Source organism: Hemitrygon akajei, chromosome 12 (genome assembly GCF_048418815.1).
Source record: "Hemitrygon akajei chromosome 12, sHemAka1.3, whole genome shotgun sequence".
Classification (NCBI taxonomy): domain Eukaryota; kingdom Metazoa; phylum Chordata; class Chondrichthyes; order Myliobatiformes; family Dasyatidae; genus Hemitrygon; species Hemitrygon akajei.
The window spans coordinates 91377427-92312426 of NC_133135.1; the positions used below are offsets into that span (position 1 = coordinate 91377427).

General features: G+C 45.3%; 2 protein-coding genes across 3 annotated transcripts in view; both read left to right on the forward strand.

The window, feature by feature from the left end:
* imp3 (IMP U3 small nucleolar ribonucleoprotein 3) overlaps positions 1-196648 on the forward strand; it is a 225590-nt gene extending 28942 nt beyond the window's left edge. The window contains exons 3-7 of the mRNA XM_073063684.1: positions 57858-57932; positions 68073-68152; positions 119821-119872; positions 193224-193296; positions 196392-196648. Coding sequence (XP_072919785.1) covers positions 57858-57932; positions 68073-68152; positions 119821-119872; positions 193224-193296; positions 196392-196418 — 307 coding nt within the window. The 3' untranslated portion in view covers positions 196419-196648. The remainder of the gene's footprint in view (positions 1-57857; positions 57933-68072; positions 68153-119820; positions 119873-193223; positions 193297-196391) is intronic.
* An 81003-nt stretch (positions 196649-277651) lies between these two features.
* LOC140737291 (LIM homeobox transcription factor 1-alpha-like) lies at positions 277652-912221 on the forward strand. 2 transcript variants are annotated; one of them, XM_073063685.1, is made up of 9 exons: positions 277652-277770; positions 278172-278258; positions 292567-292753; positions 822314-822546; positions 876470-876639; positions 898057-898134; positions 903345-903414; positions 906325-906492; positions 909279-912221. In XM_073063685.1, the coding sequence occupies exons 1-9, from the start codon at positions 277722-277724 to the stop codon at positions 909434-909436; spliced, it is 1200 nt and encodes a 399-aa protein (XP_072919786.1). In that variant the 5' UTR covers positions 277652-277721; the 3' UTR covers positions 909437-912221. The 2 variants fall into 2 exon arrangements, with proteins under 2 accessions (XP_072919786.1, XP_072919787.1); XM_073063686.1 differs by lacking the exon at positions 277652-277770 and adding an exon at positions 277862-277894.
* The last annotated feature ends 22779 nt before the right edge of the window (positions 912222-935000 follow it).

The window sequence follows — 935000 nt, forward strand, 5'->3', positions numbered from 1 at the left end:
TGGCAACGCCAAGGTCGGTCTGGGGGTGAGGTGACTTGGATAAGATCTGGTTCTTCAACTCCAACCGAGGCCATTCTCGTAGTAATGGAGGCACCAATGCGTATTTTGTCCTCTCCGCCTGAGTCACGTCTCCCATTTCGACTGCCGTCCAAATGGTACCAATGCCTGGGTCATCTCGCTGAGCAGCAGCAACTTCCCCAGAACTCAATTCTGGCAGCTGATTTGTCTTCAGAGCAGTCAGGTTACAGTAAACTTGGGGAATGGTGTCATCAGAAGCTCCAAATTGATCCAATGCGCGATCCTGCCTCTCCTTTCCCTCTGCCTTCATGGTAATGGCAAACTGAGATATGGCCTTCACCCCCGGGGCAGGAACGCTCTCCCACTCCTCGTCCGTGTCCAGTCCCGCATACGCCCATCGGGACAAAGCATCTGTGTCAATGTTCCTGCTCCCCGGCTGGTACTTCAGGCTGAAATCATAGGCAGAGAATGCCACCAACCTCCGATGGCCCATGGTATCCAGTTTTGCTGAGGTCAGGTTGTAAGTTGGTGGGTTGTTGTTTGTCCTCACCTCAAACTTGGCCCCATAGAGGTAGTCATTCAGTTTATCCACCACCGCTCATTTCAATGCCAGAAATTCCAACTTGTGCATTCGAGGGCCGCAGACTCCGGCTGACAAACGCAACAGGCCTCAGCCCGGACCCCTGATCCTGATACAAGACCCTCTCGGCTGGCATCCGTGTGCAGTACATACAGCAATCAGGGGTCTGCAAAAGCCAGCACCTGTGCCTGGGTCAGCAGCTCCTTCAGTGACTGAAAGGCCTCCTCACATTTTGCATCCCAGCTTGGTCCAAAGGGCTCCGACAGGCTAAGATGCTCTCCACCTTCCTATCCTTCCCCCCCCCCCACCTTTCTTCCCCAAGGGAGGGTAACAGCAGAGAAGCTGATTCAAAGGGTGACTCACTTTCGCGTAGCCTTTCACAAACCCCTGATAGTAACCACAGAACCTGAGGAACGAGCGCAGAGTCTGGAGTCTGTGCCCAACGTAGCTAATAGACGTTTGGCAGAACCGGCAGTAGTCCAGGGAAAGTTTTAACCCTTCCGCTTTCAGGTGGCCCAGCACCTTCAGCAGCCTTGCTTCATGTTCTTCCAAGGTGGGTCCAAATACTATGAGGTCATCCAGATATACAAACACCTCAAGCTGTCAACCTGAAATTATTAACCTGTTCAGTTGAGGAAAAACACCAGAGACACGAAATTACCTCTGAAACAGTTTTTATTCAGAGAGGAGTTTGCAGCCCCACACACTTCGTGCGTAAGGTAGCCAACTCCCAATTTGTCGGTTTACAAAGGTCATACTTATACCCAAAAGCAGGGTACTACATTCGCAAATATGGTTACTGATTTCAATCCATCAATTGATTGGCTATTGCACAGCTAAGCACGCGAAATACTCAGAATTAGCAAAGGTTCAAGCGTAATACTTGGAAGCACTTCAAAACACTTGAAATAGGTATAACTCAAAATACTTTGCCAAACAGATTGTCCTGTGGTCGCAGGTTCCCTTTTCCTTGTGGTCTCCACGTCTGGCCTGGCACCTTATTTTAGCTACCTCTCCTTACTTCCCCAATGACGTACCTCTCTCTTGTCCTGTCTACATATTTTGCTACACTTACCCCTCACCCACCCCCTCTACACGTTCATATCCCCCACTCTCCATGACCTGCTGCAAGGTTGCAGGAACTCTCGAGATGCCCTGGGACATCCTTTCAAACTGGAAAAATCCCAGCGGATATATAAATGCTGTTTTCTCTTTGTTGGGCTAACTTACAAGGATCCGGTAATATCCACTCCTCAAGTCCAGCACACTGAACCACTTCGCACCACTTAGACAAGTGATGCATAGGGACTTCGGGACTCAGTGATGATCCCAGCTTCCTTCAACTTACACAAATGCTGCTGAAACGTCCTCCAACTTTGCAGGGGTCAGTCGCCGCGACCTCTCTCTAAACAGGGTGTTCTCGGTCACCCGGATAGTGTGATGCATGCTCTTGGAACAACCCACATCAAACTCGTCAGTGGAAAAACCACCTTCCAGCTTCAACATCTTCTCCACCAACCTTCTCTTCCAACCCGCAGAAACCGGGGAGCCCCTGAAGTTGAATGACTTAGTAGGGGTCAACTTTCCCCCTTTTCCAATAGTTTCTCCCTGGCGTGTCTCACAGGAACACTAGACATTACCATCAATGGGAACAAATGCGCCAGGTGCATCCCCCGCTTGTAGGTGACCTCCCTCTTCGTAATGTTCCTGACAATCACTGCCATCCTGCTCGCCTGCACAACTGAGAGCTTCTGCAATTCTGGCCTCACCAGTACCCCAGCAGGAAATCCCGACTCCCCCTCGTGGTCTTCTGGAGCGTCCACTAAGAGGGCTTTGCCCTCACGCACTCCAGGAAATGTGGGGGTCCCCATCACTCTCGCTACTTCCCCGGGCCGTACTACCATTGGCTTCGATTGGGTAAACCACACAGTCGCTTGTTTAAATTCAGTATCTGGTCCAACGCTGCCACGCACTTCCTCAAAAGCAGCTTGAAGCCCCGGGTGCACGGACAATGTTCCCCGAAAGCTCTCGCCAGCCTTCTCCTTGCAGGCCCCCATGAGCCTCTTCACAAGAGGGGTGTTGGTCCCCACAAGAATTGAAACACCGCCCGTCTCAACGGGGTCCAGACAAACCAGCACCAATGTATCAAGGACCTCAGACACTCCCACATCGGCCTCCGAGAACTCCAACTTCACTGACAAATAACCATCGTACAGATAATCACTAGCACTCAGCCCCCAGATCTCCAATGCCCCTGAATGGTGACAATGGTAAATTCTTCAGATACCGGTTGTGAAATGAACTACCATGACCTGTGACCCAGTGTCGTGTATGGCTTTAGCATAAATACCCTATATCTGTAGCAACACACTGGAGCGTGGTCCCACTAAGACTTCAGGAATTGGGTCTTTCGTTTTCGGGGGTTCCTTGGTATATTGCTGGTAATGTGTTCTGCCAGAGGCACCAACTGTTCCCTCACTCGGTCTCCTCTGAGTTTTCCCAACGACTCTCTGCTGAGGCTGAGGTACCGGGGGGCTCACTCTCCTTCTGGCATGATACCGGCTGCCAGCAGCCCTCTGCATCGTTCGTCCCCTTGGGGAATCCGCCCCCCCCATCAGCTCCATCATATGGGGGGGTTCACACCCGCTGATAACTGCCAACGTATCTCCGTTCTCAACTCTGCCACAATCTCCTCTACCACTCCCCGGGGGTAGGCTGTGTTATGATCCAGCAACAATGAATATAGAATTGAGACAGGTTTTTTATATCAAATAAAACATTTATTAAACGCTGCTCAAAAACCCCCCCAAAAGTAAACAAACGACTAACTTAACCGGTAGTCGGCTGCTATACAGCAGCTCAAACAGTTCTTAAAGCGATAATGCAAAAACAGTTCTTAGAGTGATAATGTAAACAGTCCAAGTGATTTATACAGTCAGTTAGGAGAGACTTTCCTTGAAGTGATAAATTCTCTTACGACGTGACGTTACTGCTGATCCCAGCCAAAATATGCCTTGCCCGAAGGATTTACGATGAAGGAAATAAAATGGCCTAAGGGCACTGACCTTTTCCTCTTGGTGAATAATTCACTGCCCCAGTCCTTTCTGCTCTTCCAGCATGGACTCTCGTGGGTGCAGGTTACTAATTCCCTCCGAATGAGGATCAAATAAGGTCGAACCCGTTTTTACCGCCAACACCACCAACTTTTCTCGATCCTTCAGCTTCCCGAACTTCGATAATCCTTCACTCTCCAACTGGACTTTAACTGGCAGTGATTTTCAGAACTGCCAGCACAATGATTCTTACAGTAGAAATTAAAACTCCGCTTTAAAACAAAACTGCGTCATGAAATCAAATACGCAGCAGAACGGAGTCACTGACGAATTAAACTACAAACTGACTTGAGTCACAGGGAGGGGTTATCCTTTTATACCCTGTTGAAAGAGGTCATCACTTGACCTCTCACTGGCGGGAAAATTACATCACTCCACCATGATAAGACTATTATATCAAGCCCAGCAGATCCTCAATTACATCATGGTCATGTGACAGTCACAAGATACCCATGGGTATGTAACAGCTGTCTGTGGTCATTTCACTGCAGGGGACTACTACCAAGGACTGTACCCTGCTGACTGAGTCCTCCAGTGCCTCTGCCGTGTTCTCCTCTTCCTGTACCTCTCTGATTAGCTCAACTAAAGGTGTAGGGGGGTGCATCTTACGAGACTGTCGGAGACCCCATGCAATCTGGTCATGGGACTGGGTGCCTGATTATCTGGTCCATTCTTAACTGATCCACTTCAGCTGCCTGAATGACCCCTCTGTGCCAGAAGCAATTTAGCTGTCTCTCTAGCTGAAAAATGTAGGCAGAAAGCTTCTCCCCCTTCTCCTGACCCACGTTCTGAAACCCCATTATGAGCTCCATTGGGCTTCCTGTTGGGCCAAAGCATTGTCCAGTGCTTGCAGATAACTGACAGCTGTCACAACAGGAGACTGCAATCTGACTGCTCTCACAAGGTCAGTGGCCAGCCCATTCAAACTTTCAACCAGTCTTTGTCGCTTTTCATCATCCCAGCACTGCAACTGGTCTAACAACTCAGAGGTCTGCTCTGCCCAAGCCTCATACTACTCCTCCCCTTTAGGGGTGGGCATTATTCCAGAGAATAGGCGGAGCCTGCCATAGCTGGGACTTTGGCTCTGATTTTTCCATTTATTCGCCAGAGATGTAAAGGTGGATACTACCTCAGAATTCTCACTCTTCACCAGGGGACGTGGATTAATTAGACATTCCAAATCCGACCACTCTTTCCCGTCACTCCTCAGGAACGAGGGAACCTTGTCTTTGAAATTTCTGCCCCTAGTTACCGCTACCTCAGCCTGGTCCACATTAAAATGAGAGCTGCGCCAGCCATTTTATCAAACCTCCACGCATTACTGCAACTTTGACAGTACTTAACAGTGGAATCAACAATTCATCTGGAGTACAAATATCTGTCTCAGTGGTTCATTGCTCAGGGTAATCACACAGCATCTAATGGAATCAATCCCGAACATAGCCCCCTCAATTGTAACTTGCTTCAGCTAGAGGTTTAATATTGGGGTGATAGTCACCAGCCCAGCCAAACTTAAGAAATCATGTTTGGGTGGATTCTGCGCTCTGTGTCCCCTGTTACAAATCAGTTCCCCGAAATAACAAACAGTACACAATATGCGATTAAACGATTGAGCTTTATAATTCTTTCTTTGACTGTATGGTTAGTCAAGAAAACAAAAAAAGTGCCCATCCTCATGAAACATTCTATTGCAGTGTTGGAGCTCACTGATAAAACCGGTTGTCCACCGTCGACCTCCTCCGTTGATCTTCAGACCCTCGCTCCAATTTCACTCCGTCTGATGCACTACCAACTCTCTCCATTCGTGTCTTCTCTCCTCATCTCTCCCCGGCAAAAGATCGCAAAAATCTCTCTTCCAGACTCATAAGAAAGAACAACATTTCTCTCATTGGATAGCCCCAGCATTCCAAACCCTGTTATCTCTAGTCATAACCCAAACATTGCTGCTACAGAGAAACCATTACAGTAGCAGTGGAACCTTACAGCACGTTACAGTAACTTGAGATCTATGTTCTGATCAGCTACCCAGTGTTTGTTATTTTAATGTTTCACTGGCATGTGGTACAACTTGATTGGTGTATTTGTACTTTGTGATCTCATTCCTGCCTCAATTCATATTCTACTGCCTTCCTGGTGCATTGTATACGAAGCTAGGCAGGGAGTTCAAACCCTCCTCAGAAATCACCCAGGCCGGAAGCAGCCCACACTGCAGCTTGAGGCCTGATCCTTGCGATGTCCGAGTCTGTGCTGCTCGCCCGCTATTAAATCAGTGAATCAAACTTGCAGCAGACCACATTGATAATGTCCAAAAGAGTCCATAAGAAAAGCGACCAAGACGGTCATTGGCTATTAGACTGTATGCCTCCTTCGACTTGTGTTGCAGCATGATGTGCAGCTCGCCAATGGGGTGGACGTGCAGTACTTTCAGTTCTTCATCTTTTGCAGGATCTTGCCATCATTAAAAATGTGTTTAAATAGGATAGTAGCACCTTTGATCCCATAGAAGTCGCTACAACCCAACGCAATGCCATCTTACTGGAAGAGCATTGTGCAAAATACAGTAAGTACAGCACTGATGGCATCTCCTCGTATGGTGACAAAAGTTGCAAATGGATTGCCAAGATCAGAGAATAACTCAACCCAACCATCAACCACCCAAGCTACATATTTTCCAAGTTATTTCCAGGATTATTGTGCACCTGAATATATTAATATTACTGATTTATTCTCACGATCAGCATTAAGCAAGATAATGCACACATGCAACATCTTGTAGCAATGCCGTGGACTGGAGTGGACTCCTGGCACAATGATAGTGGTGAACATTATACTTTCTTAATTATAGCTACATAATGTTTACCAAGACCAAGAAAGCTTAAGACTCTCAGATTTTGCTGTTTCAAGGACGTCAAGAGTGGATAGAGGTAGATGCCTTTCTATCATCTTTGCTTCAAGCTGAAATCTGAATTAGCCTGTGCAGGAGATGATGTAAAAAAAACTTCATGAACAGAGAGTGATGTTTGTACTGAATGAACAGTACCTCTAGAGGCAGAAACATGTATTTTATAAGTAATACGTGATTTCCCTCTTCCAAACAACACTATTATTTGGTGTTTATCTCTGAGCTATCCATCTGTTATTTTCTAGTTCTGCTCATTTATAAATGTTCTTGTATAGTTTGCTGTAGTTTTCCTTGGCATTCATTGCTATTTTCCATCTGGCCCTCAATGATATTTCAAAATACCGAATGATCCCTATTCACTCTTCTTCCCTCTCAGCTTAACATTTGGAGGTTTGGACATATTATGCTTCAGGCTCTTGTCCAAGTCATTAGTATTGGTTGTGAGTGATGGGTTGTGAAGTTGGTCACTGCAGCATTACATTGATCACAGCTATTCAAATCTGAACATGATCCAGTGTTTTTTTTTCCAAAAGTTCATTTATTAACTAAGTATGCAACTCTGAAATTCTTCTTCTCCAGATAGCCATGAAACCAAGAAAGAATGGCAGCATAATCATCAACCCACAAACCCCCTCTCCCCTGCACACACACAAAAAGAGAAAGATCGGCTGAATATAAAAACACCACGACTGGGGAAAAAAGTTCTGTAGTACAAGTCCATATCCAAACCTGGGTAACGTTCTCTGGGCACAGCAGCAGGCCTTTCCCTCCCTGGCAACAGAGCTATCCTCCAGCGATCTAAATAGGCAGGCAGCCAGTGCTCAACTTTTGCTATTGTCTCGATGTTTCAGTCTCCCTCCTCGCTGTAATTGGCGAAATGGGGTCATACATCTGTCTTTCTTGTCCTCATTGGTATTGGGCACGTTGTATCTGTTGAACACCTGTAGGTGTTTCTCAGTATGTTGCGAGTCCCTGCAGCACGGTCCCCAAAATTCATAGCCATCTGCCCCCACTCACCCCAAACCTGTGTTTTCCTGTGGGGTGTAATTATATTCTGGATGAAACATGCAGAAGTTCCTCCTCCAGCTCGTTTCAGATTGCCTTCAGTTTTCAGTGATTCTGGGCTAGAGTGATTCAAGCTGGAGATGGAATGCCTCGAAATATTTATTCGTTAAGGCTGTTTAGAAGCCCAAACAAAACTGCAGTCAGGCACTTAACCCATCCAGTCCCACTTTCAATTAGTCTTATTTAATTTTTAAACTTTGTTTAACTCGGTTATATTTTGAATTCTGTTGCTTGAGCTATAAATTTAACCAAGTACTTGATTGTTCCTCACTTGTACTTCGCACAAAAAAAATCTTAGTAGTTAATCTGCTGCTTATGTTTCTCAAATGCAGCCACAGCTTTTTTTCCCCTTGACATACCCAAATTTGGACTCTGGTCTTGCCCTTGTATTAAAAATATGTATTCTAGTGTCGATTGATCTTTTGTCCAACCTTACACTAACGTGCCACTGAAACGATAATGTGTCACTGTGAGTTTTATTGCATGTTTATCTTGTATGCTATAAAATATATGTTGTTGCGGTAATTTCTCAGAAGTATATCTTAATATAAACATAAAACAAATGCAGAATGTTTAAGTGCAGGGGTATTTATTTTAGTGCACTTAAGAAAATTTTAATTTGTTACGATTTGCAAACTGGATGTGGTTCTGTAATGCGGAAATATAAATTGTGAATTAATAGGAAACTGGTGAAGTGTAGTCATTTCATACTTTGAGAAAAGACAGCCCTGGCCCAGCTGCTCTACTGTTATAAACGACCTCTTCACAAGGCTGGTTTCACTTGTACAGCAGTGATGGTTTATACACACCAAATGGGGCATGAGTGCTCCTGCTGGTCGAACAGTCCACAAGTTTTGAATGAAATATCCTTCAGTACAGAGGTGCTTTCACCTGGAATCGGTTCTTCACAGAGACTGCATTTGGAACAAAACTTGTTTTCTGAGCAAGAATCTGTTATTTGAAGGCATAGTTAAGAGAGCAGATGTGGCCTTGTTTATTTTGATACATCGATGAAAACCAAAATGCCAGATAGTTAAAAAAAAAATTCAGAGAATTTTTTCTCCCTTTTTTTGTTTCTTTCTCTATTTTTCTCAAGGAATTTGAAGTTGAGGAAAATGGAGATGAAGTGAGATGCGTTAACTGTGAACTTCATGAAACCTCGGTCACTGAAAAGAACCATATGTAATTTGATTCTAATGTCATTGTTTAGAGTTCTGTCTTTTCCTCATGTATCCCTTTAATATATGCATATCCTTTTAATATTTGCAGTGCAGAGAAGCTTGGAAATAATTGAGCTGTTCAGTGATTGTAAAATACTGATTTCAGCGCATATCTGAATGGGATGCATGCCCCAAAATTGACCTCTGCTTGGCTGTGGAAGCACAAATCTAGCAGGATTCTTCTATTAATTCTTGTTGAAGATTCACGTTGTGCTTTGACACTGCTCTGGTGATCTGTCTTTGGTTGTTGCTTTCTGTTCAATTCTACAGACTCATTTACAAGGACTCCACAACTTGTGTTCTCGTATCATTTATTTTTTATTTACAGAATTTCTCTTTTGTACATTGTCTTTGTTCATGTATAGTTTTTAGTAAATTCTATTCAATAATTTTTCTTGTAAATACCTGCAAGAAAAATGAATCTCGAGGTAACTTTGATACTTTGAACATTTGAGAAGAACATGCAGCATAAAAGGAGGCTGCATTTGTGCAACTCTCAGGAAGTCTTTTGGCAAGAGCACCAACACTTTCCCCAATCTTCAAAAAAATATATATTTTAAGTGTTCATTTTCCTTTGAAAGTTTAGTTGTAACAAATCATTTTCCAATATTATTCTGCCTTCAATATTTTTGATTTTTTTTTTGTTCTTTGGCTTATAAACATTAAAAATACTGAAAATAAACCTGTAGGTTATGTTAGGCCTTCCTCTGAAGAAAGACTTAGCAAATAGTGTAAAGCTCTGATTTCTGACCTGGGACAGCAAAAAGAACAATGGGGTTTGAGAGGCCTTTGGAATATTAAGGTTCAAAGTATATTTACTATATACAACCTTGAGATACATCTCCTTAAAGGAGCCACAACCCATTAAAAAAAATACATCTTCCAGCACCCAGTTGTGCAGAAAAAGAAACAAATCGTGCAAACAATAAAAGAAAGCAAATAGCTTTCAAAATGGCATTGAGAACTGAAGTTCATGAAAGTGAGTCCACAGCCACTCGTTGTAGGAGATAGCCTCAGTTCAGCACAGATGAGTAAACCTCGCGGAACAGCGAGTTGAATCAGCCTGTCCCTCCCCTCTGATCCCAATGCCCTGATTTTTCTCAATCAGGCCTGGTCTTAAATCATCCATTGGGTTGTTTCTCTCTCTGACATAAGCCCTGCTGTTTCGATATGCTCTTGGGCCTGGGCCCCGCTGTCTTGATTCAACCCATACCTGACCTTTCCGATTCAGCCTGGCTCTTCGATTAAACAAACTCCAGGTCTTTGCTCGCTCTCGGGAGCTGCCTTGCCTCAATTCCTCAATGCCTTGCTGCTTTGAATTGCCTCAAAATCCTCTGCAATGGCCAAATGTTGGCCCATTCTCACTCTCATTGCCAAGCCACTTTAATTTGGTGCTTACATGCCACACTGCAACTGTCCTGCAGCTTCAAGACTTTAGTTCACACTGCAAAAATGGCAGGTTATACAGGTGGTTCAAAAACTCAACTCTGAAGGGAAGTTGTAGGCTCTTGATTGCAGTGATCATTTGCCAGAAAAAGTGTGATTAATAAAGCAGTAGTTTGGTTTGCCGCTGGCAAGTGGTCGCTGAGCTTCAGTGCCATCTTAAACAGAAATGTGCTGAAAGGTTTCACTGCTGTGTAACATGCTGTAAGGTTTCACTGATAATGTAATGGTTTCTCTGTAGCAGCAATGTTTGGGTTATGACTAGAGATAACGGGGTTTGGAATGCTGTTGTTCTTTCTTGTGGGCTGGAAGGGAGATTTTCGCGGTCTTTTGCTAGGGAGAGAGATGAGGAGAGAAGACGCGAATGGAGAGAGTTGGTAGACCACTGGACAGGGTGGACCTGTGGCAAGGGTCCGAAGGACAGCGACAATTGGAGGTCAATGGTGGACGATCGCCATATCAGTGAGCTCCAACATTGCGCAACAGACTGTTTTAATAAGAATGGGCCCTTTATTTCTTCATTTCTTTACTAACCATATAGTCAAAGTAAGAATTATAAAGCTTAATTGTTTAATTGCATATTGTGTACTGTTTGTTATTTCGGGGTGTTTTTATTTGTAACGGGAAACATAGCGCAGCATCCACCCAAATGAGATTTCTTAAGTTTGGCTGGGCCAGGGGCTATGAACCCCTACATTAAGCTGTTCTCCGAAGCGAGTGTTACAATTGTGGGGGCTACAGTCAGGATTGATTCCGTTGGATGCTGCGTGATTACCCTGGGGCAGATATATGTACTCCGGGTGAATTGTTAATTCCACTGTTAAGTACTGTCATAGTTGCGATTGTGAGCAGAGGTTTGATAAAATGGTGGGCACAGCTCTCATTTTGATATAGACCAGCGCTGAGGTAGCTGGGGGTGGAGATTTCAAAGACAGGGTTCTATCATTTCTGAGGAGTGAAGGGAAAGAGTGGTCGGATTTGGGATGTCTAATTAGTCCACGTCCCTTGGTGAAGAGTGAGAATTCTGAGGAGTATCCACCCTTATGTCTCTGGCGAATAAATGGAAAGATCAGAGCCAAAGTCCCAGCTATGGCAGGCTCCGCCTATTCTCTGGAATAACGCCCACCCCTAAAGGGGAGGAGCAGTATGAGGCTTGGGCAGAGCAGACCTCTGAGTTGATAGATGAGTGGCAGTGCTTGGATGATGAAAAGTGACAGAGATTGGTTAAAAGTTTGAATGGGCTGACATTGTCAGAACTGTCAGGTTAAATTATCCCATAACGACAGCTGCCAATTATCTGCAAGCACTGGACAATGCTTTTGGCACGACTGGAAGCCCAAGGGAGCTCCTGGTGCGGTTTCTGAACAGACGTCAGGAGAAGGGGGAGAAGCTTTCTGCTTATATTTTTTGGCAAGAGAGGCGGCTAAATTACTTGCAGCACAAAGGGGTCATTCAGGCGGCTGAGGTGGATCAGTTTAGAATGGATCAGGTAGCCAGGGGCGCCCAGCCCCATGACCAGATTGCATGGGGTCTCCGACAGTCTCATAAGACGCACCCCCCTACACCTTTTATTGAACTGATCAGAGTTATGGGAAGAGGAGAACGCGGCGGAGGCACGGGAGGACTCTGTCAGCAGGGTACAGTCCTTAGTAGTGGTCCCTGTGGGGAAGCGACTACAGATAGCCTACCCCGGGGAGTGGTAGAGGAGATTGTGGCAGAGTTGAGAATGGAGATACGTCAGCTGTTATCAGCAGGTGTGACCCCCCCCCCATATGATGGAGCTGATTGGGGGGGCGGATTCCCCAAGGGGGTGAACAAAGTGGAGGGCTGCTGGCAGCAGGTGTCACGCCAGAAGGAGAGTGAGCCCCCCGGTACCTCAGCAAGGAGAGTCATTGGGAAAACTTAGAGGGAACCCAGTGAGGGAACAGCTTGGTGTCTCTGGGGGAACACGTTCCCAGCAATGTACCAAGGAACTCCCGAAAGCAAAACGTGCAATTCCTGAAGGCTTAGTGGGTCCATGCTCCAATGTGTTGCTGTGAAGAGAGGTAGTTGTACCATTCATTTTACAACCAGTATCTGAAGCATTTACCATTGGCAGCATTCAGGGCATAGGAGATCTGGGGGCTGAGCACTAGTGATTATCTGTACAATGGTTATTTGTCAGTGAAATTGGAGTTCTCGGAGGCCGATGTGGGAGTGTCTGAGGTCCTTGATACATTGGTGCTGGTTTGTCCGGACCCTGTTGAGACAAAGGTGAAGGAAGTTCGGCAGCATTTGTGCAAGTTGAAGGAAGCTGGGATCATCACTGAGTCCCGAAGCCCCTATGCATCCCTAATAGTAGTGTCCCAAAAGAAGAGTGGGAAGGTATGGATGTGTGTGGACTATAGGACTCTGAACAGGCACACCCTCCCTGACCAGAAAACTGTCTTGAGCATTGAAGACGCGCTGGCCTGTCTGAGTGGTGCGAAGTGGTTCAGTGTGCTGGACTTGAGGAGTGGATATTACCAAATCCCCATGAGTGAGTCAACAAAGAGAAAACAGCATTTATATATCTACTATAAGCCTACAGACTCTCACAGCTACCTGGACTATTCCTCTTCCCACCCTGTCTCTTGCAAAAATGCTATCCCGTTTTCACAATTCCTCCGTCTCCGCCACATCTGCTCTCAGGATGAGGCTTTTCATTCCAGGATGAAGGAAATGTCTTCCTTTTTTAAACAAAGGGTCTTCCCTTCTTCTACCATCAATTCTGCTCTCAAACACATCTCTCCCATCTCCCGCACATCTGCCCTCACCCCATCCGCCCGCCACCCCACTTGGGATAGGATTCCCCTTGTCCTCACCTACCACCCCACCTCCGGATCCAACGTGTAATTCTCCGTAACTCCCACCTCCCCCCCCCCCCGGTTTCCGCAGGGATCGCTCCCTAAGTAACTCCCTTGTCCATTCATCCCCCTTATCCTTGCAAGCGGAACAAGTGCTACATCTGCCCTTACACTCCTCCCTCACCACCATTCAGGGCCCCAGACAGTCCTTCCAGGTGAGGCGACACTTGAGCAGTGAGTCGGCTGGTGTGGTATACTGCGTCCGGTGCTCCCGGTGTGGCCTTTTATATATTGGTGAGACCCGACGCAGACTGGGATACCGTTTCGCTGAACACCTACGCTCTGTCTGCCAGAGAAAGCAGGATCTCCCAGTGGCCACACATTTTAATTCCATGTCCCATTCCCATTCTGATATGTCTATCCATGGCCTCCTCTACTGTCAAGATGAAGCCACACTCACGTTGGAGGAACAACACCTTATATACTGGCTGGGTAGCCTCCAACCTGATGGCATGAACATTGACTTCTCTAATTTCCGTTAATGTCCCTCCCCTTCTTACCCCATCCCTGATATATTTAGTTTTTTTTCTCTCTCTGCCCATCACTCTGCCTGTTCTCCATCTCCCTCTGGTGCTCTCCTCCCCCTTTCTTTCTCCCTAGGCCTCCTGTCCCAAGATCCTTTCCCTTCTCTAGCTCTGGATCCCTTTTGCCAATCACCTTTCCAGCTCTCAGCTTCACCCTACTCCCTCCGGTGTTCTCCTATCATTTTGCATTTTCCCCTTCCCTTCCTACTTTCAAATCTCTTACTATCTTTCCTTTCAGTTAGTCCTGACGAAGGGTCTCGGCCCGAAATGTCGACAGCGCTTCTCCCTATAGATGCTGCCTGGCCTGCTGTGTTCCACCAGCATTTTGTGTATGTTGTTTATGTGTCCCCTGGGATTTTTCCAGCTTGAAAGGATGCCCCAGAGCATCTCGAGAATTCCTGCAACCTTCTAGCGGGTCATGGAGAAGACACTGGGGGCTATGAACTTGCTTGAGGTGTTGGTATATCTGGATGACCTGATAGTATTTAGATCCACCTTGGAAGAACATGAAGTGAGGCTGCTGAAGGTGCTGGGCTGCCTGAAAGCTGAAGGGTTAAAACTTTCCCTGGACTACTGCCGGTTCTGCCAAACATCTGTTAGCTATGTTGGGCACATAGTCTCATGGATGGAGTAGCTATAGATCCAGCTGAGACAGAGTTAGTGACCACTTGGCCAAGACCTCAGACTGTGAGTGCTCTGCACTCGTTCCTTTGGTTCTGTGGTTACTATTGGAGGTTTGTGAAGGGTTATGCGAAAGTGAGTCACCATTTGAATCGGCTTCTGTGTGGTTACCCTCCCTTGGGAAAGAAAGGGAAGGGGAGAAAAGGACAGGAGGGTGGAGAGTATCTTAGCCCCTCAGAGCCCTTTGGACCAAGCTGGGATGCAAAATGTGAGGAGGCCTTTCAGTCACTAAAGGAGCTGCTGACCCAGGCGCTGCTGCTGGCTTTTGCAGACCCCTGATTGCTGTATGTATTACACACCAATGCCAGCTGAGAGGGTTTAGGGGGCATCTTGTATCAGGATCAGGGGTCCGGGTTGAGGCCTGTTGCGTTTGTCAGCCGGAGTCTGTTGCCCTCGGCGGAAGAACTATCCCACGCACAAGTTGGAATTTCTGATGTTGAAATGGGTGGTGGTGGATAAGCTTAATGACTATCTCTACGGGGCCAAGTTTGAGGTGAGAACGGAGAACAACCTCCTAACTTATATCCTGACCTCGGCGAAACTGGATGCCACAGGCCGTTGGTGGTGTTGTCCGCCTATGATTTCAGCTTGAAGTACTGGCTGGGAAGCAGGAACATTGATGCTGATGATTTGTCCCAATGGGTGCATGAGGGACTGGACAGGGATGAGGAGTGGGAGAGGTGAAGGCCATGTGTCAGTTTGCCATCACATGAAGGCAGAGGGAAAGGAGAGGCAGGATCGAGCGGTGGATCAATTGGGAGCTTCTGATGACACCATTCCCCAAGTTTACTGTAACCTGACTGCTCTGAAGACAAATCAGCTGCCGGAATTGAGTTCTGGGGAAGTTGCTGCTGCTCAGCAAGATGATCTGGGCATTGGTACCATTTGGTCAGCGGTCGAAAAGTGAGACATGATTCAGACGGAGAGGACAAAATACGCGTTGGTGCCTCCATTACTTTGTGAATGGCCTTGGTTGGAGTTGAGGAACCAGATCTTATATCGGGTCATGTCACCCCCAGACCGACCCCGGCGGTGCCAGCTGGTTCTGCCAGAGATGTATCGGAGGATTACGTTGAAATCACTTCATGATGATTCTAGACATTTGGGGGTGGAAAAGACCTATGGATTGCTCAGAGACTGGTTTTACTGGCCCCGAATGAAGTCGGATGTCGAAGAATACTGCAAGTCGTGCATTCACTACATACGACAGAAGACAGCTCCCTTGTCCCACTTGCAGATTGCGGGGCCTCCGGACCTGGTGTGTTTGGATTTCCTGTCCATAGAACCCGATGCCAGCCACACGGCGAATGTCTTAGTCATCACGGATCACTACACTAGATGTGCTCAGGCTTTCCCTACCAAGGACCAGAGGGTGTCTACGGTGGCAAAGGTGTTATGGGAGAAGTATTTAATTTATTATGGCCTTCCCAGGCAGATGCATAGTGACCAGGGACGGGATTTTGAGAGCAGACTCACCCATGTGTTACTGTGCATGCTTGGAGCCGAGAAGTCAAGGACCATGTCCTATCACCCACAGGGTGATCCCCAGCCAGAGAGGTTTAATCGGACCTTCTAGACATACGCAGGACCCTGGAGATTGGCACGAAGAGCAGGTGGAGTCAACATAGTGGGCATCTGGTTCACAGTTATAATTGTACACGAAATGAAGCTACTGGATACTCACCATATTATCTGATGTTTGGGTGCGAGGCAAGGTTGCCCATTGACCTTTGTTTGGGACTGACGAGGGTGACTTACCACCGAAGACATCTGAAGTAGGTGTCTGACATGAAAAGAGAGTTGAGAAGGGCTTATGAATTAGCTGGGGTCTCAGCTGCCCAGCAGAAACAAGGGAATAAGAGAAGGTATGATCAAAAGGTGAGGTTCTCCCATCTCCTACCGGGAGACAGAGTCCTCATAAGGAATTTGGGGCTACCTGGAAAGCATGAGTTGGTTGGCCACTAGGTGGCTACCAGAGGAGGGAAATGGGCCTGTCATGATTCTCCATTGGAACCACCTGTTGCCCCTGGGTCAAGAGGTGCAGGTAGATCCAGAGCCCGACTTGGAGCCTACACCTAGTCAGAGAACTCTTTGGAAATGCGAGGTAACTACCGGGCTCCCAACATGCGAGGTTAGGCCACCCCCACCACTGAAAAGGATACGGATTTGGAGGATGAGGACCTAGACGTGTGGTATATGCAGCCTTTCGCTAACTCCCTATTGATTGAGGAAGAGACTCCCGGCCCTTCTCCCACTGAGCCAGGTGAAGTGGGGGGGGGGGGGCTCTCTGTGGGCAGACTGGGTTGTAGCGGGACTCTGCAGGGGAGGAAGCGGGGTTTGATCACTGGTCAGAGGACTCTTGAGTTGCAGGTGGGCATGAGTGATAGGTTGGGGGAGGCCTTCCCAGGTAGACAGGAAATATCCCCAGTTGTGTATGAATCTGAAGAGTTAGATGATGGGGTATGGAGGTCTCAGAATTAGGAGACCACTGGATAGGCTGGCCTACGAAGCACCAGGGGAACAGAGTGTGACCCCTACTGTTTTGGGGAGCTATGTCACTGCTTTTTACACCTGAATTGAGGTTTGTGTTTTGCAGGAAGGGTTGGCGAATTATCTCAACGTCACAAGGACATGACTAAATTTGGTGGGGGGGGGGGGAGAGTGTAACGCACTGTCGGGTTTCACTGCTGTGTAACATGCTGTAATGTTTCACTGATAATGTAATGGTTTCTCTGTAGCAGCAATGTTTGGGTTATGACTGGAGATAATGGGGTTTGGAATGCTGTTCTTTCTTGTGAGCCTGGATGAGAGATTTTCGCAGTTTTTTGCTGGGAAGAGATGAGGAGAGAAGACGCGAATGGAGAGAGTTGGTAGACCACTGGACAGGGTGGACTTGGAGCGAGAGTCCAAAGGGCAGTGACAATCGGAGGAGGTAAGTGGTGGACAATTGCCTTATCTGTGAGCTCCAATACTGCACAATAGAGTATTTCATAAGATTGGGCCCTTTTTCTTTCTTTTCGTTTTCTTTACTAACCATATAGTCAAAGTAAGAATTATAAAGCTTAATTGTTTAATCGCATATTGTGTACTGTTTGTTATTTCGGGGTACTAATTTGTAACAGGCCACATCACGCAGCATCCACCTAAACGAGATTTCTTAAGTTTGGCTGGGCCGGGGGCTATCACCCCCTATATTAAGCCACTCTCCGAAGCGAAGTTGCTCTTTTTGTAAAGACAAAAAATTAGGCATGCTATTAGCCCTGATTGTAGAGCTGTGTAATTTGAAACTGAACTTGATGAAAACTATCGCAAAACTCTGCACCTGTGCCTTAAATGTCACACCTCCTGAGCTCCAGTTCCTTAAAAAGACCATGCTATGATGACATTGTGGAGATATTGAAATGGGGGTGGGGAGGAATATCATGGAGTGTGAATCAGTTAGGCCATTCTGAAACATTGGGAACTACTGGTTACTGTTTCTAACCCCTGTACAGTTCATCAGATTTAGAATCAAAACTCAGCTGTATCACTGTGATTTGCAACTATCTGTGTTCCACCTCATGAGTGGGTGTTGAAGGTAAGTTGTCGGGCTCTTTAAGATTACCCACTGACATTTTTAATGTGTGTTGTGTTGATATAAGTTGCATAAAACTAGTAAAGCGTAATTATTTTCTCTTGATGAAATACAATGTATAGACTGGAATTACCATTATATTTAGATATATTTACATATCCATCAATGCAGGGCTATGAGTCATCTATGCAAAATTAAATTTACAGAAGGAAAAGTTGGTTGGACTTCTCTCTCTCTTTTCACCGCTACCCCACGTACCCAGAATGGCCCCTTTGTAGAACTAAACAAAGTTCTTAAAACACCCAAGCTTAAATTTCAGCTTAAAAAGAAAATGTATTAGATCCCAATTTTAAGTTAGAATTCATGGTCAAGGAGGAACAAACAATGAAGATGATCAATTATATTTAAGAAAAAATTGAGGAATGGTTGCTTGGATCATTTTATAAAATATGCTGATTAAATTCAAGTGAGTACCTTCAGTCATTTCCTGAGGCCCACTTTAATTCTTAATTTTGTTAAGATCAAAAGCTTAAATTCACACAGTAATCAAGCCTGTAAAAACAATTTCCTGTATTGTTAATTGGATCCATGCCCTTAATTTGGCAGAATAAAGTTGTATGAAGTGGTGATGTACAACCCCGACTTAAAATGCCTTCAATATTTGGTGTGCAATGATTAATTTTGCTCTGGCCAAAAATAATTTTTCTTTACAAGTCTCAGCAGCTGCTAGTTTGACCTTTTCTCCCCCCTTTATTGCCAATTTTTTAAAAAAAGGCTAAGCAGCCTGAATTGAATATTTCTGAGGTTTTCAAATTAACGTAAAGATAGCACCAAGAATATTTCCAAATACATTTAGCATTAAAACTTGCATTCTGAGATCAACACACACAAAATGCTGGACAATCTGCGCAGGTCAGGCAGCATCTATGGAAATGATAAACAGTTGTTCCGTTTTGGGCTGAGACACTTCATAGTCCTGGAAAAAAGGAGGAAGTTGCCAGAATAAGGTGTAGGGCAGGGGTGGGTGGTGCAGAGAGGAAGATACAAGCTACAAGATACAAGATGAGTAAAGCCATGTGGGTACGGGAGGGGAGATGAAGTTACAGACTGGTAGGTGATGCTTGGAAAAGGTAAAGGGCTGGAGAAGAAAGGATCTGATAAAGAGAGGAGATTGGACTATGTGATAAAGGGGAGGAGGAGGGGCACCAGGTGGAGGTGGTAGGCAGGTGAGAAGAGGCAAGAGGTTAGAGTGAGGACTAGAAGGGGGATGAGCAAAAATTACTGCAAAGAGAAATCTCTGTTCACACCACCTGATTGGAGGCTACCTAGATGGATTATGAGATGTTGTTCCTCCAACTTGAGAGTGGTCTCACTGTGCCAGACTATAAAGGAAACTTTTATCTCATCTTGTTACATGGGGGCAGGCTGGCAGAGGGCCTTTTCAGTCATGTGATGTTGACTGCAATGCCTTTCAAGGTTAAGGTGCTCAGCCAACCTGTGAGGTTCAGTGAAATCTGAACCACTACCCATTTTTGGGAGCCATTTTTTGCTGAAGGCATTCACCTGTTCTGTAATTTACCTTTGTCTTCAGTGTGTAGTGTGTAGTCTGTGGTCTGTTGACTTGGTTCAAAATGCTTGGTCTAGCAGAAAGCTGCAGTTACTCTCTTTGCTACTGGGACCATCTTTGCAGCAGGCACCCTGAGGCACTGTCAATATGTTATGAGCACTCTCTTCCTTACCATTTATTTGTATAGATATCCGTGTCCTTTTCCAGTCCAGCAGCCCTTGCATTGATGTCCTAATTATGCTTAACTGACTGCAGTGGGGGGAAAAATGTAACATTTCCATTGGGAATGTGACTTTCTCTTGGTTCTCATCCAATATTGCTCAAAATGGAGAAGGTGCATCTGCAGGGGTATTGAGAATGATGCATCAGAGCATTAGAAGCTGTCCATATCATGTCCCAGCAAATTGCCACAGTGCCAGGTGCTACTTGCCCCCATCTGCCAGAAGAGACCATGGTTCCCTGGCCTCATTCTGCATCTTGGAACCCAGAAGAATAGAGTGAAGTTTGCAAGCAACTGCTGAAGAAGAAAATGCATCGCACATGTTTCCACAAGTCCTCAGTTACACCTATGCCCAATGGCTCTTCAGGAGACCTGCGGTGGGCTCCATTTACAAATGTGAGAGTGACATGGATATGAAGTTCCAGGTTTGCGTTCCCAGCATTCGCAACCAAAACCATCTGTATCTATGTGCAGGAGAGCTTCATGTCAAATTTTGCTGGGTTTTTCAAAGTTGAGGAAAAGACGTGAGTAAGCTGTGTTATACGAAAATAAATAGACTGACAGTTTTTAGGAACACTTGAATGTATTTCTGATTTAAATAATGTGCAGGAAATAGCATTTTTTTGAGGGGGATACAAATTTAACACACTGACAGTTTGGCACAAATTCTTGTCTTTTCAGGAAAACTAACTTTTTGAGTGTGCTAGTTAGTGACCCACAATTGCAATCTGGTGGCATGTTCATCTTCCTGGATTTGAGTGGTATGCACTGAAGCCAGGAGGCAAATATTGTGTCAGTCGAATGGCGGTCAGTAATTAACAGCAGGAATAAGGGAACCTTTGTTTTTGAGGTCATTGCTCCCTTTTTTGGAAGGGGGTGCTTTACTTACCTAACTGGCTTCAGTTAACATTAATTAGGGAGGACTAGTGCTCTGTGCAGTGCTGATCAAAAGCAACGAACCCTGCTGCAGGGTTTTCAGTGGACTTTTTACAAAGGCTACCATAGTTCTGCTTGTTGCCTGAAATAATGCTTGCCACATTCTGTAATTAACAGTTCATTCACCAAATGAGTACAATAACGTTAGTGTTTCACAAAAGTAAGCAATGCAATAAATCACTTGTAATTCATTATGCATGTGATGAGTGGATTATGTCATGTCTGTTTACATGTGGGCTACTTGTTGCATGTAGTTTTTTCTCTCTCGTAAGAGTTTGGTTAAATTTTCTAGTCCTCAATTATTTCATTTTGAATAGGAAGTGATTTCTTCTTCCATGCAGTATCTTCAAATAGGCATACTTTGCAACCTCAAGGACCCTTGAAGTATTTTTCCAACTTAGTTTCCTCTGCCTCTCAAAGCTTTCATATTTCTTTGGGGGTACTGGAGGAGGTGTGTGTGTATTTGTGTCGGGGCGGGAGTGTGGTTCTAATGAGTTTTCATTTAAATTGTACAGAAAATACACGTGTTTATTGCTTTCTCTTTTGAAGAGCAAGGAACTTTAGTGTGGTGTGCATAATTATTTTAAATTTAGACAACTGAAAAAATTGAGCATCACTAAGATATTTCCAAAAGAATTGACCTGAGAGCATCATCAATTGATTTTGTGTCTTCTGACAGTTTTATCTGTATGTATCCTTTGGGCCTCACAATATGATGTACTCTGGTCCTCTGAGTGTATTGAAGTTTATAAAACTTTTTGTTGTAATTTCCTTATGAGGAGATTTCTTGTGTTTGTACTCTTAATATTTTGCTCTTTTTATCCTACCAGAAAGTCATAGATGCTTAAAAAAATTTTGTTCAGTTCCTGATGTACAGCCACCTCCTTGTACAAGTGTGTATCTTTCTCTTCCACCTTATGCAGGTGAATGCAATATTGCAGGTTGGTCAAATTAGAGCTTGATCAGTGCGGTGATATTTAGAGTATTATTTCAGTAGAAATACCAGGATTTTAACAGATAATTAAGGGAGTCATTAGTATAAATAAGACCTGCCGGATGTTTATAAGCTAGAGAGGCATAGATTCTGTAGTTAGCTAGTATCTTTCCCCCAAGGTTGAAGTGCTGTCATCATAAACAGCATGCATTTAAGGTGAGGAGCGCAAGTGTGGTGGAGATATTGATGTTGGAAATGGGGTGCAGAGAATGCACTGCAGGTGTGTTCGTGGAGGCAAATGTGATAAAGGTGTCTTCGAAGTTCTTCGCTGGGCTCTTAGACATGCGGAGAATGGAAGGATAGGGATCATGTGTTGGCAGAAGGGTTTGGTTTAGTTAAGCATGAGCATTTATTTATGTTATTAGTTCAGTACATGGGCTGATGGGCCTGTATCTTACTATGCTGTCCTGTGTAATAAACAGTGAAGAATTGAGCCAACACTGAAGCTCGCATGGTACAGGGTATACTTTGATAATATATTGACATTTTAAGCATTTGGAGAGAGATTTTAGAACATCTCTAAAGTATAATCTGTACAAATTCATCAAAATCGACAGCCAACACAATATTAAAGGGGAATAAATACCATATTATACATGCATCTGAAATGATCTGCAGGATTGACAGATGCAGAAAATGACAAAATTAGTGGCACTGGTGTTCCATAAGGAATTCATTATTCTGGAGCAGGGAGTAAGTTTCAGAGACAGAAAGACCAGCTTCTGATGATACTGTTTAAAGAAAAAAAAGTAGTAATCTGAAGTCAGGAGAAGGGCCAAGTTTTCCAGTCAGGATAAACAAATATGATAGCTTAATTGTAACACCATGCCTTTATTGTTAGATCCCTAAATAAAAGAAAAAATGCCAACAAGTATGCTAAATAAGCAGAGGCATGGGTAGTTATTGGATTGGTATGTTGAATGGAGACTGCACACAGTCGTGGGCAAAATTTCTGATGGCAGCAAAGCGTTTGGTGCTTTGGAGGCATTTAAAAATATGGATAGAAGCCTTAAAGCTCTGTTTCATGAGCTACGTGAAGTATATTTGTGATGTAATTGAGTTCCAGTAAAGTGAATTGTTCAGATGAAATTGAGAATAAAAGATAAATCAATTCTTGTTGCCGTGCATTTTCCCTCGGAGTCCGAGAAGGATGTTGTACGGGATTGAGGTGGATACATTTAGTTTCTAGTTATTTTTGAGGCCTTTCTCAGATAGCAAATCCAGAATCAAGCAGTGCAATTCTGCAGGTATTGAGCTCTTGTTGCAACCATTAATTCAAAGGTGCTTTGCAGAAGTCTAAAAATAGAAAAAATAAAGTGGATAAATCTCCAGAACTTGATGACCTGCATTTCAGTGTTTTAACAGCAGTGATGATGAAGACTGAAGATATTCTGATTGCGAGATTCTATGGATTCCAGAGGAGTTCCCATGGAATGCAAGGCAGGAAATATAATTATGTTATTGAAGAAAAGAGTGGACAAATGGGGATGACGGACGATTTAACAGCACCGCAGTGTAGTGGTTAGCACAATGCTTTACAGTACAGGCGACCCAGGCTCAATTCTCGTCACAGCTTCTAAGGAGTCTTCCCGTGACCATGTGGGTTTTCTCTGGGTGCTCTGGTTTCTCACAGTCGAAAGATGTAACAGTTAGTTAATCAGTCATTGTCAATTGTCCAGTGATTAAGCTAGGGTTAAATTGGGGGATTGCTGGGCAGCACAGCTCAGAGGGCGGGAAGGGACAGTTCCGCTCTGTCTCAACAAATAAATAAAATGCCGGAATCTATAAAAACCAAGTGGTAACTGCACGGGGAAAGTAGTTGGGTAGGATCTGCTAGTTCTGAAGGAACATGATCAATCTGCCATGTTAGCTTTGTTTCTATCTCTATGGATGCTGCCTGTTCTGCTTAGTATTTCCAACATTTTTGACTGTTGTTTTCATAAAAGTGGAGTCAATATGAATTAATTGTTTGACAGTTTTTTTTGGACGTTGTAACAAGCTGAATATTGGAGAGGTAACCAGTAGATATAGCACATTTGGTCTTCCAGAATGCCTTCAACAAAGTGCTGCAGAAGATATTAACGAGCAAATTTTAGATCACATGGATAGTGGGGCAAAAGTTGCTTTTTGGATTGTTTAAAGAGTAAAAAAACAAACCACTTTCAGTTTAGAAGGCTGTGGTAGGAAAACAGCAGAAGGATTAGGTAGGAAAACAGCAGAAGGATTAATGGTGAGGCTCCAAACGGTAATGATCTTTATCGATGAACAAATGCTGTGTATCTAAGTTGGCTGGTAATTTGTAGGCGGTGTTCATTGTGAACAGGATTTTGAGAAGTTTCATTTCAGTTGATTTTGATAGGCTTGTTGAGGGGGGGTTGTGGGACGAAGACATAGAAACATAGAAAACCTACAGCACAATACAGGCCCTTCGGGCCCGCAAAGCTGTGCCAAACATGTCCTTACCTTAGAACTACCTGGGCTTACCCATAGCCCTCTATATTTCTAAGCTCCTTGCGTCCATCCAGGAGTCTCTTAAAAGACCCTATTGTTTTTGCCTACATCACTGCTGCTGGCAGCCCATTCCATACACTCACCACTCTCTACATTAAAAAAAACTTGCCGCTGACATCTCCTCTGTACCTACTCCCCGGCACCTTAAAACTATGCCCTCTCATGCTAGCCATTTCAGCCTTAGGGAAAAGCCTGTGACTATCCACATGATCAGTGCCTCTCATTATCTTGAACACCTGTATCATGTCCCTTCTCATCCTCCGTTGCTCCCATGAAGAAAAGGCCGAGTTCACTCAACCTATTTTCCTAAGGCATGCTCCCCAATCCAGGCAACATCCTTGTAACTCTCCTCTGCATCCTTTCTATGGCTTCCACATCCTTCCTGCAGTGAGGCGACCAGAAATGCGCACAGTACTCCCAAGTGGGGTCTGACCGGGGTCCTATATAGCTGCAACAAGACCTGGTTGATGCAGTATACGTGGAAATGTGAGATTATTGTTTTCAGTGGAAAATAGGCAAAATATCTCAAGGTAGCAGTAAATTGAAAGGGATTTTGGTATTTGTGGAAGCTGCAGGCAAAAACAAAAATACAGTGGCTTTTTTTGCAAGAGGCTTTGAGCTCAGGTAGTGAGATGTTGTACCAATTATGTAAGACCTTGAGAGATCACACCTGGAATATTGTGCTTGGATCCAGTTTTTCCAAGAAAGTATATATTGCAGTTGAGGGAGTACAATACAAGTTCACCACTGATTCCTGGGAAGAGGTGATTGCTGTTTGAGGAGAGAGTAAACTGACTGTACAGTGTAGAAAAATGAGAGGTGATCACATTGAGAGTGTGAGATGTGACAGTTGACACAGGGCAGGGGTTTCCTCTGGCTAGAGCAGTGGTTCCCAACCACTGGGCCGCAAAGCATGTGCTACCAGGTCACGAGGAAACAATATGATTTGGCGATATGAAACGATATGAATCAGCTGCACCTTTCCTCATTCCGTGTCATGCCCGCTGTTGAACTTGAACGCACGCGTGGTCATTACGCATGCAAAGTCATTACCCACATGAGGTCATCAGTCACCTAAACGCAGTGATACCCTCGAGCTAGGGATCACTGGTTGGCCTTGGGTAACCGGCCGCCTCGTGCAGCTGGCGAGGAGTGCCGTTACTACTGGCTTGGAGCGCAGACAGATGGGCGCCACCTCTAAACCTGTTTAGCACACTGAATGTTCGTGGGGAACCTGGTGCTAAAATATTCGCAGATGACCTAATTCGGGCTCAGGGTTCTGTCAGTAACAGAGCAGCTACCTCGCTGCGATCTACTGAAAGTCATCCCTCAAGCCAAACTTTCGTTGCCCGATAGATCCTTCCTACCTACCTACCGGGGGGGGGGGGGTAGGTGGGCACGTGCCCTGTTGCACTCCTCGCTCAGTTGGTCGCTCTCTCCAGACTGCGACTGCTGCGGCCCTTGTATGGGGACCTCTGGCACTTACCTTGTCCTCTCACTGGTGTGTTGCAATGATTTTATATGTTCATGCGAGGAAAATATGCGCTGTGTTTAATATCCAAACGTTACTTAAAATGTTATGATGCTATTGACTTATAAGTGACTTATAATTAGCACTTCACTGTATTCATGCGAGGAAAATATGTGCTGTGTGTTTAATAGTAAATATGTTAAATAAACCCTTTTAGAAACTAAATTAAGTGTATTAGCCACTTATAAGTGCTTATAGTTGACTTATCACCTACATTCCAGTCGTGATTAACACCCTCTCCCACCCCCCCCAACCCGGTCGGCTGGTCTGCAAGAATATTGTCAATGTTAAACAGGTCCGCGGTGCAAAAAAGGTTGGTGACCCCTGGGCTAGAGCGTCCAGAAGCATGGATTAAAATCTGAGAACCCAACTCAGTGACTTGGCTCAGTTTAGCTTGAACTGCATGTTTGAATTCTCTTGAGATCCTTTCAACCAGTGGATTGCTGATTTTGGAATCCTCCACCCAAGTTGCTGAACAGAAATGGTGAGCGGGGGAACCTTCGAATGTGAAGAGAATCCATGGGTGCAGGCTCAATGCAGGAAAACAGTGCTCAGGTTAAAGGTCTGAATTGAAAAATGGAGCAGGTGTGAAAGACTGAATTAGATTGATGGAAGAATTGTAAATGAGGCACATGACTGCATTCTGTCACATGGTTAACACATCTCATGTAAATCTCAATCTTGTTGACCTAGATTGGCCCATGACACTTGCATGGGATGGCTAAGTCAGTGACTGCAAGCATGAGGAGGGATGTTTCAGTGTGTACACTGGGACAGGTGGGATTCTGCAGTAAAGCATGGTCTCTGGAGTGATAATCATACATGGTGGACAAGAATAGCAAATTAGATCTCATTGATGGTCCAGACCCCAAGACCAGAATGGCATTGGTTGTATTGTGTGTGGGAAGGACTTGGAGGAGAATGTTGACTCTGTGGTTGGGTGATGGTGGAGGCAAATCTCAGTTCAATTTATAACAATTTAATTTCTTTGTATTTCACAATTGTCCACATTTTGCACTGATTTTCATTTACTGGGTTTCTGGGTCTGTATTTCCTTTCCTTAATAGGCAATACTAACCATATCAAATAAAACCAAGAATTTTTTTTGTTTTTGTTTGCTTTGTTCTTTGAGCAAGAAATCATAGATTAATAGTTCCCTGAGGAAAACATCAATGACTGAGCTTGCAGAGCTGTGCTGATGCAAGGCAATAAAACAATCTCAAAGGTAATCACAACTGGCTATTTTCTAGTAAATAAGTTGACACAATTTTGGATTCATCCTTTGTGAATAGTCATTGTGAAACATGAATCTTAATAAGTGCTTCAAGTTTGACTGGTACTGATGGGAAGTGGAGTATACTTGGTTTATGAAATGCAAATGCTGTTTATACAGTATGAGGGAATTTGGCTTTATGACTGAGCTGCATTCTAACAACATGCACTTCTGTAGATATCTTAATTTTTTTCTGATAGTTTTGGAAAAGTATTCTAATTACATTAAACATGCCCAAAATGCTAGTATATAATTTAGTACAAAAAATTGACCTCTGACTAGACCACTGAATTTTTCATTAGTGATATTGATTCTGCATTGATTAAATGCAAAAGTTACAAATATCTGTATTTAAAATAAGTGATTCTGAAGCAACATATGTAAAATTTAGAAAATAAAAACAAAACTGGATGCTGAAAATCTGAAATTAATTAAGAAAGTAATCTGTGGGGAATACTGTAGATAGGCTGTATTTGTAGAAAGGGAAACTGTTAATGTTCTGGAATTGAGAAAGAGAAAGCAAGATTGGTCTAGGTAGTGAGAAAGTGCAGGGATGTAATGGGTAGAAAGAAGAGAATGCATGCTATAGGGTCAAGTAATGTAATATGTTGGTTTCTGCTGATTGTGATGGAGGGATGAGGCAGCAGGAGCTTGTACAGTGGCATGCAAAAGTGTGGGCACCTCTGGTCAAAATTTCTGTTACTGTAAATAACTAAGCAAGTAAAAGATGACCTGATTTCCAAAAGGCATAAAGTTAAAGATGATACATTCCTTTAACATTTTAAGCAAGGTTACTTTTTTACTGCCATCTTTTCCACTTTAGAAATAACAAAAAAGGAAAAAGGCCCGAAGCAAAAGTTTGGGCAACCTCTATGGTCAGTACTTAGTAACACCCCTTTTGGCAAGTATCACAGCTTGTAAACGCTTTCTGTAGTCTTTCAATTCTTGTTTGGGGGATTTTTGCCCATTCTTCCTTGCAAAAGGCTTCAAGTTCTGTGAGATTCTTGGGCCATCTTGCATGCACTGCTCTTTTGAGGTCGATCCACAGATTTTCGATGATGTTTAGGTCGGGGGACTGGGAGGGCCATGGCAAAACCTTCAGCTTGCGCCTCTTGAGGTAGTCCACTGTGGATTTTGAGGTGTGCTTAGGATCATTATCCTGTTGTAGAAGCCATCCTCTTTTCATCTTCAGCTTTTTTACAGACGGTGTGACGTTTGCTTCCAGAATTTGCTGGTATTTAATTGAATTCATTCTTCCCTCTACCAGTGAAATGTTCCCCGTGCCACTGGCTGCAACACAAGCCCAAAGCAAAATCGATCCACCCCCGTGCTTAACAGTTGGAGAGGTGTTCCTTTCACGAAATTCTGCACCCTTTTTTCTCCAAACATACCTTTGCTCACTGTGGCCAAAAAGTTCTGTTTTAACTTCATTAGTCCACAGGACTTGTTTCCAAAATGCATCAGGCTTGTTTAGATGTTCCTTTGCAAACTTCTGACGCTGAATTTTGTGGTGAGGGTACAGGAAAGGTTTTCTTCTGATGACTCTTCCATGAAGGTCATATTCGTGCAGGTGTCGTTGCACAGTAGAACAGTGCACCACCACTCCAGAGTCTGCTTAATCTTCCTGAAGATCTTTTGCAGTCAAATGGGGTTTTGATTTGCCTTTCTAGCAATCCTACGAGCAGTTCTCTTGGAAAGGTTTCTTGGTCTTCCAGACCTTAACTTGACCTCCACTGTTCCTATTAACTGCCATTTCTTTTTTTTACATTACAAGCTGAGGAAACGGCTACCTGAAAACACTTTGCTATCTTCTTATAGCTTTCTTCTGCTTTGTAGGCATCATTTATTTTAATTTTCAGTGTGCTAGGCAGCTGCTTAGAGGAACCCATGGATGTTGATTGTTGGGACAAGGTTTGAGGAGTCAGGGTATTTATAAAGCTTTGAAATTTGCATCACCTGGCTTTTCCTAATGATGATTGTGAACAAGCCAAAGCCGTAACAAGCTAATTAAGGTCTGAGACCTTGGTAAAAGTTATCTGAGAGCTCAAATCTCTAGGGGTGCCCAAACTTTTGCATGGTGCTCCTTTCTTTTTTTTCCACTCTAAAATTGTACAGAACAAAAATAATACACTAATCTTGTTTAAAATGTTGAAAAGAATGTTTCATCTTTAACCTTATGACTTTTGGAGATCAGTTCATCTTCTACTCACTAAACTATTCACAGTAACAGAAATTTTGACCAGGGGTGCCTAAACTTTTGTATGCCACTGTACAGTTTATTTGAACTTGGTTCTGCTTGGCACCCATGTCCAACTGAGGTCTCTGGATAAATTAGTTTATTAATGTCATGTACTGAGGAACAGTGAAAAACTGTTTGGCATGCCATCAGTACAGATCATTTCATTACAATAATCAATAGTGATAGGAAAATGATCACAACGCAGAATTAAATGTTGCATTAAAAGTTTAGTACAGGCAAACAATAAGGTGCAAGGTCATTTTTGATGAGCTTGTGAGGCTACGATTCCATATTCCATCTGATCATACTGAGGACTGTTAATCGGCTGATATTAGATAATGATGTCCTTCAGCTTGGTCCTTGTTTTCAGTCTTCTGCCCAATGGCTGGGGTGGGTAGGGTCTTTGATTATGCTGCTTGCTTTTATTGAGGCATTGAGTTGTGTCCATGGAGGGAAAGCTGGCTTCCATGATGTGCTGAGCTGTGCCCACAATTCTCCGCGGTTTCTTAGAGATTTGGACAAAACCATTGCCATACCAAGCCATCTTCAATTATAGAACATAGAATAGTACAGCACAGTACAGGCCCTTCAGTCCACAATGTTGTGCCGACCCTTAAAACCCTCCCTCCCATGTAACCCCCCCCCACCTTAAATTACTCCATATACCTGTCTAGCAGTCTCTTAAATTTGGCTAATGTATCAGCCTCCACCACAGAGTCAGGCAGTGCATTCCATGCACCAACCCCTCTGAGTAAAAAAAAACACCTTCCTCTAATATCCCCCTTGAACTTCCCGCCCCTTACCTTAAAGCCATGTCCTCTTGTATTGAGCAGTGGTGCCCTGGGAAAGAGGCGCTGGCTGTCCACTCTATCTATTCCTCTTAATATCTTGTATACCTCTATCATGTCTCCACTCATCCTCCTTCTCTCCAAAGAGTAAAGCCCTAGCTCCCTTAATCTCTGATCATAATGCATACTCTCTAAACCAGGCAGCATCCTGGTAAATCTCCTCTGTAACCTTTCCAGTGCTTCCACATCCTTCCTATAGTGAGGCAACCAGAACTGGACACAGTACTCCCAAGTGCGGCCTAACCAGAGTTTTATAGAGCTGCATCATTACCTCACATCTCTTAAACTCTATCCCTTGACTTATGAAAGATAACATCCCATAAGCTTTCTTAACTACCCTATCTACCTGTGAGGCAACTTTCAGGGATCTGTGGACATGTACCCCCAGATCCCTCTGCTCCTCCACACTCCCAAGTATCCTGCCATTTACTTTGTACCCTGCCTTGGAGTTTGTCCTTCCAAAGTGTACCACCTCACACCTCTCTGGGTTGAACTCCATCTGCCACTTCTCAGCCCACTTCTGCATCCTATCAATGTCTCTCTGCAATCTTTGACAATCCTCAACACTATCCACAACACCACCAACCTTTGTCGTCTGCAAAACTTGCCAACCGACGCATCTACCCCCACATCCAGGTCATTAATAAAAACCACGAAAAGAAGAGGTCCCAGAACTGATCCTTGTGGGACACCACTAGTCATAACCCTCCAATCCGAATGTACTGCCTGCACCATGACCCTCTGCTTTCTGCAGGCAAGCCAATTCTGAATCTGCCTGGCCAAACTTCCCTGGATGTCATGCCTACTGACTTTCTGAATAAGCTTACCGTGTGGAACCTTGTCAGATGCTTTACTAAAATCCATGTAGATCAAATCCACTACACCACCCTCATCTATATGCATTGTCACCTCCTCAAAGAACTCTATCAGTCTTGTTAGACACAATCTGCCCTTCACAAAGCCATGCTGACTGTCCCTGATCAGACCATGATTCTCTAAATGCCCATAGATTCTATCTGTAAGAATCTTTTCCAACAGCTTTCCTACCACAGACGTAAGGCTCACTGGTCTATAATTACCCGGACTATCCCTACTACCTTTTTGAGCAAGGGGACAACATTTGCCTCCCTCCAGTCCTCCGGTATCATTCCCGTGGACAACGAGGACATAAAAGATCCTAGCCAGAGGCTCAGCAATCTCTTCCCTCGCCTCGTGGAGCAACCTGGGGACTTATCCATCCTAATGTATTTTAACAACTCCAACACCTCTTCTCCCTTAATATCAACATGCTCCAGAACATCAACCTCACTCATATTGTCCTCACCGTCATCGTTCCCTGTCATTGGTGAATACCGAAGAGAAGTATTCATTGAGGACCTCGCTCACTTCCACAGCTTCCAGGCACATCTTCCCACCCTTATCTCTAATTGGTCCTATCTTCACTCCTGTCAACCCTTTGTTCTTCAGGTAATTGAAAGGTTTTCCTTTACCCTACTCGCCAAGGCCTTCTCATGCCCCCTTCTTGCTCTTCTCAGCCCCCTCTTAAGCTCCTTTCTTGCTACCCTATATTCCTCAATAGACTCATCTGATCCTTGCTTCCTGAACCTCACATATGCTGCCTTCTTCCATCTGACTAGATTCTCCACCTCACTTGTGAGGTGGTTCCTTCACCCTACCATTCTCTATCTTCCTCACCAGGACAAATTTATCCCTAACATCTTGCAAGAGATCCCTAAACATCAACCACATGTCCATAGTACAGTTTCCTGCAAAAACATCATCCCAATTCACACCCGCAAGTTCTAGCCTTATAGCCTCATAATTTGCCCTTCCCCAATTAAACATTTTCCTGTCCTCCCTGATTCTATCCTTTTCCATGATAATATTAAAGGCCAGGGACCAGTGGTCACTGTCCCCCAAATGCTCACCCACTGAGAGATCTGTCACCTGACCCAGTTTGTTACCTAATACTAGATCTAGTATGGCATTCCCCCAAGTCGGCCTGTCAACATACTGTGTCAGGAATCCGTCCTAGATGCACTTGACAAACTCTGCCCTGTCTAAACCATTGGAACTAATCAAGTGCCAATTAATATTAGGGAAGTTAAAGTCACCCATGATAACAACCCTGCTATTTTTGCACCTTTCCAAAATCTGCCTCCCAATCTGCTCCTTGGTATCTCTGCTGCTACCCGGGGGCCTATAGAATACCCCCAGTAGAGTCCTGTTCCTGACTTCCACCCATACTGACTCAAAAGAGGATCCTGCTACATTACCCACCCTTTCTGTAGCTGTAATAGTATCCCTGACCAGTAATGCCACCCCTCCTCCCCCCTTTTCCCCCCCCTCTCCAGCCCTTTTAAAGCACTGAAATCCAGGAATATTGAGAATCCATTCCTGCCCTGGTGCCAGCCAGGTCTCTGTAATGGCCACTACATCATAATTCCATGTATGTATCCAAGCTCTCAGTTTATCACCTTTGTTCCTGATGCTTCTTGCATTGAAGTACATGCACTTTATCCCTTCTACCTTACTACCTTTACACCCTTTATTCTGCTTCTCTTTCCTCAAAGCCTCTTTATATGTTAGATCTGGCTTTACTCCATGCACTATACTTGCAGCTCTCGCATGACATTCATCCTTCTCCACCTCACTATCTGCTCTAACACTCTGGTTCCCCTCCCCCTGCAAATCTAGTTTAAACCCCCGGAGCAGCACTAGCAAACCTTCCTGCAAGGATGTTAGTCCCCCTCCAGTTCAGGTGCAACCCGTGCTATCGGAACAGGTCCCACCTTCCCTGGAACAAGGCCCAATTGTCCAGAAATATGAAGCCCTCCCTCCTGCACCAACTCCTTAGCCACGTATTTAGCTGCATTATCTTCCTATTTCTAGCCTCACTAGCACAGGGCATGGGTAGCAATCCTGAGATTGCAACCCTGGAGGTCTTGTCCTTCAACTTTGCACCTAACTCCCTAATTTCTCTTTGCAGGACCTCCTCCTTTTTCCTGTCCACGTCATTGGTCCCTACATGGACCATGACATCTGGTTGCTCACCCTCCCTCTTGGGAATACTGAGAACTCGATCCGAGATATCGTGGACCCTGGCACCAGGGAGACAACAGACCATCCGGGATTCTCGATCTCTCTCACAGAACGTCTTATCTGTCCCCCCAACTATCAAATCCCCTATCACTACTGCTCTCCTCTTTTCCCTCCGTCCCTTCTGAGCTGAGGGTCCAATCTCGGTGCCAGAGACGCAACCACTGCAACTTGTCCCTGGTAGGTCGTCCCCACCAACAGTATCCAAAACGGTACATTTATTGTTGATGGGAACAGCCATAGGGGTGCTCTGCTCTTCCTGTCTATTCCCCTTCCCTCTCCTGACAGTCACCCAGTTACATGTCTCATGACTTTTAGGGGTGACTGTCTCCCTGAAACTCCTGTCTATTTCTGCCTCTGCCCACAAATGATCCGAAGTTCATCCAACTCCAGCTCCAGTTCCCTAACACGGTTTGTCAGGAGCTGCAGCTGGATGCACCTTTTGCAGGTGTAGTCATCAGGGACAGCTGTGCTCACCCTGACTTCCCACATACTGCAAACTGAGCACTCAACTGCCCTAATTGCTGCCTCCATTACCTAATTGGTGAAGGTAAAATGGGATATGCTAAATTTCTTCAGCTTTCTGAGGAAGTCGAGGCACTGTGGAGCTTTCTTGACCCCGATATCCATACGATTGGATCAGGGCAGGTTCCTGGTGAAGTTCATTTCCAGGAACTTGAAGCTCACAAACTTTGTGCCCTTAACCCCCTCCCCCCACCCCCCTCCCCACCCCCCTCCCCACGGGAAGTCAATGACTATCTCTTGTTTTGCTGATGTTGAAGCAAAGGTTATTGTCATGACGCCATGTCACCATGCTGTTTCCTTCCTGCATACTGACTCATCGTTGTTTGAGATTCTTTCCACGATCATCTGCAAACATGTAAATAAAGTCAGAGCTGAATCTGGACAAACCTTCGTGAGTGTATAGGGAGTAGAGTGGGGGGGGGGGGGGGGAGTTGCTGAGGATACAGCCTTGTGGGTGCTACTGTTGAGGTCATTCATAATGGGAGCATTGCTTCCTGTCCTTACTGTTGGTGGTCTGTTGTTAAGGAAGTCAAGGATCCAGTTGCAATGAATGTGTTGAGTCTCGGGTCTTCATATTTGGGGCCTGAATTTGCTTGAAATTGTACTGTTGAAGGCATAGCTGTAATCAATAAGCAATCATATAAATTGGGTGTCTTTACTGTCCAGATGCCTCAGAGATGATTGCAGGATGAGCTAAGTGGATTATTTTGTGTGCCTTGTTTGGCATTATGTAAATTGTAGTGGTTCAAGCATTTTCTGGGAGGCTGGAGTTGATACATGCCATGATGAGCCTCGTGATGGTGGGTTTTCACGCCCTGGGTGGCAGTAATGAAGGCTTGTCTTGAGTACCATTGTTATAGTGATTGTCGTAAAGCAGGTGAGAATCTCAGATGGAAGTAGGGAGAGTTTAAAGAGCTGTGTACAAATTTGTTATAGGTGCTTTCTCGATTACAGTTTGTTCATTATGTGCCATGTCACAACCATCTTTGCATGACCATGGCTGTTCTTGGCAAATATTTCTACAGAAGTGGCTTGCCATTGCTTTCCTCTGGGCTAAGTCTTTACAAGGACAGATGACCCCAGCCACGATTAATACTCTTCAGAGATTGCCTGTTTGGCATCAATGGTCACATTACCAGGACTCATGATATGAACCAGCTGCTCAGATGACCATCTGAGATGACCTGCTTCCATGGCTTCACATGACTGATCGGGGGCTAAGCAGATGCTACATCTTGCCCAAGGGTGACCTAAAGGCTAGTGGAGGTAAAGAGCACCTTACAACTCTTTGGTAAAGATATACATCCACCCTACACCCAAGATTACAGAATCGAGCTGTTTAAATTTTAAATAGCGGAGTAGTCAGTCCAATACTTCACAGTGCCAGTTCATTTCCACCGTGGCCTGTAAGGAGACTGTACTGTACATTCTTCCCATGACCATATGGATTTCCTCTAGTTACTCTGGTTTCCTCCCACAGTTCAAAGCTGGTAGCTTAATTAGTCATTGGAAATTGGCCTGTAATTTGGCTAGGGTTAAATCAGGGTTGCTGAGCAGTGTGCTATTCCACACTGCATCTCAATAATTTTCTTTTAATGTTCATATTTGGGGGTCTGGACATTGCCAACTTGATCAGCATTTTTAGTGCCCAACTCCAAATGTCCTTGAGTAATCTCTTAAACAGCCCTGGTACACCTGCACCAAGAGTATAATTGCCCGGAGTATAATTCGTGTTGGCGCGTAGCCTAGTGCATGAGGCATCGGTCTAGTGATCTGAAAGTCACTGGTTCGAGCCTCAGCTGAGGCAGCGTGTTGTGTCCTTGAGCAAGGCACTTAACAACACATTGCTCTGCGACGACACCGGTGCCAAGCTGCTTGGGCCCGAGTGCCCTTCCCTTGGACAACATCGGTGGTGTGGCTTGCAGCTTGGGCAACTGCTGGCTTCCCATACAACCCTGCCCAGGCCTGCGCACTGGAAACCTTCCAAGGCACAAATCCATGGTCTCACGAGACTAACGGATGCCTAAAACAAAAATAATTGCCCAAGTTGTTCTGGGACTTAAACCCGGCATCAATGACAGACTGGGAATTCAAATGCCACACTGACCATGCACAAAGCTTGAATGAGCTTTTAAATTAGTGACTTGTTTGCTCCAGGGATGATATTTCTTGTACAGGTGCCTCTGAAATGTCTTCCTTCTTCCTAAATTGGCCTTTAGTCCATCAAAGCCCTTGTCTGCATCTTGTGCATTTTCTGCAGCCTCTGCTTCCATGTTCTCCTTGGCATAATTATATGACAGAAAACAAAAGGAGAAAGTGTACCCATTATGGTAGACCCTTCATAGCATTGGCATACAGAGGTCCATGTACATAGATCACTAAAACTGGCTATGCAAGTCGATAAGTGAAGGAGGCGCTGTGGCATATGTGCTTACATTGGTTTGGTTGCTGCGTTTAAGAGTAGGGAAGTTGTGCTGTGCCTCTGTATAACTTTTTGGAGTCTACACTTTTGCACCATTATACAAAGGATGTGGACACTGGAAAGGGTTGCGAGTGGTTTACCAGGATGCTGTCTGAATTAGAAGTTAAAGAAAGATTGAACAATTTTGTGTAATTCTTGCAAGAGTGTTAGAGGCAAAGGGTAGACCAGATAGTGATTTTAAAAATTTACAGTATGAGAAGCAAAGAAAGTAGCAGGTCAGAATCTTTTCTCCAGTAGAGAAATGTCTAACACCGGAGGGGAAGTTTAAAGACAATGTTAGAGGCAGGACGCATAAAATGCTGGAGGAACTCAGCAGGCCAGGCAGCATCCATGGAAAAGAGTACAGTTGATGTTTCAGGTCAAGGCCATTTGGCAGGGCTGGAGAAACAAAGCCGAGGAGTAGATTTAAAAGGTGGGGGGGGGGGGGGCGGTGGGGAGAGAGAAACACCAGGTGATAGCTGCAAGTGGGAGGGGGAAGGGTGAAGTAAAGCGCTGGAAGCTGATGAAAGAAGATACAGGGCTGGAGAAAGGGGAGTCTGATAGGAGAGGACAGAAGGCCATGGAAGAAGAAGAGGGGGAGGAGCACTAGGAGGTGATGGGCAGGTAAGGACAAGGTTAGAGTGGGAAAAGGCGATGGGGAATGGTGAGGGGGGGGGCATTATCAGAAGTTTGAGAAATCGGTGTTCGCCCCCATCAGGTTGGAGGCTACTCAGACGTAATACAAGGTGTTGTTCCACCAACTTAAGTGTGGCCTGATCTTGACAAGTGGAACAAGTGCTACACCTGTCCGTACACCACCTCCCTCACTATCATTCAGGGCCCCAGACAGTCCTTCCAGGTGAGGCGACACTTCACCTGTGAGTCTGGGGTCATATACAATGTTCAGTGGCCTCCTGTGTATCAGTGAAAGCTGACGTAGATGTGAGATCACTTGACCAAGCACCTGCGCTCTGTCTGGCAGAAAAAATGGGATGTCCCAGTGGCCACCCATTTTAATTTCATTTCGTGATGAGGCCACACTTGGGATGGAGGAATAACACCTTATTTTCTGTCTGGGTAGCCTCCAACCTGATAGTATGAACATTGAGTTCTTGAACTTCTGGGAATGCTCCCTCCGCCCCTCACCATTCCCTATCTCCCTTTTCCTCTCTCACCCTATCTTCTTGCTGGCCCATTACCTCCCTCTGGTGCTCCTCCTCTCCCCTTTTCTTTTTTCCATGGCCTTCTGTCCTCTCCTATCAGACTCTCCCTTTTCCAGCCCTGTATGTCTTTCACTAATCAACTTCTCAAATCTTTACTTCATCCCTCCCTCTTCAGGTTTCACTTATCACCTGGTGTTTCTCTCTCCTCTTCTCCCCCCCCCCCCCCCCCCCCGCCCTTTTAAATCCACTTCTCAGCATTTTTTCCTCCAGTCCTGCCGAATTGGTTTAAGCCCAAAATGGTGACTGTCCTCTTTTTTCCATAAATACTGCCTGGCTTGCTGAGTTCCTGCAGCATTTTGTGTGTGTGTGTAGCTTGGATTACCAGCATCTGCAGATTTTCTCTTGTTTATGTTGGAGGCAGATTTTTTTCATGGGTTCCTGGAATAGGTTAACAGGGTAGTAGTGGAAGGAGGCAGTCTGCTGGAGTTCGAAGTGTTTATCCAGAGACACTGATATGGAGGGTATAGAGAAATATTATCCATAAGAGGAGGACATTCAGTATATATTGACATCAATATTGCTACAACGTTGTGGGCCGATTGACCTGTCCGGTGCTGAGCTGTTTGTTCTGTGTTCAAAGCCAAATGCAGATTGGGTGATTGCTTTGCAGAACAACTCCATTCAGTCTACAGGGGTAACCTTGAGCTTCCCTTTGCTTATCACTTAAATTCTCCATCCACTCCCATTCTAATGTCTTGGTCCTTGCTTCTGGTACTGTTGCAGTGAAGTCCAATGTAAACCTGAGGGGTAGGACAACTTATTCATCTGGTTCAGTTGCAGCCTTCGGGACTTAATACGAATACTTTTACTTCAGTTAACCTGATACGTGATGATATTAGTTGCCCATGTGTGATACTGATTCAGTTTGTTTGTTGTTTTCTTCCCCAGTCTGCAGGGTATTATTGTCCTCATCTGCACTTTGCGGCTCCAATTTTCCTGTATCTTTGTTGTCACTCTTTCTGCTCCCATTCACAGACAAGCTAAACTTATTTGGAGCTTAACCCCATGGCAGCTCCAGACTTGCCTAATAAGAAATCATATATAGGAGCCAAATTAGGTGATTCAGCCCATCAATTCTGCCATTCGATCTTGGCTGTTTTATTATCCATCTCACCCCCTGGTGAGATGAAACCTTTGATATCATTACTAATCAAGAACTTTGATATCATTACTAATCAAGAACTTTGATATCATTACTAATCAAGAACCTTTGATATCATTACTAATCAAGAACTTTGATATCATTACTAATCAAGAACCTTTGATATCATTACTAATCAAGAACTGAGCAGCCTCCACTCTTTTTTATTAATTTTAAGTTTCTACACTAAAACAGAAAAAAACCCACCAACAAAATGGAGATTTTATATAGTGCTAAACAAACATGTCTAATCTACAATTCGTAACAATACAGAAAAAGCACCCAAAATGAAATCATATAAAGTTAGTATCCTCCCCACCCTCCCACTACAAAACTCCAAGCCAACCATTACAATGTAAAGAAAAGTTAATCAAAGCTTTCATCACCACAGAGCTGTAAATATATAAAAAGTATAATGCCTACTACCTAAACTATAATGTATTTCATGTTAAAAAAACCGTAAGACTTAACCAGAAAAAAAGCTGAAAGCAAGGGATTGTAGTACAAAAAAAAGGATAAACCTATTAGCAAACACGAGGAAATCTGCAGATGCTGGAAATTCAAACAACACACAAAATGCTGGTGGAACACAGCATTTTGTGTGTGTTGTATAACAGACTATTGGCCTCCACTCTAAATATACCCAATGACTGGCCTCCACAGCCATCTGTGGACAATGAATTCCACCCTCTGGTTAAAGGAATTCCTCCTGATCTTCGGTCTGAAGGGACATCATCCTCTCTGGTCCTAGACTCACTTGCAAACATCCTCTGCATTTCCACTCTATCTGGGCCTTTCAGTAGGATTCAATAAGAGATCTTGGCTCATCCTTCTAAACTCTATGGAGAACAGGCCCAGAGCCACCAAACGCTTTCATTCTCATGTTCATTCTCATAAGCCGCCTCTGGACCCTCTCGAGTGCCAGCAAACTTTTAGATACAGGGCTCAACACTGCTCTCAGTTCTCCAAATGTGATCTTTATTTTTCCAGTTCTGCAAAAAGATCTTTGATCCAAAATGTTACTTTGTGTTTCTGTTCCCGCAGATGTAGCCTGACCTGCTGAGTTTTCCAGTGTTTCCTACACTTTCTTTAGGTTCCTGACATCTTCACATCTGGATCTTCACCTCAGTATATTACCAATAATTGCAATGTTGTTTTTATATAAATGTGAAAATCATTTGTCATATTTGCTTGTCTACTTTACTATTTCTCTTTAAGATGGATGGAAGTTTTTATTTTGTACAAGACATTATTTTGTACTTGGAATATTTAGGAGTGGGAGTGGAACTCCTGGAGTAAATAGTATGTTGCATAAATTAAATTGAAGCTTGAATCACATACAAGTACTGAGGTTCTCTTGCACACCCATTTTAAGCTTTGTCCACTCCCAGAGGTGCCGTTTCAACCTGGTCTCGATTTCTTGGTGTTAGCTGGCATTCAGTGGTTTTGGGGAGGTGATTTTTGGATAGGTTATCAGTTCATTTGTGTGTACTTCCATGATGAGTCATTGTACAGTTATCAGGAGGTCAAACCTTTAAGTTACTTCCTCTTTTTCCCATGCTCTCTCATTAGACACCCAAGTTCATCGGATAGCTTTACTGCTTCCCAGGATCAATTTGGTTAACTCTGGAGAGAGGGTGGGTGGGAATGGAAATTAAACTTAGGATTTTGCTGTTCTTTCCATGTGTTTTCCTACAACAAACAAGTGAAAAATCACTTGAAATCAAGTAAGTCAGAGCTTAGAGCCTATTTTATCCACTGTTGTAAAATCTCTTCATCAAATCTTGCTCCCAACCTGCCATTAAATCCTCAAGATATTAATTCTCAACAGCATATTGTTTATGGCTTCCAGCTGCTCGAGTTCCTTGTGGTCATGCCTTGTTTGTCAAATACTTTCTTCTGGAGGCTTTACTTGAGGTTTGATACTGCCCTCATGTGATCTAAATGAATTTATACACATTTACCAAAGTAGAAGGCAGATGTGAAATTGGGAGCAAAATTCTAGTTTTCCCCTCAATCTTGGATTAGATTAAAAGTTCCCAAAGTTGCTTCTGCTGAACAAGGCAAAATTAACACATTTTCAATTTAGAAGAAAATCAAAAAAATGCAGAAATTAGTTGTAAGCCATTCAGCTTTTTGAACCTCTTGGAACTTATTATTATTGTCAAATGCATCAAGATACAGTGAAAAGCTTGTTTGCATACTGTTCATACAGATGAAATCATTGCACAGTGCTTTGAGGTAGAACTAGGTCAAACAATATTTTAGAATATAGTGTATCAGGTACAGAAAAATTCAGGTAAATATAGTGTAAGATCATAATGATAGATTGTGAGGTTAAGAGTTCATCTTATTGTAGAAGGGAACTATTTAATAGTCTTAGATCAACTAGATAGAAGCTGTGCTTGAACCTGCTGGTTTGTACTTTCTGATTTTTCTGTTTTGCCCAATGGAAGAGGAGAGAAGACAACGTCCAGGATGAGTGTGTTCTTTGATCATTTACTAAGGCAGTGAGAAGTACAGACAGAGTCCATAGAGGGGAGGTTGGTTTCGATGCTGTGTCCTCAACTCTCTGCTGTTTCTTGCTGTGTCACATGCAGAATACTTACTGTACCAAGTCATTATGCATGCTTTCTATGATGCATAGACTAAAAACTGGTAAAGGTTGACGGGGACATTCCATATTTCTTTGGCCGCCTGAGGAAGTAATAGGCATTGGTGAACATTCTTGACCATGGGACTAGGTCAGGTTATGAATGAAGTTCATTCCTAGGAACTCGAAGGTCTTATCTCTCTTAACCTTCACACTGCTGATGTAGATATGCAGGTGTGCCCCCCCCCCCCCCCGTGAAGTCAATGACCAGCTTTTCTTCTACATTCTACTTATTCTATTTTTTACTGTAATTAATGCTGATCTCCTCTCAACCATAATCTTGTCTTCCCCCTCCCCCCCATTACATGATGCCTTCTATGTCTAGAAATGTATTTCCATTTTAAATTTATTCAGTGACTTAGCTTTCTGTGGTATCAAATTTCAGTTTATTACCCTCTGCAAGGGAGTAAACAGTTTCCATCAGGCAGTTTTACATGTCTTGCTCCATTTCCTGATACCGTGATTCCTGGTTCTAGACCAAGCCAAGGAAAATATTTCCTTGATTTTCAGCCTACTGAGCTTTGTCAGTAATTAGTATTTTTCAATCTGATCTAATCTGTCTTCCAAACTTAAATAAATACAGACCTGATTTGCCCAATATTGTCTGTTGTGACTAGGCAGGAATTGGTGTAGTGTTGTACTTGCTTTTGAACTGGTGTCTTCTGCCAGACTGACATCCTGAGCAATAAAGTTCTACTGACACTCATTCAACCCAATTCGGTAGCCTCTGTTGTTCACATAGACTGCCTGAACATAGAGCACAAGTGGAAACAAATTATTTTTGATGTTGAGGAGGTTGAAGAGAAGGAACAATGATAACATGATTACTGCTACTATACATGCTTAATTGTAACCTTTCCTCACGAAAGAGACCACATCTGCACACGATACTCCAGGTATGCTCTCACCATGGTTGTGTACAACCAGCTTTAGCTGTTCTAGTTCCTGTGTTCAGAACTTCACACAGTGAAGGCCAGCATGTCATTAGCCTTGTTAACTATTTGGATGGTTCCTTGTACACCAGTGACTGGTGTATTAGGAAACCCATATTCCATCAACTTCAATATTCCTTAATTTGTTCCCATGTGAATATTGTTCTGCCTTTTCAATTTTTTGACGAAAATGGATTCCTTCACGTTTATCCACATTGTATTGCATCTGTCGTGCATTTCCCCATCAATTTGCCTGAGTTGCATTGAAGCTGTTTGGATCATTGTCAAATGTAAAAATATTAAGTTCAGTTTCCTCATTCAAATCATTAACATCGACTGTAAACTGCTGCTCTAGCACTGATCATTAGCATATCCTATTAGTTACTGGCAGTCACCCCAGAGAAGTTGGAATGATTCCTACTCCTTGCTTCCTGTCTGTTGACCCATTTTCATTCTCTTTGCCAGATTAACCCCAATAGCATGTGATTTAATTTCAAGCAATAAGCTTCTATTTGTGACATCATTGAAGACCTTCTGAAAATCCTGATATGCCATTTAATGAGTGATTATATAATTCTTTGGATTTTTTTTTCCATTTTAGTTTTGCTTTGATTTTCATTACAAAAAGATTATTAAAGCCAATGAAGTTGATCGGGAAGTTGCACGAGTCAGTCAGCAACAGCAAAACTGCTTTGGTGTCTGACCTGTTTAGTGTTTTCTGTGAGAGACATGCCACTTCCTTTGTGATTCAGAATTTTAATCCTTCATGAAATTCAGTGGAGTAATTTTTAAAATTACTTTGTGGTGGGATGAATATATAATATTTGTGGGAAGTTGCTGCAAGTTAGTGTGACATGAAGGGAGAAAATGAAGTTGGGGACCGGCAACTCACCCTCATCCTGTGGACTTGTTTTGTCAGCTACTACCACTCTCTTTTGGTATGGTAGTGCACCAGTTAGTGTTGCTACCTCAGCTCCAGTGACCTGGTTTCAGTGTCGATCTTGGCTGCACTTTGTGTGACATTTGCATTTTCTGTCCTGTTACTGCGATATCCTCTGAATCCAGCTTCCTCCCAGAGGTGCAGATGGGTTAATTAGCTGCTCTGAATTGCCACTTGAGTGGGCTTGTGGCAAAAGAATGACAGAATAGGCGATGGGTAGTGGAGAATAAATTGTAGGACTACAGCAACACAAGGGGAGAGAAACAATGAGACACTTCTGCTTGGAGCTAGAATGGGCTTGAATTGAGCTGAATGAAATTTTCCAGTGTCATCACAAGTACTTTGAGTGTACTTGCATCCATAAACCTGCTTCATAGCTAATAATGCCTTTCTTCCTAAATTTTTCCACCCTTGACAATAATCTCTGCTGGGTTAATCTTTGTTGGCTTTCCCAGTCATGAAGCTCGCATTTTTCTTGCACGTGCTTCCTTCTCTCATCTCCTAATGGCCTTTCTGAGATCATCGCCTTGTCTCCTGTGTTCTCAACATTGGTGGCCAGCCAGCTTCTGGTGTCCCTCTCAGTTGTCTGATATTGTTAAAGATCCTGCCTTTTGGGACACTGTCCTGTTTTTCTTCAAATCTGCTATTGTTATTCCTATGCTCGAAAGCTATTTTAGTATTATGTCCTTGTAAGTTATAGCTTCTTCTTTCCTTCATCAGGTGTCACTTATGCAATTCATACCAATTACAGTTACATTTTCGTTTTCCTACTCTACTCAGATGTTTCAGTCTGCTACGGTACTAAAATGACTCTGATCAAATATATGGTAGTGAGAAAGATCATTTTATATTTCTCAACCTGCCTATACCACTTTACACAATCTACCATTCCATTCTTCTCCTTCCTCTAGCTGCACTTATCTAACTCTTTTTATTGATTATTGTAGCAAAGGATCACTCCTCTTTCAGCTCATGCACGCTGACCCTAATATCTCCTAAGAATCTGCCCATGACTCTTCCTGGTTTTGTTCTGCATGCTGTCCCAATTTACATCTGAAAAGTGCTCATGACTTCCAGTTTTACCTCCCGCGTTCATTTTACTGTCTCCCTCTCAATTTTTCCTGTTTGAAATACAATAACAAATATTTCCTCCAACCAAATATTGGGTAGATTGAACCGCTACTATCAGACCCCGTGGTGAGCAGCATCTACCAGCTATTTATAATTACTGATGCGCCAGTTAGGGACAGACTGTACTCTTCATAACCCGTGTTCATGATTGATCTCAGGTGAGCAACAATATGTTTTAATCACCGCACTTGTTGTCCAACCTACATACATTGCCTTTTCTTAACTCCTCAATATTCTTAACTCTTCCTTGCTGTTTTCTCTAAATATGAGGTTATGTAAAACTGTCATTCTGAATCCTGTTTGCTTACTGTTACTGTGTTATTCATGACATATTCTTCTGGATAATAAATTGATTTTAAAATCAAATTACCTGCGCTCATTGTTATTCTGACATCCCAAGCATCCTCAATTGTTCCAACATTGTGTTCAGTTGTGAAATTCTCCAAAACGAAACTTTTCTGTCCCTCTTTCTGGTAAGAAATTAGATTAAAAAAAAATAGCTGATACATTTGTAAATAAAAAAAATCTTTCTGCAATGAGCTTGAGAGCACAATGTTCTCTTAATTTTAGTGCTTTTTAATGGTCTTCATTTAGTAAATCCATCTGCATATTTAATGCTTTGTACAGCACATTTTAGAATTTTAGAATTATTATTCTACATAATTTGGCAGATTGCAAATCTTTTATGAATTTTCTTCCCACTTGAAAGCGCTTCTCACAGAAAATGTCCTGGTCTTATGTTTTTATCCTCAATTATTAAACCAAAAAGAGGAAATGTACTTACTAATTCAAATAAAATTGATGTCTGGGTAGATATTAAACTCAGCTGCTTCATATTTTTCACCCTGCCCTCACATTTACCTGGTCCATTTCCAACACCTCCCTCCCCTTGATCTTTCTGTCTTCATCTCTGGAGACGGCTTACCTCCTGATATCTACTATAAGCCTACAGACTCTCACAGCTACCTGGACTATTTCTCTCCCCACCCTGTCTCTTGCAAAAATGCTATCCCCTTCTTACAATTCCTTCATCTCCTCCGCATCTGCTCTCAGGATGAGGCTTTTCAGTCCAGGACGAAGGAGATGTTTTCCTTTTTTAAACAAAGGGGCTTCCTTTCTTCCACCATCAACTTTAAACAAAGGGGCTTCCTTTCTTCCACCATCAACTCTGCTCTGAAACGCATCTCTCCCATTTCCCACACATCTGCCCTCACCCCATCCGCCTGCCACCCCACTCGGGATAGGGTTCCTCTTGTCTTCACCTTACCACCCCACCAGCCTCCAGGTCCAACATATAATTCTCCGTAACTTCCGCCACCTCCCACTAACAAGCACATCTCCCCCCCCACTTCTGATTTTTTTGCAGGGATCGCTCCCTATGCGACTCCCTTGACAACTCGTCTACCCCCCCCCCCCCATCCTTTCCTACCGATCTCCCTCCTGGCACTTATTCTTGTAAGCGGAACAAGTGCTACACCTGCCCTTACACTTCCTCCCTCACCACCATTCAGGGCCCCAGACAGTCCTTCCAGGAGAGGCGACACTTCACCTGTGAGTCGGCTGGTGTGGTATACTGCGTCCGCTCCCGGTGTGGTCTTTTATATATTGGTGAGACCTGGCGCAGACTGGGAGACCGTTTCGCTGAACACCTACGCTCGGTCCTCCAGAGAAAGCAGGATCTCCCAGTGGCCACACATTTTAATTCCACGTCCCATTCCCATTCTGATATGTCTATCCATGGCCTCCTCTACTGTCAAAATGAATCCAAACTCAGGTTGGAGGAACAACACCTTATATACCAGCTGGGTAGCCTCCAACCTGATGGCATGAACATTGACTTCTCTAACTTCCGTTAATGCCCCTCCTCCCCTTCTTACCCCATCCCTGACATATTTAGTTGTTTTTTTCTCTCTCTGCCCATCACTCTGCCTGTTCTCCATCTCCCTCTGGTACTCCCCCTCCCCCTTTTCTTTCTCCGAAGGCCTCCCGTCCCATGATCCTTTCCCTTCTCCAGCTCTGTATCACTTCCGCCAATCACCTTTCCAGCTCTTAGCTTCATCCCACCCCCTCCGGTCTTCTCCTATCATTTTGCATTTCCCCCTTCCCCCTCACTACTTTCAGATCTCTTAGTATCTTTCCCTTCAGTTAGTCCTGACGAAGGGTTTTGGCCCGAAACGTCGACAGTGCTTCTCCTTATAGATGCTGCCTGGCCTGCTGCGTTCCACCAGCATTTTGTGTGTATTGTTCATATTTTTAACGTTGTTTGCTAATGCATCAGTGCTAGCTGCATCCTCCTTGAGGTTGCTTGCCAGACTTTTGCACCACATCAGGAACATCTCTCGGGGTCTGTTGTTTGGAACTTTGATCATGTATTGTATGATGAAGTATTGTTAGTTATTAACTGTCCTCTGGGAGCTGTTGGTTCTGAACAAACTTGACTCAAATGCAATGGACTTGAAGGTGAACGTCTTTCCAACTGACTCGGTGAGGTTTGAACTTGAAATTTTGATTCTCTGACATAAGCAGTTAAATTAAACTGAATTATTCTGCATTTTCAAAGGATTTTTGAGTTTGCAGTTTATATTACTTCAAAGTTGTCATATTCCTGCATAATGTTCCTGTCAAATATTGGCAGTTTCCACTTCCCCCAAGGAGAATGTATCATAATTTCTTTAATAAAAATTTCATAAATATTCTTCCACAGAAATTCTGCACCATCTTTCGAAAGAGAAATGGAGAGATACTAGGCAAGTTAAATTGTGACGAGCTAGACAGGTCTGCTACCTTTCTTTGAAAACAAAAGGACTAGCGGACTTGCATGTGAAAAGCAATTGACTCAATTATCATGATTCTGTCAAAAACCAGGAGTTACAGGGTGCTTGGAACAGTCTTGCAGTATTTGCATGAAGTCTGTCAGTATCCTCTCACTTGTGACGATGTGCCAGGCAGAACTGGCTTTATAGTTGAGCCAATGTTTGTAGCTTGCCAACTGCTCTATTGAACTGGATGGCAGCATTTCCACAGGAAAGCCCATTATCCCAAAACTGTGGCTGCGTCAAAACAACATTTTGGTACAAAGCCTGATGAAAGACTCAATAGAGTGAGGGCAAAGTCTTGATCTAGAAAGGCACAAACATTGTTGCTGGAAAACAAGATAAGATGAGCTATAAGCACTTGAGTTTGGGAGCATCTGTGGAATTGAAGATTCAACAGTTTGGGTTGGAGGTTTTGGCTGTACTCTCTCCAGCAGTTTTTCTTTCACTGACATGCGCTTGTAATTCCTTGGGTAATGTTTTCAGATTGTTGTTCTATCTTGGCAGCATTCTTTGATCCCTAAATAGTTAATGCTTCCACATGTATTGATATGATTTGCCGCTGTATGCATGACAGATCTTCCAAAGGCAATCAGAATCAGGTTTATTATCACCAGCATGAAAATCACCAGTTGTGAAATTTGTTCACTTAGCAAGTTCAAGTTCAAGTTACTTTTATTGTCATTTCGACCATAAACTGCTGGTACAGAACACAGTAAAAATGAAACATCGTTCCTTCAGGACCCTGGTGCTACATGAAGCAACATAAAACTACACCAGACTATGTGAGACAGCACAAGGCTTCACTAGACTATGTAAAACAACATAAAAACTGCACTAGACTGCAGTCCTGCACAGGACTACATAAAGTACACCAAACAGTGCAGGGCAGTACAATAATTAATAAACAAGACAATAGGCACAGGAGAGGACAAATTACAGTGTCAGTCTAGACTCTGAGTATTGAGGAGTCTGATGGCTTGGGGGAAGAAACTGTTGTACAGTCTGGTCGTGAGAGTCCGAATGCTTTGGAACCTTTTTCTAGATGGCAGGTGGGAGAGGAGTTTGTATGAGGGGTGCGTGGGTTCCTTCACGATGCTGTTTTGCGGGTGCAGCACATGGTGTAAATGTCTGTAATAGTGGTAAGAGAGACCCCGATGATCTTCTAAGCTGACCTCACTATCTGCTGCAGGGTCTTGCGATCCGAGATGGTGCAATTCCCGAACCAGGCAGTGATGCAGCTGCTCAGGATGCTCTCGATACATCCTCTGTAGAATGTGGTGAGGATGGGGGGTGGGAGATGGACTTTCCTCAGCCTTCGCAGAAAGTAGAGATGCTGCTGGGCTTTCTTGGTTATGGAGCTGGTGTTGAGGGACCAGGTGAGATTCTCTGCCAGGTGAACACCAAGAAACTTGGTGCTCTTAATGATCTCAGTGGAGGAGCCACCAATGTTCAGCAGAGAGTGGTTGCTCCATGCTCTCTTGAAGTCAACAAACATCTATTTTGTTTTGGTCATATTCAGAGACAGGTTGTAGTTCTGCACCAGACTGTTAGCTGCTGCACCTCCTCTCTGACTCGTCGTTCTTGCTGATGAGACCCACCACGGTCGTGTCATTGGTGAACTTTTGTGCCTCATGACGAGCCTCTGAATGCTTCATGATGATGGATGTGAGTGCAACAGGATGGTAGTCGTTGAGGCAGGACACTGAAGACTTCTTCGGCAAGGGGACGATGGTGGCGGCCTTGAAGCACGTTGGAACAGTGGCACTGCTCAGGGAGATGTTGAAGATGTCATTGAGAACATTTGCCAGCTGGTCTGCCCATCCTCTGAGCACTCTGCCAGGAATATTGTCTGGTCCAGCAGTCTTCTGTGGGTTGACCTTGCATAGAATTTTCATCACATTGGCCACGGTAAGAACCTAGTCATTGGGAAGAGGAGTGGTTTTCCTTGCCACCACATCATTTTCCGCCTCGAAATGAGCATAGAAGTTGTTCAATGCATCTGGGAGGGAGATGTCACCAGCACAGGCAGGTGATGTTGTCCTGTAGTTGGTGATATTGTGAATGTCTTTCCACATGTGCCGCGTGTTGCTGCTGTCCTGGAAGTGGCTGTGGATTCGTTGGGCGTGTGCATGCTTTGCCTCTCTGATGGACCGGGACAGTTTGGCCCTCGCTGTGGTTAGGGCTGCCTTGTCGCCTGCTCTGAAGGCGGAGTCACGTGTCCTCAGTAGCGCACACACCTCCGGGGTCATTCATGGCTTCTGGTTAGAGTGTGTAGTGATGGTCTTGGACACAGTGATGTCATCGATGCACTTGCTGATGTAGCTGGTCACTGATGCTGTGTACTCCTCTAAGTTGGTAGAATCACCATCGGTTGCAGCCTCCCTGAACATGTGCCAGTCAGTGTGCTCAAAGCCGTCTTAAAGAGCAGAGATGGGTCCTGCTGGCCAGGTTTTCACCTGCTTCTGAACTGGTCTGGAGCATCTGACGAGCAGTCTGTATGCTGGGATTAGCATAAGAGATGTGGTCTGAGTAATCGAGGTGGGGGCGGGGCTCTGCCCAGTACGTGTCGGGGATGTTTGTATAAGCAAGGTCCAACACGTTCTCCCCCCTTGTTGCAAAGTCCACATTCTGATGGAATTTGGGGAGCACTGACTTGAGGTTCGCGTGGTTAAAATCTCCGGCGACAGTAAACAGCCCATCAGGGTGTGCATTCTGCAGTTCGCCAATAGCCCCATACAGTTCACAGAGCATCTCCTTAGCATTAATGCTGGGGAGAATGTACACATCGACTATAAGCAGCAGCAGTTCAATGTAATAAATATTTTAGAAGATAATAAATCAATTACAGTATACTATATTGAATAGATTAAAGATCGTGCAAAAGCAGCAACAGAGAGAGAGAAAAGAACAAGCAAGGTATGTATCAATACCACCCTTTGTTTATGATACAGACACCTCCATATGTTAAACGGAACAAGTGCTACACCTGCCCTTACACTTCCTCCCTCACCACCATTCAGGGCCCCAGACAGTCCTTCCAGGTGAGGCGACACTTCACCTGTGAGTCGGCTGGTGTGGTATACTGCATCTGGTCCTCCCGGTGTGGCTTTTTATATATTGGTGAGACCCGACGCAGACTGGGAGACCGTTTCGCTGAGCACCTACGCCAGAAAAAGCAGGATCTCCCAGTGGCCACACATTTTAATTCCACGTCCCATTCCCATTCTGATATGTCTATCCATGGCCTCCTCTACTGTCAAAATGAATCCAAACTCAGGTTGGAGGAACAACACCTTATATACCAGCTGGGTAGCCTCCAACCTGATGGCATGAACATTGACTTCTCTAAGTTCCGTTAATGCCCCTCCTCCCCTTCTTACCCCATCCCTGACATATTTAGTTGTTTGCCTGATCTCCATCTCCCTCTGGTGCTCCCCCCATCTCCGTTCTTTCTCCTGAGGCCTCCCGTCCCATGATTCTTTCCCTTCTCCAGCTCTGTATCACTTTCGCCAATCACCTTTCCAGCTCTTAGCTTAATCCCACCCCCTCCGGTCTTCTCCTATCATTTCGCATTTCCCCCCCCCCCCCCCCCCCCACTACTTTCAAATCTCTTACTATCTTTCCTTTCAGTTAGTCCTGACGAAGGGTCTGGGCCCGAAACGTCGACAGCGCTTCTCACTATAGATGCTGCCTGGCCTGCTGTGTTCCACCAGCATTTTGTGTGTGTTGTTGAAGGTATGTATCAGAATGCTTAGGCAGGGCTTATTAAATAAGAAAATGATATAAAGAGAGCCAGGCATGTATAAAGAGAGTAGTGAAAGCAAAATATGGTTTCAGAGAAGCTGTATAGGGCAGAGTTAAAGGGAGGAGTTGTAATGGTCCAATAATTGAACTCCATATTGAATTCCAACTAAGCAACAAGATGATTTTGTTGAATAGTGTTCAGGCAGAGGACAGGAGGATCCAGAAAAGGAGAATTGAAGTAGTTAGGTTTGAGAAACTCAAATTCAGTCCCTTGAGTTGAGGAAAGTGATCACTTGAGCTGAGTTACTTTGCCGGAGTAGAGGTGTCTGTATCATAAACAGAGGGTGGTATTGATTAAAGAGGAGTGCTTTGGGTTTCGGATTGTGGAACAGATTGAACTGTGTCAGTCACATTACATGCAGTTTGAAAGGTAATGGAATGGCGGACATCATTGAATCCTAGTATATGGCCTGGAAATGGGCCCTTTTGCCTCCTACGTCCATGCTGACCCTTGTACCCTTCAATGTTAAAGTTCAAAGTAAATTTACTATCAAAGTACACATACGACACTGAGATTCATTTTCTTGTGGGCATACTCCACAATTCCAAAAACTGTAATAGAATCAATGAAAGACCACAGCATCAGGGGTAACAACCAGTGTGCAAAAGGCACCAATCTGTGCAAATACAAAAAGACAGAAGTAGTAATGAACGAATGTAGTAAATATCGAGAACACGAGATGAGTCCTTGAAAGTGAGTCCATAGATTGTGGGAATATTTCAATGATGGTGCAAGTGAAAGATGAATGAAGTTATCCCGTCTGTTTCAAGAGCCTGATAGTTGAGGGGTTGCAAAATGGAAGAACATGTTCAAGGATCCAGTGAATGAAATAGGACACGCAGATTTAAAAATGGATATGTTCGGTATTTATTTAAGAAACAAACAGTGAAACACTAAATTGGGTGTCTAGGTAAACAAGTGTTCATCTAAGTACCAAAAGCACTACACAGTTACCCTTTAAATGAACGGATACTGTGCTAAACCTCCCCGATTTATAAAATCGAAGAAGTAAGCATGCTACGGAAAGATACTTAACTAAAGAAACTGCAGGGGGGCCTCTCTGTGTCTGCAATGTTCATTCCCAGTGGTCCCTCAGGACCATTTGTGAGGTCGGGTCCTGTGGGTGGCGGGACAGAAAGAACCAGGTTGCCCAGAATTGGAGGTGGGCTCCATTGCGTCCTTTGCCCTACCAATGGGAAATGTGCATCACAAACTTTAAATGAACCAATCAGCATGACGGAAGCAGCTTTCGAAAGGATTAAGCCACGCCCTCCAGTGTACAGGGGAATAACCATTGCTGAACCTGGTGGTGCAAATCCCGAGGTTCCTGTACCCTGCTGAAGGTAACAGCAAGGAGAGAACATGGGTAATAATAATAACAATACGGCTGATAATACAGAATCTGAGGCCACAAACCAGGCACGCCCAGGATCCTCTTCAGTTTGTGTATAAGGAGAAGGTGGGAGTGGAGGATGCTATCACGTATTTGCTGCACAAATCACTCTCTCACCTAGAGGGGGTCAGTTGTGCTGTGAGGATTACATTCCTTGACTTCTCTAGTGCCTTTAACACCATCCAGCCCAAGATCTTAAGGCACAAACTAACAGAGATGGGAGTAGACTCTCACATGGTGGATTGGATAGTGGACTACTTGACAGATAGACCTCAGTATGTGCGGTTGGGAGACTGTAGGTCTGACACGGTGGTCAGCAGCACAGGGGCGCCGCAGGGAACCGTACTCTCTCCGGTCCTGTTCACCCTGTACACATCAGACTTCCAATATAACTCGGAGTTCTGCCATGTGCAGAAGTTCGCTGATGACACGGCCATAGTGGGGTGTGTCAGGAATGGACAGGAGGAGGAGTATAGGAAACTGATACAGGACTTTGTGATATGGTGCAACTCAAACTACCTGCGTCTCAATATCACCAAGACCAAGGAGATGGTGGTGGACTTTAGGAGACCTACAAGTATCTGGGAGTACTGTTAGACGAGAAGCTAGACTGGACTGCCAACACAGATGCCTTGTGCAGGAAGGCACAGAGGCGACTGTACGTACAGTTAGACGAGAAGCTAGACTGGACTGCCAACACAGATGCCTTGTGCAGGAAGGCACAGAGGCGACTGTACTTCCTAAGAAGGTTGGCGTCATTCAATGTCTGTGGTGAGATGCTGAAGATGTTCTATAGGTCAGTTGTGGAGAGCGCCCTCTTCTTTGTGGTGGCGTGTTGGGGAGGAAGCATTAAGAGGAGGGACGCCTCACGTCTTAATAAGCTGGTAAGGAAGGCGGGCTCTGTCGTGGGCAAAGTACTGGAGAGTTTAACATCGGTAGCTGAGCGAAGGGCGCTGAGTAGGCTACGGTCAATTATGGATAACTCTGAACATCCTCTACATAGCACCATCCAGAGACAGAGAAGCAGTTTCAGCGACAGGTTACTATCGATGCAATGCTCCTCAGACAGGATGAAGAGGTCAATACTCCCCAATGCCATTAGGCTTTACAATTCTACCGCCAGGACTTAAGAACTTTTTAAAAGCTATTATTAATGCTTTTGAGATAGTGATTTAGATGCATATCATATTTTTTTACTGAGTTAAGTATTGTATGTAATTAGTTTTGCTACAACAAGTGTATGGGACATTGGAAAAAAGTTGGAATTTCCCCATGGGGATGAATAAAGTATCTATCTATCTATCTATCTAGTGGGGTGTCATGCTGCTTTCTGCAACAAAACTCTTGTGTAGATGTGTTCAATGGTGGGGACGGCTTTGCCAGTGATGGACTGGGTCGGATCTACTACTTTTCATCGGATTTTCTGTTCAACGGCATTGGTGTTTCCATACCAATGTCTGGCTGTAATGAAGCCAGACAATATACTCTCCACCACACATCAGTTATACTGTAGATGTCATGCCGAACATTTGCAAATTTCAAAGGAAGTAAAAGTGGTGCTGTACTTTTTTTCTAAATTGCATTTGTGTGCTGGGTCCAGGGCAGGTCTAACGTAATGATGACATAATCCCATTTGCTCACTGGAAGTGAGACCGAGCTGTGAAAGCGAACCGGGGGAGTAGTGTCTGCTCTATCACACTGAAATATGCCTTGAACCTGACAGTACTTTCCAGCCTGAGGGCTCCTCAGTTCACCGGATGGACTATAGTGTGCCATCAGGTAGCACAGAAGTTGGAGTGGTCTGCTTCTGAATCAACTCCTCATAGTACTTGGAAGTGACAATCCGGCTGTTTTCCCGTTTACTTGACAGGGAATATCGATCTGGTGGCAGTCCATGTCCCACCCCCCAGGCAGATGTGAAGCCTGCATATAATGAACATGATTAACAGCTTTGGAACAGGATAACCTGAGGACTTCACAGCAAGTGACTACGATGTCACAGTGCGCTGTGTGACATAATGTCATGGCAACTGTTGCCTGAGCGTCAGCAAACACAAAGGAGCTAGTCCTTATCTTCAGGAGGGAGGCTGTGCTTACATGCCCATTCACATCAGTGGTGCTTGAGACTAAGTGACTTGAGAGTATCAAGGAGTGAACATCACCAATAGTCTGTCCTGGTGAAACTGTGTAGGTACCGTGGCCAAGAAAGTTCCCCAGCACTTCTATTTCCTCAGGAGGCTACAGAAATTTAACCCTCACCAGTTTTTACTGATGTCTTGAGAAGGTATCCTATCAGGATGCATCACAGCTTGGTATGACAACTGCTCATCTCGAGTCACAAAGAATCAGACAGAGCTTATCACATTGTGGAAACCAGCCTCCCCTCCATGGACTCTGTCAACACTTCTCACTACCTGGCTTTGCACGTTACTGTGTGCCTGGCTTGCACTTTCTATATAACTATAGCTCTTTATTCTGCGTTCTGTGTGCAATCTCATTGCAATCTGAGATTCTGCCACCAACAGCTGGGCCATTGGTGAACTTGGAGATGGCATTTGAGTTGTGCCTGGTCCCATAGTCATGAGTGTAGAGATTGGAGCAGTGGTTTAAGCACACATCATTGAGATGTGCTTGATTGTCAGCAAGGACATGTTATTACTGAGGAACCAATTTGCAAGAGAGTTTTTTTAAAAAAAAGCCTAGGTTTTGAATCTTGTTGTTTAGTAGTGAGGAGGTGATGGTGAATACAGAGCTGTAATTGATTATCTCCAGGTTCTGTGGTTTCCTCCCACATTTCAAAGATGTATGGATTAGTCAGTTGATTGGTCATTTGCGTCTAATTGAGCTGTGTAGGCCTGTTGGGCCAGAAGGGCTCATAACCATGCTGTACCTCTAAATAAAATAAAAATAAACAGCAACTTGATGTTTGTTTTGCTGTTGTCTAGATGCTCCAAAGCTGGAACCCACAACACCATGTTCAGGATCCATCAGGCTCTTGAACCAGAGTGAACAGCTTCACTTACCCCAGCACTGAACTGTTCTCACAACTTCTGGACTCATTTTCATTGACTCTTTATCCCAGGTTCTTGATTTTTATTGCTTAATTCTTTATCATTATTCATATTTCTTAAAATTTGCTGTTTGTCTTTTTCACTTAGGTTGTTTGTCCATCTCGTGTGGGGTCTTTAATTCTATTGTTTCTTTTGTAATGATTGTGAATGCCCAGAAGAAATGAATCTCAGGGTTGTATATGGTGATGTATGTACTTTAATAATAATTTTATTTAGAACTTGAAACTTTGACAATAGTGGTAGAAGAGAAAAATCCAGGTCTTTGCTCAGTCGAAGAGTTTACTGTGATTTATCCTACTTTACTGCAAAATAATTTTGTTGCTAATTTGCTGTGAGAGACTTTGCTCTGTTCGGGAACAGAAATAAAGACACAGTCCTCGGTATAAAGTTAACCTTTTAATATGTGATCACAGGGAACCTTTGTCTTACGACTCTGCCAATGTCAGGTTACATCTTAAATTTATACTGTAAATTTTGGGCAGTAGCTAACAGCTAAACATACTTGGTCAGCAATTTCAAGAAGTCTACCATTTGATTTCAGCAAGTCTACCAATGTTGCCACGCAAAACTAGAATTGCACATCTACAGTCAGTTTGTCTATCAGCTAGGCGATCTCAGACAAAGGTTGGCATGACCTCATCAGCGGCATTATCTATTTCTAGCTATTAGCTTGCATGATCAAGGCAGTGTCTGCATCTTATCCTGTCACCCTCATGACCCAAGTCTTGAGCAATACTTAGCCAGTTAAGCTTGACAACAAAATTTAATTCAAAATTTAATTTTCTTCCTCACTGAGGCAGGAATTAATTCTATCCATGACCAACTTCCTCACAGTGGAGTGAGCGCAAAAGGGCAGAAGTTTTTCAGGTGGCTCACTCAGCCTCTCTGAGCCATTGGTATAATTTGAAGCAGGTGGGAACCTTCGACAATAGAAGTGCTATGTTGACGAACTCCAGCCAGTTGGGCAGCACAGATTTTCAGCCACTGCTGGGTGTTGATACCTTGCAAGGTTTCACCCATTTGAAGGAAGTCTTGAGGTTGTTCTCCGATACTGATCACAGGGTCACTGGAAACAGTGGGGTTTGTCACAGGTGAAATGTTATTCTCCCTTTCAGAGTGTGCATAAAAGTGTGCATCGGGGAGTGAAGCATCACTGCCAATTAGGCTGTCAGGTTTTGCCTTGTAGGAAGTAATGGTGTGCAAACCTTGAATGCCACAGGTCTTGCCCTCAGCAGACTGCAAATCTCCTGGTTCATACCTCTTTTTCAAAGGCATCCATCCAGGTCCTGATGAAGTTGGCGATGACTTTGGCATGTTCAGATCCGAAGATGAATCCCTGAATATGGTCCTTATCACTGGTACTGTGGTTTTCGGTCTCTGCCTCTGTGTGGGGAATAGAAGTACAGTCAAGAGATTAGACTTGTCAAAGTGTGGGTATGGAATGGCCTGGTAAAATGTTCCTGATGGTGGTGCAAAAGTGATCGAATGTGTTGGCCCCAGGAAACATGTATGTGGTAGTTTGTGAGAGGCTTGGTTGAAGACCCCTGTGAGGATTGGGAAGACATCATGACTCATGATGCCTCATGACTGCCGGTCATGGTACTCGGCTCCTCCAGTGCCAGCCTGAAGTTTGCTCTGGTGGAGTGTACGGTGGTACACTGTGGAGGATGATGGCAGTGAACTCCCTCAATACTTACAACGGGCAACACTTGACAGCCAGATGTTCCAGGACTGCAATATCAACTTGAGCAGAATCTCAGACCTCATTCCTTCATTGTAACATCCAAACGGACATTAATCCATGCTGACTGCAGTGGTTTGAGTAGGTCCACCACCATATTCTAACCAAAAGTAAATGTCCCATTTATAAAGAATGTCCTCATGATAAACTAAACTTTATCTACTGCCCCTCATGTACCGTCCTTCCCCAAATCCCAGGTTCTTCTTCAGCAGATTGCATTTAGTTAAGCCATTTTACCAGTTCCTCTTTTGCATTTAGCGTTTTGCGTAAAATTTGGAAATATTTGGGAGTGGTTTTGTGCCATTGGTATATTGTGCTTGTGATTAATTTAATTCTCAAGAGCTCATTTCTTGGAGAAACTTGAATTCTTGTGGTCTTGGCTGGAATGTGACTTGTATGCCAGAGTTAAAGGTCACCACACCACCCACAGTCTTTTCATATCACAGTGTGACACCTTTTGGAGATTGGCGTTTTGAAAGAAGATCTTAATGATGCACATTCTACGAAGTGAGAACTGTGTGAGCATTCATTCTTTTTTTAGTCTTGGTACCAGTGCTGTTGTTAAATAATAACTTTAGTTGATAAACAAATGCAAACTGGAATAAACAGCCCTGCATATTTTGAGGGCAGGACAATGTGTTCACACTGAACAATAATGTGCAACAAGATGGTTTTGTGTCAATAATGTTGAGTGGTAATGATGCATTCAAGTGGTGAAAACTTATATGTTGAAAGGTTGTAGGAAATGCTTCATTTTTTTTTTGAACTATTTTAACTGAACTTTCTATTTTTATCCCCTCAGATATTCATTAGGCTTGATCCCCACAAAGCAGGGTCTGCACCTCTGTGAGAAAGTCTCAGCATCATCATTTTGCAGGTATGAATTAAGAAATGACAGACTCCAGGGTGGAGCAGAAATCTTTCAGAATACCTTGCTTCCAGTAATATTGGACAAATCATGCATGTTAATCATTGAATGGAAAGAAATTTGAATGAAAAGAAATCACAAATTCTCTTTTTTCTTCTCATCCTGCTCTCAGTGCAGTTGCTTTATATTATGTCCTGGTGTTGTCTGTCTTCACTAATGGATCACATAACAATGTTATTTATTACATATTGCCCAACTGAAGCATGCTACCATAAACACATTCCTGAAATAACTCGGTCCAGAAACAGTGGGTAGAGGTTATCACCATAGAGGGTCAATTAAAAATTGCGACTTGGCAAAATTGGGAGCAGGGCTGCTGCAGATAATTTATGATCTTGTAGCGCTATTTAGCAGTATATTGCCTTTGTTATTGAATGAAAATAGTATCAGTTTGATTGGTGTTGATTTAAATAAAAATCGGTGCTCTTCTTTTGGTAGTAGCTTTCAGTTTAAACTGACTTAGCAAAAGCTGTGGACTATTCACTGGAAGTGCCTTGTTGGATCTGGCTGCTACATTAGTGTTTGATGAAAGTGCATGTGGCAATTTAGCACTTGTCTTAATTTTTCCTGTCAGTAGCTGAAGTAAATCAGACTATTAATCTGGGAAAAGTCTGATTCCTATGCAAACTGTAGATGTGAATAATGATGCAGCCTGATTTATGTTCAGTTGCCAGTATTGTTGATGGTTTCTTTTCCCCTGTGTTCTGTTTCCTGCTCTTGCTGGTTTATCACTGCTTCTGCTTTCTCTCATTGGTCTTGTTTATTTACCATTCTGCCACCTTGTCCTTCACTACTATTTTAAATGTCATCAGTGGTCTTGTAGTACTTAATGTTGTTAATATTGCTCACAGAAACAGATTTAAAGATTATTTTGACCACCATATTCATGATGAACCAAGCAGCTCTATTCTGTGTAAAACACTTTCTTTGATAATATGCTATAGTTCTCCAAGGGAAATGTGGTTGAAAGTTAAGAATTTATAAACTAGGAAAAACAGACTTTTTATTCAGTTTTCATTCTGAATTTTCCGTTTGTTTTTAATTTTTGAACAAATCACCATGATAAATTTCTTGATTTGTAACATCAATTGTATGCTTGGATTCTGTCCATTTGAGATCTTCTGATTCTGAGCTTCCTCTTAACCATGTTTAACTCTGGTGCTTCCTTTCTTCCTCCTCCTCTCATTCTTCCTCATCTGTGGCTCCTTCTCTTTCAATGTGTGTGCTCTGACTCCCTGCTCACTTTCTCTACCTACTCTTGTCCTGATTCTACTTAATGCTTTTTCAAATCATCAGGTAGAGAGAGCAAAAGCTCTAGTCAGTAAGTTGATACTTGAAATTGTATGCAGCCTTCTTTGAAATATGTACACTTTTTGTATTCTTTTGTTCACCCATTTGCCAAGATTGTTTGAAGGGAATGTAAAACAATACAACAGCACTGAAGGAAAGTTAAACAAGGTACAGTGCTTTGGTACTGAATACTGGTTATGAGATACACAGCAGGTGCATTGTCAGCGTTTCAGTCTCCAATCAAATCTCTTTCTGAAGAGGCTGTATGTTTTTATTTAAATAAAATTTAGGAAAGACATCAAAAAGTAACAGATAATTTAATATATAAATATATTTGTGCTTTACAAAGCAAATCCTTTAGCGATATTGTTTAATCTTTTAAAATTTAAGATGCAGCATGGAATACAGTGGCATGCAAAAGTTTCGGCACCCCTGGTCAAAATTTCTGTTACTGTGAATAGTTAAGTGAGTAGAAGATGAACTGATCTCCAAAAGTCATAAAGTTAAAGATGAAGCATTCTTTTCAACATTTTAAACAAGATTAGTGTATTATCTTTATTTTGTACAAGTTTAGAGTGGGGAAAAAAAAGAAAGGAGCACCATGCAAAAGTTTGGGCACCCCAAGAGATTTGAGCTGTCAGATAACTTTTACCAAGGTCTCAGACCTTAATTAGCTTGTTAGGGCTGTGGCTTGTTCACAATCATCATTAGGAAAGGCCAAGTGATGCAAATTTCAAAGCTTTATAAATACCCTGACTCCTCAAACCTTGCAACAGTCAGCAGCCATGGGCTCCTCTAAGCAGCTGCTTAGCACTCTGAAAATTAAAATAAATGATGCCCACAAAGCAGGAGAAGGCTATAAGAAGATAGCAAAGTGTTTTCAGGTAGCTGTTTCCTCAGTTTGTAATATAATTAAGAAATGGCAGTTAACAGGAATGGTGGAGGTCAAGTTGAGGTCTGGAAGACCAAGAAAACTTTCCGAGAGAACTGCTTGCAGGATTGCTAGAAAGACAAGTCAAAACCCCCGTTTGACTGCAAAAAACCTTCAGGAAGATTTAGCAGACTCTGGAGTGGTGGTGCACTGTTCTACTGTGCAGCGACACCCACACAAATATGACCTTCATGGAAAAGTCATCAGAAGAAAACCTTTCCTGTGTCCTCACCACAAAATTCAGCATCAGACGTTTGCAAAGGAACATCTAAACAAGCCTGATGCATTTTGGAAACAAGTCCAGTGGACTGATGAAGTTAAAATAGAACTTTTTGGCCGCAGTGAGCAAAGGTATGTTTGGAGAAAAAAGGGTGCAGAATTTTGTGAAAGGAACACCTCTCCATCTGTTAAGCATGGGGTGGATCGATCTTGCTTTGGGCTTCTGTTGCAGCCAGTGGCATGGGCAACATTTCACTGGTAGAGGGAAGAATGAATTCAATTAAATACCAGCAAATTCTGGAAGCAAACGTCACACCGTCTGTAAAAAAGCTGAAGATGAAAAGAGGATAGCTTCTACAATGGGATAATGATCCTAAACACACCTCAAAATCCACAATGGACTACTTCAAGAGGTGCAAGCTGAAGGTTTAGCCATGGCCCTCACAGTCCCCCAATCTAAACATCATCGAAAATCTGTGGATAACCATATAATAATTACAGCACGGAAACAGGCCATCTTGGCCCTTCTAGTCTGTGCCGAACGCTTACTCTCACCTAGTCCCACTGACCCGTACTCAGCCCATAACCCTCCATTCCTTTCCTGTCCATATACCTATCCAATTTTACTTTAAATGACAATACCGAACCTGCCTCTACCACTTCTACTGGAAGCTCATTCCACACAGCTACCACTCCCTGAGTAAAACAATTCCCCCTCGTGTTTTGCCCCCTAACTCTCAACTCGTATCCTCTTGTTTGAATCTCCCCTACTCACAATGGAAAAAGCCTATCCAAGTCAACTCTATCTATCCCCCTCATAATTTTAAATACCTGTATCAAGTCCCCCCTCAACCTTCTACGCTCCAAAGAATAAAGACCTGACTGGTTCAATCGTTCCCTGTAACTTAGGTGCTGAAACCCAGGTAACATTCTAGTAAATCTTCTCTGTACTCTCTCTATTTTGTTGGTATCTTTCCTATAATTCGGTGGTCAGAACTGTACACAATACTCCAAATTCAGCCTTACCAATGCCTTGTACAATTTTAACGTTACATCCCAACTCCTATGCTCAATGCTTTGATTTATAAAGGCCGGCATATCAAAAGCTTTCTTCACCACCCTATCCACATGAGATTCCACCTTCAGGAACTATGCACCATTATTCCTAGATCACTCTGTTCTATTGCAATCTTCACTGCCCTACCATTTACCATGTATGTCCTATTTGGATTATTCCTACCAAAATGTAGCACCTCACACTTATCAGCATTAAACTCCATCTGCCATCTTTCAGCTCACTCTTCTAACTGGCCTATATCTCTCTGCAAACTTTGAAAACCTACTTCATTATCCACAACACCACTTACCTTAGTATCATCTGCATACTTACTGATCCAATTTACCACCCCATCATCCAGATCATTAATGTATATGACAAACAACATTGGACCCAGTACAAATCCCTGAGGCATACCACTAGTCACCGGCCTCCAACCTGACAAACAGTTATCCACCACTACTCTCTGGCATCTCCCATCCATTTTAATTGAATCCATTTTACTACTTCAATATTAATACCTAACGATTGAACCTTCCTAACTAACCTTCAGTGTGGAACCTTGTCAAAGGCCTTACTGAAGTCCATATAGACAACATCCACTGCTTTACCCTTGTCAACTTTCCTCGTAACCTCTTCAAAAAATTCAATAAGATTTGTCAAACATGACAATCCACGCACAAATCCATGTTGACTGCTCCTAATCAGACTCTGTCTATCCAGATAATTATATATACTATCTCTAAGAATACTTTCCATTAATTTACCCACCACTGACGTCAAACTGACAGGCCTATTATTGCTAGGTTTACTCTTAGAACCCTTTTTAAACAATGAAACCACATGAGCAATACGCCAATCCTCCGGCACAATCCCCATTTCTAATGACATTTGAAATATTTCTGTCAGAGCCCCTGCTAGTTCTACACTAACTTCCCTCAAGGTCCTAGGGAATATCCTGTTAGGACCCGGAGATTTATCCACTTTTATATTCCTTAAAAGCGCCAGTACTTCCTCCTCTTTAATCGTTATAGTTTCCATAACTTACCTATTTGATTCCCTTACCTTACACAATTCAATATCCTTCTCCTTAGTGAATACTGAAGAAAAGAAATTGTTCAAAATCTCCCCCATCTCTTTCGGCTCCACACATAGCCGTCCACTCCGATTCTCTAAGGGACCAATTTTATCCCTCACTATCCTTTTGCTATTAATATAACTGTAGAAACCCTTTGGATTTATTTTCACCTTACTTGCCAAAGCAACCTTGTATCTTTTAACTTTTCTGATTTCTTTCTTAAGATTCTTCTTACATTCTTTATATTCCTCGAGCACCTCATTTACTCCATGCTGCCTATTTTTATTGTAGATATCTCTCTTTTTCCTAACCAAGTTTCCAATATCCCTTGAAAACCATGGCTCTCTCAAACTTTTAACCTTTTCCTTTCAACCTAACAGGAACATAAAGATTCTGTACCCTCAAAATTTCACCTTTAAATGACCACCATTTCTCTAGTACATCCTTCCTATAAAACAAATTGTCCCAATCCACTCCTTCTAAATCCTTCCGCATCTCCTCAAAGTTAGCCTTTCTCCAATCAAAAATCTCAACCATGGGTCCAGTCCTATCCTTCTCCATAATTATATTGAAACTAATGGCATTGTGATCACTGGACCCGATAGTGCTCCCCAACACATACCTCCGTCACCTGACCTATTTCATTCCCTAACAGAAGATCCAACACTGTCCCTTCTCTAGTTGGTTCCTCTATGTATTGCTGCAAAAAACTATCCTGCACACATTTTACAAACTCGAAACCATCCATCCCTTTTACAGTATGGGCTTCCCAGTCTATGTGTGGAAAATTAAAATCTCCCACAATCACAACCCTGTGCTTACTACAAATATCTGCTATCTCCTTGCAAATTTGCTCCTCCAATTCTCGCTCTCCATTAGGTGGTCTATAATACACCCCTATAATTGTTACTACACTTTTCCAATTCCTCAATTCCATCCAAATAGCCTCCCTAGACGAGCCTTCTAATCTATCCTGCCAGAGCACCACTGTAATATTTTCTCTGACAAGCAACGCAACACCTCCCCCTCTTGTCCCTCCGATTCTATCACACCTGAAGCAACAAAATCCAGGAATATTGAGTTGCCAATCACACCCCTCCTGCACCCATGTTTCACTAATAGCTACAACATCATATTTCCATGTATCAATCCATGATCTAAGCTCATCCACCTTTCTTACAATGCTCCTAGCATTAAAATAAATGCATTTAAGAAATTCTTCACCTCTTCCTCTCTGTTTATCTCTGAATGTACAATGAACTTTACTGTCTTCTTTTTCTTCCTTCTTCCATACATCTGTTTCTATACTCTGGTTCCCCTCCCCCCTCGTATCTAGATTAAATCCACTGGAGCCTCTCTATCAAACCTACCTGCAAGAATATTTGTCCCCCTCCAGTTCAGATGTAAACCATCCCGCCGGAACAGGTCCCACCTTCCCTGGAAGACTGCCCAATTATCTATAAATCTGAAGCCCTCCCTCTTGCACCATGTCTTCAGCCACGTATTGATCTGCACTATCTTACTATTTCTAAACCCACCTGCACATGGCACTGGTAGCAATCCTGAGATTGCTATCCTGGACGTCCTGTCCTTTAACTTGGCACCTGGCTCCCTAAACTCACCTTTCAGGACCTCCTCACTCTTCCTACTCACGTCATTGGTCCCTACATGGACCATGACATCCGGCTGCTCACCCTCCCTCTTTAGAACACTGAGAACTTGATCTGAGATATCACGGACCCTGGCACCAGGGAGGCAACAGACCATCCAGGATTCTCGATCTCTTCCACAGAACCTCCTATCTGTCCCCCTAACTGTTGAATCCCCTATCACTACTGCTCTCCTCTTTTCCCTCCTTCCCTTCTGAGCTGAGGGTCCAGTCTCGGTGCCAGAGACGCAACCACTGCAACTTGGCCCTGGTAGGTCATCCCCACCAACAGTATCCAAAACGATATACTTATTGTTGATGGGAACGGCCACAGGGTGCTCTGCTGTTCCTGTCTATTCCCCTTCCCTCTCCTGACAGTCACCCAACTACCTGTCTCCTGACTCCTAGGGGTGACTATCTCCCTGAAACTCCTGTCTATTTCTGCCTCTGCCTCCCGAATGATCTGAATTTCATCCAGCTCCAGCTCCAGTTCCCTGACACGGTTTTGTCAGGAGCTGCAGCTGGATGCACCTTTCACAGGTGTAGTCATCAGGGACAGCTGTGCTCACCCTGACTTCCCACATACTGCAAACGGAGCACTCAACTGCTGCCTCCATTTCCTACTCCTAAGCTAATTAAATTAATTAAAGGAGCTTACCCGGCCTTACCTCACCTGGAGTGAAGCTCGTACTCAGCCTCTGCTCGCTTTTTAAATTCCCCCGCTGATCTCAGAGGCCGACTTTCATGCGCCTGCGCAATCTAGCCTCTTTGCCACGATCAGTTTTTAAAAAAAGTTTCTCTCCAAGCTTCTTTTACCTTTCTCCTCTCTGCCTCTTTCTGGGATTTAAATAACCGTTGAAAACTTCTTCACCTTTTTAAACCTTTGGCACGCTACGTCATGCGCCTGTGCAGTCTAGCCTCTGCCCCGATCAGTTTAAAAAAAACAGCTTCTCTCCGAGCTGCTTTTACCTCTTCCCTCTCTGCCTCTTGCTGCGATTTAAATTTGAGGATAGACCTCAAAAGAGCAGAGCATGCAAGACAGCCCAAGAATCTCACAGAACTGGAAGCCTTTTGCAAAGAAGAATGGGTGAAAATCCCCCATACAAGAATTGAAAGACTCTTAGCTGGCTACTGCAAATGTTTACAAGCTGTGAATCTTGCCAAAGGGGGTGTTACTAAGTAGTGACCATGCAGGGTGGCCAAACTTTTGCTTCAGGCCCTTTTCCTTTTATGTTATTTTGAAAGTGGAAATAAAAAAAGTAATCTTGCTTAAAATATTTAAAAAAAAGTGTCATCTTTAACTTTATGCGTTTTGGAAATCAGGTCATCTTTTACTCGTTTAGCTATTCACAGTAACAGAAATTTTGACAGGGGTGCCCAAACTTCTGCATGCCAATGTATGTCCTTCTGGCCCTTTGAGCTGCGCTGCCCTGCAATTCCCCCGATTTAACCCTAGCCTAATCACAGGGCAATTTACAAAGACCAATTAACTGACCAAGCGGTAGATCTTTGCAATATGGGAGGAAACCGGAGCACTCGGAAGAAGTCCAGGCAGTCACAGGTAGAATGTATAAGCTCCTTATTGGCAGTGGTGTGAATCGCCTGTACTGTACAGAGCTGTGCAACCACTATGCTACCGTGCCACTCTGCTTCAGATTGGAAGTTGTTCTATGACCAAATTGTGAGGGTTTTAAGATTTTGTGCAATTCAGTAGTAGGGTTACATATTGACTAGACCGGTTGATATAAATAACACCTATGATGAATTGGGATGGAGGAAAAAAATGGTTGTAAACATGGATGCAAAGAATTAAATATAGGAAGCTGAGTGTTGCAGACAGTGTGTGCAGATGAAGGAATTTTGTAGTAAATGACCATAAGAACTGTATATTTTCATATTTTTCAAGGTGTATGCAATGTAAGTTTACTTTGGCATGTGGGTAATAAATTGCAAAATTGAAGCAGCTTTCTGCCAAGTACAGGTCTCATACTTTTCTATGTATTCTGAATCAAGTGCTACTGTGATTGATGACATTTTCTGTCTTCGTGGATCACCTTTCTGAACAAAGGCAGGAACTTCAGTTCATGTCTGGAATTGCAATCAGATGTGAAACATTTCTCACAAGTTTACCAGAGGCCTAGTTGATATTTACCCAGCTATGCTGAAGCTATAATACCTGATTTCTCCCTGAGGAATTTTGTATTTCTTAATGGAAGTTCAAGTTTAATTGTCACTCAACCATGCCTCTGAATACAGCCAAACAAAACAGCATTCCTTTGGTACCAAGGTGTGAAACACAGTAACATCAGTCACAAGTAGCACATATATTTATGATAGCAAAAAAGAAGCCCAAGTCCCAGGTCTGCAGTTTGATGGTGCGTGGATATTGTCCTTGAGCCATGTTTCTGCAAGAACAAGCCAACAGCGTACCGCATTCTGTGCAACTGCAGCTGCAGACGAACGCAATCCAGTTTGTCTTCCACCACTGTACACTGTAGAGCAGCACTGATGGGAGGGGCCAGGCCCCAACCCAGTATGAATTCTTGTGCCAGACAGCCAGCTCTGGAGCCTTTTATCCCAGGGGCTGCAACAGACAATCCTGAGATGCCGGGGCCTTGTCCACTCCACATCAGAGGCCGTGCAGCTCCCCCTGCCATTGGTCTTGCCAAAAAAACCAGTAAATGAGATTTGTAGTATTCGATACTACCATTGTCCAACAGGGCACCAAAATACAATCAGCTGTTGGATTGTGCTTTGGGTCTTGACACCCGCCTTCCCTGGGTGGCTGAAGCAGGTTGAGACACAGTACGCAACAGCTGGGGTGGCACGGTAGTTTAGGGGTCAGCACAGTGCTTTAAAGTACAGGCGACCTGGGTTCAATTCCTGTTGACACCTGTAAGGAATTTGTATGTTCTCCCTGTGACTGTGTGGGTTTCCTCCAGATGCCCTGGTTTCCTCCCACAGACCAAAGACGTAGTGGTTAGTAGTTTGATTGATCATTGTAAGTTGTCCTGTGATTAAGCTAAGGTTAAATCAGGGTTTGAAGGGCCTAATTAGGGCTGTATCTCAATTAATCAATGAAGTCCACCTCCATCACTATCCAGCAACTCACTAGTGGGACGGGCCTGCCATCCGTGATGTTCCTGACAACTAGCCGTGCCTTGTGATCATGAAAAAGACATAAAGGGTGAATATTTGCACCCTTCGTTGGACCAAGAGTGGCTGCTGCATTCAAGTACGCTGCCATCTCACCGAAAATCAATTTAAGGACATTTTCTTTGTATATTAAGTTAATCCTGATTTTTGGAAAAGGACTCAGACATTGTTGTTGCCTGTTGAATATTGAATAGGGGCAGTCATGTACTCAAAAAATACTCTTGGTATCCAATATAAGTCATTAGCTTGATGATGTCAACTCTAAATAATTTGGATGAGTGTTAGCATATATTAGCTTTTCAACACAACCTGGAAAGACTGCCTGGCATATATAAAGCTTTAAGTGGCTTTTGATTGTGGTAGTTGTATATCAGAACCTGTTTAAATCTGATGTGGTTGTTTCTGGTCTCTTTAGAAACTGCAGTGCTGATTGGTGTGCTGCAGTACTCATTTCGAATGAGATTCTCAATTACTAATCTATTGTGGTTGATATGGCTACCAGTAAGAATTGTGTACTTTCAGTGCCAAGGTATTTGAGGGAACCAGCTTGTGCTAGATTTTCTATTGGCACTTCACAGCTGTACAAATAGAAGGCTGAATTCTTGTGCTTGGTCACTGATTGTTGAAAAAGGGTGATATTTGCTTCAAGGTGCAATAAGCATTTGATTTTGTGTTGTTAAATAAAAACAAAATTGCGCTCTTTTCTGCAGGAGACGTCTCCCCACAATAATGGTAAAGCTGCGTATGGCCCAGAACCTGAGAACAGCAATTACTTTCATTGAGCAAGGACGTATCCTTTTTGAAACATTCCCATGGGATGAAGTACCAGTTTAAGTCAATTTAAACTTGAAGTGGGATGAGAACGCTTAAAATCTGACAAAAATGATGAGTAATGTCACAAAACTGCAGAGGTTAACTTTGTGTATTCTTTGCAATGTCTGTTTCCTCACTTTGCTTTCCTTGTTCCTTGTTGAAATTTAGTCGTACTTTGTCTAATTTCTCCATGTCACTGGAGTTATTTACTGCTGATAGGACTTGATTCTGTTTTTTGCCACCTTGCTGTTTCACAGTTTTTCTTCAGTTTGTTGAGTGCTCGCAATGTTTCATCACACTTTAATTGCTGTTTCTCAGTATTCCGTTTGCATCACAGTGATTAACATTTTCTTCTGTATCTTGTCATTGCTCTGGAAAAGCAAGCAGTAGAAAATGAAAATTGATGTTTGCACTAAGGTTCCCAAGCCTGGAACTGGAATTATTTCAGTAGCGACAAAATCATAGCTATTTTTTCAGTCTTCAATTTCTTGTCTTCTGATTTCATTCCATCAGGCTGTCATGGAAGGTGAAGATTGCAGCGAGTTGAAAGATTTTTTCAACCTCAGGCCAAGATTCCTTTCTCTTTTTCCCCCTGCACATTTTTTATTTGATCTTTATGCCTGCCCAGTTTGTGCTGAAAATGTGAAATTGGGCTGGTGATCGTTTTCAGTTTACTTGTTGTTTGAAATATGGTTATTGTGAGAGGAATGAAGTCTTTATGGAAGAATCCATTTTTTTAAATGCAATTTGTTAATTTGGTTAATATTTTAACTTGATTCTTAACTGGTTCTGAAATATTTTAGTTTATTTTGGCAGGTCAAATTTAAAAGAATATAATATTAATGGTAAGACTCTTGGCAGCATGGAGGATCAGAGAGATCTTGGGGTCCATGTCCATAGGACACTCAAAAGCTGCTGTGCAGGTTGACAGTGTTGTAAAGAAGGCGTATGGTGTGTTGGCCTTCATCAACTGTGGGATTGTGTTTCAGAGCTGTGAGGTAATGTTGCCTGTAATGTAAGATAACATGTTAATGTAATATAAGACCTTGGTCAGACCCCACTTGGAGTACTGTGCTCAGTTCTGGTTGCCTCACTACAGGAATAATGTGGAAGCCATAGAAAGGGTGCAGAGGAGATTTACAAGGATGTTGCCTGGATTGGGGAGCATGCCTTAATGAGAACAGGTTGAATGAACATGGCTTTTTCTCCTTGGAGGGAAGGAGGATGAGAGTTGACCTGATGGAGGTGTATAAGATGATGAGAGCCATTGATCGCATGCATAGCCAGAGGCTTTTTCCCAGGGCTGAAATGGCTAATATGAGGGGGCATAGTTTTAAGGTGATTGGAGGCAGGTGGGGGGGGGGAGGGGTATGTCAGTTAAGTTTTTCACAGAGTGGTGGGTGCATGGAATGCACTACTGGTGACGGTGGCAGAGGAGCATACAATAGGGCCCTTTACGAGCCTCTTAGATAGGTACATGGAACTTAGAAAAATAGAGGACTATGCAGCAGGATAATTCCTGGTAGTTTCTAGAGTCGATTCCGTGGTCGGCACAACATTGTGTGCCGAAGGGCCTGTAATATGCTGTAGATTTCTATGTTCTGTAGTGGATCACTCAATGGGATTTAAGGTAAGGTATGATCTGTTTTAGTTTATAAAGAGGACCTGCTGTTTGTGGCTGTGTGGATGGGCATAGAAAAGATCTTGCCCATCCAAGATCTTGAAAAGATCTTGAAAATTCTGATGAGCAAGGAGATCTGGGCTGCTTAATTATCTTACAATATTCAATTGTGTAAGGCCACATTTTGTATGTTAACAATAAAGATGCATTGAAGGGTAAATGGGCATAGAATGTAAAATGTAATCTCACTTCAATGTAAGAATATCATTTATATTTTGAATTGAAATGGCATGAAATCTATAAGAACAACTATGCCAATGGCTGAAGTTCAACATTGTGATGAAATTGATCAGGTTATGTATAAACTGGGAAAAAAATGACAACTTTTAAATTATGATTAATTCTAACTCCATGTTATTTCAGAAAATAATTGATTATGAGAACTGTGCAATTGTTAAATTGGTTATTGTTAAATAATGTAGTTAAGTCTAAGTGAGAAGCGATTGTATTTAACATTGATACTCTATCACTTCTACTCACAATGAACAGTGATTACTAGTTCCTGATACTCAAATACCGGCATTCCTTTACCCCACCTATTGCCATCTTTAAATGACTTCCAACATCTTCACAGCTTTCCAACTGGTAAAAAGCCAAGATCATTTTGTTCCCTTTTTATCTCTCTTCTTCACTGTCCTCTGTCCATGCTGGTGTTCGTATTTCCACACATCAGTTCCTCCTTCAACCACACCAGAATGATGCCCTTTCTCACCAGATCTAAAAAATAAACTGTCCTCTTCTATAGACTGTTGAATGACTGTGAAATTGAACTTAAGGAACGCAGCATATTTGAGAAACTCGGGTCTTTGAAAGCCAGATGCACGTAGATGTTGAAAATGAGCAGAAAAACTGAGCGATTTTCACAATAGTTCAAAGTAAATTTATTTAAAATATATCTCACCATTTCAACCCTGAGATTCATTTTCTTGTGGGTGTACTCAATAAACCCATAATAGAATAATAACCATAACAAATCAATAAAAGACCATACCAGCTTGGGCATTCAACCTGTGTGCAAAAGAAAGAAACTGCAAATACAAAAAGAAAGAAAAAATAATAAATAAATAAACAAACAATGAATATCAAGAATATGAGGTGAAGAGTCTTTGAAATTAAGTCCACAGGCTGTGGCCCATTTCAATGATGGGGCAAATGATGTTGAGTGAAGATAGCCCCTTTAGTTGAAGAGCCTGATGGTTGAGGGGCAATAATTGTTCTTGAACCTGGTGGTGAGAGTCCTGAGGCTTCTATACCACCTTCCTGATGGTAGCAGTGAGAAGAGAGCATGTCCTGGGTGCTGGGGATCTCTGATGATGGATGCTGCTTTCCTGCAGTAACATTCTGTGTAGATGTACTCAATGGTGGAGAGGACTTGCATGTATCAAGAAGTTGAGTATGAGAATCCTGGAAAAAGATAACTTTTGATAACATTATTTCTTGAAGCAGCACTGAGATATCAGTTCAAAATTACTCAGCAAAGTAAGTTTTAATAATATGGAGTATTTTTAGAAGCAACTTTTATTTTAATCTGTTTTAAAAGAGTATGTTGATAAATTTACTGATCATTGAAGCTTCATCTAAAAAATGTTTATTGTACTATTCCTAGGAAGTCTTTGTGAGAGTCTCAGTTTGTATTAATCAAGCTTATTGTATTTTGATTGAATAGATTTTACATTTGTCTAATGGTGAAGTATTGTGAAGTTTGGACTGCTGGTCATGATAACAGATCACTGCTACTCTGTTACGGCCTATTGCACACTAGAAAGTTAAGCCTGGTGCTATTTTTTTTGTGGCAACTCTTTAGAGTAATTAAGAAAATTAATTTGATTGTATTTAAGCTTTGGCTAACAATGCAAAAATTGGAAGCCAAGAGCTCATATGTTGCAGTCTTCTAAGAAATTTATTTATTTTTAGTTTGAGAATAATGCCAGTCACTTTGTTTGAATATTTACTTTTAGAATTGTATTTTGACATTACCAATCCTTTCTTCAGAAGTTTTTTGCATGCAGTTTGGCTATGTTACAGCTTTCATGTGGAAACCTGGAGTGTTGCTCAATAATTATCTGCATTATATCTCTGTTTTTTTTTGTGCTATTGTCTGGAACAGTAGAACTTGGAAAATAATTATAGTATGCTATTAGCTTCAAGCAACTTTTAAATCTGGCAATCAAGCCTGTGATATCTTGGGCCTTTTTTGGCATTCAATCCCTTGGGTGGCTAATTTTTTTTCTGAGTATTGAAAACTGAACTAGGTAATGCCTTGTATAAATTAGTTAAAGTGTAGTATGAATGCTTCAGTTGTTTATGACCCAGTTCTAAAAGAACTGCAGTCTTGTACTTTGGTTATTCTGTCATTCTGTTTAGGTGCTAGAATGACTTCATTTGAATGCACTTTTTATGGCAATAATCATTTTGTTTATGCAGCATCCAGTCTACCGTATATGTCATTTCTTTGTGAGAGTACAATTGGTCAACATGTTTTGGAGAATACAGTGATGTATTGCACTAAAGTGCTTGCCTGATTATTCTGTAGCAAACTCAAATGCAGCAGTAAACAGCAGGATAATATTGTTAGCCCTTGCTGAGCGTGAGTGTGCATACATCAACACATTGCACATTAGTGTTTAATTCAAGATCTGCTTTTGCTCAAAAGTTAGCCGAGTGCTTGTGTAAAATACATGAAAGTATCCAGCATTTATGAATTCATCAGTAAAATAAACTTTCTAGCAACTTTTCCTTCTCGGGGTGTTGATATCATTTTGAGATCAGTATTCAGCACATAGACTTAGTTCAGTAGTGTTCAAGCATTGTGATCCTGTAATTATTAAAGTGCTATACTCCCAACAGAGGAGTAACCGTGTGGAAGCCATTCAAACTGGTAGCTTCAGATCTTCCACTGTCACTCTGCTGTTATTCAGCCTACAGTATATATTCAGTGGAAGGGGGCATGCAACCTAAGCAAAATGTCTCTGTTCAATTGCATCTGTGGAGAATGAAAAATTAGGACGATGAAAGTAAACTGTTCTGTATGTCACTAGGTGTGAGAGTTAATGAGTGACAGGACATTATATTATCTACTTAATGTTTGCTCACTCTCCCAGCAGCACTGCAAAGAGCTGCTTAGATTATTGCCACTTGAGGTACAATAGCTTCTTTCAGTCATTTCCCTCTTCTCCCTTCATAACATACCAACAAGCATTTATAAATTTTTTGTTGACTCTTCATTTTTGTAGAAGAGCTTCTCGACCCAGTCTCCAGTTTCTCCCATGAGATAACGTTTCTACATGACTGTAATCTTAATACTTGACACACCCCCTCCACCTTCCCTGTCTGATCATCTTCCTTTCTAAGCTTTCATCTGGCTGTTCTGTCCTCAGCTGCTTCTACCTCTTTTCCCAAACTCCTATCATCCCATCTCCTGTCAACAATTAAAGATAACCTCATCAGACCAGTTACAAACCAGAGAAAATCTGCAGTTGCTGGAAATCCAAGTAAACGCACAGAGTGCTGGAGGAACCCAGCAGGGTGGGCAGCACCTATTGGGGGGGGGGGGGGGGGGAGGGGAGGACAGTCGATGTTTTGGGCCAAAGCCCTTCGGCTTTGGAGCTGAGAAGTAGATTTGAAAGGTGGGTGGGTGATAAGAGGAAAGAGAAACACCAGGTGTTAGATGAAGCTTGGTGGGAGAAGGATGAAGCAAAGAGCTGAGAAGTTGATTGATGAATGAACCAGGAGGCTTTGAAATAAAGGGAAAAAAAGGGTGGGGAGGGGAGAGGAACACCAGTGGGAGGCGACGAGTGGGCAAGGAGGTAACATGAGAGGGAAAAGAGGATGGGAAATGGTGAGGGGGGGTGGGTGGGAGGCATTACTGGAAGTTTGAGAAATTGATGTTCATGCCGCCAGGTTGGAAGCTGCCCAAATGGAATATAAGGTGTTGTTCTTCCAGCCCAAGTGTGGCTTTATCACGACAGTGTGGGGGCCGTGGATGGACATATTGGAATGGGAAGTAGAATTAAAATGGGTGGCCACTGGGAGATCCCTCTTGTTCTGGTGGATGGAGTGTAGATGCTCAGTGAAACGGTCTCCCAATCTACATCGGCTCTTGTTCCTCACTACCATTCAGGGCCCCAGGCAGTCCTTCCAGGTGAGGCAACACTTAACCAGTGAGTCTATTCATGTCATATTCTGAGTTTGGTGCTCCTGGTGTAGCCTCCTGTATTTCGGCGAGACCCGGCGTAGATTGAGAGACCGCTTCCATAGATTGTGAGGGAGAAGGGCTGGTGGCCTGTTGAGGTTGAGATGGGAGCCACTGCTCCCTTGCACACTCCTGGCTAATGTTCAGTCCCTGGACAACAAGCTCTGCTAACTGAGAGTCTGTCTCCTGCTACCAGCGGAAAACAAAGGAATGTAATGTTTTGTGCTTCATGGAGTCCTGGCTGACGGAGGAGATACTGGATCATGTCATTGAGCCCTCTGGGTTCTCCCCGTTCTGGGCAGACAGGTCAAAAAACCTCTCTGGGAAGAGCAAAGGAGGGGTGTGCTTCGTGGTCAATAATGTTTGGTGCGACCCCCAGAAAGTGTATGTCCTCAAATCCTTTCGTTCCTTGGTGCTGTTACATACATGCAACCCTGTAAAAGCATCAGCAGCAATAGAATACACCTGGAGTCTGGTTTTGCTGTTAACACTATTTTATTAGTAACTACATCATATAGTAACTTAAACCAGGTAAATCAAGAGTTATGGTGTTAAGCATATGGGTAGCCCCCGAGTTACAAACGTCCGACTTACGGACAACTTGTACTTATGAGCTGAGGAAGGAGAATGTTGTCCGCCATTTTAAGTCGGATCGTGATGCCGTCCGCCATTTTATGTCATTGCCGTTGACACTGTGTTGGGTGTTTAACTTTGTATTTGGCTTAAATTTTTCTTAGTAAGATTCACCCTGACCCCGCCCCCAGTGAGGCTGGTGGCGCCGTGAGATCAGTGCCGGGCTCAGGAACAGAGGTTCGTGAGTTCGATTTAGTGACAGTCCGCTCCCGTGCCGGGTTGATGTCGATCCAGTGACTCCCGTACCATCTGTGCCGGGTTGACGTCAAGCTCGCAGAACTTGACCTCATTTAAAAAAAACACTGCCACCTCCAATTTAAATTCCCACGCGGAATATTGTGGAGGATCAAATACCCAAACCCAGCACAGCCCCCGCTTATCCCATTTGGTCTGTCTCAGTGTGGTGGAGTTTCGGAGGGGAATTCAGTGCGGTGGTCCTTAGGACCCAGCGGACCTCAGGAACCGGCGCAGCTTGGGACCCACCACCTGCAGTGTTTCTGTTCCATTGATGGGAAGCGATCGCGATTGAAAATAAGGTGGAAATAATAAAGCGTTTGGAAAGAGGTGAAATGCCATTGGTCATTGGAAAAGTGCTTGGCTACAGTCGGTCAACGATCGGAACAATTTTAAAGGATAATGGATAAAGTGAGAATAATGGAGCATGTGAAAGGCCCTGCCCTGATGAAAGCTATAATTATTACTAAGCAACGCAGTGGTTTAATTATTGGAATGCATACGTTTCTTAACTGTTTTATATGCATAGAAAGGTAAAATATATACTATATACTAAGACAAATGTTTTACTAACTGACGCTAAATAATACCGGATGTACTTGTTCCGATGTACGTACAAATCCAACTTAAAGACAGACTCAGGAACGGAACTTGTACGTAACCCGGGGACTGCCTGTATATAGGGGTAAATATATAAATCGCCAAACGATGGTGTGGTAAGGAAAGTCAGTTCAGTCCACGGGATTGAAGTGAGAGAGATTTGTTATCCAAGTAAACGGGTGTTGTCGATCCTCCTCAATGTCCTCCAAATCTTCCAAGTTAGCCAAACATGACCAACTTAAGAGCACTGTTTTCAAGTGATAATCTACCAACCCAGGCAAGGGTTAGACACACTGGTAGACTCCACAGGGTCATCCTTACATGCACTGATAGTCACGGATCGATTTCTCTTAATCGATCCTCAGCCCCACCCCTGTGGTACTTAAAAGTTCAGTGGCAATTCTGCCACCAGCCTTCGTGTGTCTGTGTGTCTTTGTATATTCAAAACAAGCTGCAGAAAAAAATGTAAACATTCATTGTCCATCAAATAACTCCACCTCTCTCACCATAGTAACAGAGCAATTTTTATAGTCATCAGAAATCCAGCAGTGTCTAAAAGTCAGTCTCATTCTTTCGGCATTTTAAAGTGACAGTCCACAGAAAAAAATGAATCCTGGGGGTATATAACAGTGCTGCTGTGTTGTTCTTTCTGGCTGTGAAATGCCAATACAGGGACAAGATCCAGACACAACTCTCCACCAACAACACACGTGGCTCATGGCAAGGTCTGCACACCATCGCAGACTTCACAGCTAAGGGTAACGGTGCTGCCAACATCGCTGCCACTCTCTAAAGCTCTTTTACACTTGGTTCGATGTCGCCAACACGCTCAGTGATTACCGCAACAAGCTCACCCCGAGGAGAGCTGCCGAAGCGACCTGCACCGTGGTCATCCCTGAGGCTGAAGTACACAAGTGTTTCCAACAAGTGGACAGTTGCAAGGCTGTAGGACCGGGAGGATCCCAGGGCGAGTACTCAGGATGTGCGCAGCACAACTGGCAGGTGTGTTTACAGACACTTTTCATCTCTTCCTCTCCCAGTGTAGAGTGCCCTCCTGCTTCAAGACATTCACAATTGTTCCTGTACCTAAAAAGTCCAAGGTAACATGCCTGAATGACTGGCGTCCTGTCGCACTCACCTCAATAATAAGCAAATGCTCTGAGAGGCTGGTCAAGGACTATATCTGCCGCATGCTACCACCCACACTGGACCCTCTACAATTCGCCTACCGACGCAACCAGTCGAGAGATGACGACAATAGCCACAGCTCTACACACTGTCCTTGCACATCTGGAGAAGAAAGGTCATTAAGTGAGAATGCTGTTTTTGGACTACAGTTCAGCATTCAACACCATAATTCCATATATGCTGGACAACAAGCTCAGAGACACCCTTCACCCTGCCTTGTGCAGCTGGATCCTGGACTTCCTGTCAGATTACCGGCAGGTAGTAAGAGTGGGCTCCCTCACTTCTGATCCTCCACACAGGTGCCCCTCAGGGCTGTGTCCTAAGCCCCTTCCTTTACTCTCTCTATACCCATGACCGTGTCGCTATACACAGCTCCAATCTGCTAATTAAATTTGCTGACAACACTACATTGATTGGCCTTATCTCAAATAAAAACGAGGCAACCTTCAGAGAAGAAGTCATCACCCTGACACAGTGGTGTCAAGAAAACAACCTCTCTCTCAATCCTCTCTCTCGATATTGCAAAAAACTGTTGAAAAAGGAGCTGTTTGTGTATTACAGGAGGAATGGAGAACCCTTATTGACATAAATAGATCTGGGGTTGAGAGGATGAACAGCTTTAAGTCCTTCATCATACACATCACCGAGGATCTCATGTGGTCTGTACATACTGACTGTGTGGTGAAAAAGGCACAACAGCGCCTCTTTCACCTCAGAAGGTTGAAGAAGTTTGGTATGGCCCCCCCCCCCCCCCCCCCCCACAACCCACCAAATTCTAAAAACTTCTTATAGGGGCACAATTGAGAGCATCCTGACTGGCTGCATCACTGCCTGGCATGGGAACTGTACTTCCCTCAATCTCAGGACTCAGCAGAGAGTGGTATGGACAGCCCTGTGCATCTGTAGATGTGAACTTCCCACAATTCAGGACATTTACAAAGACAGGTGTGTAAAAAGGTCCTGAAGGATCATTGGGGACCCGAATCACCCCAACCACAAACTGTTCCAGCTGCAACCATCCGGGAAACGGTACCGCAGCATAAAAGCCGGGACCAACTGGCTCCAGGACAGCTTTTTCCACCAGGCCATCAGATTGATTAATTCATGCTGACACAACTGTATATCCATGCTATATTGACTGTCCTGTTGTACATACTATTCATTATAAATTATTGTAAATTGCACATTTAGACAGAGATGTAACGTAAAAATTTTTACTCATGTATGTGAAGGATATAAGAAATAAAGCCAACTTAATTCAATTCAATTCGTTGAGCATCTACGCTCCATCCACCAGAACAAGTAGGATCTCCCAGTGGCCACCCATTTTAATTCCACTTCCCATTCCCATTCTGATATGTCCATCCATTGCCTCCTCCACTGTTGTGACAAGGTCGCACTTGGGTTGAAGGAACAATATTCTGCAAACCCCATTTCCAGAAAAGTTGGGATATTTTCCAAAATGCAATAAAAACAAAAATCTGTGATATGTTAATTCACTTGAACCTTTATTTAACTGACAAAAGTACAAAGAAAAGATTTTCAATAGTTTTACTGACCAACTTAATTGTATTTTGTAAATATACACAAATTTAGAATTTGATGGCTGCAACACACTCAACAAAAGTTGGGACAGAGTTAAAATTAGATTGAAAAATGCACAGAATATTCAAGTAACACCGGTTTGGAGTCTCCACATTAAGCAGGCTAATTGGTAGCAGGTGGGGTATCATGACTGGGTATAAAAGTAGTGTCCATCAAAGGCTCAGTCTTTGCAAGCAGGGATGGGTCGTGGCTCACCCCTTTGTGCCAAAATTCTTGTACTCTGTATTCCTTTATGCAGAAACTAATAAAAATATTGAATGAGAAATTCTTAGGATTTGGGGGCCCATACCAAACTTCAACTGTCTGAGGTGAAAGAGGCGCTGTTGTGCCAATTTGATCACACAGCTGGCTGCCTGCAACAGCTTTATGAATTCTTGGTCCTTTGTAAAAAAAACAACAAACTTTTTCCCAGTTCTCACTCTTTCACATGAAAGGCAATGCGTCCAAAAGTGCAACATTCATGCAGAGCTGTGCTGAGAAGAATATTTACAAGTCTCTCACATGGGGGAGTAAGAACGTGGGATTTGTAAACGTTAATCTTCCTCACACCAAACTCAAAGACGAGGGGAAATTCAATTAAGATAATTTAAATTTTGTTTTTCATGCTGTTTGCTTAATGTATTTGTAGCACAGATTCAGTGAAATATTGAAATAAGTGTTGCCATTTTTTATATAGGAACGTTAATTTCTTTTGTGTCTGATTTCACAATTTATGAAAAACAAGTATGAGTCATTGTTTTTTCAATGGGAATTGTTTTCAGCACTTTTAAACGACTCATTGCCTTGGGCCAAACTGATTGTTGAACTGTTTTTTGCATTGTCATTTATGTAGTTATCTCTCTTTAAACTGAAACATGACCCAATTCAAACTGGAACCTTCATACTAAGTCAGGAATCAAGTGGTTGAGCATGGTAAGGACTATTGTTCTGAGCTGCATATATTTCAATGCAAGGGGTATTGTAGGAAAGGCAGATGAGCTTAGGGTCTGGATCAGCAAGTGGAATTATGATATGACATTGCTCAGACTTGGTTGCAGTAGGGGCAAGACTAGCAGCTCAATGTTCTTTGGTTCTGTTTTCAACATGATAGAGTGAGAGGGGTTAAAGAGGGAGGGGTGGTTGTACTAGTCAGGGAAAATGTCACAGCAGTGCTCAGTCATGACAGACTGCAGAACTCGTCTAGTGAGGCTTTATGGGCAGAAATGAGAAATAACAAGGGTATGATTATGTTATTGGGACTAAACTATATACCACCCTACAGTCAGGAGAAAATTTGTAGGGAGATTGGAGACTGTTATAAGAAGCAAAGCTGTGAAAGTAGGTTTTTTAAAAAAACTTCCCATATATTGACTGGGGCTTCCATACTGTAAAAAGGAAAGGGTTAGTCATGCGTGTTGAGAAAGGTTTCCTTGATCAGTACATACGAGTCCCAACTTGAGGGAGTGTGACACTAGATCCCTTTTTGTGAATGAGAAAGGACAAGTGACAGAAGTTTGTGCTGGGAAAAAAAGGATCAGCCATGATTGAATGATGCAGCAGACTCAATGGGCCAAATAGTTTGATTTTGCTTTTCTTTCTTATGGTCTTGTGGTGTATAATGCCATTAGTTTCAATGTAATTTCAGAAAAGGATAGGTCTGGTCCTCTGGTTGAGAATCTAAATTGGAGAATCGCCAATTTTGAATGGATCTGGCATGTGCGGACTTTTCAGACAAAGGTGTACGTGGTAAATGGGAGGCTTTCAAAGGTGAAATTTTGTGAGTACTGAGTTTGTATATTTCTGTCAGAATAAACAGCAAGGATAACAGGTTAAGGGAACCTTGGTTTTCAGGAGATATTGAGGGCCTGGTTAAGAAGAAAAAAGGTGCATAGCAGGTATAGGTTGGTAGGCACAAATGAGGTGCTTATGGGGTATAAGAAATGCAAGATAACACTTGAGAAACAAATAGGGAGGGCTAAAAGAAGGCATGAGTTTGCCCGAGGATACAAGTGATGGAGAATCCCAAGAGCTTCTACAGATATGTTACAAGCAAAAGAATTAGCAAGAAACAAAACTGGTCTTTTGGAAGATCAGAGTGGTGATCTGTGTGTGGAGCCAAAAGAAAACGGGGAGATCTTAAATGGATTTTTTCCATCTGCATTTACTCGGGAGATGAACAGTCTATAGAAGTGAGGCAGAGCAGCAGCAAAGTCATGGGTCCGATACAGATGACAGAAGAGGAGGTGTTTGCTGTTTAAAATTAGGGTGGGGATATCCCCAGGGTCGACAAGGTGTTCCCTCGGGTCTGGTGGGTAGTTAGTACAGAAATTGCCAGGCCCCTAGCAGGGAGATTTGTAATGTTCTTAGCCACAGGTGAGGTGCTGGAGAATTTGAAGATAGCTAATGTTGTTTAAGAAAGGCTTCAAGACCAAGGCAGGAAAGTTATAGGGTGGTGAGCCTGACACCATTGGTGGCAGAGTTATTGAAAGGTATTCTGAGGGACTGGATATATGAGTATTGAACCGACAGGGCCTGATTAAGGGTTTTCAACATGGCTTTGGTTCGTGGTAGGTCATGTCTAACCAATGTTGTAGAGTTTTTCGAGGAAGTTACTAGGAAAGTGGATGAAGTCAAAGCAGTGGATGTTGTTTACATGGACTTTAGCAAGGTATTTGATAAGGTTCTGCAAGAAGGTTCAGTTGCTTGGCCCTCAGGATGAGGTAGTAGATTGTACTGGATGTTGGCTTTGCAGGAGAAGCCAGAGGGTGGTGTATGGTTGCCTCTCTGACTGGAGGCATGTGACTTGTGCTGTGCCGCTGGGATAGGTGCAGGGTCTGTTGTTGTTTGTTATCTATATCAATGATCTGGATGAGAATGTGGTAAACTGAATCAACGAGTTTTCGGATGACACCAGGATTGGGCGTTTCGTGGACAAGCAAGGATAAACTATCAGTCCTTGCAGTGGGATTTGGATCAGTTGGAAAAATGGCAGATGGAATTTAATGCAGACAAGTGCGAGGTGTTGCACTTCGGTAGGACTAACACCATGAATGGTAGGGCACTGAGGAGTGCATTAGAACAGAGGGATCTGGAAATATAGATCCATTATTCTTTGAAAGCGGTGTCACCAGTAGATCATAAAGAAAGCTTTTGGCACATTGGCCTGCATAAATCTAGGAGATAGGATATTATGTGGAAGTTGTATAAGACATTGTTGAGGCCTAATTTGGAGTATTGTGTGCAGTTCTGGTCACCTACCTACAGGAAAATTATAAATAAGGTTAAAAGAGTGTAGAGAAAATTTAAATGATGTTGCTGGGACTTATGAATCTGAATTTTTGGGAAAGGTTAAATAGGTCTGGACTTTATTCCTTGGAACACAGAAGTTTGAGTGGAGGATTGATAGAGGTATACAAAATCGAGGGGTATAGATTGGGAAAATGAAAGGAAGTTTTTTCCACAGAGGTTGGGTGGGACCACTAGAGGAAATGGGTTAAAGGTAAAAGTGAGAAGTTTCAGGGGAACATGAGGAGAAACTTCACTCAGGGTGGTGAGAGTGTGGAATGAGCTGCTCGTGCAAGTGGTAGGTTTGGGTTTGTTTTTAACGATTTGGATAGGTACATCAATGGGAAGGGTATAGAAGGCTATGGTCTGGTTACAGGTGATGGGACAAGGCACAGAATAGATGGCAGGAAGGATCTGTTTCTGCCTGTTTCTCCGCTGTCGTGATCTATGGCTCTTCTGTCCTGCAGAATGTTGAAGTTGCATTTCTACAACAAGACAAGATTCTTAACCTCTGTCAGTCTGCTTAGGTTTGAAATTTAATGGCCGAGATCTTGTTTTTTTTTTGCTAAAATGATTGCTGTTCAGTGTTGAATGGAAATTCTTGGATATTTTGAAGAAAACCTTGTTGACATCTCATGGACCTTGTGGGATAATTAATTGTTTTCATTTGTAAATAGCTATTTTCTCCTTTCACCTGCAACTGAATTTTTGTTTTTATTTTGTCTCTTACTCTAATATGAAATATTTCTCTGGATGTGAAATGCATTTTTTGTTACCTTATCATTTTCTGTTGTTAAGCTGGTATCTTGTATGTTAATTCTCTCATTTCCTCAACTTTGAATGCTTGTAATTGCTTTTAAAATATTTCCTAATTCTCCTATTAAAATTAGAAACTTACTCCTTAGTTTTAACTGTGCTATTGCTTTTGATATGATGACCAAAAGTCTGTTGAACGTAGTGTTCAGGAAGAATAGAGGGAATTTTGGAGTTCTGGACTAACTTTGAAGCACTGATAGAAGAGAAAGGGTTAGTGATATCCAGGCCAAAATCAGCAATAGGCACATTTTTTAAAATAGAAATGACTGGTATTGTTATGAACTGTTAAATTTCTTTCTTTATATTTAAATCCTTTTCAAAGATCTGGAACTAAAAATATTAAATTTATATATCTGTTTTATTTAAATTTTTATCTCTAAACTTAAAAATGAAAACACATAATAATCTTGAGTTTCTAACAAGGAAATTAATTTTAGAGCCCTAAGGGAATCAATTGGTTAATATATCCTGTTATTGAGCATTTTGTTCCTTGAGCAGTTGAGTTTAAAATGGAATATTCTTTCAAGTTTCTCCTAAAGACTCCCTTCACCCTTTTTGCCAAAACACAAGTTCAATAAATAGTTTCATATAGGCATTGGGAAAACTTTGATGTAGATTTCCATTTTATGTTGTTTTCTTAAAAGACCACACATTTTGCTTATTTGCTCTGATTCTTCACCAGGTTATTAAAATAGTTTGCTGATGAAATGGATAAGACCAAAGCTACAGATTAACCAAATGAATCCTGCATGTTTCCTGCAAAAAGAATAACCCAACACTGATACAGATGCAAATGCTTCCAGTAGCTCTTGACCTACTTTGTAAAAGTTTTAAGGGAAATTAAATTTTTGGTGGTTCAGGCATTAGACATTTAGGGATGTTATGAAGCGTTTCCAATTTAATCAATTTGTTTAGAAATAACATTTCTTATAAATCAGAGCAATGTGCTTATTTGTCATTTGGAAAATTGTCCACCGTATTCAGTTGTTGATTTTGGTAAAAATGTGTGTATATTGAGTGTACAATTTTCCTTTTCCTCAGTAATGTGCAAATAACAATAATAAGCATGTCAGTTTTTGTATCTTGCTGACCCTTGCCTATATTAATAATCTAGGACAAGTCCTTAGTCCTTAAAAGACACTGTCCTATAAGCCACAGCACTTGTGAGCTCTGACATCCGCTGTGGTCAATCCAGAAATGAAAAGTATCTGGCGGCAGATATATGTGCTGGCATTAACCTTACAGCTGGGAGCAGTGCAAGAAGAAATTCCATCACTAGGCTCAGTTTGTTGAGGTTATTGATATTGCCCTTTTTGGAATTACACCTCATTGCAGTCTTGAAACAAAGGCATATGCGGACTTTTTGTTTCAACTAGAACATGTAGATATTTATTAAGCAAAGTCTGTTACTTCGCCAGCTTTGCTCCTATACTCTTCTCTGCCTGAGCCCTTATCAGCAATTCACTCAGCTCTTTGAACATAATACACACCAAGTCACAGTACTTGCCTGGATTTAGAGCTCATTGCACCTTTGGAATTATAAGCAGCAAGATGTGCTTAGATAGCTCATTTAGAAAGTGAATAGCGTTCATTAATATCTGCTGATATCTTTATGCACTTTACTTGCCATCTCCTCACCCTCCAACTTGCATTTCGACTTCCTGCTCGCCACCAGCATCTGCTGAGACTGCTGGAGCGATAGTAGTGTTGTCAGCAAATGGTCAATTTTGCCATCCAGCATCATAATTGAATCAAGTAGTTTGCTGTTCTTATTGCAATATCATACATGTACTTGTACATACATTGAGAACAATTGTTTCACCATTGACTAAAGGAGGAAAATCTCAGGCTCAATTACGTGTTGAATTTGTTTCCTTGTACTGGTCTACGTGACTTCAATTTCACTTTGTTCATTTTGACATGCCAAGCAAATAGAGAGCAAAATGCTTTTTAAGTAAAGTTCCTGATTTGCCTATCTTTGGAACAAGAACTTTAGATAGCACATGAATCTACTTTGGATCCTGTTCTCCAGTGTAGTCACCGCATGGCATTCCTCCTCCTCGCCCTCTTCATACTCCTTGAGGCCCTCACTGGGACAGTCTCTCTTTCTCAGTAATGTCACAGATCAGGGTTCAGGTGAACTTAACAATCTTGGTAGAGTCTGGAGTGCTGGAGAAGACCAATACTTCATGGGGTGGTTGGGTGACTGGTGGAGAACTGCACTGATGTGCCCACCTTCCAGCCTGACACTTGTGGCTAACTTTGGTGCCAAATGTATGTCTGCATGCATCTAATGTTTAAAATTCTGCTTAGTGATGCAATACAGTTTATTTCAAGAATTTGCATCACTCACTTGTGGTGCAGTTCTAGATTTTGAAGAATGATGTAAAATCATGCAGCTGGTTTCTATTCATTTAACTTGTGCAGTAAAGTGTCTAACAAATACTAGAACAGGAATGAGCTGTTAATGTAGAGAAATTCTTAGTTTTCTGTTATAATTCAAGACGTGGGTGTTGCTGTCACTTATCATTCATTCCATCTTGCTCTTGCAAGGCACTGACTTAAACTGTGATAGTTGTCCTGTTCAAGGCAATACCTAAAGGGATATGATTTAACCCTAGTGACAGTTATGGAATGTATTCAATTCAGGATAATTGTGCAACCTTGGACTAGAACAGTGGTCCCAACTTTTGTTGTGCCATGGACCCCTACCATTAACTGAGGGGTGTGTGAACCCCAGGTTGGGAATCCCTAGACCAGAACATGCATGTCCTGATGCTTCCATCTCACTTGCTTTTGGAACTTCTCTGCACTAGAGCTTATGGATTTGGGAGAGGCTCAAAGTAGACTCGCTGAATAACTGTCATATGTAGACTTGTTGAATTGCTCAGGGCAGTCACTTTATCCTGCCTCAAGTCTTTCTGTGGTTCAAGTTTGAGCCAAGGTTCTTGTGTATCTTCTTTACATGGTATGGCCCAGACAACAATGTGACATCCTCCAGATGGTTCATGAAACTACTACTTCCACTTTTTTTTTTTGACACTTTTTCATTCAAAAGTGTTTGTGCTACTGTTAGAACCTGTAATCTGCATTTTGGTGGTGTGTTGGTGTTTGGTGCTTTGCTGTCTTGGAGGGTTCCGTGAGGTTTCAGGCGACATGTGTGCGCTTGAGACACATAATCCTGGAGATGGGACGCGAGCCCATGGTCAACTGCATATCTGGCCGATTGAAATCATCGAGGAGTGAACAGAAGGCAAGCAGCTGTAAAGCACCATCTACCAGCCTCTTGCTCACTGCTGCCAGAGGAAGGTGTCTGCATGTGACGGTCTCTCTGTCCGCCTTGTTTGCTGCTCCTGGATGAGGGACCTGGTTTTGAATGGTTTTTCTTTCTCCCTCTCACTTGATTGTGCTGGAGTCTTGGGCAATGTTTAATTGACACAATTTGTGGATTGGACTCTGTATTTCATGTTAAGATGTCTTTTGCTTCCTGGTTGCTCCTTGTTTTTTTTTTGTTGTATTTTGGGTGATTTGAATTGGGGCACTCTGCAGATAACACTGCGCTAGATCGAACTGAGTATTGTGTACTCTCATTTTTGTGTTTTATGTTGTGTATCATGTTTTTTTTGCTGTTTACATACTTTGGATTTTTCTTTACTCATGGGGGAGGAGGGGTTTGATGTTTTTCTTGGGAAAAGCTCCAGGGTTTTTCTTGGGAAAAGCTCCAGGGTTTTCTTTGTTCCGTGGCTGTCACAGCAAAGTAGAATCTCAAGCTTGTTTTCTGCATACATACTTTGATAATAAATGTTCTTTGAATGAACTCTAGGGCTGCAATGTCCTGGCTGTTTGCAGGTTATGACTGACTAGAAGCTAATTCACTATGCTCATGGAGCATGCTGTTATTTAACCTGGATTGGGTTTGGCACTCCTGCGCTACTTTCCATGTTGTTGGTTGGATAAAGGATAGACTCAGATAAAGGTGTGCAAAGTGAAGAGGTTGTTCTCGGAGGATGTACATTAGTGGTTGCCAACCCGTCGATCGTGATTGACTGGTCGATCTTTGAGACTTTCCCAGTAGATCCCGAAAAAAAATGAAAAATAAATACACAAATACTGTTGAGAGATTGTTTCCGGGTTGTGGGGTTTTATTTCTGTTCTTTCTGCTCAGTGCACATGTGTGTAGCTCCCCCGCCACGCACTACACAGTGTAATTCAGTGGTCCCCAACTACCGGGCCACGAGGGAACAATATGAGTCAGCTGCACCTTTCCTCATTCCCTGTCACGCCCACTGTTGAACTTGAACCCATGCGAGGTCATCAGTTGTCTAAATTCAGTGATACCCTCGCGTCAGGGATCACTGGTTGGCCTCGGGTAACCGGCCGGCGGGAAGTGCCGTTGCTACTGGCCTGCAGAGCGGACAGATGAACTGCCTCTGAACCTGTTTAGCACACTGAATGTTGGTGGGGAACCCGGGGCTAAAATATTCGCAGACGACCTAATTCGGGCTCAGAGCAGCTACCTTGCTGTGATCTACTGAAACAAACTTTTGTCAGCCAATAGATCCTACCGGGGTGGGGGGCGTGCCTGCTCCCTGTCGCAGTCCTCGCTCGGTCGGTCACTCTCTCTGGACTGGAACCGCCGTGGCCCCGGTACGGGGCCCTCCGGCCCTGACTTTGTTCTCTCACCCCACCCACGACCAGCTGCACCCGGCCAAGATGTCTGGCGGTGGATGGGCGGGAGGCTGCAGTTTGGGCTGGGAGGCTGTCTAATGAGGCAATGAAGCCCTGAAAACTGCTTTAGTACCTGCTTCAAACACTCTGCACTTAAAGACAAACCCGCTGAGTTTTGGGAGCAGAAAACGAATGAGCAAGCGGAGTAGAAGCTAAGTGCCGAGAGCTGCGAAAACTAAAATGCGGAATAGACTGGACATAAGGAACCTGCTTCAAGTATTGCTGTATTCCTGTCGTGTTTAACACCCCCCCCACCCCCACCCCGTCGGTCGGTCCGCAAGAATATTGTCAATATTAAACTGGTCCGCAGTGCAAAAAAGGGTGAGTACCTCTAGTGTTTATACATTATTTCTACTTCCGGGTTGCGGGGTTTTACTTCCGGTCTTTTCTGCATGTGTGTGACTAATCGATTTAGTAAGTCGATCTTGCCTTTCACTAAGGCCGAGGTAGGGGATCTTGGGCTTAAAAGGGTTGGTGACCACTAATGTCCTGGAACACTCTCCACTTTTGAGTCCTGTCAAGTGTGCATAAACAGAGGATAGTACCATAAACCAGAATGAAACATTAATACTACTTTTTACTCCGAGTCAGAGTGTAGATCATCACAGAATGGTTGAAGCAAATACATTGAAGTGGTAAGGGAAGAATTAATATGCACACATAAAGTAAGAGAAAGGAAGTATATAGCAGTTGGGAAAAATGTAGGTCTTAAAAGGGGAGAGATGAGGAGCAACAAAATGTAATGTCTGAATACTTTGTAATTAAATGAGCACCCTGTTGACCATCACTGTGTATGAATGATTTTACACTGTTTATATTACAAAATTGTTCAGTGTATCATAACAACCCTGTTACTACTTCAGCGATTGTGTATCTTGTTACATTTTCTGTTACCAGTGATGATCCTTAATACTTGATATTATATTTCACTGCTTTATTGCACTGTTTTTTGACCCAGCTGGTGACATCTGTGAAAGGGCTTTGCTGAACAATAGGAGCCTTTCTTCGTCAGTTGTCAGTGGGACCAAATCCAATCATTTTTCTGCCAATATAAACCTCCACAAACCTTGGTTCTGATAGATCAAGGCCAGCAAATACCAGTGCTTGTGGGGTGCATTCATACAAAATTGAATTTAAAAGCACCCTGGTATAATTAGTTTGCTTCTTTGTATTTGTACTGCAATTGAAGCACTTTGCCCTGAATTATGAATTTACAATATGAACAAGTTTGCTCAAGTTGAATTTGTACATTGAATTGAGATAGTAGTGTGATTCTGCAACAGAATACTATTGTTCTGAGCATGAAATTTTTACATGGCCTGAAATTGCACATTACTTTAAATGTTTTTTTTGTAATATGCATACTATGACTATTTGGAAAGAAAATTGAGAAATAGCATACTTTTTATTAATTGAAGGATATAATGAAAGACAGTACAACAAAGAAAATCTTTCATGTTTCTTGAACTATTTCTAATTGTGTTCAGTTCCAGCTGCTTGGCAACAAAGGCAATGTGCACAGGAGCATTTCAGTTACTGTGCACCCGTGCAGCTTTAGAGCGAACATTGATGGTGAAATACTGCACAACTATGATTACATTTCTGCTGACGTGACATAAATGTAATTACTGGTTTATCATATGTTGCAATAAAAGGGAAACACTGGAAAGACTGTCCTCTATTCCAAATGAAAGCAGTGCTCAGATGCTGTTGCAGCTTCATAATACACGAGTTAGGCTGCATCTGTAGTACTGCAATCAGGTCTGGTCACCCCATTATAGGAAGGACATTGAGGTTTTGGAGATGGTGCAGAAGTGGTTTACAAAGATGCCTGGATTAGAGGGCATGAGCCCTCTGTGGGGCCCCATATGGAGAGTTTGGACAAAGTTGTGTTATTTTCACTAGGGAGGCAGAGGCTGAGTGGAGACCTCGTAAAGGTAAATAAGACTGAGAGCATAGATGAAGTTGACAGTCAGGGTTGAAATATCTAATACCAGAGGGCATGTGCTTAATGTTCAAAAGAGATGAGAGGCAAGGTTTTTTGGCACTTGAGTAATAGGTGCTTGGAATGTGCTGCCTGGGGTGGTGGTGGAGGCATTTAAAAGGCTGTTAAGGAACATGAATGTGCAGGAATGGACATTGCGCAGACAGAAGGGTATCGTTTTGGAGAGCATTTGAATACTAATTCAGTTAGTTGGGTACAATATTTTGAGTTGAATGACCTGTTCCTGTGCTGTACTTTTCTCTGTTTATGGTGTCCACTAAATCTTTTAATTTCACCTGCCCTCTATTTTCCAAAAAACTTTGATTATAGTCTGTATTTAGTATTTGGCAGCCTGGCAATTTAAATTTGTAAAAACAATACCAAGTCAGCTTTCTCTTGTGTTATCAGCAAATAGAATTGAACGATTCTCAGTGAAGAATAGAGAAGAATCTGAAGGTGTTGGGGTCCAGTATTCAACCATGTGATCTCTTGATGCTCCTGCTGTAGTGTCCTGAGGCTAGAATCATTTACTTTATGCTAGGTATAATTCCAAATATTGGATTTTTGTGCATGTTGACTTCAGTTTTATTGGGATTTTAGATGTCGCACTGAGTCAATTGTTGAGTTGTTTCAAGGGCAGTCATTTTTATCTTTCGGGGATTCTGCTCTCTGGTCTGGTGTGATAATATTTGACCATAAACTAAGATCTGAATCAGTGGTTCTGTTGTAATCCAGAGTGAGCAATGGTTGGCAGATTAAGTGTGATAATGTGGATGCCAGAAGGATACTGAGATGAACCATTTACTTTAGATCAATGTGATTTATTCAGTCTTGTCTTCAACATTGATGTGTTGGGTAAGTTCATGGCTCATCACCATGGGCATATCTTCTGCTCTCCCTTCACGCATTAGTGATTCACGTACTCAACACCCTTTACATGAGGGTGAGGGTGTGCAAGACTGGAGAGCTTTCATCTGATTTTTTGGCTATGCAATCATTCAGCTTTCTTTGTTGCATGTTGTCATATTTTGCAGCTAGCCACGTTTGGACCTCACTTTTAGACGTATTATCCTGGGAGGGGGACTCCCCTGTGTACTCCTAACCTGGATAAAACCCTTCCCACCCTGGGCTTGTTTATACAGGTTTCCCCCGCTATCTGAAGGTAGAGCATTCCTATGAAACCGTTTGTAGCTGAAATGTCGTAAAGTGAAGAAGCAATTACCATTAATTTACATGGGAAAAAAATTTGAGCGTTCCCAGACCCAAAAAATAACCTACCAAATCAAACCAAGTAATACATAAAACCTAAAATAACACAAACATATAGTAAAAGCAGGAATGATATGATAAATATACAGTCTCTATAAAATAGATACATAAATAGTGTAGTTTCACTTATCAGAATCGGGAAGACAGCGAGCCAAAATCGAGGTGGAGAAAAAAATCGGCATGTACACGCAAGCGCATGTATATGCCTACATATGTACACGCATGCACACACAACTGCCGGCACAAGGCTTCACGGTCATGGTAGTCTTTCTCAGGGTAACACACGTGTAAAGTGGGCATTGTTTTTTTGTAAAAGCAAAAATCCTCTTTGGTTAGTGAAAACTTTTGTAACAGCGAGCTGTTGTAAAGCGAACGTTTGAAAAGCGGGGGCCACCTTTAATTTGGTTGTTTGGTGGGTCCTAATCAAAGTTCAAATTTATTATCAGTGTGTATCATGTACAACCTTGAGATTCATCTTCTTGCAGGGACTCACAAAACAAAGAAGCACAATGGAATTCACTGAAAAATACACACAAGACCGCCACACATCCAAAGTACAAAAGAGGACACATCACGCGAATAGTAAAAAGCAAACAAATGCACATGGAACATGAAGTGTGGAGTCTCCGAAAATGAGTCCAGAACTGTGGGTTCCATTCAGTGAGGATGCTTGTGAAACCTGCCTGGGAGCCCGATGGCCAGGACAATGACTGCTCCCGAACCTGGCAGCGTGGACCCAAGACTCCTGCACCCTTCCGCCTAACGGTAGTAGTGAGAAGCAAGGGAGATTAGTCAAACAGAAACAGATGGCTTTGAACACTGTTTTGCTTTCAGTCCACAGTTCCTCTTGGATGCCCAGGTGAACTGCCACACCTGTTTGGAATCTTTCCTCTCTAACTTAAAGTTGCCATACCCAACATCATGGGCAGTCCCTTTCAGGACAAAGTTTCTGCTGGAAGTGCATGGTGATCACAAGAAAGATGGATGGGCAAGGACTAGATAATGAATTGCTCCTTACCTGTTACCTTGTTAGCTTATCTCTGGCCACTCAGCAATGATGGTGCCAGGTCACTTTGGATGTAAATTTATCTGCCCTCCAAAGTACATTTTTCTTATTGTTGTTTGAGCAAGAAGAGTTGCCTCTGTCTGACCTGGCACCATAAAATTTCACTACACACCTATAGTCAGTTACACTGTAGATGTCATGCTGAATTTTTGCAAACTCCAAGGGAAGAAGTAGAAGTGCTACCATGCTTCTTCATAATTGCAGTTGTGTGTTGTGTCTCGGGTAGGTCCTCTGAAATGATAGCAATGAGGTTGCTGATCCTCTCCACTTCTGGCTCATGAACCTCCCATTTTCCTCCTGCTGAAATCAATAATGAGCTCCTTGGTATTGCTGACATTGAGGAAGGGGTACCACTCAGCCAGATTTTCAATCTCTATCTTATATGCTGATTTGTTATCACCTTTGATTCAGTCAATGACAGTAGTTAAATATGTTAAATATTTAAGTAGGTTAAATATGACATTGGAGCAGTGCTGAGCCTGGTCCTGGTAAAAATAAATGTGGACAAAGTGTTTGATGTTTTTAAGATGGTGGTTCCTGCCCAAATAGTTATCTGAGGCAGAGGAAATTGCTACTGGTTGCTTGGATTTTGCCATTTGCCAATAAGGAGTAAAGTGCAAAGTAAGAAGGAAGGACCAAAGAAGATGATGCAGAAGTGAGTTGATTACTGGAGGAATTACAAGTTAGTTGGAGGAGAGTGGAGGCACAAAGTAAGGGGTGAAAATACTATTTAGCTTTTATGTGCTAATCGAGGTGATTCACACTTGGTTGCAAAGGCATGTGAAATGTGATGGAGAAAGAAATGAATGATGTAAAGATTTTTATGATGATTTGAAAATTTTGTGATCTTTACTACGACTACTTTTTATTTCCAAGTTATGAACTATTTAGCTACATTTAAATTCCTTTGCCTTGAAAGGTTCTGAACTTGTGTCCCTGGGTTAATACAGTGGGTCTGGCCTCAGGGTTGCTGGTCTGCCACAAACGTACGATTGCTATCTGTGTGATCTGGAAAGCATCAAATTAGAAATTCTTCATGTGAAATGTGAACCAAGGAAGTAGTTGCAAATTTTAATGCAAACCAAATAATAATTGGAAAAAGAACAAGATCTATAAAGGTATCAATGGAAAACTAAGGTGTATGAACCAGTTCAGCTGAAGAATGCATACTGAGTGAACGTTAGTTTCTTGTGCTGTGTTGTAATTGTATTTGCAATGAAGAAATACCAGCAATGGCAAGAATATAAAATCAGTAGCTGGATTATTATCAGACACCGCTATCAGCCTGTCACGCTGAAATATTAGTGAAAGCTTCTTTAAAAAGTCCACCACATATTTTGGCAGCAACTGCATGTAACGGGATATATTTTAGTTTTTGATTTGTTGGATTTTATTGAATTATCATTACATCACAATCTTAGCCAACCGGCTGCCAAAATCCAATGTCCGTTGATATTTAGGGTTCCTCTGAAGTGAATTACTCTGAGAAATGGTTTAAATATGCCAGGATTTTATCTTGCATTGTTTTAAAATGTGTTATTCTAATCTCAGCAGGGAAGCTGCACAAGTATGCATGGTACTCCCAGTGTCCATTGAATTTTGTTCCTCAGCCATTCTTTCTCAAACTTACCTTTTTGTTCAGAAAACGTACTATGCATGTTAATATTTTTCCAAAGTTCTGGTGGAATTCCTAATGTAATACTGTCTAAGCACTAGACAGGATTGTGTACTAGAAAAGTATTTTAATTCCCCACACTGTTTTCACAAGGAGCTCAGGCAGCTGGTTCCCAAGGTGATGAATTAGTCTCCTTGCACTTGACAAAGAGCAAATAGGAGCTTTCCAGCAAAGTGCCATTCCATCCCCCCCCCCCCCACCGCACAAAGAAAGAACCCAACTGAAGAGACTATTTTAATTAATAACTACTTTGAAACTTTTCTTAATTTTGAGGTATTGAGGAAAAGCAGATTTGAGAGGGATTGGTGCAACTCTGAGCGTGGCAGAGGCCTGCAGCACCAAAGGTGGCTATTGCTTCTGAATGGCTGAACTAAGACTAATGAAAGCATTAAGAGCTGTTCTTGTATGGCTTTCCAGAAATCTGAAGGAACATCTTTTTGATAACTTTTACAAAGTAAGGCAGAGTGGGATTAGAGTTTCTGTAGCGACCAGTGTGTTTAATATTGACATGATTTAACGTTAGCAAGTATTTGGGATGAAATGCACTTTGAGTTTTGATACAGCATTCTTACCGATTTCTTGCTTCAACCTCCACATCACCCAATTAAATACTGAATAATAGAGCTGTTTCATAAACTGCTGTCTGTATTCTAGCCACTTTTTTTTTTGCTTTATTTGTGTTGGGACAAGTTTTCATCAGCTGGGAGGCTGCACAAATAGCCTTTTTCTTGTGGCTACCTGCTGCTCCCTACTTGACAGCTGCAGGGGCAGCAGGTTTAGAAAGTCCAATTTAACGTTCAGATTTAATTGTCATTGAACCATACTCTTGAATCCAGCCAAATGAAACTGCTTTCCTTTGGGGCCAAGGTGAAAATCACAGTACTATCAGTCACATACAGCACGTAGTTATGACAGCAGAAGAACAGTTTGCAAAAAGATTAGATGTAGGTCAAGTCCCTGAGTGTCATGGCCTGTAGATTGCTAGTGTAGCCACAGACGAATGCAATGCAACTAGACTTCCACCAAGAGAGCTCCGGAGAACAGCCCTGAGAGGGGCCAGCCCCCAACCCAGCACAGACTCCAGCTTTATCCAACACCGGCTCTGGCATCTCCTTCCCTGGGCAGCTGAAACAGGCAGGAGGGCTGGGCCTGTGCAACAAGCGAGGCACACAGCTCCCTCACCGATGCTCTCTCTAATGAATAGTGAATGAGACTAGCTGTATTCTGCATTAGCCAATGTCTTGTGATTACAAGAAAAGCATCAATCACAATCATTTGCACTGTTGGTTGGATTGTTTACTGCCTCTGTGCACCGCTGCTGATGCCTTCCTTGGGTGCCTGTAGTTGTTAGCAACACGCTGTACAACAAGTTCAGCTCCACTGCCATCGAGCATCTAGCCAGTGGGACAGACCTGCGGCAATTGATATTCTCAATATCCAGCGGTGTCTTACAATTGCACAAAAGGTGCTAAGGGTTACCTAACAAGTTAACTCTGTTATTTATGAGGAGAATTGCATACATAATTTGGGTGGTTATCCTTCAGTTAGAGAATCGATGAGACTCCAGCTTGCATAGTGTGTATAGTACTGGTCTTATTTAAGGAAAGGTATTAATTCATGGAAGGAAGTTCAGACTAATTATAAGGACTGCAATTGCACCTTTGTTTCGATCTGGAGAGGATACTACAATTGAGCGCACCCCCCATCTTACCGGAAATGATTCAACTGCGCAAACAGTATTTAAAGTAATTTTGTGGAACTGGTGTTGAATAAATGTGTCTGTCTGAGGGTCAGAATAGATTTATGTCGTGGCAAGTTTATTTTCATATGTACAAGTACATGTATGCATAGGTGCAATGGGAAGGTTTACCTTATTGGTCAGGACCAGGAGCAGGCTGGCCTGCTGTGCTTCTAAGTAAGGTTTCAGGTGATCTAGCTGTTACCTGAGCTCCGTTCTAACAATGGGTAATCTGTCTTTTATCGAGTACCTGTCTATTTTTACTTGAAATGGGTTTCAATAACTTTGATTCAATACTTTTTGAGGAAGAGAGTTGTAAACATTAACATGCTTGGAGAGAGCTTTTTTTTGCCTCAAACCTGCCTTGTACAGTGATCTCGGATCGAAAGAAGAACCATGCTATCATTGATCTATAACATTAACTCTGTGTCTTGTTATTTCAGTCATCTCACCTTCTCTTGTAAGTATGTGAACCTTGCCTGCTCACCTTTTATTCATAAAACAATTTTCCTATTTGGAAAATCTGTCTGGTCGATCTTCTCCTGAATTGCTTCGAATTTAGATGCTTTCTTAACTGCAGACAAATACTGGTCACTTAATTCCAGATATGAACTCACCGGTGCCCTATAAGACTAAAGCAAACCTCCCCAGCAATGAACAATAACATTTTGTTAATTTTCCTAATGAATTATCTGCAGATGAGCCTTCTGGGAATCACACACTGGCACAAATGTCCCATCAGAATATTATGGCTTTTAGCACTAGTATGATAGATTTTTGGCCTCCGTCTACCTCATTATAATCTTGCACTTTATTGTCTGCCTGCACTGTGCATTTGCCATAACTGTAACATTTTATTCTGTTATTGATACCTTATAGTATCTCATTGCACTGCTGTAATGGATTGATCTGTATAATAATAATAAGTACTTCATTGATCCCAAGTGGGAATTCACTATACCTTGGCATAAGTAATCATTATCATCATCAATATCATTAATATCATTGTCCATCGTCCTCTGTCCTTCCATGTTAATGATTGTTCTTGGCAAATTTTCTACAGAAGTGATTTTCCATTTCCTCCTCCTGGGCAGTGTCTTTACAAGATGGGTGATCCCAGCCATTATCAGTACTCTTGTCTGCTATAAATAAAAAAAACAATGATATACAACTGGCAGCAGAGAATTAAATCAAAATTAATTTAATTTTGATTTAATTCTCTGCTGCTATTTGTACATAATTAGTTATTGGTGCTCTTGTCACACAATATTGCAATGCAGATCTTTAGTTGTAGAACAAAGGTCCAGAGGACAACCAAGTTGTTTCATATCTCAAATGATCGTGCAGTCATGAGGAGTATTTCATGTGCCTGTGATGCTACTGCAGGCCTGACTTTCATTGCACCTACTGTATGCAGGCATACATACACTTGTCCATATGACTGTAAACTCGATTTACACTTCATCTTCTGCAATAAACCAATGACTAAATACTAAATGACTTAATTTGTTATAGAATTCTTGAAAATGCCCTGAAGGGAATGTGACTGACATTAAATAGGCATAGATGTTTTATAAGTTCAAGTGCAGGTATGTAGGTTTTCCCAAGTTTAAAGCAACTTATTCCACAATTTCTCCTGAAGGCTTATTCCACTGTTATTTTTGAAGGTGTCTCTTGACAGAAGAGAGACTTGTAAAATTTCTCAACTCTTCCTTTCTCCCTTTCCCCGCCACTTTGGATTACTGTTCTTGGAAAAGCTAGTTGGTGTTTTTGAAGTGTTGACTTGGTTATTGTTACTGTTCTAGCCTGTGTTCAGTCTCAGAAAGGTAAATTAGTTGCACAAGGAAGTGTTTGCATCCTCAAAGAATTGCTTTAGGTTTTAATGCAACGTTACACTCTTGTGTGTTGTGATTGAGGTGAACTTGAGTAATTTAGAATCCATAGAAGTGAGCCAAACCAACTGAACTGCAATCAATGTGTTGGCAGAAGAACAGATGACTCATCATTTGGGTTTGGAACCAGAAGAGCACTACCAACAATAATTTGCATTTATACCATCCCTTCAAAGTTGGAAAATATCCAGAGACTTCCTGGGTGGCCAGGAAGGGATCCTGTATTAAGTGCTTGTGAATGGAGCCTATGGCAGGGATTAGAGGACATGTTTTTTGTTTTAATGTTTAGCTGGAGGAAAATTCTGTTTATACACTATTGAATATAAGGAAGTTAATTTTGTTAATTTAGATAGTGTGGAGAGTTGAGGAGGCCAAGCCAGGGTTTGGATTTTGTCAGTGCACCATCATTGATTTTGAAGACCCAGATGATGGACTTCAATAGCAACGATATGAGAAGAGGAAAGATTTTAGGATATTCTTTGTCACAGTTGGCCCAGTCAAGACAGTTCTGACAAGTGAGGTTTATTGGCATTTAACTACGGTACATGTATATAAAGTATATCATGTGTATAGAAATGAGAAGTTTCTTCAAACTAGGGTGTAAAACCCATTGCATATGTAACACATGATAACTTATGAAGATAAGGATAAAATGAACAGATGAATCACACATAAATAACAAACTAAAGTGCAAGGTACGGAACTGATTAATCAGTGACACTTCAAGTACGATGCAGCTGGTAGTTCAAAGCTTTATGGTCTGGGGGAAGAAACTGTTTCTCATCCTGACCACTCTTGTTTTTGTGCACCGTGGTCTCCTGTCTGATGGTAAAAAGTCAGAGGATGCTGGATGGATGGGTGGGATCCTTAACAATACTAAGGGCCTTGTGTGTGCAGTGCTCCTGATAAATGTCCCCGATGGATGGTAGGGAGACCCCTATGATCCTCTAAGCTGTTCTCACAGTCCTTTGTAGGGACTTCCAGTCTGATGCACCACTGCTCCCATACCCAATGGAGATGCAACTTGTCAGGATGCTCTCAATGTTACTCCTATAAAACGCAGTTAAGATGGGTGGGGGGGAGGTGGGCTGCTCATTTGGACATGGAGAAAAGTGTGGAAAGGAGCTGAGTTACTCAACTCTCCTGCAGAGTAGTTGAGGATGAGGAGGGATAGAACATCAATCCCAACTCAATGGCTGTCATTAGTGACAATAATTGGTGATAAATTTCCCATGATGTACACAAAAGGATAAGCTCAGATGCTGCTAATTTTTTTAAACATGCCAGAACGTTAGTCAAGCATGATATCTGTCTGTTGTCCATTCAGCCCATCAAGTCTGCTCTGCCATTCCATTATGGCTGATCCCAGATCCCACTCAACCCATACACCTGCCTTCTCACCATATTCTTTGACACCCTGACCAATCGGGAAACAGTCAACCTCTGGAAAATAGCTAAGATTATCTAACTGACAACTAACTAATCATATATTCAAGATTGTTTAGTCATTTCCTCTACACAAGTGTAAGGAGAGTGAAATAATGCTACTCCAGATCAGATGCAGCATTAAAAATAAAAGATAAAAAGAACACAACAATAATTTAAAAAAACTATAAATACATCAGATAGCTCATATAGATTGATTGTATGTCCATAAAGTGATGCTAGGCTGTAGCTACATAAGGTGACTGATGGGAACTAATAAAGTAGTGTGGAGTTAGTGAGTGGACATGTTGATCAGCATTACTCCTTGGGGAAAGTAACAATTTGAGTCGGGTGGTCCTGATGGGGATGTTTGGTTGCTGTCTCCCTGATGGAAGTGGGACAAATAATCCCTGAGCAGGTTGTATGGGATCCTTCATATTGTTCCTGGCCTTTTCAGTCACTTTTCTGTATACATGTCCTTGACGGCTGGTAGGCTGGTGACAGTAATGCATTGCCCGGTTTTGACTGCCCCTTGAAGGGCTTTCCTGTCTACCACAGTGCAGTTTCCATTGCAAGCAGTGACGCAGCATGCTTGGATGTGTTTAACTGCACATCTGATGTGAGCTTTGATGTGCATAGTCCAGCTCTTTTCAGTCTCAGAAAGAAGCATTGGTGAGCTTTCTAGACTGTGTAGGATGTGTTCTGGGATCACGAAAGTTTGTGTGAGATGTGCACTCCCAAGAATTTGAAACTGCTTGCAGTTTCCAAAGCTGTGCCGGAGATGTAAAGCAGGCTGAGAGTTCTGGTTGACAACTATCTCCTTTGTCTTCTTGATATCAAGGAAGAGGTTATTTGTCTGGTACCAGGCCTCGAGATCGTCCTCCTCTCAGGCATCTTATTGTTGTTGGTGATGAGCCTCACCACTGCTGTGTCATCGGCGAACTTCGCACGTGATCACTTTGTGTTTGGCCATGCAGTCGAGTGTGAACAGAGTGTACAGCAATGGGCTCAACGTATGGCCCTCAGGTGTACCTGTGTAGAGGATGATGGGGAGTGAGGGAGCAGTTGTGCATCCTGACTGTACGAGGCCTGTTTGTTTGCAAATCCAACACCCAGTTGCACAGTGGTGTATTTAGGCCATGAGTAAGTGTTTGTTCACCAGGGTCTGTGGGACAATAGTTTTGAATGCCAAACTGAAACCCATTCTGACGTGAATGTTCTTGTTTTCTAGGTGTGTCAGAGCCAAGTGCATAACAGATGCTAAGGCATCTGTTGTAGAGTGGTTCTGTCAGTAACCATATTGGTGACTGTCTAGTGTGGCAGGAATGGAGTTTTTGATGTTTTGCCATCATCAGCCATTCAAAGCACTTCATGATAATTAGCGTCATTGCCACTTGGTGGTAGTCTTTTAGTTCTGAAGGTGTAGAGTTCGTTGGTACTGATTTGAAGCACGTGGGGACTGCAGCCTGGGTGAGTGACATGTTGAAGATGTCAGTGAGCTGGTCTGCACAGTCAGTACTCAGCCTGGCTTGGCAGCATTGGGGGGTGGGAGCGGGGTTGACTCTCTGCAGAATCTTTCTCACATCTATTGCTGTTTTAGGTAGCAGGTTTTGTGGCTGTTGTGGAGTCACATGCCACCTTGAAGTATGCATAAAATTGTTTAGAGCATCATGGAGGGAGGCATCATTGCTATGGTCAACACTGTTTTCCCTTGCATATTCATGAATGTCCTTGATGCCCAACCACACATACTGCGGATCCTTATCGGATAGGTATTCCTGAATTTTTCATGTGTAGGCGGTCTTTGCCCTCTTAATGCCTGAGATGAGGGTGTTCTGAGAACTGTTCTGTCACTGGACTTGAAGGCAGCGTCCTGAGCTTTTAATAGGGAGCACACCTCTACATTCAGCCAGGGCTTCTAGTACCAATGTCATTTACACACTTACTGATGTAGCCGATGACAGATGAGGCATATTCCTCAAGTTTCCTGTGTTTGTGATGGGCTCCTTGAACATCTGCCAGTCCTGAAGCATATCTGCCTTGTTCGGCCATACAGTGATGATTCTCTTGACTAGTTTCTCCATTTTTGGCAGCAGTCAGTATGCTGGGGTTAACATCATGGGAGATGTGATCAGAGAGGCCAAGTTAAGGGCATGGGCTGGCTTTGTAGGTATCACATCTGTTTGTACTAACATGGTTGAGTCTGTTTGATCCCCTGGTGACCATGGTGACGTGTTGCTGGAATTTGGGTCAAATGTCTCCTGCAATGATGAAGAGACTGTCCTGATGCTTGTTTTGTAGAGAGCGATGATACTGTAAAGCTCTCCCAGAGCGACCTTGGCATTGGAATTTGCGAGGATATACACAACAGTAAACTCCCTGGGCAGTTAATTTTAATTGCAAGATGCTCAATTTCCCCAGTACAGTGACTGCTAACAGTCACAGTGAGTTTATGCACCAGCCTTTGTTAATGTATACACAGATTCCACCTCCTTCGATCTCCCCAACAGGGAGTCATCCCGTCAGGTTGAAACGTCAAGTTGGGGCATATTGTTATTTAACCATGTTTCAGTGAAAACCAGAAAGCAGCAGTTTCACATCTTTTTGCGTGTTAATTCTCAGTATCAGTGAGTCCAGTTTATTATCCAGTGAATCCAATTCATTATCCAGCGAGCAGACGTTGGCCAGGAAAAGTCATGGTACTGCCAGTCTGGCTGGATTAGCTCTCAGCCTCACTATCACCCCAGCTCTTTTGTCAAGTTTCTGCTTCCTCTCACGCCGCCCAAGTTAGCCACTTCCTCGGCTGAGACGCTTGGGGCAGGTCGCAGTCGCTAGGTCAGGTGCCTTAGAATACAGCTTCCACTGAGCCCCACTATTAACTCTGCTGCCAGTGGATTAAATATTAAAATTAAATATAAAAATAAAAATTAATATAGCGGCACTATATTTGCTGAGCTTTGGATGACTGAAATTCCTGACTAAAAACTTCGAAAGGCTAACTAAGAATTTAAAGCTAGCACCACTACTGTGAGCTGAGGAGTAAGCTGCAGCATCCCTGTGCAGGCCATCTTCAAAGAAGCTACTTTGAAATTAACCCAAGTGGCTGTTAATCTTTAGATCTCAAATTGAGCAGTTTTATGATAGTTTAGTCAGGATAAAATATGATAAATGGACTTCCATGAGAAAACTCTCACAACTCTTTTCCCAAGATAACTTGCAGTATTTGGAGCTCAGTGTTATTTTGTGATGCTTTGTATTTGGGGTGGCTGGAGAGGTTTGGAAATGATACCAAGTACTTTCCATCTAGAAGTTCCCCAATAGCAGGACCAGTTTGGTGTATGACCGATGGGTAGGGTATTGCTGGAGTGGTGGGAAACTGTTCAGCTTATCTGTATTTCCTACCTTGAACTGTACAAGTAGATTGAGGACCTCTAATTAATATTGTCAACCAGATAAGTGCGAGTTTGTGGAACGTCTGAGTTAACACATTTTATTTTAAAAGTATTGGGCCATAGCGTGGTGAAAGTACACAGTTTTGTCAAGACTGTAACCTTGGCTGGTGAGAATTATTGCTTCAATCACTATTATTAATTGAAGTCAATAATCCAGGAGGCATCAGGGCTTGAACAGCTCTTTGTGATGATTTATAATATTTTTATTGATTTGAACCTTGGACTGCAATTGTTTTAAATAATTTTAAGAAATAAAGGGATTATCTGAGATTTTAATTTGTCAAAATACATTTGCATTAAAACCATATGCTGTTGATCACTTTTGCGTTTAGAACCTTTACATGCTAACCTTTTATCCTGTCTTCAAAAATTAAAAAGGCTGACAGTTCAAGAACAGCTTTGAAAGATATGAAAATGAGAGCAGAACATTTCAAATCAAGTTTCATAAATACTCATCGTTCCATCACTTCCTCTCCATTGTGCTGAGCTGGAGGCACAGGTGAAACCCTCAACGTACTAAAAACAGTGAACTTGTATGCTTTATTTTCTTGCGTCTTGTGACTTATTAGCCACAAAATTCTGCTGATCGAGGCTCTCTTTCAGCAAGCTCTGAGCATTCTGAAGTTTGTGCAGTGATGTAAAGTCATAGAGCATTATAGCAGATAAACAGGTCCTTCAGCCCACTAATCTGTGCTGACCTGTTTTTCTACCTGCATCGGGATCAGCGTCCTCCATACTTCTCTCATCTATGTACCAAACTACTTGTTCTGATGGATATATCCACCACTTCCACTAGCAGCTTGTTCCATATTTGCACCACCTTCTAAGTGAAGAAGTTTCCCCCAGGTTCCCCTGACACCCTTCTTCTCCAACCATGACCTCTCGTTCTTGTCTCAGCTAAGCATGGGGGAAAGAGCCTGCTTGCATTTAGCATTTTTATACCCCTTGTAAAGGTTCTAAATACTCAATAAGATCTCCACTCATTTTCCTACACTTCAACTTTATTCAACCTATTCAATCTTGCCGTTTAACTTAGGACCTCAAATCCCAGCAACATCCTGTATGCAATGCTCTGATTTGTGAAGGCTAATATGTCAAAACCCCTTTTGCAACCCTTTCTAACTGTGGCATCAGTTTCAGGGTATCTGAATCTGTGTATGGATCTGTGGACCAAATCCCTCCATTGTACCATGTACCTAGGTGCCTACTATTCACTGTGCAAGTCCTACCCGAGTTTGCCCTGCCGAAGTGCAGCACTTCACATTCGTCTCCATTAAATTCCACCTTCCACTTTTCTGTTAAATTTCCAGCTGGTTTCAATCAGTTTGCAAGTTTTTTAGCCAACCTTGTTGTCCTTTATGCCCCCAGTCCTGGTATCATCTGCAAATTTGCTGATCCAGTTTACCATGGCCGAACACCGACCCTGCAGTAGGTACACCACTAGTCACAGGTGCTGCCCTTCTTGAGACAATTATCTGCTATCACCCTTTGGCTTCTTCCCACTCGTAACTTACCATTTTAGATTAAAAACAACTCTAATACCTTAATTATAAAGTATTTGTTGTGATTTGTATGAATTTGGTGGGCAGTACAGGAAGTTGTAAGAAAAGTTAACTGAATGTTATTTATGAGGAGAATTGCATACATAATTTGGGTGATTTTGCTTGAGTTCAGGGATCAATGAGACTCTACCTGGCATAGTGTGTATAGTACTGGTCTTATTTAAGGATAGGTATTAATTCATGGAAGGAAGTTCAGACTAATTGTATTCCAATAATGTGTGAGTAGTTCTTGAGGAGAGTTGAATTGACTTGGTTTCTGTCTTTTGGGGCAAGGGGGAACTTGACTGAATTATTTGAAATCCTGGAGTAGGTGTTTCCTCCTTTGGGAATCTAGAGCTTAGGGTTGCTATTTAAAAATAAGGCATTGCCTATTTGAGCAAAAGAGGAGATGTAATTTTTGTTCTTGCTGTTTTATGAATCTTGGAATTCTCAATATTGGAAGCGGAGTCTTTGAATATGTTTAAGGTAGAGGTAGATTGTCACTTAATAAGCAAGGATTGAAAGGTTACTTTGCATGGAGAGGAGATCAAAATTGATGCTACAAATCAGATTAGCCATGTTAAATGGCAGGACTGATCTGAGGGTCTGAATGGTCTACTATCCTAATTCATGTCTTTGCAGAATAGATTTTCTTTCTTTCAACTTGTAATGACATTTTGAGAGTAATTGTTTCTTGTAGCTGATTGTAACCTTTGCTTGGCAAGGAGGATGAACTCAGACTGGGGAAGATGGAAGGTGCAGTTAATGTGGACAAATACTAGTTAATTTATGTGAGCACCAGAAGCACAAATTAAAAAGGTATTTCTCAATCCAGCGAAGTGTACAACAGAGCTTAAATAAACAGTTGCACAAATTGTTATGTGTAAGGATAGGTTTAAAGGTAGGTTGGATTTGTACTGAATCGGATCAAATATATTTTGACAGGGTATTAGTTGGGTCATGTGAGAGTCATTTTAAAAGGGCTGTTCAAAATACTAAACTGATGATTAGTAATGCTAAGACTAAAGAACGAGTTATTTACATTTTTGTAACCAAATACACTGGCTTCCAAAGATCTTAGTCAGAAGTGGAGTTTTGAGAATGCGAAATGTTCTGGATAAATTATTCAAAAATATCTTGGTTAAATTGAAGAATATAAGAACTGTGGACAGCAGAATCATCTCCAAATTAGTGCCTGAAGAGCATGGCAAAAGTGGAATAAACTTGAATGGCTTGAAGGCAATTTGATCTGCTGCTCCATTGAGGCCTGTTCTTGCTGTCTCTTACCCTTCTGTTATCAATTGGGAGCTGCTTTGTTGAGTCAATGTTTACACAGTGTTGATGGTGCAAAGAACTGACTTTTTTTTGTATTTATGCTGTTGCCCAACAACTTGATGACTGATTGAATGCCTTTGTTCTTTAATTGGGGGAAAGAAAAAGATGTATTTAATCTGTTAAAGACCAGATGCACAAAAATCTTGGCTAGTATTTATTTCGTGGAAAATCCTCTAGAAAAATATTTTTAATTTTCTTCAAGCTTTCCCCATTTTTGTACACTTGCTTATCTTGGTATGATTTTGATCGAACTTGAGGTTGGCAGGAATCCAGAGGAAATTTGGTTATCCTTCCTTGACAGTGTAATTCAGCAACACTTAAGTAGCACAATGACCCTATTGGATCACAGAACAGTTTCATATATTTGTAGTGCATAACGTTTGTTCTGTTTGAGTGTTCGATTCTTGATGTTAGAATAATGTAATGTTGGTTTGAATGCTTGTTTATTTTTGCAAACCTACTGAGCAATTATAATGGTGATTAACTGAGTGAGGGTTAATAAACAGGAGTTTTCTTGGACTTTGATTAATGGAGTTTGCAACTTAGTGACAGAACCCCTTGAAAATTTTCAGCTTATTGGGTGTCAAACGATTGTATGTATTTGAAAAAGTTGGAATTATTCACAAAGCAATTAATATTAATGAAATGTTGACATTTAATCTGAGAATATTTTTATGACCAGTATTATTAAGGGTTTTAGGGAAAAGATGAGGATAGAAAAATTGGAATATGGATCTGCTATGATTTCACTGTGTCAAAACAAACTTGAGGGAAAAGTGGTCTGTTTTTCTTGTACTGTTATTGAACATGTAGTTTGTCTTCATGCAAGTTTTAATTGTGCCCAGATGATCAACAGGCTGGATTCTGAATGAGTATCCAAGTATCAGACGTATGCTTTCCCACTCAGTGGTTTAACGCCCACAAATCTGTGAGTTGGGATGTTACCACAGTGACTCTGCTTCCCTAGTGTATGGTGATTCAGACTGAACATTGTGTGGGATGGATTACGCAGCGACACAGTTATGGTGGAAAGAAGGGAATTCGCATTAAGTACTTTTGTAATGTATTTTGGAATGTGTGGGTGTGATGAGGTGTCCTGTTTCTTCAACCCTAACTGAAGAAATGTTTGCATTCTGTGCTCACAAGTAGTCCTTCCAGTTCTTGCACATCAGATCTGGCCCCCTGTTTCCCCAAGTAGACCAGCATTGCAGTTTCCCAAGACGGGTTGATAGATTCTTGATTGGTCAGGGCATGAAGGGTTATGGGGAGAAGGCAGGAGATTGGGGCTGAAAGGAAAAGTGGATCTGCCATGATTAAATGGTGGAATAGACTCAATGGGCCAAATGGCCTAATTCTGCTCCTATATCTTCTGGTGTTGTGGTTACATAAACTTTCAGATGGAGCAAGGTTATCCTTTCATGGTGGTTTGTGGTCTGAAATACTCAACTGGCAAACTGTTTTGATAAAGGTATCTGACATGAAACTTTAACTGTTTCTCTGTTCAGAAGCTGACTGACTTTGTCTAGTGTTACCAACACATGTTTTTTTTTCAGATTTCCAGCTTTCTAACTCCTGCTGAAAGCATTGTGAGCCTAATTCAGTAATACAGCTTGCAAAGGGAAATATCACTAGAATCCCTTGATCAGCTAAGCACAATTGCCCGGCAACATAAGGCAGGGGTTCCTTGGGTTGATGGTCGCTGTCCATGGCATGAAAAAGTTTGTGAATCCCAGAAGTAAGGAGACCCATGGTGGCTGAGTGAGATACTGGCACTCTTATGGAATAAAATTGCACCCAGCTCTGGCAAATTGTATGCTGGAAGACAGCACTGCGTGACTGGGATCTGCTTGTGTGAGGCTAACCATACTCCTGAGATAAGTGATGTCAGCCAATGTGAAGCAACACAATCTTTTGCAAAGAGTAGTTGTCAATAAATTAATTGTAAGGGGCTTCTCTTTCTTCTGCCCCTGCTCCTCCCCACAAAACAAACACATATTTGAATTCAAAGTGGAGTTTACTGTCATGTACATAAGTACCTTTATGCACAGGTGCAATGAAAAACTTACAGCAGCATCACAGGAAAATAGCATCAGATAAGCAAGATTTACAAGAACAAACAAATTAAGCATAAGTTATGCACAAATATTTACAAGAAACAGCATTATCAGAACCAAAAAAGATAAAGTTCATCGTAGTGTGATGTAATCAGTGGTTGGCATCCGTCTGTCTTGAAGGACAATGGGTGATGGTGATGATCATCACAAGCCTGGGCGGAAGGTATGGAGATCCTGAGATGCCCAGTTGTCAAGATCCCCCTCTGTCTTACCAAATGAAAGCTTACAAAGCAATACGTTTGGCACCAACTTAGCTGCAGGAGCTGCAGGAAGGACGTTCAGTGATGTACAGCTGCCTCGGGCTCCACTTCAGATTTGCTTTCTGGGTTTACTCCCATAGCCTTCATCTCTTCCGAGGCTGCTCACAAGACAGTAGGGCTATTTCCCTGTAGCTGGGGGATCTGGTTCATGAGCACCAGGGCATGCTATATGTGTAGGGGCCAGATCTCCTCCCTGTCCTCTGCAGTTCAGTCTTGAGTCCAAAAGGAGTTCAGTCTCTGTGTGTCGCAGGCGAGGAGGCACTGCATTAGGTTTGTAGTATACTATAACCACTGAACGGTTGAAGAGAAATGGCAGTTCTTGAACTTGGTAGCACTTCCTTCCTGATGGTAGCTAACCATAATAATGGGGATCTTTGACAGATGTTGCTTTCCTGAGGCAACGCCTCATGTAGATCTGACTGATTGTGGAGACCAATCCCTTCTGAATTAAGGGTAGTGTAAAATATGGAGGAAAGTTTTGCATGTGAAGGGTTACATTTCTGAGCTTAATATAAAAAAAAGTTAACCATGTGGTTTTGACAAAGACCATAACTTGAGTGGTTATAGTCTGTATAATTATAACTTCCCATGCAGCAAGTCCTGTTCCCAAGTGAAACTGGGCTATTTTTGGAATACTCTGGATATTCTTGTGGGCCCAGAAAGTGAGAACGATACTTTTTTTAGTCTGTTTTGGCACGGTGTTTGGAAAGTTCATGATTGTGTGATTGCAGGAAGCTGAGAAAGCAGAGGCCTGGTGTGCTCCCTTTGAAATCCCTGATAACTGAGATGGGAAATGGGAAGTAGCTCATTCCAGCCCTGGTGTCTGCCTTGTGGGCGTCAGAGACTTCAGTAATGTACAGTTTAGGCTGGGGAGAGGACATGCCAGTGAACAATCTATCATCGCTTACCTCTGCCAGCTCTATGACATGTGCAGTCAAAGACAGAGGGATAGGGTGGCTGCAATTACTGTCACTTGGATCCTGGCCATGGTTTGAAAGTGTTGGACGTAAAGTGCAGATGAGCTGGTCAACTGAAGAGAACACTGAGTCCAAAACCGGGCATCGTATCTTCATCTGATTCATGATGGGGAGGGGGGGGGCGCTTCTGTGTGCAAGTTAACTGCCCTGTTTTCAAACAGAAACAGTGAAAAATATTTGTAATCACTTAGTATATTCTGAGTGTGTGCTCTAGCAGTATCTCAAATTCAAGTTCAAGTTTAATGTTATCTGACTGTACGTATATACAACTAAATGACAGAGTTTCTCTGGACCACGGTGCACCTACAATGCATAATTCACACGCAGCATGTACGACACGTATATCATGAAAGTATAATTCAAAATGTATGTGAAGTGCACAGCAAAAGTAAACAGCTCACTGACCTTGTGATAGCCCTCATTTGTGGCAGGGTATTTGATAGTCTCAGCCTGAGGGAAGAAGCTGTTATGAAGTCTGGCAGTCCTAATCCTGATGCTCCTGAAATTCCTTCCTGATGGCAGTGGGTTAAAGGGATTGTGGGATGAGTTGTAGAGATCCTACAGTGTTTTGTGCCCTTTCTATACACAAAGGGCACAGTAAAATGCACAAATAGGGGGAGGGAGAGGCCCCCATTATGCTCTTGGTTGTGGTTGCCTGTAAGATCTTGTGGTCTGATGCTTTGCAGTTTCCACACCACACTATGATGCATCCAGATAGAATATTCGATGGTACTCCTGCAGAAAGTTGTTAGAATGGGCACAGGGAGCATCGCATGTCTCAGTCTTAGAAAGTGTAGATGCTGCTTTGCTGCCTTGACTGATGAGGTGTTGTTGGTGCAGATTAGATCGTCTGTTATGTGCACACCAAGGAACTTGGTGTTGTTCACTTTCCACAGCTGACCTGTTGATGTGCAGTGGAGAGCAGTTGACCTGTGCTTTTCTCAAGTCTGCAATCATCTCTGTTGCCCAAGTCGAGACTGGTTGTTGCTCTCACACCATTTGTTAAGCCTCTCTACTTCCTCTCTGTATCCCTGACTCATCGTTGTTGATGAGGCCAACCTTCGTTGTATCATCAGCAAACGTGATGGTGTGGTTTGAGCTGGATCTGGCAGCGCAGACGTGAGTCAGCAACAGCATGAGAACACAACCCTGGGGGCGGGGGGGAGGGGGGGGAACCAGTGCCTAGCGTGATGGAGTTTTCGATGTAGCTGCCAACTCTGACTGACTGACAGGTCTTTCCATCAAGAAATCCAAGATAGAGTTACAGAAACTCACAGCGGTCACAAGTAGTGCTAGAAGTGAAATGCATGAGTAAGTTAACATGGGCACTTCAAGTCAAATCAAGTCGCTTTTTATTGTCATTTCGACCATACACTGCTGGTACAGTACATAGTAAAAACCAAACAATGTTCCTCCAGGACCATGGTGCTACATGAAACAATACAAAACTACACTAGACTGTGAGACAACTCAAGGCTACATTAGACTATGTAAAACAACACAAAAACTACACCAGAGTACAGACCTACATAGGACTACATAAAGTGCACAAAACAATGCAGGGCAGTAGAATAATTAATTAATAAATAATCAGTAAACAAGACAATAGGCACAGTAGAGGACAAATTTCAGTTTAATAAATGATGTAGATGTCAGTCTAGACTCTGGGTATTGAGGAGTCTGATGGCTTGGGGAAAGAAACTGTTGCACAGTCTGGTCGTGCGAGCCCGAATGCTTTCGGTAGCTTTTGCCAGATGGCAGGAGGGAAAAGAGTTTGTGTGAGGGGTGTGTGGGGTATTCAATATTCAATAAATGTTTGTGGAATGCAGCAACCATTGCTCATTGCTTTAGTGGACTGCTTTATGAACACAGTCTCTGTTACTTGATTGCAGCTGTCTTGAACTTTACAAAGTAAGAGGACATTATGACTTCTACAAATGTTCAGAAAAATTTTCTTTGCTTTTCTGGCTTATTTTTAATTTTCTAGTCTAATGTAGTATAATATTTATTAACCTATCAGAACATGTTTTTAATTGCATTTTTATAGTCTGTTGTCTTTATTCCTCATTACAAGCATTAATCCTCATCCAGCACATTCTTAACAATTTAATCAATATAATGATGATACTTTCAAGCTGTAGATTTCTAAATGAATCCATTCAAGCATTAAGTAAATTCAGCAGATTCTCCAATGGGGCAAAGTAATTGCTCTGTTGTATTTATTCCATCTTGGTACTTTTGGGCTAAATGTGTTTTTGTAAAGGATGAGGTTGCTCCTTATGATGGATTCAAATTACTTGATGTTGGTAACCTATCATTGTGCACATTGCTTTGGCTTTAGAATTTTACACATGTTGACATGAGCCACAGTTGTGAATAAATATATTTTGTTCCCCATTTTGATCTGTGCATGGCAGAGCCAGGTCTCAGAATGATCATACTAGTCCATGTTTTTTTCCCTAGAAGTGGTGTGTTGCAATGTGTTCATGTTTAGGCCAAAGTAAAATTATCTTTAGTAAGGCTGTAAATTTCTTAACTGGAATTGCTTGATATGGAAAGTTGTGCTTGACAAATCTTTTAGTTCTTTGAAGAAATTAAAAGGGTAGATGAGGGTAGGGCACTGGATAGTCAAAGTTCAAAGTAAGTATATTATTAAAGTACATATGTCACCATGTACAACCCTGAGATTCTTTTTCTTGTGCGCCATCATAGTAAATGAAAGAAATGCAACAGAATCAGTGAAAGAGCACATCCAACAGGACGGGCAAACAACCAATATGCAAAAAAAAAACACTAAAAAAAACACACCAACAAACTGCAAATACAAAAAGGAAGAAAAAGAAATAATAAATAAATAAACAATAATTTTGAGAACATGAGATGAAGAGTCCTTGAAAGTGAGTCCATTGATTGTGGGAACAGTTTAATGATGGGACAGGTGAAGTTGAATGAAGTTATCCCCTGTGGACCAAGAGCCTGATGGTTGAGGGGTAACGACTGTTCCTGAACCTTGGTGGTGTGAGTCCTGAGGCTCCTGTACCTTCTCCCCTAAGGCAGCAGCAAGAAGTGAACATTACAGCACAGAAACAGACCTTTTGTCCCTTCTTGGCTGTGCCGAACCATTTTTCTGCCTAGTCCCACTGACCAGCACCTGGGCCATATCCCTCCAAACCCCTCTCATCCATATACCTGTCCAAGTTTTTCTTAAATGTCAAAAGTGAGCCCGCATTCACCACTTCATCTGGCAGCTCATTCCACACTCCCACCACTCTCTGTGTGAAGAAGCCCTCCCTAATGTTCCCTTTAAACTTTTCCCCCTTCACCCTTAACCCATGACCTTTGGTTTTTTTCTCCCCTAGCCTCAGTGGAAAAAGCCTGCTTGCATTCACTCTATCTATACCCATCATAATTTTATACATCTCTATCAAATCACCCCTCATTCTCCTACGCTCCAGGGAATAAAGTCCTAACCTATTCAACCTTTCTCTGTAACTCAGTTTCTCAAGTCCTGGCAATGACCTGGATGGTGGGGGTCCCTGATGTCCCTTTTCTGGGGCAACACTCCATGTAGATGTGTTCATAGGTGGGGAAGGCTTTACCCGTGATGGATTGGGTCATATCCATTACTTTTCATTGGCTTTTCTGTACAAGGGCATTGGTGTTTCTGTACCATGCAGTAGTCAATATACTCTCCACCACACATCTATAGAAGTTTGTCTTAGGTGATATGTAGAATCGTTACAGCCTAAGGAAGTAGAGGCACTGCCTTTGTAGTTGCACTTGTGTGCTGGGACCAGGGCAGGTCCTCTGAATTGATAACACTGAGGAATTTAAAGTTCTCAGATCCCCTGATATGGACTGGCTCATGGACCTCTGGTGTCCTCTCCCTGAAGTCATAGTCATTTCCTTGGTCTTGCTGATATAGAGTGAGAGATTGTTTTTATACCACCTACGATTCGACCAACAACAGTGGTGTCGTTGACCAAGGACTTCAAGACAGGCTTGTTTGGAAGATTGTGTCTCACTGAATCTTGGGAGATCTGATTAGATGGATTTAAAATTGGCTCAGAGGGAGGAAGCAAAGGGTGATGGTTGCAGGTTGTTTCTTGGAAAGGAATTGGAAACAAGTGGTGTGCCACGGGTCAGTGTTTGGACCCTTGTATTGGTGATTTATATAAATCATGGATGTGAATGCGCAAGACTTGATCACTAAATTGTTAGTATAGAATTTTATCATGTATTACTTGGGGATCTTGATCATTTAGGGAAATGAGCAGAAGAGTGGCAAAAGGATTTTGGTTCAGATGTATTTCGGAAAGTCAAACAGTGTACAGTTTATAGACTGCATTAGTGCTGCTTCCTACACCCATGTGGAGCTCGTCGACTTCACGTCAACTTGGCCTCTAACTTCCGGCCTGCCCTCAAATTAACCTGATCCATTTCCAACAAGACAGCTTATCTGCTGATGTCTATTATATGAGGGGTGATTGATAAGTTCGTAGCCTAAGGTAGAAGGAGTCAATTTTAGAAAACCTAGCACATTTATTTTTCAGCATAGTCCCCTCCTACATTTACACACTTAGTCCAGCAGTTGTGGAGCATATGGATCTTGGACCTCCAGAAAGTGTCCACAGATGCGTGATTGATAAGTTCATGGCCTAAGGTGGAAGGAGATGAGTTATTAACTTCAAACTTTCTGCATAATCACTCAAAGAGTTGACCTGCATGTGCATGTAATGAGAGCTGTATAACTCATCTCCTTCTACCTTAGGCCATGAACTAATCAATCACCCCTGCTGTGGACACTTTCTGGAGGTCCAAGATCCATATGCTCCACAACTGCTGGACTAAGTGTGTAAATGTAGGAGGGGAGTACGTTGAAAAATAAATGTGCTGTTTTCTAAACTTGACTCCTTCTACCTTAAGCCACGAACTAATCAATCACCCCTCGTAAACTCACGGACTGTCACAGCTACCTGGACTATAGCTCCTCCCACCTTGTTACTTGTAAAAATGCCTTCCCCCTTTCTCAATTCCTCCGTCTCTGCCACATCTCCTCTCAGGATGAGGCTTTTCATTCTCGAATGAAGGAGATGTCCTCCTCCTTCAAAGAAAGGGGCTTCCCTTCCTCCACCAGCAACGCTGTCCTCAACCGCATCTCTTCCATTTCATGCATGTCTGTACTGGGGGTAGGGTTTCTCTTATCCTCATCTACCACCCCACCAGCTACGTCCAGCACATAGTTCTCCGTAACTTCTGCCATCTCTAACGGATCCACCACCAAGCTGATCTTTCCTGCCCCCAACACCACTACCCCCCCACCACTTTCTACTCTCCACAGGGATCACTCCCTACTTGACTCTTGTTCTTTTCTCCCTCCCCACTGATCTCCCTCCTAGCACATAACTTTGAAAAAGTGGAACAAGTGCTACACCTGCCCCCACATCACCTCCCCCACTACCATTCAGGGCCCCAAGCAGTCCTTCCAGCTGAGGTGACACTTCACCTATGAGTCTTTTGGGGTCATAAACTGTGTCTGCTGTTCCTGGTGTGCCCTCCTGTATATTGGTGAGACCCGATGTAGATTGGGAGACCGTTTCACCGAGCATCTACACTTCATCCGCCAGAAAAAGTGGGATTTCTCAGTGGCCACCCATTTTAATCCCACTTCCCATTCCCATTCCAGTATGTCAATATTTTGACAGTGGAGGAGGCCATATATTGACATATTGGAAATGGAATGGGAAGTGGAAATGTTGTTCCTCCAACCTGAGTGTGGCCTCATCATGACAGTAGAGGAGGCCATATGAGGCCACACTCACAATGGAGGAGCAACACCTTGTATTCCAATGGCAGGAACATTGATTTCTCAAACTTCCGGAAATGCCCCCCCCCCCCCCCCCCCACCTTCACCATTTCCCATCCCCTTTTCCCCCTCTCATCTCATCTTGTTGCCCATTGCCTTCTCTGCTGCCCCTCCCCTTCCCCTTTCTTCCATGGCTTTTTATCCTCTCCCATTAGATTTTCCCTTTTTCCAGCCCTGACTCTTTAAATGAATCAACATAACAGCTCTTCACTTCACCCCTCCTCCTCCTGGTTTCACCTTTCACCTTGTGTTTCTCCCTTCCCTCCCCCCACCTTTGAAATCTACTCATCTCTTTATTTTTTCTCCAGTCCTGCTGAAGGGTCTCAGCCCGAAACAACATCAACTGTACTCTTCCGCAGGTGCTGCCTGGCCTGCTGAGTTCCTCCAGCATTTTGTGGGTTCATAGTATGTATCATCAGGGACCAGGCAGCATAATAGAACAGAGGAACTGGAATACAACTGCATATTTTTTTGAAAACCTTGCCACAGGTAGGCAAGGTAATGCCAAAGGTGTTTAGGATGATGACCTTCATCAGTCAGAGCATCTGATAGGAGATCAGATATTTGTTGTTGTGTACAAGTTGTTGGTGAGGCTGTACTTGGAGTTCTGTCTGTAGTTTTGGTCACCCTGTCGGAGAAAAGATTTGGCTAACCTGGAAAGAGCGCTGAAAGAATGAGGGTATTACGGGGAGAGGTTGGCCAGGCTAGCTGTTAATTCCTTGTAACGTAGGTGACCGAGGGGTGACTTCATAGAAGTGTTTAAAATTGTGAGAGGCAGAAACAAATCTTTTCCTCAGGGTAGAGGAACCAAAGCTAGTGGACTTAGATTTAGGGTGAGAAGGGCAACATTTTCATGCAGAAGGTGGTGAGAATGTGAAACTGCCAGAATAAGTGGTTGGGCTGGTACAATGATGTCATTTGAGAAGTACTTGGATAAGTAGATGCAGGGCCAGGGCTTGGAGGGATATGGGCTGAATACAGGAGATGGGAACAGTGTGGTCAGCGTGGACTCATTGTTCCAAAGGTTCTGTGGGCATATTGCTCTGATTCTAATGAACACACTCAAACCAAAATTTAAGGATAATATAAAATAATATGGGGTAGGATAACAAGTACTGGTAATGGAGGATAAACGATCATGCTTTTTTTCCAAATACGGTAGCTTCTGGTTAATTGGAACACATTCGGACCACTACATTTTGGCTTAACTAACCAACTGCATCAATTAGCCAAAGCCTTGTGGAAATAGTTAAAAATATATATATATAAAAAAGACGAGCTATGATTTAACTGAGTAATAAATAATGGATTTAAATGAAATACAGAACAAATTAAAAATATCAAAACTGCTGCAGTACTAAAAAACCGTAATAGTTCTTAATAGTTACTGGTGGAGGGATCACTCAGTGCTTGCTGTCGTGTTCCTTTGATGGACGGTAAATGAACAAAATCAACGCAGACATCGACTACAGATAATGAACTGCCTTCATAGATTGCTTTTGATGATTTCATCCTCCAGATTTTCATTTCCATTGTAACACTTAAGATGATTGTTCATGCCTTCAAATTCATCGTGGTTCCTAATTTGTTGAGGTCATGAAATCGATTCATTTTCACTTATGACCATTTCTGACATCTCCAAGCCAGAATGCTTGAAACCGCAGTGAGCAAAACAGTTTAAAATTGTCCTCCTGTTTATTTCTTGCCAACTATCAGTCGCAAAAATCACTTCTTTGAACAGAAACACAGCAACTAATGATATTTAAAAACTTCACTCTAAGGCTACATCCACGCTAGGCCGGATAATTTTGAAAACGCTGGTTTTGCGTAAAAATGATAGGCATCCACACGATGCATTTTAAAAAATATCTCTGTTCACATTGAAATGGAGATTTCGGCGAATCTCCTCCTACTGCGCATGCACAGGACACATCTACCGAAAACAAGCGACATGTTTGGTGTCGAATCTCGCCATGAAAGATGGTGCGTGTTTGTTCAGTTACAGACTAGAAAAACTTAAACGATGGGCAGCTGTTGGCTGTCACACCGGAGGATTCAAAAGTAAAAAAAACAAATACTGAAGTGTATGGAGGCAACCGACAGGGAGTTCACGGACTGTATGACCCGGCTGACGACGAACATTGAAAAGCTGACTAACTCTGTTGCATTAGTAAAGCACCTTGTTAAATGTGTAAAACATGTCTGCATCAGTATTATCTTGTATTTCCATACAATGTTACATTAGGCTGTTACACATCTATTGTCAGAGAAGTACTTGCATGAATAGGTAAACCACCTTCATACGAGCAAGGACAGAAAACAGGGCAAAGTGAGTATACTTATTTATTCAGTAAGTTATGGGTCAAAGTATTTGGTGAGTACATTTCTAACTCTTCTGGCTTCAGTCTCATTGCCGTCTGTTCTGAAATTGTTAGGTTGCATTCAAGAAAACAATGAAATGGCACGCTGCCATCTGACAGCATTTTCAGATTTCTGCGGTTACCCTGTCCACACTGATCTGCCCGAGCGGTGTTTTCAAAAATACCCACCCTGGAAAGCGTTTCTGAAAAGCTCCGGTTTTGAAAATGCTGTTTTAGTGTGGACGGAGGTTAAAAACGAAGAGAAAAAGCTTTGGTTACAGATTTATCCAGTATAGTGTGGACGTAGCCACAGTGTAGTGTCTAATGGCCACATAAGGTCACATGATTGACACAAGTCAGAAACTGTTAGGCTGCAGTCTCCCGTCCCTATTGAGGGGCATAGTGTCTCAAATAAACAAAGGGAATCCCAGCTGTTTTCTTGATTTAGTTTATGTCCTTTTAAGTTGTCCCAAAGAATTGGTTGCTCTAGTTAACTGAAATCCACTGGATCCTGATTCTCTGTAATTTTGCATCAATTCGAACACATTTTGCCCTTCAACATTTTGGCGGAGTGTCTTTTTCCATAATGTGTTTTTGATTGTAGAGATCATTGCAGGAGAATTCAAGCCACTCCTTGTGTATTTGTTTCTTGGATTGTTTTATTTACTCCCTTCATGGAATTGTTTGAGTTTAATTTTCTTTTTGTTCCTGTGAAATGTGTCTCATTGTTGCACACAGAGGATTATTATTTCATTAATAGAATTTTGGTACTGCTATTTAGCAGATACTCTTCCAACTTCTAATCGACTTGTATTGTTTTTTTAAGTATGTGATGGCAGGCAAGAGTTACTGCCATTGGATGGGATGTGATGCTCTGCCAGCTTCAATGGTTGATTCTACCCCTAACCCTGTCTGTAATCTCCTCTTTCACAACTCTGCTACAGTGTTTAGGCAGATGTCAGTGTGCAGATAACCTGATTTAAAAATGAGGATAATCTGAATTGCCGCTTCCGAATTTCAGAGGCTAAAGAGGAGGCTGATGCTACAAGCTTGAATGATGCTGTATTTAAACCTGGCAGTCGGCAAGCTTTTGACTTCTGTGGGAATGCTGAAGTAAAGACATGAGCAATGAGTCTGAAGGGTTTAATTACCAACAATTTCTCCAGAATGTATGTTTCTGAGCAGTTCAGTACTGTTACAGCATTAACTGACTGTAGAATATCTTTCAATTCACCTTGTCCTCTCACTGAACCAAGACTAGTTTTGTTGCTACAGGACTTTATACTGCTTGCTTTTAATCAGTAAAAACAAAGTAATTGGCGTAATGCTAACTAAATACTGTTGGTTAGTATTGTTACGTACCTGTGGGTATCTTGTGCCTGTCACATGACCATGATGTAGTTGAGGCTATGCTGGGCATGATGTAATAGTCTTGTGATGGTGGAGTGATGTAATTTTCCTGCCAGTGAGAGGTCATGTGATAGTTTTTTTTCAACAGGTTATAAAAGGGGAACCCCTGCCTGTGACATGGGGCAGTTCGTGGTTGAATTCGTTCAGTGACTCCGTTCCGCTGTGTATTCGATGTTATGACGCAGTTTTGTTTTAAAGTGGAGTTCTACTTTCTGCCTTAAGTCTCAAAGGTTATTGCCGGCAGTTTTGCTACAATACTGTCAGTTCAGTCCAGTCGGAGAGTGAAGATTTATCGAAGTTCGAGAAGCTGGAAGAATTGAGGAATATTGGTGTTATCGGCTGTAAAGCAGGTTCGACCTTTATTTAATCTTCGTACGAGGAATTAGTAACTTGTGTCCATGATAACTCCTGCTTTGCCAAAGAAGAGCAGAAAGAGTTGGATGCAGAGTTTCGCCAAGGAAAGGTCAGTGCCTTCAAGCCATTTTATTTCCTTCAATCGTAAATCCCTCGGCAAAGCATACTTCAGCTGGGATCAGCAGTAGCGTTGCGAAAGAGGATTTAATTACTTCAAGGAAAGTCTCTCCCTTAACTGACTGTGTAAATCATTTTGGACTTTTTGCTATACTACTTTAAAGAATTATTTTCGCATTATTGCTTTAAGAACTGTTCAAGCTGCTGCATAGCAGCCAACTTCCAGTTAAGTTAGTCGTTTGTTTATTTTTGGGTTTTTTTTTTAAGCAGTGTTTAATGTTTTATTTGTTATAAAAATCCTGTCTCATTTATATATTCATTGTTGCTGGATCATAACAGTATTAACAGTCCTCGATCTTACAGCTTTATCAAAATGGGGGTTACTTTTAATCGAAAATGCTGTTGAATTCTAGATGCAGTCTGGATTTTCTTCTGGAACAGGTATGGGACACAGTAAATAGACAGAGGAGGTGAAGCCATCCTGAGAATGTGACGTTGCCAGTTGCTTCCAGGATTTTCTCTCCCTTGACTGAAGATGAGGTATCGTCATGGCGTGAAGAGCCATGAGACTGTGTATTGTGAGGACACTGCTGCCCTGCACAAGGAGTGCACTGCCTAACATGTGACCTACCCCACTGTGATGTAGTTCTAACATTGGTCTTGTTACCATCTGAGAACTCAGAATACAGTAGTGAATCTAATTCATTGTTAAGCTAAAGGGCTGTCTGAAAGGAAATTGTGTGTTTTCTAATGAGCAGCTTGCAACTTCTATCATTTTATCACCAAACTGAAAATTGTGGTCCAAAGTCATGTCTTTGGTCCTATTTGTAACAGAAGTGAGTACAAAAAATACAATTCAGATTCCATTTACCAAACATTATAAATATTGTTGGGTACATGCTGTTTTATCCATTGTGATTAAACTTTTTCATTGCTGGGTCGTTGTGGATGGTGTCAGTGTCTATCTGTGCGTAACCATACAATTATGTGTGACTAAATATGTGGGTCATGGGAAGTCTGTACCCAGAGCCTGGTTGTGGATGTTGCCCATGGAGCAAGATCTCACTGTCAGAGCTGTGTGGTAGTCCACATGTGTACAATGAACTTTTGTACACAGGCATCTTCCACTCTCCAAGCCGGAATGGAAGCAAGGCATCCTCAACCCCAAGAGACTGTCTGAGAAGTTGAAGAGCAATGGGTACATTTCAATATAGAAGATAGATTCTCTGAACTGGAGATGGATTTGTAATCCTAATTTGTTAAGTTACTAGTGGGACCAATCAATAACACTTCTCCTTTTTCAGGGTTAAAAAAATGGGTCCTATGTTTTATCATTTACCTCAGATGTGTGGAATAAGTTGCGAAACAATAATTTGTTATCTAATCAAATCAAAGTTGTTTCTTTTGCATTGTGTTTTAGAATTTTGGTCTGTTTCAGGGATCATAATGTGTCTGTTATTGTGTTCCTTTCAGTAAACAAATATTGAAGTCATGAACCAGAGCAATAATTAAATAAAACTGTACCAGATGTGAAGCTGCATAAGCTAAGTCAGGACAACATGATAGTTTGTTGTACTATTTTGTAACTCCAAAACAAAATTTTAAAACTACTTTGGAGGGTGGGGGGGAAACAAGGGAGTCTAGAATGTGAGTCTTAACTTCGTGTTTTACTCAGTGAGGTGTGCACATACCATGTGGTGTGGTCATGATGTATGCAGTCCACTTATTTTTGCATATAACCTGTAATGCATTATTTAAATAAACAATGCTTAATCTAAGAATATAATTATAGTATTACTGAAATATTAAATACACACTATTGTACAGTTTGAAATGCAAATATGAAGCTTCCATAACATGCCATATCAGATATACGAATTGGACCAGAAGTTGTAACTGATCCAGCTTTCCTAGTGACAAGGTAAGTGGCCATTTTTCATTCAACATCACACTTTCTAAGACACAACACTTATTTGGTCTTAAAGACTTTCCCATTATTGTTTGCTGCTATTTCCTTAAATGTTTAATGGGTACCCATGCAATCAGGCCTCAAAAGCAAATCAATTGTAGAAATGATTGTAGAAATCAATTTGTTTTCTTTATAATCCTTTTGTTTGATAATTACAGTCAAAGCCATTGTTATCATTCTAAGTTTCAATGTGCTATATCTATATAAAGCTGTAAACACATTGAAAAGTGGGACCTCCTGTTCACTAAACACTGAAGAGAATTCTCCCCAGTGTGCCACCTTTCAGCAGTTTGGACTAAATATTATTTGGCACTATATGGTTTTGCTCTCTTCACTTTTCCTGGATGTGTATCTTTAATGATTCACTAAGCTATGGTGGTGGGGTGGAGATGCGCTTCTACCAAAAGAGGAGTCAGATGCTCCCTCCCTCCACTAGCTTGCAGGCAAAGTGTGTCACCTGCTTCGCTCCCAGCCCCGATAGGGGTCACACAAAGCCATAAGAGCATGTGGTGGATAGTCGTATGAGTGGCTGGTCGCAAGTCCTGGTTATGTGACCAGCGCCGAGCAGACAATCTCTGAAGAGTATTGAAAATGGCCCACATCACCCGTCTTGAAAAGACACTGCCCAGCACAAGGCAATGGCATACCACTTCTGCAGAAAAATTTGCCAGGAACAGTTGTGATCATGGAAAAACCATTATCGTCCATGTCATAACAAGCAAACCCGTTTCCTGTCCTTTGTTACTACCTGGCAAAGTGGTATTTTCATGTGCAAACCTGGATGGTGAGGGCTGATGTCCTCTCCCTCTCTCTCCCCCCCCCCCCCCCCCCACTGTCCCCGTATGGAAGGTATCTTATCCTTAATGTCCTTATTGTACAATCCCAATCCCAATTTTGTGAATGGCAGCAGGAGCACTGGGCCAGTATTATTGATATCCTGAAACAGGATGAACATCTCCATTTGATAATCTACTGCAGAATAAAAAAAAACTGATCTATCAGAAATGTTAAATGTTTTTAATGACATTAGATAAAGTAACGAAAGTTGTCTAATTTGCCTGCTAATTTCCTTGCGATCAGATGTCGAACTACCACATTGCTCCTGGCCTCCAGACGCTACAGATCTGGTGTGCTCCTGGCACAGAACTTAAGGCAGGCACATCAAGTACCAGAGAGAATGACCAGTGCTGTCTCTGCAAAATCTTCGAAATCCACTGGTGAGACACTGAACCAATATCAGTGTCCTCTCCCAAACCATCTTGGAACCCCTCATTGGCCACATTGTCCCCATAAGGACCAAAGATCTCGTCACCCTTGACTCTGATAGACTATCTGAGGGAGATGTTGTTCATTTTATGATCAGGGGAATATTCAAGCCAGCTTCTACCCCTAAGTAGTACAAATGAAGGTAGATAAGAATATTGAAGGTTCAGTGAGCATGATGAAGATGCTTGTGGATGAGAAACAAACAAACATAAATACAACCCACACAAAGTGCTGGAAGAACTCAGCAGGCCAGGAAGCATCTGTGGAAAAGAGTATAAACAGTCAACGGGTTCGGGCCGAGACCTGGTGAAGGTTCTTGAGGCGAAAGACTGTTTACTCTTCTCCATAGATGCTGCCTCGCCAGCTGAATCCATCCAGCACTTCGTGTGCGTTCCTTTGGATTTCCAGCATTTGCAGATTTTCTCATGTTTATGAAACATATACAATTTTTTTGCAATTTCAATGCAATGATTGTAGGTGAGATTTGATTGTTTATTTTTGTGCATCGTTAACTAGTTGTCAGTATTCTCCAGTAAGTAGAACAATAAACAACAAGCGATCTGTTTTGTATTAAGTACAGTTCACTGTTTTAAGAAATATGTTTCAGAAGAGTGGGTGGGGTTTTGGGTCAGTGTGGCTTTCTCAAGCATGACAAACTGTTTTCCCTCTGGTCTTTTACATTTTTTTGTGGTGAAGTTGATTCAACCTCTCCAAATTCCCTCATTGTTGGCACCATTAACAAAGAAACAGTTCATGGAATTCTTCACTGAAATAATTTAAGAAACACATTTAAAATCCACATCACCAATGCTAAAACGACTGATATTTGAATTGCAAATGCTGCTTTGTAAAGAAGTACAGACATTTGTGACTCCATTAATTGGGAAAAAATGGCTTAGTCTTGAATAAAGGGAGATGAGAGAGAACTTAATATGTTGGAACTTTATCTTTCTGATTTGGATTTAAACTCCATTTGTATGGAATGAAAATCTCTATTGTCTTAGTTAGCAGCTGGAAGAGGCCAGTATGGAATGAATTTAAACACCCCATCTCGGTTTAAAATTGACAGATGTCTATAGTGTACAGCTGCTGCATTTCTCTACTAAGCAAACAATGTCAGAGAGTCGGTCAAGGTCATGCTGCTGTGAGGCTGGAGCAGCAATGATGGGGGTGGGGGGTGCAATCAGCTTTCCAGTCGTAGGATCCATGCTGAAGATGCACTCTGAAGCAGCCTTTGCTTTGAATTGCTATTCTGGACTACCTAGTTGATGGTGGAGATTACATGGACTCTTTTGGTGCCATGTGCTGTTTAATACTCTCTGTGAAGATTGGGTTTCCATTCTTAAAACAGATAAATTTGTGCAACTTTTTACATTAAATAATTAAGGTGTGTTAAAACTCAATTCCTTTGGCCAGTTGAATAGATTTTTTAAAAATCAAGTGAATTAATAATGGCAGTATGTATATGTCACCATATACTACCTTAAGATACATTTTCTTGTAAGCATTTACAGCAGCATAAACTCTTCCACTAAAGCTACCATTTCAATATAGCATTTTCAGAGTAGGTAAATACAGTGGCCTGCAAAGGTTTGGGCACCCCTGGTAAAAATTTCTGTTACTGTGAATAATTAAGTGAGTAGAAGATGAACTGATCTCCAAAAGTCATTAAAGTTAAAGATGAAACATTGTTTTCAACATTTTAAGCAATATTAGTGTTGTGGCGGTCCACACACACGGGACTCGAACCGCCATCGGGAGCCGCAGACAGACGTGCGGCCTGCTCAGGGCGGACCTTCTGGGGACGGTCTGACATCATGCTGGTCGCAGGGACCCAGGGGAGGGGAGATTTAAGCGCGTGAGTTTGAATCAGTAAAGATTCTGAGTTCAGCTCTCTCTGCCTCCGTGTGTTTCTTTAGTAGCGCTTTGCGCGCAACTACATTGGTGACCCCAACATTCCAGATGGCATCTGGAGCTGGCAACTCAGCGACCAGCCATGAATCTGAGCAACTCGCTCAGCGCGGTCTCTCTGAAGCTCCCGACTTTCTGGGCCACTCAGCCCCACATTTGGCTCAAGCAGGCTGAGGCCCAGTTCAATATCAGAGACATTACAGCCAACGCCACGTGGTATCACTATGTGGTCAGCACGCTCGACCAGGAGATGGCAGGCCGGTACATCGACTTCCAACGCCAGCCACCAACGCAGGTGCACTAAGCTTAAGGTGCTCCTGATCCGTATCTTCGGACTCTCCCGCTGCGGCTCCTACACATGGACGGCCTGGGCGACTGCACAACATCTGAGCTCATGAATGATATGCTGGCACTCATGGACGGCCATAAGCCGAGCCTTTTATTTGAACAGTTGTTCCTCGAGCAAACGCCTGGGGACATTCGCCTTCTCCTCGCGAGTGAGGTTTTCAGTGACCCACACAGGGTCACAGCTAAAGCAGACGTCCTTTGGCAGCGTGGAGCAGCCTCCATGGGCCTAGCCATGATTGCGCGCCCCAAAGCCCAGGCCCCGCAACCGAAGCCGCCGAGACCCATGGAGGGAAAAGACGAAAGTTCAGAACAATGGTGTTTCTATCACCAAAGATGGGGCTCAGGCGTGCACCGCTGCCGTCCACCATGTGCTTTTCTGGGAAACGCCGGGGCCAGCCGTCGTTAATGGCTACAACAGCTGGCCACCGAGACAGCCTCCTGTACCTCTGGGACCGACACTCCGGGCAGCGCTTCCTGGTAGACACCGGGGCCGAAGTCAGCGTACTCCCCCCCCCCCCTTGAACATGGACACTCGTAATGTGGTCCCAAGCCCCAAACTCACCGCTGCCAATGGCACCAGTATTCGGACATACAGCCCGCGAACAATCTCATTTGCATTTCACTTGGACTCTCACGTTGGCAGAGGTGTCACAGCCACTACTAGGGGCAGAATTCCTACGAGCCAACTGCCTCCTGGTCGACTTGAAAGGCCGGCGTTTGGTCCATGCCGAGACTTTCCAGACTTTGCAGCTCGGAGAAGCCAAGCTACCGGCCCTCCACCTGGATTCCGTGACCCTCTCGGGTAATGAATTTGCCAGGGTGTTGGTGGAATTCCCCTCCATAGTCACCCTGCAGTTCTCCATGGCCGACCCCAAGCACGGCGTGCAGCACCACATCCCCACGCAAGGACCGCTGCTGCACGCCCGAGCTCGTAGGCTCCCACCCGACAAGCTCCACCTCGCCAGGGAGGAGTTCCGTAAGATGGAAGAGATGGAAATCGTATGCCACTCAGACAGCCCGTGGGCATCCCCACTGCACATGGTGCCCAAGTCTGCAGGAGGATGGAGGCCCTGCGGAGACTACAGAAGGCTCAACGACGCCACAACCGCCGACAGATACCCAGTTCCCCACATCCAGGGCTTCACGGCAAACCTGCACGGAGCGACCATCTTCTCGAAAATCGACCTGGTCAGGGGAGACCATCAGATCCCAGTGCACCCCAATGACATGCCCAAGACAGCCCTCATCACCCCGTTCGGCTTGTTCGAATTCCTGAGGATGCCTTTCGGTCTCAAGAATGCAGCCCAAACTTTCCAAAGGCTCATGGACTCGGTGGGACGCGGCCTGGATTTCGTTTTCATTTACTTGGATGATATCCTGGTGGCCAGCAGATCACGCCAAAAGCACATGGCACATTTGCACCAGCTCTGCCAACGCCTGAGTGACCACGGACTGGCAATCAATCCAACGAAGTGCCAGTTCGGGTTGACGGAGATTGACTTCTTGGGCCACAGAGTCAACTGACATGGCGCAGTTCCCCTACCGGACAAGGTCTAGGCCATCCACCAGTTCCCCAAGCCCAGCACGGTCAAGGGCCTGCAGGAGTTCATAGGGATGGTCAACTTTTATCAAGGCGAAAGAAGTGGCATGGGATGCGGAGTCCACGGAGGCGTTTGAGCAGACCAAGGAGGCACTGGTGAAGGCAACCCTCCTAGTGCATCCGAGAGTCGATGTACCTACGGCATTCACTGTCGACATTTCTGACACGGTAGTTGGCGGAGTACTGGAGCAGCTCGTCGAGGACCAGTGGCAACCACTCACTTTCTTCAGCCGGCACCTATGGCCACCAGAGGTGAAGTAGACCGCTTTCAACAGAGAGTTGCTAGTGCTCTACCTGGCTGTCCGGCATTTCCGGTACTTCCTCGAGGGAAGGGAGTTCACTGTGTATACGGGCCACAAGCCCCTCACCTTCGCACTGGCCAAGGTATCGGACCCACGGTCTGCTCAGCAGCAGAGGCACCTGTCCTTTATTTCAGAATTCACCACAGACATCTGCGACATCGCAGGGAAGAACAACATCGTTGCCGACACACTCTCACCCCTGCCTCCACTCAGTAGGCATATCGTCCACAGGAATAGACTATGCAGCACTGGCGGAAGCACAACGGTCGGACACCGAGATCCCGACTTACCGCACCGCCGTTTCGGGGCTCCAGTTGCAGGACGTCTCCATTGGCCCGGCAGCGGATCGACTCCTGTGCGACGTGTCTCCTGGCAAACCCTGACCTGTGGTACCAGCAGCATGGAGGCGCCGGGTGTTCAACACGCTGCACGACCTGGCCCACTTGTCCATTCAGGCGTCCATCAAGCTGGTAGCGGACAGATTCTTCTGGCACGGTTTGCGCAAAAAGGTCAGGCACTGGCCCAGGACCTGCATACACTGCCAGACCACAAAAGTCGAGCGGAACGTGAAGGCTCCCCTCCAGCAGTTCCAGCCGACGCACAGGAGGTTCCAACAGATCCACGTGGACATCGTCAGCCCCCTGCAAGGGTCTCGGGGGGCGGGTATATCTTTACCATGGTAGACAGGTTCACCAGATGGCCGAAAGCCATACCACTCGCAGACACGTTCACTGAGTCCTGCGCCAGGACGCTCATTGCCAACTGGATCACCAGGTTTGGCCTCCCAATGGACATCACCTCTGACAGGGGCGCAGTTCACATCTAGTTTGTGGACAGCACTGGCGCAGCTCCTGGGCACCCAGCTGCATCACACCACAGTGTACCATCCCCAGTCCAACGGTTTGGTAGAGTGATTCCACCGGCATCTCAAGTTGGCCCTGATGGCGCGCTTCAGGGGCCCCAACTGGACAGATGAGCTTCCCTCGGTCCTACTGGGCATCCGCACAGTCCTCAAGGAGGACTTGGGCACCTCCTCAGCGGAATTGGTCTATGGCGCCCCCCCCCCCCCGACGATCCCGGGCGAGTTCATACCAGAGGCCCGAGGTTCAGAAGAAACTCCAGCAGTGGTGCTAACGAGACTGTGGGACAAGGCAGGGATCCTGGCACCGGTCCCAATCTCCAGGCATGGTCCCACGCCATCCTTCACCCCTAAAGACCTCCGAGACTGTGAGTATGTTTTTATTTGCAGGGGCATGCACAGGTCACCTCACAGCAGCCGTACGAGGGACCTTCAAGGTGATCCGGCACAACGGATCCACATGTGTCATGGAGGTGGTGGCTGGGAGGAGACTTTTACAGTGGACCGCCTCAAACCAGCGCACTTGGACATTGAGCAACCAATGAGGGTACCCGCATGACACCGGGGCCGGAGTCAGAGTACTCCCCCCCTCGAACATGGACACTCGTAACAATTTTAGAGTGGGGGAAAAAGGAAGGGAGCACCATGCAAAAGTTTGGGCACCCCAAGAGATTTGAGCTCTCAGATAACTTTTACCAAGATCTCAGACCTTAATTAGCTTGTTAGGGCTATGGCTTGTTCGCAGTCATTGTTGGGAAAGGCCAGGTGATGCAAATTTCAAAGCTTTATAAATACCCTGACTTCTCAAACCTTGTCCCAACAATCAGCAGCCATGAGCTCCTCTAAGCAGCTGCCTAGTATTCTGAAAGTTAAAATAAATGATGCCTACTGTTACGTTCCCCAGTAACCGGGTAGTTTTCCAGCAGAGATAGATGGATCCACCGAAGCCTGATGCTACTATTTTCAAACGTTTTTATTTATAAAGGGGCACAAACGTATGGTTAATACAAGACATTCAGATCATATACGTCGTCACAACTCAATCTAAAGCACAGGTATAGTAATAATCAATCAGAAATAAGCTCTACAGTTGTCTAGGGGTAATGTAGATATATATTGTTTACTGGATATTTAAAAGTCTTTTTGCGGTCACTGCAGTTCCACCAGCCGCTGTCGGTTGTGGTGTCGCGTTGGTGCACTTTTGTTAGAGAGAGAGAGAGAGAGAGAGATGTCATTAAACAGCTTCACCTGCCCGGGTCCCTACGGAGCACCGCCATGGAATCAGAAGAGCAGGCTTCCCGGTTGTTAGTTAAAAGTGATTGTCCGTGATTTCATCCACAGAGTCCCGATCCGGAGTCTAACGCACGTGGCTTCCTTCAGAATGGCGTCCCGCTCCGACGGGAAGCACTATCGTGTCTTCCTTGTGTCTCTCCTTGGTGCGTCTGGCGCCCCGCCTCGGCAGCCCACCTTTTATCTGGACTGGCAGGGTTGTAGATGTCCATCAGGGTAGGGGGGCGAGGCAATCCTTCCCCCATCACCCATCTCACATTGCCCTGAGATTTTGCACGTAGGCCAATTCCTTATCCCACAAAGGTGTCTCCCAAGACAATGGCTATGTCCGAGGCTTTTGTCTTGTTGAGTGACCAGCCCACTTTGCCCGAGGGCTTTACAAGTGGTTTTCATGAGACAATAGTCAAAGAGTCGCTTTATTCTGCTTCTCTGGGGAACGTGGTCTTCAGCACGTCTCCCTCTCTCTCTTGGGTCATTTGACCCCCCCTTGACTAGGGCTCTTGCGAATCTCACAAAGGAGGGGGCTGGGGTCATAACACTACAAAGCAGGAGAAGGCTATAAGATAGCAAAGCGTTTTCAGGTAGCCATTTCCTCAGTTCGTAATGTAATTAAGAAATGGCAGTTAACAGGAACAGTGGAGGTCAAGTTGAGGTCTGGAGGACCAAGAAAACTTTCCAAGAGAACTGCTCGTAGCATTGCTAGAAAGCAAATCAAAACCCCATTTGACTGCAAAAGACCTTTAGGAAGATTTAGCAGACTCAGGAGTGGTGGTGCACTGTTCTACTGTGCAGCGACACCTGCATAAATATGACCTTCATGGAAGAATCATCAGAAGAAAACCTTTCCTGTACACTCACCACACAATTCAGCATCAGAAGTTTGCAAAGGAGCATCTAAACAAGCCTGATGCATTTTAGAAACAAGTCCTGTGGACTGATGAAGTTAAACTAGAACTTTTTGGCCGCAGTGAGCAAAGGTATGTTTGGAGAAAAAAGGGTGCAGAATTTCATGAAAAGAACACCTCTCCAACTGTTAAGCATGGGGGTGGAGTGATCTTGCTTTGGGCTTGTGTTGCAACCAGTGGCACGGGGAACATTTCACTGGTGGAGGGAAGAATGAATACAAGCAAATTCTGGAAGCAAACATCACACCGTCTGTAAAAAAGATGAAGATGAAAAGAGGATGGCTTCTACAACAGGATAATGATTGTGCACACACCTCAAAATCCACAGTGGACTACCTCAAGAGGCGCAGGCTGGAGGTTTAGCCATGGCCCTCACAGTCCCCCGACCGAAACATCATCGAAAATTTGTGGATAGACCTCAAAAGAGCAGTGCATGCAGGATGACCCAAGAATCTCAAAGAACTAGGAGCCTTTTGCAAGGAAGAAAGGGCGAAAATCCCTCAAACAAGAATTGAAAGATTCTCAGCTGGCTACAGAAAGCATTTACAAGCTGTGATACTTGCCAAAGGGGGTGTTACTAAGTACTGACCATGCAGGGAGCCTAAACTTTAACTTTGGGCCCTTTTCCTTTTTGTTATTTTGAAAGTGTAAAAGATGAAAATAAAAAAGTGATCTTGCTTAAAATGTTAAAGAAATGTGTCATCTTTAACAATGCCTTTTGGAAATCAGGTTTTTACTCGTCTAACTATTCACAGTAACAGAAATTTTGACCGGGGGTGCCCAAACTTTTGCATGCCACTGTATGTATTGCTTGTATTTTAGACCTAGTGAATGAATTAACATGTGGTCCATCCATTTTCTACAGTTTGTACTTTAAATTCAGAACAGTTGGTAGTCAGGAATATATTTGTGAAATGGCTTGTGACAAAATCACAAGTTTGCAGTATCTTGATTGGCTTTTGGACACTCTTCCCAAAGCCATTGTGCTTGACCTAAGTCTTGATGATGGTAAACTGCCTTGAGGTATTTTGTCACCAAAGACACCTAATGTAAGGCCTCAGATAATGAAAGTCTGGCAGCTTGATTGTAAACAATCAATCCTGTTGAAGGGTTTCGGCCCAAAACATTGACTATACTTTCCCATAGATGCTGCCTGGCCTGCTGAGTTCCTCCAGAATTTTATGTGTGTTGCTCAGCTTGATTGTAGCTAATTTTGCTGAGGCACTACCTGATCCTCTTGCTCTTCACCCACATGCAATCACAGAATAGCAAAAAAAATGACTGACATAACTAGATTGAAGAATATTACATAATAGATTTATGGAATTGGCCAAGGGAACATTGGAATAGAATCAAAATATTGCCAGTTCATGAACAATTAATGTTTCATAATTTTGTTTCAGTTTGTTTGGATTAGGACTTGCCAAAGTATTTGGATCATTATATTTGCACAAGGGCTTTCCGACATGGCTTTCAGTTTTCTTTTTAAAATGTAATGTTTTCTGCTGCCTGGTGGCACTCCCTGAACTGAGAAGGGACAAAATATCAGCTCTGTAGGTGAATTTTATTCATAATGTGCGGCAGTAGGTTGGTGAGTGACAATAATGGAACAAGCATAAGAACATGTATTTCACCCATTTTCAAAGCGTATACTAACTTAAATGGCGGAGCTCTAATCCTTGTATTCTCCTGGAGTTGATACAAACAGAATTGGAGTGCTCGTCAAATAAAATTACATTCTTTCCAAAGGTGCAATTCCAAACTGTATTTTAGTGTGTTTCCATTAGCTGCTTAATCGCCGTGCTTATGGTTTTTGGAGAGGGACCTCCAATTCCCTTGATTCATATGTCGAAAACAGATTGCTGCTTCGCTTTCTGTGCGCTTGGGATTAAGTATTAACAAATCCACCCATCTCTCAACAGTCTAGTATTTGCACTCAAGTTTCTTTTGAGACATTTGCCTGAGAAGAGGAGGTGAGGTGATTTTCTGAGGCGTTCTAATGTGTTCTTTTATCTTGGGAGATCCATCTAAATTATCTGCCATTACCTAGAAGGATATGTGGAGTGAACTTGAAACACTTCCCTTTGTTGGAACAGGTAAAAGAGAGAGCAATCCTGATGAAGTTCTCTTGACTTGAAACATCAGCTGTTTATTTCCCTCCATAGTTGCTACCTAACTTGCTGAATTCTTCTAGCATTTTATGTGTGCTGCACAAGATTTTCACCATCTGCAGAATTGTTCCATTGACACGAAGCCAAGTATCTTGGAGTGCCCTAACAGATCTGTCAGAGTTGCTTCACCAGATACACTGCAATAGCTCAAGAAGCTAGTTCACCACATCTTCCCAAAGATGGTAGGTTTGAGTTATATACTTAAAACTAGCCAGCCAATGGTGTAGTGGTGTCTGCACTGGACTTCAAGGTGAGTGACTTCAAGGTTTGAATGCGGCTGATTCTTGCGTAAGAAATAGGAGCAGGAGTAGGCCATCTGGACCATCAAGCTTACTCCGCCATTCAATGTTCATGGCTGATCTGGCCTGGCCATGGGCTCATCTCCACCTACCTGCGTTTCCCTGTAACCTTTAATTCCCTTACTATGCAAAAACCTATCCAACCTTGCCTTAAATATATTTACTGAGGTAGCCTCCACTGCTTCATTGGCCATAAAATTCCACAGATTCACCACTCCTTGGAAAAAGCATTTCCTCCTCACCTCTGTCCTAAATCTACTCCCCTGAATCTTGAGGCAATGTCCTCTAGTTGTGGTCTCACCTACCAGTGGAAACAACTCCCCTACCTCTATCTTATCTATCCCTTTAATATGTTTCTATCAGTTCTCCTCATTCTTCAGAATTCCAGCGAGTACAGTCCTAGGCAACTCGATCTCTCCTCATAGTCTAATCCTCTTATCTATGAAATCAACCTGGTGAACCTCCTCTGCACAGCCGCCAAAGCTAGTATACCCTTCCTCAAGTAAGGAGACTAGAACTGCACGCAGGTGTGATCCCTGCTCTTAAATTCAATCCCTCTAGCAATGAAGGCCAACATTCCATTTGCCTACTTGATAGCCTGCTGCACCTGCAAACCAACCTTTTGTGATTCATGCACAAGCACTCCCAAGTCCCTTTGCACAGCAGCATGTTGCATTTTTTCCAATAAAGAGGACCAAGAAGGTATGGTCAAGGAGAGGCAGGAACGCTGACAGGACTGGACTATACTCCAGGATGATAGCATCACCAACTTCATCAGAACCTGTGTGGATGAACTTGTGTGCTCGAGAACATATGGAGCATACCCAAATCAAAAGCTGTGAATGAACCAGGAGATTTGTAGGCTATTGAGGGCTTGACCTGTGCCATTCAAGACCGGTAATCAAAAACTATACAAGTCCACTTGTAACCTGCAGAAGGTCAGCTCTGGTAGGGGTTTGCATGCCATTACTAATAAAGAGAAACACTAACATGAATGGCGGTGATGCTTCACTTCCGGAGAAGATCAATGCCTTTACTGCACACTTTGCAAGGGAGAGTAAAATTCCATGTAGCCTCCAGTGACCCTGTGATCTCTGTTTTGGAGGCCGACATCAGAATATCTTATAAGAGGGTAAACCCTTGAAAGGCATCAGGTCCTGATGGTGTACGTGGTAGGGCAGAACATCTTCAATCTCTCACTGCTGCAGTTGGAGTTTCCCAACTGCTTCAAAAGGGTGACCATCATACCAGTGCCCAAGAAGAGCAGGGTGAGCCTCTTTAATGACGATCACCTAGTTACACTCACATTTACTGTGATGAAGAGCTTTCAGAGGTTGGTCTTGGCTAGAATGAACTCCTACCTCATCAAGACCCGGACCTACTGCAATTTGCCCATCTCCACAAAAGGACAGTGGATGCAGTCTCACTGTAGCTCCAGTTGGACTTGGATTACCTGGACAGTAGCAATATATATGACAGCCTGCTGTTTATTGACTACAGAGCATTCAACACAATCATACTCTCAGTTTTTAATCAACAAGCAGCCGTTCAACTTGATACAGAGGTAAGACCTCTTGTGCCCAAGTTCAGAATGCTTTTGCAGTTCTCTCAGACAGGGAACAACAATATCCAATTTTGCAGTTTATTCACCCATGTTTTACACCCTATTTCTGATATTGAAGAAGCTGCCTGTGCAGTTTAATATTTGAGTTATTCATTTGGCATATTTGTTCTGCACTCCATGTTCAGAGGCATGTATGACCTTTAATATTGCATCTGAAAAACCCAGTTAAATCAGTAGTAAAATCTGCAAGGAAATTAAAGATTATCATTCACATTTGATTCTGATTTAGACCTGGCAGTGATTTCCTCTGGAGGATTACTCTGCCAAATGTGCATTCTTTCCCAGCAGATGTGTGCTCTTGTTCTCATATCCTTGCCTTCCCTTCTGTCTTTTGTCCCCCCCCCCACCCCCCACTCTTGTTTGTATGGCAGAGCTTTAAAGAAAATACCTTTCGACTTGCGCAAGGTCCAAATCAAAGTCTCTTTGAATTTGACCACAGTCTATTTTCATGATTGACATTTTTATGCTATTTTCAGTGTGTTAAGTGCTTGTTTAGGTTTGTTGAGTTTCCTAAGATTTCATTAGGTCTGTTCCTGTTCAACTATTAAACCATTGTGTAACTTGTGCAACCTTTCTCTTCACTTTCTTGAATCATCAAAATATCCGCAATTTGCATTCTAGATTGTTTCATGGTTTCGGCATTGTAAGGAATCTTTTTTGACCTTGTAGATGAAGCCAAAAGATATGTGTGTATGAGAGAAATGGTCTTGTAGGGCTTTTGTCTGGTGGCTAAGATGATCCAACAGTACAGTTTATTGGTGTGAGTGAGATTGGCTTCGTGATTGGATAGGCATTGTATCGCTTCTGCCTTGCACTGAAGGTGCTGAAAGTTGCATGATTTTTACCAACAGATGTAGGATTTAGGTTAGATTTGGAGTGGGAATTCCTGCATGTTTTTCATTCTTTAGATATTAAGCTGCCATAAAGAGTTGTGAAATGAAATGTATGAACTTTTCAGTGGAAGTATAACATTCAGATTCCACTGCAATATGAATATTCCTGTACTTGACTGAGAAATTTTCTTCACTGCATGGTTCTTTTCATCAGCTTCACTTGTGAGTTGACCTCCTTTTCTCAAATGATACAGAGAATGTCCAAGAAACTGAGAATGGAGGTGTTTGACTTGAACCTCTGATTCAGGCACAATAAACGAGTCGTACTTGACTACTAAAGTAACCTGGTTGCTCAAAAGATGCAGTTTGAAAGACAAATGCTTTTGCATTTCATAAACTTAAGGGGTAAAATATAAACTAGAAAATTTGCAGGATGCTGGAAATCCAAGCAACATGCACAAAATGGAAAAGGAACTTGCAGTCCCTGCAGTATCTAAACAAAAAAGTACTGTCAATGTTTTGGGCCTCCAACCTGATGGCATGAACATCGATTTCTATTAACTTCTTGTAATGGCGCCCCCCCCCCCCCCGCCTTCTCCTACACCAACACTTACCACTCAGCTTCCCAGCTCTTTGCTTCACTCCTCCCCTCTCCCAGTTCCACCTGTCACCTACTACATTGTGTTTCTTCCTCCCATCCCCCCACCTTGCTCTAACTTCTCATCTCTTTTCTCCAGTCCTGATAAAGGGTCTCAGCTGGAGACATTGACGGCTTGCCCTTTTCCATAGATGCTGCCTGGCCTGCTAAGTTCCTCCAGCATTTTGTGTGTGTTAATCTGAAACACTAGCCATTTCTCTTCCTGTAGATGCTACTTGATCTGCTTTTCAGTTTTTAGTCCATATTTTCAGTACCTGTAGTTTATTTTCAGATTTAGAGGGTGCTCATAATCAGAGAGTCATAACGTACCACAGCCTGGAAACAGGCTAATTGCCTCACCAAATCTAAGCTTGACAAATGGGTACCTGAAGTATTAATCCCATCTTCAAGATCTGGCTTGTAGCCATCAATTTAAGTGTTAATTTGAGCACTTTCTAATTCCATCAGTGATTCTGCTTACAGCAATCTCACTGGCAGGTGCTCACCACTCTCTGGGTGAAAAATAACTCACTTAAGCTCACTTGCTTTAATTTATAGTACAGAGAGGTCGGTCACCAGTGGTGTGCCTCAGGGATCTGTTCTGGCACCCTTACTCTTTGTGATTTTTATAAATGACCGGGATGAGGAAGTGGAGGGATGGGTTAGTAAGTTTGCTGATGATACACAAGTTGGAGGTGTTGTGGGAAGTGTGGAGGGTTGTCGGAGGTTACAGCGGGACATTGATAGGATGCAAAACTGGGCTGAGAAGTGGCAGATGGAGATCAACCCAGATAAGTGTGAGGTGGTTCATTTTAGTAGGTCAAATATAATGGCAGAATACTAGGTGAGCGTAAGCGTTTAGCATGGACTAGAAGGGCAGAGATGGCCTGTTTCCATGCTGTAATTGTTATATGGTTATAATATATCTGTCTCCTTCTGCCCGGGTTGTTACTAATTTTCAAAATTCCAAATCATTTAAACTTCATCTCGGAACTGGGCAAGGCTGTCCGTTGAGCCCTTTGCTCTTTGATCTGGCTTTAGAACCCCTTGTCATTGCTTTTCGAGAATCTAATGATATCTGTGGTATTTTATGGAGAGGTATTACTCACAAAATTTCACTTTACGCCGATGATATATTGCTGTTTATCTCTAATGTTGAGACCTCGTTACCTTGTGTATTTTCTTTACTCTCCCGTTTTAGCTAGTTTTCAAGATATAAATTGAACCTGCATAAGAGTGAATTATTTCCTTTAAATAATTTGGTATCAATTAATACTAATCTCCCTTTTAAAGGAATCAATTTACTTATTTGGGTGTAACAGTCACTCTGTCTTGCAACTGGATACAGATAGGTTGGGACGAGAGAGTGAGGCTGACGATTTGCGCAACTCTCCCTCACTTTAATCCAAGTCAAGCGCAAGTCACGACTCCAAACCCATTCCACTAAAAAACATAAAGTCCTGTGGCGATGGGCGAGTGGCGAAGCAGCAGGTGTGGATACACTGGAAGCTGTAGTCACAAACCTGCACACAGGCGGCCCAGGGCATTGGGTCGTTCTCCACTGGAATGAAGCAGCAGTGGAGCTCGGCAGCCCCCTGGGTGTCTGAGCAGTCCTCTTTAGGAATCACTCTGCTCACCTCCATGGAGGAAGGGGCTAGAAAAGGTGCCTCAAACATAGCCTGCTTCATCTTACCCTGGCCGGCACACCGCGGCTGGCGGGGATCCCACTCAGCGGTCGAACTACAAAGGAAACGAAAGTGAAGGTGCTCAACTTTGGCACATGGAACGTGCGAACTCTGCTTGACATCACCAAGGCTATCAGACCAGAAAGAAGAACAGCACTGGTCGCCAAAGAACTAGCCCGCTATAACGTGGACACTGCAGCACTCAGTGAAACACGCTTAGCAGACAAGGGCCAGCTTACAGAACATGGTGGTGGGTACACCTTCTTCTGGAGCGGTCGCAGCAGCTTTGAACAACGAGAGGCTGGCGTTGGATTTGCCATCCGATCCCACCTCGCTCATAAACTTGACAAGCTTCCAGAGGGCATCAACGATCACCTGATGACGATTCGGCTCCCACTTGGCAATAAGAGGAGTGCAACGCTGATCTGCGCATATGCCCAAACGATGACCAACCCAGATGACATCAAAGATAAGTTCAATGAAGAACTTGACGCCCTCATAGCAGCAGTCCCACAGTCAGAGAAGCTTATTGTCCTCGGGGACTTTAACGCCAGACCTGGGAAGGGATTCTTGGAAGACATGGTATTGGCAAGAGTAACAGCAATGGCCTGCTGCTCCTCAAGACATACACTACGCATGACCTTGTCATCACCAACATCCTATTCCGCCTCCCTACCCATAACAAGACTTCTTGGATGCATCCACGCTCTAGGCACTGGCATCTGATCGACTTTGTCATCACCAGAAAGAGGGACTGGCAAGATGTGAGAGTGACAAAGGCCATGTGTGGTGCCGACTGCTGGACGGATCATCGACTCATAGTGTCCAAGTTTAAACTTCGCATCCTGCCTGTGAGAAGACCCCAAGGTCAGAAGACAGCAAAGAGGCTCAATGTCTCCAAGCTGAAGAGCAGCGTAGTTGCAGAAGAATTTCGTGAAGACCTAGATGGCAGGCTGCTTGACACACCCCAGGATGACCACACCAGCATTGAAGAGCAGTGGTCGGCGTTCAGAGATGCAGTCTACTCTACCGCTCTCGAACATCTCGGAGCAGCAATCCGTAGACATCAAGACTGGTTCGATGAGAACGACGAGGAGATACAGGCATTGTTGTCAGAGAAACACCAACTGTTCAGAGCGCAGCAGAACGATCCCACATCACAAGCAAAGATAGATGCCTTCGCCAGTGCAAGTCGGAAAGTGCAGAAGAAACTCGGTGAGATGCAGGATGTTTGGTTCAGCAATAAGGCCGATGAGATCCAGGGCTATGCAGACAGTCACGATACCAAGCGTTTCTACGACGCTTTGAAGACTATGTCTGGACCTCAGTCCTCTGCCTCCTCCCCCCTCCTCAGTGCAGATGGGACTTGGCTGCTGACAGAGAAAAAGCAGATTTTGGAGAGATGGGCTGAACACTTCAACCAGGTCCTCAACCGCCCTGCCAAAATCAATGATGAGGCCATCGCTCGCCTATCTCAGGTGGAGATCAACCTGGACCTTGACAACCACCCCACAGAAGAAGAAGTCAGAAAAGCCATCAGGCAACTTTCTTGTAGCAAAGCACCAGGATCAGATGCAATCCCTGCTGAAGTCTACAAAGCAGGAGGCCCATTCATGATGCAGAAGCTGACTGAGCTCTTCCAGTCTATGTGGAATGAAGGAAAGGTCCCGCAACAGTTGAAAGATGCCAGTATAGTCCACATCTACAAGAGGAAAGGCAACCGCCAGTTTTGTGACAATCACCGAGGCATCTCCCTCCAGTCCATAGCTGGGAAGATCTTAGCTCGCGTCCTGCTTAATCACCATCTCCAACACCTTGAGCAAGGTCTCCTCTCAGAAAGCCAGTGTGGCTTCCATGCAGAGCGTGGACTGTCGACATATTTGCTGCACGCCAACTCCAGGAAAAATGTCAAGAGCAGCACAGCGTCCTCTTTATGACCTTCGTTGATCTGACCAAGGCTTTTGATACGGTCAGCAGAGATGGCTTATGGAAGATAATGGAGAAGTTTGGCTGACCTAGCAGGTTCATCACGATTGTTCGGCAGTTCCACGATGGCATGATGGTGAAAGTTTTGGATGATGGTGACGAGTCAGAAGCCTTCCCAGTAACGGTGTGAAGCAAGGATGCATTCTGGCCCCTACACTCTTTAGCATGGTCTTCTCTGCTATGCTGGATGATGCCTTCCGTGATTGTCAGGATGGTATACACGTCAGATACAAGACTGGCGGTGGGCTATTCAGCCTCCGGCGTCTACAGGCTGTTACAAAGGTAAAGGAGACCGTCGTCAGAGACCTCTTATTCGCTGATGATTGCGTCCTCAACGCCAGCACAGAGCAGAAGATGCAGCGAGAAATGGACTGCTTCTCACGAGCCTGTGACAACTTCGGACTTACAATCGGCATCAAAAAGACCAAAGTTATGTACCAGCCTGCACCCGGAAAGCCCTACCAGGAACCACACATCACAGTAAAGGGGCAGAAGCTACTGGCAGTCGACAGCTTTACTTATCTGGGCAGTACTCTATCACGAGCGGTGAACAAGATGCAGAGATCAGCAACAGATTTGCCAAAGCCAGTGCCGCCTTTAGGAGACTCCGTGAGAATGTATGGGAGTGGAGAGAACTCAGCCTTACCACCAAGCTGAAGGTCTACCGAGCAGTGGTTCTCACCACCCTCCTCTATGCCAGCGAGACCTGGACTGTCTACAGCAGACACGCTAAACAGCTCAACCACTTCCACTTGAGCTGCCTCCGCAGACTTCTCCACGTACGATGGCAGGACAAAGTCCCAGACACGGATGTCCTGGAGCGGGCTAGCACCCACAGCGTCTACCCCCTCCTACAGAAAGCCCAAGCCAGATGGGCTGGCCATGTTGTCAGGATGTCTGACAGTCGACTACCAAAACAGCTGCTGTATGGAGAGCTGAGCCAGGGCAAGCACTCAGTTGGAGGGCAGAAGAAAAGTTTCAAAGACTGCCTCAAAGTGTCCCTCAAAGACCTCAACATCAATCCCAGTAGCTGGGAATCGCTTGCTCTGGACCGCCCAACCTGGTGGAGCAGGACCACTAAAGGAGCTTATGCAGCAGAAATCAGACAAACTGCAAAGGCTCAGAGGAAGGCTCAAGCTACTTCCACTGCAGCACCTACCCTCATGTGTCCCAAATGTAGGTGAGCTTTCAGGGCCCGGATTGGCCTCACCAGTCACCTCCGGACCCACAGTCACAAACCCTCCACCTGACAGAAGTCGTGGTCGTCTTCGACTCCGAAGGACGAACAACAACAATAGCAAACCCAAAACCCACTGTTTTAGATATTTACAAATTAGAGACTTTTTAAGATCTCAATTATGTACATTCCCTATAAGCTCAGATAAGAACTTACTAGATGTAATTTTTAGTTTGACACCTTTTCATAATCTGATATGTATGGTATGTTATTGGAGATGAGGAATGTTCCTTTATACAAAATTAAGAATCTCTGGGAACAAGATTTACAGACATCAATATCTGAGGAAACTTGGAATGAAATTTTTAAACTGGTTAATAGTTCATCGAGATGTGCTCGTCATTCCCTCATACAGTTTAAGGGGGTACATAGAGCTCATATGACTAAGGATAAGCTATCTTGTTTTTATTTGGATGTACCTCCCTACTGTGACAGATGTAATAATGGAGAAGCTTCATTAATTCATATGTTTTGGACTTTTCTGAATCTTGAAAAATATTGGAAGGAAGTTTTTCAAACTTTTTCCTTTTTAAAGTCAATTTTAAGCCTAACCCTCTGATATCCCTATTCGGTATTGTTGCAGGACAAGATGTTAAACTGAAAGCATTTGATTTGCATATTTAGGCCTTTAGCTCTCTTATAGCTTGGAGGACCCTTTTGTTTAAATGGAAAGATGTTTTTCCTCCTACTCATGCTCAATGGTTATGCAATATCCTGCTTAGATTTAGAGAAGGTTCGTTGTTCAATTTCTGAATCTCATCAAGACTTTCAGACATTGTGGGGACCTTTTCTGAATTATTTTCAAAACCTTCGATTTTCGTTTCAACTCAGATGTTGGCTATTATTAATTTTTATTATATGAGAAGGTATTTTACCTTTTCTCCTTAATGAACAGCTTTGGGCTTGGTAGGGCTAAGATTCTTTCTTTTGTAATAAATTAGTATATTTCAATGTAACTTGATTAACTGACATGAATATGGGGGTAATCAGATTGTTGTTATGAACAGATATAATGTAATTGGTGATTTTTTTATCTTTTGACCTTTTATATACACTTTCTTGTACTCTGTATTCTTATATGTAGAAACTAATAAAAATATTGGGGAAAAAAGATAAGTATAGCACAGGAATAGTCCCTTCGACCCACAATGTTCTGCTGAACCAACTAAAAAATAAAAAAACCCAAAAACGAATCCCTCCTAACTGCAGAATTTTCATAATCCCTCCATCTTCCTCACATTCATGTGCCTATCTAAATGTCTAGAAACATAGAAAACCTATACCACCATACACGCTCTTTGGCCCACAATGCTGTGCCGACATGTACTTACTTTAGAAATCGCCTAGGGTTACCCATAGCCCTGTATTTTTCTCAGCTCCATGTACCTATCCAGGAGTCTCTTAAAAGACCCTATCGTATTTGCCCCCACCACCGTTGCCGGCAACCCATTCCATGCACTCACCGCTGTTTTCTTTTTTAAAAAAAGCTTACCCGTGACATCTCCTATGTACCTTCTCCCAAGCACCTTAAAACTGTACCCTCTCATGTTAGCCATTTTAGCCCTGGGGAAAAACTTCTGACTATCCACACGATCAATGCCTCTCATTATCTTATACACCTCTATCAGGTCACCTCTGACCCTCCGTCACTCTGAAGAAAAAAGGCCGAGTTCATTCAACCTGTTCTCATAAGGCATGCTCCCCAATCCAGGCAACATCCTTGTAAATCTCCTCTACATCCTTCCTGTAGTGAGGTGACCAGAACTGAGCACAGTACTCCAAGTGGGGTCTGACCAGGTTCCTAAACAGCTGTGACATTACCTCTCAGCTCTTGAACTCAATCCCAAGATTGATGAAAGCCAATGCACCGTATGCCTTCTAACCACAGAGTCAACCTATGAGTGTCCTATGGACTTGTACTCCAAGATCCCTCTGATCCTCTACACTGCCATTAATACTATATTCTGCCATCATATTTGACCTCCCAAGCTGAACCACCTCACACTTATCTGGGTTGAGCTCCATCTGCCACTTCTCAGCCCAGTTTTGCATCCTATCAATGTCCCGCTGTAACCTCTGACAGCCCTCCATACTATCCACAGCACCCCCAACCTTTGTCATCAGCAAACTTACAAACCCATTCCTCTACTTCCTCATCCAGGTCATTTATAAACTTCACGAAGAGAAGGGGTCCCAGAACTGATCCCTGAGGCACACCACTGGTGACCGACCTCCATGCAGAAATATGACCCATCTACAACCACTCTTTGCCTTCTGTGGGCAAGCCGATTCTGGATCCACAAAGCAATGATCCCTTGGATCCCATGCCTCCTTACTTTCTCATGGGGTACCTTATCAAATGCCTTGCTGAAATCCACATACACTACATCTACTACTCTTTCTTCATCAATGTGTTTAGTCACATCCTCAAAAAATTCAATCAGGCTTGTAAGGCATGAACTGCCCTTTACAAAGCCATGCTGACTACTCCTAATCATATTATACCTCTCCAAATGTTCATAAATCCTGCCTCACAGGATCTTGAGGTAAGACTCACTGGTCTATAATTTCCTTGGGCTATTCTGGGCTATTTCCTAGGCTATCTCTTCACCCTTTCTTGAATAAAGGAACAACATCTGCAACCCTCCAATCCTTGGGAACCTCTCCCGTCCTCATCGATGATGCAAAGATCATTGCCAGAGGCTCAACAATCTCCTCCCTCACCTCCCATAGTCATCTGGGGTACATCTTGTCTGGTCCCGGTGACTTATCCAACTTGATACTTTCCAAAAGCTCCAGCATATCCTCTTTCTTAACATCTACATGTTCAAGCTTTTCAATCTGCTGTAAGTCAACCCTACAATCGCCAAGATCCTTTTCCGTAGTGAATACTGAAGCAAAGTATTCATTAAGTACCTCTGCTATCTTCTCCGGTTCCATACACACTTCTCCACTGTCACACTTGATTGGTCCTGTTCTCTCATGTCTTTTCCTCTTGCTCTTCACATAGTTGTAGAATGCCTTGGGGTTTTCCTTAGTCCTGCTTCACAAGGCCTTCTCATGGCCCCTTCTAGCTCTCCTAATTTCCTCCTTAAGCTCCTTCCTGATAGGCTTATAATCTTCTAGATCTCTATCATTACTTAGTTTTTTGAACCTTTCGTAAGCTTTTCTTCTTGACTAGATTTTCAACAGCCTTTGTACACCACGGTTCCTGTACCCTACCATCCTTTCCCTGTCCCATTGGAACATACCTATGCAGAATGCCTGAACATTTGCCACATTTCTGCTGTACATTTCCCTGAGAATATCTGTCCGCAATTTATGCTTCCAAGTTCCTGCCTAATAGCTTCATGTTTCCCCTTACTCCAATTAAACGCTTTCCTAACTTGTCTGTTCCTCTCCCTCTCCAATGCTCTGTTTCTTCTCATTCCGACTTGTCAGTTCATTGTCTCCTCAAATACAACACCTTGTTTTCCATCTGGGTAGCTTCCAATCTGATGGCCTGAACAATGATTTTCTGAACTTCAGTAATGGTTCTCCCCCATCCTTCACCATTCCCCATTCTCATTCCCCCTCACATTATCTCCTTCCTTGCCCATCCGCTCCCTCTGGTGCTGCTCCCCTTCCCTTTTTCCCATGGCTTCCTATCAGATTCCCCCTTCTCCATCCCTTTATCTCTTTCACCAATCAACTTCCCAGCTCTTTACTTCACCCTCCCTTTCTCCAGGTTTCACCTGTCACCTACTGCCTTGTATTACTTCCTCCCCTCCTCCACCTTCTTGCTCTGATTTCTCATCTTTTTTGCCCTCCAACCCTGATGAAGGGTCTTGGCCCAGAATGGCAACTGTTTACACTTTTCCATAGATTCTGCCTGCCTGCTGAGTTTCTCCAGCCTTTTGTGTGTGTTGTTTGGATTTCCAGCATCTACGGATTTTTTCTTTCAATGTTTTAGAGCTGTGACCATTCAGCCACAGAGTTGGTGGACCCCATTTATATCTATTACCATGATAGTGGTCCTGATCTGTGAAGTTTGTTTTTAATGCCAAACAAAGCAGAGGGAAATATCCGTAGAAATGTGAGATTAAGTCAAATTAGATGGCTGAAATAAGGTTATCATTTCACTGTACGCTATCATCCACAGTGTTATGCTTGAGGAGCTGGATGCAAGTGCAATATCAGAAAGATTGTTCTTCCACCATTCACTTTCTCCTTGCACAATCTCACTGCCCTTTCCAGAAAACTACAGTGCTCTCTATCTCACAGTTTCAGCATTAGTTTTTCCTTTCATTTCCTTGCTTTAATCTCTCTTCATATTATTTCTGGATTGTTTGGCTGCCACTTAATAAGCAGCTGACATTCTGCAATGAAGCTTCAACATTCTTCACAAATATTTTGTTTGTTCTCTCCATCCCTCCTTTTCTTCTATAACATGCTATCCTTTCATACTTCTAATGAAAAGTCATCATCGTGAAATATTAACTTGGTTAACACAAGAAATTTGGCAGATACTGGAAATCCAAAACAACACAAACAAAATGCTGGAGTAACTCAGTAGGTCAGGCAGTGTCTGTGGAAATGAACAGTCCAGATTTTGGGCTGAGGCCCTTTTTTTAAGACTCCTGTTTCAGTCTCCACAGGTCTGTCTGACCTGCTGAGTATTCTCAGTGTTTTCTTTTTTGATTTTCCACTTCAAGCTTTTTTTTAAATGCTTTTGTAAAAGCTTGAAAAAATAACCTCCTGAGTGGGGTGTAGGAAGGCTATCACTGAGATGCACCTGATTGCTTTGAAGTTCATTTGTGGCTTGAAGGGAAATGGTTTAAAAAATGTTTTTGTCAGATGAGATTGCTCAAAATAAACTTGAACAGACCAGAAAATGGAAATTCTGTAATTAATTTTCCTGAGGGTTTGTATTTTTTATTCTTCTTTGAAATGCAGTTGGAGAATAAAATGCATATATCAAACAGGTTGTTTTGTACCTTAAAAATACATGAGTTAACCATATTACCTTTGGTTATTTATGCATCAAGTCGTCATGTTTCTGGCTTACTGTGAACTAATGTTTTATTTTGTAAGAAATTGAATGGAAATACCACAGATTTCCACGTAATCTCATATCAGTAAATTAGAATATAGAAAAGCACAGCACAAGCCCACAATATTGTGCTGAACCAATTAAATTAGTAACAAATGACCAACTAAACTAATCCTTTCTGCCTACACAATGTCCATATCCTTCCATTTTCCTCACATTCATGGCCTGATTCTAAATTCCTAATGTATCTCCTGTACGACCACCCTAAGCAGCACATTCCAGGCACACACCTCTCTTTTTTTTTTAAAAAGACTCACTCCTCTCATCTGTTTTGAACTAACCCTTTCTCACTTTAAATGTATGCCCAGTATTGAACATTTCGACCCTGGGGGAAAAAGATGCTCTGTGTACTCGATCTATGCCTCTCATAATCTTATAAACCTCTAACAGATCTCCTCTCTGACTTGCCATTCCAGAAAAAAACAACCCAACCGTGTGTAATCTCTCGTTATAGCACATGCCCTGTATTCCAGGCAGCATACTGGTAAACGTCTTCCGCATCCTCTCCAAAGCATCTACGTTCTTCCTGTAATGGGGCAACCAGATCTGTATGCAGTACTCCAATTGAACCACATTTTAACAATTACCGATGTATTTCAGGGATTTACAAGTCTTGTGCTTGTAAAATGTATAGAAAACATGCATTAAGTGATGATTTGTGTAAATTATCAACAGCAAACAATCTTCAATTCATGGATCAGCTCTTTATTTTTGGGGCAGAACCACTTCATTCCTGTGGATTGAAGCCATTTTTGTCCCCAGAGAGAACACTTGCTGACTTACAGGTTACAGTGTGCAATGTATTTGATCTGGAGATAGTGTCAACCATAAAGTTCTTCAGAAGTCAAAAATGAAGCCCAGATCTTATAGTTACTGCCAAATTGTTATTTGATCAGAGTTCTGTCAGTGTTAGAATGTGGCACAAGTTGAGTTTTGATTTGGAGACGCAGCATGTTCTAACCAATTGCACCCATGTGGCCAATTAACATACTAACCTGTACAACTTTGGAATGTTGGAGGAAATCCAAGCAGCTGGAGAAAGCCCATGTGGTCGTGGGAGGGTTGTGCAAACACTTTACAGGCAGTAGCAGAATTGAACTTGTGTTGCTGGCAGTGTAGTAGCATCACATTAATCACAATGCTACTGCTCACTAGGATAAGTAACAGCAGGGGACAGCAAAGTAACAAAGACCTTGTCTTCGTGCTCTCCCTTTATCCTGCAATCGAGTTTCAAATGCATTTGAGCATATTAGCAAGCATGCGACAAGAAGCACCCACGAACAACTGTGAACCTCTGGCTGAAGAAATTACATAATCCGTGGCACTTAATTATTGGGCTTTGTAGTGGTTTTGAAACATCATCCCATATCTGTTCTGTCTTCTGCATTTGAAGGTCCACTTTAGCTCCATGTTCAAAGTAAATTTATTATCAAAGTGTCTATTGTACATGTCATCGTGCATGACCCTGAAATTAATTTTCTTGAGGGCATTCAAAGTAGACACAAAGAAACACAATAGAGTCGAAGAAAAACCCACACACAAACCAAGATGGACAGCCAGTGTGCAACAGAAGACATACATCAAAAATAACAGCAATAAGCAACTTTGAGAAAATGAGTTGTAAATTCCCCAGGATTTCTGCAATATGCTCAACAAATGCACCATATCTTAGACCTCTTTTAAATCTTCTGCTGTTGCCATGGAGCCACTGACGGTTGAAATATTTCAATTTTGGGCTTCTTTTAGATCCCTAGCTTTACTTTCAACCCTATTCAAAGAATTCAGATTGTTGTTGGTTTAGATAATTTCTTAATTTGTGAATATGTCTCACTGTGTGCAGTAATCTGTCCTTCTTTGCCGCCTCATTGACTGTAAAATCAGAATGATCCCCTCCTGACATTCTAGCATGCTTCCCTTGTCTTGCTGGCATTCTTGTCTTTTTGCCTCCATTCCTCATCACCTTGCCCTACATCTGAGGATGAATGCAGGCTGGAGACCAGGGGCTCTCACCCTTTTTTTTTTAATGCCATGGACCAATACCATTAAGCAAGGGCCCTTGGACCTCAGGTTGACAACCCCTGCTCTGGGGGTAGATGGGTACTCTTGTTTGGTACTTGGATTGCTTGAGACTTGTGGCATCATATACCTGACATTACAGTTCCATCCTCCACTTTAGGCAGCATAGCTCTCCAAAGGCCTGGTGTATTTTGGAGTGAATGAGCGTTGGGGACAACTAGATGTATACCATGAACTTGAACTCAAACTGTATCTCTTCTTCAGGGAGTAGCCATTTTCTAGACTTTTTTGCCATGTTATCCTGTACAAGTTGCAGTGCTGTAGTCTCAAATGCACAACAACAACTGAACGTTCAATTTAAAAGGATCTCAGAGTTTCTTTAACTGTAGTTGGAAGTTGATACGTGATTGTGTTTCTCTGCTTCATCACCTTTCAGATTGTCCCTTCTCTGTGGTGCAGCCGAAGCAGATTCCTCATGGTCTCGTGCTTGGCACCAGGTCTTTTCTTTGTTTATTCCGCTTCAAATGGCTGGTTGTGAAGTTAGTGTGCTGATAAAAGTGCCCTATTTTATCATTCTGGGTTGCCTCAGATTCTTTTTTTTTGACGATGAGCTGCTACTATTCTATCAGTTCGGAGGCAGGTAGGTGGAAAGTGATTGTGGTGACAGGAAGAGGACTTCTTTGAAATAATGGAGTCATACCGGGCAGAAATAAGCCTTCAGGCTACTGTGTCTGCACCAACCATCCACTTAGACTAAACCTGTTCCCGTCATTTCCATCTAACTTCATGGGCAATTTGCAGTTGTCAATTGACTGTTGTTTTTGTCTTGTGGCAAGAAACCAGAACACCTGTTCCACCCCCATGTGATCACAGGGAGAGTGGTGCAAACTCTTTATAAACATCACCTCAAGTCCGGGTTGAACTTGGATCACTGGAGCTGAGAGGTAACAGCAGCTGCATGACAGTACTGCCCCTGAAGCACTTGTGTGGGGTAATTGAGCATTAATGAGTAGTTAGAGCCTGGGGTAAAGGTCACAGATGTGTGCAAGGGCACAGACTTTGATTCAGAGGTCTGGTTTGTGGGAGGTTGGGAGCATGCAGTGTTAGTCAGGATTTGAAGGATGGCAGGACAGCTTGGTTGGTTGGAGTTGCATGTCTTAATTGTGTGAAGGGTGGGCAGAGGAAAGTATTGAGAAGGACATGACACTGCAGATGCTGGAGGGACAGTGGGTCAGACAATGTCGATGGGCAGTCAGTGTTTTGGATAGAGATCCTCCATTTGTTCTAAGTATTGAGACTTACCTTGTGTGCTCCTAGTTTGGTGAATTTCTGTTAAAACTTCATGGTTCTCAGAGTGCCCAAAAATGTAGGCTCGTTACAGATTAGGAGCAGAAGTGTGTCCCTCTGTCCCTTGACAGTCATTTGATAAGATTGTAATGAATCTGACTGTAACATCAGCCTTGCACTCCTGTGGTTTCTTACCCAGAAAGCATCAAGCTTCCTAAAAAAGTTATTCAGTCTGCTTTTGCCACCTTTGGTGAGGAGCATTCCAGTGACTTGCAACACTTAGTGCAAAAAAAAATTGCTCCTATGCAAAATTCATGACCTTTATTTTTAAAAGCCACTCTAATCCTTGATCCTCCCTCAAGAAGAAACATCATCTCAACCCTGTCAAGATTCCTCAGGAACTGTCTCAAACACCAATTAACAGAAATAATCCTTAGTTATCTGATGGTTTCTCCAAAGGCCAACCATCCATTCCTGGTAATTGTTCAGGGCCACGAAGGACATTTGGCCCATCTAGTTAATACCATTTCCTAATAAAAGAATTAAATGAACCAGCTTTGCAAGTTCAATTCATACAGGGAAATTTTCTGTGGAATTTCTAGTCCAGAAAATATGCATTTTCAATTGCATGGCTCTAGCAGGAGGGAGGAGGGGTGTATTCTGGGGAGTGGAGGAAGAAGTGAATGTAGGAGTGGATTTTTTGCACTTATTCTTAAGCAAAACCATTTGGTTCCTCAATACATTCCAATCATGTTTACGTAAATCAACTATCTCAAGCAAAATTTACTACCTTCAATGTGAAGTTCTTTCAGAATTGATCTCATTTGAATATCTAAGCATTTGGAAAATAGTCAGTGATACAAATCATCCATAGAAGAAAAGGGCTTGCATTTCAAACAGTATCCTTAACAATGGCTTGCTTCCACATATACTGGATCTTCCTGGCCAACTTATAGATCTGTTGGTTACAGCACAGAAACCTTAATTGAATCACAACCCTAATTCAATTATGACCCTCAGATATATTACATTTGGTGCTTGTGTTACATCCCTGACTTAATGAAAGGCAAAAACAAGAATCAAGTATCCAAATCACTGTCTTAACTATTTTCATTCCTTCGCTTGAAGGACCAGATCTGTAAGAGCTGCCATAATTGGGTATGATTCTCCAGATGACTGTTGATGAACTATGTTTATGCTCTGCATCCTTTTACTATCTTCTGTAGTACCTGTTCCACTGAAATGGAATTCTTGACTTATCTGATTGTCCTGAATTTTTTAAGTGTTTATTTATATCCTTTCCTAATTTGAATCAGTACATGCTGATATTGGGTGGGGATTTTAACTGTTGCTTAAATCCTTCAATGGATAGATCTAAGCCCACCCAGGTTTTTCCGAATAAATCAGCCTCTCTTATTAATTCCTTTATGGTTGATTCTGGAATTTCTGAAATTTGGCGATTTTTAAACCCTAACAATAAAGAATTCTCATACTTTTCTCATGTTTATCATAATTACTCAAGAATTGACTACTTCTTTATTGATCATCGTTTACTCACAGATGTTATCAATTCCATTACCATTTCTGACCATGCACCTTTGAAGTTATCTATTAAGACAATGGATTCATCTTCTAATGCTAAATCTTGGAGGTTCAACTCTATTTTACCGCAGGACTCAGACTTTGTTAAACAACAAATTGATTTGTTTTCTTCAACAAATTCTACAGAAGAGATCTCTACTGGAACATTATGGGACACTCTTAAAGCATTTATTCGCAGACAGATTATTTCATACTCTGCTGGAGTTAGGAAATGAACTAATTCTGAAATATTAATATTTGTCGATAAAATTAAAGAAATTGATAAGATTTATTCAGTGACCCCCAGTAAAGAACTTTATTAAAAAAAAGAGTTGAACTTTAAATGGAACATAGTTTGTTATTATCCTCTTCGATTGAAAATCAGTTAATTAAATCTAGAACCCAGTTTTATGTACATGGAGATAAATCTGGCAAATTATTGGCTAATCAATTGAAAATTGCTTCGGTTAAACGACAAATCACCAAGATTCGTAAACGAGATGGCACTTTGACGATTGATCATAAAGAGATGAAGCCTTTCAAGATTTTTATAATTCTTTATATCAATCAGAATTTGTTGAGGATTCTTCCATAATGGATGAATTTTTAAGAAAATTGAATATCCCGAAATTAACAACAGAAGACAGTGTATTTCTAGACGCACCTATTACGGAAACCAAAATAAAAGGGGCTAGTTTTTCAATGAATTCAGGTAAAGCCCCTGGTCCAGATGGTTATACTGCGGAATTTTTAAAATCCTTTTCTTCTATAACCTCTCCTTGGCTTTGTAAAATTTTTAAAGATGAGTTAACTGTAGGTAAATTACCACAATCTTTTTATGATGCCTCCATTTCTCTAATTCTTAAAAAAGATAAAGACCCCACTGAATGTGCATCCTGTCGGCCTATATCCTTGCTGAATATGGATTCTAAGATTTTTACCAAAATTTTGGCCACTAGATTAGAAAATATATTACCTAAAATTATTTCTGAAGATCAGACCAGGTTTATTAAAAACCATTATTCATCTTTTAACATCAGAAAATTAATTAATATAATTTATACTCCTTCACCTAAAATACCAGAATGTGTTATTTCCTTAGATGCTGGAAAAGCGTTCGATAGAGTTGAATGGCCATATTTATTTAATAGAATTTTAATTTTAGTTTAAAATTTATATCATGGATTAGATTAATATATTATAAACCTTTGGCTTCGGTTCTTACCAATAATCAGAGATGTCCTTTTTTTCAGTTATCCCGTGGTACGAGGCAAGGCTGTCCTTTAAGTCCTTTATTATTTGACATTGTTTTGGAACCTTTAGCCATTGCCATTTGTGAATCACCTAATATTTTTGGTATTACTCGTGGGGAAGGGACTTATAAGTTATCATTATATGCTGATGATTTGTTACTATACATATCTGACCCTGAGAGATCTATTCCTGCTATTTCGTCCTTGCTTACTCAGTTTAGTAGCTTTTCTAGTTACAAACTGAATTTTAATAAGAGTGAATTATTTCCATTAAATATGCAAGTTCCAATTTATAAACACTTACCATTTAAAGTTGTTACAGATCATTTTACTTATTTGGGTATTAAAATTACCAAGAAACATAAGGATTTATTTAAAGTTAATTTTTTACCTTTAATTGACCAAATCAAGCAACTTGTTACCAGGTGGTCCCCATTATCTTTGTCATTGATTGGTCGAATTAATGCTATTAAGATGATAGTATTACCCAAATTTTTATATTTATTCCAAGCATTACCAATTTTTATTCCTAAATCTTTTTTTGATATTATTGACTCCAAAATATCCTCGTATGTGTGGCAGAATAAAAATCCTAGATTAAACATAGAAACATAGAAAATAGGTGCAGGAGTAGGCCATTCGGCCCTTTGAGCCTGCACCGCCATTCAGTATGATCATGGCTGATCATCCAACTCAGAACCCTGTACCTGCTTTCTCTCCATACCCCCAGATCACTTTAGCCACAAGGGCCATATCTAACTTCCTCTTAAATATAGCCAATGAACCGGCCTCAACTGTCTCCTGTGGCAGAGAATTCCACAGATTCACCACTCTCTGTGTGAAGAAGTTTTTCCTAATCTCGGTCCTAAAAGGCTTCCCCTTTATCCTTAAACTATGACCCCTCGTTCTGGACTTCCCCAACATCGGAAACAATCTTCCTGCATCTAGCCTGTCCAATCCCTTTAGAATTTTATACGTTTAAGTAAAAAATATTTACAGAAGCCTAAGAAGGAGGGTGGTTTGGCTTTGCCAAACCTGAGATTTTACTATTGGGCAGTTAATATTCGATATTTAATACTTTGGACACAAGAATTGATTATAGTATCTTGCCCACAATGGGTAAATTTGGAATGTAAATCTGTACAAGACTTCTCATTGTTTTCTATTTCAGGATCTTCGCTTCCTTTTGCTTTATCTAAATTGAATAAACAAATAACCAATCCTATAGTTAAACATACATTACGAATATGGTTTCAATTTTGTAAATTCTTTGGCTTGATTAAGTTTATCTTATCAAGCCCTATTATATCTAACTTTTTCTTTCGACCCTCTTTTATTGATCAAGCCTTTCTATTATGGAAAACAAAAGGTATAACGTTTTTGTGATTTTTTTTTAGACAATAGTTTAATGTCCTTTGAACAGCTATCTAATAAATATAATTTGCCTAAAACTCATTTTTTGAGATACTTGCAAGTTAGAAATGTCTTGAATAACATGTTACAGTTTTTTCCGAAATTATGTCCAATGGACATTATGGAAAATTTTTTAGCTCTGAATCCTTGCCAGAAGGGTTTAGTAGCCATCATTTATAATATGATCATGAAAATACAGCTAGAAGTATCAGGAAAAATTAAGAAGGAATGGGAAAAAGAACTTCATTTTCTTATACCCACTGAGCAGTGGGAGAAAATTTTACAATTAGTCTATTCTTCTATTTGTGCTAAACATGCCTTAATACAATTTAAGGTTGTACATAGGGCTCACATGTCTAAGGATAAAATTGCTCGATTTTATTCTTATGTTCATCCAACCTGTGACAGATGTCATTCTGGAGTTGCTTCATTGACCCACATGTCTTGCCCCTGCTTGCAAAATTATTGGAAAGATATTTTCGGTATTATTTCAAAAGTTCTGAATATTAAATTGCAACCGCATCCTATTACTGCAATTTTCAGTTTACCAATGGTGGATAATAGTTGTTTATCCCCCTCAGCTCGGCGGATGATTGCATTTGTTACGTTAATGGCTAGAAGGTCTATCCTATTGAATCAGAAAGAAATTAATCCTCCAACCATATTTCAGTAGTTTTCTCAAACTATTTCTTGTTTGAGTTTAGAAAAAATTAGAAGTGTTGTTTTTGACCCTTCAATTAAATTTGAAGAAACTTGGAGACCATTTATTCAACATTTTCATATGAGCTAAACTGACTTTTCCTAAACCTTACTTTTATTATCCTTAATTATTTGGATGGAGGTACGGAGCTATTGACGCTGCTGTGTATATTTGACTTAATGCAATGGCCCATGTTGGTTAGGTTTTTTTTTTTTGGAGGGTTTTTTTTTTTCTTATTTACTCCTTTTTTCGTAATCACTATGAGTTTGGGAGGTTATATATGGATTATCATCTATTTGTATTTATACTTTAACCTATTAATTAATGTATTCTCAAACTCTCTGTATCTATGTTTCTCTTATGTTTAAAATTAGTAAAAAGATATAAAAAGGAATTCTTGACTTATTGTGACTTATAGTCTGGGTTGTGATGAGTCTATATTGCTGCCTTCTCTGTCTGGCATTTGTCTGATGCAGTGTTCAGATTTCTAGATCTCCAGTTCCTTTGTAGTCGTAGATGTTTGGTACTTCTATTGTCATGGTCCCCACTGTCTTTTGGCTGCCATTTATTGGCTTTTTTTTTGGCAATTTTGCATGTTAGGTTTTAGCAGGCTTTCTCTTGGTAAAGTAGTATTGTAGACACTGTGCAACACACACAAAATGCTGGTGGAATGCAGCAGTCCAGGCAGCATCTGTAGGAAGAAGTACAGTTGATGTTTCGTCCTGATGAAGGGTCTTGGCCCGAAACCTTGACTGTACTTCTTCCTATAGATTTGTTTGTCCCCTCTGAACTTCTTAAAGCCCAATCAAGATCTCTGTACTTTCCTGATTTGTATTGCTCTATCGTTAGTGGCTAAACCTTGTGTTGACATAATGACATAATTCTGAACTTCCCTGTTTGCACGTCAGCACCTTTCTCCTTTGAAGACCTACTTTTCTGTCTAAATTTTTGGATATTAGATTTGATTTGCTGATGAGAAGTATTTTTATACAGTGATTGTGGGAAATTCTTGGCATGTTTTTGCTACATTAAATGTTCTGAATAATTGGGAATTGTTGATAGATATGTTGGAATCTGTTGGAAGTAGGAACTCTTGAGAGCATACGCCAGTTATTTTGAGTGCCACTCTGTGGAACATTTGTTCTATGCACTGTGTGCTGGTGTTCTGGTCAGTTGTACTAATTATGCATAGGTTGTTGAAAGGAAAGCTGAAATTCTTCTCTCCATTCCCTATTTTGTTCTCTCAAGTCATTTCTGGAGGCCATCAGTTGTTTCTGAAGGATTACTCTTTCCTTTTCAAGAGAACATTTGTGACATTCAACGATGGAAAATCCTTCCAGCTGCAGTGTTGTTGGAATGGATGATTGATGTTTTGTATCATCCTTGTGTATCTTTATCAAGATTATCTAAACGATTCTATGATTTTTTTTGTAACTGTTAAATCAGTACTTGCTGTAAAATGTTAATTGGGACGTAGCTAAATTGTGTACACAGTGCACTGCAGATGCTGTGGTCAAATCAAGACGTGCAAAAAAGCTGGATATACTCAGCAGGTCAGGCAGCATCCGTTGAAAGAAGCAGTCAACGTTTCGGGTCGAGACCCTTCGTCAGGACTAAACAAGGAGGGGGCAGGGGCCCTATAAAGAAGGTGGGGGGAGGATGGAAAACCAATCAGAGGAAAGATCAAGGGGTGGGGGAGGGGAAGCAGGGAGGGGATAGGCAGGAGAGGTGAAGAAGGAATCTAAGGGTAGTAAAAGGAGGCAGAGTCATGAGAGGTGATAGGCAGCTAGAAGAGGAGACAGAGTGGAAGTGGGATGGGGAAAGGGAGAGGGAGGGAATTACCTGAAGTTGGAGAATTTGATCTTCATACCAAGGGGCTGGAGACTACCCAGACGGTATATGAGATGTTGTTCCTCCAGCCGAAGTTTGGCCTGATCATGGCAGTAAAGGAGGCCATGTATGGACATATCCGAATGGGAATGTGAAGCAGAGTTGAAGTGGGTGGCAACCGGGAGATCCTGTCTGTTGTGGTGGGCGGAGCGTAGGTGCTCGACAAAGCGGTCCCCCAATCTGCGTCGGGTCTCGCCGATGTAGAGGAGGCCGCACCGGGAGCACCGGATGCAATAGATTACCCCAACAGACTCACAAGTGAAGTGTTGCCTCACTGGAAGGACTGTTTGGGGCCCTGAATGGTGGTAAGAGATGAGGTGTAGGGACAGGTGTAGCACTTACGCTTGCATTGACTGCTTGGAAACGTTGACTGCTTCTTTCAATGGATGCTGCCCGACCTGCTGAGTTCATCCAGCTTTTTTGTACGTCTTGAGCTAAATTGTGTATTGTGATTTTCTAACATGGCAGAAAATAGTTGAAGTATATTATTCAAATGGAATATATTTATCTTTGAACAATTAGGTTCTTTTTTTTAAAGTCAATTCACTACAATTGTTTAAAAAGTACAGCTTATTTAGGATATTGTCACTGGCTTTCACTTTGTTTCTTGGTTTTAAACCATTGTTCTGTAACCTCTTCTGTAACCTGCAGTCTTACAACATTGGTATCTCTGCATTTCTTCTCTTTGGGCTTTTTGCATATTGTTGGTTTATAATTGCTGCAACATGCCTGTGCCCAAAGGTTTTCCATTGCTTCCATTACTACTGTACTTAACTCTTGAAGAAGCTTCTTCGCCAAACTGTTGCAGTTTCCTTGTGGCCTCACTTCATAAGTTGTGCTGTGAAGTACCTCCAGACCGTTGATTTCATTTAAGGCACTCTAAACTAAGTTGTGTTAGCTTTCACATTTAAAATAGTGGCAGAGTGCACTGGCTCCCGCCAACCTCATGTGATAGAGTACAGATGGATGATCTCATTTCCCATTGCACTAACCATGACCTTTAAGCCATGCCCAGTGTCCATTGGTGGTTTGATAAAGTGAACAAGTGAATAGTAGATCAAAGGAAGAAGCTTGCACCATTGCCAAAAAGAGCAGTCAGTCTGGGAAAATTTCAGACTCTGGCTGGTGATGCCCAAGAAATCAATAAGGGAAATGATAATGCAGTGTATGAATAATCTAGCAAGAAACATGAAACAAACTGTAAAAACTTGTATAGATATCTAAAAGTGGAAACTATTAATGTGCATCCTTCGATTGTCATTTGATAATTCCCCAATATAATTTCCACAAATGAATTAATTGAAGGACTCAGAGGCTTAGAACATAGAATAGTACAGCACAGTACAGGCCCTTCGGCCCACAATGTTGTGCCGACCCTTAAACCCTGCCTCCCATATAACTTTCTACCTTAAATTCCTCCATATACCTGTCTAGCAGTCTCTTAAATTTCACTAGTGTATCTGCCTCCACCACTGACTCAGGCAGTGCATTCCATGCATTAACCACTCTCTGAGTAAAAAACCTTCCTCTAATATCCCCCTTGAACTTTCCACCCCTTTCCTTAAAGCCATGTCCTGTACTGAGTAGTGGTGCCCTGGGGAAGAGGCGCTGGCTGTCCACTCCATCTATTCCTCTTAATATCTTGTATACCTCTATCATGTCTCCTCTCATCCTCCTTCTCTCCTTCTCTAGCTCCCTTAATCTCTGATCATAATGCATACTCTCTAAACCAGGCAGCATCCTGGTAAATCTCCTCTGTACCCTTTCCAATGCTTCCACATCCTTCCTATAGTGACGCGACCAGAACCGGACACAGTACTCCAAGTGTGGCCTAACCAGAGTTTTACAGAGCTGCATCATTACCTCGCAACTCTTAAACTCTATCCTTCGACTTATGAAAGCTAACACCCCATTAGCTTTCCTAACTACTCTGTCCACCTGTGAGAAAACTTTCAGGAATCTGTGGACGTGTACCCCTGGATCTCTCTGTCCTCCACACTCCCAAGTATCCTGCCATTTACTTTGTACCCTGCCTTGGTGTTTGTCCTTCCAAAGTGTACCACCTCACAATTCTCCGGGTTGAACTCCATCTGCCACTTCTCAGCCCACTTCTGCATCCTATCTATGTCTCTCTGCAATCTTCGACAATCCTCTACACTACCCAAAATACCACCAACCTTTGTGTCGCTTGCAAACTTGCCAACCCACCCTTCTACCCCCACATCCAGGTTGTTAATAATAATCACGTAAAGTAGAGGTCCCAGACTGATCCTTGTGGGATACCACTAGTCATAACCCTCCAATCCAAATTTACTCCCTCCACCACGACCCTCTGCCTTCTGCAGGCAAGCCAATTCTGAATCCACCTAGCCAAACTTCCCTGGATCCCATGCCTTCTGACTTTCTGAATAAGCCTACCACGTGGAACCTTGTCAAATGCCTTACTCCAATCCATGTAGATCACATCCACTGCAGTACCCTCATCTATATGTCTGGTCACCTCCTCACAGAACTCTATCAGGCTTGTTAGACACGATCTGCCCTTCACAAAGCCATGATGACTGTCCCTGTTCGGACCATGATTCTCTAAATGCCCATAGATTCTTTCTATAAAAGTCTTTTCTAACAGCTTTTCCACCACAGACATGAGGCTCACTGGTCTATAATTACCTGGACTATCCCTACTACCTTTTTTGAACAAGGGGACAACACGCCTCCCTCCAATCCCCCAGTACCATTCCCATGGGCAATGAGGACATAAAGAGCCTAGCCAGAGGCTCAGCAATCTCTTCCCTTTCCCCGTCCTAATGTATTTTAACAACTTCAACACCTCCTCTCCCTTCATATCAACATGCTCTAGAACATCAACCTCACTCATTGTCCTCACCGTCATCAACTTCCCTCTCATTGGTGAATACCGAAGAGAAGTATTCATTGAAGACCTCGCTGACTTCCACAGCCTCCAGGCACATCTTCCCACCTTTATCTCTAATTGGTCCTACCTTTACTCCTGTCTGCCTTTTGTTCTTCACATAGTTGAAGAATGCCTTGGGGTTTTCCTTTACCCTGCTCACCAAGGCCCTCTCATGCCCCCTTCTTGCTCTCCTCAGCCCCTTCTTAATCTCCTTTCTTGCTACCCTATATTCCTCAATAGACCCATCTGATCCTTGCTTCCTAAACCTCATGTATCTGCCTTTTTCCACCTGACTAGATTTTCCACCTCACTTGTCACCCATGGTTCCTTCACCCTACCATTCTTTATCTTCCTCACCAGGACAAATTCATTCCTAACATCCTGCAAGAGATCCCTAAACATTGACCACATGCCCATAGTTCATTTCCCTGCAAAAACGTCATCCCAATTCACACCCACAAGTTCTAGCCTTACAGCCTCATAATTTTCCCTTCCCCAATTAAAAATTTTCCTGTCCTCTCTGATTCTATCCTTTTCCATGATAATGTTAAAGGCCAGGGGTGGTGGTCACTGTTCCCCAGCTGCTCATCCACTAAGAGATCTGTGACTTGACCGGGTTCTTTACCTAATACTAGATCTAGTATGGCATTCCCTCTAGTCGGCCTGTCAACATACTGTGACAGGAATCCGTCCTGAACACACTTAACAAACTTTGCCCCATCTAAACCAGTGGAACTAATCAGGTTCCAATAAATAATCCAATGCTTCAAGAAGGATATAGTCAAATTAAGTGACTAGGTCAGGACATGGATGATGGAATGTTATGTAGGGTAAGAAGGATGTACTTAAGATGGTTGAAGTACAGTGAGGCTCACAAAGTTGAGCAGTCTGGTCTGAAACACCTGAGGTTGAAAGAATTACAGGTGATCTTAATGGAAGAATGCAGAGCTCTCAAGGGCTTGAAAGGGTAAATACAGTTGATGTTTTCCCTGATAACAAACCTGATTCTGAATTTTGCATTCAAATCGTCTGACAGTAAAGGCCAGTGTGCTGTTTGTCATCTTAATCACTTGCCATACCTTCATGTTAATTTTTGGTGATTTGGCATACAGGGACTCCCAGGTCCTTCTGAATATCACACACAAAATGCTGGAGGAATTTCCAGAGCAAACACAAGGAAATCTGCAGATGCTGGAAATTTAAACAACAACACACACAAAATGTTGGTGGAACACAGCAGCTGCGATCACCCATCCTCAGCAAGGACCTCAAGCAAATTCCATTTGTTCTTCCTCGTTTTTTCCTTTCACTTAAAATGTGGTTGATATTTAGCTTGAACCTGAAAACATTAACCTCTGCACAAATGCTTCCTAACCCATCTTCAGCATCTTTTTAACTTCAAATTTCTAGCTTTTGCCTTGACATCTTATAGAGTCTTGTACAATTGCAACATTACCCGTACAAACATCTTTGCAGGGTAAACATAATGCTTTCCCATTTGCTTGCAGTGCCAGCATGTTAGTTTTCTGCACAAACATCCAAGTATAGCAGCAAATATCAGCCCAGTTCTTGCGCAGAGGTTTCACTTGCTTTCTCTGGTAATCTAACAGACTGGGCAATAATACTCGTTTCTAAGAAACATATTTACAGATTCCACTTGTGCCCATCAATTCTCCACATTTGATTTGGTTAAATAGCTATTGTTCGATTATGTAATTGTTCTTTAATTCTTATCATTTTAATGGAGATTCCTTTATTCATTCAGAACTTAGATCAGGATTAACTAATCAAACTTTGAATTTGGCCTAATTCGCAATTTGCCTCGAATCAAACCCAAGATTAGAGTGCAATAATCCGAGTAACAGAAAAAACAACTGGTGTTCATATTTTAGAGGGGTTGGTCACTGTATCCCTCATATTTGGGATACCATTCACTAACTTCACTGCTAATCCTTGATCGCAGATTTACTTTCCTGCTCCAGCCACAAATCCATCAATTCCCCAAATGTCCAAAGGCCTACTAAATCATGCAATATTAAGAAAACAGCGAAACGGTCATATATATAAAAGGCAATATTTCACCTGTGAGTCAGCTGGTGTGGTATACTGCGTCTGGTGCTTCTGGTGTGGCCTTTTATATATTGGTGAGACCCGACGCAGACTGGGAGACCGTTTCGCTGAACACCTACGCTCGGTCCGCCAGAAAAAACAGGATCTCCCAGTGGCCACACATTTTAATTCCACGTCCCATTCCCATTCTGATATGTCTATCCATGGCCTCCTCTATTGTCAAAATGAATCCAAACTCAGGTTGGAGGAACAACACCTTATATACCGGCTGGGTAGCCTCCAACCTGATGGCATGAACACTGACTTCTCTAACTTCCGTTAATGTCCCTCCTCCCTTTCTTACCCCATCCCTGACATATTTAGTTGTTTGCCTGATCTCCATCTCCCTCTGGTGCTCCCCCCCTCTGTTCTTTCACCTGAGGCCTCCAGTCCCATGATCCTTTCCCTTCTCCAGCGCTGTATCACTTTCGCCAATCACCTTTCCAGCTCTTAGCTTCATCCCACCCCCTCCGGTCTTCTCCTATCATTTCGCATTTCCCCCTCCCCCCACTACTTTCAAATCTCTTACTATCTTTCCTTTCAGTTAGTCCTGACGAAGGGTCTCGGCCCGAAACGTTGACAGCGCTTCTCCCTATAGATGCTGCCTGGCCTGCTGTGTTCCACCAGCATTTTGTGTGAGGGATTTCCAGGTCAGGTAGCGTCTATGGTATTGAATAAGCAGTTGATATTTTGGGCTGAGGCCCTTCATTAGGACTGGAAAGGAAGGTGGAAGATGCCAAAACAAGGTGGTGGTGGGGGGATGGGGAGAAGGGGAAGGGAAGAGAGTACAAGTTAGAAGTTGATAGGTGAAGTCAGGTGGGGAGAGAGGAGGGATAAAGTATGACTGGGCATCTTCATATTGTTTGCCTTCATAGTTGCTTGTTATACCTACATTGACGTTCAATGATTTTAGTATAGGAACAACCAAGTCTGTCCAAATATGAAACATCAATAGTTTATTCATTTCTATAGTTGCAGCCTGACCTGCTGAGTTCTTCCAGCACTTTGTGTGTGTTGCTTTGGATTTCCAGCATTTGCTAAATGTCTTGGCACTTATCCTTCTGAATATCAGTACCTTTCAACCTTTTAGCATTTTGAAGAAACTTACCAGCAAGGAGTTTCCACCCAGGGTCCAATGACCCCTCAGTTAATGGTAAGGCTCCCTGGCATAAAAATGGTTGGCAAACCCTGGTTTATACCAAAGTGGACGATCTTGAATGTTTTCTTGGGTTTGATTCGAGGCAAATTGCGAATTAGGCCAAATTCAAAGTTTGATTAGTTAATCCTGATCTAAGTTCTGAATGAATAAGGAAATCTCCATTAAAATGATAAGAATTAAAGAACAATTACATAATTGAACAATAGCTATTTAACCAAATCAAATGTGAAGAATTGATGGGCACAAGTGGAATCTGTAAATATGTTTCTTAGAAATGATTATTATTGCCCAGTCTGTTAGATTACCAGAGAAAGCAAGTGAAACCTCTGCGCAAGAACTGGGCTGATATTTGTTGCTATACTTGGATGTTTGTGCAGAAAACTAACATGCTGGCACTGCAAGCAAATGGGAAAGCATTATGTTTACCCTGCAAAGATGTTTGTAAGGGTAATATTGCAATTGTACAAGACTCTATAAGATGTCAAGGCAAAAACTAGAAATTTGAAGTTAAAAAGATGCTGAAGATGGGTTAGGAAGCATTTGTGCAGAGGTTAATGTTTTCAGGTTCAAGCTAAATATCAACCACATTTTAAGTGAAAGGAAAAAACGAGGAAGAACAAATGGAATTTGCTTGAGGTCCTTGCTGAGGAAGGGTGATTGCAGCTGATGTTTCTGGAGATGATGCAAGAAGGTGGTGAGAAACAAAAAACAAGAAGAAAGGGAAAGCTATGCTACTCAAAACTTCACAGATCTCAGAAATCTGAATGAAACTAAGGATGCTGGGAATTCTCAGGAGATTGGCCAGCATCAGGAGAGACAAAGATTGAATTAATTTTGCATGTTTATGATTTTCCTGATTCATGCAGGTAAAGCTGTGTATCTGAACTTGTGTAATTTATTTTTGAGTGCTGAGAGTTGTAATTTACTTTGTCAGAAGATGAGATTACATTAGATTTTGTTTTAATGGAGTTGACAGCAGTACCAGGAGTAAGAATAAAAGTGATTTAATGATAGGCAAATGGAAGCTTGCAGGTCAACCATCAGTGATGGCCCTCAAAGTGCTCACACAGTCAATTTGTTTGCTTAAACATGGAGAATTACTGCATCCTAAGTTCTAAAAGCAATTTACAAAATTAGGAGCATCCTGAGTGGATCACTGCTTCACTTGGAGGGAATTACCTAGAACTTGGAAGAAAAAGTGTAGGTGTTGCATCTGCAGTGACTGTATGTGAAGGGTAGATGGAAGAGTGAGACGGAATCGGGGAGTTGTCCCTTCAGAATATTTGGAGTGCAGGGGTGCAGGATGTTTTTGGTGGTATCATGTTGAGCGTCAAACTTGTGTCCTTAGTTTCTTGTATTGTTCCAACAGAGCCCAACATAAACTTAAGGAATAGCCTCTTCTGGCGAGCTATTGACCTGAAATTCTAACTCTGCTTCACAGACACTATCTGATGTTCCAAAGACTTTCACCAGTTTCTGGTTGTGTTTTTGATGCTGTTGCTCTCCTGAGCTGCACTGGTGTGTGACCTAGCAGTAACTGAAATGCCCCCTTGCACATAGCCTTTGTTGCTGTGCAGTTGGAATTTTCATTTGTATAATGTTAATATAAAGTGCCGTGCAGCTTCAGGCCGGGTAAAATATTTCCTGCTGAGAACAATAGTTCGTCCGTGCAGCTGAAAAAGAAATTGGAGAGAATGTTGCTCTTGAACTCATTGTGCTGATTTAATCTTCATACCCAAATAAGCTGATAATTATAATGGGGATGAAGCAGTGTAGATTTGTTAGACTGCTTCCTGTGTTAAAAGACTGTGTTATTGAAAGAATGTTGATGAAATTCTGGGAAGGATTTTCTGAGGTGGATGCAGAGTTTCTTTATTTTTGTGAGTATTAAGCTCTGGTCTCTGGATAAGAAGGTGGTCACTACACTGAGACGAGCAATTTCTGCAGAAGGTTGCAATGTTTGGAAGGTGTTCCAGATGCTCTGACTTCGGATGTGTTAATTGTTGAAATGGATGGATATTTGGCAAAGGTTATGAGCTTCAGAAATTGCATAAAATCAGCTGACATCTTATTGAATGCTGAAGTGGCAGTGGCTGGAATGACGGCATGGAGTGTTGGTGGGACAATTCGACTTTGTAACTTGTCCAATTTCATATTCCATTTTAAGGAAAAATGATGTTTGTAAGAGTACTGTAATTGCTTTGTGTAGTTGGTAAAAGTTTGTTATTTTTAAGATCAAACAGATGGTGGGAAGAATAATAAGAGGAGCTACAGTATTTATGAACCACATTTTTACTTCATGTTCAACATGTAGCACACCAACACTGGCAATTTTGTCAAGAAATGTATCCAAATTTCACTTTTCTGTAGAAATAATAATGTTGCTGGTGAGTTGCCACATTTGTACTACTGAACAAATAGTTGTACTTTTTATTAGAAGTCTGATGGGGATGCCCAAGATGCATGATTCTTGTTCATGTTCTTCTGACAGAAACTTTTCTTCTGCTGGAAAAAGACCACTCACAGTAAATACCCACATTTACTTGACAACCACTTGGTGGTAAATAGCTGGCCAGGTTTATTGCTGAAAACCATGTGGATATGATTGAGAAGACTAGTTCAAGCTTGGATACATTTTTCCCATGGTCAACTTGTTAATACTCGCATGCTAGCCTGTGGTGAAGATAACAACTCAGCATGTCTTTGGACTTCTACTTTAGACCATAAGACACAGGAGCAGAATTAGGCCATTCAGCCCATTGAGTCTGCCCCATCATTCCATCATGGCTGATTCTGGTTGCCACTTAACCCATACACCTGTCTTCTTGCCATAGCCTTTGCCCTGACCGATCAGGAAACCATCAATATTCAACCTTAAATATACCCACGGATTTGACCTCCACTGCAGTCTGTGGCATAGCATTCCACAGATTCACACCTCTCTGGCTAAAAAGTGTTCTTTCACTGAACACGTGAAGGAAAGTGATGAAGTAAATGGAGATAATCGGTGGTGACTGAAAAAGTGCCACATTCATTACATTTGGCTGCTTCACCTAGCCTTGTTGATGTTTATCTTCTCAGTTGAAGAGTTACTCTGTTCCTAGCAAGTAATTGGCCTTCCTCCTGTAAGATTGTACAATTGCCATAGATCGATAGTCTTTAATACTCCACCGAGCGTAAACATGCTGCACCTTACACCCCACCTTGATTGTATTTCCGTAATCTTGGAATTTTTAATCGTTGCTATCACTTGTAGCAATAAAGTGTTGTTGCACTTCGGTACTTAGCAGTAAAAGCTGTGTGAGTCATAAAGTTATCCTCCACATCAAAGTGAAATTGATTCCATTATCTTTAATTGACTTTGTTTTCCCTTAAACTCAGAAATCCATGTAGATTTGGAGCAGCTGGACACATGGCAAGAGGAGCTTTAAAGCAGATTGTATGGAATGGCCAGAGTAGAAAAGGTGATAAAGTAATATACCAGGAACTAAATGGATGCCTGTTCTCTATATGCCACAGAGCTTTTATAAGTTAGAAATAAAAATGAGGACAATGATGAAAAATGCAGTAGGAAATAATCTAGTAAGGGTTTTAGAAAGTAATCCCCTTTTCACAGCAGTTGAATTGCGCATGTCCCAAACATACTGAAAGCCACACAGAACAGTGCTTCATTGTTTCTTTGTCAAATTGCCTTTGTAGCTTAATTCTTAGTTGGATAAACATAGCTTTGAGAGATGTGGACCAAATTTAATGGTGTACAATCTTTACTTGTGACTGACCTGTTCTCTTGGAATTCAGGCCAAAGTATATTACAGATGATTGGATGGAAGTCTTCACTGACGACTTAAAGAATAAAAAAATCTATATTGGTAGCAGTGGCCCAAAAACGTTTGGATTCTCTTTAAAAAAAAACATTTTGTTCACTCTTGCCATTTGGCAGTTTATTCTCCGTACCCTGTCTGTGACTCCAAATTTGCAATGTTTGTGGTTGACTTTTAAGTACCTTTGGAAGTGACCTAGTAGATGTACCAAACTGCTACTCTAAAAATTATCCAAAACTGTGGCATTGAATTTAGATACAACGAAATCACTCAATCGTGTCAACTTTGCAAAGTCCTCTTTGGAAATTTTTGAGCGGGCTGGCCCACAGAGCAATCATGACCCAACTTGAATTCTTTAAATTGTATGTGCAGACAAGGTGTTGGACTCGATCAGTCCACCCCTCCATTGCAGACACACAAAGACTTCTAGACCTTGCAGCATGTTGAACTTGGGCAAGCAAGTTTTTTTTCTGATTGACATCCACAACCTTCCCTGAGTGAGAAGGAGCAGTGGAAGTGGCTGGGGTTTGGATGATTTGGGGGATGTTTGTTGTTCATCTATGTCCATTGTCGCTGACCAAGCTGGCTGCATCCTCAAGGACGTACCTGCGAGATTGTTTATGTATCACAGAACTGTGGAGAACGTCTTTTCTTCAATAGCTGATGTCCACTGTGTAATGTGGCATAATAATTGTGCTAAATGGGATTATCTGGAAGACATTAAAACAAAGCTTCTGTGAATGCTATAGACCATCAAAGGATGCAGAAATGTGTACCACCTCCACAATTTATAATCTTGTGGCTTGCAATGGCTGTTACCATCAAACCAAAATCTCAAATTTGGTTCAATGAGGAAGACAGAAGACTGCAGAGAGCACCACTAAGTATAGTTAAAAATTAGCTAACTAAGTTAATGAAATTGGCAGTGTTGGATGATAATTATACTGGATAGCATACAATGCATGGGAAGAGTCAAGTGATCTTGCAACCGCAGGCACAATCAAAACTTCGCCGTCCTGCCACATCCAGTGTGATTGATGGTGATTAACTTCTGAAAAGATGTGATTCCAAGAACAGCTACACCTTCAGTGATGGCAGGCTAAAGACAGGGCTGAAACTTTTGCCTCTATGCTAAATGTATGATCCATTCCAGCTTTTTCCTCCTGCGAACATGAAATACAATGAAGTTTGTGGGACCAAACAACATCCTGGCAAACAGTATCGAAGTCCTGCCTCCCAAAAACTAACGACTGTGTAGTTCAATGATAACACTAGTACTGCCCGAAAATGTGAAAAATGTTTCGTGTCCTCTGCACAAAAAGTAGGACAGTAGGACTGGTTCCTGTCCAATTAATCTACTGTTGAGCATCAGCAAAGCAAAGGAAGGTGTCCTCAGCTGTGGGGAGAAGAAAGTGTGATTCAGATGAAATACAGTCGGCGCTCCTTATCCACGAATTCCGCATTCGTGAATTCAACCAACCGCAAATCGCGAAAACCCAGAAGTGCTCTTCCAGCACTTGTTGTTCGAACATGTACAGACTTTTTTTTTCTTGTCATTATTCCCTAAACAATGCAGTATGACAACTATTTTACATAGCATTTACATTGTATTAGGTATTATAAGTAATCTAGAGATGATTTAAAGTATACGGGAGGATGTGAGTGGGTTATCGTGGATCGGGATCGAAAAAAATCGGAAGTTCTCTTACTAAGTAAGTCGGAACAGGTACATCCGGTATTATTTAGCGTCAGTTAGTCAAATGTTTGTCTTAGTATATAGTGTATATTTTACCTTTCTATGCATATAAAACATTTAAGAACATATGTTTCAGCGCCGGGTTCGGGAACAGAAGTTCCCGAGTTTGATCGAGTGACAGACCGTCCTGAGTGTGCTCTCCACCGTGCTGGGTTGATGTGGAGGATCAAAAACCCAAATCCCAAAAATTAAACCACTGTGTTGCTTAGTAATAATTGTAGCTTTCATCGGGGCAGAGCCTTTCTCAGTTTATCCTTTAAAATTGTTCCGATTGTTGACCGACATAGCCTAATGCTTTTCCAATGACTGATGGCGTTTCACCTCTTTCTGATCGCTTTATTATTTCCACTTTATTTTCAATCGTGATTATTTTCGTGAACAGAAACACTGCGGATTCAGAGTTCTGCTGCCGGGTCCTAATGTCGACTGCACTGAGACAGGTTAAATAAGGTCTGGGGTTCCACTGGGTCCTAAGATCCACCGCATTGAGACAGGTTGAATAAGGGACTTGAGCATCTGCAAATTTTGGTATCCACGAGGGGTCCCGGAACCAATCCCTCGCAGATAAGGAGGGCCGACTGTAGTGTCGGTGGTTGACTGATTGTTGGTCTAAATAGTGATTTGAAGGTTCTGTTTTCATGCTGACTCTGAAATTGTTTCATGGAATCATACAGAATGGAAACAGACTCTTTGCACCACTGTACTGATCATCTCACTGTCAAACATTAATCCTGTTTTCCTAACAAGTTCTCCTGATTCTGCAACTTGCCGCCTTCTGTGACTTGCACACTTGGGGCAATTTACAGTGGCCCTCGCAAGAACAATGGGCAAATATGCAAACACCTCATCACAGCTTGGCATAAACATGGAGCTGAATGAGTGACTGCCCTTGACATTGAGAACTGAGTGTGAGAAACCCTCCTCATTGACTGAAAGACTTACATGAGCGATGTTGATTGTGATTATATAAAGTTTTTCATCCCAGTCCTAAGACATCACTGCACAAGTTCCTCCCACAGGATTCTCAACTCAATCATGTTCTGCTGCTCAGTTGATTACTTCCTTGCATCACAACATTGAATTCCATTTGTGACTCCCAGCAAATGAAGCTGTCCATTCTTGCGTTCAGCAAGATCCAAATACCATTCAGATATTGGCTGACAACTGACAAATAACACTGACCACATAAATACTTGGGAATAAACATCTCCAATGGGAGGGTATCTAGTCACCTACCTTATATTCAACGGCAATGATGTTGCTGAATCCTCTACCACCAATACTCTAGGACTGATTATTGATAAATTCACTCTGGCCAGTCGCACATACGTTGTGGCTCTAAGGGTTGGTGAGTAGTTGGGTATTCTGTGGTGAGTACCTAGCTTCCTGAATCTCCAACCTCTCCAAAGTGCTTAGCAGGTGTGCGATTGAGTGCTATTCACCTGCCTGGTTAAATACAATGCAGCAGCACTCAAATTGCTCAACACCAGCCAAGGGTAAGCTGTGCTCTATTCAACTTGAAACCTTTATTCCCTTCACCTCGACATATGGCGGCTGCAGTGTGAACCATCTACAAAACTACTGATACGCACCCAGACATCTCCCAAACTTGTGACTCCACCAACAAGGCCAAGGTTTTCAAGCATCTGGGAACATTTGTGACGGAAGGTTCCCCTGCATGTAATACATCACCTTGACTTTGAAATGTATCACTGCTCCTTTATTGTTACTTGGCCCAAATTCTTGAATTTCCTCCCCAATGGTAGCTTCACCAGAAAGGATAGTAGGAATGTAGAAAGTAGCTTGCCATCACCTTTTTGGATAATTATGGATGAAAATAAAATTATGGCCTTTCTAGTGAGACCTGGATTCTGAGAAATGAATGTATTTTCTAAAAAGGCCAGTGAAGTGTATTTTGATAATCTTGAACCAGGTACCACTGAGCCTACTGGGCAAAATTGTCCTGAATTGACATATTGGTGCTAGTTGACATTTTGATGACAATGGTGGTAATTAAGAAAAAGACTAAACATCGGGCATGGGGATCTCCTCTGAGTGGAGTCTGAGCTCAGTTGTTGGAGACACAGCTGAGGGCATCCTGTAAACTTCATCTGAGAGTTGTTATTGTTTGCCACTGTTAGGCAATGGAAGTGGGAAGCATTTGACAATTTCCCAAAAATTAATGTCCTGAAGTCCAGGTCTCGTTTATAACCTATATTTGGCGAAGTCTGTCTTTAGCGCAGTTACCTTATTCGTTGATATTTCACACCACTTACACAGAAATTCAGAATGATGCAGCTTTAAACTTATCTATACAGTTAACGAAGATGGAAATTTGATGCAACCCTTGAGCATTGGGATTTTAACACCAGATTGTAATTCTCTTGAATCGTTTCACTAAAATTGTTTATTACCTTTGCTATTTCCTATTTCAGTTCCTACCTTAATCATGTGAGTTATTTCATTATTCTGTAAAATATTTCATATATTCATCAAAAATCCTGCCTTACCGTTCTGTGAGAATTCATGTAATTTGTTTTTGTTGGATGTCAGGGATTCTCCAGAAATGACACCTAAGAGTGTTGTGCGATTGGCTAAGGGAAAATCCACACCACAAAAAAGGCAGCTTTCTGTGACTGGTTTTTTTTTGAGGTTAAAAATGTGCAAACTCAGGTCACTGAGGTGTATTAAGTGTGCTGAGAGTTATCATGTTAGTAAATTCCATCAAGAGTAATTTGCCGAGATCATCAAAGATTGCCATTAATTAGTTTCTTTGATAGTTTTGGTTGAGAGAGGTTATTGGAAAATGTCTATACTTAAGCTGGTGTTGATGATCTTCAACAGTAGGAAGAACAGATCACTGCAGTTGTGTTCTCATGCAATGCACTATGTTTCTGCACTGCGGGTCCTGAGTGTTAATCCTAACTATCTGTCTACATAACCTGCTCCACAAAGCTATCTGATTGCAACGATTGAGAGCTGCACTGCCAGAGAAGCCTCCTTCCATGTAAAAGCTCTGAATGTTGAAGGGAATTTGCTGGATTGCTATCAGCAGTTGAGATAGTACATCTTGTGTTCTGTTTCGCTGCCATTGACATTTTACAAGTTGCTCTTCAAGATGTTTTTCAGTGGAAACTGAGCATTGGAATGGAAAATTTCATGTTGAGTGGGCTGATGATCATAGTGTTGAAATTTTGACTTTGTGTCACAATAGCAAGAGCAAAATATTTTTCAGCTTGCTGTAATTCCACACCACCCTTCCTCTGCCCTGCCATCAAATCTTCCTTGTGGAAGAGTTAATTAACTTCCACGTCCAATGTCAATTTGATAACATTGTGGCAAAATTAACTGCAGGATTGTTTGTGCTTTGCTGCCCCCTGGTGATTTTATAATTGCCATTTCTACAATATAAATCAAGCATTTATATATTTCTCCCCCTACCCTTCTCTCTTTTTTCCATTCCCCATTCTAGTTCCCTGCTTAAACCTTCTCTTCTCCTTATCTGCCTGTCTCCTCCCTCTGGTTCGTCTCTTCCTTCCCTTTCTCTCATGGTCCACGCTGCTCTCCCTTCAGATTCCTCCTTAAGCCTTTTACCTTTTCCACCTATCACCTCCCAACTTTCACTTCATCCCACCCACTACCTTCTCCCTGGTTTTGCCTGTCACCATCCAGCTTGTACTTCTTCCCCTCCCCCTGACATCTACTCCCTTCCATTCCAGTCCTGGAATGGACAGGTCTCAGCCTGAAACATTGATTGTTTATCTATATCCATAGTTGCTGTCTGACTTTCAGCATTTTGAGTGTTCTGGATTTTCAGCATCTGCAGAATCTCTTGTGTATTTAAATCAAGCAGTAATGATGCTTATATCCCCCTGCTGTGTACTTCTTGCCTCCAGTGGGTGCCTCAACACACTGGAGAATGTTAAGTGAAGTAATGTCAGTGTCTTGTCTTAATTCCAACCATTCTCAGCATCAGGGCCTCAGTAGGCCGCATCACTTGGAAACCTGGCACCAGATTCTTTAAATAGGCACTCTACTTCAAGATAGTATGAAGAAAACAGAAAGAAGTGCTTGAGGAAGTTCTCAAAACACGTGACCCAAGCAAAAGTGGTGTAAGCACCTCAGCAGCCCAGTCGTCCATCCTGTCAAAGACTGTCTCATGGCCGTCTGTGGCACCCACATGAGCCTCATCAGATACCTCTTTTCTCAGGGAAATTGTAAAGTAAGTCATTCTAGATCCCTAGAAAAGAACATTTCCCTTTATGAGAGCGGAAGTCATAGACTGATTATTGGTGTGATATGATTAATCTGCATTTCGAATTAGCTTAACCTGTATATCCTTTTTAATTGTGTACTTTTTTTCAGTAAATCATCTATTTCTGCTCTTTTAAAAAAGGAAATTGATGACATCAATATTGCTCGAACTGAATGGGTATTTCCTTCATTAGCTGGCAGGAAGGAACTGAACTTGCACTTTAAAAAAAAACAGAGAAAAATAACATAAGTAAAAACCAGAAAATGCTGGAAAATCTGGAGGCATTGTGGATACAGAAAGTCAAATGTTTCTAGTCTGTGTCTCATTATCACAGCCCAGCATAGCAGCTGGATTAAGGAGGAGACATGTAAAAATGGAGATCTCAGGTTGAGGACTTATTGTTAGGGATCAGAAAGGATGGTGAAATCCAACAGGTATTGTAACTAGGGGAAAGAGATGTGGTGAGAAGGTGGCGCAGGGAGGGGAGGGATAGTGGAATCCAAGAACCATTGATGTTTGCGATCATTGGGATTAGAAAGCTGTTTGTATAGTAACAAATACAGCGGAGTATGAGATGGAGAGACATTTGTTCAGGACAGATGTGTCTGTGGAGTTGTCTTGGTCAACATCTTACCAAAGAATAGAGGGAAAGAGACTATTGAAGGTGGGGCAGGTAGAAATCATAGTTAAGTTAAGTTTAAAAAAACATGATCACTGCCTCAGGTGGAGGGCCTGTATTGTGCTGTATGTTTTCTATGTTTCTGTGTTTCTAAAAATACAGAATCACCATAATCACCTCTGAACAATTGCATGTATATATGTGGTTATATACACAATACAAACAAGCATAGGAAAAATTGAACTATGAGAACTAAGGCAATGTAACACTAATGATAATCCAACAAAGTTCACAACCAGGATAATCAAGTTCATGTGTTCTCTCCCAAACCAATATAATTAACATCAATATTCTGATTACATTCAGTCTACTGCATTTGTCAGGCAGATTAGTGTCACGTCCTGTGTGTCCTTACATTGTGAGCTGCCATGACAAGAGCTTTGCAGCAAGGTGGTAAAAATGTTTTGAGGATGTTCTTGAAACTTCCCGTGGAAACTGCAATAATCTTCATAGGGAAATGCTCAGTTGATGTTTCAGGCTGGGACTTTTTCTCTGGACAGAAAGAGAGGGGATATAACCAGAAGGTAAAGAGGTGAAAGGTTGGGCTGGTAACTGATAGGAATATCTAGGTAAGGGGGGAGGGGTGGTAGTGACAGGGAGGCAGGGAAGGTGATAGGCTGAGGATGATGGAGTCTAATCTAATTGGAAAATAAGGTGGTGCATGGCTTATGTAATAAACCCTGCTAATGTGTTGCTCAAGATTTCCAGCATCTGCAGAATCTCTTGTTTTCAGATTTGATTAGATCTACAGACACTTTCAATTATCCTAACTTTTGTCAGGCTGGCAGGTGGTGTAGTGGCATCAGCACTGGACTTCAAGGCAGATGGTTCTGAGTTCGAGTCCATCGGGTCCCAACCTGGGCAGCAGTGGTTTCTGCACAGAGGAAAAGCCTGGCAATCTACTCTTGTATCTTGCCACAAAAACCCTATGGACAACCACACTATCTGTAGGGTTGCCATGAGTCAATGACCTGACGGCACTCAACAACAGCAACAAACTTCTGTAAGCTATAACTTAACAACTTGAGCAAAGATCATTGTGGACTTGAGGGAGGTGCAGGTTACCCACTCTTCACTGAACATAAACAGCTCCTCCATGGAGAGAGTTAAGAGCACTTAACAGATGATCTAATCTGGCCCCTCAACACCACCTCTTTGGTCAAGAAAGCACTGCAGCGTCTCCACTAAGGAGTTTGAGGTGAGCAAGGCTTCCCTGCCGCTCCCAGTCTTCAACCTTTTTAACCAATATTTATAGGAACACCATCGTAAGTGTCCTGACCAGCTGCATCACTGTCTGGTATGGGAATTGCAAGGTATCTGACCACAAAGAATTATGAGGACTGCTGAGAGGATCATTGGGTCTCCCTTCCACCCATCATTGAACTGAATTGGCTTTATTTCTTACATCTTTCACATACAAGAGGAGTAAAAATCTTGATGTCTCTGTCTAAATTGCAATTATAGTAATTTATAATCATTTATAATAAATAGAACAGTCAATGTAACATAGGAATACACTCAAATCAGCGTGAGTTATTCAGTCTGATGGCCTGGTGGAAGAAGCTGTCCCGGAGCCTGTTGGTCCTGTCTTTTATGCTGCAGTACTGTTTCTGGATGGTAGCAGCTGGAATAGATTGTGGTCGGGATGACTCAGGTCCCCAATGATCCTTTGAGCCCTTTTTTCCCCACACCTGTCTTTGTAACTGTCCTGAATCATGGGAAGTTCACAACTAGAGATGTGCTGGCTGTCCGCACCACTCTCTGCAGAGTCATGCCATTAAGGAAGGTACAGTTCCCGTACCAGGCAGTGATGCAGCCAGTCTGGATGCCGTCAATTGTGCCTCTGTAGAAAGTTCTTAGGGCCCATACCAAAGTTCCTCAACCGTCTGAGGTGAAAGAGGCGCTGTTGTGCCTTTTTCACCACACAGCTGGTATGTACAGACCGTCATGAGATCTTCAGTGATGTGGATGCTGAGGAACTTAATGCTGTTTACCCTCTCAACTCTAGATCCATTGATGTCATTAGAGGTTAGCCCGTCTCCATTCCTCTTGTAATCCACAACCAGCTTCTTTGTTTTTATGACTTTGAGGGAGAGGTTGTTTTCTTGACACCGCTGTGTTAGAGAGATGACTTCTTCCCTGTAGGCCACCTTGTTATTATTTGAGATTAGGCCTGTCATCAGCAAATTTAATTAGCAGATTAGAGCTGTGGGTGTCGACACAGTCATGGATATACAGAGAGTAATGGAGGGGACTTGGGGACAGAGATATTTATTAAGAGTGCTGTGTATGCAGGGCCCTTGGCATTGTCAATGATCCCCCCTTCAAACAATCTCTTTCAATGGTTACCATTAGACAGGAGGTACTGTAGTGTTAGGGCAAAACTGTTAGGTTGGGAATCAAAATCGGGTTAATTGTCACCGGCATGTGATGTGAAATTTGTTAACTCAGCAGTTCGATACAATACATAGTCTAGCAGCGAGAGAGAAAAAAATAAAATAAAAATAATTATAATAATCATTATGGTGTTATGGATAGAGTGGAGCGCTGTCAGAGGTTACAGCGGGACATTGATAGGATGCAAAACTGGGCTGAGAAGTGGCAGATGGAGTTCAACCCAGATAAGTGTGAGGTGGTTCATTTTGGGAGGTCAAATATGATGGCAGAATATAGATTAATGGTAAGACTCTTGGCAGTGTGGAGGATTAGAGGGATCTTGGGTTCTGAGTCCATAGGACGCTCAAAGCAGCTGCGCAGGTTGACTCTGTGATTAAGAAGGTGTACGGTGTATTAGCCTTCATCAATCATGGGATTGAGTTTAGGAGCCCAGAGGTAATGTTGCAGCTATATAGGACCCTGGTCAGACCCACTTGGAGTACTGTGCTCAGTTCTGGTCGCCTCACTATAGGAAGGATGTGGAAATCATAGAAAGGGTGCAGAGGAAATTTACAAGGATGTTACCTGGATTGGGGAGCATGCCTTATGAGAATAGGTTGAGTGAACTTGGCCTTTTCTCCTTGGAGTGACAGAGGATGAGAGGTGGCCTGATAGAGGTGTACAAGGTGATGAGAAGCATTGATCGTGTGGATTGTCAGAAGCTTTTTCCCAGGGCTGAGATGGCTGGCAGAAGTTTTAAGGTGCTGGGGAGTAGGTACAAAGGAGATGTCTGGGGTAAGTTTTTTTACTCAGGCAATGTTGAGTGCATGGAATGGGCTGCCAGCAACAGTGTTGGAAGCGGATACGATAGGGTCTTTTAAGAGACTTTTGGATAGGTACATAGAGCTTATAAAAATAGAGGGCTATGGGTAACCCTAGGTAATTTCTAAGGTAAGGACATGTTTGGCACAGCTTTGTGGGTCGACAGGCCTGTATTGTGCTGTAGGTTTTCTATGTTTCTGATAAACAAGTAAATCAATTATGTATATTGAATAGATTGAAATAAGTGCAAAAACAGAAAAACTGTATTTTTTTTAGAAAGGTAGTGTCCAAAGATTCAATGTCCATTTAGGAATCGGATGGCAGAGGGGAAGAAGCTGTTCCTGAATTGCTGACTGTGTGCCTTCAGGCTTCTGTACCTCCTACCTGATGGTAACAGTGAGAAAAGGATGCTGAAAGTCCTTAAAAATGGATGCTGCCTTTCTGAGACACCGCTCCCTAAAGATGTACTGGGATGGAGCTGACTAGATTTAAAACCTTCTGCAGCTTCTTTTGGTCCTGTGCAGTAGCCCCTGCATACCAGACAGTGATGCAGCTTGTCAGAATGCTCTCCATGGTACAACTATAGAAGTTTTTGAGTGTATTTGTTGAAATGCCAAATTTCTTCAAAATCCTAATAAAAGTATAGCCGCTGTCTTGCGTTCTTTATAACTACATCGATACAAGGTCAGGTCCTTAGAGATCTTGACACCCAGGAACATTGTGGTTGAAACTGTGTTGTAGTTATTTTTGTTTAAATACAAGGTCTATGGAAATGCTTGATCCCAGTTTGCAATATACACTTCACTCTATTGTGTCACTACCTCATAAGAGATAAATATTATAACGAGTATTTCTCATCCCATGAGGCACTGACTAATAATGTATGTCTGGGCCATGCAGTGATTTACAGACCTGACAGGAAAGGATTGTTTGATCAGAAGGTTTATGCCAGGCTACAGTTTGCAGTATCTCAGTGAAAGTATAGTTGCAAGCAAAGGTTTTTACAATTACCTGATTTTTTTCATATTAATTACTCATAATATGGTCTGATCTTCATCTAAGGCTATGTCCACACTAGACCGGATAATTTTGAAAATGCTGGTTTTATGTAAAAACGATAGGTGTCCATACTAAGCGTTTTTGAAAATACTTCTGTCCACATTAAAACGAGTATTTGGGCGAATCTCCTCCTACTGGGCATGCGCAGGACACATCTACCAAAAACAAGCGACGTGTTTGGTGTCGAATCTCGCCGTGAAAGACTTGGTGCGCGTTTGTCCAGTTACAGACTAGAAAAACTTAAACGACAGACGGCTGTTGGCTTTCTCACAGGAGGACTTATAACTAAAAAAAAGACAAATACTGGAGTGTATGGAGGCAACCGAAAGGTTGTTCACGGACAGTATGACCCGCTGACGACGAACATTGCAAAACTGACTAACTCTGTTGCATTAATAAAGCACCTTGTTAAATGTGTAAAACATGTCTGCATCAGTGTTATCTTGTATTTCCATACAATGTTACCTTAGGTTGTTACACATCTATTGTCAGAGAAGTACTTGCATAAATAGGTAAACCACCTTCATACGAGCAAGGACAGAAAACAGGGCAAAGTGAGTATACTTATTTATTCAGTAAGTTATGGATCAAAGTGTTTGGTGAGTACATTTCTAACTCTTCTGGCTTCAGTCTCGTTGCCGTCTGTTCTGAAATTGTTAGGTTGCAGCTTGAAAACGATGGAATGGCGCGCTGCCGTCACCATCTGTTCCAGAACGTCATGACAGTGTTTTTAGATTTCTCCGGTTACCCCGTCTGCACTGCTCCGGCCAATCTGGCATTTTCAAAATTACACACTCTGGAGGGCATTTTAGAAAAGCTTTTTTTTTAGGGAGGAAAACACCGTTCTAGTGTTGGTGGAGGGTCAGAACGAAGAGAAGTAGCTTTGGTTACGGATTTATCCGGTCTAGTGTGGATGTAGTCTAAGTCACAATAATGGACCAACACAATCTGCTGAAACTAATAACACACAAACAATTGTACTTCTTGTCAATACTAAGTACACCTTTTAAACAATCACAGTCCCAGTTTAAAAAAGTATGTGAACCCCTGGGGGGAATGCCTTCTACAAAAGTTATTTGGAGTCAGGTGTTCAAAGCAATGAGATGAGATCTGTTTATGTGCACCATGCCTCTATCAAAACAACTTTCAGGAAACCTTAGAAGAAGAATTGTAGAGATGAATGAAGCTGGAAAAGGCATTTCAAAAGCATTTTTTCCAAAACACTTGGTGTTCATCTGTTCACAGTAAGAGAAATTGTTTACAAATAGAGGAAATTCAGAACTGTTGCTACTCTCCTTAAGGAGTGTGTGTCTTGCAAAAATCACATCAAGAGCACAATATGCAGTGTGAAGGAGGTGAAAAAGAACCCAAGGGTAACAGCAAACAACGTGCAAAAAATGCCAGAACTTGCTTAAGTCTCTCTTTATGTGCCCACTATAAGAAAAACTAAACAAGAATTGTGTTCATGGAAGGACACAACGGAGGAAACCATTGTTCTCCAAAATAAAACTTTGCTGCATGTCTCAAGTTTGCAAAAGACATTTTGGATATTCCGCAATGCTTCTGGAACAACGTTCTGTGGACAGATGAATTGTATAGTTAACTTATTATTTAATTATTTATGGTTTTATATTGCTATATTTCTTCACTATTCTTGGTTGGTGCGGCTGTAGTGAAACCCAGTTTCCCTCGGGATCAATAAAGTATGTCTGTCTGTCTAGTTGTACAATTGTGTGTGATACTTGTTTCTTAGAAACCTTTTTTAATGGGTTAAAGCAATCCTAGTTAAATTTTATTTGTATTCAAATGGAGTTACATTATTGGAATTGATTTATTGTACATTCATTGTTCACATGTATTAAGGTACAGAGGAGAAACTTTACTTGCATATGGTTTGTATAGATCAGATCATTTTACAGTGCATTGACGTAAACCTGGTAAAGTTACAACAATGCAAAATAAAGTGCAACAGGTATAAGGAGAGTGCAGTGTGAGTAAACAATAGGTTCAAGATCATTACAAGGTAAAGAGCTCACCTTAACATATTAGGTGCCATTAAATAGTCTCATAACAGTGGGGTAGAAGCTGTCCTTGAACCTGGTGGTATGTGGTTTCATGCTTCCATTTGCTCTGCCTGATGGAAGAGAGGAAAGGAGGGAATGTCTGGGATGGGTGGGGTCTTCAATTATGCTTGCTGCTGTACTGGCCAGCAAGAAGTGTAGATTTCCCACACTGAGCCGCGAGTCATCCAGACAAGATGCTTTTGACTTGCATCGATGAAAATTGGTAAGGTTGATGGGTCATGCCAACTTTCTTCAGCCTCCTGAGGAAGTAGAGGTGTTGGTGTGCTTCTTGGCCATGGCATCTTTGTGGTTGGACCAGAACAGATTATTGGTGATGTCCACTTCTAGGAACTTGAAGCTCTCAATGTCATTGATGTAGACAGTGGCATGTGCACCAACTCCATCTGGTAGTCAATAACCAGCTCTCTTGGTTTGCCGATGTTGAGGGAAAGGTTGTTGTCTTGATACCGTGTCACTAAACTGGCTGGCTTCTTCCTGTATTTTGACTTACCATTATTTGAGATCCTCCCCTTTATGATGGTATCATCTGTAAACTTTCAATCTAGTTGGAGTTGGAACAGAATTTGGCCTTGCAATCACAAGCCTACAGGGAGCAGAGGAAGCAAGCTTGTGGAGCACCATTGTTTGGAATAATGGTCCAGAAGTTTTGCTACTTATCTTTACTGATGTCAGGAAAGATCTTTAATAGGTCAGGAAGGTAAGAATCCCAGTTGCAAAGTGTTTACTGCAGGCTGTGGAGTTTGGTGATGAGTTTGCTTGGAGTTACAGTATTGAAGGTGGAGCTATAGTCAATAAACTATAGTCTGACGTTGGTGTCTTTACTGTCCAAATACTCCAAAATTTAATGTTGGCTGAGTGAGATGGAGTCTGCCTTTGGCCAATTTTGTCAGTGGGCAAATTGCTGTATTTAGAAGGGATTTCTGGGAGGCTGGAGTTGATGTTTGCCATGACCAATCTTTTGGAGCACCACATGATGGTGGATGTCAGAGCTACAGGTTAGTTATTTAGGTACACTTGTTTTTCCTTGGGTACTGGGATGATAGTAGTCTTAAAACAGGTGGAGACCACAGATTGAAGAAGGCAAAGGTTAAACATATCTGCAAATACCCCACCAGCTGATTTGTGCAGGATCTTGAGACTTGGTCAGGGACACCATCCAAGCTAGATGCTTTCCATGGGTTCACTCTTCAGAAGACTGATCTTGCATCCACAATGGTGTCTCTGGGTTCAGCTTCACTGGAGACTGTTGGGATGCATGGTAACATCCCCATTCTTTATGTTTAAAATGTGTGTATTATGTGTAAAAAGTTTATCAGGAAGGGATGTGCTGCTGGTGCCGCTGCCCAACTTTGTTTTGTAGCCCATTATACCATGTAAGCCCTGCCACATCTCTCGGCTGACCTGTGACTTGACTGGTCAAAGTAAAAATACTTTTTTTTTAATAAAGGGGGAAAAATACAGTATTTAGAATGAAAAAGAAGTGACAGCATTGGAATCTGTTTCAAACCTTGTTCATCAAGAGGTTTTATAATTATTCACATTTTTTAAATGGTTGCAGACCAACTTTGATGCTTACTTTGTTTCCCTCGATGTTTCTGCCTCGTCTGTTCCTCAACACTTCCGGTGTTGTCACATTTATTCTTTGCCTAATAACTGCTCGTTCCTTTTCCCAGGAGAATCTCTTGAGACGTCTCTTTCCACAACTTAGACAATAAATTCACCCCACCCTCAATCAAGCTCCCAACACAGTTTTAAAACTTCTGCTGTTATTCACAAGAAGCAAGTTGATGGTTGGTAGGACTGATCAGAAGATTCCAAGAAGCAAGTTCCTTCAGGCATGACTCCAGTGCTACTCTGTGCCTTTCTGTGTCATGTCTTCAGCTGTGCCTATAATATTAACAGCTGTGGAAGTAGGTTATTGAATTCTGTTGAGCAGATGTTCTCTGATTTAAAAAAAAATCATGAGAAAACTCATACTGCAGGAAGTGTAGAAGTGGAGGAAGCTGTTAAAAGCAGCTTTTAAAACTTGGAACAGAAATTTTGGAAAGTAACTGCAACTTGAGAATGTAAATGAGGAGTCTTCACCTCAGCCAATGGCTGACCTCTTAGGTACTGATTGACCTTCTCTGCTTTCTGCAACGTGCAGGTACTTCTCTCCAGTGTTTGTCTTGGAAGGTGGAACAGTGAATGTGAGGTGGAAGGAGTGGAATCCTGGGAAAGCAGTCATGCACCCGCAGAAGTTATTTTTGTTGAATGTTCCCAAATAGTTCAGTGAAATGGGAAGTGTGTTTTAGGACATGGTGTTGGTTGAGAGAGTGTACGAGTTGGGTATTAGTTGTGATATCTTGCAATACTCTACCATGACATTTCAGTTGCTGGTGCTTGTAATGCTCATAACATGCTAACTTCCAATAACTAATATGGTTATGGTGTTAAAATGCTTGATAAAAATTACCATGTGGATTTATAGTCTCTCTGACCAACACTTCAAATATGGAGCTTTGCTGAGGTATCACCCTGGTTAATCTCAGTCTCTTGAACAAGACATTGCAAGCTTATTACATACGTTCCAGGATATCACAGCTGAAGTTACCTTGCCTTGAATGTTTTGTGAACTTTTAGTTTTAAATGCCGTGATTGAAGTTGAGTGTTGTTTGAGCTGAAGAAATGAAATGAGCTGCACTTGGGTATCTGGAGTGTAGCCAGCTGAATTGTAGGATGATTTGAGAACAGTGAAACAAGAATATGACTCAAAATCTGCTGCATGCAACCACATTGGATCGAACTATGATGTTCCATGTCCTATTACACCCATTGCCGCTTTGAAGCCGTGAACCCACTATAATTGAAGTTTGGGTTGGGATTGTCTGAACAAATTTCAATTGGCATCCTTATAGCTGATGGGTAGAGGACATCTTGAAAGTCTGTTGGATTTGAACCCTGCTTAGCAAGATAAAGGGGGTCAATGTTTAATATTATTTGGCCTCTTCTTCCTCGGCACCCACAATGCATGTGCTTTGTACATTCCTACCCCTGTAGATCTGAGAAGGCGCAGAGATTAGAAACAACAGCTTTCAGGTTTACACATGAGCCTGTAGGCCATGGGCGTGAGTCCCAGCATTCCTTGACATTTGAACCAATCTGTGTTGTGTTTCAATGCCTGGTTCATACTGCAATTTCCCACAGCAAAACCTCACTCTGGCTTCTTGAGTACAGAAGGACTTATTGTGTTGAAGCTGGGAAGTAATCGGTGGTTCACTAATTTCCACTTCCAGCTGAAGGAGGCTGCTTAAAGCCAGAATGCATGTGTGAGATCAGATGTCACAGAGAAAAAATATTGAGCTAAGGCTTTAATCTCTTCTGTTGCCAAATTTATAATATTATAAAGCACTCATTAACTGTCTCATCTAGAATAAAATCTGAATAATTTTATGCCCAAAATTAAACTGTAGCTTTTGATTAAGTCTGAATTTTGTAGAATTTGGTGTATGTAGCTGAAATCTTGACCTTTCAATTAAGATGCTTCAACTTGTGTAACACTCGCTTTGCCTAGGAGCTTAATGTAGGGGGTGATAACCCCCTGCCTGGCCAAACTTAAGAAATCTCATTTGGGTGGATGCTGCGCGATGTGTCCCCTGTTACAAATCAGTACCCCGAAGTAACTAACAGTACTTTTTAAACTGCGATTAAACAATTAAGCTTTATAACTCTTACTTTGAATATATGAAACAAAATATAAAAGAAACAAGAATATAACAGAAACTATCAGAAACAAAATATAAAAGAAAAAGGGCCAAAATCTTATTAAGCAGTTGGTGCACAAAGTTGGAGCTCACTCAGTAGTCCTTCTTCCACTATTGGTCTCCTCCAAGCATCGCCAACCTTCGGACCCCTGCTCCGAGTCCACCCCGTCCGCAGTCTACCAAATCTCTCCATTCACGTCTTCTCTCTTCATCCATCTCTCTCTCCCTCTGCAAAAGCCCACAAAATCAAAATCAAAAAGCACAAAATTGTGCTTCCAGAATCACAAGACAGGGCAACAAAATCCTGATTGGCTAACATGCATCAACAGTCCCGTTATCTCCAGCCATAACCCAAACATTGCTGCTACAGAGAAACCGTTACTTCAGCAGTGAACATTACAAAAAATCATTACATTAGCAGTAAACCCTTACAGTGCATTACACTCTTCTCTTCCCCCCCCCCCCCCACCAGATTTAGTCATGTCCTTATGATGTTGAGATAGTTTGCCGCCAGGTGCTACATAGGCCAGCCTATCCGGTGGTCTCCTAATTCTCTGAGACCTCCGTACCTCCTCACCTAACTCTTCAGGCTCAGACACTACTTGGAGATACTTTGTGCCTACTTGGCGAATCCTCCCTTGATCTATCACTTATGCTGCCCTGCAACTCGGAGCCTTCTGTCCCGTGTCCAGGCTCTGCTTCCTCTCCTTCAGGGTCCTACTATAACCCAAGCTGCCCACAGATAGCCCCCCCCCCCCCACTTCACCTGACTCAGTGGGAGAAGGGCCAGGAGTCTCTTCCTTAATCATTGGGGAGTTAGCAAAAGGCAGCATGTACCACACATCCAGATCCTCATCCTCCGAAGTAGGATTCCTCTCATGGGCGGGGCCCGGCCCAGCCTCTGCTGCTGTGGACCCTGCAGTCGCCCCGTGTTTTTGCAGAGTCCTCTTACTCTGTGTAGGCTCCAAGTTGGGCTTTGGGGGGGTCTACCTGCACCTATGGTCCCAGGGCTAACAGGTGGTTCCGATGGAGAATCTTGACAGGCCCATTTCCCTCCTCTGGTTTCACCTGGAAAACCGGTGGGTTTGGCCCAGCGGTCAGCCAACTTGTGCTTTCCAGGTAGTAGCCCCAAGTTCCTTATGAGGACTCGGACTCCCAGCAGGAGTTGGGAGAACCTCAATTTTTGATCATATCTCCTCTTATTTCCTCGATTCTGCTTGGCGGCTGCAACCCCAGCCAATTCATAAGCCCTTTTCAGCTCGCTCCTCATATCAGACACATACTTCTGATAAGGCTTCGGTGGTAGGCCGCCCTCATCAGTCCCAAAACAGTGGGCAACCTCGCTTTGTGCCCAAACATCAGATAATATGGTGAGTATCCAGTAGCTTCATTTCATGTACAGTTTTAACAGTGAATCAGATGCCCAATATGTTGGCTCCACCTGCTCTTCTTGCTGATGTCCCAGGTCCTAAGCATGTCTAGCAAGGTCTGATTAAACCTCTCTGGCTGGGGATCACCCTGTGGGTGATGGGGCATGGTCCTCGACTTCTTGACTCTAGGCGTGCCCAATAACTCATGGATGAATCTGCTCTCGAAATCCTGTCCCTGATCACTAGTAACTGCCTAATCAACAAAATGCGTCTCCCATAATACTTTTGCCACCGTAATCGCCCTCTGCTGCTTGGTCGGAAAAGCCTGAACATATCTAGTGTAGTGATCCGTGATGACTAAGACATTCGCCATGTTGCTGGCATCGGGTTCTATGGACAGGAAATCCAAACACACCAGGTCCGGAGGCCCCGCAATCTGCAAGTGGGACAAGGGAGCTGTCTTCTGTCGTATGTAGTGAATGCACGACTTGCAGTATTCTTCGACATCCGACTTCATTCGGGGCCAGTAAAACCAGTCTCTGAGCAATCCATAGGTCTTTTCCACCCCCAAATGTCTAGAATCATCATGAAGTGATTTCAACGTAATCCTCCGATACTTCTCGGGTAAAACCAGCTGGCAATGCTGAGGTTGGTCTGGGAGTTAGGTGACTCAGTATAAGATCTGGTTCTTCAACTCCAACCGAGGCCATTCTTTCAGTAATGGAGGCACTGAAGTGTGTTTCTTCATCTCTGCTTGAGCCATGTCTCCCTTTTCAACCGCTGACCAAATGATACCAATGCCCGGATCATCTTGCTGAGCAGCAGCCACTTCCCCAGAACTCAATTCTGGCAGCTGATTTGTCTTCAAAGCAGTCAGGTTACTGTAAACTTTGGGTATGGCGTCATCAGAAGCCCCCAATTGATCCACTGCTTGATCCTGCTCCTCCTTTCCCTCTGCCTTCATGGTGATGGCAAACTGAAACATGGCCTTCACCCCAGGGGCAGGAAAGCTCTCCCGCTCCTCGTCCATGCCCAGTCCCTCATGCACCCACTGGGGCAAAGCACCAGCATCAATGTTCCGGCTCCCTGGCCGGTACTTCAGGCTGAAATCATAGGCGGCAACGCTGGCATCCAGTTTTGCCGAGGTCAGGATATAAATTAGGTGGATGTTGTCTGTCCTCGCCTCAAACTTGGCCCTTTAGAGACAGTCATTCAGCTTATCCACCACTGCCCATTTCAATGCCAGGATTTCCAATTTGTGCGTGGGATAGTTTCTCTCGGAGAGCGACAAACTCCGGCTGACAAATGCCACAGGCCTCAACCCGGTGCCCTGATCCTGATACAGGACGGTCCCTGAATACTCTCGGCTGGCATCTCTATGCAGCACATAAGGCAATCAGGGGTCCACAAAAGCCAGCACCGGTGCCTGGGTCAGCAACTCCTTCAGCGACCGAAAAGCCTCCTCACATTTTTCATCCCACCTCTGTCCAAAGGGCTCCGACGGTTTAAATATTCTCCACCCTCCTGTCCTTTTTCCCCCTCCCTTTCTTCCCCAAGGGAGGGTAACCGCACAGAAGCTGATAAAAGGGGTGACTCGCTTTGGCGTAGCCCTTCATCAATCTCTGATAGTAACGACAGAACACAAGGAACAAGCGCAGAGCGCTCACAGTTCGGGGCCTTGGGAAAGTGGTCACCACTTCTATCTTAGCCGGATCTATAGCTACTCCATTCCGTGAGATTATGTGTCTGACATAGCTAACAGATGTTTGGCAGAACTGGCACTTGTCCAGGGAAAGTTTTAACCCTTTAGCTTTCAGGCAGCCCAGCTCCTTCAGTAGCCTCGTTTCATGTTCTTCCAAGGTGGGTCCAAACACTGAGGTCATCCAAATACACCAACACGTCAAGCAATTTCATATCCCCCACCATCTTCTCCATGATCTGCTGCAAGGTTGCAGGGGCTTCTGATACGTGCTAGGGCATCCTTTCAAACTGGAAGAATCCCAGGGGACATATAAATGCAGTCTTCTCTTTGTCAGCCTCATTCATGGGGATCTGGTAATATCCACTCCTCAAACCCAGCACACTGAACCACTTCGCACCACTCAAGCAGGCCAGCGCGTCTTTGACCCTCGGGACTGTATACTGGTCAAGGATAGTGCTCCTGTTCAGGGTCCTATAGTCCACACACATGCGTACCTTCCTGTTCTTCTTCCGGACCACTGCTATTGGGTACGCATAGGGGCTTCGGGACTCAGTGATGATCCCAGCTTCCTTCAGCTTACACAAATGCTGCTGCACATCTGCCACAACCTCTCTCTAAACAGGGTGTTCTCGGTCACCCAGATAGTGTGATGAGTGCTCTTGGAACAACCCACATCAAACTTGCCAACGGAAAAGACACCTACCAGCTTCACATCTTCTCTACCAGCCTCCTTTTCCAACCCGGTGGCGCCAGGGCATTCCCGAAGTTGAATGACTCAGCGGTCAACTTTCCCTCCTTTTCCAATAGTTTCTCCCCGGTGTGCCTCACAGAGGCACTAGACATTACCATCACCAGGAACAAATACGCCAGGGGCATCCCCTGCTTGAAGGTGACCTCCCTCGTTGTAGTGTTTCTGACGATCACTGCCATCCTGCTCACCTGTACAACCGAGGGCTTCTGCAATTCGGGCCCCACCAGTAGCCCAGCAGGAAATCCTGACTCCCCCTTGTGGTCTTCTGGAGTGTCCACTAAGAAGGCTTCGCCCTCAGGCACTCCAGGAAATTTGAGGGCCCCCATCACTGTCGCTTCTTCCCTGGGCTGTACCACCATTGGCTTCGATTGGATGAACCACACAGTCCCTCGTTTACATTCGGTATCCGACCCAATGCTGCCGTGCACTTCTTCAAAAGCAGCTCGAAACTCTGGGTGCATGGACAATGTCCCCAAAAAGCTTTCACCCACCTTTACCTTGCAGGCCCCAATGAGCCTCCTCACAAGAGGTGTGTTGGTCCCCACCAGAATTGAAACGTTTCCCGTCTCAGCGGGGTCCAGACAAACCAGCACCAATGTATCAAGAACCTCAGACACTCCCACATTGGCCTCCGCGACCTCCAGTTTCACTGACAAATAACTGTCGTATGGGTAATCACCCAAATCTCCAGTGCATTGAATGGTGTCAAGGGTAAATGTTTCAGATACTGTTTGTAAAACAAACAGTACAGTAAAGTGACCTGCGACCCGGTGTCGAGTATGGCTTCAGCGTTAATACCCTCTATCCGTAGTGACACACTGGAGCGTGGTCCCACTAAGCATTCAGGAATAGGGTCTTTTGCTTTCGGGAGTTCCTTGGTACATTGCTGGGAATGTGTTCCCCCAGAGACACCAAGCTGTTCCCTCACTGGGTTCCCTCTAAGTTTTCCCAACGACTCTCCTTGCTGAGGTACCGGGGGGCTCACTCTCCTTCTGGCGTGACACCTGCTGCCAGCAGCCCTCCACTTTGTTCACCCCCTTGGGGACTCCGCCCCCCCCCCCCCCCCCAATCAGCTCCATCATATGGGGGGGGTCACACCCGCTGATAACAGCTGACGTATCTCCATTCTCAACTCTGCCACAATCTCCTCTACCACTCCCCGGGGTAGGCTATCTGTGGTCGCTTCCCCACAGGGACCACTACTAAGGACTGTACCCTGCTGACAGAGTCCTCCCGTGCCTCCGCCGCGTTCTCCTCTTCCCATAACTCTGATCAGTTCAATAAAAGGTGTAGGGGGGTGCGTCTTATGAGACTGTCGGAGACCCCATGCAATCTGGTCATGGGGCTGGGCGCCCCTGAATACCTGGTCCATTCTTAACTGATCCACCTCAGCCGCCTAAATGACCCCTTTGTGCTGCAAGTAATTTAGCTGCCTCTCTAGCCAAAAAATAAAAGCAGAAAGCTTCTCCCCCTTCTCCTGATGCATGTTCAGAAACCGCACCAGGAGCTCCCTTGGGCTTCCAGTCGGGCCAAAAGCATTGTCCAGTGCTTGCAGATAATTGGCAGCTGTCGTTATGGGATAATTTAACCTGACAGTTCTGACAATGTCAGCCCATTCAAACTTTTAACCAATCTCTGTCACTTTTCATCATCCAAGCACTGCCACTCATCTATCAACTCAGAGGTCTGCTCTGCCCAAGCCTCATACTGCTCCTCCCCTTTAGGGGTGGGCGTTATTCCAGAGAATAGGCGGAGCCTGCCATAGCTGGGACTTTGGCTCTGATCTTTCCATTTATTCGCCAGAGACATAAGGGTGGATACTCCTCAGAATTCTCACTCTTCACCAGGGGACGTGGACTAATTAGACATCCCAAATCCGACCACTCTTTCCCTTCACTCCTCAGAAATGATAGAACCCTGTCTTTGAAATCTCCACCCCCAGCTACCTCAGCGCTGGTCTATATCAAAATGAGAGCTGCGCCCACCATTTTATCAAACCTCTGCTCACAATCGCAACTATGACAGTACTTAACAGTGGAATTAACAATTCACCCGGAGTACATATATCTGCCCCAGGGTAATCACGCAGCATCCAACGGAATCAATCCTGAATGTAGCCCCCACAATTGTAACACTCGTTTTGCCTAGCGGCTTAATATATGGGGTGATAACCCCCCCGCCTGGCCAAACTTAAATCTCATTTGGGTGGATGCTGTGCGATGTGTCCCCTGTTACAAATCAGTACTCCAAAATAACAAACAGTACACAATATGCAATTAAACGATTAAGCTTTATAACTCTTACTTTGACTATATGGTTAGTAGAGAAACAAAACATAAAAGAAAAGGGGCCCAAATCTTATTAAACAGTCTGTGCACAAAGTTGGAGCTCACTCAGTAGTCCTTCCACCATCGGTATCCTCCGAGCGTCACCGACCTTTGCACCCCCGCTCTGAGTCCACCCTGTCCAACAGTCTACCAAATCTCTCCATTTGCGACTTCTCCCCCCCCCTCTCTCTCCCCTCCTCTCTCTCCCCTCTCTCTCTCCCCTCTCTCTCTCCCCTCTCTCTCCCCTCTCTCTCCCCCTCCCCCTCTCTGCCCCCTCCCCCTCTCTGCCCCCTCCCCCTCTCTGCCCCCTCCCCCTCTCTCCCCCTCCCCCTCTCTCTCCCCCCTCCTCTCTCTCCCCCCCTCCCCTCTCTCCCCCTCCCCCTCTCTCTCTCCTCCCTCCTCTCTCTCTCCTCCTCCTCCCGCCCCCCCTGTGAAATCAACTGCTTCCAGAATCACAAGACAGGACAACAAAATCCCAATTGGCTAACATGCATCCACAGTCCTGTTACCTCCAGCCATAACCCAAACATTGCTGCTACAGAGAAACCGTTACTTCAGCAGTGAACATTACAAAAAACCATTACATTAGCTGTGAACCCTTACTGTACGTTACATTTGAACACAAACTTAATGTCTTTTTTTAATATGTTGAATGTTTTTCATTATGCTATTTTTGTCACTCTCAACATTTGTGATGTTTGATTAGTAAGGGTGTGAACAATATCTTTGTTCCACCGTTATATGTCATTATCTCTGAGCTGTTCTTTTAAGTGAGTAATTCAGTCTTCTGGTATTTAGTTGTTAACGATCACACTGTTTATACCCTATGCTTTAATATCGGAAATTGCCTCAAGAGAATTTTGCTGTCAGGAGGAAGATCATGTGATGAGCAGCTTATACTGTACATGGGAGCATTAGATCAAAGTGGGGCATAAAAGACAGCTTCCAAGAGGAGAGAATACCAGGGCTTATTCAAATTAGGAAAGGTAATTGAGCCTGGATAAAAAGCTCCTCGCTGTTGGTCTATAGTTCTTGATAAAATGATGGAGGGAGAGAGCTGAGAAAAGAAAACTGGTATTGAGGTGGAACATGTACATGGAGAGTACAGAGGTAAAGTGAACCACGGAGCAAATGGAAAACAGTGGCCAGAGGTACAAAATGGATGCACCAGTGGGACTGAAAAGAGGCAGATGCAAATGCAGCTTGTAAAATGACGTATATATTTGTATAGAGATTTAGCACAGATTCCAGTCCAATGAGCCACCAGTTTAACCCTAGCCAAATAAAAGGACCATTTACGATGACCAATGGACCTATTAACTGGAGCACCTGCAGGAAATCTATGTGCTTATGTACAAACTTCTTACAGAGGGTGCCAGAACTGAACTCTGAACTCCAACACTCCGAGCTGTAATAGCATTGTGCTAACGCTTGTAAAGAGATGTAGGTGGCTTGCTCAGAGGGCAGTGAAGAATTCCACTCTTCAGGTGATGAAGACAGAGACTCTCAATGTGGTGAGGGAGAGAAATAGATATTTCCAGGAATGGTTTCAAGTTTTCAGCAGTCAAAAATTGTGTAAGGGGAGGGCATTAATGTGTCTCCTGCTGCTTTTATTTGGCACCTGCTTTGTTCTGTATGGATAGGTTGAGGGTGGTCATTTAAAACCAAGGAAACTTCTACTCTGAGGTGTTGAATCTTTGCAATTCTCCTTGAAGGTTTTGGAGGCTAGATTGTTGGAAGAATTTAAAGAGGAGTTAGATGGTTTCTTTGACAGAGCAATGAAGAAAATGAACTGACACAGAAGAGGAGCTGAGGCCTGAACCAGATCATCATTGGTCTGTTGAATCATGAGGAAGGCTTGAGGACCTGCATGTCCTGTGCCTGTTTTCCTGTATCCTTATGTAGACCACTGCTCACCCTAGCTCTGGGCAAGTGGGCTCTAGAAATTAGCAGAGCACAAGTTTTGTAGGGTGGGATATTTCTGCATTTCCCACTTGAAGGTGAGTTTGTAGAACATTGGAAGACACTGCTCAGCTGCCCTCTTGGCTGCAGTTATCTACGGCCTTGAAATAACAGTTAGGAGCCAGGGTTCATGGAGTGTGCTTGATGCGATTCCATCTATCCACTTTTTTCACTCACCAACTCTACCCCGTTTGCTCATCTGATTCGTGTTCTAATCTGCCCTTCCCCTCTCTCACCTAGGTGGTTCCCATTATTTCTTCTTTTACGTATCAGAGTTCTGCACTGGTTACTCTGCTTATCTACTTCCAGCAGCTGTCTCTCCCTTCATCCGCCCATCCTCCCTCCTGCCCCCATCTTTTTTTAAAATCTGCTTCCATCTATTTACCATCTCTCACTCGCAACTCTGTCCCTCATCTTCTTTGACATAGCCTCGATTTCACCACTCCCTCTCTCCACTCACAGTCCTGATGCACGGTTTTGACCTATAATGTTATCAGTTCTTCTTCCCACACCCCCACCCCCACCACCACTCCACAGATGTTGCTTGACCCTCTTGAGTTCCTCCAGCAGATTGCTCCAGATTCCAGCATCTGATCCCAGTCTCTTGAATCTCCATTAATCTCACAGAATTTATTTTTGCATCTTAAACTGACAGTAGTTAATACACTTGGAAGATTAATTGGGGATCATCTTGTTTTGTGACATTACTGCATTCTGGGAGAGCAGTAATACATCTTCTTCAATCTCTATGAACAATCCCTTCACATGGAATAGCTGAAATAAACTGGATAGTGAATTAAAAAGTTTTTTTAAAAAAGCAAACAAATTCAATTAGCTCAGACATTTAAATCTAAATGAACAATTCAAAATCAAACCCACAATGCTTTTAGGGTAAATGCTTTCAGTTGCTAAGCTCAGCTCAAAAAAGTTAATTATCAAGTAGTTTATCTTTTGCACCTGTTCGTTGAATGGATTTGTTCCTTCTCCAGTCTAATGTGACATGTTCAGCAGCAGACTCCTCATATTGTGTGTACGGGGAACTGCTGCTTCTCTATGCTCCATTAACAAATTTCTAAAAATCCAACACAAAGGTGCTTGAGGAAGTAATCTGCAAAGAGTGGCTACCAATTGCATAATTAATCCCAGATTTGCCTAGAGAAGTGTTTGCAGTACCCAGACGTCTCCAGTGCTTCCCTGCAAGACTCAAGCCACGATTTTGAATGTCAGAATGTCAGTGAATGGCAGTGCAATGGGCTTTATTCTAAGAGATGTGCTTCCTCCTAGTGGCAGAGAATGAGTCCATCGGCAGCTTTAGTAGTGCAAGACCATTTTCTGTTCTGGTTATTTACCATATCCTGTGTGGAGAAGGTGGTGCATACTTTGGATGTGGAATGGGCTTGTTTCAGCATTTTCTAGGTGCAGGTAGACCCTGCCAGAAGAATGCTAGGCAAAGAACTTAATATTGCTTGTTGGAAACAGCTATCTATATACAAACTAAGAAAATTATGTTAATTGTCCTAACACCCATCATCATATGTCAGGCCATTTTTTAGACACGTGTTGCTCTTTTCCCTTGCTCTGTGATTTAAATGTTTGACAGTTTCAGCCCTGCCCAGAAGAAAATAGGATCAACTCTCTAAAAAGGAATTCTTAGAGATTTCTGTGTACTGCATTTTTGCAGAAAGAACGGTGGTAGAACAATGAGTATTAATTATTTCTCAGTGAGAGAGGCAGCAGCTTTAGGATCTCCGTTGTTGTTTGTGGGTTTCCTGAAGTGGTTGATGATGAATTTGACCTGACTGGACAGGCTGTACTGCAACAGAGCTCAGCAATGGAGTGAAAACTTATTCTAATTGTCTGGTATTTAGAAGTAAATATAACAGTTCTGCATGAGGTATGAGAAGGTATAAAGAGTACTTTCTTGTTGAAGGAAAAGATTTTAGTGGAAGAGCAGCTTTCAGTCTTAAGTAGCTTGTTAAATTGCTTCCATACTATTAATTTATTGTTGTTGAGTAGCTCGCTGAGCTGGCTTGTTTGCTTGCAGACGTTTCATTACCCAGCTTGGCAAAATCATCAGTGCAACTTGGAATGAAATGTTGGTGATCTACATTGTTCATCTTTTATTTGTCCTGTGATTAGTCCATTTGTGTGTGGGTACATGCGCCATTTCTATTGGTTACCAATTATGTAATCCGCGATTGGTTCGTTAAAATACGATTAGGTGATAATTGTTGTCTGGGCTGAGTTAGTTGACTGTTAAGTAGGATTAATGTCATCCTCATTGATAGATAGATAGCTAGATAGATACTTTATTCATCCCCATGGGGAAATTCAACATTTTTTCCAATGACCCATACACTTGTTGTAGCAAAACTAATTACATACAATACTTAACTCAGTAAAAATATGATATGCATCTAAATCACTCTCTCAAAAAGCATTAATAATAGCTTTTAAAAAGTTCTTAAGTAGTTTACTTAAATACATTAAATACAATCAACCCCGGCACTTTAACATATCTTACTCCTGGCGGTTGAATTGTAAAGCCTAATGGCATTGGGGAGTATTGACCTCTTCATCCTGTCTGAGGAGCATTGCATCGATAGCAACCTGTCGCTGAAACTGCTTCTCTGTCTCTGGATGGTGCTATGTAGAGGATGTTCAGAGTTTTCCATAATTGACCGTAGCCTACTCAGCTCCCTTCGCTCAGCTACCGATGTTATACTCTCCAGTACTTTGCCCACGACAGAGCCCGCCTTCCTTACCAGCTTATTAAGACGTGAGGCGTCCCTCTTCCTAATGCTGCCTCCCCAACACGCCACCACAAAGAAGAGGGCGCTCTCCACAACTGACCTATAGAACATCTTCAGCATCTCACTACAGACATTGAATGACGCCAACCTTCTAAGGAAGTACAGTCGACTCTGTGCCTTCCTGCACAAGGCATCTGTGTTGGCAGTCCAGTCTAGCTTCTCGTCTAACTGTACTCCCAGATACTTGTAGGTCTTAACCTGCTCCACACATTCTCCATTAATGATCACTGGCTCCATATGAGGCCTAGATCTCCTAAAGTCCACCACCATCTCCTTGGTCTTGGTGATATTGAGACGCAGGTAGTTTGAGTTGCACCATATCACAAAGTCCTGTATCAGTTTCCTATACTCCTCCTCCTGTCCATTCCTGACACACCCCACTATGGCCGTGTCGTCAGCGAACTTCTGCACATGGCAGGACTCCGAGTTATATTGGAAGTCTGATGTGTACAGGGTGAACAGGACCGGAGAGAGCACGGTCCCCTGCGGCGCTCCTGTGCTGCTGACCACCGTGTCAGACCTACAGTCTCCCAACCGCACATACTGAGGTCTATCTGTCAAGTAGTCCACTATCCAATCCACCATGTGAGAGTCTACTCCCATCTCCGTTAGTTTGTGCCTTAAGATCTTGGGCTGGATGGTGTTAAAGGCACTAGAGAAGTCCAGGAATGTAATCCTCACAGCACCACTGACCCCATCTAGGTGAGAGAGGGATTTGTGCAACAAATACGTGATAGCATCCTCCACTCCCACCTTCTCCTTATACGCAAACTGAAGAGGATTGACTATTAATTTAACTATTAATTTAAATTCTTTTCAACATCATCCCAAATTTGTGTAAATAATTTCACGTGTTAAAGATTCCTCGTATTATCAGGAGTAAGTTTCCCCCCACCCCCCACAAGTTTTAGAATTTATAAGTTCTGTTGTTTTCTCCTTGAGTGATTGAACTCGAAACAGTTTGGGGGAACATCTGTTTTATTGAAGTCCATGTTGGGAAGAGGACTGCTGAAGGTGAACATGGGTTTATTATTGATGTTAGTGGCAAGTTATTTCAGCTTGTTGTTTACCCCTAAAGTAAAATTCTACTCCGCGACCCTAAAAAAAAAGTCCTGGATGATCATCCGTATCTTGAGAATAAAGTCGGACATGGACATAATATGTCTTTGCCTGGACACTTGGATGCTAACTGTCACAGACGAGAAGCATGAGTTCGTGCAAAGCCAGTGCTGTTAAGATCTGGACATGTAAAGGGTTGGTTTGTGAGCAGATATTCAGTACTGCTATTGTGAAAGCACATTGCATAGATACACAGCAAGGTAAAAGTGGAAATTCTGAGATTTACCAACATTAGATGATAATTCAAATACTTTTTAAACTATCTTAATGTGCCTATTATATTTGTTGAATTTTCAGAAATATGGAAGACTTCATAACTTGGGTGGACTCTTCAAAGATCAAACAACATGTAATGGAGTATAATGAAGAGGTAAGAATTACAGTAACAATTCCCTCAAATCTATTGCTTTTCCGATAGAATTGAACCCACCAGTCAGCAAGTTATGTCTAACATAGTCTTCTAATCGATTTTGGTATTCTGTTTCACTCTGTTTGAAGCCAGCATACTTCATCATCTGATGTGTACTCTACGTTTAAGTGCTATGTTAAATTTTATTAATTACCAGAAGCATTGGGATAACTGACTGGCCAGCTGAATGTGATTTGGATAGGAGGCTACAGAAGAGCTTTGCTTGTATAGATCAAAGGTATAACATGTGACAGTGATCTACTTTTGCTTACAAGACCCAAGAGGGTTATGGGGAGGACCCCTGAAAAGACGTAGAGCGGCACTGCACAGGACAGACTCCAATTTAAACTCCCCATTTTCCTACATGTCATCTATATCCCTCTATTCCCTGCCTAAATTTGGCTTGAATGTTATCTGCTTCCATGATCTCCCTTGGCATTGCACTGCAGGCACATACCACTCACTCACTGTGTCTAAAACGATATTGGCCTCCTTAATCTTCTTTATGCTTTCCCTTCTCGTCCTAAACCTATACCCTCTTGTCCTTCACATTTCCATTCAGGATGAAATGACTCTCTGCCTTATCCATATTCCTCAGAATTTTATATACCTTCATCAGGCCACCCTTCATTCTCTGATGCTCTAGGACAGGGGTTTCCAACCTGGGGTCCATGGATCGGTTAATGTTAGAAGTCCATGGCATAAAAAATATTGGGAACCCCTGCTCTAGAGGAAACAATAATCCAATGTTCTGCTGAACCTCTTCTGTAGCCTCTCTGTGATGCCTTCACATTTTTCTTATAAGACCATAAGACAGCAGAATTAGGCCATTCAGCCCATCAAGTCCATTGTGCTTTTTCATTGCTGATCCTGGATCCATTCAACTGCATACACCTGCCCTCTCACTATATCACTTGAAGCCCTGACCAATCAGGAATCTATCGGCTTCTGCTTTGAATGCATCCACTGCCGTCTGTGGCAGAGTGTTCCACAGATTCAGTACTCTCTGGCTAAAAGAATTCCTCCGTACCTCTGTTCTAAAAGGTTGTCCCTCAATTCTGAGGCTGTGCCTTCTAGTTCTGGAAAGCCCCACCAGAGGAAACATCCTCTCCACATCAACTTTATCTAGTCCTTTCAACATTTGGTAGGTTTCAGTAAGATCCCCATGCATTCTTCTAAATTCCAGAGAGTACAGACCCAAAGTTGCCAAACGGTCCTGATACATTAACTCCTTCATTCCCAGAATAATCCTTGTGAACCTACTCTGAACTCTCTCCAATGACAATACATTCTATCTGAGATAAGAGGCCTAAAACTGTTGACAATACTCCAAGTGTGGCCTGACTACTGTCTTATAAAAGCACAGCATTATCTCCTCCTTCCTTTTATATTCTATTCTCCAACATTGCATTTGGCTTCTTTACCACAGACTCAACCTGTAAATTAATCTTCTGGGAGCCTTGCATGAGGACTCCTTTGCACCTCTGATGTTTGAATTTTCTCCTATTTAGATAATAGTCTGCACTATTGTTCCTTTTACCAAAATGCATTATCATACATTTCCCAAAACTGTATTCCATCTGCCACTTTTTTGCCCACTCTTCCAATTTGTCTGTCCTGCTGCAATCACATTGTCTCCTCAGCACTACCTAGCCCTCCACCATTCTTTGTATCATCCACAAACTTTGCCACAGGGTCATCAATTCCATTATCTAAATCATTGACAAGCAATGTGAAAAGTAGCAGTCCCAATACTGACCTCCGAGGAACACCACTGGCAGCCAACCAGAACAGGCCCCCTTTATTCCCACTCGCTGTTTTTTGCCTGTCAGCCATTCCTCTATCCATGCCTGTATACTTACTGTAACACCATAGGATTTTATCTTGTTAAGTAGCCATATGTGAGGCACCTTATGAAATACCTTCTGAAAATCAAAGTTAATGACATCCACTGCCTCTCCTTTGTCCAGCCTGCTTGTTACTCCCTCAAAGAATTCTAACAGATTTGTCAGGCAAGATTTCCCTTTATAGAAACCATGCTTACTTAACTTATTTTATCATTAGTCTCCAAGTACCCTGAAACTTTTTCCTTAATAATGAACTCCAACACTTTTCCAACCTCTGAAGTTATAATTACTCCTCATTTGTCTTTGTCCCTTTTTAAAGAGTGGAGTGACGTTTGGAATTTTTGACCATGCCACAATCATGTGATTCTTGAGAGATCATGCCCAATGTATCCTTAATTTCTTCAGCCACCTCATTCAGGACTCTGGGATGTAGTCCATCTGGTCCAGGTGACTTATCCACCTTAAGACATTTCAGTTTGTCTAGCACTTTTTCCTTTGTAATAGCAATGGCACTCACTCCTGCTCCCTGACATTCAGGGACCTCAGGCACATCACTAGGGTCTTCCACAGTGAAGATCGATGCAAAGTACTTATTTAGTTCATCTGCTGTTTCTTTGTCCCCCATTACTTCCTCACCAGCATCATTTTCCAGTAGTCCAATATGATCTTTCACTTCCCTTTTATTCTTTTTTTAACTGAAAAAACTTTTAGTATTCTGTGTTATATTATTGGCCGATTTACCCTCATATTTAATCTTTTCCCTTCTTGTAGCCTTGTTAGTTGCATTTTGTTAGATTTTAAAAGCTTCCCAATCATCCAACTTCCTACTCACTTTTACTACCTTATTTTCCCTCTCCTTGGCTTTTAAAAGGTCCTTAACTTCCCTTGTCAGCTACGGTTGCCTAGCCCTCAATTTGAGAACAACTTCTGTGGGACATATCCTGCACCTTGTGAACTTCATTAGAAACTTCAGGCACCTCTGTTCTGCCGTCATCCCCGCCAGTATCCCCCTCCAATCCATCTGGTCACACTCAAAGCAGTAGTCTGACATCCTTTGAACTTGAAACACTCCTCTTATTCTAAAATATTAAATGTTAAGTTGAGCTAGAATATATTTTAAATTGATATTTTACATAGGATTTATTAATTGTTGATCAATGCAGTGTGGAAAGATGATTATTACTTTTCCTTTTTGTTTCTCCTCTCCAGAGAGATGACTTTGACCTGGTTGTCTAGCTGAACTTCCTTTGCCCTGACTTCCCTCTGCATTACTTTAAGAGAAGTGAATCCAGCCCTCGTGACACAACCTGTTCCAGTTGCTACCATTGATAAGAGCTAGTGACAGGAGCTTGTTATCATGAACTGTTGGCTAATTCTGTTGTACACCTCCCACAATAAGTGTTTGTTTCATCGTTAAAATATTCTGGGCATTTAATATATTTTATTAAACTATTCTGACTTAAAAATTATCTTCTCATTAATGAGTTAATTGCAGTAAACAAGTTTATAGTGGTGGATTTATTTGCATGAGAACAGATTCATCTGATCATGGAATGGATCCTGGAAGACTAAGCTGTTCCTAAAATAACCATTCCCTGATTGAATGGTATGGAGTCTTAATATAATTTGACCATTACCTACATGCTGGTCCCATGCAGATACTTCTGTTTTTTGACAGTGACAGTAGGTACACTATGAACATTTTTTATCTTCAACATGAGAATGTCTGTGGATGCTGGAAACACAAAACAGCGCGCACAAAATGCTGGAGGAGTTTGACAGCTCCGGCAGCATCTATGGAAATGAATAGACAGTTGGCTTCTCGGGCCCAGGCCTCTCTTCAGAACCTGTGGGCTTTATCTTCTGTGTATTAGTCTGGTATGGTTCTGATAGCTTGAAATAAATAACATGTGAAGGCTAGATGTTCCCCAAAACTCTGTTTTAATATACTCCCCTATAAAACATCATCATCATCAGGCCAGGCCAGCCTGCCTTATGAGGCAGAAAATTCTGTTTGAAGTGCATGTGCCCAGCTAATGAGACAAGGCTAAGTGGATGCCATGGAGCGTAACTGCAATTATGTCTGTTATTTTCTCTTTTAGAAATTTGTCAAAATGTAAATTAAATTTTTTTTTTAAATATCCGTAAAATAGCCAATTGTCTGTGGTAACAAGGCAGTTTCTAGAGTAGGTTATGTGGTCGGCATAACTTTGTGGGCTGAAGGACCTGTAATGTGCTGTAGATGTCTATGTTCTGTTGCAACTCCCCCCCCACCCACTCTACATTTAAGTAAATGGTTGTCTGTTCATCACTGCTGTGAACTCAGGGCAAAAATCTCAGTCTTCCCCTTAATAATGTTACAGATTGGATATACAACATATGCAATTGTAATATAACAGTCATCGTACATTGTCCTCTATTTTTCTAATCTCCATGTACCTATTGAAGAGTCTCTTAAAAAACTCTATTGTATCTCCCTCTACCACCATTGCTGGTAGTGCATTCCATGCACCCACCACTCAGTTTTAAACTTGCCCTTTCTACCTTCTTCCAAGCACCTTAAAACTATGTCCCATTGTGTTAGCCATTTCAGCCCTGGGAAAAAGCCTCTGGCTATTCACCCAATTAATACCTCTCATCACCTTATACACCTCTATCAGGTTACCTCACCTCTCATTCTCTGTTGCTGTAAGGAGAAAAGGCCAAGTTCACTCAAGGTATTCTCATAAGGTACATTCTCCAATCCAGGCAACATCCTTGTAAATCTCCTCTGCACTCTCTCTATGGTATCCACATCCTTCTGGTAAGGTGACCAGAACTGAAAATACTCAAAAGTAGGGTCTAACTAAGGGCTTGTATAGCTATAACATTAACTCACAGCACTTGAACTCAATCCCACGCTTGATGAATACCAACACACCTTATGCCTTCTTAACAACACTGTCAACCTGTGCAGTAGCTTTAAGTGTCCTATGGACATGGACCCCAAGATCTCTCTGATCCTCCACAATGCCAAGCGTGTTACTATTAATGTTATATTGTCTTCAAATGTGACTTGCCAAAATAGACCACTTCACATTTATCCGGGTTGATCTATCTGCCAGTTCTGCATCCTATCGATATACTACTGTAACCTTGACGACCCTTCAGACTATACACAGCATCCCCAACTTTTGTGTCATCAGGAAATTTACTAAGCCACCCTTCTACTTCCTCATCCAGGTAATTTATAAAAATCACAAGGAAGAGGGTGTCCCAGAACAGATCCCTGAAGAGCACCACTGGTCACTGACCTCCATACAGAATATGAACCATCCACAACCACCTTTTGACTTCTGTGTGCCTTCTCTGGATCCACAAAGCAAGGTCTCCTAGTAGAGCTATTGCCCCCTTCTTGTTTCTGACTCAGTGGACAATCCCTCCATAACTTCCTCCTTTTCTGCAGCCATGATAATATTCCCTGATTAGCAACACCACTTCCCTCCCTTTCCTTTCTGAACCATCTAAAGCCCAGCACACTCAGCAGCCATTCTTTCCCCTGAGACATCCTAGTCTCTGTAATGGCCACAGCATCATGGATTGATCCTCTTCTAATTCATCTGCCTTGTTTATGATACTTCTCGCATTAAAATAGACACATCTCAAACCATCTGGCTGAGTGCATCTTTGCTCTATCATCTGCTTATCCCTCATCACAAATTCCTTACAAGGGCCAACCGCCCCACCCTCTACTTCTTCACTTTGGTTCCCACTCCCCAACAGCATCAGCAAACCTCCCAGGATATTGGTTCCCCTCCACTTGTACAGGTCACCCCTTCCCCAGAAAAGGTTCCAATGATGCAAGAACTTGACACCCTGACCCCTGCACCATCTCCTCAGCCACTCATTTGTCTGTAGTCTTCCTGTTCTGACCTTCCCTAACCCATTGCACTGGGAGTAATCCAGAGATTACCTTCTTGGAGGTCCTGCTCTTCAGCCTCCTTTCTAACTGCCTCAACTTACCATGCAGGACCTCTACCCCTTTCTTGTCTATGTCATTGGTATCAACATGTATCATGACCTCTGGCTGCTCACCCTCTCCTCAAGAATATTCTACAACTGCTCAGAGACATCCTGGACCCTAGTCCCGGGAGACAACACACTATCCTTTGCTGCCACAGAATCTATCTGTTTCTCCCCCTGCCCCCAAGCTATCGAGTCCCTATGACTATTGCTCTGCCTGACTTCACCCTACCCTTCTGAGGCTCAGAGCCGACCACAGTGCTATTGGTCTGGCTGCTGCCGTCTTGCCCAGTTAGTTCATTCTCCCACAGCAGTATCCAAAGGAGTCTACCTGTAGCTGAGGGGAGTGGCCACAGGGGACCCTGCACTGACTTTCCCCCCTTTACCTCTCTTGGTGTTCACCCACCTACTCCCTGAATTCTGCATTCTGGGTGTAACCGCCTGCTCAAAAGTCTTATCTATCAAATGCTCTTCCTCCCGGATGATCCTTAGTTCATCCAGCTCCAGCTCCAGCTCCTTAATGTGGACTTTAAGGAACTGGAGTTGGCTGCACATCCCCCAGGTGTAGTCATCAGGGAGACCAGCAGGTTCCATGAATTCCCACATCCTACAGGAGGAGCACTGCAATCAGCAATAATGAAAGGAAAAACCTATCCTTCTTACCTGTTTGGCCTCAGCCTCTTCTCGTCAGTTCCCATACTGACTCTAGCCCGCACCCTGATGGCCGCTTCGCTAGACCCTATCTCTATTTCATGGTTTAAAAAATAAGACCCCCCCCCCCCACACGCAGGGAGGAAGAACTCATTGCATTTGGTGGTCCTTCGCCTGCCTTCTGATGCCTCTGACGGTTCCCGCACCTGTGCACTGGCTAACCTTTTATAAGAGGAAACCCCACACAGGGAGAAAGAGCTCACCGTGTTTGGTGGTACTCTGCCTGCCTTCTGCTGCTGTCGATACCTCTGACGGTTCCCGTGCGCACTGGCTACTGTTTTCTAAAGAAAAAACCCTCACAAGGAGAAAGATCTCACCAGGTTTGGTGATGCTCCACCTGTAAACTGTTAGCCATGTTATCCTGCATTTCAAGTCACTCAACAAGGATTTTATTCACCATAAATTGTTTGGGTTATAAAACATATTACATAAAGTGTTTTTTTTCTGAATTACAATACGTATTCTGATTGTTGGTTCTTTGGACCAGACAGTTTCATGCGCAGCAGGGTTGAACTGGAGCAGTTCTAACGCCAGCTGGTGCCAGATTAGCTTTCACTTCAAAGAAACCTTATGGCAGATGTTAAGTAGGACTTGAACTTTTTATTTGAAGATGGACTTTAATTTATTAAAGCTTGCATTCTAAGGTTGGTCTGGTTGTTGTTAGTATCAAAAGATGTCTTGGGGTCTGGTAAAGGGTCACTGGGAGAGTTGTGTTTAAATCTGTGGTACTAGACCGGTACTAGTTTATTGGGTATTAAAGCAGATGAGCTCATATCTGCTGGTACCTCAAGCCCTTCTGCGTGTTTGTTTTGATTAAATAAAAAAAAGAATGGTTTGTTTAAAAATGCACTTGACCATAAAATTTGGTTTTATCCAGATTTGAATAGCTGTCTGCCCAGTTGAAACACTAATTACCAAACCTCCTAAAGGTGCAATGTTTAACAATGGGGTAGGTGTTGTGAGGTTTGCTGTTTGTAGCTGCTGATCACAGTGCATGAAGCTTTGTGTTTTGAATTGACTATTGTGGTCATTCTCATTGGTATGGGTTAACACATCTGGCATTTAACTCAAAGCAGTTTAGCTGCTGAGTTTAAGGAGCATTCTACTTTGATGTATAGTAATGAAAGCAACAAACTCCCAGTGCCTGTATATCAAGGATGTGGCATTTGGACAATTACGTGTGTAGAAACTAATCAACATTAGCAAAAATTTAAGCAAGAGAGACTAGATGGAAAGCTCTTCTAAAGCACTCTGTAGGTATGAATGATTAAATAGGCACCTACTAAGATTTAATTATTTTAAATGAGCCACACTGCCCTTCAACCCACCTACTTAACATTACCCTAATCAATGGACAATTTAGAATGAACAATTAACCATCTAACCAGTACATCTTTGGACTGTGGGTGGAAACCAGAGCACCTGGAAGAAACCCATGTGGTTGATGGGGAGAATGTACAAACTGCTTACAGATGGCATGGGAATTGGAGCCTGAATTCCGGAATGCTGTAACAGCATCAGGTTAACTGCTTTGCAACCATGGCACCAGTTATATGGCTGTAAGACTACAAAGCTGTTTTTAAAAACAAAGGGTAGAGCGTATCAGACACCCTGGTGTGGAAGTTGACATTGTCAAATTAGTTATCAAGATCTGAACCTGTCCACTTAATATTAAACATGGCAGAAAGCATTAAAAGTTTAGATCCATTGGTGAACAGTGGACGGGGTAGTGAGGAGTTACTGTGACTGGAATGGAGCCCTTACAGGAAGCAGGAGTCAACTGAAACTATGAAATGGATAACAACTTGAGTAAAGGGAAATGGTCAGCGATGGGCAATGTGAAAATGAGAGTAGGAGTTTGTGTAATATGAAGCACCAACACAGCTCCCAGTGCGCGGGGTCTTGTGAATCTAAAATGTGTGTTGATGGTAGGTCAAGCAACAAACAATCTGTTGGAGGTATTGAGTGGGTTGAGCAGCAACTGTGGGGGACGCAAGATGTTTTGATACAACCCTACATCAGGTCTGGATGGAGGGTCATTGGCTTGAAACATCAACCTGTTCTCTCTCTTTCTCAGCTGCCTTGCTGAGCGTTTCAAGTACCTTTGTGTTCGGTTTTATGTCTAAAGCAAGCAATGTTACCACTATACCACAAAGAGACACGCCCTGTAAAGCTTCCCCTGACCATGCCCTGTATTTGGAGGAAGTGAGTTAGTTAAAGGGGAAGTTTTTTATTTAGTGTTACAGCATGGAGTGGGCCTTTCCAGCCCTTTGAGCCACTCCCAGCAGCTCCACAACCCCAATTAACCCTAATCATGAGATAATTTACAAAGACCAATTAACATACTAGGAATGCCTTTCAATTGTGGGAGGAAACCAGAGCATCAGGAGAAAACCCATATATTTCTTGTGGAGGACCTCAAAATTCCATACATGGCATGGAATTAAACTTCAGAATGCCCAAGCTGTAATTACGTCACACTAACCACTATGCTACCATGGCGCCCAAACATATGGAAATACATTTAGTCATGGGGTGGAGGGCAAAGGTCAAACCACAGTGATGGCAGATGGAAGTTGATGTTTGTGGTGAAAGTAAACCAGTTGAGGACAGGAGACAGGAAATTGGTAACATGGTAGAGGAGATGGTTTTGATGTAAGTGGGAAGGCAGTGAGCAAGGAAGAAGTGAGCTCTGTGAAAGAGAAAAGGCTGAATCAGTGAGTGGACTGGGATGGCTCTGCTGTAGATCTTAGTGAGAAGGTTAAAGTGAGCTGTGGTGGGAAGATCACCAACAGAAGTGAGGTCAGTGACCGTGAAACAATGATCTGACATTGTGTTAGGAAGGGCCCGCCAAGTCAGCAAGTCATGCAGCATTTATGGAGGAAAATGCTTTTGGGTCAAAACCCTTCTAGAGCGGAGATGGAGGCAAGAGCTGGAAAGCAATAGGTGAGGGTTTGGTAGGCAGATTGGCTGCTTGCTTGAGGCTGAAAATGGAAGTGATGGAGGAGACAAGTGCCCAGGAAGGATACATGGCTGTGGTAGTGAGCCTGGGCAAGCATGTGGTCAAAGAGCAGGAGAGCTGCAGACATCGCAGAGAGGGAACTCTGAGAGAGGGTCTTACATAACTCTCGTCAAAGAGAAAAACTTGTTCAAAGTTTTCATGCATTGAATAGACATTATACAACAGACACTTGAGAGGCTGTTGAAGCTGGAATCTGGAGCAACAGACAAAAAGATGGAACAACTCAACAGGTCAGACAGCATCTCTGGAGAGAAATGGACAACTGATATTTTGAATTGAGGCCCTTCATATGGGTACCAAACTGAAGAGACTGGGGAATAGGAGGTTAGCTCACAAATAGAGAAAGCTTGTAGACAGTGCGAGAGGGAGGATAGGCAAGTGATACAGAAGGGACGCGCTCAGACTGAAGGCTTGATGTGTCTATTTTAATGCAAGGAGTGTTATGAACAAAGCGGATGAGCTTAGAGCGTGGATCAGTACTTGGAGATATGATGTGGTGGCCATTACAGAGGCTTGGATGGCTCAGGGACAGGATTGGTTACTTCAAGTGCTGGGTTTTAGATTACTTTATTACTTTATTGTCACCAAACAATTGATACTAGAGCATACAATCATCACAGCAATATTTGATTCTGCTCTTTGCGCTCCCTGGAGTAGAAATCAATAGTAAATATAATAAAAATTTGAATTATAAATCATAAATAAAAAAATAGAAAAGGGAAAGTAAGGTAGTGCAGGTCTATCTTATCTACCAAATATCAGGTCTGGATATTTGGAAGGTATGGCCCAGATCCGGGTCAGGAGCCGTTCAGCAGTCTTATTACGGTTGGAAAGAAGCTGTTCCCAAATCTGGCCGTATGAGTCTTCAAGCTCCTGAACCTTCTCCCAGAGGGAAGAGGGACAAAAAGTGTGTTGGCTGGGTGGGTTGTGTCCTTAATTATCCTGGCAGCACTGCTCCAACAGCGTGCGGTGTAAAGTGAGTCCAAGAACTGAAGACTGGTTTGTGTGATGTGCTGAGCCATGTTCACAATCTTCTGCAGCTTCTTCTGGTCTTGGACAGGACAACTTCCATACCAGGTTCTGATGCACCCTAGAAGAATGCTTTCTGTGGTTCATCTATGAAAATTAGTGAGGGTTTTAGGGGACAGGCCAAATTTCTTCAGCTTTCTCAGGAAGTAAAGGCACTGGTAGGCCTTCTTGGCAGTGGACTATGCTTGGTTTGACCAAGTCGGGTCATTTGTGATATTCACCCCGAGGAACTTAAAGCTTTTGATCTGTTCCACCTGTGCACCACCAGTGTAGATGGGGTTCGCTACTCCTTCTGAAGTCAACAACCAATTCCTTTGTTTTGCTGACATTGAGGGATAGGTTATTGTCTTCGCACCATGCCACCAGGTTCTCAATTTCCTCTCTGTACTCAAACTCATCATTACCCGAGATACGGCCTACAATTGTGGTGTCATCAGCAAACATATATTGAGTTTGATGGAAACTTGGCTACACAATCATGGGTGTACAGTGAGTACAGCAGGGGGCTGAGTACACAGCCTTGTGGGGCACCAGTGCTCAGAGTGATTGTAGAGGAAAGCTTGTCCCCTATTTTTACAGCCTGGGTCCTGTCCGTGAGGAAGTTGAAGATCCAGCTGCAGATCTGAGTGCTAAGACCCAGGTTCCGGAGCTTAGGAATCAGTTTATTTGGAATGATGGTATTAAAGGCAGAGCTGTAGTCAATGAAAAGGAGCCTTACATATGCATCTTTATTCTCCAGGTGTTCCAAGGAGGAATGTAGTGCCAGAGAGATGGCATCTGCCATTGACTTGTTGCTCCAGTAGGCGAATTGCAAAGCGTCGAGGTTGACCAGTAGGCTATTGTTGATGTGTGCCATAACCAATCACTCAAGGCACTTCATAGCAATCATGGCACTTCATAGATGTTTCAGAAAGGACAGGGAGGGAGGCAAAGGAGGTGGGAGCATGGCACTGTTGATCTGAGATAGTGTCACAGCTGCAGAAAAGGTGGACGCCATGGAGGAATTGTCTACGGAGTCTCTGTGGGTGGAGGTTAGGAACAGGAAGGGGTCAATAGCTTTACTGAGTGTTTTTTATAGGCTGCCTAAAAGTAACAGACATATAGAGCAGATAGGGAAACAGATCCTGGAAAGGTGTAATAGTAACAGAATTGTCATGATGGGAAATTTTAATTTCCCAAATATCAATTGGCATCCCCTAGAGCAAGGGGTTTAGATGGGGTGGAGTTTGTTAGGTGTGTTCAGGAAGGTTTCTTGACACAATATGTAGATAAGCCTACAAGAGGAGAGACTGTTCTTGATTTGGTATTGGGAAATGAACCTGGTCAGGTGTCAGATCTCTCAGTGAGAGATTATTTTGGAGATAGTGATCATAATTCTATCTCCTTTACAATAGCATTGGAGAGAGATAGGAGCAGACAAGTTAGAAAAGTGTTTAATTGGGGTAAGGGGAATTATGAGGCTATCAGGCAGGAAATTGGAGGCTTAAATTGGAAACAAATGTTCTCAGGGATCTGTTCTGGGACCCTTCCTCTTCAAGATTGTTATAAATGACCTGGATGAGGAAGTGGAGGGATGGGCTGGTAAGTTTGCTGATGACACAAATGTTGGAGGTGTTGTGGATAGTGTGGAGGACTGTCAGAGTTTACAGCAGGACATTGATAGGATGCAAAACTGGGCTGAGAAGTGGCAAATGGAGTTCAACCAAGATAAGTGTGAAGTGGTTCATTTTGGTAGGTCAAATATGATGGCAGAATATAGCATTAATGGTAAGACTCTCGGCAGTATGGAGGATCAGAGGGATCTTGGGGTCTGAGTCCATAGGATGCTGAAAGAAGCTGCACAGGTTGACTCTGTGGTTAAGAAGGCATACGGTGTATTGGCCTTCATCAATCCTGGAATTGAATTTAGGAGCCAAGAGGTAATGTTGCAGCTATGTAGGACCCTGGTCAGGCCCCACTTGGAGTACTGTGCTCAGTTCTGGTCAACTCACTACAGGAAGGATGTGAAAGCCATAGAAATGGTGCAGAGGAGATTTACAAGGATGTTGCCTGGATTGGGAAGCATGCCCTATGAAAATAGGTTGAGTGAACTCGGCCTTTTCTCCTTGGAGCGAAGGAGGTTGTGAGGTGACCTGATAGAGGTGTATAAGATGATGAGAGGCATTGATCATGTAGATAGTCAGAGGGCTGAAATCCAGGGCTGAAATGGTTGCCACAAGAGGACACAGGTTTAATGTGCTGGGGAGTAGGTACAGAGGAGATGTCAGGGGTAAATTTTTTACTCAGAGTGGTGAGTGCGTGGAACAGGCTGCCGGCAACGGTGGTGGAGGTGGATACGATAGGGTCTTTTAATAGGCTTTTAGATAGGTACATGGAGCTTAGTGCAATATAGGGCTATAGGTATGCCTAGTAATTTCTAAGGTAGGGGCGTGTTTGGCACAACTTTGTGGGCCGAAGGACCTGTATTGTTCTGTTGGTTTTCTATATGGATTGAAGAACTAAGAGGTGTGATATCCTGTATGGAAAAGATGGGGGAGGGGTGAGGCAGGAGCTGGCAGGTGATAGGTGAATCCAGGTGAGGGAAGGTGATTAGGTAGATGGGGAAATACCTGATGTCCTTGCTGGGGCTGAACTGGGAGGCCTGGAAACAGAGTTATGTGTGTTCAGGCCCTGGTCAGAGAGAGGCATGTGGTGTCAGGGAAAGCATATTCAGTCTCTCTCAGCTGGAGGCCTGTATCCAATGCAACAGCAGTACTGCCCTGTAGACGGAGTGGAAAATCGAGTAAGCACAGCAGTCCATCCACTTCCTTCTAGTTTTGCAAAGATTCGACATGACATCTTAAACTTTTACAAACTTCTATAGATGTGTATTGGTGAGTATATTAACCACGTACATCACAGCCTGATATGGAAACACCAATGTCCTTGAATAGAAAATCCTACAAAAAGTAGTTGGGAGACTTCTGGGTTGAGCATGGAGTGAGTAGGTGCATGTAAGTGTGGCTCCCGATTTTTATTGAAAATCTACCTGTTTATCTTCGTCGTATGCTCGAGATAACTGAATATTTAACATTGTGGATAACCCAGGACATTGCTGGACACGGACATGGTAAACAAAATGCACCTTCGAAGTAAAACTGGGGAAAAAGATAGCGAAGCCTTGAGCAAGAAAGCTGATATTACAGTTATGGCGCCGTTGCACGCTGCTGGACCTGTGCTACCCAATGACTTGGGAGAGGCTTCACTTAGTACTTCTGACTGACATGACACAAGCGGTGCATTCTGCCCTAAAAAGAGAACTTGAAGATGCTTTGTCACCAGTGAATGCTACCATAACAAATTATGTCTCATTACGAGTCGCACGACGAACGCATTCGTGAGGTTGAAGATGGCCTGAATGATTATAGTGACCGACTGACGAGCGCTGAAGCCGCCATTGCAGTGCTGCAGAGCGAAAACGCATTTCTGAAGGGAAACTAGATGACCTCGAAAATCGGTCACGGAGATCCAATTTGAGAGTGGTCGGCATTCCTGAAAATTTGGAAGGTCTGGACCCTGTTAAATTTATGACCGAGTTTTTTGACCAAGTGCTTGGGACAAATTTCTTCCCAAGGCCTCTCGTACTTTCGCAAGCTCACTGAGTCGGGCCTAAACCATACGGTGTCTCTGAAGCCAAACAAACGAGACCAAGAACATTCCTGGTCCTCTTTCACTTCTTTCAAGATAAGCAACACATCATCGATAGATGAAAGCAGGAGCTGTATTTCCGTGGACATTGCATGTTTTTTCATGAAGATTTTAGTGCAGAGCTGGGGAAAAAACAAGCAGCTTTCAAGGAGGTGAAATCTCTGCTTTACGGGAAAGGGGTCAGGTTCAGCCTCTTGTATCCTGCGGGTCATCCATGAAGGTAAAAAAGCATTATTTCGATACACCAGAGGTGGCCAAAGGGTTCTACCATTTGCACTGGGGAGAAGAAGAACAAGAAGAGCAATGACTTTTTTTAGGTTATTCATGCAGCATTGAAGGGTCCTCCTGCCAAGGCAAACTGTTGATTTTTGCAATTCACTTTGTTCATTTTTTCCAGTTTAATTTGTGGAACGCGATCGGGTTGAAGTGCTATGCTGCAGAATCTGATGAACAAAAGCTTTCATCCAGCAAAATGTAAATATTTGGGATTTGTATCTCTGGCATTTAGTTTCCTAGATTTTTTCTGTTTTAATGCTTTGCTTGACCTGTGATATCTTTAGCCTATATATATCAAAGGTAGAATAAGTGTTGGTATAAATTCTAAGGAGGGAAGCCACCCTAGATTAGACTGAAGGTTTGGGGAACGCTTTGGAAGTTTTTTGTTTGGTAATGCCTGCGATCATCCTCAGTTGGGGAGGTAGATCTAGGTTTCGGGGGTTAATTGTTTTTTCTTGTTTGTGTAAAGGGGTGGGGGGAGTGTTTTGGGGGATTACCATGGCAGCTTATTCTTTGGTGTGTTACGGATTGGCCAGACTTTCTTTCCATTGTGTGCAGCTTGTGCCCTCGCACTGTTTTGGATTGTGGGCCCTGTGTATCTTTTGATATGGTTAACACGATTGCTGCTGATGGAGGCCACCCTGTGAGATTTATTTCTTGGAATGTAAAGGGGCTCAATGGTCCTGTTAAAAAAGCTGAAGTTTTCTCTCATCTGAAACAATTAAAAGCAGATATACTATTTCTAGAAGAGGCACATTTAAGAGTGGAAGACCATGATAGACTTTGTAAAGCATGGATTAGTCAGGTTTTTCATTCCAGATTTAATAGTAGGTCCGGGGGGTGGTGATATTAATCATCAAAAGAATGCAGTTTACACCATCTGATGTAATCAGTGACCCTAATGGTCGCTTTATTATAGTTTCTGGATCTCGCTTTCAGATACCTGTCATTTTGGTAAATATTTATGCCCCTAATTGGGACGACATCCACTTTGCAAAAAAGGTTTTGTCATTAATACCTAACCTGAATACACACCAGCTAATCTTTTCAGGAGATCGGAACTGTGCTATTGACCCTCTGCTTGATAGGTCTAGCTCTAGAAGAAGATCTTCTGGTATGGCAAAGGCCTTCCTGATGTTTATGCAACAAAATGGTTAAATAGATCCTTGGAGATATTTGAATCCATCAGTTAGGCAATTCTCTTTCTTTTCTCATGTTCACCACTCTTATTCCAGGCTAGACTATTTCTTTATAGATAGTTCCTTGATATCAATGATTAAACAAATTGAGTACACTGCTATAGTTATATCTGATCACTCGCCCGTGAAACTGGACCTATGTTTTCCTTTAAACATTAGAGAACGGCCTCTGTGGAAACTTAATCCCCTTTTGCTTTCCAATGAGAAATTTTGTAGTTATATATCGGCTAACATTGACACATTCTTCAAGACTAACAAAACTGAGTTGGTATCATACTCTTTACTTTGGGAAACTTTAAAAGCTTACTTGAGGAGTCAAATAATATCTTATACATCACATGCCAATAAAGAGCGTAGGAAGGAAATGCAAGTGTTATCACAATCTATTTTGGACCTGGATAGGCAATATTCTGAGCCACCCACTGTGGAATTATATAAAAGCCGGGCTGATTTGCAAGCAAAGTTTAATCTTCTATCTACAAACCTATCAGAACAATTAATTCTTAAGCCATGTGGCCTTTATTATTGTCATGACCTCAGCCCCCTCCTTTGTGAGAATCGCAAGAGAGAGAGAGTGAACCTTACGGTTTGGAATGTGGGCTGGTCGCTCAGCAAGACAAAAGCCTTGGACATAGCCATTGTCTTGGGAGACACCTTTGTGGAATAAGGAACTGGCCTACGTGCAAACCCTCAGGGCAATGTGAGATGGGTGATGGGGGAAAGATTGCCTCGCCCCCACCCTGATGGACATCTACAACCCTGCCAGTCCAGATAAAAGGTGGGCTGCCGAGGCGGGGCCTCAGACGCACCAAGGAGACACACGAAGAAGACACGATAGTGCTTCCCGTCGGAGTGGGAAGCCATTCTGAAGGAAGCCACGTGCGTTAGATTCCAGATCGGGAGTCTGTGGCTGGAACCAAAGGACAAACCGTTTTAACTAACAACAGGGATTTGCTTCGCAAAGACGACGGGCAAGTGTTCCTTCTCTCTCTATCCAACACGTGAAATGCCAGCGGTTCCCGAAACGGGGAAGCCTGCAGACTTTGAGTGACTCTTATATTCCATTGGACTCAGTATCCCCTAGACAACGATAGAGCTTATTTTTGATTGATTATTACTATACCTGTGCTTTGGATTGAGTTTTGACGATGTATATGATCTGAATGTTTTGTATTAACCATACGTTTGTGCCCCTCTATAAATAAAACGTTTGTAAATAGTATCAGCAGGCTTCAGCGGACCTCTCTATCTTTGCTGGTAAGTCACCCGGTTACTGGGGAACGTAACATTATGAATATGGTGACAAGGCGAGCCGGTTTATGGCTCATGAGTTGAAGTGTCAAGCTGCATCACGACTTATTCCCCAGATAAGAGACACACACCAGAACTTGACAAAAGAGATTGATACAAAACTTGACAAAACACACCAAAGGAGATTAATAATATCTTTGCAACTTTTTATTCCTCTCTGTATACCTCAGAGTTTCCCTCAGATATAACAAATATGGAACATTTTTTAGATAATTTGGAAATACCAACTCTTGAACCAGAGGAGGTGGAAAGAGATTAATAATGCCATTATGGCTATGCAGAGTGGTAAGTCCCCAGGTCCTGATGGTTATCTGATAGAATTTTATAACAAATTTAAGGATAAGCTCATACCAGTCCTTCTAGAAGTGTTTCAGGAATCTTTGGAGCATGGTTCCTTACCCCCTACTCTTTCACAGGCATCTATTTCACTTCTTCTTAAAAAGGACAAGGACCCGACTCAATGTGGATCATATCGCCCTATCTCACTTTTGAAAGTGGATGTAAAAATTTTGGCTAGAGTGCTTGCGTGCCCTTTAGAACGGCCCCTTCCCAAGATAATCTCAGATGATCAAACAGGTTTTATTAAAAATCGCCATTTTTAAAAAAATATCCGTCAACTGGCTGATGTGGTTTATTCACCCAGTGATCCTCCAAGTCCGGAGGTTGTTATCTCCTTGGACACGGAGAAGGTTTTGATAGAGTGGAATGGGTATACTTGTTTAATGTTTTGGAGAAATTTGGATTTGGCAGAATATTTGTAGCCTGGGTTAAGCTATTATATCACTCACCTTTAGCGTGTATACAGACAAATTATTTTCGATCTGACTATTTCCCATTAACATGTGGCACTCGCCAAGGCTGTCCATTGTCCCCTCTTCTTTTTTGCAATTGCAATTGAGCCTCTTTCTATTGCACTTAAGTCAACTACATTATTTCAAGGTGTTAGGAGAGGGACATGGAACACCATGTATCCCCATATGCTGACGACCTCTTACTTTATGTTAGCGACCCTGTAGGTAACAGTCCTGCTATTGTGTCATTATTAGGTCAATTTGGAGCCTTCTCTGGCTCTAAACTGAACTTTCAAAAAAACAAATGCTTTCCCATTAATAACTTGGCCCTACAGACCCGACAGGAATCTTTGCCTTTTCCTGTATCTCAAGATGGTTTTGTATACACATTACTCGCTCTTTTACATCTCTGTTTGAAGCTAACTACAAGCCTCAGGTTAGCCAAATGAAGGCTGATTTTGAGAGATGGTGCAGTTTACCCCTTACTGTAGCTGGGAGAATTCAATCAGTGAAAATGACTGTACTTCCCAGATTTCTTTATTTGTTCCAGTGCTTGCCAGTTTTCTTATCTAAGTTATTTTTCAAATCAGTCGACCAAGCTATAAGGTCCTTTATTTGGGAAAATAAGGTCCCAAGGGTTAATAAGTGCTCTCTCCAAAGAGGTTGTGACGTAGGTGGAATGGGCCTTCCTAGCTTTATTCAATATTTCTGGACATCGAACATTCAAGAGGTATTATTTTGGCTCCACCGGCCAGATATAAACTGTTGCCTGCTTGAGACACGGTCTTGCCTCTCCTCGTCTCTCCCAGCTTTAGTGTATTCTTCCTTGCCATTGAAATCCTCTCAATTCACATCTAACCCAGTCGTGCTCTCCACCCTCAAAATTTTTAATCAATTTCGCTGCCACTATAAGTTCACATCAGCTTCAGTTTTGGGTCCCATTCATAGAAACCATCTATTTCTTTCCTCCACACTCGATTCAGTTTTTAGAAAATGGGGTTTGAACGGTCTTCTGCGCATTAAGGATTTGTACACTGATAATATATTTGATAGTTTTGATAACCTGTGCAGTAAATATGGCCTTCCGCATAATCATTTTAAAAAATATCTGCAGATTCGCCACTTTGCCAAGGAAAAATTTCCCTCTTTTCCTGATCTACCACCTGCTATGTTGTGGGAAAAACTCACTCTTAGCTTTAGTAATAAAGGGCTGATCTCTGTTCTATACTCTCAGCTGATGTCTTTGGGAATTCAAGATTTAAACAAAACTGAGACTAGGTGGGAGGATGACCTTGGTATGGATCTGGCTGAGGAATATTGGACAAAAGCATTGAATAGGGTTCATTCCTCGTCATCATGTGCTAGACTGGGACTCATACAGTTTAAAACTTTACACAGGGTACATTTAAGTAAAGCTAGGCTTGCTGACATATATCTCGGGACAGACGCTGGCTGTGACAGGTGTTCCTTCTCTCCGGTTGACTTAGTGCATGCATTTTGGTCTTACCCTCGGCTTGATGGCTATTGGACACTGGTTTTTAAAATTATCAGTGAGGTTTTGGGGTGACACTGAGACCTTGCCCGCTTATAGCTGTATTTGGTGTGACAGATGATGGTTTGGGTTTAAATGCAAACCAGTCGAATATCGTTGCATTTACATCGCTTTTGGCCCATAGGAGAATCTTGCTGGTCTGGAAATCTGCCACTCCCCCATCTGCTGCTGCTTGGTTAGAGGACGTAATGTTTTTTTCTGAAATTAGAAAAGATTAAATTCATTCTGAGGGGGTTTGTGAAAAAGTTCTATTCGAAATGGGGACCTTTCTTGTCATATTTTGGGAGTCTTAAGGAATTACCTACTAGTTGAACGCATCTGATTATACTTGGAAAGTTGCCCCCTTTTTACCTCACAGGATGGCTGATGAATTGTAATATGAGTGTATTCTGGATCACCTGACATGTTGTGGATGTGTGTGGGCCTTCAGCTTGAAGTAGTGTGGGGGTATGGCTGTGAAATGTCCATACTTGTATTTGTGAATTGTTGTATTGTAAATACATTAGCTGCCATGGTATGTTTGGGGAGGGCGGGTGAGGGGAGGTTTGCTAAGAGGTAAGATATAAAAGCAAAATGGAGGAAAATGTAATGCATTATGTGTGCTGTATTGTGTCATTCCTTCATATTTTTAAAAATAAAAAAAATAATAAAAAAAGTAGTTGATATGGCTGAGTCCATCACAGGTAAAACCCTCCCCATTATTAAGCACATCTGCATGAAGCATTGTTGCAGGAAAGCAGCATCCATCATCAGGGAACCTCACTACCCAGGACATACTTTCTTCTCACTGTTGCCATCACAAAGAAGCTACGTGAACCTCAGGACCCACACCACCAGGTTTGTGAACAGTTATTACCCTCAACCATCAGGCTCTTGAACCAAATGGGATATCTTCATTCAACTTCACTTGCCCCATCACTGAAATGTTTCTACATCTTCCAACTCATGTTCTCAATATTTATTTATTTATTTATTATTATTTTTGTATATGCACATTGGTTGTTTGTCCATACAACAACCTTACATTGTGTGGTCTTACATTGATTTTATTGTGCTTCTTGGATTTACTTTGTATGCCCACAAGGAAATAAATCCCAGGATTTTATATGGGTACGTACAGTATATATACTTTGATAGTACATTGAACTTGGCATCAGGATTGGATGAAAGGTTATTGGCATGAAACATCAACTTGTAGGTGGGAAGACACTGAGCAAGGAAAGTCAACAAAGGATGAAGCGAATTCCATGGAAGAGAACAGGCTAGATCAGTGGGTTGACTGGTGTGGGTCTTAGGGAGGAGGTTGAAGTGATCTATGTTTGATTGAGTGACACACACAAAATGCTGGAAGAACTCAGCAGGCCAGGCAGCATCTATAGAAAAAAGCAGTTGATGTTTTGGGCTGAAACACTTCAGCAGGACTGGAGAAAAAAAAAGCTAAGGAATGGATTGGAAAGGTGGGGGAGGGGAGAGAAAAGCACCAGGTGATAGGTGAAACTTGGAGGGGGAGGGATGAAACAAAAAGCTAGGAAGTTAATTGGTGAAAGAGACAGAGGGATATGGAAGAAAGAAAAAAGGGGAGGGGTGAAGAGCACCAGAGGGAGGCAATGGGCAGGCAAGAAGATAACATGAAAAAGGGATGGGAAATGGTGAGAAGTTTGAGAAATTGATGTTCATGCCACCAGTTTGGAGGCTACCTAAATGAAATGTACGGTGTTGTTCCTCCAATCTAAGTATGGCCTTATCTCAACAGTGGAGGGAGGCCATGATGGACATATCGGAATGGGAATAGGAAGGGAGTTAAAATGGGTGGCCACTGGGATATCCCACTTGTTCTGGTGGACGGAATGTAGATGCTCGGCAAAGCGGTTTACCAATCTACACTGGGTGGACTTCTGTCTCTTTCACCAATCAACTTCCTAGCTCTTTGCTTCATCTCCCCCCCCCCCACTCCAAGTTTCACCTATCACCTGGTGTTTCTCTCTCCCCTCCCTCCACCTTTCCAATCTACTCCTCAGCTTTTTCTCTCCAGTCCTGCCGAAGGGTTTCAGCCCAAAACATCAACCCTGCTTTTTTCCATAGGTACTGCCTGGCCTGCTTGAGTTCCTCCAGCATTTTGTATGTGTTGCTCAGATTTCCAGCATCTGCAGATTTTCTCTTATTTGTGATTTGATTGAGTGATATTGAGGATGGAGGCTATGGAGGGAAGATGTCCAGTAGAATTGAAGTCAGTGACTATGAACCAATGATCTGACATTGTGTTGCTGGGGAGCCCAGGTTACCAGGTCAGGCAACTATTATGATGGAAATGGACAGTCAACATTTCAGGCCAATCCCTTGGGAAGATGCCTAGCCAGGCATCTGTGCTGCCAAGAAATGTTTCAACTAAATGTTGAACCAATGGAGGAATATACGAATGTTGAGTGTGCAGAACTAAGTTAGTGAGGAATATTGCATTTGTTTTTGAATATTCGAAAATACAGGGTAAAACAACACAGCCAAATTTGATCCAAGTTCTTACTTTGTGCTGCTTTGTGCCAGCACTTTATCCAGTAATGCAGAGCTAGTATCATCCCCATACTGGCCTTTTATGATTATAAATACAAGTTCCTGCTTGTTATATCTTTTAGAAGGTTAACATTTGCTGGCTACCCTCAGAGGCACCTCTCAGGATGCATTGTACGTAATCTGCAACAGCAGCAATCATGAGTATTTTGAATAATTAAATCAATAAGAATGTGGACAAATGAAACATTTTTGATCCTGAAGTTCCAAGCTATATTCTTTCCTAGTGAGAGAAAATCAGAATTTCGAGATGTATTTTAATCAGACTCAGTCATAGTGATCATAAAGTCATGCCTATTTACAAGTGTGAATGTTATTTCAGAAACATAATGGAAAGTTCTAACCTGCAGAATAGATCAAAAATATTGACTGGAAAGGCATATACTGTAATGTGGTGAAGATTAGTAGCAAATTAGGTGTGTTTTAGAGGCCAGCTGTGCTTTGAAAGCAGGAGAAAGAAGATTAAGTTGCCAGTACAGGGACTCTGCAGGTTGTGGAGTTAATGAACTTGAAGCTTTGAAGAAATAGCTTATTTGTACAGGGTAAAAAAAAATCTTCACAGTTGTAAAACATCTGGGAGTGAATGGGGCTATAAAGGTAGTCATCCTATGCAACTGATAGCCTGCATCCTAACATCTCAGAAGAAGTTGCCTTTGAGATAATGTATACATTGTTTGTAATCTTCCAATATTTTCCAGATTCTGTAATGGTTCCTATACAATAGAAATCTGCAACTGTCCCTGGTTAAGGAATGAGGGAGCCAGGTCACTTAACTTAGTATTCCTCACTGGGAAAATGCTGGGATCTATCACTGAGAAGTGGAAGTGGGACATTAAAAAAATTGTAATCCAATTAATAAAGCTGACTTGGTTTTATAAAAAGGAACTATGTGTTTGACAAATTTATTGGAGTTCTTCCAGGATTTAATCAGCAGGGCGAATAAAGGGACACAAGTAGATGTCATGTGTTTGGCGCTCCTAAAGTCATTTAGGTAATGTCACATGAAAGTCTACAGCACAAGACAAGTACTCTTAGCATGAGGATAATGTAGCAGCATGAACTGGTTGGCTAACAGAATCTAGAATGAACTATAGGTCATGTTTGAATCAAAGTAAATTTATTGTTGAAGTATGTACTGTATATGTCATCATATCCTACCTTGAGGTTCATTTTCTTGCAGACATTTACAAGAAATTTATGAAAGACTATAAATAAGACTGGCAATCAATGTGCAAAAGAAGCCAAATGATACAATTAATAAAAAAGTAAATAAATAATACTGAAGACAAGTTGTAGAGTTCTTGAGCATGAGCCTATTGGTGTAGAGTCAGTTCAGCAGTGAGGTGTTTGAAGTTATCCATGTTAGTTCAGGATCTGATCACTGAAGGATGATAAATAGTTATGAACCTGGTGGAATGTGACTTAAGACTCCTGTAGCTCCTGCCCAATACAAGTAGTGAGAAGAGACCGTAGTGTGGATCATGGGGGTCCTTGATATGATGGATACTGTTTACTTGTGGCAATGCCTAGTGCTTGGAAGGGCTTTGCCTGTGATGGACAGGGCTGAATCCACTACTTTTTGTAGGCTTTTCCATTTCTGGGCATTGGTGTTTCCATAGCAGGCCATGATGCAACCAGTTGGAATACTCTTCATTGTTCATGTATAGGAGCCTGTCAAAGTTTTAGATGACATGCTGATTCTATGCAAACTTCTGAGAGAGTAGAGTAGCAGTTGTGCCATCTTTGCGATGACACTTGTGTGCTGGTCCCAGGACAGTTCCTCTCATATGGTAACACAAAGGAATTTAAAGTTACTGACCCTCTCCACCTTTGATCAGCTTGTTAATTAACTAAATATTTAACAAATTAGAGGAAAGGACCTAGCATATTGCAGCTGAATTTTCTGGCAATTCCAAGACAGTAGGGAAAGGAAGTTAGGGGACGATGCAAAGAGTCTGCAAAGGGATGTGGAGAGATTAAATGAATGGATATTTGGCTAATGAAGCAGAAGGTGGGAAATGTAGCATTATCCACTTTAGTAGGAAGAAGAGAGGAGCCAAGTATTGTTTAAATGCAAAGAGATGACAGAATGTTGCTGTTCAGTGATTTGGTGTCACAAAGAGCTAGCATGTGGGTGTACCAAGAAATTAGAGAGGCAGATGGAACATTTGTCATCCTTCGCTTTTGAAATAAAGACCAATGTAGTGATCTTGCAGCAACTGTTGGGTGACCACATTGGAATACTACCATTAATTTTGGGAGCCTGTATTCGAAGTGGCTCAGAGGAGCTTCTCCAGACTGATTCGTAGAATGAAAGTGACATCTTGTGAGGAAAGATTGAAGATTGAGAGATCATATTGAAGCATTTAAGATTCTCGGGTGGGATTTGATAAAGTAGGTTATGAGAGAATGTTTCCTCCAGTTGGAGTATCTTTGTCCTTTTGTGGGAGCATGATTTCAGGATGGAGGCTTATTTTCCTCATCTCCATTTTAACTCTCTTCTCCAAAAACTACAGACAACATTCCCTCAGCTGGACAGAGATCAGCAGCAAGTAGAAAATTAGAGTCCTAGAGAGAGTGTATGGAAGCAGAATCTTCAGCCCACTGAGCCCACACTAACAATCAGACGCCCATTTCTACTAATCATCCCCTTTCATATGTGATTGAATTTCTCAGCTGTGATCTCTGTGTGATCAGGTTGGCTCTAAGATTATGTTGCCCTGCCACCTCTGTGACAAGACTCCCAACTGAAAGAAATGAATCAACTTACTTTGTTGTGTGTAATTGTATTCTCCACATCACTTTTGACGTGCAATTATTGGTTTAAGAACAGCACAATTATGAAGTCAAATCTACAATTCTCCAGGGCATTGTGAGACCAGTTTCTTTGGGGAGGATGAGCCTGCCCCTAGGAAGACCTGAATTCTCTCTACTTGCCTCCCAATAACCCAGGAAGCTAACATCTGAGTGCAAAAGTCAGTCCAAACAACAGGCAGCTTTCCAAACTTAGCTAAGTAAATTCTGCAAGTAAACTTAAGGCTTCTAAGGGGTTAGTTTCAGTCTGGTGCCTCCCACAATGCACTTCTGCTCTTTGTGTACTTTAGTCGTGTGTTACCTACAAAGGTAAACTGTACACTCACTGTGGAAGTGTCCATCTAATTGCACCACTGGAAAAGTTTGGAGTCTCTGCAATCTACAAGGACCTAGTCTGTTGTTTTAGAGCCCTTTCAGCCCATGCTGAATCTTGAGTCTTGAGTCAAGGATCTGTTGAAGATCCTGCATCCAGCATTCTCCTGTTGTTTATGTCGGATCTGATTAGCTTTCTGCATTCTTGCTGAATTATCCTGGGAAGTGCTGAAATGATTTAAAATCTCCAAATTGCATTTGTGATGCCAAGGTCTCAACGTAAAGTTCCAGGATTGTTCAGGTTATGGAAGTGGTGTGTGCATCTTTTTTTTGTTATAGTACAGAAGGTTCACACAATTGGCCACTGACAGATGAAAGTGCTTGCTCTTTGCATTCGTATGACAGGCCAAGCCACTGGGTGTACTCACGTGAAGTGGAGGTTGATAGATAATTAGCAAGAGAGTCAAAGGTTATGGGGAGAAGGCAGAAAAATGGGGTTGAGAGGGAAAATGAATCAGACATGATCAAAAGGTGGAGCGTAGTCTGAATGGCTAATTTTGCACCTATATCTTATTATTGGCCAAGGACACCTTGTATGTATAGGACAAGTCTGTTGTACATCAATTTTTAAACACTAGATGGAGCCAGAGGCTTGGCAACAGGGACAAGCAACTTGGTCAAAGATTGCAAACTGGAGCTGTATTCCCCATTCCCCTTCCCCGTCCCTCCATCCCCAGCATTCTAACAATGAAGCAATGTGGTCTTAATCCCACACAGCTGCAAGCACATGCTAGCCCACAACTTAAGAATCCACTGATTCTTCGTGGGTATGCCAGAATGTTGCCTGGATCTTGCTGCGTGCAAGCGTGGGCTGTTTCATTTCTAAGGAGTTGTGACTTGAGTACGATCACTAAAATCAGCTCCATAACTCAATCATTCAATGGTGGGCCAATGCTGAATGGGTTGGAAAGTCAATCCTTCAGAAGTTGCAGGATTTATATTAATTAATTAAAATGTCTATAGTTTCTTGTTCTGCTGCATTTTGATACCTACTGGATAAGTTATTGGGATGGGATGAGAGGAATTTTTAACTCCTTAAGCTCAGGTAGTTTTGTCAAAGGTTGTGGGGAGGTTACTGCAGTAGTAGGGAGACTGACGGTGGTGGTGGGGGGGCAGAGAGTAATCGAATTACTTATTAAATGGTTGGTGATTTGAAATTTTCTTTGGATCCCTGTATCCATGAAACCTTGTTGAGGGTGGAAGAGTTATGGATTGGGTCTGGACAAGAAAGATAAGACTGGGAAGCTGATTTCCCTGCAGTTAGTTGAGTGGCATTGTGAAAGGCCTTCAGAAGTGAAAGTTTTGACAATGTCTTGAGGGGTTGTGCTAACCTTGACATTTGTTGAATGTTGAAGTTTATGGAGCTATTTAGGCAGTCAGAAACTAACTGGTCTGCACCAACTCTTGGGTCTAGGGCTTCTGGTTTAAGATGATGCTGGTGAAGGCCAGCGATTACTTATCAGTGGAAAACCAAACAAAGAAAGCAACTAAAGTCTTTATTAATAACACTTTTACTGGTAAAAATTTCTGGTAAATGATCACAGCAAATAATGGAGAAGTGAAGCAGTCGAGGTGGAGCCTGGGCCCATTCCGGAGAGTGAGGAAAGACCTGAGTTTTAATCTGTTTAAGTGCTGGGCCAAATAATGGTGGCAGGGTCCAGGCCCCAGAGCATATTGAAGTGACAGAGCCCAGGTCCAAGAGTGAGGAATGACCAAATGCTTGGATGATTTAAGTGCTAGTCCAGATTGGCACATGTCAGGGTGTCCTGACTAGAGGCGAGGGATGGGCTGGTTCTGCTTGCTGCTCCACAACATTTACTCAGCTCGGTGCTGAACTGAGGCTGTGGCCTGCCGTGGCTACGGCTCCAGCTGCAGTGCCTGGCTTAGTGTCTGTGGACTCACTTTTGCAAACACTTCACTTCTGAATGCAGTTTGCTTTCTTTTATTGTTTACATGATTTTTTTTCTCTTTGCACATTGGGTGTTTGAGTCTTACTTTTTTTAATGGGTTCTTTTTGGGTTTCATTGTTAGCAGCCTGTAAGGAGACAAATCTCAAGATTGTATAAGATCATAAGACATAGGAGCAGAATTAGGCCATTTGGCCCATCGAGTCTGCTCCACTATTCAATCATGGCTGACCTTTATTTTCCCTTCCTCAGCCCCACTTCTTAGCACTTTACCCCGTAACCTTTGATGCCATGTCCAATCAAGAAACTACCAAGCTCTGCCTTAAATACACCCAACGGCCTGGCCTCCACGGATGCCAGTGGTAACAAATTCCACAAATCCACCACCCTCTGCCTAAAGAAATTTCTTTGCATCTCTGTTTTAAATGGACACCCCTCTACCCTGAGGCTGTGCCTTCTTGTCCTAGACTCCCCACCATGAGAAACATCCTTTTCACATCTCCTCTGTCTCGGCCTTTCAACATGGATACATACTTTGATAATAAATGTGCTTTGATCCAAAGCAGGTGTGTGCTGGGAAATTGTTGAGATTGGATTCACCTGCAGCTGAATGACTGGGAGACTGCCTGCAACTATTGGCCAGGGTTAGAGCAACTGGACACTCCTCTTTTCCCATCTCTAAAAGCACCATCACAGAGCTTTGCAGCATCATGCTCTTCTGCTCAGGGTGGGATACACACTGTCACAGCTCCAACAACCTGGGTTAAATCCTGACCTCAGATGCTATCTGTGTGGAGTTTGCAAGTTTCCCCCCCATGACTGTGTGGGTTTCCACCAGGTGCTCCAGTTTATACCTATATCCTAATGAAGCATGGTTTGGCAGGTTGATTGACCACTATAAGTTGCCCCCAATGTGTCGGTAAGTGATGAAATATAGAGTGCATTAATATGGAAATAGAGAGAATAAAATAGAGTTTGTGTAGAATTAGTGTAAATAAGTTGTGTTGATTGTCATGGACCCAGTTGCCTGAAGGGTCTGCTTTCCACTTGCTGCTGATATTCAGCCCAGAGAAAGGGAGTATTTGCAGTATATCTGTAGAAGTTAGAATTCCACTCTGAGGTTTCAAAAATCTGCTTTTCATTTGCATCTTCTGGAGGAATTAATGAAATGATAACTAGAAGGTCAACTCTAGTCCTTTGCCTCTTCCAAGAGTTAGAGTCACATGCAGACCACAGAAACAGGGCTTTTTGCTCATTGATTCTCCCACTTACCCCAACAGGGGGGACATTTACAGAGGCCAACTAATCTGTAGAGAGTCAGTAGCTTTAAACTTCTGTGTAGTAACATACCAGATGACTTGTCTTGGGCCCTGTACATAGATGCAAATATATGCAAGGCACACCAGCGTCTCTAAGGACGTTTGGCTTGTCACTGAGCATTCTAATAAGCTTCTACTGATCAAACACGAGGAAATCTGCAGATGCTGGAAATTCAAGCAACACACACAAAATGCTGGTGGAACGCAGCAGGCCAGGCAGCATCTATAGGGAGAAGCACTGTCGATGTTTCAGGCCGAGACCCTTCGTCAGGACTAACTGAAAGGAAAGATAGTAAGAGATTTGAAAGTAGGAGGGGGAAATGTGAAATGATAGGAGAAGACCGGAGGGAGTAGGGTGAAGCTGAGAGCTGGAAAGGTGATTGGCAAAAGGGATACAGAGCTGGAGAAGGGAAAGGATCATGGGACGGGAGGCCTAGGGAGAAAGAAAGGGGGAGAGGAGCACCAGAGGGAGATGGAGAACAGGCAGAGTGATGGGCAGAGAGAGAAAAAAAAGGAGGGGGGAAATCTAAATATATCAGGGATGGGGTAAGAAGGGGAGGGGGGCATTAACAGAAGTTAGAGAAGTCAATGTTCATGCCATCAGGTTGGAGGCTACCCAGCTGGTATATAAGGTGTTGTTCCTCCAACCTGAGTGTGGCTTCATCTTGACAGTAGAGGAGGCTATGGATAGACATATCAGAATGGGAATGGGACGTGGAATTGAAATGTGTGGCCACTGGGAGATCCTGCTTTCTCTGGCGGACAGAGCATAGGTGTTAAGCGAAATGGTCTCCCAGTCTGTGTCTGGTCTCACCAATATATAAAAGGACATGCCGGGAGCACTGGATGCAGTATACCACAACAGCCGACTCACAGATGAAGTGTCACCTCACCTGGAAGGACTGTCTGGGGCCCTGAATGGTGGTGTAAGGGCAGGTGTAGCACTTGTTCCGCTTACAAGGATAAGTGCCAGGAGGGAGATTGGTGGAAAGGGATGGGGGGGACAAATGGACAAGGGAGTCACATAGGGAGCAATCCCTGCGGAAAGCAGAAGGGGGGGAGGTGATGGAAAGATGTGCTTGGTAGTGGGATCCTGTTGGAGGTGGCAGAAGTTACGGAGAATTATACGTTGGACCCGGAGGCTGGTGGGGTGGTAGGTGAGGACAAGGGGAACCCTATCCGGAGTGGGGTGGTGGGCAGATGGGGGGGAAATGGGAGAGATGCGTTTGAGAGCAGAGTTGATGGTGGAAGAAGGGAAGCCCCTTTGTTTAAAAAAGGAAGATCTAGAAAGGGGAGGGAGGTGTCGGAAATGGACCAGGTAAATTTGAGGGCAGGGTGAAAGTTGGAGGCAAAGTTAATGAAGTCAACGAGCTCAGCATGCGTGCAGGAGGCAGCGCCAATGTAGTTGTCAATGTAGCGAAGGAAAAGAGGGGGACAGATACCCATATAGACTTGGATCATGGACTGTTCCACAAAGCCAACAAAAAGGCAGGCATAACTGGGACCCATGCGGGTGCCCATGGCTACACCCTTGGTTTGGAGGAAGTGGGAGGAGCCAAAGGAGAAATTATTGAGAGTAAGAACTAACTCCGCTAGACGGAGGAGAGTGGTGATAGAGGGGAATAGGTTAGGTCTGGAATCCAAAAAGAAGCAAAGAGCTTTGAGACCATCTTGGTGGGGGATGGAGGTATATAGGGACTGGACGTCCATGGTGAAAATAAGGCGGTGGGGGCCAGGGAACTTAAAATCATTGAAAAAATTCAAAGCGTGAGAAGTGTCACAAACATAGGTGGGAAGAGATTGAACAAGGGGGGATAAAACAGTGTCAAGGTATGCAGAAATGAGTTCAGTGGGGCAGGAGCAAGCTGAGACAATAGGTCTACCTGGACAGGCAAGTTTGTGGATCTTGGGTAGGAGGTAGAAACGGGAAGTGCAGGGTGTGGGAACTATGAGGCTGGTGGCAGTGGATGGGAGATCCCCAGAGCTGATATGGTTGGTGATGGTACGGGAGACAGTGACCTGGTGCTTTTTAGTGGGGTCACGATCAGGGGGTAAATAAGAGGAGGTATCAGAGAGTTGTCGCCGTGGTAGAGGTCATTGAGTAATAAGTAATTGTCGCTGTGGTAGAGTTGTCGCCAGGTAGAGGTCAGTACGCCAGACTACAACAGCACCCCCCTTATCAGTGGGTTTTATAGTGAGGTTGGGATGGGATTGGAGGGCAGAGCGTTAGAAAGGAGTGAGGTTGGAATTGGAACACGGTGTGGTGAAGTTGTCTTCTACTGATGTAGTGTTGAAATTATCCTAAATTGTTGTATCATGGTTTGGTATGCAATTTTTGTGTGCAGGAGTGTTAGAAGCTGCAGAGAGTAGTGGACTCTGCCTAATGCGCATACCTTCCCACCACTGGTAGTATCTACAGGAGGTGCTGCCACAAGAAGGCAACATCTGTCATCAAAGAACTCACCATCCAGACCATGCCACCTTTCTGTATAAGAATGTCCACATTTCTGAACTCCAGGAATTTGCATTTTCTCACTGAAATAGTATTGCAAATGTGTGCCTGGAGCAGGGATAAAATGGAAGAGAGGAGCAAACAGGGAAGATGTGATAGAAATATAGAAAACTTACAGCACAATACAGGCCCTTCGGCCCACAAAGTTGTTCTGAACATGTCCCTGCCTTAAAAATTACGTCTACGTCTCCGAGCCTGCTACTTTAACAAGGATTCCCCTCCCCCTATTGATGACTCTTTCTCCCATCTTCAACCCTTCTCCTCCTCCTGAACACCCGGCCTACTACCTGCACTTGATCATTTCATCCCCAACTGTCGCCGAGACATCAACCGTCTCAACTTCACCACTCCTCTCTCCTGTTCCGACCTCACTCCCTCTGAACGTACTGCCCTCCACTCTCTCCGCACTAATCCTAACCTCACCATCAAACCCGCAGACAAAGGTGGTGCCGTAGTAGTCTGGCAGCTGGACCTCTACCTCACTGAGGCCAAACGGCAGCTCTCTGACACCTCCTATTTACCCTGGAATAGGACCCAAAAACATTGTCTCCCGTACCATCACTGCCCTTATGAACTCCAGAGATTTTCCATCCTCAGCCAAAAAACTCATAATTCCCACACCCCGCACTGCTTGGTTTTACCTCCTCCCCAAGATCCATAAGCCTGACTGTCCCGGTAGATTTCATAGTTTCGGCCTGCTCCTGCCCCACCGAACTTGTATCTGCCTACCTGGACTCCGTTTTGTCCCCCATAGTTCAGTCCCTCTCCACCTACATCTGGGATACATCCCACACCCTCCATCTCTTCAATAAATTCCAGTTCCCCAGTCCCGACCGCTTTGTTTTCATTATGGATGTCCAATCCTTATACACTTCAATTCCCCATCAAGAAGGCCTCAAAGCCCTTTGCTACTTTCTTGAGAATAGACCTCACCAGTTCCCCACCACCACCACCCTCCTCCAGTTGGCAGAACTGGTACTCACAGTTAATAACTTCTCTTTTGGCTCTTCCCACTTTCTTCAGACCAAGGGTGTAGCTATGGGCACTCACATGGGCCCCAGCTATGCCTGCCTCTTCGTGGGTTATGTGGAACAGTCTATGCTCCAAGTCTATACTGGGACTGCTCTCCAACTTTTCCTGCGCTACATTGACAACTACATTGGTGCTGCTTCCTGCACCCATGCGGAGCTCGTCAATTTCATCGATTTTGCCTCTAACTTCCACCCAGCCCTCAAATTCACTTGGTCCATCTCGGACACTTGACCGTTCTCTCAGAGGAACTTCATATGTTAATCTCCTCCCTCAGGGGACGTGGCTGGGCAATTAACATTGAAAAGGTACAGGGCAGCCAGAATGTCCTTTTCCTTGGGATTCAATGGCACTCAGGCCAAAGAGACATTCCTGAGAATGCCAAAAACAAAATTTTAAACTTTGCTGTTTAAAATAGCAGCAAATATTTTAAAGCGGACAACTGTTTAAAATAAAGTAGTCAAATATTTACTACTTTAGTAAATATTGCTAAACAGTGACGAGGAGGGGGTGCCCGAGGAGCCTAGGTCCCACAACTGCCCCTTCCCCTATACACTCGAACCCCTGCACACTCGACTCGTCACCACGCGGTTCCAGGTCCACCGCAGAGAGGAGGGGGATGAGGATGACCAAGCCACGGAGAAGCATGCCAGCGTTCAGCCCATTCTTCTAACCGGCATAAATCTCCCTGCAAGCTTTGAAAACCCACCTCATTATCCACAATACCTCCTACCTTAGTATCATCAGCATACTTACTAATCCAATTTACCACCCCATCATCCAGATCATTTATGTATATTACAAACAACATTGGGCTCAAAACAGATCCCTGAGGCACCCCGCTAGTCACCGGCCTCCATCCCGATAAACAATTATCCACCACTACTCTCTGGCATCTCCCATCTAGCCACTGTTGAATCCATTTTATTACTCCAGCATTAATACCTAACGACTGAACCTTCTTAACTAACCTTCCATGTGGAACTTTGTCAAAGGCCTTGCTGAAGTCCATATAGACTACATCCACTGCCTTACCCTCGTCAACATTCCTCGTAACTTCTTCAAAAAATTCAATAAGGTTATGCTGTGCTTGCCAAATTATTCAGAGCACGTCTGCCTTTCTTTAGTTCTGTACAGTCACATATAGCATTAACCTTAGAAATAGTTAAGTGTAAGACTTCCATGAAGATATATTACTTTCCTTCTCACTGTGTTACATGTAATGCATGGTGAGTGGTGTGGCTTCTGAGGGGTGGACTGTATTGGAAGGATCGTGACTGTCACGTGACAGCACTGCCCACTACCTGGTTGGAAGGCACGCCACCTGCCAATCAAGGTTTGAACCCTCCTCGCCCATCAATGCACACCTAACCATTGGCCCCTTTAATTAGCCTTGTGCTTGGCCTCAGGCAATTGGCCTTTGTAATCAGCTTAACTCTGCTGGCACCGAGCCAATGGACCCCTGTGAATTACCTGGGTTGGACCCTCCAGCCCTCCTACACTAAAAGGGTGCCACGTGTGCTGGACTCTCTCTTTGCCATCTCTGAGGGGCCATGCTGCTTCACTCCAGACTGAGAACCGTGGAACGGTGCTGGAGAAATTGTTGGTGAGCTGTGCATTGATTAGGGTTGGGAGTGTTGATTATTGACCCTAATAGCATAGAGCCATGCCTGCACAGAGTCAAGACATGGTGGGTATCAGATTGACTTTTCCCTTGGTTTTGTGTGTGTGAGTGCACGCGTGCACTTTCTTCCCACGCGATTTTCCCACGTTCATTATTAATTGTCCGTGTGTTTTATTGCCGAACCGACTTTTCCCACAAATGTTGTAAATTGTGCGTGTTGCTTCTGCTGTCATTTTCCTTTACTACCAAGACTGTGTGTCCAGAGTCCTTGCCTTTGAGACCTACTGAATCTGTTTTCTCACTTATAAAAATACTCCAAATATGGTCTGACCAAAAGCCTCAGTATTACATCCTTGATATTATATTCTAGTCCTCTTGAAATGAATGCTACCATTGCATTTGCCTTCCTTACTCAACCTGCAAGTTAACCTTTTAGGGAATTCTGCCTGGAGACTCTCAAGTCCTTTTGCATTTTCTCCCCATTTACCACGTGAGACGTGACCCCTGTGCCACGTGAGAGTAAGTATAAGAATAGAATGAGATGGAGGATAAATATGTGGCTGAGGGATTGGTGAAGGGGGCAGGGATTCAGATTTCTGGATCATTGGGACCTCTTTTGGGGCAGGTGTGACCTGTACAAAAAGGACAGGTTTCACTTGAATCCCAGGGGTACCAATAACCTGGTGGGGAGGTTTGCTAAGGCTACTGGGGAAAGTTTAAACTAGATTTGTTGGGGGGTGGGAACCAAACTGAAGAGATGGAGGAAGAGGCTGTTGGCACACAAATAGAGAAAACTTGGAGACAGTGTGTGACGGAGAATAGGCAGGTGATAGAGAAGGGAAGCGCTCAGACCAACAGTTTGAGATGTGTCTATTATAACGCAAAGAGTATTGTGAACAAAGCGGATTAGCTTAGAGCATGTATCAGTACTTGGAGCTATGATATGGTGGCCATTACAGAGACTTGGATGTCTCAGGGACAGGATTGGTTACTTCAAGTGCCGGGTTTTAGATGTTTCAGAAAGGACAGGGAGGGAGGCAAAAGTGGTGGGGGTGTGGCACTGTTGATCAGAGATAGTGTCACGACTGCAGAAAAGGTGGACGCCATGGAGGGATTGTCTACAGAGTTTCTATGCATGGAGGTTAGGAACATGAGGGGGTCAATAACTTTACTGGGTGTTTTTTATAGGCCACCCAATAATAACAGAGATATCGAAGAGCAGATAGGGAAACAGATCCTGGAAAGGTGTAATAATAACAGAGCTGTTGTGATGGGAGATTTTAATTTCCCAACTATCTATTGGCATCTCCCTAGAGTGAGGGGATTAGATGGGGTGGAGTTTGTTAGGTGTGTTCAGGAAGGTTTCTTGAACATTTTGAAGATGTGACTAAACACATTATTGAAGCAAGAGCAGTACATGTAGTGTATATGGATTTCAGCAAGGCATTTGATAAGGAACCCCATGCAAGGCTTATTGAGAAAGTAAATAGGGATGGGATCCAAGGGGACATTGCTTTGTGGATCCAGAACTGTCTTGCCTACAGAAGGAGAAGAGTAGTTATGGAGAGGTCATATTCTGCATGGAGGTCAATGACCAGTGGTGTGCCTCAGGGATCTGCACTGGGACCCTTACTCTTCGTGATTTTTATAAATGACCTGGATAAGAAAGTGGAGGAATGGGTTATTAAGTTTGCTGATGACACAAAGGTTGGGGGGTGTTGTGGATAGTGTAGAGGGCTGTCAGAGGTTGCAGCAGGGCATTGATAGGATGGAAAACTGGGCTGAGATGTGGCAGGTGGAGTTCAACCCAGTTAAGTGTGAAGTGGTTCATTTTGGTAGGTCAAATATGATGGCAGAATATAGTATTAATGGTAAGACTCCTGGCAGTGTGGAGGATCAGAGGGATCTTGGGGTCCGAGTCCATAGGAGTCTGAAAGCGGCTGTGCAGGTTGACTCTGTGGTCAAGAAGGTGTATGGTGTATTGGCCTTCATCAATCGTGGAATTGAATTTAGGAGCCAAGAGGTAATGTTGCAGCTATATAGGACCCTGGTCAGACCGCACTTGGAGTACTGTGCTCAGTTCTGGCTGCCTCACTACAGGAAGGATGTGGAAACCGTAGAAAGGGTGTAGAGGAGACTTACAAGGATGTTGCTTGGATTGGGGAGCATGCCTTATGAAGACAGGTTGAGTCAACTTGATCTTTTCTCCTTGGAGTGACGAAGGATGAGAGGTGACCTGATAGAGGTGTATAAGATGATGAGAGGCATTGATCGTGTGGATAGTCAGAGGCTTTTTCCCAACTGAAATGGCTGCCACAAGAAGGCATTGGTTTAAAGTGCTTGGAAGAAAGTACAGAGGAGATGTCAGGGGTAAGTTTTTTACTCAGAGAGTGGTGTACATGGAATGGGCTGCCAGCAACGGTGATAGAGGTGGAGACAATAGGGTCTTTTAACAGACTTTTGGATAAGTACATGGAGCTTAGAAAAATAGAGTGCTATGGGTAACCCTAGTAGTTTCTACGGTAGGGTCATGTTCGGCACAACTTTGTGGACTGAAGGGCCTGTATTGTCCCGTAGTTTTTCTATGTTTCTATGTTTCTATTATTCCTTCTGGCAAAGTACAAGACCATACACTTCCGTACACTATATTCAATCTTCCACTTCATTGCCCATCCTCCTAATGTATGTCTTTCTGCAGCCTCCCTGCTTCCTGAACACTTCCTGCCCCCCCACATATCTTCATATCATCCACAAAAACCTTGCCACAAAGCCATCAATCCTGTTATCCAATTCATAGAACCATAGAACACTACAGCACAGTACAGGCCCTTTAGCCCTCCATGTTGTGCCGACCCATATAATCCTTAAAAAATGTACTGAACCCACACTACCTCATAACCCTCTATTTTTCTTTCATCCATTTGCCTGTCCAAGAGGCTCTTAAATACCCCTAATGTTTTAGCCTCCACCACCATCCCTGGCAAGTCATTCCAGGCACTCACAATCCTCTGTGTAAAAAACTTACCCCTGATGTCTCCCCTAAACTTCCCTCCCTTAATTTTGTACATATGCCCTCTGGTGTTTGCTATTGGCGCCCTGGGAAACAGGTACTGACTATCCACCCTATCTATGCCTCTCATAATCTTGTAGACCTCTAACAAGTCCCCTCTCATTCTTCTACGCTCCAAAGAGAAAAGTCCCAGCTCTGCTAACCTTGCTTCATATGACTTGTTCTCCAAACCAGGCAACATCCTGGTAAATCTCCTCTGCACCCTCTCCATAGCTTCCACATCCTTCCTATAATGAGGTGACCAGAAATGAACACAATACTCTAAGTGCGGTCTCACCAGAGATTTGTAGAGTTGCATCATGACCTCTCTACTCTTGAATTCATTCCGCCAGTTAACGAAGCATAGCATCCCATAGGCCTTCTTAACTACCCTATCAACCTGCGCAGCGACCTTGAGGGATGTATGGATTTGAACCCCAAGGTCCCTTTGTTCATTCACACTCTTAAGTAACTGATCGTTAATCCTGTACTCAGTCTTCTGGTTTGTCCTTCCAAAATGCATCACCTCACACTTATCCGGATTGAACTCCATCTGCCATTTTTCTGCCCAACTCTGCAGCCTGTCTATATCCTTTTGTAACCTTCGACAACCTGCAGCTCCATCCACAACTCCTCCAATCTTCGTGTCATCCGCAAACTTACCATCCTTCTACCTCTACATCCAGGTCATTTATAAAAATCACAAATAGCAGGGGTCCCAGGACAGATCCCTGCGGCACTCCACTAGTCACCGACTTCCAGGCAGAATACTTTCCTTCCATAACGACCCACTGCTTTCTTCCTTTAAGCCAATTTTTTATCCAAACAGCCAAGGTTCCACTTATCCCATGCCTCAATACTTTTTGGATGGGTCTCCCATGAGGGACCTTGTCAAATGCTTTGCTAAAGTTCATGTAGACCACATCCACTGCCCTACCCTCATCAATTTCTGTCATTTGTATAAAGTCAATTTCAAAACCATTGACATATAACGTGAAGCATTCCCAATACTGACCCCAATGGAACACCACTAGTCACCGACAGCCAACTAGCATAGGCCCACTTTATTCTGACTCTTTGCCTCCTGCCAGTCAGCCAATGTTCTATCCATGTTCGAATCTTTCCTGTAATGCCATAGGCTCTTAAGCAGCCTCATGTGTAGCACCTTGTCAAAGGCCTTCTGAGAATCCAAGTAAACAACATCCACTGATTCTCCTTTGTCTATCCTGCTTGTTATTTCCTCAAAGAATTCCAACTGATGTGTCAGGCAAGATTTCCTCTTAAGGAAACCATGCTGACTTTGGCCTGTTTTATCATGTGCCTCTATATCTGAAACCTCATTCCTAATAATGGTCTCCAACAGCTTCCCAAACACTGAAGTCAGGCTTACTGGCTTATAATAACACATACAAAATGCTGCAGGAACTCATCAGACCAGGTAGCATCAATGGAAAGAATACAGTTGCTGTTTCGGGCTGTCACCCTCAGCAGGACTGGAGAATAAAAGATGAATAGATTTAAAAGGTGGAGGGAAGGAAGGGAGAAACACAGGGTGATGGACAAAACCAGAAAGGGGAAGGGAGAAGTAAAGAGCTGGAAAGTTGATTAGTGAAAGAGATGCAAGGCTGGAGAAGAGGGTATCTAATAGGAGAGGACAGAAGTCCAAGGAAGAAAGAAAAGGAGGGGGGAGAATATAATTACCTTTCTTCTCCTTCCATCCTTCCTTAAAGAATGGAGTGACAGTTGCAATTTTTTAGTCCTCTGGAATCGTTCCAAAACCTGGTGATCCTTGAAAGATAATTACTAAGACCTCCACAATCTCTTCAGCTACCTCTTTCAGATCTCTGGCATGTAGTCCATCTGGTCCAGGTGACTTGTCTACTTTCAGCTTCCAAGCACCTTCTCCTTAGTAAAAGCAACTACACTCACTTCTGCCCCCTGACCTTCTCATATTTCTGGCATTCTGCTAATTTTCCACAGTGAAGAATGACACAAAATACTATTCAGTTCAACTGCCATTTCTCTGTTCCCCATTACTACCTCTCCAGTGGTCTGATATCCACTCTTGCCTCCCTTTTACTCTTTTAATGTATCTGAAAAAATGTTTTTGTATTATTACCCAGCTTACCTGCATACTTCATCTTTTCTCTCCTTATTGCTTTTTAGTTGCCTTCTGTTGGTTTTTAAAATGTTCCAAATCCTCTAACTTACCACTAATATTTACTCTATTATATGCCCTCCCTATTGCTTTTATGCTGTTTTTGACTTCCTTGACACCCATCTCATCCTCCCTTTAGAGTACTTCTTCATCTTTGGGATGTATCTACCCTGCGCCTTTCAAATTGCCCCAGAAACTCCAGCAACTGCGGTTCTGCCATCTCCCCTGCTAGTATCCTTTCTCATTCAACTTTGGCTAGCTCTTCTCTCAGGTCTTTGCAATTCCCTTTACTCCTGGCTTTATCTTCTCCCTCTCAAACTGCAGGGTGAATTCTGATTACTGACTCCTAAAGGTTCCTTTACCTTAAGCTCCCAAATCAAACCTGGTTCATTATATAACACCCAATCCAAAATTGCCTTTCCCTTAGGGGGCTCAAAAGACATCTCATAGGCATTCTACAATGTCCCTCTCTTGGGATTCAGCACCAATCTGATTTTTCCCAATCTACTTGCATATTAAAATCCCCCATGACTATCGTAACATTGCTCTTATTACATGCCTTTTCTACTTCCCACTGAAATTTATATCCCACATCCTGGCTACTGTTTGAAGATCTGTATGTAACTCCCATCATAGTCTTTTTACCCTAATAGCTTCTTAACTTTACTCATATGAATTCTACATTTTCAAATCCTATGGCACCTCTTTCTAAGGGTTTGATTTAACTTTTTACCAACAGAGCCACCCCAGTCTACCTGCCTATCCTTTAGATACAAGGTGTATATCCTTGGACCTTATGCTCCCAACTATGATCTTCTTTCAGTCATGTCTCAGATATGCCTACAATGTCATACTACTTTACAAGATTATCTGCCTTGTTCCATATACTTCAAATATAACACCTTAGGTGCTATATTCATCACCCTTATTGATTTTGCCTCCATGGTGTATTTCATCTCTCCTACTGACTGCAGTTTTGCCCTATCATCTGCCTGTTCTTCCTGACGGTCTCGCTACACACTGCACCTACCTGTATACAAACTGTCCCATTTTCAGCACTATCACTTTAGTTCCTTCCCCCATCAACTTAGTTTAAACTCTCCCCAACTGTTCTAGCTAGCTGATCCACAAGTATATTGTTCCCCTTCTGGTTCAGGTGCAACCGATCCTTTTTGTACATTAGAGATCCTAATGATCTCGAAATCTGAAACTCTGCTCCCTGCTCTAGTTCTTAGCTACTCATTCTTCTGTACGATCATCCTATTCCTGCCCTGACTAGCATGTGCTTAATAAGCATAATGAGTTAACTAGCCTATAGTTTGCAGTTTTCTCTTTCACACCTTTTCTTGATTATTGAATTAATTTTTGCTTTCTTCTAATCTACTTGGATCATCCAAATATCTTGGAAACTTTGGTAATCTATTCTATCACCTCTGCGGCATTCTGTTCGAGAGCCTTAAGGTTTTAGTCATTAGGTTCTAGACATGGCTTTGTTGGGAGTGTATATGTGTCCTGGGGCATCTTAATCAGACCATAATTCAATGTAGATTACAAGGTTAGAAATCTCCATCAGAGATGGCATATGTGAAACTTAGGTATGGCTCAGAATAATCAGGAGTACTGTTTCATGGTTAAGGTAAGGGATTTTTGTGAAACAGGAGTATATTCTTTTGTGAGCCCCACTCCATCCCTCACCACCACCACACCCTGACTTTTCGTTGATGCTATTTGGTCATAAAGTAGGTGCAAACAAAAATTAATTTGTAAACCACTCACAGTTGATTACTGTGGAGTGCAGGAATAAATACAAAATACAAAAAGGCCCCCAAAGGTTCCTGGCAGCTTTTGTGACTCATGACAATTAATTGCATTACTGGTGTCACCACTTCAACACTCAAGAAACTACCGATAATCTCCTGTGAATTTATGACCATCAGAGAGCTGGTTCTTTTGTTGGTAACCTTGTACATTGCTTTTGTAAGTACTTGAGGTTGGACTTATGTACCTGGTTTTATGTCAGAGTGCAAAATTCTGGCTGACTGGTTTTGATCAGTAAGGAGGTCAGAGACAAATTTCTCAGATGTTTTGCTATGCTGGCCCCAGGGATTTCATTTTATCTTTTGTTTCCTGCAGGAGATGACATGACTGCAGGGAAGCGATGGGGTGAATAAGTTTTTGGTCATGATATCCTAGACGTCATGAGTAGGTAAGGAAGCTAGTCATTTCTTGCCCACTATGTGTGCATGTTTTAATTGTGATGAAAACTGCATTTCTGATTTGCAATTGCACTTGAGTCTCTGAGTTGCATTAAAACCCTTGATAGAACTGAGGATGTTGAATTTTTTCATGCCCAGTGTTGAATACCATTTTCTTGTAGATACTGATATCTCTTTTGGAATGGGTCACAGATATCATTGGTACAGCAAAATTCAGTGGTGGATGAATGATTTTGAAGAATGCGTTGCTCCACCAGATGCTGCTAATATTATAATGACCTCAGTCAAGGGCATTCCCATTTAGAAATTACCAATGTTGACTTTGCTGTGCTTTCTTTCTGGGTGATGTTTTTGTGTGCGATACAGGAACTGCGGCTGCAGCTGCAAGATGAGCTTCAATTGCCTGCACACACCTGCACACTGCTTAGGGCACTATCCAACACTAATAGAACGAAAGGACACTGTATAGGGATGGGGGCAGGGAATGATATGGCAGGGGGCAGGATAAAATGAAAGGAATATTTTCACAAACGGCCTGACAGTAGTACTTCACAGCAAGGTGAACGAAGGTCACTCCTCAAGCAGAAACATTTCATCTGCTTCACTTACCTGTGCTTCAGGGTTTGTACTGTGTGACATTGTAAGTATCCAATGGTAACTAAACATGTAAAATTGAGGCAGCCACATCAAAAGTACATGGAATGTTACTTTCAGATGCAGAGGCTGAATGTGAGGATAATTTTCCTTTGACATCAACTTCCCTGACAACATATAATTTCACAGGTGTAAAAATGCAGTCTCCATGATTAACAAGCGTACGTGAAGAGAAGTTAAGTTGCTTTAACAAACAAGGTTAAGGATAACAGTGTTGTTGTTTGTGGTGCTGCATCTACTGCTGTTCTTTGCCATAACTGTGTTGTGCCTTTTTGGGGTGGAGGTGCAACTATTCTTTTGGGACACTTTTGATTGAGAAGGGCCGATGAACTTCCCCACATTGATCCAGCTGGTGACATCTGTGCAGCCCTTCACTTTGGTTGTTCTGCTTCTCTTTATTGGGTAGGTGGATGTCTGTTATGTGAGCTGGCCCTTTTTGGGAAGGCAGTACCTTTCATAGGTGTATCTGTGCTTCTGTGCACCCCTTTAGCCGGATTCCTTTGCTGCACTTTATTGGGATAACTGTGTTGCCTTCTTAAAATAATAATAATATTTATTTATTTATTTAAATCTTACAATGTGAGGGAGTAAAACTCTTTGTGTTATGACACCATTGCAGTGTACAGACATGTGGATCTAAAAGTCTAATGGCTTGGAGAAAGAAGCTGTCCTGCAGACTGTTGGTCCTGGTTTTTAATACTGAGGTACCATTGCCAGATGGAAGCAGCTGAAACAGTTTATGGTTGGGATGACTGGTGTCCCTAATGATCTTCCAGGCCTTCTTTCTACACCTGCTGCTGTAAATATCCTCAATGGAGCGAAGATCACATCAATGGGGCTACCTTTGGTAATGGGTTTAATATTGTCACATGTACAATGCTTTGTACATTGTACAATGTACAATACAGTGAAAAGCTTACCATCCAGGCAGATTGTTCCATGCATCAGTACATTAATGTAATGCAAAAAGAAAAAAAATTGTGGAATTTCCTTAGCCTTCTGAGGAAGTGGAGGCACTGACGCACTTTATTGTCCATAGCATCCACATGGCTGGAGCAGGACAGGTTGTTGGCGATGCTTACACATAGGTATTTGAAACTCTGAACCATCTAATTCTCAGCACCATTCATAGAGAAAGGGGTATGCATTCTGCTTTGCTTCTTGAAGTAGATGCCTTTGCTTCCTTTCATTGTGAAGCATTTGAGCCACTTGTCTTCCCTATATCATCTAAGACCACAACCTTGTCGTGCTTTGGAGGCTTGTGTGCCTCAATGGCCCAGAGAGCTATGTTGCCTGGAGTCAGGACTTTATGCTTTGGCTCTTTGTAGGGTCACCCATGCCAAACAGGTCAAAGGGCTGAGGCTAGACTAAGAGTGGTCCACCAGTCATTCTCAGTTTGAGAGGTCAGCTCAGGGCTAGCAACTGGTTAATCTTGGGGACAGAGCAATGAAGAATCCTTCTCCATTTGAGTACAATGGTATTCCAGAGTCTCCACCCAGGACCTGCATGATTTACAGTCATGAAAACCGAGAAGAATCTTCTAACATGATGAAGGAAGCCCTGAACACCGCCAGAGATGGAGGATCTTCATTGATGCCCTAAACACCAGTGCTGTAATGGGCAGTAAGTAAGTATGTCTTCCCTCTATGGGGTAGCCATGCTGCCCTGTTTTGGAATACCTGTGCTTCTCATTACTGGGAGACCTTTGCTGCCCCTATTGGGATTCCTGAGTTCCTCTTTGACATAGCTGTGTTGATCCATGTAGGATACCTCTGCTTCCCTTTATACAGATGCCTGTGTCACACATTGTTGTGATACATCCAGAATCAGAATCAGAATCAGGTTTATCATCAGCGGCACGTGACGTAAATTCTGTTAACTTAGCAGCAGTTTAATGCAATATATAATCTAGCAGAGAGAAAAAAGTAATAATAATAAATAAAATAAAACATCATAATAATAATAAATAAACTAGTAAATCCATTACGTATGTTGAATAGATTTTAAAAAACATGCAAAACCAGAAATACTGTAAATTTTTAAAAAACTGAGCTAGTGTCCAAAGCTTCAAAGACCATTTAGGAATTGGATGGCAGAAGTGAAGAAGCTGTTCCTGAATTGCTGAGTGTGTTCCTTCAGGCTTCTGTATCTCCTACCCTGATGGTAACAGTGAATAAAGGGCTCGCCCCACTACCCTTTATTAGGGTCCTAGACCTGTCCTTTATTGGAATATCTGTGCTCAATTTTATTTGGATATCTATGTTCCTCATTATTTGGAGCCTGCTCCTCCCCTACACTGAGATACATGTGTGCCCTTTTAGATATGTGGAACTTCCTATTTTGAGATACCTGTAGTTTCCTTTATTTGGATACCCATACTTCCCTTGGTTGGGTAGGTTTGCTGCACTTGGTTAGGACACTATTGTCCTGCATTTGGATACCTGTTCTTTTCAATATTATGTGTGTGCTGCTTTTTATTGGGATATCTCCAGTTCAGTATTTGAAATAGCTTTGCTGCTGCTGATTAGAGTAGAAAGTTTGCTTTTATTGTGATGGTTTTGCTGTCCTTTGCACAGATGTTATGCCTGGTACTGGGCCCAATGTACTGCCCCTATAGGAAGAATGGACCTGTCCTTTCTCGGGATTGATGAGCTTCCTTTTATGAACTCAATGTCTTTTTAATGGCACATCCGAGCAGGGTATAGACGGGTCATATTCTGCATAGAGGTCAGTCACCAGTGGAGTGCCTCAAGGATCTGTTCTGGGACCCTTCCTCTTGATGATTTTTATAAATGACCTACATGAGGTAGTGGAGGGATGGGTTAGTAAGTTTGCTGATGACACAAAGGTTGGAGGTGTTGTGGATAGTGTGGAGGGCTGTCAGAGGTTACAGCGGGACATTGATAGGATGCAAAACTGGGCTGAGAAGTGGCAGATGGGAGTTCAACCTAGATAAGTGTGAAGTGGTTCATTTTGGTAGGTTAAATATGATGGCAGAATTTACTATTAATGGTAAGATTCTTGGCAGTGTGGAGGATCAGAGAGATCTTGGGGTCCGAGTCCATAGGATGCTCAAAGCACCTGCGCAAGTTGACTTTGTGTTTAAGAAGATGTACGGTTTATTGGCCTTCAGCAATTGTGGAATTGAATTTAGGAGCTGAGAGGTAATGTTGCAGCTATGTAGGACCCTGGTCAGACCCCATGTGCTCAGGTCTGGTCGCCTCACTACAGAAAGGATGTTGAAACCGTAGAAAGGGTGCAGAGGAGATTTACAAGGATGTTGCCTGGATTGGGGAGCATGCCTTATGAGAATAGTTTGAGTGAACTCAGCTTTTTCTCCTTGGAGCGAAGGAGGATGAGAGGTGACCTGATAGAGGTGTACAAGATGATGAGAGGCATTGATTGTGTGGATAGTCAGAGGCTTTTTTCCAGGACTGAAATGGTTGCCACAAGAGGACACAGGTTTAAGGTGCTTGGGAGTAGGTACAGAGGAGATGTCAGGGGTAAGTTTTCTACTCAGAGAGAATGAGCTGCGGGCAACGGTGGTGAAAGTGGATACGATAGGGTCTTTTATTTAATATAAATTTTTTTATTGAATTTTCAAATAGTTACAGAAGGAAAAAAAGATTATCAACCCTTCCCCCCTCCCCCCCAAACACATCCCTGTAGAAAGAGGGGAAAAAAGAAAGAAGAAAAAAGAAAGAAAGAGTGCCTGGATATCGGAAGATCCCCACATGCTCCACGGAGTTCATAATAGCTTTAGTATATATATTTATTTATTTCTCTAAATAACCGATAATTTTATCTTCGGAGCACCTATATATTTAATCATATCTTTTGTAAATAAGGGCACCAAATTTTCAGAAATATTTCATATTTATCTCTTAAATTATAAGTAATTTTTTCGTGGAATGCAGCTGAAAATTTCATTCTTCCAACGATCTATACTTAAGTATGAATCCGATTTCCAAGTAACTGCAATAGCCTTTTTAGCTACTGCCAATGCAATTTTTATGAATTCTTTCTGATATTTATTCAGTTTAGATTTCGGTTTTATCCCTTCAATATCGCCTAGTAAAAATAATGTTGGATTATGTGGAAGTTGTGTTCCAATAATTTGTTGCGATAGGGTCTTTTAAGAGGCTTTTAGATGGGTACATGGAGTTTAGTAAAATACATAAGCCTAGTAATTTCTAAGGTAGGGACATGCTCGGTGCAACTTTGTGGGTTTGCTATGTTCTATGTTCAATGTTCTAAATGCATAATTTGTTACTCAGTTTTTTACACCTTTTTAACTGTTACCATGAAACTTAGGCTAATTGGGGCAGCTGCTTATTTGGGGCAAAATGTATTGGTAACAATGTGTCCCAATTACCTGGAAAGTAATGTATATTGTGTACAAACATGCTGGAGGAACTCAGCAGGTTGGGCAGCATTCGTGGAAACGAACAGTCAACATTTCGGGCCAAGACCCTTCGTCAGGACTGAGCGTGTTTGTACGTGTTGATTTGACCACAGCATCTGCAGTGTACTTTGTGTTTATAATGTATATAGTGTATGTTTCCCTTTATCAAGATAGGTATTCTTCAGTTTATCAGGATGCTGTCATTCTTTTTATTGAATAAAGATGCCTGTATGTCTATTCCTTAGGACCACTATGCTGTCCATTATTTGGTTATTCATACTTCCCATTTTTGGGATACCTACGCGTTCCATTATGGAAAACCATGCTTTCTTCAGAAGTTCTTATTGGTCACCATATATAACACTGAGGTTTAGTTTTGTGCGGGTATATTCAAGAAATCCATGTGTTCAACCAGTGTGCAAAGGACAACAATCTATGCAAATATAAAAAGAAAGAAATACTAAAAATAAATAAACAATAAATATTGAGAACATGAGACGAGGAGTCCCTGAAAGTGAATCCATAGCACAGTTCCAATGCCACATTCAAGTTTGCTGACGACACCACTGTTACAGGTCATAATGAATCAGCATGTATGAGGGAGATTGAAAATCTGGCTGAGTGGTGCCATAAATCAAATGAAGTTTAATTGTCATTCAAACCATAAATAGATCCAGCTGAACAAGACAGCATTCCTCTGGGGCCAAGGTGCAAAACACTCAAAATAGCAAGCAAACTTCAGAATAGCAAGTAACATTCAAAACAGCAAGTAACATAATTCAAAATAGTGAGCAAAGAAGCATATGCACAAGAAAATTCTATAGTCAAGACCCTAAGCGACAATGTTCAGCATTTGATGGTAAGTCTCCCGGCAGTGTGCAGATGCACGTGGGCCAGCGTGTAATTCCACTACTCAAATACCGGAGGGCAGCACCAGCAGGAGAGGCCAGGCCCAGCCATGCTGTAAACGCTTCCGCACCTCTCACCTGGTCTGCAGCGGCAGGCAAGCCTGTGGTTTGAGACCTGGTCCTTGCTACAACCAAGGCTACAGAGCTCCCAAGTCATCTGTCGATCCACCAGACAAGGGCTACAGGCCTGTGGCAATTTATATTATCACTGTCCACCAGTTTTGCAGTTGCAAGAGAAATGTCTAAAACAATCTTCTACGGTTATGCTGCACCAGCTCCAAAGCTTCAGAATAGCAGGAAGCAGCACAGTCTGCAGCCAGGTTAGCTCTTTCGATATCCCAACACGTTCCTCTGACACATTGATGGGCTCCTCCAACATCCCAACCGACTCCTCCAATATCCCAACTGGCTTCTTTGACACCTCAGCCGGCTCTGCCACTGACACTAGTTTAGCCACTCCAATCAATGAGCAGCACACTGATGGAGTAACCCTGCAGTACCCAAAGTTCCTGGAGTAGAATTGTCCTTGGATCATAAAATAAATAAATTTTACTAAGAAAAAATCACCGTTGGTTGGCCCCTGAGAGGCCGCTGCTTTTGCACATGCCACCATCTTACCAGCCAAACTTGGCAAAACTTTTACCAGCCAAACAACAACCTCTTACTGTCAGTAAGACCAAGAAGCTGATTATTGATTTCAGGATAAGGAAACCAGAGGTCCATGAGCCAGTCTACATTGAAGGATTAGAGGAGGAGAGGATTAGCAACTTTAAATTCTTTGGTGTTATTATTTCAGAATTCCTGTCCTGGTAAGTGCAATTATGAAGTGAGCTTGGCAGCACCTCTACTTCCTTAGGAGTTTGTGAAGGTTCAGCAAGACATCTAAAACTTTGACAAACTTTTACAGATGTGTAGTGGAGAGTATTATGACTGGCTGCATCACAGCCTGGTACAGAAACACCAATGCCCTTGAACGGAAAATCCGACAAAAAGATGTGGATATGGCCCAGTCAGTCATGGGTAAACACCTTCCTCACCATTGGTCCCTTCTATGAGGTACTTGTAAGTCTCTTCTTTGGGATGACTGTGTTGCCTTTTGTCTGGTCACCTGTGTTGGGATGCCTTGCTTTCATTTTATTGGAATGTTGGCACCTTTGTTATTGTGTAATTTGTCATTCCCCGTGCTGGGACACATGCACTGAGCTTCATTAAGATACCTGTGTTTTCATTTTTGAGGTATGTGTACGGCTCTCTATTGGGTTAACTGCATCAGGTTACCTATGCATCATATTATGCTTCCATGTGCACATAGGGTAGGTTGCCCTTATTGAGATACCTTTTATTTGGAGACCTGTACTTTCCTCTAATGGGAAAGCTTTGGTGTTGGTTATTGGATAGGTTTGCTTCCTATCATTGAACTGGCTTTGGTTCCATTTTTGGGAATGGCTTTGCTGAATTCGTTAGGCAGGTTTGCCGAAACTGTAATAGCATTGCTGCCCTCTGTTAGGAGCAATGGCTCCCCATTCTGTGACTGCTAGACTGTGCTGTTGGGAGGAGAGGACAGCCCTTTATTGTGCAAAACACTTTATTGACATGGGTGTGTTTAATTTTACTGGGTTGGCCAAGCTGATCTTTAGTCCAGCTGCTATTCATCCTGTCATTGGCACATCCATGCAGTATATTACTGAGTTAGCTATTCTGCTCCTAACTGGAATCGATATGGTGGCCTTTACTGAGACAGACATGAACCCTTTATTGGGAAAATCGTGCTTCTCCTTATTGGGATAATTGATATTTGCACTTTAAATTATTGGGATACCTGTACTATCTGTTATTGGGATATCCTTATTACTGAGATAACTAAGCTGTTAGGGTATCTGTACTGCCCCTTATGGATATAGTGTGGCAACAGACAAACAGACATACTTTATTGATCCCGAGGGAAATTGGGTTTCGTTACAGCTGCACCAACCAAGAATAGTGAAGAAATATAGCAATATAAATCCATAAATAATTAAATAATAATAAGTTAATCATGCCAGTGGAAATAAGACCAGGAGCAGCCTATTGGCTCAGGATGTCTGACACTCCGAGGGAGGAGTTGTAAAGTTTGATGGCCACAGGTAGGAATGACTTCCTATGACGCTCAGTGTTACATCTCGGTGGAATGAGTCTCTGGCTGAATGTACTCCTGTGCCTAACCAGTACATTATGGAGTGGATGGGAGTCATTGCCCAAGATAGCATGCAACTTGGACAGCATCCTCTTTTCAGACATCACTGTCAGAGAGTCCAGTTCGACCCCCACAACATCACTGGCCTTACGAATGAGTTTGCTGATTCTGTTGGTGTCTGCTACCCTCAGCCTGCTGCCCCAGCACACAACAGCAAACATGATAGCACTGGCCACCACAGCCTCGTAGAACATCCTCAGCATTGTCCGGCAGGGGTCATCCTGCCTATCCTAGTCGTCCTGCTTATCCTGTTCCTCTGGTTGCCCTGGCTTGGAGTTCCCCTCATTAAAGATGAGTTCTTCGAGTAAGTCTGGCAGTCACCCTGGACCGAGTTCCCTTCCTATCCCTTGCCTCCGTCCGGCAAGCCTGGCCGAACTGCCATTGCCCGGCGGGGGAGTCTGCCCCTTTCCATCCCTCGCTGCCGACGGGAGCTCGGGAGCACTGGGACTTGGGACCTCAGGAACACGGGAGCCCAGATAAAAGGTATCATAGGAGCTCAGGGGCACATGAACACAGGAGCAGAGGATTTCAAGAACAAAATAGCTGAAGAGCTCATGAGCCCAGGAGCTCAGGAACACAGGTGCCCAGGAAGACATGAGCACAGAAACTCAGAGCTTAGGATCTCGGGAAGACACAAGCTTAGGAACACAGGAAGCAAGAGTTCGAGAGTGCAATAGTAAAGAAACACAGGGTTTCAAGAACACAGGAGCTCTGGAGCATAGGAGCTCAAGAGTACAAGAAAACTGGAGGACAAGAACACTGGAGAACAGGGTACACTTGCCCACGAACGCAGGGGAACAAGGTACACTTGCCCAGGAACGCAGGGGAACAAGGTACACTTGCCCAGGAACGCAGGGGAACAAGGTACACTTGCACAGGAACGCAGGAGAACAAGGTACACTTGCCCAGGAACGCAGGGGAACAAGGTACACTTGCCCAGGAACGCAGGAGAACAAGGTACACTTGCCCAGGAACGCAGGAGAACAAGGTACACTTGCCCAGGAACGCAGGAGAACAAGGTACACTTGCCCAGGAACGCAGGGGAACAAGGTACACTTGCCCAGGAACGCAGGAGAACAAGGTACACTTGCCCAGGAACGCAGGAGAACAAGGTACACTTGCCCAGGAATGCAGGAGAACAAGGTACACTTGCCCAGGAACGCAGGGGAACAAGGTACACTTGCCCAGGAACGCAGGGGAACAAGGTACACTTGCCCAGGAACGCAGGAGAACAAGGTACACTTGCCCAGGAACGCAGAACAGGGTACACTTGCCCACGAACGCAGGGGAACAAGGTACACTTGCCCAGGAACGCAGGAGAACAGGGTACACTTGCCCAGGAACGCAGGGGAACAGGGTACACTTGCCCACAAACGCAGGGGAACAAGGTACACTTGCCCAGGAACGCAGGTGAACAGGGTACACTTGCCCAGGAACGCAGGAGAACAAGGTACACTTGCCCAGGAACGCAGGGGAACAGGGTACACTTGCCCAGGAACGCAGGTGAACAGGGTACACTTGCCCAGGAACGCAGGGGAACAGGGTACACTTGCCCAGGAACGCAGGGGAACAAGGTACACTTGCCCAGGAACGCAGGGGAACAAGGTACACTTGCCCAGGAACGCAGGGGAACAGGGTACACTTGCCCAGGAACGCAGGGGAACAGGGTACACTTGCCCAGGAACGCAGGGGAACAAGGTACACTTGCCCAGGAACGCAGGGGAACAGGGTACACTTGCCCAGGAACGCAGGGGAACAAGGTACACTTGCCCAGGAACGCAGGGGAACAGGGTACACTTGCCCAGGAACGCAGGGGAACAGGGTACACTTGCCCAGGAACGCAGGGGAACAAGGTACACTTGCCCAGGAACGCAGGGGAACAGGGTACACTCGCCCAGGAACGCAGGGGAACAAGGTACATTTGCCCAGGAACGCAGGAGAACAGGAGCTCAGCAGCTCTGAGCATCGGAGCTTGGGAGCACAGGAACATGGGAGGTCAGAAACACTAGAGCACAGGATCACTGGAGCACAGGATCATTGCAGGGCAGGAACACAGGTGTGCCAGAACAGAAGTGCTCAACAACAGAGGTGTAAAGGAGCCCAAAAACACAGTAGAAGTGAAACACAGGAGCCGAGGGCCACAGGAGACCAGGAATACAGGAGCTTGGGAATATGGATTTGGAACACAGGAGATCAGAAACATAGGAGCCTAGGAACACAAGAGTGCAGGAGCTCAGGAGCCCAGCAGCTCAGGAACAGAGGTACAGAAACACAAGAAGACGGAAAGCCAAGAGCTCAAGGCCACAGGAAGACAGAAACACAGGAGTTCCAGAGGACTATGCAGGAGCCCAGGGATCGGGTTTCAGGAAAACAGAAACACAAGGACACTTGTAATCTGGAACACAGGAGGGCAGGAACACAGGAGCTCAAGAATACAGAAACACAGGAGCTCAGGAGCACTGGATCACAAGAACACTGCAGCACAGGAACACTGGAGTGTAGGAAGACAGATATATACGTAGGAGCAGAGGTGTATCAGAAAATAGGAGCTCAGCAATGCAGGTGTAAAGGGACATGAATAATGGAACATGGGACCACAGAAACACAGAAGAACTGAAAGACAGAAGGGCAGGAGTTCAAGACCACAGGAGGACAGAAATACAGGAGAGCAGGAAAATAGGAGCTCAGGAACACTGGCGCGGAGGAGCACAGGAGCTCAGCAACACAGTTGTACGGGAATACGTGGAGTAAAGGAACGCAAGTGCTCAGCAACACAGTTGCACGGGAATACGTGGAGTAAAGGAACGCAAGTGCTCAGGAACAGTTGCACGGGAATACGTGGAGTAAAGGAACTCAAGTGCTCAGCAACACAGTTGCACGGGAATACGTGGAGTAAAGGAACGCAAGTGCTCAGCAACACAGTTGCACGGGAATACGTGGAGTAAAGGAACGCAAGTGCTCAGGAACACAGTTGCACGGGAATACGTGGAGTAAAGGAACGCAAGTGCTCAGCAACACAGTTGCACGGGAATACGTGGAGTAAAGGAACGCAAGTGCTCAGGAACACAGTTGCACGGGAATACGTGGAGTAAAGGAACACAAGTGCTCAGGAACACAGTTGCACGGGAATACGTGGAGTAAAGGAACGCAAGTGCTCAGCAACACGGGTAAATGAACACAGGAGCTCAGGAACACATTAGTACAGAAACAGGGGAGAAACACTGGAGGACAGCAACAGATCTCATGTACACAAGAGGACAGAAACATAGGAGCTCAGAAACACGGGAGGCCATAAGCACAGGAGTGCAGGAATGCAGGAACTCCAGAGCTCAGGAATGCAGGGGTACTTGAACAAAGGTGCTCAGGAACATAGCAGGACAGGAAAAACAGGAACTCAGGAACACAGGATCACTAGAGCACAGGAGCACTGGAGTTCATGAGCACATGAGCTTGGGAACACAGGAGCCCAGGAACAAAGGAACCCGGTAACACGGGCAGACAGAAACACAGGGGTATTGGAACACAGAAGCTCAGTAAACCAGGAGGACTGAAACACAACAGCAGCCTGGAACACATGAGTAAAAGAACACAGGAGCTCAGGAATGCATGAACACTGAAGCACAGGCATACTGGAGCACAGGAATACAGGTGTACCAGAACATGGGAGCGCAGCAATGCAGGTGTAAAAGAACACAGGGGTCAAGTACCACAGGTGCTTAGAAACACGGCAGTTTAGAAATGCAGGATAGCAGAAACACAGGAGGGCAGAAACACAAGAACTCAGGAATACAGCAGCTCAGGAACACAGGAGCTCATGTTCACAAGAGTACAGGAACATAGGTGTAATGGAACACAGGAGCTCAATGATGCAGGTTGTTACGTACACACAACCCTGGAGAAAGTACCACTTATGTGCACACAACACGGTAAAAGTTTCAGCAGCAATAGAACACACATGGAGTCTGGTTTTGCTGTTAACAATCACTATTTTCTTAGTAACTACATAATATAGTAACTTAAACCAGATAAACCAAGGGTTAGCAGTGTTATGCATAAATAGGTGTAAAAATAAAGTTCCCAAACTTATTCAAGCTCAGGTGGCAAGAGTTACAGTATTCTGATGGTATGTAGGAAAGTTCTATTTAGTTCAATCCACGGAATTTGAAGTGAGAGAGAGATACTTGTATCCAAACAAACAGGTGTCATCGATATTCCCGTTGTCTTCCGAATCCTCACATGAAATATCACCAACAGCAGCTTATCACAAAGGGGACCATCTTCAAGAGAACCACCACCCAGGTAAGGGCCGACACACTGGTAGATTCCACAAGGTGATAGCCACTTATCCAGTTCCATGACATATGAAATAACTCCAACAGTGATTTGCCACAGAGGTGCCTTTCTTCAGTGAACTACCACACCCAGACAAAGGGTAAACACACCAGAGAACCCACTCCTGTGGATTAACTCTGTGACAATCACACTTTCGTATTCAAATGGAAACAAACTCACCCTCATGGGCTACTTGAAGAGAGAGTCCAAACAGTGATCTCTTTGTCACTGGGTTTCTTCTGTTTCAAACCATCCTCTCCTCTCCACTCTGCAAACTTCTTCTAGTTGCGGCACTTGTGAGAGTCATTCATTGACACTCTGGATCGATCTCAACTCACCCCTTTAGGGCTACTGAGAGTTTAAACCAGCGACTGACTCACTGGTGTCTTCCATTGACTGAATCCATCTTGACTCTGAGCTGTGTCTCTCTGTGTCTGTCTGTGAGAGGATCATCTGACCGTGCTTATTGAAAACAAGCCGCAGAAAAAATTAAACATTCATTGTCCATCAAATAACTCCACCTCTCTCACCACAGTAACCCAAAAGCCGACAGCAGTTCTGTAGTGTCCTTGTATAAGTCCAAACACGAGCTGCTCACCATAGCAACCCTGCAATTTTGTAATCAGTAGAAGTCCAGCAGTGTTCCAAAAGTCAGTCTCATCCTCTCGACATTTTAAAGCAACAGTCCACAGAAAAAAATGAACCCTGGGGGTATATAACACCTCCCCCGATAAAGCAAAATTTTGATCAAGGAGCAAAATTTTTAACTGTAGATTACAGAGTATAAAGCAATACATATGTGATTATCATGTAGCACATTACAGAAGCGTATACAAATACTAGTTTCTATTTCATTTTTAAACTTAACATCCAGACAATCAATCTACCATGTTATTGTCTTTACCTTTTACATGCTTTGTTACAAAAAAGTCAAATTCCTGCAAAACCCAGATCCTGTTGTGTTCAAAGTAGCGTTTGACCAACCATTTTCTCTTTTCCACTTCAAAACAGAACACTCACGGATCATGTGATCAGCTTGCTTACCAGCTTACACAGGACCTTCAAGGACTGTCTGAACTTTACCCTGAACTGGTGCCAACTCCTCACCAATATTTTCCAAAGTAAGCACATTCGTGCAACTTACTGAAACTGTGCTTACCTTGTAAAAAGGTTCAAACAAGTCATTAATTCCACCTCCAAGACCTTTTATTCCGTAGGTTTCCATAGTAACACCTGCAGATGGTCCCTCTTGGTCAAAACAACACTTCCCTTTGTTTTGAGAAGTCTCCAAGCCTTGTCTTTCCAACAAGGTCAAAGGTCTTGCCACCAATCCAGACTTCACAGGATAACTATATTTCTTTCCAACCAAATCCGACACCTCAGGTTTTAACTGAATTTCAACACAATGTTCAGCGTCCTGCAGGTTTACAGATGCCTCAACAACCTGAACACAGGCAATTAGGACTGCCTCCTCTTCCTTGCTTTCATCACTAGTCCCAGCTTCAACTTCTAATTCACCCTGATCATTCCGGCTACTCTCTTGGAAGTGCTCATTCAGGAAAATCTTAAAAACTTAACCTTATGGGTCAAAGCATACTCAACTGCTAACTTAGCAGACTCTGAAAGGGTCGCAGCCTCTTTTTCCTCTAAATATGCCCTTATTTCATCAGGGACACAACTTTTAAATTCTTCAATCAAAACCAACTCTTTCAAGGTGTTAATATCCTCATTTGCCCCTTTTGAGGTACACAAACGATTGAAGTACACAAGTTTCTCATAGACAAACTACACATACATTTGGCTCTCAGATTTCCTGAAATCTCTAAACTTCCGTCTGTACGCCTCTGGAGCCAACTCGTAAACCTTAAGCACAGCATCTTTCACTGTGTTATAATCAGTTGCCTCTCAAATGTCAGAGCAGAATATGCTTGCTGGGCTTCCCCTTTAATTGCACTTTGTATGATCCCTGGGGGTTGACTTCAGGAGGGCACGGAGCAACCACTCCCTGCTGAACATCGACGGCTCCTCGGTAGAGATCGTTAAGAGCACCAAATTTCTTGGTGTTCACCTGGCAGAGAATCTCACCTGGTCCCTCAGCACTAGCTCCGTAGCAAAGAAAGCCCAGTAGCGTCTCTACTTTCTGCGAAGGCTGAGAAAAGTCCATCTCCCACTCCCCATCCTCATCACATTCTACAGGGGCTGTATTGAGAGCATCCTGAGCAGCTGCATCACTGCCCGGTTCGGAAATTGCACCATCTCAGATCGCAAGACCCTGCAGCGGATAGTGAGGTCAGCTGAGAAGATCATCGGGGTCTCTCTTCCCGCCATTACAGACATTTACACTACACACTGCATCCGCAAAGGAAACAGCATTATGAAGGACCCCATGCACCCCTCATACAATCTCTTCTCCCTCCTGCCATCTGGGAAAAGGCTCTGAAGCATTCGGGCTCTCACGACAAGACTATGTAACAGTTTCTTCCCCCAAGCTATCAGACTCCTCAATACCCAGGGCCTGGACTGACACCTATTGTCTTGCTTATTATTTATTGTAATGCCTGCACTGTTTTTGTGCACTTTACAGTCCAGTGTAGGTCTGTAGTCTAGTGTAGCTTTCACTGTGTTGTTTTTTTACGTAGTTCAGTCTAGTTTTTGTACTGTCATGTAACACCATGGTCCTGAAAAATGTTGTCTCATTTTTACTATGTACTGTACCAGCAGTTATGGTCGAAATGACAATAAAAGTGACTTGACTTGATATAACAAGGCGTAAAGGAACATGTGTAAAGGAAGACAGGAGCTCAGAAGCACAGGAGGAGGTAAACACAGTAGCTCAGGAACACACAAGCCTGGGAAAGCAGGAGCCCCGGAGCTCTGGAGCCCAACAGTTTAGGAACACAGAAGCTCAGAATCACAGGAGTACAGGAACACAGGTGGAACAGGAGCTTAGCAATGCAGGTGTAAAGGTAGATGTGTAATGGAAGACAGGGGCTCAGAAGCACAGGATGAGAGAAAGACTGGAGCTCAAAGCCACAGGACTGCAGAAACACAGGGGTGCAGGAACACTAGGTCACAGGAGCTCAACAATGCAGGTGTAAAGGAACACAGGTAAAGGACAACACAAGCTTGGAAACATGGTAGTACAAAAACACAGGAGGACAGAAATGCAGGAGCTGTCATGGTCCTGACCATTAATTCCCCATTTTCTCCTAATTCCCTTTGATTGTGCCATGGTTCCGACCGTTATTTCCCCATTTTCTCCTAATTTCCTTTGATAGCAGCACACCTAGTTTTTATCGAGACCTGCAGCATAAGAACCCCAGCTTTGCACCCACTAGTTGCTAGATCGTTGGTTTTGCCAGTGTGGTAACTAGTGTTTCCCGGCCGCTTAGGATTGTGTGTTCTAAGTTTTGCTTCAGTACCGAGGTTTGCCTGTGAAACTCAGTCTCTCTGTGTCAAGATAGGATTTATATTTTTACTTCAGCACTGAGGTTTACCTGTGAAACTGTCTCTCTGTGTCAAGATAGTAATTATATTTTTACTCCAGTTCCGAGGTTTACCTGTGTAACTCCGTCTCTCTGTGTGAAGATAGGATTTATATTTTTACTTCAGCAGCGAGGTTTACCTGTGAAACTTCGTCTCTCTGTGCTAAGAAAAGCTTTGTCTGCCGCTTCACTTTCTACGCTCCATGTCAAGATAAGTTCTGCTTGCCTCCTGCTTCCCTGCACTCTCTCCTGTTTGCCGTTCAATGCTCACACCTGCATCTGTGTCCTAACTCAATTTCTGTGCCTGTGTCCTGCGTTTGGGTTCACCTTGTTCGTTGCAACAGAATGATCTGACCACTATGGACCCAGCAGACACGAATATCCTTCAACAAGCCCTCACCAGTCAGGGTTCCCTAATGGGACAACACGACCAACTCCTCCGGGAGGTCATGGGGAAACCTCCATTTCCTGTCTGCTGACGTAACGAAGATCGCTGACCAGGTGGACCGTGTCTCCACTCATTTTACCCCATCCATTCCTGGGACCCTGTCTAACCAGCCCAGACAGCCTGTACCCCTACGTGTCAGCAACGTCCCCACCAAGAGAACCTCACGTACCTGAACCGGAGCACTAAGCTGGGGATTTGGGGAAGTGCCGGGCCTTCCTTCCTTCAGTGCTCCTTGGTGTTTGAACAGCAGTCGTCCATGTACTCCACGAATAAGTCAAAGATTGCTTACATCATGGGGTTGTTGCGGGGAAGTGCCTTAGCATGGGCCACAGCTGCTTGGGATAACCAACCGGATATCTGCTCTTCTTTCGCCACCTTTATCTCAGAAATGAGAAGGATTTTTGACCACCCCATCGGTGGTAAAAATGCTGCCAAGCGTCTACTCACTCTTCACCAGGGCTCACGCAGTGTTGCAGAATATTCTGTGGAGTTCAGGTTGTTAGCGGCTGACTTGGGGTGGAACGATGAGGCATTCCAAGGGGTATTTCGGAATGGTCTCAGCGACATGGTGAAAGACAAGTTGGTGGCAAGAGACAACACTGACAGCCTGGATTCCTTGATCTCCCCGGCCACCAGATTGGACAATCGTCTCCGAGAATGCCATAGAGAAAGAACTGGTTGTCCACCACCCTGGGCCACTCCTCGGATCTCATTACCGCCTCCCGCCAGAAAAAGCCTGTCTCCTCCTCCTACTCCTAGAGTAGCTCCCAGCCCGGCCGGTTCCACTGCCCTGCTAGAGGAACCAATGCAGCTGGGACAGGACTGCCTTTCCCCCACAGAACAACTCCAGAGACTGAGAGTGGGTGAGGGTCTATATTGCGGCCAGTCCGGCCACTTCCGTGCTACCAGAAAGGTGGATTCTGGTGAGCCAGACAACATTCCCTTCCGTCTCCTGACCCCGGATGCAGCTTCAAGCCACTTTGCATTACAACCAACAGTCCCTGCCTCTGTTAGCACTAGTGGACTCCGGAGTTGAGGGAAACCTTTTGGATGAAAACTTGGATTTCCGGGCTGGAATTCCTCGTAAGCCGTCACAACACCCACATTGGGAAGGTAGTCAGCTGGAGTTCATTCTGCCATTCCACTTGTCTACAATTCCGAGCGAGAAGGCTGCGAGGGAATGGCTGATTTTTTGGTGCGAAGGGAGTTTTTTACTACTTGGGATAAAAGAGAGACGAGACTGCGCAGGCGTGTGACGTCAGCCAGTAGAGTGCAAAAGGCTTAAAAAGAAGACTGCCATATCCAGCGGGCAATGTTCGGCGTGGGCAGCAGAGTGATAGAGTTTTGGCTCAATGGGCTTAGGTGGTAACGGGATGAGGCGAGGTCGGTTCACCTGTGTTATTTGCAGAAAGGAGGAAGTATGTGTGTGAAGCCAGTTTTCTGTGCTCGGTGTCAGATGTGGGAGGTCCTGCAGTCTCCCAGCCTCCCGGATGGCCATATCTGCACCAGGTGTGTCGAGCTGCAGCACCTGAAGGACCGAGTGAGGGAACTGGAGATGCAGCTCGATGACCTTCGCCTTTGTCAGGGAGAGCAAGGACGTTTGAATCTTCAAGCTCCTGAACCTTCTCCCAGAGGGAAGAGGGACAAAAGGTGTGTTGGCTGGGTGGGTCGTGTCCTTGATTATCCTGGCAGCACTGCTCCGACAGCATGCGGTGTAAAGTGAATCCAAGGACGGAAGATTGGTTTGTGTGATGTGCTGGGCTATGTTCACGATCTACTGTAGCTTCTTCCGGTCTTGGACAGGACAACTTCCATACCAGGTTGTTCTACAAGTATGTGAATAGCAAGAGGATAAGACATGAAAGAATAGGACCTATCAAGTGTGACAGTGGGAAAGTGTGTATGGAACCGAAGGAAATAGCAGAGGTACTTAATGAATACTATTCACTATGGAAAAGGATCTTAGTGATTGTAGTGATGACTTGCAGCAGACTGAAGAGCTTGAGCGTGTAGATATTAAGAAGGAGGATGTGCTGGAGCTTTTGGAAAGCATCAAGTTCGATACGTGGCTGGGACCGGATGAAATGTATCCCAGGCTACTGTGGGAGGCAAGGGAAGAGATTGCTGAGCCTCTGTCGGTGATCTTTGCATCCTCATTGGGGATGGGAGAGGTTCCGGAGGATTGGAGGGTTGTGGATGTTGTTCCTTTATTCCAGAAAGGGAGTAGAGATAGCCCAGGAAATTATAGACCAGTGAGTCTTACCTCAGTGGTTGGTAAGTTGATGGAGAAGATCCTGAGAGGCAGGATTTATGTACATTTGGAGAGGTATAATATGATTAGGAGTAGTCAGCATGGCTTTATCAAGGGCAGGTCGTGCCCTATGAGCCTGATTGAATTTCTTGTGGATGAGACTAAACACATTGATGAAGGAAGAGCAGTAGATGTAGTGTATATGGATTTCAGCAAGGCATTTGATAAGATTGCCCATACAAGGCTTATTGAGAAAGTAAAGAGGCATGGGATCCAAGGGGACATTGCTTTGTGGATCCAGAACTGGCTTGCCCACAGAGGCAAAGAGTGGTTGTAGATGGGTCATATTCTGCATGGAGGTCAGTCACCAGTGGAGTGCCTCAAGGATCTGTTCTGGGACCCTTACTCTTCATGATTTTTATAAATGACCTGGATGAGGAAGTGGAGGGATGGGTTAGTAAGTTTGCTGATTACACAAAGGTTGGAGGTGTTGTGGATAGTGTGGACGGCTATCAGAAGTTACAGCAGGACATTGATAGGATGCAAAACTGGGCTGAGAAGTGGCAGATGGAGTTCAACCCAGATAAGTGTGAGGTGGTTCATTTTGGTAGGTCAAATATGATGACAGAATATAGCATTAATAGTAAGACTCTTGGCAGTGTGGAGGATCAGAGGAATCTTGGGGTCTGAGTCCATAAGACACTCAAGGCAGCTGCGCAGGTTGACTCTGTGTTTAAGAAGGTGTACGGTGTATTGGCCTTCAGCAATTGTGGAATTGAATTTAGGAGCCGAGAGGTAATGTTGCAGCTATATAGGATCCCCGTCATACCCCACTTGGAGTACTGTACTCAGTTCTGGTCGCCTCACTACAGGAAGGATGTGGAAGCCATAGAAATGGTGCAGAGGAGATTTACAAGGATGTTGCCTGGATTGGGGAGCATGCCTTATGAGAATAGGTTGAGTGAACTCGGCCTTTTCTCCTTGGAGCGAAGGAGGATGAGAGGTGACCTGATAGAGTTGTATAAGATGACGAGAGGTATTGATTGTGTGGATAGTTAGAGGCTTTTTCCCAGGGCTGAAATGGTTGCCACAAGAGGGCACAGGTTTAAGGTGCTGGGGAGCAGGTACAGAGGAGATGTCAGGGGTAAGTTTTTTACTCAGAGAGTGGTGAGTGCATGGAATGGGCTGCCGGCAACGGTGGTGGAGGCGGATGCGATAGGGTCTTTTAAGAGACTTTTAGATAGGTACATGGAGCTTAGTAAAATAGAGGGCTATAAGTAAGCCTAGTAATTTCTAAGGTAGAGACATGTTCAGCACAACTTTCTGGGCCGAAGGGCCTGTATTGTCCTGTAGGTTTTCTATGTTTCTAATCATCCCTTTCCCCAGTGGAGGTCACTATGAACTCGTCCGCCTCTGAACCGCCCCCCCCCCCCCCACCGACTTATCCAATGTTCCAGTAGAGTATCATGATCTGGGAGAAGTGCTTAGAAGGCAACGGGCTCTTTCCCTGCCTCCACATCGCCCTTACGATTGCAGAATTGAGCTTCTCCCTGGAGCCTCTCTACCCACCAGCTGGCTGTACAACCTGTACCGAACAGAAAGGGAAGCAATGGAGGCTTACCTAAATCACTCTCTCGTGACTGGCATTATCCGAACTTCATCTTCCCCTGTAGGTGCAGGTTTCTTCTTTGCGGGGAAGAAAGACGGTTCACTGTGCCCCTGCATTGACTACCGGGGCCTGAATAGCATCACCTGAAAGAACAAGAATCCCCCGCCCCTTATCACCTCAGCTTTCGAGCCCCTTCACAGAGCCACCATTTACTCTAAGTTGGACCTACGGAATGCCTATCACCTGGTTGGGATAAGGGAGGGGATGAATGAAAAACAGCTTTTAACAACTACCTCGGTCATTTCAAATATCTGGTCATGCCATTTGCTCTCACCAATGCACCCATCGTCTTCCTTAGGGACCTTATTAATCGTTTTGTTTTTGTTTATTTTGACGACATCCTAATCTTCTCCCGCAGTCTTCAGGAACACACCCACCATGTCCGTCAAGTTCTTCAGAGGCTTTTGGAGGACAAGCTATTCGTTAATGCAGAGAAATGTGAGTTCCATGCCCGTTCCATCAGCTTCCTGGGGTACATCCCAGCGGGCAAGCGAAGGCGGATCCCGAAAAGATCCAGATTGTGGTGGAGTGGCCAAAACCCACGACGCTCAAACAACTCTGGGGTTTCTGGGGTTCGCAAACATCTACCATCGCTTGATCAGGGATGACAGCCTCTCCTGCATTGCCTTTTCACTGGACCCCTGAAGCAGACTCAGCCTTCTCGGAGCTGAAGAGGCATTTAACCTCCGCTCCCATCCTGGTCCAACCTGACCCCTCTCACCAATTCATTGTGGAAGTCGATGCCTCTGACTCTGGGGTGGGGGCGATCCTCTCCCAATGCTCCGTCCCAGACCAAAAGCTCCATCCCTGCGCCGCCTTCTCTCGACATCTATCCCCCGCTGAACGGGACTATGACATTGGGAATCGGGAGTTGCTGGCCGTCAAACTTGCTTTGGAGGAGTGGAGGCATTGGCTGGAGGGAACTGAACATCCATTCATCGTCTGGACGGACCATAAGAACCTTGAATACATCCAAACTGCTAAACACCTTAATTCCCGCCAAGCTCGTTGGGCATTTTTTTTGGCCGTTTCAAATTCACCCTCACATGTCATCCTGGTTCCAAGAATAGGAAGCCAGATGCTCTCTCTCGTCAATACGTCTCAAAGGAGGGCCTTCCCAACCCCGATACCATCCTGTGTGGTGGCTGCCCTCACCTGGGAGATCGAATCCACAGTCAGAGAGACCCAATGGACTCGACCTGACCCAGGCAATGGACCCCCCAATCGCCTCTTCATTCCTGACTCTGTTCAGTCTCAGGTTCTCCAGTGGGGGCACACTTCTCGTTTCACCTGCCATCCCGGAATTGATCGAACTCTGTCCCTTCTAAAGTGACATTTCTGGTGGCCCACCATGGATACTGACACTTACTTCTTCATCTCTGCCTGTTCTGTGTGTGCCTGCTGAAAAGTCTCCCATCCACCACCTGCTGGGTTGCTTCGTCCCCTACCTGTTCCTAGCTGCCCTTGGTCCCATATTGCTCTGGATCCCATATTACTGGACTACTCCCTTCACGTGGCAACACTGCTGTACTCACTGTGGTGGACCGTTTCTCCAAAGCCGTGTACTTCGTAGCCCTTCCCAAACTCCCTATAGCCTGTGAAACAGCCGATCTCCTTGTCCAACACGTCTTCTGTCTTCATGGAATTCCCTCTGACATTGTTTCTGACCGGGGCCCCCGATTCATCTCTCAAGTCTGGAGATCCTTCTGTCAAGCCCTTGGAGCCTCATTAAGTCTATCTTCTTCTTTCCAACCTCAGACTAATGGTCAAACGGAATGAGCAAACCAGGATTTGGAAGCAGCACTGCGCTGCATATCCGCAAAGAACCCGTCACCCTGGAGCACCCATCTCACTTGGGTGGAGTACACCCACAACTCCCTGGTCAGCACCGCCACCGGAATGTATCCCTTTGAATGCTCCCTCGGTTATCAACCCCCTCTGTTTCCTGCCCAGGAAGACGACATTGCTGTGCCTTCAGTTCAGGCCCGTCTCTGCCAGTGCCGCAAGGTCTGGAAGGATACACGTGCACCCCTGCTCCACTCAGCTGACCGCAACTGGAGGATTGCTGATCACCATCAAATTCCTGCACGCAACTATCGCCTGGTCAGAAGGTTTGGCTCTCTTCAAATAACGTTCCCCCTCAAAATGAACCCAAGAAACTTGCCCCTCGTTACCTCAGACGTCCCAACTGAAACCTGTATCTGTCAGCCCTTTGTGCCCTCTTATTGGACCTCCTCCACCCGTCCAGATCATTGACGACCACCCAGCGTACACCATCCGGTGAATACTGGCTGTGCACTGCCGAGGCAGGGGTGTTCAGTACCTGGTCGATTGGGAGGGATACGGTCCTGAGGAGTGCACCTGGACTCCCTGCTCCTTCATCTTGGACCCTTCCCTCATCCGAGATTTCCATTGAGACTATCCGGCCAAGCTTGGTGGTTTGCCTGGAGACTCTTGTTGGGGGGATGGGGGGTACTATCACGGTCCCAACCGTTAATTCCCCATTTTTTCCTAATTCCCTTTGATAGCAGCACACCTGGTTTACATCAAAACCTGCAGCATAAGAACCCCTGCTTTGCACCCACTAGTTGCCAGATTGTTGTGTGGTAATTAGCACTTCCCGGCCGCTTAGGATTGTGTGTTCTAAGTTTTGCTTCAGTTCTGAGGTTTACCTGTGAAACTCCGTCTCTCTGTGCTAAGAAAAGCATCGTCTGCCTCTTCATTTTCTACGCTCCGTGTCAAGATAAGTTCTGCTTGCCTCCTGCTTCCCTGCACTCTCTCCTGTTTGCCGTTCAACGCTCACACCTGCATCTGCGTCCTAACTCAATTTCTGTTCCTGTGTCCTGCATTTGGGTTTGCCTCGTTTGTTGCAACAGGAGCTCAGGAACATTGGTTCTCAGGGGCACTAGATTACAGGAACACTGGAGTTCAGGAACACAGTAGGAGTGAAACACAGGAACACAGTAACTAAGGAACAAAGGAACATAGGGGACAGCAGCACACTAGCCCAGGAATATAGGAGCTTTGGAACACAGGACTATGGAAACAGAGGAACACAGGAGCCCATGAACTGGGGAGCTCAGGAACAGAGAAACTCAAGAACACAGGGACACTGGAACACTGAATCACAAGATCACTGGAGTACTGGAATACAGGTTTACAGGAACAAAGGCTTACTGGAACATGGGAGCTCAGCAATGCAGGTGCAAAGGAACACAAGAGGGCAGAAAGTCAGAAGCTCAGGAACACAGAAGGAGAGAGACACAGGAATTCAGGATCTCAGGTCAGGAGCTCAACAGCTTAGGAACACAGGAGTCCAGGGACACAGGATACTAGTATGCAGGAGTTCAGGAACATAGTACTGGAACACCTGAGTACTGGAAGAATAGAGCATAGGAGCCCAGCAGCACAGGAAGATGTCTACTGGAACACAGGACCTCATGTACATAGGAGCTTGTGAACCCAGGAGGACAGAAACACAAGAGGACAGAAATACAGGAGGACAGCAACACCGGAGCTCAGGGACACCGGAGCTCAGGAACACAGGAGCTCAGGGACACAGGAGCTCAGGGACACAGGAGCTCAGGAACACAGGAGCTCAGGGACACAGGAGCTCAGGGACACCGGAGCTCAGGGACACAAGAGCTCAGGGACACAAGAGCTCAGGGACACCGGAGCTCAGGGACACAGGAGCTCAGGGACACAAGAGCTCAGGGACACAGGAGCTCAGGGACACAGGAGCTCAGGGACACAGGAGCTCAGGGACACAAGAGCTCAGGGACACAGGAGCTCAGGGACACCGGAGCTCAGGAACACCGGAGCTCAGGAACACAGGAGCTCAGGGACACCGGAGCTCAGGGACACCGGAGCTCAGGAACACAGGAGCTCAGGGACACCGGAGCTCAGGGACACCGGAGCTCAGGGACACAGGAGCTCAGGGACACAGGAGCTCAGGAACACAGGAGCTCAGGGACACCGGAGCTCAGGAACACAGGAGCTCAGGGACACCGGAGCTCAGGGACACAGGAGCTCAGGGACACAGGAGGATAGCAACACAGGAGCTCAGGGACACAGGAGCTCAGGGACACAGGAGGACAGCAACACAGGAGCTCAGGGACACAGGAGGACAGCGACACAGGAGCTCAGGGACACAGGAGCTCAGGGACACAGGAGCTCAGGAACACAGGAGCTCAGGAACACAGGAGCTCAGGGACACAGGAGCTCAGGAACACAGGAGCTCAGGGACACAGGAGGACAGCAACACCGGAGCTCAGGGACACAGGAGCTCAGGGACACCGGAGCTCAGGAACACAGGAGCTCAGGAACACCGGAGCTCAGGGACACAGGAGCTCAGGGACACAGGAGCTCAGGGACACCGGAGCTCAGGGACACAGGAGCTCAGGGACACAGGAGCTCAGGGACACCGGAGCTCAGGAACACAGGAGCTCAGGGACACCGGAGCTCAGGAACACAGGAACTCAGGGACACAGGAGCTCAGGGACACAGGAGCTCAGGAACACAGGAGCTCAGGGACACCGGAGCTCAGGAACACAGGAGCTCAGGGACACCGGAGCTCAGGGACACGAGCTCAGGGACACAAGAGCTCAGGGACACAAGAGCTCAGGAACACAGGAGCTCAGGGACACAAGAGCTCAGGGACACAGGAGCTCAGGGACACAAGAGCTCAGGAACACAGGAGCTCAGGAACACAGGAGCTCAGGGACACAGGAGCTCAGGGACACAAGAGCTCAGGGACACAAGAGCTCAGGGACACAGGAGCTCAGGAACACCGGAGCTTGGCCGAGAAAAGCAGGGGGCCTGGAACACAGCTCAGGATTACAGAATATCAGGAATGCAGGAGAACAGGAACCCAAGAGCTCAGAAGGATGGAAGCACAGGAACTGAGGAGCACAAGAATGCAGGAGAACAGGAGCCCAGGAACACTGAGGCCTGGGAGCACAGGAGCCCAGCGGCTCAGTTAAGGGGGTTCAGTTACACAGGAGGACAGAAACAGAGAAACACAAGAACTCAGGAACTCAGGAGATTGGGAACATTGGAGTTCAGAAACTCAAGAGCTTAGAAATACAAGAACTCAGGAGTACAGGAACACGTGTACTGGAACAAAGGGACTCAGCAATGCAGGTAGAAAGGTACACAGGAGAGCAGGAGCACAAGAGGACGAAAGCAAAGGAATTCAGGAACACAGGAGCTGGGGAATGCAGGATCCCCACAGCTCAGAAACACAAGAGTTAAGGAAGCCAGGAACACAATAGTACATATACACAGGATGTCAGGAACTCAAGAATCAGGAATACAGAAGGACATGAGAACAGGTACAGGAACACAGGAGTTCAGGAACACCAGACCTCAGGAAGACAGGAGCTTCTTGTTTTAGAATACCTTTGCTCCTTTGCATTGATGGTTGTGTTGCCTTTGGGTGGAACAATTGAGCTCTATTTTATTTGAATAACTGAGCTGCCACTTAGAATCAGGTTTAATGTCACCATCATATGTTATGAAATTTGTTTCATGGCAGCAGTACATTGCAAAACATCATAATAAAATCTATAAGTTACAATAAGAAGTACAGGTATATATAAAAAAGAAAAATGAATTAAATAAGTAGTCCAAAAAGAGAGGGAAAGAAATACTGAGATAGTGTTCATGGGCTCATTGTCCATTCAGAAAACTGACAGTGAAGGGGAAGAAACTGTTCCTGAAATGTCAAGTGTGTGCCTTTAGTGACATACCAATTCTTCCCAAACTCCTATTGAAATATAGCTGCTGTTGTGCCTTCTTAGTAATTGCATCAGTATGCTGGGCCCAGGATAGATCACAGGGATGTTGATACTCAGGAATCTGAAACTCTCACCCTCTCCACTTCTGATCCCTCAATGGGGACTGGTGTGTGTTCCCTCAACTTCCCCTTATTGAAGTCCACAAACAATTCCTTGGTCTTAATGATATTGAGTGCAAGGTTGTTGCTGTGACACCACTCACCCAACTGATACATGACACCTCTGTACGCCTCCTCGTCACCATCTGAATTCTGCCAACAATAGTTGTGTCATCAGCAAATTTATACACAGAGTTTAAGCTGTGCCACAAAATCCTGGGTGTAGTGACAGTAAAGCAGTGGGCTAAGTACTTGTCCATGAGGTGTGCCAGTGTTGATCATCAGTGAGAAGGAGATATTGTTTCCAATCCCCACAGACTGTGGTCCCCTGGGGTGGAAGTCAAGAATCCAGCTGCAGAGGGAAGTACAGAGGCCCAGGTTTTGGTGCTTGTTAATTTGAGCTGAAGGTGTGATTGTGCTGAATGCTGAGCTGTAGTTAATAGGTATTGCTATCACCTGGCATAGGTATTGCTATTACCCAGGTGATCCAAGGCTGAGTGGTGACCCAGTGTGATTACATCTGCTGTAGACCTAAAGTGTTGATAGGCAAGTTGCAATAGGTCCAGGTCTTGCTCAGGCAGGAGTTCATTCTAGCCAAGATCAACTTCTGAAAGCTTTTCATCACAGTAGAAGTGAGTGTAACTGGGTGATGGTCATTGAGGCAGCTCACCCTGCTCTTATAGGGCACTGGTAGCATGGTCACCCTTTTGAAGCAGGTGGGAACCTCCAGCTGCAGCAGTGAGAATTGAAGATGTCCTTGAACACTCCCGCCAGTTGGGTGGCACAGGTTTTCAGAGCCCCACCTCGGGCCAGACACCTTGGGTTGATGATCTTTATTTTAATGGGTGACTGTTGGCAGATCATTTCTGGATAACTATGGCCTCATTGACTGGGGTCAATGTGTTGGCCTTTACTGGGAAATATCTGAGTCCCTTTATTGGGATAGGAATGCTCTTTACTTGGAGACTTCAGCTCTACTTTTTTAGGATATTTGTGTTCCTCCTATTCAGGACAGCTGATGGCTCATCATTTGCTCCTTTTGATTGGAATGTGGGCTTCCTATTGTTGGTCAGATGTGTCCAGTATTGAGGTAGTAATGCCATTTTTGGGGATACATTTGCTTTACTTTATTGTGATTTGGGGGATAGACGTGTGTCCCTGTCCAAGCCATGCCCATCAATCACTACCCTCACTCTTCTCACCCTTTATCCATTTCCCTTCTCACCACCAATGCCCCCAACTCCACTCCCATCTCTGCTCCCAGATCTAATCTGTTTCCCCTGCTTTTGCTCCAGTGCTTCAGCAGAACCATTTCCACTCACTCTTCACAGAGCTGCTTGGATGCTTCATTAACCTGTTATCTCTCATCTGCTTTAACAATCAGGTTAAGTGAAGAAATATTTTGTAGCTTTTCCATTAACTCATTCTATTAATGGTAGCGGTTGCTATAGTAATGTGGAAGGTGAATACCAAATGTGCATATTTAATTATTCTCTTGGCGGGGTTTATAAGTATTCAAATTCATAGGAGGAGTAAGTGAAACTGTCAAGCATGAATTTACATTATGGAAGTATATGTGACAATGTTTGCCTAATGTGCAGAGAAGCTTTGGCACTGGTGACTCAGGGGAAATAACCTCCTCCTGTTTTCCCTGAGCAAGACTATGCAGATAATTTGACCTGATGATGGCCTGTGTAGAATGCTTTACGTGAGGATACAAACAGTAATGACTCCCTGGAGATTGGAAGGGTTAACATCATTCATTAGATGTTTGCATTTGAAATGTCCCAAGATACACTTAACTAGGTGACAAATCAACTTTTTTAATGTTTATTGATCTGGAAACTGTGTTTTCCTCTATAATAATAAAAATGAACTAAGATTCTGTTTCCTAATGATCACTGAACTGTGGGGTTATTATTTGGAGAAATTGTTCATTATACAGCTGTGCAAATGAGCTGTATCAGATATTTCCATACCACTACCTCTCAGAATAAAGCAACTTTTGATGTCTTCAAATAAAATATATGTATTTGATTCATACCATATTGGGCACAAAATATAATTGAAGAACAATTGGAAAGGATTTTGAATGTCATTTGAGGCTGTATTAAAAAATCAAACATATTGTAATTAGCAGATCCATAATCTGTAAGGAAGCAATCAAATGGATTAAATATGTAATCTCTATTTATATTCTGATGATGTGAGAATGCTGTGCTGTTTGGCTTCAAAGATTTTATCATACAATTTGAATATTTTGGTTATGCTTTACCTAGCTTGAAGAGAGTGTCAAACAGACTCACGAGAGATACTCCAGGGTAATAGGGCTTCAGTCATGTGGAGATGCTGGGATTAGAGCACAAAATTGGAGTGATCTCATAGTGTCACAAGATGGAAAGGGCATTTGATAGTGCAGATAGGGCATTCCTGTCGGTCAAAAAATCTCAAATAACAGGTGACAATGATTTAAGATATTGGGTTATAAATGCAGATGACTGATGTAAAGAATTGTTATCATCTGAGCTGTTCTTGCTAAAAATGTGACAGAAGTCAATACACTGGAAACTTTCAAATGAACATATAGGTGTGTGTATCTAGAACATGTGCAGGGCCAGAGAGAAAGAATAAGGGTGTATGTCTCAGGAACAGCAAAGGAAATTAAAGCTCTCCGATTTCCCTGTTCTCTCCCTATGATGCTGGCTTTTGCTGTGTTCCCATCCTCGAGTCATACAGAGAGAAGTCCAAGTGAGGCAAATATGATAGAGGTGTTTATGAGGCTCTGAGATAGTTATATGAATGTGCAGAGAATGGAGGGATACGGATGTGTAGACAGAAGGAACTAGTTTAATTAGGTAGAACACAGCAGGCCAGGCAGCATCCATAGGGAGAAGCGATGCTGACGCTTCGGGCCGAGACCCTTCGGATCCTATGGATCGCTTTTCCCTATGGATGCTGCCTGGCCTGCTGTGTTCCACCAGCATTTTGTGTGTGTGTTGTTTGAATTTCCAGCATCTGCAGATTTCCTCGTGTTTGTAGTTTAATTAACGTAGGTGTTTCATTACTAGTTTAATCTGTTCAGTGCAACGTTGAAGGCCAAAGGGCCTATTCCTGTGCTGTAGAGTTTTATGTTCTGTGTTTTCACATCTGCCTCACTGATGTCTTTGCCGGTAATTTGGAGAGTGAATCCAACTCTCAGGAAGGCTACTGCTTGAAAAATGAAAACTTTCAGATGTTATAAACCCAAAATCAAAACAGAAACAACAAAAGGTCACAGATGAGTGTGTTACCAAGTGCAATGGAAAACTCACGCGCAGCAGCCTCACAGGCACATTAATCAGATACACAACATTTACATGAAAACATAAACAAATTATACTCAATTTTACAAGAACGAATATAACTGATGCAAAAATGTAGGCCGATTGTGTGAAAAGTGTTGCTATACTGAGGTAGTGGATAGGCTTGAGCAGCTTGGTTCAAGATCTGAATTGCTGAAGGGGAATAGCTTTCTTGAACCTGGTGGTGTGGGACTTCAGGCTTCTGTACCTTCTTACCAACGGTAGCTGAGGTGCCACGATGGTTAGCCTAACACTTTTCAGTACCAGTGACCCAGGTTCAATTCCCACCACTGTCTGAAAGGAGCTTGGACATTCTCCCTGTGACCACGTGGGTTTCCTCTGGGTGCTCCAGTTTCCTCCCACAGTCCAGAGACATACCAGTTAGTAGGTTAAACGGTCATTGGAAATTGTCCTGTGATTAGGCCAGGGTTATATCGATGGTTGCTGGGCAGTGCAGAATGACCTACCTACCCTGTGCTCTATCTCAATAAATAAAAAAGTTGACATGGCCCAGCTCGTGGGCATCTTGTCAGGTGTTGCCTCTCATATGCACCGCTGCCGGTGAGGAGGAATGTGCCTGTGATGTACTGGGTTGAGTCCACTCAGCAAATCAGGTGATATTTCAGCTGGATGTGCTTTCGTCAGTACGCTCTAAAAGAAGCCACATTTATGGATACTGTGCAATTAGCTGATAGCAGGAGCAGCAGCATTTCAAGTTGGTCATGAGAGAGGAAGCAAATGATCAATGGACCAGAAGACTCCAGGATTGCCACAAAAACCCATCTGGTCCACTAATATCCTGTGGGGTGGGGGTGGGGGATGAAGAAATCTGCTGTCCTTGTCTGGCTCACCTTAAAGCGGTTGCCTCTTCTGAAGTGACCAAGCAAGGCACTCATTTTGAGAACGGTCAGGGGTGGGGGTAACTGCTGGCCTTGCCAACCAGACTTGGATAGTTGAAGACTGAAGAGAAAGGAATGGCAGTGAAAGGGGGCACAACCATCCCCTCACATGAGTCAAGAAAACTTAAAAATACCCACATGTATTCAGATAACTGCAATGGGAGAAGGAAGAGATCACATAGAAACTTTGTCAATTCCTTCAGAAAAAAATTCCAAAAAAGATCTACTGTATGTTTTTTATATGCAGTCTTATATGTCCTATATACGAAGCATTTCAACCTTTAATTGGATATCAGACTAGACAATAACCCTACACTTTATCCCCAAATCATAAAAATACTGGCCTTTTATTTTTTTTAAAAGATCTAAAAGATTGGATAGCCACAGAAAAATAGAGGTGACAGAGACTTTAAGAGATGTTAGACAGGTACACGAATTTGAGGGAAATGGAAGGATATAGACATTGTCTAGGCAGAAGAGATTAGTTTATTTAGACACTTGATGAATAATTTAATTAGTTCGGTGCAACATTGTAGGCTGAAGGTCCTGTTCCTGGGCTGTACTGTTCTTTTAACAATGTCTCCGCTTCTGTAAATGTTGGTGCTATTTCCATTGTTACCACATGGTGGCAGTCTCAGCTCAAATACTGCACTCAGCACGAATCCACCTACTTGTATTGCATTATTTAAAAATCATTTTCACTGTATTGATTTATACAAGCAAGTATTAACCTTGGAGGCTAGAGCACATGATAAAATATTTGCCACAGATTCTTGACTTCATTATATCAAGCAACCAACTATTTGCAATTAATATTCTTCTGAAGGAAACCTTGCAACCTTGGGCTGCAGATTAGTAAGTTCCTAAATATTTTGAGGTTGATTAAATAATTTCTGAAAGGCTAATGGAATGAGAAAGGGGTGTGGAATATAAAAGTAGAGATGCAAATTTACAGGCAGTGGCAAAGACTGCCACTGAAGTGCCGTGTGGAATTTTGATCATTTAAGGAAGAAGCTTCTCTGTACTGCCTCATAGATACATATAATCAGTCACACAGCATCTAGAGGTGATTCATCCTGGGATGGTATGAATGGATTGACATATGAAGAAAATTTGAGCAGGTTGGAGTTAGAAGAATAAGAGATGATCTGATTGAAATCTATAAAATCCTGAGATGGCTTGACAAGGTGGGTGTATGTGGAAGGGGCAGATAGCCTCCAACTTGTGTGAATAGTTGTATAACTGAGCATTTGAATGATGGAAAGCATTTTTAGTGGTCTTACCACCCCATGACAACAAAACAACATCACACAGGGGCAATCCCTTTGCCCAATGAGTACTTCCCAACCATCAAACACCTTATAAAAAAATCCTTCATAATCCCTTTTTATTCTCCCAGATTCTAATCAACTCTTATAGGTTCTACTCCAGAGTCACACACTAGGGGCAGTTTATGGACCAATTGACCTACCAACCCACTCATCTTTGGGATGTGAGGACAAACTGGAAATCCACAAGAAGAACATAGAAAGTCCACAAAGACAGCACCCAAGGTCAGGATTGTTCCTAGCTTGCTGGAGCTGTGAGGTAGGAAGTCTACCCACTGCACCAATGTCTTGACCCTGTCCCAATCATGCAGTGGTTAATGAGGTCTGGTGCCATGCAAAGCTGGGGTAAGATGAATGAAGTGTGTGTGTGAGAGAGAGGAATGAGGGAGGGATGGGGAGGGAGAGTCCATTAAGTTGGGTGTAATTTATCATGATGAAGGTACTGGTAAAAAAGTGAAATGTACAGTAACATTAGGACCTTTATAAGGCCCTACAGGCTATTCAGCCAAGTGAACATTTCAATGTAATCTAATTCCTTGACCCCTTCCATTAACAAAACCCAACTAATATTGAAGGAGAGTTGTACAGTGGCTGTTCATAGCCTGATGGAAGGAAGAACTCACTAAAGGAACTTTTCATGAGGGCAAGGATTTTTGGAATGGATTTTGCCAGAGTACAATGCAAGAGTCCCTGTTGCTACTTCAGCTTGATACTATATATATTTTAAAACTGAAATTTGGCAAGTTTTAATTTGGTCTTAAAAACACCATTCAGCTATTGCAAGGTCGTTTCCCCCCCCCCCCCCCCCCCCCCTTCTCAGGCACTGGCATGCTGTTGTTGACTATAGCTGTCAGGCAGAGATGTCAATTATTATTAAAAGTGGAAGAACTCATTAAAACTTTCAAGGATGACCTAGCTTCATGAAGGAGAGAGGGATGCAGACAGAATATAGTCCTTGTAGTGCACCTGAAAGCTAAGGCTTCAGTTCAAATAACATTGTACAATCTAATTCAGCACAGTGATGACTTTACAAATTGTAAACACATATTCCTATGCAACACCTCTTACATATTCTTCATCCTATATACCTGGTCTATAGATTGATACACCTGCAGTAACTAGATCTATGACACAAGAGCTGCAGATATAACCCTGGCTTTCCCCCTTGTAATTTATCTGAATAGGGCAATTTGATATAGAGTTATAGCCATGCAACATAGAAATTGTCCATGATGTATTAATGATCCACACTGATCATTATGCACTCACTGACTCACCTACAGTCATCCTATTTATTCTCCCCATATTCCTATCAACTCTCCCCACATTCCACCACTCATCTACACCAAGGGCAGTGTGTCGTGGCTATTTCTATTTGTGAAACAGATTTAAAATAGAAATAATGTCCAGTTGCTATTTCACCCTGGCATGTGGAAGATCTCCAGGTTATCTTTACAGTCTGGGAGAATCTGAACACATCAGTGAGTAGGACCTTCACTGGCTTGTGTCCCAATTGAATCTACTGCTAATGATTCCAGCAATTAATTATACCCCGCTCCTTAAAACAATTTTCCCTTTTAACAAAATTAAAGATTTCTCAGAAATAAGTTGACCATATGGCTAATCTAACCTAGATTGCAAGTATTTTTACTCTAAAACAGCAGAGATTTTGGAATATGCTCAAGACTTGATGTGATCGCAAGTCCAGAGTGTCCATCCTCAACTTTTGTGACAGTTCAGCCTGTTGGTATTCATACTGTCTGACAACTTCTGAGGCCTTTTTTGCCCAGAGAGTCTATGCTGGCTCTCAGATTAACCCCTTTGGCCATCCCACCACATATTTCTCTGTAAGTCATTCTCTTTCACATGTCCATCCCGATTCCTGGTTCTTCTGCCACCCACCTGACCAGGGACAGCTTAACCTGCCTGGATGTCTGTAGGATGTGTGTGGAAACCAGACCACCTGTGGGAAAAAAACTACACAGCCACGGGGAGAATGTGCAAACTACACACAGGGGCGCTGAGGGCAGAATTGAAACAGGTCACTGGGTCTGTAAAGCAACAAAAAAAAACCCTGGCCCCTCCTCCTCCCCGTGCTCACCATAAGGAAGTCTTGGGTCTAACATTGGAAAGATAGTTCATACAGAACAAAATATTATGAGATTAGAATATTAAGACTGTCCAAAATGAATGATACCTGGGGATGCTGCTTATTAAGTGAAAGTTTATGAAAGTGGTGTCTTATGTAGTCTGTTCATTCACTTTGATTTACTGTCAGTTAACATTGCTTTCCTTCAGGACACGTGTATAGAGATGGTTTAACTTTGTGTTAACTGCCCACTGTTCACTTGTATTTATATTACCATAGTTTTGTTCAGTCATGTTTTTTCCTTCATGGTTACCTCTCAAACATCCTGAATAATATCCACTGTTGTTCTCAGATGAAGAGAAATCCTCACTGCGTACTGTGTATATGAGATCAATGGCTGATTTAAAAATGTAAACAAAAGTGATTCTGCAGATGCTGGAAATCTTGAGTGAACCACATAAAATGCTGAACTCAGCAAATCAGATCCTTCTTTTCTCTCATGGTCCACTGTCCTCTCCTATCAGATTCCTTCTTCAATTCTTTACCTCATCCACCTATCAGCTCTCAGCTTCTTACTTCATGCCTCCTCCTCTTCCACCTACCACCTTCCCCTTCACCAGGTTTTACCTATCACCTGCCACCTTGTACTCCTTCATCTCCTTATTCTGACTTCTTCCTCCCTTCTTTCCAGTCCTGATGAGCTCAGCCTGAAATATTGACTATTTATTCCCCTCCATGCCTGACTTGCTGAGTTCCTCCAGAATTTTGTGTGATTTAGAAATACGTATTGTCCTTTTTGAAAAATCCGGTGCTGACATTAGTCTCTGCTGTTCTGGGATCCATCGAGAAGTTTGCATAACCTTCTAACCCATGAAACCAACCTGGTCTCCACTGAGTAATCACTTCCCTCTTTCTCTACTTTCTATTGGATAAATATATGGAACACTTCAACGTTGGTTTATAGTAACATTTTAAAGGTTATAACACAACTTTATAATGTCACGAGGACCCTTTGTCACACAGGTGCTGCCTAACTCATAGAGTTCCTCCAACAATACCCGAGATTCCAGCACTCAATCTCTTGTGTCTTGTGACTTTATGGTCCATATCTGAAATCGAGCACTTAACCAAACCTTATGCCTGCAATCCTGTTGTCTTTCGCATAAGACATCTCTCCTTTCCGGGGATGGAGAATTTTTCTCGTTGTCCTACTATTGGTGCAATAAGGGCCTCTCCACTCGGGAGGAACTCCGGAACAGGCAACGTCTATTGAAGGAAGTGGACAGCCGACGTTTAGGGTCTAAACCCTTTATTTGGGCTGGGCCGTTGATCTCAGTACCAATATTTCTAACTATCTGACAACAAGTTTAGACCCTGGTACTTTGTGCTGCGCTGGGTATGGCAGTGTAGCAACTTTTTCTACTTCCTTTATTCATGGGTGACATATCAGTAAATTAATCGGGAGTGTCAAATTAAAACCTACTGAAAATGTATCTCTTAATGTTCACGTCAAAGCAACCAGATATCCTTATTTTACAAAACTATTACTTTACACCGTGTATAGGCATCTCAGCTGGTCACTCGTTCTGTTTCGTTGGTCACGGGTGGCTCCCTGCCCTGAGACCTGCATTGCATCGAGCTTACCGGCCACGTTCTACTGAGTTAAAGGTCAAGATCATTTGGAATAATGGAGAACCAGACAGGGGTTACAGAAAAATCCCATAAATATTATAATCTGTAAACTTAATATTTCTATTAGTCATAGGATTGGTGCCACAAACCCACCTCGTTCCCTAGTGAAGTGTTCCGGGCTAGTGGACCCTCACGCCACTTTAGGACACTGCGCCAGTCCATGCATCAGTGGCCGGGTTAGGACACTCAGGATTCTCGCTACGAAGGTGAGGCGGAGTCGGTGGCTGGGTGATGGCGAGGCACCGCGCAGATCATTGACTGCCTCCGACCCCAGAGGCACAACTGCTGAAGACTCGCATGTTCTGATGACCCCGCCCCCAACTGCTATTCACTTTTGACTGCCAATTCTGGATACCAAAATCCCAATTGCAGCGCCCACCCGGGATTTGCCACATCGGAATACCACCCTTAGATGCCAGTCCGTCTGCTTGCCAGACTCCCAGTAACCCGCTCTGTTACCATAGCTGCCAAGTCGCAACATAACAGTCTCTGCCAACCGTTATATCTAATTATTGATGTTACTGAACTTCTAATCAGATTCTGTATTGGTTTTCTGGATGTTCGTGTAATAGAATTTCCAAATGCTTTCGGGGTCATTCTCCAGTGTGGAATGTAACATGCACAAACTGCTGGAAGATCTCAGACAGTATCTATGGAGAGAACTAGTCGAGGTTTCGGGCCGAGACTCAGTCTGTATTTTCAGGGAGAAGGTTGTATAAAATGAGCTCGTGATGAATGATTTCCGTCCACTGGTTATCCGGCTCCGGGCTCCGGGCTCCGGGCTCTAGGCGCTCCTCTCATTGAGCTCCTCATTTCAGAAGTTCTGCAACTGTTCAGTAAAGGAAGGGGGAGGGGTATTAAAAGGCAGTTTTCCCTAATTTATAGGGTTAAGTGTTGCTAATATTCGGTGAGAGGCCGCTAGCCACATCCTTGTCCATTTCCGGAGTTTCTCGTAGACAGTAGACAGTTGTCCAGCCAGAGGATCTCCCCCAAAGTCACCATTTCTTTCTTCGAAGTTCCGCCGCTGTTAACTGGTGGGGTTATTGCTACGGTCATGCTTTTGGCCTGATACTCACCTCCACAACTAACTAGACCCCAACACACCTCCAGCCCTGTAACAGACCCTAGGTTGCACAATCGCTGCTCCTCCACTCTCATCTAATTCTTTCCACCCTGCTTTCACCTCTCCATCCTCCTTACGCCCGGTCCAAGCACACTACTGTCTCCCTCAATCTCCAACCCCTGACTTTCCCAGCTCTCCCATCTCTCCTTCCCCCTCTTCTCCCACCTTCTTGTCCCTCAGCACCCTGCACCAACCCTCCCTTCTTCCTGCCCTCAATTCCAACTGCCCTTCTCGTCTTCACCCTTCCACTCCATTCGTGCCCCCTCCTCTCTCCTTTCCGTCTGTCCCACAACTTTCCCTTCTGCCTCTCGGCCCTCCTCTACTTCTCTCCTCCTCCTACCTCTCCTGCTCTCTCTCCTCCCCCTGTCCTTCGCCTCCTCTTTCTTCCACTTCTGTCCCCATCCTTCCCCTCTTCTTCCTGCCCCACAGTTCTCCCTTTTACTTCTCCCGTCCCCGTTTCCGCCCCTCTCCCTCTCTCACCACCTACGCCCTGCATTGCTGTGGTTGTCGGCTCCACCTCCAGGGTGTGACATCGTTTCCCAGTTGACTGATGTACGTGAAATCTTTTGCAGTCTTGCTCCCTCGCCGCCGCTTCTACCCCGCCCCCTCCTCTGCCCTGGGTTGTGGAGGTACTCTCTTGGGAACTGTCCTCTGTCCGCGGAAGTGAGTCGGAAAACTCGGGCCGTTGTTATACGATCTGCGACTTGACGGCATTTTCTGTTCGCTCAAGTGAGCGCCGGGCATGGGGAAAGTGGCAGTCACTGGGGATGTTAGCTCGTTGATTTGTACTGGCCTCTCAGTAACCAGACGTCCCAATTTGTAATCGTATTGAATTCGGTTAGAGATTGGGAAGTCTTCCCTTGACATGTTCCTCTGGCTCCATATTTCTGTAAATGTACTGTATATTGGAGCCGGTCGGGTTGGCGCGGTCTCGCTCTGACTGCAGACTGTTAAGGAGCCATAGATTTCGTTCTGCATTCTGTGCTCTTAGTGACTGAAATCACAGGCGGTTCCAGTGGCCTCCCTTCTCTTTCCTACATCATTCATTGCCGAAAGCATTTTACATTTAAAGCATTGCCTGCTAAACTTTAGGAACCTTTTGTTGTAATATTTGTCTTTGCAACAATTTGAATGGGGCAACAAAAATGGAATTTCCCCGGTCTTAAAAATGGAATGCTCAATAAGTAAGCATATATTTATATGAATGCAATACAATATACGATGTGTATATAAGCGTAGATTTGTAATGGATGAAAAAATTGTGTGACGTCTGTAATTAATAAGCAATTTGTTTGTAATTTACATAGATAATATATGTGTGTGTTTTATAAAGTGTGAGTATGTGTTTGGGACGTTTGTGGCATCACCTGTACTTGTATCCGATGAGAAACTGATGCCACAATTTCTTGAAACACCCTTTGTTTGCTCTGAGGGCGCCTCATTCTGGGAGCTGGGCTGAGATGTGAACAGCTCGGTCTGCTCGCCACCCACTCGGCCAGCCGGACACCCGTCATGGTGTCAACAATCCCTATGAAACCTTCCCCCCGCCCCCCCAACCCAAACCTCTCGGTCCCATTGGTGAGAGAACCAATGAAGATCGTTCCTTCTCCCACCGCTACCGGAACGAAACGCCTGCGGCGACCATTCACTAGAAGGCAAATTTATCTGTCAAACTGATTTTAGTTCGATAGAACCCGGTTTACACACTTCAAAACGCAACAGTAACGAGGTTTTATTCACACCTGCCTCGCTGCGCCTTATCTAAACAGAATTTTAGTTATCTTCTCGATTGATACATGCATATTTTGTTAGTACTTAATTAAACACATTTGTACTAATTTATATTTACAAATAACACTGCTTTCATTTGCATTCAACATATTTTAAATAAATATAAAACTTATCGAATTGTTGCTACTTATCTCTGCCGTCCTAAATTTCAAAGTATTTCCAATGTTGCATTTTGGAAGCGGTGTTTCTACGGTTCTGGCGCAAGACCTCTCGCCTCTTGGTGAAATCGGCTCCGTTCGTTTAATAAACTGAAGCCCTCTGAGCGAAATTTCTAATAAAAAGTGCCCCCGAGCTAAGCACGCACAAACGAGCTTCCATTAAATTATCGTCGCTCGTACCCGCTGATTCTTTCAAGATAACAAGTAAGATAATTACACACAACGCGAAAAAAACCCAAAAGAAAATGATAATCCTTTCTGAAGAGCCATTAAAGAGCTGGCGGTGATAAGTTGGATGAGACAAGCCAGCGACAGTGAATATTGGAAATTTATGCAGATTTCAGGTTCTCATTCGAACGTTCGTTCTCTTTTTTTAAATATTGCTTTCCGTTAAAATGGTAAATTGCACATACTTTAAAACCTTTGAACTACGGCCGACACACCGACCCGGCGAGCGGCACTTTCCTTATTTGATCAACTCTTCAAAGGGCCACTCGGAATTCATTCGAAATCCACAATGTTCGCTGATATAGTTTGCGGTCGATGTTGCAGTTTTAAAAAAAAACTATATATTGTAGCTAAACTTATTCGTGTTTGAAGATGACGAGTAATTATATAAATCCGGAAAGATCGCAATTGGCCTCACCCAGGAACGGGGGTACTACATATTATATACAATATATTTGAGCGATTATCTACCCGTAGACCAATTGCGGTTCTACATATGTGCTCGAAAAAATCACGTCTCAATATATATAATAACTTACATAAAATAAGTAAATACGTTAGTATCGTCGGCTATAATAAAATCTTTTATATGAAATGACACCGAATATTTCTCTGTCATTTGGGTATGTACCCATGTATGCAATATCTGATAATTATTCAGACAGCTCCTTAGCAAAGATTATTTCTATACATAAACACTAGTCACTGGCTTTCACAAATACAACTTCAAACCCTTTGCTTTAAGATACATATCTTCAACCTGAAGGGGTAATTAAATCCAAGCGACTGGAAAGGTGAGCCGACTTTTACATCTATGTTGGTGTGACCCGATGTCGAATTATGGAGCACCTCACCGCACCGCACTAATGCCAGTTTCGATGCGTTAATTCTGCGGGAATTAATTCACGAACTCTACCGCCTGCTACAGATTTATTTTCTATACTGGCCATTTATATGTTGTAGAATATCTGCTGAATCAAATTCTCGAGCAGGGAGGGTTCCCCGGTGGAGACAGTACCAAGTTCTCCGCGACACACGGGAGAGAGAAAGGTAGTGGTTTGGGGTGGAGGGAGAAAGAGAGAGTGAGTCCAGCAAAGCACAGAAACACCCCTTGTCTGAGCGGCTGAGCTGAACCGGCTTGGTAATCTTTTCCAGCCTGGCCTGGGGAAGCTTTATGTAACTGTGATTTAGGCAAATGAGCTCCCAACAATAATTGGGCAGACTTTTTTAACTTAAAATTTCTTAAAGTGTTAATAAATTTTACTTGTCAATTTTCTCTTTCTGCTGATGTTGTTTTAAACCGGTGTGTGTGTGTGTGTGTGTGTGTGTGTGTGTGTGTGTGTGTGTGTGTGTGTGTGTGTGTGTGTGTGTGTGTGTGTGTGTGTGTGTGTTTCCACTGTTTGTGAGCTATGAAACGATTTCACCTTCCACGTACTCTCCCTCCCTGATGTCCCTGGGTCTCGCCTACAAGGGGAGCTGAAGCGTTCGCTCAGGTAATACCCGAACGTACAGATGTCGAGGGTCAAAGAGGTCGGCATGAACGGCCGAAGGGCCGTGGCTGTACTGTACAAGACTTGGGTTATGGAGGGGGCTTGTAAATAGGCCAACAGGGAGAGGTGAACGCCGAAGGGAGAACACGGTGGCAAGAGGAGAAATGGGATGAGAGAACAGACTAATAACTGAAGTTACCATTATTAGTCGGCTGGATATATTTTAGTTTCGTTGTGGAAGTGCTCCCTCCCCGCTTTCCTCACTTTCTCTCCACCCCCGCCCCCAGATAATCTGGTTATGCTGTTGCTCATCACACTTGGCCGAAAGGAACTAAGCGACCGAGTCCCGGGGTTGTTTAATTGTCTGACAGGGATGAGGTTCTGAAGGAGAGATGGAGGTGACAGGCAGTGTGAGACACACACACACACACACACACACACACACACACACACACACACACACACACACACACACACACACACACACACACACACACACACACACACACACGTGTGCGCGCGCGGAGCAGGGTAGAGGCTCTGGCGTTTTATGAAACAGAATCCCGGGGAGATAAACTCAGAGAGAGGAAGAGAAAAGGGACTGAGGGAAAATAAATAACGGGTTGTACACTCACCGAGATCCGGGAAATCTCTGCCGGCTAGGACGTCAAAGCGGAGAACGAAGGGGAAACGCGGTGTCAGACATTCGTTGGAATAAAATAGAGATATTTTGGTGTTCAGGCGGCGTGGAGAGTAACTGTCCTGAATCTGCTCTCACTTAGAAGGGGAAGTTCAGAGACATCAAAGCAACAGTAAATTATTCACTGAAATCTGTCGAAATACCTCCCTTCTAGGTAGTTCTGCTACATTTGCCTTTTTATTGATACACACTGTTTTGGTTTTGTTAATAATCTTAATACACAGACCTATTCGTTCATTAAGCAACTTGAATGGGAGCAGAATTATTTCTGGAAATAATAAAATGGATATGTTCATGGTATACAGTATTTATATTTATATTATATTATTTATTATTATACTGTACAATATGCAGTATTAAATTAAAATATGTGCACTTACAGAAATAAATACGAAAATGTGTGTTATGCGCGCATGTAAAATGGTTGTAAAATATATAAATGTATCTGAAAATATAAGCTGCTGAAACGAATTGATTTTGTCCCCCTTGTTGCCACCTCATCCTCAGCTTCGCATCTTTGTTCTGATACTTCACGCTCAGTGCCCATCTTTGCCCTCGCTTTGAGATCTTTGCTCGAAAGACTTGGGCCTGTCTTCTGCTAGCATTTATTCTTTTGTACCCAGCTCAACGTGGACACTTCCTCCGCCCAGTGCCTTGTGACTAGCGAGCAGCAGTCAGAGTGGTTGGACCCCAGGATCAACCCAGAAGTGGAGGTGACCGTGTGGTTCCCTGGGAAGAAAGTTTGGGGACTGGGAGGTCTGGAAGCAGCAGCCAGGATCAGACAATCTTTCTCGTTAACACTACACCCTCCCCATTTCTAACTCCCCCAAACAACGGAAGGGAAGACTAGCATCAGCGGTGATTAGAGCCAAAATTTGGGGAGTTGGATTTTGGACATGCTGGGACCTTTGGACTGAGAGAGGAATTACATATTACCTTGGACGGGCTCTGAGATCTGGCGATCAGTTACGACCCATTCCCTTTTAAAAGTCAGTGTGCCCTGAGATCACGGTGAGTTGTATATGCACATTGCTTCCTATGCGCGTAATTTGTGATCAAATTAATGAGCAAAAGCAAAACCCATACAGATAGACTTTAACTTTATCTGAAAGTTATTGGAGGAAAATAAAAAAAAACCAGGTAGGTTTAATCGCAGATCTGTGGCATTGTGCGATTTCAATCACTAACAGCCAGATCGAATCTGTCAGATAGCCACTGGCATTCATGGACAGTCTTGATGACAGATATGAAACCACTTACTACACGCTGCTTTTTGAAGTTAATTATTAATCGGTAAGTTAGCTTTAACAGTTTCCAATAAATGTTTTAGTTCATTTAATATTTTAATCCTAAGAAAACGCCACGATCGAAACGAGTGCAATATTTACAGGCCGCCCTTATTTGTATTTCCATTTTGTAAATAATAATCTCATTTCAAAATAACTAATGCCCTTTGTTTTTACTACACTGTTAAACTGACCCATTTATTTCACGTGTCCAAATCTTTCATTTTAAAGTTTGAAAATCAAATCAAACGGAAAGCGTTTTTAAATGAGAATTGTGAACTTTGTTCAAACGCGTAGTTTCATCTTTACTAATGATCGAAATCGTTTTGCAGTTTTAAGTATGATTCTTTAAATTTGTCAGAAATCAGTTACGCTCCAAACTACGTAGAATTTTAACTAAAACCGCATAAGACACCGTCGTTGTTTTTTTTAATATAATTAAACGATTTTAAACCGATTTACAAAACAATAATTCGAAAGATTTATTTAGTGGTGGGGGAGCGAAGTTCAATTATTTCGACATACAGTGAATTTACATCATTTTAAAAATCGGTTACTCGGGACGAAAGAGTAAAATTAATTCAGCTCCCTATCCTAGACGGTGTGCGTGTAAATTTGATGGAAAGGGTCCGCTATCATCTCTTCTCCCGCTCTCTGCCTGTGCAGCCTTGCCGATTTCAGAAGACGCGTCACGGAGAATTAATATTCTCGCTGAACGCAAGATTCAGAAAAGGTCCCCTTTTCCCGTTTCCTTGTCGGTTGATTTGTGTGACAGAACTATATATTTATTGTGTTCGGGGAGGGGCGTGTATGTGTGTCTAAATGTTGGGGGTCATTCATTCATTTCCAAAATTAGAGAGATTTTTTTTCCATTGGGGGCGTGGTTAGAAGAAAACCAAAGTCAGTTAAAGTAAAAAGGCGCAACGTAAATGCTTGCTATTTACGCGTGCGGGCTGTGCTTTTTTAAAATAATGATTTATCTTTGATAATGTTAGCAGAAATCCTGGGTCAAACACTTAGATTTGATTTGCATCCCAGTTGAGTTGATTATTTCTTATTTCGATAGTAATTTGCGCGTCCGTTCGCGGATCAGTGCTCCAACGAGTCTTTCTCGCAGTTCAGCCCGCACAGAGAACTCGTCAGTCCCGCTGGGAGAGATCGGTAACTCTGAGGAGGAGAGTGCGAGGGGCGTGGAGGGGGGTGGGTGGCGCGGTGAGAGAAGGAGGGAAGGAGACGGGCGGAAAGTTGTGTGGCGACCTCTCTTTCTGGCGGCTGCCGACGGCCCCTCTCCTCTCCCCTGTGCCACGCCGAACAGCGGGGCTGTTCGAGCGCCGCTTGAAGGGCCGAGGCCGGGAACCAGGCAGGCCCGAGTGCGAGCGATTACCGGTTGCATGCACTAGCACTGGCCCAGCTGACAAGCCTTGCTCTCTTTACTCAGCTGCCTCCTCGCCCGAGACTATGTTGGACGGACTAAAAATGGAAGGAAGTTTGCCGCATTCGGCCCAGACTCCAGCTTCACTTCACGGTGAGTTCTCTATTTCCATCGTTGCTTTACATATTATGTTCCAGGTTTAACGTTACGGCGCTCGTTTCGCAGAGATTTCATACTCAGATATTTAAATGAGTCTTTTACAAAACGTGAATAGACAGCTCACATGCGGTTTGTAAACTCATGCTGATGTTTGTCGAACCAAGAACAAAATGTTAGAGAAAGATTTGGGTGTATTATAGGGAGGATGCGCAGAATAGTTTGGAAATGAAAGTATGCAAAATACGTTACGCAACATGCATGTCAAAACGAATACAAAATTCATATTAAGCAGTACCGCAGTAGAAACCAAATATAGAATATATATCACGCAATATTAAGAAAATAAACGCAGGGTGTATATAATTTTCAATATACGCAAAGTCAAAATTGAACGAACGATATACAAAATCTAGAAATAAATTTAACATTTATATCCAACAGTATACAAATTCTAGACAATGAATATTCTAGTTACATGCACAATGGCCAAAATGCAGAATACGCATACAACTTCGGAACAGGCATGTACATACAATACATATATACTATATGAAATACACAATAAGCGCACAAAACAACACTGGTTATCAAATTTGTCGTACAATGCACATTTTGTACTGTGATAGTTACATCGCACGTCTTGTAAACATTAAAAACGCAAAAGCCATACAGAATGTATGTAACTTAGATAATTTAATTAAATAGCGTCTCCAATACACGGGTTGTGAAATATTCATTCTCAAACATAACGAGGCTGCGTGACTGCTGTACCCAGGAAATATCACAAATCCCTATGTAATTATTTTTGCAAATGATAGTTTAACAATATCATTGGGCGAATGTATATATACCGTGTATGCGCATTGTATACTGGCACGTGTAAATTCCTATGAATCTAGACAGGACGAACTTCTTACACACAGTTGATACTGAAGCGATAAACGCACGTTTATGTATAATATGGAAAGACAAACATGTTCATTCACACACCTTGTGTCTTTGAACATACTTGTTCAAGTGGAAATTATGTACGCACTTTGGTTACAGTTTCAGACACGGAAGTGGAGCGGTGTCTTTGCTTTCGTTGGAGCCATTTCGCGTCTGATTCAGTTTCAGGACGCACACACAGTAGTTGTTTCCAGGTTTTGAACTTCTAACTGCAAACCTTCAAATTCTCCTCAATTTCCCCCGCAATGTTAAAATTCCCGCTCATTTTTGTAAAATTCAGAATTTTTAAAAATCCGTTTATGCGGTCGCAGTTTAACGCAAATGTGCTGAGTTGTCGCGCAAGGGCGCTGCAGAGAGTACTGATGACCCCAGAGAAGGTTTTCTCATGTTCTGAATTTACAATGAAATTCCCAAATCGGCAGAAACAAAAGCAAATCCGTCATACACTCGCGCCGGACTATCGCTGTTAAAACTTCTGCTAGAAAATAAGCCCATTGTATTATCCTAGGGGGTTCACGCCGCTCCTGTGGGCTATATATTTGAAGTTTGGAAATCATCACCGATTTTGCTTGAATGAAATCCAGTGTCTGAAGCTGGAATCGCGATCTCTATAGGGAATGAGTAAAACGATCAAGTAAAATTGCGTGGCTTGAGCGTGTGGGGAAGAAAGAATATGAAGCGTCGAGCGGGTATTCCAATTATCCAGGGCCGGCACCGGATAGAGTCGGTGCATAGAGACCACGTAATTGACAGTGCCGTCAAATTCATACTAAATACTCGGAATATTTTTGTAATACAGAGAAGCTCTCGGGGAGCATCAGAAATATTAATGAACTTTCACTTCCGTATGCACCGCTGCTCGCACCGTTCCAAAGCTGACAAGTTTACACAATAGATAAGAGATTTTCAGTGTACATCCCTCTGTGCTTGCAACAGGCGAGAGTCACCACTAAACGGACAGACTTTCAAGGTATCTTGACATCAAATGATTATGTTGCTGTGGTGTAGTTTTATATACCTCATTGTTAAATAAAAGTATTTAGCAGAATATTTCGAGCACATTGTTTGCTTGTACAGTTGATAACTTGCAAACATCAGCGAGAAACACACCGAGACACCGAGTGTGCAGACGGCAGGTAGACACAGGAGAGAAAGAGAAAGAGTTGGTGTGTGTAGTAGAATAGCGATAAAACCAGACCTAGACCAGCGGCTGCAAGGAGAGCAGCGGAGGGACTAGGACAGAACATGAAAATCAGAGTAGATAAGACTCTGGCAGAATGCGAGAATTGAAACGCATAAGAGGTGGCCCGGGCGAATGAGGCCGAAGAGAGGACCGACTTCTCCCTGTCACGATATGTCTGTGTCTATCTTCAGAAAAACAATCCACATTTCATCTTTCTAGTATACTTCCAGGTGCTAAATACTATTTACAATTTTAAAAATTGTAAATCTCTCCACCATTTTCTGCGTGAAACCATACAGACAGACATTGCGAAGAGGGAACACAAACTGCGCGTTACTGTTTTGACATGGATGTCGTTTAGAAGTTTGGGAGCATTGCTAAACAAACGTAAATTGTATGACTCTAATGCTGGAGTGTTGCGTTTTCCAGATCTATAACTATAACTATAACGTTTTTGGCGTGTTCTCCACGCCCGACGCTCTCCCAAATGTTCCAATTGCCTCCTTAAGGTATTTCGACTTTGCTGACTCCCATTTAAGTTAAATCGACCTGTTGAAATTAAGCGAACAAAACGTATTCCCCAGATTTGCTAGCCTGCGCATGATTTTTTTGTTGGCCTTTTTTGTTTATTTTATCAGAAGATTATCACAAACACCTTACCTGACGATTAGCGCTAACCCCTGAAACAAAAAGTGATTTCGAAAGACTGGGAACCGGTCGGGTGAGGAGATGATCTCACCACCAGGTTCGGGTACAAGGTTGTCCCCGAATGAATGCCCCGCCGGCGGGTTTCTGTTCACTAGAGGAATGGCAGTGACAGCTGTATAAGCGCGAATATTATGCTTTGTGATATCGCGGAAGACAACATTTCGTTGGTGGAGGTTTGGATGGCGGGGGGCTGTTCAGCTCGAAGTTTTATTCAGCCCCGAATTTTCTACATACAGTAGTATACGCAATCTATTTATAGCTGAGTGAAGGGGATGTTTTATTTTAAAAGGTTTCACATTTTCAATCTACTCACGTCCAGAACAATATATAATGAAAAGTCGCGCTAGTCTGTGCATTCATTATCACTAGTATGTGTAAAGGAAGGACAGTATTATGAAATAACTTTTACGAACGGGATGCATTAAGCAGATATCTACAACCAATAATTGTCAATATGTTGAAGCCCGGATAAACAGCCATATAAACACGTAGATAAGATGCACACACTTATTCAGATACTCATTCCTATTGGATTACCTACCCAAGTATTCACCCAGAGCGCACATCGACGGCTACCCATACGGATCTAAACAGCAGCACAGAGCTACACCTGAGTACATTCAGCCATACACCTACATTTCTGTCCATACAATGGAAAGCATCTGGGGATTCTGTCGCCAACGGTTTAGGATCATTAATGGCAATCATTGCGTGTCTTAATTTATCTTCATTGATTTATTGTTGCCCAATGGCAAAATCAAAGAGATCCGGGGAAAAGGCGGGGAAGTGGGGTTGAGGCAGTGATCCTACAGGCCCCCATCTTACGGACTGACGGAGCGGCCGGCTCTGCCTCTGTTTCTTCGGAACTTCCGTCAGCATTTGTTCATTAAGGCCACATTTTCATTTATACAAATCCGTTTCTCACCCAGTTATCTGTAAAAGCACATCTACACGCAAACACACACACACACACACACACACACACACACACACACACACACACACACACACACACACACACACACACACACACACTCACATGCACGCAAACACACTCAAACACACACACACTCACATGCACGCAAACACACAAACACACACTCAAACACACACACACACTCACACACACACACACACACACACACACACTCACACACACACACACACACACACACACACACACACACACACACACACACACACACACACACACACACACACACACTTACCCGCGAACCTATCGAACATGCACTACTGCACGTTCTATGTAAAAGTCGGATACCAAGAGCAATTAAAACTCTGAACCTAATGCAATTTCACACTCTACTCTATTACTATGGAGTTCATCCGGCAGAGATTAACAAAGTCCCTGCATGGATTACGTTTAAACGTGAACGGTAGATCTAACCAATCATGCGCACCTCACACCCAATCCTATTGCAAATTATCCCTATATATATTTTTTCCAGGACATCAGGTTGGAGTGGGATATAATTTTATATTTGTAAATGCCTATTTAAGATAGGTTATGGGCCTAATGTTAGGTCAGCGGCGGAGTTCTAGATAACTGTACATTAGGCATGTGGTGGACACCGTTGGCGGAGTCCTGATCACTGTCTAAATACCCTGTAGGGGCCTTGGTGCACGTGTGTAATTCAGAATATGTAGCTTTGTAAATTTGTTTAAATTGAAGATAATCTTCTAGTTCAGCTTGACAGATGGGAGCCGTGTTTCACCGGGAAGGGTTCCCTCAAAGTTTGTCAGCGACCCCTTTCCCTCCTGAGTGAAGTGTCCAGTCTCTACGCCTGCTCCCACAACCTCACTGGGGTGTGGTGGAAGGAGGGCCATTGTTACGGCAGCAACAACTGCTGCGTCTGCCCAGACTGGTGCGGAGAGTTGCTCACATACTTTGCAAAGGGGGAGGGTCCCGGTGGGTAAAGACACCATCGAAGTGAGGCCAGACTTTCGGTTTAACTGAGCGAAAGTGGTTGCCCCGAATTTACTCGGAAGTCATCTTAGAGTTGCAGTTTCCACTTTACCGGGACGGGAGCGGGCGGTAAGAGGCTGCTGTCTGTGTCTGTCTTGGAGAATTTCGTGGAGGAAATGAAGTGGAAATCAGTTTAAATTTTAATTCCGACTATTTCAGGCACACGCTAACATAGAGGAACACTCCCGGAGCCGTAGACACAAAAACACCCAGGCATAAATTAATACAAGCATACAGGGACCCCCCCCCCCCCCCCAGACACACACACACACACACACACACACACACACACACACACACACACACACACACACACACACACACACACACACACACACACACACACCATTGATAAATAGATACCCAGGCGCATGCACATATAGAGATGGACACACAAAGACACACAAGCAGTTAAGCACTTACACATGCACATAAATGTACTATAACACAGGCATAGATGCGCGTACAAAGATAAACACTGACCTAAATATATACGCACACAGATATACACCCAAATAGACATGCACACGGATGTAAATGCACTGGCGAATGTGATAGATTCGAGAAGGATTGATGCGTCGATATTATACACATAATTCTTTCATCTATTGATTTGTAGTTTAAATATATTCACTACTATTGCCGTTTGGGCCAATCTAGGAACTTGCTCCACGGCATTCCCATCATGTCAATTCTTCTGATTCTTCTTTCACACTTAATTTATAACGCATACAGATATATATTTTCGATGCTTTTTCTGATTATACCATTTTTCGTTCAATGGTGTAATTTTGTTGCGTTATCAGTTCACACAATCCAGTAATCCCATCCGAAGAAATTATTATAAATATTTTAAGCAACAATTCATACTTATTAAATAATGCGCAGTAAACTCCAAACATGTTCAATCTACGCCAAAGCGCAATAGTTAACACTGCAGGGGCTTTAAAGTGTATTTCACAGATACCAAGTATTTGACAGTCGAACTAATAAATCGTGACTTTGAAATAGGGTTATTATATTTTGGGGAGGACAATGATATTTATTATTAGACGGGATAATTTTTATACCATCCTGGTCGCGGGGAATATTGCTGCAGGTATCTAGAAATCATTGTTAGGACTAGCGCTTTGGGGTCTTTAGTTACCTGCGGGCTGTGGCGGTTTCACCTATAAAACACACACATCCGGCCTTCTTATGTTCTTAATGTTCACCATCGGCCTGCTTGACAGGCGAGGGTGTAAATCTCAAATTTCAGATTGCAATTCCAACACACACTATCTGCTAAAATAGCGAGCGAACAAGCTAAACACCAGGTGATTTCTCGCCGGATTCCTCACAGGTAAAAGGAAATCAATCGTTTGCTCAACCATTTCCACCTAAACTGTACGAAGCTGAAATTCGTGGCTAATCTGAAGATGTGAATAACCCGGTGTTATAATTCATTAACAGATACACACATCACTCCTTCTCTCACACACACGGATCGCTCTCTCTCTCTCGCGCGCACGCACACACACACACACACACACACACACACACACACACACACACACACACACACACACACACACACACACACACACACACACACACACACACACACACACACCACTCTCCCTCACTCTCAGATACAATATTATTATACTAGCGAGACGAAGGTATGTGGAAGGATCGAGAGTATATATTTTCATAGAATCCACGACCAAGGACTGGTACAGCACAGAAACAGTCTCTTTCGGCTGAACTTCTCCTTGCCAACTGTGTCGCTTGTGTACACTATTTCACTTGTCTGAGTTTGGCCCGTATCTCAGTACTCCTTTTCTGTCCTCGCACTTGTCCAAACGCCTGTTAAATGGCCTGTTTCCGTGCTGTGATTGTTATATGTTATATGGTTATAAATATGGAAATTGTATTTGCCTCTACCACCTCCTCTGGCAGTTCATTCCTATATTCCCCAGCCTCCGTGTGAAAAGCATCCATTTGATCAAATAAATCTCAAACCTGTACTCTTTAGTTCTGGACTGTCCTTCCCTGGGGAAAATAAATTCAGACTATCTATTCTACCTACGCCCTTTATAATTTTGTAATCCTCTATAAGGTCATTCTCCACCCTTCTACGTTCCAATGAGAATAATCCAAGTTTATCCAATCTTCCCCTATAACTGCAGCCTCGATTCCACACAGCATCCCGCGAATCTCTTCTGTACTCTCTCACTGCTACCACACCCTTCCTGTTCAGTTGTGACCAGACCTGTACAAATGCTGCGTGCAGTCTAACCCACGTTTTGTAGAACATCCCGACTCTAATTCACAATGCCTCAGCCTATGAAGGCAAGAATATCAAATGCCCTTCTCACTGCCCTATTCATGTGTCACCACTTTCAGGAAACTATGGACTTGAATCCAAGATTTATCTGAACATCAATGGAGCCTGCCATTCACCCCACTAGAATTTGACCTTCCAAATGCATTAATTTATACTTGTCTGGCTTAAATTCCAATTGCTATGGCTCTACCTAATTTTCCAGATGATCTTTTCATTCTGTTAATTGCTTGGAAAACATCATTGTTTTGGTTAAAACATTATTTAAAATTAATTTTGGTATTTAAAAAGATAAATGCCATTTCCCTTCACCTTGTAAAAACATTATATTTGTTAACATCTATGTGAAAGAGAGAGAGAGAAAAAGTTCAGTCCCCATTCACAATCTAATTAATTTTTAATGACCATAAAAACTTATCTCCTGAGAGAAAATAAAAACATTAAAGGGAGAATGGTTAGCACGTTGAGGGGGCAAAGTTTCCATCTCTTCTAGGCTATGGTCAGTCATTGTTCAGAGGACCAAGCCTCACTAGGTGATTAGACACAAGGATCCAGACTGGTACTGAAGAATTTTTGCATTATTACTGGTTCTATCCTTTACATATGATGTTAAATTGTGGGTTCATTTAGATGGTATAAAGACACCATGGCAGTGTTCCATAACACTCATAGAGCAGGAGTGTTGGATACCCAATGAATTGTTATCCACGAAATTACATTATTACCTTGCTGCTTTTGGGAGCTTGCTATATGCAATTTGACTCTGGTATTTCCTACTTAACAACAGTAGAAACTTTATGGATGCTTTTCAGGTGATTTAAAGTAAATTATTTCTCTCCCTCTTTATGATCTCAAGAATGAGAGATGCAATGACTGAAATTGGAAGGATTGGAGTGGGATGGGGTGAATGGATTGAGAGGGGCTGTCATCTACATAATGGGAAGGTAGGATTATGCGGCATGCTGGAAAGGCATTGGTGGAGATAGTTGGAAGGAATGTTCCCCTTTCTACATTACAGTACTTCAGGAGATCTCTTTGCTGAAGGAAGAGAGCCATTGTGCAAACAATGTGTAAAGGGCAATAGAAGAACTAGTACAGTAGTATTAATACAGTACATCCTCCAACGTGCTCTCTGCAATGCATGAAGGATGTTAGTCTTTATTTAGCACACACCATTTTCACTCTTGAAAACACTCTTCATACAGTTTGTTTAGATTGAAGAGATTGAACAGTTCCTCATGGTGATCCGTTTTAGAAGACACCTCAAAATACAAACCCCATTTCCAGAAAAGTTGGGATATTTTCCAAAATGCAATAAAATCAAAAATCTGTGATATGTTAATTCACGTGAACCTTTATTTAACTGACAAAAGTACAAAGAAAAGATTTTCAATAGTTTTACTGACCAACTTAATTGTATTTTGTAAATATACACAAATTTAGAATTTGATGGCTGCAACACACTCAACAAAAGTTGGGACAGAGGCATGTTTACCATTTTGTTACATCACCTTTCCTTTTCATAACACTTTTTAATCGTTTTGGAACTGAGGCTACTAATTGTAGTAGATTTGCAATTGGAAATTTTGTCCATTCTTGCTTGATATAAGACTTCAGCTGCTCAGCAGTCCGTGGTCTCTGTTGTCTGATTCTCCTCTTCATGATGTGCCATACATTTTCAATAGGAGATAGATCTGGACTGGCAGCAGGCCAGTCAAGCACATGCACTCTGTGTCTACAAAGCCATGCTGTTGTAGCCCGTGCAGAATGTGGTCTGGCATTGTCCTGCTGAAATAAGCATGGACATCGCCTTGATGGCAACATATGTCTCTCTAAAATCCTAATATACGCCTTAGAGTCAATGGTACCTTCACATACATGCAACTCACCCATGCCGTGGGCACTGATGTACCCCCATACCATCACAGATGCTGGCTTTTGCACCTTTCGCTGATAACAATAAGGATGGTCGTTTTCATCTTTGGCATGGAAAACTCAACGCCCGTTTTTTCCGAATTCTATCTGAAATGTGGACTCATCTGACCACAGCAAACGGTTCCACAGTCTTTCGGTCCATCTGAGATGAGCTCGGGCCAAGAGAACTCGCTGGCGTTTCTGCATAGAGTTGATGTATGACTTCCTCCTTGTGTGATACAGTTTCAAGTTGCATTTCTGGATGCAGCAACGGACTGTGTTAAGTGACAATGGTTTTCCGAAGTACTCCCGAGCCCAGGTGGCTATAATTGTCACAGTAGCGTGATGGTTTCTTAGGCAGTGCCGCCTGAGGGCTCGAAGATCACACGCATTCAACAGTGGTTTCCGACCTTGCCCTTTACGCACTGAGATGTCTCTGAATTCTCTGAATCTTTTCACAATATTATGTACTGTAGATGTTGAAAGACCTCTGCAATCTTGCGTTGGGAAATGCTCCTTTTGAACTGACTAACAATTCTCTCACGAATTTTGGCACAAAGGGGTGAGCCACGGCCCATCCTTGCTTGCAAAGACTGAGCCTTTGATGGACGCTACTTTTATACCCAGTCATGATACCTCACCTGCTACCAATTAGCCTGCTTAATGTGGAGTCTTCCAAACCGGTGTTACTTGAATATTCTGTGCACTTTTCAATCTAATTTTAACTCTGTCCCAACTTTTGTTGAGTGTGTTGCAGCCATCAAATTCTAAATTTGTGTATATTTACAAAATACAATTAAGTTGGTCAGTAAAACTATTGAAAATCTTTTCTTTGTACTTTTGTCAGTTAAATAAAGGTTCACGTGAATTAACATATCACAGATTTTTGTTTTTATTGCATTTTGGAAAATATCCCAACTTTTCTGAAAATGGGGTTTGTATCAAATATAATGCTTGTGAAAGAGCTCCATATGCTCCCTATAGCACTGGTGTTGTCAGGTTTTGTTAGCATCCTCTGCTTTTATATATATATATATATATATATATATACAGGAAGTTTGAGAGTATATAAATAATTTTAAAGATTGCGATGTTTGGCTCAGCTCTACAAAGCTCCTACATGCTCACTAAGAACCAACTGTTTCTCCATAATATAAATTTGGTAAATTAAAAACAGGGTTCATGAATGTGTTGGCTGGCTAAGAACACAAATTAAAATTCCAGCCATTGCTCATCTCATGACGCGGGAAAGTGGGATTTATAACTAAAACCATAATTTAAGGATCAAGACTTTCAACCCAAGTACAGTATAGTGAACTTATACACATAATATAAATTATAGGAAAGGTTTGCTTCAACAGGTCCCCAGGCTCTGGAACAGTTACAGTATCAAAGATATGAGTCAGACAGATTGTTGTTGTTTATAGTTGCCTTTAAGATTACCAGCAATTAATGAATTTGGTGGCATGCACACAACTTTTGGAATTTCTGTCAGATTCAGAATCAGGTTTATTGTCACTGATACTGTGAAAGTTGTTGTTTTGTGGCAACAATACAGTGCAGAACATAAAAGTTATTATAATTTACAAAAATAAATAAATACTGTGAAAGAGGAATAACAAGATAGCGTTCACTGTTCATGGAGGAACAGAGGGGAAGAAGCTGTTCCTAAAATGGTGAGTGTGATCTTTAGGTTCCTTTACTAACTCCCAGATGGTAATAAAGAGAAAAGGATGTTGAGGGTTCTTAATGATGGATGTTGTTTTCTTGAGACACTGCCTCTTGAAGATATCCTCAGTGTTGGAGAGGGTTGAGCCCATGATGGAACTGGATGAGTCTACAGAGGAACCCTCTGCACTCTCTTGCAATCTTCCACGTTAGAGCCTCCATACCAGAATGCTCTCCACCGGACCTCTTAGAAATTTGCAAAAGTTTTCAGTGACATACCAAATCTCTTTAAGCTCTTATTGAAAGAGAGCCACTAGCATGCTTTCTTCATGATTACATCAATGTGTTGATTCTAAAATAGATTTCCAGATATATTGACACCCAGGAAAGTGAATCTGCTCACCCTTTCCACCACTGACCCCTGACTGAGGACTGGTGCACACTTCTCCAACCTCTCCTTCCTGAAGTCCACAATCAGTTCTTTGGTATTGCTGATGCTGAGTGCCAAGTGACACTGCTCAACCAGCTGAAATATCTCACTCCTCACTCAGCACCGTCTGAAACTTGGCCAACACTGTGGTGCCATCGGCAAATTTATAGATGGCGTTTGAGCTGTGCCTAGCCACACAATTATGAATATATAGAGAGAGCAGAACAGTGGGCTAAGTATTCTTGAGGTGTGCCTATACTGATTCTCACTCAAGATGAAATGTTTTGACTGATCTGCACTGACTGTGATCTGTGAATATTAAATAGTATTATCATGTCAAGCAATACATTATCACAGAAGTAATGTTTGCCATTTTGGTTTGATAATTTCTATACCTTTCCATTCTCGTAAGTGATTAAATATGGCTCAGTATCCCCTCTGTGGTTAGCTATCTGTGCCTGGTTCAAGGAAACCTGCCAAATGATGGGACATGGAACCAGATTCCTCACACATTAACTCAGAAGACAATTGATGATACTTTATGTTGAAATGATACTATGCATTCTACTAGTCTACATTATACATTGTATAGTACACAGAAATCAACATCAGAACAATGTGTCTTACAGTATAATACTTTATGGCTAACAACTTTAATTAGATAGTACCCACAGACAGTACAAGGAAAGCTGACTCCTTCCAATGAATTATATTGTGACACTTGAACACACACACTCATCAATCTTCAGTGTGTGATTTGTATAAACCTCTGTGAATTGTGCAGCTATTGAGCAAGTTGCTCTCTCTGTTGGGAAACCCTACTCCATTCTATGTACAAGACAGGAATGGATGATGTAAATGAGTTAATTACAGAAACAGGTAGAAAAGACTGTGGCAACGTTATAGCCATTAAATATTAATATCACTTTTCTGTCTTTCACACCAATCGGCAAATACATTGTTTTCCTATGACCTTAGCTGTACATATTCCTGTTGCCCAATATGACTTTAGCAATCCCCTCTATCTGATTATGCTTACTGTATATCATCAATATGCATTAGGGTTCAGTGTGTCCAGGTTAGGCAAACACATGCCCATGGCATTCACCATATCCTGTATCACCAGATGGCACTATTGTATGGCCTATCTGCACCGGCCAGGGAAATCACTGTACTTAGGTTGAAAGTTTTGATCCTTAAATTATGGTTTTAGTTAGCTTCTAACCTACTGTTATATTGAACAGAACCCTTGTATGATATTGATGAAGTCTTGATCTCACAGCCTACCTTGCCCATTATTGTGTGCCTGCATTGTAATACTATTTAGTGAATTCTGTGGTTGTTTTTACCACCTTAATCTGTTGATGTGATGAAATAAACTGTATAGATATGCACAGAACAAATTTTATCACTATATCACTGTAATATGGTTATATGGTATCGCGGTACATGTGACAATAATAAACCAATTTACCAACTTAGATTCTGGAGATGGAGTAGAGGGAAAGACTGTCTCCTCACCTGTCACTGTAATTTCTGCCAGTTACTGGTGAATGAATTTTTCTCACTGTTTTCTGCTGAGAATTTGCTTTGATTTTCAAGCCAGATTTTGTGGGAGGAGTACATATGTATGATACTGTGTGCAATAGTTGTGTCAACATTGGTGTCTTCTGTTTAATGATGTCCCTGTATATTTCTGCTTGCTGAGAGTTTTTACCTGAAATTAACATGCATGTTTGAATATGGAGCTGTGTAAAGATCCACCTAAATGTTTATACTGCAGAATAAACATGAATGATTTTCCAAGTCCTGGAGCTGGCTTTGAATGTAGCCCAGACTGACTGGATGAAAGCCTTCTCTGTAAGCACCATGAGTATGTTTCATATCTATTCTTAGCAGTTCCAGCAGAAACATCTTTTGTCAGCTTTCTCAGGCTGTTGTAAAATAAGGAAGGGCAATTTAAACAGATGATTGTAATGCCTGTCAACTATTATCTGTGAAACAGGACTATACTGTTGCATGTGGGACTTTGCAGTGCATTGACTGCTGTGTTTTCCTGCATTGTAACTAATATTACATTTGCAAAAATACCTCAAAAGCTGTGAAGTTTTTTTGGATATCCTGAGATCTGTAAAGTTGCAAATTATTTCCTTAAAGTATCCTTCTTACTCTACTCAGCAGAGAACTGAGGTGGTGTGGGAATAGAATGTACAGGAGTGGTCCTGCTCCTGATCTAGAGAATAAAGTGAGGAGGGATTCATCATGCAGTTTCATAGATAGAATGTGTTTTGTCTGTAAGGGGTCTCTGAGCACAACTGTATGATGTGACCCAGTGTTTTGATTTTAATTATGTATTTATTATTGGTACACAGAATTCTCAAAAACATTCAATGGATACATATTAAGTGTATCATTCCCTCTCCTTCCTGAAGACATTCACCCATCCCTTCATTTAAAACTTCTTCTTTCCTATTTTGTAGTCTCTATTTCTTTCATTACTGCATGAATCAAATGGCTTGTTCCACTGAGGCATGTCCTTACCCTTGCTCCTCTTCCACTTTCTTTCTCCATTACCAGTCATCCACCAATCTCTTGCTCTCTCTATCCATCTCTATCTACTTATATAATCTATCTTTTGATACAAAATATATATCATTTCAATCTATTTAACTATCTATGTATCAATTTACCAGGTTATCTGTTCATTTATCTATCCATATAGATATGCAATCTGTCTCTTATCAACCTATATTATCTATCAATCTATCTTTATAAAATATGTTTATCTATTTGTTTAAGTGTCTATCTACCTATTTATTTATTTATTTATCTATCTATCTATCTATCTATCTACCTGTGTAATCTTTCTTTCTAGCCTATCTATGTAATCAATCATTCTATTTATTTAGGTATGATATATATGTTTATCTGTGTATCTATTGATTGTATTAACTAGCTAGCTAGCTATCAGTTCATCTCAATCTCCTTTCTTTCCTTGTCGCCCTTATTGCTCCATATACATAACCCTTCCCACCATGGTTTGGTGTCGATAATCCATATCCCAGACATTTTACCTGTCAAATGGCAGAACCTGTGGTATAAGCAGATTCAGGGATTTCTGCTGTCTTTTCTCTCCAGGGCCCAGTGGAAAGGAGAGGGCAGTCTGCGAGGGCTGTGATAGGGTGATCCTAGACCGGTTTCTTCTGCGGGTGAATGACAGCTTCTGGCATGAACAGTGTGTGCAGTGTGCTGGGTGCAGGGAGCCCCTTGCCACCACTTGCTACTACAGAGACAAGAAGCTTTACTGCAAGCATGACTACGAAAAGTAAGTGAGAAACAATCTGCTCTCTTAAATAAAGAAAAACGTAAACCCAGCCCCTGCCCCCAGCTTATTATAAGAACTAATGTTCCCATGTTTCTGTTTGTCCCATCTCCATGTTCTGTTATCACACCAAGCAGACCAGGCAGACCAGCTGTTGCTTAGTCTCTCTCAGTGCCTTGCTTGAACCTCGACTGACAGCAGCCTCAAAGGGAGTGACTCCCCTCCCACTGTGCCACTCTCTCTGGGAGAGAAGTGGAATGACATGCCTGAGATGAGTAAATTGTGGGCATTTAGTGTTCGCTACCACTCGCTTTCTAAGGATTTCATACAGTCAATGATGCAATGTCTTAGAATGTGACAGGTAATGCACAGAGTCAATGCTGCTCATATGAAGGAATTGCTCCCAGTTGCTGGGTTTATGAACAGTGACAGCAAGATTCCCAGCACTGCCTACTCAGCACTTTGTGTATGTTGCTATGTTTTCTGCTGAATTTAAGATGTTTTGTTTTCATATCAAAGATCAGATAAATTGAGTGTGAAAGATTCACTAAAACTAGAGTGCAGTGGATCTTGTCAATGGGTTTGTTAAAATAGCAATATTGGTGCAAGGTGATGGCTCACAGTGTTGTGAGCAGAATTCTGGGTGTGAAACATTTGGCAGCATGATCAGCAGAACCTGCACCCACTGTGAGCCATCTTGAATGGGACGGTCACTTCTGCCATTGTGAATGTGAATACAGGCAATGTTAGGTAACAGCAAAAGTGATGCTTCTCTCACTGAAGACATGAAAACATTGAGATGTGTGCAGTACTGAATATCTTCAAGAGTGATATAGGGTGTGAAAACTGTTAGTGCAGCTGCAGGTTAATTTACTCATTTTGAACTAGGTGCTGTGAGATTAGGGATGTGGATTGTGGGGAGATGACAAGGACTGGGGAGGTGATCTACTGGTAGTGTTCATCACTCAAAGTATTGTGAGCAACTGTAAAACAGATGATACTCTTCAAGCTTGTAGTTCTCAATGCTCCTCTCTGCTGACTGATACATCAAATGCTGTAACCACACAGAAATAGCAGCACTAACAGGTATTCTTGTGGCATTGTGTACTGTAATTCAAGTAATGAATATTTATAATCATAGGAGTATTATATCATGAGACACATAGTATATTATTGTGCTGCTGAGAAAGGATTGTGTTTATATTGACCTACTCTTCAAAAGCCACAAAGTCTAATTGCCGGGTTTAAGGTCTGCTCTAGGCAAATTGATACTGAGGAAAGTTGGTGTGGAGGCAGCTGCTTGTAACTCCTTACACCGATTCATCGGAAGTCAGCATGAAGTGACTGGCTTTTCTTCTTGCACTCTGGAACACCCTTTCCCCATGGACTCACTTCTCACCTCAGAAATGAGCTACTGTGGCAACCTGAAATGTGGTGAGTGAGCACTAGGTCCACAGGGGGAGGTATCAGTCCAGGCCACTGCTGCCAAAATGGGCAATCAGAGGTGCCCTTTTCACCCCACTCAGCCTTTACCCTATTGAGTTTGATGATGCAAAGCAAAATCAAGTGAAATTTTAAAAACCACTTGTTTCTTAGGAATTTAGTATCATCAGAGAGTCCAGCATTTATTGCTCATCCTGAACTACTTCTTAGCAAAGTAGCTTCCTTCAGCTGTCAGAGGTCTTTTAAATGTCAACTACAGTAAGAGGTCTTGAGTCACTTTAGGGCCAGAATAAGTAAGGAGTCCAGAATTCCACTGCTGAAGGGCATTAGACAACCAGCTGGTTTTTATACTGATCTGATAGCTTTTTGTTCATTCAAAGGATGTGGGTTTTGCTGATTAAGCCAGCATTTGATTTCCTATCCCTTGTTCCCTTGAGAAGGTGATGGAGAGCTGCTATCTTCAAACATTGCATTCGTTAAGGTGTAGGTATATCCCTGCTGCTAAGGAGGGAGTTTCTACATTTTGACCCTGTGATAGTGAAGGAACAGCAATATCAAGTTGTGTTGTGATTGTTCCCAAAAACAAGCATTTTTTAACATGTTAGATTAGTAACTGAACTTAAGCCAACTGACTTGGTGGGATTTGAACGTGAGTCTCTGGGTTGTTTAGGACCAAATGCTGTAATCATGACTGCTGGCTCACAATTCCCCTTTGACACTTGTACCAAAGGCAACTTTGCCTCCAGAACTCACTCAAAATGTAGTCACAGAATGTAATTTGTTCTGATATGTGTTATGAGTGATGAACAGACCTGATGAACAATGGGGTGCAGAGTTAACCATCCCCCCCCCCCCCGAGAACTACAAACTATTGCTGTTGTTATGCTGCTCATGAGAGAGAGATAAAGCCCAGGCAAGAACATTTGCTACAGATAAGAGGGGGAGAGATACTGCTGATTTATTGTATTATGACTCTTCCTGGATTATTTACCTTCTACTACAAGGACTGTACTTTGCTCGTTAACATTCCTCAGGAGATAGCAGGAGTGGCCTGATTTGATGGACACGGTCATTCAGAGTTGATGGATAGCTGAGTGGGGATAAAAAGACAGGTCTGGAGAGACACCCTTCAGACACACCAGTGGACACTGATTGAGTGTTGGGAACCCACAGAAAGGTGGGGGCTTCGAAGACCGAACCAGGAGATTGGTCAGTAAAGCTCACAGTGTTACAGCAGGGCCGGTGGGGACTTGTCTGTGTGTCCACTCGTGCCAGAGTGATGAGTCCATCACAGAAGAACAGTCTAGCTGAAGACCAGAGGGGTCATAACTGAATGACCACAACGATACGACGGATTAAGAAAGCCACAAAAAGGTTTGCCTGCCGCAACTGTTGCTGTCACATCTCACTCGCTCTCTCTCTCTCTCTCTCCAACAATTTCAATACATCAACCATAACTACTTCAGCATTTATGAACTGAACTCTATACTTTCCTATGACAATTCACTTACCCCTAGACATCAATAGAACTTGTTTATTATTGATTATTATTATTATTCCTACACTTTTAGGTTTATTACTGCTAACTTGTTTTATATGTATATTTGCATTTTTGATATTGTATTGTGTAGTTTACTGATAAACACCTTTAGTTTGGTGCCACCAGTCTCCAACGGATTCTTCTTTCTCTGCTGGTCAGACACCCAGTTACAGGGTACGTAACATATGAAACTGGAAATATCTGCAGCCCGAGCCAGGTGTCACACTATAGTGAGAGCTAATCTGTCTCCACAAAAAGGATGCTACTAACAGCATCCAGCACCACCAGCTTGCATTCCTCATTACCTCTCCTGGCTACATCCCCCATAGACAGAAGTTTACCAAAGTTAAAAAAAAACTAAGTAAATGTATAGTGGGGCCTTCCATCGGCCATTCAATCTAAATGTACTCTGCTCCACACAAACTCCTTTCCTTCCTACAACAGGTCACCTTATCCGCAGTTCTTCATTTCCTTACCTTGACCTTTCTCCTATGTGGATGTTCCCCATGAATTTTTCTGTAGGCTCTTCAGAATAAAAAAAATGTGCAGTAATGCAATTTTAACTACCTTTGTCCATGATTTCAACAAGAGTTGGAGGAACATCAGTGCCTTTACTAGGAAGCAACCAGGAACAGATAGAATTCCGATACTGCCTAGAGTTTGGCCCAGACCTATCCCAAACCTTACTGTTCTCATCAGGAGATGTGCTCCTCAGAAGCTACCTGACTGTGTAGTTATGCTACAGTCATTGGTGACACATCAAATCTCCTCAGACTCCCAATGAAATAGAGCTGTTGTCATGCCTTCTTTGTGATTGCATCAATATGTTGGACCTAGGATAGATCTTCAGAGATGATGACACCCAGGAATTTCAGGCTGCTTACCCTTTTCAGTGCTGGCCCCTTGATGAGGACTGATATGTGTTCTGCTGACAAACCCCTTTCTGAAGTCCACAATCAGCTCCTTGGTCTTACTGAGGGTGAGTGCAAATTTGTTGTTGCAACACCATTTAACCAACCGATCTATCTTAGTCTTTTATGTCTCCTTGTCATTATCTGAGATTCAGCCTTGTTGTCGTTGAATTTATAGTTACCATTTGAGCTGTGCCTAGCCTTAGTCATGTGTGTAGAGAGAGTAGAGCAGTGGGCTAGGCACACATCCTTGAGTTGATTGTCAGTGAGGAAGCGATGTTATTTCCAATCCACATAGACTATGGTCTCCAGGTGAGAAAGTCAAGTATTTACTAAGGAAACTGGCATGGAATCAATGGAAATAAGGCAAACAAGTAGTGAGGTCATGGAACCTGTACAGATTAAAGAGGAGGAGGTGCTTGCTATCTTGAGGAAAATCAGAGTAGATAAATCCCCAGGACCTGACAGGGTATTCCCTTGGACCTTGAAGGAGGCTAGTTTTGAATTTGCAGGGGCCCTGGCAGATATATTTAAAATGTCGGTATCTACGGGTGAGGTGCCGGAGGATTGGAGGATAACTCATGTTGTTCCATTGTTTAAAAAAGGCTCTAAAAGTAATCCAGGAAATTATAGGCCAGTAAGTTTGACGTCAGTAGTAGGTAAATTATTGGAAGGAGTACTAAGAGACAGGATCTACAAGTATTTAGATAAACAGGGACTTATTAGGGAGAGTCAACATGGCTTTGTGCGTGGTAGGTCATGTTTAACAAATCTGTTAGAGTTTTTCGAGGAGGTTCCAAGGAAAGTGGATGAAGGGAAGGCAGTGGATGTTGTCTACGTGGACTTCAGTAAGGCCTTTGACAAGGTCCCGCATGGGAGGTTAGTTAGGAAGATTCAGTCGCTAGGTATACAAGGTGAGGTAGTAAATTGGATTAGACATTGGCTCAATGGGAGAAGTCAGAGAGTGGTAGTGGAGGATTGCTTCTCTGAGTGGAGGCCTGTGACTAGTGATGTGCCACAGGGATCAGTGCTGGGTCCATTGTTATTTGTCATCTATATCAATGATCTGGATGATAATGTGGTAAATTGGATCAGCAAATTTGCTGATACAAAGATTGGAGGTGTGGTGGACAGTAAGGAAGGTTTTCAAAGCTTGCAGAGGGTTCTGGACCAGCTGGAAAATGGACTGAAAAATGGCAGATGGAGTTTAATACAGACAAGTGTGAGGTATTGCACTTTGGAAGGAAAACCCAAGGTAGAACATACAAGGTAAATGGTAGGGCACTGAGGAGTGCAGTAGAACAGAGGGATCTAGGAATACAGATACAAAATTCCCTAAAAGTGGCATCACAGGTAGATAGGGTATTAAAGAGAGCTTTTGGTACATTGGCCTTTATAAATTATTGAGTATAGGAGTTGGAATGTAATGGTGAGGTTGTATAAGGCATTGGTGAGGCTGAATTTGGAGTATTGTGTGGAGTTTTGGTCACCGAATTACAGGAAGGATATTAATAAGGTTGAAAGAGTGCAGAGAAGGTTTACAAGGATGCTGCCCAGACTTGAGAAACTGAGTTACAGAGAAAGGTTGAATAGGTTAGGATTTTATTCCCTGGAGTGTAGAAGAATGAAGGGAGACTTGATAGAGGTATATAAAATTATGATGGGTATAGATAGAGTGAATGCAGGCAGGCTTTTTCCACTGAGGCCAGGGGAGGAAAAAACCAGAGGACATGGGTTAAGGGTGAAGGGGGAAAGTTTAAAGGGAACATTGGGGGGGGGGGGCTTCTTCACACAGAGAGTGGTGGGAGTGTGGAATGAGCTGCCAGATGAAGTGGTAAGTGCCGGCTCACTTTTAACATTTAAGAAAAACTTGGACAGGTACATGAATGAGAGGTGTATGGAGGGATATGGACCAGGTGCAGGTCAGTGGGACTAGGCAGAAAAATGGTTTGGCACAGCCAAGAAGGGCCAAAAGGCCTGTTTCTGTGCTGTAATGTTCTATGGTTCTATGGATCCAGTTGCAGAGGGAGGTACAGAGGCCCAGGATTTGAAGCTTGTTGATTCCTGAAAGTGAAGCTGTGATTCAAAAGGGTGGATGGATGCTGTTTTCTAATGTAGCATAGTGTAGGTTGAGATCAGACTCAAACACAATGATTTGGTCACATTTTGTGGAGGATGGAACCAGAGACAACTACAAAAGGGCAGGTGGTTCATAACATGATGGGCACTGCACACAGCACAATAGGCAAAAAATGGAATCCTGACTCATATACACAGTAATAACTGCAGATAGTGCAGGGGAGAGGAGTTACAGGTGATAAACTTTGTTGAGAGAGGATTGTTCATCAAAGTTCAAAGTAAATTTATTATCAAATTATTGTACATATATGCTACCATAGACAACCCTGAGGTTCATTTTTTTTGCCGGCATACTCAATAAATCCTTAATAGAATAATCACCATAATAGGATCAATGAAAGACTGCACCAACTTGGGTGTTCAACCAATGTGCAAAAGACAAGAAGCCATGCAAATGCAAAAAGAAAGAAATAATAATAAATAAATAAGCAATAAATATTGAGAACATGAGATGAAGAGTCCTTGAAAGTGAGACCATCAGTAGTGTGAACATTTCAGTGATGGGGAAAGTGAAGTTGAGTGAAGTTATCTCATAGAAATAGTGAAATGTATTAGGACATAGAGGCTGGTGGATTAAATTTGAAGTGATAGTGGGACTACATGGAAGGGCTTCTTCTGTGCCTTAGCTTCTGTAATGGCATGTGATTTTTTGTTATTTCTTTAGTTCCTAACTAAATTTCTGCAAAATGACCGTAGGTAATAGATATGTTGACAAAACTGCCTCTTTTATGCTCCTGTATGCCCACATTTTTAGTGGCCTTTTATCTGTTGGTTTGATTTTTGTAAAGATCCTTCCAAGTGTTTGTATTACAAAATAAATATGACTGACTTGACTTTGAAATGAAATACCCCATTCCGTCCCTTTAAATCTAATCTGGTGTATCCACCAATGTCACAGCTTCAGAACCGTGCAATTTTTCATCAATATCCATCAGTGTACATGGCTGTAGTTGTCTGTCCTGGGTGGCAGCCAGATAGATGAAAATAGGAAGAGATGACTTACATCTGATAATGCTTGGAGCTTGCAAAAACTTCTTGCTATATCTCCCAATGTCTACTGAAGTTACAGCAGGTGATTAAGATAGTTCTGTGGAAATCCCGAACAAGGAACTCAGTGAGTCAGGCAGCGTCTATGGAGGGAAATGGACAGTTGACATTTTGGGTTGAGACCCTTCATTGGGACTGAGAGAAACAGGGGATTCAGGTGGAGGGAAGGGATGGAGCAAGATGATAGGTGAAGGGAGTGATAGTGGGCAAGGTAAGAAGCTTTGAGGTGATATGTGAAAGGTGGAAAGGGGTGAAGAAGATGGAATCTGAAAGATGATAGTGGATCATGGAATAAAATAATGAAGGACATAAGGAGGGAAACCAGAGGGAAGAAAGTGTGCGCGATGGACTGATTGAGAGGACTGGGAGGGGAGAAAGAAGAGGTGATGTGGACTATTAGGATAAGGGTAAACAAAAGATGGAGGGAAAGATACAGAAGGGAGTGGTAAACAGGAGTTAGAGAAATCAATGTTCATGCCATCAATTTATTGACTACCAGTATGAGGGACTAATCCTCTAATCTGTGTCTAGCCTCAATTTGGCAGTAGTAGAGGCCATGGAAAGACATCTTGGTGATGGTATGGGATGTGGAATTAAAATGGCTGGCCACCAGGATTTCCTGGCTGTTCCAGAGGATGAAGTGAAGGTGCTTTATGAAGCAATCCCCACTCTGCGACCTTACTGAGAGCACCAGGTGTAATGGTTGATTCACATGTGAAGGACTGCCTCATCTGGATTAGTAGGGAGGGAGGAGCAGACAAGGGGATCATGGAGAGAGCGATGTCAGTAGTAAGCAGGGAGTGGGGGGGTTTGAAAGATGAGCCACATGATGGGATCGTGTTGGAGATTGCAAAATTTGCAGAGAATGCGAAGGCTCAAGGGGAAACCTATCCCTATTCGTCTTTGTTGTGTCTCTGTGGAAATCCTACCTTATCCTGCCAAAATCTTATCTTCAAATCACCCTTACACATTTAAATACTCTTTCTGTTTCTGCATGAGTTTTTTTCAGACTCTGGTCTCCACTGCAGACTGTGAGCTGGAACTCCCCATGATATCTGCCCACCCAGCAGTAAGGTCAGAGTATGCCTGAAAGAAATAGTGTCACAGACCATGGAATTTTTCACTTTAGAGAATCACTACATGCCCAAGGTACTCAGCACTCCAAACACCCAGGCACTCAACCTTACCAGAATGCTGAGGAGTTGTGGCCATATGGAGACGTCCATCAACTTGGGCCAAAACCTCAGGTGCAATGACACCCATGGTCCTGTTAATTTGCATTAATATCCTGTATCCATGGTGACTGTGATCAATGGCAGGCAGACTGTGCTGTGTTTCTTCTGATATTGCTGCAATTACTTAGAATTACTTTAAGCCTAGTTTAAATGACTGAATTCAGTCAATTACAGTGGAGCTGGACACATCTGTATTGCTTCGTTTGACTGTGGCTCATACATTTTATATCTGAATGACAGATAGGAGCAGCCAATTGAATCCATTTAAAAAAGGATTAAGGGCATTAAATTAATCATCTAAGAATTAGCCTCATTCTTGACACATCTCCTCCCCGCTGTGCTAGAGGATGCCACCTTCCAGACATCAATTGATTCCCATTGATTATCTTGATTAATTGCACTGATTCAAGAGAGAGTTCACGTTCAAGTATATATGTTCAGCAGTTTGATGACGTGGGTTTAACAGCTTGGTAAAAATTGGGTCAGTGACTGGGGTGGGGGGGGGGAGAGGCAGATTAGGCAGAAAAGGGAGTTTTACGTCTCAGCCTTGGTGAGATATAATGAACCCTTGAGTTCTTGTTTGTTCCTTCACAGTATATTTTTGACCTGGGCTTTATGAGTATTTTTGTTTTTTGTTGCCTTTGGTATCAGGTCTCAGGGTCAAACATTCCTGTCTGTTTACTGCTAGTGATTCCTCCCAGGATGGTGGAAATATGTCCATTCCTTTCATTCTCAGCCCCAGGAAGGCTGAAAACTGAATGACTTATGAGGTGGAAGATTAATGGCATCCCCGGGACATTCCAGAGATTAGCGAAGAAGATGGACAAATTAAAGAGTGATTGTTTGGCACCTAGTTTGGGTCCCTAAGACATGTTGATTGAAAGACATAAGGTACTGTGGCTGAATCAGTGGGTAAGGCAGTTACTGTATTTCAAGCTGTGGAGCTAGTAGACGCACAGCTTCTTGGTGCCAGAGACAATGGTTCAATCCTGACCTTAGGTGCTGTCTGTGTGGAGTCTGCAGATTCTCCTTATGACTGTATGGGTTCCCTCTGAGTCCTCTGGTTTCCTCTGACATCAAAGAAACATGTATATTGGTAGTTTAATTAGCTACTGTTAATTACTTCTATTTCTGGGTCAAATCTGGAGATAAGTTGATGAAAATGTAGGGAGAACAGAAATGGAATGGAACAGAAATGGGTTAATGGAAATGGGTAGCTTAATGGACAGGGATGTCAGTGGGCCCAAGGGCCTTCCTTGTCTGTCTATGACTCCAAGAAGTGTGTGTACTTTTCACTTCAGTAAATATCAAAGTGCTTCACTGCAGGTGAAGGGCTGAAGACGAGAGGACGATGTGCTTTGCAGGAAAGCACATATTTGTCAGATACAAATATTAACTTATAGTAATTTTATGTCTTGCACTGAACTACTGCAGCAAAGCAACAAGTTTCACAACAGACTGTATGTCAGATATATATATATAATTCTGATTTTAAAATGGGACCAAATGAAAAATACAACAATGACCAGGCCCAACCAAGGCAGGTTTTACACAGTGAGCAGTAGGGCATCGAAGAGGGTGATAGAACAGAGGGATCTGGGAATACAGGTCCATAATTCATTGAAAGTGGCATCACAGACAGACAAGGTTGTAAAGAAAGCTTTTGGCACATTGACCTTCATAGATCAAAGTATTGAGTACAGGAGATGGGATGTTATGTTGAAATGGTGATGCCTAATTTTGAGTATTGTGTACAGTTTTGGTCACTTACCTACAGGAAAGATGTAAATAATATTGAAAGAGTACTGAGAAAATTTATAAGGATGTTACTGGGACTGGAGGACTTGTGTTATAAGGAAGGATTGAATAGGTTGGAACTTAATTCTCTAGAAAGTAGGAGATTGAGGGGAGATTTTTTTTAGAGGTATACAAAATCATCAGGGGTACAGACAGAGTAAATGCAAGCAGGCTTTTTCTACTGAGGTTATGTGAGATACATAGAAACATAGAAAACCTGCAGCACAATACATGCCCTTCTCCCACAAAGTTGTGCCGAATATGTTCCTATCTTAGAAATTACTAGGCTTACCTATAGCCCTCTATTTTACTAAGCTCCATGTACCTATCTAAAAGTCTCTTAAAAGACCCTATCGTATCTGCCACCACCACCATTGCCGGCAGCCCATTCCATGCACTCACCACTCTCTGAGTAAGAAAGTTACCCATGACATCTCCTCTGTACCTACTCCCCAACACCTTAAACCTGTGTCCTCTTGTGGCAACCATTTCAGCCCTGGGAAAAAGCCTCTGACTATCCACATGATCAATGCCTCTCATCATCTTGTACACCTCTATCAGGTCACGTCTCATCCTCCTTCGCTCCACGGAGAAAAGTCTGAGTTCACTCAACCTATTCTCATAAGGCACACTCCCCAATCCAGGCAACCTCTGCATCCTTTCTATGGCTTCCACATCCTTCCTGTAGTGAGGCAACCAGAACTGAGCACAGTACTCCAAGTGGGGTCTGACCAGGGTCCTACATAGGTGCAACATTACCTCTCGGCTCCTAAATTCAATTCCACGATTGATGAAGGCCAATACACCATATGCCTTCTTAACCACAGAGTCAACCTGCGCAGTTGCTTTGAGTGTCCTATGGACTCGGACCCCAAGATCCCTTTGATCCTCTAGAGGGTGCAACTTGAGGTCATTAGTTAAAGGTGAAAGGTAAAATATTTAAGATGACCAGGAGGGGAAGTTTCTTCACGCAGAGGGCAGTGAGAGTCTGGAACGAGCTTTCAGTGCAAGTGGTGGATGTGATTTCAATTTAAATTTTTAAGAGAAGTTAGCTTAGGTACATGAATGGGAGGGGTATGGAGGGCTATAGTTGGGGAGCAGGTCAATGGGACTTGGCAGTTTAAGTAGTTCAGTATGGACTAGATGGGCCAAAGGGCTGTTTCTGTGCTGTAGTTTTCTCTGACTACAGCAATGACTTGATGATTACACAATTATCCTTTTTGAGATCCTTGGGTGAAAGCTCATGTTGATCCAGCCACATTGAAAGAAACTTAATTGCTTTTAGTAAACTGAAGACTTATTCAAGCACTTTGCAGCTAATGACGTAAAGAGTGAGTACTACTACAGCAGTACATTGCATGTGACAACCTGTCAGCTTTTGTGCTTGCTGACCAATAGTAAGCATACCATTTTTACAGTGTGGGAGTAAAAGCAATATGGAGAACACAGGTTCCCACCATGAGTCTGCTGTGCAGGTCATTTTCTGCTGTTTACAGCCTGTGTGGAGAATAGGGTGGAAAATTTGTTTGCATAATTCAAGCAGCTTGTGTGTGGTGGTTATAATGATGTTATCAGCTTGAGTGTGAGAATTTATAGATGTTCCCATAAGACCAATAAACTCTACATTAATGCTGCAATTAAGCAACCAGTTGGAAAGAGCCAGAAGAAGTCAGTCAGTCTGTAAAATGGAGGTTATAAACAGGGAGCAAACAGCAGTGAACACAGAATTGTTTAAAACCAGGCTATGATCATCATCCTTTGTTACTTAATCAAAGTTTAAAGTTAATTTATTATCAAAGTACATATATGTCACCAACCCAGAGTTTCATTTTCTTGTGGGAATACTCAATAAATCCAATAACTATAATCAATGAAAGACTGTACCAATAAGGTGGACAACCAGAGTGCAAAAGACAACAAACTGAAAATACAAAAAGAAAGAAAAAAATGGAATGATAATAATAATAAATAAATATTGAGCAATAAATACCAAGAACTTGGGATGAAGGGTCATTGAAAGTGAGTCATAGGCTATGGGAACATTTCAGTGATGGGGCAAGTGAAGTTGTGTGAAATTATCCACTCTGGTTCAAGAACATGATGGTTGAAGGGTAATAACTGTTCCTGAACTTGGTGGTGTGGGTCCTGAGGCAACTATTACTTCTTCCTGATAACAGCAGCCAGAAAAGAGCATGACTTAATGTTGAATTATTTGAAACATTTACATAATTCAGTGTTGGAACTATTGAGTGAGAGAAGCAAAGTAACTGATAGGAGGGTCTTAAGCCATGTATATTAAATTGAAAAGGAGAACAATGAGGAAATGTTGTAAAGGTTGTAATGGGTTGACTAGCTTTGGCTTCATTAAAACCAGAAGTGCAAAGATGAACTTGTCTCTTTTCTGTATGTAATTGGGTGAGAAACACTGAGCATTCATTATAATTTCAACCTTGTGGCAGAAGAATATGTGGGTATGGTAATGAAGGTAGTAGGAAAACTAAAAAGTAAAAAGCTTCTGACTTGCTTTCACAGATGCTGCTCATCCTGCTGTGTGCTTCTAGCAGTTTGTTTCTCTCTTGAAGTGGAGGCAATGGAGAATTCCTGCCCCTTTTTGAAAAGTATCATGAAACCTGTAACACAGGGGAAACACAATGGCACAACTTATAGAGGTGCTGCATTGCAGTTCTAATAACCTAGGTTCAATCCTGACCTCAGGTGCTGTCTGTGTGGAGTTTGCACATCCTCCCTGTGCATGGATTTCCTTTCCCCTCCCACCCTCCTCATTCTAAAGGTGTGCAGGTTAATTAGTCTGTAAATTTTAGTAGAATCTGGGTGGTCGTTGATGCTGATGCAGGAAAATAAACTGAAATAGGATAGGATTAGTGTAAAAAGGAGAACTTGATGGGAGTTGGTGTGCCAAAGGGCCTGTTTCTCTGTAGGATATCCCAATGAATCTGTCCTTAAAGGAGCAACATAACCAACCTCTGTAAGTTGTTTCTGATAATGCAGCACACCTTCACGATTGTACAAGTGATGCTTTTGTTTCTTAAGCAATTAGCTCAGAGGCAGGAGTGCTACCAAATGAACCAGGTGGCATCACAGGATTCACGTCAGAAGCTGGACACATGACCTGTGAATACTGGATGGAGGCTGAGTAATGTACCCATCTACAGGAGCCCTGTTTCTACTGAGTGCTTTCCCAAAATGGGACATGATTGAATGAGGGAACTTACAGAATGGACGGTTCATTAGTCGTTTTCTGGCAAACAGACCGGTTATTTGTGTCTCGATAGTGGCTCAAGCATCTAGTCAGGACTACTGTAGGAAGGATTTCAAGCAAATTTTGGCTTAGCAAAACATTTTATTGTGTTGGCAATTCAAGTGGATTGATGCAAATTTATATAATGTCCACTTTATTGCTTATTGTCAGTTTCATTGTCACGTGCACAAGCATGGTGAGGTACAGTGCCATGAAACACTTGTCCACAGCAGCCTCACAGGCAACATAATATAAATTATACACAACTACAAATACAGTATAAGACAAGATCAGGGAACTATCTGTATGATTAATGGGAATATTGGTCAAATGATGCAGATTTCAGTCTGTATTTGATGGCATTAGAAAACTTGTCTTTAAACAAAAAGACAAAGTAAATAAGCTCACATTTGTTAGGATATTATCATTGATGTAGATCTTAAATTAATAGCATGAAAATCTTATTTTGCATATTCCCAGCACTAAGCTGTAAAAAAAAAGAATTACTTTTTCTGAAAGTTGTTATATTAACACTGGAAGCATAACCTTAAAAGCTGGCGGTGAATAGTGTGGGTTTGAACTTTCTGGATGCTTGGAGATCAGACTGGAGGATGTATTGGTGTAAAAGTCACACAGTCATTGAAAAGTACAGCACAGAAAAAGTCCAGGGATCTGTGGCCAGTTTCCATAATGTGGCTGTTGGAAGTAGGCTCTGCTTCTGAACGTCTCACTCTGTTTATGTACCGACGCAGCTCTACTGGGCAATAGGAGAACTCTAGCTGATGCATGCTCTTCCCAGATTTCTCACGCCCCATTTATGGACCCACGTAGATACCAATGAACTGAATTTCCCACCACCAAATGTTTCTGATGAACTTTAAACAATTGTTGAAACAAGTGAAACTTCCTTAACCTTATAGCACAGGTTCACGAGTGTGAGGTGAATTAAGTGATTTAGTTAGCCAGTGCTCTCTCTGAGTCTAATCGTGCAGATGTACATTGCCGAGACGGAGGTGATATTTTCATTGGGAATTTGTGGTTTAGTCACCAGGCTGACAGTTCGAAGGTCTGGATGGGGATGGATTTGCCGGCTCCTGTGGGGCTGCAGGCACCTTTTACTGGGCGGGAACGGAACATTTACTCATGCTTCTATTTCAAGGCCAACCTGGGACTGGGTGGAGCCGAGCAGAGCTGAGATGGCAGAGCAGACCCACTCCCTCTCTCAATGAGTCAGTGGAGGGAATGACATTCCCTGTGGCAATGATAGACAATGGAAACAGTAGTGAGTGTCTGCAAAGAGCCAAGAGCAAGAGCGTAACCTCCCTCATAATGCGGACCAAAATAGAAGGTCAGGTCCAATCCAAAGTCATCACAATGACAGGAGCCTTGTACAGTAACCGAATGGATTGAAAAGCCGTTGTTTTCCATTGGCCTGTCTCCAACCTCAAGGAGCATCAAGGTGGTATCAATAACCAGAGCCCTACACAGAGTAGTGTTTGTAAACACCGCGCCCACCCCCTTCTCCTCCTCATTCCCTTGCAGGTCCGTGGGACAGGTGATACAGGACCCGCTTTCACCAGACAATGCATTTGGCAAACAGGAGCCAAGCCATGCTTGGGAGCAGCATTAAAAAGTAACGAGTGGCGATGTCATTTGAGCCGCGCAGGGTTGTTTAAGTGGGCCGTATCATCTTTCCGAAGTCGGTGGCGTGCAGCTGAGCTTCAGTGAGCAAGTCAAGCCTCACGTTTCGCTTTCCACAATGGGACTATTGTCCTTCGCCGAACAACGCAGTGCAGATCCAACTGAGAATCAGTAAACACGCAAATATCGTTCTGATAGAAAATTAATTTGTAGATACTTCTGGGGGAAAAGCTGTTTTGTTTGGGGGAGGATGAGTGAGTGTGGGGGCTTGCACAATGACGCGGTGGTGGTGAGGAAAGAACTGGGCAGCCTAATCTGAATGCATTCCTAATGTTCCTTCATTGGAGAATGGAGGAAGAGCCGAGAGATCAAAGAATTAGTTTGAAAAGCACCTGACGTTCAGGAGCCTTGGGTCAGACTGCGCTTGACGTTTGACCCACAGGGGAAGAGAGTCTTTACGCTGGGATCAACCTGCCTCTCCACTTGTCAGATTTCACAGAGAATATGTTTAAGGAGTTTTTAAAGATTGTTAGAAATTTAAAAAAACAGGAGTAATCTGCAATTCAATACTGAAAATTTTGGGAGCAGGTTTGTGAAAGAAACTTCTTCCTCTGGAGTTCTTTGGAGCCGAACGTGCTAGTTCAGTAATCGGACTGAAAAGGGTATTTCCTCCAATAGAAGGCATAGTCTCTGGTCTCTAGGCTCCCCTAGCCTTTCTGAGTCCAGATGGAGCCCCATATTTCATTACTGTGGAGGAGACAGACTCCACTGGTCTCTCTGAGACTTGAGGTCCAGACTGAGTCCTCTGTTTCATTACTGTGGACGAGACAGACACCCCTGGTCTCTCTGAGTCCAGACGGAGTTCCATATTTCATTACTGTGGAAGAGATAGGCACCTCTGGTTTCTCTGAGGCTTGAAGTTCATCAAATCTAATCAAGCTCTCAATTCACTCTCATTCCCCCAAAATTTTTCCCTGTAACTTTTATTCCCCACATTCCCATCAACTGCGCATAGATTCTACCACTAACCCACACACTCAGGGCAGTTGACAGCAGCCAAGTAACCTACCAATCTATTTGTCATTGGGGTATGGGAGGAAAACGGAGCAACCATGAAAAAAACCACAAAGAGAATGTGTAACTCCACATAGTCAGCACCTACAGTCAGGATCACTGGAGTTGCGAGGCAGCAGCTTTATCAGCTGCACAAACCTTGAACAATGGTGTTGTTCACCCAATTGTGCCCACCCTGAACGATATAATTGTTCACCCACCTGTGCCCACCCTGAACAATATCATTGTTCACCCAATTGTGCACACCCTGAACGATATAATTGTTCACCCACCTGTGCCCACCCTGAACAATATCATTGTTCACCCACCTGTGCCCACCCTGAACAATATCATTGTTCACCCACCTATGCCCGCCTGAACAATATCATTGTTCACCCAACTGTGCTCACCATGAACAATATCATTGATCACCCACCTGTGCCCACCCTGAACAATATCATTGTTCACCCACCTGTGCCCACCCTGAACAATGGTGTTGTTCACCCACCTGTGCCCACCCTGAACAATATCATTGTTCACCCACCTGTGCCCACCCTGAACAATATCATTGTTCACCCAACTATGCCCACCCTGAACAATATCATTGTTCACCCACCTGTGCCCACCCTGAACCATATCATTGTTCACCCACCTGTGCCCACCCTGAACAATATCATTGTTCACCCACCTGTGCCCACCCTGAACAATATCATTGTTCACCCACCTGTGCCCACCCTGAACAATGGTGTTGTTCACCCACCTGTGCCCACCCTGAACAATATCATTGTTCACCCAACTATGCCCACCCTGAACAATATCATTGTTCACCCACCTGTGCCCACCCTGAACCATATCATTGTTCACCCACCTGTGCCCACCCTGAACAATATCATTGTTCACCCACCTGTGCCCACCCTGAACAATGGTGTTGTTCACCCACCTGTGCCCACCCTGAACAATATCATTGTTCACCCAACTGTGCCCACCTTGAACAATATCATTGTTCACCCACCTGTGCCCACCCTGAACAATATCATTGTTCACCCACCTGTGCCCACCCTGAACAATGGTGTTGTTCACCCACCTGTGCCCACTCTGAACAATATCATTGTTCACCCACCTGTGCCCACCCTGAACAATGGTGTTGTTCACCCACCTGTGCCCACCCTGAACAATATCATTGTTCACCCAACTATGCCCACCCTGAACAATATCATTGTTCACCCAACTGTGCCCACCCTGAACAATATCATTGTTCACCCAACTATGCCCACCCTGAACAATATCATTGTTCACCCACCTGTGCCCACCCTGAACAATGGTGTTGTTCACCCACCTGTGCCCACCCTGAACAATATCATTGTTCACCCACCTGTGCCCACCCTGAACAATGGTGTTGTTCACCCACCTGTGCCCACCCTGAACAATATCATTGTTCACCCACCTGTGCCCACCCTGAACCATATCATTGTTCACCCAACTATGCCCACCCTGAACAATATCATTGTTCACCCACCTGTGCCCACCCTGAACCATATCATTGTTCACCCACCTGTGCCCACCCTGAACAATATCATTGTTCACCCACCTGTGCCCACCCTGAACAATGGTGTTGTTCACCCACCTGTGCCCACCCTGAACAATATCATTGTTCACCCAACTGTGCCCACCTTGAACAATATCATTGTTCACCCACCTGTGCCCACCCTGAACAATATCATTGTTCACCCACCTGTGCCCACCCTGAAGAATGTCATTGTTCACCCACCTGTGCCCACCCTGAACAATATCATTGTTCACCCACCTGTGCCCACCCTGAGCAATATCATTGTTCACCCACCTGTGCCCACCCTGAACAATATCATTGTTCACCCACCTGTGCCCACCCTGAAAAATGTCATTGTTCACCTAATTGTGCCTACCCTGAACAATGGCATTGTTTCAGAAGTTGGAAATGTCACCCCACTCTTTAAGAAGGAGAGGCAAACAGAAGAAAGGAAATGAAAGGCCATCTAGCCTGTCTTCAGTGGATGGAAAGATGCTGGAGTCTATTATTAAGGATGAGGTTTCAGGGTACTTGGAGGCACATGATAAAATAGGCTAAAGTCAGCATGGTTTCCTTAACAGGAAATCTTGCCTGACAAATCTGTTGGAACTCAGTGAGGAAATAACAGGCAGGATAGACAAAGGAAAGTCAGTGGCTCTTGTGTACTTGGATTTTCAGAAGGACTTTGACAAGATGCCACACATGAGACTGTTAAACAAAATAACAGCCCATGGTATTAGGGGAAATGCACTAGAATAGATAGAAGACTGGCTGATTGCCAGGAGGCAAGAAGGGAATAAAGTGGACCTTTTCTGGTTGATTACCAGTGATTAGTGGTGTTCTGTAGGGGTTGGTGTGGGAACCACTTCTTTTCATGTTATATGTCAATGATTTGGATGAAGGAATTGATGGCTTTGTGGCCAAATTTTTGGATGATTCAAAACTAGGTGGAAGGGTAGGTAGTGTTGAGGAAGAAGGGTGTCTGCAGTGTGTATGTGAAGGACAGATTGGGAGAATGGGCAAAGTGGCAGATGGAATATAGTCTACATGGTCATCCATGTTGATAGAAAGAATAAAGGCCTGGACTATTTTCTAAATGGGAGAAAATTCAAAAATCAGAGGTTCAAAGTGACTTGGAGGTCCTCGTTCAGGATTCCCTAAAGATTAATTTGCAGTTTGAGTCAGTGGTAAGGAAGGCAAATTCATTCTGAAAGAGCTAGAATACAATATCAAGGAAGTAATGTTGAGACTTTAGAAAGGCACTGGTCAGACCACCCTTGGAGTACTGTGAGCAGCTTTGGACCCCTTATTAAAGAAATGATATGCTGGCATTGGAGTGAGTCCAGAGGACATTCATGAGAATGATCACGGGAATGAAAGAGTTAACATGTGAGGGGCATTTGGTGACTCTGGGCCTGTACTCGCTGAAATTTAGAAGAATAAGAAGGGATCTCGTTGAAACCATTCGAATATTGAAAAGTCTGGATACAGTGGATGTAGAGAGGATGTTTCTTGTAGTGAGGGAGCCTTGGATGAGAGGGCAGTCTCAGAATTGAGGTACATCCATTTAGAACAGATATGAGGAAAAATTTCTTTAGCTAAAGGGGGGGGGGGTGAATCTGTGGAATTCTTTGCCACAGATGAGGCTGTGTAGGCCAAGTCATTGGGTATATCTAAGGTGGAGGTTGATAGGTTCTTGAGAGGGATAGTAAATTATCCATGATGGAATGGCAGATTAGATTCTATGGGCCAAATGGTCTGATGCTGCTTCTAGGTCTTATGGTCTTATGGTTAAGCCTGGAGAAAAAACCCTGGGGCATCAAAAGAAATGTCCTTCCCTGCCAACATGCCAGCATGTTTTTGTTTTATTGGTTGTCGAAGTGTTGGTAATAATGAGGACAGCCAAGAAGCATCTTATTGGATTAGACATGGATGGTGACCATTGGTGGGAACGTGCATCGGAGGGTTGGATATTGTTGGAGCCAGGAGCGCATGTGACAAAACATTCAGGAATGTCTTAATTTGTAGTTAGCAGCTCCAGCTTACAAATGGGGGAAGCGCTTGTTGGTGATTTCAAGTATCCATAATATATCAGAGAAGGACCCCGTATCTTTAAGCAAGAGGGCTTTCTCTTGAACTGCATTGAAACCCAGGCCTCATGAGGTTAAAGTTCCATTACTTACTTTAACACCCAACACTCCAAACACAGCACACATGATTTAGTCTCTTTCCAGCTGCAATCAAAATTGGAGAGGTGAACTGTCACTCTCTATGTGACCCAATCTGTGATCAGCATGATTCTTGACAATTCCCAAGTCTTCTAGTGACAGGAAGAGATGGTCATCTTTACCAACAGTTTAATATTAAAGCTTGATCTGTTCCTGAAACTTATTCCGATTTGACCAATGAATCCTTACCCTGGCGGCTGTCCAAAAACTACACAGGAGTGAGGAAATTTCCTTTCCCATTACCTATGGGAGGCTCCTTCACCTGACTGGCTGCACCCAGGATGGACATCCTAGATGCTTATTGTCTTCCCATTCCAACTGGAGTGTGAAGTTACCTCCCCATTCCCAACTGGCTGCTCGCTTGACTGTTCCTTAAACTGCCTTTCCACTTTCTGATATTTCGATGAATTATAGATGCAAGAAAATGTAAACAGTAGACTAGATGTCAATTGCACTGCATCCCTCTGTACTTTGATTCATTCTTTGTGACCACAGGGGAGTCCTTGAGGTTTGCAAGGCCCATTTTTCAGTTTCATGTTTACTTGCTTGATCCCTCCCTTCTCCACTCCTGACATTGCCTTCACAGACAAAATATAATATGGAAAGTACTGTACGTTCCCGAGCTCCACAGGGATCAGCATGTCAGAGAAACCTGCCTGAACACAATGATCCCCACTCATTACCTTCTCCGACTCTTTGCTGGGCACACAGCGGCCTACAAATGGGGTCTTAGGAGGTCAAAGGCAATGCCTCAATTTTCATAGCTGAAGCATGGAAATCCATCGCCGTAGAAACAGGTAGTAACTGTAACAAAAGAGATCTGCTGCATGGCACTGGCTTTGATTGAAAGGCTTCTTTGTGTAAGTTCATTTTGAAGGGGTTCAGGAAGATTAAGATAAAACCCACTATATTTCGCTTGGAAGCTGTTTCCCTGCCAGCCCGTCTCTCCCTTTCATAATTGTCTGTGTTTTAAAGATGAAAGCTGAACAAGTAAAGGACCGTCCTTTTTGCTGGGCTGTGCTTTTGGGAGCAATATGCTCTGTGTTACTGGCAGGTTGTTGCGGGGTGTTATTACAGAATGATAATCAGTTTTTTCTTTTTATAGGCTTTGGTAACTACTCCAGTCATCCCAGAGTTACATTTATCTGGCACATTCAGAAAATTATTTTTCATTTTCCAAGCTGCATTGGGTCTGGTGAAGAAGGCAGTGAGATGAGGCCAGCAATAAATCACCAGGCACAGTCAGGGTCTCTCAACAATCAACAGTGAGGGCAGTCGTAGGTGCAGATCTGGTGTCCCAGGGAGTTTGAGTGAGGGAGCTATTAGAACACAGGTGGGGGCCACTCGGGCCACTGGGCCCATGCCAACTAGCTCCAGCACAGCAATCCCATTCAGTCCCATTTTGCCCGTCTTTATCGGCCCGTAATAAGTTCTCTTTCACAGCAGCTCACCAACTTCCATTTTATTTTTGTTCAAGTGCATCCTGAGGTAATTTAAAGTTTTCATTTAGCCTACCATCTCACTCGTGTTTGTGATGTGGAGGAAACAGAAATGCCTGGGGTAATGCATGTGGTCAGAGGGAGAACATGCAAACTCCATACAGACAGCAGCAGAGGACAGGATCATACCCTGGTTTCTGGAGATGTGAGGGAGGAGGGGACAGCTCTTGCATCTGGGTGAGGTCTGGAAAAGGTCTCCAAGATGGGAAGCAGACTGTAGCAGGATTTGAATCCAAGCATGTGATACTAATCAGGGTGTTTCTGGGTGGGGAGAAAATGTTGGTGGGGGATGCAACAGTGCATCAAGCAAAAGGAAGTATACCACGCAGAGGTGAGCACTGTACAAGTGTTGCCATGTAGCACAGCTACCTCACTCACCTCACAATGTAGGGCACACAGCCTGAGTGTGAGTGGGCAGAAAACTTTGTTAGGTGGGTTAACAAGGCAGGTTACCCAATGTGGCTAGTTAGAGACTGTGGACACTTGTAAATCGCCTTTTAGAGAAACAGGTAATTGAAAACAGGTTATTGAGACAGGCTACAGTGAGTTGACCTATCAGTGTGACGCACCACAATGAATGACCTCTCAATGAAACGGGTCACTCTGAGTGTCCTATCGGTGAGACGGGTCACTCTGAGTGACCCATAGTGAGATGGGTCACAATGTGTGTAACCAGTTGGTGAGACAGGTTGCCGTGTGTGTGACTGGTTGGCGAAATGGGTCAGCAAGGCCAGTCGCTGTGTGTATGACTGGTTGGTAAGGCAGGTGCTACTTGCAGGCCGCGAGGGTGGGCTTGCTTGTGAGCCTGGCCAGGATGGCCATTCACTGGTCTAGTTGGTGGAAAGCCGAGGGCTCTGCCCACCCTTCTTCTGAGGGTACATTTATGCCCAGCTGTTCTTGTAGGTCACAATGGGAGATTTCTGGGAGCAGTGGGCCTACCATGGAATTGATTGTTTTATAGATAGTAATAATCATATTTTAATTTGAATTTATTCACTGTCTTGTAAATACTGAATGTTTGTACTTTAGGTATTTGTTGTGTAAATAAACTTTTATAGTTTTGTCACAAAAATATGCCTTTCTTCATATTAGCTGGTCATTGATAATTTGTATTTTCTTAGCCTGTTTTCATTCAGGAGCTTGTATTGAGAATGATTCGATATTCAGTCGCAGCAGAAGACCATGTTACTGTGAAACAGGAATCAACATTGAGACGTGTCAGTGAGCAAACAGATTGCAACATAACTTTCATTGGTGACTTTTTGAATTTCCAATACTACCATTGGTTGTACCATTTGGGTGTGAATTGTTTAATACTAGGCATTAGCTGCTTATCAAATTCATGCCTCTGTAGACAAGATGCATGTGTATAATGTGTGGAGCAGGGGTCATTATGTCAATTACACCATGATGCAGGCACAGTATGAGCTGTATAGAGAGAATGTGAAACCTTCAGTCTGCTTCAAGTGTTGGTTCCTATTGTGGTGGCACTCTGCAACCTTGGCTCATCACCCTTTCTAATTATTTCGATCGCTGAATCTCCCTCATTGTTGCTTGTGTAAGCCTGCAATTGTTGCATTTCCTGCCATGTGGTTTAAAGGATGACATGAGTTATGAAACTAGTTTGGTCGCATCCATTCTGGTCACCCTTTATAGGAAGGATGTGGAGGCTTTTGAGAGGGTGAAGAAAAGGTTTACCAGGATGCAGCCTGGATTAGAGAGCATGTGTTATGAGGCGAGAGGTTGGACAAACTTGATTGTTTCTCTGGAGTGGCAGAGGGGTTGAGGAGAGACTGGATAGAGGTTTATGATTATGAGGCATAGATATAATAGTTGGTATATTTTTTCCCAGGGTTAAAATGTCTAATACTAGAGAGTAAGGTGAGGGGAGAGAGTGTGCCTGGAATGTCTTGCCAGAAGTGATGGTGGAGGCAGATACGAGAGGGGCATTCAGAAGGGTGTTCAATAGGCATATGAATATGCAGGAAATGGACGGATATGGACATAGTGTTGACAGAAGGGCCTAGTTTAGTTAAGCATTTAATTACTAGTTAAATCAGTTCAGCACAATAAGGTGAGCCAAAGGACCTGTTCGTTGCAGAAATATTTAATGCTCTATGTCACTTGGCCACTAGCCTCGGGGAAAATCAGAGGTATCCTCATTAATCCCCCACAAACCATGAGTTCCATTCCATAGTGAATCTGCTTGATGAACACTAACTAACCTTGCTGCAGAAAGGCAGGATTAGAAGTTAATACCCCTAGGGATCAGTGAATCAATGGAGAGCACTCTCCCAATGCTAAGTCAGGGTATTGAGAGATCCACCATGGCTCAGGTTTATGGAAGTTTGATCTGCAGATGCCCAGAATAACACAAAGGGGATTGCAAACGTTTCACAATCTCCAATCACCTGAAGTATCTTCTGACCAGCATGGCAGGTTGAAATGCTGCCACATACCCTGTCCCATCATGACTGTTACCAGCTTTGGCCTGAAGGTTGCCATAACTTAACCAATTCTAAACTTTGTGGAATACTTGCATGCAGTCTGCAACTCATAGCATCAGGACACTGGACCATCTTAGTCCCAAAAACCTGTTTTTTTTTCACTGGGGCACATTGCATATACCAGGTCAAAGTCAATGTTGAGTTGTTGTCACATGCAGATGTCCATGGGTGCAATGAAAAACTTACTTGCAGCTGCATTACAGGCATGTGACATCATGTAAATAACATTCACAAGAAAAGCAAACATAAATCATACGTGTTTTTACAAGAAAGACACACTTAGGCCAAAAATAAATTAATTTTAGTGCGAAGTGATCAAAGTGGTCATGATGTTGCTCTGCTGAGGCAGTAATCAGGGTTGTGCAGGCTTTTTCAAGAATCAGATGGTTGAAGGGAAGTAGCTGCTCTTGAACCTGGTGGTGTAGAACTTCAGGCTTCTGTACCTTCAGTCTGATGGAAGTAGTGAGAAGATGGCACAGCCTGGATGGTGCTAAGATGGATGTTCTGGCATGGCTTGGATGGTGCTGGATGATGCTTCTCCCCAGTGGGTAGCTGTGGGCACAGCCTGGATGGTGCTGAGATCTCATCTTGTTCATTCTCTAGTTGAGCCATGTTCCCCAGCTCGACCATGGTGTACTGGTGTACTGGTCACAGACAGCAGAGGGTGAGAGGAGCTGTTTCCAGGACTCTGCCAACTGCCCATTCATGTGACAGCATCAGCCTGCTCCATCTCCCTTCCTGTCTTAGAATGAGCCAGATTGACAATAAACTGGACTGGTCAAAGAACACTGAGGCTGTTTACAAGAAGGGTCAGAGCTGTCTCTACTTCCTGAGGAGACTGAGTTCCTTTAACATCTGCCGGACGATGCTGAGGATGTTCTACGAGTCTATGGTGGCCAGTGCTATCATGTTGGCTGTTGTGTGCTGGGGCAGCAGGCTGAGGGTAGCAGACACCAACAGAATCAACAAACTCATTCGTAAGGCCAGTGATGTTGTCGGGGCGGAATTGGACTCTCTGACAGTGGTATCTGAAAAGAGGATGCTGTTCAAGTTGCATGCCATCTTGGACAATGAGTCCCATCCACTGTATAATGTACTGGTTAGGCACAGGAGTACATTCAGCCAGAGACTCATTCCACCGAGATGCAACACTGAGCGTCATAGGAAGTCATTCCTGCCTGAGGCCATCAAACTTCACAACTCCTCCCTCGGAGTGTCAGACACCCTGAGCCAATAGGCTGGTCCTGGACTTATTTCTACTTGGCATAATTTACCTATTATTATTTAATTATTTATAGTTTTATATTGCTATATTTCTACACTATTCTTGGTTGGTGCAACTGTAACGAAACACGATTTCCCTCGGGATTAATAAAGTATGTCTGTCTGTCTGTCAAGTCAAGTCAAGTCAAGTCACTTTTGTTGTCATTTCAACCATAACTGCTGGTACAGTACATAGTAAAAATGAGACAATGTTTTTTCAGGACCATGGTGTTTCATGACACAGTACAAAAACTAGACTGAACTAAGTAAAAAAAAACACAGAAAAAAAACACACTAGACTACAGACCTACCCAGGACTGCATAAAGTGCACAAAACAGTGCAGGCATTGCAATAAATAATAAACAAGACAATAGGGCAGTAAGGTGTCAGTCCAGGCTCTGGGTATTGAGAAGTCTGATAGCTTGGGGGAAGAAACTGTTACGTAGTCTGATCGTGAGAGCCCGAATGCTTTGGTGCCTTTTCCCAGACAACAGGAGGGAGAAGAATTTGTTTGAGGGGTGTGTGGGGTCCTTCATAATGCTGTTTGCTTTGCGGATGCAGTGTGTAGTGTAAATGTCCGTAATGGCGGGAAGAGAGACCCCAATCATCTTCTCATCTGACCTCACTATCCACTTCACGGTCCTGCGATCTGAGATGGTGCAATTTCCGAACCAGGCAGTGATTAACCTTTCACAAGGTTAATTCCTGGGATGTCAGGACTGTCTTACGCAGAGAGGTTAGAGAGACTGGGCTTGTACACGCTGGAATTAAGGAGATTGAGAGGGGATCTGATTGCAACATATAAGATTATTAAGGGATTGGACAAGATAGAGGCAGGAAATATGTTCCAGATGCTGGGAGAGTCCAGTACCAGAGGGCATGGTTTGAGAAAAAGGGGTAGGTCATTTAGGACAGAGTTAAGGAAAAACTTCTTCTCCCAGAGAGTTGTGGGGGTCTGGAATGCACTGCCTCGGAAGGTGGTGGAGGCCAATTCTCTGGATGCTTTCAAGAAGGAGCTAGATAGGTATCTTATGGATAGGGGAATCAAGGGATATGGGGACAAGGCAGGAACTGGGTATTGATAGTAGATGATTAGCCATGATCTCAAAATGGCGGTGCAGGCTCGAAGGGCCGAATAGTCTACTTCTGCACCTATTATCTATTGTCTATTGATGCAGCTGCTCAGGATACTCTCAATACAACCCCTGTAGAATGTGATGAGATTGATGGGTGGGAGATTGGCTTTCCTCAGCCTTCGCAGAAAGTAGAGATGCTGCTGGGCTTTCTTTGCTACAGGGCTGGTGTTGAGGGGCCAGGTGAGATTCTCTGCCAAGTGAACACCAAGAAATTTGGTGCTCTTAACGATCTCTACTGAGGAACTGTCGATGTTCAGTGGGGAGTGGTTGCTCCGTGCCTTCCTGAAGTCAACAACCATCTGTTTTGTTTTGCTCACATTCAGAGACAGAGACAGGATGGGGAATTAGAATGAAAGGGAGAGGAAGGTCTGTCATGTGACCCATTCTTCACAGGCCCCTTTATGGTGATGTTGATCCAGAAAGCCAGCTCTATGGTGTCAGAGAGTTAAACTGTAATTGTAATCCAGTGCCAACATTGGGGTCCCAGACAAGTTCACTTATTCAATTCTACATTCCCCGAAGTGATGGTAGGACACAGCTCACACGAGGCTATGAGTGAATTTAATCAGCAAACACATTTGTATTAGCAACTGACTTTGGCTATTTTATTTGAGTGATAACTAACGTCATCCCTCTTGTACTAACAGAGCAATAAGAAATGTTACATAGGTCATTAGGTAAGGGCATAAGAAATAGAGGCAATAATCCATTATGCCCCTTGCCCGTGTTACCATTCAGACAGATCAAAGTAGATATTTTACCTCAGCCTTACTTTGCTGCCCATCCTTTGATCCCCTTGATCATAAACTCTCTAATACATTCGGTGACTCTTCCTCCACAGCCCTCTCAGCAGAGGATTTCAAAGATTCACCACCCTCTAGATAAAGAATTTTCTTCTCTCTGTCCAACCCCTTCAATCACACCTGGACCATATGAGCCAGGGAAAACAGCATCTGCATCTATCCTGATGAGCTCTGCAAGTGTTCTCTGGGTTTCAATGAGATCACCTTTCATTCTTTTAAACCCAAGAGAATTCAGGCAAAGTCTACATAATTTCTGCTTAATAATCAATGTGGTGGATCTGTCACCTCTTGCTCTGTCACAAGTACAGTATATTCTTTAAAAGTTAGGGAGACCAGATCTGTGTATAACATTACAGGTGCTGTCCCACCACGGTAAAGTGTGTCTATTCTTCTCTTGCAACATACCATTTGTCTTACTAAGACAATTATTAACTGTTGGTTACTAAGAACTAACAGTGACAAATCCTTTGTCCTTATTACTTCATTTGCTTCAGTGGCATTTACATTTAGTTAACAATCTGGGGCTTAAAACAAATTAGTCATTAGTTGTGACAACCACTAATTACTGTTCCAGATTGTTTGTAAAAATCCTATCTTATTCCCTGTTGCCCTTACCCAGTCTAGTCTTTATGTAACTCCAGCCCCACTAATATACCTAGCTCTCAATTATTCTCCAAGGTGCCCATGAAGCCACTGCATTCTAGTATATTTGGACTGTAGCAGCAGGCAGCTCAACATCAGCTTTGCAAGGCCATTTAGGGATCAGTCATTAATGCTGGCCTACAAGCAATGCCCCAGAAAATGAATAAATTAACTAGTGGTGACCTCCTTGGCTTGTGGTCTCTTTTTGCTGTTGACAGACAGCCTCTGATTCCTAATGAACATTTCTGTCAAGTTCTCCTGTAAGTGAACTCATTAGATCAGTTGCCATTAATTCTCTGTAAAGTTACTGGAAGATGAGGAAGGGATTTTGGTCCAAGAGATAATTATGAGCCTCTCACTTTTCCCATGTCTAATTCCTGAAGGAATTTTTGCTTGTAGGAAGTTTGAGAAATCATTTAGGGTTAACCCCACTCCTAACCATCTTGGTAGCTCTCAAACAGCTCTTGGTGACTTTTTAAACTTTACTGATTCCCTCATGTTTCTCTTGCTGGCCGTTTCTGGTTCACTCTGTCATACACCTCTCACCCCCTTTGGTGAGACCCTCGCCAGTTAGTTAATTTTCTCTATCTGTTCCTTCACTTCACCAATCTTTTTTATTAGTTCATCCCACCATGCCATTCAATTCTCACTGTCATTCTGTCCCATTACTTTCTCCCATTATTCCACATTGTCTCTCCATCCACCACCTTTCCATCCCCCCATCCTTTCATTCCTCCAAAATTCCAGCAGCTTTCCATTAGCCAGTTTGGTTACTGCATCATATCAGTCTATTCCATCAAACCTTCCTGTCACTGCACTTCACCTCCTCACCGTCTCCCTCCATTCTATTAGTTTTTTGCATTGTGTCACACTGTTTAATCAAACTTACACCATCCCTTCATGCCCTCGATTTCTTTCTTCTTTCTTCTGAATTAACAATCCTTCAGGATCTGTCTTTACTCTCAACCATCTCTACAATCCATCCATCTGTTCCCTCACCCTACTCTGAATACATTCCTTTGTGTGACTGGATTAGTCCTGGTGACAGAACATTCATTTTGCACCTAAGCTCAACGCTGTCTCCAGCACAAGTGAAATCTGGGAGACACACAGATGCTGGAATCTGGAGCAAAACCTGACTCAGCTGTTAGACAGCATCAGTGGGGAGTGGGGTGGGTGGGGGCAGTGGTTAATGTTAATGGTTAATGCTTTGGGTCAGTCAAGTCAAGGCCCTTCATCTTCCCTGAAAGAGCAGAGGGAAGATAAAGAATATAAAGAAGTGAGGGGGAGAAGTGGAGCAAGAGCTAGCAAATGATAGGTGGATCCACGTGAGGAGGAGTGATTTTCAGAATGAAGAAGGGAAGAGTGCAAATAACAATTGGGAGGCGATGGGTGAATGTGACAGAAGGATGCAGATGATTGAATCTAATTGAAAAAGAAACTGGAGCATGGAATCAGGGGAGAGAGGTTGGCAGGGCAGATGGGAACAGTGAGAGGACCCAGTGGGAGGATTATGAAATAGGCAGATGGAGCACATAGGAGAACAGGAAAGGAATCAGGTGATAAGGAGTCTGGGGGTTGGGGACAAAGCTGCATTTAAGAGAATCTGGGTAGATCAGAAAGAGAGAGAAAGGGACAGTGGGAGAGCAAGCTACGTGAAGTTGGAGTACTAACCAATTCCCCTCTACCACCACTCTCCTCCGTCTAGCCGAATTAGTTCTTACTCTCAATAATTTCTCCTTTGGCTCCTCCCACTTCCTCCAAACCAAAGGTGTAGCCATGGGCACCCACATGGGTCCCAGTTATGCCTGCTTTTTTGTTGGCTTTGTGGAACAGTCCATGTTCCAAGCTTATATGGATATCCGTCCCCCTCTTTTCCTTTGCTACATCAACAACTGCATTGGTGCTGCCTCCTGCATGCATGCTGAGCTCATTGACTTCATTAACTTTGCCTCCAACTTTCACCCTGCCCTCAAATTTACCTCGTCCATTTCCGACACCTCCCTCCCCTTTCTTGATCTTTCTGTCTCCATCTCTGGAGACGGCTTATCTACTGATATCTACTATAAGCCTACAGACTCTCACAGCTATCTGGACTATTCCTCTTCCCACCCTGTCTCTTGCAAAAATGCTATCCCCTTCTCACAATTCTTCTGCCTCTGCCGCATCTGCTCTCAGGATGAGGCTTTTCATTCCAGGATGAAGGAGATGTCTTCCTTTTTTAAACAAAGGGGCTTCCCTTCTTCCACCATCAACTCTGCTCTCAAAGGCATCTCTCCCATTTCCCGCACATTTGCCCTCACCCCATCTACCCACTAGCCCACTCGGGATAGGGTTCCCCTTATCCTCACCTACCACCCCCACCAGCCTCCGGGTCCAACGTATAATTCTCCGTAACTTCCGCCACCTCCAACGGGATCCCACTACCAAACACATTTTTCCCTCCCCCCTCCTTCTGATTTCTGCAGGGATCGCTCCCTACGCCATCCCTTCCCACCAATCTCCCTCCTGGCACTTATCCTTGTAAGTGGAACAAGTGCAACACCTGCCCATACGCTTTCTCCCTCACCACCATTCAGGGCCCCAGACAGGTGAGGCGACACTTCACCTGTGAGTTGGCTGGTGTGGTATACTGCGTCCGGTGCTCCCGGAGTGGCCTTTTATATATTGGTGAGACCCGACGCAAACTGGGAGACCGTTTCGCTGAACACCTACGCTCTGTCTGCCAGAGAAAGCAGGATCTACCAGTGGCCACACATTTTAATTCCACATCCCATTCCCATTCTGATATGTCTATCCATGGACTCCTCTACTGTCAAGATGAAGCCACACTCAGGTTGGAGGAAAAATACCTTATATACCAGCTGGGTAGCCTCCAACCTGATGGCATGAACATTGACTTATCTAACTTCCATTAATGCCCCTCCTTACCCCATCCCTGATATATTTAGTTCCCCCCCTTTTTTTTCTCTTTCTGCTCATCATTCTGCCTGTTCTCCATCTCCCTCTGATGCTCCCCGCCCCCTTTCTTTATCCCTAGGCCTCCTGCCCCATGATCCTTTCCCTTCTCCAGCTCTGTATCCCTTTTCCCAATCACCTCTCAGTGAAGCTCTCAGCTTCACTCTACCCCCTCCGGTCTTCTCCTATCATTTTGCATTTCCCCTCCCCCTCCTACTTTCAAATATCTTACTATCTTTCCTTTCAGTTAGTCCTGACGAAGGGTCTCGGCCCGAAACTTCGACAGTGCTTCTCCCTATAGATGCTGCCTGGCCTGTTGTGTTCCATCAGCATTTTGTGTGTGTTGCTTGAATTTCCAGCATCTGCAGATTTCCTCGTGTTTACTCAATATTCATGCCATTCTTCAAGTTAAAATTGAATTGTCATTCAACCATACATGAATGCCCATGAACAGACAAATGAAACAGCGTTATTCTGGGGCCAAGGTCCAAAACACGGTATCAAAACTCCCACACAGCACAAGACATATTTAGCACATACAAGATAGCAAGCACATATAGGATAGCAGTAAAATACAGTCACACAAAAATATATATAGTCCAAGACCCTAAGTCCATGAATGTTGCAGCAGTCTGCTTTTGAACCCAATGCAGCTTGTCTTCTGCCGAGTGAATACTGGAGAGCAGCACTGACTCCTGCATGGATGCTGCGCCGCACTGTCTCTGGCACTCTGGCGCCCCCACCTGGGAGGCTGTAAATAGACGACACCACGGCTTGAGGCTTAGTCTTTGCTACGACAAAGTCCACATAGCTCCCTGCCATCATTCACCAATAAACCAATGATTTCCATACAACCAATGTCCAACAGACATTGTGAACACCAGGGTAGTGATTAAGATGATCACTTGTTGTTAGACTGCACACAGCCTCTGGACTTGACCTGGTGTAGGGATGATTTAAGCGCCAGCCCAGATAGATTGGAAAGACGGGCTGCTGGGACCGGAGCTGTGGGTCGCACCGATTTTGCTCACTCTCCGCGATGTTCCCTCCTCTCTCCATGGCAGTGAGGCTGTGAGTCTGCTCCTGCTGCTATGCGTTTTGTGTCCGTGAGCTTAGAAGAGTCTTGCCCCGCTATACAATAAACTTGAGACTGAAGTTTTGAGCCTAATCCAGCTGCTCCAGGGATTCGGGGCTAGAGACTGAATATGCTTTGGAATGCTGTAGCTTGCTTTTATTGTTTGTATTTTCTTTCTCTTATGCTGTGCATTGGGTGTTGGTCTTTTTTTAACTGGGTTCTTTCGGGTTTTGTGTTTTGTGGCTGCCTATAAACAGACAAGTTTCAAAATTGTATCATTTACATAACTTAGAAAGTAAATGTTCTTTGAATCTTCACTGACTTTGATGCCTCTGTGATGCAGGTAGTATCACCATCCACACCAAGTCCAGCTCCTTCAGTTTCTCCGCCAGTGAGGAAATTGCTGTGGGGTAGTCCTGCAGTTCTTTAAGTTCTTAATGTCCATCAGGGTCTTGTGATTGTAAAAGTTATGTTTAAAGAAAGACAATAGCATCTTTGGTTAACCCCGTAGAAGCCATTGTGCCCCAGTGCTCAGCTATCTTACCGGAAGGATTGTAGATTACACAGATGGAATTTGAGGTGCTGTTCTTCTATGAAAGGAGATCTTGCAGCTCTTCAACCAATTTGCAGTTTTATAGAATTTTGTTGCCATGCTGAACAGCCTAGTATTTGTGGGTTAGCCTCCTTTGAGTGGAAAGCTTGTTAACCTGTTCCCTTGTCAGAGTGGAAGTACTGTCTATGAAGCTCATAGGATAAAGCACTGAAACTCAGTGTTCACGGATATAAATGGTGCACTCGGGGGAAACCCATGTGGTCAAAGGGCCAATGAGCAACCTGCACCAGAGGTCACACATCGCTGGAACTGATAGGCAGCAGATTGACTAGCTGCACCCCTGTGCCACCAGTTAAATTGTTTGAAGTCATATAGCTCGGCTGGTGGTGCAGTGACATCAGCACCAGACTCTGGAACGGAGTTTCCCGGGTTCGAATCCAGTCAGGCCACTCCTGATTATACTTCCCATCTGTGCCGGGTTGAGTGTTGAGATCGCGACTCAACCTCTTAAAATAAAGAAAAATAATACTGCAAAATGTCTGTGTGAGGAGTGGCGCGCCACACAGTCTTTCGTTCCGCACTTTGTAAGGCATGAAAATGCCCGCGCTGGCCTCTCAGGCCTGAGTCGACATCATCATCATCATCATCAGGTCTGAGGGATGAATTTTGGGCAGAATACAATGGAGAACTCTCCATCAAAGAGGCACTGAGAGGTTTTCAAATACCGTCCAGCGGACAGATTTAATCCAATTCATTCTTCAGTCAGTCATATTTTTCAATTGTTCAGAAAAAGGGACAAGGATTTAAAAGTCCTTAGAGATAGAAATTCCTCATAGAAGGTTTCAAAGTGAGCGTTATTTACATGAGAAGTGAAGGAACTTATTGGGAAGAGCAGTGCGGATAATCAGGGGCTTCTGAATTGATAACGTTCGCAGCAGACGAGCCTCCCACTGCACTGCTCTTTACCTTCCATGCTGCAGAATAATGCAAACTAAATCTTTTAAGTTTTTTTTATAGAAAGCAGTCATAGCTGACAGTCAGGGGGAAGATGTTGGTCTGTAATTAACTCTTTCTCTTTGGAAGTGGAGTAAACAGATTAACATTTTGAGCCGATTAATTGAGCCTCAGCACTAAGTCCATCACTTTCTTTCATTGTAGCAAAATGCCGGAAACTTGGCCATTTGATCCCATTAAGCGTTTCCAAGGAGGGAAAGGAAAGCCAATTGCTCATGGAAAGAACGGGACAATGCTTCTTTAGTAGGATTATTTTGTGGTTTAGCAGTGGTGGAATGTTTGCAGATCTCTGCATATTCTTGGTGGCTGGTACTGATCATTGCTTGCACAAGACCTGAGATCAGTCAGGATCATATTGAAAGGAGCAGCAGGCTTGTTGGGCCCAGAGGCTTACTCCTGTTCACATTTTCATGTGTTCAACTGCACATGCTACCTTTTCTTAATGGATAGGTATATGCAGATCTCTACATCCATCAATACACAGGTTAGGTAGAAACCAGTTTGATGTGAATGAACAAAGATGAGGAGCAGTCATCAGATACTTCAGACAACACCGCCTTTGTAGCAGTGAAGCTCTTCCAGTTATTAGGTTCTCAGGCCTGAAAGTTGGTTCACCATCCTCATCTGAGATTTGTAGGTGAAATAGCTTCAGTGCTTTTGAGTGTGAGTGGACATTTACTAAGTTTCTATCCAGTTACTTTTACCAAAAACAAAGAGCACTGGGAATGGTTGAGATCAATTAGAGCTGAGATGTTACACAAGAAGCACTGAATGAACTCAGTGGGTCAGGCAGCATCAATGGAGAGAAATGGGCAGTTGACATTTCAGGCTGAGACCCTTCATTTGGATATCCTCAGTCCAGAAGAAGTGTCTTGACCTGAAACATTGACTGTTTATTTCCCTACAAAGATGCTGTCTTCCTACTGTATTCCTCCAGTGCTTTGAGTGTTGCTTTAGATTCCAGCACGCGGTCTCTTTTGTCTTCATTGAGCTGAGATTTGATGCACTTCATGCTCAAGTATTTGTCATCAATTATTGACTTCTCTTTGAAATTGGACATTGAAGAAGAACTACAGCTGGAAGCAGAGACCAGGAATGTTTGGAAGAAAATTGGAGAGTGACTTTAAGGGCACTGACTCCTCCATTCATTTTAAAAAGAATTTGCAAGAGGTCTGAGTGTACCTAGTTTGCTGGACATCAGAAGGCATCACTTACCACCTGACCAGGTGTGAACACAAATTGTTCCTCCTTTATCCAGCTGCAACCCCTTATTCTGTTGTGTGGGCAGTACTCTTGTTTCTAAATCAGAACCTGGGCAGTCACTAACCAGCCTTTGCTGTGCTTAAGTTGAAACGATTCATGGAGGTTGCAAAAGATGCTGTAGTTCTAGTTAAAGAAGGTGTGGTGTTGCTTCTAGTGTCCCAGTCAATTATTATCACCTATTCAAAACAATGTGACTTGTGAGCTATTATAAGCGAAGAACTTGGCTGTCACATCTTCTCTGTAACTTCAGCTACAAGACCTGTATTTGTTTTGTGTTTTAAAATGGCCTTGAGCCATCACAAGGTTGCAGAAAGTACCAGAAAATATAAGTTAGTTCCTTTTTTCTTTTGCCATTCTCTCTTTGGGCTTGGGCCAAATCTTTCCCCAAGTAAAATCTGATACAGAAACAGAAACCATCTTGAAATCAGATAAGTTGGAAACCTGAGTAAGCTCACAAAATTAATGATTTGGCAGCTCACCCAACATGTTGGAATAGGTCTGGTCAGTCCTGGTCTTTAAAAGTTCATCCTCTAACTGCCTAGAAAGGAACTTTTTCTATATAAAGACTGAAGAGCTTCTAATAAAATACATCATTGCATCTTACGTTAAATCAACCCAAGCCTCACTACACCAGTTGAAAGCACTATATGCTTCTTCAAAGTAATAATGTGATCAACATTCAAACTTTTGGCCTTATAAAGCTTTACAATCTCACATAGTATTTTATCAAGGATTGGGCTAGACTCACAGTTGGGTAGAAGATGTGTTCGCTTTTGAAAAGCCTTCTGAAAGTGGGGTGAGGGGTGAGATAGGTGGAACCCTGACTCACTGAGCACTGGTTCTCTGGATGAATGGAAAGGTCTTGGCTGAAGACCACAAAGTAAACTCAGCATCTGCAAAGCTTTCATTGTCTTAGAGTTTGATTCCCTCTTTCATTGTCTTTGAGATCATATCCCAGAAAGTGGTGGGGAAGCTCTCCTTGCTGGGCCTCAACACCTCCCTCTTCAACTGGATCCTTGACTTGTTATCAGAAAGGCCACAGTCAGTCCGTGTGAGCAGCAATATTCATTGTCCGATTATGCTGAAGACTGGTACTCCCCAGGGCTGTGTACTCAGCCCACTGTTGATGCATGACACATGATTGTATGGCAGGATTCAGCTCAGATCATGTCATTGTGTTTGTGGATGACACGACAGTGGAGTCGGAGTACCGAGAGGAAGTGGAACAGCTGGTGCACTGGTGTGAGAAGCAAGACCAGAGAAATCATTGTGGACTCCAGGAAGGTGCAGATGCAACATTCCCCTCTGAAAATACATGTCTCCTCCACAGAGAGAGTTATGTGCATCAAGTTCCTGAGAGTTCTCATCACAGATGCCCTTATCTGGTCCCTTAGTATCAGCTCCCTGAACAAGAAGGCACAGCAGCATCTCCACTTTCTAAGGAGATTGAGGAAAGTGAGGCTTCCCGCCCCCATCTTAACTGAATTTTATAGGAGAACCATTGAGAGCATCCTGACAAGTTGCATCTCCATCTGGTATGGGTACTGTAGAGCATCATACTGAAAGTCCCTGCAAAGGACTGTGAGAGTGGCTGAGAAGGTCATAGGAGTCTCCCTACCATCCATCGCCGATATTTATCAGGAGCGCTGTATATGCAGGCCTATTGCTATTATTAAGGATCCCACCCATCCATTCAGCATCTCTTTGCCTTTCTACCATCAGACAGGAGACTCCGATGCATAGAAACAAGAATGGTTGGGGTGGGAAAAAGTTTCTTCCCTCAGGCCATTAGGCTTCTGAACTCCTAGCCACATTGTATTCAAAATGTCACTGGTTAATCTGTTCTGTACCTTACAATATTTAATTTAATTTGGATCCAAGATGGCGGCGTGACGCAGCTTGCAGCGGCCACTCTGGAACTGATTATCTGTTATTTGTGAAGTGGGGTGCTGTGCGCAATCATAATCGATTGAAAATGGACATGGAAGCACGGAGAAACATCGGGAAATTCCAGGAAGACCTTCTTCGTTGCTGTTGCTGTGAGGTCAGGGACTCCGCTGGGAAGAACAGGCCCCCAGTTCTCGGGGTTGTGTTGCCGATGGCCGTTGGCGCGGCCGTCTTAATACGCTCGGCAGAGGATGGTGCTCGGAGAAGCTGTGCCGGAGGGGATGGTTGTCGGCTCGGAGGTTCGACGGACTCAGGTTGCTTTCGGTGTGTGCTGCATCTGCGAGGCTGGTTTCGACGGAGCTTCCATTTTGTGCTGCGAGGCTGAGTCGGGCAGCGCCTTGGAAGTCCATAGCAGGGGTATTCCCTTCTGCCGCCAGCGTGGGATGGCGAGTCTGTCGGGATCCTGGGGACTTGTGGAAACTGTGGTGATTTCTTTTGAACTTACAGTCCTTTAACATCTTGGACTATTTTTACTGTGCCCATAGTCTGTTTTTTTAAAAAATCAATTATGCTATTGTTTGCACTGTTGTAACTATATGTTGTAATTATGTGGTTTTGTGCAGGTCTTGTAGCTTTAGTTTTTGGTCGTTTTTGTCTGGTGGATTTGGAGCTCCTTCCCGGGGAACGCGCTAGATGGTAGCGCGATATTAATATGCAGCAGCCTCTCTGGACTCTGGATTGGGGATTGGCAAACGTTACGTGGATTTTCTGGTGTAGTCTGTTTTGTCATATGCTTTTGTGATATCATTCGGGGGGAGCGTTGTCTCATTTTTTAACTGCATTGCATTTGTGGTTTCTAAATGACAATAAACTGAATTTGAATCTGAATCTTATGCACTTTAGTTTGGTTATGTGTAATTCATCTGTAGATTTCATCCTTACTTTCATAAGTTATTATGTGGCACTGGCACTGAGTCTGGTTCTGCAGTGCAGAAGGGAGGGGGAAGAAGAGGAGAGCGGTAGTGATAGGGGACTCGATAGTTAGAGGACAGGAGATTCTGTGAGACAGTGACTCCCAGATGGTTTGTTGCCTCCCGGGTGCCAGGGTCAGGGATGTCTCTGATTGCATGCACAGCATACTTAAATGGGAGGGTGAGCAGCCAGATGTCATGGTACACATCGGTACCAATGACGTAAGAAGAAAGAGTGAGGAGGTCCTGAAGAGTGTATAGAGAGCTTGGTAGGAAGTGAAAAAGCAGGACCTCGAGAGTGGTAATCTCAGGTTTGCTACCTGTGTCACGTGCCAGTGAGGGTAAGAATAGAATGCTCTGGAGGATGAACACGTGGCTGAGGAACTGGTGTAGGGGACAGTGTTTCAGATTTCAGGATCATTGGGACCTCTTCTGGGGCAGGTGGAACCTGTACAAGAGAGATGGGTTACACCTAAACTACAGGGGGACCAATAAGCTTGCAGGGAGGTTTGTTAGTGCTATTGGGGGGGGGGGTTTAAACTAGATTTGCAGGGGGATGGGAACCAGAGTGCTTGAGTATATAGTGGTGCGGGGGTGAAAATAAATGATGTTAAAGTTTCACGCAAAGTCAAAAATAGAAGGGTTGTGAGTGGTGGTAATAATCTTCTGAGGTGTGTCTATTTCAATGCGAGGAGGATTGTGAGGAAGGCTGATGAGCTGAGGGCGTGGATTGACACGTGGAATTATGACATTGTAGCCATTAGTGAAACTTGGCTACAGGAGGGGCAGGACTGGCAGCTCAATGTTCCAGGGTTCCGATGTTCCAGACGTGATAGAGGCAGAGGGATGAAGGGTGGGGGGGGGGGGGGGGGGCGGGTAGCGCTGCTAGTCAGGGAAAATGTTACAGCAGTGCTCAGGTGGGACAGATTAGAGGGCTTGTCTACTGAGGCTGTATGGGTGGAGCTGAGAAACAGGAAAGGTATGACCACATTATTGGAGTTGTATTATAGACCACCCAACAGTCAGTGAGAATTGGATGAGCAAATCTGCAGGGAGATAGTAGACAACTGCAGGAAACATAAAGTTGTGATAGTAGGGGATTTTAATTTTCCATATATTGATTGGGACTCCCATACTGTTAAAGGTCTAGACGGGTTAGAGTTTGTAAAATGTGTCCAGGAAAGTTTTCTAAATCAATATATAGAGGTACTGACAAGAGAGGATGCAATATTAGATCTCTTATTAGGAAACGAGTTAGGACAGGTGACGGAAGTGCGTGTAGGAGAACACTTTGGTTCCAGTGATCATAACACCATTAGTTTCAACTTGATCATGGATAAAGATAGATCTGGTCCTCGGGTTGAGGTTCTAAATTGGAAAAAGGCCAAATTTGAAGAAATGAGAAGGGATCTAAAAAGCATGGATTGGGACAGGTTGTTCTCGTGCAAGGATGTGATTGGTAAGTGGGAGGCCTTCAAAAAAGAAATTTTGAGAGTGCAGAGTTTGTATGCTCCTGTCAGGATTAAAGGCAAAGTGAATAAGAATAAGGAACCTAGGATTTCTAGGGATATTGGGACTCTGATAAAGAAGAAGAGAGAGAATGTATAGGAAACAGGGAGCAAATAAGGTACTTGAGGAGTATAAAAAGTGCAAAAAATACTTAAGAACGAAATCAGGAGGGCTAAAAGAAGACATGAGGTAGCTTTGGCAGTCAAGGTGAAGGATCATGCATAGAACTTCTACAGGCATATTAAGAGCAAGATAAAATTGGTCCTCTTGAAGATCAGAGTGGTTGGCTATGTATGCAGCAAAAGAAATGGGGGAGATCTTAAATGGTTTTTTTGCATCTGTATTTACTAAGGAAACTGTCATGGAGTCAATGGAAATAAGGCAAACAAGTAGTGAGGTCATGGAACCTATACAGATTCAAGAGGAGGAGGTGCTTGCTATCTTGAGGAAAATCAGAATAGATAAATCCCCAGGACCTGACAGGGTATTCCCTTGGACCTTGAAGGAGACTAGTTTTGAAATTGCAGGGGCCCTGGCAGATATATTTAAAATGTCGGTATCTACGGGTGAGGTGCCGGAGGATTGGAGGATAGCTCATGTTGTTCCGTTGTTTGAAAAAGGTTCTAAAAGTAATCTGGGAAATTATAGGCCATTAAGTTTGATGGCGATAGTAGGTAAGTTATTGGAAGGAGTACTAAGAGATAGGATGTACAAGTATTTAGATAGGGACTTATTAGGGAGAGTCAACGGGGCTTTGTGTGTGGTAGGTCATGTTTAACAAATCAATTAGAGTTTTCCGAGGAGGTTACAAGGAAAGTGGATGAAGGGAAGGCAGTGGATGTTGTCTACATGGACTTCAGTAAGGCCTTTGACAAGGTCCCACATGGGAGGTTAGTTAGGAAGATTCAGTCACTAGCTATACATGTTGAGGTAGTAAATTGGATTAGACATTGGCTCAATGGGAGAAGTCAGAGAGTGGTAGTGGAGGATTGCTTCTCTGAGTGGAGGCCTGTGACTAGTGATGTGCCACAGGGATCAGTGCTGGGTCCATTGTTATTTGTCATCTATATCAATGATCTGGATGATAATGTGGTAAATTGGATCAGCAAATTTGCTGATGATACAAAGATTGTAGGTGTAGTGGATAGTGAGGAAGGTTTTCAAAGCTTGCAGAGGGATCTGGACCAGTTGGAAAAATGGGCTGAAAAATGGCAGATGGAGTTTAATACAGCCAAGTGTGAGGTATTGCACTTTGGAAGGAAAAACCAAAGTAGAATATACAAGGTAAATGGTAGGGCACTGAGGAGTGCAGTATAACAGAGGGATCTAGGAATACAGATACAAAATTCCCTAAAAGTGGCCTCACAGGTAGATAGGGTAGTAAAGTGAGCTTTTGGTACATTGGCCTTTATAAATCAAAGTATTGAATATAAGAGTTGGAATGTTATGGTGAGGTTGTATAAGGCATTGGTGAGGCCGAATTTGGAGTATTGTGTGCAGTTTTGGTCACCAAATTACAGGAAGGATATTAATAAGGTTGAAAGAGTGCAGAGAAGGTTTACAAGGATGCTGCCGGGACTTGAGAAACTGAGTTACCGGGAAAGGTTGAATAGGTTAGGACTTTATTCCCTGGAGTGTAGAAGAATGAGGGGAGATCTGATAGAGGTATATAAAATTATGATGGGTATAGATAGAGTGAATGCAAGCAGGCTTTTTCCACTGAGGCTAGGGGAGGAAAAAACCAGAGGACATGGGTTAAGGGTGAAGGGGGAAAAGTTTAAAGGGAACATTAGGGGGAGCTTCTTCACACAGAGAGTGGTGGGAGGATGGAATGAGCTGCCAGGTGAAGTGGTAAATGTGGGCTCACTTTTAACATTTAAGAAAAACTTGGAAAGGTACATGGATGAGAGGTGTATGGAGGGATATGGGCCAGGTGCAGGTCAGTGGAACTAAGCAGGAAAATGGTATGGCACAGCCAAGAAGGGCCAGAAGACCTGTTTCTGTTCTGTAATGTTCTATGGTTTTATGTGTTACGTGTGTTATCTGTACTATTGTGCTTTACACTCTGGTTCGGAGAAACATTGTCTTGTTTGACGGTATACATGTACAGGGTATAAAGTTAAATGACATAAAGTTGACTTGACTCTTTTCTTGAACTGGTGGCAATCCACTTACTTCTTCTGTTGGCCCAAGATAAATAGTTTTGTTCTGTACAAATGTGCATTTCCTTATTGTGAGTTTCATTTCACTTGCCGGAAATTAATGTTAGATCTGGCTTGATATGAATTTGAGCTTCATAATGTGCATATATCTTGAAATATTTCTCCTTACTTTTGTAATAGTGTGTCCTTCTTTGGTAGAATCATTGAATTGTGCAGCACAGAATTCATCATCTTGATGGAATTGGCAACAATCTATATCTTTCAGTATCTTGTCCACAGTATCTTGGATGATCTTCAGTGATGATTTCACAACATTTAGCAGTATGAATAAAGACCTTGCACGCACAAGAGGTTCTGCAGATGCTGGAAATCCAGAGTAACACACACAAAATGCTGGAGGAACTTTAGCAGGTCTTGAGAGGAATAAAGAGCCTACGTTTTTGGCTGAGACCCTTCATCAAGACTTGTATCAAGTATCCCTGATCCACCTGCAACTGAACATTATTACATGACAGAAATAACTTGGTGAAGATTGTGCCTCCTTCCAACTTAGTGTGAACATCCTGTGATGGATGCAGTGGGAGTTGCTTTGTTGTTAAGTGCCCATTCAGTGTCACTTTATAATCACTGCATTGCCAAATAGTGTTGCCCACATTAAGGAGACACAAGTGACTGCAGATGTTGGGATCTGGAGCAAAAGATCTATTGGAACTAATAAAACCACTAGGTCCAACAATTCTGATATAGGGTTATTTTTCCTCCACAGATGCTGCTTGAGTTAATTCAGCAGTTTATTTCTGTGCACCTTAAGCAATACATTACATGGTATTGGCCGCTCACTCTTGCTTGAAACTCCATTTCATTATAATTTACCTAATTTTTCCACACTTTTGTGTAGTTTGAACATAAGGGCTGATTGGAGATTAATTTTAGATTTGGCTGGATTAGGATAGAAGCGTCATAATCTGTGCAAGTGACTTTCAACTTTTCTGCTTACTATTGTAATAATGTGCCTAGGTGTAGTTTTCAAATATCCACGCCGAATACCTTTCTCCATTCCAGTTTTAATTCTCTGAGCCAATCCTTGCCTATCAGTTTTGGTGAAATAATACAATCAGCTATAATTATTGGTAATTCACCTGTGACCTATACTTTTCAAGAGCCAATATTCAACATTGTTTATTGTCATTTCAAGGGAGAATGAAATGATTGTTACATAAATCATAAAGAACACAATAAAACACAATAAATATAAATGTAAAAGCAATCTTATAAAACACAATGTACAAGTAACTGTTATAACAGTAGACTGATTGTATGTACACAAAGTGATGCCAGGTGTTGTTAATGCTGTGTAGTGGGGAGTGTAGTGAGTGGAGGTATTGATCAGCATGTTGGCTTGGGGGAAGTAACTGTTTTTCAATCTAGTGGTCCTGGCATGGATGCGGCATAATCTCTTCCCTGATCGGAGTGGGACAAGCAGCTCATAAGAAGGTGCAAAGGATCCTTCATGATATTGCAGGCCTTTATCCGGCACCTTTTGATAGGGGTAGGCTGGTGCTGTTGAAGCATTGAGCAGTTTTAACAACCTGTTGTAGAACCCTATGGTCTGCTGAAGAGCAGTTTCCTTTCACACAATGATGCATCATGTTAGGATGCTCTCCACCGTGCATCTGTACAAAGTCATAAGCGTGGGTCTGCATAGACCAGCTCTCTTCAGCCTCCTCAGAAAATAGAGTCATTGGTTATGTTTCTCGACTGTGAAGGGTGTGTTCTGGGACCAAGAGATGTTGTGTGAGATGTGCACTGCTAGGAGTTTGAAACTGCTCACTGCTGTGCCAAAGTGAAGAGGGGTGTGAGTTGTCCTCAGTATGTTTTCAAGTTCAATGATTTTTTTTTATCAGTGGTACATAGTTTCACTGAGTTAGATCAATATTCTGCTCCAGTGAATGATCTGCTGCCTTGTTGATGTTCGTGTTAGCACGCTGACCACTTGAAGACACATTCACGCTGAAGTATCCTTCAGGAAGGTGAACCCAAAGAAAGCATGTGGCCCAGACGTGCTACCTGGCTGAGTACTAAAGACCTGTGCTGATCAATTGGTTGATGTATTCACTGATACCTTTAATTTCTCTCTTTGGCAGTCAGAGATACCCACTTGTTCAAAGCAGGCTTCATTTACACCGGTGCCTAAGTAGAATGTCGTAACCTCCCTCAATGACTATCATCCAGTAGTACTTACATCCACTGTGATGAAGTGCTTTAAGAGGTTGGTGATTAAGCATATCACTGCCTACTTGAGAGGTGATTTGGTTCGACTTCAATTTGCCTACCGGCACAACAGATCCACAGCAGATGCAATTTCTTTGGCTCTTCACTCAATGCTGGAATATCTGGACAGCAGAGGTGCCTTCATCGACCACAACTCAGCATTCAACACTATCATCCCCTCAAAACAAATCAATAAGATTCAAGACCTCAGCCTCAATATCTCCTTGTGCATTCAATCCTTAATAAGCTCACTTGCAGACCTCATCAGTTCAGATTGGCAGCAACGTCTCCTCCACAATTTCCACCAGCACAGGTGCCCGCAAATGCTTAGCCCCATGCTCTACTCACTTTACATTTATGACTGTCAGGCTAAGCACATCTTCAATGACATATTCAAGTTTAAGTTTGCTGATGGCACCACTTGGCCGAATCAAAGGTGGTACAGTCAGCATACAGGAGGGAGATTGAAAACCTGGCTGACTGGTGCCACAACAACAACTTCTCACTCAATGTCAGCAAGACCAAGGAGCTGATTATTGGCTTCAGGAGAAGGAAACCAGTCTTCATTGGGAGATCAGAGGTGGAGAGGGTCAGCAACTTTAAGTTCCTCGGTGCTATCATTTCTTCCTTAGAAGTTTGTGAAGATTCAGCTTGGCATCTCAAACAAAGATTGTGAATACAATAGAGTCTTTTGAGAAACTCTTGGATAGGCACATGGAGCTTAGAAAAATAGAGGGCTATGGGTAACCCCAGGTAATTTCTAAAGTAAGTACATTTTCGGCACAGCATTGTGGGGCGAAGTGCCTGTATTGTGCTGTAGGTTATCCATGTTTCTATGTGTGGTGGAAAGTATCACGGCCTGTAGTGATACACCAATGCCTTGAACAAAAAATCCTACAAAACATAGTGGGTAAAGCCATCATGGGTAAAGCCCTCCCCACTACTGAGCATATCTACACAGAGCGCTGTCGCAGTAAAGCTGCATCTATTATCAAGGACTCCCTCCACCCTGGACATACTCTCATCTCACTGCTGCCATCGGGAAGAAGGTACTTTGATAATAAATTTATGTTGAAGTTTGAAACTTACTTTGAATTTTGAACTATTTTTTTTGAATGTGCCCAAACTACTGTGAGCATTGATCTGCTTGGTTTTAAGCTGTGAAAACTTCCATTCTGTCACAGATAGTTAAGGTCATAAAGAAAGCTTTTGGCACATTGGCCTTCATAGATCAAAGTATTGTGTATAGGATTTGGATGTTATGTTGAAGTTTATGATGTTGAAGATGCCTAATTTTGAGTATTGTGTGCAATTTTGGTCACCTAACTACAGGAAAGATGTGAATAAGATTGAAAGAGTACAGAGAAAACTTACAAGGATGATGCCAAGGCTGGAGGATCTGAGTTATAGGGAAGCTTGAATAGGTTAGGACTTTATTTCTTAGAGCATAGGAGAATGAGGGGAGATTTGATAGAGGTATACAAAATTAAGAGGGGCATAGGTATGGTAAATGCAAGGAGGCTTTTTTCCACTGAGGTTGGATGAAACTAGAATTAGAGGTCATGAGTGAAGGGTGGAAGGTGACATGTTTAAGGGGAACATGATGAGGAAGTTCACTTAGAGTGAGAATGTGGAACCTGCTGCCAGTGGAAATGGTGGATGTGGGTTCGATTTCAACATTTAAGGGAAATTTGGATAGATACATGGATTGGAGGGATGTGGAGGGCTATGATCTGGGTGCAGGTTTGTGGGATCAGGCAGATTAATAGTTTGACTAGATGGGCTGAAGGGCCTTTTTCTGTCCTGTAGTGTTCTGTTACTCTATTCTGTGAAGAAATCACACCACAGGAATTAATTTGATTGGTACCTTACTTTAGACTGACATAGTGAAGATATGACTGCTTTAAGTTGGTGGACTTGTCCATGTTTGAAGACATGAGTGTCTGCCCGAAACATCAACTACTTATTCTTCTCCATAGATGCTGCCTGACCTGCTGAGTTCCTCCAGCATTTTGTGTGTATTTCTCTGGATTTCCAGTATCTGCAAAATTTCTTGTGTCCATATTCAAAGATTCAGCTGCCAGACCAGATGAGCACACCATGACCATCATAGACTTTATCAGGAAGTGTGCTGAGGACTGTGAACCAAAGAGGACAATCCTGTGGAAAGCATCTGGCCTGAATGGTGTTCCTAGCTGGGCTCTTAGATCCCATGCAGATCAGCTGGCAGGAGTATTTGCAGGCATTTTCAACCTCTCCCTCCTTCAATCTATAAGTAAACCAATACCTAAGTATCTTCCCAGTATCTAAGAAAAGCTTGACTACTGCCAGTGGCTTTGACATCCATCATCTTGAAGTCCTTTGAGAGGGTGGTGGTGGCAAGCATTAACTCCAGCCTCAGAGACAGTCTTGGCCCTCTGTAATTCGCCTACTGCCAAAAAAGATCTATGGCTGATGCCATCTTCCTGGCCTGCCATTCATCTCTGGAGCATCTGTACGCTAATGACATTTATGTTAAATGTCTTTATTGACTACAAGTCCATGCTCAATGCTACATTCCAACATTGTTTCCAGTCAAGATGGCACTGAGCTGTGGTTGTGCTGAGAATTAGTTTTTGTATTAGGTTTATTGGGATGGGTTTTAGGACAGTGCAAGGAATTGGGGATAGGGATGAAGGGAGTTAGAGATAAGGGGCAATAAGACAGGGCAGGAACCAGAGTCCAGTCAGAGTGCTTCACAGTAGAAGTCCAGTGATCTCTGTGCGTGAATGTTGCCAGGCTCTGTGAGGTAGATGAGTGATCTCTCTGGTCAATGACTCTGTGAATCTCTCCAGGTCAGCAAGTCCTGGAATCAGAGATCTGTGCAAATCCAGAATTCGAAGCCTGAATTCAAAGTCCTATGATCAGCAAATTCTGGGGTTGATACCAAAGTTCCAAATCTGAAGGTCGAAGACCAAAAATGGCAAGTCTGGAAGTCAAGTCCCCATGTGTCTGGACGTTGGAGGCCCAATGTCCGCGAATTTGCATGTCTTGGCCGGGAATGACCCTCCCCTAGGTTTGTGAGTCCTGGGGTCGGAGGCCCATGCGAGTACAGAGTTCAAAATCCTGTAACTGGCAAGTCCAAAGTTCAAAGCCCAAAAACTGAATACCAACATCGGCAAATAGATCCTTGATTTCCTGAGCAACAGACTGCAAGCAGTATGGATAAGCATTTTTACCTTCACCATGATTATTCTCAACATTGGAGACCCACATGGTTGAGTCCTCTGCCTCCTACTCAACTTCTTGCACACTCATGACTGTGACCAGATTCTGCTCTGATTCCATCTACAGGCTGGGAGATGAAACCTCCATTGTGGGCTAGATCTCAGGTAATGAAGAGTACAGAATCAGAATCCAGTTTCATATCATTGGCGTATGTCCTGAAATTTGTTAACTTTGCGGCAGCAGTACAATGCAATGCACAATAAATAGAGAAAATAATGAATTACAGTAAGTATATATATGTTATTTAAATAGTTAAATTAAATTTTTTTTTGCAAAACCAGAGATTAAAAAAAAATAGTGAGGTAGTGTTCATGGGTTCAGTGTCCATTCAGAAATCAGATGACAGAGGGGAAGAAGCTGTTCCTGAATCACTGGATTGGGTAAACTACTGTGATAACAGAGATTTATTCCAACATCACCCAGGTTATTTGGATTCTGTTCTTGAACTCTAGCATAATCTGCCACCATATTTGTACCTTTCACTGATCAGGATTTTTTAGTGTTCATTGAGCCTGTCTCCATAGATACTGTGCATTTAAGATCAAATGTGAGATCCTGCATGCTCAATAACTGTGATTGAATTCACTCATTGATTAATCCACAAACGAACTTGCCAAACAAACTGCAGTCTAAGATGCTGAGGCTACCACACAGAGACAGATTGTTCATTGAGACACAGTCCTTGCTGAATGTCCCACCTGACTTCTGATTCCAAGCTTCATGTCTTCTGGTGAAATAATCCTCTAACTTTTGTACTGTCGAGCTTCACTAAACAAAACACCTTTTATTTCCCTCGGTGTTAAAAGATTCGCCAATGTGGTGTATGTTTCAGAACCCAATTCAGTTAGAAGAATAGCTTTCTTGCGCTCTTGTACAGTCTCATTCTGTGCTGGTATAGATATGTTACTTGCAGTAAAAATTATTTCCGTCCATCATGTGTGTGCACTGAAGCATTAGTACCCAGCCTTTTTGTTCCAGTTCCCCTCAGACTCTGCTGGTTAACTACAATACTCTGTGTCACTATCTCCCTTGCTTTTGATACACCCATGTGGTGTTCACAGCTGGCTTAAAACTACTTCTTTCTTGAGCTTCCTGGCAGCCTCCTGGTAAACTTCTTCTGCACCCTCTCCAAGCTTCCACATCCTTCCTATCATGGATCAACTTGAACTGAGTGCAATGTTCCAGTTTGGTCAACTCTTTCTGTGTTGTGCACGTATAGGACATTATATACTGTAGATACTGAAGTCAGTGTTTTGCTATTTCTGCTGAAGTTGCCTGATCTGTCAGCTGCTTTAAATGCCTGCATTACAACCACCTAACTTATGGACACCACTACACACAAATGAGATGCCATAACAGTACATTCAAAAGTCCAACGTACGTACAAACATTTGTTCCTTTAAGCAGCAGAACTAATTCTCATGCCATCACCTCTCCCCTTGTCCCTCCACTCCCCTTGCCCCCACTTCCCTCGTCCCCCATGCTCCCCCACTCCCCATGCTCCCCCACTCCACTCGCACCCCCCACTCCCTTTGCCCTCCACTTCCCTCCCACTCATTCCCTTTCCTTCTCAATTGTTCTTTCTATCTGCCTGATGTGCTTTTGAATCCAGTCATTACAATACTTCAGAGGTATGGTTATCATATTAAGTGATTTTTCTGTGTTTTCTGATTTACGGGAATGGTCTTTACTTATTCATTCTACTCGTATGGTAAAATTTTTAATTTAACACAGCAAACCTGCCTTGGATCAGCCTTTCCCTCTCTCCTTCAGCCAAGGTTGGAAACTCATAGGGACCCAATTATAAGGTATCTCTCAGTGCAGGCAGAGGGTCTCCGAATTGGCTGGTTGCCATGAATAATTAAGGAAAAATAACTTCAAATTGTTATCTTTGTGGAAATCCATGTTTTCTCTTTCATGCAGCTGTGAAATGCAACCGAGCTGCCTGCCAACCCCAACACTCCGAGTCGAGGGATTTTGGCCATGGTGAAGGTGGGGAATGTCAACTGCAAATCTATTTCAGTGTGCAAAGCAAACAACTTTTTTATGTATTCAGCAGAAATTAAAAATCCATTAATAGAAGGGAGCCTCCTTCCAAAAGAAAAGTACTTGGCAAATCGGGGGAAGATAAATTAAATAGGAGTGCCAATTTAAATATGGTTAAATCTGCCCCTGTGATTTTTGTTAATAAGAATCGATGCCAGTGAAATGATTGGTGGGGCAAAGGCTCTGCATCATTGGTGTGGTGATGCAGTTGTTAGAGCTGCTGCCTCATAACTGGTGACCTGGGTTTTATCTTGCTGTTTGTGTGGAGTTTGCACATTTTCCCTGTTACTGTATAACATAAGAAAATAGGAGCAGGATTAACTAGTAAATTGGTTTATTATTGTCTCATGTTCTGAGGTGCAGTGAGAAACTTTGTTTTGCATGCCATTCATACGGATCATTTCACAATATCAGTACATCGAACTAGTACAAAGGATAAGGAATAACTGTATGCAGTGTTACAGTCACAGCTGAAGTGGGCTAACATGCAAATGCCACAACAAGGTAAATTGCGAGATCAGGGTTTCAGCTTTATTGTACTAGTAGTCCATTCAAGAGTCTGATAACAGTGGGATAGAGCCTGATGGTATGCACCTTCAGGCTTTAGGAAGTGAATGTGATGGGAAGGGGAAAAGAGGGAATGACTGAGCTGGGTGGGGTCTATGGTTGTGTTGGCTTCTTTCCTGGGGCAGTGGAAGTACAGACGATGACGATGGAGGGGACTCTAGTTTTTATGATGTACTGAGCTGTGTCCACATCTCTCTGCAGTTTCTTGTTGTCTTGGGCAGAGCAGTTGCAATACCAAGCCATGATACATTTGGATAGGTTGATTTCTATCATGGATCTATAATCTTCTATGCATTTTCTTCTATTGGTGAAATTTGCTGAAGATACCGTATGCTGAATTTCCTTAAGCTTTGAGGATATAGAGACACTGGTGAGCTTTCTTGGCCATGGTGTGTACATGATTGGACCAGGGCAAACTATTGATGATGCTTACACATAGGAACTTGAAGCTCTAAACCAGGGGTTGCCAAACTTATTTATGCCGTGGACCCCTATTATTAACTGAGGAGCCCCTGCTCTAAACCATCTCCACTGCAGAACCATTGATGCAAATGGCTGTGAGGTCTTCCTTGCTTCATTAAGTCAATGACCAGCTTTCAGGTTTTTCTGACATCGAGGAAAAGGTTATTGTCATAACACCAAGCCATCACGCTCTCTATCTCCTTCCTGTACTCTGAGATCTGGCCCACTATGGTGGTGTCATTTGGAGTTAAAGCAGAATCTGATCCTACAGTTTTGAGCTCATATGGAGTTAAGTAAAGGAAAACTTTGTGGAGCATCAGTGTTTAGAATAATCGTGGTGGAGGTTTTACATGTGACATGAAATGTGTTTGTTTGCAGCAGCAAAGACATAAAAATCTATAATTTACAAAACAAATAGGTGTTCATGGGTTCATGGACCATTCAGAAATCGGATGGTGGTGGGGAATCTGTTCCTAAATAGTTCATTCAATATGATCATGGCTGATGTGTCCTAGGCTTCACAGCCTCCTTCAGTTTCCTCCCATATCCCAAAGGTGTGTGAGTTGGCTGGTCAATGACTGTTGTAAATTTAATGGTGAGGGGCAGAATCTGGTGGGAGTTGATGGGACTTCCATTTTCCATCAGCATTTGATGAAAATGTGGTTGAATTGGTTACAGAGATAATTAGTAGGGGAATGGGATTGTTCTGTGATTGGACATGGACTGGATGGAATGAAATGGTCTCTTATGTTTTATGATATAGCTGTCTCCTCAGTAAAAGGAACCTGGCAACTCTGCATTCAAAGGCTCTGCATTTTTCCAAGTAGTTGACTATGCACTGGAGGCCGGATTTCTCCTAGCTTGGCCTGGTTCAGCAGCTATCTGCTCAAACATGGCTCTGACCAGGGGCATTGGGAAGCCCAGAACTGGGCTATAAACTGGAGCCTGGTGTGTGAGGTCTGAAGCTTTCAGCCTTTTGTGAGCTCAGCCTGATGCAGTTCCCTCTCAGCTGCTGCCCTATCTTTGACTTCCTGGCTCTCCTTTGAACCATATTTACTTGTCCAGCTGTTTGGAGGTGTTTGGTCTTTCATGAGTAACTAGCGGAACAAATCACTTTATTTCAGCATTACAGCTTATGCTCAGTCACTGCGCTCGGGTTACTAAGCATCCCTCAGCCTTCCACTTATTTTAATTCTGGGGCCAGTTTCCTTCCAACTATTCTTCTTGAGTGATTTGAATAGCAGATAAGGAAAACTTTGAGAAAACTCCACCAGCAAGCCCATGAAAAACTTGCATACTTATTCTCCACCACCCCATTCATTTGATGTGAAGCAGGGCTTGTGTGCAATGAAACACTAAAGGGTTCTAATGACAAACTAAATGTCACCGGTATTCTGTGAAAGTCCTGCTTGCCTGCACTGAATTTAGTTGGCTCTGTTTGCTCAGGTGAGACCCTGCTTCGAGACATGGTGATTTCTTTGCTGGTCCAAAGAGAAGTGTTTCCAACTGGCTAGGGCCCTGTTCTCTGCAAGGGAGTTGCAGGTGCCGAGGAATAATGACTTAATTTACAGAAAGGAGACTTTTAAAATGTGCATTTATCTTAAAGCAGAGAAAATGAAAGAGAAGGGAGGTTTTCAAAATGGTGGGAAAGTACAGAACTGTACTCAAATATAAAATAAAATTAAAAATAATGTGTTGTCAGAGTTTTGTATCTAATCCCTCTGTCCGTGACCTCAGAATGTGTGATAGGAGAGTAGAGAGGGAGTTTTACTCTGTATCTAATCCTGTGTCCTTGCCCTGGGAATGTGTGAATGGACAGTAGAGAGGGAAATTTACTCCATATCTAACCCCTCTGTCCTTGTTCTGGGAATGTGTGATGGGACAGTGGAGAGGGAGTTTTACTCTGTACCTAACCCCTCTGTCCCTACTCTGCAGTGTGCAATGGAACCGTGTATAGGAAGCTTTGTGCTGTCTCTACCTCATTCTACATTTACCTTGGGAAACTTCAACAGGGCATGGTGAAGTGATACTATACTTTAACTCAAACTTGTCTGCATTGTGAGTATATGATATTAATATATTAGATGCACCTCACTTTAGTAAGTCTCGTAAAGATTTAATGTAAACATCCAGAATAATGTTGGCTAAAATCTTTAGCTCAAATCACTCTCTATTGAAAATAGGACCATTGAGGATTAGGCTGACTGTAGAACCAGAGAACCTAGATGGTGGATGAGGTTAACTCTGGTCTTGTGAGAGGTTGTCTTTATAGAATGCTGAGGACAAAGAGGGTGCAGTGTTGAGTTTACACCATACAGTCTTAGTTTTGGGTCATAATTGATGTTAATGGGAATGTATATGGGTTGTTTGGTCAACTCAGATGTACTGGCTTTTTGAAAAAGCTTTTCCGCTAATTAATAGATCATCATCCTCATTATGTGCTGCGTGGAATGATGAAGGTGATCATGGTCTTGACCATGATTGTTCTTGGCAATTTTTTCTGCAGAAGTGGTTTGCTATTGCTTTCTTCTGGACAGAGTCTTTAGAAGATGGGTGACTCCAGCCATTATCAATACTCTTCAGAGATTGTCTACCTGATATCAATGGTCACATAACCAGGACTTATGATATGCACCAGCTGTTCATATGACCGCCCACCACCTGCTTCCATGGCTTCACGTGACCCTGATCGGGGCACTAAGCAGGTGATACACCTTGCTCAAGGGTAACCTGCAGGCTAGCAGAGGGAAGGAACACCCTACACCTCCTTTGGTAGAGACATATCTTCACCCTGCCACCCAAAATTAATAGATTAGGATGACTAAATTTTATGTCTGGAAAAGAGCAATTACATTTATTATAAAGAATTGGAGTACTTTCATTTGGTGCTGTGGAGTGTTAGTGTTAACTTTCAGGGGATAGATACTGCTATTAACATTTTGCAATACATTATTAACGTACATTAGAATAGGGAATAATATAAAATAGTATTTAGTGTTTATATTAAAATGAAGTTGCGTGCACTGCTAGTACTAAAATTTAGTAGAATGTAGTATTAGAATCAACTTTCAGTAACTATAGAGTACTTGCATTTACATCAATCAATTAGCATACTTGTTTCCTGTTTACTCTATGTGCTATGGAATGCTGTGATCACTGTTCAAGGGATACATAATGTTAGGATAAATAATCACTGTGGAGATTGATAGTATTAACATCCAATGGCCCAAAGCATTTCTGTTAAAATTTAGTGTGAGGGAGTGTTAGTACTATACTCAGTGGCCACTTTACTTCCTGTACATGGTCACTAAGTGTATGTTCATGGTTTTCTGATGCTGTAGCCCATTTACTTTAAGCTTTGATCTGCTGAGTATTCAGAGATGCTCTTCTGCACTCCACTGTTGTATTGTGTGGTTATTTGAGTCACTGTCCCCTTCCTGTCAGCTTTAACTAGTCTGACACTCTCTTCTGACCTCTCTCATTAACAAAACTTTTTTACCCACAAATCTGCAGCTCACTTCTTTTTTACATAATTCTCTGTAAACTCTAGAGTCTGTTGTCTGTGAAAATGTTAGGGAGATGAGGACTTTCTGAGATACTCAAATCACCCCATTTGGCACTAATAATCATTCCACAGTAAAAGTAACTTAGATTACAGTTCTTTCCCATTCAGAGCAACATCTTAATCTCTTGACTGTGTCTGCATGCTTTTATGCATTGAGTTGCTGCCATATGATTGACTGATTAGATATGTGCATTAATGAGCAGGTATACTGATGTACCTAATAAAGTGGCCAGTGTGTATATCCCAATATCAACCATGGTATAGTGTGTGAAAATTAACATTTAGTGCTATAGAATGCTGTAGCTAACATAGTGATGTAAAGGCTTAGAAATAACATTCAGACAGCATGGGAGTTAGCATTAATATTTTGTGACACAGACCACATTCAATGACAGAGACTATTTAACATCCAATGGTACAGCGTTCATAATAATGCACAACAGTGTTGGAATTTTTGTATTAACATTCTGTTATTGAGAACCTTTGAATGAACATTTCAGTGGAATAAAGAGTAAATATTGAAGTTCAGTGTAAGGAGCTTCAGCACTAATGTCCAGTGATACTGTAAGGTAGTGTTATCAAGAAGCAGTTTTGAAGTTGGTGTGCAACATTCAATAGTAGTGAGCATTGGTATTAATCTTCAGAAGTACGGAGGGCTGATATTAACATTCATTGGTATAGAGAGTTGATGTTACCGTTCAATAGTGTAGTCATGCATTCTGTGTTATAGATTATGATTTCAAATATTTCATGCCATTCAAAGACAATAGTACCTTTTCACAGACAGATCTACTAACTACTATGATAGTATTAGCAATCTGTAACAATGTGTTTGAGCCATTGCATCTTAAAATGGTATATGGTACTTATATTACTAATGTTCTTTGATCAGTATTAATAATGTTCAGTGATGCAGAATGTTAGTAGTATCATTAATATTACTGTTCAGTTGGATGTGGGTGGCATCAGAATTACGTACTGAGAGTTGCAGCCCCTAGTATTAGCTTAATTTATTACTGTTCTGGTGTTATTATTAACATATGATGATATAGTTAGTTTGTATTAATAGTAGTGGCATGAAGAATTAATAATACATGCTTTAATGTTTCAGGACGTGGAAAACTAGGAGCAACATTCACAGCATCAGTGTTCATATTCAAAATCTGTAGTGTAAAGAGTTACTGTTGTCTGCACAGAATAATTGAACTAATATTCAATGACATGGGACATTATTTTTATCACATAAGGTATTAGATGTTAGTTATAATAGTGAGTGGTGTAGCGCATTTGCATTAGACTTCAGTGGTGTAGAGTGTTTTAATGTTCATTTCCATGAAGTAATAGAATTAACATGTATAATGTATTACATTAAAATTCTGTGATTTTTCTAATTAGTATTCACATTTACTAGTGTAGAGCATTGGCATTTACATAGAAACATAGAAAAACTACAGCACAATACAGGCCCTTCAGCCCACAAAGTTGTGCCGAACACGTCCCTACCTTAGAAATTACTAGGCATACCTATAGCCCTCTACTTTACTAAGCTCCATGTACCTATCTAAAAGCCTCTTAAAAGACCCTATCATATCCGCCTCCACTACCGTTGTTGGCAACCCATTCCACGCATTCACCACTCTCTGAGTAAAAATCTTACCCCTGACATCTCCTCTGTACCTACTCCCCAGCACCTTAAACCTGTGTCCTCTTGTGGCAACCATTTCCGCCCTGGGAAAAAGCCTCTGACTATCCACACAATCAATGCCTCTCATCATCTTGTACACCTCTATCAGGTCACCTCTTATCCTCCTTCACTCCAAGGAGAAAAGGCCGAGTTCACTCAACCTATTCTCATAAGGCATGCTCCCCAATCCAGACAACATCCTTGTAAATCTCCTCTTAAAATTTCCTTCGATAAATTAACATTCAATGATTTTGATTGATAATGCTAACATCCAGTGGTGTGGAGCCTTACCATTAACATTAGAAGTGTGGAGTTTAACATTAACTTTCAGTGATAGAGTCATAAATAGTTTCATTCAGTGATGTGGAGGATTAATATTAACATTGAATTCTGTTGAATGATTGTACTTGCAACTGGTGCTATAGCAATGTTTCCAGCAGCATTGTACATGAACAGTTGCTATTTAGTGATATAGATGGCTAATTTTCTCTGCTGTAGAAAGTTAGTAGCAGCGTAGATGGTGTAGAACGTTCACTTATCAATTTAGTTGTATGTAGAACAGCTAGAATTTTTTTCTAAGGGCACTTTATTTTTGTGATGTGGAACATGAAGTAAGATTTAGTGTTGTGAAATGTTAGTGAGTGAGTGGTATAAAGCTCTCGAATCAATACCCAGCTGCATCGAGTGCTAGTCATGGTATTTAGATTCAGGATCAATATCCAACTTTATAAGAGTGGTGGTATTAATAATCAGAGGCATAGAGATTTAGAATTGATATTCAGCTCTATAGGAGTGTTAGTATTGATGCAATGTTTTCTGGGAATGCAACTCCTGTTGCATGGGGAGTCTTCTGCATAGAGATTTAGAATTGATATGCCGATTGAAATGGATTTGCCAAGCCACCCAGAGCTTGCCGATCCACTTATCTCCTGACCTCACACTTGCTGGTTCCTCACCCACTTGCTGGCGCTTGCCATCTGGCCAGCAATCTCCCACATTTTGAGCTGATAGCGGTAATCCAGCCTGAGAGTTCTCAGTGCATGTGGATGCTGAGTGACGATGTCTCAGGCTGGGAATTAATGGGATAGTCTGTCCTGTTGGGGGAAATACGAAAAGTTAATTAGAATGTGGGGGCAGGGTTGGGGTGTTAAAAGGATGGCTTGGGGGAAGCAGTGAAGGGTTTGATTGGTGGTTTAAAAACTACACCCCCAGGTCTGGTCCGATAAGAAAATTTAACGTTAAGCGTCACATCTTAGAAAGTGAGGGAAAAAAAGGAGATCTTTCCTAATACTTTCTTCTGGCTTTTATAACCATGTCACTTCCGAAGGCAAAGGGAGGATTACTTTCATGTTGGCTGTAAACTGGAGATTAAGTTTCCCTTAACAAAAGCAATCACCCTCTAAAGGATCTCTGTCTGTAAAAGGGCAAGATGGGCAGGCAGAAAATTGGATTTCAGCTCTGGTTGAGCTAATGGACTAGCCACTTCAAACACTTCACTTGGGCAAGGGCTGCTTTCGTATTTCTGCAGATGCGAGGAAGTTCAGATGAGGAGGCAGTTGCAGAAGTTTATCCAAATTTTGAAACGAAAAATCTGAGGGTGCTGGAATTCTTAAATAAAAACAGAAAGTGCTGAAAAGTATCACCAAATCAGACAGCGTCTGCAGAAATAGAAACTGATGAAGATCTGACTGGAACTGCTAACTGTTTCTTTCTTCACTGGTATTGCCTCATCAGCCAAGTTTTCCCAACATTTTCTAATTTTGCTGTCATATTTCTGTCTGTCTCCACTTCTCCCAGAAACGTTCCCCCAGTAGAAGGACAAAGGCACCTTCTGCATCACAATGACCCAAAATGTCAAGCAGCACTGCAGCGGCAAGGTGTTTTAATGCCAGAACTAGGCCCTGTAAGGGAGAGCTGTGGGAGGTCCTGTCTGGCATCCCAAGTGAGGAGTGACTATCTGCTTCCAACTCTTGCCAATGTGGAAGCCAGGCTTCCTTGGTAGTCCAAGTCAATAAAGTGGGCCATACTGCAGGTAAAAGACCTGATCATAAACATAAGAGATTCTGCAGAAGTTGTTTAAATCCTCTCTTCAACAGGAGTTTACCCTGAAGAAGTTTAATTCGTCGCTTCAAGGGGAGTTCATTGAGATCCTCTGCTGCTTTCTAGGGGTCTCGGCCTGAAATGTTTATTCCCCTCCATAGATAGCTCCTGACTTGTTGAGTTCCTCCAGCATTTTGTGTGGGTTGCTCAGGCAAAAGGCCTGCGCTTCCTTGGAAGGAAATCCATGAGTGATATCCCTCCCAGATGAACTTGACAAAGAATATGGGAAATATCACAACGGCATCCTACAAATAAATGTAGGCAAACCTCTCAGTTGTCAAGTGGAAAATGATTGAGCTTATGTTGTCATACAACCACTAGAGGGAGATGATAATGATTGGATCACAGCATCTCTTATCTGTCCCAATGAGGATGGCCACATCTCCTCATGCATGATCTCCCTCCAGTGCAGTTGAAGACATATGGTCAGAAAAGTACATTATTTCTAAATTTCTATTTTTACAAAGTCAGTCTATGTGGTGGCTTCCTTATCTATTTTGAATGGCATAGTTCAGTAGACAGTGACATTGCTTCTTGATGTGTGATTGCTAGTGGCTATGTGTTTGAGAGAATAATATATGGTTATATGGAAGTTAGTGTAGGAATGAAAGCCAGCAGAGGCCTGATGGGCCAAAATGGCTTCTTCATTATCAAAAGGAAAGATATGTGTTGTGCCCTGCTGGTGAGGAAACCTGTGGTCCATCTGAATGGATTATGGATTATGTGGGCATGTGATACCTCATCAGGAGCACATCATCTAGTGGAGCTACAAATGAAACCAAACAATGATACACCCTGATAGCCAGCTTTCTGAAATGCCATCTCATATCATAGTATTACAGACCAGCCATGGTGAGCTCTTGTATTTATTTTTCTCTTTCTTTCTGTTTTGTATTTTTGGAACACAGCAATCTTGGCTCTATTACTCCAAATCTGAGTTGTCACATCTGTCTAGCTGGAACATTGTCATGTGCTGTGTATCTACTCCCTGCTCCAAGATAAAGCTCCCAACAAGTCACTTGATATGAAATGTCCATCACCAAGTAGTCTCCCAGTGACCGCTCTTCTGCACAGATCCTGAAATGAGCACATCATTTTGGTGCTTAATTTGTACCTTTCCTTGTGATATTGTAAAGACATACCATCTTCACTTGAAGACCATGATGTCATTCAAATGAATGCCACCTGCCAGCCCGTTGCATATCCCTCTATTCTCTGCCTGTTTGTGTGCTTGTCTAAAGTCCTCTTAAATGCCTCTGCACCAAATTAAGCAGGTTGTACTTCTGGAAGCTATGTACAGTTGCATATTCTCCCCTTCACTGGCATGCTCCAGTTTCCTCCTACGTTGTCCAGGATGTGCTGGATGGTGGGTTAACTGGCTGCCGCCTATTGCTTCTAGTGTAGGTGAGTGGCATGAGGTTGGGAGTTTGAGGAGTAAATTTGGTTTGATAGTCAGCATGGATGCAGCAGACCAGGCAGCATCTATAGGAAGAAGTACAGTTGATGTTTTGGGCCATTCAGCCCATTAAGTTTGCTCCATCATGCTCCATCATGGTTGATTTATTAGCCCTCTCAATCCCATACTCTAGCCTTCTCTCTGTAATCTTTGATACCCTGACTAATCAAGATACTATTGACTTCTGCTTTAAATGTCCCCAATGCTGACTCCACAGCTGACTGTGGCAACGAATTCCACAAATTCACCAGCTTGTGGCTAAAGAAATTCCTCCTCATCTCTGTTCTGAGGGGATGTCCCACTATTCTGAGCCTATTCCCTCTGGTCCTAAACTCCCCACTATAGGAAACACCTCATATCTTAACCCTTTCATTCTTGGAATCATTCTTGTGAAGTTCCTTTGGACCCTCTCCAGTGCTAGCACATCTTTTCTTAGATAAGGACCCCAAAACTGCTCACAATACTCCAAGTGTGGTCTGACTAACATCTTATAAAGCCACGGCATTACAGTCTTGCTCTTATATTCTAGTCCATTGGAAATGAATGCTGACATTGTATTTTCCTTCCACCTCAACCTGCAAGTTAGGAAATCCTGCACGAGGACTCCCAAGTCCTTTTGCACCTCTGAATTTTGAATTTTCTCTCCACTTAGAAAATAGTCTATGCTTTATTCCTTTGACCAAAGTGCATCGCCAAACTTTTCCCTGCACTATATTCCATCTGCCACTTCTTTGTCCATTCAACTAATCTGTCTAAGCCCTTCTGCCGATACCCTGCTTCAACACATTATCTGCCCCTCCACTTATTTTTGTATCATCCACAAACTAGGCTATCATCCAAGCCATTGACATATAATGTGCAAAGGAGATGTCCCAATATGATATTCTGTGGAACACTGCAACTCACTGGCAGCCAACTAGTAAAGTTTCCCTTTATACCCACTTCTCAGAAAAAGCAATCTTCTATCCATGCTAGTGTCTTTCCTGTAATACCATAGGCTCTTGTTAAGCAACCACACATGAACCACCTTGTCAAAGGCCTTCTGAAAATCCAAGCAAACAACATCCACTGACTCTCCTTTGTCTATCTTCCCTGTTATTTCCTCAGAGAATTTGAACAGATTTGCCAGGCAAGATTTCCCTTTAAGGAAACCACACTGACTTTGGCCTATTTTATCATGTGCCTCCAAGTACCCTGAAACCTCAACCTTAATAATTCATACCAACATCTTCCCAACCACTGAAGTCACTGAACTGGGCTCTAATTTACTTTCTTCTGCCTCCCTATCTTTTTGAAGTATGGAGTGACATTTGCAATTTTCCATTCCTCTGGAACCATTCCAAAATCTAGTGTTCTTGAAAGATCATTACTAATGCCTCTAAAATCTCTTTGGCTACTTATTTCCGAACCTAGGGGTTCCATCTGGTCCAGGAGACTTATCTACTTTCAGACCTTTCAGTTTCACAAGTACCTTTTCCTTAGTAATAGCAATGAAACTCACTTCTGCTCCCTGACACTCTCAAATTTTTTGTCATACTGCTAGTGTCTTCCACAGTGAAGAATGAAGCAAAATGTTTAGGAATTTTGTCCACCATTTCTTTGTGCCCCATTGCTACTTGTGTGGCATAATTTTCCAGCAGTCCAATATCCACTCTTGCCCCTCTTTTACTCTTTATATATCTGAAAAATGTTTAGGTATCCTCTTTGATATTATTGGCTAGCTTACCTAGAATAATCAGAAAAGAGAGCATTGTTTCACTTTCCTAATTTCATGCTTCATACATCCCCCTTTACCTTGCTCCCTTTCCCAGTGTAGGGATGATGAAGGAACATGTAACTTCTTGAGCTTCACTGCATTATCTAGTCAAGTTGTTTAATGTCCTGCTTACACATTAACAATCCTACAGCAACTTCCCTTGAACCTTTCTTCAGTGTAAAGTTAGGAGACAGGGGTGTGAGATCATGTGGGATATAGATAGGGTGAATGTACATAGCCTTTTTCCTAGGGAAGGGAAGTAAAGATAGATGGTATTGGTTTAAGGTGAGACACGAAAGGTTTAAAAAGGACATGAGAGGCAATGTGGAATGAGCTGCCAGAGGAAATGATTGAGGCAGGTACAATAACAACATTTACAATACATTTGGATAAGTTCATGGATGGGAAGGGTTAAGACTCGGGATACGAGTCAAATGCAGACAAATGGGTGGGACTAGCTTGGTGGGCACCATGAGGGGCTAGAATAAGTTGGACAAAGATCTGTTACCTTTCTGTGTTACTCTATGACTCTGTGATACAAAGAAAGGTTCAGTAGAATTCCCATTTAGTGTAAACAGCCTATATGGTCAATGTGGTCACCAGTGTCTTCACCTTGCTCTTTATGATGCTTCTCAAGAGGCTTCCTACTGCTTGGTTATATTTACTTCATCCAGTCTTCCTTTACTTACAACCAAACTGTTGACAAGTCGCTCTTGCTGCCAAAGCTACGGCAAACAGCACTTCTGTCTGTGTGTCCATTTGGCTGATATGCATTCTGCAATCATAATACTTGTCCTTCACATGTGTCCCTCTTTCCAATGATGTGGCAAAGCTTAGCCTCTGCAGAATGCTTCTGCATTTCCCTCACTTGCTCAATTGCTTTCTCAATGGCACAGAGATATTAGGGAGGCACAGTGGTGCAGTTGGTAGAGCTGCAGTTTCTCAGCTCCAGCAATACTGGTTTATTCCTGACCTCAAACTTTACCTCTGACCTTATTTCAGCACTAGTACTGTCTGTGTGGAGTTTGCATGTTCTCTTGTGACTGGGTGGGTTTCCCCCATATCCCCAACTGGACCCTAGTGAGGGGATGAGTGATGGAATGTAGGGAGAGTTGATGAGAAGGTGGGGAGATGAAAGTAGGACTGGTGTAGGATTAGGGTAAGTGGGTGCCTAATGATCAGAATGCTGTGTCAAAAGGCCTGTTTCTGTACTGTATGACTCCATGACTCTAATATCACATGATCTTAAAGTTCAGAACCTTCTGAGTGAGTAGCTTTCTTTGAGAACAAGTTCTTTTACAAGCTCTTCATGCTGTATGACTCCTCCATACTCAGTATGCATATACAGCGATCAGCAATCTGTCTCCAATTTGGCAAAGGTCCTGTGACAGCTTTGTGTGGATGCTGACACGACTGGTTAAACTTGTATAATTGAACAATGGGATCATAGTTGGGACTTTTATGCTATTCAATAAGTTTAGCCAACTCTTACAATGTCTGGTCTCCCTGATTACCTGGAAAAACTTTTATCATACTGTCTGCTATATTGCCCTGAGGTAAACACAAACAAAAGCATTATTTTTCTTCAGGCTTTTCTAGGAAAAACCATAATCCATCCTTTCTGAGACACAAGAGATTCTGCAGATATTGGAAATCTTGAGCAACACAGACAAGTAAGTGCTGGAGGAACTCAACAGGTCAGGCAGCATCTAGACAGAGAAATAAACAGCTGATATTTTAGGGCCTGATGCTTCCCGGCCTGTGGAGTTTCTCCTGCATTTTGTGTGTGTTCCATCCTTTCTGCATGTTCAATCCATGCTTCACCTGGACTACTGGGAAAATCTGAAGAGCCATTCAAAGCTTTTCAGTGGTGTAACATGGTTCAGTAGATGCAGTTCCAAACGGCAGAGACTCCTAGAGTAGTTCATCATAAAAATAGGCTGTTTGGACCACCTGTAGCAAATCTATGCTGACCATTTGTACTAATCCCATATCTTCTAGCACTTGGTCCATAGCCCACTATATGCTGGGGATTCAAGTGCTGTGGAAGTCTCTTTCTCCAACACCCCTTCAGCCAGTGCATTCCAGTTTCCAGCCACCCCCCTGGGTGAAACAGCCCTTTCTCAAATCTCTTGGAGTCCATCTCAGCAAAATCTTGTGAAAGGTCAAGCCATTTTATGTCTGTGCTGCCAATTCTGAAAAAGGAATGATATTGTGTGTAAATACTTAGTTTTTTCCATGTGCTTCTTGATGTGTGAAGCCATTTTTCTTTGCTTTATCTTTCAATTCCCAGAGGGAGCTGCTGACAATGAGATCACTTCTCCAAATGAGGATTACCACAGTGGAAAAGAGCCTCAGGATCTGTGAACATTGGAAGCATGTCTTCCTCCAATCCTATAAATCCTTCTGGATGGTCTACGTGCATGGAATACAGCTGACTGGTTGGGTCATTCCTGATGCACTCCTGTCTTAATGTGAAGGGCTACAGTTAGGGCTCTGTAAACTTTAAATACATTCTAAAAGTTAGTGAAGGTTGCAAAATGTAGCCTAAATCTGAATGTGCACAGAGTTCTGAAAAATAATTGTGATCCACCCTGTTAAGCTCCTAAATATCAGATCTACCTTCTGATGGGCTCGTTCTCAAATTAGGTGGACGTAACCTAAAATGGAGCACAGTTCTCCCAGGTTAAGAATGCTTGACTTCGATACAGCCTGTGTATATGAATGGACATCTGGGAGACTGGTGTGGTGGACAGGAATGTAATTGCTCAGGGCTGCAGGGATTTTCTGCATCTCCTGTAGTGGAGATTGTTTTTATTTCATTTTATTGAGATACAGCATGGAGTAGGCCTTTCCAGTCCTTCGAGGCCCACTGCCCAGCAACCCTCAATTTAACCTTAGCTTAATGATGGGATAATTTACAATGATGGGATAAATTTACAACTTACTGACTGGTACATCTTTGACCTGTGGGAGGGAACTGGAGCACCTGGAATAACGCCACATGGTCATGGGAAGAACGTATAAACTCCTTACAGACAGCAGTGGGAATTGACCCCGAGTCACTAGTACTGTAAGGCATTGAGCTAATCTTTATGCCCAAACATAATCTGTGAGGATTGGTAACATCATTTCCCTGCTGACATCAAAACAGATGTACCTCACTGCTGTGTGCTGAGCCCTGTGCTCTGGTTGCTATATACATGTGACTGTATGACTAGGCACAGTTCCAGTGCCATATAGAAATTTGCCAACAATACCACTGGTTTTGGACGTATATCAGATGGTGATGAGTCAGTATATATATGGGCGAGGTAGGATACCTGGTTGATTGGAGCTGCCAACTCTTTTTTAAGAGGTTCTCGGCTTTAATGCCTCTCCATTGTCCTCCTCCTTTTCCCATCACAATGCTGATAACCTATTGTGTCTTGTTGACTTGTCGTTTGGGAAAATAGTGGCTCTGGGAATCAACAGGGATTTTTATAAACCTGTATTTCTGGACAAGGCAGAATCCAGGTGAATCCTGGACAATCCAGGTGAATGGGAGATAAAGCTTGAAGGGCCAGGACACCACTACTCAATTTCCTGTTCCTGCAAGGTGGGGGGGGTGGGAGTGTGCAATCTCAGGTTCAAAGCACCTCGTGCAGAGCATAGACTGAAACAATCTACTCACCGACCTTTACAAGGCTGCAATCTTGTCAACAGGAAGGTTTACAACAAATGGCTGCATTGTCAAAGGAACAGGGAAGGCTATTCTCCCTGGCAGGGGTTCTTGTTGTGGGGACCCAGCTTTTGTATGTGATTGAGCTGGGTAGTCTTTGGGAATCCATCAGACAGATTGAGTTCACCTCTGGCAGGGTACGTTAGCAGCCCAGCAGGGGACAGCTATATGGAAACGTGTTGGTGAAAAAACCCTGAGCCTTGCCCTGGTCTGTGTCCTGATGACGACAGCCTGTCATTTATCTGCTTATCTCTTGCCCGCTGGGATTTTGCCAATGTGTGTAACATGAGCTGATGTGTTTCTAAAGTGGCTTTAATCACCTGCCCTGGAGTTCTGTAGCCAGCAGGGGGTTAATAATCCAGGACAAACCTCTGGACAGCAATTCGTCTATGCTGTCAGTGCAGAATTGGTTGAGGAGCCTTTGCCGACGCATGAGTCTATTTCCACTGAAAGTGACTGGACAGACTCTGCAGATTGGATAGATTTTTATGTATGGACAAGTAAATTTTGTGTTGTTTGTACTTAAGATTACTGGTATAATTCTTCAGAAAGAAAACATAATTATCTGTGCATTTGCAGATGCAAGTATTGTTCAGCAAAATCTGAGAATTTGTGCCTTTAGCATTTTTTACAAATACAGATGTGTATTTTTAATGAAATTTGAAGTTTTGAAATTCAAGATGGCTTATTTGACATTTGTCTGTCCACTATTTTCTGGATCTTCTGCTCCCTCTCCTCCTTTCCCAGTATCTGTGTATGTATGAATTTCTAAGGGGGGGGGGTTACCCTTAGACTGTACACTTCTGTTCTCTATGTTTGTGCTCACTGCCCTCTCATCTATTAGTCTACCTGTCTGTCTGCATTTGACATTTTCTGCTGCTGAGCTACCTGTTTCTATTTACCTTGATTGGGAGGGACCTTCCAGACACATCCTCTGTTTGTGGAAGCCCATGCGTGTATCTATATGTGTTTGCTTGGGTTTGCTCACGTATGAGCCTATGTATATTTGTATCTGTGTGCGTGGCTCCTGACTCATGTTTGCTGAGAAGTGCAAATGGAACTGTTTGAGTTTTTGCATGATTCTCTGTATGTGTTGTGGTGGATGGAATGAAGGAAGATAGAGGAGCTAAGAGTGAAGGGATGTGTGAAGATGATGGAGTAAGATGGGTGAGTGAATGCCAGGGAACAGAATGGGGGTGGGTGAAGGAACGGGGTGCTCAGAGAGGTGGCGTCAAAGGGCAGGGAGGGTGTGAAGAAGGAAGGTTAGGTGGAATAAAATGAGTTTTGACTGGAATCCTACATCAACAATGAAGCGTTAAGGACTTGTGCGCAGTCCTGATTTTTCTCTCTTTACTCTCTAACATAATTTATATTCTGTGTGTTATCTGCACCTACATTCCTGTGACATGGCTGCAAGCAGGTTTTTCACTGCATCTGTACCTCTCTGTGCTTTTGCATATGACAATAACTTTGACTTCACTTGACTTGAAAGGCAGCTGAGAGAGGGTTTGCATAAGGGGAGAAGGAGTTGAGTGAGAGGTTATATGAAGGATATAACCTTCAAGGGCTTGAGGGAAGACAAGTTGGTCAGGGAAGCTGAGTAAAGGAGGTGGTAATGAGGATGGCTGAACAAATGGGAAAGACCTGAATGAGGTGGAGGGGGGAGTGAAACTGAGGGAGGATGTTAGGTGAGTGAAGATTGAAGGAGTGGAAAACAACAGAGATGACGATAAGAATGTTGACAAGAGTTTATGTGTGTGTGCACATATGTGTGAATGCCTGTGTGTGTGCATGTATGTATGGGTGTGTGTGATGCGTGCGTGAAACTATGCATATGTGTCAACATGTACACATGCAAAGATTTCCCCATCTGTAGACTGTTCCCTCCCTTCACAAGATTTACTGCAATGTCTCTCTGTTCTGAACACATTACTGGTGTAGATTCCAATGGCACTAGCCTCTGTTGGTCTCTCCCCAAAGTGATAAATCCCTGTGGTGAATGGGAACTCTTTGGGCATGGGTGGCATGTGGCATGACAGAGTCCGCATTGCTCTCATCAGTCATTGACCCATCAAATCGTTCTAGTGGAACCCCTTGGCTAGCCGTTAGCAGCAGGGATGCTGTCTGCTTCTCTCAAGCCTATGAAGCCTCACCCCTCAGCAATAATCATCTGCTTTGCTCCCTGTCTATATGGTTCAACAGTTCATTGAATAAATTCACTGAGGCTGTGCCAAAGAAGAGATTTAGAATTATACTTCCAACTATCCATATGTTGTCCTGTCACTGTCTTTGTGGGCATCTGCATATCTGCCTGTGTCAATCCCTATATCAGTTCTAACATCTGTTTATCTAACTGTGCATTGTCCAAATGTGATAGCAATGGGTGAGTGGTAGTGCTCTCACTTCCGAACCAGGAGCTTCTGGGTGCAACTCAGGGTTGAGAAATTTGAGGGTGTAATTCATGTTAGTCTAAAACAGTATCCTGGTGAAGTGTTGGAATATCTGACTGTGCAAGGTGAGATATTTTGCTGAGATATTAAATGAAATGCCATTTATCCTTTCAGCCAGAAATAAGTAATTCATGCATGACTGGCAGAGGGGCAAATAGTCCAGTTCACAATTTACTCCTCCGTCACCCTCTGTAAAGCAGGTTGGGAAACAAAACTGACAGAAACAAGAAGTCTAACATAAAAATAGAATAGGTAGGATATAATTAGCAGATCAGGCAACACCTGCCAGAAGTGAAACACATTTAGTAGATCCCACCCCACCAAATTCAAGGACAGCTACTTCCCTTCAACCATTCAGTTCTTGAACCAACCAATCACTCTGACTTGTTTGGTCACTTGGCAGTGCAATGGGATTTTTATACTTTAGAGATAGTTGATGTTTACTCTGTGTTTTTCTTGTGAACATAGTGTATCTGATGCTATGTGTTAATGATGCTGTTGCAAGTAAGATTTTCACTGCACCTGTGCATACATGTACTTGTGCAGGTGATGATATACTTGACATTGACTTGAGATTATCATTGGTAAAATAGAGGATCTTTTCAGATGTCTTGATGCTCTTTGTGTGATGTTACTTGTGCAAGTTGGCTCCAGTGACTGCAAAATAAATCCCTAGCTAACTATGGTATGATTTGGGATATGTTGGGGTTTGAAAGATGCAATATAAATGCAAGTTATTCCTTTCCAAGAAAACATTTATATAATCTTTGGCTGAAGTCTGGCTCCAGCCTGGTCATTCCCAATCTGCTGACTCTTGGCCAGTGCAGCCAACACATTTTTTTTGCCTCCTGCAAGGCGCTTTTTGGCTTCTGTAGTTGTCGAGGGCATTGCATGTTTGGCAGAGTTTCTCTCCGCACTGCCTGCAGGAAGGTTGTGCTCTGTTTATTGGCAAAGACTAGTTCTGAAAACTTGTGGAAGGAGCAGTGCGCACTCCTCTGAATAAATGGTTTAGCACATCAGCAGAGAGGTTCTGTCAGCTTCAAATGGCCCTTGGTATCTTAACAACCTATGAACCAAAGGGAGTATTGAGTTAACATTGTCCCATGGGTTGTGAGGGCAGCTGCAGGGGGCCAGCTATAAATTTCAGTTCTCTTACCATTGAAACCTGTAAACCAGATGTGTGATGGTTCTGGCCATTGAAATAAGACATCGATTGTCACAGGATATATCAGCCAATTTGAGGCATAATTACTGCCCCTTGGGCAACTGGTGTTAGACGTAGCCCTGACTGATTTAAGGCCAAATAGATAAGGAAAGCCCAAGACAAAAACAGGGTAAAACAAAATCGGAATTTATAACAATTACGGAAAGCTTGGCAATACCTGCAAAACATTCCAGAAATCAAGAGGAACTGTCCTTTGTCATTAAGAAACAAAAAACACAAAATGTTGGGAGGTTCCCTGACCAGAAACATTCATTGCTTTCTCCTTCCACAGATGCTGCTTGATGGGCTGACTTCTTCCAGCAGTTTTGGTTTGTTTTGAGTTCTAGCATCTGCAGTTTTATTAGCTTGCCTTTAAAAATATTATCAGTAATGTATTTTTGGGTATCCAAGGACTTTCCATGGATGCAATAAACCTCGCGTCAACTGATTTGCACCATGACTTGGTTCCAGATTCAGTGTACACCTTGCACTAACAGAGGTGGTGCTATCTAAGACAGGATATAACACCAGAATAAAAATAGAGAATGGTAGAGTTACTCCATAGGCCAGGCAGCGGATGTGAGATAAAGACTTGAAATTTTACGTAAAAACACAAAATGCTGGCAGAACTCAGCAGGCCAGACAGCATCTATGGGAGGAGGTAGTGACGACGTTTCGGGCCGAAACCCTTCATCAGGAGTGAAGTAACATGGGATGGTGGAGAGGGAATAAGAAGTGGATAGGGGATAAGAAGGGGATGAGAAATTTTACGCCTGTTTCTCTTTCCACACCTCCTGCCTGACCTGCTGATGTTTCCAACATTGCCTCTTTATTTCAGGGCTGCTGAATCTGCATTTTCTTGCTTACTGATGAGTAGGAGCTAGTTACAACTGATCTGACACAGTGCCATTCTTTTCTGCACCGAGGTTGAAGTTTGACTGGAAGATTTCAGTAGGCTTGACGATTACTTTCAGATAGCAGCCAACAGGAGGGTACTAGATGGAGAGAGAAAGGGGTTGTTTGTGATAGGGTATCAGTATTAGGCCTTTTGCTTTACCTAGTATTTACTAATGATATGGCTTCAATGCTAGGTCCAATGATAAAGTTCCCGTAAAGACCAAAATGGCAGTGTAATTGATAGTAAAGAAGAAAGTGTAAGGCAATAGGAAAATATCAAAAGAAGACTCAAGTGACATTACACAAGCAATGGTATCAAGTGACACCACACAGGCGAATGGTATTCAGTTTGAAGTCATGTGAGGTGATTCCTTTGGAGAAATTGAACAAGGCCAGGGAATAGAGTGTGTTGAAGTTTAAGTTTATTGTTGTCATGGACATATGTACCCAGGATATAAATGTCATGAAAGTTAGCTTTGTGCTGCAACAGCACAGCACATGAAGAAGACAAATATAAGTTAGCATAAACTTAAATTTGTATCAATTAAATGTAAGTTGTATTAAAATAAAGAGCAAACGAAATATAAAAAGCGTAAGATTAAGAGTGAAAGAGAAATGTAGTTTGGGGTGGTGTTCTGCGCAGAGATTCCTAAAGAAAGAGGTAGTTAGGAAGGGAATTGTCTTTATTAGGAAAGACATGGAAAGCAAGAACAGTGAGCTTATACTAGACTGGTGTAACAAGTGGCTAGTATACAACTGGAAAACTATGTACTGCATGACTCCATAGAAGGGATACAGAGATTTATGTAAGTGTTTCCTGGGTTTGTTATCAAGGGGAGTTTGGCTAGCCTGGGTAGTTTTCTTTGAAGCAGAGGATAATTGATGTGTTCAAAATTATGGGAAGATATTCATGATGAACAGAAGATACTGGTTTAATTTCCCTAGGCTGAGGTGGCAGAGTAGCGTTAGAGTTAGCGTGGCACTGTTACAGTTTGGGGCGTTCTGGAGTTCAGAGTTCAATTCCGGAGTGGTCTGTAGGGATTTTGTACTTTCATTCTGTGACCACGTGCATTTTCTCTGGGTGCTCCAGTTTCCTCCCACAGTCCAAAGGCGTACCGGTTAATAGGTTAATTGGTCATTGTAAATTGTCTACAATTAGGCTAATGTTAAATTGGTGGGTTGCTGGGCTGTGCAGCTGCATCTCTAAATAATAAAAAAGTAAAATAATGCCTATTTGTTTGAAGGTTAGAATGGAATATAAGGAGAAAGATATCACCCTAAGAGTGGTGGGATCTAGGGTGGTGCAACCAGAACACCCCCTCCCCCCAATATTTCAAAAATACCAAGGTGACCGCTGACAGAATTGGATGCTACAGCCTGATGGATGAATGCTGAGAAGGAAGAATAATCTAAATAACTTCTTTGTTGACCTGTAGGAACACACTGCACTGAATGACCTCCCCTAATGCACAGGTTCTGTGGCTGGGAATGTCATTTTGTATTTGATAAAGAGATTGTATTCCTATTAATTCCCTATGTCAAGCTGTTGTCATTGGGATATTCACAGGCCTTTCTGTGATATATTGTAGGACAATTGGGCTCCACAGGGATAGTCTAAATAGGTCAAATATTTCTTGTCTTATCATGTAACAGAAAAGTTCCTGATAATTCACAAGTCAGTAGTGGAAAGAAAGTAGCATTATATAGAAACATAGAAAACCTACAGCACACAATGCTGTGTCAAACATGTCCTTACTTTAGAAATTACCTAAGGTTACCCACAGCCCTCTATTTTTCTGAGCTCCATGTACCTGTCCAGGAGTTCCTTAAAAGACCCTGTCGTATCCGCTTCCACCACCGTTGCTGGCAGCATATTCCACGCACTTACCACTTTCTGTGTAAAATACTTACCCTTGACATCTCCCCTGTACCCTGCTTCCAAGCACTTTAAAACTGTGTCCTCTCATGTTAGCCATTTAAGCCCTGGGAAAAAGCCTCTGGCTATCTACACAATCAATATCTCTCATCACCTTATACACCTCTATCAGGTCAGCTCTCATCCTCCAATGCTCCAAGGAGAAAAGGCCAAGTTCACTCAACCTGTTCTCATAAGGCATGCTCTCCAATCCAGGCAACTTCCTTGTAAATCACCTCTGTACACTTTCTATAGTTTCCACATCCTTCCTGTAGTGAGGCGACCAGAACTGAGCACAGTACTCCAAGTGGGGTCTGATCAGGGTCCTATGTAGCTGCAACATTACTTTTCGGCTCTTGAACTCAATCCTACGGTTGATGAAGGCCAATGCTCTGTGTGCCTTCTTAACCACAGAGTCAACCTGCGTAGCAGCTTTGAGTGTCCTATGGACTCGGACCCCAAGATCCCTCTGATCCTCCACACTGCCAAGAGTCTTACCATTAATACTGTATTATAACCATATAACAATTACAGCATTGAAACAGGCCATCTTGGCCCTTCTAGTCCATGCCAAACGCTTACGCTCACCTAGTATTCTGCCATTATATTTGACCTACTAAAATGAACCACCTCACACTTATCTGGGTTGATCTCCATCTGCCACTTCTCAGCCCAGTTTTGCATCCTATCAATGTCCCGCTGTAACCTCCGACAACCCTCCACACTATCAACAACACCCTTAACCTTTGTGTCATCTGCAAATTTACTCACCCATCCCTCCACTTCCTCATCCAGGTCATTTATAAAAATCACAAAAAGTAAGGGTCCCAGAACAGATCCCTGAAGCACCCCACTGGTCACTGACCTCCATGCAGAATATGACCCGTCTGCAACCACTTATATTACTATATTACCTTTATAAATAGTGACTAACTATTTATAAAGCTCCTGAAAATGAGTTGAAGTGAGGCTTTGTCACTTGCCAGTGGAGATATTTGCTGCTGAAAGGAGAATATGGCCCAACACCTCTCATAGAGAACTCTCAGTAAATTTATAGTCTGCTGGATGAACTATTTGGGTTGAGCAGCATCTATGGGATGAAAGGGATTGTCGAAGTTTGAGGAAACTGAGTACCTGCTGTATCTGTGGTTCCTTGTGTCCCCTTCTCAGTGAGCTTATGTTGCTCATTCATCCTTATTCTGCATCTTTTTCTCCACTCTCATTCTAATTCACCTTCCTGTAAGCTTCTTATACAGGTTCAAAAGATAACTAGATTTGAGTCTCTTGATTTGAAAGCAACTCAGGTGTATAACTTTTAGGAAACTTCAGCTAAATTGTGCTGAAGTATTTTTGCCTGTTTTAAATGCTGTACACATACAAAAGATTAGATTGGAGAAACATCGGCAGTCTTTAACGACTGTAGAATTTTTATACTATTGCTTTGTTTTGAGACATAGATCTCTGGGAGTTAAATCAAGGGCACTGCATCATGTCAGTGATATATTTAAAGCAGTCTTACTGCATGCAAAATTAAAGCCGATTGTGAGGCACGCTGTCTTTCAATGGGATTATGTTGACTCATCCCATTGTTGCTCTGCCCCTTGGGAAAGGCACGAAGTTGGTTTCATAGACCAAACGTTGACATTTAACAGGATTCCGATGTAGATTCAGACATGGGAATTCAAAGACGTTCAAGTGTTTCTGCATTTGCTACATTCTGATCTAATCATTTATGTGACAGTTTTGTTGCAGATGGTAGCCCTGACTTTAACAGCGTAAATGAGGTCTCTCTTACATAAAAATATTCAGTGTTAACTTATTTTGCTAGCCTAGCAGGTTTCATTTAGATCTCTGCAAGTGAATCCTGATGACTGGCACATCTCAGGGTGCAGAAATATATGTTGAGGGATGCACATGCTCAATGTAGCCACCCCAAAGGCTGAGTGGGGAAAGAGCTGTTTGCTTTGTAACTTCAAAACATAAAACTAGTTGAAAGAAAAACAAGGGAGCCCAAAGGATGTGTGTAAACTTCATTTGTACTTTTAGCGAGACATGCCCTTATGACGAATGCTATTCATGTATCTTACATATAGTCAACAATGCATTATGTAAACAACAGTCTGTTTAATCAAACAATATAATACATTACTCAAATATTAGTGACACAACCCTCCTCCCTGCTTAGCTATAAACTCCAACTCAATATAGAATGTAACTCAACTCAAATATGTATTGTCTCTTGTCATGTGTACACACACACACACACACACACACACACACACACACACACACACACACACACACACACATATGTATACATACACACAAACACACACACACTCACATACTGTATACTATACAATACAACTACTATATAGATATCCATAGCATAGTAAACTTTAATTTGTCCCATTCAGGCCTGAAGATTTAAGCGCTGTGGATGGAGGATTTCGTACTCTTGTGGGTTAACCTCTTCCCTCATGCGGGGGGAGGGGGTCACTCTGCCTGGCAAGTGAAACTTGTGGCTGTGAAACCATCTCAGTTTCCTAGGCCTCCTCCATGGTGGTTGTAGGAGTTGATTCTGGGACTGCAGGAAGTGGTTCTGACAGCGCTGAACACCTTTCTTTTGGATGTTTTGGCATCCTGAACAGTGCACGGCAAACTGCTTGGCCACCAGCCAAAGCTTAAGCCAGTGCTTTCATTTCGACCACACCTAGATGACCGGCATGTAGCTCCTCCAACACTTCCGTTCTCAGCTTGGATGGTAAAACAACTCTCAATCCCTTCATAAGTCAACCTCCGTCAAGAGCAAGTTTTTCCCAGTACTGGTAAAAATGGGGTAACTGGGATTTCTACTGCACATTCCAGCCATTTTGGATGACAATATAGACCTGAGACAGTGTGAGGTCTTTTCTGGTTTCCCTTTGGATCATCTGTGCCGAAATCGGGAGACTTTCGATTTGTATTAGGGCGATTACATCCACCAGAGAAGTTCCAAGGGTAAACAGGAAAATCCATCAGCATTTCCATGATTATTCACCCTCTTGAATTTGATCTTGTAATTGTGTCCTCCCAGAATAAGAGCCCATCTCTGTATTTGTGCTGCTGCTGTTAGTGGAACACCCTTCTGTGGATTAAAATGGACACTAGTGGTTGATGATCAGTAATGAAGGTAAACTCTCTCTAATACAAGTACTGGTTGAAACATTTTACGCCCCAAACCAGACTCAAGGTCTCTCTGTCAATCTGTGTGCAGTTCTGCTTTGCAGCAGTAAGGGAACATAATGCAAAGGTTGTGGGGTGTTCACTCCCATCACTCCTAACATGTGATATGACTGCACTTATACCATAAGGCAGGATGTCACAGGTAAGCTTCACTTGATGGTGTGGATCATAATGTGTGAGTACAGTGTCTGATGTCATCATTTCCTTTACCTTTCTGAAAGCCACCTCACACTGCTTTGTCCATCACCATTTCTTCCTGATCTGTAGAAGTAAGTTCAAGGGGTGGAACATAGTAGCCAGGTCTGGCAGGAACCTGTTGTAGTAATTGAAGAATCCTAAAAAGGATTGCAACTGTGACATATCCTTTGGTCTTGGGGCACCCACCACTGCTTGAATTTTGAATCCGCCACTGACTTGAGATTTTGGAGGCACTCCTTGTCGTCCTTATTGGTAACAACAATGCCATCCAGGTGACATTGAGTGCCTGGGTGACCTTTTAGCAGCTGGTCCACAGATTTCTGCTGGGGTGTAGGTGCAAGTGCTTCTCCAAAAATAAGCCTATTATAATGATAAAGCTCTTCGTGAGTGATTGTAATGAGAAATACTTTGGTCTCTTCTTCCATCTCCATCTGTAGATAGGCCTCAGCTAAGCCAACTTTGCTGAAAGGTTTGCAAAGATATCCTCTATCCTGGGCAGAGGGTATTGATCTACTTTCGGCTCTGGGTTGATGGTGACCTTAGAATCACCACAGATCCTGACAGACCCATTCTTCTTGGCTACGAGACCACAGGCCTCCATGTGATCAAGCTCACTGGCTACTTTATCACATACGGTATAAGGAACCAGATAGGCATTGCAAAACTTGGTTGTGGCATTTCATTTAATACTATTTTACCCTTGATATATTTGAGTTTTCCAATACCATCCTTGAACACAGCTGTATTAAGTTCTTAGTTGGATAACTTCAAGCTTTAGTTTAATATCTTTCAAATACCATTCAAACTCATTTTGTGGAATGAGTGAAACAGCCAAGCCAGTGTCCAATTCTATTTTAATTAATTTGCCATTCATTTCTGGTGTAAGCCATATTTCTTGTCTATTGTTAGTTTTCACATTGTAAACTTCAAGGCTACTCAGTCCTGTGCCACTCTCATCATGTCAGATTTTTCATCAACTGCATAATGCTGTATTTGAAACTGCAACTTATCTTTTTAGCTTCTTTTCTTCCCGGTGCTGTCCACTTACTTTTGTCTGCCTGACATGCTCTTTGAATATGTTCTACTTTATTACATTTTCTGTAAGTTTTGTCTTTAAATCTGCATTGATGTGGTGTATGTGAGCCCATGCCACAATGGTAACACAATTTGTTTAGCCAGGCATGTTTGTTGTCATGAGTTCATTTCAAACTTGTCACCACTGTCATGTTTAGTGACTCTGAAATGTAAAATTAATCAAAAGAAAACCAAGTCTGAGAGGTGTGTGTAAACTTCATTTTTACTTTTAGTGTAAAGCGCACTTATGATATGGTGTTGTGATGGCATATGCCATTTATTTTTTATTGAGATACAGTGCCATGCTGCCCAGCAATCCCTTGAAATAATCCTAGTTGAATCACGGGAAAATTTACAATGACAAAATAATCTACAAATTGGTGCGTCTTTGGACTGTGGGAGGGAACTGGAGTCCACAAAGGAAACTCACGTGGTCACAGAGAGAACATACAAACTCCTTACAGGCAGCAGTGGGAATCGAACCCTGGGAGCCGGTACTGTAAGGTGTTGTACTAACCACTATGCTACTGTGCTGCCCAATATATTTTACATGTAACCAACATTGCTTTATGTAAACAACAAAGAATATTTAATCAAAGCGTTTATTTACAATATTAATCAAATATTATTTGTATATTAAATACACAACAGAAGCACAGTGTCATGTCCAGTCAACAGTGGACATTGCAGCATGATCTCACATGTTTTCACTGGTGCAGTCTTTATGTATGAAGCATTAGTGACATTGATTTATTGCAAATATCTGTATGGAATGATTTGTATAGTGAATGAAGAAAACAACAGGTTTTAATTGCATTTACTGTTATAGTTATACTGTTCAGTTTATTTTGAGGGAAAGCATGTGGGCTCAGTGGGCTTGGCCCTGATAGTGTATGCAAAATAAATTCAAATCCCATCATGACAGTTGAAACTGGTCAACTGGGTAAATTGTGGACTGACCTGTCTGAAAAGTTTATTTTAAAATTCCAAGCTTTTCAGGCAAAGGGATTCAATCTGCTCGTCAGCTTAATCCTGACAGCCCTCAGGACAACTCTGGATGTGCAAAAGTGTAAGACAAGAGAAGCTGGGGTTGGAACAAAGCAGGTTGATAGAGGTGGACACAATTAAGGATGTCTTCATTGGAGGAAGACTCTCTGTTAGGCACTTAATGTTTCATATGTTTATATGTTTACATCAAGTTTTTCTTCTGAATATTGCATATCTGGTGGTATGAACCTGTGATGCAGCTTACGAGAATTTTTTCATTGCAACTGTCAGGTCAATCAACTCGACTTTGACTTTGATGATCTGGAACAAGGATGGTGGAAGCAGAATCAAGTGAGGCTTTCAAAGAGAGAACAGGAGAAATAATTTTCAGGGCTGTGGGTGATTATGGGTTTGCTCTACCAGGAGCTGGCATGGATGCAATGGGACAAATGGCCTCTGTGCTGCAACCCCACGATTCTGTATTTTTGAAGGAGACCTTGTCACTTGCAGACAGAGCTTTTGGTTTTGGACTTTCCTCAGCTACTGGCAATGTTTCCAGTAGCAGAAATAAAAACTGCAGTTTTCAACTATCAAACAGCTTGGCAGGTGCAGGCTTGCTGACAAGTGGTTATTTGCTTGTGGCAGCGGAATCCACACTGGAATGAACTCCCCTGCCTGAAATAACTTCAAACTCTTGTCAATGGTCAGTGGTTGTCCTTGTCACAAAAAGGTGCCTGTATTCTTGAGGAGTTCGCATTAGGCAGCAATAGTTACAGTGTTCCAAGACCCCTGGGTCTTAATGAGGTTGTGTCACACATCAGGGACAGCTAAGGTAGCCAGACTCATAGATCAGGTATTCTACATGGTTCTGGCACCAATTGTGTAAATTCTAGCAGGAGCCTGTCAGCTGGAAATCTGTGCTTCATTCTGCTGCTTTCAGCACTCTGCCTCAGTATGGGATCACAGATCTTTGACTAGCTAAAGGTGGTGCAGTGAAGGACTGTGGGCAGCATCCCTTGCCAGTGTCAGAAGGAGAAGGGCTTCCACCGTTACTCAAGGACTAAGTCTAGGCTGCGTTCCACTGCAGTCTCCGATGAAATCTGATGCTGTCAGTGTGGAGTTTGCACATTTTCCCTGTGATCCTGTACGTTTCTCCTGAGCTCTCCGGTTTCCTCCCATGCCCCAAACAATGTGCGGGTCTGGTAGATTAATTGCCTGCTGTAAGTTATCCCATTGTGTAGATAAGTGGTGGAGTCGTGGGGGGGGGGGGGGGAGTGTGGGGAGGGTGAATCGATGGAGATATGGGAAGAATAAAAAAAGGATCAGATTTAATGTGTAGTTGATTGTGGGTGTGGATTTGATGGACTGAAGGGCCTGTTTCTGTGCTATACAAATCTGACTACCCTCCCGTGTGGGCTAATATCTGAATTGTGACCGCTGGCTGATGTCTCCAAGGAAATGCATCAGTGGACCATGGGGTTTGGGCAGTGGGGTGGCGTGGAGGTTGACTGTTGCTCTCAGAAGCCTGGCCTTTGAGCTGATGCTGACAGCTTACTCTTGACAGTAATTGCTGTGTCCTCTCATTTCTTAATCATTGAATTTCTTCTGCCGAGCGTCCCGGGAGGGAGCTCTCCCTCTCACTGCCTCGGCTCCAAGTAATGAAAAAACAGGGCAGTGAGCGGCCTGGAGCTGGGGCGGCCATAGGGCACAGTCTTTATTGCTTTGTTCTTCAGGGCAGCACTGGGTACCTCCACAGGGAGCTGGAGAAGGAATATTACGGTGATTTGGAGGGGGTGGAACTGCTGCAGCCTATCCACATGCAGGCTGCAATAATACCATTTTCCTGCTTTTATTAAGTTAAGCGAGTCTTTGTTCATCTCCTTGATGCCTTGGGGCATTTGGTTTGTCTAAGCAAACTCCCTGGCCCTCCACTTTGATAAATAAAAGTGTTGTGATTTCAAGCAATTAGGGATATTATTAAAGACGCTGAATTCAAAATGAGCTGCTCTGAATTGTTAATCGGGTGGAAGTGCAATATATTTTAGGTGTTTTTTTTATCAAAGCTGTACCCTGACTTAAAGGAACAGTTCTTGCGGACAAAGTCTAATATGTTTTAAAAGTGCAAGGACATTAACATATAAAGTACATATGTGTACATTGTATGTGACAATTCACAGATGTTTCATGTTTATCCAACAATCCACCTCCAGATTTTAGTCTCAGCTACCATCCGTTTATCATCACAGGTTGTTGTTTTTATGTGCATTTCGTTGCTTAACAAACTGCCAATATATCTGTACTATTATCTGTCTTCTACCCATCCATTTATCATCACAGGTCTTTGTATTTGCAAGTATTTCCTTATTTAATGAACTGCCATAGTATAAATACCTTGCCTTATCCGCAAACTATCTATCCAACTATTTGTTTCTAATAAGGATGGAAAATGTTCTGTTTATCTTGACTGTTTTCAGGGAGATTGGTGGTGTGATGATATTTTCAGTGGGAGGTGAAAGGACGAATTTTCCTTACTTGAAACGTATGGTTTTTTTGTGAGCTTGCCCTCAAATTAAGCCAGAAGTTCCCATTTTCAACTCTTTGGTCCAAAGTCAGGGAATCATTGAATGGTTACCGTTGGAAGGAGTCCTTTCAGCCCATTGTATCCATGTGGATCTCTTCCAGAATATCTTAATTGTTCCACCCACTGGCCCCCTCTCTGCAGCCTTGCAAATTTTCCTGACCAAACATTAATCTTATTTTCACATGAAGGTCACAATGGAATCTTCTCCTCCCTTTTCCCCTCATTACCTGTTTCTTTCTATCATTCTCTTTCTTTCCTCTCTCTCATTCCCCTTTTCTCCCATCCTTTATTTCATTTTCTCCCTTTGTTTCTCTTTCATTCTTTTCCCCTTTCTCAATCTCTCACGTCCTTTTTCCCTCTTGTAGCTTTTCTTCATCCCATAGTAGTTAAAACCCCGCCCCCCCCCCCCCCCCCCGGTGTATAATTGCCAGGGCTTTGGTTCATATCTCCAGTACCACCCAGCCTCTTGAATCACATTGTCTACCCTCTCTGAATTCTCATTTCACTCATGGACTTGATCCTTTTGCTGGATTTCAACAACAGCAGAACTGTGTGTAACCCCAGGATAAGCCTTCAGATATAGCCCTTGCTGTTGGAGCAAGATTCTCCGGCATTTGCCAGCTGCCCTTGCTCTGTTCCTCCGAATCAGAGGTGATAGGTGACAGGATTATTTAGCTGGTGCTCCAGGATTTGTTGAATGAGTTGAGCAAGTGCAACATGCTATGGAGGTGGAGCTATTCCAGCACACGCAGCACAAGCAATAACGCTGCTTTCCCCAGTCTGTGTGCTCTGCTGGGAGCAGAAAGGAATAGGACAAGAGACATTTGCTACACTTAACAGTTGAGACGTTACAGACGAGCAGGGAGGGAACAAGGAATCCAGAGTGAAGGAATGTCAAAAATATAGACATTGATATTCGCTGCATCAGGATCTCCAGTGCTTCCGCAGATGAGGAAATCTATTTGAAGTGGAATTACTGTTGCAAAGTTAGCAGAATGCCATTCTCTCTTCTCTCTCCTCCCATCGGGCAGAAGGTACAAAAGAAGGTCCACCAGGCTCAAAGACAGCTTCTACCCCACTGTTATAAGGCTATTAAACAATCCCCTAGTACGAAAAGATGGACTCTTGAACTCACAATCTACACAATCATGGTCTTGCATCTTACTGCACTTTCTCTGTAACTGTAACACTGTATTCTGCATTCTGTTATTGTTTTCTCTTGTGCTATCTCAATGTACTGTTGTAATGAAATGCTCTGTGTGCGTAGCATGCAAAACAATGTTTTGGACTGTACCTTGGTTTAGGTGACAAGAATAAACTAATTTAAACCCATTTAATTTAAACCCCATTTGCACAAAGCAAGCTCCCATGACCATTTATTTTAATTGTGTTGGTTACTGGGTAAGTACTGACCAGGACTTCAGTGAACACCATGCTCTCTTTCTAATGCTACTTTGAGATTTGTACTCCAGCAGCTTACATAGGACATAGAAGATAGCTCAGCACAGGGCAAGCCCTTCAGCCCACCATATCTGTGCTGAATATGAGGCCAAGTCAAACTGCAAAACAACTCCTGCCTGCATAGAATCTCTATCCCTCCATTCCCTGCATCTTCCTCTGTCTGTCTGAAAGCCTCTTAAAAGCCACCATCATAGCTTCTTCCACCATGACCCCTGGCAACCATTCCATGCACCTACCACTCTCCGTAAAAAAAAACAAACCAAATTGCTCTGCACATTTCCTTTAAACTTTCCCCCTTGGCTTAAATATAAGTTCTCTAGAACTTGACATCTCGACTCTGGGGAAAAGAATCTGATTGTTTAATCTATCTATGTCTCTCATAAATTTATAGATATGGTTTGAGTGTCTCCTCATCCTCTGATGTTGCTGAGAAAATAATCTAAGTTTCTCGAACCTCTTGTTTTTGGTCATACCTTCTAATCCAGGTGGCATCCTGGTATACTGCTTCTGCACACTTTCCAGAACTTCCACATCCTTGTAATGGGGCAACCAGAACCACAGATAATGCTCCAAGTGCAGCCTAATGCCACAACCAATGAAGTTAAGCATGCCTTATGCCTTCTTTACCACCCTATCTACCTGCATTGGAGCTGCGACCTTGAACAGAAAAATCCCTCTGTACACCAATACTGTTAAGGGTTCAGCCATTAACTGTATATTCTCTCCTTATATATTCATTGATTCATATCAGACCAAAGCTTACGATTTACTGTCTGGGTCCTGGGTCCTATTAACTATCTTCTACATCCTCTCTACAACTAATCTAATACTTGAGGACCCCAGTCATTGCCTTGGGGCTGAACCTGCTTTAATTTCTGCATGCCTCAATGGGACCTTGCTGACCCTTTATCCCAAGGGCAAGAGAATTGTATCCAGCACCCTACTCAGCTGTCACAGGTAAGAGTTTGAGGGTGACTTACAATTTTTTTCTAATATTAATTAATCCTTGTCCTGTTCAGACTTATGCCTGCTGACCCACACTGACTGTGACCCCAGTAACATCAACATTTTAAATCTCTCATCTTCTGGTCTAAACCCTCTTTGTTTACTTCTCCAGGTCTACAACCCTCCAGTGTCTCTGTTCTCCAACTCTGCTCCCTCCTGCTGAAACATTGGTAGTGCAGCTCATTGTTTTTCTATAGAACACAAGGACTGAAAGGGAATCAATAATCACTTTCAAATGTGAATTGGATATTCACTTGAAACAGGCAAAAAAAATTGCAGAAGCAGGAATATGCAGCTGATTAGGCATCTCTTTCAAGGCATAATGGTATGTTGTTCTCTCTGTGGCTTCTGTTTTGATGCACACTTACTAGTCAGTGAACCGTTGTTGCAATCCTGACCAAGGAATATTTTTTCCCATCCCTGCAGCTAAAGATATAGAAAAGCAGAAAAAGCTGGAAAAGCTCAGCTTGGGCTGCATCTGTGGTGAGAGAAACAGCTATTGTTTCAGGTAGAAGATGCTCCATCAGAACTGGGAGAAATCAGAGAGAAAAATTAGATTGAAGTTGCAGAGAAGGTGGATGCGTAGATGATGGGACAAAGGGAATATTTCTGATAGAGTGAGGCTAGAGTGATTGTGGAGATAGGGCAATGAGAGGGTGACAAACAGCACAGGCACAAGCCCTTTGGCCCACATCAACAGGACCAAATATGATACTGAATTAAACTAATTCTCTTTTGTCTCCACAGGATCCACATCCCTCCGTTTTCTGAATGTTCATGTGTCTATCTAATTGCCTCTTAAATGTCACTGTTGTATCTGCTTCCATCACAATTCACCGGCAGACATTCTTGGTGCCCACAACTCTTTGTGTTTAAATAAATAAATAAATAAATAAATTCCAGGCACATCTCCTTTAGTCTTCCCCCACCTCAAATGCATGTCTTCTGGTATTTGACCCTGTGACAAAGATACCGCCATTTTACCCTATCAATGGCATCAGCGCCAGACTCTGTAGCGAAGGCTCCCAAGTTCAAATCCAAGTTGGGCCATCCCCAAGCACACTTTCCATCTGTGCCGAGTGAACATTGAGCTAGCCACTCAGCCTCGTAAAAAAAAAGGGTTGAGTCAGGAACGTTCATATCGTGACTCGGTTAATCCGAAAGGAGACCAATCCTGACACCATACGCCAGACAAGAATGGCTGACTGTCTGGTGCGACACGCTAAAAAAAACCCTATCTATGCCTCTTAATCTTCTAAACTTCTATCAGGTCTGCTCTCGGTCTTTGATGCTCGAGAGAAAATGACCCAAGTTTATCCAGACTCCTCTTATAGCTCATACCCTCTAATCCAGGCAGCCACTGGTGAAGCTCCTGTACACCCTTTCCAAAACCCTGCAAAGGGGTGACCAGCATTGCACACAATAATCCAAGTGTGATATGTTGCAGGCTGGGGGTTAGGCTGTGCTAATGGAGGGGGGCAGGGGAAGAAATAGCCAATATCTCAGAATGATGAATTACAGCAAAATGACTAATTCTTATGCATTCAAAGAATGTGCATTATGCAGAAATTGGAGAATTCACCATTGACTCTGTAAGGCTGCAATCTGCCCAGACGGAAGTTGAGGGAGAAAATTGAGATCCTTAAGCATATAACTGGCTGGGGATTTTTATGTGGGGTTCTACAGGTATGCACAATATAATTTCTACGCAGCACTTGTGCTTAGCAACTGAACCATCTGGGTGATGAGCCTCTCTGTTTGCGAGAATTGTTCCAGTGGTTACCTCTGGCTTAACAGGAAATAAATCGAGCTTGCAGCCTGAACTTACTGCTTCATGCCAAGATAATCAGCATTATCCTGTAATTTGATTGATAAATAAAGATAATAGCCTTTGTCATCAAAGCAGCAACTTTGGAAGGGCAGCATATTCCACAAATAAATGAAAGGGAAATCGCCCTCAAGTGCATTCATGCTATAAAGAGAATGGCTGTGTGGTGCCTTGTTTCCATATGTCAGCCAATTCAAACCGTGATTCTACAGTCAGTCTGGGAGATATTCTGTTGTGTTATTATCTTGCTGTCTGAGTTGTGTTTTCTCTTTATCAATCTGTTCTGATGTGGCTCACAGATTAACCCTATAAGGGCTGGTTTTTCGAAGATAGGATGGTGAAATGTATAGTCTGAGGAGAATTAAGAAACCTCTGCCCATTTGCAGAGAATCTACAGGATTCACTGCACCAACTCACAAAGACTCCTTAAACATCATCATCATTATGTACCATAGGCAATTATGGTGACCATAACACCATAAGACATAGGAGCAGGATTAGGCTATTTGGCCCATTGAGTCTGCTGTTCCATTTCATCATGGCTGATCAATTTTCCCTCTCAGTCCAAATCTCCTATCTTCTCCCCATATCCCTTCATGCCCTGTCTAATTTAGAATCTTATCAAACTCTTCCTTAAATATACCCAATGATTTGGCCTCTACAGTTGCCTATGGCAATGAATTCCACAGATCCACCACTCTCTGGCTAATGAACTTCCTCCTCATCTCCATTCTAATCGGATGCCTAATGAACTTCCTCCTCATTTCCATTCTAATCGGATGTCTAATGAACTTCCTCCTCATCTCCATTCTAATTGGATGCCCCATCCATTCTGAATCTGTGTCCACAGGTCTTAGACTCCCCACCTTAGGAAACATCCTCTCCACATCCACTCTATCAAAGCCTTTCAACATTTGCTAGGTTTCAGAGAGGCCACCCCCTTCATTCTTCTGAATTTGTGAGTAGAGGCCTAGAGCTATCAAACACTCCTCATATGACAAGCCTTTCAACACTGGAATCATTTTTGTGAACTTCCTTTGAATCTCCTTATCATATCCCTTTTTAGATAACATGCCCAAAACTACTCGCAGTACTCCAAGTGAGGCCTCACCAGTGCTTTATAAAGTCTCAACATTACATCCTTGCTTTTATATTCTAGTTCTTTTTCAAATGAATGCTTACTTGACTTCCTCACCACCGATTTTTGTGTTGTCCGTGTTGCCATCAATTCCATCATCCAAATCATTGACATATAACGTAAAAGGAAGCGGTCCCAAAACAGTCCCCTGTGGAACACCAGTAGTCACTGAGCAGCCAACCTGAAAAGGCTACCTTTATTCCCAGCCTTTGCCTCCTGACAATCAGCTAATGCTTTATCCATGCTAATATCTTTTCTGTAATAGCATGAGATCTTAACTTGTTAAGCAGCCTCGTGTGTGACACCTTGTCAAAGGCCTTCTGAAAATCCAAGTACACAACATCCACCAATTCTCCATTGTCTGTCCTGCCTGTTACTTCTTCAAAGACTTCCAACAGATTTGACAGGCAAAATTTTCCCTTAAGGAAACCATGTTGACTACGGGCTATTTTATCATGAGCCTCCAAGTACCCTGAAACCACATCCTTAACAATCGACTCCAACATCCTTCAAGCACTGAGGTCAGACTAACTGGCCTAGAATTTCCTTTCTTCTGCCTCTCTCCCTTCTTGAAGTGACATTTGCATTCCTCCAGAACCATGCCAGAATCAAGTGATTCTTGAAAGATCAGCACTAATGGGGTGTTGTCCATCTGGTCCAGGTGACTTATCTACCTTCAGACCTTTCAGTTTCCCTAGTAACGACAACTTCACACACTTCTGCCCCCGGCACTCTCAAACTTCTGTCATACTGCTAGTGATTCTTCATGGCAATTTTTTTTACAAAAGTGGTTGCATTCTTCTGGGCAGAGTCTTTACAAGATTGGTGACCTCAGACATTATCATCAGTGATTGTCTGCCTAGCGTCAGTGGTTGCATAACCAGGACTTGTGATATGCACAAGCTGCTCATATGGCATCCACCACCAGCTCCCATGGCTTCACGTGATCTTGATTGGGGAGCTAAGCACCTCGCCCACCTGCAGGCTAGCAAAGGGAAGCAGTGCCTTACACTTCCTTTGGTAGAGATGTATCTCCACCCACTCCTTCCAAACCCAGCCGGAAGGACAAACACAGCAAATAAACGGGATACCACCGCCTGAAAGTTGCCCTCCAAGCCACACATCATCTCAGCTTAGAATTAGATCACGATTCCTTGACCGTGGCTGGGTCAAAATCCTGGAACTTTCTCCCTAAGAACATTGTGGGTGTACCCAAACCTCATGGACTACAGCCGCTCAGGAAAGATTCAAAGGACATTTAATGTATAAATTATGCAACCTTGAGATTTGTCTGCTTACTAGCAGCCACAAAGCAAGAAACTCAAAAGAACCCAATTAAAAAAAAACATCAATACCCAATGCACAGAGAAAGAGGGTAAAAACATGAATCATGCAAACACCAGAAGTGAACACAGCATTTCAAATCAAATTGAGCCTTTAGATCTGAAGGTCCAAAGCCTCAGTAGCAGTTCATCATATTAGTGGGGCAGATCACCGCAAAGTTTGCAGACACAAACCACAGCAGCCGAGGCATTCTTACAGCCTCAGTGTCATGGAGGGAGGAGCCCTCAGTCTATTTGGGCCAGTGTTTAAATCGTCCAAACTGCAGATCATACCTTGCATTAGGACCCTGGCTCCACCATGGTGAATTGCTCTGGGCTAGAACATGTCATCCAGCAATGGTGGTGAAAGCAGGTCACCATCACCTCCTCTTGGTGAATTAAAGATGGGCTATTAAATGCTGGCTTGGCCTATGAAGTCTATGTCCCTTAAATAAATAAGAATAAAAAAATCAAGTAATTTAAAAGTAGAGTCTTCCTTATCATTTTCATCATGGGAAAGATTAATCAGATGGGCAGAGAAAAGATTTCAAAATGTGCCCAAGTCTTCCTTGATGAATCAAAATGGAATTGGTGGATCCCTCAACAATATTTACGGGATGGTGTTGAGAAACTCAAGTCATTAGAAGCACACAGTAGTACTGCAGAAGTGGTAGGTGTAGTGCACCACCTCACACACTAACCACCTGTCAGCTAGCTCCTGCCTAATTCATGGGAGAGTTTGCTGTTCTTACCCAGGCCTCATCAGTCACTAAAAAACTATTAGAACTGGAATGGAACCTTGGGGCAGTGCCTCAGCAGAAGAACAGAACTCTTTGGGGATGCAGTCATCCTTGGAGGGCATGTCTTAACAGTAGGTGCTTTCAAAAAGACAGATTCAGTCATTCTCATTTGCACTTTTTACAAATGAATTTTTATTTGTGTTATTTGGTGAAGTCCCTTGTTAAGAAAATGCATTTGATTCCCTTTCCCCCTTTGGCTGAAAACAAAGGAATACTTAGACCAAAGACGTGAGCAGGCAGCCAATCAAGGGGAACCAGTTTAGACCAAACCCTGCTTCCTGAATCTTTCTACCCTGCTAATGCCACCTACCGTCTGTTAAATTCTCCACTTCATTTGTATTTTAACTAAAAGTCTACTTTCTTCCTTTACCTACTGCAATGGATGAGATCCCCTCCCATTATCCAGTTCCAACTTGTTTGTCTGGGATTGCACTTCCTGGAGCCATGCAGTACAGGAGGCTATTCTACACTTCTTTCTAGCTCTTTGGTAGACCTACCAATTAGACCTACCTTTTGGTAGACCTACCTTTGATCTTTTTGTCATAACCCAGAAGTATTTCCCTTTTCAATTATGTGGTCAATTCCTTCAAACATGCGGGGTCCCTCGCTTCCTCGATCAAAAAGTTTATCCAAAAGTTCTTAGATCTTGATCTCTGATGTCTGGCCCTGCTGCCAGGTGAAGCAGCCGCTTCTCATTTCGATACACTTTGCACTTTTGAACTCTTAACTTAAATGCCCCTTGTAATCGGGTCCTCAGCAAACAATTCCATTTCCACATGAATTCCATATCTCTTCAATAACTGAAGTCCCTCTCACTAACACTTGGACTGTGTGCTTGAAAAATTAGAAAAGTATTTCCTGGCTCAGAGACTGATTCCAAAGGCAAAGGTTCAGCCAGGCAGCTTCAACAACATTGTTAAGAAGTTGTTCTGGGGTTTGCAGATGCCAGCAGAATGCCTCTGAGACTGAATTACTCCCTCAAACCACTGCTGAACATTTGGTATTGGTTATAAAATATCATCTATAATTTAAAAACAATGGCCATTATTTGGGGGAGGCAGTGCTGTATATGATACAGGCTGAATGATGTAACTGAACGGATAATGAGGATGACAGCAATAGCTGTCAATGCTCTTAGCCTTCAGCTGGTACATAGTAATATTGCATCATTAACCTTTTTGTTGGCAGCCAACAAAAAGGTACATACAATTGATGGAAGCTGCACAACATTTTAATACCGCAATTGTATACAAAATAGCAGGAGGCATTTCAACCCATCAAGCCCATACTGACTCATAGGGCAATTCCATTACCCACTAGTATTCTCTGAAACCTTTTCTCCTCACACTCCCTCAGACTCTACCACTCACCAATGTGCTTGGGGCTATTTCCATGGCCAATTAACATCAACCTGCACGGCTTTGTGGCATGGGAAGAAACAGAAGTACCTGTGAGGGAAACCACATGCTCACTCATGCAAACTCCACACAGACAGCGCCTGAGGTCAGTGAATGGGATGTGGGAACTATGAAACAACAACTTCACTGGTGCTATCTAATGTATTGCACAGGGTGTTCATTAAATTGTCCCATCCTTTGACATTTATAGGTTATGGGTTTAAAGGTGTCAGGGAGGAGGCAGGAAAATGAGCCATGATTGAATGGCAGAACAAACTTGATGGGCCAAATAGCCTAATTCTGCTCCCATATCTTAGGATCTTAACTGTTTTACTTGTCCCATGTTAAGAAAGCAAGTACAGTTACAAGCAACCATCTGTGGTGGAGAAATGCAAATTTAAGATGTGGAGACTAGAAGTAACTCCTGAATCCTTGCTCTGTTCCTTAATTACCACTGGAGTTGTTTATTACAGTGCTGTCCCTGGGCTCCCATTCTCCAGAAAATCAATTGCTCAAAGCCCTTTAATTTATGGGAAATCTCTTTCACCCGTGGCTCTTGAGCTTACTGACTTACATTGACTCTTTGTCCACTAGTGCCTCCAATTCTCCCTGTGCTCAAGCCCCACAGCTTCCATACATTACTCACCAAGAGCTCTGTTCCTTCAGTTCTACCTTCCAGCTTTTATTAGTCATCATTGGTCACAAGCTCTGAAATTCTCTTCCAGATACTCAACAACTCCACCACTCTTTCTTCCTTTAAGATACTTCATCAATACAGCAGCCACAAGAACAACATGGTGGTGACCTGTCCTCCTCTCTCCTTTTGCATGGAAGCACTTTTCCTCAATTACTTCCCATGTCCTCATACTAAATAGCTGGAAACCTGTGCTCAGCTGTGTCTGCCGGCTCATAGAATAATGTTCTCAATCCCATTTATTCCCAATAACTTATTCTCTCAAGTGACTTGCCAACTCCCACTCTGAGGAGGTGTTCTACTCTGTTGAAAACTGCTATATAAATGCAAGCTATTGTGGTTAGGACATGCTAAATGGGAAATAATGAGTGGCATCCCTGAAGAATTCCTCTCACCATCAACCCAGGCAAGTAGCATTGCTGTCAAGAAGCAGCCAAAAAGCTGTCAGTTACCCTGCACCAGGAATCAGTCTGGCGACCATTTGCTTTAGTAATGTACAGGTCAAGAAAATCTGCGGCCCATTTATAACATGGTTTGAAGGAAAACACAGCAAGGATTTTAAATTAAATGCTGAACTGGGCCGAGGTGAGACAGTAGCCGTATAAAGGGATTCTGTTGTTGAAAGAGTTTAAGACATAGAGTTATGCAGTATGGAATCAGGCCTTTCAGCCCAATACATTGATGCTGACCAAGATGCCCATCTACACTAGTCCCATTTGCTTGTGAATTGACCCATATCCATTTCCATCTTTGTTATCTATGTACCTGTCCAAGTATTTTTAATTGTATTTGTAGTTCGTAATTGTCATTTAATCGATTTGATCAATTCAGTATCCCTGTCTAATCACTGTAAGCTTTCACACCAAGAATTGTACCTATTTCTGCCTTAAGATACTTAAAGTCTTTGTTTACACCACTCTTTGAGAAGGAGATTTCACAAAACATGACCCTCTGAGAGAGAAGAAAAAAATGAACCTTATCTGTTTTAAATGGAGACTAATCATTTTTAAATAGCGTTGGTGGTGAAAATGAGCAGTGCTTGTTCCAGTCTTGTGCCTGACCTGAGCATTCATTCCCCCATCACTCAGCTGCCAGCAGGCATACTGCACATACCTGAGTGGAATTGCACATGGTGAGATTGTGGAGAGTTCGTAACACTGTCCTGATCCTGGGTAGATGATGTTCTGATACAGTGAGAGTGTGAACTTATTGATTTGATGCCATTCAGATAGGAAAGAGTCATTGGCATACCATAGAATATACTGGTCCATCAACCCTTTGGTAGGCAACGGCTTTCCTGATGCTTCCTCTCTTTATGTACTGAGAAAATTCAAACCAGCTTCGGACATATGCTATGAATGGTATGGCATGAGGGTGTGTAATACAACATTCTTTTTCCCAAGAAGGGGGAGTCCAAAACTAGGGGGCATAGGTTTAGCATGATAGGAGAAAGATTTAAAAGGGACCTGAGGGGCAATGTTTTCATGCCCCATGCATGATGGTGAGTACATGCAATGAACTGCCAGAGGAAGTGGTACAAATGCATTTTTTAAGAAGCACATGGAGGGGAAGCATTTAGAGAGGTATGGGCTGGATACAGGAAATTGGGACCAGCCAGGACTGGATGGGCTGAAGGGTCTGTATCCATGCTGTATTGCTCTATGACTCAGAATTTGACCAGAAGGAAATGGTTTAATTAGTCCTGTAGGTTTTCAGAAGAGCAACGATTTCCAGAATTTCGCATTTAAGTAAATATTCTGCATAGATCTCATTTTGTGCTTTGCACGATTCAGTATTATTGTCATATTTTCAGATTTTCTTACAGAAGAAAGATATTCAGCCCATCAAGTCAATTCCATTAATCCTATTCCTTCACTTATTGCCCTGTTACCTCTGCTTTCACCACCCCTCAACTATTCTCCTACCATCCACCTGTGCTGGGCTTATTTGCATAACCAGTTAACATATCTTTGTGATGTGGGAGGCAACCAGACTTCCCAAGGGAAGCCCAGGGAGAACATGCAAATTTCACATGCCACAGCAACTGAGATTGGAATTGAACTGGAGTCACTGGAACTGAGAGGTAGCAACTCTAACTATGCACCATGGTTAGACATTAAGGTGCAACTTCTATGACACTCTTCCAGGACCCCAGTCAGTATCACTTTTGCCTGTGATTTATGTTTTTTTGTGTGTGGTACAGCGTGGAGGAGGTTCTTCCAGACCTTCAAGCCACGCTGCCCCAGCAACCCCCGACAACCCTAACCTAATCACAGGACAACTTACCATAAAACTGGTAAAAATAGTTTATTCTTCTCGCATGTACTGAGGTACAGTGAAAAGCTTTGCTCTGCATGCCATTTGTACATAATTTTATCAGAATGGTGCATTGATGTAGAACAAGGGAAAACAATGACAATGCAGATTGAAGTGTTACAGTTCAGTGCAGTGAAATCAGACCATAATGAGGGAGGTTGTTTGGTCAAGAATCTATCTTATCGTATTCTTATCGAGGTGACTATTCTGTTGTCTTATAAAGTGGGATAGAAGCTGTGCTTGAGCCTGGGGTACATGCTTTTGGCTTTTGTATTTCATGCCAGATGAAAAAGGAATAAAATTGAATACCTGCAGTACCAGAGGGACATTAGACACTTGCTTCACAGAGAAGTTGTTAGGGTTTGTGTTCCATTATCTACTATAAGGTGAAACCTAACAGCATAAATGACAGTGACACTTCACTCTCCAATAAGTCTGTTGCCTTACCTGCATGCTTTGAAAGGGAGAATAACACTACACCTCTGTGATACCGCACAACATCTGGTGATCCTGTGATCTCTGTCTTAAAAGCCACTTTCAGAACATCCTTCAAGAGATGTCAGGCACTAATTCTTGCAAGGCATCAGACCCCAATGGTGTACCTGGTACTATCTGAAAATCTGTACCAAACAACTGGCCGGAGCATTCAAGGACCCCTTCAATCTCTCACTGCTGCAGTCTGAGGTTCCCATTTGTCCCAAAAGGGCATCAATTATACCAGTGCTCAGGAAGGGCAGGGTGAGCTGTGCCTACAACTATTGCCTGATACCACTAATATCTACTTTGATAAAATGCTTTGCGAGTTTGATCATGGCTAGAATGAACTCCTGACTGAGCAAGCACCTGGACCCGCTGCAGTTTACCTATTACCTCAACAGACTTACAGTGGATGTAATTTCACTGGCTCTCCATTTTGAAGCTCAACAAGCTTCAAAACCTAAGCCTCTGTACCACCCTCTGCAACTGGATCCTCACATTCCTCATCAGGGAGACAGGCATACATCAAGGATGCGTACTTAGCCCACTGCTCTACTCTCTCTACACTCATGACTGTTTGGCTAAGCATGGTTTAAGCACCATCTATAAATTTGCTGTTAACACCAATTTTATTGGTAGCATCTCAGATGGTGACGAGGAGGTGTGCAGAAGTGAGATGGATTGGCTGGTTGAGTGGTGTTGCAACAACAACCTTGCGTCAGTAAGACCAAGGAATTTATTGTGGACTTCAGGAAGGGGAAGCTGAGGGAACACTCACCAGCCCTCACTGAGTGGCCAGTGGTAGATGGGTGAGCAGATTTAATCCCCTGAATGTCAATATCTCCAATGATCTGTCCTGGGCCCAACACACTAATGTGATCATGAAGAAGGCACAGCAACAGCATACCTACTTCATTCGGTATTTGACGAGATACGGTACGTCAACACTGACTGTTGCAAATTTCTACAGATGTGCATTCTGACTGTTTCTATCACAGCCTGATATGGACCATCCAATACACAGGGTCACAAGAGGCTGCAGAGGGTTGACAACTCAGCCATCTCCATCATGGGAACAGCCCTCCCTGCCATCAAGAACATGTTCAAGAGCAGTGCTTCAAGAAGGTTGCATCCATCTGGAAATGTCTTCTTTATGTTACTACCATTGGGGAGAAGGTACAGTTCTCTGAAAACCCATGCTCAATGTTTTAGGAGAAGCATCCTTCCCTCCGCCATCAGATTTCTGAATGGTCTGTGAACACCAGCTCAGTATTTGTCTTTTGCACTATTCACTTATTTTGTAACTTACAGCAATTTGTAAGCCTTGCACTGTCCTTCTGCTGCAAACCAACAATTTTTACAAGTTTCCCAAAATCTATCAGTGACAATGAACCTGATTCTGAGAAGAGATAATGTCTGGGATGGGTGTGATCTGTGATTTTGTTGACTGAATTACTGTAACTGTGAACTGTCAAATGAGGTAAATGTAGAATTGCTATAAATGGTTGGTGCAGAAATGGTGGATCAAAAAACCTACTTCTTTACTATATTTCCTTTTGAGTTAAAAAATCTTGAAGCACTATCTTGAAGAAGTACAGGAGTGTTCCTTGCTGTTTCAGCCAACATGTATCAGTATTGCACAAATTTTGTCTCCTCTGCCGTGTGTCTGGGAATTACTATGTGCAAATATGTTACTGTTACAATACCCGTTGCATTTCCAAAATACTTTACTGGTCTGCAAGTGCTTTGGGATATCCTGGTAAGGATCAGAAAATCACCCTGTACAATAGAAATTTCTTTCAATGCTCATTTGACTTAAGACATCACTAGGAATTAGTATATATATTGGTGAATAACTTGCAAAGAGTCATAGCAGAAAAAGCTTGCTCCGGATTCCATCTGGAATTTGTCTTGTGATATGAGTGAATAATTGGTACAGGATTCTCACAGGATAACAGTGAAGAGGTAGCACAGAACCTCCAGCATTTACATTGAAATGCACTATTAATTTACACTGCAACACGAGTGAGAATTTTACATAGATTGACCATGAATTTACACTCACATCAGGGGTGAATATACACAGGGCAATGATGTGATACTGGAAAGCCTTTCCAGTAGAATACAAGACCTAAGACAGAAATCATTGAGTATTTTGGAAAGAATGGCAGCAAGAATTTATACTTCGATTTTTAGTGAATTTGCATACAGTATTATTATTGGTGTACCCTTACAACACATATCTACTGTATGTTGGCTCACAGAACTGTCTTTTCAGTCCCATCAGAACCTTGTAAAAGTTATTTTACCACACAACATAATGGTAACATTGATAGAAAAGAGCATGTTATACAAGCACTCAAAGAAGGAGAACTGTTGTATTTGTGGAATTAGTGAACAATTACATAGAACACTATCTTGAATTTACACAGCTCTTGTATAGAAGTGGAACTACTCCCTACCTGTATTATGAATGTATGGGCTAAAAATAATTACTTTGCAATGTTTCATGACTGTACCAGGAGTTTACTTGAGAACTTGTTATTGCAGGAATTTACATTATGATGCTCATTTAATGTACGCCTTTAGTAGGAGTTACAGTGTGAGGTTAGTGAGCTTGTTATTACCGGAAATGCCCTGAATTTACAGCAGAAATGTTGATGATATTTGCAAGGTCAGACCTGGTGCGATGATATAATTGCTGAATGACTGGAGATAATTATATATCCTGGCAGTGACAGACCATTAAAATATTGTGTCTAATGGGGTCCTTGACATGTGTAATGTATCATCCCAAGGTCTATGTGGTTTGTGCATTGTTGCAAGGAACAGAGGGACTACAGTGAAACTGTCTGGTTTCAGACTGAGTCCTGTTCATCACTCAGTCCATCCCCAAACAGCAGGTCCAATTCTACAGCTGCCCTCCCTTTCTTTGGTAGAGGAGGGAAAAGGTTTGCCCATCCTAGTCATCTTCTAGTCACCGCTGATGAAGAGGGTGTGTGTTATTCTCTGACAAAGATGAGCTGCGCTCAACCTGGCGGCATGCACAGTTAGAGAGGCCTGCCAATGCATGTTGACAATGAAGCTGAGGTTTCAGAGGGCTACTGATCTCCATAAAGAGCCATTTCCTTGGGGAAGGGACAGATATAGAAACAATTTGGTACAGTCGCCAATAATCATGATGATAGTCTTAAAGAACACAGAACATAGAACAGTACAGCAAAGGAACAGGCCCTTCAGCCCACAATATTGTGTTAAACTAATTAATCTAATGATACCTAATCCCTTCTGCCTGCACTGGGTCCATATCCCTCCATTCTCTGTATATACATGGGATAATCTCCGATCCTTGTAAATGCCTCTATCATATCTACCTCACTTGGCAACACATTCAAGGCACCCACCACTCTGTGTTTAAAAAAAACTTTGCTCTGTACATCTCCTTTGAACTTTCTCCCTCTCACCTTAAATGTGTGACCTCCAGAATGAAACATTTAGATCCTGGGGCAAAGATACTGACTGCCTATTCTATCCATGTCTCTTGTAATGTTCTGAGCTACTATCAGGTCTCCCCTCAACCTCCACCATTCCAGAGAAAAACAGCCCAAGTTGTCCGATCTTTCCTTATAGCCCATGCATTCTAATCCAGGCAACAGCTTGCTAAACCTCTTCTAAACCCTCTCCTTAGCTCCCACATTCTGCCTATAATGGGGCAACCAGAAATGAATGTAGTACTCCAGATGTGACCTAACCAGAGTTTTATAAAGCAGCTTCCTGACTCTTAAATTTAATAAAAATTAAAATTAAATTAAATTTAGTGAAAGGCAAGCATGCCATATGCCTTCTTTACAGCCTTATTGACTTGTGAGGCCACTTTCTGGGAACTATGGATTTGAACCCTAAGATCCCTTTGTATATCAATGTTGTTCAAGGATCTGCCATTATCTCTGTGCTTTCCCTTTATTTTTAATTTCCCAAAGTGCATCACTTGTCCTGATTAAATTCCATGTGGCATTTCAGAATCAGAATCATGTTTAGTATCACTGTTTATATGTTGTCAATTCTACAGGTTTGTGGCTGCAGTACCAAACAAAGACATAAAATTACTATAAATTACAAAATAACTAGATAGAGCAAAATATGAATAGCATTCACGGACTTTTCAGAAATCTGATGGCAGAGGGGAAGAAGCTGTATCTGAATTATTGAGTGTGGGTCTTGGGAGTCCTGTACCTCTTTACATATAAAGAAGACCCAGATGGTGAGGGTCCTCAGTGACGGATGCTGCCACATCCCAAAGACACGTGGGTTGGTAGGTTATTTGGCAGCTGCAAATTGCCTCCATTGTGTGAATGGTTGAATCTAAGTAGAGTTAATGAGTATTGTGGGGAGAATGAAAGAAAATGGTACTGGTGTAGGATTTGGTGGTTGATGGTTAGCATGGATTCAATGGGTTGAAGGGACTGTTTCTGTGCTATATGACTGATTCAAAATCCTTGTTGAAATCCATCCTTTAACAGAAGTCGGGAGATTGGTGTTCCTCTTCTAGTGACTGACACTCAGTTGCTCAGAGCTTCACAGCTGAAGCATTTCTATAACTTGCTAATTGAGTCCAAAATTAGAGAGAATAAACAGAAATTCTCCTGCTTGAAGGGGAATTGTTTCCTGCTGGTAGGTGCTGGATCAGGCTGTTCCTCACAGTTCTGTGATGTGTGAGTGATGTTCTGTGGAAAGATGGGATGGGATTTCTCTTGCTTTCAATATGCACATGGATGGAGTGGATTCAGGAGCTGAGGGACTAGTACTGGAAAGTGCTAATGACAGCAAATTATAAGGTGTGCAGAAAATTGGAAATGGGATTGTGAAAGTCAGCATGAGTTCACGGGCAGACCAATAGCCGGGGGTGATGGGAGGTAAGTACAGTTTGAAGGAGTACTGGACAGTGTCGAGGTATTTCAAAAGTGTGGATAGGGGAAGGATGCACAATTTGAACCTGGAATGTCCAGCACTTAGCTCCTTCTACCCTACACAAAGACTCAGGACAGAGGGATGAGAGGATTGCATAGAGACATATAGATGAAGGTAACAGTCAATTGAGTATGCACTATCAAACACCCATTTACACTAACCCCATTACATTTACCCCATCCTATACTAATCCCATTTATTCCTTCCTAATTCCCATCAAGCCCTCCCTCCCAGATTATTCCAGCTACCTACATATTAGGGACAATTGGCTAATTGATCTACCAACTGGCACATCTTTGGGACGTGGGAGGAAACCTCACAGGAAGTAAGTGCAAACTCCACGCAGACAGCACCTGAGGTCAGGATTGGACCCTGGATGCTGGATCTGTGTAACAGTAGCTCTACTCGCCCCCACTGGGATCAAGTCTGGGGTGGGTGGCGTACAAAGGGCATACTGTCGTGGATGAGGGTTTTGGAGAGAACTGGCATTGAAAGAAATGGGTGGAGATCACAGGCTGATTTGGTAATCGCAAATTGGGTCCCAATTATCTCCTGTTCTCATCAGCAGGTAGCATCAAAAGGGCATTGCTTGCCATGCGTCATCAGTGCAGATACAGAACAGTCTCTGGGCAGCAACTTCCTCCCACAATTTGCTGCTCCAACCCTAAAATGGAACTCTTAAGCATAGATATGCTATCTGGAGTTGCAGACTTACCTTTGAAGTGGAGGAGAAGGGAGAGCTAACTAGGAGGATATAGATGCTGTGGTCAAATCGACACATACAAACAAGCTGGATGAACTTAGCAGGTTGGGCAGCATCTGTTGAAATGAGCAGTCAACGGATGCTGCCCGACCTGCTGAGTTCATCCAGCTCGTTTGTACATGTTGATAGGAGGATATAGAGTTTGTAGCCAAGTAAACACTCTTATAGTGTCGGAAATAATATAACCAAATTGCCAGGAACAAGGAAGCAGTAGAAGCTAGAAAATATGCACATTATGTTCATAAGGGATTAATTTCAGCTACAACACTATTGACAACTACTCTTCCTCCGAATAGTTGCACCTTTAGTTAATAGTTCAGGAAAAGATACAGAAACACTAAGAGATCAGAACCTCTTTGGAGCTGCTAAGAAGTCAGAAGTCCCTGCCAAGATGTGTTTACCCGGATTCTGGAATAGGATGGAAGCCCCTAATGACTGATAACAGTGAGACTGCTACCAACTGAGTTACAGCTGATGCTGTAGATTGTGCTCAGAGGAGTGAGACCAGCCCCAGATTTAGCAGGAATCAGAGGGAGGATTAGATAGCAATATTGTCTTATTGGGGGTTTAGTATGTGGAGTGAGTGATCTCCCTCAAACTGGGGTTGTAGTAAATTCAGTAAGAAACGTGGCAGTTTGAGAAAGATATGAAAGAGAATGGAAATGGAACATTTTCACATGAGAGGACGGACCATCACAGATGTGATGAGTCAGTTTATCTAAATTTTTTCTGTACTCTGGGAGGGGTATTCTGTGATGCCGCCAGTGATAGAATCTACATACTGTGTTCATGAAAGGTCTGCCCTGCGAGGAAACACCAAAGGTTCAGAAGGCGAAGTTGAGTTTATTATCATGTACACAAGTATAAATATTGTACAGGTGCAACAGAATCAAATCATCAAATAAACAGCATTTACAAGAAAAACATAAATGTAAATTATACACATTTTACAAGAAAAAACAGTAAGAACAAAGATGTCCAATTTAATGCAAAGTAATCAGAGTGCTTGAAGTGTTGGAGAATGTTTAGTCTGCAAGGAAGGGAGCATCTGGCTGGCAAAACCCAGTAATCATTTGTGGTAATGACATTATTTCTGTAATAAATTTCATAATCCTTTATAACATTTCACTTCTTTACCAATATTAAAGAAAAGGCAGTTTTCTCAGCTATAAAATCTCACAACTCTTGAAATATAGTTTGCATGTGTGTGTGTTGGTGCGAAACTGTGAACATGAATCTGTCTGTGTGTGTACATGTTTGTTTTAATTAGAGATACATGTGGAACAAACTCTTCCGGCCCAATGCAAGCCACTCAGCAAGCCACCTATTTAACCCGAGCCTAATCACGGGACAATTTACAATGACCAATTAACTTATCAACTGGTATGTCTTTTGACTGTGGGAGGAAACTGGAACACCCAGCAGAAACTCACACACTCATGGGAAGGACATACAAACTTCTTAAAGAGGATACCGGAATTGAACTCCGAACTCTGACGCCTCCAAGCTGTAATAGAGTCACACTAACTGCTATGCTACTGTGGCGCCCCAAAGTACTGGTATGTCTATTAGTGTGCGACTGTATGTATTAATATTTGCATGTATATTTGTTTCTGTATATATGTGGAAGAGAGTGTGTATGTGAACATATCTGTGGGTGTATTTGTGCTTGTATGTGTGAGCATATGCATGTGAATTTGTGTGTATGAGTGTGTGTAGATGTATGTGTAAGTGTGAACAGTAGTGACTACAAAACACCACAAGTAACAGATTTACCTGAAAGTTGATGAAGGCCCCAAAGAGTCTATGGGATGAGAGATGTGTGCAACATATCATTAGTGTACCTCTTGAAATTCTCCCTTGATCTCTGTCAGCCCTGCTTCTGAAAACCAGCCCAAGGATGCTTCTCTTAAAAAGCTGTCAAAATATTTAAAGGCTTCTTGAAGTTCCCTGATGAAACCTGACCTGTGTAATCAAGTGTAGCACTTAGCAAAAGACAAGAAGATCCTGGCACATCTACTTAAACTTTCCATTTATCTCTTCCCAGGAAATTAAAAGCTTTCATTCAAAGAGCCATACTGAAATTGTTCATTTATTTCCTAGGTATTTTGATGTAAGCAATACTTCTAAAGGTTATTTTTCTACTAACAGAGATAAATATCAGGAATGTTGCATAAAACTGGACCCAAAGTGTATCCAAGCAGGCATGTGTAAACTCAGATAAATATCCTGCGTTCTCACATCTCATTTTAATTTTAACCCTTTCTAAATTTTCTGGCTAGCTTCCAGTAAACTCAAAACGTAGTATAATGACAGTAGAACAGAAAGATTCTCAGTGGCTATTATTGTAGAGGGATTGTCTGATCCCAGGGAGATCTTCTGATTTGCTGTCTCCTTGGTTAAAAACTGTCAGCATACCATTTCCACAAGTGACCTGCCTTAGCATTTGTTGATGTGTGCCAAACTCAGATTATCTGAGTAAAGGGAGCAATATTTAGGTACAGTCATAAAATTATACCCTGTCAGAAACTGGCTCACTTGATAGGGCTTTTCTAATTTGAATGGACTTCATTCCAGGTTGGACATCATTCATTCTTTCCATGCCCCCACCCCCTTGTAGTAGTGAGAGCATAATACAGTCACAGAGCTGTACAGCATCAAGATTGACCAATTTTGCCCATCTGAACTAATGGGCCAATAAGGTCCATATCCTTTAAGGTCTGGCTTATTTCTTTGTCTGTCTAAATGCTTGGTAAATAGAGTAATTGTATCCGATTCCATCACCTCCTCTGACACCGATTTCCAGATATCTACCATTCTCTACATAAAATAATTTACCTCTCAGATTCCCTTAAACCTATGTCTTCTTGCTTTCAATACCCCAGTCATGAGAAGACAATTTTGACTCTCCCCTATCTGTGCATGCCACTTGTAATCTTCTGTGCTTCTGTCAGATGATGCTTCATCCAAGGAAAACAAATCCAGCCTAATCAATCTCCATTGCTAACTAAAGTCCTCCATTCTAGGCAACCTGCTAGGCAACTCTGCTGCACCCTCTCCAGTGCCATGACATCTTCCCTGTTGTATGGTGACAAGTATAACACACAGTACTCCATGGAGTGTGGAGAGTGGGGAATAGTGGGGTTGGAAATTATATCAATATATTTGCCAATTTCCTGCTGCAGTTAACCCTAGATGGCTCCAGATACCTTGACCAAATGCCATTAATTTGTTTATTTTCTTCAGTTAAACCGGCAAAAGAATGGAACTTCTAGAATCAGACGATCAAACAGTGCTCCTCTTAAAAATGATAAGCTCAGAAAGAGCCTGAACCGGATTAGCTTTGTTCTTTCCACGCACTGTGTTAATCCTGGACATTTTATCTCCTCCCATACCCATGGTACAGTCTACTCTGTCATGGAGGCTGCAAAGCAGAGGGAGCTGTAATGGTCAGGATATAAAGGCGGGCAGGGGCTAATACAGTCATAACAAACAGTAATGAAATTATGGTGCTGTTATGGAGATGGGGTTGCTGGGGGAGGTGGGTGAGGATAGATTAGTTAAGAGTTCCTGTATAGGGGGCTGAAGGCTACATTTATATCAGCTTCAAATCATCTTGAAATATTAACAAATAAGAAGCTTCTTGTTTCGGTGAGAGAGTTTTGTGGGAGACACTCTGCTGAGTGAAGCTTCCCAAGGCAGAGTGTAGTAATAACACAGAACAGTCTGGACTGTGTCTGCATCAGCACACTGATTAAAGAATGGCACAGCTGCCCTTCACTTTTCCCCCTTTCCCTTGGACAGACAGGATTGCATGCTTGATGATTAAAAAATCAATCAGTTTGGCAAAATTGGACTTATTGACTGTTTTTTCCCATTGCCTGCCATTTCAATCCTTGCTGTGGAAAGCATCTGTCACAGAGGACCAGGAAATTCATGTCATCAAATACTGTCTGTGAAGAGGTCTCTTGTTGACAAGCTGAAATATATAATCCAATCTTGTCTCTGTTTCAAAGCTCTCTCCCTTTCAACCCTCACTCAGTGAGTTCACAGTCGCTTAACACTTTATTCTTAATCGCATGTTCTCAGTTCCTGGAACAGCACGCGGAGAAATGGAGGACACAGTCACTGATACACAGCACCAGAGACCCAGGCTCAATGCTGCCCTTTGGAGCTTGCGTATTCTCCCCATCTTTTCACGGATATCTTCTGGGTGCTTCGGTTTTCTCCCATATCTCACAGCTGTGCAGGATGGGAGATTAATTAACCATATAACATATAACCATATAACAATCACAGCACGGAAACAGGCCATTCCGGCCCTCCTAGTCCGTGCCGAACTCTTAATCTCACCTAGTCCCACCTACCCGCACTCAGCCCATAACCCTCCACTCCTTTCCTATCCATATACCTATCCAATTTTACCTTAAATGACACAACTGATCTGGCCTCTACTACTTCTACAGGAAGCTCATTCCACACAGCTATCACTCTCTGAGTAAAGAAATACCCCCTCGTGTTTCCCTTAAACTTTTGCCCCCTAACTCTCAAATCATGTCCTCTCGTTTGAATCTCCCCTACTCTCAATGGAAACAGCCTATTCACGTCAACTCTATCTATCCCTCTCAACATTTTAAATACCTCGATCAAATCCCCCCTCAACCTTCTACGCTCCAATGAATAGAGACCTAACTTGTTCAACCTTTCTCTGTAACTTAAGTGCTGAAACCCTGGTAACATCCTAGTAAATCGTCTCTGCACTCTCTCTAATTTATTGATATCAAATTAGCTGTTGTAAATTACTCTAAATGTATTGGTGAGAGGTAGGACTTGAGGGGAATTGATTGAAGAAAATGGGATAAATGTAGAATTTGGATAACTGGATGGTGGATATTTGGTTTGGATTCAATAGGCTGAAGGGCCTGTTTATGTGCTGTATCTCTTTGTGATAACAAATTCTCCCAGATCTCAATCTTTTCCTAACTCTCCACCAGCTCCTGCTACCACACCTTCTGGTAAAATCCTTTCCCTCTGCTCCCTCTTCTCCACCCAGTCCCTGAATCTACTCCTTCAGCTCCCTCTCCTCCACCTGCTCCCTGAATCTACTTCCTCATCTTCCTCTCCTCCACCTGCTCCCTGAATCTACTCCCTCATCTCCCTCTCCTCCACCTGCTTCCTTAATCTGCTCCCTCATCTCCCTCTCCTCCATTCTCTCCCTGAATCATCTCACAACTGTCCTTCTCCCCACCTCCTCCCGGAATCATCATCAAACTCTCCCTCTCCCCCAACATTCTCTCTGAACTTTCTCCCAACATTTCCTCAGCTCTCTTGCCTCCATGAATTGTCTCATATATCAATAAAGATCTAGTGCAGATTAACCTTATGTTCCCCAGCTTTCGCAGAGTAGTTAGAGCTTTGGCATCAGTCAGTAATGCCAGCCCTGCTACTTTGCAACTCCACTTTACATCTCGAAACCTCTCTCAACCTGACACACTTAAACATGCATACAATGACATGGGGAAAACCATCACCAAGGTTCATCCAGGAGGAAATCTGCAGATCCTGGAAATTCAAACAACAGCACACACAAAATGCTGGTGGAACACAGCAGGCCAGGCAGCATCTATAGGGAGAAGCGCTGTCGACGTTTCGGGCCGAGACCCTTCATCAAGACTAACCGAAAGGAAAGATAGTAAGAGATTTGAAAGTAGTGGGGGGAGGGGGAAATGCGAAATGATAGGAGAAGAGTGAAGGGGGTGGGTTGAAGCTAAGAGCTGGAAAGGTGATTGGCGAAAGTGATACAGAGCTGGAGAAGGGAAAGACTTGGGAGAAAGAAAGGGGGGGAACACCAGAGGGAGATGGAGAACAGGCAAACAACTAAATGTATCAGGGATGGGGTAAGAAGGGGAGGAGGGGCATTAACGGAAGTTAGAGAAGTCAATGTTCATGCCATCAGGTTGGAGGCTACCCAGCCGGTATATAAGGTGTTGTTCCTCCAACCTGAGTTTGGATTCATTTTGACAATAGAGGAGGCCATGGATAGACATATCAGAATGGGAATGGGACGTGGAATTAAAATGTGTGGCCACTGGGAGATCCTGCTTTTTCTGGCGGACTGAGCGTAGGTGTTCAGCGAAACGGTCTCCCAGTCTGCGTCGGATCTCACCAATATATAAAAGGCCACACCGGGAGCACTGGACACAGTATACCACACCAGCCGACTCACAGGTGAAGTGTCGCCTCACCTGGAAGGACTGTCTGGGGCTATGAATGGTGGTGAGGGAGAAAGTGTAAGGGCAGGTGTAGCATTTGTTCCATTTACTAGGATAAGTGCCAGGAGGGAGATCGGTGGGAAGGGATGGGGGGGGGGGGGGGGACGAGTGGACAAGGGAGTCACGTAGGGAGCGATCCCTGTGAAAAGCAGAAGGGGGGGGGGGAGGGAAAAATGTGCTTGGTAGTGGGATCCCGTTGAAGGTGGCAGAAGTTACGGAACCAAGGTTCATCAATGGCATAATGTCTGGAGTGCTCCTTTGGATGCTTTTACACATTTATTAAAATGTGGAGGGTTGTAGTACCCAATCTTTGATTTTATTAAAACTGAGATCTATGGATCTCTGGGCAACAAGGGAGTTGAGAGGTATAGCAAAACGGTGCTGAGCTGGCAGATCCTGATGAATGTCATAGCAAATTGGATGGTTTGGTTGACCTGCTGTTGCTCACATTTGTATGTTCTTCTCATATTCATGCATTCCTTTGCTTGTACTATTTTCTTCTTGTGTTGTTCTAGCCTGCAGTGAATGGATTGTCTAGTCCAGAAAGAGTACTACTGTGATTTCAAGGCTTGACCACAATCCAACTGTTTCCATATGTATTGGGAAGAGTGAACAGAGCCATCCAGGGAGGCAAGAGGAGGAAAGGGATGTGGGGGGTGGAGGGAGCTGGGTTATGAGGGAGCAGAGTTCTAATTCTGATGCTGAGATTACAGGAGAGCTGTGACAGTGTGGAAATCACCACTTAGAGCCATACCAGCAGGTGTACTTTAGCACGTTACCTGACTCCTGTAGTAGGGTTAGCGTGTGACTTTATCCTCCAGCAAGCCATCACCTTCTCTGTGCTTTGCCCTTGCAGGACTACAGCAGACATACTCCTGGGTTCTCACCAGACCCTCAGAGTTCTCAGAGACCCTGTCTCTGTGTGATCAGTTGTGGCATTTTTGGCTGGTGTGCCTGGTTGAGTTGCTGTTTCATGATGCCAAAGAGCCTCCAGGGCCATCTCTGTGGAGTTTCCCTGTTTGCCCTCCTCCAGTTCCTCCCACATCCCAATTATGTGCAGGTTGGTAGATTAATTGGCAGCTGTAAATCATCCCTAGTATGTAGGATCAGGGGTTAGTTGATGGGAATGGGGGGAGAATAACATGGGTTGGTGTGAACGTGTACTTGATAGCTGATACAGACTTGCTGGGCTGAAGGGCCTGTTCCTGTGCTGTGTGACTCAATTTGAACTCGTGGCCATGTGTGAGATTGAGTGACACTTCAATCTTCACCCTCTTTCTCTCCATCTACTGCTTGCACGTGCGTAATTCCTGGGTTAAGGTGGAGGGGCCTATGGTCATGTAACATGTATCTATATCTCTCTCTCTCTCTATTCCACATGTGGTCTGGGATTGCAGTGTTTTCCGTGATTGTCTGTTTCAGCTGAGTAATTGGCAGTGTGTACAAGCCATGAGGTGTGAGTGTGAGGAGTGCAGCAGTGTGAAGTATGCTCAAGGGCAGTGAAGTCCTACAAGAATGAGAATTGGATTGGCAGTGTTACATGAAGGGAAGCAAAGTGGCTGAAGCTGTTCAGTTACCATTCCTCCATGCATTCGCTGGTCTTGACTACTTGTATTGGTCCTCGTATGGGTTTATTATGGTCACATGCACCAAGGCACAGTGAAAAACTTGTATACTATCCAGAAAGATCAAATCTTTGCAAGTGCATTAAGATAGGACAAGGCAAAATGATAATAGAATGTAAAATAAAGCACAACAGCTTCAGAGAGTGCACTGCAGGTAGACTATACAGGGCAAAGTCATAACAAGGTCGATTGTGAGGTCAAGAGTCCAACTTATTGTACTAGAGTACCATTCAATACATAACAATGGGTGACATACTCATCTAGGTCATTGAATTTCTCCTGGCACTTTCTATCATCCATCAAGTGTCTGTTGCCCCTGAAGATAGAGGGCACGTTCTCTCTTCCACACCACTTCCACCAGGATTTCCAATGGACCAATGGAAGCCTTTATCCGTTCTTGGTCACTCTTTCTACTGCATAACACTGATATAGGGAAACAGGTTATTCGGCCCAGCTCATCCACACCAACCATGTTGCCCCATGAGCTAGCCCTCTAACCTCTCCTATCCACATTCTTCACTATGTAGATTTTAAATGTTGCTGATGTGCCTGCCTCAACTACTATTTCTGACAGCTCTTCCCAAATATTCACTATCCTTTATCTGAAGAAGCTGCTCCTGGTCCTTTTTAAAAGTCTGACCTTAAGCCTATTACCTCTTGTTTTTAGCAAACCCTCCCTGAGAAAAAACAATGTACTTTTGCCCAATCCATGCATCTCATGATCTTATATACCTCTATCAGCTCTGCCCTCAATCACCCGCATTCCAAGGAATAAAGTCTGAGCCTACACAACTTCTCCTTGTAACTCAGGTTTGAAGTCCAGACAATATCCTGCTAATTCTTTTCTGCAATCTTTCTAGTTTAAAAATCTTTCCTATAACAGGGTGACCAAAACCGAACATAATATTGCTGGTGTGGCTTCATCAACATCTAATACAAGTGCAACATAAGGACAGGTTGCTGAATACTGCCTCCAGCACAGTCCAACCACAATATCCCACCCCTTTAAGAGTCACAGGGTAACTTTAAGCAGTGCATGTATCTGATTAGGCTGCCTGCTAATTTGTGCAGACATTGAGAAGCAACGGGAGAATTGGGCAAATGCTAAACCTCTATGAGAAGCAAGCTGAGTCCAGTGGACATTGTGTGTTGAGGTCCTTGCACATTGTTTAAAGGGCTAACTACCGTAGATTTCGCACTACAGAGCGCACCTGATTAAAAGCCGCTGGCTCTAATTTTAGAAAGAAAATCAATTTTGTACTTGTACAAGCCGCACCGGATTTTAGGCCACACCGGATTTTAGGCCGCAGGTGTCCCACGTTGTAATATGAGATATTTACACAGAAAGATATTACACGTGAGGATTTTTTAACTTTTAATTAAATCCGTATGGTAACATAAACAAATACATATTGCAAATGCTTTTTTTCGAACCGTGCCTCTAACACGGCTTCTTTTAAATATACATACCTATCGGTAACACACAAATTACGTTGCATATACTTTTTTACTGAACAGTGCACGAACAACATTCCAATATCTCCTAACGACATAAAAAAATATATACTGCAGCCTACCAGGAAAAGTTATTGATCGCCTTTAACTTAAAAGCAGCGTTTTCGCTCGGGTAATGTGCTCCCCCCTCCTTCCCGTTTATCGCAAACCGGTATTTCCCACAAGATGCGGCGAAACCAGATGTGATGTCATAGTATCCCGGGATGTACAGAAAACAAATAGATAGATAGATACTTTATTCAACTAGAAAATACTAACAAATGAATTACTAAGCGAAAATATTATAAACTAAATAACTGCCATAAAGGCAGCACAATGCTTTTCTTCGAGTGTTTTCCATGTTGATGAGGGTGAGTACAAATGACTGATTTACAATAATTTAATTGTGAAAGTGCGCTTGATTTATCGTACAATTTCATTGGACCTCTGTGAACTACTCATCAATTTTATTGGTCTACTGTTACGAGGCAAAATGTTTTTGGCGGCATGAAAAAAAATCATGCATTAGCCGCATCGTAGTAAAGGCCACAGTGTTCAAAGCTGTTCAAAGCGTGGGAAAAAAGTAGCGGCTTATAATCCGACATCTACGGTAGTTTATTTCTGATCTCACACCTGCCATTTCACCTCCTCATTCACCCTGTCCCTTCCACACTCCATCGCAATCCCCCCACCCACCCAAGGTCTGTTTGATGCCAGCGATGGAGACCAACAATTGTGCTTGTTTCTGCACTGGAGTCAGGAAATTACGATTTAGGAAATAATAGGCAGCTCCTGGTTCCATTGTTAGTTGCATGGCACCAGTATTATTCATAGACTGACTGAGCAAGCAGCTGTGAAGCAGTCATTTCTAAGAGAAATTAGATGGTACATCGAGGATGGCCTTGTCAGCATTGCCCATGACCAGAAATCATGATTAAAAGAAGCTAAAAGGGATAGCTTTATGTTTAACAGCTAATGAGGGAAGGGTCCCAAGCATTCTGCATTAAATGTTACAGACCATCATTAGCTAAGCTCATAAGTGCAATACAGACTGATAGTGTGGCCCTGTGCATTTGATAACCCCAAGTGTGGTTGGCTTCTGTCAGTGAGTACAGTTTCCTTATCTTTTCCATTTCTCCTCCCTCGCAGACGGCAGAATCAGGACTCTCTTGTTTGGCTTCCTCCACTTCTCTGTGTGCTGAGCCCAGAGAACCAGAAGGCCAGCTGGTTACCTTTATAAAGCTCCACCTGGAGGAAGGTTTTAGACTTTGTTCTGAATTTAGTGGAATTTTTCATGCACTGAATTGACTGCAGGGAGTTTAGCCCTGGTCCATAGACTGGTAACAGAAAGCCCCAGAAAGGGACTATATCTCACTGATTCAGACCAGAATGCACAAAGCTTATTCATATAACCATATAACAATTACAGCATAGAAACAGGCCACCTCGGCCCTTCTAGTCTGTGCCGAATGCTTACTCTCACCTAGTCCCACTGATCCACACTCAGCCCAAAACCCTCCATTCCTTTCCTGTCCATATGCCTATCCAATTTTACTTTAAATTACAATACCGAACCTGCCTCTACCACTTCTACTGCAAGCTCGTTCCACACAGCTACCACTCTCTGAGTAAAGAAATTCCCCCTCGTGTTACCCTTAAACTTTTGCCCCCTAACTCTCAACTCATGTCCTCTTGTTTGAATTTCCCCTACTCTCAATGGAAAAAGCCTATCCACGTCAACTCTATCTATCCCCCTCATAATTTTAAATACCTCTATCAAGTCCCCCCTCAACCTTCTACGCTCCAAGAATAAAGACCTAACTTGTTCAGCCTTTCCCTGTAACTTAGGTGCTGAAACCCAGATAACATTCTAGTAAATCTTCTCTGTGCTCTCTCTATTTTGTTGACATCTTTCCTATAATTTGGTGACCAGAACTGTACACAATATTCCAAATTTGGCCTTACCAATGCCTTGTACAATTTTAACATTACATCCCAACTCCTATACTCAATGCTGTAATTTATGAAGGCCAACATACCAAAAGCTTTCTTCACCACCCTATCCACATGAGATTCCACCTTTAGGGAACTATGCACCGTTATTCCTAGATCACTCTGTTCTACTGTATTCTTCAATGCCCTATTATTTACCATGTATGGCCTATTTGGATTATTCCTACCAAAATGTAGCACCTCACACTTATCAGCATTAAACTCCATCTGCCATCGTTCAGCCCACTCTTCTAACTGGCCTAAATCTCTCTGCAAACTTTGAAAACCTACTTCATTATCCACAACGCCACCTGCCTTAGTATCATCTGCATACTTACTAATCCAATTTACCACCCCATCATCCAGATCATTAATGTACATGACAAACAACATTGGAGCCAATACAGATCCCTGAGGCACACCACTAGTCACCGGCCTCCAACCAGAGAAACAGTTATCCACCACTACTCTCTGGCATCTCCCATCCAGCCACTGTTGAATCCATTTTACTACTTCAATATTAATACCTAACAATTGAACCTTCCTAACTAACCTTCCGTACGGAACCTTGTCAAAGGCCTTACTGAAGTGCATATAGACAACATCCACTGTTTTACCCTTGTCAACTTTCCTCGTAACCTCTTCAAAAAATTCAATAAGATTTGTCAAACGTGACCTTCCACGACCTTCCATGTTGACTGTTCCTAATCAGACCCTATCTATCCAGATAATTATATATACCATCTCTAAGAATACTTTCCATTAATTTACCCACCACTGACGTCAAACTGACAGGCCTAGGTTTACTCTTAGAACCCTTTTTAAACAATGGAACCACATGAGCAATACGCCAATCCTCTGGCACCATCCCCATTTCTAATGACATTTGAAATATTTCTGTCAGAGCCCCTGCTATTTCTACACTAACCTCCCTCAAGGTCCTAGGGAATATCCTGTCAGGACCTGGAGATTTATCCACTTTCATATTCCTTAAAAGCGCCAGTACTTCCTCCTCTTTAATTGTCATAGTTTCCATAACTTCCCTACTTGTTTCCCTTACCTTACACAATTCAATATCCTTCTCCTTAGTGAATACCGAAGAAAAGAAATTGTTCAACATCTTCCCCCCATCTCTTTCGGCTCCACACATAGCTGTCCACTCTGATTCTCTAAGGGACCAATTTTATCCCTCACTATCCTTTTGCTATTAACATAACTGTAAAAACCTTTCGGATTTATTTTCACCTTTCTTGCCAAAGCAACCTCGTATCTTCTTTTAGCTTTTCTAATTTCTTTCTTAAGATTCTTCTTACATTCTTTATATTCCTTGAGCACCTCATTTACTCCATGCTGCCTTTATTTATTGTAGATATCTCTCTTTTTCCTAACCAAGTTTCCAATATCCCTTGAAAACCATGGCTCTCTCAAACTTTTAACCTTTCCTTTCAACCTAACAGGAACATGAAGATTCTGTACCCTCAAAATTTCACCTTTAAATGACCGCCATTTCTCTATTATATCCTTCCCATAAAACAAATTGTCCCGAACCACTCCTTCTAAATCCTTTTGCATCTCCTCAAAGTTAGCCTTTCTTCAATCAAAAATCTCAACCCTGGGTCCAGTCCTATCCTTCTCCATAATTATATTGAAACTAATGGCATTGTGATCACTAGACCCAAAGTGCTCCCCAACACATACCTCCGTCACCTGACCTATTTCATTCCCTAACAGAAGATCCAACACTGCACCTTCTCTAGTTGGTACCTCTATGTATTACTGCAAAAAACTATCCTGCACACATTTTACAAACTCCAAAACATCCATCCCTTTTACAGTATGGGCTTCTCAGTCTATGTGTGGAAAATTAAAATCTCCCACAATCACAACCCTGTGCTTGCTACAAATATCTGCTAACTCCTTGCAAATTTGCTCCTCCAATTCTCGCTCCCCATTAGGTGGTCTATAATACACCCCTATAAGTGTTACTACACCTTTCCCATTCCTCAATTCCACCCAAATAGCCTCCTGAGACGAGCCCTGTAATCTATCCTGCCAGAGCACCGCTGTAATATTTTCTCTGACAAGCAATGTAACACCTCCCCCTCTTGTCCCTTCAATTCTATCACACCTGAAGCAACGAAATCCAGGATTATTTAGTTGCCAATCACACCCCTCCTGCAACCATGTTTCACTAATAGCTACAACATCATATTTCCATGTATCAAACCATGCTCTAAACACATCCACCTTTCTTACAATGCTCCTAGCATTAAAATAAATGCATTTTAAAAATTCTCCACCTCGTCCTCTTTGTTTATCTCTAATAGTACAAAGAACTTTACTGTCTTCTTTCTAAACCCACCTGCACGTGGCACTGGTAACAATCCTGAGATTGCTATCCTGGAGGTCCTGTCCTTTAATTTGGTACCTAGCTCCCTAAACTCACCTTTCAGGACCTCCTCACTCTTCCTACCCATGTCATTGGTCCCTACATGAACCATGACATCCAGCTGCTCACCCTCCCTCTTGAGAATACTGAGAACTCGATCCGAGATATCACAGACCCTGGCACCAGGGAGACAACAGACCATCCGGGATTCTCGATCTCTTCCACAGATCCTCCTATCTGTCCCCCTAACTATCGAATCCCCCTATCACTACTGCTCTCCTCTTTTCCCTTCTTCCCTTCTGAGCTGAGGGTCCAGTCTCGGTGCCAGAGACGCAACCACTGCAACTTGTCCCTGGTAGGTCATCTCCACCAACAGTATCCAAAACGGTATACTTATTGTTGATGGGAATGGCCACAGAGGTGCTCTGCTCTTCCTGTCTATTCCCCTTCCCTCTCCTGACAGTCACTCAACTACCTGTCTCCTGACTCCTAGGGATGACTATCTCCCTGAAACTCCTGTCTATTTCCGCCTCTGCCTCCCGAATGATCCGAAGTTCATCCAGCTCCAGCTCCAGTTCCCTAACACGGTTTGTCAGGAGCTGCAGCTGGATGCACCTTTTGCAGGTGTAGTCATCAGGGACAGCTGTGCTCGCCCTGACTTCCCACATACTGCAAACGGAGCACTCAACTGCCCTAACTGCTGCCTCCATTACCTACTCCTAAGCTAATTAGATTAATTAAAGGAGCTTACCCAGCCTTACCTCACCTGGAGTGAAGCTTGTACTCAGCCGCTGCTCGCTTTTTAAATTCCCCCGCTGATCTCAGAGGCCGACTTTCACGCACCTGTGCAGTCTAGCCTCTTTGCTGCGATCAGTTAAAAAACAGCTTCTCTCCAAGCTTCTTTTACCACATCCCTCTCTGCCTCTTGCTGTGATTTAAATAACCATTGAAAACTTCCTCTTCTTTTTAAACCTTTGGCGCGCTACGTCATGCGCCTGTGCAGTCTAGCCTCTTTGCCGCGATCAGTTTAAAAAAAAACAGCTTCTCTCCGAGTTTCTTTTACCTCTTCCCTCTCCGCCTCTTGCTGCGATTTACTCTCATTGATTTCAACCATGTTGTGACAATCCCATCATCCACATTCAGATGGAATTCATAGAGTGCTAAAAATGAGCAGCTTGCAGGTGTTAGTGTCCGTCTCCTCCAGAGTCGCAAACTGCCCACAACCTAAGTGGCACCAAGTCACATACACCCAACAACCCTTTGCCTACCCACCTATGTCAGCTTCCTCTTCAGAAGCTCTTTCCTTTCATTTTAAAATTCTTCTGCTCTTGTTCAAATTAATGTCCAAGTCAAAATCAAGTTTATTGTCAGGATCAGGATCATTGGAGCTGTGATAGTTACTACATCACTGAATGTGTTCTACGGACAATTATAAAAGGTGCCACTTTAATAAGTGAAAATACCTTCTGCTGCAACTCAGAATGTGTTGATACATCAAGGAGGGTGGGGTGACAGAGCTGTGACTATGCCAACCAGCTGGGAAGCAGTGTGGTTGCTGTGGAATCCTGGGTGGCAAATTTCCTGCCTCTGCTTGCTCATCCAGGTGCATGACAGCCGGGAGCCAAGGGATTTGTTTCATCTCTTGCAGGGAAACTCAAATCATAAGCTTCCACACTCAGCAGCTTTGTCCACAGGAGTCTGCTTCGTGGATGATCTCTCTCTGGCCCTGTTGAGTCACCTATTAAGAATAAGTGCATCTCAGCTCCAGTTATTCTGTTTGGTTTGTTGGGCTTGGTAAAGTCCTACAATAAACAAAAAAACACAATGTTTATATTAGGAAAAGAGCAAAGATATCTGGCTCAAGTAATATTATTTTGGAAACCCTCTGTGGGATATAGGCCGGAAAACGGCCTACCTAACACCAAATGAAAAATAAATCTAACCACTAGCATAGACCTTGAGAGAAAAGACGACATACGACTAAGCTTTGAGATTTTCTGGAGGATCTGATGGGTGGGGGTATTTAATGGAGCCCCCACAATAGGCTTTCCAAAACTTGAGAGGTTTCCCTTCAAACGATTCCAGTCAGTCTGAAGGACAGAGGTGTGGATCTAGACAGGGGTGTGAAGCAATAGTGGATAATACAGTGTGAGGGTTAGCAAGTCTGGGTAAACTGACTGATGATTATGAGCTTTCGAGTGACTGGAACCCATCCCTGTTGTCGAAACCTCCAGCTGCTTTGAACCATTCCAGATTCTGAGCCTCACACACCACCTTCAAGTCAGTTTTCATAGAGTCATACAGCACAGAGACAGGTCCTTCGGCTAAACAACTTACTCAACTGTGGGAATGGGAGGAAACCAGAGCACCTGGAGGAGACCATTTGATCTCAGGGAGAACATGCAAACTCCACAAGGACAGTGCCAAAATTCAAAATTAAGCTCAGGTCTCTGGTGCTATGGGGTAGCAGCTCTATGCCCACATGCCACTCAGTAATGTTCCAGCAACTTACAATCACGTAAGTGTTCTTAAATGTTCTAGTTTTTGTTTCTTATTAAAAGTTGGTTAATGTTTAGCTCAATTATTTTTGAGTCTGCTCTGCCATTGCATCAAGGCTGATTTATTATGCCTCTCAACCCCACTTTATGCTAACTGAGCATTTGATGGGTGTGGCAGCCTGATAAGTGAGGGATTGTGGCTTAGTCAACTGTCAATATTCTTTTGCTGGTGTTTGACAGGCAAGATTTAATCTACCTTCTCCCAACACACCAGTCAGCACCACCATGCAGTGGGATTTGCATGTGCCCTGCTAAGTGGCGCACAAAACCTTGACACAGAACAATGGGCTGGCAACTTGACACTGAGATTTGCCTGGCCATTTGCATGGGATTGCAGGTTGCTAATGAGAGAAGGCCTCTGCCCAATATGGGCAGCCTCTGGTGATGTAAAAAGACCCATGGCATTTTGACAAGGAACAGGGAGTTCTCTATATGTCCCAATCAATATCATGAAAAACAGATTATCTGGACTTTATCACTTTTGCCTCTGTGGGTCCTTATATTTTGATGGTCTTATAAAGAACTGCACCTAAAAAGTATTTAATAAGCCCTAAAATGCATAGTGATAATGTGAGTCCCCTAAAATGCATAGTGATAATGTGAGTCTTGTGAAAAAATGCTCAATGATTGTAAGATCGTCCTTGCATTGAGAGCAATGTACTATGCTCAATGCTAGATTTGGGCAACACAGTGTCACAACTGATAGAGACAATACCTCACAGTCCCAGGTTCAGTCCTGACTTCTGGTGCTAACAAGAACAGAAATGCTAGAAGAACTTAGCCTGTCAAACAGCATCTAGGGGAATAGAAACTAGAAGGATAAGACCATAAGACATAGGAGCAGAACTAAGCCATTCGGCCTATTGAGTCAAGCTGCACCATTGCATCAAGGCTGATTTATTATGCCTCTCAACCCGATTCTTTTGCCTTCTCCATGTAACCTTTGAAGCCCTTATTAATGAAGAAACTATCAATACCTGCTTTAAATATACCCATTGACTTGGCTTCCATAACCACTTGTGGCAATGAATTCCACAGATTCACTATCCTCTGGCTAAAGAAGTTCCTCCTCATCTTTGTTCTAAATGGACCTCCCTTTACTCTGAGTACTTGCCCTCTGGCCCTGGACTCTTTCAATATAGGAAACATCTTCATATCCACTTTCAGTATTCAATAAGTTTCAATGAGATCCTTCTTCATTTTTATGAACTCCAGCAAATACATACCTAGGGCCATCAAACGCTCCTCATAGATTAACTCATCCATTCCTGGAATCATTCTTGTGAACCTCTTCTGGACCCTCTCCAATGCCAGCACATCTTTTCTTAGGTAGGGGATCCCAAAACTGCTCACAGTAATCCAAGTTCAGGCTTATAAAGCCTCAGCATTACACCCTTGCTCTTATATTCTAGACCTCTTGAAATGAATGCCATCACTGCATTTGCCTTCCTTACCACTGACTGAACCTTCAAGTTAACCTTTAGGGAATTCTACACAAGGACTCCCAAGTTCCTTTGCAGCTCTGATTTTTAAATTTTTTTCTCTATTTAGAAAATAACCCAGGCTTTATTGCTTCGACCAAAGTGTATGACCATGTATTTCTCTACACTAAATTCCGTCTGTCATTTATTTGCCCTTTCTCCTAATTTGTTTAAGTCCTTCTGCAGACTCCCTGCTTCCTCAACATCTCTGTCCTTTCACTTGTCTTCATATCATCTAGAAACTTGGCCACAAAGCCATCAATTTCATCATCCAAATCACTGACATATAACATGAAGAGAAACGGTTCCAATACCGACCTCAGGCACACTATGAGTCACCACAAAAACAACTTTAAAAGTCCCCTTTATTCTCACTCTTTGCCTCCTTCCAGTCAGCCAACCTTCTATCCATGCTACTATCTTTCCTGTAATACGATGGGCACTTGTCTTAAGTAGCCTCATGTGCAGCCTCTTATAAATGGCCTTCTGAAAATTCAAGCAAATAACATCTACTGACTCTCCTTTGCTGACTCTGGCCTATTTTATCATGTACCTTTAAGTATCCTGAAACCTCATCCTTAACAATGGAGTCCAACATCTTTTCCACCATTGAGGTCAGGCTAACTGGCCTATCCTTACCTTTCCTCTGCCTCACTCCCTTCTTGATGAGTGGAGTGACATTTCCAACTTTTTAGTCCTCCAGACCCATTCCAGAATCTAGTGATTCATGAAAGATCATTACTAATGTCTCCACAATCATTTTAGATACCTCTTTCAGAACCCCGGGGTGTCATCCATCTGGTCTATTTCAGACTTTTCAGTTTCCCAAGCACTTTCTCCGTAGTGATAGCAACTACACTCACTTTTGTCCTTCGTACTTTCAAATTTCTGGCATACTGCTAGTGTCTTTCACAGTGAAGACTGATGCAAAATACTAATGAAGTTTGTCTGGCATTTCTTTGTCCCCAATTACTCCCTCTCCAGTGTCATTTTCCTTCTGTCTGCTATCCACACTTGCCTCTCTTTTATTCTTTATACATCTGTATAACCCTTTGGTATCTTCTTTTATATTATTGGCTATCTTACATTCATATTTCTTCTTTACTCTCCTCATGGCTTTGTTAACCTCCTTCTATTGGTTTTTAAAATCTTTCCAATCCTCTGACTTCCCATATATTTTCATTTTCTCTTTTACTTTTATGCTGTCTTTGACTTCCCTTGTCAGCCATGGCTACATCATCCTCCCTTTAGAATACTTCTTTGTTTATCCTGTGCCTTATGAATTGCTGCTAGAAACATCTGCCTTCATCCCTGCTGACATCCCCTTCCAATCAACTTAGCTCCTCCCTCATACCTCTGCAATTCTCTTTACTCTACTGTAATACTGATACATCTGACTTTAGCTTCTCCCTCTCAAACTGCATGGTGAATTTTATCATTTTATGATCACATGCTCCTAAGGGTTCCTTTACCTTAAGCTCCTTAATCAAATCTGGTTCATTACGCAACACCCAATCAAGAATTGTCTTTCCTCTAATGGAAACACATGAAAGCTGCTCTAAAAAAAAATCCATCTCATAGGCATTCTAGACATTCCATCTCTTAGGACCTATTGCATTTCTTGAAATCCCCCATGACTATCATAACATTTCCCTTTTTGTGAGCATTTTTCATCTGTTGTAATTTGTACCCCACATCTTGGCTACTATTTGGAGGCCTGCATAAAACCCCCATCAGGGTCTTTTTACCCTTACAGTTTCTTAACTTTACCTACAAGAATTCTACATCTTCTGATCCTATATCTGCTCTTTCTAAGGATTTGATTTCATTTTTTACTGAAATCACCCCACCCACTCTACCTACCCTTTTGTCCTTTCAATATATAATTTGGATGTTAAGTGTTAGGAAGTGTAGAGGAGGCTTGACCCAAAAGCAGACCAATGGAGATGATTTAGTGGTGAGTGACAGCACTAATAATTAACTGCTAAATGATAAGCCACAAGTGGCCACGAAACAAGGAAAAAACAGGTACTAAACACCAGGGACAACAATGTAACTGAAGGGCTAGATTGGTTCAATGTGAACAAGGGTTGTGGATGAGAGTTGTGTTTAAATAGGCTGCAGGTGATGAGTTGGAAACGAGTGGCATGTGATTGCTGTTAGTCGGGTGGGGTCTGGGGGGTGCCTGGCTGTGCAGACCTGACAGATAAGCTCCAAGCTATAATCTTTCAGCCATGTCTCAGTTTTGCCCACAACATCATAACTACAAAATCTTTGCACTACAAAATCATCTACCTTATTCTGTATACTACCGTATGTGCATTCATATATAACATCTTCAGTTCTGTATTCATCACCCTTTTAGATTTTGCCCCCATGTTACACTTCAACTTATGTCACTGACTGCAATTTTGCCCTGTCATCTGCCTGTTCTTCCTCACAGTCTCACTACACACTGCATTGACTTGTATATCAACTGCCCCAACCTCAGCCCGATCATTCCAATTCCCATTCCCCTGCCAAATAAGTTTAAACCCTCCCCAGCAGTTCTGGAAAACCTGCTGGCAAGAGTATTGGTCCCTCTTGGGTTCAGGTATAACCAGTCCCTTTTGTACAGGTCATACCTTTCCCAGTAGAGAACCCAACAGTCCAGAAATCTTGAAAGATCTCTGACCCGAAATGTGTGTGTGTGTGTGTGACCCGAAATCTCTGATTTTTCTTTCTGTAGAAGCTGCTGGTCTGGCTGAGTTCTTCTGGCATTTGTATTTTTGTTACAGATTTCAGCACTGGCAGTTTTTATTTCTGACCTCATTGTCTATGTGGGGTTTATATGTACTGTGTGCGTTTCCTCTGATTTCCACCGATATGTGCAGATTAGAAGGTTAATTGTCCACTGTAAATTGTTCCTAGTGTGTAGAATCTGGGGAATGTTGATGGCACTGTGCAAAGAGTTAAAGGGTATTAGTTTTGCATTAGTGTATATGGGTGCTTGATAATTGCTGTGGACTCTGTGGGCCAAATGGCCTGTTTCTGTGTTATGAGACTGTTAGTATGGCACTGTGATATTGTATGAAGCCTCGGCACACAGACAGCAGCTGGAATTACACCTACTGTACTTTTTTAGCTTTCACTGCTAGGAATTGTGGGAAAATCATGGATGCCTACCTCCCAGTGTTCACTGTGGACTCAAAATGTATTAATGGTGGGTAAAGCTAGTTTATTTTTCATTTTACTTTTGCATCCATTCAAGAGACTGGCTTGTTCTAATTTGCCCTCAGCTGTGGGAACTCAGACTGCCACTGATGGGTCCTCTTGACTTTAGCATTGTGTGACTTCTGCCACAGCTGTCGCAGCCAGACCTGAAGCAGCATTCCTACATCTTGTAATTATGATCCTGCTTTTGTTATTGAATTCCACTGTCAGCAATTAAGTGAAGGGTCTGTTAACCTGGTTACACTCTGCTTCCAGTCAGGGATTGTGCCCAGGGTCAAGGGGTCACAGGGTTACATAGTTGGAATGATTCAGTGAACAATCAAAGCACCACCTGAGGTGAACGACTAATGGAGCTGTTGTACTGAAGCCTCCTAATCTCTGTCTTGTCTTTTTAGTCTCACTCCTCTTGAGTCTGTTTAACCGCTGTACTTTCTGTCTGACCTGTAATGACTATACCTCTCAAGGAGATAGATGCGGACTGGGTGGCATTGCAAGATATGGGTGTTGTTCAGGCTGGAAGAGGTACCTTTTGTAGCTAACTGGAGAAACAGGCCTCAAAGTGACAAAGATCTGGGCAAAGAATTACAGCAGTGGAGAGGTAGAGTTGATGCAAAGGGAATTGCAGTTGGTCCCAACAATGAAAGGCTTAACACAAATGAAATGTTTGATGTTTCTGGGCCTACAGTTGATGGAGTTCAGAATGTTGAGGAAGGATCTCATTGAAACCTAGGAGAGGATGTTTCCAGCAGTTGGCACAGCCCTCAAAGAACATCCCTTTAAAATTGAGATGTGGTGGGGTGTCTTCAGTAAGAGGATGGTGAATCTGTGGAATTCATTGCTTCATAAGGCTGTGAAGCCAAGTTGTTTGGTGTTCTTAAGGCGGAGATTCATATGTTCTTCACTGGTAAGGTGGTTAAGGGTTATAGAGAGAAACCAGGAGAATGGAGTTGAAAAAAATCAGCCATAATTGAATAGTGGAGCAGAGTCAATGGGCCAAATGGCCTAATTTTGCTCCTATATCTTATGGTCAAATGGAACCATTGCTGGTTGAGGGACTGCTTTTGGGAATGAGCTCAGAGCTGAGTGGTACACTCTGGGTTTAACCATCCAGGGGAAGCCAATGGCATCACAAATTTTGTTGTATCTCTCTCTATTTTTACTGGTTGGAAGAGCAAAAGCTTGTACCATAAATATCCTTAATGAGACTTTGAAATGGTTACCTATCCAAATTTACAATTTACTTTCAGCATTTCATCTTGCCACAGGAGTTTGGATTTTTCCGCTGAAAGTTTCTAATCAAAATTCTCTGACATTCTTTGCATAACATGAACACTTGAGGAACAAAAAAGAAACAATGAACTACTTTAACTATAATGTCAGAACGGGGCCTATTAGAAATTGATTAGGTACGCAGGTTCAAAGGCTAGGGAGAAAGAGGAGGTGTGTCTGCGTGAGAAGGTAGTGGGGGGGAGAGAATTTTGTCAAGTGACCAGGTTCCACTGTGGTTGGTTCCCGAGTTCTCAGCAAATGTTGAAAACTCGCAGAGATTTGCTGATGCTTGGCAAATACCTCCACGCGTCCCCAAATGGCTGCAAACTGGGCTCTGCAGGGGTGGGGTTGCTCTCCCTGGACTCTCGAATGAGGTTGCACTTGGGTGTTAGGCTCCACACTGGGACTCCAGAGACCAGAGAATCTCTCTCATGCTCCCAAGTACTTTCTGCACCCTGTCATCAACCTTCTCAAAGTGAGCTGGTAACTCAGTGCTACATTCTACCCACTACTGATTCATGGAGTCCCACAGGGTGGAAAAAGACCTTTAGCCCTCTAAGTGTGTGCTGAACGTCAGGCACCCATTAACAGTCATCCCATTTTAATCTATCCCAGACTCTACCACTCACCTGCACAGGAGGAGCAACATACAGCTGCTAGTTATCCTACCAACATGCATATCTTTGGGATGTAGGAGGAAACCAGAGCACATGCAGGATACCCACAGGGAGAATGGGCAAACTCCACACAGACAGCACCAGAGGTTCAGGATCAATCCTGGGTCTCTGGAGCTGTGAGGTAGTGGCTCTACCAGATGTACCTCTGTGCCACTGTGTCCACTTTCCCACTTTTAGATGCAGCAGGCTGTCAGCGGGGCCAAGCGCAGCAAAGTATTGCCTTGATCTGATCCAGATAGATTTCAGCAAGGCTGTTGTCAAAGGCTCACATGGAAGAAAGTAAAAGCCTGGATCCAAAGGGATGATGCTCATGTCACAGGGATAGCATTCAGAAAGATTTCAGGAGTAGAATAGAACTGGCTGAAAGGCAGCCCAAGTGTGTTGGAAGGCTGATTCACTGCTGGGTAAGTCCAGGGCCTGGTCTAGACCACACACACACACACACACACACACACACACACACACACACACACACACACACACACACACACACACACACACACACACACACACACACACACACACACACACACACACACACACACACACACACACACACACACCTCTTTCAAGATGAGATGTCATTCCAGGACACAGTGTAAAGGAAAATGAAATAACTGTTACTCCAGATCTGATGCAGCACCAAAAAGAATAAGAACACAATAATTAAAAAAAATCACAATTAATATCACTACCTAGGATAGCTTATATACATAGATAGATTGTATGTCCAAAAAGTGATGCTAGGACAGGAGTGTCTGTACCTAAGGTGGCTCTAACAGGAAATGATAAAGTGGTGGTGGTTTAGAGGGTGGAGGTATTGATCAGCCATACTGCTCAGGAAAAGTTATTGTTTTTGAGACTGGTGTTCTTGATGGAGTGGGACAAACAGTCCATGAGCAGGGTGAATGGGATCCCTCATGGTGTTACTGGCCCAGGGTGAGTGGGATCCTTCATTGTGTTACTGGCCCTTTTTTGAACCTTTCTGTATATACTTGATGGTGGGTAGGCTGGTGCTGGTGATGCTTACACACACATATCCTCACAATTCCCACAGATGCATAGTAACACACAAATGCATACACTCACATACAAGTAAAGATATATAACCACATTCCCTGTCACACTTTTCAGAGCAGTCTGCTATTTCTGACACTGAAGCCACACATTTAGCAGACTACAGAGACTTCTCAGCATACACGAGGAGCATGCTGACAACAGGGTCAGCATGTCCTCTCTTTCCTCAAGCTGCTACCTCACTACTCATCCTGGTGCTATCCAAAGCTCAGCAGTGGCTTTAATTATTAGTGACATGAGGAGCTCTAAAAACATAAAACTGTGCTGTCAGACTCATGGATTTTAACAGGTGAGGGCTCAGGGTGATGTCCACTGTTTCCCTGCTGTGGGAGTCCATGGATGTGTAGTGTTACAGTGGTAAAAGTTTCCTCAGCAATGGGTTGGTCAGTATTCAGACACTGAGACAATTGTGGAAACTCTGAGGCCCATGGCCATGTTCTCATTGGGTTATATAGTTGTCCTCACAAAAGCAGCCCCATCATCCCAACAGGTCTGTACTGACCATCAAATCCTTTCTATACCAATCCCATTTACCAGCATTCAAAGCCCTCAACACCTTGACTACTGAAGTGCTCATCCAGATACTTTTTAAATGTTATGAGAATCTCTGCCTCCATCCTCTCAGGCAGTCCATGCCAGATTTCAACCAATTTCTTCTCAGATCCCGTCCAAATCTTATTCCTCACCTTATACCTATACTCCCTGGACTTAGGTGTTTCTGCTGTGGTGAAAAGTTTCCTATTACCCACGTTACCTCTGCCTCTCATAATTTTGGATACCTCTATTAGTCCCACACCCTCCCATCCCACTCCAAAGAAAACAAACCCAGCTTATCCAGTCTCTCCTCATAAGTTCCATCCAAGGCAACATCCTGGTATATGTCCTTTGCAGCACCTCCAATACATTCAGATCCTTTATATTGAGTGGTAATCAGGACTGTGCGCAATATTTCCAGTTGTTGATTAACCAATATTTTGCCTAGCTGTACTAAGACCTTCCTTCTCTTACAGTCTATGTCCCAACTAATGAAGAAAGACATTCTGTGTGCCTTCTTTACCACCATCTCTAGCTGTGCTGTCACTTTCAGAGATCTTTGAACTTGGACCCCAAGATCCTCTTGTTCACCAGTACTCTCCAGAGCCATACCATTCACAGTATATGTCACAGCTTTAATAGACTTACAAAAACGCATCAGCTCACTCTTCTCCATCAAATAGGCCCCAGTTAAAATAGGGAGTTGGTGCAAAAGGCAAGAGGCAGAGTTAGGTGTGTGTACATGCTTGGAGATTGAATGGCTAGAGGCTATAAGTCATAGGAAGGGGCGAAGGCAGATCGAAATATAAGTCACGGACTGAAAGCCAGTGTTGATCACTGGGCAGGAGAGATAGGGTGAGTTGCGGGGTCAGTCCTTTGACGTTTCCACACATTGTATTCCTCATATTCTTGCAAAGGAACCACAGTGGTCTCCAGAAGGCCTTTGTCCTGTTTTGGCATGTGCATTTTGGAAATGAAGCTCAATTCTTGCAGCGTGTGACCAAGACTAAAGCTCTACTACAGCAATGGGTGGAATGCAACACAGTTGGAGTCCCACCTTCCCAAAGCTGAATCCTGCCTCTTCCCACTCACTGCAAATCAATAAAAAAGTTCAAAATTAAAATGTATTATCAGAGTACATGCACGTCACCTGAGATTCTTTTTCCTGTGGGCATACTCAGCAAATCTATAGAATAGTAATTGTAAATAGGATCAATGAAAGAGAAAGAAAACATAGAAGACAACAAACTGTGCAAGTGCAAATATAAATAAATAGTAATAAATAACAAGAACATGAAATAACAAGATAAAGAATCCTTAAAGTGAGACCGTTGGATGTGGGAACTTCTCAGTAGATGAGTGCAGTTATCCCCTTTTGTTCAAGAGCCTATGGTTAAGGGGTAGTGACTGTTAATGAACCTAGACGTGTGAGTCCTGAGGCACTTGTAACTTCTACCTGATGGCAGCAGTGAGAAAAGAGCATGGCTTGTGTGGTGAGGATCTTTGCTGATGGATGCTGCTTTCCTACTGTAGTGTTTCATGTAGATGTGCTCAATGGTTGGGAGGGCTTCACCCATGATGTACTGGGTTGAGTCCACTAACTTTTGTAGGATTTTCCATTCAAAGGCATTGGTGTTTCCATACCAGGCCGTAATGCAGCCAGTCAGTATACTTTCTACTATACATCTCCAGAAGTTTGTCAAAGTTTTTGATGTCATGCCAAATCTCTGCAGACTCCTAAGGAAGTAAAGGCACTGCCGAGCTTTCTTTTTAATTGGACTGATGTGCTAGACCCAAGATAGGTCCTCTGAAATGGTAACACAAAGGAATTTAAAGTTGCTGACCCTCTCCATCTCTGACCTCCAAAGAAGATCATGGACCTCTGGTTTCCCTCTCCTGAAGTCGACAATCAGTTCCTTGGTCTTGCTGACATTGAGGGAGAAGTTGTTACTATGACACCACTCAGGCAAATGTTAAATCTCCCTCCTGTGTATCTGTGAAGTGCAGATGCTCAAAACTTGCCGTGAAAGCAGGTCAGGCAGTAGAATTCTGAATATCTCCAGAACTTTCTCATTGAGCCACACAGCACAGAAACAGGCTCTTCAGCCCTTTGTGTCTGTGTTGACCATCAACCACCCTACACCCATCCTACACTAATCCCATTTTATTCTTCCTGCATTCTTATCAACTCCGCCCCCCACCCCCCAATTCCACTGCACACTAGGGAAACCCACAGGGACTAACTAACCCATCAACCCACACATCTTTGGGATGCAGGAGGAAACCACAGCACCTGTGGGAAGGTGAATACCCATACGGTCACAGGGAAAATGTACAGACAGCACTGGAGGTCAGGATTGAACCCGAATCACTGGAGCTTTGAGACAGTGGTGCAACACTATACTGCCCTCTGTTTTGATTCCTGCACTCTCAACTGGATATGTAAAAGACCATCAGGCACCCCCTACACTAATCATCCACTTCTATTTTTCTCTATTCCCATCCCCTGCCCCCACCTGGGTTCTACCAGTCACCTCTGACTTTCTCTATGTCTATGACCTCAAGGCTGTACTGAAAGACATACATGGGAACTCCTGAAATCTAGGGAAATGTTATCCAGCTACCAACATTTCCAAAAAAAACCCAACCCAGATTAATTCAAAATGTGCAGGAAGAACTCGGTGGGCCAGGCAGCTTCAGTGAAGGGAAATGGACATTCCTCACCTGGACATGAAACATTGACTATCCACTTCCCTCCATGGACACTGTCAGATCCACTGAGTTTCTCCAATGCTTTTTATGTTGCTCCAGATACTGGCACTTCTTTTGTCCGCGCATAAACACTGCTTCCTTTATCTTGGGATCTTTGATTTCTAAAAGTAGCCATTTTAATTCTACTTCCCATTCTCTTTCCAACATGTTAGTCTATCTACTGTCAAGATGAGGCCACTCTCAGGTAGGAGGAGCAATACCTCATATTCCATCTGTGTAGCCTCCATTTTCTAATAATTTTTCCCCCTCCACTCCCCTCTTACTTCTTCCCTCACCTCAGTTGCCAATCACTTCCTCCTTCCCTTTTTCCCATGGTCCACTCTCCCCTCCTATCAGATTCCTTCTTCTTCAACCCTATAGCTTTTCTACCTATCACCTCCCAGCTTCTCCCACCCATCCACCTTCCCCCTTTCCTAGATTCACCTATCACCTACCGGATTGTACACCTTCCTTTCCCCTACCTGCCTATTCTGGCTTTTTTCCCCTTTCTTTCCAATCCAGATGATGAGTCTTGGCCCAAACTGTTGACTGTTTATTTCCCTTCATAGATGCTGCCTGATCTGCTGAGTTCCTCCAGCATTTTGTGTTGTTTTGGATCTTGCTGTGGCTGCCTGAAAAACTCCAGGGAAACATAAAAGGCCCATTGTAACTCCTTTGGCGTACAAATTGTAGTGGAGAAAACATGCCTGCTCAAAATTTGTCTAGAAGCTTTTAGTTCAATGTTACAGTCCTTGACATGTTATTTTTTATTGTGTCTGTGGGTCCCAGTTTGGCTCTGTGCCTTTGACAACAGTCGGCATTATTGGGCCTTCACAACAATCATACTTCATCTGAGCTGGTCTAATTTGGAAGGATGACAAAGATAAAATAAACATATTTATTTTAAATTACTGTAATAATTAAATTTAGAATGATTTCGCCAGCTCAGTGATTAAGCAGGTTGATTGAAATTGCTAGAAACCTTGCATCTGGTGAATTAGAAAAAAAATGGAAGAAGATTTAATTAATTCTGATTCTTTTACGTTAACTTCTCTGTGTGACTACCACACCTCGGGGCTCCGAGATTCTCCCAATGAATATTACTGGACGATAATGGAAAGTAGAAGCTGGAAATAAAAGAGACAGAAGTGAAGAGGCAGTAAGCCTCAGGGGCTCGTTGCTTCTCCTGACTCCTACCTCAGAAATCAAGAGGGGCTGATTTGCAGTGGGAGGGGGCGATGCTATCAGGAGGGTCCCTTGGGGTTGCAGAGAGCAGGTTTTAGCTGGTGGCTATTGTCACAGGTGCATCTCAGGCTGTCGGCCAGGGGTGTGCTTGTCATATATCGGACCTAATCAATCAAGTGAAGGCTGCAAAACCTGTAATCATTGTTTAATTGTTACTAGCCAGACCCTATGTGGCCTCCACTGTTTACTAAGCCCATTGAGAATCAATCGGCAATAAAAGATCAGCCCATAAAGAGAGGTGTGAAATTCCCCAGCTAATTAAACTAATGACTGTTTAGCTTTCAGGGACAGGGTGGGGGCTGGAGCAGGAGCTCGAGGAGGGTGAGGAATGTAAAGCCGCCAGCTGTAAGCCCAGAGCACCGTTTATACAGAAACCAATCCTGGATCTTAAAGGGCCGTTACCACTTGTCAAAGAGTCAGCAGCTTTGAAATATAAAAAATAACTCAAACAGATGCTGGAATAGACCATTCAGCCCATTGTAAACCTTCTACCATTTAATAACATCATAGCTAATCTTTGATCTCACCACTTTTCGATGTCCCTTCATATCTAATTTCATCTTTTTATTTGGTGATGGTGACCCCTGGTTCTGGACACACAGGCCTGGGGAAACATTTACATCTAACATGTGAAGTCCTTTAAGAATTTTGTATGCAGTCTCCCTTTAATTGGTCAGTGTGTGAACTAGATGATGTAGTTGGATTTTTTTTGTTACCTACTTAGATGTAGTAGTGAAAGAGTCTACAACTGGATCTTTTGATTTCCTGAATCACATGTACTGTACCTTTCAAACTTATTTTGCGTTGTTATTGTTTTCTTTTGTTCTGCCAGTGATTTTGATCTGAATGAACAGATTTCGCTGTATCTCAGTACGTGGCAATAATAAACTAATTCCAATACTGATATCAAACAGCTTTTTTTTGCGTGCCATCCAGAAAGATCATTCCATACTTAACTGCATTGAGGTAGTTAAAAGAAAAATAGAACACAGAACATAAATGTGTACTGCAAAGAATATTGACTGGCTGCATTACCAAAGGAAACACCGATGTCATTGAACGGCAATCCCACAAAGAGTAGTGGATATAGTCTAGTCCGTCACAGGTGAAACCCTCCTCACCATTGAGCACACCTACACAGAGTGTTGTCACGAGAAAACGGTGTCCATCATTAGGGATCCCCACCTCCCAGACCATGCTCTCTTCCCGCTGCTGCCATCAGCAAGGTGATACAGGAGCCTCAGGACACATACCAATAGTTATTACCCCTCAACCATCAGGCTCTTGAACCAGAAGGGATAACTTAACTCGATTTCACTTGCCCCATTACTGACCTGTTCCCGCAACCTATGAACTCACTTTCAAGGACTTTTCATCTCATGTTCTCAATATTTATTGCTTATTAATTAATTATTATCTTTTCTTCTTTCTTTTTGTATTTGCATAGTTTGTTATCTTTTGCACATTGGTTGTCTGCCCTGTTGGTTTGATCTTTTGTTGATTCTATTATGGTTATTGGATTTAATGAGTTTGCCCTCAAGAAAAATGAATCTCAGGGTTGTATATGATGACCTCTGTATACTTCGATAATAAATTTACTTTGAACTTTGTGATAGACAAATAAAATGCAAAGTCCACAACATTCAGATTGGGAGATCAAGAGTTCTTTAGCATATAAATAGATGAACTGTTAAATAGTCTAATAATAGTTGTCCGTAAGCTTGATGGTACCTGTTCTCAAGCTTTTGTATGTTCTGCCCATGGTGGGGTGGAGGTTGGGGAAGAAGAGAGAAGGTCTAGGGTTGGAAGGAGTCCGTAACTGAGTTGGTGATGGGAAATGTAGATGGAGTCAGTTGAAGAGAGGCTGGTTTTAAATGATAGATTGGGCCATGTTCACAATTCTCCACCAATTCTTGCGTCTTGGCAGAGCAATTGTTATACCAAGCTGTGGTGCATCTGGATAGGATCTAATGAGGCTGTTCAACTGGTGCATGTTCTGATCATCATCCCTCCACTCATCACATTTCTGTATGCACATTAGTCTCTTTTGTCCCTGCTTTTCATTGAAGTTGTTACCCCCTCCCATGGCTTCAGCTTCTGGGTACAACCAGGTTAACCATTTACATTCTCTCCAATGCAAGCTGCAATAAGTCTTGATTCCCCACCTATTCCAACCATCCTTCCACAACAGGTTCTCGTGGACTTATTGGTCTCTCTGTGTATCTGCTGCTTCTTGTGCTCTTTGTCCCTGTCCTATCGTGCAAGGTAACCCTTGTCTTGAACTTACACTTTTCTCTGCTCTTCCCCATCTCCATTCATGAAAACGCTTTTTACTCCCACTTGAATTTCATCCTGTCAACTGCTGATGACTGAATTTCCCTTTGAAACTCCAAACTAACTGATATTGACAATGATCCTTACTGCCTGGGCAGTCCTTCAGGATTGAGGATGCTTTGCTTGCACTCCAGATCTGTAGGCTCCCAAGTACCTATTGAAGGCCAGCACGGGGAACTGGACGTGAGTACTTGACAGGCCAGTAGATTGGGAGGTGGTACACTCTCTCTTCCTTATAGACTGGATTTCCAATACAAGGACTTGGTGTTCCCATTGCTTCTGGAACACACTTGGCAAATTTGATTGATTAATTACAAACCAGGATTCCCATAAGTTCATGGTAAGATGGTGCCATTAAGTGACAACCCTTTGTTTGCAGCTCTGATGGGAATCATCAAATATTCCCATTCAGGACTACTATAACTGTAACTTCAGCATCATTTTAAAGAATCTATTGATACTCAAAATTGATGAACCTTGGATGGCAGACTCAGGTTGAGAGTTCAGTTCCCCTTTAGGAAAACTGAAGCGGGGATGTTGCATTAGTCTACAGGTACGATTGAAATGTAGGGGTTTAGATACCCCTCCCTTCAATCCTGCTGGCAAATGTACAGTTTCTGGAAAATAACATTGACGACCTCAAAGCAGGATTGCAGTACCAGAGGGACATCAGGGACTGCTGTGTACTTTGCTTTATGGAAAGTGGCTCACCGCACTATTTATGATGCAGCATTGCAGCCTAATGGCTTCACCACTCTCTGCAAAGACAGGATAGCTCAGTCTTTTAAAGGCAGAAGTGATTAACTCATGATTAACTCATCTTGGTGCACAAATATGGTGGCTCTTTCTCAGTCCTGCTCACCTGACTTGCAACATCTAGTGGTCAAACACAACATGCTGGTGGAATGCAGCAGGCCAGCAGGCAGCATCTATAGGAAGAAACACAGTTGACATTTCAGGCTGAGACCCTTCGTCAGGACTAACTGAAAGAAGAGATAGTAAGAAATTTGAAAGTGGGAGGGGGAGATCTGAAATGATAGGAGAAGACAGGAGGGGGAGGGATGAAGCTAAGAGCTTGAAAGTTGATTGGCAAAAGGGATAGACAGTTGGAAAAGGGAAAGGATCATGAGATGGGAGGCCTAGGGAGAAAGAAAGGGGGAGAGGAGCACCAGAGGGAGATGGAGAGCAGGCAAGGAGTGATTGTGAGAGGGGCAGAGAAAGAAAAGAGAGAGAAAAGAAAAAAGGGGGAGGGAATAATAAATAAATAAGGGATGGGGTAAGAAGGGGACCTCCAATGGGATCCCACCACCAAGCACATCTTTCCCTCCCCCCTCTTTCTGCTTTCTGCAGGGATCGCTTCCTGCACGACTCCCTTGTCCACTCGTCTCTCCCCACCGATCTCCCTCCTGGCACTTATCCTTGTAAGTGGAACAAATACTACACCTGCCCTTACACTTCCTCCCTCACCACCATTCAGGGCCCCAGACAGTCCTTCCAGGTGAGGCGACACTTCACCTGTGAGTTGGCTAGTGTGATATACTGCATCCAGTGCTCCCGGTGCGGTCTTCTCTATATTGGTGAGACTCGACGCAGACTGGGAGACCATTTCGCTGAACACCTACGCTCTGTCTGCTAGAGAAATCAGGATCTCCCAGTGGCCACACATTTTAATTCCACATCCCATTCCCATTCTGATATGTCTATCCATGGCCTCCTCTACTATCAAGATGAAGCCACAATCAGGTTGGAGGAACAACACCTTATATTCCGTCTGTGTTCCTCCAACCTGAAGGCATGAACATTGATTTCTCTAACAACCTCCGTTAATGCCCCCTCCCCTTCTTACCCCATCCCTCGTTTATTTATTTATTTATTTATTTATTCATTCATTCATTCATTTATTATTCCCCCCTTTTTTTCTTTTCTCTCTCTCTGCTCCTCTCACAATCCCCCTTGCCTGCTCTTCATCTCCCTCTGGTGCTCCCCTCCCCCTTTCTTTCTCCTTAGGCCTCCCACCCCATGATCCTCTTCCTTCTCCAGCTGTGTATCCCTTTTGCCAATGAACTTTCAAGCTCTTAGCTTCATCCCTCCTCCTCCTGTCTTCTCCTATCATTTCTGATCTCCCCATCCCCTTCCCACTTTTAAATTTCTTACTATCTCTTCTTTCAGTTAGTCCTGACGAAGGGTCTCGGCCTGAAACATCGACTGTACTTCTTCCTATAGATGCTGCCTGGCCTGCTGCATTCCACCAGCATTTTGTGTGTGTTGCTTGAATTTCCAGCATCTGCAGATTTCCTCATGTTTGCATCTAGTGGTCAAATGCCATTTTGTCTGCCAAGGCAGTTCTCACCATCTTCCTGGTAGTGGTGTACGTTCCACCTCAGGCTAACGTCAGGCAGGCACTGGGGGAGCTGAGCAACATAATCAGCGGGCGTGAATCTGCACACTGTGATGCCCATCCTATCATTTTGAGAAGGCCAACCTGAAGAAGTCACTGAACGACTACACCAACATATCACCTGTGGGAACAGAGGAGCCAACACACTTGGCCAATGTTATACCATCATCAAAAGATGATGCCTCAAAAGGTGGTATCCATCATTAAAGACCCCCATCACCTAGGACATGTCTTGCCTGTTCTCGATCAAGGAGGATGTACAAGAGCTGAAGACACTCACTCAGTGTTTCAGGACCAGCTTTTTTCCCTCTGCCATCAGATTTCTGAATGACGATGAACCCATGAACACTATGCCAGTATGTTTTATTCCCTATCTTTTTGCACCCCTCTTTATATATGTTGGCCTTGGTAATGTGTTTATCCAGTCAGTAATTTGGAGGATAAAGTGAAGAAAGCATTATTGGTATCTCCGCAGGGTCTGAGAATGCTGAGACACATGGGGGGTGAGTAGGGAATCACTGAACTTTGTGCTGGATTTGAGGTTTTGATCTACAAACACCCTTTACATCAGTCAATCCAAAGGCTCATAGAAAGCAGTGGTGAATTTCATCATTGACCTCTGCCTTAATTGAGCGGAGGTTCTCCAAGTATGGGAAATGGTCCCCATTTTCCATAACTTTGTGAACTATTCTTGTTACAGGGCAACATGGTACAGTGGGAGTAGGTTTGTAGAAGACCTTTGTCTGTCTTTGTTAAGGTCAGGGTCCGCCCTTTTGGTTACATCTGTGAATGAGTCCAGGAGGACCTGGAGTTCAGCCTCCAAATATGCAGAAGCATGGAGCTGTCTGCATGCTGCAGCTCAGTGACTGTGGCTGACAGGACCTTAGTTCTGGATTGGAGGCGATTAGGTGGAACCAATTCATAGTCACCCTGTAAATTAGTTCCACTGCCACTGTAACATTTTGGAAGTGCAGCATGAAGTTGAAGGGAGTCAGAGGGGTGATTGATGGTTGTTGTGGCTTTGATAGGCTGAACGGTCAATCACTCTGACTTTGTGACTCTTTCACATATGAGATAGGAGATGGCTGATGGGGTGGCTGGGTGTATGGGTAGTGTATGAGCTGGTCTGCTCCTTCCACCACTCACAAAGGGTTGACCCTGAAGTTCTCAATACCACCCTGAATGCTTCTACTCCACATTGAATAGTCAGATGCCAAAGATTACCAGGAGTCAGTGCAGATGCTGCATTTCTTCCAGGAGGCTTTGAGAGCACCCTGAATATTCCCCCTATTCATCTGCTAATTTCTGCCAATGGTGGAGCTTGAAATAGGTTTCTTTTTGGGAAGTTGGCGTTGGATAAACAATGTGAAAATGAGCAAACCATTTAGAAATAGTGCTTCATGAGCTCAAGATGTTTGCTGTCCTGATGACTTTCACCTTCCCCACAGCACAATGCCTATGTTTATTCACTACCCTAATATTTTTAAGAACGCATGAACCTTGAACAGAATACAGCAACCACTGTTGATCAGGAAATTAAATTTCCTACTATATTGCATGAGCGATTTACAGCTGCAAGTAAATATTGACAGTGCAGCACCGTACAGAATTCATAATGCTGTTCATCTGTATCTTCCTGTTAATGAGTAGGCAGTGTGCTTGACATTGGAATCCTTGAAAGTCCCCAAGAGGGCTTATGGTGTTAATACTCCTTCAGATGCTGCAATGATCTAGGATTCGATCCCAAGACTCTAATAAATAGCAGTCATTCAGGTTTCCACTGCAGATTGTAGGTGAGAACAGGCTTAGGATGGAGTATGTTGCACAGTCAAGAAAACCCCACCACATTGACAGAGACACTTAAAGAAGCCTGTTCTTCCAATGCAGAATAGTTTCAGAAGATATTGAGTGTATCCAGCACATACATCACTTGCAGACTCATACTGCGACTGGCCCTCCTTTTTAAGACTCTCAGACTTGTTTTTAAATCCATCATCTTCCCATCTCACCTGGTCACCATCTTCAGAGATGGCAGAAATGGTATTGGAGGCAGAAACGTTTAAACAATACTTGGACCTACTGTTCACGGGGATTGGGAGCTTTAGGTTCTGATGAGCGAATATCACTAATAGTCTGTCCTGGTCCAATCATGTTGATGCCACTGCCAAGAAAGCTCACCAGCACTTTCATTCCTCAGGAGGTTAAAGAAATTTGGCATGTCCCTGTTGACCCTTATCAGTTTTTAGCAATGCATGATAGAAAGCATCCTATGTCAATGTATCACAGCTTGATATGACAACTGCTCTGCATGTGACTGCAAGAAAATGCTGAGATTTGTGGACACATCACAGAAACCAGCCTCCCTTCCACTGCCTCATTAAAGAAACCAGTATAATCAAAGACCCCTCTCAGCTCAGACATTCTCTCTTTGCCTCTGTTCAATCAGGCAGAAGATGTATAAGCCTAAAAGCATGTACCTCCAGTCTCAAGGCCAGCTTCTGCTCTGCTATTATAGACCATTAAGTGGTCGGCTAGTACATTAAGACTGACTCTTGACCTCATTATCTATCTCGCTCCCTGATGTCCATTTGTCCCTCCCCACTAATCTTGCTCCCACATTTACCCCTGCAAGCAGCCAAAGTGTTACACCTGCCTATTCACCTCCATTCTGGGCCCCTAACAGTCCTTCCTGGTGAGGCAACACTTCACCTGTGAATTTGCTAGGGTCGTCTATTGTGTCCGGTTCTCCCAAAGCGACCTCCTGAACATTGGTGAGACCTGTCATAAATTGGAGTCCTTTTCAACGAGCACCTCCAGTTCATTCACCAAATGTGGAACTTCCCGGTGGCCAAGAATTTGCTCTTCTGCCAAGATGAGGCCACCCTCAAGGTGAAGGAGCAACACCTTATATTCCATCTGGGTGGCCTCCAACCTGCTGGCATGAATATTGATTTCTCCTTCTGATAAAAAATATTTTCTTTCCATTCCCTCTAGCCCCTTACCTCTTTCACCTGCCTATCACCTCCCTCTGGGTTCCCTCTCCTCTCCTATCAGATTCCTTCCTCTCCAGCCCTTTACCTTTCCCATCGAGCTAGCTTCACTTATCATTTTCCAGCTATCCTCCTTCCCTTCCATCACCTTTTTATTCTGGCAACATCCCTCTTCCTTTCCAGTCTTGAAGAGGGGTCTCAGCCCAAAAAGTCAACTATTTATTCATTTCCACAGATGCTGCCTGAGCTGCTGAGTTGCTCCAGCATTTTATTTCCGTTGCTTTGGATTTTCAGCATCTGTAGATTTTCTCGTGTTAATGAATTGGTCTGTATGTTGGACAAATTTTTCATTGTACCTCAGTACATGTGATAACGATAATAAATCAATAAACCAAGAGGACTTGAAGAACTGTGACCTGCAGGGCTACAGACCTAGTGCTGGAAGGGACCATCTCTTTTCTGACCAGTACAGAATTAATGGTTTATTTAGCTTTCTTCATGATTCTACAACTGGATCCTTATAATCTAGTTGTCTATCTTCCCTACTCTTGAATGGAGAAATGTGCCTTCTGCTACCTAGATTCCAATCTCTGGAATTCCCTTCTTAAACCTCCTCATATTTATCTATATCTTCTCCCGTGTTACCCCTCACCCACTCAAAACCCAAGGCTTTCACTCTATACAACATCTGAACGTATCAAATTTTCCCTGATGGTTTTCCTGTGAAGGGTTTCAATCCATTTCACTATGTTTAGGGTGTTACACATTTGCAAGTTATTGCTGTAGGTGGGTTTTCCATAGTGTTTGTCAAGCTCTTGCATCAACTAAATGTGCCTTGCTGGTATTAAAAAAAGAGCATTGGCACTGTTGGCAATGAGTAGATAAGAGATGAGGATAGTGATCTCTGGGTGTTTCTGCTCTGGGAAGCCCGTGACGCTCATAACCATTCTCGATATCAGTGATTGCAAAAAGGGGGAGCAATCCTAAAGAAGACTGAGCGTACACTAAATAGTCACTTTATTCAGTATCCCCTGAAAGTAATAAAGTGACCACAAGTCTGTGTTCACGGTCTTCTGCTGCTGTAGCCCATCCACTTCAAGGTTTGCCATGTTGCACATTTAGAGATGCTCTTCTGCACATCACTGCTATAACGCATGGTTATTTGAGTTAATGTTGTCTTCCTGTCAACTTGAACCATTCTGGTTATTTTCCTCTGACCTCTCTCATTAACTAGGTGTTTTTGCCCACAGAACTGCTGCGCTCTGGATGTTTAGTTTTTGTTTTTTGCACCGTTTTCTGTAAACTAGCGACAGTTGTATGTGGAAACTCCAGGAAATCAGCAGTTTATAAGATACTTAGACCACCCCATCTGGCACCAGTAATCATTCCACAGCCAAAATCACTTAGATTACATTTCTTCCAATTTCTGATGTTTGGTCTGAACAACTGAGCCTCTTGACCATATCTGCATTGAGTTGCTGATTAGATATTTACATTAACGAGCACTGTGCAGGCATACCTAAACAAATGGCCACTGCGTGTATATCACATTCTGATAAAGCTCAAGCTGGGGAAATATTAGGTATCATTATTGTACTTACTTACTACAGCACAATAACAGGTCTTTCAGCCCATTAGATCTATGGCAGCTCCAAGCAAAGCAATCCCATCAGTCCCATTCCCCGCCCTGTAGCCCTGCACATATTCTCTCTTGCACCTGTCCTTCAGCTCACTTTCAGCCACTTGCATACACAATGGGTCATGTAAGCACTTGATATACCAGCACAACTTGGAGGATGCGAGAGGAAGCTGCAGCTCCCAGAGGAAACTTGCATGGTTATAGGCTGAACATGCAAACACCACATAGTCAGCACCTGACTTTGGGGATTGAACCTGGGTCACTGGAGTTGTGGGTCACTGCGCTGCCCTGTGTGGCTTCTGAATGGAAGGATGCATAAACTAAACAATAATATAGAGGTAGCAGAGATGTTTAAGGATCAAGACACATACATCTCTTACTGCAGAACAGTTTGCTGATATTTCAAGGAAAGAATCATAATTTTGTAAATTGGGCATACATTTCAAGAGCACAGGAATACCAAAATAACTGTCCTGCCTCTATATCCTACCCTGTACAGAGGATTTGAGAAATTGTGCCAATACATCTTAGTTGTTTAACAACAAATAGACAGCAATAAACAACCCTCTATTTTCCATAGGTTTAAGGTGAGAGGAAAGAGCTTTAAAGGGGAACTGAGGAGTAGATTTTTTACACAGAGAGTGATTATTCTCTGGAACTCACTGCCAGAGAAAGTGGTGTCAGATACAGTCACTATTTTTATGAGAATTTAGGTGGACTCTTATATAGACAAGGCATAGAAGGATATAGTTCTCGTGGAGAAATGGGATTGGTGTTGTTGGGTAAGAAAGGTCAGCATGGACAATGTGGGCTGAAGGGCCCATTTCTGTGTGGTACGATTCTATGAAAATATCTTGGGCAAGTTCTCCATGGCTCAAACCAATGCTCCAAAATTCAAAATTTTAAAGTAAATTTATTATCAAAGTACATAGAGTAAATGCCTGGGAGTAATTTCCTTGTGGGCACACTCAATAAATCTATAGAATGATAACCATAACAGAATCAATGAGAGACGGACCCCAGAGTGTTCAACCAGAGTGCCAAAGGTAACAAATTGTGCAAATATAACAAGAAGAAATGATAATAATAAATAAGTAAGCAATAAATATTGAGAACATGAGATGAAGAGTCCTTGAAAGTGAATCCATTGGTTATGGGAATATTTCAATAATGAGCAAGTGAAGTTAAGTGAAATTACCCCCTTTGATTCAAGAGCCTGATGGTTGAGGGGTAGGAACTGTTCCTGAACCTGGTGGTGTGAATCCTGAGGCTTCTGTACCTTCCTCCAGATGGCAGCAACGAGAAGAGAGCATGTTCTGGGTGATGGGGGTCCATGATAGTAGACGCTGATTTTCTACAACAGCATTTCATGTAGGTGTGCTCAGTGGTTGGGAGGGCCTTACGTGTGATAGACTGGGCTGTATCCACTACTTTTTGTAGGATTTTCCATTCAAGGGCATTGGTATTTCCATACCAGGCTGTGATGCAGTCAGTCAATATACTCTCCACTACATATCCTTAGAAGCTGTCATGCTAAGTCTCTGCAAACTCCTACAGAAGTAGAGGCACTGCCGTGCTTTCTTTGCAATTGCACTTCCATGCTGGGCACTGGAGATGTCCTCCGAAATAATAACATTGAGGAATTTAAAGTTGCTGACCCTCTCCACCTCTGATGTTCTGATGAGGACTGGCTCATGAACCTCTGGTTTCCTTCTCCTGAAGTCTATAATCAGCTCCTTGGTCTTGCTGACATTCAGTAAGAGGTTGTTGTTATGACTCCAATCAGCCAGATTTTGAATCTCCCTCCTGTATGCTGATTCATCACCACAAGAGTGGTGTCACCAGCAAACTTGAATATAGTTTTGGAGCTGTGCAGAACTACACAGTCATAAATGTAAAGCGAGTAGAGCAGGGGGCTAAGCACACAACCTTGTGGTGTACCTGTGCTGAAGAAGGTTGTGGAGGAGATGTTGTAGCCAATCTGAACTGACTGAAACAGTCCTTAAGATGAAGTTTTGTCTCGGTCTCTTCCACCAATGTTCAGAAAACTAGCACAAACTAATCAGATACAGTACATGCAAAAAGACCATAGGGAGTGTCAAGGCCTTTGACAGCTCTGCATTTGTTAAGGGGATTTGGAGGAAAAATGAACATCCAGCATGGTATCCTAATTAGAGGAACCCACTAACTCCTGTGCCTATGCTGAACTCCTGTGCGTCAGCCTTTTGGATTTGGAGCTGCAGCTTGTGATATTATCCAAAGGAATGAAGGCAGCTGAGCTATAAATGTGGTGATTATAGTACCCAATACTCTAGATTCTGTGTGCTCTAGTCCTACCAAGACAACAGAACTTGAGAAGACACCTAGGAGTTTGAAATTTACAGTACTCAAATTAATTAGGTTTTAATTGAGTTATGGAAGTAATGAGTTAAATAGACCACATATAGAGAAATACTCATAAAGTTATTACATGACTCTTCAGCCCACTAAGTCCAATCTGACCACCGAGCATCCATTTTACACTAATCCTACATTAAAGCATTTTATGCTCTGCCCATTCTTATCAACTCCCCATCCACCCCCTGCATAATTCATCTACACACTAGGGGCAATTTAAAGTGACAATTTAACCTACCAGCCCACACAGCAGTAATGACAGAGATTTGTGGACACATCTCAGCACACCACGAAACCAGCCTCCTCTCCTTCTGTCTACACTTCTCACTGCCTCAGTAAAGCAGCCAACATAATCAAAGATCCCAACCACTCTTAACATTCTCTTGTCTCCCCCTTCCCATCAGGTAGTAGAATCATGCACCACCAGGCTCAAGGAGAGCTTCTATTCTGTTGATACAAGACTATTGAATAGTTTGCTTGTACAATGATAGACTTTTGACCTCACAATCTACAGTACCTTTTTGTGACCTTGCACCTTACTGTCAGCCTGCACTACACTGTGTCTACACTGTTTCTTTAACACTTTATTCTACTTTCTGGTATTGCTTTTCTGCTGTATTATCTCAGCATAGTGATGTGAAATGTTCTATACAGATGACATGTAAAGCAGTTTTCCACTTTGCTTTTTAACCTATTTACCAATTTACCAAACTTGTCAATTAAGAAGGAGTCTCTATGGGGCACCGTAGGGTATCTGGTAGAGCCACTGTCTTGGTCTTGCTAACATTGAGTATGCGGTTGTTGTTATGACACCAATGAGCCAGATTTTCAGCCTCCCTCCTATATGCTGATTCATCACCAACTTTGATTCGGCCAATGACAGTGGCGTAATCAGTAAACTCGTATATGATATTGTAGCTGTGCTTAGCCACAGAGTCATAGTTCAATCCTGATGACTGGTTCTCTCTGTGCAGAATTTGCAGGTTCTGTCTATGACTACATGGGTTTTCCACCAGATGCTCTCGTTTCCTCCTATGTCCCAGAGATGTCTCAAATTGGGCACTGTTCATACCTCCTACTGTGTGGGTGCATGCAGGGTAGGATTTATGGGAATGTGGGGAGAGTAAGTTCAAAGAAAATTAGTGGGGGAAAATTTGTTGGGATTGCTTTATGAGCCAGCATAAACTCAATGGATGAAATAGACTCCTTCTGTGCAGTATACAAGTGTGGGCTGAATGATCTGTTCCTATTCCTAAACTGGCTACCAGGAATATCACTGACGTTACTAGCAACGGTAAGCAAGCTAAGCCTCTGAGGGGTTCCCACTCTCCCACCAGCTAGTTCAGCCACCACATCCTGGGGCCTGTGCCTGATGCCCAATGTGGAGTCATCTGTTACTTGTCAAAAGGCCTCTTGCCTTCTTTACGGCTCTCCGCTGTCTCCCATCACTGTGCTGGCAGAGATCGGAAATTGAAATCCATTTTTCACATTAATCTCAAGGCTAATCCATTCTTTTCTTCACCCCAAGAAATAGTCTCAAACAGCATAAATCTGTACATCTAGTTGCCATGGTGATTTCTATGGCTACTGGCTCTTGACAGGAAATGACAGCCGAATCCAACAGGATATTGCATGCGTTTCTGCTCCTGACTTGGATTCAGAATCATCCAAAAATCCTGATAAGGAAGCTGCCGCTGCGTGGATCTAATAAAGAAGTGTCACTTCTGAACGCTTAGAAGGAGATGATATCAGGAATGTTATCCTGCCAAGCATTTATCAGATCAGAGGGCTGATCTGCACAGCCAACACAATATATTACAGAGCTTTAAAATGACTTTACTGGCTCACTGTGCTCTGCGGCTGTGACTGATGAGATCAGATTATGACTGAGCACCAAGCAACTACTACTGCATAGCCACAACGTCCTGCATGCAGACTAGAGTGTACTTGGTGGGCTCTTCTTTCTTTATGAGCAGTCTGGTGTTTGAGCAGATGGGACTTAAACTGAGAACTAAAAGTGTAATAAGAAGTTCAAGCAAGATGAGGACATTCAGCCCATCATGTTTCCCCTGACATTCATTGAGATCATGGCTAATTGGTTACCTTATTGTCAATTCCCTGCACTAACCCATCTCCATTCATTTTGCTTAATAGCAAGGCATACTGGTAATTGATTTATTATTGTCACCTGTACTGATGTACAGTACAAAGCTTTTGCTTGTATACCCTCCAGACATACATTGATTCATACAGTTCATTCCATATGTATAAGTACATCGAGGCAGTACAAAAGGGAAACAATAACAGAATGCAGAATAGAGTGTTGCATTGACAGAGTAAGTGTAGTGCAGGCAGACAAATAAAGCACAAGGACCACGACATGGTAGAATGAGAAATCAAGAGTTCACCTTCAGTGTGTGAAAGGTCTGTTAAAATAGTGGGACAGAAGCTGTCCTTGAATCATCATCCAAACCATCCTCCCAACCGTTTCCACATCCTACTGTTTCTGAAAAATGTACCAGAGGAGGGTATCTGCATGTGGTAGTCTCTCTCCCTCTTGCTCACTGCTCCTAAAGGAAGATCCTTGTGTTGAGTGATCTCTCTGTCCCCTGATGCTGTCAGCAGATGATGCTGGAACAAGGTTTAATCGAAGCGGTTTGAGGATTATGGACTCTAATTCATGTTTACGATCTGTTCTAGTTTCTGGTCACTCCTCTTTTTGTTGCTGTTTTTTGGGCGATTTTTGAATCGGAGTGGCCTGTAGATAATGCTATTAGCTTTTGATTTTGTGTGTTAATATGGCTTTTGATTTTATGTTTTATATTCTGAAATTTTGCTTGTATTTTGTTGCTATATGCATAATTTGTTTTTGCACAAGGAAGGAGGAATGTGGGGGCTGATGTTTTCTCTTTGAACGGGTTCCATGGTTCTTCTTTGTTTCGAGGCTGTCTGTGTCACAGGATTGTATACTACATACACACTTTGACAATAAATATACTTTGAATCAGGGATTCTTGCCATCCAGCTCACTCTCTCTTCTCCCATCTGTCATAGTGCTGAAGATGCATGAACTTGAGAGCAAGCACCACAAGATTTTTGAACGACTCTTTTGAACCAATCAGAGATGAACTCTTAATAGAAACATAAAAACGTAGAAAACCTACAGGACAATACAGGCCCTTCGGCCCACAATGCTGTGCTGAACATGTACTTACTTTAGAAATTGCCTTGAGTTAGCCATAGCCATCTATTTTTCTAAGCTCCATATATCTATCCAGGAGTCTCTTAAAAGACCCTATTGTATCTGCCTCCACCACCGTTGCTGGCAGCCCATTCTATGCACTCACCACTCTCAGTGTAAGAAACTTACCCCTGACATCTCCTCTGTACCTACTTCCAAGCACCTTAAACGTGTGCCTCTCGTGCTAGCCATCTCAGCCCTGAGAAAAAGCCTCTGACTATCCACATGATCGATACCTCTCATCATCTTATACACCCCTATCAGGTCACCTCTCATCCTCCGTCGCTCCAAGGAGAAAAGGCCGAGTACACTCAACTTATTTTCATAAGGCATGCTCCCCTATCCAGGCAACATACTTGTAAATCTCCTCTGCACCCTTTCTATAGTTTCTACATCCTTCCTGTAGTGAGGTGACCAGAACTGAGCACAGCACTCCAAGTGGCGTCTGACCAGGGTCCTATATAGCTGTATCTCTCGGCTCTTGAACATGGTTGCTGAAGGCCAATGCACTGAATGCCTTCTTAACCACAGAGTCAACCTGCGTAGTAGCTTTGAGTGTCCTATGGACTTGGACCCCAAGATCCCTCTAATCCTCCACACTGCCAAGAGTCTTACCATTAATGCTACATTCTACCATCATATTTGTCCTACCAAAATGAACCACCTCACACTTATGTGGGTTGAACTCCATCTGCCACTTCTCAGCCCAGTTTTGCATCCTATCGATGTCCTGCTGTAACCTCTAACAGCCCTCCGCACTATCCACAACACCCCCAATCTTTGTGTCATCAGCAAATTTACTAACCCATCCCTCTACTTCCTCATCCAGGTCATCTATAAAAATCCCAAAGACTAGGTGTCCTGGAACAGATTCCTGAGGCACAACACTACTCTCCAAACTCCATGCAGAATATGACCCATCTACAACCACTTTTTGCCCTCTGTGGGCAAGCCAATTCTGGATCCAGAAAGCAATGCCCCCTTGGATCCCATGCCTCCTTACTTCCTCAATCAGCCTTGCATGGGGTACCTTATCAAATGCCTTGCTGAAATCCATATACACTACATCTACTGCTCTACCTTCATCATGATGCTTGCACATCAGTTGTTTACCCGTACTACACTTTATTCTTCATTTTGATTTTAACTTTTTAACCTCTGTGTACTTATATAAGGAGTGATCAGCCTGGATAGCAAGCAAACTTATAGCTTTTCACTATATTTCAGTACATGTGGCAATAAACCATTTACCAGTGCTAATGCCAATGTTCTCATTCTTGAATACACTGAGTGATTTCACAGCCCACTTGGTTAGTGAATTCCAAACATTCACCAGTCTCTGGGTGAAAAAGAGTCTCTGCAACTCTGTCCTGACTGGCTGACCCCTCATTTTGAGACTGTCCCCCAAAGTTCTATGCAAACCCATAGGGATGTATCAGCCCTGTGGAGATCTGTGTAAATTTTGTATTGCTCGATTAGATAACCTTTTATTTTTCTGAAGTCTTATGAGCACAGGCCCAGTTTGCTTACATATTTACAACAAAGAAAGCCATATAGTTTATTGAATCCACAACTACTCCCATTCACTGTCTACTTACCTCATAATACTTCTGCAACTTGTTGCTGGAAAAAGCGCTGTGGAAATTTATGGTTCTGTTCCTGGGACTCGAAGGTCTGAGCTATGGAGAGAGGTTGAGCAGGTTGGCACTTCATTGATTGGAGTGTAAAGGTTTGAGAGATGACTGAAGAGGTGTATAAAATCATGAAATAGGTAAGCTGAATGTTCGCAGTGTTTTCCACAGGGTTGGGAATCAAGAACTGCAGGGTATAGGCTTAGGGTGAGAGGGGTGAGAGGGCAACCTTTTCACACAGATGGTGGGTAGTTTGATATGGAATAAGCACCCAGAGGAATGTACGTTAACAATATTTAGATGACTTTTGGACTCAAACATGAATAGGAAAGGTTTAGAGGATTATGGGCCAAATGCAGGCAAATGGAATGGGCTTACATGGGTGCCTTGGTATGGCACAAATGGTCTGTTTCCATCTATTTGATTCTATCGTTTACTCCCTCACACACTCCCAGTGAAACCTGTCTGATTCCTTTTACTACGTCACATGGGGAATGCTGAGGTCATTACTGAAATCGGACCACTGGAGCATTGACGCAGTAGCACACATTGCATCACCATACCACCTATCTCCATGGAGATTGAAATCTGGCTCTCTAGAGAAACATGTATTACACTGAGCCGCTGTTCTTTGCTTGGATACAGTCTCTGGTTAGAGCAGGGTTTCAGGAGAACACTGGGGTCTCTGGGACTACGAGTTTTAGTCGTGCTGGGTTCTTTAGGAAGGTGATGGTCACTGGGAAAATTGGGCTTTATGGAGAGGTTAGGGACTCAGAGTTTTGGGTGTCAGTTTCTCTGGGCTTGGGATCTCTGCGTTGTCAGAGTTAGGATTATCTGGGTTTGGGGTCTTTGGGTTTAGCAACTCATCAGTTTGAGTGTTTGGATTTTGGAATGCCTGGGATTTCGGGTCTTTAGGGTATGGGGTAACTGCGTTTGGGGCTGCTGGTTTTTGGGGCCTAAGAGTTTTAGTTTCTTAGGTTTTGTATTTTTGTATTTCAGGGGCTCTGGGTTGGATCTTCGGGAGATGGGGGTCTGTGATTTGGATCTTTGGTTAGGATCTGAAGACTGGGGGTGAGATTATTGGTGGGAGGTTGGTATTCTGGTGGATTTGCCTGAAGGCCGGAAGTTAGTTCAGGGACAATTATGTTAATAACGGGATGACTGTGAGGGAACCCTGCCACAATAGCAGCACAATCACCTCAAGATGGTCACTCCCAGTCCAATGGGCTACAGTTTTACTAGCACAGGGATTGATATTACCTGACACACAAATCTGATTCATGCACAGCATTCCCAGTCAAATACAAAAACTGTACTATATTGTAGTCTCACAAACTCCTTGTAGAAGAGGGACGCCTCACGTCTTAATAAGCTGGTAAGGAAGGCGGGCTCTGTCGTGGGCAAAGTACTGGAGAGTTTAACATCGGTAGCTGAGCGAAGGGCGCTGAGTAGGCTACGGTCAATTATGGATAACTCTGAACATCCTCTACATAGCACCATCCAGAGACAGAGAAGCAGTTTCAGCGACAGGTTACTATCGATGCAATGCTCCTCAGACAGGATGAAGAGGTCAATACTCCCCAATGCCATTAGGCTTTACAATTCTACCGCCAGGACTTAAGAACTTTTTAAAAGCTATTATTAATGCTTTTTGAGATAGTGATTTAGATGCATATCATATTTTTTTACTGAGTTAAGTATTGTATGTAATTAGTTTTGCTACAACAAGTGTATGGGACATTGGAAAAAAGTTGAATTTCCCCATGGGGATGAATAAAGTATCTATCTATCTATCTATCTATCTATCTATCTATCTATCTATCTATCTATCTATCTATCACCAAATCCTCCTTTTATGTAATCTAACACCAGGAGCTTGTGTTCCAGAGTCAGAGTCAGAACACAGGAACAGTCACTCCAGTCCAACTCATCCATTCTGACCAAGACTCTGTTACTGTGTTTTTCTTTGTCTAGAGGACATTCATAGTCATGTGGTCTAAAACAAACAGCACAATGCTGTGTTCAGTCGCACATTGTGGGTATGCTATATTGGTGTCAGAGTGTGTGGCAACACCTGTGGGCTTCCTCTAGCACATTCTTGGGTATGTTGGTTGTTTATGCAAATTGCACACTTCACTGTATCATTCAATGTACATGTGATAAATAAATCTGAATCTGAATCTGATGGGTGATGGGGTGGGGATAGGTCTCTACCAAAGGAGGTGTAAGGCGCTCCTTCCCTCCACCAGCCTGCAGGTCACACTTGGACAAGGTGTAGCACCTGCTTAGTCCCCTGATCAGGAAGCCATAGGAGCAGGTGGTGGATGGTCATATAAACATCTGGTACATATCACAAGTCCTGGTTATGTGATCACTGACGTCAGGCGGACAATCTCTGAAGAGTATTGATAATGGCTGTTGTCACCTGTCTTGTAAAGACTCTGCCCAGAAGAAGGCAATGGCAACCCACTTCCGTAGAAAAATTTGGCTAGAACAATCATGGTCATGGAAAGACCGCCCATGGTCATGATCCCCCATGGCACATAAAGATGATAATGATGATGAGTCTGACTGGTTAGGCCTATATGTCTACTGAGAATAACACAGCTCTTCCAACCTGTCACCTATAGATCCTCTCACAACACCTCTCTACTGACATTAAAATCTGCTCCCTCTATCACTATACTGCTGCTTCTGACATCCTGTGTTACTGACCTTGTCTCTACAAATGTGAATCCAACTCCCTTGCCCAATCACTCAAGAACTGTTCCTTTAATAACCCAAGTGAGGGACCAGAGATCAGAAAGTATTTGTTATTTTAGTGCATTTACTTCTGATGCTTGAGGAAGGCATGTGTGGATAAAACGGTGAAGAGGATGTCATGTTGTGTGTTACACATCATTGCCATTGACAGTAACTTGTATACAAAAAGTCTATGGTTATACTGTTTAGTGATGCTGCTGCATTCCATCACAGCGATAGCCTCTCCAACTAGCTTGTTAACAATTATTTTTAAACAGATGATTAAATTGCAAGCAGGTTCAGGAATTGAGAGGGCGACAGAAGGAACACATCACAGTGAAGCTGGTCAGGTTCTCATGTCAAGAACAGAATTTTGGAGTGAATTCCACCAAACTTGACCTGCCAATATACCCTCCCCAGAAATGACCTGAAAATGTCTGATGATATCATGGCTCAATGGCTCCATCCTGTGGAGACCCTCTCCTGAGATCCCTCTAGCTTGCCATCTTACCATCTCACTGCCGGTCAAAGTTTACTGGATTCCCTTTTGCTAAGGCAATCTTTCTATCCTGCCTCTCTGTTCTCCACACCAGGGTTCCCTGGTTTCTTCTTCTCCCACATGCCACCTGCTCTCCTTCCATTTCCACATTTATTTTTCCCTGCCTCTCTGAGCTGTTTACCTGGCCAACTTAAGAAGGTGTGCTTAGTTCAATGATAGACAGTCAAGTCCTTCCTCTTCCGGCTTAGACTCAGAGCAGGAAATGCTGATGCTGGCTAGATCAGACCCTGGAAGATTTGTTATTTAATCCTTGCCTATAAGTGCCACACCTCCAGTCCCCTTGATCGGACAGTACACTAACTTCTTGTTGTCTCCTGCACAGTCTTGACAGTGCACCTTCAGGTGTGTTTCAATTAATTAAAGAATTCAAAGGAAATTTAAAAAAATAGTTATATATATTTTTTAAAAACCTGTTTGATTTCTCTGCTGCTTACATTTGTGGCAGTGAGATAGTGAGATTAATCTTTCACCTATGCAGGGTTTAGCTGTTGTGCAGATGTGGTGCATGGTGTGTACGCAGAGTCCATGTGGATGGGTGGTGCTGCTAGGTTAAATGGCCACTGTAAAAACCCTTAACTGGAAAAGAATCTAAGGAGTGTGGATTGGTATATGAGTGGGTTTACGATTGGATAGCACAGACTCAGTGGGTTGACTGGTCATTTACTGTGTCATATAAATAGATATTCTATGAGAGTTGATGTACAGAATGATCTGTCTGGGTGGCAAACAAAAGCAACAATGGGTTGCAACAATGTGCTAGAGGAATTTATAGTCAAGCAGCGTCTGTGGAGGAGAAAGGAACTGTCAATGTTTCAAGATGAAACCCTACATCAGGACGGAGAGTGGAGAGGGGAGGTAGTCAGTGTAAAGCGAAGGAGAATGGTGAGGAAGGAGTCCACGGTAAAGTCGGACAGATGGGTGGGTAAGGTGATGGGCAGGTTGTGCCAATTGGGGAGCGGAGCAGGGGCAGGTGAGTGATAGATAAAGGGGGGGGGGGAAGGGGGGGGGAGGGGAGAGAGAGAGAGAGATACGGATTGTGAAGATAGTAGACAGCTGCTGGAGGGAGATAGACAGGAACACAAAGGACTCCCAATGCCTGATACTGATAAGTAAAGGATGCGAGAATGGGAACCATTGGGGAGAGGTGAATGGCATTTGGAACCAGAACCAGATTGCTTTTCACTGTATCTCAATAGACTTGACAACAATAAACCAATCACCAGTTGCCAACTGTCAAATAAGATAGGAAACTGATAGTAAGGGGAGCTGAGCACACAGTAGTCAGATGGTTAAGTTTCAGGGAAGATCTTAAAGAAGTAGAGAGAGGTAGAGAGGGAATATTTAAATTTGGGGTGACGAAGAGTCATCTATTTGAATGGTAATGTTTCTCTGTCCACAGATGCTGTTGACCTGCTGGTATTTCCACAATTTTTCTGATTTAGTTTCAGATTCCCAGCATCTGCATTTTAAAAAAATGGTTAATTTTTCAGAGGTTTAGAGGCCTGGACTGGAGGAGGAGAAGGTTGTGGAGATGGAAGAGGTCAAAGAGTTCATAGAGGTGTGACTCTGGTGGGGTCTGAATCCAAAATAAGAATTTTCAGATTGAGAGAATGTCAGGGTAGGAAGAAACATAGGCTGGTGAGATCAGGGGTCATGTGCAATTGGGATCTGGGCAGACAAATCATACAGGGTCCCTATTCCCTTTCCTAATGAAAACAACCAGCAGTTCAGGTGAAGATTGCTATTAGATGGGATCATCTAGATTTTTGCAGCAGAAGATTAGATATATAAAATTGGGAGCGCATATGGTGTAGACTGCAGGACTCTGTTGACTCTGTGGTTAAGAAGGCGTACGATTGGCCTTCATCAATCGTGGAATTGAATTTAGGAGCTGAAAGGTAATGTTACAGCTATATAGGACCCTGGTCAGACCCCACCTGGAGTACTGTGCTCAGTTCTGGTCGCCTCACTACAGGAAGGATGTGGAAACCATAGAACGGGTGCAGAGGAGATTTACAAGTATGTTGCCTGGATTGGGGGGAATGCCTTATGAGAATAGGTTGAGTGAACTCGGCCTTTTCTCCTTGGAGTGACAGAGGATGAGAGGTGACCTGATAGAGGTGCACAAGATGATGAGAGGCACTGATCGTGTGGATAGTCAGAGGCTTTTTCCCAGGGCTAAAATGGCTGCCACAAGAGGACACAGGTTTAAGGTGCTGGGGAGTAGGTACAGAGGAGATGTCAGGGATAAGTTTTTTACTCAGAGAGTGGTGAGTGCATGGAATGGGCTTCTGGCAATGGTGGTGGAGGCAGATACGATAGGGTCTTTTAAGAGACTTTTGGATTGGTACACGGATCTTAGTAAAATAGAGGGCTATAGGTAAGCCTAGTAATTTCTAAGGTAGGGGTATGTTCGGTTCAACTTTGAGGGCTGAAAGGCCTGTATTGTGCGGTAGATTTTCTATGTTTCTATGTTTCTAAATATGTCCCCTTACCAGAGAGGCCAGAGATTCAGGGTAAGGGGTAAGAGATTAGAGGGGATCTGAGGGGGACTTCTTCACACAGTGATGAATTAATGAAATACTCTGCTAGAGAGGTGGGACAGCAGCCAGTGACAACTTTATAGGTGAATACCTGAATTGTCCATACATAGAATGCTACACACCAAGTGCTGGAAAAGAAAGTGATGAATGTTCTCCAGTGCTTAGCATTGATGTGATGGGCTGAGTGACCTGTTTCTCTGCTGTATGACCATAAAACTCTAAAAATGTCCACAAAGCAATGGAGTGAACGCTGAGAAAGTTGCTATTCTCCATTGCACCAGACATTGCCATCATATCTGCTGTGTGTGGAGTTGAGGAATTCACACTTCTTATGTGAATTCTTTGAGGCAGGTGTGTGTGTAATTTTGGAATCAGAGAGTAAGCAAGTATGCATTCAGATGCAGAGGGAATTGTGGTTTGGATTTGGGCAACAGTGAGGTTTGGTTTGTTTATTAATCAAGTACAATGTGCCATCCCTGCCAACGGCACCCTTTGTGTGTGTGTGAGCCAGTACATTGGCAGATCTCAGCAGGACCCTCTGGAGAAAATGAGGATTCAAGAATAGAATGAGAGAGGAGATGAGGGGGGGTTAATAGAGGGAGAGGGAAGGAGAAGGAGAGAGAAGGAAAGAGGGAAAGGGGTGTGTGTAAGAGAGGGGGGAGAGAGAGAGAGAGGGAGAGAGGGAGAGAAAGAGAAAGAAGAGGGTATAAGATTAAAGAGAAAGAGAAAGAAAGAGTAAAAGGTGAGAGAAGGAAAGTAGTATGAAGGAAACCAGAAGTATGAGAGTAGTGAACACTTTGGAATAGTGCTCAATTGGTCTTAAGAATCTGGGTTCAGGTAAGCAGACATAAACACAAGGGATTCTGCAAATGCAGGAAGTCCAGAGCAACACACACAAAACGCTGGAGGAACTCAGCAAGTCAGGCAGCATCTATGGAAAGGGATAAACAGTTGATGTTTCTGCACGTCATTCTCTGTAAATTCCGCCATCTTCAAAGCGAGGCTACCACTAAACACACCTTTCTGTTCTCTGCTCTCTACGTTCCTCTCCACTGATCTCAAGTTGACTTGACTCGACTTGACTCTTGGACTTATCACCACAAGTGGAACAAGTGCAACACCTTGCCCTGCATCTCCTCTCTCACCACCATTCATGGCCCTAGGTAATCATTCCAGCTGAGGCAACACTTTAGTTGTGGGTCTGCTGGGGTCACCTGCTGTATCCAGTACACCCCTGCAGTCTTCCCTATACGGTGAGACCTGATGCAAAGTAGGGAACCACTTGACTGAGCATCTTTACTTCATCTGGCACAACATGTAACATGACACCCATGTTAATTTTACCCCTCATTCACATTCTGATGTGTTGGTCCACTGCCTTCTCTACTGCCATGATGAGGCCACTCTCAGGTTGGAGGAGCATCACTCATAGTCCATTTGAGAAGCCTCTAGCCTGATGACCTGAACATCGATTTCACTAACTTCTGGTAATTTCTCCCCCTCTCCTTTCTCTCTTTTTCCTTTCCCCAGTCTGGCTCTCCCTTACACCTTTATTTCTCCACACCTGCCAATCATCTCCCTATGGTGTTCCTCTTCCTTCCCTTTCTCCCATAGTCCACTCTCCTCTCCTATTAGATTCCTCCTTCTTTAGCCCTTTCCCCTTTCCACCTGTCATGTCCCAATTTCTCACTTCATTCCCCCTCCCCCAACCACCCAGCTTCTCTTTCACCTGGTCTCACTTATCATCCACCAGCTTGTACCCCTTCTCATCTCTCACCTTCTTATTCTGGCTTCTACCCCATTCCCTTCCAGTCCTGATGAAATTTTTCAGCCCAAAGCATCGAGTGTTCATTCCCCTCCATAGATGCTGCCTGACATGCTGAGTTTCTCCAGCATTTTGTGTGTGGTGCTGCAGGTAAGTGCAAACTCTGTCTCAACATTTAGTGCAAATGCATCGCTGCAGCAGCTGGTGGAATTGGGAGTGGGGGAGGGTGGTGGGAACGCCTATGATCAGGGACAAATCTGGAGAGATAGAGAAAAAGAGATGTAGAGATGTAGCAAAAGGAAGATGTAGATGAGAGGGGATTAGACCAGGCAGAAAGAATGATGAGTGAAAACAACAGCAAGGGAGGAAAAAGGAGAGAGCAGAGGAGGAGGGACATAGTGAAAGAAAAATAAAATAAAGGAAGCAGAGAGTAGACAGTGGATAGATAGACCTAATGAGAGAGAGAATGTGATAGAGGAAGAGAAAGAAATATAAAGGAAACAAGGGCCCAAATTGAATTACCTGTTGTTTTCTGCATTATACAGATCACCTAGAGCAGATTACATTTGTGATCACTTCTGCTAATGGGCTGGAAGGATCTGCAGCATCTGGTCCACTGTGCCAGGGGCATCGCCACCCTATTCTGTGGTGGGACTGGTTACATCGGTTTTGCACCATTATAGCACATGCCAATGTTACAGTACACCTTCTAAACGAAAAGGAAGCAACAAGTGGGTGAGGCAGGAGCAAGAGAGTGAAGGTGACAGAAGCAATGCAAGATGGAGAGAGAAGAAAGAGATAGGAAAGACAGGCAGACATACAGTGATAAAGAGAGGCAGAGAGAAACAGTGAAAGACATTGACACAAGAGAGTTGTGACAAGGAGAAATGGACCCAGAATGGAAGGGAGAATTAGCAATGGAGAAGGGAAATGGAGATTTCTTCAGCAGAACAGATTATGAGAAATAAATAATCTGTTATAAGGAAGTAAAAAACCCCCAGAAATTGAGAAGGAGAAATAGAAATATAGAGACAGTGAGAATGAGAGAGCAATAAACTGGAGATGCTGGAATCTGGAGAACACACCAAAAGCCAGAGGAACTTATTGGATCAGGCACCATCTATGGAGGTTAATGGATAGACGACATTGTGGGTTGAGACCTTTTATCTGGATAGGTTTGATGCCTGAGCAGTTGAGATCCTCCTGTTTTTGTGTGTTGCAGTGAGAATGAGAAGCATGTAAGAGAGGCAGGCAGTAAGGAAAACTGAGAGATGCTGATTGAGACAGAAACAGTGGCAGATAGAATTAGAATGAGCAAAAGACAAGCAGGGGGCAAGACACAATGAGAAGCCATGAGATTACTTGACTACTTGACAGAGGGAGAAATGATAAGAGATAAATAGTGAAAGACTGAAGAAGAGGCAGACTGAGTATGAATGAGACAGAAAACAAGGCACATTGAAAGGGCATCAGAGACAGACAACTGGTCACAGTGAGGGAAGATCTGTCTAGCTCAGAATATGAAGCCATGTAGAAAGAATGGGCTTACAATAATTCTACATGCAGGGAAAAATCTGTCCCATTCCTTGGAGAAAAGGTAAGTACAAGGAGCACTGCAGAACACATTAATTTGAGATAATCAGATAAGCACCAGGGAAGAGAAGAAATGAAGAGCTTGTTCATGAGAAGCACTGCAGATGTTTCTTCCAGACGCTCAGCTGAGTGTCTCCTGACCTTTTGTGGTGTTTGACTTGCATCTTTGACCTCAGGAAGTTGGCTTGCCAGCCAAGGAAATATATTTGAAGTGTGGTTACATTTGTGATGTAGGAACCATCACACAGCAAGCTTCCACTAACAGAATGCTTCAGTGGTATGGAGTAGAAGAGAAGAGAGTCTCCCTTCATTATAGTGCCACGAGTCACGTTTTTCTCTAGATGCCAATAAATGGAAGTGAAATCATAAAGTGTTGTGATTTCTGGCCTTCTGGCCTACCACGCAGTACTGGCTCTTTAAACATCTTCATTTCCTGATTCTTGACAAGTCCTGATGAAAGGTTCTCAGCCTGAAATTCTGACTGTTTATTCCTCTCTATGGATGATGCCCAACTTGCTGAGTTCTTCCAATATTTTGTGTGTGTTGCTCAAGATTTCCAGCATGTGCAGAATCTCTTGTGTTTATAAGTACATGCTCTTTTCTTTACCCCCTCCCCCTTCAAAAACTTACCCAATTCTCATCAGACATTTCTTAGCACTCTGTTTTTGTTCCACTTAACCCAGTCTTCTGTCTTATTAACATAAGAGATTCTGCACATGCTGGAAATCTTGAGCAACATACAGAGAATACTGAAGGAACTCAGCACCAGGCAGCATCTATGAAGGGGAATAAACCATTGAAGCTGTGGCTGAAACCCTTCATCAAGACTGTGCTTGTTCTCTTCTATAGATGCCTCCTGGATGTAACCGAGATTCCACCGAGATGTAACACTGAGCGGCATAGGAAGTCATTCCTGCCTGTGGCCATCAAACTTTACAACTCCTCCCTCGGAGTGTCAGACACCCTGAGCCAATAGGCTGGTCCTGGATTTATTTCCACTTGGCATGATTAACTTATTATTATTTAATTATTTATGGTTTTATATTGCTATATTTCTACACTATTCTTGGTTGGTGCGGCTGTAACGAAACCCAATTTCCCTCGGGATGAATAAAGTATGTCTGTCTGTCTGTCTGTCTGCCTGGCTTGCTGTTTTCCTCCAGCATTTTGTGTGTATTGCTGTTGTTCTGTATTGCGCGAAGCAAGAACAACAGTGGAATAGTAGGATTATATGTTTATATTGAGTCATGTTTGTAACGGTACATGGTGGGCAACTTACTGTATGGGAGTGATGAACTGGGACCACCAAGACAAAAATCTACTCCAAAGCCCACACCTAAAAGAGAGTGACTCCTGCATTAGAATACTGCATGACCAATCAGCTGCATGTACAAATACTATTTCTTGCAATCAGTGAGATATGTTTCAGCACTGTCCCATGTTGTTGTAATTTGCTCCCTCCCAACGTTCATTTCAAACCTGACTTGCAGAGAGATAGACCCTGAGCTGGGATGGCTTCGCTTTGGTTACCGCTCAAATTGCTCACACCAACAGAGGGGCTGACTTGCTGGATGATACTGTGTTCAGAGGGAATGTACAGTAGGAGAGATCTCTTTTCAGAGTGAGTGTCTTGCAGGAGATGCTTGTGTTTGAGGGGAGTGTGTAACAGGAGATGTTTGTGTTTGAATGGAGTGTCTTGTAGGAGATACTTGTGTTTGGCCTAATACATTTGTTACCATTTTCTTCTGGGGTATTGCTCCCTGTTGTCTGGTGTAATGATGGAAGATTAGTGCAGCCTTTGAGGAAGATCAGCAGGCCCTCTCCCATTTTTTTAAGGGATGCAGCATGGTAATAGGCTCTTCTGGTCCAGGAAGTCTGTACCATCCAAATGTACCTATGTGACCAATTAATTTACTCACCTGTGCATCTTTGGAATGAGGGAGACATTGGAACACTAGGAGGAAACTATACAGTCACGAGGAGAACATACTAATGCTTTAGAGACAGCAGTGCAATTGAACCTGGGTCATTGGTGGTGTAATAGTGTTATACTAACTGCTGTGCCACCACACCACCCAATTGATAGGGTTGATACATTGGCAAAGATGGTGTATTGTGTGCTTGCCTTTATTAGTCAAACGTAAAATTCAAGATTCGGGAGGCAATGTTACAATTTGCAGAGAGTAGAGGGATATGGACATTGTGTTGGCAGGAAGTATTAGTTTGGTTAGGCATTTAATCACTAGATTAATTAGTTTGGCGCAACATGAAAGTTCAAAGTAAATTTACTATCAAAGTACATATATGCTACATTATGCTACCTTGAGATTCAGTTTTTGTGGGCATTCACAATAAATACTGTACAGAGAAACACAATAGAATCTGGCTAGCACGAGAGGACATATTTTTAAGGTGCTTGGAAGTAGGTGCAGAGGAGATGTTAAGGGTAAGTTTTTTACACAGAGTGGTGAGTGCGCGGAATGTGCTGCCAGCAGTGGCGGTGGAGGCGGAAATGATAGGGTCTTTTAAGAGATTCCCGGATGGATACATGGGGCTTAGAAAAATAGAGGGCTATGGGTAAGCCTATGTAGTTCTAAGGTAAGGACATGTTCAGCACAGCTTTGTGGGCCAAAGAGCCTGTATTGTGCTGCAGGTTTTCTATGTTTCTAATCAATGAAAAGACATACATACATGACAGGCGGACAACCAACCAATGTGCAAAAGACAACAAACTGTGCTAATACAAAAATAGAAAATAATAATAATAATGCTAATAATAATAGATGTCGACAAGGAAGTGTCAAATGTCTGGCACAGTTGGAAACCTCTTCCCAGAAACAGAAGGGTTCTAGGACATGGTGGTTAACACAAAGAATGATCAAAAATACTTATAAAAAAACCAACAAATTCAAGATGATAAATGCAGATAATGGCAAGAGAAACCAGAAATAGTCCAGCACATTGCGGGATTCTGCAGAAGTTTGACTCAGTCTGATTTCTTACATAGGCAGAATCAAGTGGCAAACATCATTCACTAAAATCTTGCTTTAAAATATAAAGCCATGAAAGAAACCGTACCTTACTATAAGTACAAGCTTGATCCAGTTTTAGAGTCAGAGTCCCACAAGTTATATTACGTCTGATCGATTATTACAGATAGGAAAATCCATAATAACTGTCTGGATGTAACAATACAGGATAGACAAGCAAGAATAACTTACTTAATAGATATAGCCATTCCAAACACTCATAACTTACAGAAATCAGTAGGTGAAAAACACCAGAAATATGTTGAATAAAAAAGAGGAAATTGAAAGACTTTGGAACATGAACAAGGTATACATTGTCCTGATAGTAATATTTACAACTGGTGTCATCCCAAAGTCACTGCACAAAAGCATTAAGCAATTAGGGCTACACAGCAATATCTATGTAAAGTTTCAGAAAGCCACAGTACTAAACACCGCTAGAATAATCGGAAAGTTCCTATCAATTAAGAAATGAGTGCTTGGCTATGCCTGCACCTCTGGTTTTACCAGCTTGAGCTGAAAAAAATACAATAAAATATAAATAAGCAATAAATATCAAGAACATGAATTGTAGAGTCAATAAAATTGACCCCGTAGGTGGATGAGTTAAGTTGTCCCCTCAAGAGCTTGATGGTTGAAGGGTAATATCTGTTCCTGAATCATGTGGTCTGTGACTTCAGGCTCCTGTGCCTCCTTCCTGATCCAGCAGTGAGAAGAGAGCATGGCCTAGATGGTGGGGACCGTTGTTGATGGATTCCGCTTTCCCACAATAGCACTCTTTGTAAATGTGCCCAGTGGTAGTGAGAGCTTTACCTATGATGGATTGGGCCATATCCTCTACTTTTTGTAGGTTTTTCTGTTCAAGGGCATTGGTGTTTCCATACCATGCTGTGACATTTACAAAGACATTTACAAAGACAGGTGTGTAAAAAGGCCCGAAGGATCATTGGGGATCAGAGTCACCCCAAATACAAACTGTTCCAGCTGCTACCACCCAGGAAATGGTACCGCAGCATAAAAGCCAGAACCAACAGGCTTTGGGACAAGTTCTTCCATCAGGCCATCAGGCTGATTAATTCATGCTGACACAACTGTATTTCTATGTGATATTGACTGTCCTGTTGTATATACTATTTCTTATAAATTACTATAAATTGCACATTGCATACTTAGAAGGAGATTTAACATAAAGATTTTTACTCCTCATGTATATGAAGGATGTAAGTAATAAAGTCAATTCAATTCATTTCATTGCAGCCAGTCAATATACCCTCCACTACACATGTATAGAAGTTTGTCAAAGTTTTCGATGACATGCTGAAGCTGCGCAAACACCTAAGAAAGTAGGGGCACTGCCGTGCCTACTTTGCTATGGCACTTATGTGCTGGATGGAGAACAGATCCTCTGAAATGATATCACTGATGAATTTAAAGTTGCTGACCTTCTCCACCTCTAATCCCCTGATGAAGACTGGCTCATGGACCTCAATAATCAGCTCTTTGGTTTTGCTGACATTGAGTGAGAGATTGTTGTTATGGCACCATTCAGTCAGATATTCAATCTCCCTCCTGTATGTTGATTTATTAACACCTTTGATTCGGCCAACAACAGTGGTGTTGCCAGCAAACTTACATATGACATTGGAACTGTACTTATTTCACAGTCATAAGTGTAAAGTGAGTAGAGCAGGGGGCTTAGCACTCAGCTTTGTGGTGCACCTGTGCTGATGGAGATTGTGGAGGAGCTGTTTCTGTCAATCCGAACTGATTGGGGTCTGCAAATGAGGAAATCAAAGATCCAGTTGTCCAAGGAGTTATTGAGGCCTAGGACTTGGAGCTTATTAGTTAGTTTTGAAGGGATGACAGTGTTGAATGCTGAGCTGTAGTCAATGGAGAGCTATCTTTACTGTCGAGATGTTCCAGGGTTGAGTGAAATGGCATCTGCTGTTGACCTGTTGCTCTGGTAGGCCAGATGGAGCAGATCCAAGTCACTCCTCAGGCAGGAGTTGATATGTTTCATCACCAACTTCTCAAAGAACTTCATCATAGTAGATATAAGTGCTAAGGGATGTTATGCCTATGAAGGCTCTCAGTCATCAAGTCATTGTATCTCAAGCAGTAGTAAATCAAGGCAAATGGACTTGCTGTGATATCTCAAAGATGTTTTGCCACTCATCCAAGAGGATTCTTCAGTTCTAATCCATGGTGAGTAGTTTGGCACAACATGTGCAACATCTGGACAACAGAACAAGCTCAGCTGCCTTAATTGACTCCTGCTTGATCTACTGGATGATAGTTTTTGAGACAAGTTACTATATTCTTCTTGGGCACCAGTATAATTGAAGCCTGCTGAAAGGAGGTGGTTACCTCAGGCTGTCAAACCGAGGGGTTAAAAATCTCAGTGAACACTCCAGTCAGTTGAATAGCACAAGTTTTCAGTACTTGTCCAGGTACCCCATCTAGTCCAGATGCTTTTTGTGGGTTTTCCCTCCTGAAGGATGCTCTCATGTCGGCCTCAGAGACTGAAATCACGGGGTCATTGGGAGCTGTGAGAATTTGTGAAGTTGCCTCCATATTTTGTTGATCAAATCGAGCATAGAAGGCATTTCCCAATCATGGGCCAAAGACCCTGTTCTTGTGCTGTACTGCTCTATGTGCGTTGGTTGGTATTGGTATGATGGGCCAAAAGGCCTTTTTATTTCAAAAATATTCACAATAAAAATATATACTGAAAAATAATTACAGTGCCAAATGTTTTACATACTTAGTGTCATATGGTCAATATTCTCAGTCGTGTTCAGCCACATTTTAAAACTCAGTGTCACTGGGCTGTTCCTATGCTGTACATCTCTTTGACTCTGACTCTGTCTCCCAGTGTCACGTTCTGGAGAGAAACACAGCGCAGACACTGGCTGCATAAGGCAAAAGAGATTTACCATAAAGTATGTAATATTGTAAAGGACAGAGCCACAAATTTGCTGCACACCTCATTATTCTATTTAACTGTAGATAGGTTGCAGTGTCATTATAGTTTTAAAATCTGCATTTAAAATCGCAGGAGCATTGCAAACAATTTCTAGTTAAAGGGAACAATGTCTTGTCAGAAAGCTTGCAGGGTAAGTTGAGCTCTCTCTGTAACTGCCACTCATGCAGAAAGTGACGCCAGCACCCCTCCCACCCCTCCCCTCCCCTCCCCCCTTGCTCCCTGACCTTTCGCTGACAGAGCTAATTCCTCTCCTCTCGGAGACATGGCTCCTGAGGCTGCATTCTCCACACCAGGCTCTGGACATGGAGGTGCTTTGGTGAAGGAGGTGGGAGCCCCACCGGAGCCCAGCCAACAAATTCCCGCTGGTATCCCGTGCGAACAAGTCTCTCTCGCTGTTGCCAGGATCCCAGTAATGGGCATGCAGGCCGACACAGTGGGTGGCTGGGCAGAAGCAGGAGGAAGCATCGTCGACCCCCTGCTGCCAAGGCCAGTGCTCGGCAACTCTCCTGACAACTCTGTCACTTACCTGAGCACTAACAAGCAAAGGCATCATTAAGTTCATCCCAGGGGTGACTGGCAACGCCAAAGTCGGAGTAATCTCATTAAAAGTGACAAGAGGCCAGCCTTCGTCCTGCTCCGACTAATAAGGGGGTGTCACCACCCTGGATGGCAGCAGGGTCTGCAACATCAAGGGAAGGTTTAGAAGATTACAGTGTGGTTTTACTTTGAACGTGGCCAGTGATTAAGAGTCTTAAATTATGCTCATAGTATGATGTATCAGGGGGTTAATAGCTCAACGGTTTGAAGCATTTCGATCACCAAATCTTACAACTCCAGAGTCTAGGAAAAATGTTGAATGTTCATTCCTGCTCTGATTCTTTGCTTTTTATCCCTCTCTCTCTTTTCATTACACTTTCATCATGTTTACGTTTAAGGTTTGTTTTTGCTGTGCTTCTTCACCTGACTTCCTTGTTACCCGCATTGTTTAATCATTCCTCCACGTTTTCTCTCCTCCCTCGCTTCACCATTTTCTCTTTTCAGCAAACCATTTCTCTTTTTATTCCTTGTGTTATTCCTGCTTTTTTTCTCTCATTCATTTTCTGGATACACTTTTCCATTAATTCTTTAATTTCTGTAGCCTCTCACTTCTTCTGCCCTTTTTCCCCATCCTTTACATCTCTCTATTTTGTGTGCCTTTCCTTTCCTACTCTCTATAGTGCTGACTCGTACCTGTGTTGTTCCCTTGAAAGAACAGTCTAGTTTGATCCACTCCCTCACACTTTCCCCCCCAGCTATGTCTCTTTTTAAGTATCTATCGCTGTTACACATTTCTCTTGAGTGTAATCATAGAATTGGACAGCACAGGAACAGGCCCTTTGCCCCACTGTGTTGTGCCAAACTTATTAAACTGTTAAACAAACTAATCCCTTCAGCTGGTACAATGTCCACATCCCTCCATTCCCCGCACATTCGCATGCTATGGTAGTACAACAGTTAGTGCTACACTATTACAGTTCGAGGCGTCAGAGTTCAGGGAGTTCAATCCCGGTGTCATCTGTAAGGAGTGTCTGTACATCCTACTCAAGGAATGTGTGGGCTTTCTCCAGGTACTCTGGTTTCCTCCCACAGTCCAAGGATGTACTAGGTAGGTTAACTGATCACGATAAATTGCCCCTTGATTAGATTCTTGGCTTGTAAAGGATTGCTGAGTGGTGTGGCTCGAAGGGCTAGAAGGGCCTATTCCACATTATATCTCAATAAATAAATAAAGAAAACTCTTAAACCCCTCTATACTATTACACTACCATCCCTGGCCTGGCAACGCCTCTATACTATTACACTACCACCCCTGGCCTATCAACACCTCTATACTATTTCACTACAACCCATGGCCTGCCAGCGCCTCTATACTATTACACTACCACCCCTGGCCGAGCAAACCTCTATACAATTACACTATCACCCATGGACTGGCAACGCCTCTATACTATTACACTACCACCCCTGGCCTAGCAACACCTCCATACTATTACATTACACCCCAGGCCTGGCAACACCTCTATACTATTACACTACGACCCATGGCCTGGCAACGCCTCTATACTATTACACTACCACCCCTGGCCTAGCAACACCTCTAGACTATTACACTAACACCCCTGGCCTGGCAACACCTCTATACTATTACACTACGACCCATGGCCTGGCAACGCCTCTATACTATAACACTACCACTCCTGGCCAAGCAACACCTCTATACTATTACACTACCACCCCTGGCCTGGCGACACCTCTATACTAATACATTACCACCCCTGTCCTGGCAACACCACTATACTATTACACTACCACCCATGGTCTGGCAACACCTCTATAGTGTTACACTACCAACCCTGGCCTGACAACACCTCGATACTATTACACTGCCACTCCTGGCCTGGCAACACCTCTATAGTGTTACACTACCACCTCTGGCCTGACAACACCTCTATACTATTACACTACCACCCCTGGCCTGGCAACACCTCTATACTATTACACTACCACCCCTGGCCTGGCAACATCTCTATACTATTACACTACCACCCCTGGCCTAGCAACACCTCTATATTATAACACTACTACCCGTTGCCTGGCAACGATTCTATACTCTTACAGTACCACCACTGGCCTAGCAACACCTCTATACTCTTACACTACTACCCCTTGCCTAGCAACATCTCTATACACTTATTCTACCACACTTGTCCTGGCAACACCTCTATACTATTACACTACCACCCCTGGCCTAGCAACAGTTCTTTACTCTTACACTAACACCCCTGGCCTGGCAACACCTCTATACTATTGCACTACCACCCCTGGCCTGGCAACACCTCTATGCTATTACACTACCACCCCTGGCCTGAAAACACCTCTATGCTATTACACTACCAACCCGGTCTGGCAACACCTTTATATTATTACACTACCACTCCTGGCCTGGCAACACCTCTATACAATTACACTACCACCCCTGGCCTGACAACACCTCTATGCTATTACACTACCACCCCTGTCTGGCAACACCTTTATATTATTACACTACCACTCCTGGCCTGGCAACATCTCTATACAATTACACTACCACCCCTGGCCTGGCAACACCTCTATATTATTACACTACTACCCCTGGCATAGCAACGCTTGTATACTATTACCCTACCAACCCTGGCCTAGCAACATCTCTATGTTATTACACTACCACTGCTGGCTAAGCAACACCTCTATACTCTTACACTGCCACCCCTGGCCTAGCAACACCTCTATACTCTTACACTACCACCCCTGGCCTGGCAACACCTCAATGTTATTACACTACCACTCCAGGCCTGGCAACACCTCTATATTATTAAACTGCCACACCTGGCCTAGCAACACCTCTATACTTTTACATAACCACCCCTGGCCTGGCAACACCTCTATAGAGTTACACTACCACCCCTGGCCTGGCAATACCTATATACTATTACAGTACCACCCCAGGCCTGGAAACACCTGTATGCTATTACAATATGAACCCTGGCCTGGCAACACCTCGATAGTGTTACACTACCACCCCTGGCCTGACAACACCTCTATACTATTACACTACCACCCCTGGCCTGGCAACGCCTCTATACTATTACACAACTGCAACCCTGGCCTGGCAACAACAGTGTAATATTACACTACCATCCCTGGCCTGGCAACACCTCTATACTATTACACTACCACCCCTGGCCTGGCAACGCCTCTATACTATTACACAACTGCACCTCGCCTGGCAACACCTCTATGCTATTACACTACCACCCCTGGCCAGGCAATGCCTCTATACTATTACACTACCACCCCTGGCCTAGCAAAACAGCTCTAGACTATTACACTACCACCCCTGGCCAGGCAACAACTCTATGCTATTACACCACCACCCCTGGCCTGGCGACACCTCTATACTATTGGACTAAAACTCTTGGCTTGGCAACACCTTTATATTATTACACTACCACTCCTGGCCTGGCAACACCTCTATACTATTACACTACAACCCCTGGCCAGGCAACACCTCTATGCTATTACACTATGACCACAGGCCTGGCAATGCCTCTATGCTATTACACTACCACCCCTGGCCTGAAAACACCTCTATGCTATTACACTACCAACCCGGTCTGGCAACACCTTTATATTATTACACTACCACTCCTGGCCTGGCAACACCTCTATACAATTACACTACCACCCCTGGCCTGACAACACCTCTATGCTATTACACTACCACCCCTGTCTGGCAACACCTTTATATTATTACACTACCACCCCTGGCCTAGCAAAACAGCTCTAGACTATTACACTACCACCCCTGGCCAGGCAACAACTCTATGCTATTACACCACCACCCCTGGCCTGGCGACACCTCTATACTATTGGACTAAAACTCTTGGCTTGGCAACACCTTTATATTATTACACTACCACTCCTGGCCTGGCAACACCTCTATACTATTACACTACAACCCCTGGCCAGGCAACACCTCTATGCTATTACACTATGACCACAGGCCTGGCAATGCCTCTATACTATTACACTACCACCCTTGGCCTGGCAACAACTCTATGCTATTACATTACCACCCCAGGCCTAGCAACACCTCTATACTCTTACACTACCACCCCTGGCCTGGCAACGCCTCTATACTATTACACAACTGCAAACCTGGCCTGGCAACAACTGTGTAATATTACACTACCATCCTTGGCCTGGCAACACCTCTATACTATTACACTACCACCCCTGGCCTGGCAACGCCTCTGTACTATTACACAACTGCACCTGGCCTGGCAACACCTCTATGCTAATACACTACGACCCCTGGCCAGGCAACGCCTCTATACTATTACACTACCACCCCTGGCCTGGCAACATCTCTATGCTATTACAATACCACCCCGGGCATGGGAACACCTCTATAATATTACACTACCACCCCTGGCCTAGCAACACCTCTAGACTATCACACTACCACCCCTGGCCAGGCAACAACTCTATGCTCTTACACTACCACCCCTGGCCTGGCGACACATCTATACTATTGGACAAAAACTCTTGGCCTGACAACACCTTTATATTATTACACTACCACTCCTGGCCTGGCAACACCTCTATGCTATTACACTACCACCCCTGGCCTGGCGACACCTCTATATTATTGGACTAAAACTCTTGGCCTGGCAACACCTTTATATTATTACACTACCACTCCTGGCCTGACAACACCTCTATACTATTACACTACCAGCCCTGGCCTGGCAACATCTCTATATTATTACACTACCACCCCGGGCCTAGCAACGCCTGAATACTATTACACTACCACCCCTTGCCTAGCAACATCTCTATACTCTTATTCTACCACCCCTGGCCTGGCAACAGCTGTATACTCTTACACTACCAACCCAGCCCTGGCAACACCTCTATGTTATTACACTACCACCCCTGGCCTGAAAACAACTGTATACTCTTTCACTACCACACCTGGCCTAGCAACACCTCTACACTCTTACACTACCACCCCTGGCCTAGCAACACCTCTATACTCATACACTACCACCCCTGGCGTAGCAACACCTCTATACTATTACACTGCCACCCCTGCCCAGACAACACCTCTATGCTATTTCACTACCACCCCTGGCCTGGCAACACCTCTATACTCTTACACTACCAACCCTGGCCTGGCAAAACCTCTACACTATTACACTACCACCCCTGGCCTGGCAACGACTCTTTACACTTACACTACCACCCCTTGCATAGCAACAGCTCTATACTCATACACTACCAACCCTGGCCTGGCAAAACCTCTACTCTATTACACTACCACCCCTGGCCTGGCAAAATCTCTATACTATTACAGTACCACCCCTGGCCTGGCAACACTTTTATACTCTTACACTACCACCCCTGGCGTAGCAACACCTCTATGCTATTACACTACCACCCCTGGCCTGGCAAAACGTCTACACTATTACACTACCACCCCTGGCCTGGCAACTCCTCTATACTATTACACTACCACGCCTGGCCTAGCAACACCTCTATACTCTTACACTACCACCCCTGGCCTGGCAACACCTCTACATTATTACAAGACCACCCATGGCCTGGCAATGACACTTTACACTTACACTACCACCGCTGGCCTGGCAACGCCTCTATACTATTACACTAACACCCCCGGCCTGGCAAGGCCTCTATATTTTAAACTACAACCACTGGCCTGGCAACATCTATGCTATTACACTACAACCCCTGGCCTCGCAACACCTCTATGCTATTACACTACCATCCCTGGCCTGGCAACACCTCTATATTATTACACTACCACCCCTGGCCTGGTAACACCTCTATACTCTTACACTACCACCCCTGGCCTGGCAATACCTATATACTATTACAGTACCACCCCTGGCCTGGAAACACCTGTATGCTATTACAATACGAACCCTGGCCTGGCAACACCTCGATAGTGTTACACTACCACCCCTGGCCTGACAACACCTCTATACTATTACACTACCACCCCTGGCCTGGCAACACCTCTGTACTATTACACTACCACCCCTGGCCTGGCAACATCTCTATACTATTACACTACCACCCCTGGCCTAGCAACACCTCTATATTATAACACTACTACCCGTTGCCTGGCAACGATTCGATACTCTTTCACTACCACCACTGGCCTAGCAACACCTCTATACTCTTACACTACCACCCCTTGCCTGGCAACACTTTTATACTCTTACACTACCACCCCTGGCGTAGCAACACCTCTATGCTATTACACTACCACCCCTGGCCTGGCAAAATGTCTACACTATTACACTACCACCCCTGGCCTGGCAACTCCTCTATACTATTACACTACCACGCCTGGCCTAGCAACACCTCTATACTCTTACACTACCACCCCTGGCCTGGCAACACCTCTACACTATTACAAGACCACCCATGGCCTGGCAATGACACTTTACACTTACACTACCACCGCTGGCCTGGCAACGCCTCTATACTATTACACTAACACCCCCGGCCTGGCAAGGCCTCTATATTTTAAACTACAACCACTGGCCTGGCAACATCTATGCTATTACACTACAACCCCTGGCCTCGCAACACCTCTATGCTATTACACTACCATCCCTGGCCTGGCAACACCTCTATATTATTACACTACCACCCCTGGCCTGGTAACACCTCTATACTCTTACACTACCACCCCTGGCCTGGCAATACCTATATACTATTACAGTACCACCCCTGGCCTGGAAACACCTGTATGCTATTACAATACGAACCCTGGCCTGGCAACACCTCGATAGTGTTACACTACCACCCCTGGCCTGACAACACCTCTATACTATTACACTACCACCCCTGGCCTGGCAACACCTCTGTACTATTACACTACCACCCCTGGCCTGGCAACATCTCTATACTATTACACTACCACCCCTGGCCTAGCAACACCTCTATATTATAACACTACTACCCGTTGCCTGGCAACGATTCGATACTCTTTCACTACCACCACTGGCCTAGCAACACCTCTATACTCTTACACTACCACCCCTTGCCTAGCAACATCTCTATACTCTTATTCTACCACACTTGTCCTGGCAACACCTCTATACTATTACACTACCTCCCCTGGCCTAGCAACACCTCTTTACTCTTACACTACCACCCCAGGCCTGGCAACACCTTTATAATATTACACTACCACTCCTGGCCTGGCAACACCTCTATACAATTACACTACCACCCCTGGCCTGACAACACCTCTCTGCTATTACACTACCACCCCTGTCTGGCAACACCTCTATGCTATTACACTATGACCACAGGCCTGGCAATGCCTCTATACTATTACACTACCACCCCTGGCCTGGCAACCCCTCTATGTTATTACACTACCACCTCTGGCCTGGCAACACTTCTATACTCTTACACTACCACCCCTGGCCTAGCAACACCTCTATACTTTTACACTACTACTCCTGACCTGGTTACACCTCTGTGGTATTACAGTACCACCCCTGGCCTGGCAACACCTGTATATGATTACACTACCACCCCTGGCCTGGCAACACCTCTATGCTATTATACTATGACCCCTGGCCTGGCAACACCTCTGTACTATTACACTACCACCCCTGGCCTGCCAACACCTCTATGCTATTACTCTACCAACCCTGGCCTGCCAACACCTCTATGCTATTACACTACCACCCCTGGCCTGGCAACACCTTTATGCTATTACACTACAACCCCTGACCTGGTTACACCTCTGTGGTATTACAGAACCACCCCTGGCCTGGCATCACCTCTATGCTCTTACGCTACCACCCCTGGCCTGGCAACCCCTCTATGTTATTACACTACAACCCCTGGCCTGGCAACACCTCTATGCTATTATACTATGACCCCTGGCCTGGCAACACCTCTGTACTATTACACTACCACCCCTGACATGCCAACACCTCTATGCTATTACTCTACCACCCCTGGCCTAGAAACACCTCTATACTCTTACACTACCACCATTGGCCTGGCAATACCTCTATACTATTACACTACCACCCCTGGCCTGGCAACCCCTCTATAGTATTAAACTACTACCCCTGGCCTGGCAACGCCTCTATAATCTTACAATACCACCCCTGAAATAGCAACACCTCTATACTATTACACTACAGCCCTTGGCCTGGCAACACCTCCAAACTATTGCAGTACCAATCCTGAAGTGGCAACATCTCTATGCTATTACACTACCACCCCTGACCTGGCAACACCTCTATGCTATTACACTACCAGCCCTTGCCTGGAAACACTTCTATACTATTACACTACCACCCCTGGCCTAGCAACACCTCTTTGCTATTACACTCCCACCCCTGGCCTGGCAACACCTCAATATTACTACACTACCACCTCTGGCCTAGAAACACCTCTAAACTCTTACACTACCACCTCTGGCCTGGCAACACCTCTATATTATTACACTACCACCCCTGACTTAGCAACAGCTCTATACTATTGCAATACAGCCCTTGGCCTGGCAACACCTCCAAACTATTGCACTACCAATCCTGAAGTGGCAACATCTCTATGCTATTACACTACCACCCCTGGCCTGGCAACACCTCTTTGCTATTACACGATCACACCTGGCCTAGCAACGCCTCTATAATATTACACTACCACCCCCGGCCTGGCAACACCTCTATACTCTTACACTATCACCCCTGGCCTACCAACACCTCTATACTCTTATACTACCACCCCTGGCCTGGCAACATCTCTATATTATTACACTACCACCGCTGGCCTAGCAACGCCTGTATACTGTTAGAATACCACCCCTGGCCTAGCAACCCCTCTATAGTCTTACACTACCACCCCTTGCCTAGCAGCATCTCTATACTGTTACTCTACCACCACTGGCCTGGCAACGCCTCTATACTTTTACAGTAGCACCCCTAGCCTGGCAACACCTCCAAACTATTGCACTACCAATCCTGATGTGGCAACATCTCTATGCTATTACACTACCACCCCTGCCCTAGCAACACCTCTATGCTATTACACTACCACCCCTTGCCTGGAAACACTTCTATACAATTACACTACCACCCCTGGCCTGGCAACACCTCTTTGCTATTACACGGCCACACCTGGCCTGGCAACACCTCTATACTCTTACACTATCACCCCTGGCCTACCAACACCTCTATATTCTTACACTCCCACCCCTGGCCTGGCAGCACCTCTATATTACTACACTACCACCTCTGGCCTAGAAACACCTCTATAATCCTACACTACCACCCCTGGCCTGGCAACACCTCTATATTATTACACTACCACCGCTGGCCTAGCAACTCCTGTATACTATTAGTCTACCACCTCTGGCCTAGCAACTCCTCTATAGTTTTACACTACCACCCTTTGTCTAGCAGCATCTCTATAATCTTACTCTACCACCACTGGCCTGGCAACGCCTCTATACTATTACAGTAGCACCCCTGGCCTGGCAACACCTCTATGATCTTACGCTACCACCCCTGTCCTGGCAACCCCTCTATGTTATTACACTACAACCCCTGGCCTGGCAACACCTCTATGCTATTATACTATGACCCCTGGCCTGGCAACACCTCTGTACTATTACACTACCACCCCTGACATGCCAACACCTCTATGCTATTACTCTACCACCCCTGGCCTAGAAACACCTCTATACTCTTACACTACCACCATTGGCCTGGCAATACCTCTATACTATTACACTACCACCCCTGGCCTGGCAACCCCTCTATAGAATTAAACTACCACCCCTGGCCTGGCAACGCCTCTATACTCTTACACTACCACCCCTGACGTAGCAACACCTCTATACTATTACAATACAGTCCTTGGCCTGGCAACACCTTCAAACTATTGCACTACCAATCCTGATGTGGCAACATCTCTTTGCTATTACACGACCACACCTGGCCTGGCAACACCTCTATACTCTTACACTATCACCCCTGGCCTACCAACACCTCTATATTCTTACACTCCCACCCCTGGCCTGGCAACACCTCTATATTACTACACTATCACCTCTGGCCTAGCAACTCCTCTATAGTTTTACACTACCACCCTTTGTCTAGCAGCATCTCTATACTCTTACTCTACCACCACTGGCCTGGCAACACCTCTGTACTATTACACTACCACCCCTGGCCTGCCAACACCTCTATGCTATTACTCTACCAACCCTGGCCTGCCAACACCTCTATGCTATTACACTACCACCCCTGGCCTGGCAACACCTTTATGCTATTACACTACAACCCCTGACCTGGTTACACCTCTGTGGTATTACAGAACCACCCCTGGCCTGGCATCACCTCTATGCTCTTACGCTACCACCCCTGGCCTGGCAACCCCTCTATGTTATTACACTACAACCCCTGGCCTGGCAACACCTCTATGCTATTATACTATGACCCCTGGCCTGGCAACACCTCTGTACTATTACACTACCACCCCTGACATGCCAACACCTCTATGCTATTACTCTACCACCCCTGGCCTAGAAACACCTCTATACTCTTACACTACCACCATTGGCCTGGCAATACCTCTATACTATTACACTACCACCCCTGGCCTGGCAACCCCTCTATAGAATTAAACTACCACCCCTGGCCTGGCAACGCCTCTATACTCTTACACTACCACCCCTGACGTAGCAACACCTCTATACTATTACAATACAGTCCTTGGCCTGGCAAAACCTTCAAACTATTGCGCTACCAATCCTGATGTGGCAACATCTCTATGCTATTACACTACCACCCCTGCCCTAGCAACACCTCTATGCTATTACACTACCACCCCTTGCCTGGAAACACTTCTATACAATTACACTACCACCCCTGGCCTGGCAACACCTCTTTGCTATTACACGACCACACCTGGCCTGGCAACACCTCTATACTCTTACACTATCACCCCTGGCCTACCAACACCTCTATATTCTTACACTCCCACCCCTGGCCTGGCAGCACCTCTATATTACTACACTACCACCTCTGGCCTAGAAACACCTCTATAGTCTTACAGTACCACCCCTGGCCTGGCAACACCTCTATATTATTACACTACCACCGCTGGCCTAGCAACTCCTGTATACTATTAGTCTACCACCTCTGGCCTAGCAACTCCTCTATAGTTTTACACTACCACCCTTTGTCTAGCAGCATCTCTATACTCTTACTCTACCACCACTGGCCTGGCAACGCCTCTATACTATTACAGTAGCACCCCTGGCCTGGCAACACCTCTATGCTCTTACGCTACCACCCCTGGCCTGGCAACCCCTCTATGTTATTACACTACAACCCCTGGCCTGGCAACACCTCTATGCTATTATACTATGACCCCTGGCCTGGCAACACCTCTGTACTATTACACTACCACCCCTGACATGCCAACACCTCTATGCTATTACTCTACCACCCCTGGCCTAGAAACACCTCTATACTCTTACACTACCACCATTGGCCTGGCAATACCTCTATACTATTACACTACCACCCCTGGCCTGGCAACCCCTCTATAGTATTAAACTACTACCCCTGGCCTGGCAACGCCTCTATAATCTTACAATACCACCCCTGAAATAGCAACACCTCTATACTATTACACTACAGCCCTTGGCCTGGCAACACCTCCAAACTATTGCAGTACCAATCCTGAAGTGGCAACATCTCTATGCTATTACACTACCACCCCTGACCTGGCAACACCTCTATGCTATTACACTACCAGCCCTTGCCTGGAAACACTTCTATACTATTACACTACCACCCCTGGCCTAGCAACACCTCTTTGCTATTACACTCCCACCCCTGGCCTGGCAACACCTCAATATTACTACACTACCACCTCTGGCCTAGAAACACCTCTAAACTCTTACACTACCACCCCTGGCCTGGCAACACCTCTATATTATTACACTACCACCCCTGGCCTGGTAACACCTCTATACTCTTACACTACCACCCCTGGCCTGGCAATACCTATATACTATTACAGTACCACCCCTGGCCTGGAAACACCTGTATGCTATTACAATACGAACCCTGGCCTGGCAACACCTCGATAGTGTTACACTACCACCCCTGGCCTGACAACACCTCTATACTATTACACTACCACCCCTGGCCTGGCAACACCTCTGTACTATTACACTACCACCCCTGGCCTGGCAACATCTCTATACTATTACACTACCACCCCTGGCCTAGCAACACCTCTATATTATAACACTACTACCCGTTGCCTGGCAACGATTCGATACTCTTTCACTACCACCACTGGCCTAGCAACACCTCTATACTCTTACACTACCACCCCTTGCCTAGCAACATCTCTATACTCTTATTCTACCACACTTGTCCTGGCAACACCTCTATACTATTACACTACCTCCCCTGGCCTAGCAACACCTCTTTACTCTTACACTACCACCCCAGGCCTGGCAACACCTTTATAATATTACACTACCACTCCTGGCCTGGCAACACCTCTATACAATTACACTACCACCCCTGGCCTGACAACACCTCTCTGCTATTACACTACCACCCCTGTCTGGCAACACCTCTATGCTATTACACTATGACCACAGGCCTGGCAATGCCTCTATACTATTACACTACCACCCCTGGCCTGGCAACCCCTCTATGTTATTACACTACCACCTCTGGCCTGGCAACACTTCTATACTCTTACACTACCACCCCTGGCCTAGCAACACCTCTATACTTTTACACTACTACTCCTGACCTGGTTACACCTCTGTGGTATTACAGTACCACCCCTGGCCTGGCAACACCTGTATACGATTACACTACCACCCCTGGCCTGGCAACACCTCTATGCTATTATACTATGACCCCTGGCCTGGCAACACCTCTGTACTATTACACTACCACCCCTGGCCTGCCAACACCTCTATGCTATTACTCTACCAACCCTGGCCTGCCAACACCTCTATGCTATTACACTACCACCCCTGGCCTGGCAACACCTTTATGCTATTACACTACAACCCCTGACCTGGTTACACCTCTGTGGTATTACAGAACCACCCCTGGCCTGGCATCACCTCTATGCTCTTACGCTACCACCCCTGGCCTGGCAACCCCTCTATGTTATTACACTACAACCCCTGGCCTGGCAACACCTCTATGCTATTATACTATGACCCCTGGCCTGGCAACACCTCTGTACTATTACACTACCACCCCTGACATGCCAACACCTCTATACTCTTACACTACCACCCCTGGCCTGGCAACACCTCTACATTATTACAAGACCACCCATGGCCTGGCAATGACACTTTACACTTACACTACCACCGCTGGCCTGGCAACGCCTCTATACTATTACACTAACACCCCCGGCCTGGCAAGGCCTCTATATTTTAAACTACAACCACTGGCCTGGCAACATCTATGCTATTACACTACAACCCCTGGCCTCGCAACACCTCTATGCTATTACACTACCATCCCTGGCCTGGCAACACCTCTATATTATTACACTACCACCCCTGGCCTGGTAACACCTCTATACTCTTACACTACCACCCCTGGCCTGGCAATACCTATATACTATTACAGTACCACCCCTGGCCTGGAAACACCTGTATGCTATTACAATACGAACCCTGGCCTGGCAACACCTCGATAGTGTTACACTACCACCCCTGGCCTGACAACACCTCTATACTATTACACTACCACCCCTGGCCTGGCAACACCTCTGTACTATTACACTACCACCCCTGGCCTGGCAACATCTCTATACTATTACACTACCACCCCTGGCCTAGCAACACCTCTATATTATAACACTACTACCCGTTGCCTGGCAACGATTCGATACTCTTTCACTACCACCACTGGCCTAGCAACACCTCTATACTCTTACACTACCACCCCTTGCCTGGCAACACTTTTATACTCTTACACTACCACCCCTGGCGTAGCAACACCTCTATGCTATTACACTACCACCCCTGGCCTGGCAAAATGTCTACACTATTACACTACCACCCCTGGCCTGGCAACTCCTCTATACTATTACACTACCACGCCTGGCCTAGCAACACCTCTATACTCTTACACTACCACCCCTGGCCTGGCAACACCTCTACACTATTACAAGACCACCCATGGCCTGGCAATGACACTTTACACTTACACTACCACCGCTGGCCTGGCAACGCCTCTATACTATTACACTAACACCCCCGGCCTGGCAAGGCCTCTATATTTTAAACTACAACCACTGGCCTAGCAACATCTATGCTATTACACTACAACCCCTGGCCTCGCAACACCTCTATGCTATTACACTACCATCCCTGGCCTGGCAACACCTCTATATTATTACACTACCACCCCTGGCCTGGTAACACCTCTATACTCTTACACTACCACCCCTGGCCTGGCAATACCTATATACTATTACAGTACCACCCCTGGCCTGGAAACACCTGTATGCTATTACAATACGAACCCTGGCCTGGCAACACCTCGATAGTGTTACACTACCACCCCTGGCCTGACAACACCTCTATACTATTACACTACCACCCCTGGCCTGGCAACACCTCTGTACTATTACACTACCACCCCTGGCCTGGCAACATCTCTATACTATTACACTACCACCCCTGGCCTAGCAACACCTCTATATTATAACACTACTACCCGTTGCCTGGCAACGATTCGATACTCTTTCACTACCACCACTGGCCTAGCAACACCTCTATACTCTTACACTACCACCCCTTGCCTAGCAACATCTCTATACTCTTATTCTACCACACTTGTCCTGGCAACACCTCTATACTATTACACTACCTCCCCTGGCCTAGCAACACCTCTTTACTCTTACACTACCACCCCAGGCCTGGCAACACCTTTATAATATTACACTACCACTCCTGGCCTGGCAACACCTCTATACAATTACACTACCACCCCTGGCCTGACAACACCTCTCTGCTATTACACTACCACCCCTGTCTGGCAACACCTCTATGCTATTACACTATGACCACAGGCCTGGCAATGCCTCTATACTATTACACTACCACCCCTGGCCTGGCAACCCCTCTATGTTATTACACTACCACCTCTGGCCTGGCAACACTTCTATACTCTTACACTACCACCCCTGGCCTAGCAACACCTCTATACTTTTACACTACTACTCCTGACCTGGTTACACCTCTGTGGTATTACAGTACCACCCCTGGCCTGGCAACACCTGTATATGATTACACTACCACCCCTGGCCTGGCAACACCTCTATGCTATTATACTATGACCCCTGGCCTGGCAACACCTCTGTACTATTACACTACCACCCCTGGCCTGCCAACACCTCTATGCTATTACTCTACCAACCCTGGCCTGCCAACACCTCTATGCTATTACACTACCACCCCTGGCCTGGCAACACCTTTATGCTATTACACTACAACCCCTGACCTGGTTACACCTCTGTGGTATTACAGAACCACCCCTGGCCTGGCATCACCTCTATGCTCTTACGCTACCACCCCTGGCCTGGCAACCCCTCTATGTTATTACACTACAACCCCTGGCCTGGCAACACCTCTATGCTATTATACTATGACCCCTGGCCTGGCAACACCTCTGTACTATTACACTACCACCCCTGACATGCCAACACCTCTATGCTATTACTCTACCACCCCTGGCCTAGAAACACCTCTATACTCTTACACTACCACCATTGGCCTGGCAATACCTCTATACTATTACACTACCACCCCTGGCCTGGCAACCCCTCTATAGTATTAAACTACTACCCCTGGCCTGGCAACGCCTCTATAATCTTACAATACCACCCCTGAAATAGCAACACCTCTATACTATTACACTACAGCCCTTGGCCTGGCAACACCTCCAAACTATTGCAGTACCAATCCTGAAGTGGCAACATCTCTATGCTATTACACTACCACCCCTGACCTGGCAACACCTCTATGCTATTACACTACCAGCCCTTGCCTGGAAACACTTCTATACTATTACACTACCACCCCTGGCCTAGCAACACCTCTTTGCTATTACACTCCCACCCCTGGCCTGGCAACACCTCAATATTACTACACTACCACCTCTGGCCTAGAAACACCTCTAAACTCTTACACTACCACCTCTGGCCTGGCAACACCTCTATATTATTACACTACCACCCCTGACTTAGCAACAGCTCTATACTATTGCAATACAGCCCTTGGCCTGGCAACACCTCCAAACTATTGCACTACCAATCCTGAAGTGGCAACATCTCTATGCTATTACACTACCACCCCTGGCCTGGCAACACCTCTTTGCTATTACACGATCACACCTGGCCTAGCAACGCCTCTATAATATTACACTACCACCCCCGGCCTGGCAACACCTCTATACTCTTACACTATCACCCCTGGCCTACCAACACCTCTATACTCTTATACTACCACCCCTGGCCTGGCAACATCTCTATATTATTACACTACCACCGCTGGCCTAGCAACGCCTGTATACTGTTAGAATACCACCCCTGGCCTAGCAACCCCTCTATAGTCTTACACTACCACCCCTTGCCTAGCAGCATCTCTATACTGTTACTCTACCACCACTGGCCTGGCAACGCCTCTATACTTTTACAGTAGCACCCCTAGCCTGGCAACACCTCCAAACTATTGCACTACCAATCCTGATGTGGCAACATCTCTATGCTATTACACTACCACCCCTGCCCTAGCAACACCTCTATGCTATTACACTACCACCCCTTGCCTGGAAACACTTCTATACAATTACACTACCACCCCTGGCCTGGCAACACCTCTTTGCTATTACACGGCCACACCTGGCCTGGCAACACCTCTATACTCTTACACTATCACCCCTGGCCTACCAACACCTCTATATTCTTACACTCCCACCCCTGGCCTGGCAGCACCTCTATATTACTACACTACCACCTCTGGCCTAGAAACACCTCTATAATCCTACACTACCACCCCTGGCCTGGCAACACCTCTATATTATTACACTACCACCGCTGGCCTAGCAACTCCTGTATACTATTAGTCTACCACCTCTGGCCTAGCAACTCCTCTATAGTTTTACACTACCACCCTTTGTCTAGCAGCATCTCTATAATCTTACTCTACCACCACTGGCCTGGCAACGCCTCTATACTATTACAGTAGCACCCCTGGCCTGGCAACACCTCTATGATCTTACGCTACCACCCCTGTCCTGGCAACCCCTCTATGTTATTACACTACAACCCCTGGCCTGGCAACACCTCTATGCTATTATACTATGACCCCTGGCCTGGCAACACCTCTGTACTATTACACTACCACCCCTGACATGCCAACACCTCTATGCTATTACTCTACCACCCCTGGCCTAGAAACACCTCTATACTCTTACACTACCACCATTGGCCTGGCAATACCTCTATACTATTACACTACCACCCCTGGCCTGGCAACCCCTCTATAGAATTAAACTACCACCCCTGGCCTGGCAACGCCTCTATACTCTTACACTACCACCCCTGACGTAGCAACACCTCTATACTATTACAATACAGTCCTTGGCCTGGCAACACCTTCAAACTATTGCACTACCAATCCTGATGTGGCAACATCTCTTTGCTATTACACGACCACACCTGGCCTGGCAACACCTCTATACTCTTACACTATCACCCCTGGCCTACCAACACCTCTATATTCTTACACTCCCACCCCTGGCCTGGCAACACCTCTATATTACTACACTATCACCTCTGGCCTAGCAACTCCTCTATAGTTTTACACTACCACCCTTTGTCTAGCAGCATCTCTATACTCTTACTCTACCACCACTGGCCTGGCAACACCTCTGTACTATTACACTACCACCCCTGGCCTGCCAACACCTCTATGCTATTACTCTACCAACCCTGGCCTGCCAACACCTCTATGCTATTACACTACCACCCCTGGCCTGGCAACACCTTTATGCTATTACACTACAACCCCTGACCTGGTTACACCTCTGTGGTATTACAGAACCACCCCTGGCCTGGCATCACCTCTATGCTCTTACGCTACCACCCCTGGCCTGGCAACCCCTCTATGTTATTACACTACAACCCCTGGCCTGGCAACACCTCTATGCTATTATACTATGACCCCTGGCCTGGCAACACCTCTGTACTATTACACTACCACCCCTGACATGCCAACACCTCTATGCTATTACTCTACCACCCCTGGCCTAGAAACACCTCTATACTCTTACACTACCACCATTGGCCTGGCAATACCTCTATACTATTACACTACCACCCCTGGCCTGGCAACCCCTCTATAGAATTAAACTACCACCCCTGGCCTGGCAACGCCTCTATACTCTTACACTACCACCCCTGACGTAGCAACACCTCTATACTATTACAATACAGTCCTTGGCCTGGCAAAACCTTCAAACTATTGCGCTACCAATCCTGATGTGGCAACATCTCTATGCTATTACACTACCACCCCTGCCCTAGCAACACCTCTATGCTATTACACTACCACCCCTTGCCTGGAAACACTTCTATACAATTACACTACCACCCCTGGCCTGGCAACACCTCTTTGCTATTACACGACCACACCTGGCCTGGCAACACCTCTATACTCTTACACTATCACCCCTGGCCTACCAACACCTCTATATTCTTACACTCCCACCCCTGGCCTGGCAGCACCTCTATATTACTACACTACCACCTCTGGCCTAGAAACACCTCTATAGTCTTACAGTACCACCCCTGGCCTGGCAACACCTCTATATTATTACACTACCACCGCTGGCCTAGCAACTCCTGTATACTATTAGTCTACCACCTCTGGCCTAGCAACTCCTCTATAGTTTTACACTACCACCCTTTGTCTAGCAGCATCTCTATACTCTTACTCTACCACCACTGGCCTGGCAACGCCTCTATACTATTACAGTAGCACCCCTGGCCTGGCAACACCTCTATGCTCTTACGCTACCACCCCTGGCCTGGCAACCCCTCTATGTTATTACACTACAACCCCTGGCCTGGCAACACCTCTATGCTATTATACTATGACCCCTGGCCTGGCAACACCTCTGTACTATTACACTACCACCCCTGACATGCCAACACCTCTATGCTATTACTCTACCACCCCTGGCCTAGAAACACCTCTATACTCTTACACTACCACCATTGGCCTGGCAATACCTCTATACTATTACACTACCACCCCTGGCCTGGCAACCCCTCTATAGTATTAAACTACTACCCCTGGCCTGGCAACGCCTCTATAATCTTACAATACCACCCCTGAAATAGCAACACCTCTATACTATTACACTACAGCCCTTGGCCTGGCAACACCTCCAAACTATTGCAGTACCAATCCTGAAGTGGCAACATCTCTATGCTATTACACTACCACCCCTGACCTGGCAACACCTCTATGCTATTACACTACCAGCCCTTGCCTGGAAACACTTCTATACTATTACACTACCACCCCTGGCCTAGCAACACCTCTTTGCTATTACACTCCCACCCCTGGCCTGGCAACACCTCAATATTACTACACTACCACCTCTGGCCTAGAAACACCTCTAAACTCTTACACTACCACCCCTGGCCTGGCAACACCTCTATATTATTACACTACCACCCCTGGCCTGGTAACACCTCTATACTCTTACACTACCACCCCTGGCCTGGCAATACCTATATACTATTACAGTACCACCCCTGGCCTGGAAACACCTGTATGCTATTACAATACGAACCCTGGCCTGGCAACACCTCGATAGTGTTACACTACCACCCCTGGCCTGACAACACCTCTATACTATTACACTACCACCCCTGGCCTGGCAACACCTCTGTACTATTACACTACCACCCCTGGCCTGGCAACATCTCTATACTATTACACTACCACCCCTGGCCTAGCAACACCTCTATATTATAACACTACTACCCGTTGCCTGGCAACGATTCGATACTCTTTCACTACCACCACTGGCCTAGCAACACCTCTATACTCTTACACTACCACCCCTTGCCTAGCAACATCTCTATACTCTTATTCTACCACACTTGTCCTGGCAACACCTCTATACTATTACACTACCTCCCCTGGCCTAGCAACACCTCTTTACTCTTACACTACCACCCCAGGCCTGGCAACACCTTTATAATATTACACTACCACTCCTGGCCTGGCAACACCTCTATACAATTACACTACCACCCCTGGCCTGACAACACCTCTCTGCTATTACACTACCACCCCTGTCTGGCAACACCTCTATGCTATTACACTATGACCACAGGCCTGGCAATGCCTCTATACTATTACACTACCACCCCTGGCCTGGCAACCCCTCTATGTTATTACACTACCACCTCTGGCCTGGCAACACTTCTATACTCTTACACTACCACCCCTGGCCTAGCAACACCTCTATACTTTTACACTACTACTCCTGACCTGGTTACACCTCTGTGGTATTACAGTACCACCCCTGGCCTGGCAACACCTGTATACGATTACACTACCACCCCTGGCCTGGCAACACCTCTATGCTATTATACTATGACCCCTGGCCTGGCAACACCTCTGTACTATTACACTACCACCCCTGGCCTGCCAACACCTCTATGCTATTACTCTACCAACCCTGGCCTGCCAACACCTCTATGCTATTACACTACCACCCCTGGCCTGGCAACACCTTTATGCTATTACACTACAACCCCTGACCTGGTTACACCTCTGTGGTATTACAGAACCACCCCTGGCCTGGCATCACCTCTATGCTCTTACGCTACCACCCCTGGCCTGGCAACCCCTCTATGTTATTACACTACAACCCCTGGCCTGGCAACACCTCTATGCTATTATACTATGACCCCTGGCCTGGCAACACCTCTGTACTATTACACTACCACCCCTGACATGCCAACACCTCTATGCTATTACTCTACCACCCCTGGCCTAGAAACACCTCTATACTCTTACACTACCACCATTGGCCTGGCAATACCTCTATACTATTACACTACCACCCCTGGCCTGGCAACCCCTCTATAGTATTAAACTACTACCCCTGGCCTGGCAACGCCTCTATAATCTTACAATACCACCCCTGAAATAGCAACACCTCTATACTATTACACTACAGCCCTTGGCCTGGCAACACCTCCAAACTATTGCAGTACCAATCCTGAAGTGGCAACATCTCTATGCTATTACACTACCACCCCTGACCTGGCAACACCTCTATGCTATTACACTACCAGCCCTTGCCTGGAAACACTTCTATACTATTACACTACCACCCCTGGCCTAGCAACACCTCTTTGCTATTACACTCCCACCCCTGGCCTGGCAACACCTCAATATTACTACACTACCACCTCTGGCCTAGAAACACCTCTAAACTCTTACACTACCACCCCTGGCCTGGCAACACCTCTATATTATTACACTACCACCCCTGACTTAGCAACAGCTCTATACTATTGCAATACAGCCCTTGGCCTGGCAACACCTCCAAACTATTGCACTACCAATCCTGAAGTGGCAACATCTCTATGCTATTACACTACCACCCCTGGCCTGGCAACACCTCTTTGCTATTACACGATCACACCTGGCCTAGCAACGCCTCTATAATATTACACTACCACCCCCGGCCTGGCAACACCTCTATACTCTTACACTATCACCCCTGGCCTACCAACACCTCTATACTCTTATACTACCACCCCTGGCCTGGCAACATCTCTATATTATTACACTACCACCGCTGGCCTAGCAACGCCTGTATACTGTTAGAATACCACCCCTGGCCTAGCAACCCCTCTATAGTCTTACACTACCACCCCTTGCCTAGCAGCATCTCTATACTGTTACTCTACCACCACTGGCCTGGCAACGCCTCTATACTTTTACAGTAGCACCCCTAGCCTGGCAACACCTCCAAACTATTGCACTACCAATCCTGATGTGGCAACATCTCTATGCTATTACACTACCACCCCTGCCCTAGCAACACCTCTATGCTATTACACTACCACCCCTTGCCTGGAAACACTTCTATACAATTACACTACCACCCCTGGCCTGGCAACACCTCTTTGCTATTACACGACCACACCTGGCCTGGCAACACCTCTATACTCTTACACTATCACCCCTGGCCTACCAACACCTCTATATTCTTACACTCCCACCCCTGGCCTGGCAGCACCTCTATATTACTACACTACCACCTCTGGCCTAGAAACACCTCTATAATCCTACACTACCACCCCTGGCCTGGCAACACCTCTATATTATTACACTACCACCGCTGGCCTAGCAACTCCTGTATACTATTAGTCTACCACCTCTGGCCTAGCAACTCCTCTATAGTTTTACACTACCACCCTTTGTCTAGCAGCATCTCTATAATCTTACTCTACCACCACTGGCCTGGCAACGCCTCTATACTATTACAGTAGCACCCCTGGCCTGGCAACACCTCTATGATCTTACGCTACCACCCCTGTCCTGGCAACCCCTCTATGTTATTACACTACAACCCCTGGCCTGGCAACACCTCTATGCTATTATACTATGACCCCTGGCCTGGCAACACCTCTGTACTATTACACTACCACCCCTGACATGCCAACACCTCTATGCTATTACTCTACCACCCCTGGCCTAGAAACACCTCTATACTCTTACACTACCACCATTGGCCTGGCAATACCTCTATACTATTACACTACCACCCCTGGCCTGGCAACCCCTCTATAGAATTAAACTACCACCCCTGGCCTGGCAACGCCTCTATACTCTTACACTACCACCCCTGACGTAGCAACACCTCTATACTATTACAATACAGTCCTTGGCCTGGCAACACCTTCAAACTATTGCACTACCAATCCTGATGTGGCAACATCTCTTTGCTATTACACGACCACACCTGGCCTGGCAACACCTCTATACTCTTACACTATCACCCCTGGCCTACCAACACCTCTATATTCTTACACTCCCACCCCTGGCCTGGCAACACCTCTATATTACTACACTACCACCTCTGGCCTAGCAACTCCTCTATAGTTTTACACTACCACCCTTTGTCTAGCAGCATCTCTATACTCTTACTCTACCACCACTGGCCTGGCAACACCTCTGTACTATTACACTACCACCCCTGGCCTGCCAACACCTCTATGCTATTACTCTACCAACCCTGGCCTGCCAACACCTCTATGCTATTACACTACCACCCCTGGCCTGGCAACACCTTTATGCTATTACACTACAACCCCTGACCTGGTTACACCTCTGTGGTATTACAGAACCACCCCTGGCCTGGCATCACCTCTATGCTCTTACGCTACCACCCCTGGCCTGGCAACCCCTCTATGTTATTACACTACAACCCCTGGCCTGGCAACACCTCTATGCTATTATACTATGACCCCTGGCCTGGCAACACCTCTGTACTATTACACTACCACCCCTGACATGCCAACACCTCTATGCTATTACTCTACCACCCCTGGCCTAGAAACACCTCTATACTCTTACACTACCACCATTGGCCTGGCAATACCTCTATACTATTACACTACCACCCCTGGCCTGGCAACCCCTCTATAGAATTAAACTACCACCCCTGGCCTGGCAACGCCTCTATACTCTTACACTACCACCCCTGACGTAGCAACACCTCTATACTATTACAATACAGTCCTTGGCCTGGCAAAACCTTCAAACTATTGCGCTACCAATCCTGATGTGGCAACATCTCTATGCTATTACACTACCACCCCTGCCCTAGCAACACCTCTATGCTATTACACTACCACCCCTTGCCTGGAAACACTTCTATACAATTACACTACCACCCCTGGCCTGGCAACACCTCTTTGCTATTACACGACCACACCTGGCCTGGCAACACCTCTATACTCTTACACTATCACCCCTGGCCTACCAACACCTCTATATTCTTACACTCCCACCCCTGGCCTGGCAGCACCTCTATATTACTACACTACCACCTCTGGCCTAGAAACACCTCTATAGTCTTACAGTACCACCCCTGGCCTGGCAACACCTCTATATTATTACACTACCACCGCTGGCCTAGCAACTCCTGTATACTATTAGTCTACCACCTCTGGCCTAGCAACTCCTCTATAGTTTTACACTACCACCCTTTGTCTAGCAGCATCTCTATACTCTTACTCTACCACCACTGGCCTGGCAACGCCTCTATACTATTACAGTAGCACCCCTGGCCTGGCAACACCTCTATGCTCTTACGCTACCACCCCTGGCCTGGCAACCCCTCTATGTTATTACACTACAACCCCTGGCCTGGCAACACCTCTATGCTATTATACTATGACCCCTGGCCTGGCAACACCTCTGTACTATTACACTACCACCCCTGACATGCCAACACCTCTATGCTATTACTCTACCACCCCTGGCCTAGAAACACCTCTATACTCTTACACTACCACCATTGGCCTGGCAATACCTCTATACTATTACACTACCACCCCTGGCCTGGCAACCCCTCTATAGTATTAAACTACTACCCCTGGCCTGGCAACGCCTCTATAATCTTACAATACCACCCCTGAAATAGCAACACCTCTATACTATTACACTACAGCCCTTGGCCTGGCAACACCTCCAAACTATTGCAGTACCAATCCTGAAGTGGCAACATCTCTATGCTATTACACTACCACCCCTGACCTGGCAACACCTCTATGCTATTACACTACCAGCCCTTGCCTGGAAACACTTCTATACTATTACACTACCACCCCTGGCCTAGCAACACCTCTTTGCTATTACACTCCCACCCCTGGCCTGGCAACACCTCAATATTACTACACTACCACCTCTGGCCTAGAAACACCTCTAAACTCTTACACTACCACCCCTGGCCTGGCAACACCTCTATATTATTACACTACCACCCCTGACTTAGCAACAGCTCTATACTATTGCAATACAGCCCTTGGCCTGGCAACACCTCCAAACTATTGCACTACCAATCCTGAAGTGGCAACATCTCTATGCTATTACACTACCACCCCTGGCCTGGCAACACCTCTTTGCTATTACACGATCACACCTGGCCTAGCAACGCCTCTATAATATTACACTACCACCCCCGGCCTGGCAACACCTCTATACTCTTACACTATCACCCCTGGCCTACCAACACCTCTATACTCTTATACTACCACCCCTGGCCTGGCAACATCTCTATATTATTACACTACCACCGCTGGCCTAGCAACGCCTGTATACTGTTAGAATACCACCCCTGGCCTAGCAACCCCTCTATAGTCTTACACTACCACCCCTTGCCTAGCAGCATCTCTATACTGTTACTCTACCACCACTGGCCTGGCAACGCCTCTATACTTTTACAGTAGCACCCCTGCCCTAGCAACACCTCTATGCTATTACACTACCACCCCTTGCCTGGAAACACTTCTATACAATTACACTACCACCCCTGGCCTGGCAACACCTCTTTGCTATTACACGACCACACCTGGCCTGGCAACACCTCTATACTCTTACACTATCACCCCTGGCCTACCAACACCTCTATATTCTTACACTCCCACCCCTGGCCTGGCAGCACCTCTATATTACTACACTACCACCTCTGGCCTAGAAACACCTCTATAATCCTACACTACCACCCCTGGCCTGGCAACACCTCTATATTATTACACTACCACCGCTGGCCTAGCAACTCCTGTATACTATTAGTCTACCACCTCTGGCCTAGCAACTCCTCTATAGTTTTACACTACCACCCTTTGTCTAGCAGCATCTCTATAATCTTACTCTACCACCACTGGCCTGGCAACGCCTCTATACTATTACAGTAGCACCCCTGGCCTGGCAACACCTCTATGCTCTTACGCTACCACCCCTGTCCTGGCAACCCCTCTATGTTATTACACTACAACCCCTGGCCTGGCAACACCTCTATGCTATTATACTATGACCCCTGGCCTGGCAACACCTCTGTACTATTACACTACCACCCCTGACATGCCAACACCTCTATGCTATTACTCTACCACCCCTGGCCTAGAAACACCTCTATACTCTTACACTACCACCATTGGCCTGGCAATACCTCTATACTATTACACTACCACCCCTGGCCTGGCAACCCCTCTATAGAATTAAACTACCACCCCTGGCCTGGCAACGCCTCTATACTCTTACACTACCACCCCTGACGTAGCAACACCTCTATACTATTACAATACAGTCCTTGGCCTGGCAACACCTTCAAACTATTGCACTACCAATCCTGATGTGGCAACATCTCTTTGCTATTACACGACCACACCTGGCCTGGCAACACCTCTATACTCTTACACTATCACCCCTGGCCTACCAACACCTCTATATTCTTACACTCCCACCCCTGGCCTGGCAACACCTCTATATTACTACACTACCACCTCTGGCCTAGCAACTCCTCTATAGTTTTACACTACCACCCTTTGTCTAGCAGCATCTCTATACTCTTACTCTACCACCACTGGCCTGGCAACACCTCTGTACTATTACACTACCACCCCTGGCCTGCCAACACCTCTATGCTATTACTCTACCAACCCTGGCCTGCCAACACCTCTATGCTATTACACTACCACCCCTGGCCTGGCAACACCTTTATGCTATTACACTACAACCCCTGACCTGGTTACACCTCTGTGGTATTACAGAACCACCCCTGGCCTGGCATCACCTCTGTACTATTACACTACCACCCCTGACATGCCAACACCTCTATGCTATTATACTATGACCCCTGGCCTGGCAACACCTCTGTACTATTACACTACCACCCCTGACATGCCAACACCTCTATGCTATTACTCTACCACCCCTGGCCTAGAAACACCTCTATACTCTTACACTACCACCATTGGCCTGGCAATACCTCTATACTATTACACTACCACCCCTGGCCTGGCAACCCCTCTATAGAATTAAACTACCACCCCTGGCCTGGCAACGCCTCTATACTCTTACACTACCACCCCTGACGTAGCAACACCTCTATAGTATTACAATACAGTCCTTGGCCTGGCAAAACCTTCAAACTATTGCGCTACCAATCCTGATGTGGCAACATCTCTATGCTATTACACTACCACCCCTGCCCTAGCAACACCTCTATGCTATTACACTACCACCCCTTGCCTGGAAACACTTCTATACAATTACACTACCACCCCTGGCCTGGCAACACCTCTTTGCTATTACACGACCACACCTGGCCTGGCAACACCTCTATACTCTTACACTATCACCCCTGGCCTACCAACACCTCTATATTCTTACACTCCCACCCCTGGCCTGGCAGCACCTCTATATTACTACACTACCACCTCTGGCCTAGAAACACCTCTATAGTCTTACAGTACCACCCCTGGCCTGGCAACACCTCTATATTATTACACTACCACCGCTGGCCTAGCAACTCCTGTATACTATTAGTCTACCACCTCTGGCCTAGCAACTCCTCTATAGTTTTACACTAACACCCTTTGTCTAGCAGCATCTCTATACTCTTACTCTACCACCACTGGCCTGGCAACGCCTCTATACTATTACAGTAGCACCCCTGGCCTGGCAACACCTCTATGCTCTTACGCTACCACCCCTGGCCTGGCAACCCCTCTATGTTATTACACTACAACCCCTGGCCTGGCAACACCTCTATGCTATTATACTATGACCCCTGGCCTGGCAACACCTCTGTACTATTACACTACCACCCCTGACATGCCAACACCTCTATGCTATTACTCTACCACCCCTGGCCTAGAAACACCTCTATACTCTTACACTACCACCATTGGCCTGGCAATACCTCTATACTATTACACTACCACCCCTGGCCTGGCAACCCCTCTATAGAATTAAACTACCACCTCTGGCCTGGCAACACCTCTATATTACTACACTACCACCTCTGGCCTAGCAACTCCTCTATAGTTTTACACTACCACCCTTTGTCTAGCAGCATCTCTATACTCTTACTCTACCACCACTGGCCTGGCAACGCCTCTATACTATTACAGTAGCACCCCTGGCCTGGCAACACCTCTATACTCTTACGCTACGAACCCTGGCCTGGCAACACCTCTATGTTATTACACAACGAGCCCTGGCCTGACAACACATCTATGCTATTACACTACCACCCCTGGCCTGGCAACACCTTTATGCTATTACACTACAACCCCTGACCTGGTTACACCTCTATACTCTTACGCTACCACCCCTGGCCTGGCAACCCCTCTATGTTATTACACTACCAACCCTGGCCTGGCAACACGTCTATACGATTACACTACCACCCCTGGCCTGGCAACACCTCTATGCTATTACGGACCCACCCCTGGCCTAGCAACGCCTGTATACTATTACACTACCAACCCGGGCCTAGCAACACCTCTACATGCTTACACTACCACACCTTTCCTAGCAAATCTCTATATTATTACACTACTATGACCCCTGGCCTGGCAACGCCTCTGTAATATTACACTACCACCCCTGACCTGCCAACACCTCTATCCTATTACTCTACCACCCCTGGCCTGGCAACAGCTCTATAGTATTAAACTACTACCCCTGGCCTGGCAACGCCTCTATACTCTTACACTACCACCCCTGAAATAGCAACACCTCTATATTATTACACTACAGCCCTTGGCCTGGCAACACCTCCAAACTATTGCAGTACCAATGCTGAAGTGGCAACATCTCTATGCTATTACACTACCACCCCTGACCTGGCAACACCTCTATGATATTACACTACCAGCCCTTGCCTGGAAACACTTCTATACTATTACACTACCACCCCTGGCCTGGCAACACCTCCTTGCTATTACACGACCACACCTGGCCTAGCAACGCCTCTATAGTATAACACTACCACCTCCGGCCTGGCAACGCCTCTATACACTTACACTACCACCCCTGGCGTAGCAAAACCTCTATACTATTACACTACAGCCTTTGGCCTAGCAACACCTCCAAACTTTTGCACTACAACTGCTGGCCTGGCAACACCTCTATACTATTACACTACTGCGCCTGGCCTGGCAAAGCCTCGATACTATTACACTGCCACCCCTGGCCTGGCAACACCTCTATGGTATTACACTACCACTCCTGGCCTGGCAACACCTATATACTATTACACTACCACCCCTGGCCTGGCAATGACTCTTTACACTTACACTACCACCCCTGACTTAGCAACACCTCTATACTATTCCACTACAGCCCTTGGCCTGGCAACACGTCTAAACTATTGCACTACCAATCCTGATGTGGCAACATCTCTATGCTATTACACTACCACCCCTGACCTGGCAACACCTCTATGCTATTACACTGCCACCCCTGGCCTGGCAACACCTCTTTGCTATTACACGACCACACCTGGCCTAGCAACGCCTCTATAGTATAACACTACCACCCCTGGCCTGGCAACACCTCTATACGCTTACACTATCACCCCTGGCCTACCAATACCTCTATACACTTACACTACTATCCTTGGCCTGGTAACACCTCTATATTACTACACTACCACCTCTGGCCTAGAAACACCTCTATACTCTTACACTATCACCCCTGGCCTAGCAACGCCTGTATACTATTAGAATACCTCCCCTGGCCTAGCAACTCCTCTATAGTCTTACACTACCACCCCTTGCCTAGCAGCATCTCTATAGTGTTACTCTACCACCACTGGCCTGGCAACGCCTCTATATTATTACAGTAGCACCCATGGCCTGGCAACACCTCTATACTCTTACGCTATGAACCCTGGCCTGGCAACACCTCTATGTTATTACACAACGAGCCCTGGCCTGACAACACTTACATAATCTTACACTACCACCCCTGGCTTGGCAACTCCTCTATACTCTTAGACTACCAACACTGGCCTTGCAAATCCTCTATACTATTACAGTAGCACCCCTGGCCTGGCAACACCTGTGTAATATTACACTACCATCCCTGGCCTTGTAACACCTCTATACTATTACACTACTAGCCCAGGACTGGCAACGCCTCCATACTATTACCGTACTGCACCTGGCCTGGCAATACCTCTATACTCTTACACTACCACCTCTGGCCTGGCAACACTTCTATACTTTTACACTACTACTCCTGACCTGGTTACAGCTCTGTGGTATTACAGTACCACCCCTGGCCTGGCATCACCTCTATACTCTTACGCTACCACCCCTGGCCTGGCAACCCCTCTATGTTATTACACTACCACCCCTGGCCTGGCAACACCTGTATACGATTACACTACCACCCCTGGCCTGGCAACACCTCTATGCTATTATACTATGACCCCTGGCCTGGCAACACCTCTGTACTATTACACTACTACCCCTGGCCTGCCAACACCTCTATGCTATTACACTACCACCCCTGGACTGGCAACACCTTTATGCTATTACACTACTGCCCCTGACCTGGTTACACCTCTGTGGTATTACAGTACCACCCCTGGCCTGGCATCACGTCTATACTCTTACGCTACCACCCCTGGCCTGGCAACCCCTCTATGTTATTACACTACCACCCCTGGCCTGGCAACTCCTGTATACGATTACACTACCACCCCTGGCCTGGCAACACCTCTATGCTATTATATTATGACCCCTGGCCTGGCAACACCTCTGTACTATTACACTACCACCCCTGGCCTGCCAACACCTCTATGCTATTACTCTACGACCCCTGGCCTGCCAACACCTCTATGCTATTACACTACCACCCCTGGACTGGCAACACCTTTATGCTATTACACTACAACCCCTGACCTGGTTACACCTCTGTGGTATTACAGTACCACCCCTGGCCTGGCATCACCTCTATGCTCTTACGCTACCACCCCTGGCCTGGCAACCCCTCTATGTTATTACACTACCACCCCTGGCCTGGCAACACCTCTATGCTATTATACTATGACCCCTGGCCTGGCAACACATCTGTAATATTACACTACCACCCCTGGCCTGCCAACACCTCTATGCTATTACTCTACCACCCCTGGCCTAGAAACACCTCTATACTCTTACACTACCACCTCTGGCCTGGCAATACCTCTATACTATTACACTACCACCCATGGCCTGGCAACACCTCTATAGTATTACACTACCACCCCTGGCCTGGCAACGCCTCTTTGCTATTACACGACCACACCTGGCCTAGCAACGCCTCTATAGTATAACACTACCACCCCCGGCCTGGCAACACCTCTATACTCTTACACTATCACCCCTGGCCTACCAACGCCTCTATACTCTTACACTACCACCCCTGGCCTGGCAACACCTCTATATTACTACACTACCACCTCTGGCCTAGAAACACCTCTATACTCTTACACTATCACCCCTGGCCTAGCAACGCCTGTATACTATTAGAATACCACCCCTGGCCTAGCAACCCCTCTATAGTCTTACACTACCACCCCTTGCCTAGCAGCATCTCTATACTGTTACTCTACCACCACTGGCCTGGCAACACCTCAATATTATTACAGTAGCACCCATGGCCTGGCAACACCTCTATACTCTTACGCTATGAACCCTGGGCTGGCAACACCTCTATGTTATTACACAACGAGCCCTGGCCTGAAAACACTTATATAATCTTACACTACCACCCCTGGCTTGGCAACTCCTCTCTACTCTTAGACTACCAACCCTGGCCTTGCAAATCCTCTATACTATTACAGTAGCACACCTGGCCTGGCAACACCAGTGTAATATTACACTACCATCCCTGGCCTTGCAACAGCTCTATACTATTACACAACTAGCCCAGGACTGGCATCGCCTCCATACTATTACCGTACTGCACCTGGCCTGGCAATACCTCTATACTCTTACACTACCACCTCTGGCCTGGCAACACTTCTATACTCTTACACTACCACCCCTGGCCTAGCAACACCTCTATACTTTTACACTACTACTCCTTACCTGGTTACACCTCTGTGGTATTACAGTACCACCCCTGGCCTGGCATCACGTCTATACTCTTACGCTACCACCCCTGGCCTGGCAACCCCTCTATGTTATTACACTACCACCCCTGGCCTGGCAACTCCTGTATACGATTACACTACCACCCCTGGCCTGGCAACATCTCTATGCTATTATACTATGACCCCTGGCCTGGCAACACCTCTGTACTATTACCCTACCACCCCTGGCCTGCCAACACCTCTATGCTATTACTCTACGACCCCTGGCCTGCCAACACCTCTATGCTATTACACTACCACCCCTGGACTGGCAACACCTTTATGCTATTACACTACAACCCCTGACCTGGTTACACCTCTGTGGTATTACAGTACCACCCCTGGCCTGGCATCACCTCTATGCTCTTACGCTACCACCCCTGGCCTGGCAACCCCTCTATGTTATTACACTACCACCCCTGGCCTGGCAACACCTCTATGCTATTACTCTACCACCCCTGGCCTAGAAACACCTCTATACTCTTACACTACCACCTCTGGCCTGGCAATACCTCTATACTATTACACTACCACCCCTGGCCTGGCAACACCTCTATAGTATTAAACTACCACCCCTGGCCTGGCAACGCCTCTATACTCTTATACTACCACCACTGCCCTAGCAACACCTCTATGCTATTACTCTACCACCCCTGGCCTAGAAACACCTCTATACTCTTACACTACCACCCCTGGCCTGGCAATACCTCTATACTATTACACTACCACCCATGGCCTACCAACGCCTCTATACTCTTACACTACCACCCCTGGCCTGGCAACACCTCTATATTACTACACTACCAACTCTGGCCTAGAAACACCTCTATACTCTTACACTATCACCCCTGGCCTAGCAACGCCTGTATACTATTAGAATACCACCCCTGGCCTAGCAACCCCTCTATAGTATAACACTACCACCCCCGGCCTGGCAACACCTCTATACTCTTACACTATCACCCCTGGCCTACCAACGCCTCTATACTCTTACACTACCACCCCTGGCCTGGCAACACCTCTATATTACTACACTACCACCTCTGGCCTAGAAACACCTCTATACTCTTACACTATCACCCCTGGCCTAGCAACGCCTGTATACTATTAGAATACCACCCCTGGCCTAGCAACCCCTCTATAGTCTTACACTACCACCCCTTGCCTAGCAGCATCTCTATACTGTTACTCTACCACCACTGGCCTGGCAACACCTCTATATTATTACAGTAGCACCCATGGCCTGGCAACACCTCTATACTCTTACGCTATGAACCCTGGGCTGGCAACACCTCTATGTTATTACACAACGAGCCCTGGCCTGAAAACACTTATATAATCTTACACTACCACCCCTGGCTTGGCAACTCCTCTCTACTCTTAGACTACCAACCCTGGCCTTGCAAATCCTCTATACTATTACAGTAGCACACCTGGCCTGGCAACACCTGTGTAATATTACACTACCATCCCTGGCCTTGCAACAGCTCTATACTATTACACTACTAGCCCAGGACTGGCAACGCCTCCATACTATTACCGTACTGCACCTGGCCTGGCAATACCTCTATACTCTTACACTACCACCTCTGGCCTGGCAACACTTCTATACTCTTACACTACCACCCCTGGCCTAGCAACACCTCTATACTTTTACACTACTACTCCTTACCTGGTTACACCTCTGTGGTATTACAGTACCACCCCTGGCCTGGCATCACGACTATACTCTTACGCTACCACCCCTGGCCTGGCAACCCCTCTATGTTATTACACTACCACCCCTGGCCTGGCAACTCCTGTATACGATTACACTACCACCCCTGTCCTGGCAACATCTCTATGCTATTATACTATGACCCCTGGCCTGGCAACACCTCTGTACTATTACACTACCACCCCTGGCCTGCCAACACCTCTATGCTATTAGTCTACGACCCTTGGCTTGCCAACACCTCTATGCTATTACACTACCACCCCTGGACTGGCAACACCTTTATGCTATTACACTACAACCCCTGACCTGGTTACACCTCTGTGGTATTACAGTACCACCCCTGGCCTGGCATCACCTCTATGCTCTTACGCTACCACCCCTGGCCTGGCAACACCTCTATGCTATTATACTATGACCCCTGGCCTGGCAACACATCTGTACTATTACACTACCACCCCTGGCCTGCCAACACCTCTATGCTATTACTCTACCACCCCTGGCCTAGAAACACCTCTATACTCTTACACTACCACCCCTGCCCTAGCAACACCTCTATGCTATTACACTACCACCCCTTGCCTGGAAACACTTCTATACTATTACAGTACCACCCCTGTCCTGGCAACACCTCTTTGCTATTACACGACCACACCTGGCCTAGCAACGCTTCTATAGTATAACACTACCACCCCCGGCCTGCCAACACCTCTATACTCTTACACTCCCACCCCTGGCCTGGCAACACCTCCATATTACTACACTACCACCTCTGGCCTAGAAACACATCTATACTCTTACACTACCACCTCTGGCCTAGCAACACCTCTATATTATTACACTACCACCACTGGCCTGGCAACGCCTCTATACTATTACACTACCACCCATGGCCTGGCAACACCTCTATATTATTACACTACCACCACTGGCCTGGCAACGCCTCTATACTATTACACTACCACACCTGGCCTAGCAACACCTCCAAACGTTTGCACTACAACTCCTGGCCTGGCAACACCTCTATACTATTACACTACTGCGCCTGGCCTGGCAACACCTCTATGCTATTACACTACCACCCTGGCCTGTCAACACCTCTGTAATATTACACTACCACCCCCGGCCTAGTGAGGGCTCTATACTTTTACACAACCACTCCTGGCCTGGCAACACCTCTACACTATTACACTACCAGCCCTGGCCTGGCAACGACTCTTTTCACTTGCACTACCACCCCTGGCCTGGCAACGCCTCTATACTATTACACTACCACCCCTGGCCTGGCAACGCCTCTATACTCTTACACTACCTCCCCTGACGTAGCAACACCACTATGCTATTCCACTACAGCCCTTGGCCTGTCAACACCTCCAAACTATTGAACAACCAATCCTGATGTGGCAACATTTCTATGCTATTACACTACCACCCCTGACCTGGCAAAACCTCTATGCTATTACACTACCACCCCTGGCCTGGCAACACCTCTATGCTATTACACTACAACCCCTGGCCTGGCAACACCTCTATGATATTACACCACCACCCCTGGCCTGGCAACACCTCTATACTATTGGACTAAAACCCTTGGCCTGGCAACACCTTTATATTATTACACTACCACCCCTGGCCTGACAACACCTGTATACACTGACACTACCACCCCTGGCCTAGCAACACCTGTATACTCTTACACAACCACTCCCGGCCTAGCAACACATCTATACTCTTACACTGCCACTCCCGGCCTGTCTATGCCTCTATACCATTATAGTAGCACCCCTGGCCTGGCAACAACTGCGTAATATTACACTTCCATCCCTGGCCTGGTAACACCTCTATACTATTACACTACCACTCCTGGCATGGCAACGCCTGTATACTATTACACTACTGCACCTGGCCTGGCAACACCTCTCTGCTATTACACTAACACCCCTGGCCTGGCAACGCCTCTATACTCTTACACTACCACCCCTGACGTAGCAACACCTCTATACTATTCCACTACAGCCCTTGGCCTGGCAACACCTCCAAACTATTGCACTACCAATCCTGATGTGGCAACATTTCTATGCTATTACACTACCACCCCTGGCCTGGCAACACCTCTATACACTTACACTACTACCCCTGGCGTAGTAACACGTCTATACTATTACACTACAGCCTTTGGCCTTGCAACACCTCCAAACTTTTGCAATACCACTCCTGGCCTGGCAACACCTCTATACTATTAGACTACTGCACCTGGCCCGGCAACACCTCTATGCTATTACACTACCACCCCTGGCCTGGCAGAGCCTCGATACTATTACACTACCTCCCCTGGCCTGGCAACACCTCTATGCTATTACACTACCACCCTGGCCTAGCAACACCTCTATACTTTTACACAACCACCCCTGGCCTGGCAACACCTCTATGTTATTACACTACCACCCCTGGCCTGGCAACACCTCTATGCTATTACACTACCATCCCTGGCCTGGCAACACCTCTATGCTATTATACTATGACCCCTGGCCTGGCAACACATCTGTACTATTACACTACCACCCCTGGCCTGCCAACACCTCTATGCTATTACTCTACCACCCCTGGCCTGCCAACACCTCTATGCTATTACACTACCACCCCTGGACTGGCAACACCTTTATGCTATTACACTACAACCCCTGACCTGGTTACACCTCTGTGGTATTACAGTACCACCCCTGGCCTGGCATCACCTCTATGCTCTTACACTACCACCCTGGCCTGGCAACCCCTCTATGTTATTACACTACCACCCCTGGCCTGGCAACACCTCTATGCTATTATACTATGACCCCTGGCCTGGCAACACATCTGTACTATTACACTACCACCCCTGGCCTGCCAACACCTCTATGCTATTACTCTACCACCCCTGGCCTAGAAACACCTCTATACTCTTACACTACCACCCCTGGCCTGGCAATACCTCTATACTATTACACTACCACCCCTGGCCTGGCAACACCTCTATAGTATTAAACTACCACCCCTGGCCTGGCAACGCCTCTATACTATTACACTACCACCCCTGACCTGGCAACAGCTCTATGCTATTACACTACCACCCCTGGCCTGGCAACACCTCTATGCTATTACACTACCACCCCTGGCCTGGCAACACCTCTATGCTATTACACTACAACGCCTGGCCTGGCAACACCTCTATGCTATTACACTACAACCCCTGGCCTGGCAACACCTGTATACTATTGGACTAAAACCCTTGGCCTGGCAACACCTTTATATTATTACACTACCACCCCTGGCCTGACAACACCTGTATACACTTACAGTACCACCCCTGGCCTAGCAACACATGTATACTCTTACACAACCACTCCTGGCCTAGCAATACATCTATACTCTTACACTACCACTCCCGGCCTGTCTATGCCTCTATACCATTATAGTAGTACCCCTGGCCTGGCAACAACTGAGTAATATTACACTTCCATCCCTGGCCTGGTAACACCTCTATACTATTACACTACAACCCCTGGCATGGCAACGCCTCTATACTATTACACTACAGCACCCGGCCTGGCAACACCTCTCTGCTATTACACTAACACCCCTGGCCTGGCAACGCCTCTATACTATTACACTACCCCCCCTGGCCTAGCAACACCTCTATGCTATTACACTACCACACCTGGCCTGGCAACACCTCTATAATATTGCACTACCACCCCTGGCCTAGCAACACCTCTATACTCTTACACTACCTCCCCCGGCATGGCAATACGTCTATACTATTACACTACCGCCCCGGGCCTTGCAATATCTCTATGCTATTACGCTACCACCCCTGGCCTGGAAACACCTCTATATTATTACAATACCACCCCTGGCCTGGCAACGCCTCTATACGCTTACACTACCACACCTGGCCTGGCAACGCCTCTATACACTTACACTACCATCCCTGGCGTAGTAACACCTCTATACTATTACACTACAGCCTTTGGCCTTGCAACACCTCCAAACTTTTGCACTACCACTCCTGGCCTGGCAACACCTCTATACTATTAGACTACTGCACCTGACCCGGCAACACCTCTATGCTATTACACTACCACCACTGTCGTGGCTGAGCCTCGATACTATTACACTACCTCCCCTGGCCTGGGAACACCTCTATGCTATTACACTACCACTCCTGGCCTGGCAACACCTCTATGGTATTATACTACCACTCCTGGCCTGGCAACACCTAAATACTATTACACTACCACCCCTGGCTTATCCACACCTCTATACTCTTACACTACCACCCCTGGCCTGGCAACGCCTCTATACTATTACACTACCACCCCTGGCCTGGCAACACCTCTATACTATTACAGTACCACCCCTGGCCTGGCAACACCTCTATGCTATTATACTATGACCCCTGGCCAGGCAACACCACTTTACTATTACACTACCACCCCTTGCCTGCCAACACCTCTATGCTATTACTCTACCACCCCTGGCCTAGAAACACTTCTATACTCTTACACTACCACCCCTGGCCTGGCAATACCTCTATACTATTACACTACCACCCCTGGCCTGGCAAAACCTCTATAGTAATAAACTACCACCCCTGGCCTGGCAACGCCTCTATACTCTTACACTACCACCCCTGACGTAGCAACACCTCTATACTATTACGATACAGCCCTTGGCCTGGCAAAACCTTCAAACTATTGCACTACCAATCCTGATGTGGCAACATCTCTATGCTATTACACTACCACACCTGCCCTAGCAACACCTCTATGCTATTACACTACCACCCCTTGCCTGGAAACACTTCTATACTATTACACTACCATCCCTGGCCTGGAAACACCTCTTTGCTATTACACGACCACACCTGGCCTAGCAACGCCTCTATAGTATAACACTACCACCCCGGGCCTGGCAACACCTCTAAACTCTTACACTATCACCCCTGGCCTAGCAACTCCTCTATAGTTTTACACTACCACCCCTTGTCTAGCAGCATCTCTATACTCTTACTCTACCACCACTGGCCTGGCAACGCCTCTATACTATTACAGTAGCACCCCTGGCCTGGCAACACCTCTATACTCTTACGCTACGAACTCTGGCCTGGCTACACCTCTATGTTATTACACAACGAGCCCTGGCCTGAAAACACATCTATGCTATTACACTACCACCCCTGGCCTGGCAACACCTTTATGCTATTACACTACAACCCCTGACCTGGTTACACCTCAGTGGTATTACAGTACCACCCCTGGCCTGGCATAACGTCTATACTCTTACGCTACCACCCCTGCCCTGGCAACCCCTCTATGTTATTACACTACCACCCCTGGCCTGGCAACACCTCTATTCTATTACACTACCACCACTGGCCTGGCAATGCCTCTATACTCTTACACTACCACCCCTGGCCTGGCAACACCTCTACACTATTACACTACCACCCCTGGCCTGGCAATGACTCTTTACACTTACACTACCACCCCTGACTTAGCAACACCTCTATACTATTCCACTACAGCCCTTGGCCTGGCAACACCTCCAAACTATTGCACTACCAATCCTGATGTGGCAACATCTCTATGCTATTACACTACCACCCCTGACCTGGCAACACCTCTATGCTATTACACTGCCACCCCTGGCCTGGCAACACCTCTTTGCTATTACACGACCACACCTGGCCTAGCAACGCCTCTATAGTATAACACTACCACCCCTGGCCTGGCAACACCTCTATACGCTTACACTATCACCCCTGGCCTACCAACACCTCTATACACTTACACTACTATCCTTGGCCTGGTAACACCTCTATATTACTACACTACCACCTCTGGCCTAGAAACACCTCTATACTCTTACACTATCACCCCTGGCCTAGCAACGCCTGTATACTATTAGAATACCTCCCCTGGCCTAGCAACTCCTCTATAGTCTTACACTACCACCCCTTGCCTAGCAGCATCTCTTTACTGTTACTCTACCACCACTGGCCTGGCAACACCTCCATATTACTACACTACCACCTCTGGCCTAGAAACACATCTATACTCTTACACTACCACCTCTGGCCTGGCAACACCTCTATATTATTACACTACCACCACTGGCCTGGCAACGCCTCTATACTATTACACTACCACACCTGGCCTAGCAACACCTCCAAACTTTTGCACTACAACTCCTGGCCTGGCAACACCTCTATACTATTACACTACTGCGCCTGGCCTGGCAACACCTCTATGCTATTACACTACCACCCTGGCCTGTCAACACCTCTATAATATTACACTACCACCCCCGGCCTAGTGAGGGCTCTATACTTTTACACAACCACTCCTGGCCTGGCAACACCTCTACACTATTACACTACCAGCCCTGGCCTGGCAACGACTCTTTTCACTTGCACTACCACCCCTGGCCTGGCAACGCCTCTATACTATTACACTACCACCCCTGGCCTGGCAACGCCTCTATACTCTTACACTACCTCCCCTGACGTAGCAACACCACTATACTATTCCACTACAGCCCTTGGCCTGTCAACACCTCCAAACTATTGAACAACCAATCCTGATGTGGCAACATTTCTATGCTATTACACTACCACCCCTGACCTGGCAACACCTCTATGCTATTACACTACCACCCCTGGCCTGGCAACACCTCTATGCTATTACACTACAACCCCTGGCCTGGCAACACCTCTATGATATTACACCACCACCCCTGGCCTGGCAACACCTCTATACTATTGGACTAAAACCCTTGGCCTGGCAACACCTTTATATTATTACACTACCACCCCTGGCCTGACAACACCTGTATACACTGACACTACCACCCCTGGCCTAGCAACACCTGTATACTCTTACACAACCACTCCCGGCCTAGCAACACATCTATACTCTTACACTGCCACTCCCGGCCTGTCTATGCCTCTATACCATTATAGTAGCACCCCTGGCCTGGCAACAACTGCGTAATATTACACTTCCATCCCTGGCCTGGTAACACCTCTATACTATTACACTACCACTCCTGGCATGGCAACGCCTGTATACTATTACACTACTGCACCTGGCCTGGCAACACCTCTCTGCTATTACACTAACACCCCTGGCCTGGCAACGCCTCTATACTCTTACACTACCACCCCTGACGTAGCAACACCTCTATACTATTCCACTACAGCCCTTGGCCTGGCAACACCTCCAAACTATTGCACTACCAATCCTGATGTGGCAACATTTCTATGCTATTACACTACCACCCCTGGCCTGGCAACGCCTCGATACACTTACACTACCACCCCTGGCGTAGTAACACCTCTATACTATTACACTACAGCCTTTGGCCTTGCAACACCTCCAAACTTTTGCAATACCACTCCTGGCCTGGCAACACCTCTATACTATTAGACTACTGCACCTGGCCCGGCAACACCTCTATGCTATTACACTACCACCCCTGGCCTGGCAGAGCCTCGATACTATTACACTACCTCCTCTGGCCTGGCAACACCTCTATGCTATTACACTACCACCCTGGCCTAGCAACACCTCTATACTTTTACACAACCACCCCTGGCCTGGCAACACCTCTATGTTATTACACTACCACCCCTGGCCTGGCAACACCTCTATGCTATTACACTACCATCCCTGGCCTGGCAACACCTCTATGCTATTATACTATGACCCCTGGCCTGGCAACACATCTGTACTATTACACTACCACCCCTGGCCTGCCAACACCTCTATGCTATTACTCTACCACCCCTGGCCTGCCAACACCTCTATGCTATTACACTACCACCCCTGGACTGGCAACACCTTTATGCTATTACACTACAACCCCTGACCTGGTTACACCTCTGTGGTATTACACTACCACCCCTGGCCTGGCAACGCCTCTATACTATTACACTACCCCCCCTGGCCTAGCAACACCTCTATGCTATTACACTACCACACCTGGCCTGGCAACACCTCTATAATATTGCACTACCACCCCTGGCCTAGCAACACCTCTATACTCTTACAATACCTCCCCTGGCATGGCAATACGTCTATACTATTACACTACCGCCCCAGGCCTTGCAATATCTCTATGCTATTACGCTACCACCCCTGGCCTGGAAACACCTCTATATTATTACAATACCACCCCTGGCCTGGCAACGCCTCTATACGCTTACACTACCACACCTGGCCTGGCAACGCCTCTATACACTTACACTACCATCCCTGGCGTAGTAACACCTCTATACTATTACACGACAGCCTTTGGCCTTGCAACACCTCCAAACTTTTGCACTACCACTCCTGGCCTGGCAACACCTCTACACTATTACACTACCACCTCTGGCCTGGCAATGACTCTTTACACTTACACTACCACCCCTGACTTAGCAACACCTCTATACTATTCCACTACAGCCCTTGGCCTGGCAACACCTCCAAACTATTGCACTACCAATCCTGATGTGGCAACATCTCTATGCTATTACACTACCACCCCTGACCTGGCAACACCTCTATGCTATTACACTGCCACCCCTGGCCTGGCAACACCTCTTTGCTATTACACGACCACACCTGGCCTAGCAACGCCTCTATAGTATAACACTACCACCCCCGGCCTGGCAACACCTCTATACGCTTACACTATCACCCCTGGCCTACCAACACCTCTATACACTTACACTACTATCCTTGGCCTGGTAACACCTCTATATTACTACACTACCACCTCTGGCCTAGAAACACCTCTATACTCTTACACTATCACCCCTGGCCTAGCAACGCCTGTATACTATTAGAATACCTCCCCTGGCCTAGCAACTCCTCTATAGTCTTACACAACCACCCCTTGCCTAGCAGCATCTCTTTACTGTTACTCTACCACCACTGGCCTGGCAACGCCTCTATATTATTACAGTAGCACCCATGGCCTGGCAACACCTCTATACTCTTACGCTATGAACCCTGGCCTGGCAACACCTCTATGTTATTACACAACGAGCCCTGGCCTGACAACACTTATATAATCTTACACTACCACCCCTGGCTTGGCAACTCCTCTATACTCTTAGACTACCAACACTGGCCTTGCAAATCCTCTATACTATTACAGTAGCACCCCTGGCCTGGCAACACCTGTGTAATATTACACTACCATCCCTGGCCTTGCAACACCTCTATACTTTTACACTACTACTCCTGACCTGGTTACAGCTCTGTGGTATTACAGTACCACCCCTGGCCTGGCAACACTTATATAATCTTACACTACCACCCCTGGCTTGGCAACTCCTCTATACTCTTAGACTACCAACACTGGCCTTGCAAATCCTCCATACTATTACCGTACTGCACCTGGCCTGGCAATACCTCTATACTCTTACACTACCACCTCTGGCCTGGCAACACTTCTATACTTTTACACTACCACCCCTGGCATGGCAACGCCTCTATACTATTACACTACAGCACCCGGCCTGGCAACACCTCTCTGCTATTACACTAACACCCCTGGCCTGGCAACGCCTCTATACTATTACACTACCCCCCCTGGCCTAGCAACACCTCTATGCTATTACACTACCACACCTGGCCTGGCAACACCTCTATAATATTGCACTACCACCCCTGGCCTAGCAACACCTCTATACTCTTACACTACCTCCCCTGGCATGGCAATACGTCTATACTATTACACTACCGCCCCAGGCCTTGCAATATCTCTATGCTATTACGCTACCACCCCTGGCCTGGAAACACCTCTATATTATTACAATACCACCCCTGGCCTGGCAACGCCTCTATACGCTTACACTACCACACCTGGCCTGGCAACGCCTCTATACACTTACACTACCATCCCTGGCGTAGTAACACCTCTATACTATTACACGACAGCCTTTGGCCTTGCAACACCTCCAAACTTTTGCACTACCACTCCTGGCCTGGCAACACCTCTACACTATTACACTACCACCCCTGGCCTGGCAATGACTCTTTACACTTACACTACCACCCCTGACTTAGCAACACCACTATACTATTCCACTACAGCCCTTGGCCTGGCAACACCTCCAAACTATTGCACTACCAATCCTGATGTGGCAACATCTCTATGCTATTACACTACCACCCCTGACCTGGCAACACCTCTATGCTATTACACTGCCACCCCTGGCCTGGCAACACCTCTTTGCTATTACACGACCACACCTGGCCTAGCAACGCCTCTATAGTATAACACTACCACCCCCGGCCTGGCAACACCTCTATACGCTTACACTATCACCCCTGGCCTACCAACACCTCTATACACTTACACTACTATCCTTGGCCTGGTAACACCTCTATATTACTACACTACCACCTCTGGCCTAGAAACACCTCTATACTCTTACACTATCACCCCTGGCCTAGCAACGCCTGTATACTATTAGAATACCTCCCCTGGCCTAGCAACTCCTCTATAGTCTTACACTACCACCCCTTGCCTAGCAGCATCTCTTTACTGTTACTCTACCACCACTGGCCTGGCAACGCCTCTATATTATTACAGTAGCACCCATGGCCTGGCAACACCTCTATACTCTTACGCTATGAACCCTGGCCTGGCAACACCTCTATGATATTACACAACGAGCCCTGGCCTGACAACACTTATATAATCTTACACTACCACCCCTGGCTTGGCAACTCCTCTATACTCTTAGACTACCAACACTGGCCTTGCAAATCCTCTATACTATTACAGTAGCACACCTGGCCTGGCAACACCTGTGTAATATTACACTACCATCCCTGGCCTTGCAACACCTCTATACTTTTACACTACTACTCCTGACCTGGTTACAGCTCTGTGGTATTACAGTACCACCCCTGGCCTGGCAACACTTATATAATCTTACACTACCACCCCTGGCTTGGCAACTCCTCTATACTCTTAGACTACCAACACTGGCCTTGCAAATCCTCCATACTATTACCGTACTGCACCTGGCCTGGCAATACCTCTATACTCTTACACTACCACCTCTGGCCTGGCAACACTTCTATACTTTTACACTACTACTCCTGACCTGGTTACAGCTCTGTGGTATTACAGTACCACCCCTGGCCTGGCATCACCTCTATACTCTTACGCTACCACCCCTGGCCTGGCAACACCTCTACACTATTACACTACCACCCCTGGCCTGGCAATGACTCTTTACACTTACACTACCACCCCTGACTTAGCAACACCTCTATACTATTCCACTACAGCCCTTGGCCTGGCAACACCTCTGTACTATTACACTACTACCCCTGGCCTGCCAACACCTCTATGCTATTACACTACCACCCCTGGACTGGCAACACCTTTATGCTATTACACTACAACCCCTGACCTGGTTACACCTCTATACTATTATACTATGACCCCTGGCCTGGCAACACATCTGTACTATTACACTACCACCCCTGGCCTGCCAACACCTCTATGCTATTACTCTACCACCCCTGGCCTAGAAACACCTCTATACTCTTACACTACCACCCCTGGCCTGGCAACTCCTGTATACGATTACACTACCACCCCTGGCCTGGCAACACCTCTAAGCTATTATACTATGACCCCTGGCCTGGCAACGCCTCTTTGCTATTACACGACCACACCTGGCCTAGCAACGCCTCTATAGTATAACACTACCACCCCCGGCCTGGCAACACCTCTATACTCTTACACTATCACCCCTGGCCTACCAACACCTCTATACTCTTACACTCCCACCCATGGCCTGGCAACACCTCTATATTACTACACTACCACCTCTGGCCTAGAAAAACCTCTATACTCTTCCACTATCACCCCTGGCCTAGCAACGCCTGTATACTATTAGAATACCACCCCTGGCCTAGCAACCCCTCTATAGTCTTACACTACCACCCCTTGCCTAGCAGCATCTCTATACTGTTACTCTACCACCACTGGCCTGGCAACACCTCTATATTATTACAGTAGCACCCATGGCCTGGCAACACCTCTATACTCTTACGCTATGAACCCTGGGCTGGCAACACCTCTATGTTATTACACAACGAGCCCTGGCCTGAAAACACTTATATAATCTTACACTACCACCCCTGGCTTGGCAACTCCTCTCTACTCTTAGACTACCAACCCTGGCCTTGCAAATCCTCTATACTATTACAGTAGCACACCTGGCCTGGCAACACCTGTGTAATATTACACTACCATCCCTGGCCTTGCAACAGCTCTATACTATTACACTACTAGCCCAGGACTGGCAACGCCTCCATACTATTACCGTACTGCACCTGGCCTGGCAATACCTCTATACTCTTACACTACCACCTCTGGCCTGGCAACACTTCTATACTCTTACACTACCACCCCTGGCCTAGCAACACCTCTATACTTTTACACTACTACTCCTTACCTGGTTACACCTCTGTGGTATTACAGTACCACCCCTGGCCTGGCATCACGTCTATACTCTTACACTACCACCCGTGGCCTGGCAACTCCTGTATACGATTACACTACCACCCCTGGCCTGGCAACACCTCTATGCTATTATACTATGACCCCTGGCCTGGCAACGCCTCTTTGCTATTACACGACCACACCTGGCCTAGCAACGCCTCTATAGTATAACACTCCCACCCATGGCCTGGCAACACCTCTATATTACTACACTACCACCTCTGGCCTAGAAAAACCTCTATACTCTTCCACTATCACCCCTGGCCTAGCAACGCCTGTATACTATTAGAATACCACCCCTGGCCTAGCAACCCCTCTATAGTCTTACACTACCACCCCTTGCCTAGCAGCATCTCTATACTGTTACTCTACCACCACTGGCCTGGCAACACCTCTATATTATTACAGTAGCACCCATGGCCTGGCAACACCTCTATACTCTTACGCTATGAACCCTGGGCTGGCAACACCTCTATGTTATTACACAACGAGCCCTGGCCTGAAAACACTTATATAATCTTACACTACCACCCCTGGCTTGGCAACTCCTCTCTACTCTTAGACTACCAACCCTGGCGTTGCAAATCCTCTATACTATTACAGTAGCACACCTGGCCTGGCATCACCTGTGTAATATTACACTACCATCCCTGGCCTTGCAACAGCTCTATACTATTACACTACTAGCCCAGGACTGGCAACGCCTCCATACTATTACCGTACTGCACCTGGCCTGGCAATACCTCTATACTCTTACACTACCACCTCTGGCCTGGCAACACTTCTATACTCTTACACTACCACCCCTGGCCTAGCAACACCTCTATACTTTTACACTACTACTCCTTACCTGGTTACACCTCTGTGGTATTACAGTACCACCCCTGGCCTGGCATCACGTCTATACTCTTACACTACCACCCGTGGCCTGGCAACTCCTGTATACGATTACACTACCACCCCTGGCCTGGCAACACCTCTATGCTATTATACTATGACCCCTGGCCTGGCAACACCTCTGTACTATTACACTACCACTCCTGGCCTGCCAACACCTCTATGCTATTACTCTACGACCCCTGGCCTGCCAACACCTGTATGCTATTACACTACCACCCCTGGACTGGCAACACCTTTATGCTATTACACTACAACCCCTGACCTGGTTACACCTCTGTGGTATTACAGTACCACCCCTGGCCTGGCATCACCTCTATGCTCTTATGCTACCACCCCTAGCCTGGCAACGCCTCTATATTATTACAGTAGCACCCATGGCCTGGCAACACCTCTATACTCTTACGCTATGAACCCTGGCCTGGCAACACCTCTATGTTATTACACAACGAGCCCTGGCCTGACAACACTTATATAATCTTACACTACCACCCCTGGCTTGGCAACTCCTCTATACTCTTAGACTACCAACACTGGCCTTGCAAATCCTCTATACTATTACAGTAGCACCCCTGGCCTGGCAACACCTGTGTAATATTACACTACCATCCCTGGCCTTGCAACACCTCTATACTTTTACACTACTACTCCTGACCTGGTTACAGCTCTGTGGTATTACAGTACCACCCCTGGCCTGGCAACACTTATATAATCTTACACTACCACCCCTGGCTTGGCAACTCCTCTATACTCTTAGACTACCAACACTGGCCTTGCAAATCCTCCATACTATTACCGTACTGCACCTGGCCTGGCAATACCTCTATACTCTTACACTACCACCTCTGGCCTGGCAACACTTCTATACTTTTACACTACCACCCCTGGCATGGCAACGCCTCTATACTATTACACTACAGCACCCGGCCTGGCAACACCTCTCTGCTATTACACTAACACCCCTGGCCTGGCAACGCCTCTATACTATTACACTACCCTCCCTGGCCTAGCAACACCTCTATGCTATTACACTACCACACCTGGCCTGGCAACACCTCTATAATATTGCACTACCTCCCCTGGCCTAGCAACACCTCTATACTCTTACACTACCTCCCCTGGCATGGCAATACGTCTATACTATTACACTACCGCCCCAGGCCTTGCAATATCTCTATGCTATTACGCTACCACCCCTGGCCTGGAAACACCTCTATATTATTACAATACCACCCCTGGCCTGGCAACGCCTCTATACGCTTACACAACCACACCTGGCCTGGCAACGCCTCTATACACTTACACTACCATCCCTGGCGTAGTAACACCTCTATACTATTACACGACAGCCTTTGGCCTTGCAACACCTCCAAACTTTTGCACTACCACTCCTGGCCTGGCAACACCTCTACACTATTACACTACCACCCCTGGCCTGGCAATGACTCTTTACACTTACACTACCACCCCTGACTTAGCAACACCTCTATACTATTCCACTACAGCCCTTGGCCTGGCAACACCTCCAAACTATTGCACTACCAATCCTGATGTGGCAACATCTCTATGCTATTACACTACCACCCCTGACCTGGCAACACCTCTATGCTATTACACTGCCACCCCTGGCCTGGCAACACCTCTTTGCTATTACACGACCACACCTGGCCTAGCAACGCCTCTATAGTATAACACTACCACCCCCGGCCTGGCAACACCTCTATACGCTTACACTATCACCCCTGGCCTACCAACACCTCTATACACTTACACTACTATCCTTGGCCTGGTAACACCTCTATATTACTACACTACCACCTCTGGCCTAGAAACACCTCTATACTCTTACACTATCACCCCTGGCCTAGCAACGCCTGTATACTATTAGAATACCTCCCCTGGCCTAGCAACTCCTCTATAGTCTTACACTACCACCCCTTGCCTAGCAGCATCTCTATACTGTTACTCTACCACCACTGGCCTGGCAACGCCTCTATATTATTACAGTAGCACCCATGGCCTGGCAACACCTCTATACTCTTACGCTATGAACCCTGGCCTGGCAACACCTCTATGTTATTACACAACGAGCCCTGGCCTGACAACACTTATATAATCTTACACTACCACCCCTGGCTTGGCAACTCCTCTGTACTCTTAGACTACCAACACTGGCCTTGCAAATCCTCTATACTATTACAGTAGCACCCCTGGCCTGGGAACACCTGTGTAATATTACACTACCATCCCTGGCCTTGCAACACCTCTATACTTTTACACTACTACTCCTGACCTGGTTACAGCTCTGTGGTATTACAGTACCACCCCTGGCCTGGCAACACTTATATAATCTTACACTACCACCCCTGGCTTGGCAACTCCTCTATACTCTTAGACTACCAACACTGGCCTTGCAAATCCTCCATACTATTACCGTACTGCACCTGGCCTGGCAATACCTCTATACTCTTACACTACCACCTCTGGCCTGGCAACACTTCTATACTTTTACACTACTACTCCTGACCTGGTTACAGCTCTGTGGTATTACAGTACCACCCCTGGCCTGGCATCACCTCTATACTCTTACGCTACCACCCCTGGCCTGGCAATACCTCTATACTATTACACTACCACCCCTGGCTTGGCAACTCCTCTATACTCTTAGACTACCAACACTGGCCTTGCAAATCCTCTATACTATTACAGTAGCACCCCTGGCCTGGCAACACCTGTGTAATATTACACTACCATCCCTGGCCTTGCAACACCTCTATACTTTTACACTACTACTCCTGACCTGGTTACAGCTCTGTGGTATTACAGTACCACCCCTGGCCTGGCAACACTTATATAATCTTACACTACCACCCCTGGCTTGGCAACTCCTCTATACTCTTAGACTACCAACACTGGCCTTGCAAATCCTCCATACTATTACCGTACTGCACCTGGCCTGGCAATACCTCTATACTCTTACACTACCACCTCTGGCCTGGCAACACTTCTATACTTTTACACTACCACCCCTGGCATGGCAACGCCTCTATACTATTACACTACAGCACCCGGCCTGGCAACACCTCTCTGCTATTACACTAACACCCCTGGCCTGGCAACGCCTCTATACTATTACACTACCCTCCCTGGCCTAGCAACACCTCTATGCTATTACACTACCACACCTGGCCTGGCAACACCTCTATAATATTGCACTACCACCCCTGGCCTAGCAACACCTCTATACTCTTACACTCTCCCCTGGCATGGCAATACGTCTATACTATTACACTACCGCCCCAGGCCTTGCAATATCTCTATGCTATTACGCTACCACCCCTGGCCTGGAAACACCTCTATATTATTACAATACCACCCCTGGCCTGGCAACGCCTCTATACGCTTACACTACCACACCTGGCCTGGCAACGCCTCTATACACTTACACTACCATCCCTGGCGTAGTAACACCTCTATACTATTACACGACAGCCTTTGGCCTTGCAACACCTCCAAACTTTTGCACTACCACTCCTGGCCTGGCAACACCTCTACACTATTACACTACCACCCCTGGCCTGGCAATGACTCTTTACACTTACACTACCACCCCTGACTTAGCAACACCTCTATACTATTCCACTACAGCCCTTGGCCTGGCAACACCTCCAAACTATTGCACTACCAATCCTGATGTGGCAACATCTCTATGCTATTACACTACCACCCCTGACCTGGCAACACCTCTATGCTATTACACTGCCACCCCTGGCCTGGCAACACCTCTTTGCTATTACACGACCACACCTGGCCTAGCAACGCCTCTATAGTATAACACTACCACCCCCGGCCTGGCAACACCTCTATACGCTTACACTATCACCCCTGGCCTACCAACACCTCTATACACTTACACTACTATCCTTGGCCTGGTAACACCTCTATATTACTACACTACCACCTCTGGCCTAGAAACACCTCTATACTCTTACACTATCACCCCTGGCCTAGCAACGCCTGTATACTATTAGAATACCTCCCCTGGCCTAGCAACTCCTCTATAGTCTTACACTACCACCCCTTGCCTAGCAGCATCTCTATACTGTTACTCTACCACCACTGGCCTGGCAACGCCTCTATATTATTACAGTAGCACCCATGGCCTGGCAACACCTCTATACTCTTACGCTATGAACCCTGGCCTGGCAACACCTCTATGTTATTACACAACGAGCCCTGGCCTGACAACACTTATATAATCTTACACTACCACCCCTGGCTTGGCAACTCCTCTGTACTCTCAGACTACCAACACTGGCCTAGCAAATCCTCTATACTATTACAGTAGCACCCCTGGCCTGGGAACACCTGTGTAATATTACACTACCATCCCTGGCCTTGCAACACCTCTATACTTTTACACTACTACTCCTGACCTGGTTACAGCTCTGTGGTATTACAGTACCACCCCTGGCCTGGCAACACTTATATAATCTTACACTACCACCCCTGGCTTGGCAACTCCTCTATACTCTTAGACTACCAACACTGGCCTTGCAAATCCTCCATACTATTACCGTACTGCACCTGGCCTGGCAATACCTCTATACTCTTACACTACCACCTCTGGCCTGGCAACACTTCTATACTTTTACACTACTACTCCTGACCTGGTTACAGCTCTGTGGTATTACAGTACCACCCCTGGCCTGGCATCACCTCTATACTCTTACGCTACCACCCCTGGCCTGGCAACACCTCTACACTATTACACTACCACCCCTGGCCTGGCAACACCTGTATACAATTACACTACCACCCCTGGCCTGGCAACACCTCTATGCTATTATACTATGACCCCTGGCCTGGCAACACCTCTGTACTATTACACTACTACCCCTGGCCTGCCAACACCTCTATGCTATTACACTACCACCCCTGGACTGGCAACACCTTTATGCTATTACACTACAACCCCTGACCTGGTTACACCTCTGTGGTATTACAGTACCACCCCTGGCCTGGCATCACCTCTATGCTCTTACGCTACCACCCCTGGCCTGGCAACCCCTCTATGTTATTACACTACAACCCCTGGCCTGGCAACACCTCTATGCTATTATACTATGACCCCTGGCCTGGCAACACATCTGTACTATTTCACTACCACCCCTGGCCTGCCAACACCTCTATGCTATTACTCTACCACCCCTGGCCTAGAAACACCTCTATACTCACACTACCACCCCTGGCCTGGCAATACCTCTATACTATTACACTACCACCCATGGCCTGGCAACACCTCTATAGTATTAAACTACCACCCCTGGCCTGGCAACGCCTCTTTGCTATTACACGACCACACCTGGCCTAGCAACACCTCTATAGTATAACACTACCACCCCCGGCCTGGCAACACCTCTATACTCTTACACTATCACCCCTGGCCTACCAACACCTCTATACTCTTACACTCCCAACCATGGCCTGGCAACTCCTCTATATTACTACACTACCACCTCTGGCCTAGAAAAACCTCTATACTCTTCCACTATCACCCCTGGCCTAGCAACGCCTGTATACTATTAGAATACCACCCCTGGCCTAGCAACCCCTCTATAGTCTTACACTACCACCCCTTGCCTAGCAGCATCTCTATACTGTTACTCTACCACCACTGGCCTGGCAACACCTCTATATTATTACAGTAGCACCCATGGCCTGGCAACACCTCTATACTCTTACGCTATGAACCCTGGGCTGGCAACACCTCTATGTTATTACACAACGAGCCCTGGCCTGAAAACACTTATATAATCTTACACTACCACCCCTGGCTTGGCAACTCCTCTCTACTCTTAGACTACCAACCCTGGCCTTGCAAATCCTCTATACTATTACAGTAGCACACCTGGCCTGGCAACACCTGTGTAATATTACACTACCATCCCTGGCCTTGCAACAGCTCTATACTATTACACTACTAGCCCAGGACTGGCAACGCCTCCATACTATTACCGTACTGCACCTGGCCTGGCAATACCTCTATACTCTTACACTACCACCTCTGGCCTGGCAACACTTCTATACTCTTACACTACCACCCCTGGCCTAGCAACACCTCTATACTTTTACACTACTACTCCTTACCTGGTTACACCTCTGTGGTATTACAGTACCACCCCTGGCCTGGCATCACGTCTATACTCTTACGCTACCACCCCTGGCCTGGCAACCCCTCTATGTTATTACACTACCACCCCTGGCCTGGCAACTCCTGTATACGATTACACTACCACCCCTGGCCTGGCAACACCTCTATGCTATTATACTATGACCCCTGGCCTGGCAACACCTCTGTACTATTACACTACCACTCCTGGCCTGCCAACACCTCTATGCTATTACTCTACGACCCCTGGCCTGCCAACACCTGTATGCTATTACACTACCACCCCTGGACTGGCAACACCTTTATGCTATTACACTACAACCCCTGACCTGGTTACACCTCTGTGGTATTACAGTACCACCCCTGGCCTGGCATCACCTCTATGCTCTTACGCTACCACCCCTGGCCTGGCAACACCTCTATGCTATTATACTATGACCCCTGGCCTGGCAACACATCTGTACGATTACACTACCACCCCTGGCCTGCCAACACCTCTATGCTATTACTCTACCACCCCTGGCCTAGAAACACCTCTATACTCTTACACTACCACCTCTGGCCTGGCAATACCTCTATACTATTACACTACCACCCCTGGCCTGGCAACACTATAGTATTAAACTACCACCCCTGGCCTGGCAACACCTCTATACTCTTACACTACCACCCCTGGCCTGGAAATACCTCTATACTATTACACTACCACCCATGGCCTGGCAACACGTCTATAGTATTAAACTACCACCCCTGGCCTGGCAACGCCTCTTTGCTATTACACGACCACACCTGGCCTAGCAATGCCTCTATAGTATAACACTACCACCCCCGGCCTGGCAACACCTCTATACTCTTACACTATCACCCCTGGCCTACCAACGCCTCTATACTCTTACACTACCACCCCTGGCCTGGCAACACCTCTATATTACTACACTACCACCTCTGGCCTAGAAACACCTCTATACTCTTACACTATCACCCCTGGCCTAGCAACGCCTGTATACTATTAGAATACCACCCCTGGCCTAGCAACCCCTCTATAGTCTTACACTACCACCCCTTGCCTAGCAGCATCTCTATACTGTTACTCTACCACCACTGGCCTGGCAACACCTCTATATTATTACAGTAGCACCCATGGCCTGGCAACACCTCTATACTCTTACGCTATGAACCCTGGGCTGGCAACACCTCTATGTTATTACACAACGAGCCCTGTCCTGAAAACACTTATATAATCTTACACTACCACCCCTGGCTTGGCAACTCCTCTCTACTCTTAGACTACCAACCCTGGCCTTGCAAATCCTCTATACTATTACAGTAGCACACCTGGCCTGGCAACACCTGTGTAATATTACACTACCATCCCTGGCCTTGCAACAGCTCTATACTATTACACTACTAGCCCAGGACTGGCAACGCCTCCATACTATTACCGTACTGCACCTGGCCTGGCAATACCTCTATACTCTTACACTACCACCTCTGGCCTGGCAACACTTCTATACTCTTACACTACCACCCCTGGCCTAGCAACACCTCTATACTTTTACACTACTACTTACCTGGTTACACCTCTGTGGTATTACAGTACCACCCCTGGCCTGGCAACCCCTCTATGTTATTACACTACCACCCCTGGCCTGGCAACTCCTGTATACGATTACACTACCACCCCTGGCCTGGCAACATCTCTATGCTATTATACTATGACCCCTGGCCTGGCAACACCTCTGTACTATTACACTACCACACCTGGCCTGCCAACACCTCTATGCTATTACTCTACGACCCCTGGCCTGCCAACACCTCTATGCTATTACACTACCACCCCTGGACTGGCAACACCTTTATGCTATTACACTACAACCCCTGACCTGGTTACACCTCTGTGGTATTACAGTACCACCCCTGGCCTGGCATCACCTCTATGCTCTTACGCTACCACCCCTGGCCTGGCAACCCCTCTATGTTATTACACTACCACCCCTGGCCTAGCAACACCTCTATGCTATTATACTATGACCCCTGGCCTGGCAACACATCTGTACTATTACACTACCACCCTGGCCTGCCAACACCTCTATGCTATTACTCTACCACCCCTGGCCTAGAAACACCTCTATACTCTTACACTACCACCCCTGGCCTGGCAATACCTCTATAATATTACACTACCACCCCTGGCCTGGCAACACCTCTATAGTATTAAACTACCACCCCTGGCCTGGCAACGCCTCTATACTCTTATACTACCACCCCTGCGCTAGCAACACCTCTATGCTATTACACTACCACCCCTTGCCTGGAAACACTTCTATACTATTACACTACCACCCCTGTCCTGGCAACACCTCTTTGCTATTACACGACCACACCTGGCCTAGCAACGCTTCTATAGTATAACACTACCACCCCCGGCCTGCCAACACCTCTATACTCTTACACTCCCACCCCTGGCCTGGCAACACCTCCATATTACTACACTACCACCTCTGGCCTAGAAACACCTCTATACTCTTACACTACCACCTCTGGACTGGCAACAAGTCTATATTATTACACTACCACCGCTGGCCTAGGAACTCCTGTATACTATTAGTCTACCACCCCTGGCCTAGCAACTCCTCTATAGTTTTACACTACCACCCCTTGTCTAGCAGCATCTCTGTACTCTTACTCTACCACCACTGGCCTGGCAACGCCTCTATAATATTACACTACCACCCCTGGCCTGGCAACACCTTTATGCTATTACACTACCACCCCTGGCCTGGCAACACCTTTATGCTATTACACTACAGCCTTTGGCCTAGCAACACCTCCAAACTTTTGCACTACAACTCCTGGCCTGGCAACACCTCTATACTATTACACTACTGCGCCTGGCCTGGCAACACCTCTATGCTATTACACTACCACCCTGGCCTGTCAACACCTCTATAATATTACACTACCACCCCCGGCCTAGTGAGGGCTCTATACTTTTACACAACCACTCCTGGCCTGGCAACACCTCTACACTATTACACAACCAGCCCTGGCCTGGCCACGACTCTTTTCACTTGCACTACCACCCCTGGCCTGGCAACGCCTCTATACTATTACACTACCACCCCTGGCCTGGCAACGCCTCTATACTCTTACACTACCTCCCCTGACGTAGCAACACCTCTATACTATTCCACTACAGCCCTTGGCCTGGCAACACCTCCAAACTATTGAACTACCAATCCTGATATGGCAACATTTCTATGCTATTACACTACCACCCCTGACCTGGCAACACCTCTATGCTATTACACTACCACCCCTGGCCTGGCAACACCTCTATGCTATTACACTACAACCCCTGGCCTAGCAACACCTCTATGATATTACACCACCACCCCTGGCCTGGCAACACCTCTATAGTTTTACACTACCACCCCTTGTCTAGCAGCATCTCTGTACTCTTACTCTACCACCACTGGCCTGGCAACGCCTCTATAATATTACACTACCACCCCTGGCCTGGCAACACCTTTATGCTATTACACTACCACCCCTGGCCTGGCAACACCTTTATGCTATTACACTACAGCCTTTGGCCTAGCAACACCTCCAAACTTTTGCACTACAACTCCTGGCCTGGCAACACCTCTATACTATTACACTACTGCGCCTGGCCTGGCAACACCTCTATGCTATTACACTACCACCCTGGCCTGTCAACACCTCTATAATATTACACTACCACCCCCGGCCTAGTGAGGGCTCTATACTTTTACACAACCACTCCTGGCCTGGCAACACCTCTACACTATTACACAACCAGCCCTGGCCTGGCCACGACTCTTTTCACTTGCACTACCACCCCTGGCCTGGCAACGCCTCTATACTATTACACTACCACCCCTGGCCTGGCAACGCCTCTATACTCTTACACTACCTCCCCTGACGTAGCAACACCTCTATACTATTCCACTACAGCCCTTGGCCTGGCAACACCTCCAAACTATTGAACTACCAATCCTGATATGGCAACATTTCTATGCTATTACACTACCACCCCTGACCTGGCAACACCTCTATGCTATTACACTACCACCCCTGGCCTGGCAACACCTCTATGCTATTACACTACAACCCCTGGCCTAGCTACACCTCTATGATATTACACCACCCCCCCTGGCCTGGCAACACCTCTATACTATTGGACTAAAACCCTTGGCCTGGCAACACCTTTATATTATTACACTACCACCCTTGGCCTGACAACACCTGTATACACTTACACTACCACCCCTGGCCTAGCAACAACTCTATACTCTTACACAACCACTCCTGGCCTAGCAACACATCTATACTCTTACACTGCCACTCCCGGCCTGTCTATGCCTCTATACCATTATAGTAGCACCCCTGGCCTGGCAACAACTGCGTAATATTACACTTCCATCCCTGGCCTGGTAACACCTCTATACAATTACACTACCACTCCTGGCATGGCAACGCCTGTATACTATTACAATACTGCACCTGGCCTGGCAACACCTCTCTGCTATTACACTAACACCCCTGGCCTGGCAACGCCTCTATACTCTTACACTACCACCCCTGACGTAGCAACACCTCTATACTATTCCACTACAGCCCTTGGCCTGGCAACACCTCCAAACTATTGCACTACCAATCCTGATGTGGCAACATTTCTATGCTATTACACTACCACCCCTGGCCTGGCAACACCTCTATGCTATTACACTACAACCCCTGGCCTGGCAATCCCTCTATGATATTACACCACCACCCCTGGCCTGGCAACACCTCTATACTATTGGACTAAAACCCTTGGCCTGGCAACACCTTTATATTATTACACTACCACCCCTGGCCTGACAACACCTGTATACACTTACACTACCACCCCTGGCCTAGCAACACCTGTATACTCTTACACAACCACTCCCGGCCTAGCAACACATCTATACTCTTACACTGCCACTCCCGGCCTGTCTATGCCTCTATACCATTATAGTAGCACCCCTGGCCTGGCAACAACTGCGTAATATTACACTTCCATCCCTGGCCTGGTAACACCTCTATACTATTACACTACCACTCCTGGCATGGCAACGCCTGTATACTATTACACTACTGCACCTGGCCTGGCAACACCTCTCTGCTATTACACTAACACCCCTGGCCTGGCAACGCCTCTATACTCTTACACTACCACCCCTGACGTAGCAACACCTCTATACTATTCCACTACAGCCCTTGTCCTGGCAACACCTCCAAACTATTGCACTACCAATCCTGATGTGGCAAAATTTCTATGCTATTACACTACCACCCCTGGCCTGGCAACGCCTCTTTGCTATTACACGACCACACCTGGCCTAGCAACTCCTCTATAGTATAACACTACCACCCCCGGCCTGGCAACACCTCTATATTCTTACACTACCACCCCTGGCCTGGCAACACCTCTATATTACTGCACTACCACCTCTGGCCTAGAAACACCTCTATACTCTTACACTATCACCCCTGGCCTAGCAACGCCTGTATACTATTAGAATACCACCCCTGGCCTAGCAACCCCTCTATAGTCTTACACTACCACCCCTTGCCTAGCAGCATCTCTATACTGTTACTCTACCACCACTGGCCTGGCGACACCTCTATATTATTACAGTAGCACCCATGGCCTGGCAACACCTCTATACTCTTACGCTATGAACCCTGGGCTGGCAACACCTCTATGTTATTACACAACGAGCCCTGGCCTGAAAACACTTATATAATCTTACACTACCACCCCTGGCTTGGCAACTCCTCTCTACTCTTAGACTACCAACCCTGGCCTTGCAAATCCTCTATACTATTACAGTAGCACACCTGGCCTGGCAACACCTGTGTAATATTACACTACCATCCCTGGCCTTGCAACAGCTCTATACTATTACACTACTAGCCCAGGACTGGCAACGCCTCCATACTATTACCGTACTGCACCTGGCCTGGCAATACCTCTATACTCTTACACTACCACCTCTGGCCTGGCAACACTTCTATACTCTTACACTACCACCCCTGGCCTAGCAACACCTCTATACTTTTACACTACTACTCCTTACCTGGTTACACCTCTGTGGTATTACAGTACCACCCCTGGCCTGGCATCACGTCTATACTCTTACGCTACCACCCCTGGCCTGGCAACCCCTCTATGTTATTACACTACCACCCCTGGCCTGGCAACTCCTGTATACGATTACACTACCACCCCTGGCCTGGCAACATCTCTATGCTATTATACTATGACCCCTGGCCTGGCAACACCTCTGTACTATTACACTACCACCCCTGGCCTGCCAACACCTCTATGCTATTACTCTACGACCCTTGGCTTGCCAACACCTCTATGCTATTACACTACCACCCCTGGACTGGCAATGCCTTTATGCTATTATACTACAACCCCTGACCTGGTTACACCTCTGTGGTATTACAGTACCACCCCTGGCCTGGCATCACCTCTATGCTCTTACGCTACCACCCCTGGCCTGGCAACACCTCTATGCTATTATACTATGACCCCTGGCCTGGCAACACATCTGTACTATTACACTACCACCCCTGGCCTGCCAACACCTCTATGCTATTACTCTACCACCCCTGGCCTAGAAACACCTCTATACTCTTACACTACCACCCCTGGCCTGGCAATACCTCTATACTATTACACTACCACCCCTGGCCTGGCAACACCTCTATAGTATTAAACTACCACCACTGGCCTGGCAACGCCTCTATACTCTTATACTACCACCCCTGCCCTAGCAGCACCTCTATGCTATTACACTACCACCCCTTGCCTGGAAACACTTCTATACTATTACAGTACCACCCCTGTCCTGGCAACACCTCTTTGCTATTACACGACCACACCTGGCTTAGCAACGCTTCTATAGTATAACACTACCACCCCCGGCCTGCCAACACCTCTATACTCTTACACTCCCACCCCTGGCCTGGCAACACCTCCATATTACTACACTACCACCTCTGGCCTAGAAACACCTCTATACTCTTACACTACCACCTCTGGCCTAGCAACACCTCTATATTATTACACTACCACCACTGGCCTGGCAACGCCTCTATACTATTACACTACCACACCTGGCCTAGCAACACCTCCAAACTTTTGCACTACAACTCCTGGCCTGGCAACACCTATATACTATTACACTACTGCGCCTGGCCTGGCAACACCTCTATGCTATGACACTACCACCCTGGCCTGTCAACACCTCTATAATATTACACTACCACCCCCGGCCTAGTGAGGGCTCTATACTTTTACACAACCACTCCTGGCCTGGCAACACCTCTGCACTATTACACTACCAGCCCTGGCCTGGCAACGACTCTTTTCACTTGCACTACCACCCCTGGCCTGGCAACGCCTCTATACTATTACACTACCACCCCTGGCCTGGCAACGCCTCTATACTCTTACACTACCACCCCTGACGTAGCAACACCACTATACTATTCCACTACAGCCCTTGGCCTGGCAACACCTCCAAACTATTGAACAACCAATCCTGATGTGGCAACATTTCTATGCTATTACACTACCACCCCTGACCTGGCAACACCTCTATGCTATTACACTACCACCCCTGGCCTGGCAACACCTCTATGCTATTACACTACAACCCCTGGCCTGGCAACACCTCTATGATATTACACCACCACCCCTGGCCTGGCAACACCTCTATACTATTGGACTAAAACCCTTGGCCTGGCAACACCTTTATATTATTACACTACCACCCCTGGCCTGACAACACCTGTATACACTGAAACTACCACCCCTGGCCTAGCAACACCTGTATACTCTTACACAACCACTCCCGGCCTAGCAACACATCTATACTCTTACACTGCCACTCCCGGCCTGTCTATGCCTCTATATCATTATAGTAGCACCCCTGGCCTGGCAACAACTGCGTAATATTACACTTCCATCCCTGGCCTGGTAACACCTCTATACTATTACACTACCACTCCTGGCATGGCAACGCCTGTATACTATTACACTACTGCACCTGGCCTGGCAACACCTCTCTGCTATTAAACTAACACCCCTGGCCTGGCAACGCCTCTATACTCTTAAACTACCACCCCTGACGTAGCAACACCTCTATACTATTCCACTACAGCCCTTGGCCTGGCAACACCTCCAAACTATTGCACTACCAATCCTGATGTGGCAACATTTCTATGCTATTACACTACCACCCCTGGCCTGGCAACACCTCTATGCTATTACACTACCACCCCTGGCCTGGCAACACCTCTATGCTATTACACTACCACCCCTGGCCTGGCCACGCCTCTATACACTTACACTACCACCCCTGGCGTAGTAACACGTCTATACTATTACACTACAGCTTTGGCCTTGCAACACCTCCAAACTTTTGCAATACCACTCCTGGCCTGGCAACACCTCTATACTATTAGACTACTGCACCTGGCCCGGCAACACCTCTATGCTATTACACTACCACCCCTGGCCTCGCAGAGCCTCGATACTATTACACTACCTCCCCTGGCCTGGCAACACCTCTATGCTATTACACTACCACCCTGGCCTAGCAACACCTCTATACTTTTATACAACCACCCGTGGCCTGGCAACACCTCTATGTTATTACACTACCACCCCTGGCCTGGCAACACCTCTATGCTATTACACTACCACCCCTGTCCTGGCAACACCTCTATGCTATTATACTATGACCCCTGGCCTGGCAACACATCTGTACTATTACACTACCACCCCTGGCCTGCCAACACCTCTATGCTATTACTCTACCACCCCTGGCCTGCCAACACCTCTATGCTATTACACTACCACCCCTGGACTGGCAACACCTTTATGCTATTACACTACAACCCCTGACCTGGTTACACCTCTGTGGTATTACAGTACCACCCCTGGCCTGGCATCACCTCTATGCTCTTACGCTACCACCCCTGGCCTGGCAACCCCTCTATGTTATTACACTACCACCCCTGGCCTGGCAACACCTCTATGCTATTATACTATGACCCCTGGCCTGGCAACACATCTGTACTATTACTCTACCACCCCTGGCCTGCCAACACCTCTATGCTATTACTCTACCACCCCTGGCCTAGAAACACCTCTATACTCTTACACTACCACCCCTGGCCTGGCAATACCTCTATAGTATTAAACTACCACCCCTGGCCTGGCAACGCCTCTATACTCTTATACTACCACCCCTGCCCTAGCAACACCTCTATGCTATTACACTACCACCCCTTGCCTGGAAACACTTCTATACTATTACACTACCACACCTGACCTGGCAACACCTCTATGCTATTACACTACCACCCCTGGCCTGGCAACACCTCTATGCTATTACACTACAACGCCTGGCCTGGCAACATCTCTATGCTATTACACTACAACCCCTGGCCTGGCAACACCTGTATACTATTGGACTAAAACCCTTGGCCTGGCAACACCTTTATATTATTACACTACCACCCCTGGCCTGACAACACCTGTATACACTTATAGTACCACCCCTGGCCTAGCAACACATCTATAATCTTACACAACCACTCCTGTCCTAGCAATACATCTATACTCTTACACTACCACTCCCGGCCTGTCTATGCCTCTATACCATTATAGTAGTACCCCTGGCCTGGCAACAACTGAGTAATATTACACTTCCATCCCTGGCCTGGTAACACCTCTATACTATTACACTACAACCCCTGGCATGGCAACGCCTCTATACTATTACACTACAGCACCCGGCCTGGCAACACCTCTCTGCTATTACACTAACACCCCTGGCCTGGCAACGCCTCTATACTATTACACTACCCCCCCTGGCCTAGCAACACCTCTATGCTATTACACTACCACACCTGGCCTGGCAACACCTCTATAATATTGCACTACCACACCTGGCCTAGCAACACCTCTATACTCTTACACTACCTCCCCTGGCATGGCAATACGTCTATACTATTACACTACCGCCCTGGGCCTTGCAATATCTCTATGCTATTACGCTACCACCCCTGGCCTGGAAACACCTCTATATTATTACAATACCACCCCTGGCCTGGCAACGCCTCTATACGCTTACACTACCACACCTGGCCTGGCAACGCCTCTATACACTTACACTACCATCCCTGGCGTAGTAACACCTCTATACTATTACACGACAGCCTTTGGCCTTGCAACACCTCCAAACTTTTGCACTACCACTCCTGGCCTGGCAACACCTCTATACTATTAGACTACTGCACCTGGCCCGGCAACACCTCTATGCTATTACACTACCACCCCTGGCGTGGCTGAGCCTCGATACTATTACACTACCTCCCCTGGCCTGGGAACACCTCTATGCTATTACACTACCACTCCTGGCCTGGCAACACCTCTATGGTATTATACTACCACTCCTGGCCTGGCAACACCTAAATACTATTACACTACCACCCCTGGCTTATCCACACCTCTATACTCTTACACTACCACCCCTGGCCTGGCAACGCCTCTATACTATTACACTACCACCCCTGGCCTGGCAACACCTCTATACTATTACAGTACCACCCCTGGCCTGGCAACACCTCTATGCTATTATACTATGACCCCTGGCCAGGCAACACCACTGTACTATTACACTACCACCCCTTGCCTGCCAACACCTCTATGCTATTACTCTACCACCCCTGGCCTGGCAAAACCTCTATAGTAATAAACTACCACCCCTGGCCTGGCAACACCTCTATACTCTTACACTACCACCCCTGACGTAGCAACAGCTCTATACTATTACGATACAGCCCTTGGCCTGGCAACACCTTCAAACTATTGCACTACCAATCCTGATGTGGCAACATCTCTATGCTATTACACTACCACACCTGCCCTAGCAACACCTCTATGCTATTACACTACCACCCCTTGCCTGGAAACACTTCTATACTATTACACTACCACCCCGGGCCTGGCAACACCTCTAAACTCTTACACTATCACCCCTGGCCTAGCAACTCCTCTATAGTTTTACACTACCACCCCTTGTCTAGCAGCATCTCTATACTCTTACTCTACCACCACTGGCCTGGCAACGCCTCTATACTATTACAGTAGCACCCCTGGCCTGGCAACACCTCTATACTCTTACGCTACGAACTCTGGCCTGGCTACACCTCTATGTTATTACACAACGAGCCCTGGCCTGAAAACACATCTATGCTATTACACTACCACCCCTGGCCTGGCAACACCTTTATGCTATTACACTACTACTCCTTACCTGGTTACACCTCTGTGGTATTACAGTACCACCCCTGTCCTGGCATCACGTCTATACTCTTACGCTACCACCCCTGGCCTGGCAACCCCTCTATGTTATTACACTACCACCCCTGGCCTGGCAACTCCTGTATACGATTACACTACCACCCCTGGCCTGGCAACATCTCTATGCTATTATACTATGACCCCTGGCCTGGCAACACCTCTGTACTATTACACTACCACCCCTGGCCTGCCAACACCTCTATGCTATTACTCTACGACCCTTGGCTTGCCAACACCTCTATGCTATTACACTACCACCCCTGGCCTAGCAACACCTCTATACTTTTACACTACTACTCCTTACCTGGTTACACCTCTGTGGTATTACAGTACCACCCCTGGCCTGGCATCACGTCTATACTCTTACGCTACCACCCCTGGCCTGGCAACCCCTCTATGTTATTACACTACCACCCCTGGCCTGGCAACTCCTGTATACGATTACACTACCACCCCTGGCCTGGCAACATCTCTATGCTATTATACTATGACCCCTGGCCTCGCAACACCTCTGTACTATTACACTACCACCCCTGGCCTGCCAACACCTCTATGCTATTACTCTACGACCCTTGGCTTGCCAACACCTCTATGCTATTACACTACCACCCCTGGACTGGCAACACCTTTATGCTATTATACTACAACTGCTGACCTGGTTACACCTCTGTGGTATTACAGTACCACCCCTGGCCTGGCATCACCTCTATGCTCTTACGCTACCACCCCTGGCCTGGCAACACCTCTATGCTATTATACTATGACCCCTGGCCTGGCAACACATCTGTACTATTACACTACCACCCCTGGCCTGCCAACACCTCTATGCTATTACTCTACCACCCCTGGCCTAGAAACACCTCTATACTCTTACACTACCACCCCTGGCCTGGCAATACCTCTATACTATTACACTACCACCCCTGGCCTGGCAACACCTCTATAGTATTAAACTACCACCACTGGCCTGGCAACGCCTCTATACTCTTATACTACCACCCCTGCCCTAGCAGCACCTCTATGCTATTACACTACCACCCCTTGCCTGGAAACACTTCTATACTATTACAGTACCACCCCTGTCCTGGCAACACCTCTTTGCTATTACACGACCACACCTGGCTTAGCAACGCTTCTATAGTATAACACTACCACCCCCGGCCTGCCAACACCTCTATACTCTTACACTCCCACCCCTGGCCTGGCAACACCTCCATATTACTACACTACCACCTCTGGCCTAGAAACACCTCTATACTCTTACACTACCACCTCTGGCCTAGCAACACCTCTATATTATTACACTACCACCACTGGCCTGGCAACGCCTCTATACTATTACACTACCACCCCTGGCCTAGCAACACCTCTATACTTTTACACTACTACTCCTTACCTGGTTACACCTCTGTGGTATTACAGTACCACCCCTGGCCTGGCATCACGTCTATACTCTTACGCTACCACCCCTGGCCTGGCAACCCCTCTATGTTATTACACTACCACCCCTGGCCTGGCAACTCCTGTATACGATTACACTACCACCCCTGGCCTGGCAACATCTCTATGCTATTATACTATGACCCCTGGCCTGGCAACACCTCTATGCTATTACACTACAACCCCTGGCCTAGCAACACCTCTATGATATTACACCACCACCCCTGGCCTGGCAACACCTCTATACTATTGGACTAAAACCCTTGGCCTGGCAACACCTTTATATTATTACACTACCACCCTTGGCCTGACAACACCTGTATACACTTACACTACCACCCCTGGCCTAGCAACAACTCTATACTCTTACACAACCACTCCTGGCCTAGCAACACATCTATACTCTTACACTGCCACTCCCGGCCTGTCTATGCCTCTATACCATTATAGTAGCACCCCTGGCCTGGCAACAACTGCGTAATATTACACTTCCATCCCTGGCCTGGTAACACCTCTATACTATTACACTACCACTCCTGGCATGGCAACGCCTGTATACTATTACACTACTGCACCTGGCCTGGCAACACCTCTCTGCTATTACACTAACACCCCTGGCCTGGCAACGCCTCTATACTCTTACACTACCACCCCTGACGTAGCAACACCTCTATACTATTCCACTACAGCCCTTGGCCTGGCAACACCTCCAAACTATTGCACTACCAATCCTGATGTGGCAACATTTCTATGCTATTACACTACCACCCCTGGCCTGGCAACACCTCTATGCTATTACACTACAACCCCTGGCCTGGCAATCCCTCTATGATATTACACCACCACCCCTGGCCTGGCAACACCTCTATACTATTGGACTAAAACCCTTGGCCTGGCAACACCTTTATATTATTACACTACCACCCCTGGCCTGACAACACCTGTATACACTTACACTACCACCCCTGGCCTAGCAACACCTGTATACTCTTACACAACCACTCCCGGCCTAGCAACACATCTATACTCTTACACTGCCACTCCCGGCCTGTCTATGCCTCTATACCATTATAGTAGCACCCCTGGCCTGGCAACAACTGCGTAATATTACACTTCCATCCCTGGCCTGGTAACACCTCTATACTATTACACTACCACTCCTGGCATGGCAACGCCTGTATACTATTACACTACTGCACCTGGCCTGGCAACACCTCTCTGCTATTACACTAACACCCCTGGCCTGGCAACGCCTCTATACTCTTACACTACCACCCCTGACGTAGCAACACCTCTATACTATTCCACTACAGCCCTTGTCCTGGCAACACCTCCAAACTATTGCACTACCAATCCTGATGTGGCAAAATTTCTATGCTATTACACTACCACCCCTGGCCTGGCAACGCCTCTTTGCTATTACACGACCACACCTGGCCTAGCAACTCCTCTATAGTATAACACTACCACCCCCGGCCTGGCAACACCTCTATATTCTTACACTACCACCCCTGGCCTGGCAACACCTCTATATTACTGCACTACCACCTCTGGCCTAGAAACACCTCTATACTCTTACACTATCACCCCTGGCCTAGCAACGCCTGTATACTATTAGAATACCACCCCTGGCCTAGCAACCCCTCTATAGTCTTACACTACCACCCCTTGCCTAGCAGCATCTCTATACTGTTACTCTACCACCACTGGCCTGGCGACACCTCTATATTATTACAGTAGCACCCATGGCCTGGCAACACCTCTATACTCTTACGCTATGAACCCTGGGCTGGCAACACCTCTATGTTATTACACAACGAGCCCTGGCCTGAAAACACTTATATAATCTTACACTACCACCCCTGGCTTGGCAACTCCTCTCTACTCTTAGACTACCAACCCTGGCCTTGCAAATCCTCTATACTATTACAGTAGCACACCTGGCCTGGCAACACCTGTGTAATATTACACTACCATCCCTGGCCTTGCAACAGCTCTATACTATTACACTACTAGCCCAGGACTGGCAACGCCTCCATACTATTACCGTACTGCACCTGGCCTGGCAATACCTCTATACTCTTACACTACCACCTCTGGCCTGGCAACACTTCTATACTCTTACACTACCACCCCTGGCCTAGCAACACCTCTATACTTTTACACTACTACTCCTTACCTGGTTACACCTCTGTGGTATTACAGTACCACCCCTGGCCTGGCATCACGTCTATACTCTTACGCTACCACCCCTGGCCTGGCAACCCCTCTATGTTATTACACTACCACCCCTGGCCTGGCAACTCCTGTATACGATTACACTACCACCCCTGGCCTGGCAACATCTCTATGCTATTATACTATGACCCCTGGCCTGGCAACACCTCTGTACTATTACACTACCACCCCTGGCCTGCCAACACCTCTATGCTATTACTCTACGACCCTTGGCTTGCCAACACCTCTATGCTATTACACTACCACCCCTGGACTGGCAACACCTTTATGCTATTATACTACAACCCCTGACCTGGTTACACCTCTGTGGTATTACAGTACCACCCCTGGCCTGGCATCACCTCTATGCTCTTACGCTACCACCCCTGGCCTGGCAACACCTCTATGCTATTATACTATGACCCCTGGCCTGGCAACACATCTGTACTATTACACTACCACCCCTGGCCTGCCAACACCTCTATGCTATTACTCTACCACCCCTGGCCTAGAAACACCTCTATACTCTTACACTACCACCCCTGGCCTGGCAATACCTCTATACTATTACACTACCACCCCTGGCCTGGCAACACCTCTATAGTATTAAACTACCACCACTGGCCTGGCAACGCCTCTATACTCTTATACTACCACCCCTGCCCTAGCAGCACCTCTATGCTATTACACTACCACCCCTTGCCTGGAAACACTTCTATACTATTACAGTACCACCCCTGTCCTGGCAACACCTCTTTGCTATTACACGACCACACCTGGCTTAGCAACGCTTCTATAGTATAACACTACCACCCCCGGCCTGCCAACACCTCTATACTCTTACACTCCCACCCCTGGCCTGGCAACACCTCCATATTACTACACTACCACCTCTGGCCTAGAAACACCTCTATACTCTTACACTACCACCTCTGGCCTAGCAACACCTCTATATTATTACACTACCACCACTGGCCTGGCAACGCCTCTATACTATTACACTACCACACCTGGCCTAGCAACACCTCCAAACTTTTGCACTACAACTCCTGGCCTGGCAACACCTATATACTATTACACTACTGCGCCTGGCCTGGCAACACCTCTATGCTATGACACTACCACCCTGGCCTGTCAACACCTCTATAATATTACACTACCACCCCCGGCCTAGTGAGGGCTCTATACTTTTACACAACCACTCCTGGCCTGGCAACACCTCTGCACTATTACACTACCAGCCCTGGCCTGGCAACGACTCTTTTCACTTGCACTACCACCCCTGGCCTGGCAACGCCTCTATACTATTACATTACCACCCCTGGCCTGGCAACGCCTCTATACTCTTACACTACCACCCCTGACGTAGCAACACCACTATACTATTCCACTACAGCCCTTGGCCTGGCAACACCTCCAAACTATTGAACAACCAATCCTGATGTGGCAACATTTCTATGCTATTACACTACCACCCCTGACCTGGCAACACCTCTATGCTATTACACTACCACCCCTGGCCTGGCAACACCTCTATGCTATTACACTACAACCCCTGGCCTGGCAACACCTCTATGATATTACACCACCACCCCTGGCCTGGCAACACCTCTATACTATTGGACTAAAACCCTTGGCCTGGCAACACCTTTATATTATTACACTACCACCCCTGGCCTGACAACACCTGTATACACTGAAACTACCACCCCTGGCCTGCCAACACCTCTATGCTATTACTCTACCACCCCTGGCCTGCCAACACCTCTATGCTATTACACTACCACCCCTGGACTGGCAACACCTTTATGCTATTACACTACAACCCCTGACCTGGTTACACCTCTGTGGTATTACAGTACCACCCCTGGCCTGGCATCACCTCTATGCTCTTACGCTACCACCCCTGGCCTGGCAACCCCTCTATGTTATTACACTACCACCCCTGGCCTGGCAACACCTCTATGCTATTATACTATGACCCCTGGCCTGGCAACACATCTGTACTATTACTCTACCACCCCTGGCCTGCCAACACCTCTATGCTATTACTCTACCACCCCTGGCCTAGAAACACCTCTATACTCTTACACTACCACCCCTGGCCTGGCAATACCTCTATAGTATTAAACTACCACCCCTGGCCTGGCAACGCCTCTATACTCTTATACTACCACCCCTGCCCTAGCAACACCTCTATGCTATTACACTACCACCCCTTGCCTGGAAACACTTCTATACTATTACACTACCACACCTGACCTGGCAACACCTCTATGCTATTACACTACCACCCCTGGCCTGGCAACACCTCTATGCTATTACACTACAACGCCTGGCCTGGCAACATCTCTATGCTATTACACTACAACCCCTGGCCTGGCAACACCTGTATACTATTGGACTAAAACCCTTGGCCTGGCAACACCTTTATATTATTACACTACCACCCCTGGCCTGACAACACCTGTATACACTTATAGTACCACCCCTGGCCTAGCAACACATCTATAATCTTACACAACCACTCCTGTCCTAGCAATACATCTATACTCTTACACTACCACTCCCGGCCTGTCTATGCCTCTATACCATTATAGTAGTACCCCTGGCCTGGCAACAACTGAGTAATATTACACTTCCATCCCTGGCCTGGTAACACCTCTATACTATTACACTACAACCCCTGGCATGGCAACGCCTCTATACTATTACACTACAGCACCCGGCCTGGCAACACCTCTCTGCTATTACACTAACACCCCTGGCCTGGCAACGCCTCTATACTATTACACTACCCCCCCTGGCCTAGCAACACCTCTATGCTATTACACTACCACACCTGGCCTGGCAACACCTCTATAATATTGCACTACCACACCTGGCCTAGCAACACCTCTATACTCTTACACTACCTCCCCTGGCATGGCAATACGTCTATACTATTACACTACCGCCCTGGGCCTTGCAATATCTCTATGCTATTACGCTACCACCCCTGGCCTGGAAACACCTCTATATTATTACAATACCACCCCTGGCCTGGCAACGCCTCTATACGCTTACACTACCACACCTGGCCTGGCAACGCCTCTATACACTTACACTACCATCCCTGGCGTAGTAACACCTCTATACTATTACACGACAGCCTTTGGCCTTGCAACACCTCCAAACTTTTGCACTACCACTCCTGGCCTGGCAACACCTCTATACTATTAGACTACTGCACCTGGCCCGGCAACACCTCTATGCTATTACACTACCACCCCTGGCGTGGCTGAGCCTCGATACTATTACACTACCTCCCCTGGCCTGGGAACACCTCTATGCTATTACACTACCACTCCTGGCCTGGCAACACCTCTATGGTATTATACTACCACTCCTGGCCTGGCAACACCTAAATACTATTACACTACCACCCCTGGCTTATCCACACCTCTATACTCTTACACTACCACCCCTGGCCTGGCAACGCCTCTATACTATTACACTACCACCCCTGGCCTGGCAACACCTCTATACTATTACAGTACCACCCCTGGCCTGGCAACACCTCTATGCTATTATACTATGACCCCTGGCCAGGCAACACCACTGTACTATTACACTACCACCCCTTGCCTGCCAACACCTCTATGCTATTACTCTACCACCCCTGGCCTGGCAAAACCTCTATAGTAATAAACTACCACCCCTGGCCTGGCAACACCTCTATACTCTTACACTACCACCCCTGACGTAGCAACAGCTCTATACTATTACGATACAGCCCTTGGCCTGGCAACACCTTCAAACTATTGCACTACCAATCCTGATGTGGCAACATCTCTATGCTATTACACTACCACACCTGCCCTAGCAACACCTCTATGCTATTACACTACCACCCCTTGCCTGGAAACACTTCTATACTATTACACTACCACCCCGGGCCTGGCAACACCTCTAAACTCTTACACTATCACCCCTGGCCTAGCAACTCCTCTATAGTTTTACACTACCACCCCTTGTCTAGCAGCATCTCTATACTCTTACTCTACCACCACTGGCCTGGCAACGCCTCTATACTATTACAGTAGCACCCCTGGCCTGGCAACACCTCTATACTCTTACGCTACGAACTCTGGCCTGGCTACACCTCTATGTTATTACACAACGAGCCCTGGCCTGAAAACACATCTATGCTATTACACTACCACCCCTGGCCTGGCAACACCTTTATGCTATTACACTACTACTCCTTACCTGGTTACACCTCTGTGGTATTACAGTACCACCCCTGTCCTGGCATCACGTCTATACTCTTACGCTACCACCCCTGGCCTGGCAACCCCTCTATGTTATTACACTACCACCCCTGGCCTGGCAACTCCTGTATACGATTACACTACCACCCCTGGCCTGGCAACATCTCTATGCTATTATACTATGACCCCTGGCCTGGCAACACCTCTGTACTATTACACTACCACCCCTGGCCTGCCAACACCTCTATGCTATTACTCTACGACCCTTGGCTTGCCAACACCTCTATGCTATTACACTACCACCCCTGGCCTAGCAACACCTCTATACTTTTACACTACTACTCCTTACCTGGTTACACCTCTGTGGTATTACAGTACCACCCCTGGCCTGGCATCACGTCTATACTCTTACGCTACCACCCCTGGCCTGGCAACCCCTCTATGTTATTACACTACCACCCCTGGCCTGGCAACTCCTGTATACGATTACACTACCACCCCTGGCCTGGCAACATCTCTATGCTATTATACTATGACCCCTGGCCTGGCAACACCTCTGTACTATTACACTACCACCCCTGGCCTGCCAACACCTCTATGCTATTACTCTACGACCCTTGGCTTGCCAACACCTCTATGCTATTACACTACCACCCCTGGACTGGCAACACCTTTATGCTATTATACTACAACCCCTGACCTGGTTACACCTCTGTGGTATTACAGTACCACCCCTGGCCTGGCATCACCTCTATGCTCTTACGCTACCACCCCTGGCCTGGCAACACCTCTATGCTATTATACTATGACCCCTGGCCTGGCAACACATCTGTACTATTACACTACCACCCCTGGCCTGCCAACACCTCTATGCTATTACTCTACCACCCCTGGCCTAGAAACACCTCTATACTCTTACACTACCACCCCTGGCCTGGCAATACCTCTATACTATTACACTACCACCCCTGGCCTGGCAACACCTCTATAGTATTAAACTACCACCACTGGCCTGGCAACGCCTCTATACTCTTATACTACCACCCCTGCCCTAGCAGCACCTCTATGCTATTACACTACCACCCCTTGCCTGGAAACACTTCTATACTATTACAGTACCACCCCTGTCCTGGCAACACCTCTTTGCTATTACACAACCACACCTGGCTTAGCAACGCTTCTATAGTATAACACTACCACCCCCGGCCTGCCAACACCTCTATACTCTTACACTCCCACCCCTGGCCTGGCAACACCTCCATATTACTACACTACCACCTCTGGCCTAGAAACACCTCTATACTCTTACACTACCACCTCTGGCCTAGCAACACCTCTATATTATTACACTACCACCACTGGCCTGGCAACGCCTCTATACTATTACACTACCACACCTGGCCTAGCAACACCTCCAAACTTTTGCACTACAACTCCTGGCCTGGCAACACCTATATACTATTACACTACTGCGCCTGGCCTGGCAACACCTCTATGCTATGACACTACCACCCTGGCCTGTCAACACCTCTATAATATTACACTACCACCCCCGGCCTAGTGAGGGCTCTATACTTTTACACAACCACTCCTGGCCTGGCAACACCTCTGCACTATTACACTACCAGCCCTGGCCTGGCAACGACTCTTTTCACTTGCACTACCACCCCTGGCCTGGCAACGCCTCTATACTATTACACTACCACCCCTGGCCTGGCAACGCCTCTATACTCTTACACTACCACCCCTGACGTAGCAACACCACTATACTATTCCACTACAGCCCTTGGCCTGGCAACACCTCCAAACTATTGAACAACCAATCCTGATGTGGCAACATTTCTATGCTATTACACTACCACCCCTGACCTGGCAACACCTCTATGCTATTACACTACCACCCCTGGCCTGGCAACACCTCTATGCTATTACACTACAACCCCTGGCCTGGCAACACCTCTATGATATTACACCACCACCCCTGGCCTGGCAACACCTCTATACTATTGGACTAAAACCCTTGGCCTGGCAACACCTTTATATTATTACACTACCACCCCTGGCCTGACAACACCTGTATACACTGAAACTACCACCCCTGGCCTGCCAACACCTCTATGCTATTACTCTACCACCCCTGGCCTGCCAACACCTCTATGCTATTACACTACCACCCCTGGACTGGCAACACCTTTATGCTATTACACTACAACCCCTGACCTGGTTACACCTCTGTGGTATTACAGTACCACCCCTGGCCTGGCATCACCTCTATGCTCTTACGCTACCACCCCTGGCCTGGCAACCCCTCTATGTTATTACACTACCACCCCTGGCCTGGCAACACCTCTATGCTATTATACTATGACCCCTGGCCTGGCAACACATCTGTACTATTACTCTACCACCCCTGGCCTGCCAACACCTCTATGCTATTACTCTACCACCCCTGGCCTAGAAACACCTCTATACTCTTACACTACCACCCCTGGCCTGGCAATACCTCTATAGTATTAAACTACCACCCCTGGCCTGGCAACGCCTCTATACTCTTATACTACCACCCCTGCCCTAGCAACACCTCTATGCTATTACACTACCACCCCTGGCCTGGCAACACCTCTATGCTATTACACTACAACGCCTGGCCTGGCAACATCTCTATGCTATTACACTACAACCCCTGGCCTGGCAACACCTGTATACTATTGGACTAAAACCCTTGGCCTGGCAACACCTTTATATTATTACACTACCACCCCTGGCCTGACAACACCTGTATACACTTATAGTACCACCCCTGGCCTAGCAACACATCTATAATCTTACACAACCACTCCTGTCCTAGCAATACATCTATACTCTTACACTACCACTCCCGGCCTGTCTATGCCTCTATACCATTATAGTAGTACCCCTGGCCTGGCAACAACTGAGTAATATTACACTTCCATCCCTGGCCTGGTAACACCTCTATACTATTACACTACAACCCCTGGCATGGCAACGCCTCTATACTATTACACTACAGCACCCGGCCTGGCAACACCTCTCTGCTATTACACTAACACCCCTGGCCTGGCAACGCCTCTATACTATTACACTACCCCCCCTGGCCTAGCAACACCTCTATGCTATTACACTACCACACCTGGCCTGGCAACACCTCTATAATATTGCACTACCACACCTGGCCTAGCAACACCTCTATACTCTTACACTACCTCCCCTGGCATGGCAATACGTCTATACTATTACACTACCGCCCTGGGCCTTGCAATATCTCTATGCTATTACGCTACCACCCCTGGCCTGGAAACACCTCTATATTATTACAATACCACCCCTGGCCTGGCAACGCCTCTATACGCTTACACTACCACACCTGGCCTGGCAACGCCTCTATACACTTACACTACCATCCCTGGCGTAGTAACACCTCTATACTATTACACGACAGCCTTTGGCCTTGCAACACCTCCAAACTTTTGCACTACCACTCCTGGCCTGGCAACACCTCTATACTATTAGACTACTGCACCTGGCCCGGCAACACCTCTATGCTATTACACTACCACCCCTGGCGTGGCTGAGCCTCGATACTATTACACTACCTCCCCTGGCCTGGGAACACCTCTATGCTATTACACTACCACTCCTGGCCTGGCAACACCTCTATGGTATTATACTACCACTCCTGGCCTGGCAACACCTAAATACTATTACACTACCACCCCTGGCTTATCCACACCTCTATACTCTTACACTACCACCCCTGGCCTGGCAACGCCTCTATACTATTACACTACCACCCCTGGCCTGGCAACACCTCTATACTATTACAGTACCACCCCTGGCCTGGCAACACCTCTATGCTATTATACTATGACCCCTGGCCAGGCAACACCACTGTACTATTACACTACCACCCCTTGCCTGCCAACACCTCTATGCTATTACTCTACCACCCCTGGCCTGGCAAAACCTCTATAGTAATAAACTACCACCCCTGGCCTGGCAACACCTCTATACTCTTACACTACCACCCCTGACGTAGCAACAGCTCTATACTATTACGATACAGCCCTTGGCCTGGCAACACCTTCAAACTATTGCACTACCAATCCTGATGTGGCAACATCTCTATGCTATTACACTACCACACCTGCCCTAGCAACACCTCTATGCTATTACACTACCACCCCTTGCCTGGAAACACTTCTATACTATTACACTACCACCCCGGGCCTGGCAACACCTCTAAACTCTTACACTATCACCCCTGGCCTAGCAACTCCTCTATAGTTTTACACTACCACCCCTTGTCTAGCAGCATCTCTATACTCTTACTCTACCACCACTGGCCTGGCAACGCCTCTATACTATTACAGTAGCACCCCTGGCCTGGCAACACCTCTATACTCTTACGCTACGAACTCTGGCCTGGCTACACCTCTATGTTATTACACAACGAGCCCTGGCCTGAAAACACATCTATGCTATTACACTACCACCCCTGGCCTGGCAACACCTTTATGCTATTACACTACTACTCCTTACCTGGTTACACCTCTGTGGTATTACAGTACCACCCCTGTCCTGGCATCACGTCTATACTCTTACGCTACCACCCCTGGCCTGGCAACCCCTCTATGTTATTACACTACCACCCCTGGCCTGGCAACTCCTGTATACGATTACACTACCACCCCTGGCCTGGCAACATCTCTATGCTATTATACTATGACCCCTGGCCTGGCAACACCTCTGTACTATTACACTACCACCCCTGGCCTGCCAACACCTCTATGCTATTACTCTACGACCCTTGGCTTGCCAACACCTCTATGCTATTACACTACCACCCCTGGCCTAGCAACACCTCTATACTTTTACACTACTACTCCTTACCTGGTTACACCTCTGTGGTATTACAGTACCACCCCTGGCCTGGCATCACGTCTATACTCTTACGCTACCACCCCTGGCCTGGCAACCCCTCTATGTTATTACACTACCACCCCTGGCCTGGCAACTCCTGTATACGATTACACTACCACCCCTGGCCTGGCAACATCTCTATGCTATTATACTATGACCCCTGGCCTGGCAACACCTCTGTACTATTACACTACCACCCCTGGCCTGCCAACACCTCTATGCTATTACTCTACGACCCTTGGCTTGCCAACACCTCTATGCTATTACACTACCACCCCTGGACTGGCAACACCTTTATGCTATTATACTACAACCCCTGACCTGGTTACACCTCTGTGGTATTACAGTACCACCCCTGGCCTGGCATCACCTCTATGCTCTTACGCTACCACCCCTGGCCTGGCAACACCTCTATGCTATTATACTATGACCCCTGGCCTGGCAACACATCTGTACTATTACACTACCACCCCTGGCCTGCCAACACCTCTATGCTATTACTCTACCACCCCTGGCCTAGAAACACCTCTATACTCTTACACTACCACCCCTGGCCTGGCAATACCTCTATACTATTACACTACCACCCCTGGCCTGGCAACACCTCTATAGTATTAAACTACCACCACTGGCCTGGCAACGCCTCTATACTCTTATACTACCACCCCTGCCCTAGCAGCACCTCTATGCTATTACACTACCACCCCTTGCCTGGAAACACTTCTATACTATTACAGTACCACCCCTGTCCTGGCAACACCTCTTTGCTATTACACGACCACACCTGGCTTAGCAACGCTTCTATAGTATAACACTACCACCCCCGGCCTGCCAACACCTCTATACTCTTACACTCCCACCCCTGGCCTGGCAACACCTCCATATTACTACACTACCACCTCTGGCCTAGAAACACCTCTATACTCTTACACTACCACCTCTGGCCTAGCAACACCTCTATATTATTACACTACCACCACTGGCCTGGCAACGCCTCTATACTATTACACTACCACACCTGGCCTAGCAACACCTCCAAACTTTTGCACTACAACTCCTGGCCTGGCAACACCTATATACTATTACACTACTGCGCCTGGCCTGGCAACACCTCTATGCTATGACACTACCACCCTGGCCTGTCAACACCTCTATAATATTACACTACCACCCCCAGCCTAGTGAGGGCTCTATACTTTTACACAACCACTCCTGGCCTGGCAACACCTCTGCACTATTACACTACCAGCCCTGGCCTGGCAACGACTCTTTTCACTTGCACTACCACCCCTGGCCTGGCAACGCCTCTATACTATTACACTACCACCCCTGGCCTGGCAACGCCTCTATACTCTTACACTACCACCCCTGACGTAGCAACACCACTATACTATTCCACTACAGCCCTTGGCCTGGCAACACCTCCAAACTATTGAACAACCAATCCTGATGTGGCAACATTTCTATGCTATTACACTACCACCCCTGACCTGGCAACACCTCTATGCTATTACACTACCACCCCTGGCCTGGCAACACCTCTATGCTATTACACTACAACCCCTGGCCTGGCAACACCTCTATGATATTACACCACCACCCCTGGCCTGGCAACACCTCTATACTATTGGACTAAAACCCTTGGCCTGGCAACACCTTTATATTATTACACTACCACCCCTGGCCTGACAACACCTGTATACACTGAAACTACCACCCCTGGCCTAGCAACACCTGTATACTCTTACACAACCACTCCCGGCCTAGCAACACATCTATACTCTTACACTGCCACTCCCGGCCTGTCTATGCCTCTATACCATTATAGTAGCACCCCTGGCCTGGCAACAACTGCGTAATATTACACTTCCATCCCTGGCCTGGTAACACCTCTATACTATTACACTACCACTCCTGGCATGGCAACGCCTGTATACTATTACACTACTGCACCTGGCCTGGCAACACCTCTCTGCTATTAAACTAACACCCCTGGCCTGGCAACGCCTCTATACTCTTACACTACCACCCCTGACGTAGCAACACCTCTATACTATTCCACTACAGCCCTTGGCCTGGCAACACCTCCAAACTATTGCACTACCAATCCTGATGTGGCAACATTTCTATGCTATTACACTACCACCCCTGGCCTGGCAACACCTCTATGCTATTACACTACCACCCCTTGCCTGGCCACGCCTCTATACACTTACACTACCACCCCTGGCGTAGTAACACGTCTATACTATTACACTACAGCTTTGGCCTTGCAACACCTCCAAACTTTTGCAATACCACTCCTGGCCTGGCAACACCTCTATACTATTAGACTACTGCACCTGGCCCGGCAACACCTCTATGCTATTACACTACCACCCCTGGCCTGGCAGAGCCTCGATACTATTACACTACCTCCCCTGGCCTGGCAACACCTCTATGCTATTACACTACCACCCTGGCCTAGCAACACCTCTATACTTTTACACAACCACCCGTGGCCTGGCAACACCTCTATGTTATTACACTACCACCCCTGGCCTGGCAACACCTCTATGCTATTACACTACCACCCCTGTCCTGGCAACACCTCTATGCTATTATACTATGACCCCTGGCCTGGCAACACATCTGTACTATTACACTACCACCCCTGGCCTGCCAACACCTCTATGCTATTACTCTACCACCCCTGGCCTGCCAACACCTCTATGCTATTACACTACCACCCCTGGACTGGCAACACCTTTCTGCTATTACACTACAACCCCTGACCTGGTTACACCTCTGTGGTATTACAGTACCACCCCTGGCCTGGCATCACCTCTATGCTCTTACGCTACCACCCCTGGCCTGGCAACCCCTCTATGTTATTACACTACCACCCCTGGCCTGGCAACACCTCTATGCTATTATACTATGACCCCTGGCCTGGCAACACATCTGTACTATTACACTACCACCCCTGGCCTGCCAACACCTCTATGCTATTACTCTACCACCCCTGGCCTAGAAACACCTCTATACTCTTACACTACCACCCCTGGCCTGGCAATACCTCTATAGTATTAAACTACCACCCCTGGCCTGGCAACGCCTCTATACTCTTATACTACCACCCCTGCCCTAGCAACACCTCTATGCTATTACACTACCACCCCTTGCCTGGAAACACTTCTATACTATTACACTACCACCCCTGACCTGGCAACACCTCTATGCTATTACACTACCACCCCTGGCCTGGCAACGCCTCTATAGTATTAAACTACCACCACTGGCCTGGCAACGCCTCTATACTCTTATACTACCACCCCTGCCCTAGCAGCACCTCTATGCTATTACACTACCACCCCTTGCCTGGAAACACTTCTATACTATTACAGTACCACCCCTGTCCTGGCAACACCTCTTTGCTATTACACGACCACACCTGGCTTAGCAACGCTTCTATAGTATAACACTACCACCCCCGGCCTGCCAACACCTCTATACTCTTACACTCCCACCCCTGGCCTGGCAACACCTCCATATTACTACACTACCACCTCTGGCCTAGAAACACCTCTATACTCTTACACTACCACCTCTGGCCTAGCAACACCTCTATATTATTACACTACCACCACTGGCCTGGCAACGCCTCTATACTATTACACTACCACACCTGGCCTAGCAACACCTCCAAACTTTTGCACTACAACTCCTGGCCTGGCAACACCTATATACTATTACACTACTGCGCCTGGCCTGGCAACACCTCTATGCTATGACACTACCACCCTGGCCTGTCAACACCTCTATAATATTACACTACCACCCCCGGCCTAGTGAGGGCTCTATACTTTTACACAACCACTCCTGGCCTGGCAACACCTCTGCACTATTACACTACCAGCCCTGGCCTGGCAACGACTCTTTTCACTTGCACTACCACCCCTGGCCTGGCAACGCCTCTATACTATTACACTACCACCCCTGGCCTGGCAACGCCTCTATACTCTTACACTACCACCCCTGACGTAGCAACACCACTATACTATTCCACTACAGCCCTTGGCCTGGCAACACCTCCAAACTATTGAACAACCAATCCTGATGTGGCAACATTTCTATGCTATTACACTACCACCCCTGACCTGGCAACACCTCTATGCTATTACACTACCACCCCTGGCCTGGCAACACCTCTATGCTATTACACTACAACCCCTGGCCTGGCAACACCTCTATGATATTACACCACCACCCCTGGCCTGGCAACACCTCTATACTATTGGACTAAAACCCTTGGCCTGGCAACACCTTTATATTATTACACTACCACCCCTGGCCTGACAACACCTGTATACACTGAAACTACCACCCCTGGCCTAGCAACACCTGTATACTCTTACACAACCACTCCCGGCCTAGCAACACATCTATACTCTTACACTGCCACTCCCGGCCTGTCTATGCCTCTATACCATTATAGTAGCACCCCTGGCCTGGCAACAACTGCGTAATATTACACTTCCATCCCTGGCCTGGTAACACCTCTATACTATTACACTACCACTCCTGGCATGGCAACGCCTGTATACTATTACACTACTGCACCTGGCCTGGCAACACCTCTCTGCTATTAAACTAACACCCCTGGCCTGGCAACGCCTCTATACTCTTACACTACCACCCCTGACGTAGCAACACCTCTATACTATTCCACTACAGCCCTTGGCCTGGCAACACCTCCAAACTATTGCACTACCAATCCTGATGTGGCAACATTTCTATGCTATTACACTACCACCCCTGGCCTGGCAACACCTCTATGCTATTACACTACCACCCCTTGCCTGGCCACGCCTCTATACACTTACACTACCACCCCTGGCGTAGTAACACGTCTATACTATTACACTACAGCTTTGGCCTTGCAACACCTCCAAACTTTTGCAATACCACTCCTGGCCTGGCAACACCTCTATACTATTAGACTACTGCACCTGGCCCGGCAACACCTCTATGCTATTACACTACCACCCCTGGCCTGGCAGAGCCTCGATACTATTACACTACCTCCCCTGGCCTGGCAACACCTCTATGCTATTACACTACCACCCTGGCCTAGCAACACCTCTATACTTTTACACAACCACCCGTGGCCTGGCAACACCTCTATGTTATTACACTACCACCCCTGGCCTGGCAACACCTCTATGCTATTACACTACCACCCCTGTCCTGGCAACACCTCTATGCTATTATACTATGACCCCTGGCCTGGCAACACATCTGTACTATTACACTACCACCCCTGGCCTGCCAACACCTCTATGCTATTACTCTACCACCCCTGGCCTGCCAACACCTCTATGCTATTACACTACCACCCCTGGACTGGCAACACCTTTCTGCTATTACACTACAACCCCTGACCTGGTTACACCTCTGTGGTATTACAGTACCACCCCTGGCCTGGCATCACCTCTATGCTCTTACGCTACCACCCCTGGCCTGGCAACCCCTCTATGTTATTACACTACCACCCCTGGCCTGGCAACACCTCTATGCTATTATACTATGACCCCTGGCCTGGCAACACATCTGTACTATTACACTACCACCCCTGGCCTGCCAACACCTCTATGCTATTACTCTACCACCCCTGGCCTAGAAACACCTCTATACTCTTACACTACCACCCCTGGCCTGGCAATACCTCTATAGTATTAAACTACCACCCCTGGCCTGGCAACGCCTCTATACTCTTATACTACCACCCCTGCCCTAGCAACACCTCTATGCTATTACACTACCACCCCTTGCCTGGAAACACTTCTATACTATTACACTACCACCCCTGACCTGGCAACACCTCTATGCTATTACACTACCACCCCTGGCCTGGCAACACCTCTATGCTATTACACTACAACGCCTGGCCTGGCAACACCTCTATGCTATTACACTACAACCCCTGGCCTGGCAACACCTGTATACTATTGGACTAAAACCCTTGGCCTGGCAACACCTTTATATTATTACACTACCACCCCTGGCCTGACAACACCTGTATACACTTATAGTACCACCCCTGGCCTAGCAACACATCTATAATCTTACACAACCACTCCTGTCCTAGCAATACATCTATACTCTTACACTACCACTCCCGGCCTGTCTATGCCTCTATACCATTATAGTAGTACCCCTGGCCTGGCAACAACTGAGTAATATTACACTTCCATCCCTGGCCTGGTAACACCTCTATACTATTACACTACAACCCCTGGCATGGCAACGCCTCTATACTATTACACTACAGCACCCGGCCTGGCAACACCTCTCTGCTATTACACTAACACCCCTGGCCTGGCAACGCCTCTATACTATTACACTACCCCCCCTGGCCTAGCAACACCTCTATGCTATTACACTACCACACCTGGCCTGGCAACACCTCTATAATATTGCACTACCACACCTGGCCTAGCAACACCTCTATACTCTTACACTACCTCCCCTGGCATGGCAATACGTCTATACTATTACACTACCGCCCTGGGCCTTGCAATATCTCTATGCTATTACGCTACCACCCCTGGCCTGGAAACACCTCTATATTATTACAATACCACCCCTGGCCTGGCAACGCCTCTATACGCTTACACTACCACACCTGGCCTGGCAACGCCTCTATACACTTACACTACCATCCCTGGCGTAGTAACACCTCTATACTATTACACGACAGCCTTTGGCCTTGCAACACCTCCAAACTTTTGCACTACCACTCCTGGCCTGGCAACACCTCTATACTATTAGACTACTGCACCTGGCCCGGCAACACCTCTATGCTATTACACTACCACCCCTGGCGTGGCTGAGCCTCGATACTATTACACTACCTCCCCTGGCCTGGGAACACCTCTATGCTATTACACTACCACTCCTGGCCTGGCAACACCTCTATGGTATTATACTACCACTCCTGGCCTGGCAACACCTAAATACTATTACACTACCACCCCTGGCTTATCCACACCTCTATACTCTTACACTACCACCCCTGGCCTGGCAACGCCTCTATACTATTACACTACCACCCCTGGCCTGGCAACACCTCTATACTATTACAGTACCACCCCTGGCCTGGCAACACCTCTATGCTATTATACTATGACCCCTGGCCAGGCAACACCACTGTACTATTACACTACCACCCCTTGCCTGCCAACACCTCTATGCTATTACTCTACCACCCCTGGCCTGGCAAAACCTCTATAGTAATAAACTACCACCCCTGGCCTGGCAACACCTCTATACTCTTACACTACCACCCCTGACGTAGCAACAGCTCTATACTATTACGATACAGCCCTTGGCCTGGCAACACCTTCAAACTATTGCACTACCAATCCTGATGTGGCAACATCTCTATGCTATTACACTACCACACCTGCCCTAGCAACACCTCTATGCTATTACACTACCACCCCTTGCCTGGAAACACTTCTATACTATTACACTACCATCCCTGGCCTGGAAACACCTCTTTGCTATTACACGACCACACCTGGCCTAGCAACGCCTCTATAGTATAACACTACCACCCCGGGCCTGGCAACACCTCTAAACTCTTACACTATCACCCCTGGCCTAGCAACTCCTCTATAGTTTTACACTACCACCCCTTGTCTAGCAGCATCTCTATACTCTTACTCTACCACCACTGGCCTGGCAACGCCTCTATACTATTACAGTAGCACCCCTGGCCTGGCAACACCTCTATACTCTTACGCTACGAACTCTGGCCTGGCAACACCTCTATAATATTGCACTACCACACCTGGCCTAGCAACACCTCTATACTCTTACACTACCTCCCCTGGCATGGCAATACGTCTATACTATTACACTACCGCCCTGGGCCTTGCAATATCTCTATGCTATTACGCTACCACCCCTGGCCTGGAAACACCTCTATATTATTACAATACCACCCCTGGCCTGGCAACGCCTCTATACGCTTACACTACCACACCTGGCCTGGCAACGCCTCTATACACTTACACTACCATCCCTGGCGTAGTAACACCTCTATACTATTACACGACAGCCTTTGGCCTTGCAACACCTCCAAACTTTTGCACTACCACTCCTGGCCTGGCAACACCTCTATACTATTAGACTACTGCACCTGGCCCGGCAACACCTCTATGCTATTACACTACCACCCCTGGCGTGGCTGAGCCTCGATACTATTACACTACCTCCCCTGGCCTGGGAACACCTCTATGCTATTACACTACCACTCCTGGCCTGGCAACACCTCTATGGTATTATACTACCACTCCTGGCCTGGCAACACCTAAATACTATTACACTACCACCCCTGGCTTATCCACACCTCTATACTCTTACACTACCACCCCTGGCCTGGCAACGCCTCTATACTATTACACTACCACCCCTGGCCTGGCAACACCTCTATACTATTACAGTACCACCCCTGGCCTGGCAACACCTCTATGCTATTATACTATGACCCCTGGCCAGGCAACACCACTGTACTATTACACTACCACCCCTTGCCTGCCAACACCTCTATGCTATTACTCTACCACCCCTGGCCTGGCAAAACCTCTATAGTAATAAACTACCACCCCTGGCCTGGCAACACCTCTATACTCTTACACTACCACCCCTGACGTAGCAACAGCTCTATACTATTACGATACAGCCCTTGGCCTGGCAACACCTTCAAACTATTGCACTACCAATCCTGATGTGGCAACATCTCTATGCTATTACACTACCACACCTGCCCTAGCAACACCTCTATGCTATTACACTACCACCCCTTGCCTGGAAACACTTCTATACTATTACACTACCATCCCTGGCCTGGAAACACCTCTTTGCTATTACACGACCACACCTGGCCTAGCAACGCCTCTATAGTATAACACTACCACCCCGGGCCTGGCAACACCTCTAAACTCTTACACTATCACCCCTGGCCTAGCAACTCCTCTATAGTTTTACACTACCACCCCTTGTCTAGCAGCATCTCTATACTCTTACTCTACCACCACTGGCCTGGCAACGCCTCTATACTATTACAGTAGCACCCCTGGCCTGGCAACACCTCTATACTCTTACGCTACGAACTCTGGCCTGGCTACACCTCTATGTTATTACACAACGAGCCCTGGCCTGAAAACACATCTATGCTATTACACTACCACCCCTGGCCTGGCAACACCTTTATGCTATTACACTACAACCCCTGACCTGGTTACACCTCAGTGGTATTACAGTACCACCCCTGGCCTGGCATAACCTCTATACTCTTACGCTACCACCCCTGCCCTGGCAACCCCTCTATGTTATTACACTACCACCCCTGGCCTGGCAACACCTCTATTCTATTACACTTCCACCACTGGCCTGGCAATGCCTCTATACTCTTACACTACCACCCCTGGCCTGGCAACACCTCTACACTATTACACTACCACCCCTGGCCTGGCAATGACTCTTTACACTTACACTACCACCCCTGACTTAGCAACACCTCTATACTATTCCACTACAGCCCTTGGCCTGGCAACACCTCCAAACTATTGCACTACCAATCCTGATGTGGCAACATCTCTATGCTATTACACTACCACCCCTGACCTGGCAACACCTCTATGCTATTACACTGCCACCCCTGGCCTGGCAACACCTCTTTGCTATTACACGACCACACCTGGCCTAGCAACGCCTCTATAGTATAACACTACCACCCCCGGCCTGGCAACACCTCTATACGCTTACACTATCACCCCTGGCCTACCAACACCTCTATACACTTACACTACTATCCTTGGCCTGGTATCACCTCTATATTACTAGACTACCACCTCTGGCCTAGAAACACCTCTATACTCTTACACTATCACCCCTGGCCTAGCAACGCCTGTATACTATTAGAATACCTCCCCTGGCCTAGCAACTCCTCTATAGTCTTACACTACCACCCCTTGCCTAGCAGCATCTCTTTACTGTTACTCTACCACCACTGGCCTGGCAACGCCTCTATATTATTACAGTAGCACCCATGGCCTGGCAACACCTCTATACTCTTACGCTATGAACCCTGGCCTGGCAACACCTCTATGTTATTACACAACGAGCCCTGGCCTGACAACACTTATATAATCTTACACTACCACCCCTGGCTTGGCAACTCCTCTATACTCTTAGACTACCAACACTGGCCTTGCAAATCCTCCATACTATTACCGTACTGCAACTGGCCTGGCAATACCTCTATACTCTTACACTACCACCTCTGGCCTGGCAACACTTCTATATTTTTACACTACTACTCCTGACCTGGTTACAGCTCTGTGGTATTACAGTACCACCCCTGGCCTGGCATCACCTCTATACTATTACGCTACCACCCCTGGCCTGGCAACACCTCTACACTATTCCACTACAGCCCTTGGCCTGGCAACACCTCCAAACTATTGCACTACCAATCCTGATGTGGCAACATCTCTATGCTATTACACTACCACCCCTGACCTGGCAACACCTCTATGCTATTACACTGCCACCCCTGGCCTGGCAACACCTCTTTGCTATTACACGACCACACCTGGCCTAGCAACGCCTCTATAGTATAACACTACCACCCCCGGCCTGGCAACACCTCTATACGCTTACACTATCACCCCTGGCCTACCAACACCTGTATACGATTACACTACTATCCTTGGCCTGGTAACACCTCTATATTACTACACTACCACCTCTGGCCTAGAAACACCTCTATACTCTTACACTATCACCCCTGGCCTAGCAACGCCTGTATACTATTAGAATACCTCCCCTGGCCTAGCAACTCCTCTATAGTCTTACACTACCACCCCTTGCCTAGCAGCATCTCTTTACTGTTACTCTACCACCACTGGCCTGGCAACGCCTCTATATTATTACAGTAGCACCCATGGCCTGGCAACACCTCTATACTCTTACGCTATGAACCCTGGGCTGGCAACACCTCTCTGTTATTACACAACGAGCCCTGGCCTGACAACACTTATATAATCTTACACTACCACCCCTGGCTTGGCAACTCCTCTATACTCTTAGACTACCAACACTGGCCTTGCAAATCCTCTATACTATTACAGTAGCACCCCTGGCCTGGCAACACCTGTGTAATATTACACTACCATCCCTGGCCTTCCAACACCTCTATACTTTTACACTACTACTCCTGACCTGGTTACAGCTCTGTGGTATTACAGTACCACCCCTGGCCTGGCAACACTTATATAATCTTACACTACCACCCCTGGCTTGGCAACTCCTCTATACTCTTAGACTACCAACACTGGCCTTGCAAATCCTCCATACTATTACCGTACTGCACCTGGCCTGGCAATACCTCTATACTCTTACACTACCACCTCTGGCCTGGCAACACTTCTATACTTTTACACTACCACCCCTGGCATGGCAACGCCTCTATACTATTACACTACAGCACCCGGCCTGGCAACACCTCTCTGCTATTACACTAACACCCCTGGCCTGGCAACGCCTCTATACTATTACACTACCACACCTGGCCTGGCAACACCTCTATAATATTGCACTACCACCCCTGGCCTAGCAACACCTCTATACTCTTACACTACCTCCCCTGGCATGGCAATACGTCTATACTATTACACTACCGCCCCGGGCCTTGCAATATCTCTATGCTATTATGCTACCACCCCTGGCCTGGAAACACCTCTATATTATTACAATACCACCCCTGGCCTGGCAACGCCTCTATACGCTTACACTACCACACCTGGCCTGGCAACGCCTCTATACACTTACACTACCATCCCTGGCGTAGTAACACCTCTATACTATTACACGACAGCCTTTGGCCTTGCAACACCTCCAAACTTTTGCACTATCATCCCTGGCCTAGCAACTCCTCTATAGTTTTACACTACCACCCCTTGTCTAGCAGCATCTCTATACTCTTACTCTACCACCACTGGCCTGGCAACGCCTCTATACTATTACAGTAGCACCCCTGGCCTGGCAACACCTCTATACTCTTACGCTACGAACTCTGGCCTGGCTACACCTCTATGTTATTACACAACGAGCCCTGGCCTGAAAACACATCTATGCTATTACACTACCACCCCTGGCCTGGCAACACCTTTATGCTATTACACTACAACCCCTGACCTGGTTACACCTCAGTGGTATTACAGTACCACCCCTGGCCTGGCATAACCTCTATACTCTTACGCTACCACCCCTGCCCTGGCAACCCCTCTATGTTATTACACTACCAACCCTGGCCTGGCAACACCTCTATTCTATTACACTACCACCCCTGGCCTGGCAATGACTCTTTACACTTACACTACCACCCCTGACTTAGCAACACCTCTATACTATTCCACTACAGCCCTTGGCCTGGCAACACCTCCAAACTATTGCACTACCAATCCTGATGTGGCAACATCTCTATGCTATTACACTACCACCCCTGACCTGGCAACACCTCTATGCTATTACACTGCCACCCCTGGCCTGGCAACACCTCTTTGCTATTACACGACCACACCTGGCCTAGCAACGCCTCTATAGTATAACACTACCACCCCCGGCCTGGCAACACCTCTATACGCTTACACTATCACCCCTGGCCTACCAACACCTCTATACACTTACACTACTATCCTTGGCCTGGTAACACCTCTATATTACTACACTACCACCTCTGGCCTAGAAACACCTCTATACTCTTACACTATCACCCCTGGCCTAGCAACGCCTGTATACTATTAGAATACCTCCCCTGGCCTAGCAACTCCTCTATAGTCTTACACTACCACCCCTTGCCTAGCAGCATCTCTATAGTGTTACTCTACCACCACTGGCCTGGCAACGCCTCTATATTATTACAGTAGCACCCATGGCCTGGCAACACCTCTATACTCTTACGCTATGAACCCTGGCCTGGCAACACCTCTATGTTATTACACAACGAGCCCTGGCCTGACAACACTTATATAATCTTACACTACCACCCCTGGCTTGGCAACTCCTCTATACTCTTAGACTACCAACACTGGCCTTGCAAATCCTCTATACTATTACAGTAGCACCCCTGGCCTGGCAACACCTGTGTAATATTACACTACCATCCCTGGCCTTGCAACACCTCTATACTTTTACACTACTACTCCTGACCTGGTTACAGCTCTGTGGTATTACAGTACCACCCCTGGCCTGGCAACACTTATATAATCTTACACTACCACCCCTGGCTTGGCAACTCCTCTATACTCTTAGACTACCAACACTGGCCTTGCAAATCCTCCATACTATTACCGTACTGCACCTGGCCTGGCAATACCTCTATACTCTTACACTACCACCTCTGGCCTGGCAACACTTCTATACGTTTACACTACTACTCCTGACCTGGTTACAGCTCTGTGGTATTACAGTACCACCCCTGGCCTGGCATCACCTCTATACTCTTACGCTACCACCCCTGGCCTGGCAACACCTCTACACTATTACACTACCACCCCTGGCCTGGCAACACCTGTATACGATTACACTACCACCCCTGGCCTGGCAACACCTCTATGCTATTATATTATGACCCCTGGCCTGGCAACACCGCTGTACTATTACACTACTACCCCTGGCCTGCCAACACCTCTATGCTATTACACTACCACCCCTGGACTGGCAACACTTTTATGCTATTACACTACAACCCCTGACCTGGTTACACCTCTGTGGTATTACAGTACCACCCCTGGCCTGGCATCACCTCTATGCTCTTACGCTACCACCCCTGGCCTGGCAACCCCTCTATGTTATTACACTTCCACCCCTGGCCTGGCAACACCTCTATGCTATTATACTATGACCCCTGGCCTGGCAACACATCTGTACTATTACACTACCACCCCTGGCCTGCCAACACCTCTATGCTATTACTCTACCACCCCAGGCCTAGAAACACCTCTATACTCTTACACTACCACCCCTGGCCTGGCAATACCTCTATACTATTACACTACCACCCATGGCCTGGCAACACCTCTATAGTATTAAACTACCACCCCTGGCCTGGCAACGCCTCTTTGCTATTACACGACCACACCTGGCCTAGCAATGCCTCTATAGTATAACACTACCACCCCCGGCCTGGCAACACCTCTATACTCTTACACTATCACCACCTGGCCTACCAACACCTCTATACTCTTACACTCCCACCCATGGCCTGGCAACACCTCTATATTACTACACTACCACCTCTGGCCTAGAAACACCTCTATACTCTTCCACTATCACCCCTGGCCTAGCAACGCCTGTATACTATTAGAATACCACCCCTGGCCTAGCAACCCCTCTATAGTCTTACACTACCACCCCTTGCCTAGCAGCATCTCTATACTGTTACTCTACGAACTCTGGCCTGGCAACACCTCTATATTATTACAGTAGCACCCATGGCCTGGCAACACCTCTATGCTCTTACGCTACCACCCCTGGCCTGGCAACCCCTCTATGTTATTACACTACCACCCCTGGCCTGGCAACACCTCTATGCTATTATACTATGACCCCTGGCCTGGCAACACATCTGTACTATTACACTACCACCCCTGGCCTGCCAACACCTCTATGCTATTACTCTACCACCCCTGGCCTAGAAACACCTCTATACTCTTACACTACCACCTCTGGCCTGGCAATATCTCTATACTATTACACTACCACCCCTGGCCTGGCAACACCTCTATAGTATTAAACTACGACCCCTGGCCTGGCAACACCTCTATACTCTTACACTACCACCCCTGGCCTGGCAATACCTCTATACTATTACACTACCACCCATGGCCTGGCAACACCTCTATAGTATTAAACTACCACCCCTGGCCTGGCAACGCCTCTTTGCTATTACACGACCACACCTGGCCTAGCAATGCCTCTATAGTATAACACTACCACCCCCGGCCTGGCAACACCTCTATACTCTTACACTATCACCCCTGGCCTACCAACGCCTCTATACTCTTACACTACCACCCCTGGCCTGGCAACACCTCTATATTACTACACTACCACCTCTGGCCTAGAAACACCTCTATACTCTTACACTATCACCCCTGGCCTAGCAACGCCTGTATACTATTAGAATACCTCCCCTGGCCTAGCAACTCCTCTATATTCTTACACTACCACCCCTTGCCTAGCAGCATCTCTATACTGTTACTCTACCACCACTGGCCTGGCAACACCTCTATATTATTACAGTAGCACCCATGGCCTGGCAACACCTCTATACTCTTACGCTATGAACCCTGGGCTGGCAACACCTCTATGTTATTACACAACGAGCCCTGGCCTGAAAACACTTATATAATCTTACACTACCACCCCTGGCTTGGCAACTCCTCTCTACTCTTAGACTACCAACCCTGGCCTTGCAAATCCTCTATACTATTACAGTAGCACACCTGGCCTGGCAACACCAGTGTAATATTACACTACCATCCCTGGCCTTGCAACAGCTCTATACTATTACACAACTAGCCCAGGACTGGCATCGCCTCCATACTATTACCGTACTGCACCTGGCCTGGCAATACCTCTATACACTTACATTACCACCCCTGGCCTAGCAACACCTCTATACTTTTACACTACTACTCCTTACCTGGTTACACCTCTGTGGTATTACAGTACCACCCCTGGCCTGGCATCACGTCTATACTCTTACGCTACCACCCCTGGCCTGGCAACCCCTCTATGTTATTACACTACCACCCCTGGCCTGGCAACTCCTGTATACGATTACACTACCACCCCTGGCCTGGCAACATCTCTATGCTATTATACTATGACCCCTGGCCTGGCAACACCTCTGTACTATTACACTACAACCCCTGACCTGGTTACACCTCTGTGGTATTACAGTACCACCCCTGGCCTGGCATCACCTCTATGCTCTTACGCTACCACCCCTGGCCTGGCAACCCCTCTATGTTATTACACTACCACCCCTGGCTTGGCAACTCCTCTATACTCTTAGACTACCAACACTGGCCTAGCAAATCCTCCATACTATTACCGTACTGCACCTGGCCTGGCAATACCTCTATACTCTTACACTACCACCTCTGGCCTGGCAACACTTCTATAATTTTACACTACCACCCCTGGCATGGCAACGCCTCTATACTATTACACGACAGCCTTTGGCCTTGCAACACCTCCAAACTTTTGCACTATCATCCCTGGCCTAGCAACTCCTCTATAGTTTTACACTACCACCCCTTGTCTAGCAGCATCTCTATACTCTTACTCTACCACCACTGGCCTGGCAACGCCTCTATACTATTACAGTAGCACCCCTGGCCTGGCAACACCTCTATGCTCTTACGCTACCACCCCTGGCCTGGCAACCCCTCTATGTTATTACACTACCACCCCTGGCCTGGCAACACCTCTATGCTATTATACTATGACCCCTGGCCTGGCAACACATCTGTACTATTACACTACCACCCCTGGCCTGCCAACACCTCTATGCTATTACTCTACCACCCCAGGCCTAGAAACACCTCTATACTCTTACACTACCACCCCTGGCCTGGCAATACCTCTATACTATTACACTACCACCCATGGCCTGGCAACACCTCTATAGTATTAAACTACCACCCCTGGCCTGGCAACGCCTCTTTGCTATTACACGACCACACCTGGCCTAGCAATGCCTCTATAGTATAACACTACCACCCCCGGCCTGGCAACACCTCTATACTCTTACACTATCACCACCTGGCCTACCAACACCTCTATACTCTTACACTCCCACCCATGGCCTGGCAACACCTCTATATTACTACACTACCACCTCTGGCCTAGAAACACCTCTATACTCTTCCACTATCACCCCTGGCCTAGCAACGCCTGTATACTATTAGAATACCACCCCTGGCCTAGCAACCCCTCTATAGTCTTACACTACCACCCCTTGCCTAGCAGCATCTCTATACTGTTACTCTACGAACTCTGGCCTGGCAACACCTCTATATTATTACAGTAGCACCCATGGCCTGGCAACACCTCTATGCTCTTACGCTACCACCCCTGGCCTGGCAACCCCTCTATGTTATTACACTACCACCCCTGGCCTGGCAACACCTCTATGCTATTATACTATGACCCCTGGCCTGGCAACACATCTGTACTATTACACTACCACCCCTGGCCTGCCAACACCTCTATGCTATTACTCTACCACCCCTGGCCTAGAAACACCTCTATACTCTTACACTACCACCTCTGGCCTGGCAATATCTCTATACTATTACACTACCACCCCTGGCCTGGCAACACCTCTATAGTATTAAACTACGACCCCTGGCCTGGCAACACCTCTATACTCTTACACTACCACCCCTGGCCTGGCAATACCTCTATACTATTACACTACCACCCATGGCCTGGCAACACCTCTATAGTATTAAACTACCACCCCTGGCCTGGCAACGCCTCTTTGCTATTACACGACCACACCTGGCCTAGCAATGCCTCTATAGTATAACACTACCACCCCCGGCCTGGCAACACCTCTATACTCTTACACTATCACCCCTGGCCTACCAACGCCTCTATACTCTTACACTACCACCCCTGGCCTGGCAACACCTCTATATTACTACACTACCACCTCTGGCCTAGAAACACCTCTATACTCTTACACTATCACCCCTGGCCTAGCAACGCCTGTATACTATTAGAATACCTCCCCTGGCCTAGCAACTCCTCTATATTCTTACACTACCACCCCTTGCCTAGCAGCATCTCTATACTGTTACTCTACCACCACTGGCCTGGCAACACCTCTATATTATTACAGTAGCACCCATGGCCTGGCAACACCTCTATACTCTTACGCTATGAACCCTGGGCTGGCAACACCTCTATGTTATTACACAACGAGCCCTGGCCTGAAAACACTTATATAATCTTACACTACCACCCCTGGCTTGGCAACTCCTCTCTACTCTTAGACTACCAACCCTGGCCTTGCAAATCCTCTATACTATTACAGTAGCACACCTGGCCTGGCAACACCAGTGTAATATTACACTACCATCCCTGGCCTTGCAACAGCTCTATACTATTACACAACTAGCCCAGGACTGGCATCGCCTCCATACTATTACCGTACTGCACCTGGCCTGGCAATACCTCTATACACTTACATTACCACCCCTGGCCTAGCAACACCTCTATACTTTTACACTACTACTCCTTACCTGGTTACACCTCTGTGGTATTACAGTACCACCCCTGGCCTGGCATCACGTCTATACTCTTACGCTACCACCCCTGGCCTGGCAACCCCTCTATGTTATTACACTACCACCCCTGGCCTGGCAACTCCTGTATACGATTACACTACCACCCCTGGCCTGGCAACATCTCTATGCTATTATACTATGACCCCTGGCCTGGCAACACCTCTGTACTATTACACTACAACCCCTGACCTGGTTACACCTCTGTGGTATTACAGTACCACCCCTGGCCTGGCATCACCTCTATGCTCTTACGCTACCACCCCTGGCCTGGCAACCCCTCTATGTTATTACACTACCACCCCTGGCTTGGCAACTCCTCTATACTCTTAGACTACCAACACTGGCCTAGCAAATCCTCCATACTATTACCGTACTGCACCTGGCCTGGCAATACCTCTATACTCTTACACTACCACCTCTGGCCTGGCAACACTTCTATAATTTTACACTACCACCCCTGGCATGGCAACGCCTCTATACTATTACACGACAGCCTTTGGCCTTGCAACACCTCCAAACTTTTGCACTATCATCCCTGGCCTAGCAACTCCTCTATAGTTTTACACTACCACCCCTTGTCTAGCAGCATCTCTATACTCTTACTCTACCACCACTGGCCTGGCAACGCCTCTATACTATTACAGTAGCACCCCTGGCCTGGCAACACCTCTATACTCTTACGCTACGAACTCTGGCCTGGCTACACCTCTATGTTATTACACAACGAGCCCTGGCCTGAAAACACATCTATGCTATTACACTACCACCCCTGGCCTGGCAACACCTTTATGCTATTACACTACAACCCCTGACCTGGTTACACCTCAGTGGTATTACAGTACCACCCCTGGCCTGGCATAACCTCTATACTCTTACGCTACCACCCCTGCCCTGGCAACCCCTCTATGTTATTACACTACCAAACCTGGCCTGGCAACACCTCTATTCTATTACACTACCACCACTGGCCTGGCAATGCCTCTATACTCTTACACTACCACCCCTGGCCTGGCAACACCTCTACACTATTACACTACCACCCCTGGCCTGGCAATGACTCTTTACACTTACACTACCACCCCTGACTTAGCAACACCTCTATACTATTCCACTACAGCCCTTGGCCTGGCAACACCTCCAAACTATTGCACTACCAATCCTGATGTGGCAACATCTCTATGCTATTACACTACCACCCCTGACCTGGCAACACCTCTATGCTATTACACTGCCACCCCTGGCCTGGCAACACCTCTTTGCTATTACACGACCACACCTGGCCTAGCAACGCCTCTATAGTATAACACTACCACCCCCGGCCTGGCAACACCTCTATACGCTTACACTATCACCCCTGGCCTACCAACACCTCTATACACTTACACTACTATCCTTGGCCTGGTAACACCTCTATATTACTACACTACCACCTCTGGCCTAGAAACACCTCTATACTCTTACACTATCACCCCTGGCCTAGCAACGCCTGTATACTATTAGAATACCTCCCCTGGCCTAGCAACTCCTCTATAGTCTTACACTACCACCCCTTGCCTAGCAGCATCTCTTTACTGTTACTCTACCACCACTGGCCTGGCAACGCCTCTATATTATTACAGTAGCACCCATGGCCTGGCAACACCTCTATACTCTTACGCTATGAACCCTGGCCTGGCAACACCTCTATGTTATTACACAACGAGCCCTGGCCTGACAACACTTATATAATCTTACACTACCACCCCTGGCTTGGCAACTCCCCTATACTCTTAGACTACCAACACTGGCCTTGCAAATCCTCTATACTATTACAGTAGCACCCCTGGCCTGGCAACACCTGTGTAATATTACACTACCATCCCTGGCCTTGCAACACCTCTATACTTTTACACTACTACTCCTGACCTGGTTACAGCTCTGTGGTATTACAGTACCACCCCTGGCCTGGCAACACTTATATAATCTTACACTACCACCCCTGGCTTGGCAACTCCTCTATACTCTTAGACTACCAACACTGGCCTTGCAAATCCTCCATACTATTACCGTACTGCACCTGGCCTGGCAATACCTCTATACTCTTACACTACCACCTCTGGCCTGGCAACACTTCTATACGTTTACACTACTACTCCTGACCTGGTTACAGCTCTGTGGTATTACAGTACCACCCCTGGCCTGGCATCACCTCTATACTCTTACGCTACCACCCCTGGCCTGGCAACACCTCTACACTATTACACTACCACCCCTGGCCTGGCAACACCTGTATACGATTACACTACCACCTCTGGCCTGGCAACACCTCTATGCTATTATATTATGACCCCTGGCCTGGCAACACCTCTGTACTATTACACTACTACCCCTGGCCTGCCAACACCTCTATGCTATTACACTACCACCCCTGGACTGGCAACACCTTTATGCTATTACACTACAACCCCTGACCTGGTTACCCCTCTGTGGTATTACAGTACCACCCCTGGCCTGGCATCACCTCTATGCTCTTACGCTACCACCCCTGGCCTGGCAACCCCTCTATGTTATTACACTACCACCCCTGGCCTGGCAACACCTCTATGCTATTATACTATGACCCCTGGCCTGGCAACACATCTGTACTATTACACTACCACCCCTGGCCTGCCAACACCTCTATGCTATTACTCTACCACCCCTGGCCTAGAAACACCTCTATACTCTTACACTACCACCCCTGGCCTGGCAATACCTCTATACTATTACACTACCACCCATGGCCTGGCAACACCTCTATAGTATTAAACTACCACCCCTGGCCTGGCAACGCCTCTTTGCTATTACACGACCACACCTGGCCTAGCAATGCCTCTATAGTATAACACTACCACCCCCGGCCTGGCAACACCTCTATACTCTTACACTATCACCCCTGGCCTGGCAACGCCTCTATACTCTTACACTACCACCCCTGACGTAGCAACACCTCTATACTATTCCACTACAGCCCTTGGCCTGGCAACACCTCCAAACTATTGCACTACCAATCCTGATGTGGCAACATTTCTATGCTATTACACTACCACCCCTGGCCTGGCAACACCTCTATGCTATTACACTACAACCCCTGGCCTGGCAATCCCTCTATGATATTACACCACCACCCCTGGCCTGGCAACACCTCTATACTATTGGACTAAAACCCTTGGCCTGGCAACACCTTTATATTATTACACTACCACCCCTGGCCTGACAACACCTGTATACACTTACACTACCACCCCTGGCCTAGCAACACCTGTATACTCTTACACAACTACTCCCGGCCTAGCAACACATCTATACTCTTACACTGCCACTCCCGGCCTGTCTATGCCTCTATACCATTATAGTAGCACCCCTGGCCTGGCAACAACTGCGTAATATTACACTTCCATCCCTGGCCTGGTAACACCTCTATACTATTACACTACCACTCCTGGCATGGCAACGCCTGTATACTATTACACTACTGCACCTGGCCTGGCAACACCTCTCTGCTATTACACTAACACCCCTGGCCTGGCAACGCCTCTATACTCTTACACTACCACCCCTGACGTAGCAACACCTCTATACTATTCCACTACAGCCCTTGTCCTGGCAACACCTCCAAACTATTGCACTACCAATCCTGATGTGGCAAAATTTCTATGCTATTACACTACCACCCCTGGCCTGGCAACACCTCTATGCTATTACACTACAACCCCTGGCCTGGCAATCCCTCTATGATATTACACCACCACCCCTGGCCTGGCAACACCTCTATACTATTGGACTAAAACCCTTGGCCTGGCAACACCTTTATATTATTACACTACCACCCCTGGCCTGACAACACCTGTATACACTTACACTACCACCCCTGGCCTAGCAACACCTGTATACTCTTACACAACCACTCCCGGCCTGTCTTTGCCTCTATACCATTATAGTAGCACCACAGGCCTGGCAACAACTGAGTAACATTACACTTCCATCCCTGGCCTGGTAACACCTCTATACTCTTACACTACCACTCCTGGCATGGCAACGCCTGTATACCATTATAGTAGCACCACAGGCCTGGCAACAACTGAGTAATATTTCACTTCCATCCCTGGCCTGGTAACACCTCTATACTATTACACTACCACTCCTGGCATGGCAACGCCTGTATACTATTACACTACTGCACCTGGCCTGGCAACACCTCTCTGCTATTACACTAACACCCCTGGCCTGGCAACACCTCTGTACTATTACACTACTGCACCTGGCCTGGCAACACCTCTCTGCTATTACACTAACACCACTGGCCTAGCAACAACTCTATGCTATTACACTACCACACCTGGCCTGGCAACACCTCTATAATATTGCACTACCACCCCTGGCCTAGCAACACCTCTATACTCTTACACTACCTCCCCTGGCATGGCAATACCTCTATACTATTACACTACCGCCCCGGGCCTTGCAATACCTCTATGTTATTACGCTACCACCCCTGGCCTGGAAACACCTCTATATTATTACAATACCACCCCTGGCCTGGCAACGCCTCTATACACTTACACTACCACCCCTGGTGTAGTAACACCTCTATACTATTACACTACAGCCTTTGGCCTTGCAACACCTCCAAACTTTTGCAATACCACTCCTGGCCTGGCAACACCTCTATGCTATTATACTATGACCCCTGGCCTGGCAACACATCTGTACTATTACACTACCACCCCTGGCCTGCCAACACCTCTATGCTATTACTCTACCACCCCTGGCCTGCCAACACCTCTATGCTATTACACTACCACCCCTGGACTGGCAACACCTTTATGCTATTACACTACAACCCCTGACCTGGTTACACCTCTGTGGTATTACAGTACCTCCCCTGGCCTGGCATCACCTCTATGCTCTTACGCTACCACCCCTGGCCTGGCAACCCCTCTATGTTATTACACTACCACCCCTGGCCTGGCAACACCTCTATGCTGTTATACTATGACCCCTGGCCTGGCAACACATCTGTACTATTACACTACCACCCCTGGCCTGCCAACACCTCTATGCTATTACTCTACCACCCCTGGCCTAGAAACACCTCTATACTCTTACACTACCACCCCTGGCCTGGCAATACCTCTATACTATTACACTACCACCCCTGGCCTGGCAACACCTCTATAGTATTAAACTACCACCCCTGGCCCGGCAACGCCTCTATACTCTTATACTACCACCCCTGCCCTAGCAACACCTCTATGCTATTACACTACCACCCCTTGCTTGGAAACACTTCTATACTATTACACTACCACCCCTGTCCTGGCAACACCTCTTTGCTATTACACGACCACACCTGGCCTAGCAACGCTTGTATAGTATAACACTACCACCCCCTGCCTGCCAACACCTCTATACTCTTACACTCCCACCCCTGGCCTGGCAACACCTCTATATTATTACACTACCACCTCTGGCCTAGAAACACCTCTATACTCTTACACTACCACCTCTGGCCTGGCAACACCTCTATATTATTACACTACCACCGCTGGCCTAGGAACTCCTGTATACTATTAGTCTACCACCCCTGGCCTAGCAACTCCTCTATAGTTTTACACTACCACCCCTTGTCTAGCAGCATCTCTGTACTCTTACTCTACCACCACTGGCCTGGCAACGCCTCTATACTATTACACTACCACCCCTGGCCTGGCAACACCTCTATACTCTTACGCTATGAAACCTGGCCTGGCAACACCTCTATGTTATTACACAACGATCCCTGGCCTGACAACACATCTATGCTATTACACTACCACCCCTGGCCTGGCAACACCTTTATGCTATTACACTACAGCCTTTGGCCTAGCAACACCTCCAAACTTTTGCACTACAACTCCTGGCCTGGCAACACCTCTATACTATTACACTACTGCGCCTGGCCTGGCAACACCTCTATGCTATTACACTACCACCCTGGCCTGTCAACACCTCTATAATATTACACTACCACCCCCGGCCTAGCGAGGGCTCTATACTTTTACACAACCACCCCTGGCCTGGCAACACCTCTATGGTATTACACTACCACTCCTGGCCTGGCAACACCTATATACTATTACAATACCACCCCTGGCCTAGCAACACCTCTGTACTCTTACGTTACCACCCCTGGCTTAGCCACACCTCTGTACTCTTACACTACCACCCCTGGCCTGGCAACGCCTCTATACTATTACACTACCACCCCTGGCCTGGCAACACCTCTATACTATTACAGTACCACCCCTGGCCTGGCAACACCTTTATACTCTTACACTACCTCCCCTGCCCTGGCAACACCTCTATGCTATTACACTACCACCCCTGGCCTGGCAACACCTCTATACTATTACATTACTACCACTGGCCTGCCAATACCTCTATTCTATTACACTACAACCCCTGACCTTGTTACACCTCTGTGGTATTACAGTACCACCCCTGGCCTGGCATCACCTCTATACTCTTATGCTACCACCCCTGGCCTGGCAACCCCTCTATGTTATTACACTACCACCCCTGGCCTGGCAACACCTGTATACGATTACACTACCACCCCTGGCCTGGCAACACCTCTATGCTATTATACTATGACCCCTGGCCTGGCAACACCTCTGTACTATTACACTACCACCCCTGGCCTGCCAACACCTCTATGCTATTACTCTACCACCCCTGGCCTGCCAACAACTCTATGCTATTACACTACCACCCCTGGCCTGGCAACACCTTTATGCTATTACACTACAACCCCTGACCTGGTTACACCTCTGTGGTATTACAGTACAACCCCGGGCCTGGCATCACCTCTATGCTCTTACGCTACCACCCCTGGCCTGGCAACCCCTCTATATTATTACACTACCACCCCTGGCCTGGCAACTCCTCTATGCTATTATACTATGACCCCTGGCCTGGCAACACCTCTGTACTATTACATTACCACCCCTGGCCTGCCAACACCTCTACGCTATTACTCTACCAACCCTGGCCTAGAAACACCTCTATACTCTTACACTACCACCCCTGGCCTGGCAATACCTCTATTCTATTACACTACCACCCCTGGCCTGGGAAAACGTCTATAGTATTAAACTACCACCCCTGGCCTAGCAACGCCTCTATGCTATTACACTACCACCCATGGCCTGGCAACACCTCTATACTATTACATTACCACCACTGGCCTGCCAATACCTCTATTCTATTTCACTACCACCACTGGCCTGGCAATGCCTCTACACTATTACACTACGACCCCTGGCCAGGCAACACCGCTATACTACTGCACTACCAGCCTTGGCCTGGCAACACCTCTATGCTATTACACTACCACAACTGGCCTGGGAACGCCTCTGTACTATTACACTACCACCCCTGGCCTAGCAACACCTGTATACTCTTACACTACCACTCCTGGCCTGGCAACACCTCTACACTATTACACTACTGCGCCTGGCCTGGCAACACCTCTATGCTATTACACTACCACCCTGGCCTGTCAACACCTCTATAATATTACACTACCACTCCCGGCCTAGTGAGGGCTCTATACTTTTACACAACCACTCCTGGCCTGGCAACACCTCTACACTATTACACTACCAGCCCTGGCCTGGCCACGACTCTTTTCACTTGCACTACCACCCCTGGCCTGGCAACGCCTCTATACTATTACACTACCACCCCTGGCCTGGCAACGCCTCTATACTCTTACACTACCTCCCCTGACGTAGCAACACCTCTATACTATTCCACTACAGCCCTTGGCCTGGCAACACCTCCAAACTATTGAACTACCAATCCTGATATGGCAACATTTCTATGCTATTACACTACCACCCCTGACCTGGCAACACCTCTATGCTATTACACTACCACCCCTGGCCTGGCAACACCTCTATGCTATTACACTACAACCCCTGGACTAGCAACACCTCTATGATATTACACCACCACCCCTGGCCTGGCAACACCTCTATGCTATTGGACTAAAACCCTTGGCCTGGCAACACCTTTATATTATTACACTACCACCCTTGGCCTGACAACACCTGTATACACTTACACTACCACCCCTGGCCTAGCAACAACTCTATACTCTTACACAAACACTCCTGGCCTAGCAACACATCTATACTCTTACACTGCCACTCCCGGCCTGTCTATGCCTCTATACCATTATAGTAGCACCCCTGGCCTGGCAACAACTGCGTAATATTACACTTCCATCCCTGGCCTGGTAACACCTCTATACAATTACACTACCACTCCTGGCATGGCAACGCCTGTATACTATTACAATACTGCACCTGGCCTGGCAACACCTCTCTGCTATTACACTAACACCCCTGGCCTGGCAACGCCTCTATACTCTTACACTACCTCCCCTGACGTAGCAACACCTCTATACTATTCCACTACAGCCCTTGGCCTGGCAACACCTCCAAACTGTTGAACTACCAATCCTGATGTGGCAACATTTCTATGCTATTACACTACCACCCCTGGCCTGGCAACACCTCTATGCTATTACACTACCACCCCTGGCCTGGCAACACCTCTATGCTATTACACTACAACCCCTGGCCTGGCAACACCTCTATGATATTACACCACCACCCCTGGCCTGGCAACACCTCTATACTATTGGACTAAAACCCTTGGCCTGGCAACACCTTTATATTATTACACTACCACCCTTGGCCTGACAACACCTGTATACACTTACACTACCACCCCTGGCCTAGCAACAACTCTATACTCTTACACAACCACTCCTGGCCTAGCAACACATCTATACTCTTACACTGCCACTCCCGGCCTGTCTATGCCTCTATACCATTATAGTAGCACCCCTGGCCTGGCAACAACTGCGTAATATTACACTTCCATCCCTGGCCTGGTAACACCTCTATACTATTACACTACCACTCCTGGCAGGGCAACGCCTGTATACTATTACACTACTGCACCTGGCCTGGCAACACCTCTCTGCTATTACACTAACACCCCTGGCCTGGCAACGCCTCTATACTCTTACACTACCACCCCTGACGTAGCAACACCTGTATACTATTACACTATAGACCTTGGCCTGGCAACACCTCTCTGCTATTACACTAACACCCCTGGCCTGGCAACACCTCTGTACTATTACACTACTGCACCTGGCCTGGCAACACCTCTCTGCTATTACACTAACACCCCTGGCCTAGCAACAACTCTATGCTATTACACTACCACACCTGGCCTGGCAACACCTCTATAATATTGGACTACCACCCCTGGCCTAGCAACACCTCTATACTCTTACACTACCTCCCCTGGCATGGCAATACCTCTATACTATTACACTACCGCCCCGGGCCTTGCAATACCTCTATGCTATTACGCTACCACCCCTGGCCTGGAAACACCTCTATATTATTACAATACCACCCCTGGCCTGGCAACGCCTCTATACACTTACACTACCACCCCTGGCGTAGTAACACCTCTATACTATTACACTACAGCCTTTGGCCTTGCAACACCTCCAAACTTTTGCAATACCACTCCTGGCCTGGCAACACCTCTATACTATTAGACTACTGCACCTGGCCCGGCAACACCTCTATGCTATTACACTACCACCCCTGGCCTGGCAGAGCCTCGATACTATTACACTACCTCCCCTGGCCTGGCAACACCTCTATGCTATTACACTACCTCCCCTGGCCTGGCAACACCTCTATGTTATTACACTACCACCCCTGGCCTGGGAACACCTCTTTGCTATCACACTACCACTCCTGGCCTGGCAACACCTATATACTATTACACTACCACCCCTGGCTTAGCCACACCTCTATACTCTTACACTACCACCCCTGGCCTGGCAACACCTGTATACACTTATACTACCACCCCTGGCCTAGCAACACCTCTATACTCTTACACAACCACTCCTGGCCTAGCAACACATCTATACTCTTACACTACCACTCCCGGCCTGTCTATGCCTCTATACGATTATAGTAGCACCCCTGGCCTGGCAACAACTGAGTAATATTACACTTCCATCCCTGGCCTGGTAACACCTCTATACTATTACACTACTGCACCTGGCCTGGCAACACCTCTCTGCTATTACACTAACACCCCTGGCCTGGCAACGCCTCTATACTATTACACTACCACCCCTGGCGTAGTAACACCTCTATACTATTACACTACAGCCTTTGGCCTTGCAACACCTCCAAACTTTTGCACTACCACTCCTGGCCTGGCAACACCTCTATACTATTAGACTACTGCAGCTGGCCCGGCAACACCTCTATGCTATTACACTACCACCCCTGGCCTGGCAGAGCCTCAATACTATTATACTACCTCCCCTGGCCTGGCAACACCTCTATGCTATTACACTACCACCCCTGGCCTGGCAACACCTCTATACTATTACAGTACCACCCCTGGCCTAGCAACTCCTCTGTAGTCTTACACTACCACCCCTTGCCTAGCAGCATCTCTATACTGTTACTCTACCACCACTGGCCTGGCAACACCTCTATACTATTACAGTACCACCCCTGGCCTGGTAACACCTTTATACTCTTACACTACCACCCCTGCCCTGGCAACACCTCTATGCTATTACACTACCACCCCTGGCCTGGCAACACCTCTATACTATTACATTACCACCACTGGCCTGCCAATACCTCTATATTATTACACTACCACTGCTGGCCTAGCAACGCCTGTATACTATTAGAATACCACCTCTGGCCTAGCAACTCCTCTGTAGTCTTACACTACCACCCCTTGCCTAGCAGCATCTCTATACTGTTACTCTACCACCAGTGGCCTGGCAACGCTTCTATACTATTACAGTAGCTCTCCTGCCCTGGCAACACCTCTATACTCTTATGCTACGAACCCTGGCCTGGCAACACCTCTATAATCTTACACTACCACCCCTGGCTTGGCAACTCCTCTATACTCTTAGACTACCAACCCTGGCCTGGCAAATCCTCTATAATATTACACTGCCAGCCCAGGACTGGCAACGTCTCCATGCCATTACAGTACTGCACCTGGCCTGGCAATACCTCTATACTCTTACACTACCACCTCTGGCCTGGCAACACTTCTATACTCTTACACTACCACCCCTGGCCTAGCAACACCTCTATATTTTTACACTACTACTCCTGACCTGGTTACACCTCTGTGGTATTACAGTACCACCCCTGGCCTGGCATCACCTCTATACTCGTACGCTACCACCCCTGGCCTGGCAAACCCTCTATGTTATTACACTACCACCCCTGGCCTGGCAACACCTGTATACGATTACACTACCACCCCTGGCCTGGCAACACCTCTATGCTATTATACTATAACCCCTGGCCTGGCAACACCTCTGTACTATTACACTACCACCCCTGGCCTGCCAACACCTCTATGCTATTACTCTTCCACCCCTGGCCTGCCAACACCTCTATGCTATTACACTACCACCCCTGGCCTGGCAACACCTTTATGCTATTACACTACAACCCCTGACCTGGTTACACCTCTGTGGTATTACAGTACCATCCCTGGCCTGGCATCAGCTCTATGCTCTTACGCTACCACCCCTGGCCTGGCATCCCCTCTATGTTATTACACTACCACCCCTGGCCTGGCAACACCTCTATGCTATTATACTATGACCCCTGGCCTGGCAACACCTCTGTACTATTACATTACCACCCCTGGCCTGCCAACACCTCTATACTCTTACACTACCACCCCTGGCCTGGCAATACCTCTATAGTATTACACTATCACCCCTGGACTGGCAACACTCTATACTATTACAATACAGCCCTTGGCCTGGCAACACCTGCACTACCAATCCTCATGTGGCAACATCTCTATGCTATTACACTACCACCCCTGGCCTGGCAACACCTCTATGCTATTACACTACAACCCCTGGCTTGCAATCCCTCTATGATATTACACCACCACCCCTGGCCTGGCAACACCTCTATACTATTGGACTAAAACCCTTGGCCTGGCAACACCTTTATATTATTACACTACCACCCCTGGCCTGACAACACCTGTATACACTTACACTACCACCCCTGGCCTAGCAACACCTGTATACTCTTACACAACCACTCCCGGCCTGTCTATGCCTCTATACCATTATAGTAGCACCACAGGCCTGGCAACAACTGAGTAATATTACACTTCCATCCCTGGCCTGGTAACACCTCTATACTCTTACACTACCACTCCTGGCATGGCAACGCCTGTATACCATTATAGTAGCACCACAGGCCTGGCAACAACTGAGTAATATTTCACTTCCATCCCTGGCCTGGTAACACCTCTATACTATTACACTACCACTCCTGGCATGGCAACGCCTGTATACTATTACACTACTGCACCTGGCCTGGCAACACCTCTCTGCTATTACACTAACACCCCTGGCCTGGCAACACCTCTGTACTATTACACTACTGCACCTGGCCTGGCAACACCTCTCTGCTATTACACTAACACCCCTGGCCTAGCAACAACTCTATGCTATTACACTACCACACCTGGCCTGGCAACACCTCTATAATATTGCACTACCACCCCTGGCCTAGCAACACCTCTATACTCTTACACTACCTCCCCTGGCATGGCAATACCTCTATACTATTACACTACCGCCCCGGGCCTTGCAATACCTCTATGTTATTACGCTACCACCCCTGGCCTGGAAACACCTCTATATTATTACAATACCACCCCTGGCCTGGCAACGCCTCGATACACTTACACTACCACCCATGGCGTAGTAACACCTCTATACTATTACACTACAGCCTTTGGCCTTGCAACACCTCCAAACTTTTGCAATACCACTCCTGGCCTGGCAACACCTCTATACTATTAGAGTACTGCACCTGGCCCGGCAACACCTCTATGCTATTACACTACCACCCCTGGCCTGGCAGAGCCTCGATGCTATTACACTACCTCCCCTGGCCTGGCAACACCTCTATGCTATTACACTACCACCCTGGCCTAGCAACACCTCTATACTTTTACACAACCACCCCTGGCCTGGCAACACGTCTATGTTATTACACTACCACCCCTGGCCTGGCAACACCTCTATGCTATTATACTATGACCGCTGGCCTGGCAACACATCTGTACTATTACACTACCACCCCTGGCCTGCCAACACCTCTATGCTATTACTCTACCACCCCTGGCCTGCCAACACCTCTATGCTATTACACTACCACCCCTGGACTGGCAACACCTTTATGCTATTACACTACAACCCCTGACCTGGTTACACCTCTATATTATTTCAATACCACCCCTGGCCTGGCAACGCCTCGATACACTTACACTACCACCCCTGGCGTAGTAACACCTCTATACTATTACACTACAGCCTTTGGCCTTGCAACACCTCCAAACTTTTGCAATACCACTCCTGGCCTGGCAACACCTCTATACTATTAGAGTACTGCACCTGGCCCGGCAACAACTCTATGATATTACACTACCACCCCTGGCCTGGCAGAGCCTCGATACTATTACACTACCTCCCCTGGCCTGGCAACACCTCTATGCTATTACACTACCACCCTGGCCTAGCAACACCTCTATACTTTTACACAACCACCCCTGGCCTGGCAACACCTCTATGCTATTATACTATGACCCCTGGCCTGGCAACACATCTGTACTATTACACTACCACCCCTGGCCTGCCAACACCTCTATGCTATTACTCTACCACCCCTGGCCTGCCAACACCTCTATGCTATTACACTACCACCCCTGGACTGGCAACACCTTTATGCTATTACACTACAACCCCTGACCTGGTTACACCTCTGTGGTATTACAGTACCACCCCTGGCCTGGCATCACCTCTATGCTCTTACGCTACCACCCCTGGCCTGGCAACCCCTCTATGTTATTACACTACCACCCCTGGCCTGGCAACACCTCTATGCTGTTATACTATGACCCCTGGCCTGGCAACACATCTGTACTATTACACTACCACCCCTGGCCTGCCAACACCTCTATGCTATTACTCTACCACCCCTGGCCTAGAAACACCTCTATACTCTTACACTACCACCCCTCGCCTGGCAATACCTCTATACTATTACACTACCACCCCTGGCCTGGCAACACCTCTATAGTATTAAACTACCACCCCTGGCCTGGCAATGCCTCTATACTCTTATACTACCACCCCTGCCCTAGCAACACCTCTATGCTATTACACTACCACCGCTTGCCTGGAAACACTTCTATACTATTACACTACCACCCCTGTCCTGGCAACACCTCTTTGCTATTACACGACCACACCTGGCCTAGCAACGCTTCTATAGTATAACACTACCACCCCCTGCCTGCCAACACCTCTATACTCTTACACTCCCACCCCTGGCCTGGCAACACCTCCATATTACTACACTACCACCTCTGGCCTAGAAACACCTCTATACTTTTACACTACCACCTCTGGCCTGGCAACACCTCTATATTATTACACTACCACCGCTGGCCTAGGAACTCCTGTATACTATTAGTCTACCACCCCTGGCCTAGCAACTCCTCTATAGTTTTACACTACCACCCCTTGTCTAGCAGCATCTCTGTACTCTTACTCTACCACCACTGGCCTGGCAACGCCTCTATACTATTACACTACCACCCCTGGCCTGGCAACACCTCTAGACACTTACGCTACGAAACCTGGCCTGGCAACACCTCTATGTTATTACACAACGATCCCTGGCCTGACAACACATCTATGCTATTACACTACCACCCCTGGCCTGGCAACACCTTTATGCTATTACACTACAGCCTTTGGCCTAGCAACACCTCCAAACTTTTGCACTACAACTCCTGGCCTGGCAACACCTCTATACTATTACACTACTGCGCCTGGCCTGGCAACACCTCTATGCTATTAAACTACCACCCTGGCCTGTCAACACCTCTATAATATTACACTACCACCCCCGGCCTAGTGAGGGCTCTATACTTTTACACAACCACCCCTGGCCAGGCAACACCTCTATGGTATTACACTACCACTCCTGGCCTGGCAACACCTATATACTATTACAATACCACCCCTGGCCTAGCAACACCTCTATACTCTTACGTTACCACCCCTGGCTTAGCCACACCTCTGTACTCTTACACTACCACCCCTGGCCTGGCAACGCCTCTATACTATTACACTACCGCCCCTGGCCTGGCAACACCTCTATGCTATTACACTACCACCCCTGGCCTGGCAGAGCCTCGATACTATTACACTACCTCCCCTGGCCTGGCAACACCTCTATGCTATTACACTACCACCCTGGCCTAGCAACACCTCTATACTTTTACACAACCACCCCTGGCCTGGCAACACCTCTATGTTATTACACTACCACCCCTGGCCTGGCAACACCTTAATGCTATTATACTATGACCCCTGGCCTGGCAACACATCTGTACTATTACACTACCACCCCTGGCCTGCCAACACCTCTATGCTATTACTCTACCACCCCTGGCCTGCCAACACCTCTATGCTATTACACTACCACCCCTGGCCTGGCAACACCTCTATACTATTACATTACTACCACTGGCCTGCCAATACCTCTATTCTATTACACTACCACCCCTGGACTAGCAACACCTCTATACTTTTACACTACTACTCCTGACCTTGTTACACCTCTGTGGTATTACAGTACCACCCCTGGCCTGGCATCACCTCTATACTCTTACACTACCACCCCTGGCCTGGCAACACCTGTATACGATTACACTACCACCCCTGGCCTGGCAACACCTTTATGCTATTATACTATGACCCCTGGCCTGGCAACACCTCTGTACTATTACACTACCACCCCTGGCCTGCCAACACCTCTATGCTATTACTCTACCACCCCTGGCCTGCCAACAACTCTATGCTATTACACTACCACCCCTGGCCTGGCAACACCTTTATGCTATTACACTACAACCCCTGACCTGGTTACACCTCTGTGGTATTACAGTACAACCCCGGGCCTGGCATCACCTCTATGCTCTTACGCTACCACCCCTGGCCTGGCAACCCCTCTATGTTATTACACTACCACCCCTGGCCTGGCAACTCCTCTATGCTGTTATACTACAACCCCTGGCCTGGCAACACCTCTATGATATTACACCACCACCCCTGGCCTGGCAACACCTCTATACTATTGGACTAAAACCCTTGGCCTGGCAACACCTTTATATTATTACACTACCACCGTTGGCCTGACAACACCTGTATACACTTACACTACCACCCCTGGCCTAGCAACAACTCTATACTCTTACACAACCACTCCTGGCCTAGCAACACATCTATACTCTTACACTGCCACTCCCGGCCTGTCTATGCCTCTATACCATTATAGTAGCACCCCTGGCCTGGCAACAACTGCGTAATATTACACTTCCATCCCTGGCCTGGTAACACCTCTATACTATTACACTACCACTCCTGGCAGGGCAACGCCTGTATACTATTACACTACTGCACCTGGCCTGGCAACACCTCTCTGCTATTACACTAACACCCCTGGCCTGGCAACGCCTCTATACTCTTACACTACCACCCCTGACGTAGCAACACCTGTATACTATTACACTATAGACCTTGGCCTGGCAACACCTCTCTGCTATTACACTAACACCCCTGGCCTGACAACACCTCTGTACTATTACACTACTGCACCTGGCCTGGCAACACCTCTCTGCTATTACACTAACACCCCTGGCCTAGCAACAACTCTATGCTATTACACTACCACACCTGGCCTGGCAACACCTCTATAATATTGGACTACCACCCCTGGCCTAGCAACACCTCTATACTCTTACACTACCTCCCCTGGCATGGCAATACCTCTATACTATTACACTACCGCCCCGGGCCTTGCAATACCTCTATGCTATTACGCTACCACCCCTGGCCTGGAAACACCTCTATATTATTACAATACCACCCCTGGCCTGGCAACGCCTCTATAAACTTACACTACCACCCCTGGCGTAGTAACACCTCTATACTATTACACTACAGCCTTTGGCCTTGCAACACCTCCAAACTTTTGCAATACCACTCCTGGCCTGGCAACACCTCTATACTATTAGACTACTGCACCTGGCCCGGCAACACCTCTATGCTATTACACTACCACCCCTGGCCTGGCAGAGCCTCGATACTATTACACTACCTCCCCTGGCCTGGCAACACCTCTATGCTATTACACTACCTCCCCAGGCCTGGCAACACCTCTATGTTATTACACTACCACCCCTGGCCTGGGAACACCTCTTTGCTATCACACTACCACTCCTGGCCTGGCAACACCTATATACTATTACACTACCACCCCTGGCTTAGCCACACCTCTATACTCTTACACTACCACCCCTGGCCTGGCAACACCTGTATACACTTATACTACCACCCCTGGCCTAGCAACACCTCTATACTCTTACACAACCACTCCTGGCCTAGCAACACATCTATACTCTTACACTACCACTCCCGGCCTGTCTATGCCTCTATACGATTATAGTAGCACCCCTGGCCTGGCAACAACTGAGTAATATTACACTTCCATCCCTGGCCTGGTAACACCTCTATACTATTACACTACTGCACCTGGCCTGGCAACACCTCTCTGCTATTACACTAACACCCCTGGCCTGGCAACGCCTCTATACTATTACACTACCACCCCTGGCGTAGTAACACCTCTATACTATTACACTACAGCCTTTTGGCCTTGCAACACCTCCAAACTTTTGCACTACCACTCCTGGCCTGGCAACACCTCTATACTATTAGACTACTGCAGCTGGCCCGGCAACACCTCTATGCTATTACACTACCACCCCTGGCCTGGCAGAGCCTCAATACTATTATACTACCTCCCCTGGCCTGGCAACACCTCTATGCTATTACACTACCACCCCTGGCCTGGCAACACCTCTATACTATTACAGTACCACCCCTGGCCTAGCAACTCCTCTGTAGTCTTACACTACCACCCCTTGCCTAGCAGCATCTCTATACTGTTACTCTACCACCACTGGCCTGGCAACACCTCTATACTATTACAGTACCACCCCTGGCCTGGTAACACCTTTATACTCTTACACTACCACCCCTGCCCTGGCAACACCTCTATGCTATTACACTACCACCCCTGGCCTGGCAACACCTCTATACTATTACATTACCACCACTGGCCTGCCAATACCTCTATATTATTACACTACCACTGCTGGCCTAGCAACGCCTGTATACTATTAGAATACCACCTCTGGCCTAGCAACTCCTCTGTAGTCTTACACTACCACCCCTTGCCTAGCAGCATCTCTATACTGTTACTCTACCACCACTGGCCTGGCAACGCTTCTATACTATTACAGTAGCTCTCCTGCCCTGGCAACACCTCTATAGTATTACACTACCACCCCTGGCCTGGCAACACCTCTATAGTATTACATTACTACCACTGGCCTGTCAATACCTCTATTCTATTACACTACCACCCCTGGCCTAGCAACACATCTATACTTTTACACTACTACTCCTGACCTTGTTACACCTCTGTGGTATTACAGTACCACCCCTTGCCTAGCAGCATCTCTATACTGTTACTCTACCACCACTGGCCTGGCAACGCTTCTATACTATTACAGTAGCTCTCCTGGCCTGGCAACACCTCTATACTCTTACGCTACGAACCCTGGCCTGGCAACACCTCTATAATCTTACACTACCACCCCTGGCTTGGCAACTCCTCTATACTCTTAGACTACCAACCCTGGCCTGGCAAATCCTCTATAATATTACACTGCCAGCCCAGGACTGGCAACGTCTCCATGCCATTACAGTACTGCACCTGGCCTGGCAATACCTCTATACTCTTACACTACCACCTCTGGCCTGGCAACACGTCTATACTCTTACACTACCACCCCTGGCCTAGCAACACCTCTATATTTTTACACTACTACTCCTGACCTGGTTACACCTCTGTGGTATTACAGTACCACCCCTGGCCTGGCATCACCTCTATAATCGTACGCTACCACCCCTGGCCTGGCAAACCCTCTATGTTATTACACTACCACCCCTGGCCTGGCAACACCTGTATACGATTACACTACCACCCCTGGCCTGGCAACACCTCTATGCTATTATACTATAACCCCTGGCCTGGCAACACCTCTGTACTATTACACTACCACCCCTGGCCTGCCAACACCTCTATGCTATTACTCTTCCACCCCTGGCCTGCCAACACCTCTATGCTATTACACTACCACCCCTGGCCTGGCAACACCTTTATGCTATTACACTACAACCCCTGACCTGGTTACACCTCTGTGGTATTACAGTACCATCCCTGGCCTGGCATCAGCTCTATGCTCTTACGCTACCACCCCTGGCCTGGCATCCCCTCTATGTTATTACACTACCACCCCTGGCCTGGCAAAACCTCTATGCTATTATACTATGACCCCTGGCCTGGCAACACCTCTGTACTATTACATTACCACCCCTGGCCTGCCAACACCTCTATGCTATTACTCTACCAACCCTGGCCTAGAAACACCTCTATACTCTTACACTACCACCCCTGGCCTGGCAATACCTCTATAGTATTACACTATCACCCCTGGCCTGGCAACACTCTATACTATTACAATACAGCCCTTGGCCTGGCAACACCTTCAAACTATTGCACTACCAATCCTCATGTGGCAACATCTCTATGCTATTACACTACCACCCCTGGCCTGGCAACACCTCTATGCTATTACACTACCACCCCTGGCCTGGCAACTCCTCTATGCTGTTATACTACAACCCCTGGCCTGGCAACACCTCTATGATATTACACCACCACCCCTGGCCTGGCAACACCTCTATACTATTGGACTAAAACCCTTGGCCTGGCAACACCTTTATATTATTACACTACCACCCTTGGCCTGACAACACCTGTATACACTTACACTACCACCCCTGGCCTAGCAACAACTCTATACTCTTACACAACCACTCCTGGCCTAGCAACACATCTATACTCTTAAACTGCCACTCCCGGCCTGTCTATGCCTCTATACCATTATAGTAGCACCCCTGGCCTGGCAACAACTGCGTAATATTACACTTCCATCCCTGGCCTGGTAACACCTCTATACTATTACACTACCACTCCTGGCAGGGCAACGCCTGTATACTATTACACTACTGCACCTGGCCTGGCAACACCTCTCTGCTATTACACTAACACCCCTGGCCTGGCAACGCCTCTATACTCTTACACTACCACCCCTGACGTAGCAACAACTGTATACTATTACACTATAGACCTTGGCCTGGCAACACCTCTCTGCTATTACACTAACACCCCTGGCCTGACAACACCTCTGTACTATTACACTACTGCACCTGGCCTGGCAACACCTCTCTGCTATTACACTAACACCCCTGGCCTAGCAACAACTCTATGCTATTACACTACCACACCTGGCCTGGCAACACCTCTATAATATTGGACTACCACCCCTGGCCTAGCAACACCTCTATACTCTTACACTACCTCCCCTGGCATGGCAATACCTCTATACTATTACACTAACGCCCCGGGCCTTGCAATACCTCTATGCTATTACGCTACCACCCCTGGCCTGGAAACACCTCTATATTATTACAATACCACCCCTGGCCTGGCAACGCCTCTATACACTTACACTACCACCCCTGGCGTAGTAACACCTCTATACTATTACACTACAGCCTTTGGCCTTGCAACACCTCCAAACTTTTGCAATACCACTCCTGGCCTGGCAACACCTCTATACTATTAGACTACTGCACCTGGCCCGGCAACACCTCTATGCTATTACACTACCACCCCTGGCCTGGCAGAGCCTCGATACTATTACACTACCTCCCCTGGCCTGGCAACACCTCTATGCTATTACACTACCTCCCCTGGCCTGGCAACACCTCTATGTTATTACACTACCACCCCTGGCCTGGGAACACCTCTTTGCTATCACACTACCACTCCTGGCCTGGCAACACCTATATACTATTACACTACCACCCCTGGCTTAGCCACACCTCTATACTCTTACACTACCACCCCTGGCCTAGCAACACCTCTATACTCTTACACAACCACTCCTGGCCTAGCAACACATCTATACTCTTACACTACCACTCCCGGCCTGTCTATGCCTCTATACGAATATAGTAGCACCCCTGGCCTGGCAACAACTGAGTAATATTACACTTCCATCCCTGGCCTGGTAACACCTCTATACTATTACACTACTGCACCTGGCCTGGCAACACCTCTCTGCTATTACACTAACACCCCTGGCCTGGCAACGCCTCTATACTATTACACTACCACCCCTGGCGTAGTAACACCTCTATACTATTACACTACAGCCTTTGGCCTTGCAACACCTCCAAACTTTTGCACTACCACTCCTGGCCTGGCAACACCTCTATACTATTAGACTACTGCAGCTGGCCCGGCAACACCTCTATGCTATTACACTACCACCCCTGGCCTGGCAGAGCCTCAATACTATTATACTACCTCCCCTGGCCTGGCAACACCTCTATGCTATTACACTACCACACCTGGCCTGGCAACACCTCTATACTATTACAGTACCACCCCTGGCCTAGCAACTCCTCTGTAGTCTTACATTACCACCCCTTGCCTAGCAGCATCTCTATACTGTTACTCTACCACCACTGGCCTGGCAACACCTCTATACTATTACAGTACCACCCCTGGCCTGGTAACACCTTTATACTCTTACACTACCACCCCTGCCCTGGCAACACCTCTATGCTATTACACTACCACCCCTGGCCTGGCAACACTTCTATACTATTACATTACCACCACTGGCCTGCCAATACCTCTATATTATTACACTACCACTGCTGGCCTAGCAACGCCTGTATACTATTAGAATACCACCTCTGGCCTAGCAACTCCTCTGTAGTCTTACACTACCACCCCTTGCCTAGCAGCATCTCTATACTGTTACTCTACCACCACTGGCCTGGCAACACCTCTATACTATTACAGTACCACCCCTGGCCTGGTAACACCTTTATACTCTTACACTACCACCCCTGCCCTGGCAACACCTCTATGCTATTACACTACCACCCCTGGCCTGGCAACACCTCTATACTATTACGTTACCACCACTGGCCTGCCAATACCTCTATATTATTACACTACCACTGCTGGCCTAGCAACGCCTGTATACTATTAGAATACCACCTCTGGCCTAGCAACTCCTCTGTAGTCTTACACTACCACCCCTTGCCTAGCAGCATCTCTATACTGTTACTCTACCACCACTGGCCTGGCAACGCTTCTATACTATTACAGTAGCTCTCCTGCCCTGGCAACACCTCTATGCTATTACACTACCACCCCTGGCCTGGCAACACCTCTATAGTATTACATTACTACCACTGGCCTGTCAATACCTCTATTCTATTACACTACCACCCCTGGCCTAGCAACACATCTATACTTTTACACTACTACTCCTGACCTTGTTACACCTCTGTGGTATTACAGTACCACCCCTTGCCTAGCAGCATCTCTATACTGTTACTCTACCACCACTGGCCTGGCAACGCTTCTATACTATTACAGTAGCTCTCCTGGCCTGGCAACACCTCTATACTCTTACGCTACGAACCGTGGCCTGGCAACACCTCTATAATCTTACACTACCACCCCTGGCTTGGCAACTCCTCTATACTCTTAGACTACCAACCCTGGCCTGGCAAATCCTCTATAATATTACACTGCCAGCCCAGGACTGGCAACGTCTCCATGCCATTACAGTACTGCACCTGGCCTGGCAATACCTCTATACTCTTACACTACCACCTCTGGCCTGGCAACACTTCTATACTCTTACACTACCACCCCTGGCCTAGCAACACCTCTATACTCGTACGCTACCACCCCTGGCCTGGCATCACCTCTATACTCGTACGCTACCACCCCTGGCCTGGCAAACCCTCTATGTTATTACACTACCACCCCTGGCCTGGCAACACCTGTATACGATTACACTACCACCCCTGGCCTGGCAACACCTCTATGCTATTATACTATAACCCCTGGCCTGGCAACACCTCTGTACTATTACACTACCACCCCTGGCCTGCCAACACCTCTATGCTATTACTCTTCCACCCCTGGCCTGCCAACACCTCTATGCTATTACACTACCACCCCTGGCCTGGCAACACCTTTATGCTATTACACTACAACCCCTGACCTGGTTACACCTCTGTGGTATTACAGTAGCATCCCTGGCCTGGCATCAGCTCTATGCTCTTACGCTACCACCCCTGGCCTGGCATCCCCTCTATGTTATTACACTACCAGCCCTGGCCTGGCAACACCTCTATGCTATTATACTATGACCCCTGGCCTGGCAACACCTCTGTACTATTACATTACCACCCCTGGCCTGCCAACACCTCTATGCTATTACTCTACCAACCCTGGCCTAGAAACACCTCTATACTCTTACACTACCACCCCTGGCCTGGCAATACCTCTATAGTATTACACTATCACCCCTGGCCTGGCAACACTCTATACTATTACAATACAGCCCTTGGCCTGGCAACACCTTCAAACTATTGCACTACCAATCCTCATGTGGCAACATCTCTATGCTATTACACTACCACCCCTGGCCTGGCAACACCTCTATGCTATTACACTACCACCCCTGGCCTGGCAACACCTCTATACTATTACATTACTACCACTGGCCTGCCAATACCTCTATTCTATTACACTACCACCGCTGGACTAGCAACACCTCTATACTTTTACACTACTACTCCTGACCTTGTTACACCTCTGTGGTATTACAGTACCACCTCTGGCCTGGCAACCCCTCTATGTTATTACACTACCACCCCTGGCCTGGCAACACCTGTATACGATTACACTACCACCCCTGGCCTGGCAACACCTTTATGCTATTATACTATGACCCCTGGCCTGGCAACACCTCTGTACTATTACACTACCACCCCTGGCCTGCCAACACCTCTATGCTATTACTCTACCACCCCTGGCCTGCCAACAACTCTATGCTATTACACTACCACCCCTGGCCTGGCAACACCTTTATGCTATTACACTACAACCCCTGACCTGGTTACACCTCTGTGGTATTACAGTACAACCCCGGGCCTGGCATCACCTCTATGCTCTTACGCTACCAACACTGGCCTGGCAACCCCTCTATGTTATTACACTACCACCCCTGGCCTGGCAACTCCTCTATGCTGTTATACTACAACCCCTGGTTGGCAACACCTCTATGATATTACACTACCACCCCTGGCCTAGCAACAACTCTATACTCTTACACAACTACTCCTGGCCTAGCAACACATCTATACTCTTACACTGCCACTCCCGGCCTGTCTATGCCTCTATACCATTATAGTAGCACCCCTGGCCTGGCAACAACTGCGTAATATTACACTTCCATCCCTGGCCTGGTAACACCTCTATACTATTACACTACCACTCCTGGCAGGGCAACGCCTGTATACTAATACAATACTGCACCTGGCCTGGCAACACCTCTCTGCTATTACACTAACACCCCTGGCCTGGCAACGCCTCTATACTCTTACACTACCACCCCTGACGTAGCAACACCTGTATACTATTACACTATAGACCTTGGCCTGGCAACACCTCTCTGCTATTACACTAACACCCCTGGCCTGACAACACCTCTGTACTATTACACTACTGCACCTGGCCTGGCAACACCTCTCTGCTATTACACTAACACCCCTGGCCTAGCAACAACTCTATGCTATTACACTACCACACCTGGCCTGGCAACACCTCTATAATATTGGACTACCACCCCTGGCCTAGCAACACCTCTATACTCTTACACTACCTCCCCTGGCATGGCAATACCTCTATACTATTACACTACCGCCCCGGGCCTTGCAATACCTCTATGCTATTACGCTACCACCCCTGGCCTGGAAACACCTCTATATTATTACAATACCACCCCTGGCCTGGCAACGCCTCTATACACTTACACTACCACCCCTGGCGTAGTAACACCTCTATACTATTACACTACAGCCTTTGGCCTTGCAACACCTCCAAACTTTTGCAATACCACTCCTGGCCTGGCAACACCTCTATACTATTAGACTACTGCACCTGGCCCGGCAACACCTCTATGCTATTACACTACCACCCCTGGCCTGGCAGAGCCTCGATACTATTACACTACCTCCCCTGGCCTGGCAACACCTCTATGCTATTACACTACCTCCCCTGGCCTGGCAACACCTCTATGTTATTACACTACCACCCCTGGCCTGGGAACACCTCTTTGCTATCACACTACCACTCCTGGCCTGGCAACACCTATATACTATTACACTACCACCCCTGGCTTAGCCACACCTCTATACTCTTACACTACCACACCTGGACTGGCAACACCTGTATACACTTATACTACCACCCCTGGCCTAGCAACACCTCTATACTCTTACACAACCACTGCTGGCCTAGCAACACATCTATACTCTTACACTACCACTCCCGGCCTGTCTATGCCTCTATACGATTATAGTAGCACCCCTGGCCTGGCAACAACTGAGTAATATTACACTTCCATCCCTGGCCTGGTAACACCTCTATACTCTTACACTACCACTCCTGGCATGGCAACGCCTGTATACCATTATAGTAGCACCACAGGCCTGGCAACAACTGAGTAATATTTCACTTCCATCCCTGGCCTGGTAACACCTCTATACTATTACACTACCACTCCTGGCATGGCAACGCCTGTATACTATTACACTACTGCACCTGGCCTGGCAACACCTCTCTGCTATTACACTAACACCCCTGGCCTGGCAACACCTCTGTACTATTACACTACTGCACCTGGCCAGGCAACACCTCTCTGCTATTACACTAACACCCCTGGCCTAGCAACAACTCTATGCTATTACACTACCACACCTGGCCTGGCAACACCTCTATAATATTGCACTACCACCCCTGGCCTAGCAACACCTCTATACTCTTACACTACCTCCCCTGGCATGGCAATACCTCTATACTATTACACTACCGCCCCGGGCCTTGCAATACCTCTATGTTATTACGCTACCACCCCTGGCCTGGAAACACCTCTATATTATTACAATACCACCCCTGGCCTGGCAACGCCTCGATACACTTACACTACCACCCCTGGCGTAGTAACACCTCTATACTATTACACTACAGCCTTTGGCCTTGCAACACCTCCAAACTTTTGCAATACCACTCCTGGCCTGGCAACACCTCTATACTATTAGAGTACTGCACCTGGCCCGGCAACACCTCTATGCTATTACACTACCACCCTGGCCTAGCAACACCTCTATACTTTTACACAACCACCCCTGGCCTGGCAACACCTCTATGTTATTACACTACCACCCCTGGCCTGGCAACACCTCTATGCTATTACTCTACCACCCCTGGCCTAGAAACACCTCTATACTCTTACACTACCACCCCTGGCCTGGCAATACCTCTATACTATTACACTACCACCCCTGGCCTGGCAACACCTCTATAGTATTAAACTACCACCCCTGGCCTGGCAACGCCTCTATACTCTTATACTACCACCCCTGCCCTAGCAACACCTCTATGCTATTACACTACCACCCCTTGCCTGGAAACACTTCTATACTATTACACTACCACCCCTGTCCTGGCAACACCTCTTTGCTATTACACGACCACACCTGGCCTAGCAACGCTTCTATAGTATAACACTACCACCCCCTGCCTGCCAACACCACTATACTCTTACACTCCCACCCCTGGCCTGGCAACACCTCCATATTACTACACTACCACCTCTGGCCTAGAAACACCTCTATACTCTTACACTACCACCTCTGGCCAGGCAACACCTCTATATTATTACACTACCACCGCTGGCCTAGGAACTCCTGTATACTATTAGTCTACCACCCCTGGCCTAGCAACTCCTCTATAGTTTTACACTACCACCCCTTGTCTAGCAGCATCTCTGTACTCTTACTCTACCACCACTGGCCTGGCAACGCCTCTATACTATTACACTACCACCCCTGGCCTGGCAACACCTCTATACTCTTACGCTACGAAACCTGGCCTGGCAACACCTCTATGTTATTACACAACGATCCCTGGCCTGACAACACATCTATGCTATTACACTACCACCCCTGGCCTGGCAACACCTTTATGCTATTACACTACAGCCTTTGGCCTAGCAACACCTCCAAACTTTTGCACTACAACTCCTGGCCTGGCAACACCTCTATACTATTACACTACTGCGCCTGGCCTGGCAACACCTCTATGCTATTACACTACCACTCCTGGCCTGGCAACACCTATATACTATTACAATACCACCCCTGGCCTAGCAACACCTCTATACTCTTACGTTACCACCCCTGGCTTAGCCACACCTCTGTACTCTTACACTACCACCCCTGGCCTGGCAACGCCTCTATACTATTACACTACCACCCCTGGCCTGGCAACACCTCTATACTATTACAGTACCACCCCTGGCCTGGCAACACCTTTATACTCTTACACTACCTCCCCTGCCCTGGCAACACCTCTATGCTATTACACTACCACCCCTGGCCTGGCAACACCTCTATACTATTACATTACTACCACTGGCCTGCCAATACCTCTATTCTATTACACTACCACCCCTGGACTAGCAACACCTCTATACTTTTACACTACTACTCCTGACCTTGTTACACCTCTGTGGTATTACAGTACCACCCCTGGCCTGGCATCACCTCTATACTCTTATGCTACCACCCCTGGCCTGGCAACCCCTCTATGTTATTACACTACCACCCCTGGCCTGGCAACACCTGTATACGATTACACTACCACCCCTGGCCTGGCAACACCTCTATGCTATTATACTATGACCCCTGGCCTGGCAACACCTCTGTACTATTACACTACCACCCCTGGCCTGCCAACAACTCTATGCTATTACACTACCACCCCTGGCCTGGCAACACCTTTATGCTATTACACTACAACCCCTGACCTGGTTACACCTCTGTGGTATTACAGTACAACCCCGGGCCTGGCATCACCTCTATGCTCTTACGCTACCACCCCTGGCCTGGCAACCCCTCTATGTTATTACACTACCACCCCTGGCCTGGCAACTCCTCTATGCTGTTATACTACAACCCCTGGCCTGGCAACACCTCTATGATATTACACCACCACCCTTGGCCTGACAACACCTGTATACACTTACACTACCACCCCTGGCCTAGCAACAACTCTATACTCTTACACAACCACTCCTGGCCTAGCAACACATCTATACTCTTACACTGCCACTCCCAGACTGTCTATGCCTCTATACCATTATAGTAGCACCCCTGGCCTGGCAACAACTGCGTAATATTACACTTCCATCCCTGGCCTGGTAACACCTCTATACTATTACACTACCACTCCTGGCAGGGCAACGCCTGTATACTATTACACTACTGCACCTGGCCTGGCAACACCTCTCTGCTATTACACTAACACCCCTGGCCTGGCAACACCTCTGTACTATTACACTACTGCACCTGGCCTGGCAACACCTCTCTGCTATTACACTAACACCCCTGGCCTAGCAACAACTCTATGCTTTTACACTACCACACCTGGCCTGGCAACACCTCTATAATATTGCACTACCACCCCTGGCCTAGCAACACCTCTATACTCTTACACTACCTCCCCTGGCATGGCAATACCTCTATACTATTACACTACCGCCCCGGGCCTTGCAATACCTCTATGTTATTACGCTACCACCCCTGGCCTGGAAACACCTCTATATTATTACAATACCACCCCTGGCCTGGCAACGCCTCGATACACTTACACTACCACCCCTGGCGTAGTAACACCTCTATACTATTACACTACAGCCTTTGGCCTTGCAACACCTCCAAACTTTTGCAATACCACTCCTGGCCTGGCAACACCTCTATACTATTAGAGTACTGCACCTGGCCCGGCAACACCTCTATGCTATTACACTACCACCCCTGGCCTGGCAGAGCCTCGATACTATTACACTACCTCCCCTGGCCTGGCAACACCTCTATGCTATTACACTACCACCCTGGCCTAGCAACACCTCTATACTTTTACACAACCACCCCTGGCCTGGCAACACCTCTATGTTATTACACTACCACCCCTGGCCTGGCAACACCTCTATACTATTAGAGTACTGCACCTGGCCCGGCAACACCTCTATGCTATTACACTACCACCCCTGGCCTGGCAGAGCCTCGATACTATTACACTACCTCCCCTGGCCTGGCAACACCTCTATGCTATTACACTACCACCCTGGCCTAGCAACACCTCTATACTTTTACACAACCATCCCTGGCCTGGCAACACCTCTATGTTATTACACTACCCCCCCTGGCCTGGCAACACCTCTATGCTATTATACTATGACCCCTGGCCTGGCAACACATCTGTACTATTACACTACCACCCCTGGACTGCCAACACCTCTATGCTATTACTCTACCACCCCTGGCCTGCCAACACCTCTATGCTATTACACTACCACCCCTGGCCTGGCAACACCTCTATACTATTACATTACTACCACTGGCCTGCCAATACCTCTATTCTATTACACTACCACCCCTGGACTAGCAACACCTCTATACTTTTACACTACTACTCCTGACCTTGTTACACCTCTGTGGTATTACAGTACCACCCCTGGCCTGGCATCACCTCTATACTCTTATGCTACCACCCCTGGCCTGGCAACCCCTCTATGTTATTACACTACCACCCCTGGCCTGGCAACACCTGTATACGATTACACTACCACCCCTGGCCTGGCAACACCTCTATGCTATTATACTATGACCCCTGGCCTGGCAACACCTCTGTACTATTACACTACCACCCCTGGCCTGCCAACACCTCTATGCTATTACTCTTCCACCCCTGGCCTGCCAACACCTCTATGCTATTACACTACCACCCCTGGCCTGGCAACACCTTTATGCTATTACACTACAACCCCTGACCTGGTTACACCTCTGTGGTATTACATTACCATCCCTGGCCTGGCATCAGCTCTATGCTCTTACGCTACCACCCCTGGCCTGGCATCCCCTCTATGTTATTACACTACCACCCCTGGCCTGGCAACACCTCTATGCTATTATACTATGACCCCTGGCCTGGCAACACCTCTGTACTATTACATTACCACCCCTGGCCTGCCAACACCTCTATGCTATTACTCTACCAACCCTGGCCTAGAAACACCTCTATACTCTTACACTACCACCCTTGGCCTGGCAATACCTCTATAGTATTACACTATCACCCCTGGCCTGGCAACACTCTATACTATTACAATACAGCCCTTGGCCTGGCAACACCTTCAAACTATTGCACTACCAATCCTCATGTGGCAACATCTCTATGCTATTACACTACCACCCCTGGCCTGGCAACACCTCTATGCTATTACACTACAACCCCTGGCCTGGCAATCCCTCTATGATATTACACCACCACCCCTGGCCTGGCAACACCTCTATACTATTGGACTAAAACCCTTGGCCTGGCAACACCTTTATATTATTACACTACCACCCCTGGCCTGACAACACCTGTATACACTTACACTACCACCCCTGGCCTAGCAACACCTGTATACTCTTACACAACCACTCCCGGCCTGTCTATGCCTCTATACCATTATAGTAGCACCACAGGCCTGGCAACAACTGAGTAATATTACACTTCCATCCCTGGCCTGGTAACACCTCTATACTCTTACACTACCACTCCTGGCATGGCAACGCCTGTATACCATTATAGTAGCACCACAGGCCTGGCAACAACTGAGTAATATTACACTTCCATCCCTGGCCTGGTAACACCTCTATACTATTACACTACCACTCCTGGCATGGCAACGCCTGTATACTATTACACTACTGCACCTGGCCTGGCAACACCTCTCTGCTATTACACTAACACCCCTGGCCTGGCAACACCTCTGTACTATTACACTACTGCACCTGGCCAGGCAACACCTCTCTGCTATTACACTAACACCCCTGGCCTAGCAACAACTCTATGCTATTACACTACCACACCTGGCCTGGCAACACCTCTATAATATTGCACTACCACCCCTGGCCTAGCAACACCTCTATACTCTTACACTACCTCCCCTGGCATGGCAATACCTCTATACTATTACACTACCGCCCCGGGCCTTGCAATACCTCTATGTTATTACGCTACCACCCCTGGCCTGGAAACACCTCTATATTATTACAATACCACCCCTGGCCTGGCAACGCCTCGATACACTTACACTACCACCCCTGGCGTAGTAACACCTCTATACTATTACACTACAGCCTTTGGCCTTGCAACACCTCCAAACTTTTGCAATACCACTCCTGGCCTGGCAACACCTCTATACTATTAGAGTACTGCACCTGGCCCGGCAACACCTCTATGCTATTACACTACCACCCTGGCCTAGCAACACCTCTATACTTTTACACAACCACCCCTGGCCTGGCAACACCTCTATGTTATTACACTACCACCCCTGGCCTGGCAACACCTCTATGCTATTACTCTACCACCCCTGGCCTAGAAACACCTCTATACTCTTACACTACCACCCCTGGCCTGGCAATACCTCTATACTATTACACTACCACCCCTGGCCTGGCAACACCTCTATAGTATTAAACTACCACCCCTGGCCTGGCAACGCCTCTATACTCTTATACTACCATCCCTGCCCTAGCAACACCTCTATGCTATTACACTACCACCCCTTGCCTGGAAACACTTCTATACTATTACACTACCACCCCTGTCCTGGCAACACCTCTTTGCTATTACACGACCACACCTGGCCTAGCAACGCTTCTATAGTATAACACTACCACCCCCTGCCTGCCAACACCTCTATACTCTTACACTCCCACCCCTGGCCTGGCAACACCTCCATATTACTACACTACCACCTCTGGCCTAGAAACACCTCTATACTCTTACACTACCACCTCTGGCCAGGCAACACCTCTATATTATTACACTACCACCGCTGGCCTAGGAACTCCTGTATACTATTAGTCTACCACCCCTGGCCTAGCAACTCCTCTATAGTTTTACACTACCACCCCTTGTCTAGCAGCATCTCTGTACTCTTACTCTACCACCACTGGCCTGGCAACGCCTCTATACTATTACACTACCACCCCTGGCCTGGCAACACCTCTATACTCTTACGCTACGAAACCTGGCCTGGCAACACCTCTATGTTATTACACAACGATCCCTGGCCTGACAACACATCTATGCTATTACACTACCACCCCTGGCCTGGCAACACCTTTATGCTATTACACTACAGCCTTTGGCCTAGAAACACCTACAAACTTTTGCACTACAACTCCTGGCCTGGCAACACCTCTATACTATTACACTACTGCGCCTGGCCTGGCAACACCTCTATGCTATTACACTACCACTCCTGGCCTGGCAACACCTATATACTATTACAATACCACCCCTGGCCTAGCAACACCTCTATACTCTTACGTTACCACCCCTGGCTTAGCCACACCTCTGTACTCTTACACTACCACCCCTGGCCTGGCAACGCCTCTATACTATTACACTACCACCCCTGGCCTGGCAACACCTCTATACTATTACAGTACCACCCCTGGCCTGGCAACACCTTTATACTCTTACACTACCTCCCCTGCCCTGGCAACACCTCTATGCTATTACACTACCACCCCTGGCCTGGCAACACCTCTATACTATTACATTACTACCACTGGCCTGCCAATACCTCTATTCTATTACACTACCACCCCTGGACTAGCAACACCTCTATACTTTTACACTACTACTCCTGACCTTGTTACACCTCTGTGGTATTACAGTACCACCCCTGGCCTGGCATCACCTCTATACTCTTATGCTACCACCCCTGGCCTGGCAACCCCTCTATGTTATTACACTACCACCCCTGGCCTGGCAACACCTGTATACGATTACACTACCACCCCTGGCCTGGCAACACCTCTATGCTATTATACTATGACCCCTGGCCTGGCAACACCTCTGTACTATTACACTACCACCCCTGGCCTGCCAACAACTCTATGCTATTACACTACCACCCCTGGCCTGGCAACACCTTTATGCTATTACACTACAACCCCTGACCTGGTTACACCTCTGTGGTATTACAGTACAACCCCGGGCCTGGCATCACCTCTATGCTCTTACGCTACCACCCCTGGCCTGGCAACCCCTCTATGTTATTACACTACCACCCCTGGCCTGGCAACTCCTCTATGCTGTTATACTACAACCCCTGGCCTGGCAACACCTCTATGATATTACACCACCACCCTTGGCCTGACAACACCTGTATACACTTACACTACCACCCCTGGCCTAGCAACAACTCTATACTCTTACACAACCACTCCTGGCCTAGCAACACATCTATACTCTTACACTGCCACTCCCAGCCTGTCTATGCCTCTATACCATTATAGTAGCACCCCTGGCCTGGCAACAACTGCGTAATATTACACTTCCATCCCTGGCCTGGTAACACCTCTATACTATTACACTACCACTCCTGGCAGGGCAACGCCTGTATACTATTACACTACTGCACCTGGCCTGGCAACACCTCTCTGCTATTACACTAACACCCCTGGCCTGGCAACACCTCTGTACTATTACACTACTGCACCTGGCCTGGCAACACCTCTCTGCTATTACACTAACACCCCTGGCCTAGCAACAACTCTATGCTTTTACACTACCACACCTGGCCTGGCAACACCTCTATAATATTGCACTACCACCCCTGGCCTAGCAACACCTCTATACTCTTACACTACCTCCCCTGGCATGGCAATACCTCTATACTATTACACTACCGCCCCGGGCCTTGCAATACCTCTATGTTATTACGCTACCACCCCTGGCCTGGAAACACCTCTATATTATTACAATACCACCCCTGGCCTGGCAACGCCTCGATACACTTACACTACCACCCCTGGCGTAGTAACACCTCTATACTATTACACTACAGCCTTTGGCCTTGCAACACCTCCAAACTTTTGCAATACCACTCCTGGCCTGGCAACACCTCTATACTATTAGAGTACTGCACCTGGCCCGGCAACACCTCTATGCTATTACACTACCACCCCTGGCCTGGCAGAGCCTCGATACTATTACACTACCTCCCCTGGCCTGGCAACACCTCTATGCTATTACACTACCACCCTGGCCTAGCAACACCTCTATACTTTTACACAACCACCCCTGGCCTGGCAACACCTCTATGTTATTACACTACCACCCCTGGCCTGGCAACACCTCTATACTATTAGAGTACTGCACCTGGCCCGGCAACACCTCTATGCTATTACACTACCACCCCTGGCCTGGCAGAGCCTCGATACTATTACACTACCTCCCCTGGCCTGGCAACACCTCTATGCTATTACACTACCACCCTGGCCTAGCAACACCTCTATACTTTTACACAACCATCCCTGGCCTGGCAACACCTCTATGTTATTACACTACCACCCCTGGCCTGGCAACACCTCTATGCTATTATACTATGACCCCTGGCCTGGCAACACATCTGTACTATTACACTACCACCCCTGGACTGCCAACACCTCTATGCTATTACTCTACCACCCCTGGCCTGCCAACACCTCTATGCTATTACACTACCACCCCTGGCCTGGCAACACCTCTATACTATTACATTACTACCACTGGCCTGCCAATACCTCTATTCTATTACACTACCACCCCTGGACTAGCAACACCTCTATACTTTTACACTACTACTCCTGACCTTGTTACACCTCTGTGGTATTACAGTACCACCCCTGGCCTGGCATCACCTCTATACTCTTATGCTACCACCCCTGGCCTGGCAACCCCTCTATGTTATTACACTACCACCCCTGGCCTGGCAACTCCTGTATACGATTACACTACCACCCCTGGCCTGGCAACACCTCTATGCTATTATACTATGACCCCTGGCCTGGCAACACCTCTGTACTATTACACTACCACCCCTGGCCTGCCAACACCTCTATGCTATTACTCTACCACCCCTGGCCTGCCAACAACTCTATGCTATTACACTACCACCCCTGGCCTGGCAACACCTTTATGCTATTACACTACAACCCCTGACCTGGTTACACCTCTGTGGTATTACAGTACAACCCCGGGCCTGGCATCACCTCTATGCTCTTACGCTACCACCCCTGGCCTGGCAACCCCTCTATGTTATTACACTACCACCCCTGGCCTGGCAACTCCTCCATGCTGTTATACTACAACCCCTGGCCTGGCAACACCTGTATGATATTACACCACCACCCCTGGCCTGGCAACACCTCTATACTATTGGACTAAAACCCTTGGCCTGGCAACACCTTTATATTATTACACTACCACCCTTGGCCTGACAACACCTGTATACACTTACACTACCACCCCTGGCCTAGCAACAACTCTATACTCTTACACAACCACTCCTGGCCTAGCAACACATCTATACTCTTACACTGCAACTCCCGGCCTGTCTATGCCTCTATACCATTATAGTAGCACCCCTGGCCTGGCAACAACTGCGTAATATTACACTTCCATCCCTGGCCTGGTAACACCTCTATACTATTACACTACCACTCCTGGCAGGGCAACGCCTGTATACTATTACACTACTGCACCTGGCCTGGCAACACCTCTCTGCTATTACACTAACACCCCTGGCCTGGCAACACCTCTGTACTATTACACTACTGCACCTGGCCTGGCAACACCTCTCTGCTATTACACTAACACCCCTGGCCTAGCAACATCTCTATGCTATTACACTACCACACCTGGCCTGGCAACACCTCTATAATATTGCACTACCACCCCTGGCCTAGCAACACCTCTATACTCTTACACTACCTCCCCTGGCATGGCAATACCTCTATACTATTACACTACCGCCCCGGGCCTTGCAATACCTCTATGTTATTACGCTACCACCCCTGGCCTGGAAACACCTCTATATTATTACAATACCACCCCTGGCCTGGCAACGCCTCGATACACTTACACTACCACCCCTGGCGTAGTAACACCTCTATACTATTACACTACAGCCTTTGGCCTTGCAACACCTCCAAACTTTTGCAATACCACTCCTGGCCTGGCAACACCTCTATACTATTAGAGTACTGCACCTGGCCCGGCAACACCTCTATGCTATTACACTACCACCCCTGGCCTGGCAGAGCCTCGATACTATTACACTACCTCCCCTGGCCTGGCAACACCTCTATGCTATTACACTACCACCCTGGCCTAGCAACACCTCTATACTTTTACACAACCACCCCTGGCCTGGCAACACCTCTATGTTACTACACTACCAGCCCTGGCCTGGCAACACCTCTATGCTATTATACTATGACCCCTGGCCTGGCAACACATCTGTACTATTACACTACCACCCCTGGCCTGCCAACACCTCTATGCTATTACTCTACCACCCCTGGCCTGCCAACACCTCTATGCTATTACACTACCACCCCTGGCCTGGCAACACCTCTATACTATTACATTACTACCACTGGCCTGCCATTACCTCTATTCTATTACACTACCACCCCTGGACTAGCAACACCTCTATACTTTTACACTACTACTCCTGACCTTGTTACACCTCTGTGGTATTACAGTACCACCCCTGGCCTGGCATCACCTCTATACTCTTATGCTACCACCCCTGGCCTGGCAACCCCTCTATGTTATTACACTACCACCCCTGGCCTGGCAACAACTGTACACGATTACACTACCACCCCTGGCCTGGCAACACCTCTATGCTATTATACTATGACCCCTGGCCTGGCAACACCTCTGTACTATTACACTACCACCCCTGGCCTGCCAACACCTCTATGCTATTACTCTACCACCCCTGGCCTGCCCACAACTCTATGCTATTACACTACCACCCCTGGCCTGGCAACACCTTTATGCTATTACACTACAACCCCTGACCTGGTTACACCTCTGTGGTATTACAGTACAACCCCGGGCCTGGCATCACCTCTATGCTCTTACGCTACCACCCCTGGCCTGGCAACCCCTCTATGTTATTACACTACCACCCCTGGCCTGGCAACTCCTCTATGCTTTTATACTACAACCCCTGGCCTGGCAACACCTGTATGATATTACACCACCACCCCTGGCCTGGCAACACCTCTATACTATTGGACTAAAACCCTTGGCCTGGCAACACCTTTATATTATTACACTACCACCCTTGGCCTGACAACACCTGTATACACTTACACTACCACCCCTGGCCTAGCAACAACTCTATACTCTTACACAACCACTCCTGGCCTAGCAACACATCTATACTCTTACACTGCAACTCCCGGCCTGTCTATGCCTCTATACCATTATAGTAGCACCCCTGGCCTGGCAACAACTGCGTAATATTACACTTCCATCCCTGGCCTGGTAACACCTCTATACTATTACACTACCACTCCTGGCAGGGCAACGCCTGTATACTATTACACTACTGCACCTGGCCTGGCAACACCTCTCTGCTATTACACTAACACCCCTGGCCTGGCAACACCTCTGTACTATTACACTACTGCACCTGGCCTGGCAACACCTCTCTGCTATTACACTAACACCCCTGGCCTAGCAACAACTCTATGCTATTACACTACCACACCTGGCCTGGCAACACCTCTATAATATTGCACTACCACCCCTGGCCTAGCAACACCTCTATACTCTTACACTACCTCCCCTGGCATGGCAATACCTCTATACTATTACACTACCGCCCCGGGCCTTGCAATACCTCTATGTTATTACGCTACCACCCCTGGCCTGGAAACACCTCTATATTATTACAATACCACCCCTGGCCTGGCAACGCCTCGATACACTTACACTACCACCCCTGGCGTAGTAACACCTCTATACTATTACACTACAGACTTTGGCCTTGCAACACCTCCAAACTTTTGCAATACCACTCCTGGCCTGCCAACACCTCTATACTATTAGAGTACTGCACCTGGCCCGGCAACACCTCTATGCTATTACACTACCACCCCTGGCCTGGCAGAGCCTCGATACTATTACACTACCTCCCCTGGCCTGGCAACACCTCTATGCTATTACACTACCACCCTGGCCTAGCAACACCTCTATACTTTTACACAACCACCCCTGGCCTGGCAACACCTCTATGTTATTACACTACCACCCCTGGCCTGGCAACACCTCTATGCTATTATACTATGACCCCTGGCCTGGCAACACATCTGTACTATTACACTACCACCCCTGGCCTGCCAACACCTCTATGCTATTACTCTACCACCCCTGGCCTGCCAACACCTCTATGCTATTACACTACCACCCCTGGACTGGCAACACCTTTATGCTATTACACTACAACCCCTGACCTGGTTACACCTCTGTGGTATTACAGTACCACCCCTGGCCTGGCATCACCTCTATGCTCTTACGCTACCACCCCTGGCCTGGCAACCCCTCTATGTTATTACACTACCACCCCTGGCCTGGCAACACCTGTATGCTGTTATACTATGACCCCTGGCCTGGCAACACATCTGTACTATTACACTACCACCCCTGGCCTGCCAACACCTCTATGCTATTACTCTACCACCCCTGGCCTAGAAACACCTCTATACTCTTACACTACCACCCCTGGCCTGGCAATACCTCTATACTATTACACTACCACCCCTGGCCTGGCAACACCTCTATAGTATTAAACTACCACCCCTGGCCTGGCAACGCCTCTATACTCTTATACTACCACCCCTGCCCTAGCAACACCTCTATGCTATTACACTACCACCCCTTGCCTGGAAACACTTCTATACTATTACACTACCACCCCTGTCCTGGCAACACCTCTTTGCTATTACACGACCACACCTGGCCTAGCAACGCTTCTATAGTATAACACTACCACCCCCGGCCTGCCAACACCTCTATACTCTTACACTCCCACCCCTGGCCTGGCAACACCTCCATATTACTACACTACCACCTCTGGCCTAGAAACACCTCTATACTCTTACACTACCACCTCTGGCCTGGCAACACCTCTATATTATTACACTACCACCGCTAGCCTAGGAACTCCTGTATACTATTAGTCTACCACCCCTGGCCTAGCAACTCCTCTATAGTTTTACACTACCACCCCTTGTCTAGCAGCATCTCTGTACTCTTACTCTACCACCACTGGCCTGGCAACGCCTCTATACTATTACACTACCACCCCTGGCCTGGCAACACCTCTATACTCTTACGCTACGAAACCTGGCCTGGCAACACCTCTATGTTATTACACAACGATCCCTGGCCTGACAACACATCTATGCTATTACACTACAACTCCTGGCCTGGCAACACCTCTATACTATTACACTACTGCGCCTGGCCTGGCAACACCTCTATGCTATTACACTACCACCCTGGCCTGTCAACACCTCTATAATATTACACTACCACCCCCGGCCTAGTGAGGGCTCTATACTTTTACACAACCACCCCTGGCCAGGCAACACCTCTATGGTATTACACTACCACTCCTGGCCTGGCAACACCTATATACTATTACAATACCACCCCTGGCCTAGCAACACCTCTATACTCTTACGTTACAACCCCTGGCTTAGCCACACCTCTGTACTCTTACACTACCACCCCTGGCCTGGCAACGCCTCTATACTATTACACTACCACCCCTGGCCTGGCAACACCTCTATACTATTACAGTACCACCCCTGGCCTGGCAACACCTTTATACTCTTACACTACCTCCCCTGCCCTGGCAACACCTCTATGCTATTACACTACCACCCCTGGCTTGGCAACACCTCTATACTATTACATTACTACCACTGGCCTGCCAATACCTCTATTCTATTACACTACCACCCCTGGACTAGCAACACCTCTATACTTTTACACTACTACTCCTGACCTTGTTACACCTCTGTGGTATTACAGTACCACCCCTGGCCTGGCATCACCTCTATACTCTTATGCTACCACCCCTGGCCTGGCAACCCCTCTATGTTATTACACTACCACCCCTGGCCTGGCAACACCTGTATACGATTACACTACCACCCCTGGCCTGGCAACACCTCTATGCTATTATACTATGACCCCTGGCCTGGCAACACCTCTGTACTATTACACTACCACCCCTGGCCTGCCAACACCTCTATGCTATTACTCTACCACCCCTGGCCTGCCAACAACTCTATGCTATTACACTACCACCCCTGGCCTGGCAACACCTTTATGCTATTACACTACAACCCCTGACCTGGTTACACCTCTGTGGTATTACAGTACAACCCCGGGCCTGGCATCACCTCTATGCTCTTACGCTACCACCCCTGGCCTGGCAACCCCTCTATGTTATTACACTACCACCCCTGGCCTGGCAACTCCTCTATGCTGTTATACTACAACCCCTGGCCTGGCAACACCTCTATGATATTACACCACCACCCTTGGCCTGGCAACACCTTTATATTATTACACTACCACCCTTGGCCTGACAACACCTGTATACACTTACACTACCACCCCTGGCCTAGCAACAACTCTATACTCTTACACAACCACTCCTGGCCTAGCAACACATCTATACTCTTACACTGCCACTCCCGGCCTGTCTATGCCTCTATACCATTATAGTAGCACCCCTGGCCTGGCAACAACTGCGTAATATTACACTTCCATCCCTGGCCTGGTAACACCTCTATACTATTACACTACCACTCCTGGCAGGGCAACGCCTGTATACTATTACACTACTGCACCTGGCCTGGCAACACCTCTCTGCTATTACACTAACACCCCTGGCCTGGCAACGCCTCTATACTCTTACACTACCACCCCTGACGTAGCAACACCTGTATACTATTACACTATAGACCTTGGTCTGGCAACACCTCTCTGCTATTACACTAACACCCCTGGCCTGACAACACCTCTGTACTATTACACTACTGCACCTGGCCTGGCAACACCTCTCTGCTATTACACTAACACCCCTGGCCTAGCAACAACTCTATGCTATTACACTACCACACCTGGCCTGGCAACACCTCTATAATATTGGACTACCACCCCTGGCCTAGCAACACCTCTATACTCTTACACTACCTCCCCTGGCATGGCAATACCTCTATACTATTACACTACCGCCCCGGGCCTTGCAATACCTCTATGCTATTACGCTACCACCCCTGGCCTGGAAACACCTCTATATTATTACAATACCACCCCTGGCCTGGCAACGCCTCTATACACTTACACTACCACCCCTGGCGTAGTAACACCTCTATACTATTACACTACCGCCCCGGGCCTTGCAATACCTCTATGCTATTACGCTACCACCCCTGGCCTGGAAACACCTCTATACTATTACACTACAGCCTTTGGCCTTGCAACACCTCCAAACTTTTGCAATACCACTCCTGGCCTGGCAACACCTCTATACTATTAGACTACTGCACCTGGCCCGGCAACACCTCTATGCTATTACACTACCACCCCTGGCCTGGCAGAGCCTCGATACTATTACACTACCTCCCCTGGCCTGGCAACACATCTATGCTATTACACTACCTCCCCTAGCCTGGCAACACCTCTATGTTATTACACTACCACCCCTGGCCTGGGAACACCTCTTTGCTATCACACTACCACTCCTGGCCTGGCAACACCTATATACTATTACACTACCACCCCTGGCTTAGCCACACCTCTATACTCTTACACTACCACCCCTGGCCTGGCAACACCTGTATACACTTATACTACCACCCCTGGCCTAGCAACACCTCTATACTCTTACACAACCACTCCTGGCCTAGCAACACATCTATACTCTTACACTACCACTCCCGGCCTGTCTATGCCTCTATACGATTATAGTAGCACCCCTGGCCTGGCAACAACTGAGTAATATTACACTTCCATCCCTGGCCTGGTAACACCTCTATACTATTACACTACTGCACCTGGCCTGGCAACACCTCTCTGCTATTACACTAACACCCCTGGCCTGGCAACGCCTCTATACTATTACACTACCACCCCTGGCGTAGTAACACCTCTATACTATTACACTACAGCCTTTGGCCTTGCAACACCTCCAAACTTTTGCACTACCACTCCTGGCCTGGCAACACCTCTATACTATTAGACTACTGCAGCTGGCCCGGCAACACCTCTATGCTATTACACTACCACCCCTGGCCTGGCAGAGCCTCAATACTATTATACTACCTCCCCTGGCCTGGCAACACCTCTATGCTATTACACTACCACCCCTGGCCTGGCAACACCTCTATACTATTACAGTACCACCCCTGGCCTAGCAACTCCTCTGTAGTCTTACACTACCACCCCTTGCCTAGCAGCATCTCTATACTGTTACTCTACCACCACTGGCCTGGCAACACCTCTATACTATTACAGTACCACCCCTGGCCTGGTAACACCTTTATACTCTTACACTACCACCCCTGCCCTGGCAACACCTCTATGCTATTACACTACCACCCCTGGCCTGGCAACACCTCTATACTATTACATTACCACCACTGGCCTGCCAATACCTCTATATTATTACACTACCACTGCTGGCCTAGCAACGCCTGTATACTATTAGAATACCACCTCTGGCCTAGCAACTCCTCTGTAGTCTTACACTACCACCCCTTGCCTAGCAGCATCTCTATACTGTTACTCTACCACCACTGGCCTGGCAACGCTTCTATACTATTACAGTAGCTCTCCTGGCCTGGCAACACCTCTATACTCTTACGCTACGAACCCTGGCCTGGCAACACCTCTATAATCTTACACTACCACCCCTGGCTTGGCAACTCCTCTATACTCTTAGACTACCAACCCTGGCCTGGCAAATCCTCTATTATATTACACTGCCAGCCAAGGACTGGCAACGTCTCCATGCCATTACAGTACTGCACCTGGCCTGGCAATACCTCTATACTCTTACACTACCACCTCTGGCCTGGCAACACTTCTATACTCTTACACTACCACCCCTGGCCTAGCAACACCTCTATATTTTTACACTACTACTCCTGACCTGGTTACACCTCTGTGGTATTACAGTACCACCCCTGGCCTGGCATCACATCTATACTCGTACGCTACCACCCCTGGCCTGGCAAACCCTCTATGTTATTACACTACCACCCCTGGCCTGGCAACACCTGTATACGATTACACTAACACCCCTGGCCTGGCAAAACCTCTATGCTATTATACTATAACCCCTGGCCTGGCAACACCTCTGTACTATTACACTACCACCCCTGGCCTGCCAACACCTCTATGCTATTACTCTACCACCCCTGGCCTGGCAACACCTTTATGCTATTACACTACAACCCCTGACCTGGTTACACCTCTGTGGTATTACAGTACCATCCCTGGCCTGGCATCAGCTCTATGCTCTTACGCTACCACCCCTGGCCTGGCATCCCCTCTATGTTATTACACTACCACCCCTGGCCTGGCAACACCTCTGTGCTATTATACTATGACCCCTGGCCTGGCAACACCTCTGTACTATTACATTACCACCCCTGGCCTGCCAACACCTCTATGCTATTACTCTACCAACCCTGGCCTAGAAACACCTCTATACTCTTACACTACCACCCCTGGCCTGGCAATACCTCTATAGTATTACACTATCACCCCTGGACTGGCAACACTCTATACTATTACAATACAGCCCTTGGCCTGGCAACACCTTCAAACTATTGCACTACCAATCCTCATGTGGCAACATCTCTATGCTATTACACTACCACCCCTGGCCTGGCAACACCTCTATGCTATTACACTACAACCCCTGGCCTGGCAATCCCTCTATGATATTACACCACCACCCCTGGCCTGGCAACACCTCTATACTATTGGACTAAAACCCTTGGCCTGGCAACACCTTTATATTATTACACTACCACCCCTGGCCTGACAACACCTGTATACACTTACACTACCACCCCTGGCCTAGCAACACCTGTATACTCTTACACAACCACTCCTGGCCTGTCTATGCCTCTATACCATTATAGTAGCACCACAGGCCTGGCAACAACTGAGTAATATTACACTTCCATCCCTGGCCTGGTAACACCTCTATACTCTTACACTACCACTCCTGGCATGGCAACGCCTGTATACCATTATAGTAGCACCACAGGCCTGGCAACAACTGAGTAATATTACACTTCCATCCCTGGCCTGGTAACACCTCTATACTCTTACACTACCACTCCTGGCATGGCAACGCCTGTATACCATTGTAGTAGCACCACAGGCCTGGCAACAACTGAGTAATATTTCACTTCCATCCCTGGCCTGGTAACACCTCTATACTATTACACTATCACTCCTGGCATGGCTACGCCTGTATACTATTACACTACTGCATCTGGCCTGGCAACACCTCTCTGCTATTACACTAACACCCCTGGCCTGGCAACACCTCTGTACTATTACACTACTGCACCTGGCCTGGCAACACCTCTCTGCTATTACACTAACACCCCTGGCCTAGCAACAACTCTATGCTATTACACTACCACACCTGGCCTGGCAACACCTCTATAATATTGCACTACCACCCCTGGCCTAGCAACACCTCTATACTCTTACACTACCTCCCCTGGCATGGCAATACCTCTATACTATTACACTACCGCCCCGGGCCTTGCAATACCTCTATGTTAGTACGCTACCACCCCTGGCCTGGAAACACCTCTATATTATTACAATATCACCCCTGGCCTGGCAACGCCTCGATACACTTACACTACCACCCCTGGCGTAGTAACACCTCTATACTATTACACTACAGCCTTTGGCCTTGCAACGCCTCCAAACTTTTGCAATACCACTCCTGGCCTTGCAACACCTCTAAACTATTAGAGTACTGCACCTGGCCCGGCAACACCTCTATGCTATTACACTACCACCCCTGGCCTGGCAGAGCCTCGATACTATTACACTACCTCCCCTGGCCTGGCAACACCTCTATGCTATTACACTACCACCCTGGCCTAGCAACACCTCTATACTTTTACACAACCACCCCTGGCCTGGCAACACCTCTATGTTATTACACTACCACCCCTGGCCTGGCAACACCTCTATGCTATTATACTATGACCCCTGGCCTGGCAACACATCTGTACTATTACACTACCACCCCTGGCCTGCCAACACCTCTATGCTATTACTCTACCACCCCTGGCCTGCCAACACCTCTATGCTATTACACTACCACCCCTGGACTGGCAACACCTTTATGCTATTACACTACAACCCCTGACCTGGTTACACCTCTGTGGTATTACAGTACCACCCCTGGCCTGGCATCACCTCTATGCTCTTACGCTACCACCCCTGGCCTGGCAACCCCTCTATGTTATTACAATACCACCCCTGGCCTGGCAACACCTCTATGCTGTTATACTATGACCCCTGGCCTGGCAACACATCTGTACTATTACACTACCACCCCTGGCCTGCCAACACCTCTATGCTATTACTCTACCACCCCTGGCCTAGAAACACCTCTATACTCTTACACTACCACGCCTGGCCTGGCAATACCTCTATACTATTACACTACCACCCCTGGCCTGGCAACACCTCTATAGTATTAAACTACCACCCCTGGCCTGGCAACGCCTCTATACTCTTATACTACCACCCCTGCCCTAGCAACACCTCTATGCTATTACACTACCACCCCTTGCCTGGAAACACTTCTATACTATTACACTACCACCCCTGTCCTGGCAACACCTCTTTGCTATTACACGACCACACCTGGCCTAGCAACGCTTCTATAGTATAACACTACCACCTCTGGCCTAGGAACACCTCTATACTCTTACACTACCACCTCTGGCCTGGCAACACCTCCATATTACTACACTACCACCTCTGGCCTAGAAACACCTCTATACTCTTACACTACCACCTCTGGCCTGGCAACACCTCTATATTATTACACTACCACCGCTGGCCTAGGAACTCCTGTATACTATTAGTCTACCACCCCTGGCCTAGCAACTCCTCTATAGTTTTACACTACCACCCCTTGTCTAGCAGCATCTCTGTACTCTTACTCTACCACCACTGGCCTGGCAACGCCTCTATACTATTACACTACCACCCCTGGCCTGGCAACACCTCTATACTCTTACGCTACGAAACCTGGCCTGGCAACACCTCTATGTTATTACACAACGATCCCTGGCCTGACAACACATCTATGCTATTACACTACCACCCCTGGCCTGGCATCACCTTTATGCTATTACACTACAGCCTTTGGCCTAGCAACACCTCCAAACTTTTGCACTACAACTCCTGGCCTGGCAACACCTCTATACTATTACACTACTGCGCCTGGCCTGGCAACACCTCTATGGTATTACACTACCACTCCTGGCCTGGCAACACCTATATACTATTACAATACCACCCCTGGCCTAGCAACACCTCTATACTCTTACGTTACCACCCCTGGCTTAGCCACACCTCTGTACTCTTACACTACCACCCCTGGCCTGGCAACGCCTCTATACTATTACACTACCACCCCTGGCCTGGCAACACCTCTATACTATTACAGTACCACCCCTGGCCTGGCAACACCTTTATACTCTTACACTACCTCCCCTGCCCTGGCAACACCTCTATGCTATTACACTACCACCCCTGGCCTGGCAACACCTCTATACTATTACATTACTACCACTGGCCTGCCAATACCTCTATTCTATTACACTACCACCCCTGGACTAGCAACACCTCTATACTTTTACACTACTACTCCTGACCTTGTTACACCTCTGTGGTATTACAGTACCACCCCTGGCCTGGCATCACCTCTATACTCTTATGCTACCACCCCTGGCCTGGCAACCCCTCTATGTTATTACACTACCACCCCTGGCCTGGCAACACCTGTATACGATTACACTACCACCCCTGGCCTGGCAACACCTCTATGCTATTATACTATGACCCCTGGCCTGGCAACACCTCTGTACTATTACACTACCACCCCTGGCCTGCCAACACCTCTATGCTATTACACTACCACCCCTGGCCTGGCAACACCTTTATGCTATTACACTACAACCCCTGACCTGGTTACACCTCTGTGGTATTACAGTACAACCCTAGGCCTGGCATCACCTCTATGCTCTTACGCTACCAGCCCTGGCCTGGCAACCCCTCTATGTTATTACACTACCACCCCTGGCCTGGCAACTCCTCTATGCTGTTATACTATGACCCCTGGCCTGGCAACACCTCTGTACTATTACATTACCACCCCTGGCCTGCCAACACCTCTACGCTATTACTCTACCAGCCCTGGCCTAGAAACACCTCTATACTCTTACACTACCACCCCTGGCCTAGCAACGCCTCTATGCTATTACACTACCACCCATGGCCTGCCAATACCTCTATTCTATTTCACTACCACCACTGGCCTGGCAATGCCTCTATACTATTACACTACGACCCCTGGCCAGGCAACACCGCTATACTACTGCACTACCAGCCTTGGCCTGGCAACACCTCTATGCTATTACACTACCACAACTGGCCTGGGAACGCCTCTGTACTATTACACTACCACCCCTGGCCTAGCAACACCTGTATACTCTTACACTACCACTCCTGGCCTGGCAACACCTCTACACTATTACACTACCAGCCCTGGCCTGGCAACGACTCTTTTCACTTGCACTACCACCCCTGGCCTGGCAACGCCTCTATACTATTACACTACCACCCCTGGCCTGGCAACGCCTCTATACTCTTACACTACCTCCCCTGACGTAGCAACACCTCTATACTATTCCACTACAGCCCTTAGCCTGGCAACACCTCCAAACTGTTGATCTACCAATCCTGATGTGGCAACATTTCTATGCTATTACACTACCACCCCTGACCTGGCAACACCTCTATGCTATTACACTACCACCCCTGGCCTGGCAACACCTCTATGCTATTACACTACAACCCCTGGCCTGGCAACACCTCTATGATATTACACCACCACCCCTGGCCTGGCAACACCTCTATACTATTGGACTAAAACCCTTGGCCTGGCAACACCTTTATATTATTACACTACCACCCTTGGCCTGACAACACCTGTATACACTTACACTACCACCCCTGGCCTAGCAACAACTCTATACTCTTACACAACCACTCCTGGCCTAGCAACACATCTATACTCTTACACTGCCACTCCCGGCCTGTCTATGCCTCTATACCATTATAGTAGAACCCCTGGCCTGGCAACAACTGCGTAATATTACACTTCCATCCCTGGCCTGGTAACACCTCTATACTATTACACTACCACTCCTGGCAGGGCAACGCCTGTATACTATTACACTACTGCACCTGGCCTGGCAACACCTCTCTGCTATTACACTAACACCCCTGGCCTGGCAACGCCTCTGTACTATTACACTACTGCACCTGGCCTGGCAACACCTCTCTGCTATTACACTAACACCCCTGGCCTAGCAACAACTCTATGCTATTACACTACCACACCTGGCCTGGCAACACCTCTATAATATTGGACTACCACCCCTGGCCTAGCAACACCTCTATACTCTTACACTACCTCCCCTGGCATGGCAATACCTCTATACTATTACACTACCGCCCCGGGCCTTGCAATACCTCTATGCTATTACGCTACCACCCCTGGCCTGGAAACACCTCTATATTATTACAATACCACCCCTGGCCTGGCAACGCCTCTATACACTTACACTACCACCCCTGGCGTAGTAACACCTCTATACTATTACACTACAGCCTTTGGCCTTGCAACACCTCCAAACCTTTGCAATACCACTCCTGGCCTGGCAACACCTCTATACTATTAGACTACTGCACCTGGCCCGGCAACACCTCTATGCTATTACACTACCACCCCTGGCCTGGCAGAGCCTCGATACTATTACACTACCTCCCCTGGCCTGGCAACACCTCTATGCTATTACACAACCTCCCCTGGCCTGGCAACACCTCTATGTTATTACACTACCACCCCTGGCCTGGGAACACCTCTTTGCTATCACACTACCACTCCTGGCCTGGCAACACCTATTTACTATTACACTACCACCCCTGGCTTAGCCACACCTCTATACTCTTACACTACCACCCCTGGCCTGGCAACACCTGTATACACTTATACTACCACCCCTGGCCTAGCAACACCTCTATACTCTTACACAACCACTCCTGGCCTAGCAACACATCTATACTCTTACACTACCACTCCCGGCCTGTCTATGCCTCTATACGATTATAGTAGCACCCCTGGCCTGGCAACAACTGAGTAATATTACACTTCCATCCCTGGCCTGGTAACACCTCTATACTATTACACTACTGCACCTGGCCTGGCAACACCTCTCTGCTATTACACTAACACCCCTGGCCTGGCAATGCCTCTATACTATTACACTACCACCCCTGGAGTAGTAACACCTCTATACTATTACACTACAGCCTTTGGCCTTGCAACACCTCCAAACTTTTGCACTACCACTCCTGGCCTGGCAATATACTATTAGACTACTGCAGCTGGCCCGGCAACACCTCTATGCTATTACACTACCACCCCTGGCCTGGCAGAGCCTCAATACTATTATACTACCTCCCCTGGCCTGGCAACACCTCTATGCTATTACACTACCACCCCTGGCCTGGCAACACCTCTATACTATTACAGTACCACCCCTGGCCTAGCAACTCCTCTGTAGTCTTACACTACCACCCCTTGCCTAGCAGCATCTCTATACTGTTACTCTACCACCACTGGCCTGGCAACACCTCTATACTATTACAGTACCACCTCTGGCCTGGTAACACCTTTATACTCTTACACTACCACCCCTGCCCTGGCAACACCTCTATGCTATTACACTACCACCCCTGGCCTGGCAACATCTCTATACTATTACATTACCACCACTGGCCTGCCAATACCTCTATATTATTACACTACCACTGCTGGCCTAGCAACGCCTGTATACTATTAGAATACCACCTCTGGCCTAGCAACTCCTCTGTAGTCTTACAATACCACCCCTTGCCTAGCAGCATCTCTATACTGTTACTCTACCACCACTGGCCTGGCAACGCTTCTATACTATTACAGTAGCTCTCCTGGCCTGGCAACACCTCTATACTCTTACGCTACGAACCCTGGCCTGGCAACACCTCTATAACCTTACACTACCACCCCTGGCTCGGCAACTCCTCTATACTCTTAGACTACCAACCCTGGCCTGGCAAATCCTCTATACTATTACACTGCCAGCCCAGGACTGGCAACGTCTCCATGCCATTACAGTACTGCACCTGGCCTGGCAATACCTCTATACTCTTACACTACCACCTCTGGCCTGGCAACACTTCTATACTCTTACACTACCACCCCTGGCCTAGCAACACCTCTATATTTTTACACTACTACTCCTGACCTGGTTACACCTCTGTGGTATTACAGTACCACCCCTGGCCTGGCATCACCTCTATACTCGTACGCTACCACCCCTGGCCTGGCAAACCCTCTATGTTATTACACTACCACCCCTGGCCTGGCAACACCTGTATACGATTACACTACCACCCCTGGCCAGGCAACACCTCTATGCTATTATACTATAACCCCTGGCCTGGCAACACCTCTGTACTATTACACTACCACCCCTGGCCTGCCAACACCTCTATGCTATTACTCTTCCACCCCTGGCCTGCCAACACCTCTATGCTATTACACTACCACCCCTGGCCTGGCAACACCTTTATGCTATTACACTACAACCCCTGACCTGGTTACACCTCTGTGGTATTACAGTACCATCCCTGGCCTGGCATCAGCTCTATGCTCTTACGCTACCACCCCTGGCCTGGCATCCCCTCTATGTTATTACACTACCACCCCTGGCCTGGCAACACCTCTATGCTATTATACTATGACCCCTGGCCTGGCAACACCTCTGTACTATTACATTACCACCCCTGGCCTGCCAACACCTCTATGCTATTACTCCACCAACCCTGGCCTAGAAACACCTCTATACTCTTACACTACCACCCCTGGCCTGGCAATACCTCTATAGTATTACACTACCACCCCTGGCCTGGCAACACTCTATACTATTACAATACAGCCCTTGGCCTGGCAACACCTTCAAACTATTGCACTACCAATCCTCATGTGGCAACATCTCTATGCTATTACACTACAACCCCTGACCTGGTTACACCTCTGTGGTATTACAGTACCATCCCTGGCCTGGCATCAGCTCTATGCTCTTACGCTACCACCCCTGGCCTGGTATCCCCTCTATGTTATTACACTACCACCCCTGGCCTGGCAACACCTCTATGCTATTATACTATGACCCCTTGCCTGGAAACACTTCTATACTATTACACTACCACCCCTGGCCTGGCAACACCTCTTTGCTATTACACGATCACACCTGGACTTGCAACGCCTCTATAGTTTTACACTACCACCCCTTGTCTAGCAGCATCTCTATACTCTTACTCTACTACCACTGGCCTGGCAACGACTCTATACTCTTACAGTAGCACCCCTGACCTGGCAACACCTCTATACTCTTACGCTACGAAACCTGGCCTGGCAACACCTCTATATTATTACCTAACGAGCCCTGGCCTGAAACACATCTATGCTATTTCACTACCACCCCTGGCCTGGCAACACCTTTATGCTATTACACTACAACCCCTGACCTGGTTACACCACTGTGGTATTACAGTACCACCCCTGGCCGGGCATCACCTCTATACTCTTACGCTAACACCCCTCGCCTGGCAACCCCTCTATGCTATTACACAACCACCCCTGGCCTGGCAACACGTCTATACGATTACACAACCACCCCTTGCCTGGCAACACCTCTATGTTATTACGGTCCCACCCCTGGCCTAGCAACGCCTGTATACTATTACACTACCACCCCGGGCCTAGCAACACCTCTATACGCTTACACCACCACACCTTGCCTAGCAACATCTCTATATTATTACACTACCATCCCAGGCCTGGCAACACATCTATACCATTACACTACTGCACCTGGCCTGGCAACACCTCTATGCTATTACTCTACCACCCTTGGCCTTGCAACACCTCTATAGTATGTAACTACTACCCCTGGCCTGGCAACGCCTCTATACTCTTACACTACCACCCCTGACGTAGCAACACCTCTATACTATTACACTACAGCCCTTGGCCTGGCAACACCTCCAAACTATTGCACTACCAATCCTGATGTGGCAACATCTCTATGCTATTACACTACCACCCCTGCCCTGGCAACACCTCTATGCTATTACACTACCACCTCCGGCCTGGCAATGCCTCTATACACTTACACTACCACCCCTGGCGTAGCAACACCTCTATATTATTACAATACCACCCCTGGCCTGGCAACGCCCCTATACGCTTACACTACCACACCTGGCCTGGCAGAGCCTCGATACTATTACACTACCTCCCCTGGCCTGGCAACACCTCTATGCTATTACACTACCACCCTGGCCTGTCAACACATCTATAATATTACACTACCACCCCCGGCCTAGTGAGGGCTCTATACTTTTAAACAACCACCCCTGGCCTGGCAACACCTCTATGGTATTACACTACCACCCCTGGCCTGGCAACACCTCTTTGCTCTCACACTACCACTCCTGGCCTGGCAACATCTATATACTATAACACTACCACCCCTGGCCTGGCAACACCTCTATACTATTACAGTACCACCCCTTGCCTGGCAACACCTCTATACTATTACAGTACCACCCCTGGCCTGGCAACACCTTTATACTCTTACACTACCACCCCTGCCCTGGCAACACCTCTATGCTATTACACTACCACCCCTGGCCTGGCAACACCTCTATACTATTATATTACCACCACTGGCCTGCCAATACCTCTATATTATTACACTACCACCGCTGGCCTAGCAACGCCTGTATACTATTAGAATACCACCCCTGGCCTAGCAACTCCTCTATAGTCTTACACTACCACCCCTTGCCTAGCAGCATCTCTATAATGTTACTCTACCACCACTGGCCTGGCAACGCCTCTATACTATTACAGTAGCACCCCTGGCTTGGCAACTCCTCTATACTCTTAGACTACCAACCCTGGCCTGGCAAATCCTCTATACTATTACAGTAGCACCCCTGGCCTGGCAACACCTGTGTAATATTACACTACCATCCCTGGCATTGCAACACCTCTCTACTATTACACTCTAGCCCAGGACTGGCAACGCCTCCATACTATTACCGTACTGCAGCTGGCCTGGCAATACCTCTATACTCTTACACTTCCACCTCTGGCCTAGCAACATTTCTATACTCTTACTCTACCACCACTCGCCTGGCATCACCTCTATACTCTTACGCTACCACCCCTGGCCTGGCAACCCCTCTATGTTATTACACTACCACACCTGGCCTGGCAACACGTCTATACGATTACACTACCACCCCTGGCCTGGCAACACCTCTATGCTATTACGGTCCCACCCCGGGCCTAGCAACACCACTATACGCTTACACTACCACACCTTGCCTAGCAACATCTCTATATTATTACACTACCATCCCAGGCCTGGCAACGCATCTATACCATTACACTACTGCACCTGGCCTGGCAACACCTCTATGCTATTATACTATGACCCCTGGCCTGGCAATGCCTCTGTACTATTACACTACCACCCCTGGCCTGCCAACACCTCTATGCTATAACTCTACCACGCCTGGCCTGGCAACACCTCTATAGTATTAAACTACTACCCCTGGCCTGGCAACGCCTCTATACTCTTACACTACCACCCCTGACGCAGCAAAACCTCTATACTATTACACTATAGACCTTGGCCTGGCAACACCTCCAAACTATTGCACTACCAATCCTGATGTGGCAACATCTCTATGCTATTACACTAACACCCCTGCCCGGGCAACACCTCTATGCTATTATACTACCACCCCTTGCCTGGAAACACTTCTATACTATTACACTACCACCCCTGGCCTGGCAACAACTCTTTGCTATTACACGACCACACCTAGCCTAGCAACGCCTCTATAGTATAACACTACCACCTCCGGCCTGGCAAGGCCTCTATACACTTACACTACCACCCCTGGCGTAGCAACACTTCTATACTATTACACTACATCCTTTGGCCTAGCAACACCTCCAAACATTTGCACTACAACTCCTGGCCTGGCAACACCTCTATACTATTACACTACTGCGCCTGGCCTGGCAACACCTCTATAATATTACACTACCACCCCCGGCCTAGTGAGGGCTCTATACTTTTACACAACAACCCCTGGCCTGGCAACACCTCTATGGTATTACACTACCACTCCTGGCCTGGCAACACCTATATACTATAACACTACCACCCCTGGCCTAGCAATACCTCTATACTCTTACGTTACCACCCCTGGCTTAGCCACACCTCTATACTCTTACACTACCACCCCTGGCCTGGCAACGCCTCTATACTATTACACTACCACCCCTGGCCTGGCAACACCTCTATACTATTACAGTACCACCCCTGGCCTGGCAACACCTTTATACTCTTACACTACCACCCCTGCCCTGGCAACACCTCTTCTATTACACTACCACCCATGGCCTGGCAACACCTCTATACTATTACATTACCACCACTGGCCTGCCAATACCTCTATTATATTACACTACCACCACTGGCCTGACAATGCCTCTATACTATTACACTACGACCCCTGGCCAGGCAACACCTCTATACTACTGCACTACCAGCCTTGGCCTGGCAACACCTCTATGCTATTACACTACCACAACTGGCCTGGGAACGCCTCTGTACTATTACACTACCACCCCTGGCCTAGCAACACCTGTATACTCTTACACTACCACTCCTGGCCTGGCAACACCTCTACACTATTACACTACCACCCCTGGCCTGGCAACGACTCTTTACACTTGCACTACCACCCCTGGCCTGGCAATGCCTCTATACTATTACACTACCACCCCTGGCCTAGCAACACCTGTATACTCTTACACTACCACTCCTGGCCTGGCAACACCTCTACACTATTACACTACCACCCCTGGCCTGGCAACGACTCTTTACACTTGCACTACCACCCCTGGCCTGGCAACACCTCTATACTATTCCACTACAGCCCTTGGCCTGGCAACACATCCAAACTATTGCACTACCAATCCTGATGTGGCAACATTTCTATGCTATTGCACTACCACCCCTGACCTGGCTACACCTCTATGCTATTACACTACCACCCCTGGCCTGGCAACACCTCTATGCTATTACACTACAACCGCTGGCCTGGCAACACCTCTATACTATTACATTACCACCACCGGCCTACCAATACCTCTATATTATTACACTACCACCGCTGGCCTAGCAACGTCTGTATACTATTAGAATACCACCCCTGGCCTAGCAACTCCTCTATAGTCGTACACTACCACCCCTTGCCTAGCAGCATCTCTATACTGTTACTCTACCACCACTGGCCTGGCAACGCCTCTATACTATTACAGTAGCACCTCTGGCCTGGCAACACCTCTATACACTTACGCTACGAACCCTGGCCTGGCAACACCTCTATGTTATTACACAACGAACCCTGGTCTGACAACACATGTATAATCTTACACTACCACCCCTGGCTTGGCAATTCCTCTATACTCTTAGACTACCAACCCTGGCCTGGCAAATCCTCTATACTATTACAGTAGCACTCCTGGCCTGGCAACACCTGTGTAGTATTACGCTACCATCCCTGGCCTTGCAACACCTCTATACTATTACACTACTAGCCCAGGACTGGCAACGCCTCCATACTATTATCGTACTGCAGCTGGCCTGGCAATACCTCTATACTCTTACACTACCACCTCTGGCCTGGCAACACTTCTATTCTCTTACACTACCACCCCTGGCCTAGCAACACCTCTATACTTTTACACTACTACTCCTGACCTGGTTACACCTCTGTGGTATTACACTACCACCCCTGGCCTAGCAACACCTCTATGCTATTACACTACCACACCAGGCCTGGCAACTCCTCTACAATATTGCACTACCACCCCTGGCCTAGCAACACCTCTATACTCTTACACTACCTCCCCTGGCATGGCAATACCTCTATACTATTACACTACCGCCCTGGGCCTTGCAATACCTCTATGCTATTACGATACCACCCCTGGCCTGGAAACACCTCTATATTATTACAATACCACCCTGGCCTGGCAACGCCCCTATACGCTTACACTACCACACCTGGCCTGGCAGAGCCTCGATACTATTACACTACCTCCCCTGGCCTGGCAACACCTCTATGCTATTACACTACCACCCAGGCCTGTCAACACATCTATAATATTACACTACCACCCCTGGCCTGGCAACACCTCTTTGCTCTCACACTACCACTCCTGGCCTGGCAACATCTATATACTATAACACTACCACCCCTGGCTTAGCCACACCTCCATACTCTTATACTACCGCCCCTGGCCTGGCAACACCTCTATACTATTACAGTACCACCCCTGGCCTGGCAACACCTCTATACTATTACAGTACCACCCCTGGCCTGGCAACACCTTTATACTCTTACACTACCACCCCTGCCCTGGCAACACCTCTATGCCATTACACTACCACCCCTGGCCTGGCAACACCTCTATACTATTACATTACCACCACTGGCCTGCCAATACCTCTATATTATTACACTACCACCGCTGGCCTAGCAACGCCTGTATACTATTAGAATACCACCCCTGGCCTAGCAACTCCTCTATAGTCTTACACTACCACCCCTTGCCTAGCAGCATCTCTATACTGTTACTCTACCACCACTGGCCTGGCAACACCTCTATACTATTACAGTAGCACCCCTGGCCTGGCAACACCTCTATACTCTTACGCTACAAACCCTGTCCTGGCAACACCTCTATGTTATTACACAACGAGCCATGGCCTGACAACACATGTATAATCTTACACTACCACCCCTGGCTTGGCAACTCCTCTATACTCTTAGACTACCAACCCTGGCCTTGCAAATCCTCTATACTATTACAGTAGCACCCCTGGCCTGGCAACACCTGTGTAATATTACACTACCATCCCTGGCATTGCAACACCTCTATACTATTACACTCTAGCCCAGGACTGGCAACGCCTCCATACTATTACCGTACTGCAGCTGGCCTGGCAATACCTCTATACTCTTACACTACCACCCCTGGCCTAGCAACACCTCTATATTTTTACACTACTACTCCTGACCTGGTTACACCTCTGTGGTATTACAGTACCACCCCTGGCCTGGCATCACCTCTATACTCGTACGCTACCACCCCTGGCCTGGCAAACCCTCTATGTTATTACACTACCACCCCTGGCCTGGCAACACCTGTATACGATTACACTACCACCCCTGGCCAGGCAACACCTCTATGCTATTATACTATAACCCCTGGCCTGGCAACACCTCTGTACTATTACACTACCACCCCTGGCCTGCCAACACCTCTATGCTATTACTCTTCCACCCCTGGCCTGCCAACACCTCTATGCTATTACACTACCACCCCTGGCCTGGCAACACCTTTATGCTATTACACTACAACCCCTGACCTGGTTACACCTCTGTGGTATTACAGTACCATCCCTGGCCTGGCATCAGCTCTATGCTCTTACGCTACCACCCCTGGCCTGGCATCCCCTCTATGTTATTACACTACCACCCCTGGCCTGGCAACACCTCTATGCTATTATACTATGACCCCTGGCCTGGCAACACCTCTGTACTATTACATTACCACCCCTGGCCTGCCAACACCTCTATGCTATTACTCCACCAACCCTGGCCTAGAAACACCTCTATACTCTTACACTACCACCCCTGGCCTGGCAATACCTCTATAGTATTACACTACCACCCCTGGCCTGGCAACACTCTATACTATTACAATACAGCCCTTGGCCTGGCAACACCTTCAAACTATTGCACTACCAATCCTCATGTGGCAACATCTCTATGCTATTACACTACAACCCCTGACCTGGTTACACCTCTGTGGTATTACAGTACCATCCCTGGCCTGGCATCAGCTCTATGCTCTTACGCTACCACCCCTGGCCTGGTATCCCCTCTATGTTATTACACTACCACCCCTGGCCTGGCAACACCTCTATGCTATTATACTATGACCCCTTGCCTGGAAACACTTCTATACTATTACACTACCACCCCTGGCCTGGCAACACCTCTTTGCTATTACACGATCACACCTGGACTTGCAACGCCTCTATAGTTTTACACTACCACCCCTTGTCTAGCAGCATCTCTATACTCTTACTCTACTACCACTGGCCTGGCAACGACTCTATACTCTTACAGTAGCACCCCTGACCTGGCAACACCTCTATACTCTTACGCTACGAAACCTGGCCTGGCAACACCTCTATATTATTACCTAACGAGCCCTGGCCTGAAACACATCTATGCTATTACACTACCACCCCTGGCCTGGCAACACCTTTATGCTATTACACTACAACCCCTGACCTGGTTACACCACTGTGGTATTACAGTACCACCCCTGGCCGGGCATCACCTCTATACTCTTACGCTAACACCCCTCGCCTGGCAACCCCTCTATGCTATTACACAACCACCCCTGGCCTGGCAACACGTCTATACGATTACACAACCACCCCTTGCCTGGCAACACCTCTATGTTATTACGGTCCCACCCCTGGCCTAGCAACGCCTGTATACTATTACACTACCACCCCGGGCCTAGCAACACCTCTATACGCTTACACCACCACACCTTGCCTAGCAACATCTCTATATTATTACACTACCATCCCAGGCCTGGCAACACATCTATACCATTACACTACTGCACCTGGCCTGGCAACACCTCTATGCTATTACTCTACCACCCTTGGCCTTGCAACACCTCTATAGTATGTAACTACTACCCCTGGCCTGGCAACGCCTCTATACTCTTACACTACCACCCCTGACGTAGCAACACCTCTATACTATTACACTACAGCCCTTGGCCTGGCAACACCTCCAAACTATTGCACTACCAATCCTGATGTGGCAACATCTCTATGCTATTACACTACCACCCCTGCCCTGGCAACACCTCTATGCTATTACACTACCACCTCCGGCCTGGCAATGCCTCTATACACTTACACTACCACCCCTGGCGTAGCAACACCTCTATATTATTACAATACCACCCCTGGCCTGGCAACGCCCCTATACGCTTACACTACCACACCTGGCCTGGCAGAGCCTCGATACTATTACACTACCTCCCCTGGCCTGGCAACACCTCTATGCTATTACACTACCACCCTGGCCTGTCAACACATCTATAATATTACACTACCACCCCCGGCCTAGTGAGGGCTCTATACTTTTAAACAACCACCCCTGGCCTGGCAACACCTCTATGGTATTACACTACCACCCCTGGCCTGGCAACACCTCTTTGCTCTCACACTACCACTCCTGGCCTGGCAACATCTATATACTATAACACTACCACCCCTGGCCTGGCAACACCTCTATACTATTACAGTACCACCCCTTGCCTGGCAACACCTCTATACTATTACAGTACCACCCCTGGCCTGGCAACACCTTTATACTCTTACACTACCACCCCTGCCCTGGCAACACCTCTATGCTATTACACTACCACCCCTGGCCTGGCAACACCTCTATACTATTATATTACCACCACTGGCCTGCCAATACCTCTATATTATTACACTACCACCGCTGGCCTAGCAACGCCTGTATACTATTAGAATACCACCCCTGGCCTAGCAACTCCTCTATAGTCTTACACTACCACCCCTTGCCTAGCAGCATCTCTATAATGTTACTCTACCACCACTGGCCTGGCAACGCCTCTATACTATTACAGTAGCACCCCTGGCTTGGCAACTCCTCTATACTCTTAGACTACCAACCCTGGCCTGGCAAATCCTCTATACTATTACAGTAGCACCCCTGGCCTGGCAACACCTGTGTAATATTACACTACCATCCCTGGCATTGCAACACCTCTCTACTATTACACTCTAGCCCAGGACTGGCAACGCCTCCATACTATTACCGTACTGCAGCTGGCCTGGCAATACCTCTATACTCTTACACTTCCACCTCTGGCCTAGCAACATTTCTATACTCTTACTCTACCACCACTCGCCTGGCATCACCTCTATACTCTTACGCTACCACCCCTGGCCTGGCAACCCCTCTATGTTATTACACTACCACACCTGGCCTGGCAACACGTCTATACGATTACACTACCACCCCTGGCCTGGCAACACCTCTATGCTATTACGGTCCCACCCCGGGCCTAGCAACACCACTATACGCTTACACTACCACACCTTGCCTAGCAACATCTCTATATTATTACACTACCATCCCAGGCCTGGCAACGCATCTATACCATTACACTACTGCACCTGGCCTGCCAACACCTCTATGCTATAACTCTACCACGCCTGGCCTGGCAACACCTCTATAGTATTAAACTACTACCCCTGGCCTGGCAACGCCTCTATACTCTTACACTACCACCCCTGACGCAGCAAAACCTCTATACTATTACACTATAGACCTTGGCCTGGCAACACCTCCAAACTATTGCACTACCAATCCTGATGTGGCAACATCTCTATGCTATTACACTAACACCCCTGCCCGGGCAACACCTCTATGCTATTATACTACCACCCCTTGCCTGGAAACACTTCTATACTATTACACTACCACCCCTGGCCTGGCAACAACTCTTTGCTATTACACGACCACACCTAGCCTAGCAACGCCTCTATAGTATAACACTACCACCTCCGGCCTGGCAAGGCCTCTATACACTTACACTACCACCCCTGGCGTAGCAACACTTCTATACTATTACACTACATCCTTTGGCCTAGCAACACCTCCAAACATTTGCACTACAACTCCTGGCCTGGCAACACCTCTATACTATTACACTACTGCGCCTGGCCTGGCAACACCTCTATAATATTACACTACCACCCCCGGCCTAGTGAGGGCTCTATACTTTTACACAACAACCCCTGGCCTGGCAACACCTCTATGGTATTACACTACCACTCCTGGCCTGGCAACACCTATATACTATAACACTACCACCCCTGGCCTAGCAATACCTCTATACTCTTACGTTACCACCCCTGGCTTAGCCACACCTCTATACTCTTACACTACCACCCCTGGCCTGGCAACGCCTCTATACTATTACACTACCACCCCTGGCCTGGCAACACCTCTATACTATTACAGTACCACCCCTGGCCTGGCAACACCTTTATACTCTTACACTACCACCCCTGCCCTGGCAACACCTCTTCTATTACACTACCACCCATGGCCTGGCAACACCTCTATACTATTACATTACCACCACTGGCCTGCCAATACCTCTATTATATTACACTACCACCACTGGCCTGACAATGCCTCTATACTATTACACTACGACCCCTGGCCAGGCAACACCTCTATACTACTGCACTACCAGCCTTGGCCTGGCAACACCTCTATGCTATTACACTACCACAACTGGCCTGGGAACGCCTCTGTACTATTACACTACCACCCCTGGCCTAGCAACACCTGTATACTCTTACACTACCACTCCTGGCCTGGCAACACCTCTACACTATTACACTACCACCCCTGGCCTGGCAACGACTCTTTACACTTGCACTACCACCCCTGGCCTGGCAATGCCTCTATACTATTACACTACCACCCCTGGCCTAGCAACACCTGTATACTCTTACACTACCACTCCTGGCCTGGCAACACCTCTACACTATTACACTACCACCCCTGGCCTGGCAACGACTCTTTACACTTGCACTACCACCCCTGGCCTGGCAACACCTCTATACTATTCCACTACAGCCCTTGGCCTGGCAACACATCCAAACTATTGCACTACCAATCCTGATGTGGCAACATTTCTATGCTATTGCACTACCACCCCTGACCTGGCTACACCTCTATGCTATTACACTACCACCCCTGGCCTGGCAACACCTCTATGCTATTACACTACAACCGCTGGCCTGGCAACACCTCTATACTATTACATTACCACCACCGGCCTACCAATACCTCTATATTATTACACTACCACCGCTGGCCTAGCAACGTCTGTATACTATTAGAATACCACCCCTGGCCTAGCAACTCCTCTATAGTCGTACACTACCACCCCTTGCCTAGCAGCATCTCTATACTGTTACTCTACCACCACTGGCCTGGCAACGCCTCTATACTATTACAGTAGCACCTCTGGCCTGGCAACACCTCTATACACTTACGCTACGAACCCTGGCCTGGCAACACCTCTATGTTATTACACAACGAACCCTGGTCTGACAACACATGTATAATCTTACACTACCACCCCTGGCTTGGCAATTCCTCTATACTCTTAGACTACCAACCCTGGCCTGGCAAATCCTCTATACTATTACAGTAGCACTCCTGGCCTGGCAACACCTGTGTAGTATTACGCTACCATCCCTGGCCTTGCAACACCTCTATACTATTACACTACTAGCCCAGGACTGGCAACGCCTCCATACTATTATCGTACTGCAGCTGGCCTGGCAATACCTCTATACTCTTACACTACCACCTCTGGCCTGGCAACACTTCTATTCTCTTACACTACCACCCCTGGCCTAGCAACACCTCTATACTTTTACACTACTACTCCTGACCTGGTTACACCTCTGTGGTATTACACTACCACCCCTGGCCTAGCAACACCTCTATGCTATTACACTACCACACCAGGCCTGGCAACTCCTCTACAATATTGCACTACCACCCCTGGCCTAGCAACACCTCTATACTCTTACACTACCTCCCCTGGCATGGCAATACCTCTATACTATTACACTACCGCCCTGGGCCTTGCAATACCTCTATGCTATTACGATACCACCCCTGGCCTGGAAACACCTCTATATTATTACAATACCACCCTGGCCTGGCAACGCCCCTATACGCTTACACTACCACACCTGGCCTGGCAGAGCCTCGATACTATTACACTACCTCCCCTGGCCTGGCAACACCTCTATGCTATTACACTACCACCCAGGCCTGTCAACACATCTATAATATTACACTACCACCCCTGGCCTGGCAACACCTCTTTGCTCTCACACTACCACTCCTGGCCTGGCAACATCTATATACTATAACACTACCACCCCTGGCTTAGCCACACCTCCATACTCTTATACTACCGCCCCTGGCCTGGCAACACCTCTATACTATTACAGTACCACCCCTGGCCTGGCAACACCTCTATACTATTACAGTACCACCCCTGGCCTGGCAACACCTTTATACTCTTACACTACCACCCCTGCCCTGGCAACACCTCTATGCCATTACACTACCACCCCTGGCCTGGCAACACCTCTATACTATTACATTACCACCACTGGCCTGCCAATACCTCTATATTATTACACTACCACCGCTGGCCTAGCAACGCCTGTATACTATTAGAATACCACCCCTGGCCTAGCAACTCCTCTATAGTCTTACACTACCACCCCTTGCCTAGCAGCATCTCTATACTGTTACTCTACCACCACTGGCCTGGCAACACCTCTATACTATTACAGTAGCACCCCTGGCCTGGCAACACCTCTATACTCTTACGCTACAAACCCTGTCCTGGCAACACCTCTATGTTATTACACAACGAGCCATGGCCTGACAACACATGTATAATCTTACACTACCACCCCTGGCTTGGCAACTCCTCTATACTCTTAGACTACCAACCCTGGCCTTGCAAATCCTCTATACTATTACAGTAGCACCCCTGGCCTGGCAACACCTGTGTAATATTACACTACCATCCCTGGCATTGCAACACCTCTATACTATTACACTCTAGCCCAGGACTGGCAACGCCTCCATACTATTACCGTACTGCAGCTGGCCTGGCAATACCTCTATGCTATTACTCTACCACCCCTGGCCTGCCAGCACCTCTATGCTATTACACTACCACCCCTGGCCTGGCAACACGTTTATACTTTTACACTACTACTCCTGACCTTGTTACACCTCTGTGGTATTACAGTACCACCCCTGGCCTGGCATCACCTCTATACTCTTACGCTACCACCCCTGGCCTGGCAACCCCTCTATGTTATTGCACTACCACCCCTGGCCTGGCAACACCTGTATACGATTACACTACCACCCCTGGCCTGGCAACACCTCTATGCTATTATACTATGACCCCTGGCCTGGCAACACCTCTGTACTATTACACTACCACCCCTGGCCTGCCAACACCTCTATGCTATTACTCTACCACCCCTGGCCTGCCAGCACCTCTATGCTATTACACTACCACCCCTGGCCTGGCAACACGTTTATGCTATTACACTACAACCCCTGACCTGGTTACACCTCTGTGGTATTACAGTACCACCCCTGGCCTGGCATCACCTCTATGCTCTTACGCTACCACCCCTGTCCTGGCAACCCCTCTATGTTATTACACTACCACCTCTGGCCTGGCAACTCCTCTATGCTATTATACTATGACCCCTGGCCTGGCAACACCTCTGTACTATTACATTACCACCCCTGGCCTGCCAACACCTCTATGCTATTACTCTACCACCCCTGGCCTGCCAACACCTCTATGCTAATACTCTACCACCCTGGCCTAGAAACACCTCTATACTCTTACACTACCACCCCTGGCCTGGCAATACCTCTATACTATTACACTACCACCCCTGGCCTGGCAACACCTCTATAGTATTAAACTACCACCCCTGGCCTAGCAACGCCTCTATACTCTTACACTACCACCCCTGACGTAGCAACACCTCTATACTATTACAATACAGCCCTTGGCCTGGCAACACCTTCTGACTATTGCACTACCAATCCTGATGTGGCAACATCTCTATGCTATTACACTACCACCCCTGCCCTAGCAACACCTGTATGCTATTACACTACCACCCCTTGCCTGGAAACACTTCTATACTATTACACTACCACCCCTGGCCTGGCAACACCTCTTTGCTATTACACGACCACACCTGGCCTAGCAACGCCTCTATATTATAACACTACCACCCCCGGCCTGGCAACACCTCTATACTCTTACACTATCACCCCTGGCCTACCAACACCTCTATACTCTTACACACCCACCCCTGGCCTGGCAACACCTCAATATTACTACACTACCACCTCTGGCCTAGAAACACCTCTATACTCTTACACTACCACCCCTGGCCTCGCAACTCCTGTATACTATTAGTCTACCACCCCTGGCCTAGCAACTCCTCTATAGTTTTACACTACCACCCCTTGTCTAGCAGCATCTCTATACTCTTACTCTACCACCACTGGCCTGGCAACGCCTCTATACTATTACAGTAGCACCCCTGGCCTGCAACACACCTATGCTATTACACTACCACCCCTGGCCTGGCAACACCTTTATGCTATTACACTACAACTCCTGACCTGGTTACACCTCTGTGGTAGTACAGTACCACCCCTGGCCTGGCATCACCTCTATACTCTTACGCTACCACCCCTGGCCTGGCAACCCCTCTATGTTATTACACTACCACACCTGGACTGGCAACACGTCTATACGATTACACTAACACCCCTGGCCTGGCAACACCTCTATGCTATTACAGTCCCACCCCGGGCCTAGCAACACCACTATACGCTTACACGACCACACCTTGCCTAGCAACATCTCTATATTATTACACTTCCATCCCAGGCCTGGCAACGCATCTATACCATTACACTACTGCACCTGGCCTGGCAACACCTCTATGCTATTATACTATGACCCCTGGCCTGGCAATGCCTCTGTACTATTACACTACCACCCCTGGCCTGCCAACACCTCTATGCTATAACTCTACCACCCCTGGCCTGGCAACACCTCTATAGTATTAAACTACTACCCCTGGCCTGGCAACGCCTCTATACTCTTACACTACCACCCCTGACGTAGCAAAACCTCTATACTATTACACTATAGACCTTGGCCTGGCAACACCTCCAAACTATTGCACTACCAATCCTGATGTGGCAACATCTCTATGCTATTACACTACCACCCCTGCCCGGGCAACACCTCTATGCTATTACACTACCACCTCCGGCCTGGCAATGCCTCTATACACTTACACTACCACCCCTGGCGTAGCAACACCTCTATATTATTACAATACCACCCCTGGCCTGGCAACGCCCCTATACGCTTACACTACCACACCTGGCCTGGCAGAGCCTCGATACTATTACACTACCTCCCCTGGCCTGGCAACACCTCTATGCTATTACACTACCACCCTGGCCTGTCAACACATCTATAATATTACACTACCACCCCCGGCCTAGTGAGGGCTCTATACTTTTAAACAACCACCCCTGGCCTGGCAACACCTCTATGGTATTACACTACCACCCCTGGCCTGGCAACACCTCTTTGCTCTCACACTACCACTCCTGGCCTGGCAACATCTATATACTATAACACTACCACCCCTGGCCTGGCAACACCTCTATACTATTACAGTACCACCCCTTGCCTGGCAACACCTCTATACTATTACAGTACCACCCCTGGCCTGGCAACACCTTTATACTCTTACACTACCACCCCTGCCCTGGCAACACCTCTATGCTATTACACTACCACCCCTGGCCTGGCAACACCTCTATACTATTATATTACTACCACTGGCCTGCCAATACCTCTATATTATTACACTACCACCGCTGGCCTAGCAACGCCTGTATACTATTAGAATACCACCCCTGGCCTAGCAACTCCTCTATAGTCTTACACTACCACCCCTTGCCTAGCAGCATCTCTATAATGTTACTCTACCACCACTGGCCTGGCAACGCCTCTATACTATTACAGTAGCACCCCTGGCTTGGCAACTCCTCTATACTCTTAGACTACCAACCCTGGCCTGGCAAATCCTCTATACTATTACAGTAGCACCCCTGGCCTGGCAACACCTGTGTAATATTACACTACCATCCCTGGCATTGCAACACCTCTCTACTATTACACTCTAGCCCAGGACTGGCAACGCCTCCATACTATTACCGTACTGCAGCTGGCCTGGCAATACCTCTATACTCTTACACTTCCACCTCTGGCCTAGCAACATTTCTATACTCTTACTCTACCACCACTCGCCTGGCATCACCTCTATACTCTTACGCTACCACCCCTGGCCTGGCAACCCCTCTATGTTATTACACTACCACACCTGGCCTGGCAACACGTCTATACGATTACACTACCACCCCTGGCCTGGCAACACCTCTATGCTATTACGGTCCCACCCCGGGCCTAGCAACACCACTATACGCTTACACTACCACACCTTGCCTAGCAACATCTCTATATTATTACACTACCATCCCAGGCCTGGCAACGCATCTATACCATTACACTACTGCACCTGGCCTGGCAACACCTCTATGCTATTATACTATGACCCCTGGCCTGGCAATGCCTCTGTACTATTACACTACCACCCCTGGCCTGCCAACACCTCTATGCTATAACTCTACCACGCCTGGCCTGGCAACACCTCTATAGTATTAAACTACTACCCCTGGCCTGGCAACGCCTCTATACTCTTACACTACCACCCCTGACGCAGCAAAACCTCTATACTATTACACTATAGACCTTGGCCTGGCAACACCTCCAAACTATTGCACTACCAATCCTGATGTGGCAACATCTCTATGCTATTACACTAACACCCCTGCCCGGGCAACACCTCTATGCTATTATACTACCACCCCTTGCCTGGAAACACTTCTATACTATTACACTACCACCCCTGGCCTGGCAACAACTCTTTGCTATTACACGACCACACCTAGCCTAGCAACGCCTCTATAGTATAACACTACCACCTCCGGCCTGGCAAGGCCTCTATACACTTACACTACCACCCCTGGCGTAGCAACACTTCTATACTATTACACTACATCCTTTGGCCTAGCAACACCTCCAAACATTTGCACTACAACTCCTGGCCTGGCAACACCTCTATACTATTACACTACTGCGCCTGGCCTGGCAACACCTCTATAATATTACACTACCACCCCCGGCCTAGTGAGGGCTCTATACTTTTACACAACAACCCCTGGCCTGGCAACACCTCTATGGTATTACACTACCACTCCTGGCCTGGCAACACCTATATACTATAACACTACCACCCCTGGCCTAGCAATACCTCTATACTCTTACGTTACCACCCCTGGCTTAGCCACACCTCTATACTCTTACACTACCACCCCTGGCCTGGCAACGCCTCTATACTATTACACTACCACCCCTGGCCTGGCAACACCTCTATACTATTACAGTACCACCCCTGGCCTGGCAACACCTTTATACTCTTACACTACCACCCCTGCCCTGGCAACACCTCTTCTATTACACTACCACCCATGGCCTGGCAACACCTCTATACTATTACATTACCACCACTGGCCTGCCAATACCTCTATTATATTACACTACCACCACTGGCCTGACAATGCCTCTATACTATTACACTACGACCCCTGGCCAGGCAACACCTCTATACTACTGCACTACCAGCCTTGGCCTGGCAACACCTCTATGCTATTACACTACCACAACTGGCCTGGGAATGCCTCTGTACTATTACACTACCACCCCTGGCCTAGCAACACCTGTATACTCTTACACTACCACTCCTGGCCTGGCAACACCTCTACACTATTACACTACCACCCCTGGCCTGGCAACGACTCTTTACACTTGCACTACCACCCCTGGCCTGGCAATGCCTCTATACTATTACACTACCACCCCTGGCCTAGCAACACCTGTATACTCTTACACTACCACTCCTGGCCTGGCAACACCTCTACACTATTACACTACCACCCCTGGCCTGGCAACGACTCTTTACACTTGCACTACCACCCCTGGCCTGGCAACACCTCTATACTATTCCACTACAGCCCTTGGCCTGGCAACACATCCAAACTATTGCACTACCAATCCTGATGTGGCAACATTTCTATGCTATTGCACTACCACCCCTGACCTGGCTACACCTCTATGCTATTACACTACCACCCCTGGCCTGGCAACACCTCTATGCTATTACACTACAACCGCTGGCCTGGCAACACCTCTATACTATTACATTACCACCACCGGCCTACCAATACCTCTATATTATTACACTACCACCGCTGGCCTAGCAACGTCTGTATACTATTAGAATACCACCCCTGGCCTAGCAACTCCTCTATAGTCGTACACTACCACCCCTTGCCTAGCAGCATCTCTATACTGTTACTCTACCACCACTGGCCTGGCAACGCCTCTATACTATTACAGTAGCACCTCTGGCCTGGCAACACCTCTATACACTTACGCTACGAACCCTGGCCTGGCAACACCTCTATGTTATTACACAACGAACCCTGGTCTGACAACACATGTATAATCTTACACTACCACCCCTGGCTTGGCAATTCCTCTATACTCTTAGACTACCAACCCTGGCCTGGCAAATCCTCTATACTATTACAGTAGCACTCCTGGCCTGGCAACACCTGTGTAGTATTACGCTACCATCCCTGGCCTTGCAACACCTCTATACTATTACACTACTAGCCCAGGACTGGCAACGCCTCCATACTATTATCGTACTGCAGCTGGCCTGGCAATACCTCTATACTCTTACACTACCACCTCTGGCCTGGCAACACTTCTATTCTCTTACACTACCACCCCTGGCCTAGCAACACCTCTATACTTTTACACTACTACTCCTGACCTGGTTACACCTCTGTGGTATTACACTACCACCCCTGGCCTAGCAACACCTCTATGCTATTACACTACCACACCAGGCCTGGCAACTCCTCTACAATATTGCACTACCACCCCTGGCCTAGCAACACCTCTATACTCTTACACTACCTCCCCTGGCATGGCAATACCTCTATACTATTACACTACCGCCCTGGGCCTTGCAATACCTCTATGCTATTACGATACCACCCCTGGCCTGGAAACACCTCTATATTATTACAATACCACCCTGGCCTGGCAACGCCCCTATACGCTTACACTACCACACCTGGCCTGGCAGAGCCTCGATACTATTACACTACCTCCCCTGGCCTGGCAACACCTCTATGCTATTACACTACCACCCAGGCCTGTCAACACATCTATAATATTACACTACCACCCCTGGCCTGGCAACACCTCTTTGCTCTCACACTACCACTCCTGGCCTGGCAACATCTATATACTATAACACTACCACCCCTGGCTTAGCCACACCTCCATACTCTTATACTACCGCCCCTGGCCTGGCAACACCTCTATACTATTACAGTACCACCCCTGGCCTGGCAACACCTCTATACTATTACAGTACCACCCCTGGCCTGGCAACACCTTTATACTCTTACACTACCACCCCTGCCCTGGCAACACCTCTATGCCATTACACTACCACCCCTGGCCTGGCAACACCTCTATACTATTACATTACCACCACTGGCCTGCCAATACCTCTATATTATTACACTACCACCGCTGGCCTAGCAACGCCTGTATACTATTAGAATACCACCCCTGGCCTAGCAACTCCTCTATAGTCTTACACTACCACCCCTTGCCTAGCAGCATCTCTATACTGTTACTCTACCACCACTGGCCTGGCAACACCTCTATACTATTACAGTAGCACCCCTGGCCTGGCAACACCTCTATACTCTTACGCTACAAACCCTGTCCTGGCAACACCTCTATGTTATTACACAACGAGCCATGGCCTGACAACACATGTATAATCTTACACTACCACCCCTGGCTTGGCAACTCCTCTATACTCTTAGACTACCAACCCTGGCCTTGCAAATCCTCTATACTATTACAGTAGCACCCCTGGCCTGGCAACACCTGTGTAATATTACACTACCATCCCTGGCATTGCAACACCTCTATACTATTACACTCTAGCCCAGGACTGGCAACGCCTCCATACTATTACCGTACTGCAGCTGGCCTGGCAATACCTCTATACTCTTACACTACCACCCCTGGCCTAGCAACACCTCTATACTTTTACACTACTACTCCTGACCTTGTTACACCTCTGTGGTATTACAGTACCACCCCTGGCCTGGCATCACCTCTATACTCTTACGCTACCACCCCTGGCCTGGCAACCCCTCTATGTTATTGCACTACCACCCCTGGCCTGGCAACACCTGTATACGATTACACTACCACCCCTGGCCTGGCAACACCTCTATGCTATTATACTATGACCCCTGGCCTGGCAACACCTCTGTACTATTACATTACCACCCCTGGCCTGCCAACACCTCTATGCTATTACTCTACCACCCCTGGCCTGCCAACACCTCTATGCTAATACTCTACCACCCTGGCCTAGAAACACCTCTATACTCTTACACTACCACCCCTGGCCTGGCAATACCTCTATACTATTACACTACCACCCCTGGCCTGGCAACACCTCTATAGTATTAAACTACCACCCCTGGCCTAGCAACGCCTCTATACTCTTACACTACCACCCCTGACGTAGCAACACCTCTATACTATTACAATACAGCCCTTGGCCTGGCAACACCTTCTGACTATTGCACTACCAATCCTGATGTGGCAACATCTCTATGCTATTACACTACCACCCCTGCCCTAGCAACACCTGTATGCTATTACACTACCACCCCTTGCCTGGAAACACTTCTATACTATTACACTACCACCCCTGGCCTGGCAACACCTCTTTGCTATTACACGACCACACCTGGCCTAGCAACGCCTCTATATTATAACACTACCACCCCCGGCCTGGCAACACCTCTATACTCTTACACTATCACCCCTGGCCTACCAACACCTCTATACTCTTACACACCCACCCCTGGCCTGGCAGCACCTCAATATTACTACACTACCACCTCTGGCCTAGAAACACCTCTATACTCTTACACTACCACCCCTGGCCTCGCAACTCCTGTATACTATTAGTCTACCACCCCTGGCCTAGCAACTCCTCTATAGTTTTACACTACCACCCCTTGTCTAGCAGCATCTCTATACTCTTACTCTACCACCACTGGCCTGGCAACGCCTCTATACTATTACAGTAGCACCCCTGGCCTGCAACACACCTATGCTATTACACTACCACCCCTGGCCTGGCAACACCTTTATGCTATTACACTACAACTCCTGACCTGGTTACACCTCTGTGGTAGTACAGTACCACCCCTGGCCTGGCATCACCTCTATACTCTTACGCTACCACCCCTGGCCTGGCAACCCCTCTATGTTATTACACTACCACACCTGGACTGGCAACACGTCTATACGATTACACTAACACCCCTGGCCTGGCAACACCTCTATGCTATTACAGTCCCACCCCGGGCCTAGCAACACCACTATACGCTTACACGACCACACCTTGCCTAGCAACATCTCTATATTATTACACTTCCATCCCAGGCCTGGCAACGCATCTATACCATTACACTACTGCACCTGGCCTGGCAACACCTCTATGCTATTATACTATGACCCCTGGCCTGGCAATGCCTCTGTACTATTACACTACCACCCCTGGCCTGCCAACACCTCTATGCTATAACTCTACCACCCCTGGCCTGGCAACACCTCTATAGTATTAAACTACTACCCCTGGCCTGGCAACGCCTCTATACTCTTACACTACCACCCCTGACGTAGCAAAACCTCTATACTATTACACTATAGACCTTGGCCTGGCAACACCTCCAAACTATTGCACTACCAATCCTGATGTGGCAACATCTCTATGCTATTACACTACCACCCCTGCCCGGGCAACACCTCTATGCTATTACACTACCACCCCTTGCCTGGAAACACTTCTATACTATTACACTACCACCCCTGGCCTGGCAACAACTCTTTGCTATTACACGACCACACCTAGCCTAGCAACGCCTCTATAGTATAACACTACCATCTCCGGCCTGGCAAGGCCTCTATACACTTACACTACCACCCCTGGCGTAGCAACACTTCTATACTATTACACTACATCCTTTGGCCTAGCAACACCTCCAAACATTTGCACTACAACTCCTGGCCTGGCAACACCTCTATACTATTACACTACTGCGCCTGGCCTGGCAACACCTCTATGCTATTACACTACCACCCTGGCCTGTCAACACCTCTATAATATTACACTACCACCCCCGGCCTAGTGAGGGCTCTATACTTTTACACAACAACCCCTGGCCTGGCAACACCTCTATGGTATTACACTACCACTCCTGGCCTGGCAACACCTATATACTATAACACTACCACCCCTGGCCTAGCAACACCTCTATACTCTTACGTTACCACCCTGGCTTAGCCACACCTCTATACTCTTACACTACCACCCCTGGCCTGGCAATGCCTCTATACTATTACACTACCACCCCTGGCCTGGCAACACCTCTATACTATTACAGTACCACCCCTGGCCTGGCAACACCTTTATACTCTTACACTACCGCCCCTGCCCTGGCAACACCTCTATGCTATTACACTACCACCCATGGCCTGGCAACACCTCTATACTATTACAATACCACCACTGGCCTGGCAATGCCTCTATACTATTACACTACGACCCCTGGCCAGGCAACACCTCTATACTACTGCACTACCAGCCTTGGCCTGGCAACACATCTATGCTATTACACTACCACAACTGGCCTGGGAACGCCTCTGTACTATTACACTACCACCCCTGGCCTAGAAACACCTGTATACTCTTACACTACCACTCCTGGCCTGGCAACACCTCTACACTATTACACTACCACCCCTGGCCTGGCAACGACTCTTTACACTTGCACTACCACCCCTGGCCTGGCAATGCCTCTATACTATTACACTACCACCCCTGACGTAGCAACACCTCTATACTATTCCACTACAGCCCTTGGCCTGGCAACACCTCCAAACTATTGCACTACCAATCCTGATGTGGCAACATTTCTATGCTATTGCACTACCACCCCTGACCTGGCAACACCTCTATGCTATTACACTACCACCCCTGGCCTGGCAACACCTCTATGCTATTACACTACAACCCCTGGCCTGGCAACACCTCTATGATATTACACCACCACCCCTGGCCTGGCAACACCTCTATACTATTGGACTGAAACCCTTGGCCTGGCAACACCTTTATAATATTACACTACCACCACTGGCCTGACAACACCTGTATACACTTACACTACCACCCCTGGCCTAGCAACACCTCTATACTCTTACACAACCACTCCTGGCCTAGCAACACATCTATACTCTTACACTACTACTCCCGGCCTGTCTATGCCTCTATACCATTATAGTAGCACCCCTGGCCTGGCAACAACTGAGTAATATTACACTTCCATCCCTGGCCTGGTATCACCTCTATACTATTATACTACCACTCCTGGCATGGCAACGCCTGTATACTATTACACTACTGCAACTGGCCTGGCAACACCTCTCTGCTATTACACTAACACCCCTGGCCTGGCAACACCTCTATACTATTACACTACCACCCCTGGCCTAGCAACACCTCTATGCTATTACACTACCACACCTGGCCTGGCAACACCTCTATAATATTGCACTACCACCCCTGGCCTAGCAACACCTCTATACTCTTACACTACCTCCCCTGGCATGGCAATACCTCTATACTATTACACTACCGCCCCGGGCCTTGCAATACCTCTATGCTATTACGCTACCACCCCTGGCCTGGAAACACCTCTATATTATTACAATACCACCCCTGGCCTGGCAAAGCCTCTATACACTTACACTACCACCCCTGGCGTAGTAACACCTCTATACTATTACACTACAGCTTTGCCCTTGCAACACCTCCAAACTTTTGCACTACCACTCCTGGCCTGGCAACACCTCTATACTATTAGACTACTGCACCTGGCCCGGCAACACCTCTATGCTAATACTCTACCACCCTGGCCTAGAAACACCTCTATACTCTTACACTACCACCCCTGGCCTGGCAATACCTCTATACTATTACACTACCACCCCTGGCCTGGCAACACCTCTATAGTATTAAACTACCACCCCTGGCCTAGCAACGCCTCTATACTCTTACACTACCACCCCTGACGTAGCAACACCTCTATACTATTACAATACAGCCCTTGGCCTGGCAACACCTTCTGACTATTGCACTACCAATCCTGATGTGGCAACATCTCTATGCTATTACACTACCACCCCTGCCCTAGCAACACCTGTATGCTATTACACTACCACCCCTTGCCTGGAAACACTTCTATACTATTACACTACCACCCCTGGCCTGGCAACACCTCTTTGCTATTACACGACCACACCTGGCCTAGCAACGCCTCTATATTATAACACTACCACCCCCGGCCTGGCAACACCTCTATACTCTTACACTATCACCCCTGGCCTACCAACACCTCTATACTCTTACACACCCACCCCTGGCCTGGCAGCACCTCAATATTACTACACTACCACCTCTGGCCTAGAAACACCTCTATACTCTTACACTACCACCCCTGGCCTCGCAACTCCTGTATACTATTAGTCTACCACCCCTGGCCTAGCAACTCCTCTATAGTTTTACACTACCACCCCTTGTCTAGCAGCATCTCTATACTCTTACTCTACCACCACTGGCCTGGCAACGCCTCTATACTATTACAGTAGCACCCCTGGCCTGCAACACACCTATGCTATTACACTACCACCCCTGGCCTGGCAACACCTTTATGCTATTACACTACAACTCCTGACCTGGTTACACCTCTGTGGTAGTACAGTACCACCCCTGGCCTGGCATCACCTCTATACTCTTACGCTACCACCCCTGGCCTGGCAACCCCTCTATGTTATTACACTACCACACCTGGACTGGCAACACGTCTATACGATTACACTAACACCCCTGGCCTGGCAACACCTCTATGCTATTACAGTCCCACCCCGGGCCTAGCAACACCACTATACGCTTACACGACCACACCTTGCCTAGCAACATCTCTATATTATTACACTTCCATCCCAGGCCTGGCAACGCATCTATACCATTACACTACTGCACCTGGCCTGGCAACACCTCTATGCTATTATACTATGACCCCTGGCCTGGCAATGCCTCTGTACTATTACACTACCACCCCTGGCCTGCCAACACCTCTATGCTATAACTCTACCACCCCTGGCCTGGCAACACCTCTATAGTATTAAACTACTACCCCTGGCCTGGCAACGCCTCTATACTCTTACACTACCACCCCTGACGTAGCAAAACCTCTATACTATTACACTATAGACCTTGGCCTGGCAACACCTCCAAACTATTGCACTACCAATCCTGATGTGGCAACATCTCTATGCTATTACACTACCACCCCTGCCCGGGCAACACCTCTATGCTATTACACTACCACCCCTTGCCTGGAAACACTTCTATACTATTACACTACCACCCCTGGCCTGGCAACAACTCTTTGCTATTACACGACCACACCTAGCCTAGCAACGCCTCTATAGTATAACACTACCATCTCCGGCCTGGCAAGGCCTCTATACACTTACACTACCACCCCTGGCGTAGCAACACTTCTATACTATTACACTACATCCTTTGGCCTAGCAACACCTCCAAACATTTGCACTACAACTCCTGGCCTGGCAACACCTCTATACTATTACACTACTGCGCCTGGCCTGGCAACACCTCTATGCTATTACACTACCACCCTGGCCTGTCAACACCTCTATAATATTACACTACCACCCCCGGCCTAGTGAGGGCTCTATACTTTTACACAACAACCCCTGGCCTGGCAACACCTCTATGGTATTACACTACCACTCCTGGCCTGGCAACACCTATATACTATAACACTACCACCCCTGGCCTAGCAACACCTCTATACTCTTACGTTACCACCCTGGCTTAGCCACACCTCTATACTCTTACACTACCACCCCTGGCCTGGCAATGCCTCTATACTATTACACTACCACCCCTGGCCTGGCAACACCTCTATACTATTACAGTACCACCCCTGGCCTGGCAACACCTTTATACTCTTACACTACCGCCCCTGCCCTGGCAACACCTCTATGCTATTACACTACCACCCATGGCCTGGCAACACCTCTATACTATTACAATACCACCACTGGCCTGGCAATGCCTCTATACTATTACACTACGACCCCTGGCCAGGCAACACCTCTATACTACTGCACTACCAGCCTTGGCCTGGCAACACATCTATGCTATTACACTACCACAACTGGCCTGGGAACGCCTCTGTATTATTACACTACCACCCCTGGCCTAGAAACACCTGTATACTCTTACACTACCACTCCTGGCCTGGCAACACCTCTACACTATTACACTACCACCCCTGGCCTGGCAACGACTCTTTACACTTGCACTACCACCCCTGGCCTGGCAATGCCTCTATACTATTACACTACCACCCCTGACGTAGCAACACCTCTATACTATTCCACTACAGCCCTTGGCCTGGCAACACCTCCAAACTATTGCACTACCAATCCTGATGTGGCAACATTTCTATGCTATTGCACTACCACCCCTGACCTGGCAACACCTCTATGCTATTACACTACCACCCCTGGCCTGGCAACACCTCTATGCTATTACACTACAACCCCTGGCCTGGCAACACCTCTATGATATTACACCACCACCCCTGGCCTGGCAACACCTCTATACTATTGGACTGAAACCCTTGGCCTGGCAACACCTTTATAATATTACACTACCACCACTGGCCTGACAACACCTGTATACACTTACACTACCACCCCTGGCCTAGCAACACCTCTATACTCTTACACAACCACTCCTGGCCTAGCAACACATCTATACTCTTACACTACTACTCCCGGCCTGTCTATGCCTCTATACCATTATAGTAGCACCCCTGGCCTGGCAACAACTGAGTAATATTACACTTCCATCCCTGGCCTGGTATCACCTCTATACTATTATACTACCACTCCTGGCATGGCAACGCCTGTATACTATTACACTACTGCAACTGGCCTGGCAACACCTCTCTGCTATTACACTAACACCCCTGGCCTGGCAACACCTCTATACTATTACACTACCACCCCTGGCCTAGCAACACCTCTATGCTATTACACTACCACACCTGGCCTGGCAACACCTCTATAATATTGCACTACCACCCCTGGCCTAGCAACACCTCTATACTCTTACACTACCTCCCCTGGCATGGCAATACCTCTATACTATTACACTACCGCCCCGGGCCTTGCAATACCTCTATGCTATTACGCTACCACCCCTGGCCTGGAAACACCTCTATATTATTACAATACCACCCCTGGCCTGGCAAAGCCTCTATACACTTACACTACCACCCCTGGCGTAGTAACACCTCTATACTATTACACTACAGCTTTGCCCTTGCAACACCTCCAAACTTTTGCACTACCACTCCTGGCCTGGCAACACCTCTATACTATTAGACTACTGCACCTGGCCCGGCAACACCTCTATGCTATTACACTACCACCCCTGGCCTGGCAGAGCCTCGATACTATTACACTAGCTCCCCTGGCCTGGCAACACCTCTATGCTATTACACTACCAGCCTGGCCTAGCAACACCTCTATACTTTTACACAACCACCCCTGGCCTGGCAACACCTCTATGCTATTACACTACCACCCATGGCCTGGCAACACCTCTATACTATTACATTACCACCACTGGCCTGCCAATACCTCTATTGTATTACACTACCACCACTGGCCTGGCAACACCTCTATGCTATTACACTACCACAACTGGCCTGGGAACGCCTCTGTACTATTACACTACCACCCCTGGCCTAGCAACACCTGTATACTCTTACACTATCACTCCTGGCCTGGCAACACCTCTACACTATTACACTACCACCCCTGGCCTGGCAACGACTCTTTACACTTGCACTACCACCCCTGGCCTGGCAATGCCTCTATACTATTACACTACCACCCCTGACGTAGCAACACCTCTATACTATTCCACTACAGCCCTTGGCCTGGCAACAGCTCCAAACTATTGCACTACCAATCCTGATGTGGCAACATTTCTATGCTATTGCACTACCACCCCTGACCTGGCAACACCTCTATGCTATTACACTACCACCCCTGGCCTGGCAACACCTCTATGCTATTACACTACAACCCCTGGCCTGGCAACACCTCTATGATATTACACCACCACCCCTGGCCTGGCAACACCTCTATACTATTGGACTGAAACCCTTGGCCTGGCAACACCTTTATAATATTACACTACCACCACTGGCCTGACAACACCTGTATACACTTACACTACCACCCCTGGCCTAGCAACACCTCTATACTCTTACACAACCACTCCTGGCCTAGCAACACATCTATACTCTTACACTACTACTCCCGGCCTGTCTATGCCTCTATACCATTATAGTAGCACCCCTGGCCTGGCAACAACTGAGTAATATTACACTTCCATCCCTGGCCTGGTAACACCTCTATACTATTATACTACCACTCCTGGCATGGCAACGCCTGTATACTATTACACTACTGCAACTGGCCTGGCAACACCTCTCTGCTATTACACTAACACCCCTGGCCTGGCAACACCTCTATACTATTACACTACCACCCCTGGCCTAGCAACACCTCTATGCTATTACACTACCACACCTGGCCTGGCAACACCTCTATAATATTGCACTACCACCCCTGGCCTAGCAACACCTCTATACTCTTACACTACCTCCCCTGGCATGGCAATACCTCTATACTATTACACTACCGCCCCGGGCCTTGCAATACCTCTATGCTATTACGCTACCACCCCTGGCCTGGAAACACCTCTATATTATTACAATACCACCCCTGGCCTGGCAAAGCCTCTATACACTTACACTACCACCCCTGGCGTAGTAACACCTCTATACTATTACACTACAGCTTTGCCCTTGCAACACCTCCAAACTTTTGCACTACCACTCCTGGCCTGGCAACACCTCTATACTATTAGACTACTGCACCTGGCCCGGCAACACCTCTATGCTATTACACTACCACCCCTGGCCTGGCAGAGCCTCGATACTATTACACTAGCTCCCCTGGCCTGGCAACACCTCTATGCTATTACACTACCAGCCTGGCCTAGCAACACCTCTATACTTTTACACAACCACCCCTGGCCTGGCAACACCTCTATGCTATTACACTACCACCCATGGCCTGGCAACACCTCTATACTATTACATTACCACCACTGGCCTGCCAATACCTCTATTGTATTACACTACCACCACTGGCCTGGCAACACCTCTATGCTATTACACTACCACAACTGGCCTGGGAACGCCTCTGTACTATTACACTACCACCCCTGGCCTAGCAACACCTGTATACTCTTACACTATCACTCCTGGCCTGGCAACACCTCTACACTATTACACTACCACCCCTGGCCTGGCAACGACTCTTTACACTTGCACTACCACCCCTGGCCTGGCAACACCTCTATACTATTGGACTGAAACCCTTGGCCTGGCAACACCTTTATAATATTACACTACCACCACTGGCCTGACAACACCTGTATACACTTACACTACCACCCCTGGCCTAGCAACACCTCTATACTCTTACACAACCACTCCTGGCCTAGCAACACATCTATACTCTTACACTACTACTCCCGGCCTGTCTATGCCTCTATACCATTATAGTAGCACCCCTGGCCTGGCAACAACTGAGTAATATTACACTTCCATCCCTGGCCTGGTAACACCTCTATACTATTATACTACCACTCCTGGCATGGCAACGCCTGTATACTATTACACTACTGCAACTGGCCTGGCAACACCTCTCTGCTATTACACTAACACCCCTGGCCTGGCAACACCTCTATACTATTACACTACCACCCCTGGCCTAGCAACACCTCTATGCTATTACACTACCACACCTGGCCTGGCAACACCTCTATAATATTGCACTACCACCCCTGGCCTAGCAACACCTCTATACTCTTACACTACCTCCCCTGGCATGGCAATACCTCTATACTATTACACTACCGCCCCGGGCCTTGCAATACCTCTATGCTATTACGCTACCACCCCTGGCCTGGAAACACCTCTATATTATTACAATACCACCCCTGGCCTGGCAAAGCCTCTATACACTTACACTACCACCCCTGGCGTAGTAACACCTCTATACTATTACACTACAGCTTTGCCCTTGCAACACCTCCAAACTTTTGCACTACCACTCCTGGCCTGGCAACACCTCTATACTATTAGACTACTGCACCTGGCCCGGCAACACCTCTATGCTATTACACTACCACCCCTGGCCTGGCAGAGCCTCGATACTATTACACTAGCTCCCCTGGCCTGGCAACACCTCTATGCTATTACAGTACCACCCTGGCCTAGCAACACCTCTATACTTTTACACAACCACCCCTGGCCTGGCAACACCTCTATGGTATTACACTACCTCCCCTGGCCTGGCAACACCTCTATGGTATTACACTACCACCCCTGGCCTGGGAACACCTCTTTGCTATCACACTACCACTCCTGGCCTGGCAACACCTATTTTCTATTACACTACCACCCCTGCCTTAGCCACACCTCTATACTCTTACACTACCACCCCTGGCCTAGCAACACCTCTATACTCTTACACTACCTCCCCTGGCATGGCAATACCTCTATACTATTACACTACCGCCCCGGGTCTTGCAATACCTCTATGCTATTACGCTACCACCCCTGGCCTGGAAACACCTCTATATTATTACAATACCACCCGTGGCCTGGCAGAGCCTCTATACGCTTACACTACCACACCTGGCCTGGCAACGCCTCTATACACTTACACTACCACCCCTTGCGTAGTAACACCTCTATACTATTACACTACAGCCTTTGGCCTTGCAACACCTCCAAACTTTTGCACTACCACTCCTGGCCTGGCAACACCTCTATACTATTAGACTACTGCACCTGGCCCGGCAACACCTCTATGCTATTACACTACCACCCCTGACCTGGCAACACCTCTATACTATTACAGTACCACCCCTGGCCTGGCAACACCTTTATACTCTTACACTACCACCCCTGCCCTGGCAACACCTCTATGCTATTACACTACCACCCCTGGCCTGGCACCACCTCTATACTATTACATTACCACCACTGGCCTGCCAATACCTCTATATTATTACACTACCACTGCTGGCCTAGCAACGCCTGTATACTATTAGAATACCACCCCTGGCCTAGTAACTCCTCTGTAGTCTTACACTACCACCCCTTGCCTAGCAGCATCTCTATACTGTTACTCTACCAACACTGGCCTGGCAAATCCTCTATATTATTACAGTAGTACCCCTGGCCTAGCAACACCTATGTAATATTACACTACCATCCCTGGCCTTGCAACACCTCTATACTATTACACTGCCAGCCCAGGACTGGCAACGCCTCCATGCCATCACAGTACTGCACATGGCCTGGCAATACCTCTATACTCTTACACTACCACTTCTGGCCTGGCAACACTTCTATACTCTTACACTACCACCCCTGGCCTAGCAACACCTCTATATTTTTACACTACTACACCTGACCTGGTTACACCTCTGTGGTATTACAGTACCACCCCTGGCCTGGCATCACCTCTATACTCGTACGCTACCACCCCTGGCCTGGCAACCCCTCTATGTTATTACACTACCACCCCTGGCCTGGCAACACCTGTATACGATTACACTACCACCCCTGGCCTGGCAACAGCTCTATGCTATTATACTATGACCCCTGGCCTGGCAACACCTCTGTACTAATACACTACCAACCCTGGCCTGCCAACACCTCTATGCTATTACTCTTCCACCCCTGGCCTGCCAACACCTCTATGCTATTACACTACCACCCCTAGCCTGGCAACACCTTTATGCTATTACACTACAACCCCTGACCTGGCAACACCTTTATATTATTACTCTACCACCCCTGTCCTGCCAACACCTCTATGCTATTACACTACCACCCCTGGCCTGGCAACACCTTTATGATATTATACTATGACCCCTGGCCTAGAAACACCTCTATACTCTTACACTACCAGCACTGGCCTGGCAATACCTCTATACTATTACACTACCACCCCTGGCCTGGCAACACCTTTATATTATTACACTAACATTCCTGGCCTGGCAACACCTCTATACTATTACACTACCAACGCTGGCCTGGCAACATCTGAATGTTATTACACTACCACCCCTTGCCTGACAACACCTGTATACACTTACACTACCACTCCTGGCCTGGCAATGCCTCTATACTATTACACTGCCTCCCCTGGCCTGACAACAATTCTATGCTATTACACTTCCACCCCTGTTCTGGCAACAGCTCTATACTATTACACTACCTCCCCTGGCCTGGCAACAATTCTATGCTATTACACTTCCACCCCTGTTCTGGCAACACCTTTATGCTATTACACTACAACCCCTGACCTGGTTACACCTCTGTGGTATTACAGTACCACCCCTGGCCTGGAATCACCTCTATGCTCTTACACTACCACCCCTGGCCTGGCAACCCCTCTATGTTAGTACACTACCACCCCTGGCCTGGCAACACCTCTATGCTATTATACTATGACCCCTGGCCTGGCAACACCTCTGTACTCTTACACTACCACTCCTGGCCTGGCAATGCCTCTATACTATTACACTGCCTCCCCTGGCCTGACAACAATTCTATGCTATTACACTTCCACCCCTGTTCTGGCAACAGCTCTATACTATTACACTACCTCCCCTGGCCTGGCAACAATTCTATGCTATTACACTACCACCAATGGCCTGGCAACACCTCTATATTATTACACTACCACCCCTGGCCTGGCAACACCTCTATGCTATTATACTATGACCCCTGGCCTGGCAACACCTCTGTACTACCACACTACCACCCCTGGCCTGCCAACACCTCTATACTCTTACACTACCACCACTGGCCTGTCAATACCTCTATACTATTACAGTAGCACCCCTGGCCTGGCAACACCTCTATGCTCTTACGCTATGAACCCTGGCCTGGCAACACCTCTGTACTATTACACTACCACCCCTGGCCTGCCAACACCTCTATGCTATTACTCTACCACCCCTGGCCTGCCAACACCTCTATGCTATTACACTACCACCCCTGGCCTGGCAACACCTTTATGCTATTACACTACAACCCCTGACCTGGTTACAGCTCTGTGGTATTACAGTACCACCCCTGGCCTGGCATCACCTCTATGCACTTACACTACCACCCCTGGCCTGGCAACCCCTCTATGTTATTACACTACCACCCCTGGCCTGGCAACACCTCTATGCTATTATACTATGACCCCTGGCCTGGCAACACCTCTGTACTATTACACTTCCACCCCTGGCCTGCCAACACCTCTATGCTATTACTCTACCACCCCTGGCCTAGAAACACCTCTATACTCTTACACTACCACCACTGGCCTGTCAATACCTCTATACTATTACAGTAGCACCCCTGGCCTGGCAACACCTCTATACTCTTACACTATGAACCCTGGCCTGGCAACACCTCTGTACTATTACACTACCACCCCTGGCCTGCCAACACCTCTATGCTATTACTCTACCACCCCTGGCCTGCCAACACCTCTATGCTATTACACTACCACCCCTGGCCTGGCAACACCTTTATGCTATTACACTACAACCCCTGACCTGGTTACAGCTCTGTGGTATTACAGTACCACCCCTGGCCTGGCATCACCTCTATGCTCTTACACTACCACCCCTGGCCTGGCAACCCCTCTATGTTATTACACTACCACCCCTGGCCTGCCAACACCTCTATGCTATTATACTATGACCCCTGGCCTGGCAACACCTCTGTACTATTACACTTCCACCCCTGGCCTGCCAACACCTCTGTACTGTTACACTTCCACCCATGGCCTGGCAATACCTCTATACTATTACAGTACCACCCCTGGCCTGGCAACACCTTTATATTATTACACTACCACTCCTGGCCTGGCAACACCTCTATACTATTACACTACCAACGCTGGCCTGGCAACATCTGAATGTTATTACACTACCACCCCTTGCCTGACAACACCTGTATACACTTACACTACCACTCCTGGCCTGGCAATGCCTCTATACTATTAAACTACCTCCACTGGCCTGAAACAATTCTATGCTATTACACTTCCACCCCTGTTCTGGCAACAGCTCTATACTATTACACTACCTCTCCTGGCCTGGCAACAATTCTATGCTATTACACTTCCACCCCTGTTCTGGCAACACCTCTATACTATTACACTACCACCAATGGCCTGGCAACCCCTCTATATTATTACACTACCACCCCTGGCCTGGCAGCACCTCTATGCTATTACGGTGTCACCCCTGGCCTAGCAATGCCTTTATACTATTAGACTACCACTACCGGCCTGGCAACACCTCTATACTCTTACACTAACACCCCTGGCCTACCAACACCTTTATACTCTTACACTCCCACCCCTGGCCTGGCAACACCTCTATATTACTACACTACCACCTCTGGCCTAGAAACACCTCTATACTCTTACACTACCACCCCTGGCTTGGCAACTCCTCTATACCCTTAGACTACCAACCCTGGCCTGGCAAATCCTCTATATTATTACACTACTACTCCTGACCTGGTTACACCTCTGTGGTATTACAGTACCACCCCTGGCCTGGCATCACCTCTATACTCGTACGCTACCACCCCTGGCCTGGCAACCGCTCTATGTTATTACACTACCACCCCTGGCCTGGCAACACCTTTATATTATTACACTACCACTCCTGGCCTGGCAACACCTCTATACTATTACACTACCAACGCTGGCCTGGCAACATCTGAATGTTATTACACTACCACCCCTTGCCTGACAACACCTGTATACACTTACACTACCACTCCTGGCCTGGCAATGCCTCTATACTATTAAACTACCTCCCCTGGCCTGACCACAATTCTATGCTATTTCACTTCCACCCCTGTTCTGGCAACAGCTCTATACTATTACACTACCTCCCCTGGCCTGGCAACAATTCTATGCTATTACACTTCCACCCCTGTTCAGGCAACACCTCTATGCTATTACACTACCACCAATGGCCTGGCAACCCCTCTATATTATTACACTACCACCCCTGGCCTGGCAACACCTCTATGCTATTATACTATGACCCCTGGCCTGGCAACACCTCTGTACTACTACACTACCACCCCTGGCCTGCCAACACCTCTATGCTATTACTCTACCACCCCTGGCCTAGAAACACCTCTATACTCTTACACTACCACCACTGGCCTGTCAATACCTCTATACTATTACAGTAGCACCCCTGGCCTGGCAACACCTCTATACTCTTACACTAACACCCCTGGCCTGGCAACACCTCTGTACTATTACACTACCACCCCTGGCCTGCCAACACCTCTATGCTATTACACTACCACCCCTGGCCTGGCAACACCTTTATGCTATTACACTACAACCCCTGACCTGGTTACAGCTCTGTGGTATTACACTACCACTCCTGGCCTGGCAACACCTCTATACTATTACACTACCAACGCTGGCCTGGCAACATCTGAATGTTATTACACTACCACCCCTTGCCTGACAACACCTGTATACACTTACACTACCACTCCTGGCCTGGCAATGCCTCTATACTATTAAACTACCTCCACTGGCCTGACAACAATTCTATGCTATTACACTTCCACCCCTGTTCTGGCAACAGCTCTATACTATTACACTACCTCTCCTGGCCTGGCAACAATTCTATGCTATTACACTTCCACCCCTGTTCTGGCAACACCTCTATACTATTACACTACCACCAATGGCCTGGCAACCCCTCTATATTATTACACTACCACCCCTGGCCTGGCAGCACCTCTATGCTATTACGGTGTCACCCCTGGCCTAGCAATGCCTTTATACTATTAGACTACCACTACCGGCCTGGCAACACCTCTATACTCTTACACTAACACCCCTGGCCTACCAACACCTTTATACTCTTACACTCCCACCCCTGGCCTGGCAACACCTCTATATTACTACACTACCACCTCTGGCCTAGAAACACCTCTATACTCTTACACTACCACCCCTGGCTTGGCAACTCCTCTATACCCTTAGACTACCAACCCTGGCCTGGCAAATCCTCTATATTATTACACTACTACTCCTGACCTGGTTACACCTCTGTGGTATTACAGTACCACCCCTGGCCTGGCATCACCTCTATACTCGTACGCTACCACCCCTGGCCTGGCAACCGCTCTATGTTATTACACTACCACCCCTGGCCTGGCAACACCTTTATATTATTACACTACCACTCCTGGCCCGGCAACACCTCTATACTATTACACTACCAACGCTGGCCTGGCAACATCTGAATGTTATTACACTACCACCCCTTGCCTGACAACACCTGTATACACTTACACTACCACTCCTGGCCTGGCAATGCCTCTATACTATTAAACTACCTCCACTGGCCTGACCACAATTCTATGCTATTACACTTCCACCCCTGTTCTGGCAACAGCTCTATACTATTACACTACCTCTCCTGGCCTGGCAACAATTCTATGCTATTACACTTCCACCCCTGTTCTGGCAACACCTCTATACTATTACACTACCACCAATGGCCTGGCAACCCCTCTATATTATTACACTACCACCCCTGGCCTGGCAGCACCTCTATGCTATTACGGTGTCACCCCTGGCCTAGCAATGCCTTTATACTATTAGACTACCACTACCGGCCTGGCAACACCTCTATTCTCTTACACTAACACCCCTGGCCTACCAACACCTTTATACTCTTACACTCCCACCCCTGGCCTGGCAACACCTCTATATTACTACACTACCACCTCTGGCCTAGAAACACCTCTATACTCTTACACTACCACCCCTGGCTTGGCAACTCCTCTATACCCTTAGACTACCAACCCTGGCCTGGCAAATCCTCTATATTATTACACTACTACTCCTGACCTGGTTACACCTCTGTGGTATTACAGTACCACCCCTGGCCTGGCATCACCTCTATACTCGTACGCTACCACCCCTGGCCTGGCAACCGCTCTATGTTATTACACTACCACCCCTGGCCTGGCAACACCTTTATATTATTACACTACCACTCCTGGCCTGGCAACACCTCTATACTATTACACTACCAACGCTGGCCTGGCAACATCTGAATGTTATTACACTACCACCCCTTGCCTGACAACACCTGTATACACTTACACTACCACTCCTGGCCTGGCAATGCCTCTATACTATTAAACTACCTCCCCTGGCCTGACCACAATTCTATGCTATTTCACTTCCACCCCTGTTCTGGCAACAGCTCTATACTATTACACTACCTCCCCTGGCCTGGCAACAATTCTATGCTATTACACTTCCACCCCTGTTCAGGCAACACCTCTATGCTATTACACTACCACCAATGGCCTGGCAACCCCTCTATATTATTACACTACCACCCCTGGCCTGGCAACACCTCTATGCTATTATACTATGACCCCTGGCCTGGCAACACCTCTGTACTACTACACTACCACCCCTGGCCTGCCAACACCTCTATGCTATTACTCTACCACCCCTGGCCTAGAAACACCTCTATACTCTTACACTACCACCACTGGCCTGTCAATACCTCTATACTATTACAGTAGCACCCCTGGCCTGGCAACACCTCTATACTCTTACACTATGAAACCTGGCCTGGCAACACCTCTGTACTATTACACTACCACCCCTGGCCTGCCAACACCTCTATGCTATTACACTACCACCCCTGGCCTGGCAACACCTTTATGCTATTACACTACAACCCCTGACCTGGTTACAGCTCTGTGGTATTACAGTACCACCCCTGGCCTGGCATCACCTCTATGCTCTTACACTACCACCCCTGGCCTGGCAACCCCTCTATGTTATTACACTACCACCCCTGGCCTGCCAACACCTCTATGCTATTACACTACCACCCCTGGCCTGGCAACACCTTTATGATATTATACTATGACCCCTGGCCTGCCAACACCTCTGTACTGTTACACTTCCACCCATGGCCTGGCAATACCTCTATACTATTACACTACCACCCCTGGCCTGGCAACACCTTTATATTATTACACTACCACTCCTGGCCTGGCAACACCTCTATACTATTACACTACCAACGCTGGCCTGGCAACATCTGAATGTTATTACACTACCACCCCTTGCCTGACAACACCTGTATACACTTACACTACCACTCCTGGCCTGGCAATGCCTCTATACTATTAAACTACCTCCACTGGCCTGACAACAATTCTATGCTATTACACTTCCACCCCTGTTCTGGCAACAGCTCTATACTATTACACTACCTCTCCTGGCCTGGCAACAATTCTATGCTATTACACTTCCACCCCTGTTCTGGCAACACCTCTATACTATTACACTACCACCAATGGCCTGGCAACCCCTCTATATTATTACACTACCACCCCTGGCCTGGCAGCACCTCTATGCTATTACGGTGTCACCCCTGGCCTAGCAATGCCTTTATACTATTAGACTACCACTACCGGCCTGGCAACACCTCTATACTCTTACACTAACACCCCTGGCCTACCAACACCTTTATACTCTTACACTCCCACCCCTGGCCTGGCAAATCCTCTATATTATTACACTACTACTCCTGACCTGGTTACACCTCTGTGGTATTACAGTACCACCCCTGGCCTGGCATCACCTCTATACTCGTATGCTACCACCCCTGGCCTGGCAACCCCTCTATGTTATTACACTACCACCCCTGGCCTGGCAACACCTCTGTACTATTACACTACCACCCCTGGCCTGCCAACACCTCTATGCTATTACTCTTCCACCCCTGGCCTGCCAAAACCTCTATGCTATTACACTACCACCCCTAGCCTGGCAACACCTTTATGCTATTACACTACAACCCCTGACCTGGTTACACCTCTGTGGTATTACAGTACCACCCCTGGCCTGGCATCACCTCTATGCTCTTACACTACCACCCCTGGCCTGGCAACCCCTCTATGTTAGTACGCTACCACCCCTGGCCTGGCAACACCTTTGTACTATTACACTACCACCCCTGGCCTAGAAACACCTCTATACTCTTACACTACCACCACTGGCCTGGCAATACCTCTATACTATTACACTACCACCACTGGCCTGGCAACACCTCTATGCTATTACACTACCACCCCTTGCCTGGAAACACTTCTATACTATTACACTACCACCCCTGGCCTGGCAACACCTCTTTGCAATTACACGACCACACCTGGCCTAGCAACGCCTCTATAGTATAACACTACCACCCCCGGCCTGGCAACACCTCTATACTCTTACACTATCACCCCTGGCCTACCAACACCTCTATACACTTACACTCCCACCCTTGGCCTGGCAACACCTCTATATTACTACACTACCACCACTGGCCTAGAAAAACCCCTATACTCTTACACTACCACCCCTGGCCTGGCAACACCTCTATATTATTACACTACCAGCCCTGGCCTGGCAACACCTCTATGCTATTATACTATGACCCCTGGCCTGGCAACACCTCTGTACTATTACACTACCACCCCTGGCCTGCCAACACCTCTATGCTTTTACTCTACCACCCCTGGCCTAGAAACACCTCTATACTGTTACACTACCACCACTGGCCTGTCAATACCTCTATACTATTACAGTACCACCCCTGGCCTGGCAACACCTCAATATTATTACACTGCCACCGCTGGCCTAGCAACGCCTGTATACTATTAGACTACCACCCCTGGCCTAGCAACTCCTCTATATTCTTACACTACCACCCCTTGCCTAGCAGCATCTCTATACTCCTACTCTACCATCACTGGCCTGGCAACGACTCTATACTATTACAGTAGCACCCCTGGCCTGGCAACACCTCTATACTCTTACGCTACGAACACTGGCCTGGCAACACCTATATGTTATTACACAACGAGCACTGGCCTGACAACACATCTAAAATCTTACACTACCACCCCTGGCTTGGCAACTCCTCTATACTCTTAGACTACCAACCCTGGCCTGGCAAATCCTCTATATTATTACAGTAGTACCCCTGGCCTGGCAACACCTATGTAATATTACACTACCATCCCTGGCCTTGCAACACCTCTATACTATTACACTACCAGCCCAGGACTGGCAACGCCTCCATGCCATTACAGTACTGCACCTGGCCTGGCATTCCTCTATACTCTTACACTACCACCTCTGGCCTGGCAACACCTCTATGTTACTAGACTACCACTCCTGGCCTGGCAACACCTCTATATTGTCACACTACCACCCCCGGCCTAGCAATGCCTGTATACTATTACACTACTACCCCTGGCCAGGTAACAACTCTATACTATTGCACTACCACCCTTGGCCTGGCAACACCTCTCTGCTATTACACTACCACCCTTGGCCTAGCAACACCTCTATACCCTTACACTACCACCCCTTGCCTAGCAACATTTCTATACTCTTACTCTACCACCACTCGCCTGGCATCACCTCTATACTCTTACGCTACCACCCCTGGCCTGGCAACCCCTCTATGTTATTACACTACCACCCCTGGCCTTGCAACACATCTATACGATTACACTACCACCCCTGGCCTGGCAACACCTCTATGCTATTACGGTCCCACCCCTGGCCTAGCAACGCCTGTATACTATTAGAATACCACAACCGTCCTGGCAACACCTCTATACTCTTACACTAACATCCCTGGCCTACCAACACCTTTATACTCTTACACTCCCACCCCTGGCCTGGCAACACCTCTATATTACTACACTACCACCTCTGGCCTAGAAACACCTCTATACTCTTACACTACTATCCTTGGCCTGGTAACGCCTCTATACTATTACAGTAGCACCCCAGGCCTGGCAACAACTCTATACCATTACACTACTGCACCTGGCCTGGCAACACCTCTATGCTATTATACTATGACCCCTGGCCTGGCAAAACCTCTGTACTATTACACTACCACCCCTGGCCTGCCAACACCTCTATGCTATTACTCTACCACTCCTGGCCTGGCAACACCTCTATACTATTACACTACCAACGCTGGCCTGGCAACATCTGAATGTTATTACACTACCACCCCTTGCCTGACAACACCTGTATACACTTACACTACCACTCCTGGCCTGGCAATTCCTCTATATTATTACACTACTACCGCTGGCCTAGCAACGCCTGTATACCATTAGAGTACCACCCCTGGCCTAGCAACTCCTCTATAGTCTTACACTACCACCCCTTGCCTAGCAGCATCGCTATACTCTTACTCTACCACCCCTGGCCTGGCAACACCTCTATAGTATTAAACTACCACCCCTGGCCTGGCAACGCCTCTATACTCTTACACTACCACCCCTGACGTAGCACACCTCTATACTATTACACTACAGCCCTTGGCCTGGCAACACCTCCAAACTATTGCACTACCAATCCTGATGTGGCAACATATCTATGCTATTACAGTACCACCCCTGCCCTGGCAACACCTCTTTGCTATTACACGACCACACCTGGCCTAGCAACGCCTCTATAGTATAACACTACCACCCCCGGCCTGGCAACACCTCTATACTCTTAAACTATCACCCTTGGCCTACCAACACCTCTATACTCTTAAACTCCCACCCCTGGCCTGGCAACACCTCTATATTACTACACTACCACCTCTGGCCTAGAAACACCTCTATACTCTTACACTACCACCCCTGGCCTGACAACACCTCAATATTATTACACTGCCACCGCTGGCCTAGCAACGCCTGTATACTATTAGACTACCACCCCTGGCCTAGCAACTCCTCTATAGTCTTACACTACCACCCCTGGCCTGACAACACCTCAATATTATTACACTACCACCCCTGGCCTAGCAACTCCTCTATAGTCTTACACTACCACCCCTTGCCTAGCAGCATCTCTATACTCTTACTCTACCATCACTGGCCTGGCAACGACTCTATACTATTACAGTAGCACCCCTGGCCTGGCAACACCTCTATACTCTTACTCTACGAACACTGGCCTGGCAACACCTATATGTTATTACACAACGAGCCCTGGCCTGACAACACATCTAAAATCTTACACTACCACCCCTGGCTTGGCATCTCCTCTATACTCTTAGACTACCAACCCTGGCCTGGCAAATCCTCTATATTATTACAGTAGTACCCCTGGCCTGGCAACACCTATGTAATATTACACTACCATCCCTGGCCTTGCAACACCTCTATACTATTACACTACCAGCCCAGGACTGGCAACGCCTCCATGCCATTACAGTACTGCACCTGGCCTGGCATTCCTCTATACTCTTACACTACCACCCCTGGCCTGGCAACCCCTCTATGTTATTACACTACCACCCCTGGCCTGCCAACACCTCTATGCTATTACACTACCACCCCTGGCCTGGCAACACCTTTATGATATTATACTATGACCCCTGGCCTGCCAACACCTCTGTACTGTTACACTTCCACCCATGGCCTGGCAATACCTCTATATTATTACACTACTACTCCTGACCTGGTTACACCTCTGTGGTATTACAGTACCACCCCTGGCCTGGCATCACCTCTATACTCGTATGCTACCACCCCTGGCCTGGCAACCCCTCTATGTTATTACACTACCACCCCTGGCCTGGCAACACCTCTGTACTATTACACTACCACCCCTGGCCTGCCAACACCTCTATGCTATTACTCTTCCACCCCTGGCCTGCCAAAACCTCTATGCGATTACACTACCACCCCTAGCCTGGCAACACCTTTATGCTATTACACTACAACCCCTGACCTGGTTACACCTCTGTGGTATTACAGTACCACCCCTGGCCTGGCATCACCTCTATGCTCTTACACTACCACCCCTGGCCTGGCAACCCCTCTATGTTAGTACACTACCACCCCTGGCCTGGCAACACCTTTGTACTATTACACTACCACCCCTGGCCTGCCAACACCTCTATGCTATTACTCTACCACCCCTGGCCTAGAAACACCTCTATACTCTTACACTACCACCACTGGCCTGGCAATACCTCTATACTATTACACTACCACCACTGGCCTGGCAACACCTCTATGCTATTACACTACCACCCCTTGCCTGGAAACACTTCTATACTATTACACTACCACCCCTGGCCTGGCAACACCTCTTTGCAATTACACGACCACACCTGGCCTAGCAACGCCTCTATAGTATAACACTACCACCCCCGGCCTGGCAACACCTCTATACTCTTACACTATCACCCCTGGCCTACCAACACCTCTATACACTTACACTCCCACCCTTGGCCTGGCAACACCTCTATATTACTACACTACCACCACTGGCCTAGAAAAACCTCTATACTCTTACACTACCACCCCTGGCCTGGCAACACCTCTATATTATTACACTACCAGCCCTGGCCTGGCAACACCTCTATGCTATTATACTATGACCCCTGGCCTGGCAACACCTCTGTACTATTACACTACCACCCCTGGCCTGCCAACACCTCTATGCTTTTACTCTACCACCCCTGGCCTAGAAACACCTCTATACTGTTACACTACCACCACTGGCCTGTCAATACCTCTATACTATTACAGTACCACCCCTGGCCTGGCAACACCTCAATATTATTACACTGCCACCGCTGGCCTAGCAACGCCTGTATACTATTAGACTACCACCCCTGGCCTAGCAACTCCTCTATATTCTTACACTACCACCCCTTGCCTAGCAGCATCTCTATACTCCTACTCTACCATCACTGGCCTGGCAACGACTCTATACTATTACAGTAGCACCCCTGGCCTGGCAACACCTCTATACTCTTACGCTACGAACACTGGCCTGGCAACACCTATATGTTATTACACAACGAGCTCTGGCCTGACAACACATCTAAAATCTTACACTACCACCCCTGGCTTGGCAACTCCTCTATACTCTTAGACTACCAACCCTGGCCTGGCAAATCCTCTATATTATTACAGTAGTACCCCTGGCCTGGCAACACCTATGTAATATTACACTACCATCCCTGGCCTTGCAACACCTCTATACTATTACACTACCAGCCCAGGACTGGCAACGCCTCCATGCCATTACAGTACTGCACCTGGCCTGGCATTCCTCTATACTCTTACACTACCACCTCTGGCCTGGCAACACCTCTATGTTACTAGACTACCACTCCTGGCCTGGCAACACCTCTATATTGTCACACTACCACCCCCGGCCTAGCAATGCCTGTATACTATTACACTACTACCCCTGGCCAGGTAACAACTCTATACTATTGCACTACCACCCTTGGCCTGGCAACACCTCTCTGCTATTACACTACCACCCTTGGCCTAGCAACACCTCTATACCCTTACACTACCACCCCTTGCCTAGCAACATTTCTATACTCTTACTCTACCACCACTCGCCTGGCATCACCTCTATACTCTTACGCTACCACCCCTGGCCTGGCAACCCCTCTATGTTATTACACTACCACCCCTGGCCTTGCAACACATCTATACGATTACACTACCACCCCTGGCCTGGCAACACCTCTATGCTATTACGGTCCCACCCCTGGCCTAGCAACGCCTGTATACTATTAGAATACCACAACCGTCCTGGCAACACCTCTATACTCTTACACTAACACCCCTGGCCTACCAACACCTTTATACTCTTACACTCCCACCCCTGGCCTGGCAACACCTCTATATTACTACACTACCACCTCTGGCCTAGAAACACCTCTATACTCTTACACTACTATCCTTGGCCTGGTAACGCCTCTATACTATTACAGTAGCACCCCAGGCCTGGCAACAACTCTATACCATTACACTACTGCACCTGGCCTGGCAACACCTCTATGCTATTATACTATGACCCCTGGCCTGGCAAAACCTCTGTACTATTACACTACCACCCCTGGCCTGCCAACACCTCTATGCTATTACTCTATCACTCCTGGCCTGGCAACACCTCTATACTATTACACTACCAACGCTGGCCTGGCAACATCTGAATGTTATTACACTACCACCCCTTGCCTGACAACACCTGTATACACTTACACTACCACTCCTGGCCTGGCAATTCCTCTATATTATTACACTACTACCGCTGGCCTAGCAACGCCTGTATACCATTAGAGTACCACCCCTGGCCTAGCAACTCCTCTATAGTCTTACACTACCACCCCTTGCCTAGCAGCATCGCTATACTCTTACTCTACCACCCCTGGCCTGGCAACACCTCTATAGTATTAAACTACCACCCCTGGCCTGGCAACGCCTCTATACTCTTACACTACCACCCCTGACGTAGCACACCTCTATACTATTACACTACAGCCCTTGGCCTGGCAACACCTCCAAACTATTGCACTACCAATCCTGATGTGGCAACATATCTATGCTATTACAGTACCACCCCTGCCCTGGCAACACCTCTATGCTATTACACTGCCACCCCTTGCCTGGAAACACTTCTATACTATTACACTACCACCCCTGGCCTGGCAACACCTCTTTGCTATTACACGACCACACCTGGCCTAGCAACGCCTCTATAGTATAACACTACCACCCCCGGCCTGGCAACACCTCTATACTCTTAAACTATCACTCTTGGCCTACCAACACCTCTATACTCTTAAACTCCCACCCCTGGCCTGGCAACACCTCTATATTACTACACTACCACCTCTGGCCTAGAAACACCTCTATACTCTTACACTACCACCCCTGGCCTGACAACACCTCAATATTATTACACTGCCACCGCTGGCCTAGCAACGCCTGTATACTATTAGACTACCACCCCTGGCCTAGCAACTCCTCTATAGTCTTACACTACCACCCCTGGCCTGACAACACCTCAATATTATTACACTACCACCCCTGGCCTAGCAACTCCTCTATAGTCTTACACTACCACCCCTTGCCTAGCAGCATCTCTATACTCTTACTCTACCATCACTGGCCTGGCAACGACTCTATACTATTACAGTAGCACCCCTGGCCTGGCAACACCTCTATACTCTTACTCTACGAACACTGGCCTGGCAACACCTATATGTTATTACACAACGAGCCCTGGCCTGACAACACATCTAAAATCTTACACTACCACCCCTGGCTTGGCATCTCCTCTATACTCTTAGACTACCAACCCTGGCCTGGCAAATCCTCTATATTATTACAGTAGTACCCCTGGCCTGGCAACACCTATGTAATATTACACTACCATCCCTGGCCTTGCAACATCTCTATACTATTACACTACCAGCCCAGGACTGGCAACGCCTCCATGCCATTACAGTACTGCACCTGGCCTGGCATTCCTCTATACTCTTACACTACCACCCCTGGCCTGGCAACCCCTCTATGTTATTACACTACCACCCCTGGCCTGCCAACACCTCTATGCTATTACACTACCACCCCTGGCCTGGCAACACCTTTATGATATTATACTATGACCCCTGGCCTGCCAACACCTCTGTACTGTTACACTTCCACCCATGGCCTGGCAATACCTCTATACTATTACACTACCACCCCTGGCCTGGCAACACCTTTATACTATTACACTACCACTCCTGGCCTGGCAACACCTCTATACTATTACACTACCAACGCTGGCCTGGCAACATCTGAATGTTATTACACTACCACCCCTTGCCTGACAACACCTGTATACACTTACACTACCACTCCTGGCCTGGCAATGCCTCTATACTATTAAACTACCTCCACTGGCCTGACAACAATTCTATGCTATTACACTTCCACCCCTGTTCTGGCAACAGCTCTATACTATTACACTACCTCTCCTGGCCTGGCAACAATTCTATGCTATTACACTTCCACCCCTGTTCTGGCAACACCTCTATACTATTACACTACCACCAATGGCCTGGCAACCCCTCTATATTATTACACTACCACCCCTGGCCTGGCAGCACCTCTATGCTATTACGGTGTCACCCCTGGCCTAGCAATGCCTTTATACTATTAGACTACCACTACCGGCCTGGCAACACCTCTATACTCTTACACTAACACCCCTGGCCTACCAACACCTTTATACTCTTACACTCCCACCCCTGGCCTGGCAACACCTCTATATTACTACACTACCACCTCTGGCCTAGAAACACCTCTATACTCTTACACTACCACCCCTGGCTTGGCAACTCCTCTATACCCTTAGACTACCAACCCTGGCCTGGCAAATCCTCTATATTATTACACTACTACTCCTGACCTGGTTACACCTCTGTGGTATTACAGTACCACCCCTGGCCTGGCATCACCTCTATACTCGTATGCTACCACCCCTGGCCTGGCAACCCCTCTATGTTATTACACTACCACCCCTGGCCTGGCAACACCTCTGTACTATTACACTACCACCCCTGGCCTGCCAACACCTCTATGCTATTACTCTTCCACCCCTGGCCTGCCAAAACCTCTATGCGATTACACTACCACCCCTAGCCTGGCAACACCTTTATGCTATTACACTACAACCCCTGACCTGGTTACACCTCTGTGGTATTACAGTACCACCCCTGGCCTGGCATCACCTCTATGCTCTTACACTACCACCCCTGGCCTGGCAACCCCTCTATGTTAGTACACTACCACCCCTGGCCTGGCAACACCTTTGTACTATTACACTACCACCCCTGGCCTGCCAACACCTCTATGCTATTACTCTACCACCCCTGGCCTAGAAACACCTCTATACTCTTACACTACCACCACTGGCCTGGCAATACCTCTATACTATTACACTACCACCACTGGCCTGGCAACACCTCTATGCTATTACACTACCACCCCTTGCCTGGAAACACTTCTATACTATTACACTACCACCCCTGGCCTGGCAACACCTCTTTGCAATTACACGACCACACCTGGCCTAGCAACGCCTCTATAGTATAACACTACCACCCCCGGCCTGGCAACACCTCTATACTCTTACACTATCACCCCTGGCCTACCAACACCTCTATACACTTACACTCCCACCCTTGGCCTGGCAACACCTCTATATTACTACACTACCACCACTGGCCTAGAAAAACCTCTATACTCTTACACTACCACCCCTGGCCTGGCAACACCTCTATATTATTACACTACCAGCCCTGGCCTGGCAACACCTCTATGCTATTATACTATGACCCCTGGCCTGGCAACACCTCTGTACTATTACACTACCACCCCTGGCCTGCCAACACCTCTATGCTTTTACTCTACCACCCCTGGCCTAGAAACACCTCTATACTGTTACACTACCACCACTGGCCTGTCAATACCTCTATACTATTACAGTACCACCCCTGGCCTGGCAACACCTCAATATTATTACACTGCCACCGCTGGCCTAGCAACGCCTGTATACTATTAGACTACCACCCCTGGCCTAGCAACTCCTCTATATTCTTACACTACCACCCCTTGCCTAGCAGCATCTCTATACTCCTACTCTACCATCACTGGCCTGGCAACGACTCTATACTATTACAGTAGCACCCCTGGCCTGGCAACACCTCTATACTCTTACGCTACGAACACTGGCCTGGCAACACCTATATGTTATTACACAACGAGCTCTGGCCTGACAACACATCTAAAATCTTACACTACCACCCCTGGCTTGGCAACTCCTCTATACTCTTAGACTACCAACCCTGGCCTGGCAAATCCTCTATATTATTACAGTAGTACCCCTGGCCTGGCAACACCTATGTAATATTACACTACCATCCCTGGCCTTGCAACACCTCTATACTATTACACTACCAGCCCAGGACTGGCAACGCCTCCATGCCATTACAGTACTGCACCTGGCCTGGCATTCCTCTATACTCTTACACTACCACCTCTGGCCTGGCAACACCTCTATGTTACTAGACTACCCTCCTGGCCTGGCAACACCTCTATATTGTCACACTACCACCCCCGGCCTAGCAATGCCTGTATACTATTACACTACTACCCTTGGCCAGGTAACAACTCTATACTATTGCACTACCACCCTTGGCCTGGCAACACCTCTCTGCTATTACACTACCACCCTTGGCCTAGCAACACCTCTATACCCTTACACTACCACCCCTTGCCTAGCAACATTTCTATACTCTTACTCTACCACCACTCGCCTGGCATCACCTCTATACTCTTACGCTACCACCCCTGGCCTGGCAACCCCTCTATGTTATTACACTACCACCCCTGGCCTTGCAACACATCTATACGATTACACTACCACCCCTGGCCTGGCAACACCTCTATGCTATTACGGTCCCACCCCTGGCCTAGCAACGCCTGTATACTATTAGAATACCACAACCGTCCTGGCAACACCTCTATACTCTTACACTAACACCCCTGGCCTACCAACACCTTTATACTCTTACACTCCCACCCCTGGCCTGGCAACACCTCTATATTACTACACTACCACCTCTGGCCTAGAAACACCTCTATACTCTTACACTACTATCCTTGGCCTGGTAACGCCTCTATACTATTACAGTAGCACCCCAGGCCTGGCAACAACTCTATACCATTACACTACTGCACCTGGCCTGGCAACACCTCTATGCTATTATACTATGACCCCTGGCCTGGCAAAACCTCTGTACTATTACACTACCACCCCTGGCCTGCCAACACCTCTATGCTATTACTCTATCACTCCTGGCCTGGCAACACCTCTATACTATTACACTACCAACGCTGGCCTGGCAACATCTGAATGTTATTACACTACCACCCCTTGCCTGACAACACCTGTATACACTTACACTACCACTCCTGGCCTGGCAATTCCTCTATATTATTACACTACTACCGCTGGCCTAGCAACGCCTGTATACCATTAGAGTACCACCCCTGGCCTAGCAACTCCTCTATAGTCTTACACTACCACCCCTTGCCTAGCAGCATCGCTATACTCTTACTCTACCACCCCTGGCCTGGCAACACCTCTATAGTATTAAACTACCACCCCTGGCCTGGCAACGCCTCTATACTCTTACACTACCACCCCTGACGTAGCACACCTCTATACTATTACACTACAGCCCTTGGCCTGGCAACACCTCCAAACTATTGCACTACCAATCCTGATGTGGCAACATATCTATGCTATTACAGTACCACCCCTGCCCTGGCAACACCTCTATGCTATTACACTGCCACCCCTTGCCTGGAAACACTTCTATACTATTACACTACCACCCCTGGCCTGGCAACACCTCTTTGCTATTACACGACCACACCTGGCCTAGCAACGCCTCTATAGTATAACACTACCACCCCCGGCCTGGCAACACCTCTATACTCTTAAACTCCCACCACTGGCCTGGCAACACCTCTATATTACTACACTACCACCTCTGGCCTAGAAACACCTCTATACTCTTACACTACCACCCCTGGCCTGACAACACCTCAATATTATTACACTGCCACCGCTGGCCTAGCAACGCCTGTATACTATTAGACTACCACCCCTGGCCTAGCAACTCCTCTATAGTCTTACACTACCACCCCTGGCCTGACAACACCTCAATATTATTACACTACCACCCCTGGCCTAGCAACTCCTCTATAGTCTTACACTACCACCCCTTGCCTAGCAGCATCTCTATACTCTTACTCTACCATCACTGGCCTGGCAACGACTCTATACTATTACAGTAGCACCCCTGGCCTGGCAACACCTCTATACTCTTACTCTACGAACACTGGCCTGGCAACACCTATATGTTATTACACAACGAGCCCTGGCCTGACAACACATCTAAAATCTTACACTACCACCCCTGGCTTGGCATCTCCTCTATACTCTTAGACTACCAACCCTGGCCTGGCAAATCCTCTATATTATTACAGTAGTACCCCTGGCCTGGCAACACCTATGTAATATTACACTACCATCCCTGGCCTTGCAACACCTCTATACTATTACACTACCAGCCCAGGACTGGCAACGCCTCCATGCCATTACAGTACTGCACCTGGCCTGGCATTCCTCTATACTCTTACACTACCACCTCTAGCCTGGCAACACTTCTATACTCTTACACTACCACCTCTGGCCTGGCAACACCTCTATGTTACTAGACTACCACTCCTGGCCTGGCAACACCTCTATATTGTCACACTACCACCCCCGGCCTAGCAATGCCTGTATACTCTTACACTACCACCCCTGACGTAGCACACCTCTATACTATTACACTACAGCCCTTGGCCTGGCAACACCTCCAAACTATTGCACTACCAATCCTGATGTGGCAACATATCTATGCTATTACAGTACCACCCCTGCCCTGGCAACACCTCTATGCTATTACACTGCCACCCCTTGCATGGAAACACTTCTATACTATTACACTACCACCCCTGGCCTGGCAACACCTCTTTGCTATTACACGACCACACCTGGCCTAGCAACGCCTCTATAGTATAACACTACCACCCCCGGCCTGGCAACACCTCTATACTCTTAAACTATCACCCTTGGCCTACCAACACCTCTATACTCTTAAACTCCCACCCCTGGCCTGGCAACACCTCTATATTACTACACTACCACCTCTGGCCTAGAAACACCTCTATACTCTTACACTACCACCCCTGGCCTGACAACACCTCAATATTATTACACTGCCACCGCTGGCCTAGCAACGCCTGTATACTATTAGACTACCACCCCTGGCCTAGCAACTCCTCTATAGTCTTACACTACCACCCCTGGCCTGACAACACCTCAATATTATTACACTACCACCCCTGGCCTAGCACCTCCTCTATAGTCTTACACTACCACCCCTTGCCTAGCAGCATCTCTATACTCTTACTCTACCATCACTGGCCTGGCAACGACTCTATACTATTACAGTAGCACCCCTGGCCTGGCAACACCTCTATTCTCTTACTCTACGAACACTGGCCTGGCAACAACTATATGTTATTACACAACGAGCCCTGGCCTGACAACACATCTAAAATCTTACACTACCACCCCTGGCTTGGCATCTCCTCTATACTCTTAGACTACCAACCCTGGCCTGGCAAATCCTCTATATTATTACAGTAGTACCCCTGGCCTGGCAACACCTATGTAATATTACACTACCATCCCTGGCCTTGCAACACCTCTATACTATTACACTACCAGCCCAGGACTGGCAACGCCTCCATGCCATTACAGTACTGCACCTGGCCTAACATTCCTCTATACTCTTACACTACCACCTCTAGCCTGGCAACACTTCTATACTCTTACACTACCACCTCTGGCCTGGCAACACCTCTATGTTACTAGACTACCACTCCTGGCCTGGCAACACCTCTATATTGTCACACTACCACCCCCGGCCTAGCAATGCCTGTATACTATTACACTACTACCCCTGGCCAGGTAACAACTCTATACTATTGCACTACCACCCTTGGCCTGGCAACACCTCTCTGCTATTACACTACCACCCTTGGCCTAGCAACACCTCTATACCCTTACACTACCACCCCTTGCCTAGCAACATTTCTATACTCTTACTCTACCACCACTCGCCTGGCATCACCTCTATACTCTTACGCTACCACCCCTGGCCTGGCAACCCCTCTATGTTATTACACTACCACCCCTGGCCTTGCAACACATCTATACGATTACACTACCACCCCTGGCCTGGCAACACCTCTATGCTATTACGGTCCCACCCCTGGCCTAGCAACGCCTGTATACTATTAGAATACCACAACCGTCCTGGCAACACCTCTATACTCTTACACTAACACCCCTGGCCTACAAACACCTTTATACTCTTACACTCCCACCCCTGGCCTGGCAACACCTCTATATTTCCACACTACCACCTCTGGCCTAGAAACACCTCTATACTCTTACACTACTATCCTTGGCCTGGTAACGCCTCTATACTATTACAGTAGCACCCCAGGCCTGGCAACAACTCTATACCATTACACTACTGCACCTGGCTTGGCAACACCTCTATGCTATTATACTATGACCCCTGGCCTGGCAAAACCTCTGTACTATTACACTACCACCCCTGGCCTGCCAACACCTCTATGCTATTACTCTACCACCCCTGGCCTGCCAACACCTCTATGCTATTACACTACCACCCCTGGCCTGGCAACACCTTTATGCTATTACACTACAACCCATGACCTGGTTACACCTCTGTGGTATTACAGTACAACCCCTGGCCTAGTATCACCTCTATGCTCTTACGCTACCACCCCTGGCCTGGCAACCCCTCTATGTAATTACACTACCACCCCTGGCCTGGCAACACCTTTGTACTATTACACTACCACCCCTGGCCTGCCAACACCTCTATGCTATTACTCTACCACCCCTGGCCTAGAAACACCTCTATACTCTTACACTACCACCACTGGCCTGGCAACACCTCTATGCTATTACACTACCAGCCCTTGCCTGGAAACACTTCTATACTATTACACTACCACCCCTGGCCTGGCAACACCTCTTTGCAATTACACGACCACACCTGGCCTAGCAACGCCTCTATAGTATAACACTACCACCCCCGGCCTGGCAACACCTCAATATTATTACACTGCCACCGCTGGCCTAGCAATGCCTGTATACTATTAGACTACCACCCCTGGCCTAGCAACTCCTCTATAGTCTTACACTACCACCCCTGGCCTGACAACACCTCAATATTATTACACTACCACCCCTGGCCTAGCAACTCCTCTATAGTCTTACACTACCACCCCTTGCCTAGCAGCATCTCTATACTCTTACTCTACCATCACTGGCCTGGCAACGACTCTATATTATTACAGTAGCACCCCTGGCCTGGCAACACCTCTATACTCTTACTCTACGAACACTGGCCTGGCAACAACTATATGTTATTACACAACGAGCCCTGGCCTGACAACACATCTAAAATCTTACACTACCACCCCTGGCTTGGCATCTCCTCTATACTCTTAGACTACCAACCCTGGCCTGGCAAATCCTCTATATTATTACAGTAGTACCCCTGGCCTGGCAACACCTATGTAATATTACACTACCATCCCTGGCCTTGCAACACCTCTATACTATTACACTACCAGCCCAGGACTGGCAACGCCTCCATGCCATTACAGTACTGCACCTGGCCTGGCATTCCTCTATACTCTTACACTACCACCTCTAGCCTGGCAACACTTCTATACTCTTACACTACCACCTCTGGCCTGGCAACACCTCTATGTTACTAGACTACCACTCCTGGCCTGGCAACACCTCTATATTGTCACACTACCACCCCCGGCCTAGCAATGCCTGTATACTATTACACTACTACCCCTGGCCAGGTAACAACTCTATACTATTGCACTACCACCCTTGGCCTGGCAACACCTCTCTGCTATTACACTACCACCCTTGGCCTAGCAACACCTCTATACCCTTACACTACCACCCCTTGCCTAGCAACATTTCTATACTCTTACTCTACCACCACTCGCCTGGCATCACCTCTATACTCTTACGCTACCACCCCTGGCCTGGCAACCCCTCTATGTTATTACACTACCACCCCTGGCCTTGCAACACATCTATACGATTACACTACCACCCCTGGCCTGGCAACACCTCTATGCTATTACGGTCCCACCCCTGGCCTAGCAACGCCTGTATACTATTAGAATACCACAACCGTCCTGGCAACACCTCTATACTCTTACACTAACACCCCTGGCCTACAAACACCTTTATACTCTTACACTCCCACCCCTGGCCTGGCAACACCTCTATATTACTACACTACCACCTCTGGCCTAGAAACACCTCTATACTCTTACACTACTATCCTTGGCCTGGTAACGCCTCTATACTATTACAGTAGCACCCCAGGCCTGGCAACAACTCTATACCATTACACTACTGCACCTGGCTTGGCAACACCTCTATGCTATTATACTATGACCCCTGGCCTGGCAAAACCTCTGTACTATTACACTACCACCCCTGGCCTGCCAACACCTCTATGCTATTACTCTACCACCCCTGGCCTGCCAACACCTCTATGCTATTACACTACCACCCCTGGCCTGGCAACACCTTTATGCTATTACACTACAACCCATGACCTGGTTACACCTCTGTGGTATTACAGTACAACCCCTGGCCTAGTATCACCTCTATGCTCTTACGCTACCACCCCTGGCCTGGCAACCCCTCTATGTAATTACACTACCACCCCTGGCCTGGCAACACCTTTGTACTATTACACTACCACCCCTGGCCTGCCAACACCTCTATGCTATTACTCTACCACCCCTGGCCTAGAAACACCTCTATACTCTTACACTACCACCACTGGCCTGGCAACACCTCTATGCTATTACACTACCAGCCCTTGCCTGGAAACACTTCTATACTATTACACTACCACCCCTGGCCTGGCAACACCTCTTTGCAATTACACGACCACACCTGGCCTAGCAACGCCTCTATAGTATAACACTACCACCCCCGGCCTGGCAACACCTCTATACTCTTACACTATCACCCCTGGCCTACCAACACCTCTATACACTTACACTCCCACCCTTGGCCTGGCAACACCTCTATATTACTACACTACCACCACTGGCCTAGAAAAACCTCTATACTCTTACACTACCACCCCTGGCCTGGCAACACCTCTATATTATTACACTACCAGCCCTGGCCTGGCAACACCTCTATGCTATTATACTATGACCCCTGGCCTGGCAACACCTCTGTACTATTACACTACCACCCCTGGCCTGCCAACACCTCTATGCTTTTACTCTACCACCCCTGGCCTAGAAACACCTCTATACTGTTACACTACCACCACTGGCCTGTCAATACCTCTATACTATTACAGTACCACCCCTGGCCTGGCAACACCTCAATATTATTACACTGCCACCGCTGGCCTAGCAACGCCTGTATACTATTAGACTACCACCCCTGGCCTAGCAACACCTCTATACTCTTACACTACCACCCCTGGCCTGGCAACACCTCTATGCTATTACACTACCAGCCCTTGCCTGGAAACACTTCTATACTATTACACTACCACCCCTGGCCTGGCAACACCTCTTTGCAATTACACGACCACACCTGGCCTAGCAACGCCTCTATAGTATAACACTACCACCCCCAGCCTGGCAACACCTCTATACTCTTACACTATCACCCCTGGCCTACCAACACCTCTATACACTTACACTCCCACCCTTGGCCTGGCAACACCTCTATATTACTACACTACCACCACTGGCCTAGAAAAACCTCTATACTCTTACACTACCACCCCTGGCCTGGCAACACCTCTATATTATTACACTACCAGCCCTGGCCTGGCAACACCTCTATGCTATTATACTATGACCCCTGGCCTGGCAACACCTCTGTACTATTACACTACCACCCCTGGCCTGCCAACACCTCTATGCTTTTACTCTACCACCCCTGGCCTAGAAACACCTCTATACTGTTACACTACCACCACTGGCCTGTCAATACCTCTATACTATTACAGTACCACCCCTGGCCTGGCAACACCTCAATATTATTACACTGCCACCGCTGGCCTAGCAACGCCTGTATACTATTAGACTACCACCCCTGGCCTAGCAACTCCTCTATATACTTACACTACCACCCCTTGCCTAGCAGCATCTCTATACTCCTACTCTACCATCACTGGCCTGGCAACGACTCTATACTATTACAGTAGCACCCCTGGCCTGGCAACACCTCTATACTCTTATGCTACGAACACTGGCCTGGCAACACCTATATGTTATTACACAACGAGCTCTGGCCTGACACCACATCTAAAATCTTACACTACCACCCCTGGCTTGGCAACTCCTCTATACTCTTAGACTACCAACCCTGGCCTGGCAAATCCTCTATATTATTACAGTAGTACCCCTGGCCTGGCAACACCTATGTAATATTACACTACCATCCCTGGCCTTGCAACACCTCTATACTATTACACTACCAGCCCAGGACTGGCAACGCCTCCATGCCATTACAGTACTGCACCTGGCCTGGCATTCCTCTATACTCTTACACTACCACCTCTGGCCTGGCAACACCTCTATGTTACTAGACTACCACTCCTGGCCTGGCAACACCTCTATATTGTCACACTACCACCCCCGGCCTAGCAATGCCTGTATACTATTACACTACTACCCCTGGCCAGGTAACAACTCTATACTATTGCACTACCACCCTTGGCCTGGCAACACCTCTCTGCTATTACACTACCACCCTTGGCCTAGCAACATTTCTATACTCTTACTCTACTACCACTCGCCTGGCATCACTTCTACACTCTTACGCTACCACCCCTGGCCTGGCAACCCCTCTATGTTATTACACTACCACCCCTGGCCTTGCAACACATCTATACGATTACACTACCACCCCTGGCCTGGCAACACCTCTATGCTATTACGGTCCCACCCCTGGCCTAGCAACGCCTGTATACTATTAGAATACCACAACCGTCCTGGCAACACCTCTATACTCTTACACTAACACCCCTGGCCTACCAACATCTTTATACTCTTACACTCCCACCCCTGGCCTGGCAACACCTCTATACTCTTACACTACTATCCTTGGCCTGGTAACGCCTCTATACTATTACAGTAGCACCCCAGTCCTGGCAACAACTCTATACCATTACACTACTGCACCTGGCCTGGCAACACCTCTATGCTATTATACTATGACCCCTGGCCTGGCAAAACCTCTGTACTATTACACTACCACCCCTGGCCTGCCAACACCTCTATGCTATTACCCTACCACCCCTGGCCTGCCAACACCTCTATGCTATTACACTACCACCCCTATCCTGGCAACACCTTTATGCTATTACACTATAACCCATGACCTGGTTACACCTCTGTGGTATTACAGTACAACCCCTGGCCTAGCATCACCTCTATGCTCTTACGCTACCACCCCTGACCTGGCAACCCCTCTATGTAATTACACTACCACCCCTGGCCTGGCAACACCTTTGTACTATTACACTACCACCCCTGGCCTGCCAACACCTCTATGCTATTACTCTACCACCCCTGGCCTAGAAACACCTCTATACTCTTACACTACCACCACTGGCCTGGCAATACCTCTATACTATTACACTACCACTACTGGCCTGGCAACACCTCTATGCTATTACACTACCACCCCTTGCCTGGAAACACTTCTATACTATTACACTACCACCCCTGGCCTGGCAACACCTCTTTGCAATTACACGACCACACCTGGCCTAGCAACGCCTCTATAGTATAACACTACCACCCCCGGCCTGGCAACACCTCTATACTCTTACACTATCACCCCTGGCCTACCAACACCTCTATACACTTACACTCCCACCCTTGGCCTGGCAACACCTCTATATTACTACACTACCACCACTGGCCTAGAAAAACCTCTGTACTCTTACACTACCACCCCTGGCCTGGCAACACCTCTATATTATTACACTACCAGCCCTGGCCTGGCAACACCTCTATGCTATTATACTATGACCCCTGGCCTGGCAACACCTCTGTACTATTACACTACCACCCCTGGCCTGCCAACACCTCTATGCTTTTAGTCTACCACCCCTGGCCTAGAAACACCTCTATACTGTTACACTACCACCACTGGCCTGTCAATACCTCTATACTATTACAGTACCACCCCTGGCCTGGCAACACCTCAATATTATTACACTGCCACCGCTGGCCTAGCAACGCCTGTATACTATTAGACTACCACCCCTGGCCTAGCAACTCCTCTATATTCTTACACTACCACCCCTTGCCTAGCAGCATCTCTATACTCCTACTCTACCATCACTGGCCTGGCAACGACTCTATACTATTACAGTAGCACCCCTGGCCTGGCAACACCTCTATACTCTTACGCTACGAACACTGGCCTGGCAACACCTATATGTTATTACACAACGAGCTCTGGCCTGACACCACATCTAAAATCTTACACTACCACCCCTGGCTTGGCAACTCCTCTATACTCTTAGACTACCAACCCTGGCCTGGCAAATCCTCTATATTATTACAGTAGTACCCCTGGCCTGGCAACACCTATGTAATATTACACTACCATCCCTGGCCTTGCAACACCTCTATACTATTACACTACCAGCCCAGGACTGGCAACGCCTCCATGCCATTACAGTACTGCACCTGGCCTGGCATTCCTCTATACTCTTACACTACCACCTCTGGCCTGGCAACACCTCTATGTTACTAGACTACCACTCCTGGCCTGGCAACACCTCTATATTGTCACACTACCACCCCCGGCCTAGCAATGCCTGTATACTATTACACTACTACCCCTGGCCAGGTAACAACTCTATACTATTGCACTACCACCCTTGGCCTGGCAACACCTCTCTGCTATTACACTACCACCCTTGGCCTAGCAACACCTCTATACCCTTACACTACCACCCCTTGCCTAGCAACATTTCTATACTCTTACTCTACCACCCCTCGCCTGGCATCACCTCTATACTCTTACGCTACCACCCCTGGCCTGGCAACCCCTCTATGTTATTACACTACCACCCCTGGCCTTGCAACACATCTATACGATTACACTACCACCCCTGGCCTGGCAACACCTCTATGCTATTACGGTCCCACCCCTGGCCTAGCAACGCCTGTATACTATTAGAATACCACAACCGTCCTGGCAACACCTCTATACTCTTACACTAACACCCCTGGCCTACCAACACCTTTATACTCTTACACTCCCACCCCTGGCCTGGCAACACCTCTATATTACTACACTACCACCTCTGGCCTAGAAACACCTCTATACTCTTACACTACTATCCTTGGCCTGGTAACGCCTCTATACTATTACAGTAGCACCCCAGACCTGGCAACAACTCTATACCATTACACTACTGCACCTGGCCTGGCAACACCTCTATGCTATTACTCTACCACCCCTGGCCTGCCAACACCTCTATGCTATTACACTACCACCCCTGGCCTGGCAACACCTTTATGATATTACACTACAACCCATGACCTGGTTACACCTCTGTGGTATTACAGTACAACCCCTGGCCTAGCATCACCTCTATGCTCTTACGCTACCACCCCTGGCCTGGCAACCCCTCTATGTAATTACACTACCACCCCTGGCCTGGCAACACCTTTGTACTATTACACTACCACCCCTGGCCTGCCAACACCTCTATGCTATTACTCTACCACCCCTGGCCTAGAAACACCTCTATACTCTTACACTACCACCACTGGCCTGGCAATACCTCTATACTATTACACTACCACCCCTGGCCTGGCAACACCTCTATAGTATTAAACTACTACCCCTGGCCTGGCAAAGCCTCTATACTCTTACACTACCACCCCTGACGTAGCACACCTCTATACTATTACACTACAGCCCTTGGCCTGGCAACACCTCCAAACTATTGCACTACCAATCCTGATGTGGCAACATCTCAATGCTAATACACTACCACCCCTGCCCTAGCAACACCTCTATGCTATTACACTACCACCCCTTGCCTGGAAACACTTCTATACTATTACACTACCACCCCTGGCATGGCAACACCTCTTTGCTATTACACGACCACACCTGGCCTAGCAACGCCTCTATAGTATAACACTACCACCCCCGGCCAGGCAACACCTCTATACTCTAACACTATCACCCCTGGCCTACCAACACCTCTATACACTTACACTCCCACCCCTGGCCTGGCAACACCTCTATATTACTACACTACCACCACTGGCCTAGAAAAACCTCTATACTCTTACACTACCACCCCTGGCCTGGCAACACTTCTATATTATTACACTAACAGCCCTGGCCTGGCAACGCCTGTATACTATTAGACTACCACCCCTGGCCTAGCAACTCCTCTATAGTCTTACACTACCACCCCTGGCCTGACAACACCTCAATATTATTACACTACCACCCCTGGCCTAGCAACTCCTCTATAGTCTTACACTACCACCCCTTGCCTAGCAGCATCTCTATACTCTTACTCTACCATCACTGGCCTGGCAACGACTCTATACTATTACAGTAGCACCCCTGGCCTGGCAACACCTCTATACTCTTACTCTACGAACACTGGCCTGGCAACACCTATATGTTATTACACAACGAGCCCTGGCCTGACAACACATCTAAAATCTTACACTACCACCCCTGGCTTGGCATCTCCTCTATACTCTTAGACTACCAACCCTGGCCTGGCAAATCCTCTATATTATTACAGTAGTACCCCTGGCCTGGCAACACCTATGCAATATTACACTACCATCCCTGGCCTTGCAACACCTCTATACTATTACACTACCAGCCCAGTACTGGCAACTCCTCCATGCCATTACAGTACTGCACCTGGCCTGGCATTCCTCTATACTCTTACACTACCACCTCTAGCCTGGCAACACTTCTATACTCTTACACTACCACCTCTGGCCTGGCAACACCTCTATGTTACTAGACTACCACTCCTGGCCTGGCAACACCTCTATATTGTCACACTACCACCCCCGGCCTAGCAATGCCTGTATACTATTACACTACTACCCCTGGCCAGGTAACAACTCTATACTATTGCACTACCACCCTTGGCCTGGCAACACCTCTCTGCTATTACACTACCACCCTTGGCCTAGCAACACCTCTATACCCTTGCACTACCACCCCTTGCCTAGCAACATTTCTATACTCTTACTCTACCACCACTCGCCTGGCATCACCTCTATACTCTTACGCTACCACCCCTGGCCTGGCAACCCCTCTATGTTATTACACTACCACCCCTGGCCTTGCAACACATCTATACGATTACACTACCACCCCTGGCCTGGCAACACCTCTATGCTATTACGGTCCCACCCCTGGCCTAGCAACGCCTGTATACTATTAGAATACCACAACCGTCCTGGCAACACCTCTATACTCTTACACTAACACCCCTGGCCTACAAACACCTTTATACTCTTACACTCCCACCCCTGGCCTGGCAACACCTCTATATTTCCACACTACCACCTCTGGCCTAGAAACACCTCTATACTCTTACACTACTATCCTTGGCCTGGTAACGCCTCTATACTATTACAGTAGCACCCCAGGCCTGGCAACAACTCTATACCATTACACTACTGCACCTGGCTTGGCAACACCTCTATGCCATTATACTATGACCCCTGGCCTGGCAAAACCTCTGTACTATTACACTACCACCCCTGGCCTGCCAACACCTCTATGCTATTACTCTACCACCCCTGGCCTGCCAACACCTCTATGCTATTACACTACCACCCCTGGCCTGGCAACACCTTTATGCTATTACACTACAACCCATGACCTGGTTACACCTCTGTGGTATTACAGTACAACCCCTGGCCTAGTATCACCTCTATGCTCTTACGCTACCACCCCTGGCCTGGCAACCCCTCTATGTAATTACACTACCACCCCTGGCCTGGCAACACCTTTGTACTATTACACTACCACCCCTGGCCTGCCAACACCTCTATGCTATTACTCTACCACCCCTGGCCTAGAAACACCTCTATACTCTTACACTACCACCACTGGCCTGGCAACACCTCTATACTATTACACTACCAGCCCTTGCCTGGAAACACTTCTATACTATTACACTACCACCCCTGGCCTGGCAACACCTCTTTGCAATTACACGACCACACCTGGCCTATCAATGCCTCTATAGTATAACACTACCACCCCCGGCCTGGCAACACCTCAATATTATTACACTGCCACCGCTGGCCTAGCAACGCCTGTATACTATTAGACTACCACCCCTGGCCTAGCAACTCCTCTATAGTCTTACACTACCACCCCTGGCCTGACAACACCTCAATATTATTACACTACCACCCCTGGCCTAGCAACTCCTCTATAGTCTTACACTACCACCCCTTGCCTAGCAGCATCTCTATACTCTTACTCTACCATCACTGGCCTGGCAACGACTCTATACTATTACAGTAGCACCCCTGGCCTGGCAACACCTCTATACTCTTACTCTACGAACACTGGCCTGGCAACAACTATATGTTATTACACAACGAGCCCTGGCCTGACAACACATCTAAAATCTTACACTACCACCCCTGGCTTGGCATCTCCTCTATACTCTTAGACTACCAACCCTGGCCTGGCAAATCCTCTATATTATTACAGTAGTACCCCTGGCCTGGCAACACCTATGTAATATTACACTACCATCCCTGGCCTTGCAACACCTCTATACTATTACACTACCAGCCCAGGACTGGCAACGCCTCCATGCCATTACAGTACTGCACCTGGCCTGGCATTCCTCTATACTCTTACACTACCACCTCTAGCCTGGCAACACTTCTATACTCTTACACTACCACCTCTGGCCTGGCAACACCTCTATGTTACTAGACTACCACTCCTGGCCTGGCAACACCTCTATATTGTCACACTACCACCCCCGGCCTAGCAATGCCTGTATACTATTACACTACTACCCCTGGCCAGGTAACAACTCTATACTATTGCACTACCACCCTTGGCCTGGCAACACCTCTCTGCTATTACACTACCACCCTTGGCCTAGCAACACCTCTATACCCTTACACTACCACCCCTTGCCTAGCAACATTTCTATACTCTTACTCTACCACCACCCGCCTGGCATCACCTCTATACTCTTACGCTACCACCCCTGGCCTGGCAACCCCTCTATGTTATTACACTACCACACCTGGCCTTGCAACACATCTATACGATTACACTACCACCCCTGGCCTGGCAACACCTCTATGCTATTACGGTCCCACCCCTGGCCTAGCAACGCCTGTATACTATTAGAATACCACAACCGTCCTGGCAACACCTCTATACTCTTACACTAACACCCCTGGCCTACAAACACCTTTATACTCTTACACTCCCACCCCTGGCCTGGCAACACCTCTATATTACTACACTACCACCTCTGGCCTAGAAACACCTCTATACTCTTACACTACTATCCTTGGCCTGGTAACGCCTCTATACTATTACAGTAGCACCCCAGGCCTGGCAACAACTCTATACCATTACACTACTGCACCTGGCTTGGCAACACCTCTATGCTATTATACTATGACCCCTGGCCTGGCAAAACCTCTGTACTATTACACTACCACCCCTGGCCTGCCAACACCTCTATGCTATTACTCTACCACCCCTGGCCTGCCAACACCTCTATGCTATTACACTACCACCCCTGGCCTGGCAACACCTTTATGCTATTACACTACAACCCATGACCTGGTTACACCTCTGTGGTATTACAGTACAACCCCTGGCCTAGTATCACCTCTATGCTCTTACGCTACCACCCCTGGCCTGGCAACCCCTCTATGTAATTACACTACCACCCCTGGCCTGGCAACACCTTTGTACTATTACACTACCACCCCTGGCCTGCCAACACCTCTATGCTATTACTCTACCACCCCTGGCCTAGAAACACCTCTATACTCTTACACTACCACCACTGGCCTGGCAACACCTCTATGCTATTACACTACCAGCCCTTGCCTGGAAACACTTCTATACTATTACACTACCACCCCTGGCCTGGCAACACCTCTTTGCAATTACACGACCACACCTGGCCTAGCAACGCCTCTATAGTATAACACTACCACCCCCGGCCTGGCAACACCTCTATACTCTTACACTATCACCCCTGGCCTACCAACACCTCTATACACTTACACTCCCACCCTTGGCCTGGCAACACCTCTATATTACTACACTACCACCACTGGCCTAGAAAAACCTCTATACTCTTACACTACCACCCCTGGCCTGGCAACACCTCTATATTATTACACTACCAGCCCTGGCCTGGCAACACCTCTATGCTATTATACTATGACCCCTGGCCTGGCAACACCTCTGTACTATTACACTACCACCCCTGGCCTGCCAACACCTCTATGCTTTTACTCTACCACCCCTGGCCTAGAAACACCTCTATACTGTTACACTACCACCACTGGCCTGTCAATACCTCTATACTATTACAGTACCACCCCTGGCCTGGCAACACCTCAATATTATTACACTGCCACCGCTGGCCTAGCAACGCCTGTATACTATTAGACTACCACCCCTGGCCTAGCAACTCCTCTATATACTTACACTACCACCCCTTGCCTAGCAGCATCTCTATACTCCTACTCTACCATCACTGGCCTGGCAACGACTCTATACTATTACAGTAGCACCCCTGGCCTGGCAACACCTCTATGCTTTTACTCTACCACCCCTGGCCTAGAAACACCTCTATACTGTTACACTACCACCACTGGCCTGTCAATACCTCTATACTATTACAGTACCACCCCTGGCCTGGCAACACCTCAATATTATTACACTGCCACCGCTGGCCTAGCAACGCCTGTATACTATTAGACTACCACCCCTGGCCTAGCAACACCTCTATACTCTTACACTACCACCCCTGGCCTGGCAACACCTCTATGCTATTACACTACCAGCCCTTGCCTGGAAACACTTCTATACTATTACACTACCACCCCTGGCCTGGCAACACCTCTTTGCAATTACACGACCACACCTGGCCTAGCAACGCCTCTATAGTATAACACTACCACCCCCGGCCTGGCAACACCTCTATACTCTTACACTATCACCCCTGGCCTACCAACACCTCTATACACTTACACTCCCACCCTTGGCCTGGCAACACCTCTATATTACTACACTACCACCACTGGCCTAGAAAAACCTCTATACTCTTACACTACCACCCCTGGCCTGGCAACACCTCTATATTATTACACTACCAGCCCTGGCCTGGCAACACCTCTATGCTATTATACTATGACCCCTGGCCTGGCAACACCTCTGTACTATTACACTACCACCCCTGGCCTGCCAACACCTCTATGCTTTTACTCTACCACCCCTGGCCTAGAAACACCTCTATACTGTTACACTACCACCACTGGCCTGTCAATACCTCTATACTATTACAGTACCACCCCTGGCCTGGCAACACCTCAATATTATTACACTGCCACCGCTGGCCTAGCAACGCCTGTATACTATTAGACTACCACCCCTGGCCTAGCAACTCCTCTATATACTTACACTACCACCCCTTGCCTAGCAGCATCTCTATACTCCTACTCTACCATCACTGGCCTGGCAACGACTCTATACTATTACAGTAGCACCCCTGGCCTGGCAACACCTCTATGCTTTTACTCTACCACCCCTGGCCTAGAAACACCTCTATACTGTTACACTACCACCACTGGCCTGTCAATACCTCTATACTATTACAGTAGCACCCCTGGCCTGGCAACAGCTCTATACTCTTACGCTACGAACACTGGCCTGGCAACACCTATATGTTATTACACAATGAGCTCTGGCCTGACAACACATCTAAAATCTTACACTACCACCCCTGGCTTGGCAACTCCTCTATACTCTTAGACTACCAACCCTGGCCTGGCAAATCCTCTATATTATTACAGTTGTACCCCTGGCCTGGCAACACCTATGTAATATTACACTACCATCCCTGGCCTTGCAACACCTCTATACTATTACACTACCAGCCCAGGACTGGCAACGCCTCCATGCCATTACAGTACTGCACCTGGCCTGGCATTCCTCTATACTCTTACACTACCACCTCTGGCCTGGCAACACCTCTATGTTACTAGACTACCACTCCTGGCCTGGCAACACCTCTATATTGTCACACTACCACCCCCGGCCTAGCAATGCCTGTATACTATTACACTACTACCCCTGGCCAGGTAACAACTCTATACTATTGCACTACCACCCTTGGCCTGGCAACACCTCTCTGCTATTACACTACCACCCTTGGCCTAGCAACTTTTCTATACTCTTACTCTACCACCACTCGCCTGGCATCACCTCTATACTCTTACGCTACCACCCCTGGCCTGGCAACCCCTCTATGTTATTACACTACCACCCCTGGCCTTGCAACACATCTATACGATTACACTACCACCCCTGGCCTGGCAACACCTCTATGCTATTACGGTCCCACCCCTGGCCTACCAACATCTTTATACTCTTACACTCCCACCCCTGGCCTGGCAACACCTCTATACTCTTACACTACTATCCTTGGCCTGGTAACGCCTCTATACTATTACAGTAGCACCCCAGGCCTGGCAACAACTCTATACCATTACACTACTGCACTGGGCCTGGCAACACCTCTATGCTATTATACTATGACCCCTGGCCTGGCAAAACCTCTGTACTATTACACTACCACCCCTGGCCTGCCAACACCTCTATGCTATTACCCTACCACCCCTGGCCTGCCAACACCTCTATGCTATTACACTACCACCCCTATCCTGGCAACACCTTTATGCTATTACACTATAACCCATGACCTGGTTACACCTCTGTGGTATTACTCTACCACCCCTGGCCTAGAAACACCTCTATACTCTTACACTACCACCACTGGCCTGGCAATACCTCTATACTATTACACTACCACCACTGGCCTGGCAACACCTCTATGCTATTACACTACCACCCCTTGCCTGGAAACACTTCTATACTATTACACTACCACCCCTGGCCTGGCAACACCTCTTTGCAATTACACGACCACACCTGGCCTAGCAACGCCTCTATAGTATAACACTACCACCCCCGGCCTGGCAACACCTCTATACTCTTACACTATCACCCCTGGCCTACCAACACCTCTATACACTTACACTCCCACCCTTGGCCTGGCAACACCTCTATATTACTACACTACCACCACTGGCCTAGAAAAACCTCTGTACTCTTACACTACCACCCCTGGCCTGGCAACACCTCTATATTATTACACTACCAGCCCTGGCCTGGCAACACCTCTATGCTATTATACTATGACCACTGGCCTGGCAACACCTCTGTACTATTACACTACCACCCCTGGCCTGCCAACACCTCTATGCTTTTACTCTACCACCCCTGGCCTAGAAACACCTCTATACTGTTACACTACCACCACTGGCCTGTCAATACCTCTATACTATTACAGTACCACCCCTGGCCTGGCAACACCTCAATATTATTACACTGCCACCGCTGGCCTAGCAACGCCTGTATACTATTAGACTACCACCCCTGGCCTAGCAACTCCTCTATATTCTTACACTACCACCCCTTGCCTAGCAGCATCTCTATACTCCTACTCTACCATCACTGGCCTGGCAACGACTCTATACTATTACAGTAGCACCCCTGGCCTGGCAACACCTCTATACTCTTATGCTACGAACACTGGCCTGGCAACACCTATATGTTATTACACAACGAGCTCTGGCCTGACACCACATCTAAAATCTTACACTACCACCCCTGGCTTGGCAACTCCTCTATACTCTTAGACTACCAACCCTGGCCTGGCAAATCCTCTATATTATTACAGTAGTACCCCTGGCCTGGCAACACCTATGTAATATTACACTACCATCCCTGGCCTTGCAACACCTCTATACTATTACACTACCAGCCCAGGACTGGCAACGCCTCCATGCCATTACAGTACTGCACCTGGCCTGGCATTCCTCTATACTCTTACACTACCACCTCTGGCCTGGCAACACCTCTATGTTACTAGACTACCACTCCTGGCCTGGCAACACCTCTATATTGTCACACTACCACCCCCGGCCTAGCAATGCCTGTATACTATTACACTACTACCCCTGGCCAGGTAACAACTCTATACTATTGCACTACCACCCTTGGCCTGGCAACACCTCTCTGCTATTACACTACCACCCTTGGCCTAGCAACACCTCTATACCCTTACACTACCACCCCTTGCCTAGCAACATTTCTATACTCTTACTCTACCACCCCTCGCCTGGCATCACCTCTATACTCTTACGCTACCACCCCTGGCCTGGCAACCCCTCTATGTTATTACACTACCACCCCTGGCCTTGCAACACATCTATACGATTACACTACCACCCCTGGCCTGGCAACACCTCTATGCTATTACGGTCCCACCCCTGGCCTAGCAACGCCTGTATACTATTAGAATACCACAACCGTCCTGGCAACACCTCTATACTCTTACACTAACACCCCTGGCCTACCAACACCTTTATACTCTTACACTCCCACCCCTGGCCTGGCAACACCTCTATATTACTACACTACCACCTCTGGCCTAGAAACACCTCTATACTCTTACACTACTATCCTTGGCCTGGTAACGCCTCTATACTATTACAGTAGCACCCCAGACCTGGCAACAACTCTATACCATTACACTACTGCACCTGGCCTGGCAACACCTCTATGCTATTACTCTACCACCCCTGGCCTGCCAACACCTCTATGCTATTACACTACCACCCCTGGCCTGGCAACACCTTTATGATATTACACTACAACCCATGACCTGGTTACACCTCTGTGGTATTACAGTACAACCCCTGGCCTAGCATCACCTCTATGCTCTTACGCTACCACCCCTGGCCTGGCAACCCCTCTATGTAATTACACTACCACCCCTGGCCTGGCAACACCTTTGTACTATTACACTACCACCCCTGGCCTGCCAACACCTCTATGCTATTACTCTACCACCCCTGGCCTAGAAACACCTCTATACTCTTACACTACCACCACTGGCCTTGCAATACCTCTATACTATTACACTACCACCCCTGGCCTGGCAACACCTCTATAGTATTAAACTACTACCCCTGGCCTGGCAAAGCCTCTATACTCTTACACTACAACCCCTGACGTAGCACACCTCTATACTATTACACTACAGCCCTTGGCCTGGCAACACCTCCAAACTATTGCACTACCAATCCTGATGTGGCAACATCTCAATGCTAATACACTACCACCCCTGCCCTAGCAACACCTCTATGCTATTACACTACCACCCCTTGCCTGGAAACACTTCTATACTATTACACTACCACCCCTGGCATGGCAACACCTCTTTGCTATTACACGACCACACCTGGCCTAGCAACGCCTCTATAGTATAACACTACCACCCCCGGCCAGGCAACACCTCTATACTCTAACACTATCACCCCTGGCCTACCAACACCTCTATACACTTACAATCCCACCCCTGGCCTGGCAACACCTCTATATTACTACACTACCACCACTGGCCTAGAAAAACCTCTATACTCTTACACTACCACCCCTGGCCTGGCAACACTTCTATATTATTACACTAACAGCCCTGGCCTGGCAACACCTCTATGCTATTATACTATGACCCCTGGCCTGGCAACACCTCTGTACTATTACACTACCACCCCTGGCCTGGCAACACCTCTATATTATTACACTGCCACCGCTGGCCTAGCAACGCCTGTATACTATTAGACTACCACCCCTGGCCTAGCAACTCCTCTATAGTCTTACACTACCACCCCTTGCCTAGCAGCATCTCTATACTCTTACTCTACCATCACTGGCCTGGCAACGACTCTATACTATTACAGAGGCACCCCTGGCCTGGCAACACCTCTATTCTCTTACACTACGAACACTGGCCTGGCAACACCTATATGTTATTACACTACCACCCCTGGCCTTGCAACACATCTATACGATTACACTACCACCCCTGGCCTGGCAACACCTCTATGCTATTACTCTACCACCCCTGGCCTGCCAACACCTCTATGCTATTACACTACCACCCCTGGCCTGGCAACACCTTTATGCTATTACACTACAACCCATGACCTGGTTACACCTCTGAGGTATTACAGTACAACCCCTGGCCTAGCATCACCTCTACGCTCTTACGCTACCACCCCTGGCCTGGCAACCCCTCTATGTAATTACACGACCACCCCTGGCCTGGCAACACCTTTGTACTATTACACTACCACCCCTGGCCTGCCAACACCTCTATGCTATTACTCTACCACCCCTGGCCTGGCAACGCCTCTATACTCTTACACTACCACCCCTGACGTAGCACACCTCTATACTATTACACTACAGCCCTTGGCCTGGCAACACCTCCAAACTATTGCACTACCAATCCTGATGTGGCAACTTCTCAATGCTATTACACTACCACCCCTGCCCTAGCAACACCTCTATGCTATTACACTACCACCCCTTGCCTGGAAACACTTCTATACTATTACACTACCACCCCTGGCATGGCAACACCTCTTTGCTATTACACGACCACACCTGGCCTAGCAACGCCTCTATAGTATAACACTACCACCCCCGGCCTGGCAACACCTCTATACTCTTACACTATCACCCCTGGCCTACCAACACCTCTATACACTTACACTCCCACCCCTGGCCTGGCAACACCTCTATATTACTACACTACCACCACTGGCCTAGAAAAACCTCTATACTCTTACACTACCACCCCTGGCCTGGCAACACTTCTATATTATTACACTAACAGCCCTGGCCTGGCAACACCTCTATGCTATAATACTATGACCCCTGGCCTGGCAACACCTCTGTACTATTACACTACCACCCCTGGCCTGCCAACACCTCTATGCTATTACTCTACCACCCCTGGCCTGGCAACCCCTCTATGTAATTACACTACCACCCCTGGCCTGGCAACACCTTTGTACTATTACACTACCACCCCTGGCCTGCCAACACCTCTATGCTATTACTCTACCACCCCTGGCCTAGAAACACCTCTATACTCTTACACTACCACCACTGGCCTGGCAATACCTCTATACTATTACACTACCACCCCTGGCCTGGCAACACCTCTATAGTATTAAACTACCACCCCTAGCCTGGCAACGCCTCTATACTCTTACACTACCACCCCTGACGTAGCACACCTCTATACTATTACACTACAGCCCTTGGCCTGGCAACACCCCCAAACTATTGCACTACCAATCCTGATGTGGCAACATCTCAATGCTATTACACTACCACCCCTTGCCTGGAAACACTTCTATACTATTACACTACCACCCCTGGCCTGGCAACAGCTCTTTGCAATTACACTACCACCCCTGCCCTAGCAACACCTCTATGCTATTACACTACCACCCCTTGCCTGGAAACACTTCTATACTATTACACTACCACCCCTGGCCTGGCAACACCTCTTTGCAATTACACTACCACCCCCGGCCTGTTAACACCTCTATACTCTTACACTATCACCCCTGGCCTACCAACACCTCTATACACTTACACTCCCACCCCTGGCCTGGCAACACCTCTATATTACTACACTACCACCACTGGCCTAGAAAAACCTCTATACTCTTACACTACCACCCCTGGCCTGGCAACACCTCTATATTATTACACTACCAGCCCTGGCCTGGCAACACCTCTATGCTATTATACTATGACCCCTGGCCTGGCAACACCTCTGTACTATTACACTACCACCCCTGGCCTGCCAACACCTCTATGCTTTTACTCTACCACCCCTGGCCTAGAAACACCTCTATACTGTTACACTACCACCACTGGCCTGTCAATACCTCTATACTATTACAGTACCACCCCTGGCCTGGCAACACCTCAATATTATTACACTGCCACCGCTGGCCTAGCAACTCCTGTATACTATTAGACTACCACCACTGGCCTGGCAATACCTCTATACTATTACACTACCACCCCTGGCCTGGCAACACCTCTATAGTATTAAACTACCACCCCTAGCCTGGCAACGCCTCTATACTCTTACACTACCACCCCTGACGTAGCACACCTCTATACTATTACACTACAGCCCTTGGCCTGGCAACACCCCCAAACTATTGCACTACCAATCCTGATGTGGCAACATCTCAATGCTATTACACTACCACCCCTTGCCTGGAAACACTTCTATACTATTACACTACCACCCCTGGCCTGGCAACAGCTCTTTGCAATTACACTACCACCCCTGCCCTAGCAACACCTCTATGCTATTACACTACCACCCCTTGCCTGGAAACACTTCTATACTATTACACTACCACCCCTGGCCTGGCAACACCTCTTTGCAATTACACTACCACCCCCGGCCTGTTAACACGTCTATACTCTTACACTATCACCCCTGGCCTACCAACACCTCTATACACTTACACTCCCACCCCTGGCCTGGCAACACCTCTATATTACTACACTACCACCACTGGCCTAGAAAAACCTCTATACTCTTACACTACCACCCCTGGCCTGGCAACACCTCTATATTATTACACTACCAGCCCTGGCCTGGCAACACCTCTATGCTATTATACTATGACCCCTGGCCTGGCAACACCTCTGTACTATTACACTACCACCCCTGGCCTGCCAACACCTCTATGCTTTTACTCTACCACCCCTGGCCTAGAAACACCTCTATACTGTTACACTACCACCACTGGCCTGTCAATACCTCTATACTATTACAGTACCACCCCTGGCCTGGCAACACCTCAATATTATTACACTGCCACCGCTGGCCTAGCAACTCCTGTATACTATTAGACTACCACCCCTGGCCTAGCAACTCCTCTATATTCTTACACTACCACCCCTTGCCTAGCAGCATCTCTATACTCCTACTCTACCATCACTGGCCTGGAAACGACTCTATACTATTACAGTAGCACCCCTGGCCTGCCAACACCTCTATGCTTTTACTCTACCACCCCTGGCCTAGAAACACCTCTATACTGTTACACTACCACCACTGGCCTGTCAATACCTCTATACTATTACAGTACCACCCCTGGCCTGGCAACACCTCAATTTTATTACACTGCCACCGCTGGCCTAGCAACGCCTGTATACTATTAGACTACCACCCCTGGCCTAGCAACTCCTCTATATTCTTACACTACCACCCCTTGCCTAGCAGCATCTCTATACTCCTACTCTACCATCACTGGCCTGGCAACGACTCTATACTATTACAGTAGCACCCCTGGCCTGGCAACACCTCTATACTCTTACGCTACGAACACTGGCCTGGCAACACCTCTATACTCTTACACTATCACCCCTGGCCTACCAACACCTCTATACACTTACACTCCCACCCCTGGCCTGGCAACACCTCTATATTACTACACTACCACCACTGGCCTAGAAAAACCTCTATTCTCTTACACTACCACCCCTGGCCTGGCAACACCTCTATATTATTACACTACCAGCCCTGGCCTGGCAACCCCTCTATGTTATTACACTACCACCCCTGGCCTTGCAACACATCTATACGATTACACTACCACCCCTGGCCTGGCAACACCTCTATGCTATTACGGTCCCACCCCTGGCCTAGCAACGCCTGTATACTATTAGAATACCACAACCGTCCTGGCAACAACTCTATACTCTTACACTAACACCCCTGGCCTACCAACACCTTTATACTCTTACACTCCCACCCCTAGCCTGGCAACACCTCTATATTACTACACTACCACCTCTGGCCTAGAAACACCTCTATACTCTTACACTACTATCCTTGGCCTGGTAACGCCTCTATACTATTACAGTAGCACCCCAGGCCTGGCAACAACTCTATACCATTACACTACTGCACCTGGCCTGGCAACACCTCTATGTAATTATACTATGACCCCTGGCCTGGCAAAACCTCTGTACCATTACACTACTGCACCTGGCCTGGCAACACCTCTATGCTATTACTCTACCACCCCTGGCCTGCCAACACCTCTATGCTATTACACTACCACCCCTGGCCTGGCAACACCTTTATGCTATTACACTACAACCCATGACCTGGTTACACCTCTGTGGTATTACAGTACAACCCCTGGCCTAGCATCACCTCTATGCTCTTACGCTACCACCCCTGGCCTGGCAACCCCTCTATGTAATTACACTACCACCCCTGGCCTGGCAACACCTTTGTACTATTACACTACCACCCCTGGCCTGGCAACACCTCCAAACTATTGCACTACCAATCCTGATGTGGCAACATCTCAATGCTATTACACTACCACCTCTGCCCTAGCAACACCTCTATGCTATTACACTACCACCCCTTGCCTGGAAACACTTCTATACTATTAGACTACCACCCCTGGCCTGGCAACACCTCTTTGCAATTACACGACCACACCTGGCCTAGCAACGCCTCTATAGTATAACACTACCACCCCCGGCCTGGCAACACCTCTATACTCTTACACTATCACCCCTGGCCTACCAACACCTCTATACACTTACACTCCCACCCCTGGCCTGGCAACACCTCTATATTACTACACTACCACCACTGGCCTAGAAAAACCTCTATTCTCTTACACTACCACCCCTGGCCTGGCAACACCTCTATGCTATTACGGTCCCACCCCTGGCCTAGCAACGCCTGTATACTATTAGAATACCACAACCGTCCTGGCAACACCTCTATACTCTTACACTAACACCCCTGGCCTACCAACACCTTTATACTCTTACACTCCCACCCCTAGCCTGGCAACACCTCTATATTACTACACTACCACCTCTGGCCTAGAAACACCTCTATACTCTTACACTACCACCCCTGGCCTGGCAACACCTCTATATTATTACACTACCAGCCCTGGCCTGGCAACCCCTCTATGTTATTACACTACCACCCCTGGACTTGCAACACATCTATACGATTACACTACCACCCCTGGCCTGGCAACACCTCTATGCTATTACGGTCCCACCCCTGGCCTAGCAACGCCTGTATACTATTAGAATACCACAACCGTCCTGGCAACACCTCTATACTCTTACACTAACACCCCTGGCCTACCAACACCTTTATACTCTTACACTCCCACCCCTGGCCTGGCAACACCTCTATATTACTACACTACCACCTCTGGCCTAGAAACACCTCTATACTCTTACACTACTATCCTTGGCCTGGTAACGCCTCTATACTATTACAGTAGCACCCCAGGCCTGGCAACAACTCTATACCATTACACTACTGCACCTGGCCTGGCAACACCTCTATGTAATTATACTATGACCCCTGGCCTGGCAAAACCTCTGTACCATTACACTACTGCACCTGGCCTGGCAACACCTCTATGCTATTACTCTACCACCCCTGGCCTGCCAACACCTCTATGCTATTACACTACCACCCCTGGCCTGGCAACACCTTTATGCTATTACACTACCACCCCTGGCCTGGCAACACCTTTATGCTATTACACTACAACCCATGACCTGGTTACACCTCTGTGGTATTACAGTACAACCCCTGGCCTAGCATCACCTCTATGCTCTTACGCTACCACCCCTGGCCTGGCAACCCCTCTATGTAATTACACTACCACCCCTGGCCTGGCAACACCTTTGTACTATTACACTACCACCCCTGGCCTGGCAACACCTCCAAACTATTGCACTACCAATCCTGATGTGGCATCATCTCAATGCTATTACACTACCACCTCTGCCCTAGCAACACCTCTATGCTATTACACTACCACCCCTTGCCTGGAAACACTTCTATACTATTAGACTACCACCCCTGGCCTGGCATCACCTCTTTGCTATTACACGACCACACCTGGCCTAGCAACGACTCTATAGTATAACACTACCACCCCCGGCCTGGCAACACCTCTATACTCTTACACTATCACCCCTGGCCTACCAACACCTCTATACACTTACATTCCACCCCTGGCCTGGCAACACCTCTATATTACTACACTACCACCACTGGCCTAGAAAAACCTCTATACTCTTACACTACCACCCCTGGCCTGGCAACACCTCTATATTATTACACTACCAGCCCTGGCCTGTTAACACCTCTATGCTATTATACTATGACCCCTGGCCTGGCAACACCTCTGTACTATTACACTACCACCCCTGGCCTGCCAACACCTCTATGCTATTACTCTACCACCCCTGGCCTAGAAACACCTCTATACTGTTACACTACCACCACTGGCCTGTCAATACCTCTATACTATTACAGTACCACCCCTGGCCTGGCAACACCTCAATATTATTACACTGCCACCGCTGGCCTAGCAACGCCTGTATACTATTAGACTACCACCCCTGGCCTAGCAACTCCTCTATAGTCTTACACTACCACCCCTTGCCTAGCAGCATCTCTATACTCTTACTCTACCATCACTGGCCTGGCAATGACTCTATACTATTACAGTAGCACCCCTGGCCTGGCAACACCTCTATTCTCTTACGCTACGAACACTGGCCTGGCAACACCTATATTTTATTACACAACGAGCCCTGGCCTGACAACACATCTAAAATCTTACACTACCACCCCTGGCTTGGCAACTCCTCTATACTCTTAGACTACCAACCCTGGCCTGGCAAATCCTCTATATTATTACAGTAGTACCCCTGGCCTGGCAACACCTATGTAATATTACACTACCATCCCTGGCCTTGCAACACCTCTATACTATTACACTACCAGCCCAGGACTGGCAACGCCTCCATGCCATTACAGTACTGCACCTGGCCTGGCATTCCTCTATACTCTTACACTACCACCTCTGGCCTGGCAACACTTCTATACTCTTACACTACCACCTCTGGCCTGGCAACACCTCTATGTTACTAGACTACCACTCCTGGCCTGGCAAAACCTCTGCACTATTACACTACCACCCCTGGCCTGCCAACACCTCTATGCTATTACTCTACCACCACTGGCCTGCCAACACCTCTATGCTATTACTCTACCACCCCTTGCCTAGCAGCATCTCTATACTCTTACTCTACCATCACTGGCCTGGCAACGACTCTATACTATTACAGTAGCACCCCTGGCCTGGCAACACCTCTATTCTCTTACGCTACGAACACTGGCCTGGCAACACATCTAAAATCTTACACTACCACCCCTGGCTTGGCAACTCCTCTATACTCTTAGACTACCAACCCTGGCCTGGCAAATCCTCTATATTATTACAGTAGTACCCCTGGCCTGGCAACACTTATGTAATATTACACTACCATCCCTGGCCTTGCAACACCTCTATACTATTACACTACCAGCCCAGGACTGGCAACGCCTCCATGCCATTACAGTACTGCACCTGGCCTGGCATTCCTCTATACTCTTACACTACCACCTCTGGCCTGGCAACACTTCTATACTCTTACACTACCACCTCTGGCCTGGCAACACCTCTATGTTACTAGACTACCACTCCTGGCCTGGCAAAACCTCTGCACTATTACACTACCACCCCTGGCCTGCCAACACCTGTATGCTATTACACTACCACCCCTGGCCTGGCAACACCTTTATGCTATTACACTACAACCCATGACCTGGTTACACCTCTGTGGTATTACAGTACAACCCCTGGCCTAGCATCACCTCTATGCTCTTACGCTACAACCCCTGGCCTGGCAACCCCTCTATGTAATTACACTACCACCCCTGGCCTGGCAACACCTTTGTACTATTACACTACCACCCCTGGCCTGCCAAAACCTCTATGCTATTACTCTACCACCCCTGGCCTAGAAACACCTCTATACTCTTACACTACCACCACTGGCCTGGCAATACCTCTATACTATTACACTACCACCCCTGGCCTGGCAACACCTCTATAGTATTAAACTACCACCCCTGGCCTGGCAACGCCTCTATACTCTTACACTACCACCCCTGACGTAGCACACCTCTATACTATTACACTACAGCCCTTGGCCTGGCAACACCTCCAAACTATTGCACTACCAATCCTGATGTGGCAACATCTCAATGCTATTACACTACCACCCCTGCCCTAGCAACACCTCTATGCTATTACACTACCACCCCTGGACTGGCAACACCTTTATGCTATTACACTACAACCCATGACCTGGTTACACCTCTGTGGTATTACAGTACAACCCCTGGCCTAGCATCACCTCTATGCTCTTACGCTACCACCCCTGGCCTGGCAACACCTTTGTACTATTACACTACCACCCCTTGCCTGGAAACACTTCTATACTATTACACTACCACCCCTGGCCTGGCAACAGCTCTTTGCAATTACACTACCACCCCTGCCCTAGCAACACCTCTATGCTATTACACTACCACCCCTTGCCTGGAAACACTTCTATACTATTACACTACCACCCCTGGCCTGGCAACACCTCTTTGCAATTACACTACCACCCCCGGCCTGTTAACACCTCTATACTCTTACACTATCACCCCTGGCCTACCAACACCTCTATACACTTACACTCCCACCCCTGGCCTGGCAACACCTCTATATTACTACACTACCACCACTGGCCTAGAAAAACCTCTATACTCTTACACTACCACCCCTGGCCTGGCAACACCTCTATATTATTACACTACCACCCCTGGCTTGGCAACTCCTCTATACACTTAGACTACCAACCCTGGCCTGGCAACTCCTCTATACTATTACAGTAGCACCCCTGGCCTGGCAACACCTGTGTAATATTATACTACCATCCCTGGCCTGGCAACACGTCTATACCATTACACTACCAGCCCAGGACTGGCAACGCCTCCATACTATTACACTACTGCACCTGGCCTGGCAACACCTCTATGCTATTACTCTACCACCCCTGGCCTGCCAACACCTCTATGCTATTACACTACCACCCCTGGCCTGGCAACACCTTTATGCTATTACACTACAACCCATGACCTGGTTACACCTCTGTGGTATTACAGTACAACCCCTGGCCTAGCATCACCTCTATGCTCTTACGCTACCACCCCTGGCCTGGCAACCCCTCTATGTAATTACACTACCACCCCTGGCCTGGCAACACCTTTGTACTATTACACTACCACCCCTGGCCTGGCAACACCTCCAAACTATTGCACTACCAATCCTGATGTGGCAACATCTCAATGCTATTACACTACCACCTCTGCCCTAGCAACACCTCTATGCTATTACACTACCACCCCTTGCCTGGAAACACTTCTATACTATTAGACTACCACCCCTGGCCTGGCAACACCTCTTTGCTATTACACGACCACACCTGGCCTAGCAACGACTCTATAGTATAACACTACCACCCCCGGCCTGGCAACACCTCTATACTCTTACACTATCACCCCTGGCCTACCAACACCTCTATACACTTACATTCCACCCCTGGCCTGGCAACACCTCTATATTACTACACTACCACCACTGGCCTAGAAAAACCTCTATACTCTTACACTACCACCCCTGGCCTGGCAACACCTCTATATTATTACACTACCAGCCCTGGCCTGTTAACACCTCTATGCTATTATACTATGACCCCTGGCCTGGCAACACCTCTGTACTATTACACTACCACCCCTGGCCTGCCAACACCTCTATGCTATTACTCTACCACCCCTGGCCTAGAAACACCTCTATACTGTTACACTACCACCACTGGCCTGTCAATACCTCTATACTATTACAGTACCACCCCTGGCCTGGCAACACCTCAATATTATTACACTGCCACCGCTGGCCTAGCAACGCCTGTATACTATTAGACTACCACCCCTGGCCTAGCAACTCCTCTATAGTCTTACACTACCACCCCTTGCCTAGCAGCATCTCTATACTCTTACTCTACCATCACTGGCCTGGCAACGACTCTATACTATTACAGTAGCACCCCTGGCCTGGCAACACCTCTATTCTCTTACGCTACGAACACTGGCCTGGCAACACATCTAAAATCTTACACTACCACCCCTGGCTTGGCAACTCCTCTATACTCTTAGACTACCAACCCTGGCCTGGCAAATCCTCTATATTATTACAGTAGTACCCCTGGCCTGGCAACACTTATGTAATATTACACTACCATCCCTGGCCTTGCAACACCTCTATACTATTACACTACCAGCCCAGGACTGGCAACGCCTCCATGCCATTACAGTACTGCACCTGGCCTGGCATTCCTCTATACTCTTACACTACCACCTCTGGCCTGGCAACACTTCTATACTCTTACACTACCACCTCTGGCCTGGCAACACCTCTATGTTACTAGACTACCACTCCTGGCCTGGCAAAACCTCTGCACTATTACACTACCACCCCTGGCCTGCCAACACCTCTATGCTATTACTCTACCACCCCTGGCCTGCCAACACCTGTATGCTATTACACTACCACCCCTGGCCTGGCAACACCTTTATGCTATTACACTACAACCCATGACCTGGTTACACCTCTGTGGTATTACAGTACAACCCCTCGCCTAGCATCACCTCTATGCTCTTACGCTACAACCCCTGGCCTGGCAACCCCTCTATGTAATTACACTACCACCCCTGGCCTGGCAACACCTTTGTACTATTACACTACCACCCCTGGCCTGCCAACACCTCTATGCTATTACTCTACCACCCCTGGCCTAGAAACACCTCTATACTCTTACACTACCACCACTGGCCTGGCAATACCTCTATACTATTACACTACCACCACTGGCCTGGCAACACCTCTATGCTATTACACTACCACCCCTGACGTAGCACACCTCTATACTATTACACTACAGCCCTTGGCCTGGCAACACCTCCAAACTATTGCACTACCAATCCTGATGTGGCAACATCTCAATGCTATTACACTACCACCCCTGCCCTAGCAACACCTCTATGCTATTACACTACCACCCCTGGACTGGCAACACCTTTATGCTATTACACTACAACCCATGACCTGGTTACACCTCTGTGGTATTACAGTACAACCCCTGGCCTAGCATCACCTCTATGCTCTTACGCTACCACCCCTGGCCTGGCAACACCTTTGTACTATTACACTACCACCCCTAGCCTGGAAACACTTCTATACTATTACACTACCACCCCTGGCCTGGCAACACCTCTTTGCAATTACACTACCACCCCTGCCCTAGCAACACCTCTATGCTATTACACTACCACCCCTTGCCTGGAAACACTTCTATACTATTACACTACCACCCCTGGCCTGGCAACACCTCTTTGCAATTACACTACCACCCCCGGCCTGTTAACACCTCTATACTCTTACACTATCACCCCTGGCCTACCAACACCTCTATACACTTACACTCCCACCCCTGGCCTGGCAACACCTCTATATTACTACACTACCACCACTGGCCTAGAAAAACCTCTATACTCTTACACTACCACCCCTGGCCTGGCAACACCTCTATATTATTACACTACCACCCCTGGCTTGGCAACTCCTCTATACACTTAGACTACCAACCCTGGCCTGGCAACTCCTCTATACTATTACAGTAGCACCCCTGGCCTGGCAACACCTGTGTAATATTATACTACCATCCCTGGCCTGGCAACACGTCTATACCATTACACTACCAGCCCAGGACTGGCAACGCCTCCATACTATTACAGTACTGCACCTGGCCTGCAATACCTCTATACTCTTACACTACCACCTCTGGCCTGGCAACACCTCTATGTTACTAGACTACCACCTCTGGCCTGGCAACACCTCTATGTTACTAGACTACCACTCCTGGCCTGGCAACAACTCTATATTTTCACACTAGCACCCCCGGCCTAGCAATGCCTGTATACTATGACACTACTACCCCTGGCCAGGTAACAACTCTATACTATTGCACTACCACCCTTGGCCTGGCAACACCTCTATGCTATTACACTACCACCCCTGGCCTAGAAACACCTCTATACTCTTACACTACCACCACTGGCCTGGCAATACCTCTATACTATTACACTACCACCCCTGGCCTGGCAACACCTCTGTACTATTACACTACCACCCCTGGCCTGCCAACACCTCTATGCTTTTACTCTACCACCCCTGGCCTAGAAACACCTCTATACTGTTACACTACCACCACTGGCCTGTCAATACCTCTATACTATTACAGTACCACCCCTGGCCTGGCAACACCTCAATATTATTACACTGCCACCGCTGGCCTAGCAACGCCTGTATACTATTAGACTACCACCCCTGGCCTAGCAACTCCTCTATAGTCTTACACTACCACCCCTTGCCTAGCAGCATCTCTATACTCTTACTCTACCATCACTGGCCTGGCAACGACTCTATACTATTACAGTAGCACCCCTGGCCTGGCAACACCTCTATACTCTTACGCTACGAACACTGGCCTGGCAACACCTATATGTTATTACACAACGAGCTCTGGCCTGACAACACATCTAAAATCTTACACTACCACCCCTGGCTTGGCAACTCCTCTATACTCTTAGACTACCAACCCTGGCCTGGCAAATCCTCTATATTATTACAGTAGTACCCCTGGCCTGGCAACACCTATGTAATATTACACTACCATCCCTGGCCTTGCAACACCTCTATACTATTACACTACCAGCCCAGGACTGGCAACGCCTCCATGCCATTACAGTACTGCACCTGGCCTGGCATTCCTCTATACTCTTACACTACCACCTCTGGCCTGGCAACACCTCTATGTTACTAGACTACCACTCCTGGCCTGGCAACACCTCTATATTGTCACACTACCACCCCCGGCCTAGCAATGCCTGTATACTATTACACTACTACCCCTGGCCAGGTAACAACTCTATGCTATTACACTACCACCCCTTGCCTGGAAACACTTCTATACTATTACACTACCACCCCTGGCCTGGCAACACCTCTTTGCAATTACACGACCACACCTGGCCTAGCAACGCCTCTATAGTATAACACTACCACCCCCGGCCTGGCAACACCTCTATACTCTTACACTATCACCCCTGGCCTACCAACACCTCTATACACTTACACTCCCACCCCTGGCCTGGCAACACCTCTATATTACTACACTACCACCACTGGCCTAGAAAAACCTCTATTCTCTTACACTACCACCCCTGGCCTGGCAACACCTCTATATTATTACACTACCAGCCCTGGCCTGGCAACCCCTCTATGTTATTACACTACCACCCCTGGCCTTGCAACACATCTATACGATTACACTACCACCCCCGGCCTGGCAACACCTCTATGCTATTACGGTCCCACCCCTGGCCTAGCAACGCCTGTATACTATTAGAATACCACAACCGTCCTGGCAACACCTCTATACTCTTACACTAACACCCCTGGCCTACCAACACCTTTACACTCTTACACTCCCACCACTGGCCTGGCAACACCTCTATATTACTACACTACCACCTCTGGCCTAGAAACACCTCTATACTCTTACACTACTATCCTTGGCCTGGTAACGCCTCTATACTATTACAGTAGCACCCCAGGCCTGGCAACAACTCTATACCATTACACTACTGCACCTGGCCTGGCAACACCTCTATGTAATTATACTATGACCCCTGGCCTGGCAAAACCTCTGTACTATTACACTACCACCCCTGGCCTGCCAACACCTCTATGCTATTACTCTACCACCCCTGGCCTGCCAACACCTCTATGCTATTACACTACCACCCCTGGCCTGGCAACACCTTTATGCTATTACACTACAACCCATGACCTGGTTACACCTCTGTGGTATTACAGTACAACCCCTGGCCTAGCATCACCTCTATGCTCTTACGCTACCACCCCTGGCCTGGCAACCCCTCTATGTAATTACACTACCACCCCTGGCCTGGCAACACCTTTGTACTATTACACTACCACCCCTGGCCTGCCAACACCTCTATGCTATTACTCTACCACCCCTGGCCTAGAAACACCTCTATACTCTTACACTACCACCACTGGCCTGGCAATACCTCTATACTATTACACTACCACCCCTGGCCTGGCAACACCTCTATAGTATTAAACTACCACCCCTGGCCTGGCAACGCCTCTATACTCTTACACTACCACCCCTGACGTAGCACACCTCTATACTATTACACTACAGCCCTTGGCCTGGCAACACCTCCAAACTATTGCACTACCAATCCTGATGTGGCAACATCTCAATGCTATTACACTACCACCTCTGCCCTAGCAACACCTCTATGCTATTACACTACCACCCCTTGCCTGGAAACACTTCTATACTATTAGACTACCACCCCTGGCCTGGCAACACCTCTTTGCTATTACACGACCACACCTGGCCTAGCAACGCCTCTATAGTATAACACTACCACCCCCGGCCTGGCAACACCTCTATACTCTTACACTATCACCCCTGGCCTACCAACACCTCTATACACTTACATTCCACCCCTGGCCTGGCAACACCTCTATATTACTACACTACCACCACTGGCCTAGAAAAACCTCTATACTCTTACACTACCACCCCTGGCCTGGCAACACCTCTATATTATTACACTACCAGCCCTGGCCTGTTAACACCTCTATGCTATTATACTATGACCCCTGGCCTGGCAACACCTCTGTACTATTACACTACCACCCCTGGCCTGCCAACACCTCTATGCTATTACTCTACCACCCCTGGCCTAGAAACACCTCTATACTGTTACACTACCACCACTGGCCTGTCAATACCTCTATACTATTACAGTACCACCCCTGGCCTGGCAACACCTCAATATTATTACACTGCCACCGCTGGCCTAGCAACGCCTGTATACTATTAGACTACCACCCCTGGCCTAGCAACTCCTCTATAGTCTTACACTACCACCCCTTGCCTAGCAGCATCTCTATACTCTTACTCTACCATCACTGGCCTGGCAACGACTCTATACTATTACAGTAGCACCCCTGGCCTGGCAACACCTCTATTCCCTTACGCTACGAACACTGGCCTGGCAACACATCTAAAATCTTACACTACCACCCCTGGCTTGGCAACTCCTCTATACTCTTAGACTACCAACCCTGGCCTGGCAAATCCTCTATATTATTACAGTAGTACCCCTGGCCTGGCAACACTTATGTAATATTACACTACCATCCCTGGCCTTGCAACACCTCTATACTATTACACTACCAGCCCAGGACTGGCAACGCCTCCATGCCATTACAGTACTGCACCTGGCCCGGCATTCCTCTATACTCTTACACTACCACCTCTGGCCTGGCAACACTTCTATACTCTTACACTACCACCTCTGGCCTGGCAACACCTCTATGTTACTAGACTACCACTCCTGGCCTGGCAAAACCTCTGCACTATTACACTACCACCCCTGGCCTGCCAACACCTCTATGCTATTACTCTACCACCCCTGGCCTGCCAACACCTGTATGCTTTTACACTACCACCCCTGGCCTGGCAACACCTCTATAGTATTAAACTACCACCCCTGGCCTGGCAACGCCTCTATACTCTTACACTACCACCCCTGACGTAGCACACCTCTATACTATTACACTACAGCCCTTGGCCTGGCAACACCTCCAAACTATTGCACTACCAATCCTGATGTGGCAACATCTCAATGCTATTACACTACCACCCCTGCCCTAGCAACACCTCTAAGCTATTACACTACCACCCCTGGACTGGCAACACCTTTATGCTATTACACTACAACCCATGACCTGGTTACACCTCTGTGGTATTACAGTACAACCCCTGGCCTAGCATCACCTCTATGCTCTTACGCTACCACCCCTGGCCTGGCAACCCCTCTATGTAATTACACTACCACCCCTGGCCTGGCAACACCTTTGTACTATTACACTACCACCCCTGGCCTGCCAACACCTCTATGCTATTACTCTACCACCCCTGGCCTAGAAACACCTCTATACTCTTACACTACCACCACTGGCCTGGCAATACCTCTATACTATTACACTACCACCCCTGGCCTGGCAACACCTGTATGCTATTACACTACCAACCCTGACCTGGCAACACGTCTATCGTATTTCACTATCACGCCTGGCTTGACAACACCACTATGTTATTACACTACCACCCCTGGCCTGGCAACACCTCTATGCTATTACACTCCCACCCCAGGCCTAGCAACGCCTGTATACTATTACACTACCACCCCTGGCCTGCCAACACCTCTATGCTATTACTCTACCACCCCTGGCCTAGAAACACCTCTATACTCTTATACTACCACCACTGGCCTGGCAATACCTCTATACTATTACACTACCACCCCTGGCCTGGCAACACCTCTATAGTATTAAACTACCACCCCTGGCCTGGCAACGCCTCTATACTCTTACACTACCACCCCTGACGTAGCACACCTCTATACTATTACACTACAGCCCTTGGCCTGGCAACACCTCTTTGCTATTACACGACCACACCTGGCCTAGCAACGCCTCTATAGTATAACACTACCACCCCCGGCCTGGCAACACCTCTATACTCTTACACTATCACCCCTGGCCTACCAACACCTCTATACACTTACATTCCACCCCTGGCCTGGCAACACCTCTATATTACTACACTACCACCACTGGCCTAGAAAAACCTCTATACTCTTACACTACTACCCCTGGCCTGGCAACACCTCTATATTATTACACTACCAGCCCTGGCCTGGTAACACCTCTATGCTATTATACTATGACCCCTGGCCTGGCAACACCTCTGTACTATTACACTACCACCCCTGGCCTGCCAACACCTCTATGCTATTACTCTACCACCCCTGGCCTAGAAACACCTCCATACTGTTACACCACCACCACTGGCCTGTCAATACCTCTATACTATTACAGTACCACCCCTGGCCTGGCAACACCTTAATATTATTACACTGCCACCGCTGGCCTAGCAACGCCTGTATACTATTAGACTACCACCCCTGGCCTAGCAACTCCTCTATAGTCTTACACTACCACCCCTTGCCTAGCAGCATCTCTATACTCCTACTCTACCATCACTGGCCTGGCAACGACTCTATACTATTACAGTAGCACACATGGCCTGGCAACACCTCTATTCTCTTACGCTACGAACACTGGCCTGGCAACACCTATATGTTATTACACAACGAGCCCTGGCCTGACAACACATCTAAAATCTTACACTACCACCCCTGGCTTGGCAACTCCTCTATACTCTTAGACTACCAACCCTGGCCTGGCAAATCCTCTATATTATTACAGTAGTACCCCTGGCCTGGCAACACCTATGTAATATTACACTACCATCCCTGGCCTTGCAACACCTCTATACTATTACACTACCAGCCCAGGACTGGCAACGCCTCCATGCCATTACAGTACTGCACCTGGCCTGGCATTCCTCTATACTCTTACACTACCACCTCTGGCCTGGCAACACTTCTATACTCTTACACTACCACCTCTGGCCTGGCAACACCTCTATGTTACTAGACTACCACTCCTGGCCTGGCAAAACCTCTGCACTATTACACTACCACCCCTGGCCTGCCAACACCTCTATGCTATTACTCTACCACCACTGGCCTGCCAACACCTCTATGCTATTACTCTACCACCACTTGCCTAGCAGCATCTCTATACTCTTACTCTACCATCACTGGCCTGGCAACGACTCTATACTATTACAGTAGCACCCCTGGCCTGGCAACAGCTCTATTCTCTTATGCTACGAACACTGGCCTGGCAACACATCTAAAATCTTACACTACCACCCCTGGCTTGGCAACTCCTCTATACTCTTAGACTACCAACCCTGGCCTGGCAAATCCTCTATATTATTACAGTAGTACCCCTGGCCTGGCAACACCTATGTAATATTACACTACCATCCCTGGCCTTGCAACACCTCTATACTATTACACTACCAGCCCAGGACTGGCAACGCCTCCATGCCATTACAGTACTGCACCTGGCCTGGCATTCCTCTATACTCTTACACTACCACCTCTGGCCTGGCAACACTTCTATACTCTTACACTACCACCTCTGGCCTGGCAACACCTCTATGTTACTAGACTACCACTCCTGGCCTGGCAAAACCTCTGCACTATTACACTACCACCCCTGGCCTGGCAACACCTTTATGCTATTACACTACAACCCATGACCTGGTTACACCTCTGTGGTATTACAGTACAACCCCTGGCCTAGCATCACCTCTATGCTCTTACGCTACCACCCCTGGCCTGGCAACCCCTCTATGTAATTACACTACCACCCCTGGCCTGGCAACACCTTTGTACTATTACACTACCACCCCTGGCTTGCCAAAACCTCTATGCTATTACTCTACCACCCCTGCCCTAGCAACACCTCTAAGCTATTACACTACCACCCCTGGACTGGCAACACCTTTATGCTATTACACTACAACCCATGACCTGGTTACACCTCTGTGGTATTACAGTACAACCCCTGGCCTAGCATCACCTCTATGCTCTTACGCTACCACCCCTGGCCTGGCAACCCCTCTATGTAATTACACTACCACCCCTGGCCTGGCAACACCTTTGTACTATTACACTACCACCCCTGGCCTGCCAACACCTCTATGCTATTACTCTACCACCCCTGGCCTAGAAACACCTCTATACTCTTACACTACCACCACTGGCCTGGCAATACCTCTATACTATTACACTACCACCCCTGGCCTGGCAACACCTGTATGCTATTACACTACCAACCCTGACCTGGCAACACGTCTATCGTATTACACTATCACGCCTGGCTTGACAACACCACTATGTTATTACACTACCACCCCTGGCCTGGCAACACCTCTATGCTATTACACTCCCACCCCAGGCCTAGCAACGCCTGTATACTATTACACTACCACCCCTGGCCGCCAACACCTCTATGCTATTACTCTACCACCCCTGGCCTAGAAACACCTCTATACTCTTATACTACCACCACTGGCCTGGCAATACCTCTATACTATTACACTACCACCCCTGGCCTGGCAACACCTCTATAGTATTAAACTACCACCCCTGGCCTGGCAACGCCTCTATACTCTTACACTACCACCCCTGACGTAGCACACCTCTATACTATTACACTACAGCCCTTGGCCTGGCAACACCTCTTTGCTATTACACGACCACACCTGGCCTAGCAACGCCTCTATAGTATAACACTACCACCCCCGGCCTGGCAACACCTCTATACTCTTACACTATCACCCCTGGCCTACCAACACCTCTATACACTTACATTCCACCCCTGGCCTGGCAACACCTCTATATTACTACACTACCACCACTGGCCTAGAAAAACCTCTATACTCTTACACTACTACCCCTGGCCTGGCAACACCTCTATATTATTACACTACCAGCCCTGGCCTGGTAACACCTCTATGCTATTATACTATGACCCCTGGCCTGGCAACACCTCTGTACTATTACACTACCACCCCTGGCCTGCCAACACCTCTATGCTATTACTCTACCACCCCTGGCCTAGAAACACCTCTATACTGTTACACCACCACCACTGGCCTGTCAATACCTCTATACTATTACAGTACCACCCCTGGCCTGGCAACACCTCAATATTATTACACTGCCACCGCTGGCCTAGCAACGCCTGTATACTATTAGACTACCACCCCTGGCCTAGCAACTCCTCTATAGTCTTACACTACCACCCCTTGCCTAGCAGCATCTCTATACTCCTACTCTACCATCACTGGCCTGGCAACGACTCTATACTATTACAGTAGCACACATGGCCTGGCAACACCTCTATTCTCTTACGCTACGAACACTGGCTTGGCAACACCTATATGTTATTACACAACGAGCCCTGGCCTGACAACACATCTAAAATCTTACACTACCACCCCTGGCTTGGCAACTCCTCTATACTCTTAGACTACCAACCCTGGCCTGGCAAATCCTCTATATTATTACAGTAGTACCCCTGGCCTGGCAACACCTATGTAATATTACACTACCATCCCTGGCCTTGCAACACCTCTATACTATTACACTACCAGCCCAGGACTGGCAACGCCTCCATGCCATTACAGTACTGCACCTGGCCTGGCATTCCTCTATACTCTTACACTACCACCTCTGGCCTGGCAACACTTCTATACTCTTACACTACCACCTCTGGCCTGGCAACACCTCTATGTTACTAGACTACCACTCCTGGCCTGGCAAAACCTCTGCACTATTACACTACCACCCCTGGCCTGCCAACACCTCTATGCTATTACTCTACCACCACTGGCCTGCCAACACCTCTATGCTATTACTCTACCACCACTTGCCTAGCAGCATCTCTATACTCTTACTCTACCATCACTGGCCTGGCAACGACTCTATACTATTACAGTAGCACCCCTGGCCTGGCAACAGCTCTATTCTCTTATGCTACGAACACTGGCCTGGCAACACATCTAAAATCTTACACTACCACCCCTGGCTTGGCAACTCCTCTATACTCTTAGACTACCAACCCTGGCCTGGCAAATCCTCTATATTATTACAGTAGTACCCCTGGCCTGGCAACACCTATGTAATATTACACTACCATCCCTGGCCTTGCAACACCTCTATACTATTACACTACCAGCCCAGGACTGGCAACGCCTCCATGCCATTACAGTACTGCACCTGGCCTGGCATTCCTCTATACTCTTACACTACCACCTCTGGCCTGGCAACACTTCTATACTCTTACACTACCACCTCTGGCCTGGCAACACCTCTATGTTACTAGACTACCACTCCTGGCCTGGCAAAACCTCTGCACTATTACACTACCACCCCTGGCCTGGCAACACCTTTATGCTATTACACTACAACCCATGACCTGGTTACACCTCTGTGGTATTACAGTACAACCCCTGGCCTAGCATCACCTCTATGCTCTTACGCTACCACCCCTGGCCTGGCAACCCCTCTATGTAATTACACTACCACCCCTGGCCTGGCAACACCTTTGTACTATTACACTACCACCCCTGGCTTGCCAAAACCTCTATGCTATTACTCTACCACCCCTGGCCTAGAAACACCTCTATACTCTTACACTACCACCACTGGCCTGGCAATACCTCTATGCTGTTACACTACCACCCCTGGCCTGGCAACACCTCTATGCTATTACACTACCACCCCTGGCCTGGCAACACCTCTATTTTATTACACTACCACCCCTGGCCTAGCAACACCTCTATACTCTTACACTACCACCACTGCTCTATATTGTCACACTACCACCCCCGGCCTAGAAATGCCTGTATATTATTACACTACTACCCCTGGCCAGGTAACAACTCTATACTATTGCACTACCACCCTTGGCCTGGCAACACCTCTATGCTATTACACTACCACCCTTGGCCTGGCAACACCTCAATATTATTACACTACCACCCCTGCCCTAGTAACACCTCTATGCTATTACACTACCACCCCTTGCCTGGAAACACTTCTATACTATTACACTACCACCCCTGGCCTGGCAACACCTCTTTGCTATTACACGACCACACCTGGCCTAGCAACGTCTCTATAGTATAACACTACCACGCCCGGCCTGGCAACACCTCTATACTCTTACACTATCACCCCTGGCCTACCAACACCTCTATACTCTTACACACCCACCCCTGGCCTGGCAACACCTCTATATTACTACACTACCACCTCTGGCCTAGAAACACCTCTATACTCTGACTCTACCACCACTGGCCTGGCAACGCCTCTATACTATTACAGTAGAACCCCTGGCCTGGCAACACCTCTATACTCTTACGCTACGAACCCTGGCCTGTCAACACCTCTATGCTATTACACTACCACCCCTGGCCTGGCAACACCTTTATGCTATTACACTACCACCCCTGGCCTGGCAACAACTTTATGTTATTACACTACAACCCCTGACCTGGTTACACCTCTGTGGTTTTACAGTACCACCCCTGGCCTACCAACACCTCTATACTCTGACACTCCCACCCCTGGCCTGGCAACACCTCTATATTATTACACTACCACTCCTTGCCTAGCAACACCTCTATACTCTTACACTACCACCACTCGCCTGGCAACGCCTCTATACTATTACAGTAGAACCCCTGGCCTGGCAACACCTGTGCAAAATTACACTACCACCCCTGGCTTGGCAATTCCTCTATACTATTACATTACCCTCCGTGGCTTGGCAACACCTGTATGCTATTACACTATCAACCCTGACCTGGCAACACATCTATCGTATTACACTATCACGCCTGGCTTGACAACACCTCTATGTTATTACACTATCACCCCTGGCCTGGCAACACCTCTAAGCTATTACACTACCACCCCTTGCCTGGGAACAGTTGTATACTGTTACACTACCAACCCTGGCCTGGCAACACCTCTATGCTATTACACTACCACCCCTGGCCTAGCAACGCCTCAATAGTATTACACTACCACCCTTGGCCTAGCAACACCTCTATACTTTACACTACCACTCCTGGCCTGGCAACACCTCTATGCTATTACACTACCACCCCTGGCCTGGCAATGCCTCTATACTTTTACACTACCACTCCTGGCCTGGCAACTCCTCTATATAATTACCCTACCACCACTGGCCTGGCATCACCTCTATATTATTATTACACTACCATCCCTGGCCTAGCAACACCTCAATAGTATTACACTACCACCCTTGGCCTAGCAACACCTCTATACTTTACACTACCACTCCTGGCCTGCAACACCTCTATGCTATTACACTACCACCCCTTGCCTGGGAACAGTTGTATACTGTTACACTACCAACCCTGGCTTGGCAACACCTCTATGCTATTACACTACCACCCCTGGCCTAGCAAAGCCTCAATAGTATTACACTACCACCCTTGGCCTAGCAACACCTCTATACTTTACACTACCACTCCTGGCCTGGCAACACCTCTATGCTATTACACTACCACCCCTGGCCTGGCAAACCCTCTATACTTTTACACTACCACTCCTGGCCTGGCAACTCCTCTATATAATTACCCTACCACCACTGGCCTGGCATCACCTCTATAGTATTATTATTATACTACCACCGCTGGCCTAGCAATGCCTCTATACTATTACACTACCACCTCTGGCCTAGCAACAACTCTATGCTATTACACTTCCACCCCTGTTCTGGCAACATGTCTATACTATTATACTACCACCCCTGGCCTAGCAATATATCTATAGTCTTACAGTACCACCCCTGGCCTAGCAAAATCTCTATACTCTTACACTACTACCCTTGGCCTGGTAACACCTCTATACTATTACACTACCACCCCTTGCCTGGAAACACTTCTATACTATCACACTACCACCCCTGGCCTAGCAACGCCTCTATAGTATAACACTACCACCCCCGGCCTGGCAACACCTCTATACTCTTACACTATCACCCCTGGCCTACCAACTCGTCTATACTCTTACACTCTCACCCCTGGCCTGGCAACACCTCTATATTACTACACTACCACCTCTGGCCTAGAAACACCTCTATACTCTTACACTACCACCCCTGGACTGGCAACACCTCAATATTATTACACTACCACCGCTGGCCTAGCAACGCCTGTATACTATTAGACTTCCTGTAGAAGTAGTAGAGGCCAGTTCAGTTGTGTCATTTAAGGTAAAATTGGATAGGTATATGGATAGGAAAGGAGTGGAGGGTTATGGGCTGAGTGCGGGTAGGTGGGACTAGGTGAGGTTAAGAGTTCGGCACGGACTAGGAGGGCCGGAATGGCCTGTTTCCGTGCTGTGATTGTTATATGGTTATATGGTTATTACACTACCAGCCCAGGACTGGCAACGCCTCCATACTATTACAGTAGCACCCCTGGCCTGGCAACACCTCTATACTCTTACGCTACGAACCCTGGCCTGGCAACACCTATATGTTATTACACAACGAGCCCTGGCCTGGCAATACCTCTATACTCTTACACTACCACCTCTGGCCTGGCTACACTTCTATACTCTTACACTACCACCTCTGGCCTGGCAACACCTCTATGTTACTAGACTACCACTCCTGGCCTGGCAACACTTCTATATTGTTACACTACACCCCCCCCCCCCCGGCCTAGCAATGCCTGTATACTATTACACTACTACCCCTGGCCAGGTAACAACTCTATACTATTGCACTACCACCCTTGGCCTGGCAACACCTCTATGCTATTACACTACCACCCCTGACCTGGCAACACCTCTTTATTATTACACTACCACCCCTGGCTTGGCAATACCTCTATACCATTACATTACCACCCCTGGCCTGGCAACACCTGTATGCTATTACACTACCAACCGGGACCTGGCAACACACCTATCGTATTACACTATCACGCCTGGCTTGACAACACCTCTATGCTATTACAGTCCCACCCCTGGCCTGGCAACGCCTCTGTACTATTACACTACCACCCCTGGCCTGGCAACGCCTCTGTACTATTACACTACCACCCCTGGCCTGGCAACGCCTCTGTACTATCACACTACCACCCCTGGCCTAGCAACTCCTCTATAGTCTTACACTACCACCCCTTGCCTGGCAACATCTCTATACTCTTACTCTACCACCACTGGCCTGGCAACGCCTCTATACTATTACATTAGCACCCCTGGCCTGGCAACACCTCTATACTCTTACGCTACGAACCCTGGCCTGGCAACACCTCTATGTTATTACACAACGAGCCCTGGCCTGACAACACATCTATAATCTTACACTACCACCCCTGGCCTTGCAACACCTCTATACTCTTACACTACCACCCCTGGCCTGGCAACTCCTCTATACTATTACATTAGCACCCCTGGCCTGCCAACACCTGTGTAATATTACACTACTATCCCTGGCCTGGCAACACCTCTATACTATTACAGTACTGCACCTGGCCTGCAATACCTCTATACACTTACACTACCACCTCTGGCCTGGCAACACCTGTATGTTACTAGACTACCACTCCTGGCCTGGCAACACCTCTATATTGTCACACTACCACCCCCGGCCTAGCAATGCCTGTATACTATTACACTACTACCCCTGGCCAGGTAACAACTCTATACTATTGCACTACCACCCTTGGCCTGGCAACACCTCTATGCTATTACACTACCACTCCTGGCCTGGCAACAACTCTATATTGTTACACTACCACTCCTGGCCTAGCAACACCTCTATACTCTTACACTACCACCCCTGGCCTGGCAACACCACTATATTATTACACTACCACCACTGGCCTAGCAACGCCTGTATACTATTAGACTACCACCCCTGGCCTAGCAACGCCTCAATAGTATTACACTACCACCCTTGGCCTAGCAACACCTCTATACTTTACACTACCACTCCTGGCCTGGCAACACCTCTATGCTATTACACTACCTCCCCTGGCCTGGCAACAGCTCTTTATTATTACACTACCACCCCTGCCTTGGCAATACCTCTATACTATTACATTACCACACCTGGCCTGGCAACCCTGTATGCTATTACACTATCAACCCTGACCTGGCAACACATCTATCGTATTACACTATCACGCCTGGCTTGACAACACCTCTAAGCTATTACACTACCAACCCTGGCCTGGCAACACCTCTATGCTATTACACTACCACCCCTGGCCTAGCAACGCCTCAATAGTATTACATTACCACCCTTGGCCTAGCAACACCTCTATACTTTTACACTACCACTCCTGGCCTGGCAACACCTCTATGCTATTACACTACCACCCCTGGCCTGGCAAGGCCTCTATACTTTTACACTACCAGCCCTGGCCTGGCAACACCTCTATGCTATTACACTACCACGCTTGGCCTGGCAACACCTTGATATTATTACACTACCACTCCTGGCCTGGCAACTCCTCTATATTATTACACTACCACCCCTGGCCTAGCAACGCCTCAATAGTATTACACTACCACCCTTGGCCTAGCAACACCTCTATACTTTACACTACCACTCCTGGCCTGGCAACACCTCTATGCTATTACACTACCTCCCCTGGCCTGGCAAAGCCTCTATACTTTTACACTACCACTACTGGCCTGGCAACTCCTCTATATAATTACCCTACCACCACTGGCCAGGCATCACCTCTATACTCTTACGCTACGAACCCTGGCCTGGCAACAACTATATGTTATTACACAACGAGCCCTGGCCTGGCAACACCTCTTTGCTATTACACGACCTCACCTGGCCTAGCAATGCCTCTGTAGTATAACACTACCACCCCCGGCCTGGCAACACCTCTATACTCTTACACTATCACCCCTGGCCTACCAACTCGTCTATACTCTTACACTCCCACCCCTGGCCTGGCAGCACCTCTATATTACTACACTACCACCTCTGGCCTAGAAACACCTCTATATTGTCACACTACCACCCCCGGCCTAGCAATGCCTGTATACTATTACACTACTACCCCTGGCCAGGTAACAACTCTATACTATTGCACTACCACCCTTGGCCTGGCAACACCTCTATGCTATTACACTACCACTACTGGCCTGGCAACACCTCTATACTGTTACACTACCACCCTTGGCCTGGTAACGCCTCTATACTCTTACACTACCAACCCTGGCCTGGCAACACCTCTATACTCTTACACTACCACCCTTGGCCTGGTAACGCCTCTATACTATTACACTGCCACCCCTGGCCTTGCAATACCTCTAACGTCTTACATTACCACCCCTGGCCTAGCAACACCTCTATAGTCTTACAGTACCACCCCTGGCCCAGCAACACCTCTACAGTCTTACACTGCCACCCCTGGCCTCGCAACACCTCTATGCTATTACACTTCCACCCCTGTTCTGGCAACACCTCTATACTATTACGCTACCATCCCTGGCCTAGCAATACCTCTATAGACTTACAGTACCACCCCTGGCCTGGCCACACCTCTATACTCTTACACTACCACCCTTGGCCTGGTAACACCTCTATACTATTACAGTAGCACCCCTGGCCTGGCAACACCTGTATATTATTACACTACCACCCCTCGCCTGGCAACGCCTCTACACACTTACACTACCACCCCTGTCTTGGCTACGCCTCTATACTATTACACTACCAGCACTGGCCTGTCTACGCCTCTGTACTATTACACTACTAGCACTGGCCTGGCAAGGCCTCTATGCTATTACACTTCCACCCTTGGCCTGGGAACACCTTTATATCATTACACTACCACTACTGTCCTGGCAACACCTCTATACTCTTACACTACCACTACTGGCCTGGCAACACCTCTATACTGTTACACTACCACCCTTGGCCTGGTAACGCCTCTATACAATTACACTGCCACCCCTGGCCTTGCAATACCTCTATCGTCTTACATTACCACCCCTGGCCTGGTAACACCTCTATACTATTACAGTAGCACCCCTGGCCTGGGAACTCCTCTATGCTATTACACTGCCACGCTTGGCCTGGCAACACCTTTATATTATTACACTACCACTCCTGGCCTGGCAACTCCTCTATACTATTACACTACCATCCCTGGCCTGGCAACACCTCTATGTTATTACACTTCCACCCCTGTTCTGGCAACACCTCTATACTATTACACTACCACCCCCGGCCTAGCAATACCTCTATACTCTTACACTACCACCCTTTGCCCCGTAAGGCCTCTATACTATTACAGTCGCACCCCTGGCCTGGCCACACCTGTATATTATTACTCTACCACCCCTGTTCTGGGAACACCTCTATGCTATTACACTAACACCCCTGGCCTAACAACACCTCTATTCTATTACACTTCCACCCCTGTTCTGGCAACACGTCTATACTATTACACTACCACCCCTGGCCTAGCAATACCTCTATAGTCTTACAGTACCACCCCTGGTCTAGCAACATCTCTATACTCTTACACTACTACCCTTGGCCTGGTAACGCCTCTATACTATTACACTTCCACCCCTGTTCTGGCAACAGCTCTATACTATTACGCTACATCCCTGGCCTAGCAATACCTCTATAGACATACAGTACCACCCCTGGCCTGGCCAAACCTCTATACTCTTACACTACCACCCTTGGCCTGGTAACGCCTCTATACTATTACAGTAGCACCCCTGGCCTGGCAACACATGTATATTATTACACTACCACCCCTCGCCTGGCAACGCCTCTACACACTTACGCTACCACCACTGTCCTGGCTACGCCTCTATACTATTACACTACCAGCACTGGCCTGTCTACGCCTCTGTACTATTACACTACTAGCACTGGCCTGGCAAGGCCTCTATGCTATTACACTTCCACCCTTGGCCTGGGAACACCTTTATATCATTACACTAACACTCCTGTCCTGGCAACACCTCTATACTCTTACACTACCACCCCTGGCCTGGCAACACCTCTATACTCTTACACTACCACCCTTGGCCTGGTAACGCATCTATACTATAACACTGCCACCCCTGGCCTTGCAATACCTCTATCGTCTTACATTACCACCCCTGGCCTAGCAACACCTCTATAGTCTTACAGTACCACCCTTGGCCCAGCAACACCTCTACAGTCTTACACTACCAGCCTTGGCCTGGTAACACCTCTATACTATTACAGTAGCACCCCTGGCCTGGGAACTCCTCTATGCTATTACACTACCACGCTTGGCCTGGCAACACCTTTATATTATTACACTACCACTCCTGGCCTGGCAACTCCTCTATACTATTACACTACCAGCCCTGGCCTGGCAACACCTGTATATTATTACTCTACCACACCTGTTCTGGGAACACCTCTATGCTATTACACTACCACCCTTGGCCTAGCAACACCTCTATACCATTACACTACCGCCCCTGGCCTGGCAACACCTCTATTCTATTACAATACTACCCCTGGCCTGGCAACATCTCTATATTATTACACTACCACCCCTCGTCTGGCAACGCCTCTATACACTTACACTACCACCCTTGGCCTGGTAACGCCTCTATACTCTTACACTACCAACCCTGGCCTTGCAATACCTCTAACATCTTACATTACCACCCCTGGCCTTGCAACACCTCTATAGTCTTACAGTACCACCCCTGGCCCAGCAACACCTCTACAGTCTTACACTACCAGCCTTGGCCTGGTAACACCTCTATACTATTACAGTAGCACCCCTGGCCTGGCAACTCCTCTATACTATTACACTACCAGCCCTGGTCTTGCAACACCTCTATACACTTACACTACCACCCTTTTCCCCTTAAGGCCTCTATACTATTACAGTCGCACCCCTGGCCTGGCAACACCTGTATAGTCTTACAGTACCACCCCTGGCCTAGCAACATCTCTATACTCTTACACTACTACCCTTGGCCTGGTAATGCCTCTATACTATTACAGTAGCTCCCCTGGCCTGGCAACACCTGTATATTATTACTCTACCACACCTGTTCTGGGAACACCTCTATGCTATTTCACTACCACCCCTGGCCTAGCAACACCTCTATACCATTACACTACCGCCCCTGGCCTGGCAACACCTCTATTCTATTACACTACCACCCCTGGCCTGGCAACATCTCTATATTATTACACTACCACCCCTCGTCTGGCAACGCCTCTATACACTTACACTACCACCCCTGTCCTGGCTACGCCTCTATACTATTACACTACCACCCCTGGCCTGGCAACACCTCTATGCTGTTACACTACCACCCCTGGCCTGGCAACACCTCTATGCTATTACACTACCACCTTTGGCCTTGCAACACCTTTATATTATTACACTACCACTCCTGGCCTGGCAACACCTCTATACTCTTACACTGCCACCCCTGGCCTCGCAACACCTCTATGCTATTACACTTCCACCCCTGTTCTGGCAACAGCTCTATACTATTACGCTACATCCCTGGCCTAGCAATACCTCTATAGACTTACAGTACCACCCCTGGCCTGGCCACACCTCTATACTCTTACACTACCACCCTTGGCATGGTAACGCCTCTATACTATTACAGTAGCACCCCTGGCCTGGCAACACCTGTATATTATTACACTACCACCCCTCGCCTGGCAACGCCTCTACACACTTACGCTACCACCACTGTCCTGGCTATGCCTCTATACTATTACACTACCAGCACTGGCCTGTCTACACCTCTGTACTATTACACTACTAGCACTGGCCTGGCAAGGCCTCTATGCTATTACACTTCCACCCTTGGCCTGGGAACACCTTTATATCATTACACTACCACTCCTGTCCTGGCAACACCTCTATACTCTTACACTACCACCCCTGGCCTGGCAACACCTCTATACTCTTACACTACCACCCTTGGCCTGGTAACGCCTCTATACTATTACACTGCCACCCCTGGCCTTGCAATACCTCTATCGTCTTACATTACCACCCCTGGCCTAGCAACACCTCTATAGTCTTACAGTACCACCCTTGGCCCAGCAACACCTCTACAGTCTTACACTACTAGCCTTGGCCTGGTAACACCTCTATACTATTACAGTAGCACCCCTGGCCTGGGAACTCCTCTATGCTATTACACTACCACCCCTGGCCTGGCAACTCCTCAATACTATTACACTACGAGCCCTGGCCTGGCAACACCTCTATGTTATTACACTTCCACCCCTGTTCTGGCAACACCTCTATACTATTACACTACCACCCCCGGCCTAGCAATACCTCTATACACTTACACTACCACCCTTTTCCCCGTAAGGCCTCTATACTATTACAGTCGCACCCCTGGCCTGGCAACACCTGTATATTATTACTCTACCACCCCTGTTCTGGGAACACCTCTATGCTATTACACTACCACCCCTGGCCTAACAACACCTTTGTGCTATTACACTGCCACCCCTATTCTGGCAACACGTCTATACTATTACACTACCACCCCTGGCCTAGCAATACCTCTATAGTCTTACAGTACCACCCCTGGCCTAGCAACATCTCTATACTCTTACACTACTACCCTTGGCCTGGTAATGCCTCTATACTATTACAGTAGCTCCCCTGGCCTGGCAACACCTGTATATTATTACTCTACCACACCTGTTCTGGGAACACCTCTATGCTATTTCACTACCTCCCCTGGCCTAGCAACACCTCTATACCATTACACTACCGCCCCTGGCCTGGCAACACCTCTATTCTATTACACTACCACCCCTGGCCTGGCAACATCTCTATATTATTACACTACCACCCCTCGTCTGGCAACGCCTCTATACACTTACACTACCACCCCTGTCCTGGCTACGCCTCTATACTATTACACTACCACCCCTGGCCTGGCAACACCTCTATGCTGTTACACTACCACCCCTGGCCTGGCAAAACCTCTATGCTATTACACTACCACCTTTGGCCTTGCAACACCTTTATATTATTACACTACCACTCCTGGCCTGGCAACACCTCTATACTCTTACACTGCCACCCCTGGCCTCGCAACACCTCTATGCTATTACACTTCCACCCCTGTTCTGGCAACAGCTCTATACTATTACGCTACATCCCTGGCCTAGCAATACCTCTATAGACATACAGTACCACCCCTGGCCTGGCCAAACCTCTATACTCTTACACTACCACCCTTGGCCTGGTAACGCCTCTATACTATTACAGTAGCACCCCTGGCCTGGCAACACCTGTATATTATTACACTACCACCCCTCGCCTGGCAACGCCTCTACACACTTACGCTACCACCACTGTCCTGGCTACGCCTCTATACTATTACACTACCACTCCTGTCCTGGCAACACCTCTATACTCTTACACTACCACCCCTGGCCTGGCAACACCTCTATACTCTTACACTACCACCCTTGGCCTGGTAACGCATCTATACTATAACACTGCCACCCCTGGCCTTGCAATACCTCTATCGTCTTACATTACCACCCCTGGCCTAGCAACACCTCTATAGTCTTACAGTACCACCCTTGGCCCAGCAACACCTCTACAGTCTTACACTACCAGCCTTGGCCTGGTAACACCTCTATACTATTACAGTAGCACCCCTGGCCTGGGAACTCCTCTATGCTATTACACTACCACGCTTGGCCTGGCAACACCTTTATATTATTACACTACCACTCCTGGCCTGGCAACTCCTCTATACTATTACACTACCAGCCCTGGCCTGGCAACACCTGTATATTATTACTCTACCACACCTGTTCTGGGAACACCTCTATGCTATTACACTACCACCCTTGGCCTAGCAACACCTCTATACCATTACACTACCGCCCCTGGCCTGGCAACACCTCTATTCTATTACAATACCACCCCTGGCCTGGCAACATCTCTATATTATTACACTACCACCCCACGTCTGGCAACGCCTCTATACACTTACACTACCACCCTTGGCCTGGTAACGCCTCTATACTCTTACACTACCAACCCTGGCCTGGCAACACCTCTATACTCTTACACTACCACCCTTGGCCTGGTAACGCCTCTATACTATTACACTGCCACCCCTGGCCTTGCAATACCTCTAACATCTTACATTACCACCCCTGGCCTAGCAACACCTCTATAGTCTTACAGTACCACCCCTGGCCCAGCAACACCTCTACAGTCTTACACTACCAGCCTTGGCCTGGTAACACCTCTATACTATTACAGTAGCACCCCTGGCCTGGCAACTCCTCTATACTATTACACTACCAGCCCTGGTCTTGCAACACCTCTATGTTATTACACTTCCACCCCTGTTCTGGCAACACCTCTATACTATTACACTACCACCCCCGGCCTAGCAATACCTCTATACACTTACACTACCACCCTTTTCCCCTTAAGGCCTCTATACTATTACAGTCGCACCCCTGGCCTGGCAACACCTGTATAGTCTTACAGTACCACCCCTGGCCTGGGAACAACCCTATGCTATTACACTACCAACCCTGGCCTTGCAACACCTCTATACTATTACACTGACACCCCTGGCCTAACAACACCTCTATGCTATTACACTACCACCTCTGGCCTGGCAACGCCTCTATACTATTACACTACCACCCCTGGCCTGGGAACAACCCTATGCTATTACACTACCAACCCTGGCCTTGCAACACCTCTATACTATTACACTGACACCCCTGGCCTAGCAACACCTCTATCCTCTTACACTACCACCCCTGGCCTGGCAACACCTCTATATTATTACAGTAGCACCCCTGGCCTGGCAACACCTGTATATTATTACAGTACCACCCCTGGCCTGGCATCACCAGTGTATTATTACACTACCATTCCTGGCCTGGCAACACCTCTATGCTATTACAGTACCACTCCTGGCCTGGCAATACATCTATACTATTGCACTACTGCACTGGCCTGGCAACACCTGTATGCTCTTACACTACCACTCCTGGCCTAGCAATACATCTATACTATTACACTACTGCACTGGCCTGGCAACGCCTCTATACTATTACACTACCACCCCTGGCCTGGGAACAACCCTATGCTATTACACTACCAACCCTGGCCTTGCAACACCTCTATACTATTACACTACCACCCCTGGCCTGGCAACGCCTCTATATTATTACAGTAGCACCCCTGGCCTGGCAATACCTGTATATTATTACAGTATCACCCCTGGCCTGGCATCACCAGTGTATTATTACACTACCATCCCTGGCCTGGCAATACCTCTATGCTATTACAGTACCACTCCTGGCCTGGCAATACATCTATACTATTACACTACTGCACTGGCCTGGCAACACCTGTATGCTCTTACACTACCACTCCTGGCCTGGCAATACATCTATACTATTACACTACTGCACTGGCCTGGCAACACCTCTATGCTATTACACTACCACTCCTGGTCTGGCAATACATCTATACTATTACACTACTGCACCTGGCCTGGCAACACCTCTATGCTATTACACTACCACCTCTGGCCTGGCAACGCCTCTATACTATTAGACTACCATTCCTGGCCTGGGAACAACCCTATGCTATTACACTACCAACCCTGGCCTTGCAACACCTCTATACTATTACACTGCCACCCCTGGCCTAGCAACACCTCTATCCTCTTACACTACCAACCCTGGCCTGGCAACGCCTCTATACTATTACAGTAGTACCCCTGGCCTGGCAACTCCTGTATATTATTACAGTTCCACCCCTCGCCTGGCAATACCTCTATACTATTGCACTACCACCCCTGGCCTGGCAATGCATTCTAGGCACCCAGCACTGCCTGTGTAAAGAAATTTACCTTGTACAAATCCTTTAACTTTCCCCCTCCGAATTTAAATTCATGCCGTCTGGCATTAGTCATTTCAATCCTGGGAAAAGATACTAAATGGCATTTTATGCCTTTCATAATCTTATGTATTTTTGTCAGGTGTCCGCACATCCTCTATGACATCCTCCATAGAAAACAACCTAAGTTTGTCCAACTTTTCCTTATAGTAGATGTCCTCTAAGGCAGGCAGCAGCCTGATAAATCTCTAGAGATGGAGTCTAACCCAAGTTTCATAAAGCTGTGGTGAAACTTATTGCCTTTTGAACTCTATGCTTTGATTAATTAATCATTCCCTAAGCCTTCTTTGCCAGCCTATTGATTTGAGTGGCCATTTTCAGGGATCTATGGATTTGGAAGAAGGTACTGGAGCCTTGGGACTCACTACCAGTTTCAGGAGCAGTTATTGCCTCTCAATCATCAGGCTCTTGAACCAAAGGGAATAACCTCACTCAACTTTACTTGCCCCATCATTGAACTGATTCCACAACCTATGGACTCACTTTCAAGGACTGTTCATCTATGTTCCTGACTTTTTTGCTTATTTATTTAATATTATTGTTTCTTTCTTTTAGTATTTGCATAATATTTTGTCCTTTGCTCGCTGTTGAGCACCGATTTGATGCACATTTTCTTATTATAGTTATTATTCTATTATGAATTTATTGAGTATGTCCGTAAGAAATCATTCTCAGGGTTGTGTATGGTGACATATAAGTACTTTGATAATAAATTGTCTTTGACCTTTGAACTTTGGACCCAATGACTGCATCAACCTTTGAGGCAACGTGTTTCAGATTATATCAATTCCTTCGGGCAGTTGTAGAGAAAATCATAAGTCCCTTTCGTTACCAGGCCTACTGCTTGTGAGAGCAGTTTCTTAATATGTTTCAAAATATGACATAATCTCTACTTATGCTCCTTTCATGCTTTTTTGGGGGAACTATCATTGCTGTGATGGTTTGTTACACAATTTAACTCCTTCTATCCTTTTCCAATTCTCCCACATTACCTTTGAATCTTCTCAAGCGTTGTATAGTGGTAAGCAGAATGCTTGACAGCACCATTGACTTGGTTTCAATTCTCGCCGGTGCCTGTAAGGAGTTTGTACATGCTTCCCGTGACAGCGTGTGTTTCCTCTCAGTGCTCTGATTTCCTCCCACAGTCCAAAGACATACCAGTATGTTGTAAATTGTCATATTATTAGGCTAGGGTTAAATTGGGGTTGCTGAGCAGTGTAGCTGGAAGGACCGGAAGGGCCTACTGTATCTCAATCAATCAAACAATAAATAAATAAATAAACAATTTCTTGATGTTCTTCACAAAGTGAGGTGGGTAAGGATTGGAGACAGTGATTGTGAAGATTTTATATTACTTCCTTGCTTTAGGACTATCTGAGAGAGAGAAAAACTTTACAGTTCCAGGGACCTTAGATTCTGTCATTTGGTGTTCTCTGTGTGGAGTTTGCATGTTCTTCCCATGACAGCGTTAACAGGGTTCTTTGGTGTGCATGTGGGGTAACTAGCTAGGGTAAATTACCTCATTGTGTAGGTCAGAAAGATCTCAGTGGAGTGCCAGGCCTATGAGAGCAGAAATTGTAGGGCAACAGAGAAGTAAGGAAAGGGGAGATGAGACAGATGGACATAGAGCCACAGGGTAACACAGCCCTACTTGCCCATGCCGACCAAGATATCCATGCAAGCTCATCCCATTTGCTCTTATTTGGATCACTTCTCTTCACTTTTCCTATCCATGTACCTGTCCAAATGTCTTTAAATATTAATCATACCTCCATCAACTACTTCCTCATCCCCCTCTGTGATAGGCTGAACGTCCTCTTTCTGTGAAATAATTTGAAATAAAATGATTAAAAAGTTGTTATATTTGTTCTCTGCATAATTGAGCCACTCAGTTCATTCCTGATAGGTGGAGGTGATTGACTTCAACTGGACTGGCAGTGACTTCCACCCTCCCTGGACTGTGGAAGGGAAGAGCTTCCAATACCTTTTACCAAAGCCGCTGTATTGCTTTCTTTATTCTCGGCCATGGATGTCAATGGAGGTCAGGGTAGGGCTCAGAGTGTGATGAGTAATCAAAGTCTGACAGGAGAAGGAGAAATAAACAGAATTAATAAACAGCATTTTAAAATTATCCAGATGATGCTGAAGTCATCTTGATTAGCTGCTGATGTCACAGAGACATGTACTAGAAAATTAAAATGTATGATTTAAATTACTAAATCTCATTTGCCTGATGGTGGAACAGCTCTGCATCCTGGCCAATGAGTTCCAGTCGCTTCGAGAGATGCTGGCCTCATACCTTGTGGCTGGTTTCTGCCTTCCATTTCCAGCTGGCTGCATGTTGCCTGGCAGCCCCTTACACTAGAGGTGTCAGGGGTCAGTTGTAGTTGTTACAGGAGGCGGGGTCTACACACTGCTGCTAATCGGGAAGACATGTCAACCTGGACTGACACTGAACAGCTGCTCAGATCCAGGGGGAGTTTGGTAGTGGGGAAATGAAGTTAACCCTCAGCACCCCAAAAGTCTGGCACCAACATTGCTCAACCTGGGTACCCACCAGTCAGTGGGCCAACCCGACAGAGCCATGGTGAAAAATGTATCAGGGTAGGTAAAGCAAGTCTACATCTGCTGCTGAGGGAGTGCAGAAGAAGGGGCAGTGGTTGAAACTGGAGGCTTTCAGCTGAATAAAGATCAATGGCTGATTGGAAATCTACCCTCCCAGAGTCAACAAGATCAAAATAACTGCAGATGCTAGGAATCTGAGACAAAAATGGAAAAAAAAGTCAGACAACACAGACCAAGAAAAGTAGTCAACATATAACCACTCCTATTGACACATTAGACCTGGTCTCACCCTATCACAGATAGTCCCTTTGCTGTTTCTATCTCTCCTGCCACCTTCTTTGTGACTTAAAACTAGTTTGTTTTCTTTTTCCCAGCCTGAATCATTAACTGTCCCTCCTTCTACTGATGCTGCCTGACCTGATGAGTGTTTCCTGCATGTTTTGTTTTAGTTTCTGTTCTCCCACTGACTGGGTATCTTGAGGAAACATTGAAAATTCCAGACCCAAGTTTAGTAGATTTTTTTTGGAAAGGGGATATTATCAGAGAAGTGAATGGAGATGAGGGAGGAGTAAACCATGATCCAGTCGATAGACAATAATATTGGAAGGGTTGGATGTCGGGTAGTACAGTTGAGTAGCTGCCCACCCATCTCATTCCCACTCTCATGCCATTGGTCATGTGACTCATCCACCCTTGTCTCTTCCCTGAAACTGGTTCACAACTGGATAATCCTTGACATGCTATCACACATCCTCTCTTAATGATATTTTTAGCTTTCAGTGACAAACATAATGTTAAAGGAAATGAAAGGAAAACCTCACAATCTTTAAAAATGTGTTCTACCTTTGAGATTCTGAACATAAATCATTAATCCTTCAAGTCTTAAGGGCAAGTAGGATGTTGCTGAGTGCACACAGCGCAAACAAAGAAAGCTAAACTGAGTATGTTCAGTTCTTGCAGAGCTTGTTGTTGTTGAATATCAGTCTTTATGATCATTGGGAAGCAAAATAAAAACTGCAGGTGCTGGAACTCTGAGGTAAGAACAGTGTACCCAGTAGGGCCCTGAAAACCTGTCTCAACCATCTTCAATCTCTCACTGCTGCGGTCAGAGTTCCTTTCTGCTTCAAAAGGGCAACAATGCCTAAGTGCCTAACAATGCCAGGGTGAGCTGCCTCAACATCTATTGCCCAGTGACACTCTCATCGACTGCTTTGGGAGGTAATTAGCTCCTGCCTAATGAATGCCCTGGATCCCCTGCAATTTTTCTATTGCCTCAATAGATCTACAGTGGATGCATTCTCACTGGCTCTCCACTCAGCCTTGGATCACCTGGACAATAATAATTCTTATGACAAGCTGCTGTGAGCTGATTACAGCTCAGTGTTCAACATAATCATACCCTCAGTTTTAATCAACAAGCTCCAAAACCTGGCCCTCTGTACCTCCCTCTGCAATTGGATCCTTGACTTTCTCACTGCAAAACCACAGACTGTGTAGATTGGAAATAATATCTCCAACTCACTGACAATCAACATTGTCCGTGAGGAGGAGATGTTTTTCTGATCTGCATGCTCTTCTCCCTCTACACCCATGACTATGCGGCTAGGCACAGCTCAAATATCAGTATTGTACTGCTACCGCAAAACAACAGATTTCATGACATTTGTCAGTGATATTAAGCCTGATTCTTGAGTCTGAGAATGTTATGGATTTTCAGCAAGCTAGGCAGCAAGTGTGGAGAGGCAAACCGAGTCAAGGTATCAGTTGATGACTCTTCATCTCTTGAGCTGTGCCCAAAATAATTCTTGGTTCGTGCTCTGTGTATGATGTCACTGATGTCATGGGGATCATGGACCATACAGCACAGAAACAGGCCCTTTAACTCACCGAGCCTGTGCCAACTGTCAAGCACTAATGCTGCATTAATCTCATTCTCCCTATATTCCCACCAGCACCCTCCCGACTCACCTCCATATGAGGGAATTGGAATTAATTTATTATTGTCACATGTTATCGAGATGAGAATTATTATTACTGGCATATGTTGTGAAATTTGTTGTTTTGCATCAGCAGTTCAGTACAAGACAAAAATTGCTATAACTTACAAAAATGAACACATAAGTAGTGTAATAGAGGATTAATGAGGTATGTGTATAGGTTTATGGACTGTTCAGAAATCTGATGGTGGAGGGGAAGAAGGTGTTCCTAAAATATCTTCCTCCCTGACAACGGTAACAAGAAGAGGGTTTGTTCCAGATCCCCTAGTGACTGATGCCAGCTTATTGAGACACCCCCTCTTAAATTGACCTGCTGACCCATTCATCTTTAAAATTTGGTGTAGTCACAGGAAACTCGTTAACGTTTTCACACCAGCCGGTAGACACTGAGATATCATTCCTTACATTGCTATTCTTGCATGTTTGGTTTCTGAGTCCCATGTTACATCAACTGTAGATCCCACATATTAAAACATCAGTTTGTCTTAGTCTTCCCATCTAAGTGAATAACCTGAGATCTTTCCACATTGTTCCCCCATTTGCCAGCCTCTTCCTGCCCAACCCAACCAGATTCCTAGCACCCTTCTCCCAGCTTCCAATCCCACCTACCTTTATATCATTGAAAAGCTTGGCACTGTTACCCTCTACCTTCTCATCCAGTCCTCCATCTTGATGAGGATATTTTATTTATTTAGAGATACAGTACTGAACAGGCTGTTCCAGCCCAATGAGCCTTACTGTCCAGCAACTGACTTATTTAACCCTAGCATAATCACAGGACAATTTACAATGACCAATTAACCTATTTTGGGCTGTGGAGGAAATCAGAGCACCTGAACGAAACCAACACGATTCATAGGGAGAACGTTCAAACTCCTTACTAACAGTGCCAGAATTGAACTCCGAACTCTGGAATAGCATGTATGTGAGAGGATGGCAGTGAATTGGCACGAGGAAGTGGTTCATTTACTTTCACTAATTGCTTCCCATCTTTTAACCAATTCTTTCTCCAACCCTGCATCTTGGCAGGAACTGTTGACATTTTGCATTGAAATGCTGCATTGGTGTAGGGTTTTGACCTGCACCATTGACAATTCCTTTCCTCCCACAGATGATGCTTGACCCCTTTAGTTCCTTCAGTGGTTTATTTGTTGCTCCAGATTCCAACATCTGCAATCTCTTGTGTCTTCCAATCCTTGCAGCATGAAATTTAATTGCTCCACCATTCTCTTAGCTTTTGTGCTGAAACCTTTTGGTCTTTCAGTTCTCCTTTAAGACACTTCTTTAAGGTTACCTCTCTGCAAGCTTCTGATCTGCTTTAATAATCAGTTCCTTACTGCTGGCTGATAATGAATATACATGATGTCTACTCTGCTGGTATTGAGTATCTGTGCCAAGCTTATGTTGGCGGTTGCTTAAAAAATGCTACTGATGTTGTGATTGTAACTGAATCTGTACTGTTCCTGTATTCTTGGCCACATCCAAACATCACTGACTTGGCTGTGATTAAGTGATTACCTTTACTGGACATGGACACTTTGTTTGTCATTGCCGGGTATTGGTTATGCACAGGGCTGTCAGTGGCTGTTCCAATTGCTTTTTGTAATAAACTATGCAAAGTGTGCACAGGTATAAACTACAGCCAAATATAGATGCTGACTTTAGTTTGGGGTTCATAAATTGCACATAGTTCCTGCAGCATTGATGGCAGTCAATTGTACACTCTCCCCTACCTAATGTAAGCCGTTACTGGATTTAAATTCAACTGTCCAGATGAAGCATCTTGACCCTACACACTGCTGGTCATTTTCCTTCACGATGCCTGACCCACTGTGTTCCAGCAGCAGTTTGCATTATTCCGCACAGATTCCAGCATCTGTAGTCTAGTGTGTTTCCATGTTGTTGGATTTATGCAGCCCCTGAGCTTCTTGTTCTCACTTTGTTATTGCCTGTAGTGTTAGCAGTTACAGATTGTATGTAGTTCTAGCAGTTTTGACCATAACTAAATATTTATATTCCCATTATGTTGGATGTTTTTTCTCAGTGTCCAGCAATTGACAGGTCATTCGTTGGTGATATAGTCTGAGGTTTAAAAAGAGTTCAGACGCCTTTTGATGGGCAGCAACAGCATGGGGGCCAATAAAAAGAAAGGAGGTGTAAATGGAGCAGCCACTGTTGGAGTGATCCAGCTTTGGCTCATCAGGCTTATCTGAGAATAGGCGGAGATTCTGAGTAAGTAAAAAAGATTCTAGTAAGTTTTTTCCTGTTAGTACCTGGCTAGTGCACTGAGGCTACGTCCACACTACACCGGATAAATCTGTAACCGAAGCTTTTTCTCTTCGTTTTTACCTTCCCTCCACACTAAAACGGCATTTTCGTCCCCCGAAAACGGAGCTTTTCAGAAATGCTTTCCAGGGTGGGTATTTTTGAAAATGCTGCTCGGGCAGATCAGTGTGGACGGGGTAACCGGAGACGTCTGAAAACGCTATCAGATGGCAGCGCACCATTTCATTGTTTTCTTGAATGCAACCTAACAATTTCAGAACAGACGGCAACAAGACTGAAGCCAGAAGAGTTAGAAATGTACTCACCAAATTCTTTGACCCATAACTTACTGAATAAACAAGTATACTCACTTTGCCCTGTTTTCTGTCTTTGCTCGTATGAAGGTGGTTTACCTATTTATGCAAGTACTTCTCTGACAATAGATGTGTACCAGCCTATTGTAACATTGTATGGAGTACAAGATAACACTGATGCAGACATGTTTTACACATTTAACAAGGTGCTTTATTAATGCAACAGAGTTAGTCAGTTTTTCAATGTTCGTCGTTAGCGGGTCATACTGTCTGTGAACTGCCTGATGGCTGCCTCCGTACACTCCAGTATTTGTTTTTTTTTACTTTTAAGTTCTCCTGCACGAGAGCCAACAGCTGTCCATCATTTTAAGTTTTTCTAGTTTGTAACTACACAAACGCGCACTTTTACGGCGAGATTCGACACTAAACATGTCGCTTGTTTTCGGTAGATGTGTCCTGCGCATGCGCAGGAGAAGGAGATTTGCTGAACTCTCCGTTTCAATGCGGATAGAGATGGTTTTTAAAACGCACAGTGTGGACGCCTATCGTTTTTACGTGAAACTGGCGTTTTCAAAATTATCCGGTAGTGTGGATGTAGCCTGAGACTATATCTGGAGGTAGTGGTACGCATGCTCCTTGTATGAGATGTGCATTGAGTTGCAGCCCTATGATGTTTGGCTCATGGGAAAATGAGGAGGTAATAGGTAGGAGCTACAGGGAGGTAGTCACCCCTAAGTTGCAGGAGGCAGGTACCGGGGTGACTGTCAAAAGAGGGAATGGAAATGGGCAGCCAGAGCAGAGAAGCCCTGTGCCATTCTCCTTAATAATAATTATACCTCTTTAGACACTGTTGGTGGGGACAACCTAACAGGGGGAAGCCACAGTGACTAGGTCTCTGGCATTGAGTTTGGCTCTGTGGTATAGAAGGGAAGGAGGAGAGAGGAGTGCAGTAGTGACAAGACATTCCATAATTGGAGGTCCGGAAAGCAGATTCTGTGGACTTGAAAGAGACACCCATATGATATGTTGCTTCCCTGGTGCCAAGGTCAACCATATCTCAGATCAGGTCCATGGCATTCTAAAGGGGAAGGGTGAATAGCTGGAAATCATGTTACATTTTGGTACCAACAACATAGGTTGGAAAAGGGAGGAGGCCCTGAAGAGAGAAGCAGGTATATAACTGGATGCAGTGTGTAGTGAGGCCGTGAGGAAGGAGGGCAAAATTGCAGTTAGTGGGATGAGATAAATTGTAACAGGAGGCGAAATTCAAAGAGGATGAAGTATTCAGGACTGAAGGTGTTATATTTGAATGCACACAGTATATGGAATAAGGTAGATGATCTTGTAACACAGTTAGAGATTAGCAGGTATGACGTTGAGAGCATCACAGATCCATAGCAGAAAGAAAATCATAGTTGGGAGCTTAACATCCAAGGATACACATTGTATCAAAAGGGTAGGCAGGTAGCAGAGGGCATTCATGGCTCTGTTGGCAAATCCTTAGGAAGAGGTGATATAAAATTGGGAAATGTAGAATCCTTGTGAGTGGGTTAAGAAACTGCAATGGTAAAAAGACCCTGATGGAGCCAGGATATTGGATACAAATTACAAATGTACAATGGAAAAGGCATGTCAAAAGGGCAATCTTGCTATAATCATGGAGGATTTCAGTATGCAGGTAGAGTGGGAAAATTAGGTTGGTGTTGGATTACAAGAGAAGGAATTTGTAGAATGGCTGAAAGATGGCTTTTTAGAGCAGCTTATAGTTGAGTCCAGTAAGGGAAAGGTAGTTCTGGATTAGGTGTTGTGCAATGAAGCTGATATGATTCGGAAGCTTAAGGTAAAGAGACCCTGAGGAGACAGTGATCATAATATGATAGAATTCACCCTGAAGATAGAAAAGGAAACGATAAGGGTAAATGTATTAGTATTATAGTGATGGAATAAAGGAAATTACAGAGGCATGAAAGAGAAGCTGGTTAAAACTGATTGGAAAGGGGCACAAGCAGGGATAGCAGCAGAACAGCAATGGCTGGTATTTCTGGGGGAAATTCGGAAGGTGCAGGAATGATACATCCTAAAGATGAAATATTCTTAAGGGAGGATGAGGCAACAGTGGCTGTCAAGGCTGAAAGACAGCATAAAAATAAAAGAGAGGGAGTATAATACATCAAAATTTGTGGGAAGGTAGAAGACTGGGAAGCTTTTAAAAAACAACAGATGGCAGCTAAAAAAGACATAATGAGAGAAAAGATGAAATATAAAGGTAAGCTAGCACGTAATATAAAACTGGAGACAAAATGTTTTTTTTAGGTATATAAGGGGTAAAGAGAGACGAAAGTGAATATTAGACTGATGGAAAATAATGCTGGAATGGAAGTAATTGGAGGCGGATCCAAATAAGTATTTTGTTTTAGTCTTCAGTGTGGAAGATAATAGCAGAATGCTGGAAATGCAAGAGTGATAAGGAGCAGAAGAGAATGCTATTATAGTGCTATTATTAAGAAGGTGCTTGGGAAACTGGAAAATCTGAAGGTAGCTAAGTCACCTGCACCAGATGGACTACATCCATTCTGGATTCTGGAGGCATTGGTAATGATCTTTTAAGAATCACTGGATTCTGGAATGGTTCCTGAGGACTGGAAAATTCCAAATGTCACTCTACTGTTTAAGAAGGGAGGGAATCAGAAGAAAATAAATCACAGACTTCAGTGATTGGAAAGATGGTGGAGTCTATTATGAAAGATGAGGTTTCTGTTACTTGGAGGCACATGATAAAATAGGCAAAAGTAAGCATGGTTTTCTGAAAAGGAAATCTTGCCTGATAAATCTGTTGGATTTCTTTGGGGAAATAACAGACAGGGTAGACAAAGAAAAATCAGTGGATGTTGTTTATTTGGATTTCAGAAGGCCTTTGACAAGGTGTTGCACATGAGATTGCTTAACAAAATAAGAGCTCATGGTATTAAGGAAAGGTACTCAAATGGATGGAAGATTGGCTGACTGAGAGGCAGCAGGAGGCAAAGGGACCCCTTCTCTTCACATTTTATGTCAATGCTTTGGATGAAGGGATTGATGGCTTTGTAGCTAAGTTTGCAGATGATACATAGGTAGGTAGTAGGGTAGGTGGTGTTGAGGAAGCAGAATGTCTGGAGAAGGACAGACAGTTTGGAGGAATGGACAAAGAAGTGGCAGATGGAATATAGTGAAGGGAAGTGTATGGTCATGCAGTTTGGCAGAAGCAATAAAGGTGTGGACTATTTTTTAAATGAGGAGAAAATTAAAAAATCAGAGGTGTAGAGGGATTTGGGAGTCCTCATGCAAGATTCTCTAAAGGGTAACTTGCATGATCCAATGCTAGCATTCATTTTGAGAGGACTAGAATGTAAAAACAAGGATGTAATGCTGAGGCTTTATAAGATATTGGGCAGACCAGACTTGGAGTATTTGGTCTGTTATCATAGAAAGGATAAGCTAGCATTGGACAGAGTCCAGAGGAGGTTCACAAGAATAGTTCCAGGAATGAAAGGGTTAACATATGAAGTGCGTTTGATGGCTCTGGGCCTGTACTCATGGGGTTTAGAAGAATGAAGGGGAATCTCATTGAAGCCCATCAAATATTGAAAGGTCTAGGTAGAGTCAATGTGGAGAGGATATTTCCTGTGGTGGGGGAGTCTAGGACCAGAGAGCATCACCTCAGAATTGAGGAACAAAGATAGAAAAATTATTTAGCCAAACGATGGTGAATCTGTAGAATTCATTGCCACGGACGACTGTGCAGGCCAAGTCATTGGGTATATTTAAGGTGAAGGTTAAAAGGTTCTTAATTAATCAGAGTGTCAAAGGTTACAGGTGAGAAGGCAGGAGAATGGGGTTGATGGGGATAATAAATCAGTCGGTGGAATGGTGGAGCAGACTCGATGGACTGAATGACCTAATTCTGCTCCTATGTCTTATGGCTGGTGAATAAACAAGCTCCCTGTACTGTTGACTTTTGTTAAATATGCACAATCATCTAGTATTAAATACACTTTCTCTCTCCAGTGCTGATTGCCAGTGAACATACACAGCCTCCCTGGTATTAGCTATTCTGGATGCGCACAGTCTCCATAATTTGGCTCTTACTGTTTGTACACAGTTCACGAGGTTGCACCTGTTACAGAGTATACTCAGCCCTATGGTTTTGGCTGTCACTGAATGTATATTGACCCTGCCGTGTTGGCAGTTAATGAAAGTGCCTTGTCTTCTAATGTTTGCTTTGTACACAATTTGTACACAATTTGTTTGTTGTTGGCTTCTACTGAATACACTGAGTCCCTTTAATACTGGCAGGCAATGACTGTAGGTGACAGTTGCTGTGTTAGATGCTCTCAAATGTATTGTGCCTTGGTGCTGCTTGTTACTGCATTTGGAAACTTCTCTATATATTTGGCTCTTAGATGGCACGAATGGTCCCATTAGTGTTGGCTGTTACAAAAGACACACTCTTCCAGGAGTTATCGAATCATACTGTACAGGAACAGGCCATTTAACCCAGTAGATCCATGGCAACCATCAAGGGCCTGTTTTTTCTGGTCGTGACAGATCGATAAGAGTGGGACCAGATGAGTACAGCCTCACTTGACTGCACCATGATGGAGAGGTGCTGGAGCCTGCAGTAGACTTTAATGGATGGGCTAGGGGAACAGAAAATCACAGCAAACACAAGTTGCTAAACAGATGACAGTGAATCCATGGGCTTTCTTTTACTAATGATGGAGATGAGGATTTAAGAAACAAGGAAGAAGAGGGTTTCAGTAAAATTGTAAGAATTTGGAAGAGCTAGGAATAGTAAAAGGCAATGGCAGCTGAGAGCAGAGTGCTCTGAAACTTTATGCACTCAGACAGGTATGTGTCTCTGAGGCCGAGGCTCTGCACCATTTGGTGAGCCCAGGGAATAAAATGGCCAATTAAGGAGAAGGTGAAGGTTTCGATAGATGCAATTGGCACCTGCAAAAAAGATGTGAAAAGCACCAACAGCTGGGCTTCTCAGAGGTAGATATAAGTCTGTTGGGAGCAACGTTCTTCCAGGAGTGGAAAGAAAAGGAAGTGAGGCCAGGAGGAGGAAGTGTATGTGAGCAGAGTATAGCACTAGCAAATGGTTTGGGTGGTTTATCCTGTGCTCTGGGTGATGGGAAGGGACAGGCTGTGTGCATTGGTACAGTATTTTCATATAGGCTTCTAGTGGGTATGGAGGGATGAAATCAGAGGAAAGAGTGGGATTGCAAATTAAGATAATATCTCAGAGGATGGGAATTTATTGGATATAGAGGCAAGGGAGGAATACAATGACAGCAGGGGTATAATATAGTGGTGGTTGCTCAAATTGAAAAATGCTCTGGACCAGTGAATCAGAGATATTAGCTCAAATCCCACCAGGGAAATTTATAATAATTAAATGGCATACTTGCTTTTATTAGTTGAAACATTTGAGTTCAAGAGTCAGGAAAGTTCTTTATATAACTTGGTTATAAGTTTCAGCTTTATAAAACTTTAACTAGGGCCCATCTGGGGAACTGCATTCAGTTCTGGTCACCCCATTATAGGAAAGTCATGGAGGCTTTGGAGAGGGTGCAGAAGAGGTCTACCAGGATACTGATTGGTTTGGAGGCCATGGGCTCTAAGGAGAGGTAGGACCAATTTAGGTTGTTTTTCCGGAACAGCAGAGGCTGAGAGGAGACCTAGCAGATGTTCATAAGATGGGAGGCACAGATAGAGTAAACAATTGGTATCTTTTTCCCAGGATAATAATGTCTAATATTAGAGGGTATGCAGATAAGGCGCGAGGAGCTAAGCTCAAAGGCCATGTGTGGGGCAAGTTTTTTTATACAGTAAGTGGTGGGTGCCTGGAATGTGCCTGGGGTGGTAGTGGAAGCAAATATGGTAGAGGCATTTAAAAAGTTCTTAGATAGGCACATGGATATGTAAAAAATGGAGGGGTATGCACATTGTGTTGGCTCCCATTTTCTTATGTCCACATGTAAATTAACAATGGTTGTGGCATATACATTCTGGAAGATTGCCAGGAAATGGGGAGGTTAGAGTATAACTTTAAATGCTGGGTAGAGTTGATGTGGAATGGTGTGGGCACTGAGCAGCAGTGAATTCTTATCTACCTTGGAGACAAGTGTGGCAGGCAGTGAGCAGTCAGGGGATCAGAGGACACAGCGATCAAGACATTTCAGTAGTACCTCATGTGTGCAGAAGCAGAAAAACAAAACTAAGTGATAAAGTTGGGAATCTGGAAGTGACAGAGAATCCTCCTGTAGCCCAGAAGCATGAACTGGTCTCCAGGAAGCAGCTGCCCACTGATTCTACTACTGATCCAAACTAGGGATATGTTAGAGTGACCAATTAACCACCAAACTTCCACATCTTTGAAATGTTGGAGGTGACCAAAGGAAACCCACATGGTTAGAACATGCACTGGAGGTTAGGATTGAAACCACTTCGCTGGAGATGTGGGGCAGCAAAACCGTCAGCTGTGGTACTGTGCTACACAAAAGTTCCATGCACACCTTGTTGAAGGTCCTTAGATCCCTGGTGTATCAGTCCCTGAGGTCTGCAATGTACTTGTCAGGGATGAATAACCCACTAAGCTCCGGTACTTTACAATCTCCGGGTGGAAAGAGAGTGAGCCTGCTTTCAGCTTTTAAGAAGAATGTTATGTTTATACAATGGTTGTCAACTCCAGAAGTGTGGGAGTCCAGGGGTTCATAATTGGGAGCAGAGTTTTTCAGGGATGTTGCTGGGTCGAGTCAGGGTCACAACTGGGCCAGGGTGCAGTTGTGGGGAAGTGAAGGACACCAATGGCAAGAAGAAATGGGAGCAGTGGTGGGAAGGGAGGGAAAGGGGAAGGAAAGGGGAAGAGAGGAGCAAGCGGCAAATATAAGTCTTAAAGGAGACATTCCTGAAGAAAGATTCATATCCAAGGCTACCACCTGGGCGAGACTGGTCCCGTTCAAGTCTTGCATACGATCTTGTGATGGCCTATTGTTTGATGGCCTGAGCCACTCACCCATGTAGCACTAAATATGTACAAACCCAAAGATCCTTGAAGGTGACAGTGCAGGTAGATAACATGGTCAGGGAAGGCACATGGGATGCCAACACTGAATGTATTTGTGCATAATGAAGGAAGTTATGCTTCAACTTTAGAAACATAGAAACACAGAAAACCTACAGCATGATACAGGCCCTTCGGCCCACAAAGCTGTGCTGAACATGTCCTTACCTTAGAAATTACCTAGGGTTACCCATAGCCCTCTATTATTCTAAGCTCCATGTACTTATCCAGGAATCTCTTAAAAGACCCTATTGTTTCCGCCTGCACCACCATTGCCGGCAGCCCATTCCATGCACTCAACACTCTCTGAGTAAAATACTTATCCCTGACATCTCCTCTGTACCTACTTCCAGGCACCTTAAGTCTATGCCCTGTCATACTAGCCATTTCAGCCTTGGGAAAAAGCCTCTGACTATCCGCATGATCAGTGCCTCTCATTGTCTTGTACACCTCTATCAGGTCACCTCTCATCCTCCATTGCTCCAAGGAGAAAAGGCCGAGTTCACTCAGCCTATTCTCATAAGGCATGCTCCCCAATCCAGGCAACATCCTTGTAAATTTCCTCTGCACCTTTTCTGTGATTTCCACATCCTACATGTAGTGAGGCGACCAGAATTGAGCACAGTACTCCAAGTAGTCTGACCATGTTCCTATATAGCTGCAACATTACCTCTCTGCTCTTAAACTCAATCCCATGACTGATGAAGGCCAATGCACTATGAGCCTCCTTAACCACAGAGCCAACCTGTGTAGCATCTCTGAGTGCCCTATAGACACAGACCCTAGATCCCTGAGGCACACCACTGGTCACCGACCTCCATGCAGAATATGACCCATCTACAACCACTCTTTGCCTTCTGTGGGCAAGCCAGTTCTGGATCCACAAAGCAATGTTCCCTTGGATCCCATGCCTCCTTAGTTTCTCAATAAGCCTTGCGTGGGGTACCTTATCAAATGCCTTGCTGAAATAAAACTTTGTAAAACTTTGGTCAGACATAGGCTGCAGTTCTGGCCACCCCACTATAAGATGGATGAGATAGTGTTGGAGGTTCACCAGGTTGTTGCCTAGGATGGAGAGTTTCAATTCAGAAGAGAGGCTGCCGAAGGTAAGTTTGTTCCCTGGAGCACAAGAGGTTGTGAGGGGACATGATTAAGATATATAAAATTATGTGAGGTAAAGATAGTGTAGACTGCAGGAAACCTTTCTCCGTAGCAGAGGATAGATAAAATCGTGGCCATAGATTTAGAGTAAAGGGTAAAAGATTTAGAGGGGATCTTTTTCTTACAGAGTGTGATAAGAACCTGGAACACACTGCTGGAGAGATTGATTGAACCTAGTTACTGACAGTAGTTAAAATTGTCTGAGTGAAAATTTGATTTGCCTAGGTATAGAAGGCTATGAGCCAAGTGCTGGAAGGTGGGATTAATATGGATGGGTGCCCACTTATTGGTGTAGATTTGGTGGGCCAAATGGCCTGTTTCTATGCTGTATCACACTTTGACTATGTGTTACACCCAACCTGATGCCATTTCTTATATCAAAGTAACTGAGAGTCTTAAGTGCCTCGTATGATGGGTCTACAAATTTAGCGTAATGTCAAACAATGCAGTGAGAAATAGAGTAGGGATTTTTCAGCATGTTCCTTGGCAGTGTACAATAGAATTTCTATGCCAGATAGTTTTGGGAAAATAAGAATCACAAAAATGAGGGAATGCTCTCATGTATACTATGCAGCTGATAGTCAGCACACCCTGTCTGTTTCACTGCCCCTTCCCATTGAAGCCACATCTCCCATGCTGTATCCCCTACCCCCTCATTATTTCCATGGCAACCTTGCTGTTGTCCTGCAGCTCTTCCTACAGCTGTGAGGGAGATCATGGAGCTAGGTGGGGGTTGTGCCGAGTTGAAACGAGGCTCTTAGTCATTCAACAGGCTTTGCGCCAAGTTGTAATTGATCAGTCCCAGAAGGGAAACAAGCCTCACTGCTGTAGGAGATGCTGTGGTGTTGATACATGCCTCAAGGTAAATGGCATCAAAAGTAGTTGGAACAAGGCTTACTCTTGGCCAAACTAATAAGACCATTATTCTATGCAGTTTGCGAGAATCTGGGGAGAAACATATAAGATCCTTAGGGGGCCAGGAGGAAATAGGTTTTGGGACATTTCTGCTAGTGCAGAGTTGCTGTTTTGCATTGTATTACTGCTGCCACAAATCAACAAACGACATTATATAAGACCAGAAGACCAGAAGACATAGGAGCAGAATTAGGTTATTCGAGCCATCAGGTCTGCTCTGCCAATCAATCACGGCTGATTTACTGTCCCTCTCAACCCCTTTCTCTTGACTTTTCTCCATAACCTTTGACACCATGACTAATCAACAATCTGTCAAACTCTGATATAAACATACTCAATGACTTGGCCTCCACAGCAACCTGTGGCAATGAATTCCACAGATTCACTACCTTCTGGCTAAAGAAATTCCTCCTCATCTCTGTTCTAAATGGATGGCCATTCAGATTCTGTGTCCTTTGGTCCTAGACTCACCCTCTATAAGAAACATCCCCTCCACATCCGCTCTATCCAGGCCTTTCAATAGGTTTCAATGAGATCTCCCCCTCATTCTTCTAAACTCCAGAGAGTACAGGCCCAAAGCCATCAAACATTCCTACTACACTTTCATTCTGGGTATCATTCTCATGAACCTCCTCTGGACTTTCTCCAATGCTAGCACATCTTTTCTTGGATAAGGGCCCAAAACTGCTCACAATACTCTAAGTATAGTCTGAATGATGCCTTAAAAATCCTTGGCATCACATCCTTGCTTTTATATTCTAGTCCTCTCGAAATGAATATTAACATTGCATTTGCCTTCTTGCCATTGACTCAACCTGCAAGTTAACCTTTAGGGAATCCTGCACAAGGACTCCCTAGTCCCTTTGTGCCTCTGATTTTTTTTGAATATTCTCCCCTTTTATGTCTATATTCCTTCTACCAAAGTGCATGGCCATACACCTTCCTGCACTATAATCCGTCTGCCACTTTGCCCATTCTCCTAATCTATTTAAGTCCTTCTGCAGACTCGCTGTTTCCTCAACATTACCTGCCCTTCCAACTATTCATATAATCCACAAATCTGGCTATAAAAACAAATTACTGACATACTATTGTGAAAAGAAGCAGAACAACACTAGTCACCAACAGCCAACCAGAAAAGACCCCTTTATTCTCACTCTGTCTCCTGGCAGTCAGTCGATCTTCTATCCCTGCTAGTATCTTTCCTGTAGTACCAAAGTTCAAAGTAAATTTATTATCAAAATGCATATATTTCACCATATGAAATCCTGAGATTTGTTTTCTAGCGGGCACACTTAGTAAATCCAAGGATCATAATCGAATCAATGCAAGACTGCATCCAACAGGACAGATAAACAACCAACATACAAAAAAAACCAAACTGTGTAAATACAACACAGAAGAGAAAATAAGCAATAAATATAAAGAACATGAGATGAAGAATCCTTGAAAGTGAGTCCATAGGTTGTGCGAACAGTTCAGTAGTGAGACAAGTCAAGTAGGGTGAAGTTATCCCTACTGGTGGCTAAGGGGTAATAACTGTTCCTGAAACTGGTTGTGTGAGTCCTGAGGCTCCTGTACCTTCTTCCTGATGGCAGCAGCAAGAAGAGAGAATGACCTGGGTGGAAGAGGTCCTTGATAATAGATGCTGCTTTCCTGCAACAACGTTCCAAGCAAATTTGCTTAATGGTGGTGAGGCCTTTACCCATGATGGTCTGGGCCATATCCACTACATTTTGTAGGATTTCCCATTCAAGGTCATAGATGTTTCCATACCAGGCTGTGTGCAACCAGACAATATACTCTACATCACACATCTATAGTAGTTTGTCAATATACTAGGTGTCCTGCTGAATCTTTGAAAAACATCTAAGGAAGCAGAGGCACTGACATGCATTTTTTTAATAATTGCACTTACGCGCTGAGCCCAGGACAGGTCCTCCAAAATGATAATACTGAGGAATTTAAAGTTGCTAACATTCTCCACCCCGATCTGTTGATGAGGACTGGCTCTTGAACCTTTGGTTTCCTCCTCCTGAGGTCAATAATCAGTTCCTTGGTCTTGCTGACACTGAGTGAGAGATTGTTGTTGTAGCACCCCACTCAGCCAGGTTTTCATTCTGCTTCCTGTATGCTGATTCATCACCACTTTTGATTTGGTCATCAACTGTGGTGTCCTCAGTAAACTTAACTATAGCACTGGAGCTGCGCTTCATAAGAGTAAAGCAATTAGAGCAGAGGGCTAAGCATACAGCTTTCGGATGCACCTGTTCTGATGGAGACTGTGGAGGAGATATTGTTGCCAATCCAAGCTGACTGGGGTTTGCAAGTGAGGAAATCAAGGATCCAATTGTACGCGGATGGATTGAGGACAAAGTCTTGAAGCTTATTGATTAGTTTTGAGAAGATGTGTTGATAAAGAGCATCCTGTTGTATGCATCTTTGCTGTCCAAATCTTCCAGGGTTCAGAGAAGAGCCAATGAATTGGGCTAATGCTGTGGACTTGTTGTACCAGTAGGCAAATTGGAGCAATATTCTCAGTAATATTTCATTACCAACCTCTCAAAACACTTCATCAGTGACTACTGGATGATAATCATTGAGGCAGGTTACCACGTTCTTCTTAGGCACCTCTTCTGAGGCCTGCTTGAAACAGGGGGGTACTTCAGACTGCTGGAGTGAGAGGAACAGGTGTTGGTGAACACTCCAGCACAGGTCTTTAGTACTCAGCCAGGTACCCCATCTTGGCCAGATGCTTTCCTTGGTTTCACCCTCCTGAAGGTTGCTATAACATAGATTTCAGGGACTGATATCACAGGGTTATCAGTGGCTGTGTGAAGGTTCCTCCATATTTTGACAATTAAAGTGAGCATAGAAGCATGGGCTCGCATAGAAGTGAGCATCATGGGTTCTTATTTTGTATAGTTGCCTCATGTGTGGCACCTTGTCAAAAAACTTCTGAAAATCCACACATAATAAATCTGCTTTTGTTTCCTGAAGAGTCTTAGACCATAAGATACAGGAGTAGGATTATACCATTTTTCTCATTGAATCCGCTCAGCCATTTAATTGACACTGACTTTTTCTTTTGCAACCCCATTCTACCACCTTTTCCTTATAAACCATAGCCCCTTTACCAATGAAAACCCTATCAGTCTCTGTCTTAAACATACCCACTGACTTGGCTTTCATAGCCAACTGCACAATGAATTCCACAGATTCATCATATGTTGGCTGAAGAAACTTCTCTTCATTTAACTTTTAACAGGATGTCACATTTTCCTGAGGCTGCTTCTGCGTATCCCAGAATCAACCTATTAGTGGAAACCTCCTCAAGTTCAAGTTTAAGTTTAAATGTCATTCAACCATACATGAATACCCATGAATATGACCAAATGAAACAGTGTTATTCTACATGTTCACAATGTCCAGTAGACTGTAGTGAGATCTTGAATGAGGGAACATAGTTACAAGTAACAGGATGGTCTTGAAAGTGGAGCTGTGTGGGAACTCCTTACAGAGATTGTTGTTCTCTATCCTGGACACATGGGCATTTAAAGGGGCATATACATTTTTGACCAATCAGAGAATTGAGGATCTGGCACAAGGCAGGAGATTAGGTCTGGCGCAAATCAGCCATGAACATATTCAGATGTTCAGACTAGAGGGGCCGAGTGGTTTACTCCTGCTTCTTACAGAGTCATAGAGTTATACAGATATACAGAAGGCTCTTCAGCCCAAATTGTCCTTGTTGACCTTCTTGAACCCCTTGTTTGGCCCAAATCCCTCCAGACCAGGGGTTTCCAACCTTTTTTATGCCATGGATTCCTACCATTAACTGAGGGGTTGGTGGCCCCTGGGTTGGGAACCCCTGTAAACCTTTCCTATCTACCTGTCCAAATGCATCATAAACATTGTAGTTGTTCCCATGTCTACCACTTCACCTGAGAGCCCATTCAATATACTCACCATTCTTCTATGGGAAATCCTTGTCATAGAAACATAGAAAACCTACAGCACAATACAGGCCCTTTGGCCCACAAAGTGGTGCCGAATACGTCCCTACCTTAGAAATTACTAGGCTTACCTGTAGCTATATAGGACTTACCTATAGCCCTCTATTTTACTAAGCTCCATGCACCTATCTAAAAGTCTCTTAAAAGACCCTATTGTATCCGCCTCCACCACCTTTGCCGACAGCCCATTCCACGCACTCACCACTCTCTGAGTAAAAAACTTACCCAGACATAGAACCATAGAATCATAGAACACTACAGCACAGTACAGGCCCTTCAGCCCTCCATGCTGTGTTGACCCATATAATCCTTTAAAAAAAAGTACTAAACCCACACTACCGCATAACCCTCCATTTTTCTTTCATCCATGTGCCTGTCCAAGAGGCTCTTAAATACTAATGTTTTAGCCTCCACCTCCATACCTGGCAAGTCATTCCAGGCACTCACAACCCTCTGTGTAAAAAACTTACCCCTGATGTCTCCTCTAAACTTCCCTCCCTTAATTTTGTACATATTTCCCTCTGGTGTTTGCTATTAGTGCCCTGGGAAACAGGTACTGATTATCCACCCTATCTATGCCTCTCATAATCTTGTAGACATCTATCAAGTCCCCTCTCATTCTTCTACGCTCCAAAGAGAAAAGTCCCAGCTCTGCTAACCTTGCTTCATATGACTTGTTCTCCAATCCAGGCAACATCCTAGTAAATCTCCTCTGCACCCTTTCCATAGCTTCCACATCCGTCCTATAATGAGGTGACCAGAATTGAACACAATACTCTAAGTGCGGTCTCACCAGAGATTTGTAGAGTTGCAACATGACCTCTCTACTCTTGAACTCAATCCCCCTGTTAATGAAGCCTAGCATCCCATAGGCCTTCTTAACTACCCTATCAACCTGCGCAGTGACCTTGAGGGATGTATGGATTTGAACACCCAAGGTCCCTTTGTTCATCCACACTCTTAAGTAACTGACCATTAATCCTGTACTCAGTCTTCTGGTTTGTCCTTCCAAAATGCATCAACTCACACTTGTCCGGATTGAACTCCATCTGCCATTTTTTTGCCCAACTCTGCAACCTGTCTATATCCTCTTGTAACCTTCGACCACCTATAGCTCCATCCACAACTCCTCCAATCTTCGTGTCATCTGCAAGCTTACTCACCCATCCTTCCGCCTCTACATCCAGGTCACTTATAAAAATCACAAATAGCAGGGGTCCCAGGACAGAACCCTGCGGCACTCCACTAGTCACCAACCACCAGGCAGAATACTTTCCTTCCACAACTACCCTCTGCTTTCTTCCTTTAAGCCAATTTTTTATCCAAACAGCCAAGGTTCCGCTTATCCCATGCCTCATGACTTTCTGGATGAGTCTCTCATGAGGGACCTTGTCAAATGCTTTGCTAAAGTTCATGTAGACCACATCCACTGTCCTACCCTCATCAATTTCTTTTGTTACCTCATGCATCTCCTCTGCACCTACTCTCCAGCACCTTAAACCTGTGTTCTCTTGTGGCAACCATTTCAGCCCTGGAAAAAAGCCTTTGACTATCCACACGATCAATGCCTTTCATCATCTTGTACACCTCTATCAGGTCACCTCTCATCCTCCATCGCTCCAAGGAGAAAAGGCCGCGTTCACTCAACCTATTCTCATAAGGCATGCTCCCCAATCCAGGCAACATCCTTGTAAATCTCCTCTGCATCCTTTCTATGGCTTCCACATCCCTCCTGTAGTGAGGTGACCAGAACTGAGCACAGTACTCCAAATGGGGTCTGACCAGGGTCCTATATAGCTGCAACATTACCTCTTGGCTCCTAAATTCAATTCCACGATTGATGAAGGCCAATACACCATATGCCTTCTTAACCACAGAGTCAACCTGTGCAGCTACTTTGAGTATCCTGTGGACTCGGACCCTAAGATCCCTCTGATCCTCCACACTGCCAAGAGTCTTACCAGTAATACTATATTCTGCCATCATATTTGACCTATCAAAATGACCCACTTCACACTTAACTGGGTTGAACTCCATCTGCCACTTCTCAGCCCAGTTTTGCATCCTATCAATGTCTCGCTGTAACCTCTGACAGGCCTCCACACCAACCACAACACCTCCAACTTTTGTGTCGTCAGCAAACTTACTAATCCATCCCTCCACTTCCTCATCGAGGTCATGCATAAAAATCATAAAGAATAAGTGTCCCAGAACAAATCCCTCAGGCACTCCACTGGTGACTGACCTCCATGCAGAATATGACCCGTCTACAACCACTCTTTGCCTTCTGTGGGCAAGCCAGTTCTGGATCCACAAAGCAATGTCCCCTTGGATCCCATGCCTCCTTACTTTCTCAATAAGTTTTGCATGGGGTACCTTATCAAATGCATTGCTGAAATCCATATACATTATATCTACTGCTCTTCCTTCATCAATTTGTTTAGTCACATCCTTAAAAAATTCAATCAGGCCCGTAAGGCACGACTGCCCTTTACAAAGCCATGCTGACTACTCCTGATCATATTATACCTTTCCAAATGTTCATATATCCTGCCTCTCAGGATCTTCTCCATCAACTTACCAACCTCGGAGGTAAGACTCACTGGTCTATAATTTCCTGGGCTATCCCTACTCTCTTTCTTGAATAAAGGAGCAACATCCGCAACCCTCCAATCCTTGGGAACCTCTTCCGTCCCCATTGATGATGCAAAGATCATTGCCAGAGGCTCTGCAATCTCCTCACTCACCTCCCACAGTAGCCTGGGTTACATCCTGTCCGGTCAGTGACTTATCCAACTTGATGCTTTCCAAAAACTCCAGCACATCCTCTTTCTTAATATCTACATGCTCAAGCTTTTCAGTCTGCTGCAAGTCATCACTACAATCACTAAGATCCTTCTCCATAGTGAATACTGAAGTAAAGTATTCATTAAGTACCTCTGCTATTTCCTCTGGTTCCATACACACTTTCCCACTGTCACATTTGTTAGGTCCTATTCTTTCACATCTTATCCTCTTGCTCTTCACATACTTCTGGAACGCCTTGGGATTTTCCTTAATTCTACCCACCAAGGGCTTCTCATGGCTCCTTCTGGCTCTCCTAATTTCCTTCTTAAGCTCCTTCCTGTTAGCCTTATAATCTTCTAGATATCTAACATTACCTAGCTCTCTGAACCTTTTGGAAGCTTTTCTTTTCTTCTTGACTAGATTTATTACAGCCTTTGTACACCACAGATCCTGTACCCTACCATAACTTCCCTGTCTTATTGGAACATACCTATACAGAACTCTACACAAATGTCCCCTGAATATTTGCCACATTTCTTCTGTACTTTTCCCTGAGAACATCTGTTTCCAATTTAAGCCTACAATTTCCTGCCTGATAGCCTCATAATTCCCCTTACTCCAATTAAACGCTTTTCTAACTTGTCTGTTCCTATCTCTCTCCAATGCTATTGTAAAGGAGATAGAATTATGATCATTATCTCCAAAATGCTCTCCCACTGAGAGATCTGACACCTGACCAGGTTCATTTCCCAATACCAAATCAAGTACAGCCTCTCCTCTTGTAGGTTTATCTACATACTGTGTTAAGAAACCTTCCTGAACACACCTAACAAACTCCACCCCATCTAAACCCCTTGCTCTAGGGAGATGACAATAGATATTTGGGAAATTAAAATGTCCCATCACGACAGCTCTGTTATTATTACACCTTTCCAGGATCTGTTTCCTTATCTGCTCCTCGATATTTCTGTTATTATTGGGCGGCCTTTAAAATATACCCAGTAAAGTTATTGACCCCTTCCTGTTCCTAACTTCCACCCACAGAGACTCCGTAGACAATCTCTCCATGGCGCCCACCTTTTCTGCAGCTGTGACACTATCTCTGATCGACAGTGCCATGCCCCCATCTCTTTTGCCTCTCTCCCTGTCTTTTCTGAAACATCTAAAACCCGGCACTTGAAGTAACCATTCCTGTCCCTGAGCCATCCAAGTCTCTGTAATGGCCACCACATCATATCTCCAAGTACTGATCCACACTCTAAGCTCATCTGCTTCGTTCACAACATTCCTTGCATTAAAATAGACACATCTCAAGCTTTCGGTCTGAGCGTGTCCCTTCTCTATCACCTGCCTATCCTCCCTCTCGCACTGTCTACAAGCTTTCTCTATTTGTGAGCTAACCTCCTCTTCCCCGGTCTCTTCTGTGTGGTGCCCACCCCCCAAGAATTCTAGTTTAAACTCTCCCCAGTAGCCTTAGCAAACCTCCCCGCCAGGATATTGGTCCCACTGGAAATCAAGTGCAAACCGTCCTTTTTGTACAGGTCACACCTGCCCCAAAAGAGGTCCCAGTGATCCAGAAATCTGAATCCCTGCCACCTGCTCCAATCCCTCAGCCACGCATTTATCCAGCACTTCATCCTATTCCTATTCTCACTGTCACATGGCACAGGCAGTAATCTGGAGATTTCTACCTTTGTGGTCCTGTTTCTCAACTTCCTTCCTAACTTCCTTTTTTTTTCAGGACCTCTTCCCTTTTCCTACCTATGTCATTGGTACCAATATGTATCACAACCTCTGGCTGTACTCCCTCCCACCGCAGGATATCTTGGACGTGATCCGAAACATCCCAGACCCTGGCACCTGGGAGGCAAACTACCATCTGAGTTTCTTTCCTGTGTCCACAGAATCGCTTGTCTGACCTCCTAACTATATTGTTCTTTAAATCTTTCCCCTTTCTCCTGTTACGTTCCCAGTAACCGGGTGACTTACCAGCAAAGATAGAGAGGTCCGCTGGAGTCTGATGGTACTATTTTCAAACGTTTTATTTATAAAGGGGCACAAACGTATGGTTAATACAAAACATTCAGATCATATACATCGTCAAAACTCAATCTAAAGCACAGGTATAGTAATAATCAATCAGAAATAAGCTCTATCGTTGTCTAGGGGAATACTGAGTCCAATGGAATATAAAAGTCACTCATAAATTCTCAGGCTTTCCGTTTGGGAACCGTTGGCATTTCACGTGTGGAGAGAGAGAGTGAGTGGTGAGAAAGAAGGAACACTTGCCCGTCGTCTTTACAAAGAAAATCCCGGTTGTTAGTTAAAACGGTTTTCCTTTTGGTTTCAGCCACAGACTCCCGATCCGGAATCTAACGCACGTGGCTTCCTTCAAAATGGCTTCCCGCTCCGACGGGAAGCGCTATCGTGTCTTCTTCGTGTGTCTCCTTGGTGCGTCTGAGGCCCCGCCTCGGCAGCCCACCTTTTATCTGGACTGGCAGGGTTGTAGATGTCAATCAGGGTGGGGGTGAGGCAATCTTTCCCCAAACACCCAGCCCACGTTGCCCTGAGGGTTTGCACGTAGTCCAGTCCCTTATTCCACAAAGGTGTCTCCCAAGACAATGGCTATGTCCATGGCTTTTGTCTGGCTGAGAGGCCAGCCCACATTCCAAACTGTAAGGCTGCTCTCTCTCTCTCTCGCGATTCTCACAAAGGAGGGGGCTGGGGTCATAACACTCCTTAAACTCACACCCTCCAGATTTAGTTTCATTCAGCAGGCTTATTTGCCTGGAAAAACAGGGCAGTAACAGGTTAGATGCACAACTGGCCTGATCGGAAATAGGAGGCTGTGGTACGTGTTGAATTCAGAGTGAGGGTCAGGTCACAGATCTTGTCACAGTGACCACCGCTCCCTGGCTTTTAGCATTATAATGGAAAAGGATAGAATCAGAGAGGACAAGAAAAGTTTTAATTGGGGAAGGGCAAATTATGAGGCAATAAGGCTAGAGCTTGCAGGTGTGAATTGGGATGATGTTTTTACAGGGAAATGTACTATGGACATGTGGTCGATGTTTAGGGATCTCTTGCAGGATGTTAGGGATAAATTTGTCCTGGTGAGGAAGATAAAGAATGGTAAGCTGAAGGAACCATATGTGACAAGTGAGATGGAAAATCTAGTCAGGTGGAAGAAGGCAGCAGGCATGATGTTTAAGAAGTAAGGATCAGATGGGGCTATTGAGGAATATAGAGTAGCAAGAAAGGTGCTTAAGAAGGGGCTGAGGAGAGCAAGAAGGGAGCATAAGAAGACCTTGGCGAGAGGGTAAAGGAAAATCCCAAGGCATTCTTCAATTATATGAAGAATAAAAGGATGACAGGAGCGAAGGCAGGACCAAATAGAGATAAAGGTGGGAAGATGTGCCTGGAGGCTGTGGAAGTGAGCGAGGTCCTCAATGAATACTTCTCTTCAGTCTGAGAGGGAACTTGAAGACAGTGAGGACAATATGAGTGCGGTTGAAGTTCTGGAGCACGTTGATATTAAGGGAGAGGTGGTGTTAGAGTTGTTATAATACATTAGGATGGATAAGTCCCTGGGGCCTGACGGAATATTCCCCAGACCGCTCCTTGAGGCAAGTGAAGAGACTGCTGAGCCTCTGGCTGGGATCTTTATGTCCTCGTTGTCCATGGGAATGGTACCGGAGGATTGGAGGGAGGTGACTGTTGTCCCCTTGTTGAAAAATGGTAGTGGGGATAGTCCGGGTAATTATAGACCAGTGAGCCTTATGTCTGTGGTGGGAAAGCTGTTGGAAAAGATTCTTAAAGATAGGATCTATGGGCATTTAGAGAATCATGGTCTGATCAGGGACAGTCAGCATGGCTTTGTGAAGAGCAGATCATGTCTAACAAGCCTGTTTGAGTTCTTTGAGGAGGTGACCAGGCATATAGATGAGGGTAGTGCAGTGGATGTGACCTATATGGATTTTAGTAAGGCGTTTGACAAAGTACCACACGGTAGGCTTATTCAGAAAGTCAGAAGGCATGGGATCCAGGGAAGTTTGGCCAGGTGGATTCAGAATTGGTTTGCCTGCAGAAAGCAGAGGGTCATGGTGGAGGGAGTACATTTGGATTTGAGGGATGTGATGAGTGGTGTCCCACAAGGATTGGTTCTGGGACTCCTACTTTTCGTGATGTTTATTAACGACCTGGATGTGGGGGTAGAAGGGTAGGTTGGCAAGTTTGCAGATGACACAAAGGTTGGTGGTGTTGTAGATAGTGTAGAGGATTGTTGAAGATTGCAGAGAGACATCAATAGGATGCATAAGTGGGCTGAGAAGTGGCTGATGGAGTTCAACCCGGAGAAGTGTGAGGTGGTACACTTTGGAAGGACAAACCCCAAGGCAGAGTACAAAGTAAATGGCAGGATACTTGGTAGTGTAGAGGAGCAGAGGAATCTGGGGGTACATGACCACAGATCCCTGAAAGTTGCCTCACAGGTAAATAGGGTAGTTGAGAAAGCTTATGGGAGTTAGCTTTCATAAGTCGAGGGATAGAGTTTAAGAGATGCGAGGTAATGATGCAGCTCTATAAAACTCTGGTTAGGCCACACTTGGAGTACTGTGTCCAGTTCTGGTCGCTTCACTATAGGAAGGATGTGAAAGCTTTGGAAAGGGTACAGAGGAGATTAACCAGGATGCTGCCTGGTTTAGAGAGTATGCCTTATGATCAGAGATTAAGGGAGCTAGGGCTTTACTCTTTGGAGAGAAGGAGGATGAGAGGAGACATGATAGAGGTATACAAGATATTAAGAGGAATAGATGGAGTGGACAGCCAGCGCCTCTTCCCCAGGGCACCACTACTCAGTACAAGAGGACATGGCTTTAAGGAAAGGGGTGGAAAGTTCAAGGGGGATATTAGAGGAAGGTTTTTTACTCAGAGAGCAGTGGGTGTGTGGAATGCACTTCCTGAGTCTGTGGTGGAGGCAGATACACTAGTGAAGTTTAAGAGACTACTAGACAGGTATATGGAGGAATTTAAGGTGGGGGGGGGGGGTTATATGGGAGGCAGAGTTTAAGGGTCAGCACAATATTATGGTCCGAAGGGCCTGTACTGTGCAGTACTACTCTATGTTCCATGAGTGAGAGGTACACGGTGTTGTTCTCCCGCTATTGCTGGAGTTTTTGGTAAATAGTAATGACCTTAAACTTTGGGGGTCCAGAGCACAATTTTGCAGAAGACAAGAATGTGTAATAAAAAGTGAGGTTGTAAGAGACTTCAAGAGACACATAATAAGCAGATAGATGGCTTTTGACATTCAATAGAGGAATGCACTTAGATGATACAATTCAGCAGGAAAGATTGGACATATGAACAGAAAACTCTGTGTGTGGCTTTGTGAATATCTTTAGAGGTGCAAGTGATGGCATGTTTAACAAAGGAGCCAATAAATAATACAGGATATTAGACATCATAAACAGAGGCAGGAAGTGGGGCTAAATCCACATAAAATATAGCTTGGCCCCAGATGGAGAAATGCATCCATTTCTTATCAAGACATGAAGGTTTTAGTGAGGGAACAAAAAAGATTTAATGGAATGACTCCAGGGAAGACAAGATGAGCTGGGATAGAATCAGAAAAGGCTGGAATGGCTCAGAGGGTCAGGCATAACATTTCAGTGTTTTATCTTGGAGGAGGGGAGGGAGAGAGAAAGGTGTGATAGGGACATTGAACTCCAGACGTATGAATGGCTGAAGGATCAATAACCAGATGCTATGAGCAAAAAAAAAGCCCAAGGGAAATGTTTATTTTGTGGAACATGTATGATTGGAATGTGTTACCAGAAGGGATAGGAAATAAATACAAGAGTGAATTAGATCAGGAGCAAAAATGCAAGTAAATAGGGGAAGACTTCCTTTCCTGGGAGCACTGAGGCAGCCTGTGCTTGAACTAGGATGGTATGATAGTAGCTTCTTGTATGATCATTCTTAAATGCCCTGATACCTCCTACAGAAAGTACTCCAATAGCACTCCAGAACCAGCTTCAACCATTTGAGGAAGGGCTAGGGAAGAAGTGGGAAAGTGGACCATGATAATGAGTATGAACTGTGATTGGGACTGTCAGGCTCAGATCATGTCTTTCAGCAGTAGTCTACTGGATGTTGAGTGGATCCCCAACATTCACAGGTGGCCTTCTGCTCAAGTAATCACATGTGAAAGGAAAATCTTTCCAAAGAGGGAAACAAGGAATAATTCCCAATATTCTAGATTCTGAAAGTGAATTAAATGTGGTAATTTGGAGAAAGGAATAACAGAGCAAAGTTGGGCTTAAATCCATAAGGAATTTACTTGAGTGTGTAGTTAAGGGAAGAGTTCCAGAACCTGAAACTTTCTAGTTGGTTGGTGAGTCCTAAAATGGATATATGAACCTGATCATCTTTGAGGAAGTGATAGAATAGTGGAGAGGAAATGTCTGTGATGTTATTTATAGGCCGAGAAGTATTTGGTAAAAAAACCTTTTAAAAGATTGTGAACAGAAGTGCATGGAATAACTTACTTTCCGTAAGTTGGACGGAAAAGGTCCTTCAACTGATAGGATGTAACTTGTCGATCTAGTGCAGTTCTGCACTATAATTATTAATAATGAACTGATGAGCTAGAAAGCCATGGAGCTAAGTTAGTCTAGAACACTGAGCTGGGTGACATTGGGAGCAACCTTTCAAATACAGGGAGATATTAATGGAATTTAAAAAACAGGAATATAGGTTGGTAGATTCTAATATAGATAATGTGAAGTTAACCACTTTGGATTTAAATAGGATGGAACAGAATACTTTCTAAATGGTGTAAAGTTAAAATCAGTAGAAACGTATGGTGACAAAAAACATAGACCTTTGAAGTATCTTAGACAAGTACAAACCGGAATCAAAAGATCTATTGAAATTCTTTTAATTCGAGCTGTTTGCTGTAACAGAATGAGTCTTTGGTTAAAAAAACACACACCTTGAAAGCTGTGAGATTCTAACCAATGTGCCTTAGGATGCATTGACCCCAGAAAGAGTGTAATGTGGATTTACAAACCACTACAGATGAATTCCACAGAAAGGTGAGGCAAACTAGAATAGTGCATTCTGCAGGTTAGAAGTTTAAATGACAATTTGCCTAAAAAGCAGAAGCTATAATTTCAGGCTTTAGGGGCTAAGAGATTTTGCCCATCAGTGTAGTCCATAAACTCACTCAGTCCATCAGCTACCCCATGCTCACTGATCTACAATGGTCACATGTCTGGCAGTACCTCAGTTTTAAAATTTTGCTCATCTCTTTTGCTCATATTCCCTAGTATGTCATTTAGTGTTGAACTTTATGTGTAGATGCAAGTCTTTGAGTGGCTGCACACCAAATGCTATTTTTGGGAAAACTGGACACAGTCCATTGTTGTGTATCTTCAGAATACATTAAGTCTTCCAACTCCTTCAGTGGAATTATAGCTGATGTATATTATATCCAACCATGACACTTAGCTTCATAGCTCACATACAACAAGATGTACTGATCTCAGATTTAAAGTTAAGAATGGATATATGTTATCACATCATCATTTACAGAAAGAGCTGTTCCCCAAATTCGCTCTTGAATCAACTGGCTCTACTTTTTAGATTGTAATCCCAATTCTCGGAATTGATCTATGGATTGCAATATTTGAGTGAATCTGCAGTGTAGAGATTTAAACTAATTTTAGTTAATTAGTTTAATAAACAGCAGACAGCAGGGAAAGATTTTTATACAGCAAATTGAATTGATCTGTAACGCACTGCTTCGGGTGGTTGTGGAAACAGATCTAATAGTGACTCCCAAAAGGGAAATGGATATATAATCTGTTATAAGAAATATTCCTGGCTATGGAGTAGGAGTGAGTTAATAGTGTCACTGGGAAACTTGTTTGAAAGAGCAAACACAGAATTAAATGTTGGTCAGATTTTACATTCTGTTCCATTCACCACATTAATACTTACACAGGCTTTAACAGGTAACACTAATAACCACATTCATACAACAAGAAAGCTCACAGAATTAAACATTAAACAGTAATAATTAGTCTGTATGATATGGATGCCCGAATGAATATTGGCATCTGTTAGAACATTGACACAATCAAACACCGACTATCAGCATAAGATATACTGAGAGAGTGAACATAACTATGGCAGCTAGATCTCAGAACAGGTAAGTGAGAGTTCATCAGTCTGTGATAGCTTGGAGAAATTTTAATAATTGTAAAAAGACTGGAAAAATGGAAGTCCAGACAGGTTTAAAGGGAGACATTAAGTACACTGGTCAAGTCCAAATAGTAGTCAGAAATACTACTAGAATGACAATGTCATAAATGAGAGGGGCAAAATGTATGGGGAAGTAGATTCAGTAACAACAAGAGCACATATGCAGTCTTGCATTGTGTATCAAGTCCAAGAAGTACTGGAGGTTTCTGGAGGAAAGCAACAACTGGGCACTTCAAACTCCCTGGCTGTAAGTGAAATGCTGAAGATCACAAATGAAGGCATGCAAGCAAACACCCTTAATTTGCTACCCATTTAAATTTTTTTTAAATAAACCTTATTCATAAAATACACAAAAAAGTGCAAATCTCTTTATATTCATTCCCTCAGTACATTCAGTAGTGTTAACACTTTTCTTGAACCATTGCCAGTCATGCATCCCCCTGGAGTGATACAATCTTTTGTTGTCTGAGGGGCTTCCCCACCCAACTCAGCCCTCCATGGTCTCTTGCAGAAGGAGCCTAGACTGTGGACCTTCCCTACAGAGCCTTTGTGTTGGCTGCACCAAGCTTCAGCACATTCCTCAGTATGTACTCCTGCAGCTTAGAATGTGCCATTTGGCTTTCCTTACAGACATCTCACTGTGCTGGATAGATTGGTGTCCTGCTCACTTTTGTACACTGGTGCCTCAGTCCTGCAGTCCCTTTAAACTCACTGGAGCCCTAGCTCCCAAACTTACTACGCTCACTGGGGCCTTGTTTTCTATGCTCCCTTTAAACTCACTGGAGCACTGGCTCCCACACCCACTACGCTCACTAAGGCCTTGTTTTCTATGCTTTAAACTGACCATCATGAATGGAAATGTTACTACACTATTGTGTAATATCTTTGAAGAAACATTCAATAGTCTGGCAAACCTACCAGTCTAACACCATTGAAGACTGAGGATGTCAGAATACTGGAGTTATACTGTAGAATGTACCCATGAAGAATGCACAGAGAATGTGATAATTTAGAAAATTGATTGTCCAAATTACTATCCCACAGTCCAAAGACATACTGTGGAACCTGCATATTCTCCCAGAGACTGCATAGGTTTCCTTTCAGTGCTCCAATTTTGTCCCCGTCCCAAAAACGTGTTGGTGGCAGCTTAACTGGCTGCTGTAAATTGCCTCTATTGTGTAGATGGCTGGAAGAATCTGGGGTGTTGATGAGATCTAAGGAGAATAAAAAAGGGATTAGTGTCAGATTGTGATAAGAACAGGTGGTTGATGGTTGGCACATACTCAGTGGATTGAAGAGACTGTTTCAATGCTGTTTGACTGCACCACTCTAACTCACCCAAACACCTTCCATATTATTGAGTGTATAGACTGAATATTGCCATGAATGTTGAGATGAGAGGTACTGGTGTATTATCTTGGATTGAACATAGATATCTGTTGTACCCTGATGATTCATCAACTGGCATATTCATTGTTAGATTACACAAAGTCCAATCTACTGTGCTGATAGACTTTATTGTGCAATGCTTGGTACATTGCATTACTTCCAATTTTTGCCTCAGAAAGCATAGTATTAAGCTTAGCTTCTTATACTGTAGATACTTCCCACTTTCCCTTTTCAGCATAACCCTCTCTTATCTCTCATCTCAAAGTGTTATCCATCTGCTCCCTAAGTGCCATCTGACTCAACTACTCCAAGGCCATAGCATTACACTTGTATTGCTCACTGGGTGAAGACATTTCTCTCTACTTTCTCATTGGTTTATCAGTGGCTTAGACCCCTAGCTTGGAATCCCTTTCAAGTATAAATATCTTCTCTGCAGTATCTTATGAAACCATTTCATAATTTTATGAGTTTCTATTAGATTGCCCTAAGCCTGCAGCTTTCTAGGAAAGGAGTTTCTGGGTGTGAATGTACATGTGCATACATATGTGTATAGAGTACATGCATGCCTACATGCGTAGGACACACAAATACAAGCACACGTACAGAGTTTTAATATCTATTGTATAGGCTGCATGATAACTTTCCTTTCTCGACATTAATATTCTCGGCTAGAGTGTGCGTATATCTATATTCTGCTTATAGATACTGGGCAAGCACTTAAAATGGAAGACCATGCATGAGGTGACCTGCAAGGGGCCATGTTGGAGCCACAACCTTTCAAATGCTCATAAACAATTTAACTGCTATGAAAGAAAGTCACATAACATAGTCTGCCAGTCACTTTGAGGAGTGTGGATGAAAAGATTACATTTCAGAAAGATATAAGTAGATTGAAATCTCATGGACAAAAAGGCCATTTAACTGCTGACTTCTATATCCAAAGGGCTTTGAATTAAACCTGGTTAGATCACTTGGCATTAGCGAACAATCTTGTGCTCATGGAGGATGTATATCTCATGGACAGTCATGGAGGATGTATATCCTTGGCGATATTTATCAGATTAATACCTGTCCTCCAACGTAGGGCTATATATACCCCCCAGAATTTGGAAGATTTAAAGATGATTAGATCCAAGTTTTCAAAATAAATAACGACACCCAGTGGTCACCTTATTAGGCACAGCGGAACCCCTACTTGCTAATGTAAATATCAAATCAGCCAATTATGTAGCAGCAAGTCAATGCATAAAAGCATGCAGACGTGGCCAAGAGGTACAGTTCTTGCTCAAACCAAACATCAGAATAAGAAGAAATGTAATCTAAGTGACTTTGACCATGGAATGATTGTTCGTTCCAGACAAGGTGTTTGAGTATTTCAGGAACTGATGATCTCCTGGAATTTTCACCCACAACAATCTCTAGAGCTTACAGAGAATGCTGTAATAAACAAAATATATCTAGTGAGTGAAAGTTCTGTGGTGAAAAGGCCTTATTAATGAGAGAGGATAGAGGAGAATGGCCAGACTGGTTCAAACTGACAGGAAGGTGACAGTAACTCTCAAATAACCATGTGTTACAACAATGGTGTGCAAAAGAGCATCTCTGAATGCACAACACATTGAACCTTAAAGTGGATGGGCTACTGCAGCAGAAGACCATCAACATAATCAGTAGCCACTTTATTAGGTACATATTGGCAAAATGGTGGCAGTGATCAATGACAACATTTGCAGAAAGCTCTTAAAACTGATACCTTGGGAGATATACTTCTGATCTGTGATCGCTGCAGTCTGCAGCCTGTAATTTCCCTTTTAAGGATGTACTTTTGAACCGACTAAATGATCTAGCACTTCTGCCAGATTTGGCAGACTCTTGAGAGTGCAGGTACTGCCAGGGCAGCCGGGGTGGACGCTGTGCCGAGGCCTAATAACGAGAGATAAACCCGTGGTCAGTTCAATAACTCCGTACTGATTAAAATGTCGAGGAAGATTAAGATCATTGAGGATGAAAATGGAAAACAAACAGCCGTTCAGCGGTGCCTGCCGATCTCCCTCTCTTCTTGCTACGACCGTTGGGCGGGAGGTACAGGAGTCTTGGGTTCATGCCACCAGGTTCAGGAGCCGTCGTTGTCCTGTGGCCATCGGGCTCCTAGACAGGCTTCACACGCCTCCGCACTGAACGGGATCCGCAGCTGTGGACTTGCATTCGGAGACTCTGCAGTTCATGTTCCATGTGAATTTGTGTTTTTTACTATTTGCGTGATTTATCCTCTTTTGTACTTTGTATGTGGCAGTCTTGTGTGTATTTTTTTTAGTGAATTCTATTGTGTTTCTTTGTTTTGCGAGTTCCTGCAAGAAGATAAACCTCAAGGTTGTATATGATATGCATAATTTGATAATACATTTAATCTTTGAAATTTGAAATAGTCCCCTCCTGTCCCTGTGTTCCCATGGTTTTATGACATTAGTATTCACTGTTACTTAACATTATTAAGTGCTGTTAGAAAGTGCAATGCAATATTGTGTCAAACTATCAGCATCGTTCAGTTGGACTGATGTTCTCTACAGTATTAGTGTTGGATTGTGTATAGGTAATAATGAATTCCGTTCTGCTGAAAATGAATAGGGACTCCAGCAATAGTTTTTACTGGTATTTAGTGACTTTCTGTTACATTTAAATCTGATGCTAACTACAGCTGCTGAGTAGGATACCTTGTTTCTCCAACATTTCTGTGGAAGGAACATCCAGACATCTGATTCAAATCAAATGAACGGGACATTGTCCCATATTCACATTCTAAACACAGACAAAGGACAGTTAGGGATTCTCTTTGCCAATAAAACTAATCTCCTAAATATGTGCCAAGTCTTATTTACTGACTATTGTAAGCTTTGGAACTGAAAGTTAACTTTTGTTTTAGCTTTTAATTACCGATGAATGCCTATCAGTGCCTGGTCTTAATTTATGTCTCAGTTTTAACAATGCATTTCTGGTTGGTGGAATTTAAGTGTTCATTGTTAGCCTGTGTAAGGTGAGAAGAGTAAGTGGTGTAGATAGTGTAGATAATTTCAAGTGATGGGGACTGGATTTCACTGATGCGCTTCCAGTGCTGCTGACATTGCAATAACATGTATGTGTAGTCTTAGTGTTTGGATAGGTGGTTAGATTGTAATGAAGTTGTGTACCCACATGGCAAAAGTAAATCCTATCTTTAAATGCAATATATTGGTGTCTGAGTGAGTCTATTTTCTTAAGCACATGCTACTCCCTCTCTTAAAGATCGACATAACTCAGACTGGGGAGAAAGTGGGAGCGATTGATGGTCAGTTGATCAAAGATACCAAAGCAGATAGGCAGCATTTCAGCATGGCGTGTCTGTGGAGCCTGCCTCTCGACTAGCCTGTGAAAACTAATCCTCTTGCTGTGGGCAAGTGGGATACCTGTCAAGTCAGGAAGCTGCAAAATACTCCTCATAGAAGATAAGACTCTTGCTTTTATGACTGGGCAAATGGAGGGACCAGGAGCTGAATGAAGGCACATCAGAGAGAGTGCAAGAAGTGGCGTGTTTGTTCTCTCAGCAAAGGAGGAATTCTGGAAACACCAGACAAACTTGCCTGTTTTCAAATCTGTTTGTTTCCTTTAACTCTTTCACTGCCTTTGACTCAGACTCTGGCTCTGACAGCAGAGAACACAGGCAACAAAAATGTTCAGCCTGGATATGTTTGCCTTCAAGAATTTTAAAGCACTCAAAGTGCAAAGTGAGTTTATTATTAAAGTACATATATGTCACCATATACTACTCTGCAATTCATTTTCTTGTGGGTATTCACAGTAAATACAAAGAAATGTAATAAAGTCAATGGAAAAGCCAGGAAATGGAAAATTGCACACAGCAAAGATTGACAAACAACCAATGTGTAAAAGACAAATTGTGCTAATACAACAAAGGAAAAAATCAGTAATAAATATTACTCAATGCAATATCTATTTACTTTTTGTAGGCTTTTCTGTTCAATGGCAGTCACATGCAATCCCAATTCACAAAGCATTACTCCTGATGTCAGCTTTATCACCTTTGAAACAGTCTGTCTGTATTTATAATAGAAACTGCCTGTGTAAAGCGTAACTCCATCCTTTAGCCAGTGGAGGGTCTGTTGTGTCTCACTGGTGCACCTTTGTTATTTTTTAAAATGAAGTATTTAAGTGACATAAATGGGTGCTACGATAGTGTAGCGGCTATCGTGACACTATTACAACACAGGATGTCAGTGTTTACATGTGGGTTTCCTCCAGGTGGACTGTCCAAAGACAATTAGAAGATTAATTGGTCATTTTAAATTTTCCTGTGAATAGGCTGGGGTTATATCAGGTGTGGTATTGTACCTCTGAATAGATGAATAAACTAGTTGGGTTCTTTTATAACATTTCAGTAGTTTCATGTTAATTACCCTTTCCTTAAAAATATTAGTTCATTAATAAGTTGAATTGAAATTTGATTATATTTAATGAACTTTAATGAACAGTTTGTTCAGGATTTACAGAAGAATTTGTTCAGGATTTACAGAAGAATTTTCATCTTGCTGGGTTAGTGGGCTGATGAATGGCAAGTTGAGTTTAATTCAGATAAATGTGACACGTTGCACTTTGGGAAGACAAATCAGGGTAGGACATTCCCAGTAAATGGGAGGGTCCTGGGGTGTGTGGTAGTATTGAGGCACCAAGGAATACAACTACGTGTTTCCCTGAAAGTTGGCATTGCTGGTAGACAGGGTGATGAAGAGGGCTTTTGGCATGCTGGCCTTCATCAGTGAGGGCATTGAGTACAGAAGTTGGGATGTGACTTTGCAGATGTGCAAAATATTGGTGAGGCTGCACTGAAATATTGTGTTTAGTTTTGGTGAGATTGTAATAGAACAGTTGCCATTAAGGTGGAGGGAGTGCAATGGAGATTTAAGAGGATGTTGCTAGGTTTCGAGGGACTGAATTATGGAGACAGGTTAAGCAGGTTGGGACATTTTCATTGCAGCGTAGGAGAATGAGAGACGATCTTACAGAGATATATAAAAAACATGAGGGGCTTAGATTAGGTGAATGCCACAGTATTTTTCTAGGGTTGGACATATGTCTAAAGTGAGAGGGAGAGATTTAATAGAAATCTGAGATATCTTTATCACCCAGATAATTTATGGAATGAGTTGGCATAGGAAATGATTGAGGCAGATGCATTTAAAAGGAATTTGGACAGGTACATGGATGGGAAATATTTAGATTAGGAGTCCACTAACCTGGAGTTCATGGACTCCTTGCTTAATGATATTGGTCCATGGTATAACAAAGACTGCGTAACCCTGGTTTAGAGGGTTATGATCAAACATGGGTAAATGGGACCAGTTGGGCTAAAAAGTCTGTTTCCAAACAGTATGACTATGTGGGATTTGAAATCATGTCACCCAGTTGATAATTCAGGCCTTTAGCTATAATGCTACCTTTCTGCTTAAGGCTCAAAGTTATTATTAAACAAATGTTCTTTAGTCTATGTATTGCCATATTTGCCTCCTTAAGGTCCAATAAAAAAGAATGAATCATGTTAATATCTTCTATAATCCCACACCAACCAGTGAAATACTTTTTGAAGTGCTGCCACTGCTCTGGTACAGAAGTTAGAAATGAGGCATGAATCAGACAGTCTGTGTAAGTGGTTTTGATTGGGAAGGTTTGGCTTAATGGCTTATCCAACATGAAGTAGGTCCAGAGATAATACAACAGTGTTTTCAGTGTATCTTGCCTGTGTAAACATGTAATATCAGTGGGATTACATAATCTGGCCTTCTTGTAGTTCTACTGTGAGCAGGTCATAAATTCTTGTTTTGAAAACTGTGGAAACCATTGGTCCACAAAAGATTTTACTTTCATCACCTACATTTCAAGCAGTAGTTCAACATTAGGTCATCTATTAGTTGTGGTGTAAAGTACTCCAACCTTGGCTTCTGATCTTGACAAAATAAATATAGTGGAGGATCAGATGGTTAGTGGTCGATGTGGACTCAGTAAGCCGAAGGGTCTGCTTCCTTGCTGCACCACTCAAAGATTAAAATGCACTTTCTCTCTTGCCTGAATCAACATGCCTACTTTTGCTCCAGAAATGAAGGGAGCTTTTACTCATCTGAAAAAGATGTTTTGCTCTGTGATTAAAGCTTCATTTTCAGTTCTATCCTGATGTTAGAAGTCCTAGCCCCTGAGGTTTTACTACATGATCTAGCTGATACCTCCTGTGTTGCATGACAGCACCACCTCTACTTTCTTAGAAGTTTGCACAGACTCTGCATGCCATCTAAAACTTTGACCAATGTCTATAGATGCATAATCGAGTGTATCCTGACTGATATGGAAACACCAATGCCTAAGAGCAGAAAAGTCTGCAAAAAGTGGTGGGTACAGCCCAGACCATCACAGGAAAAACCCATTCCACTTATTTACATGGAATGCTGGCACAGGAAGCAGCTTCCATCATCAAGGACTTCCACCATACAGGCTCTTCTCTTCTCACTGCTACCATCAGGAAGAAGGCACAGGAGCCTCAGGTCCCACACCACCAGGTTCAGGAACAGTGATTACCCTTCAACCATAAGGCTCCTGAACCACCATGGATAACTTCACTCACCTCAACATTGAACTGATTCCACAGCCAGTGGACTCTTCAACTCATGTTCCCAATATTATTTACAGTATTTACTTATTTTTTTATTTGCACAGTTTGTATTATTTTTCACATTGATTGTTTGTCAGTCTATGTTTGTGTGTAGTTTTTCATTGATTCTGTGTTTTTTGTTCCACTGTGAACGCCTGCAAGAAAATGAACCTCAGGATAATGTATGGTGACATATACATACTTTGATAATACATTTACTTTGAATTTTGAAGCTAAAGGGTACTGCTCAATCATACTTAGAAAAGTCTCAGTGCTGTTCAGAGAGGTACAGAAGAGACCTCAACTGGTGCCCTGCCCAATACTTGGCTCTCAACCAACTGTAAGTGACCAGCCAGTCATTGATGTCAGCTCCATGCTTTCTGATACAATGTTCATGAAGGCTGTGAGATATTCTGAGTTTATGAAATTTGCTGAATGTGCAGTAGTTCCATTTTCTGTGCTAGCTTCAACGTGTCACTAGCACGTCTTTGAATTTGCCTTTCAATGGTAGCTCTTCCTCCTCTGTCCCTCATCCCCATTTTGAATGAAGGTGAAGCCATATTGAACAAGAAGGTTTTCAGACTCAACTTTGTAGAAAAAGTCACAAACCTCTGGTCTTGACTTTCCTAGCAGGATCTCTGCAATGGTCCTTCATTTCCCTAAACCCTCTGCTACTGGGAAAGGAGATTTGGAACATAGCTCCATTCACCTTCTCCCTACATTCCTTCCTCCCCCTAAACCAACTTGGCCTACCAGGTCTGATTTCCGGTGCTCATCTGCAGTGGGGAAATGGCCATGTGTGCTTTTCCCATCTCCTAGCCCCTTCCTTCCTCTGTTTTGAGGTTCTGCTGGAGTTCATTGCACGGAGCAGACCCAGAGACCTTGTTCGATACATTCTGTCCTAAACCTGGATAAGGCATTTCCATAGAGGGAGGGTTAATTATCACTAAACTAACTTGCTTGTGCCCAATACTACCCCTGTACCCTTTGAACTGCAGGATGTTACATTGACTCCACAATATTCCAACCAATGACATATTTCTGAAAGGCAGCTAATGTCTTTAAGCAGCCAATATTAGCCAATGTGTCAAGGAGAGGTTGCTGCTCTTCATTTGTGTCAAGGGGTCTTTTCCATTGGGAAATGTACTCTTCCAAGAGTGAAGGAAATTACTTACACAACCCAGATCCTTTGACTGCTTAGAAGATGGCAACGCCCTTGTGTGACTTCTCCTGTCACTCAAGTGAGCTGAGACTTGTCCAACTGGTACAATGTCATATAATCCCATAGAATAAAAATCTTTTAATCTAGGTGCCAAAACTCATTATCCTTGAATCAAGATTTTGTATACCTAGACAGTCAAAAGTACAGACTGGATTCCTAGTGTGTGACACATACTGCTTTTAGGGCAGAATAAAACAGAACTATTGCCAAGGATATGCATTAGAAGAGAATGAAACAGTTTGAAGATTCAGGAGGATTTTCCCCAGTTTCCTCCCACATCGCAGATATATGCTGGTTAGTAGTTTAATTGGCAGTCATAAATTATCCCAAGTGTGGGCATGTAGTGCTAGAATCAGGAACTGATAGGCACTTGAGAGGGAATAGTTTACAGGGAACTAAATGGAGAATGAAATAGTTCTGAGGGCTGGCATGAACTTGATGGGCTGAGCAGTCTCTTATACAATATGGGATGTTCAGAACTTAGTTTAGCAGAAACTGGAACTCTTTTCAATAGACCAGTTTATTGAGAAATAGAGCCAGAGACTTAGCTCAATCCTGACTTCCAGTGCTGCCTGTCTGTGACTGCATAGGTTTCCTCTGGGTGCTCCAGTTTCCTCCCACATCCCAAAGAACTGCGGGTTGGTTGGTTAATTGGTCACTGTAAGTTACCTGTAGTATAGCTGGGTGACAGGAGAACTGGAGAATTGCTATGAGAGTAACGAGCAATCTGCCGGAGGAACTCAGAAGGTTGAGCAGCATCTATGGGAGGAAAAGTACTGTTGACGTTTTGGGTTGAAGCTCTGCATCAGCCTTGATGTCAAGGTTCGAAGCCTGAACGTCCAACAGAAGTCTGGAAATTGAGGCCCGTTGGCTGGATTGAGTCTGTGATCCTCCGCGATTCCACTGGGGAGATCAAAACTCAATGTGTGTAGGCCCAGGTCCAATGAAGACTGGAGACTAGAGACCTGCCCTAGGGTTAAAGCACTGTTGTATGAATGTGGGTGGGAGGGAGGAACAAGGCTTGTGTTTTGCTGTTGTTGTTTTTGTTTTGTTGCTTGTTGTGTTCTGTGTTCTGTGAAGCATCATGGGTGTGCTATGTTGGCACCAGAATGTGTGGCGACACCTGTGGGTTACCCCCAGCACATCCTGTTGGTTGCTAACACAAGCAACACATTTCACTGTATGTTTCCATGTACATGTGACAAATAAACTTAAATCTTGAACCTTGAAATACTGTAAATCAGGGCTTGGGATGTTCGAGTCTGCTGGTGAAGCCTTAATGTCTGTAGGCCCAAGTCCATTGGAACTGGAGACTGGAGGCCTGTCCCAGGATTAAAGAACTATATATGTGCATGGGTGGGAGGGTAGAAGTTATTCTAAGAGCTACCATAGTCCAAAGCTGGCTGAATGTCCTCTTCCTAACTCATAGGCAATTATGAGATATCCTCCTCCATGCTGCCTGATTCTGTAAAATCTTTCAAAACCACCACTATCTGTAACCTTTTCTGTTCCTTGGTGTTACTGTTTCCATGAAAGGCTGCAATGTAAACCTGTTAGGATACTCTCCACTGTGCTCAGGAGTTTGTCCTAGGTTTTGGTGACATGCCAAATCTATACAAACTTCTAAGAAAGTAGAATTGTAGTCATCTTTTTTGTGATGACTCTTATGTCCCAGGGCATAAATTCTGATATGTTGTCACCAAGGACATAAAGAATGTATAGCTATTAACCCTTTCCACCTCTAATCACCTAATGAGGACTGGCTCATGGACTTCTGGCTTCTTTCGCCTGTTGCTGATAATCAGCTCTTTGGTTTTGCTGACATTGAGTGAGGTGTTGTGGCACCACTCAACTAGATTTTCAGTCACTCTCCTATGTGATGATTCATCACCATCTTTGATTTGGCCAACAACAGTGGTGTTATCTGCAAACTTAAACGTGGCATTGGATTTGTTCTAAATCGAGCGGGGGGGGGGGGCGGGGGGTTGCAAATCACACAGCCTTTGGTGCATCTGTGCAGATGGTGATGTTGCCAGTTCATACTAACAGTGGCCTGCAGTGGGGAAAGTGAAGATCCATTTGCACAGGGAGTTACTGAGGCCTAAGTCTTGGAGGTTTAGTGATGAGTTTTAAGGGGATAATGGTGTTGATTTTTTCCTCAATCAAATAAATGTTAATTCTCTTCTCCATCAATCCATACCACTAAAAGAAAAACTTTCATCACCTCAATGAATGTTTTACTTTGGCAAGAATTGTACTTTGACAAGGATTATTTAAAAGTTAAACTTGATTCGAGCAAAAGCGCTTCAGCACCGCTTATTCAAGGCGTTATTGGATGAGCTCGATGCCGCTGTGGCCTGTTTGATATGCTAGTTACAGTGTTTTCTTGGTTGAATTAATTTGAAAGTTTGACAAAAGCATTTTATGTAATTAAAATGCAATTAGCCCAAATAAAAAGCCTTGAGTTGGAAGTACAACAGGTCAGGTCCGACAAGCAGTTCAAAAGCACAACTCCAAAAAGGAAATTACAGGCTACTGATTGCAGTGATCGATTTTGAGAAAAATGTGATTAATAAAGTAGTTAGTACATAAAAACAGAATCTCGCTCTTTCCTAGTGTATATGACAAACTCTTCTCAGGCTTCCAACTGATAGGCTGTACCCGGCTGGAAGACGATAAAAGTAGTCAGCAGTTTTGTTTGCAACCAGCAAGTTGTTGCTGTGCTTCACCAGCACCATCTTAAACCAGACGATACCAAGTAATAGAAATCCAATTCTATCTTCATGCCTGGCGCAACCTTATCTGAACCAATGTACCGGTAATTCAACAGTTACTTTGCTTAATGTGCACTGATGCAACAAAAAAAAAATTGGAACTATGAGATTTTGAGTGACTTTTTCTTACCAATTTAAGCACAGGATTTGAACATTTGATCTCCACAATGACATATTTTTATGTCCAAGACATAATATTTGTCATATTTTTACTGAGTTAAGTATTGTATGTAATTAGTTTTGCTACAACAAGTGTATGGGACATTGGAAAAAATGTTGAATTTCCCTATGGGGATGAATAAAGTATCTATCTATCTATCTATCTATCTAAATTTGACCCGTTAGGTCACCCATGGGTGGAGAAAGAAGGACGATGATCTGGTGGTTGAAGCCAGAGAACAGCGAGAGCTCCACCTATAGAGCAAGCTAGGAACCACAGCCCACGACAATCACAAAGAGGAGTTGCATTGCCCTCTTTGGAGCAAATCAGAATAGTAGACACTGCTGTGGTCTTGTACAGATTCAATTGGGATGTGAGTGCCATCAAAGACAGCATGTATTGTCCATATCTACAGAGCTGTGGAGTCATCGATTCATACAACATAGGGACAGATTGGAAATAAATCTTGTTAAGATACCTTACAGACGTTGTTTCAGGTCTTTGTTACTGTCCCTGTAGACTTTAAGGCAGCCACCATCATTTCAGTGCCCAAGAGAGTGTGGTAACTGAACTAAATGATTATCACTCCATGGCACCAACGGCAACAATCATGATGCTTTGAGCATCTGCAGCTGGTAATGGATCGTGTGAAATCCTGCCTCCCAGCTACGTTGGACCTTTCCAGTTTGCCCACTGTTCAAACCTGATGATGCCATAGCTTCGGCCCTCCACCCTGTTCTTTCACACTTAGAAATTGATGCATTATACTCCAGGATATGATTCATTGACTTCGGCTTGGCGTTTCATATGATCATCTCTCAGAGGTTGGTGGGTAAACCTCCCTCATTGGAACTCAGCACTGCTCTCTGTACTGGATCTTGGACTTCTTGACAGAAACACAGTTTGAGTTGGGAGTAACATCTCAAGCTCCCTAGTGCTGAGTGCTGGTGCCCTCCCCTTCACCTGGGATTTGTGTGTTCAACCCACTTCTGTTCACGCTGCTGACTCATGACTGCACTACCAGATCCAGTTCAAACTGTATCATCAAGTTCACTGATGGCTCAACAGTGGTTGACCTCATTGGCAACAATGATGAATTGCCATACAGTGAAGAGGTTAGGAAGCTTGTCAAATGCTGTGAGAACAACAACCTGAGTTTAACATGAACAAGACAAAAGAGATGAATGTGGACCTCAGGAAGGTGCAGGTCGACCACTCTCCATTGCACATCAATGGCTGTGCCATGGAGAAAGTGAAGAGCACCAAGTTCCTTGATGTGCTTATAATAGACGATCTAACCTGGACCCACAACACCTCCTCATTAGTCAAGAAGACACAGCAGCATCTACACTTTCTCAGGAGACTGAGGTGTGCAAGGCTCTCCACCCCTATTTGACAACTTTCTACAGGATCACCATCTAGAGTATCTTGTCTGGTTGCATCATCATGTGGTACAGAAGCTGCTAGGTAATGCAGCGCAAGACCTTACAGAACATAGTAAAAACTGCCAAGAAGATCACCGGGTCTCCCTTCCCACTATTTGTGCCATTTACTGGGAGCATTTAAAATACTTGGACCTTCAATGGTCTTCTTAATATCTGGTTTTTCGCCTTCAAACAATTCCTGAATATACTCAGTCCATCTGTTCATAATCTCATCTTTTTCCAGGATAATGGTACCGTTCTTTGCTTTCAAACATCCACCTGAAGAAGAGGAGCTTTTTACCAGTGATATTTTAACAAATATGTTCAACAAATCTATTACAGTTTTTCGAGGCAGTTACACGGAAAGTGGATGAAGGAAAGGCGGTGGATGTTGTCTACACGGACTTAAGTAAGGCCGTTGACAAGGTCCCGCATGGGAGATTAGTTAGGAAGATTCAGTCGCTAGGTATACATGGTGAGGTAGTAAATTGGATTAGACATTGGCTCAATGGGAGAAGTCAGAGAGTGGTAGTGGAGGATTGCTTCTCTGAGTGGAGGCCTGTGACTAGTGATGTGCCACAAGGATCAGTGCTGGGACCATTGTTATTTGTCATCTATATCAATGATCTGGATGATAATGTGGCAAATTGGATCAGCAAATTTGCTGATGATTCAAAGATTGCAGGTGTAGTGGACAGTAAGGAAGGTTTTCAAAGCTTGCAGAGAGATCTGGACCAGCTGGAAAAATGGGCTGGAAAATGGCAGATGGAGTTTAATACAGACAAGTGTGAGGTATTGCACTTTAGAAGGAAAAATCAACGTAGAACATGCAAGGTAAATGGTAGGGCACTGAGGAGTGCAGTAGAACAGAGGGATCTAGGAATACAGATACAAAATTCCCTAAAAGTGGTGTCACAAGTAGATAGGGTCATAAAGAAAGCTTTTGGTACATTGGCCTTTATAAATCAAAGTATTGAGTGTAAGAGTTAGAATGTTATGGTGAGGTTGTATAAGGCATTGGTGAGGCCGAATTTGGAGTATTGTGTGCAGTTTTGGTCACCGAATTACAGTAAGGATATTAATGAGGTTGAAAGAGTGCAGAGAAGGTTTACAAGGATGTTGCCGGGACTTGAGAAACTGAGTTACCGGGAAAGGTTGAATAGGTTAGGACTTTATTCCCTGGAGCGTAGAAGAATGAGGGGAGACTTGATAGAGGTATATAAAATTATGATGGGTATGGATAGAGTGAATGCAAGCAGGCTTTTTCCACTGAGGCTTGGGGAGAAGAAAAGGACATGGGTTAAGGGTGAAGGGGGAAAAGTTTAAAGGGAACATTGGGGGGGGGGGCTTCTTCACAGAGAGTGGTGGGAGTGTGGAATGAGCTGCCAGATGAAGTTGTAAATGCGGACTCACTTTTAACATTTAAGAAAAACTTGGACAGGTACATGGATGAGAGGTGTATGAAGGGATATGATCCAGGTGCAGGTCAGTGGGACTAGACAGAAAAATGGTATGGCACAGTCAAGAAGGGCCAAAAGGCCTGTTTCTGTGCTGTAATGTTCTATATTCTTGAATTGTTGATGTAACCTTTTCGGATCAGTAATTTTCTTTCTAGTTGCTCACATTCCTGGTTTAACCATTCTTCTTTGGCTTTTTGACATGAGCTTTTAACTTTTTTATCTAAGGACTTATATTCTATATGGCAAAAGACACCTTTACGAGAATGAAGAATGTACTGACCAACACTAAACTAGGCATGACAACTCGCCTCAGAGCACTGAAATGTTATGTTTATGCAGTTATGTTATATGGACAATAGCTAGTAACATGAGAAAATGAATTGAAGCAGCAGAGATGTGGTTTTTGAGGAGGATGAAAAGAATATCATGGATGAAACGAATATCTAACGAGGATGTCATGAACAGAACAAGCACAAAATGAGAAATAATGTATGAGATCATGAAAGGGCAAAGTGACTTCATTGGACATGTGATTAGGAAAGAGGAGTTAGAATGCACGGTAATTATGGGGAAGATTGAAGGGAAGAAAGCAAAAGGAAGGCAAAGGCAAATGATGATGGAGACAGGAGCCAGAGAACTGGCAATGAATACCAATGAATTGATCCACTTGACCTGAAACAGGAGTGTGTGGGCCATGGCAGTGAAAGCTCAAACTGGGCATGGCACTTGATGATGATGATGACTGGGAGCATTGTATACAAGGGAGTCTGAAGCATTGTTGAGTATCCCTGACAATGATCCCACAATCTCTTTGACCCACTACCATCAGGAGGAGGTACAGGAGCATCAAGACTGGAACTGCCAGACTTGTAACATTCTTCCTCCAGGCTTTGAGAATTAGTGAATACCCTACTATCATCGCGGTCTCATCACTGGGGCTGCAAGCTGTTTAATGTTTACCATTTACTTGAGCTGTCCACTACATGAATTTTGAATTATATTTCATTAACTTACTTGTGGTAAGATTTTCTTTCATTTGCTGTGTGTGATATATGCTTTGTGAATGCACAGCAGTCCAGAGGAGCTTTGTTTCATTTGGTTGTATATATGTTCGATGAGATGATAATAAACTTGAACTTTGGCCCCACATCTGTAATGAGCTCTCCAGACCTGTGCGGGGAGCCAGAGAGCATTGGGTTCCAAGGTTTCTTGAGCAAATATATTGGTTAATTGTTGTTTAATGAGAGTCATTAATTGTTTAACCTTGTTAAGTTTATTTTGATAGTCTCAGGGATTCCGTATATTATAATATTTAAGCAGATGCTCCTTGGTGCTTATCACGGAATCCTAGTTTTAAGAATGTTTTGTCTCATGGTGTCGTTTGGTGGAGCCACTGATACTCTATTGGTACTCCAATGTATAAATTCTGGTTGCCATGGAAGTCTGTCTTTCCTCTGTCATTAGGTTCCATCATTGCTAGCACTCACCATGACAACACCCACGCTAATCAAGTTATCAATGTGAGCCTACATTTGACCAATGTCCCCTTTTACATCCAAAGGTCTTTTGAACATCTTAATTGTTTCCCCCTTTATTGCTGAGAGCCCTTCTTCAACCGCTGTATTCCTGTGATGAAGGTAGTTCTGTGGTACTGTTGAGCAGGACTGGGGTAAGAGGTTAGACCCAGTGACGATGAAAGGAGGGTGATGTATTTCCACGTCAGGCATGAGTGCTACTTGCAGAAGGTCTTGAAGGTATGGAGCTCCTGTTTAGCCCTGTCGTCCTCTGTTCTGATCTGTTGAAGAAAGCTACAGGAGATTTGCTGTGGTGTATTTTGTAGACAGTCCACACTGCAGCCACTGGGCACTGCCAGTGGAGCAGGTGAATGTTTTGTGTCATGAACAGGGTGCCAATCAAATGGCTTGCCTTGTTCTGAATGGTATCAAGTTTCCTGAGACTTACTGGAGCCACACTCAATCACGGAAGTGGGGTGTGTTCTGTCACACTACTGACAGGTACCTTGTAGATAGTGGAAAGGTCTTGGGAAGTGAGTCACTCACAGTGGGATTACCCAGTTCTTTGTAGCTACTTTGCATTAGTGGCTGTTCCAGTTGAGTTGCTGGTGATAGTGACCCCAAGAATATTGGTGGTGGGGGAATCAGCGATGGCAATGCCATTAAATGTCAAGGGTAGATGACTCTGTCTTTTGGGAGCTGATCATTAGAGGTCTGATTCTGCCTTTTACTGATCAATCCATACTTGAGTATGGTGAGGAGTTATAAATGGAATTGAATGTTGTGCAACCGTCAGCCAGCATCCCCACTTTATACTTGTGATGCAAAGGTCTCAGCTTCTCACCACCTTTCATGAGCTCCCATGTGTTTCACAAAATACTTTCAGAATGTGGTTACACTTGCAAGAATGGAAAGTCATTTCCACAGAGAGCAATACTATGAACAGATTTAGTTCTCTAAATTCAGATTACAATGAACAGCACTTCTGCCTTTTCTTCAAACATCAAGGGATTATAAACAAAATGTCTTGTAGTGGTACATCCACCCACTCCTTTTGACTATTGCTTCTCAGACCGGTGAGTTTTCACTTTAAACAACCATTTAAAATGGGATGTTTTAATAATTGCAACCGGGTGTAAGATGGGGGAAAAAAACATGACATGTGTTTGTGATTAGGTTGTAGAGGGCATCACATTGACCTTCACAATCCATCTCATTATAAAATCAGCCTGCTTTCAGCCTATTGATTGAGGTCAAAGTGAAAGAGAATCCCAGAACAGAAACATTCTTTGAACTGCCCAGACACCAGACTTTACAAAAATTAAGTAAACAAAAATCGATATTGATCAGGAATTCAGTATTGTAACACTGAGCAATGAGTCCCATGACAATAAGCTGTGTATTATTTGGTGTGCAGCTCCCCAATTGGTGGGATAATGAAGTAGAGCTGGCACTTGCACTGGGATGGAATGAAGCAACAAGTAGGGGGGAGGGGTAGGCAGCATGTGTCGAGTCGAGAAGTCAGGAATTATAATCTTTAATTATGTGTTGAAACTGCTGTTGGGCCATGGGCATATGGAAGATATTCCAGTTAAACCAGCCCTGAAATGTCACAACAAAAGTGGCCCAACAAAGCCATCAGAAACATGGACAAGTGTGGAGTGAAAATGGTGCAGGAACACGGGAAGTTAATATATTAGGCAGCAGAGCTGAGTTTCTGTGTGCTGCATTGAGTTGGGAAAGTAAAGCAGTAATTGGGTAAAACACTCCAATCCACTTGCACTAATTTAAATAGTAGACTGTTGGGTCAGGGTCATCATCATTCAACAACAGTGTATGGTATTGGAAATTCAAGTGACTGGTTGTTAGGCTCTTACTGAGAGCAAGTGGCTGTTGATGGAATCTGTTTTGCCTGTAGACTAGTGAAGATCATTTTGCCAAATATAAGAATTGCTGTTTCTTAATGGCTAACTAGCAAGCTCCAGGTGAGCAAAATTCTCAATTTCCCATGTGCTACCAATTCATTCCAATTCTTCTGACTATTCGCATGAGCAAAACTGGCTCCAGAGAAGCATATGCACTTCTGAGACAACTGACAATGCATGCAATATAATACTGGAAACTACAGTCTTTTACAGATAATGTTCTGATGGACCATTTGTCCAGACCCATTTTGTCAAGATTGTCATAAGCACTTTTCCCAGTATTGCCAACACAAAGAATTCATTGGCATTACTTTTAATTTAATATATGTCTGAAAGCCCCTAAGTTTGACAGCTAAATGGTTGTCAGAGGCTTGGATTTGGAATCAAGCTGTTGAAGGCAGGCGTAGTTGACAAATTGATGGTTGAGGCAAGGTCAGAGTTTAGGGTGGATGATAAGCTGCTTGGTGGGTTGTGGCGCAGGGGTAGGGATAAGCCAGCCTTAAGAGGACCAGTCTGAATCAATATAACCCACAAGCAAAGACATCTTAATAAATAGCTCTTGGAGGGTGAGGGCCTATGGATATACAGGTTATGCAAGTTGTTTAATACTCCTGGGCCTTGGAGGACTGGAACTGGTAACTGATATAGCTGTGCTGTTGCCTCTGAGGTAGAAGATTGCAGCTTCAAATCCCACCCTATACTTGGAACATTGAATCAAAGCGAACAATTGGTACGGTGATACCAGAGTGCAGCAGTGTCAACAGTGCTCTTTCGATGAGGTGTCAATGAGTCATAGAGAGTTACAGCACAGAAACAGGCCCTTTGATTCAATGAGTCCACACAGTAACCATTAACCTCACTTTAATGTTGACCTGTGGATCCAGCTCTCAGTGAGTCCTCACTGACCATTAATGATGAATTGTGGAACCAATCAGTTGAAGATAACTGAAGGAATTTCTTTTTGTCCTTTCCAATATACCTTCTTGATCATTCATTACTACTGTGCTTTATCTGCTTACTGTCTTGTTGCCAGCATGGTCAAATTGGTTACCACGCAGTTACTAGTTTAATGGCTATAATCTGGTTTCTGAGATGCTGAAAAGTGTCCGACAAATGCAGGTTTTTTTTTCACAAAGTCATGTTTTTAGTGATAGTTATTGTGGACAGGGCTTAGTTACATAGAACATCGCACAGGAACATGTCCTTTAGCCCACAATGAGGGCACTGAACATGATAACAAATTAAAGTAAGCCTTTTCTGCTAATAGCCTCTTAAATGCCGCATCCACAACTGCTTCTACCACTACCCCTAACAGCACCTTCCAGACATCCACCTCTCTGTATAAAATACCAACCCCACATATCTCCTTGTAACTTTCTCCGTCTCACCCTCCTTGAGTACTTGATATCAATCCTGGGAAAAAGATTCAAAATTTCTCCCCTATCTATGCCTCATAATTTTATAGAGTTCTCTCAGGTGCTCCTTCAGTCTCTGAGGCTCCAGAGAAAACAGTCCAAGATGGGAGACTCATAACCCAAGAGCAGTCAACTTTGGGACAGAAGTATTTAATCTGAATAATACTTTAGGAATTGAAATTGGTTTATTACTGTCACATGTATTGGCATACATTGAAAAATTGTCTTACATAATGGTTATACAGACCAAATCATTACACGGTGCATTGAGGGAAAACAGTAACAGAATGCAGAATAAAGTGCAACAGCTACAGAGAAAGTGCAGTGCAGGTGGACAATAAGGTGCAAGATCATAACAGAGTACATTACAAGGTCAAGAGTCCATTTTACTGTACTAAGGATTCATTCAATATTCTTATAATAACAGGATAGAAGCAGTCCTTGCGCATGGTGGTACATGTTTTCAAGCTTTTGTATCTTCTGCTCAATGGGAGGGGGAGAGGACAGAGTGTAAATGCTGTTCCTGACGTACAAAGAGGCCATTCAGCCTATTGTGTCCAAGCCAGCTTCCACCAGAACATCTCAGACATCTACTTCCCATTTCTCCAGTGTCCCTGCAATGCGCATACCTGTTCCCCTTTGATTCTTTTACCACCTGCTTACACCAGGGGGAATTTACAGTGGCCAGTTAACCTACCAACTGACATATCTCTAGGACTGGAAGAAAACTGGAGCACTTAAGGAAAATCCCATGCAGCCACGGGGAGAATATGCAAATTCCACTTGGGGCGATGGAGCTGTGATGTATGAAAAGGCAATATGTAAACAGATCATTTCTGTTTTATTACATACCTACCAATGTTCTTTAAATCAGGTGTTCTGCCCACATTACCAAGCATACCACAGGCAGCAACATCTTATCTCAACTCCATTTTTAACATCAATCAACCATCTGCCCTTTGGGCGGTCGGTAGGCATTATTAGTCTTATCATACCACATGTAGCAACCTTTACACTTCAGATTAGGAAGAGGTAGGGCACCAAGTATTTACCTGGCTTTGTGAGTGGTATTAGAATAGTTAATAGCTTCAGTTAGTGTTTAGTAAACATTTTCTGGTGTAAGAGTGAAAGGGTCTTGTTGTATTACAAACAAGATTGGAAAATTCTTCAAATATGCACAGACTTATAGGCTGGCTAATTTACTGTTAACCTTCCTGAAACCAGCTAAGACAGGGGTTCCCAACCTGGAGTCCACGGACCCCTTGGCATAAAAAGAGTTGGGGACCTCTGAGGTAATGGGAGAATTGAATCATGCCTCTGCTGACTGCAGTGTTTGGTAGCACTGTGACAATCAGTAAGTTGGTGTTTGACTTGCCTCACTGAGAGTTTTACTGTGTGGCTGATCCAAAATGCCTACCAGTCTCCAGTGGAAGATGGTTTCCATGGTTACACCTAATACTGGAGGCAAATGAAAGGAATAAAACTTCTGTTTGATTTTTCCAAATGCCGTGGCTTGGTCGAACTGCCCCTATTTTCACAAGTGAGCGAAATAAAATGTTTGATCAACTACATAATTTATGGTGATAAGTCATTGCTGTATAACATATACCTTGCAACTGAACATCTTTCATTTCAGTCATCTGATTTCAATGCCAAGGGCTCCCAGAGAATGTGCAACCTGTACTAACTTCTCCATAAAGTCCCCTCCAATAATCTCCAGGGTAGGGTTAGGTGGGTTAGATGCAGAGTAAAGATCCCTTTACACTGTCCCATCAAACACTTCCAGGGCGAGACAGAGTGATTAGACACAGAATTAAGGTCCCTGTCAAAGGTTCCCAACCTGGGGTTCATAGACCCTTTGTTTAATGGTATTGGTCAATTGCATAAAAAAGGTTGGCAATCCCTGCCTGCACTGTCCCATCACACACTCATAGGGCGGGTACAGAGGGATTAGACACAGTAAAAATCTCTCTACACTGTCCCATCGCACACTGCCAGTGAAAGACAGAAGCTCCCTCTACAGATTAGATACAGAGTAAACTTCCTGTCCTATCACACAGTCACAGGGCAGGGATAGAGAGGTTAGACACACAGTAAAGCTCCCTCTACACTAGTATCTCATCATACACTCTCAGAACAGGGACAGAGTACAGCTGGTGGGCACACACCCAGAAAGTCAGGTGCTGCAAATAGTGGTCTCTATGTAACCGAAGCGGCTTTGAGAATAGGTTAATTGGTTCTGAATCGTGCAATCTTCCCACTCCTCCACACTGCTGAGTGCAAGGAGTGGAACTGATTGAAGTTTGTAGAGACCTCCTGGGAGTTGCAATTACCAAAGTACTCAAGAGTGTCCATGACAACTGAGAGTGAGAACAGGCGACTGGAGCCTGACTGTCTCTGTGTACTAACCCCACATTAAAGCCCCTCAATGTTGGTGTAATCTGCTCAAGAGGCCCTTAATCCGAATGGTAAACGACTGTGAAGCACTCCATCCATGCAATGACATCGAACTTCAGAGAGCACTTCATGTGGGATTGCATTCCTTCAGCTCTGCGTGTTTCTGAACTCCAGAGGTCATTGACAGTTGTTGGTCGGTTACCCTGTGATCCCAGGGTGAAGTGACATCTGCTTTCTCTTCTCTCTCCTTTGGGGTGCCTGGGCCCTTCACCACCGAAGTGTCTGCTTGGCTGAGAATGCCAGCATGCTCCTTGATCCTGTGAGCCCAATCCTAAAATGTGCCAGGTACTTGGGACAGCCTGAGAAGAGTCAAAGTCAAAGTTGAGTTTATTGTCATATGTACATGTATGCACAGGTGCAGTTAAAATACTGATGAAACTGGTCTACCGATGATGCCTTAGCCACAGGACTACGCACCGTTCTCACTCACCTGGAGAAGAGGGATGCATATGTTAAAATGCTGTTCTTGGACTACAGTTCAACATTTAACACTATAATTCTCTCCAGATTTGACAGGAAGCTCAGAGACCTCGTCCTGCACCCCGCCTTGTGCAGCTTGATCCAAGATCACCGACAGGTGGTAAGGATGGGCTTCCTCACCTCTGCCCCTCTGACCCTCAACACAGGTGCCCCCCAGGGTTGTGTCCTGAGTCCGCTCCTCTACTCCCTTTACACCCAAGATTGTACTACCACACACAGCTCCAAGCTGCTGATTAAATTAGCAGATGGCATAACTTTGATCGGCTTTATTTCTAGTGGTAGTGAGACAGCCCACAGAGGAGAGGCTGACATCCTGACACAGTGGTGCCAGGATAACAACCTCTCTCTCAATCCAAAAAACCAGAGAGCCAATTGTGGATTACAGGAGAAACAGAGGCAGGCTCGGCCCAATCAACATCAATGGGTTTGTAGTTGAGAGGGTGAGTAGTTTCAAGTTCCTTGGTATACACATCACCGAAGATTTCACTGGACTGTACACACTGGCTTTGTGGCAAAAAAAACACAACAGTGTCTCTTCCACCTCAGGCGACTGAAGAAATTTGGGATGGGACCACAGGGGCACCACTGGTACAGGAACTGCACCAACCTTGATTGCTGGGCACTGCAGAGAGTGGTACGGACAGCCCAGTGCACCTGTGGATGTGAACTTCCCTCCATTGATGACATTTATAACAGCAGGTATAGAAAGAAGGCCTGGAAAATCATAAATTTTCCACCCCAACCATAAATTGTTTCAGCTGCTTCCATCTGGCAATGGTACCTCACTATTAAAGCCAGGACCAACAGGCTACGGGACAGCTTCATTCTATAAGCCATTAGACTTGTAAATTCACACGTCTGTACATTGCAACATGATGCAAAGATTTTTACTCCCTCAGTTGTGGGATAGATGTAAGATTTAAATAAATAAATATATAAGTAAATAAAATAAAATCTTACTTGGAGCAGCATTACAGACATGCATCATCAAATAGACAATAGACAATAGACAATGGGTGCAGAAGTAGACCATTCGGCCCTTCGAGCCTGCACCGCCATTTTGAGATCATGGCTGATCAATTCCTATCAATACCCGTTCCTGCCTTGTCCCCATATCCCTTGATTCCCCTATCCATAAGATACCTATCTAGCTCCTTCTTGAAAGCATCCAGAGAATTGGCCTCCACTACCTTCCGAGGCAGTGCATTCCAGACCCCCACAACTCTCTGGGAGAAGAAGTTTTTCCTTAACTCTGTCCTAAATGACCTACCCCTTATTCTCAAACCATGCCCTCTGGTACTGGACTCTCCCAGCATCTGGAACATATTTCCTGCCTCTATCTTGTCCAATCCCTTAATAATCTTATATGTTTCAATCAGATCCCCTCTCAATCTCCTTAATTCCAGCGTGTACAAGCCCAGTTTCTCTAACCTCTCTGCGTAAGACAGTCCAGACATCCCAGGAATTAACCTCGTGAATCTACGCTGCACTTCCTCTATAGCCAGGATGTCCTTCCTTAACCCTGGAGACCAAAACTGTACACAATACTCCAGGTGTGGTCTCACCAGGGCTCTCTACAAATGCAAGAGGATTTCCTTGCTCTAGTACTCAATTCCCTTTGTAATAAAGGCCAACATTCCATTAGTCTTCTTCACTGCCTGCTGCACTTGCTCATTCACCTTCAGTGACTGATGAACAAGGACTCCAAGATCTCTTTGTATTACTCCCTTACCCAACTTTATACCGTTCAGATAATAATCTGCCTTCCTGTTCTTACTCCCAAAGTGGATAACCTCACACTTATTCACATTAAACACCATCTGCCAAGTATCTGCCCACTCACCCAGCCTATCCAAGTCACCCTGAATTCTCCTAACATCCTCATCACATGTCACACTGCCACCCAGCTTAGTATCATCAGCAAATTTGCTGATGTTATTCTCAATGCCTTCATCCAAATCGTTAACGTAAATGGTAAACAGCTGTGGTCCCAATACCGAGCCCTGTGGCACCCCACTAGTCACCACCTGCCATTCTGAGAAACACCCATTCACCGCTACCAAACACCGAAGCAGCATTCACCACAGAAACATAAATTTAACAAAAGTAAACACAAGTAGACCAAAAAAGAAGTCCATTTTAGTGCAACATGGTCATAATGTTGCTATGGTGATGGAGTGATTAGTGTTGTGCAGATTTGCTCAAGATCTGAAAGTTTGAAGGGAAATAGCTGTCCTTGAACCTGTTTATGTTGGGACCTCAGGCTTCTGTACCTCCTGCCCGATGGTAGCTGTGTAAAGATGGCATGGCCCAGATGGTATTGATCTTTGATGGTGGATATTGCCCGCTTGAGGCAGCATCTCAAAGGTTTCAAAGGCACATTTAATGTCAGAGAAATGGATACAATATACATCCTAAAATGCTTTTTCTTTGCAACCATCCACAAAAACAGAGGAGTGCCCTCAAGAATGAATGACAGTTAAATGTTAGAACCCCAAAGTGTCCTCCAGCTCCCCAGTGTCCTCCCATGCATAAGCGGCAGCAAGCAACGATACCCCTCCCCCCACCGGCATAAAAAAGCATCGGCAGCCGCCATCAAGTGCTCAAGCATGACCAAGGCAACAGCAAAGACACAGACTTGCAGTTACCCCAAAGACTACCTTGTTCACCTGGCATTCGACATAACCACAGGTTCTCTCTCCCTAATAAGGGAGAAGAGATGTCTCTGTTTCACAGTGAGATGGGAGACATAACAACAACTCGCTGGTTTACCATGTTAGAAGTCCAATGTGTTGCTTTTTCCAAGCTCTGTGCCCAAAGATATCAGGTTTCTGGACACACAGCCAAAGATGCTCCAGCTCCCACAACACACTGGTCAGGGACACTGACCTTCAATCCACCTGTCTTCAGAGTCCCGAGGTCCTGGGCCTCCAAAGGCAAGCCAAGCTCTTAGCCTGCACCCTTGGCATGTTGTGACACCCCGAGAGCGGGTCCCATTCCGGCAAAGAACTAAAGTCAGCGTGTAACTCCAGGTCAGGGTCTTCAAAAGAACCATGAAAGGGAAAACTAGAGATATTAAAGATGGAAATACAGCTGTTTCTGAAGATGCAAGCATCTCATGTAAATACTACCAATGATGGGGAGGGATGTTCCTGGGATGTATTGGGCTGGGTCCACTACTCTTTGTAGCTCCTTATCTCCCTGCACCAAACACCTACTGCTGATGCTAAGTTTTGCAGATCGCCTGGTTCCATTCTCAGCTGAGGCCAAATCTAAAACCCAACCAGAGGGAAATCAACAGTGGGCATGGTCCTAATCTGGACAGCATTGCTCTCTGTTTTAAAGGTCCTCTGCAGGACTTGAATCTTCTGAATATGATACCTGACAGTGTTCAAAGTGGAGCAGTGAGTAATAAACATTGTGCAGTTACCTCAGAGACTGCCATCAACAGGCTGCAGGAATATGTGTTGAGGGATGCATTGAAGCTTGGTGCAACCAATGCAACAGATCCTTCTGTGACCGCACATGGAGGGACTGAGTTGAGTGTGGAAGACCCTCAAATATTGAAATAGTGTATCACCCCAAGGGCTACAGAAGTAAATGGTGTTAAGGTTTTAAAAAAGTTAACACTAGTGAATGTAATAATGACCATGCATGGAAGAGGTTTTTGTTGTTTCATATTTTGTATATATTTTAATTATGAATAAAGATTTTAAGAAATATTAAAAGAATACCTCAGCAGATATAATTGGGGAGAGGCTACACCTCTCTGTGCTAGTTACTAGGTCCAAAGCTTATTTTGTGTCTGTTGCTCAGATTTCCAGCATCTACAGATTTTCTCTTGTTTTTGAGGCTCAGGATGTATTTTAATCTCACTAAGCCAATTCAGGTACATGTCTTGTGTAGGAAATGGAGATTCAAATACCTATCCTGTCAGTCTGAAGGACAAGTTCTAGTTCAAATTTAAATGTTCAAAAAAAAAATTTCTGAAACATCAGGAAAACTTAAAATGTCATTTCCTGGGTACAGGATGAATTAAGAAGTCACTGTCTATGGCAGACAGGACTGTAAAATAGCATGTGGCAAAGCATTTACTGTACAATAAATGAGCACCTCCAACATCATAGTGATGATCTTCAAACTTTGACATGCAGCACCATTGGAAGACCTCTGTCATTAATATGGGCTTTTTAAGAAACTTCTAGTGCAAGCTAGAAACTAGGTAGGGGCATGAAAGTGCCCATGACCTCAAGGGCAATGGACTCTAGACCCTTATTGTTCCTTTCCTTATCCTCCTCCAAGCAGACATGAGTGGACCATGCCAAATGTACTTGGCCCGACCTCCTTCATGATCCTGCCTGCAAGAACAATTGGTTGAGGAGACCTCCTGAGGCTTGCAGAGGGGGCATACTCTGTGTCTAACCCATATTGTCCCTGCCCTGGGAGTGTGTGATGGGACGGTATAGAGGGATCTTTACTCTGTATCTAACCCCTCTGTCTAGCTATCTAATGCATGCTGTCCTTGCCCCATGAGTGCGTGAAATTATGGTGTAAAATGGCCATTATTCTGTATCTAGTTCATCCTGTATGAATTATTTTGATTATAACAATGTTGAAGCATCTCCCACTCCCTGTCCTTGACCTGAATGTTCTCCAACTTTCCTTTGTTTAAACTGATCATTCAGATTTGATTGAAGGTAACAGGAATCAATACAAATAGCATGCATTCGGTCCAAATAAAGGAGCAGGGAGCAATGTCTATTCTTAGCTGCAGGTCTCTGTGGGTGAGCCCTGTGTTGTACATGCTGTCAGCTCCTCTGCGCCATGCCGGAAGAAAAACATGAAGTTACCTTCACCTGTTGCAGCTAAGAAAGTACATGTAGCTGGGTAAATGACAATTTTGTTTTCTTGATTTTTCTGGGAATGTAAATCTGCCTAAATCATTCATCATCACCTGGTTGCTGATTAAAGTAAGATATTATTTTTGTAAAAATACAGAGCAGTTATGTAGTATATATTGTTCATATGAACAATTCTTATAATCCCAATTTCCATCTCTGTTCACATTTCATAATTTCATTCTCCTTGTACTTCAGTTATCTAACTGGTACTGGAATGTCACCATGTTCTCTGTGTTCTTCACCAATGCAAGCAGTGCATTCCATATGTTGGAGGCCTCTGTTTAAAAGAGTTTCTGTATATCTCTGGATCTCTCACTAGGACATTCTACTCCTGTCTACCTAAACCCTGTCTCTTTGCTTTTAATATCCTGCGATCAGTAAGCACCTCAGTCTTCCCACACTCTCAATAGCAACTTGGTGGTTTAGTGGTTAATCTTCCTACCTCACAGCTCCAGGACCCAGGTTCAAAACTGACCTCCACTGTTGTCTGTGTGGAGCTTGCACATTCCCTTTGTGACCACATGGGCTTCCTTCTGGGGCCCCAGTTTCCTCCCTCAACCCAAGGATGAACTAGTAGTTTAACTGGCCACTGTAAATTACAAAAGAATCAAAGTGAAGTTGATGGGCATGCGGAGGCAGAATAAGGAGAAGGACATGGGACTGATGGGATTCCATTGCAGGGATTCAGCAGGGACACAATGGGCCGAATGTCTCCTTCTACATCATGGTAAATAAGTAAAACCCTGGATGAAACAGGAGTGATTCAAGGATATAGAAGTTCTTTTGCTTTGAGTGTGGTTGTGTAATATGTGTTGTCAGTGTGTAATGGGAGAGGGTAGCATTGTGGTTACCACCTGGCCTTATGCAGCAAGGTCTCTCACCCAATGACAGGCATTCAATAGCCTGGGAAGGTGGCATAACTGACGTGGACACCTTGTTGTTGTTCCTTTCTCTGTCTTGTGATGCATCCTTACCACCTCTTTAACATTTTCTATGGACAAGGGCAAGTTGCTAGCTCGACGCTCAACCCAGCACAGATGGGAAGTGTGCAAGGAGCCGGCCAGGTTTGAAACTGGAACCACTTGCCTTGAAGTCCAGTGTGGATACCACTACACCACCGGCTGGCTATGGGCACCTTGAAACTGGCACCTGTGTAATGGCAGAACCGTTCCTTCTTGTAGTTCTGCCTTCAGCTCCAATCAGCTGAACTCCAGTCAATTAGGACACAAGGTTTGCCTGGGAGTACCTCATAACTACCAATAGCATTGAGACACGATCAGTAATTTCACAGAGTCGCTTCAGCCAACCATCAATCACTTATTTAAACCAATCCCCTTTTCTCATTAACTCCTTCCAGATCCTAGCACTCACCAACATACCAAGGTCAATTTATGGTGGCAAATTGACATGTGCTTTGGAGTGGGAAACTGGGGCACTTGGCTGAAATGCACACGGTCACAAGGAGAATGCGCAAACTTCACACAGGCCACATCTGAGCTCAGGATTGAACCAGAGTCACTGGAGCTGTCAGGTAGCAGTTTCACCTGCTGAACCACTGTGCCTCCCCTATGGATCTCTCGGATTCCAGCATCTGGAAGTGTCTCTTGCTCCTCCTTTGTATGGTGTGAACTCACCTGTCACAGAGATCGAAGAGATGTGGCAGTCTCAGGGCAGTCCAAGGGCAGCCATCATTGCCAAGGTGCCCGGAGATTGGAATACCAGTCTGAATCCTTCCACCTCACACCCAAGAGTATAGAGGAAGCTGAGTGTTACCTGAAATGGGTGTTTATTCATTTCAGGTCCAGTACTTAACCTTTTCCTCCCACCCATACCTCTCCATGCCAATCGCTGGGGTGGCACAGTAGCGTAGTGTTGAGCACAGTGCTTTGCAGTGCTAGTGATCTGGGTCCAATTCTGCTGCTGCCTGTAAGGAGTTTGTATGTTCACTCTCTGATCGCGTGGTTTCCTCCAAAGAACAAAGACATACTGGTTGGTGGATTAATTGGTCATTGTAAATTGTCCCGTGATTAGGCCAGGTTTAAAACGGGGGCTGCTGGGCTGCGCGGCTTGAAGGGCAGGTAGGTCCTATTCTGCGCTGTCTTTCAATAAATAAACAAACAAACTACCTCACAATTCCCCTCCTCCGCCTCCTTTCTTATCATGGACAAAGTAGGCTGTGAGTGTAGTGATGCTGCGATTAGAGATGATTGATTGTCAGCCGTGTTTCATTAATGATATGTTTAAATAATGTCACTTTCCCTCCCCTCCCCCTGCCTGTTGCTAAGCTTCCAGCGATGGAAGAAATTCCACACTTGCTTACCTAACAATAGCACAGATTATGCAGCAGCTTCTTAAACAGATTAGCAAGGGTCGATTAAACAGATTAAGGGGAGGGGTAAGGGGAAGAGAGAGTGTAGATCAGCAGCAGCATATTTTCTTTTTATTAAACTGGGTTTGCTGTCTCCATGGCGATGCAGCTAATAACACATGTTGGGCGAGCGGGGACTGTGTGAGGCTTCATTTTCCCCTGTCTGTCTCCTGTAATTTAAATTGGGCTGACATTCAGCTGAGTGGGGGAAGGGCAGATTGCGAGAGCTGGAATGACACTTTACAGAGGACACGGAGCGTTGTGGAAGAGGGACGGGAGGGTAGGGTTCGATTCACAAGTTGTCCGCTTTCATTGGATTGGTAGAATTTCCACTGGACGGAGATGCGATAGTTTTAATCTTTCCCTGATTAAATGTGTACTGTAGATATAGAATCTGACGGTGATAGCCATAGACCATATACCCAGAGGACTGAGCTGGGTTTAACATTGGTACACACAGACTATATGGTGCTAAGAAGTCGGATGGACTCCTTTACCGAGTGTATTTTACATACAGAATCTAACATTGATATACATGGAATGTATAGTCCCGCAGTGACTGGATCCCTCAGGGTCTACCAGACTGTGCATAGTCGGAGATCCCCAGGGACTCCCAGACCATACAGAGTCAGAGAGTGGTGCGATCCTTCAGGGTCTACCAGACTGTATAGAGTCAGAGAGTGGATAGATTCCTGGATCCCTCAGGGTCTATCGGAACGTAGAGAGTCAGAGAGTGACTGAATCCCTCATGGTCTACCAGACCATACAGAGTCAGAGAATGGCGAGATCCATCAGGGTCTACCAGACAGAACAGAGTGAGAGAGTGGATGGATCCCTAAATCCTTCAGGGTCTACCAGACCGAACAGAGTCAGAGAGTGGATGCATCCCTGGGTCCCTCAGGGTCTACCAGATGATACAGAATCAGAGAGTGGATGGATCCCTGGATCGGTCAAGGTTTACCAGACCATACAGTGTCAGAGTGGATGGATCCATTAATGTCTACGAGACCATACAGAGTCAGAGAGTATATGGATCGATCACGGTCTACCAGGCCATAAAGAGTAAGAAGAGTGAATGGGTCCCTCAGGGTCTACCAGACCATACAGAGTCAGAGAGTGGATGGATCCCTCAGGGTTTACCAGCCCATACAGATTTAGAGAGTGGATGGATCCCTGGATCCCTCAGGGTACACCAGAGTGTTCAGAGTCAGAGAGTGACTGACTCCCTCAAGGTCTACCAAACCATACAGAGTCAGAGGTAGATGGATCCCTTAGGGCCTACCAGACTGTACAGAGTGAGAGAGTATATGGATCCCTCAGGAAATACCAGGCCGTAAAGAGTTTGAGAGTGGATGGGTCCCTCAGCGTCTACCAGACAGTACAGAGTCAGAGAGTGGATGGATCAATGATTCCCTGAGGGTCTACCAGACTTTACAGAGTCGGAAAGTGACTGAGTCCTTCAGGGTCTAGCAGTCCGTACAGAGTCAGAGATAGATGGATCCCAGGATCCCAGGATCCCACAGGGCCTAACAGACCTTACAGAGTTAGAGAGTGACTGGATCATACAGGGTCGAGTGACTGAATCCCTCAGGGTATACCGGACCGTACAGAGTTAGCGAGTGACAGGATCCCAGAGGGTCTACCAGACCGTACAGAGTTGGAGAGTTGATAGATCCATGGATCCCTCAGGGACGGCCAGACCATACAGAGTCAGAGAGTGGATGGATCCCTGGACTGGTCAGGGTTTACCAGACCGTACAGTGCCAGAGAGTGGGTGGATCCCTCAAAGTCTACCAGTTTGTAAAGAGTCAGAGAGTGACTGAATCCCTCAGGGTCTACCGGACCGTACAGAGCCAGAGAGTGGGTGGATCCATGGATCCCTTAGGGTCTACCAGACGGTACTGATTTAGAGAGTGTTTGGATCTCTGGATCCTTCAGGGTTGAGTGACTGAGTCCCTCAGGGTCTACCAGACCATACAGAGTCAGAGAGTGGATGGATCCCTGGATCCTTCAGGGTCTACCAGGACGTACAGAAAAGAGAGTGGATAGATCCTTTAGGGTCAACCAGACCGTACAGAGCCAGACAGTGGATAGATCACTGGATCCCTCAGGGTCTACCAGACCATAAAGAATCAGAGAGTGGATGGATCCCTGATTCAGTCAGGGTTTACCAGACTGTACAGTGACAGAGAGTGGATGGATCCCACAGGGTCAACCAGACTGTACAGAGTCTGAGATAGATGGATCCCAGGATCCCTCAGGGTCTACCAGACATTACAGAGTCAGAGAGCGAATGAGTCCCGCAGGGTCTACCAGACCTTATAGAATCAGAGAGTGGATAGATCCCTCAAGGTCTACCAGACTGTACAGAGTTAGAGAGTGGATAGATCCATGGATCCCTCAGGGTCTACCAGACCATACAGAATCAGAGAGTGGATAGATTCACAGATCCCTCAAGGTCTACCGGACCGTACAGAGTCAGAGAGTAGATGGATCCCGCAGGGTCTACCAGATGGTACATAGTCAGAGAGTGACTCATGGTCCACCAAAATGTAGAGTCAGAGAGTGGATGAATCCCTCAGTGTCTACCTGACTGCACAGTGCCGGAGAGTTAATGGATCCCTTGATCCATCAGTGTGTACCCGACCATACAGAGTCAGAGAGTGGATGGTTCCCTGGGTCCTTCAGGGACTAATGGACCGTCAAGAGTCTGAGAGTGGATGGGTTCCTCAGCGTCTACCAGACCCTACAGAGTCAGAGATTGGATGGATCTCTGGATCCCTCAGGGTCTACCAGACCGTACAGAGTCAGAGAGTGGCTAGATCCATCAAGGTCTACCAGATGGTACAGAGTCAGAGATTTACTTACCGATACATACTGATTTAGAGAGTAGATGGATCCTTGGATCCCTCAGGGTCTACCAGACATTACAGAGTCAGACAGTGGATGAGTCCCTCATGGTCTACCAGACCACACAGAGTCAGAGAGTGACTGGATTGCTGGATCCCTCAGGTTCTACCAGCTCATACCGATTTAGAGAGTGGATGGAACCCTGGATCCCACAGCGTCTACGAGGCCGTACATACTCAGAGAGTGGATGGATCCCTGCATCCCACAGAGTCTACTAAACCATGCAGAGTCAGAGTGTGGATAGATACCTGGATCCCTCATTGTCTACTAGACTGTACTGGTCAGAGAGTAGATGGATCCCTGGCTCCCTCGGGGTCTACCAGGACGTACAGAACAAGAGAGTGGATAGATCCCTCAGGGTCTAACAGACCATACAGAGCCAGACAGTGGATGGATCACTGGATCCTTCAGGGTCTACCAGACTATACAGAATCTGATAGTGGATGGATCCCTGGATCGGTCAGGGTTTACCAGACCATACATTGTCAGAGAGTGGATGGATCCCTCAAGGTCTACCAGATTGTACAGAGTCAGAGAGGGGATGGATCCCTGGATCCTTCAGGGTCTAACAGACCATATAGAGTCAGTGGTTGTTGGATCCTAGGATCCCTCAGGGTCTACCATACCTTAAAGAGTCAGAGAGTGGGTGGTCCCCTCAGGGTCTACCAGATCGTATAAAGTCAGAGAGTGGGTGGATCCCAGGATCCCTCATGGTCTAGCATCGCATACTGATTTAGAGAGTAGATGGATCCCTGGATCCCTCAGGGTCTACCAGACCGTACAGAGTCAGAGATAGATGGATCCCAGGATCCCTCAGGGTCTACCAGACATTACAGAGTCAGAGAGTGGATGAGTCCCTCAGGGTCTACCAGATTGTACAGAGTCAGAGAGTGGATGGATTGTCCAGGGTGTACCAGACCACACAGAGTCAGAGAGTGACTGGATCCCTGGATCACTCAGGTTCTACCAGCCCATACTGATTTAGAGATTGGATGGAACCCTGGATCCCACAGGTCTATGAGACCATACAGACTCAGAGAGGAGATGGAGCTCTGCATCCCACAAAGTCTACTAGACCAGACAGAGACAGAGTGTGGTTAGATCCCTAGATCCCTCATTGTCTACTAAACTGTAAAACTCTGAGAGTAGATGGATCCCTGGCTCCCTCGGGGTCTTCCAGCCCGTACCGATTTAGAGAGTGGATGGATCCCTGGATCCTTCAGGTTCTACCAGGATGTGCAGTAGAAGAGGCTGGATAGATCCTTTAGGGTCTACCAGACCGTACAAAGCCAGAGAGTGGATGAACACTTGAATCCCTGAGTGTCTACCAGGCAGTACAGAGTCGGAGAGTGACTGGATCACTGGATCCTTCAGGTTCTACCAGACCATACAGAATCTGATAGTGGATGTATCCCTGGATAGGTCAGGGTTTACCAGTGATGGATCCAGTGATCCATCCACTGTCTATCTCTGGATGGTCTGATAGACCCTGACGGATCCAGCCATTCTCTGACTCAGTACGGTCTGGTAGACACTCCGGGATCCCGGGATCCACCTATCTCTGACTCTGTACAGTCTGTACAGAGTCAGAGAGCAGATGGATCCCTCGTGGTCTAACAGACCGTACAGAGCCAGAGTGTGGATGGATCCCTGGATCCCTCAGGGTCTAACAGACTGTATAGAGTCAGAGGTTGTTGGATCCTAGGATCCTTCAGGGTCTACCATACGTTAAAGAGTCAGAGAAAGGATAGGCCCCTGAGGGTCTACCAGATCGTATAAAGTCTGAGAGTGGGTGGATCCCTGGAACCCTCATGGTCCACCGGACGGTACAGAGTCAGACTGACAGAATCCCTCACGGTCTACCAGGCCATACAGACAGAGAGTGGCTGGATCCGTCAGGGTCTACAAGACCACACAGAGTAAGAGAGTGGATGGATCTCTGGATCCCTCAGTGTCTACCAGACCTTGCAACTCAGAGAGTAGATGGATCCGTGGATCCCTCAGGGTCTACCAACGCACACCGATTTAGAGAGTGGATGGATCCCTGGATCTCACAGTGTCTACCAGACCGTATAGTTAGAGATTGGATTGAACACTCAAGATCTAGCAGAACCTATAGAGTCAGAATGTGAATGGATCCCTCAGTCTCTACCAGACCTTGCAACTCAGAGAGTAGATGGATCCGTGGATCCCTCAGGGTCTACCAACGCACACCGATTTAGAGAGTGGATGGATCCCTGGATCTCACAGTGTCTACCAGACCGTATAGTTAGAGATTGGATTGAACACTCAAGATCTAGCAGAACCTATAGAGTCAGAATGCGAATGGATCCCTCAGTGTCTACCAGACCCTACAGAGTCAGAGAGTGGATGGATCCCGTAGGGTTTACCAGCCCATACCAATTTAGAGAGTGGATGGATCCCTGGATCCCTCAGTGTCTACCTGACCCTTCAGAGTCAGAGATTGAATGGATCCCTGGATTACTCAGGATCTACCAGACCGTAGAGAGTCAGTGAGTGGCTAGATCCATTAAGGTCTACCAGACGGTACAGAGTCAGAGAGTGACTTAATACCTCAGGGTCTACCAGACTGTACAGAGTCAGAGAGTGACTTAATACCTCAGGGACTACCAGACCGTAAAGAGTCAGAGAGTGGCTAGTTCCAACAAGGTCTACCAGACCGTACAGAGTCAGGGAGTGATCAGATCCCACAGGGTCTACCAGACCTTCCAACTCAGAGAGTAGATGGGTCCCTGGATCCCGCAGGGTCGACCAGTGCATACTGATTTAGAGAGTGGATGGATCCATGGATCCCACAGTGTCTACCAGACCGTATAGAGTTAGAGAGGGGATAAATCACTCAAGAGCTAGCAGAAGGTACAGAGTCAGAATGTGAGTGGATCCCTCAGTGTCTACCAGACCATACAGAGTCAGAGAATACCAAGGTTCATCAAGGTCTACCAGATGGTACAGAGTCGGAGAGTGAATTAATCCCTCAGTGTCTACCAGTCCGTACAGAGTCAGAGAGTGGATGGATCCCTTAGGGTCTACCAGCCCATACCTATTTAGTGAGTGGATGGAACCCTGGATCCCACAGCATCTACGAGACCACACAGACTCAGAGATGGGATGGATCCCTGCATCCCTCAGGGTCTACTGGACCAGACAGAGTCAGAGCGTGGATAGATCTCTGGATCCCTCAGAGAATGGCTAGATCCGTCAAGGTATACCAGGCAGTGCAGAGTCGGAGAGTGACTTAATCCCTCAGGGTTTACCAGACCATACAGAGTCAGAGAGTGGATGAGTCCCTCAGGGTCTACCGGAATTAAACAGTCAGAGAGTGATCAGATCCCACAGGGTCTACCAGCGCATACCGATTTAGAGGGTGGATGGATCCATGGATCCCACAGTGTCTACCAGACCGTATAGAGTTAGGGAGTGGATAGATCACCCAAGATCTTGCAGAAGGTACAGAGTCAGAATGTGACTTAATCCCTCAGGGTCTACCAGACCATACAGAGTCTGAGAGTGGATGTGTCCCTCAGGTTAAACACAGAGTTAAACAGTCAGAGAGTGATCAGATCCCACACGGTCTACCAGACCATGCATCTCAGAGAGTAGATGGATCCCTGGATCCCACAGTGTCTACCAGACCATATAATGTTAGAGAGTGGATGGATCACTCAAGATCTAGCAGAATGTATAGAGTCAGAATATGAATGGATCCGTCAGTGTCTACCAGACCCTTCAGAGTCAGAGATTGTATGGATTCCTGGATCGCACCGGGTCTACCAGACCGTACAGAGTCAGAGACTGGCTAGATCCATCAAAGTCTACCAGACTGTAGAGAGTCAGAGAGTGGATAGATCTCTCAGGATCTACCAGACCGTACAAAGCCAGAGAGTGGATGAACCCTTGGATCCCCGAGTGTCTAACAGGCAGTACAGATTTGAATAGTGACTGGATCTGTCAGGGTCAAACAGACCATACAGAGCCAGACAGTGGATGGATCACTGGATCCTTCAGGGTCTACCAGACTATACAGAATCTGATAGTGGATGGATCCCTGGATCGGTCAGGGTTTACCAGGCCGTATAGTGTCAGAGAGTGGATGGATCCCTCAAGGTCTACCAGACTGTACAGAGTCAGAGAGTGGCTAGATCCAACAAGGTCTACCAGATGGTACAGAGTCGGAGAGTGACTTAATCCTCAGGGTCTACCAGACCGTACAGAATCAGAGATAGATGGATCCCTGGATCCCTCAGGGTCTACCAGACCGTACAGAGTCAGAGATAGATGGATCCCAGGATCCCTCAGGGTCTACCAGACATTACAGAGTCAGAGAGTGGATGAGTCCCTCAGGGTCTACCAGATTGTACAGAGTCAGAGAGTGGATGGATTGTCCAGGGTGTACCAGACCACACAGAGTCAGAGAGTGACTGGATCCCTGGATCACTCAGGTTCTACCAGCCCATACTGATTTAGAGATTGGATGGAACCCTGGATCCCACAGGTCTATGAGACCATACAGACTCAGAGAGGAGATGGAGCTCTGCATCCCACAAAGTCTACTAGACCAGACAGAGACAGAGTGTGGTTAGATCCCTAGATCCCTCATTGTCTACTAAACTGTAAAACTCTGAGAGTAGATGGATCCCTGGCTCCCTCGGGGTCTTCCAGCCCGTACCGATTTAGAGAGTGGATGGATCCCTGGATCCTTCAGGTTCTACCAGGATGTGCAGTAGAAGAGGCTGGATAGATCCTTTAGGGTCTACCAGACCGTACAAAGCCAGAGAGTGGATGAACACTTGAATCCCTGAGTGTCTACCAGGCAGTACAGAGTCGGAGAGTGACTGGATCACTGGATCCTTCAGGTTCTACCAGACCATACAGAATCTGATAGTGGATGTATCCCTGGATAGGTCAGGGTTTACCAGTGATGGATCCAGTGATCCATCCACTGTCTATCTCTGGATGGTCTGATAGACCCTGACGGATCCAGCCATTCTCTGACTCAGTACGGTCTGGTAGACACTCCGGGATCCCGGGATCCACCTATCTCTGACTCTGTACAGTCTGTACAGAGTCAGAGAGCAGATGGATCCCTCGTGGTCTAACAGACCGTACAGAGCCAGAGTGTGGATGGATCCCTGGATCCCTCAGGGTCTAACAGACTGTATAGAGTCAGAGGTTGTTGGATCCTAGGATCCTTCAGGGTCTACCATACGTTAAAGAGTCAGAGAAAGGATAGGCCCCTGAGGGTCTACCAGATCGTATAAAGTCTGAGAGTGGGTGGATCCCTGGAACCCTCATGGTCCACCGGACGGTACAGAGTCAGACTGACAGAATCCCTCACGGTCTACCAGGCCATACAGACAGAGAGTGGCTGGATCCGTCAGGGTCTACAAGACCACACAGAGTAAGAGAGTGGATGGATCTCTGGATCCCTCAGTGTCTACCAGACCTTGCAACTCAGAGAGTAGATGGATCCGTGGATCCCTCAGGGTCTACCAACGCACACCGATTTAGAGAGTGGATGGATCCCTGGATCTCACAGTGTCTACCAGACCGTATAGTTAGAGATTGGATTGAACACTCAAGATCTAGCAGAACCTATAGAGTCAGAATGTGAATGGATCCCTCAGTCTCTACCAGACCTTGCAACTCAGAGAGTAGATGGATCCGTGGATCCCTCAGGGTCTACCAACGCACACCGATTTAGAGAGTGGATGGATCCCTGGATCTCACAGTGTCTACCAGACCGTATAGTTAGAGATTGGATTGAACACTCAAGATCTAGCAGAACCTATAGAGTCAGAATGCGAATGGATCCCTCAGTGTCTACCAGACCCTACAGAGTCAGAGAGTGGATGGATCCCGTAGGGTTTACCAGCCCATACCAATTTAGAGAGTGGATGGATCCCTGGATCCCTCAGTGTCTACCTGACCCTTCAGAGTCAGAGATTGAATGGATCCCTGGATTACTCAGGATCTACCAGACCGTAGAGAGTCAGTGAGTGGCTAGATCCATTAAGGTCTACCAGACGGTACAGAGTCAGAGAGTGACTTAATACCTCAGGGTCTACCAGACTGTACAGAGTCAGAGAGTGACTTAATACCTCAGGGACTACCAGACCGTAAAGAGTCAGAGAGTGGCTAGTTCCAACAAGGTCTACCAGACCGTACAGAGTCAGGGAGTGATCAGATCCCACAGGGTCTACCAGACCTTCCAACTCAGAGAGTAGATGGGTCCCTGGATCCCGCAGGGTCGACCAGTGCATACTGATTTAGAGAGTGGATGGATCCATGGATCCCACAGTGTCTACCAGACCGTATAGAGTTAGAGAGGGGATAAATCACTCAAGAGCTAGCAGAAGGTACAGAGTCAGAATGTGAGTGGATCCCTCAGTGTCTACCAGACCATACAGAGTCAGAGAATACCAAGGTTCATCAAGGTCTACCAGATGGTACAGAGTCGGAGAGTGAATTAATCCCTCAGTGTCTACCAGTCCGTACAGAGTCAGAGAGTGGATGGATCCCTTAGGTCTACCAGCCCATACCTATTTAGTGAGTGGATGGAACCCTGGATCCCACAGCATCTACGAGACCACACAGACTCAGAGATGGGATGGATCCCTGCATCCCTCAGGGTCTACTGGACCAGACAGAGTCAGAGCGTGGATAGATCTCTGGATCCCTCAGAGAATGGCTAGATCCGTCAAGGTATACCAGGCAGTGCAGAGTCGGAGAGTGACTTAATCCCTCAGGGTTTACCAGACCATACAGAGTCAGAGAGTGGATGAGTCCCTCAGGGTCTACCGGAATTAAACAGTCAGAGAGTGATCAGATCCCACAGGGTCTACCAGTGCATACTGATTTAGAAGGTGGATGGATCCATGGATCCCACAGTGTCTACCAGACCATATAGAGTTAGAGAGTGGATAGATCACTCAAGATCTAGCAGAATGTATAGAGTCAGAATGTGAATGGATCCCTCAGTGTCTACCAGTCCCTTCAGAGTCAAAGATTGTATGGATCCCTGGATGGCTCAGGGTCTACCAGACCGTAGAGAGTCAGAGAGTGGCTCGAACCATCAAGGTCTACCAGACGGTACCGAGTCAGAGAGTGACTTAATCCCTCAGGGTCTACCAGGATTCAACAGTCAGAGAGAGATCAGATCTCACAGGGTCTACCAGACCGTGCAGCTCAGTGAGTAGATGGATCCCTGGATCCCTCAGGGTCTAAAAGTGCATACTGATTTAGAGAGTGTATGGATCCCTGGATCCCACAGTGTCTACCAGACCGTATAGAGTTAGGGAGTGGATAGATCACCCAAGATCTTGCAGAAGGTACAGAGTCAGAATGTGACTTAATCCCTCAGGGTCTACCAGACCATACAGAGTCAGAGAGTGGATGTGTCCCTCAGGTTAAACACAGAGTTAAACAGTCAGAGAGTGATCAGATCCCACACGGTCTACCAGACCATGCATCTCAGAGAGTAGATGGATCCCTGGATCCCACAGTGTCTACCAGACCATATAATGTTAGAGAGTGGATGGATCACTCAAGATCTAGCAGAATGTATAGAGTCAGAATATGAATGGATCCGTCAGTGTCTACCAGACCCTTCAGAGTCAGAGATTGTATGGATTCCTGGATCGCACCGGGTCTACCAGACCGTACAGAGTCAGAGACTGGCTAGATCCATCAAAGTCTACCAGACTGTAGAGAGTCAGAGAGTGGATAGATCTCTCAGGATCTACCAGACCGTACAAAGCCAGAGAGTGGATGAACCCTTGGATCCCCGAGTGTCTAACAGGCAGTACAGATTTGAATAGTGACTGGATCTGTCAGGGTCAAACAGACCATACAGAGCCAGACAGTGGATGGATCACTGGATCCTTCAGGGTCTACCAGACTATACAGAATCTGATAGTGGATGGATCCCTGGATCGGTCAGGGTTTACCAGGCCGTATAGTGTCAGAGAGTGGATGGATCCCTCAAGGTCTACCAGACTGTACAGAGTCAGAGAGTGGCTAGATCCAACAAGGTCTACCAGATGGTACAGAGTCGGAGAGTGACTTAATCCTCAGGGTCTACCAGACCGTACAGAATCAGAGATAGATGGATCCCTGGATCCCTCAGGGTCTACCAGACCGTACAGAGTCAGAGATAGATGGATCCCAGGATCCCTCAGGGTCTACCAGACATTACAGAGTCAGAGAGTGGATGAGTCCCTCAGGGTCTACCAGATTGTACAGAGTCAGAGAGTGGATGGATTGTCCAGGGTGTACCAGACCACACAGAGTCAGAGAGTGACTGGATCCCTGGATCACTCAGGTTCTACCAGCCCATACTGATTTAGAGATTGGATGGAACCCTGGATCCCACAGGTCTATGAGACCATACAGACTCAGAGAGGAGATGGAGCTCTGCATCCCACAAAGTCTACTAGACCAGACAGAGACAGAGTGTGGTTAGATCCCTAGATCCCTCATTGTCTACTAAACTGTAAAACTCTGAGAGTAGATGGATCCCTGGCTCCCTCGGGGTCTTCCAGCCCGTACCGATTTAGAGAGTGGATGGATCCCTGGATCCTTCAGGTTCTACCAGGATGTGCAGTAGAAGAGGCTGGATAGATCCTTTAGGGTCTACCAGACCGTACAAAGCCAGAGAGTGGATGAACACTTGAATCCCTGAGTGTCTACCAGGCAGTACAGAGTCGGAGAGTGACTGGATCACTGGATCCTTCAGGTTCTACCAGACCATACAGAATCTGATAGTGGATGTATCCCTGGATAGGTCAGGGTTTACCAGTGATGGATCCAGTGATCCATCCACTGTCTATCTCTGGATGGTCTGATAGACCCTGACGGATCCAGCCATTCTCTGACTCAGTACGGTCTGGTAGACACTCCGGGATCCCGGGATCCACCTATCTCTGACTCTGTACAGTCTGTACAGAGTCAGAGAGCAGATGGATCCCTCGTGGTCTAACAGACCGTACAGAGCCAGAGTGTGGATGGATCCCTGGATCCCTCAGGGTCTAACAGACTGTATAGAGTCAGAGGTTGTTGGATCCTAGGATCCTTCAGGGTCTACCATACGTTAAAGAGTCAGAGAAAGGATAGGCCCCTGAGGGTCTACCAGATCGTATAAAGTCTGAGAGTGGGTGGATCCCTGGAACCCTCATGGTCCACCGGACGGTACAGAGTCAGACTGACAGAATCCCTCACGGTCTACCAGGCCATACAGACAGAGAGTGGCTGGATCCGTCAGGGTCTACAAGACCACACAGAGTAAGAGAGTGGATGGATCTCTGGATCCCTCAGTGTCTACCAGACCTTGCAACTCAGAGAGTAGATGGATCCGTGGATCCCTCAGGGTCTACCAACGCACACCGATTTAGAGAGTGGATGGATCCCTGGATCTCACAGTGTCTACCAGACCGTATAGTTAGAGATTGGATTGAACACTCAAGATCTAGCAGAACCTATAGAGTCAGAATGTGAATGGATCCCTCAGGGTCTACCAGACCATACAGAGTCAGAGAGTGGATGTGTCCCTCAGGTTAAACACAGAGTTAAACAGTCAGAGAGTGATCAGATCCCACACGGTCTACCAGACCATGCATCTCAGAGAGTAGATGGATCCCTGGATCCCACAGTGTCTACCAGACCATATAATGTTAGAGAGTGGATGGATCACTCAAGATCTAGCAGAATGTATAGAGTCAGAATATGAATGGATCCGTCAGTGTCTACCAGACCCTTCAGAGTCAGAGATTGTATGGATTCCTGGATCGCACCGGGTCTACCAGACCGTACAGAGTCAGAGACTGGCTAGATCCATCAAAGTCTACCAGACTGTAGAGAGTCAGAGAGTGGATAGATCTCTCAGGATCTACCAGACCGTACAAAGCCAGAGAGTGGATGAACCCTTGGATCCCCGAGTGTCTAACAGGCAGTACAGATTTGAATAGTGACTGGATCTGTCAGGGTCAAACAGACCATACAGAGCCAGACAGTGGATGGATCACTGGATCCTTCAGGGTCTACCAGACTATACAGAATCTGATAGTGGATGGATCCCTGGATTGGTCAGGGTTTACCAGGCCGTATAGTGTCAGAGAGTGGATGGATCCCTCAAGGTCTACCAGACTGTACAGAGTCAGAGAGTGGCTAGATCCAACAAGGTCTACCAGATGGTACAGAGTCGGAGAATGACTTAATCCTCAGGGTCTACCAGACCGTACAGAATCAGAGAGTGGATGAGTCCCTCAGGGCCTACCAGAATTAAACAGTCAGAGAGTGACAGAATCCCACAGGGTCTACTGGACCGTACAGAGTCAGAGAGTTGATGGATCCCTGGATCCCTCAGAGAATGGCTAGATCCATCAAGGTATACCAGGCAGTGCAGAGTCGGAGAGTGACTTAATCACTCAGGGTTTACCAGACCATACAGAGTCAGAGAGTGGATGAGTCCCTCAGGGTCTACCGGAATTAAACAGTCAGAGAGTGACCAGATCCCACAGGGTCTACCAGTGCATACCGATTTAGAGGGTGGATGGATCCATGGATCCCACAGTGTCTACCAGACCATATAGAGTTAGAGAGTGGATAGATCACTCAAGATCTAGCAGAATGTATAGAGTCAGAATGTGAATGGATCCCTCAGTGTCTCCCAGACCCTACAGAGTCAGAGATTGTATGGATCCCTTGATCGCTCACGGTCTACCAGACCGTAGAGAGTCGGAGAGTGGCTAGATCCATCAAGGTCTACAAGATAGTACAGAGTCAGAGAGTGGCTAGATCCATCAAGGTCTACAAGACAGTACAGAGTCAGAGAGTGACTTAATCCCTTAGGGTCTACCAGACCATAAAGAGTCAGAGAGTGGATATGTCCCTCAGGTTAAACACAGAGTTAAACAGTCAGAGAGTGATCAGATCCCACAGGGTCTATCAGACCGTGCCACTCAGAGAGTGGATGGATCCCTGGATCCCACAATGTCTACCAGATCGTATAGAGTTTGAGAGTGGATAGATCACTCAATATCTAGAAGAACGTACAGAGTCAAAATGTGAATGGATCCCTCAGTGTCTACCAGACCCTGCAGAGTCAGAGAGTGGATGGATCCCTGTTCCCTCACGGTCTACCGTAGCATAGAGAGTCAGACAGTTGATGGATCCCTGGATCGCTCAGGATCTACCAGACCATGCAGAGGTGTCAAACTCATTTTAGGTCACGAACCGGATTGAGCAAAATGCAGCTTCATGCGGGCTGGATCAGTCGGACGCGTGCGAACGCAGCTTTCGTTGCCTCCGTTTTTTCAGCCTGCTCTCATGTGTCTCAGTCTCTGCTATAACTACAAAATGTGTCACTTTACAAATTCCGTTTCTTATGAAGAAGACTGCCGAGCAAGACTGCCGAATAAACACTAAAAACACTGAAAACCTGGTACCTGAATAAACTCAGCATTAGCCATATCATACGCCATAGGTGCTTCGATTACTGGGGCCAGCTTTAATAGTAATTAGATATTATCTTGCGGGCCAAAGATAATTTCACCGCGAGCCGTATTTGGCCCGCGAGCCTTGAGTTTGACATATATGCCGTACAGAGTCAGGGAGTGGCTAGATCCATCAAGTTGTACCAGACGGTACAGAGTCAGGGAGTGACTTAATCCCTCAGGTCTACCAGACCGTACAGAGGCAGAGAGTGGATGATTCCCTCAGGGTCTACCAGAATTAAACAGTCAGAGAGTGACCAGATCCCACAGGGTCTACCAGACCGTGCAACTCAGAGAGTGGATGGATCCCTAGATCCCACAATGGCTACCAGATCGTATAGAGTTTGAGAGTGGATAGATCACTCAATATCTAGCAGAACGTACAGAGTCAAAATGTGAATGGATCCCTGAGTGTCTACCAGACCCTGCAGAGTCAGAGAGTGGATGGATCCCTGTTCCCTCACGGTCTACCATACCATAGAGAGTCAGACAGTTGATGGATCCCTGGATCGCTCAGGTTCTACCATATGGTGCAGAGTCAGAGTAACAGAATCCCTCAGGGTCCTCCAGACCATACAGAGCAAGAGTGTGACTGGATCACACAGGGTCAACCCAACCGTACCATGTCAGAGAGTTGATGGATCCCTGGATCCCTCAGAGAATGGCTACATCCATCAAGGTCTACCAGGCAGTGCAGAGTCATAGAGTGGCTAGTTCCAACAAGGTCTACCAGACAGTACAGAATCAGAGAGTGACTTAAAGCCTCAGGGTCTACCAGACCATACAGAGTCAGAGAGTGGATGAGTCCCTCCGGGTCGACCAGAATTAAACTGTCAGGGAGTGATCAGATCCCACAAGGTCTACCAGACCTTCCAACCCAGAGAGCAGATGCATCCCAGGGTCCCTCAGGGTCTACAAGTCCGTACAGAACCAGAGTGTTGATGGATCCCTGGATCCCTCAGGGTCTACCAGATCATACAGAGTCACAGAGTGGCTAGTTCCAACACGGTCTACCAGACAGTACAGAGTCAGAGAGTGACTGAATGCCTCAGGGTCTACCAGGCCATACAGAGTCAGAGAGTGGCTAGTTCCAACAAGGTCTACCAGACAGTACAGAGTCAGAAAGTGACTTAAAGCCTCAGGGTCTACCAGACCATACAGAGTCAGAGAGTGGATGAGTCCCTCCGGGTCGACCAGAATTAAACTGTCAGGGAGTGATCAGATCCCACAAGGTCTACCAGACCTTCCAACCCAGAGAGCAGATGCATCCCAGGGTCCCTCAGGGTCTACAAGTCCGTACAGAATCAGAGTGTTGATGGATCCCTGGATCCCTCAGGGTCTACCAGGCCATACAGAGTCAGAGAGTAGCTGGATCTCTGGATCACACAATGTCTACCGGCCCGTATAGTCAGGGAGTGGCTAGATCCATCAAGGTCTACCAGACGGTACAGAGTCAGAGAGAGACTTATTCCCTCAGGGTCTACCAGACCGTAGAGAGTCAGAGAAAGGCTAGATCCATCAAAGTCTACCAGACGGTACAGAGTCAGAGAGTGACTTAATCCCTCAGCGTCTACCAGACCATAGAATGTCAGAGAGTTAATGGATCCCTGGATCCCTCAGGGTCTACCAAACCATACATAGTCAGAGAATGGCTAGATCCATCTTAGGTCTACCAGGGAGTGCAGAGTCTAAGAGTGACTTAATCCCTCAGGTCTACCAGACCGTATAGAGTTTGAGAGTGGATAGATCACTCAATATCTACCAGAAGGTACAGAGTCAGAATGTGAATGGATCTCTCAGTGTCTACCAGACCCTACAGAGTCAGAGAATGGCTAGTTCCAACAAGGTCTACCAGACAGTACAGAGTCAGAGAGTGCCTTAATCCCTCAGGTCTACCAGACCGTACAGAGTCAGAGAGTGGATGATTCCCTCAGGTTCCACCAGAACTAAATAGTCGGAGAGTGACCAGATCCCACAGGGTCTACCAGACCGTGCAACTCAGAGTGTAGCTGGATCCCAGGGTCCCTCAGGGTCTACAAGTCCGTACAGAACCAGAGTGTTGATGGATCCCTGGATCCCTCAGGGTCTACCAGATCATACAGAGTCACAGAGTGGCTAGTTCCAACACGGTCTACCAGACAGTACAGAGTCAGAGAGTGACTGAATGCCTCAGGGTCTACCAGGCCATACAGAGTCAGAGAGTGGCTAGTTCCAACAAGGTCTACCAGACAGTACAGAGTCAGAAAGTGACTTAAAGCCTCAGGGTCTACCAGACCATACAGAGTCAGAGAGTGGATGAGTCCCTCCGGGTCGACCAGAATTAAACTGTCAGGGAGTGATCAGATCCCACAAGGTCTACCAGACCTTCCAACCCAGAGAGCAGATGCATCCCAGGGTCCCTCAGGGTCTACAAGTCCGTACAGAATCAGAGTGTTGATGGATCCCTGGATCCCTCAGGGTCTACCAGGCCATACAGAGTCAGAGAGTAGCTGGATCTCTGGATCACACAATGTCTACCGGCCCGTATAGTCAGGGAGTGGCTAGATCCATCAAGGTCTACCAGACGGTACAGAGTCTGAGAGAGACTTATTCCCTCAGGGTCTACCAGACCGTAGAGAGTCAGAGAAAGGCTAGATCCATCAAAGTCTACCAGACGGTACAGAGTCAGAGAGTGACTTAATCCCTCAGCGTCTACCAGACCATAGAATGTCAGAGAGTTAATGGATCCCTGGATCCCTCAGGGTCTACCAAACCATACATAGTCAGAGAATGGCTAGATCCATCTTAGGTCTACCAGGGAGTGCAGAGTCTAAGAGTGACTTAATCCCTCAGGTCTACCAGACCGTATAGAGTTTGAGAGTGGATAGATCACTCAATATCTACCAGAAGGTACAGAGTCAGAATGTGAATGGATCTCTCAGTGTCTACCAGACCCTACAGAGTCAGAGAATGGCTAGTTCCAACAAGGTCTACCAGACAGTACAGAGTCAGAGAGTGCCTTAATCCCTCAGGTCTACCAGACCGTACAGAGTCAGAGAGTGGATGATTCCCTCAGGTTCCACCAGAACTAAATAGTCGGAGAGTGACCAGATCCCACAGGGTCTACCAGACCGTGCAACTCAGAGTGTAGCTGGATCCCTGTATCCCACAATGTCTACCGGACCGTATAGAGTCAGAGAGTGGCTAGATCCAACTTAGGTCTACCAGGTAGTGCAGAATCGGGGAGTGACTTAATCCCTCAGCATCTACTTGACCATAAAATGTCAGAGAGTTGATGGATCACTGGATCCCTCAGGGTCTACCAGACTATACAGAGTCAGAGAATGGCTAGATCCATCTTATTTCTACCAGGTAGTGCAGAATCGAGGAGTGACTTAATCCCTCAGGGTCTACCAGAACCTACAGAGTCAGAGATTGTATGGATCCCTGGATAGCTCAGGGTCTACCAGATGGTACAGAGTCAGAGAGTGACTTAATCCCTCAGGTCTGCCAGACCGTACAGAGGCAGAGAATGGATGGTTCCCTCTGGGTCTACCAGAATTAAACAGTCAGAGAGTGACCAGATCCCACAGGGTCTACCAGACCGTGCAACTCAGAGAGTGGATGGATCCCTGTTCCCTCACAGTCTACCGTACCATAGAGAGTCAGACAGTTGATGGATCCCTGGTTCGCTCAGGGTCTACCATATGGTGCAGAGTCAGAGTAACTGAATCCCTCAGGGTCCACCAGACCATACAGAGCAAGAGTGTGACTGGATCACACAGGGTCAACCCAACCATGTCAGAGAGTTGATGGATCCCTGGATCCCTCAGAGAATGGCTACATCCATCAAGGTCTACCAGGCAGTGCAGAGTCAGAGAGTGGCTAGTCCCAACAAGGTCTACCAGACAGTACAGAGTCAGAGAGAGACTTAAAGCTTCAGGGTCTACCAGACCATACAGAGTCAGAGAGTGGATGAGTCCTCCGGGTCGACCAGAATTAAACTGTCAGGGAGTGATCAGATCCCACAGGGTCTCCAGACCTTCCAACTCAGAGAGTAGATGCATCCCAGGGTCCCTCAGGGTCTAAAAGTCCACACAGAACCAGAGTGTTGATGGATCCCTGGATCCCTCAGGGTCTACCAGATCATACAGAGTCAGAGAGTGGCTACTTACAACAAGGTCTACCAGACAGTACAGAGTCAGAGAGTGACTGAATCCCTCAGGTCTACCAGACCGTACAGAGTCAGAGAGTGGCTAGATCCAACTTAGGTCTACCAGGTAGTGCAGAATCGGGGAGTGACTTAATCCCTCAGGGTCTACCAGACCATACAGAGTCAGAGAGTGGATGTGTCCCACACCAGAATTAAACAGTCAGAGAGTGATCAGATCCCACAGGGTCTACCAGACCATGCAGCTGAGAGAGTAGATGGATCCCTGGATCCCTCAGGGTCTACCAGACCGTATAGAGTTTGAGAGTGGATAGATTACTCAATATCTACGAGAAGGTACAGTGTCAGAATGTGAATGGATCTCTCATTGTCTACCAGACCCTACAGAGTCAGAGAATGGCTAGATCCATCAAGGGCCACCAAGCAGTGCAGAGTCAGAGAGTGACTTAATCCCTCAGGATCTACCAGACCATACAGAGTCAGACAGTGGATGAGTCCCTCAGCGTCAACCAGAATTAAACAGTCTGAAAGTGATCAGATCCCACAGGGTTTACCGGACCGTGCATCTCAGAGAGTAGATGAATCCATGGATCACTCAGGGTCTACCAGCGCATACCAATTTAGAGGGTGGATGGATCCCTGGTTCCCACAGTGTCTACCAGACCACATAGAGTTAGCGAGTGGATAGATCACTTAAGATCTAGCAGAACCTATAGAGTCAGAATGTGAATTGATCCCTCAGTTTCTACCAGACCCTACAGAGTCAGAGAGTGGATGGATCCCTGGATCGCTCAGTGTCTACCAGACTCTACAGAGCCAGAGAGTTGATTGATCCTTGGATCCCTCAGGGTCTACCAGACCATACAGAGTCAGAGAGTAGATGGATCGCTGGATCCCTCAGGGTCTACCAGCACATACCGAATTAGCGAGTGGATAGATCACTCAAGATCTAGCAGAATGTATAGAGTCAGAATGTGAATGGATCCGTCAGTGTCAACCAGACCCTTCAGAGTCAGAGATTGTATGGATCCATCGATCGCTCTGGGTCTACCAGACTGTACAGAGTCAGAGAGTGACTTATTCCCTCATGGTCTAACAGGTAGTACAGAGTCAGAGAGTGGATGGAACCCTGGGTCGCTCAGTGTCTACCATACCTTACAGAGTCAGAGAGTGGATGGATCTCTTGTGGTCTACCAGACCGTACAGAGCCAGAGAGTTGATGGATCCCTGGATCCCTCAGGGTCTACCAGACCATACAGAGTCAGAGAATGGCTAGATCCATCAAGTTCTACCAGGCAGTGCAGAGTCGGCGAGTGACTTAATCCCTCAGGGTCTACCAGAGCATATCGGGTCAGAGAGTTGATGGGTCCCTCAGGGTCTACCAGAATTAAACAGTCAGAGAATGATCGTATCCCACAGGGTCTACCAGACCATGCATCTCAGAGAGTAGATGGATCCCTGGATCCCTCAGAGTATACCAGCGCAGAGTCAGGGAGTGGCTAGATCCATCAAGGTCTATCAGGCAGTGCAGATTCGGAGAGTGACTTAATCCCTCAGGGTCTACCAGATCATACAGAGTCAGAGAGTGGATGAGTCCCTCAGGGTCTACCAGAATTAAACAGTCAGAGAGTGATCAGATCCCACAGGAGCTACCAGACCATGCATCTCAGAGAGTAGATGGATCCCTGGATCCCTCAGGGTCTACCAGCGCATACCAATTTAGAGAGTGGATGGATCCCTGGATCCCACAGTGTGTACCAGACCATATAGATTGAGAGAGTGGATAGATCACTCAAGATCTAGCAGAATCTATAGAGTCAGAATGTGAATGGATCCGTCAGTGTCTTCCAGACCCTACAGAGCCAGAGAGTTGATGGATCCTTGGATCCCTCAGGGTCTACCAGATCAGACAGTGTCAGAGTATGGCTAGAACCATCAAGGTCGACCAGGCAGTGCAGTGTCGGAGAGTGACTTAATCCCTCAGGGTCTACCAGACCATACAGAGTCACAGAGTGGATGAGTCCCTCAGGGTCTACCAGAATTAAACAGTCAGAGAGTGATCAGATCCCACAGGAGCTACCATTCCATGTATCTCAGAGAGTAGATGGATCCCTGGATCCCTCAGGGTCTACCAGCGCATACCGAATTAGCGAGCGGATAGATCATTCAAGATCTAGCAGAATGTATAGAGTCAGAATGTGAATGGATCCATCAGTGTCTACCAGACCCTTCAGAGCCAGAGATTGTATGGATCCCTCAATCGCTCAGGGTCTACCAGACTGTACAGAGTCAGAGAGTGGCGAGATCCATCAAGGTCTACCAGGCAGTGCAGTGTTGGAGAGTGACTTAATCCCTTAGGTTCTACCAGACCATACAGAGTCAGAGAGTGGATGAGTCCCTCAGGGTCTACCAGAATCAAACAGTCAGAGAGTGATCAGATCCCACGGGAGCTACCATTCCATGCATCTCAGAGAGTAGATGGATCCCTGGATCCCTCAGGGTCTACCAGCGCATACCAATTTAGAGAGTGGATGGATCCCTGGATCCCACAGTGTGTACCAGACCATATAGATTGAGAGAGTGGATAGATCACTCAAGATCTAGCAGAATCTATAGAGTCAGAATGTGAATGGATCCGTCAGTGTCTACCAGACCCTACAGAGCCAGAGAGTTGATGGATCCTTGGATCCCTCAGGGTCTACCAGATCAGACAGTGTCAGAGTATGGCTAGAACCATCAAGGTCGACCAGGCAGTGCAGTGTCGGAGAGTGACTTAATCCCTCAGGGTCTACCAGACCATACAGAGTCACAGAGTGGATGAGTCCCTCAGGGTCTACCAGAATTAAACAGTCAGAGAGTGATCAGATCCCACAGGAGCTACCATTCCATGTATCTCAGAGAGTAGATGGATCCCTGGATCCCTCAGGGTCTACCAGCGCATACCGAATTAGCGAGCGGATAGATCATTCAAGATCTAGCAGAATGTATAGAGTCAGAATGTGAATGGATCCATCAGTGTCTACCAGACCCTTCAGAGCCAGAGATTGTATGGATCCCTCGATCGCTCAGGGTCTACCAGACTGTACAGAGTCAGAGAGTGGCGAGATCCATCAAGGTCTACCAGGCAGTGCAGTGTTGGAGAGTGACTTAATCCCTCAGGTTCTACCAGACCATACAGAGTCAGAGAGTGGATGAGTCCCTCAGGGTCTACCAGAATCAAACAGTCAGAGAGTGATCAGATCCCACGGGAGCTACCATTCCATGCATCTCAGAGAGTAGATGGATCCCTGGATCCCTCAGTGTCTACCAGCGCATACCATTTAGAGAGCGGATGGATCCCTGGATCCCACAGTGTGTACCAGACCATATAGATTGAGAGAGTGGATAGATCACTCAAGATCTAGCAGAATCTATAGAGTCAGAATGTGAATGGATCCATCAGTGTCTACCAGACCCTTCAGAGCCAGAGATTGTATGGATCCCTCAATCGCTCAGGGTCTACCAGACTGTACAGAGTCAGAGAGTGGCGAGATCCATCAAGGTCTACCAGGCAGTGCAGTGTTGGAGAGTGACTTAATCCCTTAGGTTCTACCAGACCATACAGAGTCAGAGAGTGGATGAGTCCCTCAGGGTCTACCAGAATCAAACAGTCAGAGAGTGATCAGATCCCACGGGAGCTACCATTCCATGCATCTCAGAGAGTAGATGGATCCCTGGATCCCTCAGTGTCTACCAGCGCATACCATTTAGAGAGCGGATGGATCCCTGGATCCCACAGTGTGTACCAGACCATATAGATTGAGAGAGTGGATAGATCACTCAAGATCTAGCAGAATCTATAGAGTCAGAATGTGAATGGATCCATCAGTGTCTACCAGACCCTTCAGAGCCAGAGATTGTATGGATCCCTCGATCGCTCAGGGTCTACCAGACTGTACAGAGTCAGAGAGTGGCGAGATCCATCAAGGTCTACCAGGCAGTGCAGTGTTGGAGAGTGACTTAATCCCTCAAGTTCTACCAGACCATACAGAGTCAGAGAGTGGATGAGTCCCTCAGGGTCTACCAGAATCAAACAGTCAGAGAGTGATCAGATCCCACAGGAGCTACCATTCCATGCATCTCAGAGAGTAGATGGATCCCTGGATCCCTCAGGGTCTACCAGCGCATACCATTTAGAGAGCGGATGGATCCCTGGATCCCACAGTGTGTACCAGACCATATAGATTGAGAGAGTGGATAGATCACTCAAGATCTAGCAGAATCTATAGAGTCAGAATGTGAATGGATCCGTCAGTGTCTAACAGACCTTTCAGAGTCAGAGATTGTATGGATCCCTGGATTGCTCAGTGTCTACCAGACCCTACAGAGCCAGAGAGTTGATGGATCCTTAGATCCCTCAGCATCTACCAGATCATACAGCATCAGAGAATGGCTAGAACCATCAAGGTCTACCAGGCAGTGCAGAGTCGGAGAGTGACTTAATCCCTCAGGGTCTAACGGACCATACAGAGTCAGAGAGTAGATGGATCGCTGGATCCCTCAGGGTCTACCAGCGCATACCGAATTAGCGAGTGGATAGATCACTCAAGATCTAGCAGAATCTATAGAGTCAAAATGTGAATGGATCCGTCAGTGTCTACCAGACCCTTCAGAGTCAGAGATTGTATGGATCACTGGATCCCTCAGGGTCTACCAGACCATACAGAGTCTGAGAATGGCTAGATCGATCAAGGACTACCAGGCAGTGCAGATTCGGAGGGAGACTTAATCCCTCAGTGTCTACCAGACCATACAGAGTCAGAGAGTGGATGAGTCCCTCAGGGTCTTCCAGAAGTAAACAGTCAGAGAGTGATCGTATCCCACAGGGTCTATCAGACCATGCATCTCAGAGAGTAGATAGATCCCTGGATCCCTCAGAGTATATTAGGGCAGAGTCAGGGAGTGGGTAGATTCATCAAGGTCTTCCAGACGGTATAGAGTCAGAGAGTGACTTAATCCCTCAGAGTCTACCAGATTGTAGAGAGTCAGGGAGTAGCTAAATCCATCAAGGTGTACCAGACGGTACAGAGTCAGAGAGTGACTTAATCCCTCAGGGTCTACCAGTGCATACTGACTTAGAGAGTGGATGGATCCCTGGGTCCCTCAGGGTCTACCATACCGTACAAAGCCAGCGAGTGGATGTGTCCCTGGATTCCTCAGGGTCTACCAGTGCATACTGACTTAGAGAGTGGGTGGATCCCTGGATCCCACAGTGTCTACCAGTCCATATAGAGTTAGAGAGTGGATAGATCACTCAAGAGCTAGCAGAAGGTACAGAGTCAGAATGTGAATGGATCCCTCAGTGTCTACCAAACCTGACAGAGTCAGAGATTGGATGGATCCCTGGATCGCTCAGGGTCTACCAGACCATACAGTGACAGAGAGTGGCTAGATCCATCAAGGTCTACCAGACGGTACAGAGTCAGAGAATGACTTAACCCCTCAGCGTTTACCAGACCATAGACTATCAGAGAGTGGATGGATCCCTGGATACCTCAGGGTCTACCAGACCATACAGAGTCAGAGAGTTGATGAGTCCCTCAGGGTCTACCAGAATTAAAGAGTCAGAGAGTTATCAGATCCCACAGGGTCTAGCAGACAATGCATCTCAGAGTTTAGATAGATCCCTGGATCCCTCAGGGTCTACCAGCGCATACCAATTTAGAGAGTGGATGGATCCCTGGATCCCACAGTGTGTACCAGACAATATAGAGTGAGAGTGTGGATAGATCACTCAAGATCTAGCAGAACCTATAGAGTCAGAATGTGAATCGATCTGTCTGTGTCTACCAGACCCTTCAGAGTCGGAGATTGTATGTTTCCCTCGATCGCTCAGGGTCTACCAGACCGTACAGAGTCAGAGAGTGGCTAGATCCATCAAGGTCTACCAGACGGTACAGAGTCAGAGAGTGACTTAATCCCTCGTGGTCTACCAGGTAGTACAGAGTCAGAGAGTGGATGGAACCCTGGGTCGCTCAGTGTCTACCATACCTTACAGAGTCAGAGAGTGGATGGATCCCTCATGGTCTACCAGACCGTACAGAGCCAGAGAGTTGATGGATCCCTGGATCCCACAGGGTCAACCAGACCATACAGAGTCAGAGAATGGCTAGATCGATCAAGGTCTACCAGGCAGTGCAGAGTCGGAGAGAGACTTAATCCCTCAGTGTCTACCAGACCATACAGAGTCAGAGAATGGATGAGTCCCTCAGGGTCTACCAGAAGTAAACAGTCAGAGAGTGATCGTATTCCACAGGGTCTATCAGACCATGCATCTCAGAGAGTAGATGGATCCCTGGATCCCTCAGAGTATACCAGCGCAGAGTCAGGGAGTGGCTAGATTCATCAAGGTCTTCCAGACGGTATAGAGTCAGAGAGTAACTTATTCCGTCAGTGTCTACCAGACTGTAGAGAGTCAGAGTGTGACTTAATCCATCAGGGTCTACCAAAATTAAACAGTCAGAGAGTGATAAGATCCCACAGGGTCTACCAGACCATGCAACTCAGAGAGTAGATGGATACCTAGACCTCTCAGGGTCTACCAGTCCATATAGAGTTAGAGAGTGGATAGATCACTCACGAGCTAGCAGAAGGTACAGAGTCAGAATGTGAATGGATCCCTCAGTGTCTACCAGACCCTACAGAGTCAGAGATTGTATGGATCCCTGGATCGCTCAGTGTCTACCAGACCCTGCAGAGCCAGAGAGTTGATGGATACTTGGATACCTCAGGGTCTACCAGATCAGACAGTGTCAGAGTATGGCTAGAACCATCATGGTCTACCAGGCAGTGCAGAGTCGGAGAGTGACTTAATTCCTCAGGGTCTACCAGACCCTACAGAGTCAGAGATTGTATGGATCCCTGGATCGCTCAGTGTCTACCAGACCCTACAGAGCCAGAGAGTTGATGGATCCTTGGATCCCTCAGGGTCTACCAGACCAGACAGTGTCAGAGTATGGCTAGAACCATCAAGGTCTACCAGGCAGTGCAGAGTCGGAGAGTGACTTAATTCCTCAGGGTCTACCAGACCATACAGAGTCAGAGAATGGATGAGTCCCTCAGGGTCTACCAGAATTAAACAGTCAGAGATTTATCAGATCCCACAGGGTCTAGCATACATTGCATCTCAGAGAGCATATAGATCCCTGGATCCCTCAGTGTCTACCAGCGCATACCAATTTAGAGAGCGGATGGATCCCTGGATCCCACAGTGTGTACCAGACCATATAGATTGAGAGAGTGGATAGATCACTCAAGATCTAGCAGAATCTATAGAGTCAGAATGTGAATGGATCCGTCAGTGTCTACCAGACCCTTCAGAGTCAGATTGTATGGATCACTGGATCCGTCAGTGTCTACCAGACCCTTCAGAGTCAGAGATTGTATGGATCACTGGATCCCTCAGGGTCTACCAGACCATACAGAGTCAGAGAATGGCTAGATCGATCAAGGTCTACCAGGCAGTGCAGAGTCGGAGAGTGACTTAATCCCTCAGGGTCTACCAGACCGTACAGGGTCAGAGAGTGGATGAGTCCCTCAGGGTCTACCAGAATTAAACAGTCAGAGTGTGATCGTATCCGACCGGGTCTACCAGACCATGATTCTCAGAGAATAGATGGATCCCTGGATCCCTCAGAGAATACCAGCGCAGAGTCAGGGAGTGGCTAGATCCATCAAGGTCTTCCAGACGGTATAGAGTCAGAGAGTAACTTATTCCCTCAGGGTCTACCAAACCGTAGAGGGTCAGGGAGTAGCTAGATCCATCAAGGTGTACCAGATGGTACAGAGTCAGAGAGTGACTTAATCCCTCAGGGTCTACCAGTGCATACTGACTTAGAGAGTGGATGGATCCCTGGGTCCCTCAGGGTCTACCATACCGTCCAGAGTCAGAGTGGATGGTTCCCTTGTGGTCTACGGGACCGTACAAAGCCAGAGAGTGGATGTGTCCCTGGATTCCTCAGGGTCTACCAGACCATACAGAGTCGGAGAATGGCTAGACCCAACAAGGTCTACCAGGCAGTGCAGAGTCGGAGAGTGACTTAATTCCTCAGGATCTACCAGTGCATACTGACTTAGAGAGTGGAAGGATCCCTGGATCCCACAGTGTCTACCAGACCGTACAGAGTTAGTGAGCGGCTAGATCCATCAAGGTCTAACAGACGGTACAGAGTCAGAGAGTGACTTAATCCCTCAGCGTTTACCAGACCATACACTATCAGAGAGTGGATGAATCCCTGGATCCCTCAGGGTCTACCAGACCATACACTATCAGAGAGTGGATGAATCCCTGGATCCCTCAGGGTCTACCAGACCATACAGTGTCAGAGTATGGCTAGAATCATCAAGGTCTACCAGGCAGTGCAGAGTCGGAGAGTGACTTAATCCGTCAGGGTCTACCAGACCATACAGAGTCAGAGAGTGGATGAGTCCCTCAGGGTCTACCAGAATTAAACAGTCAGAGAGTGATCAGATCCCACAGGAGCTACCAGACCATGCATCTCAGAGAGTAGATGGATCCCTGGATCCCACAGGGTCTACCAGCGCATACCAATTTAGAGAGTGGATGTATACCTGGACCTCTCATGGTCTACCAGTTCATATAGAGTTAGAGAGTGAATCGATCTGTCAGTGTCTACCAGACCCTTCAGAGTCGGAGATTGTATGGATCCCTCGATCGCTCAGGGTCTACCAGACCGTACAGAGTCAGAGAGTGGCTAGATCCATCAAGGTCTACCAGACGGTACAGAGTCAGAGAGTGACTTAATCCCTCGTGGTCTAACAGGTAGTATAGGGTCAGAGAGTGGATGGAACCCTGGGTCGATCAGCGGCTACCATACCTTACAGAGTCAGAGAGTGGATGGATCCCTCATGGTCTACCAGACCGTACAGAGCCAGAGAGTTGATGGATCCCTGGATCCCTCAGGGTCTACCAGCGCATACCGAATTAGCGAGCGGATAGATCATTAAAGATCTAGCAGAATGTATAGAGTCAGAATGTGAATGGATCCCTCTGTGTCTACCAGACCCGACTGAGTCAGAGATTGTATGGATCCCTCGATCACTCAGGGTCTACCAGACCCTACAGAGCCAGAGAGTTGATGGATCCTTGGATCCCTCAGGGTCTACCAGACCATACAGTGTCAGAGAATGACCAGAACCATAAAGGTCTACGAGGCAGTGCAGAGTCAGAGAGTGACTTAATGCCTCAGGGTCTACCAGACCATACAGAGTCAGAGAGTGGATGAGTCCCTCAGGGTCTACCAGAATTAAACAGTCAGAGAGTTATTAGATCCCACAGGGTCTACCAGACAATGCATTCAGAGAGTAGATAGATCCCTGGATCCCTCAGGGTCTACCAGCGCATACCAATTTAGAGAGTGGATGTATCCCTGGATCCCACAGTGTGTACCAGACCATATAGAGTGAGAGTGGGATAGATCACTCAAGATCTGGCAGAACCTATAGAGTCAGAATGTGAATCGATCTGTCAGTGTCTACCAGACCCTTCAGAGTCGGAGATTGTATGGATCCCTCGATTGCTCATGGTCTACCAGACCGTACAGAGTCAGAGAGTGGCTAGATCCATCAAGGTCTACCAGACAGTACAGAGTCAGAGAATGGATGGAACCCTGGGTCGCTCAGCGTCTACCATACCTTACAGAGTCAGAGAGTGGATGGATCCCTCATGGTCTACCAGACCGTACAGAGCCAGAGAGTTGATGTATCCCTGGATCTCTCAGGGTCTACCAGACATTACAGAGTCAGAGAATGGCTAGATCGATCAAGGTCTACCAGGCAGTGCAGAGTCGGAGAGAGACTTAATTCCTCAGGGTCTACCAGACCATACAGAGTCAGAGAGTGACTTAATCCCTCAGCGTTTACCAGACCATACACTATCAGAGAGTGGATGAATCCCTGGATCCCACAGGGTCTACCTGACCATGCAACTCAGAGAGTAGATGTATACCTGGACCTCTCACGGTCTACCAGTTCATATAGTGTTAGAGAGTGGATAGATCTCTCAAGAGCTAGCAGAAGGTACAGAGTCAGAATGTGAATGGATCCCTCAGTGTCTACCAGACCCTACAGAGTCAGAGATTGTATGGATCCCTGGATCGCTCAGGGTCTACCAGATCAGACAGTGTCAGAGTATGGCTAGAACCATCAAGGTCTACCAGGCAGTGCAGAGTCGGAGAGAGACTTAATTCCTCAGGGTCTACCAGACCATACAGAGTCAGAGAGTGACTTAATCCCTCAGCGTTTACCAGACCATACACTATCAGAGAGTGGATGAATCCCTGGATCCCACAGGGTCTACCTGACCATGCAACTCAGAGAGTAGATGTATACCTGGACCTCTCACGGTCTACCAGTTCATATAGTGTTAGAGAGTGGATAGATCTCTCAAGAGCTAGCAGAAGGTACAGAGTCAGAATGTGAATGGATCCCTCAGTGTCTACCAGACCCTACAGAGTCAGAGATTGTATGGATCCCTGGATCGCTCAGGGTCTACCAGATCAGACAGTGTCAGAGTATGGCTAGAACCATCAAGGTCTACCAGGCAGTGCAGAGTCAGAGAGAGACTTAATCTCTCAGGGTCTACCAGACCATACACTATCAGAGAGGTGATGAATCCCTGGATCCCTCAGGGTCTACCAGACCATACAGTGTCAGAGTATGGCTAGAATCATCAAGGTCTACCAGGCAGTGCAGAGTCGGAGAGTGACTTAATCCGTCAGGGTCTACCAGACCATATAGAGTCAGAGAGTGGATGAGTCCCTCAGGGTCTACCAGAATTAAACAGTCAGAGAGTGATCAGATCCCACTGGAGCTACCAGACCATGCATCTCAGAGAGTAGATGGATCCCTGGATCCCACAGGGTCTACCAGCGCATACCAATTTAGAGAGTGGATGTATACCTGGACCTCTCATGGTCTACCAGTTCATATAGAGTTAGAGAGTGAATCGATCTGTCAGTGTCTACCAGACCCTTCAGAGTCGGAGATTGTATGGATCCCTCGATCGCTCAGGGTCTACCAGACCGTACAGAGTCAGAGAGTGGCTAGATCCATCAAGGTCTACCAGACGGTACAGAGTCAGAGAGTGACTTAATCCCTCGTGGTCTAACAGGTAGTATAGGGTCAGAGAGTGGATGGAACCCTGGGTCGATCAGCGTCTACCATACCTTACAGAGTCAGAGAGTGGATGGATCCCTCATGGTCTACCAGACCGTACAGAGCCAGAGAGTTGATGGATCCCTGGATCCCTCAGGGTCTACCAGCGCATACCGAATTAGCGAGCGGATAGATCATTAAAGATCTAGCAGAATGTATAGAGTCAGAATGTGAATGGATCCCTCTGTGTCTACCAGACCCGACTGAGTCAGAGATTGTATGGATCCCTCGATCACTCAGGGTCTACCAGACCCTACAGAGCCAGAGAGTTGATGGATCCTTGGATCCCTCAGGGTCTACCAGACCATACAGTGTCAGAGTATGGCTAGAATCATCAAGGTCTACCAGGCAGTGCAGAGTCGGAGAGTGACTTAATCCGTCAGGGTCTACCAGACCATACAGAGTCAGAGAGTGGATGAGTCCCTCAGGGTCTACCAGAATTAAACAGTCAGAGAGTGATCAGATCCCACTGGAGCTACCAGACCATGCATCTCAGAGAGTAGATGGATCCCTGGATCCCTCAGGGTCTACCAGCACATACCGAATTGGCGAGCGGATAGATCATTAAAGATCTAGCAGAATGTGAATGGATCCCTCTGTGTCTACCAGACCCGACAGAGTCAGAGATTGTATGGATCCCTCGATCACTCAGGGTCTACCAGACCCTACAGAGCCAGAGAGTTGATGGATCCTTGGATCCCTCAGGGTCTACCAGACCATACAGTGTCAGAGAATGACTAGAACCATAAAGGTCTATGAGGCAGTGCAGAGTCGGAGAGTGACTTAATGCCTCAGGGTCTACCAGACCATACAGAGAGTGGATGAGTCCCTCAGGGTCTACCAGAATTAAACAGTCAGAGAGTTATCAGATCCCACAGGGTCTACCAGACAATGCATTCATAGAGTAGATAGATCCCTGGATCCCTCAGGGTCTTCCAGCGCATACCAATTTACAGAGTGGATGGATCCCTGGATCCCACAGTGTGTACCAGACCATATAGAGTGAGAGTGGGATAGATCACTCAAGATCTAGCAGAACCTATAGAGTCAGAATGTGAATCGATCTGTCAGTGTCTACCAGACCCTTCAGAGTCGGAGATTGTATGGATCCCTGGATCGCTCAGGGTCTACCAGACCGTACAGAGTCAGAGAGTGGCTAGATCTATCAAGGTCTACCAGACGGTACAGAGTCAGAGAGTGACTTAATCCCTCGTGGTCTACCAGGTAGTACAGAGTCAGAGAGTGGATGGAACCCTGGGTCGCTCAGCGTCTACCATACCTTACAGAGTCAGAGAGTGGATGGATCCCTCATGGTCTACCAGACATTACAGAGTCAGAGAATGGCTAGATCGATCAAGGTCTACCAGGCAGTGCAGAGTCGGAGAGAGACTTAATCCCTCAGTGTCTACCAGACCATACAGAGTCAGAGAGTGGATGGATCCCTCATGGTCTACCAGACCGTACAGAGTAAGAGATTGTATGGATCCCTGGATCCCTCAGGGTCTACCAGACATTACAGAGTCAGAGAATGGCTAGATCGATCAAGGTCTTCCAGGCGGTATAGAGTCGGAGAGTGACTTATTCCCTCAGGGTCTACCAGAATTTAGAGAGTCAGAGAGAGGCTAGATCCATCAAGGTCTAGAAGACGGTACAGAGTCAGAGAGTTGATTTTTCCCTCAGGGTCTACCAGACTTTAGAGAGTTGGAGGGAGGCTAGATCCATCAAGGTCTACCAGGCAGTGCAGAGTCAGAGACTGACTTAATCCCTCAGGGTCTACCAGAATTAAACAGTCAGAGAGTGATCAGATCCCCCAGCGTCTACCAGACTGGATTGATCCCTGGATCGCTCAGGGTCTACCATATCATACAAAGTCAGACAGTTGATGGATCCCTGGATCGCTCAGGGTCTACCAGTCCGTACAGAGTCAGAGTATGGATGGATCGCTGGGTCCCTCAGGGTCTACCATACCATACAGAGTCAGACAGTTGATGGATCCCTGGATCGTTCAGGGTCTACCAGACTGTACAGAGTCAGAGAGTGGATGAGTCCCTGATCGTCTACCAGAATTAAACAGTCAGAGAGTGACCAGATCCCACTGGGTCTACCAGACCGTGCAACTCTGAGAGTGGATGGATCCCTGGATCCCAGAATGTCTTCCAGACCGTATACAGTTAGAGAGCAGATAGATCACTCAATATCTAGCAGAACGTACAGAGTCAAAATGTGAATGGATCCCTGAGTGTCTACTAGACCTTACAGAGTCAGAGATTGGATGGACCCCTGGATCGCTCAGGGTCTACCAGACCGTACAGAGTCAGAGAGTGGCTAGATCCATCAAGGTCTACCAGACGGTACAGAGTCAGACAGTGAATTAATCCATCTGGGTCTACCAGATGGTACAGAGTCAAATAGTGACTTACTCCCTCAGGTCTACCAGACCGTACAGAGTCAGGGAGTGGCTGGATCCATCAACGTATACAAGACGGTACAGAATCAGAGATTTACTTAATCCCTCAGCGTCTACTAGACCGTAGAGAGTCATTGAGTGGCTAGATCCATCAAGGTCCACTGTACAGTACAGAGTCAGAGAGTGGATGAATCCCTCAGGGTCTACCAGAATTAAACTGTCAGAGAGTGACCAGATCCCACAGGGTCTACCAGACCGTGCAACTCAGAAAGTGGATGGATTCCTGGATCCCTGAATGTCTACCAGACCGTATAGAGTTAGAGAGTGGATTGATCACTCAATATCTAGCAGAACGTACAGAGTCAGAATGTTAATGAATCCCTCAGTGTCTACCAGACCTTACAGAGTCAGAGATTGGATGGATTCCTGGATCGCTCAGGGTCTTCCAGACCGTACAGAGTGAGAGAGTGGCTAGATCCATCAAGGTCTACCAGCCCGTACAGAGTGAGCGAGTGGCTAGATCCATCAAGGTCTACCAGACCATATAGAGTTAGAGAGTGGATAGATCACTCAAGATCTAACAGAATGTAGAGAGTCAGAATACGAATGGATCCGTCAGTGTCTGCCAGACCCTTCAGAGTCAGAGATTGTATTGATCCCTGGATCGCTCAGGATTTATCATACCGTATAGAGTCAGAGAGTGGCTAGATCCATCAAGGTCTACCAGACGGTACAGAGTCAGACAGTGAATTAATCCATCCGGGTCTACCAGATGGTACAGAGTCAAAGAGTGACTTAATCCCTCAGGTCTACCAGACCGTACAGAGTCAGAGAGTGGCTGGATCCATCAACGTCTACAAGACGGTACAGAGTCAGAGATTTACTTAACCCTCAGCGTCTACCAGACCGTAGAGAGTCAGAGTGTGACTTAATCCCTCAGGGTCTACCAGACCATACAGAGTCAGAAAGTGGATGAATCCCTCAGGGTCTACCAGAATTAAACAGTCCGAGAGTGACCAGATCCCACAGGGTCTACCAGACCGTGCAACTCAGAAAGTGGATGGATCCCTGGATCCCTGAATGTCTACCAGACCATATAGAGTTATAGAATGGATAGATCACTCAATATCTAGCAGAACGTACAGAGTCAGAATGTTAATGAATCCTTCAGTGTCTACCAGACCTTACAGAGTCAGAGATTGGATGGATTCCTGGATCGCTCAGGGTCTTCCAGAGGGTACAGAGTCAGAGTGTGGATGGATCCCTGTATCGCTCAGGGTCTACCAGACCGTACAGAGTGAGAGAGTGGCTAGATCCATCAAGGTCTAGCAGAACGTACAGAGTGAGAGAGTGGCTAGATCCATCAAGGTCTACCAGACCGTATAGAGTTAGAGAGTGGATAGATCACTCAAGATCTAACAGAATGTAGAGAGTCAGAATATGAATGGATCCGTCAGTGTCTGCCAGACCCTTCAGAGTCAGAGATTGTATTGATCCCTGGATCGCTCAGGATTTACCATACCGTATAGAGTCAGAGAGTGGCTAAATCCATCAAGGTCTACCAGACTGTAGAGAGTCAGAGAGTGGCTAGATCCATCAAGGTCTACCAGACAGTACAGAGTCTGGGACTGACTTAATCCCTCAGGGTCTACCAGAATTAAACAGTCAGAAAGTGACCAGATTGCACAGGGTCTACCAGACCATGCAACTCAGAGATTGGATTGATCCCTGGATCCCAGAATGTCTACCAGACCGTACGGAGTTAGAGAGCAGATAGATCACTCAATATCTAGCAGAACGTACAGAGTCAGAATGTGAATGGATCCCTCAGTGTCTACCAGACCTTACAGAGTCAGAGATTGGATGGATCCCTGTATCGCTCAGGGTCTACCAGACCGTACAGAGTCAGAGTGTGGATGGATCCCTGGGTCCCTCAGGGTCTACAATACCATACAGAATCAGACAGTTGATGGATCCCTGGCACGCTTATGGTCTACCAGACCATAAAGAGTCAGAGAGTGGCTAGATCCATCAAGGTCTACCAGACGGTGCGGAGTCGGAGAGAGCCTTAATCCCTCAGGGTCTACCAGACCATGCAGAGTCAGATAGTGGATGAGTCCCTCAGGGTCTACCAGAAGTAAACAGTCAGAGAGTGATCAGATCCCACAGGGTCTACCAGACCGTGCAACTCAGAGAGTAGATGGATCCCTGAAACCCTCAGAGTATACCAGACCGTATAGAGTTGGAGAGCAGATAGATCACTCAATATTGAGTGAATGTGTCAGAGTCAGAATGTGAATGGATCCCTGGATCGCTCAGGTTCACCAGACCGTACAGAGTGAGAGAGTGGCTAGATCCATCAAGGTCTACCAGACCGTACAGAGTGAGAGAGTGGCTAGATCCATCAAGGTCTACCAGACCGTACAGAGTCAGAGAGTGGATGAGTACCTCAGGGTCTACCAGAATTAAACATTCAGAGAGTGATCAGATCCCACAGTGTCTACCAGACCATGCATCTCAGAGAGTAGATGGAACCCTGGATCGCTCAGTGTCTACGAGAGCATACCAATTTAGAGAGTGGATGGATCCCTGGATCCCACAGTGTCTACTAGACCATATAGAGTTACAGAGTGGATAGAACACTCAAGATCTAGCAGAATGTAGAGAGTCAGAATATGAATGGATCTGTCAGTGTCCGCCAGACCCTTCAGAGTCAGAGATTGTATTGATCCCTGGATCGCTCAGGATTTACCATACCGTATAGAGTCAGAGAGTGGCTAGATCCATCAAGGTCTACCAGACTATAGAGAGTCAGAGATTTACTTAATCCCTCAAGGTCTACCAGACCGTAGAGAGTCAGTGAGTGGCTAGATCCATAAAGGTCAAGACAGTACAGGGTCAGAGAGTGACTTAATCCCTCAAGGTCTACCAGACCATACAGAGTCAGAGAGTGGATGAGTCCCTCAGAGTCTACCAGAATTAAAAAGTTAGAGAGTGACCAGATCCCACAGGGTCTACCAGACCGTGCAACTCAGAGAGTAGATGGATCCCTGGATCCCTCAGAGTATACCAGACCGTGTAGAGTTAGAGAGCAAATAGATCACTCAATATCTAACAGAACGTACAGAGTCAGAATGTGAATGGATCCCTCAGTGTCTACCAGACCTTACAGAGTCAGAGATTGGATGGATCCCTGGATCGCTCAGGGTCTACCAGACCGTACAGAGTCAGAGAGTGGCTAGATCCATGAAGGTCTACTAGACAGTACAGAGTCAGAGAGTGACTTAATCCCTCAGGGTCTACCAGACCGCACAGAGTCAGAGAGTGGATGAGTCCCTCAGGGTCTACCAGAATTAAACAGTCAGAGAGTGACTGGATCCCACAGTGTCTATCAGACCGTATATAGTCCGAGAGCGACTGGATCCCTCAGGGTCTACCAGACCGTACATAGTCAGAGATTGGATTGATCAATGGATCCCTCAGGGTGTGCCAGACCGTACAGCATCAGAGTGTGACTGGATCTCACAAGAACTACCAGAAGGTATAAGTGGGTGGATCACTGGATCCCACAGGGTCTACCAGATGGTGCAGAGTCAGAGAGTGGGTGGATACCTCAGTGTCTACCAGACTGTGGAGAGCCAGAGAATGGATAGATTCCTGGATCTCTCAGGGTTTACCAGACCGTACAAAGTGAGGGGTGGATGAATCGCTGAAGGTCTACCGGACAGTGCAGCGTCAGAGAGCGGATGGATCCCTGGACACTCAGGGTCCCCCAGACTGTACAGAGTTAGAGGTGTTTGGATCCTAGGATCCCTAAGGGTCTCTAAGACCGTAAGGAGTCAGAGGGTGGATGGGTCCCTCAGGGTCTACTAGATCGTACAGAGTCAAAGACTGGGTGGATTCCTGGAGCACTCAGGGTCCACCAGATGGTACAGACTCAGAGTGACTGAATCCCTCAGGGTCTACCAGAACGTACAGATTCAGAGAGTGACTGGATCTGTCAGGGTCTACCAGACTGCACAGAGTAAGAGGGTGACTGGATCCGTCAGGGCCTACCAGACCGTCTAGAGTAAGAGATAGGATGGATCTCTGGATCCTTCAGTGTCTACCAGACCGTGCAACTCAGAGAGTTGATGGATCCCTGGATACCGCAGGGTCTACCAGCACATACCGATTTAGAGAGTGGATGGATCCCTGGATCTTTCAGGTTCTACCAGGATGTGCAGAAGAAGAGATTGGATAGATCCCTCAGGGTCTACCAGACCATACAAAGCCAGTGTGTGGATGGATCACTAGATCCTTCAGGGTCTACCAGACCATGCAGAATCTGACAGTAGAATGGGTCCCTGTCAGAATCTGACAGAATTAGAGAATGGATGGATCCCTTGATCCATTAGTGTCTACCAGACAATACAGAGCTAGAGAGTGGATAGATCCCTGGATCCCTCAAGGTCTACCAGATCATACTGAGACAGAGAGTGGATGAATCCCTGGATCTCTCAGGATCTGTACAGAGTGGCTGGATCCGTCAGGTTCTACTAGACCATACAGAGTCAGTGAGTTGACGGATCCTTCGGGGTCTACCGGACCGTACAGAACCATAGAGTGGATGGATCCATCGATCGCTTAGCGTCTACCAGACATCACAGAGTCAGAGAGTGGATGAATCCCTAGATCCCTCAGTGTTTACCAGAGGGTACAGAGCAAGAGAGTGACTGGATCCCACGGGGTCTACCAGACCATTCAATGTCAGAGAATGGGTGGATCTCTGGATTCCTCAGGGTCTACCAGATTGTACATAGTCAGAGAGTGGATGAATCCCTCAGTGTCTATCTGACTGCATAGAGCCCGAGAGTGGATGGATCCCTTGATCCATCAATGTGTACCAGACGATACAGAGTCAGAGAGTGGATGGATCCCTGGGTCCCACAGGGACTAACGGACCATCAAGAGTCAGAGAGTGGCTGGATCCGTTACATTTTACTAGACCGTACAGAGCAAGAGAGTGACTGGATCACACAGGGTCTACCAGACCAAACAAAGTCAGAGAGTGGGTTGATTTCTGCATTCCTCAGGGTCTACCAGATGGTACATAGTCAGAGAGTGACTGAATCCCTCACGGTCTACCAAAAAGTACAGTATCAGAGAATGAATGAAGCCCTCAGGGTCTACCAGACGGTACAGAATCAGAGAGTGGATGAATTTCTCAGGGTCTACTGGACCAAACAGAGCCAGAGAGCGGATAGATCCCTGGGTCCCCCGGGTCTAACAGGCTGTACAAAGTCAGAGAATGGATGAGTCACTCAGTGTCTACCAGAATTAAAGAGTCAGAGAGTGACTGGATCCCACAGTGTCTACCAGACCGGACATAGTCAGAGATTGAATAGATCCCTGGATCCCTCACAGTCTACCAGACCATACAGCATCAGAGTGTGACTGGATCTCACAAGGTCTACCAGAAGGTATAGTTGGGTGGATCACTGGATCCCACAGCGTCTACCAGATGGTACAGAGTCAGAGAGTGGGTGGACCCATTGATCGCTCAGGGTCTACCAGACCGTAGAGAGTCAGAGAGTGGCTAGATCCATCAAGGTCTACTAGACAGTACAGAGTCCGAGAGTGACTTAACCCCTCAGGTCTACCAGACCATACAGAGTCAGAGAGTGGATGAGTCCCTCAGGGTCTACCAGAATTAAACAGTCAGAGAGTGACCAGATCCCACAGGGTCTACCAGACCGTGCAACTCAGAGAGTGGATGGATCCCTGGATCCCACAATGTCTACCAGACCGTATAGAGTTTGAGAGTGGATAGATCACTCAATATCTAGCAGAATGTACAGAGTCAAAATGTGAATGGATCCCTCAGTGTCTACCAGACCCTACAGAGTCAGAGACTGGATGGATCCATCAAGGTCTACCAGACCGTACAGAGTAAGAGAGTGGATGGATCCCTGGGTCCCTCACGGTCTACCATACCATACAGAGTCAGAGAATAGCTAGATCCATCAAGGTCTACCAGACGGTACAGATTCAGAGAGTGAGTGGATCCGTCAGGGTCTACCAGAACGTACAGAGTCAGAAAATGGCTGGATCTGTCAGGGTCTACCAGACTGCACAGAGTAAGAGGGTGACTGGATCCGTCAAGGCCTACCAGACCGTACAGAGTAAAAGAGTGGATGGATTTCTCGATCCTTCAGTGTCTACCAGACCGTTCAACTCAGAGAGTGGATGGATCCCTCAGGGTCTACCAGACCGTACAGAGTCAGGGAGTGACTGGAGCCCTGGATCCCTCAGGTTCTACCAGCCAATACCGATTTAGAGAGTGGATGGATCCCTGCATCCCTCATTGTCTACTAGACTGTACAAGTCAGAGAATAGATGGATGCCTGGATCTTTCAGGTTCTACCAGGATGTGCAGAAGAAGAGAGTGGATAGATCCCTCAGGGTCTACCAGACCGTACAAAGCCAGAGTGTGGATGAACCCTTGGATCCCTGTATGTCTACCAGGCAGTACAGAGTCAGAGAGTGACTGGATCTGTCAGGGTCTATCAGACAGTACAGAGCCAGACGGTGGATAGATCACTGGATCCTTCAGGGTCTACCAGACCCTGCAGAATCTGATAGTGGATGGATCCTTGGATCGGTCAGGGTTTACCAGACCGTACAGTGTCAGAGAGTGGGTGGATCCCTCAAGGTCTACCAGACGGTACAGAGTTAGAGACTGGATAGATCCATGGATCTCTCAGGGTCTACCAGACCATACATAATCAGAGAGTGGATGGATCCCTGATTCTGTCAGAGTTTACCAGACTGTACAGTGTCAGAGAGTGGATGGATCCGTCAGGGTCTACCAGACTATACAGAGTCAGAGAATGGATGGATCCCTGGATCCCTCAGTGTCTACCAGACCATACAGAGCAAGAGAGTGACTGGATCCCACGGGGTCTACCATACCATTCAATGTCAGAGAATGGGTGGATCTCTGGATTCCTCAGGGTCTACCAGATGGTACATAGTCAGAGAGTGGATGAATCCATCAGTGTCTACCTGACTGCACAGAGCCAGAGAGTGGATGGATCCCTTGATCCATCAGTGTGTACCAAACCATACTGAGTCATAGAATGCATAGATCCCTGGATCCCTCAAATCTATCAGACCATGCAGAGTCAGAGAGTGGATGGTTCCCTGGGTCCCCCAGGGTCTAACAGACCATAAAGAGTCAGAGAGTGCATGGGTTTGACAGGGTCTAACAGACTGTACAGAATCAGAGAATGGATGAGTCACTCAGTGTCTACCAGAATTAAAGAGTCAGAGAGTGACTGGATCCCACAGTGTCTACCAGACCGGACATAGTCAGAGATTGGATAGATCCCTGGATCCCTCACGGTCTACCAGACCGTATAGCATCAGAGTGTGACTGGATCTCACAAGGTCTACCAGAAGGTATAAGTGGGTGGATCACTGGATCCCACAGCGTTTACCAGATGGTACAGAGTCAGAGAGTGTGTGGATCCATTGATCGCTCAGGGTCTACCAGACCGTAGAGAGTCAGAGAGTGACTTAATCCCTCAGGTCTACCAGACCGTACAGAGTCAGAGAGTGGATGATTCCCTCTGGGCCTACCAGAATTAAACAGTCAGAGAGTGACCAGATCCCACAGGGTCTACCAGACCGTATATAGTCAGAGATTGGATTGATCAATGGATCCCTCAGGGTGTACCAGACCGTACAGCATCAGAGTGTGACTGGATCTCACAAGAACTACCAGAAGGTATAAGTGGGTGGATCACTGGATCCCACAGGGTCTACCAGATGGTGCAGAGTCAGAGAGTGGGTGGATACCTCAGTGTCTACCAGACCATACAGAGTCAGAGAGTGGATAGCTTCCTGGATCCCTCAGTGTCTACCAGACCGTACAGACTGAGGGGTGGATGAATCGCTGAAGGTCTACCAGAGAGTGCAGCGTCAGTGAGTGGATGGATCCCTGGATTCCTCAGGGTCCCCCAGACTGTACAGAGTCAGAGGTGGATGTATCGTAGGATCCCTAAGGGTCTACCAGACCATGCAGAGTCAGAGAGTGGATGGTTCCCTGGGTCCCTCAGGGACTAATGGACCGTCAAGAGTCAGAGAGTGGCTGGATCCATTACGTTTTACTAGACCGTACAGAGTGGATGGATCCTTCAGGGTTTACCGGACCGTATAGAACCAGAGAGTGGATGGATCCATTGATCACTTAGCATCTACCAGACCATACAGACTCAGAGAGTGGATGGATCCCTGCATCCCTCAGGGTCTACTAGACCAGACAGAGTCAGAGCGTGGATAGATCCCTGGATCCATCAGGGTCCACCAGATGGTGCAGAGTCAGAGTGACTGAATCCCTCAGGGTCTACCAGACCATACAGAGCAAGAGAGTGACTGGATCGCACAGGGTCTACCAGACCATACAAAGTCAGAGAGTGGGTTGATTTCTGCATTCCTCAGGGTCTACCAGATGTTACATAGTCAGAGAGTGACTGAATCCCTCACGGTCTACCAGAAAGTACAGTATCAGAGAATGAATGAAGCCCTCAGGATCTACTAGATGGTACAGAACCAGAGAGTGGATGAATTCTTCAGGGTCTAACAGACCATAAAGAGTCAGAGAGTGCATGGGTCCCCCAGGGTCTAACAGATTGTACAGAGTCAGAGAATGGATGAGTCACTCAGTGTCTACCAGAATTAAAGAGTCAGAGAGTGACTGGATCCCACAGTGTCTACCAGACCGTACATAGTCAGAGATTGGATAGATCCCTGGATCCCTCAGGGTGTACCAGACCGTTCAGCATTAGAGTGTGACTGTATCTCACAAGGTCTACCAAAAGGTATAAGTGGGTGGATCACTGGTACAGATGGTACAGAGTCAGAGACTGGGTGGATCCATTGATCGCTCAGTGTCTATCAGACCATACAGAGTCAGAGAGTGGATAGATTCCTGGATCCCGTAGGGTCTACCAGACCGTACAGAGTGAGGGTTGATGAATCGCTGAAGGTCTACCAGACAGTGCAGAGTCAGAGGTGGATGTATCCTAGGATCCCTAAGGATCTACAAGACTGTAAAGTGTCAGAGAGTGAATTGGTCACTCAGGGTCTACAAGATTGTACAGAGAGTGTGTGGATCCCTGGAACTCTCAGGGTCCACCAGACAGTACAGAGTTTGAGTGACTGAATCCCTCAGGGTCTATCAGACCGTACCGAGTAAGAGAGTGGATGGATCTCTGGATCCCTCATGGTCTACCAGTGCATACCGATTTAGAGAGTGGATGGATCCCTGGATCGCACAGTGTCTATCAAACCATACAGATTTAGAGAGTGGATAGATCACTCAAGATCTACCAGAACGTACAGAGTCAGAATGTGAATGAATCCCTCGGTGTCTACCAGACCCTACAGAGTCATAGATTGGATGGATCCCTGGATCCCTCAGGGTGTATCAGACTGTACAGCATCAGAGTGTGACTGGATCCCACAGGGTCTACCAGATAGTATATAGTCAGAGAGTGGATGGATCCATTAGGGTCTACCAGACTGTACAGAGTCAGAGAGTGGATAGATCCCTGGATCCCTCAGGGGCAATCAGACCATACAGAGTGAGGGGTGGATGAATCTCTGAAGGTCTACCACGCTGTGCAGCAGCAGAGAGTGGGTGGATCCCTGGAAGACTCAGGGTCTAACAGACTGTGCAGAGTCAGAGGTGGATGGATCCTAGGATCCCTAAGGGTCTACAAGACTGTAAATTGTCAGTATGGATGGGTCCCTCAGGGTCTACAAGATCGTACAAAGTCAGAGAGTGGGTGGATCCCTGGAACTCTCAGGGTCTACCAGACGGTATCGAGTCAGAGTGACTGAAACCCTCAGGGTCTACCAGAACGTACCATGTCAGAGAGTGGATGAGTCCCTCAGGGTCTATAGGATCGTACAGAGTGAGGGGTGGATGAATCCCTCAAGGTCTTCCAGACAGTGCAGCATAAGAGAGTGGATGGATCCCTGGATCATTCAGGGTCCCCCAGACTGCACAGAGGTGGATGGATCCTAGGATCACTAGGGGTGTACAAGACTGTAAGGAGTCAGAGAGTGGATGGGTCCCTCAGGGTCCACCAGATGGTACAGAGTCAGAGAGTGGTTGAATCCCTCAGGGTCTACCAGACCGTACAGAGCAAGAGAGTGACTGGATCCCACAGGGTCTACCAGACCATACAGAGTTAGAGAGTGGATGGATCCCTGGATCCCTCAGTGTCCAACTGATGGTACAGAGTCAGATTGACTGAATCCCTCAGGGTACAGTGTCAGAGAGTGGATGGATCCCTGGATCCCTCAGGGTAAATCAGACCATACAGAGTCAGAGTGTGACTTGATCCGTCAGGGTCTACCAGACTGTACATAGTCAGAAAGTGGATAGATCCCTGGATCCCTCAGGGTCTTCCAAACCATACAGAGTGAAGGGTGGATGGATCCAAGGATACCTCATGGTTGACCAGAACGTAAAGAGTCAGGAGTGGATGGGTCACTCAAGGTCTACCAGATCGTACAGAGTCAGAGAATGGGTGGATCCCTGGATCCCTCAGGGTCCATCAGACGGTACTGAGTCAGACTGACTGAATCCCTCAGGGTCTATCAGACCGTACAGAGTCCCTCAGATTCTACAAGAATTAAAGAGTCAGAGAATGACTGGATCCCACAGGGTAAACCAGATAATACACTGTCAGAGAGTGGATGGATCTGTCAGGGTCCGTACAGAGCCAGAGAGTGGATGGATCCATTGATCGCTCAGCGTCTACCAGACTGTACAGAGTCAGAGAGTGGATGAGTCCCTCAAGTATATCAGACAATGCAGCGTCACAGAGTGGATGGATCCCTGGATCACACAGCGTATCCCAGACTGTACAGAGGGTGAGGTGGATGGGTCCTAGGATCCCTAGGGGTGTACAAGAATGTAAGGAGTCAGAGAGTGGATGGGTCTCTCAAGGTCTACCAGATAGTACAGAGTCAGAGAGTTGCTGGATTGCTCAGCCTCTACCAGACCATACAGAGTTAGAGAATGGATAGATTCCTGGATCCCTCAGGGTCTACCAGACCGTACAGTGTGAGCGGTGGTTGAATCCCTCAAGGTCTACCAGACAGTGCAGCATCAGAGAGTGGATGGATCCCTGGATCCTTCAGGGTCCCCCAGTCTGTACAGAGTCAGAGGTGGATGGATCTTAGGATCCCTAAGCGTCTACAAGACTGTAAGGAGTCAGAGAGTGGATGGGCTCCTCAGGGTCTACCAGATCGTACAGAGTCAGTGTGATGAATCGCTCAGAGGCTACCAGAACATACAGAGTGAGAGTGTGGATGAATCTCTGTATCCCTCAGTGTCTACCAGACTGTACAGAGCAAGAGAGTGACTGGATTCCACGGGGTCTACCAGAGCATTCAAAGTCTGAGAGTGGGTGGATCTCTGGATTACTCAGGATCTATCAGATGGTACATAGTCAGAGAGTGACTGAATCCCTCACAATCTACCAGAAAGTACAGTATCAGAGAATTAATAAAGCCCTCAGGGTCTACCAGATGGTACAGAATCAGAGAGTGGATGGATCCCTGGATCCCTCAGGGTCTACCAGACCATACAGTCAGAAAGTGGATAGATCCCTGGATCCCTCAAGGTCTACCAGACCATACAGAGTCAGAGAGTGGATGGATCCCTGGATCCCCCAGGGTCTAACAGATCGTAAAGAGTCAGAGAGTGGATAGGTTCCTCAGGGTCTACCAGACTGTACAGAGAGTGTATGAGTCACTCAGTGTCTACCAGAATTACAGAATCAGAGTGACTGGATCCCACAGTGTTTACCAGACCATAAAGAGTCAGAGATTGGATGGATCCCTGGATCCCTCAGGGTCTACCAGACCATATATAGTCAGAGATTGACTGGATCCCCAGGTTCTACCAGAACGTACATAGTCAGAGATTGGATTAATCAATGGATCCCTCAGGGTGTACCAGACCGTACAGCATCAGAGTGTGACTGGATCTCAAAAGGTCTACCAGAAGGTATAAGTGGGTGGATCACTGGATCCCACAGGGTCTACCAGATGGTACAGAGTCAGAGAGTGGGTGGATCCGTCAGGGTCTACCAGGCTGTGTAGAGCCAGAGAGTGGATAGATTCCTGGATCCCTCAGTGTCTACCAGACCGTACAGACTGAGGGGTGGATGAGTCGCTGAAAGTCTACCAGATGGTGCAGCGTCAGAGAGTGGATGGATCCCTGGATCACTCAGGGTCCCCCAGACTGTACAGAGTTAGAGGTGGATGGATCTTAGGATCCCTAAGGGTCTACAAGTATGTAAGGAGTCAGAAAGTGGATGGGTCCCTCAGGGACTACCAGATCTTACAGAGTCAGAGAGTGGGTGGATCCCTGGAGCCCTCAGGGTCCACCAGATGGTACAGACTCAGAGTGACTGAATCCCTCAGGGTCTACCAGACCATACAGAGTCAGAGAGTGGGTGGATTTCTGGATTTCTCAGGGTCTACCAGATGGTACATAGTCAGAGAGTGACTGAATCCCTCACGGTCTACCAGACGCTACAGAATCAGAGAATGGATGGATCCCTTGATCCATCAGTGTCTACCAGACCATACAGAGTCAGAGAGTGGATAGATCCCTGGATCCCTCAAGGTCTGCCAGACCATACTGAGACAGAGAGTGGATGGATCCCTGGTTACTCAGGGTCTAACAGACCGTAAAGTGTCAGAGAGTGGATGGGTTATCAAGGTCTACCAGACAGTACAGAGTGAGAGGTGGATGTCTCCCTAAAGGTCTACCAGACTGTTCAGCATCAGAGAGTGGATGGATCCCTGTATCCCTCAGGGTCGACCAGACTGTACAGTGTCAGAGGTGGATGGATCTAGGATCCCTAAGGGTCATCAAGACTGTAAAGAGTAAGAGAGTGAATGGGTCACACAGGGTCTACAGAGAGTGTGTTGATCCCTGGAACTCTCAGGGTCCACCAGGTGATACAGAGTCAGAGTGACTGAATCCTTCAAGGTCTACCAGACCGTACAGAGTTGGAGAGTGGACGGATCCCTGGATCCCTCAGGGTCAATCAAACCATACAGAGTCAGAGTGTGGCTGGATCCGTCAGGGTCTACCAGACTGTACATAGTCAGAGAGTGGATAGATCTCTGAATCCCTCACGGTTGACCAGACCGTAAAGAGTCAGGAGTGGATGGGTCACTCCGGGTCTACCAGGTCGTACAGAGTCAGAGAATGGGTGGATATCTGGATCCCTCAGGGTCTACCAGACGGTACAGAGTCAGAGAGTGACTGAACCTCTCTCTACCAGAATGTACAGTATCAGAGAATGACTGAATCCCTCAGGGTCTACCAGACGGTACAGAATCAGAGAGTGGTTGGATCAATGGATCCCTCAGGGTCTACCAGACCATGCAACTCAGAGAGTAGATGGATCCCTGGATCCCTCAGTGTCTACCAGCGCTTACTGATTTAGAGAGTGGATTGATCCCTGGATCCCTCAGTGTCCACCAAACCCTATAGCATCAGAGTGTGACTGGATCTCACGTTGTCTACCAGAAGGTACAAAGTCAGAGAGTGGGTGGATCTCTGGATCCCTTGGGGGCTATACAATCGTATAGAGTCGGAGAGTGGATGGATTCTGGGATCACTTAGGATCTCCCAGACCATACAGAGTCAATGAGTGGATGGATCCCTGCATGGCTGAGAGTCTATCAGACCGTACAGAGTCAGAGAGCGGATAGATCCGTCAGGATCTACCAGACCCTATATAGTCAGAGAGTGGATAGATCCCTGGATCCCTCAGGGTCTACCAAACCTTATAGTTTCAGAGTGTGACTGGATCTCACAGGGTCTACTGGAAGGTACAAAGTCAGAGAGTGGGTGGATCTCTGGATCCCTCAGGGTCTACTAGATGGTACAGAGTCAGAGTGTGACTGAATCCCTCACTGTCTACCAGAATGTACAGTATCAGAAAATGACTGAATCCCGCATGGTCTACCAGACCATACAGAGTCAGAGAGTGGATAGACCCCTGGATCCCTCAGGGTCTATGAGTCCGCACAGAGTGAGGGGTGGATGGATCCTAGGATCCCTCAGGGTTGACCAGACCGTAAAGAGTCAGGGAGTGGATGGGTCACTCAGGGTCTACCAAACCGCACAGAGTGAGATAGTGGGTGGATCTCTGGAACCCGCAGGGTCCATCAGACGGTACTGAGTCAGAGTGACTGAATCTCTCTGGGTCTATCAGACCATAGAGAGTCAGAGGTGGTTGGTTTCATCAGGGTAAACTAGACCGTACAGATTCAGAGAGTGGATAGATCTCTGGATCCCTCATTGTCTACCAGACCATGCAACACAGAGAGTAGATGGATCCCTGGAACCCTCAGGGTCTACCAAACCTTATAGTATCGGAGTGTGACTGGATCTCACATTGTCTACCAGAAGGTACAAAGTCAGAGAGTGGGTGGATCTCTGGGTCCCTCAGGGTCTACCAGATGATACAGAGTCAAGGAGTGGATGAAAACCTGGATTCCACAGGGTCTACCAGACCACACAGAGTCAGAGAGTAGATGGATCCCTGGATCCCACAGGGTCTACCATAATGTACAGAGCCAGAGAGTGGATGGATATCTGGATCCCTCAGGGTCTACCAGACGGTACAGAATCAGAGAGTGGTTGGATCAATGGATCCCTCAGGGTCTACCAGACTCTACTAACTCAGAGAGTGGCTGGATCCGTCAGGGTCTACTAGACCGTATGGAGCCAGAGAGTGACTGGATCTCAGAGGGTCTACCGGATCGTACGAAATCAGTGAGTGACTGAGTCCCTGACAATCTACCGGAAAGTACAGTATCAGAGAATGACTGAATCCCTCAGGGTCTACCAGAGGGTATAGAATCAGAGAGTGGATGAATCCCTGGATCCCTCAGGGTCTACCAAACCTTATAGTATCAGAGTGTGACTGGATCTCACAGGGTCTACCGGAAGGTACAGAGTCAGAGACTGAATTCCTCAGGGGCTACCAGACCGTACAGAGTCAGAGAGTGTGTGGATCCTTTAGGGTCTACTAGACCCTACAGAGTCAGAGTAGATGGATCCCTCAGGGTCTACCAGATGGTACAGAATCAGAGAGTGGGTGGATCCCTGGAACCCTAAGGGTCTAACCCTAAGCCTGTACCCTCCAGCTATGTGGAGTACTTCACCATGTCCTCAACCTGAGCCTGAGTCTCCAGAGAGTTCCTGTGCTGTGGAAGACGTCCTGCCTCGTTCCTGTACCGAAAACGCCGCACCCCAGTGGCTCCAATGACTACTACAGACCGGTGGCATTGACCTCCCACATCATGAAGACCCTGGAGAGACTTGTTCTAGAGAAGCTCCAGCCTATGGTTAGGCCACACCTATCAGCCCTGATTAGGAGTTGAGGATGCCATCATCTACCTGCTGAACCGTGTCTACGCCCACCTGGACAAGCTGGCGAGCACTGTGAGGGTCATGTTTTTTGACTTCTCCAGTGTGTTCAACACCATCCGCCCTGCTCTGCTGGGTGAGAAGCTGACAGTGATGCAGGTGGATGCTTCCCTGGTGTCATGGATTATTGATTACCTGTCTGGCAGACCACAGTACGTGCGCTTGCAACACTGTGTGTCAGACAGAGTGGTAAGCAGCACTGGGGCTCCACAGGGGACTGTCCTGTCTCCCTTTCTCTTCACCATCTACACCTCGGGCTTCAACTACAACACAGAGTCTTGCTATCTTCAGAAGTTTTCTGATGACTCTGCCATAGTTGGATGCATCAGCAAGGGAGATGAGGCTGAGTATAGGGCTATGGTGGGAAACTTTGTCACATGGTGTGAGCAGAATCATCTGCAGCTTAATGTGAAAAAGTCTAAGGAGCTGATGGTGGACCTGAGGAGGGCTAAGGCATCGGTGACCCCTGTTTCCATCCAAGGGGTCAGTGTGGACATGGTGGAGGATTACAAATACCTGGGGATACAAATTGATAATAAACTGGACTGGTCAAAGAACACTGAGGCTGTCTACAAGAAAGGTCAGAGCCATTTCTATTTCCTGAGGAGACTGAAATCCTTTAACATCTGTCGGACGATGCTGAGGATGTTCTACGAGTCTGTGGTAGCCAGTGCTATCATGTTCGCTGTTGTGTGCTGGGGCAGCAGGCTGAGGGTAAGCAGACACCAACAGAATCAACAAACTCATTCGTAAGGCCAGTGATGTTGTGGGGGTGGAACTGGACTCTCTGACGGCGGTGTCTGAAAAGAGGATGCTGTCCAAGTTGCATGCCATCTTGGACAATGACTCCCATCCACTCCATAATGTACTGGTTAGGCACAGGAGTACATTCAGCCAGAGACTCATTCCACCGAGATGTAACATTGTGCGTCATAGGAAGTCATTTCTGCCTGTGGCCATCAAACTTTACAACTCCTCCCTCAGAGTGTCAGACACACTGAGCCAATAGGCTGGTCCTGGACTTATTTCCACTGGGCATGATTAACATTATTATTTAATTATTAATGGTTTTATATTGCTATATTTCTTCACTATTCTTGGTGCGGCTGTAATGAAACCCAATTTCCCTCAGGATCAATAAAGTATGTCTGTCTGTCTACCAGACGGTACAGATTCAGAGTGACTGGATCCCTCAAGGTCTACCAGACCGTGCAGAGTCAGAGGGTGGATGGATCCCTTGATCCCTCAGAGACTACCAGACTGTACAGAGTCAGAGAGTGGTTGGATTCCTCAAGGTCTACCAGACCATATAGAGTCAGAGTGTAGATGGATCCCTGGATCCCTCAGGGTCTACCAGCTCATACCGATTTAGAGAGTGGATGGATCCCTGGATCCCACAGTGTCTACCAGACCGTACAGAGTTAGAGAGTGACTGAATCCCTCAGGGTTTAGCAGACTGTACAGAGTCAGAGAGTGGTTGGATTCCTCAGGGTCTGCCAGACCATACCAAGTCAGAGATCCCCAGTGTCTACCCTGCTGTTCAGATTCAGAGAGTGACTGAATCCCTCAGGGTCTACCAGACTGTACAGAGCTAGAGAGTGGATGGATCCCTGGATCCCTCAGGGTATACCAGACCATACAGAGTCAGAGCGTGACTGGATCCCTCAGGGTCTACTAGACTGTACAGAGTCAGAGATAGGATGGATCCCTGGATCTCTCAGGGTCTTCCAGACTGTACTGAGTCTGAGAGTGGATGGATCCTTGGATCCCTTGGGATCTACTAGACCGTACAGAGTCAGAGAGTGGATGGATCACTCAGGGTCTACCAGTGATACACGGAGAATGTACAGTGCCAGAGAGTGGCTGGGTCCCTCATGCAGCTGGTCTAACACAGATGAACACATGGGTTGTAGAGTGTCAACAGGAGAGATGCTTCCTTCAATGCAGCCTGCACTGTGGATGACGTGGAACAGGCAAAGAGACACAGGCGGGACTGTCATTGCCAACAGGAGTGCATTGTTCCTATTCCCCAGTGACCACATGGGAAGGAATGGACACTAAGACAAGGTTCAGTGCATCTTGTAACATGCATTTCCTGTATTTTATCTACATTGAGATATGTATTATTTGTGCTATGTCGAAGTCCAGCACTTGATTAAAATGGAATAAAATGAATATTCAGTAATGTCAGTGGGGAAACTGGAGAGAAGCACAATGTCCTTGCAACCGTAATTATTAGGAAAATATTGATCTTCCCACAGCAACTTGACATCAACAATTGAGTCGGTTACTGAAATCAACTACTTGCAACCTAAAATCAGAAGACACGTTCTACCTCCTTAATTAGAAAGGCAATGGAGCAATTCAATAAGGATGTTCAAACTAATTTTGAGGCTGCCTTTGCCCAGTAGCCTGTACCCTGTACCCCGTCCTGGAAACGTGACCCTAGAGCTGAGCCATTGTAGCCTGTGCAGAGATGTGTACTCCAGTGCTTTGTGTTTGCAAATGTGCCTACCATGGCAGGAAATGTGGTGGCAGCTTTTCCTGGAAAACTGATAGATACTTTCCCATGCTAGTTTAACAACTATTCACCTTTTCCCCTTCTCTTGGAGGGTTGTCAGTGTGGGGGGGAAGTGTTAGTGGAGATTGGTGGAGACATATTTACATGATGATGGGGCAGGCATATGCAATAGATGTCCAGAGGGTGATGATTCTACTGGACTCGCTACCCTAGATAATTGAACAGTTGAGATGTTTAAAGAGGAAGTGATCAAGGTTGGAAAGATTAGGCACTGAGGGCTGTGGGGAACTGCCATCAGTGAAGTTGAGGCCTGGGGCACATCAGCCATGAATGGTGGGACAGGTTTGAGGCTTTTCTGGTGCTAATCTGGGAGAGACCATTACTGGACACATTGCAATGTGGGACTGAGTTTCTGCTGGGGTAAATGAGCTACTGTCCTCTACTCATTGTTCCCCATGAGTCCCTCATCCACTCAGTCCACCTCAAACACGATAAAAACCGCAGATGTGAGAGCCAGTCTCCACAGCCCTTACCTTCACTGGCCACACACCTGATTAGTGCAGCCTCTTAACCCTGTCCCCACCCACCATGGCTTCTTACCTGGACATAGTTGGGCCTATGCATTCCGGCAAGTTGGTGAAACAACAGTTAATGTTACCATCACCCAGCACTCCTGTGGCTCACAGTTCCAGTGACTGGGGTTCATTTCTGAGCTTTGATGCTCTCTGTGTGGAGTTTGCACGTCTTCCTTGTGAAGATGTAAGTATCCCCTCCCCCGCATGTCCTCTAGCATCCTCCTAAATCCGAAAGATGCGTGGGTCGGTTAATTGTCAGCTGTAAGTTACCATTGGTGTGCACAGTTTGGGGGGAGCTGATGGGAATGAGGGGAAAGTTAAATGGGGTTAGTGTGGTGCTATTGACACGACACACAATGATAATGTTGATGCAGTGGTATTTGGGGTAAAAGCCCTGTAAAACGCTATGAATATCCACTGATACAGTCTATTACTAATCCCACTAGATAATTGTAGGATTTCATGGGTGTGTAATGGTATTTTCTGTTGTGATATCTGTAGGTGACATATTTCATTTATTGATGTGGTGTGACTATAATGCACTTTGCTGCTCCTTGACTTTGAAGGAAGTGCATTGGAGTTCCCTGTTACTAAACCTCTGCTAAATTGCAGACAGAGTTAGATGGACATTGATATCGTCCTGGCATCAAGAGATAGTGTCAGTTGCCTTTGACACACCTTGTCTGAAACAGGTCCTTCTCACAGTGGCAGACCTAACAATAATTTTGATAATAGTGTAACTTTGAGACAGTGTGCCCGCAGTACTGTGGACAGTTTAGCCTCTTTAGCTGGTATAGGAGGGGCACAGTGAGTGTTTACCAGTCTGGTTTCATCTCTGGAGAGACAGACTGGGATTGTTAAGGGTGAGAGGAGATCTCCACAGTGTGGATTCAGGCAGAATCTTCCCCTGGCTGCAAAGTCCAGAACTCAGGTTTAAGTTCTTCAAATGAAGTTGACCATTTAGAACTGAGTTGGGGAGAAATGGGAATGAATTGCTGGGATTCTCTATATTGCCATGGAAGATTCTGTCAGAGAGTCATAGAGGAACACAGCACAGAAAAAAACTGGTCTGTGCCAACCATGGTGACAGTCAAGCTAGTTCCATTATCCTGTGCTTGGCTCACATCCCTCCAAACCCCTCCTATCCATGTACTTATTCAAATATCTTTTAAATGTTGTTCTTGTACCTGCCTTCTCTACTTCCTCTGGTAGCTCATTCCATCTGTGAATGACCTTCTGCTTGGCTCAGCTCCCTATTAAATCTTCCCCCACCCCCTGCTCAACTTAAACCTATGCCCACTAGTTCTAATTCTCTTTATCTGGGAAAGAGACTGTGCATTCACTTCATAATATATCCCTCATCATCTTATGCACCTCCTTAAGACCTGCTACATTCCAAGGAATAAGATCACAGCCTCCCAACTTGTCTCTATAACTCAGGCCCTTGAGTTCTGACAGCATCCTTGCAAATCTTCTCTGCGCTCTTTCCAGTTTAATGCTAACCTTTCAGAGTGACTAAAATTGTACACAATATTCGTAGTGAGGTCTCATGAATAGAACATAGAACATAGAATAGAATAGTACAGCACATTACAGGCCCTTCAGCCCACAATGTTGTTCTGATCCTCAAACCCTGCCTCCCATATAACCCCCCACCTTAAATTCCTCCATATACCCGTCTAGTAGTGTCTTAAACTTCACTAGTGTATTTGCCTCCACTGCTGACTCAGGCAGTGCATTCCACACACCAACCACTCCCTGAGTGAAAAACCTTCCTCTAATATCCCCCTTGAACTTCCCTCCCCTTACCTTAAAGCTATGTCCTCTTGTATTGAGCAGGGGTGCTCTGGGGAAGAGGTGCTGGCTATCCACTCTATCTATTCCTCTTAATATCTTGTACACCTCTATCATGTCTCCTCTCATCCTCCCTCTCTCCAAAGAGTAAAGCCCTAGCTCCCTTAATCTCTGATCATAATCCATACTTTCTAAACCAGGCAGCATCCTGGTAAATCTCCTCTGTACCCTTTCCAATGCTTCCACTTCCTTCCTATAGTGAGGCGACCAGAACTGGACACAGTACTCCAAGTGTGGCCTAACCAGAGTTTTATAGAGCTGCATCATTACATTGTGACTCTTAAGCTCTATCACTTGACTTATGAAAGCTAACACCTCATAAGCTTTTTTAAGGACCCTATCTGTGAGGCAACTTTCAGTGATCTGTGGACATATACCCCCAGATCCCTCTGCTCCTCCACACTACCAAGTGTCCTGCCATTTACTTTGCACTCTGCCTTGGAGTTTGTCGTTCCAAAGTGTACCACCTCACACTTCTCCGGGATGAACTCCATCTGCCACTTCTCAGCCCACTTCTGCATCCTATCAATGTCTCTCTGCAATCTTCGACAATCCTCTATACAATCTACAACACCACCAACCTTTGTGACGTCTGCAAACTTGTCGACCCACCCTTCTACCCCCACATCCAGGTCGTTAATAAAAATCACGAAAAGTAGAGGTCCTAGAACAGATCCTTGTGGGACACCACTAGTCACAACCCTCCAGTCTGAATGTACTCCCTCCACCATGACCCTCTGCCTTCTGCAGGCAAGCCAATTCTGAATCCACCTGGGCAAACTTCCCTGGATCCCATGCCTTCTGACTTTCTGAATAAGCCTACCATGTGGAACCTTGTCAAATGCCTTACTAAAATTCATGTAGATCACATCCACTGCACTATCCTCATCTATATGCCTGGTCACCTCCTCAAAGAACTCTATCAGGCTTGTTAGACATGATCTGCCTTTCACAAAGCCATGCTAACTGTCCCTGATCAAACCATGATTCTCTAAATGCCCATAGATCCTATCTCTAAGAATCTTTTCTCACAGCTTTCCCACCACAGATGTAAGGCTCACTGGTCTATAATTACCCGGACTATCCCTACTACCTTTTTTGAACAAGGGGACACCATTCGTCTCCCTCCAATCCTCCGGTACCATTCCCATGGACAACGAGGACATAAAGATCCTAGCCAGAGGCTCAGCAATCTTTTCCCTCGCCTCGTGGAGCAGCCTGGGGAATATTCCATCAGGCCCCAGGGACTTATCCATCCTAATGTATTTTAACAACTCCAACACCTACTCTCCCTTAATATCAGCATGCTCCAGAACATCAACCTCACTCATACTGTCCTCACCATCATCAAGTTCCCTTTCATTGGTGAATACCGAAGAGAAGTATTCATAGAGGACCTCGCTCACTTCCACAGCCTTCAGGCACATTTTCCCACCTTTATCTCTAATCGGTCCAACCTTCACTCCTGTCATCCATTCGTTCTTCACATAATTGAAGAATGCCTTGGGGTTTTCCCTTACCCTACTCGCTAAGGTCTTCTCATGCCCCCTTCTTGCTCTTCTCAGCCCCTTCTTAAGCTCCTTTCTTGATACCCTATATTCCTCAATAGACCAATCTGATCCTTATCAATAGATCCATCTGCTTCCTAAACCTCATGGATGTTGCCTTCTTTCACCTGACTAGATTTTCCACCTCAGTTGTCACCCATGGTTCCTTCACCCTACCATACTTTATCTTCCTCACCGGGACAAATTTATCTCTAACATCCTCCAAGTGATCCTTAAAAATTGACCACATGTCCATAGTACATTTCCCTGCAAAAACATCATCCCAATTCACACCTGCAAGTTCTAGCCTTATAGCCTCATAATTTGCCCTTCCCCAATTAAAAATTTTCCTGTCCTCTCTGATTCTATCCTTTTCCATGGTGACGCTAAAGGCCAGGGAGCGGTGATCACTGTCCCCCAGATGCTCACCCACTGACAGATCTGTGACCTGACCCGGTTTGTTACCTAGTACTAGATCTAGTATGGCAATCCCCCTAGTCGGCCTGTCAACATGCTGTGACAGGAATCCATCCTGGACACTCTGCCCCATCTAAACCCTTGGAACTAATCAGGTGCCAATCAATATTAGTGAAGTTAAAGTCATCCATGATAACAACCCTGTTATTTTTGCACCTTTCCAAAATCTGCCTCCCAATCTGCTCCTTGGTATCTCTGCTGCTACCAGGGGGCCTATAGAATACCCCCAGTAGAGTAACTGCTCCCTTCCTGTTCCTGACTTCCACCCATACTGACTCAAAAGAGGATGCTACTACATTACCCACCCTTTCTATAGCTGTAATAGTATCCCTGACCAGTAATGCCACCCCTCCTCCCCTCCCCCCCCCCCCCCCCATCCCTTTTAAAGCACTGAAATCCAGGAATATTGAGAATCCATTCCTGCCCTAGTGCCAGCCAGGTCTCTGTAATGGCCGTTACATCATAATTCCATGTATGTATCCAAGCTCTCAGTTTATCACCTTTGTTCCTGATGCTTCTTGCATTGAAGTACACACACTTTAGCCCTTCTACCTTACTACTTTTACACCTTTTATTCTGCTTCTCTTTCCTCAAAGCCTCTCTATATGTTAGATCTGGCTTTACTCCATGCACTTCTTTCACTGCTCTATCACTCTGGGTCCCATCCCCCTTGCAAATTGAATGCCTTATACAACTTCATTCCAAACAGAGATAAGACAGTAAGTGAAACAAAAGGTGTGGGAATGGTGCAGGAAAGTTATACTGAGGTACTGTAAAAGATCAGCCGTGATCAAGAGCAGGCTGGAGGGCGTGAAGCTCCCTCTCTTCATAATTCTTAAATGAGGATTGTTAGCACAAATGCAAATAAGTGCAGCAGGGTAGCGTAGTGGTTAACACATGTTTTGCAGTACCAGCGACCCAGGTTCAATTCCTGCCACTGTCTGTATGTTCTCCCCATGACCACATGAATTTCCTCCAGGTTCTCCAGTTTCCTCCCACAGTCCAAAGACATACCAGTTGGTAAACTAACTGGTCATTGTAAATTGTTCTGTGATTAGGCCAGGGTTAAATTGGGGGCTGCAGGACAGAAGGCCCTATTCCGTGCTGTATCTCAATACACAAAAAAACATTGTGTTGAGGGCCAAGATTTCTTTGTCCATTCTGTTGCTGAAGTTGTCTGTGTATGTGGTCAGGTGATGATGGTAGAGAGGTCTCCCTCAGAGGTTGGGGTTGGGGTAAGAGGGCCAAGCTCTCTTGCCTGTCCCAGCTGCCAGACCAGAAGCAGGTGTAGGAATGGCCCCAAGCAGGAAATGAGGGAATACCCAAAAAGTCAGTAGGTAAAACATACAGAAATATGGAGTTGCACTGTGTTGCGAATGTTACCTCCACCAAAGAGTCCATGTTCAACAGGTTCTTGTCCTTGGGTCCACAGGCTTTTTGCAGCCAAGTGCAGTGGCTGCATGGAGACCATTGCCCCCACTGAGTTCGTCATGCGTGCCCAGAAGAGTGTCTACCACCTGCACTGCTTCTGCTGCTGTGTGTGCGAGCGCCAGCTGCGCAAGGGAGACGAGTTTGTGCTGAAGGAGGGCCAACTGCTCTGCAAGAGTGACTATGAGAAGGAACGGGAGCTTCTGAGCCTGGTCAGTCCGGCCGCTTCGGACTCAGGTAATCCACTCAGCTGGCTGTGCAGTTTTTGGGGGTGGGTGGGGGGTTAGTGTATTTGCTGAGAAAGTGGGATGAGGACAGGTGAAAGTGAAGCCGGGTTTATTGTCATGTTCACAAGTACGGTGGAGTTCAGGTACCATGAAAACCTTGCTTGTCACTGCATCAGAGGCATGTAGGTACAGGAAACGCACAAAACACAAAATGATATGAGAAAATGTAGAAAAAGGAAGACTGCAAACCCAGAGCTATTAGCAATCTGCTGGAGCACCCAGCATCTGTGGGCAGGAAAGGAATTGTCAACGTTATAAGGCAAAACCTTGCATCAGGACTGAGATTGGGGTGGAAGATGGCCAGTATAAAGAAGGGCAGGGGGTGTTAAGGCAGGGGCCCAAGGTGATCGTTGGACTGAGAAGGGCTGTAAGATACCAGGCATATGGTATTAGTTAAGGGAGGGAGAGGGAGTGCAGTTGGGAGATAGTGGCAGGTGAATAGCAGATGAAGAGAGAGAGAGAGAGAGAGAGAGAGAGAGAGAGAGAGAGAGAGAGAGAGAGAGAGAGAGAGAGAGAGAGAGAGAGAGAGAGAGAGAGAGAAAGGTTGAGCAATTTGTGAGAAGGGGAATGTGAAAACCTGAGACAAATCAAGACAAACATGAACTTAATGCAAAAATCCACAATCAGAGATGTCTAGGGTAGAGCAAGAGGTGGCCATAGTGCTCTGTTGCTGAGGTAAGATTAGGGTTGTGCAGGTCAATTTGAGAACCAGGTCAGTGGTAGGAATGTAGCTGTTCATGAACCCGGTGATGTGAGACGTCAAGTTTCTGTACTTCCTGCCTGATGGTGGCAGTACGAAGAGAGCATGACCTAGATGGTGAGGATTATTGATGATAGGCGCTGCCTTCCCATGCACATCTTCCTCCCGTAGATGTTGTCAATGGTGGGAGGAAGATTCTCCTATCTATTACTTTTACTGATACTTCTGACAAAAGGCAGCACTTCATGCCCATCCTCCATTGCCCTTTTCTTGATCATTTTAGCAGTTGTCACATCATATTATTCAAAGGCTTCTGAGCTGAAATGCTAAAATGCTCCTTTCTCTACAGATGCTGCCTGACCTGCTGAGTGTTTTTCTAGCTTTCTCTGATTCTATTACACAAGGAGGCTGTTCAGCCTTTCAAGCCCATGCTAACTCTCACATGCAGAGTAATTCCTCCTGGGCCATTGCTCCCTGGGATCTATTCTCTCTCACACACCCATCAGCTCCTGATCTTGCTTCCTGCTAATTACACTGGGACAATTCACTGTAGATTGTTACCATACATTTGGAGCACACAGAGAAAAACCTCTCAGGGACAGGAAGAACTTGCAGAGTCCACATAGGGTCACTGGAGACCAGAACTGAATCTGTGCCACACTGATGATTTGGGAATCAATTGTAAGGCAGAGCAAGTTGGCACAGCAGATGTTCTCTTCCAAAGGATATTGGTAGATCAGATAACAGCAACCCCCAGTATACCAACTACCAAGCAGTCTGTTGTAGGATTCAGGGTTTGGAATGGTGCAGTGGTGTGGGCCAGATAGAGGAGCAGTGAGGTTGAACGCACAATGATGTGTGATTCAATTGCGTTAACCTGCAGACTTTAGACTGAGAATGCTTGATTTCAGTCAGTTGCCTGATACCAAAGCAGAGCCTGACACAGCTGTGAAGACGAGTCCCCTCTACCTTTGGAGGTGTTGCAAAATGAAGCAGATTCAGTGCAATCTGCCTGAGTTTCAAAGTACTATACAAGGACAAACCTCTAGATTAGGGGTTCCCAACCGTTTTTAGGCCATGGACCTCTACCATTAACTGAGGGGTCTGTGGAGCCCAGGTTGGGAACCCCAGCTCTAGACTCACAAGAGTCAGGGTTTTCTGGAGATGGTGACTCCTTTCAGTCTGGAGTTCACGGCACATGTTTGTCTCTATTGTACCATATCAAGGCTTGGTTACAGTGCAATAGATACAACCATCTTTCAAAAGGTTTCTATGGTTTTTCAATGTCTGTCTTAGTTGGCAGCACTTTCTCCCCTGAGGTAGATGCTCATAGGCTGAAGAAACACCCAGCTTAAAGGACTTAACTCTGGCTGATGGTTTTAGTAGGGAGAAGACTACATTGCCTAAAGTACCTGAAGTGCCCTTGCCGTGCTGAGGTCCATCTGCATTCTCAGGGTGAAATGCTTCCAGGGTTGGGGAAGCTTCACCCAGAGTCCCAGGGAATATTCTTCTCTCAATCAACATATACAAAATGGACAATTGTTCAACCTGGCTAAGGGTAAATTGGCCAGTCCAGTCCTAGCTATTGCACTGAATAAATACTTCACTGGCTATAAAAAAAACTTAAGAATTTATGAGGTCACTGAATGTTAATGTATGTAAATCAATCCTGCCTTCCCTCTATTGTTCCTTCCTTCCTCCTTCTGACCCTCTTATTCTCTTCCTCCCCTCTCTTTCTCTCTACCACCTGCCCCTCTATCCCCTCATCCTCTTCCTTCCTTTCAAGGCTTCTAGGCACAAACAGCAGTCCCTGAAGTATTAGACTGTCTTTGGTGACTAGGAATGTGTTGACTTCCAGAGCTTGTATGGACAGCCATTGTACCTGGAAAATCCTCTCAGCATTTACTTTTCACTGGGACACTCACCCTTCAGATTTGACTACGGACCAGTTTCACCCTTTGAAGAAAGACTTGCTTTTTCTGTGGTGGTATTGCATTATGTGAAGGAGGCATAATGATTGGCAGGAATTAACATGAAGTTAACTCAGGTGGTGGTTGAAAAAATAGTTTCTTTTGAATATTTTGTGCTGACTTTGAAGAAATTATCTTGATGGAGTTATTGATTATAAGGAGGTGAAGTTCTTGCACAAGAGACCCATTGCCTATTGCCACATTTGGTCTCACAAGATGCTGTCGAACTGCAATGTCATCTTCCACTCTCCACAAAATAAATATCATCAAAAACATTTACCCATTATCTCTGGAGTCATAAGCATAGTTTAATATGGAATATCTAAGTCCTGTTTCAGATCCTCAATCCACTACTTAACCAACCAACTGCCTACAGCCTTAACAATGAAGGAGAACTCGATGTTCCTCTAATCTTGACCTCTGACATATCCCTTGTATTTATTGCTCTGTATGAGAGGCTGTGGCTTCAGATTCCTTTAGGATTTCCTCTTTTTTTCTGAAAATTGCCTTTTCCTCAAACTCTTTGGCTAAGCATCATAGTTGTCGTACCTGTTCTGTCTGATTCTTGTATGTGTTTGACCATGGAACACTATTTTATCAAAGTTATCGCAAAGACACTTGAAGAGCTCAGAGGACTCTTTAATCTCTAGTGAAAAAATAAGATAGGACTTTTTTTGCCAATTTATTTTCAAAAAAAGTCAATATTCTGCCCTGATGAGATCTTCAGCTACCAATTTCTAGGTTTGATTAATGTAGATCAGTATAATTGAGAATGTGTTGTGCTGAAGGGAAAGAAAGAATTGTCTGAAAGCAAAGCAAGAGTTGAAGGGGATGGAAGACCAGTCTGAGGGGGATGGAGGAGTTGTCTGAAGGGGTTCGAAGAGGTGTCTGAAAGGTATGGAAGATTTCTCTGAAAGGGATGGAGGAGTTGTCTGAAGGGGGATGGAAGATTTGTCTGAAGGAAATGGAGGTGTTGTCTGAAGAGGATAGAAGATTTGTCTGAAGGGCATGGAAGAGTTGGCTGAAGGGGATAGAAGAGTTGTTTGATGGGGATGGAAGAGATGTCTGATGGGGTTGGAAGATTTGTCTGAAGGGGATGGAAGATTTGTCTGAAGGGGATGAAAAGTGAAGGGGAAGAAAGAGGTGTCTGAAGGTGAAGGAGGTGTTGTCTGAAAGGGAAGCAAGAGTTGTCTGAAGGGCTTGGAAGGGTTGTATGAAGTGGATGGAAGATTCGTCTGAATGGAATGGAAGTGTTGTCTGAAGTGGCAGAAGGGTTGCTTGAAAGGCAAGGATGATTTGTCTGAAGCAGATTTCAGAGTTGTCTGAAATGGAAGGAAGAGTTGTCCGAAGGCGATGGAAGATTTGTCTGAAGGGGATGGAAGAATTGTCTGAAGGTGATGGAAGAGTTGTCTGAAGGGGATGGAAGCTTTGTCTGAAAGGGAAGGAGGAGTTGTCTGAAGGGGATGGTAAGTTGTCTGAAGCGGAGGGAAGAGTGGTCTGAAGGGGAAGGAAGAGTAATCAGAAGGGGATGAAGAGTGGACTGAAGATGAAGGAAGAGTTGTCTGAAGGGGATAGAAAATTTGTCTGAAGGGAATGAAGAGTTGTCTGAAGGGGAAGGAAGAGATGTCTGAAGGGTATGGAAGATTTGTCTGAAGAGGACGGAACAGTTCTCTGAAGGAGAAGGAAGAATTTTCTGAATGGGATGAAAAGTGAAGGGGAAGAAAGAGGTGTCTGAAGGTGAAGGAGGAGTTCTCTGAAAGGGAAGGAAGAGTTGTCTGAAGGGGATGGAATAGTTATTTAAAGCAAAGCAACGGTTGTCTGAAGGGGATGGAAGAGTTGTCTGAAAGGGAAGGAAGTCTTGTTTGAAGGTGATGTAAGTGTTGTCTGAAGGGGGAAGGAAGAGTTGTCTGAAGGGGATGGTAGAGTTGTCTGAATGCGATGGAAGAGTTATTTGAAGGGGATGGGAGGGTTGGCTGAAGGGGATGGAAGATTTGTCTGAAAGGGATGGAAATGCTGTCTGAAGTGGTAGAAGGTTTGTATGAAAGGCAAGGAAGATTTGTCTGAAGGAGATGGAAGAGTTGTCTGAAACGGAAGGAGGAGTTGTCTAAAAGGGATGGAAGAATAGTCTGAAGGTGATGGAAGAGTTGTCTGAAGGGGATGGAAGCTTTGTCTGAAAGGGAAGGAGGAGTTGTCTGAATGTGATGGAAGTGCTGTCTAAAGGGGATGTAAGCTTTGTCTGAAGCGGTGGGAAGAGTTGTCAGAAGGGGAAGGAAGAGTTGTCTGAAGGGGATGAAGAGTACTCTGAAGGTGAAGGAAGAGTTGTCTTAAGGGGATGGAAAAGTTGTCTGAAGGGAATGAAGAGTTGTCTGACGGGGAAGGAAGAGGTATCTGAAATGTATGGAAGATTTGTCTGAAGAGGACGGAACAGTTGTCTGTAAGGGAAGGAAGAATTTTCTGAAGAGGATGAAAAGTGAATGGGAAGGAAGAGGTGTCTGAAGGTGCAGGAAGTGTTGTCTGAAGGGAATGAAGAGTTGTCTGAAAGGGAAAGAAGAGTTGTCTGAAGCGGATGGAAGATTTGTCTGAAGGAGATGGAAGAGTTGTCTGATGGTGATGGAAGATTTGTCTGAAAGGGAAGGAGGAGTTGTCTGATGGGGATGAAGATTTGTCTGAAGTGAATGGAAGATATGTCTGAAGGTGATGGAAGATTTGTCTGAAAGGGGTGGAAGTGTTGTGTGAAGGGGATGGAAGAGTTGTCTTAAGGGGACGGAAGAGTTGGCTGAAGGGTATGGAAGATTTGTCTGAAGAGGATGGAACTGTTGTCTGAAAGGGAAGGAAGAATTTTCTGAAGGGGATGAAAAGTGAAGGGGAGGAAGATGTGTCTGAAGGGGAAGAAGAGTTGTCTGAAGGTGAAGGAAGATTTGTCTGAAGTGGATGGTAGATTTGTCTGAAGGGGATGAACAAAGGGACCTTGCGGTTCAAATCCATACATCAATCTAGGTCACTGTGCTGGTTGATAGGGTAGATACGAAGGGCTATGGGATGCTAGGCTTCATTAACAGGGGTTTGAGTTCAAGAGTAGAGAGGCCATGCTTCAACTCTACAAATCTCTGGTGAGTCTGCACTTAGAGTATTGTGTTCAATTCTGCTCACCTCATTATAGGAAGGATGAGGAAGCTATGGAGAGGATGCAGAGGAGATTTACCAGGATGTTGCCTGGATTGGAGAACAAGTCATATGTAGCAAGGTAATCAGAGCTGGGACTTTTCTTTTTGGAGTGTAGAAGAATGAGAGGGGACTTGATAGAGGTCAACAAGGTTATGGGAGGCATAGATAGGGTGGATAGTCAGTACCTGTTTCCCAGGGCACCAGTAGCAAACACCAGAGGGGATAGGTGCAAAAGTAAGGGTGGGAAGTTTAGGGGAGTCATCAGGGGTAAGTTTTTTACACAGAGGGTTGTGAGTGCCTGGAATGACTTGCCAGGTATGGTGGTGGAGGCTAAAAATTAGGGATATTTAAGAGCGTCTTGGACAGGCACATGGATGAAAGAAAATTGGAGAGTTATGAGGTAGTGTAGGTTTAGTACATTTTTTAAGGATCATATGGGTCGGCACAACATGGAGGGCTGAAGGGCCTGTACTGTGATGCAGTGTTCTATGGTTCTACAACTCTATGGGACGTAAGTTTTGTTTGAAGGGGATGGTAGAGTTGGCTGAAGAGGTAGGGAGAATTGTCTGAAGTGGAAGGAAGATTTGCCTGAAGGGTATGGAAGATTTGTCTGACGAAGACAATGTCTGAAGGTGAAGGAGGAGTTCACTGAAAGGGAAGGAAGAGTTGTCTGAAGAGGACGGAACAGTTGTCTGAAGGGGAAGGAAGAATTTTCTGAAGGGGATGAAATGTGAAGAGGAAGGAAGAGATGTCTGAAGGTGAAGGAGGAGTTCACTGAAAGGGAAGGAAGAGTTGTCTGAAGAGGATGGAACAGTTGTCTGAAGGGGAAGGAAGAATTTTCTGAAGGGGATGAAAAGTGACGGAGAAGGAAGAGGTGTCTGAATGTGAAGGAGGAGTTGTCTGATAGGGAAGGAAGAGCAGTTGCTTGAAGCAGATGGAAGTTTTGTCGAAGCGATGGGAGGATTTGTCTGAAGGGGATGGAAAATTTGTCTGAAGCGATTGGAAGATTTGTCTGAAGAGGACAGAACAGTTGTCTGAAAGGGAAAGAAGGATTTCCTGAATAGGATGAAAAGTGAAGGGGAAGGAAGAGGTGTCTGAAGGTGAAGGAGGTTTTGTCTGAAAGGGAAGAAAGAGTTGTCTAAAGGGGGTGGGAGGGTTGTCTGAAGTGGTAGAAGGGTTGATGAAAGGCAAGGAAGATTTGTCTGAAGTGGATGGAAGAGTTGTCTGACGGGGTTGGAAGATTTGTCTGAAGGGGATGGAAGAGATGTCTGAAGGGTATGGAAGATTTGTATGAACGGGATGGAAGAGTTGTCTGATGGGTATGGAAGATTTGTCTGAAGAGGACGGAACAGTTGTTTGAAAAGGAAGGAAGGATATTCTGAAGGGGTTGAAAAGTGAAGGGGAAGGAAGAGGTGTCTGAAGGGAATGAACAGTTGTCTGAAGGGGAATGAAGGGATGTCAAAAGGGGTTGGAAGATTTGGCTGAAGGGGAAGCAAGATCTGTCTGAAGAGAATGAACAGTTGTCTGAAGGGGATGGAAGAATTTTCTGAATGGGATGAAAAGTGAAGGGGAAGGAAGAGGTGTCTGAAGGTGAAGGAGGAGTTCTCTGAAAGGGAAGGAAGAGTTGTCTGAAGGGGATGGAAGGGTTGTCTGAAGGGGATGGAACATTTGTCAGAAGATGATGGATGTGTTGTCTGAATGAGATGGAAGAGTTGTCTGAAGGGGAAGGAAGAATTTTCTGACGGGGATGAAAAGTGAAGGGGAAGGAAGAAGTGGAGGAGGAGTTTTCCGAAGGCGATGGAAGATTTGTCTGAAGCGGATGGAATAGTTGTTTAAAGTGAAGCAACGGTTGTCTGAAGGGGATGGAAGAGTTGTCTGAAAGGGAAGGAAGTCTTGTTTGAAGGTGATGTAAGTGTTGTCTGAAGGGGGAAGAAAGATTTGTCTGAAGGGGATGGAGGGTTTGTCTGAAGGTGATGGAAGATTTGCATGAAGGGTATGGATGTGTTGTCCAAAGGGGATGGAAGAGTGGTCTGAAAGGGAAGGAGGTGTTGTCTGAAGGGGAAAGAAGAGTTGTCTGATGGGCTGGATGATTTGTCTGAACGGGAAGGAAGAGTTTTCTGAAGGGGATGACTGATTTGTCTGAAGGTGACGGAAGACTTGAATGAAGGGGATCGAAGTGTGGTGTGAAGGGGATGGAAGAGTTGTCTGAAGGGAAAGGAAGATTTGTATGAAAGGGAAGAAGATTTGTCTCAATTGGACAGATGAGTGGGAAGAAATAATTGAAGTGGAAGGAAGATTTGTCTGAATAGTATGGAAGATTTGTCTGAAGAGGATGGAACAGTTGTCTGAAAGGGAACGAAGATTTGTCTGAAGGGTTATGGAAGATTTGTTTGAAAGGGAAGAAGATTTGTTTGAAGTGGACGGATGAGTTGTCTAAATGGGAAGAAATATTTGTCTGAAGGGAAGGAAGTTTTGTTTGAAGAAGATGGTAAAGTTGTCTGAAGAGTTAGGGAGAATTGTCTGAAGCGGAAGGAAGATTTGTCTGAAGAGGACGGAACAGTTGTATGATAGGGAAGGAAGAATTTACTGAAGGGGATGAAAATGAAGGGAAAATATGAGGTGTCTGAAGGTGAAGGAGGAGTTACTGAAAAGGAAGGAAGAGTTGTCTGAAGGGAAGAAAGAATTATCTGAAGGGGAAGGAAGTTTTGTTTGAAGGGGATGGTAGAGTTGTCTGAAGAGGGTGGAACTGTTGTCTGAAGGGGAAGGAAGAATTCTCTGAATGGGATGAAAAGTGAAGGGGAAGGAAGAGGTGTCTGAAGGTGAAGGAGGTGTTGTCTGAAAGGGAAGGAAGAGTTGTCTGAAGGGGATGGAAGGGTTGTCTGAATGTGATGGAATATTTGTCAGAAGCTGATAGTAGAGATGTCTGAAGTGGTAGAAGGTTTGTTTGAAAGGCAAGGAAGATTTGTCTGAAGGAGATTTCAGAGTTGTCTGAAACGGAAGGTGGAGTTGTCCAAAGGCGATGGAAAATTTGTTCGAAGGGGATGGAAGAGTTGTCTTAAAGGGAAGGAACAGTTGTCTGAAGGGGAAGGAAGATTTGAATGAAGGGGATGGAAGTGTTGTCTGATGGGGATGGAAGTTTTGTTTGAAGGGGATGGTAGAGTTGTCTGAAGAGGTAGGGAGAATTGTCTGAAGCGGAAGGAAGATTTGTCTGAAGGGTATGGAATTTTTGTCTGAAGAGGACTGAAAATTTGTCTAAAATGGAAGGACGAATTTTCTGAAGGGGATGAAAAGTGAAGGGGAAGTAAAAGTTGTCTGATGGGGAAGAAGAGTTGTCTGAAGGTGAAGGAAGTGTTGTCTGTGTTACAAATCAGCAACAATGAATATATAATTGAGGCAGGTTTTTTTTTATAACAAATAAAACAGTTATTAAACACAGTAAAAACCCACAAGTAAACAAATTACTAACGTAACCGGAAGTCAGCTGCGATACGGCAGCTCGAATAGTTCTTAAAGCAGTAATGTGAAAACAGTTCTTAAAGTAGTAATGCAAAGTCCGAAATGATTTACAGTCCATTAAAGGAGAGTCTTTCGTTGATAATAAATTCGCTTTCGTGGCGTTACATGACCTCTCACTGGCGGGAAAATGACGTCACTCCCCCATCACAAGACCATTAACTCATGTCCAGCATAACTTCAATTACATCATGGTCACGTGACAGGTACAAGACACTCACGGGTACGTAACACCTCCCTCCAAAAAACAAATTTTGGTCTGCCAAGAACAAAATTTTAACAATTATTTACAAGAGAAAAAAACAAATGTATAAAATTTACAGCATACACAATATACATAGTATTATCATACATCAACTTACAGATTATTACACAGGAGTGTTACAAATGTTAAAATATCACTCCATAAAAAAACACATTGTACATTCAACTTGGTGATAGACAATCAGCAACCACATTATCTTTACCTTTAATATGAGTTATTAAAGTATTGTACTCTTGTAACATTAAATTCCAATTTAATAGCCTTCTGTTTTTGTTTTTCATCTTACTTAGAAACACTAACGAATTATGATCAGTGTAAACCATAACTGGTTTTTGAGTTGTACCAACATACACATCAAAATGTTCTAAGGCTAAAACAAGAGATAACAATTCTTTCTCTATTGTCGAATAGTTCCTTTGATGCTTATTAAATTTCTTAGAAAAGTAAGCTACTGGATGATCACCCTCATTCCTTTGCATTAATACTGCTCCTGCAGCCTCATTGCTAGCATCTACAGCTAATGAAAAAGGTTTTTCAAAGTCAGGTGCCTTGAGCACAAGGTGTTAACGTATCATAGTTTTCAATTTCTCAAATGCTTCTTGACAAGGCACTGTCCACACAAACTTCTCATTTTTCTTCAAGAGGTTAGTTAATGGAAGGGCCACATTAGCAAAATTCTTACAAAATTTTCGATAATATCCTACCATTCCCAAATATCTTCTGAGAGTTTTTTTCCCAGTTGGAGTGGGGATCTCTAAAATTGCCCGAACTCTTGCCTGAACAGGAGCTACTTTATCTTGACCCACAACATAACCAAGGTAAGTCACAGTGGCATGTCTGAATTGACTTTTAGCTAAATTAATAGTTAAGTTAGCTTTGAAAATCCTTTCAAACAATTTTTCCACCACAATAATGTGTGCTTCCCAAGTATCATTTCCTGTCACTAAATCATCAATATAAGCATGTGAATCTTTCAATCCCTGAATCACAGAGTTAATCATCCTCTGGAAAGTACCTGGGGCATTCTTCATCCCAAATGGAAGAACATTATATTCATATAATTCAGATGGAGTTACAAATGCAGAAATCTCTCTACCTCTATCCATTAATGGAACACACCAATACCCTTTTAATAAATCAATCTTTGTAAGGAACTTTGTTTTTCCCACTTTATCTACATAATCATCTACTCTAGGAATTGGATACGCATCTGTTTTCATTACAGCATTCACCTTCCTATAGTCTGTACAAAACCTAATACTACCGTCTGGTTTTGGCACCATAACACAAGGTGAACTCCAATTTGAGTTAGAAGGTCTAATAATATTATTCTCCAGCATATATTTAATTTCTTTCTCAGCAAGTTCACATTTTTCCATGTTCATCCTATATGGATGTTGTTTAATGGGTTTGGCATCTCCAAAATCTACATCATGTGAAGCTATGGTAGTTCTTCTAGGAACATCTGGAAACAAATCCTTATATTTAAAAATTAGTTGTATAATTTGCTGTTTTGGCTCTGGTTGTAAATGTGCTAATTTCTCATCAATATTTTCCAGAATGGTTGAGTTTGGTAACCTGGCAGAAACAATGTTGGGTTCAGAATGAGTTTAAAATGAATTTCCATCATGTCTCTAGTGAGATCAAATTCATTATCATTAACCACAACAGTCATAGTAGCAGACTGTTTCTCATAATATGGCTTTATCATATTTATATGGCGAAGTTGTGTTGGCCTTCTACGATCTGGAGTTTTTATCACGTAATCCATCTAATTGATTTTAGACACAATTTCATAAGGACCATGAAATCTAGCTTGTAAAGGATTTGTTTGCATTGGGAAAAGAAACAGCACTTTATCTCCAGGTTTTAATGTCCTCATCTTAGCTTCTTTATCATACCAGGTTTTCATTTTCTCCTGAGCCAATTTTAAAATTTCCCTAGCTAAACTACAAGCTTTATATAATCTGTCCTTGAATTTCACAACATAGTCTAACAAATTAGTGTGTACCTCTTTATTAATCCATTGTTCTTTTACTAAGGCTAAAGGTCCTCTAACTCTATGCCCAAATACAAGTTCAAATGGACTGAAACCTAAGGATTCTTGTACCGATTCCCTTACTGCAAATAGAAGTAAGTTTATACCCTCATCCCAATCACTTTCATTTTCCACACAATACGTCCTAATCATATTCTTGAGGGTAGAATGAAACGTCTCCAAGGCACCTTGTGATTCTGGATGGTATGCAAACAAAGTGATTTGCTTAGCTCCCAATTTATAAACTATCTGTTGAAACAATCCAGACATAAAGTTACTGCCTTGATCAGATTGTATTTCCTTAGGTAACCCAAAATAAGTAAAGAATTTTATAAGCGCCTTTGTTACAGTTTTAGCTGTTATATTCCTAAGTGGTACTGCCTCTAGAAACCTAGAAGCAGTGCACATGATAGTCAACAAGTACTGATAACCAGTTTTTGTCTTTGGTAATGGACCTACACAATCTATAATAATTTTAGAAAATGGTTCACCAAATGCTGTAATAGGTTGCAATGGAGTCACTGGTGTAACTTGATTTGGTTTACCCACAATTTGGCAAGTATGGCACGGTCTACAAAACATCGCCACATCTTTTCTTAAACCAGGCCAGTAAAAATGTTTTAAAATCTTGTCCACAGTTTTCCTTACCCCTTGATGTCCACCTAAGGGCACATTATGAGCTAAAGTTTTGAGCTAAATCTCATTTCGATAAACTTTAGGGACAACTACCTGGTAAACAATATTCCATTCATCACTTGCAGGAATTGTAGGCGATCTCCATTTCCTCATCAACATTCCTTTTTTCAAAATAATATCCTACTGGCACCTTCTCAATTTCACTATCTGGTAGAGCTTGTTCTTTTAATTTTATAATCTCAGGGTCTCTACTCTGCTCTGCTATCATCTCCTTCCGAGACAGAGATAGATCTTTATGGTCACACTTACTCCAAGAATCTTGTTCAAACAATGAAGGTAAGAAAGTTTCTGACACATCCTCAAAACTCGAGTCCTGAGTTGAACAGTCATGAGTAACAACCTCATTCTGCTCATAAATTTTTTTAGCCATAGCTCTAGTCACAACACAGGAAGAATCTGTGTTAGAATTCATTTGTGGATTCTCTGACTCTATTGTCAAATGCTCTTCAGGAAAAACTTGTCCACCTGCCAAGTCATTACCTAACAATGAAGAAATATCCTTCACAGGTAAGCTAGGCTGTAGTCCTACTTTAACAAGTCCTGTAACTAACCCTGACTTTAAATTTACTTTACGTAAATGTACAGGCATAAGGGCACTCCCAACACCTTGTATATAATTTACCTCACCAGTATCAGGGACTCTTCATTAAACTTTAACACACTAACATCAGTGATTGAGAAGCTCCAGTATCCCTAAGAATTTTTATTGGCACCGGAATAGATCCTTCTTCCAAGGATACAAACCCTTCAATTATAAGATGATCATATCCCCTTTTAACTTGGTCAGATTCTAACAAAACCTCATTTGTGTTTATCAAACCCTGTGATTTTACAGGTGTTTCAGTATGTTGCACACAAGCATCTGGGACTGCTTCCTTCTCTTTCTTTTTCAATCAGAAACAGTTAGCTATTACATGACCAGATTTCTTACAATAATTACAAATGGGACCAAACTGTTTTTCCTTCACAGGTTTTCCTTCCTCTTTACCCTTCTCACCAACTTCTGATTTAATTTCTGATTTACCTTGAGTTTCTGTGTTATTTTTCCTTTTAAAAGTTCTACCCTGAGAAAATTTATTCTTATTAAATAAAACATACGCATCAGCTAATTTAGCGGAGTCCTGCAATGTATCAATGTCTCTCTCATTTAAGTATGTCCTTACTTCAACAGGAATGCTTCTTTTAAATTCCTCCATTAAAATCAGCTCTTTCAATTTATTATAGTCCCCATTTACCCTTTTAGAGGAAACCCATCTCTCAAAACACACAGCTTTATCATAGGCAAACTCCACATACGTTTTCTCCACAGATTTCTTCAAATTCCTGAATTTTCCTTTATAAGCTTCTGGGACCAACTCATACACACTCAATATTTGCTATTTCACAATATCATAATCAAGTGCTTGCTCAGCAGTTAAAGCTGCATAAACCTGTTGTGCTTTGCTTTTAATTACACTCTGCAACAACACTGACCATTTCTCTTTCGGCCACTCTGAAATCAGAGAAATAGTTTCAAAATGTTGGAAATATTTTTCTACTTCTATTTCACAAAAAGGAGGGACCAATTTAATTTCCTGACTAACAACAAACGTTTTTTTAGAACCAGGAGACTGATTCTCAGACCTTAATTCCACCATCGCATATTCAAATTCCCTCTTTTTATTTTGAGCTTCTAACCTACAACGCTCCAAATCTGCTTTACTTTGTTCCAACTTCATTTGTTCGATTTGTAACTGCATCTCTCGAGTACTTATTGGAAACAAATTTAAAACCGATTCATCAAAATCTCCCAAATCTACATAGTGTGATTTGACTTTTCTCTGTATTAGAGCCTTTGATGTAGACCTTGAGATACCTTTAAGTTCCAATCTACTAGCAATCTCAAATACAACATTTTTTTCGCCTTCGCTAACAACTCTGTGTTTGGCGAAGCCAGAAAGTCATAATATTCATTGTTGCTGAATACCACTCACAAGGCAATCAAACAAAAGAATCGAGTATTTCCCTTTTCCAAAACACCGATCAAAAATGAAGCAAGCATTTAAACTAAAAAATGGATTCAGATCCCGGATGAGCCCCCATTTGTTACAAATCAGCAACAATGAATATATAATTGAGGCAGGTTTTTTATGACAAATAAAACAGTTCTTAAACACAGTAAAAACCCACAAGTAAACAAATGACTAACATAACGTCAGCTGCGAAACGGCAGCTCAAACAGTTCTTAAAGCGGTAATGCGAAAACAGTTCTTAAAGTAGTAATGCGAAAGTCCAAAATGATTTACAGTCCGTTAAAGGAGAGGCTTTTGTTGATAATAAGTTCTCTTTCATGGCGTTATGGCTTAGCCCAGTCGAAGTGTGCTTCGATCAAAGGATTTACAATGAAGAAAAATGAAACGGCTTAAAGGCACTGACCTTTCTTTGGTGAAACTTTACCCAGCCCTCTATTTTTCTGGCAGATCAGCGGTTATCATGGGCATAACTGACGAATTCCTTCAGAATGAGGATCAAACAAGGTCGAACCTGTTTTACCGTCAAAATCAACTTTCCTCGATCTTTAACTTCCCGAACTTCAAATCTTCACTCTCCAATGACTGGACTGGCAGTAATATGGCAAAACTGCCGGCAATAACCTTTAAGTCTTAAAACAGAAAGTAAAACTCCACTTTTAAACAAAACTGCGTCATAACTTCGGAATATGCAGCAGCAAGGAGTCAGTAGCAAATTCAGCCACGAACTGTCCACGTCACAGGGTGGGGTTCTCCTTTTTTTCCCAGTTGAAAAAGAACTATCACATGACCTCTTACTGGCGGGAAAATGACGTCACTCCCCCATCACAAAACCATTACCTCATGTCCAGCATAACTTCAATTACATCATGGTCATGTGACAGGTACAAGACACCCACGGGTACGTAACATCTGAAGGGGATGGAAGATTTTTCTGAAAGGGATGGAAGTTTTGTTTGAAGGGGATGGTAGAGTTGTTTGAAGAGGTAGGGAGAATTGTCTGAAGCAGAAGGAAGAGTTGTCTGAAGGGGATGGAAGCTTTGTCTGAAGGGGATGGAAGATTTGTCTGAAGGGGACGAAGATTTGTCTCAAGCGAACGGAAGAGTTATCTAAATGGGACGGAAGAATTGTCTGAAGGGGAAGGAAGATTTGTCTGAAGAGGATGGAACAGTTGTCTGAAGGGGAAGGAAGAACGTTCTGAAGGGGATGAAAAGTGAAGGGGAAGAAAGAGGTGTCTGAAGATGAAGGAGGAGTTCACTGAAAGGGAAGGAAGAGATGTCTGAAGAGGACAGAACAGTTGTCTAAAGGGGTAGGAAGAATTTTCTGAATGGGATGAAAAGTGAAGGGGAAGGAAGAGGTGCCTGAAGGTGAAGGAGGTGTTGTCTGAAAGGGAAGGAAGAGTTGTCTGAAGGGTACGGATGTGTTGTCCAAAGGGGCTGGAAGATTTGTCTGAATGGGAAGGAAGAGTTTTCTGAAGAGGATGAATGATTTGTCTGAAGGTGATGGAAGACTTGAATGAAGGGGATCGAAGTGTGGTGTGAAGGGGATGGAAGAGTTGTCTGAAACGGAAGGAAGAGTTGTCTGAAGGGGATGGAAGGGTTGTCTAAATGGGATGGAATATTTGTCAGAAGGTGATAGTAGAGTTGTCTGAAGTGGTAGAAGGTTTGTTTGAAAGGCAAAGAAGATTTGTCTGAAGGAGATTTCAGAGTTGTCTGAAATGGAAGGTGGAGTTGTCCGAAGGCGATGGAAAATTTGTCCAAAGGAGATGGAAGAGTTGTCTTAAAGGGAAGGAACAATTGTCCGAAGGGGATGGAAGAGTAGTCTGAAAGGGAAGGAGGAGTTGTCTGAAGGGGAAAGAAGAGTTGTCTGATGGGGATGGAAGATTTGTCTGAACAGGAAGGAAGACTTGTCTGAAGAGGATGGAAGATTTGTCTGCAGGGGAGGAATGTGTTGTCTGGAGGGGATGGAAGAGTTGTCCGAAGGGGATGGAAGAGTTGTCTGAAGGGGATGAAAGAGTTGTCTGAAGGGGAAGAAAGGGTTGTCTGAGGCGGAAGGAAGGGTTGTCTGAGGCAGAAGGAAGAATTGTCCGAAGGGGATGGAAGAATTGTCTGAAAAGGATGGAATAGTTGTCTGAAAAGGAAGAAGATTTGTCTCAAGCCTTGTGTGGAGGGGACGTAGGAGTTGTCTGAAGGGTACGAAGTGTTGTTTGAATGGGGTGGAAAAATTGTCTTAAGCAGAAGGAAGAGTTGTTTGAAGGGAATGGAAGATTTATTTGTCTGAAACGGAAAAGGAAGATTTGTCTATAGGGAAAGAAAGTGTGGTCTGAAGGGGATGGAAGAGTTGTCAGAATGGGATGGAAGAGTTCTCTGAAGGGGATAGAAGAATTGTCTGAAGGGGATGGAAAATTTGCCTGAACGGGAAGATGATTTGTCTCAAGTGGATGGAAGAGTTGTCTAAAGGGGAATGAAACATTGTCTGAAGGTGATGGAACAATTGTCTGAAGAGGATGGAAGATTTGACTGAAAGGAATGGAAGACATCTGAAGGGGATGGAGGAGCTGTCCGAAGGGGAAGAAAGTGTTGACTAAACAGGATGGAATAGTTGTTTGAAACATAAGGAAGAGTCGTCTGGGGGGATGGAATATTTGTCCGAAGGTGATGGAAGATCTGTCTGAAGGGGATGGAAGAGATGTCTGAAAGTGATGGACTATTCATCTGAATTGGATGTAAGAGTTGTGTGAAAGGGAAGAAAGTGTTGTCTGAAGGTGATGGAAGAGTTGTCTGAAGGGAAGGAAGAGTTCTTTGAAGGGGATTGAAGAATTGTCTGAAGGGGATGGAAGAATTGTCTGAAAGGGAAGGAAGATTTGTCTGAAGGGGTGGAAGATTTGTCTATAGGGGATGGAAGAGTTGTCAGAAAGGGATGGAAGAGTTGTCGGAAGGGGATAGAAGAATTGTCTGAAGCGGACAGAATATTTGTCTGAAGGGGAAGGAAGATTTGTCTGAAGGGGATGGAAGATTTGAATGAATGGAATGGAAGTGTTGTGTGAAGGTGGTGGAACATTTGTCTGAAAGGGAAGGAAGAGTTGTCTGAAGAGGATGGAAGATTTGTCTGAAGAGACTGAAAATGGTCTCTAAAGAGGATGGAAGAGTTGTCTGAAGGGGAAGGAAGAGTTGTCTGAAGGTGAAGGAAGTGATGTCTAAAGGGAATTGAATAGTTGTCTGAAGCAGAAGGAAGAGTTGTCTGAAGGGGATTGACTATTTGTCTGAAGTTTTCTGAAGGGGATGGAAGAGTTGTCTAAAGTGGAAGGAAGAGCTGTCTGATGAGAATGATGATTTGTCTATAGGGGATGGAAGAGCTGTCTGAAGGGTATGGATGGGTTGTTTGAAGGGGATGGAAGTTTTGTTGGTTGAGGTTGGATGATTTGTCTGAAGAGGATGTAAGATTTTTCTGCAGGGGAGGAAAGTGCTGTATGGAGGTGACTGAAGAGTTGTCTGAATGGGTTGGAGGAGTTGCCTGAAGGGGATGGAAGAATTGTTGGAAGGGGATGAAGATCTTTCTGAAGCTGATGGAAGATTTGTCTGAAGGTAATGGAAGATTTGTCTAAAGAGGAAGAAGATTCGTCTCAAGTGGACAGAAGAGTTGTATAAAGGGGTAGGAAAAATTGTCTGAAGGGGATGAAGATTTGTCTGAAGGGACGGAAGCATTGTCTGAAGGGGATGGAAGATTTGTCTGAAGGGGATGGAAGTGTTGTGTGATGGGGATAGAGAAGTTTTCTGAAGGTTATTGTAGTGTTGTCTGAAGCAGAAGGAAGAGTTGTCTGAAGGAGATAGAGTATTTTTCTAAAAGTGATGGAAGATTTGTCTGAAAGGGAAGGAAGATTTGTCTGAAGGGGATGGAAGTGTTGTTTGAAGGGGATAGAAGGTATCTGTGAAAGGGAAGGAAGAGTTGTCTGAAGGGGTGGAAAATTTGTCTGAAGTGGATGGGAGTGGTGTCTGAAGGGGATGGAAGATTTGACTGAAAGGCAAGGAATATTTATCTGGAGGGGCTGTAATTGTTTTCTGAAAGGGAAGGATGTGTTGTCTGAAGGGAATGGAAGAGTTATCTGAAAGGGAAGGAAGAATTGGCTGATGGGGATGGAAGATTTGTCCGAATGTGAATGAAGATTTGTCTGAAGAGAATGAAGAGTTGTCTGAGGGAATGGGAGATTTGTCTGAAGTGGATGAAGAGTTGTCTGAAATGGAAGGAAGTGTTGGCTGAAGGGGATGGAAGAATTGTCTGAAAGGGAAAGAAGATTTGTCTGAAGCAGAAGGGTTGTCTGAAGGGGATCGACTATTTGTCTGAAGGTGATGGAGAAGTTTTCTGAAGGAGATGGAAGAGTTGTCTAAAGTGGAAGGAAGAGTTGTCTGATGAGAATGATGATTTATCTATAGGGAATGGAAGATGGAAGAGTTGTCTAAAGGGGAAGGAAGAATTGTCTGAAGGGGATGGAAGATTCGTCTGAACGTGATGGAAGACTTGAGTGAAGGGGATGGAAGGAGTTGTCTGATGAGAATGATGATTTGTCTATAGGTGCTGGAAGAGTTGTCTGAAGGGGATGGAGGGGTTGTTTGAAGGGGATGGAAGTTTTATCTGATGGGGTTTGCAGATTTGTCTGAAAGGGATGGAATAGTTGTCTGAAAAGGAAGAAGATTTGTCTCAATCCTTGTGTGGAGGGGACGTAGGAGTTGTCTGAAGGGTACGAAGTGTTGTTTGAATGGGATGGAAAAATTGTCTGAAGCAGAAGGAAGAGTTGTCTGAAGGGGATGGAAGATTTATTTGTCTGAAATGGAAGGAAGATTTGTTTGAAGGAAATGGAAAAGTTGTCTGAAAAGGAAGGAAAAGTTGTCTGAAGCAGAAGGAAGTGTTGGCTGAAGGGGATGAAGGTTTTGTCTGATTGTGATGGAAGATTTGTCTGAATGGGACGGAAGTATTGTCTGAAAAGGAAGGAAAGGTTGTCTGAAGTGGATGGAAGAATTATCTGAAGGGGATAGAAGAACAGTCTGAAAGGGTAGGAAGAGTTGTCTGAAGTGGATGGAGATTTGTCTATAGGGGATGGAAGAGTTGTCTGAAGGAGATGGAGGTGTTGTCTGGAGGTGATGGAAGTTTTGTCTGATTGGTATGGAACATTTCTCTGAAGGGGATGGAAGAATTTTCTGAAGGGGATGTAAGAATTTTCTCATGAGAATGATGATTTGTCTATAGGAGATGGAAGAGTTCTCTGAGGGGATGGAGGAGTTGGCTGAAGGTGATGGAAGATCTGAATGATGGGGATGGAGGATTAGAATGAAGAGGATGGAAGTGCTTTGTGAAGGGAATGGAAGATTTGTCTGAAAGGGATGGAAGTTTTGTCTGATGTGGATGGAACATTTTTCTGAGAGGGATGGAAGATTAGTCTGAAGGGGAAGAAAGTGTTGTCTGGAGTGGATGGAAGAGTTATCTAAAGGAGATGGAGGAGCTGTTTGAAGGGGAAGAAGATTTGTCTCAAGTGGACGGAAAATTTGTCTTAAGGGGATGGAAGAGTTGTCTAATGGGGATGGAAGAATTTGCTGAAGGGTAAGGAAGAGTTGTCTGAAGGGGATGGAAGATTTGTCTGAAGAGGAGGAAAGTGGTGTCTGAAGGGGATGCAAGAGATTCCTGAAGGGGAAGGAAGAATTGTGTGAATTTTCAGAGTTGTCTGAAGGAGATGAAAGAGTTGTCTGTTGGGGAAGGAAATGTTGTCTGAAGCAGAAGGAAGAATTGTCTGAGTAGAATGAGGATTTCTCTATAGGGGATGGAAGAGTTGTTTGAAGGCGATGGAAGATTTCTCTGAAGGGGACGGAAGCTTTGTCTGAAGAGGAAGAAGTGTTGTCCGAAGGGGTTGGAATCATTGTCTGAAGCAGAAGGAAGAGTTGTCTGAAGGGGTTGGAATCGTTGTCTGAAGCATAAGGAAGAGTTGTCTGAAGCGGATGGAATATCTGTCTGAAGGTGATGAGAGAGTTGTCTGAAGGGGATGGAAGTGTTTTCTGATGGGGAAGGAAGAGTTCTCCGAATGCGATGGAAGATTTGTGTGAAGGTGATGGAAGATTTGTCTGATGATGATGGAAGATTTGTCTGAAGGTGATGGAAGATTTGAATGAAGGGGGTGGATGATTTGAATGAAGGGCATGGATGTGTTGTGTGAATGGTAATGAAGATTTGTCTGAAGGCAATGGAAGAGATGTCTGAAAGGGATGGAAGAGTTCTCTGTAAGGGGTGGAAGAATTGTCTGATTGGGACGGAAGTATTCTCTGAAAGGGAAGGTAGAGTTGTCTGAAGGGGATGGAAGAGTTTTCAGAAAGGGAAGGAAGTGTTTTCTGAAGGGGATGGAAGATTTGTACGATGGGGAAGGAAAAGTTGTCTGAACACGATGGAAGATTTGTCTGAAGGTGATGGAAGATTTAAATGAATGGGATGGAAGATGTGAATGAAAGGGAAGGAAGAGTTGTCTGATGGGGATGCAAGATTTGTCTGAAGAGGACAGAAGAGTTTTCTGAAAGGGAACGAAGATTTGTCTGAAAGGGAAGGTATATTTGTCTGAAGTGGATGGAAGACTTGTCTGAAGTGGAAGGAAGTGTTGTCTGAAGGGGATGGAAAAGTTGTCTGAAGCAGAAGGAAGTGTTGGCTGAAGAGGATGGAGGTTTTGTGTGATTTGGATGGAAGATTTTTCTGAAGGGATGGAAGAATTGTCTGAAGGGGTTGGAAGATTTGTCTGAAGGGGAAAGAAGAGTTGTCTGAACACAATGGACGATTTGTCTGAAGGTGATAGAAGATTTAAATGAAGGGGATGAAAGATTTGTCTGAAGGGGAAGGAAATGTTGTCAGAAGTAAATGGAAGAGTTGTGTGATGGGGAAGGAAGAGTTGTTGGAAGTGGATGGAAGAATTGTCCGAAAGGGAAGGAGGAGTTGCCTGAAGGGGATGGAAGAGTTGTCTGAAAGGGAAGGAGGAGTTGTCTGAAGGGGATGGAAGATTTCTCTGAAAGGGAAGGAGGAGTTGTCTGAAGGGGATCTTTTCTCTGATTGGTTTTCCACCCTCTCCCCACCTTCTTTATAGGGCCCCTGCCCCCTCCTTCTTTAGTCCTGACGAAGGGTTTCAACCCAAAACGTTGACTGCTCCTTTCAACGGATGCTGCCCGACCTGCTGAGTTCATCCAGCTTTTTTGTACGTCTTGATTTGACCACAGCATCTGCTGTGCACTTTGTGGTTATGATTCGTTACTCCGCTGCAAAGTTTCTTCGAGGTGTGCCTATCATGAAGAGGTTTAAATCTTCTCTTCGACAGGAGTTCAGTGAGACCCTTTCTCACTGCTCACCCTCTGTGATCTCCGCTTCTCTTTGACTCTTTGATCATGTCCTGACACAGACATGTTACCACAGCCACGTCTTGTTTTTGGGAACGTGTCTCCGCCGCCATCTCGTACCACAGGGATTCCAGCTCCAGTTCCAGGCCTCCCAGTTCGGATCCCTGGTACCACCGTTTTATTGACCGTTGCTCCCTCTGCTGCTCGTGCCGGATTCTCTGAGCCACGCTCACCGCCATGCGGAGATACCAACGGACCCTGTCTCTGCCACCACTGCGGGGCTCACTCTCCACCGTCTACCATGGACCTCTCCTACACTTCATTCTCCGCTGGATTCACACCTCCAACCGCCATTTCTTCTCTTTCTTCGTATCCAAGAAGGATCACAAGCTCACCCACCTGCAGCCCACGACGACAGCCTCCAGCCCGGACCCCGACCTCTCGGACTTTGACTTCTCAGGCCTTCGGCAGGCCAAAGACCCATACGCCGCAGACTCTAACCCCGACTGGAACCACAGCCTCCTGGACATGGGCATCAGCCCCCAGCGTGCCATGGACTCACCCACTTCTGATTCGGACCTCAGTTCTGGCGCCCTGCAGGCCACAGTCTCCGACACCCATAGCTCTAGATCCAGCTCGAACCGAGATCCTGACTGGGATCGTTCTTACTGTCGCTGGGTCCTACCGCTCGTCTTATTCCTCTACTACCCCCTATCCTCCCTGTGACTCCCAACCCTCTCTCCACCCCTCATTTCCCCTCTATTCCTATAATCTCTCATCCTCCCCTCAGCCCACTCTTCCTGAACATCCCAACCACCCTGTCCCTCACGAGACCTCCCACTCTATACCCTCCTCTGACCCCAGCCTCAACCATGTCTTCACCATCCCCTCTCTTAGGCAGAGCGTTCTGTGCTCAGCAAGGGCCTCACTTTTGTCCCCCTCCGTCCACACCTCAGTGAGTTCCCTCCCTCTTCCTTCCCCATCCCACCTCTACTCTGTCTCCTCTTCTAGCTGCCTATCACCTCTCATGATTCTGCCTTCTTCTACTACCCATAGCGCTTTCCCCTTAGATTCCTTCTTCCCCTCTCCTGCCTATCCCCTCCCTCACCCCTTGATCTTTCCTCTGATTGGTTTTCCACCCTCTCCCCATCTTCTTTATAGGGCCCCTGCCCCTTCCTTATTTAGTCCTGATGAAGGGTTTCGACCCGAAACGTTGACTGCTGCTTTCAACAGATGCTGCCCGACCTGCTGAGTTCATCCAGCTTGTTTGTACGTCTTGGTCTGAAGGGGAAGGAAGTGTTGTCGGAAGTGGATGGAAGAGTTGTGTGATGGGGAAGGAAGAGTTGTCTGAAGTGACTGGAAGATTTGTCTGAAAGGGAAGGAAGATTTGTCTGAAGGGTTTGGGCAATTTGTCTGAAAGGGATAGAAGAATTGTCTGAAAGGGAAGGAAGTGTTGTCTGAAAGGGAAGGAAGTGTTGTCTGAAGGGGATGGAAGAATTGTCTTGAAGTGGATGGAAGAATTGTCTGAAAGGGAATGAATAGTTGTCTGAAGTGGATTGAAGAATTGTCTGAAGGGGAAGGAAGAGTTGTCTGAAGCAGATGGAAGATTTCTCTGAAAGGGAAGGAAGAGTTGTCTGAAGGGGAAGGAAGAATTTGCTGAAGGGGAAGGAAGATTTGTCTGAAAGGAATGGAGGAATTGTCTGAAGGGGATGGAAGTACTATCTGAAGGGGATGGAAGATTTCTCTGAAGGTGACGGAAGGTTTGTCTGAAAGGGATGAAGTGTCGTCTGATAGGGAAGGAAGAGTTGTTTGAAGAGGATGGAAGATTTGTCTGAAGGGGATGGAGGAGTTGTCTGAAGGGGATGGAAGTATTGTCTGAAGGGGATTGAAGAGTTGTCTGAAAGGGACGGAGGAGTTGTCTGAAGGGGAAGGAAGAATTTGCTGAAGCGGAAGGAAGAGTTGTCCTAAGGGAATGGAGGAATTGTCTGAAGTGGATGGGAAGTGCTGTTTGAAATGGATGGAAGATTTCGCTGAAGGTGATGGAAGGTTTGTCTGAAAGGGATGAAGTGTCATCTGAAGGGGAAGGAAGAGTTGGCTGAAGGGGATGAAGAGTTGTCTGAAGGGGAATGGTAGATTTATCGAAGGGAATGGAAGCGTTGTCTGAAGGGAGTGGAAGGAGACTCCTGGTAAAAGTATACAGAACATCACAACTGCACATGCTTCACTTTAATTTCCCAACTCACTTGGATTATCCTGTGGTCTTGATGAGTCTTAGATTAATCTGTAGAACAACTAGCTTAATTCTTCCCACATATACCGAGCTAGAGAGAAAAACATTGTTTTGCATGCCATCCATACAGATAATTTATCATATCGGTTGTAAGATTGTGCAAGGGAAAAGCAATAACAAAGTGCATAATGTCGTGTTACTGTTCCAGAGAAAGTGCAATGGAGGCAGACAATAAAAGCAACAATGAACCAGATGGTGAAGTCAGGAATCCATCTTACTGTACAAATGGTACATTTGATAGTCTTATAACAGCAAAATAGAGACTGTTCTTAAACCTGGTGATACATGATTGCATTTTGTGCCTGATGGGAGAAAGGCAAAGTGAGGACGTTCAGGTTGGGAGAAGTCTGATTATATTAGCTGCCTTACTGAGGCATTGAGAAGTATAGGCAGTGTTTATGGAGCAGAGGTTGCTTTTAGTAATGTGCTGAGCTGTGTCCACAACCCTCTGCAGATTCTTGCAGCCTGAGGCAGAGCAGTTACCATTCCAAATAGTGATGCACCCAATGGGGATGTTTGCATCTATTTAAAAAATAGTGGCAAGTCTCAGTGGTGACACACTGAATTTCTTAAGGTTCCTGAGAAGTAGAGGTACTATCTTGACTATGGTTTGAGCAGGGCAGCCCAGTACACTTTCACTGCCAGGACACAAGCAGGAAACTAGTTTGCAACTTAAACAATAGTACTGACGTTTACTCCGTTTCTATGAATACTTCAGTTTATTACTTAAAACGTTAAAAGGGCTATGCAAATATGTTAGAGGTTGTCATGTCATGCAGTCTCCAGTTTCAGTTCCAACTAGACTTGGTCAGCTCACTGCTGGGTTCATGTGAAAGCCTTCTGAACCCTTATATGTGACTCCAAACCATAGCAGTGCGTTGGACTCTTAACTGCTTCCTCAGTTCAGGATTGACCTGGAATGCCAGAACCCGTATTCGTTCTGGACATGGACTCACACTCATACCTCAGGAACAAATATACTTGAAAGAATGATAGAATATCAGCAATTTCTCACCAATCTTTAGTTCAGGGAAAGCAGTAGGCTTGTTTTTCACTGGCTGGTTGTTTTACAGTTGGGAGCAATCACCTGGTTCTCCTTCACAGTAACTCAGGCTTATGTTGTACTGTACTGGTGGCAAGGAGGTTCACCTGTTTCATCACTAAGATACACCTGTGAATTATAATAAGGCTGCACTATATTTTCCTGAAGCTGCTTACAAACCGTTCATAGACTTATAGGCATAGAGAAGTACAACACGTAAAGAAACCCTTCAGTCCGCAGGAACCCCACCCAAGTCTGTGCTGACCATCGATCACCCAATTGCACCCATCCATCTTTAATTTCTGTGTTAGTATTCCCTCCTCAATATTCTTTATTATTAGGCATGATGAGGGGGCAGAGAAATCTGCAACTCCCTTACGTCAAACCCCTCCACTCCAGGGCTCACTGAACCTTAAGGCTTTGGGAATTATCAATTTTAAGAATAAGGTAAAAGCAAGTCTTGTATTTTGAGATTTTTCAGGAGTTTTCCATGATCAAGGATGTCTGGGAGGACATTATAACCAATAATGTCCTAAAGTAATGAAGTCCCTGTTGTAATGTTGAAACTAGTTTGTTGGTAAGCAGGTTCTCTAAACTTTTCTCATAATTGGCCTACCTACTCTCCTTCTCTAGTCAAAGATTGTAGCAGCAATTGCCATTATGGAACTAATGTGTGGAGATAGATCTGGTTATAGTGCGTGTGTCAGAAAAAGGAGATGCAATAGATTTGGAGCATTTGTGTTAAGATAGGGGTTTGTTTTATTTTATATTAAAGGAAATTGTTATATTGTAGAGCCATTAAACTATTATGGCATAGCAGATTCATCCCCTCTAGCCCTGTCAATTCCTCTCTGAATTGTCTGTACAACTCCTTTTGAACTTTGCTATCCTCTGCACTGTAGAATTCAGTAAATTGGTTTATTATTGTCACATGTACCGAGGTAAGGTGAAAAACAATTTTTGCCTGCCATCCATACAGATCATTTCATCACCATTGGAAAAGGGAACAACAATTGTACAAGGGAAAAACAATAACAATGCAAAATATAGTGTTACAGTTGCAGAGAAGGTGCAGTGCAGGTAGTGGAAAAATTTTCGGGTGATTGATGTGGATGTAAGGAAGAATAAAAGGGATTAGTGTAAATATAGTTGATGGACTATGTTCCATCATGGAATCAATGGGCTGAAGAGCCTGTTGTTGTGCTCACTGGGACACCTATTGTGTGCCTATCACCAAGAAATGTAGTTTGAATGAAGAGCCTGACTAATGCTGGCATATTGCTAGCCATAATGCAGAGGGACTCGTGTACCAAAAGGGCAATCTGGTGGTGAAAGGATCCCACTGCTCAACTCCGAGTACAGCACAGCCGAGCTGCGGCTTTTTGCATCCTTCTGTTAAAAGTCACATTAAGGCCCGCACGTTTCTTTTAATTCTTTCCCTCATCTTTTCTGATTTAAACTAAGCAGAATATCAAAGAGTGTTTAAAAGTGCGAGAGAGTGCACCTCAAAGCCACTTTCTATGAGAATATAAGAGATGAGAGGTGGCTCTCTGGACACCCATATGCCACCTCTAATCCTGCAGTCTAAGATTTAATCACTGCTTTCACCCAGTATGACGAGACAATCCTAGGTAAACAAAGGACTACCGGGGAGGAGTACAATTTCCAATTACAGATCACTAATGCCCCAGCTCCCTCTTAGTGATGTCTGTGAACCAAGGTCTTTATTAATTTTGGAGAGTGGGGGTCGAGAGTTAGTCAATGGCATCTTGTACTGGCTTTCCTTTTTCATGAAGGATTGACTAACTCAGCGAGTGCATCAGTGGCCCCTTTCCTCTCCGGATTGAGAGCCTTCCAAAGACAACTTAATTAATGTTTGCGTTCTTTTGCATCAATAGAATAAATGCTATACACACAGCTGGTCCCCTGTTTAGCCCAACGCAAGGGGCTGTAACACACACGGGGAATAATCCTGACTCTGTTTACATGAGAAATACCTGCTTCTGGAGACGGGACTTCTAAACCGTCCCTCCACTGTCTGCTTCTACCTCAGATTCTGTGGCAGAAACTGAACAAACGATGCTTATAGTTGATAAGGAAGTCAGAATCAATCTCAAACGTTGATTTATTTTTTTGTGGGGCTAGTGACTGGGTTGGATTGCAGAGTGACAAGGTTCTTCCTGCATTTCACTCTACGGACCTGGTGCTCGTACTTTAACCTCGATGCTGTGCATTTGATCACTTGGGAAGATTGAAGCAAGAGTAAATCTATTAGTTCCCTCAAGGCTGCCTTATCATTCGATATAATCGTGACTAATCTGCCCCAGGCCATATCTCCTCCACTGTGCCAGTTTCCCATCACCCTTGGTTCCCCGATCTTTCCAAAATTTATTTACTTCTTCTTTAATTATCAGTGATCTAGCCTCCAGATCTTTCTCTGGTGTAGAGAATTCCAGATATTCAACACCCTCTGAACGATTCTTCCCAACCTTACAAGAAGCTCTGCAGGTGAAACTTTCCCTTAAGTTACCAAAATGAATCTTGGCTGCAGAAATGTCTGCTGTTCTTGGCTTCCTCACTGAAGAATCTATGCCAGGCACCTTCCTTGTGATATACACCCAAGATGCTAAGGAACTCAGCAGCTCAGGCAGCATCCATAAAAATGAACAAACAGTTGACATTCAGTCCTCGGCCCTTCTTTGGGACTGGAAAAGAGGGGGGAAGATGACAGAATGAAAAGGTGGAGGAGGGGAAGGAGGATAGCTGGAAGGTGACAGGTGGGTGAGAAAGGAAAGGGGCTGGAGAGTAAGGAATCTGACAGGAGAGGAGAGAGGACCATAGGAGAAAAGGAAGGAGAAGTGGGAGGTGATAGGCAGTTGAGAAAAGATAAGAGGCCAGGGTGGGGAATAGAAGGGAGGGGGAAGGAATTTTTTTAACTGGAATTGTTTTAAGGAAGAATCAATATTCATGCCATCAGGTTTCAGGCTATCCAGACAGAATACATATAAGGTGTTGCACCTCCACCCTGAGGGTGGCCTCATCATGGCACAAGAATAGGCCAGTGACCGACATGTCAGAACAGGAATGGGAATCCTTGTGATACACGCTCTTTCTTCTTATGATCAAAGGAGGCAACTGCTTCTAATTCATTTATGAAACTATATTTGAAATGTTACTTGATAATACTTTCGTGCATTGGAAAGAGCAGGGAGTAACAAAAACAAGGTTGTTTATTGATATATCTATAAGTCCATGTGTGTACTGGTCAATGAAAATCTTACTTCCAGCAGCATCACAGGTACATCGTACTAAAACACAAAACATTTACAAGAAAACAAATTATACAAGAACATACATCATTAGAACACAAACTAGTCCATTGTGGTGCAAAATGGTCATGGTGTCGCTATACCAAGGCAGTGATTTGTGCAGAATGGTTCAAGAACTGAATGGTTGAAGGGAAATAAGTGTCCTTGAACCTGGTGATATGAGACTTCAGGCTTCTATGTCTCTTGCCAGATGATAGCAGTGAGAAGATAGCATGGCCTGGATGGTGAGAATCTCTGATGATAGATGCTGCCTTTTTCAGGCAGTGCCTGGTGTGAACACTACTGATGGTGAGGAGGGAAGTGCCCATGATGCATTGGGCTGAGTCCACTACTCTCTGCAGCTTCTTATGGAACTGCACATTCATTTGAATTGCAGTACCAGAGCCTGATGCAGCCAGTCAGGACACCAGGATACTTTGAACAGTAGATCCGTACAAGTTTGACATGTCAAACTTCCTTATCTTTTTAAGAAAGGGAGTATTCCCCCCTCCCCCCAAGTCACATGTACATGGAAAAGAAAGGTTTATAGGGACATGGGCCAAATACAGGCAAATTCAACCAGCTTAGACGGGCATCTTGGGCATGCACCAGCTGGGCCGAAGGGCCTGTTTCTGTGCTGCATGACTCTATGACTCTGAGCCCCATAACTTCTGCCTTGAGTCATAGTACACATCAGGAGTACATCCAAGGAAAAGAAATATAAAATGGCCTGAGAAAGTAATCTATTTTTAGGATTAATATACTTTCAGTAACATGAAAGTGATATATCTCTTGAAATAAAGTGGTTCTTTTCTGGTTGGCTGCCGATGACTAGTGCTGATCCGCAGGGCTGAGTTTTGGGACTACATCTTTTTTATGTTATATGTCAATGATTTGGATGACAGACTTGATGGCTTTGTGGCCAAGTTTGTCAATGATGCAAGGATTGGCTGTGGGGGGCACGTAGTGTTCAGGAAGCAGGGAGACCACAGAAGCTCTTAGACAGATTAGGAGAATGGGCAAAGAAGTGGCAGGTAGAATACAGTGTAGGGAATTGTATGGTCATGATTTTCAGTAGAAAGAATAAAAGCACTGACTACCGTATTTTCCAAATGGAGAGGAAATTCAGAAAATAGAAGTGTAAAAGTACTTAGGACTCCTCTGCAGATTCCCTAGAGATTAACTTGCAGGTTGAATTGGTGATAATGAAGGCAAATAACCTCTTTGTCAATGTCAACAAGAGAAAGGAGATGGTTATTGACCTCAGGAGAACTTGTACCACTCACACGCCTCTTTACATAGACAGCACAGCAGTGGAAACCCCTGCTCACACACCTGTAATGGTGCCAGACACATCCCACACAATAAGGAAAGCTCACTAACACCTCTACTTTCCGAGGAGGCTGAGGAGAGCTGGACTATCTGCATCTATACTCACGTCCTTCTACAGATACGCAGCAGAAAACATCCTAACATATTGCATCACTACAAGAACAGAAACTGTACTGCAGCGGACAGGAAGGCTCTACAATGGGTGGTCAAAACTACCCAACACATCACCAGCACCAGCCTCTCCTCTGCCAATGACATTTACACAGAAAGGTGCCAGAAAAGGGACCTTTTCTGGCAACAGGATTGGAGAGGGTCCAGAGGAGGTTCATAACGATAATCCTGGGAATGAAAGGGGATTTTTGGTGGTTCTGGGCCTGTACTTGCTGGAGTTCAGAAGAATGAGGGGAACCTATCGGATATTGAAAAGCCTAGGTAGAATGGACATGGAGAGGATGTTTCCTGTAGTGGGGAAGTCTGAGACCAAAGGGCACAGCCTCAGAATAGAGTGACATTCCTTTAGAACTGATATAAGGACCAATTTCTTTAGCCAGAGGGTAGTGAATCTGTGGAATTCATTGCTACAGGTGGTTGTAGAGGCCAAGTCATTGGGTATATTTAAAGCAGAGCTTGATAGGTTCTTGATTAGTCAGGGCATCAAAGGATATGAGAAGGCAGAAGAATAGGGTTGAGAGGATAATAAATCAACCATGATGGATTGGTGGAGTAGGCTCGATGGACTGAATGGACTATTTCTTCTCCTATGTCTTATGTCTAAGTAGCAAACCTGAGAATTGAAACAGTTCTGAATTCATCAAAGGAAGACAAAAGAAAGAAAAGACAAAGTGTGAGGGTAAACTTGCAGAGAACATAAAAAGGGTAAACTTGATAAGTGAAAAAGGTGAAAGCAAATGTAAGTCCCTTACAGTCATAAACAGGGAACTTAATGGAGGATAATGAAATGCTAAAACATTTAAAAATCCAGCAAAGCAGTGTACAGGTAGATCAAGGAATGCTGGGGAATGCTGTGTTTGGAGGGGCAGAGGAGCTGAAGAAAATCAGTATTGATGGGGTAATGGTGTTGGAGAGTTTGTTGGAGGTGAATCAATTAATTCCCAACAACTGATAGTCTTCAGCCCAGAGTAAGGAAATACTGCAAGGTATAATAGGTACATTGTTGGTCATTTATACTATTGTTGTTATAAATTCTAGACTTGTATCTCTGGATTGTAAAATAGCCAAATAATAATATCTTTTAAAAAGGAGAGAGAATACATTGTGTTATAGATTGTTCAGCCTGACATCCATTTGTGGAAATACTAGAGTCTATTTTTAAAGATGTAATAGTGGAGATTTGGGACTAGAATTGTAACACAAGGAACACAAGCTACTGAAATCTACAGCAACAGTCTGCTAAAGGAACTCGATGGATTAGACAAGTCAAGTTTATTGTCATTTAACTATATACATATACACTGTCAATTATGACATTTCTCTGAACCAGGGTGTAAAGCACAGTAGTACACATAACACACAATAACTTCTGAAAGAAAGGACAACATTTACAGACAAATTACATAGAAATAAACAAGGTAAAGTACATAAATTAAATATTGTAGGTACAGTACAAATTATCTGATGACACTTTGAATGTGATACAGCAGGGAGTTCAGAAGCCTTATGGCCTGAGGGAAGAAACTGTTTCTCATCCTGACCATTTTTGTTTTTATGCATTGTTTTGCATCCTACCTGATGGTGGAAAGTCAAAGAGGATGCTAGATGGATATGTGGGATCCTTAATAATACTAAGGGCCCTACATACGCAGCACTCCTGATAAGTGCCCCCAGTGGCTGGTAGGGAGACCACAATGATCCTCTCAGCCATTCTCACAGTCCTTCGTAGGGACCTCCGGACTGATACTTGGCTGCTCCCATGCTAGATTGAGGTACAACTTGTCAAGATGTTCTCAATGGTGTTCCAGGAAAATTCAGTTAAGATGGGAGGGTGGGGGAGCCTTGCCTCAGTCTTCTTAGGAAATGTGCCTTTTTGTTCAGGGAGGTGAAATTAAGGGACCAGGTAAGGTCATCCATGATGTGAACTCCAAGGAACTTGGTGCACTTCACTTTCTCTATGGAGGAGCCATGTATTTGCAGAAGGGGATGGTTCATCTGCACCTTCCTGAAGTCCACAATGAGTTCCTTGGTCTTCTGCACATTAAGACTTAAGTTGTTCTTCTCACACCAGTCCTCTAGGTGCTCCACTTCCTCGCTGTACATCTCAGCATTGTTGTTGATGAGGCCAACCACTGCGGTGCCACCTGCAAACTTGATAACATGGTTTGAGCATCTGAGAGGGGAATGATATTGTTGATGTTTTGGGTCGAAACCCTACATCAGGATTGAAGAGTGGGGAGGGGAGATGATGAGTATAAAGAGAAGGAGCGGTGAGAAAGGATTTTGATGTGTTTGATGTGTAAGATGACAGTCAGGGAGTACCAGGTAAGGGAGGTGAGTAGGGTGGAATTGGCAGACATTGGTGGGTGAATGATAGATAGAAACAGATGAAGAGGGAGAGGAAAATGGGATAAAAAACATATGGAGAAATGCGTGAGAGAGAGAGTGCGTGTGTCTGTCTGGTGGGGGGGATGGGGTGCGAAAGGAGGATACAGCTGCTGGAGGGATATAAAGCAGAAACACAAAGGGCTCCCAGAGCTGGGTACTGATAAGGAGGTGAGTGTGAGAAGCAATTAATGTAAGAGTGACAGGATGGGACAAAGTCAAGAAATTTACTTAAGAGCTATCATTCTTGACAAACTTACTGGAATATTGTAAAGTAGTGGTCACCAACCTTTTTAAGCCCAAGATTCACTACCTCGGCCTTAGTGAAAGGCACGATAGACTCCAAATTGATTAGTCACACGCATACGCACCGGGGCAGAAAAGACTGGAAGTAAAACCCCACAACCCGGAAGTAGAAATATTGCATAAGCATCAGGGATACTTACCCTTTTTTGTATCGTGGACCGGTTTAATATTGACAATATTCTTGCGGACCGGCCGACCGGGGGGGGGGGGGGGGGTGCTGTTAAACACGACCTTCACGGCTCTTGGTGCTGAGCTGCTGTCCTGCCCTGCTCACGTTTTTTTCCCGCAGAAAAAACTCAACGGGTTCGTCTTTAAGTGCAGGGTGCTTGGACTCAGGGTACCGAAGCAGTTTTGAGCGCTTCATTGCCACATGACAGCCTCCAGGCCCGAACTCCATCCTCTGCCCGACGGCTGCCAGATGCCCTGGCCAGGTGCAACTGGTCATGGGTGGAGTGAGAGGACAAGGTCAGGGCCGAAGGTCCCCGTGCCAGGGCCGCGGCGGACAGAGTGACCAACCGAGCGAGAGGCCCGTGCCCGCTGCCCCCCCACCCCCCCCCCCCGTAGGATCTATCGGCTGACAAAAGTTTGTTTCAGCAGATCCCAGCGAGGTAGCTACTCTGATACTTACGAAACCTTGAGCCCGAATTAGGTCGTCTGCGAATATTTTAGCACCGGATTTCCCATGAACATTAGGTGTGCTAAACAGGTTCAGAGGCGGCGCCCATCTGTCCGCGCTCTGGCCCTGTAGCATCGGCCCTTCCCGCCGGCCACCCTCTGGGCCGTAGCATCGGCCCTTCCCATATCGGCCCTTCCCGCCGGCCGCCCTCTGGGCCGTAGCATTGGCACTTCCCGCCGGCTGCCCTCTGGGCCGTAGCATCGGCACTTCCCATATCGGCCCTTCCCGCTGGCCGCGCGTTTGGGCTGTAGCATCGGCACTTCCTTCCGGCCGCGCGTTTGGGCGATTGATGACCTCGCGTGGTTTCAAGTTCAACAGTGGGCGTGACAGGGAATGAGAAAAGGTGCAACTGATTCGTGTTGTTTCCTCGCTTGGGGACCACCGAAGTACACTGTGTAGTGCGGGAGGGGGGGGGCTATGCGCATGTGCACTGGGCAGAAAGAAAGAAACGATAACCCCGCAACCCGGAAACAATCTCTCAACAGTATTTGTTTGTTTTTTTTCTTTTTTTTTCGGGATCTACTGGGAAAGTCTCAAAGCTTGAGATCGAGGGGTTGGCGACCACTATTGTAAAGGATGTAATGAGGAAAATAATGAGAGGGAGCCAGCAAACAAGGTGAATTTGGACTCTCAGAAAATTTTTGATAGAGTCCCATGTAAGAGATGAGCTTGTAAAAATAAAGCAGATAGCTTTGGTAGTAAGGTGCTGACTGGTTCACTAACAAGAAAGAAAGTGCAGGAGTTACTGAGGCTTTTTTCAAGTGGTAACTCTGATGTGACTCATGGGATCCCACAGGGATCAGTGCTGGGACACCAGCTATTCTCCATATATTAGTAATTTTACAAGGGAACTAAATGTAATGGCTCTGAGTTTGCGGAAGGCACAAAACTGAGAAGGTAGGCAATTGTGAGAGGATGGAGAGAGGATCCAGAGAGATTTAGACAGGTTGAGGGAGTGGGCAGAAGCATGGCAGATGCATAGTAATGGGGATAAGGGTAGGGTTGCTCACTGTGTGGCTATAGTCAGAAGGCAGGTTATCAACTGAATGTGAGATTGGGAAAGGAGGAGTGTAGTGAGATCTGTATGACCTTGTGCACCAATCAATGAGAATGCAAGTGTAGCAGGTAATGAATGATGCAAATGGTATGCTGGCCTTCATACTGGGGGGGGGAGGTGGAATTGAGTACATGAGTAGGGATGCATTTGTGCAGGCCTCTGGTGAGACTATATATTGAGCACTGAGTATATAGGTCTCCATATTTGAGGAAGTGAGGAAGGATGTTCTTGTTAAGGAGGGAATTCAGCACGGATTCATCAGGCTGATCCCTGGGATGGCAGAACTAATATGGAAAGAGAGATTGGATCACAATCTGTACAATGTCGTTTTATTCATTTGTCCTTCCATCCCAAGGATTATTCTGGTGAACTTTTTTCTGAACTCCCTCCATAGCAAGAACATCCTAGCTCAATTCCCTGAAGTTTAAAAGAAGAGATCTGTTAGAAACTACAAAAGTTTAACAGGACTGGACAGCTGGGATCTAGAATGTTCCTAGTTTAAGGGATTGAGGGACAGGGGTCACAGGTCTAAGGATAAGGGATAAACTAGGCTGGACTGAAGAAAAATGTCCTTTACATTCTCAGTCCTGATGCAGGGTTTCAGCCTGAATTCTTGACTATCTCTTTGCCTCCACAGACACTGCCTGACCCACAGAATTCCTCCTGCACCTCATCCCAACATCTGCAGTCTAATGTGTTTATATTGAATTTGGATGATCAGCCATTGAATGGTTTGTTCTTGTTCCTAACTGCTATGATTCTTTTGCCCCTTGAAGGAATAATTTACAATGGCCAATTAACCTACATCAGTTTAGGGATGTGTGAGGAAACCACAGGGCCCAGGATAAACCTGTGGGGTCACAGGGAGAATGTGCAGACTTCATACAGACAGCACCCTGAGGTCAGGATTGTGCCCTCTGCTCTGAGATTCTCCCACTATTGACAACATCCTTTGCATGTTCACTCTATCCAGGCCTTTCGATCTTCAGTAGCTTTCAAAGAGGTCACCCTTCATTCTTCTGAGCTCCACCAAACACAGGCCTAAAGCCATGAAATGCTCCTCAAACATTAACCCTTTCATTTCTGGGATCATTCTTGTAAACCTCTCCATTACTAGCACATTCTCCTTTAAATATGGTGCACAAAACTGCTCACAATATTTCAAATGTGGCCTGACCATTAGTTTATAAAGCCTTAGCATTGCATCATTGCTTTTATATTTGAGTCCTCTGGAAATTAATGCTAACTTTGCATTTGCCTTCCTGACACAACCTGCAAGTTAACCTATAGGAAATTCTGCATGAGGACTCCCAAGTCCCGTTGCACCTCCTATTTCTGATTTTGCTCCCCATTTAAATAATCACAGGACAATTTACAATGCTCATTTAACCAACCAACAGGTGCGTTTTTGGACTATGGAAGGAAACTAGAGAACCCAGAGGAAACCCACATATTCGTGGGGAGAACATACAATTCTTTACAGGGAGTGATGAGAATTGAACCCTGGTTGCTGGTAGCATAAAGCACTGTGCTAACCACTTTGCTACTGTGCCACCATGCATTTAGCTCTGATCTTATTAACCCTGTGCCCTGTTGTGCCTGGCTCAGGTAATTGTTGTGACAGACTAAAGCTGAGCCACATAGAAGCTGTAACTGAGAAAAATAAATCCTTTATTCATATAGCAAACCTTCAGGAGAATCCAAATAATCTCACTCTCCTGATGTGATGTTCTGTACTTCTTCAACACAAAGATAACAGTAAATAATTAACACATACACAATGCTGCAGGAGCTCAGCGGGTCAGGTCAGCATCTATGGAGTGAAATAAACAGTTGAGGACTGGAAAGGAAGAGGGAAAGAAGCCAGAAGAAGGTTGGGTGAAGGGAAGAAGCACGAGCTGTCAGGTGACAGATGAAACCAGTGATGGGGACATAGGGATGTGGGGAAATGGGGGAGGATGGATGGAGTGCATAGGTAGGTGCACTACCTGGGAGGTGATAGGTAGGAAGGTTAAGGGATGAAGAAGAAGGACTCTGATAGGAGAGGACAGTGAGCCATGGGAGGAGGGGAAGGAAGAGAGGCGCTAGTTGGAGTTGATAGGCAGGTGAGGAGAAGAGATAGATAGATATTGATCCCAAAAGTAATTACAGTGTCACAGTAGCATTACAGGTGCACAGGTATACAAATATTAGAAGAAAAGTAATAAAAAATAAGTTACCTCAAATCGACTAACACAAGGGGGTTATCACTTCCCCGGCTATAGAGTCATTATGATTATAGAGTCTAATGGCCGAGGGTAAGAATGATCTTATATAGCACTCTTTGGAGCAGTTCAGTTATCTTAGTCGATCATTAAAAGTGCATGCCGAGGTTGAGAAGCATTGCCCAGAATTGCTAGGATTTTCCATTGGGTCCTTTGTTCTACCACAGTGTCCAGTGTGTAAAAGAGATGAGAAGGAGTAAGAGAGGAGACTGAATGGAAAATTGAAAAAGAGAGAAGGGGGAGGGGAGAGTAATCAATGTTCATGCCATCAGGTTGGAGGCTATCCAGAAAGAATTTGGGAATCAACTCATCGTGACAGCAGAGGAATCCACAGACTGACATGTCAGAAGGGTATGGGAAGTCATGTTTAAATGGGCAGCCGCTGGCAATTCCCACTTGTTGTGGTGAAAGGTGCTTGATGAAGCAGTCCACCAATCAATGTCAGGTATCACTGATGTAGATGAGGCCACACCTGGAGCATTGGATACAGTCGACAGACCTCACCTGGAAAGACCGTTTGGGGCTCTGAATGGTAGAGAGGGAGGAGGTGAAGGGGCAAGTGTAGCACATATCTTGCTTGCAGGAAAAAGTGCCAGGAGGGACTTTGGGGAGTGGGGGAACAGTGAGGAGAAATAACTGGATAAGGGAGTCATGTTGAGAGCAATCCCTGTAGAAAGCAGAGTGGGGAGTGGGTCACGGGGGTGAATATGTGTTTAGTGTTAGGATCCTGTTGATGGTGGATGTTGTGGAGAATGATGTGCGGAATGTTGAAGCTCATGGGTGATAGGTAATTAATATATATGAATGCACATAGGACATGGGATAAAATAGATGATCTTGTAGTGCAGTTAGAAATTGGCAGGTATGATGTTGTGGGCATCACTGGGTCGTGGCTGAAAGAAAATCATAGTTGGGAGCTTAGCATCCAAGGGTATACCTTAAATCAAAAGGACAGGCAGATAGTCAGAGGGGTAGTTAATAAAAAATGAAATCAAAACCATAGAAGGAAGTAGCATAGGATGGGAAGATACAGAATCCATGTGGGGAGAGTTAAGAAACTGTAAGGGTAAAAGACACTAATGTGAGTTATATACAGGCCCTGACAGTAGGCAGGATGTGGGATAGAACAATCAATGGGAAGTAGAAAAGGCACGTAATAAGTGCGATGTTATGATAGTCATGAGGATTTCAATATTCAAGTAGATTTGGAAAATCAGTTGGTGCTGGATCCCAAGAGAAGGAATTTGTAGAATGCCCATGAGATGGCTTTTTAAAGGTGCTTGTAGTTGAGCCCACTAGGAGAAAAGCAGTTCTGGATTGTGTGTTGTGCAATGAACTAGATTTGATTAGGGAACTTTAGGTAAAGGAACGCTTGGGAGACAGTGATCATATGATAGTGTTCACCCTGCAGTTTGAGAGGAGAAGCTGAAGTTAGATGTATCAGTATTACAGTGGAGTAAAGGGAATTACAGAGGCATGAGAGAGGAGCTGGCCAAAGTTAATTGTAAGGGAATGCTAGCAAGGTTGATGGCAAAGCAGCAAAGACTGGAGTTTCTGGGTGCAGTTCAGAAGGGGCAAGGGGGATACATCCAAAAGAAGTATTCTAAGGGGAATATGAGACAACCATGGCCGACAAGGGAAGTCAAAAACAGTGTAAGAGCAAATGAGAGGACACATATTACACAAAAAAATTAGTGGGAAGTTGGAGGATTGGGAAGCTTTTAAAAACCACCAGAATACAACTAAAAAAACCAGAAGGAGAGAAAAGATGAAATATGAAGCCAAAAAATCAAAGAGAATACCAAATGTTTTACAGATATACAGGTATAAAGAGTAAAAGAGAGGTGAGAGTAGATATTGGACTGCTGAAAAATAATATTGGAGAGGTAATATGGGGGATAAAGAAATCAACGAACAAACTGAATTAAATATATTGCTTCAGTTTTCACTGTGGAAGACACTGGCAGTGTGCCAGAAATATGAGGGTGTCAGGGGGCAGAAGTGAATGTAGTTACTATTAATAAGGAGAAGGAACTTGGGATGCTGAAAAGTCTCAAGGTAGATAAGTCACCTGGACCAGATGGACTACACCACAGGGTTCTGAAAGAGGTAGCTGAAGAGATTGTGGAGGCATTAGTAATGACCTTTCAAGAATCACTAGATTTTGGAATGGTTCTGGAGGACTAGAAAATTGAAAATGCCATTGCACTGTTTGAGAAGGGAGGGAGGCAGAAGAAAAGGAATTATAGGCCAATTAGCCTGACGTCAGTAGTTGGGAAGATGCTTTCATGATGTTTCTGAACACATCCACAATATCCGCAATATCCTGAAATGGGAAGGTGAGCAGTACATATTGGTACCAATGACATAGTTAGAAAAAGAAACAAGATCTTGAAAGCAGAATACAGGGAATTAGGAATTAAGAAGGATGCTGAGAAGCAGGATACCAAGGGTAGTAATCTTGGGATTGCTGCCTGTCCCATGTGACAGTGAGTGTAGGAATAGAATGAAGTGGTGGATAAGTGTATGGCTGAAGGATTGGAGCTGGGGGCAGGGATTCAGATTTCTGGATCATTGAGACCTCTTTTGGGGTAGCTGTAATCTGTACAAAAAGGACGTGTTGCACTTGAATCCAAGGGGGACCTGGTGGGGAGGTTGCTAATGCTATTGGAGACGGTTTAAACTAGATTTGCAGGGGTGTGGGAACCAAAGTGAAGAGGCAGAGGATGGGGAGGTTGGAGCACAAGTACAGACAGCTTGTAGGGAGTTTGTGAGGAAGGATAGGCGGATGTTAGAGCAAAGATGCACTCAGCCTGATAGTTTGAGATGTGTCTATTTTAATTCAAGGAGTATCATAAACAAGGCAGATAAACTTAGAGTGTGGATCAATACATGGAAATGTGACATTGTAGCCATTACAGAGACTTGGATGTCTCAGGAACAGCAATGGCTGCTGAATGTGCCAGGCTTTAGATGTTTCAAAAAGAACGGAGAGGGAAGCAAAAGAGGTGGGGGTGTGGCTTTGCTAATTGGGGATCATGTCACGTCTGCAGAAAAGGAGAAAGTCATGGAGGGATTATCTACTGAATCAGTGTAGGTGGAAGTCAGAAACAGGAAGGGGGCAATAACTCTACTGAGTATTTCTTTATAAATCCCCCCCCCAATAGTAACAGAGACACCGAGGAGCAGATAGGGAGGCAGATTTTGGAATGGTGCAATAATAATAGGGCTGTTGTGATGGGAGATTTTAATTTTCCTAATATTGACCGGCATTTCCTTAGCACAAGGGGTGGGGTGGAGTTTGTTAGGTGTGTTCAGGAAGGTTTCATGATGCCATATGTAGATAAGCCTACAAGAGGAGAGGCTGTACTTGATCTGGTGTTAGGAAATGAACCTGGTCCAGTGTCAGGTCTCTCAGTGGGAGAGCATTTTGGAGATAGTTTTCGCAATTCTATCTCCTTCACCACAGCATTGGAGAGGGATAGGGGCAGACAATTTGGGAAATCATTTAATTGGGGTAGGGGCAAATATGATGCTATTAGGCAGACACTTGGGAGCATAAATTGTGAGCAGATGTTTTCAGGGAAGTGCATGGCAGAAATGTGGCATATGTTCAGGGAACATTTGCATGGAGGTCTGCATAAGGATGGTAGGGTAAAAGAAACACAGTGTACAAAGAATGTGGAAAATCTAGTTAAGAAGAAAAGCTTACAAAAAGTTCAAGAAATTAGATAGAGCTCTAGAATATTACAAAATTGCCAGGAAGGAACTGAAGAATGAAATTAGGAGAGCTAGTAGGGGCCATGAGAAGGTCTTGGTGAGTAGGATTAAGGAAAACCCCAAAGCATTCTAAAAGTATGTGAAAAGCAAGAGCTGTGTGAGAATAGGACCAATCACGTGTGATAGTGGAAACGTGCATGGAGTTGGAGGAGGTAGTGGAGGTACTTAATGAATACTTTGCTTCAGTATTCACCAGGGAAAAGAACTTTGGCAATTGTGGGATAATTTACAGTGGACTGAAACGCGTGAGCTTATAGACATTAAGAAAGAGGATGCACTGGAGTTTTTGAAAAGTATTAAGTTAGATAAGTTGCTGGGACAGGATGAGGTATACTCCAGGCTACTGTGGGAAGCGAGGGAGGAGATTGCTGAGCTTCTGGCAATGATCTTTACATCATCAATAGGGACGGGAGAAGTACCAGGGGATTGAAAGGTTGCAAACATTGTTCCCTTGCTCAAGAAAGAGAGTAGAGATAACCCAGGAAATTATGGACCAGTGAATCTTACTTCAGTGGTGGGCAAGTAGTTGGAGAAGATCCTGAGAGGCAGGATTTATGAGCATTTGGAGGGACATAATCTGATTATGTCAGATTAGGGATAGACAGCATGGCTTTGTCAAGGGCAGGTTGTGCCTTACGAGCCTGATTGAATTCTTTGAGGATGCAACAAAACATACTGATGTAGGTAGAGCAGTGGATATAGATTTCAGTAAGGTATTTGATAAGGTTTCCCATGCAAGTCTCATTCAGAAAGTAAGGAGGCATGAGATCCAATGCTCTATGGATCCAGAATTGACTTACCCAAGAAGGCAAAGGGTGGTTGTAGATGGTTCATATTCTGCATGGAGTTCAGTGACTAGTGGTGTTACATAGGGATCTGTTCTGGATGAGGAAGTAGAACAGTGGGTTAGTAAGTTTGTTGATGACACAAAGGTTGGGATTGTCTGGAGGGTTGTTAGAGGTTACAGCAGGACATTGATAGGATGTAGAACTGGGTTGAGATGTGACAGATGGAGTTCAACACAGATAAGTGTGAAGTGGTTCATTTTGGTAGGTCAAATTTGAAGACAGGATATAATATTAATGGTAAGACTCTTGGCAGTGTGGAGGATCAGAGAGATCTTGGGGTCCACGTCCATAGGACACTCAAAGTCGCTGCGCAAGTTGACAGTGTTGTTAAGAAGGCATATGGCGTGTTGACCTTCATCAACCATGGGATTGAATTCAAGAGCCGTGAAGTAATGTTACAGCTATATAAGACCTTGGTCAGAACCCACTTGGAGTGCTGTGTTCAGTTCTTGTCACGTCACTACAAGAAGGATGTGGATATTGTAGAAAGAGTGTAGAAGAGATTTGCAAGGATGTTGCCTGGATTATAGAGTGTGCCTCATGAGAATAGATTGAGTGAACTTGGCCTTTTCTCTTTGGAACGACAGAGAATGAGAGGGGACCTGATAGAGTTGAATAAGATATTGAGGGTCATTGATTGTATGGATACCCAGGGCTAAAATGGCTAACACGAGGGCCATAGTTTTAAGGTGCTTGGAAATAGGTACCGAGGGGATGTCAGGGGTAAGTTTTTCATACAGAGAGTGGTGTGTGCATGGAATGCAGTGCTGGCGGTGGCGGTGGAAGCAGATACAATAGAGTCTTTTAACAGACTCTTAGATAGGTACATAGAACTTAGAAAAATGGAGGGCTATGTGGTAGGGAAATTCTAGGCAGTTTCTGGAGTAAATTACATGGTCAGCACAGCATTGTGGGCTGAAGGGCCTGTAATGTGCTGCAGATTTCTATGTTCCCTGTTTTATGCTGGAGTCTATTATTAAGGATGAGGTTTTGGGATACTAGGAGGCACATGATAACGTAGGCTGAAGTCAGCATGGTTTCCTTCATGGGAAATCTTGTCTGACAAATCTGTTGGAATTATTTGAGGAAATAACGGGCCGGATTAACAAAGGAGAGTTAGTAGATATGGTTGACTTGGATTTTCAGAAGGCCTTTGACAAGGTGCAGCTCATGAGGCTGCTTAACAAGGTAAGAGCCCATAGTATTACAGGAAAGATACTAGCATGGATAGAAGATCGGCTGACTGGCAGGAGGAAAGGAAGCAGAATAAAAAGGGCCTATTCTGGTTGGCTGCCGGTAGCAAGTGGTGTTCCACAATGGTCAATATTGGGATTGCTTCTTTTCATGCTATATGTCAGTGATTTGGATGATGGGATTGATAGCTTTGTGGCCAAATTTGCAGATGATACAAACATAGGTGCAGAGGCAGGTAGTATTGTGGAAGCAGGTAGACTACAGAAGGACTTGGATAGATTGGAAGAATGGGCAAAGAAATGGTAGATGGTATATAACATAGGGAAGAGTATGTTCATGCACTAGATAGAAAGAATAAAGGCATGGACTACTTTCTAAACTGAGAGAAAATTCAAACATCGGACTTGGAAAGTCTGAAAGGCTGAGTAAAGTCCATCTCCCACCCCCCATCCTCAACACATTCTACAGAGGATGTATTGAGAGCATCCTGAGCAGCTGCATCACTGCCTGGTTCGGAAATTGCACCATCTCGGATCGCAAGACCCTGCAGCGGATAGTGAGGTCAGCTGAGAAGATCATCGGGGTCTCTCTTCCCGCCATCCTGCCACATTTACACTACACGCTGCATCCACAAAGCAAACAGCATTATGAAGGACCCCATGCAACCCTCATGCAAACTTTTCTCCCTCCTGCCATCTGGGAAAAGGCACCGAAGTATTCGGGCTCTCACGACCAGACTATGTAACAGTTTCTTCCCCCAAGCTATCAGAGTCCTCAATACCCAGAGCCTGGACTGACACCTTACTGCCCTATTGTCTTGTTTATTATTTATTGTAATGCCTGCACTGTTTTATGTACTTTATGCAGTCTAGAGTAGTCTTTTTCTGTGTTGTTTTTATGTAGCTCAGTGTAATTTTTGTACTGTTTCATGTAGCACCATGGTCCTTAAAAATGTTGTCTCGTTTTACTGTGGACTGTACCAGCAGTTATGGTCGAAATAACAATAAAAAGTGACTTGACTTGACTTGAAAGGGACTTGTGAGTCCTTGTGCAGGGTTCCCTAAAGTTTAACTTGTAGGTTGAATCAGAGGTAAGGAAGGCAATTGCAATCTTAGCAATCTTAGCAACTCCCTCCAGTTCGCCTCCCAGCCCTGACTAGGAGTTGAGGACGCCATCGTCTACCTGCTGAACCGTGTCTACGCCCACCTGGACAAGCCAGCAAGCACTGTGAGGGTCATGTATTTTGACTTCTCTGGTGCGTTCAACACCATCCGCCCTGCTCTGCTGGGTGAGAAGCTGACAGTGATGCAGGTAGATGCTTCCCTGGTGTCATGGATTATTGATTACCTGACTGGCAGACCACAGTACGTGCGCTTGCAACACTGTGTGTCAGACAGAGTGGTCAGCAGCACTGGGGCTCCACAGAGGACTGTCCTGTCTCCCTTTCTCTTCACTATCTATATCTCGGACTTCAACTACTGCACAGAGTCTTGCCATCTTCAGAAGTTTTCTGATGACTCTGCAAGGGAGATGAGGTGGAGTACAGGGCTATGGTAGGAAACTTTATCACATGGTGTGAGCAGAATCATCTGCAGCTTAATGTGAAAAAGACTAAGGAGCGGGTGGTGGACCTGAGGTGGGCTGAGGCACCGGTGACCCCTGTTTCCATCCAAGGGTGGAGGATTACAAATACCTGGGGATACGAATTGACAATAAACTGGACTGATCAAAGAACACTGAGGCTGTCTACAAGAAGGGTCAGAGCCGTCTCTATTTCCTGAGGAGACTGAGGTCCTTTAATATCTGCCGGACGATGCTGAGGATGCTCTACGAGGCTGTGGTGGCCAGTGCTATCCTGTTTGCTGTTGTGTGCTGGGGCAGCAGGCTGAGGGCAGCAGACACCAACAGAATCAACAAACTCATTCGTAAGGCCAGTGATGTTGTGGGGGTGGAACTGGACTCTCTGATGGTGGTGTCTGAAAAGAGGATGCTGTCCAAGTTGCATGCCATCTTGGACAATGTCTCCTATCCACTCCATAATGTACTGGTTAAGCACAGGAGTACATTCAACCAGAGACTCATTCCACCGAGATGCAATACTGTGCATCATAGGAAGTAATTCCTGCCTGTGGCCATCAAACTTTACAACTCCTCTCTCGGATGGTCAGACACCCTGAGCCAATAGGCTGGTCCTGAACTTATTTCCACTTGGCATAATTTTCTTATTATTTAGTTATTTATGGTTTTATATTCCTATATTTCTACACTATTCTTGGTTGGTGCGACTGTAACGAAACCCAATTTCCCTCAGGATCAATCAAGTATGTCTGTCTGTCTGACTGAAAGGACCGGAACATAAGAACAAGGATGTGATGCTGAGGCTTTACTAGGATCCATATTTGGGTCCACCATCTCCTATATCATGTAGCTACAACACATCACCTGATCCTGTATACGTACTTTGTTTCATTAGTTGTGATTTGATGTATTTTTATTTAACTACTATAAATTCAACCTTACCTGTTACTCACCAGTGCCTCTGCATTGAAGTCTTGTGAGCCAAAACCCTCTGATTCCCACTCCTGCACTGGCCCGCTTACGCAATGGCAACTGGAAAATGGACACTCCACTTTTACCCTCCCTCCCCCCACCCTCTCTGTTGTGAGGTGTGGTAGATGGGCATTTGCTTCAGTGAGAGGGAAATGCTTGATTAATCTGAGATGAAAGCTGGCCTGTGCTTGCCCAGGGAGGGACTAGAGTTTGTGAAGCACAGAAACGTGAGATTTCTTTCCAAACATGGCGTGCCAGCACACCTCCCTAGTCCTGCGATCTGCTACAAACTTACTGAAGGAAAATCATTCTTGGCAAATGCACCGAGCTACTTTCAGGATATACCAGGAGAATAAATGCAAAAGGATCAGTGGATGTGCTGCATTTGGACTTCCAGGAAAATTTTGATGAGATTCCATAGTAGGGCGCAAGATTAAAATAGGTGGGACAGGGGCATGGTGCAGACATGGACAGAGAGCTGGCTGGGTGACAAGAAACAAAGACCTCCAGGCCATGGTAGATTTTATTTTTGAGGAGGAGGGATGATGGGGAGGTGTGTAAATAAAATGTGTGAGCAGGAAAAATGCAGCGAGACTAGGAACCCATGGTGAGCCAGTTAGTGTAATGTAATTGGCATCCCGCCCAGTAACATTGTTGAGAATATGAGACATTGAGGGTTTTATTTTCTCAGCCCTGTTTTGATTTCAGTCTGTTTTTCAGTCGCTTCCTTTTATCTAAGGATCGGGCTGTCAGAATAGGAGGTGATTAATAACAGGGCGGGAGCTGATCGTCTACACTCTAAGCTTGCTGAGAAGAATCAGACCATTCCACATCGTATTCCGGAGTTATTCACCCTTCACCCAAGCTCCTGACTGCACAATTTGCAGAAAGTGCTGCACAAATTAAATAGTTATCCATTGTTTTCAAAACAGCCATTGAAATGCAACCATGCACTCTTCCAAGAATTTATGAACTTAAAAACCCTTGAGCTCCAGTGGCAGGCCAGTTCTTTCTTTGATTTATGACTTACCACAACTTCTCCTCCTTCCTCTCCTTAAGGCATAGATTCTCTCTGGGAGATAGTTTCACGGGCTTCCAATCTGACAATCAAAGCAATGGTGCATCTTGTACAGCACTTTTAATGTAGAACAACAGCCCAAGGCACTTTGCAGATGGAGAAACCAGAAAGAAATTGGACACTGTGCCAAAGTGGAAGATATGAGAGAGCAAGAGGCACTGGGAAGCCTCTCCCACAGAGATGGAATTGCTGTGTGAATCTGACTAAAGTTTAAAAAAAAATGTGAAGTGTATTTAGTGTTCTTTACATCCTCAGGATATTTCAGCTTTTGAAGACGAGTCACTGTCATTACACAGGAAAGGCCCCTGCTGATCTGTGCAGAGCAAGTTACCATAAACACCAAGGAAAAAATAGACAATCTACAGGAAATGCAGGTCAAGGAGTATTTGTGGAGAGAGAAACCTAATTAACCTCAAGATTCCTCATTCCTCCACAGAGCAGGATCTTCACCCTCATATGTTAGCTCTATTTATCTTTCTACAAACCCTGCCTGACTTGCTGAGTATTTCCCATTGGCAGGTGTTGACATTCACTCATTTGATTCATTTGAATGATGTCTGTTGAAGAACAGTAAGCTAAGAACAACCTTCCTAATCTATTTAAAGTATCGTTTAAAGGGGGGTAAGATTATAAATGGATCAGTTTTTTTTCAGAATACTACATAAATCTTGGGCAAAGTAATGGAATAGTTTGGGACATTTTAAGCTTCCTGTAGAATGGGCTGATTAAACTGGCAAAAGTAGTTTGGAGGATGAATTCCATGGAATGCATTCAATAAAATTTTCTGGAAGAATACTTCTTGAAACCAATAGGAAAACTTCTTATTTAGCTTGTGTATATAATTAGTAATCCAACGGTAAGGGATTATTGTGTTTGAATTCTACTCAGTTTGAGAGGGACACAATTCAGCCTGCAATTAGATTAGTTTATTGTCAGACTGTGGTGCAAGCTGAGGAGGAAGTACAGATGAAATGCTGAAGTGACAATAGCAGAATAACCAAGAGAGGTAGAATTAAAAGTACAGGAACATGTCCCACTGCCAGGAAGGGCATGAGTAAGAGATGGTTAGTTTTAGAGTCTGATAGCACTGGGGAAGAAGTTACTCATAAGTAACTCATAGGACCCTGGTTGGACCCCACTTGGAGTACTGGCTCAGTTTTGGTCGCCTCACTACAGGAAGGATGTGGAAGCCATAGAAAGGGTGCAGAGGAGATTTACAAGGATGTTGCTTAGATTGGGGAGCATGTCTTATGAGGATAGGTTGAGTGAACTCGGCCTTTTCTCCTTGGAGCGATGGAAGATGAGAAGATGAGACCTGATAGAGATGCATAAGATGATGAGAGACGTTGATCGTGTGGATAGTCAGAAGCTTTTTCCCAGGGCTGAAATGGTTGCCACAGGTTTAAGGTGCTTGGAAGTAGGTACAGAGGAGATGTCAGGGGTAAGTTCTTTACTCAGAGAGTGGTGAGTGCATGGAATGGGCTGCCGACAAAGGTGGTGGAGGCGGATACAATAGGGTCTTTTAAGAGTCTTTTGGATAGGTACATGGAGCTTAGAAAAATAGAGGGCTATAGGTAAGCCTAGTATTTTCTATGGTAAGGATATGTTTGGCACAACCCTGTGGGCCGAAGAGCCTGTACTGTGCTGTAGATTTTCGATGTTTCTATGTTTTAAGTCTGGACACCTGAGCTTCTAAGTTCCTACATCTTCTCCCAGAAGATAGAAGAGAGAGAAATGGGAATAGTCAGAAATGGCTAGCCATCTTTGATGATATTGTTAACCTTCCTGAAGCAAAGCACAGTGAAGGTAGGCTGGGAGAAAAGAAGTGCTGAGGCTATAATTGACTGGGTTGTCAATTTACCACTTTCTGCAGGCTTCGTCCGTCCAGACCAGAGCAGTTGCCATGAAGGCTGAGGTGCAACCTGTCAGATTAGTTTCTATGGATCATCTCAGAAGTTCAAGAGAATCCTTGTGGACTTGAAAGCCCTAGTGACTTAAAAATTAATGCTAGATATCTGAAACAGATTGGAAAATTTGATTACAAACAAGAGAAAACCTGCAGATGCTGGAAATCCAAGCAACACACACAAAATGCTGGAGGAACTCAGCAGGCCAGGCAGCATCAATGGAAAAGAGAAAACAGCCAATGTTTTGGGCCGAGACCCTTAAGCAGAAAACTTGATTAAGAGGGTTTGCCATTGATAAGCAATATAAGGAAATGCCAAATAAAATTCCAAGTGAAAAGTGATTCATCCGTTAATGCTGCAATGACTGTGGTCAACCTGAAGACTAGAAGAAAGTTAGGGTACAGTGCTGGATAGCTGGAACATTGACGGAAAGGGGAAAGGTAGAATGTGAGTAGATGAGCCAAAAATACAAAAGATTGGTCAGATGAGGGTCACCAACCCTATATGTTCCCATTTCCATCTCCCCTTCACGTGCAAGAGTTCTAAGCTAAATTTCATGTTTACCTCCCCTCTGCTGCCTCCCAGCTGTTGAACAGGATCCAGAGAAGCCCTCCGTGGTGCTAAATGAATATGGCATTTTGCACAATGTGGGGTGTGCGAAAGGTTTGCACTTAGGTAGCGCCATTTCTCTTTGTTATATTCTGTTGTCATGGAACAACTCTGATGGAAAAATTATATAATTATAGACAAGACTGGCATTTCACTTTTAACAAGACCAGGAACTTTATCTTGTTATTGCAGTTAATAAGAAAAGTGAAGAATTTCTGACTGTAGATTCTTGGAGTACTTGGTTGACTTCAAGGTCTTAGAAACATAGAAACATAGAAAACAGGCACAATACAGGCCTTTCGGCCCACAAAGGTCTTCAAAAAATAAGACTCAGTGCCTCATTGAGGTGTTGCGTGCAAGGTCAGCATTGTGATCCCAGCTTAAGTTCACTATATCACTTATATATACAACTGGCTAGTTGGTTGTTCTGTCACAGTATTGCTGAGTTCTTCCAGCAGATTATTTGTTCCTCCAGATTTCAGCAATTTCAGTCTTTGTGTCTCCACTGAAGCTAACTGATTTTGTTTGGAAGTTTGCCTGGGGGTTTCACTCCTAAAACAGATTGTCCTGCCCCATCACATACACACTTGTCACCCACATGTCCATTATTGTGAGGCCCCACCTTCGTCAGCCAATTGAAACAATAAACAACACACACAAAATGCTGGAGGAACTCAGCAGGTCAGGCAGCATCTATGGAAAAGAGTACACACTTGATGTTTCAGCTGCAACCCTTCATCAGGACTCATCAAGACTGTCCTGATGAAGGGTCTCAGCCCAAAACATCAACTGTTTACTCTTTTCCATAGATGTTGCCTGGCCTGCTGAGTTCCCCCAGGATGTTATGTGGTGGTTGGAGTTCCAGCATCTGCAGATTTTCTTGTGTTTGTGGAACAACAAACCAACCTGCTGGAGGATGTCAGGTTGACCATTGGTTGGGGGGAAGGAATTGTCAAAGTTTCAGGACTGATGTAGACATTTGAAATGTTGACAGTTCTTTCCCCTTGCCCAACAGATGCTGCTTGAGCTGTTGAATTCCTTCAGCAGATTTCTTGTTACTCCAAATTCCAGCATCTGTAGTTAGACCATAAGGTGTAGGAGTAGAAATAGGCCATTTGGCCCATTATCCATTTTGCTCCACCATTTCATCATGACAGATTCATTTCCTTCTATAAGACTACTTTTTTAAGTTAAAAGCCAATTGAATTATTCTTGAATGTTAGTCTAAAAAACCTTTTATCACATCTTCATTTTTAGAAGTAATAAGCTGCCTACGATAATAAAAGGGGAGATAAAGCAGTGCATTTAATGAATTTATGACTTTTCATTCCCTCCTGGTGGTTAATCTTCAACCTGTGGAATCCAGGCAACCTTGTTCACTTCCTGTTCCAAGCACTGCCCGTCTCTTCTGTTAGATATTAGGATGGAATAGATTAGAACTTTATTGTTATTGCTCAAGACAACAAGATTACTGTACTACTCCAGTCCATGCAAAACAGATATTTACAATGCATGCACCACACTTTAATTTTTAAAAATACCATATTTACATGCAACAAGTGACTTTGATAGTCCATAACACAAAGACCATTGGCAAGCTAGGGTGTAGCATTATTCAGTTGCACGAACCCTCAGGAAGAAGTAGATTGTCTCCAGGTCCGGTAGTTGAGTCCCAATGATGTGCTGAGCTGACCTACTCCAGCTGTCGTTGGAGTGCTTTGTGATCTGTCTTGCTGCAGCTAGAATACCGCACCATCATGCCATATGTCAGTATGCTCTCTATCCCACATTGATAAAAGTTAGCCAGCAATTTTGGGGACAGATTAGCTCTCCTTAAGCATCTTAGGTAGTACAGTCGCTGCTGTGTGTCTTCCGTACTATTGAGGTTGTGTCGATGGACCAAGAGAGTTTTTCAGTGATGTTCATCCCCAAACATTTGAAAGGTGGAGACCCTTTCCACTACTTCACCATTTATGCATAGTGAGCTTGTTCAGGACCTCTTGCTTTACTGAAATCAGTTATCATTTTTTTCATCTTCTTGATGCTGAGTCACCGTTTCACTCAGCCACTGAGTGGCTGTAGTTCCTGCGCCAATTGGACAATTTCAGCACCTCCTCTCTATATGCAGATTTGTTATTGTTTGTGATTAGGCAATCGATGTTGTGTCATCTGAAAATTTGATGATTGAGTTTGCAGCATAAGCAGGAGTGCAGTCATAAGTGAAGAGAGCAGAGAAGTGGGCTCAGCACACACTCCTGTGGGGCACCTGTGTTTGGGGTTAGGGGTGGGTCGATGTGCACTTGCCTAGTTTCACCATCTGCATATGATTAGTGAGGAATACCAAGATCCAATTACAGGTTTTATGTGTGGAGACCTGAATAGTGGAGCTCTCAGCTTGTTCAGTAGTATGCTGTTAAAGGCTGAGCTGTAATCAGAGAAAAGAATCCAAACATAAGTGTTTTTATGCTCCAGGTGATACAAGACAGTATGAAGGGTGATAGAAATAGCATTTTCAGTTGATCTATTCGACTTGTAGGCAAACTGGTGCTGGTCCTTGATGTTGGACATGACCAATATTTCCAAGCACTTGGCAACTATGAGAGTGAGAGCCATAGTCATTGCCATAGCCATAGCCATAGTCATAGTGAGAGCCATACGATCTGTAGTCATTAAGAAATGTTGGCGCTGACATCTTGGGGATTGGTATGATGGTTGCAATTACCCGTCAGAACTTCTTCCAGATGGTCAATGCATTCCCTGAGGACCCATCTAGGTACTCCATCTCATCTTGCTGCTCTGCATGTGTTGACATTACAGAGTACACACCTCACTTCATGTATGTTCAGTGTTGGTATAGTTCCTCTGTCCAGAGTAAGAGCCTCATCACTAGTTCTTTATTGTCCTTATCAAAGCGAGCAAAAATATTAATGATTGTATCCATGTAGATCTAATCAATAAGGTGGATTTTGTTTTTGGGATATGAATTGTGTAAACCACCTTTCTGTAAGGCAGTAGGTACCCACATTGGTCATGATTATTAAGCAATTTAGCACAGTTACAAGCCCTTTGGTGTAACCAGTCCATGCCAACCACAGTGACCTCCCCCCATCTAGTCCAACTTTCCTGCATTTGGCCCATATCCCTCCAAGATTGACTCCTCCATGTACATATCTAAGTGCTTTATTTATACTATTATATCTTCACTTCCTCTGGCAGTTCTCATAAACTCATCATCCTCTGTGTGAAAAGTTGACCCTATGGCCCCTTTTAAACCTTTTCCTTCTCACTCTAAACTAATGTTGTGTAGTTGCTCATTTCCCTGCCCTGAGACACCTTATGCATCCCTCTCTTAATTTTAAATTCTTCTATAAGGTTTCCCCTCATTCTCCTACAATCCAAGTAATAAAGTTGTAGCCTGGACAACCTCTCCCTGTAACTCAGGTCCTCTAGCCCTGGCAACATCCTTGTAAATCATCTCTGCGTTCTTTCCTGTTTAATAAATCTGATTGATACTTCAGCAACAGATGCTAAATTATTAACTACTATCAATCTAATGGTCTAGTACTGTAGTTAAGCAAAATACATTTTAATTTAGCTTAAAATAGTGCTACTTCTACCAGTATAGTATTGTTTTGATAATTCTGGTTACAATTCTGGTTTATATAGAATGGGAAGGGAATATGATGTTGGCTGGAGTTTCAAGAATGGCTGCATTAAATATATGAAGGATTCCCTGCCCGAAGGATTTCCATGACTCTTTCTGGAAATGAGAAATAGGGAGACATTAAACAGGTTTCAACTAACTACATGGTATTAAATTCCACCCTAGTATGGGACACATCTAGGTTGAGTTGAGTAAATTCTCCTGGATAACACTCACTCCTATAAATGAGTGACACAGTGGCACAGATATTAGAGCCATTCCCTTATAGCATTATAAGAGAAACGTTATCTTGGGCACGACACTGTCTGTAAGGAATTTGCAGGTACTCTTTGCTACTGCGTGGATTTCCCCCAGTTAATCCGTTTTTCTCCCACATCTCAATAAAGTGTGAATTGGTAGGTTGACTGGCTGCTGTAAATTACCTCTGGTGTGTTGTTGTGTGGTAGAATTTAGGAGGGGTTGATGGGAATGTGGGACAATATAATGAGATGGTTGATGTAGACTTTGTGTGTGTAAGTTTTGGTCTCATTGCTACTTAACTCAAAATCGGGGAACTGTCATTGTGCATGAGAAATAAGCATGGCATTTGTTCATACTCATTCAGTATTAGATATTTTCACATTATATGTCAATAATTTGGATAAAGGAATTGATGGCTTTGTAGCTAGGTATGAAGATAGGTGGAAGGACAGAGGACAGGTGGTAGAGGCAATAGTGGTAGAGGCAAATACATTAAAGGCTTTTAAGAGACATTTGGATAGGCACATAGATGTAAGGAAGATGAGGGATATGGACATGGCATAGGTGAGAGGGCTTACTGTTTGGGTGTTTTTGATTTGCTTTCTAGCCTGTTTGGCACAACATTGTGGGCTGAAGGCCTATTCTTGTGCTGTACTGTTCTATATTCATTTTGAAAGGACTAGAATATAAAAGCAAGGATATAATGTTGAGGCTTTATAAGGCAATGGCTAGACTGCATGGAGTATTATGAGCTGTTTTGGGCCCCTTATTTAAGAAAGGATGTGTTGGCATTGGAGAAGGTTTAGAGGACATTGACAAAGATAATCCCAGGAATGAAAGGGTTAATATATGAGGATTGTTCAATGACTCTGGGCCTATACTCACTGGAGTTTAGAAGAATAGGGGTGATCTCATTGAAACCTATCGAATATTGGAAGGCCTCAGAATAGAAGCACGTCCCTTTAGAATACAGATGAGGAGAAATTTTTTTAGCCAGAGGGGGGTGAATCTAATGGAATTCATTGCCACAGTTGGCTGTGGATTCCAAGTTATTTGGTATATTTAATGCAGAGGTTGATGGGTTCTTGATTATTAAGGGTGTCAAAGGTTACAGAGAGAAGGCGTGAGAATGGGGTTAAGAGGAGCAATAAATCAGCTAAGATGGAATTGCAGAGAAGACTTGATGGGCTGAATATCCCAATTATGCCCTAGTATCTTATGGATGTTATAGGTCTAATGATTGTTTCGGATTTCTACAGGTATAAAACTGGGATATCTCGTTGTGTCGCAGATTGAGATTGAATCTGTTTTGTGGGAGGGACTATGAGATTGAGTTTGTGCTGAGGAATGTGAGTGTTACTGTACAGTATATGTTATGAATTGCAGAAATAAATGAAGATAGCTATACCTACAGAGTGAACCCCTACTGACCTTTCATCTGCTGTCCTTCCTGTGATGTAGCTAAAAGTGATGATGAAGATTGCACCGACAAACTGGGGCAGCTACAGTGCAAAGGAGGTGAAGACTTCAAAGACCCCAAAAGACCCAAGCGGCCGCGGACTATTCTCACCACACAGCAAAGGCGTGCCTTCAAGGCCTCGTTTGAAGTGTCTTCCAAGCCCTGCAGGAAGGTAGGAGAAGCATGTGAAAGGTGGGAATCCCCTATCCCTTATGGTACACACCTCTGGAACCTGCTGATGAATTGCAGCAAGAAGCGTTAGTTACTCCTGAGACAGCCTGCTTAGTCACAGACAGAGGAAGAGGAGAAGGTGGTGGTGATAGGAATGGAAGGATGTGTCCTATCAATGGGTTGATGTTCCATGCTAGAAGTACTTATTGAACCACACTCCTCCTCAGTGTTAACGGTTGCACATGTAGTCTATGCAGCCTCCCAAACTCGGGGCTGTGAGAGGAAATGTTATGGCGGGGATGATGGTAGGGCTGGCATCATTTTGTAACCATGCTACCTTATGCAGTGGGTGGCATCAAACTGTCTGACATGTCTGGCAAAGGCTTCCCTGGACCAATTTTCATTGTGTACCCTAAGCTCGGCTCTACGGAGCATACCAGACCTGTTTGAATATTGATCTAAGAGCTCCCCCTGCACTGCCCTAATGTTGACATGGGAACACCCCTCAGTGTTGATCCAATATTGATCCGCATACAGTCTCAGCATTGTCCTGATGTTGACCTGTGTCTTCCCTCAGCACTGTCACGATAATGACCTAGAGACTCCTCAGCACTGTCCCTATCATGACCTAAGTCCTCCTTCAATACTGCCCTGATATTGACCAGAGTGTTCTCTCTGCATTGCCTCTATTCTGATCCTGAAGATCCCTCAGCACTCTCCTCACTAGCCAGGAGTTTCCTTGCTTTTGCCCCAATATCAGACTATGAGCTACTTTCTATGCTGGTGGATGCCAGGTAACACTGCCCAATAACAGGTATTTTCTCACAAGACAGCCTCTCCTCTTGGCTGAGGCTTTGGTTGACCTCTAGTGACCTCAATTTCCAAAAGAGCAGCCAGATTTGTTAGAATGAAAACTGGAGGGCTTATTCCTCATGGCGACCTGTTTGGATCTGGGCTGCAGTGGGATGGTGGGGTTGGGAGAGTGGTTGAAGTGTGGAGGGTGAGGGACAGTTGAGGCTGGAGAGTGCAAAAATATTGAATACATGGAGTTGTGTGCAATGTAAGGATGGCATCAGAGCACAAAGAAGGATTCTGGCAGGTAAGATCAAGGAAATTAATTTTATGAGTGGAAAAGAGAAAGTAAGTCAGAGTGAGATGTATTGGAGATTATTAAGGTAACTATGTGTGGAGCTGTAAATTAATGCTCTGCAGAAAGGGGAGAAAAACTGTTGCCAAATGAGCCAAGATGAGTCTTGAGAGGAAATATCTTGAGGTCTGGCCTCTTTAATAATGGATAGGTCACTCTAAATGTACATGTATATGTGGATTCTGATTCACCTGCACCCTGCTCCAGGAATATAATGGATGCCTGAGTTCACTCTCTTGCTCCTCTGAACATGTATACATTTACCATATATACATTACAGGACACTTATTTATACACACTACACTGCTTACACAGTTTTGAAAAAATAGTGACTCACTTCATTTATAGGTTTCATCTACAGACAGGTTATCCAAGTCTTTGATCTCAAAGGATATTGCATGGTTGGTTTTGTATTTACTTTTTTACCCTAAGGAAGGTGTCACCTTGCCTCAATTCAGTAGAATCATGTGTCAGTTCTTCTTGTTTCCACTGGATCATCACTTGGAATGCACGTATCTTTTCGTTAATTTCCACTCCATTTTTGTCGGAATTATGTGATTGTGTCACTTCTAATCCTAGCTCCTGTCTTCTTAAGATTTCCTCTTCAATTATCACTTCGACATCCCATTCTGAAATAACAAATTGTTTGAAGTAGTGTAATGCATGAACCCTATTAGAGTCACAGAGTCATAAAAAGGTACAGCAGAGAAACAGGCTCTTCAGCCCATCTGGTCTGTGCTGAACCATTTAAACTGCCAACCTACACTCAGACCATAGCCCTCCACACCCCTACCATAAATGTGCCTATCTAAACCTCTTAAATGTTGAAATTGAGCTTGCATGCATCACTTGCAATGGCAGTTCATTCACACTCTCTTGACCCTCTGAGTGAAGAAGTTTCCTATCATGTTCCCCTTAAAATTTTCACCTTACTCCCTTAACCCATGGCTTCTAGTGGTAGTCCCAAACAGCCTCAGTGGAAGAAGCTTGCTTGCATTTGCCCAATCTTTACCCCTCATAGTTTTGCATACCTCTGTCAAATCTCCCCTCATTCTCCTACATTCCAAGCAATACAGTCCTAACCTGTTCAATCGTTCCTTATAACTCAGGTCCTCCAGCCCTTGTAATTTTTTTCTTGTCTCTTTCAACCTTATTTACATCCTTCCTATAGGCGGGTGACCAAAACTGCAAACAATACTCCAATGAGGCCTCACCAATGTCTTATACAACTTCAACATAACACCCTATCTCCTGTAGTCAGTTCTTTGATTTATGAAAGCCAATGTGCCAAAAGCTTCCTTTACAACTTTATCTACAAACGTTTGTATGAATTATGTACCTGTATTTCCAATAACTTTCCCCCTACTAATGTCAGGCTCACTCACTTATAACCATATAACCATATAACAATTACAGCACGGAAACAGGCCATCTCGGCCCTTCTAGTCCGTGCCGAATGCTTACACTCACCTAGTCCCACCTACCTGCACTCAGCCCATAACCCTCCATTCCTTTCCTGTCCATATACCTATCCAATTCTTTTTTCAATGACAAAATTGAACCTGCCTCTGCCGCCACTTCTACCGGAAGCTCGTTCCACACAGCTACCACTCTCTGAGTAAAGAAGTTTCCCCTCCTGTTACTCCTAAACTTTTGCCCCTTAACCCTCAACTCATATCCTCTTGTTTGAATCTCCCCTACTCTCAATGGAAAAAGCCTATCCAGGTCAACGCTATCTATCCCCCTCATAATTTTAAATACCTCTATCAAGTCCCCACTCAACCTTCTATGCTCCAAAGAATAAAGACCTAACTTGTTCAACCTTTCTCTGTAACTTAGATGCTGAAACCCAGGTAGCATTCTAGTAAATCTCTTCTGTACTCTCGCTAATTTGTTGACATCTTTCCTATAATTCGGTGAACAGAATTGTACACAATACTAAAAATTTGGCCTCACCAATGCCTTGTATAATTTTAACATTACATCCCAACTCCTATACTCAAGCCTCTTACTATCTCTCCTTTTGGTTAGTCCTGACGAAGGTTCTCGGCCCGAAACGTCGACAGCGCTTCTCCCTATAGATGCTGCCTAGCCTGCTGTGTTCTACCAGCATTTTGTGTGTGTTGTTTGAACTTCCAGCATCTGCAGATTTCCTCGTGTTTGCTCCTATACTCAATGCTCTGATTTATAAAGGCCAGCATACCAAAAGTTTTCTTCACCACCCTATCCACATGAGATTCCACCATCAGGGAATTATCCACCATTATTCCTAGATCACTCTGTTCTACTGCATTCCTCAATGCCCTACCATTTACCATGTATGTCCTATTTTGATTAGTCCTACCAAAATGTAGCACCTCACACTTATCAGCATTAAACTCCATCTGCCATCTTTCAGCCCACTCTTCTAACTGGCCTAAATCTCTCTGCAAGCTTTGAAAACCTACTTCATTATCCACAATGCCACCTATCTTAGTATCATCTGAATACTTACTAATCCAATTTACCACCCCAACATCCAGATCATTGCTGTATATGACAAACAACATTGGACCCAGTACAGATCCCTGAGGCACACCACTAGTCACTGGCCTCCAACCTGACAAACAGTTATCCACCACTACTCTCTGGCATCTCCCATCCAGCCACTGTTGAATCCATTTTACTACTTCAATATTAATACCTAACGATTGAACCTTCCTATCTAACCTTCCATGTGGAACATTGTCAAAGGCCTTACTGAAGTCCATATAGACAATATCCACTGCTGTATCCTCGTCAACTTTCCTAGTAACCTCTTCAAAAAATTCAATAAGATTTGTCAAACATACCTTCCACACACAAATCTATGTTGACTGCTCCTAATCAGACCCTGTCTATCCAGATAATTATATATATCATCTCTAAGAATACTTTCCATTAGTTTACCCACCACTGACGTCAAACTTACAGGGTGATAATTGCTAGGTTTACTCTTAGAACCCTTTTTAAACAACAGAACCACATGAGCACCATCCCTGTTTCTAATGAAATTTGAAATATTTCTGTCAGAGCCCCTGCTATTTCTACACCAACTTCTCTCAAGGTCCTAGGGAATATCCTGTCAGGACCTGGAGATTTATCCACTTTTATATTCTTCAAAAGCGCCAATACTTCCTCCTCTTTAATCGTCATAGTTTCCATAACTACCCTACTTGTTTCCCTTACCTTACACAATTCAATATCCTTCTCCTTCGTGAATACCGATGAAAAGAAATTGTTCAAAATTTCCCCCATCTCTTTTGGCTCCACACATATCTGTCCACTGATTCTCTAAGGGACCAATTTTATCCCTCACTATCCTTTTGCTAATAATATAACTGTAGAAACCCTTTGGATTTATTTTCACCTTCTTGCCAAAGCAACCTCATATCTTCTTTAAGCTTTTCTAATTTCTTTCTTAAGATTCTTTTTACATTCTTTATATTCCTCGAGCACCTCATTTACTCCATGATGCCTATATTTATTGTAGATCTCTCTCTTTTCCAAACCAAGTTTCCAATAACCCTTGAAAACCATGGCTCTCTCAAACTTTTAACCTTTCCTTTCAACCTAACAGGATCATAAAGATTCTGTACCCTCAAAATTTCATCTTTAAATAACCTCCATTTCTCTATTACATCCTTCCCATAAAACAAATTGTCCCAATCCACTCCTTCTAAATCCTTTCACATCTCCTCAAAGTTAGCCATTCTCCAATCAAAAATCTCAACCCTGGGTCCAGTCCTATCCTTCTCCATAATTATATTGAAACTAACGTTATTGTGTTCACTGGACCTGAAGTGCTCCCCAACGCATACCTCTGTCACCTGACCTATCTCATTCCCTAACAGGAGATCCTACACTGCCCCTTCTCAAGTTGGTACCTCTATGTATTGCTGCAAAAAACTATCCTGCACACATTTTACAAACTCCAAACCATCCAGCCCTGTTACAGAATGGGCTTCCCAGTCTATGTGTGGAAAATTAAAATCTCCCGCAATCACGACCTTGTGCTTACTACAAATATCTGCTATCTCCTTACAAATTTGCTCCTCCAATTCTCGCTCCCCATTAGGTGGTCTATAGAACACCCCTATAAGTGTTACTACACCTTTCCCATTCCTCAATTCCACCCAAATAGTCTCCCTAGACGAGCCCTCTAATCTATCCTGCCAAAGCACCGCTGTAATATTTTCTCGGACAAGCAATGCAACACCTCCCCCTCTTGCCCTGGATTCTATCTGATTCTATCACACCTGAAGCAACGAAATCCAGGAATATTTAGTTGCCAATCACATCCCTCCCTGCAACCATGTTTCACTAATAGCTACAACATCATATTTCCAGGTATCAATCCATGCTCTAATACTCCTAGCTTTAAAATAGATGCATTTAAGAAACTCTCCACCTCTTACTCTCTGTTTATCCCTAACAGTGCAAACAACTTTATTATCTTTCTCTTCCTTCTTCCCTACATCTTCGGTCTGAGCGCTCTCCTTCTCTGTCACCTGCCTATCCTCCCTCACACACTGTCTACTAGCTTTCTGTATTTGTGAACTAACCTCCTCTCTCTTAGTCTCTTCAATTTGATTCCCACCCCCCAACCATTCTAGTTTAAAGTCTCCCCAGTAGTCTTTGCAAATCTCCTCGACAGGATATTGGTCCCCCTAGGATTCAAGTGCAACCTGTCCTTTTTGGACAGGTCACACCTGCCCCAAAATAGGTCCCAATGATCCAGAAACTTGAATCCCTGCCCCCTGCTCCAATCCCTCAGCCACGCCTTAATCCTCCACCTCATTCTATTCCTGCTCTCACTGTCACGTGGCACAGGTAGTAATCCAGAGATTACTACCTTTGCGGTCCTTCTTCTCAACTGCCTTCCTAACTCCCTATATTCTCCTTTCAGGACCTCTTCCCTGTTCCTACCTATGTCATTGGTACCTATATGTACCACGACCTCTGGGTCCTCACCCTCCCACTTCAGTATATGTTGGACGTGATCAGAAACATCTTGGACCCTGGCACCAGGGAGGCAAACTACCATCCGAGTCTGCTGATTGCATCCAAAGAATCACCTATCTGGCCCCCTAACTATCGAGTCTCCTATTACTACTGCCTTCCTCTTCCTTTCCCTACCCTTCTGAGCTACAGGGCCGGACTCTGTGCCGGAGGCATGGCCACTGTTGCTTCCCCCAGGTAGGCTGTCCCCCCCAACAGTACTCAAACAGGAGTACTTATTGTCAAGGGGTACAGCCACTGGGGTACTCTCTAGTACCTGACTCTTCCCCTTCTCCCTCCTTACCATGACCCACCTGTCTGCCTCCCGTGGCCCTGGTGTAACCATCTGCCTGTAACTCCTCTCTATCAACTCTTCACTCTACCTGACCAGATGAAGGTCACCAAGCTGCAGCTCCAGTTCCCTAACACAGTCCCTTAGAAGCTGCAGCTCGGCACACCTGGTGCAGATGTGGACGTCCGGGAGGCTAGGAGACTCCAGGACGTCCCACATCCGACACCGAGAACAACAAGCTGCCCTCACACTCATACTTTCCCCTTTCTTCAAAGAACAGTAAAAACTAAAACCTAAACCTACCCTGCCTCACCCGTTTCTGCCTAAGCCTGTTGAGCCAAAGCTCTTAAGCCCTCACTCTGCTCCCGGCTCACTCCACTGCCTGCAAACAACGCTGCCTGCTGTATAAGGCTGTGTCCTTTTTAATCTTCCCCGCTTCACTGCCCGACGTCACACGCCTGCGCAGTCCCGCCTCTCTTAACTCCGATGAGAAGAAGAAAAACTCAAAATGGCTCCCGCCACACTCCCGTTCTGATCCACCGACTTCCTTCTCCAAATATAATTTCCTGGTTTATTTTTAGAGCCTTTTATAAACAGTGGAACAACATTAGCTATCCTCCAATCCTTCATTACCTCAACTGTTGCTAAGGATGATTTAAGTATCTCTGCAAGGATCCTTGCGATTTCGGCACTTGCCTCCCACAGGATCCGAGGGAACACCTTGTCAGCTACTGGGGATTTATCCACCTTAATTTTTCTCAAGACAGTAAACACCTCCTCCTCTGTAATCTGTATAGATTCCATGACCTCGCTGCTGCTTTGCCTCATTCTATAGACTCTGTATCCATCTCCTGAGTAAATACAGAGGCAAAAAATCGAATTAATATCTCTCTCTTTGGGTCCACGCATAGATTAACATTCTGATCTAGCAGAGGACCAATTTTGTCCCTTGCAATTCTTTTGCTCTTAACATATCTGTAGAATCCCTTCTGATTCTCCTTCATACTATCTGCAAGGGCAACCTCACACCTTCTTTTAACTCTCTGGATTTTTTTTCTTGTGTTTTCTTGCACTTTTCATACTCCAGAAAGACTCAATTTGTTCTGACCTGCCTATACCTGCCATGCACCCCCATTTTTTCTTAACCAGGGCCTCAATATCTCTTGAAGACCAAGGTTTCCTACACCTGTTATCTTTACCTTTTATTCTGACAGGCACATACAAGCTTTGAATTCTGAAAACTTCACTTTTGAAGGTCTCCCACTTACCAAGTACACCTTTGCCAGAAAACAGCTTGACCCAAGCCACACTTGCCAGATCCTGTCTGATGCCATCAAAATCAGACTTGATATCACTGACATATGATACTAAATTTGTTGTTTTGTGGCAGTAGTACATTGCAATACATAATAAAAATATAAATTACAACAAGAAGTATATATAAAAAATTAAATTTCATATGTAGTGCAAAAAGACAAGGAAAAATTACTGGGGTAGTGTTCAAGGATTTGTTGTCCATTCAGAAATCTGATGGCAGAGAGGAAAAAGCTGTTCCTGAAATGTTGAGTCTGTGTCTTCAGGCTCCTGTACCTCCTCCTTGATGGTAGTAATGGCTCCTCAGTAGAGATCATTAAGGGCACCAAATTTCTTGGTGTTCACCAGGCGGAGAATCTCACCCGGTCCCTCAACACCAGCTCCATAGCAAAGAAAGCCCAGCAGTGTCTCTACTTTCTGCAAAGGCTGAGGAAAGTCCATCTCCCACCCCCCAGGTTCTGTAACAATGAAATTTTTTAAAATTAATATACCACTGTTAAATTTAAGCACCCTTAAAATATCATCACAAGTATTTGAAATAGAGATTGATACACTGTTGAAACACTCTGTGATTGAGAGAATTTAAGTCTTTATGGATCTGGTACAGAGGAGTTGAGTTCTGAGTTACACGAGTCATATCGAATGGTGGGCCAGGCTTAAGGCGCTGAGTGGCGTACTCCTGCTCCTAGTGTCCTGTCTTTGTGTGTGCATGTTTTAGCAGATGAGTAAGTAATGGAGTAGAAATATCTCATTAATATCTCCAGCCCAACATTTGACAGTAGATGACAACGGTAAAGTAAGCAAGTGTTTAATAACATTTTCTTTCATAAAAAGCAATGAATCTAACTGAGCACCTTTCTCTGATACTATCTGTTCTTATAACCCATGGATCCATGGATCTCAGCTTTCCAGTAGAACACTCTATGAAAATTTAGGCATCAATCTCTACCGTGTATTTCCTTATTTTCTTTTATTTTCAGATTTTCAGTTCAGCAGCAACCTGCGTCTGACTGGACCAGAATTTCTCTCTCTCTTTTAACTCCTTCATTTATATTTCCTTCAGACAGGTCATCTGTAATCAAGAAACTTTCACTTTCCCCTCTCGGTCAACTCCAGAAGGCTCTCTTAGTCTACAAACTTTCACAGACATTCCTCTTGTTCACTGCAACTTCCTCTTCTTTGTAACCTAAAATGTGTTTCTTCTGCAGTTGCCTAGTTCTGATCATCAGGCCAAAATGTTTTTCCCTTCGCAGATGCTGGCTGACTGGAGTATTTCCAGGATTGTCTGATAGTATGGAGCAACAGTCAGTCTGTTGGTGGAAGTCAATGGGTAAAGCAGCATCTGTCAGATGAAAGGATATTTTGAGGTTTCAGTCCTGATTTGGGATTTCAACTCAAAACCTCAACAATTCCTCCCCCCCATACAGATGTTGCTTGACCCGCTATACAAATTCAGCAGGCTGCCGCTCCGGACTCCAGCACCTGCAGTCTCTTTTGTGTCCCATTGTCTGATATTATGTTTGATCGCATCTTTTGCATCTGCAGTCCACAATGTTGTTAGGTTTTGCTGCCTTCAGAATAACTTCCCTCCTTTTCAGTTGGTTGTAATCCCTTTGCATCTAATATTAGCTCAGGGGAAATGGCCTCTCACTGTTCATCTGTTTGAGTTTTGCATTATGTTGTGTGGCTGAATACTTACCATTTTCAAAGATTTACTTCACAGGGACTCGTAGCTATTAGCACATTATCTTGACTGCACAATTGAAGTAATTTTGTGCCAAAGACTCTTATGGTTAAAACTTGTCAGATTTACCCACTTACAACTGGATATATACAGCACTGTGCAAAAGTCTTAGGCGCACACACACACACACACACACACACACACACACACACACACACACACACACACACACACACACACACACACACACACACACACACACACACACACACACACACACACACACACACACACACACACACACACACACACACACCTATATATATCTAGGTGCCTACGCCTTTTGCACAGTACTATATTTGTCAATATGGAACCGAGAGCAAGTTGGTGAATCTGGCAGAAGCAGAGGATATTGGGAATAGCAAGGGTAGAGTGCCACGGGAGGTGTGTGGAACCGATGGCACCGAAGGAGTTTAAGGGACATGGGGAGAGGTTGGCGCCTATGTTCCCTCTAAGCTGTGCGCGTGCACACACGTTTCTCAAGCAGCGCACAAAGGAAATTAATGTGCGCACAAGAAGTTAGTTACCTAAAATAATGTAGTAATTAATAATTATGCTTATTGAAAATAATCTTTTAGCTAAATGTTTCTGTTAACTAGTTAGTCGGTTTTTCAAATACCACAATGCATGTCACCTCTCCTTTCCTGTTCTGGTTTGTACAGCTGCATCATGGTGGCAGCCACCTTCGGTGGACAGTGTTCATATCATAAAGTTTACAAAGATCTGTTTCAAATCCTGTAGATAGCCTACTAAGTTTTTATTGAAAAAATATTGATTCACTATGTCGAATTCAAAAGAAGTAAAGGGCGTGAAGCACAAAAGAACTGCAAATTTCTTTAAAGTTTTGCTAAGCCAACAACTTGAAGAAAACGTCACAGTAGATACAAGTTTGCTGTTGACTTTTATAACTAGTCTCTGTGTTCATTTAGAAGAAAGGTTTCCTGAAGATGAGGTACAAGAATGGTCAGCTTTTGATTTCTCCGCAATTGCAGATTGTGACTTCACATTTGGGGATGAATAAGTTATTGCCTTATGTCTAAATTATCACGATTTTCTAGCTGAAAATACTGTAATAGTTAGACACTTTAATGATTTCATATTTTCCATGCGAGAAAAAAGTTAAATCCAAACTGATTTCAAATTTTGCTCATGGTGGCATTTGTACTTCAAAATGAACGACCTTGCACAGTTGATGGACATTGGGGGAACCTTTCTTATGTCTAGTGCGGACTGTGAGCAAGGTTTTAGCCTAATGAATCAATTCAAAAACAAGCTGAGAAACCGCTAGGTGAATGTTATTTGGATATGTTAATGAGAATCGAAAGCTATCAATTGGATGGAAGTTCTCTTAGTCTAGATAGAGTTTACAAACCATATATAACCATATAACAATTACAGCATGGAAACAGTCCATCTCAGCCCTTCTAGTCTGTGCCGAACGATTACTCTCACCTAGTCCCACTGGCCCGCACTCAGCCCATAACCCTCCATTCCTTTCCTGTACATATACCTATCCAATTTTACTTTAAATGACAATACCGAACCTGCCTCTACCACGTCCACTGGAAGCTCGTTTCACACAGCTACCACTCTCAGAGTAAAGAAATTCCCCCTCATGTTACCTTTAAACTTTTACCCCCTAACTCTCAACTCATGTCCTCTTGTTTGAATCTCCCCTACTCTCAATGGAAAAAGCCTATCCATGTCAACTCTATCTATCCCCCTCATAATTTTAAATACCTCTATCAAGTCCCCCCTCAACCTTCTATGCTCCAAATAATAAAGACCTAACTTGTTCAACCTTTCCCTGTAACTTAGGTGCTGAAACCCAGGTAACATTCTAGTAAATCTTCTCTGTACTCTCTCTATTTTGTTGACATCTTTCCTATAATTCGGTGACCAGAACTGTACACAATAGTCCAAATTTGGCCTCACCAATGCCTTGTACAATTTTAACATTACATCCCAACTCCTCTACTCAATGCTCTGATTTATAAAGGCCAGCATACCAAAAGCTTTCTTCACCACCCTATCCACATGAGATTCCACCTTCAGGGAACTATGCACCTAGGTCACTCTGTTCTACTGCATTCTTCAATGCCCTACCATTTACCATGTATGTCCTATTTGGATTATTACTACCAAAATGTAGCACCTCACACTTATCAGCATTAAACTCCATCTGCCATCATTCAGCCCACTCTTCTAACTGGCCTAAATCTCTCTGTGATTTACCCTTTCCAAAGAATGGGTAAATGCCAAGATAAGGAGAGAGAAAAACTGAGTGACTTAAATATGTATGTTATTTTGTTGTTATTCTGTGCAGTTTTATGTCAAATATTTTGTAAACCTACCTAAACTGTGCCATGCGTACATTCAGTGTGCACATACTTTTGTCACAGAAGAAAATTTGCACAACATAAGATTTTTGCACACACTGACTACTAAAAATTAGAGGGAACATTGGTTGGCATGGGGGCAGATGCACTCAGTCCTGAGACACCAGTTTGATTCCAATTAATTGGTTTATTGATCATTACAGAAGAATTCTCTCCAGTAACTTCCCTGCCACTGATGTGAGCATCACTGGTCGATCCAGGATTATCTTTGGTTTCCTTCTTGAACAATGGATCAACATTAGCCACTCACTAGTCCTTTTGGACCTCACCTGTGGCTGGAGGGGTCATGAAGATATTGGTCAAGGCCTCAGTAATATCTTCTCTTGGCTCTCTCAATAACCTGGGGTAATAAAACATAGAAAATATAGACACAATACAGGCCCTTCAACCTACAAAGCTGTACCGAACATGTCCCTACCTGAGAACCACCTAGGCTTTACCATGGCCCTCTATTTCTCTAAGCTCCATGTACCTATCCAAAAGTCTCTTAAAAGACCCTATCTTATCCGCCTGCACCACCGCCGCTGGCAGCCCATTCCACACACTCACCATTCTCTGCATAAAAAACTTACTCCTGACATCTCCTCTGTACCTACTTCCAAGTACCTTAAAACTATACCCTCTCATTCTAGAGTTCACTCAACCTATTCTCATAAGGCATGCTCTCCAATCCAGGCAACATCCTTGTAAATCTCCTCTGCACCCTTTCTATGGTTTTCACATCCTTCCCGTAGTGAGGCGACCAGAATTGAGCACAGTACTCCAAGTGGAGTCTGACCCAGGGTCCTATATAGCTCTTAAACTCAATCCCATGATTGATGAAGGCCAATACACCGTATGCCTTCTTAACCACAGAGTCAATCTGCGTAGCAGCTTTGAGTGTCCTATGGACTCAGACCCCAAGATCCTTCTGATCCTCCCACTGCCAAGAGTCTTACCATTAATACTATATTCTGCCATCATATTTGACCTCCCAAATTAAACCACCTCACACTTATCTGGGCCAAACTCCATCTGCCACTTCTCAGCCCAGTTTTGCATCCAATCAATGTCCCGTTGTAACCTCTGACAGCCCTCCACACTATCCACAACACCTCCAACCTTTGTGTCATCAGCAAATTTACTAACCCATCCCTCCACTTCCTCATCTAGGTCATTTATAAAAATCACAAAGAGTAGGGGTCCCAGAACAGATCCCTGAGGCACACCACTGGTCTCCGACCTCCATGCAGAATATGACCCATCTACAACAGCCCTGGGGACTTATACATTATAATACTATTTAAGAGATCTAACACTACCTGCTCCTTTATTTCAGAATGCCCTAGCATATCAACTCATTTAGCACTGATCTCCCTGTCCTCCATGTCCTTCTCCTTGATAATACTGATGTAAAGTACACAGTAAGGACCTCACCCACATCCACTGCATCCAAGTAACTATTCCCCCCTTTATCCTTGATGGTCCTACCCCCTCCCTAGATATCCTTTTGCTCTTGATGTCTATATAGAACACCTTGGGATTCTCTTTAATCCTACTTTTCATAGTGTGTCCTGGCTTTTCTAATTCCCTTCTTGGGTTCTTTTCTGGTTTCTTTATAATGTTTGACTCTTAACTTCCTAAGCTTTACATACTTATCCTTTTTCTTTCTGACTAAATTTATCACCTCACTTGACATCCAAGGTTCCCTTACCTTACCATTCTTGTCATTCCTTCTGACTGAAACATACGTGTCTGTGCAGTTGGTGTTTAAATACCCTCCACATGCCAGATGTGGACTTGCCCATAAACAGCTGTTCTCCATTAAATCGTCCAAGTTACTGCCTAATGCTCTCATATTTTCCCCGCTCTTGTAATGTAAATAGTTATCTTCATCTATTGTTATTTAAAAAATTAAGGAGTTGTAGTCACTGTTCCCTAACTGTTCATCCAATGAAAGGTCAGTCACCTGGCCAGGCTCATAACACAGCACCAGTTCCAATACAGCTCCTCTTGTTGGAATATCTATATATTAATTTAAGGAACTCTCCTGAATGCACCTATCAAATCCTGTACCATCTAAACCTTTTGAAGATGCCATGACAACAACCCTATTGTTTTTACATCATTCTTTAATCTGTTTCTCAATGTCTTTGTGGCTATTGGGGGTCTGTAGTACAAAATCCAGTAGAGTGACTGCACGCTTCCTATTTTCATGTTCTACTCTATAGATTCAGTTTCTCTCCATTATCTCCTCTCCGAGTGCAGGTGAGATATTGCACATCCCACCCTGCCTTCCTCTCAGTCTTTTCCAAAACGTTGAAACTTTGAGACATTAAACACCCATTCATGTTCCACTCTCAACTAGGTTTGTGTAATGGCCAAACATCATAGTTCCATGTACCATCCCATGCTCTACATTAAACACCTTTACCAATACTCCTAGCATAAAATGCACGCACCTCAAACTATCGGTCCTATCATATCTATTACTTTGTTCCTGCCTGTTTTTACTGACCCTGACATCTACCTTCCTCTCCATCCCTCCACATTATGACCTGGTGCTGTGGTTCCTATTCTCCTGCCAAACTAGTTTAAACCCTCTTGAGTAGCACTAGCGAACCTCCTGGCCAGGATATTGGTTCTCCTCCAGTTTAGGTGCAACCCTTTCCTCTTGCACAGGTCAGCTGGCCTAAACAAGTTTCCAATGATCCAAGAACCTGAAACCATGTCCCCTGCATCACACCCTCAGTCACTCATTCATCTGTACTATCATCCTATTCCTGCCTCAACTAGCACATGACACCAGGAGTAACCCAGAAATTACTACCTTGGAGGTTCTGCTCTTCAGCCTCTTCCCTAACTCCCTATACTCACTGTGCAGGACCTCTTCCCTCTTTCTACCTACGTCATTGGTGCCAATATGCACCACAATCTGCTTACCTTCCTTCTTTAGAATATTCTGCAGCTGCTCTGAGACACCCTGGACCATAGCATCTGGGAGACAACACACCATCTTGGCTTCTCTTTAGTGATCACAGAATCTCTTGTCCATCTCCCCCTACAACTGAGTCTCCTATCACTACTGCAGTCCTGGACTTTCCCCTTCCTGCTGAGCCTCAGAACTGGCTACAGTGCCAGTGAGATGGCTGCTCCTGCTGTATCCTGATAGAACCTCTCTCTCCCAGCAGTATCCAAAGGGATATACTTGCTGCTGAGGGGAATGGACACAGGGGAACCCTTTACTTCTCCTGGTGACCACCCATCTACTATATGAAGCCTGCACTCTGGGTATGAATACCTCAGTAAAAGAGTCATTTATGAGGTTTTCAACCTCCAGAATGGTCCTGACTATATTCAGCTCCAGGATCAGAATCCGGTTTAATATCACTGGCATATGCCATGAAATGCATTGTTTTGTAGCAGTAGTAGATTGCAATCAATATGACTTTAAACAAACTAAATTACAATAAAAATATAATAAAATTAAGGGGTCCTTAATAATGGATGCCATCTTCTTGAGGCATCATCTTTTTAATGTATCCTGGATGCTGGCGAGCTAGTGCCCATAATGGTGTTGGCTGAGTTTCCAACTTTCTACAGCCTTTTCCAATCCTGTGCAGTGGTCCATCCCCACCAGACGATGATGCAGCCAGTTAGAATACTCTGCATGGTACATCTGTGGAAATATCCAAGGGTATTTGGTGATATACAGCTCCAGTACCTTGATATTGCCAGGAGCTGAAGTTGGGTGCACTTCCTGCAGATGTAGGCAACAAGGAGGCCATTAGGTACTCTGTAATCCCACATGTTACAGGAGAAACATTGTGCTGCCTTAAATACCATCCTGTCTACAGTTGTACCTTTGGCTTTAACTTCTCATGTTTAAATTGTACAATAAAATAAATGACTCAAAAAGACTCAGCATCCTTAGCCTCTGCCTATTCTCACTGAAGCCTGTTGAGCCAAAGCCTGACCACACTAACCATGGCCCATTCCCATAATGGCTACTGCTTAAATCTAATTTTTTATTGGCCCTTGCTAAATTGCTAATAACCCTGGTGATCTCCAGCTCCACAGACAGTCACCACTCACTTTTTAAAACTGGTGCATAAACTCCGCAAGGAACTGTCTCCAACAATCTCTGTGATCTCTTGCTCCACAGACAGCTGTAATGTAGAGCGAAGTGACAGTAAACCATGTTGGGCAGTGAGACAATGGACTGTGGGAGAGAGGTGGCAGGTGGATTGGGTACACCAGGTACCCAGCAGAGAAGCAAATCTGAAAGGGAGAAAGTAGGGTGGATCCTATTGTCATGGTCCCAATTGTTAATCCCCTATTTTGCCCCTAATCTCCTGTGATTATGCCTTGATTCCAATAATTAATTTCCCATTTACTGCTAATTCGCTTGATGACAGCACACCTGGTCTCCATCAAGAACTGCAGTATAAGAACCCTAGTGTCACAACCACTGGTCGCCAGTTTGTTGGTCTATTCCCATGTGATAACTTCATTTCCTGACTGCTTAGAACCGTTAGTTCTAAGTTCAGCTCCAGTTTCAAGATATTCCATGAAAACCCCATCTCCATGTCAAGACTCCATTTCAGAACTCCGTGTCAAGGTTCCTCCTGTTTGCTGTTCAACGTACACGTCTGTGCCAGCATTCCCAACTCAGTCTCCATGCCTGTGTCCTGCACTTGGGTTCTCCTCAGTTGCTCCATGCTACAGAACAAACTGGCCATAATGAACCCAGTGGACATGAATCCCCTGCAGCAAGCCCTCGCCAGCCAGGGCTCCCTACTGGCCCACACGATCAGCTGCTCCGGGATGTCATGGAGAACCACCATTCCCTGTCAGTGAATGTAAAAAAGGTCAATGAACAGGTTGACTGAGTATCTGCTTATCTTTCCCCGTCCACTCCGGGAACTCTGTCTGACCAGCCCAGACAGCCTGTAGTGGCAATGCCCTATGTGTCGACAACATGACCGCTAAGAGAGCCGCATGTACCTGAACCAGAACCTACACTGGGGATCTGGGGAAGTGCAGACCATTCTGTTGCAATGCTCCTTGGTGTTTGATCATCCATGTACACCACGGACAGATCAAAGATAGCTTACATCATGGGGTTGTTGCGAGGAAGTGCCTTAGCATGGGCCACCGTGATTTGGGATAATCAGCCAGAGATCTGCTCTTCGTTCCCAACCTTCATCTCAGAAATGAGGAAGATTTTTGACCATCCTGTCTACGGTAAAGATCCCGCTAAGCGTCTACTCACCCTCCATTGGGGCTCACACAGTGTTGCCAAATACTCCATGGAGTTCCAGGCGCAAGCGGCTGACTTGGGGTGGAATGATGAGGCACTCCAGGAGATATTTCGGCAAGGCCTCTGTGACATGGTAAAGGATGAGTTGGCGGTTAGGAATGACACTAACAGCCTGGATTTCATTGATCTCCCTAGCCACCAGGCTGGACAACCGATTCAAGAACTTCAGAGAGAGAGGACTAGTTGTCCTACACCTTTGGTTACCCTACATCACGCTTTACCATCTTCTCCCAGCCCTAGCCTCTCTCTTCCTCCTGCTCCTAGAATAGCTCCCAGTCTGGCTGTTTCCACCATCCCAGGAGAGGAACCAATGCAGCTGGGACGGAACTGTCTTTCTCCCACAGAGCGACTCTGGAAATTGAGATCGGAGGAGTGTTTCTATTGCGGTTGGTCTGGCCATTTTCATGTTACCTGTTCCCTTCGGCCAAAAAGGGAGGGCTCTCCAATAGAAAGGGGGACCCTGGTGAGTCAGACAACATTCCCTTCTGTCCACCAACCCAGATGCAGATCCAAGCTACTGTAAGCTACTACCAACAGTCCCTGTCTCCGTCTGCCTTGGTGCTGAGGGAAATCTGTTGGATGAGGACATAGCTTCCTGGGCGGACTTCCTCGGGAGCTGTTGAGTACCCCTCTGGAAGCCTGGGCACTGGACAGAAGACTTCTGGCCCGAGTCACTCACTATATACCACCACTGTCTTTGATTCTCTCTGGGAACCATCAGGGACAGGAATAATTTAACCTAATTCCCTCTCCTTGAGCTCCTATAGTTCTTGGTTACCCCTGGTTAAGCTGCCATAACCTCCACACTGATTGGTCCACTGGGAAGATACCCAGCTGGAGTCCGTTTTGTCACTCCATTTGTCTACAGTTGGGCCTTTCCCCTGTAAAAGCCACCGCGGCCTCGTCTGCTGCTGAACCCCCTGACTTGTCCAGGGTTCCAGTGGAGTACCACGACCTGGGACAAGTATTTAGTAAGCAACTAAATTGTGCTATTAACCTTCTCCCCGGAGCTCCTCTACCCACTAGTCGGCTGTATAACTTGTCCAGACCAGAGAGGGAAGCAATGGAGTGTTACGTCAGTCAATTTCTTGCAGCGGGCATTATCCAACCCTCATCCTCCCCGGTGGGCGCAGGGTTCTTCTTTGTGGGGAAGAAGGATGGTTCACTATGTCCCTGCATTAACTACCAAGGCCTAAATCATACAACCTGTGGTGAACTACTTATACCTGTCTGGACACGCCGCCCCGCTGACTGCTCCTGTGGCTCCTCCCACAGACCCCTGTATAAAGGCGATTGGAGGCACGGCTCCACCCTCAGTCTCCAGGATGTCGTGTGGGAATCTCTTGCTGCTGACTGCTCTCTTCCAGCGAATAAAAGCCTATATCTCGCCTCATGTCTTCGAGAGTTATTGATGGTGCATCACAACCATAAAGAACAAGTACCCACTGCCCCTCATAAACTTCACTGTCGAACTACTTCACAGAGCCACCATCTTCTCTAAGTTGGACCTACGAAGTGCCTACCATCTGGTCAGAATAAAGGAGTGAGACGAGTGGAAAATGGCATTCAATACCCCCTTGGGCTACTTCGAATACTTGGTTTTGCCCAGCCTCTGGTTAGAGATGAGTACCCTCTAATCCAGGCAGCATCATGATGATTCTCTCCAAAGCCTCCACATCCATCTTGTAACAGGCCAAAGAGAACTACAAACAATACTCCAAATGTTGGTTAACCAGAGGTTTTTTTAGCTTAAGATAGAGGTTTATGTAATTATACAGGGCATCACAGGGTAGGGTATATGCAGGGTATAATGGCGAATCACAGTTCTCCAGGGTAGTGGAGTCTCAGGCTAGAGATTTAAGGGGAGAGGGAAATGAACTAAAGAGGATCCGAGAGGTACGTTTTTCACACAGAGCATGCTGGGTATATGGAATGAATTGCAACTGGAAGTGTTAGAGGCCGATACAATAGCAACGTTTAAAAGACACTTAGCCAGGTACATAGGCAGGAAAGGGCCAAACACAGATAAGAGGACCGGCTTAGACAGGCACCTTGGTCGGCATGAAATGTGTTGGGCCAAAGAGCCTATTTCCATGCTTTCCAACTCTATGAGACTATGGATCTTCAAATCAAAGGTAACCACACTTGTTTTTAATAAGCTGAAATATACAAATTGTTCATGCAAAGGCTATTGATTCCATATGCAGGAGTGCAGGTGCTCAGGAGGATTTTTTAAAATCCCGTTTTTACTTCTCAGACTCCTTCCCATTTACAGCTTAGAAAGACTGTTAAATGTTACTGGTTTTATGGACCTGAGTTTGAAAGGCAGTGTCAAACAAATACAGGATGGATGTGGAAGCTTTGCTGCTTGGATTACAGGGTATCTGCTCTAAGCAGAGGTTGGGCAAACTTGGGTTGTTTTCTTTGGAGCAATGGAGGCTGAAGGAGGACTTGATAGAAACATATAAAAAGTATATAATGCAGCTTGGGACATTGGTGTTTGGAGTTCAATTCCATTGTCCTCTGTAAGAAAGTTTATACATTCTTTGTCTATGTGCTCCAGTTTCCTCCTACAGTCCAAAGACGTACTGGTTAGTAGGTTAATTGGCCATTGTAAATTTCCCTGAGATTAGGCGAGGGTTAAATAGGTAGGTTGCTGGGCTGTGTGGCTGGTTGGGTCGGAATGGCCTGTTTTACACCACATCTCTAAATGAAGTGAATTGAAAATGAGTGCAGCTGCTCAAGAGGTTTTTTTTTAAAAAAATCTCCATTTTAGTTTACAGAGTCCTTCCCAAGAACAGATCAGAAAGACTCTTAAACATTACTGGATCTGGATTTAAAGACAATTTCCAAATGCATTCTCCAACCCTTGTAAAGAGATAAATTATTTTAAATAAATGCCTTTGTTTGTTGGAAGTTTAGTTAAGTGAATGTTTCTCATCTAAGAGAGAGCTATAGCCACAGGAGTTGAAGCTGTGGTTAAAAAGACTTGCAAGTGAGCCATGTAGTTCATGTGAGAAAGGCAGAAGGAGGCTGGTGAATGAGCAGGTGGGCAGGAAGGTGACGCGTGGATCTTAGGCTGAAGAACTATGAGCTGGTGTATATGAGCAGGGTGAGGAATCCAGCAATAATGGCAGGATATGGGGACTGTAGAGGAACAGGGGAAAGCCATGAGTGCACTTTCCACTGATCCTTGAAGGCAGGGCTTAACAAGGCTTTTACAGCAGAGACATGGAACAAATTGAGCGAAGGTGTGGAGAACCGTGTAAAACACCTGAGCTGGAAGATCTCTGTGGGTCAGGTAGCATCTGCGAAGGAAAGTGGACAGTCAGTGTTTCAGGTTGAGACCACTCATCTGGATAAGGGAAATAATTTGCCAAAAAGATACAGAGGATACAGATCAGCTGCAGACATAGGAGGAGAAATGCAGATGGAGTTTAATCTAAGTGAGTGCGAGGCATTGCACTTGGAAGATCAAATGTAAAAGGAAAGCATAGAGTTAATAGTAGGACTTGTAACAGTATTGATAAATCTTGCAGTCCAACTCCAACAGCAGCTGCACAGGTTGATAGGGGGTAAGGAAGGTGTATGGCACACTTGCCTTTATTAGACAAGGCATTGAGTTCAAGAGTCAGGAGATTGTGTTGCATCTTTATAAACCCTGCTTAGGCTGTATCTGGAGTTTTGCATTCAGTTCTGGTTGCTCCATTATAGCAAAAGTGGGGAAACTTTGGTGAGGTTAGAAAAGGTTTATCTGGATGCTGCCTGGATTGGAGGGTATGAGGTATCCAGACCGGTTGAACAAACTAGGGGACACCTGATAGAATTTTATGAAGTTAGATGGGGCGTAGATAGAGTGGACAGCAGGGTTGAATTATCTTATATGAGATGGTATGCATTTAAAGTTCAAGAGGATGTGGGGGGGGGCAGATTTTTTACACAGGGATATTTTCCTGCGATATGTTGCCTGTGGTGGTAGTGAAGTCAGTTATGATAGAGATTTTGGGCACATGAAAATGCAGAGAATGAAGGACTATGTGCAGGCAGAAGAGGTAAGTTTAATCAGGTGTCATTAGCTAATTAGTTCGGCACAACATTGTGGGCCAAAGGCCCTGTTAATGTGCGGTACTGTTCTATGTTTTATGAATTGCTATGATCCCCACCCTGTGGTTCTATAATTATCTCCTGCTTTCCTTCTAAGGTCAGGGAGACGCTGGCAGCAGAGACAGGCTTGAGTGTCCGAGTTGTACAGGTGTGGTTCCAAAATCAGCGAGCAAAGGTAAGATGTTGATTGTGGGTTTAGCAAGCTCATGTCCAAACTCTTTGAGAGTTTGAGATTAATTACCCTGGATGCTCTTGAAATTTAATAAAAACATCATGGGTGTCTTCCTTTTCTTTATACACTTTAGTCAGTGGTTCAAAAATAACGGAGCTGGGTGCAAGCTGGTGAAAGGATAGGTTGACAAGTTGTGGATGTACCCAGTCAGAAGTGGCACCTCTGGTAGAGAGGGTGTGGTGGAGGAATTTATGGCAACTGGCCCGCAGCCCTTCACAGTTGGCACTGGTTGAGTTACAGTGCCTATATAAAGTATTTATCCCCCTTGGAAGTTTTCATGTTTTATTGTTTACACTATTGAATCACAGTGGATTTAATTTGGCTTGTTTTGACTGATCAACAGAAAAAAACTCTTTCGTGTCAAAGTGAAAACAGATCTCTACAAAGTGGTCTAAATTAATTACAAATATAAAACACAAAATAATTGGATTACATAAGTATCCACCCCCTCTTAATATGATACACCAAATTATCACTGGTGCAGTCAATTGCTTTTAGAGGTCACATGATCAGTGAAATGGAGATCACTGTGTGCAGTCAAGGTATTTCAATTGATTGTAGTAAAAATACGCATGTATCTGGAAGGTTCAGCTGCTGGTGTCCTGGCAAAAACTACACCATGAAGACAAAAGAACACTCCAAGCAACTATGCAAAATGGTTATTGAAAAGCATAGATCAGGAGATGGATACAAGAAAATTTCCAAGTCACTTGGAGTACTGTTAAGTCAATCAAGAAAGAAAGAATATGGCACAGCTATAAATCTGCTTAGAACAGGCAGTCCTCAAAAACAGAGTGACCACGGGGACTAGTGAAGGAGGGCACGAAGAGGCCTGTGACAATGCTGGAGGAGTTACAAGCTTTAGTCGCTGAAAGTGACTGCGCTTACAACTGTTGTCTGGGTGCTTCACCAGTTGTAGCTTTGTGGGAGAATGGCAAAGAGAAAGCCACTTTTGAAAAAAAACTCACATAAGATCTCAGCTAGAGTTTGTCAAAAGGCATGTGGAAACTCTGAAGTCAGCTGGAAGAAGGTTCTATGCTCTGATGAAACCAAAATTGAGCTTTTCGGCCATCAGACTAAATGCTATGTTTAACGTTGGCCAAACACCGCATACCATCAAAAGCATATCAACTCTACCATGAAGCATGGTGGTGGTTGCACCATGCTGTGGGGATGCGTCACTGCAGCAGGCCCTGGAAGGCTTGTGAAGGTAGAGGGTAAAATGAATGCAGCAAAATACAGGAAAATCCTGGTGGAAAACCTGATACAGTCTGAAAGAGAACTACAACTTGGGAGAAGATTTGTTTTCCAGCAGGACAATGTTTCACAACCACGTATTTGGCAGCACAGTAGATTTGGCAATTGCACTTGTGAATATCTACGTGTCAGTTCATTATTATTTAATTGTGATAGTATTTAACTCCATACTTGTCGTCGTAGTGCTTGTTGAGACTTGGACATAGCACAGCAATGCTTTGCTGCCTGCTTGTATTCCGCCTTGCCTGAGAAACTGGACTGTTGAGTCAACTGACTCTGAAGACTAGCGTTATTCATTTTATTCTTAGTTGTTCTTTTCAACTGCAGTGTAGGCTACATTTTCCATTTGAGAGTTTTAGTTAACAGCTCTGTTCAGCCTAGCGCTTACTGTTTTCTTTTCTCTTTAACACTGTTCGCATTAAAGTCTGTGAACTATCGACCCGCTTCAGTGTCTTTCACTCTGCATTTGGGCTATATCTGAACCTGGTGACACAATGACCCCAAGCATAAAGCCAAAGCTACACAGGAATGGTTTAAAAACAACAAAGTTAATGTCCTGGAGTAGCCAAGTCAGAGTCCCGACCTCAGTCCAATTGGGAGTTTGTGGCTGGACTTGAAAAGGGCTGTTCTCACACAATCCCAATGCAATCTGACAGAGCAGGACTGTTTTGTAAAGAAGAATGGGGAATAATTGTAGTGGTCTAGATGTGCAAAACTGATAGAGACCTATCCACACAGACTCAAGGCTGTAATTGCTGCAAAAGATGCATCTACTAAATACTGACTTTAAGGGGTGAGTAATTATGCGATCAATGATTTTGTGTTTAATAATTGTAATAAATTTAGACTGATTTGTAGAACTTTACTTTCACTTTGACATGAAAGAATATTTTCTGTTGATCAGTGTCAAAAAGCCAAATGAATCACAGTGGATTTAAATGTTGTAAAACAATAAAACATGAAAACTTCCAAGTGTGGGGGGTGGGTGAATACTTCTTGCAGGCACTGCACAACTGGTCAGGATTACACTGATCTGAGTGTCCAGCAAGCACATCTACTGGACAGATAATAAACACAAAGTACACTGCAGATGCTGAAATGTTTGGTGTCACCATAAAAGCCTGGCCTGCAGAGTAAATACCATAAGAAACCAGCATTGCTACTAGGTTTCCATACAGCTTTTTCCAGTGCCAACATGGGTTGGTTAAAAAGGTTCAATGAAATGGGTAAGACATACACCCAGAAATTAGGTACAAGACTCAGCATTCTGTGGACCTCCGGAATGGGTGGATGAAGGATGTGACTTCACCCAAGTCCAAGCAAAGTGACTCTCTTCTTAAAAAGCACACCCTGCTCCAACCAACATGCTTTATCTTACAGAACTAACCAAAACTGTAGGGAAGGAATAATCCCATGTTGAGTGATACACCTTGCAGTGCCAGTGATGGAGAAGGCTGTGTGTTATGTTGGGTGAAGTGAGTGGAGTGAGATTGGGCTGGTAATACAAGGATCCCTATCCCTGGGTATGGAATGACTTTATCCCATTGAGACACAAGAGAATGCAGATGCTGGAATCTGTAAAAAAAACAAACACCTGGAGGCACTCAGCAGGTCAGGCAGCATCTGTAGTCAATGTTTTGAGTAGAGACCCATCATCAGGATTAAGAGCATGAAAAAAGACAGCCAGTATATAGACGCAAACACGAAGAAATCTGCAGATGCTGGAAATTCAAGCAACACACACAAAATGCTGGTGGAACACAGCAGGCCAGGCAGCATTTATAGGAAGAAGTACAGTCAACGTTTCATCAGGACTAACTGAAAGAAGAGATGGTAAGAGATTTGAAAGTGGGAGGGGGAGGAGAGATCCGAAATGATAGGAGAAGACAGGAGGGGGAGGGATGAAGCTAAGAGCTGGAAAGTTGATTGACACCTCGATGCTTGTAAAGAAGGCACAGCAAAGACTCTTCTCCCTCAGAAAGCTGAAACAGGCCAAACTCCTACAAAAGCTGTTGCTTAACTTCTACAGAAGCACAATCCTGCATCGTGTGGTGAAGGCAGCCCAGCGAATTGTCAGGATGGAGCTCCCAGGACTGGACACCATCTATTCCAGCAGACTCAGGAGGAAAGCAATCAGTACAACCAGAGACACCACACACCCCTGCCACTCCCTGTTTGACCCACTTCCATCCAGCAAAAGGTTCAGGACACTAAAAACCAGAACAAATAGACTGAGGAGCAGCTTCTACTCCAGAGCTGTGGCCTCCATCACACCAGTCCCACAGAACAGTGACTGAAACTGTGAGCACACACAAGGACTCAAATACTTGCACTAATGGCACTTTGTGCATTACTGTGACATTTTGGTGCTGCTGTAACTTATTTTCTGCAACTTATCTATTTAATACTGATTTTCTATTACTGTCTTGTTTTTATCTACTGCTTTATTTGATTGCCTGAGAGGAAGCCAAACAGAATTTCATTGTACCGATATATAATGACAATAAAGATCATTCAACAATTCAATTCAAAAAAGGGACACAGAGCAGGAGAAGGGAAAGGATCATGGGACGGGAGGCCTAGGGAGAAAGAAAGGGGGAGGGGAACACCAGAGGAAGATGGAGAGCATTCAAGGAGTGATTGTGAGAGGGACAGAGAGAGAAAAGAGAGAAAAAAGGGAAAAAATAATAAATAAATGATAAGGGTTGGGGTAAGAAGGGGATGAGGGGCATTAACGGAAGTTAGAAAAATCAATGTTCATGCCATCAGGTTCGAGGCTACCCAGACGGAATATAAGATGTTGATCCTTCAACCTGAGTGTGACTTCATTTTTACAGTTGAGGATGCCATGGATTGACATATCAGAGTGGGAATGGGATGTGGAATTAAAATGTGTGGCCACTGGGAGATCCTGCTTTCTTTGGCAGAGCGTAGGTGTTCAGCGAAATAGTCTCCCAGTCTGCGTTGAGTCTCACCAATATATAGAAGGCTGCACCGGGAGCACCAGACGCAGTATATCACACCAGCTAACTCACAGGTGAAGTGTCGCCTCACCTGGAAGGACTGTCTGGGGCCCTGAATGGTGGTGAGGGAGGAAGTGTAAGGGCAGGTGTAGCACTTGTTCCACTTACAAGGATAAGTGCCAGGAGGAAGATCGGTGGGAAGGGATGGGGGGGTGGGGAGACGAATGTACAAAGGAGTCGCGTAGGGAGTGATCCCTGCGGAAAGCAGAAAGGGGGGGAGGGAAAGATGTGCTTGGTAGTGGGATCCCATTGGAGGTGGCGGAAGTTACAGAGTTGTACCCGGAGGCTGGTGGGTTGGTAGGTGAGGACAAGGGGAACCCTATCCCGAGTGAGGTGTGTGGGAGGATGGGGTGAGAGCAGATGTGTGTATGTGTGTGAACTGTATACAATACTCCAAATTTGGCCTCACCTATGCCTTGTACAATTTTAACCTTACATCCCAACTCCTATACTCAATCCTCTGCTAGCAAGGGATTGGTGGGATCAGAAAGGGAGGTGGGGGCAGAAAAGGATTAGGTAGATAAAACTGGATGAAGGAAGGGTAGAGACAGAGGTTGGTAGGTGATAGATGGACCAGATAAGAAAGGAATGAAAGACATATGGAACTAGGTGGAGGGGTAATGAGAGAGGGATAGAATAGAAAAGAAAAGAAAAGGGAGAAATGAACTTGATGGGGGTGGGGAAGAAAACCTGGGTGAGTGGTTCCGTGTTCATACAATTGGGCTGCTGGCTATGCAGGACGTTCTAGTTTGTATTTGATCTCACTGATCCCAGACTGTGGGAGGAAAGTGAGCCCACACTGTGCATGGAGGCAAATGAGCTCAGGTTTCACTGTGATGAGTAACTGACTGTCTTGCTCTTGTCCCCCTACAGATGAAGAAGTTGGCCCGACGACAGCAGCAACAGCAGCAAGACCAGCAGAACACGCAACGACTCAACACAGGTTAGAATAGGATGAGACTGACCATCACATCGCTTCTGTATCACTGCCTGAGACCCGTCACAAGCAGCCAGTCTCAGAGCCTATCCAATCCAGAAGCTACCTGCTGAGGGAATGCTGGCAGAAGAATTTCACAGGCATTTTTCTAGAGAAATGGCCAGAGAGCAGGGCTGGGGTGGGTAGACATAAGCTGGGATGGGCACAGCAGGATATTGCTGATGACAGAAAGGCAAGTATGTGAGGAATGAGACTTGTGGTGTTGAGTTGTGGTCACTAAGATCTGCTCTGTTGCTGATCAGCTCATCTCCCCATCCCATCTCCTCAGTACCCAAATTCCTCTCCAGCTCCTTTAGTTAGAACCCTTCCTAAATGGCTTCTGACCATAGGTTCATTCTCAAATTGTTCTTCTCCAGTACTAGCAGTCCATCCCAATCATCCAGTTATCGGCTCTGCTCTCAGCAGCATGCTTTCCATCTCCACTCACCCCCACCACTGTGATCGCTACTGTAACCCACCACTGTAATCACCTCTCACCCCCACCACTGTGATCATCACTCACCTCACCTCTGCAATCACCTCTCACCATTGTAACCCACCACTGCAATCTGCAATCTACCACCCCACCACCCACATCCACTACTCTTGTGAACCTGGAATAAACAATGAAGAACACAATAGGTCATGCGGTATCTGAGGGATGAAAGAAATAGTCAACATTTGGATTTGAAATTCTGCATCATGACTTGCAAACTTGAATTCTAATCCATCACAGACCTTCACACTGTAACTGCTTACTCATCCACAGTATTGTAACCCACCACTCGATTTTTAATCTGCCCTTTTCTTCCAACTCTCCTGCAACTCCAATAAATTCCTGCTTGTGCATTCACCCTATCATGTCTCAATGCCAGCTGCTGCTGAATTCTCTTCCTCCTCCCCATCTGTCTGCAAGGTCTGTTCTGACTGATTGCAGCAACTTTCCCCTGGCTTTCCACCCTGTCATCTGTGTGTTTCATCCCTGTTGTAATACCATGCCATGGTCTGTAAAGAGTGGGGTGGATTTGGTTTTTTAGGTGTCTGGGATTGAGATGTGTCAGGGAGAGGAATTAGGGGACAAATGTCTGGGGTGTGGAATCTGGGAAAGGAACTGAAAGTGCAGTGTCCATAATTCTTTAAGACATAGGAGCAGATTTATGCCTTTCAACCCTATGAGTCTGCTCTGCCATTCAAGCATGGCTGATTTATTTTTACTTTCAACCCCATTCTCCTGTCTTCTCCCCTTTGATGTCCTGATTAATTAAGTACCTACCAAGCTTTGTTTTAATTATACAAAGCATCTAGAACCATCTGTGGCAATAAATTCCATAGATTCATCAGCCTCCAGCTAAAGAAGTTCCTACTCATCTCTGTTCCAAAGGGATGTTCTTGTATTTTGAGGCTGTGCCCACTCATCCTAGACTCTCCCACTATGTGAAACATCCTTTCCATGTCTTTCTAAGCCTTTCAATATTTGGTAGTTTCAATGAGATCCCACTAATTCTTCTAAACTCTAGCGAATTCAGGCCCAGAGCCTTATACGTTAAACCTTTCAATCCCAGGATCATTCTTGGTAAACCTCCTGTGGTCTCTCTCTAATGTCCTTTCTTAGATATGGGGCCCTAAACTGCTCCCAATATTTCCACATCTGGTCTGACTAATGCCTTATAAAGTCTCAGCATTACATCCTTGCTTTTATATATTAATCTTCTCAAAATGAATTCCAGCATTGTATTTACCTTTCTTACAGGCAAGGAAACTGGGGGTTGTTGTAGGATGGTAGTGGGGTGTCAAGGTTTGACTGTCTGAGGGTGGGGAGTTCTGGTTGGGATCTTGGGGAGGTGGGTCTGAGATTGGGATTCAGGGTTGAGGGTCTCTAGGGGTCTGTTATCTGGGGTGAGCTAAGTCTTACAGGGAGGATGTGTTGCCTGAGCTGGAAGAGAAGAGCAAGGCTTGGGTCTGGACTGGGGTTGAATGGTGGGGCACGGGAAGTCTGTGTTTGGTTGTCTTGGTGCCACCACTTCCAGGGATAGGTAAGGGGTCATTCCTCTTTCCAGTGGCATCGATGTGGTCATATAAGTCACAATTTCTAACATTCAGTGACTAGGTCAGAGCCACATGAAATGACAAGGACAGAGTCAGGAAGTTGCATTAATCCTGCAGCAATGCCAAATGATAAATCTAGGTGGGAAGGATGTGGAGGTGAGATAGACTACACACCAGGAAGACAGTGACCTTTGTAGAGTGATCCTATGCCACTTTTGGCTTCACTAATATATGTTTTAGTTCTATTTTCTTTTCTTGCATTTCTCCTAGATTTTATTAGTCTTTTTTTGATCGAATTATAAAAATATACCAGGCTGCTTATTTTGATCTGGGAAGCATTGTTTGCATTGGTGGGTGGTAGCAGATTTGATGTTTTAACAGGAACTAAATCTTTGAAGGAAGCTAGTTCTCAGGGGAGCTTCAGGGATGAACTAATTGGATAGCTCTTTCAGAGATATGATTGTTGGCATTCCCTGCTTCTGTGCTGTACTCTTCTATGGTTCTTTAGATAACATTGAATCTGTGTCCTCTGCTTTGTTCCTCACCCCATGAACAGGAAGAACTTTATCCCAATTTGAATATTTTGAACACTTGTTTAAAACTTTCCAGAAACTACTTACATGCTAAGGAGAGAAACCCCCACTCTAATTTGACCCTCAAGCCTGGTGCCATTGCAATCAAGCCTCTCTAAAGAGGCTTGAACATCTCCAACTCCAACCTAACCAGAGAGTCAGAAGTGTTTAGCATAACCTCCTTCATGTAAGTGTGAAACTGGGTGGGATTTGTTCCTCTGTGGCATTCACTTTTTTTTATCTCTTCTTTCTCGTACAGTCCCAGCGAACACCTCCTCTAATCCCGGGATGGAGACGATGATGAATCCCTACACAACCCTGCCTCCACAGCAGCTCCTGGCTATTGAACAGAATGGATATAACACTGATCCTTTTCGACAAGGCCTCACTCCTCCACAGATGCCAGGAGACCACATGCACCCTTATGGTGACTGCGTTCTTCTCCGTTATCCATTACATAAAAAGTCCCGGGAGGTTGACTGTAAAGCAGGAGTAGGGAAAGGGCAACTGATCTTATTTCTTGCATCTTATAACCTTGTCAAATAGGCCCCAAGTTCCCAAACCTGTGACCTTACACCAAGGAGAACCAAGGCAGCAGGCACAGGGCGAAAACGCCTTGTTAATGAGTTGTTAATGACTAGACTGGTTCAAGCTGACAGGAAGAAGAGAGTAACTCACCTACACCATTCGTAGGTGCCCCTCCAAGTCACACTATTCTGGCTCAGAAAGTTATAGCTGGCCCTTCATTGTCACTGAGTTTAACCATTGAAAGTCTCTCCCCAGCAGCACTGAGAGAACCCTCACAGAAGAACTGTGGCTGCTCAGAAAGATAGTTTACCTACATCTTCTCAAGTGTGATCAGGGCTGGGCAATAAATTCTGGCCTTGCAGGCAATGTTAAAATCCCAATAAAACAAAGCACAGGGCAGTAGATTCAGAGCTTTCCTCCAGAGAATGCAGTTTGCCATAGATTGGAATCCCACAGAAGGAGGCCAAACAGCTCATCATGTCCCACAGAAGGAGGCTAATGTGCCCTTTATGCCTGTGTTGGCTGTGAGAAAGATCAATCCAATTTGTGCTCGTCTTTCTGAGGCCTGGTGCATGATCCACTAACCACTTAGCACAGCTGGCTGAGAGTGACTGCAGGGAGAGTGTAGCCTGTCATTGTCAAATATGAGAGCCATGGCACTGAATGATGCAGCACTATTTGTTTCAACACACTGCCAAACAAATTGAATTGATCTGAAGTGAATAGCATGGGCAATGGTTTCTAGGTGAACTTATGTGAGGTGTGAAATGAACAGGGGCACCTCATGGGCATGGAGGGCAACACCAGTCATAATACAGTTCAAGTTTTAGCCAACATCGACTGACTAGCATTCATAGCTCTAATCAAAATCCATTCATGGAGGGTGACTAGCAGGTGAACTGTGGTTTGAAGAGCGCAACTGATCTACAGCAGACCCATCCTGAAAGCGTTTATTAGAGCACATGAGGGTCCAAAACACTGAAGGGGAGTTGCTTTTGGAGTGACTGAGGGAACTATATTGTTTCCAAAGACATAACAGATGCACAAACTTCAAAGCACCAGTCCTGTGCTATCAGGGTCACCTTAAAACAATGATTCTTAGTTAGGAGAGCCATCTCTGAACCTGGGCCAACTCTCTTGGAAGGATGAGTCTGAGATGGGAGTGATCACAATGTGCCTTGAGTGGGCAGGTGATGGTTATGTCAGTCTCCCTGCCAACACCCAAAAGAAAGTAGACTGCATTAGCTCAACTACCAAAGGTTAGAGCCAGAACCAGATCAGGTTCATTATCAGTCTCATTTTGTTTTGCAGCACCAGTCCAGTGCAAAGACAAATTTTATTATAAATTATAAAATAAATAAATAGAGCAAAGAAAAGGAATAATGAGGTTGTGTTTATGGAAACATACACAAAATGCTGGAGGAACTACGCAGATCAGGCAGCATCTAAATAGTCAAATAAAGTGTTCATGGGTCATGGAGCATGCAGAAATCTGATGATGAAAAGGAAGAAACTGTTCTTGAGTCATTGAATGTGGGTCTTCAAGCCCCAGTATGGCCTCCCCAATGATAGTAACAAAAAATGGACTTGTCTCAGATGATGAGGATCCTTTGTGTTGGATACTGTGTTTTTAAGTATTGGGTCTTTCACCAAATTCATGATCACTCCTTATATGTGTAGGAGCAATCAGATCATACCCATTTGTCACAGAGAATTATAAAGCCATACAGCAGAGGATCGAGCCTTTTGCCCACTGTATCCATGTCAACACTAATCCCCTCTGCCCACATTAGCACTGTATCCTTCTGCACTTTGACTATTCAAGTGCCTGTCTCAACACCCCTTAAATGTAATGACTATGTCACCATTTACCACAAGTGATGGTAGTAAGGGCACAAAGGAAAGTATGACATCATACAGTCCAGTGTCCCCACAGCATAATAGAGGCAGTTCTCACCCTGGCGTTGATCAAAGGTTTAGACGGGTACATGTGAATGGTCTCCTGTGACAGAGGAATTCACCCTGGAACTGGCTAATATTTATTTCCCTACCAAGACCAGCTAGTTACCTCAGTCACTACATTTGCCTTCGTAACAGTGATTTTGTTCACTGAGATAATCGGTTGTACTACACTTTGGACATCCTGAGAAGGACACACCAACTGGGGCTTAGGATAGCTGCCTCTGGATCAGGAGGTCTTAGATTGAGATGGTCTAAGTCATAAAATAAGAAAACTGCATCTAGACCTATACTACTATATCATTAAATATGCTATTTATTGGATGAAGCTTTAATTGTTTCTTCTGAAGCAGAAAAATATCTCACTGCACTCCATTGGAGAGGAGCAGAAGAGGTTTCTCCAGAACCCTGGCCAATGTTTATCCCTCAGCCAACCCCACTGAAATGCAGCTGATCTGCTCCCTACTTTAGGACTGTTGTAAGTCCATTGCTGGGCCTATATTATCTGCTGCCCTTCCATCTTTAGAATTCTAACTGGGCTTTCAAGAAACTTCAGAGATCTTTGGTTTGGGGCAAGAGTGTAGATTATCTCTCTCTTGTGAATGGGTTGTGGACAGAGGGTGGTGACTGGCCGAGTGGCCTTGTCTGATTGTCGGCTGTCCAGTTCTGCTGAGGCCCAGAGACAGATGGGGCTGATGTGTTTGTTTCCTTTTCTTCCCTCCACAGGCAGTGAAACCCTGTTCCATGACATGGATAGCGACACTTCACTCAACAGTTTAGGAGACTGTCTTCTAGCAACCACCGAGGCAAACTCCATGCAGGCTAGGATAGGAAACCCTATAGACCGCCTGTACTCCATGCAAAACTCCTATTTTACCTCCTGAAGTTGGCCATGTTGGGAGTGGAGTGAGAAGTCACAGGCACACTCATTAAGACTAATGCTATTCACAACGCTTCCTAAAACCACTTAAGGTAATGGACAAAGCCAGGAGCTTGACACCAACTGGCTGAGGTACTTATTTAACTCCCCTCCCCCAACCCCCCACTTCTTATAGCGCCAGCCATGGGGGGGGGGCGGGTTGATTTGTTTGGACTCTGCCTGTGTGACACTTTGAGCTACTGATGTGTTGGATATTCCAAATACCATACAAGACCTTCAGGGCTTTGGTGTCCTGTCAAGATAAGCCTACAGTTCAGCAGTCATGTGAACCTTCTCTTTTTCTCCTCATCCCTCTGGCCAGGAATGTCTTGAAGACCTGAATTGCAGAGATCCAGTTATTTATGGAATTAAAGATTCAGACTGGGTTGGTGCAGCTGCAGAAATTCCAGTGACTCGCACAGAAGACTCACTCCTTACCCCACTTGGGCCACTCCCCTCCTCAATACCCCTTCAGTTCCCACACCCCATCCTCCAAGTGCATCAGAGACTGATCTTTCTGTGGATTCTAACACTGGACAGAAGAAGGTGCGAGGTTGATTTTAGGCCTACAGCCAGAGGGGAGTGAAAGTGATGGGGAGAAAGAGACTCCATCCAAGAAAAGGCTGCATCAAGCAAGATACAGGACCAGGCCTGGATAATACAAAATAGAACTTTGTTAGCACAAATTGAAAGTTATGATTTTACAAAGGTGACTTTAATTCTACAGCTTTTACTATTTAATTATGCACTCGGTGCACTTAAGTTATGAAATTGCTATTAATTTTTTGTTTGTAAAAATCATTTGAAGAAAGATTCTAATTTTGAGTTTTTTTGGGGGGGCCACATTTGGTAAGGATTAGCCAAAACTGTCTGAACAGTTGTCAGGTGGAAAGTTCACCCCCTCCCCTTCCAACCCAAGAAGAATTGCATTGTAAATATCAACAGTTTGAGGATGTGTGTTTTTTTTTTGGAAGTGCTGATTATTTGACTGTGAAAAAGGCTGTGATAATTTATGAACTGAAGATCCCTTCCCTCTACCCCACCTCCCCTTCTCTGCCCCTGCTCCTGTGGACACTATCTGTGGTACCAAGTTGGATTTTGCTATGATGCACAGAAAGGCCAGAAGTTTCATCATAGTATGTTGTGTATATGTTCCTAAAGCAGGCTCTGAAGTTGCAGTATATTGTGCACCGTTTATGGAGATGGTGTTATTAATGCCTGAATAAGCAGTGCCCAGTAATGCAACAGGTGAAAAGAACCCTCCGTCACCCTTGGTCACAGGTCAGAGTCTGATTGCTGAATTACACAGTAACGCTGATAGCGAGGAAAGGGGGTGAAGGATATACTGCAGGTCCCACCATCACCTTAAGACCAGTGCAAGTTCTGGATTCGTAAGTATGTTGGAAGAAGTAGTCCCAAGGGTTTGCTCTAATGTGGCACAAAGCATGTGCTGACCAAATGCTTGCTGAAGCGACTGTTTGCTTTGGACCATATGCATAGCTAGGGTGTCTAGAGCTTGTGGAAGATCTGGACAGTACTCCCGTGACTGCTGGGAAGACCAAGACTGCTGTGGGAGCAGGAAAATAGCCCTCATATGAGGAGGTGGAGGGCAGTTTCTAGAACCATCAACCTTGATGTGAAGCAACGTGGATGGTGGAGACAGGGAGGAAGATTATCCCAGGAGATGGCAGGGTATTGTTCTGAATATCTGAATGTCAGATCCTAAGGAGAAAGGGAACATCAAAAGGATTTCAAGATTCCCAACTGCTGAAGTCCTCCTCCTAACCCTTCCCTTTGATCGGTGACCAGCCCTTCCCACTTCTCCATCTCCTTCCCTCTTCTCCCCAATACCACTCCTACTCATCTCTTGTCTTCCTTTCTTCCTCTCCCACCTCTTGAACTCTTCCACTTCCTCAACCCGCTTCCTCCCCACTTACTCCCATCTTTCTTCCTCCCACCCAAGCCTTTTCCTCCCCAACCAGTTTCATAGCTTCACACCTCTCCTCTATACCCAAAGCTTCTCCTCCCCAATCAGTCTCTCCCCAACCCGTCCTCAACACCACCCCACTTGTCCAACAACTCTTCTCCACCCAAGCACATCCCCTTGCATCTCACCTTTACCCTCCCCAACTCACTATTCTCACCCATCTACAACCCCTACCCTCCTACCTTTGTAACCCAGTCCACCCCTCCACCCACACACACAAGGCAGTGTATAAGCACAGTCATCAGCTCCATACAGATTGCCCACCCAGCTCCCCATTAGCTTTCGATGGTCCATTTGCTGCTATTGTAGCCCAGGAGTGGGGGATGGATAGACTACCTGGATGTCCCCTAGGCAGCCAACCCCATAAAATGGCATTTCATGTTGGAGGGAGGACCTATTGCAGCTCAAGAAAACAGACATATTAGTACGTTTGAGATAATGAAAATTACTGCACAGCCCACAGTCCATCTTACTTTGTGAACCCCAATCACTGTTCAGTAGCCCAATGTTTTAGTAATTGTTGATGTTCACGTGACACTGTGTCCTTGATAAACTTTTTAAATGTGAAGAGAAACATCTCCCCCTTCCCCCACCTGTGTATCCTGACATCTCTCAGTGTTCTAGTGACAGAGAATCCCGAGGCTTGTGGAAGGTTCCAGAAACCAAGGGAGCTTTCTTGGCAACATATTTAATGTAAGACTGTTATGTACCAGTGGCTTGTAGAAAGAATATCTTCTGTACACCATAAAGAAATGTCAACCAATCCAAGGATGTGTGTCCATTTTCTGTCATAATGAGGCATCGTACTCTGTGATGATGTCCTTTGTAACACAGTTCAACACAAGAGCTGAGTGACCTGTGGTAATTCTGTCTAAGATTATGAAAGGCATAGGTAGGGCGGATAGTCATAATCACCATGTTTAAGAGGCATTTAAATATGTAAGATGGAGAAAGAGGTCAGTGTGGATGTGATGAGAATGATGCTCTAAAGTGAGGGAACTTAAAGCCCACTGACCAGGATATCCAGAGGTTCTGTAACACAGTGACTGATTGAGGTGTTGGAGTCCGATAGAATTGGGACAGCAGTTACATGTGAAGCCCTTGAATATAGGAATTAATTTTCTTTAACAAAGTCTTTATTGGTTGTTGAACATTGCAATTATATGTAAGGAGATGTGTGGAAGATCAGTGAGGCAGATCTACTCAATAAATGCAAGAACCAGTGCAAAGGTAATGCCCTCTTCATGGTTTATAGACAGTATGCTACATGAAGGAGGTGAATTATTCCATGAACGAGAGCTAGAATAGGTGGCCTGAGAGTGGAATTGGATCCTGTGGAGTTGCCGAAGCAAGGAACTAGGACTACAAACTGGATATCCATTTGGTAATCTGATGCTCAACTGTACCGGGACAAGGATGTCGGGACTGGAAGGTTTAGGCAAATATTTCATAAAGGTGAACACAAATAACTTCTCAAACATGGTATGGAATCAAGTTCATTCAGTTAGGAAGTTTGTGCAATGAACCATGCTTGTTTGGAGTACACCTGAGTAACTTGCATGGCGATTCAGCATGGGAGCAGGAGAGGCTGCAGTGATGATGAGGATTGAAAGTCTGTTTGAAGGTCCACCAGAATCAAGTGAGGTAACACGAAGCATGCCAGGAATATGCCTATGTAATCTACTCCTTTATATCACTAGCCCATCCAATATGGCCAGAAAAGACATGTAAAGAACATCTAGCCTTTCCCAGTGCTGATGACAGTTCGGTGAAAAATATTTACTGTGTAACCCCATCAGTCCTTACCTTAACACCTGATCCCAAATCAGCAGCAATTATTCCATGGAAAGGACTCATTCAAACTCAGTAATGCACATAATGTGCACTCTAAACACACCACAGGTTTAACTGTGATTAGCACCCTAATCCAGCCACTGTCTTCTCTCCAGAACAAGCACAGATTTTATAATAGGTGTGAAATAAACTAATTAAATAACTGGAGAGCTTTGAATGCTGATGTAAATTCTTGGTGGGCACCCTCACTCTTTCACACTTGTGGGAAAACACCTGCCACACCTCACACCACCTGGTCTTCAGTTTATTACCCCTCTGCAATCCTGTTCACTGTCTGTGGGCTCCTGCCATTGGCTCACAATGATACATTTCTCTCAATGTTTCTGAGTACAATGCTCTCAATGTTTCCGTCTCCTGTAACGTGATTCTTCCTGTCCATTCCAGTCCTGCGACATAATTTGCTTTGCTCCACCTGCCTCTATCCTGGGACACAGTCCCCTCTGTTCCACCCCCCCCCCCCCCCCATCTTTAGACATGCTTTCTTCTGTCTATTCCTTTGCTTGTGTCCCCATACAGCACTTAACCTTGTTCTTTGCAGCTTTTTGAGATGAGTCTTCACAAATTCTCCTGCATCTCCTCCGAGATCTTTCTAGCACACATAGCAACATTCACATTCGCAGTGCTACCATCATAAGGACAGTGTGTAATTTGGGCACACATTTGTAAATTCCCCACAGTGTAAGATCTGCCAAGACAGGTGTTTTCCCCCCAGCAACTCAGCAAGGCTTTGGAAGTTTGAAAGTGCTGGTGATGTGGAATTCTACTTGATCAGCACCCCAGACAAGCCTTTCATTATGTCTTGGCACATGACAATAAGAAACTAATTCAAATTCCATTTCCAATCACCCTTGGTAGTCTGATTGGGAAGTGACTCCATAAATTCTAGCATCTTTTCTTTCTTGAGGCTACAAGATTTGTGTTCATCACTGGCTGATTGTCTTCTGATCCAAAGTGTTCTTCTGAATAAAATATTCTGATTTCAGGTGGTGTACAATATTCTGAAGTACTGTGGTCAGACTCACCCTTCACATCAGCGGGGATGTACAAAACCATACCATGTTGTGACTGATTGATGTAGTCACCAGAATGAGGGTAGTGTTGGCTGCACTGTTCTCCATCCCTGGAGGTTTCTACATTAATGTACTGGATCATTCTCCATGTCTGAGCCCCAGTTGAAACAGAAAAGGTCTCAGGTGATTGTTATCACCTGAGTATGGGCAGTGGCCACACTTGTACCAGATACAGCAGTACCAAGAGCACATTGCCTGATGACAATGTTCTTACTATCATCAATGGGGAGTGCTGCTTCGAGTACAGCAGTATTTTACCACATAGAACAGTACCAGCATAGGAACAGGTCCTTCAGCCCATTGAGCTAAAAAAAAACAAATTTCACAGCAGCAAACACAAAATACTGGAGGAACTTAGCAGATCAGGCATCATCCTAACAAAGGATCTCAGCCTGAAACGTCGACGGTACAATTTGCCATACTGCCGGGCCTCCTGAGTTCCTCCAGCATCTTGTGTGTGTTGCTTGGATTTTCAGCATCTGCAGATTTTCTCCTGTCTGAAATTTCACAACATATGGCAATAAAAATATAACCTGATTCTGATAAGTTAGGTGTTAATAATAACATCTAATCCCTTTTGCCTGCACACCTGAACCTCCACATCCTTCCTATGATGGGGCTGGCAGAATTGCACACAATATTCCAAGTGTGGCCTAATTGAAGTTTGTTATCTCAAACCTCTGAGCCAGAGGGTAGGAAACTCAAGGAAGCTGGAATATCTGTATCCTTTGGATCATATAGCCTAGTGCAGATAGAACAGAACTTTATTGTCATTGCTGAAGGCAACAAGGTTGTTGTGCTACTCCAGTCCATGCAAAACAGGTATTTACAATGCATGTGGTATGGCTTAATTTTTTTTAAAAATCCCTTATTTACATGCAACAAGTAACTTAGATAGTCCATAACACTCAAAGGCAAACAGCAAGCCGGGGTGTAGCATTTTTCAGCTGTATAAGAAGCTGATTTTCAGTCTTACTATCTTGGCTGTGAAGTTTCTGTTTCTCCTACCAGATGGCTTAAGATTGAAAAGACGGTGTCCAGGATGGGATGGGTCATTACTGATTCTATGATTATCTATATCAGAGTGCAAGGCCATTACTGATGTACTCATCCTTAAGGGTGTTAATCACAGAGTTCCTTCTATGTACCATTAGAAGAAGATATGTGAAAAGATCTTTCTCCATAGAGTGGACTCTGAACCAATGGATCATGGAGGACCTCAGGGTAAAGAATGTAGCTTTCTTCTTACCTCTTGCAGTTCTTTAATATCCATCCCTGTTGATCAGCAGAGCAGCAGATTGATCCTTTTCTGAAGTTGTTATACTTCTTTCTGGTTCTGTTCTACCTTTTGTATTTTCTGAACATTTTCGGGTTTGAGGGACTTTTTGGTAATCACCTCAGTTGCTTTCCACCAGTGCATTGGAGAATCAAAATGGGCTTCATGGTGCTTGAGCTTTGTTGCTCAATGTTTTCATGGGTCAGCTTTTTGAAGTTCAACATTTCTATCTTTGCCAACCTTCTAATCATCCTGTGGCTGACAGTCAACCAGCAGGTAGTGGTGGTCAGAGAAGTACCCTGGCTTTAGCAGAGAGAATTGGGATGTGAAAGACAACCTTTGCAATAGTCTGACCTGCATGCTTTCTATCCGGTGTACTGTTGTGTTGCTCCATCTGCAGGGTTGTTGAAGACATCACACAACCTTGCATCTTTTGTTCCAGTCAGAACTTTGGATGCAGTGTCAGGTTTGCTGGCCATGACACACAGAGGCTCAGTTCTGCTTATTTGGCCCAGATCGAGCTGCTGTGGCGGCCTTTTCATTCCAAAGTCCATTGATCTGGGCATACAATAGAAATTCCTGCCACTGCACCTGCAGTCCCTGGAGGTCTCTGGACAAAAATAAGCAGTAACAAAACCCTTTTTATACATATTAAAGTTAAGTCACGTTGAACATAACATAGAACATAGAACATAGAACATAGAATAGTACAGCACATTACAGGCCCTTTGGCGCACAATGTTGTGCTGACCCTCAAACCCAGTCTCCCATATAACCCCCCCACCTTAAATTCCTCCATATACCTGTCTAGTAGTCTCTTAAATTTCACTAGTGTATCTGCCTCCATCACTGACTCAGGCAGTGCATTCCACGCACCAACCACTCTCTGAGTGAAAAACTTTCCTCTAATATCCCCCTCGAACTTCCCTCCCCTTACCTTAAAGCCATGTCCTCTTGTACTGAGCAGTGGTGCCCTGGGGAAGAGGCGCTGGCTGTCCACTCTGTCTATTCCTCTTAATATCTTGTATACCTCTATCATGTCTCCTCTCATCCTCCTTCTCTCCAAAGAATAAAGCCCTAGCTCCCTTAATCTCCGATCATAATCCATACTCTCTAAACCAGGCAGTATCCTGGTAAATCTCCTCTGTACCCTTTCCAATGCTTCCACATCCTTCCTAAAGTGAGGCGAACAGAACTGGACACAGTACTCCAAGTGAGGCCTAACTAGAGCTTTATAGAGCTGCATCATTACATCGCGTCTCTTAAACTCTATCCCTCAACTTATGAAAGCTAACACCCCATAGGCTTTCTTAACTACTCTATCTACCTGTGAGGCAACTTTCAGGGATCAGTGGACATGTATCCCCAGATTCCTCTGCTCCTCTACACTACCAAGTATCCTGCCATTTACTTTGTACTCTGCCTTGGAGATTGTCCTTCCAAGGTGTACCACCTCACGCTTCTCTGTGTTGAACTCCATCTGCCAATTCTCAGCCCACTTCTGCATCCTATCAATGTCTCTCTGCAATCTTTGACAATCCTCTGCACTATCTACACCACCAACCTTTGTGTCGTCTGCAAACTTGCCAACCCACCCTTCTACCCCCTCATCCAGGTCATTAATAAAAATCACAAAAAGTAGAGGTCCCAGAACAGATCCTTGTGGGACACCACTAGTCACAACCCTCCAATCCATATGTATTCCCTCCTTGTCAGCACACTTGTCAGCAGCCACTTGTCAGTAGCCACTCCAACTCCCAGTTCAGTTTGGAGCTTCTTTCCCAATTTTCACCTGTCCTCATAACATATCAGGAGGCCATTCAGTCCATTGAGTCCATCCCAATACACTGAGCAGTTCCATTTCCACCACTAATTTTCTCTGTAACTTACTATCCCCATGTTCCCATCCAATACACTAGGGGCAGTTACAATGGCCAGTTAATCTACCAATCCACATGTCACTGGGATGTGGGAAGAGACTAGAGCACCTGGGGGTAATCCATGTGGTGACATGCCAACTCCTCATAGACAACATCTGAGGTCAGGATGGATAGCAACTTTAACAGTGGTGTCACTGTGCCACCAGGTTGTGAACAGATTTTGATCATTGTCTCCTTTGATTCTGTCAAATGTCTGTCAAGTCTGCTGCACTCAGTATCAGGGTTAAACATCCCCAGAATCTGAAAACCAAATTAAAACATTGAAAATTTATGTATTTATTGAGATACAACATGGAATAATAGGCCCTTCCTGCCCTTCGAGCCATGCCACCCAACAATCTCCTGATTTAAACTGAGTCGAATTATGGAGCAATTTAACCAACCAAATATCTTTGGACAGTGGAAGGCAACAGAAGCATTTGGATGAAACTCATGTGGTCATGGGGAGAACATACAAACTTCTTACAAGCAGTGGTGGGAATTGAGCCTGGATAATCTGTCCTGTAAAGCATTGTGCTAACCACTGCATGGCCATGCTGCCTAACCTGAAACAAAAATAGCGAATGCTGTTCAGACAAGATCTGTGAAGAGAGGTACAGAGTCAGTGTTTTAGGTCTGAGAGCCTTCATTAGAACAGGGAAAGAAACAAATTGCAGAGAGAGTGGGAGAGAGATGGAGAATATAAAGGAAATAGCTCAGATAGGCTAATATTTAAATTGTCTAGGAGATCTATGAATGGCTATGAATGGAACTGATTGTTTAGTAAATTAATAAGGGTATTTAGAGTAATGAGAAAAAATCGAAAAGGGTGATGACTACTGGACTGAAGGTGTTATATTTGAATGCATGCAGTATATAGAATAAGGCAGATAATCTTGTGGCATAGTTAGACACTGGCAGGTGTGACGTTGTGGGCATCACTGAGTCATGGCTGGAAGTAGATTATAGTTGGGAGCTTAATGTCCATGGATACACTTTGTATCAAAAGGACAGGCAGGTAGGCAGAGGAGGTGGGTGGTTCTGCTGAAAAATAAATATCATTAGAAAGAGATGACATAGGTTTCTGCATCCATACTACAGAAGGATTTAGACAGATTAGGAGAATGGGCAAAGAAGTGGCAGATGGAATACAGAGTCGGGAAATGTATGGTCATGCATATTGGTAGAAGAAATGAAAGGGTTGACAATTTTCTAAATGGAGAGAAATTACAGAAAAAATGAGTTGCAGAGGACCTTGGGAAGTCCTTGTGCAGGATTAATTCGCAGGTTGAGTCTGTGGTGAAGAAGGCAATTGCAATTTTAGCATTCATTACAAGAAGACAAGAATATAAAAGCAAGAATGTAATGTTGATACTTCAGAAAACACTGGTGAGGCCTCACTCAGAGTATTGTGAGCAGTTTTGGGTTCCTTAACTTAGAGCGGATGTGTTGAAACTGGAGAGGGTTCAAAGGAAGTTCATGAAAATGATTCCAGGATTGAATGGCTTGTCATATGAAGAGTTTTTGATGGCTCTGAGCCTGTATTCACTAGAATTCAGAAGAATGAGGGGTGATCTCATTGAAACCTATTGAATGGAGAAAGGCCTTGATAGAGTAAAAATGGAGAGGATAGTGAGAGAGTCTAAGATCAGAGAACACAGACTCAGAACAGAGGGGTATCCTTTTAGAATGGAGATGAGGCGGAATTTCTTTAGCCAGGGAGTCGTGAATCTGTGGAATTTGTGCCAAAGCCAGATGTGGAGGCTAAGTCTGTATGTATATTTAGGGCAGAGTTTGATAGATTCTTGATTGGTCAGGGTGTGAAGGGTTACAGGCAGAAGGCAGGAGATAGGGGCTGAGAAGAAAAATGGATCCACCATGATACAATGACGGAGCAGACTCAATGGGTCAAATGGCCCAATTCTGTTCCTATGTCTCATGATTAAGGAACTTAACATAAAGGAATCCTTAGAAGGTAGTGATCATAATGTGATAGAATTCACCCTGCAAATAGAGAGGAAGAAGATAAAATCAAATGTATTGGTATTACAGTGGAATAAAGGAAATTCCAGAGGCATGAGAGAGGAGCTGGCCAAAGTTCATTGAAAGGGGACATTAACAGGGATGATGGCAGAACACCATTTGCTGGAGTTTCTGGGAGTAATTTGTTCCCAGAAAAAATCTGGTGAGAGTAGATATCAGACCACTGGAAAATAATGCCGTAAAGGTAATAATGGGGAACAAAGACATGGTGGTTGAAGTGAATATGTATTTTGCATCAGTCTTCACTGTAGAAGACATTGGCTGTATTGCTGAATGTTCGATAGCATCAGAGGTCAGAAGCGAGTCCAGGTACTATTACTAGGGAGAAGATGCAAGGGAAGCTGAAAAGCCTGAAGGTAGTTAAGTCACCTGAACCAGATGGGCTACACACCAGGGTTTTGAAAGAGGTAGTTGAAGAGATTCTGGAGGCATTAGTAATGATCTTTCTAGAATCACTAGATTCTGGCATGGTTTGAGAGGACTGGAACTTGTAAATGTCACGCCACTCTTCAAGAAGGGAGGGAGGCAGAAAAAAGGAACTTACAAGCTGCTTAACTTGACTCAGTGGTTTGGAAACTGTTGAAGTCGATTGTTAACGATGAGGTTTGGGGGAATTTGGAGGCACATGTTAAAATAGACCAAAGTCAGCATGGTTTCCTTAAGGGAAAATCTTGCCTGTCAAATCTGTTGGAATTCTTTGACTAAGTAACAAATAGGATAGATAAAGGAGAATTGGTGGATGTTGTGTATTTTGATTTTCAAAAGGCCTTTGACAAGGTGCTGCACATGAGGCTACTTAGCAAGGTTAGAGCCCATAGTATAACAGGAAAGATACTAGCATGGATAGAGCATTGGCTGATAGACAGGAGGCAAAGAGTGGGAATAAAGAGAGCCTTTTCTGATTGGCTGCCGCTGACACAGTGTACCACATGGGTCGATGTTTGGAGCACTTCTTTTTACGTTGTAAGTTAATGATCTGGACGATAGAGTAGATGGCTTTCTAACCAAGTTTGCAGATGATATCAAGATAGGTGGGTTGAAGAAGCAGGGAGGCTGCAGAAGGACTTAGACAGATTAGGATTCTGAACAAAGATGGAATATGGTGTTGGGAAGTATATGGTTAAATACTTTGGTAGATGGAATAAAAGTGTAGACTATTTTCTAAACAGGGAGAAAATTCAAAAGTCCGAGAAAGGGACTTGGGAGTCCTTGTGCAGGATTTCCTGAAGGTTAACTTGCAGGTTGAGTCAGAGGTGAGGAAGCTAAATACATTTTGAGAGAACTAAAATATACAAGCAAGGATGTAATGCTGAGGCTTTAAACAGTGCTGGTGAGGCCTTGGTGTATTGTGGGCCACTTATCTAGGAAAGGAAGTTTTCAAAATGATTCTAGTGTAACGTCTAGGGCTATTGGCTTGTGTATGTCCAGGGGAAAATCCGTCCACCCGCCAAACCGTGTCTCCCATTTGCATAAATGCTGTGAAATGCACACTGATACAAACTCGCACACAAAATATCGGACAGCGCACAATGTACGTTTACAGAGTAGACTTTATAAATCTTACTGGAACTAGGTAATTAATAGTGATACAATATAAAAAGAAAAGAAAAAGGCTCCAAAACTTATCAGAGTTCGATCAATTCATGCACAACCATTGGAGCTCAATTATCAAAGCCTTCGGTCCACCATTCGATCTTCTCCGACCTCCTCTACCCGCCGCCTGGGACCAACCTCGGTGGTTGACCAGAGCACATTCAGCACGTCTTTCCTCTGCGGTTCTCCTCCTGAAAATTCTGCGCACTCGCTCCAGGTTCCCACACATACAGATAGAACAACATTGCTTCCATTGGTTAGTTCCTCTGTTATCAATAATTATAACTCAAACATTCCAACTAAACAGAGCATTACCTCATCAGTTACCCACAAAGAAGCCATTTCATTATAATGCTACAGAGAAGCCATTATATATATGCAATGAACAGTTAAAATTACAGTTAATAATCTAAGAACCCTGCATTCTCCCCCCACTGAATTAGGTCATGCCCTCATGGCGTTTAGATAATTCACCAACCCCTCCTGCAGAACACACAGCCCAACCCAAGCACAGAAAGCAGTGGCATAACTCCCAATACAGTGGAGATCACACCCTGTTCCCCAGGTGCCACATAGGTCAACCTATCTAGGGGATGCCTACTTCTCTGAGACCTGTGCACTCCCTCTTCTAACTCCTCCACCTCAGACTGTACGGGAGACTCATGGGAACTATGAGGCGAACCCCTCCGCGAGTAGTCACCCAAACCCCTTTGCACCTCCTCTTGCTTGGGCCCCACATCCTCCTCCCCAACGCCCTGTGGTACCCCTGACTGCCCACCACTAGCCCTCCTTACCCTGTCTAACCCAGTGGGGGAAGGGTCAGGAGCCTCCCCCTCCATCGGGGGGAGTCAGCAAATGGGAGCATGTACCAATCGTCCGAGTCATCATCCTCTGAGTCAGTATCCCTCACAGAGGCTGGGCCCGGGCACAACTCTCCAGGTGTGGACTCTTCCTCCACCCTGCGTGGACGCAGAGTCCTAGTAGTAGGCGCAGCCAGCATCTCGGGCTCCCGCTCTACCTGTATATCTTGCCCCAGAGGCAACAGGCGATTCCGATGGAGAATCTTGACAGGCCCCCTCCCATCCTCGGGCCTCACTTGGAAAACTGGTAGATTTGGCATCTGACTCTCTACTACATAGGGCGTGCCCGCCCAGCGATCAGCCAGCTTGTGTTTCCCAGATAGTCCCAAATTCCTTATGAGGATTCGATCTCCCAGTAGGAGTTGGGAGAACTTCACCTTCTAGTCATACCTCTTATTTCCCCGATACTGCTTGGCGGCCGCCTCCCAAGCCAACTCATAAGTTCTTTGTAGTTCTTTCTTCATGTCAGACACATACTTCAAGTAGGGCTTCGGTGATACTTCACCCACATCCGTCCTGAAACAGAGGTCAATGGGCAACCTTGCCTCGCGCCCAAACATCAAATAATAGGGTGAGTATCCAGTAGTTTCATTTTGGGTGCAGTTGTAACAGTGAACCAGATGCCCAATATGTTGACTCCATCGGCTCTTTTTGCTAATCTCCAGAGTTCCAAGCATGTCTAACAGCGTCCGATTAAACCTCTCTGGCTGGGGATCGCCCTGCGGATGATAGGGAGTAGTCCTCGATTTCTCAACCCCCAACATACCCAGTAGCTCATAGATGAGCTTACTCTCAAAGTCTCGTCTCTGGTCACTATGTATCTGCTGGGAAGGCCATAATGCTCAAAATACTTCTCACATAGAACTTTCACCACCGTAGTCACCCTTTGATCCTTGGTAGGGAACGCTTGAGCATACCTGGTGTAGTGGTCTGTGATGACTAAGACATTCACCGAATTGCTGGCATCGGGTTCTATTGCCAAGAAATCTATACACACCAGGTCCAACTGCCCCTCTCATTGCAAGTGTGACAACGGAGCAGCCTGCACAGACAGCGTCTTCCGGCGTATGCAGCGAATGCACGACTTGTGGTACTCTTCAACCTCCGACTTCATTCGGCGCCAGTAAAACCTGGCTTTGAGCAATCCATAGGTCTTCACCCCCAAATGTCCAGAATCATCGTGCAGGGACTTCAACACAGTCTTCCGATACTTCTCAGGCAGGACCAACTGCCAACACCGAGGTTGGTCCGGGGGTGACATTACTCGGTATAAAATTTGTTTCCTCAACTTCAACCGAGGCCACTCCCTCAATAACGGAGGCACTGAAGCGTGTTTCATCTTCTCTGCCCACACCACATCCCCTTTTCCACCGCGCACCAAACAGTGTCAATGCCCGGGTCATCTTGCTGAATGGCTGCCACTTCCCCTGGGCTTAATTCCAGCAACTGCTTAGTCTTCATTGCAGTCAGGTCACAGTAAACTGGGGGTAGGGTGTTATCAGAAGCCCCCAAAGGGTACACTACTCGTTCCGGCCTCTCCTTTTCCCTGGCCTTCACGGTGATAGCAAACTGACACATGGCTTTCACCCCAGGGGCAGGAATGCTCTCCCACTCCTCACCTGTCTCTTGTTCCTCATGTTCCCGTCATGACAAAGCATCTGCATCGACATTCCTGCTTCCGGGCCGGTACTTCAGGCTGAAATCATATACCAACAAAGCTGCCAACCACCGATGGCCTGTAGCATCCAGTTTCGTCAAAGTCAGGATATAAGTGGGTTGTTGTCTGGCCTAGCTTCAAACTTGGCTCCGTAGAGATAGTCACTCAGCTTATCCACCACTGCCCACTTCAACGTGACAAACGCAACAGGTTTCAACCCGGTGCCCTGATCTTGATACAAGATGGCCCCAAAGCCCTCTCAGCTGGCATTGGTGTGTAGTACATAGGGCAATCAGGGGTCCACAAAAGCCAGCACTGGTGCCTGGGTCAGCAACTCTTTCAGCGATTTAAAAGCCTCCTCACATTTTGCATCCCACCTCTGTCCAAAGGGCTCCGACGGGTTGAGATATTCTCCAACCTCCTTTCTTTTCCTTTCCTTTCTTCCCCAAGGGAGGATAACCATGCAGAAGCTGGTTCAAGGAGTGACTCACTTTGGCGTAACCCTTCACGAATCTCCGATAATAGCCAAAGAACCCCAAAAACGAGCGCAGAGCGCTCACAGTCCGGGGCCTTAGCCACGTGTTCACCACTTCTATCTTAGCCAGGTCTGTAGCTACTCCATTTAGCGAGATCAGGTGTCCAACATAGCTAACAGACATCTTGCAGAACTGACACTTGTCCAGGGAGAGTTTTAACCCTTCCTCCTTCAGTCAACTTAGCACCTTCAGTAGCCTCGCTTCGTGTTCTTCCAAGGTGGCTCCAAACACTACCAAATTATCCAAATACCCCAACACTAAGCAAATTCATATCCCCCACCATCTTCTCCACCAGCCTGCGCTTCCACTCCAGAGGCACAGGAGAGTGCCTGAAGTTAAAGGCCTCAGTGATCAGCTTTCCTCTGTTTTCCAATCCTTCCCCCCTAGTGGGCCTCACAGGGGCGTTAGACATTACCGTCACTGGGAACAAATGCGCCAGCGGCATCCCTCTCTTAGAGGTGATTTCTCTCTTCGTAGTGTTCCTGACACTCACAGCTATCCGCCTCGCCTGTACCACCGAGGGCCTCTGCACTTTGGGCCTCACCAGCACCCCACCTGGAAATCATGTCTCCCCCTTAAGGTCCACTAAAAGGGCCTCGCCATCAGGCACTCCGGGAAATCCTGAAGTTCCCATCACGCATCTATAGGGAGAAACGCTGTCGACATTTTGGGCCGAGACCCTTCGTCAGGACTAACTGAAAGGAAAGATAGTAAGAGATTTGAAAGTAGGAGGGGGAGGGGAAAATGCAAAATGATAGGATAAGACAGGAGGGGGTGGGGTGAAGCTGAGAGCCGGAAAGGTGATTGGCAGAAGGGATACAGAGCTAGAGAAGGGAAAGGATCATGGGACGGGAGGCCTAGGGAGAAAGAAAGGGGGAGGGTAGCACCAGAGGGAGATGGAGAACAGGCAGAGTGATAGGCAGAGAGAGAAAAAAAACTAAATATATCAGGGATGGGGTAAGAAGGGGAGGGGCATTAACGGAAGTTAGAAAAGTCAATGTTCATGCCATCAGGTTGGAGGCTTTCCTTTCCTTTCCTTTCAGTTAGTACATTGACTTCTCTAACTTCCGTTAATGCCCCTCCCCTTCTTACCCCATCCCTGATATATTTAGTTTTTTTTCTCTGTCTGCCCATCACTCTGCCTGTTCTCCATCTCCCTCTAGTGCTCCCCTCCCCTTTTCTTTCTCCCTAGGCCTCCCGTCCCATGATCCTTTCCATTCTCTAGCTCTGTATCCCTTTTGCCAATCATCTTTCTGGCTCTCAGCTTCACCCCACCCCCTCCAGTCTTCTCCTATCTTTTTGCATTTTCCCCTCCCCCTCCTACTTTCAAATCTCTTACTATCTTTCCTTTCAGTTAGTCCTGACGAAGGTTCTCGGCCCGAAAAGTCGACAGCGTTTCTCCCTATAGATGTTGCCTGGCCTGCTGCATTCCACCAGCATTTTGTGTGTGCTGCTTGAATTTCCAGCATCTGCAGATTTCCTCGTGAGTTCCCATCACTCTTGCTACTTCCCCAGGCCTTATTATCACAGGCTTCGACTGGGTGCTCCACACAGTACCTCATTTAAATTCAGTCTCCGGCCCAGGGCGGTGCTGCACTTCCTCAAAAGCAGCTCAAAATGCTGGGTGCATGGCCTGGGTCCCCAAACAGTTCTCACTCGCACTCTCCTGGCAGGCCCCCTTGAACCTCCACACCACAGGGGTATTGGTCCCCACCAGAGTTGAAACATCCCCCGTCTCAACTGGATCCGGACAAACCAACAATAATGTCTCCAAAACTTCAGACACTCCCACATCAGCTTCTGAGAACTCCGGTTTCACCGACAAATACCCGTCATACGGATAATCCCTTGCACTGATGCCCCAAATCTCCAGTGCACGGAATGGGGTCAATGGCAAATGCTTTAAGTACTGATTGTAAAACGAATGGTATAGTAGCGTGACCTGCGACCCAGTGTCAAGTATGGCTTTAGCAGAGATTCCCTCTGTCCGTAGTGACACGCTAGAATGGAGTCCCACTAATCCTTCCGGAATCGAGTCTTTTGCTTTCGGGGGTTCCTTGTACATTGCTGGGAATGTGTTCTCTTAAAGACACCAGGCTGTTCCCTTACTGGGTCCCCACTAAGTTTCCTGACACCTCTCCCTTCTTGGATACCCAGGGACTTGTCCTCCTAGGGGCTTGTGGCCGCTCACATTCCTGCCGGAAGTGGTCTTCCTCCCCGCAGTTATAGCACACCCTTGCCTCAGCAGCTCCTCTTCTCCCAGACCTCCTGTCACTCGCAGCATCCTGCGCTGTCTGTCCTCTGGGGGGGCAAAGCCCTCCCTACCGACCTCTCAGCCCTCAGCTCAGCCACGACCTCCTTTATGAGTTGTCGGGTGGAGCCAGCTCCTCTCCTGTCCCCACCAGGGGCTAGAACTGAGGATCTCACCCTGCTGACAGAGTCCTCCTGTGGCCTCAACGTGCACTCATCCTCCCACACATCTTTGATCAGTTGAACGAATGTCAGAGAAGGTCACATTTTATAAGACTGCCAGAGACTCCAAAGCAATCCTGTCCTCGGCTGGGGCACCCCGAAATACCTGATCTATCCTTAACTGATCCACCTGTTCAGCCCGAATGGCTCCCCCAGCCCTGCAATCCATTAAGTTGTCACTCTAGCCGAAAAAGGTACACAGAGAGCTTCTTACCGTCCTCCTGATATATGTTTTGAAACTCCCTGAGGAGCTCCCAGTCAACCCAAAAGCACTTTCCAAGGCCTCCATATAGTTCTTCAGAGTGGCCAAAGGCTTGTTAACCTTCGCACCTCGCACTAAACAAACCGCCTCTCCCCACAAGCCTTCAACCAATTTCTGTTGTTTTTTCTCATCTGAGCACTGCCACTCACTTAACAACAGCGACGTTTGCTCTATCCAGGTCTCATAATCTTCCTCACCCTCAGAAGTGGGCGATATCCCTGAGAAAACTTTTATTGCCCTTCTCATTAAGGACGTAAGTGTAGAGGCCAACTCAGAGCTCTCACCTTTCACGGTGGAACGGGAAATGACCAACTTTTCCAAATCTGACCACTCTTTCCCCTTCATCCTCCAGCACTGAAAGAATCCATTCCCTAAGATCTCCTCCCCCTCTGCAGGCAACTCTGCTTGCTGAGCTTTGGCCCCTCCCTCCCCGACACTCTGCAGGCACCATGGCCCTGCCTCACCAGGGACACCAATCTCCTCTGGCAACTCCGCCCTGCTATGTTCTCACTTGTCTGCACTATCATTATATCTGTACCTGCCTCAAAATCAAAGTTCCATGATACAATCTCCACTTTGTCAAAAGTTTTAACCGCACCCAAACCTTGAAGTAACACTTCATCCGGTACGCTGGTCTCCACCCCCCTTCAGCATTGCTCTCTGCCACCTTCGTAGCCACACACCAATGCCAAAAAGCAGCAGCTACCATCCCAACTCTATTTTATTTACGTAGAGTGGTCACTCAGCATCCACAGTATTATATCCCGGATGAGCCCCCACAAATGTAATGCACAGGGCTATCGACTTGTGTATGCCTAGGGGAAGATCCTCCCACCCGCCAAACCGTGTCTCCCATTTGCCTAGATGCTGTGAAATGCACACTGATACAAACTCGCGCACACAATGTACGTTTACAGAGTACACTTTATAAATCTTACTGAAACTAGTAATTAATAGCGATACAATGTAAAAAGAAAAGAAAAAAATGCCAAAACTTATCAGAGTTCAATCAATTTGTACACAGTCATTGGAGCTCAATTACCAAAGCCTTTGGGCCACCATCTGATCTTCTCTGACCTCCTCGACCCGCCGCCTGGGACCAACCTGGGACCAGAGCGCGTTCAGCATGTCCTTCCTCTTCAGTTCTCCTCCCGAAAATTCCATGCACTCACTCCAGGTTCCCACGCATACAGATAGAACAACATTGCTTCCATTGGTTAGTTCCTCTGTTATCAATAATTATAACTCAAACATTCCAACTAAACAGAGCATTACCTCATCAGTTACCCACAAAGAAGCCATTTCATTATAACGCTACAGAGAAGCCATTTTATATATGCAATGAACAGTTAAAATTACAGTTAATAATCTGAGAACCCTGCACTAGGAATGAAAGACATATGAAGAGTGTTTGATGGCTCTGGGCCAGTACTTGCTGTAATTTAGAAGAATGAATGGGAATCTCATTGAAACCTATTGAATGTTGAAAGGCCTAGGTACAGCGGATGTGGACAGGATGTTTCCTATAGTGGGACAGTCTAAGACCAGAGAGCACTACATCAGAATAGAGGAATATCCTCTTAGAATGGAGATGAGGTGGAACTTCTTTTGCCAGAGAGTGGTGACTCATTCCTTGACACAAGCAGCTGTGGAGGGCAATTCATTGGGTGCATTTAAAGCAGGGGTTGATAGACTTTTGATAAGTCAGGATGAGAAAGGTGATGGGGAGAAGGCAGAAGAATATAATTGAGAGGGAAATAGATCAGCCATGGTCAAATCTTGGAGCAGACTTGATGGGCTGATTGGCCTAATTCTGCTCCTTTGTTTTATGGTCTAATACGTATGCAATCACACATACTCAGATACATTTCAACACTGTCTGTCTGATGGATGACATTATTAACAGACTCACAAACTTGCAAAATTCTAAGTAAATTTATTCTCATACTACGTATCTGTCACCATATACTACTGTGAGATTAATTTCCGTGCATGCGTTCACGCTAAAACAAAGAAATACAATAGAATCAATGAAAAAGTAAACACAAACATAGATGGACAAACAACCCATTTCTAAAAAAGGACAAACTGGAAATTAAAAATTGTAATAATAATAAATAATCAAATAAATAAATGGAAATATAAATAATTAAACAAATATATACTACTGAGAACATGAATTGTAGAAACCTTGAAAGTGATTCCAGAGGTTGTGGAATCAGTTCAGCATCCAGGTGAGTGAAGTTATCCACACTGGTTCAGGAGCCTGATGGTTGAAGGGTAATAACTATTCCATAACTGTTCCTGAACATGGTGGTGAGTGGACTTACGGCTTCTCTACCTCCTTCCCAATGGTAGTATAACCATATAACAATTACAGCACGGAAACAGGCCATCTCAGCCCTTCCAGTCCGTGTGGAACGCTTACTCTCACCTAGTCCCACTGGCCTGCACTCAGCCCATAACCCTCCATTCCTTTCCTGTCCATATACCTATCCAATTTTACTTTAAATGACAATACCGAACCTGCCTCTACCACTTCTATTGGAAGCTCGTTCCACACAGTTACCACTCTCTGAGTAAAGAAATTCCCCCTCGTGTTACCCCCTAACTCTCAACTCATGTCCTCTTGTTTGAATCTCCCCTACTCTCAATGGAAAAAGCCTATCCATGTCAACTCTATTTATTCACCTCATAATTTTAAATACCTCTATCAAGTTCCCCCTCAACCTTCTACGCTCCAAAGAATAAAGATCTAACTTGTTCAACCTTTCCCTGTAACTTAGGTGCTGAAACCCAGGTAACATTCTAGTAAATCTTCTCTGTACTCTCTCTATTTTGTTGATAACTTTCCTATAATTCGATGACCAGAACTGTACACATTAGTCCAAATTTGGCCTTGTACAATTTTAACATTACATCCCAACTCCTCTACTCAATGCTCTGATTTATAAAGGCCAGCATACCAAAAGCTTTCTTCACCACCCTATCCACATGAGATTCCACCTTCAGGGAACTATGCACCATTATTCCTAGATCACTCTGTTCTACTACATTCTTCAATGCCCTACCATTTACCATGTATGTCCTATTTGGATTATTCCTATCGAAGTGTAGCACCTCACACTTATCAGCATTAAACTCCATCTGCCATCGTTCAGCCCACTCTTCTCACTGACCTAAATCTCTCTGCAAGCCTTGAAACCCTACTTTATTATCCACAGCGCCATCTATCTTAGTATCATCTGCATACTTACTAATCCAATTTACCACCCAGTAGCGAGAAGAGTGCATGGTCTGGATGGTGGGAGGGTTCTTGAGGACGGATGCTGCTTTCTTGTGGGAGATCCCCTTGCAGATATGTTCAATGGTGGGGAAGGCTTTGTCTGTGATGGACTAGGCTGTGTCCACTAACACATTCGGCTCCTGTGTTGAGTCCACACATGCATAACTGAAGAGACACGTACACACAATTACACTTGCATGCTCACAGTTATTTTCTTATTACTCTGTCGTCTTAATATTACTCTAGAGATCTTTTGGCTTCTCTGGAGTGCTTATTGCTTTCTTAGCTATCTTGCTACTCTAGACCCTTTCAAGCTACTTCAGATTTTCTATTGCTCCTGAGCTCTTCCTGGTCTTTTAAGGCCATTTGTTATGTTGTTCTATACTCAATACCCTGCCATTAAGTTATAACCATCCTGTTAACTCTATAACTGTTGTTGTTATTATTGCTTACTAGTCATACCTCTGAACAATTACACTAGAGTCATCACTGTAACTCTGGAAACTTTACTGATATTCTGGAGTCTTTACTCTTATTTGGAAACACTTACTTTGTTAGCAAATTACTAATTTCAGGCAGAGGACATCAAATATATTCTGGTAATTTTTCTTAGTGTTTTTGAATACTTGATTTCATTCCTTCAGGTCTTAACATCCATGTCCAAGGGCAATGGGCTTACGGAATATTCTCAATACCTCCTGATGAGACAGAAAGAAACGATTCAGCTTCTATGCCAGTTCCCACAGCACTAAAATCAGTGTTGTGTTGCACAGACATAAAAATTGTATTGCACTGATATACAGCTTTCCTCTCACACACCTGTCCAAACATAGTTGAGCCTTAGATTCTCTCTCCACTTTATCTACCCTCTCCAGTTATCCCTCTCTCAACCTTTGGCCCATCTCTCCAGTTCTCTCCACACACCCTCTCTGCCTCCCTCACTTTCTCTCTCTCTGCTTTTCTCTTTATTTCTTTCTCTTTCTCTCTCCCCTTCTTTCTCCATATCACCCTTTATATTGGCCAGGCAAACCAGACTATACATATTCTCGGAAATTTGATCTCACGACCTCTACTTTCTAACTGTCCCAACCAGTTGAAGAATGCTTATTTCCCACTCTTCTCCAATATGTTTGTAACTAATGAACTACAATGTTTAAAGAAGATGAAGAGCTCACAGTTGTGTTTAAATGCCTCTATTATTTTACCTCCAGGATGTTTAGCTTGCAGCTGTGCCCTGGAGATTAAGCATTAATTCGCAGGGTCTCTGGGAAAATCCTGGAAATCTGTGTATCCCTTGCTTTGCTTTCGATATTCCTCGGATTCTATGGAAAACCGGCACTCTCCACAAGATGTGAGGGATCTTCTATTTTCAAAGGGATTAGTGAGTAGTTTTTCTAACCCAGTCATGGTTTTGTGGAAACTGGAAGTGACCTGATCAGGTAAAGCCTGGAATAAAAGCATATGGGCCACAGGCTACTCCAGCTGAGCTACTCAAGCATTGAGAGCCTGCCTCAAGGACTGACTTCTCCCTTTATTCATCTTGACTGCTAATAACTCTGAAACATTCCTTTCCATCGCAAAGAGAAAGAAAACATGAGCTGAGAAGGCATCTCTGAGCTCAGACAAGCAGTCTTTTTTTCCTGGGGAATGGTTCAAAGGGCAAGGGTCAAGAAAATATATGTAAACTTTGGAAACAAGCTCTCGACGCAGAGGGACGACACAAAAGGCTGGAGTGAATTGCTCTTGGCAAAGTGTTTACCTTCACTGATCTCCACTCAGTCTTTAAGCCCTCTCCTTTTAATTAAACTTTTTATCGCACTCCTTCTGGAGATGGGGGTGGGACTGGTGTTTGGTGGTAGATAGGATGCATTCCATTTCATTTTAAACAAGAAACATCTTTAAAGCCCTGTGAGGAGGTGTCCAGTGATATTGTGGGGTTGCAGAGTTGGCCTATTGTTCATTAGGGGTGATGGTGTGGGGGTAGGGGGGAGATTCTGTAGGAGGAGTTTAATAGCTTTGACAGAATTTACAATTCAACTCACATCAGGCCTGAGGAATCTCACTACACTCTCAGCTGTGGCTTTCAGAGCAGCTTCACCCAGAAGTTACAGGGTACCAGAATCAGAATCAAAATCAGGTTTATTATCACTGACATATGTTGTGAATTTTGTTATCTTGCAGCAGCGTTTCAGTGCAACACGTAAAATTTACTGTAAATTAAAATGATATGTATGTTAAATAAGTAGAGCAAAAGAGTGAGGTAAATAAGTAGTGCTAAAAAGAGAGGAAGAGAACAAAAATGGTTATGTAGAGAAGATCATGGGTTGACAGTAGTCTTGTGAGGTTGCCCCCTTTCCTTCTGTCCTGAGCTGGGAATTCTAGAAACACTTACCATACTGTATCAGAAAGCATCTGCAAAGAGAGAAGCAGTTAATTGTCAGAGCCAGGGTCCCTTCTGAACAAACACATTGCTCATAGGAAGGGACATCGGAGTGCTGTGTGTGAGATCACAGAGCCTAGCTGCAGCCTCCGGGGACGGAGCCTAACCTGAGATAAAGGTTGGGGGTGTCTGAGGGAAGTTTCCTGGGGGAATGGCATGGTCCAGGGGCTGAGAGTTGGTGGGTGGGGTTCAATAATCCCAATTGTTGATTTACCAGCTTTTGTCCCTGTTGAGTTGTGTGGAAGGAAATCCTACAGTCCCAGAGTGAACACTGCTCTGTGCCAGAACAGAGTGAGCAACTCCCGTCCTGCAGAGTCACATGGGGAGTGATGAGATCAAGTTTGGTACTAGGGGCTGAAATCACCCTTCACCCTGGCTAGGAATATCCTGCCGAATTTCCTGTGAGTAACATTGGGAATGCAAAATACTGCAAATCCAGTTCACCAGTTCAATGAGGAGACTGACTGTGAGGAAGCTGTGTGGTCTCAGTTGTTGTGGGTACCAGGCCCTTATGCTGCGGTCTCGCCTACAGTAGCTGCACGGGAGAGTAGACACCAAAGGTAATGTGGGAGAGAGCAGGGGATGTGGGTGTGCAGGAGTCTGTGCTGGGTTGGGGCTGGCCCATCTCGTCGCTGCTGCTCTCCAGTGTTTGCTCGGTGGAAGTCAAGCTGGATTGTGTTCATCTGCAGTCGCATTAGAGTCTGTTGGGGAACTGCTGCATGCTTGTGCTTGCAGAAAAGTGGCTCCAAGATATCATCCCGTGCACTCCCAATCTACAGACCATGCCACTCATGGATCTGGGCTTTATTTTTTTTTTGTGACTGTCTGTTTTCCTGTTATCATAACTATATGTGTTATGTGCTGCAGCTTCTGGGATTTAGATGCTCAAAGTCCCTGGAGTACAGCCCCTTTAAAGGTTCAGAATGGCCTGCTAATTGGTAATCATGTTTCAAGTGCCAAGGACTGGGTATTTAAGTAACACTGAACTGAGATTCAATGCTCCATCATAAGTGTAATAGTAATATCACTTAGTGTTTGCTTTGTGCCCAGATCCAGTTTGATGCCACGTCTCAAACCTTGCTTTGGATACCCCAGCATTTGGGTCCAAATCATCCTCATCACAATATGTGTTATATGTGCTGTGTGCTGTGTGAATGTTGCTACTGTGGTTTGCACCTTGGTCCTGGAGGGACATTGTTTCGTTTGGCTGTATACATGTGTATTGTTGAATGGCAATTAAACTTGAACTTGAGAGGAAGACCAGACCCAGAGAAGGTAACAAATGGGGTTTAATGCAGACTGACTGCCTTTTTCAGATAATGGTACTGCATATGAGAGATGGAGTGGGTGGGGCCACCTTCCAGTTTCTGGTTGATGCTTGGATAGTCAGTGGCCACAGGGATGGCAAATCCAGGTTACTTCAGACTTGGAAACTTCATCCAACAGCATTCAAACCTAAACATACATAGATACACAACTTTGATGAAGGAAATGATGCTGCTCTTGAATATGTGCCAATGGAAAAACCAGAAAACCTAACAACGAGGAGGAAACCATTGATACCCCCTTTCTTCCCTCTATTTCCATATTTTCTGGAAGGATCACCAGGATCCTGAAGAAATACCGGATTAATACCATTCACAAACCCGTAAGGAAGCTCAAATCACAGCTTACGTGGGTCAAAGATGACCAGGGACATAGGGTGGCTGGCGTTTACAGAATTCCCTGTGAATGCGGAGCAGCGTATATTGGCTAGATGGGATGCACGGAGGAAACCCACATCAAGGAGCATAAGAGGTGTATCTGTTTGGGTTACTTGAACACATCGGTGGTAGCAGAACATTGCATATGCAATGACTACAGGATTCACTTTGACGGCACAAAACTCCTCTGCCATGCCAGTGGTTTTTGGGACAGCCTGGTGAAGGAAGCCATTGAAAAAAGACTAGAGAATAAGAATTTCAACAAAGACAAAGGCCTTTCTCTAAGTAAGAACTGGAATACAATTTTAAACAAGGATGGACAGTGGAAGCTTGATTGGTTGAGAACTAACCAATCAGGAGGGTCGGACGACGGGAGTTGAGTATATATACCACAGGACTAGGCATGCCCTGATGAAGATGGCAGAGTTTGAAATCAAAATATCAGTTCAAATCAACACCTATACCCAACTGGAAGCCCAGGAATCGTTTATGCACCCTTATATTCATTATAAATCCTACCCTGCTTTGATTTCCAAAAATGTAATTTCCCACATTTATCTGGATTGAAAAC

Coding starts and splice junctions, on each gene's coding strand:
- LOC140737291 (XM_073063685.1), top strand. CDS start 277,722: ATGTTAGCAGAAATCCTGGGTCAAACACTTAGATTTGATTTGCATCCC. Junction 822,547..876,469: donor TCCGGCCGCTTCGGACTCAG/GTAATCCACTCA, acceptor CCTGTGATGTAG/CTAAAAGTGATGATGAAGAT. Junction 903,415..906,324: donor CACGCAACGACTCAACACAG/GTTAGAATAGGA, acceptor TTTCTCGTACAG/TCCCAGCGAACACCTCCTCT.